At 38.5% G+C, this 996,272-nt stretch overlaps 43 protein-coding genes, 2 long non-coding RNA genes, 1 other non-coding gene and 1 pseudogene across 87 annotated transcripts; 21 read left to right on the forward strand and 26 right to left on the reverse strand.

Annotated features, from left to right (window-relative positions):
* Window positions 1-229: 229 nt before the first annotated feature.
* Window positions 230-12,656, reverse strand: LOC117242858 (tyrosine aminotransferase). Of its 2 annotated transcripts, XM_033509854.1 has the most exons (11): window positions 12,074-12,652; window positions 10,939-11,043; window positions 10,710-10,777; window positions 6,227-6,385; window positions 3,412-3,603; window positions 2,807-2,889; window positions 1,906-1,975; window positions 1,354-1,482; window positions 1,019-1,102; window positions 488-586; window positions 230-413 (listed from the first exon to the last, which is right to left on the reverse strand). In XM_033509854.1, the coding sequence occupies exons 1-11, from the start codon at window positions 12,213-12,215 to the stop codon at window positions 252-254; spliced, it is 1,293 nt and encodes a 430-aa protein (XP_033365745.1). In that variant the 5' UTR covers window positions 12,216-12,652; the 3' UTR covers window positions 230-251. The 2 variants fall into 2 exon arrangements, with proteins under 2 accessions (XP_033365745.1, XP_033365746.1); XM_033509855.1 differs by lacking the exon at window positions 1,354-1,482 and having other exon boundaries at window positions 12,074-12,656.
* Window positions 12,657-15,358: 2,702 nt separating this feature from the next.
* On the reverse strand, window positions 15,359-15,709 carry LOC117242859. The gene is made up of 2 exons (XR_004495342.1): window positions 15,606-15,709; window positions 15,359-15,523 (listed from the first exon to the last, which is right to left on the reverse strand). It is a non-coding gene; the product is annotated as an uncharacterized LOC117242859 (long non-coding RNA).
* A 1,258-nt stretch (window positions 15,710-16,967) lies between these two features.
* On the reverse strand, window positions 16,968-43,358 carry LOC117242791 (collagen alpha-1(IV) chain). The gene is made up of 27 exons (XM_033509716.1): window positions 42,947-43,358; window positions 41,365-41,407; window positions 32,808-32,946; window positions 32,127-32,270; window positions 30,696-31,084; window positions 30,110-30,244; window positions 29,921-30,028; window positions 29,549-29,770; window positions 29,114-29,302; window positions 28,765-28,881; window positions 28,297-28,461; window positions 27,776-28,078; window positions 27,087-27,467; window positions 26,635-26,841; window positions 26,032-26,200; window positions 25,809-25,939; window positions 25,238-25,676; window positions 24,561-24,910; window positions 23,986-24,252; window positions 23,741-23,912; window positions 23,410-23,655; window positions 22,938-23,300; window positions 22,281-22,496; window positions 21,487-21,858; window positions 20,736-20,907; window positions 18,996-19,110; window positions 16,968-18,504 (listed from the first exon to the last, which is right to left on the reverse strand). Exons 1-27 carry the CDS (start codon window positions 42,964-42,966, stop codon window positions 18,253-18,255), a joined length of 5,826 nt encoding a protein of 1,941 aa, XP_033365607.1. The 5' UTR covers window positions 42,967-43,358; the 3' UTR covers window positions 16,968-18,252.
* A 192-nt stretch (window positions 43,359-43,550) lies between these two features.
* LOC117242792 (collagen alpha-5(IV) chain) lies at window positions 43,551-100,267 on the forward strand. The gene is made up of 27 exons (XM_033509718.1): window positions 43,551-44,316; window positions 69,986-70,171; window positions 83,651-83,695; window positions 85,071-85,292; window positions 85,743-85,805; window positions 87,213-87,455; window positions 87,696-87,857; window positions 88,194-88,320; window positions 88,400-88,549; window positions 88,631-88,807; window positions 89,249-89,413; window positions 90,367-90,710; window positions 90,913-91,165; window positions 91,329-91,522; window positions 91,703-91,909; window positions 91,985-92,090; window positions 93,261-93,805; window positions 94,349-94,547; window positions 94,746-94,945; window positions 95,050-95,149; window positions 95,558-95,743; window positions 96,170-96,462; window positions 96,808-96,895; window positions 96,991-97,161; window positions 97,416-97,601; window positions 97,713-98,005; window positions 98,158-100,267. The coding sequence occupies exons 1-27, from the start codon at window positions 44,188-44,190 to the stop codon at window positions 98,641-98,643; spliced, it is 5,520 nt and encodes a 1,839-aa protein (XP_033365609.1). The 5' UTR covers window positions 43,551-44,187; the 3' UTR covers window positions 98,644-100,267.
* Window positions 100,268-102,797: 2,530 nt separating this feature from the next.
* LOC117242793 (nuclear receptor coactivator 2-like) lies at window positions 102,798-229,862 on the reverse strand. 8 transcript variants are annotated; one of them, XM_033509720.1, is made up of 22 exons: window positions 228,787-229,862; window positions 225,524-226,678; window positions 144,007-144,114; window positions 136,389-136,527; window positions 126,261-126,377; window positions 125,357-125,534; window positions 123,926-124,290; window positions 123,396-123,625; window positions 120,036-121,137; window positions 119,525-119,647; window positions 118,966-119,298; window positions 118,278-118,595; window positions 117,984-118,149; window positions 117,527-117,702; window positions 117,007-117,336; window positions 116,814-116,926; window positions 116,620-116,746; window positions 116,112-116,397; window positions 114,699-115,022; window positions 110,414-110,590; window positions 109,056-109,132; window positions 102,798-104,079 (listed from the first exon to the last, which is right to left on the reverse strand). In XM_033509720.1, exons 2-22 carry the CDS (start codon window positions 225,550-225,552, stop codon window positions 104,002-104,004), a joined length of 4,896 nt encoding a protein of 1,631 aa, XP_033365611.1. In that variant the 5' UTR covers window positions 225,553-226,678; window positions 228,787-229,862; the 3' UTR covers window positions 102,798-104,001. The 8 variants fall into 8 exon arrangements, with proteins under 8 accessions (XP_033365611.1, XP_033365617.1, XP_033365613.1 ...); XM_033509726.1 differs by having other exon boundaries at window positions 120,036-120,561; window positions 228,450-229,862; XM_033509722.1 differs by having other exon boundaries at window positions 117,527-117,687; window positions 228,450-229,862.
* Window positions 229,863-230,715: 853 nt separating this feature from the next.
* LOC117242796 (ankyrin repeat domain-containing protein 39) lies at window positions 230,716-231,444 on the reverse strand. Its single transcript, XM_033509728.1, has 2 exons — window positions 231,295-231,444; window positions 230,716-231,198 (listed from the first exon to the last, which is right to left on the reverse strand). Exons 1-2 carry the CDS (start codon window positions 231,407-231,409, stop codon window positions 230,732-230,734), a joined length of 582 nt encoding a protein of 193 aa, XP_033365619.1. The 5' UTR covers window positions 231,410-231,444; the 3' UTR covers window positions 230,716-230,731.
* On the reverse strand, window positions 231,364-239,311 carry LOC117242797. Of its 2 annotated transcripts, none has more exons than XM_033509731.1 (4): window positions 238,975-239,311; window positions 238,215-238,309; window positions 236,791-237,015; window positions 231,364-231,450 (listed from the first exon to the last, which is right to left on the reverse strand). In XM_033509731.1, exons 2-4 carry the CDS (start codon window positions 238,294-238,296, stop codon window positions 231,431-231,433), a joined length of 327 nt encoding a protein of 108 aa, XP_033365622.1. In that variant the 5' UTR covers window positions 238,297-238,309; window positions 238,975-239,311; the 3' UTR covers window positions 231,364-231,430. The 2 variants fall into 2 exon arrangements, with proteins under 2 accessions (XP_033365622.1, XP_033365620.1); XM_033509729.1 differs by lacking the exon at window positions 231,364-231,450 and adding an exon at window positions 233,505-233,573 and having other exon boundaries at window positions 238,975-239,293.
* On the reverse strand, window positions 233,505-235,408 carry LOC117242795. The gene is made up of 3 exons (XM_033509727.1): window positions 234,881-235,408; window positions 234,392-234,734; window positions 233,505-233,604 (listed from the first exon to the last, which is right to left on the reverse strand). Exons 1-2 carry the CDS (start codon window positions 235,371-235,373, stop codon window positions 234,394-234,396), a joined length of 834 nt encoding a protein of 277 aa, XP_033365618.1. The 5' UTR covers window positions 235,374-235,408; the 3' UTR covers window positions 233,505-233,604; window positions 234,392-234,393.
* An 828-nt stretch (window positions 239,312-240,139) lies between the features above and the next one.
* On the forward strand, window positions 240,140-243,344 carry LOC117242778 (ras-related protein Rab-14). The gene is made up of 7 exons (XM_033509702.1): window positions 240,140-240,530; window positions 241,280-241,392; window positions 241,562-241,688; window positions 241,768-241,885; window positions 242,040-242,158; window positions 242,285-242,353; window positions 242,461-243,344. Exons 2-7 carry the CDS (start codon window positions 241,287-241,289, stop codon window positions 242,576-242,578), a joined length of 657 nt encoding a protein of 218 aa, XP_033365593.1. The 5' UTR covers window positions 240,140-240,530; window positions 241,280-241,286; the 3' UTR covers window positions 242,579-243,344.
* Window positions 243,345-244,507: 1,163 nt separating this feature from the next.
* Window positions 244,508-246,529, forward strand: LOC117242779. Of its 2 annotated transcripts, none has more exons than XM_033509703.1 (3): window positions 244,508-244,828; window positions 245,702-246,038; window positions 246,204-246,529. In XM_033509703.1, the coding sequence occupies exons 1-3, from the start codon at window positions 244,767-244,769 to the stop codon at window positions 246,411-246,413; spliced, it is 609 nt and encodes a 202-aa protein (XP_033365594.1). In that variant the 5' UTR covers window positions 244,508-244,766; the 3' UTR covers window positions 246,414-246,529. The 2 variants fall into 2 exon arrangements, with proteins under 2 accessions (XP_033365594.1, XP_033365595.1); XM_033509704.1 differs by lacking the exon at window positions 244,508-244,828 and adding an exon at window positions 245,459-245,590.
* On the reverse strand, window positions 246,530-251,051 carry LOC117242775 (uncharacterized protein C05D11.1-like). The gene is made up of 14 exons (XM_033509697.1): window positions 250,804-251,051; window positions 250,401-250,642; window positions 250,138-250,306; window positions 249,875-250,038; window positions 249,280-249,798; window positions 248,940-249,194; window positions 248,693-248,866; window positions 248,388-248,624; window positions 248,138-248,318; window positions 247,793-248,045; window positions 247,534-247,720; window positions 247,303-247,446; window positions 246,906-247,216; window positions 246,530-246,807 (listed from the first exon to the last, which is right to left on the reverse strand). Exons 1-14 carry the CDS (start codon window positions 250,973-250,975, stop codon window positions 246,747-246,749), a joined length of 3,069 nt encoding a protein of 1,022 aa, XP_033365588.1. The 5' UTR covers window positions 250,976-251,051; the 3' UTR covers window positions 246,530-246,746.
* A 491-nt stretch (window positions 251,052-251,542) lies between these two features.
* Window positions 251,543-252,947, forward strand: LOC117242777 (luc7-like protein 3). Its single transcript, XM_033509701.1, has 4 exons — window positions 251,543-251,685; window positions 251,869-252,191; window positions 252,397-252,596; window positions 252,676-252,947. The coding sequence occupies exons 1-4, from the start codon at window positions 251,612-251,614 to the stop codon at window positions 252,775-252,777; spliced, it is 699 nt and encodes a 232-aa protein (XP_033365592.1). The 5' UTR covers window positions 251,543-251,611; the 3' UTR covers window positions 252,778-252,947.
* Window positions 252,948-254,643: 1,696 nt separating this feature from the next.
* LOC117242776 (pro-resilin-like) lies at window positions 254,644-257,457 on the reverse strand. Of its 2 annotated transcripts, none has more exons than XM_033509699.1 (4): window positions 257,317-257,457; window positions 255,701-256,810; window positions 255,080-255,368; window positions 254,644-254,915 (listed from the first exon to the last, which is right to left on the reverse strand). In XM_033509699.1, exons 1-4 carry the CDS (start codon window positions 257,323-257,325, stop codon window positions 254,770-254,772), a joined length of 1,554 nt encoding a protein of 517 aa, XP_033365590.1. In that variant the 5' UTR covers window positions 257,326-257,457; the 3' UTR covers window positions 254,644-254,769. The 2 variants fall into 2 exon arrangements, with proteins under 2 accessions (XP_033365590.1, XP_033365589.1); XM_033509698.1 differs by having other exon boundaries at window positions 254,644-254,918.
* A 6,914-nt stretch (window positions 257,458-264,371) lies between these two features.
* Window positions 264,372-270,810, reverse strand: LOC117242764 (neprilysin-11-like). Its single transcript, XM_033509682.1, is given in 19 exon segments — window positions 264,372-264,647; window positions 264,993-265,160; window positions 265,543-265,679; window positions 265,749-265,816; window positions 265,917-265,968; window positions 266,087-266,145; window positions 266,311-266,408; window positions 266,615-266,791; window positions 266,884-266,974; window positions 267,044-267,149; window positions 267,222-267,363; window positions 267,450-267,554; window positions 267,812-269,017; window positions 269,111-269,319; window positions 269,626-269,709; window positions 269,885-270,046; window positions 270,373-270,527; window positions 270,669-270,747; window positions 270,750-270,810. Coding segments are annotated over 19 exon segments (3,324 nt in total). The 5' UTR covers window positions 270,796-270,810; the 3' UTR covers window positions 264,372-264,467.
* A 949-nt stretch (window positions 270,811-271,759) lies between these two features.
* On the reverse strand, window positions 271,760-277,712 carry LOC117242765 (membrane metallo-endopeptidase-like 1). The gene is made up of 18 exons (XM_033509683.1): window positions 277,486-277,712; window positions 277,237-277,382; window positions 276,929-277,090; window positions 276,452-276,535; window positions 276,054-276,268; window positions 275,044-275,940; window positions 274,470-274,562; window positions 274,254-274,392; window positions 274,056-274,158; window positions 273,884-273,974; window positions 273,628-273,804; window positions 273,413-273,525; window positions 273,255-273,322; window positions 273,081-273,132; window positions 272,882-272,949; window positions 272,665-272,807; window positions 272,366-272,533; window positions 271,760-272,146 (listed from the first exon to the last, which is right to left on the reverse strand). The coding sequence occupies exons 1-18, from the start codon at window positions 277,503-277,505 to the stop codon at window positions 271,967-271,969; spliced, it is 2,919 nt and encodes a 972-aa protein (XP_033365574.1). The 5' UTR covers window positions 277,506-277,712; the 3' UTR covers window positions 271,760-271,966.
* A 2,511-nt stretch (window positions 277,713-280,223) lies between these two features.
* LOC117242770 (probable pterin-4-alpha-carbinolamine dehydratase) lies at window positions 280,224-282,272 on the forward strand. 2 transcript variants are annotated; one of them, XM_033509688.1, is made up of 3 exons: window positions 280,224-280,337; window positions 281,635-281,754; window positions 281,894-282,272. In XM_033509688.1, the coding sequence occupies exons 1-3, from the start codon at window positions 280,329-280,331 to the stop codon at window positions 282,074-282,076; spliced, it is 312 nt and encodes a 103-aa protein (XP_033365579.1). In that variant the 5' UTR covers window positions 280,224-280,328; the 3' UTR covers window positions 282,077-282,272. The 2 variants fall into 2 exon arrangements, with proteins under 2 accessions (XP_033365579.1, XP_033365578.1); XM_033509687.1 differs by lacking the exon at window positions 280,224-280,337 and adding an exon at window positions 280,346-280,955.
* Window positions 282,273-282,382: 110 nt separating this feature from the next.
* LOC117242769 (succinate dehydrogenase [ubiquinone] cytochrome b small subunit, mitochondrial) lies at window positions 282,383-283,854 on the reverse strand. The gene is made up of 4 exons (XM_033509686.1): window positions 283,608-283,854; window positions 283,149-283,285; window positions 282,871-283,064; window positions 282,383-282,738 (listed from the first exon to the last, which is right to left on the reverse strand). The coding sequence occupies exons 1-4, from the start codon at window positions 283,660-283,662 to the stop codon at window positions 282,519-282,521; spliced, it is 606 nt and encodes a 201-aa protein (XP_033365577.1). The 5' UTR covers window positions 283,663-283,854; the 3' UTR covers window positions 282,383-282,518.
* Window positions 283,855-284,201: 347 nt separating this feature from the next.
* On the forward strand, window positions 284,202-287,155 carry LOC117242767 (pseudouridylate synthase 7 homolog). Its single transcript, XM_033509684.1, has 6 exons — window positions 284,202-284,513; window positions 284,591-285,094; window positions 285,164-285,637; window positions 285,739-286,522; window positions 286,603-286,754; window positions 286,861-287,155. The coding sequence occupies exons 1-6, from the start codon at window positions 284,348-284,350 to the stop codon at window positions 287,052-287,054; spliced, it is 2,274 nt and encodes a 757-aa protein (XP_033365575.1). The 5' UTR covers window positions 284,202-284,347; the 3' UTR covers window positions 287,055-287,155.
* A 1,713-nt stretch (window positions 287,156-288,868) lies between these two features.
* On the forward strand, window positions 288,869-290,565 carry LOC117242784 (gastrula zinc finger protein XlCGF7.1-like). Its single transcript, XM_033509708.1, has 5 exons — window positions 288,869-288,875; window positions 289,075-289,242; window positions 289,449-289,618; window positions 289,792-289,957; window positions 290,277-290,565. Exons 1-5 carry the CDS (start codon window positions 288,869-288,871, stop codon window positions 290,516-290,518), a joined length of 753 nt encoding a protein of 250 aa, XP_033365599.1. The 3' UTR covers window positions 290,519-290,565.
* A 109-nt stretch (window positions 290,566-290,674) lies between these two features.
* Window positions 290,675-296,244, reverse strand: LOC117242768 (beta-galactosidase-like). Its single transcript, XM_033509685.1, has 10 exons — window positions 295,767-296,244; window positions 294,903-295,075; window positions 294,564-294,714; window positions 294,418-294,481; window positions 294,243-294,337; window positions 293,684-293,911; window positions 292,908-293,079; window positions 292,380-292,501; window positions 291,835-292,242; window positions 290,675-291,564 (listed from the first exon to the last, which is right to left on the reverse strand). Exons 1-10 carry the CDS (start codon window positions 295,836-295,838, stop codon window positions 291,109-291,111), a joined length of 1,941 nt encoding a protein of 646 aa, XP_033365576.1. The 5' UTR covers window positions 295,839-296,244; the 3' UTR covers window positions 290,675-291,108.
* A 559-nt stretch (window positions 296,245-296,803) lies between these two features.
* Window positions 296,804-307,905, reverse strand: LOC117242785 (dentin sialophosphoprotein-like). Its single transcript, XM_033509709.1, has 5 exons — window positions 307,771-307,905; window positions 307,269-307,397; window positions 301,695-303,018; window positions 301,281-301,513; window positions 296,804-301,161 (listed from the first exon to the last, which is right to left on the reverse strand). The coding sequence occupies exons 1-5, from the start codon at window positions 307,903-307,905 to the stop codon at window positions 297,703-297,705; spliced, it is 5,280 nt and encodes a 1,759-aa protein (XP_033365600.1). The 3' UTR covers window positions 296,804-297,702.
* A 1,510-nt stretch (window positions 307,906-309,415) lies between these two features.
* LOC117242815 lies at window positions 309,416-310,796 on the forward strand. Its single transcript, XR_004495338.1, has 3 exons — window positions 309,416-309,938; window positions 310,050-310,236; window positions 310,324-310,796. It is a non-coding gene; the product is annotated as an uncharacterized LOC117242815 (long non-coding RNA).
* Window positions 310,797-313,495: 2,699 nt separating this feature from the next.
* LOC117242818 (organic cation transporter protein-like) lies at window positions 313,496-333,168 on the forward strand. Of its 2 annotated transcripts, XM_033509775.1 has the most exons (10): window positions 313,496-314,147; window positions 321,352-321,453; window positions 328,704-329,026; window positions 329,875-329,978; window positions 330,081-330,235; window positions 330,413-330,723; window positions 330,870-331,182; window positions 331,869-332,050; window positions 332,382-332,518; window positions 332,634-332,691. In XM_033509775.1, exons 2-10 carry the CDS (start codon window positions 321,426-321,428, stop codon window positions 332,689-332,691), a joined length of 1,611 nt encoding a protein of 536 aa, XP_033365666.1. In that variant the 5' UTR covers window positions 313,496-314,147; window positions 321,352-321,425. The 2 variants fall into 2 exon arrangements, with proteins under 2 accessions (XP_033365666.1, XP_033365667.1); XM_033509776.1 differs by lacking the exon at window positions 313,496-314,147 and having other exon boundaries at window positions 321,426-321,453; window positions 332,634-333,168.
* Window positions 333,169-334,682: 1,514 nt separating this feature from the next.
* On the forward strand, window positions 334,683-339,102 carry LOC117242814 (protein yellow-like). 2 transcript variants are annotated; one of them, XM_033509769.1, is made up of 6 exons: window positions 334,683-334,882; window positions 336,794-337,057; window positions 337,138-337,337; window positions 337,551-337,758; window positions 337,968-338,303; window positions 338,687-339,102. In XM_033509769.1, exons 2-6 carry the CDS (start codon window positions 336,796-336,798, stop codon window positions 338,914-338,916), a joined length of 1,236 nt encoding a protein of 411 aa, XP_033365660.1. In that variant the 5' UTR covers window positions 334,683-334,882; window positions 336,794-336,795; the 3' UTR covers window positions 338,917-339,102. The 2 variants fall into 2 exon arrangements, with proteins under 2 accessions (XP_033365660.1, XP_033365659.1); XM_033509768.1 differs by having other exon boundaries at window positions 334,694-334,882; window positions 336,764-337,057.
* A 328-nt stretch (window positions 339,103-339,430) lies between these two features.
* On the reverse strand, window positions 339,431-350,927 carry LOC117242813 (X-linked retinitis pigmentosa GTPase regulator). The gene is made up of 11 exons (XM_033509767.1): window positions 350,558-350,927; window positions 345,859-345,984; window positions 343,872-343,964; window positions 343,614-343,676; window positions 342,989-343,312; window positions 342,423-342,575; window positions 342,073-342,237; window positions 341,757-341,878; window positions 341,578-341,664; window positions 340,161-341,259; window positions 339,431-339,968 (listed from the first exon to the last, which is right to left on the reverse strand). The coding sequence occupies exons 1-11, from the start codon at window positions 350,586-350,588 to the stop codon at window positions 339,841-339,843; spliced, it is 2,391 nt and encodes a 796-aa protein (XP_033365658.1). The 5' UTR covers window positions 350,589-350,927; the 3' UTR covers window positions 339,431-339,840.
* Window positions 350,928-352,022: 1,095 nt separating this feature from the next.
* LOC117242789 (HIV Tat-specific factor 1 homolog) lies at window positions 352,023-410,028 on the forward strand. The gene is made up of 7 exons (XM_033509714.1): window positions 352,023-352,190; window positions 352,788-353,146; window positions 353,249-353,605; window positions 398,448-398,617; window positions 405,867-406,053; window positions 408,324-408,460; window positions 409,506-410,028. The coding sequence occupies exons 2-7, from the start codon at window positions 352,850-352,852 to the stop codon at window positions 409,822-409,824; spliced, it is 1,467 nt and encodes a 488-aa protein (XP_033365605.1). The 5' UTR covers window positions 352,023-352,190; window positions 352,788-352,849; the 3' UTR covers window positions 409,825-410,028.
* LOC117242790 lies at window positions 354,795-363,402 on the reverse strand. The gene is made up of 5 exons (XM_033509715.1): window positions 363,042-363,402; window positions 356,793-357,068; window positions 356,356-356,592; window positions 355,983-356,181; window positions 354,795-355,589 (listed from the first exon to the last, which is right to left on the reverse strand). Exons 1-5 carry the CDS (start codon window positions 363,076-363,078, stop codon window positions 355,361-355,363), a joined length of 978 nt encoding a protein of 325 aa, XP_033365606.1. The 5' UTR covers window positions 363,079-363,402; the 3' UTR covers window positions 354,795-355,360.
* A 5,693-nt stretch (window positions 410,029-415,721) lies between the features above and the next one.
* LOC117242819 (protein vestigial) lies at window positions 415,722-492,517 on the forward strand. 2 transcript variants are annotated; one of them, XM_033509777.1, is made up of 6 exons: window positions 415,722-415,925; window positions 470,530-470,740; window positions 471,017-471,175; window positions 478,960-479,083; window positions 480,675-480,889; window positions 491,272-492,517. In XM_033509777.1, the coding sequence occupies exons 1-6, from the start codon at window positions 415,722-415,724 to the stop codon at window positions 491,316-491,318; spliced, it is 960 nt and encodes a 319-aa protein (XP_033365668.1). In that variant the 3' UTR covers window positions 491,319-492,517. The 2 variants fall into 2 exon arrangements, with proteins under 2 accessions (XP_033365668.1, XP_033365669.1); XM_033509778.1 differs by having other exon boundaries at window positions 471,023-471,175.
* Window positions 450,966-451,047, reverse strand: Trnas-uga. The gene has a single exon. It is a non-coding gene; the product is annotated as a tRNA-Ser (tRNA).
* Window positions 492,518-514,724: 22,207 nt separating the features above from the next.
* Window positions 514,725-517,489, forward strand: LOC117242821. Its single transcript, XM_033509779.1, has 4 exons — window positions 514,725-515,071; window positions 515,155-515,333; window positions 516,039-516,318; window positions 517,244-517,489. Exons 2-4 carry the CDS (start codon window positions 515,164-515,166, stop codon window positions 517,487-517,489), a joined length of 696 nt encoding a protein of 231 aa, XP_033365670.1. The 5' UTR covers window positions 514,725-515,071; window positions 515,155-515,163.
* Window positions 517,490-524,117: 6,628 nt separating this feature from the next.
* LOC117242786 lies at window positions 524,118-526,800 on the forward strand. Its single transcript, XM_033509711.1, has 4 exons — window positions 524,118-524,135; window positions 524,758-524,963; window positions 525,619-525,856; window positions 526,483-526,800. The coding sequence occupies exons 1-4, from the start codon at window positions 524,118-524,120 to the stop codon at window positions 526,693-526,695; spliced, it is 675 nt and encodes a 224-aa protein (XP_033365602.1). The 3' UTR covers window positions 526,696-526,800.
* A 6,246-nt stretch (window positions 526,801-533,046) lies between these two features.
* LOC117242816 (blood vessel epicardial substance-like) lies at window positions 533,047-595,685 on the reverse strand. Of its 4 annotated transcripts, none has more exons than XM_033509774.1 (7): window positions 594,657-595,685; window positions 591,234-591,556; window positions 544,013-544,354; window positions 542,835-543,232; window positions 542,095-542,315; window positions 541,013-541,278; window positions 533,047-536,951 (listed from the first exon to the last, which is right to left on the reverse strand). In XM_033509774.1, exons 3-7 carry the CDS (start codon window positions 544,340-544,342, stop codon window positions 536,928-536,930), a joined length of 1,239 nt encoding a protein of 412 aa, XP_033365665.1. In that variant the 5' UTR covers window positions 544,343-544,354; window positions 591,234-591,556; window positions 594,657-595,685; the 3' UTR covers window positions 533,047-536,927. The 4 variants fall into 4 exon arrangements, with proteins under 4 accessions (XP_033365665.1, XP_033365662.1, XP_033365663.1 ...); XM_033509771.1 differs by having other exon boundaries at window positions 541,894-542,315; window positions 594,657-595,684; XM_033509772.1 differs by having other exon boundaries at window positions 541,894-542,315; window positions 594,653-595,684.
* Window positions 595,686-600,470: 4,785 nt separating this feature from the next.
* LOC117242864 (popeye domain-containing protein 3-like) lies at window positions 600,471-602,897 on the reverse strand. 2 transcript variants are annotated; one of them, XM_033509862.1, is made up of 7 exons: window positions 602,792-602,897; window positions 602,544-602,678; window positions 602,268-602,449; window positions 601,758-601,997; window positions 601,420-601,572; window positions 600,963-601,107; window positions 600,485-600,841 (listed from the first exon to the last, which is right to left on the reverse strand). In XM_033509862.1, the coding sequence occupies exons 1-7, from the start codon at window positions 602,844-602,846 to the stop codon at window positions 600,669-600,671; spliced, it is 1,083 nt and encodes a 360-aa protein (XP_033365753.1). In that variant the 5' UTR covers window positions 602,847-602,897; the 3' UTR covers window positions 600,485-600,668. The 2 variants fall into 2 exon arrangements, with proteins under 2 accessions (XP_033365754.1, XP_033365753.1); XM_033509863.1 differs by lacking the exon at window positions 602,544-602,678 and having other exon boundaries at window positions 600,471-600,841; window positions 602,792-602,888.
* A 5,038-nt stretch (window positions 602,898-607,935) lies between these two features.
* On the forward strand, window positions 607,936-634,245 carry LOC117242825 (elongation factor 1-alpha). Of its 4 annotated transcripts, none has more exons than XM_033509789.1 (5): window positions 607,936-608,173; window positions 611,660-612,499; window positions 612,744-613,293; window positions 621,921-621,924; window positions 634,195-634,245. In XM_033509789.1, the coding sequence occupies exons 2-5, from the start codon at window positions 611,677-611,679 to the stop codon at window positions 634,228-634,230; spliced, it is 1,413 nt and encodes a 470-aa protein (XP_033365680.1). In that variant the 5' UTR covers window positions 607,936-608,173; window positions 611,660-611,676; the 3' UTR covers window positions 634,231-634,245. The 4 variants fall into 4 exon arrangements, with proteins under 4 accessions (XP_033365680.1, XP_033365683.1, XP_033365681.1 ...); XM_033509790.1 differs by lacking the exon at window positions 607,936-608,173 and adding an exon at window positions 608,351-608,671; XM_033509791.1 differs by lacking the exon at window positions 607,936-608,173 and adding an exon at window positions 609,210-609,229.
* On the reverse strand, window positions 616,717-654,229 carry LOC117242827 (transcription factor cwo). Of its 5 annotated transcripts, none has more exons than XM_033509793.1 (5): window positions 652,956-654,229; window positions 631,603-631,732; window positions 619,277-619,460; window positions 618,724-618,960; window positions 616,717-618,566 (listed from the first exon to the last, which is right to left on the reverse strand). In XM_033509793.1, exons 1-5 carry the CDS (start codon window positions 653,018-653,020, stop codon window positions 617,989-617,991), a joined length of 1,194 nt encoding a protein of 397 aa, XP_033365684.1. In that variant the 5' UTR covers window positions 653,021-654,229; the 3' UTR covers window positions 616,717-617,988. The 5 variants fall into 5 exon arrangements, with proteins under 5 accessions (XP_033365684.1, XP_033365685.1, XP_033365687.1 ...); XM_033509794.1 differs by lacking the exon at window positions 652,956-654,229 and adding an exon at window positions 632,617-632,660; XM_033509796.1 differs by lacking the exon at window positions 631,603-631,732.
* A 5,474-nt stretch (window positions 654,230-659,703) lies between these two features.
* LOC117242823 (calcium homeostasis endoplasmic reticulum protein) lies at window positions 659,704-667,888 on the reverse strand. 2 transcript variants are annotated; one of them, XM_033509785.1, is made up of 8 exons: window positions 667,727-667,888; window positions 667,041-667,211; window positions 665,773-666,439; window positions 665,628-665,699; window positions 665,025-665,421; window positions 664,546-664,949; window positions 664,092-664,457; window positions 659,704-663,993 (listed from the first exon to the last, which is right to left on the reverse strand). In XM_033509785.1, exons 1-8 carry the CDS (start codon window positions 667,743-667,745, stop codon window positions 663,699-663,701), a joined length of 2,391 nt encoding a protein of 796 aa, XP_033365676.1. In that variant the 5' UTR covers window positions 667,746-667,888; the 3' UTR covers window positions 659,704-663,698. The 2 variants fall into 2 exon arrangements, with proteins under 2 accessions (XP_033365676.1, XP_033365677.1); XM_033509786.1 differs by lacking the exon at window positions 667,727-667,888 and having other exon boundaries at window positions 665,773-666,377; window positions 667,041-667,171.
* Window positions 667,889-667,929: 41 nt separating this feature from the next.
* On the forward strand, window positions 667,930-669,625 carry LOC117242828 (eukaryotic translation initiation factor 3 subunit G). Its single transcript, XM_033509799.1, has 3 exons — window positions 667,930-668,069; window positions 668,420-668,877; window positions 668,962-669,625. The coding sequence occupies exons 2-3, from the start codon at window positions 668,433-668,435 to the stop codon at window positions 669,372-669,374; spliced, it is 858 nt and encodes a 285-aa protein (XP_033365690.1). The 5' UTR covers window positions 667,930-668,069; window positions 668,420-668,432; the 3' UTR covers window positions 669,375-669,625.
* A 299-nt stretch (window positions 669,626-669,924) lies between these two features.
* On the reverse strand, window positions 669,925-708,637 carry LOC117242822 (neprilysin-2). Of its 4 annotated transcripts, none has more exons than XM_033509780.1 (11): window positions 708,426-708,637; window positions 705,822-706,335; window positions 677,941-678,089; window positions 675,065-675,202; window positions 674,510-674,755; window positions 674,064-674,275; window positions 673,518-673,694; window positions 672,936-673,430; window positions 672,544-672,835; window positions 672,195-672,445; window positions 671,143-671,481 (listed from the first exon to the last, which is right to left on the reverse strand). In XM_033509780.1, the coding sequence occupies exons 2-11, from the start codon at window positions 705,965-705,967 to the stop codon at window positions 671,143-671,145; spliced, it is 2,445 nt and encodes an 814-aa protein (XP_033365671.1). In that variant the 5' UTR covers window positions 705,968-706,335; window positions 708,426-708,637. The 4 variants fall into 4 exon arrangements, with proteins under 4 accessions (XP_033365672.1, XP_033365671.1, XP_033365673.1 ...); XM_033509782.1 differs by having other exon boundaries at window positions 675,065-675,169; window positions 708,426-708,635; XM_033509781.1 differs by lacking the exon at window positions 708,426-708,637 and having other exon boundaries at window positions 669,925-671,481; window positions 705,822-705,967.
* On the forward strand, window positions 708,203-711,509 carry LOC117242824 (DNA-directed RNA polymerase II subunit Rpb4-like). Of its 2 annotated transcripts, none has more exons than XM_033509787.1 (3): window positions 708,203-708,395; window positions 708,714-708,925; window positions 709,107-710,636. In XM_033509787.1, exons 2-3 carry the CDS (start codon window positions 708,862-708,864, stop codon window positions 710,483-710,485), a joined length of 1,443 nt encoding a protein of 480 aa, XP_033365678.1. In that variant the 5' UTR covers window positions 708,203-708,395; window positions 708,714-708,861; the 3' UTR covers window positions 710,486-710,636. The 2 variants fall into 2 exon arrangements, with proteins under 2 accessions (XP_033365678.1, XP_033365679.1); XM_033509788.1 differs by lacking the exons at window positions 708,203-708,395; window positions 709,107-710,636 and adding exons at window positions 710,965-711,145; window positions 711,267-711,509 and having other exon boundaries at window positions 708,783-708,925.
* Window positions 711,510-715,760: 4,251 nt separating this feature from the next.
* Window positions 715,761-853,561, forward strand: LOC117242888. 4 transcript variants are annotated; one of them, XM_033509938.1, is made up of 12 exons: window positions 715,761-716,008; window positions 716,976-717,071; window positions 755,819-756,072; window positions 811,578-811,820; window positions 812,085-812,315; window positions 831,462-831,586; window positions 832,653-832,860; window positions 835,081-835,195; window positions 845,674-845,911; window positions 846,229-846,615; window positions 846,849-847,100; window positions 848,166-853,561. In XM_033509938.1, exons 5-12 carry the CDS (start codon window positions 812,183-812,185, stop codon window positions 849,966-849,968), a joined length of 3,261 nt encoding a protein of 1,086 aa, XP_033365829.1. In that variant the 5' UTR covers window positions 715,761-716,008; window positions 716,976-717,071; window positions 755,819-756,072; window positions 811,578-811,820; window positions 812,085-812,182; the 3' UTR covers window positions 849,969-853,561. The 4 variants fall into 4 exon arrangements, with proteins under 4 accessions (XP_033365829.1, XP_033365830.1, XP_033365828.1 ...); XM_033509939.1 differs by having other exon boundaries at window positions 715,761-715,999; window positions 716,881-717,071; XM_033509937.1 differs by having other exon boundaries at window positions 715,761-715,999.
* A 3,004-nt stretch (window positions 853,562-856,565) lies between these two features.
* On the reverse strand, window positions 856,566-866,899 carry LOC117242891 (cytochrome P450 6k1-like). 2 transcript variants are annotated; one of them, XM_033509947.1, is made up of 7 exons: window positions 866,859-866,899; window positions 861,126-861,149; window positions 859,289-859,821; window positions 858,685-859,056; window positions 858,282-858,466; window positions 857,880-858,168; window positions 856,567-857,028 (listed from the first exon to the last, which is right to left on the reverse strand). In XM_033509947.1, the coding sequence occupies exons 3-7, from the start codon at window positions 859,809-859,811 to the stop codon at window positions 856,850-856,852; spliced, it is 1,548 nt and encodes a 515-aa protein (XP_033365838.1). In that variant the 5' UTR covers window positions 859,812-859,821; window positions 861,126-861,149; window positions 866,859-866,899; the 3' UTR covers window positions 856,567-856,849. The 2 variants fall into 2 exon arrangements, with proteins under 2 accessions (XP_033365839.1, XP_033365838.1); XM_033509948.1 differs by lacking the exon at window positions 866,859-866,899 and having other exon boundaries at window positions 856,566-857,028; window positions 859,289-859,822; window positions 861,127-861,289.
* LOC117242787 lies at window positions 862,899-871,633 on the reverse strand. The gene is made up of 11 exons (XM_033509712.1): window positions 871,096-871,633; window positions 870,269-870,640; window positions 869,503-869,687; window positions 869,101-869,389; window positions 868,538-868,707; window positions 868,390-868,465; window positions 865,392-865,925; window positions 864,808-865,179; window positions 864,405-864,589; window positions 864,013-864,301; window positions 862,899-863,074 (listed from the first exon to the last, which is right to left on the reverse strand). Exons 1-11 carry the CDS (start codon window positions 871,616-871,618, stop codon window positions 862,899-862,901), a joined length of 3,171 nt encoding a protein of 1,056 aa, XP_033365603.1. The 5' UTR covers window positions 871,619-871,633.
* Window positions 871,634-878,544: 6,911 nt separating this feature from the next.
* On the forward strand, window positions 878,545-878,663 carry LOC117242896 (annotated as a pseudogene).
* A 187-nt stretch (window positions 878,664-878,850) lies between these two features.
* On the reverse strand, window positions 878,851-902,976 carry LOC117242889 (cytochrome P450 6k1-like). 7 transcript variants are annotated; one of them, XM_033509945.1, is made up of 6 exons: window positions 888,584-888,811; window positions 887,218-887,775; window positions 880,848-881,219; window positions 880,350-880,534; window positions 879,949-880,237; window positions 878,851-879,271 (listed from the first exon to the last, which is right to left on the reverse strand). In XM_033509945.1, the coding sequence occupies exons 2-6, from the start codon at window positions 887,738-887,740 to the stop codon at window positions 879,093-879,095; spliced, it is 1,548 nt and encodes a 515-aa protein (XP_033365836.1). In that variant the 5' UTR covers window positions 887,741-887,775; window positions 888,584-888,811; the 3' UTR covers window positions 878,851-879,092. The 7 variants fall into 7 exon arrangements, with proteins under 7 accessions (XP_033365836.1, XP_033365834.1, XP_033365833.1 ...); XM_033509942.1 differs by lacking the exons at window positions 879,949-880,237; window positions 880,350-880,534; window positions 880,848-881,219; window positions 887,218-887,775; window positions 888,584-888,811 and adding exons at window positions 899,910-900,198; window positions 900,312-900,496; window positions 900,812-901,183; window positions 901,383-901,908; window positions 902,859-902,976 and having other exon boundaries at window positions 878,969-879,271; XM_033509940.1 differs by lacking the exons at window positions 878,851-879,271; window positions 879,949-880,237; window positions 880,350-880,534; ... (1 more) ...; window positions 887,218-887,775; window positions 888,584-888,811 and adding exons at window positions 896,543-898,154; window positions 899,910-900,198; window positions 900,312-900,496; ... (1 more) ...; window positions 901,383-901,908; window positions 902,859-902,976.
* On the reverse strand, window positions 891,756-893,632 carry LOC117242892 (cytochrome P450 6k1-like). Its single transcript, XM_033509950.1, has 3 exons — window positions 893,423-893,632; window positions 893,021-893,309; window positions 891,756-892,152 (listed from the first exon to the last, which is right to left on the reverse strand). Exons 1-3 carry the CDS (start codon window positions 893,630-893,632, stop codon window positions 891,974-891,976), a joined length of 678 nt encoding a protein of 225 aa, XP_033365841.1. The 3' UTR covers window positions 891,756-891,973.
* A 33,418-nt stretch (window positions 902,977-936,394) lies between the features above and the next one.
* On the forward strand, window positions 936,395-936,958 carry LOC117242788. The gene is made up of 2 exons (XM_033509713.1): window positions 936,395-936,538; window positions 936,631-936,958. The coding sequence occupies exons 1-2, from the start codon at window positions 936,471-936,473 to the stop codon at window positions 936,956-936,958; spliced, it is 396 nt and encodes a 131-aa protein (XP_033365604.1). The 5' UTR covers window positions 936,395-936,470.
* A 28,027-nt stretch (window positions 936,959-964,985) lies between these two features.
* On the forward strand, window positions 964,986-968,630 carry LOC117242861 (probable serine/threonine-protein kinase yakA). The gene is made up of 3 exons (XM_033509858.1): window positions 964,986-965,569; window positions 965,615-965,641; window positions 965,678-968,630. Exons 1-3 carry the CDS (start codon window positions 965,120-965,122, stop codon window positions 968,450-968,452), a joined length of 3,252 nt encoding a protein of 1,083 aa, XP_033365749.1. The 5' UTR covers window positions 964,986-965,119; the 3' UTR covers window positions 968,453-968,630.
* Window positions 968,631-996,272: the final 27,642 nt, after the last annotated feature.

The raw sequence follows: 996,272 nt of genomic DNA on the forward strand, positions 1-996,272 counted from the left end.
ATTTGATATAATACTTATAAAATACTTAGGTTTGCCGACGATCTGAAATGGCAAAATTCAGGTATTGATTGGAAACATGTATCGAATCATATGAAAATTATTATATTTCTATTAAACGTATCACGTTTCAAGGAAACTACGTGTAATGAAAATATTATTTGAAAAGAATGACATTTCAGTTCACACCTATGCACCAACGCGACGTAATATAAATAATAAGACAACGAAATTAACTAAATCACGTATACTCTTTAATATGGAATTTCCGCGGCAATTAAGTTGCTTCTTTGCGTATCTTCGGCTGTTTTATAGTGATGCCTCTCGCAGAATTCCTGTATTCTCTGACAGGCCTCCTCCAACATATCTATGGGCACCGTGATGACCAGCCTCATGTACGACGGATAATCGAAGCACTGTGAAAAGAATTGAGAAGCGCTTAATCGACGAAAACGTCCAGTCGAACGAGTGCTCGATTTATAGGGCGTACCTGGCCAGGAAGGCAAAACACAGACTCCTCCATTAGCAATCGTTGCACGAATTCGAGGTCGGAATTAAATTCCGGAAAACAAGGTAGATCTATGTAAACCTGGGGGACCGATAGGATAATTTATAGTCAGTAAATTGCGATCTGCTACCCTTAACGTCGGTGTGTTTACCTTAACGTTTAAATCGCGTCTGATTTTCGCCTAATTACACGAAATATTTACACGGATGGCAATTTCAATCGAATCGCCTTGTAATCGAGTTTAATAACGGTAAATAAGGTACTGTTAAGAAACTTTGGAATTTCATTATTCATATACATTACATAACATGTCGCGCATGATCTACTTCCCAAACTTATTATCGGAAACTGTAAGTAGAGCAAATTGGATTTACACTCTGATTTATAGTAGATTTAGGTACATTTTGTTTTAGGAATTGTTACGTTCTCCGTTACTTTTGTTACTTTACTTCCCTTTGTATTCATATCGCGAGACATAGACAGAGAAATTATTAACACAGATTAGATGATTACCATCATGTACATTGCTCCGTCGGGCATTATTGGTTTCAACCCTGAGATTTTCTTCACACAGTTGTACGCCGTTTTCGAGTGATCCTAAAAACGAAAATGAACATTTGATCATTATATCGTGGCAAATTTATAAAGAAAAGTATATGTAGTTATATCCAGGAAATTAAAAATTCGTGTAACGTGTTAACTCTTCCCCGGTTTAACAGATTAATTAATTGATGTTCCGCCTGATTTAAATTTTGTTATATTCGTAAATATCCCGCGTGAAATATAACCCTCGCGATTTTCGAGTTTGCATAAATTTCTAGAAGGTACTTAAGATAACAAAAACCTACATGCAACATTCTAACGACGCCATCGTAAAATTCCTGTGGCGTGTTCTTCAGAATAGCGGGCAACGCACCTTGAATAAGCGTGTTGCTGCCGATAATTCTCTGACTTAGACAACGAAGCGCTTTCCTTATCTATATAAGAGAATAAGAAAAAGTAATACAATATATCGCACATTATGCAATTGGAAATTCTTATAAGAAAGAAAAGTACGAATTAAAGTTCTTCGAAAGCAAAATTTTGCTGGAGCTCACAGTCTCGTCCTTTGCTCGACTCGTTGATTTCTTCGATTTCCTTCGTTCTTCCTTTCATTCTTTCTTTTTTCTCTTTTTTTCCTCAACACGAAAGTAAGACTCGAGCAAAGTTGAGGACACGGTGAACGGTGCCAAGTGGAGAACTTTAACGATGGGATAAAATTTAATCAACGAAATTTAATCCAAACGCGATAAGGCACGGCGCAGAAACAGATCTGGTCGTTCTTGTTACGGAAACAATACGAAAGGAGAAGCAATTATTTTCAAGCTTTCCCGTATATAGCGTATCGTGCAATTACCCACCTCCTTCTCCAGCACGTTTTGACGATCGTGAATGATTATCCAGCCCATACGCCAGCCGGGCACTAAAAATCTGAAACATCGGTGAAGATTACCGTTTACCTGGTAATGCGTCCATTGTTGTAACTCGATTATTACTAGTGCATGCTCCGAGTCACATCGCTACATGACAATAACCAAGCAGAAAGTGCAGAGAATGATATACCGCTGGTCTATAATCTTGCATTAAGATTTATATTTAAATTATAATTGGGAAGTTTTCTCGAAAAAGGGACCATAGAGCAAAATGGTGAATTGAGTAAATTGCCCAGGAAATTTTTATCCTAGTTTCTGATATTAGCTATAAATAAATAAAATATCTATATCCTTGCAATATATCTACGAGTCCTGTTTTTTTAGAGAGTAATTTACGAACTCCAAAGATAAAATTGAAACTGGTATCGAAAGCACAATTAGAAAATTTATTGAAAATAAATTCCTTCTTTAAGACGGACAATAAATGAAAATGAGTAGCGAAAAATTAAATTACTACTCGATTTGAAGTAAATTCAAGCTTTTGAACAATGGTAATTTATCCAAAATTTGTCAGATAATATATTTTTTATCAATATTTTGAATATATTCCAACCTTTTGGCGATGAAACTATTTTTAAAATAGAAAGCAACGAGCATCGGTGTCCAGGTTGCGTGCGAACATTCGCCGCCACAAAACTTCCCGCTTGACCACCGAGAATTCGCTGTAATATTGATTCCACGATGCTCGTGCAATTATGTATACGGAATGTAGCCGTAAACCGCTGTAAAACGTCCCACGTAAAAACTTCACGAATGTATTTCAAGGAATGAAAATATCCAAGCGACGCGATCATAACATGCTAAGATTTCAAAGTTCATTTTTGCATACCTCTTCGTCAGGCCGCTACATGACAAAATAGGAACTTCCTTCGACAAAGATGCTAACGAATGGAAAGTCCGTCCTGGGAACACCTGGTAAGACAAAATAACGATAAAAGAAATGTAATAAATTTTTAAAATGGTAAAGATGGTACAAGATTTTTGGTATCTTGCAGAAAATTAAACGAGACTTTTATGAAGCAACGGTTGTTATCGAAGAAGCGCTTGACTTGTTCGTTAAATTGATTCTTCCTAGCACGAACTATCGTAAAATGTATTTAACAAATCAGAATTAAAAAAGAAAACTTGAAAATCAAATTAAGTGGTTTCTACTTTGTAGTACGACAAGATTCGATAACTTCGTAAAATTCTAAAAATTAAAAAATTTTAATAAAATAAACCGTACAAAGCTCATCTGCTTAATGTTACTTAATATTAGCTATAGATTTGTAGAATATTAATTATATGACGTTCAATATCAAAACACCGTTCAGTGGGTAACTTATAGGTTGACTCGAATTGAGTTTAAACGTATACTACTTTATTATAATTTATATAATTTCATTATAAAATGAAACTATAAGGGCTGTATGTGTGCGTATGTTAATCACGTACCATATGCTCGTAAATTTCATCGGCAATAATTGGTATGTAGTAACGAGCGGCTACGTCGAGAATGTCGAGTGTGTGATCCTTGCTAAATACGGAACCGCATGGGTTCGAAGGATTGTTTATAATGATCGCCGCGGTGAATTCGTCGATCTGTGATTCCAAGTTGTCCAGATCGATCTCCCAGCCGAGTTCAGGCTAGAAACGTGAATAACCGACGTTAACCGAGTTCCTCCATGGAAAATATTTTCCTATGACGTAATAACGTATAATTAAATTATTTATTATGCATATACTTTAAAATTTTTAATTTTAAAAAAAGTAAAATAGAACTGTTTTTAAGACAAAGCTGTGATATATTCGGTATACAAAATAGGAAGGAAAGATATTTATACAAATCCATCGTGTCGTAGCATTTTCGTATTATATTTAGTTAAGTATACCGCTTTGAAATGAAATTTTTCTTCGTTAGAATTAAGTTGTTGCTTTCCTTCGCAAACTTTTAATTACTTTAGCTAATTTTCTGTAAGATTCGATGGGTTATTAATAACTATGGCAGACGTTAAAGCAAATAAAACGATTTATGATATCAATATATAACATATTTTTATAGGTTTTCCAAGTTAATGGCTGCTAGAACAGTATTGTAGGCAATAAGTTTAAGTACCCCAATTTATCACAGCAACCTCTTACGCTATTTTCTCGCGATACATACTACGTAAGTACGTGTTCACGTTAAGTACTAGTATGTCTTCAACACACGAAGTAGCAAAAAAAAAAAAAGAAGGAAACAACCTGTTCCGACACAACATAGCGGCACGCAACGAAATATGTAAATATTATTTCAGCATTTCGCGAATGGCCAGAAACTGTAGGTTTCAACGTATTTCGCAAAACTATGCAGTTGTTTCTAATTTTGTTATTTTCGTCGCTTCACGATATATTACGATGGGGCTGGAGCTTTCGATGATCTTTTCAAAAATTCATTTCAAAGGTACTTTAAAAGAAATTTTGAAAGAACGAGTAATATATCGTAGACTTAGAAGTCCTAATATATATTTTATATATATACCGTTTATGACTATTCGATTAAATTATTTAAAATTTTGTATTTATAAATCATCCAGACTGTGCAAATCCAGAATGTATGATCATGTATACTCTTTTTAGTTGCGCGACGTTTACGGCTGGAATTTCCAGTTCATAATCTTGTTTGAAAAATTGTTTGTTTTTTCTGCGCGATCATAAATATTTTCAGGGCACCCAGTATACGTATGGTAGCTGGATCAATACTTATGTGTGGGCTTATAAGTCACAGAAAATGGCATGGACCATGCAATACGATAAGCCGCAAGTACCAGAACTTGTTATGCACAACTCAATCTTTGACAATGATGTATTAAAAAATAAGTTATTACCATACGTTGCACGAAAATGTTACGAACTATCGATTTTAATCTTGTTTACAGTATTAATTATGTATTTCGCGTACACTCCAAGAAATTTCATCCTGTTTTGTTAAAATATTCTATGTCTGACGTTTGAAAACAAATTGTTGCCACAAACAAACAAATTATTGAATTTTCGACTTCATAACTTCGACATCTTGGTTTGATTCACTACAAATGGCGTTTCTCAATTTCTATAATCCTATTGAATTTTGAAATTTCTTTATTCAAAACTCTGCTGTTCATAAACAGAAGCATTCGAAAACTCCAAAAAATTAAAACAACAAGTACATCGTTTGTTAATAAATATGATCAAATTGTCGCGCCTTTAGTTATTTTTTTAGTATTTTAAAGTCACGCGGTACACTTGCACAATAGAACTACGTAATATTATTAACGAAGCTTTACAAGTCATAAAATAGAAATTATCAACAGCAATTGCTTTTCTCAGTTAGTAAACTATTATGCAAGAAAATTCTAATATTTCAAGAACATCCAAAATCAATAATTTCACAGCTTTCTCTTTTAAAACATTCAGAAAGCGTTCATGTAGAAGCTGAAGCGAAACGGGAATCGTTCAAAAATTAATACGAACCTTGACATTCAATAATGATCCCGAAAGAAGATCGCGTATCGCGAATTAATTTTTCATCAGCACGTGACAAATGGAAAATTCGTGTACCGAAAGTTACGCGCATATGGGCCACCTTACATACGGATAATCCACCTCAACTTCTGCATTATAACCCACAATCTTTCCCCCTCTTTCTCTCTCTCTCTCTCTCTCTCTTTCTCTCTCTCTCCCTTGTAGACCACGAAGAGCCACGGTACCGTGGTTTTAATTACTTCTCTGTGGTAAAATAGTCCACGCTGCGCTGTCTGGGCGAGTGGGGAGGCATTAAAATTCGCGGCAAAGGAGACAAAGGAACGACGGGAAAGACCTCGTTATTACCACGAAGTTTAACATTTTACCGTTTTTTTCAAATCGAGATACGTGTATACGCTACTTTTCAAAAGTATGTGGACACTTGCTTATTTTTTTACGGATAAATCGAATTACAAGAATTTCAGTCGTTATAATCATCATCGTACCTATATAGCAAAATATTATGATGCGATTACATCGATTTCTAAAAGCAAACATGATAGTGAGACTGATGTTTGTAGTTGCTAAACCTTGCGTATTTTAAACAAAATATATATCATTAGTATAATATAAACATATCGATTAAATAAAGAATGTAAAAGAAAAGGCATGGAAATAATAAATTTTTTTTTATATAAAAACGTTGTCATCGATATCAGGTAAAATGCTGGTACTAAAATGCAGATGCGAGAATATTGGTGAACTTTCGAGATACGTTTATACTTACGCGTAACTCATAGGATTTTACGTTGATACCAAGACCTTCTGCAAGTGTTCGATAGATCGAGAAACCGGGTCGCGGTATCAGAATATTTTGCCCCCTTCGTGCTAACGCTGTTATACAGAGGTCGAGAGCGCAGGAGCATCCGCTGCATAAAATTACATCCTGAAAAAAGAGAGAATTCAGAGGATCGAGAATTAGCATTCCGTTTGAAAGCCATCTTTCTAATAAATTTGTGACTAAAGCCAATTAATTTGCTATAGAAATCGTGTATCGTGATCTTTTTCCACTCTGGTCAACCTGTACACGAGGAATTTTTAAACAAATCTAAAAATGTACACAGAAGCTGCAAGGTATTTAATGCAAGTATGCATATAATTCATAGAGGTCCAAAAACTATTTAAACAGTCGATTATCCGTTATATTAATAAGCCTCGATATTCGATAAAACCATCTTCGATATATATGTATGTGTTTAAAATCGCCATTCTGCTACGTGTTAATTTTTAACGAAATACGTACAAGTTTGTAGTAAATAATATCTTGTAGCTACTAACTACATTTTCAGATTAGTTTCAAATTTTACTAATATCATCGGATAAAGTTATGTATCATTACGATACTAATGAAGTTTCACAATCTTTCATGTAACACATAAAAGCTTTCTGTGGTAAGCTTTCAACCATTTTCGTAAGTTACTATCCGTGCAATTAACGCGACGTTAAAATCTATTTGAAAAGAAAAGAAATCCAGTGGTAACTGATCTGTGGAAAATTTAACTCTGCCGTATAAAATTAATAATTTAAAATGAAAGTAAAAATACACGTTAAGTTTGGGATGTATTTATATCTCTAAATATATTCTCCTATATGAATTATGCTAGCGAAGAAAATGGGAAGAATATTCGCCTATAGCTACGCAGCCGTACATTAATTAAACGTTCGATGCACATGAAATCTTTAGAACTGTGAAAAAGCTCGGTTCTCGTCGTTTTTCCGACGTTCATTTCCTGGGGGCGCAGTGAATAAAGCTAATAGCAGATTCATTGCATGCCATACATTACAATTTTCGCAGCACAAGGGGAATGTTCCTTGCTTTATGAACATTTTTTTTGCAACAATATCGATTCTGTTCGGATTTCGAAACGGTGGGCTTTATTTTAAATTTTCACGGTGATATCTGAGTCCTGATAATACATTACTTTTAGATCTGTGGATTTTTTCTCTTTTTTTTTTTGGCATAACGAGGATAAAAAATATCAAGTATTAAATTTAATGACAAGTTGTTTAATCCCTTTATCTTTCTTCCCTAAAGGAATTACAAGGAAGATATTTTCCATTTACGTAAAAATTATTAATTTTGCTTCGTTTTATATTTTCAATACTTTCATTTACAATGACACGAAATATCGAACTGCGAATATTAAATTTGTTATACACATAAAAGTACTTTCCAGTACCGTGTATGTGAGAATAAATTTGATCTTTACAATCGTGATGGATTGTTTAATTTTTCAACGAAACGTCGCATTGATTTATTTTCGACTTTTACTTATGCATATTGAAAATCATCCATCGGACGATATTAAAAAGGAAAATTTGTCTTTCGAAAGGAAGATTAAAATATATTTTCACGTGTGAGTATGAATCTAATATTTGAAACACCAATTTTTGTCTAGTGTCCTTTAATGGTGAAAGTTAAATAATTCTATATTTTGCTGCATGAATAATAAATACGAAGATGCTAAATGTGCAAGATTGAAGTAGAAAATGCCTGGCTTCGCGAATATTACGAAATACGACGCACGCGAGCAATTATGAAATCGATTCGATGAAAATTAAGTTAAGAAATTAAAAAGAAAATGTAACAAATAGTAACACAGATTTATGGCAATAACGCAACGAAAATACCTCCAGAAAGATGAACAGAAAATCACATGCTATCTAAATGAATAAATAAATAAATAGATAAATAAATAAAGATTTTTTAGCTAGAATCTAGAAACTATGATACGTTGACCATACAAGAACGACAAAGCAAACGAGAAAAATTCATTGATCGGAAAAACGATTGTTTGAACGGAACAGTGAAGCGAAGAGATTCTATTGATTTTCTCGTGATTGTATCGAGAACCGTAGATGCCGGACAGTTCGTAGTTAATTGATGATATTTCTTCTTTTAGAGAACGTGGTTTCTAGTTTGCGGCCGATCGTGCAGGGAAATTCGGTTTTCCCAGCAAACTTCGTCGGCAGTTCCGATCAACTGGCGGTTTAACTAGATATCGTATACACGTGCACGCAAACAACGAATGAATACACACAGAAAGGGAGCGGACACGATGTGCCTGCAGATGAACGAGTTTCTATAAGCGCCTGGTTACAGGTCGAGCTAATTCGAATCGAAACATCTTCTGCAAGATTGAAAATATACGAAGCTCGACCGCATCTCTATGGAAAACTGTATATTAGGTTGGAAACCTAATTGGACGATTCGATTATTCGTTGTGCAAGGAAAAAGGGAAAAAGTAAGATCCTGACAAATCGCTAAGACTTCTTTAAAAAGCTTAGATACGCTTAGGGTAATTTTCGAACGTTCGTTCACGATCGCACAAAAAACGAGAGAATATGCTAGGCGTCACAGTCGCAAAGTCGTTGGCTACTTTTGTGACATCGTGACATTTAAGCTTCATGCCCAATTCGATCGTGTTCAACTTGAAAAAATACTACGGTAAAGAGAAGAAATGAATACAGTCAGTGAAGAATAATTCATTATACTCGACTAATAAATTAACAAAATCAAATGCGATACATAATGAAAATGCAATGCATCTGATATTTCGATATTTCCATTACAAAGTTTCAGTGTTAATGTTAAACCTGTCGATCGAGGAACATAATTTATATGGATATGCATGTTCTCTAAAATGTTATCCAAATAATTCATCAAATAGGGCAATTAATCAGACTTCGAATGTAATTAATACACATGATTTATTTGCGTATGCAAAACAAGGCGTAGCCGGAAGTAATCTGTATGCAACGCGGCTTTCAGTAGCACAGTTCTCTACAGATCGATAACAATATGGAATAACCAGATGCTTCTGCGTTTTCTTTACCAGCATTCAATTTTTCCTATATCGTTGTCTTTTTCCTTCTCGTTAGTAATAGGAACTGATTTTGTCACGATCAAGTATTATTATGTTAGAGAAATAGATTCGTGCAAAGATATCTTAATAGATAAAGTCATAAAAATTCTCATCAGTAACAATTTCAAAAAAATTGTCAAGTTCATTTTTTGTTTAACACTTTTATGAACTTTGTAACATACCTTTTCGAACCGCATAAAAATCGCAACTCTACGTGGTTCATCGATTAGATAGTTCTTCTTGCAAGTAGCGTTCTTTATCATACTTTTTACATGTTCAATAATTTTAACAGGTATTTGTACATACTAAGAATATTTCTTGAACATACTAAGAATATATACTGTAGAATATTTCAAACTATTAAACATGTATTCGCCGTAAGTCAGATTGTTATCGTGCTTTTTTACAAAAACTGTCACAAAACGTAGGTAATTAGTCTCTTTAGAAACATGTACAGAATTTATGATAATAAACCGTTTTTAATATATTACAATCTGCTACAAATTTAATTCCGCACTCGATATTTCCGTATAAATTATATCTCAAAGTATGTCATACCGTCGCTCACGCACCGCATGTACTTTCATTTCATATTTCAAATACATATATTAAACAGAACATTCGGACAAAGGTAAAGCGATATACAGAATTATGGATAAAAAATTGTTAATAAGGAAGCAAAGAACGGAGAATTAGAATATTCATCTTTGCTAGAAAACGTCCAATAATTATCACAAAAAATTAGTTTGCAAATCAAAAGTCTGGAAATGAAATTCTATCCTTCATTAAACATTTAATAATGCTTTATTGTATTTTGCAATAAACTTGACGTGAACGCCAGGAATGTTTTTATTAAACATTGAACAAAAATAATTGCCATTTACGCATTTGTAAGGCAATAACAAACGGAGTTTTAACATCGATACCTGTCCTCTGTCTCGTCGATGGAAAAAGTTAATCGAAAAATGTATATCAATCGTGACTCTTAAGTGACGTATGAAAATTTCAAACGTTATTAACAGCGACTGTTTATCGAATCCAACATTTTGTGTCGCTGGAAAATGACGAAGATTGAAATTATACATAATCAACGGTACGAAGTATTAGCTTTAAATTCAGTCAGAGTTTTCTATTTGTGAAATAATTAATCTTTCAACGTAAAATTATGTATTTTTCTTATTTCTGGGATATTATTCCTTTTTTCTTTCATCTGAAGATCAACATCGCGTCGACAATACGACTATCAACGACAAAGAAAAGGGACAATTGCACATCATTTTATTCATTAATTTTGATTTCTTAACCAATTTCAATAGATCATGGTATTAACGATTAAGAATTTACCTTAGCATCCACTTTTACGAATTCGCTGGAACTATATTCCGCTACGGCTTCCCTTGCGCTTTGGTGACCTAAAATAATATTGCGTCATTAATTATTTAAAAAATAAATCGGAACCGAATTTAAAGATCGATTCGAACGATAATTTTATAACAGATAATAAGTAAAATATTTTATCAATCTCATGTTAGTACAATTTCTTTCTATTGAATTATTAATTTATTATTAGTACCTGTGCTAGGTGCGTATCCATTATACAATTGAGAAACGAGACTTTGTTGAACAGCATCAATTACTTCTTTGGGTGGTTTTAAATTTCCAAAAGTAGTTGGATCACCTAAAAATAGAGAACATCTTGATAAAATACTTTAAACCATTGATTGACCTTAATGATAGAATAATTACAATTATTCGTCACGTAAAAGAATTGAATGTAATATATAAACATCTCCAAACAATCGATCGACGACTATTCCGAATTTCTGATTTTATCTTGAAACGAAGCATATTAAATTTGGGAATAGGCGACCGTACGTGATAAATAGTTCAAGCTACGCGAAAAAGTGCTTCACATAAATTTTGTTATTAAACTTTTTAAACTACTTTATCAATTACCTCTAAATTTAATCAATTTCCATATATTTGATATATAAATAATAAACATTTAAACATTTTCTTCAAGTAGATTAGTAATACGATGTTTCATTAACGTAAAAATAAAATAATTATAAAGCATATTCTGTCGATTAAACTGTTCAGAGCGTACTCATTAGATTTGTTGTTGCCAATTCTAAATTTAAATAGTTTTTTTTATGAAAAGCTACACGTGATCATCCAACGTGATTCAAAGTATTTTTCTTCTTTTTCGAATCATCGTCGAAGAAAACAAAATATATTCGTACGTATATAAAATGCAAAACGAAGAAATCAATTATCTTAATTTCTTTTTTGAAAATTTACAAACGTTACGGACAGTTTAAAATGGCTCACAATTCTGTTATTAAACGAGATAGCAAAAAGGAACAAACGAACTAATTACACGCGAACAAGACCACGATAAGCGCGGAACACGAAATTATCCGGTCTCACGAGATTCCTTTTCCAATCCCAGAAACTCGTAATTTAAAAACTATTATCTGTCTCTGTTTCGTGCTCTTTTTCTAATATCTTCTGCGTGCAAACCAAACAGTCATTACTTCAAATAATTTGAAACACTTTATTAACGTTAGCTTGTCAGTTTGCTTGATTGGAAATTAGATTAGAAATTATTTGTACGCAAACGAGTTACTCGATTTCAAAGCAACTCGACCGATCTTCCGCTTAAAATGACAGGCGAGAAATAAACTGTGTATAAAGGAAAACCTCACCGATGGATAACGAGATCATGGACTTAGCAGGATTAGGCTCGACCACGAGACATTCCACGATGGATCTTATGGGGTTGTGTGTTCTTCTCGCGATATCTGACGCCTGAACGTTCCATTGGTCGCGATATACCGGCGTCGACATCTCCAACTTGGAAATTTCGAAACCCCCGAACAAAATCCCCTCCTTCGTATCCGTTAATAACACTTCAAAATTCACCACGTCGTCAAACGTTCACGAGTCGTTAAAATGTACCAGCAATGTTGAATGAATTTCAGTCGTTGAGGTTTTCTTATCCAGAAGAGATCGAAAGATCAGCGAACGATAATCCTTGATCAAGCGGTGTTCCATCACTGATCGTGAGAGGAAATCTGTTCTCTGGTCTGTCATATAATCGAAATGTTCCACTGTAGGTTGGGAAACGAACGAACCGGTCGGATTAGTCGGCTAGATTCCACACCTTCTTTCGTAATTAATTTAAATCGGTTCTGTGTTTACGTAGATCGCCCTTGTAGTTTCATCGCTAGATATTACCAGATCGCACGTGTTTAGCAATGTATTTCTATTAGCAAACTATCAAGTCATGCGACGAGTAAATCCTCTCGCGTCTTGAAACAGAAAATATATGTAATTGTAACGGCGTAGCTTGGAACGTTGCAGGGTTTACGGGCTATGCCATTCCACTTCTACGTTCATGAAAATTTTTCATCAACGAACAATCTAAAATTTTAATCGAAGCAGCTTTAGTGGAAACAGCTTCCATTATACTCTAGCACGTTCGATATAGATGTTTGGAAAACAGTAACTTCAATGGGAAACGATTTACAGAGTAAACTTGCATATTTCGAGGAAACAAGCAGCGAATACTAATTGCTATGAAAATAGAAGAAGTCCGTTGTAGGATGGAGGACGAACCGAACCGGTCGGATTGGTCGATTGGACTCCACACCTATTTTCATAGTTTATTCAAAACGAATTCAATTCTTTGCTTACGTAGATCGCCGGTGTTTGTTGATCATTTTCTCCCGTCGTGATCTTGTTGTCACGCGCGAACAATCAAGAGATTGGCCTTCCTGAGTTTGCCGAGATCGAACTTTGCGATGCGAATAATATTCTTGCTTTACTTCTTCGATTCGCCTTTTTTTGCCTGTATATGATTCGATCTCGTGTGATTTTATACGATGAATATGCATAGCGTGGAAGATAAATAACGACCAAAGAATAATAAAAATTTATATTTGTGAACACTATGTGTTGTAAAAGATATCACGTGTACAATGTATATCCAATTAATTCTGTTTTCATTTGTATTTCGTATCTATGGTTGTAAACGTACGATATTTATCCGTAAATTATAACGTGAAACAGCAAAGATTTCCTATATAATTGCTTCCTTTGAAATCGAATTTAGAAAGAACGTTGTAATTCTGTTTTTTCCACAACCTCGACTTCTCCGACGAATAAACATTGTAGCAAAATTAAAATTCCTACTTTAGAACCTTTGAGGATTAAATGCTGCTAGAATGTTTATCTTCGTACGAAATCATAGAATGTGTAGAAAGGTAGTACCTATCTAACATATTTACTGTAACCCTGTCATAATCGCAAATCCTCTTACATTTGTTTGACATTTATCAACAATTAATTTTATTACAATAGATTATAGATCGATTAGTTTCTATGTAATAAATATTTTGATTAAATAAATGTGACACTTTACATTCTGTCTTGAAAATTCTGTCCATACTTTTATCGACTTAACAAAATCAACGATTTTCAGGATTTTCATTTTCGCTGAATTTTTTACGACTTATTGTACTTTCGTAATTTTTCGTATTATATGGTAATAGCAAGGAAAACGAATCGGAACTTTCGTAGCGTATCTTAAGGGGTTTGACACATTTTACGTCGAATCTACTTGGAAGTGACAGTATACGCGTCGAAGCAAGGTCTCTGTGTTTTTGTGGCTCGTCTTCTCGAACTATGATACATACACTGACCCCACCGAAATTCCTAACACCGTTTATCGATACGAGCGTCCTTCGTATATTTTCGTTAACTAATGTAATTTATGCGCCCCGTGGAAGCACACGGTCTCGCATCTTTTACGCTTTCGCGTTGTGTCAATGACTACTTGTCGTTTGTAAATAATTCAGGAGGTTTGTTAATGTATGCAAACGTATGCTAACAAACCTGATAAAACCTGATAAAACAGAGCTAGATGTGAATGTATATTACAGAGAGCTGGAATATTACGTTTGAGGTTCTTGTATAAACGTTTACTTCCGTTTATTTTGATTTTCTACAAATGAAAATTCAACTTTCAGTTGCTTCTCCTTTAGAAATATCGTCCTCCAATTTCTGACCTGACTTATACCGATACTTGACATGTTGCAGATAAAACTAGAACTTTTTCCATTACAATGTAAGTTAATTTACCTATAGTTTCACATACATTTTATTCTAGAACTTGGAAATTTGAATTTAGTACTAAATCTGATAAAATTTGAATGCCATTTCGTTTTTACTTGATCTAATTATTTTTATTTCTATTTAATTAATTACGACTAAACAAAATACCTGTTCTTGAACTTAATTAAAATCGCAGATAAAAGAAAATATCACCTGATACCGATGAAAGTTTTCGACATCGTGATGTAATAATAACTAGACGTTTGAAAGTAATACTCGATGAGATAAAGAACAATCATATGCGTTTATTCTAACAAAATAAAGTATTCGTTAGCTTGTAGAAGTTTTCCCACTACAAAAAGTACCAAATGAAAATCATCCTATGGATTATTGAATTCTCGTTCGCGGAATCTTGTCGCGGAATGAAATTTAAACTACACAGATGCCGCCGTTTGCTTTATACATCTGATTTATCTATCTGATTAAGTTCAACGAAGAATCGGAAATTCGCAGAAACATACATAGAATCTGGACCAACTAAAAATGATCTAGTTTCACGGTTTTTGAGAACCGGCAACTCGTTATTTGAATTGGTAATTCGTTTCAGCCACTTGAACGCATCGATGCACGCCGACGTCATTAAACTTATTCGATCGATAAGATATTGGTACCAATGATAAAGTCTCCTTCGCCAGATTTAAAGACGTTTCTTTCATGTTACGTGATAATTACACTTATGGTTTTGTGTGTAATGTGCGTACATTCGAATAAGTTTAATAATACGTAAAATTTTGTATTCCTACGTTTCGATGGTACAAGCACTTCCGTGTCTGCGCGTATTACAACTAAAAACGTTAGTACAATTGCCAACTACATACCAATTAATATTTCCCACGTTCTGCTGTCGACTACAATCGACGCGGCAATCAAGAGTACGATTCTTCATGCACAATTCACGACGCAAACATGACACGCGTCTCTGTTATTTCAGCGAAACGGAATATTTATTACGATTCACATCCACCTCCGGATTCATAAGCCTGTAATTGGTATTCAATGAAAATCAATGATAATAGGGAGGACGAGACGCGAAGGAAAGCGATTTACTCGCGACACCTGTACCTGATGTGGTTGTCGCGCGTGTGAAAAGAAAAGAAAGAAAAAAAAAATTGGAAAAGCAGCTATGCGTGGAAACGAACGATTCACTGGCCCGGTAACCGGTCGTATGCACGTCATCGTCGCTGACGCGACGTATTTATGGTCGGAAAAACTGTCGTTCCGATATTCTGGTCGCCGCGCCAATGAGAGCCCCGCAATTAAAAAGAAAACATATGCTAATAGGTCGAAGACCGGTCCCGAAAATGGAATAGGCAGCGATACGCGTGTTCCTCGTGTCTATAGGTATAGGAAATCTCGTCTGTGTTTGTCCACCATAGATCGTGTTTGCATTTTAACCAGAGAGACTAGTAGCGAATCGTTCTTGGATCGAAGCAGGTTTCGTTCAAGGTGAAATCGTGCTCGGTTTCAACTTTTTCAACGAAACTTGGAATATTTTTTGTATCTCCATGAATTTCAATTCGATCGGCATTCCGTACTTCGATAGGAATTCAGCTTTTTGCTAAAATTTTTACTAGTTATGAAACTTTTGTCGCATCATGATATATACATATACACGATGATAAATTCTGTTTGGTTAATTTATACCGTGTCTTATGTTTTACGAAAATTGTTACGTCCGGTGACTCTTTACGTTCGAGGCGGCCACCAACCGTGCATATAGAATTAAACGGACCGCGGTAGTCCGAAGGAACCGTCATAAAACGAGGCTTTTTGATTTACCGTTAAAGCCGTCAATTGGCATAAAACATCGAGTCAAGAGGTTCCTTATGGTTATTGCTCCATCAGGTAAAAACGTGGCAAAACCCCGCGATTCCGCAAGCGAACAGTGAAGGCGGGGAGGGCGATCACCACCGAGTAAGAGTTTTCCTTTGCAACAGCATCGTCACCGGACTTCAATGGTTCATCATCTTTAGAACAGTCAACATCTCTTTCCCGGGTTTACACCCTTCGATCATTCAGCTATGTCATTTATATCTACGCACCAGCGTAACTATCTTCTCTACAAAGTTGTTGGAAATATATAATATCTCTGAACTGTTAATCAAGTGTTATGCTAATTAAACTACCTCTATTGTCCTAATCGAAATAGGGGATCGATCAGTTCGTGGCGTCGATCGTCAAATCGTAACGGGAAATTACGATTCCCGTTGACGCGCTTCCTCGCGATCGCGTCTCTCCGCGACTGTTCGAAAAAACGAAAATATAAACAATTTTGTTAAGAAAATGGTTTAAGATTGGTTTAAGGTTAAGAAGATTGTTCGTAGCGAACAATCGTACGAACGAGAAGATTAAAATTTGTTTATCTTCGGTATAAATAAAAGGATAAGTCGAAGGAAGAAAAATGAGTTATAAAGGTAAAACGAATGAAGTTTGAAAATAGAATTTTATTAGCTACAGTAGCAAAATACCTATTCACTTAAATATTTGGCTTCACACGATTACCAGGCTAAGTTCATTTATATTAATATACAATATGTAAAATATGCCATATTGGATATGGGCAGTGTCCGTAGTAGTACGATGAACTTACTTTTCATACAAGATTTGCGAGATATAAATATACATATAATATTTATAATAAACTTTTATATATATATTATTTTACATGCTAGAAAATAGTACGCTAGGCACTTGTTTGAATAGTTATAGAAATAAAACTTACGGCATATACGATTTCGTGATGGGAAGGAAAGCGATTCGCGGGAAATTCAAAGGCGGCAGTAAAAACAAGTGTAAAACGAGATTTTTGACCAAAGAAAGGATCAACGAGGAAAGCATTAGGAACATGACAAGAAAGATAAATACACTGGTCCACGAAAGTATTTGAACATTTACCAGAGAAAACTTTTACGTCCGTATTATACGAAATACAATGCCCATGTTATATGAAACATTTTGAAATTTCATTATCACTGCAATCAGATACTATCGTCATGATCGTATTGATAAAATTTGAAAGCAATCGGAAAATGTACATACATGTTGCAAGATATTTTCTGCAAATATATATTTAGTAAACAAATTAATACAGAGTATGAATAGCTTAAACAAGTAACAAATGCTGAAGATGATGCGATAATCTTTGCAAAATATATACTTGTACCAGATATCGTGTAACCTCTATATATATTTTCAGATTTTTAAACTTCATCTATATAATCGCGATAGTTGAGTCTGATTATGGTACTAGTGAAATTTCAGAACGTTCCCTATAATATATATAGTATATCCACTAAAAAGGTGTCTACAAGCGTCCAGATATATAATACTTTCGAGAGTCTGTGTATAGGAAGAAGAAGAGATACGGAGAAAAAGGAAGAAAAAGAAAAACGAAAGGGAAAGGAGACAGATTAAAAATAACGAGGACGAGACATTTGCGGCGGAGGTCAAAAAGAGAGCACGATAAGGAGCAAAAATCTCTCTCGGTTTCTTTCGTCTTCCGCAAATTTTTATTCGGTCCTTTTCCTCCCAGACCTAATTCCGTCTTATGTATAACCTTCTTTATAGTTAGCGATAAAGGTAATTGGCGTCGTTTTAACGGAAGAAATAAAAAAAAAGAAGGAGAAAGTAAACAAAAAGGAAAGATGAAAGAAGGAAGAAACGCGGGGAATAAAAGAAAGAGAGCATAAACACGCGGGTTTACATGGATTTACGTGTTCTTTATACACACTTGGCAGCGACTTATTCGGGACCTGAGGTTGCCTGCCTTCAAGGTCTGTTTCTCAGGCCTTTGGAACTGAAGCCTGTCCTCTATCGTCGTCATCCAAAAGCTGATCTCGTTCGAGTAATAATGGCAGTGTTCTTCGTTACATTCGATAAATGGCGTTGTACGGAAATCTTCCAGACAGGATCCGGAACTGGACAAGGATTGTCCTCCACCCTGGGCACCGGCACCCGTATGCTGAAAGCACGTGAAAATTAGTCGAATCCCCGTTTTCCGATATTCGCGATTTCTATCGACGTAAAACGAGAAAAGTTTGAATTGGAAAACGGGGGGAAGCTTCGAACCGAGGAGGCCTGTGAGCGTTTCCACGTAAAAAGTTCGACGAAAAGGTAAAAGGGTGGAGACGCGTGTTTAAGAGTGTGAAGGAGGTACTCGTCGAGGCGTGTAGAAAATACGTCGTGTTAAATACGATGTTTGCCAAATAACTTTGAAAGCCAAAATTTAACACGCGAACGTGCATGTAAAGAGGCAGACAGAAATGCCTAAAATAAATAAAGATTACAGAGGAAAAATACGATAAATATCGCGTGATGGCTTTCTGAATACGACGAACTAAGTGTCAGGTAATTTATTTTTACTCTTCGATTGTTCACTTGAATTTTTATAAGAACTTCGTATGTAATCAAATTTACACGTTTGAGTATAGAAATGGAAAGAAATGTTCGTACCATGACAAAACTGTATCCGATCCAAAGCCCGGTCCATCCGTGTGGACAATCTGGAATATTCAATGACTGGCTGTGTACGGCTATCACATTCGCTGGAACCTCGCAAACCACGCATCTGTAGAACGAAACGAAATTTCATTTGTTAATACCCATAATACCATTTTACCATGTTCGACAGTTTCGACTTGAACGAACAATTAATTTGATTTCGAGTAACATTTTTGTCAGGCGATGCGATATATCAAATTTATACGTATTATTTAGCATCTGTTCGTAACAACTGCTTCTGGAAGTTAAATTATTAACAAATGTATATTAAATTAACAATTTCATTTTGCGTACCCCTTTCTATTTACTCTCATGGAAATGTTTGTAACTTTATATAAACTAAAATGTCGTGACGCTTGCATTGAAATTGCAGCTGATTTCCACGCAGAATAAAATTTCACTTTACACAGTTTGGCATAATGACGAATGAAACAATATAAATAATTATTCCTCCGTTCAAACAATAGCGTATACTTTATTCTTCTTGCAATTTATATTATTAAATATGTTAAATGTTTCGAATATTTGTATCAACGATTTTTCATAACGGCAAGTTGTAAATTACGCATCGGAACAGTCTGTATAAAATAGTAAATTGGAACAATAATTTATTATAATACCAGGATACTCGCGTAAACTTTCAATGTGCGTGTTTGTTACATAAATTATATCCGAAAAGCATGATTATTGAAACAAGATTCAATGTTTAACATAGAGAATCAATTTACAGAGGTATCGTTAAAATTATTTCGCAGGTCTGTTTTACTTTTCGCCGTACTTGAAACAAATGAATCTACGATATTATTTTTTAAATAATTAATTCTAAAAACAGCGCTACTGCGTAGCCGTAAATCCTTTGAAAGTTACCAGGTATCCATCTATATCAATATCAATCATCTCAACTCGATCGCGAACATTTCCAAAATAGAAAAAGAGAAGAAGAGACGATGAAAATGCCCCGCCGTAAAACCAAGCAGCGTTTTTACAAATAACGCGTCAACGAAACCAACGTCTCGTTTCCAATGCATCGTGTCGAATACGAGATGCAAATAGAGTTCAGTCGAGTTTCCCATGGTAAATGGGAGCAAATCGAACGAGATCTATACGATTTCCTTCTAGCCATCGTGACAAGTCAATCGATCTCCGTTCGGCTGAACAAATCGCGAAAAAATTACTTATATCTTTGAAGGTTTGTAAATTGTTTAGAGAGATACAGCGAGGTTGTAAATTGAAATGCTACTTAGCAACATCGACTGATGATGCCGCGTCCGAGGTTGTATGCGTCTCGTAGAATCTCAGATTATCTCAGAAGCATCTTGAATCTCAAATCACAAAAGTCATTAGCGAATTGATGTAACGAATGTTTTCTATAACATATAGGTTTTTTTTCTCGAATAATATACTACACTGTATCTTTTTAAATACAACAGAATTCTCTACTATTCGAACAAAACGTCTGCAAGTAACATATGTCTTTTTCCTATTACTCTATGACCTCGCTATATTTCTTCTGCCAGCGATACCTGCGTCGAAGGGGTGGCAACATAATCGTGTTTAACGGTTGATCGATGTGGAACGGACGTTCGTTCCGCGACATAGATCCACGCTACAAGAAACATCTTATTCGAAGGAAACGTAGCTAGGCATTCGATGTGCTCTGGCGATTTTGTTTCATGGAAACGATCAACGTACCTGGAGATGTATTCCTCTATCGCTGTCCCCTCAATAGGCATCATGGGAATTGCTTTAGTGGTCGACAACCAGTAAGAACGATCGCTACGACTTGCATAGTTACAAACGTTGCCGGTGTCGCAGAAGAGGAACGGCATCGTCGAGAACTTTCGCACGCACGAGCCGGCATGACCTGTTTCGTGATCATTTATTAGACAGATGACTCAGAATAGACGAAGGGGAGAAGAGAACAAACTGAAGGCACATGCAAGGACACATAGATCAAGCTGCCGATACGTATCGATACGCTTGCAATCGACTTCGTAATTATTTCTCTATCTAGCGTACTCGGCGCATATATACATGTACATTGGCTCACGAAAGTATTTCAACAGTCAATTATCATTACATCAATAAGTCAACACCATTTAATGGTACCATCTTCAGAACTAATTATATACATATTAAATGAATGTTTTACGTTGACAATATACTCGTGTCTCGTGAGAAGAATATTTCAAAAAGTTTCGTATAATACGGATAATATATTATTAGCAATTTTTTGCGACAAGTGTTTGAATATTTTCGTAAGTCACTGTATATTATATTATAGGCAAATGACATATTGCTTGATACCATTTGGTTAAAAAATATAATGTTTTGAAATGAACATTTCATCTGTTATGGTCTAATTATGGAGATGTTATTTAAGTTAAGGAAAAATCGAACAACAAATACTTTCGGTAATTTAATTTTCATCCGTGGTACTTGCCTAAATCTTGTGAGTGCGATCTTTCATTGCCATCCGTAGATAACATACTGTATCCTTCCCAGAGTTGGATATGTCCTGCATCACAAATAGGCACTCTGTCAGTTTGACTGTGTTTTACTAGCAAGATACCAGTAAGGTAGTCAGGCGCAGCTTCGCATGGTAGTCCTGGTTCTCCTGGTTCACCCGGATGACCCACGGGTCCTTGAAGACCTGGTAAACCAGGAGCACCAACAGGTCCTTGCAGTCCTGGTAATCCAACTGGACCTGGTGGTCCTTGAGGTCCTGGTACACCTTTCATTCCATGCGATCCTGGGAATCCTGGCTGACCTGAAGCTCCTTTCTCTCCTGGCGAGCCTGGCGGGCCAGTCGGTCCTGCAGTAAAAAAAATAAAAACTCAAATATAAAATATGAACAATAACTAAATTGACAATTAACGACATAAATATAAGTCAAATTAGTACAATTATAAATAATTTACCAATGCAGATATGATTTATAAATTAATTACAATTTATAACAATTACAAGTAAATGATTTATACATTGAGCTGTTCGGAAAGTCCGCAGCGTTTTTATTACGAATTTTTGCCAGATAGTAAAATATTCGAATAAATATCGTCCATAGTTTGATGCTAAATGGAGTTAAGAAGAAACACGCACGCGAAAAATTTTGGATCTTAGCCGGAATATTCAAGTGTATCGGTCTCATTCATTGAATTTAGTATAGTCAAGTTATTACGTATCATGATATCTATAAAACTTTAATTTTCGATATTTTGACGTAATTGGCCGTACCAGGATAACCACGGTCTCCTTTTGGTCCCATCGGTGGTTCGAGGCAGTCGAGACCCTTGTCACCCTTCTGACCAACAAACCCAATAGCACCCATTTTTCCCGTTGGACCTGGGAATCCTCTTTCACCTTTCTCTCCATCCAGACCAGGTGGACCCTCTAGACCGGGCCAACCTCTGTCACCTTTTTCACCGGGGAGTCCATCAATTCCGGAAACTCCTGTAAATTTAGTAAAATGAACGTGTTTACAAAATTACCAAACGTATTCTAAATAGAATAAGATGAAATTATTTGAGTTAAGTTTAGTAGTTGCCTCGTAATTTACCAAATTGGACAATAAACAATTTTCATTATCGTCTTGTATTTGCACGAACTAGTTTTTCGATTACGTTAAGAAAGAAAATTTTGATCTTAAAGGTTAATCATGTTCAGCACTTTACCTCCAAACAAAGACAAAATTCGTGATCAGGTAAATGAAACAAGAAGTTTATCGATTCAGGGTGTCAAAAGTTGCGAGTTATCCTAAATTTATTGTTTGTAAAAAAAAAAAAAAGAAAAAAGATGGAAATGATACTGAAAAAGGGAGATTTTAAGTAACAGAAAATAAACAGCAGGAATCTATTGGGTGATTTAATAATTTATTAATCCCCGTCCATTTACCTGGGTATCCTGGTTCTCCCTTTTGTCCCGGCAGACCTGGTTCTGGTATACAATTGTCACCTTTTTCACCTTTTGGACCTTCTTGACCCGGGAGTCCTCTATGACCTGGAGCTCCATCTTGACCTGGTAAACCGGGAGAACCCATAAGTCCCATATCTCCTTTCTCGCCCTGTGGCCCGACAGGTCCATAAGGTCCCTGATCTCCTTTATGTCCTGGTAAACCAGGTAATCCTCGTTCTCCCTTCTCTCCTGGTCGTCCTGGTACTCCTTCTCGTCCGTGCTTTCCTGGCAGACCTGGTAAACCCTTCTCACCCTTGATAGTTAATCCAGCAATTCCTGTAGGTCCACGTGGACCTTCTTCACCTAAAATAACACATTTCACATAGTCGATCAAAGCTTGATCTTTTGCAGACACAATTGAATTGCGTTAACGATAGAAAATGCAAAATAATAAATTAGAAATTGAGAATACCTTTAGGTCCAGGGAGGCCAGGTGGACCTGGGTTTCCAACTGGACCTGGTGTGCCCCTATCTCCTTTTTCGCCATCATAACCAGCTAGACCTTCCTCGCCACGATCTCCTTTCTCTCCAGCTACACCTCGTAATCCTGGCATACCTGGTTCGCCTTTCTCACCTTTGATCGCAACTGTCGGTCCAGGTTGTCCCCGGTCACCTTTTTCTCCAGGCATACCACGGATACCAGGTTCCCCAACAAGACCTTGTGAAATAATTAAACCCATTAGTTTCTACAAAATTAGTTTGTACATTTTCTTATAAAGTTGAAAAGAGTTTCAACCTCTTACCTGGCAAACCACGGTCTCCTTTGCCACCGTTGAGGCCAGGATGTCCTGGAGCTCCCACATCACCATCCGAACCAGGGAAACCAGGTGGACCCGGTGGACCGATGTCACCTGGCTCGCCTGGTAATCCGTCGATTCCAGGTGTTCCGGGTTCACCTGGTGGACCCATTGGTCCCTGGAAATTTAAAAATATTTTAAATTAAACTCCTTGCTATGAATTTTTGTTCATTGTAAAGAATAAAACGTACTATATCTCCTTGAGAACCATGGAAACCTCTTACTCCAGCGTCACCTTTTAGCCCTATAGGTCCTGGTAAACCATCGCGACCTGGCAGACCAGGTTCTCCCTTAAGACCTGGCAATCCGTCTAAACAATTACACGACAATCCACGTTCCCCTTTGTCTCCGTCAATACCATCTCTACCAGGAGGACCAACAGGACCACGGATACCTGGCATTCCTGGTTCACCTTTCTGTCCTTTCTCAGAAACTAGACCTGGTTCTCCTTTGCGTCCCTAACGAGATTAATGGTTACAATAAATTAGCAATTCCCACTATCTTCTTTAAATCCCTATTGGGCATAACACAAATTTGCTGCGATAAGGTGGCAGCACAAATATTTTTAATTATATTCATTGAAAGAGAAAGAAAGATACAAGTTTTATAACTCAAAAGTGTAAAAGCTCATTACCTATTATCATATTAAGTAATCAATACCAGTTAATAAATATATATAATATCCCTTTTCAGCTTTTTCAATTGAAGATATTACAAATATTGAACAATTAGCTTAAATCAACATTTGCGAATGTAAAAGACTTACTGGCAATCCTGGTAAACCTTGATCACCTTTAGGTCCTTGGAACCCGATAGTTCCAGGAAGACCAGGCAGACCAGGATGACCTATATCTCCTTTTGGTCCAGTTAATCCAGGGCGGCCAGGTTTTCCTTCCATTCCACGTAATCCAGGGAAACCAGGGGCGCCTTTTTCACCTCGTTCTCCTTTCAAACCAGGTGCACCTTCTATACCAGGTCTACCTTGTAAACCAGGTAGACCACGTCTTCCTGGGTAACCTTTCGATCCATCGATACCCGGTTCGCCACGATCACCTTTGATACCTGGGAATCCTGGGAGTCCTGGTTTGCCAGCCTCGCCCGGCAATCCCGGTTCACCTGATACACAAAACAATTACGTTTATGTTACAATTATTATATTACTTTGAAATTTGAAATAAATGATTCACGAGAGACACCTACAGTGGCTACAAAAGTTATTTATGCACCATTGTATTTATTATAACATTTACATACGATTTAATTAGGTCCAAGTATATTAAATTTTGCATTATCTAAAAGTGCTTTCTTATCACTACAAAAATTTGATGTCACGAAGACGAAATTGTGGAACTTGATAAAGAAAACGTTTCATTAAAACGTAAGGATGTGCGCAAATACTTTACATAACTGTAACATAAACTGCAGAATTTAGGAATTGCATACCTTTATTTCCGTCTATACCAGGAATTCCAGCAACACCAGGCGGGCCTGGAGGTCCCATCGGACCAGTATCTCCCTTTTCTCCTGGCGCACCAGGCAAACCACCTATGCCTGGAATACCTGCATCACCCTTCTCTCCGGAAAATCCTGGCAAACCCGGCAGACCATCAGGACCTTCCTTTCCTGGTGGTCCTGGAAGACCTTTCTCTCCCTTTTGTCCTGGTGGTCCTGGCAATCCAGGACTGCCCTTGACCGAGATACCAACTTCACCTTTTGCTCCTTTCAACCCTGCAGCGCCTGGGAACCCTCTGGGTCCTTCACGACCAGGTTCCCCAGGGAAACCCATTGGTCCCATATTACCCTTGTCACCACGAGGACCTGGTAATCCTCTTGGTCCAACTGGCCCAGGTGCACCAATTGATCCCGGTGGTCCAGGTGGGCCCTGTTCACAATAGTTTATTATTATCTTACGAATACACGAGTATATAATGTTACACTTGCAAAAGTAATCAAAATTATAATGAAAATAAATAACAAAAAATTCTATCAAATAGGAAATACAGTTTGTACTTACCGAAATACCTTGTAAACCTTTGTCACCGCTTAACCCATCCCTTCCGGGTGGACCAGGCTCTCCTTTTTCACCGGGAGCACCTCTGTCGCCTTTAATTCCTTTAATTAATTCATCCGGAATTGGACACAGACCTATTTAAAATAGAAATAATCAAATTACTTATTGAGCACTGAAGCGGTTTAGAAACTATACACGAATTCCAAGAAATATAATGCATATCTACCAGGTTCTCCTTTATCTCCTAGTGGACCAGGTTCGCCCTTTGCACCCGTTTCACCTCTTCGGCCTGGTTCTCCATGTTCTCCTTTCACACTAACACCAGGTTCTCCTTTTCGACCAGGAACACATGGTCTTCCAGGAATACCATCTTGACCAGGGAATCCGCGATCTCCCTAGAAACAATAACAGGATGAAAAGTTTTGACAAATTATTTAACGTATTTGCTGCCCTGATCCCTATTTGCGGGTTATAAAAATATTTGTATACATTCGATATATTCGATGATGATTCCAAAACGGGGAACTTTCTTAATAAAAAAATATATCATATGTGTATTTCGAAAGTCACATAAGTTAAACAAATTTTTCAAGAAAAACAAAAAACTATTTGGAAACATACAAAAAATTATTTACGATAAAAGTTATAGGCTGCTCTAAACAGATTTTATAGTATTTCTACATAATAGTACACGTATTTGATATTTTAAACACACTTTTCGATTAAACACATCAAAAACCAATTAAGAATTATAGAATTACATAATTATTTCGAAATTTGAACGGAAGAGATTGACAGAATGGTAAAAGTTGAGATCGCAACAACTTACAGCAACACCCTTGGGTCCTGGGAAACCTTCAAATCCCATCGGACCTTTTTCTCCAGGCGGACCAGGAAGACCAGGTGGACCATCTCTTCCTACCGGACCTCTCACACCTTTATCGCCCTTTTCTACTTTAAGCATGTTTTCCGTAACCACTGCTGGAGTACCAGGTTCTCCTTGTGGACCTGCTGCACCAGGAATGCCATCTTTTCCCTAGTAATCGGAAATACACGATATAGTAACGATTTTCTATTACATATTAAAATTTTAATTCTACTTAATTATAAATTTCTGGTACGTGCTGGTAAAGTTATCTGCGTCCCATTGGATATTCTCTCGAAACCACGTTATTTTAACTCAAACGACTTGAATTCAAATAACTTGATAAATCTGTGCGAGTCTTTTCTTTCAAAATATTTCTTTGAAATACGAAAGATAAAATAATGTGCTGAAAGTACCGGAGGCCCTGGTGGTCCAATTGGTCCAGGTAATCCGTCGCTGCCAGGTTCTCCGGGGAATCCTCGTTCTCCAGCCGGACCTCGTGGACCAGGAAGTCCAGGTTGTCCATCGAAACCACGATCACCTTTGATTCCTGGTAATCCCGGCAGACAATCTATACAACGCCCTCCTATCTCTCCCTTCTCACCAGGTGATCCTGGAAATCCTGGAATGCCGTTTTTCCCTGGCGTTCCCGGTTCTCCTGGTAAACCAGGTTCTCCGGGCGCTCCTGGAATACCATCCACGTCGCCAGGAACTCCACGCGGTCCTGCGTAACCGCGTTCTCCTTTTTGTCCCTTTTCGCCATCTCTACCGGGCGCTCCATCCATTCCTTTGGGGCCCTATACATGTTTGATAATTTTCGAAATATTATTAACTATCAAAATTAATATTAAGTATCAAACGAATTAGAATTATCAAACCAGTCAAAATAACTGGCATCGGATTTATTGTTTTTCTAATGACATATTTAATTAACCATGTATAACTTATTTAGATACGCGTTAAAGGCCGGTAACTCTAGGACTTGGACAAACTTCATTCTAAATAAAAACACATTTAAACAAATATAAAATATCCAGGGAAAAAAGAATTCTTGTATTGGATCGACTTATTAAATATTCGTATTGATTTCTGAATAAATACCCACCATAATCGACGCTCCTTTCTCTCCTGGCAGCCCTCGTGAACCTGCTAAACCTGGCGGACCATCAAATCCACGGGGACCTGTTGGTCCAGGGAATCCTGTGATCCCAGGTTCTCCCTTTGCTCCTTTTTCTCCTGGTAAACCCTCTGGACCAGGAATACCTGCTAACCCAGGCCCTCCTGATGGTCCAATAGGACCTCTTGGTCCTGGATCTCCGGGATATCCATCGGCACCGCGCGGTCCAGTGGGTCCTGGAAAACCTTGAGGTCCTTTTGGCCCTGGAGGCCCTGGCGTACCTTTCCCACCCTGCAATTAGTAATTAGAAGTAAAGTTTTTACTTGAACAAATAGGATTTAATATCTCAAAAGTAATTATTCTGTTATCATTATACTAACGTTCTTGTCATTCTATCAATTCGGATGAAAAGTTCTATTGTACTTCAATTCTAAAAGTATATTTATGTTGCAAGAAGAGGTCATTTAATCTATTCGTTTCTTAGGAAGATTAATGTTAGTAATACTTACTCCAGGTGGACCAGGTGGTCCTCGTAAGCCTGGAACACCCATAGGTCCATCTCGACCTGGTTCTCCTTTCTGTCCAGGACGACCTGAAAGGCCGTCTAATCCGTCATAACCTCGATCACCTTTGCGTCCAGGCGGGCCTGGAGGTCCAGAGAAACCATCCCGTCCCTGAATATAGTAAATGTACAAATTAATTTACATCATCCTGCATTTTTACTTTACCATTAACATTGCTGTTCTCCTCGCTTCTTATTCACGTCTATATCTTTCCAAATACTTTCCTTTTTGCAATACTTTGTTTAGAAAAAGCGTCAAATACACAAAAGGTAGTGAGATTATAGTGAATACCATAACCAAACATTGAAAAACTATCTAGACTTTAAAAATGTCTATTGAAATATAATAATCATTTCAGATCATATAGATCCAAGAAGAACAACACGTTTAACTGAAACGAATAAATATACTTACACGAATACCTGGTGCGCCTGGAAGACCTTTTTCTCCTTTCATACCTGCAGTACCAGGAATACCATGATCACCAATTGGTCCCTGTTCTCCTTTTTGACCGTCCGACCCTCTTTCACCCTATCGTTACAAATGAAATAAAATAGATATAAAGGAACAGATCGTATAATCGTACAAATCTTTGACTATATAAATAATGTATGCAAATACAAATTTTTATACACTAAATTGCTCATACATATATTTGCATTTTTTTTTAACTAGAACCTAAAAATTTAGAACGTTATTGACAATATCTATGTACTCTTTGTTTATTTTAATGTTGTAAATTTTAAGTATTTAAAAAGAATACCGTGTCTCCTTTTTCACCACGCTCTCCCTGTGGACCTGCTATTTCTTCTCCTGGATGTAGAAAGCCGCCGACTGCAGGCGATCCAGGAGGTCCTTGCTCTCCCTTCTGACCTTTGTCACCTTTCGGACCTTCGAACGCAAGACCCATGTTTCCCTTTTCTCCTCTTGGTCCTTGTAGACCAGGCGGACCCTGAATACGATAGTCGAATATTTTAAATCACCGTATCGTAGCATTATTGTTTATAGATTAACCATTCACCAATATAAATGTCTTATTTGTCAATAGATAAAGAGTAGAGAAATTATTATTTTCAATGATTACAAACAATAACAACATAATGGTATTACTGCAAACGAACGGTATTAAAATGAACTTCGCTTTTAACACGGTTAAATGTACAGCAAGTCACGAAAGTATTTACAAACAGTAACTTACATAAGGACCACGATCACCCTTAGGTCCAGGAAATCCACGCTCTCCTTGTAATCCTGGTTGTCCTGGAGGTCCTCTGACACCATCTATACCCGGTTCTCCCTTTTGACCTACAGGGAACCTACCGGCGAACCCTGATTGACCTTTGTCTCCCTTGGGCCCTCGAGGACCTGGATAACCGCGAGGACCTGTATCTCCAGGACGACCAGCATCACCAGGTTCACCCTGAAAGATAATCGTCAAAAAAAATTTTTTAATTTTCATTTTATACTATCGCATATTCTCATTTTTTGTTTCAGAATTTCTCATAAATGCACAAACATCCGTATTCTCGTAATAGGTATTACTAATAAAAATAATTTGCAGCATGCGTACGTCTGTTCCATTGCAGCCATCACGACCAGGTAGACCAGGAGCTCCGGGTGGACCTTGTACTCCAGGAACACCACTTATACCGGAGAATCCAGGTATACCCATTTTACCCTGGAAAAAATTATTGTTAACAATATATTATTGTATACTATTATAAACAAAAGCGAACGTTAATAACAAATCAGTACATACTCTGTCACCTTTCGGACCGCGTAGTCCTTGAGGACCAGGATCACCTTTTTCTCCCTTTGGTCCCAAAAGACCTTCTGTTCCAGGAAATCCTTTTTGACCTTTAGGTCCCTGTGGCCCCATTACACCTGGCGGTCCCTGTGCACATAAGTAAAAATGAATTAAAAATTCACAAATCTAGTATAATATAAAAATTATTTTCATTTAATTTGTTCTAACATTCTGTTGCAGATATTTGTTATGTGTGTTTTTACAATTATTCATATTTTGTCGTATAACTCACACCGAAACGAAATTTACATCAAATTACTTTCACCTCTGAATTAAATGAATAACCCAACCATCGTAATTTAGTAGGAAATAAAAGGAATACAACAGTAACACTGATTTTATAGCTAATTCTTTTCCACTCGTAACTCCAATATTTCCTTCGAAATTAACATTCGACATCGACGCCTCGTGTGCTTTTCTCGTATTGTCTTGAAATATAATATCCAATTATGTCTTACAAGTTTACATTTTCGTGATTACCGTAAAAAAAGAAAAAAAATAAATTTTGCGTACAAAATTCCCTTCGACGAACACTTACTCTGGAACCTTTCTCCGCGAAACATTTTGGCACGCAGCAGGCCGATCCGGTACAGTTTCGTTGTGGCTTGTATCCTGGAACTGGCACAACCGTGTAACTGCTCGGATAATTGTCCGAATCTCCGGCCGCGCCATATCCTCCACGTTGCCCTGAAGAGTATCCGCGTTGTCCGTAAGGGTCTCCGCGTCCATAATCGTCTCTGGACCCATAATTTCTATCGTAGCCATCGCCAGAAGAATCTCTGGATCTTTGTTCTCCTCCGGCTTCTCCTCTTCCGTAAGAGTCTTCATAACCTCCAGATCTTCCGTAAGGATCGCCAGCTTCTTGATTGTAAGGATCCAACGGGATTTGATCTTGACCTTGGTTGTAGGATTCTTGATCCAAGCCTCCTGAGAGGAGAAGATTACTCGTGTTAAACGAATCGGATAGACGATCTATGAGATGGAAAGGATGGGAATGAGATCGTATGAATTGGGACGCTGGTTTTCGTGTTTAACGCCATGACAACAAGTATCATCTTAAAAATAAACTATAATCGTTACAGAGAATGTATATGCAAATTTATATCTTTCAAATGTAGGCAAAAATGTTATTTCATAGAATGAAATCCCTATATAAATATGACGATATTTCGTAAGGGCAGCAGATAGAAGAAAAAAATGTGAAATGAGAAAAAGATTGTAAACGACTATTAACAATCGCGTAAATGAACCGAAAAATATAAATTTCGTTGACGTTAACATAAAGAAGTGACTTTAGCAGAAATCATAATTCAAAATAATTTTTCCCCCAAAATGCACGAGCTTGGAAAATTATAAAGCAGTACAATTGCAGAATCATAAATGAGGGGCGAAGAAAAGGTTTGGCAATAAAATGCACGTTACTCGTCACAGCTCCATTTTGTGAAATTCGACAAATTTCTCGTCTGTTAAAGGTTTGTTCTTTTATGAAAATAATTCGTTCGAAGCTCAAGCGATATCAGCTTTATGCCTTTTCAAAGTTCAATTTTCTATTAGCCTATTAAATTTTATGGAACACCATAAACTTGTGCGCGCGCGCAATAACCGCTGGCACTATCGATTAATAGGAAACTATTACACAACGCTGTAAAGACAAAAGATAAATGTACGGTCCTGTTAATTAGTAGGCCGAAATTGAATTCGTAAATCTGGAGATATTGCGACGGAATCGTTTCGAAGGAAAGAAGGTGAGCGCTGTTTCCTGGAAAATTGTTAACAAATAGCACGATTAATACAGGACATATTCTTACTACTCGTTTAAATTTTTAACGCGATTGCTTCAATAAATTATTTCAATGTGCTTTAACTTATTACATGACTTCACCTTTATGTTATTTACATATGTAAATCAAGATGAATAATATAAAGAGGACAAAGAGGAAAATTGTGATAAGTGCATTTTTATTGATACCATAATTAGTCTGATATCCGCCGGAATCATCAGTTCTCTGATTATAGTCATCGCTATCAGGGTATCTGTTGTACCGATCATCGTAATTCTGACCTTGATAGCCTTGGCCTTGGTTATTTAAGTACCGCCTATCTTCCTCAGAATCTATACAGTAGAATACAAGATCAATTTACTATATATGTTATGTCAAAATTATTATAATATTATTCAAAATTACAAGTTTCACGGGAAGAGTAGAAGAATATATTCAAAATATTTAAACAGCACAAATTAATAATTTTTAATTAAGAAAGTAGAAAATGACAAAGGAGAAGCAAAAATTAATAAACAGGTAACCAGATAATCAGTTTAATAAAAGTTAAAGGGAAAACTACATAAAAATACGAAAGAGAGAATCAACTAAACGATTTATCCGGAGAAGAAAGAGGCAGTGGAAAAATTTTCGGAAACGAGAAACACTATTTTAAAGTTTCAACAGAGGTATTTATTCGCGTTTGCAATAAATTTTTTCTAAAGATAATCTTCCATTTCGTCAGCGTATAAAAAGGACATAAAAAGGAGTTATCTAGATATCCGTACATAGAATTGAAAATATTATCCAATTATACTTATCGGCAAGAGGTGTAGCGAAATTTTTGTTCTATGCAGAGAAAATCAAGAAGAGATAAACCCCGTCGTTACCTTCGTTGTTCGTAACAAAAGCCCTCCATCGTGGTGAAATATTATAATCGTCGTCTGTACTATTTGGTTTTCCAATATCACCTCGTCCAAGTGGTACAACAGGCGGAGGATTGTACGACCATGATGTGTGGTTATATTGCTGGAAAAGAAAAAGATATAAAATAGAGCAGAGATTTATTTGATGACTTCTTCGTAAGGAAGTAACATTGTTTAATTGTAAGAGAGCATTCATGTTTTGTTTTCTATTGCAGTTATAGCGATCTTTTAACACGTTCGCTAGCGCAGTACGTTCACGAAAAATCCTATCTTGTTATTTCTGCAATATATTTAATAATACTATACATTTTCATCGATTTCCATCGTAGAATATAATCGTCTAAAGTGTAATTTCTTTTCAATCAAGCACGTCAGTTGTACATATCGTTTATTTCGTAGTTTAGAACAATTAAATTTAAATTAATCTTTTATGCAATATTTATCGATTGCGCGTTTTTGTTATAAAGACGGTGGCTAAAACTTTCAGAAAATTATGATTTTCCAAGTTGAACGGTAAAAATGAGATTGAAATGTTTCGAATAACTTACCAAATAAATTGTGAATTTACGTATCTTATGAAACTTTGTATAACTTGAAGTTTTTTCGATAGATCAAGTCAGTAGATCAAGTAATCGATTAGAATCGATCAGAATCGATCAGATCTCGGTAATCGATACGAAGGTGCGCGATAAACGTAAATATCGATTGAGCTGTAGATCATGCAGGTCTGAGGGTATTGACTAAAGGATCTATAAACTACTTTACCGACGGAGTCTGACCAATCATTCACAGACACTAAATTGATCTAATTTGATGAAAAATACAATTTTCGAATATTTTAGTTGCTTACAAAAAAGTTAAAGGAGTTTAATACGATTGTTATCATATTGCAATTATATATACAGTATAAGTTGATCATAACACACTAAGCTTTGTTCGACAAATATTTGCGTATGCATTGACTTTTCTAAAAAGAATAATATGATTGCTATTCTTATAAAGTACAAATAACTTTTTCGCTTTGTCAACTAAAAGTGAAATAAATAAATAAATTAATAACGTAATATGTATTGGTACTTACTGGCTATATTCGACTTAAATTTAATAATTGATTCGGAATAATAAATGTATATATACATGCATGCCGTGTATAGAAAATGATTAGATTCGGCACAAATGAATTAAAATAACGTACGGGATAGTACTCAAAATAAAAATTTGTCGCAAATTTTAATTCTATAAATTACAAAGGGAAAAGGAACATACAAATAAAAAATGTTTGATATAGTACGACTCGACGATTAAGATAAAAGTTATGTTTCGCGCTAGAACGAGAAAGCATAGCTAAGCGTATGTATCAAATGCCTAGATATGAAGACTAAAAACGTTTTCAAGAGGATCTTCTTACATCTTAATATTTAATAGGTACTTCTGAGGTTGCATCAACTGTCGATAAGTTATCAGCTACGCTTCTTGTACGACAGAGCACGTTTTATTTTTTATTCATTTTTAATTCGAATTTTGATAATCTACATTTTACAGCGATATTAAACAACGATGTATAAATTTAACCGAAAAGTAAACTCCATAAATCCAAAGCATCACGATTGTTACTTAAGCCTTCCACCTATTCTCTAAAATATCTTCCAACATCTGAAAAATCACGTAACATCTCAAATACGCTATGCAAACACTCGCAAGGTGAACATTAACATGAGCGGTATAGCGTAACTACGAATCTACCAGAATGTTTAACGACTCACGAACGACAGTGCATCGTACGTACATATAACAGAGCGACATCTTTTTCCAAGAGATTTCTTTCGACGCACGCAGACCAATTTCTATACCTCGATCGCTGATCTAGCCCTGTCTGCGTACGGCGACCATATTATACAAATTAGCTCGATTCAGTCGATGCGTCATCGCGTTCGCAGAAAGTCATTGTCTTGCCCTCGTTTTCACGTTTTATCCTTTTTAAGTTTCGGAATGGTACGCGCTGACAGGAAGCGCGGGAGATAACGCTTCGCCCGTTATCGTTTTGAAGTGACGCGCCGCACGCTGTTCCTCTTTGGATCCCTTTCTGGCCAGCCTCTCTGCCGCGCGTTTCCCTCCAACATTTCCCTCGAAAAAGCTGAATGAAATAGTACGGGTTTTATCGAAACAGAAGATAATCGTGTCACGTCGATGCCATACATCTTGGGAAGCTACGAGAACAGAAGCAGCAAAACTCTCGAAAATTCCAAAGGCGAACAATTTTATCACCGTTTGCAGAAGTATTTGCACTGCTTAGCGAATTCGATGAGTTACGAATTTAGAGGCAGATTCACGAGAGTAACCATAGAAAATGTTTATGTACGTATTGTAGTATTTTTGTGATCTTTGCTAAACATATTTATTGATTAAGAATCGCTTATTTTTGCAGCAATTTGTAACGGATCATATGTCGTAACAGATACACATAATTTGTCGAATCTTCATCGTGAATTCTAATAATACGAAGCGATACAGACATCTGGACGCTGATAATACGATAATTCGCAACGACCTCGTCGCGAGTTACACGCGAAACTGATTTACTGACATCACTGCTGAAAATATGTACAGGATTATGCCTTCTCAATTCTGTGATGTAAGAATATAAAATCTTGCCACGGATATGTCGAACTTTTTGTAGAATAGTCAAAAATCGCTGTTTTGTGATACGTCGCGAGTTAAATCATTTTTACGATTTCTCTTAATTCTTGCGATTTTATAAGATAAATTAAACGATCCTCGAATCTTCAACTAACAGTCTAAGTACGTAACGTTCCTCTACTTTTATTACATTCCGATCCCATTCGCGTTTAATTGTTCATACAACTCTAACAATCCCAATTAATTAGGATCTTTTAGATTAATCTTTTATTTGTATAATTATTAAACGATTATAATCAATCTACTTTAATAAATGGAGTTTGATGTTGTAGAAGATTAAACAAAGTCAGAATTTCAGACGCAGTGGACAGATGGACAATGGAGATCGTAGTTGCAATTTGAGATCAAAGAAGCTGCTATGAATACGAAACATAATTATCATACGATAATGTACTTATTTCCAAACAATGAATCATAGATATTACGTAGCGCTTAGCGCTACATTAGCTTTAAATTATTCCATTTATCTATAATTTATGCGTGGCATAAAATAGAAAAAATGTAAGGAAGATTATTTATTAGTATGACCACATTATGATGATACTATCAAAAGTATAAAAGTTGGAAAATTTTTTATTTCTCAGCTAATTTTTCACCTAACGACTTCGTTACTTAATTAACGAGTACAAAGTAACGTAAAACCTTTCCGAAATACAATCACCGAATACTAATTGCTTAGATCACACGTGTTAATCTATATTCGCTATTATTACCATTTAAAATTAATTATTCATTATTCTATATCGATAAATACAATTGTAATTCTAGCAAATTTCAAAGTTCAGTTTGTTTCGATTTACCGTGATATTACGTATTTCATTTTGAATTATAATTATTTGTATATTTCTGATTAATTTGCACGTACGTTGACTTTATAGAAAATGACAAATTACCAGCCTCGTAATACTCGGTCCCGAAATATTGGAAAAATAATAATCGACAAATATAATCTCCATTCTCCTCGATTCACGAAATGAAACTACGCTCGATACTATCTATAGTAGAATATCTATATCTACGCAAACATCGGAAATTCTCTTTCCTTGCAACGACAGACAACGACCAGAAACATACGCCTACCCATAGATCTCATACGCCAAGTTCGAAAAATCGAGAAATTTATTCGAAGAAATATTTCCAAAAGTAGAATCTCCGTTTCCTCCTTTCGATCAAACCTCCAACCAAATTATCATCAACGTCACACGCATCTCTATCCTCGAGCATTCACGAAAACGACTCGATCTACACGGCCATTTCGTTCAACGAAGCCAGCCCAATTTTCTTATTCTAGATACCGGGACTATCTTCTCGCGACGGTTCAAGAATCGTTCCTTTTATCGCGTTTCTTGGCCGCCTTCGTGAATCCGCGATTACGTAACCAATCAGCCATCGCGTTCCAGCTTGGATCCCGAACGATCCTTTTTCCCTTCGATCCTCCGTCATTCCTGTTTGTCAACTTCACCTCGCCGTATTCCTCGTTTCATTCGCAGGGACTGCTGCGATAAACAGGCAGCCCCACTTTTCAGTAATTCCACTAAACCGATAGAACTCGAGTCAAAATCAATTAAAATCGAGTCACTCTTTCGAACCTACTATAAATTAACAGTCAACTGGTATCCGCATTAATAACTTTCAACGTTTCTTCGATACGAAGCTTGCGCGAACCGTAATCATCGATCATCCGTAAATTGGAAAGAACAAGAATGTGACGATGTTACGGAGCAACGTGTATTTCAACAAGATTAATACGGTGTAGGACGAGGCTCGCTAATTCGTTGGTCAGCGATCCTTATAATCTCGATGGACGACGCGTATTCATAAGAGCCAAGTGTGATATGTGTACGTTGATACGACGAAAGGAACCAAGTAATTTACTTTGTCGACAGCATACACGGTATTGCGAGTTGAAAACCACGGCAGTGAATATTAAGATTTTGAGAATTAAGATTCCCATCCCTTTAATTTCGCAGTTGAGTTATAACTTTACAGTTATTCTTACAATAAACGCAGCACGCTATTTTAGGAAAAATAGCGATGGACCGACTCGTATCGCTATGATCCTTACGAGCCAATCGCGCGAGAACACTTGTAAATTCAAGGGTCGAAATAATTAATACGAAATATTTTTTAACGAATTTTCAAAATCATTTGTCCTATATAGTACACATAGAATCACAGGTTTCGTGAAAATTTCTATCGCGGTCAGATTACGAGTGATAAATTACAAGCAAAGAAAACTAAATTACTTCGTTCGGTAAAACTGTTATCGCGAAACGTGCAACAAGAATCGTTATCAACGTTGATCGAAGCCCATTTACACAGGCCTTTCTGCTGTTAATTTACCGCATTCGGAATTTCGTTCGATGCGATTTATCCGGCGAATAACGCTATCTTTAAGAGTTTTTAACGTGCAATTGACTTCACGACGATCATCATTAATCCCGCCGCTCCGTAAACCCGTTCCTCTGACTAAACACTTTCGCTACGGCGCAAGTGGTTCCCGCCTCGCGAAACAATTTTTCACGTTTCACGCATCACCGAGCATGCACGAGACGCTAAAATTTAAACGTCGCGTAATAGCAGCTTGCCAACTGTAAAAGATACAGAAAGAATGGAACGTTTTAACATTACAGCCGGTACACAGGTACCTTGGCTGGTGCATTCGAAACATCGAAGAGACATAATCGACTGATCGATTCGTGTCATCGTAAGTCGCGAATATTCTACGAATGAAAGCGTAGAATGCAGCTGCTAACGAGATAAAACGGTCAAAATAAATATGCTTCTTATCCGGCGAATTTGCTGTGCAAACTTCTTAATCCTATGATGTTAGGTAAAATAAAGAAAATACGACGAGAACAGAACTACTGTTCGAGCCTGCGTTTAACGTAAAGTAGGATTTTTCGTAGTAAAACTAAAATACCTTGAAAATGAGCAACATTAGGGCTTTTACGTTAAGCAGTCGCACAGTTATTGTTATAATCGATATTGTATTTCGTTATTTTGATTTGGAATGCTTTTTTTTATCTTACGTAACTTGGATTGGATTTCGACGCGTAGAAACGACGAATTTTTATTCTATCCAATTTCTTTCTTTTTTTTTTTTTTTTTCTATCGCCAAGCTTCGATGAAGAAAAGAATCGAAAGAGGGCTTACTGCCCTCAAGAAGGTTTTGTCAAAATGTTTTGTCAAGCTATAACAATCAAATTTTTGATAATCCAGATCTGAATCGAGTGCCCGAATTTCGACACGACTAATTCGTTTTACCATTCTCGAGGAATTTCATTTTCTACAACTCGAAAAGTTCTATGATTTCCACACTTTTCGTTTGTTTTACGTTACTATTAGTAAACGTGTACTATCATCGTAGATTCCCTCAACAAAGGATAAATTTTAACGGTACACGGACTAAAATCGGATCGCGTAGTGAAATGCAGATATCTACATACACAGCTGCGTTCGACCATAATGTTGGTGCAAAGGTTAAACTCGATTCAACCCCAAAACGCAATCTACCAACCCAATAACCTCTCGCAAGAACGAACATGCGGTCGTGGAGAACCAAAAAGGACGATTAAGTTCTTTAGACGATGGTAATCCAGCCGCGGTCAATTCCAAACTATTTTCAATAGTGACTAAGCTGGCTTATGTGCTTGTACGCGCGGTACACGTGTACGTGGCGTAATAAAATTACACAAAGCGCGGTTACGGCGTCTCGTAGGCGAACTGGTCGCTAACAGACGGCTGCCCTATTTCGGATTTAACACCTTTCCGTCGTTGGTCGACGACAAATCTGCTGAAACGCTGTTATCGCATCTGCGACATGATCTTCGCGTTATCGACCGCGTGCCCGATGCACGCTGCTCGGAAATAAGTTTGCTAAAAGAGAAATAAGAACGTTGGAGAACATTTATCTCTACGTGTGTATAGCAACATTATCGAAAACAACGTACTGGATAATTTAACAAATTTGAAGAATTTCTATCATAACCTTCTATCAAATTATAGCGAAACGATAGAAAGATAATGTCTCTGTTCTTGGACACCACAGGAATTAAGAAGAAATAATAATATTCGAAACTTGTTAAACAATTTTCTCTGTTTCGGTGACGCAACGTCGAAACTCGCGGATAAAGGGCGAACTGGAAGTTTTTATTCTTAGATGAATAATTCAGCTCTATCTGTCGTACTCGTAGAATATAGTATAGGTTTGTTACTATTTATCGTGGTATTTAGAAAACTTGTTCGTAGGATATAAACATGAATATTTAATTACTCTAGAAGTCTGTAAAAGTTATTCGAAGATAACAAATTTGTATATATAGGAAAAATCGATCGGAAAAAGCGATGGATATATTATTCGATACAGTGCGAATTCTATAAAAATACGCTAAATTTTGTTGTAACTTTCGACAAGAATTTTTCGAACAAGCTGATATTTTCAAAAGTAGTTTTTCAAAATTGCATCGATTTTACGAGGGATCGGTGGAAGAACGGCGTTTTGGAGCAATTCGTCGAAATAGCGATATGGCGTGCTGAAGAGACAATTTCTAGAGTGGCATAAAGCATTCCTTGGAACGATTCGTTGAAATATGACGTGCAATTGGAGAACAATTTCTTGTTATCGTTGCTCGAAACCGAGTTGTGTAAAACCGGTGAACAGTTTCGCGTAGCAATTTATCGAAAGTACCGATAACCTATTCAGATGAAGATTGAGTTTTTGAAACGGTTCGTTAGCCATGGCGTCGTTATTATATGAAACTGCAGAATGCTCCGTTTCTGCGATTCGTCGAAATTGCGTTATAAGAGAAATTTCCTTTTTTCAAGTAGTATATTCAACTTGTGGAGCGATTACTTTTGCACAAATTTGTATTACTTGCTATGATTCTGTTAATGCTATCAGTAACGTATTATCGCTATAAATATACGACACACATGGTCTCATGTCATCGTTTTATAAATATTGTCTAACATAAACAATATATTATACCGACTTTGGATTAATCGATCGCTATCGATCATAATATAATAACAAAATATGGTAGCTATTAAGCATGTACTAATTGCATAGGAACTACAACTTGAGTAAGTAACCTTGAGCCAACTGATCAAGCTCGCTTCCAATTATCTCATCCAACCTACGTTAGTGTCATCTAAAGATAAAACATTCCTTCTAACTATTAAACAACTACAGGTCCTATTAATTACAACTGTGACCACGACTCGGCAGACGCGCAATTTAATTAACAAAACCAACAAATGATCGGAGAAGTCCCATACGATTTCCGAAACAATTCCATCGATTTCGTTCGGCAGATGGATAGAAAAACTCTAAAGTCTGGCAAGCGTTTCCGAGGAGGAACGTAAGAACGTAAAAGCACAACGACGCGATGCGATGCGACGCGACGCGATGCTCCGAATGATTTAATCGCGTGGGCAATGAATGTGCTCGCGCGAGTCGTGCGCGTTACGCCAGCCAAAGATCCGTCGACCTTCGAATCGAGCTTTTTCGCCCTCGCAACTCCATCGGTTCTCGAACGTGCACGGTACACACAATGAAGCGAACAGAGGAGGAAAGACAGAAGGTCGGAGAGCACGCGCCACGAAACGCGATCCTCTCGATTCGCGGTTGACTTTTTAGTCGTTCGATGCAACGCTTCATGCACGTGCGTTGCGTGCTCGAATGTACCAACGCAAAGGCGTAATCGATGAATGAATCGAACCGATCGCAGAGATCTCGTTTTGTCGGCGTCGAGCGATATACAGAGTGAGAATGAGTCACGATTCGAGAGATTATCGAAATTAAAACGATGGTTGTACGTACCCCACCAACTATCCCGGCCAGGAACACTGCGGATGCGACGAATCTGAAAAGACAATTTTTCTTAATTATTCTATGAAAGTGGAAATTATCATCATTTGTTAGTTCACTCGCGTTATTATAGCTTCTCGACAATTTGCAAAATTTCACGCTAAATTTCTTGAGTTCGTTTTGTTAATAAATACGAAAAAGAGAAGAAAACTGCTATATAAGTAACTTTACAAATATTTACATCGTTTGTTTGAACGAAATCCTCGGTCTTCGAAAGTTCTACCGTAGAAGCATCGATAAATTTTGTTGCGTAACGATACGAAGTTAGAAAATCGAACGAATAAAGTTCTGTAAAAGAACGTTGTAGCTCGTCGCTCGTCGATTTACTAATATCGTCCGTTAGTAAATTATCGTGCAAGCAGACTTAAACGTGATAAAACACGGACAAATGAAAATTTTATTTTCTTATACCTTGACGCCGAAAATATTAGAAAATATTAAAGAGAGCGTGGAGAATTTATTTAATCCGAAGAAAGCTACAAACGAAAGTGTAAAATGTGAAATTAGGAGGTTTCGTTGCAGTTCTCGATGATCGGAATGCGAGTCTTCGACGTGAATTAAATCGTACAAATAAAATAGAAAGCAAAATACAAGAGGAATTTTCCAAGAAATCTCTATCGCTTCCCGTATCGGGTTAAAAAAAACAGACAAATAGGTACATACGCATCGAAAGAAGAGATTAAAGAAATAGGTCATGGTAGAATCATCAAGAATTTTACTGGTCTCCCGCGGCACCGCAAATATCGACTATATTTTAAATATAAAAATCCGAAGAAATATTTCACAGCATTTCGCGCGAAACGTATCGAAAACTAACGCGCGCGCGATTAACGCAAAAATACCAATCGGATGGACGAACGTCTTTCGCGATACAAAGCACGAGACGGTGCAGGGTTCTCCGTCAAAAGGATAATTGACCACAAATACGCGCGAGTTTCGTCCTTGAAATCCACTCGTCGATCCGTCGGTATGTAACGGGGGGATGAAAGTGCCCCCTCCGTGCATCATTGAAATACTCGTGGCGCGTGCACCGAGGGAGAACAAACGCGGAGCAATTAAAGAAGAATAAAAGGATCGACCGAAGAAAGATCGGTGGAACGGGAACAGGTACGAAAGGCAGGTCTAGGCAGGGTGACTGCAAAAACTAAGATGTCTCGTGGAACGAGGAGAAGAGCACGTTATTCGACGCACGACAGTAGTTCGTCAGAGTTCACGGAGGTGAGATATGTATCTCGAACGATGCTTCCGTGTCACGTTGGTGGAAAAGCACAACACGAGCAACACGGTTACCGAATGCACGTGTTCGCGCAATATAGAGATCATTGACGTAACAACAGGTTGACGAACCAGTAAGATTACCGCGAAGGAAAAGGAGTAAGAACGGCGAAAAAGAAGGAAATGGCAGAAGAGGAAGAAGAAGAAGGAGTGGAAGAAGAAGGCGAAGACGGAGAAGGAGGAGAAGAAATATAAGGAAAGTAAGGAGAAAAGAAAGAATTTTGGAAAGAAGAGAATAGTAAGATGAATGGCAACTCACCGCAATCCCAACCGGGTCATTTCGACCTCCCTATTCCGCGACGGGTCTAGGGAGCCGAGGAGCACAGGCTAGCACAAGCACCGCACGGAAAGACAGTCACAAAATATCGCGGGGAACCCGGCACCGAGTAGACGTGGTGTGTGGACCGTCCCATCCAGGGAGGGCTCTGAATGAACTCGGGTGGAGGGAAGGAAGGTGGAGGCGGCCGCCGAGCCACGCCAGCTAGAATTCCTCCGCCGAAAGGATCGGGAGAGAGGCTTCTCTCGATTCCGCGAGAGCTCGTGTGCTCTCACACTGTGTTCAGAGTCTGTGCCTCCCCCGCTCTCTCAGTGCTCTCCGCTAACTCGCGGCCAAGAGAATCGAACTCTCCAGCCTGCCTCTGCCAACTACGGGACCAGAAGATACCACCAGCAGCAGGGCGCAAGAAGGAAGGACAGAGGGAGAAGCCGAAAGAGAGAGGAAGGGAGGAAGGGAAGAGAAGAGCGTGTGTGTGGTTAGAGAGGGAAGTAAGCGGAGAAGAGCGCGTAGAAGAGTAAGCAGAAGAAGAGGAAGAGAAAAAGAGGAAGAAGTTGGAGGGAAGAGGAGCAGCAGAAGAGAAAAAGGAGGAAGAGGAGGTGGCAAAAGAGGAGGAGAAGGAAGAGGAGGAGAGGATTGCTGACCGGGTCGAGGCGAGCTCGATCGCGCGTCGCACGAGGACTGTTGCACGGTCTCAGCCGATGTCGATCGCGCCGTAGGTCTCTCTGGCTCGAGCGAACTGAAGCGAGAACCGGCGAGTAGAGAGCGAGAGGGGAGCATTTACCCGCCACCGTGACGCGCTCGGACGCGCAAGGATACAGCTCCACGAAGAGGAGAAGAGAGAAGAGCGCCTCCTCCACCGCTGACTTAGGCCTGTCTGGCTGCGCGAAGCGGCGACCGATCGGGAGGACGGGCCAACCGGGCCGTCTGTCTGGCCCTTCGACACGCGCTGCGTCGACAGGCTGGCCGACCAGCCACCGCATCGTTTTCCAACCACACGACACGACATCTCTTAACTACACACCAGAGAACTCGGAATCCGAGCACGAGTGTGTACCGTACGAACGAGACGTTCGAATAGCCGGATCAGAGAGTATCGGCTATTTCGCGGGCTGCCGGTCTATTCGCAAAACTCCACCAACGTAAACAGGTAAACGAGGGGGAAAACGAAGAAGGAAGAACGAAAGGGACAAGAGGGAGGAGGAGGAGGAGAAGAGTCGGGCACAATGCGGCCTAGGGCCGCGGCGACGTCGACCAATGCAGCCCGCGGGTTACGTCCGTTCCCGGTTGTCCTGCGAGTCACCTGCGTCCTTGCCCTACTGGTCGTCACGTGGATACCGGTCACCGAGGCTGTGGTGAGTGAGTCCTTGAAATATCCCAGTTACGTACCGTTCGCTCGTAGACAAAGGGCTTCTCCGCAGATATTCCGTCTAGCTTCTAGGATTTTTACACGAATCGCGTATCTCCTAACGAAACAGTGTTCCATTCTCGCGTCGCTGGTTTAAGCAGTGCTGCGCTTCGCTCTACCGTCATCGTTTAACATCGTCACGCGCGTTCGTTGTCGTAGCTTAGAAAGAGAAAGAGAGAAGAGTGGAATTAACGTTCATTCCGCTAAAGTGTCATTTATCCAGTGATGTTACCGGTCGTACGTACCTTCGTATTCGGCTCTTTCGATAGCCATTTTTATTCGCAATAAAACCCGCGTTTCGGATAATCATTCGCTATTCGACGAATATCGATCGAGGATGAACGAACTTTCATTACGACCCGTGGTATCGATCGACCGAACTACCGGTTCGTTTAGCACGATTGCGCAAGAAATCGCTGTACCATAGGAGGAAGATACAGACGGGAGAGACAGACAGACAGACAGACGTACAGATAGAGGGAGAGAGAGAGAGAGAGAGAGAGAGAGAGAGGGAGAAAAAGAGAAACAGAGAAAAGAAGGAGAAATGTATTTCGCGGAGTTATCGCGAATTTTCACCACTCGAAACGGGGCTGATCGAAGTTGGCACGCGAGAAGTTCTCCGAAGCAAGTTGCCGGCCTCATTTCCGGTAGGCCGCCGTTATCGCGTAGTATCTGAATACGAGATGCCACGAGACCTTTCTTTCGCGCCACGAGACCTAGAAAGTCGATAATAATTGAACGCTGTATCGTACGTGGGTACGTTTTATGAACGTAGGTGAGGACAATTTAACGCAAGACGACGTAACGTCGCTCCATACTCTTAGGAACGTAAATGCGAACAACGAATCCGCGGCACATGCGCGTGAGAATGCCGGCTATGCGTTGATCTACCATCGATCTCTCGATCGCGTGGCAAATATGACTCTGCTGCAGAAATTCAGCACGCCTCATTTATCATTCGTACAAGACAGTTTTCGCGATGATAAACTTAATTTTATAATATCGCACACTTTACGTAATAGTCGAGCTTCCAATTCTGAATCAACTATTCGATTTATCGCATTATCGCTTTCTTCTCAAGTATCTTCTCTCTTAGCTTTGCTGTGAAATTAATTGACATTATCCATATCGGAGATTTTACACACTCAGCTCCTAGTAATTTTTTTTTTGTAATAAAATGATTTCTATGATCTATTTATTACGTCATTATCTTCTCAAAATTTTTCCTTCCTCGCATTTATACAGCTAACGTTGACTTTTTAAGTACAGAAAATGATATGATGTTACGGTTTTTGAGATTATTAAGAATCATCTGTTTTTCAAAATAACAGGATAATACTATCGTATAGGTATGAGAATGCGATGCTGGCGTTTGATCATTACCTTCCAAAGTAATACTTACTTGTACCTTGCTTAGTATTTAATCTTAATTACATTGACTTAATATCTTACCTTATATTTACTTTATTTTGATCTAACTTTATATCAATTTCTATAGTTAGAAATTTATTCATTTATAAACAGGTACGGAAGAACTTTGGAATACATTATTGAATACAAACAAAAATCAGTAGACTGCTTGGAATAATATTTTGATTGCATTGGTACGTGTTAATATTTTACATAAGCACGATGCTCTGATCAAATAAACCAGAAAACGTCTGAATTTCATTATGTATGCCGAGTAGTGACTGTGTAATTAATTCCTACAACGCTCTAGAAATATGGGTCATATCATCTCCGTATGTGGATTTAGTTCAAATTGTTTGCGGAGAAGTTAATCAGTTTATTAGCACTTCTGCGAAATCATTCCTGTAGTCCAAGAATATCGATTAGATTAGATTAGATTTCTGCGACCTACTTGATGCAAGAATATTCAACTTCTCCGCGAAATTCTTTCCCCGTTTGTTTTCGTAAAAAAATGCATTTAAAAAAGTATGCTACACATAAAATATACTCTGACATTCAAATTTATTAATTTCATTCGTCAAAATCATCAATTTTCAACACGATACTAGAAACTTTACGGATCGAAGTGTGCAACATCGATTTACTTTATAGTCGTGATTCGACCAATATGATTTTCTTTTTTACGAAAGAAATCAACAGAAAATTGAAAAAAAAAAGAAATTCGAAAATAATGATACACCGAAGTTGCAAAAAAGGGAAGAAGAAATAATTTTTATTCAGTTTCTTCGATAATTACATCTTTTTTAATAATGATATATTGAGTAATTATAGTATCCCATTTTATATAATTACGTTAAATCTTACTCCAAATTTCAAGAAATTATAGAATTCCAGAAACCATCTTATATCATTTTCTCCATCTTTCTTGAAATCGTATTATACTAAACATAAGGGGAAAAAAGTAGATATTCGGTATTTCGAGGATGTATGTATAATTATATACATACACATAAACCGCACAAACTGCCTCTCCCGGCAACTTGAGTTCACGTGTGACTCGTGTGTGATGTCACAAACCGTTAAAAGCGTTTATCTTGAGAGCAGAGGTTATGAATAATGTATACGAGGATATTTTTACAATTATACAGACAGTTACGCAACGGTGTAATCCTGTTGTGTAACCAATTCGCGTCTTGCGTGTGATAAATATTGGGTAATATTCATTGATTGCTTCTCTTATTTGAACTTCCCATTCATTGACTAAACGATAGTGAATTAACTTTCGAGATTAGAGCGGTGCAAATACATTTTACAACGTCGATTATCATCGTTTCCAAAATTATGCTGCACGTAAAACGAAGTACTCTGTTAGGTATAAATGCAAATTTTTAAACAAGAAGAAATTTTACTTGAAAGTAATTTTTTAAACTTTGCCGCTTTTCATTCGGTATATAATTGGTTAATCAATTTTTTAAAAGACATCTAATTTTCACATTAGCACATTCCGAATATGGTTAATATTTGTTAACCACAGACAAGGAAGAAGATAACGATATATTTTAAATACAACGCAAATATTAGACAGATTGTAAATCTTACGGAGAGTAATAGAAATTCAAAGGTAATTGTACCCCTTTTATATATAGCCGTCACGTCAGGGCACAGCCCTCTAGCAAATAGCACTGTGTGTAACACATGTGTTAAATCCAGTTATTAAAAGCACAAGTACCAATGACGTCAGTACCGATGCTGATGGCTAACCATTACAAACAATCGAATTCGAAAGCAGAACAGCTTCTGTTCTGAACTACGTATATAACGAAAAAGCATCATTTTTTTCTTTTCATTTTTTAGGCTGATGATATCACTTTGCTGCCGTTTCCGGTCTATTTGTAATTACAACACTTGTGCAGCTGCACTTGTGCCACTCTCAAGTTCTTTAATTATCTCATATTTAGTTTCTATAATTAGCACTGCGTGCTTCCATGCTGACCACACTATGATATTGTACGCAGCATTGCATTATTAGATTCATCCTAAATTATGTGTACGCACATCGCTGCAGCGTATTGTATTACAATGAAACGAATATGAACCGTTCCATCCCGCGCAGCTTTATAGAAGAGAAGACATTTGGGGAATAAATTGTATTACGCTATACAATATTTTACTATAATTAATCTATTAAGTAGAGAAAATTAACTTCTCATTCGTTGGATAGTTAATATTAACACAGATTATACCTGAAGCTGCTAAATACCGACAACTTTATATTATTTTCTACAATTCTATTATCCTGTTGTTAACATTTGTCATATATTCATTTTTTACTTTCCAAGCATTTAATTAGCTCAAATTTTAAACGAGCTTCCATTGCAGACATAACGTGGAAGCGAGAGAAGAAAATATCTTCTCCAGAAAGAAGGACGAAAGTCTGCGAATAATTCTGCAGACGTGGTTGTTCTGATATCAGCTGTATCTTCCTCTATCTCGTTGAAATCACCCGGTGAACAAGCGTGTAGGCGATTTCGACGCCTGAACGGAGTGCACATCCTTTACGGGGCATAAAAGAAAATATGTTGGCGTGTAGGGTGGCGATATATACGACAATAACGGGGATGAGAATGAAATAAACGTTAGGTCAAAAGGTTTATACACCTTTTTTGCTCCTTCTAGGTTGCCGACAGTGACCCGTTATGCTGGCAAGTCATTCAGTATCGTGAGAAATCGTTCGATAGGGTCGGTTAGGTCTCGGATTTCTTCTTTCATCTTTAGACTGTTACTGATCGATGTGACAATGAAAATGTATAAATCTGTCTTTTAGTTGTTGTGTCGTGCGTTTAGACCGGGAAACGTTCGAAGAATAGCCAGTTTTTGAGAAGAATACAACAAATAAGGATGACGAGGGATATCCTTTTACTATTTTGTCACCTGTTATTTGTTATTCTACTATTTCGCTAAACTGAACGAAATGTTTCTCACTATTATACGTACTTATATCATCATTTACTTACATCATTTACTTGAATCACTTAATGGCAGTAATAAAATAAGCATTGAAATAGACAAAAAATCTTTCAATGGGAAGTTGCTATTCTTATGACGTAATTTTTGTTAAAGCAAAGTTTTTAATAGAGACGTTAAAAAATATCGGCAGCGTTTGATTGCACGTGCAGCAATGATCACAGGCTATTCCAAAAGTCCACAGTGAAACTGTAATGCAAGGCTGTGTTACCTTGACTAATCGAGAAAGCTTGCATCCGAGACACGCGATACAGCTCTGGTTAAACACTCGTTTACGTGGGCCGTTATTACTAAATTATGCGTGAAAGAGAGACACTTCGTCATTGCTACCTTACACGAAATACCAACAAATAATTCATTCTAGCCGCTCGAATTATATTAATATCATATTTAATATTCTAGTCAAATTAATAGACTCGTAAATGCTATGCTCACATTCTAAATGCTTTTACGATACCATTTTATGATTCTTGAATCTTTTCTTTCTAAATTTTCTAACAATAGACGATATTACTAGATTTTATTATTAGAAAGAACAGAATATTTTTACATTCATCGTTACGTTATGGTTGAATTAACGTTATAAAATTTCAAATAAATTACACATCTTCTACAAATGATCGATCTGTTTCAAATTCTATCGAAAATTAGCCAATTACTTTTATAAATTACATATCCGGTCTTGATTATTTCGTTAATTTTTCATATAAAAATAATTGAAATTTCGAAACAAATCGGAAGCTCGTACGCGAATATATATTGAACATATCGAACAATATATTGAACAGAAAACGGTCATTTCCTTTAGGCGAGCAATATTATGAAATAATTCACAACTTCGTCCACGATATCTGTATTTCTGTTGCTCTGTAGGAAGAGTCTGTCTCTGATAACGATAAACTTTTCCTGTTGTTGTCGCGTGGAGACAATCGCCACGCGAGGATGCGCAACTCATTTGGTCTTCCTCGTCGCGTAGAACAACCCTGTTCACGACAAGATAAAAATTTGCATACCATTGCATTCACATACACAGGACAAACCTGCTGATTCATCTTAATTAAGTTAAAAAAATTTATCGTGTCGATTTTTACTTAGAAATTTTCATAGCGTATCCTGGTTCTTTCGTAACTGCAGTTATTAATTACGTATGCACCTTAATAACAGGAACGCGTGCTTTAACAATCGTTTGATATCTGATTTTATAAAAGTTTTATAAGGATAGATAAAATGGCTGAGTAAAAGATATAGAAATATTTTTCCTCTAAGTTGTAATTCTTCGCTGAGAGTGCAAATGATTGTTAACTCCGAACAGAGACATTTTGAAAATATCAAAGCTGTTTCTTCCAAAATTCAATAATATATTTAACTAAAACTTGATAAATAAATTTGTTTATCGTTTCTGTCGACAATAAAAGTAAAATTGGAGCTTACTTTTTAACCGATATTATACCGCTCTCGATTAATTTGACCAACGAATAATAATAACTCATAGAGACCGAATTTTAACCAGGACCACGTTATTCGCTGAAAAACACAACACGTGTTATCGACCAAAACAGTTATAAAGAGAAATTTCGACATGTGAAATTTATATCGACAATTCAGCTATATTCTATACGTGAGCTGAATCCACGCAGGCGATCTTCCTAGAATATTTACGTTCCCTTGTCAGAAACACTTTCCTGCCACGGTTTTTCTGAATTATACTCTCACCTGCATTTCACGACGCTAAATACGTAAGCTTGTCCCACCCACGTGAACGAGAGGGAAGTCGAATAAAAATAGGGAAGAGGTGTCCTGTCCAACGATGCTTTAGTTACGAGGAACGTGATACTTTCACCATCTACAAACTTAGAAATATCATTCTATTCGATGTCAAAGCTAGTTTCCTCGTCCTCTTCTTCCAAAAAGAATCTACTGTTCGTACGGTTCGAGTTCTATTGCACAATTGAGATATACAAGGACCGGCCGAATGGTCGCATTTACATTGTTTCAAGGTGGTTCATTGAAATTTATTTATTAAATTAACAGAAAATGTTCAGATAATTCGCTATATCTAACAGGAATAACAATTTGAACGTAGAACCGTACATTTAAGGTTTCAGTGATACAACAAATAGTTTTTAATTTCATTCGTTGACTTAAACGAGCAAATTACGTTTCATCTTCTTAATAAAAAGCGTAATCGTTGATATTAGTAAAAATTTTGGTCGAACATCCTTCGAATTCGCTTCCTAAATTACATCTGCGATAACGACAATGTCCTTCACATCGTGGAAACCTCATAATAGTAGAACCTGCGAATACATTAACAGTGTCGGTCACAATAAAACGCGTTACGCGAATGATATCACCTTCTAGAACTGTTGTATGCGAATACGTCATTGACCACCATTAACCCCGTTATGTTTATATTTCGTGCCGGCTAATTCTTTTCATTGTACAGTAGGCACGCAAACGGTTCCAGCGAGGAGATGGAATGATGCAAATTCATTACGCTCGAGATTAATCACGACGCTGGCACTTGTCGAATAATTATAGCAGTCTCTGTACGTCATGGGCAAAGCCTAATCTCGTCGGTTATCAATACCGCAATGTTGATTGTTAGGATAACTTCGTTGGAATAAAATTGTAATAACGATTAACAATCGTCGAAATGAGAAAATTACGTGAAATTTGTGTGTAAAAGATTGTAATCACTAAACAGAGATATTTTCTAGAATCGAAGTTAACGCATGACGAAAGATAAAGAATGTAATTGGTGGTGATCAATCGATGGCGCGTGTAATATGGAATTTCAAAGCGTGACGTCATACAAATATTTATTCAGTCACCGCACAATACGATACATCTATTTACGGTATATCGGGTTAGTATATTACAAATTTGAGAAAAGTGCGGTTACACGTAATGGAATCGAGTACCGCGCGACACAACGTTAATCAGGTTGCACGTCACTGGGCCGTCATCGCTAATTCATGTGTCAGTTATTTAGAAAGAAGCAACGCCTGCCAGTGACATCACGATCTGATCTCATTCGTTGCAAATGCACCGATTACATCCAGTATAATTTTGCAGCGGAAAATATTTATTCGCGTCCGATTGCTTTTTAATTTATACGCGAACGTTCCCGATATACGTTGGAATTATTAGAAATTAGTTGAATTATTAGAAATTAGAAGTGTTAGAAATTATTAGAAATTAATTGAAATTAACGTTATTAGAATTAGATTTAGAATTTTTCGAGGTATCGAATTACATCAAAGTATGTAATTGTTAATAAAGATACAGCGTTTGACATTGGACGAGTAAAAAATTAATCGATCGATTAATTTCTCCGATTGAAAAAAAATTAATTGCAAAAAATCGTGTTTGATTTAATCGATCGATGAAACTAAGCGCGGAAAATTCACCAGCGATTCGATCGTTCAGTGGCTTAGTGGATTAGTCAGTCGGTAATTATAGATACTGATCGTTAATCATCAATCGCTGATCAAAACGTCAAGCATCTCAATTTAATCGAGATTTAATTGATTCCTGAAGCTCTATCTAATAATATTGAAAATTGATTGATGCCAAATTTAAGGCCAGTTTCAAACATTAATGTTTCGACGTTCTCGTTATGTAATGCTTAATATCAGCCTATGTTTAACTATTTGTATTATTTAATCAGGTATCCGAGCTGGAGCTCGATCAAGCGTTGTTTATAGTATATCGTTTATCTAAAATCGTTACGAGCCGTGATTGATGTGGTTTATGCCGCGAGACGGATCAGCAATTGTCAGTTGACCATTAAAGCGCTGCACGATATTAGTTTCAATGCGTGAAGGCTGTTACGCGTGACATCACGGTCTAAAATTATTTATTAACAAATGCGCCGTTTTTACCGTTACCTCATATCTTTAGTTACTTAATTGTTACTTATTCGAGGCCATTTCCAGTGATATCGCTCGCGTCACACCACGAGTGATAATCTTTTGCTTGTTTACCCGATAGTAAACCATTCAGCTTTCTGGAAAAATATAATTTAATTTCAACGAATAAAAACGAAGAATTTTCAGAAATTTACAAATTCATCGACAATTTTTACAAGAATTACATAAACGGATAATATATTCTTTATCATATTTAACATATTTAACGAACGATCAATGGATTTGTAATATGTATATATATATTTTTTTTAATAAAATCGTTCATTTACAATAATTTCTATAAAATAATTTTCTATAAAAAAAAGTCTCGAAAGTGGGTCCATGAAAGTTTGGAAATTCGATCGATCGTCTACACGATCGTTCCAAAGAGTAACAGTTCACATTCGGATAAGTTAATTGAATCAGCATGACTTTAATAAATCGGACACTAATCAAAAGTTTCAACGAATAGAGTTCAGATAAAGAAGTTCTACCGTACGGTATATTTCTACAAGTATCGTCAACGTCGATAGCATTATACACAGATCACGAACCACGCTGGGTCCACGATACCAATTCTCCTAAGCTATCAGTAACATCCGGCGGAAAGTTATTTATTATAAACGTGAATGAAACAGTTCAGCGTGACAATCGGAGATAACATAACTAGAAACTCGTCAAAGGAGAATAAGCGGTCTGTTTATGGCTATATCGCGATAACCCGCGGTATTCCTTGCGAGCGCACGAGCGCTCGTACCACCCTCTCAACCCGCCAACCCTTGCACCATTCGCCTGTCTGTGTGTTTCTCGGTAAACCAACGAAAAAAAAAAGGAGAAGAAAAAAAGAGCACCAAAATTAATGAACCGCGTTGCGAGTTTATCGCCACGAGCCGTTGGTAGGCTGAGATCATCGTGAACGCGGGCATCGTAAATCGAATATGGTGTGGCGACTTTCAGCGTTTCATGGAAATCGACGATACCGAGAAAGGCTAATAATAGCGACGATGCCACAACGCCAATAATTTCGAGGGATGAAATCGATGAAACGACCCGACGCGTCGCGACGCGACGTTTGCCGAGATTCGATGGTATTGCCAGTCGTCGAATGTGGTCGATCGATGAACTTCCTTTTACGATAGTTTGTAACGATAGAAAGTAACGGTGGTGGATAGAGATTGACGTCGAATGGATTGAAAAACGGGTATTGATCGTTTTCTATGGATCGCAGCGAACTTTGAATACGTTTAACGATGCAGAATTAATTTCATAATTGTATTAAGTGTGGCGGATAGATCTGTCGTGTTTCCCAGACGCGTTTATCTCGTGGGCTTCGATTTAATTACTCGAAATAAACTCTGCCGTGGGCAGCATCGAATTTGGCGGATTTCGCGAATCGGACACGAATGGAGGCATTTATCAGATTGGTAAATTACATCAGGCGCGAGTAACGGTGTCACGAGCGTTACCAGAACGTCGTTTAATCTATGTGGGACGTTTAAGGGTGGACGCAATCTATCTCTTACGAAACGTGGTAACCTCGATACACATTATCTGAAGAAACTCCGGAGTTCAAGGGGTCTCTCGAATACCATTTCGTCTTCTCTCTTTCTCGCGTAGGATCTCATGGTCGTGGAGGAATCGTAACTCTATACATACGATTTTCGTATCACGTTCCCGTTGCGATCGTTGGAATTTTAAGGCGTTGTTTCGGCCGGAGAAAATAGAACAACGAGGCTGGTTGCCGGTCGAGTCCAAACGAGCCTACGTATACAGCGACGAGTCTTTCTCGGTAAAAAATCACGAAGCGATTGATTAATCCACGCTAAAAGAGCTGTTCTCGATAGATTTTCAGGTGAAAAGATTTTTATTATATAAAGACTACATAACATGATGTACAATTGCTACAAAAAATATTTACACGTTTCCTTGTTTCTCAATGAAAATTATTATTATTTAGCTGTAAACTAATTTGTCATTTAGCTACCAAATTAAATAATATTTCTCTTTTCTTTGCGTTTGAATAAATGTTTTCACGATGTTATCTCTCAAACACTTTCTGATTCTATTATGTCGATAATTATCAACCTGCAACAGAAATACGGATTTCCCCGTATGCATGAAAAATCATAAATAGTAAGGACGATCGATAAACTTTCGTCATATAAATTTCATTTACGTGAATCATTTATCTCCCAGTGAATGAAACAACGATTTAGATAAATGGAATTCTAGTACCGTACAAAGGAAACGAAACGTTCGAAATCCTACGTGATTATCGTCAAAAAGCGCAAAAACCAAGCCGCAGCAAGCGCACCCATCGAAATCGTACAAGTCGACCAATACGTTCGGCTGACAGGCATGACAAACATCGACAGCGCTTTTCGTTAGACGCGCTCAAACGAAAAATAAGCTGGAAACGTGGTAGGAAGCGGCGACCGATTAGGCGCGTGACAAAAGGGATCCAACGATCGGCGTTCGGTGGGCTGCTTTCATTGGATCGATCCCCAAAAATAGGGCGCGTACCGACCGCATATCCGTTTCTATTTCCGCGCGTATCCAGCCGAGATGCGCTCTCGATGTATGTATATAACCTGGATATTTTTTCCCGCTCACATGTCGCCGATAAATAAAAGACAGTAGGGAAGCCATGGTTCTCGCTGCTCTCGCATTACACTGCACACAAAATTATGGAACTGAGACGCGACAAAAACTCGCGTGTTGTTTCCTTGGTTAATATGCCACCGCTGTGACACGATTATACGACGATCTGTGCATGTTCAGCGAATTTTATAATCGTGATTTTTTACGTTTAGAGGAGGTATGTATCGATTTGGAGAAAGTTATACGAAGTTATACGAACTTGCTGATTCTTTCTATGTCTTTCTGATTTTTGTCCTTCTTATCTTGTACTCTTTGAAAGAGAAAAGAAAAAGCGACAATAATCTATATAATAGCAAATATCTTTATTACATGAAATAATAAACAGTGAGAAGCGATGATTAGATTTATATCGAACGATACAAGATGTTTCAAGTGTTCCTTAAATCTTGTCTTCCTTCTTGTTATTTGTTTATTTGAGAGAGAGAGAGAGAGACAGAGACAGAGAGAAGATACATAAAGGTATGTATATTGATACATCCAGATTAGGTTTATGTTGAACAATATAGGGCGCCTCAGGTTTTTCTATCACCAAGGTCTTAACGTGTGTAAAACAGAACGATAGGATAAAACCGGAACGATATTAAATTTTGTTTGTATTCCAAATATTTTGTTGTATAACCACTTATGAAAAAAATGATAAGAAAACACTTGAGCAAGCTTGTGCGAAAAGCCACGAGCATGCAGCTTGTATATCTCTTAAGGCTACATTGAATTATTGACCTTAATCACTTGCTGACGCGTTAAGTAACACGTTATCGCTTGGAACTTCCGTTTTCACCTCGACACGCGATCTTCCAGCTTTTATTCTCTACTCGGACAAGACCCATTACGTACAACTTTTTCGTCGATTACGTTCAAAAATCTCAGGCCGTGCAAGCTGAATTTTTGGCACTACGCTAAGAGATTCAACAAATACTAAAATATCGAAGTAGCTGAATCTTTAAATTATTCGAAAATCTAAATTTCTCGTGCAATGTTACGTAATTATTACACGCGATTTAATCACAAGTCTCAATTTATCATATCGTACAATCCAATTAAATTCTTAACCTCTCGAGGGATCTTAACGTATGCATATGTGTGAGTTCAATTTTTCTTTAATTCCAGACATGCGATCAATGTTATGCAAGTATGTTAATTTTAACTATTACTCAATGGTTACGCGCATATAAATACATAATTTTTCTTAGGAAAATAACAAATAATTATCTCTTCGCAGCCTTAATATATACGTCCCTGAAAATATTAATCGTCAACTCTCGATTACAAAAGAATGATTTTACGTGGATTAAAATATCACACAAGCAAGAACTACAACTACATCGTAATATAAATTTTAGTACCTTCGATCATCCTCCTTTCTCGACACTTCATTCGCAATCAGTTTAAATACAAGATAACAACGAATAAACCATCAGTTTAGTTATTCTTGACCAAGTAATTTCGTTTCATTCAAATGCCATAAAATAGACTTGCTGATGATCATTTATCGTCTTAAATCGATAGTCGGAGGCAACCAATGCCGACAAAGAGCAATCAAGAATGGGGCGTTGTGTCAATGACAGTAATGAAAGAATGCAGGAAATTGAGTAATACAATGAATACTTGTGTTCCGTGAATCGAATGTTGGAAAAAGACTAGCAAGGCGAAGACGCTACAATTGGCGCCAATGTTGTTCCTACACGGTCAGAGTCGCTACAAACACAAGACATAAACTTGACATTCGACCCTTGCGCTACAAACGCATAACGCACCACAACTGATTAGAAGTGCATCAAAACGTTTAAGATTACACCGGAGTTCAATGCTAACAATAAGTACTTCAAGGAACAAAAGATGCAGTATGACATATTATACGAAGCATCTTCGTTGTAATTCATTTGTAACGCTGAATTGTAATGTGTGAAAATTTTGTAAATGTTAAAAAATTCAATTTTTATGAATATCATTAAAAGTATACGTACTCCAATGCATATTTACGATGAAAAGTAATACATGAATTTCCAATTTAATTTCCAATATTCAAATTTATATCGATTAGCAAATATCTTTATTACATGAAATAAATTAATTTACTAATTAATTATGAAATAACATGCTCTTGCGTTTTAATTATCGCTGATAATCATTTTAATATCGACTTTTACGTTGTTTATATACTGTGATGTTCCGCGTGTTTCATCTTTTTATACTCTAAATAAAAATTATTTGTTTTTAATAGTGGAAAAGATACATTTTTCTGCGTTTAATAATATTTTAGGATGAGTAGACGCAGCATAAAAAACCTTTCTACATTAGAATTCATTTCCATTAGCATATCGTGTCTGTTAACTTCAAAGATCGTAAATCGTAAGTTGACACTATTTTACAATACTTGGTCATTCATATCTGAGATGTTTTATCGTGTATTATCGATTATCGGTCACATTTTTCTTTTATTCATTTGCATAATGAACTAAAAATGACAATGTTATCGCTATAAGAATAGCGTAATTTGTACACATGTAATATAAAAATTTCAATTCTGTGCATTTAAAGTGAATGCATGCACGTGATAGATTATCTAGTAATAAATGAAGTTCTCGCTATGTAATTTTAGTTGAAGCGATCATTTTTCAAAGTAACTTTTAACAGCGAATGTTAATCTGTTATTACGTTGTGTCAAAGTTCATTTACACGTTACTTATGAATAATTCAACAAAAGATAATTAAACATCAACAAGAAGCAAGAAAAGTATCGTACGCCTAATAACGTAATGTTATATTTTCGAACACGTAACTCACGCAATATCTGAAATTTTCGAAGCATACATTACGGTCAAATATAAGAATATATTATTATAAGTAAAAATAGGCTAACAGACTCGTACAAAACACTTCATACCACGACAGTACTCGTATTTTTTCTTCGATATATCGTGTAAAAGAGTTTTATAAGACAACCGATGTAAGTTGTTTTCGACAATTTAAACAGTCGTAATGGCTACTTAAAACATTTTAAATCACTCCCATATAACTTCGTTAATTTCTCAATTTTTCTACGAACCTTTACACGTGCCGATCTCATTGAGTTCTCAAACTGCAATGGAAAGGTGCTTACGTAATCCCCATTACTCAACAAACTTGCGAAACGAGCACCTCGCTACATGTACAAACCTATATAAAACATGAAATATTGCTGCAAAACAAAAAAGCTCGCGCGTACATGTAGCTCGAAGAAGGACATGAAAGACCAAAGGGTTGCCGCGATTTTTACGTAATTACTTCCTTCTCGCGATAAAAGGCAAACGAAATAAAAGGAAAAAGTGGTAGAGGGGAGGATAAAAAAAATGTTGAACGCGGTGCTAAATAATAACGTTCGAGTGTATCGATAGCGAGATCGACGCCCGGAGCTCGTATTTACCGCACGATTACCGGTCGATTCGGCTTCGTACACGGACACGTATCGATAGGCGAAGGAGGCGGCGATTCACATGTGTCGTACGCACACGTGGATTCTTTTATGGGGGTCAGCATTTCTGCCGGCAGACATGGCGTTCAGGTTCAGACGAGTCAGACACTCGGCCCTTTATAGCGATACACCGGCCCCTGTTGAACAAGTGTTGGGGAGAGCCGACCTTTTCCGACCTATTAGGGATTTGAATAAAGCCATTTATGGGGTTTTAACTCTTCCTCTCTTTGCTTTCCAATATCCTACGTCCTACGTTATGGCAAAATCGATTGACTCTATCGTCTGGCGGATTTATCGAGATTTAATCGAGTGGTACTCTTTATAGTAGCAAACTTACAATTTTAATCAACGAAGTTATCGAAGAAACAACGTCTTATTCCAATCGACCGGCTCTGTACCCCGGGAGATTTATCGAAATCTAATATACATTGTATCAAATCGTTATTATTATTTCATTTACATCAACGATTTCAAAGTTTAAATTAAGAGATAAAAGAAAACCTCGTCTCCCCTAACCAAAATTCTCTTCTCCTCTACGAAGTAGAACGTCTATAAACTCGAAGAAATTGCAAACTACTCTTTCGCTAATTGTTCGGAAACTCTAAACGCATCATCTATATAATTATAGTAATATCGCAACTTTGAACTATGACTTTGTTGTCGCGTTGTCGCTCCCATCGTACGTGCTCGAAACTCGGTTAATGAAAATTAATACCCAAAGCATGCGGAAATTAGCTTCAAGATGCAAATTTTCTTCAATTCAGCAGTACAACTCTGAGATTAGTAAACATAAGATCGTTCCATTCACAAGGACATACGACGACGAAGAGAAATACGCGCGAGTCAAAGTTTCCTATGAAATCCTATTTAAATTAAAAGAAAAACATAATTCTCTATTTAATTGTTCTATAAAATATAAATGTAGACATAAAAATTTAAACAGCTGCATCACAGATAAAGATCAAGTGCGATTACGATATTGATTTTAAAAACAGCAACACAAAATTCTTTATTACAGAAACATATACATATATATGTGTGTGCGTGTAATTAAAAAAAAAGTAATTAACCCGTCGTCGAACGATTCACCACTATTTCACTATTGGCAACGTCTTAACGGTGTCGAACTGAGAAGAAACCAAGAATCGGTAGAAAATGGAAACGAGCGGTCGTCGGAGGGTGGAAACAAAAGGCGCGGGATTAGAAAAAACGGCGGAGAAAGGAAAGCAGAGGCAAAGGAATGCGAAACGAGTTCCGATATTTTATGCAAGTCCGCTGATCAATTTTTTTACGCGGCCGATGCTTCGTTTTAGACCGAAGAAAACAAACCGCAAAAAAAGGGAGCGAAAGACGTTATAGAGCAGTTCTTAAAAATAAAAAAAAAAAAAGAGGAGAGAGAGAAGAGGAAGAAGAGGTAGGGAAAAGAGGACACAGGAAAAGAATTTGAAGGGTAATTCCCGTTGTCCTGGACGTGCGGTGAGTTTGCATAACGACGGCGGCGTGTCGTGTTAGTTGTTCCCTCGATGCTTATCCACTTACGAAGCTCCGTATCGTACGCACTTCTTGACCACGGATTTTTAGTAAATTTCCTTTTTCATACAAAGAAGCGACCGCACAGAGGTCGGAACTCGACGCTCGAGTGCATGCCGAAGAAAGTGCGGCTGCCTCTTCGAATATTACTTGACACAAATCAATCGTTCGTAGCGATATTTCTCATGATTTTATTTCCTCTGCTTCTTACGAGACTGTACATTCCATCGTGAATATTTTTTTATTTTCAATGCACGAGGTAAACCAAGCTCGATTAGCAGCTTTCGAGGAGGAATTTTCAACAAATTTCCTTTTTCAGCAGCTTCTTCAGCGACACAGCTCGAAATTCAATGCTTTGGTATGTATTCAGGAATATTCTGGCTAGAATTATGTAACTAAAATTACTCGCTTATAATATATTCCGTAATATTTGAATAATATTTAGGAAATTTATTAAATTTCTCAATGTACATGGTCGCAGAACAATTTCTCAAGCGAATAACATTTTGTTGACAAGAATAAAAATCACCGTTTAAACTACTCGAAACGACAGTACATTGTACGTATTGAAACTCGCTGACATCATAAAAATATATTAAACGGGATTTATCATATTTTAAAAAGCCAAAATTTTTAATACCGTTAATTCTTCTTATCTTAAAATCTTTAATGTTGCCACGTTATTCGATCAAGCATGTTGCAAATAATTAGCCAAATCTGTACAAGAAGCCGCTCGGGCCATCAATATCCATTAAAAACGTATTCCACGCTACAATGCCTCGTAGTTCTCGATATCTTTCATTAAGCATCCCTCCCAAACGTTCTCAAGCAGTTCTTGTTCGTTTTCAATAAAGCGAAATCATGATGAATCGCGGTCGTGTACGTCAAAAGGATAGATAGAGAGGAGGACATCGAGAATCAAAAACGAAATTTCACGGAGCGAAAGGCGAAAGAAAAACGAAACGAAAAGGAGGAAGAAGTAATGGTCGGTCCATGCGCGCGAGAGGCAAGAGGGAAAGGTCGTTGTAACCGAGCATGCGAAAGGAAAGAGAAGTTAACACGCGCGTAACGAGGATGATCCAGGCAGAATTAAAAAAATGAGTTCGAGGCGGCATATACCGCCTCGCGGTACTACAGGAATTAAAAAAGGAGCGTGCAAGAGAAGAAAGAGCCTCTAAAAAGGAAAAAAAAAATCAGAAGAAGTTCGAAATGAACGCGACGAAGAAAGTAAAAAGGAAGAACAAGAGGATAAATTCACGATGCCATGCCGGTGATGCTTATGTAATCGACCAAACGGTGTATGTACATTACCCACTGCTTAAAAGATATTCGAACACCGATTGAATCGATCGAATCGGTTGGACGTAATAGCAATATGTGAATTTTACGAAAGTGCACGAGTTAATAGCAAATTAATAATTGGAATCATCACTTATCGTCTTTTTGTGGAATCGCCAGGCCATAACCTGGTAAATTACCAACTCGAAAACATAGCGATAATATATTTTTGTTAGTCCTTTTAGAAAAATTCTAGTTAAAGAGTAACATAAGGTTAGTCTTTACTTGTCAAGTAACGAAGTAGTTCTGTAGGTTTGACCGATTAAGTAAATCAGTTTCATTATCGCGTACAGACTTTAGAAATTTGAACCACGCGATAATATTCTATTCTATCGTAGGTAGGTTTATTATTGTAAGGGATAAAACCATTGCAGTTCGATTTATCCGTAATTTTATAATTAAAATAGATCTGGTTAAAATTAAACGGTATCGTAAGCATGAAATTCATCGCGGGAAATTCAATCGCGATACGAGAGGGAGCTCGGTAACAGACTGACTTTTTTACGCGTTATTTTCTAAGTATCGTTCTTTCCCTTTGGACGACGACTCCTCGATTCGTCTGGAAACGAAACGCGACAGCAGGAGAGAACGCGACGTGGCAAAAGATGCCGGTCGAAGATCGATGCAACAGAAATAAAAAGAGAACGAAACGGCGAGGTAGACGAAGAAAAGGACGCTGAGAACGAACACCGATGAGAATCTCGTAGCCAGAGAAAAAGAGACGGAGAAATGAGTCGAGCGGTACAACACATCCCTATACATATCGACAGTGTGTCTGGCCACGATTTCGCTCGGCCAGCGTCATCCGGCCAAGAGCTGAGGACGCTTAATATTACTGCACATTATGCAGATTCCGTACACCGTGTGCCTCCTCTTCGCCCTCTCTTCTTCTGCTGTTCGAGCTTGTTTCACCCCCTACCTGCTCGCTTCTCTCGTCGGTATCTCGCTGCGTGCACGGCGAACAAACGATGGCGGACTACTTCGCATGCTGGATCAGTTAGACTATGGTTAGAGTGGATACGTTTTTTCACCAACTAACGTTCCAACGAATACGTTGAAATGACAATGTATGCAGAGTCGAAGCGATGGCGTGACTCAAACTCAAGGCAAGGATAAAAATCTTCGAATTACGAAGCTTCTGTCTCCTCGAGTTTCCAGGGTGGAAGAGTTTTAAACAGGCGAAAACCACTTTGTACGAAGATTACTATTTTGCAAATTGTGCCGGCTTAAAGAAAGACAAATTCGATTCTTAGAAACTTTTCAAACGAGCATCGTACGCGACGTTTCGTCGTTAGAAAGACTTCTGAGATCCCCTGGATGCTAATTCCCATTTCTTTTCTCTCTTTGTCTGCCTCTTTGATTCGTCCTTTTGCTCGCGTGGAAGCCTTGGCCAGTTAGAGATGCTAGAAGAACGACAGGGTTCGCGGAACAGGGAAGAATTTTTGTTATGCGCCACATTGGCCTTTAGTGTTCCCGACTCTCGAATCGTATAGGTTTCAGAAGAAACTTCGTGCCGCCCTTTCCTTTTCGTTATATCGTCGCAGGGATTTCATGAATTTTTACGATTTAATCATCGAAGTAAAAGCACGTGATTGATTTTCCTGACAGAAAGTTACAAAAAGCACCGACGTCGTTTATATCGATTTAATATATTTAATCACCGATAAAAATTTTGTTCGCGTAGTCATGGGTATAAATGGGTTAATGTTGATAATTTCGCTGAGAAAGTTCGACGAGTTCGGCACTACACCGATACCGGTCTCAGAACGAATTGGACCGGTTCGGGCCAATCTGCACTGAAAATCGGATTGCATAAAGCAACAGGGGACGACGTCTGCCTCGCGGTATCGCAATTAATCGTGCGTATAAAGGTTCCTCGTATTTTTTTTGTACCACTCCTTAAAGGAGCACTGTAAAGTTTAACTTGGCGTATCTTTCGCGTTACGTGACTGTCTGAAGTACGAATTATTCTTTTTATAAAATATGTTCACGGATATAATCAGTCATCGTTTGACATATCTTTACGAAATTCTGGTTCAAAGGGAAAGTATTTAATAATTTATCATTGGCCCAGCCCGTGTTACTGATACGATGTTCAACCGATATCTGTATCGCTCGCGATACGTTTTACGCGCACCGTTCGCAAAATCTCTTATCTGCGAAATGTCGGAAGCTACATTATCAAAAAATTTCAGCACCACTTTTCAATGTCTCTCTTGAATAATTCAAAACTCGTTGCAAACGTTCATTAACCTATAAATACCGCAGTGTTTCCAATTAAAGAATAAACCAGTAAGAGTGCATATCGACCGACCACAATAGCAGATACGTACTAGTATATCCAGCACGGAACACGGTCAAGTTGGATTATTGTCGACGAGAAGCAATGCTGGTTATCGTTATCGCGGTGAAACGCCTAACTAAGCGTCACGTTGCTTTTCACCGGAGGCAACGCGCAACGAATCGAGCCCTCCCTAGCCCTAGCCAACAACGATTACCCGCGAATGGCTTTATCGTCTCTCAGATTTCCTGCTTACAACGCAAAGGGTGATTCCCCGATAGACTCGTTCGCGTAAGTCGAGCCACGTCTCTTTACTTTGCACGAATCACGGTGATCATAAACGTACAGATCGCCCGGATCGGTAAAAATATTCGCAGCGGTAGTAATATCGAAATTCCCGTGAATACTCGCGTCGAAGTGAGAAATTTTGCTTCGAATGTTTCACATTCGCGACTTTGCTCCGGGTATTTCGAAATCAAAAATATTTTTAAATATCTGCCAAATAAAATCGCTAAAAATGAGCAAACAATATATAACCTAATATTATCGTCGAACTTTATATAAATAATCCGTTTACCACACAACTAGCAAGATGACAATTAGAATATTTAACGACTGAAAAAGTACGCTTGAAACGAGCTTCTCCTCGAGACTGCAGAAATCCACTGCAGTTGAATCGCAGGAAAATTCCAAGTATCGAATTCATTCTATCGCCGGATACGGGATCGTGCGTTCTCCATGGAACATGAACCCCATGGCATAACGCCGTATGTTCGATAAGAGCTGTACCGCGATCTCGCCGTGAATACGCGCGTTACCTGCCCGAGTAGAACTTGTTTAACAATACGTTAATTCCACGTCGCCGTGCACCGGCCATTGTTGGCGTGCATTTATCGGTCGAATGTCCGGCATCGCAATCGTAATCAGTTGGGTGGTGCCCTGTTCACAGAACGACGAAGGGATGGGGGAAAATTAAAGTGGCGCGTTAAACCCGCCGGGTGTAATTTGCTCGAGAGAGGCTTCTCTTTCCGTTCGATAAACGGGCAAAGTCGAGCGTTGCCGTCTTTAAAATAGAAACACGCGACGAACGGTTTAAAAATCAGCCGGATAAAAGGGGCAAATACGACGGAGGGAGATAATTGAAAAATTTTGTCGATCGTGTACCGTATTCTGAGAACGGAGAAAATTCAAATTCAATTATCTTCGTATTTCGATTGGAAAAGGATCGGTGCTTAAAATTTCGTGCCACTGGAACTGGAGATACCGTAGTAATCGACCGATTGGATTACGGTGAAATTAAAACGATCTAATGAATTCGCGTTTCTATCCTATCAACGCGACAAGATGTATCGTTCTAAAAGGATTGGCTAATTATTAGAGTTATTATTGACATACTTTATTTTCGATCATCTACGATGGTTCGTAATATCTGCCATAGGAAAATTGTATATTTCCCATATACGAGAAAGGAGAAACCGACCTTATTCTTAGTCTTTTTCTTACTTTGTGTAAAAAGTCGCGAGATTTTGAAATTATCTCCTTTCGTTTCCTTTATTCCATGCTACCGTATAAAGTCACGGAATTGCGAAGTCTGTTACTTTACTCGTACAAGAATGATACGTTATAACATGCGAAAAACGTGGAACGAGTTAGTTAGTAAAGCTTCTTTGCGACGATCCAAGAAAAAAGGAACTGTTTAGAAGGCTTTATGGTAAATGTGACATCATAGATCCAGGAACCTAAACGGTATAATATAAATATTTGGACCAACGGATCTCGTAAACGTCCGCTATTCAGTGAAAACTGGGAACTGGTGGCATATGCTGGAACATGCTCTTCGCGATTACGTTAATACCATCATTTCAAAAGTTCTGAAATACAGAAGATATCTCAAAGATACTTTATCACCTTTTTATTTACGCGCTTTTAGTTCTGTAGTACTACTGCCGGTAGACGGAGAAAGGATACAAATGTTTTAATATGCGTAACTTAAGAAATCATGTAAGAAGATAAGTATAAGTCGTTTGTACGTGAAATTATTATTACAGAGAATTTACAAAATTTCTAACTTTATTTCAATAATTTACAACTATCGAAATATACAATAATGGTACAATTTAAAATCACGATTAAGCATATTTAGAAAGATTAAGAAATTGTAAAATTCAAGTAAAAGAGAAGTACTCAAATCATCGTTACTTTTAATGCAAATTATTAAAAACCAGATTATGTAGAGTTGTGAACGATCAAGAGAGCAAATGAAATTCTCAAACGATTAGGATTAACAAGTATAAAATTCACGACAAATTTTATCCTTACGTCGTATTAAAGTTGACACATGTAACGCGAAGTAGAGTGATATTTAAGGGAAGAAGTAGGACAATTAATTTCTTAGATATCACGTTCAATATTTAAACAGCGATTCCATCGGCGTGGATACATATTCATAACGCATAAACTTGCCGACAAGGACAGTCTTCTCAGCTTAAGTGGTGCACTTCGTTCCACGATGTATTGTAGATTATCAGTTAAAACGTGTAACACAGTATGCGTTCTGTTGTGTCGTTTAACGCGTCCTTTACCATTGATGGAATCTACGAGAGCGATGTATTCTCCTGTCTATACCTTATATACACGGTGTTAAACAAGCAACTTACGCGCAATGATGATCTAGTTGATATCTCGATTTATGTTTGTTGCTGATATTTAAGCAAAAATCGATAGAGATCGATTTAAAGCATAAGAAAAATTCTCAGGTAAATTTATACAAACTCGAAGGGCGAAACGTTCGAAAGTAAAATACTTTAATAATATAGATAGTAGGAGGTTTAAGAATATTTTACTGAAATTTACGTTTTAGGTACTAAGTATGTAGGTTAAAAGGAAAAATCAATACAGAGACGAATAGTACTTCAGAAAATAATTGCTAAAGCGAACGCTTCCGCCTAGCTTTATTGACTAAAGTCTAACAGGAAGCTAGTCATCTAATATTACCTGCTCAGCTCTGAAATTCTATTTTGCACGATGTAACGTCTAATATTATTTCCTTCGTTCGAAGTAATAATTTTCATATTTGCATTACGTATTTGCAATTTTGTGGACGCGAGGAGGACCGATTTAAGGAAATGAGTAAGAACAAAAATCAAATTATCCGACTCTTTCCTGAAAAGTCCTGAAAGGAAAAGTGTCGCTACTCTTCGAATTTTTGTGTCAAACAAAACGGCATTTGATACTTGCAAAAAACTTTCACGTGAAATTCAAATACAAAATCACGCGTATTAACGATGATTTCTTTAAATTTTCGTCGAACGTAAGGATAACGTAAGATAATTTTTTAACCATAAAGGATCGCGATTAATAGAGAAAATAACTGAAAGAAGTTGATACAAATTTATACGTATTTCAATGAATAGATTCAACGAAGAATTTTTCCACTGTTGAAATTCGTGAAACGGGGCAGGACGTAATTCGCGATAGATCGTCCTCATGCGTAATCGCGAAATTATGTCACATGCGAACGCGACTCTTGTCCAAGCTGGAATATTACGTCATGCCGATGGCTAAGAGCAAGCAGACACGCCGCGAGCATTACATATTTGGAAGACCGTTTCGCGACGAGGTCATCATACAAAAATGAACATCGCGACAGATAAGACGGCCCGAAGATCGAAATCCGCAAAGAGTTACGGTCTCGTTTTATGTAGGACCCCTGTGCCGAGTCATTTCGTACAAGCTCACCTACTTTCTTAAAAAACATACCGTTTATTTTTTTCACTGGAAACTTATATGGAGTTGCCTGGCAATTACTGATACCAGTAACTCATTCTTAAAATGTATAGACAAAATGTGAAATCGAAATTTTAATTGTTCCTTGCCTGTCTTGAAAATCAAAACGAGCGTTTTCGATTATTTTTTAATCGATCGTATTTTTCTTAGATGTTTCAACTTGAGAGATGCACGAAAGAATCATCGATAATATGCATGATCACTCGTTTTAATTTTATGACAAATTTTCGTTTGCTAATATTAATTTTTATTATGTATCTGATAGATATCTGTGAGAAATGTACCTGATTAACTTTTCTTAGCGTAATAATAGCTAACTGTTTTCAAAAATTCATTTATTCAATTTTATACCAGATTATCTTCAAAGAACATTTTACTCTGCCGATATATTAATGTAATTTGAGATATGCTTTTCTTGGATTTCAGTAATAAATTCCAAGATTTGGACGAAACTACTATTTAATCTTATCTGCAAGACTATAATAGTCAGACTCAAATTTCCTCGAAATTTCTCTCTTCACGCTTATTATTTCGTAATAACTCCTTAAAAAATGCGATTCTGTTCCATTTACGTACATCGTTATCAACGATCGATTCTTAGAACGAGATTAAGAAGTTTACGATCCACCGATCAAATAATCGAAAGTTCATCGTCGACCGCACGTTGCGGTAAATACGGTCCTCGCAAAATTCCAAAGCCACGGGGATACCTTGACACATGATTAAAAACAAGGTGACTTGTCACAACCAATCACGTAGGTGGCATTAAACTGATGCATTAATGCAACAGTGACCTTGATTTCGCGCAGTCTTTGCGATCGTGGGTGGTAACTGAAGTGCAGATTCACTTTTTCTTCTCTTACATAAATCCTTGTCATTAAAATATTCCAGCGATCCGGCTCGAATTACCGGATTCTATTTAAAAAAGTAACTGCTCGGAGTCTTTTTCGATAAACAGTTCGCCCGTGCACTGGATTTGAACTCGTAAATATTTTTGCAAACTGTTCGAACGATTCCTGGTAGTATCGAAACCATACAGAAACGTCAATAAAAGTAGAGAAAAAGCTTTGATGTATTGCCTAATGAATTAACCATTTCCTTTCCTCTTCTTTTTTTATATTTCGACAGATTTAATGCGATTGAATTAACGGAAGTTGTATTTCTTTCAACGACATAATACAGTTTCGCCATACAGAACATTATTTTAACGCGTTAGAATATTACACATTTTGCGAATATCGTGGAATGTTAAAAATAAAGAAAAGTGTTTAAATTCGTTCTCTGAGAACACCGTAATACAAGAAAGGATAAAAAGTTCATTTTTCGAAGCTTAAATAAGACAGAACGCAAGATATGATTACACGAGTTCAAAATAACTTTGGAATTCTTAAGCGGGAGCTTGTTTATCACGCTTAAAGTGACGTATAGTTGCTGCGAGCCGCAAACTAGGATATTCTAACAAGCCGGTAAGGTGAACGCTCGAAATTTCTAAATTCGACTATTACAACAAACATCGGAGCACCTGAATAACCAACCACTAGGCGAATAACCGAAGAAACACAAACGTGGCCGCTCCATTTTTCGATATAAAAGATCCGCTGCAATGGGTCCGTGTCTCGCACGTGCGGACGTTATTATTCGTACGCACATTACATTATTTATTCGTGCACGGGCCAAGATAATGTTGTAGAACGATGAAAAAATGGCGAAGAAGGAACACGTGTCTTGTATGTGTGTACACACATCGTACCGGGATTTCTTCGAAAGCTGGACGTTGGTCGTTCTTAAAGTCTCGTTGACATAAGCAGAACAGCTTTCATCCTCCGAAACAAACGCGTGCGGTTACATTTTTCTCCTCTTTCGCGTTATTCAAACAGATATGGTCCTTCGAGATGCGGTGGCGTATGTTATTGGCAAATTAACATCCGTAAGTTGGTGTTGTCTCGACGAAATCGTGAGGGAATTTTAGAGACATAAACTTAAACCTTTCAGGGTCAAATTTTATTTAGACGCAGAGGAAAATGTAGTTTTAATTAATTAATAACAGAAACGTATCTTGTATGTCGATGTTCTTGTAAAGAAGCGACACTGAAATTTCGGGCCAACTTTGCTCAAGGGTTTATCGTTTAATCGGTTAATAATATGTAAAATAATTAGCAGTAATTAAACAACAACTAAAATAATTAATAAGTTATTTTGCAATCTTACGATGTTGTTACAGATCTGCAGAGATTCGTACAAATGCGATTGCAAGGGGATAAAAGGTACACCAGGTTTCCCTGGTATCACTGGACCTCAGGGACCAGAAGGACTTCCTGGTGACATCGGACCAGATGGGCCACCTGGTCCAAAAGGTGAAAAAGGTGCTGCTGGAGAATATGGTGGTACAGGAGAAAAGGGCTACAGGGTAAGCGAACAGTCATATCTCACGATATTATTCACGTTGAAAATTGCCTGATTAAATAGGTTTATGAGTATTAATCAGTTTTACAATTATTCAACCGCATATATCCATAATCAATAATTTCAAAATATATACACGAACGATATCTTTATTCCAATTCTTATTCACATAATGTGTGAATAATTCAAACATAGATCTGGATGATGATATTCGAGTCGCTCGAAAACCGAAAAATTGGCAAATCCCATAAGTTAAGTTCCATGAAAAATAATATCGATCGGTTTGATTGTTGAAGGGCTGAGTTATATCGCGTATATTGTAAATCGAGAAAAATCGTATCGTATTACGTTCAACGGAAATGTACAATTGCTTAAACAATTTTGATAGAGGCAGAATTTTTAGTAACTGACGCAATTACATCGTAAAATACTTAATGAGGGCTACAGATGTCTAATCTTCTTCTTCTTTTTATGTTTCCTTTTTGTTTTTTCTTTTTCTTTTTTATGACCATGAGTCAATCTCAACATCGTGGGTGTATTAGCAGAAAATAAAATACGGGGAAATTATGTGAATCCGTAGTATCGCAGCTGCTTCTTAATTGCTTCCGCAGTCCGTAACCGTCGAGAAGTGCCTAAATTGGTCCTCCAGAATTGGGCGAAATATTTATTCCTTCATGGACAGCCATGATTAAAAATACGGTACTTGTTGCATCGATCACTTTAGTTCTACATTACCATATTTTAATTAAAAAATTCTTTAAAATCAATTCGACGCATAGCTAATAATTTGAAAAGTATCCAATAATTCCGTAATAATTGCATTCTGAAATTATAATCTTCAAAATTCTTAAAAAGAAAATTTCGTATACGAATACTATTAGGTTGTCCGAAAAGTGTCTTTCTTTTGCAGACACGTCTTTTACGACGACGCATCTTTATACAAACACGAAACCTAATCTGTCGGACCATGTAAACTTTATCTTGATAGAACAAAATGGATCATACGTAGTTCGATAAAATAATATAAAAGGAAAAATATTGCGCATCCGTCGTTTCCTTATAAAACGAAAGAAACTTTTCGGGCGACCTAATAATACGTAACGTATCACAGTTAAAAATTAAACGCCTAAAAATAACACGAATAAATAATGCTTATACGTGTAAAAGAAATAGTAGAGTATCAAGATCGAGCATAACTGTACGTCTAAAAATAAAAAATCTAGATCCACTTCTCTTTTGCTAAAACTGCATAAACCGAATACGCGGAAGGAACACAATCGAAATCGCATAGCGGGATTATCGTATTCTCTCCATTTGTTGAGCTAACGAGAATACCAGAGCCGCTTTTTTCGGTTCGATTTTCGATGAAATTGTTGCTGAGTACGCGTGTACGCGTTCAAAAGAGGGATTAAAAAAGAGCGGTATGGCGTCAGCCGCCAGAAACGGAGCGTTTCCAAATGCGGAGAACGAGAAGGAATTACCGCGGAACTCCCACAAAGTCCGCCCGCACTCGATCCTCTTGCGCAGAAGTACCGCGAATCCATTCTTTCGCAACCCGAACCCGATACAATATGATGGGACATTACACCGTGACGAGAAACAGAAATGATTCGTCTTCGACGAAGAGCTGGCTCGGCACGAGACAAAGAAAATAAGGAGAGTTCGTACGTTACGAACCGTATCCAATCACGCTGATTGTCGATCGTTGCGGTCGAGGGTTGATCGGGTTTTCGGCTGGGAGTCGATGAAATTTGATCGAGTTTGGTTTGCAAAGTTCGATGGCGAATAGTTGAAGTTGATATTGATGTAATATTTGTTTTTTCAGTTCATCTTTTTCACTGGTTCTCCGATCTTTCAAAATCTCTAACAAAATTTTAGAGAAAAACGATAGAATAAAATATACTGAATATACTAAATAATATAGTAAACTGTGGATTTTTATGGTTTTATGGGAAATTTGAAAGTGGTATATAATGCTGAAAATACACGTAATAAGCAAAGATGTCGTGTGATTATGCGAGTTACGAAGTTACATAAAAAAATCAGGTCACAAGAAGAATAGAGGATGCGGCAACGAGGTGATAAGGACCTTTATCAAAACGATGCGAAATATTGCGGAACCATGTTAAGAGAATGGTACTTCACGGTTGCGCAGTCGACTCCTTAATGAACATCTATCAGTTTGCGGCAAGATAAGACTTTACGAGCGCATTTTTCTCTTTTTTACGACACATACGGATTGCATCTTTTACATCGGGACGCCGGCGGCTCCAAACGAGTCATCTGGATGACGTCATGGCCCTTTCTGGTACCACTGCATCGAGAGCGACCTTTTCGACCGCTGCAACGTTGCCAGTATCCCCGATTTTCTTCATCGCTTCTGACCTTTTTTACGCGGCTTAAAAAGATGCCATAAACGGAACAAATGATAATTTTATTGAACTTTATGATGATGATAATTCTTCTAGGTAACTAATCTAGTAAATCGTTGGTGTCGGAATATTTAGAAGATAACCTCACTTCGAGGTTGACCGTTCATTTTGGAACGAATTATAATTCAGCGTAAATATAAATTCGTAGAATACTTTTGGTTGTAGAAAATTGATCGCAGTAGATGTTATAAATTTGAGCTAGGAGAGGATCCTATCTAACTAACTATCATAATTAGCGTTGTATCTTATCTTACGTTTTATATTACCAAGGTAAAATCAATCGACGATTGCAAGAATTACAAATTATAGCAAAATGCAATAAAATGGGAACCGGTCGAAAATGGTACATTTTCCTCCCGTAAAATTAAATTATGTCACCGTTTACAAGATAAATTAAATTTTACGCAGTTAAACACTTTACTCAAAGAAGACATGCAAATAAACTGATACCAAGTTACAAAGAACGTTAAGTTCTTCCAACTCGATAATGAACTTTCCCATTAACGATTGATATCGGATTAATCGTTAAATCATAAAATTCCAAGACGGTAATAACCGCCAACGACAATGAATTCACAACGAACCGTAATGACATTTCTTCCACTAGCGCGATGTTTCTTCGTAAGACGATGTTATTTTTTCACAGAATTATTCAATATCCATTCGATAACCGTGCGTCGTTACTGTCTAAAAACATCGATTTGCAGCTAGATGTAGGAGGAATAACGATCTCGTATATTTCCACGCAGCTTCTAGAAACGTGGGTTGGACAATAAAGGTTGGTCGTGACAATAAAACGAAGGATACGCATAATTTTTTCATTTATTCAAAAATATTCGTTAAATATCTGGCCGTAAGAGCAAAGTAGAAATCTCGAGCGATCGTATGTAAATTTCATCGGGCTCATCGTTGGCCTGACGATCGTAAATCTTCCGGTACCATTCGCCATGGTGACCATAAAGTCGAGGCTGACGCGCTCGATTAACCCGATCGTTGTTTCGACGTCGCCGGTGTTGGCAGTTAACCTTCGTGTAACGATGTTCCCAGTTTCTCTAATTTTCTAGCCGCGTATCGAGTTCAATTCGAACGAACTACGGCTTTGACAATCTTTTTCTCTCGCTGGTAGATTCTCACGAAACGTAAAAGGAACGCGCGCGCGAGAACACGCTGACGTCATGATCCTTTCTGGAGAACGGATGCTGTGTTCGATGGTACCGCACTGACGCGACACATTACCGAGCAACAAGTGAAAAAATAAACATTCCTCTGCGTGGTTATTTCGCGATACCACTCCACTTGAAAGAAGATTTCTGCTTGTGCGATGTCGCATAGAGTGGCTTCATCGAATAAGAATATTTTTGCACGTTAATAAAATATTTCTACCAATCGAAGCATGTAATATCGAGACTTTTTCCATGCATTGTTCGATGTAAGTTTTAAACTTATACCGGTGAAAAATGCTACGCGATTAATAATCCTTGATTGTGAATTCTATTAACGGAAAAATTATGCAGTTAAAATATCTTTGATACATATACGTGTCGTTGCAAATATTGTTTCCGATTAGAGAACATATTCCGAAAATTTCTCAAATTTGAGAAGAATATGGAAGAATCGTTACTGATATGTATGATGTTTCGTTTGTACTACAAAAAACAAAAAGTACTAGCAGAAAAAATTTCTTTCAAAGTCTTTTTTAAAACGACATTGAACCATAAACGATTAGAGATCCGAGGTAGAATTAAAAAGTAGAACATATCTCTAAACCGCGTAATAAAATATGAAAATATCGAATTGCGCCAATCCGAAAGATCAAAACTGACGTGAGAAATTTTGAAAGCACGCACGAACTTACTCCACGTTCAAAACCCATGTAAAAGCTACACGATCACAAAACCGATCGAAATAAAGTCGATGCAGCTTGTAAAAAATAACTCAATTGGAAAATTATTCGGTGCAGTGGTGTCGCCAGAGGCGAACAAAAGCTGCAGACCTCGTTCCGAAATTACCACCGAAGTGGTGGGAATGGCACAATTCTGCGCTTTGGGTTAACAATTCGGCCCGACGGTTCAGGACGTAGGCGTTAATGATAAATTGCAGCATCTCGCCTTCCTCGCGTTTGGCATTGATCCCTATCTACGTAACGATTACCCAGATATTACATATTACAAGCATACCCACGTGCCACGACTATTTTGTACGACCGATGAAATCGTCGTCTACGTCGTTGTCTCGTTATCAGGATTGACACGAATTAACAGAAACGCGGGCCTTTCCTATTGCAGTTCCGCCCCGAGATTACTCGATTCCTGCTTCCTTGCGCTTTTCGCAGCGTTAGTCGTCGCGACGCGTCGGTTTGATAGACGAGTGACACATATAAAAAAAGAAAAAGAAAATAGTCAATTTCTAGAGAAAAAGTAAAATTGTAATATTACGCGCAGGTTCCTTGGGAAGTTCGTAGCTTTTTGATAATCGGTATTGCGTGCTGTGGCAGATTTTAGTAAAGTTGGAAGAGATGAAAAAGAAAATAGGCGGGACCGAATCTATTAATAACTGACGAAGATTTGCTACACGGTAAACAATTAGAAAAATCTAAGCTCGTCCATGTGGGGATCGTCAAGCTGATCAAAGAGCAAACTAAAAGGCGACAAGAAAATACACGAGGTAGGAAAAAAGGAAACAGAAGTGCACGCCCACGCGGTAAAAGAGACGGCGACGTTGACGAGGCTGGGACGAGCACGTGTAACCCCTGTTTTGTTTCGCTTGAACGAAGTAGGGTATCTAAGCGCCGATAAAGAAATCTCCGTTTCACCGACGATACGCCTCTCTCTGCCATGCGGCTATCCTCCTTTGATACTGAACCTACGTGCCATTAACCCCTCGTGACATTCGCACTTTGTACCACCCCATCGTCGATAGCCGAACAAATTTACGTGACATTCATTTTTATACGTGTGAATTCTCGATGATCGTTTAACCTGTTAACCGAAGCGAACAAGTCGCTCGAATTGTCGATCTTTTGAATACGAAGTTGCCTTATTTACGGATCTTCTATCTTCTAATGCATCGCTTCGTCTCTGTGGGAAACGATTTTGTCGTATTTATATTTGAAAGTATATTATACGATAAAAACATGTGCTCAAATTAGATCGAGATAGAACGGGCTTATTAAAAAAAAAAAGCAGCATGTATTATGAAATTTATTAATCGTTCAGTCCTCCTCGATAACGGTTATATTCTTGCAATTGGGTCGAAAAATACTCGATTACTCGTAGCAATCGTGGGGCATCGATTGCTCGAGTTTCGTCATTTATGTTTCATTTGAACTCTACGATAGTGCGTGATTTGCTGATACACGCTTTAAAACTTGCAAGGATGTACGTATTTGCTGACGTAACAGTTAGTTTGAAAATCGTCGTATCAATTTCGCTGAAATCGATATCAGCATCAACCTGGTGCAAAAGATATGTTAACCAAACTGATCAATTCCATCTTTCACATATTCTAATTTTGCTACTTTTCCATTTACGAGGAATCCTGTCAGCTATATTGACTGTGTATTGCTATTTTCTGAGGCTTGAAACGATCGATTTAGAAATTAAATTATCGATATAACGAGAGATATTTTATAACTACCTGTTGCGCGTAAAATTCGTTTGTCAAAAAACACGCCATAAAGCATTGGTGCACTGGTCTGATAGGAAGATTTATTGAAAATCGGAGTAATCTCTTTCAATTCACATTCGACCCATTGTTGATTTGCCGGTACATTTCATGCAGCGATAACGGATACCGAAAGGTGATAACAGCCATAGAACGGATACACGCAGCGAAGTCCTACGCGTTCGCTCGTCTTCTCGTATCGCAAAATGTGGGGGTGAGAAGCATTTCCGTTCCGCAATCATCTACATATCGCTTGAATCTAATACCTCGCAGTTACTGGCAACGCTTTTACCGCGAAAAATCCGACGAATATCGAATTCGATAAAATCTACGAGATTTCGCGTATGAAAAAACTGACCTTCTTATCGTTGATTCGTCATTCAGTGTAAATTGATAAAATTAATTAATTCGTAGAAAATATGTCTGCGAAAATTGAAGATCGATCGTTGTTCAGCCGAATTCGATTACCGACCAACGAAGTTTCCCGTTTAATACTCGAAAACGAAGAGGCAAGATGATAAAGTATGTAATAAAATAAAACTTTTTCCACGTATCGATACAACAAATGTGTTGCACCGTCTGAAATACACAGTCACAGCCACATGATAGAATATCATCAGCCAGTATAATATTACTTTTAACATCAACGTCATCTGAAATTTACCAAAACTAGACTCTATTCTCGGAAATCTGTTCCTACGTTCTTTATCCACCGATATTTATCCCACACTTATACCATGCAATTTCGCAAGCCTTCGCGATGGTCGCGTTCTCGCTGATTGCTCTAATCTAGCGGGCCATTTGAATCGTCTTTCTTCGCGTAAGATTTTCACGAAATTAGGTCGTCCCATTAAAAGCGTGAACCGACCGAAAGACAGAAGGAGAGAGAAAGAGAGAGAGAGAGAGAGAAAAGAACGAAAAAGGGAGGATGACATACCACGCGTATTGCGATAACGCACTTCCCATTGACAGATCATTCTATGCTTCCAGCAGTGTGAAACCGGATGTCGAATGATCTCATAACCAGATACGCTCTGCCTACCCTTCCTTCCTTAACGTTTCACAGAATTTCAGCGAATAGTTTATCTGTGAACAAAAGAAGATAAAAAAAAAGGAATTGAGGAGCTTTCTAGAAAAAAGAATCCACGACACAAAATGATACATCGAATAAAGCCTTTATTCTGGCTTTTAACATTAGTCGTTCTGTGGTCGGCTTATTAGAAGTTCTTTTGATCTCGTATCAAACAGGACAATTGATCTACGTACATTGTCAACGAGACGATTAATCGATCAGAACTTTTTTATTCGCGCAAAACGATGAAGTTAATCGTCTCTCGGTTGGTCCTGTCATCGGCTAGCCAACTCTGCTAATTGAGAACCGTAAACGTGTTTTATCTGTCAAATTGTACGATATTTCGACAAACGCGGGCCACCGTTCGAACGAGATTGAAAAATACGAACGTAAGTACTGCGCGATATTGACAAAATTGTTTGTTCGTTCGTTATTCGATCTGCGAAGGCTCGCTTGTACATACGCAACTTTGATCAGCTTGATGTTGATATTTCGACATTTTGCGAAACGTGAATTATAAAATTGATGGTCAATGATGGTCACGCGTAGCATGAAATTTAAAGGAGAGGCTAATTACGAACGAAATTGAACAAAATGTTACAACGTTGAAATACGTCGGTATATACGTCAGTACAGACGTGTTTTAACAATGACGAGTTTCATTATATGCTAGGATATTAATACAGATATACGAATCAAACGTTAATATAGAAATATAGAATAATGTAAGAATAAACAGATTCTGTCAGAGAACAAGAATTTCTCCGAAATAATATGTATATGTTTTATTAAATATTTTTGGACCGATCGATTTCTTTTATGAAAATTCTTCTATAAAATTTATCATTTTCTACGCCGAAATTACTTTTCAATCGTGCACACTTTCATCTTGGATTCGCCGGTTTCCGTTTAAGGAGAGGATTTATGACTCGTCATCCTAGATTTAACCCTTTCCCTGAGTTCACACCAGACCAATCAGTGCAAACCCTTAAAAGGAAGTGTGTCAATTTGTATCGAGTCTGACCATATTTGGTAGGCACCGGTACCCTCTGCCAACTATACTCTCTGGTACTTGCACCGTAAATTCATGTTTTCCAAAGGTGAACAACCTTGCTGCCCCTTATTTTCAATTTATTCCAAGTGTCGCCGAATTTCGATAAATATTACATTATCGTCGTATAAGATATCGATCGATATATGTCTATTGATCCATCGATTTAAATAAATCACGTCGCCTGTTCATTACCATTGCTGTAATTTTAATCGAAGATCTTTTTCAGTAAAATATTTCAAATAAAATCAAATAAAAATATTCCAAATAAATATTTATGTTTATGAAACATAGCTTTTAAAGATTCTTCTCTAATTACTTCTAGGCACTTTAAAGATTACTTTAAGGCGAAAGAAGGCGATAAAACTTGTTTCTTACGCATTGAGCAGTTTTTGCTGGTCTCTCGATTTAACTACTCGGCAAAACGCATGGCGATAAGTAGCGTGGCAAAATCGATTCACCAGCGAAATATAGAAATATTCGACTCGGTACCTGCTCGATGATATTTCAGCGGCATGCGTTTTCCCAATCATAATTAGTAAGGCACACGCAGCTTCCATGGAGGCCGTTGAAATATTGAGCAATTACAAACGATTTGTGGTCATATGAATTTATCAAGAACAATTATTGTCCGCTTTATACCCCGGCCTACTTTCAGCCTCCCTTTCTTCTCTATTCCATACATATCCCTCTATCCTTGTCTCTACGTATCTAGTTGTCTGGCTATTAATTCCACCATGCATCTGTTCTACTATTTATTCGTACGCTTGCGCATCTAGCTGTCTAAATACGCGCGTATCTATAGAAATAATTGAACGATATTTTTCCATTTCTTTAAAAAAATCACCATTTAATTAATAAACTGTGATTTTTTATACAATTTCATATTTTTATGAACACAGAGAAATAAAGAAAACACAAAACAAACATACGTTTCGCTCACTAAATATTATAACAAATACTGTGTCTATTTTACACATGGTTGTATACGTATTATACTTTGCCATCCGCTACGGACATCGCGCACGGGCAAAAATTACGAGTCTCGGTTATCGAGTCGTTAAAAGTTTCGAAACGCGGAGCCGCGATGATAAGAGCGGACTTTCACGCGAGGAGACGCGACGCACGCGGGCCGATTCCCATGAGTATTTCATGGGTAGCTGTCGAATCCGCTGTTATCTGACCCGAATACGAATCAGCCGCGTTTCCATATTAATTTAGTCGGCCGGCGCGCACACATTCGCTTTTCCCTTTCCTTGCGACAACTTCGAAACGTAACAGCGCGAGGACCTCCTCGAACGCGCTCAATTAAGATAAATAATTAAGATAAATCGGTGCGAACGCATAAATAATTCCGCGAATCGGTGGGCCGCTTTATAACTTTTCACTTTAACGATTGTAAATAAGAGGTGTGATTAACGTTCCGCTGAACAAGCGAGTCCCGCAATAGGTGGACGCTACATCGGGCATAGTTCATCAATTTCGGATGTCCGATATGTATAATTAAAGTGTGAAATACAGGATCGTTAACACGAATGATATATATCCGTTTTACGCCTGTTTCACGAAACCATTCAGTCCCGGCTCTCCACGTTCCAGGCGAATGGCAGTGAATCTTCTATTCACTACGCATCCCTTTGTTGGAAATTTTAAATAACCGTTCCATATATACTCGCGTATATATCACGCATCGATGATTCATAAATGTATTCGGTATGATAAATGAAAAACCTGTACAATATTCAAATTATTATTTTCAATACGAATTTCTCGTTAATCCTACTTTACGAATGTAAAATGTATAACAGCGACTCTACTGTCCGTATCGGCTAATAAGTTTACGAGTTCACCAAAGATTTCTAAATGTGAGATATGGTGGTACGCCACGTGGAAACATGCACGTGGATACCGCGAATAAGACAATGGACAAAGGAAGTTGGTCTGATCAGCGTTGTCTTGGTCAGAAGGACCATTCTGGTCCACGACAGCGACCGATTCGTATCGAGCAATAGCACGGAACTTTATCGAGTCTTTGTATATCTTACGATTGATCGTGCAGATATTAAAATTCCAACTACTTTCCATGAAACAATGCTAAAGTAATTCAGATGGAATGCATAATAGTTTAGGAGGAATTTACGAAAATAGTCATCGAAATATCGTTGTAAAATCGCGTTTCGTGAAAAATGTCAGCAGGGAAAGAAGTAATATATAATTAGTTTACAGTCTTGTGGTACAGCATTCTCAATCAGGCGTGCTTCTTGAGAGTTGTGCAACAGGTTAACTGATAAAGCTGTTTCTTCTTTTTTTTTTTTTTTTTTTTACCGTTTCTTAAAACTGTAATCACGCAAGATAAGTGCGTTAATGGTCGACGGAAGATCTGACGAAGCTAAGAATTTTCCATTACAAATAAAAATTCAAGCTAATTCGAGGATTGCGTCAAGACGCAATTCGTACTTAACGCAACATACGCATTTTTAATGCATAATGAAATTTCCCAATGTAATTACAGTTTCCAGGAATACTTGGAAAACAAGCAAAATAGTTTATATTTTAATGCTGCATAGACAAAGATAAAGGCGAGAATAATATTATTGCCATCGATTTTCTAACTTCTATGTGCTGTTATACATGCGTACGATTTAACTAACATTATCTTTCCTTTATCTATCTTTTCTCTTTATTCGTTCTCTCTTCGTTATTTTCTCGTATATTATAATCTAGATTAATAAATCAATAAATAAGATTGAGACTTAAGGAATTTTTGTAATCGTTAATTTGGAAATGTTTATGTATTTGTACAAATGTACAAATTTACAGAGAATCCACGTAGACATATAAAATATCCAAATTAAGAAGCTCGTTACAACATTTAATAGGAGGAACAAATGTCTATTCAGATTCTGTTTCTTCAGTTACATCGATAAAGATGTGAAGCTGCGTAGATATTCGTAGATGTAATAACCACATCGTTGTATGTCAAAGATAAGCACACAAATAATCCGTGGTCGGTCGAGCACTCATCGGACACGCGTCAGGATCAAAGCGGATCCGCCGGGGGTAGTAGCAAAGTAGAGGAGGGTACAAATAACCACTCGTTCCGTGATTGCCACGCATTCACCAGAGACGAGCGAGCGTAAATGTTGCGTGAAAAGCCACGGGTGAGCTTGCGACGCGTCTCGTAAACTCCTTTTGCCCTCGTTCCACCCCTTGTCACGAGAATTAACGCAAAAAAGCTTTACCCATAAGAAAGCAGTTTTCGGTTTTATCTCTTCCTTCGCTTCTTCTTCCTTCCGAAACCTGTTTCCTCTTCGATCTACATTTTTCCTATTTTCTTCTCCGCCTAAAGTAATTCGATTCTAACGCCTCTCGTATATTTTCGTCCGAATAACGTAAACTAAATTTCGTAAAATTTGTTTCCAAGCTGAGATCTATCTTCGTTGCTCGTACCTTCGATCTACCTTTCTGTCGTTTTATCTTCCCACCGAAAAACTTATCTCTCGATTTCTTTCTCTTTACCATTTTTATTCTCGATTTAACGTTCGTCGGTTAATTAACCACAACCACGAACCGTACCGTCTTAATTATGCGAGTAATTCGAGTTTCGTAGGTAGAGAAACGGTGGCGGAATTGCGAGTGTGCAAATTACCGCGTGTTGCTTGCCCGGGGGACTACTTTCCGCGGGATACTCCTTTTTCGACCTGAAATGCTGTATGCATGCACATTGTTTGTCCCGTACGGTGGTTTATATGGAGTAATTGTCTTCGTTGCGGTGGACTCTGTTCCTTTCCTTCCTCCTCGTTGTTACGCTTCAGGCACGACGGATTATTATGGTACAGCACGACGGTGCTGTGTAAAGTGGTTCTTAGGAGGGTGTGAAAAATGTTTATGCGGAAACACATCATAACGATGATGTTAAGTAGCCGAGTATGATTTATTATGTTTTATAATTCATCAACGTTCAACGTACGCTTTATGGTAAACGAAATTAGCAAAGCTGAAGCTTCGTGATGATATCCAGTGAATAGAACGAGTCTCTATCTTATTTCTTCAGTTTCGTTCAGAAAAATATGAAACTGCATAAACATCCGCGTAGAAATTACTCGTTGCTAGGTTCATTGCTAATTTGTATAAAAAACAGTTTATTTATTTTCCTTCGCCATCTTATATCTCGTATTATAAGCAACATTTACAAAACAAAAATTCATGTTAGTATTACGATCAAAGTGACACACGATATTACGATGCAAAAGGATATTTCTATTTTTTCTGATATCTGTTCGACGTACAACACATCCGTACCGCAGTTTGTAAAAAGTTTATCTATTTCGCTATTGTTGTTTGCAATGGGAACGAAATCTTCTATTGTTAGAGAAAGCAAAATAGGATGGTATACCGCTATCAATTTTTACGACATTTACAAAACGTAAAACACGACAATCGGATTAACTTTACTAAAACGATCACAGTTTTACGTTTACTTTATTTAAAAATTTTCTAGTATAATTTCGTTCATACTACGATTAAACGCTCCGACACCATGACGAGCTTATCAAAGCTATCCAACAACAAATACCATACTTTTTTCTATTAATACCTAAATAAATATAATGAAAAATTACAAGCAGGGTAACATATAACAGTGACTCGCGGAAGTATATTAGCAATTGTTAACGACGCATTTTATTTCACACAGAACGGAATCGCGTTATCAGCAACGAACGATCGTGCACTTTTGCAAGCACCTCCAGATCAGGAAGCACACATTTGAAATGGTTGCAGTTGCACCACTGATTAGATGGCCTTCCAGCGAATCAATTGTGCGATGCAATAATCGTACTTTCGCAATTGCGACGAATCATGCACGATGTAACGTATTTAAAGAAATATGTAGTAGGCGGTGTACGCATAATTGTGAAATTTATTTTTATAGGAAAGGAGGAGTGGGTGTGATATCCTTGATGGGTCTGGTAATACTACATCCGATGTCTCGTCGAATAAGCTGATTATTGTCGCAGTCGTCGAAGAAAGAATATATGCGGTTGATAATTGCGATTTGTAATTTATAATCTGTAAGCCTGTTGAAATTTCCCAAGTAAAACCAATGAAAACCCGTATTTTATCTTTCCGTGAATTTATAAACTCCTTGCACGATCTTTTCGCCGAAAATAAAAATATGAAATATTTGTCGCAAAAGATCGTGGCAGAAGTTACAATTGCAACGAGACACTCGTTCAACGAATCTGATCTCTATTTTCTTTTCAGGGTGACGAAGGTATACGAGGATTCCCTGGAGCTCCAGGAATACCGGTTCGTAAAAATCTCCATTCCATTAAAAGTTTGTTTGTCGAGTTTCAATTTTTACATTGAGGGCTCGCCTGAATTTCCAAATTTGCTCGCCAGGTGTTATCTAGATTCCACAAGCTATGAATTTAAATATCCCAACCAATTTGTAGACGTCTTTTCCGAATCATGCTCGACAAGCTGCACTTCCGCGCAAAATTTCCCATTGATTCTTCGCCTCTTGCCAGTTCTTGATAATGAATTCTCTTTATTATTAGATCTCATTAACACGTACTAATTCAGTCGCGCAAGAGAATAATATTGGCCCCTTTTAAGCTATTGCGCACGTATAAAATCTGAAACTCATAGTCAGTGATAATTACGTTTTGAAATTTTCTTCTAGGAGCCAACTTTATGATCTGATCACTTTAGCTGTAAATAAATCGATGAAGCTTCACTGCTACGTATCTGCGTGAACTTTTGTAGAGTTGTTATTTTCGTCCCATTTTACGGGAACGATAAAAAATTGTCTTTTATCAGGAAAAAAATATTATTTACGGGAAGAAACAAAAATAGACCGAAACTTGTGCAACGAGTAGCGATGGCTACAAGATCGTGCTCGTTAAATCGAATATACAAGAATTCTCATCAACGAAGATTCGGTTCGTGGCTTTTTAATACTTGAATTCTTCCTACATCTTTTCGTTGTTGAACCTAAATTTTATTTTATAATACGGAAATATTTTTTTTTTCTTTTGCTCAAACAACACGTAACGTTAAGTACACTATTCTGAAATACGGATAATTTCTCAAAGATATAGAACGAATTTTTACCTTCGTTGAAATGATCCAAATATTTGGATTTCCCAATTTTCTAAATATTAGGTTGTCCAAAAAGTGTCTTTCTTTTACAGACACCTCTTTTACAACGACGCATTTTTATACAAACACGAAATCTAATCCGTGGAACTTTACGATCTTTATTTTGATAGAAGAAAATGGATCATACGTAATTCGACGAAATAATATAAAATAGAAAATGTTGTGCATCCATTATTTCCTTATAAAACGAAAGAATCTTTTCGGACGACCCAGTACTTTAATCAACTATGCACCTAAACGCGTTCGTTATAATTTAGAATATTACCGTATGTATATTTTTTATGAAAATACATATGAAATTTATTACGTCTACGTATTTATCAAAGGAATTCTTCAGATCTTTAACCGTGTTAGAGAAATATTTTCTTGACGCGTTCCTAAAACTTTATCGAAAAAAAATTCCCAAGAAGCTTCGCGAAGCAAAGCGACCTTTCGTGTCTCTCCTAGTCGAGATTTGTCCGAGTAAAAATAAAACGGAACGGAATTTCAGAGAAATTTGAAATAATTAAATTGGCTGTAGGGTAATCCCGGTCCAGAAGGTGTAATGGGTCCAGACGGTCTGGACGGATGCAACGGGACCGATGGACGTGCCGGTGCACCGGGATTGCCTGGTATGCATGGCGAACGTGGTCAACCAGGGCCAGAAGGAGATCCAGGGATCATTGGCGAGCCTGGTGACGGAGGTATCAATTCTGTGGGCGTGAAAGGTATTCGAGGAAATCCAGGCATCGACGGATTCGAGGTAACGAACTTTACAGGTCCCACGACCCGTTGAAAACTAAAAAACTAAAAAAATATAATTGAAGAATCGAAATGGTAAACGATTTAAATACCAGAGACGAAGATCGAGAATAGAAATAACAAAAATCATTTTTATCGAGTTTGACACTTACGTCGTTTATCGTTTGAACGATGGCTATAAACTTTTAGAATTTATTACCACTGTCCTCTATTTAAAGTGAAAAAGAATAGCAAAAGACGCGTTGAATTAACTATTACCCATAGTGTAATTGGTACTCGCGATTACGGTCGTCGTAGTAGCCCTAAAAGCTAAAGTAAAGTCGTTTCACAACTTACGCGCTTCTTCGCAGTGTTGTGTGCGTAATTTACATCCTCGTCGACTAGAAAATCGTCGATTGACCACAGAAACCATACACCGTGATAACTGGTAAATTATAAATTTTCTGCCCAGGGCTTTCAAGGATCGTATGGGATCACCGGAGAAATGGGCTATCCAGGAGAGAGGGGAGACATGGTGAGTACAAGATCGCGACTTATCCGTTGGTATCGCGCTTCAGGTACCGTAACGACCGATCGGGCGAACCAGAGGGTTCGCGAACCTCCTACGAAGGTTTAGGTCGTGCCATTCGTTCGCCAAGCCACGAAGCTACCAGAGAAAGAGAGAAGCGACGAAGAAAATGAAAAAGACGAGGAAAGGGAGAGGCGATCCAGTCTTTGGACGTGTTTCGTTCCTTTTTGCGAAACGCCACCTGCTCGCATGAAATATCGTCCGGCTGACTAAGTGTTGGCCGGTAATATTTAACGGACACGCCGGAAATAAGAAATGCGGAGGCGAACGAGATGCGACTTGGAATTTAAAGGAATTCATGGGCCGCGCGATATCGCGCCTTGATAACGTGCTCGCGATGGAATCTTCTTACACGCGGCTTCGTAAAAATCACCGCTGTACGATCGTGTAACTGCCTTTTGTCCTTGCCCCCTCGAACTCGCGTGCTACGATAAAAATCAGTTTCGACCGGCTAACGCTGTGTAAAATGGAATTAACGACAAGACGAAGCGGTGAACACAGATCGATTTCGAATTTGATACTCGTGACGATGGTATCTCGTCGTGCGAATAAAATTGCTCGAACGTTTCATATAACGTAAGATATACGAGCAAAAGTTTTTATAGCAATTGTTCAAATACTTCTGCCATCTACTATATGTAGAGTTATTCTGTGACGTTCAAATGATATTTCGTGGTTGATAAAATAACGAGAAAATATGGTAAGCAGATATAGAAATGTGTGGATGAAACTAGCTGGATAAGAGGCGACGATTAGTCGCTGGAGCAACGGAGCTACATGTTAATCTCTAAACAGGGCAGAATCCGCTGAAATCTAAAACGTCGCGTTTCAAGAGCCTGTTATCTGCTGACACGACAGCCACTGATAATACGAGCCGTCTACCCTCGGAAGAAGATTCCACTGCGGCCGATCGGCAACTTCCGAGAAACTCGAAACCTCCGTTAGCTGCATTCGCCCTTCTGTAAACTGGCCACCGTGCACGCGTGCATGTTGCCTTCTTACTCTGTCGTGTAAAAGATGAGAAATTGGATATAATTTCGTTCCGGTAACGCGGTTAAATCCAACTACGGTCTAAGCGCGATCTAGCTTCTAATGCAATTTCGTTTTACGAGACTTTTGAGAATAGTTGAGTCCATAGTACTTTCCACATAGATTGTACTCGTAGATTTAACCCTTTTAAAACTAAACTTTTTAACAACAATAACGATAGAGCATTGGAGTGTACAAAATCATACGGTGTTAACGTAATTTTCATATATTCTATACGATAATACGAAATACGAAACGAAGTGATATCGTGTCAGCTTGCTTATTTATGACAGATATATAACGAACGATTGAATGATCCTTTAGGGTTACCGCGGACCCATGGGGTTACCAGGCATGCAAGGTGAAGTGGGTGAAACTGTATATGGCGCGAAAGGTACGGTAGGTGAACAAGGAGACAGAGGAGAGCCTGGCCCACCGAGTAAAGATGAATACAAGAAAACAGACACCATGTACTATCCGGTGAAGGGCAGTAGGGGCGAGAAGGGAATGCGAGGAGATAAAGGTGGTTATGGAAGAAAGGGAGAACCTGGCATCAAAGGTCCTCACGTGAGTAACGTTATGTAACGTTAAATTGTTACAAATTCCATAAAATTATACGTCGCAAGTGGAAGAAGAATTAACGAGGTACAAAAATATGCAAGTCTTTAAGTAGTTTCTTCCTGGAACGAAGAAAAATTGCATCGTATGAAATTATTTCAAGACAACGAATTTAACGTTTAAAACGTCGAATACGCTGAGAAATTAAAAGTCGTATTCGTGTTGTATATATGTGACATTTTCACGCAGGGTCGTCCAGGATTCGCTGGTACTAAAGGTATGAAGGGAGAGCAAGGTAACGATGGACCTAGAGGCAAACAGGGTGCAATAGGTCCGCCAGGACCTTCGGGAGAAAAGGGAGAGAAAGGGGCTCCAGGTTACGCAGGAAAACCGGGACCCGATGGATTAGATGTATGACCGTTCTACCGTTTCATTCTTAGTCAAAGAAACTTAATAAAATAATTCCATCGCGCATTTTATTCAAATTGTACGCCGTTCGTACTTGATTTAAAATGAATTGATCACTTTTTACGTACATACGTGCCTTGAGATTTTATTAATTTTGCAGATTTATTTATTGAACCAAATCTACGATTATGTTTTAGCGTTTTGCTACAATCGATGCGAAAATATCTAATTTAATAATCGATTTGAATAAGAATTATCTTTCAATGGTATAACAATAGCAGACTGGATGACTTTTTGAAAATCGACTTGGAGAGACGTAGCTCTGTATTTTGATTTCAGGGAGAGCTGGGAGAGCCCGGAAACCAAGGACCACCTGGTAAACAAGGAGCTGCGGGAGAACCTGGACAATACATACCGGAACTGGACGAAATAATTCAAGGAAATATTGGAATTCAAGGAGATCTAGGTTTGTTTTTATCCAGTATCCATTTCTAAAAATAGAACGAAAAAAGATCTTGACGTGACAACTGCTTCTTTCTATCTAGGTCCGCCTGGTAATCCAGGAGAACCAGGAATACCAGGTTTACCCGGTAAAGTAGGTTATATCGGGCCACCTGGTCCTCCAGGACCGATCGGCCCTCCTGGATCGCCAGGACTGAAAGGATCTTCCATCAAAGGAGAGCCAGGGCAAGATGGTTTGTATCTAACGATTCGATGTCCATCGAAGAACGCGTTGAACCGACTGAAATATACTTCGTTACATTTCTCTTTTCAAGGTCTTACCGGAGAAATGGGTTTACAAGGTCCACCGGGTGCACCGGGTATACCCGGCCTCGCCGGTCCAAAAGGTTTTCCTGGAATATCGATACACGGCCCACCAGGCTTAGATGGAAAACCTGGATACCCTGGTGTTCCTGGATTACCGGGAGATCGTGGTGACCATGGCCCCCAAGGTATCTTTTCTTTCGTTTGATAAATTGCACGTCTATTTTATAATTTATATTTATACACCTACATTCGTAGTTTCGTAATTGTACATACGTCTATACTATTTTAGGACGTTGATTATCAGAACACCGATTAGCAAAGCGATTGATTAATTGTCGGAATATTAATGAAAAATTGCTGATGAAATGAAAAAAATGAGGAAACGGTCCCTTGTAACCAAAATTGATAAAGATTAATCAACTAGACAAAATATTTTCTCATGCTCCTGATTTAAAAACACAGATATTTCGTAGGCGACGAAGAAATCGTTCATATTCGACAATAATTCGTTCGTGTTCGTTTTTCTTAATTATAAGCAAAAATCTTCATCGATATGCTGCAATGGAAATTTGGTATCCTGTACAATTTCCTGTAGCGATGCTAATTAACGTGTTTCGATCGTTCAGGTCCTAAAGGTTTCCCTGGGAAAGGAAGCAGGATCGGAGGCCCTCCGGGTGAACGTGGTTTACCAGGACTTCCAGGACTTCCTGGACCCGATGGATTTCCAGGTGCGCCAGGTTTCAAAGGTGTAAAAGGTCTTAAAGGAGACGACTGCGGTGTTTGTACGCCAGGTATGTTATATCGATAAATTAAAAAGGAAGAAAAACTATTTCTCATTTTAATGTCTATGGACGTTGAACTTTAATATTCTGTTTCAACGTCGTATCGAAAATCTGTGCTTTAATAGTATATTATACTATGGCTCCGCTCTGTTTGCTACTGTCGAGACAATATCGGTTTACTAGCGTGACTAATGATGATGACATCTTGAGATAAGAACGGTGGACAGCTATTGCTGTATCTTGAATTCGCAATAGGATTACAACGTTATCGCATCTGATAGCATCGTGTACTTATTCACTTACTTACATGCTTATAAGTCTACACTGAGGTTTTCAATGTTCCATTAAAAAAATATTTAAAAGCTTTGTAATATCGTTTACTACGACAGCCTCTCTATTTTCGTGTTTTCGTGTTCTACAAAAATTTGGATCGTGAATGACTAAACGCTGTTGAAACGAATCTGTTAAAAGAGGATAATCTCTACCACCTACTTTAGATAATACGTGGGAATTTTAATTACATAGGCGGGAAGAAAGAATGAAAATGATTTTTTAACTGTTACGAGAGTTATCCACTTCGGTAGTTATTTGGTAAAGGGGAATTTAGTCGAACGATTCATTTAAAATAAAAAAGTTTTCATCGGTAATTATTTGCAGAATAATTTCTTTGCCACTCTTGAATCAAATTCTACGTTTCGATTACCTCTATTTGATTATCATCGATTAAGTTGTCATTGATAATTACGATTCACAATGATTGCAAATCGTTAGGAAGAAATACACACGCGGCGACTCATAAAAATATTTAAACAATTAGAGAAAATTTTATGGATTATCCGTGTATTTTTTACTTTATCTAAATGTAAAGATATTTCGAAGTTTTTATTTACCCAAAAAAGAAGTTCCGATCGATTACTGTACAATACACGTAGTATATGGAAACGTACTATTTCTGAAAACAGGTCTACCCGGTAGAAAGGGTGAACCTGGCGATTCCGGCCTGGACGGATATCCTGGAACGCCAGGATACCCGGGATTGTCCGGACTTCGTGGATTCAAAGGTGTACAGGGTAAACGGGGTATCATGGGACCCAGAGGATTGGAAGGAGACAGTGGAAGACCAGGAATCGCTGGTCCTCAAGGCCCTAAAGGAGAAATGGGAAAATTGACATGGCCAGACAAACTAACTAGAATGCCTGGTGATATCGGTGACAAGGGTTTCCCTGGTGTCGAAGGACCAAGAGGCCCGCGAGGTCAACCTGGTAGTCGTGGTGATACTGGCATTCAAGGACCTAAAGGAGAAAAGGTAAAAATATTTTTTATCCGAATCAAAAACGGCATCTGAGAGACTTGGCCTTTTAAGAAAATATTTCAAGAACAATTGTTATTTATATTTATAATTATTGAGTTATAATCGTTGAATTGTGTCTTCTGTGATTATATATTTTCGCGGGAGCTAATCAATTTTTCGTGAAAACAGACAACGAACGGCGCTCCTTTGTTTTCAGGGTGATTTTGGTCCTCCAGGGTTTACAGGACGCGACGGTTTCGCCAGACCGGATGGTATTCCTGGTATTCCGGGTGACAACGTGTCGATACCAAAAGAATTTCTTCGAGGTGAGCCGGGTTTCCCGGGCATTCCAGGAGGCAAAGGTCCGATGGGTGACAAAGGAGGAAAAGGCGAACCCGGAGAATCTTATCCGCCACCGGTTATAAATCTGAAAGGAGAGAAAGGATACAAAGGAGAACGAGGTGATATAGGTAAGAAGTTAAAGTGACAACATTTATTCCCTGAATTTTTTCCGATCAATTATTATACTACATATGTACTACATATACTATACTAACAATAAATGAAAAATGTTAAAAAAGTAGCGCTTATCGATCGCTATTTGATAGTAAACGTGTGATGAAATTTCTATAGGAGAGGACGGTGCGAAAGGTGTCGAAGGATGGCCTGGTGACGAAGGATTTCCGGGACTGCCTGGAATTTCTGGATCACCTGGTATATCGCGTCAGGGTCCTGTAGGATTAAAAGGATATCCCGGTATGCCAGGAGATCAAGGACCTCGCGGAACATCGGGTACACCAGGATCACAAGGACCAATGGGTTTCACGGTAGGCATACGAACAAAGAGATCGAATCGAACGTTTAATAACGCGACGTAAAATAACGTTAAAAACAGAAAATCAACAAAAATGTATTAATAATATTTTTCTTTCTTGATGTTGAATTTTTATGCAACTATCGCGTAATACAGGTGAAATAAAATTGTTTTCTCTCGATCGGATCTTTAGGGACGCTTGGGCAACAAAGGAGATCGCGGAGAACCAGGATCAAATCAGACGTATGGCGATTATGGATTAATGGGCTGGTCTGGTAACAAGGGAGACGTTGGTGATCCTGGTCCTAGAGGTTTACAAGGTAGACCCGGAGTGGATGGTGTGCAAGGAACAAAAGGTAGCAAAGGTGCTCCTGGTCAAGAAGGATTAACTGGACTACAGGTAAAATTAGACAGCAAAGGCGATAGACGTCCGATATTTGATCCTTGAGATTTAACGGGAAAAATCGATCGACAGGGAGCCAAAGGTCAACGAGGTTACAGTACTCAGGGACCTAGGGGCTTCCCTGGAATGGCTGGACAACCTGGAATGCCCGGAAGAATGGGAGACGTCGGTATTACAGGTAAGATGGTTTTTAGATTTTAATTTTTATTAATTCGATTCGAATATCAGAAATTTATTATTATTTTTTTTACTTGCGAAACGAATCCTTTGATACATAAAAGATTGTCCAAATAGATCAACTTTTTGATCTATCTATCGATCTGTGTATTGATACGTATTTGATCTGTGTTGTGTAACGCTATTCTGTATGCAGCAAAGAGCAATTTCTCGCGGATCGTGAACATACACAATTAAGAAGAGTAATTCAATAGCCATATAGTCGACACGTAATACTTTTGATTACTCGCGATATTAAATTTATCGGATAGTTGTGTCGCATCTATTCTTTCCAGACCCCGTTGATTTGCAAAGAAATCCATTGTTTCAATTAAAACTCGTATCAATTAGTTTTCAATATTATTCGTTGTTGCTTGAGATTTTATTTAATTCGAGTTAAATATAGATGACACGAAATTTATGGCGCTTGTTTTTCACAAACGTTTTACTCTGCAAGGCAGAATTTCAAGTATTTACAGTCATTACATCGGAAATGTTAATCAACGCAATTGGCATCCGATTAGTTTTTAAATGCACGAGAAAATCTGTTCGGCGTATCGACCGACTCTCTAGAGAGAATGGTCCTTTCGAAACAGTTGCGACGATTCATGGGAATTGTTAGGTAACTATAAACAAGGATTAACCGTAACGCATGAACGCAATAAACGAACGACGAACACGCCTCGCTCGATATGTACGTTCCCACTGGAAAAGGCCAGGGAAATCCAAACTTTACAAAATTCTGTATAACGATGATATTTAAACTGCGAACAGCCTGTTTTACATGCTTTGAATGGCACACACGGAATCGGATATTTCAACTGCAGTCCAATTATCAAACATCGATGGTATATTGGAACGAAAGAGCGGGTAGAATGCAACAGAATTACGCGGAAACTTGGTATTTAAATCGCGGATATTTAAGCAAATTATGTTATATGCTTTTACGAGTAAAAAGATGAAATCTATCTAGAGGATCGTTTTATGTATTAAATATTATAACTTCAAATATTTTAGATACTTTTGCGTATTACCCACGTTCTGTGGATTTATGCGCTTTCAAATTTCCCACAAATGCATAAAAGTCTGTAGTTTACTAACAATAAATCGCTAATAAAATGGCTGAAAATAGGTCCCTACGGAACACCTGGATTCGATGGGATGAAGGGTCTGAAAGGAGAAATCGGTTTCATCGGACGCAGAGGTGACGACGGTGATGCTGGACCGATGGGCTACTCAGGAAGAGATGGTGCACCGGGTCAACCGGGTCCTCCTGGACCAGACGGTGCCGATGGTGAAACTGGCGAATCTGGTCCTTCTGGTAGGCCTGGTCCCGACGGAATGCCTGGAATAATTGGAGCTAAAGGACAGCCGGGAGACGTTGGACCCGAAGGTGTTATAGGAATTATGGGATTACCTGGTCCAAAAGGTATATCTGGAGACATAGGACCGGACGGTTTGGACGGACTTCCGGGTGAAAGCGCGTTCAGTGGACCCCAAGGTGAGGTGGGTGAGCCTGGTTTCATGGGAGAACTCGGACCTCCTGGCTTCCCTGGCATGGATGGACGACATGGCCCACCTGGTGAACCAGGAATAGGTCGCGATGGCTCCCCTGGTCCGAAGGGAATCAAAGGTGAAACTGGCTTTGACGGATTTAACGGACTACCTGGACCAAAAGTAAGTCTCTTAGCGACGACGATGTTTAAAAATACAGTAGAAAGTAATTGGTTCTACAAGTTTATTCGGTGCACGCATTCAGGGCATCGTTATTTGTCCGAAAATTACATTAGAATAGAATCTAGAGGAAATGATTAAACAGCGCAATGATTCGAACAGGAAAACTTCCATGTAAAATGAAAAATTCAATTGCAGAAATATAATATATAGAATTAACTTTACAATTTTTTTACCAACCACTTGTACGTATTTTCAGATCTAAATTAATTAATTTTCTCGTATCTTGTCAAAAATGTTTCCGACAGAAGACTGGTGGAGTTATAGATGGCAAAAGGTTTAATTCCGGTTAAAACATTTTTAACTTTCGCTATGAATATTCCAAACAACCTGAAAATATTATAACCGTACGTTATACATCGACATTCCGTGCTTATATCAAAGAATACTAAATGACGATAGCGATATGACATTTTGGTTGATAATATTAATAACGAGAATAAATAATAAGATGATAAGAGCTCCTCGTTTATCTGTTTCATATAGGGAGAGGTGGGTGATATGGGACCGGATGGTTTGAAAGGGCCAAGAGGAATTTGGGGTTTAAAGGGAAAGCCTGGAGCATACGGTATTCACGGTTTACCTGGTGTGAAGGGTGAACGAGGTCCGATAGGACCACCTGGTTACAGCGGGCCTAAAGGTAAACGAGGATTGGATGGAGATCCAGGTCAAATGGGTTTGCCAGGTAGGTTTCGCAATTACGTTGTAAATTATTTTACTGGCCTGATCTGTAAATTGTAAAAGAAGACTAAAAATTAAAACCTACGTTTTTTTTTATTAAACCAACTCCGCGAAGGAATCGTCAAAATATTAACAATTTATAATATGACGCTAGAGAACAGGAAAAATGCTAAATATCGTACAATGTGTAAATTGTATTCAGGAATGCCTGGTGATCCGGGTCCTAGAGGATTACCCGGTTTAATGGGTGCACCAGGACCCAAAGGAATGGTAGGTGAACCAGGTCCTCCGTCGTACGGTGAATCAGAAAGGGGTGATTTCGGTACTCCCGGCCTCGAAGGCTTGCAAGGTGAAAAAGGAATACGCGGTGAACAAGGTTTCATAGGGTTACATGGACGAAAGGTACACAAATAACGAATATAAAAATTCAGCTCTCGAAATTGCTTGTTCTTAGCAATTTTAATCGTTCGATTAAAGAACGATTAATGATAATTTAATAATTTCAGGGTATGAAAGGTGATATTGGATTCCCTGGGCCAGCTGGATTCCCAGGCGTGCCAGGTTTCCCGGGTCTTCCTGGCGATCGAGGACCTCAAGGTTTCCCAGGTACCAATCGCGTTTCTATGCAACGCTATATTCACCAACCACTGATTCGTACTTAAATGTGTTAGATATAGAAAATTATAGATAAAGAGATAGAATATAAATATATACAGAGGCTCATGAAAATAGTAGCGAAATTTCAAAACGTTTTACACGACACGAACATAAAAATATTCTGTGGAAAGTGTCCAAATTGTGCTTTCGCGAGCTAGTGTACCATCGGATTTTGGAATTTGGGTCCTAGGAAAATTAAACGCTAATTTTCTCAGAAATCCTTACGTATCTTTAGCAATATCGAAGGTAACAAATTTGAAACTAGTCAATTTGCAATGTCTCGCGTTAAAACAACACGATCACCGGTAAGATATTCGTTGTATAAATGCGTATAACTACATTATACTCGTTATCTAGGATTACCCGGTGAGTTGGCCGAACCATCCGAGGACGGATTACCTGGACTAGATGGACTACCCGGGACTCCAGGAATTCCGGGTCAAAAGGGTGCACCCGGAGAATACGGATATAATGGACCTAAAGGAATTATGGGAGACGTTGGTTTCAGTAGACGTGGTCCAAAGGGACTTCCAGGGGATCGAGGTATTACTCTCTTCTCATAATACGAATGAATTTCTCATTTACGATTTATAGGTAAATTGCGTATATATTTATGCTTCTCGTCAGAAATTTGAAAAAATGCTGGTAATACGCTAAAATATATTTTTATCTAAAGTAACAAAAATATCACGTACACCGTTCTCTATAATATTTGGTAGACGCAACACCTCTACATTTTTCATATTTTATATATTTTTACATTTTATGCGTATTCCATGTATTTGATGCACCTTCTACAGTCAATGTCTATAATCTTTAAATTTGTTTAAAAATTTGCCTAAAAAGGAAAAGTTGTCTAAAAAAAATTGATTTAAATTAAACGAATATTTATAAAAATCTACGCTATCGACAGGATCACTGTTTATCGCGAATCGCGAACAAGTTTTCATATTTCATATTCGCGCGTAGGTCCAGCAGGTTTCACGGGTTTCCCTGGAGCTCCAGGATTAGAGGGGTTAGAAGGCATACCTGGTCTACAAGGACCAAAAGGTGAACCTGGCGACCGTGGACTGCCTATATTCGCCATCAAAGGAAGACAGGGAGAACCAGGATTGCCTGGATTTAACGGTAGAAAAGGAATAAAAGGAGAAATTGGCGAAGTGGGCATTCCTGGACGCGAAGGATTACCCGGACGAAGAGGACAACACGGTGACGACGGAGACGAAGGTTTATCCGGTGCGATGGGACTTCCAGGACCAAAAGTTAGTTATTTCAATTATCTTACATATTCGACGCCCTATTAGTCATAGAATATTAATTATTTCGATATTCGGGAAATTTATTTTACAAGTAACCATGTCGAAGAGTTTAAAGAATATACAAATTTTGTCGTATAAAAATAAGGAACTTCTGCCGATTTAAACGATTTTCGTTAACATATCGCGTGTATTATACGAAATATTTTGAAGTTTCGGTATCGCTGTAATAAGATACAATTAACGCGTTTAGATTGGTAAAGAATCTAAAAGAAATTGAATAATTTAATTAATATATTGTCGTGAATAATATTTCCAGAAAATTTATATAAATTTTCGTACGCTTCGCAGGGATCGAAAGGAGATAATGGTATTAACCCATTTTCGCCTTTCCCAAGAAAAGGTTTACTCGGTGATGTAGGACTTCCAGGACTGCCAGGTACTATAACAAGCAAAAAGAATTTCAAAATAAATCAATAATTTATAATTTGAAAGAACATTTAATATACATATCATATATTCATACTTGCGTAGGTTTCCCTGGGCTTCCGGGCATGATAGGCGAACAAGGAGAAGACGGAATTCCCGGAAGAAAAGGAGAACCAGGAATGGAAGGACTTCCCGGTCTTCCAGGACCAAAGGGCGTTGTTGGTTCTCCTGGTTATCCTGGTCTTCGCGGTGCAATTGGCCGACAAGGTCCACCAGGTAACAAATCACTTATTAACAAGCGTTATTTTAATATCGTGACGAGCAATGTTATTAGAATTCCGAAGAGGATCAATCCAGAAACATTTCAATGGCACGAGATAGATTGACAATGCGTTGAATTTTGAAACTGTCCCTGTACAAAAAATACAAAATTTGACTAATCGGTGATCTTCGTTTATTTGCGAATAAAAAGCTATGATCTAACAGTAATGACACGTTAGAAATGTAAAAAAATGCAAATTAATTCGTAGGATCCCCCGGAATACGGGGAAGTCCGGCACCACCGGCACCAGGTGCCCGAAACAGAGGTTTCTTCTTTGCTCGACACTCTCAATCCGAAATGATACCAGTGTGTCCAAGAAATACAGTGAAACTTTGGGACGGTTTCTCGTTTTTGCACATAATGGGCGAAGGATATTCTGTCGGACAGGATCTTGGTAAGAAGGTTTAAAAACGACTGATGGAGATAAACATTAAATTTCTTGATTAACTCGGCTGTTCTCCTTCCTAAGAGTGGAACGCGTGATCGAGATTATATTTCGTTTCAGGCACCGCTGGAAGCTGCCTTCAAAAATTCTCCACCATGCCTTTCACGATGTGCAATTTGCAAAACGTATGCGACTACGCCAATAAGAACGATTACAGCTATTGGTTGAGCACGACAGAACCTATGCCTATGTCCATGGCGTCTATACCGGCACCGGAAGTCGGAAGGTACCTGTCCAGATGTTCCGTTTGCGAGGCTCCAACTCGAGTGATTGCGGTGCACAGTCAATCCATGGCTATACCAGAGTGTCCCGGTGGTTGGGAAGAACTTTGGATCGGATACAGTTTCCTCATGGTGAGTACAACTTTCTTCGCTTTCCGCTCTCGCTCGCGAGTATCCGATCGCTTGCTTATTTCTAACGAGACGCGTTTCAATTACGAAATTAACGAACCAAAGTCCAACGATTCCGAAATAATGTGAAAGCTGCAACAACGAAAAATTTTCAGCATCGAGACGCAGGCGGACGCGGATACGGTCAGTCCTTGGTGTCCCCTGGTTCCTGTTTAGAAGAATTTCGCACGAGACCGTTCATCGAGTGCCATGGTTTTGGCGCGTGCAACTATTACTCAACTGCCATATCCTACTGGTTAACCATCATCAAAGAGTACGAGATGTTCCGCAGGCCTATACCACAGACGTTGAAAGCCGATCACACGTCGCGAGTAAGTCGTTGCGCGGTGTGCATTCGACGTCGCGTGACGGAAGACCAACACGCCAGAACGCCGAGACCTTTCACGCCGAATGGACAGAGAGACCAAGTCGGCAACATTCAGTATCCACCGCCGCATTCATATTATCCAAACTACCAATATCACAAAAAACCGCCTATAAGCAAAACGAGAGATCCGAATAGACGCGTTCCGTATCACTATCGAAGAAGAGGCAGACTACGTAAACCAGAACGAACGACGGAATCACCGAACGCGGCTTAAACGACGATCGATGCGATGGCACGGACGTAATCGTGCGAACGAACAACTAGTAATGGGTGTTTGAATCTTATCTCGAAAGCCATTCGAGGGTTTTCAAGATTATAGTGGAAGATTCGAAGCACTTTGAACACGACTCGAAGTTTAAGATTCTTACGTTACACGTAAATCTTCGGTCTTGAATCTCTAAAGTCTCGATACGCCTTGAAAGTTTCGAAGATCTTTTTCTTCTACTAGCGTCTGGACATCGACATTCGCGCTATTCCTTCCGGCATTGTCGTTAACGATTTACGTTAACGTATCGTTTACAAACAGAAACACGTATCGAGAATGACAGTGAAACATCGAACAGAAATTTCTCAAGACGTCCAAGACTCGTCGAGAGTTGCGAACTTCGGATCGTGTTCAAAGTGATTCGAATTTTTCGTCGTTCATACAGATTCGAAACGATTTGTAGCGTTTCAAATCCCATCGCTAGAAACAGCAAGTCTGTGTGTATATATAACGAGATGTTGGAATCTGTTAGTTAAGTTATCGCGTCTGTTCCGTATGGTGTAACGAAGGAATATATATAAAGGAGCATTCATAATGCGAATAGGCCATTCGTCGGTCGTTTTTAATGCCAAAAAATACGATACGGGGACGAACGTCTTCGGCCAAAAATTGCCAATCGACGGCATCCACTGCCATCACAGACGCTGATCAAACTCGCGTAAACAATCGAATTTTAAATTAACAATCCAGTGTATCATATATATCGCTATTTTATTCTGTAACATTTACTTGCCTATGTATTTACATTGAGTCGAATAAAACAGTTTTATAGAAGCTACCGGATGCTGAAACAGCCTGATGATTTTTGTGCAGCGGCACGTCGCGAATTTTGTGTTCAATGGTCTCTTTCGTGATCGCGATTTCGAAATGCTTGACAGCGAACGTGAAATGTTATTTTTTTTTTTTTTTTTGGTAGAGCGATATATATTTGTATAAAATGAATTCGTCGATCTTACTAATCTTCTAATCGGTTTACTTTCTTTAAGGAACAATTTGAAATTTCATTGATCGTGACGAATTTTTTGATTAGTTTTCTTGGTTTAATTCCAGCCAATTGCAACTCACATTTGTTGACTTTGTCAATTGGTGGGTAATTAAAATTTTTCTGTCAACCCAGGTATTCGAAGATGCGTACACGAAAGAGGGCATATCTTCCTATTAACGTGTATCAATAGTATAAAATAGATACTTCGTAAGATAAAACCTTCTATCTTCAGTCTTTAACTGCCACGTTAAGAAAATATTATCTTCTCCGTTTTCTTTTCTGTTTACTTAAATTGTGCCAAAACATTAATAATTAAAATGAAAAAGCGGTAATCGGCGCGATACTTGCCATGCGTAAAAACTACTATCGTAGCATCGCTATTTAAAAGTCACGTAGGTATAGAGAGAATTGAATAATAATGATCGAGTGATGTCAATTTTATGCTTGATGCATATTATAGAAAACCGTAAAAAATAAATATAACGAAGGAAGCTATTGCGCGTAATAGTAAGATTACCCTAATTTTATATTTATATATTATATGTATCGTTATTTTAAGTAATAAAACGTATTAAGTAATTATTCAAATTGGTGTATTTACTCGAGCCATAAAATCGATCAAAGTGATCGAACTGAACGAAGAACGAGCAACTTGAACCTTTAGCCATCGAGTGGATCCGAAAGATTCAAAGTGTCAAAGTAGATGGATGGTGTTTTTTTTTTTTTTTTTTTTTTTTGTAGAAGGATAATCAGAGATATCGCTAGACGCGATATCCAAAGGAAAATAAAGCACATGAAAACTAATTACAGTTTAATGATCAAACCCGCGCGGACCAGGCGCGAATTTCCAAAATAAATGTACACGTGAGAGATCGATATTATATTTATATTTATAAAATTATTCATCATTAGAAAGCACATATGATCTATCTATATGACGTAATTCACTACGCACACACGCGTACAAGCATGCCTACGAGCGCACGCACGCACAAAGAGAAAAAAACACGCAGAGCCGCACGCACACCGTGAAATACCATTCATTCTTCGTCGCGCACGCAGGCGTAAGCACACACATACACACACGCGCGAGCATACATACACATGTACGTGGGCGCGCGTGTGCGCCACACACACACACACACACAAAATAACCGCTGTGTGAACGGCGACGCGCGACTAACGAAACGAGTATACATGTCTATGTATGCACGTGTACATATTCAGAGTACCTCACGAATGTGTTTTATAGGGTTTTCATATCTTTTGTGTTCTTCTTCATTTTTTTTTTTTTGTCGTTTTGTTTTTTATTTTACGCAACTCTTTGTAACTGCCCGAATAATTGGAAGAAAGTGCAACAGAGATGAGCAGGCCAGTATCATCACAGCAATTAATTATACTCGTTAAATATCGATCTTCGTCCTTCCAAATCGTTTCTCTTTGTTTTCTTCTACACAGACCTCTTTTTCTTTTTACACGTACAGCGTCATATTCTTCTTCCATATTCGTTTAAATAGTACGTCCTTTTATCTTCCTCGGTTACCACATTTTGCTCTCCCCATCGATCATCGATTCTTACGATCTAAACGTAACCTCCAGAACGGTAACATCCCTTTTATTAATAAAATTATTAAAAACTACAAACGCTCGATAAAATTGTGCGATAAAAAAAAGGAGAAAAAAAACGAATTCCTCATCTATACGCCTAACATAAGAGACACTCAAACAGACAATCACGTTAAACTTGATCAACAACCTCCCCGCATATCTTTGCACCTTTTCTACGAACACGTGCCTTAAAATCGAACCTAAAAAAACAGAATATATTAACAAAAGAATGAATGCCGGGGAGAATAATAAAAAATCTTGACGACGAACAATTTGGATTAAAAAAATACATGTTATATATATATATATATGTATATCGCATTAAAACAGCTACGCTAAGGGACACTATCCTCGCATTAAAAAAGTGAGAGAAAAACCAAACTTTTAACGCATTCTGGCGCAGACTTCTGGTCACGACGATGAATAGCGACTTCCGTCAAAAACGAAGTACGCTATCACCAAAATTCGCGAGTGTCTACCTCGTGGCAATTTCTTCCAACTTACTTCTTCCGCTGTTTTCTACGCTTATCATTTTTTTTTTAACTCTGTTTTTCAATCTTTCTTTTCGTTTAATAATCGGTGAACATCCTGGAAAAATAAGACACTTGCGTGAGATTTCTTTCATATGCATATATGATATACATATATACACACCGATTGTTTTATGTCGCGCGGCGTGTGTATATATATATACAATAAACGTGAATTAGACGTATTTTCCACATTTTCCTTTGTTTCTTTTTCGTTTCTCTTAATTTCTCTTCGATACATTTTTTCTTTTCTTCTTTTTTTTTTCTTTTTTGTTTACTCAATTACGATCAATGCAACAACGGATGTCGTTCGAGAAGTAATTTAGTGTGCATCTCTAAAGACTCGAAAGAGAATTACCGAGCTATGCAAAATAGAAGGATCGATCTCCATTTTTTTCATTTCATCTTCTTCATCCTCTCCACACGTATACATACATATATAAATATACGTAAATTTATATACCGATTATATATAAATAAACGAACGAATCATATGTATATATAACACGATATATAAATCCCTATACATATATATACATATACATTTATACAATATATATATATATGTATATATAAAGGTACTCTTACTATTGAATAGAAATATGCATATTCCAAGTGTTCAATAATATCAATATTGATATAATAATAATTATTATTACAATAATAAAATAATAATAATAATAATAATCCTTAATATTATAATAATATAGTAATTGCAATAAGAATATTGGTAATAGCAATAATCATGATGTCAATAATAATAATAATAATAATAATAATAATAATAAAATAAAATAAAATAAAATAATAATAATTATTATATAATAATAATAGTTATAATCATATTAACAACAACAAGTATTCTTTGTCACATTTTGGTTGCGGATTCTTACAATCACAAATATATTATTCATAAATGTAATAGTCAAAACGGATCGTTAAATTAAGAGAATACGTGAAATAGTGCTCTATTTGCTTTCTTTTTTTTTTTTTCAGCTTCTTCACCGCCTTCTTTATCATACTCTTACTTCATCACTCTTGTGTACAATAATTAAACCTATAAATAGTTCTATGTTCAACAGCCAGTGGTATAATAAAGTATACCTTTGAGGTACCTACGTAGTTTCTTTCAGTGATACCAAATACAATACTGACGGCAATGCGTAGCAACCCTGAACAGAGTTACACGGCCGTCAGTTCATCGTGTCGGTATTATATTTTTAATCATATGTATATATATATATATATATGTATATATATATATATATATATATATATATATATATATATATGATATATATATATATGATATATATATATATATGTATATATATATATTTATATTTATTTATTTATATTTATCTATTTATATATACTCAAATATCGTCCGAAGCTGGGTTGCCCCGAGAAAGGCTTTCTTTCTTTCTTTCTTTCTTTCTTTCTTTTTTATATATCCATGTATATATATAAAATAAGAACATCGCACTATCGTGCCACGTGCTCCCCGCGCCCAAACCTTCTCTCATCCTCTAACATCGTGGAATCGCTAGATCCATGTTCTCACACCTTTTCTTCCGTTTCGATTCACAAATTTCGATCCACCAATTGCTGTTGGTTCGATCGTTCATCGACACTAATCCACCTTGCCGGTTATTCCTCACGAAAACTAAGATCATCCGTCTCAACGTCAACGAGGTCAAGGACGACCTAGTAGAATCGTGGAAAAGATCTCGACACAGCCAAACGAAAAACGGAAACGTTTTCGTCCTTGGAGTTCGAGCGAGTTTAACGTCGATGCACTCGGTCGACGTTCCCTGACATCTTGTTCCGCGAGTTCCAACTGTTCGATACGCAAAGAGGTCACGGAGAGCACGGCGCAGCGGTCTAACATTTCTTTTCTTTAATTCTTCTTTCGAAATTGTATTTGGTGATACGTATCTGAATACTGACTTCGTGTGTTGCAGCGTTTACATATAATACAATTAGTATCCATTACGTATATGGTGTACATGCGTGCATGTATCATCGTTTTCCATCCAATTTCTTTTCTCTCATTCTCTTGCTTCCCTTTCGTTTTTCGTTCTCATATTCCTTGCTTCCCTTTTCTCCTTCTTCCTGTCTCTGGTTTCGCGTTCAAACGTATATTACATAGATCCCTTTACTGTGCAGAGCGTTGGCCGGCAGTCACTCGGACAACAGTTTCTGTAACAGGGACGACTGGTTCACCTTCGGATCACCTCGAGCTACTTCCTCCATAGAAGTCTGCAAAATGAATTCCGTTTGATTAGTTTCATATGCTTCGTTCTACAGGCTTTTGTAATAAGGTGGTCAATATACCGGCAACCAGTCCTTTCTTTTCCTTTTTTTATTTTTATTTTATTTTATTTACTTTATTTATTTTCTCTTTTTCTTTTTTTTTTCTTTTTTCTCTTTTTTTTTTTCTTAGAAGGTTGCCGTCGTTCAATTCAGAATGTAGAAAAAATTGGACAGAGTACTACGTGACGAAAATTATGAGAATGACGTCGTATTGAATTATGTGAGTTATGTAGTCTGGTTGCATAATGCAGGCTTTTACGTGTGCTATGGTAGGATACAAGATATAAAATAGTTATTTTACTCTGCGTTGGGGAAAATTTGTTTTTATGAAATTATGTGCGTTGCATAATGGAACACCTTTTGAAGTTAAAAAGACATTATTTTAAAAGTAAATCCTTTTGGATATAGGCAAGAAATTGCTAATAGCAAATCTAATATGAAATGAGGAAAAGCAAGCGTCTAAAAGTATAATTGTCTCGGTAAAAGACCGGTGTACATTTTTCAAAATCCTTAAAGCTGTAATACGAAATTTGATAATTAAACTATTGTAAGTTAACTGGCATGAAATTATTCTAAAACAAAGTAATAATAACACAGAAGGAGAATAAATTAAGTGATCTGTCCAAAAGCACCTACATCCTGAATATTTATAAAAACCCGTGATCGTGACACTACGTATCAAAACTAATGCGTTTCTGTTTTAGTGTTTGCGAGTACTCAAAATTTTTGCGATTATATACCAACCAAAATCAAAGACTCGTATAAAATCAATAAATTTCTTTAACGCTATATCGCACTAAGCCAGCATATCTTTTTTGTTTTTTTCTTTCTTTTTTTAGTACAAATTTTAAACACATTCGCTTGTTTTGCCTTGGAAATTGAACTAACGCAATCGTTAGTGATTCTAACGCTGTCGCTGTTTTCCGAAAATTTCCAAATTCGGATCAAACGTTTCTAACTTTGATCAAAGTAAATAAAAAATCGTATTGTATCTCGAGCTTTTTGAGTACTCACACCAGCTCTTCGCTTCTTCTAAAAAGCATAAAACAAATGAATAAAAAAAAAAAAAAAAGAATCTCGACAAGTTCTCGACATGGAATCGATCGACGTCGTCTCTGAATTCTAAAACGCTCCTGCGGAGGCAAACGCAAAGTCAAAACTCAAAAGAAAACTGTACTGAAGCCACATATGTTCGCTACACATCCAAAGATCCAATGCACACCAAAGGCCGCTAGTTTAATAACGTAAATAAAAAAAAAAGTAAAATAAAATAAAAAATAAACAAGGGAGAGGAAGAAAGATTCGCTTTGGCCGGGCGCGAATTAACGATGTTCGTAAAGAATAAGGAGAGAAACGGCGTTTTTTCTCTTTCTTTTTCTATTTATAAGAAGCAGTTATTTTGCGAAACGTTAAAGAAGCTACGTTAAGGGTATCGCAAAATGTCGAAAGATTACTAAACTCGCTTCTGCAGACCCGATCTTTCAACTGGAACGCACATAAACGAATATAGATCGATTAGTTGATCAATGTTTGATCGCGAGCACAATAAGACCGAGATGTTCAAATTAATTGTCAATCATCGAATAGTATTAACGCGTTCAACTCGCAGTAGATCATTTATGCTAAGAAGCAATCTACACGAATAGTTTAAATTCTATCACCACGAATACAACAATTATTTGAACAAGTTATATCAAGAGAAGGAATTTATACAATTTTTTCCATTTTATCCTCTACTCGAAATTTACTTGAAAATTTACTTTGCGACATTATACGTAATTATACGTAATTACTTTACGTAATTATAAACTCACGAAAAAAATAACAACTCAGAGGCTCGGAAGAAGAGTGTTGCAAGCGATAAAACGTAATTCGTGGAAGGTATAGGTAAATTTATGTACAAAAATTTACGCTCGTCCAAAGATAACAATATCTTGCTACACGTGGCTAATTATAAGGACTTGGAAATTCATAAAAAAAAAAAAAAGAAAATATCTCCAGCGACTATTTATGTTATCTGTAGAAGAAGCGCACTTATTCCACTTTTCCTCAAAACCCCTCGATCATTTCAGCAACTTTTCGCATTTCATCGAACAAAGTTGAAATTGAAATTTACAGGAGCGTAACTTCGCAAAAATTACGTTAATATTACTGTCGTATTGAACACGTTAATCTACGGCTACGCCATCAGAATGATTTGCCATTAACTGGAACGAAATTTCGAAGGAAAATTCGACGAACCGCAACTATTTCGCATTAAAATTAACAATTTCATCGAGGAAATTAATATTCGCGATTGGCCTTCGGAGGCTTCCTTCCGCGTTTCCATCGATTTCGTCGGCGTCGGCGTAAAACTTACCGCGAAAATAGTTTTGCTTCATGCAACGAGAGCAATCGGCATATGAGAGAAAAATAGTAGGTATGTAATAAGGAGCTACGCGTTTAGATATCCATTTGGCTCACTGTGAAAAAGCATTACAATACTAAATGTACGTTACACGATACAACAATGGCAGTGTGATTAATATTGATTACTTCGAATGAGCTAAAGCTTACGGCACCATCACCCTGTAGAATGAAGAGGAAACAACGTGTCTCAGCACCCATCGTATTTATGCTTGAAACATCAACAAACAAACAACTACAGCTTTTCTTTCTTAACGAACTAAGGTACAGCAGCCTTAAAAAAAAAAAAAATGTCACATCAGGCATATACATAAATACAATGCGACAAATATTTTTTGTTACTTCAATTTATTTTACTTTATGTTATTTTACTCGTCCTTTTTGCATTTCGTCTCGTTTGGACAAATATTTTAATTGAAAGCATTTTCGTAAAGCTTCCTCTATATAACGATATTTTTTTTTTTATTAAAAATCAACCCATATTTTTCTAGATATAGCAACAGAATTGCGTAATAAATTGATAGAAAATGGTATTATGGTTAAAGAGACGTCACTTGTCAAGTAAATAATAAAAAAAAGATCGTTCAAAAAATATTTGCTTTTTGCTTACAATTTTCTTTTTTCTTTCCTTTTCTTTTCTTTTCTTCTCCTGTATATGCTCTAAGTCGTGTCTCTACAATGAGATAAAGATATCAAGTGAAAGTATTGCAGGTTCCCAATTTTTGAAAACGATGACCACGATCAAACATTCTATTGTTATTCTAAATATATACAATAGCACGTTTTTGTACTACACGAATTTATTTTTCAAACAGTTGTAAAATATTCGTTTGAATGTTCCTTTGATCGTAAGAAAATTCGAAAAAGCCCTAAAATTTTGAAAAGGAGAAATATAATTTACAAAGAATTTCATTCTTTTATCGAGTAGTCACTGTCGGAAATTAAACGAATCTTCGCGATTATTTGAATTTGATATCTTCATATTTTTGCGTTGCGTTAGTCAGTCGCGAACAACGAGAAATATTTGCGTGGTTACTTGCAATTAATACGATTTAAGAGAATAAACGTTAGTTCTATGCATAGAAATTATACGACGTTTGATCGTAAGAAACGTTAACGCGTTTGATTCGAAAATTTCCAGTCGTTTCTCAAAACTAATTCTCTCGTTTTACTAACGACGATATTAGTCAAACTGACAGAGTTATGCAAAGAAGTAAATGTCGCATTTCCTAGTCTCGTAAATTGTCACTGAGTGTAAAACTTGAAACAAGATGCGCCAATGAATAACGTGGATAAAGCGATATTTTGCTGTCTTTTGGACGTGCACAGGAAAACGATATACCAGGCTCGTCGTGATTAATAACCATCGATATTCCAATTTATTGATCCTTCTGCACAGATACTTTTTAATTTTCGATATCTCGCTAGCGTAACTAATCGCTCGTTATTCTTATTATTTTCCTATCTAAAAATTAATTAACCTTGTTTCTTACGTGTACATCTATGTCGTTAGATATAATCGATTACGATAAGATGGCTAAAAATTGTAAGAACTCTTGGCAAATGACAGACGTATGTTTTTCTACTTTCAATGTTCGCTAGTACGTAATATAATTTCATTTGAATTCGATTGAAATATTACAAACAGATATTGAACTCTGGCTAAATTATAGGCGGCACAGAAATGTATGTACAAAGAAATACGAAATACCAATTTTCCTCTGATTACCCAATTAACGTATGCCTCGATTACCTCTGCATCTCTAGATACAGTGGCAACGGAGTAAAGAATAATTAAACGAAACTATAAAAAGGAAGTTAAAAAAAAACGCGGATGATCACCGTCTGACAAGACGAACAAGCTGGCTTGGTGTACCCTTTGTACGTCCACGCAACTATCAATCGTACAAAGTCGATATAACCGTGTATGCACGCGAAACAGTGGAAAACAAAGAGTCTGTTCAACGAAAGATAAGATATCCGCTCTCGTTTCGTCGGAACTTGGTAGAAAGTAAAAATGTCAAAACAACTTGAAAAGAAAGAAAAGAAGAAAAGGAGTAGAGACGCGAAGACTACCTTGAAAAATACTGTTTCGTGATGCAAAAGATAAATCTCGCTATACACTGCGTAGCTGGTGAGCGCGTCAACGATCTATACAAATATGCAGACGTTATCCTAACGTTACGAACGTATTTACGACTACTACAGTGAAATATGTAAATAAATGTAAATAACGTTCAAAGTGACACATGCAAAAAGAGAGCGCTAAAATACCCCCTACAAGTTTTACGCTCAGTGCGTAGAGAAATAAAAAAAAAAAAGTACTCGTTAAACATGTCGTGCACATAAGTTCTGAAGCCAAGCGAAGAAGGGAAGACATAGCATACAAAATCAAATGGGAAATAAATGAAAAAAAATTGTATGTATAAAGAGAGAGATAAATAAATAAGTATATATGTATGTATATAATAAATATATAAATGTATACGTAAAAGTAATTGTCGGAAGGGTCTTACCCTGGAGGATGAGGGGGCACTTCCGGCACTCCCAATGGCCCAGCTCTTGGCAGGGCCATCGCTAACCACAGCCTCACCTAGTTAGGACATTGTAACAGTAGGCGTTACCAGCAATCTTTCATTAGAAATAATGCGTTTTCTTACAAGAAGCGGACGTATTCGTGTTCGTGTGTCGGACACATCTTTCGATCCTGTACATATTTATATGTAATAGGCACGTAACTATATCGTCCTCACGCACACGACAGACACGAGCTATAAAACAACTATCGTTCGATTTTTTCCCCGATTCGAATCGTTTACGAAAGAAAAGAATCGATTCTTTGTTTAGTCGAAAGGGACAATTGTATCGAAAGTGAAAGCCGGTACCCACTGTCTGATAGCGATTGATAGATTCGCGTCTCGATCGTGATACCGATGATGAGATATGATAGATACAACCGATGAAATTTGTATGGCGTTGAATCGTCGTGTTTCTGAATATGCTTTTCGACTCGTTCGCGAATAGATTTCGGAAAAGATTCTCGCGGATAGTATTACGCGATCAATTTCTTTGTCTCGTATAGAATTTTACGCAAGAATTTATACACCGTGAAATTTTATGAACGTCGGTTCAGGATTTTCAGGGAAAATTCTTTTCTCAAGTTTTGCAACAAAAACATTAGATTTATAGAAAATATAATTAAGAAGAAACTGAGAACGGTAGACAATGTTAATTAAACGCGAAACTCTCGACGAAAAAGCAGTTCTATTGGTACCATTTACTGCTGAATCGTAATTTCTTCGCCCCTACAATTTTTAACATTACATCTATACGTTTTCCTAATATTTTTTAATTTAATGGCAGCTATTAATACAGAGATGATACAGAGAACGAGTTATTCAATTTTTACAACAATATCGGGAATACGTGAAAAAATTAAACGAACGACTATTAAGAAAGTTGTTAAAAAGTGTAATTGAATGAAACGTGATATAAATGAAGCGAAACTTTATGTGAATATATGTAGGATCCCTGTAATACTTTTTCACAGCTTCCAGCACATTATACGCGCTATTTACAACGTACAGAAATAATTATAACGATCAAAGATCAATGAATATACTCCGTAGCGGAACGCGAAATCCAACTTTTTATCAATTTTGTTAATACATCGAGAAACCAATGAACATCATTAGCAATTAATATAATTCCCCCAGTTTTCGAAAAAAAAAACAAAAATTTCCGAAAGAAAAAGAAATTAGGTGGAGAACTAATTTCTTTTCCGTTCCTTTTGTTACAAGCTGTTCGACTAAGCCTCTTGACTAACACACGACTTTCGAAAGAGAAAACGTATCTCTTCTTCCGACAGACGTACCTGCAGAAGACATTTCAAACGTCAGACCGAGTGCTTCGAGATCATCCTGAGATACTTGACCAGAAAGGTTGTTCTGAATATTGTTAGGTATCCTTTGTTGTTGCTGTTGTTGCGTTCGTGCGCCAACGATCGCTCTCAGTTCTTGCCTTACGAACTCCGAAGTGCTGCTAGCATTTCCTGTGACAAAACGAAACAGGATTCGTTAGATTTTTAAATACGGACACGCTAAACACGAACCACGATCCTCGTTTTCTTTTTATTCCCTCTTATCTTCTCTCTTTTTCTTTTCCTTTCTCTCGTGTAAACTGACAACTCGATAATTATAATCTTAATTACATCTTAGGTAGTTACTCATAGATCGTGTATTATTGTGCAAGCAATAACGTAAAAGTTAGTCAAAGGTACAGGATGATTGCTTTATTACAAAATGCGGTATTTACAATATTCCGTTGATATAAGTTCGAATAAATGACTTATTCCGAAACATGTCGATACCTGGCCCATCCTTTCCTGGATATTTATCATGATATTTCAAGCATAAGGATGTTGTTGGTGGAAGAAGAGATAGTAAAAAGAGAAAAAAAAAATAATAAATAAAAGTGCTAGGAGACGAAGCTTCGTTCGCTACAAGAGCGCCGTACAAAAAGCTTTGAGTTTTCCTTTTTTTCTGTCTTCTTCTCCTCTTTCTTTTCTTTTCTTTTCTTTCTTTTTTTGTTTTCTTTTTGGTTTTTGTTTCAAGATCACACGTATAAAATATAGCTTCGAAAAACATTTAACGTAAATTATACTCGACGATGCTTAGTAACACTGCGTTTAGTGACACAATGATTAATCACAAAAGCTCGATGTACTGTACATGAGAATGCGTCGTTGTTAGTAATATCTTCTTAGTCTCGTTATTAAGATATACGTACGGTTCTGAAAACCGTGGACTCACACTCTTTTTTTTTTTTTTTTTTTTTTATTGTACCGTACGGATGAAAGTTCAGTGGAAATTGGAGAATGATTAAAGCGACCAAGTGCTTTTAGTTTTTCGTACATTTCATTCGCGCGCAATTTGATAAAAATATCGAACAAGCTTAAGTTTATCGATGATATTAACATTTTGTGGTAGTACTATTAACAATTGATACATGTGATTACAATCCTAAAAGATTACTTTTAAGACTAACAATAAGACTACTAAGACTATAAAAAAAATTCAAATAAAAATTAATAATGCGTTAATATGTAGGTATATTCGTAAATTATGAAAAAATTATGAAATAATTAAAATCATAGAATAGAAAAATTCGTTAATATCGATCGGAAGTGAAAACAAAATGGACTATATCGAACCAAAGCAAAGGAAAGAATCGTCCGCATTGATCATGCTCCAATTGTAAAATAACGCAACATATAACGAATGCTACAAACATATAAAAATAATTGATACGCACGAATAAAAATCACGAATGGATCGAAGATCGATGAAGAACATAAACAGGAGAGAAACGAAACAGCATGACATAACAAGCATACAAAATTAAATGTAGACAGTTGAGAATTATGAATAATGATTTTCTCGAGTCAGTATAAATTACACCGATATATGCAAAATTAATTCACTCGAATGTATGCTCCCACAGCGAAATACTTTCACAATCTTAATTAAAATTTATAGACTAAACGATAATGAAATTTTACATTCGAATTTCAACTAATGTCGAAAATTCATGAAAACAGTACTTTTAACGCTAAACTAAATTTTTAATAAAAAAAAAAAAAAAAAGAAAAAGCAAAGGAAACTCGCAAGCAATTCGCTTTTACATATTATCATTGTTTTCTTTTCTAATTTCATTGATACAAAAAATTCACTCTTACGATAGGAAGATAATAATACGTTTAATATATTAATATGATAATATATTAGTTGTAACACAAAATTCATATATGTGGTGCAAGTGATAGTGACGCTACTTTACGTGGTCCGGAAGTGCCGGAGGTAGTCACTAAATACATAGTGTAAATACGTTCTGAACCGGAAATGGGCAAATCAGCACTCAAAGAGCTATTTTCAATCGCTCTTTTAATCCTGGCTTAGCGTTCTTTTCTGATCTTTTTTTTAAAAGTATCATTTTCATTTAATCGTGCCAAATAATATTCCCAAGTTCAAATGACTTCTATGTACTTAAAGGGAAAAAATGAAATTTTTATAAAAATAATAAATGATATATATGTTTCGGAATAATGAACAAAACAATACGATTCGAAATGCTATATGAGACGACAGGAGTCGTAACACCGGTTAACAGATTTATCTCATAAAAATTGTATTCTATTTTAATCAAATTAAACCATAATTCATTAGAATTGATTATTAAATCAATTTTATGTAAAATAAAATTACAACTACCGTTTCTATCGTTTACTATATTTTCACTATATTTTTATTAGCTGTCTTTTTCACTATGATTATCATTTTTTAGGTAACATCCAGAATACCGTAACTTGTACATGGTTTGCCCGCTTCCGTTTCCGGTCCACCTTAAACAGTACGGTGATTTTAACGCATACGAGCCATACGAAAGGTACCTAAAAAGATATGATACAAAGGGTAGTCTTTCCTACTGACTTATCTACTATGTCATTACATATAAGTACATCAGTGTCTACAATCACCACAGGAAAGTGTAGTCTCTATATCGCTAAAAAGAGGTAGAGTGCAGAATCGAACATTATGTCTGTATCGCTGAAATTAGTGTGAGAAGGGGTGTATCGCGTAAACGGGGATGAATATGTACTATGTTACATCACGATTCTCGTAAAATACAGATGAATCGATTTACCCCAGAGACACGAGGCATTTTGTCACGTTTTTACAAAATGTACGTGTTTCGACAGACAAACATTTAACACAGTTCTTGGTATGGAAAAGTCTAACTATTTTGCGTCGTTAGGATCACATATGGATTGTTATTCACAGAATGAAAGGATCATCTAATGAGAACATGGTATCGTTGAAGTTAGTTTACAGTTATATAATGGTAGCTGTTTCCCTTATCACATTATCTTGAAAAAATTCGAATACGTCACTCGTATGAATATTTAATCTTTTATCTTCAAGCGCAAATACCGGGACTCAATTGAATAGAATTTTCTTCTAACACAGTATAAGTAGCGAGAAAGTAGAAAATAAACTCTTCGCGTCTTTCTGTTATTACAAAGTCGAACGATTAAAAAATATTCTCTTTCTAGCCATCTCTTGGACTATGAAGAAAATGCTCGATTATTAAATCTGTTAACGCGTAAGTATATTTAAATTTTTGTGAAGCTCGTGATTTACAAATCACGATTTTCTTCTCAAGTAACGTATGCGTATCTTCGAATGAAACTGAAGAAACAGAAAAAGGACAGGATCAGAGTGTTCTTTAATTCGTAAATCCATACTACAATGTAAACGAAGAATACATTCCATTGGTATGATTACGAAAATAGTCGGCTCTCAAACTATAAACAAAAGCACCATGCAACATTTAACGCTATTTCGATAGGATACGCTACTCTGCGTTGGCATCTCTTATGAGATACACGACAGGAACGATCGTCAGAAAAGAGACATGAAAAAGAATTATGACGATGGTCTGTTTCACTGATCACTCGAAAAAGCTCGAAACTGAGCAAGACACCAGGAAGTAGACAAAATTGAAAAAGGCAAAGAATCCTTCGAATCTCAAGAATCATAGGAATGCTATTAAACGACAGTGGTTCAGGCATATCTCTATCGTTCCAATTGCAATCTAACAAGCAAGAATGATGTCTCGATGATCTTGATGAATAAAGGCAAATGGAAATGCATGAGAGCAAAACAGTCGTTGAATTCGAGATGGAATGATCCGATTGATTCTAATCAAATCACGAGATATTTCACGGCATCTGATTAGCCACACAGCAAGCACCACTTCCCATATGAGACGTAAAAGAGGAAATATACAGGGCGTCTAAAAAGTGAAGGGGTACATTGAACGCATGGAAAAACGCTGCAGCTTATATGATCGTCGTATTTACAGTTGCTTAGGTAGATACATCGATGGGGTGGATGGTGAATAGAGAATGATGTGCTTTCCCACGTATCAACGAAATAAAAAAAAAAAAAAAAGAAAAAAAGAACACAATATGTCTCATGCCTTTGTAGCCGATCTCGTGACACGAGGTATTTTAGATACAAAGAAGGGCGTATACGGAAGGGGGGGTGTGATGATGACGAAGTGATGGTCACATGACATTAAGTGGTCACATGACTTACCACCCAATTGGTGATTGACAGGATTACCGGGAGGCAAAGACCTGGCATCCTGCGTGTCCCCAGGCCCTGACGAATAGAGTGGAACAGACGTCCGATCGTAACAGAACTGATTGTTCTGCATGTCAGCAGTGTTGATAGTATTGGCGGTCGTGTGGTATATCATAGAAGAATGTTGTTGGTTGGAGAAGTGTTGTTGGGTATTCGTTACGTTGTGTTGATTGTGAGTCGGTGTTGCCGGGTTGCAACCCGAATGTGGATGACTAGGTGAAAGAAGAGGTTGTTCCTTACTCACTCCGCCGTAGTGCCGGGGCGAACCTACCCCACCTGCAACATCAAGCTTGTCTATCTCCTTGCTTCTTGTAATCTCATAGCAAAAGCGTTTATAGCGCTTCTAGCCAGCTTTCCTCCATGCTCCACTTTGAGATTGGAATACGTCTAATATAATATAATTTTGGTCAAGTTCTTCGTATTCTTCGTTTTATAATATGTAATCGTATGTAACAATACGGATATTAAATGCATGTTACTTTATACTATTGTACTTTATATGCACTATTTCCTCTTTTGTTTGGATTAACATAGAATTATGTTTAAACTCGATTAAATTTTTTTTGATATTTTGTCTCACAATCATAAATTATTGGTTATATCGGAAACATACTAGAAAAAATTGTTTGTAATATCGTTTTAGTTCCAAGAGAATGTTGGATGTATAATATATAATATATATTGTAAAATCAATGGAAAATGATACCGAAAAAACAAATGTATATTATTTCTTTCTAAAATTAGAACAAGTTGAAAAATACTGATGTAAAAAAATGTCTAATAACTATCTATACACATATCTATCTAATCTAAACGTACTTGTTCCGTTTCTGAACATACAACAGAGAAACACATATTGGAATCGGTTTTATACTTACCTATGTACGCGTCGACAAGATATATATATTTAGATCACACCTTCTGTTTCGTATTCGTATTATATATATTTATTCGCATAAATACTTAAGATTAATCACACTAATATAGAGTATTGAATATCTTTGACGATACCGACACGACGAACGAAATCACAACGCGATCACCGTCTTAGAGTCTTTCAACGCCTTGCACAGAATACGGGTTCAAGTTAATATATACATTCGCAATTACGCATTAAAGAGTACCTACAAACTTTCTTCTTTAAATGTACAATTCGTAAATACTAACAGTATAATTTTACGTATTACGATCACATAAAAAAAAAATATCACACAACCTATGGAATCGAAGATACACGATTTAAACGTAATAAATGCACCACTGCGTGATCAGTAGCAACGAAGGAAAAAAAGTCTCATTATAAATATTCGTAATATATAATTACACCGTCAATGAAGAAGAATTCCGAACAGAATATCAACCTACCTGGCAACTGAGTCGTAGCTGAAGGTGTAGAAGTGGTCCGTTGCAACCGATATTGGGTCGAAGGATTTGGAGCACCAGGATTAGGGCCAGGTGGAAATTGGCTGGCTGTGGGGGACGTAGGTGGGGGAAAGGTTTCCGCAGGAAACGGAGACTGCCGAGCAGATGCTGGAGTCCCTGGCGACGGCATTGATCTCTGCTGTTGCTGCAACTGCTGCTGCGCGGTAGGTTGTTGCTGCGATCTCACCTGGTTAACGGTGAATAATCTCGGGGTATTACCATAGTTGCCCTTAATCACAAAACGTAAAAGAAAAATTAAATATTCGTGTCGTACGTAAACAAGAACGTAAATTATATAAACGAGGCACGAAGTAAACAATGGAAATTATTCTAAGAAACGACGCGCACGCGCTCCTCTCGATAAAATAAAAACAAAACTTAAAAATACAAATGAAACTACGCAACAGGCATTTAGGACGCCTTGTCTAATTAAATGACTCTTGAAACGTACTTGCGTCACCCGTGGCGACAACGGCTGAGGGTGGGAAAATGACAAAATACCAGCCGGAGAGTGCGGCGAGAGTCGCGCTGCCACAGACACTTGTTGACCACTGTTAAAATTACTGTTTACGATAGGGCTAGAAACAAATGAAGAATGTGAGATACTTGCAGAATAATTATTAATTTTACTAATTATTAACTTACTGTTGTGGTAACGTTGAAGGATGAGAATACGAATGAGCAAGTCGATGACCGGAAGGCATCTGGACGGATCCCCCATAACCTGGAGACACTTGTGAATCTGGAACACTCGACCGCTGAGAACAATATAATTTATCAATTACGTGTAACAAGTTTGTGATTTTATGTAATGACTCAAGACTAACTCTGTAATTACCTGTAACGATACATTTGGCGCAACAGTATTGTTCAAAAGGTTATCGATATTGTGAATTCCGGTAGTAATTTGGTCCGTAGCTGTAGCATTGGAAGGAATGAGTAACTGCTGTTGCTGCTGTTGCTGCAGCAACCTCTGCTTCAACTGTTGCTGTTGTTGTTGCTGTATCATTTTCGTCCGTTGCTGTTGCATTTGTAATTGCTGCTGTTGCGTGAATTGAGCGGTCGTCTGCCTGACGCCCGGTTGCGTATTAAACCTCATCCTTGACTGTTGTTGATATATCGGTGGTGGCTGGTAACTATGACTCGTCGTTACAGGGGTGGTACCCAACTAAAATTATATCGTTCATAAATATTAATTATCACGACCATGTAATACCGTGTAACGAGTACACGCGACAAGTAATATCGATAGAGCTACCAGGACGGTCGATGTTAAAACTAATATATACATATATTTAGTATATTACGATTATCGCAGACGCGTTATAAAAATACGCGCGAAAAGGATATCAACTTACTGCTGTAGAGTAAGCTGGAGGCGTGCCAGGAATTGTTATGGTGGAAGACGTTGGATTTACGGCAGTCTCGCATAACATCAACGACTTCTGTATCGCGTTAATCGCCATCTTCTCGTTCAACGCGTTGTTTTGCGGTGCTTCGATTGCATCTAGGAGATTTGCTATCGCAGACGAATCTATTAAATAAAAATTATTATCTATAATGATAATTACTTTCGCTGTCACACGCGAACAAATGGCACAAATAACCCCCGTGAGTGTATTAGTTTACTGCTAACGAGTATCTCTCGAACGAAGCATCATTAAAAGAAAGCAAAATCACAAGGTTTATAATTATGCCGTGACAGCGAAGGTATACAGTTATATATCTAAAATATATTAAACATAAAGGAGTGAAAGACGAGTATATATTAGACACAGTTCATGCGTTTAATGGCAGTAATAATTAATTGTATACCTGTGATAGCTTCATCCGGCACGAACTCGATAACTTGATCTAAGATATCGGAAAGATCAGGATCTGATGACTGGTTATCCCAACCACTGGGATCGGTGCTCGTTTGCCGATACTCCCCGCTGCCCGTAAATTCCGAATCTATTTGACCAATTTGAGGTCTTTGTTGCTATAAACAGGTAACAAGTCTCGTAATTATTTATTCAATTATTCTGTAATTAGACAAAAACCAATATTTTAACAAAAGAGTATAATAAACGATCGAATAATTTTATAATATAAGCAACTGAATATTACCTGACTTAGCATATGAGTGAGGTAGGTATTGGTTGTTTGGCGAGGTAGTTGTCTCGACTGGCTTTGGAGAGGAGTACGTGCGGAAGTAGCGGTAGTCGTAATCGTATTATTGCCACCAACCGACTGCAAGCTGCCACCTGTCCAAGGTTGCTGCTGCTGCTGCTGTTGCTGCTGTTGTTGCTGCTGCTGCTGTTGTTGTTGTTGCTGTTGTTGCTGCTGTTGCTGCTGCTGCTGCTGCTGTTGTTGTGGCTGGGATTGCGGTTGTTGCGACTGTTGCTGTTGCTGTTGGGATTTTAACCCTATGCGAAGCAGCTTGTCCTTACATAAGAGATGACAATATCAATAAATTACATTTATAATAATAAATTATAATAAATTAATAATAATTAATAAATTATAATAAATTAATAATAATTAATTAATAATAAATTATAAGTGTCTTGTTCACTTCGCAAAGATTAAATGCACGATAGAACTACTTATAAAAAATTTTGTGAAATTTGAAAATATTGGCGAATTAACATCAGACTTGGATCATTTTCTAGATAGGCAACTATTTTACTAAGTAAATTATATAATAATGTATAATAAAAAATACATTCTTTCGAACCTAGTAAAATTATCACGATCAGTATAATCAGAAAACTAACACTTCATAAAATTAGAAAATAATTAAATATTTAATTACCTGCGGGGTAGCCGATATCACAGATGCAGGTATTGGTGGGATAGTGGTTGGCTGAGGAGGTTGCTTGGCCAACAACGAAGCCAACATCTTGTTCCTCTCCCAGAGCTTGCTGGTCGCGTTAGTGGACGTGCCAGAAGAAGACACTTGATGCGATCCATCCATGGGCCGTTTCGCGGCTATGTTCACGTCACCATCTTCGCCAGGTCTCTTCTGACCGACTTGAGTGGAACCACCGTGTCCGACATTGTCGCTTGATTGAGACGGCGATGGTGTCGTGTTCCGAAATCCAAGACTTCGCAACAGAGAATCCTCTTCCCGAGTTTGTGATTTACACTATTCGAATTACTTTTTATTAATCAAACTGACACAACATTATCAATTTTTCAATCTTAAACTTTAAAATTTTTTATGTAAAAAGACTCTATTAAAAAGAACCGATGAATTAAAACACCATTATATCGTACAGAATGCAAACGAATAATTTTAAATTGGAATAATTTTGTACATACATATCTATATAGTATCAAACTATATGGAGGCTAAGCTTATCGCTACCTACCTGTTGTTCTTGTACTTTTCTCTCGTCATCTTGGTCTTTCAGAAGCTGTTGCAGAAGTTCGTTCCTCTTCTTTAAGCCAATGCGAGCCTCTTCATCTTCATCGTCGTTCTTTTCGTTTAATAGCTTCAAAAGAAGAGATTACACGAAATAAAATAGTTATACAAAACAAAGTACAATTACTATATAATAGAATATTGCGATCAACCAATAGCTGCCACCCTGTATACTATAACATTTTGATAAAATTACAGATATAATACAGCGTCCATCGACAATATATTATTTAATATACTAACGACTCAATCAGCGAGAAGTGAATCGCTACTTATAAAAGAAAATAGATATATTGGTTGATCACGTCCACTACAAAAGCTAGGGAAACGATAAGGAATTTAAAAACAAAAAAGAGAAAGAAGAAAAAGAAGATAATGCGAAGCAGTTGGAAGCAGTCCGATTGGCACCAGTCCGATACCAGTTGGAATTTCTGGATGCCAATGATCAGCTTGTTTACCTGTAGCAGCATATTATTTCCAAGCGAAGATTTCGAATGCTCCATGCTCGGTTTCGGCATGTTGCTAGGACTCGTGCGCACTTTGTTATTATGCTCGGGATGAAAATCGTCCTCGTCTTGCTGATTCAACAAGATCTTCAATATTCTATGTTTATTTTCTCTCTCCGAATCGTTATTCGCATTGTCCTGACTGTCCTCACTAGCACTAGCCCCCTTGGTCAACAAGTTTCTTAGTCTACCAGACTCGGTGGACACAACACTGTTCTGAGTTTCGATAACGGTCCCGGTGGAGCCAGTTTGGCCAGCCGCGGCTGCGGCTGCGGCTGCGGCTGCAACGGCCGCAGTTCCAGTGACGGAGGTCGCGTTGTTTCTCGCGTTGCTCGCCTCCATGGCAGATTGGTTGGTCGTCGAACATCCGGTCTTCCCTTCATCCTGTCTCTTGGGCGTCAATCCGGCGGCTCCGTTGGCACTAACACTACTAGTAGCGCTGTTGGTCAAGGAGGACGTCTGTGATTCCTGAAGCGGACTGAAGGGGAACGAATTACTGAAGGTGTGAGCTGCGTTGCCTGAAGTTGGGCTGAACGCGCGTAGGGGACTGCAGTGAGGCGCCACCGCCGAGTTAGAGGAGAACGTTCCCTGGGGACTCGGAGATGTCGGGGCTGGCTGGGAAGATGGTCGTGAATTTGGTGGCCCGCTCGCTCTCGATTCGGGCCTATCTGCCCACCCGCTGTTACTATCCAAGTCCCATGTGGAACTGGGGAAGAGCTCGAATTCCAAGTCCATGTTCCCCGAAAAGTGGTTGAACGGATTACTGGTACTCAGCGACGGCAGGGGGTTGCAAGACTCGGCCGCGCTAAACACTATCGAGTTTGACGATGTCGCGGCGGTACCGGTGTGCGACGACGTACCCGCCAACCCCCGACTACTGATACCACTCACTTGACCGTTTAGATGCGCCACGGACATCAGCGGGCCACCCACGTTATTGTTATTGTTACCATTATTATTATTACTATTATTCGCACAACGGTTACTAGAGTGTCCAGAGCACACTTTGTTGTTGGAAAGCTGACCACCCTCGATAGGCGTTAAGTCATTGTCCCTATCATGGACAAGAAACAAAACAACACATGTATTTGGCAGTTACCATAAAAAACACTTTTTTCGGTTTAGTCTAACACTAAGCATTACTATGTACTATGTAACGGGTTGCGTTGAACGCGGTGAACAGTGCTCGGCCAGGTAATATCTCTTGCGTTTACCGGTTTCAAGCTCCCGAAACAACGTCAATGCGATTCAAAGAGAACGAACAGATATACTCTTTATCCCTTCGAATGAGAAGACTGAAATGATGGATCAATCGTATTAAGCCGATAGGGATTGTTGTTAAATAGTACTCGAGCAGAGGATTTTAAGCGTGTAAAAATGATGTTCTTCGCGTCACGCGCACTGTTTACCGAGAAACCTTCGGCATCAATCGTGCTACCTTGATACCCTAATTTAAGTTGCATAAGCGTAAGTAAGACTTGCCGCATTCCACCATGATAATCGTAAATCTTACTTTCGCTAACTACTTGCAGCCTGAACGCGTTAGGTGAGAGCAAAACTCTTTACCAACTTCCATGATCTTTCTCGATGAAGCTAGACTACCAAGTAATACGATAAGTAAGAAATTACCAATCTTCGAGTTTCCAATCTCTTTCTTTCTTTTAATTTGATATTCTACTCTCTCTTCGTCGAATAAAATCGAAATATTTCCATATTAATAAAATTCTTTCGTTATTTCTTTTGAATAATTTAAATAGAATCTTCTCAACCGAAGAACCAAGAAGTTCAACTGATCGCGAATGTCTTGCAATCACCGTTTGTCCCGACAAATATAAAAACGTCACGAAATTCGTAAATCGAGAATGAAATGGCAAGGATCGTGTGAGAGAAGTTGTTTAAACTTTCAATTGCACAATCTCAGCAATAAACGTTGTACCGTATCACTTCTAACCTTTGCCATTCCCGCTCCGATGACAATATACGAAGAATGTGATTGCGTGGAGACGAACATTGCGAAGAAGAGTGATTCGTGAGTGATGAGATAACGATTAAGACCAGCGTGTGTGATACATAGTAGTTGTTAGCAAACAAAGTGTTAGAAAGCGATATATAAAAGCGATAAACGAAATCGTAATCGTAAAACGTCACAATGGGGGAGGGGAATAAATTGTTTTCAATTTCAAGAGTGGCCAGATCTCCAACACCGAGAAAACATACCCCGTGTATTGCGAAACATGCAAGACTCTCATAAAAACCTAAAAAAAAAAAAATCACTACCGAAAAACCTGTAGAAAACTTTTGGAGAAAAAAAAAAGCTATAATAAATTTCGAATTGAAACGAATCGCGTTATTTCGTGGGAATACGTACTAACAAATTCCGTTTAATTTTTCTACTTCTTTTTCTTATCCGTCTTTTTTTTCTGACTTTGCCTTCGAATTAGCCCGAGAATGTTATTGAAGCAATAGCCATAAGATAAACACGGAGAAGTTAGGCAAATAGAATATATTAGCGGAAACCTAACGCAGCGGGAAGTTCATAGGTAGAATATGCCGTGTAGATATAGTCACCCTTGCCTCTGTATTCCAATAGAACAGTAGTAAAGCGATATGAGGGACCGATAAGTTAACTTAATTATCCAGCAGAACGTCGATTACCGAAAAGTTTTGACGACTCTAATTATACGACGATTAAACAAACAATCGGGTAATAGAAAATAGACCGATCGTACAATTATTCGTTACTTTTTGCTGGTCGTAACTGAGTTATTCACGATCTCTTAATTTGTAATAATCGATATTCTACTGGTTTATTCTCCTGTATCTTCTCGCAATCCTAATGTTTAATAGTTGTACAACTACTCTTAATTCGATACCACTGAATACCATAGCATTCCAACTTACAAGATTGTAATTAGTTCTGTTCAAGTAATCGAATAGTAATAGTAATCGAATAAAAACAATCTGTACGCGTTTTAACTTCATTTTCCAGATGCTTTGGATTTTAGGTTTTCATACTTTGGTAGTCAATGTACATAATAAGACATTCAAGCTCAGATTAATCGTTATCTAAAATATTCATTTCACGGAGATTTAATGAAGTGTCACATTTTAGAAAAGAAATTTAGAACCATTTATGAAAGTAATCCATTTGTAAGATAGAAGGTTTATAAAGACAATGACTAATCCGATTCTACTAATCCGAAAACTACTAATCTGAGAAAATTAGTCTTGAAGATATATTGCGCCTATGTTTTACGACTAAAACGTATGTTACATATAAGAAGGGAATATACGTGAGATGGTTCAACTTACCCAATGATGGTATTGGTGGCCATAATGAAGTCGGCAACAAGTGTGTTCATCACATTTGCTTTGAAAAGCTTTGACTTTGTTTGAATATTAAGGAACTTATCAGGACTAACGCGTAGTCGGTACACGCCACTGGTACTCTCACCGACTTGAAGCGTATCGTTCAAATGTGCAGTTAGCTTACTGAGATCATGAGGGTGGCACAGGTCCTTTATCGTCGTGCCAATTAGCTCCTGCAATAAAACGTTACAAATAATAATAATCAATGCACTATTTTACAAACGAGGTAAGACGTTTGTTAACGTTAATACGATAAATCATATAAGATTATCATACTTTCAGAAAATTGCAAATGAATAACAACAACTCCAAAGAGAAACAAATATCCAGATTCTTCGACTTCAACTACATTAAACAACTATAAAATCATTCCTTCGTAAGCCTCAAGAATAACGTAGACGTAATGTCTAGCATTTGAAAGAAATAGCCAGTTCCAAAGCAAATATATCAGAAATCTTTGGCATCCTCTTTACCTTGCTTAGGTACTCGGAGTAAGGAGACGATAACCAGATAACATCAACCGCGATAATCTTCCCCGTAGTGTCCAACTTAACGGTGAACTGTTCGATGGGCGTACCAATGGGCTTCTCGTTTGGGGGTATCCTGCGAGCCACGCACATTACGCAAGGACCGTTGTCTGAAGATTCAGACGATACGTCACCGCTCTCCAGACGATCACTATTATTTGGCAAAAGAGCTGAACAGATTTGCATAGACTCGTATTTTGATACTCGTTGCTGCTTCTCCTCCATAGTCTCTTCTTTATCATCGGGAGGCTTCACCAAGAAGCGGCAATTGAAGGTACGGTTCCTTTGGGGCGGCTGCTCGTTCATCCAGGCTGAATTACAAACGAAACTTGTCTTTAAATGTGACAAATCAGTTATCTCATATATCATATCATTTTAACTCATCGTAACTCTTATAAAAAGAAAAATAGAATGAAGCGATTCTTCGACCTTTGTGGAATATCTGTACTTGACTTTTATGCAAATAAAAAACGTGAATAACATAACGATAAAAGTTAATCGTAATTTAAGGTTTAAGGTTTATGTGACAAAATTTTTCTTTGAAATTTTTCTTTTGAGCGTTTAATTTTCTATAAGACTTGTAGGATATAATTTAAATAAAGTGACAAGAAATTTTGAGAAATTAAAAAATTAAGAAATTCAGGATTTCGATTAAAAGGTTGAAACATTTATTAAGATCATTTCTTTAGAATATCTTTAGAATATCGATTAAATAAGAACATGATAATTAAAATATATATATAGTGGATACTTAATAGATATTTCTGTCGTTACTTTCAAAGAGCGTGTTATTAAACAATTCAACTAGAATTCACTAAAAATATGTAATTCATTCGAACGTGAAAAAGTTCGATGCGTTTGATGTAAAAAGTAGCTAAAAGCGTGTAAACTAACGTAAGCATCGAGCGAAGAAAATTTCACGTGTCCTGACAGCTAGCAGGAAAAGGCAAACTTGTCGAAGTGCAACGCGCTCCGTCGATGGCATCGCATTTCTGCTGCGCTACAGAATTTCAAAGCTGTCTCCTTCCATTACACAAGATAAATCTTTCCGATGCGTCGCTACCGAAGTTCCATAACAAAGCAAGATAAACTGAAAAAGTACACGTGCACACCGACCGGTAAATAAATGCTAAAGTTACATTATCATAACTATCCCTGACGCATATGAAAAGCAACCATAAATAATTGTTTTATCGTGTACTCGTCGCGTATTCGTCGAGGACGAAACACGTTCTATCCTAAAGAAAACTTAATCTCCATATATCTTCCACTTTTGGTTAAAAAAAAAAGGCGAAATAAAAGAAAAGACGAGAAAAAATGGAAACTGAAATTAAAATGAAAAATGAGAGCGAGGTAGCATTTGAAAGACGTACTAACCTAATGGTATAGGCAACAAGCTCGGCATGAAGGTGTTGTGGTCTCCATGATGAATAATATTATAAATATCCTTGCCGAGCACATCGTCCTTCGTGTAATTTATGTACTGAGTTATGTTATCTGTTACGTACTCCACTCGTCCCTCCGTATTTACAACAAAAAGGAAGCCATCTAGCGCCTGGACAAAAATGTCACAGCAAATTAAATTTTAACGGTATTCCATGTGAATATATATATATATATATATATATAAATAATATTGATGGTCTACAGTGATTAATAGAGAGATACAATATCGATTAGATAAACGACTTTATGTGAAAGTGCGATAATTTAATTAATCATTAGATTATCTTCTATTTAATTCTCATAGAAATCAATATTGGAGAGTTTCAAGAGTTATTCATAGTTCTTTTTTTCACTCTATAAAATATTTCTAGAATTTAACTTCTGATGTTGTTAGAACGATTGGATTATTCGTATAAATAAGATCTCTCATCTTGTAGACAATTTATACGTCAGTAGATGATTCATAAATGTCCGAAATCATAAGCGAGCATACAATAGATAAAGTTTAAAAGGTGATCTTAAGCCGAAATAATTTTCTACGTTCTATTCGAATGATATTAGATCTAACGTCTTTTTAATTTAATTTATAAGTGACGTTAACAATATATCGATTACAATGATACGCTATCTCTAATATAATCTCTATATTCCGGAAATTTGATTAATTTTAACAAAACAGATATTTATCGAGGCAGATCTTCGTTTATATAGTTATAAATTGTCAGTAAACAGGAATAAAGAAAAACGTGCAGATGCTCCAGGCGTATAAGTATCAATGAACCAAAGTAACAAGAACAGAATGGATTGACGAGATTCGATTTAAATTGAGTTGTACCTCGAGTAAAATAGGACCAACTTGATCGTTGGACAGTATGTTAGGATTCGAAGAAGACACTTCTCCCTGTTGTACCGCATGACTATTCGAGCCTTCCTGTTCCCTAATGTGCCGAATCTGTGAAAAATAAAATAAATTGTAGCGACTGTAAAATATCAACTGTATCAATAAAAATTTAAATCGTCAAGTCGATAAATTATATACCATCTTAAACGATATATTATAAAAGCATTTTCGTATAGATGCATTGCTGTAAAAATGTATAAAAAATATATACATTTGGAATAGTGTGAATATCCATGTTGAATCATGTTAAAATTAATTCTTGGACGTTTTTAACTGCGAAAACGAGGACAATGAAAAGTAAAATTGGAATATTTCATAAAAGGTAACACGAAATAATAAATTCAAACAAAAAAACTAACTTTCTGTTATCCCAGTTGCATATGTCGCATATATTAAAAATGTAAAAAATTGGCAAAATAATGATATGAAAAAAAATTCCATTTCATTTTAATAAAACAGTAAACTGTGCCACGAAGTTCCACGTGTCAAGATAACGAAACAGCACAACCCTGATTTCGCGTTACATATGTACATAGTTTGCATTTCTATGCCGATTAAATCAACACTGCACTCTATAGCATCTACTAGTAATGGCCGAAAAAGAGAAATTGTCCAGAAACAAAGATAAATGATTTTGCAAAAGATTTACCAAATTTTCATTTTTACAAAATGCATTATTCCTTCTTTCTATATTGATCTTTACTTTTTAGAAATTATATACCAAACGATAAATTATTTTATTAGGTAGCTGCTTCGTTATTAAAAACAATCGATTTATTTTACATAAAAATAAGTGAAAACGAAAGAGATATTTAAGCAAGTATAATTTCGTTGATCGTGTAACCAAAATGACTGAATATATTACAAGAGACCAGAAGCTAGCGACTTATTTTTATCAATAGCTGAAATAGAAAGATAATGAAACGACACAATTATTTGAAATTGCTGTTACTTCAAATAAACCGATACGTCATATCGTTCTGAATAACACATATATTACAATTGACAAAACGAAATACTGTTCTAAATAATCACTTTCTTATTTTAAGTAAAATTTATTTAACAGACGATTGAGATAAATTTTCATTTTATTATAAAACTCTACTTATACTCGGTGTATATATTTATTATATAATAATAACAAAAATGTTTTCTCTCTTAGTTATCGTTTTTTCCATTCTACGTGTAAAAGCTTAATAACAATGTAACGATAGTGTTTGAATCACAGCCGAAGAATCTTTTTTCATCAAGTTGTTAAATAATAACGCAAAACCGTATTACTTCATTTGACCACAGCAAGTCGCATTGCATATTGTATTTCACATTACATAGCACGGTGCATACATACATATCGTAATTTAATGTAATGAATAATTTACAATGACCGCGTTTTTTATTCGTCATAATAATATTAAAAATTATTCTTTCTTTATACCGCAACGAACACAAAGGTAACATTGCGCAAGGCATTCGGATAAAAATGCAACGGCATTATCCAGAAAAATGAACGGGTCTATTTTTCAACAAGCTTTACAACACATAGAGAACGGAGAATTTTTCCAAATCGAACACAAGCAAAATATTTATTAAAATAGAGCAATCAGAAGCGAAAAATAAACAGCAAACTTCATATTGCGTTACAATTTTGTATTTCCATTGCGAACGAGTTTTTACATATTAATTACACATGGCGAGATTGATTAATTTCAAAATTGATTTCCGATCGTAAAACTTGATAAACGAACTTGCGGAATATGGAAAAAGAGTAATGTGACAGAAAGAACTGCTCTTAGTATAAAAGCACACAAATAACAGTAATTTAAAAAATTTGTTGAATAAGCGGAAAAATGATTAGATTTACCTAATAACGGATAGAATATACGTATTACTAATGGAAAGATTTTCTACCGTACACAATTTTCGTGTGATTCGTACAAAAGTTCTTAATTCTTACTCAATTATCGACATCGCACAGTAAATATTTAACCTGATAAAGCACATTCCTCCTGCTTGTGCGATAATTAAACACAACAAGCTGTTGTATCTATCCTATCTATTAAAAGTTTGAAGCAATTACTCACGAATCTTTTGTTACAATACAAATACAATAGGAAATACAAATGCAATAACATATATATATATATATATATATATATATATATATATACACGCTTTCAAACAATTGTACAGTGATTATTTATGAAAGTTTTCTTTATTTAAATGTTTCATTTATAAACAGGCTCTAGGATCTAAAAATTGAAACATTATCGCAAAGAAAGACTTACGTTTAAATGTAATGCAAATATTTCTTATTGAATTTACAAATTCTACATAATTCCTGCACACTTACTGCTTTAAAACACATTCGAACAAAATGTGTATGCAAATAGAATTAAAAATAACTTACAATACTAATGAGAAAAGAGAGATAAATAGAAGAGTCAACGAAACGCTTTATCCAATGTTTTCAAGTAGATAACAGGAAAATAAGTTTATTTAAAAGGAATCATACTATTATTCTTTATACCAGTTCATAAGACCGTGATTGTACTTTGTTTCATGACTATAGTAATTGTGGATATCGAACAAAAATATTTTGTTTTTTATACAAGAAAAAATAAAGTAAAGTAAAATCAAAATATACTTGTTAGTGTCAGAACGAGAGTCAATAAAATTATTAATTTAACATTTCTGCTTCAACAATGTTACTCTCAAGGAGGCCACCAGATGAATTAAAAATACATACTCTGTCACTTTCTCCTGCGAACTATGGAATTAATAATAATATTTTGACACTCGTGTCCTAGTTAAATATGGAAAATGAAAATATAGCCGAGGTTGGTAAAAGATCGTTCGATAATAAATCTTAGAACGATGTGTAAAATCAGTTAACGGTTAGAAAAGAAAAAGCGTGAACTCCGCAACGCTGCCATTCAGAGTCGCAAGGTTAGCCGTAAGTAGAACACGAACGAAGAAGGGAAAGTAAATCTCTGCGTTACCGGCCGGGATTTGGGCACAAGCGTGCGGGAAAAGCTCGTCCTTGAGCTCATATTTCCCAGCACCGGTAGATCGCGCTCGTAATCGGAATGAATTTAAGCACACGGGTATACAACGTACCGTGGCCTCGAAAAGTCGGTGACTCGGCGGCTGAGTCCGACAAACGGTTTGCGACGTTGCCGCTAGCCTCTGCTATAAAACGTATATATTTCTCCCGTTCCGTCACACGACACACGCGATAAATTCTTCCTCGGTCGCTTTTAGAATCATCATTGATGTTTCTACCTAATCGAGAACATCGTTGATCAAAGTAGAAAATAATTGAATAACGCAAATGTTACGGAAAGGCGAGAACCAGGAAATCACGGGGATGGGAATGTATCAACCTCCTTCCTGATTACCCTACATCGACAAACGTACGTTTGAAACGGACTTTCAATGATAAATCGAAAAATCGTTATTACCGTAACGATGAGAAGATTAAAACGAAAGAGACTTTTACTGCAAATTTACAATTGATTCTACCTCGGTCACGTCGTTGGACACAGGATGCGCGCGACTCTACTGCGCAGATGACGTCACACGAACTCTTGCTCCGGTAGCTCGCGTTATAACGCCGTTTGGAAGGTTTCCTATTGGCCTCGGTGACGTCATTCAAGGTCACGTGACAAACTCTCAAGAAGTACTTTTTTAACGATTCTTCGTGTATCTATGGAATTCATTTGCGAGGGTGTCACGCCGAGCACGTCGCAGAAGAAAGTTTCGTGCTCACCGAGGATCGTGAATTTCCTTTCCAAAACGTAATCGCAATATGTCTGGCAAAAGAAGAAGGCGAACGAGCCGAATATCGCGAGCCTGGCGCGAAGAATCGACATGTGCTCGTTCGTGAACCGCAAAACTAACATGCAGAAGAACAGACGGGAAGTTCGAACCCCTTCCATGCCTGCTCTCTTTCTCTCTCTCTCTCTCTCTCTCTCTCTTTCTCTCTATAGTTCTATAAGTATGTATAATAATGTATATAGACACATAGCTTACAATCAGACGTCGATTCGGACCACTATCGTTTTGTGTGTTTTCAACCAATCTAATATACATGTGGCTGCTACTTTCGCGACTATCTCGTCACAATGTAACACGATTAATTTCAAATATTTTCTTTTTCACCTTCGTTTAACGAAGTTAATACTATTATTCTCATATTCTCGTAATACAACGTTAAAGTAACAAGCTGTAAATAAAGTAACGCGTATCTAATAAATTAATGTCATATAGCGTAATAAAATAACGAAAGACTAAGGTAAAATTGATTTTTCTGGAAATATAAAAATGTATTTTGAATAAAATGTAATTGAATAAAATTGAGTAAAAGCATCAATGACATTCAAACACTTTACTATCGTTTGGGACGAAATCAATCAAAAGTTAAACTCAGCAACGCGAATCTATTTCAAGCTACTAATCGAGCCTGCGTCTTGCTTCTGAAACAAACGTACTACACCAATATCGAGGGACGTAAAGCATTAACCGTGTAACCGCGACCTGGAAACACACACACACAGAGGTTGAAACGCGGATATCGATTAAAAATATACAGGCATGACTAACATATTCTTAAAAATTTTCAGATTTGCTGATCATAGTTTTGATAAGCCGAGGTATTGTCATTCGATTAAGTAAGAAAGAAAGGAAGAAAGGAAGTAGAATAGCGCGGTTTCGTACGGTTCGACAGGCAGTTTCCGCAGTTCCCGAGACTGCTGCGCTCAGCTGTTCCTTTCGACTTTGAGCGTTACGATGTCTAGCGTGAATTTGACAGATCCTCGTTGACAGATCCGAACGGAACAAGGACAAAATACGAATCGTTGCCCTGTTGTAAATAGCGACGAGCGCGATCAGTCATTTCCATGCGGTGCAGGAGAAAAACGTTTCGTTAAGACAACGCGAGTAAAGCGTTATTGGGCGAATAAGAATGTCTTCCTTTCGAACGACATGTTCTCCTTTTTTTTTTCTCCCCCTTGGCGAAAGTTATTTTATCGATATATTTCGTTCCTTCCAGAAATAAATTTCTCGAGAGCCCGGAGAAAGAGTACATTTAACTTCTTCGAAGGAGACTTCGCTTTGTTCCTTCGTTCTCTTTCCATTCTGTTTTTTTTTCTTTTTTTTTTTTCATTTTTCTCCTCTTTCTTGTTTCGTGGTCTTTTAATGTTCTTCAAAACGAAAAATTTATCCTCTAATTTCGTTGATTTATTCCAGCGGATCTAAGCCGGCCAACCGAACGAAACAGAGATTCATCTCTTTATTTCGAGCCACATTTCATTTCCTAAGAGACCTGCAGTCACACACGGTTGAATTATGCGAAAAAGAATCGAGAGATTTCGACTACATTTCGCGCGCACGACAGCAAACGTTTGAACGTCCGGGCCGCGACGCAATGCGCGTTTTCAATGGTATCTCGCAACAGTATCTAGGAGAAACTGTCGGAACGTTTCAATGGAATCGCCGCTCTCGGTCTCTGTATCTTGGCGCGTTCTTATTGACTACTGCAGATGAATCTTTTGGAACCAGTTTTCGAGCTGGAAAGATAGCTAACAAAACGACTCGACGTCTTTTAAAAACCTAACAACTTCGCATCGCGTATTCCTGATGCGATGAATGAACATCTTAATCGCGCAGCGTGCGAAAATAAAACGTCAGATCTTATGGTTCGATTATCATTAACCTACGTGTCGGGTAAAGGACCTGGAAACTGAGCCGACATGAAAGAAACGAATCGGCGTATCCGTACGATGAATCAAACGATTTTGCAGTTAACAGGGTTGTTTAACTCTGCCAACTATCTTCAGCCACGGTCGATAATCGAACGGATTTGTCAGCCAGACGAAGAACCGCGCGAGTGTTGAAAAGTTCGACGATCGTGACACGCGTTGCGGAAGAATCTTTTAAATCTATCGATCTACAGAAAGGACGAGGAAACGTCTGTGTTGTCTCGTTTCGAATAATAGGATCGAGATCTCGCGCGATTTACGACGGCGTTTATTTTCGTAAATGCAGTCACTCCACTCTTAAGATCTCGAAGAAACGTCGCGTCATCGCGATGCTTCTCCAGCTTTTATTGCTTTTAATCGACCGAACTAAACGCGCCTCTCTCCTTTCTCTACGACGACGTTCGAAATTACCGATTTTATTTTACCGTGTCCGAGTGAAAGCTCCGCCAAAATGTCGCGTGGCGTGTTCCGTATCCTTTGGAACACGTCACAGCTAATTAATTAATTTAATTCGACGTGTCATCGTCGTTCTAACCAATTCGTCGTATAATCGAATTGTTGTAAAAAAAAAAAAAAAAAAAAGAACTGAGAAATTTGCGATTTATTCCAGAAAGTTGAACAGCATAGTTTGTCGGTGGCGCGTTACTAATCCGGTCGAACCTGCTTTCAGCCAAGTTCGGATCTTCGTTCGCTATTAGGCTCATAGTTACGCCACGTTATATACTACCAACGTTCTAAGATTTCTAGATCCGAAATCACGAAGAGGCCGCCTGCTATGGACCGAGCATATTAGCAGAATGAGTTTCAAGGGGTCAGTTTTAGCGAGCGTCGTGAAACAGTCAACGATGACGTTTAAATCGTCCACTGATTTTTCAAGTCTAAATAATTGTTCATCGAAGACGTTATCGATCGAACGATTCATGAGAAAATGAAGCTACTCTGCACGTTACCTTGCGATAAAGTTTTACGAAGCTTTTAATTTTAAAATAAATCGTTATTAAATATTTGTATAAACACGCAAATAAACGTTATCGCTATTTTTAAATTATATGTGTAAAGAAAATCATTTGCATTTGCAACAAAAGATTCCATCGCATAACATCGACGGACAATTAAACTGCATAGTACGAAGATTTCGAATTTCTTGAATTTCACAACTGGATTTTGTACATCATCGAATTAGAATGGAAAAACCGCATGATCGTTCAAATTTAGCGGACGATTGTACGTTTTCATCTGAATTATCTGACTGTCACGTAAATGCACGTAAAATTAGTCGATTCTATCATAATTTAGAATTAATTACGATTATAATGCAACTGTATATGTATAGCTGTGCAAACAATAAAGTGATTCGATAAATGTGATTGCTCGAAACCTTGCACGAAACATTAAACATTGTGGTGCAAAGATAATGAATGATAAGAACGATTGAAAACAAAAAATACTTAAGAGAAATGTGATTTTGTTTGAATGGCAAAATTACTAGGAAATCGTTATCAAATAATATAACAACGTCGGGCAATATGAAAAATTGTAACAAATACAAGAAAATTAGTAATTAGCGAGGAATAATACTGAAATGACAGCTCGTTTATCAAGATACATGTTTACAAGGGAAAAGAGAAGAAAAATAAAGTTGGAAATGGATCCAAAGATGTAGTACAAAGTTCTGTTTTGATAAAACACTTATCGCGATAAAATGATGTATTGCATAAAATGTAGAGAACGAACAACTGATTACTCTATTTAATCTCCGAGATATTGCGTTACGTTTTCGAGTAGATCAAACTTCCAATCGCTTCTCGGCGTTTACTTCCTTGACTCGGTCCAACCCATTCGGTTTTGTATTTCACGAAGATCGTCTTGTACCAGCGTCCAGCATTATTCGAACAAAATTTTATTTAAAATATAATTTAAATAGTCGCCTACTATGCGACGTTGCTTCTAATTAATAACTCGTCGTTAATTCGTATAATTGGTAAAATTCATATACCGTTGCTATAAATACAAATGGACCAAAAATATAGACGATAATAGTGCCGCACACTTTGAAAAGTCATACGAAAAATTTCCGTGAAACGTGATCAGAGAGTAATGGAAAAATTGGCCGTATTTCCGTGAAAGGGCCGAAAGCAACGAAAGAACAAAAAGAACAAAAAGAACGAAAAGCAACGAAAGAAAATGGAGGACAAGGGAGAATAAGAGAAGAATATAACAATCGAATATAAATGAAACGCGAATATTGGCTAGACAGGCAAGAAATCAATGTAAAATTTGACGCATGCGTTGAAATTTTTATTTCACTTAAATGATACACGAGTAAATACCTTATCGATCGACCGGTTCAAGAATAACGCGCAGAGTCGCTAGACTCCGGTAAAATGTTGCACGATAATTTCCCTGTGACATAAAAATAACTCTTCCAACTTTCAAACGGAAACTTTTAAACCGGAAAAGCGACGATCACGAGGTTTAACGGGGAAAATAACGTGGAGATTTTCACGGGCTCGATGAATCGCCTGGCCCGTTATAAAATCGCTTTTCTCGGTGAAACGAACGCGATTCTCACTTAGGAGACGGTTGCATAAACGCGTCCTGTACGACACGTCAGGATTTGCCACGTTCAAGTATAATTTACATCAAATCGAACGAACGCTTGCAACATACTACGAGAACTGCTTGACTTTGCTTATGCGAATGCAAGAATAAATTCCGCGCCGCGCGCTCCTTCGCTTCCTTTCTCCTTCCTTTAATGTCTGTTTAAAAGTAACGAGAAGCAAAGAAAATAAAAATTCTACGATGGAAATTGCGATTAAATAAAGGAAGGCAGAAACGCGGAATAAACGGTGAAAAATATTAGTAACTTATTGGTAATTCAATCTTTTTTTTTCAGTTCTTTCCGATTAATCCAAATCCATTAACTCCACTTTAATGAATTTTTCAACTTCGTTATTTGGAAACATAAGTACCGTTCAACTTCAACACAGAGTATATAAACGAGAAGTTTATCGAAAAATGAAACTTTCTTAAGTCCGTGAACCATGCACTATCGCTGTATCGATGCACTAAATAGATTAACAGATATCTGTACGTTTATTTAACGTAGAATCGAATTTGGATAAGATTTCTTTCGCCCTACGCGTAACTCGACAATCAACGATTTTCTGTTCTCTACCGTTGCCTGTTCGCCTCTCTTCTTCGTTCTAACGAATAATTCGCATCTATTTCGTTCGTGTTTCGTCGTAGGAACGAACAACGTCGCGAAGGAACGAATTACGACACAAACGTGTGAGAATTACACCTCGTTGACGTAATAAGCGTTGTGGTAACGTTTTGTTTGTTGAAGCACCGTTAACGTGCTATTTTGAAAAATATCGTAACATTTCTAAATCAGAATTTAACATGGAATTGTAACGTTAACAGATAAAAGTTTCTCTCTCGCATCGAGCAATGAAACACGATAGAACGAAGTTAATAACTCGAACGATAGATAAATAACGTTATTTGCATACAATGGTTAAAGCTCTCAGAAGTTTCTCATGATGGTACTTTTGTAGATACAACTGCGAGAAATATTGCCTCTCGAACGATAATAGAAATTTGTAGAAAATTATTCTTCTTTCTATTTGCAATTTCATTTTATACAATGCGATATACATAAAAAATAAAAAAAAAAATCTTATATCGATAGCGCTAATACCTGCGTTCTATAAACGGGATACTATTTCTCCTTTGCAAAGGAGCAAAAAGAAAGATCGAATTATGCTTTAAGCTTCACAGTGTGTTAAACGAAGCAACGAATAAAAAGAGAAATAAGAACGGGATATGTTCACCTGGAATAGCTTATGAAATAAAAATCTAACGTACTGAAAATACATGTACGATTTATCATAATTAAAAATAACTGCACAAAGGAGAATGTAACAATTTAAATAACATCGATACGTACTCGATCAGAGGTGAAGATAAAATAGCGATTTAACAACCAAACGAAAAATCGGTCTGTACAACAAAATTTAAAATAATCAAAGAGCAGAACGAACTTGAAGGAAGAAAGAAGGGGAAAAGAAAATCCGTATTAGCGATAAAAAGAAGAAACGACAAAGAGAGATCTAAATGCAAGTAATGGAATATATAATATTTGAAAAGCGATTTTCTTTTATTTTTTTTTTTCGCGAGGAGAAAGAAAACGAATCCCTCGATTACACAGTACGTTCTTTGATCGAATCTCGAAGGACTCGCTGTTGAGTTTATCGATCGACCATTTGAAAGGCAGAAACGTACAGATCTGTCTTCTTACCTGGTCGACGGTTCTCTGAAGGATCTGGCATTTGTCAGTCTTGCCAGAGCTCATGTCCGTGGCGGAAATCAGCTCGGCAAGCTCGTCGATAAACAGGTTCTCCTGGTTCCGTCGTCTTTTTTCGTTAAGGCACTTGTTACTGTAAACAATCAAAATTGAACAGATCATTGAATCGTTCGACCATGTTGCTCATAATTCTTATCGATAAGTTGTTCTCCGAAATGGAAGACACGCCGCTTCCAATTAAATTAGCTTTTATCCTTTCTCAATCCTTCTCTTATTCTTAGAAGAATCACGTATATAGGAGAGAAAAAAGAATATATGTATATATATTTAACGCGATAATATTTTTATCAAATGTCTAATTGGAAGGCTCGATTTATGGATTATCGTTTGAAACGAAGCAAACATCGAGTATCCAATATCTAAATTAATATCTAAATTGTGGTAGAGCGAAATTCTTAGCGTGTTAAATATCGTGGCGAGCGATAAAGTCATTTTGTCGGGTCACTGTGTAGTCATTTTCGACGGTGTACTATAGTAACGGCTACAGTACAATTTAACGAATTATCACTACGATGTCGATAAGTTTCTCCGATAAAATGGACGTAATACGTTTCCGCGTTGAAATCGATATTACAATAATTAGCTAAAAATACGTATTTATCGGAAAATAGAATTGTACATTTTGCCAGAACTTGGACAGTTTTGTAACTATAAAAGATACGATTAACCGCGCTGCTATAATAACTATATTATAACATCTCGTTAGAATATTTATCAGTAACTCGTCAGAGGCGATTCTTTTAAGAACTAACGCGATCTCTGATTCCGTCGAGTAAGAAATTAGCATAGAGGTTTATAATAATTAAAATATACGTTTTCGTTAGAATATTTATAAATGACTCTTCAGAGGCGATTCTTTTAAGAACTAACACGATCTTTGATTCCCTCGAGTTAGAAATTAGCATACAAGTATATATACATATGTTTCATATTTATATAAAAATATGAATTTATACGAAAATTCGCGATCTAAGGATAAGAAGCGTCGAACAACTTTCTCGCTCGATTCGTTCGTTCCTCTTACTCGATTTTTATTCGCAGCGACACGCATGTTCCGTGATAGGTCGCGTGCATCGTCGTCTATCGGAGCCTATTATTTCGCGAAATCTGTTCAATTTTCATTCTCAACTTCGATCGATGCGATATCGTTCGGTTAAAACGTTTGCATCGATCTCACGGATGCTGGCTGCTCGCTGTACAGGCTCGTTAATCTTTTCACGGCCACTAATGGGACTCTGTTATGCCGAACTTTTGTTCGAGAAACGGTCCGGGGAGAAACGAACTATGACGAAACGGCGATAAATCACGTCGTTGAAACGCTTATTGCCAGATTGCAAATCAATCGCGGGCAAAAAGTTCTTCCGTGAGACGAATCCTCCTAAACGGAGGTTCTTTCAAATGCCGCATTTATTTCGCACGTAATTGCGACTTATATTAGCTATTTTCTCTAAGAATCGCAGGTCTTTGATGATTTTCGATCTGACCTGATCCGATCCGATGATCTGATCGAACGAGTATGCAATTATCGAAGCATCTTGAGCCTCGTTTCACACCAGTGTAATAAAACAGGGAAACAAAAGGGAGGAAAGAAAAGCAAAGATGTTTCGAGATGTTTAACGCGAATCGTTCGTGTCCTGTAATTGAATATTACGGCGCGACTTTTGACCCGTTTTCAAGATTCTACCGGAAGCCTAAAATTTTCCACGGTGCTGAACATCTTGACAGACCTCTATACACACGGTCAGCTGACAATTTATCGAGAGAACTTTTCGTCTTCCACCAAGGAGATATTTCTTTATCGACTAATAGATCGTTTGAGTAATGTTTTTGACAGTGGATATACAGTTCCTCGCGAACATACAAGAAACGAATCATGCGCGGTTGAATAAGATATTAATTTTATGAAAATACGTTGCCTTTAAATCTAAATTTCAAATCAACCTATACTTCCATAAAGGCATAATTTTTTGTAAAATAGAACAAAGAAAACGGAGAGAGAAAAAAGAATAGGAAAAACTGTAGAAAACAAGAGGATAAATCGGAATAAGTTATACATACTTTGGTATTCAAATAAATTGCCTCTGGCATTGATTACTATGTTATACACGGGAGACTTCCCGTGCGCTTAATTGCCATTTCCCACAAGTGGATATTGTCATTTCAATGGTGATTTATTCTTCCGATTAAACCTGCTCTATTTGTCACATTATCTTCAGCTATTACTCGACCTGCAATCTCGTCTAGATCGTCTGTGAAACCACGTTGCCACGATTTTATTGCCAACTTAATGATCACGTAATTCCAAATGAATCTTTCAAACGTAATAACGGCTCTGTGCTAATGAAAAAATTGAAAAATGACGATGGCCGCGATGTTAGCGCTAATATTTGTCGCGTGGAAAATAAAACATAACGCCACGAGATGACTTTACTTTTTCCACATAAAGAGAGAGGAATGTGCGCTTACGTAGATGCACATATATACGGTGGGTTGCAAATATTCCGCGTTACGATACAGTTTCGTACAGTGTCGAAGTAACGAGCTTTCCCGCGAATAAAGACACGAGGTATAAACGTATAGACGTATAAACCGAATACGAATAAGGTCTATGACATAAGTATTGACTTGACAACTAAGTGATTGCGGATTTTGTCATTAGATGGTATTGACAAAATCCGCAATCGCTTAGTTTCCAATCCAATACATATACATTTTTACATTTCGATTCGATATACGTTTATCGAGTTATATAGGTGGCATTTTGTTCCACAACCTTTCTCCGTCCTTCGCGCAACTTTAATATTTCAGAAGCTCTCAGGTCTTTTCCTGCGAGAAACTTCTCCATACGAGTTTTTACGTCGACGAAATTCCTCAAAAATCGAAACGAACTTTCCGAGCGACCCAATAGTATGTGTATCGTGTACAAAGTATCCGTTTAATTCGATACGTTTGCTAATTAAAATCGTGAAATAATAACAGAAAAGATCGCGTTATTGGAACTGCAACGATTTAAGGAAACTCGATGAGGAGGTCTACTCGCTTCGGCTTAAACCCGAAGAGAAGCTTCGAGGTATAAACGATCGAATACAAAAAGCGAATAATTTACGTGATCTTTTTTTCTCAATCCGAATGGATCAACGTCTAGAAAATTAACTGCTCTACTATGCCGAAATTCGCCACAACCCTTCATCAACTCGAACAATAGGAACTCCGCCATTAACCACAGACTCCATCGCCAAACCCACGAATCCACCAATTAACCCTCCGTGATGAAACACCAAGCAATCGACGAAGAAACCTTCGAAAGTACGAATATAGCGCTGCCAGAAGGAGCGACCACGCGGACTCTCGGAGAAACGCTGGAAAACTATGGAAAAGAAAATTGGGCCACCGAAGGTCGTGCAAGTTTCCGGGATAAGCTTCTCTAGGACGGATCAACGCGAACGGCATTCGCTCGGCGAATTTCATAGAAAGAAAATTGTTAGATGCTGAATCAACTGCTCAGTCCCGTTGAAACGTTCGGTTGACCTTGCCTGACGTCACGTCGCCGAACAGTGACTCTCACTTTGTTAAGGCTGCATTTCCATGCGATCGAGTTGCCTCATCGGTCGTGTTGCACGGTATACATCGTCCTGGCGCTTTGCAAAGCCTCGTAGAACTGCTGCTATCGATAACGTTATCGATGAATAGCGAAATCCCGAATATTAAAGGTCTAAGCAAATTTCTACGGTTTTCTACGGAATTTTCGAAAGAATTCCACGGTTATTTTAGAAACGCGATAATTTCTAAAAGGACACTATTGCGCGTTCGTCTTCTTTTTTTTTTTTTTTAATGAAATTGGCATAAAAGATATTCAAACATTTATTAAAGAAAAACGCGAATAGCAACGGTTCCACGTTACAAAGGTACAGGACAAAGAACGTCGAAAGCGAAAAAAATCTGTTTTCGATAATGAGAAATTTAAAAACGTTTTATATCAGTCGGTCTTTCTTTTTTTTTTTTTTTTTTAAAGTCTGCTGGATTAATTGAAATTTGTTCCTCGCTCTCGGCAACGATATTTTTGTTCGTGTTTTAATAGGTTACTATGCAATTTTGTGCTAACCGTGAAGAGGAAAAAATTAACAATTTATAAACAGAGTATTTTATAATTACACTTTTATCAATCGTTCTTTTTCTCGACTCGTTATAGTTTTTATAACCGATCAAGTTACACTAATTAAAATATCACGGAGCGTAATATCGTTTCTCTCTCTCTCTCTCTCTCTCTCGCCATCTGTTCAAAATTAATTATTTATGTTCGTCTATTTAATTAAGATTGGGTTATATTTTATATCTTATAGTACAATGAAATATAACGTAAATAAATTTTTATCGCCTCAAAGTCCAGACTATTGGTAAATTTGTAAAAGAAAAAGAACGTCTTCGTTACTAAATAACTGAACAATTAATCATCTACTTTAAACTTTCTATTTGAAATGAATTTCCTAAAAAAATTTACTTTTCTAGTAAAACGTCGGTATATAGCTACACTTGCCTTTTTTCTTCTTCTTTTTTTTTTTTTTTTTAATAAGCGATAATTATAATGCGACTTTAACAGCGAGGCTTTTAGCGAACGTTTATGCAAATTCATATTTTTATAAACAGAAGACGAGAAATAGAAACTCAAGCAGAGATTCGCTTGATCCAACGCTACATTTTATTTTAGAACCAGTGTCATTGAATATTTTGTATATCTTTGAATATCATATTATATGTGTAACATAAATTACAAACTTTCCATAAATGAATAAATATGCACGGTCGATTAATCGTAAATTCGTCTATCGTGTGGTTAATCGCTGTATTATGACAAGGATTTTTCGTGCATTTTGATGACTTTCGTTCGCTTATGGAATCATACACCACAACGAATTCGAAAACTACCACTGTTCGACACTGACACGAGCAGCGGATACGCATGATTTAACTTCCCGACGAACTAGATAGGTATCAAATTAAAATGGACCCATGCTGCATGCTAAACATTCGCTTTACTTATCGCGTTTAGCCCGATAATTACGGCCGCTTTTACGTATATAACGCGACTGATGAATATGCAAAGGGCTGGAATAAAACGCGGAAGCGTACGCACTCGTTTACGACCAATTAGACGAATTTAATAGCTGGCAAGAAGCATAGCTACGCTCGTTTTGCTGCTCCAGGAAAATATGTAAGTAGATCGGTACGATGTGTAGGTACGTGCATAACTTTTGCTTATTTTTTCAGAATTAACATTTACAACACGTTAGAATGTTTAAAATTCTGGATATTTAGCAGTATTTGTTAATCTATAAGGCGAAACAATAATCGCAACGTAATGTCATAATATTCTGTATCGCGTATAAATTTTGTAGAGCCGTGAACAAAAATAAAATATTATCGATACAAGCGTTTCTCGTATAAACGACGATTTAACTGAAATTATTTTTCAGTTTATAGAATCTCTCTACTCAAAACGTTTTCTGACGACCAGATTAGATGATCGATAAACTTATTTTATATCCAGTAAATACGAGTGGAATATTCCAACTAACAGCGAGATCCAACATTTTCTATCTGCTCTTCGTCCATGTAGCTTTTCCACTCAATTCCGGATGTTTCCTCTCGATTACCGTACTTGAGATCCAATTAGGAACAGCGTATGAGCGATAGAAAAACCAAAATGATCAACTCGCTTCGAGTAATGCCAAATTTTTCATCGTATCTCGGCGTGAAACCGCGATTATACCGTGCTTGAAAATTGTATCCGATTACCTGCTTATTTTCGGCAAAATAGCTATTTAATTACAAAGCAAACCGCAGCGATATTATTATTTATAGTGATCGTAGCTATATAATAACACACTATAAACCGATTAGTCCGATCTAGGAAAGGCAATATAAAATGAAAACACTGAATTTCTAATAGTCAATTCTTGCACAACTGTTTCGTTACTTAACAAACTCTTCATCCTGGGATTCTTTAATCTCTGTATCGTAAATTAAGCGAGAAAGATTCTTCTAAACTAATAGAAATACTTACACTATAACGTTCACGTAACCAGCCATATTCGAATATCGAATATACATAGCGCTTTACATAATAAATAGTTAAATATATATCGCACGTTTCCTACGAGGAAATCGAAATTTATAGCCTGCTTAGTCCGCAAAAAGCAAGCGAACTACAAATCGGCCAAAGTATCCAGATACTTGGAAACGATGATGCGTGTCCAATGTCCAATCACCTACGTATATATTATATATATATATACATTTCACATCGCATAGATAACATCGAATCGCTGTTCACGCCATCGTACAATAAGCTATCGTAATATATTATAGGTTTCGTATGCTTCACCTAGTCGATCTACGGATTCGCGCTATCTACGCTAAAACAACTAAGAGGAAGAAAATATTGGACGTTGAACGTGCATATGGATAGCCTGTGCTATAGCTTGTGTTAGCCAGCGATATATATCTTTGAGTTTGCGCGTAACACGCCTAAGTAATTTGTAGGAAGCTTTAGTTTCCGCGACACGATGAAGTAAAATGGTACAAAGAGGTAGCTCGTAAAGCTTCCGGCTGCGAGCTACACAGGACACGATGCTAAAAGACGGTACAACATGGTATCAAATACGCTCTTCTAATCGATCAATGAAATACAGGTTACGCGATGAAATATCGTGTGTCCAATAAGGTGAACATCTTCCTTAATCTACCACTGTTGACACTCGATTGGTGTTGTCGGATCACAGCTGGCTGAAAATAGTCTGACACAAGAAGTTCGTTCTATTGTAAGACTCGTTTCTTTAGGCGCGTCGTATTTTCTTATAGAGAAGCTACGCAACTTGTTCTAGCAGAAACGGTATAATTATTATTATACGGTATTAATTATTATGGGCATTCTGTTTCTTCGATTTAAGAAATTAAATAATTCTAGAATAAGCGAATAATTCTAGAAATTCTACCAGGTTGATGAAAAAATCGTCGGTTGACTCTAATTGTAAATAAAAAAATCCCAGAAATTGTAGAGAATGCGTTTGAGAAAAGACAGTTTAAGAAAATAATCTAAGAAATTCCCAGCACGATAATTTTAATCTTACTTTCGGATATACGTGCGTAACGATTGTGATATACTGTGATAAAAAGAATTCTGCGAGGTTAACGCAACAAGAATGCGAGAACGAGATAACTTAGTAACTTGAAAAGAGGTACCTGTTTGCAGTTTGGTTACTGGAGCCCAATATACTCGCCGCGGTCTGAGTAATTTGACTGCGCTACTATCTACCCGGTATACGAGCTAGTATAAATATGTCGCTGTGACTCATTAGATGGCCTGATGGTAAAATGATATCGGTAGCGAAACATGTTCGTCTCGTACTCATTTTTCTCCTTCTCCTTTTTTTTTTTTTTTTCTTTTATGTTCTCTATTGAACGATTTACGCAAGATGCATTAAATCGCGTAACGATCTCTCGCATCGAACTAGATAAATTCGATAGGAAAACGAAGAGACAAAGTTACACTTACATCTGCGACTGAGGCTTGGCATCTGATTTCTTTCTTTTCTTGGTGATGCTGCCAGTAATCGCACTCATTTTGACCCACAGTGGGTCCTGTAGTTCACACGGGCTAGGCCTGTAACACAAATAATACAAAATAAATATTCAAATGAAATATCGTAGCTAGATCGAACTTACGAAACATCGTATGTAAATATATTTCGTTTATTTGCAATTAATTAAGAAACAAACGGTTTCATATTTGTTATATATATATATATATTGTTATTTATATCCTATTGTTGTATCCATTTATCGATTTATATCAGTGAGATCCCACGTGAAAGTTTATCGGATAACGGTGTTTCGACTTCGTATGATTCAAATTTACCTCAGCAATGGTCACCGCTACTATCTTTATCGACCTTTTATTACGTAACGGTAAAATACTCCGATGAAAGAAACGAAAGAGAATGCTCTCGGCAAATCTCTCGCAAATCTCTCAAATTTCGTTTGCCGAGATAACCACTGAAAATTCATCGAATCTTTCTACAAAGTGAAACAAGCGGCATAACTCGCTCTTAATTGCGCCCATTATTCCTCGATTATCTTCCAACCCATGGCCCATTTCCCTAACATAGCGAAATCTAACGTGGCTTAAAACGTTAGCAGACAGCGAAAGCGCGCCACCAGAGATCTAGAAAAACGAGCAATTCTTAGAGCACTCCGAGAAACGTAATTAAGTACGTGAGAAATTTTTCAAGCTCCGTCCCGCGCGACCGCGTAATTGCCGAATAGCTGGCAATTTTCGCAACATTTCGCTCGCCACGCTATATTCCTACCCGTAATTACCGTACGTCCACGCATTCGACCAACTCTTTTGTTGTACGTTTTTTCTCTTTCTTTCCTTTTCTCTTTTTTTTTTTTTTTTTTCATCGCGAAGGATGCAAAACAAGCAACGTTCAGAGTACAGTGCGTGCACTTTATGCGTTCGTTTATCGACACGTGAGACATCTCCTATCGCGTGTGGCATTGTAATGTCCGGTGGAATTCGCGATGCGTACGAAGGGACGCAGGACAATTATGGTCAAGGATACACGAGCAACCCGAACGAACAGATGCACCCGTCCATAAAACGCGAATTCATCGTCGCGTGCACTTATTTCAATATTTCACTCGGGACGCTTGATAAATAATTCACCGGTATATTCCTGGAATCCTTTTTTCTTCCCTTCCTCTCTTCCGAATTTGTTTTTAAAAGCTATTCGATCTGAATGTGAGATATTCGATGAGCGTATAATTCGCATAGAGGAAGTGAAAAATAGTGCATCGCTCCTTAAAAAAAAAAAAAAAAAAAAAGGAAAAAAAAGATAGAAATCGTGTGGAGGAAAATATATCGCGGCTGTCGTCGGTTTTGACCCGCACCACGGCATCCCAGGGTTAACAAATAAATATATAACCATCTTTAGGCCCCTCGCTGGATGGAAAATAATTTTTATCCTATGCAGAAGCAGATACGAGTTGCCTGTGTCTAACGTTTGTCAGTTTTTTTGAAAAATAGGGAAACCGAAAGAAAGGAAAGGAAAAGAATTCTAAACAGATGGAAAATAAGATAGTTGCATACAATCGGTAATTATCGTAACCGTAGTCGTGCTGATAGCCGATCAGCGCGATGAGTAATTATAAAACGTGGTTCCAACGGGCGGCGATAATTTGTTTTTCATTTGATGAAACGAAACGATCCGAAGATATTAGTCAGCCAACGGTAAGTAGGCAATAACCGAGGAAGGCAGCTGCAAAACGAGCAAACGTACGGCTGATAGAACGCAGATAGGTACGCGTTACACGCTTAGTTGCGTACGCGGATCTACCTACGCAAAATTTTCCTCCACGCCTCACGATGCACGATATCGATAAAAGTTACGGGGTCAGATCGCCAGAGGATTCTCACGGTTCGACGACAGTCTCGAATCAAGGAACGATGTCGACGACCTTTTTCTTCTTACTTTTCGTTTCTTTCAAGAATTTTTGCTCCGATAGTAAATTATCTTCGCGTTTTAACGTTTCAAATTCTATTTTCAATTATTTCTATTTCGAGCTTTAAAAGCGACATAATAATTTGTTATCGGATTGCTGTCGAATCGATTCAAATATAGCGATAACGCGTGTTAATAAACAGATGCTAGATACCTAAATTGTATAGTTTTTCGTTCGAATCGTTTTAACTTTAAAATTTTCCAGCGTTAATTACGTAGAAATGATCGATTTCGTGTTTCGACGTTGCAAATTTTATCGAAAGATATCGTTGACAACGATGAGTTTCGCTTAGCGTTGCGAGTTTGTAACGCTGGTTAAAATTCATTCTTTTTTTTTTCTTTTTTGCGGTACATTGTACACCGAACGTCGAATTTCGAGTGAAACGACGCGGGGTGACTGAATATGCAACGATTACGGTAGCTACGGCTTTTTCGCAATCAGAATTAAGCAATTAATCCTGACTGGATACATGAATCGAGATATTTCCGATGTCGTACTTTCACCTGCAGGTATTTTAATATAACTTTAAATGTCACTTTGTAATTTTGTATTAAAAAACGAATGACGAATAACACGGGCCGGCAGCGCGTTGTCGCAACAACGTGATTTCTTTAAATGAACGTTTAACAATTTCCGTATCTTACGATCGGGGAGAAAAGGTATCGAAAGGAGATGGAACGATAAGAGAAAAATAACGCGTAACTCAATGCAAGGAAATATTTAAATATACCGGCCTTATAAATTATATGTCGTTACGTAAACGACATTTTCGTTTTATACTTTAACGGAGTACAACGCGCTACATGTTAAAAATTACGAAAAAATTTGTTTGAGGTAACGTTTGAATCGATTCGCGCGTAAAAAGTATTTTTAATCGAAACGAAATATTTCCAGCTAAAATCGAGTTGGCCAAACAGCGCCTAAATATTAAAAAGGATAATATAAAAATAACAGATGCTCGAAACAATTAATTCGAATCTTTTGCCAGAACGATAGAGTTTCCTGAATATTTCTTACATTTTTTTTCACCGCGGAGTATGCAGGATAGAGAAAAGAAATATTTCGAGCGAACGCTATCAGATCCAACGGTGGCTATCTAAAAATGCAATGATACATGTACCATTCAATTTAGAGAAACGAGGAACCATCCTTTTCAGGGACGAGATAACGGTACCTCTATTTATCATACGAAAAACCCTGGAGGGCTATAAACCGCGAGAAAAATTTTGTCGTATCGTTTTAATACGTAGCTTCGGAGAGAGAATTACGCGTTACGAAACGTTTCGTGGATTTCTTTCGTTTGAAATTAAACGCGAAGAAAAACAGAGAGCAAACGAACGATAGAAAGAAAAAGTCGATGCGATAATAAAAATTGAACGAAATTCGACCGATACTCGGTTTTCATCGACCGAATGGAACATTTTATCGAGAATCTCAAATGTTGTGCGACGTCGTTTGAATTCGATTCGAAGCTAATCGATATTTAATAGGCTCGTTAGAGCGCATAGTTTTACAAAAATTGGGAAATATTTATCACGAAAATCAATTTTCCATCGTTTAGCGTATGAGAGATAGTTGGTTCTAGTTTCGTATCTGATACACGTAAAAATGAAGCACGCTTATTACGTATTACGTAACACGATACAGAATTGAAAGCTGATAAAATTCAATTAATTAAAACTTCGTTTGAAGTTATTGATTAAAACCGAGTGGGTTAATTAAAAGTAAGTTTAATTAATTTCCTTGATGAAATCAGGCTACTGCATTTTAATCACCAATACTTGAATCAATACTCGATTAAAAATAAATTCTGACTGTAGATCAAGTTTCGCTCGAGAATTCAGTAGCAATGCGACGATCGATCAAGTTGCGAACGATTTACGCGAATTTTCTTTCCAATCTACTGTTTTACGCGTATTACATATAACGTGGAATCTTCAAAGTAGAACGAGACCGGTCGATCGAAAATCTACGTTGCATTTAGTAAGAAATGAAAACTCGCGATAATTTAGTTTCGTGAAAGTATCCAGAGGTATTGCCGATTCTATTTGTATCCTACGAAGCACTATTCATATCCCTACGCAAAGCACAAAGTACGAATTAAAGCGGAGAGTCGTAAAATCGAGCAGCTAGCGATTAATCCAAAATTTGATCGGTCTCCTTATGACACCAACGGTAGGTACCGGGAGAAAGCTAAATTAAAAATGAAAAACAGTTCGCGATCGTTGACCGACGTTTAATATTTTATCAGACGAGCGACCAAATAAACGATTGACAAATTGGATTAAAAAGCAAGATCTGAAAACTCACGGATTATCGAAAACGTGGTGAAACCCGACCAACCTCGATCTCGTCGAGCGGAGTCCACGTCGGTCTCTCGGAAACCAGCGACAATTTGACACGGTGCGCGGTCCGAGAAATTCTCGGGTAATTTCTCTCGCAAATATAGCCGGTTGGACACGGGCGCGTTACAAAGGAGCAAATTAGACACGTGCGTTGATCCCTCGTCAGGCATTTTGACATATTTGCTACTCCACGTCATCTAATCACCTCCGCCACGCTAGCCAACGTTCGCAACTAAGTTGCCAACCTGATGTCGTTACGATAATACGACACAGCGAGCCGAGAGAACCGGACGAAATCCAGTTGGCATTGGCGCGCATTGTTTTCGGAAGTGGGACCATCCCGCGTGATAAAACCAGGCTGCTCGCTGCCTGGCCCTGGTGAATCGTGACCTTAACGTCACGGCCCAGCGCGCGGAATCGAAAGCAGTTCTTACGATACGACTCATTCCTCCTCGATGCTTCCTTCCTTTTGTCTTCCACTCTTCTGATTCCGCGTCGAGGTGACGCAGCGTTCCGTACGCGAAATAAAACGAATCGATCGAACAGCAAGATATAATACACGGCGATGATTTTGTGTAACAGTACAAGAGAAACTTTGTACTTTGTATATTAACCGTACCGCGTTATGCGAATCGTTTCCATATCGCCGATCGTATTTTTCCTATCGTCGACAAATCTCCGTCGAGCTTCGACGTCTCAAGATCTAACTCGTGACCGAATTAAAATCATCGACGGCCGGGACTATCGAATCGTGTCATCCCCTTCGTAGAGAAACGGGGGCGGTTTGAAACGAAATAAATTGTCGGCGAGAAGGCGAGGCCCGGAGCTATAGCCCTCCTTGTAGCCCTTTAAGCTGCCTCTTTTAATCCGTGCTTGCCTCAAATTTCCACGGAATGATCAAACTCGTTGTATATTGTTACGCGTTGGCCTTTAGTGTAATAACGAAACGACGAAAAGATATCGTGCGTACCGTAGGTCCGGTAAGAGGAAATATCAAGAACGAACAAGTTTCCTCGATAATTTCTAAATATTAGTGTTTATTACAGTCGATAAGACAAGTCGGATAAAAAGAAGTTCGTGATCGTCGATCGATTTACCGAGAAGCTTAAGAGACAGATAATTGACGAATCGGAGGAAAAAACGGAGCTATCGATCGCTAATGGTTTTTAAAATAGAGCTAGATGTGTATTCGTGAATGAAAATCGCAATTATACGAATTGCGCATATTTCGAAACAGATACGATACAACATATACGAGTGGTAATTATTGATATTCCGATCGGCCAATCCATTCGCTGTCATAAAATATCGCGAGATGTTATTACTTGCTTTCCTATTAACTGTCTAATTTTTCTTGACACCGTGCAAGTGTTTTTAGTATTCTCGTATAATTCCAGTTAGGTATATTTATTTTCGCTTTTCAAAGTAATATAAATAGCCGTCGAAGATACCGCTTTGGATTCGAATTAATTACTTATTTTCTAACTAAAATTCCGATAGAGGAAAATTAAAATTTACGTTGCGGATAACTAAATATTGTCGCGAAAAGAACGACGTATCGCGCGATCAGAAACTTACGGTGCATCGTAGTATGGACGATTGGTTAATCGTATAAAGCGAATTCGCTCTTAAATCGAAGGAAATAAATAATTTTCCATTGCAAAAATAAAAATTTCCTATGTTTTCTAATAATTACACATTGCCGGATAAATGTATATACTCGACGACAGAAAGGTATTACTTATCGTATTACCATAATGCGGTTAATTTTAGAAAATTGCTCGAAGCTTGCCAAGACGAAAATGTAACAAAATGTAAGAGGCACGATGTAACCTAACGCGCGTAATATCCAGAGATTTATAAGACGCCTCCGACGCATCATCTTCGCCGTGGACGCGTGTTTAACCTGGATTTAAAAGTTCCGCAACTGCATCACGTTTTTCATGAAACGACGTTCGCGCTTACACCGTTTGTGTTTAACGAGACAATAACGTGTTTTCACGAGGCGCGTCGTTATCACGTTTGTTTTATTAGCAGACCGACTGTCGCTACGCGTGTAACGAAGCTAGCAAATCGTTGCTGTTAGGCTTACGTTACATACCACCGATGAAACGTACGTGTCGTTTGGCACAGCAAGCGTAGAAAGTTAGCGCGATAAACGACGAAAAATTACGCTCGTCGACGTAACACGGCCAGCTCTTTTTATCAGACCTGTTTCTTTTCTCGTTAAAGTATATCTGCCTGTTGCTTTTTCTCTAAGGGCTTTATTTAAATTTAAGGACACACCGTCCAACATCGTTCCGCTGTTCCAGCCAGCATTTTCGCGTTTCACCGCTTTATTTTATCGGTTCGTTCCCCTAGCGAACCAGCAGAACACGCGCGGCAACAGGCTGTCTATCGAGAGATCGCCGACTAGTTATCTGGTAACGTTCCTCGGGCGGCGCTCAAATATCGCCGAATAAAAGCCACGCCGTAAACACTGCGGAAAAATTGTGATTACGGGTATTCGTTGAAATTGCGCGATTCCGCGTGCAGATAGCCCTCGGGTAAAAACGTTCGAGATTCAGGCAGGCTTAATTGATAAACGCCGCGAGTAAAGGTTAATTATAGGAGGGACGAGCCCTCGGAGGAAATTCATCGTGCCCGGCCAACCGATTCCATCCATCGTCCTTCTATTTATCCTGTCACTCGATCGTAAGTTTGGTCGAACGAGGACCAAAGTCTCTTCTCTTAGGCTTATCGGTAATTTCTCTTGTTCTCGTTTCTAATCGCCAGTTTCTTTCTCTTCGTTGAAAGACCATCTTCTAACGTTTAAGCGACACCCGAAGGTACGACAGGTGATCGATCGAATAAATTTAATCGGGAAGAAACGAAGGAGCAAAACCACTGGAAATATTCGATATATGACCGGAGATAAAATATTTAAGATTCATCGTAAAAGTAAGAATTTGAGAAACTAATCTCGTAAAGAAGAAAGAACGATAAAATACCGATATAAAAGCGATATAAAGGTAATAAAATCTTTTCAGAACTACGTCGTTCCTTTGCTTTTGAATTAACTGTTAAAAAACTAGCGCGATAAAGTTTCTTCTAGACGCTGATTCGTAACGTATCGAGGAATGCAAAAAGTAGAATCGTAGGTGAAATTTTTCCTAATAGCGGCGCAGCGGGGGAACGCGAGATGTTCTACTTCGTGATTTGCTTAACAAGTGACAGCCAGCACGAGCAAGAAAGCAAAAGCGCGCCGAGAGGCCTCGACAACAGTTCGCTTAACGGCCTCGCGTTCACCGAATCGTTTCGATCATCTAAAACCGAAACGAACGTAACTATCGACTAAAAAGGCGAATGACAAGGAAAAGGAAAAATAAAGACAAAGAAAAACAGGGCTGTAATCTACGCGTGTAACTAATCGATCCGATGTTAACGCGAGTCGTACGTTTGATACGACTATTTTGCAAATAACACAATGATCGATGAGGCCGGATCAACGTTTGCCAGCTGGCTGTGAATATTCTCGTCAACTGCTTCTCCATTCTATCTATCTATCTATCTATCTATCGTTAATTGATATTTAACGACGCGATAATTTCGCTCGTACGACGGATATCGATATTTTCTTGCCTATTATTTTAAATCGTTGCCATCGTATTAGGAAAAAAGCGTAAATTACTTTCTCAACAAATTTATTCCATGAAATTTCAGTGAAATTCCAGTAATAAACAGCATCGGAGAACGTTTCTTTGGTAAAATCAGTAGCGCGGCTGATACAAAAAAGCGCTATCGGGTTAGAAGATTGTGACAGACCCTTCTAAATGTAAATTAATCCGTGCTCGAGGGCTCGATCATCGTGGAACATGTTTCGGTTCGGATACGTTCTCCTTTTTTTACATTATCAGAAGATTTAATCGTTTCTCGTTTCTTTCGTCTCACAAAGACTCTGGTTCAGTTTTCAATTTGCATTTGCCTCGCGTTACACGCAAAAAGAAGTCGAACAGCGAGAGCAAGTTCGAGCACAAAAGCATCGCGTGTTCGACAGAAAGTCGATCGACGCGTGTTCGCTTTGCCTTCCTCTCGTGCAAAAAAAAAAAAAAGTTCGGTATCGTTTACGAAGAAACGAAGGAATATCGCGAATATTAATAAAACGTCGTCGCCTGCGGTCGCGGGTGAAATTACCACGATTTTCCACGTTCTCCGATCGCGATCGACGAGGCAAATCGTTGATAATCTCTCGAGGAACTACCGACGCGGCCAAGCGACCGATAATTTCGTCGGATTGTCCGTTCTAATCGCTTTCGTTAGCTGTTAGAATCAAATACGTACAAAGGACACGCTGTTCGGATATGGTAAAATCGAAGATGTATTTGCCAAAATTCGCGGAGCAAGTACAACCGAAATTTTTATGTATCTAGAGATAAAAGCACGATAACTTCGAAAAGGGTATGTATTTATAAAATTGGCTGTGACCTCGATGTTAAATTACAATCAATCATCGATTAAAGATATCGCGAAACGAATTTCACTCGATTCTTTTAATCTCGTTTTATTCGGCCTTTAGAAACGCTCGCTGGATCCGACTGCTTAACTTGGTCTAACTAGATCTGATTTCTTTCGGCGTATAAGTTACGTTACTCGCCAACCGATATCAAATAAATGCATAATTAAGGTTAAATACAATCTATTTGCAACCTGCGTTTTGTAACGTTTACGTAATCGTTCAGTCGTTAAATCGCGTAAAGTTAATTTGTAAACGTTTGCGAATTCGCGAAGCGTAACTAATCAATAGCGAGAAATACGCTTTAGTCGAGAAACGTATCGTTTGATTCGTCGATTTTATAAAAATATTTATAGAATCACAGCGCTCGTTGCCTTCGCAGGAAAATTTCTTTTCGCCAGAATTTTCCACGGATTTTGAAACGATCTCAAAACAAAGGTTACAGCGTTCGTTGCGCGCAAACGTCTCGTAACGAGAGACCCGTGAAAGAAGAGAAAGAGAAAAGAAAGGAAAGAAGAAAAGAACGGGGAAAATCGTAACGTTTCCACGAGGAGCGTGTAGAAGAGGCAAGGGCCGAGGAGAACGTCGGCGGATCGAAGGCACTCGACCTTGATATCAGCTCGAGAAAAACGATTGTTTCCGTTCTGCGCGAGCGAGACGCGTCAACGTCGACGACTACGTCGTCTCGAGGCAACGACAAATTTTCGCGGCCGCAACGCGCGCCGTGTGGTTCCTTCCAACGTCCTAATTCTACGTCAGCCATCTACGTCGAATCGGCTGCTGGGTAATCAATAATTTTTGCGCGCGAGAATGCTTCCCATTCTCGTTGCCAGAGTTGGCCGCGTTTAAGCAAATAGCATATGCTCGTCGTAGCACGCTCGTCTATTCGCTGTTTTGCTTATCTCGATTACGTTTCCGAATCGTTAGAAAAAGAAGAGAGAGAGAGAGAGAGAGAGAGAGAGAAGCACGACGCTAAAAAAATGCCTGATATTCGTCACGTGGACCAAGGTACACTGTCTCGTCGAATCAATCGGTCGATCGATCAACGTTTCGCATAATTCGTCGTATATAGTAAAAGAATTACGGCTGGATTTTCTATCTTACTTTTCTCCAAGAAGCATCCTCGCGGTGCCACGAGAGACTCCAAGACACGTCGACACCCAGAGACCTCGTTTCCATTCCACGCCGTTCCACTCCTAAACATCCATCGCAACTTCCAATCGTTTCATCGTACACGCGAACTTCACGCACCAACGAACTCGTTTGCGTTCTCCGATCACCGCGGAGACCGGATACTTTGAGTAGACGCGATGGCGAGGAGCGAGAGCGGAAGATTACGCGGGTGGATCGAGCTACGATCGACGAAGGAGGCAGACGGAGGGAAACGGAAGTTGGAGAAAAGAAGAAAAAGAAGGCAGAAGGCAGAAGGCAGAAGGGAGAAGGAAGAAAAAGAAGGTGACCGTAAAGGAGCACACCCGCGGCAAGAAGAAGCCGGTGCTCGCTGCTTCTGCCGACGTCACCACTTATCGCTAGGAAGAACACCTTGCATCACTAGCGGCGGCGTGTATCCACGCAGCCGTCACCCAGTTGTCACGCAGCAACGTTCCACGACTCCCCTCTTCGAAGCTGATGCGCGCTGCCTGGCTGTTCGCCGAGGTAGCTCCTCTTCTCTTCTATTCTCTCCTTTCTTCCAGCGCCAGTCGCAGAAGCGACTATCCGCGCGCGCACTCACTCGAGCTCGCCTCTCTTTGCGCAACAATCGCTCACCACCGTCGCCGTCGTCGCCACTACCGCCACTGACGATCGCGCATACATCGCGTGTTTCCTCTTTCTCGACGTGTGCGCGCGCTCCTCGCGACCGTCGGCCTTCGGTTCCTTCGCCGCGTGTTTTAAAGTTGAACGAGCGAACTTCGCACGGATGCTCTGACACACACGCTCTCTCTCTCTCTCTCTCTCTCTCTCTCTCTCTCTTTCTACGTAGCTACTATATACGCGAGAATCGTTGCGAACCGCCTGCTTATTGCCGCTTGGCCAGCGAACGCGCGTCTACTGACAGTACCGACTCACTGACTCACTGCCGCACTGATTCGTCGTATCGCGTTCGTTCAGCTACGGCGCAACGCGCCGCCAACCGACGATTCGTCGCGTACCGACGCCACGTTCCAGCCACGGCCTCTAAAATCAGCTGCTCTTCGCGGTTGCGATAGATCCGTTGCAACTACGTCGTTGCATCGTGACGACGGATAACGACGTATACGCGACTTTTTGCGGAGATCGACGAACGTCCAGTTTATCCGACGCGAGCTTCTCGAAATTTACTCTACCACGCGTATCCAGATAACGGAGACAACGATCGTTAGCTAGCGATGGAACTAGCGACGCGAGCGTGGCCTGTTCGAGTCGCCACGGCCGAGCATCGGTCGCTCGTGGGTCGACTCGTATATGCGGGACCTGTACCCGCGTGTAATATAGGTCAGTGGGCCAGGGCGATCATGGCAACACGGACATGCGCGGCGTTGCGCGCACCCGTGGCCCGCCTTGCCAGCCTTCGCGACCGTCCGAACGACCGAGTCGACCGCCGCGTTACGTGCCACGTTTAACGCACCCGACCGATCCTATCTACTCGAGCTTCTCACCTGTTTCTTCCTTTGCCGTTCGTTCCTGCCGTCTCATCGTCGGACAGTCACGCGCGTATATTAATACGTTGCTTACACGTTACACGTCCAGATTGGAACGTCGGGGTAAACTGCAGTCGCGTGCAACGTTGTTCGGTCGACGGATTTTCGTTCGGAGGGTAACTTTACGACGGTAGAGAAGATTTCGAGGTTTCGGTCGGATGCGGACGAGCTGCTCGGGAAAGTGGGTCATCGATGCGGTCGTGGGTGTTGCTTGTTGGGGATTTTGTGGAGACGATAGATTTTCGGTAGCGAGTAACGTGGGTGGGGGATTTGATATCTGGAGTACGAGGGTGGGGGTGGATTGACGCAATTCGGCGATAGTTTAAACGGCTTGATTAATATCTTCGGGGATGACGGTGTACCTTTTTCGAAATATTCCATTTACCAGGTATAATAATTTAATTTTTTTTTTCATTTCAATTAAAATTTTCCATAACGAATGGCAAAGGAACATACGTCGAAGTCAATTTTTAATCTCACGAACGCCACAAGAACCAAAATTTTCTCTTCTAATATTCGTCGAATAATTTCAATCTCGCGTATTGACTTGGTCGAGCGCCAATCGTAACCAATCGCCGTTAAATAATTTTCCAAACTATCGAGAGCGTTTCACGCTCGACAATACGACAATTGCTACTTACTTTCGTTTGCTCTCTTGTAAAGATATATGTGTACATACGGTAACAGCTACGAAGCAGAAAGAGGAAAAATAAGCGGAAAGCAAATAAACGAAAGGAAGAGCGATGTATTGCCGTAAAATTACCGGATTACGGATTCACAGTTACAGAAGAAAACGGCGAGCGCAGGAGTCGCGCGAGTTGGATGATGCTCGCTTTCAGACGCCGTAATTGCATACGCAATTACGCTGCTGTATAGAGCGTAATCGACGAAACGACGATCCCGTATCGCGTACTTTCCTCGCCGCGTGCCTCTCCACGCCGGTTTCCCTTTTTCCGTTCATTTTACTCGCTTCTAATTCCCGTGTTTCCCTTTCTGCCTCGGTTCGACGCGATTGCGGCTATTCGAATGTCGCCACGATGGTGCCTATTACCACACAATGCTCTCCGAGCTCCAACCACCCCCGCCCCCGGCAAATGTCTTCTCCTTCTCGCTGTTCCGATGAATACGAAAATTGCCAAGATCTCTCTGCCCGGGCGGCGTCCGCCCCACCGAGATGATAACGATAGTTGGTAATCATAATAATAAATTGACTTTATAGCTCGAAATAAAAATTGTTTAGGGCAGTGGATACGAACGGTACAGATAGAGAATTATATAAAAGAGATAGGAAGAGAAGTAAGAATCACGAACTTTGAATAATAATTTTACGATCTCGTGGTGGGGAAAAAGATGAATGCTAGGGTTGAAACGCAAATCGATCGGAAAGTCAGAAACGTCGATAGATTGGAAAAGACGATCTACGTGTATGGGACACGGTAGAGATATCGATACGTTTGAAATCTGAGCGTAGAAAAGGGTTGAGACGCTTTCTCATTTTGATGTTATCGGTGGTCAAATCGAACGTTTACTATTGGCCACGTTAATTCGTTATCTGCTATTATTGATCTGTCTTATCTTAAGAGGTAATAATACGATTAATTGCTTATATTCGTTTTAAATTAAGTGTCACGCGTTGAAATACGAAATGTACGATATCGGGTCGAAGTATATCGAAAAATGAAACGCGAAACGAGGATGGCTGCGATTCAAAAGCGAGAAACGCGCGTTCTCCGTACTTTTCTCCGTCGCAAATCGTCTTTGACTTTAATATCTTTGCTCGTTCGACGAGACGTGAAAAGGAGGTATTAAAAATATCAAAAGTTTGAATACGTTTATATACGCGGGACTCGATATTAAAAATACTCTGTATCTAAAGACGCGTTAGAAAGAGAAGCGAAATAAAGATATCGTTTCGTTTATTCCTTCGTGTAGTCTTTCCCATTATTATACGCTTACACAATAGCTAATCCACGCACAGCAGCTCGAACGTTAAAAAGTCAGCAATCTAGCGAATTAATCTTAGCTCGTACGTGGTCTGCGTATCTAGCTCGTTATACACGGTTATCGTCCCTTTTCGACCTCGCGTCCGTGTATCCTCTATAGCTGGGAAAAGATATATTCCCTTTGAATCCACCGCGTTAACGTCAAAGACCTAATTAAATTCCTATCGAGCACGCGTATAAAATTGCAACGAAATTAAATTATCGATAAAAGCAATTATCCAAAGAAAGTTGCCCGACGATCGATTCGTTGCGTATTGGTTTTCAGCAGGTTCCCGGATCGATCGCGCCGCGTCTAATACCGGAACGAAACGAACTTCAACCGGTGTCAACATCGATCCGTATCTACATTTTTAATGCACCGACGTAATATTTTATTGTTCGCCGTGCTATTCTATTCGCCGCGTCGGTTCGATATTGACCGGCACGCGATTTTGCAACGTTGCGAAAAAAAAAGAAAGAAAGAAAGAAAGAAAGAAGAAAAAAAAAGTCGTCGACCGCGATCGAAATACGTTACTCCCCGAGATTTCTATATTCGCGAGAAACTTTATCTGGCCGCTGGAAACGCGATTGACACACGGAGTGTCGCTCGCATCTCGAACGTATCCGTCTCTCTTTCCTCCTCTTCGTTTTTCTTCGTGTTTTACTTTTTATTTCCTTTCTTCGTCGTTCGTTACGACGATTTTACGCGATCGTGTGTATACAGAAACGACGCTCGGATTACACTTTTAGGTAATCTCGAAAAGGCTGACGAGACACGCGTGTCGAATACTTCGTATTACAGCTTTTGTGTCATCGCGACGCGCGTCAAAATCGCTTCCATCGCTCGTTTCTGTCCGGTTCTCTCCCGCAAATATCGTCCAGTAATTCGCGTTTTTCTCGTTCGTACGTACTATACGTACGTTTCGTATACGTAGGTTATTCGGTTTATTCCATATATCGCGGTAGATTTCGATAACCAAAAGTAGGTAATCGATTTTGATTTCAACGCAACAAAGACGTCTCTTTGATTTTATCTTCGATCCCATCGAGATACATTTTCGATCTCGAGTCGAGCACGATCGAGACTCGTTTCTTCCGCAATATCGATACGATAGAAATATTTTTTCCATTCTAATTTCACCGCGACGAACGGATCTCGCCGACCTATGGCGACGCGATTATCCCAACATCGTGAAACGGTATCAACCAATATCTTTTAGCAACGTTCTTCCGTTTGGATTTATACAAAAAAAAATCAAGGCAAACGGGGTCCCAGCGGTAAATGATTTCGATCATGAAGCGTGCTAAATGTCATACGCTTGTTGCGTTATGCGACAAAAGCGAACGCGCGTATGCTCGTCGATCAGGATGCCGTTTAAACGTCGAAATACTTTCAACGCATCCGGCCGTATATTGCATCTTCGAAATTACGCTTAATTCGTTCCATTTCGAGTTTCAATCATCATTTCAATATCGTAATCCGTGCTGTGGTGTTCTTACGGTCGTCGTTGAAAGAAGAAAGGTGGAATTGGAAAGGGTTAAAAAGTAACCTGCGACGACAGACGGCCGTATCCTTTAACAGCCATAAAATATGATTTCATAGCATTCGGAGAATAATGACGTCAGTTCTATCGCTGAAAACGGACACGCCGGAATTTGATACCCGGTCTGAATTAGGTGCGACAACTTCATGCAGTTTCTTGGCTTCCGATCCCAACAAAAGGATTCCAAACTGGTTGCTCGATCGGCTTTCCGAACTCCAACGATCACCGAGACGAGATGTCGTTCGAGCGAGAAAAGAAAACGCGAAATTTCAGACTAAAACGAATATCTCTCCTTAATCGCGCTGCGGATAACAAATTTTCCACGTCCGCGGCGAAACTTCGGTGTACGAAGTAACAGGAAATTTGATGGACGAGTGACAGATCGCGGTTTTCCGGCCAAAGCGCTAGGAACAAGCAACGAGATAATTTAAATCAATGGCAAACGGGTTCTATTGCTCGTCTATTCGTTACGCCATTGCCTGTTATCCGTCTTCTACCTACACGCGTCTCGGTCTACCTACGTTCTCTTCCGTCGAGTAACGCTTGTCACCGCGATACTCACACTTTCACAAGGTAAACACCTGTTCTTCTCGACGATCGAGCCGACGGTCGAGGAGCGATCGTCGATCTTCAAAATCGTTCCAAGACGCCTCTACGGTTCGTCGAAAGAACACCTCTGAGAATATTCGACGTTCGAAGAATGTGCTTCCGAAATGCGTCGATTTTGATACTCGTGTCACGATTCGGGAAACGCAAAGTATTTTCCAAATAAATAATTTAAATCGACGCTCGATAACGACCGATCTGTTGTTTTGAACGGGACAACTTTTGATAAAATTCGTCTTAAAGAAATTTGGAAAAATGAAATTGAAACAAGAACCTACAAGATGTCGCGATTTGATGTAACTTGGAAAGCTCCTGTTCGCGAGAAAACGAGCTGAATTCCAGTAGCAATTGCGCGATTCGATACGGCCAGGATTTCGATCGAAATTTAAATAGCGCCACTTTGCTCGAACAACGCACACACTCGCCTGAAGCGTAATTTGCGTGACATTTCGCTCGCTAACTTTGAAACTTCCGCTAACTTCCGCGAAATAAAGCGGCGTTAAAAGTTCAAGCATAAATAAACGGATTACCTGTCTTCGAAGAAACTTCAAATATCGAAAATGTACATTTTACAAACATATTAAACAAATATCCTTTGGAATAAAATTCGAAACTACAAATTCCTGTCTTTGTATGCAATAAACGAAAATTCAAAGTTCTCGATAAGAAGTTAACTAGCGAGATTATTTTCTTACTGAAAGAGTTCTAATTTCAACTTATCAAGGAATAATCTTTGTCCGCGTAAAGAAGTCGTTCTTTCTTCGTACAATTTTTCAACGAAATTTTTGAAACTCCATATATAGATCGCAATAACGCGCGTTGCATCGTTCAACGGTCGAGAAGCTGCTCGCTGTCTCGCGTCGAAGCCCGTTGAAAAGTTTCGCGAAGAGAAATATCGTACGAAGGAGGATCGATTTCTGATTCACGCGGCAATTCTAAAGTAGCATCCGTTGCCAGAGCATGGAGCGCCGATCCGTTGGTATTCTAGCGAGTCGATGATGATCCATAGAAGGCGATCGCGCATTTAAATTGGTCGAGGTCTCTCGGTTACGCGCGCTCCAGTAGTAACACACTTCCCTAGCTCGTATATGCAGTTGTAAACTGTTCTGCGTTCTCCGCCACGGCCATCGACCAGAATTCCCCGTGGCTCGTGCATACGCCTCTACCTATGTACTATATACCCTTTCTATCCTTTCGCCGTTCTGAGCCGTCATGTCGAGTTCAGGTTCATACTACACGTGTCCCGTCCCTTATCGATAGGGGAAGCGTGCCGCTGAATAACTCGAGAACCATTTTTCCAGTTCCACGCCGAGCAGCGCGTGTACTAGAATTTTTCGATTTCAACTTTGAGTTTCTTTCGTGTTCTTCGTATTCGTTCTTCCGCCTTTTAGCCTTCTTTTTTCCAGCTCCAAAGATTTTTTTACGACTTTAAGGCTTCTTTTGTCAGACCTTGTACGATCGATTACGAATAAACGATTTTTGTCTATGCGTAAAAATCAAGGCTAGAATCTTTGCAACAGGCGTAACCGTTCGCGAAAGGCTATCGGCTAAGTTTTCCGCTATTCCGGTCTGTTTTGAAAGACGTCGCGATGCGACTGAGCCACGTCAACCCCCTGACCGACACACGCGAGGCAGGTGGACGTGGATGCGTTCGATTATTTATATTTGTTACTTTGTCCTAACTTTCTCGTGCTTTTATCTTCGATTCTTTTAAAAACACGTATATCACTGTGTAGAATAATTATTGTATCGTAAACAGACGTATTGATCAGTGTAAAGAATGATTCGATTTGGACGTGTTAAAAACTCGGAGACGTTATGCGGGTTTTATCGTTTGCTCGTTACCTTTTATCTACGTTTTAAACGTGACTAACAGTAGGTAACTCGTACAGCGTTCTTTCTTCCGCGCTTATTATCGATCGGAGACGAATCATTTTTCTTTCACTGGTGAAATTTCCTCGTCTACTTTCTTGCCAGGTCCGTCGATTCGTTTCTGGTGCAAGTTGCACGTATCGCCTTTTTATTATTCGATACGACGAATCCGCGAGATAGCGATCTCTGCGTTACGAAGATCGCGCTTTTACGTTCCAACGATTATCCGTATCGTTTTTATCGATCGGAAATAAATCGCCGAGAAGCTAAATCGATCGCTTTTACTTTCTGAAAATTTCTTCACTGCGCCGCGGCACACGAACGTTTCGCGTCTCGTGAATTTCAATCTCGCTTGAATTTCAACGGAAGAAATAATTTCTGCTCGATAGATTCGATCGATTTAACTGGCGAGTAAATCAGAAACAACGAATCAACGAGAAAGATTAGTTCTTTCTCGAAGAAGTTCGTATCTTAAATCGCAATTTGCAAACAATTGCGATAAATCCTTGCGAACGACGATATTCTTTCGTACGAGATATTCGATCAAAGAAAAGCGTATCACCTCGTGGATCTCGATGAAATTATTTCGATGGTTAATATCGTCCATTGTATTCGAGATTACTGAAAAATTTAAGCAACGTTTCCTCGTTGCTACCTGGCTAATTACGTTGGTTATCTGCCAGGCCAATCGCCGACTTTCGATGCGAATTTTCGATTATTTCGGTCAAACTAGTATTTTTGTTCATCGACGAACAACGACAGATCCTATCTCGCCGATATTCTCGTATTGAAACATCTTTCGTCGATCCTCGCTCGTTCTGCATAATTATTCGCGTACACGATCGCTCGGAACTTCTAATAGCGTGGCAGTTTTAATAAACGAGCCTCCGTTCGACTTGGCCGGCGTTTCTTCTTAATTTTCCTATCTCCGTATTTCTAGCGATTATCGCGTGGCTTTGTCCCAACTTGTTTCGTAAAGGGCAAAATTTTTAATTACCACGAGTCCCATCGTCGTTCGATCGACACTTTCTCCGTGTTATCAAAGTTTTCGCATTTATCCTGGAACTCGTTAACCGGCTGCTACGTTAAATACCGTGCAAGCCACGTCGAAACATTAGCTACAATTTGATCGAAGATAAGAGAAAGAACTACGAAATTAGAATGTAATATCGAAGGGAACGTGATTTCCATTTTCTTATCGAAGTACGATGTATTTTCGAGGCTCTATCGCTGTTATCGACGCTCTTGGAAAGGCGAAATAGATGGACGAGGAATGCGGATCAACGTAACTGCCCACTTTTCTCTGGCTATTCATTTCGGAGTCCGTTTGCCACCTATTTCACGCTTTTATGGTAATTGTAATCGTTAAATGTACAGAACGCTTGAAAAAGAGTGTCTTCGATGGTTCTCGATCGCAACGGAGAAACAGCAGATCGATACATTCGGCGTAAAATCCGATTTTGCATCTTCTGGTCGGGATGTATACGACGAGGTTGATTTATTCGCTGGCGATAGAAGAAGGGACGGATTTATCGCAACGCGCGATAAAAAGGAAACGAATTATTCGTAAATACGCGTATCGAGGAAAAACACACGGAAGATCGCGACGAAACGCTGTAACAACAAACAGATATTTTCTAGTTTGAAACGCTAAAATCTGCTTACGCTGAAATTCGAGCGTTCTACGAGATAAACTGGAAGAAGCAACGGTGCAACGGCGAAGAACGATATCGCGAAGATCGTATCTCGTAAGGCAAATTATCACGAGCGTAGAAACGGAGACGCTTTTTCTTCCAGTGAAAACCGCCGACACATCGGTTCTTTCGTCATAGACTCGGAGCTGTACAATCCGAATCGCAAATTAAGCAGATTCCGTTTCGATGATACAACGCGTATACACACAGGTATCGGGGCTGGATGTTAATTAGCAAGGTAAGAGGAATTTCAGATTAGCCTCTCTCGAGCGGACAGAGCGTGGATAATTCAACGATATATGTACAACCGGGTTCCGCTCCTTTCGGCCCGCCGCGCCGATGAATCGTCCCAACGAAACGAGTTTTCATTTATATCGTCGGCCTAACGATGTCACGCGCGAAACTCTCATCCCCCGCTTGTTATATAACGTTAAAGGTACACAATCGAAACGTTCGTGGTAATTAGCCGATAATTACGACGAGCTTCCAATATGATTCGTTAGGTCCTTTGGCCCGTAAAATCGTTCTCGCGTAACGTGTAATCTGTAATTCGACAATCGTTCGTTTCATGCGTAAACAACGCGCCAACGCGATTTTACAACGCGTATCCTGCTTTTTATCAACGTCGTGTTCCATCGTAGTTGGATCAGAGCTACGACTTCTTCTGTATTTATCCTTCGAATTAATTCAATTTCGATACGAACGTAACGTTGTTCGTTCTTGATAATAACGTTATGGAACTTTATCCCTTCTTTTAATATCAAACTTGTTACGAGAGAGAGAGAGAGAGAGTTTACTGGCGCTCGTAGCCTGTGAAGCGTGAATCGTGACTCGTAAGATTCCATTAACAATATCGGTCAAATTGCGCAGCACGACCCTGAAGCTCTGAAATTTTCCATAATTTTCCGCCAATACTTACGGCAAACGGTATCCGACTTGGCAAGAGGAAAGAAAAGAGAGAGTATAATTCCTGTTCGATGTATTCTTCGATAATTCCTGTCGAGGTGTACAGAAGTGATAATAATTACCAACGACCGAGCTGGACTATCAATTTCAACCATAAAATTATGGCAAGCTTATTAGCATACTTTCACCCGAGTGAAGCAATCGGACGAGGTCGAAGAGAGAGAATGAACGCGTACTCGGCCTTAATTCGAGTTGCAATTGACAGTAGGAAGTGAAATTCCGTCGATCGGAGTCGATCGTTCGAGATCAAAATTACCACCGTGTCTTCGCCCTTTTTGCGGCGTCTTCTTCGTCGGCCGATATTTTTCTATTACGCGTTTCGCTCTTGGTCGAACACCGACGAGTCGCGAATATCGCGCTCTGCTTTGTAGTTTTACCGTGTTTGGAAACCTTGCTGGATGGTGGAACGAACGGGACCAGCGTCGACTTTGAATCAGCGTTTACCTCGCTTTAATCGACGATAACGCCGCTGCCTGCGTTTTAGTTCGTCGTAACGCTGTTTGCGTAACTCGTGCTGACGTAATTATATATTGTCATGCCGCGGGGATGAAAATCGAATGATTTACGCGCTAATTTATGGAAAACGAAAGACGGATGTAAAAAAAATCCCAAGATTTATAGAGACACGTTCGTTTCGCTAAAAAACGATATATTACAAGATACATCGAAACGAATTCAATTTCTTTTTTGTAGCGATTTTTGTTTTAGTCGGGTTATGCGAATCGTTCGGAAGATTATAGCGACCAACTTCATAAATTAGAAAGTAGAAGAGAGAAACGGGGATATTACAACTAGTCTCGTGTTTTTCAATTTATCTTGCAACGTATTTTGCGTCGATCGTATACAGGGTGGTTGGTAACTGGTGGTACAAACGGAAAGGGGGTGATTCTACGCGAAAAGAGAAGTCGAAAATATAGAATAAAAATTGTTTTTTTTTTTAATTTTTCCATCGAAACAACGATCTACAGCGAGATCCGTTATAACGGGACGCGATAAAGCGCGCGCGTACCGAGCGAAAATTCAAAGTCGATTTTTTCGCGTAGAATCGTCCCCTTTCCGCCTGTACCACCAGTTACCAACCACCCTGTATATCGCACCTGCGCGACGAGAGCAAGCCTATGAAAATCGATGTACGACTTTTGTAAATCGATCGTTTTCATCTGCCAGATGACGCGATGTCGCATCGTCGCGAGGCTGTCTTACATCGTACACGCGTAATTGTCAATCGGACAGCGAAGCTAAACGTGGAACGATACTTTCACTTTCGAAAATGAACTTGATCGTCGAACTAGTTTATATCGTTTTGATACGAACAGCACACGGGAAAACGTAACAATCGCGTTTCTTTTCATCTTCTTCCCTTGGAATTACCTAGCCTCGAGAGTAACTCGATACATTTCAAATAATATTGCTATTATCGCGTACGTTGCGATAGGAAAAACTATCGCCGTATCGCGGAGTCGTTCTGCCGTTACGACGCTGACGACACGCCGTTCGTAGCTTTTGTACAGCGTTCGATTAACAAACATTTTATCGATCGGCGAGCAAAGTGTCGTTTTGAAACATTTCTCGCGTCTTGCTCGATTACCGCGAAGTGGTTTAATTTACGACCGAGCCAGTTTGAAAACTTGGTTAGTTGGCGTAATTTCGCTCGGTCCCATAGAGTCTGACACGTATGATCGCTTACAAGCTAATTAAAAAAAAAACAAAAAAAGAATCTGCTGGCGAGCGGATGCGTTTTAAGCGTTGCCGAGCGCGCGACCCTCGCCATTAAGCAAACCTGTTCATTAATAACGTTACAAGCGGCGCAAAACGCTACCGTGGCTTAACAAGAAACGCGTTAAGAACCAGTTAATAAATCCATCAGAGAAACGACACTAACGTTTCTATGAACACCGTGAAACGGTAACGCTTAATCTCATTGAAAATTAGACTCGACCATTTATCTTTACACGAAAGACAACCGGCACTTTTAGTTTAGTAGGGAAATTTATACGATAAACCCTCCGAGCCCCATGATCGAACTAAAACTGAGGCAGAAATAACGTTCGGATAACCATCGCTCTTATTATAAATCGAATATATCGATATTAAATTTCAATCGTTCGGCGAACGAAGATGAAGAAAATTATCGATATCTGTGTTTCGATGTTTCGAAATGGCACGTTTTTCGGACAGCTAAGTCGCGCGATCGTTCGAACATGAGCAATTCACTCGCGTTCTTTTTACGCGTCGAATCATCCAAGCGCTTCAGCCTAAGCCGAAACTTATAGAAGCTACGACTTCGTTATTTTCGTTCGCTCGTGTAAAATTGCGTAAAATTCGTGTCTACGTGTTCGTTATTCGCGAACAAAGCGTAAATCTGTGGCGCGATTAAACACAACCTTCGAAAAGGTTCGATCGGTATCGTTCGATCGAAGCCTTCTATCGCGTGTTTCTGTAAGACTTTGTTCGTTCAATGGAAAAAGTACGAAATATGGCTTTTCACCGCGAAACTGCAATTACGGGGAAACGTCGAAAGATCGGTTTTACATTTGCCAGAACTTCGACGTACGTTCGGACGTTGCATCGAGTAATCGACGTTCCTAATTTCTTGCTGGAATTTGATATTAAAGTTTCGGCGAAACCGTCGGAAGCTATTTTGCATATCGAAACGGGACCAAGGTGAGGGCATAAAAATTCAAAGAGCGTGGCAGAGTTAAACGCATTTCCTTGGGAATCGAGCGAATTCGACGTCGGAGGCACCGGCGCTCTTCGATAATTTTGAAAGTGAATCCAGCCGACGCGACGAGTGAAAGCCAGCGATGTGTCCCAGTAGTGAACGTGACACGCTGGCCAAATTCAGGCCTAAGCTGGAAGTGTTTCAGGGCCGCGTGTGCGCTCAACCAGCAGACCTGACCGAAACCTAACCGAACTGTTGGCCGGGTAGGTTGGCGTTTCGAAAACGTGTGCACGCGAGCCCACTTCCTTCGTCGTGTATCGCAACAAAGCGCCCCTTTCCCTTTCCCTTTCCTTCGACCCTTTTACGAATTCGGGTCGCGTCTACCCTTTGCGTCGAAAAGCTCCGCCGATAAATCGGGCCGACGATTACGCAACCGGAACGAACGGTCGCGCGCCCACGAGCAGACACGCCACGATGTAAACTCACGGAAATCTTTCATCGGATTTTTCGATTTGCTGTTTTGACACTCGAGACAAATCGTCGTCCACGAAGACAACATTTTTCAGCCGAACGTATCGGTCGACGTACGTTACACGTTGTGGCAAGCGCGACATCCATACCAGAGAATCGACGAAAACGTACTCGTAATCGTTTTTCTGTCGCGATCTCGCCATGATTTCTACGATCCTATGGAATAATTTACTCGAAAGAAACAAAGGAAAGAAAAGAAAAAAATGGTCGTTTGTACCAAACGTAACGCAGCTAAGTATACGCGAATCGGCGAACCTATTGATATTAATATCCCAAGCGGGGAAACACTCTCGTTAACGTTGAAACCCGATCGCTCGTTGAAAGGTACTGTTCGAGAGGAAGGGTTTCGCGTTAACAGAGAGGAATACGCGTAAAAGCAATTTATGCGATCCGACCAGCGCGGTCCAGCAGGCAGTTACGCGCGGTAACCGTCGTTTCGTGGATGGTACGACGCCCATAGGTATCACGGGGGTCTCGCAGCAGAGGCGTTTAATTGAGAGTTAATGTTAGAGGAGCGCACAATGTTCGCGTATATGTAGATCAAGGAAAGCAAAAAGATATGGCGCGTCCGGCAACGAGAACGCCTCGGAAACGTGTCTCGCTGCGCTTTGCTTTGCCGTAAACGTACGTCACCGCGTTCTTCGCAGAACTCGTTTCGCCGCGGTTATGCGCGTGTTGCGACGATAATTTCACGAGAATAAGAGAAAATTTGTTTTGCACCAATTTTTTACGGGCTGATTAACTGCGACGCGTACCTCGAATTGTTTTTACGAGTAAAAAGATCTTTCCGTTTTAAGAAAAACTCGAGCATAAAATCGATAAAATGCGAATGTCGTTTGAAATTACGTTTAGCCTATTGTAGCTGCAGTTTCTTCCGATTTGTTTGCGTCTGCTGAACGTTACAACCAGTGTACTTGGCGTCTTACGCGCTTTTGCGCAACATCTGCGAGCTTTTGAAAAGCGTTTCGAGTCGTAAAAACGAAGGGAGCTTATAACGAGCTAGATAATACAATTAAAATAAGAAAAAATGAAATTGCGGAAGTGGAAAGAATATATTAACATTTATGAACAGTTTGAAAGAAAGGAGATAAAGGAGAGAAAATGAGAGAGAGAGAAAGAGAGATTCGAGAAAAGAGGATCGCGAGAAGGACGTGAGCAAGGATCGAGGAGAAAGAACTCGAAGACCTCGAACGATATAAACGTAGGAAATTTAATAAAGCAGAAATAGAAATATGAGAATTTTGCGTGAAGGGAATGCAATTTAAAGCAAAGAACTTTATATCGTTTACGCCCCTCGCATTTCTCTCTGTTCCAATATAGTACACATGGTGATGTAAGTGGAGAACATTTCAAAAATGCGTAATAAAAAAGATGGAAGAAACGTACGATAAGAAGGAGAAGCGAATTAAAAGATAAAAATTCCTGCGGTATTTTCCTTTTAGTTTTTCCCCGTTGATTTATAATTATACAAATATTATACAGCGTCGGAATATAGAAAAAATTACGATAAAGAAAAAGCTATCGAGTAAAATATGAAATTTTCTTTCTTCCTCTTTGTTTGAGCGTGTCATTGCCAATTAGAATACAAATGAGAATGTTCGACGAGTACGAAGAGAAGAAGAGCTTTGATTTTAGCATTTTATACGTTCGATACGTGAGTCACCGTTCTGTTAGAAGTATAGTTAGACTCAGCAAACCGGTCCTGCGTTCTTTAATTTCAAACTACGAAGTATCACGCGTTTCGATGTGTAAAAGTTGAGTATACTTTGTGCGCAAGAGGAGACAGCGGCTGCAACTGCTATCAGCAACGTTTCTACATTTTTTAACGGTTTCCGGTTCGCCGCGAAAAATCCCCCTTACACACTATATTCCCGGCGCATAAATCACAACGTCTTAAATGTAGACCGATAATTACAGTTATTCCCGACGCTTCGTTTTCGTTCCAGCACGCAGCTCCGAGAAATCCATTCGGGAATTAATATCTCTCTGGTCGTAGCAACAAAGTAAATATTACAGAAAAATTTTAATTACGTTTAATGAAAACACCATCTTACAAACCATTTAACAACTCAATTTCAGTTATTAGATAACGTTCCAGCATGGAAAAACGTAACAACTTTTATCTCAGATCGTTTGGTAAATTCTATCGTTTTTTTTTTCATTAATCTGCTCCCAAGATGTATCGCTTCTTACCTGTCAAAATTACATCGCTTTCTAATTACGTACTTTATCTCCTTAATTAGTCGAGGTGTTTTCTTTGCGTTGTTTTTAGTTGCTTTTTAATTAGCCTTTAATCTTTGATCAACGGCTCACTTTTCGTAGTATAGGATTCTCACGCGTCAAGTAAAATCTTTTGATATCTGGCCTACTCGAACCTACGTCTCTCTCTCTCTCTCTCTCTCTCTCTGTCTCAACAAGTTCGGTATTAGCGTGAAACTACATGTCGCGAATAGTTAGTAACTGGACTCGAAACTGTCAACGTATTCGGCTATTTCGCATAACTGAACGAGCGCGTCCTCCTTTTACCAAAAAGGCGATCGCAATCCCGAGACAACCGCATCATCGATCAAAATACATGCATGGAGAATCGAAACGAGCAACTTCTCTACATTCTTTCCCTATCTCTGTACGATCTTCGCCATCCGGCGACCAAAACACGAGCCGAGACACGAGGTTTCCAAGTTGAACCGCGTGTCGGTGCATACTATTTGCCGGTAGTAGCTGCGCGTCGCGTTGTTTCGTAGCTCGACGAAACTCGCCAAGCCCGAGCTCCGGCAACGTCCCCCAAAACTCCCCCGCCTATACCGCCAGTCTCAAGGTTTCAGCCAGAGACGACGATCGACGGAGGCTTTGCTCCTCGAAACTTTACTCCGAAACTCGACGACCACCAGGTTCGATTTCACGATCGACGTACGGACGTCGATCGCGTCGAACGTCGTTCGACGGTCGGACGTGTCCAACCGAGAACCGCACGTAAAAATCGAATCTCTCGCGAGCCAGATCGATCGACTCTATTTTTTGTAAATTTCTCGACTTCGTCGCCTGACCACACGCGCCATCGACGTTCCTAAATTTTCCCAAACGAATAATTTACACCCATAAATTTATTTGCTGCTGAAAGATGCTCAGACGACGTTCGAAGTAACGCTTTGAAACTTTCAAATTTGAATAAATTTCTTTGAAACGATGCGAACTCTTCGGAAGATGGTTCGGGTAGCTCTCCAAATGCCAATAGACGATTCCGGTTGACGATTAACGAGAGAGCCGGCGTTCGATGGATGGTATTGGCGCGGCAAGTTCGAACTCGCAGGAAACGAGGATATTTCGCGTGTAGCGACTTAGCGAAAGGGTAAAAGAACGTACGAGCACTGATATTTAATAGATGGAACGGCTAGATGAGATGCTAATGGTAAACACGATGCAGACGTAACGTGGGAAGGGAGAAACGGCGTTGCCATGTCGACCAACACGACGCGACGCGACGCCGCGACGCGACGCGACGTTCTGTTGCCATGATGACGTAACTTTGCGTCTTTGCGTCACAACGGGGGTAACGAGGGTGTAGGCGATGGCAGGAGGGAGTGGTTTAGGCGTACACCCAACACCGACCGAGCACTTCTACTTGTAGGGCAGGGATGCGTTACGTAACGAACATCAAGATCTCTACGTATCGATCGCGCGCTTTTCGCGCGACCACCGGAAAGAAACCGCGACGACGCACGCGACCGTGTCCCCGTGTCGAGAACTCGGCCACCCTTTCGTCCGTGCAACTACGAAAAGAAACGTGGCGATCGCGCTTTCCGTTTTTCCGAGGAAGATTACGTTCGACGGTTACGTTCGACGATTACGTTCGACACGACGTGGTCGATCTCACAGATTGACGACATCGGTATCCGCGTTAAGAGGAAAAAGATCTCGGTCGTATCGCAAGGATAGTCGAACGATTTAAGATGGAAAGCGAAGATTCAAAGTCGCGTTCGCTTCGTCGTTGATCGAATTACCGTGACTCTTGTACCCAACTTTGTAGTTGATCAACGTAGGTTGCGAGTGACTGGAATATCGAATCGAATAAAAATCTAAAACTAACGAAACCACTCTATGGGTGTACCGCTTTCAAAATATCGTCGTTAAAGATTCGAAAAGTGTAACAAAAACGTTACGTAAAGAACGAGAAAAATCATTTATATGATGATAGGAGCACTATATTCGTTGAATATCTTTCGCTCGTGTGATTCGTACGATAAAACCAAAGATTCGAAGGTGTCGGACGTCTTGCCGGACTTTGAAATTATTCGTACGAGCCAGTTTCCGTTCGCTGCAGTTTCACTTTGTCGCGCTCCGTGTTGTTTGTTTTGCAGGTTCAAGCGCGCCCTTAACCGAGTTAATTTCCACGAGAGGCCGACGTAATTCACGGATTGGCGAGCACCAACTTTCCTTCCGCGAGCAAACTGCCGGCAAAAGAGACGCAACGAAAGCGCGGCTCTCTCGCGTTCCCGGGCCCCTTGATAAAACCGCAAAGGACGACGTAGATCACGTCCGCTTGCGAAACTCGCCGCTGGAAAACGCGCTTGTTCTCTCGGCCGCTGTTGAAGAACAGCGACACGACTCTCGTGTCATCGTTTCCATCAACGATACGGACAATCGGCCGTGTTGATAGACTCCGGCAGCGTCGCGGGTCAAGCGGATCCAACGATACCTCTGCGACCGTGCGTTTTCTAAATTTAATATTCGTCGAAACGAACGCTCGTGTCTTTCGATTTTGCGATTCTTATTTTATGTAGCGCGACGTGTACACAGCGTAATATAACGTAACTTCGTGGGACTTTGAAGAACGCTCTTACTTCCCGATGCTAAAGCTGTATTTTAATATAAAAAAGTCAGGAAATCTCGATATAGGGGGACAGATATCGCAGCTGTGCGAACGCGAAAGAGAAATTATTACTCGCCGAATGCCCGTAAACTCGTAAACGCAACGGGAAGTTGGAGCAATAGCTGGTTTAATTAAAACGAGGGAAGTCAATGTTAAACACGTGTATCCGCCTTAGCTCTGTGGTAAATCTCCGTTGCCGCGTAAAGCTGAAATTTTTTGTAATTTCTGCCGCGATTACATCGCGGATTTATCTGTCGTTGTCAGTCGGAAAAGATGAAAATCGCGGTGATCGTGCGTATTAATGAAATGGCAAAGAATGAAAGAAGAGTCACGAACGAGTGTCGGCGAAACGCGTTATTCCTGCTAATACGACAAGGTCGGTTGATCGTCGTATCAGCGATCGACGAGGTAACGAAATAATTAGCTGGAACGAAGATCTCAAACGCCAGCTTCGATCGCCACGACGAAGACGACGAACAAACGAAGGGATAGCCGGGATATTCGCGCGGGGAGCACTTAACTCGACTGCCACGATAATTGTTAGACGACTTAACGAGGCGTCGGGACACGAGCACGCACTCGTCTGTATCAATATTTGCGTAGGTGGAAGCATCCACCACCGCGAGAGTTGATCGCTCCTAAAGACGGCATTGTTTGCCCTCGCGGATCCGGCCGCGTTGCTCGTGCACGCGTCGACTTTTTCCATCCCGGCCCGATCAACGATATCCGGCTGACCGTCGACGTCCAGCCGCGAAAATTCCAAGTCGAGACGCGGATTTCGCGTGGATAAAGGAGAAATTCGGAGAACGATCGTTTTTCGTAATTTCATTCTCTACGACAGAAAAGTCAAATAGCGTAATTGAATTTCAAGTAAATCCACATCGAACACGCTTTGCTTTCGCGAAGGTTCGATATTCCTGGAAGACGAGGTTGATCCGATTCGTTGCGAGTTCGCGTACGAAAGCGCGGTAAAGCGAATGTCAACGTGTTCGTTCGTCGTAGAGAGGAACATGATTTTTCGCGAACGCGAATTCAAGGATACGCGCGATCGAGTTTGCCCGCTTTCGGTACACGGGGATTCAAGGTTTCGATCGGTCGCCGTGGCATGCATCGCTCTTTAAATCCCGTTACGAAGAAGACGTTACGAGCTGCGCGCGTAAGAATGCAGCGATACTTTCTCTCGTGGACCCACTTTGGACCAACGAAAAAAAAAAGAGTCCCAAGTTACGAGCGAGTTGCTCCTTCGTTTAAAATCAAACGCGGCGACTTGGAGAGAGAGAGAGAGAGAGAGGAAGATAGAAGAGGGATGTCTCGATGCGGAAATCGACGCGACGAGTATGCAAACGCGATTTTCGAGGAAGTTTGGATTTTATCGATTTTACGCGTAATTTGCTATCGATCGTATTCTAGTTTTGTATTTTCTGGCACACGACGCGTTCTCGTTACGAATCAACGTCGACCAACGCGGCCAGTCGCCTACGACTAACTGTCGATTCTCCGTGTCAAACGCGAACACCGGTTAAGTCATTCACCAACGTTGAATTCTCATGAAACGCGTAAGACGACCGATTACGCAACGGCCGGCGAATTCGCGATCCACTTTCGTCGAGCCAATCGCAAACTCTCGAAGGAAACGAGAAGGAAAAGGAACGAACGAAGGAAAGGAACGGGAGAAGACGTACGCGAAAGCGGCTGCTGCGCCCATTAACGAGCGTAACTACGAGGTAAAAGCGGCGAGGCGAGTGCCACTCGCTGAAACTCGCGCGAGCGATCGCCAACACGGTTACGGAATAATTACGAATGCACGTTGCAGCTAGCACGCATTCGAGTTTCTCTGATCTTCTGTAATTACCGCGCTGGCGACTCGCGAATCGATAATTCGGCTCCAGGCTTCTCCTTTCCTCTCTCCAACCTTGTTCGCCTGAGTTTCGTTATCGTCGTCCAGGTCGAGCCGAACCGATCGCTTCTCGCTTTCCACGTTTCCAACCGAACCAGGCAAAAGTTGCTGTTGCGCGTTGACAACGATCCAAGAGGTGTGAAATTAATTAGACCGGTTACGAGTTGGAAAGGTTTGTCCGACGTGGTTTCGTGACACTGATATTAGACGCTTGTTCCAACCTAAGTATTAAAATATACGGTAAGAACCGCTTCAGAAACGACTGTCTAGCCAAATTACTCGCTAAATTGCTACAATAGTAGCGTTTACGCACCAAGCTCCGATCAAAAAACGAATAAATAATATATATTTCGTAATAATATATATTTTTACTCGTTTCACGCTGATCGAATAGAAAATACGATCGTCCGTTTATTCGAAACTACTTTTATCCCGAATATCGTAGAAGTAGGCACAGAGAGAGAGAGAGAATGTGTGTGTGTGTGTGTATTGTCTCGAGAAAATCGACAGCAAGGGATATACGCATTTGACGAGTAGCCGAGGCCACGGATCGATACCGGAGAAACTCGCGCCTTCGAAGAGGGGCGCCTTCCCACCGCCTCCTCCGCCGCCAACGCCGCCTCTTCTCCTTTTGCCTGTGTAACCGAGAGAGCGCACAGGGCTCTCGGGAGCAAGAAGGCTGCGCGCTATAGAAGAAAAAGGGGGTAAGCAGGCCGAGCTCGAGAAGAAAGAAACGAGGGACTAAGGAGGAAAGAAGCGGACGAAGGAAGAGCAGCAGAGGTTCTCTACGAGGAAGAGGAAGAAGAGAAGGGGTATGCACCAGTTCCCCGAACGTCGTCGTCCGCTCCTGACGACGCGACGCGACGTTAAAATTAAAATCTGGTCGGCTGTCCTCTTGGCGAGGAGAGCCGGCGATTTCACGCAGCCAACCGACCGGTCGGAAGATCCCTTGGATTCCGAAAAGGATCCATCTTGCCGCTTCACTCGGCTGCGCTCTGCTCCGCTTCGGCTACGCGTTGCTGGTAGCCAAGGTAACCGAAGCGGCTCGAGGAACCAGCCGCTCTCGAATTTTTCCTCCGTCGTCCGCGTAGCTCGGCCCGAGCTACTTCCGTTCGTTCGACCCACGCCGTTGCTTCTACTCTTTTCTAGACACGTGCCTGATCGTTTCGCCATTCGACCAAGTGGAACGTCGTCGACGTACGACGACTTTTCGGCAACTTGCAGAGCCAATTACACGCAACAACGGGGGAAAGTAACGGTGGAAACGTTTCGAAATTTCATTGCCACTGTAACTAGCTATCGGTGTACGTAATCGTATCGGTAAAGTTTGAAAGGAATTCGGAGAATTTGCATAGAAGCAGCAAGATATTTGCTGCAAGTACGTAATATGTATTTTGCAGAGGCTGTAAAATTGTTCGAACGGTCGATAAATTATCGCCGCGTCGATCAAGATTTACGGACGTGTATGGTCGATGGTAATTGAAGGTAATTCAGGATTCGATGGAACTGTTCATCCGACGAATAACCCTCCCTTTAACAATCGTCTATTTCTGCTTCATTTTCCGTGGCGCATGCGTGCGCGTATAAACGCGCAATAGGAAGGAAGAGAGACAAAGAGTAGCGGAACTTTGGATGTAAATAGAATTTAATGGACAATCGACGAATTAAATTTAATTACTTGAACGTCGGTTCGACGAAAACTTCGATATTTTATCGTTATCGGGAACGAAAATTGGTCAAATCAAAAGTCGAAATGAAAACTAGACTTTAAAAAAAAAAAAAAAAAAAAAAAAAGAATCGTTGCAGTGATCAATTAATTCTATTACACGATATATACTGTATATAGCAGAAAAATAGATAGAACGTGGCTACGCTGGCGATAGCTACGTCGGATTCTTCTAACCGAACACGATTTTCTTCCTCCTGCATATTCTAAGCTACCTATTCGACCATTGTTCACTGAACAATGAGCAAACGTTAACTTTTCTTCTTTTTCTCTTTTTTCTTTCTTTTTACTATCTAATTCACAAGCAGACCGACGATTCTTTTTCCGCTCTCTCGACGCGCACCGTGTAACACGTTCAGATTCGATTGTACTTCGAGCCGCGTCGTTACAAAAACGATTTAGTAATTTCATTTGCTCGAAAACGTGCAAACACGACGGCGATTTCGTCGACGAAGCATCGCGGAATTCAGCGGAAAAGGAGGTCTCCGTCTGATACGTGGAAAAGACGACGATTACGAAGCCACTTTTCCTTGAAAGGATATTTTGCACTTTGTATTTTGAAAAATACCTTTGAAAAATAATTAAAAAACGCGGAGGATGTTTACAAGAGCTACATAGTTCTTCGCAGAACTTCGAACGTACGTCTTCGTGGAGTCGAGGAAAATTCTGAACCGAAATCGCACGACTCGAAACCTTTCGATAGTCTAATAATCGTACGCGTTAATAATCTTCGATCGTATTTCGCTAGACAGAGATACGTTTATCTCGTTCGCGATACAAAACGAGGTAGACAGACGATATAAAATTTTGGCGAGACGAAAGAACTTTTTAATTAATGACACAAGTTGTCGATCCCTGTTGCGTAACGAAACCAACCAGCGATGTTAACAAGAACGTATTACGTAGCAATCGTTACTCGAATCCCTTCGTTACAGAGATTCGTCGTTGCAATTAAGGTAGCACGTAGTTCCAGCTAAATCAGAATTAGATCAGGCCTTTTTCGTCGTCTAATTACGCCGGTAACTTGGTCGAATTAACGAACACGCGAGAGAATCGGATGCTCGAGTTATCGAAACTCTCTTTGATAACTTTTCCAACCGACTCTTCTCGGCCTAATCCGCTTCGCACACGTCGCGTGAACGCGAACAAAAGGAAATTTCAATTTTTCGTCGCACGCTCGACGACGTTTTCGACGACTCGACCGACCGTAAGCAATTCGGGTCATTCGTGGCCTAAGAAAAATATATGCAAACGTGTCGTTGCTTTCGTATAAAATTTATATACAGGGTGGTCCGTAAGTAATTCGAGAGATACGACTGGGACGAGAAAGATCCTATGGAAAGTATTCTATAGAAAACGAGGGGGAAGCCAGGAATAAGAAAATCGCGTTGCCGGTTTCGTTTCTCTAGAAAATCGAGTTTGAAACTGTTCGCTTCAAGGTCCGGCGGTATAACGCCGATTCTCGAGAACTCGTTGAAGTTCCACGAAACGCCTCTTTGTATTCAGCGCGTTTCTCAAAATTTCTTAAACGACGCCTTGTTCGCGTTTACGTTCCGAATATATTTCACGAGACGCGATCGATCGATCGATGCAAAAGTAATTAAAACGTGCGAGCCATGGCCGTTTTTACATGCGCTCTGAATTATCGCAACGATAGCGCCGTGAGTGCGGGTACAATTTGCATCGTTTTCGCGTACAAATCGTTCCTTTCGCGTAACTATCTCACCTCGCGGGCGTAAAAGCGTCGCCACGCTTAAAGATCGGTTATTACACGAGACAGCGTCGCGGAATTTAATAATTCGGCAACTATCTGCTGGCAGAAAGATTTCTTGATAATTTACGAAAGTACTTGAACGTTGATCAGGGAATCGTTGTTGGCTATACGACGCGCGTTACGTAAAGCGTTTCGAAGCTTCGTTAAACCCGTGATCCAACTCTTACGATTATATCGATAAAATCTGAAAAGATGTATGGAAGCTACGAGATGTTTCGCAAAAGATCGGTACAAACGCGAAACGTTATTGGTAAAATTGTTTCGACATTCGTCGCGTTTGCATACCTTTGTGATTCGCTGTGGATGTAATTTCTGATCTCGGTAATTGAACGAAACTAAGCGGCTACGAAACTAAGAGACGCGTAACTTTTCGCGCGAGATAAAAAGACAATTAAGTCGTTCGGAACGATAGCCGGCATTCTTTCTCGACCAAAGAGCAACGAAGTGCGGAAGACTCGTCTTGGCAACGGAAACATCGAATAAACTCGGCGATTAGCGCAGTTAAAGGATATTTGCGATATTCCTGATAAAGATAACGTCTGCCCTAACCGACGGATTAGTGCGCTTAACCCGAACGTCCAAGTTTACAGATAACGTAGATTCTCGAACGAGACAATAAAGAATTTCCTGCTCTTATGCAATCCGTCGAGTGTAACGAGCTAATTTTATCATTTGGAACTTTCGAAAGTACGCGCCGCCCGATTTAACGTTAAAACCAGAACGATTTTTCGATAGATCAGCCCTCGCGGAATAATTTTAAGAAATTCGATCGACTCTTCCCTTCGAACCGTTCGTCTCCATGCGAATCTGGTCGTCCAACGGACACGTTTTTCGCGCTTTTTATTCATCGGCAAATCCAATGTTCCGCGCGTCTTTCTAATTAGCCTAAAAACCGTGATTAACGAAAAAGCCCGATGCTCCGAGCCAAATGCTCCAGATTTCAAGCGGAACGACCCGACCGAAAAAGAGAAGAGAGAAAAAAAAAGGAAAATCGGAAAAGAGAAAAAACGGATATTCTTCTCTCTCGTCTTTCTTTTTCCCTCTCTCTCTCTCTCTTCCTTGGTATTTTTCACAGTTTTTGATTATGACACACGGCGAATTATCGAGGTGTTCCAAACGGTCGAACCTGATCGATGTAAACGATGACCTCCACGATCTAAGCGATACGTAATTCCGCTCGATGCGATTCGGCGTATTCGACGCAGCTGCGCAACCATAGCGGAATGCAAAAACAGAGAAGCCGAGCGAAACGCACCTGAGCAAGTAACCCAACGCGACCGTCAATTAGCCCAATCGGATCTCTCGAGGAGCCGTCGTGGTTTGCGTTAATCGTTATTCGTCATCGGGAAATAACAGTGGCGTTACGTTCGTTCGAACGACGATAAGTTGCGATGCGAAGAAGGCAGACGTTCGAGAATTCTCGTGGTTGGCGCGTAAAAGAGGGCGCCGAGACGCGATTTTACGACTGGCGAAAAATTCCGGCTTAAATTATTCCGTCAACCGGCTTCTCTTTCAACTAGAATTTCCATAATCGTTGAACTTTATGCCAGGATTTAATAAAAATATATCAACGTTGGTTAAATCGATCGCCTCGTCGATCGATCCTTGGGAGCGGAGAAATTTAAGAAGAATCTTAATTGGATTTTTCGACGAGTATACCGAGTGCGAATAGAAATATCTCGTCCAACGACTCGGACTTTTAATTAAGTCGTCACCGAGGACACGTAAAATTCAGTAGGAGATTCCTCCACGTTAAGACGAACCTGTCGACATAGTTTTCAAATCGCTCAATTAAGGATCGAGATACCGCGTACGAGCCTGTGAGCGTGTAATCGAAACAAGTGGAAGTAATATGGGGAAAAAGTAATTTTTCGCGTAGGATGCACGCGCTGATAACATTCTAAACCACGTTAACTCGGCTCTTGGTGTTGTTACTTTTAACGAAATGAGATTTCTTCGAGTTGCCGAGAGAGATCGGACACTCTGATTTTTTAGACTAAAAATTAGCGAAAGATCCTCTTATACGATTAAATTGTTAACGAAATTTTACGAACGACGAATCATCAGTTGTTATTTATCGGCAACGAAAACTTTCTCGTTCGCGGTAACAAGTTTGGTAATAAAATAAATACAAATGCTCGAGCAAATTTTACAAATTACCAATCGTTCGATCTTGATTCTACTTGAGGTAAAATTTATTTTATCATTCGGTTCGTAATCCTTACGAGAATTTACCTCGTTCGAATAACGACTCGAATTATTCCCGATCAACGTCAATATCTTACAAGTATCGAACATTTGCGTCGGTTACTTCGCAACTCTCGTTGCTCAACGTTTTAAAACAGCGCCGCGTTATTTCGTACTTTTTGTTCCGTGCTGAATAACGATATTATTAATCCATATACGTACATGCGCGTATATAGCCACTGTTCTTACATAGTTAATAAAACCGAATCGAAGAATAACTGCGTCTCGGTATCGAATGTTAAAATAAAGGCGAAATAAAAGAATTACGAATAAATAATTCAACGCGGTTTTATATATATATATATTCGATACATTTTTAGAAGTCCGATAGCATCGTATTACGAGATAATGATAAATATGCAACGATGTCTAAGATCTTGCGCGAACGATATTTTAATCGAAACGAAAATAAATTACAATTCGTTATAAGATAAGAGAATAATTGCACGTACGAAAGAAAAGTTGCGTTACGCTCTCCGACGCGAATCAAATTAAAGGAATTCTTAGAACTCTGCGAAAATGATATTCCAACAGAATTTACTACGAAAACATTCACGTCATCGACCTCTTGGACGTATCAAAGAGACGAAAAATCTTCGATCGACCTGATTGTTTTCCGCAAGAAGATAGTTCTACCTTTTCGCGTTAAACGAAATCAAACGCACGAGGAACGTACGTTTAGTCTACAACCAAATACGTATTAACGACGTACCGATCAATTTTCGCGATTTTAGCGGAAACTGTACATTTCGCGCGACAGTGAATACGTCAAAGTCCTTTAAACTATAAATATACTTTGAACATCGACCAAATGGAAAACACACGCGTGAAACACATCGGGGGGAATAAGTGGCACGCGGAATACCAAAAATGTATTAACGAGCTCGTTAAGAGACGCGATGGAATTCGAGATAATATTCCACTATCCGAAAACGTATCAAATAGAAATGTTTCATCGCGAGATCAGCGACGACTCGTCGTTCGGCGTTACGATAGAACCGACGATAAGGTTCGAACGGTTCGTTCTTCTCGAGAAAAGTACGTAACCATAAAACGTAACGTGAAATGCGTGCTTATCCAAGCGTAACGGTATGGCTGTTGTCGATGCGTTCGACGTTGCGTGCATCATCGATGATTCGTAATCGTTATCGCAAGACAAAGGTTTCGTTAAACGAACAAAGGAAAATTGTCACTCGGTTTAAAACAGGAAACGACGTCACTGTTATTTTACTGAGATTAAAAGCTTCCTTCTAACGTTTACGTATATATCGTCGTGATCCACGACGTTTTTATCGTTACCGCGATGTAACAAAAGATACGTTTGTTCGCAACGTTTTTATGATTTTCGAGTACTGTGACGCGTCTCGCGTCGCTTATGATCGCTCTGTAACGATCGTTTCTTAATTGGCCGAATTATCGAGTATTTCGGAGGAGTCGCGCGATTCTGCCAAAACTCGTAGTTTGCACGGGGAAAACGAAAACACGCGAATAAGCTTATAAGCGAGCGACGCACGGGCAAAGTCGACCGTGTCGAACAACGAATTCTCGTTGAAGCGAATTGGCGCGCAATTTGGCACGATTTTCAGAGAACAACGACGCAAATTCGTCCCACGGACGCGTCTCGCGGTTCGTGGTTGCAATTAACGACCGACCGATATAATTACAATGCGAAATAATGGCATTCTGAACTAGTTTCTCCGCACGACCATCGGCGTGCGTACGTACGTAGATGGCGAGAGCAGCGCGAGTTAACACGGTCTCAAATGGTTACACGTATATCCTCGCGCGTGTTCTCATCGACCGACGTGGTAATTCATAGTTTGTAACTGAGCGTCGCGTCGCGTCGCACCGATCAAGCTTAGCCGGCGCACGATGCGATGGAATTTCGAACCTATTCGTATGCGATTCTGCATAGAACGCAACGCGACAGACTCGCGTCTATTGTCTGCGACGAGTGTTTCCTCGAACGAAGTTTTCATTGATAATTCGATTGGCTGGAGAGTAAACTGTCAAGCGCGAAATATCGCATAGTTTCGAAGGCTTGCGTCGAACGACGCGTTGAAATTGAAGGATACGCGCGATAAAGCGTAAGCGTTCGCGTGACGCGTTGCAAAAATTCCAATGGTATCGAATTATAAGATAACGATAGATGTCTCGAAGATTCGAAAATTGTCAGCCAGTGAAATAGTTTAGTGGAAGCGGAAGGGCGACTGACTACCGGAATACGTAAGAGAAATGTCGCCACCTACGAATTAAAAAGCTGTGCGAGATTCTCTACAAATGAAATTCAAAAATTACCATACGCGTCGATAGAAAATCGTGGGAGGTTTGCGAGGCTCGAATCGGACGATACGTTAAAATTGAAAGAGCTTGCGGGGATTTTGCGATAAACTCGACGGAGGAAAGAATAGGTAAGGTTCGCGATAGGCTTTGGTTAACAAGTTTGAAAGATTCGTAGTTTGAAAATTTAAATGCCTCGAAGGTTTAAGGCTCGGAAGGTTAGAAAATTCGAAGGTTCGGTCGTTTCGATGTTGGAAATTTCGATGCTTCGAACGTTCGAAAGTTCGAAGGTTTATAAGCCTGAAAGTTCGCGGGATCGAAGATTTCAGAATCTAGAGATTTAGACGTTCGAAAATTTGGAACGTTCGAAACTCCGAAGATCTGAAATTTTTCGATCTTAAAATTATACTTGCACGTTGCAAACTCTATATTACCGTATCGCGGTAATATCATCTTGTGAGTCACGCACTCATCAAGGTTGCGTGTTAAGAATCGCATCAAACTTATTCGTGTACGTTAAATTAAATTCACGGTATCGTATCGCGCGCAATTCGCAATAACAACATTTATTTGACGTGTTTTTCACGCCTTTTTTACCGAACCACCGAGCACGCGTTTTCCACGCGTTCCAAATTTAAATTCAAATTGCTCGTCTTACGGATTCGAGTTTCACTCTTATTCTCTCGACGAATACTTATCGTGCTTTACAATTTGAAATTTAATCGCCGCTGTTCGCTCGTCCACGGTTCGAAAATAATTAAAGAACCTAGAAAAACGTCATTTTACAATTGCACGCTAACTTCTCAACGAGCCCGTAACTCTGGTTTCATCGAGAACGATCGGATTCTACGTCGCAAACCTCTCAGTAGCATATTCCAATCACGACAGATGGTCGTAGGAAATGTGTTTCGCAACGAGATTGATGTTGTTCCGAGCAGCGGGGCAAAGCGTTATCGAGTGACCGCGATGAGTCGCAAGACGCGAACTCGCTAAGCGACACGTACCTGTACACCTGCATCTCGCGATTCCATCGGATTCGCCAGTCGGATAGACGATACGTGGCCACCGATGCTCGTCAAAGTCAGCGGAGAAGCGCGTGGTCTGGTCGCGTTCGTAATCTTACGAATCGAATACGAAGTGAAAAAAGTCGCGTCGTCTTGCACCGCAAACTCGACCAAGTCAGAAGGAACAGCTTGTTCGCTGTTACGCGAGTAACCTGGAACTCAGCCTGTCCGGTAGATACGCAGTAGACTGTGCCGAGTAGAGAAACAGGAGATTCGACTGTGAAACGGCAGACCACGGAGGAACCAATAGGCTGGTCTGACCTGCCTCAAAATCAAGTATGGCCAACGTGCGTGAAACGTGCGCGCGCGCTCGCGCGCGTATACTCGGCGACGGTTTCTTCGGAAGATCACGTTTTCGAGGGTTGCACGGCGACGTTCTACTCGGCTAAAATGCGAAACCGGTATACGAGCTTCTCCGACCCTACGTGTTTCATAGCCGAGCATAGGAAGAAGGAAGAGGGAGGCCAAGGTAAAGGAGGAGAGGTTTAGGGAAGAGGGGGAGAGAACCGGGGAGAAACAGAGGTCTGCACGATGGCGAAAGTTTTAGAGTTCCCATAGAGGAGCACGTGTGCGCGCTGCATTCGATCGCATTGGCTGAAATAGGCGGCCGTCTAAACGCATTAAAAACAGTGATACACAGGCTCGCCGCAGTATTTCAACGCTTGTACACGCGTCTTACGAATGTATTATATGCGATATGAATATATATCTCGGGTTATCATTAGAATTTAAGGCGCGTAACGATTCTTCGTTTGAATTAGCCATTGTTTTACGAAACAGAGACTATATTTACGCGAATATACAAGATTTTACAAAATATTACGAATAACGAGTTTAATAAACGATAAGATTAACAAACGATAAGTTTAACTAATGATTAGATCAAAGAATAATAAGTTTAACGAACAATAAGAGGAACGAATAATATGTCTTACGAATAATAAATTTAACGAATAATGAGATTAACGATTGATAGATTTTACGAATAATGAATTTAATTAACGCTATTAACGATGTTCCGGGGTTCAAAGGAATCCACGGTCAACGGGATAACTCTTTACTATGCGCAGAATAATTTTAAACACAAAAATACGATTGCCGAGACACTCGGTAAATTGCTCGATGTATCACTTTCAAAAGGCGATCGCACGAATGAATATCCGATGAAAATCTTTTTCGCTATACAGCTGCATTTGTTTGTTATATGCTCGCTGGAGACATCGAGAAGGTTCCAATCGTCGTTGCTAGGCAGTTTCTGTCAAAAATTTGTTGTATATTCTTTGAAAGCATCGAGAAAGATCCAAACGCCGTTGCCAGGCAGTTTCTGTCTGGAGTTTGATTCCTATTACAACGTGTGTCCCACTATATCGACATCTCCAAAGTACAATTCTATGTGATTTCTAGGGAGAACGATACAACCGATCCACACCTTCGTCAGGCAAAACGTTTATCCCGTGACCGCGGCTACGTTCGGCGACAAGTTGTCACCTCGAACAATTGCTTAATTACAGCTATAATAAAATCTAGGCTAAAGCATTAGAAGGCTTCCTCAAAATTGCAAAAGGAATGCTCCGGTTTTCCTTTCATCCCCGACAAATATATCAAGACCCGAGCGTCGTGATCGTAACGATAAAACCGCCGACTGGCGTCATACGTAATACAATCACGTTGCAATGCGATGGAAACGTTAAAAACACGTTGGTTCTTAGGAAAAAGGCGTACGAACGCGATAGTACACGTACGAATTACTTCTAATTAGAAGAGCAATTCGTACGCTCTATCGTTGAAGTGTCGAGACACCTAACTTTGACCGTTTGTTTATATTTTTGAAATTACCGACGTTAAATTTCCCGTGATACTTTACGCGAATCGTTAGCGGCACAAATACAGCGTTTCTTAACAAGTATTCTTTAACCAGCAAACTGCTATAACAAATAACTCGAATCGTACGTATTTTGAAAATTGCCGGATGTTTGTACCCCGGTGGATATCATAGCTGTCGTTAACAGTAAGTCAAAAGCGGTATCACGAGCGCAGTTAATTAGCGTGTTCTATTATAGAACCGTCGAAAGGAATAATTTGAACAATTTATATTTTCAAAATTACCGACTCTATTATACCGTCAGTACTCGATATTTTACATATGTCATTAGAAATCCGTATACTGCCACCCTACGAAAACACATTGCGTTCTAAGCCGACCAATTGGGGTCCTACCCTAGAAAGACCCCGAGGGGTGGCACGAAACGGGGGATTGTCAACGGTCGGGATACACCCGAACAACAGCCCAAGTACGCCGATATCTCGACCGTAAACGTGTCAGAGGAGTCCAACTGACCTACCCTAAAATCCACTCCAACTAAAGTGCGTGCAAACACGCCACGAAGCTATCCGATGTCTGAAAACCGATTGGCGATCACGACCACCGCGCACGACGTCACCGTTGGATACGACCGACGATTCCGGGCAGCTCGTACTCCGTGCGATAATCAACCAACCAAAACCAAATGCGGTTTAACTTCTATTTCCTCGAACGCGTTCGTAAAAATATCATTTTGTACAAATATTTTGTGAAAATAGGATCTAGATAGAACCGATTACGGAGCGGTACGAAGACGAGATGACTTGCGCGACGAGGGCGCATACGCGCGGAGGACGATAACGGATTATAATAAAGAACAATAGCGATGGTTACGGGGAACAACGAGGACGAGGGACGTCGAAACGACGCGAAAGGCTGTTACGACGATAGTGGAACGACGAAGGTGAACACAACGAAGGGAATACGTAACACCGAAGACGCAGATTACGATACCGATAACTATGGAGGTAACGATCGCGACGATAGCCGTAACAAGGACGATGACGAGAGAAGTCGGGTGTAGGACACGTTAGGGATGACGGTGGAAATACGAAGAATTCGAACGACTTCGCCTCGTATCGATCTTCATCGGCTATATACCAGCTGAATCTCGGTTATATCGCTGTCTATAGATTACGCAATGTGTACTCGCAATAAGGATAAATGGACGTTGACGTCGTAATTTGAAAAGCGAGTTGATGGTAGAAACAGAGCAGAGAGATCGTCGATCTACGATCGTTCTTATCTACGGGAAAACGCGGTTCTCGCAAACGTTGACCTGCCCCGAAATCGGCTGCAAGCGCGGATTTCTACGTACAAACGCGTACCGCGAGGACGACGACGATAAAGGCGGATCGGCGACGAAGGCGAGCCACTGCGCTGTACTTACAGTAAATGTTCGAAAGTAGGTAACTGGCTGGCTCGGTTTTGCGGCAGAACGCCACTGCCACCGCTAACAGCGTCGCCGTATCAAGCCGGATTCGCAAGCAGATGCCGCGAGAACGACCTTCCGGCCCCCGCACGCATTCGTGGCCACACAAATCACGTCATTCACCGGTCCAATGACGCCGCCTGATTCGTCCAAGCCGACCACGCTGAGAATTTCCTGGCTCGACTGGGACCGAGGGCGACGTATTTTTGGGACCGTTTCCCGTCTGATTCCACTTCGGTTCTACCGTTTCCGTTTCTCAGATCGGTATTTTTGAATTTTCAGAACGAAATTACGCCCCTATAGGTCCGTTCTACCGTACATCGTAAAAAGACGAAAAGAACAGATACGAAAGTTCTCCCCGTGTTTCGCGAGTTTCCGCCATTCCGCGACTATGTACAATGCCAACGGTACAGTACCTTCGAACGAATATTCTCCAATTTTTTTGTCTCTGTACGTACGACACTGTATATAAAAAATTTTCCAAACAAAGACTATGTGTCACGACCCGAATCTCAAATGCCACGTTTACAAAACTGCGTCATATATCAGGCGTTTAAACGTGACCGACGTTGCCCGTGTAAATATCTCGGACAAACTCGATAAAATTTCGGCCAGCCGTCGACCCATCGGATCGCAACCATAGATATACCACCGTCTTTTTCAAAGTTCGTCATGAAACGTGGCTAGCCTGGGACGGCTTCGCTGAAATCGATACAACGCGCGCACCAACGCGTTAAGGTACTGCGTCGTCGTCGTCGTCGTCGTCGTCGTCGTCGTCGTCGACGACGACTAGCTACGAACCGAGTCCATGCTGACTGACTCGTTAATAATCTAAATAGCGTCGTTACATGGACTCGGTTCACGAATTTTATGGAGCAAATTAGTAGATATTAACTCGTAACGTGCATCTGTAAAACAAACAGATACGTGCAAAGTAGTTTCGTCGTTAAATACGTTTAATCGCGTAGATGGCGTGGTTACGCGGGTGCAAAGTTTCTGGCAATATTTAGCGATTGCTGTACGATACGAATTTACCAAGCAAAGAGATACGCGTAAAGTAGTAATTTTACACGATCGACCAACTAGACGATTGAACGCTGTTGGAGATAACGAAAAAGATGTATCGTACGAAATTGGTTTGAGGGAAAGGATCTTCGAACGAAGTAAAAATAAATACAACGATGGAAACGCGATTTTACGTTCGAGTTTGATTTTCTTCTTATCCTGCGCGTTCGGACGATCTGAAAAAATTCCACGATGCTCCTATGAAAGTTTCTACCGCGTTACGTAATTGTTTTCCAAGCCTAGCCAATTATTTAAAACTTTTTCTCGATAAAGAGAAAAGAACAGATACGAATTGTTTTAAGGCTGAAATCGTCTCCGGTTTCCTTTGTAACTGTTCAAAGATTGTTCTCCAAAGCTACGCGTTTATTACTGTTTCGTACAAATCGGCATTGTACGTTACAGAAATCGAGTCGTTTCGTTCGACAACCACGGCATCGTCATCGAAGAAACGAAGGCCGAGTGGTTAACCTTCCACGGATTCACCGACAGGCTAGACGACTGGATGGAAAACTGATCTTGCGCCACATCGGGCAAAACATCGTCGCGAGGAACATGGACGTGGACGCGAGCTTGGGCAGGGCAAGGTAGCGTCGGACGAGGATCAGTTGGCAGAGGGCAGGGGTGTGTATCGAGGGGGATGAGGAGCGGCACATATCGACCAGACTGCGAACCAGCGCCGGTTGAGGACGGGGGTCAAGGTCGCCGAATGTACCACGCCTGCCTCCGTCACCCAACAACGACGCCGGGCGTCGGCGTCGGCGTCGGCGTCGGCGGCGCCACGTACGAACACTTTTTATTTTCTGTCCTTGTCTTTCTGTACGCGCGTCCTCGTCTACCCCGAAAGCCGCCACGGATCAAAGCAGGCCCACGCTTTTTACGCGATTACGGTTGTGCGGAGCGAACGAGAGAGAAAGACCCGGGGAACGTCCGTCGAATAATCGAGTATCCTCGTTAACGCGGCTCCGAGAATCGATTAAACCCTTAAAGGGTATCGTCGTTGTTACCGCGTTACGTAATCTCCACGCTATATAGCGAGTGCGTGTCGTCGTACGTAGTTACCTCTCAGGCTGTACACACGCGTTCCTCGAAATTATTAAGCGCGTCCGCGTCTTCCACGCCCGTAGGGTCGACTTGTTACGTTTTTCGATCGGATAATTTTCTTGCCGATCGTTTTGCTTCTTTCGGGTAATTCGACGAGATTTTCAATTCGGGAAAGTTGTAAATAAAGTCGTACTGCGTTAGGCGGAACGTAAATGGCGAAGAATTTTCGCGAGTTCGCCGTACTGCGCGAAGAATGCACGTGGAAAGGAGCCGAAGGTGATGGAAACCGAACGAGCGCGATGTCGTAAATCAGGGTAGAACAATGAAGGCAGCTAGCAGAGACGGCGAAGGAGAGCGAGAAGGGACCGTATAATGGAATTGTGACTTTAATCGCGACCGTACTATTGAGCTTTTTCCTAGCGCTAGGAACGTAGAGAACAAAATGTTCTCAAGGCTCGCGTCCGCTGAATGGGTTCGTAGCATAGCACACCCCTCTGTTCTATTGGCAATGACGCAACGCTCGTAGGAACGGCTTCAGCGTGTATCTGCATTAACCGAGAAGAATGGACGTCCTACCAACGGTTTAGTCTTTGACGAGCTGCACAACGTTGCTTGGCGCTTTATTCAGCCTCGTCGCAGGCACGGAATCGTGGTCGCGATCGTTTGAAAAAAATCTTCCTAGACGGCAGCAAGAGAGAGAGAGAGAGAGACAAAGTGCCATTGGCACGCTAAACGACGAAGAAGTGGAATGCGAAAACGACCGAACGAGAAAGATCGCTGGTTACGTCGTTTGTATCAAAATCGTAGAAATAGTATCGTTACGATTGGCGCTCGAGAAAGACTCTCCTTTTACCATTAAATATATTGCTATAAACGATATATCTCGATTGTCATCGTACGTAGGGCGATTATTAATTTTCCATAACAAGTCGAGGCGTATTTTTCTCCGCCTGATACCAGAAACGAAGATAATCTCGAGGATAAAGAGATAATTATTCGCCAATTAATTTAGACATGTTCGCTTTCCGAGAAAATTGACTGGACATCCTCGCGCAGCCTGTTGTTCGAACAAGCCCACGTAAGATAAAAAAGCGGTGAGTAATGGAGAAAATTTCGAGACGTCGAAACTTTCAAGAATATACGATGATGAGATCATAAATAAAAATTATAGTTGCGCGAAGTTTAATCGTGCATCACACCTACTGTTTCATATTGTACACTTTATAAATTCTTAATCGCTACGTCGTATTTTAAATAACTTATGACTTTGAAACGCGAGACGAGTCTCCTTTAAAGACGGTTCACTCTGGCTACCAAAAGTTTCCTTTATTTTATCGTTAAACTATCTTATAGTCTTACCTTGTAGCTGTTGGTTATTCAACTCTGCCATGATTCTCACAATTTTTCTACTTTATCGTCCTTCTTGTCTCGATAGACAAAACCTGAATTTTAACGTTTTACGGGAATGTTCGGTGGACGATTAAAACGAGAAATCATTGCATTTAAAATTTAAATTTTAAGAAATATTTTGGGGAAGTGCACGATTGATTCAAAGACGATCCAAAGACGTTGTATCGAGCGACGAAACGATTTCATCGACGACAACCATGAGAAAGATGCGATCATTTATATTTATATTCCGTAATTTTTTGGCCAGTTGATCGATCAAGGAAAAAGCGTTACACAGAGTCGATCTTATTCAGCGTGCACTCTCACAAACCGATAAATCATTAGGACACGTTGCGAGTCGATCGGTCGGTCTGCAAATAAAATTCCCCAGACTTTGAAGTTAAAACTATTGCCGGCGTTTCCACGATCGTCGCGCGGAACCTGCCTGCGAGCAATAACGTGACATCACACGAGCGACATATTATCACGTGCATATAACGCGCGTATACAAACCGGCTTCTATATGCACGCGTGAATATACGATAAATGAAACGTTTCTTTCGTTCACCGTAATCGATTCGCGTTCTTCCATTCGATCGCTACGATTTCTTCCCGGAACTTTGTCGAGCGATTGCACGCATCGTCCCGAATCTTTCTTTCCCAATTCCTCTGAAATTGATATTTTAGGGTTTGATCCATCGAAGAGTATCCCTTGACGAATTAAATAACGATTAAAATCTTGCTTCTCTGGTTATGTTAGTGAATGCTTTTTTTTTTAATGTAGTTATGAGATATAAAATACAGGGTGTATCAAAATTACGTTGAAATTTGAATAACAAAGACAGGCAAATCTTCTTAGATACAATCGAAGACAAATTGATTCGCATAGATTTGATTTTAACGCGCCCCGTTACAGACCATCTTCTTCTCGCAAATTTCATTCTTATTCCTTTCACGAGCTGTGTAAAATACAGAATAGTAAGTATACGTTTAGCGTACTATCGTACATAGGGAGGTTAACAGTCGGAAATGCCATAATTCACGATCCAAATTCGATAAATTCGATGCGATCCTCGAACCATGGCGACTTACCGGTAGCCAAAGTTCGTTTGACGGCGAACGAAGAATAGACGTTAAATGTATAAATCGAAGACGAAGAGCAAAGCAATTAAAATCTGCCAACAGAAGGATATTTATTATCATAGACCGCGTGGGATTTCTTTTTTACAGAAATTATGCAAATGGAACGCTGGAACGAGCGCGCGCTATATTAAATTGAGTTAAATTATCGTTCCATCGGATTTGAATTTATCATCGCTGCGAGAACAATAGGAAACGCGAATGTTACGCTAACAAAACGAAATAACCTAGCAAAATCCTGATTATCGTTACAGTCGACTACAATGGCGAGGAAGGTGTGTACTCACCCTTTTCTTCTTACGACTCGAGATTACCGCGAATAGAATTTCGCAACACAGTCGTGGCAATACCTAATGAATGGCAAGTGAGAATAAATATTAATGCAGCAATTACATCGATAGCACGAACATCCGGGACACTTAAGTGTTTTACATATATTCGCATTAATTTCAATAAATTGTCACACTTTGATTTTCTAATTTAAGAAAAATCGTGTATTCGGTAAACGCGCGATAAATCAAAAATATATAAATAAATAAACGGACGAATATGCATAGACTTATAGATTTCTATCGAGTATTTGACAAACTACTCTTAAAGCCTGTCCGTCGAACAAGCTAACGTGTATGTTTTTATCAACGAAATTTTCCAAATTGCCAGTTTATCGGTGACAAATTTTCTTACACGACGATGATCGTAAAACCGAGCGAGATCGTAAAATTAACAGGAAACGGAAATCCTACAAATTACCAACGAATCGATATCGACGAAACGGTTAGTTACAAAATTTGAAAAAAGTTGAAAAAGTAATTTACGATTTCGCTGCGCGACGAGCCAAACCACGCCGATCATTGTCCCCGTATTATCTGTTCGTCTTTGTTTCGCGAGGCTACGAGAAACAAAGTATACTTGAAATACACGCTTGGAGCCGGCAACGAAAGGGAATTTCCTTTCTGGAAACGCTATGCGTGACGTCTGTCGCGTTTATAATTCAGCGGCATATTAATACGAGAGGAATCGCGAAGAAGGGAAAGGATCGTGTCGTTGGTCGTTGGTCGCGGGCAGTTGGTGAAATTTTTCTCTCGTCCACGTTCGCGGTATGCTGGTGGCGGTTATCGTCGGCTCGTGGCACGGTCGAAAACCAGCAGCCGAGGTGAATAAAGCTGCCGACTCTACTTTCGGAACGAAAGAGGATGCCACTAATTAAATTCTTGGACACTGGCGCCCGGAGGAACGCACGCGTAGAACCGCGCCGCGTCTCAGGAAGCTCGTTAACTTTGCCGAGGTTTCATCGATGCTGCGGCGCGCCGCATCATGGGGAGGACACACCGAGGAAGTCTTAACGCAGCGTACAGGAAAGAAACCGCGAAGGAAGAGAAGAAGATACGACCGGTTGCGAGGAAACGCATCGACTTATCGACGCAAAATTTATGACGCGTTTAAGAGCAGCGTCGCCGATACGCCAGCTCTAAACAACGACGTCGAGGATCGTTCGTTCGATCGCGCGATTAACGTCTCGAGATTCCGCGTTTGAAGAAACGACCGCATTTGCGCGCAAACAGACGATAATCGTTGTCGAATAAATAGCTGCTAGAACAAACGAACGCGTCGATCGTGTGGTTATTCGTTCGTCGAGAAACGGTGAAAAACGAGGTTTCGCGTTCACGCCGCGTCGTTGCTTTATCGATTAAATCGTGGTCCGATCGCGCGAATTGCTTCTTAATACACGGGAAAGGAGCGACAGGTCGGTGAAAACACAGAGTGCGCGCTCCATGTAAATGTACCTTTATGGAAGAGGATTTTACTAACACGGACGGTAGACGTTGCGTAACTGGCAGCATATGACGAAATAGAAATGTTCCCCTATGCGTTAATAATTAGAGCCCACAATCACGTCCAAGTTTCTATGTTTCCTTCTTAGTACTCATTGTTAGAACGTTCGTAATAATTACATCGGTTTCGCCGGTTAACCGGTCGCTTCTCGTCCGAGTTCCAAGCAGAAGATCGGTTTTTCAACTCGCGTATTTCATCGCGAAAATAATTAACACAAAGACCATGGCGGACTTTGCTATTTTACAAAAAAAATCAACAGCGCAAAACGTCTGAGTTTTATTCGATATTACGTAACCGCGCGGCGTATCGTCTGGTTAAACGCAAATTACGCGCTAATTGCAAATTAATATCGCGTTTTGTTGCAAAACAAATACATTATCAGGCTTTAATCGTAATTCGAAATTGGGCAATCTCGTTAAAATAATTGGCAGTAAACGAGCGGATGCTTCGGAGATGAATAGGTGAACCAGCTCCAAGTAAATGTTTTCCAAAGTAATTTCAAATTATTAATAAACAAAATTATATGTATATATATATGTATACATAGTTGGGTTTTATACGTTCAATCTCTTATCGTAAATGCGAAACTGAAAGCTTTTTGTCGAAAAATAGTTTCTAGTATAATTTCGCGAAAATAACACAGCGATACGATAAATTAACGAAATAAAAAACGAGTGTTTATCCTTCGATAGTCAACTTCGTTCTACCATGTAATTTATAAAACATCGTTTAAAAATATTTCGCGCGTGTGTTTCTTTTTTTAACACGAATAACGCCAATTCGGGCGAGTATTTCTAAATATTCTCAAGTCCCGGATCGTTATTGAAATCTCTAATTCGTCATAGAGCAATTGCATTGGCTGATAAAAGAACTAACGACTTGGCGCATAATGACGAATAAGAGTTAAGCCGAACGATATCGTCTGGAAGAACCATCGTTCTTAAAGGCTAATTCTTAACAAGGAAATCCAACGGCATAATCTAATCTGCGCAGTAAGAAAGAAAGAAAAAAAAGAAAGAATAGCTCGTCTAAAGTACAAGTTAACGAGACAATTATAATTCGAAAGCAGACAACGCCCTCAGACTAAAAATATCCAGCCTTGGCGTCCAACTTCAAAAAGAATTCCTCTATTATAAAACCAAACTCGACGCTTTAATTACAACCAATCATATGGAATTAACGTCGAACAACTTTAATATAAATACCAATAACTATCCACTTATACTATTATTCGAACTGTATTTTCCTCGATATTTCCACAGAAAATCTACATCGTATATTATTAACATATACAGGTAATATGTACATAGAGACGCACAAAAAAATCCCAAGTAAAATATTCTTCGTAACGTTCGCTATTCGGTACGCGTCTCTATTTGGATCGTCTATTTCCTCGCCGGAGGAAAAAAAAAGTTGAAAAAAGTACAAAGCATAAACACAATTTAAACGCTACCTAATAATCGCTATGAAGAAACACGCGAGCGTGTTTGTATCCCAAAATTTCCTTATCCGAACGATCGTGTCTCGCCGTTAATTCGGATAACAGCGGGTCCATCGTATCTTAAAAATAAATACTCGCACGACATTATAATACACGCTGCGAAGACAAAGAAACAAAAAGAAAGAGAAGCGTACGTGTTTCATCCCGAAATCCAGTTGTCGATAAAAAAAAAAAGTCTGCCAACACATTTTCGAAAAAACGATCGGTTGCGTGTTAACTTAGTTTCTAGAAAACGCGATCCGCAAATGGAACCGCAACGTGGTTTCTATCGAACATCCGGTCCGGGTTTGGGACAAAGCGAAGGTTCACGAGCAAAGTCGTCCGTAGAACGTCGTACACACGACGATTCGCCGGCTCGGCAACGCTGCTACCTAATTCGTCGTACGTTCGACGTATCTACCGGCAAAGCGATTCGCCGAAACGACTATCGCCGCGAACCTTGACCCACAATGTCCGCGTGGATGCGTCTGTCTTCTCCTCGCCCTCTCTCTCTCTCTCTTTCTCTTTTTTTCTTCTTCTCTCACTTAGCCAGAAATTCGATAAAAGTTCTCCAACTTTGGGTTATCGGATGGTACGAGCAAATTTCAAGAATCGCGAGAAACGGAGAAAAGAGTTTTAAGAAATTTTGAAAAATCCAACGTCACAGCTCACGTACAGACAGTTTCAGAACCGTTTCAGATCCTAACTGTACCAACTATGGACGAGGATGTCGCGACTCTTCGCCTGTGTGTAGCCGCAAAAAAAAGGATTAAAAACGCGACGTTCGGTCGATAATAGTCGATCGTTACGTAATTGAGAAAAAAGAAAGAAAGAAGAAGATAGACGAAAAGCTACTTTATACGCCGCGTCGCGAACGTCGATCATCGAAAACATCGAATAGTATAGTATAGTAGAGTGATGGTCGGGCGATAGAATCACTATCTAAATGTCTCGCACGCTGTCCAAACTCTTCAAAGATTCGGATGAATACAGCGAAATTCTATTATCCTTTTATCGCGTATGGCGATCTATACACAGTGGCAGTAGTTTGGAAGAAATGCAGACGGTATTTTTGAATTTTAAATCGCGAGCAGATTAGCCAACAAATACAGGGGTCTTCTCGGAAGACAAGATCGCTCTTGTCCTCTGGCTTTCGTGAATTCTATTCTCAAAATGCGAGTCACTTGTCTTTCTTCGGTGATTTCGACCTGGTGCTCGTATAAATGGAAAGTAACGACGTAACGTTAGAAATCTTAGTAAAAAGCCAACTGATTTGTCACTCGACGATTCTGCCCGGTATCTGCCATTTACCTTTTTCATCCGATAGTTTTCATTCAGCCTACATATGCTTGGATTTTCTTCCAATGTTTCTCAAACCAACGTCGTTTCGTCTTTATTTGAAATTTAATCCATTTGGCCGTCTTCTACTCCAAATGTTATCGAATAGCGTCATAAAAGTCATTTTGTAAGGTTGACAAACATAGGAATTAATAATCATAGAATAAAAATAGCGAGAACTGTTTGTGAACTTTTCAAAGTCAAACGAACCAGCAATGAAATAACCTTTCCGAATCAAACAGATATAATCGTGTATATCTACGAATACGTGTCGACGTAATTTTCCTAACGATTTGACAACAAGAGTTTGAAAACAAGATTCCTTCAATGATGAAAATAAAAGGAACAATTTTTACAACGGTCGATGTCGTGGAAGTCGTTTCTCACCGATATCGTCGAAAAGCGATTCTTTCGCGGGATTAGCGAATTCTTGTAACAACGCAATAGTCAAATTATTCGAACGACGAAAATAAAAGAAGCAATCGCTGAAATAGTCAATTTTTTGTCCTGCAAAGAAACGTGCAAGAAATCGGGTTTGTAAACGACCGATTCGATTCGGTCGTGTGTATCGGACCTTTCTCTTTCTTCTCTCTTTTTTATATTTTTTATTTTTTTATTTTTTTTTTTATTTCGAAAATGGGATCGATCGAGGGTGGTCCGATGTGCGGTTGGATCGATGCCACGAAACTTATAAAAATATCGTCCTCGCGTCACGAGTTCGCGCCACGATAGCACGTCCATCAAAAACCACTGTGTATCCTGTCCTCCCACTGGATTGAATCGTGAAAAAATCGAGCTCGAGGAGAACGCGCGCTGACAGACGGTTCTCTATATATCATTTTTTATATGCAATCAACTAGAACCAACGACGAATCGAATCGATCGACGTTTAAAAATTAAACTCGCGATCCAGCTAAACGTTGAAAATGTTTGAAAGCAAGCGCGGGTGGCTGCTGCGTATGGAATTCGTATCGAATTAATTAGATCGTGTCGCATGGTTTTATAATTTCGTTTACGTTAAACGAATTAACGTTGCATCGCCTGGATTAACTACGAACTATCGTCGTTGATCTTTTTAAAGTCCTATTTAACGCGCGAGTTTAGCGAAGATTTAAAGTTCTACTTTATGTACAGGTGTAACTGCTGTACTACGTTATGTAAACACTATTAACAATTAAGCCTGATTGATATTAGATTTAAGATTAAATTCAAATATTAATTTCTCGACGAACTGAATTTCCATTACGGATTAATTTACTATTCGATCTAATTACGGATTAAATAATTGATTTATTCGCTACTCCGACATTTCAGAATTAAATACGTACTCTGATTATTAGCTGTGATTACATGTCGTTCGAATAAAAATGTAATGGTTAATCTCGATTAATAATGTAATATTTCAATTGTAGTCGGTAGTCGTTAATTGCGTTAAATATTGCGCAACGCTGGTTTCCAATAAATAAGCAACATATCATACCGAATTAATACGTAATAAATTATACGAATTAAATACTTTGATCGTTCAATTATATATTTGAATACGAATATATTTTGCTTCGATATATCGTTCATTTTATATCCGTATATTACAGTCTCTGCAATAGCAGAGTCGTGTAAATTCTCTCGTGTGTTAACGATTAAAAAAAAAAACGATTAAAAAAGAAAAAAAGTAATCGCCAGATAAAAAATTTCCTTCGCGAGTAACGGCTTTCCATTTGAAATTTCTCTAATTTTATTTCTGCTAGTTTAGTTTGCTATCGGCGTTACGAGAAATTGTCAAATACCAGTTTCGCAAAAGAATCTGTGCTTTTTAAGTTTGCCCGTTCTTCTATGTACACGACAATTAAGAGGCTACACATCCGAACAATTTTAAAGAGTAAACGAAATATAACAGACACGAAAGAAACACTGTCAGTTTAAAACGGCAATATTTATCCAGAATGACTAACAACGCATTAGCATCTTACGTCCATTCAACTACAGCGATACGTTATAGCTTTCCAACTATACGAATACATTAATAAAGTTGTTTCCCGCCGGAGTCTAATTATTCGAAGCAACGTAACAAACGAATAAAGAAGATGTAACAAACCCACTGTCTATCTCCGACAATGCCTACATATAATAAAATTTATGGCAGTATAAACGTCTTATCTCTTTGATTTATTCGCGGTACGACCGTTTCTCTAAATTACCGAATCGAACGTCGAATCGTTCCGAGCTATTTTGTCATTAATAACGTGGATGCATTTTTACGATCTTCGATCGAACGTTTATCTCGTTCGGCCTGCTAACATAAGCAGTTTTAAGCGCTTTACATTAGCATTATTACGTAATTTCATTTTTCTAACGCTCTTCTCCGTTACCGCGCCGCTCTTATAAATCGTAATTATCGTCAGGATGGAAATTAACGAAACGAAAACGAAACAGGCTGTTGTACGAACCGCGACGAACCGCGGCTGATTCTCTCCAGCCATAAAACAAGACACGCGTATTTACGTCTATGCTCGATAGCTCGATACGCGCTTTCGAAGAACGGTCGCTTTCTTCGCACTCGTATCGATATCGCGTGCGAGAGAAATATACGCGTCTCGTTGCTATCGAGCACGTAGTGATGTAAAGCTGGCCAGGTTCGAGCCGCGAGCCGCGAGCTTGTGTCACGTCGTCGCTTCCATGGCCATTCGTCGTCACGTAACTTTCTAAACAAAACTACCCACGACCACGGCCGATTCTGTTCGATCGACGAGACGCGAACTTCGCCACGACCCTCCTTCGTTTCGACCTGAAAATTTACAAGTACCTGCTGCCCCGTTATCATACGGGACGGATCGATAAAACGGAACAACCGTCGCGTTCATGCGTGTTCCCTCGTGTACCATATACGTATACGTAAATCGAGACGTGGCTAACGCAACGATAAAATAAAAAGAACGGTACAATTTGTTCGCGGTACGTCTGTCTTGAGACTATTCGGACGAGACTTTTTCTATCCTTGCTGGTACATAACGTGGCGACTATTCGACAGTCGTAACCAACTCGTTTCCAGAGTGTCGATGCGTTTGAGTTCGGGTCATTGGAAACGGCGATTGTTTTCACAAGACGACTGTAACGAACGTTGGTTTATAAAATAAAATAAGGCTTGCGTTTTTAAAGTCCCGTGCTAACTTCCGCATAGCGTTCAAAGTCATAGAAATTGTTTAGGTACTGTTAAAATTCTGTGAAAGATGCCTCTCGAGCTCGGAAATAAATGGGCCAATATTCTAGATCGATTGTTTCGTTAGGTGAAATAAAACTGTAGTGTAATCCATTTGTTCGTTGCTTTTTAGAACGATCGTATATCGAGGTCTTTAAAGAATGTCGTAACGCGATTGCATAATTTATTCGCTCGAGAATAAAATTATATTATTATTATATTTCATTAATGCCACCTCACACGTACCATCCGTTGTGCAAAGCAACGTCATCGTGCATTTGATGCATTTAAATTTCTCGAACAGATTCAATTCTTTTTTTTTATTCTTTTATTCTCGTCTTATAAAATTTTAAAAATCAACGTCGTCGGTCATCTTGTAAAATTGTTGACACCCTAACGTCCCACTCGAAGAAGTACGAACTGAGATACTTTTACACATAAATTAGTAGATAGAGGAAACAGAATTATTTGATCGAGTTCTAGCGAAACGTAGATTCTACTACTCGTCGGGAAGATGCGACTTTTGTCTTCAATTTTTACGGAGACGATCTATGGAGATAATTCTTCTCGAAGATCGCGTCGAGGCACATCCGACTTTCGGCCGATCTGGTCAACGATTTCCGCGGGATCTTCCGAGAGATTTTTACGCGATCGCCGAATTGGCTGCTTTCACTGGTGACACACGTGCCATAAACTTAGCGACAACGCGTAGGAATGAAAAAACAGAGTGCTGTTACAACGTCGTAAAGTTTCTTTTCCCCAAATTTGGCGAGAAAACGAAACGGCTGGGCGCTACGAGCTGGAAAATAATAAAGAACGCAATGTTCCGAAACGAGTAGCTAACGCACGTCCGCGACAAACAGTAAATTGATGGCGGCAAAGGGATTGGAAAGACGCCAAGGCGGATATCTAGAGTTTCTGATTCGAATCCGTGCCATCCACGATACGTGGCGGTCGAACGGTGTGCCTAAGACCGATTTCCATCTAATATTCCCTTTATCGGCGTCCTTCTAAAAAAAGAAAATTTACTATTGATCGACGGACACAACGTTAAATTGTACGCGCACGTGGATGTGATCTTTTTCGTGAAACGAAGATTTCACATCGACGAAGGAACAATTATTTCTCTGTTTTTCTTCTCCCCTTTCTTTCTTCTGCGCCTTTCTTTCTTTCTTCTAAATGTCTTGCGAAAGACTAGAATTTCCCGACCACCTTTCCACTCACAGATTTTACGAGCAGGATTCTCTGTAATCGTGAACTCGCTCGTATCATCCTTGCGAAAGCGATATTCTCAATTTTAAGGGCGATTACCGAAGAGAATAAAAATAGCCGAGCACGTTCAACTTTGGCAGTGCACTGAAATATTAAAAAAAAAAAAAAGAAAAAAGGAAATTTCGCTTTCCGTTTTCGATACTTTTATCGGACGCGACTATTTTAAGACGTCCTACTACTGAACTGGAACAACGGCTCGCATCTAATAGAATACTGATGACGCTACGTTGCGGTTCTTAGTCCGATTTAACGATGTTCCTCGACGAACGATCGAATATAAAAGGGAAGAGAAAAGGAAGGAGGGGAGAGAGAATAGGAAGCAAAAGGAGAAACGCGGGAGAAAAGAGAGGGAAAAGGGTAAGCGCGTTTAAAGGATATTTAAAAGCCCTCGTATAAATATACACTGTGGAAGAATAACGCTTAATCATTATCGATTTCCAGTCACGATTCGCAAACTCTGCCATCGTAATGACGCTTATGAGATATTAAACGCAAGAACATAGGAACTCATCTCGTTAAATTTACTGCATGAACTACTCTTCTGTCGCTCAAGTGGACTTTTACGAGCCGCGACAAGTCCTCGATTAACGTATTCATAAACATCGATCGTACTACGCGTACGCGATCGGACGCCAGGCGGTTTGAAAAACGTACTTTCCAAAGAAAAAGGGGAAGAAAAAGATACGGTATTCGAGCGAGTTTTAAAATAGATCGGTAATAACAATTTCAACTCAACCGTACGCAATTCTATGAAACGGAAAATGCATAGCTATACGCGCATCTATATTTATAAATCCTATCTTCTTTGCGTGTCACTATACCGTCCCAACCGTACCCTCGCGTCATTACGTCGTCGTCGAGCAATTCTTTCTCCTAACGAGACTTTCTGTTTCGATTAGACTTTATAGCTCGTTCGACTTAATAGAATTTGAATTTAATAGAACGAAATTAATATAGAATTAGCTTTGATTCGGCGTAATAGACACATTTTATCGCTTTCGTCGCTAAACAACCGAATTAGCGATAATAATTTTGAACACAGGGACGAGAGTACTCGTTAGCGGTGAGAGCTTTATACCGCTAACTGGCAAACTACCTGCATATACGTATATGTATATGTAGCTCGATTAATTCGTTCGTAAAGCTGCATCAAATTTTATCGTAAATTTCATCGCCGATTAATATCTCATCGCTAGATACGGTAAAACAGACGTCTCGACTCTTTTTCATGGCCTTCTCTCGTACTGCAATAAAAAGATGATTAAACCGAGTTGATAAATCGCGATTGTTTGCAACAGAATCACGAAGATCGTGTGAATTACACGGTGTCGCCATCGTGGAATATCGTGCAACGTACCGGTTCGCGAGAATGAAAACGCGGATATTCCGCGTGTATCATCCGGGCTGGTATCACGCGAGCAAACCTCTATTCGTCTTCTGAAAACGCGTTTGAAATTCAGGACAACGCGACGAGCGTAACTTTCGAAAAATCCATAAAACAAAGGGTTAACAGCGGATCGTACAGTCGCTTCATGTTCCGTTCCAACTCGTTCCGTGAGAAGCTTCTGTTCCCTCTATCCGTCTCGTTCTTTCTCCTAAACACGCGTCTCTCTCTTTCTCTCTCCCTCTCTTCTATCGCATTCGTCTTGGCCGAGAGTCGGCTCTCTCGTTCTCTCTTTTCGTCCTGTTTCGTTCTGCCTTCTTCAACGCAGAAGCGTTAAAGCTCGTACACAGGTAGTTTCCTCGAGCATCACACTTAATGAAATGTGAACGGCGCCACGGCGCGGGCTCGGCCACTTTCGACTTCGCGGATCCTCTTCTTCCTTTTACCTCCTTTCCTTCCCTCTTTTTGTCCCACGACGCCCCCTTCGCTCCCTGTTCCTCGACTTTCGATCGACTCGAATCTCGCGACTCGAACCCTCGCTGTAACTACCATTTTCCAGGTATAGAAGGATTTCTTTGATCTTGGTTAAATTTGTGGGTTACGTCACGTATATAACAGGTAAGTTAAGTCGTTACGTTGCATCGTAGACTTTTTCTAGTAGATCGCTCGTCGAAGCGATCAACGAACAGTTAACGAGAATTTAATTGCCGCAACACGCGTTCTTGCCTCTTTCTTCGTTTCCTCTCATCTGGACGCGTTATTCTTCGTTTCGATTTTCGTCGAGAACCTCGTGCGACTCCTCCTCGCAGAGAATTACAGACAGCGATGTAAGATCACAGAAATATAATATAAGACGAAGCGCCAGATACGATTAAAGGAGCTGCCGCGATAGGAAAGTTTTGCTTCGTTTTCCAGTAATTTCGGTAGATCGATAAAAGTTAATTAAAAGAGAAACGCATCGATCTATTTGAATTCCGAACGGGCCAATTTACATCGCGTTTCGAAAATTGATTCGATTTCCATTTGGTATGTCGGTTGCTCCATGTACACCTTTTAAACGTCGATGATTCGACTTTTTTCACAGTTGCTCTTCTCGATCGAACGAAGATGAACGGTACATCGATAAAAGCACAGTGCTTATCGTAAATCGGTTGGAAGCGAATCTAGAGAACGAAGCAACATTAGGAATTAATTAGGTACTAAATCACGGGACAAAGTGTCGCAATAGTCGGGACACCGTTAGTTAGAAGGTAATAACCATACACACAGGCGGCAAAGTGGAACGAATACTCGGCCTTTAAAGTACATTTTGCCTTGATGTTCCGACCTCCCCAAACACTACATCCTCGCGCGATTTACATAATGTGCTTCAAATACGCTTTCAAGCCGCACGAGCTTCACGAAATACTATTTACCAATGCTGTAACACCGGTCGTTCAGGAACTTGTTTGCCAAAAACTGCTTGAACGGTACGAACCTACACGCAAACACACTTTAGCGCGGATGGCTCGTTGGATTCTATTAGGAGCCTCTTAGATCCATCCGGTGTCTCGATTTCAATGAACTTGACAATTCGGAACCAAGCGTCTGGCAGACGCGATAATCGTTTGGAAAAATTTCTACTCGAAGAAGCGTGTAACGGAACAACGAAGAGATTCTTCCGCGAATATTCACGGACGGTCGTTTCAGACGTTTTGCCGCGAGTCACGTTGAGATATTTCAACGACGAATTATTCGTTACGTTTTTTCCGCAAAAATTATCATTATGTAGTAGAAATGTTTAACATCTGCAAAATACCGGGATTCCGACAGAATCACGTTGAAAGCTGACGACGTCTAACCACGTCGACCTATTAGAAACTTCAGACGGATCAATTTTCGTGGTTTCAGGTTAGAGGCCAGTAGTTAATCCTCGTCAGCTGCTGCTCGTCCCTCCAGTGACACCAATTTCCTCGACAGCGGACGTAAAACCGAACGATAACGATCCTCCAGCTTACATCCACCTCTGTTGCTCGAATATCGTGCAAGATGTCTTGCGCAATTCGACCAAACGGATTGGTTATTATATATCGTTTTTAGTCCTTTCGGTTCGTTTCGCTAAAATTCGTCGTTTCTCGTGACAACAACGACGACCACGCAACGACGAGTTTGGACGAATTTCCTAAAAATTGCGTTACACGTATACAATGATACGTTAGACGTATTTGACAAGAGCTAACGAATACACAGACGATTTTATGCGAGTTTTCTTTCGCGTATAGACATAGATAAAAAAACAGTAAAAAGCTAATTGATAAAAACTAATAAAAAAAGTCAGCCAAGTAGAGAGGTACTAGAATAGCCTACCGAGCAATAAAAGAAACGGTTAATTTTTAAACCGAAAGAAGATTCGACTAGGATTCGCGTTTTTTGCTGAAACAAGATGATTATAGACTTTAGCGAACAGCCATAAACTGTTTTAAACCGATATACTTTCCAACGGATATCATAGCCCGAGAGAACGAACTGTTATTTAACAAAAATCAGCGTACACAAACTTGAAAAGAAATCGCAGCGTCACCGTGCTGTTCGATCGCATAGGTCGCGACGTACCAAACGGTACAACCGATCGAGAATTCGTATCTTCCGTTCTTTTGGCACGTTGAACATTGTCGGGAAACGAACGAGAGAGACGAGAGGATCGTTGTGCGGCCTTTACACGATTACCGGTTAATATGGTGGCATAGGTAGCGCGAGGAATCACCGGCTCGGTATTCGGGGAAAAGGATCCGGTTTGTACGTTCGTTAAGCAAAACACTCGGAGATTCGGTTGCAGTCGGTTTTCGAACGCTCGGGACGAGAATCTCGCGAGAATCGCAGTCGCCTTATTCGATTTATTCGAAAGCTACCGTCCATCCAAGGTCTAGTGTGCAAATTTTCGATCTTGCAACGGGGCAAAGAAACGCGCAGCAGCTGTAATTGTTCCTCGAGGCGAGCAAAGTCGAGGCCAGCAACATCAAAATCACGCGCAGATGACGAGCCTCGGAGAGGATGATGTTTAGAAAAAGCCGGTTCGCGATTCGTTTTGGGATACTCTGGCTTGGCTGGTTGTTCCAATTGCCTCGAGTGTCTGGAACCCAGGAAGATGATGCATCCCTGACTGGCTGGCCACAACTAGCGATGGGATCTGAAACGCTTCGAATCGCTGCGAATTTCTATCGCGTACGTTCGCCAAACTACTCGAGCACGTATCACGGTCAACTTTAACGTTCGTATCGTACGCGTTATACGTACGTACGAAACATACGGAAATCTAGGAATAGGAATAGGAAAAAGTAGGAAACGCTTCTTATCGCTTTTCATATCGAAATTTTCTACGACGTCGTATGCTAACGACACGTTGCATTTTGCGACGCGTGTAAACCCGTGGAAAATTTCGACACGCTCGAAGCGACTCCAACTTTTTGCTACGTCTACGGACTCAAACTAATTCGAAGTGTATCGGATCCTATCGCTAGGTATAGGAGCAGATCGGACAGGAACCGACAAACAGGCAGGCGAGCAAGCAGCGGAGTGGTAGGCGGGTTCAGAGGCAGCCAGCCAGCCAGCCAGCCAGGCAGCCAAGAAGGGATACGAAAACGTGTATGCTCGTCCAGCTCGCGTATCCACCCGCTTGCCTGGCTGCTTGCCTTCTGTTAACCCTCGGAATTATTCGCTTCACCAGGAACCCGGGACGACACACGATATAACGGTGGTCTCGCCATCTAAAACCACTCGGGAAGCTTCGTAATCACGAAAACTACTCTCTGGTAAACCGCGCCGTTAACTAACCGATGACAACGTTCGCTCTGCCGTTCTCGTCGACCAACCGCGCGATAAAACTGAGCCGTTTTTAATATCTTTGACGAACCATCTATCGCGTACTCGTCAAATTCGCAATCGTTCGTCCATCCGCGAAGCGTCTGTTGGCGCGCCGGGCAACGACAAAATTCGCAACTCGCGACGAATTCCTGAGAAAACTGTTGGCGAAAGAACGTGCGAGATTCTCGTTAACTCGAAAAATCGATGTTATTAACGGACAAGTGAAATCGGGCATCGTGGCGTTTGCCGAGTCGTGGAAATCTTCCATCCGTAATACATCGACGGTGGCTCGTATAAATTGTACATCAATGTCACGAATCGCAAACAGAGACACAACGATTAAAGATATCTCCGTGTAGTATAGTAACCGCGGTTAAACGCAGCAGCTACTAAAAATAACGTATTTACGACACTTATTGATATCACCCCCCTACAACGACGACGATGCCGCTGCCGCCTCCGTCTCTTTCTACCTTCGATCCCCCTTTCCTTCTCCACGACGCAACAGTGTTGCTTTATTGTTCGTATCGAGCCGTCATTTACATGCAAACAACCGGGCAATAATTATTTTATGCAATACGCCGCGAGACACTCGGGGGATCGTATCCGCTCGAAGATTCTGGAGAATAGACGGAATAATTATAAATAGTCTCTGCTGTACTATACGTTGGAACGATGTATTTTTAGCGATTTTTTTAAACGTATTGTATTATACGTGTTAGAGAAAAATCAAAGAAACGAAACAACTGCGCGTCAAGTCCGAGCGTAATATTTTAATTATAATTCAATAATTTCGATCGAAATGTGAGAAGCTAGTGTGTTTAAATTAATCCAAAAAAATCACTCGATAGAACCGATTTATCGACCGTTAACGACGCTATATCGGATATTTAAGAAAAATGTCGCCGTATTTTACAAATGTATCTTACGCGTAATCTTGCGGTAACGATAGATCGACCATCTCTGCGATTCATTCTTCGTCGTTGTTTTCAACGAACAAATAAAAAGAAAAGGAAAAGAGAAAAGGAATAACTTTTGGTACAAAGAGAATACGTAGTTAGTTTACCGAAAGAATCGGACAAGCGTAGTAACGTCGACCGTCGAATACTTTACGTTTAAGTTTGTACACGCATATACATATAATATTCAACGTGCAACAGTGAACGATTCGCTGAATACAGACTAGGACTGTAGAATTACGCGTAACGTATAATTCGTGATTCAACGTTGCACCGCATTTTTCTTACAGCTGTATTACTACAAACGTCATACCGCTTATTACAGTTGTCCGAGTACCTGGGGAAAAACGAGTTGCACTTAAACGGGCTTAAATATTAAAGCCAATGCGAACGTTCGAATACTCGCAACGAGTTCGACCATTTAAACGCGCCGAGTTCCATCTATTCGAAACATTTGGACAACTTCCACGTATCAAACAAATAAATTACTCGTAGCGTTAAACGTTCGAAGAACGAAGTTGCGAATCTTTGAGCCCGAATATTCTACATATACGATATTCGATTTGATAACAAAGTTCGAATACTCGAACGAATCCACCATTCGTCGATAGTTCGTACCGGAATAAACAAAACGCGATCGAACGTTCGGTCGAACGATCGAAACGAACGAATCGTTTGGATCGGCACGCTTATTAATTTGTAAGTTTGGATCGTAAACGGATAAGAAGATAACGGGACTCGGATAAACATTTTTGACAAAGTCTATCGACCGTTACATAAGAAATTACGTGTCATACGACCGATGGTCATTCGCGTCGCCACGTATCGATACACGCGAAACGCGCGAGTTACAGCCACTTTATCAGATTCATCGAGAAATAAACTTTTCGTAGAAAGTTACGATGTTGGCGGTTTAAATTCTGATCGTCGACTAACGAAGAATCACGGGAGCCAATGTCGTAAAATTCTATTCGATAACAAGGTTATAAATAAAGCGTGTCATTTCCATTAACAAGGAAGAAAATTTAATTGCTCGATAATATATCCGACGATGATCGTCTTGCATTAGTATAAAATTAGCATTAGTTAAATCGCAATCGATAACTCGTTTATTCCGCGATACCCGAACAATTTATTTCGCGTATCTACAACGTATTTTGCCCGCGTTGAAATTTCTTAGTTACATCGCGAACGAGACGCTTCTTCTACCATTGGAAAACGAGATTCACGAGATATCTCTCCATTTCATATCGATCAATAGCGATTGTAGCCAAACGCGATTTATTTTTTTTAAGCGATGCCAACGGTGAACGTTGACGCAACGAAAACCACGTCGAAGATATCCGATCGAACTTGACAAATTTCGAAGACGACGGATAAACAGAGGTTTAAAATACGCGCGCATAATTCGAAAATATTCCTCGAAGAAGTATATGCGGCGAGAAATATGAAGATATTCAACGAGGAACACAAACGGTCGCTCGTCGTGGCTACAAAACCACGTTTGGTTAACGATATGTCGTTTAACGTCGAACGAAAAATGTCGGTGCGTGGTTGGCGAGTCTAACGAGACGAATCTCGATTACGATGCGATATATTTAACTAGGAGGGATAGACAGGAGGGCCAGGTGAATGAAATACGACCAACGGCGTAATTGGTTTTCCAACCTTTCGCTAATAGAGGTAATGGAAGAGCAGATAAGTAAAACACGCGAGCCGCACGACATTCTTCAACGAGAAAACAATTTACGAATTACCTGATTGCGTGAAACTAATCGCCAAGCAACGTACGGTTGATCGCGAAACGGTATCCGATTCTGAACTGCGCAACGCGACTGTTAATAACGAGAATACGAAAAATTTCAGCCAGCACGGAATGCCGCTTGTAATTACACGTCGATAAGAAACGATTCGAGATCGTAGGAACGTGCGCAGCTTCCATAAACAAATAAGAAATATTAGAACAACGTGGCTTTGAAAACTTACGGGAGTAAAATTTCGTTGTTACTGCCGCGCTATTCTCGCGCTCGTACGCGTACGTTCGGTTTTACTTTGATGCAAATATATCGCAAATATATCGTAAACGAAATCTCTTTACGAATAGTTAACTCAACCAGGCATGCAACTAAGAAGCAACGCATGCATGTACGTTTCTCGGGAAAATAAAGTTTAATTTATCTTCTTCCAGTAGCCTGGATAAATTCATATCTAAACGAATCGGGCGTTCTTCGCGCTTCTTAACGAACCTCTGATTAACGCTTTTTCCAAATTAATCGTCTCTGATCTTTCTTAGGTAGGATCTCTTAATTATTAGAAATCTTTCCGGCTAAGTATAAACTACGAATAAGCCGAGCTAAACACGAACCGAATGAACACATATTTACGATGCACGAACCGATTGCGCAACCAAATGTTGTTTATTTCATAGATACGCGACAAGAGAGCGACAAAAAGAGAATGAAAAGGTCTAATGGCAAGAACTGTACGCTTTAGCTGGCGTAATTACAGGTGTAGAAAAAAAAAAAATTATCGAGAAGAACTATGAAGAAGAAACAACGAAGAAGCCGGCAAAAAGCCTGCCCCGCTGAATCGCGCTATTTTTTTCGATCGCAATGCCTTTTACTTTCGTGGAAGAAAATCGCGGGACGATCGAGTATCGGCGTGTGCCCCGCGACTTCTACAAAACGAACGGAGTTAATTAATGGTCGAAGTGAAAGTGTGCAGCGTTTCGCGGCCATGTAATCGCGGATCGGCCAAAGGAACGCGCATAGAAACGATTATCGAAGCCATATATTCCAAAACGGTAGAAACCCGTCGATCGATATTTCGAGAAAATCGATCTTTTCGTCCGACGTTTCGTACGTCGTTGTCGCTGAAAGAGACGAAACGTTTACGTTACGTTAAACGTTGTCGGATAAATGTAAACAGGCTAGAAACAATAATAAATCGTATTAGTGGTGCTTTGAAATTCATGGCTTCGATTCGTTTCGTTTACGATGAAACTGCCTCGTCTCTGGGAATCCGAGCGCGAAATCACGCGTGCTTATAAGCATGTAAAATACGATGGCAACCGTCGACATTTGCAAACTGGTCGTAGTTCACCGCCGTTTCTACGTCTCGTTTCTACGTCTCGTTTCCACGTCTCGTTTCTACGATCTCGAGCGCGCCAGCGTCCGAATGTTAACGCGACTAACAAAGACGCGTATTGAAAAACGACGTGTACGCATGGCACATCGATCGTGTTAAGAACAGGATGCGTCCCTTTCACCCTTTTTAAGGGGTGACTTCTCGAGAAGTTTCTACTAATCTCGTCAGGCGTGACGTGATGCGATTAGGAGTTTATTCGAAGTACATTTCAAGGGATCGTTAGAGAAGATGCATTGTAAGTTTAACTGGAATTTTTATGCGGTTTACTTCGTGGGGAATCGTCGATTGTCTTTGAATTTCGAGTTGGCCAAAGAAAGAAGCAACGAGTACTAAAGAAATTTATAAACGCTTTTTCATCTTCGTCGTTACGATAAAATAGAAAATTATCCGTTCGACGATACTCGACGTGTATTCTCGCTGTGTATTCACGTTCGGCCTTTGGGAACAGTCGTGCGATTTTATACTTTCGTTTGCACAATGCCCTCGATATTTACAAACTGGTCGGCATCTTCTTGCACGAGGTTTCAGCTAAGGGGTCGAAGAACAACGCACCCCTTCTGCAAAGACATTATTCTTTCGGCGATCTGCGCACTCGCCCTGATCGAATTCAAATGGCGATACACAACGCCGTTCCTAGAATCCTCTCTTTCAGTCTGTCGTTCGTTTTCTTTTCAGCCGTTTACCGCCAACGTAATTCGAGCATCAAGTACGAACCGATAAGACTGGTTACTAAAACGAGACGACGTTCTTCCTTTTCCTTTCTTTTCGTTTCTTATATGGAATTTCAAGAAAATGTTGAATGCAAACACGTCGATGACGCGCAGAGCAAAGAAAAGCAAGAAAAATACTTTGTCTTTCGTGATTCGCTCCCAACGACCGGGTACTTTCTTTATCAGCCAGAGATAACTTGCCACTCGTTCGTTATTCCTGATATTTCGCCAGAAATAGTTTGTTGCAAAATAATGGAACGAGCGTGTATGCAAACCGAACGCTCCACGTTCGATATTATTTCACGTTATTAATAACAAAGAAACTAGTTAAATGCGACTATTTTTGTTTGTTTTTTTTTTTCTTCTTCTTCTAATCGTAAAACTAATCGTCAAGCTTCGGAATACTTAACTTCGATTTAAGGAAAAAACAGCTACTTTAATATACACATTGTTCTAGTAAGAAAATTATGATATATGTCTGCAATTAACATAAGCATTATCTCGTTAAGGAGCTATTTGAAAGTATGAAAAGTTGCTAATAGATAATAAGTTAAACTGGTTATTACTAGAAATCCAACTACGCCTCTTGCATCAAAGTTCAACGACGAACCAAAGATAGAACTAATCAGCCACGACTACCAAGTTTTTACCAATAATATTCAACCAATACTCGCAGCAAAACACTTTTAACTCCTACCCCACTTGATCCGTTGATTTCCTCGCTCGTCCCAAACCAACGAAACGATCGTAATACGCGTATCTATAGGCGATGAACAAGAAAAAAAGGTATAGTTGTTTTCCTATACCAAAACGAAAACAGAGGAACAATTATCCATAAAATCCAACGAGAAGCCGACGAAAAGTACACGAACGAGACGTTTCTGCCAACTTGATTACGTTTTCTACGAGAGTCAAACGCTACAAGCGTTCGTATCGTCTCGTATGGAATTGTTGACGTTGACAAACTGTTTGGCGTTGATCGCGTCGATAATTGCAACAACTAAGAACGAGCGTAGGAGAAAAAGAGAGAAAACGCGGAGAAAAGGCGTGGTGCGTTCTGCTTGTTTTCCACTTGTTTTCCACTCGACTCTCTGTCGAGTTTACGTCTGGGAAATAACGACGTCGTATAGGTGATCTACATCGGGCCTTAAACGCGTGCACCAATCAATAACGACAGCTATTTCTCGTTATCGTGGGCCGCAACGAAACTTACGCCCGTGCGCGGTCCCCTTTCGTCGTAATCGTAAATGCAACGCGGGCCCTAATTATTGCCGGCACCAGATAAGCCTAGGGATCGGCCACCGTGCGTCATCCTGCCGTTCTATATTCTCTTACTGGTTTTATTGTTCGCCATTCGCCGTGCTCGACGTGGCCATTTATCGGCTGGACGAGCCAGCAGGAGGAGGCTACGTTCGAGTCATGGTCGTCTCGTTTTAATCTAACCGCGCTGTGTTCGTTCGATCATTTTCTACCTAATTTTGCTTTTCCATCGTTGCAAATTTCCATCGTTGCAAATTTCCATCGTTGCAAATCCAAGAAAATGTAAAATAATCATTGTTGCGCGATAAACGAGCTTCGTAATTTCTCGTCATAATTTTCGAAAAATTTTCTTACAAAAGCACGTAGAATGGTATATCGTTTGCGTATAAAAATCGTGTCTCGGGAATTGTTCGAAGAATACGTTTTACAGGTTTTCTTCTTAAATATATAGTTGCGTTAAAAGATTCGAATACATAGATCCTTCTAAATCGAACGAAATTACTAAAAGTATCGGGGATATCAGTTACGTGAAAATTGACTTTTCGCTAAATTGATAAATAATCGATAAAACTGCGATATGTATAAACGCTACTTAAGATTAGAAGTTCCTGTCAACGAAAATATGTACTTTCTATAGGATTAAGTGTTACAAGGTAACGACTGGAAAGGAACGACTACGACACTGAAAGAAAAACTGCAAATTATTCGCTCATTGTTCTTAACGTTTCGATGAATTCGATTATTTTGAGAATACATTCGACGCAAGAGTTTTTCCAACGATAGATGTCCAAAGGAATAGACGACAACCTTTGGCTAAATTTATTGCGACATACATACTTGTATTCCACGAATTCCTCGGCTTTCCGACCGAGGAATTTCTCAATTGAAATTGCTCCGTGTATACGTCACTGAAAATGAGTAATGACGAAATGTCAACCGAATTTTCACTCCAACGAAAATTACCGCAAAGTAAAGTCTTCTACTTACGAAAAATATTACGAGTAGCAGAATTTCTCTTTATTCGTAATCGCTCGCTCCGTGCTGATTAATCAGTTACGCAGAAAATATGTTTTCTTCGGCGAGCTCAAATTACGCAGTTTTTTATTATCAATGGCACGATTACATATTCCAAATGAATTACAGTTATAACGATATCCCGAGAAAACTTGTTTCGTACTTATTTGTCTCGTATCTATCTACATCTGATCCTAAGAACGTTGGTAACGCTTACAAAAGTAACGAATAGCTTTGGTAAAAAAAGAAAAAAAAACAAAAATATGTTGGATCATTGATCAAAGATCGTGATCAAAACGTGTCATATTACAACGTTACTTTGTATCGTACAAACGAATAAAAAACGTACGTTTTTGGAGGAATATCGGAGAATTGTCCGGTATTCTAGAGTTACATAGCTACGTGTATGCTGTACGAATTTCTTTCTTTCTCTTTATCTACTTTCGCTTTTCTTACACGATAACCTTACACGATAAAAATAAAATCTGATAACCTTGGAGAGATTACCGGCCACTCGACCAGTACAGCTCAACTATCTGTTCTAGAGGCGAAAAAAAAAATGATCTTCTATTCGCGACAGCTGTTAATTAATCTTCTTATATTTTAATATAATTGTCAAAGTTGCAACTGAGAACCCCTATGACGATTCGCGCTATAAAACAGCCGAAAGCAGATGCGACGAATAAATAAACGTTCGCATACGATAGAAGAATTGCATTTCTTACGCTGTTGCGGTGCTCGGTTAAGAATAGGCATTTTAAACTATTTTAAGACTCGGATACAATGTGGTGGACGATAACGCGATACCGCGATACCGCAATTGTCCGCAGGTAACGCGTTTGACAAAACAACGGTCTAATTAACGAAGATTTAAGTTTCAATGCAGGCAATAATTTTACAAACAAATGAAATAAGATATTTATATTATAAGCGTAACTTTAACGAGGATTACGTACCAAGGAAGCATTTGTAGCATAAACATAATTAGCTGAAGCAATTACGCGTTAATAATTCATTGTCTCTTGTGAAATCTTCAGGCAGCGAAACAATTGGAAGGTAATTAACAAACAAACAAAAATTAAGACGAGAGTATCAAAAATTTACAAAGAATAACAGCAGCGCTAAAATATCCAGGATAAAGAATAAGAAAATTATCACTTCTAGTGAACAAACGACTCGGTATGAAAATTCAGGCGAACTGAAATCTCTTTAATTACTCCTAACTATCTTAATTTACCGATATTAAATACCATATAATTAAATAGTAACTAAGAAAACTTCGTAAACAAGAAAATGTACAACCGCTTTAGAAAAATGCGTCCACGTTACTTTAAATCGTAATCGTAAATCGTAAATCGATATGACGCAAATTACGTGCAAGTGATAAACCCAATTTCTCCAGATTTCTGATCTATCGTTCAAACTACTTTCGTAGTCGTCGGGTATAATTCGTCGTACATCGGGTATAAAACGTCGTACATTTTTCTCGGTTTTCCCTTTGCACGGCCTTGTGCCTCGCTCGTTCGTGTTTTTCTCTCGGTTTGCCAAACGATATTCTACGAGAAAGTAAGAAAAGAGACGTACCGTCGAGCTTTCCACCTAGTCAGACCTGTTGACGACAAAAACGTGGAAACTGAATCGTGGATAGCTTGTCTACGACCACGTTGTCGTGCCATTGTGTGCCCACGACCCGATTTTTGATACGATCTCTCGGCATTAATTACTATTCGTAGATACTCCGTGGCAGATAAGAGATATCTGATTAGTTAGCAGCTCGAACGACAGTCACTACCCAGTTGAAAACGACAAAACGACTAGATATCTCGAGTGCGGTAAACGTGTACCTTGTATATTAAGTACACCGCGTGTGATATAATTTGTCCGGTAATCGTAGGCTACCCAGCGAACATGACCGAAGCGAATTGAGAGATTAACGATGCGAATTTGTTTTAGTCGAATGAGAAAGAATACGAATGTATGCGTTTGCAAGTTTTCAACGTGCTTCAGACTGAATTTATTACCGTTCGCTTTGTAGTATAATCGCGTAGTACGAGAATTGTCTCTGTTACTAACTTTTTAGAGTATCGACGTTACGTTCCAGTTACATACTCGTGCATATATTTGTATTTGCAAACGTTTATAGAAATCGTGTTCGTCGATGTCGAAAACTCGGTTTTGAAAGAAACCAAAGAAAAGGAAGAGCGAAACTTTTATATACCTTTGATGCTTTTACGAGTAATACGAGCGACGTATAAAGAGATGATGCACTTACGCGCAAAGGCAACTGGTATCCAGTGTCACTTTCCTTTCGTTTTGCCGTGTACGAACTCATAATGAGCGAACGTTTAATTCTTGGCACCGCGTTCCCTCGGTCGACGGCAAGTACCAATTATTACTTTGCTCGCTTTCTTGCTGTTACGCAATCTTTTACCCTATTTCTGCCACATGGCCACATGGCCACATCGACCGAAAGGAAACAATTTCTATGCGTTGAATGATTTCACCAAACTGGAAAATTATAACCACGACCAGAACTATTACAGCTATTATAGCTGCTAATTATCGACATTTGTTTTATTCTTTCGTGACTAGAAAATATATGAAAATCGTTGTTTCAAAGTAAAAAATTAAAATACTCCGAAATATTAATTGCTTCGCTCTTTAGCTGCACATAAAATTCATCGTTATAAGCTACGAACGCGTATACGTAAATGTATGTACGTCCGATGAAATCTTACCGATATGAGTCACTCGTGTACTTGAAGCACGCGCTGAAAACCGCGCTTCTTTTATTTAGTATGATTTTAAACGACAAAAGTCAACGTCGTAACGATCGATTTAAATAATTTTGCGTATTACACGAAATACAAGCACGCAGTGATGATCACACGGCAATTTTACGTCTCGTCGTCCATAGGAGAAGATCGTTTCCGCAATTGTATGTAGTACGAACATCGCGAAGAATGAAATTTCGAAACAACTAATGGTCAAACACATATATCGAGCATCGAGCGAATCGCTCGCTTTCATAGCCACGGTTCACGATATCGAAGAAATAGAATTCGATAATGTAAATTGACCGAATAAACTTGCAAATAAAACGTCGTACCAACGAAACACATCGGTCCTCGATGGATCAATCGCGAAAACAGCTATCACGAGGTTTGATTCTACTATCGATGTACCATCTACTATCGATCTACTATCGAATGTTGGCTGATCTGAAGAATGAAAAGAGATAAAAATTCATCGCAGGTAAATTTGCTGTCTAATCCGGTTGCAAGAGCAGCTTCTGTAACGGGCACCGTATACGGGCAATTCGAGTAGCAGAGAAGCTTCGCTGGCGCAGGAAAGTGATACGAATTAATTCGAAACGCGCAACGTAGTTCGAAGAGCGAAGTGAGACCGCTGCGTGTCGCGCGATGGTGTGGCGTGGCGCGGCGCGACTATCTAAGCCAGAAGCGGTCGTCACGAGCAAAAAGTGGAAAGGCATAAAACGGAAATATGGGGAGCAAATTTTCCCGATCGTTGGAACGCGCGGCGTAATTATTTTTCAATGCCACACGTCCTGTTAATGGACCATTCCCAAGCACAGGTTACGCTTGTTATACAACGATAAAAACAATAATAAGGTTACCTAAATTATTCCACTTTCTCCTCGAGCGTTATACATCGTCCGCGTTATACACGGTGGTTGTTAAAGTTGCTGGTTTTGTTAAAGGTGGAAAATAATAATAGTGGAAAATAGAGCCAATTGTCCCTTCTTTTGCAAACTCTCGTGCAAATATTTAACCCCTTGCACTGGAAAAATGTTCGTTTATTGTTCCAACTAGTAATACCAGCGAATTTTTCCAGCGAAATTCTTTCGAACCAATGTTTCGTTGCTAAATTTGTTTCTGTATTTGTAAATTTCTCGTAAATACGAATACAAGTACGATCTTGTCTATACGCAACGTGAGACGCGAAAGGATTAGAAGGAATCGGATATGATACTAAAGTTGGACGCTTATTTTCGTGTCACCCTATATAACAAGTCTGTGCGCCGTTACAAACTCGATCCACGTACAGTCGTCGTGTCCGTTGCTCTTCTTTTACTCATCTTGACGTTAATTGGCAACATCCATTACAGTCAACAGCAAGAGAAAGCGATAATCCGAGATTCGAGTGTCGCTTTTGTCCGCTGGAATAACCGAAATTCATGGATGTGAAACGTAACCAGAAGTCCAGCAGAACGGAAGATGCTGGTCGTATGAAACTGTTACGTAGGCGTGAACAGAGGAAAGAAAGAGGAACGAAGAGGTTCTTGTCAATTTTCGCGATCAAGCGCGAAGAATAAACCGATCGCCGGAGAAATTAAGCATTCGCACGTATCTCACGAGAAGCGACTGACCTCCGTTTCTAAAAATTTCGAATACTTTAAAACGGTCTGAGATTTCTCGTACCGAACGAAATAACAAATTCACAGTTTACGAGACTCGTCGCTGGTAATATCGTTTCAAGCCTGCCAATACGTTTCGAATGAATTTACTTCTTTTACTTTCGCTTTTTTTATTACAATCTATCTCGATCGTTTATCGCCTTATGTCCTGCATCCTTGGAAACGCAACTTTTTAGATTTTACTTAAATATCCTTCAGTACCTAATTCTGCAGGTTGAATTTATGAAGTTTACAAAATTTAGCTGTATATTCATTGAATTATCAAACCGATCGATGTAATACATTTTACAGAGAATGTTACTCGTTCGATGTTACTGGGAAATAATAGTTTGTTCGAATTTACGAATAAATCTAAACGAATTTATTTTATTATGTATTACGTAAACTATTCGGAGAAATTTATGTACAATGAGAGAAAAAACATATATAGTTGTCAAGATCGTAAATTTGTATTTTATATTACATGTATGGACATAATATACATATACATAACTTCGTTATTACATAATACAACTACTATATCATGATTTACAGAACAATTAATATTTTAGCCATTCGAACGCATCGAAGAGACGATTACCTGAAATACTACGTGGCACCAGATTAAAATCTCAAATTTGTGTCCACGTGACAAAAAATCGAAACTAAATTCGATACGCTATAATCCGGATGCTTGAAACTCTATATAGAGAATAAAAGAAAATCGATATCGTGTGCAACTATTATATCAAGTTTCGTACCAAAACCTGGCGCAAAATACAATGCTTAACAAGTCAACATCGATGTCCATGGTTGGTATACGATGAAACGAGAAGCACGTGAACATATACGACTACGAGGATTTAATGATATCTTGAAGTCGATTCGAGTTGAATCAAGACTACCGTCCAACGAAATTACACACTACGATTCTCTCGACTGTCTTAGGCTTTTCCATATGATATTACTATTTTCAGAAGCGAGGAAGAAGATTACAAATTAGATCTCCGTGTACGTCGCTCCTCGATCCTAAAGTCCTAAATCCATCCTAAATGATTCATATCCAACGTGCATAAATCAGCTCTAATTTTAGATTAATTTCGTTCAAAAACCTTCTTCTTCGGATAGTCCTACCCCGATATCTCGGTAAATTCTCTAGGCTTTAAGATTCTATCGACAAAATTCTTGACGAAATTCAATTTTCTACTCAGTTTTATGCTCGTAGAATTGAAAACGCGAGATATCAAACTAGGAAACAGTCAGTCTCTAGATTTCGAGAGCCTACGACGACGTGACGATCGGCGAATAATTTTCATCGACTTCGAATCAAGGATGGTTATTTAATTTCCCGATGTAAAAAGCTTAAATGATCTGTATCAAATCTAAACGCGTTGGTAATTGTTTTTAATACATAAAGAGGCTCGCAGCGTCAATACTGCGCATGACAAGATTAATGCGATTACTCGTTCAGGTAACAGTGACACGGTGTGAACTGCCCTTGAGTGGCTGCAACATTGGCAACGCCGCAATTCCGTGTCACACTCTGCCGACAACAGCGACGATTTGAGAGTTTTCCACGTGAAGAAACTCGCATAATCTCGTAACTTCAGCATACACGCTGCGGTACACCGTGTATCCGCGGTATTTACATACGAATAAGAAAGCATTTCGACCAATTAAAATAGCAATCGAATAAAACCGAACGAAAAAAGGTAAAAACAAGGCAAAGTCAGAACCTCGCTGTGAAGTTAAAAAGCAGCTGGTGTTTTCACTTCAGTGGACCAGGCTAGAAATTTCTAATGAAAGTTTTGATAAGAATGCTTTACCAAGCACACATCCATACGTAAACTGAAGCGATTATAACGACTGACGATAAATATCGTCCTACTTTTAATAACACTAAGATTACTATGCTAAAAATGGTGACACGATTTCTGCAAATTATTAATTTGTTTTAAATTGTAAATTTAATATAAGAGATATTTCTCTTCCTCTATTTAAGGATTAAATAATATCCCTTGCTAAAAATTCTTATACCGTATCGTAGGTTTAACCTCCAAGTCTCTGTAGCAAGTCACATTTTTCAGCGATTATTCATTCGAAAGTATTATTAGGCTAAACATGACTTTAAAAAAAGGAAAGTACTAAATCTTCGCGATTAACGTTTATATAATGGAATGTTTGAAAAGTGTATGTAAAATTAAATTGAAAATCTAATCAGTGTATCGCAGAAATTATTTATATTTACAAGCGGCCTTAAACAAGCATTGTGCAGTCCTTGGCTTGAATATTACACCTACGATTAATCATACGCTTTCACCAATTATCTTGCAGTAAAATTAACGTTTTACGATAAAACATTCCCAATTGTTTATTCACACAAACGATTAAGAAATGTCTTTCAGTCTTTAGAAACGTAACAAATTTACGTTATACATTTTAATAACAACTTTCATTTTCCAGTTCTGTCGTTTTACTCGTATTTCGAATCAACAAATGATTTTCAATGATAAATTACGTATAATTACGTGTAATTCATTATTTTCACGTAATTACTCCATTTGTGTTTTTTATCAACAATTTCGACGCGACAGTGACGAAAAAAATCAATGATACAAAGATAAAAATTAAACATATAATTAAAATATAGAAAATTTCAAAATACGCGCCTAAACTGATCGACCATGTTTGAAACAAATTTGCCGCCAGAACAATTGGCATCCTTTGCGGTACCGTCGAGGAAAAATGCTGCGTAAATCGGAATCCAGAAGGACTCCGAGAAACAAACAGGCACTGTTCGTGATAACGGTGCGTTCTAAATACCGGCCATGAGATTCGAAGACGAAATTACGTAAAAATATTCAAAGTACCGAAGCCGAGGTCAGCGATACCCTCCACGAGTCTAAAATTAATTGATACCGTGTTATCCGAGAAAACGGTACCTGCCATTTATACAGATTACACATAGCGTAAAATGTCTTTCCTCTGGGAATGATTACTAATTCATTATGCGTTATGCAACAAATGATTGCGTGTACTAATGATGCGTTGTGTAAGTTTACGCATAATAAATATATACAGGATACATAACGGTGCATTTTACGCCGTGTTATTTTTGCCTTGCGCTTAGAAAAATATACGTTGCCAGATCTTCCTTTTCCGTTTCTAACGTATTCCGCTTGTAATCGTTCTTCAAAACAGATTGATAAAAGTTCGAAAAAAGTTCGGAGAAAGATAAATTGGAAATAAAGATATCGAAAAATTTGCCATGTTCGATGGTTTTCGTTATTTTCAAAAAGATGCGATAATCGATGTAAGTACGGATTAGAAAGTTTGCGCTTTAGATAAATAATCGAATCGATGCGTATGGACAGTTTCGATAAAAGGAAAGGATGGAACCGAGCAGAAACAAAGGAATTACATCATCGGCGGACGCATGGGACGACAACGTGCCTCGTCCCGCGAGAAAGCGAGAGAAAAAACCATTGGACATAGCGATCGAAAATTAAAGGTGTTTTCGCGAAAGGAAACGCGGTCAGGGCGTGAGTCAGACAAGGCAAGTAAAGAAAGCCAAGGCAACGCTATTTTTCCCGTAGAGACGGACGAATGGTTGGACGTACGCGAACGAACGAAGGAATGAACGAACGAAGTAGCGGACGGATGGACAGGACAGACAGACAGAAAGGCAAGCAACCAAGCAGGCATAGAGGCGAGCAAGCGGACGAACGAACGGAGTCGGCCGGTCGAGCAGCCGGCCGGCTTAACAGCAATGACTTGGCAACGTCGCATCGTACACCGGAGGATCTATATCCCGAGCTGGCGCAGAGTGGCGTGGCGCGGCACGGCATGGCATGGCACGGTTCGGCGCGGCTCGGTTCCACTCGGCTCGCCTCTCGGCTGCGCTCGGAATCGACCACGTGACTTACTACACGCTACTCGCTATTCGACGGACATCGGGCCGATTTTGCCTGCTTTTTTCTATCCTCTCCCTCTCCTCTCGACCTTTTTACACTTCCTCCGGGGTCTTTTGATTCTCTGCTATCGCCAGTTTGTATCTAGGAATCTAACCTTATCGATCGTCACCTCGATCGATGCGTTTAGCGAAGCGCATTCGCTGTGTTTCCGCGTTCCGCCGCGCTCCGTCGTACAGTTACATCGGCCGGACGGAACGTAGGCAGATATACATGTACGAACGATGATCGTGACACGGGCGACGAACAATGACGCGATTAACTATCGCTTCTATTCTAACCCGACGGACTCTAGTCTCGCGGCTCGGACACGACCGTGCCGCTGATGAACGACGTAGTTTTAATTACTCTGACCCGCTCGCATAGAGTGTAATGCCTCGCGATAAATACACTGTCGTCGTTGATGACGAATCAGTTATATAGTCGCGAACTATACGCCTACGCCAAAGAGAGCCAAGTTTCTATTTTGCTACGTGTGGCTGGCACTACGCGACTCTTTCTCTCTTTATTCTGCGCGAATCAGTCGAGCTCCGTCGGACGGAGAGACGCGGCGCACGCTTGTCGCCTTCTATCTTATGTTTCGTGTGCCTCTACAATTTCCTCGGCGACGACCTGTGGATACGTCTTGTTTTTCGATACGCTATTGCATCTCGTTTAATACGAGAGAATTGATACGTAGAAGACACGCGAGTGAGGTTGCCTGCCGTGTCGTTTATCCTTCGTTCGGCGAGCCTGAAAGCAAGTCAAGGAATTCGTTCTGGAGGCTGTTATTTTCGAATGTACCGTGTACTTCAGCATGGCACAGAGAAGAGTTTCTAAGGTCTTATTTACGACCTAATAAAACATATCGTCGGACGCCGATTACGAGCTATGTATTACTTAAAAGTGTCCTTATACAACGCGAAAACGTGTTTCCTCGGAAATTATGGCCCTTAATATTTACATCATAGTACGCGCCTTGTTTAAAACACAAAAGCCAGCAGAATCTTATGGAAATCGTATTCAAATCGTATCGCGGAACGATAGATATCGTTAAGAAGCAACTTGATAACTACTTCGTTTTATTCATTCCGTCCTCGCTCCTGTAAGCTCAGAAGCTCTCCGTTCTACATTTTAATGACGCAAAAATTCATCTCTTCCCACTCTGTATTTCATTGTACTGGTCTTCGAACGAGAAGTTGTTTGCGAGAACGCGAATCCCGAGCAAACTCAATAGAATAAAGGGTACTCAGTGGTTGTTCACTGAACCAGATATATATATATATATATTTATTTATTTATATATACATATGTGTGTGTGTGTGTATAACAAAGTTATCGCAATTTTATGAAGGAAGAAATAGGGGAAAAAGGAGGAAAAGCTCGTTTTCATCGGTATTACCCGAGTTCGAAACTCAGATTGTGAATCTTTCTTTTCGATACAATAGAATAGCCTCAACGGCTCTGTTACGTGAGAACACATTCAAGTTTCGTGTCATCTGTTTCGAATTAAGTCCATTGGTTGTTATGCAAGTATGTATATATGCGTGCTGTGTATCGATTGCCAGTACAAAGCAAGGGAATATGCATCATTACGCAACTTCTTATCGAACGAGTTGTTTAATAGTGTCTAAAAATGTTACTATCGTTTCCACTGCATACGATAGCAACAGTCTTCTTCCCCGTGACTCGTATATTCGTCAACGAGAATATCGGTCTTATAAGCGATTATTCGTCGCTTACGAGTTATTTCTCCGTATTACACGTCTATGTAACCGGAAAATCGTTCCTTATGTCATGAAATGTATAACGTTGAACGAACTGGTTTATTACCTTGGAACTATCTATAACGCTGAAATCGAGCAATTGTATGTATATACGAGCGTAAGTTTGGAATTTCAAATGACCAAGTTCTAACCTAACAACTGACCGACATTTTCCGCGATACCTACTTGTCTTTCTCCCATTGATATTTGCCGAATAAACTGTGTTCATCTTTACGAAGAGCAACATCTTCCTTATATCGTTCGACCAATACGTTCACCGTATAAAAATAAACTATAGTCTGTATACGTATTTGAAGATACATATTTTACGATTATACGTTAAATTTTGTTTTCAATCGAATTTCAATATCCCTAAATTGGTCACGATCGATTAATTTAATTTAGTTTGAAATTCTACTAGTATGAAACAGGCCTGGGCAAGTTTCGTCACATAAAAATTAAGAATAGCAACTTGAGATAATGGATCACATTTTACCTCCTGCTTCGTTAATTTATATTTTATAATATCGTATTTATAACTAATTTATCACTAACCTAAATGCAAGAAAGTTAGAAACATCGAGTATAATATTAAATAACTTGACACGACACACAAGTTGCAAATATCCATGTACCTATAATTTAAAATGTTATCTTATTTATCAATCGCTATATTGTTACATTTTATTACTATACTCCTATACCCGATGGCAAAAAATCAATTTATTGCAGCAATTTTCAGTTACTGAATTTCAGAAAAAAAAAAAACAAAGAATTGTAAACTATTATAATTTCCTGTTTCACAAACGAGCAAAATCGAATTATCAAACTTACCAAGTATCGAGCATCCAGCTCACGATGAAGAAAAAAAATACTTGCAGGCCTATTTACGAAATCCTAGACTATCAAAAAATACCACAAGATCCTACGATATAAAACCTACCATTACACGAAAACGAGCTAGTCGCGCCTCTAGCGAAAGTGTTAATATTGATAGAGCTACGAGGAATAACAGACAAACAGCGAGATAGTTTTAGGCAGCGTGTACCTAAGCGTGTATAACGGCAGGGACCTTTTGGGATACGAAGAACAAGAACAAGAACAAGAAGAAGTAGGTATCTCAGGTAGACGGGCCTCGAGATAGGTTCAGTAGAAACTGGAAGAAGCTGGATGCAAAAGGTTTCCTTTAAAGAAAACAAAATGAGAGAGAAAGGGAAAGAAAACAGGAGGAAAAAAAGAGAAGAAAAAAAGAGCAGCAGGTGTCGGCACAATTCAAGCCATCAAAGGCAGAGAGAGAGAGCTCTTAAATTTTTTAACTCAAACATAACGACGGATGATACACACCATCCCTTTCTTCTTCGCTCATTTTGCGTGAGAAGATTTTGTGTATTTCCGTGCACGCGAACGGGGACACGAAGCTATTTGAAGGATTACACAGGAATATGTTTATGTCGAATATTAGACGACTAATATATGCTCGCGAAAGCACCTCCAATGCAAAAGGACAGCCAAGAACCAAGCAATAACGATGTTATTTCTAGTTAAACTGGGAAAGCCTACACCAAATTATAAATTTCTACAGTGGCTTCGTCGTTATCAACAGTTTTTAACATTATATAGAATATAAGATTAATTGTTCTTAATTATTTAATTATAAAAATATATATTGTAGAATACTCTGTAAATAACAAACAAGGAAAATCTTTGTCTTTAGACTGTTTAGTCTATTGCATCCTATACAATAAGATAGATGCTCAACGTGACGCAATAAAAATATTATTTCATATTGTTTTTTCTTTTTTTTTTTTTTATTTATTCAGATGTACAACTTCGGACCAAATGGGCCAGCTGAATATCGTTTGGGACTGTTCATTAGTTTTAAGCGACACATGTAAGGAATGCGTAAACCATTTTTATTTTGCGATCGGATTCTATGTGAGACCCTTATGACCTGAGAAACCCTCTTGCCCTCTCTGTTAACCCAATCCCGCTAGATATCGTCCTAACACAACTAAAACATTGCAAGTATACTTCTCGTTAAATGACCCATATTGAACACCAGCTATCGGCTATCTTTCGTCTACGTCTATTATGTTATCTAAAATTCAATTAGACACAATACGATAAAAGGACAGAATAAATGAATAATCATCTTTCGATAAAAGAAGAAACTTTTCATTTTTTAAAAGAGAATATATTTGCCTATTAAAGCTTTCAGCCGAAAAATAATAAAAAAAAAAGCCTATCAAAATTTTTAGTGTAACCGGTATCGATATAAAAATCTTACTTTTTAGTACTTATATATATATATATATATATATATATAGTTAAAATAATTAACCAATTAAATAAAAAATAATACAATTACAAAATACGGGGGAATGTAAAAAGTTTCAAAATAAACAGAAAACGTCAACATAGAGACACTAGAGAACATAGAGATATAGAGAGGAAACGTGTATAAAACTTTCGTCCGCGTAATTCTTCGCTTAAGAGGTTAATTGCGCTAAGCAACTACAGTAACAGTTCCATTTACTGTATATCTTAACTGAGACCAATATATGCAACATGTGCAGATCCTGTATATGCGCGAGACACGCTGCAGCGACGGTATCGAGATAACAAAACGGTGATCTCTGAATCGCCTAAATAAATAAACAATACCGCATAACGTAAATTGAACGTTGAGCGAGAACAAGTTTCCCGTTCGTTGGATAAACGACGTAAGATTAAAATAAAAAGAAAGAGAAAGACGAAAAGGAAAGAAATGGTAAAAGGACTTACCCTGCATTTTCAGCGGCAGCAATGGACATGTGCCTCCTCTCATCGAGGATGGCTGTGGCGTCAAACTGCCGGGGGAGATCCGTGGTAATGAGTTAAGAGTCACAGTCGAGTGTTCTCTTTTTACACGATGTGCCACCACCACACCACCCCGTTTTTTTTTTTTTTTCACCACACCCTCGCACAACCAATAACGCGGATATCACCACCAACAATCAACGAACGCACCACTATTAATCACCACCAACACTTTTCCAATTTGTCAAATTCGTGGAATCCTTTCTTTTTTTTATCTCGTTTTCGCGGAGAAAATTGCCGCTTCTCCTCCGTCGAGTCCGAAACCACGAATCGAGTACCTAGTGGCTCGCGAGTCCGTAAAGACAACGAACGAAGAAGCGTAATAATTCGTTTCACTCTCGGTCACTTGTCGTTTCGTCCCGTGTTGATGAGAACAACGAAAAATCAACGAAGACGAATAGTTTCCTTTCCTCGACCGAAACTCACTGGCCGAACGTGCGTTCTTAATCGCATCGTCCTATCGTGCGCTTCCTCTTCGTTTACCGACATTCGGCGTCTCTTTCACCCAAGAATCTTGTCACGTCACCAATAACACAAGATCACTGTCGCGAACGTAAAACAAAAATAACTGATATTAAGTACACTTTCTTTTTCTCTGGTCTTCTTGGCACTTTACACGATATGACTCTCCTTATCGACCGAGCAGCGCCGTCACATCGTTTCCTTTTCGCCCTCGAATATCGACTTCACTTTTCGACACGTCGACTTTCTCGCTCGCTCACGTGCACGTCGAGATATTCGCAGGTTTTCCTTCCATCATTAACCGCGTATTATCGTATGCGTGATCTATCGACGAAGAATAGAAAACTTAGACGTTCCTGTTTCTCGAACTCGACTGTTATCACTGGCCAGGAACGGTTCTCTGTCTGCTTTCCTATGCGAGCAATCTCCTATAAATATTCAATAAGCAATTCTCACAAAGACACCAACGAGAGAATATTTCAGGTGCGAACGCCTGAGAATAATTATTTCTTTTAGGAATCGTCTTGTCGTGATCGAGCTGTCAAAGATTCTTTCATCCTCCTCGATGAGGTTTCCTCGCACTGCAGCTTTTACAGATCTTCGTAATCTTTGCCAATCCTGTCAATGGAGAAGAATAATGGTTGAAAAAAGTGGATCGAACAATTTGCTTCGTTATAAATAATAAATGTAAGAAGAAGGAAAGATAACCAGTCAGTTTAGTGAGTTTTTGATTTCTTGACTCTTTTCTTTGAAAGCTCCATTTTATCGCTAAAACCAGAAATCTCAATCGTGAGAGTTCAAGAAACTAGTATACTTTTTACTATTTTATTAGGAGAGCTTGAAACTTTTAAATTTCTCCTTACTTTCTGACAAAAAAGAAAAGACTGGAATCAAGTAGTCAAAATAGAGAAAAGTCACTAAACTGCGTCATTACCAAAGAAAATTAGCTAAGATATTTTAAAAGAAAATAAAGAGACTTTTGATGCCATGTTTCGATGCAAATTTTACCCAAGATCCTTTGCGTCAAGTAAGTGGTACAAGCAAAGCAGAAAGTGAAACCGATGCAATAAAACATAAATATAGTACTTGTGAAACTCTAACGCCGCAGTACCTCCATAAACTACTCATTTATCATTATCACATTCATTTCAAAATAATTAAGATAATTTAGGTCGTTTATAGATCCCCGAAATATTATAATTACGATATATAACAAAGAATGGTAATTTTGTAATTATCAATTAATAGGTATGAACGAGATATGTACTACGATATTTGATAAATATACAGTTCATTTTTTTTTATAATTATATGTTGTACGAATCTATTGTCGTTAAATAGTAAACACATTCGGTCTACATAATAATTTTAATTAAAACATATTTTTTTGTGAAACGAAGAATACTTGTTACTGCATCACAATCTCACGCATCACATGGCGCACTTGACAACGCACTACTAATACAATGGTCTGTATATGCGCATGTCCACACCCCATTCTGCTTCCAAACATATGTAGACCGAGGCACGTTTAGGAAAAGTTGATCGATATTGTCGTCGACGCTTACGTTCTCTACCCACGGGCACTACTTTTTCGCTGGAGTTCTTTGGAATGTTTTCTAAGATTCATCAACCGACCTGACAGCTCGAGATAAACGCGAGAAAATGCATTTCTGACAAAGTACATCTTTTCTTGTTTAAACGAAAAAATTGATATAAAATTTCTTCGACTATAAATTAATATTCCTTAAAACAATAATTTTTGCAACATTTTATTTGATATATTCACAGTATGATAATTTATTAATGATTTCGTGATTTTAAACAACTTTATTAATGATTAAAGCGAAGCTTATTTGCATTTGAAATTTATAATAAAATTCGTTCGTAAATATCCAATTTATCATATTGGTCTCTGTCAGCGACTAATTACTGCAGCAGAAACTTTGAAAATCACATTTAACCCTTTCATAAACAATGAAAACTATTTTCCCCATTAAATAGGGTCATATGTAAGGGCAATATAAAAATGTATTTCCGTTTCTATTACCACACATACATATATTATATACGTAGACCGTAGACAATCGTGGAAAATAAAAATTAAATTTTATTAAACCTTGATTTAATAACATATATCCAATATGGCTTCAGCAAGAGATAACGCACAAAACTGGTTTACTGAAATAAATATAAGTTCTATTTGATATACTTTCTTGATTAAAATTTTTGGTTTTTGATAAAAATATAGATTACATCCATGAAAGGGTTGAAAAGCTATAAAGTTAATAACGATAGGAAATGCGAAACGAAATTACGTTCAACGAAATTACGAAAGAAATGCAAGTGTAAAGCACGTAACTGCCGCGTAATTCGCAATTACCCTTACCGATAGTTCTCGATATGACGGAGAGGATATATTTCATCTCACTTGGAATAGAAAGCTTGTCGCGGAGCGCAACCGAAAGCGCGAGGAAATATGTGCGCACCAGACACGGCGCGTACAGCGAAGCGCGACGAACTTGACTCTCAAAGCAGTGGACCGTCCGACAAGTTAATAAAAACGGAACGTACAGACCCCACTTTCTTATTATTGCACGAACAAGGTACACCCGCAATCGTGTCGCACATACACACTTCTATATTCATGATAAAAATTCACATAACAGCAAGAAAAAAGGCTTCAACAAGAGATAACACACAAAAATTATATTACACTCACTGACCGGTTCGATTGGGATAAAACTTGTTTTGTCCATTGAAGTTTGTCGTTCGAGTTCAAACTTCTTCGTTTGGTTTCTCACTGAGTTTCACTGATTAGATCAAATGATATACGTACGAATGAAATTTTCCTTCCCCTTTCAGTTTACCTTTCTGAAAGAAACATTTTTCTCTTCCGTTTGCTAAACGTTTTCTTCCACTCTGAAAGTTCACGCAGGTTCCGAGCACAGTTTTCCGTAGAAAAACACAACGGGGCGCCACGAGATGTAGACACTTCTCTCTCGCTCTTTCGTCTGATTCTTCTTTATTCTATTTCATAGCCTTGTTTTGCACGTGTCGAAAACGCGAAATACTTTGCGAGAGTTACAAAAACAAGTCGTTCGAGAAAAATCGATGCTTCAATATATCAACCGGAGAAAGAATTTCGTGCTTCTTACCGTCTCGTGTTTTTCGCTGTAATATCTACGCATAATGTTTTATAAAGGCGAAAGGCTCGTACAAGCCTACATAGACGTATGCAAGTGTGAATTGTCCTCCGTCTATACGTCTTACGCCTCACCCCTTTTCTCTAATACCGTTCTCTTGCTACGCAACATATACATATATATGTAGATACGCATATATATATATATATATATATATATATTTCCCTTTCTTTCTTATCTCTCAGTTTCCGTTCTTTCTCCTCTGTCTTTTGCGATCTTGCACACTGTTTCCCTTTCCTTCGTTCTCTCTATCAGTTTAGCCGTGTGCACGGCTGTATACGTGTTGTATGTAGTATACCGTGAGCAGCTACGTAGACCATCCGTGTATACGAATACGAGTAGCAGGCGCGCGCGCGCCTGTGTTGCGTTCGTGTGTGCACTTGATTAGCCGTGTGACGTCAGGGCACGATTACATCGCTCGCGATTGTCACTCAAATCGACGAGTAAAACCGCACAAGAATCCAGGCGGGAAAGGTGGTCGAAGACACGCGGACGAACCTCGGACCGCGAAACGACGGACGATCCGTCGCGCAACGGCTAAAGGCGGCGGCGAGCCTTCGCGCAAACCACCCGCGGTATTCGTGAAACGACTGACTCCATGCAACGATTGCAGTCGTACAGTACAGAGAGACGGGAGGTGTTCCGCTAGATGGCACCACTGTTTATCGCAAGGGGGCTCCGGCGGCCGTACAGATTACGCTCCGCAACTCATCGAGCACTGTCGAATTCTAACGATAACCCCCGATCCAACCCGAATACTTACGGTCGCGCGCGAACGATTCAATATCAAGTGCACGACCCTCTCCGTTCTGACAAGCACATGGAACGAACGCCACCAATAACGATGCATGTCTATCAATTTTATCTATACATTTATTCCTTTATCATTTGATAGAATCGTCTTTATAGTCCATATTTCCTTAGATTTACTTTTAAGAATGTTTATCTGTATGACATTATGTTGTTATATAAAATATAAAAGAAAATTTCATGCCTAATGTATTTACTAACTATTAATATATTCATGTAGTATAAAATAAAATCTTTATTTATACTATTATTACTTTTTAACATCTACACAGTGTAAAATTTACGATCCAGTTAACAAAACTGCACATTGTTTTCAAATATCAAGCAGTATCTTTAATGTTAAAATACCAACAATATAAGCGAGAGGATTACATAGATCAGTTTATTAACATTAGAAATATACTTGTACACTTTGTATACGGTTGCAACTTAATTATTAATAAATTAGAAAACAGTTATAAAAGATATGATATCCGGTACTTTTGAAAATCACATTTTATAAATCTATTAAGATCTTCGAGGTTCTTTTATCTACCAAATACAGTTTTCTTCTGACAATTATTCGTAAAATTAATATTTTTATAGTACCACATTTTTATTATTCGTGTGTTGATACAGAAAATTTAAAAAGTCTAGGAGATTTTTATTATTTTTATTAATCATTTACTTTTTCTCCTTTATTCATATATGTTAATAAAAATGGTAAAATATCAGGATATTTTTCTTTTACTAATTGTTCTAAACTCTGTATGTTGCTATTCAGTAATGATAGATCAGTGCATGGTATTAGTAGTTTGCAAACAGGTGTGGAGCGTGCCGTGAGTGCTCTATGCAAAGCGGTGTAGCCATCGACGTCTTTTAAATTAGGGTTTGCATCGAATCTCAACAATAGTTCAACGATCTCAGAGTGACTCTGCATAGCTGCTCTATGCAAAGCAGTAGCATGTCCACAACGTGTCTGCGCATTCACTGCTGCACCATTTTCTAATAAAGTATTACAAATTTTATAGTGTCCATTTCGAGCTGCGTAATGTAACGCTGTATATCCCGCAGAATCTTCTGCATCTGGTGATACACCTTTCTTCAGTAATATCTTTACACGATCCAAGTCATTATACTGTGCTGAAAATGGCATAAATATTATTAACGATATTTCAAAAAAAAAAAAAAAATAAAATAAAATAATACAATAAAAATAAAATAAATTTAATTATTTACCGGCGTACCATATACCACGTTCAAATTCCATTTCCATAAGAGACTGACTAACTCCGATATTATTACTTACGCTGCAGCATGTATTATGATCGTTACAGTTATGACCGTGCTCCATATTTGTGATAGGTCCGCTTAATTAGCGTCTGGATAATTTACCTATCATGTCATTAAAAAAGAAAAAGAATAAAAATTGTACTGAAATATTTTTTGGTAATACAAATAAGTATTATGTCATTATATATGAAAATAAATTTTAATATTTCGTAAATTATAAATGGTTGTGAAGAAGTACATAAAGAAATAGTTTTAAGTCATACTAATCATATATTCTTCAATGAATTTTCATTCACAATATGCAAAAATGTATTTCACATAGTTCACATATATGTAATTTTATAATATATATGTACATATATCGAATTCGTATATGAAAATAAGGCGCGGCTTACAAAATCGACCTCTATATATATTATAATATTATGTTTCGATTATTTTGTAATATAGTACTTCGACAATTGCTACCCATTATCTTTTCGTTTTGAAGCATGATGCTGTGCTAAGAAATATTGCCTTATCGTTTCATAAATGAATTCAATAAATACTGAGTACAGTGCAAATTCTTTTACAGCATTACATAATATTAACGCTAGTTTTGATTCCGTGTATTGTATCATAGCGTTATAAATATACACAAAAATATGACAATACAATTTTATTAAAAATTATATTGCAGATAATATAAAATAGAAAAACAATAGAAAAATTGTCCCTCTATTGCACGAAATGACTTAATATTGATACTGCATGGATTAAAAATAACGAATAAAATAAGCGTTGGTATTGTTATCATTTTTGCAACTTCTCACAATTTTATGCGTAAATGTATTTAATTTTTATGGTAAGTAATAAAATAATTGTTCAAAAAAATATTGATCTAATCGGCAAAGTATAGAAATTAGAAACTTGATTTCGTACAGTCTTATTAGTGTCACAATTGTTATCGTAAGTTCATATTAAAACAAATTGATGACATTTTGCGTTTAGTTCGATTCGAGGTTGCAAAAATGATATATGGATTTATGTATAAAACGATGTACGATTGTAGTTTTAACCTATTAAATGCCTTTTACGAATGTAATGTACGAAACTTGCTAAAATTCCTTGTGAAAATCTATTGGTACAAATATGTTCGATACAAAATATACATCCCTAAAGCAAGTTAAAAAATATTGATAAAAATTTTATAACGAAAGTGAACACACCACCTCTTATATCTACGTGTGTTCCTTGTATACAAACTTTTTATATAATTAAATAATACTTCATTCATACTGGTTTCTTAATTGGCGTGCACATTATTAAACATGCACGCATACTTTAAATACATAAGTAGTATTTTTTTCTTATAAATCGTAGTCCTGAGAATAATTGTTGATTTTATAATTCCCTTTGCAGTGTCCAAAGTATTTCAGCTTCTCCTGTGCTACAGATAACTCGATATCCTAATTCTGCCAGGGCGTTAATGATGGAAAAAGGTGGTCCTGCAATAAATTTTATTGCACAAATTAAGAAAAATATTCTATGATTTACAAATATACGATGCAATAAGACATACCAATGCTGAATTTCTATAAAATATTTCAATATAACATCTTCATTTCGACAATAACATATCAATGTTATTTGTAAATTTAATGTATAACATTTTACAGATATAATGTTTTTTTATCGGAAATCCAAAGCAATTCCAATTACTAAATATATAGCAAATATGACAAACAAGGAAATCTAAATTATAAATCTATTTTTACCAACATATCACTATTTTTATTATTAGCTTGCAGAGATATATAAAATGTAGGTATAATTAAAAAATTAACCGAAGCAATTTTCACGTATAGGACTTATATACTATATTTTCGCAAATTCTGCTACAAAAAAACAGAGTTAGAAATATTTTCGGTAAAAAGTTTAATTAAACGCGTAAAAATACAGTTATTCTGTAAAAAAGATGTTTTGAAAATGGTTGATGGTAACCTTTGATCATAGTACCGTTGACCACATCTGATCCAGAGTTTGGAAAACGCTTTGAAAGAGCCAAAATTTCATCCGAATTTAAACCGAAGACAACGCAATCATTCGCAAACGGCGAGGCTTTTACGCCAACGTAATAGTAATTCTCATCATCATTCACTTCATTGGCTAATTTTCCGACACTTGTATTCACTGATTGCGACATTGTTGAGCTAAAGAGGATTGTTAAACTTCGTTGTCTTTTACTGTCAAAAGAAAAATGTTGCTTCTAGAATGCTGTTGGGAAAAATATAAACATATTTTGTAACTCCCTCATTTTCTCTTTTAAGAGAAAATCCTATTATTTAACTACCAAGTCTTATATAATATAAATAATATTATATACAATGCAAGTACATCTAATTTTATAAGCAAAAAGAAACAATATTTTTATCTTGGCAAAAATATATCTACTTTTACATTTTTCTACTACTCATTTATGCTAAATTAAGACAATGAAAGAAACTAATTTTTCCCAGAAATATCGATAAAAAAGTTTTATCTCAAATTTGTTTATATAATATTAATCAGTATGTTGTAATAAAGTGATATTGAATTTAAATAAATAAAGAGATAGAAATAAATTATTTAATAAAAAATGTAATATACCAGAGGAAAAAACAAGTTATTACATATACGTAATTTATAGTAATTAAAATTTGAATTACAAAATCTAAATAGTTATGCTCAAATGTGTTTGGAATTGAAAATGTTTATATTTTTTAAATATATACTCAATAACTCTTTATGATGATATTTGTGAGTTTCCACATTTTGTTGGAATTAAATATCCTGTTTAATATACTGCTTGAAAATATTATATAAAATATATACAAAATACTTCCTTCTACAAATATAAAAAGGAATTATATTTCATTCTAAATGGATAATATATTATTTTACATTCTCTTTATCATCTACTCATATTTGATTAAGAATAATCTTGAGTATAAAAACGTTTTAGATTATTATGCAAGAATATAATGGTATTATTCATTATCAATAGGTAAAATTCATTATTTACAATTAGACTATATGTGAAACTGTCTTTATTCTACTCTGTTCAGTCAAATGTCTTTCCCGTTCTTCTTTAAGTTGCATCATACGAGTTTCATGAGCCCAACGAACTTCAGTTTGAAGTTTATCTCTCTCATATTCCCATTGAAATCTTTCTAGTTCCAAGGCTTTACGCTGTACTTCTAATTCTGCAGCTCTTCTTAAGGCACGTCTTTCTAATAACTGTTCTTGATATATTTTATTTTGTAAGGGTAAACAATCTGATGTTTGTACAGAAGAAACAGCTGATATTCTTCTAGGATTATATGACTTTCTTTGGTGAACTGAACTTGATCGTTCTTGAGATCCAGCTACACAAAATTTTTAAAAACATTTAAAAAATCTGTCCTAGATAATTATTTGAGAATTAGTTGCATAATTGTATCCAATCTAATAATAACTCCAAAATAAGATTATAGATTAAATGTTTCATAAATATCCTTTTTCTTCAAATTACCAGCTGCAATTGTTTCTATATCATTTTCACTTGTTTCCCAATTCCTACTAACTAATCTTGTATCTGTATCATGATTTTTAACCGCATTACCCTGATTTACCCAATTTTGTTCATTATTATGCATTACTAAATCCATATTTTGCTGTATTGCATTAGATGTATCAACTAAATATGACTGATTTTTATAATTCCAATCATCTAAATCTTCTAACTCCGTATCTGTAATGTTCTGATCTACCGAAGATTCTTGTTTTGGCCATCCATCGTTCATTTTATTGTCAAGATTATTAGCTTTATGCCTCTTGTTATGAGCTACTTGTATAAATTGTTGTCTGACATCTTCTGGACACTTTGGACATTTTTCCATATGTCGTTCCATACGAGTAGCATTTTGAATGTATGATTGATTACAAAACTTACAAAATGCAATCACTTGAGATCCTAACATTTTTTTATTATAGTAGTTCCACACAATTCCTCGTTTTTTAACCATCGTTTCTTTTTTAAGTTTTACAACATAGTTTCCCTTTAACTACATATGTTTTATTTATTTTATATTTATAAAATTTTTAGTTTTTAACATAAATAGTTAACTGTGGTTTAATATAATAAAAATATAAAATTTTTGTATAAAACATCATTTATATATTATTTTATTAATTTTTTTTTATACGGAATCAAAACTAAAATACATAATGTTCGCATAAGGAAATAAGTATAAAAATTAAAGATGAAAATATTGATTTACAACATAGTTAAATGTTATACACAAAATTATACTATTAGCACAGCATCAAAAGTTTAAAATTAAGATACTAACAATTTTATAAAATTTACAAAATATAGTGCTTGTTTAAAAAATTAATAGATGTACACATTGTTCTTTCTAATATCCAGGTAGATACTATATATATAAATTACTAAGATTATACACCTTTTATATATCATTGAAGCAATTGAATGTAATTTTTCAAAATCATTTTTGTTATTAATCATTTACCAAAGAAAATTATATACAACAAAACTTTCACACGCACATAATAAAAATCAATAGAAGTTCGTAATGTCGATGAAAGTTCTTAGCTTATGCAAGAGCGAAAGTTTTAAACGAATGTCACATTAAATGACGAACAATATATACCACTGTTAGATAAAATATCTACAACGTATCTGATGATCAAATTTAAACGTCAGCAGCCACTAATCACATAACCTTCGTAAGAACCGTACTTGTGTTTGTTGCCATCCTTATAAAAATAATACAGTAGATAACGAATATCTTGAATTTTATATTTCCCTCTCTTTTTCTTTTGTTATGATTTATATATATGAAATATATATAAAAAATCCATATAATTTAATTAAACACAATAATTCTATAATCAGACTTGCATAAAATATTTTCTACAAACAAAACATTGAAACGTTTTGAAAGTAAAGAATCTAACAGAAAAGTTCGAAAATAAATACACAAATTAGTAATCAAGTGCAATTCGTACAAACTTTTTAATACATCACATTTATCTTTAATTACATATTTTTCTAACTAACTAGAAACGTTGTATATAAGAAAATTCTATTATAATATTTCATCTATAAAAAAATAAAGAAATATTTACTGTAATATAAGTATTGTTACGATATTATTCTTTACATACATATATATTTGATAATTTTCTTTCCTCTTGCATTTATAGTTTATGTAATAAACCAAACTTATGTAAAAATAAAAATTATAAATTCATATAATTTTTTAATTACACTTTATATTTTTAATTTTCATCTTGAAAGATAAAAATACTGTTTCTTAGAATAATAAGAAGTGTTAAATTTTTTAATGCAAGTAAACTGTAAATGTTTGTTATCACATAATTATTAGTAAAAATAAATTAATCACTACAAAATCATACCTGTCTTAATAACAGGTTCAGGTTCAGGTTCAGAAAAATCTTTTCTCATAGTCCACATGTACTCATTATAATCTTGTTTAACACTTGTACTTGAAGATGCTACGACTTTGTAACCAAGAACTTCTAAAGCAGTTAATATTACACAAGGATGTTGCAAATACACTATTGTCGAATCATCACAATATCCCCCAGAAGCAAAACGACTCAGTTGTTCTATATCTGATGCTATAACATACGTGAATAATATCTTACGTTTTCAACGTAATTTTGTTCTAACTTTTACGTAAATTACATTTAAAAACTAAGAATTATAAAAACCACACGTTCTTAATCATACGAACTCAGCTGAAAGGTAATATAATTAATCTTACTTGTGGTCTATCTACGCGATAATTATTATCAATTTATCGCGAAGTAGCATTGATAGGGGTATCGTTTTACTCAAAACTATGGAATAAGAGTTTCACTTATGAGCAACATCGTAATTTACTTGAAGCAATATAAATAAAAAATACATTTTTGTTTCCAAATTTTTCAAATTGAAACAAAACAATTTGAAGTAAACCAATACGTTTCTATAAACTGTGTAATCAATGTATTAATACATTTATATTCTACCAATCACTTCATATTATACATCTTTCTTTACCCAGATTTCAATAAACATATTAGTATAAATGGTAATTAGTTAATTAAGGAATTAATTTATTAACATACGTATTGAGAAAGAAATAATGTCTTAATATATAAATGTATATTTTTTATTATGACACTTTATATTTGAATATTATATCTTTCACTTTTTAGAATGTTTTTATTTAACTTTTTTCTCTAATAAATGTCAAATATGGTATGATTTTTATATTGTCATAACTTGAATAATACTAATTTTACAAAAATTATTATTATTACTATGTAGCGATATAACTATGTATTTCATAAAAAAGAACATTTATTTACTCTATAAAACATAGTAGCCATTAGAAATTTTGTAGAAGAAAATAAAATATTTAATATACAATTATAATAAAAATAAGGTAGAGGAAGAAGAAGAAAGAGAAGAAGGAGACAAAGATACAAATACTCAACTTTCATTTTTATAAAAAATCAATGGATATGTAAATCCATTAACAACTTATTTTATCTTTAAATATATCATATTTCACTTTCTAAAATATTACCTTTTTAAGTATAAATGAATACATATTATCATGAAATAAAACAAAAATATGTGACGTATATAAGTGTGCTCATGTATTCTGTTAATATAACATGCTACACACGTATTATAAGAAGCAAAAACTGCATGTAGAAAATATCAACTAAGTAGCAACAAAGTAACATTTATTTTATAAATTACCATTACATAAATAAATTAAATATGAGTATATTAAATGTTTAAGCTCTAAAATAAAAGATAGTACCTTTAAGACCTGATACTAGAACTCTCCATGGGTATCTATGACCATACGATGCAAGATTACCACGTACTAAAATGTATGGCATCTGTAATGTTATTCTAAAACAAATTTTATTTACTAAATATTTAAACTACATATATATATATATATATATATATATATATATATATATATATATAAACTTAATATTTCATAACAACAATTATTGGATGTAATAATGCATTTTTAGTGAATGTATATGGCATATACTGAAATTCCAAAAATATATAACACAATGTTTACATATATATGTTACATATAATTACATTACAACAAAAGATGGAAGTCAATCATCCTTTAATAACTAAAATTTATTTATTAATGTTTATAATTGAGATTTTAAAACATGTTAAATTGATGTACAGGCTATGTAAAAGAAAATACTTGTGATTAATCTTATAGAAATTTAATAAACAAATATTTTTTGTTTACATTTAGAAAAAGATCTTTATTATTATTTCTCAGAATTTCAATGTACCATTTTTTGATACATAATGCATAATGCACAAATAGCGCAAAAAGGATTTATTATATATTTCTTATGTACACATACATATTTATAATATATATAATAAATGAACAACAAAACGAATCTAAATATAATAAATTCCTAATAAATATTATTGACAAGCGATTATTATGATGTCTTGTTATCATTATTATTCGTCAATCTTTTATTCTAGAATTATTGTTAAATAAATCTTACTAAATTAGAAGCTCTCACCTGTTAACACATACGGAATTTAATTCACCGATACTACTCTTAACCAAAAATATTCTTATATTTTATTAATAATTATTAAGAGTAACGAAGCAAACAAACAAACTGATGTATTAAGCACTGTTAAGATTTTCAGACTTGCAAGGTATTTTACACGGGATTATTTTAAACATAAGTCTCAACCATCAAACAATAGGTACATAACACAACATTTGCAAGTTACGAAAGTGCGCATATTCTAACTACAACCTACAACTAGTATTAACATATTTACATTACAAATCCCAATACTGTTCAAATGACTAACATTTGGGTGGTTTCTCAATTAGGCTTATTCGCATTATTTATTATGTATTTAAATGCATTAAAATTTTACGATGGTTGGATAGTACTTCATACTCAAACAAAAATTTTCCGATAATCCTTTTGATTTGCTAATTTTGGTTTCTGTGTTTCATGTTCTCAAAAAAAATATTTTTTACTTTTAGAATTTATATGAATTTATTAACTTATCAATCAATTAACATAATTTATGATTAAAACAAACAAAATAACCAAATGCAGTAACTAACAATGCGTTACTTATATGAAAATTATATTTTAATTTTTACATTTAATGTAATTTGTATAAAATTGTACCAAGAATTTACAAATATATCAAACTTAAATAAAAGGACGATTAAATATTTTAAATAATACTGTTATATATATATATACTTCAATACAATAGTTATTGTAACAATAATTTTTGTATTATATCAAAACTATCTTTGACAAATATTATGTGCCCAATTAGGATTATGATTTCGAAAATTAGGATTTTAATTTTAAAATGTTATTATATTTTGTCATTAAAATATATAGACATTTATTATTTGTTTAGTAAAACTAACTGATGTTGAGACAGAGCAAAATACCAATCAATATCTTTGTTTCAAAAGAACTGGTATGCGGTTGGTTTGTATACATAGCTTTAGTAGGAGTAATAGGAGTATTATGCTTCTATATTTGGTACATAGAACTCATGTTAATATGAAATTCTAAAACATTGTTTTACGGAATAAGGAGAATATTTTGATTAATAGTGCTATGGCATTTTGAAATACGCTAGAATTTGTATGTACCCATATATATGTATAGAATTACTGCCATAATGGTCAAATGATATCTATCTTTATTCATCTTTCTATGGTTTAACAAAATTATATATTCGGAAACATTACTGTTACAATTAGAGATATTACTTATATTCGTCGTAATAGTTAAATAACACTATTAATATTAAAGTTGCAACGAACGAGTGTAGGTTAATAACTAGAATTGTTAAAAAATAGTGACAGGTGGTTTGACGTTTATTCGCCGCCATCGTTATTAGCGACAGTGATCTGCCATATTGCGCGTGATATAAAGAATCGTAATTTATAATACATTTACGGTGTTACGCTTGTTACCTGTACATCTAGTACGAGAATTTATTGTTTATGTAGTAATAACATTTTAACGAAATCCTTGTAATTCAGTTTGTGGGAAAACATTCCACAGTAGTGAACTACAAAACGGTGAGTAGACAATGCATTGTTGACATCAGAAACTTTTTTTAGTGAACAGTTGTCATCAGGAAATTGAGTTTTTATTGCTTGTATTTATAAATTCAGAACTGGTATTATCATACTTTATTATTTGACAATTTATAATTTTTCCAACATTTTCAACCAATAATGATAATTGTCATTTAAGCAATTATGTATTACTTTATCATTAATGTTTTGTTAAAAAACATCTGAATAAACATGTAAAAATCATTATTGTCTTCATATTATATTTTATTTTTACACAAGTATCTACAAAATGATATTTTACTAGAATAATTATATTTAATGTAGTATTACTTAACATATGTAATATTTCCATGCATTTATTTGTCACCAATTAAATATTTATTAGCAGTTCATAATCATAATAAAATTATTTTAATAAAATATAATAATTTATAATTTGTTATAATGTTTTTTTAGCATAGGCTTTTGTCAAACATATTGATACTACAACTATGCCAATTATGGTATAATGTACATAGTTGTGTTTGTCATTTATGTATATAGTATCATCATTTGTTGTAATTTGTATTATATTCTTATTTATGTGTTTTGTTATCATATATTCTTGCTATGCCAGATGTTCAATAAACTTCATTGCGGATCTGATATTTGTCATACTTTAATATCTCTGTATAAATAAATTAATAAATAAAATATATTTCATATAAATTGATACAAAAATTAAAAGTTTGTAAATTATATATTTACAGATAAAAAATGTCAACTGGACCATATAATTACTCTTATATCTTCAAATATATTATTATAGGAGATATGGGAGTAGGAAAATCATGTTTATTGCATCAATTTACAGAAAAAAAATGTAAGTTAAAAAAACAAATAAGATAGTAAAAACAAGTCTCAATTTGTAATTTCTCTAACAAATTAATTATATAGTTTTATTGTACTTAGAATAAATCTTTTTATTTAAAAACTTTTTATATTCATATCATCACATATAAAATGACATAGAAAATTTTCCTCTACTGTAGTTATGGCAGACTGTCCACATACTATTGGCGTTGAATTTGGGACGAGAATCATTGAAGTTGCAGGACAAAAAATAAAATTACAAATATGGGACACTGCTGGTCAAGAACGTTTTAGGGCAGTTACTAGGTATATGCTTTTATAATAATTAAATTGTACCATTTTTAATAAAGAGGCTATATAATATATACATATGTATACATTATAGATCTTATTACCGAGGTGCAGCTGGAGCATTAATGGTCTATGATATAACTCGTCGTTCAACTTATAATCATCTTAGCAGCTGGCTTACAGATACAAGGAATTTAACAAATCCAAGCACTGTATGCAAAATATGATATTTTACATAATGGTATTTACGTCTGTAAAGTGTAACTACATTGATGCAGAACTGTTGAATGATGTATTTCTCATACTCTATAAATAACAGGTTTATATTATATATGTAACAAACAATTTTACATATTATATTTATAGGTTATATTTTTAATTGGAAATAAAAGTGACCTGGAAGGTCAACGAGATGTTACTTATGAGGAAGCAAAACAATTTGCTGATGAAAATGGTCTTATGTTTGTAGAAGCTAGTGCAAAAACGTAAGTCAATAATTAGGTGATTAGTTTGAACATAAGGGCATTAAATTTAAATTATGCAGTTAAAGTATAAATACATAGACGAATTATATAATTAGAAAATATTTAAATTTATGACTTTTTTATCAGAGGGCACAATGTTGAAGAGGCTTTTTTGGAAACAGCAAAAAAGATATTCCAAAGTATACAAGATGGCCGGTCAGTAAATTCGATTTCTTTGTGCCTAACACATATTACTGAAATAACGTGGTTGATCATATTTCGTTCTTTTGAAAATTTTCATATTATAATTTATTTGCATATAGTTTGGACTTGAATGCTGCCGAATCTGGAGTTCAACATAATCCGAGTCAACCAGGTCGTACTAATCTTCAAGGTGTATCTAATGAACAACAGGGTGGAAAGGATTCCTGCTCTTGTTAGGTCTTTATTTGTTTGTATATAGAAACATGAATTCATCGGTACTATTGATGCATATATGATTTATACTAAGTATAGTAAGCAAATAGTCTCCTGTCTTTATCCCTTTACCTTTGATATGTCAAATCTATTCCATGAAAAGAATGTCACTTTTTTTCTAGTTAGACTTAATTTTCAGAAATGAAGTACAGATCAATGATTTAGTCTACATATGCATATAAATTGTACTGATAACAATGATTCTGTATTAACACTGAAATTGATATTTCAGTGTTAAAGCTTTTCTATGGTTATTGTAATTTGCATACATGCAAATATTATTGCATAGGTCGTATACTTTATTGCGTAAAAAATTTAATATTAGACAATATGTTGTATTCACAAATCTTATAGTACATTGTGTACAAGGTGCATTGTACTAAACATTTACTTAATCACAAGAAAATATGATAAATATGAATGTGACACAGCCAAATATTTACCATTGTAAATTAAATATGTGTAACAAGATTAAGCACGTTTGATCGTGTTTGTTATCTAATTTGCAGTTTGAAAGCTATTGTACTATAAGCTTAAGTGCAAAAGATTGTTGGTAACACATCCAAACTTCTCAACAGCATCAAAGAGTTGTCACAAAATGGCATAATGAAATAGAATTAATGTCAACTCTGGTGTTCCATATAACTACAACCCCATTTTCATATCATACAAAGCATATAAACTGCTAATGTAAAGTTAAATATAACTTTTATTTTCTGCTTGAAAAACATTTTAATTTCCAAGTGTTTTGGAATGGTCCATGTTTCCAATTTGATAAGAAGAAAATTTATATTGTTATGATTACTATTATTTCAAAGATTTTAAACAATTAGTGTTTTCAAAAGGATAGATTTTTTAATATTCTATTATATTATATCAATCAATATCGTTTTCACAACTGCTAAAATGAAGTAATGTACAGTTGACACGTATCTCAAATTTTTATCCATATTTCATGTTTTGTTAATTTTTAAGAAAGGTTAGAAGAAATGTTATCTGAAAAATTTATTATTTTTTGTACTTTGATTGACAGCTATATTGTACCTAGCAATAGCCCTAACATATTTTTCAAAATCAATTTTACATACCAATCCCGACTAAAATAAAATTAAAAAATTAATTTAAAAGGAATCAAATATTATATGTTGTTTTTTATTTAATATATAGCAAAACAATTATATTGCAGTTATATTGGCAATTATATTAAAAAAATATAAAATATCATTTAGAATAAATTTGACCAAAGCTCTCAAATCCACTTAAAATAATTATTATCCTGTTATATGTATACACATAATATCTAATTAATTGGAGATCAATAAGAATCTAATGTAGAAAACAAGAACAAAATCTTTTTTTATTTAACATGTATTATTGTTTAAACCTAATTTCAACTTCAGTTACTTATCTATTTTCCATATCTTGTATATATAAATAATAAAAATAAATATTTATATTACAGTCGCATTAGAATAATTGATTTTGCATCCTTAATACAACAAATTTAAAGTAAAATGTTATTTCTATCAATGTATTTTATAACCAAAACGGCAGAATTAATAGATTACAAGCAAGTTACGTAGAAAATTGATAGCGCATGTTTCATTGTATTATCTCTTAAATTTACCATGTCATATAATCACGTGTTTATTCGATATAACGTAATATTACTGCAAAGATATATATAATACTTCATATTATCATTTCAGTGCAATTAAATTTCTAAATTATTTTAATACAGATGATATTTAAATATTTTGTATTTATCTACTGCACATATATGTCAATTTATATGACTATTTCAAAAAACAAGATCCTTTGGTTTTATTAGTATTTTTCATATTCCTGTTTTTAGTACATATATATATATATAAATTCTTTTCTAGTCTTTAAGTCGCAAATATTGAATCTTAAGATAATAAATCTGTGGACAAAATCTTTTATAGTGCATCTTATGTGTGCTACAAAAATATGTTTTAATTTTGCCGCGCGAGTTCATTATATACAAAAGTGTATTTTTAAAACATTGAGCATATCACTTTGACTTGCATTAGATGCATAAATTTAAGTCACTAAGTATATACAAAAAGAAATATATTTCACGTAAAATTAAATAGTCATTATATTATAAGGTAAAAGTTGGTAAATAACAATGAATTATCAATATATTTACAATATTTTTATGGTTGGAATGGTGTTCCGCTCAATAAGGGGGTGAGTTATATTTTTGATAACAATAATGTTAATTTATGTTGACATTTAATTTTTCTATCTAAAAAAGATACTTAAAAAACACATGTTCGTAAAATTTATGGAATATCCACAGTATAATGTTATTTGAAAGAAATTTTTGTCTTTTTTATCTATTTATTTGATATATTTGAAAATTTGTTTCATGTAATAATGTAGAGCTATACGTATGTACATATATGTATAAGGTATTTTTTGTGTATTATACATATAATTATAAAGATTAATTTTATGCTTATAATAATTTATAAATAATGAAAGAATTAAATGGTTAATACTAATTTGGCAAGAAATAATATATATATACATTCGACACTATACTATTCTTTAATTTACTATTCTTTAATAAATTCCACTAATTTAACTTTTAAGATCAAATACAAAATTATTATGTTTTATAAGATAATTTATTCTTTGCCGAAATATTCAATTTCCTAGTTAATTATATAAAATATTTTGTTAATGTGTTAAATGTTTGTAAATATGAGATTACGAATAGTATTGATATTAATCCTTGATAATAAATAAAAGCTATTATGTTAACGATATAATTTATTATTGCATTTATTATCCGTGTTTATTGTAACCTGTTTTTGTAATCAAACGATGTTTATTATAACCTGTGTAATCATCAGAAATTTAAAAGGAATTAATAATTTATAACTTCTAATGGCAGTATTTCTCAAATGTGCTCTTGGTACATTGTAAAAATTTTACAAAAAACATGTATGTTTAACGTTTTTTTTTAATGAATAAAAAGATTTTTATATACACATAAATTAACTACCTGGTAAAAGTGTTATCTCCAATTAAAATTCATTATTTTTAATTAACTAGGCATAAAGAAATACTTTTTGATTTTACAACTGTAGAAAATGTGGATAATTGGAGAGAAATATCTGATACTGTTAGAACAGTAGGAAAATCAAAAGCTGTTTTAGCACTACAAACAACACAAGTTTTTCAACGAGCTATATTCTTTACTCTTTTAAATCCACAACCAAATGGTGCAGGATTTGCAGGGATACGTACAATGACTAATTTAAATTTATCCAATTTTGAAAATATTGAAATCAATTGTCGAGGACAAGGCAACAATAGTCACTATAAAATTGTTCTTAGACACAAAGGCCTTCATTCAAACGAAGATATAACATATGAACAATTTTTTATGGTAAACTTTAGCTATATTACTTTAAGCTATTCTTAAAAGCATAATTAATAAGTTATAAGTTGTAATTTTTTATATAATGTGTTTAAGTCGAGTGGTTTACAATGTTTAAATAACAATAATTTTTAAGTATCAATTTAATACAAAAATTATATTAAATTACAATAGGCACCAATGTCAGATATTGACTTTTCAATTGTAACATTGCCTTTGATAAATTTTAAACCATATTATCGTGGACGAGAAGTACCTGATGCAGAACCATTAGACACTGCAAACATTACAATGCTTGGTTTACAAGTGTTTGGCGGAGTTTATTTACCAAAGAAACAAAAAGGTGTATCAGCATTAGAAGTAGAAAACATTTTATTATCATAATTCCTATATTAATAATGATTGAAACTAAATTTACTGTATTTTAGGCAATTCACAAAAAGAAAAAACTGTATTTTAAGTAACAACATGTATAAGGGATAATAAAACATACACAAATATACTGTATAATTATTTAGTAGTTATAGAAGTATATATCTTGACTAAATCTTGTTAGTTTCTTTATAGCAATATTGATCCATAAAGGCAAATCAGCAAGCATTTTTTAAATGAGTAGCAAATGTGCTTAAATTCGTTTTGAAGCTGTGTTTTGAACAGAACCATTATAGTATATGTTTGTCGAACTTCAGAGGCATGCCTTTTTAATATATTTAAAATTTACCAATCATTTAGGTAACTTTCTTCAAGAGTAGTGTATGATTTAAGATCGTGATTGAGTCTGTAACAAAAATACATATAAATAAATACAAATACTTACATATATATATATATATATATTTATGATAGAATATATTACTGTAGCACTTATTAACTTACGTTTTAAATGCATCAACAATTTCTGGTACTTTAGATGAATGACATACAATAGTTGTTTTACATTGTTCTGGATCAAATAATGGTTTTAAATATTGAGATGCTATACGACTCATATCCTCAATTGTTACTTCAGATACACGTTGTACCATTTGTTGAGTGTAATCATGTGGTACATTTTTAAAATAAGACAATAATGACTGTTGTACTACGTCTCCAACACTCTGCTCTTTCTCAATAATTTCAAATATTAAACAAGATTTTGCCGATTCAAAAAGTAATCTTTCCCATTTATTTTCACAAATATGAATCTCCTATAATAATGTAAAAGATGAGCAATGCTATTTTCATTTTTTGAATGTCACAAATTTGATTAATTGTGATCTAAACATATACTTACTACAATCGATTTTGCTTCTTTGTATGCTGCTACAATATTTGTGGATTTATAAAATGATAAATATAACAGGCCTTCATTTGGTTTGTTATAGATATGATACCCATAAGATAGACCCTGACCTCTAATAAGTCTCCACATAGGGCCCTTAAAAAATATTGATGTTTAAATACACATTATATGATGCAATACTTTTACAATTATTACAGAGATATTACATTATTTTTTATTTACCTCTAATTGAGTTAAATATTGTATACAAACAAGCAAAGGGGCTAAATCTGGACTATGATAATCATTTATACATGAGCAGCTTTGACATAAATAGGAAGATTCTATGGAACCTAGTCCTGTAACGCAACCTTTCAATGGAATCTCATCTGGAGAATTTATGAATGTTGAATCAGGAATGGCTTCAAGTCTGTACAGTTATATGTTTACTATTTATATGCGAACATATAATTTATAATTTAAGTTATGAAAATAAACTAACTTAGTCTTGCTTGATGTACCAAATGTAGAAAAGTATGTATTCCATGGGCTATAAACATTTGGTACTTGAGCAGTTAATTTATCCACATTAGTTGCCATGTACAATACCATATTTTTAGGTGTTGTTAACACTTCTCTAACAGATTCAATTTCTGAAATAACTTTTTTCTGGTCTGTTTCATCACATAAGCGTTCCAAAACATGATTAAGAAATTTCTGTTGCCGTAACATGTTAGATATATGAGGATTGCTCTCTGAAAATAAAAAATATAATTATTATTTGCAATCACACGATTATGTATGTGTATGCATGCGTACGTGTTACATAATTCTTTAAATTTTTTACCTTTATTATATATCAGTTCTTGCATTAAATCATTCACAATTTTATTCCCTTGTCTTTTAAATTGGGCGACATCGTTTACCATTTTTGCAGCTGTAATTTTTAATCTATCTGGAGTTAATTTAGTTTCGTATAAAAGTTCTTTAATCCATTGTACACCCTTCTCATATTTTTCCATTTCAAGCTATAAAAAGACAATTATTTAAGATTATTAAATAAATGTTAAACGAATTTTAACATAAAGAATTATTACATGAAGCATTAACAGAGCAGTATAACTGTATGGTCCACATGAAAACCTCGAAGAATTAGAAACTCCGAGGTTAGTATCATTACTTATGGTATCTGCTTCCAATTCAGCTACAATTTCTTCATATGGAATGAGTTGACTATTCCTCATTACTGGACACTCCAGTATTGTTTCCAATAATAAAGGAATATAAAGTTTATATTCTTTTTTAATATCTGAAGTATTCATAATAACAAACATCTGTAAAAGAAATGCCTAGTCAGTTAAATGATGTTTCAAATATGATCAACTAATAAACAAGTACATACATAAACAAAGTTTGTATTAACGTGATCCAAATATGTATAAAATGGCAACTTTGATACATCAAATCTGGAATGTTGCTTACTGCTTTCTGTTGTATAACTCTTGATGTAGTGGAAATTGATAAGATGAGTAGATGGGATAGGAACAGAACTTAATATTTCATCTGGTACTGGTATCTAAATGTATACGAAATTAAAGTGTGTAAGAAAGAATATTATATATATCATATATGTATGTAAAATTACATACATCATTTTTAGCAATTGCTTCTTGCAGTTCTTTTTCTTTCTTTTGGAGCTCCTCTTTGCTTAAATTTTCAATTTGTTTAGCCACTCTGTCTTTCTCTTTCTCAGTTAATTCGTGTCTTTTTTTCAAACTGGGAATTCCTTTAACTAATACAAATGGAGACTCAAGAAGATATGTTTTTAACAAATTTAACCAGTAAGATTCAGGTTCAGTTTCTAATTTTTTAAGAGCTTGTACCTGATTGGTCCTCTGATCCAACTAAAATTTCAGAAACAGATATATAATCATTATAAGGATACCTTGATTAATAAAATTTCATAACAGATCCAAAACAAGTACTTACATCTTCTTTAGTATTACCATAAAGTGCATATCCAAAAAGCATATATGCAATTGTCTCATGCGGTTCACTTTCTAAACTACTCAAATCTTCAAGGATACGTCTATGAACAACTGTCTTCATTCGTTTCATATCAATACCTTTCTTATGCACATCATTTAATACTTTTAACAGCTGATCTTTTATCAGAGGAATTTTTGATTTTGGTACACTTTCAAATGCAAGGTATAGTACAGATACTGTATATGCACCATAAGAATAGCTAACATTACTGGCATATGCATCATCAATTTCAACAAATTCTTTCTGCAGTGGACTAACTGATGTATCCGTGAGATATTTTAAAAGTAATGTACAACCGATAAGCTCATACATATTGGTAATAGGAGACGATCCTCTCCAAGCAACATCTACTACTCCATTATCTTCATCATCACAAGGATAATACACGTCTAAATCTATACTTTCAGTGAGGGGTGGTACAGGATCCTGCCAAGGTCTTTTAAAGAAACCTCTATTTCCCTAAAACATCCGTTAAGTTCTAACTATGTTATGAAAGTAATGAAGAATTGAAATACAAGCAATTATACATATATACTTTTGATATTATTTTCTTTTCTATAATTTGTAACGCTTTGAACACATCTGCATGTTTCACTTGGCCAGTGATTACTATTGTCAAATTCTCAGGCCTATAAAATTCTTGATGGTATTGCCTAACCTTTTCATTAGTAGTACTTTCTCTTAGATTTTTCAATGCTCCTATAAAAAAAGTAATATTTCTCTTATAAAAATAGCAATGTACACCACTTAATGTTCTATTCTAAAATAATAAGATATTAGAAAGATTAATATTTTTACCTCCAACAATAGATTTGTAACCACATCGTCCAGGGAACATTGCTCTAAACATTTCTACGTATACCAAATATTCTCCTATATTTTCTTTTCCTTGCATTTCACAATAGACCACACCTGCATTTTCCCCTTCACCATTAATATGATGTACTTCAGTAAGGAAACCTGCATCCTTAATAAATAATTTTATACTTAATTTTATTAATTAAAAACATCTTACACATTATGACTTATTAATTATTAAATAAATAATAAATATTTTGTACCGTGAGTGTTGGATAAAGTATATGATCTAAATATATGGGCATTAAAGATAAAAATCCTTCACTTCCAGCAGTTGTCATGGTATAGAAAGTAAAATCAACTTGTGTTGCAGCATTGGTACCTGATGCCAAGCACCTATTAGCCAATAGATCTAAAACACCTTTGTACGGATAGTCCTCACTGCCCAGGAAAACAAGGTGTTCCAATGTGTGTGGTAATCCATCATCATCATGCGCTTCAGTAGCTAAATTTATAAAAATAGTATTATCTATAATACTATATAATATATATCTATAGTGTATATGACGTATATATATATATATATATAACGTATATAAAATAATAAAATTAAATAAATACCATATTTTAGGAATACACAAGAAATATAAAAACAATAGAAATTACCGAGACACAAGTAACCATTTACAACAGGTCCTTCAACGTCCGCTATACAAACCGTAATTCCAGTATCTCTAGATTTGTAAATGTGTACCGGTATTGTATCATTTACTCTTATCGAATATATAAAATCAAACGCTCCCATGTTTTCTCTTGGTGAATTGTCTACCGGCGCCATGTTATATTACATTAAATTTCTACTGACTTTAAAACTCCTTGAAAAGCAACACGAATACGTAAATTTTTATGTTTGTAAACATTCACAGTTTATTACGTGAAACAATTGACAAATTATCGAAATTATCAAGGGAGCATCACAAGTCAAAGATATATATTTTAAATAATGCTCGATTGTAAATTATTTTTTATTTTAATAAATTTTAGGATATGTTTTAAATATTTAAAAACCTTATGTATAAGTAACAGATGCCTGATGTTTTTAGCTAAACATTGGTAGTCAACATTAGACAGATTAAATAGATAGATAGTATCTCTGATAGTATTGAAATAATAATATTGAAGAAGAATAGATATATGATGTTTAAATGGTTAATACATATAAAATTATTAACACTGTAACTATTGATAGAATTTTTAATTCTTTTATAAAAGATTGAATAATTTAACTTATTCAGAAAATTAATGTGTGAATGATATTTATTGATTCGTTATATATTCTATACTATAAATTATTTATAATTTATGTCTTTAAATTTATACCTATAGATAGCGCTGTAGTATTATATGTTACAGTCGTTGCAATGCAGCGATATTAGACACAACCTAAATCTAAGTAAAGAACCAGGTGTTCGTTATGGCAAGATATACTAGTGAATCGGACTCAGATCATAATAGCAGGTATCGTCGAAGACGTAGTAGGAGATCCAGGTAAATAATATTAAATTATCTGAGATATTATACTATATACTTAGTTTGATTTATTTCCTGTTTATATTAAAACGTTACTTGATTGTAATTTTATGCATAACATCATAATTTCCATTAATATATATACTTATATTAATAACACTGATTACAAAACGTAGTTTAATATGTAATCCTTCATTTCAGATCATCTAGTTCAAATTCTAGTGATTCATCTTCTCATAGACGAAGATCATCCAAACACTCGAAAACAAAGCGTAGACATCGCTCACATTCCAGAAGCAGAGGGAGAGATAGAGATCATAGCCAAAAAAGTTACAAAAGCTCTAGAAACAGTAATTCAAAAGGAAGAGAAAGACATAGGTATTATTCTAGATCACGTTCTTCAGATTGTTCTAAGAGAAAAGGTAGATCAGCTTCAAGAGAAAAATCTGGGAGTCGTTCAAGTAGTTCACAATCTAATGTAAAGACTATTGTGTCTGAAAAAACTAAAAATGTTTTAATTAAAGGTATGATTTTTATTACATATGTTATTTTTCAAGTTATAAATATTTTATTATTAATCTGAATTTATAGTTTTAAAAACATTGAATAGTTTTATCTTCTGTTTATATAGAAAATAAGGGTAGGAAAATTTTAAATTTAGTTATACAAATTAGGATACTAATGTTATTTTGTAGGAGTCATATTAATTTAACATAAAATTATGTTTAGGTGATTTTCCAATTGAACCACGTTTTAAGGAGGGTGTGTTAGAGGAAATCAATTCTGAAGGTTTTACATCCAAACAATTTTCGTCTAATACAAAGGAAAAGAAATTTAAGAACATTGTTATAGATATTAATGCAGATACTATACAAGTTCCAGCAGTGGCTGAAGTTCCTTGTGGATCTGAAAGTATCTTTCATTCTTCGGTAGTGTACCTTTTTCTTTCTCTATATGCATGAATAATATAAATATTAGACATTTTATTTTCAAATATTTTTTATTTAGATAATGATTGATCAGGAAGCCAGATTTGATAAATGGGTGAAAAAATTGTACACTCTTAGACAGAAAGCTATAGCTGATTTGATACATTCAAATGTTACTTGATAGCTGAATAATTTAGTTTTACCAAAATTTATTAGTGTAAACAAATGTTAATCTCTTGATGCTCATACCTGCGTAATAAATGGCTATAATTAAAAATTCAAAATGCACAAATAGGTAATCAACCATTTTTTGTACTAATAAATAATCGCATTTTTATATTTATAAACACACTTGCTTCTTTCATTTCCTAGGCGTATTATTTTATTAGAAACGTAAGATACAGAAATAAAAATAATATATTATTATATAATCAAGAAACAATTCCCTTAAAAATAAAAAATTGTGCGTTTTTGACCGATTAGGTTGAGAAGTTAAAATACGTTATGGAATTAAAAAATATTTCGTATATAAGTGTATAAATTAAATGTAAGAAACGAGTAAAATATAAATATTTTATAATTCTTGTTATCATTGCCATGTTGCCATTAAAACTTGCATTCCCTAGCCAAGAACTGTATTAATACCATAGAACAAAAATTCCAATAATTACAGTTACATTTTGTTTGTATACTAACGAGATATGTTTGACGTATTGCATTTTATGATATAATATTTCTTTTGTGTAATGTAAATAAAGTTTATGTAAAATTACTTTATCTCTGAAGAAGATATATATTTATTTGCCTTATGTTACGTTCGTTACATTTAAGCCGAAACGCCACCTTAGAAATTAGTTTTTGGATGATGGTAGTACTGATGATTCGTTAGATTTGAAGTATCTATTATTTATTATATCAGATCACATCTTTGAATATTTTGTCATATTTTGTGAATGCAAACATGTTGTGGGCGAAATGTACTACTTCGTCTGAAATTACAGGTATTTATCAAATATTCAAAGCACTCGTTGCTTTTATTTACTTGTTCTTTTGTTTGCTATCATATGAAACCTAGAAATTTGATTTATAAATGCGAAAGAAGCAGATTATATGTACATAAGCATTTAATACGATAATTACATTACAAACAAGTGCCTCATTAATATAAAAATATGATTAATATTATTACTTCGCGTACACATTTCTTTTTTGATCATTTAAATGATTATACACAAACATATGTATGTATATATATATTCATATAATATATATGTATATATACATATGTATATTCATATAAATTGTAGTAGAATAACGTTTACATAGCGTGAAAGGTGTAAGTGAAAGACTGAACACTGAACACATTATGGCCTACCGCAATTTTTATTTATGCGGACGTTTGTTTCTACAGCTACATTTTAAACATCGTTAAAATATATATATATATATATATATATATATAGTATGATAAATAGTAATAAATACAATATCTTAACAAACGTTAAAAATTAGTATACATCTGGTGGTAGTTATAAAATCGTAGATAGATCATCAAATGTTAAAGAAATTATAGTTATTTCGAAGAAGACGAGTATTGCACACGTATAAAAATCGCAAATGGTATATATAATGATAACCAATTCATTTACGAGTCTTATTATATATACTGAAAGAGAAATTGATTTAAAAAGTAATGACACTGCGTTTGCTAAGTTTATTAAACGATATTGTTAGTATTATTGCACGTGAATTCCGTTATAAATGAATATATCAAGAAGTATGCGATTAACAGCTAACAATATCGTTCATTTCTAAGGATTGACTTTGAGGTCTTTATGTTTATCCTATGAATAGTTATTCCTTTTATACTAGGAAGGATACTACGTCTGAAACAAACGAAGCATTGCAATATGAAAACCTGTCTGTTTTCAATGTTAAACGAGTGATCATTCTTTTCATTCTATGATCGTTCAATTGTAAGTGTCCTAAAACGATTAAATATAGTAAAGATCGATATCAAAATTCGATCGTACTAAAATTATCATCGCTCACAATTACAGTTGCGTTCTTACTGTTCCAGACAGAAACTATCCCATGCGTTATGATAAACGTTGCCCTATGTATTCCCCTTTTGTAATACACGCGATATATATTACTACGCTTAGATGAACATTTAGTATTGATATCCTCCGTTAGCCGCTGCGTCGCCACCACTTCCGGATGGATATCCTCCATTGTTTCCACCGTTGCCACCGTTGCCACCGTTATTTCCGTTTCTGTAACCGCCATTGTCACCACCTGGTCTTCCCGACGGATACCCTGCTAAGAATTCAAATATTACATATATTTACGATTAAAAATCGGATGAAATTAAATTCAAACGTAGTTTCTGCGAAGAACTTATGCAGATGTATGTATGTTTAATTCACCATCGGTGAAGTCAGGCCCATCATCTCGCCTGCCTGATAGATAAACATTATTACCTCCGGCTCCATCTCCGTTAGGTCCGCCACTTGGGTATCCATTATCTCCACCATTGCCTCCTGGTCCACCAGAACCATATCCTTGGCCATTCGCTTCACCTTCGTATCTAATTTGAGGTTTAAATCCATCTTGATCAGCTTCGTACTCAACGATTTGTTTTCTGCCATCAGGAAGCAGAACATTGAACTCTCCCTGTGCGCGATCCCCGTCTCTGCTTTCCGTATGGCCATAATCAGCTCCGGACTGCTCGTCCTTGACTTCATAAGAGAATTCGTACTTTGCTGGTTCCTAAATTAGCATCGAGATATATAATAAAGATAGTTATAGGTCATAAACTATGAAAGAGTTGAGAATTCGTATTGACTCCTAGTAGGCAATAAAAATTAGATGAAATACTTGACGGTGAGAGAAATTAATTATCGTTATATCGTTTACTATGAATTAAATGTATTAGTTTCAATAATATATATTTGATTCTAAAATTTATCGGTGCTGCTGTTTTCTATACCGGCAATTAACTCGGATAATTTCATTTATTGGTCACAGCGAACAATAAAAAATATATTGTAACGATCAGAAATAATTGGTCATGATAGGTAATTATCACCAAGCATACTTACGTTATTTTCATCTTCCCCGTAACCTCCGTTACCGCCACCATTTCCACCTGGTCCAGAAGGATAACCACCGTTGCCGCCGCCATTACCACCGGGACCTCCAGAAGGATAGCCATCATTGCCACCAGGACCTCCAGAAGGATATCCACCATTGCCACCCCCGTTACTACCCGGCCCTCCTGATGGATATCCACCATTGCCACCGTTATATCCTCCATTTCCGCCGCCGTTATTTCCATTTCTACCTGGTGGTCCATAAAGACCCGATGGTCTTCCTCCATTTCTCTCAGGCGTTCCGTAACTACTCGATGGCCGTCCTCCATTGCCACCGTTTCCACCGTTCCCGCCGTTTCCACCGTTTCTTCCAGGAGGTCCATAGAGACCCGATGGAGATCCACCTCCATTGCCACCACCGAAACCATTTCCGTTTTCTGGAGGGCCGTAGCTGTTCGATGGAGCACCGCCGAATCCGTTCTTGCCAGCTCCGTTGCTTCCACCACCGAAACCATTTCCTCCGCCAGGTGCTCCGTAACTACTGGACGGTCTTCCGGCTCCTGAACCTCCGTTTCCACCGAGTCCATTGGACGGTGCACCATAAGAACTAGAAGGCTGACCACTACCGAAACCATTTCCCCCACCAGGTGCTCCGTAGCTGCTGGATGGTCTTCCGGCACCTGAACCTCCGTTTCCACCGAGTCCATTGGACGGTGCACCGTAAGAGCTGGAAGGTTGACCACCACCGAAACCATTTCCTCCACCAGGTGCTCCGTAACTGCTGGATGGTCTTCCGGCACCTGAACCTCCGTTTCCACCGAGTCCATTGGATGGTGCTCCGTAAGAGCTAGAAGGTTGACCACCGCCGAAACCATTTCCTCTGCCATTGCCATTCCTTCCACCGTTCGAGCCAGGTACTCCGTAACTATTTGATAAACCATTACGACCGCTGTCGCCTCCTCCGATGCCGTTCTGCCCGTCGAAACCAGGCGGGCCGTAAGTGTTGGACGGTCCTCCGCCACCTCCTCCGTTGCCACCGCCGTTTGGTGGCAAATATGAGTTCACCGGCGGCTCAGAGCGCACCAGGGTAAGGGCTATGACGAATACTGCTAATCCAATCTGTATGCATAAGGTTTTAACATTTGTATATGTCGTTCAAGTAGAGATAGTTGTTGCATCTAGTCTGACACGGTGATAGGAATTAGAGAATTAAGTTGGTAATCAAACATGAATTTTTAAAAACAGGAGTTTGGGTAGATCTTTTTATCTTATCGTGTTTCTTAGATTGCCACTTTAAGTATCGGATTTTTAGTATTTCTGGAATCGCAGCTCTATTAAACTCTACCGAACGATCTATAAAAGATGTATCGGAAACATCATTGAATTCTTTCTGTCGATTAATACGATGATTCGCGAGCAAAATTTTCCTATCGTCTCTGGAATACTGCCACACAAATAGTAACTCCGAAGAATAGAATTTTCTCGCGTTAAGCAACTTGGTCGCAGAATAGCTCGGGACATTTTGACATACGAAACAATCCTTGCCGCGCGCGTCTTCCTGCTCGATGCTTATCAGTTGCAACAGATATAATTTTCTTGCTCTTTCTGGATTCAAGTTTTCTCACCTTAGACATGTTGAAGTCGGTGGGCCTTTCCTCTGGGCGGAACAATAAACTTGGCCACCGTTTTTCCCTCGTTTATCCTTGAGAAGGCGAGTCTCTGGATCACGCGAACTGCTTCACCAGATAGGCTTTCGTCTTCCGTCGGTTTTACCTTTTGGCTATGCTACACCTTCCACCGTTGGATGGTGTCGAGGGAATGACAAACTTTGGTTCTAATCCGCTTTATATATCCCGGGATTCATCCGTGTTTCTAGATCACGGTTTGGTGCAAGCGCTGTAGGATTTACAGCGAGGCACCGGTGTAACTGTGTCACGGTGGTGTTGAATCAGTCGGTGACGGTAGTGATGGTGAGTGAAGAAGAGTGGGACCGTAGCAACCACCTAGAGTACGGATTCGTTCCATATTTCACGGGTTACGAATCCTATATTGTAACGCAATGCGGTGCATCATTAACTCGGAGCATCGGTCTTCTCGTGCTCTCGCCTCTCTGTCGGGTGGCTAGAGCGGCAGAAACGAAGAAGGATGCAGGACTTGGTAAGGATACGGACCTTCTAAGGATGGCAACTTCGACCGCTCGTCTTCGTTAACCAAGGCTTGATTAATACTGCTCTCGTCTCATCGCATCGGAAACTTTCACGAAATTGTTCGATGTCTGATGCGATTCTTCCATCGAAGAACAAGTCAGGCGAATGAGACATTAGGCAATGTTAAGCGAATGTACTAATTACGGAGCTAACTATCTAATTAGAAGTCAGAACGTTGTTTAACGCGCTACGAAACGATGATTAATAGAACGCTTCTGGTCGCTGATTAATTAGCCGGCAAATTCGAATCTTTTTCGAGCGTCGATGCGCGAATCAGGGTCCCGAGCTTGGGGTGCAACTCTGCGACACGTGATTTGCGCTTCGATTAAACAGGATAGAGCGCTCGAGCAACATACGCATTTGCAACATATCAGGTATATATAGTGTACGGTAATATTATACCCAGACTAATGATATACTTAGTGTACTTTAATATACCTGCTATTATGATAATATTGTAAAATATTAATCGCAAAAAGCGGTAATTTAAAAAATATTCGAATATAGTGATTCTGGCTGTCGTGAAATTGGTATTATTACTAATGTAAACTCTGGCGTAATTTCTCAACACATAAAGCGGTTCTGTAACTTAACTAACTTACTTAACTCTTTTTTTGCTCCGAGAATAAGATGAGAATTTAATTGATTACGAAATACGATGGGTCGAATATTTCAGGAACGTTTATGTTAAACGTCTCTTGCTCTGAATGTACTACCCGTGGTCATTCGTTTAATTTCGCAAGCAATAAGTAGCTTTCGATACCGAATGTCATGGGTTTGATGCAGACCAATTTTTATATGGTGTAATACACTTTCCTCGTACTTTCGATTTCGCAATCCTTTAATACGCGTTGCCATAACGTGGTCCATTAACGCCCGCGTACGCTTCACCGTTACTCTTTTTTTACCGCACTGTGCTGATGAGCGGATAGTTAACGGAAGATCAGGCTTATTGCAAAGATGAAATTAATCGTGACGAACGTAACAACAGAAGAACAATCTTAACAATTGACGAGTATGGTTGGCTAAAAGTTTAATCGCACATCGTTTAGAGATTCGTTCTTCAAATTCCACTTGAGATCATTGTTGGATGCTAAATTATATTCTTTTTCGATAAAATTAATTTTGGTCCTAACTTTGATGTATCGGTCACAACGTAAAGTTAATACACGGTTACATCGATGTTCTACAAGCTTTTTCTTCGTGATGAACAGGTTTGTCGAGACCTTTACTATCTGACATTTTTCACGAAGGAATAGATTCGGGTTAGGTTTTTTACGTTGGACGAAAAAAAAAAGAAACGTGTACCATCTATGTGCACGAGACGATACCGAAAGATTCTATAAAAAGTTAGATCGCGTAATTCATGTAGGGAGGACTTGAAAAGGAGAGATGGCAATTAAACCTATTATGTCTGATGCAGTTAAGGCAACAACATGCTTTCTGCCAGCGAGACTTTCTCATACGTTTTTACGAAGCGCACGTCATTGAAACACGAAGGGTTTAAGAACATCGCTGCTTAAGATGCACATACGTGAATCCCGATCGACTGGAATTCATGCATCTTAACTATATCCTTTAGCATGTTGTTATGGACACACGGATGGAAGGGACGAAGATAATAAATCGATAGCGATCAAATTATACAAATCGCTTTTCATCGTTGCATAAACGTGAGCCCATTCAAACGGTATACTTACAAATTTATCATTTCCTCGGTGTAAATTTTATCTTACATTTAACAGAAACGAAATTTCGAGAAATCAAAGACGGAAGTTCGTATCTCATACAGACTAATTAAATACGTTTATCAAATAATCGATCTTTAAATATCAACGAGCGTCGTGTTAATCGTCAGAAACAGTTTAACGATTCGCTGTTGCGGTTCGGTCAATTCGATCAGGACGCATTAATACCGGCAGGTAATTAAACGCGACTGCTTCAATTATCCCGAAAAATGTCGCGTTGGTACATTAGTAGGGCACGCAGACACACGGATTCAACTGTCCAACGTGTACACACGCTCGTATCCTGGATGCAGAAAGTTTGTGCAATCAGTGAACTCGTGCTGAATACAGGTGGTGGTAACGTGGGATGTTGGTTAAGATAGGGATACATTATGCAAGATTGCGTCACAGGTTTATTGTATCAGCACCTCATCGTATACGAGTGAGATAGCGCGGCGGGTACCTAGGATTTTTACGATCGGAGATTTATGGTGTTCGCGAATCCTGAAATTCGTCTTAATCGGTCTAGAACAGTTTCGATTGTATCGCGTCGTGTCCGTTTTATTATACATCGGCCACGGTTTCGCCGCGGCGGCACGTTGCGAGACTCGAGGAATCTTCTTCGTGCATAAATCGCATCGCGCAACGCGGTGCCACGGACTGCTCAGATTTAATAAATGATCAGAGGCGAACTGTTCTATGCTTGATAAAGCGGACGCTACGCTGGCATTGATGTATCGCTCGAAATTTCCTTCTAGTTCGATAGGCAGGCTAAGTGGACTATGGAGGCGTCTATCTTCGCAGCGAGGTGGATCAATTTTTGAAGAGGATAGGAGAATATCGCAAACACTTTGAGGAACAGCTCGGTATTCAATCGCCATCGAGTTAATTGTTACCGAGCCAATTCGACGGACATATTCGTCTTCCGTGTACAATGTCATAGATCGTATCTTACTAACGTCAAAGGATAACTTGTTCTATCTTTATTAAGGAGGTAAAAAATATCCGTATTGGCATGCATCGTTTCTCCTTCTAATTTTATGTTAAACATCTTCTTGGAACGGTACGTATGTTCTCTGTTTGTTAAAACGAGCAAAGAATTAAAATATAAAAATTCCAGGATGGTAGCAGACTTAATATTATGGACACGTTGCACGTGGTAAAGAAAGAGAAAGAAGAAGATTAATGCTTATCGTGATCGAAGAAAAAAAAGGATAAACGAGCAAGGATAAATGAAGTCACGAACGGCTAAATTAACTCGAGGAACTTGCTTGATAGTTTTTCCGATGATTATCTCTGGACAGCGGCGCGTCAACGGGGAAACATAGCAAATTAGTTTCGGAGATAACTGTTACGTAAAGCGATTGCTCCGGCTTGCGTACGCGTGCAACTTTTGCACTTTTATGAGGTCCGATTGTTCTTTCGCGACCTTCTTGCGCGAACCTCAAACGTTTTATCCTTCGTGTTTATTAAATCACGTCCTAGTCTACGATTTTCTCCGCACACGCGATTTCTGTAATCGTGCCTATCTTTTGAACGGTTTATGATTTTCCTACTTTTAACCTCGCCGCGATGAATCTCCTCGCGAGAAGTATTTATTTCATCGCGTTTTCATCTTCTGACGGATCTAAAATTTTCACTCATAATTTTCAATCTTCGTATCTACTTTGTACGTGGATAGAGTACAACGATTATATAGCAACGATTAATCGTTGAAAACAACTCGCCGTTGAGAAATTAAGACAAACGTGATAATTGGATAGTTTTTATTATTTCAGATATTTGTGAATGAGAAATAGAGAAATTCGGAGAACAGGTGAAAGATAAAAGCAGGAACGCGGAAGACCGAAGAAACGAAAAGAAACAGAGAACAAAGGATGGGAAATGATGTAAAGAGTAGAATAGTAAAACGATAGAAATAAGAGAAGAGGAGAGTCTGCGATGTGTGAAGATGAGAAGAGACAGGTATGAAAGTAGTTTAACAGGAACACAAATGTTCTTCATGTTGCCATGTAGAACGCGGTACTTCTCTTTCGTCCTTGAAAGGCGTACTTTGCTTCTGGCGATTCAATAAAAGATCGATAATCGCTAAGTTGTAATCGAAACAGTATTCGAAGAATAGTTTTTAAGGAACGAATCTAAAGCTATTAAAATTGCGAAATAGGAGAAAAAGCAGAAAATTTAAAAGAGGGGAAGAAATGGTTAAAACGTAAAAGAATAGAAAAGTAGATGGGTTTAAATTCCTTCGAAGGAAATTAAGCGTGGTTAAAGTACGGTTAATAAATGCATACGATAGAGAGTTAAGGAATAAAAGAGAGAGTGAAAACAGATAGAATTTAGCCTAGCCAGCAGGGACAATAGAGACGGAAAAGGAGTCAGATATAGAAAGTATATCGTACAAATCTCGATACACATACGGTGAATACTAAGAATCGATGATACAGATCATACAAATGAAATAATAAAATGAGCTTCGTAGAGTAATAAATTCAATTTTGTACCACTGTCAGTCTTCTATCGACAGGAAGGATAAACGTTATGAAACGAAGTATGAACGACTAGTAATTTGGTTGTCAATCTTTTTGTATCGTAGCAGCCTGATCTTTCACCATTCCCATTGAATTTTTATTTTAACATCCTAATGAAGCTTCCAATAACTTCCGTTTGTACAATAACATTCACTAGCTATTTTATTTATTTCTACATCATAGAGAGTACTGATAAAGTTTCGCTGGAAAAGATTGGAGCATTGCATGTATTTCAATGTAACGTGTAACGTTACTTAAGGGGCATTAACGCACATTAAAAATATTTCTTGTAAGATACGCAGGCGCGAATAAAATTATTACCGATCTTTTCCCGTCATTGCTATTCTGCCGTTTTAGTCAAAAGATTGGGACACCTTATACATGCATATTTCGATGTACTTGTAGCTCGTAACACGGACGATTCGTGGCGTTCTCAAATAATTCAACCCCTGTTCACGTTATTTATGCAACCTCGTCGGTTACTTATGCAACAAGTAGAAAAAGAATTCATCTCGACATGACCACGACTGTTAAAAGGCCCGACCGCACGTTTGCAAATTTAGCAATTCAAAACACGTTATCAGGATATCACGATCGATCGAGCGAAAGTGATAATTTATCAGTGGATGTGCACGTTATAATGGGATGCATCCGCTCTAAACTGTGGCCATTTATTCCGATGAATCAGAGCGTGCTTTCTCTGGCTGAAGCAAATGCGATATATACCCATTCGATGCACCGGTATAATCGAGCAGTTTCACCACTTCTATTTGATCTGTGAAAGTATTGGAGGCCTGTGTCTGAAGATGAGCGCTCGTGCTACAGTTAGGTAATGTTCTTTTGCCTGATCTAATTTACTGTCCCTACATCGATCTACAACTGTCTCACCGAATTGCAACACTTGCGCTGTTAACGATGCAATGCGGTTAGGCGCTTACACTTTTGATATAACGCGGATGACTTATTGCCGGTTAACGCACCGTTATGCGCCAACGGCCCTTGCGCTCTTCGCGATAACAATTTCGGTTCCTTCTTCGATAGTCTTTTATCTTTATCGAACGAGCAACATTTTTCGCGTGTTTGTTGCGTCTTTTTTTGTTGCAAAGTTGATAACGCTTTAATAGCCGAATTCTTATTCGGTAATAAAATGTTTGAACAAATACTGCACATTGCATACTGGTTAGGTATTAAAGATAATTGAGAAAAAACAGCTTGAATTCGTTTCAACGAAGGATTGACGAGAAATTTTAAATCCTAGCTGAAACGTTCAACTTTGCCCCTTTCGTTTATGGGATATAATATCAACAGTTTCGTTATTGTTTATTATGGCCTTTACAAAATTTACTCAAAAGATATGGACGGGAAGTTAAACACTCAAGAAGTCTGTAAAAGTAATTTGAAAAGATTTATTCGCGAGAAAGACGACGAGAGGACAAAAATCTCTTTATGAATTTCTCTTTGTTTGTTCCATTGATGATCGTTGTACATAAAAAAATCACTCAATATTCCTTTCATATATATCATACTAAACGAAGTAATGTTTCCAATGCAAAGGTTAATCTTTACAATCTTGCATTGAGAAACAGCTTGAACGAAGATTCTTATACTTCAAATTACGTTAACCGTCGCTAACGTGTATAAATCAGATATTATAGTTAATTTTGTCTGCGTGATCGTTCGCAGTCATTGCATTTCGCTTCTCGTAAAGCGTGCAACGTCGAAGGCTACCTTGATGCCTTAATGTAACATCTTTGTTCTTTCGTGTAATATGGAGTTCAAGGCGATATACGATAAAAAGTAATTGAGTTTTATAGAAAGGCGATGGTGCAAAAAAAAAAAAAAACGCTAAGATTAAATTCAATAGATGGACTGAAAAGTCTGTCATTGAGAGAGGACTGATTTACTAATATGGTTAATGGTAAAAAAAAAATTATAGTCTAGGCTGTATCGTGTTTTCCATTGATGCGAAAACATAGTAGATGTTTGTTACGAGTATGTTATAAAGTATATTTATAAACTAATGTTAATCTGAATTTAATATAATTAGAATTTACCGTATGAATTTTCGAAATATATAAATTACTAGCTTTTTCATATTTTTTATTTTAATATATTTAGATCGCATAATTCATAATATAGATTGAAAAGAATTTAAGTAAGATAACTACAAGGATTATTCAGAAGTAGGTAATTGTGAATTAAACTTAAAGTATGAAAGTAAATTGCAAATCGTAAGCTATATTTCAGTAAAAAAAAAAAAATTACGTTATAGAAACTGTAAGTGAAAATCTATCAAAGTTTCGAAAATTTCTAATTATTCCCATATGTTGCATTTGTTCTCAGGATTCATAGGACTACCTACTGGACAGTTGAAAGCTTTGGCGAAATCTTCTGAATTTGACACCGGACCAATAACTCTTAAACGTGCCGTACTATGCACGTCATATTTGCTCTGAGATATTAATTCTTCTTTGTCTGCTGTTTCGCACCATAACTGTAAGTAAAATTTTTAATGTTTAAGTTACACAATAGGACAAATTTTACTATCTCTGTTTAAATATCACATTCATATCTAATAATTTTGAAAATAAATTTAAAAATATTATCAAAAGAGGAGGAGAAATAATCTTATTTTTCCTAAAAAATAATATGTCGTGTAGAATGTAGGAATATATCACATTCCAAAACAGTTATTTATTCATTTTTACTAGGAATTTTAAACGTAAAAAGGCAATCCTTACTGAATTTATGTAGAAGGCTGCGTATATTTAAATTTCTTAAATTAATTTTAAATTTGAAGAATTGATGTCTTAATCGAAGAAGTGTCACAAAAACTTACGTTTGCAAATGACAAGAAGAAAAGTTGGTCGTTGCTAAATTGTTCTAGTCCTGGTAGAGCAGGGTCCGCATTTGTACATTCTCGTTCCCTGCGTTTATAAGCACCGAATACAGCGTGCAGACCCATCGAATCCGCAATATTTTCACCTGCGGTTCTGTTACCATAATTCTGAAATATTTAGAATAATTAACATTTGCCATAGACTCAGTTGTATTTTTTAGCTCGGATAATAATTCGTTCTATCTTAAATTACAGGGTATAGATGAACTTTAAATTAGGGCGAATTTATTTAATTAGCTTAAATCATTTAACGTAATGAATTAGGTGTTTACAAATTTAAAAAGTTAATCGTTTACTTTCTTTTCTGTTTGAAGCAATATCGAGTTAAAATAAAATATAGTAATTTCATATAATTGCTGCTGATTATACTATTTTCGTATAAAAATAGAGACAAAGTTAAAAAATGTTTATATAAAATCAGTAATTCTTTAAATTCCTGTATAAAAATAAGTTACGATATATCTGTAGAGTTAGAATTAACGTCAAGAACCTTGATCGTGTAATTTTCTCCTTTGATGATACTATAACCATCGTATTGGTTCACGAAACATATTGCTCTCTTATCATAAGCGTCTGCCATTGCAGTTAGCCATTCCACTTGATTTCCTTCTTCGTCATAAAGATGACCTAATTTCAATTGATACATTAAGTCTTGTTCATTATTCGTCAAGTTGTAATATTTTCATAATAATTCACCTTCATCGTCGAATCCGTGATTTACTTCATGACCCATGACGAGACCAATAATACCGAAATTCACATACCTGAAGGATCAATTTTACATTCGATAATAATAATTATATTTATATTTAAATATCTTCAATACGGCATATGTATGTAAATATTGAAAAATTTGTTATTTACCAAGGTCGATTTTGAGCAAACAATGGATTTTGCAAATCTGCCGCCGTGATTGCTGTATTGAAAGAATATAGTCTGTTATATCATTCTTCGTATTTGATCAAGAAAAATATAATTAATCGTATCATAATTCTATAATTCTATATTTGTAAAATATGTTTTGAAATACGTACATATAGAATTATCGTTTGGTATGAAGAAAGCATTCAATTCCAGGGGATCCATCTCGTAACTACAAAGTTATACAGGTATATATATTATACATAAATATACACGTAGATGTATACATGTGGATATATACCTTGTATATCATGCATAAATATGTATAACATCGATTAACATAAATACGACATTTAAGTTACTTTTTAAAGTTAGTTATTTTAAAACGAAAGCTTACGTATCGCCATCGTTATCTACCATTCGTCGTAAGTTTTTCCATCTAGAGTATCTCACATAGTTGAGGAAGTTCTCGTAGAATGAAGTACCGACTGTAAACTTTAAAAATATGAAACGCGATTCATTACCATGAAAGGTTAACTATAATATATATATATGTATATACACAGATTACCTTAACGAATATTAAATTTCTAGTAGATTTAATTTAAAGTTACGATTAACGTAATAATTAATTTCAAGACTATAAATCCCTATTACATGCTTGAGTTACCATCATTGATTATTATTTAAAATAAAATTACCCCTCGGAAGTAGCGTTTTACGAGTGTAGAGTTTTGGAGCCAACTTGGATAGCCAACCCAGTTCTTCATGTGCACTAATTTGTCCAAAACAAAATGTTTAGTATCAGCGTCCATCCATTCCGACGCTTCGATCCGATATTCGATTTCCTTTTGTATGTCATCGATCATGTCTTTGGCCTTTGGATATTCAAGGGATGTTAATGAATGTCAAACGTTGAAAATATTTTTTATCTCCGTAAGGTAGGAAGGTGCGTAATTAAAATTATTACCATTTTTGCTACGTTTTCTGGCAGATATCGTTTAATGTATTCGTATCCTGCTAGTTTACCCAGTGGCGCAATTTCCAGGCACATATCCTCTCTATGGAAATACAAATTAAAGTAACGTGTAATTTTAACAATTTTCAACGAATCGTGTTATTATACAAACCTTGTGAAATATAACCACTCTGCGGACCATTGTCCATACAATTCTGTTAGTTCTGATGGTCCAGCTACCATTATCTTACTAATGAAGAGCCAATGAATATAGTTAACTGCAACAAACGAAAGAGTTTAATATTTTAATTCGATTAGAATGGAAATATCTTTAACATCGATCAATTTACCAAGTACTCTTTCTGGAGTTTTTGCGAGCAAGGTATGAAGTTCTTCCATATATTTGGGATACGGTACAAAAACTTCTACGTCGTTATCAAACTCCAATCCAGCCTCGGAAAATATTTTTTGTATTTTTCTCACCCAATTTATCTAGATATTCGTAAATTATATAAATTTTCATTTCAATATTCGCGAATCTTATATAAGTGGAATATAAAATAAATAAAATTTTTTACTCTATTAGTACGCGAAATAGGACCTAAATCTTCGTAGTATTGTTGCAATTCTTTAAGCGTTATATTCTCGATGTTATTATCGTCATCCTCAACGGCAAGTACGATCTGAAATAAATAAATATCGTTATTAACAAATATTTATATTATATTCACGCAAATTCATATCTTCCCGAACATAGTTAAAAGATTAAAATCTATGCAAATAATTTGCTTTATTTATTAAATATTACATAGATACATGTATTTTTGCACATTATACGTATCCTATGGATTTTTGTATCTTAGAATTTCCCATGTTTGCATAAAATCTGCAGTCTAGTTACGAACTAATGTAGAATACGTAAAAACAATAGATTACTTACTTCTGTCAAATTAACGATAAATTTTACGAGATCTTCGATATCTTTCACCATTTGTTCCTCCGATATTTCAATTCCTCTTTCCTTAGAAAGTATTAAAGATACATTTAATATATAATCTCGATATTTTTGTCTTTGCTCTTCAATTTCTTCTTCATCATACTCGTAATTATTATCATAGTCATCATTATCGTCATCTTCGTCATCCTCGTCGTTATCTTCGTCATCATCTTCGTCATTCTCATCGTTATCATCGTCGTCATCGTAGTTCTCTTCCTCGTTATCGTCTTCGTTAGCTTCGTCACTATATTCGTTATATTCGTTATATTCATCGTTGTTATTACTTTCGTCATACGTATCTTCGGTATAGTCGGATAGTTGCCTATGTTTCAAAACGTTCATCTTGTTTGCAACGTGATGCGCTGTGGCGCCTGTAATTTTCTGGTGCTTATGATTTTCTCCGGCATGAACCTTTGCTTTCGTTCCAGTCCTCTGCAATTTCTTCTTCATCTTCTCTTCGTAGGTATGTTTTCCCAATGCTTTGTTCTTATTATGCATCCTTCTGCTATGCCCTAATTGCTTGGTAATCTTCCTTCTGTGTATTTTCCTCTTGCGTAATACTTCCCCTTCTTCGTTGTTCTCTTTCACCTTCTTCTTCTTGTTATTATGTTTATTGCGACTTAAGTGGTTTCGTAAATTTTTCCTTATCGTTTTATCTTTCATATTATGTTTCTTTGTGATCGACTTATTGCGTGACAAATGTCCATTATTGTTGACCTTATTGTTGGTATTATATTTATTAGCCTTTAGTTTACGCAATAGTCTATGAAGAGCTTTCTCGCTTATAATATTCCTTTTAGTTCTTTTCGTCTTTTTCTTTTTACCAATGATATTATGCATGACTTTTTTCTTATTATGCCCTTTCTTAGCGTGACCTAATTTTCTCTGGTATTTTCTAGCAATCATTTTCTTCTTCCTCGTCTCTCCTTCTTCATCTTCTTCTACAGTGTTCCAGTCGTCCTCTGATTCATTCTCCTCTTCATCTTCTTCGTCATTCTCTTCATGCTGCTTTTGTTCTGCTCTTTCCCTACTTCCTTTTTCCTGACTACCTTCTCCACTTTCGTTATTTTCATCGCTGCTGTCTAAATTCAATATTTTCTCGACAGTAATAAGCTCATATGCACCATGCGGTAAATGAGGTAACATAATCTGAAATATCGAAAAATAATATTTATCGTAGCGAATATATAAATGTTTGTCCTCGATCGTAGTAGAGTAGATTTTTATGAATTATAATCGTACAATTATCGTATGGTTGCTTTCAGGTGATAGTGGGACGTAATGTAAATCGTGAAATGCGTTAAATCCTAATAAACGAGCAAATTGGTCATCGACTATTTGCCAGTTGTATATATCCTCATCCCACTCTCCCTCTTCCATGATAAGTGGCCATCCTCCGTGTCTCCATAGGGTTGACAATATTGGTTCCACTCCTCTTTTTTCTATGGCATCTGTAAAACATTTATTATTGTTATTATTATTAATTTACATCCGATTTATCTCTGTTTATATAATCTTTATATATAATTATACCGATTATTGTTTCATTTCTCTATTATATTTTATTTTTCGACCTGACAGACTTGAAGAAAGAAGTTGCTTAGTTTAGCTTAAAGAAAGCTAAATATATCAATTTATAATTAAATTTTATAATAAAATTTATTGATTTAATACGATATAATGATTTATAAATAGATTATATCGATCATTACTACTATATTTTTCTGTAAATACATAATGAGACGCTGAAAACGTACCTATATCCATACAGCTGTGATACCACTTCTTAGAAAGTCTCACCGCGTAAAGATCGTCAGATTTTGGTTTAACCGAAAGTATATCTGAGAAAACGATAAAACGTTAAAGTACAGTGTCGTCTTTATAAATTTGTATTTCGCTATGAAGCTACTATGATGTGATAATTTAGTGTAATGCTAATACTCTAGGCATAAAGCGAAAGCTACTATTGGTAAAACAATCAATATTTAAGCGCGTGTATAACATGGACACACTAACTTTCAGATTGTTGCCTGACTTTCTCGGCTACCATATCCCATAAGCTCCAGGAGGTCTTATTTTCAGGAAGGGGATTGATTTTCGACCAGTTGCCACAAGCGTACTCATAAAAATCGTCACATGGGTCCACGGACACGTCCATACTGCCCTTGATCAATTGTGCTGTGTCGCGAAGGCAAAAAATTTGGCAATTAATCGTTTTCAAACTTACAAGCGATATATAAATTATTATTCGCTTCGCATAAAATAGAAATTAGAAGATAATAAGCATAAAATTACGAAATTTTATTTTACAATTGACGATTGAAAAAATGATCGATCATTGTATTTATTAAAGAGGCATTCAAATCAAGATTACAGAGAACTAAAAATCTTTTTTTGTTCCTGCTGTATATGATAAAAATATTTTTTAATAGAAATTTTATAAAGGCTACGTTTCATTTTCAAACTGAAAACAAAATTTTATTTCTCATATATCTATTACTTACCAATCAGCTTGCATTCTTCGGTCTTACATACTTCACGTTCATCTTTCTTCGTTTCAACAGCAGCCTTAAATTCAAACAAACGTTGTAAACTGCGAGGATATTTCAGCAGGTCATCGAGTTTTAGACCGGCGTTTATAACGACGCACAGGGACACTCTGGAAGCATTTGCAAAATTAATATAATAAATTACTATACTATTAAATTGAACCAATTATTAAGTTATTATAAATATAAGTATAAATGATTATAGTCAAAGTTACTTAATCAAAGAATTTTCAATGTAAATTCTTACTTACAGTATCAGTAGACGTAACATTTCAACGATGTGATCGTTAGGCTTGAAAGTTAGGCTTTCGATGTGACATCCGGCCTTCCCCTTTTGCAATAGGCGAGAAAAACGGCTGTCGTGAATTTTATACTCATAGAGGAGAGGAAATACAACCAAGAAGCTATTTCTATTTTAACCTGATAAAAATTGTATTGTGATAAAATATTTTCTGATAAATATTGCAACAATTATGTAAATCTGCATCCTCTGCCCTTGCGATTTTGCAGATAAAATATCTTAATACAACATCCAGGAACTTCATTCATCCTGATGTTCCATTCATTTCCTTTCGGTATGGATGATTATGTATTTTAACTAGAGTCCTTGACGCTTTGATAATTTCAATTAAATGCATTCCATATAAGTAGGTGTATGTAGAAATCTCTTCACTTAAAATATATGAAATCTATAACAAAAGAAGTTATTATCTATTTATGTTGATCTTACACGCTTAACTTGCATGTTTCTTTTCATTTACGTAAATTTCAGTGTTTGTTATTCCTGAGATATTGATTGGTTTTTATAGCAAAAATATGAATGTAAAGATGAATGTAAATTAAATTTTCACCTTTGTACGATAAGGAAGAAGGTACTTATGAAAAAGGAAGAAAATATTTATAAAATTAAAAATGTCTCGATTATAGAATGTTTTATTTGTCAACGAGCTTTCTGCTCATTCTGCTAGACATAAGCATTCACATTTATAGATTCTCAAATAACAATATGTAATACTTATGCTATGATAAAGGAAAGTTATGGGTAACCATTTATAAAAATTACGGAAGATGCTGCATTAACTTATGACTATTATCAAATTCTTGGGATGCCTTAGCGTAATTGCCTTAATTCCCTTAATAAAATACATTTTGTATGAAACGTTATCCAAACTGAACAAAATGAGGCATAGTTCATATAATTTATGTATTTTAACTTTTAATACGATAATAGTTCTTTCATTTAAAACAATTTCTCTACTATTTGATCGTTATTTATAAATTTTTATTAATACCATAAATTTTAAGAATGCAGTGAGAATAGGATAAAATAAAATGACATATGAATTTCATAATTTTATTGTTTTCACATTTTTTGATGCGAAAAGTTGATTTTCGAATAAAAATATACGATATGAATATTTTATTAGTAGAAATTATACTTAATTATAATTGTCATGAACACATAGAAGTATTTAAAATTTTAAATGCTTCGATGATTAATTATTTATCTTTTATTCATTTTCCATCCAATCAATGATACATAATCTCTTTATTCCCATATACTACATTTCTCCGTTGGGTTCATAGGGCTATTTAATGGGCAATTGTAAGCTTCAGCGAAATCTTTAGAATTAGACATCGAAGTAATTACTCTTAACAAACCGGGACGGTGTAGATCGTCTCTTATTTCCTCTTGTAACTTGTCTGGTTTTATCACTTCACACCACAACTGTAAATTTTAGAACGTATAAATTTATTTTCAAGAATATATTTAATTCATGCATTGTTAAATATAATAATAATAAAGTAATAGTGATAGTAATCAGTAAAAGATAAGTTTTCGGAATAACGATTTGACTAACCGATTTACATTATGAACATGTTATTGCTTTTGATAATTTAAAAACACTGATATCGTATAGTTAAAAAAATAAAAAAATTATCTCACATTAGCAAAGGACAAGAAGAATAGTTGCTCGTTACTCATGTGCTCTAATCCTGGTAGCATAAGGTCTGATTTTCCACATTCTCGTAGTCTTCGTTTATAAGCTTTAAATGCAGAGTTTAAGACCATTGTGTCTGCAATATTTTCATCTGATGTTTGCAGACCATAATTCTATAATTATAAGATAGAGATATATACAAGTATAGTTCTAAAGTAGTTTAGTACAATATATTATATACTTTACATTTATATATATCGTCGTAGTAGAAAATATAACATATAAGACGGAAAGAACTTTATACCTGTGGTGTAGAATCTCCTACTTTCTTCTCCAAAACACCATATCTCGTAAATTGATTTTTGAAGCATTGCGCTGTTTTGTGGTACGCGTCTTTCATTTTACGTGACCAGATCGTGATATCATCATCTTTGTCAAACATACGATCTGCAAGTTATTAGTAATAAATCAGTGCTTTCGTTAACCAAGTTTATGATCAACATTATTTTACAATAATCTACCTATAATACTAAAACCATGATTTATTTGATGACTCACGACTAATCCGATAATACCATAGCTTGTGTACCTACATTAGAGAAATAATACTTTTCAAAGAATTATACGTTGTGAGCAAATTAAATTAATCGTTATAATAATTTTATCGATCTTCGATAAAATAGGCAAATATATTAAATGTGCTAACATATAGGTTCTTACCATGGTTGTCTAAAATCAAAGAGTAGCTGTTGAAAATTTGCTGCTGTTATTTCTGCAATAATAAAAATTCCTTACTACGAATATTGTTAGAAAAATATCTTTCTATTTCTTTTACATCGTTAACGACCTCGATTCTTAGCCAGGTTTCGTTTTTTACTTTGTTTTAAAACTTACGAACGCTATTTTGCCATGGCGAGAACATGGTGTTTACTAACAAAGGATTAAAGTTGTCGCTTGTACGTCTGTAAAAAAGTTAATCTTTTGATTAGCTCAATTCAATGTAAACATAGGTATTTAAAATAATGTATTGTCTTTGTTACGAAAATACTTACTCTTCAAATGCTTCGGAAGCATCCTTCTCTGAAAATAAAGTTTTTAGATTTCTCCATTTCTTATATCTCATAATGCTTAACATGTTTTCGAAATGCGACTTGCTAGCGCTAACCTAAAGTGTGATTATAAAATTAGTCGAATATGAAGTAAAGATATGAAAATCGAAGATAGGTGTGCACTAAAATTAAAAATAAAAGGTATATTAGACTCTTACGCCTCTGAAGTGTCCTTTCATGACAGTAATATTTCGATATGATTTCGGATACTCGATCTGTTTCTTCGCGTATATTAATTTATCCAAAATAATATCTCCGACTTCAATGTCCACCCAAGTTGAATTTTTGACTCGATATTCAACTTCTCTTTGGATCTCGTTTACAGTATCTGAAGCCTTTGGTAATCGCACAAAGAATTTTATAAAATTTTTATGACGATATTACACTACATTGTATTAATATCTTATCTTTTACCGCTTGTAGAACTTCTTCTGGTAAATATCGTTTCGCATATTCGTATCCCAAAATATTTACCGCGTTCATTTCCTCGACACAGTAGTTTGTTCTGTAAAAAGAATTTATTTCTTTGTTTTCTAAAATACTTCAACGTAAAAAGAATATTTTAATCGATATAATGCGCTGTTACCTCCTTATGGGTACTTTACCATCCCAATTATAGTATAATTCTCTCATTTTCTTCGTAGTTGCGTGTATCACTTTACTAAGAAAATTCCAATGTATGTAATTCACTGTATAAAATTTATATTAAATTTGATTAATTATTTATTACTTCATCGTTGTAATAAAATTAATTGTATTATGAATAGGATATATTCAGGCATACCAATTATTCTACTTGGAGTTCTATCTAATAATTTTGTCAACGCTTTGATATAACCATCGGCCGAGGTTAACACATAATCGTCAGGAATTTCCATACCTCCAGTAGCAAACGCATCTTTTATTTTCGTTATCCAGTTAATCTAGAAAGATTAATGGTACAACTTCAATAAATTTTAATTAAGTTTATTCTCTTTTTAAATAGAATAATCTTCCTTACTTTCCCGTTTTCCGTCCGAGCTTTCAAAGCGTCATATCTGTTTTGGAGTGCTTTAAGTTCAGCGGTCAGCGCTTTCTTATATTTGTGTATGTACTGTACACATTAACGTATATTAATGTTTTAATTATAATATATATATAACGTAATTAAATATAGTAGAAAGCTAAGAATCTGGACGTTCGGAGCGTACTCCGATCTTAAACAAATTTTAGCTTTCTAACCGCAAGATATAATATTCTAAATTTAACATTATCAATGTTAAAGTACATAATACAAATATTAACGAATCGTGGATATTTATGCAAATCCATATTTTCAATATTATTAAAAAGAATTAAAAAGATAGAACCTTGGTAGAAAATTGCTTTACCTATCAAATATTATAAAATGTATTTGGATATTTCCTATATATACTTTATGCAATTTTGCACCTTCAAATTTACTCTATCGAAAGTTAAAAGTATATTTTTTCTGTATCTAATACTCTGTAGAAATGTAGACAATTTTAAGAATAAAGAAATAATCATTTTCCGTATCATTCATTCAATGGATTAAGATAAAATGATCGCATTACCGTTAGAAGTCTTATTTGAAATTTAAGCAAGTCGCCAATGTCTTCCAGGAGCCTTTCCCTTGGTATTGAAACGCCTCTTGCTTCAGAAAGCGCTATGCTAACATTTAGTATATACTCTGCGTACATTTTTCTCTTATTTTCCACTTCCATATCTTTTTTATTAGTTTCGTCATAGTTATCGCTATTATCGCTATCGTCGTCATCTCTATTTTCGTTATCGTCATCCTTGTAATCGCCGCTGCCATTTCCACTACTATCTTCGTCATCCCGTTCATAGTCACCGCTCCCATTATCGTCTTCGTCGTCCCATTCATAATCACCACTACCGCTACCACTTGCAGCATTATTGCTATTATCATTCTCTTCATCGTTTTCATCGATTTTACCGCCGCTATTGTATTCTGCTCGATCCGCGCTGATGCCTTCACTTTCGTTATCATCGTCGTCAAAGTACAAGTCGTTATTCGTATCCTCCATTCTTTCATGATTCTTTCCACTATTCGTTTCTGTAGGTTTTTCAACGCTGTCAGATTTATATATTAACTCATGTTCCCACGACTTAACAATTCTTTCCAAGTATCGTCTCTTGTTATCAACTTTTGCTTGCATTACGGCCCCTTTCGTTCCTTCTTCTAACTGTATCTCGATGACATGTTTCTTCATTGTCTTGATCTTTTCGCTTATTCTTTCCCTGTGAATCGTACAATTATTAATATTTTTCTTAACGATTTTCTCTTCTAGGACTTCAAATTCGTCGTCTTCTTTAGAGCGTGGCCATTCCTCGCTACCTCGTTCTTGACTTCCTTCTTCGTGGTCGTCTTCTTCGCTGTTAGCCACGTAGATTTCATCGAAATCTAGAAGTCTGTCCACTTTTGCCGATAATCGAGGAGTATCGACCTGAAACATCAAGCAGCGTTGTTCTTCGCAATCGTTACTTTATAGGTGAAGAATCTCGATTGATCTCAATAATGTCTGGACTAAGTATGACTACCGAGTGAGTAGATACTTACAAACAGCCTTGATCTTTTATTGTAGATCAAGTACCTCATGGGAACCTGTACATCATGGAAACTATTTAATCCTGTCAAACGAGCATAGTAATCGTCCACAATTTGCCATTTGTATATTTCTTGATCCCATTCATCTTTCTCCATTATTAATGGCCAGCCACCTGTCCTCCACATTGTAGATACAAGTGGCTGGAGACCAATTCTTTCTATCTCGTCTGTAAATTAATTGTACAATTTAACTTGACGATGATATTTCGCTCGTACTGTTTTATTAAGATATAAAGATTGTGATATAATTTTAAGATTAACATCTAAAACATGTGTAATATAAATTAGGATAGATGTTATTAATCAAACAATTTTTACCAAATTATGAATTATGTTTTATTAAGAAATACCTGTGTCCAAGCAAGCTTTAAACACCATTTTAGCGAATTTTGTTGCACGCAGATCATCAGGCTTCGCTTCTTCCTCCATAATTTCTAAACAAAAAATGTTAAATTAGAGATATATCGACATTGTTTCGCTACTTTCGTATTTTACGACATTTCGTCTTTGTACGTTTTCAATGGAATATTTGAATAGAAGCAACGAATAGAATATTAAATATATATATAAACAGGTAGATCATGGAAATGTTTAAATTTTTGGCAATCTAACTAAACAGATGAAATTTTGATAGAGATCTGTTTCGACTAATGAATATTATCGTAAATATTCTACTTTGGATATTTTATATATCTTTTCTATATGTACGCAATCTATATGCACACACCAGCAACCATAAGGTAATTAACTTCTTTACACAAGTGAACGATCTTTGTAGAGACGGTACTAATTATAATTATAATCTTAAACGAAAAGAACGAGCAAACCTTTAAGACGGTCATCGACCTTTCTTTCTGCCTTAACTAAGAAATTCCATCGGTTTTCGTCAACAGGAAGTGGATTATGTCTTGGCCAATTGCCACACGAATACTCGTAGAAATCTTCGCATGGATTCACGCTTTGGTTCATACTCTCTCGTAATGACTTCGCTATTAAGTAGCAGACAAATTGAAGCTATTTATTCTCTTATATGGATCCGGTATTTAAAAGATTTCAACAATATAAGATTTGTATATTATTTCGTAGGAAAATCTGTACAGTATGATAAGGAATCTAAGAAATATTTCCTGCTCACCAAGGTACTTGCATTGTTGGGTGAGGCAAAGCGGTCGTTCTTCCTTTAGTTTTGATTCTTCTGTACTTACACTTAGTAACCATCGTAAACCAAAGGATTTATTCAAGATGCCATTGACATCGGCCGCGATCGCAGCCAAAAATACGCTGTAAGATTTATTAAAATCGTATTGAAAAATTATGACGTACGTCATAGATAATTCTACAGTTCATTCGAGCGATAAAAATGTTTTCTATAATTATTACTTACATAATCCATGTGAATTTCATTATAATGTCGTTAATGATATAATGAAAAAGAAAGTAAAAGGAACAGGCGTTACCTCCGATATCCAAACTTCCGATTTATAAAGTGTAGAATCTACCGCAGTTGGCGATTTTATATTTACAGAAAACGGAAAGACCCTGAGTATGTTGATGATAAGCGCTGATAGTATACATTTTGTATCAATACTGGGTAACATCATCACCATTCGCGTTACTTTGGCGGTGTAAAGTAATATTTATTGCACGTTAACATTTATTCAGCAAAATAATATGCATTGCACCGTTCATTCTATCATTTTATTCCTTATCTTATTTGGTATTCTATCGAAGAGTTATAGTCATACAATGTTCGAGATATACGAATACAATATACATCGAAAAATTCAAATTCTTTTGCTAAATTTAGATTAACACTGGTGGATCGTCTAAATATAAGCTACATCTCAAAAGAAATAGACAAACTATCATGTTCATCGACATTCGTGATATTATTTTCGTAACGATTAAAAGATACATACCACTTTCTATCTATTAATTAATTAATTCTATTAATTAAATAACATTTTAAATCTAATTTACAGTGCAGTTTTTATTGTCAGTCCTAGTACAGTTCAATCTGAATATCTTGTGACTCAACATCAGGATGCACGATGCGGGTGAAAGAAACGGTAGCATCGCATCGTTAGATGCGGCAGCATCTGAGCGAATGGGCTGCGCAACCTTATTTTTCATCCGTGGACAGGATAACGTGCGCAAGCTGGTTCTAGGATGCGGACCAATCTGAAAATATATTGCACAAATATACGATGTTAACAACGTTGCCGCATAGACGATGGTGGAATAGTTAGCGACTGGATATCCGTGACAGGAGAGAGTACATCTGAACGGTAGCCAGTTACTCGATCACGGATCGCCTCGACGCTGACACGAATAAGTGAAATGAAATTCATTGATCGAACAGCACACGTTTCGAGTGATAATTGATCGAACTTCGACTGACAGTCTGACTCGTGTTCTTTATCTTAGAAAGGCAAAGAACGTCTTCGAAAATGGAGATTCTCCCCGTATTATCTTCTCTTATCTTCCGTATAATTTCGTTCTTTTGAACGATATATCTATGTAATAATCGAGGGTTTAAAAAACAGGTGGTCTGAGCATCGATATCTTTGATTGGAACAAACTGTGAATAAAACCTAATGTACTTTTTCCAACGCTACACACAAGCGTAGTTTTTGGTTTGAAAATTGATAAGAAAATTCTGTAAACAAATAGGTTTTATGTATCGTGTTCCTTATTTATAAAAAATACACTTACGTACCGCTTTCCTATTGAAATAACGACATAATTTTGTGATCTTTCATTCAATTATCTAAACATCAATTATCTAATCACAAGTTAATTACACTTAATCTGGAAATTAACTGTGTTAGGTAAAACAATGAACAAGAATTAACTAATGATTTGTAGAAGTTGAGAAACATGAAATATGATCAATTTCCTTCGTTGAAATAGCAGCGAGACGCGTGATTTAAGCAATAGTTCTTCTCAAGTACGTAATTTGTAAAAGTAATCGGTAGTCTTTTAAATTAATTATATTCACTTCGTTATGTACGAATTAATAATTCATTCAGATGCATCACGTTGGTTATTATTTGCCGATAACGTTTGAGAATTAATAGATTAACGCGTTTAACATAACGTTCCCCGTTTCATGAATGTGAATGTAAAAGTGAGGCAACGCAACGAGAAGAGCGAGTAAAAGGTTTATAATCGCAATCGGTATCGTCGAAGCTAACCACATGTATGGATGAAAGTCTTTGTACGAGAGACGGCCTAAACGGAGCAATTAAAAAGGAATTACTAAGAAATAGACACGAATCTCACAATTTAATATCTTTATAATAAAATGACGCAATTCATAAATCCAATAATCAAATCATAAAACAGTTAAACATCGTAATTACGTCAGCAATATTATTCGCTGTACATCAATTGGTGAAATTACAATCAAAATGAAATTTAGATTTTATTATAACAAAAACATTATCGCGAGGAAGGTAAATTTAATGTTAAAAGTAAATTAATGTTAAATATAAAAAGCTATTATGTATGGAATATATGTTAAAATTATTACATCATTCCATTGATCCATTATCGTCTAAAATAGAGGAGTCCTTTTCTTCTCTAAAAAAATATAATAAACAATCAATTGCCTTTTCTTGGATCAGCTTATTTCAATTATTGTGCGAGTTTGTTATTCTTATATTTGAATATCTTGGTCAGAAAGACATGAACTTTTCCATACAACCGCAGAATTAAATAATAAATCGATGCTACTGTGGAACGTGGGACTAAATAGGTTCTTGTCTATGCTAGCGTGGAACTAGGTTTTTGTCTATGCTAACGTAGAACTAGGTTCTTGTCTACGGTAGAACTGACTCAATGCAGCACTTGGCCACTTGGTGCAGCGTTTCTTCTCGAAGGTCAACTTAATGTTATGAACGTGAATACTTTCTGTTCCTCTCTGCTAGTAAATATTACGATCATACAAACCGGTCTCAACACTCATATACCAAATCCTAGGGAAAACGATCCGAAAATTGAGCTGTGACTAGTTGTGAAAAGTCAACATGGAAGACAAAAAGGTTCTCGTTCTACGCATGCGTGACATGGTACGAATGTCTCAAATAGAGACAGAGACACTCTATTCATCTCTGTCTGTCTCGCAAGAACGCGGATTTTGTTATCCTTCCATGTTGATTTACACAATTAAACACGACTCAATTTTCGTACAGTTTCCCCTAGCGAGTGTCGAGACCTGTTTATATGATCGTGGTATGTGTAAGTGATTAATTTATGTAGTTTCCGATAGTGATTTGAAAGAAACGGCGATACTTACATAAATATAATCTACTTAATAAATAACAGTAGAACTATTTAATAATAAAACTAAAATAGTAATGTTAAGAGTACTTGATATTTTTTTTTAAGATAATAATTTACCGATAAGGTTATGTTTACGATATATTAAAACAAATTAAAATTTCAAATCATTCTTATGATTCATACCCAAGAATCTTTACATATTATATTGCGCTTAATTTTTTGTAATCCGAGAGTAAAATAAATCTTGAATCGTAAATCTTGTATTACATAAGGAAATAAACGCACGGAAATTTTATTAATACTTTAAGACAATATATGTATGATATTGAACTGGAACACGTAATAATATAATAAAGGTCTTTAAGAACAACTCATCATGTAATATTGAAATATTTACTTGTGATACATAAAGTCTTTCGACATAATCAAGGAAAAAGAAAGTATAAAATTATGTCGACTTTAACGCGCATGCGACTTATGTATGGTGGGGGAATACTACGGGGAAAGATATTCCATATTTTCGATCGAAGAAGTATATCTGCTCCTGCTTTAAAAAAGAACAAAATGGTAAGATTATTATAATAAATTTATAACATTATATATTGCAGAACGTATTATTGTTGTTAATATTTTATGAAAATTAAAATATTTAACCTACAGGAATATGTGCGTGTATCAATTGGAAATTTTATAAATAATCCGCGAACATTAATTTGAAATCTTTATGATAAATTTCGATCTTCTGTTTCATATTATTGAAATTGATGTTTAACTCTGTTTGCAAATTTTTATCGTTTTAAACAAATGAATAATATGTAAAAGCATATATTATTTGTATACTTACACACGAGACATCGTCATTTTTGGGCGTAACAAGTGGTTGAGATCTATTGCATACAAATTGTAATTTTTCATAATTAAAAAGGCAGCAGTTACGAAAAAAATTATTATTAATCAGTTAAAAAGTAAATTTTATATTTATGCAGAAAATTTATTTTTCCGGATTATATACTATTGCGAAATAAGGAGCGATTGAAGCATTGATCTGACATTCCTGTTACTAATATCGTCAGGGAAAACTTTTTGCTTAATTAAAATTGTTTTAAATAGCAATGAATTTTATTAAAAGATTATGTTTATGTAGTTTTGTGATTAAAATTTGAATAAACTTATTACTTGACAAATATATTAAATAGTAATTTAAATTAAACTTAATACATTTTTTAAAAATATATCTTATTTTTAGGGAAAACTTACTCAAGAAGAACGAGAAAAGGATTTAAAACCATTGTTATCTAATGGTTGGTCTGTGCAACAAAATAGGGATGCTATTTATAAGGAATTTTTATTCAAAAACTTTAATCAAGTGTGTTTCACTTTAAAAATTAATCTTTATGAAAAATTATTTAAATTAATTAAAAATTTATTTATGATATATATCACTTTATACTATATTTTTAATGTTATAGATAAGTTATATATTTTTTACATATTTATGTTGACAGGCATTTGGTTTTATGACAAAAGTTGCATTGCAAGCAGAAAAAATGGATCATCACCCTGAATGGTTCAATGTTTACAACAAAGTAAACATTACTTTGTCTTCTCATGATGTAAATGGTTTATCACAGAGGGATGTAAAACTTGCATCTTTCATAGACAAGGCTGCTAAAGTGGGAGAAAACTAAATATTAATTTACAGGATAATTTTTAAATAATTACAATGGATGAATGATATGTTTCTATGATAATAATGTTAATAATGTTCTAGAATTTTTTGATGTTATAAAAATTATATTACATACATATAAATGCTGTAGGTATATTTGTTTCATATTTGTTTTATACTATGACTTCTATAAATAAATACATTTTATTTAATTCAAATTACTTGTAGAATTAATTTGTATTCGTTATGCTATCACAATTTATATATTATCTAGAACAATGAAAATGGATTTTTATAACTATTATTTAAATAATGCAATAAATTATTTAAAGACAAATAATTTATTTCTGAATAATTTATGATAAAGAGAATTTCAAAACATCTAAGTTAACATATTCATGATCTAATCAAAATATGTAGTAATTAGGAAATTATTCTAATCAAAATATATAACAAAGGAATTATTCTTCATCAGAGGCAGGTATGGTTCGTGGGGGTGTTTTGCCAATTGCCCAAGCATCTTTCACAGCTCTTGAAACCCCAGGACCATTATTTATGAGTACAAACAGACCACACAGTGTAACTGCTGAGATCATAAGCAATGTAAAGTGCAGAATTTTTGGCACTACAGGTCCAACAACACTAGGACGTGCATAGTCTGTAATAACAGCTTCCAAACCCCTATATAATATGTGTTACAATATAATAAAAACACATTAAATCTATATAAAAATAAAGAAATAAAAATATTCTGCAGTATGCAAAAAATCATATGTGGTGTGATATCAATAATTTTTTAAAATGAATAATTACCAATGTGAGTGCATTACGACTAATACAGACATTATACCATCAAGAATTGGATTTTCTGCTATTAAAGCAGCAGGTATCAAAATTGGTAGTGCTGTTGAAACAACTCTTTCCATGACCCACAAACGTACATGATCACCTGTGGGTGTACTTGCGTTGCGGCTTATTTGTGTACCTAAAGTGGTAGTTGCTGGGAACTAAAACATATTTACAATAAAATATATATCACAGAAAAGAACTTATAACATAAATATTTGAAATAAATGTTATAACACCAATACCTTTGTTAAGCAATTGGTTTTATTGATAGTTGTACCATAATTTAAACATTGTCTAACGTTGGCAAGACTACTAGATGTTCTACCAAATTGAGGTAGTTTGCAAGAATTTGCAAAAAGATTAGATTTTGAAAGTAATTCTGTAAAAATAAAAATATGATTTGTATTCTAATTTGGATTGTCTGTATAAAGATTAAATGTTTAATCGAATATTTAGAATATACTAAAAATTATATTAATTTTACATATTCATAAATCACAAGTAATGATCTAATTATCTTATATTATGTATACAGATTTTGTATTTTAGTTTATAATAATACATTATATCAAATAATATCACAATGATTAAAGATATAGAAAAATTTGTTCGATAAGGTTATGTCAATGTCATTCAAAATAGTAAAAATTACATAAATCAAAACAATTTATATATCTTTTCATGTTTCAAACCCCACTTACCTAGTTGTTTAACCTTATGAATGATGGTGGGAGATACTACTTTCTTTAAAATCATTTTGTTATTGTAAAATACAAGACTTTTAAATCTGCACTTGTTTGTAGAGAACGGTGAACTATGAACTCCTCTTTAATTTTTTATGACAATTAAATATTACGATTCTAATCTCCTATAAAAGTATGTGTGTATAATTATAGAGATGAATTTTCTGTATCGACTATTTTCACCTCGACTATTTCGTTCGACTTATCGAATGATTGCAACGATCATTTAATTTGATCTGAATATTTTGATTACGTATAATGTAAGTTGACAGCAAATAATTTGTAAAGTGAAATGTTTTTATTATAATAAAATGTTTTACAAAAATAATTTCGTTCTCTTATACTTTTACTTCTACATTAAGTTCAGTTGAATACAAACAATTTTATTAGTTTATATTTATTATAAATATATATTAATATATATACTCTTTTTTGTAATAATATCTTTTATAACAATATATATACTCTTTTTTGTAATAATATCTTTTATAATATTTAATTAATCAGAAAATTACAAGATACTTGAAATTATCTGAAAATTGTTCCTGGTTGAGAAACACTGCTTCGAAACACGTTATTTACCAGGTTATAGTCTTGTACTTGCAAATAACAATTCGTTTCTGATATTATACTTATGTTGAATTTTTAAGTGAGAAAATAAAATTTGAAAAAATTTGACAAACAAATTATTAAATGCAATGTCTGAAACAGTAATTAAAAATACCGATTCTGGAAACAACTTGAATCATAATATTAAACAAGAATTTGCACAAGAATGTACGTCTGAAAAATATAAAAAAAATTTTAGAAAAGATAATAAATGGAGCGGTGATTACAGAAAAAATAGAGGATCGTATAACAGTGGTAAGCTTTCAGAAGAAACATATTTTAAATATCATTTTTGCGAAACCAATCCTTTCACGTTTGAAATTTTTTTAAAGGATTCCGAAATAATAATTTTGGCAATAAACCTTTTAAACGTAATTTTAATAATTGGTCGAATTTCCAATCAAATGGAAAAAGAAAGAAATTGAAAGTTGGAAACAGGCTAAAGGAATGCGATGTTGGAATTACAGAGTTTATAGGAAATGATGGATTTTTTGGTGTTATTAAAGAAAGATATACAGATTTTCATGTTAACGAAATTGCTCTTGATGGACAAATCGCTAAATTAACAAATCAAGACATTCCATCAGATGGAGAAGATGACAAAAATTTACAAGACTTAAAAAAGATGATATCGGATACTCTTTGGAATCAACTACAGAAATTAAAAGAATCAGAAGAATCTACCATAGAAATTGATGTAACGGACATGGATAAGGATCAGCGTAGAGCAATTCATAGAATTGCTATGACAATGAAGAATATTAGTAGCCAAACTATAGATAAGGAAAATAAAAAGATCATGATGATTTTACCAAATAAAAATAATAGCAGTGCTGGTATGTTATATCCATTTTCAATTCAAAATGTATTATTATTGATTTATATATGATACATTTTGCCCTCAGGTCGTAACTTCCGGAGAGATAAACGGGTAGATTGGAAAAAGCTAGGAGAATATTGTTACTTTTTGTTACACAAAGTGAATATGGATACAATGGATGCTCTGAATCAATTAGCCATGAATTTACATTTAAGGCCAAATAATTTTAGTTATGCTGGAACAAAGGATCGTAGAGCATGGACTACTCAATGGGTTAGTGTCAGGAAAGTTTTACCCACAGATATATTAAGAGCAGCAAAAAATGTACGTGGAGCATATGTAGGAAACTTTAAATTTGAAACAGAATCTTTGAAACTAGGCATGTTGAATGGTAATTCCTTTAGAATTGCTTTGAGAAACGTCAGTGGAACAGATGAGCAAATTGAAAAAACCATGATTTCTTTGAGAGATCATGGATTTATAAATTACTATGGTCTGCAAAGATTTGGTACTGTAGCTACTATTCCAACTTATGAAATAGGCAAAGCTTTACTTCAAGGTAATTCTCTTAATTTAATTTACACAACAATTTAACTTTTCTAATTTTGTGCAAACTTTGTCTAATATAAGAGTATATATTTTGTATTGTACAAAAAATAGGTAAATGGAACGAAGCGATCAATTTAATTTTGAAGCCTAGAGAAGAAGAACAGGACGAAGACTTGGTAGAAGCTAGAAAAATATATGAAAAAACTAAAGATGCAAGTGCTGCATATAACAGGATTAGAAGATACGATAAAATAGAGGCTACACTTTTAAAGGGTCTTAGTATATCTGGTATTCATAATCCTCAAGGTGCTTTGGATTCAATACCCAGGAATGCTCGCTTAATGTATATTCACGCCTATCAAAGTTTTGTATGGAATTATATGGTATCAAGAAGGATAAAAGAATTTGGAAGAAATCCTATAGTAGGGGATTTAGTATATGGAAAAAATGTAAAACATAATGATAATGAAGGAGAATTTGTTTATGATAATGGAAGCGAACTTGCAACTGAAGGTAATGAAGAACCTATTAAAAAAATAAGTAGACTTGAAAGCGAAATGGATGTAGACGTAAAGATCGAGAAATCTTCCGAAGCATCTGAAGAATTATCAAATACTTTGGTGGAAGAAGTAACAGGTGCTGCAGAATGTTGTCTTAAAATAGATGAGAGTACACAGCAAAGTGAAACTACTAATGAAAAAGATGAAAGCGATGATTCATATAATCTTCCTATGGTAAAAATTCTTGAAGAAGAAGATTTATCAAATTATACTTTGGCAGATGTATTAATGCCTCTAGTTGGCTGGAAAGTTACATACCCACCTTATGCTAAACCATGGTTCGATGAGTTTTTAGCAAAAGATGGATTAACTACTGACTTGAGACAGAAGAATAAGTAAGTTACCAAAAATGAATTTTCGACCTATTATTTTTGTGTTATAATATTTTTTATGTTTTATATCTATTTAATTTTAGAAAATATAATTTGGGAGGTGCCTATAGAAGGATATTGCAAATTCCTTCAAATTTATCTTGGAACATTGCGCATTATTCGGAGAAACATAGCGATCTTATTATGTGCGATATGGACGAAATGAGGAGGTCATCAGCTCCAAAAAATGATCCAGGTATAATCTTTCACCGCTATATTTTTCAATTTTTCAGCGTACATTAAGATATTTTTATTTTTTATTAAAAGCTAATAAATATGCGTGAAATTTTCCAATTTTTCAGAGGGGCAATATAAAGCTTTAATAATAGAAATGTCTTTAAAATCTTCTACATATGCAACTATGGCGTTGCGCGAAATTTTAAAATCTGATACTTCACCGCAAGCACAAGCTGCTCATTCTGCTGCATGTAACATGGAGGTAGAGAATTCAAGCACTTTGAAAGATCTTGCAGAGAGCGAAAATACTAGTATCTGAAGCAATATAAAGCTGTGATAACTTCCTTGTACGATTAAATAAAATATGAAAACCACTATTCCTATTAAAATGTAATTTAAAATATTTGATGACATATAAGTCATTTTGACGTATAAGTTCATTTTACTTCTATCTCATTTCCATATAAACAGATAAAAATGTTTAGTGACAAAGAAATACATTTTATTTTTATCTTAAGTAGGAGTGCATTTTGTTTCGATTATTTTTACATTTTTCAAATGTAAAATGATTTCAAAAATGAAATAATATTGTTTTTATTTTTACATATATACACATAATGAAGTACAATAAACTTTGAAATATTCAACATCTGTGTATTTCTTTAAAAATGTATCTCAATTTTATAAACTGAAAGGTGTGGTATCATCTACTTTAAAGCTTAAAATAGGGAGGAAGCATCTTCGAAATCGATCTTTCACGATAATGTTGCGATGTACATAGTATATATAAATCGGGGTATTGTCACGTGTGGTCGATGAAGAAGCGATTTGTAATGATTCCGAGGAGACTTCTATAGCGTTAATATCCTCTCAGGTGACAAACGAGGGAATGACGCTGCAGGACGTCCGGCGTCCCGATGCCATACGACAAATTATCTCACCTCCGCTCTGGCCGAATACCGTGAAAAATCGCCGATATCGTGACGAAGCGTTACTGTTCAAAAACGTATCGTTCTATTGGGATAATTAAGCGTTATTTTAGTTTAATCTCATTATACAGCATCTTCTCATAATAAATATTAACACACGGACGGAATTATTGAAGTTATTAGAAATTTAAAGTTGTTACATTGCAATTAATAAAACACAATGTGAAAATAAATAAAAGTATTATCGGATTGCAATATGTTACTGTAGTTTAATAAATAAATTGTAAGGCATTGAATATCAATTGATTAATCTTGTAATTATAGATTCAATAATGTAAATGTTTGATTGGAATACATTGTTTTTTTGAAAATATTTAATGCCAAAAAGGAAGAATTTTAAGCCAGACGTACAATTATGATTGAGCAAATGCTTCAAACGTTAGGAAATATTTCTTGGAATATTTTTTAAACATGCTTATTGTAGGAAATGTGGTTTGTTGCATGACTTTTACTTTGCGCGAGAATGCGGTGTCATTCGAACATCTTTGGTACTGGTTGGCACTATAGAATAATAGGAAGCACAATATGGAGTGACAATATGTTATTTAACTATTAACTATATTGTAGTATTCTTCCTACGTAGCAAGTTTAAGAGATAGCTTTTATTTTCTCCTCTCAAATAATGCAGATCATGGAAGTACGTGTAGAGTATTTAATTCTTAATATCAAAATTCTTGCGATTTTTCGATATCATGAAATAAATTACCAAATCGTTTATTGATAGCAAACAATCGAATAATAAAAAGTTATAGTCACAAAAGACCATCAATTTCTTAAATACTTCATTTTTTGTAAAAGTACGAAAATTAAATTATAATTTATTACATAATTATATATCAAGTTCACTAGAAGATATTTTGAAGTATTTTATATCATCGTGATGCTGTGTATGTAATAAAAAGGTGTATCAAACTCCGCCCCCCTGAAGAAACACCGCCTTCCCGACATGCGCCTTCGTCGCCGCAACCCTCTTTCTCACCTGTAATCGCTTGCATATGTTTGGAGCAGCGACCACCTAATTCGAATTTACCCTTCTTCATGTTTGGATTCTTCGACGAGGTGCGGGAAATTTTATTGTTGGTGTTATACGTGAATTTTTTCCAGATATCGTCGTCCTTAAGAAAGATTTTAAAGAAAGTTTGTAATGTCTGGTAAGAGTGGAATACAATTAAATAAGTAACATTTTTAGATTAGAAACAACTTTAAATTTCTCAACCACGAGAGGAAACTTTTAACACGTCATCTTCGACTTTTAATAAATCTCTTAAAGCGTATCGCGCAAATTAAAATAAGTTTTGCTTTTCATTTTGTTCGATTAATGTTTTGTTATTTTATCGTTGAATGAAACAGTGTGCAGCGTAGCGCAAGATGCGCCGTTAGATTTGAGTTGTCGCAATCCCGAAAGAAAAACGAATTTGTTAAATTCTTCGAAATTTCAAAGATGTTTACCTTGTCAAACGTGTGGCAAAAATTTTGACAGACCTTCCTTGCTCAAAAGGCATTTACGTACCCATACAGGTCAGTGTTAATTTACTTTGTTAATTATATTACAGAAACTCGAATATAGCAATTGGAATTTTAATTTCACTCGGATCAAGTATTCTTACAATTTTATCATAAGTAACATAGATCATAGATTTAGAATTAAGATATTTAAAAAATAGACAATTTTTATTGGAATAAAATTAAATTTCAAAGAAATGACAAATTACGCTCATTAATAGGTGAAAAGCCACATGGTTGCGCCGTCTGTGGAAAAATGTTCAGTACAAGCAGCTCCTTGAACACACATGTCAGAATACACACCGGAGAACGGCCACACGAATGTCCAATGTGCGGAAAGCGTTTCACTGCTTCGTCAAATTTGTATTATCATCGAATGACACATTATAAGGTTTCTATTAGTCTTTGATATTTATTAATCTTCGTTTGACCCTTTCAACTATGCATAAAGCGTGGCGAGTAAAATAAGCAAACAAGCGTACTTTTGTTTAATTTGCTGCTACTTGTTGTAAACGATATCGCAATGTCTAATGTGTAATACTGACAGTAAAATACAATATGCAGGAAAAACCGCATAAATGCAACGAATGCGGACGTTCTTTTCCAACCCCTGGTGATTTAAGAGCTCATGGGTATTCTCACAGTGGTAACTGGCCGATGCGATGTTCGATTTGCAATCGAGGATTTTGTAAACCTGGAGCTCTACATCATCACATGCAAGTGCACAGTGGTAATTAATATTAATTAGACATGGCGAAATGTAAGAACTAACAACCGATGGATCTTTGACAGTCTGTGAACGATATCACAGAGTAGGAGTAATTTTTTCTTTTCGAAAATAATAATTTCTCATTTATAAAAATAAATTCACATGCTTTAAAACGTTTGTACGAAGGTATATATATATTGTAATTGTTCGTCTTTTGGTATCTTTATATCTTAATCGATGCTTCGAGCTTTTATCGAAAGATTAAGCTTGTTATGCTAAACTATCTGTGATATCCATTTCATAGAATAAAATAAGAGCTGAATCGTTGATTTCTTTTCAGGAAACAGGCCATATCGTTGTAACATATGCAAGAAACAATTTGCCATGATAAATAATTTACGATCGCACGAGCAGTCTCACGATCTCGATCTGCCAATTCGAAATAGCACCGCTAATTCTTCAAACGCAGAAAACGAAATATCGATTAATGCGTTTACTTTTGAGGAACTAAACAGGAACCATTTACAACTTTCCGCGATTTATTCTTGGACTTCTTGGATACCTTTTCATTATCCCAAGTAATTAAATTAATCGAAGTGTACGATACGTTGAACACATAGTATAAATATAGGCTGTAAGCAAATCTTATCTGTGTAATAAATCAAACGAGCACATCTACGTATGCCCGAAATTAGATCGTCACCGATTATTATTATCGTTATTAATTTCGATTCGACCTCAACGTAACGTTTATCTTTTAATAAGCTGGCTTTACGATAATTATAATTAGACTACGAATTTGTACGCGTTCGTGGGAAATTTCAAGCTGCAAAAGATGCGCAAAGTGCACCTGATATACGAAATTCTATAAAATATCCAAAGTATAATTCTCGTTATAATATTTCGTATGTTAAACAATTTTCTACGCTTCGCCTTTTTAATTATCTTTGTAAAAATCACGCACGAATATCCACGGTCGAACTGTAATAACGAATTAGGGAAATATACTAATCGAGAAATTTCCAATTGCGTATCAGTATAAAATTTATTTTCTTCGTACAATTTCCCACGGAACATCATTACGCAGCGATCATCCTGGACACGGTTCGCGATAACCGGCCTTTTAAGAACGCAGAAGACTAAAAGCTTCGTAAAAGTTTTCCGAGCAACGATTAGACTAAAACACGTATATCGTTCGAGTTATCCTGGCTATTGGAATATCGAACTTTGTGGTCAAGAATTGGTTCGTTTTGCAACTTCATCTCCTTGGACATCGGTATATATTCCAATTCAACCAGCAACAACTCGTTTTCACCTGTTCTCAAATATGATGCAGGAACGTAGAGAGTGATTTGAGGACCAGCCACCGGCCAATATCGACCTAAATTGCGTCCGTTGACGAAAGCGACTCCCTTGCCCCAACCATCGGTGTTTAGATAAGTGTCCATCGGTTGGCCAGAGATTGAAAAGTTTCCTCGAAGTATAACTGGGCCATTGATAAGAGTTTTGCTTATGGATAGGCTGGATTCGATGTCGTCGAGAGGAGTAGACGGGACGCTATCCAGACGGAATCCAGTCATTTTCCAAGGGCCAAGGGAAATACCGTTTAGAGTTACCTCCGAGACACCCTAGTAGACAGAAGGAACATTCAACGAATAAGATAATACGCGAACTTATCGTTATTTTTATAGCTACGTAAGATCATCCTATTTTCTTCGCGATTTCTCATTCGAATAATGCGCTGTTCAAACGTTGGCGGCTCAGAGAAACGAATTCGATCGGCAGAAGTTCGGTTAGGCTAGCTTTAAAATTCTCAGTGTCTAAGAAAAATCAGACTACCACGCGTTAATCCAGTTCGATGCAATTGTGTCAAGGAACAATGAAATCGACTAGCTGACCTTATAATCGCGAAGTCCACTTCCATAGTTCAATCGTCCTTGGTTCTCGACCAGTAGCTTCAGTCTTCGTCCGTAAAGATCCTTTATATTTATATCGTAGATATTATCGGTACGGCTTAGAAATCCAACGAGATGATCGTCTACGTAGACCAACGCTCTGTCCCGAACCTTGGCGCGTAAAATCGCGGGATCCGGACGGCCACGTACTAGATCGGTCTCGTATAGTACCAGCCAATGAGGCAGTCCCAGTTTTTCGAACGTCAATGGGTTCGTTGCTTCGACCGTGATCGTTCCAAATAATTGTCGGGCACGAGGTTCGAATAATTGTAGAATTGGCACTAGAAGAACCGTACCGTAATCTCCTTTTGGAGATGGTGATGGAAGCGGCACGTTTGGCAATGGCAAATACTGTAGGAAAAAATCGATGCTATTTAACGAGATGTAAGAGTAACGTATACTAACGATTTTTATATTTATTATTATTATAAATTGGGGAGAAAAAGACAAGAACGTTGTCCAGTTTCTTGAAGAATCGCGAATAATACCTTGGATATGACATTTCTGATCGCGAAGTACTTCGGCGTTGGATCACCAGCTTCGGTTAACGGAGCATCGTAATCGTAAGAGGTCAATTGCGGGTTGTATGCGTTGTGGCCACCGTTAGCACCTGTGGCATCGTACGTTTGAGTTAGTATCTATGTACGCTATACAGCTGTCGAGGCTGTAGTCTTATCATATCGATGAGACGAAGAGTTTCTGAATATTAGGATTTATTATACAAGTATATGTCATGTACCGTGTATCGAACACGATACGATTAAATTTTGCAATTAATAAACCGATAGTTCTCCCGTCCGTTGAGAAGGCTATCTAGGAATATTATGTAAATTTTCTTCTCGGAAAAGGAACTTGCAGATGTGACACATGTACCGAGAATTTTCTTTTTTATTTCTTTTTTGATATTTTTCAACGATTTGACGCGTGTTCTAGCCGTTTTTTTTTTTAAGGAAAAATTGAAAAAAATTGTTCTCAATTTTTCGTTAGAATTAGAAAATTAGAAAAACTATACCAACCAGCGGTATAACCAAAATTTGTTCCACCGTAGAACATGTATATGTTAACAGAAGCACCCAAAGATAGCATTTCATCTAAGGTTTTCGTAACTGTTGCAGTTTGTACTCTTTGAAACGGTTCCCGCCAGTGTGACAACCATCCGGGATAAAATTCAGAATTTACTAAGGGACCCTAAAGAGAAACGAAACATAGCCATTTAACAAGAAAAAATGATTAAGAGTTATACAATCTGACCGACAAGTCGTTTAAAAAGATAAATAGAAAGAGCAATTGTTTCTCATTAGTATCTCGTTCGAATTAAGTTCTACTGATTTTACGTAAAAGCGTATTTCAAATACGTAAATCTAAACGCGTATTCTACGTTTTGAACACTGGCAACTGGCATATTACGAATGCCTCTGATCTTACTCGTAGGTTTTAACCTTACGTGATACAACACTTATAACGCGATGTAGCCTTGAAGGAGAATGTGCATATGTCGGTATACACTGCACACGTGTCTAACAACTGTTGCGTTATACACATTCGTTATATACATATATTTCTATATAAAGTCATATTTAAATAACGAGAGCAATAAATGTGTCACGAAACCTGTCCACAAATATTGTATAAAATTGGAGATAAATTTATTTTATACGTATATGCATGAAATTCAATCAAAATACTTGCTGTTATATCACCGATATTGTCAGTTCAATACGAAGTCTATTTAATTAAAAATTCACGTTTAATAATTGTAATTGTACGATTTTAATTATTCGTAGATACTTGCACGTGGCTGATACATGCGCATTATTTCAAAGTTTTTCGTCACGTTCGTGTTGGACCCAAAATCGACGGTGGCATAAACCTCTGGTACAAATCCGCAACGTAGCATATTCGGGTTTGATCCATCGGTCGAATACAGAAGTGCCTTCGTACCAATCTTCTGTCTCATTATGTCTCTAAGCCGAATTAAGTATTCCGTGTCACACGCGTAACTTCCATACTCGTTTTCCACCTAAAACATCATCGAAATTCCACGATCGTCACTATGATTTCGTTTTTAAGAAATTCGCAGTTCGACGATTGTTAATATATTTTTGCGAACCTATTTCGGAGTCTTACTACTTCTCTTCGCTTCACGCTGAATTATCGGACAAGTATTTTTTAGGAATTGTATCGCCAATCTTTCTTAAAAACGTTAGAGAGAAGTATATTTTGTTTCTTAGAAGAACTAAAAGTAACAAACGATGATATTTCGAGAGCGGACCAAAACGTGCTCTTTTCCGAATGAAGTATCATTGCGATTAAAATGATAGTTATTTGTCACGAAAGTATCTTTTTCGTACCTGAACCATTATTATAGGTCCTCCATTTCCTCTTAGGTAGGGCTGAACTTTGTCCAATACTTCGTTTAAATATATTTCTACGTATTTCATGTATCCTGCAAAGCGGAAGGAGAACTTCGATTACGAGATAAATCTTAGAAATAACCTGCAGTTAAAAATCGTTAAAAATTCCCACGTGGATCGTTTGTGCGCAAATTTATGTCCGGTACTCGTCCTAGTAACCAGTATGGAAGTCCGCCCTGAATATAAAACATATTATTTATTTTCATGAACGATGAAATAGAAAATGAAAAAATACAACATTTTTCGAGAAATACTTACAAAATCTCTCTCCGCGCAGATGTAAGGGCCTGGCCTCAGAAGCACGAACAAACCTTCTTCCTGAGCGATGTTTATGAACTCTACTACATCCGCGTCACCTGTCCAATGCCATTCGTTTTCAGTCGGTTGATGAAGATTCCATTCCACGTATCTGCGGACAAAATCGCGAGAAGAATGTTCGCCTTCGAAATTAAAGCGGTAAGATATGAATGAGAAGCAAAAGCATCCAATATTGCAATTTTCGAACGATGAGAACGATTTAATCGTAAACTTTGACGTAGAAATAAATTAATTTGATTCGATTAGCGGTGTACCGATAATGAGAAAAAGATAACTCACGTTGAAACAGCGTTTAACCCGGCTGCTCTCATTTTTTTTAAACGATCTCTCCAATATTGCCTGGGCGTTCGGAAGTAATGAAAACTGCCGGATATGTATCGGAAGGGTTTTCCATCCAGCAGAAATTGGTTGTTCTCGTAATCGACCTCGAAGCTGAATCTCGACTGCGTATCCTGGAATTGCGAAATTACGAATCTGAGAATTTCTTCTCAAAATCGCCGCATATCTCTCTATTACTTCGTTGACCAACTTAAACACACTTATTCAATTACAGAGTGTGCCGCATTGCTACATCCACGTAAACTGCGTTTCCAAATCCAAACGAATTGTCCGATTGAAGGAACGCGTTGGACGACCGATGAAAAACAGAATATTTCATTAGTCGAGTTCACGCGATAGATCGATTCGCTAATATTTCAGAAGCATTTGGTAAAAATCTCGAAAGACTAAGCGACTATACTTCAATATGATACCTTAAATGTAATAAAACACCTGCTATTAGATTACTATTAAAAGGTGCATATATATCAGGCGTCGAGAAATACTCGATTTCGATTATTAGCGGTTTGAGCGTCATTTTCTTATAAAAATTGCAATGCTCGAACGAATAGTAATTTCCTTGTAAAAAAAAAAAGAAAAAAATTGAAAAAGGAACAAAAAAATTGGTCGCGATCTCCTACTATAAAATACCTGTACAAAAATAATCAAAAAACATGATTTTAAATTCTAACTCCTTAAGACACAGTTAAAAGAAAAAAAAAAGAAACATTCGTAGAACAAATACAGCTACGATTTAAATTATACTTTGCTTTACATCTAAATCTTAAACTATTCTTGGAAACAAATATTTCTCACGATACTTACATTGTTTACGTGGATGTTCACCACTTCTCCCACAGCACTAGTCACTGCCAAGGTCAGTAAAACGGTCAACATCTTATCCGAATGCGTTAGAACTTTGACTGTGTATCTATGTAAAACCTAAAACACTGTGTCTGGAAGCAGTTACATTCGTCGAACTATTATATATGGTCGAGTCGATTTTATCAATGAAATAATGTGTATAACCGCATTTATATTTATGGGACGCATCCTCGTCTTGTTAATAACGGAAAGCAAATAGCTGTTTATTATCGAACTGGAACCGAGCTAACGCAGAGGTTCGTCGTTACGTTCCAGTTTGTCGACGCGATTGGCTGCCTTTGCTGCGTAATGCGCACTCTGACCCGATCGAGGACAGGTCGAGATATCACTGGCCGATATAAGACGTGTCACGGACACTGTACTGACCGATACGGTGGCTTCAGGATGACTGCGGCCCGGATCGGCTGCCACCGGACACGCGAACGATCCGTTACGTGGCCGACAATGGGAACGAGACAGTGTTTTAGAACGGCTGTTCGATTGGGAAAAATCGTAATTTTTATTATTTTGTATTATTTAATTTTTGCTTCTGTTACTTAGCATTTAAATCTCTAAAGATTCTTAATCGGAATATTATTTATTTGTATAAAAATTATTCGTATCCTATAAGCGAGCGTATATGTAACATGTATACGCATATACATAGAAATACTAATCGTCGTTATCCTAAAGAGTGCTTGGTAGCGGTCGGTATTTCTTCCTTTTGTAAAAAATGTTATTTAAATCGAATTGTTCGTAATTAAGCATTGCAATAAGAAGATTATAAAAATTCGACGACACTTCCGAGTGTACGCATTGGCGAATAGTCGCTAATTAACAGAATTATCGAATGTTCGTAATTTGGCTTTTTAATAAAACTATATGGATTGATGCAGGCTGTTCGAAGCTTTACACCGCTACTTTGTCGTGGAAAAAATAAGCAGGTACAACAATATCGTTTATCTTGATATATTGGTATCGTTTTATCGTTTATCGTTTATCTTGATATAATGTAAAATATTCTAATGAAATATTTCCGTTCTGAATATTTTTTAAACGAACCATTTTGGGTATTTATTATCGTAAATTCCATAAATCAAGTCGTTCAACAGCAAAGCGTCGCCGTTTATCTCATATATCATGTGATGAAATGACAAACATTTTACGCCTTTTTTCTTTACAACTATGGTCTTTATTACTTACATATGTTACACCAAGTCATCATTTTTCAACGAATATCTGAAAGATTTGACCGAAATACATGACGTAAGGTTTTCTTAATGATTGTTCAGCGCAAGTTTTTGTTGTAAATACTCCTAATAAATTTTAATAATTCTTCCAATCTGTAACTATATCGCGATATAGTTAACGGTATACTCTTTTCTTTTAAACGATAACTCTTTTAACAGTTCTGTATTATTAAAAATAGAAATCAACGTTTAAAGAATGTTTATGTCATTCTATCAGGGATCTTTTGCACACAATTCTGGCAATATTATTAGAGAAATTTTACAAGTCACAAGTTGCCAGTTAAAAACGTTAGTAAATTCCTTTTATCTCTTAGATCTCTTTATGTATTTATATAAATTATTAGTACCTACCAATAGATGTTTCGCATAATCCACAAGTTGACTCTGTTACACAAGGAACGAGTTTCATAATAAAACAAATGAAATCTTTGCAAATAAATATTCAAATTAGAAATTATCTGATTGTACGTAAAATCATGAAATTATAAAAGCCAATTCTGTAACCTGTAACTAGTTCTTTATCGATTCACGATATTAATTAGTAAATTATTCGACGAGAGAACCCAAGTAACTTTTAACGAATAATAATACAATTTTACTACACGTCGGTATCGACGTACATATTTCTTCACCTCTACTAATCATTTCTAATTTATTCCTACTATAGGAGATTCCGGTTTTACATTGGTATTTGGTTGAACCGATGGCACTGCTTCTGAAGCGAGTGTATTATATATTTCCGCATCTCCTAAAGTAGCAGACTTATTAGCTTTTGAATTTGTTTGTTTACTGCTACTGTTAGGTAATCTATTAATAATATCCAAGATACTATCTGTATTATTACTGTTTTTATCAAGTACAACTATGTAAGAATCCGATACAGTGCCATTGACATCAGTAAGAATGATTTCTAGTTGCAGAGTTTGCAATTCAGTTGTTGATGCTACTTTTGTAACGATATCGGTAGCTTGGACGATGGATGGTTCTGTTTGAGTATTTTCCGAAGTTGTAGCTTCGCTAGGACTTGAATCTATTTCGCCGACACTGGTCGTTGATTCTTCGTTAATTTCCAAAATACCACTGCTAGTACTACTATTATTATACATATCATTGATACTATCGTTAGTAGGAACTCTTTTGGATTGAACGCTCCGCGTTTCGGTCGATTGTCCTGTTTCAGATACGCTAGACTCTTCAGTTTGGAAGGAAGACAATGTTGTTCGCGCGCTTTTTAAAGTTGTGGATTCAGTAGCACTTGAATCTGTCTGCACATCATTTTCGTTGGTAGACGTTTCTTCGTTACTTACGGCAGCGTCTGTTTCGCCTGTTATCACACGATTACTGCTCGATGCATCGACGTTACTATCAGCTATTGTTGTTTCTGATACCGAAGGTGATTCTTCAGTTGCAACTTCTGTACCTGCAGCAGTAGAAGCTTCGCTTCTTGGAGAAGACGTATCTATTTCTCCTCCTGCTGTTGTCGATTCATTAGCGGTAGAACCTGTTGATTCATCAGCGCTGGACTCCGTCGTTTCGCTATTGGTGCTCTTTGATGTTCCACTATCAGCACCGGTTGATGTTTCGCTATCTGTACCATCGTTAACAACAATCGTAGCGTTCAAATCGCTTGATGTATCGGCAGGTTCGTCGGTAGCAACTGTTTCAGTTCGAGCACCGGACGCTTCAACCGACTGTTCTGTTTCGGATTGACCACTGGACGTTTCAGTTTGAGAGGAAGATGCCGATGTTCGTGCGTTTTCTACAGTCGTGGATTCGGTAACAGTCGAGTCTGTTTGCCCGTTACTTTTATCGGTAGACGTTTCTTCGTTATTTAGAGTTGTCTCCGTCTCAGTTGTTTCGCCTATGTTGCTCGATGTATCGATCTTATTGTCAGTTTGGGTAGTTCCTGGCTTTAAAGACGATTCTTCAGTTGCAAGTCCTCCATCTGAATCGGTAGAAGTTTCACTCTCTCCTCTTGCGGTTACTGATTCACTGCTATTAGAATTTGTTTCGCTATCAACGCTGATAGATGTTCCATCATTCTCTGTAATATTAATAACAATAATCGTAATGTTCGAACCATCTAATGCGCTAGAAGATTCGTCGATAGAAGCTGTCCGAGTATCCGCTGTTTCAGTCGATCGTTCTGTTCCACTTACGATAGATTGGTCAGTTTGAGAGGGAGATATTCTCTGCACGCTTCTCGTAGTAGACTTACTATCGTTCGAATTTATTGTTTCAGCATTTGAATCTGTTTGCCGACTAGTACCAGCGATTAAATTATCGCTGTCCAAACTTTTATTGGCACTGTCATCAGTCACAGTGATAACATTGGGATTTTTGCCAGTGACGGTAATAGCGTTGGCACTGTCGTCACTAAGATTGGTTTCCGCTTGTGTACTTGATGTTTCATTGCCTTGTTTTTCTCCTGTTACAGTTGAACCATTGGCTCGAGAACTAGCCGCTGTTGTTTCTTCGCTTTCTGTTGCGATGGATCCATCGTCGTTTGAATCTGTTTGTCGATTAGAACTGCTAGTTGATCTTCCGCTATTGTCCGAAGTACCCTTTGCATTATTTGTATTTTCCGCATTACTCGTCGTTTCTGAATCGGAGTTCCGTGCTTCAGTCACCTGTACTGTTTGCGTCGCGCTAGAACTTTCTTCAGCTTGAGAAACGGAAGCTGCTTCTGTATCTGACATCGAAGACTCGCTGGCACTTGGTTTCGTTTGCTCATTGGAACTGTTTGTACTCGTTTCATCACCATTGGTAATTACACGAGTTGTTTCCGATTCCTGATTTGGTGTTTCGATCTCCTGCTGTCCATCTGTAACATTAGAAGTTTCAGGTTGCCAAGATGATGCTGTTTGCTCGTCATTCGACGCTGCAGCATGATCGCCCTTACTGCCAGTGGATCTTCCACTATTACTTGAAACATCGTTTGTATCAGTTGTAACATCTACGTTATTCGATACACCAGCACTATCATCGCTGGGAGTAGCTTTCAGCTTCAAAGTCGATGCTTCATTTGTCTGTCCAGAATTTTCTGTTTGAGGAGCAGGCGATGTCGTTTCCTTAGCCTTCGATGTTGAAGATTCACTGGTATTTGAATCTGTTTGTGCTTCTGCACTGTCAGTAGGTTTACCACTGTCATCTACGTTACTCGAAACATTGACGCTACCATTGGTAGTAGTAGCTTCTGACTTGGTACGTGAAGTCGTAGACGTTTGTATTTCTTCATTCCTCAATGTACTAGACTCGCTAGCACTAGCATCTGTCTGTTTGTTGGTATCGGTGGATGTTACACCGTTGCCTGTTTCGGCTGTAACGCTGCCATTGTTAACTGGTTTGACAGTCGACGATTCAATAGCCTGTTGTCTTCGTGTTACTTCAGAATCTTTTGTTCGAGATACCGATGTTACTTCACCCGATGCCGCTGATCGACTAACACTCGAATCTCCCGATTCGCCAGCATCAGTGGTAGATTCTTTGTTTGAAGCGTTGTTTGATGCTTCAGACAGCGGTCCAGTTTGCGAAGTCGATTTCCTTGATTCATTCGTGTCACTGTCGGGCGCTGAGCTCTTACTCGAAGCGTCGTTTGGTTTATCTGTATTATTATCATTGCTGGATGAATTATCACTGACAACTGTTTCAGATTTGGAGCTAGAGGCTTCAGTCGTCTGCTCATTTTCTGAGATCCTGGACGCTCCAGTTTGTGAAGATAATTGAGAAGTTGTCTGTTGACCTCGTGACTCTGTTTGTCGAGCCCCTGAAGTTGTTTGTCGAGATGATGCTACAGTCGATGATTCGTTAATATTCGAATCCGCTGATCCGCTGGCACCACCGCTAGCTGGTGAACTTTCACCTAAAGAGTTATTTGGTCTAATCGTGGCACGATCATTGCCGGATGGAGCGTCATTAATAGCTGTTTTTGATTTAGAACTGGAAGGTTCAGTTGTACGTTGATTTTCTGATTCTCTAGAAGCTTCGCTTTGTGAAGCTGATTGAGAAGTTGTCTTTTGGGATTTTGATGTTGCAGATTCGTGAACGTTTGAGTCCTCTGATTCGTTCGCAGCATCCTCGGAATTTCCAGCGTTTGCGTTTCCTGTCTGTGAAGAAAATCATCGTTACTTAGTCGCGTATTTATTATCGTGTATTGTGAATGTACCTGCTTATTGCTATCACTAAAAATCTATATCACTAAGCTATTGCTTGCTTGTCTTATTACCTCGGTGTTGCCCGAAATCCTGATTCCTCCTTCAACTACAACTGATCCTGAGTTTGAACCAGATTCTATCACTACTTCCTGTCCACCCGCTGAAATAACTTTATGTTGTCGAAAAGTAGAGTTTGTTGCTTGTCCGTTACCAGTTGCTTCAGCTGTGTTTGTCTTGTCTTTACCGGGTAATTTTTCTTCCTTATCGGAACCATTGTCTCCGTCAACAGCTGCTTGTTCATCGTCTGTTTACGAAATTAAAATGATTAATTTTATACTGAGCGTAAAGCAATAATATTAATAATAATAATATTGATAATACTAATAATAATATTAATAATATTAATAATAATAATATAATAGCAATAATATTAATAATATTAATAATAATAATAAATTAATTATGTATATAAACATAAACGTTACCCGTTACATTGACAGTTTCTGTTTCTTTCCAAAGTCCACCGCCATTGATTACTTTATCAATCGTTTTGATCACAGTTTTAGCTTGTTTCGAGTCTTCACCAGGTTGTGAATTACCTTCGATTAAAACTTTTATTTCAAAACCACTTTCATTTTCTATCTCTACAGACTTATTAACTTTATTCTCGTCAGACGACAGGAGACGAATCAACGATAGATCTGTTACAAAAATAAATTCATCTTTCGTAGACAAATAATCTCTTACACAATTCCTTATTTGATCTTCATGCTGATCGCTATCTTCTAATATATTACAAATGCTCATTAATTTATCTGTATGTAAATTTTTCTTTGCTTTTATTATTTTCTTCTTCAAGTCTATCTTTCTCTTCCATTCCAAATACCTACGTCTGTTCCATTCGTACAGTTTCCCGTATTGAACGTTCGTTTTATAATGTTTAAGTATATGTTTTATTTCCTTGTAGTTCTTCTTTTTATTCAATGATTTTTTTAAATATTCCTCGAAATCTTCTTCGCTGGAAGACGAATCGCTGCTAGACTCTGACGAAGAACTGGAACTTGAACTTTTATCACCGTCATTTCCCTGCGAATCATCTTTCTTTTTTCTATCTATGGAATTAGATTCACGGCGTTTCTGGTGTTTCTTATTAGATTTATCAGAGGAACTGGCAGAACTCGAGTCGGAGGAATCGCTTTCATCCGTTAAACTCCACGATTCGGGAGAACTTTTTTCAAGACGATCCTTTTTACGACGACGATTTCCATCAGATTTCCGCTTATGAGAGTCTTGTTCGCGAGAATGTTCTTCGTCAGAGTTCCTTTTACGAATACGCAGTTCGCCAGACTTTTTCTCCACAGATTCTTCCTCGTTTGAATTTTTCTGTCGGGTGTCCTTCTTCCTAAATAAGATCAGTTCGCTTTGCTCGGAATTGGATTTGTCCGATGAATCAGACTTGTTTATTGTATGTAGTAGGTTTAAGGGAATGGAATGTTTTTCATGCTTTTTATTGCTGTGTTTCACGTCACGATGTTTCGAGTTTCGAAGAAGCCATTGCAGATAGTCAGAGTTCGACGCACTCTTTTCTGTATTCGAATTGCGCAGCCATGCGAGTGGATTCTCTTCCTCGAGGTTTCGTTCTCTTTTGAGCTTTCTGATCGCGGAAAGCCATTCCGATTTGTCGAAAGGAGCGCCATAGACATAAACGACCGAAGAGACGAGGAGGATATTGACGATGACTGTCGATGGTAAGAAAACATTATTTTTTATTGATACTTTGGACGATATTATTTTTTTATACAAAAGAAGCTAATTTTTGTTAACTCTGTTTATTGAATGGAAAAATTATTTAGATGTCTGATAGATATAAAAATAAATTTCTAATTAATTTAGGATACTTTTTTTCACCCATTCGAATAATATTTAATTTCTCAGCGTTACCTTTCATTTTTTTGGAACTTTTATTAGATACAATTCTCGACGACACGTTGACACTCTCTCTTTACTGATAGGCTACATTTTTCGAGGTCCTTTTATACAGTCGCCGCCAGATAAATTTTTCTTATCACGAAAAATTTATGGCTATTATTACGATGATTCATCTCATTTCTCATGTAATACTTTGCCGTACCATAAACAATCGTTATGCGCTAAAAGAGAAGGTATCCGAAATCCTTCATACGTAACTTCCACGCCGATTCCTGGAATGGTAAATTAAATAAGATTTATCGCGATGATGTGGCAGTCACACTCGAATCTCTGTGTTATAAATATAATATATAATTTTATTATTTTCAATCAAACTCGATGAAAAGATGCTATCTTTCACACACAGATATTCAATTTTGTAATAATTTGAAGATATACGATTTACAACTAAAAGGACTACGTTAGTTTCTTGTCAATGGCTGTTTATTAGGTACACGCGTGAGAAGACTATTTATAGGTCGATGCATTTATTCGGAGATATTGACAGGTTGCAATGATACAGGCGTCGAAGGAGGAGAACGTTGCACGGTTACATAATACTCCTCTTATTTTTATTTAAATTACAATACTTATGAGATTTAAGAGTATAATTACAATGTTTCCCAAAATTAATTTCAGCATCAAAATACAAGAAACGAATACAAGATACGAGACTCCAAATAAATTGACCATCGACCAACGTTATTTCCTACACAGGATCTGTTGACTCTTTCGAGGAAAATGATGCTATTTTTTTAAAACTAAAATTAACTATGTTTAAGCCTGTCGACAAAGCGTTAACAAGCGAGCTGTGAGAGCAGAGTCGAAAGTGACGGAAATCGAAAGTGACTGTAGTAGAGAGCGTGCAAGCGGCGAAAGTGAACGTGATCCTGACCCAGGACACTCTAGTTTCCTCGGTGCGACAGAGAGAGATCTGTTCGGCAAGCGTGTGCCAGGTTAATAGAAATCTCGGTTGGGTCGGGTCAGGACGACCGTTGCGGTCAGCGAAAGTGAAAACGAAACGAAACGAAACTCTCAAGTTGGTCGTGGGCTGCAGATGTAGGTTAGTGAAATTGAGGCTGGTAAAAGTAGGCTAGTAGAGTCGTGCCCCATATCTCTCTGTCTCAACACTTTCGTTCTCGATTCGTGTACAGTTCATACCTTGGTATAGTGCGAGGCGCGTTTACTTTTGTGCGAGTTCGAGAATCTTTTACGAAGTCCGCACCAATGGCAAGAGTCGTTTTATCAACCAAAACTGGGTTTACGAGCAATCAGGTTATACGAATTAACGCAATAAACAGAATTTTTGCAACAATTGCATTATTTCGAGAGAGGAGGCAGATTTTGTGGGCAAAATTTTTGGACGGAATGGAGAATATTTTGCAGTGTCTCGAACCCGATATCCAGCAGGATAATAGGTCATTCGCCGTTTTTTCTGTACTAGTTTTCAAAGTTACTAATGATGGAAATTACCCCAGAGGCTTCTCATTGTTGGTTTTCCAGCATAGCTGATATCGATAAGGCGTATCAGTAGCTTCCTGTGTTTCGAGGTAAGAACCCTGTTACATGACTGTTTTAAAGAGATTAGCGTTTGCCATTTTTTCTCTTAGATTTCTCTGTCGCTCTCTCCCTTTAATAAACGCCAAGACGTAAATTTCAGTAATTAGTAGCATCTAGGAAATTATAACAGTCGAGAACTTTTGTATCAAATATAAATGTATAGAACAGAAAGTAATTAGAAATTGTTTATTTGAATTTTTCAGTTAAAAAATGTCTACTTTTAAAAGTTTCTTAAAGCGGTATCTTTCATTCAAAGGGAAATGGTATCTTCCATGAGTAATTTCTCTCGTTTCTCATCGAAGGCGACGAGACGAGCATAAGCAATGGATGCACGACGTTTGTTAATACGTCATCATTAGCGGGGCTGTAAATTAATACTCTTCTGTTGGTCGATGTTTTTGATTTTACATTTGTAGCAAATCAGATATCGATAACTGTGAAATTGCAACAGAATTCCCCGTTAAGCAGAAAAAAAATCATGTTATTACGGTATTATACGGAAAGATGCTTAAAAAATACGGAAAAGGTACTACGATTGATAATCAAATCTTCATGGACAGATTCTTTCTTCGTACCGAAAGTCAACGAACATTCTGTCGGGTCATCGTGCTAGGAGAGATATCGTACGATGTTAAGAGTAGAATAAAAGAACTATTTCATTCAGGGCACTCGTCTATTTTAGTGCATAAATCTTCCGCTTGCGTATTCCAGGAAATTATTTTAACGTTAGTTAAATTGCATACGAAGCTTCGACTAAAACTAACTAACTTTTACATTTTTTAATTTTCTAGTAAAAGGTGATAATCGGACTGTGGATGTTTGTGCATTTACAGAAGAGTTAATTGTACATCAGATGCAGAAGTATATGAAATACTTAAAATATAGTATCCGTTATAACATCTAATAGACGAAATAATAATTTTCTTAGGTTTTATAGTTTCAATTGTGTTCTTAAAAATTATTTGCAGCATATATCAACTCTCTCTCTCTCTCTCTTTCTCTAATATAATGATATAAGTTATCTATTTGTGATACGTAAGTATACCGTATTATATTGCAGTTCGGTAGTTCATTAATGGGATCAAAAAATAGAGTAATATTAAAATAAGATAAAATTGTAAAAAAAACTATAGATCCACTTTTTCCTTTTATACGATCGTTTCTAAGAATTATACAAGATAAAAGCATATATTTTCAGTCTTCTGTGATGATGTGCCACAAACAGCTTTTACGCAATTGCTGAAGGAATTAAACCACTTGAATTCATTTCCGGAACACCATTCTTTTACTAGCATAATATGAGTACAGTGTTCTTATAAATTCTTTCTTCATGGTTCCTTTAATCTTCGCGTCTCTATACCCTTCTTTCGTGTAAATTGGGTTAACGAGGCTATTAAGCGGAGGACCTCAAACCTTTTTGATTAGAGGTTAATATGAATCAATATAAACGTTATAAAGTTACAAAGTTCATTTCTATTACCAGTTGTTCAAGCCGCTGTTAAGGATACCTTTGGATGAATAGACGGTCAATATTGATTATCAGCTTGTGTGGAACATTTCAAAGAGGGCATATAATTAATGGGAATTAAATAAACGAATAAAAATAAATAAAATAATAGTGGGAATAAAATAAAACATATTTAGTACATATTTAACAAAAAACCATATGCTTCGCGGGTAGACGCGTTCACAGTATAACGCGCCAACGAGAGTCGTAAATTCTCGTTACGATACGATGATCGATGCCGCGAATCAGCCGATACCCTATTTCGATTAAGATAATAAGGGGTGGTTGAATAATTATAACACTGATTTAACAATTTAAGTATGCTCATTATTCCAACGACATTTCCTCGAAGAATATAAGGTGAAGAGTGACTAACAAGTTGAAATGTATTCTTTTTTTTTTTATTTATTAAAATTTACAATCAATTCTCGCATTGAGAATTTTCATTAATTTTTTCTGGCGTGACGCAGTGACATGGCTAATTATTTATAATAAGTTAATACTTATATTAGATAAGTATAATTTATAAGTAAGTATTATAAATAAGTAAATATTACTTAATTTAGATAATTAATTGAATCTAGCGTTTAGGTCTAGCGAGTGTCTCTTCAGCCTGCGGATTTGGTCCGACGTATCAAGTAGTCCAGTAATTAGGGGATTTCGATGTCTGTTGACTCTTTTGCTATATCTGTCGCTATATTTTGTTATTTCCTCTTTGACTGTTGGTATCTTGAGGTCGCGATGTATTAGTTCGTTGGTGACATACCAGGGTGCATTTATAATGGATCTTAGCGTTTTCCAAGGGAAGCGTTGAAGTATTTCAATGTTGGAATCACTTGCTGTTCCCCATAGTTGGATTCCGTAGGTCCAGACAGGTTTTATTACGGCCTTATAGAGGATAATTTTATTCTGTGTGCTTAGTTTGGCCAGGAGATGTATTCTGTTAATATTCTGTTCAAGTTAAGTATGCTGTTCGAAGGGATTGTAGCACGTAAATTGCGTTCCGTGACGGAAGTATTTATACGGAACTAGCGATGGGTGCTAGTCGTCCCATCAACGGCCTCTTGCCGGTGAGATGACCGTTGAACATAGGAAAAATCCACTTATCGCGTCTTTTGTCGGATTGAGCAATAATCTTAATGAATTCCTCGACCTGTAGGATGTTTAAGCAGCAATTAAGGGTCTTAAAAGCGAAAATGTTAAATTTAATGACAGTTCCTTAGAATTGTTGCGGGTTCGACTAATTATATTTGTACAGCCAGCAATCGTCTTGACCGAGGGATGGATTTTGGTACATGGCAAGGTTACGGGGCGTAAGACTGTACGAATAAAACACATAAAGACGTATTTATAGCGTCTCTGCCGTGATTACACCCGTTATTATTATATTTGAATTTCATCGAAAGTATTGCTCGATATTTTCTCAAATTTGGGATACTTTTAAAGCTCGATATGGTGGAAAAAATATGGAAGGGTTGTCCTACGCATATCGTCGATCCGACTGTCTCTCGTAGCAGTGCGATTACCTTGTTGTCGCACACAGTGCTCGTTCTTTCGCTGGAAACCGATGGACTGTACTGGTTTGTACTGTATGTCCACCTTATCAGCGTACGCGTAGACACTTTAACTTCTTCCGGGCAGACTGATAACGTTCTAGCCATCATCGGGCGAAAATTTACGAAGCTCGGGGCAGATCTACGCGAATTTTGCCAAAAAGAACTGCAGTCCATTAACTTATCGAGAACAATTTATCTGCTTTTCCTGCCAATCATTCGAACAAAGAGGAAATCATTTGCGAACGTTATCACCTTATTAACAGTTATTTCTGTTTTATCCACTGGGATGCTACTCTGTATGACCTTGACATCATCTCAAATACGTGGTTGACACCTTCATACCACTGCAATCATCGCTGCAATCCACCTACCCCAGGCGATTCTCTAAAGAACTCATCGCTATGATAAAGAGTAAAAAGCTGACTCATCGTTCTGTTAAGCGATGCAACGCCTACAGCGATTACCTTGTCTTTTTTAAGCTTCGTACAGATAGAAAAGCTTTGTCGGTAAAGTGCAGGACTTTTTATATTAACTCGATAGAAAAGTTAATACCTCGTAATTTTAAATCTTTCTGGAGTCGTGAAAATAATTGTACCTTTAAGAAATCTCGTACCTTCGAGCATCTCTGACATAGCTCACCTTCATGCCTCGTTCTTTCAATCGGTACACAAGCGTCCTGACGTTCCTGTTTATGATATCTACTGTAAAAATACGTTTCGTTTATTCGAACTACGTATCGAAGTTGGTAATGCCTTCGGTATAATAAGCAATTCGGTCATTAACGATCGATCGGACGACGATGGTCTGTTCTCCTGTATCTTTTAAGTCCTACCACTTTATCACGTCCAAGATTCCATGGATTATCTTCGATCTTCCTCTCTCCTCTGTTTGTTCACCTACTATCACGCAAATCCGACAAAGTTAATTAAGATCCGATCTCAGTATCAAATATCATTGATACTAAACAACAGTTGAAACAACTTTCTGCGTTTCATCTTCTATAAAATTTATAATTGTTTACGATTACAATACGATTCTAAGTTTGCTGCAACTTGCTACCTCTAAACAACGCAGGCTCATACCCGACTTATCGTTTATTTCTAAAATATTAAACGATCATGTTGATTAGCCCGACATCTCGAATCTAGTTCAATTTTAACGCTTCGTTCAGCAGTCTCGGCTATTATCCGATATTCCATGTGTCTCCATGCGAAATCGACGTTGCCGTACAAAATCTTTGTTACGCGATCTTTTTTTAACTTTATGTTCATTTCCTGCGTGTATTATATTTACTCGTTTGCCAGCGTATCGACTTTCTCAGAGGGTGTTATCTGTTAAGCAAATAAAAAAATAAATAAATAAATGCTCGCCATTTATGTGCGCCACGATGAATTTCCACAAGTAAACAAACATTGCGTAGAGATCGGTCTTTAATCCGTTTCCCTGAGGAGAAATCGTCATTATTGAGACGTAACATATACTGTGATTGTTCACTATACATGTATTAATCAAATAACATCTATCTATAAGAACACATAAAGGTTATCAATGATATAAGGAAGAAGTTACAGCGAGAAATAAAAGAAAATTTACATACGTCATCGTACATCGAAACATTACACAAGAAACGATTGTGCGTAGAATCTAAAGTTCAATGTACAGTTCGTTCTAAGAAGACAACGGGAGTGTGGCGATTTTTCTCTCATTTTTCTGGCCAGTGCAGTGTTTCGGAAAGGAGAACGTAATACGTCAATTTGCACTAAACAATTTGACGGAGATTACGACGACATTTAAACAGTGGTTATTCGAGCGTTATTACATTAACTCGTATCCTACTTAGGTGGATTTTTCAACTTCGCGGGTCATTAAACTTTTGTTGCGATTAATTTACTACGAGTATTCTCCGTTCTCGGAACGAAGCAATTGCGAAATACATCATTTCAAAGGCGGATATTCAATTTTATTTGTTTAATAATTTCAAAAAATGTGTTTTTAACGAACTGAGAACTTGACTACCTTTATTTCTTTTAGCTTCAACTTTCACGTCTATCTGTCTATCGTACATACTTAACAAGGAACTTGGAAAGAGAACATTCGCAATAAATAAATACTACCGAAACGCAAAACGATACAAACAAGTGAGTGTATCGTTGTTATCTTCCATATCTTATTATCCTCCACGTCCATTATTCGATTCGCCAACTATATATGTACGTTTATACGGAATCGCTAATCGACTTGTTTCTTAGATTAACGCGGTGGTCGTCAACAAACTTGCCACAATCAAGCCACTTGCATAGCCGCGCACCAGGATATTATGATGCAAGCTGTATATCAACTTAATCGGTGTTAATAGAGTCACATTTGCATCGCAGTAATCTATACGCTCTGAACGAGCGTTTAAACGTTAGATTTTTAAGAAAATTGAGATTTGTGGTAATTGGAGTATAATAAAAAATTGGTATACGCTATCGCGTTTCCTGTAAGATACGTTCAAATATTTTTCTCTTTCATTTTTTTCAGATACTTATCAATTGCAAGAAAAACGTTGACCCAGAATGCAAGATTCCGCAAATGTATTTGTTACATTCTAAATTAACACCGGGCGAATTTTCATAATTTTGGTGTTTTACATTGATTTGTATATCATAAGTGACTTATCTTCGTGACTACGTTAATTAAATACAATGTTTGTAGACAGTGGTTTATTTAAGAATATATACGGCGAAAGATAAATAGACATGAATATTTAATGGCGTTCCTTTGTTTTCTGAATATATAAAAACCTGGACGTGTTTAATATTTGTACGTAGCAAATATCCGCGTTTTATGATTGTAGTGTGCGCGTTAATAGCTGCAGCCACGTGATAATTCATATTCGGATCGTAAAAATGATAATAACAGTGAAAGTATTTTTCTAACGTCTAATTACGTATGTGAAATGTAAAACATATAATTACTTGAATATATTATCCAAATGATTTTTTTGCCTATAATATCGTATTGTAATTTCTTTTGCAACATGAATATGTTGCTCTCCTTACTTTACCGTCGCGAATGTAGCCAATCTCTATCAGTACGAATGTGGACACTACCAGACACTACGAGTAATGGTAATAGGGTGGTCGAGATGATGGTGACAACGAATTCAGGTTCGATAACGAATCCACGGTCCACGGGAGGACTAGTAACAACGTGCCACTCGATTCGAGTAACTTCCCGATAACTCAATCGGCAATTCGTCCAACGACTCACTAACTGACTAACTCTAACTCTCGCTCTAACTCTGTCAAGCCAAAAGAGGCTGCCTCCCGTCCCCGCTTCTCGGGTTAATCTTTGTTTTAAGGAGAGCCATATAATCATTTCATACCTCTGTCAGGTACATGTCCCTCCCGTGACTGTGGCTACGTCCAGTGACTCGCCATGTCACTTCGAGCCCAAACCCATCGTCATAAAGTCAGATTGGAACATTAAGACTATTTCTTATTTTTATTACTTAAGGGCGGCTATAGTAAAAGTCTGGACTAGTGTATTGGGGTTTTCCCAACATTCCGGACGGGAAATCCCGCTGTCTTTCCCTCTCCGACATATATATTTGTATGTTTGTATGTTGAAGCAATAAAAATAAGAAAATAACTTCTAATGTTCCAACCGGGCTTTAGGACGGATTGGGGTTTAGGGTAACCTAACGGGTCACCGGACGTAGCCACGGGTACGGAAGGGACGCGTACCTGACAGAGGTACGGAATGATTATATGGCTCTCCTTAAAAACAAGGATTGACCCCAGGAGTGGGGACAGGAAAATATAAGGACGGTCTCATTAGGCCGAGGGAGTCTTTTTTCGTGAGTGAGTCGCTGTATGAAGTGCGGACCGAGTTATCGAGAAGTTACCCGACCCGATCAGTACCCGGATACTTGCCATCCCGTGTGCCGTGGATTCGTCACCAACCCTGGAGCCATCGTCGTTCGCGTCGGGAGTACTTAATTACCTCGTGTAACCCTGCTGACTGTCCCAATCACCTTAGCGTACTAAATCGCCCTCGCGTCCTACCGCATCCATAGCTGATCGTCGAGGAGATACAACGGCCGCTCTCAACCTTACACCCGATGACACTATATATATATATGACAATAGTCATATAGGTAATTAGTATTTGTAATCCGATAATATTGTCAGTATAAAATGTAACGTCGATTATTCGAGCCAATCATGCGAGAACGAAGAAAGTTGAAAACAGTGAAAGTGCTACTAGTATCCGCAGAAGAAACTTATAAATTAACAGTGATAAATATTAGGGAAGTAAAGTATGTTATCGAAGCTCGTTCACAACGTGTAGGTCCAATAACAGATTTCACTAGTTGGACAGTTTACTGTAGTAAAAGAATAAAACCTCTAATATCGTTTTTTATGACAGAGAGTTTCGAAATGTCGAAAAGAAGCTGATTGAAATTATCAAAGAGACTCGTATGGTTTCTCTTCGGAAGGAAATTTACATATTTTAACTGATTATCAGGTAGAAACGAAAATTATTCTGCGCTATTTTATATTATATCATATTTACATTTACCTCGAAGATTTAAATTACGATAATCTGTATGCTAATCGAGTATTAGCATCGATAGTAAATACAACATTCCGTATCGGACGATTTCCAAGTTTCGTTAAAAAGAATTTTATCAAAAGTATCGCCTCGATACTCTTATCTGACCTCAAAAAGAAAAAATCATTCGTATATCATTGTACATAAGCGTCGTTCCTTACTTACGCTTGTTTATTTTATAATTATCCCGTCAATCGAGAACAAATGTCAGCGTCAAACGTTAGAAAGATTGGAAAAATTGCTAAAAATCGAGCTATCTGATCGTCAGAGAGTCTCGTACGGTGTTTTAAGAAAGAAAAACGATATTTAAATTGAAAAGAGCAATTTTATTCCATATCGATTTCCATTATTTTTTAGTTACGCTTGCTTTGAATATTCATTTGAAAATAATCATTCGCCAAAACTATTAAATCGCATCTAGTGTCTATACATTTTCTAACAAGAGATATCCACGAGCAACCGTTCGTTCTCCGTGCGACAGCAAGGCGATTCGCAATTTCACGGGCTCGTTAGCGGCAAATTGCAGCGATTCCCCGTCGCAAAAATAGATTTTTAGCAAGCGAGGCAATCGACCAGAGGGATCGGACATTTCGGTGGCAGTTCGCGCGTAAATCCATAGTCGTTTCTTCGGATCGATCTAATGCCTCTTCTATACATTCACCTTACCGTTAAATATTTACGCTTTGCTATGTACTGTACTCGATTTGGGATAACATTGAACGAGAATACTATCGAAGCGTATAACAAGCCAATGATAAATTAAGGGATCGATAAACTATACATATTTTTATCTGTAATAGTTTCATAATTGAATTATATTCTATATCAAAAATAAACGAGTTCCGGCAGGATATTTTTCAGCCATAGTATATGTACATATTGTATATATGCAATATATTTCTGTCAGTGCAGTTGTGGGATAAAAATACGTAACAGTTCAGCGCAGAATGATCGCCGCTACCTGAACGTTTTGTCTCGTTTTGTTCCGTCTCGTTCTTTATGTTCGCCAGGACCGCACGGAAAACGCCAGGCGATCGCCAACATTGAGGCGGCGCGTGTAAAGTTAAGCATCGAAGCGGAGACGCGCGGCCAAACGATTCAGTTTCGCACGAGCAAGACGCGCAGGCAAACGGTGCCCTCGCATTTTAGTTGATCGCCGTCACTCGCGCACGACGCATGGCCAACGCAGTGCTACGTAAATCTTAGACGATACAATTTGTGGAAATCATTTTATTAGAATTTTATTTTTACGATCAACTGTAATTACCACGCTTTCACCTTGCTTCGATCTTCGTAGTTCTATTCTTCTTACTCTCTTTCTTTGTTTTTCTTTTCTTTCGTCTAATTGTATTCCGTTCATTCGATTCATCGACATTGAAAATAACATTCGATATTATACGTATCCGCGCTTCTTTTTCCAGGACTTTGAGAAATTAATTTCTATCATTGACGTTTTACGCGATTTTCGCGAGATTTTCGTCGAGTTTGCGTAATTAAAAATTTGATTGGTTCTGAGAATTTGACGCGTTGGTCAGGTCTGAAGTCTATTAGAGATATCTTGGGTTACTGAAAATCGGTAATCGATAAAGGTTTGAAGAGGAGAAATCAGTCTTGTGTGCTCGTCTTGAGATACATACCGATGTGCTTGATGCGCGAGGGCTGACAGCAAATCGGAGCGAAACTCAAAATCGCGCGATCGGGAGAGTATCTCGAGAAACATCTGTTCCGTGCGGCGTGGGAAAGAGGTGAGAGAAACGTTTGTAAATACTTGCTCAACCTATTTTTAAAATCGATTAAGGATTCACCGGATTTTTATTTTGTTTTTGTAGTTTTATCGAGCTTCTGCTTTGTCTTTTTTATTTCTTAATAAAGTTAAGATCAGTAGATAGTTTAGTCAACTAAACGAAAACACGAAATTTAATAAATATTCTAAACGTTCACCTATTATCTTTGATATCGTATCTTTATCGTTTTGAAAAAGTATTTGAAAATATTTGTCTTTTGGTTAATTTAACGGAGCACGTGTAATAACTTAACGAACAAACGTGACAGAAAAAGCTTATAAATTCATTCAAGTGGTTTAAGAAATAAACCTCGAGTTAATTATCGTTAAAAATTTCTTGGATAAAAGAATCTTCCTTTTCATCGACACAAATGAAACCGAAAGAAAAATTAAAAGTTATAAAATTTATAGCAGTGGGTGGTTTGAGATTATTCCATGGTAATTCCTTTAATGCTTTGTCAAATAACGTCGATTAAGAAGATAACGGAATTGGTTAACCATGTTTTCTATCTTTTAAAATCCATCATCGCACGTGTGTGTGTGAGATTACGAGACTTGAGCAATATCTTAAGCACGTTTCTAATATTGAAGACATTCTATCAAAACCGCGTTATTCTAATGCAACATTAGTGCATTATAAGTATCACTGCTAGGTCTAGTACATTGTAACTTAATAGGACTTGTATTTAATTTGCTAGAAATTCATTGAATATGCGTAGCAAAAAACTGAAACTCCATTCTGTTCTTAATATCAAAACTGATATTATGATATTTCCAAAGAAAGAAATTAACGACACTTACATTTTATAACTTTTTATGTAAGATAGAAATTTATTTTAGAAATTTCTTCAGGTGGTTTTTTTTCGGAAAAAGCAGACTCGTGTATGAGTATATACGTAACACATGTTCGCGGAAAGATCAAATCACACGCAGATATCGATACTTGCTAAAAATATGCTCTGATAATGCCGATACCGCGGGAGTTTCTCGAGAAACTCTCTGTTAATCCAAATTATACTCGCGTTCTATTTCCTGTATCGAAATTTATTTCTATGTGATGGAATGAATCCACGCTGGATGTAAGCTCGAGTCCGAATGGGGAAATTTTCAATCATCTTATCGGAACCACCGAATTCCTGTAAATCGATCAAGAAAGACAAAAATCAATGTGTATACTTATAATATTTAACTTCTATCTGATATAGGCATATACATATATGTAGATACTGAAATTTTATGGATAAGTGTAACGTAAAATTGTCTAACTAAGCGATAAATAGAAAAATTCGTATTCCTTTTAGTTAGACGGTAGTTAAAATTATCTCGTTAAAAAATTCTAATATCTTTTTTGTTGCTTGAACTTGGATAAGCGTAGTTTAGAACTATCTACAGGCAGTAGAAAAAAGAAAATTCTTTTAAACTCGAAGTTAGAATTAATTCGGCGTTAAAAGTTTCTAATACACTTGTACTTCTACTTTTTCAATCACTAAAAATGAAACTTAGCGGAATATTTATTAAAACATTCGAGTATCTAATTTTCTTGTTATTTGTACTTCGATAATAGTGCAACGTATAACGTAAAATTATTTGCACGTGACGCACAAAGGTATTCATATTGTTTTTAAACTCGAGAATAATGGAAGTTAACGTTACTATTCATTTGTCTTTGTTATCGTTTGAACTTTGCTAATAAGCGTAATGTAAAATTACTTATATGTTAAGTTATTATAACATATAAAAAAGTCGATTTTCTATCCTTTTATCGTTTTAATTTAACTCACGTAGAAATTATTGTGATATTATATTATCAATAATTGTATTTGAACGTTTGTTCTGCTTGTTGCTTGTGGTCGGTTCACCAACACGTTCACATTGCATTAAGAATACTTGCGTTTTCAGCCATTGTTTAGCTTTTAACTATCCGTACAACGGTCGTTTTTGCGTACTCCGAAAATTGTCGGAAAACTATCAACGTGAATCATTCCACACACGTGTCGGTTGGAAAGGCGCCTTGACGCCTACGCGTTTTCCTACGCGTCCGGAAACCTTGATTTTTTTACACATTACACTCGAATGAAAGACAGTCTGCCAATTTTCCACGCGACGCAATCTGTATCACGCTTTTCTCACGATACCTGCTTCGAGATAAATTATCGTTAAACGCGGGAAACGCTGGAAGTGAAGAATTTTCAGCCTCTATACAAAGTTGCAGTTACATCTGATACACGTTATCGCGTGTATCGATGATAGGTACATTATAAAACGTTATATATAAATACAATCAATCTTAATCAGATTTTTATCCGTCAAGTATTACGCGTTCATTAAGAAATTTTGTGAAAACGCGGATATTGCATTGATTTGATCGCATAGATGCATTAAGGATGCGTACGAGTTTCGTAAGAGAATTTCGCCTGCAGTGTTCAACAGTTATAGCTCCGGGCAATTCAGGAGCAGGCTGTTTAGGTCATTTTTTTAATACAGGCCGGAGGCATTCTGGTGCCTTAACAGAACAACGGGCCAAAAAATATGCGCAGTTGATCGGACTGCAGCGACTGTAGCCAAATGTAATCGTGGACGAAGTTCAATGCCGCGTGGACTTTCACGAAAGTCGAGATCGACCGAGATCGTCCCCGATTTTCTTCTCCTTCTCTCTAAAAAAATCTCTATTTTATCGATTTTTTCTTGAAAATAATCTTTCCGAACGCTTTCACGATTTTTGTTCTTGTTCTTATGTTAGTTTTACAACGAGAGATGGAGGAGATGATAAAATGGAAAAGTCGAACGATAAATACGATAAATAGTTTTATTTAGTATAGCTGAACTATGGTACGTGATATTTTAAGTAGGTTTTTAACGCACTGATTAGTTTCTTAACGATTGAATTTTGTTGCCGATGATCTAAGACTTTTTACAGTTTCTTAAATTAATCGATTGTTACGTTAGATAGATACGTTGTACGGGTTGCCATTGATTTTTATAAATGTTTTCCTGTTTGATTCTATTCTTCTTCGCGGAAATGGAATACAAACAGTGACCGTTTTATAAGGATTATACGAATGATTATTATTACAATTTCTTTTGGAGGTATATTAAGTTTATTGAGAAGACTGCTTTATATATTGCAATGGTAATGGATGGTGCATCGACGAAAGTTTGTCTGTTCGCAGTGCAATCAATTGAGGCACGCATTTAACACGTCGTGGCATCGTCGGTACTTTTGCTTCTATCAATGTCTCTCATTCTCGACTTGGTATTCATTGCGTTGCACATGTGGTACAAGACGAGTATAAGGTGCTTTGTGTAACAGCTTGGACGAAAATAATGACGAATATGTATAGACTGGTTACACTGAAAGTTTTACGTTAAAAAAGTAAAAAAGCAATTAAGTTATACGTTTATCTTACTAGAATATTTTTCATTACACCGAAGCAATACGTAATATTTCGAGAAAGAAATCATCTTATTCGAGCGAATCGTTCATTTGACATTTTTATTGTAAAATATGTTGATTCGAGCGCGACAGAGAATTAAAATTCTTTAAATAGCACCCAAATGCTTGATTTACAAATATTTTGAACGCAACGTGTTAATAGCAGCAACAAATGACTTTTTTATTGAACATTAAGTGAGATAGAAATTAAAATGTCACTTGGTGTTCTAATAGTTGTGTTAAGTATTGCAAGAGAAGCGTGTGTATTATTCATCGACAACTAGAAACTTGAAACTAGAAGCTTTTATTTCTCTCCCACGAAACTAGTTAACATTTTACGGATCAGTGCATATTTGCATGGCGCAACTTATGTTGTATAGCTCGCGACTATTATCTGGTTGTAAATAATGTTTGGAAGTAATTTCCTGAATTTTAGATAAGTTTAAGTAGTTTCGTTAGCGGCGACGTACAAATTTGAATCGACTTTACTTTGACAGAACAAAATGTTTCAAATAATATATCGTCGAAATAAAGTATCGTCCTATATAGTAGTAGTAATTATACATATAAAAGGACTAGCAATAATTTTACGTAAACAAAGCAGCTATCTAAAGGTCGACAATTTTGATTTTAACGTTTCCTTTTCCTCGATAAATATTCACGCGAGTACATATTTACGCGTAAGTCATATCCGGTGCTGTCGACACATCGAGTATTTAGCATTTATCGAGTAAAATCTTTGTTATTGTTTTCAAATATTTGTTTTATCTAACAAGAAGACGTTCTTTAGACGATAGATTTATTAAGTTGCATGCTACTTTTTTCAGGGACTATTAGCATTTCCCCATTTACGCGATACGAGGTTCTGATACGTGTTATCGTTCTTCTGCTTCCTGGTCTCAATCGTAAGATTTTGAAACAAAGAAGAAGGGAAGAAATTTTTTATCACTGTTAGTAATCGAAATATTTTGTTAACGTTGAATTTTCGTTAAAATCTTTCCGGTCTAATCGTTAAATCAATAACGGTCCGTTGCATAATGATAACTAATAAATCGATAATTGATCGATGATTATTTGAATAGACGTTTATGTTTTTGTGGAAGAATCGTTTTTATTGTATATGAAATAGAATTTTGTAAGAAGTACGTTTCTAATTATAACTATAATCGTTCAGTTTTCTTAATTAAACTCGTTGCACGTTGGCTCACAGTAAGATAAAATAATTGAAACTGTTGCTTGATATATGCGCATATTGATATGGCTTTACATATTGTAATAGTTGGGAAATCCATGTGAATTTTCCTTGTACAAATACTAGAGAAGTGTGTCGCAGTAATACCAAGCCCCTTAGTGTTACTCAGAAACACTAACGTGGAAGAAATAAAAAAGTTATGCCTGATCGATGGACAAAGAGATCGTAATTTTATAAACCAACATTGTATTTGACAAGAACAACGAATAAAAGAAGACGAGTTGACGATTGTTACATATATATATATATATAGTATATATGATAGTACATATAGAAAGTGATATACTCATGAGTAATTATTGTTCAAATTATATTATTACATTAAGGACTTGACAAGTTGTTTGTGTTTTTTCCAATCCACTTAATCGTAAGAGATGATTGTACTATCTTAAGTAGACAGACTGCTTCACCTAAAAAGCTGATTAAAATTTTTATGTTCTGTCTACAGTTTAACGATAACTAATATAATTAGAGATACGATAGGGAATTAATCGTCTGTCACGATATCGTATATACAGAAAATTATTTATGGTGCCGTTTTTTACGCGTGATTAATTAAGATAAACATGACATGACATAATCCTATTGTATTGTTTTTTGTCTTATCTACGAAGATCAGCTGTATTTACGATAACGAATAATATACAACCTGAAATATTTGTAATTTCGGACGAAACAATTAGAAATGAAATTATGGGAACGAACGAGATTAATGCGAAATATATTAATTAATTATAGTTACGCAATACAATAATAATGAAATATGTTTTCTCATAGTTCGGAGGAAGAATGAGAATCGTTAGGAAAACAGTGTTTAATCTCGTTCGTATACTTTGTACTATGTTATTTACCATTGCATCATTATTGACGCATTCCTTATGCATTAGCATATCGAAATATTTTGTAATTCGATGAATCTCAGAAATTCCGCGCTTTTTACAATGGATAAATCAATGTGTGTTTAATACAGCGGAGGGTTGACTAATGAGATTTGTCTAACAAACAGTGGTTCAAGGCAAATTCCTAAGTTGTAAATATTTTAGTGACGCAAATACTAATCAAATAAATCGGGTCATTTCTATTAACGACGTTGATCATAGTCGATCGAAGAGTTTATTGAGAGATTGGGATAAAGTTTTCCTCTTCTGGATCTAGCACTGATAGAAAACCGTGCGTTTATATCCATAAGCCTACGTACATACAAAAGAGGCATTTTATTAAATAAATTTTACAAAAGGCAATTGCAAATTATTTTCTCGTAGCTTAATAGTATTCACCTTGGCAAATCCGTGGCTCGTACGAAAACATGCCGATAGTTGCGCAAATCCGAGCATAACCATAAATACGAATTCCATCTTACCAATTCGTTAATCTTTGACAATTCCTTCTGCGAGTTGGAGAAAAGTTTTACAAAGAGCGAGATAAATAAATAAAGAAGAAAGGTGGTAAATTGTAGGGTGGATTTGCGTGCCGACGCGAGCGAAAGATTGCAAGTGGTTTTAATCGTAATTAGTATCCTGTGTACAGTGTATAACAGGAATCAAGGATGGTAATAAGCGAATGTGTGTTGTGGTAGGATCGCGCGAGCCGCAGGTATTCGCGATTTTCTTTGCTCGGCAGCTTTGATCGTTTTTCCTTTTGCTTTTCCTTTCCCCCTGTCACGACTTCACCACAGGTCAATAACATTCTGTCCTTCTGACTGGCGACTCGCATTGTCTCGACCGCGATTCTTGGCGCCACCGATGAAATTGCGAACGCGATATTCGCGTTACGTGGACGCGCGTATAATTAACGTTTCTGCATCTTTGGTAATCGGATAACGTTCGATTACGCGCTCGCGATCCATGGGCGTTTTAACGAGGCCGGGACGCGCGCATTGTGTAACGTTTAGGCTTAGATTAGATAGTCCTAGTTTACCGAGGTTGATATTCCTTGTTACTACAATTCAATGCAGATGCGATATCGAGTTCCAAAATTGGTCATCGAATGAACGGTAGACTGCGGATTTTTATACAAATTCGTATCTTCGTTATACGTTCTTCGACCTTTTGGAATAAGATAGATTTATCAAATGGAAATTGTTTAAAGGGGATTTGCACCAGGATTAATATTCTCTTTATTTTCTTCAATGTTGCGAGTGATGAAACGCTTTGAGAGTATATGTACATATTATTGCGAGATAACATCGATCTGTTATTCAATTTCTTCTAGATTCAGAGTAATTTGGAGATGATAATCATTCTGTTTGTGCAAAATTGATCGATGTATATCGATTGCCATTTATGCTAACAGACGAAGATTCGAATGATCTTTATGAACTTTATGCTACAATTTAATCGATTCCTTTAAGATAAAAACAAAGATTTCGAAAATTATTGCAAATTTTGAAACGAATATAGAAATTTTGTTGCGACGTTAAAGAACAATCATTACATATACTTGGACGCACATTTTCAAATATCCATCGTTCGTATGTTACAGATAGCACACATTAACGAAAATAAAACGTGAACGAATTGCAAAGAAAGAAAATAGCTGCAAAACCAGGCAGTGATATGAAGAATACGCAAACCAACAGTTATGGTATGTCAATTTGTTCTATATTTAATATTAATTCTATCTCATATCATAGAGCATTATATCGCATGGAAAATTATTCATCAGTGTTGGAAGAATTAAATACTTACAACCTTTTTTGGATTATACGAATATCATATCTCGAGTAAACATAGATAATTGTAGAACAAACAAATCGCACGCTACAACGTGATATCTATTTTAAATACCTGTAGTACAAATTTGCGAAATCCTAATTAATCAACGTAATTATCTAATTAACAATAAGCTCTTTAGATCTTGATAGGGATAATTTCTTCGAAAAACGTACATTTGATGTATTCGACCTTGCAGATGTTAAAATCTGATATTTAGCAAATATTTAATAGCAGAAATTGATCTGACGTCGTTTCTTAATTCTTTCGCGAATAAACAATTTTTGATTTATGCCAGAAGTTTCATTTCTATCGTTCATTCGTAATAAAAGCACATTTTTCTGACGTTTTTCTTTCGATCGAACTCGATTAAAGCTTATTTTATAGCATCAATTAATTATTCTACTTCTTCCTCTCGAATCTCTCTCTTCTAAATAATTTATTGTTTCAAAGTAGGTTGCTTTTGCAATTCTATCAGGTCAGTCCCAGGGACTGCACGTCCTCGGGTACGAAATTTATCGGTAGCGAGAGACAATGACTTCATTATCGAACCGAGCGTGCTGCACTTCTCGCATAAGAATTTGTTCGCTGTATGTCGAAACGAATCGATGATAAAACTTGAAGGAAGTCTTTGATCTAGAAAGACGTTAGCAATATGCTCCGAGCTCCGACCTTTCCAGTCGCCCAAGAAGGTAGATAATGTTGTGTGCTCTGGAAACGAAGGCTGATTTCCACTGTCTCGAGGTTACCGTACATTTTACGGTTCACATGGACTTGTTGATCGGTTTTTCTGTTCGAAACTGGTTTTCTCGTCACTTGCTATACTTAAACGTAATAAAGGTTAAAACGGCGTGAACACATTATCGAGGAATCTTGCTCCCGTTTTACCGAGAAGTCATTTCGACCGAGCAGTATCCTACTGGAAAATATTATTTTACGGCGACCGTCAGGAAACGCGGATTAAAAAATGTTCATGCTGTCCAGCTGTTATTAGATACGTTTATATCGCGTATCGAATCGTTCAACGGAGAAAAATGATAATTTCGTATCCAGAAATAAATATCTTTTTGCAGAGAATATTTCTGAGAAAGTATTATGTACCGTAAACTCATTGGACACGTGTATACTTATTTTCTATGTCAGGGTTCTTGAAAAAGATTAGATTTCTGATTCGATGCGTGTAATTTATTTGTCTTCGAGATATAGAATTTTTATATCTTTTCTATGCTAAAAGTGCGTTCTACCGTAGTCTAGTGTAACCTCATTGTAGATATTTGGGAAAAGGTACCATTATTTCTATGTAGTTCGAAGCATTTTATGTCATTTAGTAACTTTTGCATTGATTATATCGTTTCGAAAGTATACGTAAAAGTGTGTGTGTGTGAGTTGAAAAATTAACAAAGTTATGACTATTTGAGAAAAATAGGACTCGCGCAGCTGAGGATGCATAGAAGAATGATTAAAAGCAATTTTCTCAGAATTATGTTTTTTTCTTTTTTGTTACTTGATGAATTGATTGTAATTTTTGTATGCACCTGTCGTAGTTACAGTTCATGTCAGAATTAATTTGAAAATCTTCTTCTCTTCGTATTTTCGCAGTCGATAAAAGATATAAAAAGGAGTATAAAAAGCCGATTGTTGGGCTATCTTTTTAATTATCTCTTTAATTTATCTTTCCAATTATTGACTTGTTTCCTTCTTTTAAAAATCTCTAGTGCTTTTTTCCGCTAATCAAAACGACTGATTCATAGAAGTCACGAGCGACTCGATTTTGATTAATAATTTTTCTTTAGTCTTTCTTTAAAAGATGTTGAAACGTTAGCAGTAAAGTATCAACGAGAAAATTGTACAGGTTTCCTGTAACAAATGTCCCAAGGAAAGGCTACGAAACATGTCATACAGTAGAATATTTCTTTAACACAGTATTTTCGTCATACTTAATATTTATACGTCTATATTATATCATATATTTTTGTCTATAGTAATGACATTCATACGTACACATAGCGAAGTCACAAAGTCGTAACATAGTTTTCAACATTCATGTTATTTAACACCTGTCGTCAATATTATCAGTCTTCTTCACAAATCAATCAATACGTCAAGATATTTATTTGTATGTATCTATTAATTACGTATTATTTACGAAGCATGTTTTATGGTTGTCAAATGCCTACTACCTTCGTGTTATTTGACCGTATGTGTATAAATATGTACGACTGTATGAAGCTGGTAAGAACGCGGATAAGATAATGTAAGAACGTCTGAAACTATCGTGGTGCAGTTAGCTAAATCCTCGAATTTATCGATCGCAATTCTACGATAAACTTTATTTCTTCATCGTGCATTTTTCTTTTATTTTACGCAATCTTACGTGCAATTGCACGCAAAATTTGTAACGCGTATCAGCTATCGTTAGAAAAAATATAGAAAATGAATCAAAAGTGTGAAATATATGAATCTGCTCGATTATGTCTTCTTCCTTTTTCACATAGTTCGTTTATATAAATCTCGCACATTGAACGCATAATAATGAAATAAAATGTCTTGCGAATGAGCTTATCATAGGAATAGCTGCAAAGTTTTTGGTATCGTTTTGTTTTTTTGTTTTAACTTAACATTTAGAATGGATCGTATTTCTTCTTGTCACGTTGCCAAACTGAACAAGTGTCGACAGTATTATGCAATAATACGATGACTGAAACCGTATTGGTATGGCAATTAAACTTGTAACGACATCGATATCTGGTCTTGAAAGATCATACAGGTGTGCAGTACTTTTAATTTGTTTTATTCGTAATACTAATTATTCCCTCGATGATGAAAGAAGACATGGTATTGAAACTGAAATATTTACTTTCTATCGTAATGGTCGATGTGACTGTAAACGATCGATTAAAAAATATTTCACTTTCCTAATAATTGAAATTATGTTCACATTTAAAATATCTATTCTACTACAATGCGTATCAAAAAGTAGAGTCTTAGATGGTACACTTTAATCATCGAATTGTATGAATCATTGGTCGGGGAACTTTGCTCAATTTTATCCGGTCAAAGTTCGTGGAAGGAAAGTTCAACCGGTTCATTGCGCAGAGCAGATGAATAAATATTAATTGCAAGTTCATGTTGTTAGGCGTAGTGATATCAGACGGGAAATATTCTTTGTTTTACGAAATATCAAGTTCGTGTGAAACAGAAGTAACGTGAATTGATAATACGAGTTGAAGTGAAACTAATTAAGATGTGCAATTGATTTAAATAAATTGAAAGAGGATGCGTTTATACAACAAGTAAAGAAGTAAATGTGTAAATAATACAAACTCGTATTAAAAAAGCGTACGTTTTCTTAAATACGAGCGTATTATAAAATGATAAGTCTAAATATAATAATTCCTCTGTTATTTCTTATCTCTTGCTTCGTACTTCGATTCCTTTACTCTTACGAACTAGATAATAAATGTGTAAATCTAATTTATAATTTCATAATGAATTCGGAATGTGATGCTGCAGGTACAGACAAATTTAAAATGAAGTTGAACTTCGGACGTAAAAGGGCAGAACTAATTAAAAAATATGAAATCCGTACAGATTCGAAGTTTTTATATATGTATACACTAAGATAATAGGATGATAAATTTGAAGAAAAATCAACGTTCGTTACCACAATGTAATTAAAACATAGATAATGCAGAAAAAAGTAGCCTTAATTACATATAATTGATTATGGTATCGGAGGATACCGATTATTAACTTAGAAGATACCTCAAACGTCATTTTTATTGCAACTGAAACTTACGTTATATTAACTATGTTTTCTAATTTACGAAATCTATCGTTCTTCAATATATGTAAATACTATACGCGAATACTACTTTTTACAAAGTATCGCTAGAATTTATCGATATCTGGAACTGCAAACTAAAATATTTGCTTTCCTCCTTGTCATTCAAACTTCGATTTGCGCAATGGTAAACGCGTGTAATCGCGACTTTACAACATTCATTATGTCTAATAACACTAGACACTGATAGATACAAGCATCGAGCGTTTCGAGGTCTGACATATCTCGACTTTATGATTTCACCGTCACGTCGGATTATATTTTCCTGTATGAACCGGTAATTATCATATACACCGTTGTACTCGGTCGCGGGGTCATTTTAATTTTGTTAACTAATGTGGACAATGCCTGAACGTGATCGTATCTCATTTTCACGCGAAACCGCTTTGACATGCAAAATATGTGTAAACGAGCGTGTCAGAGTCACGATAAGCGTGTACCGACCAATCGGATTTCTCTCTCCGGCGCACACCCACTTGTTGCGCAAAATCATCGCGTAAGTAAGTAGACGTAGTCGACGTCGCATCGACAACGCGACGGTGTTTGTCGTCAAGGAGTGACGAATACGAACGATCGATCTACAGTAAACAGTTTAATTACACGTGCTGTCGCTTTTTTCCCTTGACGCGACGTTTATCTCATTGGCGGTTACTACCGTACGTTTTTATATCGATCTGCAGGAAATCCTAGTATGAATCTATTCAGTAAGATGAATTTATCAAAGACGATCAAAATGTACCGTTACACGCGTTAGTACGCGGATACTATACATTCGCTGTATTTGTTGCTTCGTATTTATCGAGGGGATGAATTAAACACTGTGTCGTTTATTCTATAAAAATGTGAACCAGTTATCGTAGCTTGAAGATGCACGAACAATTTCTTTCTAACAATGGCATTTAATCGTAGAGTAGATTTTAAAAAGAAAGTGATTATCCTCGTCGTTTCTTAAATTCGCCGTGGATCACTTTTTTATATTTTTTAATGATATAGAGCTAGTGTTGTGTCCGAATATTAATGTAAGTAACAGTACGTACGTCGTGGTTTTGTAGCTAATTAGACGTTCTTGTTTTATTAAGATGTGCGCAGTTCGATTAATATTGTGTCTTCGAAGACAATCGAGAGGCGCCTACGAATATGTTAAACATCGTGTTTATGTAATTCATCAAGCCATCTTGATCGTAAATCACATGGAGGATTTGATTAAAATCGTTTATTATGTGCTTGCCTTTGACAACCTATGCGATTAAGCGTCTTGTTATTAACTTAAACGCAATCGTTTATACGTTTCATAATACCAACTTACAATATCGCTGCGAGAAAATAGATGATATATATATATTAAAGATTGTAAGGAAACGGATAATTTACGTTGGCGAAGAAACATTTAGTAGAAGCTGTGTAAACGATATTTGTCATGTTGAAGATCATGTATATCGCTAAATTATAAAAGTTTAGGATTTTCTAGAAAGCGAACAACGATGATTGCTTTTTAGTTGCACGTGCGAGTATTTAATTATTATTATCTGCGTACGTAATGCTTCTTTTTTTAAACAATCATCAACCGAGTCCCTTCTCATAACCGGGTGGGGAGGGCTGAGAAAGATAAACTATTATTAATACACTTTTTAATTGTTTCGTGTATCGTTACGCTTTTTTGGATGTTGATTTTGTCTACACGAAGCAATAAATCAATGATACAGGAGACAGTAATAAGAATCTCTTGCCTGTCGACTGTGGATTTTTCAAAACGACCCTTCATTTAGGATGTAAATTAAGGATACCAATAAAATGTTCGTATTATACGCTGTTAACTAATTTTTAGAAAATTGTTGGTATATATAAATCATAAGATAAAATTTAAAATTACAAGAATGGAAGAGATTAGAAGAATTTTAAAAGAAAGGGTGATTCTAGTTTGTTGAAAATTGTGTTGCAATTGTGTTTTTCTTATAAGAAGATGACAAATTTCTGGTAACCTATAGACAAAGGGAATCGTATCAGCAGCTGATTAAATAGTAATTGAGCAACATGAACTGACTACTCTAAGGACTACACAACAGGTCAAAATCATTAAAACAACAATTAATCGCAATCTTCGACTCTTTTAATTATTAGATTGAGTTAGCCTTCGCCAGAGATAAGTATTTTCCATTAAGTAATCTCTATTTATGTTTAGCCTCTTTGATAAGCGTCTAGTCGTACGATTCCCATTGTCTTTAATTGTGTTCATCGTTGGTTGAAGCGATTTGCTAACGCAACGCACGAATACATTAACATACAGATAAAATTGATGTGCTTTATTGATCTGCATTAAAATAGGATTGTCGTAAATTACGTAAGATATTATATTTCAATTAATTAATGGAGGATTTGTTTAAATTAGTGTAGTACCGAGGAGAATCCCGATGAACTACAGATAAAAATAAAAGTGCTAACGGGCCGGAAAAAATGGGAAATCTCAATGGGGATATACCTGTGGCCCTTTACGCCATTGGGTAATTAAATAAGGTGTACTTGACCGTGGTTCATCCGCATCTATGGAACACATGTGCGTGCTAGGAATATCAAAACCGTGGTACGAAAGGTAGCTGTTAGTTGTGAGAGAGTTGCGAGGGAGTTGCGAATAGTTGCGGGTTAATCGTCACGCATGAGTTGTCGAGTCGTCGTCAGTTGTAAGTTATAAGTTGTAAATTGTGAATTGCGAATTATCAATTTAGTTCTCTTAGTTATATCGCATTACTGCGTTGAATAACCATTTAGTTTCCTGTTTACATCACAATAAATAAATCTGTAAATATCACTAACCAGTGATTTCTACGTAAGTAGTTTCGATAATTCCAATAATGTTGAAATTAGCGATTCCAATAACATCTCGACGTAGATATTTTTGGTTGATTCTTTACGCATATCTTGAATTATATGTGAAATTTCAAGTAATAATTCTTACATAAGACATCTTTTATCTTCGCTTGAAGTCAACGTTGTTAAGCTGTTTACGTTATCTTGTTTAAATCTGTTTTATGAAATTATGACATCACTGATGACCTATAACTGAAGGGATCTTAATTTATTAGTTACCATGATTCTTATTTCGGCACGATGAAATGAAATTTCTGTAAATGTTATAGACTAATTATACAAATTTATAGACATATATTCACACAAAGCATAATAATATAATTGAAAAGTAAATAATACATATTTCACGCAAATTATAAAAAGTATACAAATATTCCTATTCCTAGTATCTAAAATATCTTCATTTTATTGTGTAGCGGAAGTGAATGGCAAGCAAGTCTCGAATGGTAAAGAAGAGATTGTCGACATTGGTGATGAGGTCGATGCCGTGCAAGAAGCTATCGGAAATCTTGGCAGATGGCAAATATACGTTTGTCTGGCAATTTCTCTGGTCAAGTTCCCGATCGCTTGGCATCAGCTCGCGATCGTCTTCATGGCGCCACATCAAAATTTCAACTGCACCTCGCCAGCACACACGGAAACGTCTAATCAATGCGTAGTCAATGTCAATGGTACGTTGGCAGAGTGCACAGAATGGGAATACGACAGGAGCACGTTCACTGAGACAATAATATCGCAGGTAATTGTTGAAAGCTTGTTCACCTAATTAAGATTTTTTCCTTCAGAGAATCGAATGGAAAACGGAGGTAATCGTTGCCTTAAATTACAGTGATGGAGTTAGGTTTTTAATGATTCTTTCTTGCTTATTACTTTGTTTAAATAAACACGAACGTTACGCGCCGTTTATGTATCTCAAATGGAATAATTAATCGAAATATACGATGGATTTTTAACGAGACAAAAAGAAAAGAAACGATTTATATAGATGCGTTTGACGAAGTTATGTCGTGTTGGGTAAGTGGACACACTCGATTGGTATGTTTTTAATGTTGGTAGTTTAGCGTTGTTCATTATGTTATGATTGCTGAAATTATATTTAACATAATGCATAATTTAGGGTATAAATAGATACGTAAAACAAGAGAGCGAGAGATTTTGCTTAATGTGTGCTGGATTCTTTTTAATCGAAATAATTCTTTAGAATAATAATTATAGTTATGTGTAGGATAATATAGAAAAAGAATAAATTTTCTTGAAAAGCGTTTGTTAATACGTACTACGTATTATCAATAATATAATTTGAAATGATTCATTTTTGAACTTATTCATATTTAATACACCAAAAAAAAAAAAAAAAAAAAAAAAATAGAAATTTTGTCATAATCTCTATTAGGTTGTTTGTTACAAGAATAGTTGCATGGATATGGAAAGAATTATTATGATTTTCTATTTTCTTGATATAATACGTATAACCGTTCATTTTTTTAAATTACGATAGTTTTTTTTTTATTATCCTTTAATTGGAATGTCTGTTCATTTGTAAAAATTATTCTAAACGAATGTTTCTTTATGATTACGTTATTTCAGTGGAATTTGGTATGCAGTCGAACGCATTACGCTAATATCCAGCAATCTATTTTGATGTTTGGCGTACTTTTGGGCAATATCATATTTGGCAATATAGCAGATAGGTACATATACTATCGATTCTTTTTTCACGAATCAAACTTTGTATCTTGTCAAATTTGAAAGATCGAAATTTATTACTCTCTAAATTTGTCATTCAAATTCAGGTACGGTAGAAAAATGCCGCTGATGATAGCAGTAGTTCTTCAATTAGTTTCCGGTATCGGATGTGCTGTCGTGCCATGGTTTCCAGCACTGTTATTAATGAAATTGCTTAGTGCTTTAGCTACTGGAGGTACTATGGTTACCAGCTACGTCATTTGTAAGTAATAATTTAATATTAATAAATATATAATCACATACACTGTTATTTAAGTTCTTCGTTGCAATTTGGATACTTCTTCGTTGAAAATTTCATTCCAATATAACACTAAAATTTGTATACTGTAACGATTTTTAATTTATAGACAATGTAATGATAGTTATAAATATTTAACAGGTATGGAGATTGTTGGAACACAATGGCGCGCAGCCATCACAGTACTGTATCAAATTCCATTTAGTTTGGGTCATATGTCACTAGCCGGATTTGCATTTTTATTTCGTCACTGGCAACATCTTCAAATCGCCATCACATTACCCTCTATCATTCTCTTAAGTTATTGGTGGGTCGTACCTGAATCTCCTAGATGGTTGCTTGCCTTTGGAAAGCAACGAGCAGCTTGTAGGATTTTACAGAAGGGTGCCAATATTAACCAAATTAAAAACAAGGACATTCCAGACATGGTCAGAAAACACTGTTTGCAGCAGGTAAAATTTCTAAATTTCTGTTTGATTGTAACGACACCGAAAATTTTATTTTTACTCGTTCGTTGTCGCTTTTATTCACACAAAATTCCCACGAAACTTATATTTATATCATCCATTATTTCCATTAATATTCGATGTTTTTACAGAATTCCAAACGATCACATTTGGATTATAAAGCATCGTTCTTGGACCTGTTTCGCACGCCCAACATGAGGATAAAATCGCTGTCGATTTTCTTCAATTGGATCGTTTGCGGGATGGGGTTGTTTGGAATGTCTCAATATATAGGACAAGTCGGTGGAAATATATTCATAAATTTCACTGTTTCTGGCGCCATACAGATACCTGGGAATTTCGTTGCTTGGTGGGCAATGAACAAACTTGGTAGAAGGATCACCTTAATTTGTAGTAACTCGATCGCTGGCGTTGCGGCTCTTTTGCTCATCATTGTCTCAGATGGTACATATATTCGTTTCGATTGAACGTTTTTCTAAATGAGTATTATCAAACAAAGATCACAGAGCAAAGATATGATAAGTCGAACTTTTATTCTTTATAAGGATTTCGTTTATCATAATTCCTCGAGAGATAGGTTCTTTTCGCAGCCTATCATTTTTCGTTCACGTGCTAAAAGTTCACATTCCGTTAAGTGGACTTTAGAGGCAGGAGTTCATTTAACGGGGCACTAAGTAAAATTTTCAATAGAAAGAAGTTCCAGTAAAATAGGTGCAGATGAATGTACTGTAATTCCCAATTAACTGAACTCTTATCACCCGAATCTAACTGTTTGAACGTGAACTTTTATCATGCGGAGGAAAAGTAGTAGCGATAGGTAACGAAGGATTCCTAATAAAAAAAAAAAAAAATGATATCCTTAATATTTTACAAAACGTCGTAAGTCCTTTACTAATTCCCTAAAAACTTGCATTTTTGAACCTTTAATAAGTTGGTTTCATGTCACAGCTACGTAAATATAAGTACTGAAACATAGTACTCATTTCTATTTTAACCAGTAAAACAAAATTTTAAAATCAGAAAATCAATAAAAATGGTCTTATCGTATATTTCCTCTGTTATTTTGATTTTTAACGAACCAAATGATTGTATTTTCTTTATTTTATCGATGCACGTTTTACTTGTTGCAGATATCGCGTGGCTTCGATTAATTCTAGTCTGCTCGGCCATCGTTGGCATGTCTGTCTCTTTCACCACTGCTTATCTATTTTCCGGTGAATTATTCCCTACGGTCATTAGGAACATCGGTGTGGGTACCAGCAGTATGTGCGCCAGGATAGGCTCTATTTCAGCACCCTTCATAGTATCTTTGGTAAGTTCGAGGATAAGAATGTGAGATTCGCCTGTTAACGAGTTTATTGTGCTCGCGAAAACAGATACTGACGGCGGTAGATGTGCTCAAATGAGATAACGTGGTATGGTACTCATAGTATAAATAGTAAATAGCAAAGTATTCGTATTTAATCATTCATAATGTGATTAGTAGAAAAAAAGTTCTCTTTTAGAACGAGTTTCTTTATGTTCTCAGAGACCGAGTATATTTCATTTTTACAGGCCATCGATAAAGAACAAATTTTTTATTTACTCAAACCTTATGTTTTTCGTATATTCACTATTAATGAGTTTTCATTAATTTCTTAAAGGATCACCTTCAAACTTGGCTTCCACCAGCTTGTTTCGGGATCCTTCCACTCATCGGTGCCGCGCTTTGCTTTTTATTGCCAGAAACAGTTGGATGTACACTGCCAGAGACGCTCGAAGACGGCGAAAATTTTGGGAAGTTAGTGTAATTTTTGATACTTTTAGGATACTTAATTCTCAACAGCTAAATCGCGGACTTTTGTACATTTGCTTTTTATTACATTTTAAAATACTCTTTTTGGTATTTGTTATAGGAAGCCCCATAAAATAAAGAAGAATCCAAAAGATATTGAAGCAGAAGCGGCACTTTGAACGAAGACTGAGATTAACTGTTATTACTTAGAGATTATTAAAAAAAAAAAAAATTAGGAAAAAATTGCGTGGAGAAGTAACAAAATCGGAAACGTGGCGTTTTATAAAGAAATTAGCTGTATATATAAATGACACTGAGAGCATTCCGCTTTTTTATTTATTATATTATTATATCCACAAATTTATCGGTGTTTCTCTTCACACGTATCGAAGCACACCGATTTCATTTTCCGACAAATTTTTTACTTATTATTAATAGCTGATAAACTAAATCAGTATATACATTTGTTCGTATGGAAACAAAACTTCTTAATAAAAGAGTAGTACAATTATTCTAAGGCGCCTTAAAGATGTTTTTGATATCGAAAATTTTATAGAATCGAAGAACGTTACTTACTGGCGAATGTAACAACTGCGAGTAGAGTGCCTTATATCATTTGTATGCAAATGTCTAAATAGATCATATATTTTATAAAAGTGAAATGTTATTTCTCTCCGTCCTTTGCAGTGTTCTTCTTCTATGTATAAAATGTAAATCTGCATAATGGTACAATAACATTAATTAATTCAATGTTAGTGAAAGTGAAACAATTTTTTAGATATATGAATGTGCGCCATTTGGTACATATTGGTATTAGTTATTTTAAGTAATTTCATAATTTTACGATTTGCATTGAATAAAATACAGACGATTACATTCCTGGAACTGACCATTCTTTCTTCTTTCCTACAAACGATTAGCTATGCAAGTCCTATTATCCTATGTTAATCACCGTTATATCGTAAGACAATCGACGCGTTTACGTAACTGACAATTTTTTATTGATACGATGTATTAAAAATATTTTGATGCATCTATCTTATATTTTCATATTTTTTCAAAAAAAAAAGAAAAAAAAAGAAACAATTATAGGCGTAAAAATGTACAAAAATTCATATTTATCAGATTTCTTCCCGCTGCTTTCGATTCGTAATCTAAATTTTTGAATATTGGCGAAAATTTAGAGATAAATGACGCGAATGTTATAAATTGTAGTATGTAATTTAACATTATTGATATTATGAAAATACAGTGACATTAGTAATTAATTGAAATAACTGATGCATACATTTCATGCAAAAACTTGGTACGGAATCTTCAATATCTGTAATTATTTTTGCAAACCTAAGGATAACATCGTTTTTTTTCTGTTGACGGTAAGAATGTTTTTGTTTTTGTTCGTTTTGTGGTTGAGACTGACGATAAATCCAAGCATGCAATACCTGTTCTACTCGTTTTAATAACCGGACTAAATAAAGTACCTATTCAATTTTGTTACTTGATTTATCTACTTTAATCTCCCATAGAAATATTTTTGATGACACATTGGTTTGATAACTCAGATATTTATAGAAAATGTTCACATCGATGTCATTTTTTATGTCAAAAATAACTATCTTCTTGCTCTAAATCAATTGTCTTTAATTATTAATAATTGTGTTAATATATCGCTATTGTTATTTAAATATGACCGTCTTAGGCTATTTAATTCAGATTGTTTTCATCATGGCTACGAGTGCCTCTATCAAAATCCGCATTTATTTATGGTAGGTACATACAAAAAATGTTACGCACTATGTGCGCTATTGAATGGATTTCCGTTTACCGGATGAAGCTGTTTGAAGCTTAAAGAGTTTTGTGCTGTTGCTTCGACTGCTGCGATTTTTCACGGAAGCGTAACAAAAGCAACGAACAATAATCAACGGAAATAACACCGGCGATACAAACGCCGCTTTATATAATAACGCTCTTTAATTACAAAATATTGCCATTATATTATGATTTTTATTTCCGTTAAAATAGTTTTTATTTATAATAATTGGATTTTATTTATAAATAATGCATAAAATATGAACTAGTTCCCTTAAAAACTTTAATCTTCTGATTATCGAAACATTAATGTACATTATGATCGTAATCATTTAGGAAGACTTCTAGCTATATAAAATATCATAGCACAATGGACCATAACGTCATTCCGTCTTGATCCGCTTCAGCTGAAGGTCGGGTTGTTCTTCGAATACAAATAACGGACCATTCGCGTCCTCATTACAACATTCAGGTTTAGGCAGCCTCAGTTCTACGTTTTTCTTCGATCATACCAGTTCAACCTTGCCATTGGACGTTCGACTCAAACAAATAGAAACAGAAGTAAGGAAACGTGATTTCGATTTACTAGAACAATTACGGGGACTTATTTTCCATTATTACATTTCTTTACAAAAATTCGATAGAGAAATCATAGTCGAATAAACGTGACGAAAGTGCCTCTAAACCAAATTAAATTTGCGTGATACGTCAATCGAAAGAGTTCGTTAAGGAAATCGCCTCGACGAAGTTTCAGCCTTCTATCATTATTATTATAAAATGCCAATTTTACATTAAAGTTATCAAGTGGCAACATTTATATTTTTGCAGTAAAAGCTGCCTGTCGTATTTATTAATTCACAATTTTCTCAGATTTTTTCGAGTGGTGTGTTATAATTAAAAAACTTAAATACCCAATTTTTTACCCTTTCGTGCATCTAAGAGTGACTTATTTTGCAATTCTAAATAATTTTATGTTTATCAAACGAGTGAATTTAGAATGTTTTATCTTCTGCTGATCTTCGTCGTTGTCAACGTTGATCACAGGATTTATTCGCTCAATATCGAAGATTTCGTCGAGTATTTCAGTAGACCTTATAATGTGTGTCATATATCTAGTGTGTTGTAAGAAATAAATTATCGCAGTGATATGCGAGCAACAAAAATTTTATTCCCAAGCAGCCAATTGAGTTTGTTTATATACTTTATGTTGCACTTATACCTTTTGCTATTAATATAATGGTTCGTGCATTGTATCAATGATATAAATGCACGGATCATTCTTACATAAGCAGAAAGCTAAAAGATAGTGATTTTTAATTTTTTTAATTGTGATATTCTAAAAAATCTAAAAAAGTTACGAGTTAATAAACACGACATTAAACGTAATATGTAATTCATATTTGTAAATATAATAGATATAAAATGCAGATCATAATATGTAAATCATATTTTGGTTAATAACTATCTTAATAAGAGGAGAATAAAACATTGTCGAAATGGTTTTACTAGGAAGTTTTTCCGATTGACGTATCGCAAGTTTAGTTTGATTTCGGATCGCTATTGTCATACTTAATCAGCTACGCCATTTAACAGATAATGTCATTTCTTTAAGCTTTTCTGGCTATAGTTCGTATAATTTTAAAACAGAAAATAATTTAAGAAATATTTTAGGCTGTATTTCTTCTTAATATATTCCTTAATTTAACTAATTTTAATGTAATTTTCTAGCTCACGTTTTGTGCTTAGAAGTACTTGCACGTAGTGGAAAAGACAATTTAGGATCTTTGCCTGGTATCTATTACGTCTGCAGTCTATAGAAAAGACGTGATAGAATAATTGCAGGCTATTTAACTGCATTTTCTTGCCTATTGTATCGTCATTATTGTATAGAACTTGCATTGAAAACTCGAGTTGTAGTGTTATAATTATACATAACTATGATTTGTATAAAATATTGCTCACAAATTACATCGGATAAATACGTAACCAATATGATAATATTTGAAGTAAAAACGTATGGAAGAGAAAAAATAAAAATTAGTATCTATTTAATAACAAGTGGAAGGATCTCTTTTCGATTCGACTTATATTTCAATTTACATTTTGTGATGCTGTTTCTACTTTCGAGATGTATTTTTATCTCCTCCGGGCGACTGATTAAATCTTTCGTAAGATATTTTAAGTTTTCATGATTGTAGAAACCAAGAGTGACATACTTCAATTTAGCACATATAAGTATACAACATAACAGGATTTTGTAACAAAATTTGTTTGTAAAGAGAGACGTTATTAAAAATATTTAATTTTTCGTAATATATATGATATAAGAATCTGAAAGGCATAGTTCATTCGCGTATTCATACGTGTATATGCGTGCATATATATTTCACTGGGATAATAATTAATCGAAAATGGATAGAAATTTTCTACGTAACGTTACAGAATCTATGTCTTCTATTTTTCGTTTTGTGGATATGTGGGGCGTTTTGTTGTTTGCGTCTCTTGCATTGACTAATGGCGTCGAACATAAAACAATTTATTCGTGGAGCAACGTCGAATATAATTTTCCAAATGACGCTATTCGAGATTCTCTGATATACAGTGGTGGATACATACCCGAAAATAATATGCCACTTGGTCTAGAAAATTGGAAAGACAAGATATTTGTTACTGTACCTCGATGGAAGAATGGCGTCGCGTCCAATTTAAATTACATCTCAAAGAACGATCCATCAGGTACCTAAGTTGGAAATTTTTAACTCTTAACTTTAACGTAGTAATTAATATTTCGTTTTCTTTTTTTTATAAAAATATAGAATGCCCAAAATTAACTCCCTATCCTAATTGGGAAACGAATTGCATTAATACACCTGATGGCATTGTAAGCATCTTCCGTGTGAAAGTCGACGCATGCGATCGATTATGGGGTGTCGACACAGGTACTGATGACATTTTAGGCAATAGCACACAAGTACGACCAGTGAGAATTTTCGTAATCGATTTGATAACAGATAAGGTAGTTTAATAAATTTATATTAATTAAAAGCTCACGTTTTAGCACACATTAATTGCAAATTGTAATTTACATATTTATTATTTGCATTAGATTGCTTTTATTATGATCTTCGTTTCAACACACACACACACACACACACACGACATCTTTTATATTACTGAAACAAAGAAATGAAATTATTCTCTAATAGTAAAAGTTATTTAATAATTACAGATATTGAGAATATATCCTCTAAAAAGTACAGACCAAACTTCAAATTCTTTCTTTGCCGATTCGGTAGTCGATGCAGATCCAGATAATTGTGACAACGCACACTTCTACATTTCCGATTTAAGCGGATACGGTTTGGTTGTTTATAGTTGGGCCAAGAACGATTCCTGGCGAATCTCGCACAATTTCTTCTACTTCGATCCTCTTCATGGTGAGATATTTTATATAGCAAAACGTTAAAACGAAAGAAAATATACAAATATGAAAATACCATATTGTACATTTCTTTCAAAATATATCTTCTGTATGTTAACGTATCTTTTAAAATATTTTATTTTCTCATACGAACATATTGTTTTACGCTAATACGGCTGTTATTAAAATTTCACGAAAAATTGTATAGGTAGTTCTTGTTTCCAGGAAACTTTAATATCAGTGGATTCAACTTCCAATGGCAGGATGGCATATTTGGAATGTCTTTGTCCGCACCACAAAGCGACAATTATAAAACTTTATATTTCCACGCGATGGCTGGTATCACTGAATTTTCCGTATCTACCGAAACCTTGCAGGATAGCACGTTAAAGAAAGCTAGTAATTATGGTGATTTTCACGTCGAGGGTGCGAAAGGTCCACTTACTCAAGGACCTACTTCTGTGATTGATACGAACACTGGTATCGATTATTTCACTCAAGTAAGCAAAAATGGCATCGCTTGTTGGGATACCAGTGTCGAATTAAATCCAAATACCTTCAGTAAGTAATAATTGAAATAATAATTGCCTTCTTGTATTTTTTCCTAAATAATTATTTACTTGAGGATTTATTTGTGATTCTGAGAAATATATATAGCCACAAAATATCATTATTATAAAACAATTGAAAACCTGTATTATCAAAGATTCAAGTAACGTTATAATGATTGATAAATAACCATCATTAGAGATTCTTCTATTGTGTTTATCGAGTTTCTTTTAAGGAAACCTGTCGCAGGAAGTGGTATTTCATCCCAAACAGGATTTTATGTTGCATCGATTAATTCTTACCTAACGAAATTCTAAGAAATCTGACTGGCATTTTGTACAAAGCAACAGTGTATCGACATATTTATAAATCACCATTGTCTTTCATTTTTGCAGTTCTTGCAGTACAAGACAACACAACGATGATCTTTCCTAACGATTTGTCGATCGATCGGCCCAACAACATGCTTTATGTGCTCTCCGATAATTTACCACAATTTATGTTCTCTACTTTTGACACGAAAAAGCGTAATTTCTTCATCACAGCGGTCAACCTCGATTCTTTAACGCAGATGTGCAAGAAACAGGATCTCAAACTTAAGAGACGTCTTCCTCATATTCTTTAATTAAAAAATATGAATTTGCATAAAAATCGCAATCTAAGTAGCGTTTAGAATAGAAGTGATTTTATTTTATTTCTCTAAATCTACCTTTATTTATTCACAGAAGTTATACAAAAGAATATTCAGAATGATTACACGCGATATGTGAAGACCGCATGAAATATATGTTGTAACTATTGTTAATTCTAACCGTGTTACAGTTAATTTACTTTATCCCTACACCGAATTCTCAGTCATTTATGTCAAAAATCATTCTGTTTTAGAATACATGTTATATCTACAAGTAGTTTCGCCACTGAAGTATTATTTTACGAGTACTGTAAAAGATTTCCATTATACACATTTGACGGGTCACAATTCGACTTTACAAAATTATTTACTTGATTTAACGAAGTATGTATGAGCACGAAAAAAAGATGACGCTTGTTACAATTCGGTTTATGATACAGTATTAATACTTTAAAATATTCAGATAATATCAAAATATTTGAAAAAAACATTATTTTGCGTAAATTCATTTTCCGTCGCCATAATTATTTTTGATTAGATTTTTTTACTTCTAATAATACTCTTCTACGCTTCTAGGAATAATAGATTTCGATGTTATGTTTCTAATCGTAAGTACATTTTTCATCCTTTACATCGTCGTCTTTATTACATGGAATTATTTGGTAAAAAGTGAAAGAAACGATTAAAAATTATACTGCCCCATTATACGAGAGTTTCTCCTATGAACAATGGAAAAGAATGTTATCTCTGATCGCAAATAAAATCATTTTTTAGTATCACTTCACTTGGTCCCAATTTCACGTTCGTCATACACGTATTGTAAAAAATACAATGAAATATAATACATCCTTGAAGACATCTTAATCATAGGATAATACACGTTTTCGACTGAAAATGAAAGAAATTTGTTGGAAAATGTTATATTAAAAATATGTATAAACATAGCGCTATACATACTTTGGATTTTTGATTCGCAATGCCAGTTGTCTTCGTACCGTTCTCTGTTGCTTGTGGCTTCTTACTTTTAAATATCTTCGACATTTTACCTTTAACACAAAGCAAAAAAAGTAATGTAATGTAAATTTAATATTGACACAATATCGGAAATTCATTAAAAACGTAACAAATAAATGGCATTATTCGAAATATACGTAGATATTTTATGTCTATTTTATTGTAGCTTTTTCATTTTTTAGATAAATCTTTTTATCATTTTCTGATTACTTTATACCGCTTACCAGTTCTTGGAGGCGGCGATTGCACATCAGCATCGTCCTGAACATTATCGTTATTCATTTTTTCTTCTTCAATAATTTTAGCTTTGTCGGTTTGTTCGTCGATCTCTATCGTGTCTTCCATGTTCACTCTCGACCTTGTGGACTTAATACTCCCGCTACTCCTCGTGGATTTCATCGACCCTGATCCCTTTTTTTTCTCCGACTCATTTCCTTCAATTGCTTCTGGTTTCTTTTCTGGAGTATCTTCCGTCTTTATTTCATTTTCTCTTTCCATCGACGATGTTTTCTCATTGTCGGTGGAAGAATTTTCATTTGTAGATTTTAATCTCGGTGGTTTTGGCGGTGGCGTGGAATCCGAGGGAGACGTTTGTTTCTCAGGACTCGTCTCTAGTTTAGTATCATCGCCATTGCTTGGTTCCATCGACTCTTCCATTGGTTCTGTCTTAACATCTTCACTATTCTTTCGTTTACCATCTGTTTCATCTTTATTTTCCGTATTACCATTTTCAATAGTAATTTCATCTTTGTTTCCCATATTATTTATCGTAGCTTCTGTGATCGTTTCGTTATTGTTTCCTTCGTTATTTTCCTCTTTATCCATTGATTCAGATCTCTTGTCTTTTTGAACGTTTTCGCTTTTAACGTGTGTCTTCATCGTTGATTCTTCTTCCTCCTTCTTTAGTACTGAATTTTCGTTTTCTAGTTTCGATTCTTCGGATTCGCCTATATTAGCTGACATTTCTTTCGATGTCATTTCAACGTTTTCTTCGTTAGACACAGCATTCGATGATATTTCTTCTGGCTTGTCATTCGTAGATTTTTCAGGACTATTTTGAGGACTATCTGATTTTTCGATATTATTCATGGAATCTATAACGTTATTCGTGACATCATCTACCTTATTTTTTATGTTTTCTTCGATTGTTTCCATAGATGTTTCCATAGCTTCCTGTGCATTTGTTACAGATTCCGTAATATTATTTCCTTCATTCAACCTATCTTTGATTATTTCATTAACATTTTCGTCATGAGTCTCACTTTGCAGCCTGTTTACGGGAAGCTTTAATGGTGGCAATGAATTTCTTTTTTGAATGTGTTCCTAGAACGTAAAAGAATTCATATGTTGATTTATTTTTTCTGAGAGTTAATCCTTTCTATTATATTAAATATGTGTCAAGTTTATGTGTCAATGGAATTTTCTTTTAAAACATTCCTTTTACTTATTGAAACAAAACTAAGATTGAGATATGCATATAAATCAGTGGACTGCAGCAGGTTCAGGTACAATTCTATCTTTGACAGGTTGTAGAATTTTTTTCTTCAAATTGTCGTAGTAATCACGAGAAAATTTTTTTAATTAATAATCATAGAATTATAGGAATCGTATAAATTAATTAATGAAGCGAATTGTAATTACCGTTTGCGAGTTGTCTTCTTTTTGCGAGCGATTATTCGTGTCACGTCTTTGACCGACTAAGATCGTGTGGCAGCCACCACACGCAACCTTCGCAAATTTAAAAATTATCCGTATTTTATTAAATCTTATATGGATTATACATACGAGGAATAATTAAACATGCAGATAAATGTAATTACATCCGAAACGAAGAGCTCCTTGTATCTTTGAACGAAAGTCAGTTCATGGACGTTGTTCTCGTTCTCCTCCAATCCTAATTTTCCGTGCCTTCCGTCGCCACACGTATACAGTTTTCCAGATTCTGCCACGAAAAACTAATGTTATAGAAACGAGGCATAATAACCTTTGTTTGACGTATCTCTCGTATTTATCGATATATTATAGATATTTTAATAAATAGCAATTTTTTAAAAATTTGTATTAATTTTCTACGAAAAATAAAAAATAGAGAATGAGATGGCGAGAATAATCGGTAGAAATTGTAATAAAACTTACCAGTAACAACAGCGGTGTGACTTTCCCCGCAAGATATTCGAGTAATTGTTTCATTTCGAAGCATGCCACGTGGAAGAAGTTTCGGTATATGAAGTTCCGACAAATTAGTTCCTAGACCAAGCTGACCGCTCGAATTACTTCCGGTGCAATATAAATTCCCATTTTCTGAAAAGCAGTAAAACACGATAGATCAGGAGAATGCTCTTTCTATTCAAAATTTGTAGGGCAAGCATGCGAGATCTGGGATAAAATTGGTAGTAAAATTTAATGTGATTTTTACGAATTACTGTTATCATTTAGCGTAATCTAATTTGTGAAGATTGGAGTTTATGTATGTACATATATTATACCAGCTAGAATGACGGTGTGATGACCACCACACGCGACATGTACAGCAGGACTCGGTAATTGCATCTGTTTAGGCGCGACCTGTGTAGAAAAGCTGGCATCGATCCCCAATTTCCCACTTTCTGACTCACCACACACGTAAACGAGACCACTTTCTGAAAATACCGTTTGAAATTCGAAGAAAATTTGTTAACGCAGTGACACGCGCTACATTCACTTTTATAATGTTATTTTATAACATAAGAAATTACTAATAATTGTTGCAATATAGATATCAATATTGAAATTAATATTTTCTACTCGTGCAATACTAAACACTATAATTCATAGTTTGCGCAATTAAATTTATCTTAATACAAATCGGAAAATGCTCGACGATATCTTGAAATATCTTTTTATATATTTATGAAAAACAAATTAACCATTTTCATATCATAATGTCAATTAATTATTTTTATATCTCATGAGAATTACAATTTTAGTTAAAAATCAATATGAAAAAATATACATCAACGTGGTTCGTTCTTTCTTTTTAACAATTCTCCGATGTTTTCAATTAACGAGTTACCTGTCAGAAACGTGGAATGATAATATCCGGCGCTAATTTGTTTAACAGGTTCAGGAATATGTACTTTGGTCGGTTTGTTCACCAAGCCAGATACATCTGGAAGTCCCAATTGGCCCTCGAGGTTGCTACCCCATGCGAAAACACCACCATCGCTGGTAAGTGCGAGAGAATGATGGGAACCAGCAGCAATTTGGACGATCTTTGATCCTGATAGTCCCGAATCATACACCAATACAGGAGTATTTACGGAATCGCCTATTGCGGAAATTCCTCGACCAAGTTGTCCTTCTTGATCGCTGCCACACGCAAAAATCTTCTGCGATCCTGAAACATCGTGAGTTGCTTTCCTTTCCTTTGAATACTTCAAGTTGGAGGTGTTTGATAGGTTACTATTATTATTAGATCGTCACTAGATAATGATCGCTTCACACGAAAGGTAAACGCTATCAAGGAACAAAGAAAGAGAGAAGATACTTATAAGTTAAAAGTTGAATGACTGAGAAGCGGTAGAGAAGTTTCGAACACGCAACGTTATAAATGTGATTACACACCGTAACCAATGTGCCTACGTATATTTAGAAGGTTTTTGGTATCTGTACTGGCATAAATGTCAACAATGCCTTACCTGTGCAAATTAGCGTGTGTGCTCGTCCGCATGCAACGTGAGTGACCCTTTCCGGCTTCAGAGCTAAAAATTAATAGGTTGTATTATGAAAATTTATGATAAATTGAAATGATTGATATCATTTTTGTTTTTCGAATCGGATGGTCGCAAAGTTACAGAAGCTATAGAAATCTCAGTTATGGAATTTGAAAAGCTAATGTTTTTTTACAAAAATATATAAATGAATTTTAAATATTTAAAACAACGAACGGTACGGACCTTTTACACAGGATGGCTTGCTGATATGATTTTTATGACCGAGACCAAGTTGACCCCAATCATTGCTTCCGAAGACGAAGAGTCTACCGGTTTCTAAAATCAACGAGGTAGAACTTTTGGTTTCATACGTATTGCTTCACAGTAATAATATCTCTGGTCTTTTTTGTTTACGAATTATCTCATCTACGATAAACAATCGCTCTAATCTTTCTATCTACAATAAATAGACAGATTTTTTTTTTATAACGAATCAACCAAATTTCAAATCGCTAATTTAAAAAATGAAAATTGAACGATTTGTTATTAGGGACTTTGCCGAAAAAGTATTTCATCGAAAAACCCAGGTATTAATATTTGAAACAGCAGAGTTTACGTGCTTAGATAATTTCACGATTAACTGGAACTGTTGATAATAGCAGTATGTCGACTTCGTTCGTATAGGTATGTTACGTGCCAGAGCATTGCGTGGCTATATCGATTTACTGGACAGTGGCTATCCCCGTATAAGCGTAGGTCGACACTACCTTCTTTACGAACCATGTTACAGAAGCTGTAAATCATGATAGTTTCGATCCTGAGAATTTTATACCAAACTTGTTAGATCAATATTTTACCTTGTAAAATATTCGCGAGAAGTTTGTAATATAAACTCTTTATTCGAAATAAATTTTTAATTTATTCTGAAAAATTCGGTCTGCGATCGAAGCTCGATAAGACAGGTGATCTTAAAATTTGCAAAAAATGTTTGGAGAGCAAGAGAAGGTATAATAAGGTAAGTCACGAAAGCACAAGTCCGAAATAAAAATTAAAATATTAATTTAATATGGAAGAAAAAAAACGATCCATATAATTGTATTATACGTTGTTGTTAATAGTAAATAGTAATTTATAGTATCTTTGATGTGTATTAATCGTGATAGTATCATGACGCAAGTAAGACGCGTAATGAAAGTGGACTAGCATGCGAGATGTTAAAATAAACCAGTAAATATCGTCATAGAATAAAAATACGCTGCTATTTTAATTACTTCTTTTTTCTTTGCGAAACGACGATACGAATAGTTCAAGGATGGCGAAATATTCTTACAGTATAGAAAACAAGAGTTATATATACGATTCAACTATTTGACTAGAAAATACTATACTTTATAGAGGTCCGTTTTTTGAGAAAGCCCTTCAATCGATAGAATATTTTAGTAAAGATGTTACATTAAAAATACGTAACAGGATAATACATAAAGTATGTCCACGTGCAACATTAGTGTCATTGAAACGTGTACAGTCATTCACGAGCTCATCTATTGATTTCCATTAAAATCAAGAGCGGTCGTGTCCAGATCGATAGAGTAGCGCGTAAGACATTCGCTCACGTTTGATACGTTCTGTGAAAACTTTTATAGAGATATGAAATAGAGAAAAAAAAAATGGATCAAACAAGTATATGGGTATAGCTGAAGAAGAAGATCGAAGAGAAAGAAAGTACATAGTTTGTCATAGATATAAAACAAAGTATAGTAATGGTCGAGTTTATAAAATCGATTAAAGCGTAACTTCTTTTATGATTCACTATTTCTGCTTATTGAGCAATTTCCAAAGTTTCTTCGCGTTTGTTGTATCACTGTCGTTTACTTCTAACAAAGTATGTAATTACTTTCCCATGGAAAATAGCGCGGATCAATTAACGTTTAATATTGCAGTACCGATAAAGATTTATGCAATCGATAAATATTTATCTGCAACATACAAAATTCTGCGACTTGGTGTTTCATGAAGTTAGGATCAAATATTTTTCACTTTTGTCCTTTCTTTTAATGGATTCATTCAGTGGAAATACTTATATGGTAATATATATTATTACAAATAAAAAAATAATAGTAAATAATAATGATCTATAAAAAGGTTTGTAAAAATAACTTAATATTGACATTTTTACTCTATTAGCATCGATAACTGAAAAAGATCCTGCAAGAAAAAATGTTTAACTTACGACATATAACAGCAGAATGTTCATCTCCGCAAGTAATAGAGAGCACCGGATCCCTGCGTATGAAAAAATGCGATGCAACGTTGTCCGCAAATCTACTTCGTCCAATTGTAAATACTGCTCCTGTTTCTAAAAAATCATGTAAAGGGTTTTCAAATCAAAAGCAAGTTTATACCAAATAATATGCGAACCGTTCTTTCCAAATTTCTTGTTCGCGATAGATAGCTACCTATTTACTTTTCTCTAGGTTTACGTTTAGCGTATCTATCATCTTGCCGTTTGGAATATTCGTTAACGAAAAAACACCGACGTGCTAAATCTCCAATGATTTATTTAAGGAGGTTAACGCGATAGCGCGATATCAGAGGACGAATCGCCACTTTCCTTTTTACGTCTGGCACGAAACGGTCGAGGTGGAAAAATCGTACGGCCAAGAACAAAGTCAGATAAATTTGCATTAACACGGTAGACTGTAGACACACGCGTGTAACGTATGATGATTTTATTCTTAAAATTGCTTGTTATAAATATGACGACTCCTTCAGAGAAATGACGTACGTAAACTCATTTGAAATTCAAAGACTTAACGTTTGTAGATAATCGATTGTTTTAATCTGATAAAGGAATCATTATTGCTTTACAAGTATCTAAAGATTTTTTACTCAAATCTAAGAAAAGATCTACGTTCGGCCAGTCTTAATCTGGAAGATCAAGCGTTGCGCGCACGTGAGGTCAAAGGGATTTAGACACCGGAGTTTTCTCATGAAACGAAGAACGGTAACGAAGTTATTCATTCGTTTGGAAGAAAATTGTGCTTTCATATATAATACTTCCAATTGAATACTAAGGATGCTAACGAGTATCGTGTTTGTCTTCGGGTTTATTTACGAATTAGCAGTTACAGTAAGAAGATCGATATTATGGTGATGAAAATAATGAAAGACATTGTGGAAGTTTCAGTGTACAGGGTCCAACCGAATAACACGTAAAAGCGGGCATGACGCGATTCCTTGTGGAAAAATAAGAAAAAGATATAGTATGAAATTTTTTCACTCTAGGCTTAGTTCTTGGGAAAATCGAATTTAAACATTTATCAAACGTACTTGAGCGTGGCTAATTCTGGACTCGATAGGATTAAATAATCGGCAGGAGATTATTGTACGCGCGAAAATAAGTCGGAAAAGTAGGATAAAATTTTTCTATTTTCATCTTCAAGGAAATAGAGTTGAGTATGTTTAGTGAAGAGTCGGTCTAGTACGGATTTTGAAGTATTTGAAGCGTGACAAATTTTGATGACTGAAATATCTTGTTAATTGGATACGATACTACTTTTATAAATGTTGTGTTCGAGATAAAATAAGTATAATTTGTTTTAAACTGTAAATTTTTAACAAAATGGGAACCGTTAAATTCTTCTTTTGTTGTTTAACTACGTGCAATAAAAATATAAATTCCAAAGATAATTGCTACAATAAGCTTCGGCGCATAAAACGTAGTTACATTGTCGTAATGCGCCAAGATGGGTGTAGAGTAAAAGGAATGGAAATGACAGCTTTAGAAGCAAGAATTTTACGTTCCATTCATGGTCGTACAACGGTCACTAAGAATTACAATCATGCCTCGAAGCGAATGAATTTTTCCGATTGCCCTCGACTGGTCGTGGCTGCTATAAACGAAGGGAGTGAGAAAATTCCAGTTGTTATCGAATTATACTGAATTATACTTATACGAAAATACTAGTTGAAAATGAATGCTTAGCAAAATCTATTTGATAGATGAAACGGCGGTATCACCAATGTTGATTGGCCAGCCAAGGAACGAGCGAATAATAATTTTCATTTCTTGCCTGTAAAGGTCAATGATGCAGCAACTCGGTATAAATCGTTCACGGAGTTTACGTTTATGTTCTTCTTATCAAAAGTTCAAACGTCGTCTTTTGCATAATGCATCGAGCATCTATCTTTCATACGAGAAATACGTGTTGTTCTTTAGCTACGTTGACTTTAATCGACAATTATGATATCAAGCAACATTTTCAGAGTCCAGCTAACAAAAGTTTACACGTATCGAAGAGATTTCAAAAGAATGGGAAGAACTTGACGTAGATATTAAGTGATGTGTAAGGTCGATAATGACGATATTTCTAGGAGAGGAGCTTTATTTTATGTGTAAAGATCGAGTTATGCATCTGTTTATATTTCACGATATAAATATAAAAGAATGCTCACGAAACGAGGCTTTTTTTTAAGTAGAAAGTGATACTAGACTGGTCAAGAATCGTGGTAACCGATATTATTCTTTGTCATTCAATGGGATTGGATTGGAATAGACTTTTTAAGGATTACGTTTAATCTCTTGAGTAAATTTAAATATCAAGCGAACAAATATTTATCGATAGACTAAGAATCGTTTGTTACTTAGCCAAATTGTCTTATCTGCCATCTGGAAACTAAAAAATAATACTTCTATATGCCATTCCTTTCTACGCGTCTTTGAATCTTCCATTCATTACCACGTCTAAAATTCAGACGACGTTGAACATTTCAGGTCACGTTCAACTCCTCCACCTTCTTAATGGTTGCACCCCACAATATTTTCACGGAACTACGAATGACTGGAAACATAACGTACAAAATGTACCATAAAATGCAATGTGGTTAAAATTATTATTCTATGTAGAACGCGTTCCTATTTCGAAACGCGACATGCGAGATGGTAAATTCGCTGTGCCGATATCATCGATGCGCTCATTTTCTAGCCACTGGTATTGTGTCAGGTCGTTAACCTGAGGATGCATGGTTTAGCAGCAATGAAAACGGATCAAAATATACGCGTCCACGAATCGGATCAATTACAATATTTAATTCACCATGCCGCAACCGGTTAATCTGGTTTTACTTTTGCTTATGCATTTCCAATGTGAATAATTGCGATGCGTTAACAATGTTGTTTATCATTGAGCCGCTTTGTTTGCATCGCGTTGGAATTTTCCTATCCGAAACGAGAAAGGATGACGCTCTATGACAGCAATAGATCTTCTATGTAAAGCGTAGTAAATACTCTCTATTGCAAAGCGTGGTGAATTTGCTATAATTAAAATACTAAGATCGGCAGCTACAAACTAAAGACATAGGAAGCTATGCATAGGATTTTCTATTTGCTGGAACTAGCACGGGAAAAAGGGATTCTTTTTTTAGATTCTACTGCGGTCGGAGCTAAAATGGTCGATCCTTATTTGAGAAGTTTAATTTTTTATTTGAACCTTTTATATCGTGTTCTGGGCTTAAATTTCAACGTAGGAGATCTTTTAATATCGTAGGTATTTCAGAAAAGAAGGTCAGAAAAATCATTTGTTAACAATGAGAAATGTAAAATTTAATCCACGGGGCAATATTTTACTCTTGTTTCGATTAAATTTTAAAGGTTTTGTTTTCATTGATAGTTTGAAGTTTTAGAAAACGAAATATAAAATTGTTAGTGAACGTATTCGTACACATCGAGATATAGGATCGAATCAATACGTGCCAATTTCGATTTTTCGATACAATGCATCGTGACACGAATGAAATCGTTTCTTATACATCATGAGTTGGTAGATTAACTTTCATGAAAAGTTTCTTATAATTTATCAAATGTTTTATTTTCTTAAATAAGTAACATCTTATATACGAATAGACACAATTAAAGAACGAAATTAATATTGAAATAGATAAATCATACATATAATTATGTCAAACTGGTCGGAGTGTAAAACGAACAAGCAGAAATATAATGAAGATAATATAAAAATATAAAAATTGAAACGAGCTATTGTGATAAAAAATTTTTCTAATATCACAATGGAAATAATAAAATAATAATATTACTTCAAAGCCAAATAAATATTCAAAGTACGTACTATTTTACAGGTCATACAATTGAAAATATCTTGAAAGACTTAAATATCTTCAACCTCTTTTCACCATGTAACAACTCGTTCAGTTAGTTTCGCACGATTAAGTGCAATTTTATAGCTCAATCGTGCCGAAGAATAATTTGCTCGGTACGCAGATGGCAGCCCTCATTTCCGCAAAAGTGACAAGGAATTGTGTTATATTTATGTATAACGGTTCCGCGTAGTTTTATGTTTTAATATATTGAACATTTAAGTGCACTAACTACATATTTCTCTGCTACGTCTTACGAAACAAACGCTTCCATTTCTCTTTGTCTAGACATTGTTTTATTAATTAAAAATAATGCACTTAACTTATTCGATTAATAAAAGACTAGCATTGTTAAAAATAAAGCAAATGTTTAACAATGTTCTGTTTTAATTTATAAAATGTTATCTATTATTAAAAGTTGATAGAAGTTGATAAGGAAATTCAAAACATTATTTTAGTAAATAATATCTTGCAAAAGCATTTCGCGAGAAGTGAATGTTATTTTGCAAATATTTTAAATCAAATTCGATTCCGTTTTATGAAACAAAGATTCGAAGATAGTTCGAAAACAGCTCGAATTATAAAATCCACTATTTCCTTTCAAGTTCATCGTACATATATATTTTCATTAATTTGCCGGCAAATCGGCACGGCATCAGGCAACCTGTTTGAGAAAAAAAGGTGCTCTTAAGTAAGATGAATGTCGATTGCGTGGGTATCGAGTGGCAGGTGCATCAAATCATGCGTGCTGTGTGCAATTTCGTTGAACGTTTTACCAGGTATCGTTTCTAGATCCGTCAGGCCCATGCTTGAACGTTGTGCGGCGAAACTTGCAGCCGACTAACTGCCGGTCAAGCATGGCTATCATGGTGGCAACTTAAACTGAACGTTGCCTGGCAACTGGAAATCAATTTCTAATGGCAACCACGCCGGACGTGTTCCAACGTTAAGAATGGGAGCGATCGTTCGCTAGTGGTGTGTTTTCTCGTGGAAATTAATAGCTGTACGCGTCGCCGTTGTCTTCGCGTTCCTTCGCGTGTCACCACTTTCATCGACGAATGTCATTTAATATTCAATGCACGGTTGCACCAATGCACTCGTGACATTCGCTCATGAACGCTTTATTTTTTTTATGTCAAGAATGTTTTATTTCAATGTTTTTTTCTTCTTGGTTATATTGAACTTTATAGCAATAACGAGATAGGCGGTTTTGGAAAGAATGAAGAGGCGAATTTGATTCTGGTAACGTAATTGGCGTTGGATGAGGGATGCTTAAAGCGTCAAATGAATGAATGTACAATATATTGTTGTTGAGAATTTGAATTGCATTTATTGTTACGCGCTTTTTTGCCGGCTTCCGGATTGAAAATGTTTGTTTCGAGTAAGTGACGGATCCAGAGGGGGATGATAGGAGCGATCGCTTCTCTGCCCATTCCTGCGAGAGAATAAAATATAAAAATATTATGACACTTTTTCAAAAACTTATCGATTATATAATTAACGTGAATTGAATTATTTAGCCTATAGTATCAGATAGAGATATTAAAGTGTAAATTACAAGCAAATTTTAAATCTTGAAAAAGCAGGTTCAGAGATATACTATACTTTTACACATTTCGCCTCCACCCAAGAAAGACTTCTGGTTACGTCACTGTTTCAAATGAAGAATAGGATTAAAGTAGTGGTACTACTATTTCCGGTAAAGATACACGAAAGAATAAACTGAAAGTGAGAAATTGAATTTTACGTTATCAAGTTATACAGGTATTATATTTGGCGTATTACATTCAAATATGGTATTTTAAATAAAAAGTATCATACAATTTTTGGAAAATAAATATATAATTACTTGTTAGTAATTTATGTTCTCTGAAACAAATGCAACAAATTTATGTAATGTGTTACGTTTATTACAAAATTATCCAAAAGAATAAATCCATAAGAAGTTTATAACTCCAAAAATTAAAAATGCCAATATTTGAATATTCAGAAAAATAATTTTGGTAGTTTTTAAACAAAATGTAAATATCTAGTAATTAACCTATTCTGTTAAATAATATCTGTTATTAATAATTCTGTAATAATTATTTTATTAAATCGCTCAAAGTTAAAAGTATAGATAAGATATTAAATGTTAAAATAAATATTTAATAAAAGAAATAAGCGTTAAAATAAATAAAATTGATTACAGTACGCTTTATCGGCACAAATGTACGTGATAGAATATTCTACAATTTCATGTAGAGCGCATTAGTATCGCGAACAGGTATCAGCGCATGTTGAATAGTGTGTTGCTGTCAAGTTCAAGAATTTACAATTCGTTTCTTTTTAAAAAAAGTTATATTTTTTGATAAGAGTAGACGTTACCTACGTTAGAATTATTGTGAAGAACTAACATAATTTCAAACGGTATGTTTGATAGTGCTATCGATTCCTGTATATGATAGATATCTAACCTACATCAAAATATTTGTGCACTTTGACGTAACTATTTCATATATCGAGGGAAATTGTACCGTTATTATTTGAAAATTTATATAAATGCGTTTTACTTAGTACGTACATGTTATAGATACAAGTTGTGTATCGTAACGTTAAATTCGATTGTATTTCGATAATGTTTATGTAACCTGTATACGCTTGTAATTATTTAATCTATATTATGTCGTTTTTGTTTTATCAATCTTTATCTTAGTAAATTTTACTTTAACATTTTGTATAAATTTGTTTTGTTATTTTTATAATTTTTTGTTAATGATACTTTATGATAAATACAAAGTACGATAAGTTGAAAGGTTATGTTAATTGCCTTAGCAATTACCAAATACAAAGCATTAGTATGTGATTTAAACCTCTATCAAATAAATGAATGTTGTTTATCAACAGGTTGCTGTTATTTATTCATGCTATTTATATTAACAAACTGATAATAGCTAATAAATTTTATATGCAATTAAGATAGCATCATTATCATAATTAATATGTTTTCATAATTTTCTGTTACAGGTTTTAAATTTTATGCTGAATTTTATTGGATTTTTCATCAAATGAAATATTATTAACATAAAATGGCTGATTGTAAAGATACAGAGAAGGCTGAAGATTCTATGAAACATTATAAATTCGATGGGCAATCTTATATATATAAAGATCCTACAACTAATGTTACATATAGATTTGACCGAGATAAGAATGAATGGATGGTAAAAGATACAGAAGAAACAAAGACAAAAGCTTCTGATGATAATGAAGTTAGGGCACAAGAAGGAGTATTTGGCTTTGAAAATGATACTCATACATATACAGATCCTAATGACGGCAGTGTGTACTTTTGGGACAAGGAAAAAAATGCCTGGTTCCCAAAGGTGAGGTGTGTTTTTCATTAAAGATCTTTCAATAAACTTTTTGTTATTTATATAGCCCATAATGTATTATCATTAAAATATTTTCAAATAATTATTTTTCAGGTGGATGAAGATTTCATGGCAAGATATCAAATGAGTTATGGGTTTACAGATGCGAGTAAAGTAGAAACAAATACTGTGCAACAATCTCAAGCACAAGTAAAGATCGATAAAGAGAAAAAGAAGATGGAAGCCAAAAGAAAAGCACATGAGCCGCCAACCTGGTTCGAAGTAGACGAAGCCCATAATACTGCTATTTACGTGTCTGGCCTACCATTAGACATTACCATGGATGAACTCACAAAGCTTTTCAACAAATGTGGTCTCATAGCACGAGATGAAAAGGGAAAGGACAAGATCAAGTTATATAAGGATACAAATGGTCAACCAAAGGGCGATGCTCTCTGTATCTACATAAAGGTAAGTGATTATTTATCTGGTTTTTGTTGTCAGCTGTTTTATAAATAATTTCATTGGACTTGGAGTAATGATAATATTACTACTGATTAAATTCTTAAAAATAATTACTTTGCACAATTATGAAAATATTTATTTTAACAAAAAGTTAGTAAGATATATGTCTACTATGAAACGTGTAATATGTTGAATATCACGGAACTCTTTTTATAAAAGTATAAATTTTTTCTTAATTAATTATCTAAATTATCTAAAAAAAGTTTGTTTACTATCACACTTTAGGCTAAAAATTAAATTTCATAGTGATGATTTGACATAGAATTTTTATTGACGTAATGTACATCATGTTAAATGTAGAAGATATGTTTCAATAATTTGGGTATTTTGTAAACAAAACTTAATTCTTCACGAATTAATCGTGGAGTTTCAAGTATTATGCAACTTAATGGCGAATGGGTTTTTTAATTTTGAAGTAACATTGTACAAATACAGATTAATATGTAAATAAGAATGTAATGTACGTAAATATAAATGTTTAAGTACATCACACAATATTTCTCGAATCACTTAGCTTATAATTAAACGTATAATCTTTTTTATCAACTTATAAATCCTGAAACGTTCCGGCCGTAAAAAGGTTTTATTCTAACGGTACTTATATGTATATACAATATCATTAAATTAAAGCATAAAAAATAAAAGTCTTGGGAAATTTATATCGATATATACTGATAACATATACTAAATAATGCGTTCTAGATAAACATCAAATATTATATGCATATATATTTTTTTCTGATATTTTTTGAGTAACATTGATATGCAGTCAGTGCATTATCCATTGGTAGTGATACACGTATGCTTGAAAATTTAGGTATAGTCAACATACAATTATCGATATTTAAGCAGTTTGACTATTTGTGATATATTATCTGCTGCTATGATTGCACTATGGTTTTAAACATTTAGTTAGCGCGAAAAATAAATCCATTGTTTTAAATTGCTTTCTCGTGCTACAATAAACCGAAGGCATTCATCCAAGAAATATTTTAGGACTTATTTCTGTAAGAATCATTTTTTAATAATAAAAAATAAATTAAAACAAAGTGAATGAATAGTTTTTCTACAACGAGTTATTATTTTAAATAAAACAAATTTTTAAAAAGTACATTTGCAATTAGATAATTCTATCTTTTATTTCATTGTAGTTTTGCATTTTATAATTTGTTTCTTCGTATAAATGCCTTCGAATGCCGTAATACTTAGCGACAAGCAAAAACTAACATTGCAAATATAGTTCGCTAATGGACGATCCGCGTTTCATGCAGATTAATTAAATAAAAAAATACAAAATGAAATCTGAACACACATCGTACGCGATACACGAACATTGAAGTTATTACTCTACCGATTCGAGGTAACGTTATTAACTAGACAAGTACATCTTCAAGAATCTAACGTCTATTTAGAAAGAGAGGAACATAAGAAGAGACTGTTTTGAGCCGAATAAATTATATCTCAGTCTATGCTCGACTTTAGTAGCGCCTAAATAACTTCATCATCCACAAATTCGAAACGAAACGAAACGAAAATTATAACTCTTTATTTGGCTGAATGAAAGCCTCGATTAATTCAATTTCTAGCAAAATGCAGAATGGAAGAAAGTGTGTGAAACATAGATACAAAATGATCTTTTAGAAGAATAATGATCGATGATTAAAGCAACCAAATAAAGAGTTAAAATAAATAGCGCTTTGTTTATGGCTTTAAAATAACTTCTTCGCTCGCTAGGTTGTTCATCTTGCTCGGGATTTGTGGCAAAATGTTGTTTATGGCTGTTAGACTTTGTGGACCGTTACTGGGCATATCAGGTGCGAATGCACTGTATTCTCGTCCTTGAGGCAACATCTGTGCCACTTGTGGGTAATTCAGTTGAGTTCTGTTCGAGTGATGTCGCATTCTTGTTCTCGGATATAATCCTTTAACGCTGCAATTAGAATTTTAGTTTACAATTACGAATGTACTATTATGCTACAATATGGTTACGATACATTGATCACATCATTGATCTCTCATTGATCATTGATATATTTATTGATACATTGAAGATTAGATTTTCAAATGTGGATTTGTGTGGGAACAGATACCAAATACCAAACGGTTTGATATATGCATAAAAATACCGATATATACATTTAATAAAATGTTAATTCTATGAAAATACATAGCGTTCAAATTTTTTTCGAATTTTACTATGAATTTTCCGGGCAACGTAACGGTCTTTAAGAGAAACCACTTGTCTTCTATGTACAAAATAGTATACTATTGGCAAACGGTATATTTCACAACTTACTATTACTTTATAGGTAAAAGAACTTACCTAGGTGGCCTTGAACCTACATTCACACCATGTGCCCAATCTGAATATTGTTCCGCGTGCTTCTTTCTCCATCCACTTCGTTTCTTATTCTGCCTGTTTGATTTCTTCTGTTCTTTCGAATACTTCTTGCTCTTCTTTCGAGGTTTCAATCTTTGGTTTTGCGGTGCGTAGGGATCTATCGTTTTTTTACGTCTTCTAACTATAATTTAAACAAAGTATCTAATTATAGATGTCCACTTAATCGCTAAAAGGTTCAACAATCGTATGATTCTTGTATGTGTAAATTTTGTTAGTTTTAAGACGAATGTCTTGACGAATGATGGTTTAAGTAGTATTTGAGCTAGAAACGAGCGTCAAGAAAGTAGAATGTCACCTATACGTCCAGCTGGTACTTCGCACACGTAGTGTTTTCGTTCGACGCAACTTCGTGGGCTCCATTTATACCTTAACGTGGGATCGATCGTGATGCAGTGCCATGCATATTGTTGTTTAGAGTGGTTAGATTGAGGTAAACCAAAATTTTGGAACACCACTTTCTCCCCGGTCACTCCCCATTCCCAAGCCATTTGCTGCCAATTGTATATTCCACCGATCCATCTCTCTAATTTCGCTGGGATATAATATTTCAACCAGTTTAGATATTTAACCAATTTCATCCAAATTTAAGATCATATATTTTGTATCTTTTTATGATTGTAAATATAATTTTATGATTGTATAATACGAGTGGTTTGAAAAGTATCTATTAGGTAATATGTCTTTTTTTATTTTTATTATTAAATATTGTATTGTAAGACGAGTTTTACTTACTGAATTGATCGCTCGACAAGTATTTCCTTAGCATTCGATCTTTACCATTTCTATCGAGAATCGCTAGAGTAGCGTTTCTATCTTTGCAATGAAAATAGGCCTCTCTCCAAGGTGCCGTACCTCCGCTTAAGTAATAGCAATATCTTTTCAATCGGAAGAATCCTATAGGGCACATGTACCGCCTTATGATTTCATTTTGTCGGCCGACTCTGAGCCTGTTCGTGGCTGCTGGATTGATACTGTTATTGTACGGCTGTGCCACTACTGCTGATATGCCTGTAAAACAATGAAGTCGTAAAGAATAATTAGCTAGCCTTCATTATCTTATCTCATTTATCATATTCTCTTTAACACGGAAGAAAAAAGAAATCATTTTCAAACATTTAAATAGTATTCTCGTAATTTTATCTTTTCTCGTATCATCTGTAGCTGAGAATTTCGCATATTCCGTAGAATGGCAATGGCATATTCTATCTCGAGAATATTTCTCGTTCAAGGAAATCCTTGGGGACGACACAACAGTTCAACAGTTTCGCCTACACACTGTTCACATAAATTTCTCTCCCGGTGCATCTTCTTTGCATGTGACGAGTATTAAACGAATACCTTACATTTATGTACGTTTTATCCGTCGGTAAAAATTGATATCCACGGTTTTAACGTAGGTAGGAATGTGCGATAGCAAATTCATTACGTCATACGATTGCATGCTGTAATATGCGGCGGGACTAAGTAGTTCAGTGTTACGGCCGTTCTCTTCCCCGTGCAATAATTTCTTTCGTCTCTCGTGGCTCTGTCCTTTTATGGAAACAATTGCAGAAAATCGAATAAAACGTCAGACGCAGTTTAGTCGCGGATCCTTAATACCTATCTCTTGTCCTTGAGCGTAATTTAACGATTATGTAAACCGTTTTTACGCATGAATAGGCACAATTATACAGATGGAGTTATATACATTACATATATGAAAATAATTTAGTGATCGTGACGTTCTAAAAGGACATGACTGGTTATAAAATTGAGATTTGTTACACAAACAAGGTGATAATGATTGCTGTATAATAATGTCCTCGTTTATACAGATACCGATTAGGAAATTGTTTAAAAAATCCATTTTTCCAATTTTAATTTTAAGCTTGTTTTTAAGTCTCTGCTCTTTCTTTCAATTATAAGACGAAGCATGTCGAAGGATGTCGATATATGTATGGTACGATAATTGCAAAAGATTATTTGTATTGCTGTTTGATAGCAAAAACGCGGAGAAGCTTATTTGTCGGTGGTTTAGATATAGCTAATTACCGTGTGAAATTGAATACACGTGATATAACGACTGCTACAGCTAAAAAGGTTAATAGTCTTTGGTATTTATTAATAGCTGTGACAATCTATCTTAAGAGATATATATGACACTATAATTTACACCGATGATAGACATAAGTCGATTACGACCGAATTCCGCAGGGAATGTGTTAATCTCACTGCGTTCTCTTTAACATTTTCGATCGAATCGTATTTTTCAATCATTAAAAAATTTCTCGAATTTGAGAAAAATAAAACAGACTTGTTATTTATATGCGTAATTTTTCGTTTCAATTTTTGCTTAAAGAATCATTTTACGTTAAAGATGTTTATAACGATAACTTTTTATAGAAGGAAATAGCCATTATATGTACTTTAAAGATGCAAGTTTGAAAGTTTTCTTCTAAAGGTTCTTACGCCGTCCGTGCTCAAGTATCAAACATCAGTTAAACTTCCGTGTATTACTAAGTATTCCTAACCTAGTTGGATGCGTTTGATGTTGTCCGGCCTGCGAAGTGTGAATGATATCATCCGAGAAAATTATGCGATGCATTGCTATTACGTCCATACATGGGAATTATCAGGGTAGAAATGCGAAGTGCCAATTACACTGTGCATCTTCCTCTTTGGTTTATTATCATGGAAGAACTCCGGGAGTACGTTAACACGACGAAATAGGTTACTGGTTGATCGAGTTGTTTTCATGAATTCAAACTGCAGCACTCTAATTAAATCATGCACCAGCTATTCTCGTAGAATTCTTCCGCGGTTTACGACCATTGAAAAACTTGTTCTATGGACAGTTTTATTCTTTTTTGAGACTTATTCCTTTCACGTCTGACTGTAACGTAGATGTTTTATAGATGTTCTGTTTCCATGAGTACCAATAATGATACTAGTTTGCATAAAAATTTGCAATCTACCAATCGTTTGGGATTTTTTTGAAGTTGCAACGTCACGTTATTTATTTTCCAAGTAATAGGTAATATTACCCTTACACGTACCATATTTGCAATCACCTTGGATAATGTATCGCAATTTCTGTAATTTCTAATTCTGTAGGAATAACATATTCAACTATAAATTATCACTTTAGGGAACGTTTGTAGGAACACGAATTATACGGGGAAAAGTTTCCATCCGCTGAACACGTTTGGTTTGTTGAGCACATTTTGTTTGCTTGTTTCTCCGGCTGGAAACCATAAACGACAAACAGCCGCGGTAATGTTGCAGCTTTATCTTTTCACGTATTCATTCGCAATTGCGTCGGATGTAGCTTCACCGATATTTCTGTATACCCAGGACACGCATTGAATGTAAATCCGCCTTTCAGCAGATATTGCGAACAACTTTTCATTTTATCCGAGTTGTATTATGACAAATTAATGGTCGATATAATCGAAACGAACGTTTGCATCTTTTTAGTCATACGTTTCTGATTGATAGCAAATTTCGAGTTTTTAAGATTCCATTCCTCTACCAATTAGATATCTTTCATTTTTATACATAAATGTTGAAGATGAAAGAGATTTGTTCAGGATTTAATTCGAGCGATGTCAAAGCAGTCCGAATGGAACTTGATTGAAATTTGGAAATTTTATGAATGCGAATGAATCTTTCACGTGTAAAATCCTTGTTAATTCGACGTGTCTAATGTAACGATTACAAATATTTGAGAGGAACAGCTACCAAGGTTCATAATCTTGTCGAGGTATGTGATGACGTAACGGACTATAGAAGTGGCTCCTTTTGTTAAGGTTTCCAATATTTTCGTTTCTTAAATCTGATTAATTATTTAAGGATGAGATCATCTGATTAGTTTGAATAGCGAGTAAATTATTCGGCTAATTGTTCATATTTAATCTGTAAATCCGTGAGAGAGATCATACATATGACAAAAACAGTTCTCTGTTAATTGGGAAATCAAATTTAACTTTAATTACATACTTGGTCGTTGCAAAACGTGACGAAAATTAAAATCAAAACGTGAGGAAAATGAAAAGATGGTTATACTTGATCTTTATACATGACTCGAAAAATTTACTAGGCTAACATTATCTTAAACGAGTATTATCGAAATTATACAACCACATAGCACGTATATATGTCAGCTGTTTTATCTATTGTCAATATTCGCATATCAGCAGAGCCATGCGATGCAAACTTGCTTTAACCCAAATCGGTGACTGACTTTGAAAATGTGCTTGTACTTAAACGAACGATAGATACTGAGACTATGTTTCTAGAAATCCGCCATTTAACAAGGTGTAATTAAATACTATACGCCGGACTTTGATATCATCGTGTTATGTCATGAACATTGATAATTAATACGAACGTCTATAACTGTTATTCAGTCATAATTGCGTCTGAACTTTTAATCAGCACGTACATAAGCTGTACCTTTATCTACGTAAGAATCATGTTCATCGATGCGTATGTTGTACTCATGGATAACACGTGTGTCCACAATTTTTTCTTTCATTGACGAGTTACATCTAGCACAAGGCTAACTTTACATGTGCTCTGCGTAATTGTTTCATATTGCTTGTATATTTTAGCTACAGCGGTCGATTTGTTTCACTACGGCCGATCAACAAGTGTCTCGTGTATGTATCTCTTTTGCTAGTCTTTAAAATAACAGACGTTTAGATTAACTGGTGTAATTATAATTTAATAATCTAGTATCAATCATGTATATAATCTTTCTTTCATGGCATACTTTAGTAAAAAGACTATTTTTATGAAATATAGTTGGGGATTGTATTCGTCATGTTTAAAGTCATTACTAGTAGATGAAACGTATAATCATTATAACTTGCTAACACTGCATATAATTCACTTATGTAAGTATTTTTTTGGGATTTGGTTCTTTCCATTAAGCACAAAAATAAAAATGGTTTCGTTATATGTTTATAGAAGATCATGGCGAATATTGATGTTATTAATGATAAAATTTATACTTATTTTATCACTGGTATTAATTCATTGATCTTGTACAGATATCTCCAATAATAACCGCGTTCGTGTATTTAATCCGTTCAAAGTTAATTCGATCCAAGTTAACTAGATCGAATAAAAGGTGGTGAAAAACCGATACTTACGTAATCCATTATTCTGCAGTTTTGGCAGTGAACACTTTCTTATGGTTATTCTAGTTTTGCGACACATTTGCGGTGTGATTTAATACCGTTGTGTGTGGTCTTCTGACTAAAGATTCGTGTACTCTCTAACAAAAATAGATGGCCGATCTATTCACTTCGGGCATCTAGGTATTCAATGGTATATGTGGCCTTATTTTTATTAGCCCTACATTACATTACATAACGATAAAGAATTTAATATTTTAGCTTCAACTATTCACCTTATTATTTACCTTACATCTTAAATATGAATATTTCTATTTTCATTAAAGATTTCGAAGATAAATATAGATTGCATATTGAAACTTATTTTTAATACTTATCAATATAATATGTCGATACGGTGTCATTTAGAAAAGTTAAAGATTTTGTTTTGAAAAGATATTTAATCGAAATTTAATTTTCCTAATCTTATACGTAGAAGTTAATTATTAATTGTTATTATTATGTAGTTTAAAGCGAGAAAAAAAAATCTAATCACGAACGTGCATATTTGTCTATCCTCTGGTATTAAATGGTGTGCATCGTGACATTGATTGTATCGTCGCTTCTTCTTTGTTATGTCGAGTTCTTCGGATAATAGTAGGTAAGAAAGATAGAAATCTCGAGTAGCGTTATCGAGTCGCCTAGTTTCGCTTAAAGGCGCCATTAGTAATGAATTTTTTCGTACTCACAAGTGCGTAACCAATCGATATTTGCATTTGGTAGATACATCCTTTTGCATTTAATGACTTGCATATTGCATCAGTTGAAGTTTGTAAATCGTTCTGTTATAACGTTTCATTATGCTCGTATCAATGTCCGACGTTGGCAACGTTTCCACATATTTTTTTTCTCCTTTCTTTATACGAGTTCTAGGGAGAAAATAGTAGAAAATAGAAAAGGAGGAAATGTACTGTAAGGGAACGTCCCATGTTATAAATTTTTAATCTTCCGTGGTGGAAGAAAAATAGGATGGACCGAACCGGCACTCGTTTCTCACCGTGCAGTGGAGTTGTTTCTATTCGTACGTGTCAACAAAATTCTTGAGGTGAATGATCTAAGTTATAAATAAATGGCCAGCTTCTACAATAGTGAATGAAGTTATTTACAATGTTTTCGTTATTCTCTATTTTCGAAATCTTTCTTAAGATACGCTTCTTCTCTCTTTCTCGATTCGATATATCGGTACTATACGGCTTTTTAATTTAATTTATAGTGGTATCTGAGCGTTATATGTTTTTATTGTTTCATTTTTTATTCTTATTCCATTAAACGAAGTTTTATTTTATTTTATTTATTTCAATGCTAAAGGCGAATGTGCCGTTTTAATGGAATTTTTTCGATAGGTGTGTTAAACGAGTATCGACATATATAATTATCATGTTCGTTTTATCCAGCGATCTCTTTTATGTTTATACTAGCTCTATAAACACAGAGGAACCTTTCTTTCGTATTTCGCTTTACCTTGCAATTTGATAATTAATTCTATTCCTCTCATGGTTTGTTCTCTAAAGCTTTCCTCAAAGGATCCAGTCGCAGAAAGCTTTCACGACGACGACTCGTAAACGCACTCCGTAAATTTATTTCTAAGAGAAAAGCCCGCGTGTGTGCATAAGTTTTTTGATAAACGTTCACGCTTTTCACTCATAAGCAACATTGAGATAGACATTTCTACCGGAATGAAATACAATTGAAACTAAACCGAAGGTGGAAAAAATGTATTTCTTCCCTCGTCAATCTGTTTAGTCTCCTTTCACTTGATATTTCTCGCGTAAATCACAGGCGTTGAATTAAAATCGGTCGATTCATTGGCGAAACTCATTACCTGCGGCACAAAGAACCAGAAGCAAACACCTCCGCATGGTTTCCACCTGCTCTCTGTCGTTGATTTATTCGCCGAATTCGTCGATGAACAAGCAAAACGGTGCAAACAGAGTCGTCCTCATCCTCGTTTACAAGTTACACATTGATTCACTCATCAAGATCCACTTGATGTCTTTGTCAATTCGAACGAAATTTTCATAAAAATTCACGACCTAAACGATTCTCGATCACGATAATTCTAATCTTTTTTTTCTGTGTTGGCGCGTTCTCGATTTCTCTGTGTCTGAGACACTGATCAGAAGCGGACGAACACACGGGGAGAAGCTTTCACGGTGGAAGTTCGCGAGCGACTGAAGCCGCCGCTTCCATTCCGCTCGACGTCAAGGTACGAGGCGAGCTTTCGATACGAACTCGCGCTTCCCCCGTGTGCCGCATACTTTCTCGATCTCCTGGCATTTTTCAGGTTCCTCTCCTGGCTAGTTGTACGTTCGTTTCGTTTCGTTCGTCAAACGCATCGGGTCCTCTATCCCCATAGCAATGATATTCGACACTTAAGGAACTTCTCCTGTATTCGACTCTTTAAAAATCGAACCACGCGCTCCTCTCTCCCTTTGCCATTCCATTGAGATTTATCTATCCTCGAACGATTTGGGAATGAGATCTCTGGCTTGAATGCGAGTGTGATATTTTGGTCTAGTTACAGCAACGTTCATAAGTATCTCAGTTCTTTGGTCTATTTCTATTCAGTGGTTTAATTAAAGCAGTGCCGCTTATCTTTTTAAGTAAACTGCCCTTAAAATCAGAAATCTACAAATCTATAAATATAATACTTAAATATAATACTTAATATATATATATATATATTAATAAATAAATAAATATATATATAACGTTTCGTTCAGATAAAGAATGATTTTTCGCTGTTGCTATCACAATTTTTCCAAACACTTTTTCCCTCATAAAGTAAATATGTTTAGGTGTTTTTTGGGTGATAAATTGGGATTTGAAGGATTAAAAAACTTTAATGTTGGTTCCTTGTAATAAATCCAATATGTAAACGCATTCGGGAATACGCGTAATGAATCGTGCTTTAAAGTTTTAGTCGAAAGGAAACGAATACGAGGGATCGGGAATTATTTATGACTTTGCTAGACATTTTCCTGATCGTGTAAAAAGATTTAGACGAGGAAGAAAAATTACTTCCATCAGAATATTTTGTTTCTGATCTTTTTCTTTTTTTATAATAAAGTCACTAGTATGTACGACGATTTATTTGTATTGTGTTTATATAACGAGACAATTATATTATAATATTATAGTTAATTGAATTTATGTAATTGAATTATAATTTAATTGTTATATCTAATCCGTAGTTTCCTGGAAAATTTTCTAGAAATAAGTTTTGAAAAATTAATATTTAAATTAACTATTTAAATTGTACATCGATAAAGTTAATTATTCTTCTTAATTTTTAAATAAAGTCGCATACTTGTAGTATTTTCATTAAAATATCACTAACAAGTGTCGCGATCGGACATTTTTATCTCAGTCGATTTCTTTATCAGGCTGCTAAAAAATGATTATCTTTTAAAAAGTTATGCGTCAAATTTCTCTTTATCGGTAAGTAATCGCAAACACTGCAATACATTGTCACGGCAATCTGCCGTTGTATAGAATTATATTAATAATACGATATACCATACAAGGAATAAGAGAAAAACAAAACGATACATCATGGTTGTGCTTATTTTTTTATGCAAATGAACTCGTCAAGGGATGCACTGCCTTTTTCGAAGCGACGCGCGACGTGGTTAAAAAGAGATCGATCTGCACTGGACAGGGGCATTCCAACGCGTCGTCGTTTCTGGCGATTTTTCAGCTACGAGTTTCGGTTCGACGACTCGGACCCACGCTGATTCAGAGCCCGTGTGATAAAATCCGGAAAGAAGAAATATTCTGCTACTAGGAAGGATGAATTTAATCGAAATATATAAAAATTACATCACAGTATTTGCAATAACGATTCGTATACACATCTTTTTTAGTTCTTTAGATTTTTCATTTGTTTTTAACCCATTGATATATTTGTTACTATCGACGTATTGATTGCATTTATTTATCGAGTTATTTACGAAAGTATATACGAAAGAGAAGTTACATCACATACCGTGCATGTATGAATACCATCGTCGAGTCATTAATATTCTCATAGAGTAAACGAACTGAACGGTAACAGCCGACAAAGTATCCATGTTTCTGAACCCTTCTCTAATTGGGATGAAGAACAGTTTCTTTCGAGCTCTCGTAGACCTCGCCGCTAAAACGTATCATCGAAAATTTGTCACACGTTTTCCGTCGAACAGACGTTGCTTTTCCTTGAAGATTCATATCTATAATTAGCGTATTGTTCCGTCTGAAAAATGAGAGAACGAGTTCCGATCATTTCTACTGCGTGTCTGAAAGGCGTGGTACCTGCCTTTCTCTTCTTTTTTTATGCTGCAGCGTGTGAAAAATTCGAGGACTCTTCGCGAATACAATTTGAAACGTGACATACTTATATCCCAGCTAACAAAAGTTTGTTTCGTGCATTAAATTACAATGCATTCAAATAATCATTTTCTTTGGGAACTTCATTTTATAACCGAAATATTGAACATTTTTTTGTACAATTCTGGCTCTCTTTAGTTATTAAGAGTTTATGAACCTACTGGATTTTGCTGAATTTTATACTTTCATTTAAATTTATTCGATAGTAATGCAATTTAATATATGAGTAGTTTGGAAGCCACATTCGAGAATTCTATAAATTAAAAAATAGAGCAAATATGATACGTTACAAATATCTTCCAAAATTTTTCTGTTTAAAGAATGCCAATTATTTATAAAACTGCAACCTCACTGAAATATTTGTATCATATATAAATATTTGTACTATGTAAATAAATAAATAAATAAATATTTGTACTATGTAATTATCTCTGTTATATCGATAGAAATTAGAACGAGCGAGATATCAAATGCAGATCAGTAGCAAGATCAGTCACCGAAAATGTCCAAATAAGATAAAATACCAACGGAATTCAGTCTGACAGTAATCGATTTAAAGAGTAAATAGTAAATCAATTTCAGACGATTATACAAGTTGATTGTATTTGTAAGATCGTTGATGTAATATCTCTCTACGAAAATTAATTCATCGTGTAAAACATGTAGTTCTGAAGTATATACGTATAAAAAAAGCTAATATCATTTTCATAGTAGGTTCAATCTCTTCTCCATTAGCGATAGTTTGGTAACTTCTTGGCATGCTTTCAACCAACTTTTCGGCTGAATAAAACAGCAGCTTTCATATTTTTCGAACACCATCGTTCTCGAAATTTATTCCTCGTTTATAATAAACCAAATATTTTCCACGAAACGTAATGATCGACGATAGAAACAGATATGAAACGAATCCTTGGAGATTTTTTATCGTAGTCACAGAAACGAAATTCGATGAATTGACTGAAAAATATTGCAACCGCGTTATTATCTTTATGCAACGTTGGCGATTAAAGAGTTAAGCATCTCCCAGAAAACGTTTACATTTTACTATTCCTCGAAGTCTCTCGATCTTTCCGAATCCGAAAATATTGGGACGGAGGATGAAGGAAGTATAAAATGAATAAAGGGAATAAGGGCTACGGGACCAGTAGCTCGGTATCACGAGAAACTTGCGAGTTTAATCAGTTTTACGAAAGTGGTTGTTACGTAGGTTGGAATAAGAGAAGACTAGCTTCCAGAAAATTGGAATACGTGTTTAAGTTCTGAATACGGGGCGGCTATTGATCTTCTGAATTGCAAAATAAGGTAGGGTTTCAACTGATCGTTGTTCTGTTGAAAATAAAGGCGGTGTTTATTTTTACGAGTATACGTCAGCGAACGTGAAAAATAAATGAAGGAAGTGTAAACTTTGTTCGCGTTTTGTGCAGTAACTATTTTCACTGTTTTTTTTTTTTTTTAATAAACGCAATGTGATTCTAACGCTGATGAGATAAACGAATAAAATATTCTGAAACACGTGGAAGAAGTATTATCTTAATTACCGAATTCATTTAGAGCGATGTAAAATATTTTTAGTACCAATATTGATATTGGTATCACAATGAATGAATGAAATAGAAGGAATAAGTAAGAATGGAAACCGTTGTCACGAGAAACACGCGTTTTTAATTAGCTGTTTAAAGGAAACGATTACACAAGACAAATATAAAAAGATGTAAATCATGACTCGCTTAACTCCCGCTTTCACGAGGACTCGTTATTCATTTTGTTCTTTACCTTCCGTTTCATCTACGCAACTGCAGTGAGAGAAATCGCGTTCGCAAAATGTTTGAGCAAGTTCGTAATTTTAATCTATCTTTAAAAAAGATTACAAAAGGAACATTTTAACGCGAATTAAGCTTCGACTGAATTCCACAGTTCTACAGATTTTAATCCTCTTAAATTTAAAGGTCTGCCAATCCCGTATTTTTAATACATGCCCACAAAATTCCTTCATCGTGATGCTATTTGATCTTTTTTCTTCTTTTTTCTGCCAACAAAACTACCGACAAACGAGAAAACATTTATGGTAACTGATTCATTTACGATGATGACTAGACATTCAAGGTCGCAGTTTATGGCAACTGGTAATTAAGAATACAATGAATGATGCTCGAAAGAGGACGATCAATTCGCTAGCTACGTGCCAGCTTTTACTTAGCATCTATGTGTACAGTTATTTGGTATGCATCTTATCTCTGGATACTGATGGGACACGAGTGTATGATTTTTAAACAAGCATAAAGCAACGATTATAATATTTTTCGCGCGTTTCTATATGTTGTCTCGACGATTACACGTGCTTAAAAGACCAGCGTGTTAATTTCGTCAATGTACACGATAGTAATCGTTCCTCGTTGAGAAGTACGTTGTGAATTCGCAATTTCCGTGAAAGAAAATGTGCAGAATGTGGACTTTCCGGTAAACAGCTTTTTCGTGCCTCGCGGTTGGCAACAGCTGAGCAAATATCATTATCTTTATCGTTATTTTCTCGTCCTTGAATTTAACTACTTGCGGCAAGTTGTCGGCTTTTTGCATTAACAAAAATACGTTAAGAATATCTACGTGCGGAAAGAATTGAAAACATATGGCCTTTCTGTGACGAGTGTTTGTATGGTAAAGAAGATAGAATAATGACCCGATCTTGACAACCATTCTTCTCTGAATGATAGTTAAAAGAACATTGTACACATATTTGGAAAAAGAAAATGATAATAGAAAATTTGTACTTCTTGTTATAGAATTATCGTAGAACATCGTATATCATATTTCTATTCTTTTACAAAACCTTCATTGTTGTTCGGAATATTTATATCGAACTTATTATACGTTTGAAATATTTTAGTCGATCGAGATATTTTATATTTTTGCGCGAACATCGGTGATACGTTTGTTGAAATTAAATCATCAGTTAGATACAAGATATTTAGGAAACTCTATTAATATTTCGTAATTACGATTAGCAGCATATGAATCGTTTTGATCGTTTGGCTTATTAAAATTCCGTGCAGTTAAATATCAAATTCCAGTCGTTTAAATTTAAAGTACTTAAGAATTTCAAACATTTCGCTGCAATTGTAATTAAGCTACCTTTCATTCCATTTATGTGTAATGAAGCATGTGATGTACGCTCGATATTACCGTAATATTCTACAATTGTCAACTATAAATTACGCTCCGTTTACTTTATTCATTCAACTACTTTGTCCATAAATTACGTACGAACTGTTTGGTTGATATAATTAACGATTAACATTTAAAATTCCGTGGAATTTCATTTATTTGAACGTATTAAGTAATAGTTGATTGTAATAATGAACGTGATGAATAATTCGGTAACAGTAGTAATTTATGTAAAAAATTCAGCTTGTGGAACATTTTAAAGATTCCTGAAACGTTGGTGGCTCTCGCAGTTGTTAATCATCGTTTGCATTCTGCTGAAATACTTGTTCGCGCCGTTTTTCGTTTCTAACTCTGGAAACCATCCAGGAGAAGGAAGGAGACGCAGGGTTAATTCGTATTTACTGTCACGTACCCGACGTACCTTTATTATACTCTCGTCCTATCCTTGGTGCACGTATCCGACTCGCCTGACCGATTTTATCTTAATTACTTCGTTTCATCTCACTTCATTTTCGCTCCGATGCGACGTTTTGCTCGTTCTCTCGGTGCACTGCGTCTGTCGATTCGTTTCTCATTCTCCGTGTCTTATTGCAGCTCTGCGACTTAACAGCCTTTAATTTTCTCTTAATTACTGGAATTACAATAGCCAGTGACAGATCCACGATGTTTCTTTCGATACCAATGATTTATTGGTCTCTATCTTTGTTTATCTTTCTGTTCTCGCGGAATAACGAGCACGTTTCGCTTTCCCGAACTGCAATTGTTCGTCGAATTAGACGCATCACGATCTGCCACTCCGTAGTTCTTGAAGCGTGAAGAAATCGACGCTTCAGAGGCAAATAGGATGACTCTGTTCGATATAATTTCATTTGATACTAATGTTATCGTTTACATATATATATATCTAAATATATTGCAGCGGGCGTGTTTCTCGCTCGCGCGTTTGTCTGCAAATGACTACGAAAGACTTGATTTGTATTTCGTTTGACCAGTTTTTTGTTACATTGTACAGGCTACGTGATTTATGAATGCAGTAGGTGTAACGTCGGTTTTATTTAGTACTACGCTATTTTTCACTGCTAGCTAAGCTGACAAGCTACGTATGTTCGAACGTCGCGAAGAAAGTAGAACAACGTCTGTGAAATATTATCGGAACTGTGTCTTTCGGTTTTGGTACTTCGAGTATGTTTCGCGTGGAACAACTTTAATTGTTACAGCAGTAACAACAGTAGTAACGTCGATGTATTAAAACGTTTCTTTTCTCTAAAAAATCTTGTGAAATAAAGATTATGTGGAAAAGAAGTCTAAGCAGCATTTAGGCACAAATGGTTTCTTCAGGGCAAAGGTAATACGTGTATCGGTACGGATGAAAAGCAAAAGTGATAAAAAGAAAAAAAAAGAACGTATAACATATATACATATCACGATCAAATGCAATGTATAATAACTAGAAAACAAATTCGATACAGAATCTTGTCGAGAATAGTTCGCTAGTGTTGGACGACCAGTCTCGTTACGAGATAAAATCCGGTGATAGATTACTCTTTGGAAAGAGTAAATTTCCGCAATGACTTCGTTAACGGAGGAATTGTCCTCGTAATTTCTGGAACAGGTTGTCTGAAAGCGTTTTCCCGAGCACGGAAGAGTAACGGTTTCGACGACGTTCCGGATTCCCTTGATATCAATTCGAACATCGAACAGATGCGGCTATCAAATAAACGTCCAATTGGCACGTAGCCATTCCTTGCAGTCATGATATTTTCGAAGTGGGTTTATACCCTTAAGTTTAGTCTATGTTTGTTCGGAGAAATAAGCATGTACATTGATACGTAGCTTCATTTTGTTGCGCTTTATTTAAGTTCGCTTCGTATGGAAATTAAATTCTATTTCCCGCTGGAATAGAACGAACGTTGCATTGCATTCTGTATCTTAAAGCGTAACAAATCATCGTACTTCTGCGTACAACGTTTTTATTTCAAATTTTGAACTTTCACGATGATTGTATGACATATTTGTAGTCCGGACTTCGATTATATTTCTGATAATATGTTGCGCTGTGTTCTCACGTTCAATTAAAAAAAAAAAAGAGAGGAAAAACGAGAAAACAGTCGAATAGTATGATAAAAACACTTGTCAACAGGATTTCCACATTAAATACTTTTAGCGAAAACTCGTATGTTAGAAGTGTGCTGCATCATGATTTAAGCATGAGTAAAATTCATTTGTATATTTGCGATGCAGCAAGCTGGCGATCATCAAAAGCGGATACGACAAGCATTTGTAATAAATATCTTTGTTACGATGGTATAATATCGATTTGGTTGGAACAGAGCGAATTGGTCTGCTGAACGTTTCCATATACGTACATACGTGTAACGTTTTCTACCCCACAAACCCGCTTATAGAAAATCCTGAAGCTGTTTTAACTGAATTTATTTGGGAAAAGCGTTTGACGAGTGAGAGAGAAAAAGAAAGAGACTTCGGAGCCACGATACGATTTTCAACGAGCTCTTAGTTGATTTTTATTTTTTCTTCTCTTCCTCTTTTTCTTTTTTTTTTTCGAACATAGGAAGCCTGGTTGTCGAAGCAAAGTTAAAAGAGTTCGTCTCGTTATTCTCGATGGATGGAGAGAGAAAAAGGATTGCTTTTAACAAGTATGTCAAAGCGATCTCTATACATAGCCAAGGAACGTTCAAGTGTTCGAGTTTCAAAGGGCGTTTCGGACGCGTTTAATCATCAAAAATCATTGCGTGTTCGATCACCTCGCTCGATCAAGCCGTTTTGTAAAACTAAACCCTGTGCCATCGGAGTTGAAATCGTGAAATTCTCAGTTTTTTTTTTTTTTTTCAAAGAAACCTTTCGCGCTCCATTTCGCCATACTGAATCGTTCGTAAATGGCACGATGACGCACAAAGGGCGCCGTCGTAATTGACTTAACGCAATTTCATCAGCTCGATATCGGGAGACGCCATTCATTTTGATTTAAAGCATCGTCGAAAAGTAAAAATGTACTAAAAAATTACGAAATTTGTCTTTTTCTATGAAGTTTTGTATGGAATTTATTTCAAATAATTCAGAAGCAGATTTATTTTAAAGAAATTCAATTTGTTTATAAAAAAAAAAACGAAAATCAAAAAGCATGAAATCTTCAGAAACTTTTTTCATTATGATCAAATATAGTTCGAAACTTATTACAGATTTGTTGGCATGCAGGTGTTGAAAGTAATTTTCGAAAAGCCTATTGTCTAGTTTTTTTCTTGTTTTTCCCTTAGTTTATGTACTCATTGTTGTTATTTCTGTTCTAGTTTGATGCTTGTTAAAAGTTCATAATAGATAGAAAGTATAAAATTAAAAATGCAAAAATCTGAATTGTAATGTTGAGTTAGTTATCGCGGTTGTTTCAGTTTTTTCCAAAAACTTGTTAAACGAGTTACATGGAGCAAAAGTATGTATTGTCTCTTTTCGTTCCATTTTTTTAGTTTTTAAAAATTGTATGGAAAATTTCGGTGATGTAATTGGAACAATGTTGCAATGTTGAAACAAAACTGCGATTCTATAAGATTGTTAGAGCGAAGAAGAAAGAAAGGGAAAATGAAAACTATATTCGCTATAGTTATATTTAGTTAAACTTAATTCGATTAAATCTTTTCTTAGAAGGAAAAAGTTTATTCGATATTTAATTTCGTAATTATTTAAAATAACGAAAGAATATAATCAATTAAAAAGTTCACTATTTACTAATTGCGTATTGATTTACTAAAATTTCCAGCTGAAGTTGACCAACTGGTTTTGGAAAATCAACTGATTTTCTTTTTGTACGTAGCATTAGGGAGTTCGTTAATTACGGTATTATTATAGTTTTTAGGCGAAGATGGTAGCTTACTGCATTATTATAACTTTAAAGTTCATAGCTCTCATTATAGAAATTATAACTTGAAAGCAATTTACGTGGAACAAGTGTGTAAAACTAGATATAGTTTATATCTCGTTTGTAAGATGACGCGATAAACCTTTTGAACGACGATATAAAGTTCGAAACTTTTATAACATTTACTGAATATTTCAGAAATATAAATACATTATGTGCTATTTTATATCGTTAAATTGTTCTTATCTTCCTTTCATATCTTTTTATTTTTGTTGCCAAGTTATAGTTATGCTCTATGCCAAGCTACAGTTAGAATGAAACACTTTTACTACAAATAAAAAAGGGAATGGGGCTTTAAAAACTTGTCGCATTGTATATACATATACGTAACAAAAAAAAAAAAAAAAAAAAAGAAAATAAAGAAGGAAAAGGGAGAAACTGTATTTTTACCGCTAGCGCGGGTTTGTAAATATTTATAAAGTACCTTGATTTAAAAATCGTATTTACATTATCGATTGTACATATTGCATAAAGAAAATTTGCGCTATTTTGTATCATAAAAACATGCAAAGCAATTGACTGATTAACGATATCATTTATGTTTTAATCATTAGCTATGAAATTATTCGTCTTAATTTTTTCCTTTTGCCAAGTATCTACACGTGTTTTATGCTGATGTGTTACCGAGTTATTCAATTCAAAGAAAACGGGGTCGCGTAATATTTAGGTTAATAATGTAAAATGGAACGAGGTTTCCAAGTAGATAATGTAACACGATCCGAACCCACTTTTTCTGCGTTGAATGCAACAAAATACGTGAATTTGAATTTTTCTTTTTTCCATAGTCGAACAAAATATCATTTACCTTTCTGCCATCCTTTTTATCATATCTCTGATTTTATGTTATCTTCATAAAGTTCCGCACTTCGCTTCAAAGCTTTTGAGATTCATAATTTTCTATTCACCGAATAGACTGCACAGAAGCTTTATGCTTCGTGTTCAAAAGTAATTTTTTCGGAAAAAGATACGTAACAGGAATGAGATGCCCTATTCGAATTGCAAATCCAAGAAATAGCCGAATGGTATATGTTTGCATATTTTTGAACATTTCTAAATATGCAATATTTTTCAAATATTTATCAGTAGACTCAACTCCACAAGACCAATCAACGCTCCACGCTTCACAAAATTCATTACTAGAAAGAAAATGCTAGAAAGAAAATCACGTTCTTTCAATTCTTTGAAGCAGCAGTCACTCTGAAGATTAGAAGAGAAGCACGCAATAAGTGAAACCTATTTTTTACAGGAAAGCGAGACTTACGTTTTTAGACCTATCGTGTGTTTCGTTTTTAGTTATGTCGTATTGAAATCCCATCAAGCAAATTATTTAGAAAGTGGAATTTCGTGTAGCCGTCAGTTATTTTTGCGGAAAGGAATTTTACAAAGTGCTCTCGATATAGTTGCTCGGTGTACAGCTCCCAGGCTCTTTCGCACAGTTAATCGTGAATAAATCCACGGGTGCTTTCCTGCATGACTCATAAGACACGCGAAGAATATACAAGTTTTCTCTTGACGGCGCGCCGCCTCGATTATTCAGATTTCAGATGTTGCATTACATCGTGGATATTGCATCGTTGGCTGTTTTCGCTGGTTCCTCGGCACGCTGTGTTTAATCAGTGCGGGGCGATCTGACCGAGGTCGCCGACGAATTCAGGGCAGACAAGAGCGAACGAGCGGTGAAATCGCGCGGTTTTACTCACTTTTTATCATCTCCGCGAGATTTCGACGTTGTTCCGCGTGATCGCAGATAAACGAGGCATCTCGCGGACGAAAATCCTTTTGCTGTTTTTTTTTTGCCGCTTTTTCAAACCAGTTCCGCCGCTTTTTAATAACGTTCCCTCGAAGTTTCCTCTGATCGTCCCGTACGTTGAACGCCTCGAAGAACGCGATAAATCTTTGAGTTTCGTCGAGTCTCGAAAGTTTTCGAGGAAACCAGCTTTGCTTCGACTTGAATTTTTCGCAACTTCTAACTGAGTCCGGTTATTTCAATTATTTAGACTTGGTTGATGCGAGTTGTTTGATTTCGTCTCTTTTATCTGTTTTGTGTATTTAACAGATTCGAGAATGTTTTCATCGACTTTTTATTTGAACATTGCAAGGCAGATAAGTGAATGAAATACGATTGAACGTATCGTTGGACAAATTAGATATACGAAGATTCGGCTCGAATATGTATATTCTCCAATTTATTCTCTCCTACTCGTTTGGATTTATCAACTCGGTTGCATACTCGGTTTTGAAACGTCATATTATATATCTTTTATATTTATAATTATTGCTGTTGTACGATATAAATTTCTGTTTCGAATGCATCTCAAAACCACGATAACATTCGTGCATGGAAATCGTAGAATTTAAAAAATAGTGGTAGTTTACACTTTACAGTAGATTTTGCACTATATTTTAGGTTAAAAATTGGTTGATATTTCACGATTATTTCATATTCTACGGGACAATGCAGTTTCTCAGAATTATCTAGAATTAATAACTAATGGAATACTTGCATTCTGGATTGCTACGTACCATGGAGGGGAATTAGCGTTTCAAATTCGTGGCTTGGCAACTTGTAACTCGGTTTCAGCTTGAAGTCGTTGCAATACAATGCGTTGTTGTATCCTGTCGAAAATTATTCTGTATGCAGTTTGGCTGTCAAATTTTCATAACAAATTTCCGTTGCTGCCCTTTAATTACGTACTTGATCGTAATCTCGTTATTACTCAAGTGATCGCGCTGCATATTATAAGATATTTTGTCAACAAATCTATTAAACTTTTATGCGTTCTATACATATGTACATATATATATTACTTATTTTTCCACTATTCGAATATTCTGTTGTCCGAACAAAATGCCTGCTGATAACAAGTATTTCCTTGTGAAAAAAGTGATTGCTGTATTTTCTGCCAGATCCATTATCCGACCATTTTATACATCTAAGAGTCAACCCGCTGATCGTGCACGCTTGCACACGTTGTAAAACAATTCGTGAGAAGGAAAAGCGTGCTGGGGTTAATCGTCGGTGAACGAGCGTAGAGGAAGCGTGGTTTCGTCTGGGAAAGAGAGGAGGAGAACCGGTAGTCTTAGTCGTAGGTCGTAGACTGTAGACGAAGGGGGAGACAGCAACTCGATCTAGCGACGATCCCGACCGGATACCTGAACGGATACGTTCTTCTTCGCCTATACGATCGATCTCTGGGTCGTTTTCCACGAAAGGAACGCATGTCGCGGAACGTTCTCGTTGCCAGCTAACATAGTAGCGCAACTGAAACTGGAATTCGAGTATCAATAATTTACCGCATCGTATGTTCTTCGAGCAAAGTGAACAACCGCTGCGGAATTTGTTCGCGAATTAACGAGAACCGAGGAAAAATGTTAACTAGACGCGCAGGTGTCAAGCGGAAGATCGACACGAGGTTAACTGGTTCCGACGAAGAAAGGTGTCCTTTCGAGTTAGCAGTGTCATTTCCGGTTGAACGTGACGGAAATCCACGGTGTCTGTACCCGTGACGAAGGCGCAGAAACTCATTTCTTGCGAGAAAACAATCATTTTCCTGACACAAAGCGTGGGTCGTGGGCGAATAGAACGTTTAATTGTGATGTTAAATCATTGGATGAACGTAGCTCGTATTATACGTGGATGTTGAGTCTGTGGTCTTAGGATAGAAAGTTTCATTAGACAGGCTTTTTTGCAACTTTGTTCCTAGAGTATCGGGATTTTAGCGTTTTATAAAGTTTGATGTTCGTTGTGGAGATATCGAAGAATACGGCTATAAAAAGTATTTAAATAACATTGTATTTATTATAGCATTTACACACTAATTAATTAGAATCAAGTTTTTATCGTAAAACTGCTCGCATGAAATATAGAATGTTGTTGCAATTAGGTGGTAGATTTTATAAGTTTACATTATATCGTAAACATCAATATTCACAAATATTCCGTGATCAAAATATTCATAATACGCAGTGTTAAAATTGACATTTAGGTGTAAATATATTCAATAATATTAAAATGTAAATATTTTACTATACGATATAATAATGCATTTCTTGTTAAAATGTTGAGATTATTCCATTTTAATTCTTTAAAAACAATTTCGTCAAACGCGTAGGAAAGAAATTACATTTGCCCTAACGTAATAACTTTAACTGGTTTGTTCTAAAGTTAATTTCTAGAGACAGTAAGAGATGCCCAAATTTTAAGCAAACAATTTATTTACGAATGCCTTGTAAATTTCATAAGATATTTGAGAGGAAAATTACATTCATGGAAGCAGATGTAATTTCAATTTTCAGTAAAATGTAAATGCTCGTTTCATTTATTCCTCTTTCATTCTGTGCTCTTGGAATTTTTTATAATCGCATCAGAAAATTACTCGCGTTGCAAACTAAAATGTTCAAAGTGGATAGAATGACATAAATAATACGATAATATGTACACACGTTTTTAATGCAGGTTTAGAACTCATGTTCCTGTCACACTGTACTACGCTATACATAGCGCTCAAAAGTAGCGAGCATTATCGCTAAAAATATATTTCCTGACCGAACGAACGCACAAGACGTAATTTCAATTTATTTCACGCAAGACCTTCGCGTCATTCTTCCATACTTTACCACCATCTTTATCTTTCCTAAGCTCAACGATTGCAAGCAGGAATTTATATCGTCACCATTGCAATACTCTATTTTATTTAAGCATAAATCGAGAGAATTTAATCTCGTTCGAATAGCGGAATGCTCTTTCTACGCTATATACACTGTACTGTATGTTATTATACCAATGCAATGCCGGAAGAACGGAAGAATTTATGGCGATTCGATGGTTCGGCTGTGTGACCCTGCAAACCTTATAACTCGTGTAACCTGCCTTTTCGTCCACGATCGTCTGGTAATTTAATCTTCGCTTTAAATTACGATGTTCCTGTTGCTACGATGTTAGTTCTCGTTCACGTAACGAGTGACTTCGTTCTAATAAGTGTAATCAGCCAAGGTTTCTTGACGTCGAATGAAATTATCGGAACAATGTTGATTTCTCGATCGAAAAAAAAAAAAGAAGAAGAAAGAAAAATATCGATCTGATCGTATCACGCCGGTTAAAGACGTTCCGTTGGAAACATTGCAAATTTTCATCAGTATCTGTAAATACTGATGTAATTTAATCGTTAACATAGTCAGGTGAGGACGGAAGCAATCGGATAGTTCAAATGATGCTGTGTCGTAATTTTAAGTTCTTTTCTAAAGTAAGTGGTTTGATACTCAATGGAATATTTAATGAGACATTTTATTTAATCATTGTTTTATTAAAATACGTATTTTAACGACCGACTGTGAACGTTTAATTAATACTTAATTTTATGAGTTACAGTGTTGGTAATTGGATTTAAACGGTCGTGTCGTAAAATTGTTTTTGCATAAATTGACTTAAATTGAAATTACATGAATTAGAGCGACGTACTATAGTGGGTTTTAATCTGTGTATAAATTTATGGTTAAATTATTTATATTTGTATGAAATTTATCTTCGTCAAATTTATAGAGAAATAGAAACTTACTTCTTCGATATTTTTAAAATGTTAAACCAAGAACGATATTTTTAATCTTGATAAATTAGATAAGCCAGAACTTCATTCAATAACTTTAAAATAATCTTGTTTATGGCCATTTTGTTCGTACGACATTTCTTTAGCGAAGTAATATTCCGAGTTAGAGAGTTAGTTCAGCGTACACGAAATACAGGGAATTTCACGAATTAAAGAATGCAACGTTGTCTCGGTGACTGGAGCTTCTATTGCGTTTTGAAAAAATTATGAGGACATATAAATTTTTGGCGAGCCGGTAGCGAGCTGCGAGCGTGTCGCATTAATTTCGTACGACTGCGCTGAAATTTAGTTACGCGCGATATATTCGTGGTTGGCGGCAAACCGCGAAATTGGATTCGAAGAAAAGACTGAACAATTTTTTCTTGCAAAGTAGTCCGTCATAATGCTAAAAACGAGTGAACTTTTCTAATATAAAATGCAGGAAAATATGCCACTTTTTAAAACCTGTAGGCCCTCGTTTATTAGAATGGATTATCGGAATATCGATTATTGGAAAATTTGAGGGTGGACCAGCGTAAAAAAGATTATATAACAAGGATAGAAACTGAAAGAAATTGTTACACTTTTATTCAGAAATTTTTGCTTCTGTTTAATATTAATATTTATAAGATAGGGTCGAACTCCATTTACCTACCTGAACTTCATTTATGCGAACGAAATTTTAATTAATAGCCGATTAAATACGCTTGAAATACAATTTGAATACTATTTATATTAAAATATGGAATGTACAAATTCATGCATAAAAGATTAGAATTTGTAATTAGAACGAGGACAAAGTAAAACGATGGCTACAAAAACTTATTCAGTTCATTAAAACGCGTGCGACTAAATCGTAGAGATAATTGCAAGACATAAATTCGAAGCAAAACTTCGGCTATTTCATCGGCCCAACGTAATTATACTGAAATTATGTTACTGAAATTGAATCTAAATATTCTGTTGAAATTATTTTATTGATCTGAATAGGTATATACGGATTTTAAGTGTGAAGGGTAAAATTCATTGGTTACTCGATGAGTTTCCAGGTCAGTTTCGAAAGTACATTAACATGAGATCTTTCTTTTTTTTGATTGGCAATTCTATTGGTATTATCGTATTACGATTGTGAGTCATCCTCGTGAAATTGTGATTGACTCATCCATTCATGGATAAGCATAATTTGTCAAATACAAATTCGAATGACGGAACGATCGACTACTTTAAATTCATTGTTTCCATTCGCTTGAGTCACGCATAGTCTCAGTGATACGTAATCCCATGAATGGCCGATGTTCTCACGAAATATTTATCCATAGAATTTTCACGGTTAGAGGACCGTTATATGTATATTGGAAGTGCTCGCATGTCCCAAAGAATAATCTATCGAAACGATAGGAATTATTAAGCTTTCTCATTGACATAAGTTCTCTAGAAAGTATTTGGACAATTTTATTTTAACGTTGGGAACGTTTTTCGAAAAGTGAAGGACATCCAAATCTAACGATATAAATATCATATCGTAGGTTAATCAAGTAGGAAGTTGAGATAAAAATTGGTTTCTTTGCTTTGAAAGGACAAGAATCAAGGAGCTGTCTTATCAACGTAATGTAAAGAATGCCACTGTTTTTCGTCATTTTTGAATTTTCCATCGCCCCGGTTACATTGCCTGATATTTTTCAACTTGCAACCAAGAAAAGTACTCAAAGGGATACGATAGCGTTTTCAGATACATAGATACTCGAGAGGGAAATGAATCAGGCTGCTTCCACTCAAGCTACTCTCGTGCAAACACTTGACTTATCAGCCGTTTCGCTTTAATAAGCTAATCGATTCGTATGTATAATTGCTAATGGATATCTTATCGCTGCTGCGGTTATGTTTTCATATTTAATATGAGCTGCATACAATGTAATCTAAATGAATCTAGATCGCCATTACGTCTCTTTTCGTGATAGCTAACGGGATTGCGTATTGCGGTTATCGGTTTTCCAATGATAATAATACCGCGACCGAATATTTTCCTAATGAATATTCGTTACGATTTTACTATACTATTTTTTTTTTAAATGGATTATTACAAAGCAGTTTTGCAGAATTATAAATAGCATAATAGTCCACGGCGAGAACAGACTTTGCTTATCTTCGAGGTATTATGGCTTGGTACCGATATCTTGAAATCGTTTATTTCTTATTAAATGATAATACTTCGATGAATGAGTCTCTCGGAAGCGGGATTGACCAAACGCTTTTGTCGATTCCTTAGTTTCATTATATAAGCGGATGATCAATCTACAATTCTCAAGAAACAGAGTGGTCCATAAAGACCTTAATCGATATAAATATAATAATTTACAGAATAAACATTCAAATATCTGGAAGAAATTTATTTTGTCGATCTTTAAGAATGTTATCTGATACTTTATCCGAATATTACGTGAGTTGTAGGAGAGAAATTTTCACGTTCACATTTCTGAAATGTGAAACGTTATATAAAGAATCCCTTTTGCATTTAATTAATACGAACGCTCTTAGCCAGCAAATATCGAAGGTGATATTTCCACGAATTTCTCGGCGCGAACTGAATTCAGTGTGTTCGATGAATTTAAATTAGTTGCGCGCTGGAATCTTCCTTTCGCGTAAACATCCATGAACGATCTTCGTTGCATTTTATAATAACGTTTCTGGTTAATGGCATCAGATGAATCATGAGCTGCAGGCCACGTCTCGAAGCTGAAATCGCGTAGGCGTCCAGCGCAGCGTGGCCGAATAGTTCGATGATAACACGATCTCCTCATTTAGATAAATTAATCTAACTAGTACCTTGTGCTCTGTTCATACCCAGGCCCCGGTATCCTTTATCCATACATACTGCCAGCTCGAAGCTGTAATTATCTTTCACCAACGGCAGTGGTGTCTCTGAAGCACGGCCACACGCTTGATACTCGTCGATACCCGTTTCATGTCGATGCAATTAAAATAATAGCAGCACCCTGGATCCTAATTTCGCGCAACCTTATGCCAAAGAACGATAGGAATCCGGTGATACAGAGGTTTTCAATAAGAGATCGATGATATATTTTATTAACTTTCAAGAGAATATTGCTGGATTGTAGTTATCGATTTTGAAAATATTTTGGTATATGACGAGTGTAAAAAAAAAATAGTCTTGCACAGCGTAGAGGTGAAAATTATCCTCCAGTGTAATTTAAGGGTTGTAAAAATATTTGAGTATATATCTTGGAAATTATTACAGCTAGAGTAAAAGTGTAAATGGATAAACTTAAAATGATTTCGAAATCCAATATAATTCAATATAATCGTGGATGTTAATCAAATATTCTATAATTTTTATTTCGTAATCTTGTACCGTATAATTGACAAAAATTCACACCTCCGGAAATTTTCTATTTTTCTCATTTGTTCAGAACTATACGAATTTTCAATTTATTTTTACGTGGAAAGATACCAATGAGCAGAGTTAAACACCATCATTTCTTCGCGATGATCGGTGCAACGATAATTACAGGGTTAATGCCTACGTGCAACTGACTCACAAATAAGAGTCTACGAAAGGAGCAAGATTCCCTTAAACATATGTTCGTAGGCGCGCAGGACGTCAGAAGCGCGTTTTCCGCTCTGCCATTATCCAATTACCGAATCGTATCTACCTACGGGATACTGAAATGTAATTTAAGAAAATTACATAACGTCAACCGTTGAAAAGTTTTAGCGACGTTCATGACACATGATAATAGGATTTATATATTTTTCTATTAATTTCACAATGTGTCACCGAGATGTCAACTCGGTGTAATCTCAATGGACTGAAAAATTTCTCTTCCATCTATCCGTTTTATTAAACAGTTTCATGAAAAGGAAAAATCATTAAAGCACTTCTGAATACAGCGAGCGTCGTTTGGTTGAACGAAGTAATGAGAAATCTGAGTGCAAAAGTGATTTGAATAATTAGCACGATGTCATACAATTATTCATCCTCGACGCATAATAAACTGCAATCAATTATGTAAAATTTTTCATAATCTGGAAAATCGCATAAAAGTCACTGATTTAATTGTCGATATTCAGTTACGATTGCTGCACAATCTTGATGTAAAATCAATTTACCGCATTTTTATTATCGAAGGCAACTGCCATCTAAATCAATATCAACTTTTATGCATATCTTCGTTTTTCAATGATATTCGCATTCCTTTCGTATTTCCAATGATAAAGTGTCACAGTCAAGTGTTTTTACTGTCTACGATGTCTAGTTGTACTCGTAATATTACGCGATCACTTCAGTAGTAATAAGAATTCAATAGTAAGATTTATTTAAAGCCATAAATGGATCATTTTCTTATCTTTAATATTCTTTTTAAATAATACACAATATTCCCCTTATCTTAATATTCCCTTATTTTTATCTTAAAAACAGTCATTAAAGAATAACGTACAATTATTTTAACTTAAGAACACAAAAAGAGACACTCGTTTTTCTCTAGGGAAGGGAACTTGTAGTCCCTGCATAATAACTTTTATAATTTCTTTTCTATAGTATGTTCTATACTGTATCTTCTGTAACAAAATAACATATTCCACTTTGCTTTATCGATGCAATATATTTTATTCACACGGTTACAGTCTCCGTTTAAGGAGTCGATAGTAAGTTAATTTGCAAGGGATATTGCCTACTAGGACGTCGATTAGTTAAATACGCGAAGAATGTGGTTTTGATCGTGAGTTTCGGTATTGATAAATTTCGCGCAAAAAACGTTCGCAGAAAAGAATGTGTGTGGTTTCTATGCCGCTTCAGATACGTTAGTAATAAATTAATGTACAAGTACGGGAACACGTGTGTTTCTAAGAAAACTTGGATTTCATTCGTTTACGATATAGAATGGAAATAGTTCATGAATAAACCGTTTGGAACGTACGATATATTTTTAACTAGTATGTCACGTCGCAATTATGTCGATCCCCGATCAATGCTGTAAACATTTTGAATTCATTTTGATTCTATTTTAGTTGTTACTCTTAAAACGTCGATAATTTTGATCTGACGTAATTTCGTATTATTGAATTATATTCGCGAAAATGTGAATTACATAAAAATCCGCAGTCCACAAATGAAATGTATTTATAATTCAATGATCTGTTATTAATATAACCTCTATTAATATGACACCACGATAGAGATATTATAGATTGCATAATTTCATGATAATTACAGTTACAATATTATAATATTATATAATAATATTCTATTATCTTTGATTCGACATTTGTAATTCATTTACCAGGTCATCCTGGACGTATTTTGATTGCATTTTATACGTTCAAAATATTTATGCTCTCTTTAATGCTTTTCAAATGGATTTTTCGTGAAAAGTCTATAAATCGTTTTTCGTTTATATTATTCGTATGGGCAATTTACCATTTATTCGATTTATTTTTCTCGCGAATGTTAGCGCACGCAATTGATAAATATGCGGCGTTTTATTTTATCAGCTTCTGCAACGCTATTTTAAACATCACACGGCCTGTGAAAATGGCGTGTCAGTTCGTGCTGCACTTGGGTGCAGGTAATCAACAAGAGATTTAATGTGCATCGGTGACAGATTTGGATAAGCTCCAACTTCTTAATGATGATGGACATTCTCTAACTGTGTCTGCCAACAAAGATGTCACGTTCAATTAAAACTATACGGTGTCTTCAGGACCTTGTGAACCGTCTTCTCATCGATTATGATCAGTGGTGTCTTGAAAATTCGTCTGACATCGTTTAATTTATACTTGACCGTATGTATTAAAAAACGTGTCAAAGTATGTAATAAAAGCATGGTATAACCGCTGTTTGATTGTATAGAATCGAAAAGAAACAACCGTCTGAAATTTAAATGGAATATTTATTAAGAATTTATTTTTCTTTTTCCATGTTAAAATAAATTATCTATTCCGCGTTCAACCTGAAAGAATCCTTCGGACTGCACTTTGTAACATTTAATTCCATTAACGTTAATCTTTATATTCGTGATGTAAAAGGTTAATAATTCCTCCATACTTCTCACTTTTTCATACTATACACTTTTTCGATCTGTATACAATCCGTCTCGTGTTAGCTTAAATTTTAAACGAACGATTTTTGTACGTAAAAACTCGATTAAAATACAACGTTATATCTGAAAGTCGATGGCTATAGTCTCGTTATTGATACAGAAATATTTATTTTATTAATTAATTATTAATTAAAAAACAATCGCATCAAATGCTATAATATTTAAATAAATTGGTTTCTTTTTAGATTTACGATACCATATTTAGTTACTTGGTAGAAGATATTCAACAAATATTCCTGATAAGGGATTGGGCTCTATAGTTCGCCCGATGGGAATGTTAATGCTTCTTTAGAATTAATGCGTTTTTTGTGTCGTGCATTGAAAAGGTAAATGGAGAGAGAAATTCATGCGAAAAATCCATTCTTTAAAACTTTGAAACTTTACGTTATCGTTGTACCGGAAGCTTACCAGTGATTTAATGAAATTCGTTGTCGTTAATTATTATCGAGCTTCATGACTGGCGTACAGACTCACGATGTATTCACGTTAATTAAAGTCACGTAGAGTGGTACACGTATCGACATCGACACAAGGGGAGAATCTTGTTAACATTTTTCCTGTTTGCCATTTTTACAATTAGTTATTTATTGCGCTTGTGTCACGCCCTATCACCGCACGAATGAGGTTTATGATTAATAACCGAGCGGATCCAGCTCGTTCTTATTAAATTGTAATTATGAGTGATCGATTCATCGAAGCTTTCGTACCTTACGAGATTGAAAGTCGAAGAACTTTGAAATTAAATTTCCTTGTCTTAATCATGATGTATTAGCCTTAATAACATCTTGTTTACAAATCCGAGCAAATCCAAAAGTGGCGATAAAAATTCTTATTGAATCTTCTTATTTGACAAATGCAGAAGATGAACGCGATAAGTTGCATTTTCTGTATCTTGGATTGCTATCTAGAAATCCATAAAGTGCATGTAATACGCAAAAACATATAACATTAATATTATAAAAGTTATAAAATACAGTGCTTCTTATGATATGTAATAAGTAATATAATTCCTAAATTTTATTATCCTAATTATGCTCATAGGTATATGAATTCGTATAAATAGCCACATTCTACTAGTACCGAATGTTTCACCTAGAGTCTGTTATTATCAATTTTCCTACTTAACATCGATTTCCTCGCATTTGGATTTAGTATAGTTGCAGTGCGATTGGTCACAGTCCTCGACGTAATTGGTCATTATTAATACCGGGAATTTCTTGTAAGAAGTCCGTCCATTTTCGATACGAGCCTTCCCTTCCACCAGTGAACGTGGACAGAGAATCAATTGTATGTATAAACGCGTATAAATAATGTTAATATTTAAATATCGCAAGTGTGCTGACCATTACGCAATGTGTTTTAAACACGAGCCAAATGCTGTATCCTGATATCTGAGAATCGTATTATGTGCTAACCTTGATGGTAGTCAGGAGGAATGGTAATTAGTATGTAGTATGTAATTACATAATCAAATCCAACGCGTCTGATATTTTGACATGATTCGCTGTTCTCAGACATTGGATTCTTTTTTCATTTCGTACATTTTCTTTTCTATGGAATTTAGTTTATTGATTTCAGGACAAATTTTGATGGTGCCTAGAGATTAATCTTTTTATTGTTTAATTTTATCTTTTGTCTCTTTTTTATTTATTTTTTTTTTTTAGAAAAAATTATGAGAAGTACAAGATTAATTAACACATGTTTTTCAACAGAGATAACATTAATAATTTAAGAATTAAAATTTGTATGGAAACAATGATTGTGTGGTACATGTGTTAATTACAATGAAGGGTAAGGAACATGGTTAGATCATCGAAGTCATTGTGTCTTGACCAATTGATATTCGATCTGCTTTAAATAGTTCAAGGCTACCTATTAATAATAACTGCCATTCGCTTGAAATTAACGGTATCGAATGTTGCTTACGCAATGGCTTAATAAAAATTACTTCCTGGAAAAATCCTAACGATATTTCCTTGAACTACTTAATTCTCCTATAATAAGAAGTGTTTTTATGCTGTACCTTATTAAAAGATTGCTAAAAGCATGCGCTTCCTTACTTGATGCTGATCCAAAGGAAATTTAACGCGTAGATGAAACGTTAAAACGTGCAAAATACTATTTGATCGAAGTAAATTTGCATAATATAAATTTGTTATATCGCATTTAATTTGTTTAGCGTTTAATATAATTATTTCTAAACTCCAAATTTATAAAAGTTTTCTTGTTACCTCGGAATAATATGATCAAGTTTTATATTATTTATGTAGCGTAAAATCATATTTCTGTGTGTTATGCTTTCGAAAAGAACAGAATGTTTATTTTAAATGCCTCTGTGTCCCTTGTGTCATTTTTTCAACTTGAAAAAGGTACGGAAAAAATGAAAATTCCAAACTCCAAGCGAAAAGATTACTGGTATCGGCTTGCAAGGGAACCAACGACGCATCGCGCAGGACGATACGATAGTAACACGCTCGATAATACTCCAGCCAGTGTGTAAATCAAATTTTACCCTTACGGACAGTTCCATTGATAATCGCGTGCACGAAGGTCAGTCAACTCCATGTGGTAATAATTTACTTGGTCAGGAGACAAGCTAAAACTGTGCATACTTGTGCACACACAGTCACGGAAGATGGGAAACTTCAGCTAGCTGAATTTACACTGCTCCGCCGCGCGACATTGCGAACACAAGAGGAAAAGGGAAGAATGCTTCGCAGGTTTTGTTTGAAGTAGCCCGTAACCTACACGATTTTGCTATTTTCCTCCATATAAGAATCGAGACTCGCTACTTTCCTTCTACCGTTACTTCGTATTTTGTATTCTTCTTTACCGCTTCTCCTTCCTTTTCCGCTTTTGTTTACAGAAAGGATCGCAGCTGCGAACTATGGATTTCCGTCGTTTTTTCGATACACTGAAGCGCCCCGAAGTGCTACAGCTCGATTTAGAGACGTTATTTATGGGTACGGTTTTCGGTAGCGTTTCCACGAGGAACTTGTTCCATTCGTTGCTGAATAGGGTGATGTTTCTTAAAGCCGGCGATCCACTGGGGCTAACGCGACACGCTTATTTCGATGAAACTTTATAGATACGTGATGTAGCCTTTTATAATCGTAAGAATATAATAGCCCAGCGATAGAAATGTTAGGCTAATTTCAGTAAAATTTATTTTAACGTTATTCTACTATTTCTGTCTGCGTGTCAATGCCCGACAGAAGGAGCGTTTCAATCGTGCCAAAAAGATAGTGTCGTTGACTGAAATCATTTACGTTTAAACTTCTCGTGTCGATGGTTTATAGTATGAAATACAAGGAAAGCGTAGTCTGCCAAGACTTTCAGCGGAATGAATGCAATATACCATGATGACTTCTCTTCCCTTCCTGATCGAATGAGCTCATTTTTTGTAATAAAATACAATATACGATCGTACAGGCACAGTTTCGATCGATTAATGTTCGTGAAATGCCATGCGTTTTCAATATGTGAAAGGGATGTGTTAAAGAAATTGTTACAGAAGATAACAGTAGAACAGAATATTATATGGAGAGAGAAACTAAACTAATTAATGAAAAATACGGTGTATGGGAGCAGGCGTATACAGAATTTTGATTGGTTTTTAACATTAGGGTTTTACATCTGCAACAGCTGCGTCCTCTTCGCACGAAAAATTTATGGTCACCTTGACGCGCCTAATCAGTGGCTGATCGATACAAAAACGTAAATAAACGCAAAAAGAACGTAAATAAATCGTAAATAATCGATATAAGAACGTAAAAAGAGACGAAATATTTTATTAGATTTCCCACACGAAGTTAAAGAAAATTAAAGAAAAAAAAAAATAATGACGTGTATGCAAGTAAACCGGGTATTGCGATTGTCAGTGCTGTTTCAACTATTCACTGTTCGCTCTGGATCATGAGAGCGCCGTTTTTCCATGAATCGCCCGTTGTATTCGTTCAAAGTGAAACAGTGTAAATTCGCCTTAAGCCGATCCAAGCTTAACCGAACCAAACTGCGTAACGCTAAATTGCCACAGCTCTCGACATAGACCCTTTGTATTTGTTTCAAAAGGCAATATTTAACAGTTTAACACATAGCATTTCAGTTGCGAACAAGACCACCATCCGTGCTTTCTATTCCAACGGAATTTCTTTCCTAAAAATCAGTAAATTTGTAAGCGCAATATCTCAAAAATTAATTGAAATCGATCGTATACATGAAAGGTTAATGAATTCGTCTTCGGAAGCGGTATCGAACGATCTGAAGAGAAATAACACGAATTTGATTTGCACGCTGCAAATTTAGGATGTGCACGGCGTGCCGCAATCATTAGGTCCTCCGCAGATGGCTCGGTTGCAGCACAATAGAAACAACAAGTAGCTATGGAGTTTCCCAACGGATGGGTCATGTAAAATTTATATAACATGAATGATAAAAAAATTTGCTATCTATTTTTTATCATCCGTATATTTATTAAATTTGCTTTTTTAAATTAGGACGTTCGGCGTTTACAACATTAAGTATTTAGCGTTAATTGTGTATTTATTGTTTATTCGTTTTTTGTTATTCGAATAAATTTTTATTGCTAATCGTAACAAGTTTATAAACTGGCAACTGACGAGCAGAAATACTAACGTGGCGTGGACCGAAAGGCTCCCGTGGTGGGCCTTGTGAGGTCTCCGAAAAATTATTCACGATGCAATCTTGTATTAGCCCGAGCCAAATGGGCCTTCCAGGTACTTGAATTTGGCTTCGATGAAAAAGGTTCCATGTATTTGTATCGAATCGGTTTTTCAAATGGCCCGGCCAATTTAGCTCGCCAATAAGAACGATTCCGTATAAATGCAACCTGCCGGTGGATCTCCGGCTTTAGAAACGTTCTGTGTATCGTATTTTATGTTTTCAACGTTGTGGCCATATTTACTTCTTTGTGCATTGACGTTTATGGATTTTCATGTAAGTTGAGACTTCTTTGCGGTTTTACGGCTTGCTCTTTAAATTTTGAAGTGTGGTTTTACGAATGCAGAATGGAATGGAACGTTAACGTAATCATAAAAGGACTAATAGAGATTCCATTATGATATTGGAATAAGAAGTGGTTATAAAAATTGAAGTAACGCAGAAAACGATACTCTAATTGCTTTCAGCAGAATATAAAAATACGTAATAAAATTATTGATATTTCGTAAATGCACATATATGCTGAATAATTTATCGTATTATCAACATATATCTTGCATAACTAGTTCTACTTGCATAAATATTCACAGTCAAGACATTAAATAGTACTTTTAATTTTTCTTTCCTCGTTCTTTCCCAACCGGAAAAATTAAACGATACTTAAAATATACCTGTTCCTCTTACTTATAAATTTCACGATTCCAATTTGAAGATATACGTTCAGATAGAACCAACATACAGGGAATAAAAGTTTATCAAACTCGACGGTATTAAAAGTTGGCGAACTATGTTATCTCGAAACTTCTTACACCTGTTTAGCATACCAAGAACTTGGTTCACACGCTCGTTGCAACCTATGTAGGTACTTCTTCTCCTAATTTCGTGCGCTAGGTTTGTCATCGCATCGCCCATCTTGGAAGTGCTATTAAGATGTGATTATTATCTTTGTGAACAGGGTAACGTGCAACCCCTTGAGTTACATGCTCTTCACGGCTTCTCAATTTTCGTTCATTACTTCTTTGCCATAATCGTGACTGTATTATTGGCCCCGAACGACACGAGCGACACAAGGATCTCGAGCTTCACGCGCACTATGCACACCGTGGTACAGTTAATGGAACTGATATCGTAAGATCGTAAATTCTTATACATTGCAAAATTTTTTCATTAAAACTGTACTGCTTGCAGCGTCTCAGTAAAATTGTACGATATTAAGTTCCTGTCCGTCTTTGCTCAATCGCAGCCGGACTTTTATCGTACTCTTGGAAGAGACGAAAGTAGAAAACTCCGAGTTCTTGTCATATACTTCCTGAACTGCGTTCCTATGAAAATTTTTACGTCCTATAAAGAGTCACAAATTATTCGCTTTAAACGTATCCTCAATATTTTCGAACATACTTAATAATTCGAGACGTAACTTTACCTCTTACCGAGTTTATTTAGATTGATTTTATGATCTTATTATGTTTCTTGTACCGACTATACACCATGATGCATAGTGTTGCATACTTGCCAGGCGAATGCATGTAATTCAATGCGAGGCAGCAATTGGTGTAATGTAAGTGCAGTATAACCGCGGGAAGTGCGCTGGGTGGTCTGATTATATGAGATCTAGGTCTAAGATCCGAGCATCAAGCGGCGAGTAAAGATTGCATGCCTGCTTGCTTACATCTAGCTGCGTCACGTGCGCAAAATTAGCTTTGCACTCCTAACGCCTTTTAATTCTTCAAGTCGTTGGAAAACGAGGACCTCTCGCTTAGAATCTTCCACGAAAGTGAAACGCGAGGGCTTTGTATTCTTTCGGGTTACCTACTTGTTGATTTATCAGAAGATTAGGATAGTTTGAATCAAAATAATGAAAGAAGAAAATTGACGAGTCTCGTGACTTGTACGAGACTTTATATTCATTATTCTGCGTTTTATTAATTGGAAAGAATCTCTTTTCGAATACCTAACATATGTATGAGGAACATACTAATTACATGTAGCATACTTTCTATTACTTTTTCCTCGAAAGTTAGTTGCAGTAATAGAAAAGTGGTGTATCTAGAAGCTTCTCGTTCGTTGTTTTCTTGCCGCGACACGTTCTTTTCGCTTCGATCGAGCGTTTATTATTTATTTTTATCATTAGCAACGTCGACAACCGGTGTAGCTTTCGCGGAAATATCGCTGCTTTCAGCGACGATAGCTCAGTTTCGCTAAAATGTGTACAAAAACGGACCAACTCTTGGGTCTAGTGCTGTATAGGTTTTCGATGTTTATGATGAGAAATAAAAATAGTATCGGAGGCCGATAGTCTGGCATCTACTGACCGATCGTTAATCTATAAATGTCTGCGCTTGTATAATAACGATCAGCAGTCTGTTTCATCAATCCGCAAAAATGTTTTACAAACTTACTGCACAAGCAATGTGAAGTTTGTTTTATCGCAGATTTTTGATACGTTTGCTTTTATAGATATTCTATATACATGTATCAGTAACAATAGTTTAACAATTACATTATGTAATAACGTAATCGAAGATCTCTCCATTAGAAAATTTATCATTATTCGTTTAGCTTGAGAGGTACGTGTGTGTATCTATGTACATATAACAAAATTAAAAAATCTTTTTTTTCGACAATCTCGAAGAGAGATATAACAATTTGTTTGGAAAATACTAATGTTAAAAGTATTGTAATTGATAATATTTGATATTGTTTTCTCTCGCGTTATAAATGATAAATTAACTTTATTAATTCAATAATTTGTGGACTTCGTATGAGATTGAATTTCATTTATTTTATTAAATTATTCGTTACTTCGCTCTTGTTAATTGATACTCTATTGTACGATTTCAATAACTTACATTTTCCTCATTTCCTCATTTTCCTCATTTCGGCAACACAAGTAGATAACAAAAAGGGAGACAAGTTCCTGTAGCTTGTGAAGCTCGTATTTATTGAATCTGACATTCACATTGAAATGTTTCAGATAGCTACTTCAAAGGGGCATTGAAACGTTTGAAGTCTTCGATTCTTTTAAAATTTTGTAATATTTTATTTTTTAAAATTCACAGAACATTTTATTAAATTTATGTGAAACGGAAAATGTATCGAAATTTTAATAGCATTATTATTTAAAATTAGAAAGGCGCTATTTAATTTGTTCTGCTGTGGCTAATTCACGATTCAACGGTAGCAGTCGAGCTCATCAAGTTAAGTGCGTATTCGATAAAGTCATTACACCGCTTTTTCTGTTATGAATAAAGTTATTTTGCTAATACGTGATATTATTAGTAAACGTTTTTACGTTTTACTTTGCAGTGCTGTTATTGGTAATGACACAATTCCGATGCTAATTTGTAACTTGATTCAAGCACGAATAAAATCCGTGTTGCTTGGTTTGTTAAAATCCGCACGTGACACTTCCGATGCTCCCTTTCTGGATATGACGATCTCAGGTCAACTATTCTGCCCCTGTGAATTGTTGTGTTGTCGTCATTTTCGTAATTACAAAAGCTTTGCTGTTTGACAAGTGTCGTCACGATGACTCGAAGAAAACTGTTGGCTCGAAAGACTGCCAATAAACTGCAAAATCGTAGAAAGTAACGAAATATTTGTTTAATACTTGTTAGCAAAACTCTTAAAAAGATGTCGTTGTTAAGTAGTTTCTTTTTCCTGTGATCAATAACATCGATGAATAGTGCAATTATCGTCGATGATCTTACGTACATTGTAATATTTGTCATGTGTTAACTTTATCTTATACGACAAATGGATACGAAGTGTCTCGTTTACGATATTCCATTCCTGTTTGTCATTAGCTAATGACGTTAGGATATTAAATTAACGCAACTGCTATTTATTTAGCTGCTTACGTGAGTTCTTTAAACTCTTTCTTTATAATGTGGGAATTATTCGTAAGATTCAGTGGACTTGATTTTTGTTCTAATTTTAATTTCATTTCGTCAACTGTGACAGTATAGTAATTAATATTGGAATTAAATCTCTGATTCATCATCACGTTATTTTTAAACAGTTCGAGATAATCAGTGGAAGTACCAGTGGATAATATAACGATATGAAATCGCAACCAAGAACCAAAAAAAGATACGTTTTGTCAGTATTATATGAATCATCTCGTACCTATATTTCTTAATACTCAGTTTTCTTACGTTTTCTTACGAGATAACAAACCTCTCGCAGAAGTATTTATCATCTGACATGAATTCATTAGTCAGAAACAAAAAGCAAAGAAGTTGGAAGGTTTATAGAGAAAAATGAACGTCTCCGTCGAAAAGTTCCTCGTTCTTCGAAGAATACAACTAGAGCAAATATTTATTTCGCAAAAATATCACGGCAAAATTTCGCTTTCCGGCGAGCAAATAATTCTTCGGCAAATAATCAGTGATTTCAACGATCATAAATCCGTAACAGAAGCGCCATAAATGCTCTCGCGTAAATTACGGTTGTCCGTCTTCTTTTTCGGTGAGAAACGAAATCGCGTTGTATCATCCGGCATAGTTGAACGATGACGTAGCGATAACGCGTATAGAATTTCCGATGAAAGTATTGTTCAAAGAGATGGTGTTTGCGAGATATTGATTCGATGGCGGGCGCTAGCATTTTGCAAACAGCGCGGCTATACGTACACGCCAATCTTGCCCAGGCGTAAATTCGAACGCGTCGTCATTTGAATCTAAAATAACCTACGCTTGATCCCTGTTAAAATTCCTCTTTTTTCGTAGCATAACTCATGCACGTGAATTTACAGGCGAAAAGCTTAACTCGTGCGAAAAACTGAAAAATTTGCACGAAGATGAAATCATAGAATAACTATTACGAAATAATAGAACAATTATTAAATAAGAACTGAAATTTCTTAGAATCCATCCTGTTATAACGTTCTACCCCATTCTAACACAGGATAAAATCGTTCGAAGAATCTGTCCATATTTCACGTACTTTCGAGCGATAGTGTACACGTTCGTCACTGTATTTACCGAATTAATATATTCGATAATATACGGATCAAATGATTCGTGTTCATAGTCTTCGCTAGATACTAACCTTCAGTCTCAAATGGTCGATGCTTTAACTCACTCCTAAGTCACACCTATGCCCATGAACTCCCTGTTACTTTGACGTTGCTTCAGGGTCACTTTCGCGTGCGTTCCCCTTTTGGTCATGTCAACCCATTGGAACCCTAAAAATAGTACCGTAGGTGCCGCTTGAACGGCCGAACAAGCGACGGGAGGTGAAGAAGGGCGATAAAACTATGGCCATGTCTGTGGGTGTACGACGATACACGCGTATTGTGTCCGTTTAAGCGAGGCAAAAATGAAACTCTTCTCGGTCGGTGGCGCAAATAGTTGTAGAAAATTTGTACAAATTTATTGTAATATTATGCGAAAGTTTTTAAAATTTCGTTAGCATTGTAATAAAACATGATTAGTCTTTGAAATTAATGCTAGAATGTTCGTAAAAGTTAGGAAATATTTCGAGAGTCAAGCCGATCAATTTCATTTTTTATGAAACTCTCGATTTACATAATTATTAATCGACGTTTCAAAAAGAGCGAAGAAAGAGGCACTTCGTAAAATTCCTTCTTTCCATCTGACTAGTAGAAGTTATACCCTCGTGGAAAACTACGACCATTGTACTGTCAATATGCACGATATATTTCACCATTTATCACGTTACTAACAGCCAATTAAATAGTCTGTTTTCAAACGTAGATCGCTGAGAAATCATTCGTAAGAAATTTTTATAATAAAATAAAATATTTTCAAATACATTCGCGAAACACACACCGTAGGTGGAAATCAGAAACACGAACTCCTGGGAAGCAGACAATGAGCAGCAGCAGGAGTATCTTACCAAGGACGCGTGGGTTCATTCAGCGAGAAGGGCTTCTGATTTTTGCCTGTCTACGCGGTCGTTGATATTATATTCCTTGCGGCTATACGTCATCGCGTGGGCGGAAGAACGGCGATAAAACGGTGGGTGGGTCAGGCTATAACGTTTTGCTCTTCCATCATCTTTTGATTCGATCTTTGTCGTTCATGTCAGCCAAAGGATAGAGAAGCTTCTGGATTTCGTACGCGCCGATAAATCAGTCGTTTCGATCCTCTACGTCTTGTTCGCGCTGGCCTGAACCGACAGGTTGTAGCAGATACAAATTGCTTCGAGTCTTTTCCTCTTGGATTTTGAATGAACTTGTAGTATTTGCGGACGGTTTTTGGCGTGCTTCATGTTCGGATATGAATTCACAGGGATCAGAAACGTTGTTAGGTTCGTTCGATATGCTTGGAATTTGTTCGCTTAGGAATCCTCGCTTTGTTCTTCGTTTGCAGAATTTCCGCTAGTTGATAATTTGCTTCGAGCTTTTCCGCCTATCTAGAGAAATAATTCAGATGTTTTAACGCTCGCTTTAGTATATGAGCATCCTTAACTTTTCACTGTTGCTAAAAGGACTAAATTTATTTAATACATTAAATATTCTTCCATGACTGATACGAGATTTTCATAAGAATTATTTATTCTATAATAAATTACAACACACCATTTTATTGATATTTTATAATAAAATTAAGCGATTTCGCAATCACATGATTCGCAAAAATTAATTTCTTTTACAAGTTGCAATGAGTTGGTTGAATTTTTTTGCTGCTGCTTTTAGCCGTAAATATCTTCTCTTATATTCTTTCGTAATTTTTTCCATATCCTGCCATTTCACAGCTATTAGTGTGGTTACGAGAAGCAATCTCCTACTCAAATGGCTTTCAATATCAGACTACGTCAGTTTATTGTTATTTTTCCGCCGTGCACATTACGGTCTGGCAATATACGTCAATAGTATCAGTATGATTGTTCTCAGCCAGTTATCTACGTTGCATGATCGAATTCAATAAGCAGTCTGTTATTCAGTGGTATTACGTGAGCATGATTCGAAAGTGAATTCCTTGCTTTATTTCCTGGACATTGAAGGTCGTTGGAAAATAAGAATACTTCAAAGTCCACGAAAGACGTAGACGCGATCGTGAGAAAATAAATTTTCCATATTTAACGAACCAACTGCGTGATCTTGTTTTCTTTGATTCAAGATTAAACGGAGGACCTATCGATTACAAAAGAGGGATTTGTAAGCGCCACCTCGAAATTTTACGCAATTCACTAACGAATAATTTTCCAGAGTACTTTTCTAGGTCATTGTTACCAGAGAGAGTCGTTTCGTTATCTCTGTTGCGTCATCGTCCAAGTTGGCGCCGCTAAATCTACATATTTAGTCATTCAATGAAATTACTCGGATAGCGTGTCTGCGCGGCTGTTATATACATCGCTGAGTTTTCGAAAGGTCAGGAAAATGAGGAAAAACGAGAAATTACGGTACGTTGCACTGGAAGATAATTGAAAAAGAATCGTGAAATAATCGTGCCGGAAATCAATTAAAATAGATACGACGTATGACGGAAGATTTTTTTTAAACTCGTTAATTGGATCGTAGCTATCTCTGACTCTGCATAAATTTGGCTTTCCTGTGACCGATCCTTATCAACGAACAAGTCTTGTACACGTTACGTTCCCGTTTATTAGCCAATGACGTTATCCGTTTCTTATTCGTGGCACGTCGTTCGTATAATTCGTTCCGCGATGAAGAGGCTCACCAAAAAACCATGGAAATCGTACACGACGAGATTCCAAGAAACTGTACCTGCACAGCGGTCGCTTGTCAATTGTGAAAGTTCAGTTGTTTGTCGGTACACGTCGCAAGCACGCACGAGAATACGAGATGCGTTAGGATCTAGTCGTTCCGTCGGTTTACGATCTTTCTGATTCAGGTTTCTATTTGACTGATTTACATTCTACGAAAATAAAATTACGTAGACTACGCTTTTTCTTCATTCTGTTTGTTTATTTGTTTGTATCTACAAAAGACAAGTTATAAATTGTAGATAATTTACAAGCCTCTACCTAAAAAGTGTACCCTCTATGCATTCGTTTCTTTGTTCCATATTTTGTCAGGCAGAAAACGACTCGATCAAAGTCTTGATGCGAGATAGCGAGGATGTACGGTGATCATCAAGCTGCTTGATATCTCACCGAATAAAAATTGCACCGAATAAGCGGTTGATTTATCCGCGTTCACCTTTTTGTAACCACATCCACCAGGTTAATACGATGATAAATTTAAGGAAAAACTCAACGTTCAAGATCTGATTCTGAAGGCTCGTTTCTTTACAAATGTTGTTCGCAAAGGTTATGAAATCACGGTTAAAAGTATAAAACTCGAAGCTACTACTAGAAAGACTCGGAATCGGCGCGCGTTTCAAAATAAATCTGACAGGCCCGCCGGATCTGTCTGTTCCGCGATACGATGTTCGCTATTTCTAGTACCTATCTGGTATTTTTATACGATTTCAGCGACGACTGCTGCCTGTGGTAATATGCACTGATTCCATTTGAATTTATTACTAGCCAATATGAGCAATTACGATAGCTACGATTTTTTTTTTATTTCAGCGTTCGATACATTTTCAATGCGATTTGTCAGTGATTCAATATCTACGTTTGTCGAATGGATGAAATATGTATCAAGTTGAGTAATACATCCATTTATCCTTCGATGATCGTATTATGTACGATCTAAATGGAAAGAATAATTTAAAGTAAAAATGTATTTCGATTTTCATCACGATTTAAAACTGAAAGCGTTTCAGTAATATGAAATATAGGTCGTGAATGATTAAATTAATGGCTTTTTTTGTCAATGTGTTTAAACGAGTCTCGCCGAATCTGTAGACTTTCTGTTTGCGTGACCTGTTAAACAGTCGAACGTCTGGTTTTTTTGCATTGCACGTTAATTATCGATGGTACACGCCTTGCAAAAAGCAAATTATTCCTCTCGGTACACCGATTTCATAAATCATGGAACTCGTCTGGAAGTCAGCGTCAATTTATTTATGAGTGAAGAGGACGAATTAATTGATATCTTAGAACGCAAATTGACAGCAAAGTGGCCTAACAGATGTTTTTTCCCTTCTCGATTAACACTTATCTGTAATATCTGTGTCCTTGTTTAAACGGTAGGTACTTGCACGCGTAAATTTTGTGAAAAATAAAATTTTGAAATCCAGTAATTCATACGGATTCAACGAAACATAGAAATATGTCGATTTACAAGATGATATCAAATCCATTATTTTTAAAAGTAGAAAACATTATATTAGAGAGAGTTTCGATTAAACAGAAATTACCTTTCTAAAAGTATGACAATTTTCTTTTCGCTTGATCTAGGACGAGAAGAAACTTCGTCGTTTTTATTAACCACGCTCTCTTCGCGATATTGTCTCTTGTATTTAATTAACCCTTCGTTTTTTCTTCACTCTTTTTTTTTATTTTTTGTTCAGGTCGAATCGGTGGATTTGGCGTTAAAGATCTTGGATAAGTCTCAAATCAGGGGTAAAACGTTGTCTGTTCAGAGGGCAAAGTTTCAAATGAAGGGAGACGCGTACGATCCAGCCTTGAAACCGAAACGGAAAAAAAAGGATAAGGAGCGACAGAAAAAGTTGCAAGATAAGTAAGTCACATACCGTAGATATTTCATTCTTTTTTAAGATGGATTTTTAATCATAAATTAGAACGAAGGTAAGGCCGTAACTGAATTACTTTGCTTTTCGTAATTTTATTATCATTTTTTATCGAGCGATAAGCAAATCGCTGTGCAAAGAAAGAAGAGAAGAAATTCATTTAGCTTGAAATACCGAGAAAGATGTAATAAATTTTTCAATTTATTGCGAAGCGATATTGCAGTTGTAGCTTCTATCTTATTGAGACAAATGAAAAAGGAAAGAAATTTATTTATTTTAAAATAATTTATTATAAATATATTATGAAGGAGTTTCCAATATCGATAATAGTATCGAGCACGGCATAAATTTGGAGTTTAAATTCACATTTTCACCAGTGTCTCTTACCTCGATATTGCTTTTATCTTATAAGTCTATTTCTCTACTGCATCTAACTTTATTACAGTGTTTTGTATTCTCCCTGTAAAAACTTTAAACAAAGTACATTACGTGATTTTACGGTTCCAAGGACACTGTGATTATAGAACCATCGCTTCGGTTTTTTTCACTGTCAGAAACCGTGAAGAATCCGCGATCAGAGCGAATTCTCGCATCGAGCAACTCCGTAAAATCGCCTCTTAAACCATTTCGAGCGTTTCTTTCCATTCATGTTGGTTCATTCATCTTTTCGTGTTGGCAGCCGTCTAAGAATCTGTATCGTATGTTACCGCTCAATCTCCGTGGTATCGAGATACGTGTCATCTTCACGCTCGATTTACGCTAGTCTCTAGTTACCGTATACTTTGGCTAACGCAAATATTATTCTGCGCTCTTCGAGGATTGATTTACTACCAGGTGTCAGCGTATTGACACTTCGATTGGACATCGTTTAACCTATTTTTTCATTTTACGTATTCCTTCGTTCAGAAATGAAATAGATTAGTATTTTAAAATGCATAAAATTTGAATACGTTACAGTAGAAAATTTGAAAAAATAATTTAATATCGAATTGGTATAGAAATTGTATTGTAAAATTATTTAACTGCTATTTTTAGGTCAATTAACTTCGGACGTTTAACTTGTAGTTTTGTTTTATATCTTAGGCGCTAAATGCCACTTATAGCCTGATCTAACAAAGGCTAAAACGATAAGAAAAATTATGTAGTGACACGAAAAATTCACACAGCTAACGTTTTTACCGTCATATTTTGTATTTAAGGATAGATACCTCTCCTTCTTTCAACATTTCTAAAAAGAGAAAAATGACAAATTCTTTCTATCCTCGTACTTCTGAAAATTCCGGCTCTCCGATCTCGTTCCATCTAGCCTGACCCAGCTACAGAAATAGAAGTGTAACAAATTGTTCAAAACGAATCAAATCATTTCGCTGTTTCATTTTTCTCTTCGTTACGAAATGGAATGTGTTTGCCAGTGGCCATCGTTGAAACTCGGTTGTCTTGGCACGAACCGGATGCCACGAGGGTCCAAGTTGCTCGAGATGCCGCCAGACTGCTTGGCGTTGGCGGATTCCGGTAAAAGCAGCTGCACGAGTCGATTACTCACGTCGTGCCTGAACGTTACGGGCCGCGTGTATAACGCGCTTCGCGCCGCATCACACCGCTGTACTTTCTTACACGCGTCTACTTTCCTTTCTCAACTGCGAGCAAAAAGGCGCGGCTCTCTTCTCATCTCGAGGACCAGACGTATGCGATGCTGCATCACGATGCACCGTATACCTTTCCTTTGTCTTTTTCTTCTCGACGATCGACGAGCATCTTCCGGATGTTCGAGAGGCAAATGAATCTACTTGCTGAGTTTCTTGCAAGATCTCGCCTTTTGCAATTTTTGGCAATTTTTGAGGCGCTGTAGAATTCTCTTGGAAAACGAACACAGCGATTCGTATTTGGTTCAGATTTGGTAGCTTGGAACGTTGTCGCCTCGTAAGCTTTGTCGTTAGAAGAGTCGTTGGAAGTCGAAAGAGGAGCGTAATATAATGCGCATCACACAACACAGGTTTCATTTTTGGAATTTATCGCGCAAGAACAGGGAACAGTTTTGAAGTTTGCGTTTAGAAAATATAATTTTGCTTTCACCCTAAATTTTAATAAAGATCGTACGTTTCTATTTCACGGAGTGAGATTACATCGAATTCAAACGCAATTGGTACGAGCTTTCTCTCAAGTGCGCCGTGCTTTCCTAATACATGCAGCACTTTGATAAACACGTTGGCGAAATTTTCTTTTGAAAAGGAAGCTTCTTACAAGTTTTCCACGGGTTTTGCTCGCGTGTTGCATATAATCTTTCAATTGCATTACAAAGTTATTTTAATTGATTATATATGTCGGAGATGGAAAGACAGCGGAATTTCCCGTCCGGAATGTTGGGAAAAGCCCCCCTATACACTAGTCCAGACTTTTACTATAGCCGCCCTTAAGTAATAAAAATAAGAAATAGTCTTAATGTTCCAATCTGACTTTATGACGATGACTTTTGGGCTCGAAGTGACATGGCGAGTCACTGGACGTAGCCACAGTCACGGGAAGGACATCTATCTGACAGAGGTACGAAATGATTATATGGCTCTCCTTAAAAACAAAGATTGACCCGAGAAGTGGGGACAGGAGTATATAAGGACAGCCTCTTTTGGATTAAGGGAGAGTTAGTTTGTTAGTGAGTCGTTGGACGAATTGCCGATTGAGTTATCGGGAAGTTACCCGAATCGAGTAGCACGTTGATACTTGTCCTCCCGTGGACCGTGGATTCGTCATCGAACCTGAATTCGTTGTCACCATCATCTCGACCATCCTATTACCATTGCTCATAGCCTCTTGTAGTGTCCACATTCGTACGGATAAATATTAGCTACGTTCGCGACGGTAAAGTAAGTAAAGGTTCATCGAACGCCCCAAAATGCCAACCTGACTCCGACATATAAATATATGGAATGCAATTTTTTAATCGAGGAAGATTTTTATAAATTTTTATAGCGTTTTCCTCTCTTAATTGAAATAGATATCTCATGACAAACTTAATAAACTGAAACAACCCAGAAGATAAAGGAGGAGAAAACTTTCAACAAGATGATTCATCACTTTGCAGAGAAAATGGTTTCAACTGTTACCGAGCAACGATTCGATTAGTTTATTTCAGTGTAAATCCATCGAGTTGCACGTCCACGTTACGTTACATTTCCTGTTTCGAGAAATACTCCAAGAACCTATCTGTGGAACACGCAGAGAAACGTTAGAATCGCTCTGTTTATCTCGGCACGATATTTTCCTCGGGTCTACGTCTTCGTTAAGGTTTCTCATTCTCTGTTTTATTACTTTTGAATTCCACGATGTTCTAGAAGCCGCGCAAGAAGAATATTCTAACGTAAGCATTTCAAGTTCTGCGACGATGAAAGTTAATATTTTTTAAAAGCGTTTCTCCGAAGCGGAATATTTTATTTTCGGTGGAGCCGTAAAAAGTGCGAGCAAAAGATAAACGGAGGATGACAAAAAGAACGAGTAAAAAAAACGTTAATTAAATATCGAAACTGTTCTTTGGAACTTTAATGAAAATAAGGTACTTGTGCGTTGCTGGAAAGATGACAAAATGAATTAGAGTGGTGTGGGCAAGGCAGGCGCTGCTTTGTATCGTTCGTCGTCACGCGTTGCTGTGTTATTTTGTTCGTATAGCTGACACTTTCGACCAATACGCGTGCTTATCCTTACGATCGTGTCGAGTCTATACGAAATAACTAATCAGACCCGCATTCCTTACGCTAGTCATTCTCCCAATACTTCGCCGAGCTTGGCAAGTAAGATCTAATTTTGCTCGAAACACGTTCTTTTTCTTGTCCGTCCTTTTCTTTTTTGCATTCTCTTCGACTTGGTTTCTACGGATATACCGTGAATCATGCACTTACTTTTTGGTTACAAAACGAGGTCTATGTTTGGTCGGAATATTCCCTTTCTGCCTTTCCGTGTTCCTTTATTTTCTGCAACTACGAGGAAGCGTATATTCAAATTATTTCCTCTATCGCAAAAACTTTCTTTATCCATATTTTTTTTCTCGATATTTTTACTATCGCGTGGAAGGCATCTGTAAACTGGATCGTAACTGAGACGTGGATCGTAAACTGAATCCACGTCTGTCAATTAATCACTGATCTCACCGTTCACAGTTCCCTATTGCCGTTTCAAGTCGAACAGCTTCGAGTTGGTCGGTTTGGTGACCAAGGCAGGACGTATCGGCTCTGAAATCCTCGAGTACACCTGGAACAGGGTCCTTATCTGCACGCGGTATCCGTAATCATCGGTTAGTCGAGCGTCTGCTGTCTTCATCGGTGCGCACGGGTATCTGCCTAAGGACGAGAGCAAGAGAGTTCGATGGCCTGAACTTCGTGAAAACCAGTTATTTGCGAACGAACCAGGCCCTCCTCGACTGTTCTTTGCCGGAAGTCGCGGCTCTAACGGTCTTTTCGCGTTCGCAAATCGACTGAATATCTCGTTTTCCTATTCCTACGATTTTCTCTTTTAGTCTGGATGTCGATCGGCCTGTTCGATTCCATAGCGATTCCCACGTTTTCGATCGCGCGTACACGCCCTTATATATTCGCTCTTACTATAGAAAATTTCCTGACTCAGCAAAACGACCAAAAGAGACGCGAGGAAATAACTATCGCGTATAGCGAGAGTCGTTAGACTAATACCTATAAATCTGTTGGAAGAATGTCCATCCAGAAGTAAAGATTTATTACGCATACGTAGTAAGCGCATAGTGTGCAGCGTTTAACGCGTGTCCATTTATCAATACGTATAATTTTATGCGGCCCGGCATTGCCATGTTTAATAAGCTGATCGTATGGCATAACCTCGACAAACCTTGCACAGTGACACTTGGTTAATTTATCTTCTCAATCAGCTTGCGAATTTTATCGAGCGTAGCGATGTATAGCGGCAGATCTGCTCTATCGACTACCGATTTCACACTTGCTTAATCATGGCATAAATATTAATGATGCCTCGATCAGACGAGACCTCTAATCGACAATCATAACGCGCCACCTTAATTAATATTATCTGACTTAAGCTAATCGGAGATTAGCTTAATTGATTCCCGGGGGTAGAGATTAAGTCCGTATGTAATTGTATCCAAGGGTGTCATAAGTCATAACTTCCTGACCGGATAATATAGCGTACGTATAGTAATAATATATAATATGCGCGTATAGTAATTCGCAGTTGTACGCAATTGTCGATTAATTTAGCGTGGTATAACGCTGAAACGTTTATAAATCGTATCTCATCGTGTCATCGATTCTATTGTCCATATAATTTGATAATTGGTGGTTAAGATTACGAATAGTTGGAACGTTTAAAATGTTTTCCAAAAGTCTATATTTCTTAGCTCCGTTGGAATGTTGGTGCGTTGAGAATTCGCCGAAAATATGTTCAAGATTTGTAATAGTATTGTAAAATACGTGGCATTCCTAGAATTTCCAGAGTGCTTTCCAACTATTCGATAACGTTGCAAAGCTCTCTGGGGTGAAATCGGCGCTTTCAACAATGTTACAAACGCTTTCTTGGTGCTGACAGAATTGTCTGCCACTTTTTACGCCAAGCAAGATGTTGCAAAATCGTGTGTAATATTTTTAAATCTGATACTTCTACAAGCAGGAACATCGTAAGTAAAAGTTGTAAGATATTTTTGAAAATCTCAATTCGATCGAACCCGAAAATGTCAGTCGATACAAATTATATCGTTAAATCGTAATAGCGCTGTAATACTAAGGCTCGTTCTTTGCTATTGTATCGTATTGTACTGTTGTAACCATATCTCGATGTAACTGTGAGTAAATATTTTAATTCGTTTGTTATTGCTGAAACGGTCAACAGTAGATCGTTGTTTATCCGAAGGGCAAAAACAGTTCGTATAATAGTTCTCTGATTCTCTCGGCTATATATGACTTTCCGTTCATACAGTAAGAATTCACGTTCAGATAAGTGGATTAAATCGACAGTTCATTTACTCAGGAATTAATTAAAATTTCGTTCGAATAAATGGAGCTGGGATAAACGAAGTTGCACAGCGTTTGAAATACGATAAAAACCTATGAATATCCGATGGACGCGAATTTAGAATTTATAAATAGCCGACGGCAACATGTCGAGAGCTGAATTGTGTTTTCTTCTACTAAAAAAGGTTAAACGCTCCAGTTGGAATGCAGTGGCGAACAAATGTGTTAACACTTGCCATAATCTTAGAACTCGTTGGGAGTCTGCCACACACGATGGCCGCAAAATGTTACGGCTCATTAGTTTGGCTAACCGAACCTTGTAGAATTACGAGAGGATAAAGCGAGATCTATACGGATGATATAAACAAAAAAGCAAACAAAAAAAAAAAAAGATAGCGGAATCGTCTTGTTCATCGTTTTTCACTTGTTCATCTGCGTCTACATAAAAATAACTTCAAGATGGTTGTAATTAGAAAAATTAACGCGTTAAAGAACTGTGTAGGATTTGAGAAAAATATTGTACCTGCTTCTGATCTTCGAATACTATTTAAATTTGAACGTGTAAGGTACACGTATCGATAGGTATATCGATACAAAAGCTCGGGAAAAATCAGAAATTACGCGATCATTTTCATCTTTACGATCCATTGTTTCTGACATTTTTCAAAATAAACGTTGACAGCGCAAACAACACAAACGTACGTACATAAGTGTGTACATAAGTACGTACACATCATGATACAGTCACGTCACGTGTGCAATTTAAGTAAACGTTCTTCCATCTAAGATTCTTGCGCACTATGCATAATATGAAACGACTCGAACGATGTCTATACGTAGCATGGAATTACTGCGGCTTCATTGCAGTGTCTAGTTCACGCCTTGCAAATTACAAAAGGCTATACGTACTGCCCACTTTTACAACACATCGTGTGATATTCTCTGTATATAAATGTGATTATCTCGTTAAAGCTTATGCAAACGCGTTTCTCGATTCAAATTTCATATCTTTATTTTAAATGCAAATTCAGCTTTCCATGTTGTCCCATGAAATCTTTTAATCGATTCTATAGTTGGAATACGCATAATTAAAAGGATACCTTTTCGATGAAAGTAACAGATATAGTTTGAAAGGAAACATAATTAGGTCATTAAATTTGACAAAAATTGCGGTACAGCAGATGGACAAAAGCTTCCAATTGTTGTATAAATCGTCGTAAAATGCTTCGTTAGTGTTATTAATTTTTTGTCCTAGATTGTTTGATTGGAGACCCGAACGTGTGTTGGGAGAACCGCTGAAGCACGAAAGGGTGGTAGTTATAAAAAACTTGTTTTCTCCAGAAGACTTTGATCAAGAAGTCTCGTTACTGCTGGAGTATCAACAGGATATTAGGTCCGAGTGCCTAAAATGCGGCGACGTCAGAAAAGTTGTCATTTACGATGTAAGTAATCTCGTATTTTCTTTTCCATTAACAAACCCGAGTCAAAGAGAATATTAACGAAAAAACAAAAATATACACGTTCGATTTAATTTTTTATTATCGTATTATCATTAATTTTTATCATAAATCCTACTGTAACAATAGCTTTCGAGGTATTACACATTTAGAACAATTATTTTAAACAAAGTACTTATTAAACGAGCTACAATGCAGGCTGATTATCTACTTTAAAATACGTAACGTGTAACAGGCACATAATTAGCTTAACCGCTTAACAATTAAAGTAGATACAATGAAGCAATTAGGAACATTTTAGAACAGAATTTCCTGTCCAAATCTAATCATTTGTTTAACCAAATTTTACCATAGTGGATAAAATATTAACTGTTACATTGTCACTTAGAAATTATAAATAGAGCAAAGAATGAAAAATGAACGTTGTATTAGGATTTCTGTATAATACCAATTACAAATTCTCAGAACATTTTTATTAGCCCGAATCTTACGCATAGTCTTGTTATAACGATGCTTTATAGATTCATAGATTATACAACAGATATAATGTCCAATATGAAATCTAGGTCAATTAGTACCGCATTCTGTGTCGTGTAGATCATCACTGACTCGTCGATAAGCTTTCCATTCTGGCCCTCTAATCTCACGGTTATTAAGAGTAACATACACGCAACGTTTATATTTCATAAATATTTCATCAAGTATAGAATATTACGTACGTAGCTTCTACGAAATAACGAGATTCTAAATTAAAGGAACGAGTAATATCGACTAGTCATCGACATTGAGAACGTAGCAGTTACACACAACCGGAAAAAATTGATCTCGCCGATGCGCAGATAGTGAACAATGAGTCGAGACAAGGTATTTAGAAGATGCACCAGAAAGATGGGGATAACAAAGAAGTTGCTGCTCCGTGGCCGACGCAAATAAACCTTCGAAAAGGGATGACCTAACCCCATAAATTCGCAACGAGACACTCCCAGTCGGCGCGTCTCAACCGTGAATCCATTCAATGTCAAAGTGAATTCCATCGTCTGCCATAGGACCGGTTACACCGTACCAAACGTCGCGTCGGAGCGTGCGAGAAACGCGTGTTCGAGATCAAAAGCGGCGCGTGAAAGGAAATTTCGTGGCAGCCAATTTACCCGTGATCGTCGCTCCCCGTATTTTCCAGGCCGCTTTCGAACCGCGCGTAACACGGTAAAAAGTTGCTCGATGAAAAAACGAAAGATACGAGAAAAAAGAACGAGTCGATCCTTGAGACCGAATTTATGAACAGACGATGCATTTTATGGCGTTCACCGACTTCTCGTCCATTCGGGCAATATCGTTTCAGCGTAATTTCCGGTTAGCTCCCTCTTTTTTTTTTTGTCAAGGTGGTCGTCTTTGCTCCGTGCTTCCTTTTTCTTGCTCTTTTTCCGTATTTTTTCATCCCGGTGTGGAAAACGCGCGATTGGTCGTGAGTTTCTGGAAAAAGCTTTTTAGACCATCCTTTTTTGTTTCTTTCTTCTTTCTTTTCTTTTTAGCGAATTCTGCGCGATCGAAAGATTTATTCTAAATTTATACTTTGTAAAATATATAAAGTAATTATCGAGCGTATGCACATACAATTTTTCAGCTACAAATCCGAACGTACGTATGTTTATCGTGTATCTGTAACGAAGGCTAATGGATAAAACGAAGAGTGTGCCGATTGATCTAACGAGGTACAACGTAAGAAAAGAACAAAGAATGTCATGTCGCGCATGGGGTCAGACAGTAAAATTAATGTTCAAACCGAAGGCTCATAAATTGTGGTTTAAGTCCGAGACGAGAAAAGTATTGTGAGGGACTGTGGGCGACGCGAGGCCAACCTCAAGTCGTAAAAGGGGAAGACAGGGATTCGTCTTGGTACAAAAGCGTGTGTGATGCGAATGGAAAGACGATGAGCGTATATCTTGGTTTAACTAACTAGGCCATTGTTTAATTATAGCGTACATTTTGTCGATTTGAGTTAAGTTCCAACAGTGAAACGAACAAAATTCTACGACTACAAACGCGACAAAATCCTGTTAGAACGAATCGTATGAAAGATAAAATTTCGAAAATAAAAGAATGATATAACGATCATTGGTTTCTTCTGTTACATACAGTGACTTATGAACGTATTCGAACGCTTTTCATTCGATATTTAATTTCAGTTTGATATTTATTTAATTTTGGTAGAAGGAAAAGTTGAGAAGTTTGAACTCAAACTTTTTTGTTCTTTACAGAGACATCCAGAAGGTGTTGCCCAGGTAACATTTCGAGAACCAGCAGAAGCACAGGCTTGTATTCAATTATTGAACGGTCGTTGGTTCAGTCAGAGGAAAATATCGGCAGAAATCTGGGATGGCAAGACCAAATACAAGTAAGTTTACCCGTTGCTTCTCCTCTCTGCTGTCGGTTTTACCGACCTGCCAGAGTTATGTCGGGCTTAGTCGATAGTTAACCGTCCATCGAGATTCCCAATCCGCTTACGTTCTGCTTCTGAAGCCGCTTCTTCTTTACTCCTCGAGTCTGATTTATCGACACGAATTCTGTAAAGAATATGAAAGTTTATTTTGGAGTTATTTAAAAATATTATTATATTACAATTAAGAAGGATTAAAAGCACAGTAACTTTCTGCTCAGAATTATCATCCTCGTCGTGTCTTTAGTCGCACAGTTTCTATAAACACGAATAAGTATCATAGAATACCGTATTTTATTCGAAATTATTCGAATTATTCTAGATTCTATTCCATAGTTTGTCTAGGATTTCATAATTACATCTGAAACGAGCGATCACATTTGTCTTTGATATCAATTACGGATAATATTGTGATCTTACTCTGTGGCTTGATCGATAAGGTTGTAAGCTACACAGGAAAACTTGTATAAAATTATATTTATTTCTTTTTTGAATGTCCAATTTTACAGCAATTACAAAATGTATGCATTTCTATTGTTATTATTTCTCTAACGCGTCATAAATATTTGCAATATTATTTTTACATCCTGTTATCATATATAGGATTCGACATTGCCGACTTTCGTACATGGCGTCTCTTTCGATTTTTATATAATTTGTTTAATATTATGTTCATTTATTGCAGCTAGTTTCACTATAAAATATATTTTCAGTATTATTTATTCGTTTTATCGTCCAAGTCGGTTGATAATTTTATTTCTTCCAAAGCTTATCCAGCGATAATCCATTAACCTGACATATCGCCAATTCTTATTTTTTTTACTAATGTATCTTTCTCATTCCTAATCATCGAAATTTCAGCTAATCGATAACCGCTTTTATCTTCCTTATCCTAATTTCCGAATAGCCTAATGATAAAACACGCAGAACGATGAAGCATCGCGGAGTACGGCAGACGTTGACGGCGCGCTCGTCAAATCGATTTCCATCTTCTTCTTTTTAGGGTTACGGAAACCGACGCGGAAGTGGAAGCTCGAATCGCCAAATGGGATAAGTATTTGGAGGATGGCGAGGCAGAGAAGCGACAGGAAGCCGCGGACAATGAGAATAGAAAGGAGCAGAAAGGAGAGGAAAGGCCCGTGGTTCCAGAGAAAGCGGAATTGTCTGAAACGACGATAAAAGATTCTGAAAAAACGGGAACTGCGCAACAGACGGATGTTACGGAACGTTCAAAGACATTGGAAAGTACCAGTGAAACTGAAATATCTGCGAGTTCCGGGGATTTAGAGCATTTAGGGGAATCGCTTAAAAATAATGCATAAAACAAGGAAAATTCCAACGGCAGACGAATGAATAAATTTTTGAAATGGGAATAATTCAGAGTAAGGTTGACGATCATGATTAAAGAGTATTAGAAGGTAACTTGTACCTCATTGTTGAATATCCAAGTACTGTTGTATAATATAGCTCCGCAGTCATGTTCCGGTTATTCAAATCAGATGAAATAAAGAGTAATTTTCCCTGTATTTTATGATTCAATAAATCCTCACCTTTGTAATTATTAATTTTCCTTCTGATTTTCCAACAGGTTGACATGACTCGCAGAATTTAAACTGTACAGGTTTTCTTAACGAATCGTTTGACCGTGGATGTTGGTGTAAATTCATATTTTTATAAATACCTATTTATAATTACAGAGTATAATTACAAATATAACAAGTACTTTGCGTATTTTATGTATTTTTCCATATTACGTGTATTTTACGATATTCGGATGTTTCGTTCGTCAAAACAGGAATCGATCGCAAGTGCGTTTAATCCGATCCGTATGGCGATCGGTTGCGATATCAACGAGAAATTCCATCCTTTTGAAAGGTTTTCTTGATAGATTCGAACCGGTTGGTTCCCATCAACGAACACGGAGCTGGGTTCCGCCGCCGCTTCGCGGTTCAGCGACAGAAGAAGAGCCGACGGAATCGCGTTTTTTGATAGATCAGCAACAGCCTCTCACGGCCGAGGTCCCACGAACCAGCTGAGCACACGGATCGGTCGGAATGCCGAAATAGCAAATTAGGGGATTCCAGGAGATCTACCCTCTCTCTTCCACTTATTTCTTGCTTCCTTCTTACTCTCGTTTACATGCTTTTGCTCTTGTCCGCCCTGAACACCACGCGGATCCGCTTCTGCCGCTTCGTCTCGGCTCTTCCGACAAACTTAATCTAGGAATGATCTATTGTTTCATCCAGAATTACATCGATAGATTATCACGACCGAATGATTGCTTTCGTGTTTGTATAATTTTATTTGATTCGATTTGCTTGATCTTTGAAGAAATGGAATTTTAATGTTTTAACGTTACGTATTGATTGATTAATTTTATTATTTTCATGTTGTCGTCGTGTATTTGAAGGAAATTGGGTTTGGGTTCGAAAAATAGAAGGAATGCTGCGAGACTACGTAAGGATGATCGAAGAGAGAAGATTTCGAAATAGAAAAATGGACAAATCGTTTATCGATGTTTCTCTTACGCTTCTAACAGTTCCTGGATACGTGGCGTTTTTTTTCTATCTCGAGGGAATTTTTTGTTATTTGAAAGAAATAATTTATTCGCGAATTAATACCGTGGTTATTGTGAAATTATTTCTCGAGTGCTGTATCAGTGTCAGCTAATAGAAGGCGACATTTGCGCTTCAAGCGACAGAAATGCTACAGATTTCCTCATCGAAGAAGATTGCACAACAGGTATGCAACAACCACTTCAAAGATCCATATTTAACACAATGGCTACATAAGTGCATTTCAAGTTTAATCCCTACGACACAGTTATGCCGCGTTCGTGCGTTGAATCCGTAACAATTTAACCTGGTTGTTGCATCGTTACACTGGATGCTCGTTAACAAAAACTACTTGTGTCTTTTTCATTAGTAAATTATACTTCACAGCATAGAGCACGATCTCCGATCCGTCTCCACTTAATTGCATTAGTTCAGGTTAAAATAATCGAAACGCTAATGGAACAGATCTTTAGTTTCTCGGATTTGCGGAATGTTTTTAACCGGACTCTGATCATTCGCCGTCTTCGCTGTTAAATACAAACTTCGAGCTATTGCACGATTTATTCGCAGACGTGCAACAAACAATTTTATATCCTCGAATCATCGATACAACGTGTAGCGGTATATGCGTCTTAGGACGTTTCGATACGAAGATGCCACAGAGGATTAACACTGTGCGACCAACATAATGTAATAAACAAACTCTGGACAAAGCAATTTCGCTGCTACGTGCAACCTACGACCGGCGATAAGTCCAAACCTTCCGGCACCTCCCCTCGACCAGTATAAATAGACGACTATGTCCTCCAGAAGTCAGTCAATCGTGCGAATAAGTATAACGAATGAGTCTAGCGAATCGGCATTACATTTAGTATCAGTATCGCGGTATCGGGCAATCTTATAACGAATATCATCAAGCGAGCGACGCTTGCGATTAATTTTGTATTCTACATTTTAAAATATCTGTAAATATAGTTAATTACATTAATCCGTCTCGTTATCAATTTAACCAACAATGCGTCTCACCGTCCACCACCAATGTTTGTATGGTAATCGCTTTTACCGAATAATAATCTTACTAAACCAAAAGTAAAGCACATTTTCAAAAATTACACTCGCAAAAGACATGACGCATATTCGACGCGATACGAACATATTCGTTTATTATAAAAATATATATATTCACCCTTGTACATTTAACGCGTTCTCCGCTGCTCCGATATACCGTGGCTACCAAAGGAGTCTACCAAAAACCCACTTACCCTAGCCAATTTTAAACAATACCACGTTCGATAACCACCCCGATTATTACAACGTCCATCGCTCATCGACGATTACCCCGAACTTGCACGTTCTCTTTATCCTCTCAAATATCCAACCTTAAAAAACATAGGTACACCCCTACGCTTGCCTAAGATCACCGTTCTTCCTACACCTTTCTCTCGCGCATAACATTGTCTATCTCGTCGGTCCGGGTGCGTGCATCCCTCTGGACGACAAGAGCAAGCATATTTCAGACGTCTCGTCCTATTGAGAGCGACTCGAAAGGGGAGGCAAAACCCCCATGCGGCAATATCACCGACGAATTTAATGCCCGTCTATTAGCAGCGGGGTGCGGCTGATGCATTGTTCGAGTGGCCACGTGCAGGATGACTACCCCGCGAGGAAACGTTTGATCGTCCAACCGGCATAGGAATATAGAGAGAAAGAGAGAGAGAGAGGGACGGTAGGAGAGAAAATACAAAAAAAGGACGCACGTCGTGTCACACTTGTCGTAGGTTATTGGATTTGGAACAGGGTGTTCTGCACGGACCTGCCGCGTTACACGGCAGATTAGGCGGCGGATACGAGGCGATTCACCACGGTCAAGTGTCGATACACTGACACTGTTTGCTCGTGTCGCCTTCGAGCGATGATCGACGGAACATTGTCGTTAATCGGATTTATGATACTGCAGCATCGCGTGTTATATACGGGACGTATGGCGCACTTGGTACTGTACGAGACTTTCGAGTGCATATTGCGTTGAGGACGAAGTGCAACTCGACGTTGCGTTAACGCGTTAACAAGTAGAGAGGAGTTAAGTGGAGGTGGCACGAAAATTTCTGAAATATTTCCTTTTTGGGTATTACACTCGAACTCGAGCGATTCGCTGTACCAGTTTTGAACTCGTTAGATGTATATTCGTGTTGAAATTCTCTTTCGTCTAGCTTTTTCAGAGCTTAACGATCATGTTAGCGCGCGTCGTCATTGTTACATCTCACTACGATTAAATTGTTTGTCGTTTCGAGCATTCGTCGACCCTTTATGACACAACTTATCACCGTCGCCACGACTCGAACGAATCACGTTTTCCTATAATCGACAAACGCGAATCTGACCAATCCTCTTTCTATTCCAGAAACCTCGGCTCCCATCGCCGCTGAAATTCGCGAAAGCCAGCACACCTGCGTCCAATCTCCTTCGAAACATCCGTCGCATCTATCGACTCGTCTCGATCCGATCATCGATCCCCTTAGTCGGCAGAAAAAGTCGAAGCGTGGTTTTCCACCAGCTTGCGGATTTGCTCGGAGCAAGTGGGCGCGAGAAAATTCTGAAGCGGAGGAGGTCGGTAGTTCGTCTCTTCTTGGAGGCTCGGCTCGGCAAATTAAGCTTCCCAAAACACCGCGAAACTGTTAATTAAGACTCATTATGCGCACGGTCTGGCTGAGCCCGTGCGGGTTTGGGGTTGGAAGCGGCGAAAGGGTGGCGAACCGAGCTACCTACGGACGCAACAGAGGCAGACAAACGGGCAGACGGAGCAGGCGGGCAACCGACGACAGACAGAGAAAGACAGGCACGGACAAGGGGTGAAGCGAGACGAATAGAAGAAGGTAAAGGTGAGATGGAAAGAGACACGGTATGTAGGTAGTAGCTCTGGTCGAGGCAGAGCCAAGAGGAGAGGGAGAGCGAGGTCTCCGACGAGCCGAAGGAAGAGAAAGAGGCGTTGGAGGTGGCGGTGGAGGAGGAGGGGGATGGTTTAACCCGAGTAGGAACTTCTTAATACCGCGACAGCAGTCGGGTTCATTGTGGGATCAATACAGAGACGACCAGGCGTAGGAGTGGCAACCGTTGCCTCATTGGACGCGGCGTTCCCGCATGGTGATTGGCCGGCCGTGGAACTACCAGGAGGCGTTTCCTTTGCCGTTAGCCCCTCTGTCGGGGTGAACGAAAGAGGGAGGCCAGGTCCTGACCCTCGCCAGGAAGGAGAGAACACGCGGCAAGCGAAAAAGACGGAGCGCCGCGGCGCGACCAGTTGGAAAAAGACGGCCGACCGGTCTACGGTGAGGGTGACACGACGCCGGGGGGTTCAGTCTGTGTTCGCCCATCAGAGACACATCACCAGCTACGATACGGTCCGGTTGCGTCTCTCTTCGTCGCGAGGGTAGCTCCTTGCAGCCAGGTGTTTCGTGCCGAGATAATCGAAATCTTTTCCTCTGTCCACGCATCCAAGCTACCTTCCACTTGATGCGCGCGTTTCAACGTTTACGGTGATTCGAGTGCCGACGAACGACAGTTTGACGTTACGCCGCGGGATTACGATTGGATGGAACATAAATTTTGAGATAGTTTCGACGGAGAACAGGTGTTTCGAGTACTTTCGAACGGATCTCGTTGAAATTTGTAGTTGCGGTTTCGTGATTCAATCCTTGGATCGTTATCGAGCGATTACCGTTCAAAAGAAGAGAAGGATTTCAAAGGTATTTGGATAAAGATTGGTTCGATCGTCGAGAAGATTTGAACGACGAAGGAAACGTTTACGTCGTGAATATTCGATCGCTGGAAGAAGCGATACGGAAATAACAAAAGTCGAAGCGTATCGTTGATTTCTCGTTCGAGGGAACGACACGTGGATTCGAAGGACTCGCTACGAAACAAACATTTTTACCTTCCAATTCAGCCGCGCTCCGTGTCGTTACACACACACGCACACACACACTTACATCTACTACCACCACCACCGCCACCACCACCACCACCACCATCACCACCACCATTGTTATTACAAAACATCGAAATACGTTCAGTGCTAAACGTGACTAGCAGTGAAAAATAATCGGATCGTTGTTTTCTAAACGATCAAGTGACCGCTAGTGTGTCGAAGATACCGTGTTGACAACCATCAAGATCACTTCTCTCGTAAAAAACAAGTCAACGCCACTTGGTTGTATTTTTCTTCTATACCGAGCAATACATCCTTTCCATTCACCAAAACAGTCTCGTCGTTTAACTTTCGACGCTTCTGCGAGCATGCCAGGATCGATGCAGAAACCGCTGCCACGATAGACGAACTCTTGGTTTCTCTATCGTCCACGTCGAAGCACAACGTAGGCAGAAATTTCGGAAACAAAACTCGTCGTTCGTTGACGAAACGCGTAACGTGAAGATGCGTGGATCCGCCTGACACTTTCGAACGGTTGCTACTCATTTCCGTAATAATTGATCGAACGAGTCGAACGATCGTCTGGCAATCGGACGACCAGGGTATAACGAGTCGAAGAAGAGAGCAGGAGTGGAGGAGAGTGGACGAAGTGGAAACAAAAGATAGTGTACGAACGGGTGGTGCGACGTTCGGGTACGCACGTCGGCAGGCCGGCTCTGGGGTGCCGGGCCCGGGCGGGGTGATGAGCTGTTCCGAGGTGATGTATCAATATTATCCTTACCTCTACCAGAGGCCACCGCCGCCGCCGCCGCCGCACCCGACTCACCCTCATACGGCCCCGCACACCCATCCCCATGCGAATCCGCATGCGGCCCACGACAGCCCTACAAGGTCGGCGTCTTTTCAATCGTTTTCCGCGGCTACAGCGACGCACCAGTACGACAGGGTGAGTGAATTTATTTTATTCCTTTTTCTTTTTTTTTTCTTTTTCTTCTCGTCCGATCGTTGATAAGAGTAAGTTAACGAATAAGAAGAGCAACGGTTGATCCGCGTTGCTATTCGACTTTCGGATCGGCGAGCAATCGCCAAACGGCTGAACAATGCTCGTTTACGCTTTCGTTTTGCTAAATTTTATTTAAAGCGTTGGAAAACGAGTACTCGCTCGTTTGGATAACTTCTTTTTGCGCGACGAAACAGCCTTTTCATCGTACGCGAAACAAAGAAACCTCTTTCCGAGTAATATCGGCGTATTCCACGTATCGACTGTTCAAACGATGAAACAAGAAGCGAAACAAGAAGAAAAATACGACCGTGGGTCGTGTTTGAAAAGAAAGGAAGAAACGATTGCTGTTTGTGTTTGACGAGCGACGTTTCGTGGCTCGTTACACGTCGTCAGGGTCGTCGAAAATTTAGACGTCAACGGCTCGTCGGTATCCCGTTCCTAACACATTATTCATAAGAGTACGTGCTGTCATGCGGGACGTGTATCGCGCGGCTTGTCTCGTCTCGAGATTACAAGCTGGTCGCGCGTTTCAACGCGTCCCGCCTCTAAAAAGGACCACGACAGCACCAGTGCCGACCGACTGACTCGTCGTCCGACGTCCGATTTCCAATTCGTTCCCTCCGTAATAGCGTAACTTGCAGAGATACAGATTGCGTAATATTCTTACGGGTCTTCTCTTCCATCCGCCTGATTTTTATTTTATCGACGATGTAGTCTTTTTGCGGCCGAGGTTCGTCGAATTTTGTTCTCTCTATGGTGTTGTCGTTGTCTTTAGACGACCCGTGTATCGCGCTCTTGTAGTCGAAAGACGCGAGTTTTCGATTTTCAATGCTGGCAACGTCAACCAACACGTTGCATCGTAACACGATATTAATGACTGGCCGATTTGCTAACGAGAAGATTTATTTATTCCAACTAAATGTTGCAATCGGCGTATCAAACTCTGTATCAAATTCTTAAGATAGCAAACGATCGCGTAATAATATGACGTCATCGTTGATAATAATATTCGACGTTTATATAAATTACGTAATGACAAGCTCGCGATGATCTGTATAAACGACAGCTAAGCTCTAAATCTCCTTCTTCCCCTAACGATCGCGCTTGTTTTGAACAAAAGTCGTAACGGACGTTGCAAAAATTTATCCGAATACGCCGATGGTTGATTGTTGATCGTAAAAAATATATAGAAAGCATAAAGCGCGAAATATCGGTATAGACAAATCACGTATAAACCGTTTTGTTTAATCGATCGTGTATTTTACACGGAAGATATCGAATTTCGTGTCAGTCGATCGTCATAATTTCCACGTTAACGCTGCAGTTCCTTCTGCAGTTAATATCGCGGGTGATCGTGGATATCGCGAGCGTTGAAATCTTGTTGGACAGGTCTCCGTTACGGATTATGACACCCCGCCAGCATTTGTTACGATATTTCAACCGCCCTAAGCGCTGTACACGCGCCGTGCCGGTACTGCATTCGAATTAGCGGAGTTCGTTTCGAAACTGGAGGAACTAGTTTGTCCCGTTGGCGCAAGTGTCTCGAATCGACAGGTAGGTAAACGCATGGGGTGATGCGAAACTTTCTTTGAAAAAAGTTTGTCCGGCGAGTCGTGGACGTTGAAAATATCGAGAGCGTAGTGTCGATCGTTCGACAGTTGCGTAGTCGTTTCATTATGACAAATTTTACGAGTGTGATATCGTCGTTTATTTATTTCAGTTTCGGTGTATATATCGAAATGTGAAAGAGCATTCTGATTATATCTAATCCGCGTACTTCGCGAAACGTTGACTAGAACAACGTGTACGATAGGCAGAATTAGAGTAATAATAACGCGAAATAAAACGCAGATATACGGTTGAAACTCGAAGCACGAATGAAAAGCATTGAAACGACGATAAATTATTCGTCGCAGGCCGAAGATCTAATTAGAATTATTTTGTGTGTGAAATTGATATAAAGATATTCGTGGCATATGCTTTCGACGAACGTTTCTAAACCGTGATTATGAATCTCTGTGAACTTTGAATTATTTTCTGCATACTTGGCATTCACCGCTACATTGTGTTTTAATAGAAATACCGTTGTGACGTGCTTGGCCTCCGTCGAGTGATCCGTCGTCTGCCATTATTATTGTTTGTGAAAAAGCATTACAAACGTTGTATAGGAAAATTAAAATACATTCAAAATTAAGATACTTCGTATCGTTAAATTCATTGTAAATAATCTTGCATTCATTTAACCAGAAAAATATCTGACGTCATCGATAATTTCATTTGAAGATTTGTATATAAGCACGTGTGAAATCGATACGAATCAAATTTAATTATCCTCTAATTATTATTATTCCGTGGCGATCGACAGATAGTTAGGTTACAAAATGTCTCATCGTCCGAAAGTTTCGAAGCGAGCATTTCGAAGCGAAATGGAATTTAGAATTGTCTCGAGTTGGAAGATTGTCGGGTTTGGTCTCTCGTCGGTTAGAGGTTCGGCAAAAGCGATCCCATTATACAATATCATGTTTGTAAACAATCCAAGCAGCTCCTGAGGTGTTTTACTTTACACAAAGTCGGCGAACTCCCGCTTTTAGCCGCGCGTCCTGAAATAGTTTTGCAGACAAGGGACGGAACGAGAGTTTCTGCGAGTTTCATTCCAGGGATCTTTCGCTGCATCATTTTAATATGTCTGCTCGGAGGTCAGCCGTGCTTCTTGCCCTCCCATGAACTCATCCGTACACCATGCCACGTCGAATACTGTTTTTCTCGTTATTCTATTCGTTCTATCTATCTCGACCCTTCCTCGTCGCCTCTTTTTCTTCTTCTTCGCTTCCCACATACTCCCTCATCATCCTCTTCCTCTTCTTCCTCGTCTCGTATTTCATAGAAATGCTGAAAAATCTCGAGATTCGACTGTTAATTATTCCGTAATATTCTTTTAATTGAAAATAACGAGTGGCATAATTTCAATTCGAAGATGTAGATTCTTCTGGAAGGTAATAAATTGCTTCTGTTCTAGAAACTCCGAGTGAGAAATATTGCTTCTCAAGAAACAACGAGATGTAAATCCGTTAAATAACTTTTCAGATTCAAATCTCTCTGTTTCTTTCTTCCAATATTTTCCAAGTTGAATTTTTAATCGATTAGAGAGGAGGGGGAGGGTACTGATGAAGGAGCAACTGTTTCGTCAGCGAATTCTCCGAAATAGTTTCCATCGAGTAACACTCGCCCCTCCACCGGGTTCGACACGGTAGAAAAAAAGAACGTAGCAATGCCTGGATCGAGGAATTTCCCTCGAATCCTCCGGCAATGTATCTTCCGAATCATTCCACTCATTGTTTGCCCAAATACGCCGCGCGTAACGTCTCACTGAGACGCGATTGCCGTTCCATTGGATACGTTCGTAATTTGTTCGCGGATATCTGCTCGCCGCCCGACCGTGACAATAAAAATCCCTTTAACGAATCTCTCATATCTAACCGTAAATCGGTATTATCCAAGGTGAAGTTAAGAATGTAGAAAACTTCCTTCCATATCTCGATTTCTATGGTAAAACTGTGATCGATATCGCGCTCCTCGATAAACAGTCGCTGCGAAGTATTTCGTAATTTTATACGAATAGGTGTTTATCGATAATTGGTAAATAAATAAGTGAAAATAATGGACGTTGATTAATAATCGATATAGAATCATTTCTCTTAGAGAATAAGGAAATACTCTGTCCTTAATGCGATTTGCGTTCAAAGTGATCGAATCAACGAACGGCTTAGTATCGGCAACGATTTTTTCGTAATTACATGGATGTTCGCTTTCGCGTAAATTCAACGATTTGCCAGGATGTTTTATAGCAGGAAGAGAGTAAAACGATAAATACGATGGCGCGAGATAACGCGCAATGTTATCTTATCGAGCGGCGCTCGGCACCGCTCGAAACCGATATCGCGTCGCGGCCATAAATAATAAGTAATGACCGGCATTACTTTGCCGACATTGAGAGGAATGTCGAGACGACGATGAGCTATCATGGCTGCTTACCTACTTAAACTGTTTATCATGCGGTAAATTATACGAGCCGAGAATATGCTAATGAGAGGGCCGGAGATCTAACTGCATCTAAACGACGTAGATCGCTGATACGGTGAGGACTAGTGAAGAGAAATTTCTGAACGCCGCGCCGCAACCCGACAGTAGTTGGATGTTCTCCAGAAAGAAGAACGTATCGCGTCCCGACGACCGAGAGCACAAATCACTTTCGGTGCGGCAAGAGCGCGCCCGCGTGAGAAAACACCCTTCCGTAGACCAGCATTTTTAACGCGACTGTTACGCGTCAACGATGCGTCTGGTCTGGTCCAGATTCTGGTACGTTACAGCGAACGAGAGAGAAACGGCAATATCGATGCAACGATAGTTAGATTATGCTTTGTGTAAATTTCGCGATCAACGTTCAGTTCTCGAGAAACGGATAACTCGTTTCCAGCAATCCATTTATAGCGAGGAAATAATATAAACGCGTAACGATAAATTGCAAAGTAAATTTAAAAGAATATTCGTAACCTGTACAGTGACTCTCTTTTATGTTTTTGTTGGTGGATTTAGTGGAGGCGATGGCCGTGGAAGAGTTTAGTAACGCGTGGTAATCGTTCCAATTCCGGGTGTAGGCTATCGTTAAAAATCGATCTCTCGTTTATCGAACGGAGCGATAGATAAGAAGGCGCCGAACGTTCTTTTATCGAAGCGAAGTTGCTGGCAGGAGCACCGTTAGTCCAAGAGGCTGGAAAAAAACACGTCTTCGCGTTGGTTTGGCCGCGTTCTCGACGATCGTCAGATAACGGAGGGGAAGAGCGTTAAAGCTCGGAATCGCACGCGGCGCAAGGTCGATCTCGATGCTCGGACAGGTTTCTCGCGAGGGAGCGTGGTCCGTGCAGGGCTGGTGCGATCTTTGAGGCAACTTTTCTTCCCGAAAGTCCCTCGTTTTCGCTTGAGGGAAGTTGAGCACGCGGCGGACGGGCCACGGCGACACGAGTTTACTTTTATTTAAACGTTTCTTCTTTCCTTTTATTTAGGGCCTGACCCAAGGGCGCTCATTTTGTTCCTTTGCCGGCGCTGACCGGTGTCCACCGGCTCTGAATTAATAGCCTCGCGTTTTTCGCCGTGCTGTGGCTAATATACGCGCGCGTTTCTCCCTCTTTCTCCCTCTTTTACTCTTTTTCTCGCTCTCTGTCTGTTTCTCCGTCTTGTCCCGCTGCTCCTTCCTCGTTTTTCTTCTTCCTTCCTGCCGCGGCCACCTTCCCTCGTGTATATGTACGGACTCTATACGCCCCGACGGTTACACCAGCGCGTTAAAAATGCCCAAGCCGTTTTCTCACGCCGCCACGAAGCTCTACGTACGTGCTTTATTGCCCCTGCGTACATGGGACCAAGCTCACCCCCCAAATCTCCGATCAAACATCGTCCGACTAGCTTCTACCGATTTTCCGCTTTGTTTAAGCAACTTCGTCGTTATCGCCTGGCCGAAGGAAGAATTCGCGATATTCTAAATGACAGATCACGACGAGCATCTTGTTGAAATCGAGCTCTTTACGCTCGAAGTGTGCAACGTATACGAGCCACTTTAAAACGAGGATGTAATTCGTTTTTGTTCTTTTTTCACGTTTAAGTATCACGGATGGAGGAAGAATTTTAATAATATTTCCGATCAGTATAAAATTTTTCATCGTAAATTATGGTACGCGTGTCAAATATGCAGTGAACTGCAGATTACGCGTATTAGCGTCTATAACTGAAAGAAATTTTCCTTTTAATAAGCAATCGAAAGATGCGCGATTACGTGTCGTTCGTAAATTTAGTGCGACGCTGCGAGATCTCGGAATCGACTAAAGCGGCAGGCAATTTTTACGAGCTTGACGTAACTACTAACTACGAAAAATCATGCAACACGACCATAGAGTTGGTAATAAAAATTCAATAAAATTGGACGTTTAGATAGTAACCTTTGTAAGCAGTAAACGTTTTAAACCTTCCTTTTATTATCGCCGTTTTCGTTCGACTATTTTTAAGACTCATTTCTATATAACTCTTCGTAATAAAATTCCTATCAAAATCATTAAAAAACGTTGAAAAAATAAACATCATTAATCTTGCTGCTTTACGTTAATCCCTGTTCGTTATTTACGCACTTTGCGTATCAAATTAAATAAAAATGCATCGTGCTTTATTCGACTCATACAGCCGTAAATACGTCTTGCGCTAGACCTAATAACTAAAAAAGAAAAAAGAGAGAAACATCTAGCATTTATATCCTTTTTATCGCATTCGCGTATCTCCTTAAATAACGTCAATAGCATAAAATACGCCCGAAAGTAACTCTGGAAGCTAAAGGAATAACTGGGTTCTAATTTTTCTTCTTTGTTCGAACATAAGATAACGTACGAAGCTACATATCTGGTTAAAGATATCACGAACAAGCTGTATCATTTTCATATTCGAATGTATCATGCCTCTGTTCAGACAATATTATGCTATATATCTCGTTTACCGTTAAAACAAAAAATCCGTCTCGACAATTCAACACCGAGTTGCCATTCGTTTGCCTTTAATTGGCCATTCGCGATAAGATTATCGCGACATCGCTGTTAATCGACCTTATTAATCCGCCGCGTGACTTCACCGAGGAGTTTCACGAAAATCAGTAGCGACACGCGATTAGAATTCATTTACAGCGGCGTTATTTTCCACGTGCAACCGGCCCGCGGTTTTAAACGAATTCGCGGAAGAAACACGACGGACAGAAGCCCGTCGATAGATCATCGTCGTATTGCTGGACCTCCGCGTTATTCGATCTTAATCATTTTTATCGCGTGATACCACCGCGGCGGGGGCCTCTTTGGTCAGGTGGTTGGCCGTTTAACGCTTCGCTGTTCGTTATCTTGCGATCGCCAGCGACGAGAACGCTAAATGCCGATAGCAGCGGGACACCCGTGGCTCGCTCGCGACGCCAAACACCGGGATTCGCATGTAAAACAACCGATCCGACCGCAATATTCGCCCAGACGGATCGTTAATTCTTCGCGTCCACGCTGGGCGCGTGAAGCGTGTCTGAACAAAGGAGACTCGAAGAGGGCTTGATTTAACGTCCTGCTGCTACTTTCCACGTGTTCCAGCTACGAACGTATGGCTCGAGCGTATTAATAGCTCGATTGTCGTTTTATTGAAAGAATCTACCGATCCGTTCAACGCGTTTAATTATTACTATTGTTATTTCGTTATATTTCGAAAGGAAGAAACGATATTTAGTTGCCGGAGGTTGCGAGTCTTCGCGTAATTTTACAGGCAAGTAGAGTACGAAAGAATACCAGATACGTGCCCTTTTAACTGTTCAAATTCCTGTTCACGACCCCCAGAAATTAATGGGGCACGAAGAATCTCTTTCGCTACATACGCTCCTATTCAACGCTCACGAAGAAGCGTACATCGTGTTGGCTTTTACAGAGGACTCGTATACGAATTTTCTAGTTTTAATAGTCGCTGGCGAGAAACCTATTTCCCTAACGCAAAACCATCAACGTTACCCCCCGTCAAGTATCAGCACGCAAGTATCGTGGCAACAAAGTTTCACCTTAAGTAGAATAAATTTCACGTCCGCCATACGCTCGCAAGGCTGAACGAAGCCTAATAAAACCTGTCAGGCTCGATAATTTAATTCTCAACTAACGTTCTTAACGAGGACACGAGTTCATATAAAAATTTGGTCGGACCGTCGGCGCAATAAAGTCATAAACGGGAACACTTCTACGTTGGATCGGTCGACCAAAGGGACACGGTTCGGACGTTTCGAGTGTTTATTGGCGTTTCACGTGGGCGTTTCGCGTATAAATTCCAGCGTGTGGAAGGGTCTGCAAGAAATTAGTCAACAAGAAATCGAGAAGAGGAGGTTCGCTTCGGGTCCGGTCTGATCGCGACGCGAGACCTTGTGTACAAAGGGAGGAGACAGGTGCAGACTGCTTCGCTCGGAACCAGGCAAGAACTTCCCTATCCTTCATTAGCACTCTCGTTACCAGCTCTCAGTTTCTTCGATCGCGAACGCGTATCGCTCTTCTGCTGACTTTTCTACGAGCTCGTGTGCTGTTTTCCCGCGGTCTACTTTGAAAATTCACGGAGCTTCGGCTTTTGCGTTTTCTTCGTTCGTCGCTGACGACCAGAGCTGTAATTGCAACGATATAATTGACAATAAAACGACCATACAAGCAGTCTGCTGGTTTTTACGAGCTCGCAGTAAGTTTGAGATATACGAGCAGAGGATGATGATGCTAAAAGGTGAAACGAAATGTGTCGTAGGTAATTAACGTGATCCCTGCTGGTCAGATTTTACATATAACGCACCACTAACTAACTTTCGTACGAAATCTGTTCGTATAACGATACATTTCGGTTAAAACGAAACGATCGCACGTTCCATGAAATTCAAAGATGTTCAGAAAATTTAATCGAAAAATTTCTTTAGACGCGTTTATCCGGATCGGGATTAGGTCTCGCTGTTTATCGTCTTTCGTCATAATCTCTTAAATAACAGAAGAAAATAACATCTAAAAATAAAGAAATGTATCATTTACGTAGTTGTAGGCGCTCATGAAGATTGCACATTAATCTCAGTCATCCTAAGAACACATAAGGAGTCATAAGTTTCGGCTGCTGAAAAACCATCGTACCATTACTTCCGCCTCCGGCACGCGTTCATTAATCTCTCAAAGACGAGAGAGGAAACCAACGAGATCTATTTTTAAAAAAATTTCCCACCCGTAACACGAGAAATTAACGAGGAATCGTTCCGCTAAAACGTCGAAACGGCGATATTATTTTCGATATAATTGGACAAGCCTAAACTGTTTTAGGTATGCACAAACGTACGATCAATCGTTCCTCTAATAATTAACGGATGACAGTTAATTGCTGACAGAACTGCTGGTATAGGCTGGTCGCAAGATGGTAGCCAGCTGATTAGAATTTATCGAACAGAAGAACCGTAAAAATGTATCGCTCTGGGAGATCTGCTCGTTTCTGATGACTCAAATTTCCGAGAATTCGGTGATAAAAATAACATTCCTATTCTGTTCCGTTGATTTTAACGCGTTCAACTTTATCGATTAACGAGTGGACGGTCATCAGGCTGTGATAACATCGGATAACGAACGAAATATAAAAGTAGAAATGAAAATCCGATCTCCACCGCGTCCCTCGATCAAGAGAAGCAAATACTCGTCGGTGATGCTGCGTGATTTTCACTTATCCTGTCTACGTACACACACGAAAGCAGAGATCGTTTAAACTTTAAACGCTGGATCGTGCGAGCGTAATCGCAAACTGTTGGAAACGGGAATCGTTCGCCAGGCAAAGAACACGGGGCGAGCTACCAACGTAGTCGGCTACGCTGGTTGTTCGCGTCAGAGAGAGCGTGTGCTCCGCGGCTGGTTGATCGGGAGCCAAGCGTAGAGAGTGGGGCCGTAAAAGCGCATTTTTCTCGGGTATCTGGCCGATTAATGAACCGATGTCGTCGCGAGGACCACCCCGAAGGGAACGCGTACGGTACGTGCAGCCCTCGCGATAGACTTCGAAGCCTCGAGGAGCACTGGTCCGGACTATAATACCTAAACTATAAGCAGCTCCCGTCCGTCCTTCTATAGCAGCGGGTTCTCAAACGAACCGCGCCTTTACCTGACCAAGTTTTACGATCGTCGCGCCGAGGTGGCGATGTGTCCTCCCGTTATCGTCCGGGCGGGATCTGGCCAGGCTAAAGCAGCCTTTTGCCACGGACCTTTTTATTATTTCTCTTTTCTACCGCGCGTCGTCTTGTTGCTCCCGTTGTTCTCTTCTCGCTTCTTCCTCCTGGTCTGGAGAACGGTCGGTCTCCTCTCGACCTCTGTGGGAAAGAGACGCCTGGCCCGTTTCGCCTCTGTTCGTGCTAGGCGACGACCTCGTTTGCCAATTTGATCCCGCTTCCACCGGCCAGTTCGAAGCGATCCAACAGCTTCGATACGGAGCATCGTAGACTATCGATGCTGCGTTTTTTCTCTTTACGTTCGGCAGTGAGATCTCGATGTTGACGGATGAAGGTATAAAAGAAGAGCGACGAATTGGTAGCCAGACTGGATATGTCGTCGTAAGAGTCGATTGATCCGTTTGGAGAACCGCGTTCGATCTTCGCGTGGCGAACTTCATTCGCTCTGATGGGGATTTTGATCGCTTGCGAAAAAAGGAGATCGTCGATGGGGTGCTTTGATTAACAAAATGAAAAAATATAGATGCGCGAGTGTGTAACTTTGAAATTCGTATTACAAGCAGGATCGTAGAGGCAAGCAAAGATTTCTATCGCCGTGGTAATTATCGGAATGTATTCCAACGAAAAATATTTAACGGAAAAAGAAAATAATTCGTTACGCTGATTTACAAGCCGCGTATGTTTGGAACGTTTCCACTGCTTTTTAATATTCTCCCTCCGTCATCAGTTAGGTGTGTCAGTTTCAACGGAAACATATGTACGTGGATTATCGAGAACTCGCCAATTCTCCTCTGTTCCTACCTTCTGGCTTCTTGATTGCCGGATAAATCGCTGCGTTGAACGGATGGATACGTGCGGAGAACACACGTACTTTAATGTACCGCTGAGTTTCAGTTTTATTTATAACGCCGTTTCTTTTGTCGTTTCTCGTATGTTCCCCTCTCCCCCCTTCCCTCGTCCCTGGTCTTTTTTATCAAAAAAGCCAGAGGGACGATCACGTGGTATGACCGAGGTCGCGCGGCTCCGCGACACGAAAAACTTCGACCAACGACTTCGCCTTCTTCCTCGCTCTCGTCGTTTTAATGAAGAAATCTTGCTTTTTAACGGAGGCGTTAAAATGAAATATCGTAAACGGATTTTTCAAGAATTACAGCTGTACGGAATTCCTCGCGTTTCGAGTCACGGACGATTTACAGGAGAAAAGTTCAACGACGAAATATTTTCAGAATTATACCAGCCAATTTACACGCTTATCGGCCGCGTTTCTTCGAAATTTCAGAAACCAAACCGATCCCGAGGAATCTCGATCATTCGCGTTTCCGCTCGTTACCCGACCAGTACTTTCCACGTCTCTTCAGACGATCCGATGTGCACCAGACCACGTTTCGAATCTTCGACTCGTTCGCGTGCAACCTCAACCACAGACACAGCGGTGATTTCATCTTCGTCGAGATACGATGTCGTTGAATAACGCGTATCAGGTGACTTTTGGCATTCTCGCCCCGGTGGTGTTGCCGACATTCCTGCCATTGCAGCGAACGTCAAAGAAGAAAAAAAGCCTGAAGTTGAAAGAAAAAAGAGAAGGAGCTGTTGGCGAGTTCTGGGGAAAACGTAGCGGATCAGGCTGGTGTTTCGCTAGGCAGAGCGGAAAGAAACGGTGGCGAGGCTTGGTTCACCACGTGACGAGAGGACTGCGATGGCAGGGCCGTGGCGAGAGGCCACGAAACGGCGAAAACCGGGGGGCTAGAAAGTGGCTGTGCACGCGTGTACACTCGGCGTTAGCCGTATAAATTATAACGGAGGTCGGGGTTTTTGCGGCGTCACATGTTCAGCCTTTTTTTCCGCCAGGCTTTCCTAGCTTCCTACATAAATTAAACGCGGAGAAGCGTTTCTACCCGCGTCTCCGCGTGGAGGAGGGCCTTTAAAATCCTCCTCTCTTGGTTGCTGTGTACGTGGAACAGAGACAGATAGATAGAGGCCAGAGGGAGGGAAAGGGTTGCACGTAAAAATATATAGCGCGCATGCGCTCACGCGCTCGTCGATATTACACCCGGTTTCGAGCATATACGTGCGCGGCTCTCTCGTACAAAGCGGACAGAGAGCGTAATTACGCTTAATATGCAGGTATTGCCTGGTGAGCGAGGAGAAAAGTTCCTTAATGAATTCGCGGTAATGGCTCCACTGAAATTTCATAGTTGGCGCGCCGCACCGCCGCCGTGTCCTTCTTACGTAAAATCTTTCCACGGGAAGACCGCAACGCCACCGGTTGCCGCTCGATCGCTAGAAGAGCGACGATTATTGCCGGATCGTGAGAGTAGGAATAGGTTTCCGTTGTTGCCTGACTAGCCGCGAGATTTTATTGCTCCGAGGTATTAAGAGTCGTTTTCATCGAGAATTTTTAACGTTAGAACTATCGGACCGATTCGTAATTCTTCGTAATAATTTAATTAGATTTATAACAACGCAATTTTTCGAGGTTCGCGTTGCAGGTCTGGTAAACTATATGCACAAAAGCGTTGTTTTTTTCTTTACTGTGTTTTTTTCCTATATCTTTCAGTTTGATTTCTTTCGTATAAGCTTCGCGCTTCAACGACCGGCTGGAGAATTTGTCAAGGTTCGTTTCCTAAGGCGAAGAATCGTTGAATCGATCGGCACCGCGTAACGATCGTTAGTTCGGAAAAGGGATCAGACTTATGGAAGTGATCCTTGGAAAACAGTTTTACGCGAAACTATATAGGTTTTCGCGAATTCCGTTCGCGTAATCGAATTAGAATTAACGGCACGGTGTAAAAGGAAGTCGTCCACTTCGTGAGAAAATGGTTCAGTAGTCGTCGAACGCAGTTTAGTTCCGAGAAAATATGAACGAAGGCCTGCCGAGGTTCTCTCACGTCTTCGTTTTTCGTCTTTCTCTAAGTTTGGTCTGAGTGATTCACGTCTGACTTTTTCTTCCTCTCGCGATTCCATTGAAAGACGAAATAATTGAGGGATGAAGCATTGTCTTATTTAAATTAACGAGCAATTAGCGTGACGTTTTTCTGCCTCTTCCTACCGTCCTACCACTCGCATTTTATTTCTCTCCATAAAAATAAATTTTTTTTGGTTCGATATCGTTTTAATCGACTCTCGTTAATACCCTCCTCGTGTCATACTATTATTAAGAGATAAAGATTACATTTCTTTGATCGTTTATCAATATTCGAGTAAGAACTGTTTTATTTTAATGGGCGTCCCTTAAAACAAAGCCTTTTAAACGAGACGTTTGTTTAAAAGGAGAAAGGATATTTCTAGCTTGAAATTCCTCGATACGAAAATAGAAGTTTCAATCAACTCTAAAATACTTATAGGATCGATGCATAAAACTGAATAAAAACAGCGGAATATAAAAAATGCACATAAACTAAAATAAGAATCTTAACTGATCACACATGCTACTTACTATCGTTCCATTAAAACGCTCGTTTTATTTTAATATGTAACCGGGAACGTTTTATTCGTCGATTATTTCACAACGAAGACAATTTATTTGCTTCAGTAGCGTTCATTAAAAAAAAAAAACAAAAGGAAAAATCTGGAAACCATCGTCGTCTAGCCGAGAGGAAAATCCCACGTATAAAATAGCCATTTACTATCCGCGATTAATCGAGCGATTATTACAAGAAGAATCCTCGATGGAACCGACTGGTTGGATCTCTCGCGAAGCGCGTTTCCCGCGAAAAGTAGGACGACGCACGATGAACACGAAATGATTTATTTTCACGTAAATCAATATACGCCAGTGGTGTTTTATCGGTGTCTGCTGTTCGATGGAGCGGCTCGCCGAGGCATTCCCGACGCGTCGTATTAGCAAAGATCGATTACAGCCTGTAATTTGTTGTTCTCGCTTCGCCGGAATAAATTTCTACGGACTAGTTTCTCGGTTCCTATATGGTGCACCACCGCGAGAGCTCCCTTGCGTAATCGACGGAGAACGCGCGCTGGAAAACCGCGACTCGAATCGCTGCAGACAGGTTTCTTCTGCTCTTTCCCTTTTTTCTTCTTTCATCCTTCGGTCGCTGTCTCCTTCTCTACTTTTCTATGTCTCCGAGCTTGTTTTATTTCGTTCTCGCTGGATCGCGTGCCCGAATATCGCAGCAAATGTTCTAAAATATTTGGAAAATATTGAGTACATACGCCGAAGGGTGGCTTTGAAAATGTTCTTTCTTTCTTCTTTTCTCATTTTAAGAAGATAGCGGGGAAACGCGATATCGATACGTAATTATCGAATCAGGTATCTATATCGTGCAGGATAATCAACGTAACTACGATTATCTTTGGTACTCCGTTAAATCGAATTAGTAGATTTTTCAAATTTTTATTCATCCGTTCTATTTATATAAAATTTCTATTACCCAACAATAATCGAACAACTTGTTCCCACTCAACGATCATGGTGCAACATTGAATATGTCGCAAGCGTTTCCCTTGGCGACCGTTCGTTTCAATTAGCTCTATATTAATAAGTCAATTATGCGCCCGGCGAGTAAACAATTTTAACGGAGTCGTAATTAACGCTGCACGATACCGGGGCACGGTCGAGTTCTCTGGGAGCGGCGCGAGCAAGCTTTCCACTGCAAACGAATTCCACACGTGGAATCGCAGAAACGCTACTCTTGTTAAATCGCGATTAAAGTGCTATATGCTTAAACGCGGCGCGCGTCCACGCTCCGTTACAGACGTCGACCTATTCGAGGCGAACTCGTATCCATCGAAATCGTAATCCACGCTCGAGCGACTCGTGACCGCCGCTCGATAGGTGGTCCACAGTCAGAATTCAGCTCTCACGATTTCAGTTGCCAGTCGTGTTTTGGTAATAACGTGTCTCCCGAGATATCGTTTTTATATTAACCCATTAAAGGTGTTTAGATCGCTCTTTTAGTTACACGCATTTTAAAACTTTGAAGCTTTATCCCGCTTCGGTTGCTAACTTTATATCCTACGATTTTTCGTTATATCGTCGAGTTGTTTATCGAGACCTCGTTGTATAATTTGTACCAACGAGATCGTTCAATTAAAGAGCCGAATTTTTCATAAAGCCAATTTCTCTTTCCTCGTCTCTACACGCATGTGTACGTATCTTGCTGCTGCAAGAACAGCTACTTCTTCCTATGCTTCGCTGCCTCGGAAAAATCCTGCCAATTGCTTGCTGGTCAAAGGGTTAAGTAAAGACGTTAGCGTCCCGTCTGCCTGTGGGAACTTCCGATGTACCAGGGAACGTTTAAACGTACCGTTTCTCTCGTCCCGTTTTATCGATAAAACGGCACGGTATCGTGAACAGGTGGTGTCATTTGCGAAAGTAGTAACGCCGAAAAGGAAGATATTCGACGGTATATAGCAGCCATATTGATTTTTGCATAGTTATCTTGCTCGTGTTTGTTGGGCGTGCCGAGCGTAATTGGTAGCCTCCGGGGCGGTTTCCATTATTTTTTATTTCGGATACGCGAAGGCAAGAGGGAATCGACGTTAAACGTCGAGCTCCCTTCAACCAAAGACGTCGTCTCGCTGCGTATTTTAACGTTTAACGCGGTTCGCGGAGAGAGTAAATGTAATTGGAAAAGATTCTCGCGGGATCGAGGCTTCCCGAATGGCGAAGGTTCGGCGTACAGCTTCGGTCCATTGGCCTGGCCGTTATTGGAATTTCTTCGTGATACTGTTCCCGCTTCAAGGTGGTTCGACCTCGTTGCGAATAACGAGAAGTATTAATCGAAATCGAAGGCTCGACCGTGACCCGCGTTCGACGGCTCTCCGTTACTTTACTTGTTCGGGGACAGGTGCCATTTCAGAGTTCCATCCCGTTTTGGTGTACGCGACGAGCGCTGTGCGTTGACCCGATGCGCTTTGGCTTTGAACCTTGACTACACGGATTATACGTATATCTCGTCGATATATAGTTTGAACGAGTGTATGGAATTGGCAAATTTAACGCATACGAAGGATCAGACGTAAAGGTGGAAAAACGACAGACCTGCATCGTGTTATTATATTTTTTCAATATCTTCAATATCGTCTATAATCTATTCGATCATCGCCCATGCATTTTTGTTATTACATTTGCGATAAAAATTCCACTTTTACTTAGTCTCCCGCTGTAGAAACCACCTTCCATCGTTTTTAAGTCATTCCTTCGCTAACACTCAATCTACTCGTTTCTCGATCGTTCTTCCTCCAAGAAAATCCACGTTTCGCGAAAGCCCCGATCGGATCTCGATCCTGACACCGTGTGGCTGTCGTTCGATCCGGAGGAGTGTGTTGCTGGCTCGAAATGATCGTCGCCGGCCTTTGGGGAATCGGATCAGGTTTTACCACTGCCGTCAGTTCGGTTTTTACACGATGAGCAACGGATTGTCCACCGGTCTCTTTGCCTGGCACCCGATCCACGGACCACGGCTGATGCTCGGCCACGCAACCGCTGATCACGGCCGGGTCACGTATGAATTTTTTCGCGGAAACCGGTACGGCGGGTTCACCTCGATTTCGCGACGTTTCGGTGAAAGTCTCGCGTTGTTTGCTTTTTCGCGCCCGTTGTTCACTCGTTAACGAGACCACGCCGGAATTCCATCGGTTTCGTCGTTAAACGAACGACGATTGCACGATCCGAAAGGATTCTGCGGCAGTTAAAGAAAAAGATGGTCGAAAATTGCGCTTAGATCGTGGATTTTTATGTTTTATTCTTACAGTCACGTTCATTTCCTTACGTTTAACTATAAAAGTCTGTTGTTTCGGTATTGTATATTAGGATGAAAAGGAAAATTCTCGAAAATAGCTCGCATGCTTGTACGAAGACGACATCGAACGTCGAGTAAGGTTGGACCTTTCCCGTGGGTATAAAACCAATACAATCGCTACAGTTTCTACGGCCATTAAACGAGCTTTTCTCGAATTATTTCTTAAGCCATTTAACTGCGAAAGTCCACGACGAATAGAATTAATTCTCAATTTCAATTACCATAATGTAAAGTTACAAAACTACAAACGTCCGAGTTAATCCTTAAATCGTAGAATGCATTGCCATGTGCTTTCATACGGGTGTTTTTTTCCAGCCAATATAAATGATTTTAATTTGGCTCGAGTATACGGGTGGTTTTCGTAGAACTATTCGTAAAACATAGCGGGGCTCGCGGAAATATTTGCGCGCTTACAGAAACCTTTTTGTGAATACGTTATAAACGAAACGTTTTAGAATCTCATTAACAGCGCAACGAGACGCGGGTATCGTGAGACGCGACATGGCGAAATTTAGAAGCATAAAGAAATATCAATCTTTTGATCGAATTACAGAAGATGCAACGTAGATAATATCGAGGAATATTTTAAAACGTTTAATTGCTCGCTGTTCAATTTATTTTCTCCTTAATGCGCGAAACTGTCCATTTATTTCGTTTGTTAAACGTATAATCGTAGCTGTAATATCTCGAGACGTATAATTACGTACTTGCACGAAGTTGGTAAATTGTTCCTTCGATTCTCGTACCTTTCAACTAGGTAAACATTCAGTCGATTAATTACACTATCCCTTTACGATATCGAATCCAACGGATGGTCCGGTCACCTGTTCGTTTTTTCCACGCAGAATGATCGTCCACGTGGATACGTATCTCTCATTAAATGACGTTAATTAAATGGAAAGTGTTTTTGACTCCGGTAATTTATTCTCACCGAACGTCTCACTTTTCACTGTTTCAGCACACGTCAATTTGAGTTAAATATGTGTGTCGCGCGCAAGCTTGCAACCGCCAGCACCACTAACTTTGTGAACTTTTTTGCCAGCCGATAGATCTTCCTTTTCATTTTCAAACCACGTGTCCTTATTTTGAATAACAAAAAATACACGAAAATAAGGATGTAACGTTAACATACGATATAATAAACGATCGAGATCAGGATTAGGTTCGATTTATCTCGCTTCCGAATGGCCATCGGTAACTACGTGACAGAATTCGGCTGATTTTCTTAAATATAACGCTTAATTTACATATTTCGCAATATTCAGAGTAGCGAATTCTTTGTACCAAAATCATTCGAACAGGTGACCCTCTGTCTCTATTTCGAGCGTCGTGTATTCCCGCGAATACGACCGATAACCATCAGAATTTTACGAAACGTGTCGATCTCGATCTCGATGTCGCAACAGCGTTCTTTGAAAATAAGGACACCGATGGTCGATTAACCGAAAGGGTGAGCCGGCGCGGTGTATCAGAGATCTCGCGATGAGTGTCCGCGACGTGGCGTGTGCAAACGACACGACAAACATCTTTATTCATTCACCATGTCCAAGAAAATGTCGGCGCGTCTATTCGCAACAATCTAAAGCCACAAATCACAATTAACTCTGCGCGTCCTCGTCCGAATTTGAATTCTTCCTTATCCCAACGCGCGGGTATATTTAAACACAATTACCAGGAGCGAGCTGTCTCTAATCCGCCCAAATCACGAGCTTCTATCGAGAAAGATTAACGGCGTCGCACAGCTACCGAGAATTTCAGATTTTAACAGAGGCGCTGCTAAAACGTTCGTTCTTGTAAACAATAAGAGAATCTAGCGAGTATCTGCGAGATAGAACGTAATCCATCGTGTACGAAGTTGCGAAGTCTAGAATATTTAATCAGAGGGTGTGCATTAATACGATAATCATAATACAAAAAATAGATTTTTTATCTTAATCGTTATAGTATAACTTTACCGTCCCCGATCTATTTTCATCTGATAATTTTCTACTTTTCCTTACGCACTTCTCGATATAGAACAATACGAGTTAAAAAGTTACTTTCGTTTATACAAAAAGATCGCGTAATTTATCCGACGACACCGAGAAATCAGATCGACAAGCGATTCTTGGTCGGTCGCGTGCAAATCGAAATCGAGCCGAACAGAATGGAACGAAGGCGATCAGGAACGAAGTCAGGAATCGAAACGGAAGTCTCCCGGGATCTGTCGACGATATATAAACGATCGCAAGATTTCCAGGGTCTTGGTGGTTTTTGCCGGTCGTAAGTACTGCAAGTTTGTCGACGGACGTGTCCATCTGTCCATACGAATTTACAATTCAATGACTGGCTGCAAAAGGAACGCGTCCATGGTTTGTCACGAAGGACAGTTAGACAGTGTATAAAGAGTCCTGTGCGACCGAGCTTCGACGCCGCCACTTCCTTCTTCTTCCTCTTCTTTTGCTCTCTCGTTTTCACCTCGCTTCCTTCACTTCCTTTCTTCTTCTTTCCTTTCCTTTCCCTTCCTTTCCTTTCCTTTCCATTCTCTTCCTTCGTTTCGACTCTTCTTTCCGCAGTGTTGCTTACGTAACCCAAATATTATTCCATTGGCCGGTCGACTGGATGACTGTCCGTGGAATTTCACCCTTCGACAAACGCTCGTCCATCTGGTCGACGATTTGCAATTCCGAACGGCCCGTTCGCCCCTCTGTCCCTCTATCGATTGAGCATAATTTTTTCGCCCGCTTTCCTCTTTTTCTCGCCGCTTATTCTTTTCGGTTTGGATACCGTTTTGTTCAAGTCGTTGATGCTAAAACGACGATTTTTGAATCGGTCGAACAGAGAAGCAAGATGATTTTGGATGCGTTCGGATAGAAATACGAAAGTTGTCGATTCAGATTGAATTTCGTGGTTTAGCTATTACAGAAACAGAATTGTAAAAGGCACGCCCACGTAAATAGCACGAACGTTTAATTCCTACGAGAAATCCAATCCATCGTCATCCACGATCCATCTCTATCGTATAATGAAAATAATGGAACAACGATAGCCATTCGAACGTCTCGTGGAATCGTTTGGCGGATCGGCACGATCCCTTTGACGCGAGAAAAGCGAACAATGCGAGTAGTCGCGAGATCTCTCGACCATTATAGACGAAGGGAAGGCTCCCGGAAGTGTGGCGAGATCGAATCGATAGCGAATAACCTGTTGCTAGCGGAGGACAAAGGAGAGTCGGATTGAGCAGCGGGAGAGGGGAAAAAAAGTAGAGTCAACGGGTATCAGGAAGCCGAGGAAGCCTTCGAACTGGCACCGGAGCCACGATCTAGGACGATTTCAATACTGGATCGTTTCAATGCCGCGCGCAAACAATTGCTGGCGGCGACCTCGATCGGGAAATGTCGATGAAAAATGCATCGGTTATCGAGAACAGCGTAGAGGTAACGTCTGACACCGATTCCGCAATCTCGATAGGGATTCTTTGAAATAAGGATATTGCGAAGTAATCGTCTCGAGTATTCGATCAGCTTCGTAATTGCGAGCTAAGATTATTTTGTCGTTGTGGAAGTTCGATAATGGCGAAACTCGATCGTACGTTTAACAATGTCTATGCATTTTTACCGAAATAACGGTATATTATGAATTCTTTTGCGAGTTCGTCGCAATGTTTTCCGTGCGATTATCTACCGTTTGTTCGGATAACGGTGTCGTACCAGTTGTCAGCGAGGTTGGTAGTTATTTTGAAACGAGTGCAAATCTAGCGAAGCGTGAAAAGCCAAATCGCTGACAATTCTTGATTAATTCTCGAAAACGGCCGGGCGACAAATTTTTGGCTGGACACGATTCATCGGTCGTTCGCCAAATTCTTCACGTGCTTCGGCCGCTGTTCGCTCGAAATTCACCGACAACGTACCGTAAGAGAGTCGTTGCCGAAATAACGACGTCCGCGCTGTCAACGATTCTGTCGCCTAAAAATCTCTGTTATGTCGTCTCGCGTGTAAAAGAATTTGATCTAATTGTGAAACAATTTTGTTTCCATTCTAGGTGAATACTCGTTAGAAACTCGAACGATACATACGTAGATACGTACTCTGTATCGTTACTGTTATCGTTTAACGATTCAATTCTTAACCAACGCACCTGATGTATTTCACGTTACAAGAAACCGCATAGTATCGAAATAATTTATTTTATATTGCCTTCGTGGAGAAACACCAGCACATTTAAGAATGAGCGATCGTGTCGGGCTCAGGACGCAGAGCAATTAATTAGGAATTGTTTCTACGATATCGTGAATCTGATCTGGATGTAAAGGGGCGACCATCGTTCAGTCGGAATCTCTTTGATACGTCAGCTGTCGTGCAGGACCAGTTCTACTGGACGAGTCTTTGCCTACCAGTTCAAATAATATTCTTCTGCGTAGCGCGTGTCATTGCGCGGTGGTTGGTAGATCGTTTCAAAATTAATAAAGTCGATTCGGTCTCTACTTGAATCGTCAATTAAAACACCATCGGAAATCAGCGAGGAAATTAATTAAAGACGATGTCTTCCCCCGGGAAAAGAAAACGGATGACCGATCGTTTTAGCTTCATTAGTCGTACACGCGTATATTTAAACAACAACAAATAAACGAAAAAGCTCATCTTTCATCGGTATATTGATTTACTAAGTGTTTTAAATTAAAGCGTAAAATATTCATACGCGTGACAGATGTATGTAACTTGTGCAATAATTACGAAATTTCTTTCGTTACACAATACCCTCTGAAAATCTCGTCCATCGGAATTTCGTTTTTATTTCGCTTGCGTACACGCTTGCACGTTTACGCTATTTTCCTCGCTTCGCGCTACGTCTCGTACAGCCGTGCGTCCAACTGCGAGTCGACAGGCAGCCGCGATGTTGGATTTCTTTCGTGAAACCCGGTTTCCATCGATATCGATTCTCGCGATGATCACGTCACACGCGAAAAGATTCCGCGGCGGCAAAAACGCGTTTCGATCGGTGGATTCCGAGAGATGAGCATACTCGTGGAAGTTGTCGCGCGATCCGCCACCCCTAATACCTCTAGAAACGAGCTAAAAACCGCGGCGCGGCGGCGCGGTATAACGAGGACGTCGTTGCAACAATCCGGCGGCAAAAAGAGCAGCAAAGGGGCCCAGGGAAACAGCGAAGAAGCGGAGGAGGGGGCACTTAATTGCAGCGAGAGATGCACTTCACGGTCGCGGTACGTTATTTACGACTAGCTCGGTTTCCATGGCCGCTTTCCAGCGTGCGGTTCCAGCACGCTCATTTGCAGCGGCAGAACTCGCGGCGAACCCGACCGACTGTCCAACGTCGGCTAAACGCGCCTAATTCCTCATCGATATCGAAAGAACGGAGTGCAGGGTATGCGTGGTAAGTGGCGAATTAATAAACGCCGTCCAAAGCTCGTAAGAGCCAGGCAGCAGTCCTCTCGTCGTACCCGGAGGACTTGTGCGGTAGCACACCGATAAGCCTCCATTACTGAAATACCGACTGTTTAACCCCGCGGAACTCCATGGTCCCTGTGCAATTCCTCTGGCTCTCCCTCTATGTACATCCCTCTTTCTCTATCATCCTTAAAGCCTGTGCAACTTCCCTCCAACCGCATCTTGTGTTTCTTCCTCGCTCGCGTCCCTGCCGCCTCTGCGTCCTTCGTATCCGAGCTTTATCTGTTTCTCTTGTAAAACGTCTCCACGCGGTAGCGTAAAGCCGCTCGCCTGGCATCCGATTAATTAATGGCCCGCGGAAAAGTCGGGAAAGTTATTAACCCTTCCGTTGGCCGGTATCTCAGGCTACCAGATTGCGGTCCGGCAAGAGCAGATCCAGAGAGAACCGCGGGAGCGAAAGAACCGCTTTCTTTTCCCTGCCTTTTCCATGATTTATTCTTGGACGTAGCCGACCAGCCTGGGTCCATGGAATCCGGCGGTGTGCTTTTCGCGCGAAAATACTTGGCCGCCGAGGTTCCAGCCTTTTTTCCATTCTCTTTCGACGCGGAGGATTCTTTTTCCGCCGGACCAAGCCGAACGGCTTACCTCCTTTCTGTCTTCCGAGGCGGACGCGGATCGCGCATCTGGCATCGCGCTGGTTCCCGCTTCCGTGGAATTCTCACGTGGCTGACTCGATAACGTCGGATACTTCTGTGCGTTTCGTGTCGCGTTCGGTTTGATAATGGGACGAACGAGAATGTCGCGCAGTTGTTAACCGACAAATTAGGATTGCCGGCGATACAAGATTTTATTAGAAACTTGCAAGATTTTTCGTTAAGCAACGACATAGATACATAAATAATTTATTTATCTACGTCTGTTGTACGGACCATGTATCAGGAGTAAAACTTACGTCGGTAAATTCTTCGTCCTCTCGTGCAATCCTCTAATTGTAAGTTATGCGAATTTGTCGAAGAAATTTATAATTCGAGCTGCTTCGTTCTCTGAATACAGGATAGCCTCGATAGATCGATCGATCGAACGGACAATCGTGGAAAAACATTTGAAAGTCGGTCCTTAATTTGCCTCGCTTTCGCTCGTTCACTGCAAAATTACGAGCGTACACCCTTGGTTCGCTCGAGCTTTCGCCAATTAGAAATAAGACGCAAGCAATAATACTGTCAACTTATTTGATTCTTTGTCTTAGTTACAGTTTATCGACTAGCCTGGTCATATGACTGCAATTCTTATTAAAGACAGTTTTCATTTGCAGCGAGAAACTAGTTTGAGAAACGAGCGTCGTGCGATTATTCGTGCAACGTGATTATTCTGTATTCGCGATACTCGTTATCGTTTCAAAGAAAATTAATTGGTAATTGTAATCGGGAAGCGAGTAAATTTATTCGAAAGCCGAATAACTGTCTATCGATATTTCTATAATTAATTTATTCTTTTTAAAATAAAAGGAGCGTACGAAGGTTTATTAATAGCCGCTGTCCAGGCTAGGCTTAATTAAATGTCAGTCTCTCATAAACAGAACTCGAAATATTGCCTATCGTCGGACTCCATAAACGAGTATACTCCCTCGGGTTCCGCACAGGGTCGCATAATCTGTATACCGCGTTAAAATTCTTATCATACATTCCACATCCACAACGGTCCTGCATACGGTTTTATCACCGTCGTCTGAAAAATAAACTCGGAACATCGTTTCTTTTCGTTTAATCGCCAACAGTGTAAAGAAAGCAAATTCGATGCGCCAGAATCGAAAGACAAGAATATACAGTTACGTAATTAGAACGACTACGACGATTTGGAGGGGTAAGCTTATGCGAAGAGAGATTAAAATTACTATCTCGATCTTTGCGTAAAGAAACCGTATTCGAGGAGACTTCGTTGATATCTATTTCCGCTACCTGTCCACTCGTTTTTGTCCCCAACTGCTAGTACCTCAATTTCAAACTTATGGAAACTGTCCGCGAATAAACCGTCGTTATTTAGCCCCGACGTGGCACCAAAGTCTGAAAGCCTCCCCTGGTTACGCCATTGCATATCTGCCTGTCGCGGGTGCATCAGCATGCACACTATTGCACACGCTCGCAACCGTGGCTGGTTGCGACGTGTAGGCTGTCCAGCAGGTATGATTTGTCGCATCGCCGGCCAGCTGCTGCCCTCGTGTTCTCCCGGACTTTCCGAAGAAACCCATTTAGCCCGGCAAAAATATTTCTATCGGGCTGGTCCGTGGCTCGCGCGCCTCGTGTGCGACGCGCAATAAGCGGTGTGCACCACGAGCACGTTCCATCCGGTCCCGCGAAAAAATCATGCGCGCGTCCCATGCGCGTCCTTCGTCTTTTTGCCGGTCGATGATGCATGCGCGCGTACGATGGATTGATAGGGAACCCGTTGCTCCCGCTGCATTATCGACTTGGCGAATATGGTAATAGCCATAAAGGGAGAAACGAAGAGAAAACGGTGAATTGAGTTGGTTTCTGATTGTTAGGATTCTGTTTCTTCGAACGTACCGCTTTTTTCATTCCTATCGTCGGATTGAAACGATTAAAACGAAGCCAATTTATTACGACACCACACCACACGGAATTTCCAGCCTTGCAATACGAATTACAGCAACAAATTGGATCCCACGGCCGAAAGGGGTTAATAAATCGACCACGCGTCACTTTTCCCTAAATATACTTTTCTTTGAAAATAAATAAATTCGAAGGAGGCATTGTTCCACGCAACTTGCGCAAACACACTCCGCTGCCACGGCTATGAATCAAGCTGTCAATTCACCTGGACCGATCCGTTGGATAAAAAGAATTTCTCGAAGCAGCGTTGGCCGTGCGTCACGGATCGTCGCTCGGAAACGCAGTTTCTCTCGAATTCGCTAAGAATAACGGGCTTGTTCGGAATCGTTCGGTCCCATCGATGGCCGGTCTGTTGTCCCGCGGTGACAGCTCATCCTCCGAAAGTGATTTATACCGACATCGCTACTTACTGGTTAACTTATGGTGTTTACCAATTCAATTAGAGGTACGCTGTGGCTCTCTCAGGGCGAGATACATTTGTTTCAACATTAATTTACCGAAACGCCCCGCTGTCATAACAAAACTATAATAAACTGTCGGTCGGTTTGGCTCTCGGCCAGGGAGGGACCAACCGCTTTTTGAGGGTTCATAAAATTCGTCCGAAACGTTTCGAACGACGTCATTGTTTCCTCGTCGCTACTTCCATCCGATGCCAGTTATAAATCTCCAGCTGATAATGCAGTCGCTTCGTTCATTTTCACACGATCGAACCTGTTTCGCGTTTCGAAAACGTTTTACCAAGTTGTTGTGAGATCCTCTCGATGGATTTATAGAGTTTGTCCTAAGGGTTGGAATATCGCAATTTTCTAGATCGAAAATTGGTTTTGTAATGGACGCGTGATTTACAGACAGAACAAATTTGTGCTTTTAAATTTTATCCTGGGTTTTTAATACGATAGAGATTCAGTATTTTTATCGATTCTCGTCTGTAACTGTAGCTTGCGGTTTTTTCCAAACTATTCTTTTCAACGATATTGTTAAGAATTCTTCGTTGCGCGTTAAATCAAGTTGGAAACTTTCACGCGTACCCTATACCGCTCACCGGATCTTGAAAATTAAACGAAGGAAAATCGGCTCAGTTTCCATCTGAAATTCGATTTTTATCCTACCCGACAGATCGTTACTTAATTCGCGTAGAACCGAATTAGCGCGCCACCGTTCGTCAGATTTAGAGCGAAGCGCCGTTGTTATTTTTCCAGCGCGAGTCGCACGAGCGGGGCAAAGCGCGTCGTGCCGGGAATGTCGAGAAAAACGAAAGAAAACGCGCGAAAGCACGCGGCGATTTTCGACTCGGCGCTAAAGCACAATGCCTGCGAATTCTTCGCGGGTACGACGCCGACGAGCGCTCAGCGTCTCTATATTTACGAGCGAGAAAGTGACTGGTCCGGTTGCTCGACTGATTCACCATCGAGATACGGGTTAAATTCGATTGTTCCTTCGTTCTATCGTCACCTGTCTAATTTAACGCGTTTCTTGTTAGGCTGATCTTTGACGACTTTGCGTTCGATGCCAGTAGAACTGGCTGCGCAACAGCGAACACTCGTTGAGACAAACGAGCGTGATACGGAAGAGAGATACCGAAAATTCGCAACACCAAATCTACTTAACGAAAGTATAAGAATTCGCGTAAAATATGCGAAGGTTTCTCACACCCGGCCATGTTGTCAACGCGTTGAATCAAAGTTCCATTCGATCTTATCAACGACAATCACATTTCAAAGACACTTTTCCAACATTTATCAGCATAATCTGGCAAGAAATCCAGCTACTCTTTCCACCTACTCCCCTCTACCGTCTCTTTTTTCTCTACCGCAAGTCACAGTGAAATAGATTCGTTAGAAAGAAAGGCAAAGAGCTGCGTGTCTAACGGTCGCGCGCCTCGCTACCCGGAGAAACGGATCTCCTTATTTTTCTTGCGCGGCCCCGTAACCGGCGCAGAAAGTATAAGTTATAGCGACGAGAGTGAACTCTCGCTGTAAAATATATACAGCGGGCAGTGGTCATTAAGAGAGTCATTTGTAAGCAGTTGTAACCGCGCGTCGAGTGCTTTACGATAGCCGAGCTGTATTTTATGCCGACAAGAGGTCCACGTCGGTAACGCGAGCTCATAATGAGACTAGCTTTTATAGAGTCGAATGGTTTTTCTCGGGTTTCCCGTGTACACGGCCCGAAAGTCACGTCGATCTGTTCGATCGAGACCGGAAGCCGCAAGAACCCGTCTCCGTCTTGATAGAAGCGTGTCGATTTTCCAGACGTTGCGGGGGATCTACGAACGCCGGAGAAAGTTCCACGACTTCCACCCTGTGGCTCACGAACTTTCATGAATACCGGTATCTCCTTTCTCATTGTTAGTTCTTTATTCTATCTTCCATTCGGATGATAACTTCAGAATCAGAGATTTTTTTTTTTTTTTTTTTGCTATGAATGTATTCCATAAAGTAGGTATTTACGGTAACTGGAAAAACGTATGTGCTCGTATTTTTCAATTAAGCGTCTCGTTTCATCAGGTTCGATACGACGAACCTGTGTAACGATCGCTTAGAACATCTATATAAAATATATGGTAATATGTTTTAATCTTCGTTTATAAAACAACAAGTAAACTATGTACGTACTTCTTTAACATTTTGACATTTCATATTTCAAGAAAAAAATCTATACAGAAATACGTATTATTAATACTAAAAATGGAAAGAATTTTCTTCTTGTAACGCGTTAACAAAGATTATCGACTCCAATTAATAGAACTGCGATTACCATGATTATTCTCATCGTTACAAAAAGAAAAAGAAAGAAAAGAAACGAGTTCTCGAATGTCCCTGCGGGTAAAATCGAATCAAGGCCTCATTAGGCAAGCAACGAAAGGAACGGGGCGCGACAAAAACGATTCGTCGACGAAACGTTGACACCGCTGTTACGCAACGGTGTAAATCGGCACGAGCGACACCGCGTGCTTCCTCATTAACCGGCGCGAAAGTAAATCGCGAAACGGCCAGCCAGACGACGATTTATAAGGAATTTCGGGATTCGAGATTAGAAGAGATGCCGTTGCAGCCGATGAATCACTCGGAGTTCGCGGGCTGCGATTCCTGGCATTCAAAAGAGGCGTTAAGTGATTAAACGACTAGTTGTCATCGGTGACATTAACATATTGCGTTCCCCGCGGCCGGAGTTAATGACTTGTATCCAAACTACCGGCTGTCATGTAGAAAAGAATTATATATGACGGGGACGACAGTGGAAAGTGATCTTTCTGGCTGTGAACGAGATAAGAGATAGAACTGAATCTTTGCCGAGCACGATGCGCTTTGGGCACATCCGCGCAGCGTTTATCTGTCCTCCGTTTTGCGCTTCTTGTTCTACGTGTTCAATATTTCTTTGTTAATTTTAAATATATTTTTAATACATCAATCGAATGATACAACGAAAAAGAAGAGAATATTCGTAATAAAAAAAAAAAAAAGATTTATTATCGATTTATTTCTATTTATAATCGATTACGAAGAAATTTTCAAGAAGCGAAGAACGGAACAGCATAAAGAGAAAATAAGAAAGAATAACGAAGAAGGAAGAGTGTAACGAAGAAACAGGTAAAAAGAGGACAAAAGAGAAGGATGAACGTAGAACGGAAGAGGTCCTTGTGGACGAGAATCGACCTTCGAAACACGGAGAAAGCTCTCCACGTAAAGATCCACGGATAACAGGATATAAATGAGTCTTCGAGAGGTCCGAGGGCAAATATAGACCAGCGTGTTAGCAAGAGGTAGTGGCCTGAAATGGGACCGAATGGCACCAGTATGGAAATGCGATCGGCTTTTAAACGTCGAACCGCGCTCAGCTATGTTAATTCCGTACGTGTTACTCGAGGTGTAGCTTCTGTTTATCTTCGAATCTATCCAATGTAGCTTAACGAACGCCGAAGACCACCTACGTATAACCAAAGTCTAGCTGCTATTTTTCTATCCAAGTTGTACAGTTTTTTTCACGGATAAACCCGTGACGATCGTTTTACCGAAGATATTAGATCGATAGGAAAGCTTTTTCGAGGATTTTCATAAATTCCAGCAATCCACTAATTGAGATGCACGTATATTTTAATTGTTGAAACATGGAACATTAAGAGGCGGATAATATATCTGGGAATATCAACTGCTGTTGAAATTTTAATCGATTTGATTGTTCTGCAATACAAACGCATCTATGATTTCAAAGGTACTCGATGTCGATGTATTTTTTCATGATCAACGTATGTTAATTACAAATCAGACGAAAGTAGAGTTCATTAACGTAGTTTAATCCGATATTGTCGATCGATAGTTACTTTGATACGCAAATTAATATATTTTCCACAAAGTTCTACGTACGAGGGAAATCTTTTTGGTTGCAGCATGGCGAAGATGACAATAGCAAGATATAATATTTTTATGGAAATAGGAAGTCTGACGCTTAAAATTGGTTAAAATATTCTCTCGTATGAAACAATGTTTCGATTCTAAAACGTAATGATCGGTGTAAGACGTAGGATTACTATCGCAAATATATTTATTGTTTTCTGCGTCTTGGATTTCTCACGTTACGAACCATGTGAATCGAGATCTTCGTAAACGAAGTTGTTACGATTAATAATTCTAACTCTTTTCACAGGAAGATCGTATCGCGCGTCGTAAGATAATTAACAAATTGAACATCCGTAAGTATTCTATATCTTAATGAAACAATTAAATTTATCTATGACAGTAAAACTTTGTAACAAGGTTTCCTAATATTAATGTTCCTCGTCAAATCTACGACAAAAATCTAATTGAAAGTCGTCAACTGTATGTTCGTATTTATTCCCAGGTTCGCTTAATTTCATGAAATTTGCCCTGTTCTCTCTTTTTTCTTTCCTATACCCGCGATGATAAAACGCAAATTCATCGCATCCTATTAGAGCTCTCGTAGCGGGAACCATTCGAATTGCAAAGAATTAAATTCACCATGGAATATGAACGGCAAATAAAAACACCCCCTGCTTTGCCAATTACGTACATATATGCACAGTTCGAGTTGGTCCGAGTAAAATATCACTCGCGTGACTGTTGAACGTATACGTATATTACAAGTATTCACGTACGTATGCGAGTTGTACAGGAGGGAATCTCAGTGCGTATCAATTCCAGGGATAATACACGTGTGAAATTTCTCAGAGATCTTTGTGCTCTCCGTTGTCACACGTATTTAGGCCTTTTCTTTTATTTTCTGCTCTTGCGAATGAACGCTCGATCGGAATCGCTCTGTAGACAAAATCAACGGCGATGATAAGACGCACGATAGTTCAAGAAACCGTTTGAAACGAAAGCCGAGTACAAAAGGGGTGTTTGGTGAATGCTGAAAGATTCTCCATCAGATATCCATTTATCTTTAATCGTAATAGTTAAACTTGAATTAAAATATGGTAGGAAAACGTGTCAAAAGCGATTGAAAAGTAGAAAATATATTTTATTCAGGCTATTCCTGAAATTTCTTGAAGCGAAGATGCTCGCGGCGGGGTTCTTCGAATTCCACGAAGGCGCTGTTGCTTCTAAAGCCGAGATGTTCGCGTTGATTAAGCGACGACACAAACGAACCGATCGATCGAAGGGAAACTTCGTAGTCGAGATTCGAGATCGCGGAAGGCGAGAAGCCTGTATGAACTTAATTTGATAGAGGCCGTGGCGTCTGCATAAAACGAGCTAATATAGAGCAGAGCCTCCCTCGAGCCAGACATTTTGCACGGTTCTCTAGTTTCCCGGGGTTAATAAAGACACCTTTGTGCGTGCCGCGGCAGAGGCATACACGTTCGCTTCTCTCGAACCGTCTGCACTCTGGCATCGCGATTAAGGGATCGTGCGTGATCATCGTTTCAATTGAGAACATCACCTGTGAAGTGGTTCTCTCGAATTTGACGCAAATCTTCCGTGAACCGTGCGCGCGTCATTCGCCAGCAAAATAATTCAAAGATACGCTTGGTCGGATTATAAATGCTTATAACGTGAAATTGTAAAAATCACTGGAGAAACAGTGGAACTCCTCGAGCAAGAAATTCGAGAACCGTCGGAACAACTTGGAAAGTAATCGTAAAGAACGATGAACAATTTGCAGTTGGCTGGACCATTTTAAATATCTGAAACTGGAATTTTCATATTTACGCAGAGAAATGTACTAAATCACGAATTAGGCTGCTGTACAAATCTTTGTAAATGCCACTAATATTTTTCCAACGCACAAAGTTATTGTTTCCTTCCACGAATAACAGGAATCGCCGTGATCGTTGTTCCGTAAATGTCTGTCGATGAAATCAAAGCAACAGAACGTCGGGAAAGTTGAGCGATCCTCTAGCGATGCAGCTCGATGATCAAAGGGGTGTCGTGAAAAAGCGAGGTTTCGGGGCGACGGTGCCAGCATCTGTTTTTCATTGAACCGGCAGCTAGCCGCGAATTCTTCGCGTTTTCGTCATTTCGTTTGGCGAATCCCGGCGGCGAAGGAAGATTCCGAAAGCTCGTCGAGAATGTCCTCTCATTAATAAAAGCGCGACGCGACACGTTATCGAGACGGTCAAACAGATGCGTTCACCTCGCGTCGCTTGCCAAAGCTGGCCAGAACTCGAGACTTCCGTGGAATGCACGAATCCGGCATACTTTCATCAATTTCTCGTGTCTGATGAGGCCACGCGCAGCTATTTCATTGACGACTCGAGCGGATAAGCTTTAACTGGCGAACCGAGCACTGACATGGAAGCATCGTTATCGCCAACTACGATAACGCGTTCATCGATGTTGGTGAAGACGCCAGCGCTCGTTGAGTGTACGTCGAATCTCGCTGGTCCGAGTTGCGATATCGGCGATCCCTTCGTTCGTGTTCCCTTTCTATAGCAAAATTGACGGAAGAAATTGTGACTTGAAGCTACGCGTCCTAAGTGGAACGAAGAAAGGTCAATGAACTTTTTAATTTTGTGTAGCTTCGTATAAAGAGGGAAGCGGCAGGAGATTGTTACACATAATCACGTGCTTAGAAGTTATACGTTGTAATAACAAATTTTCGTTCTAAAATTAAACGTTCGAAGAAAAGATACCAAATGTAAAATGAAATATTTGGAAGAAAGATCTTAGCTGTAAAATTAGATACACTGGAGTACGATAAATAAAGGTTATTAAGGAAGTAAACAATGGACCTTGCGGGCAAAGTTCATGAAAGAAGATCGCGTAAATTGTACGGGCAGCTAATTTTTAAACAAAGCCTTAATTTCGTAGCTTCATAATATCGTTGCTTACCGGTTATTACTCGTCGGGATAATAAATGATTATTACGTCGAGGAGGAAGGAGGAGAAGTTGGGGGATGGAGTCGAAGCAGGGTCGAAGAAGAATTCTTTGATGTTTTCTCGCTCGACCTGCTTCAAGCGGAGCGACAAATTCTCCGATATTCGAGCGATGAAAAGGTCCTTGTTGCGGGGTTTCTTCACGGTTTTCATTGTAATATGTGCGGATTAGAGTATGGTGAATTAACGCAGAATGATCGATGCTTGTCGCGTTCTTGGAAACAATCTTTTATTAATTATACATTTATTAAAGCAAATTAATTCACGTATATAGTTTCTACATGTACAATTAAAAAATGTTGCGATAAAGGAGACGTTAATTACAGAATGAAAAGAATATTTGTGCACAGCCAAGATGTAGCGATTGTTAGTCGTCGATAAGATTTTACGCGGTTCGAATTAAGTACGAAGCGTGTAACACGCGAGAGCAGCGCGTGCCTCGCTTCGCATAGAGTTAGCGATGATAAGACCTCTTTATCAAGGTTAAATAGCGTGTAAATGGAAACGGCAAGTTACACAATTAAAGTAGCTTTAGATAAGTATGACGGACGGAATTTTAAAAATATAAATTCAATGGTTAAAGAAAAACAATGGTCTGCGTTCGCGTAAACATCTGGACCAAAGACATTCGTTTCTTTTCACACCGATACGTTTAACCATATTTTCATTGAGAAACACACGGGAAAAGTAAATAAAACATATTTCATCGAAAAGAAGCCAGTGTCCTGATATTTGCGAGAGGTAGTGCGAGTGTTGTACAAGTTGCTATGGGTGGAAAGAAGCGAAAGAAGCGAAAGAAGACGTCAACGGGCGCAACAAAGGCAGGCGGAAGATCGGATCGAAGGGGAATCGAGATAATTCCATTTCAGTACATCACACACGGCGGAACGGTGTTGAATCGGAAACGGGGAATCCACATCGACGATCGCGATCGTCAGGCGTGCACGGTCGCCGCTTACTTATTTCTTCGCAAATATGCCGGGCTAGCGTTCTCCTGCTTGATGAGTGCGCAAAGAGGATAACGAAGGCCGTAAACCTTTCCAGTGGCTCTGCATGCGATTTCTGATTCGCTTCCACGATCGACTAAACGACCGGGCGACGTCTTATTTGCGCTTTCGCATCCTTTTCGTCTTTACTCTCTCTCCCTCTCTCTCTCTCTCTCTCTCTCTGTTTCTTGCATCGTTTTCTTTTTCTTCTTGCTCGATGCTCGACACGGTACATTTGTCCTCGACCGTACAATGGTTCACCGCGATTTCCGCGATAGCCGACAGCTTTACGGTCACCTCGTCTCAGAAGAAAACGTATGCTAATTCGTCGACGGGTCTGATTTCTCGCGCTTTAAAGGTCTGAGATAGGACGGTGGCTTTTGATGTGGATCTACGTTATTAAAGTTAAATTATTGCCACTTCTTACACTTACATTAACGCGTTTCCATTTGTACAAGTAATTTCAAGAGTTTCGCAATCATCGCGATGGTAATTAAATTACTCGTATTGCGCCAAATGGCACAGTCTGTCGTCTCTGATTAACAAATCCTTCAATTTCTTATTATCAAGATCTTATAACAGGTTTCTTTAAAAATACCTCCTACAGATAGTTTCATAATTATTTAATTGTAAGACATTTATCTTTGCGCCAAGAGAGTGGATTTGCGCAACGTTTGCGAAATCGTGCGAAAAACAAAGTTGATTAATTAGTTAGGTTTATGGGAAAACCTATATATTTTTACGCACTCGCTCTGACATCCTTCGCGACAAGTATAATTGTGAAACGTTGATAAGCAAATTGCGATATACATGCATAAATATCGGACAAATAGAATTTGTTCGTTTCGAGAAATAATTTTATTTACGTAAAACGTGTAAAAAAAAAAGCGAAAAGTAAAACTTCCTGACAAGAAGCAGCTGGCTTCGACCAATCTGGAACAAGCACTGCTTAATTTTACCCCGAAGCGAGCGATTTTTATTCACGAGGCGGAGCGCGCTTCCGGTCTGGTCGCGGCTTTCTGTCTGCTGCCGTTTCCGGCAGCGGAGAACAACTCTCCCGGAGGAAATAATTTCATCAAAAAGTCGCGTCGAGCGTGGAAGAAAGCCGCGCTCGGCCATGCTTCTGCAGTTCGCGCAAGCGCGTTTTACGCCGCCGTAATTGCGAGAGGCATAATTGCAGTCCCCTTTGTTTCTTCAATTACGCGAGTTTTATAAACGAGCGACGCGAGAGAAACGCGAGGGGACCGTCGAGGAATTTTTATGAAATGGCTTCTGTTCTCGGCGGCGTTGTCGTCGCTTGCCCGTGGACTCCACCTACGCAGCCACCACCGAAAAACGAGGGTGTCCTCCGTAATTTTTCTCGCGTTTGTTCGCGATATTTCGATAATTTTCCTTCTTCACATTTATATCATTTTGCATGTTTTTACAGAGAAATTTCGCAAGCGTAATAGGTTCTGTACGAAAGTTCGATGTTCCTGATCAAGTTAGAATTAAATCTATCGTAGTTAAATGTATCTACGTGTATGTCCAATAGGAATGAAATTTTTACTAAAAACACCTCTTTAAAAATACATTCGTGATACTCATTTTACAATTCTGTTACAAACTTTAAACGTTGCAGACGTCGTCGCTCGTAGAAGTAACTTATCTTTCGCAATGCATCAACGTCGACGTAGGTTTTATCGGGTCCTGCGTGCCCTTTGCAAATTATTATCGCTATCATCGAATCTCGGCTGAACGTAACGCTCATTGCGTAGGTGCGATGACGAATTACAACTTCCTAATCTCTATTCAAATCTGCATGCTTCATACTTCCGAGCAGTCGTTATACTCGCGGAAGCCACGCTTCGGAAACCTTTTCTTCTCCGCTTCATTTACAATCGTAGCTGATGCAAAATAAATGTTACAAAAGTGACAAATGAACGTTGGAAATACGCGAGTTAAACTCTATACAGTGTAAGCTTCGAGAGAGTAAATGCGGTCATAGTATATCTCTGTAGTCGTTTGAGATCGATTTTTTTTTTTAAATATTGTATTGATAATAATTGAAAAATAATACGTATATGATATTTTAGCATCCTATGCTTGTGTAAAAATTATTTAAAAGAAAAAAAAAAATTTTCGCTGCGGACAGGATTCGAACCTGTGCGGGTAGTACCCAATGGATTTCAAGTCCATCTCCTTAACCGCTCGGACACCGCAGCTCTGTTCAATGGCTTGTTACATACGGTACGAATGGTGAATAGAACGCAAAGAATTGTTTGTAAATATTTTACTACGGATAAAAGATAGATTAACGTAACAATATAATAATAATATAATAATATAATAAGGTAATAAAAGTAGATATTAGGAATTACGCATTACGTTGCGTAACAAACGTAAACAGATTGTATTAAAGAACGAAATATTGTATAAAGCAAACAGATAGAAGAAATTCTTATCATCGTGACGAAATAACACTATCGAAATATTTCGTAGCCTAGAAAAATCAGTAATCCTACAAATCCGAAACACTGTAACGCTTTTCGTTACAATTTTCACCAGAAATAGTTAATTCTTTGCTTTCGCCGCCAATTAAAGAAGGAACCACAAAATCACACGACGTGCCAACGTGTTAATTAAGCTTCAATTAATAGAGTCCAGTAAGCTTCTTTCACGACGCCACTGCTACTTGGGTAAGAATTTCAATTAGCCGAGGAAACGATCGAACTAAGACAATTACAAGGGAACAGGGTCGCATTTCCGGGTTTTAACGAATGAACTGCAGATTAATTAAACTCGCTTCTCTCTCTTTCTTTCCTGCAAGGTTCTGAGGAAAGCGGCACATTGCGACCGTATTAACGATAATTGAGTCATCTCACGGTTGTTTAATTGCGATCGTTAACAGAATGATATCGAGCTTCGTGTGTAGCCTTGGTCTTAAAGTGAAAAGGAAAAAGAGAAATTGTGATTTTCACGACCGTTATTCTCGACTCGTGTCGCTCGCAATTAACCATTTTCAAGGATGATAAGAAAGGACATGCAGGAACATCAATGAACGTTTAATGTAACCGTTAATTGCCAGATATAGCGACGTTACTCTTTTTAACGTGTCGTATTCGTTGTAACATCTCAGTAATGCTTATATATCTTTATTTGATAATTTACAAAATAACATTGCTTAATGTCCACCTACATCGAAGATTTTTTCCAGTTGTTTCGCGAATATTCGTAAAATTTACTGTATATCGTTTCAGTTTTTTCAATTTGAATCTTAATTCGTATTTAGTTTGATTTCTAGTTGAATATTTCTCGTTCTGTGATCATGGATCGAAGATCGGTCTTTCGCTTGTGACATAAGATATCATTTTTATTCTCTTTCGTTTTCACCTTGTTATTCTTGGGCATTAATAACATAAATTTTTAACTTAAACTATTAATCTTATCTTTATGGACGTCGAACAATTGGGAACATCGTTAATTTGTAAAAAAGGTCTTTAATTTATAAGACTTCGTTCGATATAACCCGATCTCTTCGCTTATTTACATTTCTGCATCGCGATAACTCCAAAAAAATTACCCACTCTTTCACAAACAAAGCTATATACACACGTATACGAAGTTCTTCTTACGTCCCAGCCCCCGATTCTGCAATATCATTGCGCGTTCACTTATAACAACATTAAGCTCATTAATATCATCAACAGAAGCAATAAATTTGCTCGTGACCATACTGCAATTCGCCGACTGAGAAAGTCACGATCCTATTTGTCGTGTGACTTTTCCTCGTTCAGAAGGATCGAGGTGAAAAAAGAGGAACTTTTCCTCGTCTCTATCGAAAGCAAGAAAAGACGCAATGAAAACTCGTTTCGGACCTGCATTCAGAAAACCAAGGCCGTGTATTCCCTAGCGACTAGCGGACGAAATATCAAAGGTTTTCGCGGATCATTTTTCATTCCCATAATCGGTCGTCTCATCTCGAGCAGCTCGTGACACTGCACTAACTGACAGTGACGAATCGACAGTTGTTGAGTCAACCCTTGAGACACTGACTGAGACTGGTGTCTCTGTCCCACGCGTTTCGTGACTAATGAAAACGTAGCGTCCTTTCGAATCCGACGAATTGTACTCCGACTCGATCCGACTTTATTCGCTGTACCGTGAGAAGTTTCAGATCGCTATCAATGGTCAGTTTAGAAATGGAAAGTTCGATCATCGAACTATCGTGCAACGTTTATTCTTGCGAATGATTATGGCTGTATCTAATAAGTAAAAGTTGTTTCATAGTTTTGGGAAAAATGTGTCGGGGATTGTCTGACATTGGGAGATTTTGTACTTTTAGTCAATTTTCTGTCTGTAATTTAGAAAAAAAACTTGATAAGAACAACGAAGAAAAATTAGAAAATTATTAAGAAGGTAAAGAATAGTTACTTCTCTCTGTTGCGTCACGCAACATTAGCTTTATCCTTCCTTTCTCTATTTACGAAACTACAATGGTATTTGTTATTAATATCTATAAGGCTTGTAAAACGTCAATAGCATTAGATATACGTCATAATTGCTGAAACGCTTTACACAAATGGTAAATACGCTGTGCCAGTCATTTTATCAATTCACGTCACATGGTGCGTAGATAAGAATGCAAGAATATTAGCATCGATTCATTAGTCACTCGGTCTAGAAGGAATTAAATTGCATAATATCTCTGCAGAATTATATATTTTTTCTCTTTGTTTAACCTACGTCTTTAGTATTCGCTTTCTAAACTTTGAATTTTACAATGTTACTCGTAAAAAGGTCGTGGAATGTCAATTTGTTAGCACTATAATTTTTAATTCTCAATTTTTATAGCGTAAGTAATAAAAAACAAGGTTAATAAAATCACACGTATACCTATCTAATGGCAGAATCAACGCTATCGTGTTTTCTTTCATTCAATAAGCATTCCAAGCAGTTGCAACTTTTAATTACGTATAGGTAACTGTGGGACCAACTTTCTTTACGGATACGCGAGACCTGGCAATCGGAAACCGCGAGCAAGATTCATAATTATGGGAGGGAATTAATGCAATTGCAACTGGTCAGTCACACGCTGACGATTACGTGCGCGCTTAAATGGCGACACGGGAAGTTTCGTTCGGATAAAAACCGTGGCCCTTCACCTGTCTCATAAACGAGCCGAGTGGCTTTCGCGTACCATACTGGTTTTGCACCTTGAGCATTGAAAAATGCACAGCGCGCCCGAGAAATCGGGAAAGTTAGAATTAGGTACATTTTGCACGAAGCGTTCCGCGTCGAACGTGCTTGACATACTTTTCCACGCAAACTTGCCAAACGCGAACCGAGACTTTCAAACATATAATACATCGATCTCTGACAGTTTGCGATTAAAGGATTATTTTGTTACTTGATTTTGTCATCTATTTTTGAAGTCAAATTTCCGAACAATCTGAAATCACGAGAAATTAACGGGTGTTTGTTTTCGTTAGAGAAAAGAACGAGAAGAACCTATTTTATTCACTTCGCAACTCGATACGATTAATTATAATTTTGATCATAGTTTCTAAACCTAGCCTGTTCCATGCTGGCAAAGGAACAAAACGAGTTTAATTCTACATCCTGTCTTTTCCCTTACATCCCAATTTCCACACTGACTTATCAGAAACCTGGTCGTTGAACGATCCATGGGAAGTTCAGTCTCGATAATTCTACTCGGCGTAGCGATAAGCATTCCCCGCGAAGTTTCCGTGCCTCCTCATCCACATAATCTATTCACCTCTGCTATACCTACTTCCATAGCCCGTAGAACGAAAAAAAAACACGTATACATGAGTACGTGTAGACGTGGTGTACAATAAAAAGAAAAACTGTGGAGGGAAAACGGTTGAAAAAATGCAGCAAGAAGAAGGTAACTTCAATCTCGTTGGAATCCCTCTTCGTTCAGCCGTATCCAATATAGACGTTCCCCGGTAGGAGAGGAGGCAGCGACCGCGCCTCCGCGGAACGGATTTTCGAGTGATCGTCGCGCCGCAAGGTGGAATGCACCTGCTACGCGCGAACGATCTTGGTTCAAAGGTTAAGTAGAAAATGTCGTAGGTAGGCACGCAAGGGGGAGCGAGAGGGAGGTGGTAGGAGGTCGGGAAGGGCGAAGACGAGGGCCGCAGGGCAGGAGGAGGCATCGCAGACCGAAGAGGCTACCGCGGCAGAAGCTAAGCGCATATTAAGGAGGCTCGTAAAATTATAAGCATTCCTAAGAATCTGGTAATACGTCGACGCGTGCATTATAGCTGCGTGGTGGATGTGTACACTAACGTGCGCGCGCGCGTTCGTGAACGTCCCTCAGAGACGCGGAGACTTGACCTCGACACACGAGTGTAACGCGTATGCGTGTGGGTGTAATTTATATTAACGATGCTAGAGCGACGTGGCGGCTCTTTGAAGATCCGTGATATCCCGGTGTCGCGGAAAACGTGGTGAGAATACTCTCATCATTCGAGAAAGGTCTCGCGGAAAGACAGCAGAAGAGCGTGCGCCGGCGGCGGCGGCGGACCGTCTCTTGTCGGATCGACGTTGCGGCCCCCCGAGATATCGCGAATGCAACTATTTGCGACTCTCTTACGCCGAGCCATTAGAATTGAATTGAATAAGCTTTTCCTCGAGGGCCAGCTGAGAACGCCGACGAGACGCCTCTCACTTCGACCTTTTTTTCGCGGACTTGCTGCCGTCTCTATACGCGGCACCGACACGGTCGATTTTTCGAGATCTTGATCGAAGATTTGTAAATGGTGATCGAGCTTCTTCGACGACTTCTGGGAAACGGACTGAAATACGAATTGATTCGTTGAACGGGGAATTTGAACGGTTTCCTAATGCATAGGTTAAGGGAAGGATTAAGTTCGAGACTGTAACTTGCAGCGGTGTTATCAATTACCACGTCATTTTTGATAATTTGAAAATTGATTTTGCAAAAGGAATAATGTTTCCAAACGCTTCGATTAAAGTTTTATTTGAAAGAGGACGTTTCATCGTACGAACGTAACTTTGATTAACCATTTAATTTTCCAAATGTAAGCAGAACGGTTCAGAACCAAATGCAGCAAGAAGTAGCGATTCATCGGTCGGTAACATCTTTCAGCGTGGTTGTATTGAAAACAAAATAAGGAAGCTTCCGCCGCTATAGGGTCGGTGCCCCGTTCTACTCCATCGTAGGCAAATCTTTGAACGAGCGGATCGCGATTCACGTCCGTGGAAATTAATTACTCGTCGTGGCGGTAGCATTGACGAAGCGCAAGGGACGCTGGAATAGTTCCCAGAACCACGGAAGCCACGCGACTGTTCTTCCAGTAAACTGGTTTATTGTTATTTACGGTCGCCGACCGGACGCCATTAATCGCCGCAGGTGACTATTGTAGCAGCTGCTTCTCGTTACGTTTTGTCCGCCAGCAAAGACTTTGGGGCCTGCACGATAGATCCGCCATTTTCCAAACGAATTTGTTAAGCGAAATTTATGCGTTCATTGTGATCGTCCACTTTGCGTCGACTCGGCGATTGCTTCCGATTGTTTAGCCAATTGGAAGCGATATTTAGTACGCTCGATCCGATCACCGTAACCTGATATTTTCATGAATTATCGATCGAAGAATGCGAAACGTTAACGTTGCATGGAGTTCTTCGTTTCGTCGTATATTCTTGGTTAATGCGTTAAATGCAATTATCTTTTCGCGTTAATCAATTCCGTGTTTGCTACTTATACCAACAAACTGATCACACATCAGCCATTTTCTTTGGAAGTTCGAAGAAAAAGGATAGGAACGTTAATATCGAGATTAAGGTGGAACACGAATGCGATTAAGACTTTTTAGAGCTAAAATGTAAGGCGATTGGTGTTAAAGACTTATTTCAAGCACTTTGAAGAATAATCTCGAATACAGTAATAACCGAATAGCACGTGTTCCACGATAACATCGGCGCAGCTGTGGATAGGAGAGCAGATTTGCGTGTCAAGATCAAACGGGAGGTTAGAATCAGAAGAACACGTTAATCACGTTTAACATCAAACACTAGGAAGGAACGGGGAAACAGCGCTATCCTTGATGGTAATTCATCACGCTGGATGACCCGTTGGATTACAGCGAAATGCACCAGAATCGGACCGCAAGCAGCTGTCCTTTTCATTCAACTAGTTGGCTTTGAGCTAGATTTACGGCGAAAATTTCTGCTTCTAACGTCGGACGCGGTTTACCTCTGCGAACGATCAATTTGTAAGATACAGTGTGATCGTATTTAATCGTGAAATGTACCCCAAGTGCATTTAATCGCAGTGGCGTTGAATGGTCGATTAAATACTAAGTTTTTAACCCGCTAACTGGACCGTCTACTAATTAGAAGTTTCTACAGTCATTTGAAATTAGAAGCTAATCGAGCAGTTTAACACAGACGGATTTTAATTCTTGCCGAATACGAGCAAAACACGATACGATTTATTTTCAACAGAACGAAATAACCAGTGACCATCGTATTTTTGATCATTTACGTTTTAAAAATTCCATCAAATGTCGCAAATCGTTCGAAAGTTTTAAAACACAATGGGACTTTCTCGAACGCGACTCGACATCCATCCGCGTCTTACTTTTGTAACGCGCGTTCCTTATCGAAGTTAATTCTTCCATAACCACGTGAAACGCGCAACCTTTTCACCGTGCTTTCGAGGAAAAAGTCGAAACAAAAGACACGCAGGCGTGTCGACAGCGTGGTAAGACGGAAGTCCTGGCATGTCCGTTGAGAAGGACGAGCAACAGGGAGAAGTAACACGTCACGCGGATGCGATACGACGCTGCTTGGTGTTGGCAGATCGCGGAATTGCCGGGATGTGCGACAATTATCGGTACGGAATCGCCATATCTCACGCGTACCAGGCCAGGTTGCTTGTTCACGGTTGTGTGCACGCGCGTTTCTATACGCGTCCGCGCGAACTCGTGTCACAGCTCGGGGCAAGGTGTGCTGCAACGTTACATTCCTTGCCGCTGTTCCGTTTTTAGTCTAGGAACGCCATTCTTTGCGACACGCGCTAAAGGGGGCTACGCTCCGTGCCACTGCGTTCACCGGCCACCTCTGTTTTCTGAGGATCGCATTCCGATCGCCGTTGCCTCCTCGCTCTGACCACGTACGAACGATCGATCCTTCGATCGATACCTAACTCGATATTCGAGATCCAGCATCCTGATTCGATCATCCTTTCTCTTTCGTTTTTACAATTGTCCAACTCATCTTCTCGAATATGACGCGTTGAATTTATCGTCGTCCTATTAACGTTTTAATTCTTCTCTTTTTATACATCTTAAGTAACAAATGTTATTTATTATTTATCGTTTCGAGAAAATAAAACAGGCGAATCTTAATATTTACGATCATATTACAAGTAGAGTTACCGGTTTCTTAACGAAATAGATTATCCAGTAGCGTAATATTCGTTTAACATCGAACTTTCTTCGCTGTTCGCGATGTACATAGTAGGTAATCTCGTTTTTCTTTGCTCAAACCAATTATCATCTCATGAAAATCGCGCGGAAAGATTCCAGAACCGTGGCATCGACGTATCTTAATTCCCATTGACCGGTTAAACCTATTCCGTTCTACGGAATCTCCGCGTGACAGTAAAAGCGACCGGTCTCGCTCGTGGCTTGTACTCGCCGGTTTCTTAGCTCTGCGTAGCCGTTTCCAGAAGTCGGTGTAATAAGAGTCCTCGCTGCATTCGAGACGAATCCGATCGTCCTCGATACGTAGCTGCATCGCGGCTAGCGCAATACCGGTACAGCGACAGAAAAAAAAAACTGTAGAGAAAGAGAGTGGAAGGAAAGAGTTAGAAAAAGAAAGAAAACGAAGGGAATCATCGAGATGTATCGTATGAGATAGAGAGGTTGCGCACGTAACGCGGGGAAGACTCGAGAATCCGAAGGCGGTCTGCGTGTTCAATATTAATCGAATCGTCGTGCAAAGGATCGCATTCTCGCGAGCAATCTGGTTGGACCACGTAACGAACGACAGGTATTCGAGTATCGCGATGAGAGTCGGCAGAATTATTTTCGAAAGGGGATCGCGCCGCGCGATCTTTCTTTCGATGCGTCACACGATTGGTTGGCAATCGATCGACCCGCTTCTCTAACTGGTACAAGCGCATCCCGCGGACGACAGAGATAATCGTTCGACCTTATTTTTATGCCATCGCGCGGATCGGTTCGATACGAGGTGACTGGTTATGCTTCTTGAACGATGGCGAAGAAAACGCAGAGGGTGCAATCTGGAGGACATTACTGGGTTATGGCGCGGAATAACGACCAGACTGTGGATTGGACGTTTGTATTCGATACGTTTCGTTCGTTTATCGCTTTAGTTACCTAGCGAGTGTATCAAAGCGAAAAAATCGATGGCGATGGATCTGATAGAACTTATAGAATCTCTATAGAATCTGATAGAATAATACGAACGAAGTAATTGAAATTGCGTTTCGTTAGGGTTTTGAATTTAGGAATTTTTCTCATTCAAATTGCAATGGCAATATGCTGCGTATATTACGGACGATTCTGTTCATTCGTAATGTTATAATTACATACGTATACGTATACGATACCAAAAGTTCCTTCGTTATGAAAGTATTAGTGTTCATCGGGACGAAAACGTGTAAAGAGATGCCTGAAGGAAGCAACGAAGGCGGCGCATATTCCTCTTCCGCCTAGCTTAACGTCAGCGAGGTCTCGCTTTTGCGGACAAACGGAAATTGTTCGTGCAGCGCAGCCGCAAAAATAAAGGAATCACGGTAAAACGTCGAGGCGAGCGATCCCCGTAGAAAAGCACGCGCGCCGACTCGCGGAGGACATTCGTCGGATTCCTAGAGTATCTCGGCCACTACTTGATGCGATGAAATGCCAGTGAGGAATTCATATATCGCGCACCAGTCATAAGGAAACGAAAGGTTTCGCGTGTCACCCGTATAATCGTCGTGCGTGCATTTCATCGACGAATAAGGAAACAATTAGACGAACGATGGAACGCGGCGTGAGCCAGCAAACGCACAAAGTTTCAGATACTGGTTCGTTGAAATCTGTCATTGTATGGATCTTATAATCGTCGTGTAGCCGAGTTGTAAAATGAAGTTATTAGAATGGTTACTGCGCGTACTGCGTTGACCTTATGCAGTTTTATAGAATTCTAAGAAGCGTAGAAGAATATTAATGAATTTCCGCAGTTGTTCGATGAGATATTACGAAGTAACTGTGCGCAACCAGTAGCCACAAGAGGTATTCGAAGGTATCTTTATTTTCCAGCGAAGCGTTCTTTTACCAAGTTCCATGTTTTATTTTCGTATTATTACATTTTTTATACGAAAGTGCTATCAAACGATATGAAATTTAAAGCCAGTCCTCGAATTTTGTCTCTACATTCTCAATGGCGTCGTTATTTCTTCAAAGTCAGAGATCAGTTTTGGAATTGTACGAGGTGTTCGATCAGGACGGAGTTTCGTCGGTTTAAGAGTTTCAATGGCCCGCGCTCAGGCGCCGAAATTAGTCAAGTTAACGGAATATTTTTCGAAGCGTGGAAATACGATGGTTCCGCTGTCAGTCCCTCGAGTACTACGATCTAAATTGCCAAGACAAGTATATAGTCGAGGGTTTTGCTGGAATATTGCGAAACAAAATTATTTTGCTGGAACAAAATAATTATTCGTTAGCGTGAAAGCCGGAGCAAAAGTACCGTCTACGAAAACAAGTATGGTATCTTCATGAATACTTATTCAACTTTTTCTTTCTTTAATATCGACGTAAGTAGGTATGAATTTAAGTACGCTATCATTTTAATTTATTCTTTTAATTATGAGACTCGTTCTTTTTATAAAAACAGCGCAGCGACTTTAATAACACGATTTATTTTATCGAAACCACTTTTGAAACAGGCCTAAGTACTTTCAATTAGCCATAGAAATTTCACCGCATCAAGTTAACAACAGCCAGACCTACAAACGATACATTCATTCGATCTGAAAATTATTTCTATCCTCAACGTTCGTAATGCCAATATATGGGATAGTGTTCCTTAAGCGCGCCTTAAAAGTATTTAATGGACCGAGCTCAATATTCATGCAAATTCCAAGCTGCATATTCATGTATATACGATACATATAAGAAGAGGAAAATAAACTGCGTACCGAAATTGTAAAATCAGCTCCGTACAAAACAATCTTCGACAATTAATCGTTCGGGCTCGTCTAATCTATAACATAAACCTGGTTCCATTCAAAAGTCTACCATCTACCTTCGTCATATCGTCCTATTTTCCTCAAATTTCATACTTCTTTTAATTCCAAGACGCACGAAATTCCAACTGTTCAGAAATTAAAAGCTAAAGTTTCATTTCACCGGAAGCGTAGCGAGACGTCACAGGAGCCGCTTAATTCCCAGCACAATCCTTACGGGACACAGCTTCATCGCTGCGAGCATTCAGCCTCCTCCCTCGCCGACAAAACAGAAGAACAAGTCTCCGATAAAGTGCATTAAGTTATGCATCTCGGTTATGGCCGACGGGCGGCGGCACGGCGTTACGCCGCGAATGTAAAGAGCGGCTCTTTATTGGACAACTATTGGCCGGCGCGAACTTCGAACGAGCCGGCGGACGGTACATAGTAATAAGTTGGTAAAGGGTCCGGCGGTCGGTAGCGGACAGCCAGCCAGAGCATAACCTTTAGTACGTCGCTGCGGTAGGTAGCAGAAGTTATTGGTGACCGTATCGGATCGGCTCTGATAACAGGACACTAAAGGCCTCGTCTGTCCGGTATCTCTCGGGGGTCCCATGGCTTTTAACGCGCCTATTCCACCCCTCCCACTCTGCAGTCCACAGTGGCCTGGATAGCTTAGCGTCCACGAGAAAATTTCCCAGACTCACAGATCCATCGGTTGCCACGCCACTGCCACGATCCACGAATACGTTTTCATTTATATCGCGATACCGTAATATTACTCAAGGATATCTGGCTGGCACGATACTTACCCAGGGGGAGGAACATTAAATGGATAACGACGTGCGATTCTTTTTTTTTTTTGTGGATGGAAGAGGACTTATCGAGGAGAGATCCTCGGTTGCTTCTCTGTGTCTCACGAATGTGTTTTAAGCTTTGATCGTGGTGCGAGGCAGATGGTGGCGGGATCGAGGAGGTGGTCGATGCTCGACGAGTCAATGAAAGTATTGAGAATGGTCGATTGCAGCCTGCAATTCGAAGAATCGAATCCTGTTACGAATGCTGGGAAACGTGGATGAGCATATCGCGCGATAAAAAATGTAAGATTCTGAGAAGTTGACGCATGCTGGGGAAAAAAAGAAGGTTAATTGGAAACCATTGGAAATTCGCAAACCATTTCTAATCTCTGGAAAAGTGAGGGGGAGTAAAATACGTATTCACTCGCGTGCGTATGTACATATTCTCATAGTACGCGATAGTACAATCCGGTAAAAAAATGAACTCGAGAAGACGGCAGGAGAAATCCCGTCCATTAAAGGGAATCCAGAAACGTACTGCACCAACTACGAGTTCGTAAATCACGGGAATCTAATAAGGATCGCAGAGTATTTCCAAGCGATGAATCGTCGTGAATCATCGCTCGATACACATTCCCGCGAGCCTTTCCATTTAATTGAGACAGCCAGATCGCAAGCGGCGCGTGGCGCGAAACTTCAAAGCGAAGCAGACTGTACACTTCCGTTTCCATCGTGGATGTCCATCGATTAATTAGAAGACTCTTAGAAGGCTCTAAGGTGAGAATATGATAAAAATGACGGGTTATTAAGGCCAGAGAGTTCCTCGACACCCGGAGACTGGAATGCCGCTCTATTTATCGCCTTTACGATTATGTTGCCGCGAAATTCATAGCGTCGGCTCGCACGCGCAATTTACGCGGCCTGAAAATAAGAGGTCGAGCTCTCGGGGTGGAATGCGTTGAAGTCCAGCCATCGTTGGGTGACGCGTGGAATCGCGGCCGCCACGTGTTCCCGCCACTGACGCGTTAGTTGTCGCTGCCATTATCGTTCTCGCCAATATTAATGTCGACGAAAAACGCGCGGATTACGGTCGTGTCGCGGTATTCCGATATCGAGGTCACGATCCCCTTGCACTATGAAAATAACATTATCAACGAAATTTTATACGTTGCGAGTTACGAGCGTCAGTGATAATTAATTATTTAATAGCTTTGCACGACAGTGACGAGGTAACGTTCGCAGCAAAGTCACGTTTCACGAAATACAACGTATTGTTAATCTGTTCTTCCTAATTCTTACATTACGGAGATAGTTGGTTCGCAGAATGTTATCGTTACTGAAATATTTCGCCATAATTTCCATTTCTAGGAATTTTGTTCGCTACGATTCTCCATTGTTTGGGAAATTTATCTGAAATCAGTTCGTCCACATTTTACTTGGATTGGTCAAAAATTCTCTTTAAAGGAGCACGGTACGAACTTGCGAATCCCAATAACTACTTCATGCAGCATCCTGGTATTGGAATGGCGATCGGCTTACTTTCCCGTGTTCCCAAAGTAGTTGGAATCGATGAGAAAGGAAGGGGGAGGATGAGGGTCGATCTCGTTGTAATTTGTCGGGCGAACGAGGGATCGCTCCATCGTCCACCTGGCTGGTTTGCTAATGAACTAAATTTAACTAAAGGGAACTCGTTCACCGGCGCCTTATCAATAGTCGTAATCCAGCGGCGCGGTCGAGATCTGTGGACTCTCATCTCCGTGGAAGATAGGAGAATCGTGTCGACGAATGGCCGTGTCCGGCAAACAAATTGCAAGATGCTCCGTGGTAGCTTGTTACCGACCCCGCCTCCCTCATCCTCTTTTCGTTGCTGATCGTCGTTTCGCTCGTTTTTCGCGACCGAGACGCGCCTTTTCATCCCTTTTTCGGTCGAGGTCCATTCTTTTTCGTATCGCCGCTTGTTCCTACCGTTCACCTTCGCTATTCGCCTTTGTCGAACAGAGAGTGACGCAGTTCCTCTCTCCGGTCTGAATTGATGTGGGAATCGGCCTGACGGACACCCAGTCATTCGTTTCGCCCGCGATCGATGAGGGTTGTCCGGTTTTACACGGTTTTCAGGAGCCGCCACGGTGTCGTCGCCATTGATCGACAAATTTTCAAATGGTTCGATGGATCGTCACGGAATCTATCGCGAGATATCCGCTTTAAACGTTGGAGCGCGATCTTATTGAACTTGGATATGAGCGTCGCTCTGATAGAAATGAATTTTCATTGAACGAACGTTGATAATACAACGTTCGATCTTTATTTACGACGATAAAACGGAGAATGTCTGATCAAATAGAATTTGATTTTCGTGAAACCTCTGGAAATCTTTTTACCTAAACGTGCTGATGTTGCTTAACGAACTACGTGTAATCACACATAAATCGGTACCGTCCCCATACACCTTTCGGAAACGCCACATTTTTCTTTACCGTCTGTTCGTCCCATTAGACCGTGCAAGTCGAACGACCAACAACGAACCCGATCGAAAAAAGAGCAACGATCGTGGAACGTTCTGTCTAAGCGAGCAACGAATTATCGACACGATTAATCCCCCACAGAACAGGCAAAAACTAGTCCCCAGAGAGAAAGGCCTGCAGATACTTTCGACGCAGAAACAAACGCAAGAACACCGACGAGCAATGATCACTGGGCTCTGTACACAACCGTGACCACAGTCGTATTCTCTCTGGATTCGCGGTGGAACATAAATCCAAATCAACGTCCGGGATCATCGAGGGTATTAAGCATTTTAATGGGGGTTGCAGGATGCAGAGGAAGTCTTTCTGTAGCGGACAGAGAAACCGAACACTGCAGGAAAGTGGAGAGAAGGAATTGCGATGGTGAACGGAGGAAGAAGAAGAAGAAGAAGGAGAAGGAGGAGAAGGAGACGATACGGAGATTCAGAGATCTATAAGACAAAAGAGGAAACAAATAAAGACGCGGTCTTAGGTTCGTGAAGTGACTCGACACCGGTGGTGCAGTAAAGGAGGGGATGAAAGAGAGGGGAAGGAAAGGAGGAGAGGAGGAACAGGCGCTCGCGCTTTGGAATGCTTTGAAAGACCGCGAGCAGCTCTCTCTGGGGCTAGAGCTGCTCGTTGGCTGCGAGGATGTCGAGGACGTGGACCGTTTCGAGGGAAGCCAGCGTTGCCTCGGGCGAAAGAGAAAAAGCAAAAGAGGAAGAGTCGACCGTCGCGGACAGGCTTGCTTCGATTAATTACCACATTGTCGTCTGACCGATGCTAGATGCTTAGCCGTGGTAATCTATGGAAGATTCGAACCGCGCCTCTGGTTTAATCCCTGCCGTACTTTTGTTGCTTTTTCGGTGTCGTTCTCCGTGCACCCTTCTGTGTTTCACGAATTATCAGCTGCTTTAATTGAATTGGTGTAAAGAGTGGTCTTTAGGGAAAAGAGGTTTCAGAGGGAATGATACGCGCAGACTCTTATTCGAACCTTCTCGCCTTTGGGATTGGAGGATGCGTATTAAAAATTACCCTTTTCAATTTTCAGATACGTTTTACCAATTTTCTCAAAGATCGACCTTCGGTTATCGTCCTACGTCACTCATCTATTGCCTTAAAAAATCCATTGCTCGGTCCTGCTTCGAAGATTAACTATCTCAAATTCGGTATCTTGGCTCGCCGAACGTATCCTCGCCGTGACGATCAATTTCCTAGAACTACCTGATTCTCAAATTTCTGGAAAACGTAAATCACGCGAACAGTGAGTGGACGAAATGTTGCGGAAGACGAAGAGGAAGCGACTACCGTGTACCTCCGGACTCGTCGCTCAAGTTCATGATCAATTGCGCGTTCCCCGAATACCGGCGGTCATCGTTCGACGTCGCTCGACCGCGCCGCAAGTTTTCGCTGTTTCAGAATCACGCCGGTGATCTACTAGTCCATGGAATGTCGAACCGCGGTTTATTATAGTAGATAATGATAACATCTCGGAGGCGTAGCCGCGTTGGCGCGAATTTCGCGTCGCGCCATAGAGAGTGTGGCTTTGCTCTCGACCCACGCGTGCCCCGGCAGCCGCCATCAGTCACAGCATACATCAGCGTCAGCTTATTTTCGTGCGTTGCTACCCACCGCTGATGTATGAACGTAATTGGTTAGGCGGAGTACGCGACCCGCACCTACCCTCGATATACACGCGAAAACGTTGCCTGTCAGCGAGACGAGAGTGAGAGGAGTCGCCTGGAGACGACAAACTGATTGGAGGGACGAGAAACGTGGCCCGAACACCGCTAGGACTTTGTTGGGTGCGAGGATATCACATGTTTATTTCGAGGGACGAGTCCAGCGAATGAAGTTTCCGAAGTCTCGTTTTTCGCCCGACAAACGATGCTTTCTAGTTTCGAAGCGCGACGAGTATCGCGAATCAAAGGTGGGTGTTAGTTAGTTCTCTATTAGTTCTCTATGGGGAGAGAAGAGAATCAATATTTTCATCAAAGTTGTTTATAGTTGTTCGATATGCAACAATGTAGCGAAGACTGTCGTTCTCTTTTCTTCGAGCCTTCGCCTTAAATCATGACTTTCAAAGTTACCAGATATTTTAGAAACTCGAGAAACGTTCGTTATTTTTTATTACACGAGACGCTCTACACGCGACAAACAACTTTCTGCGAAGGTTCAAGGTTTCACGAATAATCACGATTCGAAGAATCGAATATAAGCGAGGATCCTGGCAAAGAGTTGGCACAGCCTAGAACTGGACCACGCGGGTCTCCCGGTCGATTTGCCAGGGTTAAACTTATACTTAACATTGTGCGCGCGTCCATTTGTCGCACTGGTCTCATTCGCACTGGGTCTCTCGCAACAGTAATGGCTACCACGACGCATACGCAACTGCAATTGCGTGTATCGTGCCGTCGAATGATGAGGATCGGGTATGCGTTCGCGTAGCATGACCGTGCATACATCTTCTCGGCCGATTGCGATCGTTCATTAGTGGGTCTGAGGCTGTAATTCATTGTACAAACCGTCGTTTATGGCGGCGAGTTAAACGCTCCTACGCGTCAGGCCTCGCTAACCGCCGTTTCATCAACTATAATTTCTTTGCGTTTAGCGTATATTTTTGCTAGGTAAGAGAAGATTGATAAGTCTATGATGCTCGTTTTAAGACGATTCTCTGGTCTGCCGTATTTGCTCCATTTACGTTATTCGAAAAGAGAATTTTGGTATCTACTTATAATCGTCTAATTTTTCTATAAAAAAAATGTTATTTATTTTGTATAAATTAATATGAAACCTAATGCTTAAAGCAAAAGACTGGTAGACTGGACTTCCAATTAATTTATCGTACTTCGTTAGAAAAATCAATTGATTCATTCGTGCAACGTAATTAGCATCTAATTATCACGCAACACTCGCAACAAAACTCACACATACGCTAAAGATCGAAATTTAATCCGACGATGAATTGCCTCGGACTAGACTCAACTCGGCGATAAACTCCAACTTAGCTGTCATAGTTTCAAGGAGAACGACTTTAAGCCGCAATTGCTATCAACACCGTTGTCTATGATCCTCTTTGCCACATATCGGTCCTATCTTCGAACAACCTGCGCGAACAATTTAATACCGCTGCTTAATCTCACTGCAACGCCATAAAATTATTTTCTAAGGCCATAAACAAGCATCAAAACAAGAATAACGTGTTCCTTATCGTGAGGGAATTCGACTGTTATTTAGTGGACACCAATCACGGTGCTTTCGCGATTCGGCTTATAACTCATGCGTACCCATCTGCCTGGCAGATTTATTCGCGATAGTTGGCGCAACAATAATAATAATGGCTACCGGCTACGTGTGCGCGACTGCGATCGCGCGTCCTTTATCATCGCGTCGAGACGGCATGCATCTCTTGCTCGCTAAAGCGTGCTTTCTTGGATCATTACGATCGTGTTCGGCACGATCTCGAGGATCGATGTAGGTACCGGCGGCACACGGCCCGCGCCGTCAGATAGGACACTAGCTATAATGAATATCGGCTGGACCGCGTGCGAGTCTCCTCGATTTATCTTGCTACTAATATACCCGCGTCTCTGCAGCCAGAATTCATTTATTCGCTTGGATTGCGCGTATCTCGAAATTGAAATTATAGAATAGAGGCGAAGCGATTGAAAATTATATAAAGAATGCTTTTAGTTTTATTTTTCGATCGACTGTGGTTCCGTGTCGTTAGTCATTCTCTTTCTGTCTGTATCTCTTTAAATGTCTTGTCCTTTTTTAAAGTAATTTATTCGTAAAAGTGTAAGATACTGGTTCGTCGCATTCTTACAGGATCTATTTATCAAACAGAGAAACGATCAACGAATCGAGCATTTCTATCGACAGATCTATTTAAGGGACGCGACGTCCAGAAAGCGCAGCGCCAGGGAAACATTTGGCCTCGATATCAGGCGGGAAATGCTAGACGCCGTGATTAAAGCTAATTGACGCGTTCGTATTTCTCTAGCCATCATCGCGAGCACGGCGAGTCGCGTGAGTAATGTCGCAGGATTGTCTCGCGCGATCCCTGTTACCCTATGTACCCACCGCCGTTCACTTTCGATCTGCTCGTCAATCTGCCGACCTTCGACTCTCTATACAACGACGACAAAGACGACAGGATTCTGAGCTCTCGATAGCCAGCAGCTAAACGAACATAGAGGCTAGTTAAAATTATGTAGCAGCCTACGTGCTTGGCCGGTTTCCGTTCGAAACGCTCGCGTCCTCCGAGTTCCTCGAATAATCCACAGGCGGATTATGCGCACGGAATTAATTGACGTCGAGGCGCGCGCCATGTTCCGCTTTCGAGACGATGAACCACGCGACTAACGGTCTCATCTATGGACTGTATATACACACGAGTGATCCTTTTTCTTTCGTTCTATGGATACGTCTTGGAGAATTGATCGAGCTACGATACCAGCGTCGAGCAATTGACATCAATTGTCTACGCTCGTCGTTCGTTCGTACTCTTCCGCGAATTCCTCAGCGACCTGCCGTGTCAGACGAGATACGAAGTTGAATCGAAGGGGAAAATTTGTTAGAGTTGGCGAACGGATATCTTTGATTTCGAGGAATTAGGCTGCGTTTCTTCCAGAGTAGCTTTTGATCGTGACAGTGATTCGTTGTATAATTTGCACACAATCGTAAATCCTATAACGATACCCCTCGCCATAAACACTGCCACCAATCATCCGATCAAGACGATCACCAATCAGACGATCCGTTAAAAATTCTCTAAACTTCAAAGAGAAGAAGTCAGTACCAATAATTCTTTCACGATCCTCGCAATCTAGATCCTGAGGAATGTCTCGATCGAGCGCCGCCTGGGCGTCCCGACGCGACGCTCGAGCGGCTGCCATCTTTCGATCCATCGTGGCCGAATAGTTGGCTTGTCATGTCGCGTGCGCTCTCCTATCGGGACAGTTCGACGCGGTCGAAAAAATTCGAGCAGAATGCCATGACCCAGCGTGGCATTTGCATCCGTAGGATCTAATGAATAGCGAGCATTACGTCCTATTTGGTCTCATTGCGACCGGCCGTGACGATGCCAGTGCGCATAGCATAGCTCTCGCGCTATTTGCAGTCTGCCAGCAAGGAGTGGGGGGTACAATGGACGCCGACGCTTGGCGTCGGTATGTGCTCAATGGATGCTACCCCTCTTCTAAGGACGTCGCTCGTACGATTTACCTACTAAACGTCAGCCGAGACGACGACGCGTTTCCTCGACGGATTCGCCAAGTGACTGGCGGACAGATTATTGAGGAGGGTGGGGTAAGGGTGGTTCGAGGGTGGTAAAATCCCTGGAATTGTCCGCGCCGTTGCAGCTGGATGTCGAAGCGTTTCGTCGACGGGCATTTCGTTGCTCGCGGTCCACTTGGCCCTATAATATTTTGGTCAGACCTCGAGAGATGTCGATATCGTTGTTATGAGGGTCTTTTGATAGTTTGAAACGTGGATCGGTAAGGTTGATTGCTTGATCGAATGGTTGAGTAGGACGTTTGGGGAATTGATATTGGAACACTCGTGTCGTGGGTTTTTATATTTACATACGCGAAATGTACGATTTTCGTTGTATTGATTGTAATATCTTCTCTTCGATGCTTTCAACTGCTTGCGTATCGTTTCGTACGTTGTCCTGAAACTTTTTGAAAATCGATTGAAACGAGCTCCAGGTTTTAGCCTTTACGCGTGTAAATGATACACGCGTAAGAGTTTCTTAACGCAAAGAAGTAAATCTTAGTAGTTGATGACTTAGTCCAGTACGTTGCATGAATATTCAAATACTCAAGATCGTGGAAATGATTGACTATTCGAACTCTGATAAATAGAAATATCACAGTGATTCGTACAATGTACACGCGATGATAGAAGCGTATGAAAATGTTAGTCGAGGGATTTTGTGAAATTTATCAAGATACACGAAAGCAGTGGCATGAATTCTACTTAAACCGTGACTATCTAAATCACTGCGTGTGTAAGCATACGACGGTTAATAATCTTCAATCGGAGTTCATTTATCTTTCAGATGAATATCTTACAGAAGCTCGTGTAAATTAAGTTACATTGTATTAATATATCAATTGTCGTAGATAATAATATTTTCGAATACAGCAGAATATAGATATATTATCGTTTTTACAGTTGAACGTTCACCAAAGATCACTCGGGGCGGCAGGTCTTGAAATTTGTGCAGCTGGTGGAAGTGTTCCGCAAGGGCAACCGAGCAGCGCAGGTTCCGTCGGTTCGGCACCCAGTCCAGCATCGCCAAGGCCAACTCCTCAACCACGGCCACCCGTTGCATCGACCACTTCGCAACCCTCGAGAACGTTAGATGACGACAGATCCACGGACGGTGAGCTTTTACGATAACCATATTTTAATTTCCCATATTTTCCGAACTTGTCCGTGACAGAATGCAAAAATTATTATATATGTAACCTATATAAACATAGGTTAACGAACATTAACATTTTTATAATGAAATATTATTATTAATTTCTCGATGAAAGATAACGTTGTAAATTAAGTTTCGGTATTCGACTATAAAAACTTTCGGTTCATGTTATTACATACTATAATTAATACCTGCTTACTCCTGGCAAATTTGCCCTATCTAATTGGTTTATAGCCGTAGGTACGGGCACTGCAGCGGAAGATTCAGACGATGGTGAGAGCATAGCGCAATACGTTAGCACAAATTGCGTGGTCTTCACTCATTACCGAGGGGATGCTGCGTCCGAGGTGGAGGAACATTTTCAAAGGGCATTGGCGCATGACAAACCGAAGGGTAAGTTATTAAAATTAAATATTTTACTTCCGAACGCGTAGAAATATAAATTACCATAAGAAAGTTATAAAAAGCTAACACTTGGACGAATAATAATTTCTACGTTTGCGACTTCTCTGTCGACTTTTTTTATTTCGCGCAGATTTTAACCCGTCAAACGGCAACTGATCGTAAAATTATTCGTAAGCTGTGAGATATAAAGTACACGAATATTACGTCATAAGATATAAAATGTATGATTAACGATGAATGATAGTTAAAAAAAAAAAAAAAGGAAATACAAGGGAAACACTTTGGTAGGCAGAGCTCAAACAAGCCGACAGTTATCTTAAACCTGCGAGAATAAATGCTGGAGCGCGATTCGTTCCAATTACGATCTCGTTTCGACGCTTCGACGTCATCGAAACACGCGAGTCGAAGATTGGACGGCGCGAGTCTGGACCGGGACTAATGCATCAAAGGGCGGTGATTTAAACGCATCGAGCGCGGACGCAACGCGGTCCCAGCGGAGGACGATAATAAAGTGCGCCATTAGGCCGCGACAACGCTAACAAGCCTCGTAACAATTGTACCGTCGTCGTACTCGGGGACTTAAAACCTTTGCTGTCGGTCTGTGGAAGGAGACGAAGAAGAAGGAGTGTAAGTTGCGCCACGCACAGAGGAAGCGAGGGCGAGAAAAAAATATCAGATGAAAAAGAAACAACAGGATGAAAGAGTAAGGAAGCGATGCAGAAGTAAGTTCGTTGAATCTAAGGAACGAATGGAAAGTCGATGGTAGTTTGAAAGCTAAAGAATTTTTATTACGAGAATATTACAAAGACAGAGAATAAAGATATTACGAGATCCGATATAAACGATTCTCAAAGAATAATTATGAAGAAACAGAGCCATACGATATGCCACGCTTTTATCGCATTACCGATCTCTTCAACCAAATTACAAAAGAAAAATTTATTCCCCTCCAAATTTAGGGTATACTCGTACGAATAACCAAAAACTGCGCCAACTATATCAGGCAAATGCGTAAACCTAGTTCGGCATAATAAACCCGCGCAACAGAAGAAACAGCCGTCAGAATGCGTACAGCACGAACAAAGAATACAGCATACATATCGACAAGTTAAAATGAAGCATAAAGAAAGAAACATTCATATCGTCCTGAAAAGGAGTGGTAGGTGAGCAAAATATAGTCGGTGCGTTTGGACGACGAATGATCCACAGCTGAAGGGCCGAAAGCCGACGAAAGAAAGAGCCGGCTAACGAAAAAGGCCAGCATAGGGGGTTGTCGCGGTCGAAGTCGGTTTGGCAAGCGATCGGCGTAGCAGCCCGTCTATATCGGTATCGTTTAAGGCCGCATTTATCTCGCGGCAGTGCTCACGATCAGTTCACTAGCCTGCTTAGAATTCAAGACAACACGACCTAATTGTTATGTGCCGTGCGCTTCTCCCTCTTCTCTGCTTCATCCCTTCGCCCCTCGCTCTGTCCGCATGCTCGTTCGTTCCATCGAGACTACGCTTTCACGGCGTAGGAAAGGTAAATTAAGAGCTTCTCGGGCCTACGACGAGATGCACGCTGACTCAGGGAGACCCGTGAAAGCGTACCAGGGGTGAAGAAGGAGTGCAAAAGGTAGAGGAAGGGGTTGGGGAACGGGGAACGAAGAGACAGCGCCGGAGAAGACAGTTTTAGCCGCGGTATGCCGGCTAACATACGTACAAGGAGCGAACGTCTCTTACCGATGAACGTGTGCTCGAGAGAACAAAGACACCCCTCCGCAGGAAGATCAAGGGAGAAAGGCAACCGATAAGAAGGGTTGGGGATTGTTTGAACGCGTTGCGGCACGTGTTTGCGGTGAGTTGCGGAGAACTTCCGGAACCATCGCTGCGTTACGCGGTCTTATTAAATTGAATAGCTACGAGTTTGGATTATATCAAGTTCTTCCTAGGAAACATATCACGTGTACGAAGTCGAAACGCTTTTACGACTTGTTCCTTCGTTACTTTCGCTTTTACGTAGGTTATGGTTTGTAAATTACGCGGAGATTTCTCGGCTCGCAGACACGATAGAAGAAAATTTTGATTATCTAATAGATGGTACCTTTGTAACACGCGAAACGCATATTTAATTCCAGAATCAAATATTTTTGATGCCCGTAGCCTTCAAAGAAGTCCATTTCTACGTTCGAGAGGGCATAAGAGAATGATCGACTTTAGGTTCTTGCGTCGCGCTCGAAAGTCGAAATTTTGGCTGTAAATCGATGACGCGTTACATTCCCAAGAGAATGTTTCTTGTACGACGAAGAAATCGTATCTACGAGGGTTTTGCTTGGCTACCAGGCGGTACCAGGATACGGCTGGCATACGCTTAAGGGGACAGGATCGAAGGAGGCGAACGACACGACTAGCCGATAAACCGTTTTGCCCTCGAATGCTCGCCGATACGGGCGCATAAGCGACGCGACCATGATTATCCTGCTTTCTTGCGGCCAGAGCCTTCGAACGATTCTACGTGTTTGCGGCAACCTGATTTTCGTTGTTCGAATTGAATTAAAACTTATCGATGGCACGTCAATGCAAATTAACTATTGTCATTTTTGTCAACGTCGATTCTCTGTTACGACGAACAACTTCCTTATTCTACTTACGTTCCGACAGTAATACGTATGCAAGTAGAATTACCGCTTCATATCCAGACACAACATAGATACATAAATACATTTACTATTAGAGCATAAATTTCTTCGTGAAACAGATATCGTTTCTCCGTATACGACGTCCAGTTCAGCTCAATTATCGTTAATTTAACGATGGATTTTTAGATTTGACACGTACTTAAATACAGAAACAGGAGAGAGAACACCATGTAAGAAAAGGTGAAAAATAGACAGGTCTCGAGATCTAGTTTTCTTAGTGAGCGTGGCTGTCGCGTCGCGAGCTGAAAAATCGCACGCGTTTATCAACGCACATATTTCCGTTCAAAGGGTTAATTCGGAACGTCCGCTGCGGTGGGATCGGCTTATCGCGTCGCGTATGCCGCTCGGTCTGATGAGAATACGACGTCGGGAACGGCGGTAACGTTGAGTTCGGGAAATTGAGCGCGTCGTTCCAGTCGGTGGCGTCAAATTAACGCCCCGTTCACCAGCCACCGCGGCGCAACAGAGATGCAATTACTTGACATGGCCCTTACATGACGCCGCGCCGCGCCGTGGCGTCTTCAAAGGGGCTGCCGCGAGATTAGTCGCGATACCGTCTTCGGTCTACGGTCATGGTTTTTCAACGTTCCACGCTCGCTCCAAGTCGCGGATCACACGGATGAAAATTGCCGTGTAATCTATGACGCTATGCAATTTAACGTACCGTAATTGAGAACGTCCCGACCTGCACAATTCTATTCGTTTTTCGATCAATTTTACACCGTCGTACGGTAATTAGTCGATTATGAGCATTTATTGGAATTAGCTCTATCGAAATTCTGCATCCCCCGTTACCATTACGAAAAAGTAATACGAAAACAAACTCAAACTTCACAACCTTCGTAACTCAAACGACTCTATAAAAGGAACCTTCCTTCAAACCTATTGCATTCTACTCTACTCTCTACCACTGTCAAAAGGAAAGAAAGAAAGAAACGATCATAGAATAAACTCTCGATCAACAAACTTTAAATCCAAGTACTGCACTCTGCCACGCAAAATCGTCGAAAAGAACAGCTTTCAACAGCGACTAACGGTGTCGTCGCTCATTCCGAATTGACTAACAAAAGCCTCGACGCAGAGGTAACAGACATTAACACAAATCGAAAATAGACCGGAACGCGCCATTAGTTTGCTCGGCGAATCCGAATCCTCGGTCTGTGATGTGTAAGGCGTGAGTATACGTTTCTTTGGCCGTGGCCGCGAGTGCAATCAGAATAACGAGGCATCCGGTCGCACCGCCACATCAATCTGCCGTGGGTTACGTTTTGACGAATCGCGGCACCGCGACGCGAGACGTCTTTATAGAGGCACCTTCTGGCGCCGTGCCAACGCCACGCGTCGACGCCGAACAGCACGTCCAACGCGAGAAACTCATCCCCCGGCCCGTGTCAGCCGATTATTTTCCGCGGCTCTCGGAAATGAAACACCGAGGCCGCGACGCCACCGAAGATTTACCGACTACATTTGTATCGCGGTATCGCGGCCGCGAACGAACGATCGATGTCGAGTTGCTCGGTGAATAGCTGGAAGTGAATCATTGCCGACCAACTCGTCGGGAAAATGAATGTACCCCGAAAAAATTAACGAGCCCGACGTTGGTTCGTGAAATTGCTTTTCGCGATGTTTCTGTGAGTTTTAGCTTCGAGAGTTAGAGCCAGTTCCTTCGTTCAAAGAACCACTTGTTGTTTCGTCTGCGAAGAAAATGCAATTTATCGGCTACAGATTGTTACTCGTTGATATCGACCTTTTAGAAAGATCGATGGTTAATGGCAAGCTGGAATAGATAATGACTGGAAATATGCGTGTATACATACGGTATCCGTGTAATTTGAATATTTAATTCAAGCGATATATTTGACACAGAGAATAATAATTCGAATGCCTCGCGAAAACTTCAAGGTGCTCAACTTCGTCGCGATATTCATCCGAATACGTAGTACTTGTCGAAACATCTAAGTTATCACGCTGTGTTTGTAAAATTGGCAAAACACTCGTCTCATTTCGCATCGTACGAAACTGAACCGGATATACGAATATCGACGAACTCATGCGCTCTCTTCCATTTGTTCAAACACATGGAAACACGTTCGAGGAAGATTCGCAAAATCCCGTAACGATCTGCGAATCGTCAAAGGGTCCGGAACGATACTGTAACTCGATTGGGTATCGGATCGTCCCGGTAACAACTGACCCGCGACACTTTCAGCATAAAGAAGCCATGGAGCCGCATTGTTTCCCACGCGTGGAATGCCAGAATGGAAGGGGGGTTCGTAGACGGTGAAACGCGTAAAATATGCTTTCTCGTCTCGAGAGCTGTAACCGGTATCGCGGATTGGTCGAGCGGCACGGCGTCATCCTCCTACACACGTATCAAGAAAGATTGACTAACTATCGCGTTAAATATTGCGATTTGCTTACGGGGGAGATGCAAGATAGCGGAACGGAACGGAAACCGGCCTCCACCACGTCCTTCGTTCCAACGTCCTTCGTCCTTCCTCCAACCCCGTGCTTCTCTCTGACTTCTTCGCCGCCGGCTCCCCACCCTTTTTCTTCTCTACCACCGCCAGGGTCTGTCTGCCCCTCTCTCATCCCTCTAACCGCCGGCCCGCTGTCCTCGGCCGACTGTCCTTTATTTATTAACGCAATTAAAGAAACAGAGTGTCGAGCGTCCACGGTCGGCTTTCTACTGTGCCGATGCCGCGGACCGGCTGCACGCTCGGCCAGAGAACTGGGAAACGGGCGGGAATCGATTCTACGCGAATGTGGTACCGATGAAGCCAGAAAGGGTCGTCGATGTCAAATTCACACCGTGGATGCGAGTCTGATGTACTTGAGTTGGGAACGTGCATCGATCGATATCTGGAATTTTTATCACGATCCTACGTTGCTTTACGACGATTGTAAGTTAAAGATGAAGAATGTTGTACTTCCTGTTTAAACTTGCCTCTGAAGTCTGTCTCGTAGAAATCAGGTTGAAACGTGCAACGTACAACTCTTGGTTTATGACTGACTTGCTCTATAAATAATCATTTTCAGATTACTTTGTACGATTTTGTCACGAAGATGATAAGCCTTTAAAGATATTTTAAGGTACATTTTAATCTACAGAGTGTTCGTGTTTAATATCGTAAATGTCGAGTTTAAAAGGCGTGTTATCCTTCATTTACCGTAAACCTCTTTTTCTTTCGTGATAATATATCGTTGACTTGTTAGGTTCAACTCGTTAATTATCACATGTACGTACATGTGTAAGTATGTGTCATCTATTAAAGATAAATTACCGTACATCGAGCACTATGTATCAATCGATACTGGTAGGTTGCACCACGTATAAATGAATAATTCATGCCTCTGTTTTATCAAACAGCTTTAGCGCTAGCCACTTTTTACATAGCCGTGTGTATTCTTGTCGACCCATACAAAGTAAACTTTATAATTAACGCGTTGCCCGAGCAAATGAAGATAAATTTTACAACAACCTATCTACTATTAACAAAACCGAACTCGCAATCAGTCAATTGCATATGATACATAAATAACTCGTGCATAATCGTCATAACGCTGTAACAGAATAACTAAAGCTGTGATAAAGATATAACGAAATAAAAAGTAAAATAACAATGCGTAAGGTACTGAAACTACAATCGTACGATGAGAAAAGAAACCTTAAACGGAGGAATCTTTTTTTTAAGGACGAACCTTCGAAATATATTATTCGCTAAAGATATCAAGTCATCACCGTAATATATCTACGACAAGCAATATTAAAACACCCTAAGAAGAAACAGATGGCAATGACAATAAAAGGACGCTAACATCCAGAAATAACAACGATTCGTAAATTGAATATTTTTTCTAAATTAGTTGACACATTTTCCATGGGATGGCGAGTCGCGGTGGAAGATGAGATCGAGGAAGAAGAGGAGGAATTAGAAATATAAATCGTCGGCTAGTTCGGTCTCGTTGGTTCAACCTTCGAATATGTGTTTGGATTGGCCGAAAGATCCTCGAGAGAGAAAGAGAGAGAGAGAAAAAGGAATCCCGGGACCAAGGACCCGGAGACTCGCGGGAGGATACACGACAAGCTTCTGGCTTTGGAGTGGTCGCTTGTAAAACAACCGAGCGGTACCTTTCTGTCGCGCGGTTCGATCCCGTGGGATCCGACTACCCGTTTATCGTGAGCCCTCGTAAGAATCGCGTGCTGGCCCGTGGGAAACGATACAAATATTTTAATAAACATTCTTGCCCAGTCGGAACGTCTAGCTTTCGAACAAAAATTATTGCGCCGATTGGCCCGGTGATCCGTGCAGGTTGGGATAGTCGATCGTAGAACTTATAACTTATCGTTGGAGACTCTTCGTGGAGAATTTCAGGGAACTGTGGTGTACTATGATATTTACAATCGTGCATACCTTCGTTCTCCAGTTATATACGTAACTTCATTCCTTGCAGTTACGTTAGCTCGTTAACCGGATTATTGCTTAATTTATTTGCTGCTACCGATATATGGCAACTCTTTCCCAGAAGATGCAGAATTGTTTTTATCAAAAAATACTTTTAGTTTGTGCAATAACGTTTGCCTTAACGTTATAGTCCGCTGGTTTGTTCGTCTTCGTCTCTGAAACGCATAAAAATAAGAACACGCGCCGACTGCGTAAGTAGAATTAGATACTTAAAGTCAGACTACCAAGACTGCGAAGGTATTAACCAGGAAGTTCCATATTTATGAAATTCCAAATTGGTAAAGGCAAGCCAATTTCAGTTTAGCTTTTGCACATATTGATATAACAAATTATAAATAAATAAAAGCGACACGTAAAAGAGATATTCGAGAGATTGATAACCAAAAATATGTAGCAAATTAACTCATTAATTCCCTGGTTAATAAATTGAACGTTTGGTTTTAGAACAGGAAAATTGGACATCGTTTGAAAAATATTAAATTTCATACGAAATATATATATATATATATATATATATATATATATATATATACGAAAAGATTGCACCATTTTAATTGTAGAAATTGTATGGCAATTTGTATTCGCTCGGATAAATAAGGAATTATTAAAAGCATTGTATTTTGTTGTAGAAAATATCTCTCCCATGTTCATGAGGAACTTCCCCCCTTCCTTCTGGAAGAGCCAGCATCCTGGCGAAGTCTACGAGTGTCCAACGGATCCATGGCATCCGCATTATCCACAGTATCACCACAGGTGAGCGTTCCTAACATTCCTTGTGTTGTCCTTAAAATATATCTCTACGTTAGAGGAAAATCTGTCCTAATACCATGTTTCTAAACCTTTTAAACTGACATTCGTATTATATTCCCATAAATCATAAATGATAAAGTAATTCGTTCGATTTTATTCGTAAAATTCATGTTTTCTTCGGAATTTCTTATTGGATGGATAAATAAATAACTGGAAATTATTACTACATCCATTACTACTCTCCAATCTTGATATGGACAGATTTTCAGATATTCTGATTACGATAAAAATAGGAAGAATAAAATTTACACGCGAGAGGATCCAAAGCAAGATACGATCGAGTATCTTGCGTTAAGATCCGAACAAACTTGTAAAAGAAATACAAAAAACTTACCAAAGAAATAGATCATAATCCTCGTAAACAATAGGAAATTGCGTATGAAATGATAACATTTTCACAAACTTTTCACTTTATATATCCATTTACATCGTTCGATCTATAGTTCTATCTAATGTACCACCTCGAGACACAAACCGCCATATTACATATCATTTAACATTCCTCTGCTTAGTCCTTTCCACTCATCTCATTTTCAACAATATCAAACCAATCAGAATGCCCATTTCTTCTCTATTTCGCGTTCCATTCGTTCGAATCGCCAGCATCGCAACCTCTAATTAGAGACGAGTCCCATCGGAGAATCCGATGCAGTCATTCCAGCGCGACGTACTCTATTTTAAATTCGCGCGGCCTGTATCTCGCGGCGGTGCATTCACGCGCACGGCGCGAAATCAGCCCCGTGATTAATCGACGAAATCGTCGTTCGTTCGATTAACAGACGATAATGCGACCGATGCCTCGCGCATTCCAAAAATCCTCCTCCGGCAGGCGCGACACGCTCATTACGCGATAGCCTGCCGGGATAAACCTTCGAAAATGAATGTCGCAGCGGGTACGAGGGACGATGGAACGAGCGAAGCGGGGAAACACGTGAGAGAAGGGAAGTGTCTTTTGAAAAATGACGAAAGAAATGGGAGAAAAATCACGAGAAATCGAGGAAAGAGTCCGAACGAGCGGTGCGAGCAGATGCGGTGCGAAGAGAAGGATAGATTAAACGAGCGTAGAAAAAGCGACACGGTGGCGAGGATGAGAAATAAGAGGAAAGGAGAAAGAACGGAGGCAAAGAGAAAACGAGACGTGAAAAATACAGAAAACCGTCGGGAGCAGGTACCCCTGTTCGAGAGATCTTTAGCGCTGATCTCGCGTCGGTCGCCGTATAAATTACCAGTCTGTCACCGTTCTTGAGAAGAGGCACGATATCGAGGATTCTTTTTCTCCTTTCCTCTCGCGTTACCTTTTCTTCGCCCTCTTCTTTTTCGTTCCTCCTTCTTTCACCCCTCGCATTTTCGTCGGTCTTTTTCCATCGTTTCGATCCGTTCACGCGTTTATTCTACATATGCTGTTCGTTGTTACGTCCGTCTTACTCGGTACATCTGGTATTTCGCATCAGATAATCTAGAAATTACGTTAGTTCTATAATACGTTTTCAAGGAAGAGAAATACCGAGAATGATTTTTACGATCTATTTTTCAGGGCTGTGCACGAGTATCACCACCATAACATGGCGACCGTGACGAGTTACGGTGGTTTGCTGTTGGGTGGTGCGCGAGGACTCGGCCACCATGCGGCGCATCACGCGCACTCCGCGGCCTCCTACAAGGACTGGCCGTCGGCGACGCCGTCGCAGTCCTTCGTCGACGCTTCCTCCGCACCCTCTTACCCGCACGGCTATTACGCACCCCTCTCTGGTGAGTAGACTCACGAATCTCATATATGTAGATTTCTTCCGTCGATACTTCGCCGCGAAATTAAATGATTCCAGGCTATGGCTTTCTGGTTTTTTAGTTCCTCTTGCTTCTGTGTTTTATCTTTAATCGTTTTACGAATATGTGAACATTTTTGGACATGCGATTCGCATTAAACGGGTTTCGTACTAAGTACGTGTAAAGTAAAATCTATTTTCCAGATATTGAGAAATCGTGCGCTATATTGGCGAACATATCCACTGTACGATAAATTGAAACCTGAATTTCCTATATTTTCTGCGTTTCCTAAAAAATAGTAGATGCTCGAAGAATTATGATATAATCAGAATTTTACGGAACCACCTGATATTTCAGACGGTGGATGTTCAAGCACGTTGATTCATATTCTTAGGGACACAACGACAGAAAGTTTCTTTCGAAAGGAAACGATCTCTTTCACCAATTAAACGTACCAAATATTACGTATAATAACAGCGAGAATTCTTTCAGCCTATTTCATATGTACCTTCTGTATATTTGCACACTTTTAAATCTCCTATAAAAGCATAAGTATCTGCCAGTCTATTTACCAGCAAATTACTCGACAATTTTCTCTCGGTAGCCCAGTCACTAGCTTCAGATTCCTCTTCCTCCGCGTTTTCTAATCCGCTCACGGGGGACAAGCTTTCCCTCTCTTATATAACTGGACGTTGGACTGCGGGAATCAAAACGGTGCGGCTCTTTTTGCGATGACGTGTCCCGGGCACCTTGGAAGTATAGTCGAAAAGAGTCGGGGCGAAATGTTTTACGGCTGTGCCGTGACTTTTTGTCGTCGGCATCGATGATTTCGGTGGGAGAGAACAACGAAGAAAGCACGAGTCCCTGAGAGCGTGGCAGCGCTATATCGGCCCCCATTAAGCTCTTATTAATTGCGAGCATCTGAGGGGCCGACCGACCTTTCTTGCGCGCTACCTGCGCGCCATTCTGCCTCCGTTCCCTCTTGCCGGCCGCCGCAAACGATGCTGCACTCTCGGCCTTCCAACTTTGATGTCGAGTCGATCCTCCTCCGACGAGATTTATCATGTAAATCGCGGATAAAAAGCCCGCTCATCCTCCCCTCTGCTGCAACCCACTGGTCACCAGGCGTTCTCCTCTTTTTTCTTCCGTGTTTTCGGCACCGTGCACGATTCTATCGGATCGTGTAGCTGTGGATCGATCGGTTGCTCGCAAAGGGTGAAGAAACTCGGTTCGGAATTGAGCATTGCACGCGTGTTATAAAGTTTGTTAGCACGAGATCGGTGGAATTCGACGCTGGCGTGGGAAACGAACGTGTATGGCGCAGTTGTAACGCTAAACTACGATAGCGTTAGAAAAATAGAGAATGAACGTTTTTCTGGGGGAAGAATGTAGATTCTTCGGTCGTAACAACTCTATCCTTTCTACTCTTACATTTTTATCAACCCCGGCTTGATAAACCTCGGATAAGCTCGCCTTAAATTACGACTACGGTTCTTACAAGTATGTAAGAGTTAGGTAATTTATCAAAATTCTGGAAAATCCGAAAGGAAAGAGGAATCGCGAAGGGAAGAATATTCACGTGACGCGATTTGCCAGCACGTTGCAAGGCAAATGCAAAGTACAGAGGCCGCTATGCGGAGTGCAGCTGCAGCACGCCGTGGAAGCACCACGCCCATCGTGATTGCAGAGACCACTCCCATCTGTCTGCACGTCGTTGCAAGCAGCACGCCTTCCGTTTTACCTCGGTAGCCAGTCACGCGATTTCATGTAACACGTCCGTAACTTTTGATACAACGTTCTACCACGCTCGAGAATTTCCGTGTCTCCGTCCGAGCTTTATTTTTATCGTGCGCCGTGACGTTCCCTCGAGGGATGCGTTTGCTAGTCGCAAAGGGTGTCGTCGCGTTGGTGATGTCTTCCGTAATGGAAAATCCGATTCCTCTTCGTGTTCTTCAGTTGCCTCGTTTTTTCTTATTTTATCGAATATCTCGGATATTTGATGCAGCTGATAACACGTGACGTTAATATAGCATTCGATGGGGTTGATAGTGAGTGATACGATTGTCAGTGTAATTTATGCTTAGAGCGATTTATGTGATCAAAGATAGTGTCGTTTCGTGTCACTTTTTCCGCTTGTTCGTTTCACGTTAATTCGTTGATTATTGATTTTATTAGATCGTTGATTCTACGTCTTTTTCATTTTTTACCCTGACACGTGTTCGCTTTGATAGTTCACACTGTGGCTGTCAAGCGACTTTGACGTTCCACTGTCAGCGACTGTCAAATGCTCCAAACGATATTTTAAGACTATTTTTCTGGAATTGTAGCGTTGGAGTTGGATATATTTATAGACGTTTCGCTTATTTCGACCGATCAGCTGTCGTTCGTTCGAAATAAATCTGGCGCTAGTAGTATATTCTTTAAAACAATTCCCAGTATGAGAAAATATTTTGATCGTCAACATGGAAAATCGTACGATATAAAATGGAAGAAACAGGTGTTAATCTTCTCGTAGTTTCTTTTTTATCTAACTTGTATTCCACATAGATTTAAAACAAAAATTTATAAACGTAAGATTCTTTGCTGTTTGTTTATAAAAATTATTATACCAAGTACTTACGCTGTTTCAAAATATAAAGCAAGTGTTTTAAGGGTTTGTAGCGAAGGAGAGAAAGCGGTGTGCCATGGTCAGGTTCCACGTATGTTGAATTCAAGCGATGAAAATCGATACTAGAGCTTCGCTTTAGCATTCTCATCCCTCTCGCTGTCACGGATTCGATACGCCATGGCTTCAACCCTCTTTCGGTAGCCATTTTGGACATTTCAGCTTGACGATCACGTATTAAAGAAAGCGATCTTCTCCGATGTATTACTTTCGAAAGAATTCTAATACCAAAGGAAGCTGAAACTACTTAACTTGAAACGTTAAAAATGTTTTCGACAATCTCTGAAACACGTGCCATTTCGTGACGCACAATTTCCCGAACGTTTTTAAACCTCTTCCCCGACTTCTCCAAAAGAAAATTAATTTCCAAACGCGTGGTCCCTTTGAAATTCACGAAAAGTTTCGTCGGCGCGTACGGGACATTTGACGGAGAAATCCTGCGAAAAATTTTGGCGTTGCTTTGTCCGAGAGACTCCCAGGGACGAACGGGCTGAGATTTAGGGCCAATTTAGGAAACGCTTACATTCGCACGCGCGCGCCTCGCTGCACGGGCGCAGATTGAGAGTTGGTTCGCGGATCGGACCGACCAAACGAGTTTTCAAGAATTTACTCGCCGGAATGCCGGCAACGCTCACTATTCTAACTGGCGTGTGCTACCGTAAGGGCCCTGTGCACGCTCGCTGCTTCCAAGTAGCTGCGACCTCGTCGTCAAACATCGATTCTGGAAATTAATGAATAAATAAGGAAGGACTTGCTTGGCTGTGTCCGCTTTCTTGGCCACGAACGAATATCGATTCCACGATCGAAGGAGTCGGCCTAAAAAACGACGTCGACGATCCAGCAGCCAGATTTCGGGCCATTTTGTCGAAGTAGGTAGGTAAAAAGAAATCAGAATTTCGAGGATTTGGGGAAATCAAAGGAATTAACGACAAGCAGCTTCTTCTGACTTTTGACGTTTCCTTTTTAACTACGTACGAAATAAGTTTAAGGCGTAGGAACTTTGACGAAGTAAAGTCGTCCATCTTCTTTGTCTAAATAAACCAAATGTTTGATATGTCTTGCGTGAAATTTAAAAATGCCCCTTTTCAGCCAAACAAATCTAATTTCCAATCTACCGATCCCAAATACAAAGAACTGTGCAACAACGAGGAAAAGACCCGTCGCTTTCACATTTTCGAACTCTCTCTTCGCGATAACGCAACGCAACAATCGCGTTCGTATCGACGAAAGCCTGACGAATTTTTCACAAACGTTGGCAATAGACTTTCGTATTGCGGGGGCGGGGGAGGTAATTTCGGAGTGGGTTTCGACACGAGGGAACGGCGCGGCAAAGCGAACCCGCGGCGTCTTCGAATCCGAAGTACCGCCATTAGAACGCCGCTTGGCACCCCGATTAGGCCGTGCCGCGAGTTGACTGGTAATTATATAATTGCGTAAAATTAACTCGGTCGGCATAAATTGGCTGCCGTTTAAGCGCGATTAAGAGAAATAAATCGCAATTACCGTGTGACGTCCGACGACGCCGGACAACTGTAGATGGTCATGGCGCACCGCGTGACGTTTCTGTCGGCGGTTTTATGCCTCCCCCTTCCCTCTTATCCCTACCGGCCCCGCGTATGTCTATTACTTCTGCGAAATCATTAATCTAATTGGCCGTCACCGGCTGTTGCATCGACGAATTCAACGCGTGATCGAGCCTTCGACGACGACGACGACGATAATTCATGCAACTACGGAAGTTCACTTTTCTTTCTACGTCTACTATACTTTCTTGTTCGTTACTTTACTCGGTGTTTTCTTATTTTCTTATTTATTTTCCTTCTTCTGCTTTTTATTTCTTTCTTTTTCTTTTTTTTTTTTTTTTTTGGTCAAGACGAAGAAAAGAAGATTTGCGAGAATCGAAGTACGAGAGATCGTTCCGATAGAAGATTGGCGGAAGTTGTGATTTAAAGTTGTACAGAACTGGCATTGTCTTAAGGCAATGGGATAATTGCGTTTTCTTTTCCCACGGTGGAAGCGGATTCGCGGAATCGATCAGCGATTCAAGAAAGAGAAATCTGTTGGAAAGATTGAAGTTTCCTGCACGCTGTTTCATTTCTTCGCCGCGGTGCACTGTTGGGCGCAATTGCTAGGAAACCCAACCGTTACGTTTATCGGAAAACTAAAACGAATTTCGTTTTACTTAGCCCTTTGAGCCATAAGAAATGAAATAACTGGTTTCGTTTTTATACCCGTATCAACAGCGACAAAAGGGAAGCGTTTCGGAGAAGAATCAAAGGGAAACGTATCTTCGAACAGGAAGTTGAAAAGTTGGAAAAGAACGCGCGACGGAAATCGTGAAACCGAGGTCCGAAGAGCAACGTTCACGAGACGTTGGAACTGGATCCGGCGATGTTAATTTAATGCAGTTCACGTACTTTTATCTTTCCAGAGTTAACGTTAATTCGCCGGCGGTCGCGAGCAGAGACGAATTTACGAGCGAGATTCGTTATCCGAGGCGGAAGAGCGACGGACTGGTATCGGACTGAAATCTATTGCTTCCGAACACGCAGCCGCGACGACGCGGACTTTGCTCGCAATTAGACGGACTTAAATCAAAACACGGATTTCACCTGTGAATGCTGAATTGAATTTCGTGCACGATATTTTATAGGTCGTGGTGATACACTCAACCCTTCGTTTGCACACACTTCGCTGCATGTGTAATTAATATGCTCCAGTTACGTGAAATTTATTGTCTTGTTACGATTATACAGGTAATATTTTTCCTTTCGAACGTGATATTATTTTAATTAAGAAAATCTTTCTTCTTCTTATTCTTCCTCTTGATTCTTACTTCGATGATCGAATACGTTCCGCGTTATAATTCTACCTTGAATACATAGGTACCGTACAACATACAAGATTCATACAAAGTCTTTTTCTTCAACTATTCATCGTTCGATCTCCGCTTCCTATCCGACCATGTCGAAACGTAATTGCGCAGGGTCACAGAATTTCAGAACGAAACTTGAAGGATCGTAGAGGGAATCAACTATGAGCCTCTTATCACATACATTCTGATAGCGTTAAAAATATTTCCTAAAGACGATAAACACAAAATTTACTACGAAAAGTAACGTCTGCCACAATATCTACGCGTATATTGAAACTTGGATGGCGGGTCAAAGTGATCCAGGTATTCGTCGTCCGAAGGTTGAACGCGCTTCACTTGCACATCCCTCGACAGTCTCGCCTTTTCATCGGTGCAAAGAGAAAGGAACGACATAAGTGACTGGAAAACGGAACAGTATCGTAAATGAGCGCGCAGTTTCGAGGCAGTTCGGGGTCGCGGAGCGTCGGTCGAGCGATTTCGCGCGGTCGAGCGAGTCGAAACAAAGAAAGGGTCCAGCGGGGCGCTCTCAATATTTCCAGGAGAATTAATTCAGGGAATCTTCGCCATAAATTCTGGTCCGCGTGGGACATTCTCTCCGGAGAGAGAATATTCTGGATCCGCGCGTCGCTGCAGCCGGGTCTTTCTGGCACGCGCCTCGAAAATGGCGTCGACCGGTGACGTCACGTAATCCACGCTTGTGCACCGCTTCCACCGGCGGGAGCAAAAGGGAAGAGAATGGAAAAGAGGGACACCAGGGTAGCCGGGGATGGCTAGCGAGCCTCGATTGGTCAGCCGGCCGGATGGAGGGAGTGGTCGAAAGCTGCCGGTTTATATCGATCTCTCGAAGTCGGCTCGTTCGCGGACGAAGAGACACTCCGGTGAACCGGAGCTGCCTCCGCGGCGAACGCGCGTCCTCTTCGTCCTTTAACCCCTGGCCGAACCTTTGCGAGTTACGAACCTTTCGACGCGACAGGGCAGTTGCGTCACGAAGGCGACAGACGTCGCCCAAGCTTTCCTTTTTCTTCTTTGATTACTTTCGAAGAAACAGTTGGCGCATGTACTTTAAGAGCGTCACGACTAGAGATAATTCAGTCTTGCGTTAGAAGAATATTAAAACTACGTATTTGAGGATCAACACGAACGACAAATGGAGCGACGAACGTAATATTTTATACCCAGGCTACCGCCTGTCGTAAAGTCAATCAAACTGCAAGGTACTTGACGGCAGGTGTAATTAGTCTATGTGGTTTCGATGGATAATTTTTATATCGCGTGAGATACACGCGATAGGAATCGAGTCTCGTCTTTTAACGAGATCGCTAACATTCCAATTTCCCAAAGTGGTTGGAAATCGCTCTTCGCGTGCATTGGTCAGGATCCTCACAAAGGATCGGAGTAACGGGAAACGTTAAAGGCACGAAGATTTAGAAGCTTAATTTCCAATTAATACTCGCTCGTCGGTGCATACGAGTTTCGAAACGGGGTGAATCAAAGTAGGGACTCTCCTTTACCACGACTATATTGGATTTCAGACTATGAGGGGTTGACCCTCATTGATAAGGGTCATCTCGATGCTTACGTATCCCTCGTCGGTGGCAAGGGTCCCTGCGCGCAAGGGTCGGGTTTTTGCTTTTTAAAGCGGGGGTGTTCGATTTAATTTAATCCAAATACCTAACTCTCGTCTTTTGACGTTGAATTTGCCACCCGAAGTTAAGGGTGAACGAAAGCAACGAGAACACAGATTATTCGTTATCGAAGAAGCAATAACAATTACAAGATACGATGAGTTTTATAACTTTTTTACGAAATTAAGTTTAAATAGGTTCCGGTGATAAAAAGATACCGTTATCGCTGCATTAAATTTTCGGTACGTATTTGCAGAATAAACATACATAAACAACGACAAAGATTTCTTATATTTAAAGATACATATATTTAATTAAATACGTTGCTTCCCGAGTATAACGTTATTGCAGGCCTGTGCATACTTGCACCAGTTTTAAGCGTTTAATTATTTTCAAGCGTAACAGGCGCGTGATTAAATTTTCGGCGAACATAAAGGACAGAGTTACAAAATTCTCGGATTCAGCGAGTTTCATTCCGAATTTCCTTCGACTTTGTGCTTTGTTTCTTTGTCGAAAAGACCGAAGGGAATTCCTCCTTGTACCGTCTTGCTATGCTCTTTGATATCGCGATATTGAATGCTGGAACATTCATAACAGGTGCGTTCGTCCGTAACTTCGTATTCATCGACTTGTGTGCGTTTGAGGTTTCCAACGAAAACACCGTGTATTCCTTTTACAAGAAAGGAATATTTCACAGCAACCGTCGTTTAACAAGGACAGTTCGTTTTGCGAAAGAATATTTTTTCCAATTAAAAATCATAATACTTTATTCGTTTCTTATGGTAAACGCCTATTAAATACACGTGAATTTTGCAAAATAATGTCTCATTAAACAATAGTAATAATCGTTAATTTTATCCTACTAATACTCCCATATTATACCAGCTCTCGACTTCTGGTATCGTTTCTCTGCTCCGATCATAATCTCCGTGAGAGAGCATCCTAATTCAATACGATGGGCTGCAGCCGGCAAATAATGTACCATAAGTGTCAGAACGATTTATGCGAGCCGCGTACGTGCCTATAACGTTTTCACGGCCGAGTATGCGAGGCCAATATGCTGGAACAAAATGGGCGGGGGTGTTGCTGGTAAATGGTGTGTCAGATAGCGTGGACAATATTGCCCGGTGCTCGCTGGCTTTCCCGAGTCACCCTCTCGTATTTACGAGGAAGAACCCGCGTCGATTATGAAACAGAAACTTCTCCGCTTTCCATTCGAATCATATAGATACATGGGATTTGTGCACCACGATATCCCAATAATTAATCGTTAGATATATTTACTCGTCGATACTTTGGAGCATGATGGATTTTATTCTTCTATCGATAGATCGTAAAAAAAAAAAATACACAAAATGTATCGTTGCGTCCAAAATGTATATAGCTAGTCAGTAATAACTTAGATATAACTTAATAATTGTGATATAAAATAAAATACGCGAAAAAAGAAGTCGAAAATATAGAATAAAAATTTTTCGTTCGAGGCTTTGTTTTCGAGAAAATCGACTTTGAATTTTCGCTCGGTACGCGTGCGGTACGTTATATCGGATCTCACTGTAGATCGTTGTCTCGATGGAAAAATTTAAAAAAAGAAAGAAAATATTAAAAAAAAATTTTTATTTTCGACTTCCTTTTTCGCGTAGGATCACCCCCTTTCCGATTGTACCACCAGATACCAACCACCCTGTATATGTCAAAACAATTTCTAACTATAAGGCGAAGCTACATTATAATTTATACAATCGATCTGTTAAACTTTCCCCGTGGATGTTCTCTACGACTTGGAAGCACGAAGCTTGCAAAGTATGTAAACGTAGCTTATCAATTTACGTCCATCGATTGTCGAAACACTCGATAGTGTGTACCAGTTTCTTCTCACGACGCGTTCCATCGTCATTTTCCGGCCGAGCAGCTTTCTATCGAACAGCGCTTCGCGTTCTCTGACTCGCTGGCAGAGATCGAATCTTTTGTGCTTCCGCTACGTGTTTTTTTCAGCGTGCATGCGCCAATATGGTAACGCGCGGGACGCACACGTAGCTGACTTTGAAGCAGGTAGATCCACGTGCTGACACGTGTGCGCCGACAGATACGAACTTAATCGGCCGTACCGTGCACCACGTGCCGGGAATTGAAGTATTTGAAAACGTCCATCTTCGTCCTGCACGCTGAAACTACAACGTATCCAAGAGACTTTCGATATACAAGCGGACATGTAACATCGAACGATGTTGCGTTCATTGACAATGATTAAGATATGTAGTCATCGTGATCAATCGGGGTCTCGATCGATTGGAATTAAGCGGAAATTCTCCCGCAGAATACTTTCTTTGCGAGCGTGCTTTTACCTTAGAAATTTTATTCGTCTAAGACGCTTGATTTTTACGCTAATACGCAAACATCCTCGGTCGAGTCAAGCTTCTTCTCAATTACCAATGATTCGCTCGGAGCTTCGGCTGGTCGAGGGGTACGAGGAGTCGAGAGAGCAGAATGATCTGCAGGGTCAGTCTTCGAAGATATCAAGATCGAAGATAGCTATAGACGCATGCGTGCAACCGTTGCAAGGAACATGAGATCTTAACTGTTCGATCTCGTGACATATTCCGTTGGTCCCCCATCCGTTCGTTCTGTTCGACCGTTCGTTCCCTTGGTTCGTCCATCGGTTTGTCCGTCCGTGTCGCTCAGCGGGTGCCATCACCAGTTCTGCACCCTCGCATCCGTCAAAACGTTGACTCTTCTTTTATTACGCGGCTGGCCGCGTTATAAATTTCGATGAACGATGAGCCGACCCCGCACCAACGAAAAAGTCATTCCTATCTTTTCGAATATAACCAATTACTTGTCTTGTGCGTGAAAGCTCTGTCGTGGATCGTCAGTGGTATCGTTCCAGTCTAATCGATGATTGCTTCGAGACACAAACCTTCGTGAACGGAAGACTACTCGGTGCGAGCTAGAGGAGTCTGTTGGGGGCTGATTATCAGGTTCGAATAACGCGTAGATTACACACTTAAGTTATTGATAACGATTCGTCAAGTAATATTTTGTTTCACATGAAGAGCATATAGAGCGGTATTAGCGATAAATCTGTCCTTCTTGGATGAGATATTCTGTCGTTTTTCATTGTTGTCCTTCGTTCAATTTAATATATATATATAGTTGTTAATTTTACGAAAATTAAAAATTCGTGTGTTCATTCGTGTTGCAGGTCTCGAGTCTCAAGTGCAAGATTCCAAAGACCTTTACTGGTTCTAGAAGCGAGCAACGGAGTCTCGTGGGTCGAACTAATTCGCAACATCCGGTGGGTGAATCCGCGAAAAAGAAAGACACGAGCTCGAAATCCGCGACCAACAATCGGAAGGACAACGAAAACTGTCAGCGCTCGGACGAACGTAGCGACAAAATGGCGAACATGGGTGCGCTCGTGGAACGTCATCGAGGAGGGACGAGCGTAGTTGTAAACGACGCAAACGTGATATTAGCGTGCTAGGAGATGATTCATCCGCTGATTTTCAGACGAGACGAGAGCTGGCGGATGAGAGGAATGAACTTTTGTTATACGGCCGGACGAACGTACGCGAAGAATCGTTCAGCCCGCGTCGAAAAAGTGTACATAGTGTTACCTAATTTACTTTAAGGATCTACTATTAGCGTACAATTCAGATAGTATTAGAGGAGGAATACTTTGCGCGCACTATTACCTTCATAGTGACTGATGATATACCTATGTCCGACCGACGCGATCGCTGGAACAACAGAGCCTCTAGTTCGTATAAAGTGTAGAGAATTAGGCCACCGACAGGCGTGTCTAAATTTTCCAAATAATTAGGAAAGAAGAAGAAAAAGCAGAAGAAGGATCGATAGATCGTAACGATACGAAACGATCGTTGATAGAAAAGAATTCAAAGGGAGAGATCTATGTTCCTTGAATAATATTATCAATCTGTAGAATGTATCGTTTCCGTTGAATAAAATGAATCGATAGGATTCGTTGAATTTATCACGATGGTTAACTTATTGAAGGAAGATAGAAATCGGAGAGGAAGATCAAAGGATTAATTATTTGGCGAATTTGACTGCAGATTTAAGTGAAATATTTATTGACCAATGATCTTGCCATATATATATAATAAATATATATATATATATATATATATTACTATTATTATTGTATCATAACACCGGACGCTGCAGAAATTCTGAAATCTCTCCAAGTCAGCAAATTAAAAATAGTTATTACCCGAATTGTCACAATTATTCTTTACATCCTTCCCCATAGAATTAATAAATCATATCGTGAACACGAAGAAATACACACACAAACACGCGCGCGCGCACACACACATTACATGCACGCACGCACAACCGACATTTTGCCTAGCGGATTATTCTAACTTAAGCGCATCTCATGTTATCGTCATCATAGGTGTTAAATAAATGATGCATTAATATTACATCGTTGCGTTTTCTGGCTTTGACTTTCACCCGATGATTATTTTCAAGTTTCTTTTCACGTACGATATCGATCGTTCGATTAGGATACGTACGCCTTATTTCATAAATATTTTTTGTCGTATAAAACGGTGTTACAACTTTTAACGCCTGATCGAACATCTAATTAATTACGATGCATGATATTGGACACGTTTGACGTCTCTATTAAAAGTGACAGTAACATTAACAGGCTGTCAAAATTCGTTATTAATGATCTTTTGCGTACATTTGAAACTTCGTGAACACCTCGGTTAAAAAATTCACCGCATTTATTTCGGAGATACGAAATACTTGCGTTCTAATACTTGGTTTGCGATATTAACGAACAGAACGTATACCAAATTCCAGCTTTACACCAAGTAACTGTAGTCGTAAAAGTTGATAAAGATAGATCATTTTTGCGGATCGTTATCGATTTAAAATTGATATATAATTCTCGCTTTCAAGCGTGTAAACGTAAGTACGTGTTCTAAGATTCGATTTCTACAATTCCTTGGAAATTACAACGTCCCGACAATTTGAACAGTTTTTCTCTCGTACATGTCCATTATGGATATTACAACTTTGATCATTTGTCTTAACAATTTTCCAAAACAGCTTACGTATCGAATAATTAAATCAGACAGTAATTTCTTTGAGTAACAAGGATAAAAGAATCGGACGTGATTATTGTATTTCCATTGATCGTCGTGTCGAAATACTAACGAGATTCTTCGAATCTCTTTCGCAATTCATTTTTCTACAATCATTTCCTGTGCAAGAACATGAGAAACACGTGATATATCCTGTCAGTGTGAGCCGCGTATCCGCGATTATGTAATTAACAGCAGAGATTAGAGATAAGAGCAGAACGGAACTGGAATACATCTGGCTGAGAAAATAGAATTTTATGCTTTTGCGGTTCGTTACGCCGCTGCTGGTTAATTACACACCGGTGGATTTAGTGGCTCCACTCACACCGGAAAGTTAATCGAGCACGTAATAAGAGGAAGTAATGGGGAATTTAATCTTCTGGAATTCTGCGTGAAACTTTCGCTTTCGTTCGCTTCTTATCCATCTTCGTTTGGTAAAATCGTTCTGAGATATTTTGAGCAATTTAGAAATATTTTTCTAAAGAGATTACGATTGACGTACGATGTAGACGTACGTTAATATCGAAACGAAAAACAACTCTGAATCATAAACAACCATTTACGTAATTCTATGAAACAGTAAATACCTGTAACGCGATCGCATAATAAAGCGATGCATGGATGCGTTTAGAAATCATTTTTTAAATCGACGCGGTATATAATAATTTTGACGAAGTTCGTCCTACTGATTTCCTCGAAATTCACTAAGAACGACAGACCTAATTAATATTACAAATCGAAGTAATATACGAAATAATAAACTGCTCGGTTCAACATGTGGTCAGATCGATGAACGATTTCCTTTACACGTGCTCCGTTTCCTACATCACCGACGTGTTGCAGACCGAGGCACAGTTAACGAGATGAGAAAATGAGCAATTAACTTCGTCACCTAGGGGAAACGATGTTCCTGGGATTCGGACGATCGTTGTTATCACGTGTAAGACACGTGTAGCCTGATTGGCCGTGCCGCAAATGGAAGTCGTGCTCGTGCACGAAAAAGCAAGGTGGCGAGAAATTTTAACGAGATTTCGTGATATTTTCAGAAATAAGAACGAGCACACGGAGTTCCGAAAGATGTTACTACAGCAAGATTTATGGAATCAGCGCGAGATGTATCTACGTATGCATACGAATTAATAAAATTGAATTCAACGGAGGAACGCGAGCGTCTCTAATTCTACGCGTACAACGATTCTGTATAATTTTATCCAGCTTTGCCACACGAATATCTCTGCAGGTCCAATAAATCGAAGCAACGAGAGACACTGTGGCACGCGATCACCACCGCCTCGATCACGATACGTCGATTCAGCGAAAGAATAATTGCGATACACATCCAGCCGTTCGGTATGCGCCGATAACGCGAAACAACAAAATCCACTTATGCTGTCGCGAAAAGGAAAGATCCGCGGTACTTTGCTTTCGATATATTTTTTCTCTTTTCCCTTTTTTTTTTTTTTTTTTTTTTTGTTACACCAACTCGTTCAATTCTCGATAATTCATCTCGTTGCCAATAATTATCTGTTTCGTAACCTGTGATCGAGGACGGCGCGCATCTGGACGCGTCGCTCGCCTCATAATCTCCGATCGATGTGGATTCCAATAAACGGTAGCCGCCAGTAAATCTACCAAATAATAAAATAAATCGTCGGACGTCGCGAAGGGGCTAGTTCCGATCTTCGGATAAGGGGAAAGCTGAAAGATATATCGGGGGAGGGGTCGGGTCGGGTTGAAAAGAAAGAGAGGGGTAGAGAATAGGAAATGGTGAGATTTATTGCGTTGACCGAGGTGTTCCATCTTGTTTTAATTACCGAGGTCGCGTTGTTCGCCTCAGCCTTTGTGTCCCTTCGTTCACGTCGCTGTGTTCGTTTCCTTCTTCTTTTTTTTTTACTTTTCCCTTTTCATCTCTCCGTTTCTTTCCTCCTTTCGTTGGATGGTGGACACCAGCCAGAGATATTAAGGCTGCAGGGTTATATCTGGCCACGGTTTCCACTTCTATGAGGACCTTCGATTCCTTTCTAACAGCAATTTCTACCTGTACTTGGATGCTATCGGTTGGTTTTTTACGAGATAAACCTGTAAGCGTAAGAACAATGTTTCTTTAATGACGGTAGCTTCGTGTAACATGTTAGAGAGAGAGAGAGAGAGAGAGAGAAAGTTTCGGAAAGAACGGGATGAATCTAGACCTTATAACGTTAGAGAAGCAATTCGAATCTCTGGAACACGTGTCTCGCAATAGCCACGTACTTTTTACGCGCTTTCTCATGCGTGCACTGCATCGTGGTAATTTCCTTTGCGTCGTCGTCCGTCGAAACGACGGTGTCCCATAGGAGGACACGTTTTCAATGTCTGAACAGGCGCATTCCACGGGCAGAGCGATAGTTCGTTGGTCTGGCCAAACTGCATTTCGTCAGGCGAATAGCAGATAGGCCATCGCTCCTTGAACATAAATCAGTCTGTTCTGTTTCTTCTGTCGCGCTGTATGATTTGTGCGTTTTGTTACGCAATCGTGCATATGCTGGCTAGACGTGGAAAAAGCAAGAGCAGGAAACCACGTGAGGGCCACGTGAGCCAACGCTTCGAGAAACGATACGCGGTGACAGGCTTCCTGACTCGTGTTCTTCTCTTTTTCAAAACGTATTCTTCATCGAATTTGGTTTCTGTATTTTGCCATATATATCATTGTATCCAACGATTCGATAAAATTACAATCTACGAGTAGAGTATATATAATATAATAAAAATGATTTATAAAAATCGTTATGCAAGAACTGCTACTTTTCGTTTTAGAATGAACACTGAAAGGAGAATCTTCCATTATCATTACCAGGGAGACCATTAAACAATTTATAACGAAACCGCCATGTACTTGTACGATCACCCCTCGATTCACGGTAATTAAATACCGAGTATCGTCCCCTTTTCGCAAGTGGCACCCCTGCGAACAGAATACTACTAGGGTCAGGTTATTGATATTGCACCAGGGGAACAAATGATCCGACCGTGAATATGAATATTAATATTACTTTACCAAGCGTGCATCCGACTCTCCCTTATTTGTCACCGATACCTGAAACAATTATCACGTATTATCACGCTTCCTTAAACCGAAGCAATAAAGACGATTTCTTGACAATGGGAACAAACTTTTAAATAAATACTACTGTTAGGCACGTTATATTCAATACATTTTTATATTTTACTAAATAGACGTCGTATCGTCAAAATTTACCTCGCTTACTAAAAATATTTCCAAGTATAACGCTTTTATTTATCTTTATTTACGACGGTAAACTGTACAATCGTGAAGGTATCTAGCTTAATTTAATTGAAAGATAGTTTAAAGTCCAAAGTTAAATAAATCGTAAACACACGCTAGAACGTATCAGTTTGCATCGCGTAACTTTGTGATTGGAGCGCCATCGTTGATTATCCTCGGACGAGGAAGGATCGAAGAGGCAGATCGAAACTATCGAAGAGATCCGAATGTGGATCGAATCGTATCGATCTCGATGACATACGTGACGCCGTGCTTGACAAAGGCCCAAAAAACGTCTAGGAATGCCGACGGGAATATTTCGGCGGTGTCACCTCAGAGAGATACCTATCCTCTTTCCTTTCTTTTGTTTCTCTTGCTTGTTCGCTTTCTATTAAACGTCTACCTTAGTCTTTTTGTCTCGGAATTTTTGTACGATCGACGAATCGGTGTTTCGGATGATAATTAATATTCGTATTTCGTTATAATTTCTAATTTCTCTCACGCGATCCTATTTAAATCGCCTTTCAATTATTAACATTCCCAATTTTTCTCAAGTTACACAAGATTTTCCAACTTGTGAATTTTATATACGCTAAATATTACATCACCTTTTCGTTCCGCGATTATATCTATCCGTTGTACGATATGTTCTCGAATTCTTCCAATCTTGATTTCATTGTTAAATTTTTATTCGTAACCGTACTCAAAGGATCCAGCGACTTGGTTCCATGTTAAAAGTCACTTCGCTTCGTCCTGCTGCTTCATCAGCCATCGTGAACGTTCCTCGTGGTCGTCTACCTGCAGGAACACACTCGGTTCGCCTTTGCCTCGGCATTGAAGGCATCTCTACCCGCGTGTTCCCACGGGCTCGAACCTTTGACGTACGATGTCCCGGGTACGCGGTACACGACGTCCTCCTTCCCGATATCGTATCCCGCCCCTTCGTGTCTTCGCCTTCTCTTTTTTCTACCTTCATCGCGGCCCTAGCTTCTCTTTTTCTCCCTGTACACTCGCAGAAAACCGGTAGCCGGCAGCAGCTTTTGAAAGAACCGCGACTTCCGGATCATAGGGTCTCTTCGGAGAACGGAGTGGATCGAGGACAGAGGGAATCGACGAACAGTATTTCTGGTTTAGGTATCCTTCGGACACGGCATAATCGATGCCGTTTTAATTTCAGTTTCTTTTCCATCTTTTAGTATCGTGGCATGCTTATCCGGTATTCGATCGATTTACTTTCGAATTTGTGTGATTTTTACTTTCTTTGCGAGATCGTCGAGGTGTTTCTTTCTCAAGATCTTTATACGATTATTAGGCTGCGAAATATTTGTCGATAGTTTTAGCGCTTTACAGCAAAAATTTGTCTTCCGTGTACTTAAGCGACGGTGAAAGTTTAAATTGCCGTGCAAAACAACTCTTCCTCCATGGAACGACGCTGTTTAAGTTTACTTTAGTTCAGTCTATTTAACATTCTCTCGAGAGACCGATCTAATGCAAGACCGACTGGAATTAAGACACAAGGAATATCTCATGCAAATCACGATTCTCGGCCAAGGAACGTAAAAACGCCTGTTTAAACTAATTTCGCAACGCGGTCCGTGACCGTGATTTTTACGAATCACGATGCACTTGCCCTTATTCGGGTGGCGGATTTCAATGCCTCGGCGCACCCTCCACGTTACATTGAATGGCGCAAATGAGACGTGACTTGAAAAGCTAGCAGGGGACCTTCCACATCGAACACGTGCACCCGGTGCACCCACTTAATTGTTATTCCGATGCGTTCCGGCTATTCGCAAACAAACAAATTACGTCGCCGTTCTAGATGAATTTCTGGGGATCGAAGCCGATGTTGGTGGTCCTTTAAAGATGTTACTTCACGCGCCTTGTAGCTCGGATAATAAAACCTTCCTCGTTTTACTCTCAACACACCTATACCTGACGTTAAAGTGGAACCTAATGCTCGATATAGTTCGACGTAGCGAAGAAAGTTTGAACGCATATAGTACATCAAGTTGTAATAGGACAGTCGATGAATCGTTTAAAATAGATGACCGAGTTGTCATCTATTTTACAATCGAACCGTCGGTGCAAAACATGAGAAAACTGTCGAAGGAAACGGCAAAGGAAGCAAAAGAAATTCCTGTTGGCGTAGTCATAACATATCGAGACGGAAGTAACGAGCAGCATCATAGCGAAATGATCGCGATACACATCTGATGACCAACACACGAGCGACGGATAAAAGTTTAAACGGCACGTTGAAAGGCTGACAATATCGCCAATAGAATAAGGCGGAGCAAGCGCGGCCAAGAACGTGTCTATTGAAGCGGAGGTTGGCCTCTCTCCTCTTTCTCTCGCCGTACGCCAAGGAGCCGGCAAGCGGCCGTGGAATGTCTTCATTAAAATACCCGAGCTCATCATTTATGCAGAGCAAAAACACAACGAGGCGAGCTTCGAGAACAAGATCGCCGTCCTCGACGGGATCCGCGCTTGCTCAGCCTAGCTTCCAGCTTTTTAATTTCCGCATTGTTCCCTAGCTAGACGTTCTGCGATTTAACCGGCGCCCTGGCTACCTGTATATTGCCAGAAGCGTGAAAATTCACGCTCAACCAAGTCTTAATCGATCGACGAGAAGTTATTTTTCAGGTTGCTCGTCATCGACTTCAGGAAGCTGGTTATCGTTATACAGCCGAGATTACGGAGAACTATAGAGGGATGAAAAATTCCTTCCCCTCTTAATCCTTCCTTGTGTTCCTCCTGGTTAAAAGATTCGAGCGAAACCGTAACGAACAACTATTTGGAAGAATTTTGATAAAATTATACTTCCATCGTGAACCTAATACCGATATGAATTCGTCTGGTTTGCCCCTTTGCGTTTACTCGTAGATAAAATACAAACGATAAAGAGAAGTTGTACGTATTTAAAAGCGTACCGCTGTTAGTTTGTATCGTTTATATTTTTAGAAGGAATGGTTGGTATTTCTGTTTAATAAAATATATATAAAGAATGGCGGCGTGGTAAGCGAAAGTACCTACGCTGTTCCATCACGTAAGGTTGTAAGGAATGGTAAAAATTCTTCACCTTTTTAGCCGCATAAATCCGTTACTTATCCGCACGAAGATACTTCAAATTTTGTAAATAGCCGCGGTAACGCTTCACGAATTCCTGCATCGCTTATTATTTGAAAAAAGAACTCGTATTACGAGGAGGAACGCCTTTCTTGTTGGCCGTATCTGCCAAAATAAGCATAACATTTAGTCGAGTCGAGAGCGAGCGTTGATCCTCGGGACTCGTTTTCGCATTCGTAATTAAGCAGAAAGTCAAAGGTATGACAACTTGTAAGCTTGTCGCGTTTGTCATTGCAGCATCAATCACGAGGACCGAATTCCGATGTCTTGTGAGCGGGACCGATATTACGAGTCCCGAGTATATAGAAGTGTCGCGTCGTTTAGATATCTAAATGGTTCGGCGCCTAATTTTAACAGCGCTTTAAAGTTTTGCCTTTTAGGGAAGCAGGATTTATATGGTAAAGCATTAAAATTGACACTAGTAACTCAATCCTCTTTTTATTTCCTACTCGTATAAAGGTATAAAGAGCAGTATCGTTTATCATCGATCAAAACGATAGTTTTTCTTAGTTGTTCGTTTTATTAATTAGAATCTGATCTTTCGTAGTGGTAAAAGAATGGGGATCGAGGATCTCGATAGAAATACTTATATTTATCTCAATTCTTCTTTTTCTTTTATTTACAAATACTTGGATTTATAATACGAAATTCTATATTTGTGTAATAATGCTGAATGGGCATCGAATGCAAGGTATTTATTTGTACATTTTTATCCGTTCCCCAGCAATTTCGAGTTGCGGCGCGTCGAATTGTTCGCGTTTAACGTTTCTGTTGTATTCAATGCGAAAATATTGAGCTCAATTGCTACTCACCCCCGTATCGCATTCCACGCTCTTACCCTCCCACAAATCATTGCGCTGGCCGAATTCGAAATTTTTTCGCCGATGTATGGAATTTCCACTTGATCCTTCCAACAGTGTTTAATAATCCCGTTATATTGACTTATAAACCTGGAATTCCATTCCTATCAAAGGAACAAACGGTAGGTATTCATCTTCTTCCGAACAATAACGAATTATTTCAACGTTTCAAAACGATTCGATAAACGAAGGTGATGTAGAATCTTCGAGACACGCGTGTTCAAGCTTTCTACCAGCTTATAAATTATAAATAAAATTCGATATCAACCTATTGACCTTATTGGCCTTAATCGATGTTCAAAGAAACTCATGCTACCCAAAAGTGGTCGTCGACAGGGCGATTGACGATTCTTCGATGTTGCTCCTTTTGACCACAGAATCCAGTGACCTCCGTCTTCGCACGGACCCCACGCAAGTTGGCCAGCGGTCTCTCACGAGATGAATTTATGAGTAGGAAAATAGAGAGACAAGCGTTGTCGGGATCCCCTGGTGGATGTGTACCTGTTGTGTCGTTACACGAGGAAACGGCGTGTAGATGATCGCGACGCTCGTGTATGCGGCATCCGAGGGAGTCCCATAGGCGTAGATAAACGGCTAGATAATGCGCCACGCTGACAGAAAGTCTCCCCGGAGCTACCTGCTCCGCGGGATGCCTCGAGTGTCGCGGGACAGATCGTCTCCGATGGCTGTCCCTCTATGCGGGACAAAGCCGGAATCATCGGTGAATTAGGGAGCATGATTCGGGCATTCCTTCGTGTCGCGCGATCCGCTGCGTCGCTGCCGGCTCGTCATGGTTATGGATCTTTAAGGGTTGCCACTGGTAGGAAAGAAGCAAGGCTTCTACCGTTTCTTATTCCTCCCCAATTTTTATTTGTATTTTTTCATTTCTTTTTCAGTTCTCATTTGTTTCTTTTCTTTTTTGCTTCGTTGTTGTTCGGTAAGTCGGGCGATCTAAAATTTGGAACTCTGCGGTTGACCCTACAGCGACTAAAAGTAGACAAAATTCCCATTTTCTAAATATGCAACTGAGTTGAAGCACATAGATATCCACGAGGAGAAGACGAACGAAAGTGTCGTTTCATAAATATGGAAAGAAGAAATATGATAGCTTCTAGTGCTTGAATTACTAGAAAAGGAGGGTGCATACCCGAAGGCCAGCAAACGGTTGCACGATCCAGATGTCCCTTGAGTCTGCAACTTGCGAGACTTTTCGTCCGCGAAACGTTCAAGCGCAATGTCGGCCACTATGGAAGGCACGTTTCCTCGCGCATTGGCCAGCTGTCTAATATGCATACAATGTTACGAATACCGTATGTCCATCCGCGTGCAAAGCTTCAATGTCGCGCTATCTCGGGACCCTTCGGTCGCCCGACGTTGATTTATCATTTCGTTGGCAAAAGGAAGCGAAACGTCGTCGCAGAGCGAACCTCTTGTCCCTCTACCCTTATCAATCACCTTAACGTTAATCGTGCGTTTCATACTCAACGTGTTATACGTGAGATTAATTTTCATCGAAATATACATATAAATCTTGAAACGGTAATTTAATAAATATTAATATACATGTAAATCGTTTGCTAGAATTATTCGAATAATTTACCGGGATGTTAATCGTGATCGATTGGCAGAAATGTAATGGCGTTCGATGGTATCGGCTGGTAGCAATGGGCGAATGAATCGGAATAGTTGGTCTGCGGTGGAGGATAAAAGGGAATGTGTAGGCGAGTAGAAGTATTCTTATAATCGGAGCAACCGAAGCAATCGAAGGTAGAATAGAATAGTTGAGATACTTTGGTGTAATGGCATCAGACTGTATGAGCTGAACGCTGCGATCGTGTTGCGTTGGAAATTTCATCGTTTCCCGGCATGTCGAGTTTGATTAGCGAAATATTAGCTTACAGAACATTTCTTCCTTTTACGATTAATTTAGAAAATTATTCCCATCGAACGCGATACCTTGTTCGTACTTTATCGCAAAATTCGGTAATTTAATTGATCGGATTTGCCGTAAGAATAATCATAACCGAGTCACTGGTTCGCGTTCGATGCGAGAAGAAACGAATGTCTCGAATTCATCGGTTCGTCGCTACTTTTTATCATATTCTATTAAACCGATACTCGGAATTTACGAGACAATTACAAGCTGGCTTTCGTTTGTGATCGTGACCGACCGGTCTGTCGGCCCGGCCGAAAGAACGAGCAAGCCTGTATTGAGATCGTGGGCCGGCGTAAGGGACAGCAGGAAAGAAGTAAAGATTTTATCTCGCGCAGCTGATCACCACTCTCGCTTTGGTCGAGAGCCAAGGGAACAATTTCTTCCTTTTCCTTTTTTCTCTCCTCCTCTTCGTCCTTCCCTCGGTGTCGACCGTCTTTCGCGCGAGAAACACCGTGGATTTGCATGCGATCAGTTACCGATTAAGCCCGATAGAATCGGCTGCTACTTCGCGCCGAATCGATGGCCGCTCGTTGCCTCTGCGGAGAGGCCAATGAGACAGCAGGAACGGCAGGATGCGAGTTTCTTAAAATTGTAAGATTAACGCGAAAGTTATCGGTCTTTCATACCTGTTTCATAATTAATACGACGGATATACCTTAACACGTCGTACACGAACGATTACAAGGAAAGCGACGCGATTAAAATAAATTTCTCTGCGTCTGATAACAATGTCGATAAGCGCGGGTGCGATAATTTTGGTATTGGGTGACGTTGCTGTTCCTTTTCGTTTACTCGCAATCCAATCAAATACGCAACCAACACCGTCGTTTCTAGAAGAAGCAACAAAATCACAGAAAGCGAAACCACAGACTCCTACGCTTCTCGCATTTCCCTAATTAAAACGCGGACCGGCGTCGACGATCCTCTAAACAAATTGCCACGTCGAGTATCCCGAGAATAGAAACAGGCCAGAAGCGGTCTCACCTTCCTCGAGGGTTAGATCAAAAGGAAGAGTTCATTGGCAACGAGCGATCATCCTATCTGCATCTCGATCACCGGCCGGTCGTTTCGGGGCGCGCGCATCGATCAGCGATGGCTGCTCGTTAAGGTATCCGCGATCAAAAAACGAAGAGGCCAGCGGACTCGCTGGTAAAAGAGAAACAGAGACGACAGAAACAGCGCAGACGGGGGAGGCAGGAAATCGTCTTCGCAGGCCGAATGGAATTCGCCGAGTGACACCACAAGTCGCCGGAATTTCAGCGTTGCATAGCCCGGGTGGCTCGCGGTCCAAGGGATGCGTCTCTTTCTCCCTAGACCCTGCTCGATGTCGCTTGTTACGCGCGTCCTCGCGATCGGTTTCGTTTCTGTATACGTGCATGCGTGTTACATCGAGTCCGGATCGGGAGCTGGCAGCCCGATGTTCCAGTTCCCTCGGCTGCATTCAAGGCGCAAGTAGCGTGCCGCGCGTGCTGATACTTCAGCTTCTGTTTGCACTACTTCGGCCGAGGTGGTATGCAGCCCGCGGAACCCTCCCTTTTCGTCTTCCCCTTGGCGCTCTCTGCACCAACTCGACCTGCTACTTACCGCGTCTAAGGATTACCATCCGGTCATGAAATTCTCAGTTCAATCGGGACGAAGTTGATACGCGAATTCGTCATTTCCCTGCGCGCTGGTGTTGCTAGAGGTAGGAACAGGTTCGTTTCTTCTTTCCGAATGGAAACGTCTCGAAAGAAGAAATTGTATGGCAGAAATCGAGGGAACGTATCTCCTACATCGTTTCGTAGGTTATTAACGTTTGCTAGCGACAACGATCGGCTACGTTTTGTCGTCTGCAACGCGAGTCGTGATTATATCGGCGATCGTTGATTAAATAGCCGCTCGCGATACTTCTACCGTGACTTCTACCGCGACGAACGTTTGAACTTCCGCGAGTATTCGACACTATTCGAGTCACATTGTTCTACTCGCGTTACCACGCGCACTTAAAGTGCAACGCATGCGGTACGTGCACGACTACGTGCAAATGCGTACGATGTTCCTTGACTCGTTGCCAATTCGAAGCGTGCGCGAAATGCGCGAATGTGAGTCACTCGTTCGTTGAAATTATAGCAGCCGCTGTTTAGCTGGGATTAATTATCGATGCTAATTTGTAAATCTCGACGAAACGAGGATAATGGACGGATACGGATACGAATACGAATACAAACACGTTTATTGGCTTTATGAAAAGCTCAAGAAATACGTAGTCGTTTCTCGCGATAATGCATTCGCGTGAATACGAAACGACAGGAAATGAAAAATAATACTAAGCGTTAGGAAAGGACAATTAATTAACCTATCTATCCGAATAAACAAATAATCAGGAAAGAAAGTGATGGCAGGAAACTCTCGAAAACTCAGAATTACCTGACTAAATGAAATCCAACTTGGAGGGCAGTCCGCTTAATAACGGAAATCTCGAGGGTGCCGATTTAGCTCACCCCATCGCGAACGAAGAAAGGAACGAAAACCGCCAACTCCGTTTCGTGCTGGTCCCATCCCCTTTTCCGTCCTTCTCCGTTTCCCATCAATTATTATCGTCTTTCCACGGCGTCGTAGGGCTGACGCCGACATCGTCGGCGCCCCACGATTGGGCGTCGGAACGCTCGACGTCGCCATGGCGACCGACCCCCTTCGACGAGGGTTGGCCAAAGGTGGGGACGAATAACTCGCGAAAACACGTAAATTAAACGCACTATGGGGGTTGATGGGGCGGAATGGGGCCGAGTGGGTGTCTCAGACCGTGAAACATAGCCGTCATAAGCGGATATTAAAGCGTGCTTCCGGGGCTGGGGAGAACGTTACGGGACCGCTCGTAAACGCTCCACGGGAAAAATCCTCGCTTTTTCTCCAAGATGAGTCCGATTCGTCGGTTGAAAACCGGGTTTCCGCTGTAAATGAAATTGCTTCCTTCGGCACAATTCCTGCCGAGGACAGCCAGTTTGTCAATTAAAAGAGGAGAAGCTTTTTTCTTTGTAGCTGTTTCTATCTTAACGCGGTAGCTACTTTTCTTCCTCTTCGATTCTTTGGTCACGTTTGAATATTTTCTACGACCGTACAATTTTTTTTTTTCTTTATACATTTACATATCGATTTCACGCTTAGACTTACACCCCGTCGCCGTGGCAATCCGCATAATTCGCTCGTACGATACAACAGAAGATAACGAAAGAAACGAGATATTGGGAAGCAAAAACAATGCGAAGAATACCGAGGGATAAAAAAAAAAAAGAAGGAGGAAGGAACCTGAGAGACGCGGAGAAACGTGCCGAACTCGCGCAACAACTTTCCCTATATGCGTTATTTCGTTCGACCGGCGGTTCTTCGGCGTTTTATGCGCGCCGCTACGCCGAGGTATGAAACCACGCCAATTACCTTGTCAATTACCTCGATTGATGGTCGCCGCCATATTGATTTCACAAGCAATCAGAGATTGCACCGCGTTTTCCTAGTAGATCCGCGAGCAGTTGCGCGCGCGCGCGCGCGCTCCATCTCCTGGTGCAGAGTGAGCGATAATTCTTGCTTTTGCCAGCGGATGCCGAAGACGCCTGATATCGAACCGATCGGACCAGTAATCCCAAGTATTTCTCACTCGTGCTCGCACGGATACCAATTCTGCGTATCTCGGCTAAGATTTAGTATCTCGTAAGTCACTATCGAAAGTCGCGACTCACGCCAAGCAAAAAAAAACTCTATCGACACGTACGAGACTATCGCACGAAGCCTCGGCTTCACGGCTGTCTTATTAGCCGGTTGTACGCGCTGAAAACGCGTCAGTGTTTTCTTCCTTCTGAGGCGTTCGTGCTCGTGAACGCGGATTTAAGAAGCGTCGCTCGAACGAACTTGGAGAGAAGATCTTACGTTTCCGACATAAACGAGCGTTCGAGAAACTAAGCCGATCTACTTCGCTTTTTCTAAATTTCTCAACTCCGCGTTCAGATGTCTAAGTAATTTCAATTTAAAAAGTAAGTTATTTACTTGTCGAGGTGTCGAATATTAATTACGTACTCGAATAGCGAAATCGCGAAATTCGCAGAGTGGAGGAGCGTGGCTTGCGAGCGATTCGCACAATCCAACCATACATCCTCTACACGCGTTAACACCATCTTCATCTTCCAACTAGCGCTGCACGTTCAACCGAGTCGATGTAGCGTCTAAGAGCTCCCCAAACTTTCTCCAAGCACCGAACGTCGTCTGATTACGAAGCTTGCAAACGGGTCACCAGACAATTATCCTCCTTAACGCGTCGCAACGTTCAACCTCTGTCTATCACTGACTTTTCACGTTGCACGAACGTGTACAGGTGCGTTTCGGTAACGGCGGACGAGGAATCGCATAGATTATCGTCGAGAGGCTGTCGTATCCACGCGAAGGATTGACAGACGGTGCAACAGGCCCTCCGGCAGCTGACTGCCACGGAATCAAAGCGTGCAAGGTGTCTCGACATTGTCACGCTCGTTAGAAGTACAAATACGCCGAGACGCGGGCCGTTATTTATTTCCCTTCGATTGCGATCTAGCGGATCCTTTTGCGGCACTCGAGCAGAAACGCGCCGATGCTCGATGGCGTGTGCTTATCCGTCTCGATACCGATAACGTTTCGACTGGAATGTTTTTGAAACAAGAAGACGCCTCTTGTGAAAATTTATGCAGAAATGCAACGTACGTATACTCGCTACGTACGTTTAGAGACAGCGACAGTGCAAATGGCGTATTTGTCGAGGAATGTGAAAGATGTGGAAGAACTCGAGGTACTGTTTCTACGTAGATTTCAAGTAAATTGGGATCGAAAGTTATACAAGTACAGAATGTTGATATCGCGGTAGAATAAAGTAACGTAGAGAGCCGTAAAGTTTTCTCGTTGCACTTTTATCGCACTGGCTACTCAAATTTCCTCTAATTTTATCTTACGGTTAATAGGTTCACCAAGGAATTCTCTAAACGTTCTTACAACAACTCCTCTCCCTGCATTCGTACATCGATCTACGGTGCAGTATTAAACAACTGCATTTAAACACCCCATCTTTCCATGGCGCTCTTCAACGATCAGCAAAGCCATCTGCAACAAAGAAGGCGCCTGAACCTGTCATCGTTCGCCGACAACGAGCTTCCAAGTGTCTCTAAACGCGTCGTTATCATCTGTTTACGCGCTTCCCGGCGCGCGAAAAAATGGCACCGAATGTATAACCGGAACGTAAAGCGGCGAAGTTCGCATTTTGCCTGGACTGCCGTTGGGAAAATATAAACGCTTGGAAAGTGGAGATCGTCGGCGTGACGCGAGTTATGCCGACGTAAAAACCAGCGGACGAGGCGCATTCGAAATAACCGTGGAACGTTCGTATATCCACGGGGAACGTTAAACGACCGGGCACGAAGCGTTTAACGCGCATTGACCACATGGTTCGGCTTCTCGTTGTCAGCGTGTCCCCGGCCCCCGGGCGAACTTTACGCCGCCGGTTCGTTAAAGCTCCCGCGGACGGCAACGGAAAGTTAAAGGGTAGCAGTTACACGCATTCCACCTTTCCTAATGCCGAAACTTTAAACGGACAAGAAGCACGCGGCGAGACCGCGTTGCCGTTTGCGGCGTCGATTCCTCGCCGTCCCAAATTAGTCTTCTTGTACGTTGACAATTTAATATTTGTTACCGCTGTACGCGGTCACCAGTTTCTTTTTTCGCCGAGGCTTTCGATCCTCCTGCGTTTAATTGCTGCTGTACGCGCGGATTTCTCTGTAACCTGACTTTGTAGCGAAATCGACGCGATACTGAAATTGTGCCTTACGGTGTTCCAAAACGGAGAGATAGAAAAAGAACGAGGGATTGAGTTTCGAAGAATATATTCCTTTAGAAATGTATAACAGTAACGTAATGATTAATAGTTCGATCGATTAGAACGGTCGTCTGCAACGTAAATTCCTCAACTCGGAGATTTTCTCGAATATCAGGTAACTGGAACATTTTTACCAAATCGATAGCTATCAGAGCAGATAGCTCGTTATCGGATATCATTAAGAGGGAGGGGGGGGGACGCATAGAGGCGGTGAATTCGAGCGGAATGACGCGCATGGGAAGTCACAGCGACGTCAAGTCACATAATCGCGGTGATGCGCCATTCAATTACAGCGTCATAAAGTACGCGCACGAAGGCCGGAAAAACGGTCGAAGGATCGTTAATTGCTTTCGCGACGGAACAGGGGATTAGGTCGTTCTGCGTACATAGGCCAGACAGTCACCGAAGCTGCGCTATAATTTACCATCGTGTCGCTTCTTCTCTGTATATTCGTGGATTTGAAGGTAGAAAAAGCGAACGAAATACCGCATTAATCGCGTGTAATTAATTTTACGTCGCTCTTAATTCGTTTCTTCGCTAATACGGAACGTTTGGTCGTTTCTAAACCCGTTTATCGGCGCGCAAATGTTTTATTATCTCTTCGTACTTCGATCGAACTGTTTCGAAATCAACGGTTATACTTGGAAAAGAATCGCCGAGTTTACTTAGTTTACATAATTGCGGAGTTTGGAAGATCGTGTTTCATGGAACCGAGTGAATTACGTGGGAATTCGGAATACTTCGTCGAAGAATTCCTTTCGGCGGACTATTACTCGCCGCTCGCATAACGCAATAACGCAAATGTAATTCGTACGTTCGTTATTTCGTTCACGCGCTATTCGACCTTCTTGCGCTGCAAATCCGCGATTGCGGTCTTCTTAGAAACGCACGCGGAAAAATGTGCCGCCATTGTCGAACGGAAAGTGCCGGCAATATTACACGTGTAGACGATTTAACCGGAACGTGTGTACGATACGAAATAGAACCGATTTTGCTTGAAACTCGTAACGAGAAAACGAAGTCACGAGCGTACGCTACTTTGCAAATTACGCGCATTGTTCACGATCGAGATTAATTTTCACGGAAGAATAACGCGAGTAGAAAACGAACTGATTTCCGACCGATCGAAATACCAATGGAACGCCAGCGAACTGCGTTACCGCGTCCACCTTTTTCATCGAACAAACTCAGTCCCGTCGCGTCGTAACGTCGATAGTGGCGTTTTGCAAGGCTGACCTATTACAGAGAGTCAGGATTTCCAGCATTCATACACCTCCCTGGTTCGTTGGAATCAAAAATCCGTGTGTTCGAGCATTCCGCGGGGTGCGGCGCGCGCGCGGAACCACCATGGCCGGGATCCGCACGAAATGGCGGTGCCTTTGTGAGGCCCCGGTCCGAACGGTCATCGTCGAGGGTTTTTACCCCGTTGGAATCCACGAAACACTTTTACGTACGCGCTGGGTCCATTGAAATGCAACTCGCGTCCCCGCTTGCTCCAGCAGCCCCTCCGTTCCTTACGCCCAGCCCCATCCCCACCCACGCTCGATGTCGTTTTCGAAGATCACTCATCGATAAACCACTAATCTGCCTTCCTTTGTTGCTCGCGATCAATCTTGCCCGTTTTTCTCCATCGACCAGAGAATATCGGACGTATAAGTACCGTCGGACGATAAAGACTCTGAAATAAAGAGGGGGAGACCCTGCGGGTTACGGTGGATGAACAGGGGGCGCAAGAATAAGAGGTTCGATCGGGTTCGCGATATTTGTTGGTCGTTCTTTGCACATAGTGGAATATGTTAAACGATCGACCGGGACTCTAGGCTTTTAGGTAATTCGATTAGCGAATTGTTAGATAGGCTGGAAAATATCCAAGTAATTTGGAGAACCAACGATGGTTTTCGCGAAGTTTGACGGAAGCTGTACATTTTACGTACGCGTATCGCGTTATAATACCACGCAATTGTATATTTCTGTATTTCTGATAAAAATATGCGCAGACGAATAAAATTTGTTACCGGATAAACTCGATAATTTCGAAACACGTGCTGATTATTGCGGCTAAGGTACTACTATCCCTCAATGTGTTTGTAGAAGAAAATAATTGCCAGAAATACCAACGATCGTTCTTGAACAGAGATCTTAACCAACAAAGTCCCTTTCGCGTCTCTCCGCTAAATCCGTATCCCTTCTCGAATATATAATACCTCCCCATCATCGAGCAGGCACAAATACGCGGCAATCTTTAAGCACCGACACGCGTATCCGTCCAACAAACAAATACGTACATTTACCGAACAAGTTTTCTCATCACGTGCCCGAGGGACCGCGCCTCCCTTGTTCGCCCTCCGTCGGTTGCTCCTCGGGGAACCCTCCCAAATTGATCCCGCAGCTTCTTTCTCGCCAGGAGGAAGAAGAGTCGCGACGAAATCTAGATAAGAGGCAGGAAAACGCATAAACCGCCCGCCACGGTTCAAACCGTGACCAAACGTAGGCAGAAAAAGGCGGTGCTTTTTAAAAACCAAACGTTCTGTCTCTTTAGCTTCGAAGAAGCGAATTACAGGCGTACGCTCTCCGTACCAACTTTCTCGATACAATAGCGAAAAAAGGTTTATAGCTCGTAAAACGGTTGACCGTTGCGCGAGTTCGGGCTTCGGCTGACCGCACGCGGCATCTTGAGAATTTGTTCATTTATTTCACATTAAACCAGGTCCGAATTTTATAGCCAGCTAAAGTCAGACGCGACAACAATGTCGTTAAGGTATCCCAGGGCAACGGATTTATCGTGGCGCCGGTAATCTTATCCGGTTCCTTTTCAATTCTCTTTTGTTCTCGACACTGTTAAATATCACGGTATCCATCCACGTGCGTACAGCCTGAAACGAAGCAACTAATTTTCGCACTCGTTTTCTCTTTTTCAAAAACGAACGCTCCAACGCAATTTTTCATATTCTTCTTGATTTTCGTTTCATTTCGAAACGTAGAACGAACCTATGCGTACCGCGAATTACGAATCACGTAATCATAAGCGTAGTTCGATTTTACCCACGACATGGTCGATTTAAAAATTATACCATTTCTATTTTAAACTCTCGCATTCATAGTGGCGGTGAAATTCGAGTATTTATAGAAAATTACTCTGATTTAGAATAGACGATATCTCATTTATTCAGATAGAAAGGCTTTCGTCGTTTTATCTTTATAAAGGTACCGCGTCATATTTTTATTACGCAAGTAATTATCGAATGAGAGGAATGTTCTCGACGCGCGATGCGTAAAACGACTCGCAATGGAATAACAGCGTTTTGACGTTCGAAACGTCGATGTTCCCGAGGGGTTAATTACTGCCGCGTCAATATCCGATAGGCATTTATCGAATTCATCGGTAGGATAAATTCGAAATATTCCTGTGAATTTCGGTCCTTCTAATAATTCGCTTTGCGAACGGGCACGATGATTTACGCGTCATTAAAATTGCTCCGACCTTTATCGTTTTTCAACCGAGCAAACTATTTTTACGATTTCTTAAGCTACCGGCCGTTTAAGATCGCAATTTTATTAAGTATTTTGCATCGTTTGCTAAAAACCAACGAACTTTCTACACGGTCGGCACCGTACAAAGAGCGAACCACTCGACAACAGTCGAGATTACCGGAGTTCATTATCAGGGAAAAACATGGCTGGCTGTTATGTCGCCAGAGAAAATCGAAGCGACGATTAGCGGCGCGAGAGGAAACGCCACGACGTTTAAAATGGAATGCGCCAATCAATCGACACGTATAAACCTTCGCGATTCCGCGCGGGTCTCGGTTGCGTTTTTCTTTTCTTTTCGCTCGATGCACAGGATAGGGACCATTAACTCGCTCGATTTTACACGGACCTACGAGGCACGACTAGTTTTGTCTCGTATTTCTACGTCCTCTTTTTCCCATCTTTCCATTTTCTTTTGGGTTTCGTGTTCACAAGTTGCACAGTTACTTTATACAGTTTCTCTTACACATCGCAATTTTCATGTACTACGCGATCGTCAACGACAACGTTGCAACAATGGCGGTTCTAACAACGGGCTGATCGTTTAACCCGCGTGAGGCGCAAACTCGTTTGAGAAAGGTGGGGCAAGCGAAGCATTAGAACCGAAACAAGAGGGATGAGCTCGTACACGTGTTCGAAAGATCGCCAAGCACACTCGTGTGTTCGTTAACCACGGAGATAAGGTGCCTATACGTAGGTGACACGTGTTACGAAAATACACGGCTAAGCAGCACGGAGGGAGGCGGCGAGATAAAATTAGAAGAAGAGAAAAGCGCGTCGTCGAAACGTTTGTTTTAAGGTCCCGCCCGGTTCCACGACATTCGCCGCAATTTTTCTTTTCACGTCCGCTCACGGCACGGAGAAACGCTTCAATTCGGTGAACGGAGGGCTCCTCCCGGTTCCGGGGAACCTAAATTAATAATAACGTTTGAACAAAGCGCGGAAAAAATACGAGCTCGCGAATGAGCAGGCCTCGCGAACGATTAAGTTCGACCGATCGATCTTTGTAATTACGGTATCTCGCTTGCTTTTCTCGTAATCTTCGGTATCTCGCTTGAAGATTAATGTTCAGGTTTTTGTTTAAGATTAAATCGAAGTTTGCATGTAGGAAAAATGAAATTTACACGTTGCCTATTTATTAGAGTGACGTACGTAAACGAGTAGTAGGAAGAGAATCAAATTGCCAACGCGAACACGATGAATTATCCGGTAGTTTTGTTACTCGTTCGGTGGAACACATTCAGCGAACACGTAGCCTCTTGCACACTTTCGTTTTCTTTGTATTTACTTTTTCCGAGGGAACGACGCTTCTGAATGAGTTATCGCGGCAAAGCCTTGAGCCCACTCAATTATCTTAATGAGCAGAAACGCCAATAGACGCGCCACATTTTCGAGGCTACGTCTTATTTTTAAACCCGTTCCAGCGTTGACGAATTTGCGAACGCTAGTCATCCCTAAATGGTGTACGACCCTTCGCAGCAACTGTCAATGAGGAAATTTCTTTCGGAAAATTTTGTCCAAAACCAGCTTGCAATTAACTGATAATTTCAAACAGCAATGGGAAGACTAACATCGATTAACACCTCGTTAAGAACCTGCAACGTCGATATTCTATTTTATATTTGGTATTGTTATTACGATCAATGCAAAATTAGTTCAATTGATAAATAAGAACGAACGGTACAAATCGTGCTGATGCAAGGAAACGAATTATTAGAAAAGATTAGAGCGTATGTACAAAGTATAAAATAAAGTTTGGATAGTTTTTCTTTGTGTTTTATAAAATATTTGTAAAATCACAGTGACCGTCTAATATCGTTCGAATTAAGTATTAAATGTAACATGATACAAAATATACTGAAACATAAAGCAGTACATTAAGGGATAAAGCGAAGAATTTGAATTCTTACGCGGAGGCGCATAAGGAAAAGGTGGAATAAAAATGCAGAGTCACAGTGTACTTGAAAGAATGCATAGTTTCTTTATGACAGACGCAGGGGCAAATATTCCATTAAACCGACGTTTATCTTTGTAACGGTATCCTCGTGCGCAAGAATTGCGTACACGTAATACACCACCTATTCCGTGCATCCGTGTTTAATAGCTTCCATCGCAACTTTTTGCTTAAACTTCGCCATATATGAAATTTCGTTTCGTTCTGCTTGATCTGTCTGGTATTTCGCGTACGAGCATGATCCCTGTAATATTACACATTCGTTTTACCATTCTGGTCAAACGTATTTGACCCCACACGACTATCAGCCGTTTATAAATGTACAACAATGTGCATTATCGAAAATTATCGAAATGCTGAATTACGTACCAATTTAATATTCCGATGCAGCATTCGTACAGATGAAACTATTCTGCGAACATTTTATTATGTTAAATGCAGCATTGCGAAGTTCCCTATTTCGATATAGAGTTCTCATCGTCGAATTATGCAACTGCGAGATCAACCCCCTGCCTTGTGAATTTTTCTTTGTACAAAGACCTGTACGTACAAAACAAAAAGAAACAAAGGAAAAGGGGGAACAGAGTGAAAAAGGAATACGGAAATCTGCGCGGCGTCGATCCGTTAAGATTCCAAAGGCGAAAAACTATTTCTGGTACAGTCACGTGCGAACCGCAACGCCGCAAAAGTCTCCAACGTTTGCCGCGTTTCCCTTTCCCGCATCGGTTAACTTAGATTCTTCGACGAACCACCCATCAAAATGATAAACTTCTCTCCTCCCATGAAAGAAACCGGAGCAAGCACGTCGGTGCATTTATTTTCGTACTCTACTTTTCCCCGTGTCGAGTGGATAATAGATCGAAATTCCAGTTGAGAGAATCACAAGGGCATCTTGCCGCTGGATAGTGCGCGAACAGTCTGACCAATCGGTCCAACTATGGCGCCACCGATCAAGAACTATCCGTCGGTAAGGTAGGAAAATCGATTGGTTGCAACGTTGCCGGTTCTAGCGGGCATTCGGCGTACAAAGTGGATAGTGGGGGTTAGTTACGGCGGAATCGCAAATATTCGGTGATGGTGGTGCGCGACAAGGGTGATAAAAAAAGCAGTGTCGCGAGAACGTGAATTTGGACGGGCCTAGTGGACACGCGAGGCCATGCGTCCGTTTTACGTCGCGTTTGCACACGTCGCTGCACGATCTCGTAGCGTCGCGATGCCTTTGCTCGCGTCGTTCCTCGCAATTACGCAATGATTAGTCGTCACGATGTTGGATCCGGGGTGTTAGGATCGTTTGTGAATTTGTTCGATCGAAAGATTTCTTTCTCGATGGTTGATCGTGGATGAACAGTTGCGTTTATTTTAATCGACGAGATTCTGTTGATTCTAATGACGAACGCTCGAGCTGACGACGACGCTTCTTTATGTTTAAGGTTACCAGCATGAGCTTTTGGTCCCGCAGACGATTTCATATCACTCCGCTACAAGCGTTCGCGGCGCTGTTTCTCATGATCATGCTGTTTTGGTACAGCCTCAGTCGGCAAGAGACACCTCAGCAACCGTGCAGCGTGCCCGAGGAATTCACGGAGAAACTACACGAACTTACCTACAGGTCCATACGATTGAGTTCTAGTTACTGGCTGTAGATAAGTTTACGTCTGAACGCGTAGGTTAATTCCCCTTTGTGCTGGCATGCTAGTTTGTTTTGCGATCCTCTACTACTTGCTTATTATTAAATTATTGCCTATATTATGTGTAATTATGTAAGCACGTTGACTAATTAGTTAATCCTGTGTTTTTAGCTATGATTTTAAAGATCCCAGAATGCTGTTTCCCATTTTTGTTACAACGATTTGTTTAAATAAACTACTCTTTTGTTTACCTTTGATCCTAACTAACTTTTTCGCTAGGAACAATCATACATACACGATATATATGATTTTTTACAACACGATTTCCATTTCTGTTTGTTTGTCTTACGCTTTAATTAATCGTATAAAGTATTTATATGTTCATGAACGTATATTTCTCCGTATAAACAATTTCATCGACCGATAGACCGAGCATCTCTGCTTTCAAATATTCCTCAATTTCACCAACCATTATCTGCACATTCGCTAACAATTTTATAGCTCGCTGCACGATCAAATCGAGCCGAGCTATGATCACCGAAAGTTCGCTTCAATCACGAGGTGACGAACCGTCAAATTCGTCTGCCTGACTAAAGCGAAACTTTCACTAGGCACGGTTTTCTCTCGTCACGAGTTTCACCAAGCTATCGTTCGTTCAACTCTTTTGTCGTGTGTGACTCCATTAGGGTCCACTTGGTGCTAGCGAAACTGAGCATCGTGCACTTTCTGTGCTTCGGAGGACTCTGGGGTCAAGTTCGAATCGGTCGTGCCTTGCCATGGGCACGTAAGGTCGAGCTTTGCCTGGTCGACACTCTCAGAGACGATGTCCTAATCACGAAAGCATTCCGTCAAGCTGCTTTGAGCGCTACATACCTGCACGCGGCCGGTGTGTATCAAATCCAGGAACACGGGGTCGGCGAAGATGCGCCCAAGGTGGAGGTCGTCGTCTTCGAGAAGGATGCTGTGGCAAGTTTTATTACTATGTTTTCGTTTTGTACTTTAGTAGCGCAAACGTAGAATATGCGGTTAGTACAAGAATATAACTGAAACAAGTACAGATATTTTGTATAAATCATTTTCTGCCAAACGAATACTGTACTTTGTTTTATGAAATGGAACATTTACAAGGGACAAGGATACGAGATACTTGAAAGTTGTTTGCCAACGAGTACGTTAGAAGCTACGTTACTTTACTATCTGCAAACAGTTCCGTTCCTCACAAAATATCAGATTCGTATGTTAATGACGATCTCCCGTTACGAGTTGTAAACTCCAAACTGTGTGAACATCACCTACGGTTTACGAGATGTGTTTTACATATCAGACAACTAGGACAACAGAAAGTTATCGTTTGGCATTATTTTCGGCAATAAACCGTTGAACTTTCTTTTATTAACATTGCTCGGCTTTAGCACGTACGATATAAACTTTTAAAGATCGTTTTGCAGCATAGAAGGACAAGAATCTAGAACATCAAGATATTAAGGTTATTTCAAATGTTTTTCGTTCTGACACACCATAGCGAACAATTATATTTCATCTTTTACTATACCCAACTATGACGCAAAAGTAAAAGTTCTAACGATGAAATTAAGTTTACAGCGAATAGAACTAATATTTTCTATTTAGAATAGACGCGTTGTTTGAAACATTGAACGTTAAAAATTCTCAAAAATTGGCCGCTTAGAATTTCATTAAATAACTAAATTCTTCAAGCTTGCCTAGAATAATCAATTTGTTTCAAGAAAGAATCATCTAACTATACCAAAGTAGTTCACATTTCAGCTATACTACGCATACAAAATTAAGAAACACGTTCAAACTACGTTGCGTATTCGACATTACTTAATTATTTAACGCTTGAAATAATAATTTCTTTCTTTTTCTGCAGACACGAATGGTAAGAAGAGTAGGTTGGACAAGAAGGGTGTTGCCTCCGGACTGCGAATTTTCCCCCAGTCTACAATGTTTTCCACCTCGGCTTATAATTCCTCCCTTACCGGCGAAACTGTTCGGTAGTCGATTAATACCTGTCCCTAGAGGAGGCATCGAATTGCAAAAATATCACTATCCTAACGATTGGTGGCTCGAGGTGAAACCCACCGACTGCACCGAGCTACAAGAAACCAACGCGTAGTGCTACATTTCATAGTAGACACGATATATTCCCGACGTAACGATAAATCTTTCGAACAGACAGCCGAAGATGTCCTCTAGGATTACTAAGGAAAGGACAAAATGGAGCGCGTGTGTTACCTCTGTCCGGTCCTATTACAAAAGCATTTTTATTTTTCACAGACTCGTTTCACGAAACTACCAGAAATATATAATTCGAGACTTGGAATTTATTGAAATTGGTAATGTAAAATCGAAGATTCGTATTGAGAAGGAAGCTATGTATTAGGTTGTCCGAAACGTTTCTTTCTGTTTTATAAGGAAACAATAGACGCGCAATGCTTTTTCTTTTATATTAGTTTATTGAATTACGCAGGAACATAATAATAGAGATAAAACGAAATGGGTCACACCTAATTCGATAAAATAATATAAAACAGAAATTGTTGTTCATCTGTTATCACCTTATGAAACGAAAGAAACTTTTCGGACGATCTCACGTATGTCGTTTATTTTATAACACGAATCGTTGCGTCTGTTTGAACATACGGCAATGTGCAAGAGTTTCTGACCGAATAGATTTTCAGTTTATATTTCAAAAGCGACGTTCTAAAGAATTTGAATTATACAGTACACGGTATAATTCAACAGTAATAACGATTGTTATTTATCAATTATTAGAATGTGAAGGAAATGTTTGTTATCTTTTTCATTTGCTATGCCCTTATCCAATAATAAATTCTTTTAGATATCGTTTTTGGAATATAAAATGAAAACTTGCGTATAGTTTGCGTTCCGTGAATTTAATATATAAAGGAATGTCATAGAATTAGTTTTGATAGCTATAAAATAACTCGTCGAGTTTCAGATTAATTTAAGAATCGTACATGAAACACATGATGGTGGATGATCAATCGTTAAAATCATCGGTGAAAGTTCGTGTCTTATTCTTAAAGGCTTTCGGACAATGTTGTTCTTTCAGCTATTAAAAGACGGTTGATGAATGTAATTATCCGTGAATAACAGGTTTCGGTAACGACATTGATGATGTTCTAGGTAAAAGTCGCTCCTAAGAAAGTATCACGAATTATAGCTAAGCTACGCGAGAAAAGTTTCAACGTTCGGCCGTCGAATAAGAAATTTTGTGCTTGCGATTTTATACGAGCGTTGAAACTTCATAATTTCTGTCATTGTATCGACAGAATCTTACGCTCTCGTGACCGAAATTATCGATCGCAACACCGATGAGAAATATCGGAGACAAATATATAATAAACCAAAGAAACAATTAGTTTGCTGGGTGACACGTAAACGGGGGAAATGAAATTTTCCAAGCGTAAATTAGAACTTATGAAAGTTAGACAATTGCGGAATAGGAAAATTGTTCCTCGTAAGGAGCTGAATATTCGTGGGAATCTTCATATTTTACACGCTATGATTTCATTTAGCGAATAGCAAATATTAGAGACAAGCGTGATAACGAGTGTGAACCCTTTGCACTTTGCCGATTGCTTTAACGATTACAATTATGGCGATATTTATATGAAATACTAATATTTCGTTTCATAGGAAATTATTTAATTTTCATATTCTTGATCTTGCTCGATTTCATTTCTCTACGTTCTTTAAATCATATTTGATTCAATTGTTTTTTTTTTTTTATTTAAAAACCTAGGTAATATTTTTAAGCTTTCGAAAGGTATGAAAGAATCGTTATTGATTTAAAGAGTTTCACGCATCTATTTAATGGCAACATTTGCCTCAAAACATTGGAAGACTCTTTTATTTCTTGGAACGAGTCCGAGATCGAGATATAAAAACTGGAAGACTGTAACATGAATCCGTGATACATTTTTCAAGGTATTTTAAATAATAAAATATCTTGGCTCGTCGTATAATATAAACGTTATACGAAGATACAGTATATCACACGCGATGTATTATCTTTAGACCTAGCCGACGCATATTATGACACGTATACGATATGTTGTCGCATTTCTGTCACTCTGAGACAAGACGTTAGGTTGTAATTAGTATATCGCGAATTCAAAGGGTTGAATTTACCATAAATTATACACAGACAGAATCGCAGTAAGATGATGTAAATTGGACAGTAAGCGACACCCTTCTGTCTACAATTGTTAATAAATCACCCAGATACTTTTCCATAAGATACGATTTAATTTGTATATAAATCAAATTTTTCTTATATCTCTCCAACTTGAGAAAAATCTCAAGTTATTTCTATTTTTAAAGCTACAATTTTTCATCAAATTTGTTTGATTCTCTTCTTTTAAATTATATAATTCTTCGTTAAATCTTATCGCGATTCTGTGTATGTCTACTGTAAATGGTATTTACATAAGCAGCCTAACAATCTCCATGTATATTAACTACTTTGATCCGAAACATGAAAAGATACAGATATGCTTCTTTAAAAGCTTTGATAGTACAATTATTTATACGACTATTTGTACCGCTTTTTAAACGCTATATCAACGAAAACAAACGTTCCAATTTTTCCATATTTCTACAAACTCGTCGAATTCCTCTCGAAGTAACGTTACATTCGCATCCTTCGATTATCGTCGTTAAAAGTACTTTCTTCGTCGTCGTTTCATCGAACTGTATTCTGATTCACGAACGTAGCATGTTTCTCACGATAATTCATATTGATTTAGCTGTGAATGTTGAAACGTGTTTGCGTCGACTTTATTACAGTGCCATGTAATTGAAAATGTAAAGACGCTTATGATTTTGTTTTGTTTCGTTTCGCAATTACTATCGCGCGATCAGGCAATATATTTGGCGTTTGCGGAAAATACGTTGACTCAAATTTGATTAGCTTTTTACTCGATTCTTATACCTTTTCTTCATTTTGAATTCTTATCCTTGATTTTTCTTCTCAACGAGTGTACTTAAAAGTTAATTCTCGTTTGAAACGTAATGTAATGTACGAAACAAATTTAACAAAGACTGAACTTATTCTATACGCTGTTTTAAACGAATTTTTAATTTATTCTTCGATTTAGAAAAAAGGACTGAGTATCATTGTTTGCATCTAATGGAAAACGGGACAATTTAACGTTAGTGCGGACAAAAACGATAGGAATCGTTGTAAAAGGAAGTTGAGAAAGCGTTTGTTAACACTTGATCTATACTATGCTTCCAGAGATTGTTAATCAGCGTTACATTTTCCAGTCGATTGTGTTTCAAATTAAATGCACATATCATTCCTCATATTTTATATGGATGCACATATTTGTATGTAATGTACCTTGTGAGTGACGAACGATCCAAGTCATTGTAGTTGTCTCTTGAAACCTCACACGTGGTTGAATAAAACATGTAAAAAAAGAATCATCTAACTTGTAGCTTCCTTATGTTCTTACACTTATTCTCCCAAGTACTAGAAACTGTTATATTTTAACGAATCGATGCTTTTATTTAAAAGAAAATTTCACACTTATACGCGTTATATACATTTAAGGCGATTAAAATATTTTTAAGAAAAATTATAAGTTTGTCGTACAACCACTATTTCGATTTCACGAACGAGATATATTTACACATTATTGAATTCACGAGCAAATTTGCGTACGTGTCTCTGCATACACTGGTTTTGCTTCACAAGCTTCTCCTAAGCATTTTTATGGTTGTCCTCGTTTGCTCTTCTCTCCAGAAGAAAGCAGTCTCTCCGTCCATTTACTTTCCACATGGTCTTAAAGCTGTTCCGTACCTTTAGCGCAACGTTCAAATTAGGACCTTTACGATAAACTGTCCCATTTTTCCTTTGGTACAACACAGTTTTGAACGATACGACGGTAATGTAGCGTTCACGAAAGGTGTCGTCACTAGCCGACAATTTCCCTTTCCGCTCTGATCGCTTCTTTTCTTCCTTTCGTCCGCCTTGCCTTTGAGTTTCTTCATATCTTTCCCCGTTTCTCGTTTCTTTCTTCGTAATTCATCTTACAATGAATATATCGTTTCTTGTTTTCCTTGTCCTTTCAATCTAAAACGCGATGGCGATTTAATCCGTTGACCGGATCGCTTTTTATCTAGAAATTTCTGTATAATTACGCAATTAGGTATTAAGAAAACTTAAATTTGTATTGTTACAGCGATCGTAATAGTTTAATAGCTGGCAAACTTTTGTAAAAATCGTAATGATCTCGCTTAGTTGTTTATCGAGTATCATTTGCAACGATCATGACAGTGTATGTTTCACAAATAGTTTAGGAATCGTAAAACTTCGTCGGTCAGGATTACTACTTCCGTTCGCTCAATGTTTTTGGATTTACCGGCATTGCGATATGGTATCTTCGATTCTCTCAAACCTATCAAACTTTTTGGCACTGGCGTCGTCCCAGTTTTCACTGATCCTTTTATTATCCGTGCAGTTCCCCGGTATTAAAGTCGGTTTTCGTAAAATAGCGAAGACGATACCAGACAAGGGAGACGAAGCGTGTGGACGCGTGTGTGTGTGTGTGTGCGTGTACACGAGAATAAGTAACTGTGACGGACAAGTTTAGGTAGACCGACATCCGGTTTAGGCTTATCCTGTTCCAATCTTGTTGTAACAATGTCTAACAAGATGTGTTAGTAATAGTATTAAGGTAATACAATATACATTTTATTAGTATTAAGATGATACCGTTACTAGAATGTTTAGGAAAATTTCTATTTTGACCAACACTACTAATGAAATGAAACGCAAACAGTGATTTGTTTCATTGCCTAAATAATATAAAATGATTTATTCTAAGTAATTACTATTTATATTGTCGCGTATCCCGTGTGTTTTTTTTTTTTTGCGTATTTAAATATCCGATAGATACGAGATCGTATTAAATACGAGATAGGATACGAGCTGTGAATATTTAACTTGTTTTATTTATATATAAATATTATACCAATTGTGAAACGTATGCTTGCTCTGACACAACGAAAATCGTCGTACAAACAGAAATACCGATTCTCTGGAAAATTAAATTAACATCGTGTTAACGTATTGCGTAATTAAATATTATCTTGGTAGTTATATTTTATTTAAAACACGCGTTATAAAATATTCGCGCATCAAAGCGGAGTTAATGAAAAATGCAGAGGTATACTCTTAGCAGGTAATTTTTTAATTTATATTTCCAACGACGTTTTACGTGATTTTAATCTTCTACATGCATATTACATGTCACAACGATCGATACTTTCAAAAGAAACTCATTAATTATTGACTTCTTAATCGCATGTTAATTACATACATTGGAGCGATCTATTAGTTTAAAGAGAATTCATTATCAAAATATACCAAGCACGTCTGCGTTGAATTTTAATTAATATTAACTAATTTAATCGCTAGATACGTTACGACTATTCGATTTGTATGATAACAGGTACATTAGTGAAACGCGTGTCTAGAAAATCATCTTGAAAATGTCTCAACGATATGAATCGTAATGTTGACCAATGTCGATATTTAAAAAATGATAATAAATTAACGAATGCAAGGAAGTTTTTACACCAGGAAATATTTAGAAAAGAGTAAGAGCATCGGGATAATAGAGACTTGTTGACAATAGGGTGCTCGTGACAATAGACGATAGAATAGAATGGCGAATAGCGATTCGTAGCGACGGAATAGAATGGACAATAGGTGCTTGACAATAGAAGATTCTACATGATGACTCATACAAACGTAGAGAAATTATCTATAAATAATTATGTATTTCATTTTCCAGGAATCTACAACTTCGTTTATCTCTAAGCTTTTATTTCAACCAATTACGAATATACGATGACTTCTAGCTTTTATCGTTGAACCGAATTTAAACAAAAAATCTTGACAATAGAAATTCTCAGCAAATCCACGTTCGTTGTTGATGAACGATAATTTACAAAATAATTAAAAACATTTACTGTCTATTAATAAATCATGCGAGCGTTTGATTCGTTTGTAAATAATATAGGAAAAAGAGAAGAAGAAGCAGAGAGAAGAAAAACTAGGAAGTATCGAGCATAGTGTAAATAACGTAGCAAAAAAACATAAAAAAAAAAGGGAAACTAGAAAGTATTTAGCGTACGATAAAGCATCTTCTTCTCGTCACTGTTCCACGCGAATGAATGAAATGAAAGCGACAACGCGACCGATGGAGAAACGTAGCTAACGAGCATCGCTTCGTTCAACACAGGTTACCGCTTCTGTCCGTGTTGCCTGAGATTTAGTACAGATAAAAAAAAAAGGGGGTATCAAGTAAGAAACGAGTGGACCATCGGATCAGAATTTTCTCTCGCGTAGCCGGTATACGCGTAATTGCCACAGAGTGGGGAAAAATATAAAAGAAAGTTTAGCGGATGAAAACTTTCGAGTCATGTGACGACGCACATGGACGTTGCCTCGTGAACGAAATCATCGACGATTCGTTATTCCGTGCAGAAATGCATGAAACGACGCTTCGCCTCGCGATTTGTGTCCGTTCTCTTCGATCACAGTGAACGATAGAACTCGAATCGCTCGAAAGTGGCGAAGTGCACCACACGTGTTTGTACGATCGCCAGATTCGGCTATGTTATTTTAAATCACGAACTTTATTCGAATAAATATAACAGTGCAACGGGGTAATTGTACAAAGTGGAGTTTCTTAATTTCGAAAATGAATATACTTATACGGGTGAGTACTAATTACATTACGATTTACCACGTCGAGTTTCGTGGAATATTTACGTCACGTTGGCACATTGATTAATTTTCTGAATGGAGCTGCAATCACGTATACGAGAGGCACAACGTGCGTGGCTCTGTCTTCTTTCCCATTCGTCTCGTAACACATCTTCACGGGGTATAATAAAACGGTATCTGACCGATTCTCATCGTCGACGTTTATCATAACGCGTTGTCATGACGCTGTTTCATTGTCGAAATCGATAGAAGCGTCAAGGACTATCAATAGGATCGAAATTGAGAAACTGATTGTATGCAGACAACTCGATAACTTGAAACACGGAGACTCTATAATATGATTTGACGTGTGAAACAATTGCATACTATATGAACGAAGAAAGAACAACGGATCGTACGATAATTTCTCGAATAACGTCAGTTAGATTGTAATAACGTAAACGACAAATAACTCAAATTCGAAGTTAGGAACACCGTTAAATTTCAGCTACTATATATCAATAAATTATGAAAAAAAAAGACTAAAAATTAATCAAAGTTGTAAGAAGATACGTTTTTATCTCGTTCGATCACTTTTTCAATCGTATAAAATCAATAATTTGTTGCTTCACTAGCGCTGTTTTCTAGTTGCACTTTTCGCGTTGCTGTTCGAAATTATCGAAATGGGAGACGGTTACAAACTGATCAGGCCGTACAAGTACTATCAACGTAGACCATGGTGGCGGCCTCGATCGTACGCGGATCACAAATCATCCAAGTTCTACCATTCTAAGAGGATATCACCGGAAGACCATTATTCTCGAAGGCCAAGTTATAATAGGTACGGAGTGAGTATTGAGTTGCGCGATACGAAGATCGTATTCTTACGTATTTTTCCTTATTTATGCAGTATTATTTAATAGCGAACTTAGTTCGCTTCGTTCAGTTAGGAATTTCATACTCCGATTACTATTTATTCTGAATCGGACATTGCACGTATAACGTAAAAAGTAGAATTAAGAAAAATAAATTTAAGATAAAAAAGACGCGAGGTATATTCTGAAAATTAAGATCATCGGCGATCGTAGAGTTCGTTAAATTCCAATTATTGACAGTTGTATTAATTTCCCGCGTTTTAATGACCACATGCCCAAAAGCATAAAGCCAGATGTCAATAAACGACGCATTGTCTGTGCCACTTTACAAAATCCCCGGTTTAATTTGTCGGTTCGACGTCGTAGATTTATCGACTGCGTCACGTGCTTGACAATCACGGGGAAGGAGAGTGGGAAATTTCGATATTTTTGGCATTAAATTTAATTATAAAATTGTGCAAGCTCGAGTGATTCGACTCGAAACGTCTGGTTTTTTGGTAATTGGATTGAAAACTAGATCGCAAGTTATTTGTAGAACAGTTCACTAACAGATTTATCGTGGCTCGTAATTAAAATTTGCTTCGTTATGAGAGTCGCTAGAGCAATAAACAGACGTTTCAGATATGGTTCTACGAGAGACGATTTTGATGGACGCGCCGAAAATCATCATCCTTACACCATCGTGATACAATTGCCTAAAGAAGAAGATAAATACGAAGACGATAATTATGAAAAGCGGAAAAGGAATTACGAAAGAATTTCTATACCTGTGTATACTATTGAAAATGATTATATCGAGGACGAAGATGACGTTGAATCGAAAGTGGTGAACGTTAATAACAAAAAGATGCAGATAAAGGTAAAAATAGCAGAATACGTATATGGTATATGTATTATGTTAGGTACGAGTTAAATGTTCCATCTAGAAACACGTAGAAAAATGATTTAGTAGTAAAAAGTCATTATGTCGTAATTCAAATAATTTCAATGCGAAAGTGTTAGAATATAGATATCGGTACAGGAATATTAAAATGCGAATTTTAATATAAAAATATCGAAATATAAATTTTAATACGGAGATATTTAAAATTCGAAACATTATGCGTATATTTAAAGTAAAAATAAAACGAACATATACAAGAACTTTGTGAGAAATTAGAAATAAGGTAGAACTAGAATTAAACTGTATATGAAATTATTATTTGTACGTATATCATATCATGATTTTTTATCCGATTTATGATACTATATAATTTTTATGATAAAACGTGAGGTCGGTGCATACTAAATCATTGTGAAATCATTTATTACGTTATTATGTGAAACGCAGATTGGAGAATTTTATTTGAAAAATCTCTTATTAGAAACGAGACAACGACGAACAAGACGAGTGGTAGATGTTTAATTCGAATCGCGATACCTAACTCGAAATTAATAATTTACTCGTAGATTTTGTTCATTTAATGTTCTTTCTAATGATTGCAGATGGTCAAAGGTGAAAATCCCAAACTGCATATCAAAATATCAAGATCGGACAGTGACAAAAATATAAAGATTATAGATAAAACGAATACCACCGAAGTAAATTTACCATCATTATCAAGAACGTATGCAAATTTAACAACACCCGTGCCACAATCAACGGAATATTGGGCTCCAACACCTCATTTTGAAAATATTCGACAGAAACGAATTTAGAAATTCTAATTTGTATTTAAAACGGTATTTCTATCAAGCTTAAAATTAAATTATCGTTTAATAAAAAATTACTACATCTTTAGCTATTTATTAAGTCAGTTATATATAATAGTGGAATATAGTATTGAAGTCTAAAATTAAGAAATAAATTTATTTGCTACGTTTACTATAATTTCTTTTCGGTCGTTTCCCACGCAAGAACGAGACTTTTAGCGGAACGCATAAATTAAATACGTGAATGAAGCCATACAGCACGAAAAAGCACAGGACAATACGATATTTTTCGAACAGAGGGAATGAACGAGGAAGTGAAAAGAAATATCTGTTCTTTATAGAGGGGCAGATAGAATAAAAACAAATTATTGTTATTTATGAAGTCTATTGCTATCCTACATATCACTGTTCCAATATTTATCGAGATATTATTTCAACTAGGAAAAGACACGCGAAATTTACTTTCAGTCTTTTGTCTAGAATCGTTTATCAGTAAATGGTAGACGAGAGAATAAATGCCACCCGAATGGCACGGGTCTGCGGTAGGAGCCTTTAAACAATACGAAATATTGATTTTTGTCCGTGCCACCCTTTTCCAATGCATTGTTTCGGATAAACAGGATCTTTCTGATTGCTCGATGGAACGTGCATTTAGCAATTAATTAAAAATCCGTTGATTCCGCAAAAAGTGTACTACAGCAAAAAAAGGGAACCAAAGGAGAAGGGAATTAGGTGACAATAGCTGTACGATAATTAACGAGTTTACAAAGGGTAACAAGTTTACAAAGCTAAACTTAGCACCGCCACTGTCTCTGAATTTTCAAAAATTCCGCGGATCCTTTGGAAGCTATCGCAGTTTGTAAATCTCTAACGCAGAGAAACATTAGATTTTTTTAAATACGTATCATCGTGCTGAATACATTATGACAAATCTATCGAATCTATCTTCCGCGCAGGAAGAAATATCGAGGAAGGATATATAACAACGATTTGAAAGAGCGAAATGGCTCGGGATAAATATGTATTCATCTGCCGAATGACTCGACCCTCCTCGAAAGTTCTTCTCTTTAGTCCAAGCTTTCACCCTTCGAATAATTCTGCGAAACGAGCGAATACTCTCTGTTTCGAGGATGGTGAATCTAATACCAGCGATCGAGCACTCGAAAACTCGTGGAATCGTTCTTAAGTGGGCGGGCGATGAAGAAACAGCAAATATTGTGTTTCGAAGCGGAGCCTTCAGCCACGTCCTCGTCTCTTGTTCCGCTTTTCTTCCGGCTCGAGTGCCCTCGCGTTCCCACTTCGTTGTTTCCGTGACTATAGTGAGCGAAAGGGGCCGGAGAATGAAACGATAGGGGCAGAATAAAGGCCAGAGTGGGATGAATAAGGCAGATCTCGGGGAAAAATGGAAATATTTCCAGGGTTTGTCCCATTAGAAATTCATTTTACTCGGCCAGTTTCTCAATGTAGTTTTTATTTCTAACATAATAGTCAACGAACATGTCGTAATAATAAATAATTGCAATAATATACAGTGCTGTTGTTGCCATTCATCATCGTTCGATCTTTCCTCTCTTTTTTTTTTTTTTTGTTTTTTTACTGTCTTATTCTCGTTCGTTCTTTCTTTCTATTCGCATATTCTCGTCTCGCTTCCAATTATTTTTTGCACGCCGTTCCTGTTCGCTGTTCTACGGATAACGCGAAGCAACGTGGAGAAAAACGCTCTTCGGGCTCTCGTTCTCTACGGTAAACGCTACGCTTCGTCGGAAAATACGATTTCGCTTAAACGAATGTCAGGCTTTTGGCAAGACCGCTTTTTGACAAAATCTCGGTTGCCACGTGGTATGAAAGAGATAAAGAGAGGTCAAATTTTACCGAGTTTTGTGCCGGGTATGCGATGTCGAAAGGAAGTTGTTTTCCTCAAGCTTTTGAATTTTACGATAGGTATACATTTTTCGCAAATAACGGAGTAACGATGACAAGAATTTACGCTTTGGTTCGATATAACTTGTGCTTCCTTCTTAAGCAGATTTAGTTGACCTATTCATCGTACATTATGTTGAAAATCCCATGAATCTTTGTGGAAATTATAATATCTCGGATTTCGAATTATATTACGTTTATGTTTAATGTAATATAAAGCAATCATTAACATTTTAATCGGAATTCTTCATTATTTAGAGACATTATTCGCGAGTTGGATGACTGGAATTTATTTCCAATACATTAGAAAATTATCCCTCGTTGCGACAGGTACAGCTGGTGTTCCTTCTCGTAATTAATTGCAACGGTAATAAATAATTCAAATCGAACACGGCACGCTGAACTAGGCCGAATTTTGTAATTCAAAGTGATACATAGATCGGTTGATTCGCGTGAAGAATTAAAGGCATGAATTTTCTCACGAAACGTTGTGGAAACGGTTCATTTTCGTGCAAAACCTTTCGGCCACTTTTCTTCGCGTTCGTTAACCATCGGTTCGCGCCAATCCTTTTAGGAATATTCATTACGAAAACGGAGATAATCGAAAATCGATGAGGATCATCGGTAGGAAAAGTACACAAAGGATGAGCTAACACCCGACACTCGATACGATTATCGATGTCTTTTTGTCCTACTTGATTGCGATTAAAACAACGTTCCTCCCGATTACCGGACAGAGGAAACATTATTCGAGCTGAATTCTTTTCTATTGATCCAGAGCATTTTTTCGCGCGAAACGGGAACGCTATGATCTTGTCGCTTCGAGTAATCTTTTGTGGCTACTCGAGCGTGGAAATCTCGAATCTTTGTATTTTCAGGCAGTAACAGATCGAAATCTACAGAGAAGAGGTTCGTGAAAGCCACTGCAAATAACGGTCTGTTTATTATTCCATAAAATTCCTATTTTTACGAAAGTTCATAGCCTGCAAATTTCTCTTAAATTCCTGTGTAAACTTTTCGAACGCACCAACGTCAAAATATCAGGTGAAGGAGAACAAACGTTTGAGAAATTTCAGAAATTCGCGCTAAGAGGAAAGAAAATTGGCACATCGAAATTATGAGGAAATAAAAAAGGTGTCGTACCTATTTGTAACAGTGAAAAATATCTAAATTTAGGAAAGGCGGGAAACGGTCACTGAATTTCTATCGCGTCATTTATAACCATCTGCATCGCTTGAAAACATGCGAATTAAGCTCCGTAAACGTACCACATTTTCCCAATATTAAATATTTTTAGAATTCGCCGGAATGTTCGTGCATCGTTGCGCACTTTGAAACAGAGTTACAGGGCGCATCAAAATTCTGCACATTTCAGGCATTAATTACGATTTTCGTGCGTATTGACCGGAAACAGTATTATCGGCTAAACGATTAACGATTCGACGCGACACGCGTCCCATGAATCACCAGCTGTCCCCTCTCACCTCCAAATGCATTCTTGTTCACATTATACGAGACATACTGTACAAGCGGATCTGCGGATGTCGAAAATATCGAGCGTGGGGGCTGTGGAAGAAAAAAATGTTTGGCAAATGCATTCGGTTCAGTCTCCATTCGTATGTAAATAACTCGGCCTAAAATCTAGCCAGACGTTCGCCGCTCAGCTGGTTTCATGCCAATATCGACGAATTCAAGGAACCAGGACACGTAGAACGCGTGTCCGACGCCATGTACCTCGTTACACGATGTTATAATTGCTGTTTACTTTCTTCGATGTCCATCGTTTTTCTACGATTTTCAGAATCTTCTAACGGTCGGATTTATGCTACCGCTTGCAAATATTCGCACACTTGATCGATTCGTAATTTATAATAGCGATACGTACCTAAATGCTACTGAAATAAGTAAGAATATTTGTTAACTAATGATTGATTCAACAGATAAATTATTTCATTTTCGTTCATTCGATGGTAACAAAAGAGAAAATTTTATATAAGAGGATTTTCACCTCTAACGTGAATCGTCTGAATAGTCTTGTTAAGAATCAAATGTTTGGATACATTTGAGCGATAGCGTACGTCGTAAAGGTAAAAGGGAACAATTATCTGCTGTACGCATTCTCTGCCTACAAGCGAGAGATCAAAGCGTAACGTTCTTGGAAATTCGTGGAATCGAAGAGAGATCGTTGTTTCAGAGGAACACGCGTATAATTGGTAGATGGATAATACCGGTGCAGATGAGAATACTCGAAGGTCCTCTGAATTCGTCGAATCAAACAGAACGCTAATTAATTCTCTCTTTTATCGTACGCTTCGATTCCTGTTTCGATGATAATAGCGAAACATACGACAAATATGAGGATTTGCAAAGGTGATTCGCATAAAAGAAATTGTAGGTATCGTTATCGATTAAAATATCTCTCGATAGTGGAAAATTCTACAATGATAAAAATGCTCCGTGACATTTCTGTTATTAACGTTCTTCTTGTTAGCAAAACGAGTGGAACACTGGAGATACTATGCCGATAAATGGGACGTTGTAGGTACGTTGAGCGAAAAGTATTAAATTTCATTGTAATTTCACTCGATGTAAAACTGCGTATTTCGAATTCTGAAATGATGTAATTTGACTTATTCATTTTTTACACCGTAAAAAAAGAAAGAAATGTGATAAAGTATGATTTAAACTTTTAATCCCAAGAAACTAAAACAATTTCATTAGTGACATTCATTTTTTATTTCGCGCGATCCTAATTTAACGCAAAAGTTAATAATTTTTTTACTGGAAATGAAATATACAGGTCTATATGTTATGTATATTAATATTTAATCCGGATGATTTTTATTTCCACTCTCTCTGAAATTCGGCAAACAGAAACAGCGAGAAATAAAACAGAGATATTTTAGAATCTGACGGCTCCGAGCCACGTCTGACTTGTACAATCCGCTACTACTAATACCATCGACGCCGTCTTGGTTTCCGTAGCCAATATTAATTCTTTGACTGGCAATATCCAGTATTTTCAACAAGTCAATTGTCTATTATAAGCTACTTTGTCTGGAAAGCAGCGGCATGTGTCAGCTTAGCAAATTTTAATCGAAATAATGTAACTTGTTGAATGGCTATTAAAGACAATTCGAAAGTATTATGTTCTCAGAGCAATAATCTTAAGAAACATAAACGTTTCTTTAGTAAAAGTAAAATATTTTATTTAAATATTAACCGCGTTCCATTGTGAACTAGACATTTATGTAAATTAATCTGAAATTTTAATGAAACTTCGTAATATTAAATGATACTCAAACAATTCGATAACGTTTGTTATGACCTAATTTTAAGTTTAATATGCAAATATCGATAACACCAATTGTTCATTGAAAAATTTAAGGGCTGCTTGTAACCGTAATATGTTATCAAACAATTTCCCGTCAAATTTATTCCTCCGAAAAGGCACAAAGTCGAACAATTCCATATGACGAAACAAAAGCACGTTTTGAACGGAGTAAATAAAATACGATGCCAGACAAAGAATTAACGCTATTATTTAGCAAAATAATCGAAACCGTGCAATTTCAAACGAGAACAACGTTCAGCGATCTACGTGATGAATATTCGAATATTTGGAGTATTTGGAGTATTTTCAGCTATTCGGCCAACGCGTTCGAAAATCCCGAAGAAACGCTGAAACGCCATTAACCACGATACGTAGTACTGTCTCTTATGTACAATACGCTATAACGATACTATTTTACAATTCTTCTTACTATACATATATAAAAATATAAGCGCGTCAATATGTAAATATGTTCTATGATCGCTGTGTTTTACACGGCCACGGAGAAATTGGATTTTTTTCGAGAATCTCTACCATTTACGTATTGTCATAGAAACTATATATTACGATACTATGTATGTACTTGATAGTGATACTAATCGATCACGATCGATCGACAACTCGTTAGTTTCTTTACGTGATTAAATATCAAGAATATACGATAGCGATAAAAACTGTTCGAGAAGCGACTACGATCCAAAGCTCGAAGAGGCCTTTTTTTTCTTTTTAATGACTATCCTAACTTCTTTATACGTGTGTTTGATTATATTCAGGTTCATCGATGATCGTAGTAGCGCAACGTACAAGGTTAATTATTTGTTATAAAAATAGAAAGAATTTGATAGAGGACAAGTTCGGAGTTTCCTTCGTTTATTGATAATTTCGATATTTAGAGATTAGAGTTCAGATATTTTTGGAACATGTTTTTGTATTCTGTAATCGATATCGCATGACTTACCTGGTCGAACTTCGGTCCTTTTCCAAAAATTGATACGACAAATTATCGTATATATATATATCAATAATTAGTTGCTGCGTTGTTTGCTGCGAAGCGAGTTCTTGCGGTGACATTAATAAAATTCTACGTCGCACTGTAAATAATGTTTAATTTTGCTAACAAGATATATTAATCGCAAATTATATTTTATATAACATGGCTAACTGGTGTTTCTTGTCAAAAATACGGCGAATGAAAATAGACGAAACATTGATATTATTAACGTTATTTGAAGCTGGTAGTAAATCTAGAGAGATAAATACCATTTCACGATAGCTTAAAACAGGTACATTTTCATTCATAACGAGTAAACGTGATTTCGTCCGTGTTATTTACAGTTATCTAAAAAAATATTATCGTTCCTGTCATTTTGATAAATAACAAGCAATAAAAAGAAACTTTGTAATCGTCAATCCTCTTATGCTATCTTTCGCAAGTTTGGGATTATCTATTATCTTAAATTTCGTTGTATCGTGAATTTATTAATATCCTAATGGCATTGTCAAAGTTTGTTTTTAACAACATATATGAACTTTTTTAAATACAGCATAATTACCAGCCTTTATAAATATGTTTGCGAATGACACTTTAATTTTAATTTAGATTTAAATTCGTGTAACGATTATTAGTATGCTAAATTTAACGCGAACACCTCGCTAAATTAAATATCCTAAAAATAAGGAAAATTGTGGTAAAAAAGTAAAATGGATATCGATATAATTAATAATAATTCACACGCTTTGGCTAATGAGAATTTTTATATCTTTTTCTTCGTAAATTTCATTTCATCGTCTTACTCCGATTTCTAATAATTTCGTTGAAATATTTCAAACATGATGTGTAATCCCAAACTCGCTTCTGGTCGATCCGATATCTCTCTAAATTTACACTATCGATAATATATTCACAATTTCTACGGCAGTGACTATCAGCTGCAACATATGTTCCACGTTCAAACACATCGTTCGCTTTACAACATCGGTCTATCAGCCACGATATATTTTCCAACGAACGTAGCCCAAGAACAACGACTACTACACGCGTTACAATTCTCGATGCAACAAGACACGTTTACAACAAACGTAACGGGTTGCTCGATCGTCGTTACATCAAACACACGCACCTGTTTTCGGTTGCCTGTGCCAACACGACCGTCACTACTTTTTCTCACATCACACGTGCGTTCTTCGTTTCACTTCCGTTTTCATTCATCTCTCTCTTCCTTCTTTTTTCGTTCGTCTCATTTCCTATCCCACGTTCTTTTCTATTTTATATTTTTTTAAATCGTTCGTTTAAATTGTTTGTGCGTCTTATTAGATCTTCTACGGCCTCGCTCTCACACGCGGGGATTATATAAACATAGAAACATACAAACACACATTGTTTTATTTTCTTCAAATTTTGTTTATTTTCTTTTAATATTCGTCCCTTTCCCTCTACTACACGTGCTCTATTTTATATCTGTTTTTACTTTATATTTTATCTTTTTGTATTCTCGCGCGACGCGTACGTTATAATTTTTAATCTTAGGTTCGCCTTAAACCATAACTCTGCTCTGTTAACCCTCTCGATAATCAACTACGATTTTACTTTACTTTTATTTTATTTTATCTTTTTTTTTTTTGTTTATTTTCGAAGCACTTTATTGCAGGTTTTTTCTTCATTTTAACGAAGCACTTATTGCGTTACGTCTGGAGATTACGCTCGTTCTCTTTTCTTCGTTCCATCCTTTTGCGCGAACTCTCGTTGTTCTTTCTTCTTCTTTTAATTCGTCCTTTCCTTTTTCTTTCATTCAACTTGTTTCTCGTTATTGTGTAGCTGCTGTTGATGACGTTACCGTTGTTTCTTCCCTTTCGCCGGTTTCTCTGTGCACGTTCGATTACCTTTTTCGATCATCCCAGGAGCGGCCATAATCTCTGCTCGTCTGTAATTCGAAATTCTGCGTTGCGTTCTCGGCGTATCGCATTTTTCCTGTTTTTTTTTTCTTTTCTCGGTTTTCATTTCTTATCCGATCTTGTCTACAGTTGGCGTCCTCGAGAGATCGATATCATAGTTGAGACGCGTCAGCCAACGAATCTGTGGTAGAGCGAGTCGCCGAGCCGATCGCTCGTCCAAAGGAAATTAATTGCTTCTTTTTCAACGGGAAACTAAATGAACTCGCTTTGGAAATTCAATGGTTCGTTCGATTCTACTGCCTGCCTAATCATGTGAAATTCGATTTCGCGAGAAAGAAAAAGCTTGACTGCTTAATGAAACGAATTATTGGATCGAGACTGTTGCGCTAAACGACTTGAGAGAAAGAAAGATTCGTAAGCCGTTATCGCATCGTAAAACGAGAGCGAATGCCCCGATCCGCGTTTATACGATATTTTCTACCAATGTTAGCAAACACGTGGAAACGATGAATTATTAAAAATTCCACTTCAACTGGAAGACCACTGGCAATCGCGAGACGTCTAAACTTACCGATCTCGAGGACTCCCAGGTAATCCTGCGCTTGTTAACTCGTTCCGCAACGAGTTTCTGTACTGTGTATTTATTCGGCATCCTCTGAAAGACTTAATAATTATATCCATTATAATCACAGTCGATGTAAGGGTGTACACAGCGGCGACGCTCGTCACAAGTATACAATTATAATCTATTTTTCATTTTTAAATCATCTTTAGATGGTTCCGTAGGAATTTCTGCGTGTTCGCTGTCGGCGATCCTTTTCGAGCGAAAAATAGCAAACGCGTGAAATTTCCCCGGGTGCCCTTCCACGATGATCATAACGTGGAACATCACTAGCGTGTGAACGAACGTTGAAATGGATTTCGTTTGCGAGCGGAAGGAGGAAAGGAAGAAGCGTTTGAACAGCGGCCGCGAGTTCGTCGCGAAAATTGAACGCGTGCGTGGTCATAAAAGTTTAGGTGGAGGACTAGAAACCGTTGGACGATCGCGGAACAGCTACTTCCTTGGTTTTCTGTGCGAATGTAAAGCACAAACTCGATCTTCTCAATTTCTCCCTTCCACTTCGTCATCCGTCCTTTTCAGACTCGATCGAAGGATTCGATGTTTCAACGAGCGTGTAATTCGAGTTACCAAGCAGCCTATCCTTCCTTCGATTTCTCTCTCGCCTTTCATCACCTGCCCGCGAAACTTTTCTCTTCGTCCCAGTTTTCCAGCACGCTTTTTGGTCAAGTCTTTCGTAACTTCCTGACGAACCTTCGCTTCCAACGACGTTAACTTCCTCTTTCTTTCGAACACCGTTTCCTCGATGTAGGAGAAGAAGAAGAAGAAGAAGAAGAATCAGGAGAAGAAGAAGAAGAAGAAGAAGAAGAAGAAGTAGCGGAAGAATTAGCAGAGGAAGAAGTGGAAGGAGAACAGACGCGTTTCGCGACACCGGCCACTCGTGTGTCGAGGAACACCATGCAAACTCCTTTCACCACGATCAATATCGAACACACGGCTTAGGTTTTGCTTAGGTATTTTATTGTGCACGTGTTACGTGGCTCTGCGTGTATCAGTTACGTGTAAGGCGTAGCACTTGCGGGATATGAACATGGTCAGACCGTTGCGCGTCTTCGTCGATTACAGTACTCGGCGAATGGGACACGCGTTCGCGTAAACGAAGTTCCGCGAATGTTCACAGAGCATCGACGCGCGCACACATACATACACACATTTGCACATATATGCATACAGACACGCGCGCGCATACACATACACACAGATAGATGCACAAACTGCGCTCGAGTGTTCATCGTCGTCCGTGTCTGTCTGTCTGGATCCGCGTCACGCGACCATGCGGCCACACGACACTCTGGCGGCTGCTGCTGGATAGGCCGTGCTATGTTAGTAGCCGGACGACGGCGGCGACGTGCTTCACAGAACGAACCGTGATAGATGGTTCGCGTTTATGAGATCTCGACGGGGCTAGGCGGAACGCTGAGGCGATAGCGACAGAAGTGGTACGCTTGCAGGGCCCTCCCCGTCGAGCGACCGTCATACGGGCGTCTCGAAAGTTACCTGGAATAATTCAGAAAAGAGAACGATTAGGTAATGTGTGGCTACTACGGGAGAAAAATGGCTGGTCAGTTCGTGTATGACGTCGTACTGTGACGTCGAGCTGGCTTGCGACTTGGCACGGGTGTGAACGTTTCAATTCGTTCGAGTAAAAGACAACTACGAGAGAGTTAGCTGAAAGAAGGTTTCTCAAAATCAAAGAAATCAAACGAAAGTACTTGGACAATGTAATATTGAAATTAAGTATTCAACTAGAATTACGTTGTACGTAAATCGTTTTTAAAAAGAAGGTAAATAGTTTGAAATTTAGTTCAGTTTTAGCTTCTTGTTTCTCTCTTGCTTCGTCGCGAATGAAACACGTAACGATTGTAAGGTTACGAAAACACGATTTGCATATGAATATTACGAAAACGTATCAAATGCAATTGACGATAAGAAGATGCCCATTCGTTGGAGTAAGTGAAATTTAAGTGGCCTCTGCAGTAACAGCTACAAATTAAGCGTTGCATTCCGCGACAGATCCGCACACTAACGACCTAAATGCCTCTGTAATTAGATTTGCATAACATAGCTGTTAAGCGTTTCCGAATATGTGCAGTACGCCGTAAAGTGGTTATCCAAGTGCATCAGATTAGAAATTGCGTTGCGTTCGATTAAATTATTATTTAGAGCCCATTGAAGCGTATCTCGAGTTCGTTAGATTCTTGAATTAGTCGAAGATCTGACATTTCTAGGATTTTACGACACTGACAGGAAATTTTCCATTATTTCCGAGAACTAAGACTGCAAATTCTTAGCAGCGTAGCCTAGACCTTAAAACGCTTTTCAACCCAAAAGGCATTAAGGCCTACTAGTTACTGAACACGTGCCTCGTAAGACTAAAAGGCGTGTTACTAAGGAGGCGTACGAAAAGGTCAAAGATAGAAGCGAAAGGAGCTTGGTAGCATTATCGTGATTGTCCCAAAATAACCAAGGAAATTTGTCATTTCTAGATGATAAGTACTGTAATACGAAAGTCGTACCTAATACATTTTCTTATAATTGTCTCGTTGAAAAATAATTCGGTGCCAGCACATAAAATACGGATCTGCGTTTAAATTTGTAACTATTTTTCTTAAATCGCGCCGATTTCTATTTTCGCTACTTTTCGCCTCTTCTTCCATCAATCTTGTGAATCGAGGCCCGCTCGCGCGACAACTACTTTCACACCTGTCAAATTGAATTAGCCAGACTAATTAAAAGACCTGGTTGACGGTGAAACGAGGCACGACAACGACGCGAATTAGCCGCGGGGTTTTCTTAAAAATTGCACCGCTCGGTTTCAGGCTTCTTGTACTGCTTAATGCATCGTACGAAACATGTTAAGAACGCGAGGCACACGAGCCACTGAAATATTCACGCGTCACACGCGATACCGTCATTCTTAACATTTGTACTAACACGCGACAATCTCTGCTCCCTTATTAATCTTTTTCATCGTTCGCATTGTTATCACGGGACAAATTTCCTCGGCTATCAACCATTCTGTGACATTTCATTGACGAAACAGTCCAACTTTCGCAGGACAAAAGCCGTGTAATTCGTGAAAAACCGATAAGAGAACCGTGTGGCCATTTTATTAGGTCACAAAAGGTCAGCGTTGCGATCATGCATCAAATGTTGCAAATTTTTTTCGGGTGATACAAAAATAAAAGAATATAACAAAGGAGAATTTGTCTTCTTGTTCTTCTTGTGTGCTGCTCGAATGATAGATGTTCTCTAAAATTCTCATCAGACGCGAGTAAATGAATAAAATTATAGACGATGGTACATATTAGTTTACTTAGAGGAAGCACGTCCCTGTTTCTACCGAGAAGATTATCTTAATCTCGTTATCATACGAATATTTCATCTAACTAGGTTGATGTGCGTGCAACGAATCGGACATGCAATTTTCTTGTATAACTTTTGCCTGAATACCCAATTGGATTTACGGTTGGCGCGATTCCTTCTAAGTATCCTATTTACGTGAATCTAAGCGCGGCAACGAGCCTCAGTGCAATTACGTAAGCATTATTTCGTGTTATTCAAACTTCTCTTGTCCCCCTTTGTATCGTGCAAACCAGCCGAGAGGAGAACGATGATGAATGGTGACTCTGAATCGCGCTCGTTGCTACAAAACGATTATGCCGCTCACAAACATAATGTTATCGTACACGGCTGAGAAACTTTCATGAATCTACCATGCGCGATTCTTGAATTACTTTATTTGCAGTGGTGATTAGTGGAGTGGTTCGTTTGAAAACGACTCCTCCTTTGTAAATTGGATAATTTTCTCGAATCGTCACCTCTGAATTTGAAATCAAGAGGCATTAAATAATCGATGCACACGACCGATTATAAACGAAGATTTTTCCTCATTGCTGCCTGTTGCCTGTTTCCGAGTTTTGCATCGCGTTCAACGACGTTTTAAAAACGAGCGAGCTATCGTAACCACATCGAAGATTCTACGGAAAATGGTAAAAAATTAATTCACAAAATCCAGTTGAAACGGAAAGGAAGCATTGGACGGAAAAATATTCCGGATGAAACGGTCGATTAGCCAAATTCGCCCTGCTGAAACGAGGTAAACGAGAGTAAAAAGAGAACGAGACGTGCATCCAACGTCGCACCATTTGTTCGTGCGAAGGAAGCTAGTTTTCTGACACTCGTGACTTGAAGTGTTCTCTCTTTTAGCCTTTTAGTTTTACGAGACAGCTGCTCCATTCACAAGTGGACAACAGTCGGGTTTCTGTTCATTTTGTTACCTTTTTTTTCTTTTTTTGTGCGCGGCTTAAGAATAAAGTCATCTAGCCTGGGGGCGCTGCTGAAACGAAGCCGATGCTAACTTAATATCGGTTCACTTTTCTGGCTCGAGTACGCGCGGTAATTGAGTTTTTCTGTAGCGATATATTCGTCCAGCTTTTTGTCCCGATTCCCGCCTGGCGATTTATATCGTGGACGCAGATACTTCTGGGTTTCCACGTTCCAGTCGAAGACGAACGGGCTACGCTCGCCCGTGTTCGCGAATGGACACTTAATCATTCGCAAAGTGAAATGGGACAAACGACCGAAAGTCGCATCGATTGCAGAAGTCTGGTTGTATAACCGCGTGAAACCAGATAAACAGATGCTATGGATAAAAACGCGTACGGGTTGCCGAATAATAGTGTCATGAAAGTTTCTGTGTAGTCGCTGCGCTACGTTAGAGTCACTGAACGTAGTTTTCAGTGACAACGAAAACTAATGGAGGTGGATCAAGTTGGAAGACCAAGAGGCGATTAGAAATATCGTTACAAATTTAACTATAACGTAATATTTTTGTAGACAACGTTAGAATTCGAGTAAATCCTTACTTGTTTTTTTAAAACGTACTACAAATGTCAGAAATTAATTTCCTCTAATTTAGTGAAATTCTACGGTCCTTCTAATCGATCTATGGAATCAACCGTGTACCATATCGTCTGATCAATTCGGAGCAACTCTACTAGCGCTGTGTTAATAGCGTTGCATTTCCCAACCAACTCTCTACAACGATCCAATTACTTTAATTATGAACAAAATACTTTAATTATGAACACTATCGAATGAAATTTGTACGTTTTATTTGTATTTCGAAGGAAGCTAATCGAAAAAGTTTTAGCAGGTTGTCAAATTTACGTTTCGCGATCAATTTTCTGTCGAATAGAAACTTCTCTATGCGTTTAAATGGAAACACATGAACGTACCTAAAGATAATAAGAGAATTGATCGAGCATTCCCAAATTACCGTGCAACGTCGATATTGAAAAAATTCAACGACGACGTTTTAAACCCAGCCGAATATCGACGAAACGAAAAACGAAATAATCCCACTTCCGCGCGCATTGTATGAAACAAAATAGCCTGCGTTCGACGTTAGAGACTCGAACGCAAAAAATGCAACATCATCCGGTACAATCTTCCACTGGCGAGTAATGGCCACTGGCGACGCTCTAAACATCCCATTTCGAAGAGAAAGGCGATGGTAATTCAGCGTGAGTGCTCGCTATACAACTACTACTCACCTCTCTCGTCCCCTTTTTCGAGCGTTTCCTCTCGAGCTTCGGTGTCTGAGGTAGCAGGGTGTAATCGCCGCTCGTGCCACCGCTACGCTGTCGCGTCAACGGCTGATGCGACAGAAAGGGTGCCCGTGGCGGTGGCGAAAACTGAACACCCTGCGGCAGTAACGTGTACCCGAGGCTTTGACCCTGGGTGAACGGCGAATTCGGCGGGAAGTGATTTGCCACCACGGGCGCCCAGTATTGGTGCGAGTACCGGGATGGCGAACTCCCTGTGGACAATTCATTTCGATCCTTGTCACCACTCCCAATGTGTCAGTCGACTAATTGCTATTTCATATTGATCGACCGAACGACTGTGTGTTCAACGAAAATCAGTCACTGTCTACGAGATTCGACAGTCGGGGAGTGAATATGTGGATTGTTCGATGATCTGGATTCACCAAGAGCATAATTGGGAATGGTGATCGTGCAGTTCTATTTCGAGAAACGTGTTTTTCTGCGGCCGATTAGATGACGGTGGTTTCACTTTGGGAAATGAAGCTCGAATTAATCCTTTCAGCGCCGGGATGCTCGATGGCGCGCGTTTGTTACACGTCGATTAGGATGAAGTATAGCTGGATCGAATAATATTTCACTTCGCTTCGATGATCATGCAAAACTATACTTTTCGTATTATCGTTTAACGGAACGCGAAACGCGTGAAATCATCAAATCTACCGTAACGAAACTGAAAAATCTACCTGACGAACAAATTTCCAATACTTCCGACGATATTCTCACATTTGCCAAACGACAAACTTCCCATCCGGTAATTAACGTGCTCTGTCTTCGCGTTCCCTCTTTAGCAAACGATTGGATAGAAAAGGAGGAACGAAGAAACTTACTGTCGCTACGCGGATTACTGTGCCTCCTTTGTGCCTTCCACGTCGTGGATCGTACTCTTCCGGCAGTTTCAGTGTTTACAGCGTCGACGCTAAGACTTCTCGCGACGCCCCTGTAAGGATTCGACGTGGTTGTCTCACTGGCCGCGGCGACACCAGCGAGCTGCTCGTTAAGGGCGTACAACTTGGACGTAATGTCCTTACCGATGAGGGTGTTGAGGACGACCTTGAGCAGGGGCCTATGCCTGAGTACCCTGAGCAACTTCAGCCTGGTCCAACAGATGTACGTGCTAGACTCCTCCGCTCGAATCGTCACTTGGAAGACGTCGTCGATGTTCTCGTGCATGGCCTCCCATTCCGGCGAGTCGACGAACTGATAAGCTTTGATGTAATGCAAGTGTGTTCCGTCGCAGGTCACCTTCAACCTGAACTCCACAGAACCATTCGTTAAACACTCTGACGTTTCCACGTTTCTTCGAATGCTAGTGCTACTACATAAAGCTAGAGGCTGTTTTGTATCAACAGTATAAACAAGATACGGAAAAATACGAGATGACAGACGCAAACTTCTCGCGAACCACTTCCGGAGGGTGCCAGAATTCGAGAAGAGGGGCGAGGGGTGAATAGTAATTTTGCCGGTGTTCGATCTCTTCTGGAAGATCAAACACCGGTAAAGGGACGTTATCTATTGACTCGATTTTATCTTTCGATAAATTCTGAATATATGATCGATGAAAGAGATACACTGTGGTTATAAAATCGTAAAGTTTACATGTTTCAAAAACCGAAGCAATAATTTGAGATATGTAGCGAGAGATTAGGAGCTGCAGACTAATTTGGAGTTGTTTCTTCCTTCGTGTATACATTCGTATACACATATGCGTAAGTTTTCAAACACTCTCGCGAACCACTGTATTTTACAGACACGGTCGCGTAATACTCACTTGCCACGTAACAGTATCGATAGTCGTTCGTCGGCGGGTGTGACGCCTTCTGTCGCATACGTCTGACCGGAGTCCAGCTTTAATATCCTTGCCTCCTTGGCCAGCTCCTGGAAGTGTTTCTTGCTGACCTTGTACGGCTTAAAGAGTTTCAGATAGAGCTCAGCCAGCTCGGGGCTGAGCGCGGGAGGCAGAAATCGACAGGCTAGTATAAGCGAATGGATTCCGTTCAGAAGGCCGAGAGCCAGACACCATAGCATCGCGTCCAGGGCGCATATGGTAATTCCAGCCCAGAGAGCGGCCAGCATGAAGCCAGCCGTGAGAAAGGTGCGCAGTGCCAGTACTGAGGCCTTGAAAGAACGCGGCACCAGGAACGCCGCTGCGAAGAACAGATTCGCCGCCTGGCAAAAGGCAAATCGAAACGGTTTCCCCGTGAGAATCCATCAGCCGGCAAGATTGCCTCGTCTCGCTCCGAGAAAATTCAACTGACCGTCTGGAGACCACCCTAGTTGCACGGAATCTACTGCCTAGATGGAAGCTACGATTTTTCGCGTTCTTTTTTTCGTCAAACTGTCGAAGATTTGTTCCATGGCTGTTTTTTTTTTAACGAAGAAACTCATGTACGGAATGTATGGGATTGTAATCACTAAAGCATAGTAATTTGTACGTGTTTCTTGGTTTGCCTTTCCTTTCGTTGCTTTTCTAATTAGTTAAACGCCATAAGAGATTTTTAAAACGTACAGCGAATGAAAAATTATGAACCTGCAATTTTTCTTATATTCTGACCGACGCCGATGAAAGCTTGAAAAATATCGCTATAGTTTCCAAAACTCGTCCAGTTGATAAATAGTTCTCGTTGCTCGATTCGTTTTCACGTATCGTTTAAATCCATTGCCCGTTAAATAAAGTGGCGATAAAGATGGCGATGGTGTTATCGATCAGCAACGGATAAACGAGTACTAGTTTAAATTTATCGAAAGTTCCCATTTTCGTTATCACTGTGTGATACATGATTAATCCGACAATTTAGTTAGACCGTCATTGTTTCTTTCAGCGATTGCCTTAAAGTCAATTTTTATTAGAATATAGTACGAATAGAATATCGATCTATCGGATCTATGGCTCAATTCCCGTAAACTCAAGCTATTGCTACGTTTATAGAAATGAAGAGGAGAGTTTACTTGGAAGAGTTTGTGTTGCGCTGCCTCCCATTCGTCGCAGTAGCCTGCTCCCGATGACAGTACAGTGGTATTTAACCTCTCAGTCACGTTACTGGCCTCGGTGCTATTCCATACGTCCACCCAGAGTTCCGTGTAATTCAAATCCTCCAATGAGTAGCCACCTAGGCTGGGAAGGCCGCTGTAATTGAAGGTATAGCCCTCGGTGGAGTAGCTTGTCGATGTCGGGCTGGTGAACGGGGTCGTCGTGGTGGACGACAAAAGGCTGCTCGCAGGCGAGGGAGCATCAGTCGTATTCGCCATTTTTCGTCGCGAGCGCGTGGTACGGGCCATCACCTTCTTCCACTGAAATAGCCAAATTGTAGTATCATCGGTTTATTGAGATATCTGTTTTCGAATGATATATTGAATGGTAGAAGAATGGTAAAAGAAAGATAACATTCTTGAGGCGAATCCTTATTTTTCAATTTAGTGTCGCGTTAATATCGATGAACAATATGAAAAACGATAGTATAATGGTATATAAGACGAACGAAATAACAATATAATAGTAAGATGTTCAAGCACAGAGCGAAAGATATGGAGAGGAAAAGTTTAATAATTTTAAAAACGGTATTAAAATTCTCGAATGTTAATATTATCATAGTAGAATTTTAAAACATTGAATCAGTGGAAAACTATTGTTAAATGTAAAAGCATTGCCTTCTCTTACTATAATTTGACTCGAACTTACTTCGAAGATTCGACAATGATCAATTAATCGAAATACGTATAAATCTTTTTTACTGATATGTTTCTATGTTGAACAGGAGAAACTCGACACTTTTTCGATTAGATCATTTCGGCTGATTAGATCAGTCTGCTCATCGGAGAGGATAACAGTTAACCGAAGCCTTTTTTGAACGAACCCCTATAAATCAAGGCAATCAATCATACCTTGATGAATAAAATATGATGTAGAAGCAAAAGTGCCCGAATACGTCAAGCAGGCTCTACTTCTGATGAATTTTTCTTATACCTTCTTAGAAAATTATACTCAAAAGTGGAAGGGAAAGTGATGGGAGATATATTATTCCAGAGAATTAGGAAATAATTACTGTAGCAATACTAACATAATTTTCTGGAACTGTCACCATACATCTTTAAGAATCTTAAAGATTTAAAAACTTGGGAAAAAAATTATCGTTGGATACGTAATGCGAAATCAAGTATCATATGAAATGGAAATATCAGAACAGATTGACAACTGTTTAATATTCGAGGAGGTATGAAAACGTAGACGAATTATTCTGCCATTTCTCGCGCGTTATATCGGTCGTGATACATCTTTCTGCAAATTACTTTGCGTAGTGTGCCGTCTGTTATCGTAATTACTTTAAACAGATCACAGATAAAAGGATGAAACTCACGTGTAAGTTTGCAGTCACGAAAGGTGAACATCAAATTATTTCAGACCTCCTCAGGGTGTTAATAATAGATCACTTTTATTTAGGTCAGACAATCCTTTTCTCAAGAATGTTTCATGTTCGCGAAGAAAGAACTTTTATTTTCTCTTCTAATTCAATTTATACATTACAACATTCTGGTAAATTGAAATTAATAAAAGAACCAGCGACGAACTTACGAAAGTTATTTGATCTTATTACACGAGTTTATTAAAAATAGAAAATATCTTGCGATAATACGTTAGAAGACTGTCGAATATTCGGCATTATTTTATTATACGATAACGTATCTGTTAAAAGATTTTAACGCGCAGAAAATTGAACAGTTAAGTTGCATTCATTCTAGAGTGTCGTTCGATTTAGTTACATTGTCCGAAATGCATCGATTGCTATAGTAGCGTTCGTTGTACAGAGTCATTCGATTTAGATCTGCTTCACCTATCCTCTCGTTCAAATTTCCAATTTATCTACAAACATCTAATTACCACTTTGTCTCATTACAAATCGCAAGATAGTTATTTTCAGTTCATCGTAGTACAAGTAATCCAAGTACTCGAAGTAAGTACAAGTAACAGCATCCCTCGAATTAATTCTTTATTATTTCCACCAATTTGTCAATTTTCACTTCTACGTAGCATTCTTCAACTGCGTTTCTCGTACATCGAATATTCAAGCCTTAACGCACACGCACACTCACACAGACCTGCATAGAGACAAACAAACTGGTAATCCTCTTTTGAAACAGGCAAATAAGACAAGTATGTGCAGACAGTTTGAACGGTGAATGCTTTACTACGGACATAAAGATACCGAAAAGCTCGCGACGTCTGCAAAGAAGAGAACTACGACTCTATACGAATACGCTTCTAGACCAGAGTTCGTTCGTTTCTTCTCCAGTTTATTTTCCATCCAGAAGAGCAAACGAACTGAGAACGAAAGCGGCGATCACATGAAAGATGCAACCGGTACGATTCATTCGCAGAGTATCAATATTTACGCGAAAGGGGCTGCGCGACGGCGTCAATATTTTCCACGCGCCGCCAATGGAGATTTAATGCAATTTGTCTGTCGGGCGCGGCCGTTTCGCAGGTTTCGCGACTCACCGCGTTTCCTCCTCTTCTTCGTGTTTCCGACGCGCGACACCCGTACCATCGAAGTTCGCGTATTTCCATTTCAATCTGGCTAGGCGATTGCTGGAAAAAAATATAAGTCGGATTGCCCGCCTTATTGGAACAATCCGGCACGTCCGCGCGATTGGAAGCTTCGTTTTAATCCCGAAGAAAACTCAATTTTTATTGTGCCGTAGAGAATGGTTTTGATGTATCGGCACGCACGGGGTGCTAATAATTGGGTTGCGATGTGAAACGTGCAGTATCGATATTTGATTGCCCAAGCGGGCTTCGAGGATATTATCCGTTTTAGATGCTCGAGGATTCTTTATGGAGCGTTGAATAAGATGAAAATAGGATATTTATTTTGGTGAATTTAGTTGGAAGAAGAGAACGCCTTTGCAAGGTAATAAACGAAACAGAAACGTGAAATATCTTTGATTATCCTGTTCTTGGTCACAAGTATCACACGGATAAATTGAAAGGTCTTAAATATTTTATGTTTCAGAATTTTCATCGAACAACTAGTACGAGATTTTCTCAGGATTGCTTTCCAACCTCTTACAGCTTATACATTTAACTCGAGTGCAAAGTATTTCCAACTTTTTTGATAACGCTTCTACTAAGTTCTTCCGCTGGAAGAAGCGCTTTGCATGCAAAATCTGACGAAACACGAAAATATCCATCGCTCTGTACAATGTACGCTACCATTCTTGCTATAACTTGAACTGCAATATCGCGATATTAACTTAATCCGCTTTCCGTTATCCTTATTGAAATCAAAATTTAATTCAATTCTCTTCGATATTATTCGATTCCACCGATCGGACGAGCAATTACAAAAATACTCGCGACACATTACGGTATGAAAATGATTTTTATTGTAATCCCATTTTCATAATTAATCCAGGCAAATAAATTATTAAAATATCACCCGTTCGTTATCAAATAATTCCGAGTATCGACGCTTGCATCATTTATTTTTATTAATCCTCGCGACAATAAAGTATACTACTTCGTTCAATTAAGCGGCTCGCACGTTCAATGTCGAGGAAACATCCAATTCGTGTTCACGGCGAATAAAGAGCATGACAAACCTGCGCATCGTGATAACGAAGCCGGGGTATTGGAAAATTCTCCTGCGAACGGTATCTTTGGAAGAATACAGGCGCGTCGAACGAGATTTGGCCGATGTCGAAGGCTCGCTGCCTCGGTCAGGACTCGTTGCTTTCACAACAATTGACCTAACTTGGGAATGATCCAGCTGTGCGCTCATTTCATTTCTCGAGCATAACAAAAGAGTGAACGTTTGAATCTGCACGGCAGAGATTTTTGTAGCCAGCTAAGACGTGGAACGAAACGGCCAATGTTAGGTCGTCATTTTCTTTTCTCGTTTTCTGTCTTGTTGACTCTCCTTCTTGGAAGTAGATTTATTCGTGCGGTTGGTTTTTAATAAAAGAAAGTTTCCACTCTGACTAGAAATGAATAACACTTGTTACAAAGGCAAGCGAGCTTTTTGTCAGAGATTTGTCAGACAAAACAAACATTTTGGATAAAAGAATTAGAAAGACAGATCGAATGTATTTATTGCTTAAAATAATATATTTGGATTTAAATTCTAATCCGACAAATCCGATTAGCTTATCGTTTTCTCTAGTTTGATTTATGGCTTCCGTGATTGTTTTTTTTTCAAGTCGCTTACTAGATCGCAAAAACGATAGTATACAGAGTCCGACAAAAGTTCAGTTTCCATGCTGATAAGAATGCTTCGCATCTGCTCTCCGATTTTTAACATCGGTGTTGTTTGGAAGTCAGTACCGAGCTGATATGAAACTTGCAACTTTTCCATTCAAAAGTTCCAAAAGAGTAAAGTTATTGAAATTTATAAGGTACGACATATCGATGCGTCTTCGTAAATATATCGAAAGAATCGAGACTTTTGTCGCCTCTGCCTGATTAATTACCCAGTGCAAAAATTACAGTATCAAATCATCTAATCAAAATAATCAAACAACGATAATTTTCGTAATGTATTGTAATCGTCGTTCAAATTCTTTCAGAAAATTTACATCTGTATTTAAACGTGGACACGACAGTTATACGCACAGTGGATTTAGCGAGTTTTGAAAAAGATTCTACCTGAATGGATCGGTTGTCTCTTTCAAGAAGCCTGTTTTCCATGTACTTTCAGGCCAGCTATTCTGTTGCTTTTCTAAGGAAAGAAGAGATATACGGCTCTTTCAGCAGGAAGGAGAGGCGAGCGTTGAACGAAACAGCGAGCAAGTCCCTTTTCGCCACTCGACACGCGGGTCCGTTCTTTCGCAAAATTTCCAGCAGCTTCTCTCTTCGTACGCGCGCGTCTCGAGAAACTAACTTAGATTATTATTTACAGGTTCGCGTTACAACTGTACGAGTTTCTCCGCCATAGGAACGAATCTAGGTCGGGAAAATTTCATTTTATTCCCTTGGGAACGTATTCCCTCAATCAGTCGAAAAGTGTTCGTTATAAGACGTAAAAGTATACTTTGAATGTTTCAGCCAACCTGCAAAGTGGAGAAACGTTGATCACGATGAACACATTGGTAGAGTAAGTTGATAGAGAAGAAGAAATTTATATACCGATTGCTTGATTTAAAACGAAATTTGTTATCTCCGATGAAATCGAAATAACCTGATGAATAATTCATATGGCGAAATATTTGTATATAAAGAAACGAACGAAACAGAATAGAAAATAACGAAGGTGATGCGATTTTGATATAATCTAAAATTAACGCTCAAGTGACATTAAGGTTAATTTGCATCCGTCCTTGGAACATGAAATTTTCAGCGCGATCCCAATCGAGAAGTTTTTATCACGCGATCTCGTTCAATTTAGCCTATTTTATTTCCATCGTAGAATCATTTTCATGCCTATCAAAAACTCTATTATTTTAGACCCGCCCACGTAATGCATCGAGCCGTTGAATCTCGATGCTTGATCTTTGGAAGCTTTTCAACTTTTTAACGTAAGAAGCATACACTTTGAAACACGTGACGAACCAGTTAAGAAAACGTTAAAATTTTGATAAATATTTCGTCCCAAAAGATCCTTTACAACCATCCGCAGCAGCAGGGGTCGAGGTCGATCGATTTATCACACCACGCGGCTCGCGAGCTTTTTACGCTGGTTCTTTTATATCGGCTCGAAGTGTGCCTATAACAAGTTTACGCGTCCTTATCCCTTGTCCTGCTACGATATCCTTTTTACAACTGTTTCAGCCGGTTTATGTGCGCTTCGGTATCGATACTCGATGTTCGCCTACATACGCCGCTCTGAAAAGAAACTTTACGATTTTCTCTAGTTTTATCGCATTTCCTTAACAGTCTCTTATTTGCCGGTTTATTAGAGACGTTTATCGATACGAGTCCCTTACGTATTCCTAATTACTGTTCGATATCTGCTAGCGATCGCATAGTGAAGTATTACACAGAAACGACCATGAAGATAACAGAGAACGAGCTGCGAAGTTACATCGATTCAATCTGGATTAAGAATCGGTCGGAACGCGGAAAACAAAGTTCATCGCCTCGAGCGAATTTAGAAGCGGATCTATGTAAAGTAGCGGGCAAGTAGCGGAAAATGAAGCGCTGTAACTAGCAGTTTTAAGAGGAATTCAAACAGAGCTTCCGTTCTGTCGACGATTGAACGAGTTGTTATTTAACTTGCCGCAAATCACGCTACATTCAACTACCAAGGTTAAAGGATATCGTAAATTTCCAACAACCGCGAGACGAGGGCACTTATTCTGTCGTTGTTTCGAAACGACCACTCTGGGCTACAGCTATTTTTCAAGCAAGAGTTTTCAAATGGATATCACATTGGATAATCGGCCATCGATGTACCGTGAATCATTAAATTTGCTCGTGCAGATGTTTCGCTTCGCTCGTTCGATCTTTTACATTTCCGTTAAAACGATCGAGTATTATAAAAAAATAATGTCTATTTTTTTTATTACTTAAACTGCTTGTAACTGTTGTAAACAATATGGAAACGTGTATTCTTCACACACATATATATATGTGTTTTTTCTCAACATACATTCAATATACATATTGTAGTTTTTAGTTTTTTGTTAGTAGTAGTTAGTAGTTTGTAGTTTTTTCTTAACTTCCTTAAAATTATTTTTTGTATGGTACTTCGAATGAATGGTTAATCAAAATTTCTTACAGCAACATGCCATTAACGTTTCTCGCCGAGGAATTTCAGCGAAAATCATTATCGTGACTAATCGCATAAATACTATAGAAATACTATAGAATTACAAGATTTCTGTGTGAATGGCAATCTCGTTTCGTACTATTTTCTCCCTTTAAGATATCAAACTATCGATGTATTGTCCAGATTAATATTTCATGTATATCTTAGGTCGATCAAACGCACGGATAATTATTTAAAAAATTTCAACACTACATCCGCTCTTAGGTTTTCGTTACGTATTCGCAAATAAATTATTCTCTCTTTTGCATCGTCGTTATCGAAGCTATCGAATACATGGAATTCATTACAAAGCGATACAATATAAATCACAGTTTACCGAAGCATAAATTAATATTCAAAGTAACATATGTAACAGCCAATTTAACGACATATTATTGAAAATGCTACTATTTATAGGTAGAAGCCTATAAATTCCACTATTTTCTCCGAATACGCGTAATACGAATTAGCATGAAAATTCGTAGATTTTAAATATTCATGATTTTAAACCTATATCCACTTACCCATATAATACCATAGAAATGAAAGTAACTTTCCATATTATTGGATGTTCGAAAAATCTGATCTGATCTGTGTAAATAAAATATAAAGCTCTATAGACAGACGTTTTCTCCGAAGATTAGGGTTTTGCGTGCAAGTATTAGGTTGTCTGAAAAGTTTCTTTCCTTTTATGGGGAAATAATACAAAGGGAATAATACGACAACGTTTTTTGTTTTATATTATTTTGCCGAATTATGTACGATCCATTTTGTTCCGTTGAGATAAACACCGCGACATTTCACAGACTTGGTTTCACGTTTGTGTGAAGGTGCACTGTTGTAAAAAACACGTTCGCGAAAGAAAGATACTTTCCGGACAAGCTAATATTTTTTGCAGCCACCGTATTTTCGCTGAACAAATTTCCGAATTCTTTCAAGAATGAAAAAACGATCACAATACAGCTGCAGAAACGATAAATATAATCTCTCTCGATTAACTTGTTCATCCGGTGAAGAGGCGCGTTTCTTGCGTGGAAAATGACGAGGCGAAATAATGAAACATCGCGGTCGGAAAATTTCAGCGAAATTAAATCTCAATTTACGGAAGCGGGAAAATACTGACGTTACTAAGAAAGAAGCTATCCGCGTAAATACTAATTCGCCGCGAATAAATCACGGTGACTGTTACTATTCCGATGCCGGTTCCTCAGGTCTGATTACACGTCAGAAGGTTCGTGATCGCCTGGCAAACGAACGATTTCTCGTATTTGGCTTTGGTAAAAATTGATCGCGATTTCATCCGACGAGTCGTCACTGGAAACCGTCACGTCTATCGGTACGATCTTCCTATCTCGCGAAGAATCGCGACGCCAAGTTATAAAACGTCAACAGATCTTGCGATTTTTCAAGTTTCACTTTTTACGCTTCATGGCCGAGATGATAAATGAGGCATCCCCGATCGAGGAATATTTTAATATTAATTAGGAGCTAGAGTGGATCGAAGCGTGACATTTTTTTGGCAAGAACTAGAACCAGCCCCTGCCGCATTTGATGAAAGAAAATTTTATTAGCAGTAAATAGCTGCGAATAATAATAATGGCATTGCAAATATTAAATAAACGATTATTCGAAATATCAAATGAAACGTTTAATATACTAAATTATGTATATCAGAGAATCTGATGTTGAACAAGGATCTACATAGATAGTATTTTCCAAGTACTCGTGCAAGATTTGAGCAGATTCATCTCGTTTCAATGGTAAATACAATTTGCAAGTAACACGGAGACTCACAATCAGGGGCTCCAGATCTTACCAAATATCAAGAATAAATATTTACGTTAAAGCTGGGCTTTCCGACATTATGAATGAGCGTTACCACGACACGCTATCTTTATGGCTTTTCGTAACAGATGTGAGAAATGTGCTATTTACTCTACCTTCCGAGGTCCATTGAACCGGAGAATATTACGAAGAGTATTACGACTTCACAAAAGTTCTATCTTTCAAGCTCTTTCTTCAGCTTTTTACATATTGATTTTTTAATTAACACGCAGATTACAAGAGAAAATACAAATAGATTTTCTTCGTCTTTCTACGTTAATGTTACTCAATGACCGAAAAAGAATGTTTCCGCGAATGTTTCCTCTTGAAAAGGAATCTATCGCGTCTAAAGATATAGTTGTGCAAAGTATTATAGAAACTAACATATTCTAAGATTATAATGAACAATTTTTAAAAATGACTAGTTCTTTCCAACCAAAAGAACTCGATAAAAATGAAAAATATGGCCTGTAAGTTGAAGGATCGATTTTACGCTCGATCAGAATCAGAGTATGTTCATGCGACAAGCCTCAAGTTTTTCTCTCCTAAGCTCGCGTGAACGGTTCGCCAACGATTCCCAACCGAACGCTATAACTCCCTTTATGAATCCAACCCCATAATTTCTAGATTTGGTCAGGTTTTTATCGATCGATGCCACGTGTCGTAGGAAAATATCGCTCAATTCGTGAACATCGCGTAAGTCGCAATGAAACGTTTTATACGTTAGACGGGAAGTGAATGGTAAACGCTACTTGTAACGCTATGAATGGATACCAGATCGAATAAATGATACTTCACGGCGAGATTAACCTCTGATAAATTCATCGTATCTCTCATCGCGTTCTCGATGGCTGCGCATGAATTGTTTATTTCGTTAATTGCATTCCGCTTTGGACTAAATACTAATCTCGTAGCCGATTACGGTCCACTGACGAGCGCGTATTTCCAAATACCAACGCTAATTAGAGCGTTTACAGCATCAATTGTTCATTACTAAGATTACCGATTTCGAATTATTAATATGAAAATTTCAGCGTTTTAAAGCCTCGAAGATCGAAGAAACGTAACAGGGTTAAGCAATTTTTACGATTTATAAATTCATTAAAGTTCATAAGAATTATTTGTGTTCATAAAAATTCATGAAATTGTGTCTACAAAAATTTTCTGGCTAATTAAGAGAACGTTTGAGGATGTTCTTATTAAAATCGTTCGATCGGTGTTTGAATCGGGTCGAAATGATAGCCGATCAACCGATTAATTCGATGATCTCGAATTAGACAGGAATCTCAATTCTCAATCGACTGGTTCCAGCGTTCGGGATATCGTATCATATAGAGCACTAGCATTATATATATATATCTATATATATAGATATCACGACCGTGGATTTGCATATATATATATACGTGTGTGTTAAATTCGCACGATTTGGACGATCGAGCGAATAGGAGGCATATCTAGCAGACGCAATGTGTTGGCGAACATTTAACGAGTTACTCATCGTTAGTTTGTAAGTGGTTTGCATGGGTGAGGAAATAAACGTTGTTGGCGAATTACTTGACCGCATTGGCTCGCTTGCGAATAATCGCTATCGCGCCTGACGATTCCAATATTAATTTCGTTACCTCCGGATTCGTCACCCTTGACGCATAGTGAAATTGCTGCCAGCAGTTCTAACAATTTCATTACATTAATCACCTGCTGTTTAATCTCGCGATTCTTTCTTTTTTCAGATACTTTTACGAGAATATACGAGTAACGTGAAAGTAGCTTAAATCGAATGGTGATATCAAATATCGTGACACAAAATAGCGTTTTGTTTGGAATAAACTGCGATATTTAATTTAGTTTAAACCACAGATTTTCGTCACCGAATATTTAACTTTGACAAAAAATATTGCAATATAAAATTGATATGAAAAGTCGTTTGCGTTAAAAACAATTCTTCTGTATTTGTTCCAGGTTTGAGGAATGTCCAAACAAGAAGAAATACGAAATCGTAAGATTGCGTCGATAGAATATCTATGTCGAGGCTTCGTTCGACAAATTCGTCAAGAAATACGCGGGATACATTAACGTTTTAGATCATGCGATATTCGAATCTCCAGGCGATAGGGTAAATAGCGATAGCAACGTGTAAGCATGAAGTGGCCGATGCTGACACATGTTGCATGTAACGTTGCAATTAATTTCACTCGTACCGCGTTACGTAACGTGGAAGGATTAAATCGACTCGCCACGATACGACAGTCGGAGACACTCGAAGCTTTATTCTTTGAAAGAACAAATTTTTATGCTCCTCAAAGTGCAACTGCTCGTAAACATTCGACTCGTAGTCATTCGCGTGACTATGAAAATGCTGGGAGACACGGGAACGGTTTACGAGGGAATTGGGAACGATTCGCATTCCAATTGAAATAAACAGCGTTCACGTGTTCGACGAAATTTCTTCCTATTTGCATGTCGAATTTTCGTTGGTCGGGTAATAACATTTTTTATAAATTGAATGGAGAATTGTATTGCTCCTGCCGGTATAAATTGATACGGGCCGAAACAATTTCTCGGTCAGCGTTGATAGGATAAAGTTTACTCTTTATAACATCGCATGAACTTAAAGTTACGCATTCGTTTATCTTGATCTGACAGTTTTATTTTGTGTACGTCTGGTAAAAATTGAATTGAAACATAATTGAAAACCATAAATAAAGTAACATATTGTTTTGTTGAGGAATAAATAGCGACCGTAATTCGCTTGATCTGATTTTATTTGACGTTAAAAAGAGTTTGGATAATGGTTATTTTAATAAGCAAATGACGACGAAGCAGGGCGTTACATTGGCTAATTTTGGGAAAGCGTTGCTGACACTTGTTGCCAGCAATGTCTCCGTGACCTGAATGTGCTTAATAGATATTGAAATCTACACCTACTTGCTATGTACGGCTAACTTCGTTTTACACGAGGTTTCACAAGGATCAGTTTCGCGATATTGAGACAAATTACGATTATGGAACCATCTACTTCATTTAATCGTATACGTAGAAAATTTCGTTTAAGATACCGGTGTTAAGGAATATTTAAGTTACTTCGATATCACGATGCTAGGAATATCCAGGGTAGATGTTGTTATTTCTATACTCAGAGGTAGGATCGCAATAGTTATTACTTTATTCAATGGATAAATCTATCACACCGTTGTGAGCCAAAAAAAAACTTTATTGCACGCGCTTACAAAAAATGGGGATAAAAACAAAAAGCATCTTAAGCCCATCGACTAAATCTATCGATTGTAACTAGGATTATCTTCTATTTACAATTTCTTATAACTAACGCATCTGCATATGGGTGGCGAGCACGAACTCACGTTGTCATTTTCAACAGTAGGGTTACGTTAGATCTTTATCAACATTTTCGTCAACGCTGTTATTAAATGAAATATCTCCATCTTTATCAAAGTCACGTTTTTTGAAAATTATGCATGCAAACGAAATGACGTTTCTGCGCTGTAAAATTACATCGTAAAGCGTTATATCCAGTTGCTTGTCATGAAAGAGACGAAACTACAAGACGAAAGTACAAGAATCGCACCAAAAATCCGCGCCTCTCCAACCTGTTAACGTTAAACGTTCGCTCTGGAGCCGGAAGTTAACGCGAGTGCGCCAAGTTTTCGTTTTTCTACGACACGATATTTATCGAGCAGGCAAACAGGCAGGTTATCACAGCGAAGGGAAAAAGTATCGCCAGGGCACCCTAAATCCTTGCGGTTCCGGGAGCAGGTAGGTACATACTCGATCCCGTGTGCCGTTTAAGTTAGCTGGTCTGCTCCAGGTGCATAGCTTTTCGTCTTCGGCACCCTACTGAAAAATCCGCTCCTGTGATACGCTAGTCGGGATTTGCATATTTCAGGAATTTTCGCTCGGACTCGTAAACCCGACGGAAAACTGCCTGAAAAGGCGGAACGTTGAAGTGACGTTACCAGAGAGTCGAAGTAAGAATGTCGGAGAAAAAATTTAGCACGATCGTAGGGAAGAAAATTGTATAAGTAATGCGAAAATGTAGAGAGCACAGAGTCCGAGGGGATCGTAGGAATAGAAAATTTGTTAGAGATGAAATAAGTTTCGCGCGATACTTCGATAAGGAAAGATCTTTGCGCTGTATTTGCTTGCTCGATGCAAAATAACTGCGTCCGGAGTTCTGCTGCTAATTAAAAGTATTTTAATTAAAAGCGAGCAACTTTTTTATCGTATACCATTTGCCAAAGTTAAACAAATGCAATTCGAAGTGGACTAATTGCTTTGTTAATCTAATCAGCATTAAATTGACGTTCATTCGTCCTAATTTGAAACAACAGCTTGTACTCCGCAACACTACAAATTACTATTATCACTACGATTTAGACAGAGTACCGAAAACAGTATTTACGTTGCAGCTGAATATTCATGACAATTACATTACCGTTTCTTCTGGCCAACGGTGAACAGCAGTGAACACAGATACTCGCGTATTTTACCAAAGATTCTGTTTCCAATCTCTACATACCCCTTCTTGAAAAAGAAAGATATATATCGAAAGAACTTTCGTCAGGCATCGTACAACGGTTCCCCGGTAACCTGCTATCGTATCTGTTTGACCTTACCCCCCGCGGTACTCATCATCATCGATAGCCCAAGCACTCCATCAAGGGAAGGTAGAATGCAAATGGTCCAAAAGGCGGTCTAAAAATACGAGGAATCCCGGCCGAGTGGTATCGATCTTTGAAAGAGCCTTGATTCCGTCTATCCGTGATTCATCGCCTGGGAAGCCGATGCAATAGCTAGAACTGTATTATCTTCGAGGTCGCGTAACATCTGCGTGACTGAAACTTTCGTTTCGAAAGCGGTTTTACTGGCCGTGTTTTACGGGTCGGCAGATCTTGCAGGATATTTTCTGGCGGCCACTGGAAAATCTGCCCCTCGAAATAGCGCCAACCAGGCTTCCACAATCGGCTCACTTCATCGGACCACCTACCCAGAGGTACCAGCGAAGCAGATCTTATCTAACTGGAAGCCGAACACCACGCCAACCTTGTCTTATTGAGACGACGCGAAATCGCGAAATCTCCTTTCTCTAGAGTTTACAGTCGCGAACGATATCCCTGCATGTACAGGATACGGCGGCGATACGATGACCATCGGTCATTGATTGATTTGTTAATAATAGTGTAACAACGCTGATCGGGAACACGAGATACGAGACCGGTGATTTCTAAATCCACCGGGTCACGGACCATTCGCTTTACGTAATCTCAACCCTCGCGAATCGAGCGACTTCCAGACCGGTGAACGCCTTTCGAGAAAGGCGAGACCCCGATTAACGCCGCCCGGCTTCGTTAATCGATGCTTTTACGATTACTTTTTTGGGGTGGGGATTGAGCAGCTGTCTCTGGCTAATCGATGCGATGTTTGGTAACTTTATGGACAGGGTTTTGGCGATGTTACAGGTTGAACGTGGTGGTTTTACAGTTTCTTCGGGATTTAAGATTCGGATTAAATAGGAAGTAAAATGTACGGAACGTAACGGAGCAACTTTAATAAAAATAGAAGGATTTAATTTATTACGGGTTAAAAAACTATGCAATTTTGTAATTACTTTGTTTTTGTTTGTAAAATCCTATTATATCGTATTATCGAAAGGGAATAAAAATGAGCGACGAGGAAAGATATAAAAATAAGCGATAGAAATAAGATAAACTTATTTAGACTGTTGTACGGTTATGAACAGAAATATTAACCGGATTTTGAAACACCAGAGACATTTCTGAAACAGTTACGATCCAATTGCACTTTTACGAAACTAATTTTAGAACGGCAGTCGCATCTGTCGTCTGACTAACAGTCGTTTACAGAAATGCAGGAAAGTCATTTGGCAAATTGCTTTCGCACAGCGACTCTCAAAATTTATTGATTATCACACAGATTTTAAGTGTCTCAAACGCGTGTTTGGCGATCATCCAAAGAAAGCTCATTTAAAAATCTAATGAGATTTACATCTATGAAGCGTCTGCTTGTTGCTGAATCAAAACTGTCTTCCTTTGCGTCTAGAAATAAAAAAAAAAAGTGATTTTCTATCCATGTGACGATAGCGGCCAAAACAATCGTTTTATTTTGCGAAGAAATCAATGAACTTCCATTCGGATCAGGATTTTACATTTTTGTGTTTTTGATAATCTCATTTGTGCAAGAAGCGTTGGATAAAAAGGTTCGTGTATCCCTCCGTGACATTTGAAGTTCCGGGTCAACGAATACCTCGTTAAAGCGGTGTTTCTTTCCGCTGTCTAATTTCATCGACGTATCTCAATTTAGTGCTTCGCTGATAACAAATTTTAGCAATAAGCAGTACGTATTGTAAAAATATTGCTGAAGATTATTTTGACAATTAGTCTGACAAAATTCCAATTCAATATGGAAATCTTGCGCATAAGTTATGTTTAACTAGTTTCTACAAATTACTTTACAATTATTACGTTAATCTTCCTAATTTCAAACAAAAAATTGCGAAAGACTAGAATTCAGACCAAATAAAAGATTTGCAGCACGTAGGATAGAATAACGACATCTGCAATTTAAATATCTACGTTTCACAAATATTTAAACAATTATTTCGGCAACTTGAGTTCCAATGTTTCCCGTTGTACAGAACATTGACGTTGTTTCATCTTAGTGAAAAAATAAAAAGGAAGGGTAGGAGTTCCCTGGTACGGCCGTGTCACGATACGTTTACGCTACTTTTAAATAAATAATAAGAGCGGTCCCGGAAACTAGGTCAATAAGAGAAACAAAACTGCGTGGTTTCATCAACCAAGAAGGGATGGCAACGAAAGTGAATGATCGATAACTCCTTCCAGCCTAATTTTTTTACGCGTGTAACCTCCGCTTCTCAAATGTTCAATCGAGTCTCGGATAATGAAACATCGAAGGGTCACGTTTTAAATAATTTTAACGTCCATTATACTTGTTAATCACGTGTGAATCATTTCGTTTAAAGAGAAAAAATTGATGATTATTTTAATAAAGCTACCTTGCAAAGAGAACTGCATTATACTGTACTATAACAAAAATAATAAAATTATAGTCTAATATCTTTCCACAAAAAAATTTACCGATATCGTTATTTCATTGCAATATATCTCAATTACGTTCGGTTCTCTGTACTTTGTAAAATCATTTCCACGAGCTGAATAAACGAAATGGATCGCCCATTGAACGAAATCGGGCAAGTCGAACCACGACAAATGTAATTATGAAATAGCGTAAATAGGCTGCGGAGCAATTAATGCGTACGCGACAATGTTTACGCTAGATTGTCCCGATCTGTGAGATTCGACCGGAAGATTGCCCTGACGAATTTCCGGGTAGACGATGCAATCTCGTCAATGCAAAATCGGATTAGCACGGGGCTTGTACGGAAATACTCAGAATCGAACGGTAATATCGAATTATCCGGAGAGGTGTCTACTTCGTTCTGAATTCGCGCTAAGATCCGCAATCTCTGTTTAATCCGTCTGGCGATAATTTAATTTATTTTTCGACCTTCCGCCCGGTTTTCAGGATGTGAAACGAGAAAAAACGAAAATGTAGTGTCGCGAAATAAAGATCGGAGGAAAATAAAATGGAACACGGTGCTCGAACGTAATGAATAGAAATGGGATCATCGCCGACGTTTTAAGATCCTCGACTTTTTCAGCTGAAAATCTTAACTATCTCGGACATTCCGCGATAATATGCTATAATACACTGGGATTTCCCAGCGAAAAGCGATCAAAGCATTTTGGTTAGCTGAATAACGGGATTAAATATATATTTTAATTTAAACATGACACTGCGCGTGAATATTCGTATTCTGCGTATAAATTTCAATAGAAATACGGCGATATTCCATTAAGTACGAGTACATTCCGGTTAAGTTTCTACCTACGATACGTAAAAGAAATTAATCGCGCGATACGACGATTAAAATTTCAACGTAACAAGCAATGAAAACACGTCGTGAGAGATGTTACCACCTCTCAAGAACGAGAGCTAATATTCGCTTTTCATCGTAAAGTATAAAGTATAAAATATAGATAAAGCGCAGATAGAGCACAGATCATCGTCAGAAAAATTAGTCCAACGTATTTTCCTAGCTATTCTTTTTGATTACAATTAATTTGGGTTTAACATTACTTCAAGGTAGAATTCAAATAGACTGTATGATGGAAATTGAATGTAAAAATTGAAATATGAACGTTGCCTTCGGTTAAAATGTAGAGAAAACACATTAATATAACAAAATGTGCAAGTCATTAAAAAGTTACGGGCGTACGCTTCTTACATGCATCATTCGATTCTATAAAATTTTTATATATTTGTTTTATACTGCATGCTTAGAGCGTAGCTTTTGCTGCTTCCAACGTATTTTCCATTACGCTCCAGCCTTTCATTTATGAAGCCAATGTACTTTTATAACTTATGGAACATTCAAGTTTTTACTATACCGACGCCGGGCCCATTATTTTTACACGAAGTTAAAGCATCGCCAACTTTAAAACTAACAAGACTAAAACGTTACACTTATGTATAGGCAGAAATATTACGTTACGTACGTACAGACAGAAACATGTTTATCGACGTTTCAATTTTCCCACAAATAACGCCAGTTTCCAAATTACAAGTTCGATAAACATGTGAAATCAGAAACTGTATCGGAGATACGAAGTTTTCTTTTGAGCGATAGCCAACGTTCGTGCGTAAATGAAAAAATAATGTGTAGTATGAGATAATTGTAAAGCCGATACGATCGATATGAATAAGAAGGAAAACAGGTAGAAGTTTCAAGAGGGGAAAAACAAGAAGATTAAATCGAAGATTAAACGCAGGAGTAACCGGCAAAAAGGAAGAAATCGATGATGTTGGCCGTGGCGTAGCTGAGGATGACGAAACGTGAAGGAGTTTCTGTCACGGAACACAATCACGAAGGCGTTTCTGCCGAGTGAATTTCTCACGCAACGAAATGACTAACGTATAACCAAAGAAGGGAGAAGCAGGCGTGTAGGCGACATTAATGGAAAAAGAAAATTGAATTCGGGCAACGCGTAGCGGCGATGAAATGCTCCGGAGAATTTTCAAGCCTCGAAACGAAATAACAATCACGTAAGATGAACGCGTTGCTTCTTGTTCGCGTGAGTACGAAGAACGTGGCCGAGTAAGTGGGTGGTAGCGCAAGGGGGATGAAAGTTTTTCCAGCCGACAAGAAAGACCGGCGAAAGTCACTTGGGAATTTCTAGGATTGAGAGCTGTGCCGTGTTGTTAGCCATGCGAGAGCCGCATTTATTGGCCGTTGGCAAAGCGTTCCTGTGTTTAAGGATATCGTGACAAGATATATGTACCCCGTGCTGCTCACTTATTGCCTCTCGTTTCACGGCCGCCTTTTACCATGCACTTAGCCCCAGCCACGTTCTCCGTGAAAACGTAATAAGCGGCACGCCCAGTGGATGAAAGTTTAATAAAAGACGAATCAGACGGTATTCCGAATGAAAGTATCGGGCTATTGTGCGGCGGTGTTATTAACACCAGAACATGCGAAAGGAATTTTATTTTATAATTTTCTAGATTTTTCAGCGTGAAATGAAATAGTCGAGATTTATTAAGCCGTGTTTCTGTTACAGCTTTATTTACCACGTACAGAGTATCTACATACATTTTCCACATGTTTCGTTTATGTTTCCTGTATGAATAGCAACGCTATTACCATAGATTTTATCCTAAGTTGTATGCACGCACGAATGTATTTCCATTTCTCTCGATGATGGCATTGCGTAAACATTTGTTTAAATTAAAGTCAAATTCGTAGCATTCGTTCGATAAAATAATTAAGTTGGGACCAATATATACAAAACTAAATTAGGTAAGATTTGTAAAATGTGAAAGATCGGTTGAAATTACAAATCTTATGTTTTATCTTCATACACGTTCAGTTTACGATTAGACGAAGTAAGTTGGTAGCTTTTAATCGATTAACTTCAGAGACGTGAGATTTCCCAGGGAATTGATTTAGTCGTCTCTATACGAATTCGAACCATTCTGATTTATTCGAGTCAGTGAACGATAAAAGCCTTAAGGTCGTGCGCCATTGCGTTCTGAAATAACCTAATGCCTATACGGGATCGAATCGTTTACGTTCGACAATGAGCGTGCAAAATATATTCTCATTCATAAATTTCGAAGATCAAGCCGTGGCGTATGGAATTCAAAAGAAAGGGAGAAAATGTGCCGTCTAAATTGAACCTATTTCATCCATAAACCAATAAATTCTGCAGACCACAGAAAACAACGTTGCCCTTGAATCGAACGGCAAAATTCTACCAACGTGTGTCGTAAGCCCCATTCGATTCAATGTTTTTAGCATAAATTCTGCCAGACAGATTGGTCCATCATCTCGCCTCAACAGCCATAAACGTAACGAATGAGCCATGTTAACTCTTTAACCTACAACTATGGGCATAACCCGTATTAGATGATCGGGCATAACCCGTGTGGGGCATAGGCCGTGTGGGGCATAGCCCGTATCGGGCATAGCCCGTATCGGGCATAGCCCGTGTGGGGCATAGCCCGTGTGGGGCATAGCCCGTGTGGGGCATAGCCCGTATTAGGTGAACAGGCATAACCCCCGCGCGCCTAATACACAATGTCCCCCTTTGATCGTAGTTTCTACAAGCCCCATAGCTTTGTTAAAATACTGAGTCTTAACTCTATTTAAGTCTTTGGTAAGAATGTCAGTGACATTCTCAGGACTAGGTATATATGTATAATCTAATATTCCCTTCGACACGCTGTTCTTAACATAAAAATAACGTACTTGGACATGCTTAGAACTTTCAGCAACTACTTCTAACTACAACTATGGAAAAGCTGACGCGCGTTCGGTTTCTGTTCGGATATCCAGCAGCGTGGCGCGTCCATGTATTTTGCATGCCGTTTGTAAGCCATAGCGCGGCGATAAATATTCTATCGTGCGAGCAGGTTATCACGGGATGTGCTGACAATGTGCAAATGAAGAGAGAGAGAGAGAGAGAAAGAGTTAAAGAGACACACGGTGTGGGATATCAGCCAGCAATGGTGTAGTAGCTTCATATTTTCTCATTAATTGCAACCCAGCTTGCTACGATAATCGATTAGGTGTACACGTCGCCAGTGTCTAGTGTCAACCGTGACTTATCGCACCCGTTCAGTGTCTGCTATCTTTCGCCACGTATCTGATGGAATTTGTCTTTGAGACTTTTAACTTCGGATTTATGTATTTGGCAGATTTTACGTAGTTAAAGCTTCCGCGTTATAATTTATTCGATAGATAAAATCACTGTATACGAATTATTGGTAAAATATATAGTGCACAGTGAGCTATGTTTGTAATTCTTGGCGCGAAAGTTGCGCGCTCGAAACTAGTCGGCCGTCATAGTGTTATTAATAGAAAAACGCGATTGGGCCGAACATAGTCTAAACGACGTACAAGGTTTAATCAAAGCGCTACATTAATTCACGGAAATTGTATATTTGCATAGCCATTAGGAAGAAAAGAGAAAAGTAGTTAGCGCCTACACTAGGCAAAATACGACCACCTAACGTCATCGATTTAGCAATCTTCTCGACGACGATACATGCACCTATTCGCTTACGCGTAGGCGTACTTTAAGGCCGTGGGGTGACGGTGTGAAAATGAAAAGCCTTGAAAGCGACGGAAAGCGTACATTAGCATGCGTATCGCGTAATTTCGTAAAGCATTAAATTTGAGACGAAACAAGAGAGATCCATGGTAGAGATAATTAGAGCAATCAGCGGTAGAATTTCGCGGCGAAGCGAATAGGCAGGCGAACAAGTCGAAATTTTGCCCTTGCAGGCATTACGCGGCTGGCCCCTCGCTCTGGCAGGCGCACGCGAGAAATATCTCGCCTCTAATTATCGCGACGTTATCGAGTCAAGGACGAAAACAGACGGCTCACACGAGGCGAGTCGTGGACGTGATTAATTGGGTTATCGGAGGATGCCTAACGTTCAAGGTACTCGATTCCTCTCGTAATGGCTACGTTCAGTTCAGTGGATGCGTATTTCGACGAACTGTCAGAACGCGTAGAATGAAATTAAACTTCTTCGAGCAACAAGTATGAGAAAAGAAGCAAAAAGGAAATGAAATATAGAGTTTAGATACGCAACGCGTGTAGTTGAAACGTTCGCGAACAGGTTGAAAATTTCGCATTCAACGGCAGAATTTTATAGCCTGTAAACTTGTGTCGGGGGACAGTTTCGATCGAGAGCCACTTTGAAATCTGTTATTGGGTGCTTAGTCTCTGGAAACTGCTCCGCAAGACACGAGGCTTCTATCTATCCGAGTAAGTGGCCCATCCAAGAAGCCCATTGGCTTTCCGGATAAACGCTCCTTACCATAAATTCATGGCACAAAATTTTGATGCCTGTCCACAAATCACGATATTTGATCTTATATGTTAATTTATAACATCTATGGTAACGCAGATTAAGTAACTAAACTCATTCGGGCAACATATTAGAAATAAAAAGTCTTCATACTGTTTTTTTTTATCATTTTTATGTTTCTAAAGAAAATAGAAGCTTCATTATGTAGCATACACAGGAGATAAGCGCAAAAGAAATATTCATCTTACGGCGCCTACAGCTACGACAGGAATAGATCGCCAATTTCGATAGAAAGCGAATATTTTGGCAAGGGATTTGTTAGAACACGATACACGTCGCTATAATGACTCATTTTATTCGCGATCGCTTCATCCGCTATAAAAGACTTTTCTCTGTTCGCATTTCCAAAGAAATATTTTTTTATAGCAAAATAAAAATTGTTCTTTCAAACTTATCCGGAAATCGTAATATCCTTCGTTATTAAAATAAATTTTCTAGCAGAAATAAAGTATCCGCGAATTAAGACTTCATATGCTTTAACGGCAGCCTAAGGAGAAATTTTTCAGTTCATTTAAAAACCTCGAGTCAAAGTTCTGTCTCGTTTTACTTATTTTCCCCGTCATTAGGTAACCAGCTTTCCTACTCGAACCAACAACCAGAATGCAGATAAAATATGAACACAAAAGATCGCGCAAACTTGCGATTCTTTATCGCACTCTGCTAGAAAGTTTTCCTTCCCGGAAGATAGGGGTCGACCTCGATCCGCGAAGCTTTTCTTTGAAACAAATAAATCCAAAGTGGAACAATTTATCGTCGACCCGTCTTTAAGCCGGCCGACAGACCGCGCACTCAATGGAACGTGAATTTTCTAATAACAGCGGCAACAGAAACTTATAATGACGTTGCCACGTCGGCATGGCTACACGTACAACTCGATTTCCATTTTATTACCGTGGGGATGCTATTTCGAAACGCGTTTCGAAATCGCAACCAACGCCAGTAAAATAATCACCGTAGCGTTTCCGTTTCCAGAAGATTCTATTACTCAAAGTCAGGCGAAAGCAGCGGAACCTTCGATTACTGAAAGTTTATTCTGTCACGACGTGATCGCTAACGTTCCGTTTGATCCGATATCGATTCACTTACAGCTCTTTTTTTTCTTTTTCTCTTTCTTCGTCGAATATCCTTTAGTAGAGAAGGTAGAGATTCGAAACCGAAAAATTTATAGACAGACGGCGGAACGTGAAAAAACTTGGCACCAGCCAACGGATAGATCAACGAGTACATACAGTGAAATTGTTGAACGCGATGAATCAAAGCTTTATTGTCCGAGAAGCTTCTACGCCGAGGTTCTCGCTTGATTTCGCTGCGTCATTTTCCTCTCGCCATCGTCGTCCAAAGTCTAAGACGATCGATCAGCGCGAACATTAAATTCAAATGAATACCTAGAGCTTCGTAACGACTTCAATAGGCGTGTGCCAAAGAAAGGAATATACGTTTTGTAGGCAACTTTACGATCGCCGATATATTTCCTGCAAATCTTTCCGCGTCTAATCACGCGTCAGCTTGAAACGATTGCGATGATATTGCTTCTTCGACCTTAGAATTGTAAATTTGCTTCCCTTCAAAAGACAGAGATATTAAAAGTAGACGATAAGAGGAATGTTAAATCGTAAATATCAGACTTTAATCAGACTTTATTTTATCAAATAATCAGACTTTACTCGTAATTTCTAGTTGACGAATAAAAAAAGCAAATGGAGCTGATATATCAATCACTGTATTAGTCTCTTTTATGCTAAGCTGTCTTTGTGTTTTTAAATTTATTGCAGCAGTGTTTTAGGAGCTTACAAGACAAATGCGTTCATCGAGGATCGATCGTACGTCAAGTCGTTTATAGTGATTGACCGTAGTTGTTGTGTTCGATCTTCATATCTCGAGTAAACTTCCTTAAAACTGTATCCAGCCACTCGTTAAACATTCCGAACTCGTAGCATTTTCTCATAAAAAGTTCATCCTCGAGAAACTCTTAAACAAACGTTTTAATACAAATACTTTTAGACTTTTAGAAATAACGTAGAAATTGTTTATTCAGTTTCTTTGCCCATAATGTATAATTGATTCTTTACAACAATTATTCCACTGTGCTTGACAGCTTGACAGCTTTTAATAAATGCGAGTAAATGTTGCTTCGTTCTATTATTATTTATAATGCTTAATAAATCTCTTTTATTCGATAACCGCTTTGTTATATTAAAGTATAATTAAATTAGTGACACAGGGTAAATCGCAGAGAAAGACAAGACTGCGCGACTTATTTATTTTACAAGCAATTGTGTCGCATGCGGCGCGGATGTTTCTTGTCTGAATAAATTCCGAGTCGTTCTACTTCGAAGCGTAAGTAGTGCAAATCATTCCGCTCCCTGAAACAGCCAATGTCTCTAATTTTCCGGTATAGCGCAATGAAAGTAGATTACACGTTGCCACGTAATCTACTGACCAAATATCTATCAACGAGGATAAGCAATGCGTGTGTTAAAGATAATGTTCGCAGCGCCTCTAAACGTTTAACCTCGTAATTCGGAAAAACGAAATTACAGGTCGTCACGTAACAATAATGAGCAAAATAAGAACGAAATACAAAATAACACTCAATTTCTGCAAATGTTTCGTTCAAACGACTTTCATAATTATCAGCACGTAGCAATAAGCTACAGGTCGATCTACAACTACACAATTCGGACAAGTTATCTCGTTCTCGAAACCAAATAGTAACAAGCCGTAATTTATAGGCGAGCCAAGGTAAAATCGCCGGCGGTACGGTCTGCTGTCCCAAGCTGGCGCGTGTGCAAACGGTAGCCTGACGGAAGATCGTAGATCAGGAATGGCAATTAGGACCACTGTGACGCGCCAGCAGAGGAAAGAAGAGGATGAAGGAAAAGAGAAAGGCGCAAGTGCATTCTGTACATACCATCGACAAGGTATCTCGAACTGACCATTGCGCTTAGGTATTTGGTGAAGTTAACCGAGGCGTGGAAAATGGCCGAGCTTCGAGCAACCTTTTGCCCCATACGCGGAGACGTTTGGCATGTGACCAATCGTACGACTGTCAACGGCTGTGCCAACGGGACATATCTGAATTATAGTTAGGTCGCAATGAACGCAGGCAATCCAGTAGTTGGCCAGTGCCAAGGGATTACGAGGCGAGCCAGCGAGGGCTCGTGTACGCGAAAACGTCGAACCTAAACGCGAGGGCGAGGGGTAAAAGTGAAGGCGACGGTTGGAAAATCACGCGGCAATTTCGCCAAATGGCCAATCGACGCGGAAAAATCCGGAAAATGTGTGGCAGCCGGGGTTTTTCCGGAGTGAGTGAACGTTGAAATGAACCCTACGAAGGATTTTTAGGGCTTGGTTTCTTACAAACGAAGTAATTTGAGAAGGTCGTGTTAAGAGGAAAGATTTGTCAAAATTAGATTCGGGATGTTGAGATAAATTGCTTGGAGTATTTGTACAGATTATCAGATAGATGGTGAAATATCTTTGGATCTCGACGAATAGGAATTTATGACTTCGCAATGGCCATGTCATCGATGTTATATCGTGCAATGAATACTTGATAACGTTTCTAACTGAAATTGGAAATACACCGAAAAGCTTGTAGTTGTACAGCAATAGTTTTCTTAGAAATATCAATGAAACTATCGATAGATATTACCGATAAAGATAGCCAAAAGGAAGTCACAGATATCAGAGAAGCAGTGAACTCCAATTATATAAACTATTTGTATCTCGACAGATTCGTATAAAACATACTGTCAGTGCTACTGTAAACAAATAATTTAAAAAATTCTAATTAACCAGTTAGCTGTTGCGTGTGTATCTAAAATGTGTCGCAGAAAGCAAGCGACGACGAGTATACTCGTCAAACACGGACTATGTGCGGCTGCTATAACATAGAATTGAGTTGTAGTGAAACGACTGTTCTATTTTTTAATTTTATTACTGACAGGGCTCGTCGTGAGACGACGCAAAATATTGCCATTTTTTCATGGCGAGTATATTCGTCGAGAACAACAAACTGATTAATAATAACACGAACACCATAGTATAGAATAGAAAATGAACCTTGAATAGATTGAGAAAAGTTTTTTCACGAGGTTGGAGATGCATAGGAATTTTTATGGAGCGCATAAAGGTTGGAAAATAAAAGACAAAAGAGAAACGAAAGAAATGTAGCTTGGAAAGATCTCGCTGAAAGTACTCGGTCGCGCGAACAACCAAGGTCCGCGTATTTTCGTCCGTTCAGGGCCATTATAATTAATCCCCGAACGACGAACAGCTCGCGGTAAAAGACGAATTTTTGCAAGAATGTTTAGCGTTGATTCTTGCCAACAGCGCGGAAGAATAAATGAGGCCCTAGAGAACCTCCTATCGAGGGAACCACGATTCCTCATCCGGAATTTTAAGTTGTAATTCAGAAGCCCTCTATTCTTCTTTTCTTCCCTCTCTTGCTCCGCATTGCCTTCCTACGCAAACGCGAGATTAACATCGAGGTGTACCTAATTGAGAAAGAAATACAGTTTTTGATTCTCATCGATTCTTCCGAGTTAAAAAACAGTTTCACGATATCGGTCGTAATTGTGATTAATGTTCGACCGTCTGACTTTCCTTAAACAATAAAATTTAGCTCTTAATTGTAATTAATGATAGATGTTCGTGTTCTTAAGCAGATACTTTTCTTCGTAAAAGGTATTTCTTTCTTTCTGCGATAAAGAAGATAATTATTCGATTAACTCCTGGGTCGATAGTTAAACATTATTTACTTTTTATTTGAGATTAAAATATTATTCATGCCTGTTCTGACCGCATTTTGTCATACATCGTTAGTTGTTATCGTTTAATACAAACAACGAGATAATTCCATTTATATCGAATAATCGTAAAAATATTTTATTCGAATAGAAGAAAAGTAATTTAAAATTTGAAGATTACGATGATAGCAAACAGTAAGGATCTTAATTTTTAATTTAATTAATTAACGCGCGTTGTTCATAGCGAAATAAATGTTACGCAAATGGATTAAATTAAGTTACATTAAGGATAAAGGAGATATTTCACTTTCTGTACATTTTGAATTTAATTTTGTTTCAGCTTATCCTAGTTCGATCTATTGTATCTCGTAACAAGCATAAAATTATCTTCCATTTTCTACCCTATAGATTTTTCGACTGTTCCACGATAATAAGCACAATGACCAATTAATAAATGAATCCAGCGTGTCTGGCCATAGCATCTACTATTCTACTTGCAAAGATCGTACAAATATCACTATGTAAAGCAAACTTTCAAACACAAACGTACCAAACAACAATGGACAATGTTATCGCAAATACACTCCTTTCTCAGGCAGTTAATATTTTTTCGTTGCAACTCCTAATAAAAACTTCATTATCCTTTGACGGAATCAATCTTTTACTCGAATCTCTGTTGCGATAAGGTTAGCTGCTGACGGCCCCCAATATATATTTTTAGACGTTCGGTAGATGTAATCGCTATGGAAGTTACATGTAAACGTGTACACCGGATTAGGGTCACTTAGAAACCAGGCAACAACCTTGAAAATGAGCGCCTTTAACAGCGACTTATCTGCAAATTGCACAGTGCACGTTGCTTCGGAACGACTTTCAGCTTGTTCGCTATAACTGTCTGGCATAATAATTTGAGAAAATAAATTCGCGTGAGTGGTTCTCGTGGCACGATTTCGATAGAAAGTCCTGTGGTAATTTGTGCGTGGCACAGCCTATTACGTGGCCGTTATAGTAATTAGTTTGCACGCTTGTTACGAGACTTTAAGGACTACGCTATTATATTTCAATTCGGAAACTTATCACGTTTTAAAGTTATTTATTACTTCTGCATCGATCTTTTCTTCTCGGTATACTGGATGTTGTTAACAGATTGTGAATTTAATGATGTTCAAGGTTCGTAATATGTATCATTAGGTTGTCCAAAAAGTTTCTTTCGTTTTATAAGGAAACAATAGATGGACAATGTGTTTTGTTTTATATTAGTTTATTGAATTGAATTTATTGCAGGAACATAATAATAGAAATATAACGAAATAGATCATACCTAATTCGATAAAATAATATAAAACAGAAATTATTGCTCGTCTATTATGATCTTATAAAACGATAGAAACTTCTCTGACAACCTAATATTACGTGTATTTTTATTTAAATGCAAAGATATCGTAAACAGTGAATATTATACAAACATATCGCTAAACATACTTTGAACATAAACATTGTTCGTACATCTAGATAGATTTAAATGCTTGAAATTTCGATCTAGCAGACGTATTATACCGCTAATCTCATATTCGATTCTTCCCGATAATATCTACTTTTCTTCCGGCGATTCTCTCATTTCAAAACCAACTTCTCCGTAATGGAATAATTCAACGCCCCCTATTGATAAAACTTCTTTCAGTTTCATCGTCTATCCGAGCCCCTCGACGCAAAACGATTATCGAGGCGTTTTAGTCGTATTAGAACAGTTGGATGGCAGCCTTATAAGCCCGTGTCGATTTTCACGGAAAATCGTGACGCGTGGTCGAAAGGAAATGAAATAAAGGGAGCGAAACGTGGAGAACAATCGACAGTTCGATGGAAGCAAAGGGACGAACAGCGGAGGAGGAAAAAAGAACGAAACGGACAAGTTCTCTATGGCGGAGATGTGAAAGAAGCGAGGGATCTCATTTTGCTGGTCTTTCGCATCATCTACTCTTTTGGAAAGAATTCCTCCTTTCGACGTTATTGACGTATTACCGGGGGATTTCCGAATATTCTCTTGGCCGTTCTTCAAATTTCTACGTAATTACTGAAATTTCTTTCCACGGTTTCTAGTTCACGATATGTTCCAAAATTTCAATCTTCGATTTTGACGATTCTTTTAATATGTTAAGATATATGTACGTTACAAATATTTGCCTGAACATTGTTTTTCGCAGCAGCTGCTTAGAAGAAAAGTAGTATGAATACCAAAATTTCTAATCTTTCGACAGTGTAGCAAAATGACAACGAATTCAACGAATGGAACGATTTATAAAATAAAATACAAAATATCGCGTTATGTATTTAGTGTCCAGAATAACGTAATATTCTGTACGCTCGATATTCGTGCAAACGGCAAGAAACGAACCAATCAGACCATGGCCAAAAATTCATCCCCTAAATCGTATTTTCGCGAAGAAGAAAATCCCGAGAAATTATTCAGTTCACGCTGTTTATCCAGCATTCGAGGTTTCTTATCACCGGCTACCTCTGTACAATAGAGAGCGCAGCGGCGACTTCTTTTTCTTGGCGTGAAAGTATGCCGTTGTTTTTCAGCTTGGGCCAAAAATCTGCATTTACAGTGATCGTTAGCGAACGTTGGGACGCCGGCCTAAATGCATACGATAAGACACACTGTGTGCGAATAGCGCGCACACAAGCGGCCAGACAATTAGGTCTGCGGTTAGTGTGTGTACGTTGGACAGCCCACCTACACCCATACAAGCAAACACACGGAGATTCTCTTGTTCTCTTTTCAACAACGTCTACCTCGCCGGAGCACCGTTTTAACACTAACGCCTTTATGGCCGCTTACGTTGAAATCACGACGATGAAACTCACCCTGGGATAACTTGGACAGCCACAATGGAACATAGAGGAACCAAAGAAGCATACTGCTTTGTAAAAATTCCCATCTCCCATGCCGTAGAATCGCTGATAACCTCGACTCGTATATCGTCCGAACAACTACGTTGCTTGTAGAATCGTATACTTATAGTAAGAACAGTTTATTGCGATTCAAGCAACTATAGTTTGATACTAAAGTAGTCTAATTAGGAAATATTCTACAACTTTGGGTCCTTGGTGTTCTTTCCTGGTTTCTCCTTCTTCCTTCGATGAAAATAAAAGAACAGAGCGGAATTTATTTTTCAAAAAATTTCCTACGTTCCGTCTTTCTTTGCGATTGATGGACCACGAATCTGCTTCGCTAACAAATGAGATAGACGGTGAACAACGATTAAATCCATAGCTTATACGATGTGACCGATTGCTTAAAATGGATTAGAAACCAGAGAAGTATCGTCCGATCGAACAACCAACATGGTCAGTTGAAAGTAATCCTGTCCAAGCCTTTTTGCTATCGTTTAATCGCCTATAACGATGTTTTATCAGCTTTCAAAGAACGACACGGAAAAACCGAACATTCTAAGCGATGACACGGTAAATAGACCCGTTAAACTCGAGAGAAACGAAAAACGAAACGCGAACTACACGGGATGCAGTGCATCCGCGTCTGGAACGTTGGCGAAGAAAAAAATTAAACGCCGCTTTGATTGATCACGATACTGGTGTATCTGTATGCGGTGTTTCCAATTTCTTATCCCTACGCGTGCTTTCTTTTTCTTACCGACGTTCGTTTTTACGTCGCTATGGTGTAAATTGAACGAAACTGGTCCTTTTCCACGACGCTCTTTTCAGGCAGTGCCAAATGACCTGAAGCGACGGCCTCTTTGACACGCGAGACACGCGGGAAAAGTGCACGTACGAATGAAAGATTGGCGTAATTTCTATATTTTTGAAGGATGCGTAAAATCGTTTGAAAATGACGGATAAAGCGAAACGTACAATACGAGAAATTTGAAAAAGCTAAGTCAGGTTCCCGGTTGCGATTGTCGCAGGACGTGTCGTTCCGCGAGAGGAGCAAAAATTCAAGCGTTTCAGTTGCGTCGAGGTGCTCGTGTGTTGGCCCAATTGCGACTCGTCACACGGATGTGGTGCACTCATGCAAGGGTAGCCGTAATGTCGAAGTCTCACGTAAATCACCACACCCTGTTATGACGTCACATGATTTACCCTGACCCGTGGAGCGTAGGACGAGCCTGTAAAGCGAGCGAAAAGGTAACGAACAAATGGCGTCGGCTTACCCGAGCCATCGAGTCACGAAAGAATGGCCGACGCTTAATTAGCATACGAATATCGTTATAGCTGGATACTTGGGCCGCCTTGAAAATCATCAGCGCCGATCAATTCGACGGAATAGAAAGAAATGGAAAGCGGAACGCTCGAAAACCTCTTGATAAGATAATGGGGATGATGATAACGGCGACGTTTTAAATCGACCATAAGAGAGATTCGATCCAGTAGAAAATAAGGGAAACGAGGATAAGATTGAAAATAACGAGAGAACGTGACGAAAGTGGTGAAAAATCAGACGCGATAACGGAGTAACTGCACCGTCGAGTCTGAAATGGATTAGTAAGTTGGAGGGTAGTTGAAATTTAAGATTTTCACGAGCTTCTCAGCCTCCTTTTTTTTAGAGTAAGTACTTTACGCAAGTATTTTTCCGGAGCTTGACATTTAAGATTCTTTCGAATGCCTGACTTCCATTTTTTTTCTTTTTCTTTTGGTTTAAGAAGAAATATAAGTATTTTCAGTGTTAATATTCTCGATAATAGTTCGTTCTACATTCAAAAGTCGATTTGTTGCCTAACATCGCATAACATCTCGACGATAATTCGTTTGAAAGATCGTCCACATGAGAGACGCAACCGAATAAAACCAGGGAAATGATTTCGGTGTACTTTAGCGCGCATAAATTAAGCGGTCAAACACAAGTCGGAGTCAAACCGTCTCCTGCGGCTTGTCTGTATCCATTTTGGCCAAGGGATTCGACGGATCGAAAGGTGGAATGTCGCTGGGGCTCTCACGTACTCCGCCGGCTAATCCAATCCGAAAGCTGTCCAACAATCTCCCCGTATCTACTGTAAACGAATAGAGAACGGTAGCTCCTGTCGAGGGAGATAGTGGTCTTAAGAGGATTCGATCTGGTAAATCTTCGTGCTTAGGACTCGATTCATCTCTATGCTGAGAAGACAGAATTTTCTAATTAAATGTTAAACGCGTTCTATAATTCTGCAACTATTCGACGATACGATGCTATTCTATTTTAATTCAATTTCTCGTTCTCTAATATCGCGTAATTATTTTTTACTTGCATCTTCGCACGAATTATCCATTTAAAAAATCGTTTAACGTGTCTGAAAATAATTATAAATTCAGGTATTCCCATAATATTTCCTTTAAACGTTACCGCGTAGAATTTCTTTGTAGCATTAACGATCAATGTATATTGAACATGCAGAAAATATCTCTAGCTTCTAACATTTTCAAGCTTTTGTTTACCACGCGCCCTCGATTGGTAATATTTCAACGATAAATTCCAATCAATGTTTCCCGATGTATCGGAAAGATTGTAACGAAAGTTTCTAATTTTCCACGTGAAATCTATCGAGCGTAATCCCCTCCGAGTTAACCAAGTCTCTTCCATTATCGACGACATGTTTGAAGTAAAATTCCTACATATCTATTTGCGTTGCCTAAGCGATGTTTAACAATTACCTGAGTTGATACAAACTTATATTTAGCCGCGTGTAAAGTTGATAAGTTGATGTTTTTAACTGACAAAATTCTAAAGTTCGTGTAAATTTCATTTACGACGCTATCTTTTCAAAGTGATTTAGGCGACTGTGACTGATGTAAATGTGAAGGTTTATAGATGGCTAACCAAGGTAGAAGAAAACAAGGATACCATTTATCAACGCCGTGTCGTTTATTTAGGGATCTGCGTTCGATTCCATTCGTAGTGGAAGAAGTCGCGTTACAATTTCATAGTACGCTGACTTTTAATTGACGTATGCTTTAATTTGCTGGGATACTTAGCGAGCTGTGTCCGTCACTTTCTGCGACTGACATTAATCGTCGCTTAAACGCATCGGTAAATACAGCGGTCTCGATATTCTCTTATTGCGTATTTTTGTTCCCCTCTGTATCCAGTTCCTACCATTCAATATATTTATGTCATTTAAGAGTGACGAAAGAGTGGATTGTCGTTGACAACGTACAAGAACGATTAGTGGAATATTTTTGTTATAAAACTCAGACGAATACCTTTATACGATATAAATGAATATCTTGGAAATGAATGAAAATAAGAAATTATTTGTAATCATTTTTCTTAAGATACGATTCTACGACGTCGTGATAAATGTACAATTTCTTAATTCTTCTCAGTTGATCGTTGATATATTAATAAGCATTTTTTTTAAATAACGGTGTCGTTCTTCTTCTTTCCATTATTTATCGATTAGAGACATATAACGTACTTAATTGGAGAAGATTTGATGGTAACGATAAATAAATGGCAGGTTACGTAATAATACGAAAGAATTTGCGTTTCAGCGTGGCATTAACGTTCCATTGACACACCTTCAGTTTTATTTACGAGGGAGATGGGGCAGACTGAATAATTAAACGCAATAGGACTTACATTACGCCGATAACAGGTTAAAACAGTAATAGCGACTATGGTTATACAACGTTCGCAGTAATGAAATTGCTCGCATACAGAATTTACGACCACGATAGGTAGGCTCGCTATCTCGCTTTACTCATTGAATTCAACGAATAAATTTCCTGACTATTCGTTTTACCGAAATAAATCAGAATAAATAGACTGAAAATCCTTCGACGCCCTATTTTTCTCTCACGTACTAAAAATGTACGTAATGTAGTGTAAACAGCAAGAGAGGCTAAAATATATGCTTTTAGGTATATCATTTAAAAGAAGAGAAACATACAAAGGAGATGTCAATAAAATGTTTTCATCCATTCATTCAATCATCAATAAAATGATTTCTTCCGTACGGAAGAAAAAGATAAAATTGTTCGGGATTTAGAGTTGCCGTCAGTTTATGACTCGGACAATGCATCCCCCCTGTTACGTCGCGTAACACTTTACCTAGCTCAGGCCACACATCGCGGGCAAGATAGCAACCAGATGTCTTCGGATACTCACTGCGTACCCTCAATAGTCTCAAGTACCTTCCACAAATCTCAGGAATTTCCTAGTAGAGGTTCTTCAAACCAAACAAACGTCTGTTTCCGAAGCATTCCTAAAGACCATTGTCTACCACGGCTTGACAAGGGAAAGTTGGTTTTTCTCACGTATGATGCAACTTTCCTCCCACTTTCTCTCGAGGGCGGTTAAGACCCTTCGTTTAACCAATTAACAACGAAGCCTATTTCCCTCACTCTCTTAACTAAAATCGTCACCAATAAATCCGATGGTCCCGTGCGCTAGACACACCCATCCTTAGCTTTCCTTCGCCACAGCATCGTCTCCGAACATCACTGATTTTACATCCTTCGAACGGTCAATATCCTTTGACCGGGTATACACACCAGTAAATCAGTCACTCACTCATCTCGTACATACGCACCAGCGTAACTGCCTTCGTTATAAGTTGTTGGAATAAACGGTGAAATATAACTTACTAGACTGTGTCATATTCATTCAACCACCTCTGTTATCTTAACCGAAACAGGGGAACGACTACTTCGCGGCGTCGATTAACCGAATCGTAGCGAGAATTTACGCCTCTCGCTGACGCGTTTTCCTCGCGACCGCGTCTCTCAGCGAACGGTCGTAACAGTTGTGATCAGAACGTCAAAAAGTCTTCGTGTATACTAAAAGTACGAATAAAGTACCAAACCATACTAACACTCGATATATTCAATTTACCTTCACATTGAACGTTAACTCATTCAAGGTTGGCGATATCAACCGATCGGTTGAACCTGACCGATCGCTATTTAGTTGATAATTCGTAACAAAAATAATACCTATATTTTCTTATACGGAGATCCTTGATCTACTGCTTAACTCCAATTCGTTCTTACTTGTTAAACTGCATTGGGAATTTTCGAACAACTTGTACGTTTTAGTTCACGATAGTAATCTAGTAGAGAACGAACTGATATTGTTTTGGGTCAAAGTAACACCCATTCCGAAGAAAAACTATGACGGAATTTCATCGGGGAAAAGCAGAAACTCTGATCGAAGCAGATAAAACAAGATCCCTTAAATTGAACTGGCTAATAATCCAATTTCTGGTATGCCATTCCCAATCATGTTCGCAATTTGTCAACTTCTCCCTAACTCGTTCAATCCTATAGATCACCAATATTCCATTCGTCATATTACTTTTTCTCTCTTTTTAAAACTTTCATTTTTCATCAAATATTGGTCCACGACAAAATCAAATATAACACGACAAATAGTTTATACTATTGGTTATTTTATACTTTTCTATACCACGAAGAAATAAATATAATAAATTTATCGTGCTTATACAAAAATACATCTACAAAAATGTAAAATGAAACGAAATAAAATAATCAGAACCAACGTTGAAAAGTTAAGTTGGGTGAATTAAAAAGCTAAGCTTAGCGAAACTGTATTGTAAATTATATACGTACATGGTACAGTTATTCCATGCTAAATCTGCCTAATCTTTAAAACAACGACCTACAATACCTTCCATTCTATCACACAAACCAAAATTCATGCAAATCGAATGCATAAACAACGCAACGCTTCAAATACCTCCTCACGATTACAGTATATCTACACATACATTAACACATCTCATCGTTTTCGGTACAATTCACACGATCCCCGCGATAAATCCATATAATTCACACCATTCTCACGATTCATCCGTAAAATTCACACCTCGCAGCCGTTTCCCTTTTCGTTTCCTCCCGCCTAACGTAATCGATATTTCGTATAACGTACACAATTTATTCGTAAAGGTTTCCTATAACATAAATATTCGCATATTTTCGTAAGCAACTATATTTTAAAAGAGAAAAGCGAACGAACGTGCGATCGCGGTAAGAGAAGCAAAAGGCCTGCGATGCAAGAGGTAAAGTTCGTTCGACACGCAAGCTTGATTCGACGTGGATGAAAGCGATAGCGTACGAATTCCACACACGGGTGGAAAAGTCGCGCGAAATTATTTACGTGCCGTTGTCTCACGCACGAGACACTCGTCAGGTTCGAGAAACCGGGCAACAAGTGTTCCTCGCTTTGTAAAGGCGTAGAGCTTGCATGAACGAAGATTTCACCTTTTACAGGTCGGCTCTCTCGACTGCTTCTCCGCCGATCGATCGTGCGCTCGCCCTCAACAGCGATTGATGCGAACCGGCCGCGACGAGCACCGTTTATGTTGGTTCATAAAAATGTTTTGTCGTCTGTGCGCTCACTCGATTGTCTGACCGGCTCTGCTTCAACGCACGCGGAATTCTCACAATATTAAACGCGATATTCAACAAGTCTCCGGTCGTCGCGGAATGACTGCCCTTTATCGACACTATGTTTGCATTTAAATTGAAACTTGGAAAGTTTCGACAGCAATGGACAAACGGAATTTCTGATGAATTTTTGTTTTTCTTTTTTAATAAACACAGAATCGATGAAAATCGAAATTTAAATATTGAAATGTATATTTACTTTTTACTTCTACGTTTTAATATTTATTTGGAGGTAAATCATTGTCGTTTTCTCGACGATTAAGTTTATTAATCAAGTTTGATTTCTCTGGTCGTTTATCATCGAGCGTTTCGTACATCTTCGACTGCACCGTATTTCAGAATCGTGCGAAACTTCCTTGGGATATCCTATTATTCTTTTCGTGAAACTTCGGACTCTGAGTAGCTGAAAAGTAATATTAATGGAACCAAATAGTAATCTCTTTATCGATCTTAACTAGTGCAGCGTCCTGTTGTCGACACAAAGTTTCCGAAGAGAAACCACGCAACGCGGTCTAATTAAATGAAAAACGTATAAAGAATATTTATAACAACTCGTTATTCTTAAACTAAGTTTGAAAATGTAATCGCAAGCGAATTTTAAAGAAGTTCTCGCAGGAACAACAAGAATTAAAAATACGTTGTAGACCAACAATACGATAATCGACGATAGTTCGCGACAAGGTAGATTAAAAGTTAGTCTCTCGGTGTGAAAAATTTGGAAACTTCTAAAAGCACGAAACCTTCATATTTACAACGATATTTATGTTTAGCGACTTAAAAAAGAATACGCATAACGCTAAAGGGAACGAATATACATCTATAAAGGAAAGAAAGCAGAATTTAACATAATCGTACATTTCCCTGTACAACGAAAGAAAAAGGAAAAAGAAAGAAATAGAACTTCAGCAGGCGAAAGAATGAAACTTTCTCATAGAAGGCAATGAAAAATTCGCGAAACACAGGCGTGACGAAAACTCGTCACGGAGGCAAGCATTTTCATCAGTAACGAAACTTTGTTAAAGGAACAGAATGTTCTCTTAGGAAACACTTTCCGCGAAATAACAAGACGTTTCGCGAGATGACGCAAAGGAAAATACAAGGAAACTGTCTTTGAAGCGGATATAAATTGTTGCGAATCTATATCACGAAATGAGAAGCTCCTTGACATTTCTGGAAATTGTAAGATACGGAGGATGTTATCGTTACCGCGAGATTTCGCCTATCGGACATGAAATCTTCTCTTCTCGCGAATCGAATCTAATGCTCGTTTTTCAGTTTTGATTACCATTGCCTGCTTATTGTATTCGTTTGCACTCTTTTATCGTGTTTTAAATCACGTTGTATCGTGAAATTGATGAACTTGATGAGCACTTTAGGACGCGAGTCTTAAGGAAATGAATTTAACTTTGAAATGGTCGAATATAAATTGACCATTCGTGGGTGATTTAATCATTTTTCAATCGTTTGATATTACGTATCTCGTTTATCATCGTGTAACTTATATTATAACAAAAAAAATGGTCTTTCTTACGTTTCTCCACTTTTACAAACGAATGATACTGCTTTATAATTGTATAAGATGTTCATTTAAAAATGTATTTCCGAATATTTTTAATTTAATACTGCTTCTTACTCTAGTATTATTTTCCAACGCAATTAGAAAATGTAACAACGTCGCGTTAAGCACATTATTCCCTACTCAAATTTTCTAATGTGTATAACCAAATTGTCGCGGTTAACTTCACACACTGTGTAATCCATTTATTTCCTGGGCCGAACTCCTAAACTAAACGCGACCAAGTAACAAATCACTTAACAGTGGCATACCAGATATGTATATATATATATATATATACATGACCAACAGTTTAAACGGTTTAACATTTTAAATCAACACGCGATAGTCCCAATATTTTCTTCCTTTGTAATACACAATGTTTATGGAATAATTGTGAGCAACCTCATATGAGAAAATATCATTAATGTTACGAAATACTTACGTTTTATAAATATTCTTATAAATATTATCGTACGATATTTCTTATTAAATTTGTCTTTATAAACACATGGTCCGTAAAATATAATTTGCAACTGGAATAGTAGGAGAAATAGAAATTGCTGGAAGATTTACAAAGACGTTCCAGATGAGAATTAACTCGATATCATATTAATATTATTAAGCTGTGGCATTTTAAACTGCACGAGGCAACTGCTTAATTATTCGCTCTTTAAACTTTTTATTCTATTTGTACCCTACGCTTCTCGACCCTTTGACTACTCGTTGCTCTTCCACAGATGTTACCTAAATTATGCTAAATGTCATTTAACGTATCCTTGCCAAAGAATATCCCACACACTAGTCCTGTATATTTTCTTCAATTTTCAACTTCGTCTAGATTTCTAGGATTTATCTCCGCTTGTATTTCCCTTAAATGCAAATTCGTATTTGTTCCCCGTATTATAAAAATATTACAAAATACTAATATGTTCCACGGAGAGTTACGTTAAACGGTATTTTCAAACTGCAGATCACACGTAATTTCTAGAGAAAAAAATACCGCGCGATATCAATAACGTGAACTACACTATGGTATACAATGATACAACGGTACACGATATGATACAACGCGTAAACAGCGATATCGAAATATTGACCGAACAAAGATATCCTGTATTTCGACGTTTTCGCTTTTAAACAACAGGATACGTTTCATTCGTAGTATAGTTCTGCCTATTTACTCTCTGTATTATTAGTTTTACAAGTAAAATTTCGTAAAAATAATTTACCAGAAATATCGACAGTGATATTTACAGTTCCATCCGTCACGACGCATTGATTTTCGCCTTCCTACTATTGACCGATTGTCGGTCCAAAAACGTCGCTTTCTACTTGCAATCACATTTCGTTTGAAGGCTCAACTTCGAGCATCCGGGTTACTCCTCCTATAAATCCTTCAACCCCCTCTAGTCTCGTCACGTTTCCCTCTAGGGGAATTTCTCGCAATGCTACGCAATACCCTGAAACCACGTTACCGATAAACCCGCTAGTAATGATGATAAAGCGTGTACCGCGCGACTTTCATGCACGATTTTCAGTATGATATTTTAGTGCCATGTGAAACAAAGATTATGCTCCGTTCGCGTCACCGAATAATTTGTTGCACAATCCTTAACTTACTATTCGGTACACAGTTGATACATTTCATAGAATCTTATGAAAAATGTAAAGATGAAATTTACAGAATGGTAAGAACGAATCAAGAGAACATCCTCGAAGTAGTTTCTCGCCGAATCCTTCCAAATATTACCGTGGAAATTAATCGTAGAAAATTCTTAATCCGCTCGGTCTAATCTGCCTGTCGATAATCCATAGCCATCATGAACGCAAACATTTCAAAATACAATGGTGTTTATCAATCAAATCAGCAAACACATACGTTTGAAGATAACCAGACGGCAGAACAACGCCGAAATCGACATGATCACGAGGACTCGCGATTCAAAACCCATGGCTGCTGTGTACACAGTGAGCCGTGGAAACGCGCGCGCGCGCGCGTGTGTGCCCTCGTAACAGCCTATGGCATGCTGATGGCGCGAGCGCCGTACGACCAGGGCTATCGACCCTTTCTACTTCCAACTAGAAGCCACGCGGTCTACTTCGCTCAGGTTTCCTTCACTACGACCAACGTTACTCACGAATACACACCAGATGATCCTGGACCACTCCACTACGTCACGAAGCTAACCTAACGACAAGTTTTATCTCCACGACTGCTCCGTTCCATGGAAAATTCGAATTCGCTCGACCGTTCGTTTCGTTGACATTTCGAGATAATGGTGAATCCTTGAATAGTATAGCCCATTCTTGCTAACTTTCCGCGAGAATTTGACCCAGAACTCGTCTCGACTCTCATCGAGACAAAACGAGTTTCAATCGTTTTAATCGTCGTTATAATTTTATAAGAAGAACGCGTTAAAATGCCACATTAAGACCAGAGACAAAGAGGAACGATCAACCCCTTGATATTATGTCAAGTAATATATGGCATGAAGATATTAGTTTTACTTTAATACATTTGTAATATTATTACAATTACGACGGGGAACATCGTTCGATTAAATTAATCGTCGACAAATAGAGCATCGATATCAAAAGATTGCACGTCGATCGTTTTATTAAACAATTTCCATTAATCGTACGATTATTGAAAAATGTTTTTCCCTCTTCGCTTTGATTGTAATTAGATCTGTACATTTGGTAGGTGATTTAAATGAATGCAACTAGTTGGCAGGAAATGTGGCGTTTTAAATTAGCAATACTCTCGAGGTAAAGTTTAACTTTCACCCGCAAGGGGTGATTCGCGTGGGGTTTATCCCCAAGCAGAATCGACCAGAACAACGTAGTCCTTTTTATCTTGGACCATTAGACGATTACTCTTTAAACACCAATTGTACATGTAACATACGTAAAATAAATTTGATTGCATTAAATAATCGCTATCTGCTCCGTTTCTCATCTAGAGCACTTATTGTTATAATCGACATAATAATATTTTTAATACCATCACGACGTTATATCTTTAAATACCGAAGAAGTATATTTTATACATTGTTGCAACAGATTCAAAAGAAAATTGTAAAAACTCAAGAACCCGCTTAAGTATTCGTGATTTCTTTCGTTAATGAACCGCTATTCGAACCGTTCTGAGACTAACTCGAGCAAAAAGTGGCAGAAAAGTTCAACTCTTGTCGGCAAACTTTTAATCACTAATTATCTTTTAATGACTATCTGAACTAAGGATCGTCTCAAATTCCGACCTCAAGTAGCATGGACGCGTGTCATCCTTCGAGATCATATTAAAACGAAGCAGAAATTATTTCTACGGAAAACGTGGAATTATTTAATCTCTTTAAACATTGAACGAAATAAGATTTCACTTGAAAATAGCGTATTCCTCGATTCTGATTATATGCACCGACTTATCCGGGACAGAATTCCTGAGAAAAACGATATATCTGACTCTGATGTAACGTCGAGATTTGTGGACCATCTTTCTCGGCGTCGATGTGTTCTATCTTCAAATTGTTTAAAATGTCCAGGGGAGAAGCGTGTGTATTCTAGAGACAAACGTGTTATCGGAATAATGGAACTATCATGACACCAAATATTATCAGAAAATATTATCTTGTTAAACAACTGGTTTCAAAAGAAGCAAAGAAGCTTATGGAAAAGATTTTTCGTTCTTCTTGATTTTGCGAAATGCCACTTCCGTTATTGAATGTATTATGGATTAAAAAATAATTTTCTATTCACTGTGTGATAATTATGTTTATTAAAAGATAGTGGATTCGTTGGTCGTTAAACCAGTATTATATCATAATCAACTTATTTCACTGATGCATTATTTAACAAGAAAATACGTTTACTTTAGTCCACTTAGATTTTTCTTAATATACGTAACGCTATTTGACGTAAACTGCCGTAAAGCATTGCTTTTATACAACAAAGAAAGTAATTTCATTGTACAGGAAATGGTGGCCAACGCAAAACCCGTAAACTACGACGATGTCTAAACTAAAAGTTGTAGCAAATACGACAATGCATCGATAAAGTAGCGCTAAAGACCAGCATTGTTAACAAACGCATTTACAACCAAAAAGTAGAAGTAAATCGTATTGATGAAAAGCTTCGGATTTATTGAAATTTATTAAAATGTTAATTTTATTGCTTTAATTTTTAGTGCTTATAATATCGCAGATATTAATTTAAAGTATTACACAGGACAATTCAATTTAAACGATTCGAAATTCAAATATTTTCGTACGATAGCAAAAAGTGGTACAGTTATCTTTAGAACGTAGCTTTTCATAAACCAGATGAAAGATACGCAAGAAATTAGATAAGACGAGAAACGAGTTGGTTTATGCTGAATTTTCTCCAACTTTTCCTCCCATCTTGACGTATTCTGAAATTAGTTGAAAGGCGAAATGACAAAGCGTCCCATTCACGAGAAGAATTTTTTTACCGTGACGGATTTATAAGAGGGATAAGGGGAAAATCCAGCTGAAAGCACCGCTAGTTTTAGAGCATTAGACATCAATAACTCGTAATAAAGACGAAAATGTGAATCGTGCTGTAGATTTTGGAATTTCAAAGTCACGTTACCGTGATAGCTAACATTCGTCTTGACATTATCATAAAAGCTGCATCTATTTCACATTTTGCAAGAAAATAATATATCTTCGTTAAGCTTAACCAGAACGCTATACCCGGTGTCCAAAATCTAAATCTATGTCTCTCGAGACATTTATCTTCGCCCGTATTTAATTATTTTTCCACATTTTTGAAACTTATAATACCAAAAATTCGAGCTTGTTAATACGTCGACGCATATACCTGTCCATTGCTTAGAAATTAACCCCTATTATGCTAATGAGTCAGCATGGACGACTAGGATTTATCAAACCGCAGCAACGAGACTGAATAGTTGCGGAAATATGTCAAAGCTTGACGGCTCACCTGTTCCTAATGTCGGAGAAAATCAGTCGCGAATGAAACGGACATGCAAATGATCCTGTACAAACGACGTCCCAAATGTCGGGTTAGCCCGTTGATTACAAATACGTTTCCTTGTCTGTTACGCATCAAAATAAATTATACGTTCGAACAAATACGAGTTTCTCGGTAAAGCAACGACAGCATACGTGCAAGACCAAAGAAAGCTGAAATGGACACAAGGAAAAAATCTTTAAAAAGATCCAATGGCACACGCGCATCCCAGGTCGTGACCCGGAACATGAAAGACAAGATTGCGCCATTCAATGTTTTTTCCGCTCGATCTGATCACGTATATTCCATACATACATGCACGATGAAAAATACCGTTCGCGATTAAAATCCTATCTCCGCCTCTCTTTTGCGAGCAAATATTTAAAAGTTAATTATACGACGCTAGACCCGATCCATCGTGAGAACTTCGTGATCGAAAGATCCTATGGAATCAGTCGGCAAAGTATGACGCGGATCGATTCTTAATAATGCATCGCAGATTAAACATTGTCTTCCCAAGTTTCTTCGGATTATGCAGGTTGTTGAAAAAGTTGTAGCCCGAGTTTATAGAAAGAATGTCAAATACACACACTCATACACATACGCGTATACACACGAGGACTTCGTCTCTCAGAAATCAATTAATAATCTTTCATTCGAATACTATGCTATACATACGGTACACGTGTTGTTTATGAAAAATTCAATTAAAAAAATTCAATGAAGGAAAATTTTCACGATGGAAGATATCGATGAAGAAAGGGATAAAATATTTTCCGTTGTGTTTGCAGTTTGTCACGTTTTAGCTATCGGGAGAACCGTCGACGATAAAACGCGGAACATGCATAGTGGCGGGAAGTTCCTCTTTAAACCATAAAAATTCCAAGACCGTCCAACAATAAAACGAGGTAACGTCAAAAGGCAAACAGAGGTCCATGCCATGCATTGTGATAACGTCTCAGAAGACGAAGGAAGACGAGAGATCATGCAAAAGCATCCCCTTTAACACGAGAAACTTTACTCGCGATGAAAAAAGAGAATTCCGTTTGGCGATGAAACTTCAAAGACGTAGGGAATATCCGACTATACGAAAACGAGACTACAAGAAAATCAATGAACATCTTTATAAAATACAGAAAGAGGAGCATCGTAACCGTGGAGCTGAGAATGAATATGCAAATTAAGAATAAAAATATCATACGACGCTCAATGCAAATCGCTTAAAAACTATTTCCCTGGAACAAATAAAATTTACACATCCAACGATTACGATTCAAACCACGAACAGCAATAAAAAGCATTAAAAGACATCAAGAAGTTATATCATATATTCGTCAAACGTAAAACGTTCCCATAACAATATAAATCCAATCCACTTCGACGGTTCGCTTTATTCACAGTCAAACATACCGCGAACCTCCAATGCGAAACCATAAACCAATCGAGCAAAAAGTGTTAGGTTTCGGTTGAGAATCTCCTAATCCCCCGAAACCAAATAGGAAATAAAAATGGAGAAAAAAGGATGGCTCTCCGCAGTTGTGGTTCGTATGTTCATTGAAATACCCAATGAACGCTCGATTTTCTCATAACGTTTCGATGAAATGAACAAAAATGCCACAGCTCTGTTTGTCGTCCTGCTTTTCAAATATAAAAGAGAACACAGGCCCAAGCGTAAAGTGCGAGTATACTCGCGAGTATACACGTCACCAATTATATCTCCATTTCATTGACGAGGTTGAAGCTTTCACGTAGGTTGCGAGTATTTAAGCTTCACTGGAGAACGCGTATAGATACACGGTCGTTTCTAGAACGCTCGTGCCTCGAGTTTTCACGACAGTTGGCCGCATGAATTAGCCTCGTTTGTCCAGATTGCTCGTTAGTTCGTGATTCGGATTCGATCAAATTTCCATCGAAAACCAACGTCTCCTCGCACAAATGTTTCGATTAACCCGATATGCTGTGATTATATATGTAAACTGAAAGCGATATATAGCATTACCAAGTTGTACGATCCATATGCAGGAACAAGATGTTTCGTCGATGCAAAAAGAAAGGCAAATAGAATGCAAATGATGGAACGATGTAGGAACCAAAGGGGCAAAGAGTTTTTGATATTCTGCCAACTCTTTGAGGGACTAGGCGAAAAGTAAAAGTAATTAAACGAGACTAATGTTCTTCTACAAAACTACAATGTCTTTTGGCAAACAAACTTTCAGGTCTTCCCTTTGTCGATCTTTGTAACCGATTGAAACCGAAAGCAGACCCGAATTAAACGAACGACTACTTACTTGAACTTGTAAGTATTTAATATAAAACGCAAATAACAATTCGCAAAATAAAAATGATATTTTGTGAAATTAATGCTGGTTAAAATCTAACAAAACTGTGTTGAGAAAGAAATTTCGAATCTTTCAACTTTTTACTTGATATAACAGTTATCGGCATATTTTTTTCCTCGTTAAACCTTAACGAAGATAAAAAAAATGACGTTTACTCGAAAGAATTAATTAATACTCGATAACAATTAACGCACGATCTTTCTAGCTTGCTGACAAGCTCGTTATGCCGTCGATCGCATTAAACCACTTTTCCATACCGAATATTCGCTTTACAGAAACCATTACAGAGGTAGACTTTCGTTCACGAAGAAAAGGTTAACGAGAAACAAGTTGCAATTTGTGAAAATAATTATTGTCGCGTGAAACAAGAAGGAAAAACGTCTAATCGATTATCTAACTATTAATTATGTGTCTATGATAATTTGTGTCAACACAACGTATATATAAACCAAGTTATAAAATACAATCCGTGATTAAAAGTTCTCGAGATGTTTATTTCTATTTCCACGGAAAAAGATACTATACGATCAAGGGGAAAAACGATTTTGTTCGTCACGATAGAATAATTAACGGCATTAACAGAATAGACACAAACGGCGATTAAAACTCTCTATTAGGAAGCGCTAGCTGCTAATCACGTGTCGTCGAGCGCGATGTATGGCGGGTTGGAAACATGCAATTCTAGTGGAAACCGACTGTTTAGAAACATTACATTCTACGAACAATAACGAAAATAACTACGAACCGAGTGCCGTGTATATGCAAATGTCACGCGCAGTAATTATTCGGTGGTAATTCTGTTGCGCAATATGTTGCCTATGAGACACTGTTAATGACTTTAGATCGTTAACAACATTATATAGCTACAAATATTTTATGAAACATAATAAGCGAAGTAAAAAGAATGGCCACAAAAAGTATCGCCATTGTATTTATTGTAGCATTTAGTACACTGATTAATTAAGTCCAAACGTAATTTAACTTAAATATTAATCGGTAGTACCTCGATATGAATAGGAAAATTTGGCCCTGTGAATATGACACGTAGAAGTTCGTAAAAAGGCGATTGGCGATTGGGGGGGAAAATGTCACGGCTTTTTAGTGTGTACACAAGAAAGGGTTAGAATAGCATCCGGAAAACGCTTATTAGCCAGATCACGATCTGCGAAGTGAATAGAGATAAAAATAAAAGCTCGCCTTTGCGGCCTATAATCTCGTTTAAAGCAAGGGTCGCTGACGAAAGCAAACATTACTTCCGCGCAAACGATGTTAACCAAGTAAACTGCGTTGTTTGTCCCGTAATGGCGTTGCAACGATTAACAAATATCGTTCGATTGGCCGACCTACGAGACTTCTTTTAGACACGTTTGCCTGTGAGCTTTGTTCTCTGTCCGATATAATATTAGTTCGTCTAATGCGAATCGCTACACTAAGAAAGGCAAGGAAAAGATGAGAAAACTTTTGTTGGACACGAGTAAAGACGAAACTATGATACAATTGATATTGTGGAAGCTTAACCGAAAACTGTTATAATTAACTGTCCACAATAGGATCAACCCGGATAACTTTCTCATAGAAAAACCAAGTATCGCAATCGATTCTATCGCAGGTTTGTTTCCACCCCCGTGTAATACCAGACAGTTCACGAGACTCGATCGTACCGCGTCTTTTTACACGTCGTCACGAACGCGCAACAGGTAAATGGTAATACGTTAAGATCGCATGCCGCAATTAATTTTTTAATGACTAACCCGTGGCCTCGAATTTTCTACCGCTTCCAGAGATACGATGTATCGTTTCGGAAGCGATGGAAGTTTCGAAAGCGATGCGACTTACGACGCGATGCGTTTCTGGAACGCGTTAAACAGCCTCGAATAAATTTAAATACGAATCAAGCGACGCCAAGCTCAAACGAAAGAGAAGCTCATCCTTTCTGCACGCCGTGGCTGCATGTTTGTTTTCGAACACATCGCACGACGATACGTTGATCCAACGTGTATTATATGTATACTCGTGCGCGAAATTTCGTTGCAATCGATTCTGCGCAGTGAATTTCATTAAACTTTGATAAATAATATAATGTACAGGTCTCGTGTATAGATCGGTCATTCATCGATCGTGTTTAAAGCTGATTTCGCACGTCACCAGAAACGAAGGAAATTTAATCCATAATTTTCGAATTCCGCGTACGACGATGAAGCATGATTAATTGAACATGGACAATAATCTAATTACTTCTATATTTCATGTGATTGGAGAAATTTCCTATTTTGATACGACAAATGGTAGATAAATTTTATAAGAAGGTAAATTATGATGTTGAAACTTGAATATGTTGATATAATAATTGAATTATAGTATTTTGTAGTTTATATAAAATCCTTAAATCCGTGCTTGTTTCCCTTCAATTAGAATTAGGAGATAATTTGTGTAAGAATTATTGCTTAAATGTACCGGAGTTCCGTCATGCAAAAGTTTCTACGACTTATACTTCTGAGCTTTTATAAAACGGTTTAAGAAATAATGCGGAGGAACACGTCATATAAACCACTTGACGAATAAATAAAATACGTTCGTGCCATATGTATGAGAAACTTTACAAAACAATATCTTCCTGTTCGAATTATGCAAATATATTTAAAAGTTCTATCATATATCCGATCAAGGTGAATAAAAAATTATTCATAAAGCTGAATATTCGAGTTCGACGTTAATATCATTCACATTCAAAAGCGTATGACGTTGACTACAAAAGCCCTTCTTTTTTACGAGATCGTATAATTTTCCAAGAGATAATCTATTTTCAGAACAGATAATTTTTAACAGAAATTCGTTCAACGACGAATGAACATATCGATGGTACATAAACTTAGATCATTGATAGCGATATCCAGGTTTGATCGTACTGGAATTTTAGAAAGAGTAAAACGTTCCAACAAGAGCTAAAATAAAAGAACTAAAATCAATCAAACCTGTATATTTCAAAAGTAACTATCATAATAATTATACTTTTATTTTTCTATCGATTTCATATCTATGGTCTTCGTAGAAAAAACATTTCCTTACCTTATGGTGGATAAGCGATATGTTGTTTGGAGTGCGGAATGATACACCTCAGTCTTCTGTACGTATGCGTCAATAGTAAGGGGCAACACAGAGATGAGCTTCTTCCGAATTCGGCCACGCAGAAGGTCATCACTTCGTGCAACACCATTGCCATCGACTTGCCTCACCACCGAACGACCAGACAGAGTCACGATGTCCGATCGAGCCCTGTAATCGATCGTTCGCGTGCTAACACTCGCGCGAACCGCGTCCTTTCTCTCATCGGCGTACGAGTCACTGGATATCGCGGCTCGTTTCGCAACACGAACGGCCCGTGAATTCGTCTGAAACATCACACGACAATCAGTGGTTAATTACATATTATCCAGCGGTTCGCCAAAGAACAATTCAACTCGAAATTAACAGTAATTCTACGTGTTCTATAATTTCTTTTAGCGGTACGAACATCGATGCTTGAAATGACAATCATGCTTCCGATATTTGATTTTACCAGATTAACTTGGTAGTTTACAATTAGTCTTCAAAGTGGACCGTGATTACAAAATACATTTATTATATTTATTGTAGTGGAACATAGGGGTTGGAGTAAATATCAAATACCAGTAGCGTGATACATCGGTTACTGGTAACTAGATATTTAGGTAGTTTCGTATCAAGGGCTGGTGGATCTACTAAAGTTTTCGATCGTTGACGCTTATTTATACTTGAGGGTTTCTTTGAGATCGTAGATTCACGTAGATGATCCACTGATATTTGAAAAAGTTGTAGAGTCTAATTTAGATCTAGGTTAATCCAGAATTGAACTTTTGATTCATATCGGTGACGCGTTTGAAAAACATTCGTATTTAGATTTTAAATAAATGTTTCAATTTGAATTTTAATACTGCAGCTTTAAAGTATATTTAATATTGTATTTGTCTATTCATTCGTTGCTTATTGTTATCTTTTTCACAAAGCGTAGAACAAAGCTGAAGCTTTTAAAACCGCGCTGAACGAATTCCCACGTTCTAAAAACTCATGATAACAGATAGCAATATTTATTCAGTTATACAATTCATTTGGATCGTTAACTCCATTCTGGCAATGTTTCGAAAGAGATTGTCTATCAAATGTAACCTCAGTTATCGAAACGTTTTTGTGCAAACGCATTTTAATGTCTGTTTCATCTCGGGACAAAACATCGTTCAGCGAAGTTCCTATAATTTTCTACATGTTTCACGAAATGCCTCCAGCTTCCGGACAGTTGGAAAGATGCGTCGAGACTAGAGACGTATCGATTCTCCTTGCAACGAAAAACAACTCGACAGATAGAGTCGAAAGTAACTAGCGTCCAGAAAGTTTCTGAAGATCGACATGGAAGAAAAGGTTGAAAGCTAACAATTTCGGCTGAAACTCTCAACTTTGATCACGAATCTCAGCAAGTCTAGCGACCAGAACTTTTATCAAACGCGATCGACCAGCCAGCTTTCGAGATTTATGTTTTCCGATCGGAAACCAGGCCGCCTAATTCTTCGAAGATAAATCTTCGGCAATGCGCTGATATCGTGTGCATTCTCTTATCGCCGGTTTCAAGATCAAAATTTTAATATGCAAACTTTAAAAGAGAACACTCTGTTTTACGCATTTTTATAAAAAAAAAATCTGTACAATTTTGTTAATCACAATTTTGCACGTACCTTTATGCACGTTTCAATGACATTCACAAATTTGTTTACGGAGTAATGATTTAAATAAATAAATTTTGGCGTATGAATACGTATTTCCAGCAAATGGATATTTATTCTTTCGTACTTTTAACGTTACGATAAATTAACTAAATCAAAAAATTACCGCTTGAATATCTCTTCGTTAAAATATATATCGAATTACGATTTTTACAAGTACTCGCCAAAACGATAACATCACGTTTCCGATAATCTACTCATAAACAACAGTCATTTAGCGAGAGTACTTCGTTTTTAATCGTCAATAATTACATTTGACTTTGTAAACAATGATCATTTGACAAAACTAAATGCTGCCCTCTGGCATCGATATCAACGAATTAATCGCAATTCCTGAAAATTTATCATCGAACGTGTGGTAAGCAAAAGCTTATCGCAAAAGAAACAAGATCCATAGTATTTTAAACTGTAACATGACGATCTTTATTTCTTTTACGTCGCATAACTAATAATACGAATTTAGATTGAAGCTGACAGAAATGGCAAAATTAGTCGTTCGAAATTCTTACCGAGCGAAAGCAGAAGAAAAGACAATTGATGGAACGTCGAATAGAATAAAGAGATCGAAATCACACCAAGGAATCCGTGAAAGATTTGCACAGAGCCACCTGTCCATTCGATTCGACTATCGAACTTCCGAACAACGCGTATAGAGCTTCACGATACATAGAAACTCGTGTAAAAAAGGCCCAGCACCGCCAACGATGTAACAAATTTCCGAAATTAGCTCAACGCTTATAGTATACGAAAAAGAAGTCGAATAAATGAAATTCGTATTAATGAAACTTCTCACGAATAAGAAACGTGGGAAAAAGAAAAGAAACGAGACAGATTTGCGATACACGTTGCAACTTCCCTCTCCGCGTTAACTTTACCGGGTGGTTCTTAATCAAAAGCAAGAAGGAGATAACGTACGATAGAAAAACGTTACATAGATTAGATTTCTAGAATCAAACCGAAATTTTAAAAAAGTCGTCGATAGATTTTGCAAGATACACGTTAACGAATAAATTGATCGTTTTTGAGAAAATAACCTCAATTCTAACAAAGTCACGATCGCGTAAAGTCGTAATACTATAACGCTTCAGAATTAATAACAATGCTCCATTTTATCTGTCACAACACAGAGACGTTGTACTCGAATAAGTTTAAGACCGTTTACAAAAACGTTTCTCTCGAAAATCGATGCGGTACACAGTTATTAGCTGCAAATAACCTTAACACGAGTTTTCAGGAAGGTATACGTTGACGGGTACAAGTATCACTTACTACTGATGCAACAGACTATCTTTGCACTGACGCGTGTCAAATCAATTTCAATTTCCATGATAAAAGATCACGATACAATTTTTTTGCACGAAAAACGCTTCGGAGAGTACGGAAGTTAAGATGAATTTTAAACGCGTGCGGAACACATCTCTGACATCTCAGGCATAATTCTACATACTACGACGAAAATCATCAAGATTCGTTACAACGCCGCATTCACGCTGCTCTCGCGATGCACGTTCGCTCAGGTTACATGTGCTCTCTCTTTATATTCTGACCACCGTTCGATTATCTGTCGATGATACAAAAGGAACAACTAAAACCTGTCGAGTTCGCGTAAAAGATATTAGACGAGGTAAGAGAAGGACGTAACAACGAGGGAAAAAAAGTAAAAAATTTATAAGATTCACAAGGATAAACACTAACGTACTCGCTTCTCGGGCTCGTTACCACTTGTTAGGTAGCAGTTGAATGCGTGACGCATCAATCACGTTTGACCGTCGCTCGAAGGTTTGGCTCAGCGTCTTGCACGCGCACACACGTTCGACGCATCGACGACGAATCAACAAACACAAACGGCCGGAACACGGTTTCGCGCGGCGGCGGCGACGGCGACCACCACGGCGACGGCGAGGACGAGGACGAGGACAACGGCGACGTGGCAGGACGAGGATCATGACTCGTCTCTACCATCCATACCGTCTTGCCTCGGGGACGTCCGCGATATTCTCGACGACGACGACGTTGCAACTTCGATGATGGCTGTTCATCGAACTCGGGGGAACCGACGAGAACTTGGGAAACAACGATGACGACGACGACGATGACGACGACTGTAGCTACGTTTACTCTCGATGAGAAAAATGCTGCTGACACCAGTAACGTTACTCTCGAAGCGTGCGTCGAGCATGAAGCACTGTTTACATGCGAGCAGGGGCGCCATGGTCACTGCCGCCGCTATGCTCCTCGTCTGCACGATCAGCACCGCGATTTTAGATCTGCTGTCCTTCGTTCTGGCGGCGCCGATACATACCGCGTTCTCCACTTGGGAACCTTCCCCATCGTCGTAACATCAACTGCGTCCGAATGCTCGTTCATTCATCTTCACGACATCGTTTCTCTCTCTTCGTCGTCGTCGCCGTCGATCTGCTCTTCTCCGCTACACGCATACACCCATCTCGCTACTTGCTACCGTACCTAGCCCACTCTCTCCCGATCTATCTTTTTCTCGCTTGTATTCCACTTGGTCCTCTCGACGTTCTACCGTTATCCTTTCTCTGTCTCGCTCACGCTCACCGTTAACGTGCCTCTCGCTCTTCCCTCTCCGTCGTTCGCCTCTCGCGCTCTCACGCCCTCTCTGTCACTCTCTCGCTCTCACGCGGCTGACTAAAGCGACACGAGTGCTGCTTCCGACTTGTGCGACGCGTGCCAAAGCTCTCGTTAGACTAAACTCCGATAAAACTAGCGCCACGCCCTCCACGCAGGTGGCAGCACCCGCCACTATCATCTCGCCAACTTTCCACGAACTTCGGTTCGCACCCCCGCCACGACTGCGACCGAACATTTCTCTTTCACCGCAATACTTCCCTCCTGTATTCCCCTTTAGCCTTAGTCGCTTCCAACTGATAGCTCGTTCCCTTAGTAGTTCACCCTTGCCCTCTTCCGCGCTACGCTCTCTTTGTCTCCGTTCTTCTTGTTTTTTTTTACTTCCTATTTACTTAGGTGTCTTGTACCCCGTTCTCGCTGGACCTTACCCTCCTTCCGTTTTTACCACTTACTTTGGCCAGACGTATTTTTCAATACCGCCTTTCTTCCTAACTTTCTGTACTCTTATCCATCTTCTAGATTCCTCCATCGTACGTTGTAACGCGTTATTTCCAGGTATTACGTTACAAGGTCGCTGCCCTTCTTATAGTTTATTACTTCGACCGGGTCGAGTGTAAAATAAATTTAATTCGATGTTATCGGAAATATCGATGTTATCAAATCAGTAATTTGTTCGCTTAATTTCATTACATTTTTTATTTTATATTTATTCTATATTTATACAGTATCTTTTGGACAATTTGTACTCGATCGAAGATTTACGTATTATGTATAAGAACATATCTTCTTCGGAAGAATTTTATTCTTTTATTCTTACTAGCTGTTATTCGATTATTTTTAATAATTTCTCTTTTACTTTTAATGTGTTATTGCACACAGTACGTATCACTTTCGAATTTTAATTCTCCCATCTTTATGTAACTTTCTGATACAACGTTACCTTTTCTCACATGTACCCCATTAACTTTTCTCCTTCTGAGCACCCTCCTTGCTCATTTCAAGGAACATAACCTTTAACGTTGCGAGAAGGACGCATGAAGGATGCGTTTATATGCGCGCATCTTGCACACTTCCTTCAGCTCCTCGATGCTTACATACCACTTCGTTACTGTTTACTTGTATACCTTCATCCTGCTTTCCCTCGCGCTAACCCCTTTTCGATCCACCTTCCCGTCTATATCCTTTCACGACCATTTTCCCTTGTGTTCCATTTTCTTCCAACACACTCTTATTATTCCTGCTGAAAATTTCAATATGCTGCGGCAATTTAAAATATTTTCTACGAATGATTTTTAGTCAAATTTAGGCTCGCAATTTTGCTAGAAATTTTCAGATTTAGAGCTAGATTTAGATCTAAAATAAGAATGAAAATAAGAATCAGATTACTAAACCAATTTGTAGAATAGGAAATATCCACGAAGCTGAATATCTTTTAATAAAAGAAGGTAGGTAGAAACGGATTATACATATATCGACATCGTCATGAGGCAGGAATGTTACACTTTCCTCGTCCTTTGTAACCCAATTGCATAAGCAAAGGGGCGAATCGGCATTTTCGTACCACAAACGATCAAGCTCCGATTGCTCGATATTAGAGTCGAGAACACGTTTGTAGAAGCGTTTCCGTGGTCGTTACACTTTGCAGCGAATCGGAAATGAGGAGAATAGAGGAACAGTGGCTGGCATATGAATCTTGAAACGTTCGTAATTTCATGAAAAATACGTAACACGTATGACTTAATTTCTTGTTCTTAATCATTTTTAAATTCGTAATTTCAAAAATATGTGTCTAAGTTTTAGTATCAAACAGACATAATTTGTGTCTTTTATTTTTTAAAACAGTCAGGATAATACGTATCATGTTTTGTATTTTAAGGATTGAATGTATTGCTTCTGACGTAATACTGTCGTTAGATATTATCCGATGCATAATGAGCTTTTTAACGTTTTAATACTACGAAAGATTTGATAGTTTGAAGTTCACCGAACATTGTCAAGCAAGGTTTTGACTACAAGACAGGTCTGAGAGAAATAGACTACATTCTTCGTCGTTCTTATCGCTTCATTCCGTGAAATCATCTATCTCTTGAAAAGTCGCGATAATTTTCAATGCTCATCGTCTTTGTTAATTCAGGTGCCCTTAATCAAGATAACCATTTTATACCGATTTATCACGCAGAACGTGTTTACGTAATACCAAAATTACACACAAGCACATCGATGTTAATTCCACGTAATTGAAATGTACGATTAATTTTATTTTGAATGGGTGATCGTAACTAGTATTGCGCTTAATTTGATCGTGTTTTATTATACAGAAAGCAATAAAATTATCCTGGAAAATGAAATGTCGATTTGCATGTCAGACCAATTGCATTTTATAAGCAGAAGAATGGTAGTTTTCCGCTGACGTTCACGAAATCGTAGATGCTGTAATTGGGTTATTTCAGTGAACTCCGCTGGTAATTACACTTACGAATGACTTGACCGTCGTATTTCGCCATCAGATCAATCTTCTTCCGCTGAAGGTCCGTTTCGACTATCCGTGCTATATTTCGAGCCACTTTGAATTAAAGTAGATAATGGCCCTTCGGACAAGATAGAGGGAAAAGATAATAAAGCAAATGTTAATTGCTAGCCTATATTCGTTTTTGTCAATCTATCTGATCGTCTCAGACTATACGCGAATAACTTCTTGCAGACACGTGAATAACACGTAACTTCCTTAACATCGATTCATCGTCATTTAAAAAATTCATTTTTTGATAACATTTATTTAATGTATTCGTCTGTTCCGATATAATTGAAACGAATGTTTATTTTTTAAATATGCAATGAATATTTTTACAAAAATTCTATGTGAATTAAGTTCTTAAGTGACTCCGAATTTTTAGAAATTGTAAATATTGTATATTGTGAAATATACAATATTTTTGGATAAATGAAATTTTTATCAAAACTGAAAGAGCTAATAATTTATAATGTTCGTTACATCAAGGATGGGAGATTATGGAACGATTACTTCATATTGTGAGAATCGAATAAATCACAAGTAAAATTTTATGTTCCTAAAGCAAGTTACAATCAGGTAACTAGACTAGTTTATTGGGTAACAAACGTGGAAATGAAACGAAAATCGTACAAAAGTAAAATTACGAGTTATGTGCGCCAGTGTATATCGCAATGTTGGATTGACCATTAATGAAATGAGTTGAATATGTATAATCCATAAGAAACATCGTGAAATGAATACGTCGAACATTTCAATATGCGTTAATTGTAATTATCTTCCATATAAAGTAATGATACAAATATTCGGTTCTATTCTCAAAATTTTATTTAAAAAGAAATCATAAAATTCTAACAGTTTATAAATATCCTAAAAATGTTGTGATAATGTAATAGATTCTTCGATCTATCTCATTAATTAAAAATTAATTTCAACACGAATATTCCTGTTTCAGCATGATTATCCATCGCAGAGTTTACAATGTTTTAATTAAAGGCAAAAATCAACAGCAGATGGAGGAGTGAACATTGGTTAATGAACCGTACAAGTTTTTGTTTTTATTTATTGTATTTATTGACAGGAAAATAGTAATTAAAACTTATATAGATATTGCATATCGATAGAACGATGATAGTTATATTAATTAGAATTTCTGGATACCTCGTTGCACAAGAACTTTCACGCAATTATCGCTCGAAACTTTAGTTGCATTTAGACAGCATTTTTCTGCTATTTACGTTAACGACATCTGAATTATAGATCTAGCGAGGCTGCGAATTAGTAATATCGATTAGTAATATTTATTTTTGTAGTAGCTCAATAAATTGATTCTCAAAATTACAACATCCACGCGATTTGAAATATACAACTCCACGCGGAAAAGCTTGTTGAAAATTTACTTTTAAAAATGAATAAAATTGCTTCTTGTGCGTGTTAAACTGCTTCTAAATTGTGTAAAAATGTGCTTCGGGTAGATTTTTGAACACTACACCTGAGCTTTCCACGCTCATTTTATTCTTTGATTAAACACTATTTCCGTTCCTTAGAGTGTGTCTTGCGCTACGACTGTCTCATTTGGTGTTCATTTTGCTTAGACTTAGGCTACCAGAATATCGATTCATCGTTTACTTACGTAGTAACTGGTGGATTCTTAGAGTAAGGACAAGTGATGATGGTAGTGATATTCGATAACAAAAGGACAGACTACGATATCGTCGCACGCCGTGTTCGCTCAACTCGCACTCTGCTTCTCGACTGCCTCTCTGGCCGTTTTAGCACTCTATTGTCTTTTGCTGGGCCCACCGCACACGTATTCTACAGACGCTCGTAGCCAGGGTCACGTAGGTCTTTTCGGCAAGGCTATTTACCTGAAGGACCCGGTAATGCATTGATGGAGCCGACAACGCCTCGGCTCTCGCGACATTGTCTGTGGTTAGCTCGACGTTTCTTGGGCCCTTCTCCCCGATACTACACTTATGTTTTCTTTACGTTTAAAATAAAACAATTCTACTTCACACACTAATACACACTTTTTTCATTAAGTAGTTTTTAAATATTTAATTAGTATATCAATATCTATGTTTCAATAAAGTAGATATTAAAAATTGTCCATTTGATTAATTCTTCGTAGATCGTATTTATAGTTTGCATTTTTACTCTATCATAATGTTTTTTAATTGACACATTAATCGAACATTTTAACAAAAAATTATTTTACGATATTTATCATATTCTTAATCGAGAGAGAAAGGAAAAGAATTAAAATGTTATAAATGATACGATAAATGAAAAAAAAAAATCAATGGAGAATTAAACGCGTTGCACTTGTATATTTACGTTCTGTTCTTACAATTATAACAACTTATACCAAAATCGACATTTCTTCTAAACTATGCGAGTAGATTCTCGTTTATAAAGTTTCTCGTTCGTCAAAGGAAACCACCAACTGGAAATGATCTGGCATATTTTATCATTATCACTTAGTTCGTTGGAATAAAGTTCGGTTAAAACACTGCAGTCTTCGTTTGATTTATTATGCAATTCCCTAACGCAGCACTATTCACTATCTCCCTCGTAAAATGTGTCCGGCGTTAAGGAGGCCTCCTGCTATTCTTCGTCCACGATCTCGCAACTGTGATACTTGCTCGACGAATCTAACCAACTCTCCACACCACTGGACGCCAAGTCGTCGTACGAAGGCATTTCTGGAAGAGGTTCCATGTTCGGCGCTCCTTTCTTCGAGAGATTGTTCGCCTGACGATCTTTCAGATTAGAAACACCTAAGAAAGAATTATAGGAATATCGATAAAATAAAAATATGAACTTAATTTTGATCAATACTCGACTGAATAAACGAATAAAATATTAAAATCGAATAGGAATTGGAGTAGAAAAGATTACCATTATCGGAAGACATCGACGATTCCTTCCTACGAATCAATGCTTGTCTGGATGCTCTCGGGCTCCTGTATTCGCTATTTATCGTTAACCCTGCGCTGATAGTTGGCAGTCTTATATCCAAATGCGATCCTTTATCTGTAACAATCTAAGCAGATGTTATCCTAAGAAAAAGATGTTCATTTGTTTTTAATCGAGCAGAATAATCTTAAAAACGTCTTAATATCGTCGTATTAAAATGTTATCTTCGATTCGAAGGCTACGTTTTCTACGCCGTTTTATATTCTTATGGCGATACGTTAATTCGAGAATTATTTAAGTTTAATAAAAATTCTATAAAAATTCGCAAATGAGCAATTTTAATCATCCTTTGGATTCGATAAACGTTGTACTACCAATGACTGTAGTCATTCTCCGTATCAAAAGAACGGAACTAATGACAACCAGAGATTGTTATTACCTTGTTGTTCATAGCGTACAATTTGGTGGCAATGTCTCTGGCAACTAACGTTGTTAAAACTGTGGCTAAATATGCTTCCTTCACGAGGAGATACTCCAGCGCGGATCTTTGCCAATATAAGTACCTGCAGGAGCTTGCAGCGACAATTGACACCTGAACGCAAAAGTAAATTATTGTAACTTCATGTAATAAATTCATCTTTTCGAACTTTATAATTATTTTCTTTGTTTCGTTTTATACAATTCCGATTTATTACGACATCGCGATAGATTACTACTATAAACAGATAAATAGTAAATTTTTCAAATGATAATATTAATCTGATATCAAACTTTTACCTTAAATTTGTCGTCCACGGATGCCCGAGAGCTCTCGAATTCCGGCGAATCTAGGAACTCGCAAGGCAGAATAGGATGCAGGAAATTCGAATCGCTGAGAACGTTTACCTTGCCGCTAAGCAGTAGTCCTAATCTGTCTGTGCGAGTTAGATTTTGCATTGCGTATGCCTCACCTGCATGCAACGACATTATCGATGCGAATTCTGGGGACACTAGCCTCTTAAACTGCAGTCGAGACACCTGTTTTCAACGATAAAATCTTCCTTATAAAAGTCGATTCTACACGTAACAATTCTGACAATCTATATCGCTGTTTTGTTGCAAAAATCCCTTTGGAGACTTTTCTGACGTTTTAATTAACCACTGAATGTTAAAATCGTCTTATATCTACAGATGCGCGAATCATTAAGCATCGAAATCGCGCGACTACCTATCATTCTCTATACGACGGTAACAGTAACTGCATACAAAATTTTTGAGGACTGTTCACGAACGTTTTAAAGTACTCACTTTGAATGGATAGAAAAGAGTGTGGTACGCTTCCTCTAATTCAGGGTCGAATCGGACCGGTCTCATTTGATAAACGATATAAACCAGTTGACCGATGTTCAATACCAGGAAACTGAAGTTCCAAGAGAATATGTCCGGTGCGCAGATCACGTGCCATGCCCAGCCTGACAACAGCATGAATCCTGAAATGACAAAATTTACGAAGTTTAATAAACGAGTTGTTCGATTTGAGAAATTCCGTTGATTTCTTCCCGGAAAATGCATAAATCTATTAACCTATTATTAGGACAGAATGCATGAACAATATCCCTTTCTTCGAAGAAGGTGCTGAATACGACAACGCGAAGCAGAAATTCGCCAATTGAAACAATATATGCTGCGGTTGCTGCCACAGACACAATGCCGTATTACCTGAACATGATAGGAGAATAATTGCATTTCATAAGACTTGTACAACTTACTGGTTACATATTATAAGAAAACGCGACATGCAAGAAAAAACGAATAGACGTATTTGACTTTACCTAATGCGGTGATGTTGTACGAAGGAAGAGGGTCGTGTCCAAGTCCAGGACTCATGTCGATTAAATCGCTACCGATGAATGGTGTCGAAGAACAATGGACCTTTATCGGCTACTTATTCTTATTGTCCATGCTCTCTGGTTTGTTTTGGTGAAATTTATCAATCTCTTCGCCTAAAAGCAGGGGCGCAACGTACGCCATCCTTTCTAGCGCTTGCGCTAAAGCTTTAAATCGATTGGTTTCCGTGTTGGTGGTGCAGACACATTTTGAACGAGATTATATCCATTGCGGGCAAGATAGGAATGCGTTGATAAAGTTGATCATACCGCTAATTTTTGATCGTGTTGAGTTTTTCATTGTGCCAGAGTTTCTGGCGTTCGAAGTCATTGTTACGTAAATAATACACACTATTATACATCTTGTACATTTTTGGAAATTGAAATTTTTCATAAAAAACTACTTTCTAAACCAATGCATCCAAATCTAATCCTATCAACTAACTTTTTAAATCAAATCTACTGAATTTACTTACAATTTTACAAAGAATTACAAATTATGGAAAACTAAGAACGGTCCCTGCGCATTCTGCATCATACATATAGGACAATTACGATTTCCCCGTGGTCCATTATTCCCTCTGTTCCCATTTCTGTCGTTATCGTTATCCTCACCAAAATAGTTTTCGTTATTAAAAATAAGATCGTCGTCGTTGGCGTCGTCGTCATCGTCGTCGTCGTCGTCGACGTCGTCGTCGTCGACGTCGTCGACGTCGTCGTCGTTGGCGTCGTCGTCGTCGTCGTCGTTGTAGTCGTCGTCGTTGTCATTCTCCTTTCCTTTCTGTTCCTCTTCCTCTTTTTTCTGTTTTAAATAGTCCCTTGCTGTTTTTTTCAAATAGCAATCAGAACTACATACTTCGTGCCATGTATACGAAACTTGCGCTACTGTCAAGAGAGACTCAGGATCCAGCTGCCGGAGTATTAACTGAGATATCTCTAGAGGTAATTTTGACATAAAGTCCACCTTCTTCTTCGTGTTAAAGCCAAGGAGCGATTTTAAGTACTCCATGTTTCCCGCACCAGAATAACAGTAGAACTAGTGGCCACGAGAAAAATTTGGGCCTTATATATCCTTCGCACCCGAGCAGGTATGCAAGCAGGGAATAAAGCAAACAAATACTGTAAAGTAATTACGAACTACCTGTATAGCATAGTATGATTGTATAGAGTGTACGGTATACTTTTCATATATTTCAAGTGTATATTATTTAAATCTATATCCGTACAAGGTATACAATTTCTGAACATTTTATTTTTATCATATTTATTGGTTATTAGATTTTGTATGTATCAATAATAGAGGATGCTTATAATAGTGATTAACATGCGTCATATACTAATTTTTTATCAGATTTTCCAATAAATACCTTGCAATCTTTTATATACATTTTCGAATTGGTTTCAAATTTCACTAATACAATCACGATGATCGTGTCTCATTGCAATGTTAATAAAGTTTCAGAATAATATATATATATATATGTCGGAGATGAAAGGAAAACCGGAGCCTTCCCTTTGCAATTTTGAGGGAGCCTTCTAATGCTTTAGCCTAGATTTTATCATAACTGTAATTAAGCAATTGTCATTTGTAATTGTTTGATATTTGTGAAAGCGAAAGTGGGTTCGAGGTGACAACTGGTCGCCGAACGTAGCCACGGTCACGGGATAAACGTTTTGCCTGACGAAGGTGTGGATCGATTGTATCGTTCTCCCTAGAAATCACATAGAATTGTACTTTGGAGATGTCGGTATAATGGGACACACGTTGTATTAGGAATCAATCTCCAGACAGAAACTGCCTAGTAACGGCGTTTGGATCTTTCTCGATGTTTCTCGATCTTTCTCGAAAGAGTATACAACAAACTTTTGACAGAAATTGCCTAGCAACAACGATTGGAACCTTCTCGATGTCTCCAGCGAGCATATAACAAACAAATGCAGTCGTATAGCGAAAAAGATTTTTATCGGATATTCATTCGTGCGATCGCCTTTTGAAAGTGATACATCGAGCAATTTACCGAGTGTCTCGGCAATCGTATTTTTGTGTTTAAAATTATTCTACGCGTAGTAAAGAGTTATCCCGTTGACCGTGGATTCGTTTGAACCCCGGAACATCGTTAATAGCGTAAATTAAATTCATTATTCGTAAAACCTATCAATCGTTAATCTCGTTATTCGTTAAATTCATTATTCGTAAGACATATTATTCGTTCCTCTTATTGTTCGTTAAACTTATTATTCTTTAATCTAATTATTAATTAAACTTATCGTTTGTTAATCTTATCATTTATTAAACTCATTATTCATAATATTTTGTAAAATCTTGTTTATTCGCGTAAATATATTCTCTGTTTTGTAAAACAATGACTAATTCAAACGAAGAAACATTACGCGCCTTAAATCCTAATGATAACCCGACATATATATGTGTATAATATAGTATACATAATAGTTTCCGCATAATATACCTGTTCATAAAAATTTTCTGTAGCGAGTGCTCAAGCACTTTCGTAAGTCATTGTATATAAATATGGTAAAATATTGCGATTCCTAATGGAAATAAGAAAAGATATTTCATATACAGGGTGGTTGGTAACTGGTGGTACAAGCGGAAAAGGGGTGATTCTACGCGGAAAAAGAAGTCGAAAATATAGAATAAAAGTTTTCATTATCGTAAAGATAAAAATACGGCAGAAACAAAAAAAAAAAAAAAAGAAAAATTGTACATCGTGTATGGAGGGAATGTATTGATCAAACGCCAATGTCGGAATTGATTTCCGAAATTTTGATCTCAAAGTTGCATTACGTTTTGGGAGAAAAGTCGAGTACGACACAGACCGAATAAAGGAATTGGACGCAAATCGTAGCACAAAACGAGAAATTGCTGAAAGCTTAAATTTATATAGCCAAATAAAACTATTTTTCTTTTCATAAAGAGACTCTTGCAAATTACTTTCACGGAATTTCTCAGCTGCTAAGAATGAAAAGGCAACAATGAACAGGCAGGTCACTGGGTCTCGGCAAGTACCTGAAAGAAATTAGACTTAAACGTAAAACAGTTATGAGTCGGCTACAATTTAAGTATGACATATGTATCTTTACGGCAACCGCTTTAATCTACCGACCAGGTCTACCCAGGCTTATTAAATAGAGAAAGAAAGCATATCTGTCAAAGGTTTGGAAGGTAATCTTTACACTTCAGAAGTGAAATATTTATGACGTGGAAGGTTCTTACATAGTTTACTTTTATGGTGATGTACTTTGACGTACTTTGAGGGATTATTGGACATTTAAAAAATGTATTTATTAATTAAACGACATGTACGCAGATGTTTTACGATATTATTGATACGACGTAGATGTATATAGACGCGATATGTAATAATAATAAAAAGAAAATAATAATAAAAAAATAATAATTCATAGAAAATCTTTTCGGTTCGCCTGAAATTTAAAACACTCGAATTTATTGGAGCTTACGCGATCTCCTCGATCTCTTCCATCTTCCACCATTAATATCTAACCATAGCGTGAATCCATAAATCGAAAAGTTCCCTGATCCTGCGACTCTCGAAACTCTCCAAGTGTGAATAGTTGCACCGCAACGATTCGAATATCTATTTCCAATAGTTTCGTTGTCTTTCACAGTTTCAACTTCTATGTTTCAAGATCCAACTTTTTCATTATGAAATTTCACAACTTCAAAAGATATTTGAATTCTAATAGGATATAGAAATTGCATTGTTGAAAGAGAGATCTTTTTGCATTTATGAGAAATTTAAACGCGCAGAAACGTAAAAATTGTTCAAGGTAAAGGTACGTACTCGCTATATTATCTGATAGGAAATCAATTTTCATTTATTTAGTCGTGTTCGTAAAAATTGCATAAAACTTGTTGTACAAATAAAATCTACGTGTTCCATTCGAAAAATTACAAGTCTTTAAACTCCTGCATCGTATAAATGTAGTTTTTAATATTTAAACAAAAATTTCCGTTCGCTCAACATTCAGCGACGCTGCATTATTTCAGATAACGTATACGCCACGCAAACCGCTGTATTCGCTGAACAATTGCTCGTTCGATCAGCGTTTAATTAAGGGAACAATCGATGAGACGTTCTTCAAAGTCAATCGAAAATTCCCAAATAAGAAGTTCGTGGGGTGTTCCATAAAGATGAACCTTAAGTCGAATTGATAACATCAAGAAAATATACAGCGACGAAGCATTGTCACAAACCAGACTTTCGTATAAGATTTTACAAGAATAGCTATGTAATCTCTGTCGATACTCTTTTTCGTCGCTGCATATAGCTAGTTATTATTTATATTTTTTCTACAATATTTGTAAACAAGATAGTGGAGAATATGTAATTCGATCGTAAATTACGGGAAATAAGACAAAAATCTTTCTATCAGTTTTTAGATACACCGAGCATTGACCTCGCTCGCAATAACTATTCGCCATTCTATTTCTGATGAAATAAGCACGTGACTCCAACGACATGTCGCAGAAAAGCTAAACGTACGATTCATTTTACGAAAATTTCGTTTAACGTTCGATGAAATTAGTCACACGACGAACAAATCCAATTGAAACACGGAGAAACAAAACTGCTCCTCGTGGCAATAACATCGGTCAATTGTTTGTAAAGCTGCCGAACGACCTGTGAACCTGTTGCCTCCGTAGCAAATTGAAAGGTAATACGAAGGAAAAATAGCCTCTGAGAAGAGAACTATTGTCGAATTTTACAAAGACCTATCGGAGTTTAAGAAAGTTATTGAGGGAAAACTGTAGGTTTCAAAAGAGATTATCTCGAGGGACAGACCTGCACAAGGCCGTCGAGAAACGGTACACAGAGAGGGTCAACGAACGTCTCGAACAATCATCGCGCATGCAATCGTTCGACGAGGCATTGGAAGCTGATCTCTGTCGCGAGAGGCCGCGAGCGTTCGCGTGCGCGCTCGCCCGAAATGCACCGACCGAGCTTTTATCCGGCAGTTGGCGAATCTACTCGCGGATGCATCATCGGTCAAAACTGAGAGCGGTGGCGCCGGTGAAAAATAGACGGTCGAGGCTGATCCGTCCAATCGTGTTCGCGGACCATCGTCGACCGTGTCGATGGCACATGCGCCCTTTACCCTTGGCCGCAGGCTACGCCAGCAGATGACACTGCGATTTCACCCCGGCCCGCTTCTCTCGCTCTTCCCGAGCCTTTTCTCCTTCTCCCTCCGCGACTCTCTCTGTCACCGTGTCCCGTCCTAGTGGCTAGGAGAGAAATACGTGCGATACCACGCGGATTTTCCAGCCTCTCCATCCCGTCGATACCGGTAAGTAAATCCTTCGGACAACTCCGAGCCAAGCGATATTGCGAAATTATAACGCGACGGACGTAAAAATCGATGTAAACGAAGCAGACGTTACTCTTCTAATAGTAACACGGAAGTGGAGCAGTGCCGGCCGCTGCCGACATATTGATTCGACCCGGTGCAAATCCGCCCTGTGCACGTTTCGTTTTTCGTAGATAAGAGACTAACGGTGATGTAAAACACTCGATAGACCATATTCGTCGCGTATAAAAGATTTCCAAGTCGAGTGTATCGTTAGAACAGATTCGACCGATCGCGTAGAATACGAGTAGGCGAGGACCGGGCACTTGGCGAGAAGTGCGCCGCTAGTTCGTTGCCGCGGCCATTACGCTGAGCGGTCGAGGGCGAGCATCTCGCGACGTAATCGCATCCGCTTAATTCGCGTTACTTATCTCGCTGTTCGTCGTGACTTATCTTCCTGTTCGTTGCTGGAGTTTGTGTAAACCTATTGGAAAAGAGGTAAGTGTCTAGAAACCGGTATTGAGATAGTACCGGCAGTTTCGTCTTCGCTTAACCTCTTTACCCTTAATGTTCAGTTGCATCATACGAGCGCGAGTTGCGTGCGAACGTTGTAAAACGTGTTTACGGTTCAACGATCTCCGAAACTGGAGAAAACGCGCAACATGGCACTTTCGTCGATTCGAGATGGTGCATCGTTCGAGATATTGGATAGGCGATGTCCGTGTCGCGAGCCTGAAATTGCGGATCGCGAAATGGCTGCTTCGCTCGGTCGCTCTGACTATTATTAGAAGAGGCCGGTGTATGCGAATCGTTGCACGCTATCGAACGTGTGCGCTACGTTAACGCGATTTCCATGGAATCTTTTAATCGTTCGAACATCGTATCGTCGAGAGTCGCAATTTTTGAAGGAAAAATGCACGAAAGGAAGGTTCGTAATACGGGAATGGGGTTTAATCGTGATTCTTTGGAATAATATCGATCGTAAGCGAGGTCTGGGTGGCCAGAGAGACATTTTCGTGGGGTGAAAATTAAAGCACGACAATGCTGATCGCCGTGGTGAGTCTGTCTCTCTTTTTTTCTCGTAGGGCTCGACCGAATAAGCGCGCATACTCGCACCGATGGTATTTTCGATGTGGCCCGCATGGGGCCCTTTCGTCGAATCAATACCCTTCGCGGTTCGTCAGCTAGCCTCCGTTGACACGTAAATATTAATTGTTCTCTCGATAGTCGACAACGTGCAACGAACCCTGTCCACCGAGCAATTACGATCGGGCCATTGGGCGCGCGATACAAGTTCGAAACGTTGATAATCCGCGAGAAATCGTCCTGTAATCCGATCGAATGTAATAAGTAATTACCCCGACCGCACATCGTGATTCAGTACTTACCCCGAGTAAAAAAGTGTTACGATCGATCAGCCAGTGAAACTCGACGCATTCTGTTAATAATCAATCGTGTTCTCGTCTTATTCTCATCCGAGATTACTTCGTTCGCGATAGTTATGGGGAAAGAATGTCGCGATCGACGGGGTTCGTGAGTTTGCGAAGTATTCTCGATGAGAACGACGCGATTATAACGCAGGGAGTGTGTTCTTAAGGGGTAGCTGGTCGTTTCGCGAGTTCTTGTAAACTTTTACGTAATAAGACGACAAACACGGGTAAGATGGAGTTGACGAGACAATTTTCCTGTAGGTGTTTTTAATAAGAAACGAGGCGCTACATAGACGATCTTAAAGAGGAGTAGCGACTTTCTCGAAGTGAATTCTCCTGCAATATGCAAACTCGTTAAACTGATTGATTTAATGAACAAAATTTTAAACGTAAAATTTCGCATTTTCTTTGTCTTTTAGTTCATATTCCTTTTAGGTGTGATTTATTCTCAAACGGGTTCGATTTGTTGCACTCTCGTTATTGCTTACAAACTTGAGAGAAATTCGATACATCCTACGGACGCAATAATTGTAGGAAGCGGCATGATTCGTCGAATCCGAGCAATCGATACAGCTCCACTCGTCAATGTGTGAACCATACACCGAAACGTGTCGGGAAACGTTTGTTATGTAACGATATGATATTTGAGCACCTCTCGTGATTAAGACAAACGATGTCTGGTTTGAAGAAGAAAAAGAAATTTTATTAAATTTACAAATAGAAAGAAAATAGGAAAATCGCGATAGAAGAAGTTGCGTCGTTTGAACAACGCGTCTTAAAGAAGGAATACAGTATACAAAATAATTAAAAAATTCTATCTGGCAAAAGACATTATTATTTTTCCAATAAAATTTTTATTGCTTTAAAATATCAATTATAGAATATATATCACAGATCTAAATACGTTTCTTTCGTTTGTTCAATTTAATTTCTTTAATTTTCTCTAGATAATATTTCTTAACCGTGTTAGACGATTTTACACGAAAGATTAGCCCTAAAGAATAATAAAAAATGTAACAAAGAAATATAATCTTTCCAAATTCCCATGACATTAAATATGATACAGAAACGGACACGACTGTCACGCAAAGTCTGTTAACGAACCAATAAAACTGCGATCGACTATGGAACATCTGGCGTGCCAGTAGTATAAGTACGCGTAAGATCAGTCAGCGACGAACGATTCAAATCTCATCACGAGATAACGTTTCGTCGTATTCCCATCCGACAACGAACAACATTCCGTGGTGTATCGAATTCCGGTCAATTATTAAGGACCTGTACGACCAATTATACGTAAATAAATAAGAACACACTGTGCGTACACGAGACAAATAAATTCGATGAATTCGACGATTGCTCCTCTCCTTTGAAACTTCTTTCGGTTCTTTGAAACGAGAATTGTCTCTTTGATGAAATTAAATCGAATAAGCTAAAAATATGAAATAATCGTGAAAATACCTTAATAGCAGCTAAACTATCGAATTAGCGTAAAAATAATTGTCACCTTCTATAATTTATCCATCGTTTATAACTTGCAACTGCTCAAAGAAGTCGAAGTAAGCTCGGATCAAAATAAGCTTTATCGATTGCAATGTATACGTCTGGTGTCTATCTTCGGTCAAAGGTAGTCGAGCTTATTTATACCGTTAGAAAGTTGCATTTGAGGGTAAGAAACTGTATACGCGATATCGAGTTGAAAGACAAAATCGTATTTTTAACTGGCTTTTTTAATACGAGCTTTGATAGAAGGTTACGCGATCTAACGAAGTTGCGATGTAATAGGACGCGCGGTTAGTCCGATTTTAACCGATCATAATCTACGAAGAAAATGGAAATCCTTTGTGTAGATTAAAAATGTAAAAAACGTAACGAAGAAACGGCCGTTATTTTCGTGCGAAATATCCTTTCGATTCTTACGAACAGCGTCCGATGTCGACATAACTGAAAAGGGGATCGCGCGCGTCGCGACTAATCGCCTTTCCATAAACGAGTCGAGCGAACCCAGAAATCGATAACGAAGCCGAGCATTCACGTAGCCTGGTCAATCTTGCAGGTAACTAGAGCGTCGACATGGGTAAGGAGAAGATTCATATTAACATCGTGGTGATCGGCCACGTCGATTCGGGCAAATCGACCACCACTGGTCATTTGATCTACAAATGCGGCGGTATCGACAAACGTACGATCGAGAAGTTCGAGAAGGAGGCTCAGGAGATGGGCAAAGGTTCGTTCAAGTACGCCTGGGTGTTGGACAAGCTGAAAGCTGAACGCGAGCGCGGTATCACGATCGATATCGCCCTCTGGAAATTCGAGACGGCAAAATACTACGTGACGATCATCGACGCTCCCGGCCATCGCGATTTCATCAAAAACATGATCACTGGGACGAGTCAAGCCGATTGCGCCGTGTTAATAGTCGCGGCTGGTATCGGTGAATTCGAAGCTGGTATCTCGAAGAACGGACAGACGCGCGAACACGCTCTGCTGGCGTTCACCTTGGGTGTAAAGCAACTGATCGTCGGTGTGAACAAGATGGACATGACCGATCCGCCGTATTCGGAAGCTCGTTTCGAGGAAATTAAGAAAGAGGTATCGTCGTACATCAAGAAGATCGGTTACAACACCGCTTCCGTGGCGTTCGTGCCGATTTCTGGTTGGCACGGTGACAACATGCTGGAACCATCGCCGAACACGCCGTGGTACAAGGGGTGGAAAGTGGAGCGTAAAGATGGTAACGCCGATGGAAAGACCCTGATCGAAGCCCTTGACGCTATATTGCCGCCGTCCAGACCCACCGACAAGGCTCTTCGTTTACCGCTTCAGGACGTGTACAAGATCGGTGGTATCGGTACTGTACCGGTCGGTCGTGTGGAGACCGGTATTCTGAAGCCAGGTATGAATATTTAGGATATTTAGGACTCGCCTAAATGCTTCGTCGCTTTTCTTCGACGACCCTTTTCACGAGAACAATTCGTTAGTTTGATTTTCACGAGAAATGTCTAGTAATCGTCGGTAAGATCTTCTCTTTGACTTTTACGACTTGAAACGTGTCTTGAAAGAAATAGCAAGAAAACGTAATTTCGATATTCGTATCAATATTTCGTTCGAGATGGTGATCGATGATTTTGCTTTCGCAGGCATGCTGGTAACGTTCGCTCCAGCAGCGTTGACCACCGAAGTGAAATCGGTGGAGATGCATCACGAGGCGTTGACGGAGGCATTGCCTGGCGACAATGTCGGTTTTAACGTAAAGAACATCTCCGTGAAAGAGTTGAGACGTGGCTACGTGGCAGGTGATTCGAAAAATCAGCCGCCGCGAGGAGCTGCCGATTTCACCGCTCAAGTAATCGTCCTGAATCATCCCGGGCAGATCAGCAACGGTTACACGCCGGTGCTCGACTGCCACACTGCTCATATCGCCTGCAAATTCGCCGAGATTAAAGAGAAATGCGACCGTCGTACCGGCAAGACTACCGAAGAGAATCCGAAAAGCATCAAAAGCGGAGATGCTGCGATCGTGATGTTGCAGCCGACTAAACCGATGTGCGTCGAAGCTTTCCAGGAATTCCCGCCGCTGGGACGTTTCGCTGTTCGCGACATGCGTCAGACTGTCGCTGTGGGCGTCATAAAGGTACGATTATTTCATACGGATATTTCGTGCTTCGTAGGCGATTCTTTACGACCGTTGTTATTATTATCATTGGCACTATCATCGTTAGAAGAACAACATGTCCGTTTAATTCGGTAACTCTTATGGATGTTAAGTAACTTGTAATTAGTAGCTTGTAAAATTTCACCGATAACGTCGGTTCAAATGGTGCAAGGGGACTTATCAGGTAATAAAATAATTGCCTATAATGTGATCTAGCAACATCGGGCGATTCAAGCGCTTTTCTTGCGCTTTTTATATTTTTATGGAGCTCTGATAGACGCGAAATGGAAAATATTTAATTTACGAAGAGAAGCTTTAATAACGTAGCTGGCGTTTCTCTTCTCCGATACGAATTAATCGCAACATTTGCAGCGATGTGTAACCGACTGTAATTGATTAAAACTTCGTTATAAAGTATCGAATATCTCGGCGTACGTTTCAATTATTTGCGGAGTTTCATTGAAACCGATATGTGCGCATACAACGTTTGATGTTCTTTGTGCAAGGTTCCTCGTCTCTTGCATTGATTAAAATCTTTGTTAAAGAGGCTCTTGAAACACAGAGAATTCGCTGGATCGAGATAAATTTTAAAAATTGGAAGAATACAGCGCATCGATGACGCCGATGGATATGTGTACACCATGCGGTATTCACCTTTGATATTTAATGGTTTTCGATGGTCGAAATGTCATGGCAACATGACAAGAGTATAATGATTTTTATTTTATTCCAGACCTCTGACATCTCTTGGCGCGTTACGCAATCTAAAGTACCGGGTATAGTAACCTGTAGGTACTTTGTCTCAAGCGAAACCTTTTTTAATCCGATGCAAGGATACTATACAAATTTGTCGCGAGGAAAGATTACATTGACAAATATATCCACGACGAGTTTAATAACTGTTTCTACGAAATTAAGATATAATTTCCTCGGATGAAATATTTATTCGTGTACATCTTGAGAGTAATTTGATATTTCGCCAAGAGCGAGAGTATTGTAATATTATATTTTTGGAATGACGAATCTACTGTCGTAGGAAACTAAAATTGGTATACTAAGGAAATTCCGATGGAATTGAAATTTAAGAAAGGATAGAATATTTTTCCAAAGATTGCGTAATCTTAAAGAATATTATATTAGGACGTAAGAAAGAGTGACGCGGCGTTAACCCTCGTCTGATAGCGTCAAACGCTTGGTAAATAACTGATAAAGTGACGCCAATTGTGATAAAAAATAAAGCCGTACAAATACGTTTATTCAGGCAGGAAAATTATTGAGGAATTATATCTACTTTTAGATACTATGCGTATTTGAAACTCTTCGTATTAATCAACCCTTATCTTTAACTTTTAAACGATCATTATGTTAGTTTCATGACGCTCTTACAGAATATATTTCAAAAGTTTATTTATGTAATGTACACAGCTATGTTGTTACGTAGATTACACGGGGTATATAGATTTCTGAGAAAAATAAGAAAGGATAAAGCATCACTGTCTAAAGGATATTCGATAAACGTCGTGTTACACGATTTCTAAAGAATTAATTTCATTTTTGTACTTTGATTTTGAACGCTACCGTAGTATGCACATTAAACGCATCTATCAAACAAACAACAAGAGCTATCGATCTAAAAAAAATCTCAAAATCTTCTGTTATACGAAAATCATAGAAAAATCCAGGTCGTGGCATTGCGTAAAAAACGAGTGAAAGTTGTATTCCTCTTCATTTTTCTTTTTCATAAATCGATCGGTCAAATAACAAAGCTATCGCTGTTTGGAGATATTTTCGAAACTAACAAACCTGTACGATAAAACGATGTCTCTTGTATCACGTATTGTTATCCCTTCCAAGAGTATAATCGGTAAAGATTTAACGTTAAAATCTATTAATTTGCAGAGTGTCACCTTTAAAGATACCCAGGGCAAGGTCACAAAAGCCGCGGAGAAAGCCCAGAAGAAAAAGTAACCATCAAGCTTCCTCGGAAGCTCGCAGTCCGCGGGCTGGTGCCCGACGAGCGTCTCCTCCGCGAGGGGATCCTCCGATAGGATGCAGTACGCCGCGGCTGCTTCATTCAACTCATACTCGACTAATAATAATAATACAAAAAGTGAAAAGATGTTGTGCTTACCCCCGTTACATTATCCGATAGTATTGAATCCGCGCATCTATCCGAATTTGCACATTCAGTTCACCCACGCCCCGCGCACACCCCACATATGCTAGGTGGATTCTTACGTTTTTACTTCATTCTTTACATTGACGAATATGTGTCCAATTACAGGTAAAACAAAACAACTAAAAAAAAAAAAAAACTAAAAGAACAAAAAAAGAAAGAAAACGTAAAAAAAAGCAGAACAATATTCAGTTCCCTTGAACTATGTGTAGTTAGGTTTTTCAATTAAACGTAATAACAACAGCAACAACAATTACACACGACCGATGAAACAGAACGGGATGATGACGTATGATCATCACAGCTTAATTGCGCGATACTAAACACGGGGCAGCGGCCGGTCACGACGAATCACTTAAGACCTCCGCGCCACATTATTAATTCGATAACACATTCTTTATTCACGACTTCCTGGCGTTTACGAAAGAAACACGCGTAGAACACGTAACACGCACCCATATAATACACGCATACAGATTCCCATATACCTAAACGAGAAACACTAACGTAACCTGATGCGATTCGAGTTGGACACATAAAGAGTGTACCCGCTGCTGCCTCGCCATCCCTTACTTTTTAATCTTCTTTTCGAAGGATTCGTTAAAGGCTGATTTGTTCGAAGACTTGGTTGCCTCGCTGCGAATAATTTTATTACTTGTATAAGAAATGTATTTATCTCTAGTTAGGGAACATTAGACTGTGCTCCCATCCCTTTCGCGGCTCGAAGGAAACTCGCTCCCGATCGAGGAGCTCGGTTACACCACCGAATCTTCCTCGTATTCGCCAGCGAGTTTCACTTCCGAGTTGCCTGTGTTAATCTCGGTGCCCCTAATAGACGCGTTCTTCAATTGTTTTGACCCTTAGCCAGTATTATGTTGATGTAATAAAAAAAAAATTTTAACCGCATTGTTTCATTCTTATTCCTTCCCGAAGCGATCTTTGCACAGACATGGGGATTTCCTCGTCAAATAAAATTCTCGACGTAAAAATTGAAAACATTACGTAGGCTTGTATATAAATTCTTCGAATGTTCGAATCCCAACAGAACGAAACGAAATCTTTTGTTTTTAATGAAAGTTATTCGATTATAAATTATAATTAATCGACATTCTCTAATTTCATTTGTATCGCATTGAAAGCAACGTTAAAAGATCCCCGAGTTGTCCGAAATTTTGAAGAGAATATTTTCAATTTTCAGCCGTGTTAAGGTAACGATAAATACGTTTAACATATACGTACATTTATAAGAAAATCATGGAAGATGAGATAAGAGGTAAAGGGCTATGGTAAATATAATTTATTCCGCATAAATTCTTCGTTAACGTTACAACTAAACGTGGTATGTACAAATATATATTTAATGCAATGATCTTACAAGAATTTAGTGTAATGCAGGTCTTGGTCAGTCTTTAATTGCTGAGGCCCGTTTGCCAGGGCGCCGAGCAGAATCGATCGTTCTTGCGATCGAACGTGACACAGAATTATCCGCAGAAAAGAAATAAACCACTATCTTCGTACATACGGAACGATCACATAAATGGAATTTGTTAACTGAAAATATTGTAGGCACTTCTGTCGGCTAGCTTACGTTTCGAAAACAGAACTTTGTCGGCCGATCGAATATGTTGCGGGCGATCCAGGCTCCAGTGCTACGAAAGAGTTCGACGTACATATGTATTTATACGGTGGTAGCTCAGTTGCTTCGCCAACATAAACACATCGATTAATCTTTATTTAATACTAATTACGCTCCGATTGACGTAATTCGACGAGTTCGATACTGTTGCGACTTTTATTCATCGCCCGACGCACTCGTCCAGCCGAAGAACAAAGAGAAAATGAAGCACAGGGAAGGGTGAAACGGGTAAAAAGAAGATACAAGGAAACAAAGATCGACGTAACAGAAAGGGAGAGGGGAAAAAATGTGGGAGGAACGGGATTCGACTGCGACGATACCGACATGTGAAAGGAGAAACATACCGAAGCTAAAGCAACCCCGGGCCTTCGAGCCCTAACGCTCGATCTCTACCAACGACGTCTCTCTATAATCTCGTCTTTCTCTCAAATCTCGTAAATGCTAAGACAACCCACAGCCTCGGTAAATATACAAAAGAAAGAAAAAACCATCCTCGACACCTCGTTCCTTCGTAAAACGCTAAAACACGCTATACACCAGCGTTCCTCCGACGTTAACGTAAGCTAAAGAACCAGAAAGAGAATAAAATCGCCGTCACCGTGCAACGATGACCGTTTCTTTTCCAAGAACCGATCGAACACGATCTTCGAAACATCTGGACGAATCGTTCGATGATTCCACGGTAGTCGATCGTGTCTTTGAACGAGCGCGATCGATCCGCGCCGTCGCCCATTCTCCTCGTCCACCGCGAGACACGGTGTTCGGCATACCGACAACGCCAATTTTAGCATGAGCGGATTTAGGATTCGTGGATCCAAGACGTACGAAGACACGCGTACACGCGTACACGTGTATCGACGGTTGGAACGAGCGAAACAGGATATCGGGTTACATTCAGATACGATTCCTGACTTTCCTTTATGTCTGTTGCTGGTGCGTAGGACTATGGTGGTGTGACCAGGCTGGCGGACTCGAATGGTTGAAGTTCACCGATATCGTGACCGGATGAAGCACCGTGTCAGGTCCGGTGTCCGACATGAAGTTCAGATGAGGCCTTAACAGAGAAGCTTCGACGGTTAACGGAACGTAGAAGGCGCCACCGTCGTGAAGGGCAAAGATCGGAACTCCGTGAGACGCGGATGGTTTTTCCATGCTGATGGTCGGCGGCGGACTGGATTTTATCCTCTCCGCTGAGAACCTTTGCTTGATGGAGCTCTTGAACTTGTAGTTGGAAGGCTTACAGTTGGTACTCGGCGGTGTACTGTGCGAATGGCTGCTATGATTGCTGTCGTCGCTCGCTATAGTCGGCGGTGGGATGATCGCTGGGCGCAAAGGACGTTCCGGATCACCGAAGGAACTTGCACCGGAGCTCGAGCCGTGGTCCGAATGACCGTTCGGCTGACACATCGTCGGAATGCTGGTGTGCGCGTAACTAGAGCCGTTCGCGATACCGTTCGCGGTTGGCATCTCTGGATGAGGGAAACCCAGCCTGTCACCTGCAATCGTGAATTTTGTAATCGTATAAAATTCACGCCGTTAATTTCGGTTTCTTATCTGATCTCCTCTTTTCTCTTTTCTTTTCGTGCATTTGTAGGAACTTTGCGCTATACTAATTTACGCTAATCTTCGTTATTTCATTTCGTAAGAACTCACTGGTAGCTAGGATCTTCTCGCAGTGCTGCTGCAAATGATTGATCAGTTGAACACATAAAGAGTCTCTGGCAAAAAAGCCCTCCACTTCCACGAGGAAATGCACGGTTTCGCTCAGACACTCTTGGAAACCCAGCCTGTAGTGTTCTGCCGCGGTAGATGCGACAGTTGAATGCGATACACTGTCCACGCTGTCTTCGGGATGCGTGTGCACCGACGTCACGGCTGGGTGTTTCGACTCTGAAATTTGATAAAATTCTTGTAAATACGACAAATTATCGAGATAAAGCCAGACACGTCTACTATACTATCAAAAGCATAATCACAGCACACGTAATTTCATATTGGTCGATATTTTTGTGAGAGAATTGTTATCTTCTAGGAAATTAAGTAAAAGTAATAAGAAATTGGCATTAAGGAATAAAGTAAAAGTAGCGTTATTTTTAAAAATCTTGCAAAAAGGTTCAAACGTGGCTGAGTGATTAAAAAATTACAAGCATTCTTTGGAAAGCCTGATTTACATCTAAATATTCTTTTCGATTGATCCGATTAGTACCTTGTCGAAGACCTTGAAGATGCTTCATGTGACGTATAGCCATTTCAATGATTTCGGTCTTCTCCACTCTTCCTCGGCCTTTCTTCAAGTACTCGGCCGGTATGAGCCTGCTCAAGTCGGCCAAACAATTATTCATACGATCTCTCCTGCGTTTTTCGATAATCCTATGAGACATTGGATCTTGCTGCAACAGCAGAAAAGAGATAACACGTTACTAAAACTTTCGACAGTTTGCGTATGATAACGAAGATGATAGCGAGACGATCGTTTCCACAAGATAATTAACAATATGATACATCATTGCGCTATTCCGAGAGCATGTGTATATAATCGAGCAGCATGTATGACGTTGGTAATATTGTTGCGTTATCTGAAGCTTGCCAACAATTTTTCCGATTTACGATAAATAATTGCGGTATCTGATGTGTGGTAGAACGTTACGTTCGGCGTTTGACGAAAGTTTACGCGATGCAAAAAGGACGATGACGAGTCGGACGATGTTAGATGTCACTTTGTGCTTTCGACACAGATGCCACAATTCTCCTCCTACGTAGATGCTGTTCTTCGATAACAAACGTCGTTTCGCCGCACTCTTTAAGATACAGTAAACTGGAAAACGAATACCGAAATTTCTCGAATTTGTTGAACTTCGCGATGCTTCGAGGTGGAAAAGAAGCGAAAAAGACGGTTCGCAAAATGCTCGGCGAAACGAGAAAACAAAGTGGCGCGACTTAACAAAGAAGAAAATCGTCGATCGTGAAATAAGATGTCACCTCTTTATTCATACAGCGTCTCTTCCTCAACGGTGGTGAATGCGCTACCGCATCGACGTGGCTATTCGCGGTGTAGTATTGCATGTTCAAAATATTGTCCATACTGTGCGTCACCATCGTGTTCGGAACGCAAGAACGCGTGAAAACTAATACGCCGTAGTCCTGCTCCGTTTTCGAGTAATCGTACAATCACAGACACTCGCACTCGCGAACAACTTGGCGTAATGGTGGCACGATACGAGTAGGGCCCTCTTAGCAATTTAATTAGAAGCCTGACGAAATTCTATCTTACATCCAAGAATATTGCTGTAAGTGGCACGTTCGAACGTTTCCACGAATCGCGCCTCTATATCGCCCCCTTTCAAAGACGTCACTCGATTCGAATCTCGGCGAACGTTACTTCGGTGGTATCCACTGCAGAAAAATACTTCTACTTCACGATCTATGTATACGATAATTAACGATATATTCCACAAAGAAACGACAGACAGTTGCGCATACTGTCGTAAAGGAAAGCAACGTCTCGTATAAACTGACGAAAATAGAGGGACACTGTCGATAAAACGAGACGAAACGATACGACTCGTACGATGTCACGCGAAGGCAGCGACACACTATGCGTACTTCGATATGGTACGACCACGACTGCGATCCACAGCCGGCGGCGCCTACGTTCCTTTAACGAGGAGGGAGATGCCGCTTCGACGATGACGCCGCGCCGCCGCTATCACGTGTTGTAAGCGCGATGCATAACGCCCAACACGTGAGGAAACACGTTTCACCGAGGAAGCCAGCCCCGAGAATTCTCTTCCGTGGCAATTTTCTTCGTTCGCACGCGAGTGCATTCGATGCACACGGCTCGAACCGAATTGCCGCTAACGCCAACCGCGGAGAAAAAAGCGGCGACCGAGCCGCGAGGCGAGCGCCTTCTTTCTAACCGACGAGCACGCGGATTACCGCCTTGAACCAGATACATGCACCGACCACGACTAATCACGCACGTGGCAAGATAAAATAAATTATTTTACATCGGTGCCACGGAATCGTGATCGTGGAGCCTGGCCAAATGTTTATGATCGCAGTTGCCGTAATGGTATTTTAGGAAAGCCTGTGTAGTTGGACGAAACGAAGGAAATCGGAATACGGATCCATCTATGCGTTCCTCGACGAAATCGAAATGCGAATTTATAAGAGAAAAGTGTAGGAACGAGTATCGGGGAATTTGCGAGATCGATGGTTTTATCGAAATTTTTGGAACAAACCTCGCTGCGAATTATCATACGCTTAACGAGGAAAAAGATAATAAATAAAACGGAAGATCCTACGAAATAAACTCGATACCACGGAGTTCGTCCCTCGTGGTATTATCCGACGAACGCTATAGCGTTCGATATACAGGCTCGGTACAGCGAACTGTAATCGAGAATTGCTCGTTGACCCTCGACTTCGACGTTTCTGCTGATTCGACGAGACGCGACGAGAACAGCGCGGCGATCCGGGAAAGGAGCCGGATCGCGAAAAATCACTAGGGAACTACATTAACGGGGTCGAGTTATCGGCATTCCGGATATAACCGGACCAGGGAGAACTTTGCGGCTGACATCGAAGCCTGTGTTATGACCAGAGTTTATCGAGAAACGCTTGACCTCCTGGTGTTTTTTAAACGATAACCGGGTATCACCGGATCTAGCAGCTTCATCGCCACTGGTAATAACAAACGAACGCTGTAAGCATTTTACGGTACGTCTATGTTTGTATTTAAGACACGCTACAAAGCATTGGTTCGACGATGCGCTTTATCCGTCGATCGATAATCGGTTGGGCTAGCTGAAAAATTTGCCGCGATGGGGCATCGTTCGGTTCACCGTTAGATCGGTCGGTAATTCGGTGCAGCGAAAACGTTATGGTTCTTTACAGTGGCAAAACGCTTCGGCCGAGATCGCCGCACGCTGGGCGCTTTTATAACTATGGAAAAGAAAACTTCGTCCAATTTGAGCCAAGCGACATAGTGAGTCGACAGGGATAACTTCACCGATAATATAAGAAATATAACTAGTAAATTAATCGGTAAATAAAAGAAACGTCTTAAGAAACTCTTCTCGTCTTACGACTTTTTTTAGTAGCTACCTCGGTAAACGATCGTTTTTATCATCCGTAACATCGTATCAGATATAAAAACGAAACGCTCGAACATTAATATATTGTCATCCAACTCGTTTGAATAAGCAAATCGGCACCAGAAAGCTAGAACGCACGAGCCGTTGATTTTAATATACTATTGCGAAACATGTTTTTCACGTCGCTTGTACCCGGAAACGTGCCTTCCTACGAAGACTTTACATCTTGACGTAGGAAAGATGAATGGCCTTGATAAGAAGAAAAGAACAGCAATTCCGTGCGAGGATGATAATGCTGTTTGAATATTTAAATTTAAGCGAAGATAGAGAAAGGGATATAAATAATTTGAAAAAAAATGTTAAGCGATCCGAATATTTATCAAAGGTTAAATCGCCGATTCCGTTGCTGATAAGACTGTACCAGTAACACGAACAAATACACGGAAATACACGGCTTCTCACGGAAATGTTATTTACTCGCCGCTGTCGATGCATATGAAGCATTACTTTTCGCATAAGTCGTCTAATTCTAGAATATCGCATATCTAATGTCTCCGGCGGACGAATGATCACGTTGACTGCGAAAAATACATTTACGAGGACAAACGTGCGAGACTGATTACGAGCAACACCTTGTGAATGGACACGTGCTGTTTTTAGCAACCCTGACGCAACTGGCTACGTATTATTTTTGTTACGAACATAAATTATTATGATTTCCCAGGAGTAAAAGAAACGTTAGTCGTTGGTTCGACTTCGATCGACACACACTGCTATTCCAATCATATATTGCGATAGTATCCTGACTAATATCATGTACTCCAATCGTTTATTAATATCAGCCAATGCGGCTATAAATTCTGCAAAAACGCAACGTTCGCAAGAATCATAGTGCCTTCTTTATATCCCATATGAACGATGTATTAGCTATAAACGGAAACACGTTCGCGAAATAAAGAATCATGGTATTGATAGATTTTTACGCGGCTGAAGAAACGCGATAGAGGTTGTACTAAAGTCCAAACCAAGAGGCACTATTTTCCAGAATCGAATCTGCATCGCGCCGGTCCACTGGAGTATGATTAACCTCCGATCGGTTATCGAGAAAGCTCAGTTATCGACTTCGTTTAATGGCACCGCGCGAAGTCCAAGACGATATCCCATAACGACGCACTTGCGTCTCATTCGCAGAAAGCTCATAGCAATCGTTACGTCTACGTCAAGCCCTCGTGACGATCCGTTTGTTCGTAATCGAACTCCAACGAAACACGTGACAAGAAAATACGAATTCCCCCTTTTGTATCTCGATAAGGAATAGCAGGGGGCAGTACTGGCGAAAAACATAGGGAACAACCAGCCATTTCGTAACAAGATCGACAATTTCACGTCGGTCGTGCGTTTCATTCGCCGGAGACAAAATAACAAGTGAGTATTTCATACGGTTAAAGCAAACATGCGATATCGTCGAATGATTCACTAGCCCGTACTTCTATACAGTTACATTTCCATTATGGATATATTGCGATGAGTTATTTAACCATTATGTGCATAACTGGCATATTCGAAGAATACAAAAGTTATTAAGAATACATAGTGTTTATTTCGCTCGAAAAAGGTATCTCTTCTTTGTCTTTGAAATTCGTATTTCGATTGCAAAGACAAAAGACGGAGACAAAGGTTATAAGAGACAAAGAATTAAAAATGCGAAGGAACGGGAGAGGGGCAGAGCGTATAATCGTTGTTTCTCAATAAGTAAGAAAGTCAGTAGTTGCCGAAATAGACAATTCTGTCGAAATATGGGGAATTTAACTAATCGGTGACTAGATGGCATCACGTGCGAGACGAATCAGTGACACGCAACGTGCAACACGTGCAACGGTGCAACGAAGAGAAGAGATAACAGTTATCTGTCTGTGCATGTAAGTTGAATCGGAGGAAGATTGTATTCAGCTCGGCTATAAAATTCGTTTGTCGTTCTATTCCGATACAATTTCGCGACCTTTCAATTCTGTTAGCTATGTTTAGCGCGAAACTATGAAATTACACGATACCTAAGGTTAGTTTTACAGGGATCTCGCTTACAACCGAGTCCAGTTCAGTCTATAACCATTATGTGATCCGTAACAGTCGAGCGACACGGTCTGTACGATCGTTTTATTCAGTCGTACCATTCTATTTTAAGAAATAATAGCAGTCAATGTTCGATGTTAGGAACTTTAAACATAACTTATGGAAACGTTTCGAATGTAAATTTAAATGCTCGTCAAAGTCAAATAACTGCATCTAATAGATTAGGAAGTAAATATTGTCTCTAGAAACGATTTTAAGAATGACGGAACGTTAAAAGTATCGCTGAACGAAAAGAGCGGAATATGTAAGGTTAGAAAGTAAGAGGTAATAACCTCTGTATAATAAGTAAGTAGAGGTAAGTAAATTTGAAAATTTTCTATCGCGAACAACGTACGAACGAAAGTTTTTAAATAGGCGAGAATTTTAACTCGTAGATGAAAATTCGAAATGAAAAGTTACCGTTAAATATCGAATATCGTAAAATTCAATTTTTCTAATCTAAGTTCATCTCGCTATCAAACCAAACGAGACTAAGAGAAAAGTACGTTGTAAACTTAAAGCGTTGAGCGAAAGCAGGGTACTTTGTAACTCTGGAAATCTTTTTAACGGTGACACGCGAATTCTGTAAAATTCGTGTCACAACGTTTGTAACTTGAACGACGTAAGAAAGGTCGCTGCTCTTATGGAACACGAATAAGTTCTCTCACATCGTTTCTACGCCAGTGATATTATTATTTGGGTCGCTACTGATAATCATCGCTTCGTGAGCGTTTTTCCTCGAGCGCCCAACGAGGGTCAAAACGATTTTCTGGCCATGTTACTCCGTTTCACAAACAACTAATCATTTCGAAGCACGAGAATGAAAATACGATCTGCATAAGGAGACAAGCTAAAGGCTTTTTCATGCGACGTTACGAACAGGTTTTCTTCGAAACGCGATAAACGTACTTACTCTACGTTACTCTACGAAGTTTCAGAAAACCTGCAGAGGCGCGTGACTCGCATTATCTCGATCGTCACGTGCAAAACAGACAAGGAAACGGAACATCTACCGAGAGACCGCTACTGGTTGTTGTTCGCGCGAAAGACATAGAACAGGAGCGGTTAGGTAAGAAAATGTGGTTGAGCAAAGAAAAGCGTAAGTACATATATCTGATAACTACGTCGGTTAAATAGCTTTTAATTAAATAAGTTAACGTTGTTACTCCGCCATAAATTGTTATTCCAATATGTTGTTAATATTGCGCGTTTGGCGAGTTCCAATACCTACGATGTTTGAATAATATCAATTTGATTGAAAAGAAAGACAAGATAAAAGTCACGAAATTTAGGAAGAAAGCGATTAAGAACAGCGTAACTTAATAATAATTTACACGTGAAACGTGAATTTCATTTCTTTCGCGTGCATTCGCGTGGCCAAGGTTCATTACATACGCAGAAAATTATTTGACTTTCCGATCGTTTACACTTTAAACAGACGATAAAACGTGGATCGTGTGGAAAGTACGAAAATTGAATTAGTGAGCAAACGTTGATTTTATTGTACGTATGTCGATTCCATACGAACGATGGAATGCCAATACTCCAGACGACATAAAAACTTATGGCAAACTCGGAGTTTTTTCTTGGTTATCCAAAAAATAGGTGTCGATGAAAAAATGAAAAAAAAAAAAAAAAAACGCGAAAGGAAAAAAGGGTACGTATACTCGTAGCAAATATTTATCTTGTAGCGTGTGAACAGTATGTTTGAAATATTCTTCTTGCTCGACGAGTGAACACTATAAAAAGCAAACCCGAAGAAGCATCGCCTAATCTTAGACGGTTTAATCGCGAGCGGAGTACGCGCTTGGGGATCGTCATTGGCCCGTGGTAACACCCGATGACGTAGAAGCTGTATCGAGACCCTGACTCACTGCCGAAGCCATGACCGAGAATCCGGTCAGGTATTTCCCCGCGTGAAACGTTACGGTGGTGTGAAAATCACGTTCGTGCCATCGAGCACATCCGCGACACGTCGTGCATCGTTCAGAAGAAAAAACGACCGCGTATAAACCATACTTCTGGGAAATTCATCGAAGAACCTTGCATTCACCAAACCATTGCGAAGGTTACGATTCGATTCTCCATTCCATCGTATTTAATCCTAAATAATGAAACGGATAAGATAATCAATTCCATCGAGCGTTAATTCATTAAGAAACGAATCATTTGTATCTATATCTATGTAAGACTATATCTATCTAATTATTTATATTTAAGCATCGTTTGCTAGAGGAATGACACAGCTGAAAGAAAAAAAGAAAAAAAAAAGAAGGAAGAAGAAGCCATTAATTATGAGATATCTGTGAAAATTAAAAGCGAATAGGTATTTTTACTTTATCAATTGTATTAAATTCTGGATAATTGCAAGAAACGATAAGATAATTAAATACGATAAAATTATCGTAGCAACGGATTTATTTAAACAATTACACGTATTAATCGTAATTAAATGTTTGTATGACAGTGATTAAGATGTAAATAAAAATCTGTGAAAGTCGTAAACGTCGATTTCCTTATATAACGTGTTCGTTTGAGAGACGGGAATCGAGCACGTGGGAAATTATTGCATAGAAGACTATTATGGAAAATTACCATTTACCGTAGTAGGGGATTAAGAAACACCCTGCCTATTTTTTACCTTATCAATTGTATCGTTCTCCGGGTGATTCGATATGTATGCAACGACTGATATACGCAAAAACGTATAACAGGCAAAAACAAACTCTTAGAATTATTCGATTCGCAATATAGTAATATAATATTGGATCGGCAACAAGTAATGGAAAACGCATGGTAATTGCAAAATAACTGCAATACGATGGAAACGAATTAATCCTCTCGTGGTCGTAATTTGTGTACAAAAAAGTGTCGATAGAATTTTTCGAGCAAAAGTAACTGAATACCTTGATATCTGTAACGTAGAACAATCGTCGTGTTTATTACAAGAGAGTTTATCTGACAACCTGGTTTGATCGAGATGTTAATCAAGCAGCAACTTAATCCGAGTACGAAACATGTCAAAAACAGGTCACAAGGTATCACTGATAGCGTCGTAAGAAATTCAAGAGGAAAGAAACACAAAATATCGAATATTTTTGTATACCGTTCTCGTGGAAAATTGGATAGGTAACGTTCCCTTTTTGCGCCCCATTTTTACTCGCATCGTCACTTCTTTAAAAATACGCTTTGGAGGATAGTTTTAATAACTCGAGCTTTATATATTTTTGCATTTTTATCGATCGGTTATTGTCTAATTTTAACGAACTTCCGAATATTTATTTAAACACTGAACGCTTATCAAAATTACCATAACGTTTCGCGAGAAGCGTCGATTAACAAAATTACGAACATCGATATTCACTCGGCAAGTTCTAACAAACGGAACAAAATTTCTCCGACAGACGCATAACGTTTCATACGTAGATCGATTATTCTCAAATCAGTTTAAACGAATTACCATTTAACAAATGTCGTATCTTCGCTTCGCTCTACGATTTCTTCGTAATCTCGGTCGTAAGCTCTCATCGAAACAGGTATTATCACGACATACGACTAAAGTACGAGAACAAACTTTCGAGATTACAGAATCTTTACTAAAAAAAGAAAATGCTTGACTTCGCTGGCGTCCGATGTTTTCAACCACCGATCCTCTCGAAATCGATCGAGATTATATAACGATACGAAAACGAAGGTGATTGCGTAACACAAGATAAAGAGCCGGAGATTTTCACCTTAGCTTCGATTTGACAACCTGAATTGGCAGTCGCGATGATTTCGAAGATAGAGAGAGAGGGAGAGGGAGAGAGAGACTCTCGACTCTGCGCCGATCCTTAGAATCGAGTCAAGGATAGGCGAGACGTCGTCGTTTCGAGCGGGTCGCGAAATAAATTATTTTTAAGTCCTCGTGTCTTCACGAAAATAAGCGTGAGCTTACGTTACCAATCCGATCGACACTTTCGCAACTGGCCGTCCGATTTTAACGGAAACTTAGTCCAAATCAAAGTTCGTAATAAACGTATCGCGAGGCCGATAACAACGCTTTTTCGGTCAACCGCTTAGAATCATCTGGTCGCTAAATCGACTTTGCATCGAGCGAAGAGACAAAAGAAAGCGCGATGGACTTCGTCACGGTCACTCGTCGTCGTTAAGGTAAGATAAAATACGAACTTTACCGTGCGAATTTCCCGGGGAAGATGCTTTCATCTCGTCTCAACGTGAATTTCTCTCGTAATTTCGATTTGTTGGAAAAATGATGTCGCGTGTCTGGAGAAGCGATCGTACGGACGTTCGGACATGACGAGGAATTGGAAAGTTGTTGCGCGTGAAAATTAGGGGGTCACTGAATCCCTCGGGCGCTCTTGAAATTCTAATGTAATCCGCGAATTACCATAAAGCGACCTAGCGATGAAAGCAGGCCACTTGAAATTCCCAACTTTTGTATCGATTAGCTGTACGCGCGTGAACACCGAAAGCCGCGTTTCCTTCGCCGTGAATTCCCAGTTACACGCTCGCTATAATCGCTGAGAGAAGGCATTCGTTTGCATCGCGAATCCGCGTGATCGGTCGTTTGGTTTACGTGATCGCGAGCAGATGCTTCGTCACGCTCAACGGTCACTTCCTGAACGAGAACCGATAATGGATCTAGGAAGCATAGAAATTGCGAAACCACTACCGAAGCACAGAAATTTATCCTCCAATTTCAGACACGTTCTAAAAATAACACATTCTATAAATACCTCCAACTTTTTGGAATACATTTCGTACTAATTCTTATATGTACGTGTGTGTGCGCGTGTGTGTATGCACGAATCATTACGAACGCATTCGGTGCTCCACTTTCGGCAAGTTCGAGAGTTTCGACAGAGTTTTAAACCGAAATCAAATTTATAGAACATTTATGAAATAGCAGATGTAACTCGTGTACGCTTCCCTTGCTGTCTTCGTGCGTTATTTTATCCAAAGAGTCGTAAAACTCAACGCAGGTTGTTTGTCACGTGCCCTTCGATTCACGACGTTCGTGCCTCGATCGGCATCGTCCGCTTAAAACGAAACGTTTACTATGATAAATGTAATCGGAATGATCGTTACGCCACGGATGGCGTCACCATGGGAAACTTTACGAAAATAAACGGGATCCCTGCTAATTATCAGTCGTAGTTGTAATCAACAGTACGATTGCGTCGCCTTTCGCAAACGATTAAAGCGCTTTCATTAACGACTATACAACGTTGTTGTTCGTGCACGTCTGATCGGAACGTGTATCGTGAACTGTGGACTTATGTAAAAGTGGCACGACCGATCGAGAGATGGCACGTTACTTTCAATGCGAGCATCGAACACACTGTGCGTGATATATCATTTTTAAGACTTTTTAAGAAGCCTAACGAAAAACGTCGTTATTACGATTGAACCAAGCGTTTCGATGGCTCCGTCATTCGACTGCCATCGTGCTACGTTCATTTTTACTTTACGATCTTTGCCATTACAGCGCCTTGGTTCGACCCACCCCTCGGTTCAAACCACAACCGAATCGATCGTCGCCGACAGACATCGACGAGAACGAGAGAACGTGGTCGGTTCCTTCGAAGCTAGTAACACGTGAATTAGAATTACCCGTGCGTGAATCTGCAACGACGCAAGTGCGGCGGACGCACGCAAAAGCAATTGCGCAAGTTGCCTTGAACGATGCTGGATGTCTCGACGCAACGCGATACGACGCGACGCGACGCGACGCGACTAATATCCGCGCCACGTTGCTCTAATCGTCAAGCCAGCCCCTGCCAAAACTGGCATTCCCCGCGTTTCACGCCAGACACGACGCCAGAGATTCGAACGTGCTCGTTGCACGTGATCCGATGCAATTACAGAATGAACAGGATATCGTTTCACGAGCGTGTCGCATGCCCGTTGCGTGTAAATATTAATTCAGAACAAGCCGACCTCCCTTCTTGCGAATCTTCGATCATCGTCACGTTTTATCGGGCCATTTTTATCGAGATAAAATACCGCGCCACTACCTAAGGTTTTATATTCTCCGATACATATCACGCAATCGGTTAAGCAGTACTTTTGTTTTTCTACGTAAATTGGAACGCGCGTGACCGAAGCTTCTTCGAGCTAATACCTGTTTAGCGATCGTACTTAAACCGGCGACAAGCTGTTTTCCTGGAATCAATTCGTTTCGCGTCTATTTGTGTTTATTGCTACGATACGATATATCATGCGAAAATAGAATTTACGTGGTCGAAGCTTCGTAACGCTCGCGAAGAAAAGTAAAAAGCGCAAAAAGCAGAAGGATACGCAACATTCGACGCTTTTTGTCATTGTTGCGTTACTCGCAGATAGAGTCGAATATAACACGTTTCTTACGTGCAATTACCAGCTTCCTTAAATTCTAAAAGTACATTTTTCTCGGCCATACGTTTCAAAAGATTATACATAAAACATATGAATCGTAAAAAGAGCAAACCGTTAACGTATTCTAAAACGCATAAATATTAATTTTACTTCGTCTCGCGTAAGTTCGATCGATTTAAGAAAGCCACGAATATCAATGTCATAATTCTAACGTGATGGTTAATCGGCCATATAAAATATTCATGAAAGAGCCCTACCTATATCGTGTGGCGAACCTATGTAATGGAAACTCCCGAGTGGAGAATCCGCCACACCTGGCCAAGCTCGTAAAATCAAGCTATACTGCCAAACAACGTGGCGATGCCAGCGATCCGAATAATTCGTCAACGACTTTAACAGGTGCATTCCTCGGGACGCGATATGCGCCTCGAGGGGCCACGTTTTCTGGCACGTATTGCTCGTTAATATAACAGAATCGTAACCTGAACCACAGTTTGAATGAATAATCGACGACGAATCAAAGGAAACGCGCGAACCAAAATTTATCGAAAGTCGAAATTCGATACGGATTTTATAATAAATAAGAAAGGCCTTTATAAGTTTGGCCAAGGTATACAACGCCATGCTGAAACCAATTTCGCCCAGACGCGATGTCGCAACCCTCGTTTTCGAGAAACGTGACCGTCATCGGTGGCAACCAGCTGTTGCATCACCAGTCGATTCGAAAACACGGAAAACCTTTCTCTATGCTGGCCTAAATACCGGTTCCTCGAGCGACGGATCTTACCGCGGCCTTTCCGGTCCCTGTACCGTATACGAACTTGCGAAGATCGATACGTATCGCGGTTACTACAGTCCTGAACTGCTGGCTAGCATAGTCTCTTTCTTTCGATTTCTTCCGAATCTTACGAAGAAAAGAAAAGCGATACGTTGGTGAACGATATAAAGAGAAGACAAAACGACTCACCCTAGAAACCTTCTTCTTGGTATAAACCTCGTCATCCTCGGAGGCTGTAGCAAAGTTCAAGTTTCCTTCGCAATACCCAGCGCCTATTCCCATCCTGTATATCTCGTCCTTGCAAGATCTAGCATCCAGACTGCAAAGAAAACATAGAGCATCCATTTATACCAGAGTCCAGTTGGCTTTCTTTGTTCCTCGTATATCGCTAATAACATTACGTCGATAATATTGCGTTTACACAACTTTTACGGGTTGTTTTAACGCTTAGTCCCTAATGGGCGAGATATAAGGTGAAACGATTTCAAAATTCGATCCTTGGAATTTCGTAACGGCAGTCACGTAAAGATCGTGAATTCCTGTCGCGACTGCACCGTGACGCATGGTGCTCCGACGAAAAGAAATTTCCCGCGACAGTTCCGTGAACAATGGCACAGCGACAGCAGAAAGGATGTCGTGTTCGAATAACTCTCGTCGCTTTCACATTCGTGCGAGTTTTAGTAGAAACGTCGAAGGTTCGTAAAACTCTCGAAAAATGCTGCTCGAGATCCAGCCAGAAATGGATCGTTGTAAAACGTTGAAAAACACGGATCACCAGGACCGTGCGAGCTAACAAAACACGTGGTCATAAAACCGATTTTCTCAATTACGATTACTCGACGCGCAAATATATGCGAATTCCTCTTCGAACCACGAGTTTCTGATTTATTACCGGACAGTACCATACTTTACGACTTCTAGGGATCGTTGGAATTATAAGAAATTTATCATTTTCACGATTCGCGGAGATCGTTTGTCAGATATTTTACTAAATAATAAAAAACAAATTCTTGGAAGTCTCATGCCTGAATTATACGCTTCGTAATGTACAAGAAGTAGACGTTTCGACGTACGTTAGAAATTTTAATTTATAAAAATGTATACGACAGATACGTATAATAGAGACGAACGTACATGTATAATAAATCGCGAGCAACTTCAAGGTTCCGGTAAATTGAAACATTTCGACAAACGTATACGAACCTGTTATTTACTTGTCTCGAAATATCCATCGAAGTTTCTATTCTCGTTCTCATTAGTCGAGTCGTTACTTGCTTCGAGTAGCTCGAATTCGAACGAGTCGATTAATCCGAACGAGTTTGAAGAATCAATGGGTAAATGGAACGAAGTTCCGCGATGCGGACGAGTTACCAGATGTCGAGCACGTGTTCATCGATCGGCGCGTTACTCGCGGAATTTCTCTAGGCGGAAATGATCGTCGTCCATCCAGCTCGGCCGCAGCTGTAGGCGCACGCTTTACGTAACGTTTCGAACTACGGAGCGAACGTTTCAGTCAATAACCCGACACGTCCACGTCCTCTGCCCCGTTATAGATTTCTTGCTGTAAATAGAGTGGACGGAAAAGGCACGAGTATCCGCGCATTATTGATAACACCAGCAATGTCGTACCGCGTAAAAGTTGCAGCTGACACCGGTTCACCGTGCAGCTGACCGAACGCTACGACAGCCTTAACGATACCCCCGTTTTCCCATCCACATAAATATTGAGGAACAGCTTAAAGGTTCTCAGATATTTGCGATTCGTCGCGTTCAAAGAGCATTGAATCACAACGATACAATAAGGTCTAAAGAGAATCATCCTCGCCGATGTAGGGCAAAGCGTAGCTTTCCAACGAATTAACAGAGTCAATCGCTAGGTATAGGATCGGTCGGATTGCCGACGAATAAGTAATACGTACATAGACGACGAATATCTGAAACGGATGACAAAATTCGTTGGTACTTTGATAAAACGTAATAGAACTCAATGAAAACGTTTTGTCCAGTATTTTTCATTTTTCAAGATGTGTTAAGATATTCGAAGTTACCCGTGTTTCTTACTTTTTTGGTAAAGTTATGTTACACAGGCTATTACAAGTTGTACTATACAGATGTTGATCGATGTTAAACAGCTTCTAAAGATACAACTTTTTCTACAGAATTTCCTTTCAAAAATTCCACCATAATTCATCTATAAAAATAGCCGATATAATCGGTTAATTTTGGAATTTCCTTCGAACTATGACCCATTATCAGAAGGAAACGTTGTACGTACCGAGACAGCTAGATGATATTAATAGATGGACTATTCAGCAAATATTCTCTTCGAAGTTATTCATAGAGCATTCTCTTCCATCTCATTCACCATTGTACGCTTCAATGTCGTACAAATATTTTTAATTGAAAAATTGTCCGACAAGACGATTGCTTGCTTGATACTTGATAATTTGTAGAATAACTACGCGCAAATTAAATCACGCTATACACACACAACATAGATGCAAGAAATCGTGATTTTCAGCGGGCAAACGTCTAATGGTTTCCGTCACAGCTCGTTTACCAGTCATCGACGAGGAAACGATTACAATGCGGTGAGACCGAATAAAAACGCGCTAGCTCCTGTTTTCCTTTTACATCGCAAATGCAACTGTGCTATGTACCAATACGGTAAGAATAATTAATTACGTGGAAACTTCGAACGGTTTCGAATTTTTCAACGGTACCAAACGATTAACTTTCCTGCATATAATTCAAGCGATATTCGTAGTGAGATTTTACGAGTTATCGGTATTGATAAATTTCCCTGCATTGCGGTAAAATGTCCGATGATGAAAGAAGACGTTTCTAAGAAGCACCTGAAAACAAAGGAATTAATAAATTCCAAGAAACTTGGTAATCTCTAATCAAAGACACGAAATTTTCTATGCTCGAAATTGGAGTTTTCGATTATAAAGAAAGAAAATCCCTACAACCTACAACTCGTAACTTGTCAATTCATTAATATCATTTACTCGATACAAGCATTGTGTAAGAAGAATTTGTTATGCAATAATGCCTTTGTTAAGACGTAAACGGTATTTTTCGAACGACTGTAAAGCGTGACGGCTGACGTTCCAAATTAAGCTTACGCCATAGCGAATAGTTGAATACACAAACGGTTGCACTAGCTAATTACTATGCACACATAATTAAAGCTGTGTGTCTGGAATGACTCAATACGTAGTACCAGCCGAGGTACGAGCCTTGCTAGGCTACAATAAACAAAATATCGTTGCCTCGCAGGTAAGTGCAAGTAGAACGATGTACCTTCTTACATCGCATATACTGCGCTGGTAAGAACGTAAGATTTTGTTTGTTCTTCTTAAAAGTGCAAATTTCTAGGAACATTTATCTGTTTCGTAAGGTAAGATCGAAAACAAGATAAAAGTATATTAGCATCAGAATGTCTGAGTAAATAAATTACCTATTTGGGTAATAATTTCTCGTAGTCAAGCGAGTTTCCCTGTTGGTCTTTTTCCTCCTTTCTTTTTTTTTTTTTTTTTTTTTTGTTTTGTTTTTCCAGATTATAAATCTAAAATGCGTACTAAGAATCATTTTACGCCGAAGGCTATGCGCTATATAAAGACAATATCCTCGTAGCGGAATTGTACATAAAATTCCGTCGACGCGACACGTGGCCGCTCTTTCTCGGCTCGTGTTAAACATTAGGTCGATCACGTAACACGTACGACGAGTTAAAGAGACGCGAGATTCTTGCGATCAAGGAGAAAGAAAAACAGTCGCATCTTCTTCTTTTTTCTCTGCGTTTCGCGTTAACGATAAAAATATTTCGCACAAGAATTCCGTATTAGATTTAATTACCTTGTTTAGCGTAATTAACATAGCGATGGCAATATTATACAAAATTTCTATTTTTTTTTAATTCCTTTTCAAAGCGGATTCCGGTTATTCGCGAATTCATTACACGAAGGATTATTTGGTAAAAAATTAATGAAGCATCACGACGATGGAAGATATCGATTAACGAAGTATATTAACCAAATTACGTCCAGAATTAATTATGCGAACGATTATTCGTACCGTGTGGATGAAAACGATTTAATTCAATGTAGTCTGTCGTTAGAAAAAAAACGTTAAACCAATGTTTGAACATCGATATATAATTATACATACACCGATCGATAAAATTAAGTTTCTTTATTATTATTGATCGCGCAGCTCCGAGACAGAATTCACGATAGAGAAATTTCATGGCTAATCGCGTCGCGTATAATTTGTGTAATGAAAGGAGCGCATTATTGTCGAGTGATTATCGTACAGCCACGTACCGTTGTCTATGTAATGCTTAGCAACGCTTTAACCACTAATGATATTACTTTCACGCTTTGACATTTGCTGTCAATTTGCGAACAATCTATTTACGTAGCTGCAACGCCGAAATGTAATGACGATAATGATGCGACGCGTAATAGTGGATTTTGACCACTCGACGATGTCGACAATTTAAATCATTGCAGGTGATTATGATCAACGTGCGTAGAAACGTGCTTAGAATTGGCTGGAAACTTTTGCGATCGAATCTGTTCGAAATTTCTATCGCTGATTTTATTATCGATTAAAATAATTAAAGGACAATTGAAGAATCGACTTTATCCACTAACAAGATTTAAATATCGGTAGGTCGACTGCGTTCGCAACGCTATACTAAAACAAGATATAGCTGTTATTTATCTAAGGTATTTATGTATACCTATTTATTTTCATCGTACCACTATAATTATAATTATCTATGTACCGTATTTTTAAACGCGCACATAGGTCAATAACTCTAGTGTTAAATTAAGAATGCCATCGTAATAAAAATGTTAATCAGGATAGAGCGTACTCGACAGAAACACGTATGTGAAACAAGCTAAGCTCTCTCGCAGTTCGATACCGATTACGTGTTTTTCGACAAAAAAAAAAAAAAAAAAAGAAAAAAACAACAAGACAGCGTCCTTGGCTTCATCGACGAGCAAGCGGTTCGTTACACGGTATCTATTTTTTTCCACACGCTTCGCTGAGATGTAAATGATGTAACACGCAAGTAAATTATCTGAAACAATTTTCTGCATCGTTTCTTGCACGAGCACGAGCACGTTGAACGTGTTACAGGCGAGAAACCTCGTGTATCTGCACGTGGTTGACATTTTCCGACATGTGACTCCAGTTCCCCCTTTCTTCTTCTTTATTTTTTGCACCGCTTGCACACTGTTCGTCGACGCACACCTGTACATCCATTCCTGCACGCACCTCTTCGTCGTCTGTACGCTTTCGTAAGTAAACGCCAGAACTGTCCGTGTAACCGCGTCGATCTCCAAATGGAAAGTTCGGAATTTTTACTTGAACACTCGATGAAATTGTTAACGCTTAATAACTCGTTAAAATTTCCATTTTTTACGCGAAACTACGTTCGATCGTAGATACGTTTCGCTTATGAAGGGATTGATGGAGTAATTTTCAAGGCAGTTAAGCGAAGAATTCGACCCAATTTCATAGGAGCGTTCCTGGTAAAAGATAATTAAATCGTAGAACTTGCGAAATATAGTAATTTTCCAAGTTTCCAAACTTCGAAAGTGTAACACGACCTGATATTAATATCGAAATATGAATCACAGGAACCAAAAATATCACGAATATCCCTCCGCGGTTCGTTTTTCATCTCTACCGTAAGTCGGCTGAATCAGAAAGGCACAATTAGCAAAATTAATTTCCTTCGCCCGGTGAGACAACATTTCCAGACTGAATCAGTGCCAAAGCTAACCTAACGTTCGTAGTACCGTCATTTCAAATTCGATGAACGCATTGCTACTTAAAAGTTTGGTATCACTTTCAATGATATTTACGAATTACGAGGACAAAATAAAATACGATATTTTATATATATCGTATATATATTCCGATAGATTTATTAATGATATTTATTGCCTTATCTTTCTCTTATCTTTCATTTCTGCCAGCAATAATGTTTTACTATTGTTTCGTTTGAACGAGGTTTCTAGGTCAGAATTAGTTTATTGCACGCTAAGGATTACGACGCTTTGACTCGGTCAAACTTTTCACCGATATATTGTACATATACGTAGAGGCCAAAAATTGTTTGCGCCTCGAACCACGATAATTTATTAATCCATCGCCGTTTTCGTGGCCGTGCTCGTTTCGAACTGGCACAGTTCACGTGTTGCGAGATTGCGCAATGATTAGCTTACATTAAAAGTCCAACGACAGTTGCAAAACGTTGGTATCCGTGAATTCTATCTGGGTTCCGTTGCCCGTGCGCCACACGTGCGACGAGAATTCCTTTTTTTTTTTTTTCTTTCTGGCATCCGGCGAATTACGGTGGCATTCATCAGGTGCGCGCGAAAGCGCAGGATGGACGGAGCTGTGATTTCGTAACGAGACTTCGAGTTACTCTCCATTAATAGCGGCTGCAATTACACGGATCCGCCCATCGGCACAAGAATATCCGCGAACTCTCCGCTCGGCGTGCAGCAAACTCTACTCGTGACGTAACACGTTCATGCACGCGAACCGTTTTTGATTGTCCTACTGTGTGGGTAATCGGGCCAAACAGAAAAGGAAGTCCAAAAAAGGAGGTCGAGAGGATGCAACCTCGTACCGACACGACGCACCACCGGACACGCTTCCTTGTTTGTCTTAAGAAAATGGAATGCTGGTGAGTGTTTCGCATGGATAAAACAAACTTCACGGATATCGAAATAAACATTGCGAGTTACATTCTTCTAGTTGCGGCTAACACGTTTTCGATCTTGAAAAAACAAATGGACGTTCGTATGGATTTTCATCTAAATTTTGTAATCTACACATACGACAAAAAAAATTCGATCGAAGCTGTTTAAATAAAGTAATGGAGAACGCGCGTGTCAACAAACAACTCTGATTATTTATTAAATCGTCTTATATTTATAAAACGTATTCAACGAGCGAATGTTCGAGTCAGCTCTTTCGTTTTCGTTTCGATTAGCGTCCTCGTAATAACGGGGCTACGCGGTTGGAGTCTGGTTAATGCGGACATTTCTAAACAACCGTCGAAATCACGCATGACCTTAATTACGATCTGGATTTTAATTGGCTCGAAATCCAAGCACGAAAGACCGCCAACAGTACCTGCGGTTCGCGACGTCCTTCGTCGACCTTACTGCCCACCACCTTGCTTGGCTCTGTCCGTGCGTGCTGTCACTTTCACATATGGTTGCACCCACAGCATTGGCTGACTCGTGCACGTGCGTCAGCCGCTCAGTCGGAAGACGACCTGTTTACTTGCTTTATATGCTCGCGATTCTTTGCGATTTTCCACATTTTATCCACGTGTCCGAATTATTCGCCCTTTAATGCTGCAATTTAGAAATTTCGCTGAAAATTAGTGGACGACGACGATGATTTTCTCCCATCTCTCTCCCTACTATTCCCCGCCAGACGTTATTTCGTTAAAGTTTCGTTATCGTTCGGAAGAAGAGAACGTTTCTTTAAGTTCACAAGGAGAATGAGTCACAATCGAGTTCAGTTGTCATCGTCGAACGATTCATATTTTTTAAGAACGTAAGTTTTAAAATACGTTATCACTGGACGCGTATGACGTATCGATCAAGCTTTCGATCGATACGAGCCCTATTGAGATAAAACGCGATGTTAAACGTATAAATTTGTAAGTCGATTACTACCGTACAGAAATTTGTGAACTCGAAGCTGTTATTTCTGCCAAACTATTAAAGTTTTCTGTGATAATTATACGTATAATCTGTAGCATAACTATACTTTCGGCAATCAAACAGACCGTACGAAATTATATAACACGTTAAAATGTAAATAAGTATCGCATTTCAATGCATAAATAACCATGATTTTTGTTCTCGACGTCTTAATTATACGCATGATCTAACTTGTTCTGTCTCGGAATCCGTAACAATTATTTTCTACAAAGAAAGTAGCCAAGAATAATATTTGTCGAAGCCGCAAAAAGTGACATCAATCGTCAACATTTTCCTCCGAATATTCCAAATTACAAAATATCTGTTACAATTTGCGTACAGATAAATTCATAAATTTGGCAAAGCTCTCATACTACATTTTCGACGGACGACAAAATTCAAAATAGTGGACACAGAGAATAATTTATTATCTTTCGCTCGTATCTCTTCGAACCAAGTAATTTGGAATTTGACATCTAGTCGACCACTACACGACTAAGAGATTAATAACTCACCGCTTATCTCGAGTTATTCTTTGCAATGACAAAATGAAAATCCATTTTAAACGCTAAAACTGCGTACTCGATTTTGGCGTAAGATCGGGCGGAAATCGGCGTTTCGCGAATTTTCGTTGGTCAAAATTTCACGTAACGTCACGGTTTTCTCGCACACGCAGGTTGCTGAATGAGAAACTGTACTTTCGACAGAGAACTAAGAATCTTGTTGTACGCGTCTCGGAGATTTATGCGATATTTTTGCATTCTCTGGAACCACAGAGAATCGGTAACCGTTAGATTTTCCACTAAATCTTTACATACGCATGATATATTTATTTATTTTATAACAGGAAATCGATAAAGTAAAACATCGTCCAAAATTATTCAACGACCTTCCGTGACCTTTCTGCCAATCGAAGCGTAGTCATTAACGCCATTCACTTTCGCGTTATATCATAAACCACGAATCGACTCACGCACGTGCGTAAAGTGGGCAGCGTTCATAACCACGTAGAAAACAGCAAATAAATCTGCAGCATTTTTATCAGTCGATCGCTGCCACGCTGAACGTTTCTTCGGTCTGTTTATCATTCTCGTTCGCGACTCCTACGACTAGCATAGGGATCACGTAACCACGAATAAATCTATCTTATTTGCAAAGAACGAATTAGAAACTTAGAAATTTCCGGAACTGCGATTTTCTTTTAAACGTTATCGACGTGTATTATCATTTGGCGATCGTCGAATTTCCGAATGCAAGCTAACAAACAGATTGCGGAATATTAATTTCAAGAAAATAGATATCACGTTCCTAGTATCGCTTTTTTTTTTTTTAGTATCGTTTTGTGTAAGAAGCGACGTAATTTTTATCGATTAACAGATCAGACAGTACAAGCTCCTACCTAAGGTTAAAATATTTCTCTAAAAAGGCAGATAATTACACTGGAACATACGCGTTATTTTAATCTATTCCAAGAACCCTAAACCGAAAGAATTTCCTTGCTGCGGTAACTCAGACTTCCTCGCAGCGACAACTTGAAAAACATGTTCTCGAAATCGTGTCGTTTTTACTGTAACACTGCAATAACGTACATATCCAGCTACAAAAAGTCAACGGGATCACATTGCTTTTTAAACCAATCAATTTTAACCTAAGACATCTGCCAACTTCATTAACGGCCGAAGATCATTGCGCGTAAAATTTTACACCGTGCAAATTTTATTCCGATATTGTCGTACGATCGTAGCGTTATTTGTAATTCCTGCGAGCGAAATGCGATTTCTTTATTTATGCAATTTAGTAAAAAAAAAAAAAAAAAAAAAACTGTCCCGATGTAGACGATACTCGCGCGGATTTAATTCAGCGAGACTCTCCGTGTACTCGTTACAATTTCTTCCAACGAGTAATGAATCATCTGAGATAATCGATTAGAAAGAACGAACGTGCGATTTCAGGGGAGACCAGAACGTTCCATCCTACTATCCGTATTAACGTTATAACGCTAAAGTACGTGTGTCGACAATCGGCGAGGATGGCCGACAGTGTCGATCGGACGACACGTGAATAGCAATGAACATTTCGCGCACGCACGCACGTCGTGACTCTGTCGTTCCTTCGTATCGTAGGATAATATCGAGTGGCACGTTAAACTTGTCCAGAAGATTCTGTTACGAATTCTATCGAAAGGTTCCAACGTGGTTGGTTTCGCTCGTTGCATATTTATTAATAATCATTTGGTACATTCATTAATTATCGATATACGCGCAATAATCTTTAACAGCTACTTGTTGTCGCGTTGCTGCGAAAGCGAGGCAAGTAACGGGGTATTTTTAGGCGACGGTAATATCTCGTAACATGCTTCTTTTTAATCACTTGGGAGAAACAAATCGAAGAAAAGACGAAGTTATCGTACTTTCCCTACGTGGTGTTCAATTATAATCGCAAGGTCGGACAACGACGATAGGACATTTAAACGAAGACTTCCTTATCGGCCACGTGTGGACCATATAATCGATCGGATTGCGCGCGTTACGTGCCCTGATACTTGTACGAATGGCCCCGCTCGTAAGTAGAAAGTCACGATGCATAAATGTACACGACGTCGCATGCACGCGCACGTGTACGTAACGAGTAGTCGAAAAAGAAAAATTCTACGTGACGCTCCGCCCGCTGATGCAACTACCAACCGATTCGACTCGGTTTCTAACTCGTGATTCGCACGTTGCACACTGCACACATTCTCTACGTGGCACTCTAACGTAGATACGAACCGTCCACGCTCCTTTATTCCTACATTTTTCTTGCCTTCTTTCTCTCTTTAACGGCTCGTTCCTCTTTTCGCTATGATAAACCGTACTACGTAGCGTCGTGCAACGTAACGTCGGACGCGGCATAATTACTCGGAAAAGGAAATGAATCAGTTTTCTTTTAGCGACCAACGTATGCGATAGTTTTATCTCTGATGCGGACGTTCTTCTGCGGACGTTCTACGGTACGTGCCTATCGCAGGAAAAGCTTCTTGGTAGGAAGAAGGAAAACGAATTTCTTTTTTAAACCGTAAACGAGGAAACGTCGTTACGTCGCGAGTAGTTTTATCGAAGAACGCGAACCGTGATTTTTCACAAGGCGACCAATATCGAAGGAATTTTCAGTCGACGACGCACGCAGACACCTTAAAAGGAAAGTGCGACGATGACAAGTTCTTGCGGTGGGATCATCCGACCAGGCATGCAGAGCAACACGTGACGGAGTCGAACGTTTAGACTGTAAAGGAGAACCGTGGCGAGAAGAACGACGAAGATTTCTCGGTCTTTGAATTTTTTACCAACTATCGTCTCGCATCGAGCATGCGTCGCGTCGTCTAGCCTTGATACGCTTAATTATCAATTATCAAGCACGAGACAACCTTTCGATCGAGTCGAAGTCGTTCGCCTGTTTCTATTCGAGCGCAAAATCGATTTACGATCGAACGACACGAAGCTAGGCCTAGTTCTTCGAGACAGCTATCTACATAAACGATCAGGCTTCAGGCATGCCGATGGAAACGAGCCAGGGACGAGGGCAAGATCGAAAAAGACCGTACTAATCGGATTTCTCGATACGAAGATAAAAAAATCTCGTAAATATTGCGAAACAGCTGCTCGCTCCCTTTTTCTTCTCGCGAACGGATATCGGACGATCGTTTCGATTCCGAGAAACTCTTGAAAATGAAACGTTCAACCGATGTTCGTGGTATCGCGACAATATCGTTGATTAACCTCGCGTCCAATATAGCGGCACGTACAAAGTATATAATTCGTAGCGAATTGCGTAAACAACTGCGCCGAAAGTCCTCCGCGAAATTGCATAGTTACGCGACAATGACGCGTGCCCGGGCTGACGAAAGGTCAAGGATGCGACGTGGACTACCCCGGTTATAATTAAAATTCTGAAAGCGGTTAGGTAGGGGAGCCACGCGTGAAAATAGAATTTCAGAGTTGATGCACAACGAGAGAGCGGTCCGCCTAATTTTTAATTTCAAGCGAACTCGCTCGCTCCTTCGGTGTTCATCCACTACTTCCAGCTTGTTTACGGTTACGTAGGTTGCAACGGTCGCCAGTGTAATTCTTTGACAAATTTCCGAGATTATTTTTCCACGACGAACGTAACTTGCGACTGTACTGGCTGCTGTACTGTATCCAGCTGTACTAATTCCTTCTCTTCTTAAAGCCTTAAACTTAACTTCGTAGAAAAGATACGTCCTTGTTATTTCGACGTCTTCCTTTAAAATAAGCTTACGATCTCACATATCTACCACGATACTCTGCGCTCGAGTGGGAACACCCTTTATAGAAATGGCGTCTAGGACGTGATGTATAGTCAGTCACACGCCGGTATTGTTTTGCACGACACGGTGTGCCGTATTTGTATACACCGGGACGCCCGCGTAAAAATACTAACCTACATCGGGTCTAGCTCGGAGCGCGTGTCGAGCAACGTGACTTCTGACTAGCTGATTCGTGCCAGTAATCGTGTGCTGCTTGCTGCACTCCGTCCCCTGGTCGCCGGTTCTCTTTCAATTTCCGTCCACGGTAGAGATAGAACGCGTCCCCGCGACTCGAAAGAAACGCTCGAAAGTCACCGAACAACCACGAAAAATATCCGCACAGTGACGTAACTTTCTACTTAACGCTTTCGTGGTCGACGCAACGATGACGCACTGCGTCTTCGCCTTGCTGCCGTGAACAACTCGACGGAGACCAGTTGACGTAGGTCCTTTCCGTTCGTGAAAACTAGAAGCCACGTTGTTATTCTGCGTAGAACCTCGAAACGAAGGTGCTACGAAAGCTGTCTACGAAAGCTGAAGCTGTAAGCTTGCGCTATTAGTTAACGTGGATGACTCGTACATGCGATACGATCGAATCCTCTCGTAGAGCTTGAGAAATCTCGATGCTTGAGTTTTTCCTCTGTGCAAACGTAATACTTATGATCGTAATACGTTTCAAAAATGTATTATATATATCGAAGTAAACGATAGTATTACGTTTCATTTCAGATTTTTATATAACCTAGGAAAAGAGTTTTTAACTTTATAAATAAAATCAGAAACCACTCGTGACGCTAATAAAAAGCTGATATTTTTCCCTTGCGACTGAAATTTATGACGTGATATATTACCAATAACCGATCGTACATAACTCGCTATATAATTTAACGTTAGTCTTCGATTAAAGCGACTGTTAGTTAATAACTGTAATTTTCTCTGTAAGTACGTCCATCTTTCCATCCAAATTTTATGATACCATAACTCGACTACTTTTCCTCTTTCTCGATATTAAAAGAATCTGAGACGTAACTACAGGCTTTTATCTTTCGTCGCTATATTCGCGAACCTATAAAGACTTCGCGCTAACGATAGATACGATCGTTGATCGAAATAAGGCAAACTATAAAATTCCTCGAAACGATTCCATGCCTCGTACGCCCACTTATCGTCACGTGTAACGATTTCTTTTTCACCTCTCACATTTTTACAAACCAGTTCTCAAACCGGAAATCGACTAATCTGACGTAGTCTCATCATTCTGAATAATACAGTTATTGTTACACGTAAGATACGTTATATCTGTAATTACATATATAAATACAATTTTCCGTAGAAATATCTAATATATATATATACGTTACATATTTCTCGATAAATTCTGAAAATATCCGAGCGATACATCGAGCAACTAGTTCACGAATAAGTAATGGAAATCGAGGATTAATAAACGATGATCGGACTTGCGAGGAATGACTTCATTCGTGCAGCACACTGCACACGAGTACAGAGCAGCTCGTTATCCCACGAGCAACGGCCACGGACTACATTTCATAATTCTACAAATAGTTTCACTGGTGCAGTTAAATCTGTTCGTGTCGACCTCGATTTCTCGGGCTGAACCTTGACTCGATACGACCGTGGTCCAAAATGTCGAAAACGTCGAGTATCGAGAGAAAAACGACTCACTGAAAATCACTGTGACGTAGTAACCACCGTACCAATGAACTAACCCCATCAAGAATGCTCGATTCTCTTTTTAACCAAATTTTTTCTTGACTATATAATAATACATTTTCTTTTTCTTAACTCTGATACTATATTTTACGTTTCTAATACGACAAGACACAAAAATTGGCGGTGAAGTAAAGGCAAACATTTTCAGAAATACGCGTGTCGTGAGACGAGCGTCAAGAGCGTTAAACTGTCTTATACAACCACTTTTTCATCGTACCAGAAGCAGCTGACAAATAAAATTCATCCTGTAACATTTACACGTATAATTGATAAACTGACTATCTCTAGCGAGTGAACGTCGAAGATCATCAAACAGTAAACTCGCTTGTTTATCTCTTCACGTTCTCCTGTGTTACAACAATTCGAAGTTTTTCACAATGAATCATCTCCAGCGACGAGGCCTAATCAAATCGCTGTACTATTTTCCACGCCCGTCTGTACACGTGCACGCGCATTCATCAGCCACAGAAGCCAGTCTACGACTCTCGTACTATACGAACGCGCATGTATGAAAACGCACACGGTCGATCGGCGCTGGAACAGCCAAGGTAACTCTCACTTTTTCTCCAACGACACTGAACATCCCCCGGGCACGTCGCCATAGCGATTACGCCGACCACGATCGACCAATTGCCAGTAAAAAGAAATTAACGACGAGTCGTTAATGGGACGGAATTTTCACAAAAGAAAGAAAGAATAGTAACGCGAAAGGCGCTCGTTACACCTTATCGCGACACTTATATCGCTTTATCGTCGAAATTTTCCGCCCGTCCTTTACAATTGCTCCGATGTTTTATCTTCGCTGATGAAAACGCGAAACACGCTCCAACGAGAATAAGAAAGCAACGATCGTACGACAGCTAGAAGTATTTAGGTTTCGTTAATTCTTTGAGTAATCCTGTCTGTTGGAAACTTGCTCGTTGTAAAGCAGTTACTCACGGATTTGCCAGTCTATCGGGGTTATTACGCTTGTAATATTTTCTCTTGTAAATATTACAGATATGATTTTTTTCTATGGATATCGTAAGATTTGATTATCGGGACAAGCGTAACAGGTTAAAGTTCGTTTTAGGGTAGCAAAAATTTTTGTCCATATTTTCTGATAGTGGGTACTCCAGGAGTGGCATTGAATTTAAATCAAACTTGATAAATCTCATTTACCGACTCGAGCGTAATTCTGATCTAATCCAAACCTGACGTGATCTAGTGGAGATCTAACCGAAAACTTCAGTTATCTATAGACGTGTCTTCGAACGTGTCTTGATTTGATCACGAAGGTCGACTAACTATAGAAGGAGCTATTTTTCATCATTTATCGCAAAAGAGGAAGTTGTTAACAGGCAGATTAACGCGTGACAAACGTCCAAGCCTTTTCGTTAACCATCGTTTAACGAGGAAAGATGAAAGACGGATGACTATTATGCGATTATTATATATTACGAGTCTCGCGTGAAATACGCTACTAGTCACGAGGTTACGATCACTCGCTATGTTAATGGGTTTCGAAATACCGCGAATAAACATCCTTAATTAGTGTATGACTGCGTTGAAACTTGATTAAATGACTGATTGTCTGCTGGTTGATGTAAGAGAGCTGAGAAAATAATAAACCATGCATCCGCTGACTGAAACTAATTACGTTTCGGACGAATATTTTAAACAGCGCTAAAGCAAGAAACTTTGTGAACTTGCGATTATGTAAGTTTATATCGAAGAAAATAGGCAAACAATTAATAGAGAAACTGCTAGATAAAACGAATAACAAGCGTAAGTAAATTCAGAGGGCTGATGTGGCAGTAGAAACGGACTACACGATCAGACATCGATCTGCACAATCTCGCAGTTGCGATTCCTTTGATAGACATCAGACTGCTGACATTTGCCGTGCAAATAAAGAACGAACGTTTACGGAATAAAGAAATTGCAAGAGGACGTAAAAACTGGTCCGCAAATGGAAAATTTTTAACGCATCAAACGATCGCATCGTAAAGTAATAAATTCGCAGCGATGACGAAACGACGCAACGTTAACCCGCGACGTCGCCAAAGGAAAAACACGCGACCCATGTTTCTTGCTTTCTTTCGATAATTATTATACGCTGCTGTGTAAATGGATGCTTAAGCAAGAAAATAAACAAAACGATTCCTAATGCTCAAACACCATCTTCTTCGTTCTGCGTATATATTCAACGAGTACCGTTATAAGATAACGAGAAGGGAAAAGAAAGAACAAGGCGTCTAACGCGATTTGACAACCGTCTGCTGTGATTCCCGTCGCTTGTAGGAACAAAATCAACGTAACCAAACTGTGGCTCGCACGTTGATCAATCGAACCTGGGAAAGGTAAACACCAATCGATCGGTGCCTCCTAGTTGCGAGTTCTTGGTTCGCACGCGTGCACACACGCGACTGCTCGAAGGATCCGACGAGAAAGGTTGCTGACGATGCACGACCGAATTTCGCCAACATTCACTGTTACCAATCTACGGATATATATCGTGTCGATAATAATAAAAATACGATCGAAGCTCGAAGAAGCAGAAATAAAGCAGAAAAGTAATACTAGAAATTTAAAGTGCGCATTATCCTTTTAGAAATAGCTCTTATAATAACGTCATAACGTGTAACAGTCACGAAGAATAAATTCGCGATTAAATTACATCTTGTGAAAGATAAGCAAGTGTCCGGATACTTTTGAACAGCAGTGTATGTCGAAGTATGTTGGAGGACCTTCGCATCGATCCACGATAAGCTACACCGCGAACGAAGAAAATATCTGTGTCAAGATGCTAGTGAAATAGAAGCACGAGATCGGAGCGACGTTTTACGCGCAACTGAAGAAACGAGATGGAGAACGAGAGACACGTTAATTGCATTGAATGTAACGACGGTTATTGTCGGTCTGGTTGACGCCGCTGCCTCGTGCGACCATAATTTATCGCTGATCGATGCAATTCCCTTCTCCGTTGTATCGACCTCCATACGTATGCTGCTATTGTTCGAGGATGCAGGTGCCTTGCGCTTTTCATCGCTACATTCCAAGAAACTCGCGTTAACCCATAATCGACAAGGTGGAGTCTACAAGAAACCTGGCAATTTTTCTTTTTTTTTTTTTTTTTTTTTTTTTGTGGAGATAGGAAAATGCAAACAAATGGAGCGGTGCGCGGTATACATAGTCCATTTGGTCTACTGTTTGCTCCAGATTTTTCAATATATGTCACCAATTATGAATTTCAGAGAAAAGAAAAGAATGGACTGATCGAAGAAAATTCGAAAATTCTGCCGCGATCTTCTTACGCGATCGACGTGATCTGTGGAGTCTCCGATCTTTTCGAATGCGAAGGAGGTGAATTAGGAAGCTTATGGGAAATGGCACGCATGTGCGGCTACAACGTTACTAGAATAAATATAGAGCATCTGCGAACATTTTAACGATCGAATCGATATTGCTGATCTATGTTTTCGAATTGCCGCAAAACGGAAAGGTAACGCGTGCCTACGTGACGGAAAGCAGAGGAACGCGGCCGTGCAAGTGGTTTCCTACGTATCACGGAAAACGAGGAGAAGACCCTTCGCCATTTCGAGGGAATTTTGTTCGATGAAAGCAAATCCATTCAAAGCGAACGCTGCTTTAATACGTTTCATCTTTTTCGCGATATTTTATGACGTAATTTTTTGCGTTAATAATTTCCGTTTTTAGCATTGTAGTTATAAACAGAAGCGTTTAGGGATTAGTGACATATTTTTCTATCGCAATCTCTTTCTTGTCCTGGATCCTATAATCTTATGAAGTTTAAAGAAATTCAAGCATTTATAGCAATCAAGGAAATTGTTTGTCTTTAATTTGTACAGAGGTCTTCTATAAAGTGTCTATTATTGCATATACGTGCTTTTTTTTTTATTAAATTACTTTCTTCGCGTTTTCCAACAGACGATGGATTTTATGAATTATTTACTTGGTCTTTATTAAGTTAACTTTAATTGGAATTGTTGTGATTGTTCGATCGTTCAAAGTATTTTGATTAATTTCAATGAAATTACTAGTATTTTTATTGAATATATGGAAAAACTGTTTCGTGCTTGGGGATATATATGTATCGCATTGGTGAAATAGAGTAAAACGAATCTGGGTAAAATGAGTCAGTTGGGAAAATGTCAGCCTTATCAGGTACTCGAAGAAATCGGATTTGCTTCTGTTTACGCAAGTGCCAATCAAGTGTGAAATAAATATAAAATAGAGGAAAGTTTTTTTGAAAATACCATGGTGATCAATCAGTCTGAGATTGTTAATTACGAAATTATACAAAAATAATCCAAGATTGAATTTCACAATTGACTCGGTAATCGTTTAATCGCGATACTAAGCCATTTTAAAACTCCTAATTCCTATCCCATAAAATTATAGGAAAATAATTTATAAAGTGCCATCTATTTTTTCGCATTTTTAATTTGGGTAAAAGATTCATTGGCAAAGGATTAAAACGTGTATAAAACATATAAACTAATTACAATCTAATCATTGCGAAAATACACCAAGGTATTCACCTTACTTGCATAGAAATCTATTCACTTGGTTACACGTAATATGTGTATAACACAATTTCTAAGGTATGTACATATATACTTACAATTAGAAAATAGCAGTTACCAATAGTGCAATCATTCAAGTTCCAGATAGTAAAACAAAAAATAGTTTATTTACAGACAGATACTGCATTTATTCCTACTTCATTTTATCTCCGACGTTTCATACCTTGGTAGAATGAATATGTAAGTATATGTATTCAAACACGCTATGCAGCAAATGTTATATCTAGATATATTAGGAAATACACTTGCGCTGCCAAATGACACTATGCATTTAAACGTACGATGCATCGCTTTGTCAAGGACTACGGTATCGAATAAAATATCAATTAATTCTGGTTGACTCTAGTACTTCAGTTAGCAAGATTTTCAATTTAATTAAGAACAATCATTTAAAAAAAACTCTCGCTAACAGGACGTTTTTCTTTCACGGATAATTACAACCAATCATTTCCGACTAATTTGATTATAATTTTGCTAGCTCTATCATGCACGAAATACGTATTTTGTAATTTCCGATAAGACGTGAAAGCAGCAGAGCATCTAAAAACACACATCCGTTTTGCGGAAATTACCACTATCTTGGATACTTGCTCAACCCTACAGACCGCAATGCGTATATATGGTATCCCCGAAATTCTTGAGTACGTAATATACGCCCACTCGTAGCATTCTCGAGCGAACGTATTTACGTTAGTTTCCATGACGCGGTCGTTTACTCAGATTGCGTCAATTAACGTGATCCTCTGTGGCGCAAAATCCGAAGGTGTCATTGTCACAATGGCTGTTCGTTTCTGAGCCATCTATAACACGGCCTTGCATTATAAGACCACGGTCTTATCTACAGGTATGCTCGATAAAAACTTCGACTTACTCCTCCTTCAAAATTGTCGATTAATCAAAGCAAATCTTATACACAAGTGGTGTATTATATTTATGCAGTTTCTGTTCATTGTCACGAAAATTGAGACAACGGTAAGATATTCGAGTCGCCTTCAACGTCTTAAAATTGAACCGAGTTTGATGAATTACACAGTAAATAATTTGGCTTGACTCAAACAATCCTAGTTAACCCTATACAAATTCTCACGGGCTGAAATTCGATGCCACGACGTCGTTATTCCAAAAGATCTAAAAAAACGATGATTTCATCGTGTGCCTTACGAGAAGTGACATTAGATCGATCGTTTCGAATCACGTCGTTCACCATATCGCACTGGCTGTACCTTAAATTGTCGATCCCGAGAAACGATGAAATCGATGCAACTCCGAACGCAGATAAAAATAAGAAAAAGAGAGGAATGGTTCGATTTCCAAGTTAAATTCGACGAGCACAGCGAGCGAATGCGGGACGGAATACGCACAGCACACGTTCACGCGCTGTATAGACGGTGCTCAAATAAATCCGTGCGGATCGATCTGCAGTGTCAATGCCCGATGCGACGGTTCAAGCGGCCAAGATGCGAAACCGTGTTCTATAGCGTGGCCCGAAGAAATTGCCCGGTTGCTGCGAGCGCCGTCAGCGCGCCCCTCAACGCCTTGATATATACACCGTGTGTCCAACTCTCCAGTCTATTCTCGATCTCGCACAAGTGTTTATGACTGACCGACCGTGCTGACACACTCGTGAAAGTCACTCGTTACGAGCGACGTGAATACGCGTAAACGTCACTTTCCTTGACGATAGAAGCCACGAATATCAATGTAACACGCCCATTAATGTAATATGACCAGGACATTTTTTTTCAATTTCTTCCTTCGACGATAAAGTAGGATATGATAAAAATGAAAACGTCAAGTGATCTCTACATATTCCTTTCTCTTATGCAGCATAAAAGATGTGATTTATAATCGCTCCGTAAATGGCGCTAGCGTTAATTGGTCTCGATTTCTTGCGCGCAGGATCGAGCATTATAGGTTACTTCGAATACTTATAGATTATAATCACGGACGAACTGTAGTTAAGTCGTAATTACTTTTGGATCACGTTTGATGAACGATTTTCAATTCACTGCACGTCGCTCTATTCACGGATTCTTGAATAGACTTCTTAGATAACTCGTTGAATTCACAGCGATTCGATCGATCGACCAGTCCCACGCGGTTACGTATACAACTCGTGATATCTATATTCCCGTTTATTAATTGACATCAACGATAGCACCGATTCTTCGGTATTTATCTTATCTCTGGCGCGGCCATGAATTTTTTGACAACGCGTGGACCTTCAAGACGGTTCCACTCGTATCATCAACCGTCTAATTATTTATCAATATGATATAGGACCTGGGGGAAGAACGTCGAACAAGAGAGGCCAAGCGAGGGGGAAGGGACAGTGTCAAAATCGAACACCTGTACATTGGTGATAACGAGGCATGTAGTTTTCCGTATTGCCAAGGAATATATTGGCTTATGGTAATCTGTTCTACGAATCAATCGAGTTTTACTTGTAACCGCATCAATATAATTGTATGATATAAATAGCATTAAAAGACTTGCGAAATTAGTCCTAGATGACTCAATTAACTCGAACAGAATTACCTAGTACATGAATAGTTGTTTTAAACGTGATTGCTCGAAACCGATCTAGAAACGTAACAGCGGCGATCTCAGTTTACGCTCACACTCGCATAGTCCGTAAATCAAATGTTGTAATTCGATGAAACAAATTTTCAGAAAAATCTTTACGTTACGACATAACGTTATTCCGTGTGATCGGTTGTTTTGAACTGTTCCGCGTGTATACAGGTAAGCACGATAACGAAGCTTATATATCTGTACGAACACGAGTCACGCGAACATTGGCTCACCCTGTTTAACGAGAGTTCTCGATGTAGCTTGTAGTAAATCTGTGTAAATATTTTTGGATGGTATTAGACTGAATAATGCCGGCAAGGTCGACAGCGTGGAACGTTCCTCTGGCGTTGAGAAAGAATCTAGAATGCAGCGGTGATTCATGTCGCGTGTGAGCGCTTTATAACTATAACGCACTATTGTACGCTCAAAACGATACCAGTATGCAGAAATAATCATAGTCCGTTTTTTAATACTCGAAGATTATAGTTGTTTTAAGCTAATATCAGTTATATACGAGATTTCGAATACCTTTTCTGTGACAAAAGTAGAAAATTATAGAAATGTTTAATTGTTAATAATTATTTAAACGCCTACCTCTCGTATTTTACTTGCATAGAATGAGCGGAGTTGTCCTCCCAGTAATTCTGTGTCTCCATCATCTTGCCGCATAGAATCGTTTCCAATACACAACACGATCACTTCCGATTTCTAGTCGTTGTCACTCCTTTCGTTACGTTTCTTCTATTGTCTTCGACTTTCTTCCACTGTTCTCTTTCAATCTGACTCCGTTTGCACACAGTTTCTTCCTTTGAATTCACGTTCGTAACACGCAAGTTAGGCAGTTAGAAGCAGCTCGCCGTAATTTAGCGCGAAATTTAACGAAACGCACAAAACGTGTTTACACCGACCGCGAAATTACGTATACATAACCTGTACCCACAAAAAAAGTCAAGTCCTCTTTAAACCGATGGCTTCTTGATCGATAGTGCGCACCCGACGACTAGGTTAGGTTCGCCTCCACAAACTCACTGACACACTCGAAACGACACGACGGACCAGGAGGCCGGTACTTGGGAATCGCCCACGTCTTTCCGTCCAGTCACACTCACCGATATATCTGTACTGGCGCCCTCTTCTTTTCTTCTCTGTCTTCCTTCCTACTTCCCGATTTCTTTTTTTAGAGCCGATGATCGTAGATCGATCTCTCACTCTGTCTTTCTTTTTCTCTCTACTGTGACATCCTATAAGCGTAGCAACAGAAATTTTTAAACTTTGTTTTGTTATCCGTTTTGAATCGTTTCCGCTCGAATAGGCGATAACGAGAGCAAAAAGAAGAAACACGACTCGATCTTAAGACATAAATGTGAACGACGATAAGGCCGTTGACTCGTTCGGCCGCGAAATTCCGCGATATACTAACTGGCAGGGCCGTAAGAATTGAACAGGTCGCGCGCTCGCTTTGCGCGTCACGGTATTCGGGAACCTATAGGTACGCTTCTTTTGGTGCGTACGCATGCACTTTACGAATTTCACGTGGCAGTGGTTGGCGGCGCTCGAGATGTGCTCTGGACCAATGATTACGTTACATGCACGATTGAATTCTCGATCAATCGTATGCACTCTATCGACGCGGTTTCTCGTACCATATAGATTCGTGATTTTGGAATTCTCTACAATGACAGGAATAAAAAGAACGTTGTTCAAATAGTTTCGTATCGCTCGCGTATATAAACGCGTGTCGTCTCCTTAGCAGGCTACACTACGCGTATAATGCGCGGCCCTGTTCGATTCTCGCGATGGTCCTCGCCACGCAGACCACTGGTGGGAGCGATCCAGAACCATCTCAGGCACGGAACCATCGATCCCGGAGCCATGCAACTCGAGGTCTAATGTAAATCGACCGGTATCTATTCGCTCGATATCATTAGATATCTTATATCGTCAAAATCTTCGTTCCCCTTATCGGACTAATTCCGCCGTGTTGAAATACGATAGATATAGATAGTAACCGAACAATTGTTACGTAGCTTGATATTTTTTTTATAATCTACGATATCTTTCAACGAGGGTAACGTGTCGATCCAGTGTGCGTTTACGAGTTCTGTGAAATGTTCCGATAAGACAATTTGTTGTTAATACATCACGTGTTGATAGTATTACGTATGGATCGATATGGTGATCTCGAAATAGCCTTAGCGATACGCATGCCGGTATATTGTACAAAAACAAAAACAAAAAAAGCTAATCTATACCTAGGCAATCGTTCGTTTTTCTCTTGTTTTTCTCATCTAAACAATCATTATTACTATACATTACTTGACGATTTGATACGAAGGTTCCACCCTTGGATTATAGAATTTCGATAACCTAACGCAAATTTACAACCATAAATCGATACATGATTAAACGATAAATCATTTTGTTGCGTCAATATGTACTACTGTTTGTCACGGTATAAACATAAACAAGCAAACGCTCACGTGATTCTCGCATTACGAATACGTATATACAATAAGTACGATATATCCTTTGGACGCATCAAAAATTTAAGGACCACAAATTTCCGTCGCAGACAATGAAAACGAATTACCTCAATGACGAACGACGCGCAGATAAGATTCTTGTGCGTCTCTCGAAGCACTACAGAACACGATATATCAAGCGTGTAAATTTAACGTCGCCTGATACCGTGTCACGAAGTCGACTAAATTTCTCGAGCGTATACTTTCGCCCTTCCATTTCGCTGGAATCTCGTCGATACGATTCAACGATACCCGTTGAGGAGAAACCGACTATTTTTCTTTTTTTCTTTCTTTAACGTGGCTAAGGATCGCTGGCGCGTCACGTAACTCGATGATGCAAATCCGCGTTCGTTCGCCATTCGGACAAGGCAGAGGCGCTAGTATTGCGAGGGTGAGTAATGGTAAGGTATAGAAAGGAAGGAAAAATAGTGACTTTCCAGGTGAAAGTTTTCGACGAAGAGGGTGAAGTGGGGACTTGAGACGTTACTGATCAACGAGAGGAGTGGGAAATGCTTGGAGGGGCGCAGAAGGTGAGGAACGTTCGTTGGGACGTACAGTCGAACGAAGAGAGGGATAAGCAGTTACCACGCTATGTGACACGTGCGCGTGACGTCACGGGGCCGGTCACGCGAGCACCGTGTGCTCCCGGTCACGTGTCCTGTCACGCGCTCGCTCCATCCCTCTTTCCCCCGACTGCCGCCGCGGCTCTCTTCAACGACTGCATCCCTTCCTCTACGGGACTATCGACCGTCTCTCTCGTCATCTTTTATTGCACTCTGGTTCTCCTTGTTCGTTCTCAATCACTGTCTACGTGCCGGTGCTGTGAGTTCACTCTTTCTTCCTTCCTCCGATTCGGATCGGAGCGGAGTACAGTATGAGACCGCAGACTCAACGGGTATTCAGGCTCCGCCGCGTCGTGACACGAGGACACGCGGTAATGATACTTCTCGTTGTCGCGCGATTCAACGATATGTTTATACCTGCACGCCGTTTGCGTGGACTGCGGATCGTTCACGCACACGATGCCGCAACGTGCCGTATCCTCCCGGACGTTCGTTGCATCCGTTTTAATCAACGGATTAAATTTTAATTATTCAGCATCCGCGCTGCTGCTTCACGTGAATTCGAACGCCGAGCTTGCGTTGCAGGAATTGGGTTATCGGAGCATGTTTGCCGAAAAATGTATTGGAAACAAAGAAGGATCTAGAATGCATATATGCACACGTTATGATTTCAATTACGGTGGAACTTCGTTTAGACGACGGCATTTATTTCAACGAAATTTTAGTTATTGTCCGATTAAGCGAACTTTCGTTTATTAATTGAACTAATTGAATCCATTTATTCGAACGTGAGTTTCTGCTACGTAAACGCGAAATCACAGCTGGTAGGGAAAATAGTGAGCTCCCATTATATAAACCGCTTGCCTCTCGTAGGTCAACATAAAGAAGGTCTACTGTATATTTATAATCGAGCTTTCGAAACAAACGATAAGTTCATCGTAAAAAATACCGTGACTTTATGGGCATGATTAAGGAAATCGATGTTTCACGCGTACGCTACCATTATCGTAACGATTTGAAAACGTACTGTTTGCGACCAATTTGACACTGTGCACGTCTTTTTAAATAAAACATGCGAGGCGATAATTGACAATGTGACAACCTTTGCAAATAAGGTCGTCGCACGTCTCTAATGAATAATGTGATATAAACGAAGCGGGAAAACCAGAAACGGTGTAGCATTTGGCCGATTTAACTGTGAAGTTAAACGATTTTAATCTCACTCATAACGCTTGTTCTAGGCGACATACTTTTCTACTTTTACAGGTCACCTGTGGAATCCAGATCTCGCTTCTGTTACACGTACAAATATACACACGCGATCGAACACGTCGCGTGGGCAATTATTTTCATTGGTCGATCGCGCGACTGCGTTGCAACTAAAAAGAAATTACGATAACGCGCGGAAAGAATGTAATTAACGATGCGTTTTTGCCACTGGGATTACGCATTACGAAACACTTTTATGACGTCGAACGTGGAACGTCTACAGACGGACTAGAAAGTATAAGCACTTGTACTTATGTAAACGGTGGCCTGCTGGTGGACAAGAAATTCCAAGACGAACGAGGCAGTCTGCAAACAAAGGAAACATCAACGGTGTTCGTATTAAATTTCTCTGATTAATTGCAGGCAATGAGCAATACCGTGAAAAATATTAACTTAGGATACTGACCATATTCGATAATGTCCGATAATGTTGATAATGCTGGATCAAACGATCTTACGATATTCGACGTACGATGTATTCGGTTTAAATATTCATATTACCAAGATAGTGAAGATTTTGGCTCGTTCTCCCTTTAAAGCGGCTACGAACTTGACGTATGCACGAGTACGCGCGTAACACGACCGATTCGAAAATAGGCGTTTTATTTTCTGCACGGCTCAGGAGAAAATAAACGCAATCTGTGGCGACTCCGAGCTATTCTTGATCTGGTACACCATTACGTGTCCCGTGTCATGCATTAATCGGTTTGGTCTTCGTACTCGTTCCAAAACCAAATTATTGAACCTAATGCTCATCAATTGACCGTAACGTATGGTCTGCGATATTTTGGTACTCGAACGGTTCGTCACAGATAGGCCCGATAGGGCGTCGTTATCGTGGACGGATCTTTAACCTTTGATTCCGGATTCTACTACAAGACGGAGCAATTTAAATTCCTTCTAGAGCACTCGACGATTCCTCTTTGAGCTGGAATTAAATTATGCATCGTTCAAACGGTGACCATGTCTCAACTGTGATGCCTACGTGACTTTTAGATAAAACGGCCAGCTTGGTGAACACACGTCGATGAATATTCAACGATGTTTGCAGCTTTTTCACAAACACGGTGTATTACGATTACTTTCGTACCTTGTAGTCATTCTTCTAATATCTACGACAATGTATCTCGAATGAATCTTCTAAATTTTTATGAATGAAGTACGTCACCTGTGTTCCGCTGTCACTCCGTGTCAATTTTGACGTAGTGTTTCAAGACCACGCAATCCGCATTACGTAAAATCGAAGAACGTTGAATTAGTAATGACGCGACAAAGTGAAATTGATGTGGCCACGGTTTTAGAACAACGATGAAAAAAAAAAAAAAAAAAAAAGAGAGGAAAAGAAGAACGTTACACAAGGGTCGAGTGAGGGCACGTGAAAGTAATTACGTCACGGTGATTGCATCGTTGAATGCATCGAGGTGCTTCCCCTTGATTATCGCCTGAAAATCACGTTTCGCAGCAATGTTCGCTCGTTTGTCCTTGACAAATTAGAACATTCGCCTGGCCGACACATAATTACAGCCGGTTACGTTGCGTTTCCTTCTCGCCCTGGACAGCTTTCGATTCCCGTGAACAAATCCTGATAGGTCCGCGCGTTCCCAAGAAATAAACTTCGAACACGGCTTCGTACTTGAACCTGAAAATCCCACGAATGTTTCTCTCCTTTTTATAGTACGCAGCTCATCGGACAATGTATTTACGCTACGGTATCTCACGCTCCAATTTAATCTTCGCGATACGAATCAACGATTTGTCTGAAAGCACACGGGGAAACTACCAGCTGTGAACATTAACATATACGAGAATTAATTAAAAATAATTGTTGCAGAATTTCAATACGTTGATCGCTGTTATACGTATCCAAATATGGAGAATAGAAATATTCATCGATCAGATTTGAACATTCATTTTGAAAAATCCTATACATATACTGCCAATGGTACATTGAATTCCTAATTCTGTAAAAACCAATAATTCCCAGCCAGCCTGTGTAAGTACGATATAGCGTTCCAGAAGGATACCATAACTTCGCTTGTGCTACATAACTCGCCTATCCTTCAGCTACCTCGATCGAAGTCGATAATTCTAAAAGAACGACATAGCGCGGGGACGCGATATTACACAATGGAAAAGTTACGTTATTTAAACAGATCCGTATGAAAGAGGTTGCATTTCCAAAGTCAAACGATTACACGGGAATCTGATGCAACCGCACGGTGTCGCATCGTTCGTAATTCGACGTGTATAATGGACTAACGTCCAAGAGATGTCATCGTGCACCGTATGCGCAAATAACCAGCTCTCTGTTCTACCGAGTGCGCGGTCGGACACATTGCGTGCACGTGTCGGTAAGGATAAACGCGTGGTCGAGCGCGTGACTCGACGGCCGAGGCGTGCCCTTCTCTTGATCACGTGGAATGCAACGCGGTACCTTCTCGTCGTCCTCGTTCCACTCGCGCGATTCCACGCGTTCTCTATCCTCGTCCGCGATCCTCTACCGGCACTGTTGCGAATGCACGCGGTTCTCTCTAATTCACGAGTCACGCTAACCCGTTTTCTCTGTCCGAGTCAACCGACACGCAGGTATGCCGATCACTGCACACGTTCATCGTGGCGTCTCTTTGCGTGCACCTTTCGGTCGCGAAAGGAGGAGGTGTCAAGCAATTGAAAAAAAAAAAAAGAATTGCAATGTATACACGAACAGATTGACCAAGTTTTCCTGCAAAATATAGGAATCAACATATAAAATTTTCGGTAATAAGATTGAGAAATGAGAGTTCGATTAATAACGAGTGTGATCAGGAATGTTCTATTTTATTTGAACAACTAACTTATGGTTGGATCAAGTTACACGATATAAATGAAAGTTTTTATTCTGACGTTTCAGATATTCGTTATTTCATTCGAGTAACGTTTAGAATGTTCTATTTGCAAATAACATGAATATGGGAAATGGCGGTATTTTTTGGTATTTTTTAATAAATATATCGGCCCAATTTGATATTTATTTTGTAATGGCGTGTTATTGAAATTCAGATAAAATTCCATAGCAGAGTAATTATTACCAAGACGAACAGCTAATTATAACTCTGTTATCATAATACCAAGAATAGATTGTCTAGAATGTTGGTTTGAAATCAACGATGGGTGCTTGTTATCGATACCTACTTTATAAGGAAACCAACAGGCTGAGTGACTATTTAAAGCGAACCTTAGAGACGCACTTCCGGCCTAAATACGCGGCTCGAGTGCGAGATCCGGTTTCTGATTACTTTGAGGTCACCTGTTACCTGCGACAGATCGTGATTTATAGTTGACTTTCAAAAGGTAGTTACTGCTTGAGAATCGGTGAATTAATTATTGCAGAGTTGAATTATTTTCTTCGCGACTGTTGCTAGTATACGTCCTATTTATAAAATTTGCAAAAATACTCTTAACATTCGCTATAAGTAATTAAAATTAATAATATGGACAATTTATTCGCCATTTGTCGAACAAATATAAAAATGGCACAAGGTTGATGATACCAATAACACGGGCAATTCGTGTCTAAAAATGTTTATATATTCATGTTCCTGTAAGTTTGAGAATATTTCGATCGTTCAGTGAAACTTTTATTTCATTCTATTCGACGTTACCATAACTTCAGTAGACTGTTATTATGTTCATCGTACAACATAAAAGAATGCCGCAATCTGTTGTGATCGAACGACGAAACTGCGATATGTCTTTATATGGAACCCTGAACGTAACAGGTCCAAGGAGAGTCGTTCTAATTTGACAACGTCCGTGAAAACCTTGACAAATGAGGGTAAAATGATACGTGGCACCTACTACATGCAGTCAGTAATACGAGACTCATTTTACTCGCATACAAATTCTTTTTCGTCGTTTAGAATGGCGTCACACGAAGTGCTATGATCTTATTATGTATTGATTAGATTTTTCTTACCTTTTTTACTTTTATGCCTTAACAGAACAGAGTTGATATCAGAATGTGTAATTTTATAACTTGTTAACTTCGTTATTGTTATTACACTGCAGATACAAAACACTGTTTCGAAAATTTAAATTCTATCCAATACGTAAAAGTTTATCAATAATATTATCGATGTCTACGCATTACAATCCGTGTCGCAAAATTAAATGCTCATTTCATGAATGGAGCGAATATTCGAAAGGTCATGTTTTTCATTTTTCATCGGCATATTTAAAACGGAACAAACATAGATCAAATAAAATCATCAAAATATTAAAAATCTTACGTATGTGAAATATCGATCTAAAAATTACTAAAAATATACCTTTTTATCGTTGTATAACGCGAGGTATTTACGCATCAGTTTGGAAATCTGATGGTTTAAAAGGCAGCAAATTAAAACGAACGAAAAAGAATATCTTGTAAATGTATTAATCCATTCACTTTCCGATTTCTTTCGAAGAATATATGTAGTCGCGAATTTAAATATTATGTTTTAAGAATAACACTTCTGGAGTAAGCATGTACCAATGGTTACGTGCCACCGTCAAAATCGTTAACGTAATCTATTTTTTTATCTTCGCATATCCTCATACACATATTTATTCTTACATTTTCGGCCTCGATGTCACGTTTTGCTTAAACGTGTTGCATCAGTCGACCAACTTATACACATACGTACCGGTTTCCCACGAACGCAGTCGATTCTTTTAAATACAATCGTCTTTCGATTCGAGATAAGCAATCGATCGATCCACAAAAAACACGACTTTTTGGTGCCAATCTGTTGTTACGTATACACGATTATTGTAACGTGACGTTATGCTTTGCGAAAGAGGTAGATCGTGTTTGGTTACACTGCAGTTATAAAACAATCCAATGTATATTTGGCGTCTGTATATTCTTTTTGAAATTATATATTTCGTTATCGATCACGCAAGCAAAGTACGTATATTACCATCGAGTGCATCGGCATGACTGCATCTCGAGACCGATACAATGATGCTATATTATATAAATTGTTCAGAAAAGAATATTCTCCCACAAACTATATTTCTCCACTTATTAATTTCATCCTGCCTTTTTTCTTTCTATTGTTTTAACTGTTGCATTTTATCATCGACCTTTGCCTTCGACGAAATTGACTTCCAAGGAGGCCGTTAATACTGCAGAATCATCGTCGAATTTAATGTTTACGATCTTTGGGAACCAAATTACTTATCTTTGGGACTTTCGACAAATATTATCGAACGATATTACGACTGTCATGATACACAGTATTTATGACAAAAAGAAAAAGAAATACTGAATAGAAATTAAGATGCTCAATAGATATTAAAAGACCTTTCCAAATTTACAAACACCAACTTCTTGGTTGACACTTCGAAATCTGTTACGACGTAAATATTTTATTATATTTCTTTCGTATAGATTTCGTTCAATAAAAATATATCGCGTGATATATGTAAAAAGAATACTAAAATGAGAATGAAGTTATAGAATAGCTATAGGAAAACGCACACATCTTTCCGGTGTTGTTTACGCCACCAAGTGTGTGGCTTCTGACTGTTATCGCTGTGAAACCGGTTTGACGTTGGATTTATGTATTCGGTTCCAATATCGACTGCCACTAGGGGAGTTCAAGAAGGCAACTGACGATTAACAATGCCATCGGATGTCGGCTGTTCCTAGCCAGTTATCTTTTTATTTTTCTTTGAATCCGCGTGCACGTGACAGCTGATGATAAATCTACCAGTATAAAAAGTCTAAGAACATTATTATTCTGGAATATCTTTGAACCGATTAAATTAATTTTCTTTAACAACATCTACGATGATTTTCTGCAGAGTTTGTACGAGTGTACGTCAATAGCACGCCTCGAGGACGTGCTAACTCTAATTAAGAACATTTTTCCTCTCTTTTTCTCGTTCTTTCTACAATTCTTTTCTTCTACCATTATATTTAAACATAGAATGCTTATTCCTCGATTTTATCTTATGTATCGAATATAATCATTTATTAACTTACTAAATACAAGTACTTTTTTAGTTTCATATATTTTTTTTCATGTAAAGACGATTAGTGCACGATATTCTCTTATTCTCTTATATAGACATTCAGCGAATTAATTTATCGTTTCATATGGAAACAGAATGAATTTTTTTGCCGTGCAGAATACAATTACATAATATGTAATCTTGCATGTCATGTTCGTGATGATCATAAACCGTGCGATTGGTCAATATTGATTAATCGATCCTTTTGGTGTACTTAGTTATTATTTTAATCAAGATATCTCCAATTATCGATAGACAAACCATCTATTATTATTAACGGTAACCTTGCCGAAAATCGAATAGTTTTGTACATAATGTACAAAAGATACATAAAATTATATTTTTTCTTTTTGAGTTATGCACCATGCAAATTGAATTTAGTATGTAACAATCACTGCAAGTGTAACAGCAAACTTTCGTAACCCTTGTCTTATTTATAAACTGACAAGCAATTAAGTTCATAAACAATTGTTCATATTTTTCATCATTCATTCGTAGTATTTCTTTCAATTGGAAATATACAGATAAATGATTTGCGCCCACGAATGATCGACACAATATTCAGTCAATGCACTTTCTCTGTTTCTTTGAATTAAAAATATAAAATAATTGATTATTACTTATAACAAGAATATACAACTCTATAACATATATATAAATGTACGTTGTAACTTTGTAATTTCAGTAATAAACAATTATCCTATAACGTTTATACAATGAAATAAGAGAATGGATATAAAACGTTGATTATCCTAATAGAGATTGAAAAAAATAAAAAGATTAAAATAAATCATTACACAAATTACATTGTAGGATTGTAGAACATTGATCATTGGAAATTTGTGTCGACTACGATTGTGAGAGCATGCGAATTCATACTGCATGCGATAATTATATTTCACCGAAAAGATTATAGACAAATTAATTATTTATCCTGATTAGATTCAGTCCCGTTCACCCCTTTCTTCGGCACGTTCTTCTGCTCTTGCTTTCATTCTAGTTATGAATGCTTGTCCCTTACTCTTTCTAAAGTTCTCGTATGGATCATTTAAATTAATACCGACGCCTTTATATTGATCGTTTTTATCCCTAATTTCACCCCCCGATATTGGAGCTTCAATACCCTGTTCATTGGCACCAAGTCCCGCACCGCCCCAACCCATTTTTTTGAGCAACTGATGACCCTTGTTACTCTCATCGAGACTAATTTCTTGAGGAGCTTTACTGTAGGTTGATCCGCTGAAAGGAATTCATTCGTAGAAATCATATATATATATATATATATATATATAATCAGATATATAGAATATCTTTTTATACTAAGTACTAATACTTACAGGAAACTGGGTGGAGTTGGACTTCGATCTTGCCTGTCCATTCTCCTATCAGGACTTCGATCCTTGTTGCTATTTCTCCTCCTTCTGCTTCTGTTATTATGATTGCTATTTCGACTGTTACGTCTATGATTAGCAGCAGGAGATCTAGATCTGCTTCTACCTCTAGATCTTGAGCGTGATCTACTTCGCGATTTACTTCGATATCGTTTCTTTGGTGGACTAGGACTTTTGGATCTTGGCCTTAGAATTGGTGACGGCGATTTTGATTTTTGTCTTATACCAGCTGCTATATCTTCTTCTTTACGCTTACGCGCGGCATTCTTTGCTTTATAATACTCGTATAAACCTAATTTTTCCCACCCATCGCTATAATATGTAGATATTACAATTAAAAACTTCGCTCGATATTTCAAGCATAATTAGTTTGTGTATAATTTGCATTATATGCCTTTACCTGTCCCGTGGAGAATCATGGTTCGGTGGCGCATAGAATGCTTCTACAGCCGCTACTAGTCGTTCACTTGGAGGAGCAGGTGGTGGAAGCCTAATGGCTTCTGGATCCAAAGGTTTATATTCGGCATCTTCTAACTTAATTAGAGGTACCATCAAGCCAGCAGGAAGTTCGTAATAAGGCATACTGGGCATTAAATCTTCGACAGAGGGCTCGTGTATAACAGGTGGGGGGCCAAATCCAGGCGGTGGTTTTGAAAAATCTGGCAATGGAACATTTGAAAACGGTGGAGGTTCATTCCCGGGTGGTACACCCCATCCAGGTGGCGGTTGACTGAAATTTACATCTGTGCTTATTGGAGCAGGAGGACCGGAATGACTAGGTGGCAGAGACATATTTTGTTGGTTCTGTAAAGTATGAATTCCTATTATCGTTTGTCGAATACATATACGTAATACATACAGGAAAGAAGATCAACTTACCAATTGCGGTGGTGGTGGAGGAGGAGCTTTTAATTGTTGATCAATTGCGATCTTTTGTTGCTCAATATTTTGAATTTGTCTCAAAGCATGTGTAACAAACGCTTGATGTTGTGCTTGATAATTATCAAAGGTTTGTTTCGTTGATGTAGTAATCGGTGTAATTGCGCTGGCATGTTGTTCAACCAAGTTAGCCTGATATTCAGACCAAGATGTGCTTGGCTGTTTCAATTTATCTATAATTCCTTCATCAAAGTAATTATTTTTTGACTCCCATAAACTTAATAGCTTATTTAATTTATTAAGTTGTTCTTCTGATGCAGCTAATGAAGTGTTACAGAACATGGGAACAACAACACTTTCCATTGCCTTGCGAAGATCCATAGATTTTTTTCTTGCACTAAAGAAGTTTGAAATTAAATATCGTGCACAACTATTTTTATGAAAGTTATCAAACTTTATTATAAATATTATATTTATACTGAAATTGAAGTGTTAAATTTTCCATTCACATTTAATTAGATAATGTAATTTAATTCAAATTTTTTACAAATGTTTTAAGATTTAAGATCTGTTACTGTTTTTCCAAACAAATATCATACTTACCAATGATGTAGGACATCGTTGACCAGGTAGATAATATGGAGTTTATGACTAAAATTGGTTGCCTGAATGACTCTGAAAGAAACAATAAAAAATTAATTGATTTACTACTGTTAATAGTATATGGCTAAAGTCAAATATAACATACTTTTTCAGCAAATGGTCTGCAACAACTTGATTGCTTTGTGGACTGATAGAATTTTGAAGTATCCAGGCTTTCCCTGCACTTATGCTATCTTTTGTGCAACTATCAATGATAGGTTGTAATACCGCATCAAATGCAGCAAGGTCTGTGTTTGTGCTTTGTGCACTGTTTTGTAAAGCTGTTTCTTGAGCTTGTCTCACAGCATCCTCAACCCTTCCTTGTTGTTGCGCCATCAATGCAGCATGTTGCGCAGCCAGATTTTGTTCTGATTGTCTAACTTGTTCCTGTAGCGTTGTCTGCTGTGACTGAAGATTTGCTAACTCATTTTGAAGCCATCCAGGAGGTCCGCCAATGTTAACCGGTTGAGTAACACCACCAATAGATGGATTCACACCTCCCATAGCACCAGGGACTGGTCCAATTGGTGGTCCTGCATTTCCTGGCCCTCCAATTTGTCCTAGTACTCCAGGTATAACTGGACCACCTTGATTTCCCACTGGTCCAATTCCCACAACTGGATTTAATCCATTGTTCTGAGTATTTAGGCCAGGTGCAAGATTGACGTTATTCAGTGGCTGCGCGACGGTAGCGGCTGTTTGCTGCTGCTGCTGCGAAACGTTTAAACGTGGGTCTGCATTTTGCATTGGATTTATTCCTTTTTGCTTTAAAACTGTAAACGAATGACGGTGGATTATTGTAAGATGTTTGATTCCTTCAATGGATATTGAAAAAGTATACAAATAGTCCAATTTCTGTTGAGTCTTATCTTCTACCAGTGCATAATAAAATTCTTGGCATTTATTAGAGAATTATATCGAAAATTCGGTAAGTCTTTTGGGAGCACTATATTCTTTCCCTGTTTTATATATTATATATATACATGTATTTTTTACTTTTTTTTACAGTACTAGGGTATTACAGGGTATTATAGTGGGTTGCAGTTCCCACATAGATTGAAGCAATATATCAACAACGTAGTCCGTATTAGACAAGCTCCATTAAGAATCTTAAAACTACATCTTCTTAAAATCACCATTGCCAAGAAATAGAATATGTCTTTAGCTAAAGCATTCTGCTTAATAAATAGCAATCCCAAAATCTTGAAACGAAGTGCTCATATTCGATGAATAATAGTTTTGTATGTTCACTATGACGAATTCAGACCCTTTCACCCGTATCTCTTTTTCAAAGTCATTCCTTGTTCGTTGAATAAAGCATGGCCATTATGCTTCTCAATTGTTGTAGCTGTTAAGGGGCTGTATCCCACTTACTGGCTTGCTCTGTAGTCACTTTGTATTGATAGTAGTTGAAGTGCTCTCCACCGAACAGGAAACCAAATTTTGGGTTGTCCTTCTGCTTGTTTTTCGTCATCTGCTCAAACTCCGGTCCATTGCGAGCCACAAACTGAGCCAGTTTGTCTATGATGTTCCGTAACTCTGTATCTGGGTATTATACCAAAATAAACAGAATTAGTACAATAACCTAACAATAATGAATTACTTATACAATTATTACAATATAAATGGCAATATTTAAATACAGTACTGAAATAGGATCTCTTATTTTTTTAAAGTACGCAGTCCTAAATCAGCCCATCGTAACCTGAAATATTGAATCTGTTTTGAAATTTATCACTTTGTGCACGTATCTACGGAGATTTGCCTGAGGATAATTTAATTCGTCGAGTGAATTGCTTTTTAATGGTAGCCTAATACGTTGCACAGGTTTACATAACCTACTATTTAGAATCTACATTTTGTCTTTTTTAAACGTATCTCATTATTTCCATTGCATGGAAACTCACAAATCCCCAATTCTGACTAACTAAAATGCTAAAATGATAGATCATAGACATTACGGTTAATAAAAAAGATGGAACGTTAATATGCTCGCCCGGAGTGGGAATGTGCAAGACCGCGCTTGGCCAAATCACCAAATCACAACATTCTTTTCTTACCTGCAGGTGCCTGGTCCATTATCACGATTACTCTTTTACTTTTACACCGAATTCGATCACGTTTGTTATTACTTTCGTTAACACTTTTCCGTACACGATTGTGGTACGGCTCCGGAAAACATTATTTTTTCACAATGAACACGACAACGCTAGAAGTCGCCATTAATACTCGAGTATTCATGTTTCAAAAAACCACCACTAGAGCGGCTGACACGCCAATTTATCACATGCGGAAAATTCTCCATTTCGGCTCATTTTCATTTACGTTTCGTAGGGTTTGCTTTCTGTCAATTTTCTATAATAATTGTGTTCGCATCGATTCCTTGTGCAATAACTTTGAGCGGTAAATATTTACACTAATATATTTTCATCAAAAGATCAAGTTTCTACCGCCACATTATTTTTACAATTTTCTAACGTAAACGTGTCTTTTCTCATAATGTGTTCACTATATTAGAAAATACAATATTGTAAATTCCTTTTATGTGACGCTTACTTTGTTACGTTTTAATTATTTGTTGTTTATTGTAATTAAACAGTTTTAATATTATCAATATCGTTTCATTTATTAATGTTGCTACTTAACCTATTGCGTCACGTCTGTCACGTATTCAAAGCAGTTTAATTTTATATTTTTCATCTATTATTGAATAATTTGAAAATATCATTAATAGTAATATTTGTCTGTATCAGGTGAATTACGGGAATGCCTGTAGCAGAGGTGAAATCCAGCTGGGCAGATGAAGTAGAAGAAGAGGGAGGAGCGTTGCCTCCGCCTTCAGAGACTTATGAAAATGGGTTTAAAATCCTCACTGAATACAAGTACAATCAAGATAATAAAAAGGTCAAGGTAGTTCGAACATATAAGATCGAGAGACGCGTTGTTTCAAAGACAATTGCCGCCCGTAAAAATTGGGCAAAATTCGGAGACTCTGCAGATGACCGACCTGGACCTAATCCTGCTACTACAGTTGGAGGTGAAGATGTCTTTATGCAATTCATTTCTAGTAAAGAAGAGGAAAATAAGGTTGAAGAAGATAGCCTTGACAAGTTGAAGAGTATGGGAGATAAAGGTGTAGTTAAATGTCGTAATTGTAATGGAGACCATTGGACTTCCAAATGCCCTTACAAAGACACTGTCCTTGCTGGAGGTATGTTTCATTATGATAAATTAATTTTTGGAAAGAAACATTTAAGATTATATAATTCTATGGAATATGTGATTTAATTTGCAGGTAAAGTGCCTGATGATAAAAAGCCACTTATTAATACTAGTGCTCCTGGTGCAATGACAGAATTGAAACCTCAGGGTAGTAAATACATACCACCTGGTATGCGCGATGGAGGCAGTAAACGAGGAGATTCTATGCAGATGCAAAGACGTGACGATACTACTGCTATTCGTATTTCCAATTTATCAGAAAGTACTACAGATGCAGATTTGGATGAACTTGTCAAGCCATTTGGATCTGTTCTTAAATTTTATCTTGCAAAGGACAAACAAACTAATCTTTGCAAAGGATTTGCATATGTACATTTCAAATATAGAGTGGAAGCAGCAAAAGCTATTGCTACGCTTAATGGGTATGGTTACGATCACCTTATCTTGAACGTAGACTGGTCAAAACCGCAGCAGCAAAGTAATTGAGATAAATGAAAATTCAAGTTTCGTTACTTGGATTACGCACCGCGTAAAAATATAAATGATATGCAAATGTTTAATTGTGACACCAGGAGCAGAGTACAATACTTTTCATTTCAAATTTTAATGCATTGCACAATAAAAATTAGCGTAACAAATATATTCATAACAATGTTCATAGTTTGTTAATGTAATTATTTAAATTATATGCGATCAACTACAAAATGGTAACTCTGCTTCCTGGTGTCACAATTTATTATCATTTTTAATTCATTCGAACATGACGTTCTTGTATTCGTTACTTTAAAAAATGATGTATCAATTAAAATGTAATTTGTATTCTTATCTTTTTTTTGATCAAAAATAAATAATATGCCATGAAACTTGGAGCGTATTTATTAGATGTTAACAATTCCTATGTCAGGTATTTTATGATTTTATTTTATTCAAGGAATTGTATAATATAACTAAAAAATGTATACATTTTTGCAATGTATAACATGTAAAAAGAGATTCGTATTCAATTCTATTGTCAAATTTAAGATGAAATCTTCTTTTCGATATTTTTCTAAAAATTTTATATTCAACAAAAATACACTGGATACATTTAAACCTAAACTGAATACATTTAAACTGTTTAAACTTAAAATAATATGATATTATAATAAATATAAGTAGTATCGCTGGTTCTAAGTGTTAGATCCTCACGCGGTAATGTTGTGATTGAAATCGAGAAACAAAGAAATTACGATACAAATAAACGCTTATGCGATACATAGATGCAAAAACAAAAGTAAAATAGTACAAAAGTAATTACACAGGTGTTTATTCATCACCTGTACGTTAAAAACTACGATTAATACTACATTGTCTAAGTACTTTGAAATGGTAACTCTAATGAACAACCTTACGCTGCTCAACGGAGCCTAATGAATATCATACAGATAGCAAAAAAGCACGTATTAACTTCATCGTTTAATACATACATATATATAAATATATATATTAATAATATATATATATATATATAAATATATATATATATATCAGTAAAACAATGTCATTTGAAAATATAATTAACAATACAATTATATATATATATTTTTTTGTTTGCGCGTCATCCTACAGTTTTAATCGAAAGACCGTTTTCGCTATTTTATTGTCGTTTCCTATAAAATCATCACAGTTTAAACGTGTCCATTTTCGTTCCATTTTTCTTCAATATTTCAGAACCTTCAACACCCGCTTATCCGATTTCTCAGAATGCAATTACAGAAAATTTCAAATCATCATGACGCGCTGCCTCGTTTCTCGCTGGTTTCTTTATTTACAATACTAGTCGGAACTCGGACGTCTCTCTCATAAAAAAGGACTTATATATTAGCGAACAATGTTAGTAACATGCACTGTGTAACCATGTAATTCAAGTCAATTTATGAACGAGGATCTCTTTGGGCATCTTTAGTGAGATCTTTCTCGAGCACGATCGTGCCTCTAAATTGAATTTCATCAGTTCCACTGCTACCGAAGCACCTTCACTTTTATTCCTTAAGCAGATCCCATCATGATTTACGACGATCCGCCGAGCTACACGCAAATTTTATTTCTAACAGTTTCCGCTGACTGAACCAGATTGTCAATTCTAACGAAACTTCCAGAGGAAAGCTGTTTCAGACATGAATCATTTCTTCTTTAACATTTTGAAGAACAAATTTCATCGCTGTCGATTAGCTATAACTTCTGCTATCTCATTGTTCTTGCACTGTATTGATCTTTACCAAACAGCGCATTTCTTTTTGGGATTCATCTTCGAGCCAAGAGGGCAGTTGAAATCCTTCGAGAACTCCTCCATGTTGGAAAGTGGCCCCAGAACACGAAATTTACCAGGGCTGTGGAAACCAGTGGTAATGCGAAGTTTCATCGCTTCCGGCCTGTACTTACTACACCAAGTGTTCGCTGCACTGATCCAGAACAATTGTTCAGGACTATAAGGGAGTCCTGGCAATTTTGGCTCCGCATGATTTCTTTGTACCCATTCTTGATACGCTAAATAGGCTTCTTTTATTCCTCCGTTGTCGGCGATATTCTCACCTTGAGTATTGATACCATTTAACTGTAACAGGAAACGAAGCGATTCTTTTTTATATGTCTAGATTTCCTTCTTTCTGGATGAATATTTAAGACATGCATTATTTTCTAAACGAATGAAAGTAAGAGAAGGAGGAAGAAATATAACGTTGCATTTAAATTTCTATAGCGTTATTATACATGCCTTCAAATCTTTAAACGAAAGATTATGATGTTTCATCGTCTATTTAAAAAACAGTGAACTCGCGAAATTGATACTAAAAAAGAAGGAAACGAAAGAACGTCATCAATATTTATATCTGTATATGCCTAGTTTCAATAAACCTTAGCGGGCAAAAAAGTTGCGTATTATTACAAAATAAAACTGTCAAGAACATGTTCGTTGTTTAAGAAACATTATTCTACGTTAAAATAACTAGTCTACCAAGCCAAATTTCGTGTCTATACCAGCTGTTATCTAACGTTTCATTCACAAGTGCGTATTATGCACGAGTTTGACCTCTGTGAGAAAAAATTTGAATATCATCGACGAACATCATCGATGAGCGTTATTTGCATCGTAAGAGCTCGATAAAGTTTACGTAAAGTAATGTATAGAATAAAAAGATTGACATTCCTCAATAGCCCTAAAATTAGAATCCGTATTAAACAAATATTTCTATCGGTTGACGCAAATGATCGTGGACAATTGAGAATGAGGAAGAAACAAGACAGCGTATAATAAAAGTCGATCATTACGTTCAAGTTAACATCTTCCACGGTATAGTTGCCGTATTGGTGAATAATACACTCTGCTTTCTCCAGATACTTTTCTTTTGTTTGTGGTGCCCACCAGTCGACCAGATTTCCGTTTTTATCGAATTGCCTGCCCTGATCATCGAAGCCATGCGTTATTTCGTGGCCAATAACGAAACCGATAGCGCCATAATTCATGTACCTTGGTCGATCGTTACTAAAGAAAGCACCTTGCAAGATACCAGCGGGAAATTCTGCAAAAGCATTATACAAACGTTATCGTCTCTTTGGTATCAGTCAACGATTTATTACGAAATTATCATTCCATCGACTTTTATAAAACGATACTCACGTATACTATTCTCGATGGACGAATAAAAAGCATTAACGATGGCGGGTCTTCCGTGAGTTACCCAGTCGGTCTTGTTCACAGGTTTTCTCAGTTTACTGAAAGAATACTCGACCCCGAATAAAGTCAGATTTAAGATACCTTCTAGGTAATTATCTGTCGTTAATTCCAGTTTCTCGTAAAATTTCTCCAGTTTCTTGTCGTCCAGTAATTCGTCGGGGTAGGCGATGTGACTGGACATGCTGGCTGCTTTGTTCAGAGCACTCTTTCTCGTTTCTTCGTCCATCCAATCAACCTAAAGAACGTCAAATTATCTTTAAATTGAAAAATTTGGAAGCACTCATCGTGGTATTGTAGGTGGAAGCGATAAGTCTTCTCATCTGAAACAAACATACCTTTTTGAGTATCTTAGTGAATTCTTGCCTAATATCAGCCACCATGTCTACAGCGTTTTTCTTGGCATCCTCTTTGAAGTATTTCCTAACGTACATCGCGCCGACGCTTATGGCCAAGCTACTGGAAACTGTATCGATGCACTCCTTCCATCTGGGTTCTCTCTCCGTTTTTCCGCTTAACGCCGTGGAATATTGCAGTTGTCTCTTGCGAATTTCGTCCGTGAGATAGCTTACAGAAGATGCGGCTGCTCTCCACATCACATAGTTAGCTTGTACTCTTTTCGGCGTGGTGGCTAATAATTTTTCCAAGCTTGTGATGTAATTTGGAACGCTAACGATCACGACTTCCTCTTCGTCTACTTGAGCACTAGTCGCCAGAAGAGTGTTGAAGTATTCCTTCCACGGGATACTGGAATAGGTCTTGGATAACTCTCGTATCGTCATGGGGTTGTAGAGCAGAGTAGCGTTGCGACGTTTTTCATTCGGCAAAGAAATCTGCAGAATCAGCGTTATATTCGACTCGTTAATCATTCCGTGTTGTTTTGTATATTAACATACGATTTGATTTAACAACTAACGTACATTGGCAAGTTTCATCTCAAATTCCAACGACTCCTTCAATTCAGTTTTTGCATCGGTTTTATTTGCTCCAAGAATTACCGCGATATCGACCATGTAGCTGTAGTAGGCTTGCACGATTTTATCGTCGAAACCTTTGGATAAATATTCGCGCGATAATCCAAGGGCTGCTTGATCCAACTGCAAGAAAAAAACATTTTCAAATTCCACAGAAACAAGATTCTTAAATATTAAATCTCAAATCATCACGTTACAAATCGTCTATTCATTTGGCAAACAAAATTACAATTAGCAAGAAACGCGTTTAAACTTAGATAAATATTGAATTATAATTGTAAATGTAATTTGAATTTTCAAGCAATAATTACCATTGCAAAATTCCGCTAAACGGTACAATCTTTAAGGAAAGTTAAATTTGCACGAACAATTCGCGCGTTTGACTTCTACGTTTCGTCGATGTGACTCTATTTGAGAACGATTTCACGTTGGCTCGAGAGATTAAAGTTTTACGGGCACGCGTAAAGATTGAAAATTCGTTCTGATACGTACGTCGATTGTTCGTTTCGTGCTGTTTTTCAGATCAACGCCGATACTGAAATCTATAAAGTAGTCGACAGAGTAACCCATCTCGCGGAATTTGTACACCGACTCCTTCCAGTTAAACTCATTTTCGTTCCACTGGTCACCTTCCAACACAGGCCAGCCACCGAGCTTTTGCAAAATGTTGAGCAAAGGGTCTAAACCTTGCTGCTCGATGACCGCTGAAATAATTACATTTTCCAATCTGAGTATCTTATTTAATAGCTGCTAAAAAAAAAAAAAAAAATTCCGTAATCACCCGACCACATATTTTCTCAATCCGTTTTATGTTCTTATTTGTTTCTTCCGCTAACTAAGATACGTCCTGCGATTACCGTTTAACATTTTCCACATACATTTTACTTGCTTATTGCAAGCAGGAGATAACCAATCCAAGTACATATGTATGTACTCACTCTTGTTCATGCAAGCCTTGTATAAATTCTTGGCGAGTCTGAACGGTTTCGGTTCATCCGGTGAACTTTTCTCCTCGATACTGGCTCTTAGCTGGTTCTGCAGCTCGTCGCTAATTTCAGTGAACGTGTTTACGCTGGTCTTGTCATCCGGGATGATGGTAGACTTGAGAAAACCACCGCAAGCGAAATCGTAAAAGTCGTCGCACGGTTCTACCTCGGAATCCATGTTCTTCAACAATCTAGCGGCTAAAGTTTCACGATTTAGCGCTATTAGTAAAATTACTTTCGTGTCGTAATGAAATAGTACAGCGGTAGACAACCGAAATGAACATTCGCGACGATAAAACTTTTAGAAGCGTTTGTAACCTTAATATTTATGATCTTTATATAAATTTCAACATAAAGATGTTAAAAAAAAAAAAATGGAAATTCAGTTGAAAAGATGCTACCTGAAAGTTGAAAAGCTACCTGTTACGGTTACCTAGGTCGACCGGGTTGGCTAAAAGTTTTATCGCGACGAATCATTTTGTCGAAGTCGATGAAATTTTTACTAACCCGTATGGATACATTCTTTCGTGTAACATACGTCCTCGTCACAGCCGGATCCTTTGTCAATGACATGAACGCCTTTGTTCCGTTGATATCCATTTAGGGCATCGGCTGTGGATGGTAATCCCTCTGAGTTAACAGGATCTACTCTCGTGCAGGCGCAGATGCAGGTGCAGTTGCAACACAAAAATAATGCAGGACCACGATGTTAATGATTGTTAGTGCCGATCGTTTTTTAAGCCATGATAACAAGCAATCTTATCGTCTAACAGAGTACGGATTTCCACTATTAAATTTTATTTCTATTGCATTTACATAGTGCTGTACCGTATATTCGTAAAGTCCTATTTTTCACCAGGAGAAGAATCATTCAAGATGAATGCAAGATACGAAAGCGCTTTCCACGTATCGTATCCACCTGTAACGAGTAGCTAAAAGAGCGGTCTCGAAGAGTATCTCGAGTGATAAAAAGGTGTGGCAGAATAAATACGCTCGTTCGAGAACGAGGAACGTAAAGCGATCTAACCGTTAAACCTCGTCTAACCAGTGGCGTGTCTCTACGTTGTTCCAGTCGCTATTCGCTTCACAGTTTGAACGAACCTTCGTGCAAACACGTGCAACGCGATGCCGCTCAAAGTGTAATCGCAGTAATCAACCTTAAGCGATTGATCCATTCAAACGTGTACAACCACCTCCCCTATCAATCAACGCGAATTCATTGAAAAGCCTGCAACAACCGCGTTCGTCTTCGGCGTTCGTTCCTTTTCTCGTTAAAAAGCATCGTTGTTCCTCCAGAGAAAGCGAGAATAGAGACGCGAGAAAAGGCTTCGCTAGTCGTTCGAAGGCTTACACATCTACGAAAGTCGAGATACTCCGACTGGATCGTAAAACCGATCGTTTTATTCTCATCGATCGACTTCATGACCGTTCGCGAAGAAGAAAAAGAAACATCGTATCGGCGCCATCGTCTCGACGATTAGTTTCTAAAACATGATCGTTTGCCGATGATCCGTAAAAATATTCCGATGATTCATATTTGGTTGTTTCTTTAATGATGGCAGCGGGTGGTCGATCGATACTCGATCGAAAATATACAGATTGGAAAGCCGGGCGGCTTCTTATTTAGTTCGCGGGCGTGGATCGCCGAAAAGCACGACCTGGCCCGGCTGAGTAACTCTCAAAACAATGATCACTTACCTCGATGCGTCAGAATCGGGACGCTCTTATTGACGTCACGACCTTTATACGTTAAATAACGCGTTTCGGATGTGATACGGTATATCCTTCGTCGGCCGATCGTTATAACGAAAGAAAGAGGAAATGTGTATTCGCGGATTCACCATACCGTATAAAGTTACGCGATTATCGCACGAGCAAGTCCGACTTACTCATATGATCGTAATATCTCGTAGACGAGAGAAGGGTAAGACGAGAGTGCTGTTTTTTGGGTTTGATTTCAGGATTTATCTAGTACACGCTACGTTCCGATACGTTAAACGTTACGTAATATCCATTACGTGTATTTTTATCGATCGCTGTTGGTCATCTACGGGTAGTGGTACGAAATTTGGCCATTTGAATCGCCAATGATACGCGTGGTCAGTTGGTACGTATTTCGTTTCGTATGTGTGTCGAACTAGGAAAGAAATGGGGTAAGTTACGCAACGCACCTGTAGAAGGTAACGAAACTAATTAATACATACGTATATCCTTGGATAAATAGATTTTACATAACGACAACACGATATAAACATTCGTCAGGTACGGTTAGTAACGGCGATTAAGACTCTCCCGATGGTAGATCGATAGTTTAAACTAAATTACTACGATTCCAAAGGCTAGGACGACGAAATTTAACGGAGGAAAAAAGAACATTAATATACCGACTTGTTTTATGCAACAATACGATATTTCGAGAAACCAAGAGAAGCGCGTAGATTCGCAAGGATAAATCAACGTGAGAAAATAGGTCGCACGTGACACTATCTGTCAATGAAATTTATGACGACTCGATCGTAAGCCCGTTTGGTCAGCTTTCACGCGACTGAAATTCCTTTTTAATATTTTCTTTCGACGTAGCCACGAAACCGTTATCAAACCGTTTCCTCGTGCAGGAAATCGAGAAGCTTGTCGCTTCCGAATTTTTATCGGTTGAACGAATTGAAACGGCAGAGAAAGAATTTGCAAGGAAAGAAACGGATAAAATGCGCAGTCTAGTTATTATGTGGAACTAATTTCTATTTAAGTCCATCGCAATTTATATAAAAAGAAAAAAAAAGAAAAAGAAAAAGAAGCAACGCCATTGAGGAAGACAGTGCGCGAGCCGGCAAAACTTTTACATCTATCCGATCTTTCTTAAAATCATTTAAAAAGCCATAATACGAGTTGCAACGGAAACAATTTACGGATTATCATCGGACAACCGATTTCTTCGTTTCCTCGTTGTTTCGAGATACGCGACGATCACTTTGAAGCGCTAATTACAGAATTTTGACGAAAACTGATATTCACGATACGAATCATAGGACTCGATTGATGTTTCAACGATTGTTAATGGTAGCCATTAAACGATGTTAGACAGTGTTTTAATTGCGGCGGAAGTGTAACGATGGTTCGTCGTCTTCGTGAATCCACGTTGAAAGTAATTATGGCATTTATAAGCTCGTTAAGGCGTGTACTTGAGTCATACGACCCAACTACAGGAGTGCAATTAGTCAGGGAAAGATATGGAGAACGCGATTCTTATCAAACTCTCTACATGCTTCGACCACGATCGAGAACGAGTATTCGATATCGAATACACTTTGTACGAGATCGTGGATTCAGGCATAGGTCAAGATCTTTCGCAAATCGTCAAACTGTGCGTTTGCAGATATTCTTACCGTTTCTGGATGACGCGTCGCAGGTTGCAGTGTTCGCAGCCAGAACACCAAGTGCAACAGCCAACGCGATGCATAAAAGCACTCCGCAAACTGCTATCACGGTTAGCCCGCGTTCCAACGTCGATCTCCTCTTCCACCACGTTGGATTTCTGAAACAAAACATAGAATGGTCGAAACGAATATTTTTTTCCTCTCGACGAACTTCTCTTCGCGATCGTTTCATTGTATTATTATCGGCCTGTTTTATCACGAGAAACTTGCGTTTCACGCGATTTGAAATTAACAAGCCAGTAAATAAAGTTTCGCAATGAAAATAAAAAACGATGATGTCAATATTTCTCTTCTCCCTTTCTATCGCAGTGTTCATCTGAACGCCGATAATCTCGCGCTTTTTATAGAAAAAAGAGAGACATGTTAACCGAACGATAAGAAGATGGAAGAGGCATGTGGCGAGATTTTTAACACTGGAATTATCGAAGATATAAAACTGCTATCAAAGATATCGGAATGAAACGACGTAGGAGAAAATATATAACGCAAAGGAAAACGAGTCTCTATTCGTCGTATCAAAAATCACCTCGAACCTTCAGAAAACGCGTATTCGTAAATTTCTACATCGAATTATTTTAAGAATCTACCGATGTCAGATTTAGGCACAGATTAACAATTTCTACCACATATTTGGGAATTTCGTTTTACGCAATTTGAATTTTAACGCGAGGCCCGTCCAGGCACGTGACCGTCGATAAGATTTATGTCGCTCCTCGCGTATTTATGTCCTTGGAAGGAACTGGTAGATCGTACACGATCCACGAAGATCAATCTTCTTCGCTCTGCTAAACAGCAGCGAGTAGTAAAAGTCGGCTGTTAATGGAGATACGTCGGAGTATAGTTTCGTGTTAATGGTTTCGCGAACCTTGAAGTCTATGTCGAATTAACCGCAAACTATGATTCACAAGAAAAGAGTTCGAGAAAATGGAACTCCATGAGCGTCGATGATCGTCATTTTTATAGTTTCGCGGTGGTACGGTTTCGAAATAGGAAAACCGGAATAATAGCTTCCTGTTTCGTCGTAAATAAAATCTGTTAGAGAGAAAATCGCATTTTTTTTCACATATACGATATCTCGTAGGATTTCGTAGGAAATAAGACGTAAGGTATTTTGTAACTTTAATAAAAATTCGTATTTTAATAAAAATGAAAATGTAAGACCCAAGCAGAATATCTGGTCGCTGCGATCAATTTTATTCAAATTCAAATTCAATATCTTCTTTTTTAAAGAATAAACAAGTCTCTAAATGACGATTATATAAGCATTAGTTTTACAATTATATCCATCCTTTACGTAAGTTTGGAGATTAAGCGGATGAGAAATGGAATTCTTGCGAATCCTCTCATGAATAGTTACAAAGCCGCAATTTATTACTCGGCAATCATTGGATCTCGTCCTACATGAACGAACCGCTGCGGGCAAAACACAATAATTACTTTTGTTACTTTGTAAAAACGTTTCAAACATTACCTTTACACGCGTTTATCCCTCTTTTATGACTCATCCGTCTACACATCCCCCTTTTTTTTTTCAATCCCATTTCACTTTTTATAAATCACGCTTGAATATATACTTGTACTTTCACGAAGTAAAATTAATTTACCGATTGCGAGGCGAATAAAGCGATAGTAGTAGCTCGAAAGCGTTAATAAATTTAATAATAATAACGCGAGGGATCATGGAAAAAGCAACGATGATATAAACGTTTCAGAAATACGTTTCAAGATAGAATAGGATTCCGTCGAAAAGATATATACATAATGGTCATTATCGATTTCTTTTGTTGCATTTACCCGCATTGTCACCTCATAGACACAGATCGTTATTCATCGTGACACAACATCGTATTGCGCAATTCGTGTTCTTTGTAAGCTGCGTAACGATTAATCGTAACGCTATTCTTTCAACGTTGCCAACAAAATCGAACGGTAATCGAGAAAATTGACAAGGCAGATAAATATCGGAATGTAACAATTTTCCGCTTGATATTATACCACTGTGTATCGTATATCTCTTTCATCGGTAATAAGCAATGGTAACATAGATTCGAGTATTGATTGTAAATAAATAATATGTCAATAAGCATAACGCAGACTAGAAGTAAGTGTAGTTATCACGAAATGTTCGTCTAACTTTGAGATAATAACAGACGAAAGTCCATGCAATAAACAAATACTACTACTACTACTACTGTTATTACTATTACTATTGCCTACTATCATACTACTACCATAGTAGTTTTGTGTAAAAACGCTTCTTTATAATTCTGGATTCAGAAAGCAGTCGATAAAGCGTCATCTTTTTATCGCGCGTGGTATAAAACCACGGCTCGCCAGACTGTGTCGCTGGAACTAGCGGTTCGACCCTTTTCCCCGTAGATTCTACGCTCTACGCGAATAATTGCAGCAGTACGAACGAGCGTAGAACGTTGAAACCAGTCACAATATTCTTCTAGATCACCGTTACGCAGAACCTGATTACCTTTCGATAGCGAGTAGTAGTAGCTCGAGTTGGCGGCCAAGCGTGAACTGAAACAGCTTGTACAAATACTACTTAAACGAGCGAAATGCGTTCATTGTTAGCAACATACGTAGACGTAATTTTTTATCTTTGTATTATTTGTAGTAATTTCGTTCGGCTTCTTCGCGATTCTGTTTTTCTTCCATTCGACCGCTTAACGTCGTTTGTATTATATTATCGTTTCATTGGATTTCTATTTTGTTAGCTGTTACGTTAAAATAAAATATATTTTTTATTTTTATTTTATTTATTCGTAGTCCACGCGTTTCGGCTTTGGACGACTTTCGGTTTACATCTCTTATAATGCCCTTACATCTCGTATATTTCTCTTGCTCTAGCGCTTCTATTAAAATTCGATATATCACATTGTAATATACGCTAACGAAAACCGGATCAAATTTTTGAACGCATCTAAACGCGACGTGTTTCGAAATAACTATAATAAATTTGAACAGTAGGAAGTACATTTGCCGTACAATGTTTCAACGTTTCAACGTACACGTTGAAAAGATTTGTTCGATCGATCATGGGTGTAGACGATATAGTGGCATCTATCGATAAAATACAGCTCAAGGCTAACTGCTATAACTTATTCAGCTTATTGGTCGTCGCGTAAGAAAATTAGATATTTCCCAATACTATAGACGAAGCGAAGAATAGCATAAAACCCGTCGATACTTATCTACGATGACGAAGATTTTTCAATTTCTGGTTTCGCTAGACACATCGTATAGATATCGATCATGGAAGATAAAATTGCAGAATATTTCAAACTTCGTCTCTGTTAGTCTCTGTTATTCGAATATCTACTATTCTAATATTCTACTCTTTTGTCTACGAATGTTCCAAAAGTAATCAATATCGATGTTCTATCGTGTAATCTGTAGCTTCGTTATTTGGAAGATTATTAATTCGTTATTAATTCAAATAGCGGTGGTTCAACTGTACTTTCAATTAGAACATCCTATGCAAAGTAAAGCAGGAAAGAAATACATAGGCAGTAACCATAAATACCGTTTTATAATTTCCGCTGTAAGAATTATGGCTAAATACCGTGCTAACTCTTTTCGTATCGGAAGAAGTTTGACATTAGTACCGCATTTAAGTGCAACGTTTAAAGCGTGTAAACTTTTCAATTGGCAGACGTAACAACGTTATTGGGCAAATAGGTGAACGTTCCCATAATAATAAATATTCTACACGCATAGGTACAATATATAGCTTCACGTTACTTACGTTGTTATATCTTTACGTCGTTTGTACAAAGTTTATGGACATAATCTCGCGATTATGTAATTCCTGGTTATTCACACTGCACGATAACCGTTTAATCGTTCTAGTAAAAAGGAATATTAATATGTAATTTATCCGCTCTTTACGCAAATATTATCAAACGAGGTTGATCGTGCTAATCTGTGTTTTGCCATTCGAGTCATCAATGAGCTTATCGCGATGTCTATTTTATGAAAGTTTCATTAACACTCGGTTAATAGCAAAAAATCGACCACTGCTCTCTCTCCCTCTGTCTTATGATATTTTTCTCTTTTTCTACTTTTTAACGTTGCGTGCCAATTAAAACATTTGAATTTAACTTTTTAGAATCAGAATCTTATTTGGTTATCGGAATAGCAAGCTGCGATTGATCGCAATTTCTTCGTCGATCCGAATCGAGCAACTACTAATTAGGATCAGGGTCAGTTTCACCCTAAAAACAGATACGTTTATCGTCTAGCACGATGTTACGTTTACGCAATCTGAGTGTCAAAGGGTGAAACGTGCCGCCATAACAAACTACAGAGTGCAAATGAAACAGGTTTATCTAAGATTAAATATTCCTTTGTCGCGTTTTAGACGCGCCTCCGAAACTCTCTTAAAACTCTACGCTTGGCGCATTGGCAACTACGTTATCGCTGCTAACTTTACGACAAAACTTAACAGCCCTGCCGTGCGAGTAGCGCAATCAAATTTTAATTAAAAGCAGCTCTCATCGCGTACGAGAGGCTTGATCCTCCTATCGTTTGCACACACGTAGGGTACTGGCATCGAGTGGCAACAAAGGCGAGAGAAGCGAGTAAATCGGCTCACCGCCGTTACAGTAAGTAAACCGTTTCAAGTTGGACGACGGCGTAGCGGGCGTCGAGCCGAGCAATAAGGTTCGCGACGCGATGCAACTCGAGTGTATTGACCTTTTCCAGGGACGGCGTGCACCGGGACGCTTCGAAGTCAATGGCCAAGCTCGTGATAAATCTCGAAGCCGGCTAAAACCTGGGAAAAATCGTTTGGAGCGTGTCCTTCTTTCCCTCCACGCGGTCGAATTTCCATGCCATTAACAGCGTCACGAAACCGACACAACAACGCGCTTCATCGTGTGAAAACTCGGTTACGATCACCCTGACACACTTCCTGTGCGAACGAAACAGCGATCCAGCGGTAAATATCGCGATGCTCGCCGCTCGCGCGATCGATGAATCGATAATGGGTAACTCGACCGTGTAACGCCACTCTTTTTGTTTTTCTCTCCTCTCTCCCTCTCTCTCTCTCTCCCTCTCTCTCTTTAGGATATTCTCTTAGAAGTGTCGTTTGGGTTAATGCGTGTATTCGTCGTGGGAAAAACTGGTCCTGACTCTGGTGCGTTTTACTTCTTCTTTATGAAAATGTCAGTCTCTGTTATTAACGATCGATAGAGAAATCTTTTTACGCAGTTAGAAGGAAAGGTTTTGAAAGCATCAAAGTCGTTTGAACGAATGTATCAGCTATTTAACCATTCGACAGTGTCGTAAATTGCCGAAGAATCGGGAATGAGAGATATTAAAAATACATCAGACACGAGAATAAGCAGTAGGAACATTTAACGAGTGTTAAGTTAGGTAAGGTCCTTAAAAGTTTCGTGTAAAAGCATCAAGATTATCGAGAGATTATCAGAGAAGCACGAGGAGGCATCCCCTACTTTGCGCTATCTGCCCTCGGGAGGACAAAATTAGTGGCCTGGTCGATTTCGAATTTGTCGCGTCAGTGGCCAGGCAATCACGCTTGGTCGCAAAACACGCGGAATAGATTGTTCGGACGATGTAAACAGCTTGGAAAACCAGCACCCAATATCCAATTTCACGTGGAACCGCGCAAACGTACTTAGTTCGATTCACGGAATAACAACAAGTTTCTTGGAAACTGCACTCCAAGTAAATAACGCGCGATAAATCTTAAACGAAACGTAAATCGAGCAAACGTTGTACAAGTAGCGTTGCAATAATAATAACTTTTACCGTTAACGTCTGTTGGCTGTAAAGCAGCTAAGAATTTCGTTAAACTCTCTGGTTAGGAAACGATCCGATTAAGTCGCCGCTTTTCGCGCTTTGTCCATCGTTTTAATTTAATTCTCGATACTAATCGGTTCTTCGAAATATACTTGAACAATGGGTGTATTGTGTGCAACGAGGTGGAAGTAATGAGATGTTTTGTTGCCTTTTGCAGTTGAAATTCTCCGGTCAGGCCCGGTTGAACCTTCCAGCGAGCATTTCGTCGGTCAGGCGACCACGAAACCGTGTCGGATTGAAATGGTACAAAGCGAGCGTGGATTGCATGCTAATAATCGAATCGTGTCTTTTGCACGTGCCCCGAGACTCGACCTTCTTCGGACCTTCTTATAATTTTTCCATTCCACTCGATCACTTTTATTTTTAGTTAACATCGTCGAAATCATCGCTTGATCATCGAAATCGAATTTAATCGGATCCTTTCGGTTTATCGGAATAGAAGTTATTAGCTCAGCGAGGGAAATTCCGTCGGGTAAAATTCGATAATTAAACAAAAAAAGAGAAAGAAAATCGTTTCGTAATAAATAGCGCGTTTTCATATTCGCTGTCTATCGAAGTAAAATTTAAATGTAGTACTTAAACAATAATTAGATAGATATGGAAAGTAGCGTTCGATTATCCGACCGTCTAAGTTCGATTGTTTAATTCCAAACATGAAATTAATTCTGCAATTCCATTGTTTACTTCGTCTCGTGTCCTCGAACTGCGCCGCCAGTTATTCGCGATCTTGACCGCGAATGCCATAAACCACCTCTGCAAAATTCTCGCGGACGAATTACAATTCAATTGTCTGAAATTATACGATCGTTTTATATTCGCAAATTACACGATTCGTTAAAATTGGAGACGGCGAGTCTGCAGATTTCGTAGCTTCGCGTTCCACGGCTACTTTAAAACCTGCTTCCTCAATTTGCCAGTTTCGCATGGGACTTATCACGTTCAACGTTACGTTCGCTCGAGATTCTTAAAAAGTGCAGTTGCGAAGCGCAGTTTCTCCAATTTTCTCATTGAAGAGACGACGTGGGCGTCGAACGAGGTCCTCTCCGAGAACGAAGATCTCGCAGCAGCGTAGTACGGGTTTACCGGTATTCGCCTCGATTTTCAATTAATTCGTTCGAAACCGGGTTCCTTTCTTCGCTGACCTCTTTAACAGGAATTCGCAAAACTAGGGGACCTCGTTCGGCTGTTCTTCAGGGTGCACGCGATAAGGAAACAAAAGAGCGAGCGCGTGGAATACAAATTCGATTGGCTACCTTCGTGATATGTCTAGTTCCGTCAGGCACGATACTTTGCGGTTTCAAGGTGACTGCAAATGCTTATCACGGAAGTAAAAAGTAGCAGGAAGAGACGAGATACTGGCAAAGGTGAAACGAATTTTAAAGCACGTTCGATGGAGGTTATCGTGCCCTTAAAGGTTTCAAAAAAGATCATCGTACACGTAAATTCGAATCCGATTTATCGAGCGTTTCTCGTACGTATAATCGTATATCGTTGTATTATCAGCGAGTCAATTTTTTTAAAACGTTAACGAAAAACATATGTACAAATACGTGCAATTCCAACGCCAGCCATGCTCGAACGATCGAACAATCGTCCTATATCGGTCTTGAACCAGTACTACGCGAAACAGTCACTTCCTGTAGAAAGTAACGTGTCTTTTTTTTTTCTACAGAAGCCAAAGAAGTATGCTTGATAAGACAAAGATCTATCGGTAAATATAACCGGTTATGCACAAGCAGGTATGTAAACGAAGAACGTCGCGATTCAGCCATAATCACGTACCAGAGACAAGAACAATATTTCTTTTTCATTACTTCTTTACACAGTATGTATTGTGTGCAGATCGGTCGAGGATAGAACGAAAGGAATTCCACGTTGATTAGATTAAGCAGTATCGATACGAAATTTAAACAATTTTTTGGATGAAATTAATTTCCGAGAATCTCTCACGGCGAAACTTGTTCGCAAGTTTGAAATTTTAACGATAACGGGTCCTTGAAAATTAATTTCGTCCAAAATGTCGCTGGAAACAACGAAATTATCGCAAATATCTCTTAGGAAGTGGAGTATCGTGAAAGTATACACGCGAAATGGAAAGTGGTAAAAATAGAAGAAAGATGTGGTAGCAGCAAGACTGCTTTAAATTAATTTTATACGTTCTTTGTTATTGTTTTTCTTCCACTATAGACAAAAGCGTATAGAACGAGTTAAGAGAAAGTACATACACACGATATACTATAACAAGCAAAGTTCGCTAAAAAAGTTGTTATAAAACGTAACTTTAGATATTTTCTCACGTGTCCAAGCAAACGCACCTACGTAACTTGAGATTAACCAAAGCCAAATATACCGAACGAAAGAAATTCTAAACTAAATAAGACGTTTAGAACTCTGCTTAGATTCTGCTTGAACTTTACGTATCGAACTGAAACGTCAAAAATTATTTGTAGGAGATACCCGCTTTATTTTCTTTCCACAAATACACGTTTTCGGCTTAACACCTTAATTTCAATGAACGTTATCGTAACGACGCTAAAATATTACCGTATAATAAAACAATAAAATAGAATAAAAAATATACTAGGCGTGATATAGAACATTTAAAACTATCTTCTCTTTTTTCAATAAAAAAAGCAAATAAACTTTACATCTTAGACCATCGAACAGGATATTTATCGTGCACCATTTGTTTGCCTTGATTTCAAAATTCAACACGGCCGCGGTTGCTTGCAAATATTTATATGGTGCATCAGCATACGTACGATTGTTTTATTATCCTTCGATTCGCGTGGAACCGCGTAAAATGCTTGCAACACGCGCGACTTTCATAATTCATGCCGTGCAAACTGCGTGCGTGCATCTTTGGCTAAGTTTTATTTTAAGATCGCCAGGTTTCTCCCAGTTGGTCACTCGCTGGAAATCGACCACTTTCACTTCCTCTCTTACGAAGGCGTCGTAAAAATTTTGATAAAAAGTGCACCACTTTTTTCCTTTACTCCTTTTTATACCTGCAAATCGTATCTACATCGTGTCCAACGAATGGAAGAAAATCTGCGAATTTTGTTCGCACGTTGTTGTTTATTTTCGAAGAGCAACGAATTTACTTATACCATCGACTACGATATCGTCGACGAATTACCTAACCATCGACGTTGCTTATGCCGCTACGATAACGCGTGTTGCAACGTTAAGGTATCACAATAGCGTAACGTGGCGGCGTCGCGTCGTCAGGTCCAGGTATACGGTAGAAGCGGCAGCCAGAGATAATTAGCGTCATGACACAAACGACTTGTCCCATTTCATCGACAATTTAGCGCCGTCCATATAAAAACTTATTAAACCGTTGAAATGTTACGCTACTAAGTTTACTCAACGCTTATCGACTTTATCTTAGAAATTCGAAAGTTTCTAAATTTCCTCCTCTTTTACGAACACTTTTATGCGACAGTTTTGGGTTTATGCTCTTGGCTTTCGTGGCCACAAGTTTTTTAACTTTAAGAAACGATTCTACTTTGTCGAATTTAATAAAATTTAACAAGACACCGGGGTCCTGTTAAGCGTTTTATTTCTTTCCTCGATCATTTATTCGTCAAGTACAACACCTTCGTTCTACGGACGAAATCATTGTTTCAGACGATTGCCTTGTCGTTAGAACCACCTTTGCGAGTTTCGTCAAATATATTAATTACGTTCCGAATTATCGATATGGTTGCTTTTACGAATGCATATGGGTACTTTGACGAACATGGCGAATCGCTAAAAATGTTACACCGAGCGAATCTGTTTTCAGCTGTTAATGAGATTGTAGCAATATCTTTGGCTCAATGTCGTGTATATTTCCGTTCCGTTTTTCTCTAAGATAAACGGCCACCTTGAACGAACACCGACGATAATGTCTTTATGAGACGAACGTACCTTGGATCTGTTGCCGAAGGAATGCCTGCATGCGGGTATTTTTCAATCGTTTCTCTATTTTTAAATTTGGCGGACGTGCAACAGCTTATGAATATACTAACAATTATCGTATTTCATAGGAAAAACATTGTATATTTTTAAAAGACAATCTGTTTTCGAATAAAGAGGAAACCGAGCTGTTACGCAACGGCGATCTTTAGTCCTAATTTGTAAATTTATTACGGTATTTCTTAAATAAAATAATGACTTCCCATTACGTACATCGCAAAGACTGTAATTTGTGTGAAATGAAAAATTGCATGGCCTTACAAATTTTACGACAGCGACTGCCAGCAGCTACAATTATTCAATTCAACCAATGTCTACGTATTCACGATATAACAACGTACACATATTTATCAACATATCTATTAATCGTCTTTATTGATTCTTCTTACTGGCAATATCCAAGTGTGATAAATAATGAAGGAAAAAAAAAGTTTATCTGCATACAATATACGAGGTAATTAAAAACGATGCTTCTTCTTACTTTTCACTTGCTTTCACCCTATTTGCATTCACGAATTTCCTTTTACACGCTTCATTTCACAGCTTGAGAAAATAACATGCAAGAACAGCGATTAAATGTAACAATAACATTCTTTGTTATAAACGAACGACATGTATAATTGCAGAACATCGTGAGTTTACTTAGTTAGTGGAAAGTTGATCTACGATAGAAAAGAAACCATTGGTATTATCTTTAACATATCGTCGATAGTTTATTTTCCAGATAAAAATCTATTTCTAGGTAGTCTATGGATGTAAGATTTAACAGATTTTATATAGCAGAAGCTTTTGCTTGATACGAGCGAATAAAATAGGAAGAGGAGGAAACGGTACTCGTTTAGATCACAAGCGCAGAAATTGATTTTGCACCTCGTTCGTTTCACAATCGCGCAACGTATTGTATTCGCTTCCATTTACCGGTTCACGGGAAATTTCATCGAAACAAAGATCGTTATTATCGTTTGAATTATCGTTATCCCATTTATCGACCGTGAAACCACGCGGAATCAATAAAGGAGAGAGGCGACTGTGCGATCGTCGGAGAAGCGACGCAAGGTTGTCGCGATTGTTTGCAAAAATGATTTAGAAGGTGACCTCGCGAAAGACCTGGAAAAAGAAATCGAATCGGTATATCGGAAACATGGCGTCGAGGAAGCGATAAGGTTGGTCGCGTGAAATCAAGCTTAAAATTCAAAACGACGCGACGTTGGAAAGTGCGAGCTATTTTCCACGTAGATTTCTCTGGGCGATCGACCATTTGAAATGTTTAAAATTCGTTCCATGCGTACACAGTGGCTGCGAGGTACAAGAAACGTATCTTTAAATTCTATGCAAATGAATAGAAATGCAACATTATTCTCTGCAATTAATTGAACGTACGCGTAAGCATTTCCTTATATGCTCGCAGTTGTGTTCATTCATGAAAAACCGGCCAGTGAAATAATACTATAACCGTATATAACGGTATAATTTATGCAAGCGGAATAAAAAGGTAACGTTAAAACACGTATGTAGGCAAAGTAACTTATATATCGTTTTGTCGACAGACGTACATTTCGAGCAACAAAGATTCTCATTTAAAGATCGCGATCGATTCTATAGAGTTTGACCAAATTTGTTCTGATCTTCGAACGAACGCTGTGATAATTAATTAACGGATCGATCGTTTTCCGATCATCGCGATATAATACACGATATAACATAATAGCGTGAAACTGACTGCGAAGAACTTTCACCGTGACTCGAGCGTAAGGCACGATCACAACGATCGATGTGTCTTCGATGCTGAGTACGTTCACCGCACGTTTCCTCGTCTCGAAATGCATGTCGCGTTTGCAAAAACTCGGGCGCAAAACATTTTTGATGCAATCGATTACCGAAGTGGCTGATCGCAGTCGTGCGTCACCATCGGCATTCACATTATAACCAGCTGTGAACACGAGAGTTCGATCAAGACCGTGTCGATGTCCCGCGACAAACAAAATGGTCGTGCTAAGAAAACCTTTCAACCGTATAACATCGAAGCGTCTTAATAAAGTTTTCAAATCCTTCCATCTATTGTACAATTATACAACGATCCGTTGATCTGCGTGACTCTCGTTATGAAACGTGACGGATGATCGTCTAGTTTAATTCTGCTGCATATTTTTCCATCGTTTTCGAACGAATCGTATTTTTCTAGCGTTGGAAAATTTAGTAAATTCGATGAAAGCGCGAAAGAACGGAGAACAGTTATCGATAGACGAGTTCCGATCGTACGTTAAAGATATTTTGAAAACATGGAAATTTGTTTTCTATTGAAACTATAGCGAGATCGAGGCATGGAAAGTTTGAATATCGCGATAGGATTCGTCAGAAGCTTAAGAACGTCTTTCCACTCTGCGATAAAATCGTTAGTAATGTCTTACTAATTGGTTTCGTCGAGTAGGAAGTAAATTGGAATTAGTGACGTTACTTCGATGTCTCGAACGAATCGTCCAAGTTTCTTGTCGTGTAGCGACGAACCGGTAGATACAATATCGAACGATGATTCGATTACAAGCGTAATCAATGCACGGTTTTTGACGAAGTACGACTGGCAAGTAAACGTGCTACGAGTTGCAAAATCTTCGAAGAGAAAATCTCGAGGAAATTCTATAAAAAGAACGTATTAGGTCGACGGTTGGAACAAAAGGAACCTAATCGATAAACGATACAATCGTAAACGTTAAGTGGTTTGCACAACCTCGAAATTCTTTGAGTGAAATCGAACGACCCGATGGATGGACTTGCGGGCGAATTTTAAGGGGCTTTCGAAAACGTTGCGGTTACAATAACGACGTAACATCAACGCCTGGCTGGTGTGTTTTATCACCGAGAATCCCAGCCTGCATTGAAATCACGAGATCTCTCTCGAAGAGAAGGAACGATGATTCATAAGACGTTAGATTTATATATAAACAATTTAATTTTACCGAGCCATATGAAACACTGTCGAAGATATCGACTGCTAAATCGTTAAGAAACGAAAGATATCGTCGAATTAACGATTATTCGTGCCTTTTAGCGTATTCGTGGCTTGTTAGCGCGTTACGTTTCGTTACGATAGTTATCTTCTTTCGTCACGATTATGAACATTTACCAGGCTCAACGAAGATTCTACCGGATAAAGAATTCCTCTTCCTCTTCGAACGAACGAAGGTTTAACGAGTTACGTGGCTTGTTTGGAATATCGTGCTTCGAAATAAAAAGAAACAGGTCTATTGTATTTACGACAGACGATAATGCATCTAACAGTTTTGGAAACATTTTTGATAAATAATATGGAGCGTTATTTTTAAATCGATATAATACCGAATCGTAAATGTACGTCACGATAAGTTTCTATCTCGGCGCCAAATTCGCAGCCAAATAAACAGAGCGATGGCTCCGCGTTTAAAGGAAACAAAACACTCGTCGGTTCTTTGTTTTCTTTTCTTTAATTTTAATGAACCTCCTGTCGAGCCAATGTATACTCAATTTATGGACATTCATACGGTTACTTGAGAAGTCGGTTAAGTTTATCGTTGCTAGAAACGTCTCTACAGAAATTCGCCGTGTTATAGCTGAACAATAGCCAATGTGCATTTGCAATGATAATAAACCAAGCAAACGATTACTTTAACTACCTCCACATATCCTTATCAACGATAACACTCTTTCATCCGCCAAAACAAGATAATTTTTCGCTATAATCTAACGTCGCGAGGTTCTACCAAGGTGACTAGTTTTTAACGAGATTATGTAACTCTGTCAAAACAACAATACGAAAAGCAAAGAAAAATAGAGATCTTATAGACGGTACGATCATTCTGATCGAAACGAAGCTAAAACCAGGAAAACACAACGATGTGACAAAATCAGATTATCGTGATTATAAACGATATCGTGAAACGAGACTACATTCCCGAAGATAAATTTCTATCCTAAAGATAAATCATCGAATAAAATGTTCATGTTATGGATCGTCGTACATGAAAAAAATCATAACATCGTCGCAAACTCTATGGTAATGTCTACGCTGTGCATACGATTTCTCTTGGAATCCACAAGAGTCGATTCCGCCAATTTTCTCATGCACCGTTAGCCAACTTTCATGCGATAGTAAACGAATGAAACTCACTTAATGACAGTCTGCTTCATGCTGTTTGTCATTCTGTCCTCTCTTCGGTTTCTCTAAAGTTTCTTCTTCTTGTTTGCTTCTATCGAAACTTTTTCACTGACACATTACTACACGCACTCTTTCTTTGATCCTTTCGAATAGCCCTCACTATCAATTTCTTTTCTCTCTCTCTCTCTCTCTCTCTTTCTTTCTTTCTTTCTTTCTTTCTTTCTTTCTCTCTGTAAAACGACGCGATTCTCGCGGATCCCGGAAATCGAAGATCCTTCGTCTCGAGATGTTCCTTTTCTGTTATTTATCGATGATTCGTCCTCACGATACTTCTTTCCTTTCCTCTGGGGGCCGGATATGAATCGGTTTGGGCTGTTAGCGCCAGACTGAAGGAGCACGCGCATCTCTCCTCGTATTTAAACGCCCTCTCCCTACCTCTCTCGCCCTCTCTTTCTCGTTCCCATTCGGCGGCTCCGCGTTTCGATACTCTCCTTTTCCTTTTTCCGTACTCCCGCAAGTATCCTGGCCAATTTGCCGAAAATCTGCGACTCGATCGCGGATTATATCGGTGTGCATGTATAATTTTAGATGTAGATCACTTTAACCTGTTGACCGAGCAAGTCGAGTTAACTCGTCGCTCGAGTTGCAAACTTTTTGGAAATAATATCTTCACCGAGGGATTCTCCAAGTCTTTTTACACTGGCTATAGAAAGTATATCGTAGATATCCTTATTTTACAACGAAGCGTCCTTTTTTTTTATCAGGTTCTACGTTTCATTTATTATTTTTCATAGTGTCGAAGTTTCGCAGTCGTACGAAGGCACTGTGTTATTACGCGACACAGAAGGATTAATTCGAAGTAACTTCGGTCATTAGAAATTTCATCGATTTTCTTCTTCTCTTAACGGTACGAGAGCGCGGTGGTGTATTTGAGTACGGAATATTGAAAAACTGGCTTGTGTTCGTCGTATTATTTCTTTGAACTTTACTCTATTTGACGATATATTATTTTTATACGTTTCATTTGATTTTCTTTTCATTTTCCCGTTATATTTTATCAGTTTAATTATTTTTGTACTATCAGAAATTCGTTTGATCTTCGTTAAAACGAAGCGTTGAATATTTGCACGTGTTCGAATCTAAAATTGAGATATAAAGTATTTCACATTTAATACCTTTATAAACATATAGATCAATGATTTTCAAGATGCCGGGAAATGTTATGTTATATAGTTCATTAAATACTTTAGAAATTCGTAATTAACTTTTTATCTCTCAACGATTATATGAGAAATTAAACGCTGATAAATTATCGTCTATTTTTGTAATGTCTATTTTTCATTTTATAATTCTAAAGCGTTTGTAAGGACAATTGGACGAAGTTTGATTCTTTTCCGATGTTATAAAGCCGTCTAAGCGTTTCGTGCCTTTGTAGATTCCTCCTTTTTTTTTTCTTTTTGTTCTGACGCTCGTCCTCTGCACGGAACGATGATACTATGCACGTCAATGATTTCCGAAACATCGGAAAAATTGTTCTCTTCCTCTACATGACCGACACTGAGATTACCGTGCATCACGGAAACATTTATTTTGTGCCGATGAACGTCAATGAGTAACGTGCACATGGTCGCACGCCAAAGCCTCAAACGGAATACCAGGATTACGAACTTCGATTCAAATTGATTTATCAAAATCTTTCGTATCGTTAATATTTTCAATAGAACGATTATTGATAGTCTCTTACGCTAATTTATTTTGATCGCAGTATCGTATCGCAAATATCGAACGTTTTAATCCTCGAATTCGTCAACTTTTTAATCGAGACATCTTGCGTATATGAATTCAGAATCAAACTTATTTCCTTCTGCTTCCTCATCAAGAAAGATGAGGTTTAATTCGCTAACAAGGTAATTGCAATTTCTGTCGTTTTACGATACACTAGTCAGCTTGATACAAAGGCATGTATTCCATTCCTATGAATTCGTTAGCGAAAACGATTGTCAAACCATGAATTGTATACGCGAGATTAAAATAGGGGACTAGTTCGAACTGGTTGCGAGAACAATACACGAACGGTATATAATCCATTAGCTTAAATTAAATCGCGTAGCAAACGCGTCAATCGCGAATGAAAAACGGATAACGCTCGTGAAACAAGCTTTATTAAGTAGTTAGTAAAAAAATGCTGGTTTCATCAAACCAACCGCATTCTACTATATTCTTGGCATGTTCGACTCGATACAACAGGTAGATAGCTAGTCGCATATTTCCCAAAATAATACCGCGACGATACAACGAACGATATTTTTTCAAGAAACACCATCAAATCTTATAATCGTGACTTTTATCTTCTAATTTGAAAAACGATGATTCGAACGAACGATTCCTATTAGAAGAGTACGACAGGTTTAAAATAGTCACTTATAAACTGTTTAAAATACACCCACGCGGGAGATCTCCTCGGCCCGTTCGATTACTCGTACAGCGTCGTTTATTTCGAGAGGGAATCGATTTCTTTGAAAAAGTTACGGTTTATGGAGTGGCGTCTCCGACGAGATTCATTTGTTAGCGTCTACCGTCTGACTAGGTGGGAAGCGCGAGTGCGTAAGTTTGGCCGAGTTTCCGAAAGTTATAGAGACCGACGTTGGTCTTCTAGCTTCGTGCTTCAAAACTATTGCGCGCAAACTTTAAAACTACTGTCCCAGAAACGGCTGCGGAACTCTGTAGGGCTTCAACCTACATAGGGTGAACATACAATCGCAGGTCGTTCCATTCTACGCGTTAGGCTGTATTTCATTCGACGATCGGACAACTGAAGTACTCGACCGGCGGTTAAGTAACGTGATACCTTTTAGCAATTGCGAGCTCTTTACGGCGTGACTTTTTCGCGTCAAACGGTAAATATTTAACTTTCTCCCGTCGTCATTTTCCGTTATGTCGTTTTGATAACGAATCCGTTCGGAGCCGAATTTCTTTTACCTGTTTGCGTAAAGAAGACATAACGTTCGTATATTTATCGTCGGGTATACGCAACATCGAGCGTGAAAGGGTTATTTTGTCGACTATATTAAACCATGTTTAAACAGTATGTAAATACAGTCGATGTACTTAGTATATTGAGGGAATAATTAAAGAAGGCAAACGAGTAAGTTTCCCTTAGTAATTAGCTACCGGCAACCGAATAATTATCCTATTATTCGCTAATCGATCGTACAAATACATCTTTTTGAATTTACCTTCATATGTCTATATAGAGGCAAAGTTTCGTTCAACTTGTACATTATTTTCCATCGATAGAAGTAATGTCCCGTGTTTCCTGATCTATGACCCGAAGCTGATTTGGGACAATGCAGGTTCACACCGTGTCAATCCCGATACGAGCAACGAAAAATCGCGAATAAATAGCCGGCCATTGTAGACTGAATTTAGTCCAACGATTATCATACGGTCATGCAAGTCAAATAGATTCCGGGTAACTCTTGTTTCTTTTGCCTCCTGCTGCACTGTTCTTCGTGAACGGAAAGCCTAAATATATATAGGTAGTTTCTTGGAATCGTTTTTTTTTTTTTTTATGAAATCTGTTTTACTCACTGTTACGAAGAATCCTGATTGAACTGACCTAAGATATTTTTCAGAAATTGGTTCGTTTTTAAGCGTATTTGATTATTGCTATCCTTTACTTACGAATCGTATCAGAGAATCAGTCGCGTCTCGGAAAATCATCAACGCGACAAATTGCGATGAACCTGATTCAACATCTCTAAGACACTTTTTTTTAAACATTTGTTCGTAAAATTGTAAGTCATGCTATAGAAAATTACCAATATCCTTCCGCCATGGAACGCATCGAACACACCGAGGAGCCACGTGCGGTGCTCGTCGGTGAGGTTTATAACGAGGTCGTAAATTCGTATTAAGCGAGCAATCGCATTTAGAATTGTTAGTTTATTTCGCATTCGATAGTGAAGAATACGTTGTAAACTCGGTGTCTCCAAAGTCCACGCTTTCAAACCATATCGCCACGGTACAAGTTTCCGAGGTTTCCGACCTGCAGGAGTATCGAGACCTTCTCGGAAAAGCGAACGCCTCGCGTCAGTTCGGATACCATCCCATTCTTACCAGGAGAAGGCGCGTCAAGGGCGCATGGAAGAGCGATCGTGACATTCAGGACACCGTTGATTGAAAAACTAATTTTTACAACAGCCACTCAGCGTGTGTCGTGAACGAACTTGAGAGTTCGGATAGTACGAGCAGAACGTGCATATTGTACACATTCGATGTACACGTTCGAGCCATCATTCGGTATAGACATGTTCTAACGTTCAATCAGTACACGTATTCTGTCGATCAGCTCAAACATCATAGTACAAACAACCAGATACATACGTTATGTACTGTACTTTATGTACTCGTTTTTTGCACATCGTTTTTTACCAAGGTACACGTTGCCTTCTGCTATTGCGTTTAAAACGAGTGTAAACATTGGTTTCTCTTACCTAATCATACCCATAGTATAACCATAGTTACATCGGCACACAATGTTCGCGTCCAAGTCGATGAACTATCGGAGACAGACGAGTCCGTTCAAATACGACGAATCGACGAACCCAGCGCAAGATTGATAAAAGATGCTTCTCAGAAATTCCTTCTCTTTTACCTTCGTAAGCTATTACCATGGTCCACTTTGCTTTCCTTTTTGTTTAATTGCGGACGATTTACTTGCAACGTTGTAAATTATGTCTTGAAAAACGATTCGCTGCATTATGAACCGCTCTCGAGAGAATAATCGCTCTGAAAAGTGAATTTCAAGCGTTTAAACAGCACCATGGTGAATCTCTACCTCGATTACTCGTTTCTTGTGCGATACACGCAGATGTCATTAGCGAAAATCAGACTGAAGCGCGTCGAGAAACCAACTTATGTATTTATGTATTTATGCTTGTTAAAAAATTATAAAAAACGATTATCGTACGATAATCTAATTGCTTGAAGATGAAAAAATACGCGAGCATTATGAGAATATCGATTCTCCTAACTATAAAATTATCTTCTTTTTGACAAGTACGATAAACAACTGCAATTTTCAACGATTTACAGTCTGATGTTTTAAAAATATGTATCGTCGGATTGTTACGCGAAATATTTATCAAGTTTCGTAGATAACTCGACCAGTTAGCGCGATTTCGTTCCCACGTGAATACCTGCTGTTCTATCCGACCTTCACCTTCTTTTCCCGATTCGTAGAAACTGCTCTTTACGACGTGGAACGCTTGATGCAGCCTCTGCAAGTTACGCTATCATCTGCTACAATAGCACTAAATCATGTTCAAAGGAATATTTTAACGTCTACATTAACCTGAATTGCTCGTTCTACTCGCGGTCTTTAATAAAGGTTGTCCCATAAAAGAAAGACAAATATTGATCTTGTAGATTTCACTGTCGCACAACGTCAACGATAATTATCGTTTGTGGCACACGAGCTTCTAGCTTTCCAACGGATAACCAAATTACTTAATTCAACACGGTTAATTACGTGTTCGATGAATGTACGTAAGTCCTAGAAAAGATCGAAAAATTCAACGTAACATCTCCTTATTTCAATCCACTATTGCATACTATGCAGTTTACTACTATCTTTTAACCATATTACATATATGATATTTTTACCCACTACCAGCTACCCACGATTCCGTAATCCAACGAAATATCCTATCGACGCACTATTTTATAATTCGATGAAACGTTGTACCAACTGCATGACCGATTACGTTGTTGCTCGATGGCGATCGTACCGCTATCCTCGACAGAAAACGCAGCATCGTCGCGATAACTGGCTTCGATGCAGAGCTCTGGCGATAATAAGCTTTTATTTCGAGTAATTCGTTGATTAGCTTATCGATCGCTCTCGCGGTACCATTCGAAACAACAATAGCTAAGGTCGATCCCGTTATACATTTCACGTTATGTTGGTTGTCGCGAAATCGCGGGATCTCGCAGCAAGCCACTATGCAGTTCGATATCACGATTTGAGACGCCTGACGAGCCGAGGACGAAGAAATCCAACTGGAGTAAGGTCGGTGAACCGCGATCCAAGAAGTGTGTCGACGTTAATTAAAGAAATCCCATCGATTATTGGTTGACACTTAGAGTTAACAGCTCGAGCGCGGAGAGAAAAAAAAAGACGTTTGATCACGTTTACCCATCAAAGGGAGGAGAAACTGCAGTTGACTACAGTTGATAGATAAAGGATCTCATTTACCTAAGATTCCGATTGGACGGTTTTATTTGATCTTTCCTTTGACATAGTTATGATAATTGCGTTAGAGGAACGTGGCTTAAGTTTCAGGTTTATGACGATGTTTCAGGTTTGTGAATTTCGATATTTCTTGCTACGTATTGTGTTTCCAGAGTTTATCGATCTTTATCTCGCCCCTGTAACCGATAGAATTAATTTTGCATTTTCAAATTGAATATTTTGCGCTATTTCAGATTTAAAATGATCACGTTGATCGTTTTGCCTTATTATAGTTTAACTTCTTAAGAGCTAACGTTCCGTTAATGCAAGATTTCATTCGTCTATAACGTTTTTTGATCGACTTATGTTTTTCGTTTAAATTATATAGTTTCTTGACGTTGTGAATTTTCAAGATTTAACTCGATATATTTCGCGTTTTATATTTCTTCCTTCGTCTAATCTCTATGATTTTATAAACTTGGAAAAAATTCAAGAATATTTATGACATTGTGACGAACTTAGGATCCTGACAAGATCACGGGCCTCTGGAAAGGAAAGTTCCAACCAGCAGACCGAACATATGACTGGTCGAAGATCGAGGATACCGTTACTGTGACGTTAAAACGACTGCGATGTCAGGGAAATCTAAATTATCACAAAAACCATCCATTGGAAAAGATGTTGCAGGAAAGATTTATCCGCTATATATGTACCGTCTCGATGGTTTTGCTCGCGATCTTCGTGCGAAAGCCTATCCTTATAATCCTGTTTTCTATCGAGCGGCGTCGTGTTTGCGATCAACTGCGTAATAACTGTGACATTATGATATTCGCGAGGTCGAATATATAGCAAATAAAAACATTATTTTTGCCAATGCAAATATACCGAAGGAACTAATAACAATAACAAATAAACGAGTTGAAAGGCTAAAGAATAATAAAACACAAATTCATATACGGTGTATATAATCCGTGCGAAGCATAAAAATTCCTACGTTATGGTTCATGCTGTGTTCATATGTAGCGTATCTTGGAAAAACTAGAAAGAAAATTCTATTACACGACAAACTTACACAACTGAACTGCGATGTTGACGAAACGCGACGCATTATTGAGACACACTACAGAAACACGATCGAAACTCGTTATTCTTCGTCGCAAGCTTCGTCGCAAACTTTAAAATTGTAAGAAAGACGAACAGATGGAACGAAAGTTGCGTATAATAATCCAGATAATAGGTAACATACACGATATCTGTACGATCCGAGTCGGATGATCATTACAAAAACGGGATTGTCCATCATTTTCCGATTATCGATCGAAATTGTTTACGCCCGAGTTTACGCCCCGGCCTGAATTTCTCGGCCGATGCATAGTACGAACGTGTGAACCGGCTAAGGAACGCCCGAACGCGTGAATTTGCATTTACCTGGCGATCGACAGGAAGCATCGAATGCTGCGATTCTCAAGAAAAGCCTGAAACTCGAGAGATACAGTTATACCGTTGCACCTGACTCCACGCGTACGTGGCATGAGGTCTTAGAAAATGAAAAGTCGAGTTGGTTTCGCGTAATGTAATTAGCTGTAGGATACGCGAAGTCGATCAGGAGTTCGTGTTGATAACAGGAAGCGGTTCGTTCAACGGTGACTTGTTGCGTAACATTTACGAGGCAAAAGACTCGGCTTGCTTAGGAGTGTTAGCCGACGTTCTACTTTTAGCCACGTTCTATCGACTGACAATCTCGAAAAGTCCGCGTAAATCCCGCCATACGGAGGATCTCTGTCAGTGGTCTGAAACGTTTAATGGTCGAAATACCATCGAGCCTTCGTGAGCATGCATAATTAACGCTCGTTATGACGTTGAACCGATACATCGGTAGCTCGTGAGCAAAGTGTCGTTTGGAGTGGTCGAACCGCTACGTTCGATATCGTTCGTGTCATCTGAACGAGAGTTCGGATGAGATTAAATGATCTCTTAATTGGTTTCAGTCGTATGAGAATAACGATTTTTAATCGAAGGACAAAACTGAACATCGTAGAAACTGATTCGGGGGACAAGCCTAACGTATCATTGGAATTTTCGTTTAATCTAACGTACTATGTTGTACCATTTTGGCGAAATAATTATTTTTGCATCATCGTTCATATCAGAACCTGTCTTGAATTGGGATAAGTCGAATCGGGTCAATTACGCCCGTCTGGATTATCATAGATAGTCTGGTTTACGTATACCGAGATACGCATACAGAAACGTAACGTAAACTGATGTTACTAGGAGTGGCTTCACAACAACGTACCAGCCAAAGTTTATCGAGGTTATCCCGTTAGGCTCAGGTCGCAGTGACCGTTTTATCAAAGATCGGCCGCACGTATCCTTCTTTCCATCGAAACTACTCGCTTCACCTTGTAGATCGTTAAACTTCTAAATAACGATACATCGTGTTGCAAGAAATTGATCCATTCCTTCCATTCGTAGGTGGTGGCCATTTGAATATCAAAGTTACGGGGAAGAAGTCTGTTGCTGACCTTCATGGCTTGGTGTTCCTTCCATTCTAAGAACGAAAAGATCTAAATCCGAAACTCGATGATACATTCTTATCGCTTCCTGAAGTTACTGTTATCTTTTATTTCATTTATTTCCTAATATCAGATAGAGTCGATAGGTTCTTGCACATTTTATAATATCAAATTTATATCAAAAGTCCAAAATAATAACAACGGCAAAGGCGACGTCGTATTGGGATTCCGTTCGAATGGAAAAGGAATAGAAGCGCGAAAGATCCTTATATCCATGCAAATCCGAATACAGATAATCAAGTGCCAGTCTAAAAAGAAGAGATACGAGTGCTTCATCGTGAAACTAATTTTAAACCTGTCTCATTTCGGTGTCAGTGGCATACAGAATCGATGACGAATGGCAACCGGTTCTGCCTGATATTTCATTGGCTGGAAAATTAATAACGTATCACCATCTAGATTTTCGCGCGATTTTCTTAAAATATTCGAATTAGGCATCTACTCGTAGATTAATCAACTTTCCAAGAAAAATCGAGATTTTTTCCAATGGATATGTTGCTGGCAAAACGATACAGCAGAAATGTTTTCGCTACAAACGAATCCAATTACCAAGTTTAATGAGCAGAAAACTCATACTTTAAAAAAAGAGATTAACACATCCGACGCATGTTGTGAAATATCCTGAATAATATTGTATATGTATGTGTCTAGGATATATTTTATGGAAAGCGGATATTCCAACGATACTAAAGCGATCGAGTGCAATAAGAAACAACGAGACGATAACTTCGAGTATATTAATTAGAAAAAAAACTCTCTATAATATTCGATAAATTACTGTTTCACGTCTATCTACGGTGATTCGTTAGCTCGAACGCCAATGTCGTACGATGATTCAATACGATTTAATTAATTATCAGCAGCCACGGTGTACGAGTGATGCGTAAGAGAAACTAAAGTTTACACTCTTTTAAATGCCATAGTAGAAGGGAACTTTTACTTTCATGAAAAACATGTGTAATCGAGTACGACACATAGTACGTGTGTCGTAGTCTGTACTACGTATACCGTTTGAATGTTAGAACACATCTACGACTGATCGAAGGCTCGATTGTGTATACCGATGGAAAGCTACAATACGCACGTTCCGTTCGAACTGTCCGAGCTTTCAAGTTTGTTCAGGACACACGGTGATTGGCTTTTGTCAAAAATTACTTTTTCAATCAACGGCGTCCTGAATGTCACGACCGCTATTCCATGCGCCCTTGACGCGCCTCCTGCTGATAAGTGCGGGGTGGTATCCGAACTGACGCGAGACGTTCGGTTCTGAAAAGGTGGCGATACTCCTGCAGGTCAGAAACCTCGGAAACTTATACCGTCACCATATGGTTTTAAAGCATAGACTCTGGAGACACCGAGTTTACAACACATCTCTGGCTATCGAGTAGCAAAGGTAAAGTAAACTAACAATTCTAAATGCAACTGACCATGATCCTGTCACGTCCCGCGCGCGCACGCGCCGTAACGTAGACTAAAACTACCAATAGCGCGAATGAGCGTTCCAATTTGAAATTTAAATAAATTTTAACAATTTGTATAGATCGGCAACACAACCAAAACGAGCCAAACAAAACGTAACACTCCCCTAACAAGTTTGAAGATTCCGAACGGAACAATAATCGTTTTTACGATAAAATATGATCCATTCTGTTAAAACCGATGCAGATTTATCTTCAATTATATTCCTATAATACAATTTCCATACTTATCCAACGCAATAAGTCGTAATTATCAGAAATTACACGAGTGAAAGTCAGCTCATCTATTCCACCCACTTGCAAACCGTGTATCGATGCTTTTCGAGAGGTTTCGCTCGAGACAATGGAAACTCGCAGAGGAGAGGAACGAATTATTCTAACGATCGTTTCCGTTCGCGATAACGAGTCCTCTTTATTCTAAACATTATCTATATCCATAGGAGGCAGTCAGTTGTAAAAACTCGATGGTCGTCAGAGCTACCTGAACGTCGACAATTAAGGAACAATTCATTTGCAGCTTAACAAGCCTATTTAATACGATCAAAGGATTCTCGATTTGTCTCACTTTTGCAGTCTCGCAAGCGTTAGCTTCGGTATTGGCTCGCTTGTTGCTTATGTAACTCGCAATTTGCGTTTAGAAGCGCGTAATTTCGTCGTCCAAGCGCAGAAACAGGATTTGCCACCAAGAATCCACCGTGAACCATGCCACGCCACGCTACGCTACACCATACCACGTTACTCTGCTCGACAACGCGATGAATATTCATTCGTGTCTCCGCTGTCTAATAATCATGCACGACTGCTACACGGATGCCATTCTACGATTGAAGGCTGTTTACGAAGCAATCGGACGATCGGACGCAAACTCAAGATTGGATGCAAAATGTTCGAAGATTCGTTTCTACGCGATCGTTTACCATAGTTTAATTCTACTCATCGTATATCATTATACGTATCTAGCTGTGATAATTAGAAATAAAACTATTACGATAATTACGATTGAAATAAATCTTATCAAGAATAAGCAAGCGATGCTTTTCAATGGTATCGTATAGGATCATCGTTTCGCATTTGCATACGAAAGAACTTGTCGCTGAGCCCGCCCGCCTGTTATCTTCGTTGCATTTAAATGAGACTGTTTCCGATGATCGATCAGAAGACTGTTGGCAAATCATTCGTGGAAATGTTCCTTTTTCTTCTTTTACTGTCAATTTAAAAGCGTGAATCATCGTAAAAGTCAACAAAGGGAAACGGATTGAAAAGGAAGAAATGGAAGCAGAAGTTTGGCGATGTGTCAAGAAGATGTTTTAAGAAGGAAGCGGTTCTTTGTTCATTTTGGCGATGCTGTTTTCAAATTGGAAGAACGCTATGGCAATAATTTGCGGTAATTTCTTTCTTAGACAGCACATTGTACACCTTAACCTTTTGTTTCTTTAACTGTTTCTAGCTGTAGCAACACTGTATCACCGAAGAATCGAAGCTACAGTTGAAACGAAACTCTTTTACAAAAATTCTTAACAGATCATCGACTCGCAATCGCTATAATTTGAATATCTCGAGTGATATTTCTCTAAAATATTACAAAATTATTCTCATTAAAGTATTTCATGAAAAAAAGCTAAACGAATAAACTTTTAACTATGGAATATCGGTCACGACATGGTTTGTCGCAAATGATTAATACAAAATTTACATGTATTTTTTGTTGATCGACGGAAGCGAAGATGTACAGTATCGTAAACCAAGTCGTAAAGTGCAAGTTGCACCGTTCGCCTTCGAACGCACTGGTTGCTTCTGTATGTATGTTGGTTGTTCCGTTATATAGAAATGCCGAAGGCGATGCTAATGAGGTAAATCGAAGTCACAAATGCCGTAAAAGGTCCGATAACCCTTTCGAAAACGGTGTCTTTTTTTTTTCTTTTCTTTCGTTCGATTGGGGAAGAATACGGCGCGAAAGAAAATAAATCCGAACTCTGCTCGTGTAAAAAAGATATCCGATCGTATGTAGGCAACCCTAAATCTCTACCATACAGATTCAATTCCTGTGAACGACTGGAAATTTACTGTCAGCCGGTAACGGCATCTTCGTGCTCGTATACGGAATTCCCAGCGAAGAAACGAAGAAACACTTTGACGACTGACATTAATTTCCTGAAAATCACAGTTAATTTTTTAATGATCCTGTGCATTATTCGTTAACTAGCCTGTGGCGTATAGATTTTCATTGGATCGTTAAATGTTTTGGTTTTATTACATTTGGTTCTATTACTTGGTCATGTACTCTTAGACTATTAGATAAATAGCTAACTATGAACATGTATAGGAATTTTATTTGTTAGTTTATTTAACGTTCAAAGTCTGTCTAAAATAGGTACTGTGGGATAGATTTATGGCTACTGGCTGCAACAGGTGAAGCTAATTGATTCTGCTGCATCTTTTGGATCATTTTCGATCCAAACTGATCGTTATTTATCGTTAAACGATCTTTTATTTGATATACGTAGGCGATCGTCCGTTTTAATTTCACGTAAAGTTGCCTCGCAACGTTACGAGTCTTTTTGTTTTTTTTTTTTTACCAGATGTGGGATTGAAAGATAGAAATTCGAAAATTATAGCAAGTAGAGCGCAGAAGAAAAAGAGAGATTTGCTCCTTGTCAAAATCTATATATGTAACATTATCAATTTTTTTTCTGCTTTTAAACTAATCTCAATATCGTATAATCTACATATTTTCTTTTTTGTGTTTTTTTTATGAAAAATAGAGAAAATAGAAATCCTTATCGTTCTGGTAGCTTTAAAAGAAGCAAATGCTCCTGTTTCATTTCTCATGTCGGAACGGTGTAAAAATAACGGGAAGTTCTGGAAACAATAACATATTTTTCACCGTTGATCACTGTTGTCTGACGTTTCATTTATCCATGAAAGTATCATCCGTTTTTACATGCACATGTACGTAGTTCGAAATAGAAACTTTACGTTCGATCTCCGTTAGTCGCTAACAGTATGTTATTAAACGAGTATTCTAAAATAATATTACCATATTTCTCTCACAGAATTAATTCTTTCTTATGAAAGCTGTCGCGCGAGAGTTGTTAAATCGACGAGTTTTTTTTTTTTTTCGTTATAATGCTTACGAGATGAAAGAAGCGTTAGAATGGACTTTACGAAGAAAATATAAGGATCGATAAAAAGTAACGAAACGAACTTTCTAGGGACCTATCAAACAAGAAATACATACGTTTACGTTATTTTCTTCTTTGAAACCGTCTTCAGAATAAATAAAACGAGTGAATTCGTCGATATCATTTGTTTTTTCTTTCTTATATATCTTCTAGGTTATAGGCAATGTATTCAAGTATTATTTAATACTCTAACCATTATAAAAGAACCCGATCAAATAATACTCGATCTAATTTTACGTAAAATTGAAAGAAAGGATAGGAAAGAAAAAAATAAAGCATATTTCATAGTTGATTCGGTCTACACGCGGATATATCTTTAATCGAGAAATTGAATTCCCTCGTTAACTTAAAGCCAATGTATCTTTATATCTTCTTCGACTATTTTACAATTTGCCTCGTTATATTTTCACTGATTCGATAAAGGGAACGTACCTATCTATAGTAGTCATTTTGTAAACGTTGTCGAAGATGTTTCCTCGGTCCGATCGAACGCTTTCTTCTTTGACGTTATCACCGTCATCGTGAGTACGGAAATGTAGCGTTCTTGCGTTGGAAAAGTCTGGTTGCTCGGGATTCATGATTCGTTCGTCAAGAGATCATCCAAGTCACGAATATGAGAAACACAGCGCGGTCACGTGAAAAAAAAGAAAAAAAAAGGAAACAAAAGAGAAACACGCTTCAGCGTATTTGAGTCAGTCCATCGAGGACTCTCAATACATATTCGATCGTTGTACCACGATATGGACGCGTTGTCCGTGTTTGGAAACAGTTTCAGTCCTTGTCGTAGCCGGACGATCGTCTTAAATTACGCACGCGTTCTATACACGGTGTTATTCGTGACGATGTTCCTTTTGTTGCGTGACATTGCCATAGATATCGCCATATGGGGATTTTCATTCGGTGTGTATTTCACGTGCAAATTCATCTTCGTCAAACTTCTCTTCGCCTGCAAGAGAATCGAGCGCAATGTAGGAAGCTGTCGCTAAAGATCGATGTTTACGCAACCGTTACGATAATAACCGTTGGTGGAACGATTCCTATTTTCAGATATCTACAGAGATCATGCCAATTAATCTTGTTCCAAGACGAACTACTTTTTCCCAACACGCCTCCACTTTTTTATTTTTGTTACGCGCGCGCAATAAATTTTCAGATACGTCGAATTATTTTTAATATCTCGTAAATGTCGTGACAAGATTTATAATAAATTAGTTTATGATTGGCGATAATTAGGAATTAATTGCCGTATCGCACCATTATTTTCATATGTAAAATGAAATGAAGAGTACTATAATCGGTAAGGCACACGATAGCTTTTGTAGATCTGTATTTTTCTCGACACATGAGACGTATAATATGTCTCATTCGAATATAAAACACGTGTTTAAATGATATAGTACGTTGGCTATTGTCGTATTGGAATTCGCAAAATGTTACAATAGTTGAAACGATTCCCGTTATTCGATGGTAGAATGAAAATTTCCCAGACGGTGAATACTTTCCTCTGGGAAGAAAAGAATAGGATATTATACGAAGCGATAAGATTTTTGATTTGGCTCGATCGGTTGACTCGTAAAAATTTTAATGAAACCGGTTTCCACGCCTAGCAGGTCACAATAAACGCGCGATATGAATCTTTTTGGCTTATTACGAGGGCTGAAAACAAGTTATTATCCCGAATGAAATCCCTTACGGAAGGTATGAAGGCCAAGGTTTAGTGTCTTTTCAATAATCCTGACGTAAATCGACCAAAAAATTATGGTTGTAAACGGAAGATAATGGTCTTCCTTCTCATTGCGTGAATATTATGTAATCCAAATTGAAAACTATGGAATGAATATGTCAATTGTACATTGCTTTTTTTCCTGGAACAATAAATTAAATATTGAAAGTAAAAAAAAAAAAAAAAAGAAAACAGATTCAATAAATTTTCTCAAACTTTTCTGGATTTAATAAATTAAATTTCTATATTCCATAGATTTAGTAGATTAAAAGCTTTGAAAACGTTTTTTTTAGATATTTTTTATACTTCTCAATAAATCACAAGATTATGTCTATTTCAATAAATTATAAAATTATATATGACAACTATTTTTAATTTCAAGTTACAGTATCGAGAATTCTCATACACCGCTTTCACGAGACTGTTGCCAATATTTGCATAGTGACTCTATTATTATCCGCGAGTGACTTATTATTATTCTTTTGCAAACTATACGTTCCGATAGAGAGTTCAACATGTGGACGTATTCTTAAATGTGTCCACGTTACATGACAAGCATCGTTTGTTTTATAAAAGATAACGTAGGCGAACTCGTTCGTACACCTGGCTTCCTTTGTCTAGTATTTTTCGTATATTTTTTAGTTTTATTTCGCGTATTTCTTAGAATGATACTAAATAACGTTTGTATATTTATTTCGATAAATATTTTTTAATACTATCTTTCTAATACATTTTGTACCTTATTTGCTTTTTTATGTATCAGACCACCTCGACTTGAAACATTGGATTACATACAACAAAATATTTTTCTGATTTTAGATAAACTCACGCATTGAAGAAGTAACAAAATAAGTACGGAGATCTACAAGTAAGATAAACTAATTCGGACACAAACAGTGTGATATCACTGTACTTTTATAAGAAAGATAAAATTACTCACAATTTATTCTATGGAACCGCAGTTACGTCAGTCATAATTATATACAACAAAATTTTCTTGAGAAACTTATCCTTCGTAAGACAGTGAGATATGTATCGAGTTACCTGAGCCAAAAAGATATTTAGTTTCGTGGTTTGTTACGTTCGCTCAGTTCGAGGGCATTATATCTGTGTAACTAACACGTACGCGTGTCTAACCGATTTGAAAGATAGTATACTACGCATGTTAATTATTTCGATGTCAAATTGTTTAATTCCGTATTCGGAAAACATACAATTTTACTTGAGACCTTCACGATTTTATACATTCAGGTTATGTTCGTAATTCAACCGCCGTTTTCAAGGTTCGATACGTTCTTAAATAACATACATACCTAATGTATTTGGAAAATAAATGCTCATCGTTTTCAACGTTTCTCATTCAATGTGACAAAGCTGACATATATCTTTGACGTTCTTTTTAATCTTGTTTATTAACTAATTGAAACACTATTTCGATTTCCATATTACGCGGGACGTTAAAAATGTTAAATTATTTTAGAAACTTAAATTCTGCACACTTCACGTAGTCAACTGATTTAAGCGTTACATTTAAAATAGCGGCGCTAGAATACAAAAGATTAAAAGATTTACCGATCAAGTATATATGTACATGGTTCTAGAACTGCCATCTGGTGAGCGAAACGAGTACTTACAACTCCAGCTAATTGGCACAAGATCATTTGTGAGTAGCCATTTGTTAGTAGCATAGTACACGTTTAAGAAGTGACTCTTTTTGAGCACTGTAGAGAATTAATATAATAAAACAATATGACTAATCCAAATTTAACTGATATGACAGAGGAAGATGCGGCGGACTTGCAATTTCCGAAAGGTATGTTTATTTTTTCTTTTATTTAGCAAGAAGAGACGGAGACAATACTGTCTGTTTCTAACCTATAATCATATGACGTTTGTCAATGTTTTTTCCGATAACAATTAACATTTTACGTTGTACCGTGTAAAAATAATGTTTAATTGCGGCATGGCCTAAAGTAACGATTATCCTCTTTCAGACTGCTCATCGAGTAGAACAGAAAAGATCGAGCATAACGTAGAACTCGACGCGTCAGTCGTGAACGATGAAATCATTACTTCAGACCCAATATGCCGCGTATGCAAATCCGCATTGACAGAGCCGTATATTCGTTGTGCTGTGTGTGATAGTATGGAATTGTGTCCCTCTTGTTTCTCCAATGGATCAGAAATTAGCAATCACAGAAACGATCACGACTATATCATCATAAAGAATGAATTTCCCTTGATCAATGGAAGCGGTTGGACAGCGAAACAAGAATTAGAATGTTTAGATGTTTTACAGGAGTGTGGTTTTGGTAATTGGGTTGACATGGCCAGACGAATACAAGGGAAATCAACGGAAGAATGTAAAAATCATTATCTTCAATATTATATCGATAATCAGGCTTTGGCAGGATTGCCAAAAATGAAAGAAACAAAAGCTAGTTTGGTTGGTTGTGAACCTATTCCTTATCTATATAAATTGCAAGATTTAGAAGAACCTCCTCGGTTTGCACCTAATACTCTTAATTGTAAACTTTTGGCTGGATACAATGCAGCAAGATCAGATTTTGAAGTCAATTTTGATAATCATGCAGAATTATTAATTTCTGCCTTGAACTATGATGAATTTGATATAAGTGATAATAATTATGAATTAGGAAAAGAATTACAAGTAGCTATAGTACAAGCATATAATAACAGACTGAAAGAACGTATGAGGAGAAGAAAAATTATACGTAATCATGGACTGATAGCATTTAGAAGAACTATATCTTGGATACAGAGATACGAATGTACAATAACTAGAGCACTTGCAGAAAGATTACTAATTTTTATGCAATTATTAGGAGGTATAGAGTTCGATTATTTCATGGAAGGCTTACATAGAGCGGGAGAACTTAAAAACTATCTTAATAAGTTATTTGAATTCCGCAATAACGGTTTGGAACACTTTCATAGTGTTCCAATATTTCAAAAGTTAAGCAAACTTAGACAAGAAAATGAAAAGGAAAGGAAACAATACTTGAATAATCCTGAATATAGCTGGAAGACTATATTACCTGGTTGCAACATTAATTTTAGTAATTCCATATCGAGTACAATCGCACAACGAAAAACGGCGCCGCCACTTGCAATTCAAGGTCTTCCAGGATATGAGAAATTAACTTCAGCCGAAAAAGAGCTTTGTTCAATTACGCGTATAGTACCTACTAATTACCTCGATTTCAAACAAATTTTAATAGCAGAAAATAAGAAAGTTGGTTATCTTAGATTGGCACAAGCTAGGGTTTTGCTTAAAATTGACGTAAATAAAACACGAAAAATATACGATTTTCTTACGGAAAAGGGATATATAAATAAACCAAATCAATGATATACAGTTCGTTAATCTAGTAAAAATGCAAAATATTTATATATTATAGTTCGTGGATACTGCCAGAATTGTGATATTACATATTAAGACTTATAATTAAGAATTTCAAGTAAGAGTTGTAAAAGATCGACTGAAAATAATAAAGTAAGCATATAAGTTAAAATATATAAAATATATTATAATAATTTATATATAAAATATATATATAACAAATTTAAATTATACATATAAGAATAAGCAACATACAAATATGTAAATTTATATATAATGTTTTGTGCTATATTTATATTATATAATAAATGTATCTTTTTTGCAAAATATGATTAATAAGATTTTATTAAAAATTTGTGATTAGTAACGTTCAATCAAAAATGTACCCACGAGTGACTTAAAGAAAATAAAGTAAGTTTTAAGTAAATTGCGTAAACGATACTGTCTGATTAATAAAAGCTCTATGTGTAATTTTTTTTTTTTTTTAGAATTTGAAAATGCAGAGACCTTGTTAATTTCGGAAGTGTTGATGTTGTTGGAGCACAGGAAAGCGCAAAATGAGTCAGCCGAGGAGGAACAGGAATTTTCTGAAGTTTTTATGAAGAGTTTAACTTATACGAACAGATTTCGTCGATTTAAAAATAAAGAAACCATTGCTGCTGTAAGAAAGTAAGTACCTTTACAAAACTGACGTCTTAAGCATAAATACCTAAGACAAAAATTTACTTCCTTAAATTATCCTGTTTAGTAAAAAATATTCACAGTAAGTTATAAAATTTGTATTGTTTAGTTTACTTATGCAGAAGAAGCTTCATAAATTTGAACTAGCTTCGCTCGCAAATCTTTGTCCGGAAACGCCAGAAGAGGCAAAGGCTTTGATACCCAGTTTAGAAGGACGATTAGAGGATGAGGAACTTCGGACAATATTAGAAGACATACAAACGAAACGATCTCTTCAATATTAGAATGTAGTTTAAAATGTGCGTTTCACTGTGATCATTTTATATAGCTCGAAATAAAAATTTTTCTAATAGCTATGTTATTAATTTCCAAATTGAGTTTTTTTTATTTATAATATTCTTTATTTATAATGTCATGAGTGAATAAGATTGTATGAATGTACCTTAAGAGCACAAATAGTTTCTTATATCAGGCAGGATGTAATTACAAATGGAGATAAAATAAAAAAGATTTATTTATAACAGATGTAGATATATCGAAGCTTTAATCATGTATGCAATTATATATTGAAAAAATTGATCTACATAAAGGTATGAAAGTATAATATTTAAATATTTATGAATTTTATTTTTATTTAATTCCAATAATATACGGTAACTAATTACGTAATTTGACAGCTAAACGAATCCCTTGAGACGAACCAGCTAATCTTACTAACAGCTTACTACTAACCGTGTATTACCATTGGATAATTACATACAGTTGACTGCACGCAAGAATGGATCCTCATTATCACTACACTGCGTCGTTGAACGAACCCTCGATCGAACTTCCTTTTGATGCTCGTTTCGCGGAATAATATACGCGATAAGAATCTAGGACGGTGCTATATAATTTGTTACTTTATATCACATGAAAATGATACATTGGTTTTTTCAAATTTATTTTTTCAATATTAATTTTCCCTTTCTTCTTTATAGTTTAATGCCAATATATTAGAAGGACAGAAAATTATTACGAGTGATTGTGAAACGGCTTGAAAGAAAATTCCTCGATAATCCTCCTGAATCCGTGTTATTAGTAATTGCACGTATAGGTTATTAACAATATCCAAACTACTATTACAGAAAAGATGGAAAGACAAATCGCAAAATTGCGATTGCAGGTATGTAAGTATATACATCGACGCCTGTTGCATTACTACGCTATGTAGTCATAGCATAAAGTTCACAGAACCTAGGCGACATATCGATGTCTTTAGATCCATGTTTGGACATGTTTACAGGTTCTCCTGTTACTCATTGTTGAATGTAATATGATTGAAAATACGTGCTAGTAATTGTTTTATTCATGGTATTGGTGAATTTTTTAAGAAGAAATTCCAAACTGACGAAAATTAATCGAAAAGTGAGAAAGCGAAGAAGGTAAGGCAGAAATCTATGCCACGGACGTTTCTTTCGCACGGTAGTATGGAACAAGACGCCATCTTCATTGTATGTATACAGGGTGGTTGGTAACTGGCGGTACAAGCGGAAAGGGGGTGATTCTACGCGAAAAAAGAAGTCGAAAATATAGAATAAAAATTTTTCGTTCGAGGCTTTGTTTTCGAAAAAATCGGCTTTGAATTTTCGCTCGGTACGCGTGCACTTTATCGCGTCTCGTTATAACGGATCTCACTGTAGATCGTTGTCTCGATTTACGTTATTTTTTTAATTTAAAAAATTTTTAAATTTTTAAATTTTTAAATTTTCAAATTTTTAAATTTTTAAATTTTTAAATTTTTAAATTTTCAAATTTTCAAATTTTCAAATTTTCAAATTTTCAAATTTTCAAATTTTCAAATTTTCAAATTTTCAAATTTTCAAATTTTTAAATTTTAAAATTTTTAAATTTTTATTCTATATTTTCGACTTCTTTTTTCGCGTAGAATCACCCCCTTCCCGCTTGTACCACCAGTTACCAGCCACCCTATATTTAATTCTCCCCATTTTCTCTTGATAAAATAGAGAGGCAGGACATATTCAAACAAAAATAAATACATATTTTTATCCTGTAAAACGTAAAATTTTATGAAAACGGCCATCGTATTATCTCGCTATTGAAAATTTAACATCTACGATTATTGTAAAAATGACTTACAAGTTTATGAATAAGAAATGTAGCAAATAAAACGCTACGTTTGTGAGGGTTTATTGATCAATTGCGTGTTTGGCGCGCGTCTACGAGCATGTAATTTTCCACCGTTTTCCATGTTCCCATCTTCCCATTCGAAAAAATAAGGCAATCGAATTATTTGCTTTCGACTGTTTCCTTCATCCATCCTTTTGATCATTATCGAAATAAGAACTGCTATATTTAGTGGCTTTCTTGATTCCATACACATTTATGATCTACCTACTCTATACATTGTCCTTTACATACATTTACCTTAATCGCGTGTGTGCTATTGAGAAGAGCGACTTCGCCATAGGCGGCACGCGATAATCGGTTCTTCGATTACTCCCACGAAGGAACCTTTTAAGATAATTATGATGGTCGTTAATCGTTTGTAAATTCATAGAAAATATTGCTTGGTTTATAGCGCGAGTCTTTCCAATACGTGCGGAAGTAGGAAGATAGCAAAATCGGACTGATTTGGGAAGGAGCATTATCTCAAAGATTACCGACTATCCGTGCAGGATAGCTCGACGGAAAGATTATCTCCGTATCCTACTTTATGGGTATTGGTGATAGTTGACGAACAGCCAAGAATACACACAAGGAACGGTAAATAATAATTGAAAACGTAATAACTGAACCCGGCCTAACCGCTTAAGATCGAAATATATGAATATCCTCGTATAAGATAATGGCTGCTAAATAATATTATACTTTATAGGCTATAAGAAGTTCGTAGCCGGCATTCAACGAATCGTAAAATATCACACAAGGCAGGTTTTAATCACGAGAGTCGATACTATTTTACTGTATTATCTTCGTTGCTTTTCGACTCTAAGTAGCTAGGTATAAAGAAAACTTTAATAAGGATATTACGAAAAATTGTACAAGCAGTTCAAACGTAATAAGATAGCTCTAGTTGACTCAAGAAAATATAGAACATCGTAAAGGGTATATTGGAAACATTGCATCGTTGGCACGGGAATCATAAGGGAGTTAGTCGCAGTAGGTGGAAATAATTGTAAGGTATATCCTCTGTACAACTTACACCTCGTTCAATTTCTTCTACTAACCCTTTCGATGCTTCCTCGCTAGTTCCTCTAGAACGATGCAGTTTTCTAGAAATTGTCTGGTAAACGAGGCTCCTGGAATAGCTGTGTTCTCGAGAGCAGTAGCTAGAACAGAGTTACTAAAACCCTCGATAAGGCTGTGTACAGCCTACCGGCCAATCGATGGAATTAATTTGCATAATGTATACATGCGAAAGTGTATGTTCCACAATGCCCTCCGATACTGTTGTTACCTTTATCCGATGATATCGAAGGAGACTGGGAGGATTCACGCCGCGTTTGTGCGCGATGCAATTAAAATTCTTGATAGGATTTTTGTGGTACGATGAAAGCGTGACCGTTTAATGGCAAGCACATATATATCGCGCTTTTAACGAGCAAGGGAAACACATTGATGGAATCGCAATAACAGCTCTGCGTCGATTAACCGTATCATTAAACGCTCACGGAATGTATCTATCCACTGGTTCGTATTGCGCATTAATATTTATTTATAAATTTTTCTCCGGAGGTTAAATGAATTTGTAATGCTATTACGATTCACAGTTTATTTGCATCATACGATATGTTAAGTAAGTAGTGTACGATTTGAAGGCTTCACTTTGTTCTGTATTCATCTAATTTTCGTTCAAAGTTACAGCGGAATGCCGGTATTTCTCGGTGTATCTTCTGATTCGCTTTGTTCTCGTACTTTTTAGACACTCGTAGCAAAAACTGTAATCTAATTCGATAAGATGCATTGTAATAAACGACGTATAAGGGTTTTACAACCTTACCGATGTAACGAAGTTGACATTTTGATCACTGGTAATTCTTATCAACTATCGACGACCGAACAATGTAATTGAACCTTTGGCATTCATTTTATAGAAATATGTTTGTCTTCGTTATGTAATGGAATTGCAAGTGCACGTTGCAAGCAAAAAAAGACATTTTATACCTCTTAAATCATACGATATATGAGAAATGCAATAGATAAGAGTATTACCGAATAAAATCGTAACAAGTAGAAATACGCGGTACGTTGTACATCGTTTCTTTGTTTTCGAATTGTGACGAGGCGGACATGGAAATCGGTAAACGTTTCGGTACGAGAATCCAGATTTCGAATGGCAGGTGTATTTTCGTAGCATTATTCTTCGAACTGTGGAAAAAAAATAAAACTGAAATTGCTATCATTTCTGTAAATATGGATCGCGGTGCATCGGCCCTGCAAGGTAATTTACAATCGAGCGAGGGCGCGAGTTTCGTTCGCGGTTGGTCGGGCGTCGTGGTTGGTTCGGCTACGGAGCCCGAGCGCGACCGATCGCTACCGAAGACTGCCGAACGCGCGAAGCGCCAGCGCCGAGCCAGAACAGAGCGCTCGGGTCAAAATATATTCAGTATATTCTAAACAAGCGCGCGACGTGCTGACACGTTTTGTTTGTGCGCGCGAACTCGTGTCTCGCCGAACGAAACGCTAAAATATCAACGGTGACTTTGTACCAGTGTTACGATTACTTAAAATCAGTGCGTACGAAATCAGTTTGAAATTAGTTCGTGATCTCTCGACGAATCGAATGACATTCGCGTGTTAATTTGGCGGTAGAAGATACGAGAGGAGAGACTGCCAACTGTGAGTCCGGTATTATACGCGCTCGCGATTTGTTGTTAACTATCTTTCTTTCTCGTTCTTTCTCGTTCTTTCTCGTTCTTTTCTTTTGCGTTCATTCGTCTCTTTCTCCGATTTCTTTTCTCTTGCACTCTGTTCTCTTCCCCTTCTCCGTTTCTTCGTTCATCTTTCGCGTACGCTTCCTACAGTCATTTTCTCTCTCTCGAATGTCTCGTTCGTTGTCTCTCTTGTTCGCTCCGACGTCGTCTCGTGGGGTCAGTGTCTGCTCGATCGGATCCTGAGCAGGAACACACACCGGAGGAGGAGGAGGACTATCTCCCTCATCGCGAGAGTTCGAACCACACGCGCGCGCGCGCGCCACGCATGCAGCCACGCACCTTCCAAATCAAACAAAATTACAAATCGTTTCTCTAGTTGAGGGAAGTTTCACTTTTTGACGACCCTCGGTGGAAAAACTGTAGCAGTGAGACCCGTACGTCGAAACGGGCAGAGACGTTCGAAAAGTCGCGGGCCAATCATGTGGATTCACTGACGACGTGACATCTTGACGACCAGTGAATCGAATCGTCGGCGAACCGACGAAAGCCTTTCGTCTCGGCGAAAGTATTTCTCGTGTCTGGTGATCGACGTGTGAGATTCCCGTATCTCACATATATACTCTTTCAAGTGCAGGAAACTTGTACTCGTTATCTCTAGCTACTTTTCTCGTGTTTCGTTTCTTTTTCTTCTATTCCTATCCTTTCCTTTCGTTCTTTCTATCTTCGTCTCTTTCTCCGTATGATTCTCATATTACATATATATCTTTGTCACGACTCTAACCTCTGTTGTCGCATTTGCTGTTGCCGCGCTCTTCTCGACGACTATTTCTTACTGATCGAAAAAAGAAAGGACCACGCGAGTGATTACATATACGGGAGAAACAGAGAAACTCCCGTGGAAGGGAATCGACGATTTGAAGTCTGTGTTTTTGTTTACTTAGAAGCGGACTGCCCACGCGACATCGAAACGTCGAAGATAAGGCGAAAAACATCCCGTTCGAAGAATACGTCGGTTGTTGACATTTTTTGCAACAGAGGTGAGTACATACTTTTCCCCATTCATTCTACCGTTGACGCGACATTCTTTGACGTGCTGTCATTGTCGCGTCTGTTTCTATCGTTACGCGCCAAAACGCGTTCTTACGTGTAGGTATACGCGAAGGAAACATCGTTCCACGAATCCACTGTAGCGGAACGTGGCTCGTGCTAGTGTGTATTTTTGCGACTGCAATGCCAGAAGATCGTTCGATATATAGATTAATGTTTGTCGATGGAATATTTTTGAGAATAATATTATGTATTTCCTCCCTTTGATTTTGATCAAAGCGAGTTATCTGTGGCGCCATTGGCGTATACGACGGAACGTCTGAATTTTAATGGCCGAGGTACCATTCTTGTTCCAACGTTTCCTAACCTAAATGTTCTTGGGTTTACGATACGTACGATGCAACGTCAAGCGTGTAAATACAAATCGCGGGTAGTTCGAACGGGGAAATCTTCGAGGAATTGTGATTTTCTTTTTTCGGCTGAATGACGGGTAATTTGAATGCACTCGAATTCCCGCGGAACGTATGTCCTTTGATCGCGCGAATTAGACTACTACCATGCGGAGTCTTTATTATTCGGTCGACACCGACGGCATCGACGTGCACGTTTGTCACGTAAATGAACGGAATATAGGATTACTGTAGCGCCATTGTGTTACTAGGTTTGCGTAATTCTGTTTGTATCACGTAAACATTCACTCACCAGATTTTGTATATACATACATAGTAAATATTATCGGTCCACTTTGTCCTGAATGAAGCCAAAGCGAACCTACTACATAATATTTACGCAATCACTAATAATAAATGGCCAGTAGAACTCGTCGCTAGTGTTTCGAAGGGGAATGAATATTCGCGTTAGAAAACGGTACTGGGAGTAAAAGAAGGTTGTGTAATATAACTCTCTTTTTTATTAGAACGAAACTTTAGTTAGTGCTCGATTAACTTGTAGCGTACCAAGATAAGAGTGTTACTCAGCGATGTCGATAGTGTGTTAAACTAATCTGTTTATGTTCCATGTTTTTAATTATGTTTATAAAATTCTGAGATCTTATAAATATTTATAATCTAGTATGAATGGAGAACCTACATACCAAATAAATAATATTTATGTATAACAAAATTAATCTCACAATTTTTACGCATGGTATCTTCGTTAAATTCAACGAGTACATTAGTATGATAAACATACAACGATATAAACTAACGCAATAACTCTAAAGAACCACGAGGTCTTTTTATCGTTAACGAAGAATATCGATCCTTGATACGTTAAAGATTAAAAGTATATAAGCCGATTGAGTCCACTTGTCAGAACGTGAATTCCTGTTATGTGTTTGAGAAATCATAGTTGTCGAAAAGAGATAGAGAGGGCCGATTCCCATTATATGAACTCTAATTACACGAATTATTTGTCTGGAGACGAGTTGAAACTAATGGAATTCTAACGTAGACAATAGCCATTAAAAGGTAGCCGTGTTGGACGAACGAAATAGGTGGAAGTTTCTCTTTTCTTCGCGTACAAACAAATTTACAAACAGATGCGATCGAAGACACTCATCGATCGAATCTCGTTATTTCCAAGCACTGACACTACTAGCGTCTGTCGTGTAATCAGAGTTGGACACATGTTAATAATATCGAACGAGCGTTAGGTTGGTTGCTTCGAGGCGTTGACGTAATTTTTGTTCAAGAAGAATTTCAAAGTGATAACAAACGAAGAGATATTAGGTGCTTTGTAACTGGTGTTCACGAGGTGTTTTATCATTGAGATTCGAACTGATTTTACAGACAAGTTGTTTCGAGCGATAACAGTTATCACTGTCGTGGATCGCTTGTATATGTAAAATTAACCTAGTTATTTATCGGCCGGCATACGGTGAAAAATGAATGTGTCGTTAATTGAAGATGCAAACGATTGCGAACATTCGATTCGTACGGCATTGATACGGAGACGAGAATTATTAGTAGGAATTAGCATACAAGAGGAAGGAAGAATCATCTCGGATTTGCTTTTCTTATTTAAAATTTATGTGCTTGGTAATATTCCAATAAATCTGTTCGCTGGATGAATAAGGAATTTCGTTCTCTTAAATCAAAGTTGTTTGCTTCGAGTCGTTTTACTGTAACGGTTTTGTTAGTGGATTATATAGCATTACGAATAATTTCGTTATATTCTCGAGATTTTTTTTAATGGATTGCTTATTCAAATGCAACGTCTTTTGAGTTATGTCTGTTAGGTTCATTAAGGATTCTGTAAAACAGCACATCTTTATTTTCCTCGAAGGATAAAATGATTCTGTGATTATTATTTTTATATACTTTTGCATATGTTTATTTCATATTTATTGCCCGAAATATGAAATTTATTATTTCCCCTGTTTATTCTAACCTAAATATTAATCTGATCGTAAACGTTCGTTGGATTGCGAAGACAAATTTCACGGAATATGGAATAATCTAAGCCGATATTTTACAGTAAACATTTTACCTTCAGCGTTTCAATCCCAACATATTTTCGAGAAAAGGATATCTAATGGCGTTAAATCTTACGAGAAAGGTGTCCATGTGGAAAATTTAAATTGCTGCTCCTCGATAATGAGGGAAAAAGGATCAGCTCACTTGAGCTCGTTATATTCATTTTTGGTTTGTCTATCTTATTAAAAAATTTGTGTACACAGTTCCATTAGGAGACATATCAATTAGACGTCGTTTAAAAAATTACATGTAACAGATTTTCTATTGTATCACGGTTTTTATATATTTTTTAGGTGATCAAATTAACAGAAGGTATTCGGACATGTTATTTCGTATCGAATCAAATTATTAATAGATTGCATTACAGTGTACATTATACATGTACATTTTTCTCTCGTATTGCTCATATTATTCGTATTAATTATAATATTCATATATAGTTAATGAATAATAATGTATTAAATTTTGCGTCTAATAATATATTTAAGCAGAATCCAAAATACAGATAATAATTTAGCCAGGATTTCGTTCAAATGGCAGCCAACTCTTAATTTAATTTCCGTAGAAAGATAATCACGCGTAACATGGAAACGACTTTAAAGATTTATTTAAAGAAACGAATATTGAAATATGAACAAATTAATACATTTATAGTAATTCATAATAATAATTCGTATAGCACGAAGAGAAACGTGAATATTGGTTTTGCGAAAAGGTGATATTTACCACGAAGTAATCTAAGTAATTTATAAGAAAAAATTAGAGAAACTGTGTATTTCCGTTATAAAAAATTCATCTATATTTAATTTGAACAGATATGTATCATTTTGTACATTTTATTTTTATCTTCTATATCTTCCATATGTTCGACTCGCAAGTACAACATATTCTTCGTGCCCCTACAGGCGAATACATATCTGCTTTTTCCCATCATTAACATTTTTATAGCCATGCACTACGTAACAATGCACGTATATATCAGATAACAAATATTCTATATCACTATTATCGTCATCATCATCGACATCACATGGAACATGCTCCATACCGCGCATAGTCGACGTGCTCCACATCTCTTTACATCGTTCGTATATTATTCGAAAGTACACCAGGCTCGTAATTTGTTAAAATTTACTTGTAACATATTATTTACTTTATTGCTAGAAATGTCACTATTACAACAAGTGTAAAACTACTTGCAGGAGAATATATCACTTTTGACCAACTTAGAAAATTTACAAAATTTCACTGACGAAACAGCTGTCGTAAAGATTTTCAGAACCTTCGCGTTATTTTAAATCCAATAGTATTTTCTAATTATCAATAAACTTCGTAAATTTGACGAAAGTACGAAAAAGTCGTTGTCGATACTGATTTGTCGTCTTAGGTGTATGCTAAGATTCTCTCGAAACATCAAAGATCTTTTTGCTCGTTAAGACACAAATGAGATTAGGACATAAATTTTTGCTTCGGGATTAAATAAATCAAGGAACGTACGAATAAACGACGAACGATAGATCTTAACTTCGTTGCTAATCATAGATCGTAATTTCGTTGTAAATGGCGGATGGTAACATCGTGTCGTCGCGAAGATTTCCACGGGTCGCAACAAGTGTTTTATCCGAGTCGAACGGCGCGTTATTCGTTCGGATGAGCACGAAATCGCGTACCTCGCCGTCGTGCTGCTGGTTCGCTGAGCGACGAAATTCGCCTGTGCAACGGCCCGTGCGACGAAGTTCGTCGAATCGAAAGTCAGTCTGCGTTTCCGCGAATCTCGGATCTGTCGGCGCGGAGCTTTTTATCGCGCTGGAAAAACAAATTCACGAAGGCGCTCTTATCTATCTCGTAGCCTGCCGCAGCTTTGTTCGTTCTTGCTGGCGAGAATTAAATAGACACGAAGATTCGCGTTCCATCGACCGTCATGGATTATTAACGCGTAACGTGTCACGGTGTTGTAGACGCGTAATTGAATTTTAAAAGAGGAGACCGTGGTTCGAATTAAGTGTATACGTTACAGTTTATTGTATAGGCTCGAAGCAGGGGTGTTTTATGAAACTGGGGCGAATTATACGAGCTGCGTGGAAACTACGCTGATCAATTCTATGAATTTGGAAGTAGGGGAAATTGATGGTGTTACGTTATGTTTCAAATTTATCTAGCGGCGTACGATTATTTATGTCGTTCTCTTGCGAATTTACGAAACTAAATTATTTGTTTTTGAGAAATTGGTCAATCTCGGTTCTAACAGATTCGTAGGTTCGAACGAAAGCGTATAAATAGAAACGTATAAAAATAACATAACGTATGTGGAAATCGACACTTTCTAATTTTTAGTTGTAGTAGCTTCTACTTCCCATCGATTTCAATACTAACGAACGATTATTTAATGCCGTTTACGGGCTTATTACGAAATTTCTTCTGCTTTCTCACGTTCCTAAAAAACAAAAAAGGGAAACTACCATGTAATCCGAATATCACCTGTAGTTAAGAGTTTAATTGTTACAGTTCATCTCGTTCGTTTAATTCTAATCGTACATCGTACGCCTCTGATAAAATTTGTTTACCTCGGTTTCTATCATTTCGGTAAAATTTCGCGGCTAACCGTCGATTTGTCGCGGCGCGCGTAACTCGCCGAGGAATTCGATCCGCGAGAGGAGAACGGTTCGAGAATGCCTGGAGCAGCGCGCGGATTGCATCACCTCGTCAGCCGATGCGAGGTAGGTGTTAAAGTCCTCTCCCGGTAATCTTTTATTTACTCCGCGAGAGGCTGGTGTCGCAGACGACGGATACCGCGATCCAGAACCGCGGCACGCTACAAAAATACTTCTTACAGGAAATTATGCAATTAACCAGGTATACTTTACCTCTGGCGATACACCTTGTGCATGCGGTTGCGAGAGAAAAAAAAGAAGAAAAATGTTCGAACCGGGGACACCGGTTGCGTGTACACGCGCGAAGCCGTGTCTTTCTTGTCGAAAATCGCGCGCGTGGTTCGTTTCATTTTGATATTCTCCAACTTTTTGTGGAAATAGCCTACGCGCAGCCCGGTACGTTTGACTCACTGGCGAAAACAAACTGTCTTTTCCGAGAGTTCGTCGATGTTGTATATACAAGATGATTCATAAATGACGTTAAACGTTTCGCCGGTGTACTTTGCGTGTCGGAGTTAAGAAGAAGGTTCTAATTAACGCGAACGACGCTGTCGAAATCTGGTCATTCGGAGTCGTAAAAGAAATTAGATGGACGCGAGATTAAAGGCGTTTGTTTGTTACTCGGCACTTGGGATTCTTCCGGAGCAAAAGTTGTTTCGGAGCAAAATCTGCAGGATTTCTGGTGTTGTATCTTACTGAAGGCTTTTACGATTACGCGAAAGACCGTAGAACACGCGGGCCATTTAAATACTCTCCCTTACTTTTCCGGAATCCCGTTATCGAAGAAAATTCGCTCCGTCACGAGTCGTTAAACGTTAGTCACGTGAAATCCGATCTGCTCGATAGATTCGCTAAAATGTCGCGGCACAATGTTTTGAAGCACGCTGTACTAAGTTGGAAGTATCTGTTCGCGATGCTGGGAATCTCGCGAAATGTCAACGTCGCGAAGACAGCGGATGAATCGTGAAACTGGGATCGGAATTCATGGGACAGCCAGCAGCGCGGCGCGTGTGTCGGCTTGGATGTTCTCCTGCGGAGGAAGGTCTCGCCGCTGCCAGAAGCGAGATTGCGTAGCTAAAAGTTTACTCACGCTAGACAAATGTCGTGGTGCAGCGGCGGCCGCATTAGTCAGTCCCATCTGTCAATAATTATTATCGACGAGCACGTAGCCGCCGCGCCGCGTCGCAGCGTGCTGTGCCGCGATCGCGGCAGACGGCGGCTGTACACGTTATCCGAGAAAACACGAGGCGACGCGATATCAACGACCCGTAGATACGCCAGCCAGAAGCCCGACAGAGAAGGTACGATTAAGAGGACGTTGAAGAGAGACGCGGAAAGAGAGAAAGAGAAGTCAAGTGGGATAGGCGAGGTGAAAGAATGGGCGGCGGGGGGGATGGAGAGAGAGAGAGAGAGAGAGAGAGAGAGAGAGAGAGGACAAGAACGAACGAAGAAGGAGAATCGTCAGAACGCGTGAAAGATAGAGAGAGATGCGGTAGAAGAGAGCCTACTCTCGTCACTCTCGTCGTTCTCGCGTTAGCGAGAAAGCCGAGGAACGTCAGAGATCTTATTTGTCCGTAGTGACTTATAGACGATCCTCGTGACGTTTATTTCGCGCGCGACCTCGAAATTATCAGGCGATCGAGAATTTCGAGGAAATCGTTTCTTCCATAGAGTTGCCGCTTCGGCTTCGTTCGCCTGGCGTGTCATTCATACGAACGTTGAATTATTGAAAGTGCAACGCCTCGACTCGCCGCTATCGATGGCACGCGTGCGTCTGCGAGATGTTCGCGCGTGATACCGCGCGAAAGCCAAGCCGTGAGATGAGGAAAACCGGCTGGAAATCGGAAAATTGCGCCGACGTGGCGGGAAACGACGTGGCGCGGTACACGAGGGAACGGGAGAGATCGACGACGAGCGGTAATCGTGTTTTCCCTCCGTTTACCGGGCCGAGATGCGACGCGCGAATTCGATAAAATCCAACGACGACGTATATCCATCGACGTGTTTTATTATACATACTCTTCGCAACCGAAATGAAATGGGTGGAGAGAGGCCGACGAGGACGCTGCGTTCTTCGTACCGTTATTACGCATTTTCTTTGCTGGCGTGAATCGCCAGCCTCATGGCAGTAGTAACTTTACGTAACCGGGAGCTGCGTTTCTCTCTCGATGGGCTATCTGTTTTTCTATCGATGCGCTGGAACGTTGATTGTTCGACGAACGTGCACGTATATGGAGGGATAGGGATTTTCGTCGTAAAGCCGACGATTCCGAGCGAAATGTTCTTGCCGTTTCGGTTGATTGCTTTCGACGAATCTTCGATCGTTCGGGGAAAAATAAAGGAAAGAAGAGAAAGATAAATTAAGAAAAAAGTAGAAATCACAAGAACGACGACGGTGAACGAGAAACGTAGCGATTGTGGCACGTGGATCGATGCATCGTAACTCTCGTACGATCAGATACGTACACTGTACAATTAACTTTCGTTATCCTGATAATTAGATTTTCGGCTGTTCGTTGAAATTCAGAAATATCGAAATGATGCGCATTTTGTGCAATTTAAATTTTCGCTAGATTTTATCATTGTCGCTACTACCAAAACATTAAACCGAATAAATTGGACGGAATATAACTAAGTTAACTGTGAGTTTCCATGCAGGAACGATATGTTTTTCTAGGAACGATTTATTTCAATTGTTTTCACAGTCAAAATTCGAAGAGCTTCTAGATTGTTCATTGTACACGTAGCTCAAATTGCAACTAGAAACGATTCTGTTTTCGGCTCTAACATATGGCGAAAAGCCTTTTCTGTTTATGGTTTCGGAAATTTATTGCTAACTAGTTCGCGCGATCTGATTCGCCAGCGCTTAGTTTTAACCTTTATGGGTCGTTTGTCTTTCCGCAATTACGCAACATCCAGCGATATGAAGCGTTTTGACAGACACCCCGTTTCTCGCGTTCGAACGTTTCCGTCGAAACGACGAATTTAACAGCTGTTTTCGGCTGTGCTGCGAGCAGAGAAATTTGGAATATTCTAGATATATTGGAACTTCAAATAAATTTAATCTCGTAATCTTTGTACAAATATTTTGGAGCCTCTCGTTATTACCAATTGTTTTCAGGGCCAAACAATGTTTTAAATTATATCAAAGTATTTAGAGAAACGCGTATTAATGCAACAGAACCTCGATTATCGTAACACCGATTCGTAAAATAATCGATTATCGGAACGCGTTAATTAACGAAAAATTTGTATTCCTGTAATAAATAAGTAACGACGAATAAGAGTTACGTGAAAAGATTTAAAATGAAATGTTGCATCGATGGAATTTTCGCCGTTAATGAATTAATATTAAAACGTATTTGTAAAGTAGCTCGGAATAAATGGTTTCTTCTCGTATCAAAACGAAAAGACATTCGATTATGCGAATGGCGTGTAGCGCAATCCCGTGTACTATGATTAGTTGGGATAATCAAGCTTCCACTGTAATATCGTGAGAAGTTTAAGGCTCACAACGAATACGTATACTCGCATTGGAAACAATTCTCGAGACAATTTCGCAGAAATTGGAAATTTGTTTAAACGCTTCTTTTGCATAAACATCGTTTAGGCAGTTTGTTTTATGTGTATTTTCTCTTCGTTTACTTGGAATTTTCGTACCGTAGAACGAAGCTTCTCTCGCGTATATCTTTTATATCGTGAATTTTTCCTTACACACGTTTTGGTCGATATAGCGAAAATATATAAGCGGTAACGACAGAGTTTTCAGAACTTTGGATTTTGTTACTTAGCCCCGCTAATTTGTATTAGATATATTTTGGATTCCGGATTCGTTCGATTTTTCCATTTCGCGCAGGAGCTTGAATCTCATGGGATTTACTTTCTTGGATCAATGCGAAGCCAAATGGAATTTCTGCGTCAGAAGTAACCCGTGAAACTGCATAGTAGATGCTATAGCGTTTTCATATCACCTCCGTTTTATCCTTTGCAGTTCTATGATAAATTCGTTAACAGTGTAATTCGAGGAAGCACAGAAATTTTCATTTTTCGTCCCTTCATTTTATATCAGTAGCAAGAATAATATAATTTGTTTGACTGAAAATGTAACGTACGAAATATTCATTTGATATTTTTCCCTTTGTAACTATTCTGTTAAATCCGCTATTCGTCTATTTTTCTTTCATACATTTTTCATTCTGTTTTTTTTTTTTTTTTTTTTTTTTTTTAGAATATACGTAAAAACAAATAGCAAAGACGCAACCTGTATAAGTGTCGTTAACCTCGTTCGTGCAGGTGGACTTCGGTAATAATAATGCTGGATCCGTAATTGCCGTTGGTGGTTAAACAGACTGATATAGTACAAAATGAGACGAGGTTGTCGTTCTGCTCCGACGTATCATTTGTCATTCATGACTCTTTCGCTATTACGGATTAGATCTTAATGAACTGATCGTTCGAGCGATTTTTTCTCATGAACAATGCATCTAATTTCGATTTCATCGTCGAACGAGTTTGTATGCGCTACGAAGAGCGCTACGTGAATTTTATCGAAGCTATGTATTGTATTTTAACGCTCAAATATACAGCACTGCTTGATCATAAATGATAGTTTCGATTAAATTCAAGTTAGGTTACATGATTTTCAGGTATTCTGTTTCCGTTTCTATTTTATGTTGTACGCGATAAACGTTATAGATGATGTTTACCGCGTAAAATATCGAAGTGCTCTAAAATTAAATCTAAGATGAAACTGTTGTGGATGACCCACGATACGAAGATACCATTTGAGAGTTAATGAATTTCGCTGTACAGTAGAACTCCGTTTATTGGAATAAGATTTACCGTTTGAACATAGTACATCCATAATAATAATAATAATAGAATATACAAATATATATCTGATAATCTTCTAGCATTGGATCCTCTTCAGAATTTTTTCGAAGAATGTGTTCGCCTTAGTTTACTAAAAGGTAAATAACTCGTGAGAATTATATATATTTATCTCAACATAGACTTTGATATTTGAATGGGGAATAAATAATTGGAAGGAACTTGTATTATATATACGTGTGAGTCGCAGTTATACAAACTGTTTGTCTTTCAATGGATTTAGATAAATGGAATTTCACCGCATTTACACGTGTGTAAATCTTTTTTCTGCCTTTAGTTTATCTTTTTATGCGAAAACTCGTTCATACGAGATCGAGTAAATTACAACTGATAACTAAAAAGCAAAGGAACATGTCGTTTTAAAGTAACATGAGTCTCAGCTGGAATAAATGTATTTGCTTGAAAGTACAAGCACGAACAAACGAGGGCCATTGGTCGTGCGGTCGTTAATGATCTTACCATTGAGAAAAAAAGAAAAAAAGAAAAAAAAGGCGTAGCCGGCATGATTAATCGTGTATCATCGCGTATCGAGCATCATTACCATAAGTATATCAATAATGTATATCGACACCATGAACATCATCAATATTAAATTAATCTGCAGTTCCAACAGTCGTATCGAACAGAATTCAGAATCTTCTTCGATAATAATTCTTTCCTCGATCTCTGTGTTCACCTTGGTGTGTCTCATGGAAGAACCGGGTGCTGAACTGGATACGACCGATTGGAAAAACAAGAAAACTAGGCAGCAGTCAACGTAGTGTTCAAGGTGTGTATATGTATACGTTTTAATGAACTTTCTCGATCGGATAAAAGTGTCACTCGACTATCGGTGTACCGAGGAGCGACACGTTTTCCTTAATAATATCGATCGCTAGAAATATTAGCACGTGCCTGGATTCATACGAGCCTATAGATTTACGGATTTATGGGTGATGGTGGAAAAAAAAAGAACTACCATGTAGGATAACATTGCTCGGATGGTTTCGATCGGGACAAGCATTAAAATCTTCTGGCGCTTGTCTGCCGGTCTCAGAACTCGTTCGATGAATCACTGCCGCGTTTTCTCGTCGCTCGGGTAGGTAGCTACATGAAAATGCTAATCGCCGCAAATGGCAGCCGCGCGCCAACGATAATGAGCACTCGCCGTTGCATCTCGGATTCGAAACGACTCATGTCGCGCACGATCTATAAATTTTTCCTCTCAGCTGTTCGTCCTTGAACTATTCAACCCTTTCGTTATCCCTCGACTTTGTTTCCATGCTGTTTAATTTAAATTCTAATTAACAAAAAGAAAGTGTGAAACGTTTGAAAGTGTTGCGTTGCGTTTGAATGTTGTTGCAATTGCGATTTCATGTAATTATAGGATGAATGGTTGTTTAGTACCGGTATGATGTTATTTGGAGAATATCGTTAATATCCAGGGTGTTGGAAGTACTCGCGTTGCAAGTAATCAGGTTACGAGATCCAATCAGTTGAAGAATAAATGAAGGGCGTTAAGGCTGTCTACGTTCATTAACGGAAGCCACTGAAGAGCCATGCTGAAGGGGAGAGATCGGACGGTATCCCTATGGGAAAAGATTTTCTTATAACGGATAGGCTGCGTAATTGCTCGCGACGTAAAAAGAGGGAAATTGTCTCGAGGATGGGAGAAGCTTCGAGTGGAAAAATCCTTTTTATTCTCTTCTTATCGTACTCGCTTATTGCGCTTATTGCAATAAGTGCTATAAATATTAATGTGTTTTTTGAAACATAGCAATTATCCCTTGACGGGCAGAGATTTGTAGACGGGAAGCTAGAAATTTTAGAAAACGATTAAAACGTGCTGGAACTTTTTTTTTTTTTTGAGCTACGTACAGATAAAAGGATAGGTAGAGATAGAAAAATCAGCGTTATAGGGTCGAGTCTCATTTTTCACGGACTTCATAAAATGTCTGAAACGAAACCACAGAATGGAGTTACTAACGAGCGTGCAGTCGATTATTTTTGCAATTCATGGTTTCTCGATTATCTCTGTAACCTTAGACTTTATATTCAATTGTTCTCCAGCCAAGATACCACGAGAGATTAAATAGAACAAGAAGATCGTTTAGTAAAAGTACTTCGCGAAAGTTGGGAATGTTTATACGAGAGTATTGAAAACGAGATTAACATGGTGTACAATTTCTCAAGGTAAAGGAAATTCCTACCGACATGCTTGTAGCATGCAGATTAATAACGAAATTAGCAAATTTAGTATGGACTTAATTAGAAAAGTTGATCGTTCGCTTTCCTCTTTAATCCTTATGCTAATAAATAGATAAATAAATACACCATGTATATACGAAGCTGGCGTATCTTTGTCTAATCTATTAACAGGAGAAGTTTGTCAAATCTCGATCGTCTTGCAAACGATGCTTAGAGGTTCCGTCTTGTCTCGCACGATACATCGCTAAGAGAATTTGACCAGACACAACGTAAAAATTCGCTCGTTCGCGTCACGACCGATAACTCCAAGAATATTCTTGGTATTCTTCGATTCTTCGCAGATTCCTCATCGACAATCTTAACATTTCTTACAAAATCTTCGCACGAGATGCGTCTGTCCTTCCTCCTCTTCATTTCACCGTATAGATAAATAGCGTACAACTTTAATTAATCAAATTATTATCTGGCTTTGCGTTTATTCCAATACACATTCTATCGCGGTTCTCGATATTAAACGTGTCAATTTTGCGCGACAGTCGACGTTCGAAATCGCTAATTTCGTTATGTTTGGTTTGGCGAAAAAACATTGGGCGCTACTTGGACGTGTCGGCAACCGTTACGCGCAGGTTCGAGCGAGCGCAAGGAGATCTGGCTGGATTCCAGAAGCGTCTGGCGGAGGCGCCGGTTTTATTGTCTCCCGATGGCTTTGCCCACGCGAACCGCGGCGCTTAATCGACGTGCCTTGGGGCTAATGCCTTCGCCAGACACGCGTTGTTCGCGTTCAGACTCCGCAACGGGTCGTTTCGCCGATCGTGTGACGAAAGTCGATCGTCGATCGTGCCTCGGTGATAATCGTCCGATCCGGAACTAAAATCGTTGCTCCCGGCACTTTACGGAGGCATTTGCGCTCGAAACTGGACAACAATGTTTCGCTTGTGCGGCACGTATTTACGCCGAAGGTGGAGACCTTGCGCTGTGTTCGTAATCGAGGTTCTTGTTAACGTTCTTGAGAATCCTTGAGCAAGTTTTTAGTCGACCAAGGGATTCGCGTTGATATACTTGGTCGTTTAGTTTTTCGCTACTTCAAATTACTCTTGTAGGTTTGTAATCAATTTCGAAGGTTACACTCGAGTATGTTTAAAATAAGATTTCCATTCTAATTTCACGGTTTCACTTTTCCGAATTCGATTGGGAGGTTTAAATTTCAGATTGAATTTTTATTCAAATATACAGCTATGAATATGCAGAATTCGAGCATCTCTTTAAACGTGCAAGAAAACCGCAGAACACGCGTTTAATCGAATTTTGAAATTATTATTACGTTTTATATTTTACATCTGCGGTGTTCATAAATTAGATTATCCCAAAAGTTTCTCGCAGTAATAGAACAAAATGAAAAAATAATAGAAAAATGTCGTGCATCTATTATTTCCTCATAAAACGAACAAAATTTCCCATTATTTGCAATTCTTTTAGATATCGTTCTTGGAATATAAAGCGAAAGGTTTATCCGACCAAAAATTTTTACATATCATGGTTATCGTATCGCTGTTATTTAATCAGAATTACTCGTTGAAGAAAGTAAAAAATGTCAGATATTCAGCGTTAAAGCGTGTTGGAAGTGACGTAAGGGGTGGTATCGGATGCATTTTGGATTAAAATACAGCGGATAGATTTGTATCTGTGTAACATCGATAATTGGTGGCCGTAGGCTCGAATCAATTACAAATTATATACGGGTGTAAACTATTACGGAAGGCTGGATATCTTTCGTACGAATCGACCGCGGAAGAGCAGTAGGGAAAACTGAGGACCGTTATAAACAGTAGGTACAAGCACGAAATTACGTCGTTTAAGCATAATGCAAACGCAGTTGCATGTAGCGTTTATTATCGAGTGTGCCGTCGCGTCTGATTATTATGCACGTGAGCGCGCGGGAACTTTAACGCTCGCATAAAGAATCATTTTTATAGGACAGATATATGGGAGCATTTCGATCTAATTCGCAACGTCTTTCTCGCTTTTAACTCATGGAAACGATTCCAATTGAAATGTTTATTAATCCTTGGCTGGTAAGAAACGCTTGTAACGTAGCAGTATCGTCTATTTTAACTACTTAATTTCGAATCTTTCAATCGTAAAGCGCAATGAGAGATTTTCCACGCGTTCTTTTTCTCAATTATTCGAACGATGTTAACCGTAAGAGATACATATACACGTTTGTTTATTTATTTATGAGAATTGTATTAAATCGTATTATATCGCGATTCTCAGGCTTTCCTTTGAAAAATCTAGCAATACCGTGTACGATAATGTTGCACGAAGGAGAACGTTTTTATTTATTTATGAAAGAAACCCGGAAGATAATTCATTGTAATAAGCCGTACAACAAACTGCGTGATCTTACAGGAAATAAAACTGAATACCATGGATGGACGTTCTTTTAGCTTCCATTTCGACTCGTATCTCTCCCTGGGGTTTGTTTCCAGCTTACGATACACAGACACCTATACAACAAGAAGACGAAAAGGGAACGGTGATCATGATCGGAGTGAACGACAGCTCGTAAGATCGAGCCTCGTACATTAAATGGACACCGACGCCTACGCGAAATACACGGGGCACGTGTGCCTCTTCGAAGACGCATTTATAACACATTTTTATCGGTCACGCCGGCCGGTTAAACGGCTGTTAAAAGATGCAGCATCATGAAAAAATTCGACTCGCTCGGGGCAAGGTCGCTGTTCCCTTTCTTATTTTAATAACTTTCCAGGCTCGATATTGGCGTAACGTTAATGTGACATTTTGTGTTATTAATGACGCAGGACGATGATCCAAGACGTAGAATCTACCTGAAATTTATGAAATTTATTCAGAGAGGCTATTTAAAGAAATTTACAATCCGCAAGTATAATTATACACACCTGATAAGCGTATTTTGTCCAGTTTAATCATGATCGCGTAAAGGAGATTTAGTTTCAGGATGGCAGATTTAAAGTATAAATCTTGGAATAGATATTTAAAGGTTGACCGTGTAGAACTTTTCTCGTATACCTACGATCATTTATTTCCTGCATTTTCGTATATTTTTGACGTTACTTTTTCACCTGTGTGTTCTCTGTGTTTCATTTAACGCTCGAACATCGAGATTAATGTAACTCGAGCAAATCGTTGTACTGGAAAAAAGTTAAATGAGCGTGATGAAAAGTAGGTGCACGAGCATCGCCGAGTGGCGCGATGAAATTGTTTCCCGAGGTCAAGTAGGTCTTCTTGTTACTTTATTGTATGTAATAACAAGATAAGCTGCACAAATGAATTCAATATCTGTACGGAGTGTATAGAGTACGTAAATAGAAAATTGCTTCTAATGAAACATGTACTTCAAATTACCATACCTAAGATGTTTCTTTTGATGTACGATCTGTTATCGATGCTAAATCGGTTTGCATAAAGACACGATGTATTGCCACAATTGTAGGTACAATCGTATCGATACTCTTCGGCTCGATTTCTCCAATTATACATAAATATTAATTTATTCGTATACAGTATATCGATGTAGAGTCATTTTAAGTTTACATTCCAGGAGATATCGTAAATTTTCTAAAATTTATATTCTATAAACTGTACGTTAGATTTTTGACGATTTTTATGCTTCGTTAAATCCTAAAAAAAGGGTTCGTTTATACATTAAATTAAAAAAAGATCAAAGTCATATACGATAGAGATAATTCTCAGCATTAAAACGAATGATCGCCTACGATGATATCTCGTCTGCATTCATTGAAAAGGGGAAACGTGGAAAATTGATCACAGCGAAATCCTATATTTCAACTTTCAACCTAATACGACGATGCGTTCGTCCCGTCGCACGTTCCTTCTCTTTCATTTATAACTTTTCCGACAGTTGGATAAATTTTGAACGATGAATTGTGCGATTAGATAAGAAAATAATTTGTTAATTAATCCTTGTATCTTTCGGTCGATCGAGTTTTCAATGAAACCGGGAACGTTCAGTGCCGAGGCTTCATTCAGCTAAGATTCATCAAAAAACGACTGCGCGACCAAGTGCACGTCATTCTGCCGTGCGATAGTGTATCGTTCGAAAGTCAAAACCCGGTTTACCGCAAGATAAAGCGTTGTTGCATCATATGTGGTACGTGTGTGTGTGTGTGTGTGTGTGTACTTCGTTCACTTCTAGTAGGACAAACGATACTAGTTGAATGAGAACGATCTTCCGTCGGATGTCGACGTTTCGTTGCTACAGCGCGTCGCAGCTCGTTTTATCATGGATCTTCCTATGCTACCTGCAGCGTGATTCAAATTATATCAATCGTTTTGTTCGGGTATGACGAAAACAAAATTTCGCTGCTAATTATCGCTGGATAACAAAAATGTTCTAACAAGCTTCGATCGCTTTTCTTTCTTTCGTAATAAGATTTCGTTGATTTTGTTCGTCGATCGTTACTATCGTGTTCGTAGTGCGAAGTCTTAACAGGTCAGTTGAAAAAAAAAGACAAAACAAAATCAAGGACCCACCGTCAACACAGCGATTAATTAATCTTTGGCCATTACGTTGAGTGCGCTTGACCTACGCACCGTATCGATCCCGCGATTATTAAGACGCTGTCACTCAGTCGGTCTTTGTGCAAACACAGTCGACGAATAATTGATTATAACGTCGTAACATCGATATTGCACCTGATATAATAGGCTGGCGGAGATCGGTCATTGATCCGTCGTGTATCGATGATGTGTCATTTACATACGAGAGAACGCGAATTTTAATAGATTTTCAGCCGTGTTGAATTGCGACCAACGTCGTCTATTTGATCTTGTACTTTGCGAATTTTCAATAACGTGATCTCTGCCTTTTCTTTTTTCTCGTATAAAATGTTTAAGTATTTTAAAGGTTAAGCATCTTACACGAATATGTTTTAGGAATGTCGAATTAATTCAAAGTAAACTAAAATTCAAAGTAAGTTGAAGTATTTCCGAGTCTTATAAATATTAAGATACCAAAATTTGTATTTGGTCCCGAACGATAAAGTCAGGGAGCATTAGGCGGTATTATTTTCAATGTATGCATTTGCCTGAGAGAAAATTATAGCCACCGGATTATTTGTATTCCAACGAAATACAGAGCGGAGCAACGTTTAAAATGCTTTTTAAAACAGCTTAACGTGGTATAAATCATAACGATTTTATACATATAAATGCAGTAAAATACTAGTTTGGTTATCCTTGGTATAATATATTTCTGTCTGTTTTTAAAGATAGAATTTTATCGTAAGAAGAGGATTTTATTTTTCTCGTTTGTTATTATAGTCCGGTCCTTTACGACCCAAAGAACCAGGAAAAGAAGATAATATACAAACCCGAATATACTTTAACGAAATGTTTACGACTTTTCAAATTTTCTATTTCTCCTTCGAATCTATTTGGTTTTCGTAAAAACGAGAAAGATTTAAGCAAACGTTATTTCTTCTTCTCTCGTTGCTTTCAAATCAAGTAATTAGCAGCATGTTCGACGAAAAGAAAGAATCTTTTGCGAAGAATGGCCTTTAACCATCGAAGCCGAGGTACGTTCTTAACTCCGCCAGTGGCTTCAAAACACATTTCTTTCGCATATCCAACCTATCGAGTAATCCGTCGATATGAATAATACGACGCATCGTCGAACGCTTTTATACTAAATCTTTCTGTTCCTTTTTCCCTTGTCGCGTGAGATTTTCGTTCCTCTCGGCGAACCTTGATTTTAGATACCGCGGGCGGCCTCGAGAAGGTCGAGAGCGCGCCTTTAAGGCCGTAGCCACATGTTCGTGTGTCCGTCGGCTAGCGGTAGGTCAATAAGCCTCGCTTTCAGCCAGATAAAACGCCCCTTTCTCTCGCGCGCGCGATCTACTCGCTCGCGTACACGTGCTCGATCTATCGGAATAATTTGGTCGCTATTCATTTCGGAAAAAAGACTTGGAGTTGTCGTTCTATAGATTTTGAAGAATCTTTATCGCTCTTTATAAATCGACTTCGATCAAATAAACTTTTAGTATCTTCGGACGTGATCGTCGCCGACTATTCTGCAAAATCTATGAAAGGAATATAAATTAGTCGGGCAGTATCGATAATGTTCATCGAATTCACGCGAAACGATTTAGTAATTTCGAGACCTCCTGCTGTCTCTCTGCTGCCCCACCTTTTGCACCTTTTCACCCTTCTTTTACCATATTTACTATTTTCTTTTTTCCTTCGAGTCATCCTGCTTTTCGACTCTCTTCACTGGTCCTTATATACCATGTATTCGATCTTGTATCTCTCCTTTGAATCTTCCCTCCTTATCTTTCTTTCTTTCTTTGCTCGGTCTGGTCGTGGCCGTCTTTCGTCGGGATGAAAGCGTGTAAGCGTCATCCACACGCCAGTGGGAAGATTCTTCACGTGCACGGTCCAGCTCGTCTTAGTTTGAGAACTGAAGCCTGCAAGCAGGTGCGCCGGATACATTCTTACATTCCACTCGGCTCTCGTCCTCATCCAGCATCACGCGTCGACCTCCTCCGCCGTGTCCTTCTCCTCGTCCTTCTCCTCTACGACTTGTTCTCTTTCTTGTTCGTCGCGGTCGTCTTCTTCTACGTCGTTGCGTCGTCGTCGTCGTCGTCGTCTTCTTCTTCTTCTTCTTCTTCTTCTTCTTCTTCTTCCTCTTCTTCTTCGCCTTCCTCTTCTTCTTCTTCTTCTCTTCCGTCCTTCACTTCTTCATCTTTTCTTCTTGCTTTTTATTTTCTCACCGGTATGTTCTTTTCTTCGGCTTCTCGTCCTACCTTTGAAACGATTCTCTCGAACACGCAGCGCTAGCTTTCGTTCAAAGTTTAAAGCGCCGATAATCGTACGGAAAAGGAAAAGCAGATATCCTTTTACCTTCTTAAAGATGCATAGTGGATTAACGTAAGTCTAGGCGTGTTCACAAGATTTTGTTCTCTGAAACTCCTTATTGAAATATACGTTTGTATCGTAGTAAGAATATAAAGAATCTTTTTCCACACCCTTTCAATAATAGATATAGTAAATACACAAAGTAAATAGAAATTGTTTCCATTCGCTTTCCATTTTCCATTGCAGATTTCAATCTCTCTGCTCGTAACGATCAAGTATCAAACATTTTAACGCGTTCTCGTTTTGGAGTCAGTCAAAGCGAAATCGCGTCGAAGGCGAAACATCTGGCTACACCTGATCCAATATTCCTTGATAACAGGTTCTAGGATATTGTCACCGCATCCTTTCAAAGACAATTTAGTACGGTCATGATCATACTCTCGATAGGATATTGCAGACCGACCACAGAGGAATCATGTTGCGCGTAAAGTGTTTACATCAGTTCGTGGTAACTGTATGTATGATCGCGTTTGTAAGGAAACTTTGGTCCCGGCTTTGCTGGACGTTTGTCGAACAAGCCAAGATCGTTAGTCTATGGTTATGGCCAAACATGGTTCGGTTATGCTTCTTTGCCTCGTGCATGCGTCTGCTTTCGGAAACGTCCGAATACATCGCGAATTCTCAACGACCCGTAGCCAACAGTTTACGTGGCCGATTTACAAATTTGCCAGTTTTGAATCGCTAAAAACGCAGCTGATATTCTCGTTCCAAGAAAATTCGTAAATATAAATTGGTATATTTCGAGCGATCCTTGGAAACTTTTATTATACCTTGGAAAGTATGGAACTAAAATTCTACGTGGTTATACGTACTCGAAGAGCGTTTCGTGGCGATAAAGGATCTCCGTTTGGATATTTACAAAATTGGAATAAAAAAGACGAGAATGGCCGAAGGAATGTTCTTCTTTCTACGAATTAGAAATTTTTATAGGAAAATTAGGAATATCAGAGAGAATCGTGACATAGGTTCTCGTATCAAATTCTCTTTTTTTCGAGAACAGTGAAGGCTAGGAAAACCGTGTTGTGCTTGCACCACCGCGGCGTAACGAAAACACTGGAGACTGGGATAACAACCGTTGCACGATAGCGTCGTGGAAACGAACACCGAGGTTAGAAGCCGATGCTTAGGAAGGAAATCTTCGCGGAAACCGATATCGCAAACGTGTTTAAATTTAATCAACTTCCTTCTCGGCAATTTTCCCCCTGCGGCAGTCGAACGAAAAATGTTTCAGTAAAGTACGTACGAATATCTCGCAAGGATATTTCGCGAGATAAACGCGACAGGGAAATAACGTTGGCAAAGTAACCAATAGAAAACAAATTGTCGGAGCGCGCTTTTCACTTTTTTTTCATTCCATTGCATTCCATTTTTCGTTTCATTAAACCGGAAACTTGTTGTGGCGCTAGCGTTGATGTAGAACGATAACAAACAAAGTCGACGAATGCCAAGGCAACGAATTAAATCCGCGTTAAATTATTATCCGTGTAACAAGTTCTTTATTTATTGCTGATTAATTTCGCCCCTGCCTCGATAGGGATACAAAACGACGAGAAGAGGCTACAAAAGGACAAACGGGAAAGGTTCGTGGACAGGAGGGAAAAGGGATCGTCGTGTCCTGACCTTATCTAGCGACGTACGACTACCTTGTAACGCCGGTGCAACGTCGCGTAATTATAGTAGACAGGAGTAATTGCTCTCAGGAACTGGGAAGCAGTCCGAGTTCCACGTATATTGGTACAGGAGTAAACTCGGTAAACTCGTTGCGTCGTGTAACACGAGGACTCCAGTCGCGATACATGTCACCGAGGAATTGTTGCCAACCATTTCCATAACGAATTTTCAAACGTTTACCGTGGCGTCCAGTTTCCTCGCTTCTTTTATTTATCCAACGATTTCTATCGTTTGCCGCTGTTGCGGTACAAATTTAGGTAATTAATGGACTGTCGATGTTCGTGCACGTACGTATGTACGGTAGGATACTGTATGTATCGACTGCGTTTATTTGAACGAAACTTTTGTTGGTTGAGTCCACTTATCGGAACGTCGATTCCTATTGTATGAATGAAAACTTATAGATAACACGGAGAATTTGTGTTATATAAACTGCTTGTCCCCGAAAATAAAGCAGCCGCGCATTATATGGTCCGATGATTAATTTTTGAAGATAGATCAGTACATAGATTAACTTCCATAGAATATTCTCAGTGACGATAAACCCGTATAAACAGCGTTTACGGTTTATACGAATGCGTAAATATGTATCTATGTCATTTTGTCGTGAAAGCGAGATGTTCTTTTCTCGTTCAACTAATTAGACACTTGGGAGTTTCACTTCAAGCGGGATACATCGAGAGCATAGAAAAGTTGGTTTAAAAATGTAGCTATAACAAAAATTCATATTGCTCTACAAATTCAAAAGAGATTCGAGTAATTCGTTTACCACGATACTACGCTTTCTCTAGCTCTTGTCGTTGTTCAAATAAAAAAGAACAAAAAAAGTAAAAAAAATAATAGGTATGCAGAATAAATAATACAGAAAGGATAGTATATAGCTTGTCGAAGGTTCAGTTGGAGAGTTACCTATTTAATTAATCTATATAATGCAAATTTATGGACTCTAGTACTACCTTTTTCTAGTATTCTACGTGTTACCCAAGTGCTCTGCATAAATTACGTACGATAAAATACAACCGTGATTAGGATACGGCCAGTCTTAATTAAAAAGCGACGAAACCGATTGCACCCAAAGGACTCGCTTGAAAAAATCCAGCGCAATTCATTACCCGCGCCTTAGGTAGCAAGGCGGGGGCTTCTCGTAAATTCGCCGCTTCTTATCCGAAACGCTTGATTTTTTTCGCGCGATTCTATTAATTTTACACGACGATGTTATTTCGAAAGGGGTCAGAAGGAGTAGTTGCACGTGCACGACCGTGCCGTGGTCATTAATAACATTTAATCTCCCTTGCAAAAGCGTCGGCGTGCGGGGGTGGGGAAACGGAGTGAAGGGAACCGGAGGCCGGTCGCTTTCCAAGAGGGGACCATTATCTGTCCACGACCGGCCTCTAATTCGCATAATTCGGTTTAGGCCCACATTAGGAGCGACGTTTATCCGACGCTCCTGTGTCCGTAAAATCGCGCCCATCGCTGGCGGCCCTGGAATTTACGAGCATCGTGGCCACATGCTGGTCGAGACCTTCTTTTTTTTCCTCTTTTCTCTTTCCTTCCTGTTTTCACGTCCTCGCCTTTCCCGTTTGCAAAAAGTACCTGCACGAAATAAAAGAAAAGAAGCTGGATAGCGGCCGCGATACGTAATCGGCCACCAGAATTACGAGACGCAGATATATCGATAACAAGTATCGGACAGGTGAAGATGCAGATACATCGATAGCGTATCGGTTATTCTGACTTTTTGTATCGAAAATTATCGGTCTTTTTTCTGGTTATATACTAGCTCTGATATGTTTGTTTTGTGATTCCGAGTATGTCCGATGAACGATTTAAATAATGCGAATCTACGTAGTAATAATATGTAATATATAATTATCGATAGCTCGATATTAATTACGTGGATTAATTAATCAGTGATCGTAGCTGTCGATATTTTCATCCAGTACGAATACCCACAGAGCGAATCGTAGAGTTTTAATAGTCACGTTGGAAGAGGCACTATATATACTTAACTGTACATGGAAATGGCGCGTTACCAACTTGCACGAAATTGTTTTCGGAGAAGGACGCGTAGACGGAGGATTGGTCGACGAGTCGAGTGTCAGCCACGTCCGGAAAGATCGTATCGCGATTCGTGATCTCGTTTGCTCTAGTTGGTCGCAAAGTGTAGCGTTACTCGTTTTGTACTTGATCCGATACTATGCGAGGAATCTATGGTTCTCGCGTACTTGGTTTGGTATTTCGTGTCTTGTCCCTTGTCGGGTTGTCTATCGGCAGATTCTTGTTGCTTCGTTGGTCGTTACAGTTTCAGTGAAAGGTGTAGAAATTGATACGTTTGCATCTTAGGTATTTGAAAGTAAGTAGCTTTTCGTAAATACAATTTCATATTCGACTATCGACAGTTATCGATCGTTTGGATAATTTTTTAAGAGAATTTATAATATTCGTTCCGTTCGAAGAACACAAACATTTTGTGCTGAAAAGAACCGCCCCTGCTCTATCCTATTCGTTACTCGTTTTCTTTACTTCCGAACAATTCCTTTGGTCGATGAAGTATATTACGCCGAAGCACTTGCCGGTACAATATTAACGATCCAAGTTGCAGCGTAGTTTCCCTGGGCGTTTCGCTGATTGTTGGCATATTCAAAGCGCGAAGAAAACGGTTCGAGTGGCGTAACGTTTCTCATAGGGTGCGTGTCGACGCTGGAGGAAACTAACCTAAGATCCGACAAGTCGATAGCGACGGTCGAGAATGGTTCAAGTTATTGATCATCGTGGCAGGAGATGCAACCCTGGTTTGCAGGTGCGCCGCGCTATTGCAACGCGCAACGCCGTTACTACCCCTGCGGGACTTTTCTTCGCTCTTGATGACACTGCTACAAAATGCTAACGGATCGTGCCGTTACGACCCAATTACTTCGCCTCTGCAACCGTATTCTCCATCTCGAAGCTCTCGTATAGCGTAAAACCTGTGTTTGTATCGACGACACGAATTCGTGAATTATCAGGCCGTAACGCGTGAAATGTCTGTATATCGATATTTTAATTTCCACGCTTTTCTGTATCTCATCTTTATTGTTCGATTTCGGCTGTGTAAACCGCTTTCCATACGGTTACGAATAGCGTGTGTGTTGGTGTTTGCAAAATGAAAAATGCATCAGCCAAGCAGGATGTGACGACAAATTCTTGGTACACCTGTATGGCTTTTTCTGTCCACACAAGTGTGTTGAAGAATGCGTTATTGTTAACAGGCGGATCTTTGAACTTTGACAGCCGGCGGAACATTGTACGACTTTTACACAAATGGGAATTCATTCCAGAAAACTGGTCTGAATTTATATTCGATAATTATTATCAATCGTCATCCCCGACGATTACAATTGCGTTTATGAATGACCAATTGATCGCGATTCAAATTAGGAGATTTACTTTCAAGAATTACGTCTCGTACGTTGAGTTGATCGGTTCTTTTTTTCTTCTTTCTCCTCTTTTTAATTATTTTTTTTTTTTTTACATCTATACGAATCGCAAATCATACCGTGGCGTTAGTTATACCGATATCGAGCATCGATAGAAGCGAGTCTCTATTGATAGACGCAGTAACGAATAAAAAAAAGCGCGTATTAGTACGATTTGCGAACTACGTATTTATTCAGCTATTCAATCTTCGTTGATAGACTATTTTTTCAATAAAAAATCTTTACAAATACAACGTGGAAGCTATCCCCTTATTTTTCTACGATATTTTCTATGCTAACCTAATTACAAATAGACTCTAAATTTTATACTCTAATTCCGAGATAAACTCCTTAATAACGATCCGATCTTTGATAGTTTAGAAAAAGAAAAAAAATAAATAAATAAAAAGAGAAGAAACATGCGCCGTTTGTATCGTAGTCGTAATATTATCTTTCATTACTGCACGGCAAATTTCTCTGTTACACGTTATTATCGTGTTTTGCATGATATTTCATGGATTCTTTTCGCTCGGCGACACAAATCTCGTTCGACGAGTACCTAGACCTTCGTACGTATAACTACCATCCCTGGCGACTTCACGTCTATCTCTTCCTCTTTCTATTTCTCTTCACGACCGATTCTCTTCGTTAGTTCCGTGTCGCTTCGTGCAATAATAATATTCCACTGCCAATTATACGCACTCTCTGACGCACGTTACGCATAACCGACGCTCCACCACGACACACCGTGGACATATATTGCGTTTGGACGTTTCTAGACAGGTTCCATTATACCTTTGACGTGGTGGCTAGCCGGCGGAATAATTTCAGAAACCAATTGCGGTTTCGCGTTGTCCTTTCTTGCGTGATATTATCTCTTGCGTCAAAATAGCAATAATCTCAGTTCGTGGAGAAGTTTCGCCATTCAGAGCGAGGGGATTACCACGTCGTCCTACGTATACGCATGCAGGTGATTGAAATTTTTCTTCCGAATAGGAAACCGAGCTAACTGTGGATCGCTAACTGTTAGCGTAGTAAATGAGTCGAGCAAAGTTCTAGGAAACTAAAGCTGTGTCTCATCTTTGAGAAGGAAGGTGCTGTTTCGCCTTTGTATGGAAAAGGACTGTACGTGCTTTTAGCGTTATATTCTGTACATTTAAATGGCGGGGAAAATCTCTGAAACGTTATATAAATTGCAGTTCTACGATTCTGCAGATAAATGGAGCTCTATCGTAACGAAATAGAATAGAAAAATAAAAGGGTATAATCTTTCTTCTACGTTTGATATAAAACATATAAATCTATTTTGTTAAATACGTTGGTTCGAAGATCGAACTTGTATTAAAAGATCACCGAACAAATGCGTTTGGCAGAGTAACGTGAGATCGAATAAGACGAAGGTGTTCCGTCCTCCGTGAAAACATTTCAATTTCCGTAACAGTAGCGTTTCTGATTTTCGATACGGCAGAGAGAAACATTTTCGAGAGTTTATTCGACGCGTTGTTCGATTTTAAACGATACCACTTCGATTTTTCGTTCTGACGGAAATGTTTTTAAATTCGTGTTACGTTTACCGCGGTATTGATCGAGGTCAGGAGACACGTTTCACAGTCAGCAGTGCGGTCTTTATCGATCTCTCAGCTCACTCTTCTTCGAACGCACTTCATTCCCGAGCAGTTTTTTTTCTACCCGTCTTCTCTTCCTTTAATAGTCGTTGGAGCCGTTGAATAAAGGACGAGAAGAAGACAAGAGTATCCACTGAAAGGACGATAATTACGATTTGTTTCCTCTCGCATGCGATAAGATACGTGACCGAACGAACAGATGCTTTTTTCGTCCTTTCACTCTTGCAACTTGACTGACTTTTTCGTTCGATGAGAAACAGTCGTTGCAACGAGAAACGTTTTACCTCGTATCAAGCCGAGTTTATATTTTATTATATATTTTCGAGTTACGTTTATATTTTCGACCGTACCGCTGCTTGAACAACGGCCTGCGTTTACGTTAAATTCATTCACCGTGGTGTCGCAAAAGTGTTTTAAAATTTATAGAAACTTTTTACGGACGTATCGCGCGTGTTATCCGAAACATTTTCGACGATATTGGTAAAATGTGAAACGAGTCTGAAGATACTTATCGCGAACGTACGTTTCTCAGAGATTACCAAAATACTTGAACGATCAAAGGGAAGAAACTTGGACATGCGTGCAACGAAAGAAACGAAACGCATCGTCCCTCGGACTCGTTAGTTTTATCTGTTCACAGTTTTTTCTCAAGATGATCGTTTCAGACAGACTGCAGAACCACGAGAAGTCCGGCGTTGTCGTCTAACGAATGGACGATAATTGAAATTTCTTCCTCTCCATGGAACGGTCTCTCTTCCATGGTTTCTCTTCCGTTCCTTTCAATTTCCGCCACGCCGTTTCTATAATACTTCTACGGGCCAGCGTCGCAGCTCGACGGTCCTCCCAAGAAACTGAACTGCTTCGATATAGCGAGAATTTCCTCCGACCGTTCGATAGTTTTTACCGTCTCTTCCTCTTCTTATGTTTCTTTCTGATCGTCAGATTACGGTCTCCGTATTTTGTCAAGTATCGAATCGGAAGTTGTCGAACGTCGTTGAAGTTTCCTCAGCTTCCATGACGTAGTTGCCTTAAATTCGACGTTCGTTGTTGCGCGTTTGTACTACGATAACTCGATAATCCGAACAAATGGTACTCGTTCGTCGTGCGAATGGCATTAATCGTGTCGCGGAACAATACGATAATAGTCATCGACTGATCGAGCATTATTCGTGTACAGATTGGAAATCGCTTTATGAGGGTAGAGTATTCATAAAATCACGGGTTGAACGATGCGAGGCAACGGGATAAATGGTAAATATCGTCGAGTCCAACGAGCGTGATATTTAAATACAAAATGTGGCGGACGGTTACCGTCATAATTTTAAACGAATCTGTCACGGAGACTGCATCGAAAAATCATCGATTTACGTTTCACGGATGAAATGCGGTTGAATTGGCGTCGGTCCTGCTCCCCTATTAATCTCGACCGACTAATTATTAATTAGCCGAGGATTAACTGGTAAATGGCGGGTGGCGATGCAAGATTGCCACGTTCGGCGTGTTGTTGTTGGCGATCGAGAAATGGAATCCGTAGTTTTCGAACTGGAAACGGGTATTTCGTTGTGAAACGAGGAGGGTGGGATCAAACTATCGTCGATGTTGCGAAAACGCAGTTTCAGTTGCTACGTAGAGGAGCTGAAACGAGAGAGTTATGATATTACGCGGAACTAATTATTCGTATCGCTGTTGCCGCTAACGAGACGTCGTTAACGATTTTCTTTCTTTCCACGGAATAAAATGTTTAGCCAAATGTAACTATTTGTCGACGTAAATAACTCAGCGTCATTTCTATTTTCGTTTTAAATGGTAATTTTTCTTCCTAACGGAATTACCGTATCTTTGTGAGATCTTATCGTTGCGTTGGACACGATGCTCGTTTCGTCTTAGACGTTCGGGAGGATATCATTCGTCTTGGACTTTTTGCGTAGTTATTACGTTTTTCAAACGGTATTCGTTTCATGAAAAATTAATTTATTCGAACATGTGGAATTTAGTTTGGGTGCACGCTATATATTCTGTGGAACACAGAGTCCACGGTTTCTATTGAACTTGCATTATTTACAGCGTATGCATCGCGAGAGGGGCACTTTGCCCACGCGAAGGTTCGATCTCGGTTAGGGAGCAAAGGGAAAATCGAAATTCTCGAAGTTAAGAAGTGGTTTATAATCTGGTTATTTATCCTGAGATAAATACTGAGAACGATGACACAGTGGGCGCATTGTTTCGCGTTTAACGCATCGCACACGTGCCTTCTGTAATTAGAAAATCGCGCAACAAGTGTTTTATACTCGATAGATTTACAATTAAATTGCAAGATGTGCAACGATTGCAGCGTATTCGATCGAAGGTTATTTAATTCTACATTGAGAATTCTATATGACAGAATTGACACACCTTCGCCCTAACTTGGTCGAATAATTCTATAGAAAGATAATACGTAACATACGATCTTTTCTCGCAGATTTTCAAACAAAATCCTAGTCCTAATAACAAAGCACGCGCGTATCCGCGAAGAAGGAAATCGGTGGAATTCAGCTGCGATCCAGGAGAACGCGAAACTCTCGAAAACGGCTGGCGGTTGTTGAGTTTAAGAACGAAGTCTCGATGAAGTCAGCACGGCTGTCTGTCTCTCAACTATCCGCGTTCGTCTAACCGAGTGACGCCGACGCGACGGCCTTTGATTTTTAAGGAACGTGCTGCTCAGCACGAGATAAGGAATTTTCCGTCGTTACATCGTAGATTCATGGCGCGCTGTTAGTACGCTTCAGACGCGTAATATCGTTTCGTACGCGAGAAATCACGGGAAACGTTTCGAGAGCTGGCGTAACGGCGTCAATCATTCGCCAACTCGAATGAACGCGTTACGATCGCGATTTTCACCTCTGCAACGTTACCGATTAACTGACATTAAGCGTTGATTTCTCGACGAACGGATTTTCCCCTCTGCGAATATTTCCGTGGGGATATTCGATTACGCCGCTCGACGTACGGAATCGTAGACGCGGAAACGCGATATTTAATTCCCATGTTGAACAGTTGGCCGAAGAACGCGTACAGTTATGCTAGATACGTACGCATCGGGCGCGACGTTGGAATGTAATTAAGAAAGAAGGCGAATCGTGTGTACCATTGTGTGTCAATTACATTTTCAGCGGCCACTCGTACGACTTCCGGCAAGCTTAATTGTCTCGTTGTTCGTTTGGCGATCATCCGTATTTAGGTTACGTGTACGGCGTGTTCATTCGGTACGAAGGTCAATAATGGCCATCGGTAATGTTTTCATCTCGACGTCGGGTCAAGATCGATCGTTAAACCGTCGTTAGACGCAGTTGGAATTTTCATGGGGCGTGAAACGGTTTTGGGGGGAGACCGGCCAAACGATTTCGATCTATTTTTCCACCCTCCTCTTGTCGTTTGCTTAATTACGCCAGTATTTTTGCCAATGACCTTCGATCAGTCTTGTTTCTCTGGTGCAGAAACCACGGAGTAGCGGTTTTCATCTTCGTATCTTTCCAGCGAATAACACATCGTCATAACTTGGGATTATATTTAATGGAAGAAAAGAATATCGAGTATTTAATGATTTTAACACCGGTTCGCAACCGGACCTCGTCGAAAATTGACATAACGTACGTGTATATTACGTCGACGTAATCCTTACTCCATAACTTTTATGCCACTCTTACTTACGTCTTTTCACGTGGCTACTATCTCCACATAAAGATTCGATCGTAACTGCTTCGATATAAAAAGTTCATTTCTCAGTCTAACCTCGCATGTATGCATAATCATTCGTTATAATTACAACTCACGTTCCTCGTACTTTAGCGATTCTGGTTCCCGCAGGATCCTTGTTATCGTAGATTTAGACCAACAGCTGATGCCTTCCGTATTTTTCTTTTTTTTTTTTTTTATGCAAAATATATCAATATTCCGCGGTCGTAGGACTTCGCTGTTGCCGACGGTAAGCTTACGATATTTCATTCCGTGCATTAAACGAGCAATAAAAGAGCTGGAATGGAACGTACGTAGGTTCGGCTGGAGCTTTGATATTGTGCATAGGCAGGAAATTGCGATGTTTTCGTATTTAACCGGTTCGCTAGATTACGCGTTTTCAAATCATATCTTTATTCTTGGATGCATTATGCGTTTCGTAGCGGAATATATTATGCAAAGTGGCGTGCACCGACCGCTCGTAAAAGATTTATCTTTCGTCGGTGTTTTTTCTTCCTTTTGTTTTTTCCTTTTTTTTTTCGTTCTTTCGTTGCAAAATTCGACGGTAGCTATAGGAAATCGCGTTCGTTGAGAACGTTGCGTGAGATTGGCGATACCGTGGCGAACACTGGGCCAGGGTCGAAAAGCGGCTAGAATCCTTGAATAGTTGAAATAATTAAGAATTCTTATTACATTATACTTAAACAGTCGATTATCCACTGTATCAATAAGCCTCGATATTCAGTGGCCTCGTATTTAATATGGTTATTTATCAGTTTTTTTTTTACTAAATATATATGTTTGCAATACGAATTTGTAACATCTATGTATATTTGCAGAATGATTTCAAATTTGATCAACATGATTATAATCGTCTCTTGATTACAGCGCCAACAAAGTTTCAAAATGTTCCGGAAATTAGAAAGAAGTTAGAAAAATTTGTAAAATCGGCAGGAACCGAAGAAACGATAAGGCAGAAACTAGGTCGGTCGTTTGTTCCGAAAACTTGCGACTGAAATGTATCAACCCGAGAGCATTAACCCATTGGCCTACACGCTATCTGCCGATCGCGCGAGTCATATAAGCAAGAAGTTCGGTCGCGCGCCGTGCCATTCATCTGCTCAGCCGTGTGCTCGAACTGCCGCAAAATGTATGCTTATGACATGTATATTTAGGGACTACAAAAGGAATTGTGAAATAATAAACAACGTTTGGGGACGAATAGTGTCGGTACAACGTTTTAAGACGTCTAGGGCGTAATCATGATCAATTGATCAGTTAACAAAAACAATTTACTATTTCACAGTGGATAACGAATCACTAGCAATTTGTAAATTACCACGAGTCATACTCGTGGGTTCCGTTTATGGCACAAATTCTTTACAACGAGTCTCGTTCGTGGTTATAGGCCAAGGTGGGTTAAGCGGGCTACACTCGCGTTTCTATCGTGCGAGAGAGTACGTTAATGTCTGATGTTTCATCGTTAGCACGCTTTTTCTAAATGAGCTTTCTGAATAATGGCGATAGGAATTTATATTCGAATATTATCGTTGAAAGGAAATATTATTCACGAAATGTCCGTTAAAGAAAACGAAACTCGTTATTTTATCTCTTATTTTTTCTCTTCAAACAAGAAAAAAAAAGACACATGCCTGCGTACGAAAATTGCATTACGTTACGACGGAACTGCGTGCTTCGTAAACAGGCGAAAAAAGCGAGGGAGAAATGACGCGAGATAGGAAAAAACGAGTGAAATTGAAGCGAAAAGAAACGATATATCGCGACGAGATATTCGCGAACGTTTATTGTTTTCGTCCGTGCGAATGGACCATCGTTTCTTATTTCTCGCGCGATTTTTCTCACGTCCATGCTCGCCCTATTATTATCCAAACGGTCCTTCAGAGATGGACGAAGCGTTATCCTTGCTACGAAGACGAACTTTCGGTCGGAATTTTCTACCCGTATCGTTCTTTCATTTCACTGCAACTTCGTTTCATATCCGGTACATCGATTTTCGATGGAATAATGCGAGGGACTGGTTTTCGGCCGATGTCGTTGCTGTTCAGATGGTCGTCAGATCGTTCGAGATCATCGTTCGACGTCTTAACCTACCTTATCAAGATGAAAAATCGTGAGAAAAATTCTCTCCTGATCTTTCTCGAGTTAGCAGTAATTTCAAAAATGTTGATCGTTTACAATAACTGATTCGAACAACGCTACCTTAACCTACCTTATCAAGATGAAAGATGATGAGAAAAATTCTCTTCTGATTTTTCTCGACCATCTTGACAAGGTAGGCTAAGGTAACGTTATTCGAGTCAGTTATTTCAAACGATCAACATTTTTAAAATTAATGGTAACTTTATCGTTAACGGATAAATTGTTGTCTCGAACGAATAATCGCTATCGATGATTTTTCAGTTACTGTTAACCAGTATCGATAACGTATCGATAACGGGCTTCTTTTTACTTGTTTCGCGAACGAATAAAAACGACACGAACTTCTCGAATCAAGTTCGATCCAAGGTGAATTTCTTAACTTAATCGAAATATCCTATTGCCTTAAGAAACTCTACCTTATCCTATTGATCGCGAAAAGGAAAGACGTTGGAAATGAGAAACGGAAGTACGAAAGGAAAAGCGAAAATTAGAATCGCCGCGAAATTCCTTAGGCGGCGTCGAGCGCTCGTTTCTTCGTCCGCCAAGGTGAACGGATACGTATCGAAAGCGAACGTAATTGTCATCGAGACAAAACGTTGTTATCGGTCCGTATAAAGTCTCGGCGAATGCGCAATGATTCATTTATGAGGTCCGCACGAATAGGCGATCGTATGTGAAATCAGTCGATCATTTACGAAAAATAGCGGTCGGGAACGCGAAAGAGCCACAAAACGCCGGGAAAATGGTATCGGTAGAATTCAAGGGCACGGATAATGGTAGCGGGGCGCAGAGGTGGACGTCGACCGCGAATAAATCGCGTCTGAACAATTCCGGGAAACTTCGTGCCTCGTTCTTTGCTTCGAGTGTTTTAGAAACTTTGGAAAAGTCGATAGGTTCTACTATTCTTCGCCGTTTTGTTTCTCTTACGGTTATAATAATGTAAACCAAGAACAAGAACTGCAGGAAAACGAGTTTGACCGTTTCGCAATTTCACGACGAATATCTGATATTATGACAAGTTGGACGTTTTAAATTACAGGTTTTTGTCGCATAATTGACTTTAACAATTTTACAATTCCATACGAAATAGCAGAGCGAGCTGATGTGTGATTTATAAAATTTATATGCGTAGAATTTAACTTGTTATCGTTAATTTATCGCTAGACTGCGAGTATTCGTGTAAGCGTATATTTTTACGAACACGATCGAAAAAATTGTGTAACTGGATTCAGATCGTGTTACAGAATTTCGGAAATTCTCGTTCGACCGCCACGAAATTTCCCAATTTTTGCCTCGTGCTTCTCTATACCAAGGACACGCAACACAATCTGAAAGAGCTATCTATGTAAAACATAGCAACAAGGTCATTCGTAGAAACGTGGGGGCGCAAGATACGTAGGAGACACACGTTCAAGCGCCGGATAACCGTTACAAATTCGTTATCTCTTCTTTTTCGTGTATCTCTCGAACGATGGCAGCGCAAAACGTCAAAAACACGTCGATGTTGCAAGGCATTCGGATGTCTGCCAGCCAGGAATAGAGGAGGTACTTGCAAGAGCATCGTAGAAAGGAATACGAACACCGGATTCCTTTTCCGGGAATCTGGGAATCCATGGAATCTAGCGATCGTTCGCCCGTGTGAATTCCACGCGGGAACACACACGCGTGCGTACACGCCGTGGAAAAGATTTACGATCCTTTTCCAGTGGAAAAGGAGTGGAAAGCCGCCCTTGCAGCGTGCCCACGGGACTAGTTATCGAGCTTCGGATCGAATTTGAATAAGTATTCGAATAAGTATTCAGTGGGATGGCACAGAATGTGGAAGCAGTTTCGCGAGAAAGGCCGTGGATTTTTCAGGTTACGACGTCTGTCGTTCACCTTGCGGACGTCGTCGCCCTTTTTCATCGCGTTACGCGCGCCATTCAGAACAGGTCGTTGTTCATTCTTACGTTCTAAGTGCCGTTTACACGGTGCTAAGCCGCTGCGGCGATTCCGTTGCCCGAGGATAACGAACGCGAAACCGAGGTTTTAAAGCTTCTAACTGGCGGTGCCGCGGGTGGTCCTCGAGTTGGCCAACTTACGAAAAGGAAAATAAGACGAACGCGAGCTCGAAGATGATGAAGTAATTGCTTCAAGAAAAACTCCACACCTTTTCTTTTGTATATCCGTGACCCGGAGACCGCTGTTACGAAGAGAATAGAATTTAGTGGAAAAAATTGAAAATAAGGAGAGGTGCGTGTTTCTTGTAGCCTTCAGCTAGAGCTACACACCAAGCTTAACTTTTCGGTAATGTCCTTTGCTATAAATATATACGAACTATCATATTCTTATTGTATCGTAACACTGAAAGAGCGAGGATCTGGATCGGCATACACTATACCTTTACTTATTTCAATACATTTTTCTATTACAAATTCATCCACTCGTTTCTCATCGTCAGTCAACCTCGACACAAGAAAAGAAATTTTCTCACGATTTGACGCTAATTTTCCTCGCATCTATCGAAGCAAACGTTTAAGACCGTCTCGAATCTCGTATCGAACTTGTCAATCCTTTTCAGTTGGCCAGTTCGGCTCAACTTTTGCCCATGTCCATGGAAAGTTCTTACTCGGCACACGGCCGGACGCTCGGTTGAAATTTGGTGAAACTTAACGAAGCGATGTAAAGTTGCGGGCTGATAAGAACGAGCAATTAAAACCGTGAGGAAGGAGGAAACTCTTATCAGGGCCACGTATCCTCATTGTCGCTCTGGATCCATAGCGTTTGTCAGGGCCACCGGTATATCCTTCGTGGACACGATATGCAAAACGTTAACCCACATTTCACTGATGTATAAATATTTATCGGCGAAGAAGCCAGTTTCGCCGAAACTAACCGAGTCTCGCGGTAAATAAGACGCATAGATCATCGGGCAATCGGTGTCGGTTACTGTCGGTGATTCTAGGTGCTGGTATCGGTACTGTTGCGTCCTTGAAACGATACATCTTATTTCAGCGACGAACGAAAGCTCAGGATGTCTGTGAAATACCAGTCGACGTACTCGTTGACGCCGGTCGAGTCAAATTTTATCACGTGCAAGTTGTAAATGTAATTCGATGTTCGCGTTAACTTTCCAGTTGAACGTGCAACTATGACAGATGTTGGTGTACCTTTATAAACTTATTTAAAAGATACACGCGGTTGTTTGTCTGGTAACCGAGCCGAATATCTGTTACTTTGTTCACTGATGAAAATGGTCTCCGGCGAATATCCTTTGAAACGTCGCAATGATGTAAATTACGCGTTGGTCGGTTTTGAGGTCGGTGGTCACTTGGACACGTTGCCCTGTTGTCCCTTTGTTGGCGGTTCTGTCTTCTTTGAAGCTCTCTGTGGCACGACCGCGTAAAACCAACTGCTGGAATTCGCGCAACTTGTCAGCTGTCTCTTTGCTTTCCCCGAACGTTCAAAAATATCCCCAGACTGGACGTTGCACGACTCGATCTCGCTTTCTCTAACGTTCGTTGTACAATTTTATCGCTTCTTTTCGATACGATGGTATTTAATTGCTGAATGTATTCGATCGACTGTTTTTATTAATAGACCGAAGAAAAATTACCAGTTGAAAGATTAGAAGCTCGTATTAGTTGGATCAAGATGCGCAATTTGCGTTGCAATTCCTACGTCATACATCGAACGTAACGGTAACTGATGGAAATAGACAAATATCAAGTACTCGAAGTTTACTTGGCAAACTAGATGTAGAGATCGAACAGCTGTCAATTTTATGGCAGCAGGTAATTTCGTGAAAACGATTCCTCCAATGACAGTCCATGAATCTAGCAGCTCGCTTTACGGCCTCGTAAAGTCCGAGTTTAAGTTTAAGTTTCATTATCATCGTCGAACCAACCAAAGAAAGTATCTTGCCTTTATACGTTCGTTTTCTGCCGGTTTTACAATCGAGCAATTTCCAAACGATCGCGTACTTTAGATCGAACACGCAATTTCCTACGGAAATCAATGTCCAATCGTGTTTCATCGTTGAAGAATTTCGAAATGACGCCGCCTCTTTCGCTATGCGTGATTTAACGCCGGGACTTTGTTTCCAGGATCGTAATAAATTTCTCGGCCACGTTTTTCTTTCTCACCCGTTGTCATCTAACGTCGGTTAATCCTTCGCAGACGGAAAGCGATAAATTTAAAGAAGATCCTTGGAGGAAGCCAGCGTTCAAGGTTGTCGGTTCTTTTTGAAAATCCTCCGAGTCTGTTGATCCTTGCCTGGTGCGAAGCCCTAGACGGTTTTATCCACGTTTTTCTCTTCTTCGTTTCCCCTGTGCTTTCATAAACGCGAAATGATAGAGAAAGAGCCGAGATCGTCGGAGGATGTCGGCAAATTTTTTAGCAGCAAGACTAAGCAGCGCTTGCAGGGAAATAAAAAGAGAGGAAAATGAAAAAGGAAGAAACATTTTTACCTATTAAAACGGCGATGTTAGCTATTATACGTCGTTATTTTTTCTTAAAACAAGAAACTTGCATCGAAGAATTCGAGGTTTTTGCGCGTGCAAGTTCTAGTATTTTCGATTCGATAAATTGTTCGGAAGTTCCTATATTCCTATAATCCTCGGGATTATCGGCTTTTGCTCCCATACATCGTACGAGTGCTTAAAAAGCTAACAACTCGTGGGAACAAGTTTGAAGAGCGGATACGAAAGAGCAAAATTCCATATTTCCATTCGATGAGAATTCGAATTTAACTTCTAATCCTCGCGTTCGTGGTCAAACTTTCGTCGTCTTTGCCTTTAGAATTTATTTCATCCAGAAAATTCTATCTCTGATAAAATACAGTTGATCGAAACAGTCAATAAGTGCCGTCGCAATTGTGTGTACACGGCGTATATGGACAAATTTCATCCGATCGTTTACTTCTTATCCAGCCGTTCGGAATTTCTCCAGCAAGGGACATTGTTCTTTTGTAACGAACGAAACTCGTTGATCGATCCGCGAGGAAGCCACTGCCATTGTCCATGGGATCGATATCCGTGAGAAGTTTGATGACGAGTCGCGCATAAAATGGAATTTCGTTCGTCGAATTGAAATTTAATCGACACCGTTAATCTCATTATCAGTCGACGTTGTTTTACGTTCTCTTTGTTCCGAGCTTGCTTCATTGTCTTCGTTCTCACGTATTTTCGATTTGCATAATTACAATCCCTTCATCGTTCTTCTCATGACACCACGTTCTCAAGGTCCCCTTCTCTTTTCCGTTGTGTCGATTCTTTTCAAATGCTTTGCTCGATCGCAGAAAAACAAAATCGAAGATTTTGCACCGGTGTATTGCCAGCGGATAATCGAATCTCGTGATTGGCCGAGCACGTTGGATACAGTTTTATTCAGAAGGTTGGTCGAGTTTCATAGCAGGGATGTTAAAAGACGAAAGGGAAGGAAAGCGAATCGACGTTTATGTGCGCGTCCTCTTGGCACGTTTCCATCGTGTACCGTTGAGCATCGAGAGAAAAGGAAATAGCGCTTTCTGGGTGGGCCTTAATTAACTTGTTCCTTTGCATACTTGAATACGCTCGAGCGTGACTACGTTCGCAAGTTTGCCGACGCTGACTTTCATTTACCGTCGCGTCGAAAATCGTTTTAATTGTCTCGTTTGATTTTTATCTTTGCTTCGTTAGCGTAGCGTCGTCGGTATCGTTGCTTCTTCCGTTTCCTTATCCAGTTCAAAGGTTCGGAGAACGCTTCGACTTTGTTCGTTCCTACAATGACAACTTTAGTTGCCAATAATGGTAATACAAAGGTCAATATCATTTTTCTATTTACGTAATAAATGTTTTTCAAAGTGATGGAATTTATGGGGAAGATGAAAGGAGAACTTGCAATTTGGATCGAAATATCTCGTCACGTATCTGGAAGCATAAGGTTCGCGTATGGCGAACATGCATGTTAATAGAAGCGAAAATTCAAGTTTCTGGAGAGGAGCGAAACGAAGCGTTCCGAAGGGTTTCGAGTTTTATAGCTTCGCGACCTCTGCACGAAATTGCCCTCTTTCTGTTTGCGCAAGCTTTCTTCCGCGTCTGATTTCCGCAGATACTCACGTACTTTTTTACCAAGATTTTTCTCCCGGCGGCACTGAATACACAGGCGGAGTCTCTGCGTGATTCACGTTGTTTGTATAGTAAATTAATGCCCTCCTAAAAGACGCCTTCCTTTTTGTTTAAGAAGATGCTTAGATTAGAAATTGAAAGTATATGTTTAACGGAGAACGCCTCGTGTTATCACAAAAACAGGGAACATAAATATTTCTATTTAGACAACGATTCCGCGTTAAATGTGAATTTAAATATTTGGAAATTCGTTGGTTCGCGTTTTAAAGTCGAATTTCTTGCAAGCGGTGAAGTTTAACGTTCGAAAAAATTTGCATCTGCTTTTAGATATGAGATAATTTTCGAAAATATTAAAGAACACGCTTTGCATTCGAAGGATACATATTCGACGACGTACAACTAGAAGGATAACTGAACAACGAGACTTCACGTAAATCAGCAGCTTCTGTAATTTCGTTTCATTACTCCAATTTCAGTATCAACGCGAACTCACGTGTTATTTCAACTTTTCGTTTCAGTTACTTTTACTTGATTCGTTCTATAGGTTTTCCAAGCGCGATAGGACAGAGCGAAGTCTGAAAGAAAACGCAAACATCTTTCCGTCTAACTTGACATTATACTTGCAAATTCCACCATATACATCGATGTGCAAATTTTTCATCCGATAAACAAGCATTGCGATAAGCATCGCGCAATTAACAGCGACAATGAAAATATCACGTCACGTGTCATGGTTATTGTTGAAACGATTTATTTCGCATAACTAAACGGCAAACAGACGATTTCCTAGTCATCGAACGATCGTTTCTTCTTGAAGGGCGAATTTTACGCAATGCGATTTGAAGTAGCTCGACGTTTAATCTAATCTAATCGATCGTTACGTTTTCGTTTTTGTTTCAGATTGTCAGACCACTCGGGAAACAATGGCCTTCGATTCTACGGGAAATAAAATTCTACGGGCCGTCTGAGATTCCGGGCAACTTTCGCGACCAAAAGGTATTAGTTCCTCGAACTCTTCGGTTCGCCTTCGAAAGTTGTTCGAGTGGTGAACAAAGAACAAGAAGAGGAACCGTTGGACGAAGGACGACGAGCAAACAAAAAGGGAAGAAAGCAGAAAGGAAGGATCTTGCCAATTACTGCCGCTCTGGAATAAGGTAAGTCAACCGCGTTTTCAAATTTTCAACAACTTCTCTGATATCATCCGAGTAACTACCGTCAAGCCACCCTTTATCCTGTTGTAGAAAGTTTGCTTTTTCTCCCTCCACGATCGGTATTACGTTTCTTATCGGCTATTTTCTCTCGTGGATTAACGTTTTGTCCCGTTCTCGCTCCTGGCTCGTTCCCGAGACTCTTACGGGTTTCTTTAATTGAAATTCTGCGAATTTCTTTGCCTTTCTTCCACCAATGGTAATGTTCGTGCGTTTCTTTTCATAATACAGATACAGAGATGGCGTATTTTATACTTTGCTTCTTACGCCACGATATTGCGAGTTTCTTTCTGTTGTTGATTTCAATTATTACGAGAAAATGAGAATTATAAATTAATAGAAATTCTTCGTCGAATATAAGAAAATCGAATAACAACGATTTTACCGAAATACTCGTAAACGGAACAAAGTTTCTCTTCTTACGATATAACATGGTTGTGATAAAGTTCTTTCAATCGTTACATCGCACTTTTACGCATCGTTCGAACGTCTTTGCGTTCGCGTATCGTCCGCGCGAATTTAATCACGCGAGTTTAAGGTCTCGGGGTTTAAGATCGTGCTTAAGAGAGGAAAAGCTTGAAATAGCGCAACGAGTCTGCGCCGAGGGACAATCTCGTCCTCTTGGGTTTCCGATGTTGACAACTATTGACTCCATTTGTCTCCCTCGTTGTCCCATGTATCTTACTTTATGCTAACGTTTCGCACGTGATGTTCCAACGATAGCCGCTGTGGGTCACGTTTCTTACGAGTGCACTTAAGCTGCAAGGTCTCCCGCTCACGTATAAGAATTTGTCGCAACGCTGGAATTTCATGGTCTTTATGAAATAAATCTCCGCTAAGTTGATTTTGAAAAGTCGACCGGCCAGCTTACGCCTCTTCGCAAACACTGTCAGCGTCTTATCGCGTTTCTGCGTCATTGTATTTATCCTGGTTGATTTACGTTTTATACTGTATGTCGAAGCAACATTTAAAATGCTATTCTCCGATGATAAATTTATTAGCAAGGGAAAACGAACGTTATATTTTAAATCCGATGTTAGAATCCTCTCGTACGATAATTTACATCGTAATTCAAGTACATTGTATCTCCCGTACAACGTTGTACTCTTGCAACATGGTTTCGCTGTAAACGCGAACCGAAAATTTAAATATTTAAAAATTTGAATACTAAAAAATTGGAATGTTTGAAAATTGAAATGTTTTACGAAATTGAAAAGTTATAGGTTGCGGATTTCTTCTCTTACAATATTGTTACATGGTTTACCATGTATTAGGTCGTCCGAAAAGATTCTCTCGTTTTATAAGGACACAACGGATGCACGACATTTTCCGTTTTATATTATTTTATCGAATTACGTATGATCCATTTTGTTCTATCAGAATAAAGATCACAGCGTTCGGCAGATTAGCTTTCGTGTTTGTATAAAGATGCGTCGTTGTAAAAGACGGGTCTGTAAAGGAAAGACACTAATACGAATCGCATCGTATCACTGGTAAAACGTTTTCAATTTCGGTATCCGATCGATTCCATTCGCACGATAGAACACTCGAATTCGGATAAGGAAGTTTCGATCTAGACAACGGAGAAGCATTAGTTCTCCTTGGAATCGATTCGAATTAATTTCACAGTTGCTCGCCTCGTGCAACAGCGCTCTAGTTTTTGGAGTTTCTGCACGTTCGATGTCCTTCCCCTAATGTACGAGACCCGAGGAATCTAGGGATTCCTCCCTCGGGATTTATGCAACATTTTTGCGGCCGCGTATTCCGGTTGTTAGTTCTGTCTTAGCTAGTGCGGTGGAAGTGCCAAGCGAAATGGAGAGCCCTCGACGATCTAAAAATGATTTCCACCAGCCAGAAAATGCTTCGTTCTACATCGTGGTAGGATTATAATAGAGTTTCTGGAGCAAAGGAATCGAGAACAATTTAAAGTACCTTGTATTATCGCGACGTTTCTCGCTTCCCCCTTCTGTGGCAATATTTTATTTAGAATATTCGCGACCTTAACACTAACTTTACCAGGCCTTGTCAGATGTCAGACGAAGAATTGACATAAAGTTAGACGAACGAAAGAAACAACAATGAATATACAATTTTAAATTGATAAAGTTTTAGACCGGTCTTTTGACCAGGCCTGGTAAAGTTAGCGTCAACCAAACGATAAATTGCTCTTCTAGTCGGTACAAGTATCGTTTTCTTGGTGATTACGAAATGAAAGTAACGAATACCATTGAAACATTGAAAGTTGAAAATTTCGAAGATAGCAGTAGGATTAAAAAACGTATGTAGGATTCCTCAAGGTATGAGCGATTACAGCGAAATACATTTTCTTCGAGTTATAGATATCGCGAGTGATTTTTATCTATTCTTTTATCCAGATCGTTTTGACGAAGGTTATACGAAACTTTATCTTTAAATAAGATATACGCAGTTAATTGCGATTAGATTTGCTATAATGTATTTGTGACAGGAAGGTTTCTTAGAATCTTAGTCGATCTTGAGGTTGTTCGACGAAACAATGCGCTTCTCGATTTAACTTATTTAAGCTTCCCGATCTTTTGATAAAAGTGGAAGTGCAAACACGAATAATACAACGTAAAATGATATATAGGAATGATTAATGATCACGTAAGAATTCACAAAATGGTACGCGTTGAAACGAACTGAAATTTTGTCGTACTTGGTGATATCAAATGTCACAGAGAAATAATTCAATCCTCGTTACCGCATTGAAAAAATTTACACATTTTTAGAGTTTCCTATTATATGTAATTCCCTATTATATTATATTATTATACTCTTCAGCGGGAGTTTCGGTATTCGAGAGCTTGGATTACACGTTCCAAGCATGTTAATTAACAAAAAAAAACTATGATAATTAAAACTTGCTTTAACGAAATTAATTAGGAATAATAATTATATTTCAAGCTATGTTTGAGATATTTGACAGACAAATCCAACGAGTTAGTAATTTTGTTTGAATAAAGTCCTTCTATAGCGTAACTTTACGCTATATTAAATATTAGATCTCAGAATAGACCGCGATAAGAAATACTCGAAGACATTGATTGCACATTGAGATATTTATTTTTGATCGTAAAGCGGTAGATTACACGGTACATAGATTAATTATACGTTCTGTTTTGCTTGTTTTGCTCTTCATAAATCGGTCAATTTAAAAAAAAAAAAAAAGAGTTCTATTCGACGTTTTGAAATCTCGCATAAAGTTACACACTCGATATTTATTATAGAGGAATTTTATTGAAATTTCAGAAGGTTTCGTGCAACACGCGTAATATATTTACAGAACATTTCTACCAACGTTGGAATACTTTCGTAAGCTACACAATTGCCCAAGCGAATATACTTTCCGATTATTTTTATCGAATATTTGATTTATTTATAAGTTTCTTCTATCAGATCCACTTACCTCGGATACGAAATTGCAGGAATTCTCGATGAAAGTAGTTTCTACCCTATGGAAAGGTATCACGGTACAAACTTTGTTCTTCTCCAAGTTTCTGCAATTCATTTCCTTCGCGGTGCACCTGCAGACTTGTACACACGTACACGCGTATTCTGATCGATTTGAGAGACTCTTTTCAAGTAGAACAGACTTTGAGATTCCTGTGCTTTGCATCCTGCTTTCAAATATTCCTATAGAACCGATATCGGATGTTTGCTTCGCTATATATCTGGAACTATTTTTCTTTAAAGAAAAGTAGTTGAGAAAAATCGACGCGAATCGAATCGGTTTTCTTGCCCGCAAGTTCATATGGTTTAACATCGCGATACTTGTTCATCAATTTCGAGAAATGATCGTACTTCGCGAGATTAATCGATCGTGAGGTCGTAAGTTTCTTTCGAGGAACGTTCCGTAGCAGCCACCATTTTTCTACGACGTCGACAGTGGAAAAATACGTTTCCGCGAGGGAAATAATTACACTGGTTTTAGATAGAAATTGAAACGTACTTGTAGATATTTTATTCTTTTATCAAAGATACTTGTTCGAAATACGTTACATGTAAAAATGATGTTTTTCCTTATCAGAAGTTACTGGTAAAAATAAATTACATATAAAAATCATTCCTCTCGAGATAACTGCTTTATCTTCGATAAACCTATGCTTCCTTAAAACTTACAAAAATTAGAATTCCTTCGAACTATTATTCATCTGTTTCGTAGCGTATCTGTACACGTGTTTGCTCTGTCCTTTCCACCTGTACAAGAAACTATCTTTTCCAGAATTATTTTACAAATTACACATCTTTTATCTTATCTGTGTGTAAAGAAAGAGAACTACCTGAAATCGAAGATTCCATAGAAAGATAAATTTACATACGTTTAACTTACGTGCCTTTCTCTCTATTATCTTTATTGCTTCTTTCTTTCTTTCTTTCTTTCTTTCTCCCTTTTTTTTCTTTTTACTCTTCTTTTTTTACTCTTCGTGAATGAATTTTTCACGACTGAAAGATGGATAATGATTTTTCTCTCTTCTCATCGTTCTCTCGAAAATACGTACTATGCGACAACCACTCCTATTATACAAGAGATTAAAGTATACATAACTGCAACAACATTGCATAATCCATTGGATAGACGATCGGTGCTTCATATAAGCAGAACGTGTACTTATTCGTTCGAGCCTGTTTCGAGTTTGTTTCGCATTGGCCGTTATTCGAAGCAATCTGAATGGAACATACCGATGCAAATACACGTTTGCACGACGATACGGTAGCCTGTTTACGTTGAAGATCGCGTTAAATAATCGTCAAGGCAATTCGCCGTGTAAGTTAATGCGAGCATGCAAACGAGCGGTGCACACTGTGCAAGTAAACAGCCACGCTATTAAGATAGCTGGGGAAACAAGAAGCAGAATCCACGAAACTCACGCTCTACTTGCCTCGTATATTACATATAAGAGTCGGGGAAAGGAGGGGGGCGTTAAACGTCACACTCTCCTCGTCACCACATCGTCACAACAGACCATCCCCAAATTTTCCGTTAATCGATGTCCCGATACTCGATCGTTCCACGTATCTACATATTCGGTATTTCAATATACCAAACGCGTGCTGTATCAAAAAGGAACAAACTGTGCTATTGCCAACGTTACAAAATACAATCGCTGTATTACAATAAGTTTGTATAATGCCATAAAAATATGTTTGAAAGAGTAAATGTAAAGTTTACATTGATATTCCGAAAGAGATACAACAGTACCAGGTGGAAAGTTCTATTTGTTCGGTCAAAGTTTGTAGAAATGGCCGAAAGAAGAGACGCGAGAGCTTTGCTCCGGTCGCGTGATCGCAGAGAGATAGACGCCTGATAAAATCACGTACCGGTACACGGCGGTATAAATCGATTCGTTATGTGGGCAACGGGTATCGATTATTATCGTACGGTTCGTGCCGATTTATTGCCGCTAGAACGCCCCGTTCCTCTTTGTTGGCGCCACTTTCTACAGGCGCTGCCGTGTGTGCGTGCACATCGCTCGTCGGCCGACTCGACGCGTTTCCTACGAGTCGCATTAATATTTCGCAGGTATGCGCCGTTGATTGCGCCGCTGTCCAAGAAATCCCGATAACGAGGAAGCGCGACTAGTACACGGAAGGACGTGCTGTAATCACTCGTGAGAATTTTCATAGGAAAACGTAATCGCGTTGAATTTCTCGCGGTCGTGTTCGCGTAAGCGAGTGGCGGAAAATTTTCTCTGTTAGTGCTGTTTTTGATCGTTCGTTTCTTTACCTTCTCAACGTTCAGCATATGCGGACGTTGTCGAAATTACATCCAGTTCCATCCATTTATCTGAACACAAAGAGATACTATTGTTCGAATCAGAAGTCGTGGATAGCCGGCAGAATCGATGAACTTCTATTATATGAACTGCTTGTCTCCGAGGTCGGATAAATGGGATTCTACTCTAGTTGGAGTTTCACAATGGTAACGATTATTGACTGATAAACTTATAAGAATGGAACATTCTAGTGAGTAACAGATTGCGGATATCTATACGGAGTTCGTATTTTGGTGAATTAAATCAAAGAAATGTACTTTGAGCAGAGATTTGTTTCGCATACTGTACATCGTAATAGGTGAAGTATTCCATTTTGGATATTTTACGTAGGGATTAGCGTTAAATGCATCTTTAGGTGTTCGAAAAATGAATCAAATTGTATGTTAAGAAATTGGGTAATTTTGGAAAGTGCCATTTTTCAGTAGTTGTAAAGGAAGTCGCCATCTTGTGTTTCCGGCCACAAGTCATATTTAATCCTTGATATTTAACATGCACACTAATTTCCGGCATCTCTGCTTTGCATAGAATTTACTTCATTTCCGGCACTGGTTCGCAAGCCGAGCGTACCATACAAGAATATGGAAGAGCAAAAATTTGCACAATTTCGAGTTACCATTTTCTACTGTAAGAATTTACCATTATTACCAAAAGCAGTTTCTGCTGCTTCTGCTACCTTTGACTCCACCAGAGGTAAATAATTGATCCTTTCTCTGGAAATTGCTATGCACGTCGCTCGTCTGCAACATTCAACAAGTTGCTTTTTACCTTTAGTCTATCAACTTTTAGAGTTCCTTTCCTAAAGTAATTACACGCGCTGTGGAACTACGTATATCTGAAAAAGTTGTTCGAAATTTTTACATACAGTTCCAATTGTTAAGTTTGATAATTTCTTGATACGCTGGTACGCGCACCTGTACCGTACTACTATACTCATCTGCTACTTATACGTTGGTACTCGTACCTAGTTATTTAGTATAATCGGCTTCGTACGTATACATAGGATAATTTCGAGTTAAAACAAATAATACCCAAGATATTCTCTAAAGAATAATTATCCGCTATATTATTATTTAATATAATATACTCTGCGGTAGAATATGTGAAATTGAAATTTATGTCTAAGATATTTGATAATTATCCTACGCGTGTTTAATATCTGCTTGCCATTTAATATCATACATTTACTGTCATTACCGTTTCTTATATGCCCACGTAATTCTACGGTATTATCACTTAAAATTAAAAGTTCTTCGTCAGAACTTTACCTTTCTTGTTCACTTTCTTCCAACGAGAAATTAGTGCTGAAGTTTGCATTTAAGTTTGATAATATCGCTTCGATATCTTTTATAGTCGTACGTCGATACTGTAATATTCTACCGGAATCTACCGGATCAAAGGGTAGTGCGCTAAAACGTCCGTTGAACAGCATAGCCGTTACGTTTAACACACGTTGGCGTTAAGTCTTGGCCGGCTCTACCGCATCAATCATTCAGGACTCTTCCTGCCTACGTGCTTCTTTTCCGTCTGAATAACTGCTCGCAAATAATTTATACGGTTAGCGAGTAATGGTTTCGAGCTAGTACAACATTACCAGCTCTCTTGTCTCGAGAAACTCTGATCCCTACTTAGTTGTTGAAACATCGTCAAACAATGCATACGGCTGTCCTGTTACAGTCGATAGTTCTATTTGCGTTCAATTATGTCCGTTAGCGAAATTAGTGTAAGTGCATTTACACTGACGCGTTGAATTTTTCTATTGCACGAAATGAATATACAGTGAGATACAAAAAGTATCTGTATAATTATTACATAGCAGTTAGAAAGATTTCTTAAACATTTTGTTTGTAATTTCATGAGAGGATTAGGGACTGGTAATTGAATAAATAGTTTAGAGAAAGTTAGAAGAGCGACATCATAGGTAGAACGAAGCGTCCGTAGTAGACGTAAATTTGCATTCTCCCGCATTCAATCGTAAGGTTACAGATACGTGAATCTACGTCACTCGCATGCAAAGCGTTGAGTAGTAGAGATTGTAACCTATTGTCATGTAATTGTTCGCGCAAATTCGTTCAACCTTTAGCTGCTGCGATTTCGCGAGCGTCTTTCAACGCTGACTGTCGTACATCGTCTAACGTGGTTGACAATTCGTTAAGAAATTTCATTTTGTATCGAGCAATATCACGACATTACGTCCACATTTAAGCAACTAACGTATCGCGTTCCAACATCGTTTATACGTGTTTGGATCGTTTGTACATTTGTTTCGTTAAAATGATAAAAGTAGAATCGTAAAGTATTTTTAAGAAATTTCAGTTTGTACTTTAGAATTTGAAAGTTTTTGTTAACATCGATTTAAATATCGATTTATTGAAAAAAAAAACTTAGAAGATAAATCAATAAATGACGTACTTGTTGGGACGAATCATTGGGGTGAATTAGTCCTGTAACAAGAATGTCGATACGTTACGCAACTTGCTTTCAAAGAGAAAATGAATTATTCGAAGGAAGCTAAAGTTACATAAATTCAAGTTTTCGTAATAAATAATATGCAAATATGGCCTACGTCTCTTACCTCGCGATAGTCTTACCTCATAAGTAAGGCATTTACACGTTGTTTTAATACTATACGTAATCGTCATCTTAACAGACAATTCTTCATTTTATTCGCGTACACCTCGATTCACGTCTCAATTAATATTTTCTAATATGTTCTAATTTACAAATTACATTCTACTTCCACGAATGGTTTAAGATATACGGGCTCATTTTTGCAAGAGTACAAGTCGCTTCGTCACAAAAAAAGGTCCTTAAAGATGTCTCATCGAAGCTTCGTTTGTTACATCGAATTACGTCTTCCAGTTCGCGTAAAAATAACGAAAAACGTATTCTTGGAAATACGGGTTCGTTGCATTATATTTCGCCAGTTTTTCGCGATGAAATACGAAATTGGAAAGCTCGAAACTCGAGCATATCGAAGAAAAACGTAGGATATTATATCTCATCGCGAATAACTTTTTCCAACGGCGGGTAAACGAACGTTTGGCCGGAAATAATTCGATCTCCTCGGTTCACCCGAGGGTAGAAAGCAAAAATCATGCTCGTTCAGAATCTGCCGTGAAATTGCTGCAAGTAGCGTCGCGGATAATCAAGTTGGGCCGTAATTCGTGTTGTGTACGACGCTCCGGCGAAGTGAAAACGATGCGTCGCGCAGCAACAAGTTCATACGTTCGCTCGTTCGATCGCTATTCAACCGTGAGCGCGCGACTGAGCCGAGAAACCTTGCCTACGGTTTGTGTGTAAGTTTAATTAAACTGCGCGCAGAAGAATGTTCGTAAATTAATCTAACTTCATGCCGGGAATCTACGCCGATCGAATCTGTTTCTCCCTGTCTGCCGATCTCTTCCGTTTAATTAGCATCGTTCTTGTTGCTATCGATACTACGTCTTCTATTAAATTGTAACGTGTTTGCATTTTTTAGATTCACACAAAAGTTTCCTATTTTATTTTATTTCGTTACATGGAGATCGTAGAAGAAAGAGTGATCTATGATGTCATTTACCATGATAGGCTAGACTGCAAAAAGTCAACTGGCTTCTGCATGTTTGTACATAGTTAATTAATTTCGATATGTTCTCTAATTGGATGCTAAAAGAGAACGATAAACCGACAGATAACGATTCTGATAAAACATTCTACGCAATATGATAAATTATCGTATCTATTTCGGCTCGTTGAATTTTTATACTCTTCAAAACGGATCTATTGTAACAAGGAAGAATAGAGTTGCTGATTAGTGTCAATTGTCTGTGTGTACATTCAGCAAAATACGAATTGATCTCTAATCTATTTCAAATGGAACATTTTACGCTAATTGCACGTTCATCGATACTTGACAGAGTCATACGATTACGAGCAACGTATTTTACAATTTGATACTGTTTCCTTAAAAACATCATTGGTAGATATATTTTGATAGTAAAATATCTTTTATCGAAATTTGATTAAAAATTATCGATCAGTCATGAATTGATCACATCGGAGAATTTGTAACGTAATAACACCCATGTTTTGAACTGTTTGGTGTACAAAGCGAATAAATTACGAATAAGGCAACGACTCGAGTGGAACAGTTTGTCGTGGAATGTTGGCAGAGATATCGAAGAATCGAGGAATGTCGATGTCATGGAGCTAGAAATTGACGTAGGTATGACACGATCTATTGAAAGCCATATATAGCGTTTTGGTTGAATGAATGAGATTCCCTTGACATTTAACCCTTTCGCTTCGGGTGCTGCTTACTTGCCCGCGAGATGATCCGTGGGTACGAGCATCGTGTATAGGCGACATCCACGAAATGACCTGTAGGTACGAGCGCCGTATATAGACGGCAACCACGCGACGAATCTTTTGTCAACAGATGGTATTGAGAAAATCCGCAATCACTTAGTTTCCAACCTAATACATTGGATAACGAGGACTTAACTATTCTATTCTCAAAAATCTTTCTAAGACCAAGAGTTTTGCTTCGGAAGGAAAAAGCTTCTAAACGTGGTTCGAAAACGATACAAAAAACGATATTCGTAACATCGATGTAGTTGTAGCGGAAAGAGCTGGACAGCTAATTTTTATCCAGTAGCATTTAATTAACAGCCGAGAAGAAATTCAAAAAAACGGGTAATGCCGGACGAATTAAAGGCTAATCTATTTCCAGAGGTCGATTAGTAACAACAACCTCTCAGCAATTTTCCACCAAATTACTCACATGTCCGACGAAAGATAATTCTTCTATACACTTTTCAAGTCACCATCGAACGTATACCTGTACTCGAATTATTACTGCCAACCAACTGCCGCGCCACTTTTCTAATTTTCCATGCATTAACAATTGCAATTTTCATTTCGGTGTAATAGTCCAGGAGAGACACTCGAGCCGAGTAATGAACGGAACGAAAATTGTACATCGATCGCGTCCTAAGGAACAGTCTTGGCGAAGTCCAGCTGAGGAAACAATACGGTAGATGATCGCGTGACGCATACACACATACACATATACGCATATACACGTACATGTAAACCAGTAGTGATCACGTGCACCGGGTGTCTCGTTTCACTTGCACGATTGTGGGGTTCCCTTTAATTATTGACCAACCCAGTGGACCAAGATGCACGCCACGTACAGGGGCTGGCTGGTGGTCACATTCGATCGTTACCATGGGAATCGTCGGTGTCGTGAAAGCTCAATTCCCCTGGCGAGCGAGCGTGTAGCTCCCGCGTTTCGTACCGTTATTACAAGACTAATCTAACTTCGCACCGTAAACAATATTACCTGCAACTTCGCTATGCCACGAAACGAGAAACGCTGGCTGGCTGGCTGGCTGGCTGGCTGGCTGCCTGCCTGCCTGCATATACGAGGATTCCAAGAGTAAATTTAGCCGCTCGAAATAATTAGCGATCCCTTAGGTTCTTCCAGTTTAGATGCCTAATAGAGACATGTAATTGTTCGTTGGGGGCGTTGTCATGTTAAACGATTGGTCTTAAGGCGCGTCCTTGTCGATGCTCGAGAACAGTTTACGAACAGTCGGTCGTCTGTTTGTTATTCGTAGATCGAGGATGTTCGTTGGTGCTATTTACTTTCATATAAAAATTACAGTGTCGTCCGGGTGTTGTTTATACGAGACACGACTAGTTACTGGTTAGAAATTACTTTGCAAAATATGGCGTAGCAAGCTCATGCACATAACAGTGTACATACTCGGAATAATATTATAATGCACGAAAAGCGAATAAAGGATTAAAATACAACATCGGATAATATGAAAATTTTGGTATTAAACCGTCTGGCGGTGTAAATTGGCTTGTGGTAATAATTTTCGTACAAATGTGATGGCAGAAACGTGGGTATACCGTCGGCATTCGCGAGCAAATGGAGAAACGTGATACTCGCGAGCTTCTATGTAGTTCATATGTAGTCTGCCAAGGTTCGGCTAAGTTATAGTATCTAATATAGAATCTAGTTCGCGCGTCGTGTCCTAAAGTTACACGCAAATCCTTTTTAATAAAACATAAAAAACGTCGTGTAACGGTTTTATACGAGCAGCAAGTTCTTTTCTATACCGAAAGTCACCTGTGTTAATTCCATTAAATGATTTCACCAGTCAAATAAAGCTACTTGCTTAATGCATACTTTATTTAATGCATTTTTTTTAAATTTAAGCTTCGGAAACGATATTTTAAACGATGTTTGCCGAATTAATTATTATGAGAGAAATAGGAGAGATAAAAGAAAAATAGTACAATATAAGAAAATACATAACGTTCAGTAAGGTAGACGATCTTGTTATTGTGCAAGTAGGTAGTTACGGCCGCGTATTAACGATGTATCCATAGATTCGAATAAAAGTCAGTACATGAAATATTTCGTCCGCAAAAGGATTAACGATAATAAATGCGAGATATTTTATGTTGTCAACAATGGATCTCCTTAATATTCTTATTCAGTTAATATTCGCGTAATATCCAGTTGCGCACATCGAAGATTAAATAACACGAGGTATTTCATTCGTAGCGTCGCATAAACGAAATTACACTGCGAGGTGTCTGATCTGCAAATGTGAAAGGGTTAAAATATTGATCACGAATGTTGTGATTGAAAATACGCACGATGTATGAAATTCTAATTATTATATATTCGAGAGCGAGGAATATTATGAAAGCAGGTTAGTGTAAATCTGAAAGCAGAGCGAATGCTTTAATATTATTATTTTAATAGAGGATGCGAATCTTTCGATGTACATTTGTATTTTAATATTTGGAAAGCTACGGAATTACAAAAAATCAAATTAATTTCATATATCTCTCTGATGTGCTTAAATTTCTTTCAGTACCTACAGTCAAGATAATTAATAACATTTTGGCCAGATTCTACGTCATTCTAAAGGCAATTTTATAGAAAGCCATTATCCAGTGGAAATTACGAACGTATGATCACATGCCAGTAATTGGGAAACAACCGTAACGTATTATAACACGCGTTGTGTAACTAGCAACGTTTTCAACATCTACATTTTATTTTTCCGCTGTTACTTCGTATTTCTGATCTGAAATTGTAGTTCGGGCGAGGAAAGAAGACAAACAGAATTAAAACGCAGAATGTTTTACATCTGCGATGGAAAAATCAATATTTAACCCAGCGGATGTAACTGTTCGGTTTATTGCAGGTTGTGCTCTTCATTCGGACTGCAGGGGATATGAAAATATTTGCTCGCGAGTGGGAACTGTCAGAGAAAGAGAAGGATAAAGAAGGTGGGTGTCGCGCACCACGCCATGTTACCACTGTCGCACTACTAACAATAAGTTAAGCCCCGTTTATTCGTCGTAAACGCGGAACATCCTGCTATCTCGCGACAATTTCCCGATCCGGTTGTACGGGGCGGTTTACTTCTTTTCCATGGAGAACGAACGTCATCGTAAGTTCACCTATTCACAGTGATCTCATGCTGAGTTTGCTCAAGAATTCTCTGTATCCACCAGATGTGTTCACTGTGTATGCTTTAGCCACCGTATGATTTTTACGATCGCAATAAAGTTCGTGGGTCAGCGATATCCCTTTCTTTTTTTTCACCTATTACGTTATTTCGGACGCCCGTTAAAAAAAGAGTGACGTTATGCAAAGCTTATCTCTGTCTATATTCCGCGCAAGCGTGTAATTTCGACCGATACCGCTTTCCGAATTAACTTCTTAACGCCGCATCGTCTAAAATCACCGTCTTAAATTATTTTACAGGCTTTTGTTCTTAGAGCCTTTGGAGATTACGCGAATGTCGTTTTTCTCTACTTGTCTCGTTTATTCGACCGATGTTTGAAACTTTCTTTCGAAAGTACCTAACATCTTGCGTTGCCAGTATCGCACGATTATTCGTTCGATGCATTCATCCTGATTTACTCGTTGGAATCGCTATCGAACATGACGTTGGAACTAAAATTATTCATGACGTAGAACGCAGCTTAAATTACATAGTTAATTGTAAGTGAAAAGTGAAGAACTAGTCGATCGCGTATATTAAATTACAATAAATTTATTCGTACGATAATCATAAAGTACGGTACTCGTGGTTCTTAAGTCTTATCCTATATCTAAGCTTGCTATGCGATGGTAACGTAAGCAATTTATGAACTAACGAACCTCAATATGTTATTTATCGGTCCACTTCTCTACGTTATAATTTAGCGCGATATGTGGAGATCGGCATATTTCGCATACAAGTCAGGCCCATAGTTCCAAACCTACTGGCCGTGCAAAATATGGTAAATCTACTTAGTCGCTACCTACGTCGCGGAACGCCCTCCATTTTTGCTAAAACTTAATTAAACTCCACACCCAATCGAGTTCTTCAGTTTCTTCGCTATTCGTTTTCGTTATAGCACGAAATTATCGTACGCAGCTTATAATCTCCTACAGGAATAGACGTCGCGATTCAACAGACAATTACGATGACTTATCATTTAACGTCGGACTAATACTTTAGGATAATTACGTTTAATGGTTGCTTATATCGCGCGAGGTCGATAAGTGAGCTTATTGAACGCCTTGATATCGGCGCGGTTCTCTATAGGTTGTCAGCCGATCGTGAACCAAGCGCATGAACCATTCGTGGATCGTTCGAGGTATACCGAAGACATGACCTGAAATTGGTCATGGGGTTTACGCGTAATGAAATTCTGATGAGAGTTGTACGCGATGGTCGCGCGATCAGACCAATCGATATTTTGTGGTCGACACGAACCGTCGAACGGAAATTCATATCCCGTTAGCCTCGAGGGTGTCGTGGCCCAGAAAGAAGATTGCGATCACCATCGTTACCTACTTCTTTTTGAAAAAAAAAAAAAAAAAAAAAAAAAAACAGAGAAAAATTGAAAATTTGTTGGAAAATTGTTTGCTTCGATCACAAGGTAAATTAGCAATTGGGAAATACTCTTTTCAAGGATCGAAAGATCTCGTTAAAAGTCTTATAAAAATCTTTGCTCAAAATTGCAATTGAAACCCTAGTTGCGATCAAAGTTCTGTTTAAATCTTCCGATGTAAAGTAGCTTACGTGCTACGAGAAACAATTTCTTTGAGTTAGTAGCCTACCGAGCAACGATGTAAATGGATGCAAAGAGATTAGAAAATGACACAGGCAAAGTAAAATTGGGATCATGGAGACACTGATCCCGTTGTCGTTTAAGGGTTGAGGTGATTTAATATTCATGAACTTTTACGTACATGTCTCGTGGTTGGAAAAAGAATACCCTTCATCTCAAGTTCCTTTGTTTCGTATAACAATAGGTTAGATCGCCGAGTTACACGCTGCGTTAAGAGGACATGCTTGAAAGTTCCTTTACGTTGTCAAATGAATGGAAGAGATGTAAGGTACAAGGAACGATGCTTCACGAGAACCTAAATGAAAAGGACCGCTATCGTCCGTTACAAAGTTCGTTGTCAAGGTACATTTGAACATGATCGCACGAAGCGATACTCATCGAACTGACGTCTATTTATTCGTACGTTCTTCGAGAGAGTAATTTTGCTAATCGTTATACGAATATAAGAAAACCGGAAAGATACACGTTAGCTTGTATTACAAACTCTTGTTGTATCGTAACTCGTGAAATACGAAGATGTTTGGCTTCGTTCGTCCGTATCCACTTAATATACAACGTCTTTTACTCTTCTGTTTGTAGAAAGTAACTTTCATTCTATGATAATTCACACGATTCTGTGGCACTTCCTATGCACGAAGGTATTCGAATATTTATCGTAGAAGACTCTTTCCCGTACATTATGTACAATGAAATATGAAAATAGTTGGTAAAAGGCGCACGATATATTCGTAAAAGGTATCTACGAGTGTTGGAATACTTTCGTGAACCCCTGTATATTCACAGCTTTTCTCTCGATAGATCGTAGAAAATTGACGAAATCAGGAATCGGTAGAGTGTTGAACAGCGTATTTAAAGGCAGGTTGAGAGACGAGAACGTTACAGAGAATTCCGGTACAGGGAAATCAAAGACATCGATGACAAGAAGAATGAAATTAGATAGAAATTGTAGCTGGTAGGTTGAAAATTGGTACGCCCGTACAGGCAGCGATCCGCTGGGAAAAAGAAGTTTTCTCGTCACGTTTCCTATGACCCTTCCCCTATCAGCCATTCGATATTCGTAATTACACGGCGCGAGAGCGTGCGGCCACCGTTTATAAGAGTTCGAGTTTTGTTCTACACGGAACGTGGCCGGATATTCCCGGTGGCTGATTCGGATTAAATTATGAGTCAGAGTTATACCAACGCGCAACTTTGAAACTGATTTAATTGAACGTCGCTGCCGGATTACACGATTATTCCGTAAGGGATAAACTTGAGCTAAATGGATTTGCGTGGCGACCCTGTAAGTTTCGCGACGACCCCCGTTGCGTTTCCTTCGATCGTGTCGTTGTTCGTCTTGCGGAAAGGATAGAAGACGAGGAGTGTTGTTATTTCACTCTTAGGACGACACTTACACAGTGTGAGCAACTATTATAGAATACGACTATACGAATTTATGGCGTTACTATTTAAAAATGAAACAGATGTAACTGGTAAATGTGTCGATGAAAGGGTAGTCGAATGTACAGAATATATGCGTACACTATTGGTAAAAGGTTGGAGCACCTACGTGTTCCAACGAGAGAACGACGAAGCGCATGGCGTACGCGCAAGCGAGCGAACGAGCGGGTGCGATTTGCCAGCGAATAATATAAATTTTCATTCATAAAAGCGGTCGACTGACCTCGCGAATGCAACACGCTTTTATCAGCCGTAATCTCGTAGTGCATTCGCCTGCCGAGTGGAATGATTACGCAACCGCTTGGCACGGCTGAATGGACGCGACCGACGCGACGTCGCGGGAAAACCGATTCTACGGTAGAACGTGCGACCGGTTCTCGTCCGTGGTCGATCCATTCGTGAAAATGTTTTTCTTCGTGCGAAAATGTCGATCGATGGAGTCGCAGTTCGAGATAAGAGCGGTGGAATGGAAATTGCGCAACTGAGATTCGTTTCTTTGTTACCATCGGGACCGTGGAACTTTTAGTTCTCGAAGTCTGTTAGGCTTAGAAATATGTGCATATCTATATTGGCGCAGCAGTTACGTTAGCTGTGACTTATAGTAATCTTTTGACAAGAATTTTCTCTCGCGTTTTTACACGAAGATGATAGAATTGCTTTACTTGCTTCTACGCGCTAGACATTCGACAAATGTTTGCCTTCGTTGCATACTTCACGAACACGTGGAAAAATAGTACAGTTGAACGATTCAAATGTTAACCATTCCGAAAGAAGGATAGACCGATTAAACGACGGGACAATCAGCCTAATTGCATGACTACCGAAACGCTGGAAGAGCCGCAAAATTATTAGCCTCGATTAGCTGTGTCCCAACAATTTGTAGTTACACACGAGACAAATTATCCGAGATGACGAACAACGTTACTGTCTTCTTTGATGACCGTTATGAATCATGTAATCGTGCGCGATAGTGATTTCTTCTTTCGTCATTGATCGTACACAGAATCTATAACGTTCCCACGTCTATAAATCCCCATTACTTTCGTTGTATCTTCCGTTGTACATTCTAACCAAATATTCGATTACGTTTCTCCCATATCCAAATTGCTTCTATCCAAAGTCTACGTAAAATATTATTTTCATTTCATTCGAATGAAATTGTCACTTACGACGAATGTTAACTCTACTCTTTAAAATGTCAATCGTTCTTCACGATCTTTATCAAAATATCTATATCTAAGCTACATACCATCGTACGTATCGTAGGCAAAGTTAAAGTAGTTTCTTTGCTGTTGGATCGTAACGCATGCTAAATTAAACGAAATTCTAGCCGAGTAATTTACTATATCGAAGTCGCGAAGCTTGGAAAATTCTCTAGTAGATCACGGTAGTGAAATTTCGCAGAAACTGCGTTCACGGCGATTCTACTTCGTAACAATCGTTGCTTGTAGCTCGCTAAGAAACGCAAAGACGTCTAGCAACACCATATTCTTCGCCGGCGACGTTAACGCACTTAGCCTCTACACTCTGCCTATTAAACGTCCGTAAATCATTTCTTGCGCGGCTTCGCAGCTCGCTCGTAAACGGCCCACGGCGACAGCGTTCTCGTCTAGCTAGACAATTTGTCACTTCCTTATCACTTGACCGGCTCTCCTTCCTTCTCTGTTTCGCTTGTGGCGCGCGTGCTCCGTTACCTACGCGCGTAAGAAACCGACCAGGCTCGAGTCCGCTCCACTCGCTGCAGAGAGCTCTATCGAAAACGGCAGCAGCGTCAATGCTCGCGAGCATCCTACGATCGAGCGTTATCAGGAACTCGGCATGAATGGTAACACCGCGCTGTTTCCTTCCGGCTACTGGCCTCGGTTATCGCTCTACCGCGCTTCGAAACTCACGACAAGACAAACATTGGTGACTATTCTTCTCCATTTTTCCATTTTACTATTTTTCTATATTTCCATATTTCCATTTGTCCATTTGTCCATGCGAACGGAGAGAGTCGGGTTGGCTTTTCACTTTATCGCTCGGAAATGTTACAGGTTTCGTTTTAGGGTAGGGGGAACGTGAATCTTTTTCTTTTTTTTTTTTTTATAACAAGGAACGGAGTATCTTGTACGGTCGTTGAATATATTTGAATATATATCTGAAGGGTTTGGTCGAAATAATTGGACTTTATAATTAATCTCGTGTATTTTCTTTCGATGGTTTGGGATTGTTTCTGTAGGTTTCTAATGTTTGGTAATTTGTATATGGCAATGGTTGCCTAATAATAAATAAGAGTCGGTAATTATCATAAGCGATACGCGTTATGGAAATAAAATATCGCGTAAATCGTCAATTGAGATTTATTGTTATTTATGGTCTTGACACTGTGATTTAATTATATACGAAAATACGTAATTGCGGATCACTGTAAGTTCCACTCCATTTATGATGTTCCGATACAGCATACATGGTGCAAATATTATTTTGATGGACGTTCGCCTAATTATTGTGTAGATGTATCGTAACTCTAGCCAACGATGAGGTCGAAATTATTCCATGTTTTACTCGTGCACGTATATTGCGGCCACAGGATTCGCTGTAAATTAGTTATAGCGATATTTGGACCTTGTGATTGTTACGCGATATCGGGGATTTAGCGAATTCATTCGATACGGATTATTTGCAGGATAAGCTGTCATCGATAGAGATGGCTAGCATTGCCAACGATATAGATATTCGATATAGACACCGATAATATATGTGTTTATGTGCCTGTATTATTATTTTATGTCATTTTATGGTTTCATTTACCATGTTTCAAGATAAATTTCCTATCACTGATCGCATTTGCTCGTCCTCGAAACTACTTTACACTGTCGTCGTTTTTCTTCGCGTTTGCGTATCAAAGGTGTTGAAAAAAAGGTATTCGCGATCGAGCCGAAGAGCCGGTGGAAATCGCGAAAGACGCGAGAAGTTGTTGAAGTTGCGAGACTTTGATGATCTCGGTGGCTCGTTCGCGATTCGACGACGCCCGTGATAGAAGTAGTCGCTCTCCCGTAAGGAAAGAAAAATAATAAGAAGAAGAAAACAAACGAAAAGAGAAGAAAAATAAAATACGTACACGTAGTAATGACGACGGTGAAGATGAGAAAATAATTGCTGGCGTTGGTGCAAAAGAACGCTGATGTTGCACCGTAATCCATTACGGTATTTAACAAGTTATATATAAATAATGAGTCTCGAAGAAGATGCAATGCTCATGAATGTATTTATAGCTAAGTTGCACATCAGGCTGTCGTTCATTTCGTTCTTTTGCGTTGTAGAAATCCTCGATAAGCGCGTTAAAACGTTGAATTCGTTTCGTTGTTTTCTTTAAATTAGCAGACGAAAAGGTGATTTTGGTGGAGATTTTCTTAAGTGCATGGTAGGTTGATGGTAGAATTCAAATTCTTAAACTTCCGCCAGAAACCTCTTTCTATTTTCATATTTTCGTATGCCTTATTTGTTTTTTTACATAATAATAGAATAATTGTATTTTTAGAGAATTCAAAACAATTTTCAAGAACGTTTAGCGTCTACATCGATAATTCGTGCAAACCTACGTTTGCTTAATACGCAATACATGTAGAAAATACAGTCGATAGAATTTATAAATCGACGTTTCTTTGTTTATACGCTCATCGCTGTAAATTTTATCGGTGCATAGGATCATGGTTAAGAAAGAAGCGATACGTTACCGTGGAAAACAAAATGCTGTTAAAAAGTTTAGAATATTCTCACGTAGCAAAGTAATCGTTTCAAAAGTACCAAAAGTTACATGACTGATGCTTCGAAAGTTGAACACGTGAGCAGTTTGATAGATGATCTCGAGATAGATGTATCTTGTTATGGATTACTGTATCGTTCACAGTTCAGGTAATGTGATCGCTTCCAGCATTCGCTATAAATACCTTTTACACCCTGTATCTACCTTATACACGTAATGTATTGTGAAATATAAATTGTTCAACCAACGACAAAGATCGAATGTTTCAGAACGATATTTATATATAGTTATCCGAGCATAAACTTTTCGTTGCTTCCGGTAAGTCTTGCCAATCCTGAGCGTTCGCACATATTTTACACACGTATTCGTATCTCGTAGTTCGTTCAATCGCCTCGCTTTATATTTAGTTGTTACTTATTCTCGCAACAAGTTGTTCCTTTTTCGTTCACATATGCGTACACACTGTTGGAGTAATCGTCCACTATCTCGAGGGATGTCTGATGTCTTTGACACATTGAGACGAGCATAAGTGCCGGTTGTCAGCGGTACTCGTATATATTTAATAGGAAACAATACCGTGAACCGAAGAGCCAAGATTATTGCTCGGGGTAATAAAGTTCCAGATACGCGGGACGTTAGCGATACGTTATTACAAGGTTGCTACAATGTGGCCAGTTTTATGTTCGCGATATCGTACGTAATTATTGTCTATAACCGGCGCGATGCCTATTAACATTCTGACATAATGGCACGCTGCGTATACGTTCGCTTTCGCATCTTCGTTTTAATCCACGATACCGGTACGTTTACTCTTATCTTCGCGGTCGCTTATAAAAATAGGAAATATAGCCGAGGTGCGCGCAGGCTCGAAGCATTTTCAGCGGAAACTTGGAACGAAATAGCGATCGTTTCGAAAAACGCGGCTAATCCAAGGAAACAGCCTGCGCGCGAAGCATTGCCGGTTGTTTCCTTTAACGATAACCGATATTATCGAAGTGCTAATATTTATATTTAGGTGAATTAACGTGGTCATTTTCTGGGTGCTCCTTTCGTCACCCTGGCAACTTCCTTATTTGGTAATTGAAACTTAAGAGAGTGTTTCTAGTATATCAGATGATAACACGCGATAATAATGGAACTGGTATCGTTTATGAAGTTTATCGAGATAGGAAAAGGGACGATATATTCGTAGTACGATCTGGATTCTCGATGTTATTAACGCGAATATGTGCAGCAACGAGTTACGTAATACACCATGTTAACGAATATACTTTCAAGCAGCAAATAATGTGTCGATCAATTAGCATAGTAATTCAAGAGAGAAAACAGGAATAAACTTAAATGCCGTCTAGCCTGAATCGAGCAGAATCGAGTTATAATAGCATTCAGCCTGCTGGCAAAGCCGATGTTGCAAAGATTTACTTTTATTAAACAAATTTGCAGTAATTCTTTCCGTTGAACGGTTGCTGTCGCCACTTTCGAGTCTCGTATTTTTAAGTTAACACAACCGACGAATCACCATAAACGAGCCTTATTTATCTTGGCAACTGCTACTGGATCTTCGTGTTTATCACACAGCGAGCGAGTCTTGTTGGAACAAAACTGTACTATCAGAAATTTCTTGTTAGCAAATTAGCTGTAAGAAACTACCTCCGCCGCTGTGGATCGTTGTTTATTTCACGCATAAACGTTGATAGGGTGTTTAAGGTTTAAAAGTAAGACATGTTCATCGCTTGAATACTTTTTTGTCTCTTTGGAAGAATCGCGAACAGTTAATGTAATGACTAATACAAAGGTATACTTATACGAACGATGTAGATACGATATTTCGACGTAAATTCAAAAATTTATTATATATTTATCGCCGTTATTATTTGTTTGTAATATTACTAGCTCCAAAGAAGATTTAGCTATAAAATAAAATTTGTTGGAAGGAAATTGTTGCAGACGCGTACAAGCGTTCGTAAGCCGGAGCAATGGAATTTTTTTAAAGCGTATATTATTTCAAAGGATACGGTTTATCGTTTAAAACATGCGGGTACATTTGTTTGCGTTTAACAAGCTACAATTTAGTTACAAATTTACGGATAAGAGGATCTGCGCTGATTACCTTCTTTACGATCGACACAGCTACGTTACCCTACGATACAGTGACACGATAAAATCGATTTTTAAAGTTAATACGCCGTAACGAAATTGTCGTTCGTATTTATCGAAACCTTGACGAAGCTTTGAATTATCAAATTATTGCGCTCTTAAGCCGCGCTTTGAGAAAGTCATAGATATCAATTCAAGCAGCGATATTTCAATGGTAAATTGGTAAGACGGTAAGAAAGTACGAATTACAAATCGAGAACTTTGCAAGTCGATATCGTATACGAGAGAGCATTAGCAGATCTATTCTTGGGCTATTTCTCGATCTATTTAATTCCCCAACTGGGTTTCCACCCCGGCGCCGGACCGTTTCTCCCCCCACTCGCGTTAAGTGCCATGTGCATATGGTCGCGCTATCACGGCCATAATAATGGCGCGTACTTTACGATCGTACGTGCACGGTATCGTTGGCAGCGTGAGCAGTCGCGAGAGAGGCGGTCCCCGGGACAAGATTCCATTTAAGTGTTCCGCAAATACTGTTACCGCGAGAACACAGCGAGAAGGAACAATCCGCCTGCTTTCGCGGCTACCCGCTTGATAATGCGTTCCGTGACCCAGGATGGTATACGACGTCGATGGCGTCATTCCCTATCGGTTTTATATCGGACGAAACGACCTTCGACTGAGGGAAAACGCGCGGGATACTTGGAACGATCCATCCGAAAAGATTTTCCCGGACGGTCGGCAAATGCCGATCTTTTTGCGGTTGTAACCGCGCGAAACGACGACTTTCCGACAGATTTTTATCGCTGTCTTTATCGCGCCTTTCCGACGGATTTATTATCGTTCCGGATTCTTCTATCGTTCGCCACGTAATTCATAGGAATTCCTATTGACAAACATAAGGGTAAACGAATTATTGTACGGGATGTTCGAAAAAGTTGGAGTCAAACTTCGACAGTATGCGTTACGTGTCCGGATTTAATCCCTGACAAGTTGGAAAACGAAACTATACGGTAATTTACATGAGTTTGCTTACACCAGCTTTTCCGATTATTAATCATCGATTACTAATTAAGTTGGCTTGTTTGTTTACGGTTGTTGCAACCAGGGTAATTGCTAGCCATTGTAATTCCATTCATGGAATCGTAATATAGAACATTATAGGTTGATCGAATTTGCTGTACAATTACATATGTACCTATGTTGTATCGATCGATCAGAATGTCCTGTGTCACGCTAAATGACGCGTACATCAAAACGCAATATTATATATAGGCGATGAGAGAGATTCGTTTAACCCTAATTACCATAGATAAGCGTAAAAAATTGTCGGAACGGTTGTCGGAAAGGATAGATTCTGTAAACATGGAATTTTCGATATGCAAAGTATGATTGCACGATCGTCGTCGGATTGATTCGTTCAATTAGACGACGTGAAACCGGAGTCAGGTAGGATAAAATGTCAAGCTTAACGTATATTTTCGTATCAGCTAATTAAACGCGAGTTTCTTAGTTGCAGTTAATTTCTCGTAAGGCTTCGTTTGAGGTTCGCGAGGTAATTTTACAAATCTCGTGAAACCAGAGCTCGTACCTATCTCGAAACTCGTCTGATTACGAGCCAGTGATAATTACAATATCCTACCGAGAGAACCTGATCCCTTTAATGGGACGTCTCCGTTTTTTTTGTTATGGTCTTTTACAGAAAGCAGAAAATGAAACGCGAACCAGGATTTTTCACTTGTAATTAACGTTAATTCAATTGAATAATCACGTTGGAAAATATTATTAAAATACTCGTATGTTACGTACAAAGCGAACGAATCTGGCTAAAATTTCTCGCTAAGCGTGAACAACGATTTTGGTGGACTTTAGTCAAGGAATTTCTACCATCTCGTTAAGAATTAACTTGAGCAACCTCGATGGTATCGTAAGCATTCTCCGTTAGAATAATTGTCTACATTAGGAGCTATTTGACGAAGCTAGACGACCAACGATTCCCGGCATGAATTTTATATTAATGAACTTTTGCTTGGGGACCAGGTGCCATTGGTTGTCATGGAATTAACTAACAGCTTGTGTGTTCATGGAATCGTGAATACGAAACCTGAAATTTCCTGACAGTTTAGACGCTAAATTTTATTGACAGTGAAATTCGTAATTGAATGCCCATATATGTGTAAACGTATTTTTATTGAACAGTTACAAACATATACAACTATATGTTTAGATATTACTATATGTATAAATCGAGCATTTTCTATATTTTTATTAAAATATTATTATATTTAAAAGTTATTAACACATCGTTCAAAACAATTAGAGGATCATTTCTATGAACGATTATGTCGCGGTAACTCGATTCGCCTTATATTTTCTCGTCTCTTCTACTCGATGTCCAGACGAAAAGAAGCTATTGTCCATCGAAGGGTTCATCGATGATAGTCATCGTGTCAGCGAGATTACTCGCGCAACGTCCATATGCGTTATATTATCGTATTTCGTCGAGTCTCGCTCAAGTGCTTTCACCACGAAGCCTAAAGCATTTTCTTCCCCCAATAACCTTCTAGATGGACAACTCCCCAAGTATACCTAAGCATACTTTGTATGGGTGTGTTCGTGTGTACCAGAAGCATTTTTCGTAGTAGCTTATCGAGCACGAGGGCGAAAACAGAGACGAGGGAATTCATTTTGGCACGGAGTGCAGGCGAATGATCGAATTACCTTGGAACGGAAGGATACCGCAATTCGATTATATTCTTGAGTTTCCCATCTAATAAATACAAAGCGCTCTGTATACGAATACACTCGAAACAAACGCAATTTCGGGCGATGTCGGGCTGAGTGGCAATTTGCTTTTGAAGAATCTCTCGATGCGCATTATTACATTGTTCGTTCTGGAATTTTGAATACACCAGCCAAAGCAATTTGTCCTTTGTACCATTCTTTTTCTTTCTCTTTACGCCACTATTTTTCTTTTTTTTATTTATTGTACTACGTGTTAATTTCGAGAGTGTTTTTCCGTCTTGTTCACGTTTGTGGTCTGACTTTTCATCTTATAAATCTCATTTTAGTCCGTTCGTTGGTTTGAGGTATTTCTATGAACGTGATTAAAGGCGTGCTTCGCAATACGTGAATGGATTAATTCGTGTTAAATTCGCTTTCGTAGAATCGACGCTGGAGAAAGCTCTCTCTCCGTTTCTCTCGCCCCTTCTTTCTCTTTCTGTGTTGCGCGCGTGCGGCTTTCGAAACGCTTTCGCCATTTGTATTCATTTGGCGTTAATGAAAGGCTAGATTAGAGGGGTTGGCAAACTTTTGCCGCAACTTGGAAATTCTTTTTCTCACGCTTGCCGTGTTCGCTAGCTCGTTGCTCGTTGCGAGGTAAAGATTTTTCTCGCCACTAGATTCTCGGTTATTTTCCACTGAATTATCCATGAGATTTTCCAGTTCTTAAGCTACTTAATCGAAGCAGAATTCACGCGAGAGAAACACCATTCGATACGTAACTCGCAACCAAGTTACGTATCTATCACGTTGTATTCGTTACGCTTATTGGAAAACTCTAACAAATTTAATTGTACATAATTCGTACGCATACGATGCAAACGAAAGAAGAAATTCACGGAAATGAAAGGTAGCGAAAGAAATTGAAATTTCTAAGGAAATTTACGATTGTTCCTTCTATTGTTGCGAAATTTCTACTCTGTGCTTCCTTCGTAATCGCATTACAAGCTTCGCTAATAGCAAGGTTTACGTATCTCGAGATGGAATACTGATCGTTTTACGTAAACCAACATTGAATTATTCGCCGTTTATCGTTGCAATGTAGAAGACTTTGCGTTTCCCATTGCCTGTGTACATTTCTGGAAACACGGAAGCCGGTAGTTTCACCGTCGTTTCGAACATCGACTCAATTCGATACATTCCATTAACGCCGCAACTCAAAGTCAGGTGAGCGATTCTGGTCGAATATTCGATGCAAGATCAAAGCCATCTTGCTAAGGTACGCTTGATTGCACGCGACCTATCGTTCGATTCTAGCAAAGCCACTGCTCTCCCTTTGATCTGCTATCGCCGATGAAAACCCTTCCTTGGCTAATATATATTTAAATTAATCGCCGTATCGATGCTCTCGTCGATGCTCTCGTCGATGCTCTCGTCGATGCTCTCGTCGATGCTCGCCCCGATACTTCTCTTTACGCTCGTCTCGATGCTCGACTCGATGTTCGATCTTCTTATACATCTTTCCCAGAGAACATCCGAACGACTATCGATCGTCCAATTTTCTCGTCCATCGTCCATTGTGGATAGCCTAGACCGAGCGAATGGATCGTGTGTACACCATAGACACCGTACGATCCCCGAGGAGAAATAGAAACGGGGGATTTCCATTGATCCGATGCTATTCAAAATTGTGGCTCGCGACATCTGGCCGGGTGAGGCTGGCTATGTATCGACGCCTCGAGTGTGCAACGTAGCACCGGGAATTTTGAGATCGATATTGCCGTATTCAGCGGCGAAATCGGCTTTTGCAGTGGGCTACGCTGGACCGCTTGAACATCGGCTTACGTGGCCACGAGCGTGAACCAGGCTTCGCGAGCCACTTGATCGCGCCGATTTCGAGACCTCTCGTCGACTGTTCGCCTCGATGAACCTGTGAACGTTTCGTGAAACAGTCTTTTCTAGTTGGAATCAAGGGATTATCCTTCTTTTTTTTTTTTTTTTGTTGTCAACCCTTTTGTAAGTAAGTATACGTCTATAGTACGAGATCGTGAACGTGAAAATGTAGCCTTTTCGTGAAAGGTTTTACGAAAGTACCGCTAAGAAAGTAATACGATTAATTACTTAACTCTGCTAATTCTCGAATTTTTATATTCGAATCTTAGTTCCGTTTCAACGAGCGACGAGATTTCCGATTGCTTTAACAGCTTTAGTTTTAGTTTTAGTTTTAGTTTTAGCACGAGATTGAAACGAGAAATTAATCATATTAATAACGAGCACGAAACTTGTTCAATATCTCGTGACGATAAAATTCCATTTAAATATCACAAAGTACTTTGTTCCACTTTAAATATTACAAATGACTGGAAAGTTTTCACGGTTTTGAAAACGATTCGCTTCCACGAAAATTTTAAATTTGACCGCGCTCACAAGATTATACGTCGAGCAAGTTGCGAACGACCATATTTTCATGGAATTACAGACATACCTTGAAGCGTATCCCACATTGTTCCATGCTTTCATTGGCTGTTCTGTGATGTAGAAATTCCATGGCGACTTTGAATCGTGGCTGGTCGTGTTTGCAAACTCATTTTGCCCTATAATCTCTCGTCGACCAAAGGATCTCTCTCGTATTCTGCTGATTGACTTCCAACTACGCATCTCGTTCTCGTATTATTCGCATACTATCTTTCCTCTCTTCTCTGTACTGTTTTATTTCGAAAGGTGCGCTTCCGACGTAGAAAATTCTTATTTCCTATTCTTTATGCATTCGCGGAAACGCCGTTGATCGAATGAAATCTTTTATTTAATTCATCCGTGTGTCATGTACATTCATTCGTGTTACGAGTATTGCACGCGCAAGTCAGGATACGAAAAATAAGCGAAGAACATTGATCGAGGCAACGGTAAGGGATCGTTCTATAATTTGTCATTTTCCTGGAGAAAATGATTGGAAAATATGATTGGACGATAACTTGCGGACTGTTCGTCGGTCGAGCGGTTGTGTAACTTCCGGCGTCGTTGAATAAAGATCGTCCACGACGTTCTACCTTCAGATTAGATTAGGAATCGACCGAATCGATGTTTGCGCCCCTTTTGGTTACTTTGCAATTGGAGTAGCTGGCAAAGGGTGTAGCTATGCAAGTATGCTTTCTGCGTTTTCAAAAGATACGCGATCTTCGTGCTTAAAGACTTACCGTCCATGATTGAGCGTATATTACGTTATTGGCGTAAACGCTAACAGTTGCGCAAGTACGCGACTAGAGAGATGTACGATCGGTCATCAGACTTATCTTTCCAAAAATCAAAGTTCCATGTAAAAAGAAAGTTTTTGGATTATTTGCGTTGATCGTATAAAATACTTATATCGTATACGCAGGATGAATCATAGTCGATCCTTTGCATTTTGCAAAAAGAATACAAACATTCCCACGAAACTTCTATCTGCTTAACTAACTTCCATTCCGTGAGATTCTGTAGAACGAAACCGAGTCGTCAAATATTTCCTCTAGCATTTCCCGCTTTGACCTCTCGGTTCTATGTTTTAAAAGCTATTCACAGCACGATCAGTTCGGACTCGAAGACGAAGACCAACGCGAGGAACCGTACGAACGACACACGTATATTAACACACATGTACGCAGCGGCAAAAAGTCCCCGTGACTCGGACTTATAACGCAATTGTACGACGTTTAATTCGATAAATTAACCTCTGGTCCCGGTCGTCGTTGGGGTCTACGCGGCAGAAGCGAGAGAAAGAGAGGTAGAAAGAGAGAGTTGGTTGGCTAAACCGCGGCAGGAAATCTCTTCAATCTGCCCTGATGCGTCTCGTTAACGAGCGTTTGTTTTCTTCCGTCGTGCTCGCCGTTTGCTATCCTTCGATATCTTTCCTCCTCTTTCCGCCTCCTTTTATCCAACCACGTCGCTTTGTTCTACGTTCCCATTTGCTTCCCTTTCTTCCCAAGCCTTTGGTAAATTTCTTCGTTCAACTTTACGTTCTGCGATTTTTTATTCTTCCTACACCTTTCTCTTTCACCTTCTTCTTCTTCCTGTTTCGCTGTTTCTCCTAGAGGCGCGAACCCTCAACGTAATTTCCCTTTGGACACAGATTCCTTTTCCTTGGCGAAGTTCCCCCGTTTCCCAACCTTCCGCTCCGATTCCATTGACGTCGGATCTTTTACGCGCACCCGTATCGTTCCTTTCTCTTAATACCCGTATCTTGCGGCAGCTTTCAACGACCTTCACGGTGGCCGACGTTACGGGTGTTTTATCACTGCGAAGTTTTGGGTGAAGCGACCGTCGAATAAAGTTTGATTCGTGCTACTTTGCGGCTGAGATGAGTGAATTTGTGAATGAGTGAGTAAACGTAGCAATTTGTTTCGTTTGTTTATCGAATGACCAACGCATATAGAAAAGTGGTTAATTTTGTGAGTTATTGTTTTTCCAAGAAGAAATTACTGGTCGTTACTTTTTCCATAAGACTTTTTGACGTCATGGAGGAGTGGCTTTTTGCGGTCGATGAGGAAGCTCGTACATACATCTGTACGTCATATGTACGTGCTCGATGAGAGGTTCGAGACGAGCTCTCATTTTTCAAAGTGCTTCCATCGTTTCCGTCTTCTGGCCGAGCACATTGTTTTCTACTTCTGGGAAGTCTGTCGCGCTCCGGTAGACCGTCACGATTAGCATCTCCGAGCTTTTGCCTGCTCGCGGAAATTTCATTTCTCTACCCATCGCAGCTTGAAACGAACAGCCAGCAAAACGACGAATTGAAATTTAATGAAAAATTCCTTTGCTCGTATCGCGTTTTAGTTTTTCAACACGGTATATTTCTCACTTTTCCTTTGTCCCCCGCACTATCTCGCTAACAAACAAGCATCGATAAAGCGCAATTCCACGAAGAACACGCAAATACACACGTACTTTGAATGGCTTCAGCGAAATATTAATAGTTGTCGTCGTCACGTCGAACGAAACATATCGATGAATGTGGTCACGTGGTCCGCGGACTGCTCTCGCGCTGTTACGTTTCAAAAGTCAATAAATTCCAGTCACATGTGAAATACGGCAAAGTCACGTATTCGAGGAATCAAAGAAAATTGTTCTCGGTCGAAAACATCTTTTCCTCTTTCCATCCTTTAGAATATTAAACGTATCGCTATTGAAATTCGTTTTATATTGCACGAATCTATACGTTTTTGACGACACGAAACTCGCATTGTCCGCGGATAAGATGAGAACATCGTTTCGTGCGTACTTTATGGATCGCAATAAAGCTGCGACTGGCCGTTTGAACTTTTACCGGCTTTACCTGCCGCTTCGTACATTAGCGAAATTAATTTCACCGACTGCTTCTTATAATAGAAAGACGTGCATCGTTCGTAGTAGAAATACAAGCGTGACACACGTTGCTCGCCTTTTCAGACGAGAAATAAGTCCTTGGAAGAATTCGAGACGAAAGAAATTGGAAGCCACGAGTATTCGTCGTTTCATCGGAAAGGATGTTCGAATACTTTTCCTAAGTTTTTGTTCGTTCAGTGGGAAAGGAGTAAAATCTGAAGTTACACCTACCGTGAGTGCACTCTTTTTAATATCTTCGCCTGCTTGTTCGGTTGAAGCTATCGAACAGAGGTCGAAGTCGGAAAAGAAATTTTTTCTTCTTTTTTTTTTTTTGTTTTGTTTTTTTTAAGAACCATAGATCTGATCAAAGCTGAATTATGCTTGAAATATTTCTATCTACCTCTGTCTCTCGTGTTTCCAGTTTTTATCGTACAGGTGGATAAAAAATGTTAGGAAAGACGCGGCCACCTACTAATCTGATATAGAATATTTTATAGCATAGATATTAAAGTGTTCGAACAGGCGTTGCGATAATATCTTTCTCTTCCTTGTAATATACTATTTCCATCTATGTATTGTCATATGGCGACTTTAATAATTAAATATATTCAGTATTTATTCATCATTTGTTATATCCATGATTTATCGTTAGTCGTATTTGATATTTTTGTTTCTTTTATGGAAAATTCGGTGAAGCATCAACCTCAAAGTCTAATGTACAACAATTTTGGCCACCGGTATGATGTATTTCGAGCGAGGATGGTGTTTATCAATAATCTGTCTGTTGCATCGAATTTGATCATCAAAGAGTTCCCGTATATCCGTTATATATAGATCAATACGCTTTTGATAGCTTTGCTTTTGTAATACACACAAATGTGTTCTCCAATAATATACCAATCAGACATTTCGGGTAATTTTCAGAAAGAAGATAAAAGCACGCGCTAGAAGATGAAACGAAATCTTTCAATAACAGCGCTAGAACATATACTATAAAACTATCGTTAGTTATAATTTTAATTTAATACCCGTATCAATTTTAATCGCGTTTAACAGATTTAGACTACGCGTAACTTGTTCGAAAGTTCCAACGTTCCTCGAACCTAATTTCATTAAAACCATTGTTTCATCGTCAAATTCTCCTTAATATAATTTCACTTAACTGTCATCCACAGTTCAACATACTCTTATGTTGTGTGACGTATGAAAATCGCCGATGAAAATGAAGGTTCGAGAGCCAATTGCCGTTTCGGTTCCTTTAATTCCACTTATCGGGACGATTCGGTCGGAAGTTGATGCAAGTGTCGCAGCTGACGCGAGCGAATCTTCTCGACCCACTTCCGCAGAACTTTTCGATGAATGTTCGCCGTGGAGGCAAGTCGACCGTGTCAAAAGCTTTTTCAAGGATGCAGTCAGACCGTTGATGCCACACCCGACAACGGATGCACCGACGGATACATTCCTATGGGATACGTTCATTGTGTCACCATGATCGTGTCGGTCCTTTCATCTGTAATCGTAGCCGTTGATCAGATACTTACATTGGCTACAAAAGGTATCGACACGCTATTATTTTCCACTGAGGTGTTCTTTTCTTTCTTTTTTTATCAGATTCTATACATTTCGTTCTGATAGTGTCGGATTTTTATAACGATGCGAGAGTAATTGCCACACGATGCGTAATTTTATAATACTGAATTATAATTGACGAGAGAAATAAATGTGTAATATACATATATATATACGTAATTATTATACGTTCTGTAATATTACAGACGCTATAGAATAGCGTTTAGTGCAGACAGAATGTTCAATATAAATTTTGAAATATGAAATGCAAAAGAATATCGAAGCTAGACGAATGGCGCCAATACCGGCATCCAATAAATCAACCTTTGAATTTTATCACGAACAATAATTAAATATTCGAAGATCACTCATAAGGATGGTTGAATGGTTTATAATAACAGGATGTTGGCACGATCTGTTGTTCGATTGTTAGCCTATATAGACCGGTACGTGACGTTGACATATTCGAATTATACGCCTTGTATGCTTAACAGAACCGTATCAAGCCGAAGATGAAATGCATTCCTTTGAACGTAACCGCTCGTTACATCGATCCCATTATAATTATTTCTTGAGATTAACCGTCGCTAATATATTTTCCGATCGAAAGTAACACCGACGTTCAATCTCGATTCATCTTCTTCCCGAATGATTTTCCCCGACTTTTTTTAATAAGTCGACCAGAATATGAAATGAACATTTTTGTAAATACGATACACGAAGGCTTGATATATTTAATCGCCTTTTGATATGCGTATGATATGCATTATTTATCTTAAACTTTCGTTTTGTGCGTTATCATCATAATTATAGATGATCGTTTGTTTGTTGCGTGGTCGCGACTTCTCACCCACTTTTGCGTCTGTGTTTCTTTTTTTCTAATTTTTATTTCAAAGTCCAAGAATAAAGGAAGAACGCGCATGGACGAAAATCATCAGTTGCAATCACTTAAGCGACGAAGTTCCTTTACACTAGCATTCGTACCGTTACATCTTCATCGTTGCGCAACTATGGCAATTTGAAAATTGCCCGTGAAACTTGCCTCTCGTACGGGAATTCAGTCGTACCCCGACACAGTTAGAACTTTCCCCATCCTGATCGTTTATCTCCCACTATCACGTTGTTCGATAACAAAGATTCATTCCTCGTTCAACTTTCCTCCCTGCAACATGTGCAATTTTCTATCGATTCCGCGGCTATATCGGGAAAAACTTCGACACCAACAATTTTCCTAATCGCGAAATAATGGTCGGTGACGTGGTTAGACCTCTCTTTGTCGAGCGAGCGAGAACAAGAGTTTCGCGAGAAGCCAGGTGGTTAAGTCCAGCCATCCAACACCGGCTATTTATCGATTTGACCCGAACGAAGCCAGAGCTTTCATGCTTTGTCGCACGTTGAAACTCCTTGCCGTGAAATCACCTGTAAAATAGATGCTTAATCTGCTATGATCGGGAAAGAAGGATTGCAATTTGCCGGATGAAGATGGCTGAGCTTGCACGTTGATTCCTGTGCCAGTCGATGATCCCCCTTTCTCTCTCTCTTCCTCTCTCACTCTCTCTCTCTCTCTCTCTCTCTCTCTCTTTCACCCTCTCGATCGATACCGAGTCGTCTCTGCTGGCTGAAGTGAGAAAATTTTTTCCCTTTTCTCGGTTAGTCGGATCTTTTCGTGGTTTCCTCTGATATCGTTACGGATATCTGATTCGATTCTTGCCGAAGTTTTTAGCCGATAGGCTCGATTCTAATGCTAAAAGGGCGTAATTTACTTCTTGGAGGATTTGTAAAGGGAAATATGGTATCTGTGCGTCGCGATATCGAAGATGTATGCGGGATGTTAAAGAGATCGGACGATATTTATAAACTGTAATTCTAGACGTTAAAGCATTAGTTACGATTGAAGATTAAGACGCTAGACGGTAACAATATTAGCGCTGTTTAATATAAATCAAAGGATTAAAATATCTACGTACTTGCGAAATACGTTTTTTAATGAAATGACGTGGGATTTGGAACAATGTATGATTTCAATAAGAGGGAAACCAATGCGAATGTGGGTGCAGACTTTCATTACGCTTAAGTGGAAGGGACAATATATTGCAATATACAATTTTAATATTTCGCTGATCAAATAATTTCAAAATACGAAGTGCCTACGTTGTTTCTCTCTAGATATTAATTTCTCGAAGTAGAAATTGATCGAACGCGTAATCGATGGAATATATTAACGATATGAATTCGTAGCTTATTTGTTTGCTACAGCAAGAATATGAGTTTATTAATTTCGCCCTCGATCGAGTGGATTGAAATAAGGATGATTGATTTTTAATCTTTTTAACAAGGACATTATAATACTTCAAATTCACAATCGCAATGTTTAAATGAAAAAAAGAGTACAGACAAAATGATGGAATGAAATCTAAAGTGTTTACATCGAACGCAAATTCTCTTGTTTCGTATTAATTTCGAACTTGATGAAACTATTGATAAACTCGTTTCCAACGATGATAAAATACTGGCCATATATCGATATAATATTGTAACGAATAAAATAATATGATACATACTATCTATTAGCGAATAATGACAAGTGCGATTAAGAATGGAAAATACAGCTTTAGTCCCTTTAGACTGACGGTTACGATTTTAAATTAATCTTTCGGATTATTTCGTAGGAACGTCGTCGCAAATTTTCGACATTTAACAAAAGAAAGAAAAAAGAAAAATAGAGAGAAACGAGGAACCATACTTTTTCGTAAAGCTGAGAAGCTGAGTAATTCGTTGGGACACGAATGTAATAAGGCAATAAATAATTATACTTTTTTTGACGTCCCTTCGTTATCGTAAATGTGTCTCGTTCAATGTGGCTCGTCGAATCTTAGTCGACTCATTTCCTAGTAAGAAAAGTTTCGAGCGACTTTATATTTAATTCTCGTCGAATGACGCTTCAATATTTAAATGACAGGTACAACGGTTTGTTCGAGGCAACTCGAAGAATTAGAATTCCCCTAAACAAATTCCTCTGTATTATAATATTTATAATATTTATTATCATTACAATATTCATTATCATTACAATATCTCATTATTCAACCTTTTATACACTATAGCATTGGGCAAAAGTTTTAGACTTTCAATGACAGCCAGTTTAATATCGTGCCACCTTACCATAGTCCGAACAAAGTTCCAGACATCACGGAGCTTTCAGCTTCCACGATTTGAAAGTCGCCTGAAGCAATGTTCACCGTCTCCGAGGTGAAACGTGGAACTGACTGACACGCCGCGTTTCTGGACCTGTCCTCGGCAACATCTGACTCTGATTATTAGAATTCCGATTATTCTTTACGAACTAGAAAAAGAAGAAAGAAGAAAAATAGAGAGATTAATTCTTATGTAGGGAATAAATTTTCTATAAATGCATAAATATTTGCAAATTATCCATATCATCGCTCGAACATGTAACGATCTGATATACCTATGTGTGTTAATACAAACGTAAATTAATCTCGATGGATGATAAAATATACGGAATGGTTCCAAGGTTTCCTAGGAGTTAGTGGTTTCACGTAGTTCAGTGGTTTCGAGGTTTTCACTGAGTTGTTAAGTAATCTAGTAGCCCCTGAAGATCCGTAGAATATCGAGCATATTTGCACAGCTTTGTGGATTCTCAATACCTACGTAAATGTTTATTAAAACATATGGATACGTCGATGTTAGTACCTATCATGCGAGAATGGGAAATTTTTAGATCTTCCTTCGAGATTCCTTACACATTGGTATTTTTATACGTACATCTTATTTCTTTGGCTTTTGTGACCTCTAGATTCTGCGTTGAACAGATTTCTACGATGATTCAAGACTAGAACTATCAGACGTTGTTCGATAATATCGTTACAAGCTTTCGAAATACAGAGGATTAAATCTGTTTTAAACGATTTCCTAGACATTTTATCTTCTTGACAGATGTTTCGTGATTTTCAGTACATTCTCAGGGTTCTTACATGTAATTCTAGCAATTTCTCCGTACGTATATGAATATTTGAACGGTTTCCATGCTATTTATGTTTCCGTATTATTTGAAACTCCTTATGTTTCGATAGCCTTCGTTACTTCTCAATTTTATTGATATTACTAGAATCTTGGTAACTGCTAAACACGTCTAAATTGTCTTCCTTAAGCTATACGGCCATAGGATTATCAATATCGAATCTCTAGATTCTGGTTTTGCCATTATCGGATTCCTTATGTTCGTGGTTATCTTTATTGGGTCTAGTAGTACTATAATCATACGTATAGAGGTGTACATGTTCCATATTATGGGTATTCACATGCACACATACTGCTCCAGGTGTATACCGGATAGCGCATGAGTCAAGCACCTACCCAGAATTTTTATATCGAATTGCACAAAATTGTGGCTTCTTCTTACTTCAAATTTTCTAAACAACCATCCAACCTTATTTGATGATACATATCGAAACCTATATTTACTATATATAAATCCGTATACAGGGTAACGCGTTACAGCGAAATAAATTTATTTCGAGAACGTTGCTTCAACCGAATAGGATTGTTCAAGCGATTAATCGACACTGATTAGTAAGTTTCGTACGATGGAATTTTTTCTATGCGCATCTTCGACTTTGTTAATTACAAAACAATATTATCTTATTCCTTGACAATTTTTCTACTACAGATATCTCCTTTTATACTATTTCGTCCAGCGTTCGACACACCGGGTTCAACTGAATTAAATTCCGTATAGGCCCAACGAAACATACAGGCAAGCCATATATTGGGTTGGCAACTAAATGATTGCAGATTTTGTCAATACCAGCTAATGACAAACTCCGCAATCACTTAGTTGCCAATCCAATGGTAAATGCATTTTAATGAAACTACCTACGCGATGCGACGGAAGCCACTTTTCCTCTACTGTGCGCGGGTATCAAAGAAATCGTCGATCGAGATCGTCTCAAATTTTCGTTTGATATATTTCTAAACGATGGTATTCCAGGGCGAGACACAAAGGCTTTTCTTGGAACGCGTAGAAACCCGACCGAACGTACATGATTTCGACGGAAATACGTTTTGATCTTTCCAGATAATCCTGTCTTTGCGTCTTCGATACGTTTCCAGACAAAGTATGATTTTTTAAAAAAATAATTTCATCGTTTCTTGTATTTTTATACAGATATTTAAGAAGTTATAACTTACGGAGGTCAATGGTGATGTTCGATTCGTCTTACTACGATTTTTTTTATATTATATTTCCTTATTAGAAAGGAATGGAAAGGTATAAATCAGAGGAGATAACTTTCTCATCAAAGATAGAATATCAGAGAGTGCTCTGAAATAAAATGTACGTCTCTATTTTCAATATCGTATTTATATCGCTCCGTATCACTGTTTCTATCGCGGTTGCTTTCCAACAGAAATTGAACTCTATTTTCAGTGTTACGTTCGCTGCGTCTGTTTTACCCATCCAAAAGCTGATTATTCCAACTGCTAAATATTCATGTTACGTTATTTAATTACTGGATAATTGATGATGACCCCGTTATTCAAATTTCACGCTATCTGGTTGCGAATAAAATAGATTACTGCGGACGAGACGTCATTTCGAATAATCCTTGTTTAATGTATCAAGTATTAATTATGTGGAAATAGTATCATATCTTGCGTTATGCTTAAATAATAGTACATTTGTTCGCGTTTTCTCTTTCAATTAAAACATTTCTTAAAATATTTTCAAATAATACTCGGTGTTGTTTGTAACCTGGAATTGTTCGTATTTATTGCTTGTGAGACGTTGCTTCGTGTTTTATCGATCCTTGTACTATTCTTGAATTTTATACAAATAGCATGAAAAATTCCAATTTACGGTACCTTTCCTCTCAAATGTTTCTCGTATGTTTCGCCAATTCTCCGCATTTCCGATATTGTTAAATTGTTGCATATGGAATGGCCAATTTCGCAAAGGCGCAAGTGTGCCATTCTCGTGACCATGTTTCGTTGGTCGAGTGAAAACGCGAGACAGGCTGTTCAACATTATGATTAGTCGAGCATGCAAAATTTGTCCCTAGAACTGGGTGGGCGTAAAATATGGCTGGTAATTGCCACCGATACATCGGCCGGTAGCTACGTCTGTAAACCGATCCCGATGCCGAGGAATAGACGATCGATAACGAAGATACCGACGACGATACGCAGAAGGAGCGCCAGGTCGAAACAAAAAGGGAGGATAAACGTGGCAGCCATCTCGTGCTATACGTAAACGCGAATCGTTTGAATAATGCATCGGGTTAGCGTAATAAACTGGTCGACATGCACGGTGTCGCGTGTTCCGCCTATTCAACGGGTGGGGCCATACTCATAAGACAAACGGAATACGTTTGATTCGTTGCGAGAAAGTAAATTCAATTTCCTGGATAAATTATCTTTCACTCGTTCTCGGCTAACTTTTCGTATAACTTTCGTACTTAACTCGCAAAACTTTTTCGTATGAATAATCCAACTGTGTCGGTAATAATTGGTACACGAGTCGAGTTAACGCGTTTCTTTTGTCGTAATCAAACGAAAAAGTTCTTTCATTCTGAGACGCATTTCGTTTAACAGGATCAGCCGTTACGGTAAATAACATCGATCAAGTTAATCTTCCTTAAAATTTGAAACGCTTTAAAGCCTAACAGAGCTATTAACGTAAATAACTGGTTTGATCGTATAGTTTGCATTTTCGTTCCGTATAGTTATGCCTAATATCAAAGGATTTGGAATTGCGTATGACGTTTACGCGTACAAACCGCTTCTTAAATGCCTGGTGAAATTGAGGACTAAGTGGGATTTGGTATAATGGATCTCATTATGAAGCTTCGTCCTAATTTCTTGCCACGTGTACGGAGACCATCCTCCAGTCGGCAGTATTAAAATCATATTTTAATTAAGGAAAGATGCCATTAAATCTACGAGGAATGAAATTTTTATTTTATTTTATTACCAAGGACCGTGCTCCGATCATTTCTATTTACGTATATCTGACAATATAAGATCATTCGTACGAGAATAGAAATTATCAGCGAATATGACATAACTTTCTTGTATATGGAGAAAATTTATTTTATTATATTCGAACGTATAGTTATTACTCGTTTCGTATATTACGTAGGATTTATATTACAATTTACTGATGGCACGAGATTAATTTCATTTCGCAGACATTTCAATATTTTCGTTCCGAAAGCTTTATTTCCTAATGCAATTATTTGATGCGATATTCGATGTATAACGTAGTTTCCTATTGTTCATTAGTTAATTAGAGTATTATAGCAGACGTTATTGCTCTTGAGGGAATCACGAATATTTGCCATACAATCGCGGATACCCTTCCCTTAAATTACATCGATTGTTGATTGATCGAAATACACCCTCGTGAATATATGCTCCGAGAAAATATCGAACAGATATAATATTAGTTTCTGAAACAAAATATTTGTATGTTTTTTTACCGCTTAATAAAAAAGAAAGCTTGAATAAATCTAATAATTCTTTTCTTATAATCAAATATTTTATTACGTATTAATATCAATTAGAACCATCGATCTATAATATATTTGCCAAATACATATACTCCGGTACAATGACTTACCAACTGAGTAGTATTTTAACATTTATCGCAGAAAACTTTTACGGATATACTACACGCGGTACATCGACGTCATTTTAAGTCCATCGACCGCCTTCCATTTTAATTACCATACGTATAACGCGTGCGTTTCCATCCCCGTCACAGAGAATTCATTTAATTAGACACGTTGAAACCGACGCAAACTATCAGCGTACTTTCGTTCGAGGATCGAAATATTCCAGGTTTATTCCACTTTGCAGCTATCTATTCCATTTACGTCGCTCGATCAGCCAGTCGTTGAGGAATTAACAATGTTTCACCGAGAATCAGTAACAATGGCGGCGTTCTCGTTACCCGTATGAAAGAAAATCGCGATTTACACCGGATGTTTTCGCAGTCAGCGATGGATGTTTGGTATTTTAAATCCGCGACGATTTCACGGCTGGATTTTACGCGGGGTAGGGGGCGGGAGGAAAATTCTCGGTTCGTTTCGAGACAACGGAACGTTAATGAAGAGCTCGGAGACGGAAATATCGTGGCAGGTGAAGTCAAATAAAGAGTCTCGCATAAAATGAATGCTTTGTACGTTTTACGCGCGCGCCCCCTCCTTTGTTTTATCCCGACATTGTTCCACTTCGAGCGGACTTGTTACGCGTACCTTCAACAGCTAACTTGGGCTATTTATAAAATATTCAGATTACTTTTCTTTATTCTTGTTTTTTCCCCTTCTGTTGTATCGTATTTGAGTCGTTGCAGCTAAATTATTGATCCGCTACGCTTGGCGTATAGAAAAGTTACTGGGAATTTTTTCATGAAAGACATTGCAAAAAGTTGACTGCAAGTAAATGTCTGTTACGTTAAGAGGGTGTTACGGTTTGTTCGAAACGCTTGTTTTTATTTTGTCGCTGCGAGGGTAGAGATTAACCAATCGTGTTAACGATAGATGTCAGAAACCAGTGGCTTCTTTCGTTAATTTAATAATTGGTTGTTTCGTATTAAATGATCTTTCACATGCAGTATTCGTTAATAACGTTAAAATGATCGGTAGCAAAACGACGAAAAAGAAAAAAGAAAGTGGAATGAAAGGAAAAGGAAAACGCACTACTTCGACAGGTTTCGTGTCCACCTCTAGCGTGGAAACTGGCAATCAAGGATTGCTATCTAGCCAGGATCGCTAACTATAAGTGTACCTGGAAGGTTTTGATATGTCTGTTGTCGATAAACTGGAGGAAACGAGGCATGTACGTATAAGCAGGCATCGTCAGGTATGTGGAAGTTACAACAATAGGGCAACCTCTAGAGCTTTGACACCTCATTCAACTGTAAACCTAATCTGGTGATCCGTACAGCGAGAAACTCCGAAATAACTCCGCGTACTATATCTTTGTAACGCGGATAATACAGACTGATTGCAAATTCTACAGAATTTCTAACATTCCACTGAATTAAATTTTCGATAATTTAAAATGATTTGAGACTCGGAGTGTTTCTACTTCTTCGTAAAACGATTCTTACACGGAATCAGCTAATATACGCAATTGAAATTATTTACGTAGCGTTGTTTCGCATTATGTTCTAGCAATAGGTTTCCGCGGAACATAACGTTAACACATATATCTCGTGCAGAATAGAATATTAGTAAGCGTTCCTGTCTAATAAGAGAGACTAAAGCTCCCTAAGCTCTGAAGCTTAACTTGGACAGCGACACAGATCCTTTGTGCAGTCAAGCGATCCATGTCTCTTAGTTAGCCCTGTAAAATCAGCTCACTGTAATTCCCGTAAAATTAATCGTCCATTAAATTAGAAACAAAGAGGATTAAAGAAAGTCACCGTTCTTTGATCGTATTAGACATTTGAATATTTCGAATATTCTATTTCTCCTAAAATCGGAATCTACTAACGAGTGTAATATACGTATAATTATTGTTCAAAAGAAAACGAAGCGAGATTCAACGACAATGAAACGCGATAAGAGCAACAAGTACCTAGCCCTGCATTTTAGAAAAACGTCAGCCAAATTTCCAGATCGTTAAAAATCTGTGGTAATTCTAGTTTAGAGAAGTCTTTCTATTCCTTTGACGAACTATGCTCGTCAACGATGTTGTCGATAGACGCAGACCAAGGAAAGCTTTCAGAACTGTGGAACTAAGCTCTAACGATTCTGCTATTACATTCTTCGTTGCAGGATCAAACGCTCTATAACATTACTTACTCCGACCACAAAGTATTCGCTACCAGACTCAACGTCAAACGTCGTTCGCTTCGATCTTTTCTTATCCTTCGTCGTCACTTCTCTTTCCGTTTATCCACCACTAAACTATTAAATACACAGTATTCCTTCCACCCTAAAATTCGTCCCCCTTAATTGTCGAGAAACACGATCCCCTGACGATTGCTTCGAGAGCAGCTTTTAACATTTTCCCTCGAAGGGTGAATTAAAGTATCCTCTTCGCTCGGAACCGTATCGTGTCGAGGCAAAATTGTCCTCGAACACGATACGTCGCGTCGCGTCGTCGCGATCGTGTCTCTGGTCAAAATTCATCGATGTTATGGTTTGATCTAATCGCGTGAATCGTTTCGATGCGACGTTGCCAGGATACGACGATAATTCGTGCACGTGCTGCTTTAATTGCACACGGCGCACATTATGCACAGCAATATTATTATGAGCAACAGCAGACGGGTTTTAATTAGTTAGGAACGTTCGAGGGTTAGTTGAATTTTCAACGGATGTTCGTCTTTCTGATTTCTCGTTCGTACGAAACGTTGATGAAACGTTGCGGTTCTAGTTGGTTATTTTGGCCAACTGACTTGTTCCGCACGAAACCGTGTAGCTGTAGTCTCGTGGTTTTCGTTGAAATAACTACGAAGTGGAAGAGATTCGAATGGATTCGTGGACTTGTCATCGCACAATGGCTTCTGATATTATTCCTTGGAAATTGACATTAATTTCTTTAGGATCGAATTTTTGTCGAGGAAGAGGAGACATTTTTTTTTATCTATTATTACTAATAAACACAGTTTTGCTGGTGTTTTTGTGGGAAAGAAACGATGCACCGAAATTAGAACAAGTTTCGAAGGAGACGAATATGTTTATCATTGAATTATTTGATAATTTGTTAAAGTAACAACGTCACGTATAGGAAATATCGAGCGTTAAATAAGCAAGGGCGATCATTTTCTAACTTTTTGTTCGAACTAACAAGATTGTGTTTGCTTAATGACACAACATCTTTCCAATTAGTATCGATCTGTCAAATAATTCTAAATTAACCACGAGCATGAATGAAATTACTCAAAGTCCTTGAATATATAATGCTTGAAATTAAATTACGAACTGTTCGAGTAATTTCATTGGAAGAACGGATACACGAATAATTTATGCAAGAAATTAGCGTATCCCTGTAAGTATGCGACGTCAATACATTAAAGGTGTATAAATAATTCGTTCGGCGGAAGGCTTAAATTATTCATTACGCGCTACACGAAAGCGTCGAACGTTTAATTATCCAGACAAAGAGGCTCGTACAGAAATCAACTTCCGCCATTCTTTTGGTAGAAGAATGTTGTTCTTATTGTCGACGCGGCATCTTTGAATTATTCCCTAATGATAACGCGATTACCATGATTTATTCACCGCCTAATGAAACGTGACGCAAGACGTTTTCTTTCGCGATGACGTACGCGGCATACTGCTATCGATCCTTTGGCAACGTTTCGCTTAGACGCGAACACATTACGGTTGTTCGTTCGTCGTTCGCTAAGGAGGACAATTGTAAAACTTCTAACGAAGTCACGAAAGCTCGGGCAAAATTGGCGATGTTTATGGTTTCAGGTACGAAGAATTTCAACCGACGAAGAATTTCTCTGTCGATCGTGCTCGTTCTAAGAGAGGAAATAATTTCGTTGTTTGGTAGATGTTAAGCAAAGTTCTATTCTACGCGGCGATAGTTTCGAGAGATAGTTGCTTCCAAGACCTTTCTGAAGAATTATTCATAATGTACAAATTGACGTGTTTTACCATGAATGAAACCTTTAAGAAAAGCGTCAGAAAACGCTACTCCCATTATGTATATAATACAAGTTGATTCCACTTGGAGTCACCTCAATTATATCGGAGTAGCGTCTTCTGACGTATTTGTCAGGTTAAGTTGGGTCGTATCGTCTTTTGGAGATTAATATATAATACAAGTTGATCCTACTCGCAGTCACAACGACCATATCTATTCTACCAAGTACAATAGATGGTATTCGTTCGATGTTTCGTTCGACCATTTAGTTCGATGATACGCGTTCTTTTACATACACGTTCGTTCTGTATCTTATGTTTAAGAAGCGTGCGTAGATTTTTGTGCCTGATTGTACGATTTTGGATCGTAACTTCGCGCCAATGTAAATTCTCATCGATTAATCGTCACCTTGAGATTATAAATTAATCGTTACGTTACGTACGAAGTCAGCAGATATTCTATGAAATGCAGCTACCTGAAAAATGTAACATCTTCGCTTTTATTCGTCAGATACGCATTACCTTTAGATATTCAGGTTTACATAGGCCACGCTTCGTAGTTCTCAACGAATGTCCTCTCGTGTTTCGTGCTTAAGCTGCATATTAACCTCTTGCCCGCGGCGTGTATCACAAATTTAAAGCGTTCCTCGGGGCTGCTAAGTTTCACGTTGATTTCTTGCACCGGTGTACCGGATCGCGAATGAAAATCTGTTTGCTCGGAGCGTGTATGTATGTATATATATATATGTTCACAGCAAAGTGTATACAGGGTGCTTTTAATCATCTAGCGTGTACCTGGAAATGTATTAGGTCTGTTCGTAGAGAAAATCAGCGCTTGATTGTTTCTCGTTTAACGAGCATAATCGCGAAGAAGGCACAAAGGACTGTCGATCGAAGGCCTCTTACTTCTCGTATTTGTTGTGAGATCGCTTAAGTGTCGAACGAACGAACAAAGTTAATTTACGATGTTCTCTGTGGATATCGGCTATGAACTCGAGCAGGGAAAAAGTACTAAAAAGATGGTACTGGATCGTGAATGGTGATTTAAATATGTAATCAAAAGGTTAATTGAAGGGATAGAATATCGTATCTTTTCTTTTAGCCAATTTAACCGAGGGAGGACTTGTATAAACGATAAGTAATAACAAGCTTTTTTGAGTTTTTTTTTTTTTATTTATTCTGACCAAGGAATAATTTCTTGTGTAAAGCAGAGGTAATAATTAGGGCGAATAACTAACGAGCGATACGATGTTCATTAATTGAAAATTAATAATTGAGAAATTAAATCAGCCGCTGTTATCGATTTATGCATCATTATTTCGTAAAAGGTTATAAGGTAAATTCTTTTTCCGTCGTCATTAACTACTTTATTTGAACGAAATTATTTAGAAATCCAATACGTATTTATATTATTCGTTAAAAGCGTTGTTTCATTAAAAGATAAATAATCGTGATAGCTCTTACGTTACCATCATTTCGATATGTTATTCACATTTTAGTTTCCATATTTCTGCTTTGGTTTTATAACTACTATCGATCTCGGATTCCTGTACTAATTTAAACAGAGGCTTTATTTCATGTCGTGCCATCGCTTACCGTGCAAATAAGTAGAAAAGAGTGCGAAAGATAGCGAAGGAAGAGGAGCTTGTTTGTGCGTTTTTGTTTGCCTCTCGAGACGATTTTTCCACAGAGGATGCGGGATAGGAATATCAGTATTGAATATTTCTTCCTTTCCTCTCGATATCCTTGGCAATCAGCGACAAGTACACACAGTAATCTCTTTCGTTTCTTTTTAACGACCGAAGAAAAATGCTCGAAGAGATCCTGCTTGTAATGTCAACGTGTACTAACAAGACTCTTTCAAACGCTAGTTTCATAATTTATTGGTTTTCCGTAACCAATAAAAAAACATATCTTTTCTCCACTTTAAAGCGTTGAAGTATCAGTATCGAACAAACAGCAAACTAATAAAATAATCTTTGACGCGTCATTTTTCGAAATACGAATTTCTAATTAAAGGCGCGACTGTATCACCGTGATAAGATTCAAATAAAATTGATGCGAGCTCGATTTATGAGTAACGTTCCATATATTGTGTATAACACACAATGTTGTATCACTATGTTGAAAACAAAATGTTTTCCAAACGGCGAAAGCACGTTGTCAAAGATACCGGAGAATTAGTTTCCTAGCAATTTCGTCAAATTTGCACGAATCATAGCCGATCGTGAAAGGAGAACGAGGGAAATGGCAATCACGCGATTATTAGTTTGTTTACGGCTGAATAACGACAATCATCAAACAGAGAGCATCAAAGGAAATTTCGTCACGATTTTGATTAAAGTATAATTATTGAGGTCGACACGAAGACGACGCCTCCGGTGTCTGCTTGGCGAAATCTTGTCGCAGGAGCTTCGTCTGCCTCGATATTTGTATCTCTGTGCATGTCACTTTCATGACAAACATTTCTACCCTTTGCGAATAGAATTAATGAATACCCCTGGCAAATGTCATCGGTGATTAAATTCGTAAGTAAAATGTATCCGGAAGATGATACCAAATATTTGACTCGAGTCAATAAAATATAATTCTATGATAGTATAAATAACACGATTTTTGACTGTCAATGGAAATCCCGTTTAGGAATATTGGAATTTTTCAAACAATTAATAATCTAATATCTAATGCGATTAATTAATAGAAATCAAATATAACGTTGAAACGAGGCGAAACAAAGATAGAGATAGTATCGTCTTCGTTTTATTCCTATCATTTTTTAATTGTGTCATTTCGATGGATAGAAATTAGAAGAAGAAGAACGAATAAATTTACAAATATTCGTAACATTTTTCTTTTCGAAACAAACTTCTTGATTTCAAAAGAGTCTGCGATAAAAGTATGTCAGAATTATCGATCGATCGTGTCGTAAAAAACGTTCAAATGAAATTGGCAAAGGGTTAGATATCGCAATTTCTTCGTTTTTCTCTTCGAAAGCTCTAACGTCACGACGTACATCGAAGACAAAACGGCGGAGAAACACGGCACGCGGCACCTTTCGAGCGAAACCGTTTCGCGATCGTTTCTCGTACGTTCCCTCGATAAAGTTTATCAGAAGGGGTATTACCCGACTGAATTTTATCGGCGTGCGTGCAATAAAACGAGACCGTAAAACGTGAATCTTGAAGGGGGAAGAGGGAGGAGGGCGACGTTTGTGCTACTTGTCCCGTACCCGCATGCGGCACTGTCTGACGTGCATTGAATTTAATGTCTACGGTACCTGTATCCGGAATGAGAGTGCTACTACCTCGTAAACGGCGTAATGCACTTAAGGCCGCACCGACATGACGCGATTCCGTTGGAAATTCGTTTGGACATCGCAGATGCGTGCAATCGATCCACAACGTCGCTACAATCGCGTTAACGCGTTGTCAGAGCGCGTCACGTTTTCACCTACAGTCGGCTATCCCACGTTTCGCAAAGATCGAATCGTTGCACGGGACCGCCAGTTTCTCTATGATTCAATAGTCGATCAATATCGACATCCTTTCGTTAGAAATCAGAGATCGAATTCGTCGGAACCGTTTCGCGGCGATGCCTTTGTTCGATGTTACTTAACATGGGGACGATCGGTAACGCGAAAGAACGTCCTGAAAAATGGTTAAACCATAGTTCCGATGTGTGTAGGTAAAGATAAACAGGATGGAGAGTATTATTCAATTTAAACGGTTAAGTATAAGTTCGGATGAGTAAGATCATTTTCTATGAGAAGGGACCGGAAGGGAACTGAGAGTTATTTTATGGGTGAGAAAAGATTTCCGACCAACTGTCGTTAAGTGCCGCTAATTTGCAATGCGTATCACGTACGAGCGTGAAATGCAAGCGTGGAAGGTAATTTTAGCGAAACGTATCGAGCCAGAAGTTTCTTACGATAGAAATGGAATGTTTTTGGCAAACGACCCTCTAATCCTTTGAGCTGTACGAACGTACGTTTACGTCATGCGGTACGAATATACATTTACGTCACTTTGGTTTATCTACTTTAATACGAACGTACATACAACAACCGGCCGTAAGTATATGACGTTTAATACGAATTGGGTACTCTTCACTGCTACCCAAACGACGAACGAACTCCCATTTACGCTTTCAGTTTACTAAATTTTGCTAAGGTGGGGGAAAAGCGAGCGTTCGTTCGTTCGTTCGGTCTAAACTCGCCATCAGTAGCAGCGTTAAAGACGTCGAGTGAAGCGGAATCGGAGGAAAGGGCCTATAGTCGGTACGGCGTGGGCGTTGAGGTCGTCTTGGCAGCTTCCTTCGTTTCAGAGACGAGGCGATCGCGCGACGGAAGCGGTCCGCCACCGTCCAGAGGATGTTACAATTAATGCTGACCGGGGCTCGTTAGCACGTTTCCTTTTTCCTGAGTCATCCCGATGGAAGTCATCGCCGAGGAGCCGACGTTCGCCGCGGGGAACAACGTTTCAGGAGACGCAATCGTCTCAACGTGGTCTTAATGTATTCGCATCTCTGGAAATGAATTTATGGAGTGCCTGGTTTTGTCCTGGGTTGAAACGAATCTATGAGAAGATCGCGTGTTACATTCTCTTAATGTTCTTGGTGTAGGATCTTTCGCAGGTTTGTGCCGTGAAAAAAATCCTCGTCCGATAAAAAAATAAAATAAAAAATATAATAAAATAAAAAGGAAACTTTCACGGTAAATTCACAAACACACCCGTGACAAAGGAAGAAACTCCATATAGCTTTTTCTCCATCGCAATTCTTCTTCGTTCGCTTTAATCGTGTCAGACTTTGTCGCCATCCATCTCGATATTATTTAGCTCTGTCACCTCGGGAATGATCTCACCTCCATCTCGACAATATCTTTTAGAGGCTCACAGACCTGCCTGTTTCCCTTTCCTCCTTTTTTTCAATAACTTCGACCCTCGTTGAACGTTCCTTTCAAATTGAAAAGAGCTTCGACGCGGATGAGAAGCGAATACTATCTTTGATTCGCGTTGCAAGACAAAAGATTAACGAATAAAGAGAGGTGTTAGGTTGTTAAGGAAAAAATCTAGGGTCGGAAGGGCAGCTAGCAAGAAGGGGAATCGGTTGGAACGCGAACAAACTGAGGACGTGCTGTTTGCTGAAGGAAAATAAACGAAGGCGGTTGGCCGTTTCACAGTTAATTAGATCCATGAAACTGGGTCGTGGCGTGGTGAAACAGCACGCGAGCGAAATTCCATGTTGTTCCTGCTGTTTGTTTTCCCTTTTTATTTTGGCCAGGATAGGTACGCTGTCGCTGAACCGCGTAATTTGCATTCGAGGAAGCGTTCTAACTCCGGCTCAAGCTCGAGTGCTCTTGCCGCATCCTGGATAACGCTCTGGTCTCATTGAACGCGTAATTATGCGGTCGTTTAGTCTCCCTGAAACGCTCGCAAGATGGTCTTTCGGCCGTTTGATACACTTCGTCAGCTTTAATGACTTGGAATTTTTTGTTAGTCTGATAGTTACGACCTGGGAGAGAGTGAATGAAACGAACTTTCATCGTGCTGCTCCTTTTCCCGGATGCAACCTGGAGCTTTGCTTTTAATTCGATGGAGCAACTGCCGATCCGGTTGGTTTTCGTCGTTTTCACTATATTTCTTTTTTATCTTTAGTACGCGTAAATAGCTGTTTGAAGAAAAAGTAGAAAAAATGTTAATAAATTGCATATTTTAAACTAATCGATGGAAATAATTTCAAAATATGTATATGTTTTTTAATTATTCGTTAACGTTGCAATTTGTGTCGTGAATTAATAAAGTATAATACGTACGCATGAGTATAAAATCATATGTACGATCGTATCATTTCGATAACAATAATTTATTGCTTTTACGCGTATAATGTGCTCTGCTTCCTGACAATTTTACGAAGTGGCTTTTTATATGGCGTTTGCCGCCATTAAAGCGGTTTCGAACATTTATGGTCACGAACAGAGAGTTATAACACGTACTTGCGAATATTTCCCGCAAACAGTGAAACTCAGCCGTTTGAAATCATCGATGGATTTTCTCCATCATCCCGTAAACGATAAAAAGTACATTCATTTCTACCGATAAATGTGGAATAAATTTTAAATTTTACGAAAAAAATACGTGATACTATATATATGACGATAATTAAAGTGACAATTAAAATGACCAATTTAAATTTTGTTTGATCGAGTCCGGTAATAACACAAGAATCCTATAATTAATGTATGATTTCAAATAATGTAACATTTACCTTTAGCTTTAATTATTGTTTTCATACAAACATGATTAATATCGAAACTAGTGGCTCACGCCGAGTGATTCAATGTATCAAACGCTGTTTTATTAATATACAACCAATTGAATATCTTCAAATATTAATTCCTACAATATTCATACAGCTATTATTAACCTCGATGCATCTTTTCGGTCATTTTCAAACCATCTCTTGCTTTTTCCGATATTGGAAAATGTCGAAGATAATATGAAAAAGTAGTTGTCGGAATATGTAATTTCTTTTTTCAACCTTATGTTATACGCGTTCTTAAGCCATTGAGCGTCTGTTTTATTTAGTAAAAACTTGAGCTAGATCGAGATATAAAAATTCGACGATCGCAACAAGGATAATTGCGTACTAATAATCTTTCTCTGCCATTTTCAATCATCTACTTCCTTTGATACGTTACATTATATTTCATTTACGTCTGCCACAACTAAGAAGATAAATATGTTCCAATTGCATTTAATTAAACAGCTTTAAAGCGCATAACAGAAGGTATTAAGCGCTTCAGTTCAGTTATATTAATTAATAGTCTTACTGTTTTTAAACGCTTTTAATCGTCGTTTTCTCCTTCGTAAATTACAAGGGAAATTACAGCGAAACAAAGGAATAAAAGTAGCAGTCTGCCTCGTGATAAAATGAGCGTTTCCATCTATATTGAAACTCGAGCATGTATCGGAATTATAGGAAATTACCTGGAGCAATTTCTTTTTAACGAAAAAGCATCGTGCCGGCGTTTCGACGATGATCACGCGAAAATCAATTATTAATATCCTTCTGTTTTCGAGATGGAGGATCCTGGAATGCGCACGAAATTATATTTCATGCTGTTCGTAGTTGGGTTATTAATATTGACGGCGATGTCTGTGCAGATGTAATCGTGTTTGCAAATCACGTTGTTTATGTACAGGGACATATTAAAATCCGCGACCGGCTCATATAAACGCGTTGCACGAGCAACTTTTATGTTATTTTCCTATTATTTTTTTATTACCAGATAAGTTTAAGGAATAGTATTACGCTTCGTTAATTCATTCGTTTCTACCAACACCTTAACTGACGTAATGTTATCTTTTTCTCGTGAATGAAGATGATCGTATAATTGCAAATGAGCCAATTAATTATCGACGACTTTAAGAAAAGAAGAACTCCTTGTATTTATTTGAATTAACAGCAATAAGAATAGCGATACAGAGTTCTACTTTACTTTATTGTAGAAGCTTTACATTTTCATAATTTATTTCATAATTTACAGTTGTAAAATTGTACATTAATAAAATAAAGTATCGCAACCTGTCCATTCTACGGTACAACCATAAACGTCACGATCGAACTCGCTCTTATTTGCAACCAGTCCGAATATTTTCGCTTTAAACTCCTACATTCACCCCTTTATCGCAATTTGGTTCGATAATCCGACGTTAATCTGGCCGAATGGAACGATTCAAATGGACCGAGAAAACCGGACAAACGGGTTCGAAATTTGCGTTTTCTATGCGCAAAGCTCAAAATCGCTCGGTGTCCAGAGCTCGAACGTGAAATATACTTGAAGACCGAAGCTGTGCGTATAAAACAGTATGGTCGCAGCTTTAATCCGACCGGACAATGTAAAAGGCGATTTTCCAGGATTAAGAGTCCACTGGCAATTGCTGTTGCACAGGGCGTCCACTTCTGATTGGCTTCGTCCTCTGTATATCTGTGTGTTGCCGATACCGATTGGTTTACGTCATTTCCACCCTTTGCCGCTCGCCCTTCGGTTCCCTGTTTCATACATTCCGTTTGATTAACCGATATCGTTCGCAGCAACTTCCAAAGTTTCCGGAAACACGATCTTCCGGCTGAAGTCCTGTCATATCGATGGCTGCTCGATGGAACGTGATACGTGATCGACAGTGGAAATTTCAATCGGTGATCGATGCACTTCAGTCGATGTTTAGTGATAATTGTTCTTTGGAATTGGTTTTAAGCGTGTTATAAAATTTGACAAACGAATTTTATTACGAGATCGTGAAATAGTTGGAATTTGAATATCTCTTTGGCACGTACGAATCTTATGCATAAACTTGTAACGACTGAAAATACTTCAAATAACTTCAAATAATCGCGAGTTTATAGAAAATTTTGTAGAAAATATAATTAAGTTATAACAAAAGCGTAAACTGATTTCTGAATGGTAGTCGATTCGAGAAACGATTTAAACGAGATTTTTTCCCCCTCAAAGATGTTTGATTGGATGGCAGCGCGATACATATCTCCGTTTCGAATGCTGTTTCGACACGACGCGCGATGTCTACTTCGATCTTCTGGCCTGACGCGCCTCATTCGATTGTATCCATCACGGTGGATGTCTTGTCACGTTATCAAATACGAACGTTTCGATCCAATTAAAAGCGCGTTATACTTCCTGCAGCGATGAAACGGAAGAGAATCGACGCGTAACATGAATTTTCATGCGGATTTCGTACTGGTTGAGTTGAAAATCATTTTCCCCGCGTATCGCGACTGGATCGATTCACCTCTCATAATAGGCATTGTTCTGCAACAGGTTTCCTGTAAATTTCACGTGACATCTTCCGTTTGCAGGCTACATCGATGGAACATACTATTCCTGACAGTGGGTGTTTGATTTGACAGCGCATTGTCGATAAATAATTGAGCAAATAATAGATGTTCCTGGTGAAATGCTATTGAACGTAATGCTTATTGTAGAAGCGCTGTTTTCAACGTAGTTAGTGAATACGTGTTTCGTATTGTTTTTTTTTTTTATATTATTATTAATATCTTTATTTCGTATGTGTTGCACATGTTGTTCTTTTCCATATTTATGTCTTTTGTATTTTCTGATATTTCACGTTTCCATACGTTGTTTTTAATGTTTTTTCATTAATTCTCTTTTTATTCGCAAAAAAAGCTTTATTTTCTTCCGATATCATCAAACAAAAGGGTGGATTTTATTGAACATTAACTTTTCATGTCCCGATTCGTCAAATTTTAACAAAAATAAAACGAGCAGATAGTTAAATATTTTTTTTAATTAACAACGCACCGCCGCTCGATGTTCCATCGTTTCATCAAAATGGGTTTGGGAGCTATTAGCGAGACTTTCAATTAACTTCGAAGTAATTAAGCTTATTCTTAAAACAAACGTCTATTTATTTTCCTTCCGTTTTCACTTCGGAATTACCAGCATTGTAAATCCAATAATTATTCAGTTTCAATTGTAGTACTAATGAATTTTCCCTCGTTTATCTAAATACACTTCGCAGCAAAGTAATTAAAGATGATATTTCTCCCTCGAAAGTACCTCAAATACGTTTCTGTCGGTCTTAATAAAACTTTTTAGTTACTCGTTTTATAATAAATCAGAAGATGGAAGCTTCGCCTTTACAACGATCCCTTTTCGCCTATCAAAATTGATATACGATTTTTTGTCGTCATTTTATCACGTTTTGAATAAAATGTGCGTCGTTGGCATTAAAATAACCCACGCTACACCACGATGAGATTGCACGATCCGGACATTTACCTAGTATGAAAAGGCAATTCACAAAAGAAAATTCAATTCAGTAGTGAAAACGTAGAAGCGTTGCCCATTAAAAGCAGCCCGGGCGTAATGTTGTACAATTTCCTTTTACGAAGTTATTGTAGTTCAAAGCTTAATATTTTTTAGCCAGAAGTTAGCGTAAGAATTAATCCTTTAACTCTGGTGCCTTTTTTCGAATCACATTCGGTCGAATAGTATTTCTTAAGTTTAAGGAAAATATGAAAGAATTCTTACGGATATGCTTAGTTTCTCGTTTCACTTTTATGCTAAAAATTTTCTTGGAATATTAGAAGTTCTCCCTTCGATTATAAAACGAGGGTGAGATTCAGATATAAAAAATTTGTACGTAAAGTGTATCTCTTTTATTTCGTTCTTCGGTGAATAATAAACGTATTATATTCGAGTTGAACGATCGGATTTATCCGTCCATATTGTTTACAACGAAACTGTTTATTGTCGTTGCTATTGCTGCTATCGTTATTATTATACGTGCAGTCTGATTGCGTTGGAGACTTACAGCGACAGTTGCGAGGGCGTTTATGGCAATTCACGTTCCCGGATGTCGTCACACAGTCGAGATTTTCTCTCGATTAAAAATTATCACTGTTCACGTTGCAATAAATTCCACGAACTTGTTACTTGTCTTTGCGCGTTTTATTCGACCATAATTTTGGTTACTTAGTACCGGAATTCTCATATTCATAGTGCTCCCATACTGCGTAACCTACTATGGGTAAATGAAACGTTATATGAGAAAACTAATTAACGCTTCTAACGCCACAGTGTTAATATCAACAATTTAATGATGCTGCACCCTAATTGGTGTCTAACGAGAAATAATAATCATCGCGCCGTATAAACAAGAAATATCGGCCTTATAAATCAAATTTAAATAATATTAGATAAAGTAAATGTTAGAAATAATAGAAATAATAGAAATGTAGAAATAATAATCGACGCTTTTTCAATATCTTCCTAAATTTTCGTACGAATATCTCGATTAATTTAGTAGATGTAATTCGATGAAAGCGATCAATCTCGTCTCTTACTTTCTGAAAATGCTGAGAATGCAAATCAGAAACTCAAACTTATACCTAGTGCCATACTAAATCATACAAAGCTTACTAAATGTTATGCTTTATATCTCTCGAGATAAATTTTTGCCAGAATTCTTACCGTCACGAGTGGAGGCACGTTTTCCATGTGGAATATAGTACCTTGACGAGCGTGTCATAAATACTCGTCGACGGTCATATACATCTTTGTCGTGTGACGCGAATCGTTGTTTGAGGTTATGGGTTAAGGGCGAGACACGGTGTGTCAGGACTTTTAATTTCTGCCAACAACCTTGAGCAAAGAAATCGTAAATTTTCTTCGCCTAAGTGTCTCGTGTGGGTGTGGCACTCTTGCCAAGTAAGAACAAACGGACAATTTTCTATGAATATGATATGAGTGGACGAATATTGTCTCGTTATTGTCTGTATATCAAGATTCTTGTACGTTGTATCGATAAAATTTTACATTTGACACAGACAACCTATCGCTTGTTTCTACCTCGACGTAATTCATTCTCGATTACCATGTAAAACTTGTTGTTAAATTATTCCATACCCCATTGACACAGCTCGCTCCCACTTTTATTACTAACCAATTTCATTGCTAGACCTAAATTTTATATTTGATTCCGAAAATTAAAATTCACGAAAAGCGTTAACTGCTCTTCCCCTAGAATTTACGAGTCTGTCAGTGTTTCCGTAGCTGTTCGATATTCAGTCGACTGCTACTTCTTGCTTGTCCTAATTTAATTGCTCAGCCCCAAGTTTGCCAGAATCGCGTTAGGAAGTTCATCTCGGACTGTTTTACGCGTGTTCTTCGCAGTTTCTGCATGAATTCGCCGGTGTATAATGAATCGAGCCATACAAAGTCCAAGCTTCATCCAGATATGAATATTTTCATTAGCGAGTAATTACCTAACTTTTAAAAATTGCAAAAATTAACCCTAGAACGGCACACTGGGATCTTCCATGAAAAATACTGGATTTACTTACCGTGTTGGAAAATAATTAATTATAATCTCGGTTGCTGTAATTATTAAATAATTTCGATAGAAAATCTAACGATTGTATTTGATCGATTTGTAGAATGGACCATGAAGGAGTGCAGTGTGAGCTGGTAGTAGACGAGCGATCGTCCTCTCGGTTAGTGCCTGGACGGTCATCAACGGGATTCTACAACGCTGAATCGTTCACCCTGCAGGTGTTGCGCACGGCAGGTACGAAGTCGACAGGTGCAATAATCGGGGTTGACCCGGTTGTTGCCGCCGGGGCGGCGATGCGACGATGAGCTCGTTGAGGATTCAGCTATCCCTCTACACCCGACCAGAGGTTAGTATCGATATTACTTGCTCTATATCCCCTTGATATTTATAGACAATTGATTGTTTAAAGACAGTTTTACGTAATTTTCGTATTATTCTTATTTAGAGAATTTTCCTATATTATCGTTCCGCGGAAAGTTTAATATCTTTATTTGTTATAAATTTGCGTATAATTTCTTCTATTATACAACCATTTGCCCCGCGAAAAGTTCAAGCGAATTATTCTGCATTTGAAATGAACAAAACGAAATTCTATCGAATGTTTTCGTAGCCCCGAGTAGTAGCAAGGCCGGGTCGCCTCACAAGCTGTCGTAAGGTCGAGCACAGAGGAGCGGAAGCTGGTTCAAGGCCGATATTAGTTGCTTGGCCATGGACCTCGAGGCGAGGAACGGGACCGGCGGTAACGACGACGAGGAATACACGAATATTTACTTCATCGTTGGGGATCGTAGGGAGACGGTCACCTACAAAGCTGATCAGGTCACCGACATGGAGCTTAAGGGCAAGTCTATTTAATTAATTGATCTTCCAGTAGAATCTCGTTGTCGACATCTCGAAATGTTTTCGTCCAAGTCACTTTTCATTTTCATTCCATTCTTGACTTTTATCACTTTATCTTTAGCGAATTACGCCGAGAGGATCAAAAGTTACTTCGGCCATGTTCTTTGATTTACCGAAGTTTCGTTTATTTTGCGAAATAAGATTACAGTTAGCACGATAGGATTCGTTAGGATTTCAATTCGAAATCTTCATCTTTTTCTTAATATCATAAATGCAGGTTCAAAGCATCGTACAAAGATTGAAAAGATTGATCGTAATTCTAGAGACCTTTTACGAATCAAGTTTCTTGATATTTACGATCGAGATATTGCTGTTGATCTCTTAAAATCGACAAGCTAACGACTAGTTCTCTGAAGAGTATTGCAAAGCAAAGAAACATTTCGCGAAGAGATTCGATGGCTATCGGTTTGGCCGATTGGAGCTTTCCATTCGAAGCTGACGACAGCCATCGAGGCATTCATCCTCTCGATAAAGATTGAGATTGCTCGATGTAGCTCTACGAATATTCGATATTCCTCGAATCTAACCAATTATCGATCAGGTACGTTCTTCCCAAGGCGGAGCCAACTCTGAATGAAACCTTCCCTCAACGCTGTTCGCCCACCTTTTCAACTCCGCGACCGATACGAAAGGGTCCCTATAAGCACTACCGAAATTATGTTTGCACACATTTCAAACCGTGACCTATCGACCGGACAATGCCTCCTGAAAATAACCTGCGAGGATCTAACTTGTCAATCAAGTCTGTTTCACCCTCTCTTGTGCGTCAAACGAAAAAGCAAACAAGGGTTTATGTTCGCTTGCCTGCTCGAGCCGATACTTAGAGGGAAATTTTGAGGATGCTGTGTAAGATGTTGGAAAGCTTTATGAAATGTATAAATATTTGAGCTTATTACGTTTGAAGAACCTAGAGACAACGAACAGCTTTGGTTTTTCTTATGTTTGAGCTTGAGATTTATTTATATTGTTATTATCAATTTTATTGTATTTTATATTATCATTTATTATACCATTCATTTTGTTTATTTTGTAAAATCAAGTTCAATATTTACGATGTAAATGCTTCACATCTGTCGTTATGTAATAAAGAAATATCAAGGTCAAACACACATGAAAAGGTTAGAATCGCACAAGTTGGCAAATACTACTTTATTCGGTAACTATATTTACTACGAACTGGGTAAGGAATGCAATTTCCGGTCTTATGAACGTTTTAAAATACCTGACTTCGCCTTGAAGATGCCAAGCTGGAACTGCAACGTAGCAAACTTAATTATTTATAGTAAAGAGTTTTAATATTACTTGGGTCCCCTTTAAACAGTATTCCCCTTCGATATTGTTACTCGAGGCCGCTATAAATTCAATGGATGGGAAAACCTTTCAGAAAATGCAAGGACTTCCAAGTAAACTAAGGGAGTTCTTCTACACAAGATTGCTTGATTTTTCTCAACGGAGACTCATATGAATAGATATATCCTGCTTGAAGAATTTCAAAGGCATCGAAAAAATACACTTCACCTTCTACATTTCATATTAAACCTACATCTACTCCAAAGATGAAAATCAAAGGAGAGAGAGATAACCTTTGTCAGGGTAGTCCGATAATGTTGTCGTAATAAAATCCAACTTAGGAAATAAGCGTGCATTTTAAATCGTATATCTATATGGCAGATTATTGTTAAATTTACCTCGAGGAAATAATTCACGTTCAAAAACTTTTCCTTAATGTATTACGTAACGTAATTTCAAACTTCAATGTAACTCGACTTGTTCTTAGCGTTTCCTGAAATGGTTTTCGAATCGCCTCATAACTATTCCTTCTATTTTTCTCATTAACGTCGCATTCTCTTTGCAAAATTCGTTTCATCGTAAAGCGGCGACGTTCGTTTCCTTTTGCGATCTTGCGAAACTCATTTCTCTGGTTAATGGAAATTACGAAGTTTTCTGTAACGATGTCAGAAGCCGCACGTACCAGGAATTTCGTTAATTTCACAAGGATTTCCTTGGTTGTCGCGCGATCGTTGTTGCCGACATTCGCGTAAAGCTTTCGAAACGATCTATGATAGTTGCTGGCGTGTTTCATCTTCTATTCCCTGAACTATGAAAATTACCTCGGCACAAGTGCATCGCCGAGGTAGATTTCTTGGTAGTTTGCTCATTGCCATCTTAATCTACTTAAGCCACGCGCAACTTTATGCGGCAACCAGCTATACACTCGCACACAGCTACCAAAGGTAATAGATCGTCTTAATCGTCAAACTGTTACACCATTTTCCTTGCGCCTATGAAATTCATATTTTGGGCGTCTGATCAGTGTCGCCTTGATCTACCGATCTACGCTTAGTCGTTAAAAGTGCATTTAGGACAAACCAGTCAGTGGTATAGTATGAAAACGATACAGATGGTCGCAAGATATGTGGAGCATATCTGTGGCCTTAAAAAGGTAGTTTAATAATACAATAAGTTCTTGTAAACGTGAGTGGAGATAACGTTTATTTCTAATGTCTGGTCGAATACTTCATTTCGATATCGGGGGAAGTTTTCCCCGCATAAAATCTAATAATTTTCTTTCGTAATATTCTTCGTGGTTGATATTCATCGATCACGAATCATGTCGGGGAATTGACTACGCTTTCATCGAAATGGAAACAAGCAGTTGCATTTAAAAAAGCAAAGGTTACCTCGAAGTCTCGGAGGCACACCCACGTAGATAGAATTTGCGAGCATCGTAAAATATCTCCCTTGAAACGAAGCAAGTATCGGTTGAAACATTTTTTGAAATAACCAATAGTTGGAGAGATAATCGAGTGTAAATTAAATGAACAATCTATGTACGATATAAAATACATATTACGCTCCTTTAATTGTCGTTAATGATAAAAATGCTCGTTTACACCTTAATTTTACTAAAGTGAGAGAAGAACGATCTTTATCGACGTACTTCGCGTATCACAGTGTTCTCGAGTGTCTGACCATTTACGCCTCGATCTACTTGAACCGCGGTCGAATCAACGTAACGCAGCTCGGTTCTCAGGCCTGACGATATTTCAAACTTGCTTAATTAAACAGTGTTTCGTTGTTCTGTTTAAAATAGTTTGCCGTAATTGCCGCATTACGAATTGCGACGAGCGAACTCGTGTCAAAGTGCATCGCGTAATTAGGGATGATAATACCATTACAATTTATGATGGCTTGCAAGCCGGTTAGTGGAAATTGCCGCACCGCGCCGTCATGTCATTACGAGGAGCTGGAGGCATCTCAAAGGGACATACGCGAAACAGAGTGGCTCGTGTCAATGCCACAAGAAGTCTTTGTGCCTCTGTATACCGTAATTCTTCTCGTCGTGCCTCAGCCTTGTCCTCGAACTCGTGACAGACAATCTTGAAAGGAAACGGCTTGAAAGAAAACCCTCTATCGATTTCCTCTTCTATGCATTCCATGAACATTCCGCGAATATGTCTCGTGTAAACGTACGCGAACACGATTAATCAATAAATTCCGCTCTGCATGAAAGTCTCGTAGTTTTTCTCAAACACCTCTCTTGAACGTAGAAGAAAATGGAAAGTAGAAATTGGATTGTAGGTTGGTAGATGTATGTTGTAGAAGTAAGATAATATATAGAAGATAGTGAAATTATAAGATGTTATTTTTGCATGTTTACGCGTTCCCTTCAGAAGACACGAACATTATCGTTCATTTATGAATAATACGGCAAACCAAGAGCGTCGTGGAAGATTCTTCGAGAACGGAACTGATCGTTTTTGAACAGAATTGTTACGATAATAATTTAGTAGTTAAGTCTTCTTTAAACCTCTTTGCTGAATAGTATTCTACTGAATTTTCTACGTTAAACATTTCACTCGAAATTGACTTTAATTTCGAGGTTGAAACGCGGAACATAATTCTCATGCAAATATCCCTGCGCAATCAATTTTGAACCTCATCGAAATCCCTTTAATCCACGTATTCTCTTTCCGCCTAAATTCCACCGAATCCGGCCTAATTGCGATCCCATTTTTATTCCGGTAGAAGTATCTCATCTAAATGGCTATCATTTCGTATTTCCTTCTCTGTCGTTCGCTGATATCGTTTCGACGACGATTCACCAATAGCTCGTTCCTACACCCACGACCCTGTAATAGACTGATCATTTGGTCGATTCCAACCCCTTTTGTCGCATCATCCCCTCCATATAAAATTCACGAGAGGCGAGTTCGCGTCGCCGATATATTCTTCCTTCTAGTTAATTAGAAAGCTTTTCAACGAGATCGCTGGCCGTACCGCGAAAAAATATGCAGACGATGCCCTGACGAGAATCGATATCGTTCGTAGGGTAAATTGACCCTTATTGTCTGGCCGTCGTCACGAAATTTCCGTTCTCTGCAATGAACTACTAAAAATAGCCTGCCGGTGGTTAGATCGAACATCATATCTGGTTTTAAATTTAGTTTAAATTTGACTTGAGTATTTTTAGGATGAATTTAACTGAATTTCCTCTTGAACTGTTTGCTTAAGGAAGCTTGCCCATCAATCGTCGGTGTATTGGAGATACTATCGTTATACGAGTTTTAAATTATTTAATTTCGGGCTAGGAATAAAGAGAAAGACTTTCAATCGGAGTTAGAACACGAGAAGGTTTTAAAGTTCTCGCGCACGTTCCGTTCTTGGATCTCTGCCTCGAGTTCTCAAATTTTTAAATTCCTGAAGTTAAAGCAAGTATTACGTATAACAGCTTGAGAAGTATTTTTAATTTTTAAAACTTCTTCGACTTTTACCACTGGAGTAAGATGATATTCAATTTCATTATTCTCGTATTCACGGAGGTAATTGGAGTTTTAGGATACAATTCAGTGAACAGATAAATTCGGAATTACACCCGCCATAAGATAAAACATAATTCCTACCAATAAATAACTAATGACATGGTTAATTGCATTGTTATATCGGTTGAATAAATCGGTCGTCGAGCAGTCAGTATCGTAATCGTAATTTCGTTGTAATTGCCAGCTTGCCAAATTATTGTTTCATCGATACGACAATCTGCTTGCAGTATCGATGAGCACTGAAATGTATGTCCAATCATATCCACTTTCGTTTACAACCTATTAAAAAAAAAGAGAGAAATTAAATATGTAGATATTAAAAGCGGATATAAAAGGAAAATCCATTATTCCGGATCAATATACTTTCGTATCTTAATAAAACGTTGTTCAATTAAAATTATTCGCGCTTTCTGTGATAATTAACGAAACCGTATCACGGCTATGTCATACTTTCAACTGAACAATTATCACGGGAAAGCTCGTCTCTCTTCACGGTTTTAATGAGTCCGACAAACAACTGCACCCTCGTGGTTATGTCAAGTTGTCTTTTTCATGCACCAGCCTCGGGAAATTTATTTTCACGGTTCATTGTTCCGCTCGTTAACAAATTTCTGGATTAGAACGATTTGTGGCGTATGACGCAAACTACGAACAAAGCTAACTGGAAATCATAGGGGAAAAATAGGAAAAGCGATTTAGATTGGAATTTTGACCAAAATTTTGATCCTCGTGATATTTTGTATATTTTTGATTATTTAAAAATGTTTAAGCTCGTGCATTTTTAAAACGCTTAAAGTTGCTTATAAACCACTAAAAAATTTATATGTATGTACGTTTTGTTTGTTGTACAAAGTATTTGAGATTTTTGAGTGATTCAATCGTAAATGAGTAACATGTAAATGAAAGGGTCGGCAAAAATGTGCTTATCTTCTTTTGTGCGCTCTTGAAATACAAACTTTTCTCGGTCGAAAACGGGGAGGATTTACACGGTAACGGAATCCACATGCGCATAATCTGATATATCCATGCTTTTTTATATGCGCTGCATGCTCTGTACAGATAATTCCGCGTAATTAGCGCTCGAAATCGTCGGTCCGTTCGAGAAAAGCGTTCGAGAGATTTTCTTTTCAGTCGTTTAGACGATTACGACTCTTGCCTATTTAACTGGAACATCGAAGCGTTTGCGAGAACGCTTGCGCATTTTACGATAATGGAGTAATTCGATCCCTGAACGTGTACGTACGAAGAACAACTTCTGCTCGTTTCAGCCCGCGATGGATTTAGTGCGTGTATACACACTATGAAAGCTGTACTAAATCAAAATGCGATTGTTTGCGTTACGCTATTCGCATTAATATAACACGCACTCAGCGGATAGATAATTACGATCTGCGTCGATGTTGATGGAATTTACGGCGTTTAATGGAGGCGGGTTTAGTTGAAATTGGATAAGAATTTCCGATCATTGCTACGTTTTTTCCATGGCCGTGGCATCCAGAACGTTTTCTTTCAATTTTTACGTTTTCCTTGCTTTTTCCTTTTATAAAGTGGTTGTTGATAGCTAGTGGTCTTTAGCGTTGACTTTAATTAACTTTTTCGTCTGACCGTAAGATGAAATTTTCAAGATTACGCGGTAATTAGGTTCCATAATAAACAAGTTCATACAGATTTGAAATATGATTAGTTCTTGAACGATAACAATTTTCAACCGTGTCTCTTTCGTTCTCCGTGTAAAGTTCGCTAGAATTTCGTACCGTATCGAAACGTATGGCGCACAGCCGAACAATTACGAGTTTAGGGGCGGTTCTTACGACCGCATGAATTTGCATATTCACCCTCGTCTAGACGACGCTGGAAATGGTAACGTTCGTTAAATACAGCACCGTGCCAAAGTTTCGCGTCACTTCCCACAAGCAATTGCTTTGAAATGGACATTAAAATGCTTATTTGGTATTTCGAATTTTGTCATAGTTAGAACGATTAGGGCAAATTGAACGAAACTAACGCGCGAGAACATATAAAATGTTAAAAAATCGATACTCGTTATAATATTCAATGTACCAAAAAAATCTCTGCTCAGCTTCTACTTCTTTATACAATGCGACACGTTTAATTTTTATCATATGACCACTCGGACAGATGGTGTAATTTCTGTACAGTACTGTATGACAAGGCATATGCGGTTTTCGTGCGTTTATGCGGTTAATTGGTACAATAAACCGTGTCTATATGTGCAAATGTATCGATTAGAGGTGAGGCTGGCCTCGTATAACCCCACCTCGAAATCAATCAGACCGAACCTACGAGGATCCTTTACCACGACCTCGAGCACATTCGATACATGCCGAGAGTATGGCAAAATCGAAGACGTTTTTTTGTACCTTTCTCGTTTCAAGAATAGATCCTAACCGAAAGACTTCTCGTTAATTAGAGTCAGCCGTAATCGATGGTCGCTTGGAGAAAAAAGTTTTACGATAATTTGTCTTGTTCATTTTTTATTAGACTGTTTGACTTTCTAATCAACATGCGATAAGTATTATTTCTTTTCTTTTTTTTTTTCAAGCTGAAGATTCTTACGATGATTGATATAAGATTTGATATGCGACGTTTGAAGAAAGTGTTTCAAGTTTAATCAAGTTAGTTCAATATTTGTGTGTTACGTCTAGTTTTTCCACTTCTGATAATGATGATAATAATGTGATAATACTGTGTCACGGACTCATGGATGCACGAACAATTTAGAAAGATTAGATAAGATGAGATACGAATGTTACTAATGATGAAAAGAAGCAGGCTGAGTAACTGAGAGATAGATAAGTAGTTTCCTCGAGAAATTGCACGTGGCGAGAGTTTAGTATATTTATGATTCTTGATCAATAACGACCAGTTTTTCTTACGCTGCCTCCACTTTAATACAGTCGATCCTAATATTCTATTTAAGATATTTCGAATAAATAAAATAATGAAATGTTACAACGTGATACTGGAAGGTGTAATACTAGATGAAAGGATTAAAATGTATCAAATAAATAAGGACAGAAAATATTCTTTTTCCTGGAAATTTTCTTATTCCGAATCTCGTACAATGTGCATGAAATTTGAAAAATATTATCGCCATTCTATTGTTCTCCGCGTAATCCTTCATCGTACAAAGTGCATCGATACGTAGCTCATAATCTTAGAATTCATGTTGAAGGGTTTGAAATGAATTTCTATTCCCCGTGAATCGGGATGGTCTTTAATGATGGGACACTGTGAGAAACGCGCGAACAGCAAGCAGTGTTTTGCGATTTATGAAAACATTATTTGTTTGACATTTCTGCAATATTCTGTCACAGCATCTCGGCTGTCAGCTTCGTGGTCGAATGCCGTGTTTCCATTTTAAAACCTCGCACAGCTGTATTTCCAATCGGCTTTGCGACCGGTCAATCTCATAATCGGACATTTTTTCCCTCGGTCCGTGAACATTTTCTCTTATTTTCCCCGCGTGTTTCAGCGTCGCGTAAAAAGTGCAAGAGGATTCTTCCACGAAGAATCATAAAGTTTAACCTACTTGGAATATTAATTTTGTTTCTTGTTTGCCGGCGATTAAACTCGTCCAGACAGCCGTAAATATAATTACGGCATTTAGGTGCGACAGAATCAGGTAGATTTACGCGCTCGTGGCAATGGTCGTAGTAAATTATTCATACGTTGGATAAAATAGAGGGAACGGACTAAGAACGAACCGTTACGTCAAAATGGATGAGAAAAAGTTTGCTTCGAAAATTTAGATTATGCTTCGTCCGATAGTAACGACTTTATTTTATTTTATCTTGATAGAGGTTGTGTCTTTTCCACAGAGCCGTTCGAAAGGTTAGGTAGACTTTAAAGAAATAAACCAGGAGTAAAAACAGTTATAGTATATCCAAAGTCTAAAGCTTTCATACCGTGGTTATAAAGTTTCCTTCTTAAGTCTCTTTCTAAACTTTCCTCCTCCAAGTTTCCACATACCGCTCGTGTTCGTAGATACCTTAAACCTTAGCTTTCAGAAGCTGTGCACGTATTTCTAGAATTTTTATTTCCTCATCAACGTGTTCACGCGTCGCTCACAAATCTTTCTACTTTTAGACAAATGGATATTACAGTATTTTAAAATAACTTAAAAACTAAGCCAGCAACCACTTTGAATCTAGGAATGTCGTTCAATAACGGCGATGCATCGAAAGAAATATCTAAGAGAAATTTTATGGAAACTGTATAAAAATTGTTCTTCGTGGTGGTAAAAACATATTTCTTGGAAAGCGAGATTTAACAGGAAAACTACTAACCTCTGATATAGGTATACTTAGCCATATTACGTATAGATTAATTAATTGAAATAATTGTAATAATAATTGCAATAATTGAAGTAATTGAAATAATATTTATATGACGTTTTACCATGCTCTTCAAACACCTCTATGTACTGTATTCGTACTTTTATAGAAACGAAGTAATCGGTAAGTCGATTTTGCAGTGTGACAGTCCATTGGAAAGTCCCGGAAGCAAGCTCTCGACTGTCGACAATTTCGGTGCACTCGATTTCCGGTCAGAATCGTCGAAAGTTGGTTCGCGCTTCGAACGAAAATCGACAATGATTGCGCGTCGTACTGGGTTTTACCTGCGGTCAGGATGTTTCCAGTCACCTCGCGTTTCCAGTCCACGTGGAATTTAAGCATCCTAAAAAAAGATTTACAGGAAACAAACTTTTAACTTGAAATCGTTTAACAAACTTTTGGTCGGTGATGTTCTCGCGAACAGGATTTTTGTATATTTTTTTTAGAATCGAGAGAAGAAATGGAAAATATCTTACACCACATTTTAATAGTTCATACACGCTATACAAATGCTTCGCGTTTTAGAATCTTTTCAGAAATCCAAAGCATAATGCGATGTTATTATCAGATTAGGTAACCCCCTTCATTTACGCTGCTTCCTGACACGTTCTGGGAGGAGAAGTTGACGTTTCGGTCATCAATTTCGTATAACTTTATACGTAATTAATGCGCGCTGTCTCCATGTGTCTTAACGAAGTGAACTTTTCATGCACTGCCTCGGTATATAAACATAGTTACGTGATCGAACCACAAGTCGTCGATCAGTTAGTCGACTTGGGTCCTGCATTAGTCGTTGTTCGAGTGAATTTTACCAAGCTCGTAGATATTGCTCGGTCACGAACGAACTTATCGTTTCCCGAATTTCGTCAAATCTTGATTCGAGGATCACGATAAGTACAATTTTTACTTTTCACCATCTTGCACAACGATCGAATAATTTGAATGAAATCGATGAGATCGACGTACGACGGCACAGTTTCTCTATAGTGTTGGCTAATTACAGGGTCGTTAAGCGTACACGGAGGATGTAGCCAATCCATCTATACGTTTATTTTCTAATTCGTCGACGTATAATAAAAAGTAATAGTAGCACCGGGACCCGTAGGAACTCTCGAGCGATGCTTTCCGACCGCAATGGCTTCCTACACCTCGTACCAATGATATTGGCCTCAACAAAATAATGAATAAATTGAGCGTGGGTCACAATAAAAATATAATCGTCCGCCGTACATCCATGATTCACGTTTCATTATCCTATTAGAGCCAATGGACGGTCGGAAGATAGCTCTCCCCCTTCTTTCGTTCTGTATATGTGCCACCACGTTCGTTTCGTTTCGTACGGAGCCGCGTCGTGTGAGCCTGGACAAACCAAGCCGAGAAGATCTGTCGCTCGCGCAAAACCTCTCGCGCGTTCAATCGTGCAAGCAGTCGAGCGAAAGAGAGAAGGTAGGAAGACCACTTTGATTTCCATCGGTGTAACATAAGTTTCTCGAGCTCTGTTCGTCGACGCTACGAGGCAACTGGGGTGGTGGTGGTTAGCTAGGAGTGGGCAGAGGGTCGAAGATGGAGCTGAGATATTTTTCTGCGATAGCTTTATTAAATATCGCAAACGGCGTCGAGCGAGACCCATTCCGACGAACGACGAGAACGTTCGTTTTTAGAGCAATTTAACCTCGTTTCAGGTGAATCATCGACTCGCGTGCTTTGCATCGCTTCTACGCAGGCATGTGCACGACGTCGTCGATCGGTAATTCGACGTTCGTTCGTTGTTTCATAGGCATTGGGTGGGTGGATGGTTAAAGGATGGGTAATAATTTATGGAATCGACGATTCGTTCCGGAACGCTCTCTTCCGCACTTCTTCTCCCTTACCTTACCTTCCGTACTTCGCGTGTGGTCGAATAAATCTCGAGTGCTCGAGAACAGGCTCTCGAAAACATTGGAAAGAGGCACACAACGAGATATGTTTTCTCTTCTCCCTTCCTTTCTTCCGTTCTTTCAATATGAAATGTGATTGTCGAAGGAAAACTAAATGGAGGAGAATTTATACGCAGGTTAGTGGATGTTCCTTTATTGCGGAGGATCGCAAACCACTTCCTAAGTCGCTTAGCCCCGGGAACAGCGTTCGCAAAGTTACGTTCGCAAAAAGGAACACAGGCTTTCGAAGTTTTAGGAATGCGATTCTATCGATGCAATTGCGAATTCGAATTACAACTGGCCCAAACAAGTTTAAATAAGTTGTATTGGGAATTACTTTCCCGGGTTGTTTCTGGCGAGCCGCAAGCACTCGCGTATTTTAAACGTACCGTGCTCGATAGCGAATTTTAACTTATCTAACTCGTCGCGTTCTTCCTCTGTAATCTTCGAATAGAAAAGTAAACGACGCCGCCGCTACTTTCAGCGGTGATCGAGGCTCGAAACGATCGGTCGTATCTGTAAAGCGCAAAGCGAAAAGGGTTCCGCGACGATTCTACGAACAGCCCCACCCCCGCGCTCAATTAAAAGAATTTACTCGGCAAACGATCGCGCATGCCGCGTTCAATGAAAGCCGACCGGGTCGATTTTTATAGTTTGTCCAGCGCACATCATCTCCTTCACCTTTGACCATTGCTCACTATCCTCCCCACTATTCTAATTTAAGACTCTATTATTCTCGACATCGCTGCTCGAGCTAATATTTGGCTTGGTAATTTCGACAAGTGTAATCGACAGCATGGTCGATCGCTTTTCTCATTTGGAAAACTTTCCTGTGGCCAAACTGCTTTAACTTCGAACGCGACGTGATGTGACTTCGTACCATGCTCTATTATGAGGCTTCGAGGGTCGTTTAGGCGGTAACTCAGTATGGCATACTATATTCTTTCGATCTTTTATTGGGCATAGAAATAAATTAATTGGGCGTTGAATCAGGTATACGTAGCGTTTAAAAAGTTTGTATGCGAAGAGAAAATTAAAATGTGCGATACCTTGATCGATGGGGTGGTTTTTTGCTTAAAAATATTGTCGTATAGTTGATAAAGAGTTTGAAGAAACGAATATATACGTAGAATAGAAAATTTATGGACACACGTGTGTGGTATGTACTCGAACGTTAAAAGCAATTTATCGAGTGGAAGAGAAATGTATTGTAGATTTGCAACGATAAATTTTATCGACGACAGATATTTCACTGTCACGTGAGAAATCTCTTTAGTAGAAGATTTAAATCTACTTTGGAGAGATAAAAGCTTAGATAAAAAAGCTATTACGCTCAGTTAAATAAGAATAATCATCTATCATTATGGATTAAAATGCTATGGAATGTAATTTAATAATTATTTATTGCCAACAGTCGTATAGAAAATGTTATTTCATTGTAAATTGATTATTTTAAGATAATCCACTTCCTATAGTATCTTTTTTATTGTGACTTCATAATTACGAGGACCGTGATTTTAATCTTTTTTCATATTTTAATCTATTTGATACGATCGAAAGAAACAGGTATTTTTTATTTCACTCGGAGAAACAAATTTATGTACTGTTAAGTTAAAAAATTAACATTCGCGTGAAAGAAGCGTTGCGATACTTCATAAATCGTAAGCAACAAATACCTAACTAATTTTTCCCCGTGACGTTTTGAATATCAACCGATGAATTTCAGGAATGTCCAGCTGTCAGAGAAACACAGTCTCAAAAAAGTTAATCAACTCGATTCAAGCGGGTACGCACAGAGGTATCCTTTGATGGCTTGTCCAGGAAATTTTAACAGAATCGCCAGCAGGCTGGCCAACAACTAATAAACCGGTCACTGTTTCTATCGTTTCCGCGAATCGTTCGTTCCACCCCTTTTCACTGGCCCGCAGGGTTTTATATACCCATGGGACAAGCGTTCCAGATCGTGAAGAAATGGGGACATTGTCACATAAATTCACGAGAAGGGACGACTTATCAAATTCATGAGAGCGATAATTGAACGATGAAATTTCTTGAAATTTGTGAGAAACGGTTTTCACCGTAGTATTTATAGAAGGATAAGAAGATTGTTGTATAAAGCAATTTTAGTGTCAAAATAAAATTATAGACAAATGGTCCACTGTTCACAAGTATCCGAATTATTTCGTATTTATTAGTATTTTGTTATTTACTATATATATGTAGGAGATGAAAGAACATCGGGGCCTTTCTTCTGGAATTTTTGGGAAGATCTCCAATACTTTAGTCTAGACTTTTTATTATAGCTGTACTTAAATAATAGAACTTAGTAAGTTGAGTATTAAGTAAATAATAAGTTGAGTTACACTTGAATTGTGCACAAGTAAGTTGAGTTCGACTTAGACTTTGGAAGAAATCGCATTTGCTATCGCGTTGACCGTGGATTCGTTATCGAATCTAAGATCATTGTTATTAGCATCTCGAGTATCTAATCACCATCTAATCATCATATTTGTACCAGTAAAATACCATCTATATTGTATAACAACAATGGCTGATCCAAACGAAGATTCGTTACACGCTCCTAATCCCAATGAGAATTCGACATACTAGTTGTTTAAATATCACCGGTTGTATTAACATAAAAAGTCCTCCGCAGTCTAATAATCACAATCACCCGAATTTCTCAGTTCCACGTTTCTAACATAAGAAGAAGATATTCAGCTATTACAAACTAAATTTTTTTTATTATTTCGTATGATTTTTATATAGTCGGATTGTTGAATACACGAAATGCCATTATTCTCTCTCGTATAGTATTCTAAAAACATTTGGGTTAATCAGCCGAAAAAGGTGGAAATTGGATACTCACAGTTGCGGATTAGTTGATGATTAATTTCGAGATTCCATTCGTTTGTTATGCACACATTGAAAAGAGTATTTTTTGTTAAAATATCCTTTCATCACGATGCAGGTATAATATGATTTCTGTTTTTAGACTTGGCTTTCAATCCGGAAGAGAATAGTCGCGTCATAAATATTGTTCGCGCCACGCTATGAACAATTTCAGTTTAATTAGCGATCTCCATTCAGATGCACGCGTGGGCGTGGGTACGCGAGCTACAACTCGTATCGTGTTCTCGTATTCCGTGCGGCCTCTGTTCTCTACGTTGTTCCTCGCGTATTTAGAACAAGTGTACAGGAAGTTTATGTATATTGGAACAACACGATTCTTGAAATTTTCTTCCGTTCTACCATGCGTTTCTTTCCCCTCGGGATATCTGCTGATATTTCATTATTTTCATCGTTTTTAACTGTTTTATTGTAAATTTGTTATTTCATTCGCATCGCGTGTGCCTTATTGTCTGAAGTAACAAGTACAGATTTTTACCTTTTACTGGAAAAGACTTGGAACTGTTTAGAAAAAGATCTATATTGTCCCAAGGTTCTAATAATTCAATATGATTCTTCGATATGCATGGTTTTTCCTCGTAAAAATTTCCTCGTAACGCGATGTGTCTCCATAACATCGAACAACGAGATAAGCCGTTTTCCATGTTTTCCCCATTGCAGTCAGGGTATTGTTCCCCTCTAACAAGGGGTTGCTTTTTTTCCCGAATAACCGGAACGATTCGCCATAAAGAGAACGCTTTTACGATCGTTGAGAACACAGAAGCATTTTCTATGGCATTTTTCAAATTGCTGGATCGAACGAGGGTGAAAGTTGAAATAAAATATAGCTGAAATTTTTTTTCTCATTCCATTGTCATCTCGTCGTTGATCCGTATTTTTTCGTTTGAGTCTCGACAATCAAAGCAGATTACTGCGCGCTTTAATTTTTTAAACGGGATGCTGTTTTCAAAATTCTACTTTTTTCGTTGCCATTTGTTGAGTTCATACAATGCGAAAGGAAATTTCATCAAAACTGCTTGATCGCAACTTTTATATTATTTTTCTTTTCCATTTTTTCGTGTTTTTATCTCATCTTTTGACATTTTTCTCCCTCTTTCCTTTTCGTTCTTTTGTACGTGTTAATTAGAATAATGAGAATTGCTTGAAGAACAATATTCGTTGGAAAATAGAATTTTTATTCTTAGGATCGGATTTCATTTAATTTATACGTTTTCTGAAATTAGATTAAATGCTATTTATACGGATTTATATGGAAGAGCAGTTTCGAGAAAAAGATTATGAGAATATTTGTTGAAAAATGACTTTCTTGGAATGTATTCTTTGCATTCTTTCGCGCATTAAAAGAGAGAGGCAGTATACAGTTTCTCCTTTTCCACGATAAACGTAAATCATCGAACGAAGGCGAAGGAAAGATAAGAGAAGAAATTATTGATAAACGTACCTCTCTCATCGGCTTCTTCGATTAATTGCTTTCGTTGATGTCGATCGTTCCTGTAATTAGAAGTTACGAGGCAGAAGTTTTCAAGAAAGGTGGAAGGGCGTAATTTCTGGAAAACATAAACCGGAGGTTTTCTTTACAAAGAATTGTTACTAATTAGCTCGTGTAAGCATGCTGTGTACAAGGTTCGCTCGAGGCGGGGAATCTTGCTTTACTGCAACAAGTTATACTTTAAAATAATTAACAAATATAAATTAAAAAAATTACTTTAGTGCCAATTATTATATATATATATAAAATGAAAATAAATTTTGATTTATTACTCGCTGATACAGTTATATGATTATGAATAAAAATTAAATCTAATAAAGCAGATATCGTACTGCCTTAATATTTTCTTTAAACTTGTAAAAGCATAAAATTAGAAATAATTTGACTCGCACATTTAAACTTAAAATATTTCTCACTTCTCTATAAATGTTTAGTCGTAGATGAAAATTAATGTATAACACGTGCTGTCCTGGAAGGGACAAAATTTCTGAGGCAAAGACACGCATCTGTTTCATGCAACATTTCATTACGTCATTTGAACGTGCTTCGGAAAATTCGCGCCATAGAAGTTTAATTAAAATGGGCAGGTGGTGTGTGTGTGTGTTTTTTTTTTTTTTTTAATATTCCTGCTTATGTTCGTGAAACGAACGTTCATAAGAAAAAATGCGAGCGGAAAGAGCAACAGCTGAATTTTATAAATGATCTTTATACGACATTCGCTAGGAAACTCATTTTTCATGGGGAATCATGAATCTTCTTGCGGAACACGAGGGAGATTAAGCTCGCGTTTTGTCGAATCGATAACTGGAACGACGACGGGGAACTTTTACCGTTCTTTCTGTTTTTTAAGCAACTGCCGGATACCATTAACGCTCTTATCTTTTTTTGTCGCCATCTGAAAGCTACATGACTTCTTGCTCTTTACCTTCTTTGCGATAGTAGCATTAGACACTTTAACGTCAAATAGCATGCACTTTGCGTACTTCACAGCTTCCTCGCTAGAGTTTAATAATTTCGCGTGAAACTAGAATCTAACGAAATCGTAAAACTCCTGCGTTCTCTACCATATAAATAGATCTCAAACAGGATTTTTATATTTAACGTACAATATCGCGTACAAATTAATTGGTACAGACTGGATATATTTTATAAAAAAAAGAAGCATGATTCTTTGCTTAATCGTTTCATAACGTAACTATCCCATGAGAGAGAAATGATACGAAGATGCTCGATAACTTTCAACGACTTTTCAACCTGTACGTTAATGCAACATTTATGCGATACATTAATACGACACGAATAGCAAGTCTAGTTGTTTCTAGGAACGTTAGAATTCGTTTATCACGCCGAAAATTAATGTTTGCCGCGCTATAAAATACACCAAACGCATGTGAATTTCGTTCTAGGCAACAAAATTCTCACACTTGAATTACGAAGCGACTCCGCTTTTAATAAACTGGATAATGTCAAAATATATATCTCTGCCTTTAATAAACCGAACGCTGTTAAATTATATTTATCTGTCTTTCCAATTACGGATCTTAATATCCAATAAATCAACGGCTTCTCTCTCAACTTCCACTTTAGATCAACATTTTACACGCTATATTGACTCAACACGAACTGCAATTCGAAACAAGGAACATTTATCATCTCCTGAAGCAATCTCTGTCGTAGCGCAAAACACACAGACTGCGCGTGAAGTTTCTTTTACGCAACAAATTTTGCACACTTGAATTACGAAGCAACTTCGAAACGCGTCTTCCGGGGGTAATTTCACGGAGGAGTAGAATCGTGCCGTTTAAACTCGACAAGTCGATTATCCGCTTGTTCAACGATAGAGCTCGCGAGCAATTATTCAGTTGCCCCTGTCGCTCGATAATCGTTGCTTATTATTTGCAACTGGAAACGAAGCGCGTTGCGTATCGGTTTATTGCACGGTATAAATCTACATTAGAACGCGCACACCTACGAAACCGATGATTAATTGTCGTCGAGGCCGCGTTCTCCCGTTGCCCATTAGTCATTGGCAAACGTGTTAATCCTCTATAATACAGAGTCGAGGATATTTTTCAGTTTCTGTCTGCGTGTATGCATCGGCGTTTTAGTTGGCCGATGCTTTAGCTCACGATCCTGAAAGCGGTGTCTCGTGAAACTAAGAAACGCCGGTGTCGCGTTGTTAAATGGTAATTTCATTTGCTGCGGCATGTGATTTATGCACCGGTTGCTAGCCGTTGATGTTAGTTAATCAAGATTCGTCGGTTCGTTCTATGCTAAATTTATGAAATTCAACCATGTTTCTACGAACAAGTTGTTCGAGGTTCGGCACACGGAACCGGTTAATTCTATCGATATTAATCTCTGTGGTTAGGTGTTACGAGATTAGCGGATCCCTCGATAGTAAGTGTACGCTTGGCCGAATTCCATAGAATCGAGAGTATCGGAAGCTTTCAGTGGAGCGGATTGATCGGTCGATTTAAGATGATGGAAGGATTTTGGCAGCTTTAATGGGCGTTGATTCTCTACTGGTATCGTTGACGTACACAGTGGGCATCTGAACGCTTATGATCGAATAATTGTTAATAATAATTATTTTGAAGCAACAAAAATCCCACGTACCGAACAGAAAATAACTGTATCCGCAACTTTTCTCGTGCTTCTGTTTCTCTGCGCAAGTTTCGAAACAAAGGGATGGCCACAAACGGAAAACCTGGCAGTAAATCATCTGTGGTCCAGGACAGATTCGCAACGCGTGGCATTGTACAAACAACTCGCGTGGATCTATTTCCGTCTGCGACGAACGGGCCGAGTATCACACTGCCATGAACAATAAACAGCCTTTCGGGGAAAGTGGATGGAAACGAACGCGTGACAGTGTTCGTTCCGGCATTGTATCCGTAATTGCGTCGACATAATGCGCGCGTTAGGTCGAGTTACGCGCAACTGTGCGGCCCGCGTCCACGATGAATAAAACATGCACTTATAAAATGTCGTTACGCTCGATATCACCGAAAGGATACAACGCTTCGAGCCGTGCCATTTGAATAATGAATTCACGGCCGGTTAGTATGGTTTCCCGTAGAATTTTTTAACGCCGCGTTATTTGTTTCTCCGTGAATCTGTCAGATGCACGGAAGGTGGTTTATCCCGTAGAGATTTAATAGTCGAAATGATCGTTTCTTTTTTTTTTTTTTTTTTTTTTTTATGACAGAGAACAGATATTTGCTGGCATAATTCTACTATGCATACCTGGTTGAATACAAAAATATTTCGCCCGTTTACAAATTTAATTAGCAAACTATATTCGAACGTACGTACGCTGCGCTCAATTAAGCTTTTATAAACTTCGTTAACACTACGTTAAAATTGCAGATACATCGGAATATTGCGATGTATTTACCAAATTTATTTACCGAAAAATAATTCGAAATGATCGAACGTCGATGTAGAATTTTATACTTTTCACGTTCAACGTTGAAACAATGGAATATTGAAATTTCAGAATAGTGAAATATTTGCTCGTAGCGTGACATAGTTAAAAATTTCTGTTTCCGGTAATAGGAGTTTTAATAAGTTGGTTTTCTGTTGCAGAACTCTTTAGAAATGCAGCAGAGGCTGGCCCTCTGGACATCGTGAAGCTTCGCAAAGAGGACAAGCTGTTGAACATTTCGGCTAATTTGCCGGCGAACACACCCGACTCTCCCTATGTTCTTCAGGTAACGATCCAGCTATCTTACACAGCTGTCTCGGCCATTTCGACCCGATCCTACTTTTCCAAATCTTTTCTCTGCGTTTCTCGCTAAATTATGTAATTTGCCGTTTCTTCTTCTGGGTACTTTCCTTTTAACGTCGGGCGATGGTCGTTTAGAATCGAATTGAAAAACTTCTTTTCAATTGCAATGCTTCGACGAAAAATTCCTTCCTCCATTGTAACTTAATCAATGTTATTGGAAAAATGAATAATTTCAATTAATAAAACAACGTGGATTAGAAAAGTATTTCGAAAAATTGTAGTTTAATAAGAAATACGTTTTATGTTAATATTTAGTTTAAAAAGAAAGAGAGGAAACGAAGTTTGGTTCGTCGGAGCCTCTCAATTTCGATCCCTTTATTCGGGTCTCATTGTGTCGAAACGTTTTTATCGTTCCGTTCGAGAAGATACGGTGATCGGTGGATAGACAATTCGAGACTTAAAATTTCACGATTCCGCTGCTCTCAATTCGAGTCAATTCAAGCGAAATCTTCCCCAGATTCGACAAATTGTCTCATGGATGAGTTCATCGAGCACCACTTTATTCCGACCGACCCGCTAAAGTGCATTTATTACATTGCAATATCTCTATCGTGTTATGTCCCTCTTGACGTAGTATTTATTTCAATTAATATCGATCACGAACGATCATCAACTTTCACATGTTTAATCAAATAAATAGTAGAAATATTAAATATTACAAATGGGCAAACATTTATATATTTACTTACATATTGCAATAATCCTTTAAACGATTACTTATTAATATTTAAATGAAACAATTATTAACGGATTATTTTCAATATTCCTGTAAGCAGACCGAACAAATTTAATTCCCATCCATCTTCCCGTAAACGAGAAAAATAGCGACATCGATAAAAGAACGACAAGAATACAGTCCCTTCGAGACGACAATATATTTTATATCTAGATCGCAAGAAGAAAAGTTTCGTGTTATTACACGATAAACTCGATGTACAGTTGATGGAAGTTTGAATGCGGCTATAAAGAGTATATTTCCTGTTTTCAAGATCGTCGGAGCACATCCGGCCTCGTCTGGGGTGATCGAGGCGGAAGTGCTGTGGGCTCTCGAGAGACGTGTGGCGGCCTTGGAACAGCAACTTCGGGAGCACCAAGAAGCTCTGAACGCGTCGCCATCGTATGCTCTTCGCGAACTAAAGCGGCAGGTCGACAGTTTCAAGAACAAGTTGGAGCACAACGAACAACTCAGTTGGCTGAGTAAGTTTTACATTACACGAATATTCTTTCGTTCGTAAAAATGTACAGATTTTCGAAAAGATTTTCGGTCGTACTTTATAATATCGTACATTGCGTGTGAAATCAACGCTCGGGAGGTCAATTGAGATAAAACAATCCGTCAAGTCGCGGATATTATTATTATATTGTTATTATGTTTAATATCATCGAAATAAATATAATTGTTTGTATTCTTCTGAATTAAAAAAAAGACACGGACAATTTTTTTATTTTCTATGCTTAAGGAATGGCAAAAATTCAGTGTGTAATTCAAAAAGTTTTGAAATATCTGAAACGAAGCTGGCAATAAAAAGAAAATAGAATGACATAACTGAAAACATAAAAAGTTAACGTTCAAAAGTGATAGGATAGAGCAAAAATTCTACCATTTCTTGTATCAGAGAGACAGAGAAAGGGATAATCTTCTTAAAATGCTATTGAAAGCGTATTTTCAAAAGATGCCGAGCTTTCTACGCTCCTACCATTTTATTTATTTTATCTTCTACGATTTTTTCCTTTTCTCTTTGTCCAATCGACCATTGTTCGGTGCTTTCAAGCCAATATAAAATTGATCAGAAATTGAAATGGAATATCACGGAATAAAAGTGAATCATTCTCTCTTTTATGTATAATTTAATCTAGCCGATCGTGCCACGCAAACATCAGCCGCGCGCAAAATTGCACATCTGGCCAAAGTTGCGAACCGGAAAATAAAGGACGTAGCCGAAGTAAACAGCGGCGAATCGAAGCGTTTCGAAGCTTTTCGTTTTCAGCTCGTCCCTTCGCCGTTTTCTTCTTCTCCGTTTCTTCGTCCTCTTTGGCGAATCGTAAAATGTCAGAAGCGTTTTCCGCAACACGTCTTTCTCTCTTCTGTAGTAAAAGAAATAAAAATAGAGAAGAGAAGAGGGAAAAGGGAAGATAGAAAACTCGTTTCGAGGTGAAAAATCGTTGCTTTCTGCCTTGTTGAGTTTCCTTCGATTGTTCGATCTTTTCGCAACAATTGCCCTCGTTATTTATCGTAAATTTTTCTCCACGAAACGGATATCGTTGCAGGCGATCGTTTAGAAAAATTTCCGGCCATTTGCGCCCAATCGAAGAATCATTTTAACGCAACCGATTTGCCAGGGACGATGGATATACGCGCAGATAAACAGTACATCGCATCGGTCGAATACGCCTACCGCTGAATAAATATTTGCCCATGCAAGGAACCGTCGCAGCTATTCCTATCTTCAATTTCTAGCCAAACGCGTATATAGATACAAGGTTTCCCTATGACCAGGCTACCAACGAGCTTGGCCCCAAAATTTTCCCTTCTCCCTCTCTTGTTTCCCCTTTTCACGTTCTCATCTCCTCTCGTCTCCTTTTTCATTTGATTTTTGTCTCTTTCCTTCGTATTCGTTCCAATTATATGATCGAAAGATTTGTAATAAAAACGATGCCCGTCCATGCTTGTTTCTTTTTCTGGAAACGAAAGCAATACACTAGAGCCATTGAAATTTCTGTTTAACACATTTCAAATTTTGTTAGGAAAATATCCATTATACGAAGGGCTGAAAATTATAGCGGCGTAAATCAATCCGATCTAGTTTTCGTAAAGTAGCGTTCTGTATTTATTACAAAACATTCGTTATTCGTTATTTTCTCCTTATCGTGAAAACGTATCGCGACAGAGAATGAACTTATAATTAGCTATATAATATAAAAGCAAAGAGTTTAAAACACCAACTTAAATGCTAAAATAACTAAAATTAAATACTCGGTATCTTGATATACACCGCGGAATTTTCAGTCCGCGCAGCAGAACTTTCTTAATTTGCTCGCGATAAGATGATCCACAGGTTTCGCGTTTTCAGAAGCTTCCGAGTTCCCAATTCGCCGACACTGTGGAAGCTTTTATTCCCAGATTTCATCGACCAAGGCTATTTTCCTTTGTGCTTTCTCTTTCGTTTTCTCGCGAAACTCTGCGACTTCGATGAGTTTCTTTTTCGACGAGAGCAGGTACGACGTGAATCGAGTCGAATTAACGTCTGAATTCCAATCGAAGTAATTAGTCGAGTGACTTACAATAAGTGACGGCATGCGGAGCGTAAAATCGTCCTGAAATAGCGTTCCAATCAATCAGAAACGCGGTTGGCCCCGTTGGGGCTTATGGACGTCGAACGTTTTCCGGTTCAATCTCCAGACCGCTGTCACTTTCAGGTTTCTACAAACAGCTTCCAGAGCCTCTCTACGCGGATTCCTGCCGCAGATTGCAGTATCGTCGGAAGAGCGACAGCATGAAGCGGAAGGTGCGAGAGAAGTTCCTCAATATCTGGTGAGTCAATAGAAATTGCCGTTCTCTTTACGACTTATGCCTGGTGCATCTTCTTTCTTTGCCCCTTTACGACCGACTGTCCAATCTCTTTTGCTGTCTCGAGCCGCGATTTGATTCTGGACACCAAGGGGATAGGTGAAAGAACGATAAACTGCTCGATCGATTTCTACGCCAGCCGATATTTATGACGAAGAATCGTGAACATCGAAAGAAAAAGTTACATGGCATTCTCTATTTCGTTTTTCTTCCTTTTTTCTTTCTGTTTCTTTTTTCTTTTTTTTTCTTTTTTTTTTTTTTTTGACATTATGGGAGATTGATATCTAGGCCATCGTGCATAATCGAACTAACGTTATCTGTAGGAACTAAAAATAAGATAATTAAATGCCGCCGGTGATTATTAGCCATCTGACGAATTTTAATCTTCGCAAATTCTGGATTCGAATATCGGAATTTCTATCGTATATTACGAAACTTTGAATACCATGAATATTTATTAATAATAATTAATCCTTCGTACGCAAACCAGAGCCAAGCGATATCTCTTCTCTTGAATTTCTTACAGATCATTTTTTAACTCTTCTATCGATATTTATACTATGTTACACGATATTTAAAAATCAGATATTTGATAATTGTTTCAATAAAAATAGTAATTCGAAGTGAGGCCTTTTGTTTAGACTCAGTTTGGTTATGAAGGATTATTTATTATTTAGAGATATTTGTAGTATATTTCAGGGTTCGTTTCACACACGTATTTTTCTGCAATGAAATTTTTGTCACATACGATAAAAATTGCAAAACTCAAATTTAAAAGTTTCGAAGGTAGAAAAAGCTTCGAAAACATTGTAAAACTCGAAACCAGCGAGTCTGGAAAAATATTCCCTGCTATATTTGGCATATTTTTATAAAATTCGTGTTGTGCGTGTATCCTACGAGCATTCCAACGTGATATTAATTTAAATATTCCCGTAAAAATAATGTAAAAATACATTTTATAATCTTCGAAATCGTCCCGAAGCATCATCGAATCTTTCAAGCCTTAATTAAAATTCGCAAGTATCCATAAATAACTTAGCTGGATATATATATGGATGGATATCCATTCTATTTTTAATTCATCGCTACAATTGACGTCACTCTGATTCATTAAAACCATCACGTTCATTGAAACTTACCATTTCGACTAAACTAATTTAACATGAACTACCATTCAAACATGGACGGAATAAACAATTTAACAGAAATACGATTGTTTCAAAGTTCAACATCGGGTAAATAAATCGTCGTTTTATAAACATTCGTCTGTTTGAAACGTGGCATACGACAGGCCAAAAACGTCTGATCGCTTCGACGTTGGTGATTAATTTTCATCTCAAGGAGACGAGTTGTGCGTGACTCTCTGGATCTACTTGCGTAAATATCTACGATATATCTACTATCCGTCTGATCATATCGTGTCTATCCGGAGAGGATCGATCACGTGTAGATTAAATTGACAGTAGGAAATTAATCAAAAGATTAACCGTGAAGTGATCTAATTCTTTTCGCGTGCCATCGAAGAGAAGCGTGTGAATAGGTTAGCGGAGAAAGACGCTGCAAATATCGTGTTAAGTCAGGTGAAATTATAGTTAAGAGGAGTTTATACCGTACAAATGGCTTTTGACGTCTGAGTTACCTTTTTTAGGACAGAATGTTTCTCAACTCGTGAGAAACATTTTTTTTTTTATGATTGCTAGTAATAGAAATACATTTTATTCGCATATTTTGACACAGAATGCACGATACAATGAAATTTGTGGCTAAAGTTTTACTGATTTTGCCAAAAATAAGTATATTTATCATTTAATTAATTTAATAATCCATTGAAAGCTTAGAATTGTTCAAACTGTTGTATGTCGAACTTGATTGAATTTTGAAAATAATTGAATATGTTCAAATATCAATTTGAGTAAGTGTAACTCAATTAGTTAAATTTGTGCTTGAAATCAGAGAAATTAACTAGAACTAGTCATATAAAAAAATGTAAATTCGTAGAAATCAGATTCAATTGAGGATATTCGAAATTGAAAGGAACAGGTTCGAGAAATTAAAAGGAACAGATTCAAGAAATTAAGTGGAACAAATTACTCAAAATTTCGTTTCACAAAATTCCGTAAAATCTATCTTCTAAAGCAATTAAACGCCACTTCTCCGAGCAGTTAAATATCAAAATGTTCAATAGTCGGTCCAATCAGGTTCTACATATTATTTGTCAGGTTGATTCTCTATTACACTACAACAAAGTCATAAATCGAAATCGTTTGCAACAGAAAATTTGGAAGACTGCTGGAAAATATCGCATAGAAGAGCAGTTTCATGACGACAACAACGAGATTTTGATGAACCCTGTTGTTCGTCAATCGCGATCAAGTGCATTCAGGGGCATTCAGTTGAAATGGAGCATTATCACGTCACGTACGAGGCAACTATCAATAAACCTGTTCGGAAATTATTGAAATACTGGAGCAGTAATTGAATCGAAGTAGCAAACGAGGTACACTAACATTATTCGAAATAGAAAATTTAAGTAAAGTCAATATAAATTAATTAAAATAATAACACTAATGGATCGTAAAAGTTAATCGATCAAATTTGTATTCAAGAAAAAATTGACGAACCTGTGTTCGATGTAGTCTAACCAACAACGAACCTAATTAACTATAGTTAGAGATAAAGCTCGATAAATCAATATGGTACATCTCTGATCGTCATCAAATTTAATCTACCCTTGACAAATCGTGTTGCAAAACCAGCGTTTTTTTTTTAATCTTTGAAGTTGGACGATTTTACCATTTTTATTTTTGCGAGTGAAATTTAAATTTTGATCAAAATTGGTCCAAAAATAAATTTACACGATATTTCGACTATATTTTTTCAAAGTAATATTTGTTTATCCGTTTATTTTTTTACACAACACGGCAATTTGATTTTGTCGTCCTATGATCTTGTTGTATCTCTTTCGAGAACACTCTGCGACGATCGTAATTGATCTATTTAATTTCAATCAGTGGCGTTAGAAGGTGAACAACTTGGTTTACTCTGAATCCAGGTTTAAACTGTCCATTATGCTTTTAGATTTACGTTTTCAGAGAAACTGAAACTGAAACGGCTGATGTGTTCCGGTGTGTAGAAGTTTCAGTGGGAATTTGTTAAGTTATATTATTTATTATTTGCCGAAGTAATTGTTTATAGAAAGTAAAATATAGCATCTACTGCAAAAGTATAATTTTGTGAAATGATAAGTTTGAAGCATAGAAATCCAATAATTAAACGTTTCGTACAAAATTCCATATTTAATCGGATTTTAATTATAAACTTTAATAATCCCGTTATTTAAATGTTAATCAGTATCAGCTGTGATGCAGCGACGAGTAAACAAATCCGTCATACCGTTGAAAGGTAATTTATCACCCAAGATTTTTCAAAGGTAGTTTATATTCCGCAGTAGTATAAGTCAGCCAATAGGCAGACGCAGATATTCCGTTCATATACGCGTGTTGAGAACAAAACCCATTAAACTTTATGATATACACGAAGTGTCACGGTATATTTTTACAAGGGGGTAGCTGATACTTATATTCTTCGCATTAAAACTTTTTTAAAGTATAACAACTATGAAATAAAAATGGAACAATTTTTTTTTACCGTTGTTTCTGAAACAGATAACGAGTGACACAATAGTCTACGATGTAGCATTATTAACGCATAAATGTGACGATAATCGACGCGAGGCTAAAAGTACTATGTCTCTCAACGTTTTTGGACGTTTCGTGAAATATATCGATCCGTTTCAGGAAAGCATTAACCAATACGCTTTTTCGAGTCGAACGTATTTGTCTGCATGTTGCTCGGTACTATTTTTCGAGGACACTCCGTTCGTGACGAATATAGATTGCAACGAGAAAGTCATATAAAATAGTCACGACCGTGGGATAAATAAAAGTCGAGTTTCATTTGACACGCGTAAAATGTATGGACGCGGATATTCAGCTATGAACCGTTGCACCGGCAAGATCTTTCCAGCGGATTTACCACTATTCGAATTGTAGAAAAATTGCTCGAAAAGGGTGATTCATTTGCATTTGACCTGAAAATTTATTCGTTTCTCACCCGAGGATCTCTATATAAATGATTCATTGAGAAACAAATTCTAATTGTGTTAACATTATCCCTCGTGTTAAAAAAAAGCGAACGGATAAAAGAAACTGTCTCATAAATTTGTTCATACACTGTTAACAGTAGGAACGGTTATACCAAAGAAGATTATAAATCACTGGCGTTTCTATTTGAACGCGCGGCACACGCGAAGCAAGTTCGTAGCACGAAGTTCCATAATAAATCAAGTCGTCGCCCCGTCGCGTTAATGCTTCTCGTCGATCGTTGATAGTACGAGACTTTTATTTAAGAAGTCCGCGCGGAACGAAAAACTAAAGGGGCGGATGGGGTTGGCGCGGAATTATTTATTCATTTACCCACCGGACTTTATCGTGCTGATCGTTGCAGGATGTCATTCGCAGAAAGAGAGAGCGAGAGGGAGAGAGAGAGAGGGGGAGGAGGAGGAAAAGAAAGGAAGAGAGAGGGAGAAGGCACTTGAAGCATTGTGCGCGTAGAATTTTCAATGGCTCACGAAGGAAAGAAGGTGAAGGAGGAAGTCCTCGTGAATTCCGCATCCTCTGAATCACTGTGAAGTGGGATAAGAAGGAGAGAGAGAGAGAGAAATAGTGCAACGTTTACGTCTCGTGATTACGTAATGAGCGTTACGAGACGATTTATGTTTTTGATTAAGTTGCACCGAATGATACGGCGTTTAAATGATAGAGGAGGAGGAACCTTTCGAATTCTCGTTTTGCTTTTCTCAACATTGATCTTTATTCATCACCTTTTTGACACTCGTTATTTCAAGTTTTGCTATTTCCGAGCTGAAGTTTCCGATGAATTTAGCTTATTAATCTTGTAATTACCTCCCGAGTCATGATCATTCTGCGTGTTTACGCGTTGTTATTCCTTGCGCTTTTTATTTTGCATATACATAGCTTTATGAAATTTTAAGAATTCATGAAGGATACAAAAAAGGATAGTGAAACATCGAAGAAGGAAACGCTATACTGTTGATTTCACGTCCGTTGAATCATTGAACGAAACAAGGGAGAAGTAAGCGTAGAATATTCTGTGCACACTTTTACGTCATAGTATAACGAGCGTCATTGCATGATTTATCGTTCGTCCTCTTCCTTTCAATCACAAGTGATTTTACCATCATAGGTGAACAATTATCGAAACTTGATTAATGGATCAGGAGAAATCAAACTTGACATGTGACGTGAGAATTTATAGACAAAGTTTTTCCATTCAATTATATTGTTATCGCTTATTTCGATAGAATGAAAAGGAATATTCTTATTGAAGTAGACGGAAATAATTGAACAATATTTTCTAGTTCGTTTAAATGAAAAAAGTAAATTGAATTGGAACAAATAGAAATTGGTATATACTTCGCTGAAAATTAGTTGGAAAATTCAACTTCATCGCGTGTACGGTGTGTTTCAAGAACAATTGTGAAAATCCAAAAATATTAGTCTCTTTGGGAACATATACCGAAACCTCTTCAGGTTGATACTGAAACTCGCTCGACCGTTTGGAGTGTTCAAAAATCTGGCCACGTTAACAAGAGCATGGCTTTGATGCAGCCAGTATGGTTTAGCTTTAGGTCTCACAAAGCGAACAGTGTTCGTATCGAATTGCGAATGAATAGAGAGAAAATATTAAAAACCGATTATCTTCAAATTTTCTGATTTTCTTCTCTTTTTACTTTTTAATAAATTTTATTGGAATTTAAATATGTTCGCGCAATTTCATCCGCGAGCTTTTTCCAAATAAAAGCTTGTTACAAAGGAGACTGTTCAATTACATTCGTTTCTTCCAGAGAAACGATCTCGGTTTCAAGCACAAACAGTTTTCGAACAAACATTTATACATAAATGTATACTCAGGAGTCCATTAGCTCGGGTCAATAGCTCGTGTTTTCCAAAAACAGACTGAAATTGAAGCTTTGTTTTTCTCTATTTAACGCGAGAATGTCCTTTCATGAAATTAATTTGCTGGGACATGAATTTAACAATGAATTTAATCGACATTGCGGTATTTTAAAAAAACGAAAGGTAAACTCAAACTATCCGGAAAATCAAATACTTCATTTATAAAGTCGTAATTACTTCCATGTCAGTATTAATTAAAACCTTGACGATATGTATAAAATTGTTTTCTATTGAGTTAACGAAGCGAGCCGTCCAGCTGAAACATCGAGTTTCAACGCGATTGAAACGCGTTTCAGCACTGAACGTAATTCGCTATTGGAGTTAGAGGAATTTTGGTGGCTCGTGTTGGAATTTAGAATTGGGTATCGCGTATTCGAAATTTAACGATAGTCTTTTCTTACCTTCCTTTTCTTCTTTTGAAGAAAAAGGATGTATGGTAATCGGTGATATCGGAATTTAATTCAACAGATTTATTACTCTAGCGTAATTGAGAGCTACCATGAAAGTTTCAAGTTGAGGAGAATGTGGAAGTGTTATAGGAAATTGATCAGACTTCGGTGTAATTAATATTATATCGACCTGTTATAAATGAATATTACATCGGAACGTTATAGGAAAACAGCGATTGCGTTGGCTTTCTAACGATACAATGAAACACATAACTTATCAAGATATATGACCAGTGAATATTCTATAAAGTATCTCGCGTTTGTAATCATCTTGAGAAATTTAATTAAAATTTTTAATGAATATGGTATAATCAACGATGAATGGTATAAAAAAAATGTAAGAATTTTTCTAATATAAAATATTAGAAAAAGAATCGTTTCTAAGTAAAATACGCTACTTTCCGTTCTAAGGATCACATTCCATTACGCGTTCTCATCAAAGCAGTAATAGCACTGACTAATCTTTACTGTTTACACGATCGATAAATTTCTGTAAGAAGCCGATAGATTGCCGCGAGTACATATTAAATTGCATTCAATTTGTACAGCGTGTAATAAAGTACGAACGGGTGAACGTAGACAGCAAAGCTTACCAATTTGCGTGGTCTGCATGTCTCAAATGCCAGTTACGTTTGCGAGTAGTTCTAATAACTAAGAAACTTCGATATTCCTGCCAGACGTTTAAATGTCAAGTTATAAATATAAAAGGCTGCCGTTTCCGAGCATAATGCCGAAGTCGATATGCAACCGCAGCTAGTGAACTCATAACAATTATGTTATTAGTCAGGGAGGAAAGTCATTCGAATGGAATTAGTATCGATAACGAAGTTTCTTTGAATCGAAAGCGTGATAAAAGCGAAGTATCGTGTGATTCGAGCAAACAACGCTCGTGGAGATTATTGGAAGCAAAAGGGCTCGACGGTGGAAGAAATTAATTGCCCACTAAATTGACCGTATCGATAAACAATTAAATCCTTTACTGTCACTCTTTACTTACATTTCAATTTTTAGCTCTTAACGCGTCTTTCATTTTGTTATATACAATATCGTAACTTTGTTTCTCGCACTTCTGTTTTTAACATGAAAGCGTTTTAATATGGATTCTCCATATTGTGATTTTCTTATATGATAGTATCGGGACACGTTTCATTAAAATGCATTGTTCTGCGTCCCGTTCTTTATGCATTCATCCTGCGAAGATCTCGCGATGCAGCGCAACACGTTCGACATCGTTTCGTGAGCGATTAAGCGCACAACCCGTGGGATCTTCGTCAAGATTACGCCGAATTACGTGGGTAAATTGAATTTCGAGACGGATCGTACAACTCTGCCTGTTGGGAATTCATGTTCGACGCTTGAAACAACCGAGACACCGCCCGGACTCCAGTGCTGTTTTATTCCTGATTTTCGAAACGAGAGATCTATCTGTCTGTAAACGTTTTCAGATCGATTTTACTCGGATGATTTACCTTTAAAGTATAAACGCGCTTGTAATTCATGTGCGAGAAAACGGTGGAATAAAGTTCGACAATAATAACGCGCTTCTATTACCATTTCGCATAACCAGTCATGCGTTCCTCGTGCTTTGTTTCGTGATGTTTTATTCTCCTGTTTTTTTCCTCGTGGCAATTCGATTTCTTTTGTGAAATGCACCGAGACTGGAAAAAAACCGATTCAGGATTTTTCGCAGAGGAGGAACTCGGCATGCGAAGCACAGAGTTTTGATTATCGTTTTGCAAAAGCTCTGTTTTTCACGGAAAAAAACACTGCACATAAAAAACGAACGTCAATCGATTCCCGCACGGAAACAAGGCAAATAAACCGCAGCAAACATGCCGGATGTACGAAACGTCGAACGAGACGTAACAAATGCTGCGCAAATCGCTGTTCGCGGAAACCGCATGAAAATATCGCGAACCGTTCCGACAACTAAGATTATTAATTGATTGCAAACATTGAAAATGTTTTTCGTCGACTTATTCGGTTTGAACGGATGGATGGATGGCCCGTGACAGTAGCAAGCTCCGTAGTGTTACCGCAAAATGCCATTAAGCTACCGTTATCTCTCTAATGACCTACTATTGCTGGGTTATAATAGGGAGCGTCACAAAGCGAACATTATCCCGTACCACGATTTGATGCGCGAGCTAAATGCGGATTGCCAATTAGCGGTCTTCGCTACACGTGCTTCTGCTTAATCTCCTTGATCGTGCCTCGATCTCGACACATCAACTCCTACGTAACGTCGAGTAATTGTATTTGACCTGATTGGAATTCGTGAAATCTTAAGTAGAACATTTCCAGTTAATGAAATCTATTGGATTCGCTGTTCATTCACTTGTTCGTTCGCGGCGGTTGGATTTCGAACAAAAGTCTTTGTCTTGGGAAAGGAAATATGGTAAATTAAAATAACGAATGTCGGGTAATAATTTTATTTTTCATTCTTTGAAGCATTCTAATTGTCATAGTAGTCGTGAGATTTAATAATTTAATAACAAATTGAACGCTAATTATTTCTGAGAATCTACTTTCCTCCCTGGCAATTTTCTTCGCGCGATATTACGTTGCTAACAAAAGTAACGCTAAAGTCTCGTGACAGCTAATCAGCGGAACGTCGACATAATGCAGCGTCATGATCGCTTGTTTAGCATCATGTGGTTTCCCTGACGACGAGAACAAGCGAGAAATGCCCAAAGGGCTTACGCTTCGCTTGGACAGCGCTGGTAGAAGTATCAGTCCGTCCCATAAATTCATACTGCTCGTTATACCGATATTTGAACGAATGTTTGAAACGTATGTACATTTCAATGGTATAAAAGAACGTAATCATCTTGTGGTTTCACAATTCTCTCCAATCTTTCTCTCAATGTTTGTAAGATTCCATTGAAATAGTTTTCTTGTCGTTAACGTTATTAAATCATTTATATTATATTGATAACCTGTAACCGTGTACGAAAGAGCTAATATATTTTCATTCAATTAATAATCGTTTCGATATAGAATTAAAGTTTCGCAGAACATAACAATAGTTTTCGCTCTTCGTATGTCGAATCTTTTATCATTTATATATATATGTTATTCAAACGAATATTTTGCCAGCAAATACAGTACTATCAATATTTGTCGAACGACACAATCACTCTTCTATCATTTACACGATCGGTCGACCATTTTTTAGAAGGAAAAAATACCATTGCGAGTACAATAAATGTTTACTTGATATTTGAAGGTACGGACACGTGGTGTATAGTATGTTTATCGTGATTAGCCGCGTGTGCTGTTTGGCACGTTACACTGGCAAATCGATACATCCCTAATGCAATTCCAATCCGTCGTAGGTCGGGCTTCATGTTGATTTAGTTCAATAAGCGGGTAACACATTATTGCGCAAAATACTGCATACCAGGCAACGGTGGTACTTCGACGAAATTACATACTAATCCGATTAATTTTATCCGGATGATGAGGAAGAGGGGATGATGTTCGCGATCTTAAAGAGACTCGATACTTTGAAAGGGAACTGGAGCCTCCGTTTTTTCCTCGAAGCAGAACCGTGCTCTGGAAGTTTGCATCTCGATTTGTGGCTCTTCTCTGATGTAGAAGCATGTAATTATATGGAAATTGCTATTGCAAGCAAAGACACGGGATACGAAAGAAAAGAAACGTACAAAATGCACCCCTTTCGAATATAAAAGTAACTGTTCTTCTCGTGATTCTAAGATAGCTGGCTTGATTCTGCCGTCTAATTCTGTGACGTCTTACTCCAGTTATCTTATCATCGTATCGTGAATTTGTAAATTTCCTAAAAACGCACATGGACGTTCACGGTCTAATCATAAAAGTTCCAAATCTGAGGGCACTAGCAATTCGGTTAAACGATAGAAATTAATCCATTGTCTATTTGTCTAAATAGAATTTCGATGCTACGAAGTTAATGTCTGTGATTGTGTTACAGCGACGTTTCAGTATCGTCGAACGTTCGGGAGTGGCTACACTCACCAGCATTCGATGCACGGCAATGGGAAGACGAAGAGCTTCTATTGATGCTGCAGACGATGTTCGTCGAGCTGGACCTACCTCAAAAGTTTAACATTCCTTTACCAATCCTGAGGAACTTCCTCTACGAAGTTTATAACAACTATAACGAAGTGCCGTTTCATAACTTTAGGCATTGCTTCTGCGTGGCGCAAATGGCAAGTGCACGATCTACACGCCTGCCGCGTTAAAACACAACGCGTGGGTTTTTCCATCTATGTAATTTCTACGCGTTTCGTTTTTACGAATGGCTTACGCGCAATCTTCTCACAGAGCGAATATACGTAAACATAATAAATATAGGAAATACTCGAATGGCGTAGATGTTAGTAAAATTTAGAGCAATTAACTCATAACGTATACTTAAATATGCTCTTAAATATGCAAAGAAACGCGATTAAAATGATACGATGAAAATAAAATAAGTATATACATATAATCGTATTTCGTTTTAACCAATGTTCTGTTTACGCAGATGTACGCAATAGCCTGGACAGTGGATCTTCCGTCACGAATCGGCGATCTGGAGGTTTTTATATTAATTGTCTCCTGCATCTGCCACGATCTAGATCATCCAGGATACAACAACATTTATCAAATAAATGCCCGTACCGAGTTGGCTCTGCGTTACAACGATATCTCACCTCTGGAGAACCATCATTGCTCCGTAGCTTTTCGTGTTTTAGAAGCACCGGAATGTAACATATTAGCGTCGCTGGACAATGCGACATATCGAGTCGTACGCGAAGGGATCATCAGGTGTATTCTTGCAACGGACATGGCCAGGCACAACGAGATCCTCGGTCAATTCACGGACATCATCCCGGAATTCGATTACTCCAGCAAGGCTCATATTAATTTGGTAAGTTTTTACGTTTCAATTTGTCATATTATTTCATAATTATTTTGTCTACGTACGATTACGATATAAACGCACGAAGTGAAACAATAGTTTGTGTCAAATACAAAAATCTACGATAAATTCATCATTCGGTAATTCAATAATTAAAGTTCGCTGTAGCGACTACTTTCAGAAAATTAGATTTAAAGATTCAGATTAAGGCAAAGTTAAATATCTGTGATTTGCTGTTCTAGTTATCGATGATCCTCATCAAGGTGGCGGATATTAGCAACGAGGCCCGGCCGATGGAAGTCGCGGAACCGTGGCTGGATAGGTTGCTGCAAGAATTCTTCAAGCAGAGCGACGCGGAGAAGCTCGAAGGACTTCCAGTGACGCCATTTATGGATCGCGATAAAGTAACCAAACCCTCGTCCCAAGTCAGCTTCATCGGTCTCGTTCTACTTCCTCTTTTCGAGGCCCTTGGGGAACTGCTTCCACAGCTGCAGGTACTTTTATTACCACCCTTATTGTCCAAGGTGCTGTTAGTATTTTGATAAGGGTAGATGAAGATCGATACTTGGAAAAAATATAACACTTTTACAAACAGTATATCAGAAAACTCTTCTACCAAATTATCTATAAATATTATCACAATATGCACAGCTCGATGAAATGTTATTCGCAAAAATGATTAAATAATACTATGTGCCACCAATATCGAGTAATTAATATAGTTTTTTTTATTATTAATTTCTTTTTGATAATACTATGTATAAGAAAATAGCTGGCTAAATTATGTAACGAGAGAAGACGACTAACAAAGAATCGATTTAAAACAAGACTTAAAAATGTAGCTACAACGTTTTTGTTACAAACAAATTTCCATACAGCAGAATTGTTCAGATCATCGCGTGTATTCTCCAAATCGCTTTTCAGTTATCGTCGATTCTCAAACGTCAATAGGCTTTCGATCATCGATCACGTATCAGCTTTATCGCTCAGGTCACTCATCGTAGTGTATGCACACGGCTTTATAGCCTCTCCATGTTATAGAGTATAATCCACTCGCTTGATAGTTAATTCAAAGGTAATGCAACCACGCTGTGACGATAATGATACGTCTTTGTGTGTGATCTGTCTCCAAAGGTTGATATTCTGTCTATGTTAGAGCTGAAACAGTTGTGTAGGCGTGTATGTGTGAAATGAAAAAAAGAATACGTGATCTACGGTATGATGATTGCCTTTGAATTAGCGAGAGGATCATCCTGTATTAAACTGAATGCAAATCTTGCGTGTACAAGAGAATGTAAAGTTTCAAACGTTTGAAACGATTATTTGATTTTTTGATTTATAAAGGAAGCGTCAATTAGGTTTCTCTTGCTGCCTAAACACGATTTGCATCGTGTACCAGGATGATCGATTATTTCGCAACCGTGACGCGTAGAATGAATATTCTCTAGAGAGTTAATAAACCGGTTCTAAATCGTAATTTTATCGAACTAAGAAATCTTCAAAATCTTAATATTTAAATAGCAAACAAACTAATAAACACAGAAAAATTTCTCTTCCAGAACCTAATAGTTCAGCCAGTGCGGGAAGCTTTAGAATATTATCGCAGATTGAACGAAGCAGCGAAGGACGAGCGGCATCACCGGAAGAGCATAGCAGACCTGGGCGAGGCAAATCTGATAACCGTAACGTCCGGGACCACCGGGTCAGCTAGCGTGGTGAAATCTACCTCGTCGCACAGTATGCGCTCGAAACGTTCCATAGGCACAGTTCACTCGCGATCGCGATCCACCGACGACGAGATGACGGAGAACTTGACGGCGGAAGAAGCGGAGAACCTCGAGAGTTCGGATCCTGAGACAGCGACCGAGGTGGAGGTGAGCGAGAAAACGTTGAAGTTCAAAATCTCGACCGAGGGGACGTTGACTGGGCCGGCAACAGGTAGGAAAAGCTACCCGGGTAGTCGAAAGGGTAGTCGAGAAAAATCGTCACTGGATTATCATAGTCACGACCTAGCCAGGGCTGTTAGGGATCACGAGCGCGAAAGAAGACGCAGTAAAGGAGAGAATCTTGGCAGCGACCTGAGCTCGCCCGTCAGTGCGTGGTCCGCGGAAGGAACCAGAATCCTCGAGGAGCTGGAGAAAGACGAACCCGTTTTCCTAGATGCGAAATGGAACGAACGAAAAATGGTGGAGGGCAACGGTAACGTGGTAGTCGAAACCCAGCAGAGGAACAACCTGAAGAAAACGAGTAGCTTAGTGGAGAACGATCAGGAGATGAAGTCTAGTCGCAAAGAGGTACAGAGGGAGACGGTTGGGCTCCGGTGTTGTTGCGAGGATAAAACAGGACCCAACAATCACAAGTCCATCTTTTCCAGATTAAGAAACTTCACGGATCGGCTGAGTATCAGCTTCGACTCGAAGGACCCTACTGCGCCGAAGCCTATGAAACACGTAACCAAGACGCTGAACAAAAGCAACTTGATGACCACGGCGACCACTTCTTCCAGGCGCAATAACTCTCTAGCAGTTTGCAAGCGTTGCAACCTTACTAAAGTCTCGGTGAAAGAGAACAAAGCTATAGCGACGGTGGTGGAATTGTCTTCGGTGGATAAGCGTGCTATGACATTGCCAAAGGTGAGGAAATCGACGGAGTACAAGAACAGAGGCAGTGTCTGGAAGGTGTCGTTCGTCAAGGAGAAAAGATCGTCCGCTTCGTTGGAAGCTTTACCGAGCGCGATGTCGGAGAGATCTTTGGCGAAACACCGGCGAAATTCTTCGAATCCCGAGAGCAAGACGCACAGTCTGAAAGAAGCGAAGGATCAAAAGACTCTGGATATCGAGTTCAGAGAAATTGACGTGCGTACGAAGAAGCAGCAGCAACAACCGGAGATCGTTGTCAAGCCTGAGCACGGGTCCAGAGAGGCTGTACAAGAAGATATAGGCAAAATAGAAATTAGAAGAAGCTCGGCGAGCATGGAGGATATCTCGAAGATGGCGAAGCAGACCGAAAGCGTGATGCTCGGTTCGTTGGAGCCAAAGAAGACGGAGGAACGTCCACACACGGGTAGTTTGGACTCAATGTTGTGCAAGGACTCGGCCAAATGCCGGAAAAAGCCAACGTACTCTTCGCCAACTGCAACGTCCAAGAAATCGCCTGGTCTGTTGTCGCGATTCAAGTCTGGTATGAGTATCGACAGCACCAGGAGCAACAGCAACAGCGATTCCTTGCACGATCAAAGCTCGCAATCTCCGAGCGGCTGGATTTCCTCTCTGACGGCAAGCTTTCGACCAAAGAGGCAGGTATCGGAAGTTCCGTTGTCGTCGCATCCTCCGCGTTCATCGAGTCGCGAGGAGATCAAGTGATACGGCCTGGTGGTCGAGGACTCTTCTGAGAAACAGTTGTCGGGCCTGCACAAGTGGCTGGCTGAGAATATCTTCTGTTGCAGCAGTTAAGAACGTGTGCTCGCGTTTCGTGTAGTGTCGATCCACGAACCGAGGGTTGACCGCTACTTTCTCGCGCGTTAAAACTAGAGAAGTCGATGATTATCAAAAGTTGGGAGGAGACGTTGGAGCCAAAGATCGTTGACGAAGGCTGAAATTAAAAGAAGAAGATCGGGAGATACCGTGACGTTAAGTGCACGGAAGCGAAGGAAATCGAGTTGACGATCAGAGCGTTCGTGTTCCGTCGACATTGTGTCGACTCGATTTTCATTAGATTGTATCGCCGGCCATTGTTGGATCACATCTGTCTGTTAAATCGAAAACGATTATTTACCTCGACCTCGTGCGCTAGACGTTATTCGTAAGGAAATTTCCGATGAGGCTTTTCTCGATCGACCGAGTCGCCCCGCGTTATGTAACAATCTATCGACGACCGATCGATCGGTCAGGAAATATAGTATCGTGACAATCCTCTATTCAATAGGATCCGCATTCCGCCAATTGAACACGTCTTGACTACTTTGAGTCTGGATAGACTGGGTCGCGGAATGTTGCGTTTCTCGCGTGAAGCTCGAAGGGATTTTAACTTTAAGAATTTTTGAGCCACGTGTGTTCGGTATCGGGCGACCACGGACACGATCGTACACCATCACCTGGGCGATTTCCGGGACAAGCCTTCTCTTCGACGAGGAGGCAAAGAAAAACATTAGCGAAAAAAATCTGATTGTTCTGCCGCATCGCAGATGATTTGGCAAATTATTAGAATGTAACAGTCGAAAGAGAGTAGAGGCAGACTTTCAAGTCAGTTGTACGAAATTCAAATCACCATTTAAAGAAAGAAAAAAAAAAGGAAAAAATAAGAAAAAATATGTCTTAGAGTACGTGCGTGTAGTATGTCGATTAGCTGTTCCCAAATGTAACCAGAAAATGTGTGAGTGTAATTAACGTTCGTATCGAAGCCAAACTGTCGAACAGCTGGCGAATACCAAATATATGTATATTGCTCCTAATTATCGATCTCCGTTCCGAGAGCAGAGTGAATGGAAGAGGAGAGTGTGTTAGAATGAAAGGGAGGGAGAGAAAGGTAGAAGGAAAAATTACGTACGATAAAATTTAAATATCGAGATCAGGTGGTGAGAACGAATTGAAATTAGAGGAAATTAATGGTATAGGAGAAGAAGAAATTAGATCAAAAAAGGGAATCCAAGTTAAGAAAGTAGGAGAGAAAATATATATGGATGAACGGCCTGAAAGATAGAAGAAACTGAGAAGGCGCGGTATATAAACTATTTTATTTATTGTCCAATTAAAAGGATAGCCTAATGAGTAATCATTAATGTTGTTCGTTATTATACATATATACATATATATATACATAAAAAATATATATATAAATATATGCAACTCCCATCGAAACGCATAACGTATATAAATATTATAAATACATAAGAAGAAAAAAATGATCGTACGAAGAAGCAGGTCCATTGTAACACACAAGTTCAGCGTGTAGGTAGATAGAGAATGCAGCAGATCTAGACAGGCACGTCGTGTCGAATTACAATTCGAAAAAATTCATGCCTCGTTTGAGACAAGAGGAAGAAAAAAAAAAGAAGTAAATAAATTGGAGAAGAAAATGGTAAACCTGCCCAGCGACGAAAAACGAGAAGACACGAAAAAGCAGAGAGAAAAGAACGGAAAGAAATTTTCGTGTGTCGTAAACGTCGCGGAAAAAAGAGACGAAACCGATCGTTCGAATTATATCTCGAGGCAAATACTCGCACGATTTGGAAAATGATTTTGTTGATCTGTCAGAAATTTAGATGAATGTTAAATAAACGCTGTTTCCTCGTTGAGAAGGTGTCTTCCTCTGATTTAAAAACTACGAACAGTTATTCCAGTCGAGAATTACATAAACCGAAAAAAAGTCGTTAGAAAGTCGCCAGTATCCTCTGATCTAACGATTCTTGTACTTCGTCTACTCGTAGTCGATAAACACCCTATCCCTGAGAATGGTATTCGCTTATCTACTCGCTAAATTTTTAATGGATCGACAAAAAATGTATCCTCCGTTTATTTGAATATTTTAAGAACGCGTTTAGAACGAGAAGAAAGCGGGTAAAAAACGAAAAATATGATTATAAAATGGATACAGCCTAACGTAGAAGAACACCCTTGTGATGCACGCGTTTTCAGCCTCGACACAGCATCAATTCTCTGCGCAACGGTGTCTCGCTTTTTCATTTTTAGATGTTTATATTTTTATACTCCACCAGCAATGTGTCTCTACGGCGATGAAAAACCGCATGTATTGTTGAAGTCTAGTCTTACGTTATCGTCTTCACGACCCCCCCCAAAAAAAAGATTGAATTTTTTTGGGGCATTCTTCGTTTTTCTACGGCGATCGTAGAACAGGAAGAAAAAAAACCCTGTATCCACGCGATCGGCTCTCTGCATTCTGCGTAATGCTTGTTCGATTTTGTCTCCCCTCTCGAGAGAAGCCGCGGGAAGAGATTCGTTCGCTGTATTTTCGAAATACCTGCTCCTTTCTGGGTTAATTTGAAAAATTCAATCAACAGGAAGACATCGATTTGCTTTTTAAGTAAGAAACTTTGATCTCGAACTTACCAGTTTAATTAGACATTTTCTTTTTCTTTTTTTTTTTTTTTAATCAATCGTAGACGTTTGTTCGTCGATAAATCTCTTCCTACGGCGGCCAGGACTTGCGCGAGCATCCTCAGTCTAGCTCTTCCTTGATCGACCGTAAACATTGGTCGCGTGAATCCTTCCATTTCGTCGTCGAATCTCGTGGAATACTCGACCCACGTAGACGAACAGAGAGACAGGATCGGCGAATGTGAAGGTGTGTTCGAGCAAGTGAGCCATGTCGAAACACACAACGTTGTAAACACGCTATAATGTAACTTATTAAACTTCCAGTGGTACGAGGCAAAAAAAGTATTTGATCTTAACACCCTCACGAGTAAACCAGAAAATACATGTTTCCATCGAAGAATCGAAATTCCTCGGTTCTATCGCACCAACGACTGATTATAAAAATCAAATGCTTTTTTCGTTCTATCACTCGCTGTCTGTGCCTGATCTTTGTCAATATTTATTTGTCTCTTCCTAGACGTTAAATCGATTACACATGTACTAGAGGTTACAGTATAATGGAGCAATCGGGCAAGTCCGTTTTCCTAGAAACTCTCGGACCATCCCGTGTCGACAATCGAATACTCCTCATTGAATCGTCGGTGTTGTACTAATTTTCAAATTTTGAATCGCGGGCGCGGTCAGCCGAACTACTATAAATAATATCGCGTTGATCGAGCTCGATACTAAAAGCAAAACGAGGCTTCGAGGAAGAAATGACTGAGAACAGGAGGAGGAACGAAATTCGGTGGTCCAATCGTTTAATTCGCGACGAGGTAGCCCTCGTGTCCCAATTATTCTCGTCAATTACCGCAGCGTAATCGATCGTGCGTTTTCTCTTGCCGAAAAAAAAAGAAAAAAAAAAAGGAAAAAAAAAAAGATGAGAGCGATGGTCAGAAGAGATTGGAATGGTGTCACGATCGGAAATCGTGAACAAAAATAGGGCACAGAGTGTGATTTTCTGAAATACACGCTCGAGGAGATCCGCTTTAAAACGAATTCTATCGTCCGCAACCTTTGTGATCTTCGTTTCGTCGCCCACTCAATTACCTTCGCCGCGGATGCGGCGCTAATTAACAAACAAAGGAGCGATCGTCGCGTTAAACGGACGTCGACAAGCGCATTGTGACGACCACGACATTGTGAATCGAGACGCGCCCAGATGACTTCGTTTTTATTTGCCGTGAGAACCTGTGAGAGTCACGTGAATTTCAGACGAATACAGGCCGCAGATGTACACGGATTTGCTTCGATTTCGAGAAAATGGAGATGGAGGTGAAATTGAAGAGAAGCGGGGCCAAAGTTCAGAAAGTATTACTAGTTGAAATAGAATTGAAAAGTTAGTGTAATATGGGACCGAAGATTATTCATAATTAAGAAAAATGTAAAGTAAGATTTTGGTAGAGAAAATCCTTGATATTTGTACATACACTAACATTTCCACGTTCTTCCTTTTCCTAATTTCCAGTCCTATTTAGTTGATTCAATAAAATCGACATTCCCAGGACACATTCGGTCCCATCAACCTAAAATCTCGAACGATCATTATGTTCTCCTATTATACTCTTCCTTAGTATTCTAATTTTACGTGCTTCGACTATTCCATGCGTTTGTAACGTCTAAAACACGATCATTTCGCGATGAACATTCACGTTCGCAATGGATATGTTTGTTTCTACACGGTAATACCTAAAAACGTATCTTCAATTCATCTTTCATTGAATTTACTAATGAGAAAATCATAGTTTCCTATATTTTATAATTACATAGTTTAATTAACGACTAAATAACTTTAAATTACGAGTTAACAATTTTTACGCTACATGTATAATGGAAACCGAAAAGGAAACCGATCGTCAGTTTTAGCGGTGAGACTGCTAGTAAAATGGCAGAGCAATATCAATTATCGAAATGCACCGATGTAAACGCTCTTTCGTGAATAATAATTTGCCTTCTAGAAAAGATTAATCTTAATCTTCGGATCGAATGTACTTCTATAAATTTTCAGAAACTTTTGTATCACGTACTTCGTTTGCTCGATATGTTTTCCTCCAAAGCTTTACCGAGATAAGATAGAGAAGAAACGAACGACGAAAATTAATGATATAGACACGAATATGTAAATTCTATGGCAAATTGGCGAAATATTTTCGTATAACTGTCAAGCTGAAGATGAGCATTTCGAATAGTAAACGATAGGTAAATATGAATAATTTATTTGAAGAGACACAACCGCGATATATCAACTCGATGAATTAACGTTGTAAGTAATATGTCACTGCGAAATATTTAATTAACTCGACAGGCTAGCAGCCTCTGGAGACTCCATAGATTACATTAGCTTCGAGTAGAAATGTTATTTTGTAATTAAAGCAACAGCTACCAGTGTGTCGTATGTTTATCATCTGGCTATGACTAATGAAACATTGTTTTCGACAAGGAGCAAGTTAATTAAACATGACGTTAAAAATTTGTAAACGTATGATTATTAATATAATGTAATTTCTAAACTCGAGTAAATTATTCTGGTTAAAATATGCAATTGTCAGAAAAAACGGAAGGAAGTTCCTAGCACTACGCTTCTCCTCGTGTTTCTCGTGTGCTATTTGAATTGCAAGTTCACGTGACTCCGAAAACCGAGTAAACGATAGATGTAAACTGAATGACGTTACGTTAACCCCTTCCCGTGCTTTAGCGAGTCAGACCCGCGATGAAGATTTTGGCGCAAACACGAATATCGCGAGTCTGACTCGCGACCAGATACTTGGGCCAAACTTAAACATAACAAGCCGAGCTCGCGGACTGTTTTTTCGCCCGTTACGATCGCGACTGAATGTTAGTTCCTGTCTACGAGCATCAGTCTGGTCTATTTAGCGCGCGTCGATGTCTACCGCTTGGGCCAGAGTTTCGTCGAACTAAATGGCACGGGAAGGGGTTAAGATCAGTGTAGACGAATCGACGTGGCATCAATGTGATTTTATAACGATGACCTTGTGCGGTTTAGCAGATTAGTATACTGTTCTCTGAGTTAATATAACTGCATCCAGATCTGGAAAATTATACTGATTCGAAGTCAGGGGAAGGAAAGTTTTCATTCGAAGAAATGGGTCGAGAGATGCGAATGGCGTACGAACAAAAAACGGCTCTAGATGTATGTATAACGTATATTTACCTGGTGAAAAAGGATTATGGAACGGAGGACGTGAAATAACGGCTATGCTCGCTGGCGAGTTACTATCACAGATATTGTAAACGATGAATTGTATAGTTATTATGTGTGTAAAAGTATCGTGAAACAAATTCAAGCATGCCCGACGTTCGTAAGTATGTACGTACATACCTTGTTCGATTATGACGATCGATCGCTATTCTGCTCATATGATATTATATCGAACGAAGAAACGAAGAAGCTACCTCTTAATATTCGGAAGCTAACAAAAGCAAGACTATTAAAATCCCGCGCAGGTGTTCTCCGAAACTTACACTCGATAGCGTAGAATCGAGAATCAAGAAAATCATACTCGACCATTCGTGGATATTCGACGCTTCGCTCTAGAAACTGACACGATACAAATGATCAGAATGGGCAGAGTTATGCCACAGATTACCGTGACTAATACGCGTATCGAACGCCATCGTCGAACAATGGCTACGAACAAGGTGCCGGGATACCGCATGGTATTCGCCATTCCAACTTGATTCTAAGGTGTCGTAATAATATATTACAGAGATTTAATTGTAAGTTAAGCGGCGGTCATGCACTGGCCACGTGGCGGCCAACCGGCCGATTAGTCTCTTTTGTAAATGAGAATAAGTGAATGAAATAAATATATACATGTGACCGCGTAAGTGAAACAAAATTAAATGTGTTTCCTCTGCATGCAATATTTTCCTCGCCAGGATATCACAAATTTACAGAAAGATAATTTCGTATTATCTAACACGATCAAATAAATCTAATTATTTTCAGATATTTGAAATTACAATTTTCGGGCATTTAGGATTACGATTATAAAATATACTTAATATCTAAAGAAATGAGGATGTTACTTGTCGAACTTCACCGATTCGGTAATAAAATACATCTAACTTATCACAAACAAAGCAAAAAATCGGTATACATAACGCGATTCGTAAAACTTTAGCTTCGTCTAATCAGCAGCAGTGGTAATCTTTCGAATGTTGAGTTGTACTCCTCCTAAAGCTGTCGTGACGATTGTTTTGGGATCTAGGACCACTGAAGTTTTGGTTTTCTCACAAGGTGAAACTTCGTAATCCTTCAAAATCTGTACGACTCCAAGTTTGGATTGCATGAGTCCCAATCGCATACCTGAAACGAAGAGTAAAAGAAAGAAATCATCAACAGAAAGTCTAAAGATACACATTGGTACTCGCATCTTTCTTATAACATGTTATAATAGTTAAATAACATGTTAAAGTAACATGAGTAGGATCTCAGTAAATTATCTATTTGGGAATGTATGTTACAGTAGAACTCCATTTGTCTAATAATCATAAACTGTATGGATTTGTCTGATAATAGAACGTGGTAAACTGTACCAAATTCATATGTTTAATAGATAATGCCGTGCAATGCGTTGTTAAATATTTATTCACATTCTGGTAGTTTCTTCTCAACTAGTGGTGCAAAAAGGAGATAAACTTCTGTTCGATTGTATTCTTCCGTTTTCAAATTTTCTAGTCGTCCTCTATAACTGTAACATACTTCAGCATATAGCTGGTGATGTTTAATTTTACCGTATGCACGTTCTGCAGTCAAAAGAGATTTGAAAGCAGAGACGCAGGTTCCTTAATAAAAATATTCGTATGTAATAATAATATAAGAAGTAATATAAAATATAAAAGTGATTTCGCCATGTAACTACTGTGAGAAAGTGCCTGTTGAGATTAAGATTTCCACACATCGTATTTTGTAGATCTTATATAATGCGATTGCAAATCGTCCTACGTAAAAAAATAAGTACCTTATCGTTAATAATATGGGTACAGTTTAAAGAAAGGAATACTGATCTTCACATGTATGTATCTATGTCCTTAAAGTATACATTTCTACACATATATGTATTTCATTTCGATTCTTTTAATACTACTTTCATACGATTGCCATCGATGGCTCTGGCGTTAAAGATATTGGAAAATATTGCGGAAAATTTTACTAACCAATGCAGCCGCGGGGTCCCCCACCAAAGGGCAAGTAGGCGAAACTTGGCCTGGTACTTTTGGCTTCCTCGGTAAATCGGAGTGGATCGTATTTTTCCGGATTCGGGAAGTACCGCGAATCATAGTGTAAACCCATTATCGAAATGAATATTCCGGTGCCTTTCTCTATCACCAGATCGGAATTAGGCACTTTGTAATCGGCAACGGTAACTCGATCCAAGTGTGCTGCAGATGGATATTTACGAAGAGTTTCAGAAATTACCATATCGAGGTATGGTAACGTCGTAATCTGTGAAACATTATATTTCTTAGTATGTTTACAATTATATTACAACCCTTTTTCACATACTATCCATATGCCTCTCTCGTGTTTCTAATTTAATATTTTTGTAGTTGCCGTACCATATCGTATGTGATTTTGCCATCAGTTTTCGCCAGAGCATCGTGAATCTCTGCCCTAAGTGTCTTCTGTATATCTGGGTTCATTGCAAGTTCGCGCAGTGTGAAAGAAATGGCTGTAGAAGATGTTTCAGTACCAGCAATAAGAAACATGATCGCTTGTGCCACTAAATCGTCACCATCGAATTCTGAAACATGCAAATTAAACTTCATCGCAAAACTTCAGCAAAACGATCTATTATATTTAGTACAATTGGAAAATAACTTGAAAGGAAATTATTTTTCGTCCGTTTCGTTGGGAGCTCACGAAACAAGGATGGGCATAAAATTATAATTCATAGATTTCTGACGATTCTTAAATAACTTCATCGATAGAAGATAATAAAACATTGTAGCAAATACGTACTGTAATCCTTCAAATTTTCGTCGTTCTTGTATGTTTTCCTGATCTCGATTAGCACATCGATGAGGTCATTCTTCTTCTGACCGGAATCGACTCGTTGTTCAATCACATCCCAGAAAACAGATCGGAAGAAGTTAGTTACGTTTTTTCTAAGTAACTTCGGCTTAAGATACTTGACTAACTGAGGCGAGAATGATATGATATGTGACTCAATGTTACGATAGAAATTAGAATGGAAGATCTTCCTGCCATATTCACGGAACGGTGTTTTTGGATTCTTTATCGCACCTACTTTTAAGCCAAACGCAATACTACCGAACATATCGGTGATGAAATTTCCGCAAATATCCTTGAACTCGACTACTTTTCCATCGCCTGAAACAGATATTAGATTTCCTATGTTGTGTCTTGCATTATTGCATTTTTAATCAAGAAACGATTGTTGCAAAATTTGAAGTCTCTCGCATCAAGAGGATTGACTTTTAATTCTGTTAAACATTTTTCTTAAGTGAGAGTCATTGTTTTAAAAATATATATTGAACTAACAACAGTTTTGTTATGTTATTTATTTATGTTATTATGTAAATGCACTGAAAAAGCGGTTTACCCTCCAAATGCAACGAATCGAGATACATTCCAAGATCGTCTGCGACCGCCAAAATTAAATCGAACATTATCTTCTGCTTTCCCGGGGTAAAAATCGGCGTCATTTTTGGCCTGAGAGATTTCCATCCTGGATTTCTCATCAGTATCATATTTGCGTATCCAATACGATCGTCTTTCTCATCTGCAATCGCGTACCTATCAGGGAAATAATCGAAGTCTTTCACTAGCACGTGCTTCGCGAGTTCTGGATCGCGAATTAACAGGTGAGGTTTGTCGAAGGCGTAGAATCCCAGCAAAGGCAAACCTTTGCCGTTATCGTATACGTCCTTGAGGAATTCCGAGGCTGATTTTCTTGACAGAAGGCAGTCCATGATGTTGCCTACGAAAGGCGTAGGTGCAAGCTGTTTGATTCCTCGTTTCGACCAGTAGTTGAATTTACGAGTCATGTAGAGATAAGCGGCAATCATCAGGGTCGAAAGGATGAGGATGCCATCCAGACTCCAGTATAGCGTTAATAGGGCCATTTTAAATGAGTCTGAGAAGAAAAAATGTTTTTGTTGGTCTCAGAAGATAATATTTATCAGCACCTCTTGGATTGCGAATTATCATGGATTTAGAGAAATGCAAAAGCTGGACAATATTTCGCGGAATGCTTCATTGTAATACAATCGTCCTCGAGACTCGTTACGCTTGCTTCTTATGTTGAGGGAAATGTATGAGTCTACCTTCCCTTTAGTCGGATATTCTTTTTCTCAAAGTCGACGCCACTCTGATACTGCGGTACGAGGGGATGTACACACTCCGATCATTCAGCGACTACTTAGAGGCTCGAACCTCGGTGACAAGGTTTATGGAACGTTGATTGGGGTATACATATCAGCAATAAGTTAATGTTGTAAATAATTTGCCCGGAGCGTCTAAAAATTCGACGTCACGTTTTTGTCGCAAACTTTGTACTTCGGTCAGCCCCCTGTTTGCTTCTTGGGTATTGATATTTTATTTAATGAATATAAAATAAACCATTATTTGTGTTTAATGTCATTCGTGAAAATACGAAATTGCACAAATATCTGGAGGTCTGTTAACATACAATAAATGAAATATGTTATCATTCTCTGGTTAAAAAAAATCACTAATGTCAAAATTTTTAATATTTTAAGAACTTGCTGACCTATGACAAAACTTATTTTGTCAATTATTAATCTAGTAGGAACACTTTCCTAATGTTTTTATAAAGAACATGAAATATAATAATAGAACCGGCTTTCTGTTTGAACACAATTGTATATTATTTAATCAACGAGTAATTCGCTGGCACAGAGTTTTGAATATTCTGGCGTCTCGCGTGGAATGATTCAAGATTAGAGTTTTCATCAAGGAGCGGAGAATATTAGAAAGGGAATACTATTTAAGAAAACTATATTCTATGAGATGGACATAGTTTGTTCAAATAGAAGAATAGATAAAACGTAAATGTAAATCATTTTCTCAAAAAGCATTTTAGTGAAAGTACAATGATTGTATCCGTGACTGATCTGTATAATGGTTCGGATTTGGTGGAATCTGCTTTCTTTTCCACGTGCATCCCCATTAATTAAAGACAAACAGTAAAATTTCGGTGTAATTAGGAAAATACTGCTCGATTAAAACTGAGTAAATAATTCAGAAAGGGAAGAAAAGGTAACATATTACACTTTACATAAGTTCGTGAAACAGAATAGGGACACATTTGAATTTAATTTGCAAAATACAAGAGGAAAATTATCAGAAAATAATAGAAAAATAGAACAGATAATCTAATACCGCGGTGTGTGTTGCAGTGAAAAATACCGTACGTACCGCTATGAAACGATTTCTTCACTAGTCACAGATGCCAAATAAAATAAGAAAATATTTCCGAAGCTTGTAATGTACATTACGAGAGTGAGCTTTGCATTGTCAGCTGTGATGGTATATACGTCTCATTTGTAATCTCCCCACTCTTGTAAAATTTACCGCTGAATCATTGCTAGCTGACAAAGTGCCATTTGCGAAAAATTCTCGCAGCAGATTTTAGCATCGAGCAAATGGTAAGAATTGGCATCTTAATTGGTAAGATAGTTTTTTCGAAGTATTCAGTTGTTTCTAATGTATAATAATCATCTCGGCGGTAATCTACTGCTTAATTTTCACACATTAAGAGACGTGTTATAAAATTTCTGCATTGGAAGCTCAATTGTCTCAATCGAATTGTATTTCCACACGTAAGGAGGTATAGATATTGGAAAGTTGCTTTCAATCACTTTCCTCTTTCCAGATCCGGAAAAATAAGCGGTACAAATTATATAAACGATCATATAAATGACAATATTCTCTAATTTCGCACAAAGGTATTTTTTACCATTTTTCCAACATGACCTATAGTATATTTGCTTAAAGTACATAATCTAAAACATACATCATATCATCTATTATAACGAATAATCTTTCGCATAATTGAAAAAGTGTTATCAATGAAGTTGGAGGTTACAATGTATCAGCGTTATTTACCTGCTTAATAGCAAAAAGTGCAGTAATATAGGCAGTAATATTTTAGAAGTAACATACGTGATAATTTCATATTCAACCATCATTCTTGTTTTGAGGTGTCAAGTGAAATTACTAAAATCATTAAAAATGTACAAGTTATTAACAGGTGAATAATCTCAATTGCTAATAAATATTACGTAAAATGTAATCTGCGATTTGTTAAATTTTTAACCCGTCTATGGAAAGATATCTTTGGCTTAAATGCTTATTCCTTATACTGCTATTGTTACATGCTGAATTATTATCGAGCATGAGAGATACATATGGTATATTAGAATATATGTATGATTTAGATAATAAACAGTCTTTTTTATAGTTGAATGTGATCTTTCATTTAGCAAGGAATAAACGCAAAAGTCATGCCAACATTTTAATATCCAAAACCGTATATATGTGACTACCTTCTGCCAAAAGTGACGCAGCTATGTGACATATCTTTGTATGTTTTATTTAATCTGATTGCAAATTGTTCTACGTAAAACATATGTACCCTATCGCAATACTATCGTGTATAATCATAAGAAAAATCTCGCTACAATCGAACTACAATGTAGATATATAGTGGAAGTGCTGACAGGCAAAGGATGTTTTAGTAGAAAAAGTTAGTCGTTAGTTGCAAGTTAGTTGGAGTTAGTCACGAGCCGTGAGTTGTGACTTGAGAGTTGGATTCCGATTAGTTGTGTTATATTACTACATTAAGCTCTACTTAAATAATCATCGTTTCCCTGTTTCAATCACTGCAAATAAATCCATTAAATAAATAAAGTCATTATATAAGATTTCGTATTATTTAATATTACATTCGATATAAATTGACAATACATAAGTTCAGTTATTTTTAGATACATAAAATTATAATTATTGGACATTTACGATTACAATTTTAAAATATATTTAATACCTAAAGATTCATTTCTTCCGAGAAAGAAATGACGATTATACTTCGTGAACTTTGTCGATTCGGAAGTAAAATATATCTAACTTATCACAAACAAAGCAGAAAATTGGAATGCATAACGCGATTCGCAAAACTTTAGCTTCGTCTAAACAGCGACAGTAGTCTTTCGAATGTTGAGATGTACTCCTCCTAAAGCTGTCGTGATTATTCCTTTGGGATCTAGGACAATTGGAGTTTTGGTCTTTTCACAAGGTGAAATTTCGTAGTCCTTCAAAATCTGTACGACTCCAAGTTTGGATTGCATGAGTCCCAATCGCATACCTGAAACGAAAAGTGAAAGATTAAGATTAAAAGTGACAGCCAACAGAATGTTTAAAGATACACGTTGCTACTTGCATCTTTTTTGTCATACCAGTGACAAGAATACAAACTTAATCAATTATCTATTCGGGAATGTGTGCTACGGTAGAAATCTATTTGTTTAATAATCATAAACTGTGTCAATATGTCTGATGGCAAAATTATTTCGTCTAGCAGGCCATACAGTGGAATGCGTTATTAAATATTTATTTACATTCTGGTAGTCTATTCTCAACTAGGTGTTAGCAAAGGAGATAAACTTCTGTTTGATTGTATTCTTCCGTTTTCTAACATATTTCGGCATATAGCTGGTGATGTTTAATTTTACCGTATGCACGTTCTGCAGTCAAAAGAGATTTGAAAGCAACGAGATGCAGATGCCGTAACAAAAATGTTAGTATGTAATACTAATATAACAAGATATGTAAAAGTCAAACCAAATTCTCTAACTGCTAATGCATCTAATTTGTCTACTTATTTTAGTTTTAATTTTACATTCGTTTGATTATGACGAGGCAGGTCATGCACACAGTGTGATATTTCGAGCCGTGTAAAGATTCTTCAAAGATTGAGTGGGATAAAAGTAATTTCGCCATATAACTACTGTGAGAAAGTGCCTGTTGAGATTAAAATTTCCACACGCCGCATTTTGTAGATCGTAAGTAATGAGATTGCAAATTGTCCTACGTTAAAAAATAAATACCTTATCGTTAATAATGCAAGTACAGTTTAAAGAAACGAATACTGATTTTCACATGTATGTACCTATGTCCTTGAAGTATACATTTCTACACATATATGTATTTCACTTCGATTCTTTTAATACTACTTTCATACGATTGCCATCGATAGCTCTGGCGTTAAAGATATTGGAAAACATTGCGGAAAATTTTACTAACCAATGCAGCCGCGGGGTCCCCCACCAAAGGGCAAGTAGGCGAAACTTGGTCTGGTACTTTTGACTTCCTCGGTAAATCGGAGTGGATCGTATTTTTCCGGATCCGGGAAGTACCGCGAATCGTAGTGCAAACCCATGATCGAAATGAATATTGGGGTGCCTTTCTCTATCACCAGATCGGAATTAGGCACTTTGTAATCGGCAAGGGTAAGTCGATCCATGTATGCTACAGCTGGATATTTACGAAGACTTTCAGAAATTACCATATCGAGGTATGGTAGTGTCGTAATCTGTAAAACGTTATATTTCTTAGAATGTTTACAATTATATAATAACCCCCTTCACATACTGTTCATTTGCGTTCCTAAATTAATGTTTTTGTAGTTGCCGTACCATATCGTATGTGATTTTGCCATCAGTTTTCTCTAGAGCATCCTGAATCTCTGCCCTAAGCGTCTTCTGCACATCTGGGTTCACTGCAAGTTCGTGCAGTGTGAAAGACATGGTAGTAGAAGATGTTTCAAAACCAGCAGCAAATAATATGGCCGCTTGTGCCAATAAATCGTCACCATCGAATTCTGAGACATGCAAATTAAACATCATCGCAAAAGTTCAGCAAAACGATCTAATATATTTAGTACAATTGGAAAATAACTTGAAAGGAAATTATTTTTCGTCCGTTTCGTTGGGAGCTCACGAAACAAGGATGTGCATAAAATTATAATTCATAGATTTCTGGCGATTCTTAAATAACTTCATCGATAGAAGATAATAAAACATTGCAGCAAATACGTACTGTAATCCTTCAAATTTTCGTCGTTCTTGTATGTTTTCCTGATCTCGATTAGCACATCGATGAGGTCATTCCTCTTTTGACCGGAAGCGACTCGTTGTTCAATCACATCCCAGAAAACAGATCGGAGGAAGTTAGTCGCTTTTTCTCCAAAGAACTTCGGTTTGAGATACTTGGCTAACTGAGGCGAGAAGGATATGATAAGTGACTCCATGTTACGATGGAAACTAGAATGGAAGATCTTCCTGCCATATTCACGGAACGGTGCTTTTGGATTCTCCAACGAACCTAGTTTTAAGCCAAACGCAGTGCCACCGATCATATCGGTAGTGAAATTCGCGCAAATATCCTTGAACTCGACTACCTTTCCATCGCCTGAATCAGATATTAGATTGCGATTGTTGCATTTTTAATCACGAAACAATAGTTGCAAAATTTGAAGTCTCTCGCATCAAGAGAATTGACTTTTAATTTTGTTAAACACTTCTATTAAGTGAGAATCATTGTTTCAAAAATATATATTGATCTAACAACAGTTTTTCATGGTTAATCTATTATTATGTAAATGCACTATAAAAGCGGTTTACCCTCCAAATGCAAGGAATCCAGATGCTTTCCAAGATCGTCAGCTGCTACCAACATTATATCGAACATTTTCTTCAGCTTGCCCGGGGTAAAAGACGGCGTCATCTTTGGCCTAAGAGATTTCCATCCCGGATTTTTCATCAGGACCACATTTGCGTATCCAAAACGATCATCTTTCTCATCTGCAGTCGCGTACTTATCAGGGAAATAGTCGAAGTCCTTCACTAGGATGTACTTCACGAGTTCTGGATCGCGAACTAAGAGGTAAGGTTTGTCGAAGACGTAGAATCCCAGCAAAGGCAAACCTTCGCCGCAATCGTATACGTCCTTGATAAATAGTGAGCCCGATTTTCTTGATAGGAGACAGTCCATAAAGTTGCCTACGAAAGGCGTAGGTGCGAGCTGTGTGATTCCTCGTTTCGGCCAGTGGTTGAATTTACGAGTCATGTAGAGATAAGCGGCAATCATCAGGGTCGAAAGGATGAGGATGCCATCCAGACTCCAGTATAGCGATAATAACGCCATTTTAGATGAGTCTGAGAAGAAAAAATGTTTTTGTTGGTCTCAGAAGATAATATTTATCAGCACCTCTTGGATTGCGAATTATCATGGATTTAGAGAAATGCGAAAGCTCGACAATATTTCGTGGAACGCTTCGTGGTAATACAATCACTCTGGATACTCGTCACGTTTGCTTCTTATGTTGAGGGAAATGTAGACGTCCACTCTCCCTTTGGTCGGATATTCTTTATCCGAAAGTCGACGCCACTCTGATACTGCGGAACGAGGGAAGGTGACTGGTAAGGGGGTGTACGCATCTCGACCACCCAGCGGATACCTAGTGGATCGTGTCTCGGTGACGAGGTTTACGATACATCGATTGGGGTATTCGTATCGGCAACTAGTTAATGTTGTAAGACATTGGCATCGTCTCATAATTTGCAACTTCGTTCATAAAAATACGAAACTCCACTAACATTTGCGCGTTTAGTAATATAATTAATGTATTATTTTATTGGTCTTTGATATTTAAAAAATATCACTAATATGTGTCCTCCTAAAGTCTTCCGTTTTCTTACTTAGGAACTTTAAGAATATTTTTAACCCGTGACAGAAGTACAATGATTGTATCCGTGACTGATCTGTATAATCGTTTGGATTTGGTGGACTCTGCTTCCTTTTCCACGTGCATGTCCATTAATTAAAGACAAACAGTAAAATTTCGGTGTAATTAGGAAAATATTGTTCGATTAAAACTGAATAAATGATTCAGAAAAGGAAGAAATGGTAACATATTACACTTTATATAAGTTCGTGAAACAGAGTAGGGACACATTTGAATCTAATTTGCAAAATACAAGAGGAAAATTATCAGAAAATAATAGAAAAATAGAACAGATAATCTAATTCCGCGGTGTGTGTTGCAGTGAAAAATACCGTACGTACCGCTATGAAACGATTTCTTGACTAGTCACAAGCACTATAAGGTAACAGATACCAAATAAAATAAAAAAATATTTCCGAAGCTTGTAATGTACATTACGAGAGTGAGCTTTGCATTGTCCGCTGTGATAGTGTATACGTCTCATTTGTAGTCTCCCCTCTCTTGTGAAATAGTACCACTGAATCATTGCTTGCTGACAAAGTGCCATTTGCGAAAAATTCTCGTAGAAAATTTTAGCATCGAGCAAATGGTAAAAATTGGTATCTTAACTGGTAAGACATTTTGTTCAAAGTTATCAATTGTTTTTAATGTATAATTAACATCTCGGCCATAACTCACTACTTGATTTTCACACATTAAGAAACATATTATAAAATTTCTATCCACAGCACCAACATTTTGAATATTATACAATTATAGTAAAGAAGTATTTCGACCAATGGTTTCCATGGAATGAGACAATGAAAAAATTGCATAGAAAACTGAATTTTCACAATCAGCAACAAGGTATAGATATTGGAAAGTGTCTTTTTATCACATTCCCATTTCTAGACAATGAGGGACAAATAGCAGGACAAATTAGAAGGGTTGGGGTCATATAAATGTCAATAATCTATAATTTCGCGCAAAGATATTTTTTACCATATTTCCAACATGACCTAGAGCATATCTGCTTAAATTACATATTCTAGAACATATATTATATCATCTATTACAACGAATTATCTTTTGCATAATTGAAAAAGTGTTATCAATGAAGATAGAGGCAGCGATGTAACCTCGGCGTTATTCACCTGCATAATAATAAAAAATACAGTAATATAGGCAGGTAGTAATATTTTAGAAATAGAAATAACATAACTGATAATTTCATATTCAACCGTAATTCAAATTCGTGAAATTACTAAAATTAATAAAAATGTACAAATTATTAACACGTGAATAATCTCCATTGCTAATAAATACTATGGAGGTTCTCAATTACGAAGTTATCCAGGAGATTTAGAGTCGGATTTCACAGAAAAATTTCTACGACTTATTGCCCCATTCATCGCGCAATAAATATTTGTAAAATGTATTGATAAATAATGTCAGGAATGTAATCTAATTAAAAAAATTAGAGAAAAAAATTTTTATTCTATATTTTCGACTTCTTTTTTCGCGTAGAATCACCCCCTTTCCGCTTGTACCACCAGTTACCAACCACCCTGTATAATGGAAGTGCTGACAGGCAAAGGATCTTTTGGAGAACGTTAGTCGTTAGTTAGTTGCAAGTTAGTTGGAGTTAGTCACGAGCCGTGAGTTGTGACTTGAGAGTTGGATCTCGATTAGTTGTGTTACATTACTACAATAAGCTCTTCTTAAATAATCATCGTTTCCCTGTTTCAATCACTGCAAATAAATCCATTAAATAAATAAAGTCGTTATATAAGATTTCGTATTATTTAATATTACATTCGATATAAATTAACAATACATAAGTTCAGTTATTTTTAAATACATAAAATTATAATTATTGGACATTTACGATTACAATTTTAAAATATATTTAATACCTAAAGATTCATTTCTTCCGAGAAAGAAATGACGATTATACTTCGTCAACTTCGCCGATTCGGAAGTAAAATGTATCTAACTTATCACAAACAAAGTAGAACATTGGAATGCATAACGCGATTCGCAAAACTTTGGCTTCCTCTAAACAGAGGCAGTAGTCTTTCGAATGTTGAGATGTACTCCTCCTAAAGCTGTCGAGATTACTGCATTGGGATCTGTAACTATTGGAATTTTGGTTTTTTCACAAGGTGAAATTTCGTAGTCCTTCAATATCTGTACGATTCCAAGTTTGGCTTGCATGAGTCCCAATCGCATACCTGAAACGAAAAGTGAAAGATTAAGATTAAAAGTAACAGCCAACAGAATGTTTAAAGATATACGTTGCTACTTGCATCTTTTTTATCATACCAGTGACAAGAATACAAACTTAATCAATTATCTATTAGGGAATGTATGCTACATCGCATTTTGTAGATCTTAATTAATAAGATTGCAAATTGTCCTATGTTAAAAAATAAACGCCTTATCGTTAATAATGTAAGCACAGTTTAAAGAAACGAATACTGATCTTCACATGTATGTACCTATGCCCTTGAAGTCCACACACATATGTATTTCATTTCGATTCTTTTAACTCTACTTTCATACGATTGTCATCGATAGCTCTGGCGTTAAAGATATTGGAAAATATTGCGGAAGATTTTACTAACCAAGGCAGATGCGGGGACCCGCACCAAAGGGCAAGTAGGCGAAACTTGGCCTGGTACTTTTGACTTCCTCGGTAAATCGGAGTGGATCGTATTTTTCCGGATTCGGGAAATACCGCGAATCGTAGTGCAAACCCATTATCGAAATGAATATTGGGGTGCCTTTCTCTATCACCAGATCGGAATTAGGCACTTTGTAATCGGCAAGAGTAACCCTATTCAAGTTTGGTACAGATGGATATTTACGAAGAGTTTCAAAAAGTATCATATCCAAATATGGTAGCGTCGTAATCTGTAAAACATTATATTTCTTAGTATGTTTAGAACTATATTATAACCTCTTTCACATACTATTGCTTGAAACACTCTCGTGTTTCTACGTTAATATTTTTATAGTTGGCGTACCATATCGTATGTGATTTCACCATCAGTTTTCTCTAAAGCATCCAGAATCTCTTTCCTAAGTGTCTGCTGTACATCTGAGTTCCTTGCAAGTTCGTACAGTGTGAAAGACATGGTAGCAGCAGACGTTTCAAAACCAGCAGCAAAAAATATGGCCGCTTGTGCCACTAAATCGTCACCCTCGAAGTCTGAAACATGCATATTAAACATCATCGGAAAAGTTCAGCAAATCGATCTATTATATTTAGTACAATTGGAAAATGACTTGAAAGTAAATTAGCAAATATAGATATTTGGGCATAATTTTCAATTTGTGACATGAATATAATTATATTGGAAGAAGTAGTCATGTTATTGATATACAGGGTGGTTGGTAACTGGTGGTACAAGCGGAAAGGTGGTGATTCTACGCGAAAAAAGAAGTCGAAAATATAAAATAAAAATTTTTCGTTCGAGGCTTTGTTTTCGAGAAGATCGACTTTGAATTTTCGCTCAGTACGCATGCACTTTATCACGTCTCGTTATAACGGCCCCCACTGTAGATTTTTAAAAAAATTTAAAAAAAAAATTTTTTTTAAATTTTTATTCTATATTTTCGACTTCTTTTTTCGCGTAGAATCACCCCCTTTCCGCTTGTACCACCAGTTACCAACCACCCTGTATATGAAATCGTAATTCACATAGTTCGTTATTCGAAATTTCTGATTTTCGACGATTGATACATAATTTCATTAATAGAAATTAGTAAAATATTGCAGCAAATACATACTGTAATTCTTCAACCTTTCGTCGCTCTTGTATGTCTCCCTGATCTCTGCCAGCACATCAATGAGATCATGTCTTTTTTGACCCGAAACGACTCGTTGTTCAATCACATCCCAGAAAACAGATTGAAAGAATTTAGTGGCTATTTTTCCAAAGAATTTCGGTTTGAGATACTTGGATAACTGAGGCATGAAGGTTATGGTAAGGAACTCCATGTTACGTTGGTAATTAGCATCAAAGATCCTCCTGCCACATTCACGGAACGGTGTTTTTGGATTTTCCAACGAATTTAGTTTTAAGCCAAACGCAATGCCACTGATCATGTCGGTGGCGAAGCTCGCGCAAATATCTTTGAACTCTATTGCTTTTCCATCGCCTGAAAGAGATATTAGATTTCCTATGATGTGTCTAGCATTGTTGCATTTTTAATCAAGAAACAATAGTTGCAAAATTTAAAAAGTCTCTCTCATCAAGAGAATTGACTTTTAATTTTGTTAAACATTTCTATTAAATAAGAATAATTATTTTAAAAATATACAGGGTGGTTGGTAACTGGTGGTAAAAGCGGAAAGGGGGTGACTCTGTCATGTGCACTTTATCACGTCTCGTTATAACGGATCTCACTGTAGATCGTTGTCTCGATGGAAAAATTTAAAAAAAAAAGAAAAATTAAAAAAAAAATTTTATTCTATATTTTCGACTTCTTTTTTCGCGTAGAATCATCCTCTTTCCGCTTGTACCACCAGTTACCAACCACCCTGTATATTGAGCTAACAACAATTTCACATATTCCATCTATTATTAAGTAAATGCACTAAAAATGCGGCTTACCCTCCAAATGCAACGAATCGAGATACTTTCCGAGGTCGTCAGCGATCATCGCCATTAACATGAACATCTTCTTTAGCTTTCCCGGGGTAAAAATCGGCGTCATTTTTGGCCTGAGAGATTTCCATGCTGGATTTTTCATCAGTATCATATTTGCGTATCCAAGACGATCATTTTTCTCATCCGCAGTCGCGTACCTGTCAGCGAAATACTCAAAATCCTTCACTAGAATGTGCTTCGCGAGTTCTGGATCGCGAACTAACAGGCAAGGTTTGTGGAAGATGTAGAAACCTAACAAAGGCAAATCTTTGCCATAATTGTATGCATCACTGAGAAATTGTGCGCCCGATTTTTTTGACAGTATGCAGTCCATGAAGTTGCCTACGACGGGCGTAGGTTTAAGTTGTATGATTCCTCGTTTAGACCAGTAATTGTATTTCCGAATTACGAACAAATAAGCGGCAACCAACAGGGACGAAAAGATGAAGATGCCACACAGAGACCGCAATAGCGTTAATAACGCCATTATAAATAAGCCTGACAGGAAAACTGACCAGGAGTGGTTGGACTGATGATAAGACTTGGTTAACGAATTAAAATATTCACTGTATTTCAACAACTTCGTATATATAGATAGTTACGCGCTGTACGTGTAGATATAAGTTAGACTTGCGACTGATTAATGAATAGAAAAGCAGTCAAGAGATGTTTCCTAATCTAAGGATGATGAATCAATGAATTTCGGCGATGATGTTATAGCGGAGGAAAGCTATTGATGGGTGTGTCCGATGCGCGGAACCATCGGATTCGTTGATGGCAGTTTGACTGAAAAAGTGAGGGCAACAGTCATTGCTTCTAATTGGCGAAGGAAAAGTTTGGTGGGTAAGGAAAGTCTAGTCGCCCCGGAAAGAAGGCTAACAGGAGAGCCAAGTTTTTCCTAAGTTCCCGGAGTGGACAATAAATTTAAAGAACATTTCACCTAATAAGATACTTGCTTGGTCTAAAGAATCTTAACTATGAAAATGCCAAGATTTATAGTGGGTCCTAAAGATTATAAGGGTGTGTAGACATCTGATTTGTGTAGGGAGGCACCTAACGTTACATACAGAAAATACAAAAGCTAGATAATATTTCGCGGAATGTTTCATTGTAATAAATCGTTCTCGAAACTCGTTACGCTTGCTTCTTATGTTGAGGGAAATGTAAGCGTTTACCTTCTCTTTAGTCGGATATTCTTTTTCTCAAAGTCGACGCCACTCTGATACTACGGTACGAGGAAGGGCAAGTGCTAAGGGGGTGTACGCACACCGATCACTTAGTGGTTACCTGTATCGGGCCTCGGTGATAAGGTTTACGATACGTCGAATGGGCCATTCGTATCGGTAACTAGTTAATATTGTTAGAAATTTGCCTCGTCTCATCCGATATTCCGATGTTTTTGCCGTAAATTTCGTACTTTGGACCGGCCTTCGTTCGCATTCTAGGGCTTGTGACCGCTGTATATGGTAAAAATCGCCATAGCAATTAAAAATTCATGAATGAAAATTAGATTCATCAGTATCCATGGTAAAACACTTGCTATAATATTCTGTCCTATGAGTGCAAAATAAACCTTCATTTATATGTAACTTCCTTTATAAAAATACGAAACTCCACAAAAATTTGCAAGTCTATTAACATGTAATTAATGTATTTATTACATCCGCTAAGTTTTTACGTAAATCAGAATCTATTGCTTGGTCGATGCGGCCATTATCTGTCCAAATATAATTAGTCGGATCGTAATAATCCTTAAGAGCTGTCACGAAACAAAGCATTCGTATTGTACCATTAGGACCCTTAATTGTTACAAGACATATTCAAGTCGAGACGTTCCTTATGATTATTGTTCCATCAGGTAAAAATGGGAAAGTCGCTTTTTCCCATTTTCAACGGTCATTTCCACCCGCAAGCGACCGGTGGTGGAGCGACCAACACCCAGCAATAGTTTTCCTCTGCGACAGCATCATCACCGAACTTTACTTTTCTATCTTTTGATCATTCAACAGGCGTTCGACAAAGTGTGGCACGAAAGACTTTTATTCAAACTAAAGAAAATCCTACCACACATTCACTACTCCATCTTAATATTATATCTAACCAATAAGCCGTTCATGATTAAATACTTAGACGCTATAACCGCAACATTTCCAATAGAAGCTGGCATATCTGCCGATTTACCAAGTTTAACACCTTAACCTGCAACTACGAGCATAGCCCGTAGTACGATGATCGGTCCAAACGTAAATATTACGGGCATAGCTCGTAGTACGATGATCGGATCAAACATAATATATAATATAATATATAATAACTTGTTTTCGTTTTCGGCGCAAAATTCTCGAACATAAATCGTAGATTAAGGGGTTAACAGAGATAACCATAGCGATATTTTCTAATGCTAATACAGCTTTACTAGCATCCTACTCAGACCCGATAATTGCCTCCTCTCCTCTCCAGCGAGGTCTCGACTCTATGGAAAAGTGGTACCAGAGATGGTGCTTCAAAAGAAATGAAAATAAATCCAGTTATATAACCTTCATACTGCGAAAACCAACCTGTTCACAGGTGATCATAAGTATTTCGTCAGATATCTGGACATGATTCTGAACAGAAGAACGACATGGAAACGACACATCGTTAATAAACCAAAACAACCTAAATCAAAATGTAAAAAATTCTAGTGGCTCATTGGCAAACGTTCCAACTTAAACGTGCAGAATAAATTAATTTATAAGCTTTATAAGATCGTATTAAAACCTGTTTGGACCTAATTCCTACATAAAAATTCTTCAATGATTCCAATCGAAATCTCTGAGATCCTTAATAGATGCACCTTTGTATGATGCACAGTTAAAGAAGAAATATCCAAATGTAATAATAGATATAACATGAGAGTTAACAACCACCAAAACCTACTAGTTACTCAATTATTTGACACAACGGATCAGATTCGCAGGCTAACAGGGCATTACCCTTTAGATTTAAGCATTAGAGTCAACTAGAATCAAACATACGATAAACACTTATTAAACACGACATAGTACCACGCCAGAATAGTTTACTTCTAATTCACAATGAGAATTGATTGTAGTCAACTTCCAAACAAAATAAAAACAAAAATATTTTGATCATTCAACATCTTTTAACCGGTTTTTCGTGCGTAGACCAGTCAATATTTTGACTGGTTTATCGGGCATCACTCATCTGTTTATCTTGTATCTAAACACACCGAATGTAAGTATTTATGCCTACAAAGTTTTTAGAATAAAGTGTATATTGTAACCTGTCACACCAATGTTATGATCAGTTCAACCACCTCTACTATCTTAAACAAAATAGAGATTCGATCATTTTATAATATCGATGAACTAATCCTAACGGGAATTTATTGGCACCCCATTAGCACGCTTCCTCGTGATCGCGTCTCCCCACGAACAGTCGAAAAGTATCATTTTATTGAGCTTTGATCTTTAAAAAATCATTAATGTGTGTTCTCCTAAAGTATTTCGTTCTTTTATTTAGGAACTTTAAGGAATTGTTGAACCATGACAAAATTTATTTTAGCAATTATTCATGCAATACACGTGGAACACATCATTTCTGATGTTTCATTAAAGAAGAGGAAATTGTTTGAATCTTCTTTCCAGAACTCAATTGTATATCATTTAATCGATTAATGGATTACTGGTGCAAAATGTTGAATATTGTAGCGTCTCACGTGCAATGGTTCGAGATTAGAGTTTTAATCAAGGAATGGAGATCATTAGGAAAGGATGACCATTCAAGAAAATTATATTCTATGAGATGGACATAGTTTGTTCAAATAGAAGAATAGATAAAACGTAATTGTAAATCTGATCCGTATAATCGTTCGGATGTGGTGGACTCTGCTTCCTTTTCCACGTGCATGCCCATTAATTAAAGACAAACAGTAAACTTTGGGGGGTAATTAGGAAAATACTGTTCGATTAAAACTGAATAAATGATTCAGAAGAGGAAGAAATGGTACATAAGTTCGTGAAACAGAGTAGGAACACATTTGAATCTAATTTGCAAAATAAAAGAGGAAAATTATCAGAAAATAATAGAAAAATAGAACAGATAATCTAATTCTGCGGCGTGTGTTGCAGTGAAAAATACCGTACGTACCGCTATGAAACGATTTCTTCACTAGTCACAGATGCCAAATAAAATAAGAAAATATTTCCGAAGCTTGTAATGTACATTACGGGAGTGAGCTTTGCATTGTCGGCTGTGATAGTATATACGTCTCATCCCGTAATCTCCCCTCTCTTGTGAAATTTACCGCTGAATCATTACTTGCTGACAAAGTGCCATTTGCGAAAAATTCTCGTAGCAGATTTTAGCATCGAGAAAATGGTAAGAATTGGCATTTTACCTGGTAAGATATTTTTTTCGAAGTTATCAGTTGTTCTTAATGTATAATAATCATCTCGGCGGTAATCTACTGCTTAATTTTCACACATTAAGAGACGTGTTATAAAATTTCTATATACAGCACCAATATTTTGAATATTACACAATTATCGTAAAGACATATTTCGATCAACCGCTTCCATAAAATGATATAATTAAAAAATTGCATTGGAAGCACAATTTTCTCAATCGAATTGTATTTTCACACGTAAGGAGGTATAGATATTGGAAAGTTGCTTTCAATCACTTTCCTCTTTCCAGACCCGGACAAATATACAAATTATACGGAATTGGGTCATATAAATGACACTATTCTCTAATTTCGCACAAAGGTATTTTTTACCATCTTTCCAACATGACCTAGTATATTTGCTTAAGTACATATTCTAGAACATACATCATATCATCTATTATAACGAATAATCTTTTGCATAATTGAAAAGGTGTTATCAATGAAGTTGGAGGTTACGATGTATCAGCGTTATTTACCCGCTTAATAGCAAAAAGTGCAGTAATATGGGCAGTAATATTTTAGAAGTAACATACGTGATAATTTCATATTGAATCGTCATTCTTGTTGCGAAGAGTCAAGTGAAATTACTAAAATTAATAAAAATGTACAAATTATTGACAAGTGAATAATCTCAACTGGTAACAAATATTATGGAGGTTTTCAATTACAAAGTTATCCAGGAGATTTAGAGTCGGATTTCACAGAAACATTTCTGCGACTTATTGCCCCGTTCATCGTGCAATAAATATTTGTAGAATGTATTGATAAATAATAACGTAATCTGCAATTTGTTAAATTTTTAACCCGTCTATGGAAAAATATCCTTGGCTCAAAGCCTGTTCCTTATCCATATGCTAGTATTCTTACATGCTAAATTGTTATTGAGCAAGTGCGATACACGTATATATTGGAATATATGTATAATCTAAAGTTTAAGCAGTCCTTTTTTTTATAGTGGAATGTGATTTTTCATTTAACAAGGAATAAACAGGCAAATCATGTCAACATTCTGATATCCAGGACCATGTATAAATCATTTACAGGTGGAATGAATGTTACTCATGTCTATATGATTGCCTTCTGACAAGAATGATGTAACCATGTGGCATATATCTTTGTATATGTTTATTAATCTGATTACAAATTGTTCTATATAAACCATATATATCATATTGTAGTATCGTGGAATAATCATAAAAAGAACTCGCTAGGAATGCGAACAACAATGTAAATAGGAAATGGAACAAACCAGATGGGATGGGAAATTCTAATGGACTATGTAGCACATCGATATAACTGTCGCCTTTCATAAAACTAGGTGCTTCGAAAAGGATTACGTAAGCATATTCGGTCATGGGTGGCAGCGGAACACGTGCGAGTGTTGGGAGAAAGAAAACTGTAACGAAAAGATGTTTTGCTGGAGAAAGTTAGTCGATAGTTAGTTGAGCTAGCTGGAGTTAGTCACGAATCATGAGTTGTGAGTTAGTTCTCGATTCGTTGCATTACATTACTCTATTAAGCTGTAGTTAAATAAATCATACTTTCCTGTATCAATCACAAACACCATCGAAGACCTTGGTCCATCGAGAATTAAAGACTGTGAAATTGGTCGGGGGGGAGGGGGAGGGGGAATCCGAGAACCTTGGCATTTCCGTGGAGAAGAAAGAAGTTGTCAAATCTGCGATAGATATTAAACGTGTTGATTTATTTAATAATGAGACGAGTAAATAATTATGATAATTAGATATTAGGTTGTCCAAAAATTGTCTTTCTTTTACAGACCCGTCTTTTACAACGATGCATCTTTGTACAAACATGAAACCTAATCTGTCGAACATTGTAATCTTTAGTTTGATAGAACAAAATGGATCATACGTAATTCGATAAAATAATATAAAACGGAAAATGTTGTGCATCCATTTCCTTATAAAATGAAAGAATCTTTTCGGACTACCTAATATACAGGGCGGTTGGTAACTGATGGTACAAGCGGAAAGAGGTAATTCTACGGAAAAAAAGAAGTCGAAAATATGGAACAAAAATTTTTTTCTTTAATTTCTTTTTTTAATTTTTTTAAAAATCTACAGTGAGTTCCGTTATAACGAGACGTGATAAAGTGCACGCGTACCGAGCGAAAATTCAAGAACTTCGGTTTGAGATACTTGACTAATCCAGGGAAGAAGAATATAGTAAGGACTTCCATGCTACGATGGTAATCATAATCGAAGATCTTCCTGCCATATTCACGAAACGGTGCTTTTGGATTCTCTAACGAACCTACTTTTAAGCCAAACGCAGTGCTACCGATCATATCTGTCTTGTTTATTTTTAAATCTTAGACATATAAACGATGCTTATACTCCGAAGCAAAGCAACAACATGAGTCACTCTCGATTCGAGTTACCCTGTGATTCATGTGCTGCTACAAACCTTTCTACGTGATTTAGAAGATGGATGTAAATGAAGTGACAGCCAAATCGCTGCTGTTCCGATATTATTCAGATTTGTGGACGTAGAGTGCGCGGTGTGTCGATCGTCGAAGTTAGAAGCATGTTAAAATTATGTTTGGGAATCGTTGAATTTTAGGTAGCCAGGGAACCGACTTTTGCTTTCGATAAAGAGCTAGGTGACACGTTAGACGATATTCTTGTAATAAGAGAAAGGTAGGAGGTAGTTTAATACAAAGCGTAAAAAGGCGGTAGTATACAAGACGAGAGATTTGGTAGCGATTAAAAGGACGCAAGCCGGTATTGGATTAAAGTTCCACTCGAAGTACTTCGAACCGTATGGCGCGGTTTTACGCAATGACCGCTACATGGTGCAGCGAGAGGGTGAAAACGAAGGGTCGCAAGTGACTTCCACGGGGGCTAATCGTACGAATCGTACGGGTCATTGATGAAGACAGCGGTGCGAGTGAAATTAGTGACAGTGAGCATACATGGGGTCAGACCTTTGGATATGCCAACGCCCTAGCCGCGCTGAGTGCACTCGTTCCCGTCAGATCACGAAAGTTAAGCAGCGCCGGGCACGGATAGTACTTGAATGGGTGATCGCCTGGGAACTCCGTGTGGCGTTGACGAAGCGCGCTGGACTCGTCGCGCCCCCCGGTGGGGTTAGGGCTAGGGTGCTGCCGGCTCAGCGCCTCGGGGCCGCCAGGCAGTCCGGTAGGGGAACATTAAGCTTTAATTAAATAATCATCGTTTTCTTAGTTCAATCACTGTAAATAAATTCATCAAATAAATAAAGTCATTATATAAGATTTCGTATTACTTAATACTATTTAACACTGAATAAGTTTAGTTATTTTCAGGTATTTGAAATCACAATTTTCGGACATTTAGGATTACGATTCTAAAGTATATTTAACATCTAAATATTCATTTCTCCTGGGGAAGAAATAGATATGACATTTGTTGAACTTCGCCGATAGTAAAATATATCTAAGTTATCACAAACAAAATAGGAAATTAGTATGCATAACGCGATTCGCAAAACTTCTTAGCTTCGTTTAACCAGCAGCAGTGGTAGTCTTTCTAATGTTGAGATGTATTCCTCCTAAAGCTGTCGTGGTGAGTGCTTTGGGATCTAGAACTACTGGAGTTTTTGTTTTTTCACAAGGTGAAACTTCGTAGTCCTTCAATACCTGTACGACTCCAAGTTTGGATTGCATGAGTCCCAATCGCATACCTGAAACAAAGAGCGAAAGATTAAGATTGAAAGTGACAGCCAATAGAATGTTTAAAGATACAGGTTGCTACTTGCATCTTTCGTATAATGATAATGACAACAATAGAAACTTAATCAATTATCTAATCGGGAATGTGTTATGGCAGAAATTTATTTGTTTAATAATCATAAACTGTATCAATATGTCTGATCGCAGAATATAGTAAACTGTACCAAATTGATATGTTTAATAAATAATACCGTGCAACGCGTTGTTAAATATTTATTCACATTCTGGCAGTTTCTTCTCAACAAGTGGTGCAAAAAGGAGATAAACTTCTGTTAAATTGTATTCCGTTTTCAGATGTTTCTCTTCATTCTTTATGATTGTAACTTACGTCACCGAGACACCGGTAATGTTTAATTTTACCGTATGCATATTCCCGAGGCAAAAGAGATTTCAAAACAAAAAGATGTCGATCAATTAATAAAAAAATTCGTATATAATACTAATATAAGAAGGTATGATCTAAAGGTCCAATCCAATGGTGTTTTGTAACTGCTAGTATAACTAGAAGTATAAATGTCAGCACATATATGTATTTCATTTAGATTCTTTTAACAGTACTTTCATAATTTTCCCATCGATAGCTCTCAGGTTAGAGATGTTGGAAAATATTTCGGAACATTTTACTAACCGATGCAGACGCGGGGACCCTCACCAAAGGGCAAGTAGGCGAAACTTGGCCTGGCACATTTGGCTTCCTCGGTAAATCGGAGTGGATCGTATTTTTCCGGATTTGGGAAGTATCGCGGATCGTAGTGCGAACCCATCGTCGAAATGAATATTGGGGTATCTTTCTCTAGCACCAAATCGTAATTAGGTACTTTGTAATCGGCAAGGGTAACTCGATCCAAGTATGCTATAGATGGATATTTACGAAGGGTTTCTGAAATTACCATATCGAGGTATGGTAACGTCGTAATCTGTGAAACATTATATTTCTTAGTATGTTTACAATTATATTACAACCTTTTTCACATACTATTCATATGCCTATCCCGTGTTTCTAATTTAACATTTTTGTAGTTGCCGTACCATATCGTATGTGATTTTGCCACCAGTTTTCTCTAGAGCATCTTGAATCTCTGTCCTAAGCGTCTTCTGTACATCTGGGTTCAATGCAAGTTCGTGCAGCGTGAAAGACATGGTGCTAGCAGATGTTTCAGAACCACCGATATAAAATATGGCAGCTTGTGATACTAAATCGTCACCATCGAATTCTGAAACACTCAAATTAAACAATATCGCAAAAGTTCAAATCGATCTAGTATATCTAGTACAATTGGAAAATAACTTGAAAGAAAATGAGCTAATATAGATATTTGTGCAGTATTTTCAATTTCTAACATGAATATAATTATATTGGAAGAAGTAGTTGCGTTATTTTTCCTCTGTTTCACTGGGAGTTGACGGAATAAGGATATGGATAAAGTTGTAATTCACAGAGCATGTTATTCAAAATTTCTGATTTTTCAACGATTCATAAATAACTTCGTTAAGAGAAATTAGTAAAATATTGCAGCCAATGCATACTGTAATCCTTCAGACTTTCGTCGTTCTTGTATGTATCCCTCATTTCGATCAGCATATCGATGAGATCATTCCTCTTTTGACCCGAACCGACTCGTTGTTCAATCACATCCCAGAAAATAGATCGGAAGAATTTAGTCGCTTCTTTCCCAAGGAACTTCGGTTTGAGATACTTGACTAATCCGGGGAAGAAGAATATAGCAAGGAATTCCATGCTACGATGGAAATCATAATCGAAGATCTTCCTGCCACATTCACGGAACGGTACTTTTGGATTCTCCAATGAACCTACTTTTAAGCCAAACGCAGTTCTACCAATGATATCGGTAGTGAAATTGGCGCAAATATCTTTGAACTCGATTACTTTTCCTTCGCCTGAAACAGATATTTGATTTCCTATGATGTGTCTAGCATTGTTGCATTTTTAATCAAGAAACAATAGTTGCAAAATTTAAAAAGTCTCTCTCATCAAGAGAATTGACTTTTAATTTTGTTAAACATTTCTATCAAATAAGAATTATTGTTTTAAAAGTATATATTGAACTAACAACAGTCTCTCATGAAATGCGGCTTACCCTCCAAATGCAACGAATCGAGATGCTTTGCAAAGTCGTCAGCGACTGGCAGCATTATATCGAACATTTTCTTCAGCTTGCCCGGAGTAAAAAATGGCGTCAATTTTGGTCTGAGAGATTTCCATCCTGGATTTTTCATCATGAATAAATTTGCGTATCCAAGACGATCATTTTTCTCATCTGCAGTCGAGTACCTATCAGCGAAATAGTCGAAGTCCTTCATTAGGACGTGCTTCGCGAGTTCTGGATCGCGAATTAACAGGTAAGGTTTATCAAAGACGTAGAAACCCAACAAAGGCAAATCTCTGCCATAATTATATAGGTCCTTGAGAAATTGCGGGGCCGATTTTTTTGACAGGAGACAGTCCATGAAATTGCCTACGAAAGGCGTAGGTGCAAGCTCTTTCACGCCCCGTTTCGACCAGTAATTAAATTTCCGAGTCACAAACAGATAAGCGGCAACCATCAGGGACAAAAGGATGAGGATGCCATCCAGACTCCAGTGTAGCGTTAATAAGACCATTTTAAATGAGTCTGAAAAGGTAAAATGTTTTTGTTGATCTCAGGATATAATATTTATCAACACCACTTGGATTGCGAATTATCATGGATTTAGAGAAATGCAAAAGCTGGAAAATATTTCGCGGAATGCTTCATTGTAATACAATAGTCCCCGAAACTCGTTACGCTTGCTTCTTATGTTAAGGGAAATGTAGGCGTTTACGCTCCCTTTAGTCGGATATTCTTTTCCCCAAAGTCGACGACACTCTGATACTGCGGTACGTGCGTGGGCGAGTGCTAAGTAGGATGCACATAATACATGTAAAACAGTCGTTATGATGTTCTATTTAATGAGAGTGAAATAAATCATTATTTGTGTTTAATTTCATTCATAAAAATACAAAATTGCACAAATATCTGGAGGTCTGTTCATGTATAATAAATGAAATAAGTTATCAGTCTCTGGTTAAAAAAAATGACTAATGTCAGTTGCCCATTAATTAAAGACAAAACAGTAAACTTTGGGGGTAATTAGGAAAATACTGTTCGATTAAAACTGAGTAAATGATTCAGAAAAGGAAGAAATGGTACATAAGTTCGTGAAACAGAGTAGGGACACATTTGAATCTAATTTGCAAAGTAAAAGAGGAAAATTATCAGAAAATAATAGAAAAATAGAACAGATAATCTAATTCCGCGGTGTGTGTTGCAGTGAAAAATACCGTACGTACCGCTATGAAACGATTTCTTCACTAGTCACAGATGCCAAATAAAATAAGAAAATATTTCCGTAGCTTGTAATGTACATTGCAAGAGTGAGCATTGCATTGTCGGCTGTGATAGTATATATGTCTCATCCCGTAATCTCCCCTCTCTTGTGAAATTTACCGCTGAATCATTACTTTGCTGACAAAGTGCCATTTGCGAAAAATTCTCGTAGCAGATTTTAGCATCGAGAAAATGGTAAGAATTGTCATTTTACCTGGTAAGGTAGTTTTTTCGAAGTAATCAGTTGTTTTTAATGTATAATAATCATCTCGGCGGTAATCTACTGCTTAATTTTCACACATTAAGAGACGTGTTATAAAATTTCTATATACAGCACCAATATTTTGAATATTACACAATTATCGTAAAGACATATTTCGATCAACCGCTTCCATAAAATGATATAATTAAAAAATTGCATTGGAAGCTCAATCTTCTCAATCGAATTGTATTTTCACATGTAAGGAGGTATAGATATTGGAAAGTTGCTTTCAATCACTTTCCTCTTCCCAGACCCGGACAAATATACAAATTATACGGAATTGGGTCATATAAATGACACTATTCTCTAATTTCGCACAAAGGTATTTTTTACCATCTTTCCAACATGACCTAGTATATTTGCTTAAGTACATATTCTAGAACATACATCATATCATCTATTATAACGAATAATCTTTCGCATAATTGAAAAAGTGTTATCAATGAAGTTGGAGGTTACGATGTATCAGCGTTATTTACCTGCTTAATAGCAAAAAGTGCAGTAATATAGGCAGTAATATTTTAGAAGTAACATACGTGATAATTTCATATTGAATCGTCATTCTTGTTGTGAAGTGTCAAGTGAAATTACTAAAATTAATAAAAATGTACAAATTATTGACAAGTGAATAATCTCAACTGGTAACAAATATTATGGAGGTTTTCAATTACAAAGTTATCCAGGAGATTTAGAGTCGGATTTCACAGAAAAATTTCTGCGACTTATTGCCCCGTTCATCGTGCAATAAATATTTGTAGAATGTATTGATAAATAATAACGTAATCTGCAATTTGTTAAATTTTTAACCCGTCTATGGAAAAATATCCTTGGCTCAAAGCCTGTTCCTTATCCATATGCTAGTATTGTTACATGCTAAATTATTATTGAGCAAATGCGATACACATGTATATTGGAATATATGTATAATCTAAAGTTTAAGGAGTCCTTTTTTTTATGGTGGAATGTGATTTTTCATTTAACAAGGAATAAACAGGAAAATCATGTCAACATTCTGATATCCAAGACCATGTATAAATCATTTACAGGTGGAATGAATGTTACCCATGTCTATATGATTGCCTTCTGCCAAAGTGATGTACCCATGTGACATATATATTTGTATATGTTTATTAATCTGATTACAAATTGATCTACGTAAAACATATGTACCGTATGGTTAAAAAACAGATATTTTTTAAAGAAAGCACAATATTGACTAGTTTACACTTGTAGTACATATTTTTACACATACACGTAAGCGTGAATGACTCCAATAAATAAATATCTGAACGTGACAATGTAAGTGAAAGAGAACTCTATTTCCTCTGCACGCAATATATTTCCTTCCCATTACGATACAGAAAATCTACAGAAATAAGATTTCGTATTATTTAATATTATTTAAGATTTATAAGTTTCGTTAGTTTCAGATATTTGTATTTACAAGTTTCAAGCATTTAGAATTACGATTCCAAAATATATTTAACACCTAAGGATTCATTTCTGCCAAGAAAGAAATAGATGTCCTTTGTTGCATTTCGCCGAATCAGTAGTAAATTATATCAAAATTATCACAAGCAAAGCAGAAAATTCAAATGCACAACGCGATTCGTAAAACTTTAGCTTCGTTTAACCAGCAGCAGTGGTAATCTTTCGAATGTTGAGATATAATCCTCCTAACGATGTCGTCGTGAGTGCTTTGGGATCTAGAACCACTGGAGTTTTGGTTTTTTCACAAGGCGAAACTTCGTAGTCCTTCAATACTTGTACGACTCCAAGTTTGGATTGCATGAGTCCCAACCGCAGACCTGAATCGAAGAGTGACAGAGAGAAATTATCGTGAGTAAAATTAAAAGTGACGGCCAACAGAAAGTTGAAAGATACGAATTGGTACTGGAACGCGTAAATTATCCACCACATTCATGAGTGGAAGAATTTTTAATTACGTATAATACGAACGAGTTTTTCGAGTAGTTTCTAACTGCTATTGTAATTTTTAATTTTTTAAATTATATTAGTTATAATTTTATATTTATTAGATAAGATTAGATTAATTTTATATTTATAGATAAGTAAGTCTTGAACACAATGAGATTTAGATCCGCGTAAAAATAGTTGACAAGTGGAATGAACGATATCTATGACGATATGATTATCTCTTGATAAAAGTAAATGTTGTCGCCAAGTGACAACCTCGAGATTGGTGAAGGTTGAGATTAAAATTTCTACTTATAACATTTTATACAGAGTGGTTGGTAACTGATGGTACAAGCGGAAAGGGGGTGACTCTGCGCGAAAAAAGAAGTCGAAAATATAGAATAAAAATTTTTTTTTATTTTCTTTTTAATTTTTCCATCGAGACAACGATCTGCAGTGAGATCCGTTATAACAAGACGTGATAAAGTGCACGCATACCGAGCGAAAATTCGAAGTCGACTTTCTCGAAAACAAAGCCTCGAACGAAAAATCTTTATTTCATATTTTTGACTTCTTTTTTCGCGTAAAATCACACCCTTTCCGCTTGTACCATCAGTTACCAACCACCCTGCATATCTTAATGAAACTGATTGCAAATTGTTCTGGGACAAAAGTACATACGTCATCCTTAGAAAAATAGATATCTTTTAAAGAAAGAATAATCTACATGTGTCCTTGTAGTACGTATGTTTGCTTATATCTGTATTTCACTTTGACTCTTTTAACACCGCTTTCGTATTTTTGCCATTGATACTTCTAACGTTAAAGATGTTGCAAAATATTTTGACAAATTTTACTAACCAATGCAGATGTGGGGTCCCTCACCAAAAGGAAAGTATACACAATTTGGCCTGGAACGTTTGGCTTCCTCGGAGAATCTGAGTGGATCGTATTTTTCCGGATTTGGAAAATACTGCGGATCGTAGTGCGAACCCATCATCGAAAGGAATATTGGGGTACCTTTCTCTAGCACCAGATCGGAATTAGGCATTTTGTAATCGGCAAGAGTGACTCGATCCAAGAATGCTAAAGGTGGATATTTACGAAGAGTTTCCGAAATAACCATATCGAGATATGGTAACGTCATAATCTGCGAACAAATATTTACCATTATGTTTACAATTACGTTATAACATTCCTCACATGCTATTCATTTTCTAAGTTAATATCTTTGTAGTTACTGTACCATATCATATGTAATTTTGCCATCAGTTTTCGTCAAAGCATCGTCAATCTCTGCCCTAAGTGTCTCTTGTACATCTGGGTTCAATGCAAGTTCGTACAGTGTGAAAGACATGGTACTAGAAGATGTTTCGAAACCACCAGTAAAAAATATGGCTGCTTGTGATACTAAATCGTCACCCTCGAATTCTGAAACATGCAAATTAATCATACGCAAAAATTCAGCAAAACGATCTAATATATTTAGTACAATTGGAAATTAACTTGAAAGGAAATTGGCAAATATAGATATCAGGGCGTAATTTTCAATTTGTAACATGAATATAATTATAATTGGAAGAAGTAGTCGCGTTATTTTTCGTCTGTTTCACTTGGGCGTTCACGAAATAAGGATATGAATGAAATCGTAATTCATAGAGCATGTTGTTCGAAATTTCTGATTTTTGATGATAAATAAATAATTTCATTAATAAAAATTAGTAAAATGTTCCAGAAAATACATACTGTAATCCTTAAGACTTTCATCGTCCTTGTATTTCTCCCTCATCTCGATCAGCAAATCGATGAGATCATTCCTCTTTTGTTTCGAATCGACTCGTTGTTCAATTACATCCCAGAAAACAGATCGGAGGAAGTTAGTCGCTGCTTTTCCAAAGAACTTCGGTTTAAGGTACTTGACTAATCCAGGAAAAAAGAATATAGTAAGGAATTCCATGCTACGATGGAAATCATAATCGAAGATCTTTCTGCCATATTCACGGAACGGTGCTTTTGGATTCTCCAACGAACCTACTCTTAAGCCAAACGCAGTGCTGCCGATCATATCGGTAGTGAAATTCGCGCTAATATCTTTGAACTCGATTACTTTTCCTTCGCCTGAAACAGATATAAGATTTCTTATTATTCAATCTTATTGTTCAATCTTATTAATCTTATTATACAAGACACAATAATTGTAAAATTTGAAGTACAACGCACCACAGAGCTTTTAATTTTGTTAAACATTTCTATTAAATAAGAATTATTGTTTTAAAAATATATATTGAACTAACAACAGTTTCTCATGGTCAATCTGTTATTATGTAAATGCACTAGAAATGCGGCTTACCCTCCAAATGCAACGAATCGAGATGCTTTACAAGATCGTCAGCTACTACCAACATTAACTCGAACATTTTCTTCAACTTGCCCGAGGTAAAAAACGGTGTTAATTTTGTTCTGAGAGATTTCCATCCTGGATTTTTCATCATGAACACATTTGCATATCCAAGACGATCATTTTTCTCATCTGCAGCCGCGTGTCTATCAGCGAAATAGTCGAAGTCCTTCACTAGGACGTGCTTCACGAGTTCTGGATCGCGAACTAAGAGGTAAGGTTTGTCGAAGATGTAGAATCCCAAGAAAGGTAAACCTTCGCCGTAATTGTATAGGTCCCTGACAAATTCTGAGGCTGATTTTCTTGACAGAAGACAATCCATGAAGTTGCCTACGAAGGGCGTAGGTGGAAGCTCTTTCACGCCCCGTTTCGTCCAGTAGTTGAATTTCCGAGTCACATACAGATAAGCGGCAACCATTAGGGGCGATAGGATGAGGATACAATCCAAACCCCAGTATGGCGTTAACAAGGCCATTTTGAATCAGTCTGATAAGGAAAAATGCTTTCGTTAGTCCCGAAAGACAATATTTATCAACAACTTTTAGTTTACGGATTTTTATGCATTTGAGGAAAATGTAAATGTATAGAAAGTGTAGTAGAAAGATGGTGTTGAATATGGAAAATATGTGATGTTCGGTTTAATAGCGAAAATAATAATTTGGTAAAATGAGCAATGTATCGCGGAACAGGAAGATTCATCGTTGTTTACAGAACGTCCAACTCTTCTCATATAAATGTTTTTCTGAATGAAACATTTGCAATAACACAATACTTTGCAGTACGGTAAATGGAAATACAATCTCTCTAGGGGCTCAGCATTCCTATTAAATTGTGTGGAAAGTAGGTATCCCTCTTACTCAACTCGGATGTCCTCTTTTCTAACAACCGATATCACCCGGAGTTCGCAAAGTCAAACAGGTGAATGCTTAGGGGGCGTACGCATCACGATCACTCAGCGACTACTTGGAGGCTTAGACCTCGGTAGCAAGGTTTACGATATGTCGATTGGAGTATTCATTTCGGCGACTAGTTAATTTTGTAAATAATTTCCCTCTGTACGTCTCAAAATTCGACGTCACGTTTTCATCGCAAGCCTTGTACCTCGGCCAGGCCCTTGTTCGTATCTTGGGGATCGCGACCGCTATATATATTTAAAAATGCCTAGAGTAGAATGCACATAATACATAAATGCCTCAAGTATAACAGTGGTTACGATATTTAAGTTACAAAATGAGGGATGAAAATTATTTGTAAATAATGAAGAATTAAAACAAATAGCTTAATTCTGCCGTATGTTTTACAGTGAAATATGCGGTACGTACCACTATGAAATGAATACTTCAGTCGTCACAAACACTATAATGCTCACTTTCTCTCTTCTGTCATTGTGTTTAAGGTATAGGTCTGGTAGGTGAGAGCCTTACTGAAGCGTCCACACTAGCAGATCTTGGACGAAACACTCACAAGCACTGTAATGTAACAGATGCCAAATTCAGAATTGCGCTAAATGAGAGAACATTTCTGAATCTCTCAACGCACATTATTCGAATGAGCTTTGTATCATCGGCAGTGATTGTATATACGTCTCATTTGTAATTTCCCCTCTCTTGAGAAATTTACCGTATTATCGCTGATGGACAAAGTACAATTAGAGCTCGATTGAATTTCATACCAGACTTAAGCATCGAGAAGATAAAAATTGCCATCTTATCAGCTAAGATATTTTTTCAAAATTATCGCTTTGTTTTACGTATAGTTAACAACAACAACTCGGCTACAACCAATTCACTGCTAAACAAAAAATTTTTATTTACCGTAACAACGTTTTGAATATTGCACAATTATTGTAAAGGAATATTTCGATGCGTCGCTTCTATAAAATAATACAATGAAAAAATAACATAGAAAGCTCAATTTTCTCAGTCGAAACGAATTTTCACAAGGAAAACAGTATATATATTAGGAAGTTTCCTTCCATCACTCACCTATTTCCAAAAGGTGTGGAACGAGTAAGCCCCGTATTAGACTTTCCTCCTTGGCGGTACAGAAAATAATGACTTATATGATATCTGACTCAAATTGCCTTCATCTCAATTCAGTTATTAATATAGTATATAGTGGTCGTCTATGGATCACGAGGAGCATTGTTCCATCTTTTTGCGATACGGGACGTATAGGTACTGTACATTAAAATATTTACATTTCTGTAAATGGATTCTGTAGGATTTTTTTACTGCATTATATTGGTTTACCCTGCAAACACTCAATTACTGTTTATTTTTTTTTATATATGCATTTCTTATAATGTGAGTAAGGTATGCCACAGACGAATTCCATTTGTTTAGCAATCATAAACTATATCAATATGTCTGCTAGCAGAATGTAATAAACAGTACCCGGTTATTTTGTCTAGAAGTTAATGCAATGCAATGCGTTGTTGAATACGTATTCACATTCAATCTGTTTCTTCTTAACCTGCGGTGAACAGAGAATATAAAATTCTGCTAAATTGTATTCCGTTTTCAAATTGTCTAAACATCCGTGATATTTGTAGCATATCTCAGCGTGTAACCGGGTATGTCTAATTTTGCTTTATCTATTTAATTACGAATGATACGTACAAATCTTTTCACAATATACGAAACTATCTTTCACGATAAGAATTCGGTTATGATAATGTCATGGGTTATAATAAATGGGTCAATAATGTACAAAGTTGCGTATAAAGATAGTGTTTACCATTCACCAACATAACGTAGAATATATCTAACGTTTGACGTGGATATCCTAATGGATATATACTATATCGTCTATTATACCCAATGATATTTTGGATGATTGAAAAAGTGTTGTTAGTGAATTTTGAAAATTGCTAGTTGCAATGATACAGAATTATTCTCCTGCATAATGGATAGGAAATGTAGTAATAAAGTTAGTCGTGTTTCTTGAACAAATTTTACAAGTTGCAAGTCAACTTATACTTCTGGAATCACCAATAATCATTAATTTTGTGGTGTAACAAGAATTACAGAAACTTTCAATTGCAAAGTTCTCTAAGATATATAAAATTTCACAAATAAACATTCGTAAAATATATTAACACACAAAATAAAAAATTTGACATATAAATTATAAAATTGCAAAATCCATATATATGCTAAAATATCTTTATCCTACAACTCGTAAGTTATCAGTGAAATGGCATTATCACGTGGTAAATTATTGAGAAGATAAGAGATACATACGTAAGAATATATAAATATCAAACCCAATCATATTAAGTAACTGCTAATGTTGACAATATTCTCAATTACATTAGGTATAATTTTACATTTATTAGACTATAAACAAACAGATTACGCAAACATTGTGATATTTAGAACTGTGTGAAGATTGGTTATAAGCAGAATCAACGATATCTATGACGCCTAGGATTATTTTGTCATAAAAGTGATGTCGCCACGTGACTTTTATATGATGTTGCAAATTGAGATTAAACTTTCCACGTATACATCTTTCATATATTTTCAATGATATCAGTCGTGTTTAATGTGTTCTATTAACAACTCAGATATAACCAATTCACTGATTAGTTTTCACACATTACAAGACACGTTACACAATTCCCTTCCACGGCACCAAAATTCTGAATATTATACAATTTGTGTAAAGTCCTACATAAAATGGTACGATATAAAAATTGCATAGGAAACTAAAGTTTTGTAATAGGCTAGAAAATATATACGTACTATTAAGTTTCTTTCTAACGTATGAATATTTTGAACGTAACTGTTAATAATCTACATAAAATTGTATAATACAAAAGTCACATGGGCGAAACTTGTTTCTCTCCTTAGTCAATCAGGTCTTTCATCCTGAAGGAATTGTTACAAAATTATTTTTTATTACATAAAATTTTCTAATAGAACAACCAGAGCGAAATAGCAAAAAAAAGGTCTCATCTCCGCCTTCGGCGATTTTTAAATATGTTATTGATGTCAACATTTCGAACAACTTTTCTCTGTATATATATTTGGCGGTCTCGGTTAGTTATTAGGACGTTTACAATAAAATGTCATCACTTAGGTGAAATCTACTTACAGTTGTACGTATGCGCCAGAATTGCTTGCTGATTTTTTTATTTTTTGCTTAAAACAAGAGTCGGATAAACTTAAAGCGTCGTTGCACAATTGCATATGCGAGGCTGCAAGAAAATTCTGATACAATTGAATCTAAAATGAATAGCATTGATATATTGGGTTTGGGTTTGGGAGATCTTATTGTAAATTAATTGGCCGTGATGCACTGGACACGTGGCGGCCTACGGGCCGATTATTTTGGTTTGTACGTGAAAATAACTGAATTAATCAAATACATATACGTGACAACGTAAGTGATAGAGAACTCTATTTCCTCTGCACGCAATATATTACGATATAGAAAATCTACAGAAACAAGATTTCGTATTATTTAATATTGTTCAAGATCTATAAGTTTCGTTAGTTTCAGATATTTGTATTTACAAGTTTCAAGCATTTAGAATTACGATTCTAAAATATATTTAATACCTAAGGATTCATTTCTGCCAAGAAAGAAATAGATGTCCTTTGTTGCATTTCGCCGAATCAGTAGTAAATTATATCAAAATTATCACAAGCAAAGCAGAAAATTGAAATGCACAACGCGATTCGTAAAACTTTAGCTTCGTTTAACCAGCAGCAGTGGTAATCTTTCGAATGTTGAGATATAATCCTCCTAACGATATCGTGGTGAGTCCTTTGGGATCTAGAACCACTGGAGTTTTGGTTTTTTCACAAGGCGAAACTTCGTAGTCCTTCAATACTTGTACGACTCCAAGTTTGGATTGCATGAGTCCCAACCGCAGACCTGAATCGAAGAGTGACAGAGAGAAATTATCGTGAGTAAAAGAATTAAAAGTGACAGCCAACAGAAAGTTTAAAGATGCAAGTTTATACTTGTGCCTTTCGTATAATGTTAGTAACATCAGTAGAAACTTAGTAACAGTCATCTATTCGGGAGTGTATACTACAGTAGAACTCTATTTATTTAATAATCATAAACTGTATCTATTTGTCCGATAATAGAGTGTAGTAAACTCTTCCAAAATAATATGTCTAATAGATAATACCATGCAACGCGTTGTTAAATATTTATTCATATTCAACCAGTTTCTTTTCAACTAGTGGTGAAAAATAGGAAATAAATTTCGGTTAGATTGTATCGTTCCGTCGTGTTTATGAGCAGTTCCAAGACCCCTTCCACAATGCGCGAGGTATCGTCACCGTGGAGATTTTAGCCGGTACGAATGTAGCACTACGCGGCGCCAACTTCCCGGAGGGCGCGGGGCTCCGACAAAGTTTTCCTCCACAAAAAAAAAGAGAGAGTATTTTACCGTTTTCAAATTCTCTAGTCATTCTCTATAATTGTAACTTATCTCAGAATATAACCGGTAATGTTTAATTTTACCGTATGCACATTCCCGAGACAAAAGAAATTTCAAAACAAAAAGGTATCGATCCCTTAACAAAAATGTTCGTATACAATAATAATATCAGAAGGCATGATCTAAAAGTCAAATCCAATCGTGTTTTGTAACTGCTAGTATAACTAGAAATATAAATTTCTGCACATATATGTATTTCATTTAGATTCTTTTAACAGTACTTTCATAATTTTCCCATCGATAGCTCTCAGGTTAGAGATGTTGGAAAATATTTTGGAACATTTTACTAACCAATGCAGGCGTGGGGACCCTCACCAAAGGGCAAGTAGACGAAACTTGGCCTGGCACGTTTGGCTTCCTCGGTAAATCGGAGTGGATCGTATTTCTCCGGATTTGGAAAATACCGCGGATCCTTGTGCAAACCCATCATCGAAATGAATATTGGGATACCTTTCTCTAGCACCAGATCGGAATTAGGCATTTTGTAATCGGCAAGAGTGACTCGATCCAAGAATGCTAGAGGTGGATATTTACGAAGAGTTTCCGAAATAACCATATCGAGATATGGTAACGTCATAACCTGTGAAAAAATTATTTTTACCATTATGTTTACAATTACGTTATAACATTCCTCGTATGTTATTCATTTTTCTCTCGCGTGTTTCTAAGTTAATATCTTTGTAGTTGCCCTACCATATCGTATGTGATTTTGCCATCAGTTTTCGCCAAAGCATCGTCAATCTCTGTCCTAAGTGTCTCTTGTACATCTGGGTTCAATGCAAGTTCGTGTAGTGTAAAAGAAATGACGGTGGCAGATGTTTCGAAGCCAGCAATAAAAAACACCGCCGCTTGTGCCACTAAATCGTCACCGTCGAATTCTGAAACATGCAAATTAATGTTCATAGCAGAAGTTCAGGAAAATGATCTAATATATTCAATATATTTAGATACTAGCTTGAAAGCAAATTAGCAAATATAGATATTTTGGTTCAATTATCAATTTGTAACGTGAATACAATTGTGTCTGAAGGAGTCGTCACGTTATTCTTCGTCTGTTTTGCTGGGAGTGCACGAAATAAGGATGTGGATGAAATCGTAATTCAAAGAGCATGTTATTCGAAATTTCCGATCTCTGACGAGTCATTAATAACTTACTTCACTAAGAAAAATTAGTAAAATATTGCAGCAAATACATACTGTAATCCTTCAGACTTTCGTCGTTCCTGTGTATCTCCTTCATGTCGATCAGCGAATCGATGAGATCATTCCTCTTTTCACCCGTACTGATTCGTTGTTCAATCACATCCCAGAAAAGAGATCGGAGGAAATTAGTCGCTGCTTTTCCAAAGAACTTCGATTTCAAATACTTGACTAATCCAGGGCAGAAGAATATACTAAGGAATTCCATGCTACGATGGAAATCATAATCGAAGATCTTTCTGCCATATTCACGGAACGGTGCTTTTGGATTCTCCAACGAACCTACTCTTAAGCCAAACGCAGTGCTGCCGATCATATCGGTAGTGAAATTCGCGCAAATATCTTTGAACTCGACTACTTTTCCTTCGCCTGAAACAGATATTAGATTTCTTATTATTCAATCTTATTATTCAATCTTATTAATCTTATTATACAAGACACAATAATTGTAAAATTTGAAGTACAACGCACCACAGAGCATTGACTTTTAATTTTGTTAAACATTTCTATTAAATAAGAATTATTGTTTTGAAAATATATATTGAACTAACAATAGTTTCTCGTGGTCAATCTGTTATTATGTAAATGCACTAGAAATGCGGCTTACCCTCCAAATGCAACGAATCGAGATGCTTTGCAAGATCGTCAGCTACTACCAACATTAATTCGAACATTTTCTTCAACTTGCCCGAGGTAAACAACGGTGTTAATTTTGTTCTGAGAGATTTCCATCCTGGATTTTTCATTATGAACATATTTGCATATCCAAGACGATCATTTTTCTGATCTGCAGCCGTGTGTCTATCAGCGAAATAGTCGAAGTCCTTCACTAGGACTTGCTTCACGAGTTCTGGATCGCGAACTAAGAGGAACGGTTTGTCGATGATGTAGAATCCCAAGAAAGGTAAACCTTCGCCGTAATTGTATAGGTCCCTGACAAATTCTGAGGCTGACTTTCTTGACAGAAGACAATCCATGAAGTTGCCTACGAAGGGCGTAGGTGGAAGCTCTTTCACGCCCCGTTTCGACCAGTAGTTGAATTTCCGAGTCACATACAAATAAGCGGCAACCATTAGGGACGATAGGATGAGGATACAATCCAAACCCCAGTATGGCGTTAACAAGGCCATTTTGAATCAGTCTGATAAGGAAAAATGCTTTCGTTAGTCCCGAAAGACAATATTTATCAACAACTTTTAGTTTACGGATTTTTATGCATTTGAGGAAAATGTAAATGTATAGAAAGTGTAGTAGAAAGATGGTGTAGAATATGGAAAATATGTGATGTTCGGTTTAATAGCGAAAATAATAATTTGGTAAAATGAGCAATGTATCGCGGAACAGGAAGATTCATCGTTGTTTACAGAACGTCCAACTCTTCTCATATAAATGTTTTTCTGAATGAAACATTTGCAATAACACAATACTTCGCAGTACGGTAAATGGAAATACAATCTCTCTCGGGGCTCAGCATTCCTATTAAATTGTGTGGAAAGTAGATATCCCTCTTACTCAACTCGAATGTCCTCTTTTTTAATAACCGATATCACCCGGAGTTCGCAAAGTGAAAACAGGTGAATGCTTAGGGGACATTACGCATCACGATCACTCAGCGACTACTTGGAGGCTTAGACCTCGGTGGCAAGGTTTACGATATGTCGATTGGAGTATTCATTTCGGCGACTAATTAATTTTGTAAATAATATTCCTCCGTACGTCTCAAAATTCGACGTCACGTTTTCATCGCAAGCCTTGTACCTCAGCCAGACCCTTGTTCGTATCTTGGGGATCGCGACCGCTATATATATTTAAAAATGCCTAGAGTAGAATGCACATAATACATAAATGCCTCAAGTATAACAGTGGTTACGATATTTAAGTTACAAAATGAGGGATGAAAATTATTTGTAAATAATGGAGAATTAGAACAAATAGCTTAATTCTATCGTATGCTTTACAGTGAAATACACGGTACGTACCACTATGAAGCGATTACTTTAATCGTCACAAGTACTATAATGTAACAGATGTCAAATTCAGATTTGCGCAAAATGAGAAAACGTCTCCGAAACTTGTACCACTTGGTATGAGAGTAAGCTTTATATCGTGGAGCTTTATATCACAGCTTATACGTTACTTCTGTAATTTCCCCTCCCTTGAGAAATTTACCGCTGTGTCATACTGACCGGCAATATGCGATTAGTTATTGATTAAATTTGGTAATGAGAAGATGATAAAAATTTCCATCTTAGCTGCTAAAATATTTTTTTCGAAGTTATCACTTTGTTTTACGTATAGTTAACGTATAATTAACAACTCGACTATAATCAATTCATTGTTACATAAAACTACACTATCTACACTATCAACATTTTGATTAATACATTATTATCGTAAAGGACTATTTCGATCAGTGACTTCTATAAAATAGTATAATGAAAAAATTGCATAGAAAGCTCAATTTTCTCAGTCGAATCGAATTTTCACAAGCAAAACAGTATAGATATTAGGAAATTTCTTTCCATCACTCTCCTATTTCCATACGGTGCAGGGCAAATAAGCCCCGTAATGGACTTCCCTCCTTGGCGGTACAGGAAATTATGACTTATATGATTCATGTCTTAAATTCCCTTTATTTCAATTCAGTTATTAATATAATATATACTAGTTATCTGTTGATCACGAGGAGCATTGTTCCTTTTTTGCGATACGGGACATATAGACTCCGTACATAAAATCGTCACATTTCTGGATCGCGTAGGATTTTTCACTGCACTATGTTGGTTTATCCTGCAAAGATTCAATCTGTTTATTTTATTGGATATATACATTTCTTATAATGCGAGTAACAAGAATATTAACTTGGTAACAGTCATCTATTCGGTAACATATGCCACAGTAGAACTCCATTTGACTAATAATCATAAATTGCATCAATTTGTCTGATAATAGATTATATTGAACTGTACCTAATTAATATGTCTAGTAGATAACGCCGTGCAGTGTATGATTAAATATTTTTTCACATTCGATCAATTTCTTCTCAACTAGTTGTGAACAAAGTAGATGGACTTCTGTTAGATTGTATTCCGTTTTCAAATTTACCAGTCATCCTCTGTAATTCTAACTTATCTCAGCGTGTGACCGATAATGTTTAATTTTGCCTTATGTATTTAATTACGGATGGTACATATCGGTCTTTTCACACCGTCGCGCTAAAGCAGAAAGCTTTCTTTTGTGACAAAAGTTTAGATTGTAAAAGTGTCAGTAAGCTATAATTACACGCAGATATTTTTTATCATTTCGCAGCATAACCTAGGGCAAAGCTATCTAAAGTGCGTAACCTAAACATACACTATACCCTCTATTATAACCAACGACTTTATGGACAATTGAAGAAACGTTGTCACTAAAATATTATAAAGCGCAATCTGCAATGATTCAGTATTATTCTGCTGCATCATGATATAAAGTGTAATAATCAAATCAGTCATATTTTGCGAATAAATTTTAAAATTATAGGTCAATTGATAATTGTATAATCAACTATGATCAGTAATTGTAATAGAAATTATGGAAATTTTTAATTACAAAGTTATCCGATGTCTTTCGTAAATTAATTAGTGGTTATGCACTGGTCATGTGGCGGCCTATGGGCCGATTATTTTGGTTTGTAAGTGAAAATAACTGAATTAATCAAATACATGTACGTGATAACGTAAGTGAAAGGGAACTCTATTTCCTCTGCATGCAATATGCTTCCTTCCCATCACAATACAAAAAATCTACAGAAACAGGATTTCGGATTATTTAATATTATTTAATGCTAAATCAGTTTCGTTATTTTCACATATTTGAAATCACAATTTTCAAGTATTTAGGATTACGATTTTAAATTATGTTTGACATCTAAATATTCATTTCTCCCGAGAATGAAATCGCTATGACATTCGTTGAGCTTCGCCAATAGTAAAATGTATATAAATTATCACAAGCAAAGCAGAAGATTGGAATGCATAACGCGATTCATAAAGCTTTAGCTTCGTTTAACCAGCAGCAGTGGTACTCTTTTTAATGTTGAGATATAATCCTCCTAAAGCTGTCGTGGTGAGTGCTTTAGGATCTAGAACCACCGGAGTTTTGGTTTTTTCACAAGGCGAAACTTCGTAGTCCTTCAATACTTGTATGACTCCAAGTTTGGATTGCATGAGTCCCAATCGCATACCTGAAACGAGGAATGAAAGAGAGAAATTATTAAGAGTAAGATTAAAAGTGACAGCCAGCAGAATGTTCAAAGATGCAAGTTGGTACTCGTATCTTTCTTATAATGCCTGTAACACGAGTAGAAACATAGTAACAGTCATCTATTTGGGAGTGTATGCCACAGTAGAATTCCATTTGTCTAATAATCATAAACTGTATCAATTTATCTGATCGCAGAATGTGGTAAACTGTATCCAATTATTATGTCTAGTGGATAATGCAGTATAATGTGTTATTAAATATTTATTCACGTTCAGTCAGTTCCTTCTCAAGTAGTTGTAAGCAAAGGAGATAAACTTCCCTTACATTGTATTCTCCCGTTTTCAAATTTTCTAGTCATCCTCTATAATTGCAACTCACCTCAGCATATAACCGGTGATGTTTAATTTTACCGTATGCACGTTCTCGAGTCAAAAGAGATTTGAAAGCAAAGAGGTGCAGAGTCCTTAATACATAGGTTCGTATATAATAATGCACCTTTTATAATTGTTTAATACATGTTTTCTATATGTACGTGCAAATTTTCTACATTATTTGTAAGAGAATGAATTTTTAATTAAGTATGATACGAACGAGTCTTTTCATATCGTGGTGTCAAAACAGAAAGTTATTTTTTCTGATGAGTATTTGGTTTATTATCCCGAATTACGCACAAAGAAATTATCTAGTATATTCTCGCATGTCATCGAGTATACGTGTCTAAAGTAATTTCATCATCCATCTACTATCAAATATTGCAAACCACGACCTTTTGCATAACTGAATAATTACAAACTGCAATATATCGGTATTATTCCCTTGAATAATGATAAAAAGTGTAGTAATAAAAGCAGTCATATTTTACGAATAAATTTTACAAGGTACAAGTCAACAGATAATTTTGTAATCAATTATAATTAAAGTACCTGACATTAGTAAGATTAAATCATTAAAATCATTAAAAAGTCAGGAATCTTAATTTGTATCAAAAATTATGGAAATATCCAATTACAAAGTTTTCCAACATATATGAATATATCACAAATACATATTCACAAATTGCATTCATAGATATGATATTCGAAATTTAACATTCAATATGCTAATTTCCAACAACTGCATATGCGAAAATGTCTTCGGCGCAAAAACTTCTATCTTATCTGTGCAAAAATATCATATGCCAATAAGTATATTCTACATGATAAACAACTATTACACAAAAGAGATACATATGTGTACTAAAAGATATGCATAATGTAGACGTCAAATCCAGCCTTGTTTCCTAGAATATCATCTTTCATTCAATAGGCAATGAACCAACAAGTCATTCAAACATTCTAATGTTTGAAAGTGTAAAGATTGCACGTGCGAAGTGTACGTGTAAAGATCGTTCACAAGTGGAATGAAAGATATTTATAACTATATAATTATCTACTGATAAAAGTCATAAAGTCATGTGACTACCGCAAAATGTGCTAGTTGTAAATAAGATCTCCACACATTGCGTTTACGTTTTTACGTACTATGTAAAAGAATAAATACCTTATCGTTAATAATATGGGAATTGTTTAAAAAAACGTATGCTGATCACGACATTTATGTACCTATGTCCTAAATGTATAAGTTTCTACATATATATGTATTTCATTTCGATTCATTTAACACTATTTTCATACTTATGCCATCGATAGTTCTAACGTTAATGATATTGGAACATATTTTGAAAAATTTTACTAACCAATGCAGATGTGGGGTCCCTCACCAAAGGGAAAGTAGACGAAATTTGGCCTGGCATTTTTGGCTTCCTCGGTAAATCGGAGTGGATCGTATTTTTCCGGATTTGGAAAATACCGCGGATCGTAGTGCGAACCCATCATCGAAATGAATATTGGGGTACCTTTCTCTAGCATCAGATCGGAATTAGGCATTTTGTAATCGGCAAGAGTGACTCGATCCAAGAATGCTAGAGGTGGATATTTACGAAGAGTTTCCGAAATAACCATATCGAGATATGGTAACGTCATAACCTGTGAAAAAATGATATTTACCATTATGATTACAATTACGTTATAACATTCCTCACATGCTATTCATTTTTCTCTCACGTGTTTCTAAGTTAATATCTTTGTAGTTGCCGTACCATATCGTATGTGATTTTGCCATCAGTTTTCGCCAGAGCATCGCGAATCTCTGCCCTAAGTGTCTTCTGTACATCTGGGTTCATTGCAAGTTCGTGCAGTGTGAAAGACATGGTAGTAGAAGATGTTTCGAAACCACCAGTAAAAAATATGGCTGCTTGTGATACTAAATCGTCACCCTCGAATTCTGAAACATGCAAATTAATCATACGCAAAAATTCAGCAAAACGATCTAATATATTTAGTACAATTGGAAATTAACTTGAAAGGAAATTAGCAAATATAGATATCAGGGCGTAATTTCCAATTTGTAATATGAATATAATTATAATTGGAAGAAGTAGTCGCGTTATTTTTCGTCTGTTTCACTTGGGGGTTCACGAAATAAGGATATGAATGAAATCGTGATTCATAGAGCATGTTGTTCGAAATTTCTGATTTTTGATGATAAATAAATAATTTCATTAATAGAAATTAGTAAAATATTGCAGCAAATACATACTGTAATTCTTCAGACTTTCATCGTTCCTGTATTTCTCCCTCATTTCGATCAGCAAATCGATGAGATCATTCCTCTTTTGACCCGAACTGACTCGTTGTTCAATCACATCCCAGAAAAGAGATCGGAGGAAGTTAGTCGCTTTTTTTCCAAAGAACTTCGGTTTAAGGTACTTGACTAATCCAGGAAAAAAGAATATAGTAAGGAATTCCATGTTACGATACAAATCGTAATCGAAGATCTTCCTGCCATATTCACGAAACGGTGCTTTTGGATTCTCCAACGAATCTACTTTTAAGCCAAACGCAGTGCTACCGATCATATCGGTGGTGAAATTCGCGCAAATATCCTTGAACTCGATTACTTTTCCTTCGCCTGAAACAGATATCAGATTTCTTATCGTGTGTCTGGCGCTATTGTATTTTTAATCAAGACACAATAATTGTAAAATTTGAAGTCCATCGCACCATAGATCATTGACTTTTAATTTTGTTAAACATTTCTATTAAACAAGAATTATTGTTTTAAAAATATATATTGAACTAACAACAGTTTCTCATGAAATGCGGCTTACCCTCCAAATGCAACGAATCGAGATGCTTTCCAAGATCGTCAGCGACTACCAACATTAACTCGTACATTTTCTTCAACTTGCCCGAGGTAAAAATCGGTGTTAATTTTGTTCTGAGAGATTTCCATTCTGGATTTTTCATCATGAACACATTTGCATACCCAAGACGATCATTTTTCTCATCTGCAGTCGCGTATCTATCAGCGAAATAGTTGAAGTCCCTCACTAGGACGTGCTTCACGAGTTCTGGATCGCGAACTAAGAGGTAAGGTTTGTCGAAGATGTAGAATCCCAAGAAAGGTAAACCTTCGCCGTAATTGTATAGGTCCCTGACAAATTCTGAGGCTGATGTTCTTGACAGAATACAGTCCATGAAGTTGCCTACGAAGGGCGTGGGTGCAAGCTCTTTCACGCCTCGTTTCGACCAGTAGTTGAATTTCCGAGTCACGAACAGATAAGCGCAAACCATTAGGGACGATAGGATGAGGATGCCATCCAATCCCCAGTATGGCGTTAACAAAGCCATTTTCTATGAATCCGACAGATAAAAAACATGTTGTTAGTGTCAAAAAATAATACTCGTATTTATTAATCGTTCATGAACTACAGATTTTCATGCATTCATGGGAAGTTGAAAAGCATGAAAATGTATGAAATGCACAGAATATATAAATATCTCAAGTATAGCACTCGCTGTAATATTCTATTTAATATGTGCGAAAGAAATTTTTGTTTACGTTTAATTTCGTTCTTACAGATAGGAAATTGTATATATATCTGCAGGTCTGTTAGTATATGATTAATCTAATATGTTGTTAGTCTCTGGTTTAATAAGATCATTGATGGAAATCCTTTTGAAATCTTCCGCTCTCTTATTTAGGAATTTTGAAAATTATTGGAGTTAGAACAAAATTTATTTTATCAACTATTAATGTATTATGGTCACGTTTTTTCTGATGTTTTTATCAAAGAGACATAATACACTGGTATAATCCTGCTATTTCCCTGAACGCAATTATCTATTTATTCGATCAGTTAATAACTTCTTGGGATGTTGAATAAACACAGCGTTAGAAAAGACATAATTTATTCAAATAGAGGCATATTTACATGGTAAATGTAAATTATTTTTTCAAGAAGAATCATTTCAGTGTAAGTCTAATGATTGTATCCTCGATTGATCTGTATGATCGTTCGGATTTGGTGCAATCTGCTTTCTTTTCCACGTATATGCCTATTACTAAACAATCAAATTTCAATGTAATTAAGAAAATATTGTTCGATTAAACTGAGTAAATTATTCAGGAAAGAAAGGAAAAGGTAAGAAATTACAATATACATAACATCATGAATCAGAGTTGCGTTACATTTGAATTTAATTTACAAAAAAAAGAACGAAAATTGTCAGTAAATAATAAAAAATTAGAACAAATAGTTTAATTCTGCCGTATATTTTACAGTGAAGTATACAGTACGTACCACTCTCAAACGAATACTTCAGTTGTCACAAGCACTATAATGTAATAGCAGGTATCCAATTCACATTGCCGCGAAAGGAGAAAATCTGTCCGCAGTTTGCAATCTATGTTGATAAAATGATCTTTGTATAGTCGGCTGTCACAGTATATATGCAAAATCTGCATGCTCCCCTTCCTAAGAAATTTATTGTTGAATCATCTATTGCTGACATAATGCAATTAACAAACACTTTAATTTCCGTAGTAAGATCTTTAGATAAAAGTAAGAACTTTAATAGCTAAGCGGAAAGTTCGAGCCGAGAGCTTGTAAACGGATTGAAATATTCTGCGTGATTGTAAATCTGTCAAAACACTACGAGACCCCACGACATTTTTCTTCGCGAATCTTCAAACAATGGCTGTTTGGCCTTATTATACTAGTACATATAAAGCTATATACACTGATGATGCACGTACATCGTGGTTGATGGTAATGCAAACAGTGTTTTAATAGTATCAGATCTTGGATATTCATTTTAAATGGATTAGAGTATATAATATATAATATGATATAATAATAATACACAAATAATAAAAATAATAATAATATAAAAATATATAATCAACTATAAAGTATAGTAAAATAACTAATATAAAACTTATGAAACGATAGACGAAGCGATAATCTCGTAATGACCTGTTGTCTTATGACCTCTTATGTTATTTTATATCATTTTATGTCATGACGTGTTTTAAAGCTTTGTGAAATAATCGAAGATTTATTGGATTTATGATGAACGAGTAGAAACTAAGTTGTATAGCGGGAAAAAGAAAATTAACTACTAGATCATACTGTCGCGGCATAATTCAAGGTTGGATTATTTTCCTTCCCTTGAATTAAAGAGTTTAATTAATTCTGTTTTTTTATTTGTTGATAGAATGAAGAACGGATGACAAATACCGATTAAAGAGATACATTAGCGATAGAGTTATTTTTAAAAAAATACGTTGATAAATATCAGAGTCTCCTTTGTTCAATATTAAAGCTATATCTTCTTGCTCAACTTCTAACGTAAAATCTGTTTTGCTTAATATTATACAATGTCTTACGGAAGAAAAAAGAGAAGCAAGTTTATATAATCACAACGTCTATTTATCACGTTATATAACAAATTAATGAATATATAAGTGGAAAACTATGTTTAATTTCACACATATGCATAGAGCTTAATATTGTAACTTTTGCGACTGTTTTATTCATTAACGGATGTCGACGTTAGCAAAATTATTATGTACATGTCATGTTCATTTGAATAATGACTAGTTACGTTTCTTGTACTTGAAATTGTAAAAGTATAAATTAAGTTTTCGTGTGTAAATTTAGAAGTCACTTGGACGTACACGTGTTTATCGTAATATCATCGTAATATCGTAATTAGGATTGATATAATATATATATATTAATAACAAAAGAAAATAATAGATAAAAACTATCATGAAGTTTCATTTACTTCATTTAATTCGTAGTCACGATTAAACTACAAATGTTTATGCAAAGTTATATTTTCAAATGTTCTACTTCTTAAAAGTTATGACGTCTACTTAATTTATATGTGTTATCAATTAAATTTTGTAATCTTGTAATGTAAGATTATTATCAATCAAAACAAAATTTAATACAGTGGAAGCTCGATTGTCGGAACACTGATTGATAGATCGAACGATTACCAAAATATCGATTAATGGAAAATTTGGAGATCATTTTTAGAGAGTTATTTTCAAAAAATTTGGAAAGGAGAATGGAAAATGAAAGACATTTTAATAATTTTATTCGAAAGATTTGGCTCTTCAATGAAAATAAAGTCAGCCAATTATCTGAGAAGATGGATCCAAACAATATGCATCATAATAATTAGACAAACGTGATCAAGAGCCATCTCTGATTAATTAGCAGAGTAAAATAACAATCAGGATCATAATTTGTAAGAATTTTTAATAAATAAAATCCGTACTACCAATCTCAAATAATACATACTACATGTCTGTCGTACAATACTTAAAAGTATTCGTAAAATCTGCAATGACGATTTTCTGGCTAAATATACAAACATACTTAAAACTTAACTAAAAACCTAACTTAGGAGTTACCGGAAATTTCAGGCGTTTCTACGATCGGCTGTTCATCCAACAGAAAATTACACAGCACACTAAGAACATAAATACCAACTTGTTAATTAACTCGTCTTTGACTAGCAAGTTTCATTACCTGTTAAAACTCAGAACGTTTCCACGACCAAATGCTTGTTCGACAGAAAACTGTAGTTCAGTGCGAAGAATAGGGGCATAGCCTGTAGTACGATGATCGGGTCAAACGGAAATATTACGGGCATAGCCCGTAGTACGATGATCAGGTTAAACGTAAATATTACGGGCATAGCCGGTAGTAGATGATCGGACCGAACTTAAATCGTAGGTTAAGAGGTTAATAGATCTGTTAATTGCTTATCTTAGAATGGTCTTTAAAACTAATTTCATATGATACGAAAGATTTCGACGAAATATTACCAAATGTCTTTGATAACATATCTAAAAAGAAAAGAAGATTCATGTTTTATTTCATTTGAAGTCAGACTCTATCTTTAATATCTTCGTTAGAAAATTATTTGAAGTCTAAAAATTGAACGTTCGTCGAGATCTTAATGTTGATTTCGTCGATTCATCGTCGATACCTCAATTACGAAATTATTCTAAACGTAAGATCGCAAATAAGCCAAAATTTTAACAATTACTTCGTTTCGTTTGAGGTTTTGCAGCGTAGTTACTACGGTACGTGATCGTTTTAATCAACGATAAAAGAGTCTCGAGCCAGAAATTATACAAGATTTTCTCAACTCGCTAAGAACCTCGATCGTTTCCACGATCGACTGTTCGACTCGAGGGAGAAATTGGTGCAAAACGCCTGAAACCACGGCAAGTTGACACGCGCATGGTAGAAAATAATTACGGCGTTCTTCGATGGCGACTTCGTTCCTCGAACGAAGTTTCCATCCTCTACCATCGTCTTAAAATTTCTCGACAAACTGCGTATATCGTTTGCCAGCCGTGACTCGTCGTGACTCGGAAATTACTGTTCGTGATACGTTTGAAAATCGGCATGTATATACACGCGTGCAACAATCTCTGTACGACACGCTCGCGATTTCTGTTCGACGGCCAAACCTCTCATTACGCTACCCCGTGTGTGGCGTGGCGTGCATCGTACAGGGAAAATCTTAGCACGCATATCTGCTTGGTCGTTGGAGTAAAAACGAGGGTATCGTACAGTTTCAGCCTTTGACGTGGGAAACGACCTCACTAGTAACATAGTAAACAATGTTCGCAAGGGCTACGTGCACGATAACAGAGATGAAAAGCATGGGTTTGGAAAGTCGTGAGAGTAGACGATGACGATCAGATGACAGATAAAATTACTATGGATTAACGATGCGTGGAACCAAACGATCGCCGTGGACAATTTTCCTTCCGATTGATTTAAAATCGATCTGCTAAAGTTTTTAAGAGAAATTGCAAGGCGGGTTAACTCATTAAATAGTGAAATAACAGTACAAGTTGCATAGACGTAACATCGCTGGAAGACGCAATTAAAGTAAGTTACGTACAAGGTTCTCGTAAATTGCGAATTTGTCGAGCAGCAATGCGATTCACTATAAAACGATGAATTAAAAATAAAGAAAGTATTTACACTTTTACACGTGTTCAGACTTTTTTTGCACGTTGCATTTCGTTCGTCCATTTCCTTCCGCCAAGTGTGTTCACGCGACCTGTTCCGAGCAGAAATTGGCATACCTACACGCGAATCACCGGCGAACGCTCCAGGCTCTGCAACTCTTCGCTATAATAAGCTCCACAAGTGTATACATTGTACGTGAATGTGCATGGTTACGTGTAAGCATTTTCTACAGTGAGAAAACGTCGTCCTCGAGATTGTAGACGATCGTCCGGCCAATTTTCTAGACATTATCCAGCGACAATGATCCTTGTAATCGACGCTTGTTTTCCATCTTCGATTGGTCAATTGGTCAAACGCTGACTGAATCGAACCATGGATTTCAAGTATGGATAGAAGAACGTTGAGATAAGGATACTTTATACTTAACTACTTTAACGACTAGGAAAATGTATTAGGGAATTTCTGGATTTTTTTCTACGATACCGATAGATAAAAATTGTTGTGCACCGGTATAGGAAAAGGAAGGGAACGGCAGGTACGAAAATGGTGTCGGTAACGAGATATATTTTCAGTAGGTAAGACTCTGCGGAATTCGTTTCCTGCTTCTCCAGGTTGAATGGTTCTTTTGACAACCCATAGGTGGCGGAAAAGAATAGTTCAAGAATTTTTCAAATCGCTATCGCGCAATACCTTTTCTTTTTACATTTTTTATTATCGAGACGAATTAATTTAAATTTGTTATTAATTTGTTTCTATTATTAAAAAAATCTTAAACAACTGCTAATTCGATACTAATGATTATTTATATGATATTTATTATGAACGAGGAAGAGGAAGAGAAGGAAGCGTTATTATCAAAAATTTATTTAATTTTATGATACTTTTTATACTTATATCACCATTGCTATAAAAAATCGTGATTTCCGTCAATCGTGAACAATTGAAATGTAAGTAACAGTGCAGCGAAACGATTTTAAATTAAAAATACATTAGAACGTACTCTTATGTAAGTATCTATTTTACTTCGAAGTAAAATCGACAATACGATGCGACTTACTGTATAAATATACATGCGAAATATTATTCTCAGTTCTAACTATGACAATTATAAAATTATTCTAATCTAATAGCTTCTATATTTGATATTCCCTGATAGCTTCAGCAAGGCACACTGTAATATCTTTATATCGTGTTATAAATGTACATTGTTTAAATACACGGAACTATATATAAATATATTATTAAGATAAAGATTTTAATATCAACTATCAGCATTACCTACTACGTCTTCTATTATCGTTAATATCAAACGTTAATATCAAATTTTTAAATACTGTTAATCAACGTTAACAAAGTTTATCCTTTCATCAAAAGCTTCCCTAAATGAAAAATTCCCAAAACTTCCACAACTTTTCGTACAAACCGTTCGAATAGAAAGTGAACGCAGAAACCATTTCTTTATCTTTTCATCCTAGCCGAAACCGTTTCCCGAATAAGCGTTTCTCGAATCCTTTTTTCCCTGTGGAGCGGGCCCGAAGTAGGAGGCGCGGATTACACGGTATCGCAGTCCGGTCGTCTCATGAATTAGGCATCGGACAAGTTAATGAAAGTTTTCCCGGGCCATTACGCCTAATAATAGAGCAGACCGCCGCTGTCTTCTTCGGGGCCGACGATGGAAGCCCCGAAACCGCGTGCGCGTATATCCACAAGACGCGCACGGCGATGAACAGAGACGGAGCGAAATAAAATTGCTAACTTAAATAACTCGCGGTTGATTATAATTTTCGACGGTGCTCGGGCCTCAGCACAAATACTTTACGACCGTACTCGGCATACGGAATAAGGTGATACACGTAAATTATAGTTATTTCGCGTCTGGCCCTATTACGCGCGCGTGTAATAGGCGCGACCGATGTGTGTAATTATTATGGTAAACTTTACCGCTGGCGATCGGCCTATCGCGCCTCGCTTTCGCGCTTTCTCGTCCGGTTACGCGTCACATCGTAGATACACTACCGGCTCATAAATATATGGACATCCTGCATACTTTTGTTATACAGTTTTTAATCGTCGAATTAAGGCCACTTTAGATTTTCGATATTTTTCATTGTTCTAGCAAGATCGAAAGGCTCGACAGAATTCTGAGAAGAAAGTTTATTATACAGTGGCTCGTGCATGCGATGCGTCTGTATAGAGTCAGATATTTTCATTGCTCTAAACACATCGATACTGAACAGATTCATTTAAAAGCCACTTATTCTAGCGTTCGCGCAGGATCAGCTTTCATCCAGTTTCAATTATATCGCTTTTTTATTTATACCAATTAACATTAACCGTATATGGTTATCCCGACGAAGATCAGGGAAGTCAAAGTTGGAGTAAAGAGTTTCGTTTGAAGTATGTTTTATGTATTTTCGACAGACGTGTCCAAATATCTCTACTTGTGAACAACGGTGTATGTGCGACTGGTATCGCGCTCGTCGGTTCCTCGCTCTACTAAAATTTGCATGATTCCGGCATAAATAACTATCACTGTGGAAACGACGATCGAACAGCGTAATTTTTGCATCGGTGGACACGTATACCGGTACAAGCAGACGATCGTTTTGCAAATTCGCGCGACCACGCGTGTGATCGGAATTGATGGCCGCGCTCGTTCGTGAAATTGTTTTCGCGCAGTCTCCTCTGCTGCGTTGCGGAGAACACGAAACGTGCCATCTCGACACACGCGTCGTCCGACATGCCATTGGAAAAATGGGTCCGCGAGCGAGAAAGTGATTGATAGTTTGTCGAATGTCGAGGGAGGAAAATGATACACCGTGTTAGTTGAAATTGTTATGCGGGTCGCGTTCTATAAATTGAATGTCGCGCGCGAAATTTAAGTTGTTCGAGCAAATATTTAACATGTAATTCTATAAATCCAGCCATAGATAGAGAGACAAACACTGCTGTTACGATCAGTAAGCACCTCGATAAAATTAGCAATAAACAATTTCGTCGCTCGTACAATTTCTCTATCGTCCATGAACTCTTCGAAATGTCTCTTTTAGTCGAAGATACGTCCACGATCAAGCACTTTTGTATCAAAGCTGATATGCTTATACTGTCTGTGGATTAGCACAGCGTATGCGTTATGCGTCATGTTTAATGCATAATGTTCCGTCGTGTGCGTCGAGGGCGTAGAAAATTGAATCGGAATTCGGATCGATACGCGACAGGAGCTCAGAAAGTTCACTTATCTTCTATCTGGACACGACGGTGGTCCATTGCATTGGATAGAAACGAACGATTCGTTCGATCGATCGGATTTACTCGGTTTTCGGACGTTCGTCTCGTAAAAGGTCAATTCGTACAGGAAATATCATTCCGTGTGAGATTTTTAATAAAAATTGGACGAGACTTATGGAGCGTCCCAATATCAATGAAACGTTCCTTCCCTTTTAAATCACATTGTATATCTTTACTCATAGATCTTTTGTATCTCGCTTTAAATAACAACGCCATTAATAACATCGTAATCTCTGATTTTGTCGCAGGGAACACAGAATGTTCGAAAAATATCCGTTAACTTACAAGTGAAAAGGGAGCATTGTTATCGAGCTAAATTCGAGACGAGGTTCGTTTGTTCGTGCGGTCACGGAAAGAACGTCTGTGATGTATCAGGTAGAGGCACGAAGTTTCCACGGCAACTAGATTTTCCTGTAGACGAGGGCGGCCACGCGGATTGGCCGGGCCATTTCGCAGGAAACGGCACCAGGAAAGACGAAACCGGAAGCGGTGAGCTGCGAATGCGGAATCCGCTCGAAATTGCCGCTAGCTCACTCGTCTGCACGCCAGACGGAATTTCCGCTAGGAAGTTTGCTCGTTTTTCAAGGCCGAGTGGAAAGAAACGCGAAGATCGTGCCCAATTTCCAGTCGTAACGATTTTCCAAAATTATACAACGTTTCCTCCCTTTGGATCGCCTTCCTTGTCGTTAATGCGTCAAAACAAATTTGGACACGTTGCTTTGCACGGTTTCTTACGACGTTTCCTCGCATCGAGTTACTTCGTATAAAATAGAAGACAAATTCCATCCATCGAGACACTTTGAACTGAGCGTTCTGGCTTGAAATTTTAACATTTCACAAATATCTAAATATGGTGTATACAGTATATGCAGTCAAGTACATAAACTATCGATCGATTTTAGATTTTAAGGGTGACCTTATATTCCTTTAATAGAAACCTACAGTTTTTCTTTGATACCATCTAACACTGACCTTTATCCTTTGAAACACTAACAATAAGTGCCACGTGGATCACCATTGACCCATATTATCTACTGGAAGTAGAACTTTCGATCAACCAGTGTCACAGCAACCGAGCAAACTCCATCGTTTCACGCTGTCGACAAAAACGAGTAACTCATTAAATTCCACTATGGTGCAAAATTTATCATAAACTAATGTCAAAAATATTAAACATTCTTCGATAGTCCATCTCTAACATTCCCACGTAACTTTACATCAATCAAAAAATGAAAAGCTGCACCACGACAGAATTGTTTTCGAACCGAGTGTAACGAAACTGAACAGGACGAAAAATATCAATGTGCCGAGCGACCGTTGGGAAAGTACACGAGGTCTAAGTCTCGAGAAACCGCGACAGGCCGCCTGGCACGATTTAGTGCGCGTTTCTATTGCGCGCGAAACGCACGATGGCACGCAACATGTACGCAATTTCTCATTGTCCGACTGCGACCTGGCCCGTTGCCTCCTTCTCTCCTCTTCTCTTTCTTTTTCTCCTTCCCTTCTCGGCCAAATTCTTTTTATCACCCCGTATCTCTCTTCAAACTGTGTTGGTCATTGTACGAAGGGGTTCGCGAAGCCCTGGTTCCCCGAGACCCTTTCGAAGTCGAGGGTCCTCCGATGGATTTATGACAGAAAATACAAGCGATAAAACGGTGCTATAACACAGTGGCAAAAATACGACCGTTCAGAAATTATACGGAAAATGAGACCGGCCACCGGCCATCGTTCGAATTAAATGGCGTGTCTCAACGTTTAAATAGTTTCTATCTTCTCTTTTCTTCTTCAAATACCTTAAATCTCTGCGATGTTTACACAGTGCATAATCAATGTGTATTCCGTACATCGTATCGTGTAGTGTCCTTCGAGGAAGATGGAAAATTATCGTAGCGAAATCATTTCTAATCTTAATTGCTTACTGCAAAGTCTCACGAAATCCACCATTCACGACCACGTTTCCTACGAAATAAATATCTCTTTCGCTCGAATACGCAACCAACCGAAGGCCCACCACGTGGTGAATCACCACCGGTCGCGCGAAAATTCGTCCCATGCAAATCGCCATCGATTCAGGTCCGCGCGTGGATCCTTTCCTTTTCTTCTTTCTATCGCGCTCCTCCGCAGGTAAGGGTCGCGTAAAGACGGTCGGTGAATTTATAACGTAAAATACACGCAATAAAATCGAGGCTACCGACCTCGAGAAACACCAATACTCACGCAATAAAACTGACCCGATGGCGTAAGTACTTCCGTAACCCTGTTTTTGGAACAGTGCCTGCTCGTCCTTTAACCCATCGCCACGATTTAAATATTATCTTGTAAAGGGGATGGGTTTAATACATTTATAATTGTACACGGGAGTGTTAGGGCGGGGCCGGGTCATTGGTCGGACATCAGTGACCCTTCCGGATGACCTCCAGAAGGGTCATCGTCCACCGCGTCTTGTATCCATTTTTTTTCCCGTTTTTGGAGCAACGGGGGGGACCTCGATCACTTCACTTGGAAACTACCGAGTCGATCGAGCGAAATTTAGGGCACGGGCCTTACCGGTTTCTCGGTTTCTGCCCCTCCTTGCGGAGACGCCGGGCCAAGGGGCTGCTTCTTCGGGGTGGTCATCGGGAAACGTGTCAAACGGACCGACACCGGCGTTCTCGTGTTATTAGGGATTATTCTGCATGACTGGCGTCGATGATGAACTTTTTCCTTTCGACGTTTACGTGAAACGTACTTTCTTTTTTTCTTTAAAGATTTATTTGACTCAGACTATTTTTAGTGGGAGCGCGTGTAAGTTAGAAAAATGTTACCGTAGTTTGGCAAGTAAATGGATAAATGCGAATATTCGTCGATTATTTCGAATCTCATAGGAGGAAAAGATCTCTCGAGTAATGAAGCGACGTATAGGGAATATTAATATCATCGAGCATCGATACGTATCGAAATATGTTATACATAGTTATTTAGAACAAAAGCGATATAACGACAACAAATAATTACGTACAATCACGTTTTCGTTTTAACGAATATCTCCTTTTTTCAAAAAACCTATTTTGGCTCTTCTCGGATTTCCATTCGAAGCAACGCAACACGTTTGAATCTCACAGTTATTTCCACTGTACCATCCATTACCATATCGATGATCGCATTTTCAAATTACTACACATCCTGACATGGTTCAGCCAAAACGGCAGGTGAATACGACACGTAGACACTGAACGTCACAGGAATATCATCCCTCGAAACCACAGACGAAACGTCTCGAATTTCATGGACGCGAAGTCTACGTCCGAACGTCAGAAACGAACGTCGACTAGGACATTCTCTAACGAACGTTTTTACGGGACATTTAAGGCCGCTGGCTGGAAGTACGGTCGTAGAAAATGTTTCATGAGAAATGTATTCGTGCCACGAGGTTCTGCCCTGCTCTTCGTACTCCTCCTATCTTCGTCCCGGGCATTCGCACGCGTTGGAAACAGTCCAAGCGTTTTAATTTCGGAAGACGTTGCAATATAACGGTTCCTAGCGAAATTGAAACGCAACCCCTACGTCGCCAGCCCTCGCCGCTGGCCGTTCTCGGCCTTCGCCTCTCGTACACGCCACGACGGACCCTTTCTAATTGTTTGGGAGGCCAACGACGCCGCGCCGCTGCCATGCCTCTCGCGTATCGCATACATTACGCATGAATTTCGCCTCTGTCCGTTCCTCCTTCTGCGGGACATCGGCCGTGTCAGACCCCGAGTTATTAGCATCCCCTCTGCGAACACCCTTCGCTACTATAGCCGTCCGCTTCCTCGACTTCTACTTCGTCGAATTCGGCCTGCCCTCTCTTCGTAATTTATTCGATCGGTTTCTTCCTTTTTCTCATCCTTTGGGGATTTTCTTTTATTTTTGAAGAGATGTACGTCGTTACGAAAGCGGAAAATGTCGGTTTCGTAGGTTAGAAAATGGCAAGATCAAAGTTACAGAGGGGGTTACAGAAGGAAACGATACTTTGGTCTATTCCGAAGATCGCACGTTATACGATTTCTTCAACGGTCAAATAACATTTACATGTTCTAACGGAAGATTCTACAGGAAGACGATCATAGGTTTGTTTTCAGCGAGATTGAATGGTTGACCGTTAATCGTATAGTGAATTGGCCTACTGAATAAAAATCACAAAATCACACAACCTGACGAAGAATTAATGTATCGTTCTTTTCGACTCTATCTATCTATCTGCAAGAAACAAACGATGAAAAAGTTTCGTGAAAAAGAAACGACGAATATCGTACGAATAACGATCGTAGCCATGAAACTGAGGAAACTGCAAGATAATACGTTTTTAAGTTAGATTCAAGAATGAAGGATGCGGAGTCGCATGTGTCGCGCGCGAATTTTGGCCGTTCTTCCGGCTGGCCAGCGGGTGCAACGCACACGGCTTATATTATTAGTGTCCTCCGTGTACCCCTGGCCGGTGCCATTACGCTCGTCCACCTTGGTCCTCGTGCATTGTTCTTCTAATTTATGCCAAGGTGGGTCTAGCCGCCGGTATTCCATCTCTGTTCGCCTTCTCCTTCCCGTGTCCCCCGTCGCGTCCGTTTCCATTTCTATTTCACTCGTACGGTGCACCGTGAATTATGGAGTCCGCGCCACTAAATCTTCGAGGCTAATTGAATTATTGCTCGAATCTCGGCAATACGGTGCTTGGTCTTCGAAGAGGAAAAAAAAAGAAAAAGGTAAAGAAAAAATCCTACGTATTTTTATGCCTTTTATTTTCTTTCCGTCCAATCATCCACTGGGAATAACCTTGTTTTTTCAGTCTTACGTATATGGTCTTTTTACAAGCATATCGAAAGATTTTCGAGAATTTCTTTCGTGATGAATATACGGTGAGAACGAGAAGCAAAGCTGTTTCGTTAATTTGTGGTTATACAGAAAAACTAATGAGTTTTTGTTTATTTTCGAGATAGTTTTGTGAAGTGGATATATTATAATTGGAAGAAGTTATATAAAATGAAAAGAATAATATTTCGAGATTGTGCAAAGTTCAAATAAATTATTCAGCATTTCGAGAGCTACACAGGTTATTAGCCTTTTCGAAAATCATGGATACAAGTGGACTGGTTTTACAAGTCGAAAGGTTTATAAAGTCAAGCTTTCAAGAGTTTTTTTTTTTTTTAGATCGAACAAATCTCAAATCTTTTTATAGAGCCGACGCAACGTGAATGATAATTGCCAGCCATTTTTTCGACGATTTTTGTAATAATTTATAATCCGCTGTTTCGATATAAACGTGAAACACAATTGATTTATTTAATGATGAGATATCAAATTAATAAATCTCGAGGAGAATATTGTTAAACTCTCAGATTGAATGAAAAAAGCTGATTTTCATAAAATTTTCAATATTTCCAAATTTATTTTAGTCGGGAGAAATTAAAATATCAAAGAAATAAAGTACTGTAGGCTTTAAGGATTCGAAATGCGTGCGTCTCGGTCGAACAATTGCTCCAATCGATGCGGACGATTTACAAAATTATACGATACCCGAGAATCTAAGTACAACGAGAGAAACAGAATTTCCAGGGTACACGGTCGAACACCATAAACGAAATGAAATATTATCCTAATAATACGAAACAACAGAACGATGAGTCGTTGGATAATTATCAGGAAAGAAGAGCATGAAATTCTTGGTAAATGATGGGCTCCGAATTTTCAAAATCACAGGAAAAGACCGACTTCCACGAACGCGTGTGATTTATAAGCAGAGCCGGAGGATATTCGTCGCGAGCAGGCATGAATAATGCTACGATGACACGCCGGTATTAATATGATAATTCGTTTTATTCGAGAGACACCCGCTCCCACGATTTCCACGTCGGCGATCGGTGGATTTCAGACGGACGAAAAGACCGTCGGCACCTATTAAAAGGCAATAATAATGACAACAGCCAAAAAGAAAAGAAAGAAAAGAAAAAAGTAGAGGCAAAAGAGATACACAGAAGAAATGAAAGAGGAATCTGGACGTAGACCGATTAATTCTTAAAAATGTTTATTTCCCACTGTCGTTCGCGAATCCGTACATTGTAATTACGGCGTAATAACTCGTTGCCAGACAAACTCGAAAGCGGAATCGTTAATCTGTCTTTCCAAGAATTCGCCAGTCTAGGGAATCTTTCCTTGAGAACTGACGAAACGTTCATATGTGTTCGCGTTAATATCGTCGTTCGATACCAGCGGCGTCTGGTATAGCTTCAAATGTTCTGGAAATAATTTAGCAACAAGAGAAACTGTCGGATCGAGTTATGTAACTTTTCTGCTCTATTTATCTGATCAACTGCGAATTCTAAAAGCGGTTTATAAACTGATGTATGTTCAATGAAGTATCGACAAGTTTCAAGAAAGATACACGTTGCGGTATAGTTTCTTGACAAAATTTTATGCGTGTAACCCACGAAGTAGGATCGCGTTAAAAGGAATCATACCTTCGACCACCTGCTCCCAGTAGGTCGGAATAATTAGGTCAGTCATACAGCGATAGTTGGACCAATGGCGTTCGTTCTTCGGAGAAAAAAAACCATGCAGGCAGAAGTTCTCGTCCAGTGAATCGCAAGAAGGGAACGAAAGTGCCGGCAAAGTGGGGGTATTGAATCGGAGTCGAATCCTTGGACGATCTAGGAGGACACTTCAGAACACCGGGATACTACGAAATTCGACATGACAATGGTTCTAGGCCGTTGGCCAGATTCACAGAGGCCCGTTGATACAGATTTGAATATTAATTTAGGATCGTCCACGGTACGAGTAAGGATACTGTCCCCGGTCAGCTGCAGGTACGAAAGAAGGATCGCCTTCGGTATCCGTTGCATTCTGTTAATAAAGAGCCATCACCTTTGCTTGATTTGTAGATCAGATATTATTTAACGAACGTTCTAACGGGCACTTAAACTTTCTTCTCCTTTGTCGGCTCAAACGGTTTCATCGTATCGAAAATTTCAAAGGAATTTATTGTACTATAACTAAATTGCTGTTACAGAGTTCTCTACTATGAAACTACTATGGACAATATCGACTAACTGCAATTACGCATTTTAAAGTCTTTTGTGACTCGAAGCAATTATATTCTAAAACTGTCATCCCTATAAGCGTCTCCGACAAGTCAAACATCGTTGACGCTCATAAACTGCTCGACTTATGCGAGTTCCTTTATTGACGTTCCACATTATTCGCAAATCCGTCACGTGATCTCCTTGGAATCCCCGAAATTTCCACGCTGCTCGGTCGCTGTTGCTGCCATTTGAACCCACGACAATATATCTCATCTAAAAGGACACGATCCTGGCTGTAAAAAAAAAAAAAAAACAGCTGAAAAAGGAACACGAAAAACCAAAACGAAAAAAGAATTTTTTCGTAGTAATGAAAAAAAAACTGATATAAAAAGCTTCTTTACGCGAGTAAATATCCCCGTCGTCGGCTCTATTTATGGTCAAATTGCGGACAAATGACCGCGTCTCTATATACCGTGCCGATTTTAGAAAGTCGAAGAAAAGAAAGAAAAGCAGATATCGAAAGAGAGTAAAAAGAAATAAAAAAGCTGTCGTTCCCCAAGTCAGGTTACGAGTTTCGTGAAAACGGGCTCACGGATAGACGGTGAAACGTCGTGGAGCGCAGTGGCGAATAGAAAACGGCACGCAGACGTATTGTCCCCGCGACGAGTGGAATCGTGAAATACGATCGGCTTTTAGTAAAATGAGACCAAAATATAGGGTGTCGGGCCCGTCTGTCTCTCGCCCTTCGCTCGCGCTCTTGTTCCTGTTACCGTGTTTCCACTCTGCTCCTGCAGGACAATGCGGAACAGCCCGTGAAATGACCATGCCGATTCGCCTTTTCTGAAAATCCACCATAATACGAAGGAAAAACGATCGTCTCGATTCGTGATCGCGATCGAGCTTTCGTCTCTATTTCTCCCTATTGCAACGTCTAGTCTGTCCAGCTCTGAGTTTACAATACGTTTACCAGAATACGTGTCTTGGTGAGTTGGTTCTCGTAGCCCTGTTTCTAACCTGCTTCGCGTGCGGCCTCGTGATTTTGATTTCTGTATTCCTGGCGTGAAGTGGCGTTTCACCGACGTAGCACCGAGGCGAATCGCATCACGTCCCTCTTGAATGTCCTGCGAGATCTTCCTCCGCGATTCCCCGGTTGGTATAAACGAGATCGAAACCTTTTCCTGGGACCAGCCTCTCGTACCTTGTATTCTATCATTTCTCGATTCGATATGGAACGAAGGAGATGTATTGTAATAAGGTATAACGCTACGATAGAACATTTTCGTAACAGCGAAAATATGAAAGTCGTTGAGTTATCCAAGCGAATATTGATATATCACGGAACATGTGTAATAACCATTTCGTTATTAAAGGGATTTTAGCATAAATATTAGTCAGATTACGAGACGTTGTAAAATTTCGAAAAGTAGAACTATATACGCTAAGAGCGTCGTTATCAATTGATCAGAAGACAAAATCTCGATAATTCAGGTGAAAGGAGCTCGATGCACCGTCGAGAATCTGTTTAAGAGGTAAATTGATGGTCGAGATGCGTACCAATGAATGGGTCTGTCTTTTTTTCAGATATCATTACACTAAAGGGGCAGATGCAGCGGTAGCGAGAACAGAAACAGCAGCATCCCTCTTAACCACCCCTCGCGGAGCTACAAGAAGCGAGAAGACCCTTCGTTTTCAGGCATCCCTCCAAGCAGAATGGAAGCAGAACAATCTTCCCTTTATAGGAGACATACGAGGCCATTCGAATCCTGGGAACCGCTTTTTTTCCTTCTTTCTTTATTTATTTTCACCTTTTCTTCCTTCCTTCCTTCCTTGCTTTCTTCCACCGACTCGTTTCGACGCCGCTCTGTCTTTCGTCGAGCAATTATTTTCGCAGCTTGGCGTCCTCTTACACGAATCAGAAGACAATGCACTGTCAGCATCCAACGGAAGAGGAAAACGTGCCAACTAGAAGTTCACAGCTGTCGCGAACTTTCGGCTACGGTTGAAACGCGTGAAACGTTATCAAATGAGAAACGTCATAACGATCAATTTTCGTGATAAAAAGATTTCGCTAAGTGCAACTAATTTTTAGTTAATCATCCTTAAATAGACTTTTGTTCGTTCAAAAAAGAAAATTTGATAATTGATATTAATTTCCTATTTTGATAGCAGATATAGCAACTAGCAAGTTGTAGAAGTAGAATGTTTAATTGTGATGTAATAACGTGATGATAAAATAAAATTGTCAAGGAGCAAACGTATAAAATACTTTTCAGACTGAATTGCAAAAGTGTAAATTTGCCCTTCGCTCGCTCCTGAGTCTCCAACAAATGCATTCAAACTGAAATACAGTTTCTTTTTTTTTTTTTTTTAGTACAAAATTTCACTCAAGAATAACTAAAAATCTGCGCTCGAAAATCTGTCGGCATTCCACAGCTTCATCATGTTATCGAGGTCGTGCTCCATCATAGTATCGTGGCGGAATAAAAAATTCATCCCTTATCCAGCGGGTGTTGGACGAAATAGCGGCATGTATCGAAAGTACCGACGCAACAAGTGCACTCCCCACGGCCGGTCGGTTCTTTTTATCTCGCAGCTGTTTCGCCGGTGCATCGACGATGCATCGTGCCGCCGATCCCCGGGCCCCTTGGCCAGGAGACGAGGCCAACGACGAGGTATGCTAATGCCTCTCATAAACCTCTGCAACAGGTTCATTTCTCTGAGGCGCGCGAGCCAAGCCGCGCGGCTGCGAAAATCCACGAAGAAATGCATCCGCACGTACGACGATCATTTGTCACCTGGACACCTGAAAAATCTGACGGGGGCCAGCTTTCGCATGTGGCCAACGCGGATTCGTTTTGTTAACGAGCAATAACCTCTGGCACCGTGAGGTCGAACTCTGATTTTCTGTTTCTCTCCTTCGCCTTTTGAATTTCTTTTTTTTTTTTTTTTTTTTTGAAACGCGTGAATTATGCACGATGCGAGCGATTCGCGGACAAATTCAACGTGATTGAAGTTTTTTTAAATTTGAAAAAGAAGACCGATCTGCATAATGATGTGTAAAGCGCATAAATCTTTTCATGTTTCCTATTGAAATGATAATTTTTTGGAGATGTTTTTGGTGCATGGCTTGGCGGTATTGAGAACGTGGAATGTTCGATTAGAGCTACGTTCGATAGTCATACGGATCGTTAAAGAGGAAAGACGCGTGGTTAATGCTACTTCAAAGAGATGATCTCGATCGAGAGGATGAAATCAACTTTCTTCGCCGGAACAGATACCGAAAACGAACCCTTTCCGTGTTGGAAATACTTGGACTAATCTGGCAATCAATCTTGGGGTAGGCATAGTCAAAAGCCAACAGCTGCTTTCGTGAGCTGCTCGGTGACGTCACTGAAAAAGAAAGATCACTCCCTTGCAGCATCCTATTCGAAGTAAACGACTATGCAGCCACGATTTTCCCACCCTTGAATGCACCACTTTGTCAGTTTCTCACAGCTGCTTGCATTTAAGCGTTTCCTCGCTGTTATCGAATCTGTTTGGTGTTGCCTAGTATCCTAAAAATCACTGTTTTCCGAATTCGACAGATTCTAGGTCATATTGTATGTTTATCCTTTAATTATGGCTGAATGTTATTCAATGATGAACGAATAAATATCAACATGGTTTTAACCGGTCGAAGGGTTATTCCGTGATTTTTGTTTGAATTTTCATGTTATGTGAAATATTTTGAGATTTTCAATCCGTAATTAAATTTTAGTTAATGAACGAGATGGAAACTCAAAACCAACGAATTAGAATCTAAATTCTTCTGACTTAAATAGATAAATATTTGAATCATTTTAGACGATGATCGTTTTGTAATAAAGTTAAACTTTTTAATAAACGCTGAGACCTCCCAGATATTATATGTCAACCTAATTACAACGTGCAAACTTTCCTTCGAATTTTCTAATCCTTCTGGATCATGGGCTTCCAATAAATTTCTTCAAAATGAAACACAGCCGGACAGCGTGTTGCTCGAGCATAGAAGTGTTTGCGAACTCGTAGTCAAGGCGTAATATACACGCTATTTGCAGTCGTAAGTTCGCTTTTATTACTTGTTTGGAAAGCCAGAACCCCTATCACGGTGCCCCGAAGGACCCGTGTGGCCAGCGACGGATTACACGCGTCTCACGGGTCAAGATCATCGTACGACCATTAGCCGCGCTCGTCACCTCATAATCCGTCGACACATGACCCTGACTGACCGGAAGGAGACCTACCAGACTTCTATCAAGAAGGAACACGCCGTCAAATTCCTGTTCTACTACCTCATGACAGACTAATTACGTTTGTATATGGATTATTCGTACAAATTTATTACTCGCTACAATATAACATTTTCTCTTTTCATTGTACTTGTTTATCTTTGTCAGCATTTTAATAAATGATACACTACATGTAATAATTTCTGAAGGATGGATATTTTTTGAATTTTTAATGATATATATTCAAATATATTTTTTAGATAGTAATACAAACATATGCATTAGGTCGCCCGAAAAGTTTCTTTCGTTTTATAAGGAAATAATGGATGCACAACATTTTATATTATTTTATCGAATTACGTATGATCCATTTTGTTCTATCAAGATAAAGATCGCAACGTTCGACAGATTAGGTTTCATGTTTGTAAAAGACGTGTCTGTAAAAGACAGATATTTTTCGGACAACCTAATATATTCCATAGTATTCGAAAGAGTTGTCCGGTAATCCTTTATCTGTATTGTAAATGGCCTGCGAATTACACGATAGGAAGCAAAGGAGCGTTCCCAGCTTAAATACTATCTCATCGATCAAAATTTGAGAACCAGTCAGCAATCGTTTCCTGTATCTATCTTGGAGCGGAATAGACCAGTAGTCATTAGCCACGCTGATCGTCTAGTAATCCTTTGACATGCGACCCTGTCGGTGGAAACAAGACTGACCATTCTAAATGTGAAAAGCACGTGGGTTCGTGCCGATCTAGTTTCGACGTCGACCTGCTCCCGATCCTGGAAACCTTTCACCCTCCTAACGAGTTGTCCACGCGAACGTGGATGACCCTTAGCCACTCTGACCCGTGAAGAACGACCGTTGACAAAGTTTCCACCTTTCCACCCGTCGTCCACTTCATCTTGACGTTGTACCAGTCTAGAGAACCGGTGATTCAGGAATGGACGTCGTCGTTGTTCCTGTTGGTCTCAATTCGACAGCAACCTGCGAGTAGCACGCGTGCTGACCACGCCGCGATATCGTGAATCGCCTCTCGAAACGAGATCGTTGCTGGTTTGTTCGTTTCCGGTTCGTTGAACGACACAGTGAACGACCAGTTCGTGAATTCAGCCGATTATTCGTGTTCCTCGACTTCGTTGACCCGTGGCTCCCACGGGGATGACCCCAACGCCGTTGACGAGCGGTCATCGCTTTTAACTCCTCCTTGTAACCGCTTTTATCGTTCTATGTACCTTGTAACGTGGTAACGATCGAGGTTCTTGATCGGAGAATTCGCGCGAGTAATCAACGTGGTCGAATGTCGGTTTTCCAGCGTGTCTGTTGAATTTATAAGCGAGAGTTCTTTGTTTCTTCACGGTTACCGGCTGTTTATAGAGGTAAGTATGAGTCGATTAAAGAAGAGGTGCTAATAATAAGCAAAGGTGAATGGAGGAGAAGGTACGAAGGTAGAAGGTTCTTAGACTTCATTAAAGGGAAGGATGGGATACTCGATTAATCGTAGATCTGTGAAGTTGTTCGAATTATCGTGAGAACGTTTTACTTGTAATTGACGAATTTCTAGAGTTCTAGATGCTCGCAACGTAAATAACTTTTGATACGTTAGTTTTACCGTGTACATTATTTACTTTATTAACGAAATATTTCGTTCCCATTCGTTACGAAGATTGAGTAATTTTTAAATCGCTCGTTGCTGATTTTATATCGCCACTAAAGATATTCTTTCGCTATAGATCTCGAAAAAACCGTCGTTATTAAATCGATAAAATCTTTCGATTCCTAGAGATTTTCCCATAGGTATACGTTACCGTTATTTGCATAGGTCCTGGCGCCTGGACAGACATCCTGTGAAAAAGTAAATCGTCCTTTCGGCCCGGAAGGATTCGATTTGACAAGCGGCGATTCCAGAAACCACCTGAGATCATGATCGTCACGTTGGCATGGGGTCCCGTGCGTGGATACCAGTCTGAATTAAGAAGGCTCCTTAAGCCGGTGACACATGAACAGGATCCTCAGATAGGACCCTCGTCCTTCGTGTAGATCCTCAGATACACGAGGACTTATGAGAGACGAATCCTCGATTTTTACTTAGGAGAATTTTTTTCCTCGTCCCTCTTCTATACTCTGCTCTCTATTTGTTATTTTAATGATCATTCTCATCCGCGTCAAATAATTTTAAGTGTTACGCTAAAACCCTCCAACTTCGTTCAAATCCTCGATTTATGAAACTAAATACAGCGGTAAATCGATGTTAATAATTGATATTAATTCATCGACTGGATATTATATACTTCGAGATCTTAAAGTTATTAATGGCACCGAATTCTAAGAGGCAGCGATATCGCGGATCTTATAATTCCAAGATTTATATAAAATAGCGATATTCAATTAGAAAGTTCCAGTTTTGTATTTCGTACAAGTTACGGATACAAGAGTTTGCGAGGGAGGATAAATTACTTGTCCAATAGATGAAAGATAAACACAGATATCGAAGATTAATCGATAAAATTTCAGTTAAAATAATTAAACGAAGAGCGAAGAAAAAAATTTCCAATTAATCAAATATTAAATTTCCAACAACCGGTTTCATTTCTCCTTTGCTCAAACTTCTTTCAAATAATATTCTCAAACGTATTCGTAGTACATTCGAGCAATCGGTTTATGATTTTACCGAAGAACCGGCTGAAAATAATCTTCTTGCGAATCGTTAGGCCGTTTGAATTCCGCGTAAAGGGTTCCATGCTGTCAGGGGCGGAGAGACACGTTCTGATTTCCCTTTCTTTTCCAGGGGGTTGGAATCCCGTGAAACGATATCCTAATGGGACCGTGACAGGGACCTGTCCAGTGGTCAGAGGTCCAGATGACGAACCGGAAATCGGGTCACAGGGGTCAGAATGCGAGTCACCGGACGTCGCTGCGAATCTGGTTCTGAAACGACTCAATTCTCCTCGACGTTCGACCTTTGCTCCCAGGATATAAAAGATCGATTCTTCGCGACGAATGGAAAGGAAATGTTACCTCCACCTGTTTCGACGTGAATACCTGTATTCTCGTTCAACAGATCTTGTAACGAAATTTATTCTCTGTCGATATTCTACGAGACGGATATATTTTTAAGGAAATATCGACAAGATTGAAAAATTTTATTATTCAGATCTACAAATCGTAGCATCTGTCAAATTGTTTCGTCTTTTATTTAAAACGAAGTATGCACTTTTGATTCTCTCTATCTTTATTTTAATTTAAAACTTTACAGCTTATAGATTATTCCTTGACACGTTTCCTTCGCCTACTTTTTAGTTAAGAACATTTTGTGAATTATTATTGTTACGTTACGAGAACAGTCTACTATATAAAATATACATTCTATGTCCTTCCTGTATAAATCGAAAACGTTAATTTCTAAACTTATGAAAAAATGAAGTCTTTATATACTTCACATCGATCAAATGGAACTTTCATTCTAATGCCGCAATTAATAGAAATCTAGGATAACAACCTTGCGTTCTATGAAAATCGTGCATCTTATGAAAACGCAAGAACAAAAAGCGAACAAGGGAAAATAATCGATCCATCGATTCACCGACTAAAATCCTTTATCTTGCGATAGAAAGGGAAGAATACCGATAGAAAGAAAAAAGGTGCTATTCATGCGTTCGTTTAAGGATCTGATCCCGTAGGGCCACGAGTTTTCACGAATCTCCCTGTTCGACGAGGAAAACACGCCGAGAATCGTTCAGGTAAAGATGAGCCGGCGAATCGTTCCTGTTGTCAGTCCTCCTATCTCCGGGACAATGGCGTCCCGTCGTCGTCTCGTATTCTTCGGCCTAATATTTCTCTCGGAACCCGGCAGCGTAACGCGACGAACGAACGGGAGAAGGGGTCGAACGATGAAAAGAGCCAACGAACGGGAATAAAACGTAGGAAAGAAAGAGACAGGCAGATACGCTGAGCAGATATACAAGCAAGAAAATATCTCGTGATGGTTCCGGAAGAAATATGCCTCTAACCGTTTCCTATTCTGCGAGCCAGCCAGTTCGACGAGGGGTTAGGTTCAACTTACCTCGTCCGCGACGATTTGCCGATCGTCGAACGAACTTCTTTGGCCGGGAGAAAGGGGTGCAGTAGAGCAGTAGCGTGGCACCTCCGCTGGATCAAGAGAAGGAAAAAGAGAAAGGAGAGAGAATTGAAAGGTGCTTGACGAAACACCGGGAAACATAGACAAGAGGGGTTGAACGAGAAGTAGGCTGCGGTATTTGGCACAGAAGGGGTGACACGTTGCACGGATGCTGTGGGAATGTTCTCACAGAATAGAAGAGATCACCTGTAGCCATTCGGGACAGTATCCTGTACTCGAAAACGGGCATCTCTTACCCCCAGCGATCGGTGTCATCTGCCGCACGCAATCGATCGATCCCAGAATCGATCGTTTCCGACTCGAGGATGCTGGAGACGAGGAGTGCGAGATTTCGAGGTTTGTGGATTTGATGACACTTTCGCGTATCGTGTACGGAAACGTTGGTTGGAGAATCTTTCGTATTCGTGTCGTTGCTTTACAAATAATTTGAATTTGCATTCACTGCAACAGATGATAGAATTTTTACGCTTACGAATTTACATCTCTTTGGGCTAGAATCGTTTAAATTTATTATAATTGATTAGAACTTTCCAAAACGTGGAGTTGGAATGGTAAACACGAAGATGCAAAAAGGATTAAAGGGTTCGACAGATAAGCAAGTAAGACAAAATTTGTTATTTTAACATGAAATAAAATTACGCGTAACACCTTTATCACGTTGTTTCACACTTTCAACGTCAGTCACATTTTTCGTGTTCCTGACTGGTGGCGGGTACGTTAATGTATAAAAGTTCCATTCCCCAGCACGGGGAAACCGCGCGAAACCTATCTTCGAGACGAGATAACCGACCTGCCGTATTTTCTCTCGGGCCAAAGAGCATGGAGGCACCCCTCCGTGCGAGGTTGTATCCCTTTTAATTTTAATTTCCTACCGAAATCCCTTCCTTATAAGCGCACAGGCCGGGGCCAGTCAATGACTGTCAGACGAGCGGAGAAAAATGCGTAGACAAGGACGGAAGAGGGAAAAGGAAGAAGAAAGACGAAGGGAGAGAGGGAACGAAGAGAGGGCAGAAGCAGCCTCCGCTTTTCCACGCACATCATCCCTTTTACATTTTAATTTCTCCCCTTTCGCGTCGGCCTTTCAAAGCCTTCTGTCCTCTCTCTTTCTCTTCCTCCGCGTCTCTATCTCTCTGTTCGTTCCCTTCTTCGACTAGGTGGCATCCCTTTAACATTATAATGTTCCCTCTCTGCTGGCATCTTTCTCTACGAACGTTGGTATCTCTCTTTCTTACGAGCTTTTCCACCCCTTCGTTATGGTGTAACGTACCGATTTATGGGTTAGCAAGCGAATTCTAAGGAAATGTTATGCCACCGACCTGGAATCGATGCGGAACCGTTGGAAACGATCCTCGTGGACGTGGAACGGCCGCGTTTACTCAATTTCCGGCCCTTTCCGGGGCAACCGTTTAACCTAGATTAAATTAACAACGAAAGTAACTGGTCCGTGCTAAGCGTTACGTAACGCGCATATTTCTAACCCCCGAACGACGAAATTGGTGTCTTCCCGTGCGGACGAATTTTCCTCGTTGGGAAACAGCTACGGCTTTCATCCCTGGTGGTACCTTTTTTGTATTCTGGGCAATTTTTTTTTAATAAAAGGATGATATAACGAGGATTTGAAGCATCAATATTTTTAAAAGGAGAAGCTGTTGAATTATATTTCGGATAACCTAAGGAAATTATGATGCGATAGGATGATGAGATAAGAAATATTTTAATTCTTGATTTTTCCAATATTAAATAGAAACGTCACTCCACCAATCTGTATGATTCAATGCAAATTCGAACAGATATCTAAAACTGTTAATTCTTAACATAAAAAATTTAACATAACATAAAAAATATTTAACATAAAAAATAACATAAAAAACGACAATTTTAATTCTTATATCTCCACAGTTGTATAATATAGTGAAATACTGTGTTCTAAGTAAAAGCATTAAACTCATTTTTTAAATCATTTTCTGAAAGTTTTCTAAAAGATATTATTCGATCAAAAGGAGAGAAAAAGAGAAGTTTCTTTCGTTTTATAAAACAACAATAGACGCACGATGTTTTTAGTTTTATATTAATTTACTGAATTATGCACGAAGACAATAACAGAAATATAACGAAATGGATCATACTTAATTCGATAAGATAGTATAAAACAGAAATTGTTGTTCATCCATTATCACCTTATGAAACAAAAGAAACTTTTCGGACAACCTAATAATTGTCAATCCGTTCGTATTCCTACAACCGATGCATTATCGCGCGAGATGGAAGAGTAGCCCCGGAAGTCACGAAACCGTGGTTGCATCGGGACAGTGAAATTCCCGGAAAAGCTGGCGCGTCGTAGTCGCTCGTGGGGAACCGTTGGAAACGATGGAACGTTCCTCAGGCGCATTCGGTCAGGATTATCGAATACCTGGGGATTTCGTATCGATCGGAGGAAAGAGTCTGCCTGAGTCTCGTGCGCGAATGTGTGCCGAACGAGGGCCGGCATACATTAACGGACGCCAGGACGGAAATTGGATTAAACCGATGGAATTATTCGCGAGGATTTTGCATACACCTCACGGTAAGGTGTTCACAATCGCGCGCGCCTCACAATACGCTTTCCTTTTGTGCCACGCAACGGAAATCTTTCTACTCTTTCAAAAGCCGACAGAATCCTCGTATCGATACCATCCACGGCCGTATTTCTAAAGCTGGAACCGTCGTGACGGTTAAAAATATTATCCGGTTACAGTGTGCGTGTTAGGTAGATTTCGTACCGATGTCGCATTGCGTCGCGTCCATCGTCGCATTGTACGTAAACGCGATGTGTTGCGTTGCTTTTGAAGAATAGCGGACGAAAGAAGTAGTTGGATGTAAAGAGAAATGGTGAAGCGAGTGCTTGTATATTTTATAAAGGGCTTAGAGTGTGCTTGTGGAAATATAGAAAAAGCACGATGGGGTTAAAGAAGCAGGAGAACATACATTCGTAGAATTCCTCTATAAATAGTAATCGTAGCACGCTATCGTTGTATCAATTTGATTTCATGTTGACAGTGTTCATTATGGTACAGCTGACTTATTTAATAAGGGAATGAAAATTGTATCAGGAAAGAGATACGTTAATATAAATGATGTTCTTTCGATGTAATTGAATTTAAATTTCGATCCAAACTATCCGAGAATAACCGTAGTCAAGTTTAATTTCACTTTCAATTTCAATTTAGATTGAAACGCAAGTTTCCGATGAGAAGAATGAAAAGATCTTGGTTCTAAAATTATTCGGCCGAGAAACTTTTAGAAGAAGAAGAAGAAGAAGTTTCAACTTAATTTTCTTTCTTACTTTGAATTCCATGAATAAAATTATATTACGAGAAATGCAAACATTACTAAAATATCTTTACATGTCGTTAGCCAATCGTTCATCGAAATACTTTCGTAACAATATAAAAGAAAGACAAACTTACCAACTATGTGACGCGTGATCTTTTACAAACTCTCGCAAAAATTTACAAAATTGGCTGATCTTTACCAATGATCTTGTCCATCGCCGTCATTCTATCTAATAACGATTCTTCTTAACTTATCGTTGAAAAGCAACAAACTTCGCTAGAGTTTGTCCAATGGATATTCCTAAATCACACGAAACTTTGATGTAAACTGCAGCTTGAACTTCGGTTGGTTCACGAGCACCTCGCCGTGGCCGAACTTAAACCTTGTCGACTTCCAAAGGACTTCGATAAACTGATTATACCGCGAACTCGAATCGAGAACACGTTTAATTTTTCAACGTTACACGGGCCTGTTGTGGAAGTTCGGTGACCGAAGATGGCGCACAACGTTTCCGTTGATTTCGCATTCGTTTCGTGTAAATATTACATGGCCTCACGAACACGTACAGGAGAATCCTTAAAGGGTGGAGCATCGACCGCAAAAAGATTCGTGATTAATGTACCGCTTGACGGACTTCTGTCCGACACGGAGTGTCTCGTCGAGGGTTGGCGAAACGTGTGAAAGCGTCGAGGTACAACGCTTGCGGTGTGCCGCGCGATTTATTTTACTAGCTGCAAAAATACAACTCTTGACCACGTGTCGAACACCGAGCAAGAAGATGAAGAGAGGTATAACGACAGCCAGAGTAACAACGGAATATATATCGTCACACGTGTTGATGATTAATCTTTGTTCACTTTAGGAGAGAAGCGAACAGGTTTGCTTTCTTTTGGATTAAAAGAAACTTTCCAGCGTGGTCAATGGATTTTAGATCGATCTTTAATCGAGCTTCTTAAACGAAACTTTTTTCTGTAATTTGTATTTCTGTCATCCATCATATTGTGTTTCGAATATTAGATTAATGTAATTTTGTTGTGAATTGGTTCGATTACATTATAATAGGTTAAATTTCAATCTAATTTCTATCGTAGAAGAGAAATATGATTCGGTATTACCCGCTATAATTCAACATTACCGTCACTATACAATAAGTTATTCCACAACACCTGGTAACTTCTCGTAAATTCCACGTTATGAAGAGGCAGGGAGATGGCCGTTTCGCGAGACACGTGAACAGGATTATCGCACTGACCACGCGCAAGAACGAAGGGGAAAGAAGAAGGAAACGATTGAAAGTTCGCCCGACGTGTCTCCGTTGCGAATCTTCGGATTAAGACGAGCTGACGAGGCACGTGCTAGATCTCCTGAATACCGCTGCCGTTGGAACAAGAGTGACCATTGGTCATTGTCGCAGGAGGGAACACAAAAGGAAGAGAACCGGTTGCCTCCTGCCAAGAAGAACCGCGGCACGTGCTGCCAAGCATGGTCCAGAGATTGTTTTAAACGAGCTGATCCTGAATAACACCGTGGTAATATCGAGTAGCACCTGTTCATTTAGAAGGATCAAGTCTATGTCATTGGTCAGTGAAGAGGAAGCAAAAGAAAGAGTGGGATGGGAGAGAAAAAAAATTACTGCAACTCGGATAGTATTTTTTATATATTTTTTTAGCCACTATATTTTTTCCCTTTCTCTATATTTTCAAGCAAAGCACGTTTGAAAATTCTTTATTGTAACGAAAACAAAAGAAAATGTTTATTCGATGAGAAGACGTTCATACAAAATTCAATGGTTCGATTTTATCTTGAAACGTTCCCTATATAAAACCAATTTTAATGTCGTTGCTCAAAAATTTTTGTCGAATTAGCAAAATGCCGCAGTACAAAAATAACGAAGCTGTGAACAGATTTTTCTACTACCGTAAAAAGCATACTTCGATCTTCAATTTCTCAAGATGTCACGCACGACACTTTCCCCTAATTCAAGCGACCGTACAATCGCCAAAAGCATACAAAAAAATCCATTCCATTGCAAACCCACGTAGGAACAAAAGTTCCGCCGTTCCCGTACGCTGATCAACTGTAACGACAAACCGTCGAGGTTTCAAACGAAATCATTTCGAACGAACGCATTCGTGCGACAGGCCAAAAGTCCATTCGTTGCCTCAAAGCTTCGAGCGACGAGAGAAATTCGTTGGCCGCGAGCGCCTGGAAATTCCTATAATTTGCATATTATCCGTTACGACAGTTGCTCGCCTTTTCCTCTCGCAGCAGCTTTGAAGGCTGCTTTTTTCTCTGTTTGCCTGGTCATCAGAGTCGGGCCTTGGTACGTTGGCTGGCCGCGATTCGCTACATATTCTCAAAGGGCGTCCAACGTACCCCCGTCATCCCTGTCGTTTGACCGCGAGCGTTTTCTCTGACAAGCACGTGCTGGAATCACGCGCACACTAACGAACCGAAGAACGTACATGCACGCACATCCACGTACGAATCGCCGACCTGTAACAAGCGTACGCGCGTTTTACCTGCAAACAATAGAAAAAATTTTGGCCAGCGGCCCGTGTGCCACCGTCGACATGCCAACTGAAATCGGATAGGATTGGGCAACGCCCAGATTTTGACCTGTGGTCCTCCACGTAAAACACCTTCCCGGACGGCGTACGAGTGTCCAAGGGGAAGGGGTAGCACCGAATTCAATTCCATCCTGGACGACATCGCCGCCGGATGCGAGCGTTCGCCTTCTTTCAGCCGTCTATATCGGCCGATCTTCCGCTGCACGTGCTCCTTTACGACGATATTTCGGATCCTTCCTCCCGAATTACCACCCCTAACGTCGATTCACGTCTATCACGTCCTTTATGCTACGCATTCTGTCCAGTTGATTGTTGTGTGCGCGAAATGTTCGATATCTGTGTGATGTTTGACGAGCATTGTGAATTAATCGATGATGAACAGAGGCTTGAACGTTTTTAAGTGCGCGACATGGTATTGGTAAGAGAAAGAAGAAAAATAAGTTGTTCGTTCGTTTGAGAGAAAAGAGGATTTTTAGACCGAGGCGGATTTTGCGAATGATTAGGAGTAAGAAATATCGAGCGTCGAATAATCGAATTTGAGGTAATTTTATATTCATCGATATATTAAGTAATTTTACATACGATCGATACTCGTTTGTAATTAATAAAATTAATAATGTAAGAAAGGAGCGCAGCTCGGTTTCATCTTCGACGAATACGAGGCTACGTTTGCCATTCGTTTCCATCCTCCTGAATTCTCTGATTCCTTCGGTTATAGGATCGTTTCGCGGTAACTTCAGCTATAGTCGAACGAACTTCCGAACTCCTTTCTCCGAGCTTCAATTCCGTCTCTGTTAGCCGAGCGGCACACGTTGCACGTTTCCCCCGTTCCAGTATTTTCAATAAGAGCTTCCGACAAAATCATTATTTGAACGGGCTTTTCTTTGTCAAAAATCTGCATCGTAACGTTTATAAATTTAGAACGATAAAACTAATTAATCGTTGAGAAAGTAGAAATTATTTCGATTAAATATGTAATGTCTATGGTCAAAGTATAATCCGAAGAAAGGAAATTGAAGCGCACCAGCCCGGTAAAAAATTTCCAAAAGTGAATCCCACTTGACACATCACGATCGCGTGCTGAAAACCACCAAGTTCGAGTTGTTCGACCACGACCCTTGTTCAACGTTAGTCGACCGGGAAGGAAAAGTACAAGCACAGGAGGAACGTTTCACGATTAATCAGGATTAGCCAAAGAACCGACCCTTAACCTCGCACTGTCCACTGTTCGCGTGATGACCATCAGTCATCCGTTTCCCTTTAGCCTGTACACGATTCTCGGACATCCCTTCTTCTGTAGCTGCACGGTCACCTCGCGAGGACCTATAAGCCGGACGATCATTACTGTGTCATTAACTTTGACGACCGTGTAATCGTGACGGGCCACAGGTCAGGGGGCGAACAACGTACCTCTCTGGCCAAGCTGAGGTCACGTCGGTAAGGTCACGGTACCACGTGGACCGACCTCTGCTTGATCCAAGTCCTTAGAAATTAATTGACCTACCCTGAAGGATCGAGAGGCGTTTGCTTAGGAAAGTTCCAAAGTCAACCGAAGTAACGCCAGCGACGCTTCAAGTTTTGCTATCACGCCGACGTCCCTTACCAAGTCGATCGCTCGGCTGGATAAACGGATTGATTCGACGGTGAGTATCATTTTGATATTCGTCAAAAACTCGCGCTTAACTGAGATGTAAATAAGGTTAAATCTTGTGTCATTTAAGTGTAATAGAATCTAATAGAATTTAATAAACATAAATGTATAATAATAATAATAATAATAATAATAATAGAAGAAAAAACTGGAATTATTATCCCAACCATGTATAATCAGACTTTTACATAGTTCGATTCGAGCGAATCGATTCTAGTAAATTGATTCGAGCGTCTCGTCCGGCGCGATCTCATCGCGAGCCACGATATCTCCAGTTTCGACTTGCTCCTTCCCTTCTTGTCCTCAGCTTTGTTCCCAGCGGAGTGAAGACCAGCGCGCCAGGCTTTTCCCTTCGCCTCTGCGCGACGACACGACGGAAAAGAATCCCGGTGCAAGATTAAAGCGTAATCTGCTTTATAAATTTTCGCGCCTCGAGACGCTCGGCCCCGTGGTTTATTACGAAAAGTGTTGTCGGCCAGAGAGACGTCCTGTTTAACAATGCAGACACTGGGGTGCATGTCGGTGGTTGCATTCACACGACGCGAGATGATGCAGGTCATCATCTCACGGGTTTCCCCTTAATGAAACGCTGGACCAGGAGGCAGCGGGGACGTGTAACGCGCGAGAGAAGAAAAGAGACGGACACCACACGCAGGACCACGAGCCATTGTCCTTGCAGGACGGTGGGCACCAGGTGGCTAGGATCAGGACCATTACCTTCGTGGATTAATTGCCATGCAAAAACTCACGATGGCTAACGGAATGATAGGAGTGTCCGTCTTCAACGGTTCGTACGCGTCCAGGTCACCGGGCAGGCTTTTTGTCCGCTGCCAGGAAGACCAGCATAAGTTATCAGGATGATTAAACAGGGGATCACTGTGATGCGTCGCGAGACTCAGAGGGGACACGTATATTGGTCCACGGAAAAGGGGTGCAGGATTCGGGATGTTGCTAGGTTGTTTTAAGGCAAGGAAGATTTGGTAGTAGAAAATATTCTTCGTGAGATACTTGTCTCCCCTTAGGTTAAAGCGGAATAGACAATTTAACGCGGAATAGGGTGACGTTGTTGTAATAACTCCTTTGTTAGAGATGGCGTTGAAAAGGAGATATTAACTTTTTAAACGGAAGAAAAACACATCATTGTTATTTTCTTCCTTACAGTGACGTATAATAATAATATATTATTCCTATTTACTAGGGATGCTTCTTATACAGAAATTAACCTAATTTAATTTCCAATTATTACCTGAAATAAAAATTTGACAACCTTCTATGTATGTTTATGATTTTAAATATAAGGAATATATTTTTGATCCCTGTATCAAAATACGGTAGCTATGAAAAGTATTCGCACATCATTGTAGCTATCATAACATTTACATGCCGATACTAATTAATTAAATTTCATATTACATACTGCAATTCATAAACCGTCAAAAATCTCAATTTCAAATAAAACCAACCAACCAAATTTCTCTATATTCTACACCTAACCTTGGCTCCTTGTAGGAAAGCCTAATACGGATACATCGCTTTAAAGCGGCGAAGGGTGAGAGTGAATGTTCGGAGGGTGGTTGCCACGGCGGTGGCCGTGAGGCAGCAGCGTAGGCGGCTGGGTTTTTGGGGGTTGGTGATTCTAAGAGGTCCGGCTCTCACACGCGTGGGCCTCGTTTCGCCTTCTATCTTTCTCTCCCTCTCTTTCTCTCTCTCTCTCTCTCCCTCCCTCCCTCCCATTCTCTCTCTCTCTCTCTCTCTCTCTATGTCTCCTTCTCGTTCCTTTGGCTATGAGGGTTGAGGAAGGGGGGTGAAAAAGGGGGAGAGCCGGTAGCGGCTCTGGTCCAGGGGGCGCCAGTATTGATCTCACAGCCCACTCCTCCCCTTCGACCACCGTTGAAGGAAGGCGGAGGCGGTTGAAAGGGTGGGTAAGATGTCAGCATGCGTACATACAAAGTAGCCCAACGCTCATCCTACTCGCCGGCCGTGTACGCAGTGTCTTGTACGTTGTCTGCCTTAAATAAGTTATCCCGCTGAAGGTAACGCTGTCCTGCCGTATACCCGGTGCACGGTCCCCGGCAATGTATAGAGCCCCGGGTCATTTAAATGTAGGAGTTTGTAATCCTCGAATTTATACGCTCGCGTATGTCGGCTGATGAGTCCACCTGCTCGGTGCTCTCGCTGCTTATTATGACCTTCCAGGTATAAAAAGCATCGTCCTCTTGAAAAAGAGTCTTCACGTCTTTTGCTTTCGGCGGATTGCCACATATTAGGCAATAAATTCGAAATAATGATCGAAATTGAATGTTATTTGTAAGGTGGTTGTGTGATGTTTTAACGATGAAGAGTGAAGAAATTTGTTTAAAAGGAATCGTATAACACGTTTAATGAAGACACGTTATGCTTAACCCCTTGACGGCGCGATAAAGTGACAAAGAATTTCAGTTTCGAGAATTTCAAGATTTTCTGTATTTATGGCATCAGATATGGAAAATATATACTTTCCACTTTTTATGGGAAATAGATATTAATGCGGTACGTGTGGCGGGATTGAAGATAGGAAAGGATCGGAGAGAACCTGCTTAGGTAGTTACATAAATTTGTTCATTTGAAATTATTAACAATTTCTAGTTGGAATAGGTATTTGTACGAGATACCATTTATAACAACTTGAAATAATTGGAGCGTAAAGTTATTAATCCTTAGATGATAATTTCCGATGTCGCATAGGTATTCGCGTCGAATAACATACTTCAAGAAGGTTTACAAAGTCAATTTCAGATGCATAGATAACGTCCTCCGCGTCAGACCACCTTTATACAATGCGCCGTGACAATAATCGCCCGCAATCGTGGCTCCTCTCTGCCATTAATTTCTCCTCGGCCGCGATCGCCCGCAGTCCAATGGCCCAGGACATCATCAGCCGCTGAACCGAGAAACGTTTGTCATTCTCGTGCGGCTCGCTGATCATCAACTTATCGTTTCGTCCGCAGAAAGCGATACATCGAGCGTTACGCGATGATTTACATCTTGTCACCGAGTCACCGGTATCGTCTTCCATTGTGTAACCAGGATACCGTTGGCTCGGTTTCCTCTGAACTAGTACGATCACCCGTGAACGAGCTTATACAAGCACGTGCTGGTACATACAGGTGGAGAACCACGCGTTCGTACGTGTTCTGTAAAACGTTGGCCGAGCTGACGTTGGTTACGAAGAAAGGACAAAGGCAGGCATCAAGGACACGGCCTCGTAATTATCTCGTGCAAAGGCACGCGCGCGCGCGCGCGCAATGTCCATTAGTCGTGACACGGGGGGCAAGTTTTCCTCGTTACGCTCATGCGCCAACGCACGTACACACGCGTGCCACACAAGCGTGAATAATGTAAGGAAAGCCGGGCAAAAGGGATACGTCGGGGGAGAAAAAAGCCAATAAGGGCTTTGTCCAACGGGGTGGCTCGAGTGCAGAAGATGCTGCCCCTCTACCTTACCGTGTGCCCACCCCCGGCCGGAAGGGGAGCCGTTCCCAAGGAAAAAATTATTTTTTAGTATCTGCTGAAAAGTCTTTATTTTCTTCGTGTCACGCTTCTTTTTATTACTTTATATATATATATATTTTTTTTTTAATACAGCAGTGGGCAAACGCGTGGAGAGGCACGCGAGCGTGAGTAATGGAAAGGAGAGAGGTGCCATGCAAAGGGATGATGCGAGGTGAAAAACCGATAAGGGCTTCACGCGGGTAAGTTCTTTGTGGGTTGTTTCTGCGTGCGAAGAAGCAGCATCTTTTTTAGTACGTGAAAAGTCTCTTTCTCTTTATACTCTCTTCGGCAGCTTGGTTATAGCTATCTACGCGTCGGACGTGTACGCGAGCATGAGTAATTCAAGGAAAGAAAGATCGGTTAAAAGGCTGGCCGCGAGAAAGAAAAAGCCAATGGAGGACTTTGCCCAGCTAGGGGACGATCCCGTGCACACTATCCCCACGTTCCAGAGAAAATTATTCTTCGCTCTGAAAGAAGTTTCGTTTCCATCTTCCGCGTCGGCTGGAAATAGACGCGGCCAGGAAGTTCGGCACGGCGTGACACCTCGTGGAATCGTCACCTTTCAACACAACGTTCCTACTAACGTGCAATTTGGATGCGAGCAAATTAAAAAATCTTAAATAAAGAAACAAAGGAATCATTTTCTCCTTTGAATGAAGAAAAAGGGAAGTGTATTGTTACTGGTACAGAAAAGTGCACTTCCTTTCCCCGACCTACAATTACTTCTGAAGAGAAAATTACGTTTTACGATTTCTAACTTCAAAAGTACTTTCATATAAAGTGCTGTTATAGGTGTTTTCGAAATATTTTTAACTATTTAATCCATTCGCTTTCATCAAAACATTTCTCATCTATATTTTGCTTGTATTAGTAAGATTTTTCCCTAAGCAATACTGTTTATTTTAACATACTGTTTGCTGTTTCGTTCCACTAGCAAATTGCGTGCATCGCAATATCTGTTTATCTAAAATATCATTCATTTTCGAAAAAATACCATTCAAATATGGCGTACAGAGATGATGGTGTGCAAAAATTGAAATAAGATGCCCTCAGTACCACGGCGAAACAAAGTACGCAAAGTTGTCGAAACAAACGATATTACTTGTTGGATGACTGGATATTAAATAATTAAAGTGCTATTCTGCGCCGGTGGCTTTCCGCGGTTCGTGCAACTACGTCCTTTAAATTACTTTAATTAAACATCTCACAACTTCTCCTTATCCGGGGTCAGGCAACGATCGAGAAACTTCCTCCGCGGTCTCTCGCGTTAAACCGAATCCGGTTAAATTCCCAGGCAAGCGATTCATCGACCACAAATGGCACTAGCCGCGTGTACGCAGCCACAAATCAAATAATCGACGTCTAATGATACGAATTTTAATCGGTGATTATACCATTTCATGCAAAACATCAATTTCTGTACACAACCAACGGTCGCCTAACGATCAATTATATCGCGCCCATAACGCTTTCAGTGGAATGACGGAGATAATGAATTTTCCCCGCGCATTCCCTGCACCTTTCCACCCCCTAGTATCCCTGATCTTCTATACCGCAGTCTGTGTACCTAATAGCATAGAGTGGAGGGCGCGTTGTCCAGAATCACCCTCACGAACGAACACTGACCCAGCGACGCGTGATTCGCGTATTCGGCTGCTAGCACACTAGCCCATAGTACACGTACACACATGATCGTAACACAGACGTCCTGTTGATGTATGACGCGCGCGCACGCACGCACACATAGCCAGATGAACGCGTAGTGTGTCGAGCACTTGCGCGCAAACTTGGCTCTGGAAGCAATTTACATGGCAGCATCTCTCCTCCAGAAGGACGAAGGGTGGCCTGGTTGGGATATAAGGGGGTATCGGGGGTGCGAAGGGCACGGGAGTAGTATGAGACGGCACTGGAGCATTGTAATTCAAGTAATGTAAGCTTTATGCAAAATACATGTTAGTTAGGAGTGCAGGAGATAGAGCCACCCCCGCCCACCACCCTCCGACCCTTGTCCGTCTTTGCATCTCTCTTTGTCTTACCTAGCGTTCCCTCTGTCCCGCTTTCTCTCTTTCGTCCACCGATCTACGTCTCCTCGTACCTTGTTCCTCCGATTCCCGCTACGCATTCCCTATCCTCCTTTCTCGTTTCACCGGGGTATACTTCGCCTGGACGCGGCTACTCCGTGCTCTCCGTGACCCACGCGCGCGCACACACACATTCACATATACTCCGTCACAGATACACATCACAGATACACGAACGTTCCTGTGAAATTTATGTATGGATATACGGCGACTCGTGCACGAAGGAGCACCCTGTATGTGTTTCGTGGGTGTGCGACTGTGGTCGACAGTTGGTTTATGCAAAAGTGTACGTTACCTGGTTACACGTAAGGGAGTGCGTAAGGGCGCACGCACACCCTTGACTCGCCTTCCGTCACACCCCCGCGTTTCGTCTTCTCTCCTCTCGCTCTCGTGGCTTACACACCCTAAACCATCCTTGACCAAGGGATGGACGGGACATTGGCGTAGCTTGTCGATTCGAGGGTGGCTGTTTTTTTCGTTTGCCCAAAAAATTTGTCTTAACTCGAGCTTCTTTCTGAAACACACCGGCATGCTCGAGACATATATCATACGAGATCATGTTTGGTTTGTAGTCTGGAGTAGAAGCTAGGAAATGGAACGAATCAAAGTAACAAGTGATCGATTAGGTTGTTTTCTGTAATTGAATAGAGTAATTCGTTCGGATGCGGATGTGTAGTATGTACCGGAGGCGTCAAGTGGGAGGTGGAAATCTTGAAAAAATTGTCATTTTACGCCAATGAGAACGACGAATGAATCTAAGGGTGTCGACCGGATGTAGAAGCTAAAGGGGTGGTCAGTCCTTTACGTGGACCGTGGCGCACGCGAAAGCTTTACGGAGGCTCGCAGCGGCCCCGAAAAAACGGACACACACCCTCTGAGAACTTCGTAAATAATCTGGAAGGCGAACATCCCCGCCGTAAAGAACTCCTTGCGATCCTGGAAAATCGATTCTGGAACTAGAAAGGGGGGTGTAGATGAAATAGGTTTCTTCTATTTCGTTATTTGAAAAAGAAAGGAAAACAAATAGGTATGAGAAAATGTTGAAGGTTGACTATCGCGAATTATAAGCCTACGCAAAATTTTAATACGTAACTTAGGAAAAAACGTTTGATTTATTTTTTATTAAAATGAACAAAAAAAAAAGGAAAGAAAAGAAACACTGATTCGTTTTATTGATTCAAAATGGTATGTGGAATCAGAAATAATACAGAGTTTTACAAAGAGCATTATAAAAGTACGAAAGGGAGGAAACAAAAAGCTGACAATTCGCTAAAAAAACATTGCACGTCAAAAGACCAGAATTTTGAAAAACTGCCTGTAAAAGAAAACAAATTGTATTTTATTCTTCATCTCGTAAAACAATACATATGTATAATGTTTCAGTTCGTGCAGAGGATGCAAAAGCGCGTTGTAATGTCGCTTAATGGCACTTAGTATAATACTTTGCATAATCGCGTGTCATGTCGAGCAACCAGGTTGCACGATTCATGGAAAGTTTTCAAGCCGATGCGCTGTTTTACCGAGAAATACGATGCGTGTCGATCTACCGTATTGAAAGTTGCGTGACGCATCGAACGTAGATTGTAAAAAGACGTCATTTGCAGCGGAAATGATACAAAAGTCGGGATCGAAGGATCGTGCATTTCCTGTATGTCGGTCGCTGGTCCGTTTCTACGAATAATCGCGATGAAGATCAAATGCGTGTTAATAATAGGAGACTTCGTTGCGTGTAGAAGCTAAATTGATCATCTCCGCAAAAATTAATTGTTTGTTTTTTTACGAATTATATAGTACAGTCGATTATTCTTTTAGGTAATGGTCTCGTGTAAATTCTGAGGAAGATTATACGAAATTATTGTAGAGAGAGAGGGGAGGGGGATAATACATTCGTAAAATGATTTTCACACCAAATATCCAAATACTTTTGTGGCTCATTGTATATCACTTGAATCGTATCCAACCTAATAAGAAATGTAACAGTGTTATCACTCCAAGCGGTTGGATAAAATTAATAAGAGCAACAGGGCGTCTAGTTATCTACGGTATAAATGATTAACGTGCTGGTCCAGTGACCAAGCAACAGTCATTTATCCCGTTTCTATGACACGGCGCGTATCTATATCAACGGTCTTACGACTATATCTACATCCATAAGATCCCGCATCTAATTTGCATGGGGTTTAAGCCGAGCTCGTGGCCCCTAAGATCGTGGAAACGACTTTCGACCATGGGGGCTGGTGAGCCAAGTGGCCAAGGGGGTGGTAGGTATACGCCGCCGTAGAGATGAGCTACGGGCAGTTCTGACCCCCTCGGTGAACAGAAATTACCCCCTTATCTCCCACCGGCAAGGCCGGCACCATATACTGAATCCTAATGCTCAATCTCAAGATAAACGGGGCCAAACCACCTCTGCCTACTCCCGTTGCAAGCACCCCTCGATAGCAGAATGGGGCAGATAGTTTCACGTTGCCTTCTCTTATTTGATAACTGCTCGACGTAGTTGGCAATCAAACTGGAAATTGATAATCCGGTTGCTTGGTACGCGAGAAGTTGAATTAATTTCTTCGCCGAGGGCAGATATTTATGTCGTGTCTATGTTGGTTTCTTGCTCCGTTCGTAGGAGATACGAGTTGTACGTGATGTCTTAATTCTGTGATTATTGTTTGCGGTGATAGTGTCACGTTTTGTGAAACGATCGTTTGTAGAATATATAGTATATGTGTTTGTAGAAAATCGTGTTCGTCGACGTTGGTACATGTAGACTTAAATATGGTTTTTTATTTATAAATAAATATTTAATTGGGTTGTTTGCAAAGTGAAAAAGAGACACGAAAATGGCTAATGAACGAAATGTACGACATCAATTACGATATGTATTTCGAATAGTTATATACCAAAATAATTATTTACAAAACTATGATACTCATGATAGTAAAAATAATCAAATAACTGGTACGAATATCTACTATACTTTGCTACGTTGATTTTTTCAAATATAGATATTATCGTAATCAAGAGATGATTATTCGACAATTCTGTTATAAAATTTCGTCCCTAAGCAGTTTGTGTGTCGCAGAATCGGTAATATCGTTTTCGTAGGTATATAGTATTACCTTGATTAGGATGTTAGAATTCGCTTTGAATCGCGCTTGATAACCGGAATCAACGTGATTTGGACGAACAGTACGGAAACAATCGAAGTAGAAATTGATAACACGAATTACGTAGAACGTAGAATATTAAATTGGAACGTACTGATAGACACGCCGAGCGCGATAATGGTGGACGATGTTCGAGTATAATACATTACGGAGATGATAGTGCAATTACGCGAATGTAATATTATGCTCTGAATTATTACATCATAAGTACGTCAAGCCTGTAATATACGCAGTAATAACAGTTACGATGTATACACGGTATATGCTAACGCTTCTATTAAATTATTCATCGAATAATCAGTATAACAATATTATCCCAGAATTATAATTTTATTATTACAGTCAATCAAGTTGTGCAAAATTAGCAAAGGGTACGAAGCGTATTACATATTCAATTAAAATCCGAGTTTAGAGGAGATCTATATATTAATTACTAATACAACAATTAATATGCTATATTCGCTTCTTATCCACTCATGCATCTATAAATTATCGTACAAATACATTTGTTATTTACATTTCAATCGTCTTCTTAATGTTATGTAAGCTATAATTATGGATGATATTTTTAGAAATCGAACATAATTTCAGTTTGTGTATAATCATAATACTAATCCATTTATATAACTATAGTACAAAATATTGCAAATGATATTACACTTCTATCGCGTACAGTATTTTTAACATTTAATCTTAATTCAATGTTATTGAGAAAAACGAAGTAAATTGTATTGAAGAAGATAAGAATGTATTAACGTATAATACAGTGACTCTCTTGCACGATCAAGCTTAAATCGCTTCTACGATAATAAATAAATATTAATATTTAAGAATGTTAATCTCTTAAGCAAGAATAAACATATCATTGACATATCAAGGTATTAAAAAAACATCACACATTAGTGACTATCATAGTCATTCATCTTATAACACTTTGCTACAAAGGAAAGCTATCGTGACGTTATAAATCAAGATATCTAATCCGATAAGTTTGATAAATCATTCGGAAAATTATTTGTGAAATCGTAATATTTCATAAACGTAACAAATCTTAATATACGTATTAATCGATGAAGAATTCGGTGATATAATATTTATTATTCGATACAAGACAATAGGATTTAATTAAAATTTTCTTAGCTTTACGTACAATTTCATGGTTTCGAATTTTCTGTGAAGACAAGGCTAAACCAGACTTCGTTTCTAAACACGACAAAGCATGGAAGACGATAAAGACAGAGCAGAGAAGGGATCGTTGCCGTCACCCGGAAATTTCGGAGAATCGCCGATCGATGCAGGAGTGAGGAACCATCCCCTGGAAATTTGGTCCTGGAACGGACACCGGTTATATATTCCGCGGCTCTAAGATTAAAGCTCAACCTACATTCGCCAACTTACTGGCGTATGCATGTGTACGCGACGAAATTTCGTGCGACGCGCGAACGACAGACGCTAGGAACCTGCGATAACAATTGCGTTCGCTTTATTGCGCGCGGTTAACTTTCATTTTGAACGCGACGCTGCGCTAGGACGAAGATCTTTGTTGAATAAATAGCCACAGACAGTTAGAGTTTAACGGGTTGACTGTCACGCGAATTTTAAAATAGATAAAATTTACACTATAAAATTGTAAAAATTCTTTGTGCAAATAACAATGTATACCCTATATTTGATACATCTATCAGAGACCAGATATGTACGAAAAATATAGAGAAAAAATTAACCACGCTCCAAAAATTCAAAATGACGATACAATCCAAGTTAAAACTCATCCAACGAAATACATAATTATCGAATGGAAGAAAATCATGCCCACGCTTATCAATCACCTTCACGCCGAATCTCCTCCCACTCGTTCTCTCTTCACTGAAAGCGCAGCCAAGCAGCCAACCATAGTCGAAATTGCCCTTAAACTAGACGCACGGCTAATATCTAGCTGCGCACCATAGAGAAGCGGCGTAAAATCCAGAAAACCCATATAACGTCGACATGCAATTACACACGCGTGCACGGTTGCGCTCGCGCGGCCATCAACGTGAGTCCAGACCGACAACTCTCTTGCACGCATACGAATCACCCATACAAGATTCGTCCATCCACACTGGTGCTTGTATGGCCACATGGACATCTACACACGCGCTTACCACCCGACGCGCGTAGAATGTAATTAAGATAAATTAGCGTTAAGGGGAATTGGGCTGAAGCTCGAGGGTGGAGGAGGCTGAAAGGGTGGACGAAACGCGTTCAAGTTAGTGTGAGTCACGCGAAAGTCCACGTACGTGTGTCTACTTATACATAGAAAACGGCTAGAACACAAAGTAGCTTATACGTGTGTAGTACACGAAGTACGTGAACGAAGTACGTCTATATGTATTTGTTCGCCTTCTCGTTTGCCTGGCCGCGTGAACGGCGACGAGGAGACAGGTAGAAGCGAGGAGGGTGGAATAAAGAGGGCGAGTGGCGAGAGGAAACTATCCGGAGAAGTGTGTACGTGTATCTATGTGGAAGCGTAGTTGTGTGCACGTAATGTGTACACGCGTGTGTTTCTTTGTGTGTGCGCGTGGTTCGCGCAAGTAAGCTTCGTCGGCGTTACGGCACGCTGGAAGCTTAATGATGCATGCCGCCGGCGCCAAACGAGCATCCACTGATAAAGCGATGACCAGGGGGCGAGAAGAAGGGACACGAAACTCTTTCCGTAAGCCCGGACCAAGGTTATCGGGTGGGCTATCGATCGGTTGCATCCGGCCAGTTGCATGTTTTGCCGATAAGTCGAAGCTTACGCGACTCCGTAAATTATGACGCCTAAGTCGTCCCGTATTACGACAGTACACGAGACTTGCCCTGTTTGCGATTATGAACGATCGTGTCGTACGAAGATTTCATGTTTCGTGAACCGGAATTTTATTCCTTGCTTTCATATCTTTGGAATCGAATGAGGAGAATTAAAAATTCCTGGAAACCGTGAGTTCCAATGGATATATATCATAAAACATCCGTGTATGGAAATCAGACGAATTTAATAAACGAACTCTAAATACATTACATATGTATTAGAAGTTCCGCATGAAGAATTAAGCTGACGTTCGTACGTCTAATCGCCTCTACCACTTTTAAGAAATATTAAATTATTCATATTTAAACATAGCTTAAATTCTTACTTACGCAGAAAATATCTTAAAAAGAAGATCCACAAGAATTCTGAAAAAAAACACCGGCTCGCCATTCGCGTCTCACGTCGATGCAACTATGTATCACACAGGTAGACAAATATTCTCATCAGAACCAACGATGACAAGCAACTTTTTAATCTGTGCGCCGTCAATCTCTAAATTTTTCAACGCAAACTATAAATTGTATCATAAATCACATAACTTTCTTGTTCTATCCACCTTGGTAAAAACTCGAGAAATCGATGATTTCATTGCTGCCGACCAAAATTTCTGGAAAACCATCGTCAGAAGCAAGCCCAGAAACGTAAACACTCGCATACAAGCAAATGTACGAGGAGAAATTACGCAATTACCAGCTGCATACCAGCGGTATCTAGTGCGTTCGCCATGAGGTTTGGACAGCGGAGAAGGAACAACGCCTCGGGGATGCTGCTGCTGATGGACGTTTCCGATACGAGACAGAGACGACGGGAGAATGAAGGAGCGAGAAACGGCGTGCAGATAGGAATAGTACCAGACGAAGGAACCTCGCCGAGAGAACGAGAAAGCAGTTGTTCCCTAGTTTCTCCGGCTATTATATTATTTAATTAATTAAGTTCGCAAGACCCTCGGCAACCCGTTCGCGTGATTAATAACATTGTACGGCCGTAGCACTATTAGTCCGACCTTGGTTTGTGGATTTACGTTGTGCCAAGTCTATATATGTATTACGTTTCTGGCCATCAAATGGACCAGCCGACGCGACGTCAAATGCACACACAAAGGTTTCATTACCAGCGTCGTCTTTCTTCGGTGAAAAACAAAATTTTGCTTTCTACAAATTGGTTGCAGAGAGACATTTGGCTTGGTAGTCGCATTAATCATAAATTGAACGGTGAAGAATCATTATTTATAAAAATTACGAATGTTGTAAGCATCGTTCTATAAAATCTACTTTGGTTTTTACGATTATTTACGTCAGTTCCTTGTGATAAATACATTTATTTTTGGGAAGAAGCGGAACCCTAATTATATATACACCTGGATAATGAGATTGAGAAAACTATAAACGAAATCGATGTATTTGGCTTTTGACAGGCTCATTTATTGATCAATGATTTATTGCTAACGACTGACTGCCGGTGTTGATTGAAAATATGTTGAAAATATTTTTATGATATCTATTCTATTTCGAACACAAGGTTTGAATACGATCATCGTGAATGTCACTAAACTCGTTATTGATTATACATGGAACATAACTTAGTGAATATTAATAAGATCTACGGAAATTGTAAAACTCGAAGATAACGAAGCAATTCATTGCCTAAACGCGTTCAGTTTATCAGGTCGTGAATGTGAACGTGTCACTAGCCTGAACGCGTTGAACGAAATTTTCTCCTATTGACGGGGGACAGTTAAGTGCTCGTTAAAGACTCGCTTTATCTTGGTCCGTCTGAGGGATGGAACTGTTATCTTCGGCGTGAGAAAAAGATTCTCCTCGAAGTTATTTTCACACCCTGTAAAAAACTGATTCACTCTCATTCGATCGACAATAGTACTTCACGATTTTGTTCTTAGAAGGCGTACAATATAATTATCAAAACTCTAAAATATATAATCGTTATTACCGATATTAATTTGGAAAGAAAATTTAAATACTATTTATAAAAGAGAGATTGTTTCTAGAATTTTCATACAAACTATTACCGTAGACGTACTTTGCGGTCCATTTTGATTCGGTTCAGAAGGTTGTCAAATGTGGTACGGTCCATCGTGGACCCGCACGGAATACAAATAAGAATGCTAGCCACTTCGTAGTTCTCGCAAGGGTTTGTAACCGCAATTGGGATTCTTTATAGTAACAAAACCATAAACGTGTTAACTTTATTGTGTATTATGCGATACTTTACCTTTGTAAAAATAATAGCGTTAGTATCTAGGTATAAACTTTATTCGGATCTATTTAAAGTAGATAGCATATATTCTGATACCTAGTTTACGAAACATATTCTTCCGTTTTATTCGGTAATGGTTAAGATTAAAGTGATCATAAGAAGCGTTACGTTTCGAAAATAAAAAACAGTATAAAGCATGGATGAAATAAAGTATAAAATATACAGCGGCGAGTATATAGATAGAAACATGGAAAAGGAAGATTTAATGTCCAAACGGCTTTGAGTTACTCGTTGCATAATTTACAATCGCAAAGAAGAAGAAATGAGAACACCCTTGCCATTTCGTATTTACGAAAGATGATCCGCAAAATGTTTATATAATAAGCATGAAGAGGGTCGTAATCGCTTCATCGAGCGGGGTGTCAAAAACCGCAGAGAACCGAGGACACGGGGACAGGAGAGAAAATTTGGGAAAAATGCAAATGCGGTCCGTTGTCGAAGCGTAAAAGAGGGCGCAAAATCCAGCCGGAGTCGGTCTTATCGCAAACAGGGCTGAAGTCCAGCCGGTCGTTTCGTCCAAGATAAGCCACGTCCATTTGCAATATCTAATCTCGTTGTGGACGACGCCTAAAGAGTCCCCGGACAGCTCTTCTCCACTCGACTCGCTACGTTCCTGTTAATATACGAAAGACCATCGTCGATTCTTCCATTTCCCAGGGTAACATCACAGCGAAAAAAAGGGATGGAAATTCTTCGTCGGTTTTTTCCACGAAATTTTACGAAATAATATTTTAAGATTCATTCGAGTTTCGCCTTTTATTACCATGTTGAAGCATCGTCATTTAATGCAACGTTTTTGTATGTTGATAAGTATGATTTTACAGCAGCGGAGGATGAAGCTACATAGAAGGGTAGTTGCTTGGCAATTGAAAAAGATCTTTTGGCCCAGCGACAAAGGAAAAAAGTAGAACATAAGCTGCTCGAGTTTTACCGGTAAATAACCCTCTCTTACGGGTTTCTTTCTCCTTTTTCTGGCGTATCTTAAATCACAAGGCGGCGGTTCGTGCGCCGACCTACCCCAAAGTAGCAACGACAGCAGCTCATCACCCCCTTCCGCGAGGAAGCCAGTCAGAAAAATGCCGAAACACACCGGTCCCCCCTGTTGTGTTCATCCCCCGAATCTGGGGCCACCCTCGTGTGTCAGCCCTTGACGAAGGCTTGTTTAGGTCATTGACATGCACCCTCGCAAAGAGACTGCAGAAACCGCGTCCTCGTAAGCGGATACCGACGAAACGTTTGCATTATTCCTAAATCGGAACAGGTCCCTTCTTTAAATTAACTCTTCAGCGTGTACATTAACTCGTACCGTGATGATTGGCGAAGTAACGAACCGATAAATTCTATCGTCGTCTCTATCCGAACCTTTCAGATCCTTATGTCGAGAGAGATTTGTTCTACTAGACACTTGTCCTACTATGCTTTTCAAACTTCCAAAGCGACTTTATTTATTTTTGAAAAATCACTTCTCGCAGTTCCTTCTTTTTTTTCGCGCTAATGACTGGTTATGAATGGTTATGTTATCACTTAGTAAATGTCACGTATAATATATTCATCTTCAAAACGCTCGTTCATTCCTCAACTGTAAGATAACAAGAAAAAAGAACGATCTCTCAGATTACATAATTTTTTCCATAAACATAATGACGTGACAGATTTTTCATCGCGAAGGAATTAAGGAGATATTTTCGATCATAGTGGTAATTGGACGTTTGCTCCCATTTTTTTTTTTTTTTTTTTCGTAATAACATCGTCGGCCCGTTAAATATACGTCCTTTCTGTCCCCGATAACAATTCGGAAAAGTTTTGAAACGGCGAAAAATCGTTTCACCCCGTAGGATCGGTTCACCTGCAAAAATAGCTCGATCATCGCCCATTGTTGAGAGCGCACCCTCCTATGAAAATTTCGTCGCCGGGGCGTTCAGCGATGCGGTGCAGCGGATGCATTATTTACATGCCACGGATACAACAGCGACGCAGCGTATCGTGCCGCATTGATGCACGTCATCGACCACGATGAATCGAAAAAAAGAAAAGAGAGAGAACTAGAAAGAGAAGCTATAATTGAAGTCGTGTCAAGATAGAAATTGGAATTTTCATCACGGCTCACTTTCCTGTCGTTCCATTCGATTAGATTTCAGTTTTTGTCCTGCGCGTTTATGTTTGCATTCTAACAACTTCACAAAGCGGAATAAGCTGAATGAGATAATTTCATCCAGAACAGATGGATATAGATATTATCTTGCGAATAAAAATGGAGACATTGAAATACGATAAAAATTCATTGTAATACGTTACAGTGTTAACGCCAGAGAGATTCCAGTAAGCCATGCGATATAATATTATAAATTTCACACTTTAAATGTCATTGTACGTAACGAAATTATTAATAGAGATACTTGTTTCCCATAAAAAGTTGGGAGTATGTTTTTTTTTGTATCTGATACTGGAGATGCGATCGATACCAAAATATGAAAAAGGTATCTAACACCATGGAAAAATCATTGGTGCATCGTTGCACCAAGATGCACGTTTAAAAATCGTCGGCGCGACGCGCTGGCAAATAGCGTCGCATCATTGGTCACGTTGGCAGCGGCGCAAAAAAGAAAAATAGAAAAAAAGAGCGTCATTGCGATAAATCATCTCGCTCGACAGGCATTGAACATTCTCGCAGAAGATTTTCTCACACTTGCCGCGAGCCAATCGGAGACCGGCATTCCGTCGGCAACCCCGAAACTCTGGCCAATCCCGTCGCGTTGCACGATGATCGATGACCGATGAAATTACCGATTGTCGCCGACACCACGATCGTTTCTCTTTTTTTCCTCCGTCTCTCCGTTCCCTACATTCGTTTTCTCGTTTTCGTTCACTCTGCTCGCTAGTTTTTCTCGCTGTAATTATTCGCGACAAGACGAAATCGGTGAAATCATTGCTCGCGTATATTCGAAACGTATGCAGATAATCGCCATGGTAAAATATTAATAGTTGCGTTATGTATGATGGCGTTTAAAATACGAAATTTATAGTACTGTATCTGATAACTGGACGGTTGTATTATTAAAATCAGTACGTGGATGTATGTGTACTAGTGACTACCGAAAAGACGGTAGGTGCAGACGGTGAAGATGAGAATCGACGGTGGTCATGGGTATCGTCGGTGTAAATTAATTAATCCTCTAAACGCGCGCGCAATTAGTCGGACCGACGGCACGACGAATATTGGAGGATTCCTGGAAAGCGTGGACCCGTGAATACCGTTCGGCGAATTAATCTCGAAATTGCGGTAATAAAGCAATCGATGCCGTGGCCGGAACAGCGTTCGAACAACATCCAAATAGCGAAACGACGATAGTCGTGTACCTGGTTTTCAGCGCAATGTGCTTAGGACGACGACGACGACGACGACGACGCCTCGATGATGCAGCCTGCACTTCTTCGATCTCTTCGCTGTATAGAGGTGTTCGTTCAGTGCCACTGGAAACACCCGGTATACAATATTGTTCGGGGAAACAATGGAACTTTACGTTTCCCTGCCGCTGGCCCGCCTTGAACTCACCCTTTCCCCTTTCGTCCACAGTGTTCGACTACCCCTCTCTAGTACGCAAACAAGTGCACTTGTCCTTTCTTATCGTTGCTGCACCACGGCAAATTATGATTGCCCTAATTTCTTTTGACTCACGGTTGCCACGTCCTTGGCTGCGATACGCGGCACTCTTGAAGCGCGAGAGGGTGCCGCAGAGGATGCTTTCGGGAGATAAACCTCGGTGGAATTTGTTTCCGGTAATTGGTATCAGTGACGCGATAACAATCGAAAGTGGGGCTGAGTGATCGGCATTTGGATATGAATAGTGTGTGCATACGTTTTAACAGCCTCTTAGAGAGGGATGGCTGTAAATGACGAAGGGGTGAATTGTGGGTCTTGTTGGTTAATCGAAATACCGTGTATATGTGAACGAAATTACGGCATCGCTATCGTCATAATTAAAAACATATTAAGGTAGTTGTACAATGTACGTGTGTTTGCTATGCGAAATAATATCGAATTTATATTATACAGAATGTAATTTAATTATTATATAAACATTACGGAGTTGTAGCTTAACGGATTCTGGAATGTTGACTTAAAAGCAGCCATTCACGCAGAAAATAATAAAATCTTTTTATCTTAAAACTGAGAACACCCGGTATTATACCAAGATTATCTATCACAAGTTTAAAGAGTCGTAAAATCTTTTTTGTTATCGTCCCATGGAATACAAAAAAAAACATGAAAATAGAAGTGTATTTGAACTTATGATAAACGTATTATAAATTTAAAATATACAAATATTTTTTATATATCTTCTCTCATGTATATTTGTAAACATATAACTCCATATAATAATCGTATAATTCCAAAACATCTTAACACTAAGCTTACAAGGCCCGTTTGATTGCCTGGTTTCAAAATTTAATTTAAATTTGTACATTCATCGTTATTTCTTTTGTTCATCCAACTTTATGTAAATTCTTGTATCATCTGATTAATCAATTTCTCAATTTTTCTTAATATAAGAATTTACGTAACGTTAGATGAATAAAAGAAATAACAACGAATGTACGATTTTATATAAAATTTTGAAACCGATCATTTAACCGGGTTAGAGTTAATCACAAAATGTAATTGTTAATTTCCTACACGATCCCCCGTAAAAGGTAAGCTGCGCTCTATAAATAGAACTTTTCCTCATCTTTACTGTATTGTTGCTTCGTCATTATCGATTTTCAATGAAATATTCCTCTCTACCTGTCAACGTCACATTTCTTCGTAATTGTCGCTCTTCTTTCTTAATAATTAATCTTTAATACGCGGTAAGAGGACGGAGCCAAAGATGAAAAAATGGCAATCGCTTAAGCGACGAACGATCGCGATTCCAAAGGTTTTCGAATTTTGGAAAGAAAATATAGCGATAATAAGATTTTTGACGCGTAAAAATTTGATATCTAGAGCAGATTCCCCGCTTGTAATTACCATCGAGGTATGACAGCATGAACGTTCGCGGGATCGCAAAATCGTCGAACAAAAAGGAACAGACTTCATGACCGCGTCATATGGGCGCGAACAAAGGATTTTTGCGCCTCGTTTCTCGCGGCATTTCGTGTTTCCGAGGGCCGAAACCTCGTGGAAAAGGATGGAAGAGAATCGCCGATTAGGCTAACCAGAGAAAGGAGGAAGGAGCGCGACGAAGAAGAAGAAATCGAACTGCGCTCCGCCATGGTGGATCGACGACGCATCGAAAATTAATGTGAATACCACGAAACTGGTCCCCGCGGCATTCGCCCGCGGGAACGGTATTTCTGTATTTACCAATAGTATCGATGATATTTCTTCGTTTTTTTTTTCGCTCTTCCTCTCTCCTTCTCCCTCCTTCTGTCTTCCCCGTTCCCTTCTTTTGAGATCGATAAGATCTTCAGCGGAACACGACGAACGAAAATTATAGGTTTTCGCGGTTTGAATTATTTCTCGATGTTGTGACGGCCCGACAAGAAGAATGGCTAGGAATTTTCGTGTTTGTGGAAGAGCCGGACGTTCGTTTCGAGGAACACAGTCGTTAATTGTCGAAGGAAATGCTGGATTACAAGGAAATAAATGTAATAAATGATGATCTACCCTTTCTTGAAACAGTTAAAGTGATTTAGTGATATTGAAGGGGTAGACACGTAAGAATTATCTTAATCGTTTTAACATTAGTAATAAAAGCAAAGGTTTGTACATATCTTGTATGATATTGCAACGAAGGTGACAGTACATAGTTTACAGAAATACGTATCTCGGACTCATTATTACCAATGCCTATAACGCAAACAGGAGAATATTCATAAACTATAACGTTAATTACGCAATTCCACAAAAAACAATCTAGATAACCTTGGCAAATTATCGTGACAACTCTGCGGCAGTTTATACACACGCTCAAGCATTATCATGCAAAACTACCAGGGAAACTCGTTTGAAACATAATTTATCATGTTATACCGTTCTCACGCGGATCGTGCTATACTTAACTGAACTTCAACTTCGATTCACTGGATCTCGTTAATCGAACCAGAAACCAGAACCTAACCATTAAATACGATGCACAGTACGCTGTTGCGAATGAACCACATTCGCCATACTCCTCTTTGACCGTGGATACAACCAAAATCAAGGTCACTAATTCCCCCGGTCGTGTCGATCAAAATGCAATTTTCATAATCGATACTCCCGCTGCGCGATGGCGGCGCGACGATAATTCGGTATCGCGTTCGCGCGGCACCGTGCCGGTTCACCCCGTGCCTGAAATTCGAGGAAAACGTGTGAACGAACTTTAATTGTGCCGGAGTTGGTCCAAACAAAAGGACCAACGCTCCCCACCTGTTCCCGCCCCCGCTTCGCCATCGCTGTTCGCGTTATCCTGCTCCTTTTCTCTCGCTGCTCGACGAAAACGAGGAGGGTGAGAGCCGTGAGAAGGAGGAAGAGAGACAGAAACGAACGGAGAGAGCGAAAGAGCGTCCAAGGTTAAGGCAAATCACGCCGCGGGATGACGTCACGATGCAGTTAGACTAGTTTTAGTTTTAGTTCGGGGTCCAGCCTGTCTTTCTCCGTTTCTCTACCTATCCCTGTTGCACTGCCTCTTCGAGTCTCGTTCTCTCTCTATCGTTCTGCTAAGCTGGACTGGACAAAGGATGTTGTGGGAACCGTGGTGCCGGTGAGTCTCTCGCGAGCCGCATCTCGCGAGCAACTGGCGAAAAAGGATGAACGAACGCAACGAAGAAGAGAAGTGGGAGGGAGGAAAAATCAGGGAAAAAACATAACGTGCGTGATCGAGGAGCAAGAGGAAAGGAGAGAGAATCCGCGACGCGATGAATTTTTTTTCCGGCGAAGCGTTTTTCGATTTGGTCGGCTTGTTTCTCTTAATTAACTCTCGATCGTTGTTCGAGACGACGAAAAAACGGCACCGCGGTGACCTTGAGCTGTCAGAGACGGCTTTGATTAACTGGCGCGTTCGTTATTAACCGTGGTGGTATAAGCCGCGGTGAAATATTTTATGCGCTCGCGGACCGCGCGTGACGTAACAAGAGCCCCAATGCGATAGTTCGTTTCGCCGGCTCGCGAAAAAAGGGAAACCGTGGAAGGTTTCTCGATTTCGCCGGTCGTTATTTTGCCGCAAATAGAGAAATAAGACGAGGTAAAAATCGGGACGCGTTTAAACTCTTCGAAAGGAAAAAGACGTGGCGTAACAGAATCGCGGCTAACAGATTGCGTTGCCTCGGTACGGTTAAAAGGAACTTTCTTTGAAACACTAGGAGAAAGGTGTATAAGGATGAGGATTAAACGGAATTTAAGTTTGATCAAAGCGATTGAGAATCACTTTAACGTGTGTATTCGAATTGGAATTAAGGAAATCCTTTGTACAGAGGAATTTAGCATGCGATCGATATTGAGCTCTATAAAAGATCTGATTTGAACAGGGATTAATGTTTATGTATATGGTAAATAAATTGAAAGGTTTAATTTGAACAGCAATTGATTTTAATGTATACCACGGACAAATTTTCAACTCAATCCTCGACCAAAAAAAGAAAATAAAAGAAAATCGCAAGACAAATTTCCACGACGTTGATATCGCCCCATGAAAGAATCCCCCGTGAACCAATTCATGGAAACATTTCCAACATAATTTTCAAGCTCAACGCATTCTTCGACAGGGAAAAAAAGCAATGAGAAAGAAAAAAGATTGGAATCGTTTGGAAGACACGTGCCTCGAAAGTCCCAGTTGGAGTCGTTGGCCTTCTAATGCAGTAGGAAACTATAAGGTCCGCGCGATCGTTGAATGTAACCCAGCAATCATACGGTGGTCCAATTACCATAAGAAGGGCTCTAATTTCACACAATACCCTCTTTTTTTCCCCAGAGCCGTTCTCTCTGTCCGCGGGCCACGTTAGCTCCTTGTGGATGCCGGGCAAGTTGCACGTGGTCGACAATGGCACCCAAGGGTCGAGCGCCGATCGACTTTCACGATTTCTCAATAAGTTTTCAATAGCCAGGAGGATCGTCCCCTCAGCACGAGTCGTGTTCCGTGAACGAGAAAAATTTGATACGGACACGGTAGGGCGCGGGAAGACCAATGAAGGAGTCCTTGGAGCATCGTGGCTCATCTTTGAATCAGAAACGATCCATTTTTCGTCAGGTGCGTTTCAAGACAATTCTTATATTTCGGGTCGGCGCAACTTGCCCCCTTATCTTCGTTTTATCATATTTTATTATTTGTGACGACTACGAGTTTGTGCTTTACTGGGTAGAACAGGGTAACCCAATACTCGACGAAGAAACTAAACGTACCAGGGCCAGCCTTAAAAAACGGATCTCTCATTGTCAGCAGTGGCTGAAGTGGTCCAGACGAACGAACCAATGAACACAAAGAAAACCGATGGAAACGCGAATACACGTGAAACGATGTTCGACTAACAAGAACGTAACTTTTATCTTCGGTTACCTGCTGCGTGTAGAGAATTAGAATTCGTCGAGTTCAATGACGTTAACAGGGATGAGGGACAAGAGCATCGAAAATGATCGTAGAATAAACACGAAGTTTAAAAACGAGCGACGAGCGGAGGATGATATCAGCGACAGGACATAATAACGACGCGCGTAAAAGCATTTAGTCCGTTCTAAAAAAAAAAAAAAAAAGGAAGAAAAGAGAGAAAGAAATATAAAGGAACTAGGGAAGAGGTGCGCGGCGAGGAAAAGAGGTAGCAAGGGAAAAAATAGGATGGAGGGTACGCGACGGAGAGGGTGGCAGGAAGAAGGGATTGTTACGGTGGAAGGACGAGAAAGGTGGACGCATTCTGTCCGCGGGGGTGGGCGATTAAAATTTCAATTCGTTTTCCGCGCGAACTGAGTCAGCCCTTCCCTCACCCTTCTTCCATCTCGCGTCCGTCTTCTCCTCCTATAAAGCTTCATCCACGGGCCAACGGAGGCTCACGGGACTGCAGAGGACCCACTTTGTTATAATTTCCTTTAATGACGCGGTCCTGCCACCCTTCCCTCTGTCTACTTCCCTTGTCCATCCCCGCACGTCCCTGCTGCCGGCGGTGCGGAATATTTTTATTGCTTTGCCCCCGTCTAGCGGCCGCGACGCGATGGAGTTCAGAGCCGTTTCGCAAGATTGAGGGTGCGGAGACTGGAAAATCTTGCCTAAGGTCAAATTGCTGGATGACTCTAGCCAGTTTAAATGCTTTATTGTGACTTGTCGCTGTGGAAAAGGGTTTGAGAGGAGGATATGGCTAACCTCTTTCTTAAAACACTTCCGAAGTATACGAATGAAATTGATATCCTAATTTATGGAAATTTTCGTGTCGTTTTTAACGCGTTGCCAAACACGAGCGCCACAGCGAGTTACACTTTTCCACCGCGCATTTTTCCAAGTATCAAGGACTAATATTCACTACTTAAAATACAAAGAAGTCTAGAAATTATTTAAGTGATCTATTATATATTGCTGTAGTGATTTTATTTAACGATTTCACACATTGTTTATACGAAACAACAAATTGAAAGTATATATTAAAAGTATAAAAAAATATAGGTGAAATTCCGGACACTAAAGGTGACTAAAAATAAATAACACTACTTGAACGTGACATTAAAAATTCATAATGCATTTTAATAATTTTTTACTATATGGTATCGTTCGATTACAACTTTATTTTGTCATAACTGATAGTGCAACTTTATAATTAATTTTAACACCACTAGATTGCCGTATTTTATTATATACTGTACTTTATAAAAGCAGAAAAAGTAGTGTAATTAATTTGAAACAATTCCAGGTAAACGATAACTGATAATAACAAAAAAAAAAGAAAATGGGTTGCGAAAGTCAAAAAGGGAGATCTCCCCGTTCGGTCATGCAGCGATGTACTTTACAGAGGGGAGACATCCCTATTCGGTTGGTTAAATGTTAGAAGAAAAAATTTGAGGATATTATTCCTATTTCTTACAAAAATATTTTGTATCATTAGTAGGCAATCATTCCTGACCAATGTCATTGAAACTAACTTACCGACTGTTATACTATGATTTGTTTAAATTCGAATAATTCCATGCACACTGATACATCAGGATTTACATCAACAAACAAAACTCGTCTCATCGATATGCATGACAACGAACCAAAACCGATGTTGCTGTACTTTTTTCTCAGCCTTCCTTTCTTCCTTCGTGCACGAAAGAGCATACTTGCGAGAAAAGTGCTCCATCTAGAGAAAAACAATTCCATAGTTGTCGTATGGTTCGAAAGGGAGCGCGTCTGAAGGTGGAAAGCCAGGATCGCTGGAAATGCACGTCGTCGCACGTGTTACGACGAGGAAATCTCCTGCCTCGTCCCGGAGGATCCAACGGCAGGGGACGCGGGACGGGGCAGACAGGGTAGGATTTCCTTAATAAAATGGGGCGCAAACGCCACGCCAGCGAATATCTAGCTGATAGTGATTCGGTCAGCTCGGCGTCCACCTCGAAAATTCCGGGCAGAAGCGTAAAGCAAGAGGGGGTTGCTAGGATGAAATCCATGGGAGGGTTGGTGTTGCTTGGGCCGATTCAATCTATCGTTTTCTCGCTTGGTTATGAACAGCTGGATTTATCTTGGATCGTTACCGGTGATCGATATCACTGTTTACCGAATAAAACGATATTTCTAGTTGTTTTTCATTTTTCTTTCTTCTTTTCTCTTTTCTTTTTTCTTTTTTTTTTTTTTTTTTTTTTTTTTTTTTTTTTTTTTTGAGGAAATATGTTGATCATGGGGATTTTGGATCGTTACCAGTGATCGATATTACTGTTTATAGAATAAAACGATATCTTTAGTTTTTTTTTTTTTTTTTTTTACGAAACATATTGTTCATGGGCCAACTTCGATATTCGAAGACGTAGGCATAATGTGACCGATAATAATTATAAAGTAGTATCTAGGTGATGGTTTTAAGGAGAATGAGTAAAATGTTTGTATCTTTGATGAAGTGGTTCCAATAATTTTTAATTTTCTGTAAAAATACAGACAGGTATGGAAACTAAAAATATCACGGGCTGAATTTAGCTCAGTGTCTTTAGTTAAAGGACACGACAAACATGCAGAAAAGTCGAATTTCAAGGGTCGAGGAGATGCGGTTTTCCTGGCAGAAAGGCGAGAAGATTTCCACGAGGGTGACCATCCCCTTCTGTCAAGTTAGCGTTATCCAAATCTAACACGTAGACCAGAGATGCAGGGGCGTTCGTGATAACGTTAGTATGGAAATTATTGTTCGTGGTTCCACGCGTAGATGTACGGTCGTGTGTTTGTGTGCCTGCAAGCGTCGGAGGGTGAGAATGCTTCGAGTCGATATCGCAAGCTCTCTGAAAATGCATGTTAGCCTTAGATCGTTATAATATTCTACAAGTTGTTGAAGTAATCTTTGCGAGAGCATTTACTTTTAGAATATAATTTAAAACTTACATTCAGAACGTATTTCAAACTTTCTTCGTAAAATCGATTAGTTTAAAGTTGAATTTTACGATTATCCGATAGTCCAATTAAATAACAACAGACTTAGAATTTGTAATATTTCAATATTTTTTTATTTATGTCGTACTACTCCTATGTAAACATAAAGTTTTATGTTTGAACTTCAAAAAGGAAAAATTGACAATAAGTTCGTTTCAAGATTGACATCGTTGCTCGTCCTGGGACACAATCTTGAAGGTGCCAGTGTGCTTTTTGGCTGTTTCCAGCCACGTAGATCGCGTTATTTTTGCCGAAGTCTATCTTCCAGAATCTCCTACTTGCTGTTCTTTTTGTCGATCGAACGTGCGCGAAATGCTGAAAGAGTACAATGGCCAAATCGAAATTACAATAAATATTCATCTAAATTTATAATTTTTTGTAAAGAAACTTTTATTTCCATAAATATTTCATTTCGCATTTTAAAGCTCTATGTTATAAAAATATTGCTTAACTCAAAGGAAAATGATACGTGAAGATTGTAATAAATTACTTCAGGTCAGTAAGAAGATAAATTTTTTTCTTATCGAAGCAGAGACAAGAAGTGGATCTTTAGTAAAAGAAAGATGATTCAACTGACTCCTCGTTCCGGATCGACTATGTTTGCCGAGGCTCGACAATATTTACTTTTCTTTCGCCGGATCCTCGTGTCGCAAGCGATCGAGGGATGTATTATTCACATCTTGTATGCCTCACCCTATTATGTATAAACACGATAACATAAACTCGATGCGAAATATACGACTAGATAGAGTATGCCGAGTTTTAAACGAGAAAAGCGATGAATAATCAGTCAGTTATTGTCTCCATAATTTTCATTTAACATATTATCGAAATTGCATATTATTTGAAAATCATTTACACTTAAATCTCATATTTACGCGTTGCAATATGATTATGTTAAAAGATATCAATTAACAATATTAAAATAATAACAAATTAAAATATGCATTAACAGATTTAATTGCAAAAATCATGTGACAGTCTTCTTAGCATAAATAAAATATACTAAAAATTACTGTAGAAAATTCACGAAATTCTCGGTGTGATTTCAAAACGAAATCCTGCGGAGACCTCGAGCGGACGATTGATCCGAATATTCCGGTATCGCAGCGCTGCTCGTCCGCGCACTCATAAATGATTTCCTTAGAAAAGAAAATTGAAACCCAGAATTAATTACGTTGCACGGTTAAGGCGGCCACAATGGGCCGCAATAAAACATCCAAGTACAAAGTAGAACAATAAGGACGAAGTACAAAGGCGCGTCGTACAATTAGATTTGTGAACAATTTCCACCTTCCGCTTGCGTCGCCCTCCCCACTCCGTCTCACGGCTTTTACCCTTCTCGTGCGCCGCAACTCGGAACCCTGCACCCCCACCAACGTAGTTTTAGACTCTGTTCCAGGTAACACTTTCCGGCATGTCTTTCGGGATTATTTCGAATTGCGCGGAAACTACTTACGTTCGGTTCTCCTGTTGGACGAACTCGATTATGTGTCTCGGTAATAATCGAGGCCGATTGCCGTCAATATAAATTTCACCGTTAGACGTTCGTTCATTCTGTCATAAAACATTTAGGATTCGAGATTTTCCTTGTACAGTTTTTCGTGCACTTTCTTAACGAGCGCCGACTTTTATTACCCCTCATTGAGCGTACCTTAAATTGCGGTGGACGTCTGTACACGCTGTTTACTTACCTGGCCCGAAAACGATTTCCCTAATGCGCCAAAATAGACAGCCAATTTATTTTTCTCTAAACTCATGCTGTATTTCGACAACAATTGCAGTACCGTAGAGCACGAATATCTATTCTATTCTCGCTATATTCATACATTTTATTTTTAGAAGAGGCAGTAAAACAAAACACTTTACAGTTCTACGCTTGACAAAAGCAGATAAACTGCAATAAGCTGTATTCTCCGAGTTTTAAGCTTTGTCAGATCGAAGCAAATATTAATATTTTCGATAGATTTCGGCGTATAATTATTTCTTGCTATTATAAATTACTCCAAGCTTCTCAGTTCATATCCAAGTATCGTAATTTATATATAGATAAATTGCAAGAATCATAAAATACCTAGTTCCTTTTTTTTTTTTAATTTTACAAACCAGATCTATACGCGCAAATAAACTCAGACACGCAGAATTTTCGAAATACATTTCCTTCTGCCGTCAGTTTATCCATTTCACATTCTTCGCCAGTTTTCACTTCGTTATACGAAAAGAAAACCATCGATCTCGATCCTCTCCACTTCACCCAATCACTCTCCTACCTCTCCACTACACTGCGCGGACCACGAGAAACGCGTGGCTAAGCAAGTAACATTATCAAACAGGCCGAACAGTGTTCGCCGGTCTAATTGAATCGAGATCAAAGGATGCGCGACAGCGCGAACACGACTGACGTTTATCCATCGTGACAGCACGTGCCGGTGTCTAGTGGGCCACACGCGGGCCGAATTTGTTCTTTTTTTGCATCAGGTGGTCGCGGTGCAACGTAATAAACATATTCATAGGTGGTATAAAGTGGCGAGAGGGGAATGGAGAAGCTTGAAAAAGAGAAAAAGCGAGAAAGCAAGATAGAGAGCACGTGGTGGATGGTCGTGGCTGCGTGTAGGATGGCGACTAGCGAAGGGTATCGGGGGAGAGGAGCTTGTCGCATTCGGTATGCAAAGTGCACGGGCCACGGGGACCCGCTTCGTCGCGTGGAAAAAAAGGTATCATAAAAAAATGCAAGGTTACCCACATTTTTTTTTATTCCCCCTGAACAGCTTGGTGGCTCCAGCGGAGTGCAGCCGATTCAGGGAACAGGGGAAGCTTCGGGTGAGCTGTCCGGGGCGGAGGAGGAAGCAGAGAGTTGGGTTATCGGTGAGTAATACCGAGACGCACTCTTTACGCAGACACCTACGGCCCTGTTCGGGCTCGTGGCTCGCTTTGAACCTGTTAAGCGGGTAATTCCTTGAGACAAAACGTCCCCCATGCCGGCAATTCGACGTGAGCTACGACGCGTATGCTCTGCGATTTTAACACCGAGGGAATCGGCCGTGATTCATTCGCCTAGCTGGATGTCTTTGAGAGAATAAATAAATAAATGAGACGCCTTGCTGCCTAAATGAACGACGCTTTGTAAATAGAAATTTGTGTATATGTCATCGGTAATTGTAGAGTGATCGCTCGTTCGTGTGATTTTATGGTATCCTGACTATTTTTTACGTAAAGGAGAATTTTGAAAATCTATATCGCTTGATCATTTACAAACGTCCAATGTCGCTTCATTTATATATATTGTGAGAATGGAACTACCAGATAATAGAGTATCAGGTTATCATAGTCGATATTAGAATTATTAAATATTTTGAAAATAATTTGCAGTTTTAGAAGATAATGGAGAAACTTGAGACTTTTTAAATTAATACGCTAATTTTAACGATAATTATTAAACTTTGATTACTCGTTATACTCGTTAAACTCATTACAAGAATGTTTTCAAACGTCGAGATAACTTGCCTTCTCCGCTTAACAGGTTAATAGGAAGTTAGGCGAATTGCGTTTACTGGGGCAGGATATCAGTTGACCTTTCTCGAGGGGAATGAATTTTTTCCTTTTGGTGGATGAAGGAGTCGTATTAGGATATAAAACAGGGATAAGAAGGACGATTAAAGATTAACATCGATAAAACTTGCAAAAAAGATTACGCTTGGTGTTAAATGTCACATGCTAGAAATAAAAATTCTATCGAACAATTTCAATTTCCCGTAGATATTGTCTAACATATTTATATTTAAATATTTAAAATTTATATTGAAAATCTATACATCAGAAAATTTTATGTTCGCTCTACGTATTTTATTGAAAATGAAAGTGGACAATATTAAATAAAAACAATTTAAACACACAATGCTACAAACAGTTACAGTATCTAATCTAAGTAAACTAGTAAAAGAATTAAAATTTTACAGGAAAATCTTTCTACAGAAAAATTATATTTCAAGTAAAACTTGTAACTCCAAAATTTCGGAACGAGATTGATGAGATATTTGTATATTTAGAGCGTTCGTCTCAAGTTTCCTGCGGTCATCGTAAAGGGACACGTCGGCGCAAAAGATTTTCAATGATGACGCGGCACATTTCGGTACAGTCACCGATTTCTTTTGGCAAAATTCGTGCCAGCGAACGACCGAAACGTTCGATCTCGTCGACGTGCAGGATACGTCGTGTCCTTCGGGAAGAAAATTACGAAAATCGAAACATAAGAAAACCGAAACGTAAGAAATAGCCATGGCAAGAGAGGAAACAACGCGTGAGAGGGCGATCATCCACGAAAATTGCAGCGAAAAGAGCATGAGGGAGTCTGAATTTTAGAGTTCCGAAAAATCTCATCGGATAAAGTTTCGTGTGTAAGGACAACGTTGAGGATACGAACGCACAAGGATTCCTGTGCCATGCGCGACTCTGCTCGTCTTCGTCTCTCCTTCGTTGACCAGCCGAAGAGCGGGAGGACGCAGAAGAAGAAACACGAATAAAGACGAGGGTTGAGAGGAAAAGAGGGCGCGGAAGAAGAAGAAGAAGAAGAAGAAGAACGAATCGTCCGTTCGTTAAACAAGGAGAAGAATCGAATAAGAGAAACGATGAACAAAGAAGGGAAACATTCGGCGTCCCACAGGATTCGTCGTCCTTTTAGAAGAGAGGGCGACGAAGATAACCAGAGCAGTGAAAGAGAGAGAGAGAGAGAAGAGAACCCGAGAAACTGTGGACTATAACAGAAGTGCGGAGGGGCAAGGAAGAACTGGTGGGGGCAAGGAGCGCTCGACGTCTCAAATTTGGTTGGCTGTCTCGAGTTGTTTGCCTCTCCGTCAAGCCTATCCTTTTCGTTTTCTTTCTCTGTCGCTCGCCTATGAGCTACATGGCTGCGGGAAGAGGGAGCTTTGGTCGAAGGTGCTAGGTGGGAAAGGGAGGATACCATTAGAGAAAGGAGGAAGGATTGCTTCGAGAAACGTTCAAGGGAAAAGGAAAGGATGAGTCGGAAGCGAGAAAGTCGACGAATGTTGGTGGATTGAACAGAGAAAGAAGTTATTCTAGTAAACCGAAGAAGGGAAGGGTGAGAAACGATTGGGACAGAGAGGGAAGGATGGGGTAAAAGGAAGATTGAAAGGAGAAAGCACTATCGGCTGAGTAACATTAAGAACGAAGAAAGAAGGAAATACAACGAGAGGAAGAAAGAGAGTTGATTGGAGATAGAAAAGAGAGGGCAGCATTTCGTCGACGATAGCGGAGAAGAGGGGAGGGGAAGAAGTTGGTGCGGAAGAGAGAGAGAGAGCTGCTGAGATGGTTGGAAAGAGCCAGTACGTGAGCTAGCAAGTGACGGTACAGAGAGGGTAGTGGAAAAGGCTTGGAAGGTAGGGGGAGAGCAGTGCCTTGGCGCGAGCCCGAGGACTCGAAACTCCGGAATTTCAACCGCCAGAGTTGTGCCGGCGCTCGTACGACGCGGGTCTGTCGAGTGTGTGAATAAGCTTGAGTAAGAAAGAGAGAGAAGGCACGACCACTGAACGGACAAACTGACTCGGAGAGGGGATGGCGATGGGAAGGGAGTAATAGCAGTGGAGAGGGAGAACACGAGGTTGAGGACGATGGCTAGTTATTTACAATCGTAGTTGGAAGGATATACTACGTATCTCGTGTCTTGCACATGGTTATACGTTCCACGGTTTTACTGATTACAAGTGAAATTCCGATCGTACGAAATTTTCGATCCTTCGCTTTGATTGAACGTGAACATCGGTAGTGCAGTGTAAAATAAATCAGTCGATCCTTACGGTGGTGAACGCAAGCTTATTGTTTGCGTAGACATTGATGGAAACAAGACGGACATATTCGTTACAGTGAAGAGTGCACAGTGAAAAGTAATGGGTTGTGATATGGCCAATGATTCGAAAAGAAGTTCTGGTTATTATTGCATTGCCTGAATTCGTTTATTGAGAAATTACTGATAATCGGAAGAGTGCGGACTAGTGATCGAAAATCGAGTAATCACCAACCGTATCGTGATGTAAATCGTACGCGTATCGTTATCGTTTGTATTTTTTGTTCGTTTCTTTATCTTTTTTCGAACGTATTGCTTTGTGAGTTCCTTCGCTAAGCTCGAAATACAAAATTCGTTAACGTTGAGACACCGTGTCAGTGGCGCGTCAGTGGATTGTCATCGGCGTTTCGTCGAGGCGAGCGCGACCATGCCGCACATAGGGCTACAGTCGATATCGCACCAGCTGGAGCGATCGAGGTTAATCCTTACTTTCGCTCCTGGTATATGTGCAATCATATGATAAATGTAGAACACGTTGTACCCTTTTTTTGTTTCTTTCCTTTCATTTGTTTTCTTTTGGCCATTTAATGTCGGAAAATCCGTCTTCCTGGCAAATGCTCGTAGATTCTCGTTTTCGCGCGTCTTGAGTCATCGTCCATGTGCGGTACGCGAGGAAACCTGTATCGACATTCGTCGACGGTTGAAAGTAGGGAGACGCGAGACGTCCCGACTTGACGAGCGCTTCCAAGTCACGTTATCGTTCAAACGCCTCGCAACAAGAATTGTCTAGTGTTCGAACCCTTTGAAAATCCAGAAAGTGAGACAAACTACATATCGTGATAATAGGACAGACTGTTATCGGAATTTCGCGCGCGCGCGAGCGCGTGTAAGCGCGCACGTGTCTGTACAACAGCATCGTTTCAGTGTGAAGTGTGTGCCAGGTCTTTTTTTTATTCTTCGTGTTACAGACAGTACGCTGTTACTAAGAGGAAAGAAACGTGAATAAGTGCGTGCAATTTTCTTTCCATGGAGAAGGGTGCGTCTTAAAACAAGACGAAAGTGGAGTAGAGAACAAGGAACAATATGAGTGAAATGACGAATGTTGAACAGCAACAACAACAACAACAACAGCAGCAGCAGCAGCAGCAACAACAGCAAGAACAGCAGTACGTAGGTGGCAGTTCAAATTCGGAGCATCATTGCAAGGATTGTGGTCTTTACTTTGAAAGCGATAAAAGTCTCGAAGTGCACCTGAGGTATCACCAGGAGAATCTTCTCAGTCAGTGGGCGAGCCAGGCCCAACAGGAGGAGAGTAACAACAATAACAGTAAGGCCGGTAATCACAATAGTCACGTGGGCGTCAAACGCGATAGCGTGACCGCTCCGGCAGACTCGAGCGAATTTTCTTCGAGACCGCCCTCTCAGGATCCTACGTCATCGTCTCAACATTCATCGACACAACAACAACAGTCAGTTCACCAGCAGCAGCAGCAGCAAGTTCAGCAGCAGCAGCAAGTACAACAGCAGCAGCAAGTTGAACAGCAGCAGCAAGTTGAACAGCAGCAGCAAGTTCAGCAGCAGCAGCAAGTTCAGCAGCAGCAGCAAGTTCAGCAGCAGCAGCAGCACCACCAGCAGCACCAGCAGCACCAGCAGCAGCAGCAACAGCAAGCTGCTAGCCAGAGCTATAATCATTTTCAGACGTCGATGTACGGTGATAATTATTTCATGCAGAACGATCAGGCCTACATGTTGTCCCATCATTACTCACCGCCACGTGAAGACAATGGTGTGGGTGGTGTGGGTGGTGGGGGTGGAAGTTATTCGCGTTACCACCCATACCAACATCAACAACACTTCCCGCCGGAACGTGCGAATTCAGTGAGTTCTACCAGTCCGAGAAGTCCGCCACTACAATGTGAGAAGTGCGGTGCTGTGTACGAGGATGCGAATCAGCTGGGTGAACACGTAAGAACAAGTCACTCGAATTCACCCGGAGGTTATCCTGGACAACATCAGTATCAACAACTGGGTAACAGTCCTCAACAACAGATGCACGCGTCGCCGCCGCAATCTAGTCAGCAGCAGCAACAACAATCTGGCTATGATTATAATGGCAGGCAACCGGTAAAACTGGATATAACTAAGGAACCGGACGAACAGGCGGAAATTCTCGATTTGGATTCACACAAGGTGCAGACTCACAGGTACGAGGATGAACTAATGAGAATGCATCAGCAGCAACAGCAGGAGTTGCAGATACAAATGCATCAACAGCAGATAATGCAACAACAACATCAGCAGCAACAGAGGTCTGGTGCGCATTCGGTGAGTTCTATGTTGGCTTGGCCACCGGCCGCACAACCTCATGATTATCATCCCGGGTTATCGCCTATGATTCCAATGGATAGTATTTCACCACTTTCCGATCAAAGCCAATTTATACGAGGGCAACACATGCCCGTCGAAGTACCGCGACATCCAAATTCTCCCATTATTACAAGCACGCAACCGATGCCCGGTCACCAGATACCCGGGGGTCTGCTGCAACAACCACCTAAACCTCCGCCTTTAGCTAATCAATCGTGGAAAAGTAACGAGGCGCGGCGGCCAAAGACCTACAACTGCACTGCGTGCAACAAGTGGTTCACCAGCTCGGGCCACCTGAAGAGGCACTACAACACGACGCTACACAAGAACGCTGTTAAACAGAGTAATCAGCCAGACCCAGCGAACTTGCCGATCAGTGCTCATCATCATCCTGGTAGAGATAGCCATTCTAGTGGCAGAGGCGGAGGACCATCTAGATCGCCAGAGTTATCTTCTTCCGGAAGTCCCCCAAACTTGATGGCAGGTCCCTCGGGCGAGGCGGCGAGGGGCCTGCTCCACACGCCCACCAATCTCTACAACAACCACAACAACAACAATTCGAACAGCAGCAGCAGCAGCGAATCTTCGGCGACAATAGGGGGGCTAACGCAACAATCGCCTACAGCGGTGCACTTGGGCTCCACAATGGTACCGGCACACATTTCTCCGGTGGAATCTCCACTGGCGGCCCATCATCAGCAACAAATGGGTTCGCCGTCCTCTCAACTGGGCCACCAACAGCAGCAGCAGCAGCAACAACAGCAGCAGCTGCATCACCTTCCAATGGGTTCGCCGTCGGGCCAACTTCCGGTTCATCCCATGAATTCGCCCATGTCACCCATGCACCCACCGCTACCGCCCCACCTGAGTTCCCCTTCACCAATGGGCTCCCACCCGCACCACCACATGAATTCGCCATCTCCCATAACGCCGGGCTCGGTCCACCCAGCAATGGCTTCGCCCACGGCGATGGGGGGTACTACGATGCCTCATCAGCCGTACCCAAACGCCTCGCCCCCCCACGTTACACCTATTACCAACATCCCGGGCCTGCTGGAGTCTTTCACCATCCAGCTAACTACTACTGGTAATGAGACGTCTTTGCCGCTCTCCGACCAATCTCAACACCAGCAGCAACATCATCATGAACACCAGCAACAGCAGCAGCAACAAGAACAGCTACAACAATCTCAGGATGTTTTACCCGGTTTTGGGACCTTTAGCAATCATCAAAGGTCCCTACCAAGTTTCACGGAATTCAACGTAACCGGGTTTATGGCTGACCCAAATCAATCAGATGCCATTAACGTGGGGGGGCTAAGTCCAGAGGAGAACGTATCTCCTCAAAATGTATCGTTCGAATCGTCTGAATCGGTTTACGATCTGTACAGAAGTTCACCGCCTCGATACCAATCCCTTACAAACGTGGGAGTGAACACTGACGGCATGATCATCAAGCGGTATGAAGTTCAAACGCATTTTCTGCCGCAACCGCTTCAGCTGACCCGAAACAATTTAGAAGCGAACAATAATTTATCACGAATGATACAAGCGAAAGAGGAATTAAATCCGAATGTCGGTAGGCAAATATTAAAAAATGTGAGACTGAAAGGCAGTTTTGTAATTACTAGGGAACATCAAGTAATCAGCACGTTCACTGGCTCACATTATATTTCCCAGGACGGCTTTCACAAGTGCATCGAATGCGACAAGATTTTCAACAAGGCTTGCTATTTGACACAACATAATAAAAGTTTTCACTCTGGTGACAAACCATACAAATGCAATCAATGTGGTAAGAGATTCACCCTCGAATACCTGCACGCGGAGCACCTGCTGAAGCACGCCGGTGACAAGCCGTACAAGTGCGAAATATGCCCGAAGCAGTTCAATCATAAAACTGATCTTAGGCGGCACATGTGCCTCCATACTGGCGAAAAGCCGTACGCCTGTGATACTTGCGGCAAGGGATTCATCAGAAAGGACCACATGATGAAGCACCTCGAGACGCACAGAAAGAAAAACCATAACGTCCATCTAAGGACGTGATTTGAGAGGAGACTCAACATCGAGGACTAGCATCGTAGATGAAGAAACAATGACGGTCGTTATCTGGTGATCTTCGTCCTCACGATGTTCGTGATTATCAATCGAACGGTAAGACTTGTTTTTCATCGACCGAAAATCATGATGGGGATAATCGCGACTTCTCGAATCGAGTTTTTCTTATTAGATTCGATCAGATACTGGGAGTCAAGCGGACACCCATCTGATCGTATAAATTTCAATACTTTAATCGAATATTTTAATTTATTAATAGTTTTTCGATTATAATAGTTCGCATTAAGATTTACGATTATATGATTCCTACACTATAGAACGTAACGAGATATCACGCCCAAAAATTATATTTTTCATTCATAATTTGGGTAATCAGAAATAACTTGTAATGTTATTTTGCTTTTCTTATTTTATCTTCAGAGTGATCTGTCGATCGAAATTATCGTAGTTTGGTAATAGATAATCTCGCGTACTAGTATTTAGTGCATAACAATTACATCTTGTTTTTATTTAATTTGGAATCGAGAGCGAAATTCACTACGTTCCGACGAGGAGGTTCGATATCGTGGAGCTCACAACGCGTATGACAGACCTTACAAAATTACTTGCGATTTTTACTCACCTTGCAACACAGATTTGAATGAAAATTATAATAAAGCATTTGAACATCAAATGTCGCGATGCGTAGAGCCGATCGTACGATAGCTCGACTCGATGAATCGCGAATTCTGTTCTGATAAAATACAGTCAGGTAACGCGATTTTGAATTCACGATCCCCTCGGGAACAATTGAAAATTTACGCGATATCAGAAAATAATTATTCCGGAAAGAAAAAGAAGAAAGATAACGCGCAAGCTGACTTCGAAGCTTATTAATTGTACAAAATATGTTAAATGTATAGTCATGTAATTAATGCAATTATCACCATCATTGCAATTAAATTCAATTGAATATTGATATTGGCTAGAAAGTGAATAAATTTATTAATAATACTCATATTTTATAGTATATATATCATACTTTATCGAGAGAGAACGGAAAGAAAAAGAAAATGATTAATAGATAATTACGAAAAGACGCGGCGATGATAAAGCGATAAATCAGAAATACCGTGAAAATCGTTACACCAGCGATGGATCGTATATAGTTTTGTGACAACTTTGTTGTATATCGCTTAGTTTCTTCTTTTTTTCATTATTTACCGGAGACGATCAAGAGGTGAATAACGAAAGTTCTTTATTACCTATGATTTTATATTTTAGTTTTACAACGAGCCTCTAGATGCCCTCATTTTTAAAACATTCCATTTTTTTGTACATTCCAGTATCGCCAAGTGAATATCCGTCGCCGGGAATCGGTTTTCGCGACAGCGACGCGTCTTTTCCTTTTCTTCTAAACCTTAAGCTTAATAATAGCCTAAGTTTCGAATTGTACGTTGCCTGGAACGAATCTCGCTCGTGTCGTTTCCTAGCAAGACGCAAGATGTTTCTCCTCGCTTTTGAAATGGTTCAACGCACCATTACACATCGAATTTTAATCCTTCGTATCCGATAGTTATTGTAATAACAAAAAAAAAAGAAAAATAAACGAAATAAAACCAGATTTTTGATTAAGAACAATCAAACATTTTTTACCCGTGAAATTTAAATATATGTCAGAGATGAAAGGACACCGGAGCCTTCCCTCTGGAACTTCGGGAAAATCTGTAAAGTTGCAATTAAAGCTTACTGTTGTAATTAAACAATTTGACGTCATTCAGCCCAATTGTACTTGTTTGCGATTTGTGATAATAAACTTGGACTCAAGGCGACCATCAACCGTGGTCAAACAAGTAAAATTGGGCAGAATGACGGCAAATTGTTTAATTACAATTTTACGGATTTTCCCGAAGTTCCAGAGGGAAGGCTCCGGTGTCCTTTCATCTCCGACATATAGATAGCGAATGACTTAGCCACGGCATTCCTTCGATCGATTATTAAATCGTTGGGGAATTTCGTCGAGCGTGCTGCCTCTAATTGCGCGGCAGCCGTTGCATACGATCAATTAATGCTCGATTAATTGCCCGTGGAGCGCAAAACGAGCCAATCACCGAGGATAGCATCGAGTTCCTCCTCTCTCGCGACACGAGCGAATTTCCCTTCGAGCTACGCACAGCTCGTTACACGTTAAACACACTCTTACGCACATACACTTAAACACACATGAATACATACTTACACACAGATATGCTAAGTAAACGTTGATCTCGCTGTAACGAAATTTACACCGCGTTTACGCGTAATTATTTCTGTTGATCATCGTTAATTCGGCCGGATCGACCTTCGGCGTTTAACAGCTGTTTGAACGTGATACATAATTTTGCTGTTCTTTCCGATTGTTATTGTGAGAAAGATATCTTTCTTTTGTTGTAATCAAATTTCTTACTGCTTGTAATTTATTTCACAACAATCGTCGCGATTTTCGGTATAAGACATTTTGATAATATAATATTGTTTTAAATAATTATAAGAACGCATCTTCTAATTTAATATGAATGAATTAAAAATGAATTATTGGTTCTGTTTTATTATTATTTTAAATGGCGCGACATAATTATAAATATACATATTTAATCTCATTCGTGTTTGTTTCAATCGCTATACACATAAGTAAACACAAATACATATACAAATACCGCGTATACACACACATATGACGTCCTTTTGCAAGTTTTCTTTTTTAATTGTTGCGTATTTAAAGAAAAAGAAAAAAAAAATTGACGTCGAAATATTAAGGCGGAAACGAGAGAAAAAGACGATAAATTATATAGCATTCTTGCCATTTTTACTACGTAATATGACACCCAGAACAGACTACCTCAGAGTTCAGGAATTTAACGATGAATGAAAGGAAGAAAGAAAAGATGAGAGCCAATGCAATAATAATAATGTTATTAAGGAAATGTAGCTGAGCGCGCACCCGTGCGGGCGGAACGATGTACTTGGCTTCTCTTCTCGTATTTTCACCCAGCAAATAAATTCAGAAAAATAGTAACCTCTTGGATTCACCTCAAGGGTACAAATTATTCCACGAAATTTAAAATTATCCGCGAAATTTCTATTTATTGCTTTGTATTAAATGATATAGTATCCATAGTTTCTTCATTTGTTTCTCAAATTGGCCAATAAAAAGTAAAATAGAAGGTGATAAATTGTAGAGCATGCTTTGCTTTTGTCAAAGAAGTTCCTCGAGTCGCCCGCCGGCCGGTATGAGCGTGTAGTAGAACGTTATACACATAGATACTAATATAAACGAAAAAGAGAAACAGAAAATAAGATTGGTAAGAGAGAAACGATAACGAAAGGGAGAATTTGTAGAGATTCAATGTACTTTTTAGATACATATCAACAGTATTACTGTATACTCTGTTTTCTTATAAATAATCGTATAAAGTTACAAAGAAAAGAGAAAAAAAAAGAGAACGAAGGAGAGAAAACGTGAGACGAACGCGTTAATGAAAATCGAGATCATGAATAATCATGAGTTACAATGCATATTTCTAGTATCATATCATTATCAAATATTAGTACCGGAAAAGAGAATAGAAATGCATTCTATAAAAGTGATATAAAGAAATGATTAAGTAAAGAGAAATGAAATAATGCAAAAAAAGAAATTTCCGGTTTTACGGTTTCTTTCTGAGAGAGAAGATAAGAATCAAAGTTCAGGACAAATCGCATTATAAAATACAATCGCATAGTAAGCATAGTAAGATTTCCAAAGCAACAGCGCGCCGCTGACCAATATTCATTTGTTTTAGAATAATGCGTTCGATTTGTTCTTCTGATTATTATAATTACTATAATAATCTTATAATTATTTTATTATTGTATTATTATTAGTATTAATATAATAACTATGCCAAGCATATTAACAAATTCGTACTTTGTTAATTTTTGACTCTACGAGCGCGTTCTGCCGGTGCAAGAGTTCGAAGTGAGAGTTGCAATGTAATATAGTTGTTTCAGTATGAGAATACTAAATTATATCGATATATATATACGTACGGTACCAAACTGTAATGGTTGTGCCGAACAAAAAAAAGAAAGAAAAAGGGAAAGACGAATCTTAATAGATCCTTGGGTGCTTCCTCTCGTATAATTCTAATTTTTTGGGCATTCAACAGAGAAATAGACAAAGAGACGAGTTCTATGAAAATAAAAAATAGAATAAAAATTATAAACTAAAATGAGTTATGTATGCGAAAATAGGAATGCGTGTAAGTAATGATGCAGGAAAGGAATAAGAGAACGCATGTGCGTGCGTGAGAGAGGGTGAGATTAGTGTGAGAGAGATACGGAAAGGAAGGGAAAGTAGAAGAAATTCTTATCCATTCCTTGTTATGTGCCATAATAACTGTGCGTCGATAAAAATTGTAAACGGTTAAAGCATGAAAAAAGAGGAAAGGAGGAGCGCGTGTATACGTTTCCTCGTATGCGTGTGCGCGGCCACCTGTATGTATGTATGTTTGTGAGTGAAGCACGAAGTTTATATATTATATATATGTACACAAACATTACGACAACAACGCATGGTAAATGAAAGAGATAGAGGAAAAACAAAGAATGAAGTAATCATGCGCCGATGCATGTCCGTTCGAGAAATGCTAGTGAAAGAATACGACGTGAAAGTGAAAATACTTAGATGTAACGCTCAGTCTCGCAACATGCAGTCTGTTCCTTCCCTTTCTTTTTTTTCTCTCCTCTCCATATGTCTTTCTTTTTCCTACTTGATTAGAAAATAAGATAGAAAATTGTGGGGAAAAGAACACATAACCTATAATGTACGGAGAGGAACGTAATTTTAAGAATTGTATTATTTTATACGTTTAATTTTGATTTTATAAATATATTTTATGTCAGAATACACACAAAAGATTTCCTTATTTCACGACTCGATCATCTCCACTTTTGTACCTTGATTTTGATTTTACGTCTCAACGCAGATACAAGTACAAACCTTGAACGATACGAATGATCAGGTCGCTCGTAAACTCTTCTCAACGTTCGTGAATTCTTTACGCGTACGGACGATCCAAATATTAGTTACAGAATAAGAGCCGGCATTCTCGTCTCGCGAACCGATCGAACGATCCAACTACGCACGGACCTTTGACTCTCGTGACCGAACTCGCGCTCGCGTCAAGAATAATTCCGTCAAATTTTACATTCGCGTGGTCGCTGTACTTGATACAATGTTCCGCGATTTTGTTGATCAATTTTCGTTAATATCGGAGTGCAGGGGCGTGCGTGACTCCGCGAAATATCCTGACCGCGGCGAACCGTTCACGCATCATCACCCTGTCCGCACGGTGTTTCGTTCGTGTCCACGCCCCCGTCGAGTCTCCTAAACCCCTCGTGTAATATTCCTCCCTCGACGCCAGTCTCTCGTCGCGCACTCGTAACCTTGGGCATTCTGTAATTTAGTAAATTGTTGCGGACTCGGCGCAAGGAAACGCTTGATTCGCGAACGCCTCTTCTGGAAACAGCTCGGGACAGCGGCGAGCTGCGTCGATTTCACGTTGCTCGATCACGTTGAGCAGCGATCGCTTTTACGAAATTTCTTAATCCCTCGCGGCATTTCGAGGAATCGTAAGTCGAGGATCGTAACGGACGCGTCCGAGAAATCTTTCAATGCGAGTTCAACGCATTCATCGAGAATCGCACGCGTGTCTGACAGCTTCGCGTGATCTGGCATTCGGAACGGAATGAAAATGTAAAAGAGAAAAGGCGAGTCGATCGCGAATCGAAAGTTACGCGGAATCAACGATCGATAATCGCGCGTTTATACAACGAGCCGATTTCATAGGCGTGTTCCTATTCGATGTTCGTAGAAACAGTGGGTGGTGGCGTGGTGGTGTACGATCATCGATTGAATTCGAGCGAATTTTTAAAAGTGTTGTTCGCGAAAGTTTGTTCCGCGTAGACACGGCGAGTCCCATCATTGTTAGGCTTAGGTAATATATACCTGATGATAAAGCAATAGATTGAGTGCTATTTATCTACCGTTTATATGGCGGGGATAAGGGTGAGGAAGTTTGTCGAAAGGAACGGAATGAAAGAAAGAAAGGAAGAGAAAGAGTAAAGGGAATGTATTTCGAAGAAAGGAAGGATGGTAAATCGAAAATAAAGATGTTAGATGTAATCCACTATATTGTATTATGCGTTTTTAGCTAAAATTTTATGTTTTCTAATTCGTTGTGGACGAATGTTTTTTAGTATAAATATATAAATAAATGAATATATATATATTTAAATTTTAGGACATTAATATAAGCTAATTAAGAAGTTATATACGTAGCGGACGCGAATCGTTGTCTCACGTTCCGCGTATTCACGAATTCACTCGGTGACCTTTTGAACATTGGCGCGCAATCGTTCAGACAATCGAGGTCTATGTACGTATTCAGAGCCCATTTTTTAACTTCTACCGCGGTACTTCGATCATCGGTGCGTAAAAGAAATCACTCGATGAAAAGATTCTCTTCAAAATATACACTCTATCTTTAAAAAAGTTCTTTCTTTTTCAATACAGACAATTGGTAAACGTTATCAAGCGCATAAAATATATTTTCCAACCTTGCGTTTTTTATGATAAATAGACTACCTATAGGAGCAGTCGAGGTGTTTGTTTTTAGCAAAAAGGCTAGAAGTATCGTTAACTTAAAGAAAATTTAGTCGTAATTGAACAACGACATGTATACGTAATTTACAAAAAACGATTCAAAAGTTCGATTTGAGATCTTTGCGCGCACGATCATCGAGTTCTGTGTCGAAGAAAACTCAACAAACGTAGGAAGCGATGCGACGCTGCGATATACACGATCATATACATAAATATAATAGCTCGTTACTTGAGAACGTCACCTAAAGCCATCCAATCGTTCAAATGAAATCAATCCGTGCGCATAGAAAAATGAAAAAGAGTAAGAAAGATGAAAAATAGACGAAACGAAGTGCTTAACTCGATTCTATCGTCGGTTTATTTATATATATATATAAAAGAATAAAAAAAAAAACTTGCAATTGTCCTTCCGTAAGGAGTACACTGCCGCCACGAATAGGAGAAAAATAACAATGCAGCAGAAACGATAGTAAGGAAAAGAAATGAAGATGATCGACTTATGTAGGCGCACGTAAAGATTCGTATACAGACGCACGATCCACTTCGCTTGCCTGTGTACGTGTCTAATACTGTGTTAATTACGTATTCGACGAATGCCATAACAAGTACCTCATACAAAACACATGTACAAATGTTCATACGTTTTCAGAATATTAGCTAATTAATAAATAATTAATATCCAGACTAAGATTCTGTATTTATTTACTATGAATCCATCCCATCTTATTATTCTATCCTCGCTCTATCTTCTCTCATCGTAAAATACCCTTAATGAAATAAATGAAATAAATGAGTTAAAAAATACAAAAAATAATAATAAATCAACCTCTTCTCAAGTTCGTACTTTGCGGAAAATCGATGTCTATCGAAATATATTATCAAGGTAAATAGAAGACTAACCCGAGGTTAAATATAAAACGGTAAGTTTGAGTAAAGATATCCACTTTAAATCTTGCTACGCGAGAAAATTATTTCCTTCGACAAATTACGGGAAACGGCAATCTCCGAGATTTAATACAGAAACTTTACTCATTGTGTGGTAGAATATGTTGCCCGGCTCGCTACACACGGATGGCTTGATTGTTCGCATGGAAGGATGGAAAACGGCAACGGTAAGTAATTTACACGAGCGAAGTCGAGAATATACCTGTTTTTACCTGTATATAGTTCGCCGATTCCGCCGGTTCGAAATTCTTTTCCCTCGGCGCATGGAAAATCGCGTTTCCAGGCCGGATTATTATCGCTGAAATTGCATAATCACACATAATCATACACGATCCTGCGGGACGATACGCGAGTCTTGTCCGTATCGTTTAAACTCGTTTTCCCGATGCGCGTAACTCCCGATGGAAAAGAAGAAGAAGAAGAAGAATAAAAAAAAAAATGGAGGCGAGGAAAAAGAAGGAATAAGTTCCCCCTTCTTATTCTCCGCCTCCCCTCTCACATCCTGTGATAAATAGCAAGATTACGAGTCTACGTGTCGGCCAATGAACGATGCCCTCGGCCCGTGGACCATATGTTCCTCCAAGGCTGTGAGACCCTCGGCTGAACTTGGGCCACGCTTACGCGCCGCGCACAGCCCCGACTCAGCCTTTAACAATTCGGGTGATTATCCGGTGAAATATATAAAACACATTTTTCACGCGGAACGAGATTAAAGGGTGGAACGGCGAAAGATTGCCGTTCATATTTCAGTATCACTCACGTGGACGGGAACGTTGCATACATTTGTGTTTATTAACCCGCGAACCGGCGCGGCACCGGTTCAAGACCGCGCGACCAGCCGCCAGGTCCAGTGAGGGGAAACGGGGCAACGATTATGAAAGAATACGAGCACTATGCCGCCCAGCGTAATTTTATTACGCGATTTCGCGCTCGCGATTCGCCCTTTGCCAACTCGCGACTGGGGTGCTGAAAGTAGAATTCACCGAGACTCCGTGTATCATGGGTAGGGTCTTTTAAAAGTTACTGCTGAAACCAACGTTTCAGGTGTATGCCACCTAACGGGGGATAAAATCTTCGTCGGATGGATTAATGAAGAGATACGATTTTGTGAGAGAAGTTTTTCGGTAATGGAATGTAATATTTCTTCCATGTTGGATTTCGTGCGTTCCGAAGAGATTCGTGGTTCCAAGCTAATATAGTAAATTTTTTTTATCGGATAGTAAGTTTTAGACTCTTTTTCGTTCGCTAATGAAAAGAGCTAAAATAAAAACGTAGCGTTTTATTAATTTGCATATGTATCGTTTGTTCCTCGACCAACTTTCATCAACTACATATATACAAGTATTACGTAAATCCTAATACTCCGCGACAGAGAATGGTAAAAATTTGTTTTGGGGATCAGTAAACGTTCCTTTCGCGATTCCCTTAAAATCAAAAACCCCCGCAGCTTTGGGTGTTCGATTCGATCGGGTTGATGCGTATCCTAAAATTTTTCCCACAGCGAAGACAGCTGTCGTAATGAGTTGCATCCTCACGTTTCTCTTCCTCGCCGCTTTATCTATCCGTTTGGCTTCCTCGGCGCGGCCGCCACATTTTTTCAGTAGGCGATGCATACCCTACATGACAATGCAGCTTCCCTTCTTTCTTTATCGTGGTGCTCGTCGAAAAGACACGAGAGACCCCGACGAAATTTGAGAAACGAGCCGTACGAGGGCATAAATCGTCCCGATAACGCAGATAACAGGTAGCTCGATCGGTACTCGCGATTTCCAACGTTCGAATCGCTCGCTTCGCCGCGAGTTCTTTCTTTTTCGTTCTTATTCGGATGGGCTCGCAGTTCTTTTGTCTGTGGAAGAATAGGTATTCCTGGTAATGGCCGCTCGACCGACTATTCCCGATGCTTTCTCGAGCAATTTCGCCGTGCAAACGCTTCAATTTTTCTTTTTTTTTTTTTTTTTTTTTTAATATTCGAATTTAAAAATGTTTGAACAGATCGCGAATGGATATGGAGATATCGAAGGGCCTGCGAGCTTGGAAACGAGTTCTCGAAAGGTTCGAGCTATCTGCAAGCTTTATAGAAATTAAATGGTTTGAAATGCTGCTGGAATACCGTGAAAATTGTACGCGATTAATGTACGTAATCGAATTATAGATTTTATTTATCGAAGATTTAACGTGCTGCTATAATTCCGATAAAATTTCTATTGAAAAATCGGATATCTTAAAGTTTGAAAACTGAAACATTGAATTTAATTACAGACATTTAGTTATGCCATTGTAGAAAAGATTTCAATAAACGTTGACGTGTAAATGTTGTAATCGTTGTTTCAATGTTCTCACGAACATTTCTGTCAAGTAACAAATTTCCTTTTTAAACGTCAAACAGCGAGTTATCTTTCGATTAACCATAGGTCAGGAACGATTATAGGCTACCTGAAGATTGAGGTAGATCCTGTACGATGGAAGTTCCGACACGGAAAATCTTCGTGGAGTTCTCTATATAGTGATACTTCCGGGCAGAGATCGACTTACGGTGTCCCTGTCGTATTATTGTATCATACGTGTGTTCGGTTTGATCGTCTTATACCACTTCATCTCGAGAGAATTATGATCAGGGCAGGGAAACTCCGTTTGTCCATGGTTCTTTCCTAAAATTCGATCAATAAATCTGCCACGCGTCCCTTTTACGCGTAGAATTCTTTTTTCCTACTAAATAAGCGAGTTGAAAAAACGCCGCCTCGACGAAAGGTATTTTAAAGTTCGAATACGCTTTATTTATATTTAGATTTATTACGATTTAAATCCAGATAAAAGGCTTTTTATATCGTTTTCTTGCTATTTACACGGAAATTTATTACTGTTCAAACACAATAAAATTTCTGTTCCAAACGCGTTTCAGTTATCTATGAAAGTAATTTCACGTTACTAAGTTATCACGCTTCGAATCGTATGTATACTCGACAAAAATTTGGATTTTACTTCATTTATTAAAAACAACAGACGGAGAAAAGTTTTCCCTGTTACCTTCAAACTATCAGAAATGTATTTCAACTCAAATTATTCATCAAACTATTTACAATCAGGCATGCGCTATCGTGATTTGAGTTATTTATTAAACAAAATTTCATACTTCGTCCAAATTCTGTTTTCTTTATTGAAAATAACAAACAAATCTTCGAATGTTGTAATATAGTTCGATTCTTCTTGCAGTCACGTCAACGCAAACTTGTTATCACCTCATTTACAACTAGATAGACCCAGATCGATCAATGTCGCACAGGCCACCAGATACCATACAAGCTGATCACCTAATTAAATCGTAAAATCAATGCAACCTGTTACATCGGACATAGATTCACCAATGTCGATCGAATCGAACACAAATCCACCAAAATGAGACTCTCGAAAAAGAGAAAGAGAAAAACAATCTAAAATCGTCGCTCGCTTGCGCGCAAAAATCAGGGTCAAAAGGAGATCCAGTGTCAATGGAATACACCAAAAACTCTCGGTCAACAATCAATCAGTCTCGAGTAAACGCGAGATGATGGAAAAAAATTCCTCCGAAGGCACGATCTCGAAGCGTCGACGAACAAATGAAGGATGAAACCGAGACCATGAATTTTTCCACTCGAAAAACGCAATTCCCACATTCTGTGCAAAATTTATCTACCGCGGCCAAGGTCTAGAAACTCTCCCGTGAGGTAAAAGCCGCGAATGAATCGACGTTATCGCGCCACGTATTATCACCGTTACTTAATCTTATCTCGAGGCGGGGCTAGGTTGATCGCTCGTAAATCATCCTGGCTTGTGATTCGTCATCGTGCCACGGCCAGTCTGTGGAACGGATCCCACGCGGTTATTATGCACATGTCGCTCGGTTTTCCACGCGTTTCCCAGTTTAGAGACATCTTCGACACCCGAGGTCCGAGTCCGATGGTAGACCCGTGAAAGGATTTTAGTGGCCACTTGCGTAACGCTTACATAGTACAAATAATACGGTGATAATCGTTCGATTGTTCGGCGAGAGGTGGCTGGTGAAAGCGATGGAGAAAGTCGGGGATAAGAGATCTGAACGTTTGTAACGTGTTTCTTCGACCGTTTTTTTATTCTTTCGGGGTGAGAGGACCGCCGAGTTTACAAGGTCACCGCGTAATACGCGCAGGAACTGACGTTTGGGATTTATTTTTGATATTTGTTATCAATTTGTTGAAAATCATCGATTTGATTTAATTCGTGTATAGTTTTGAGGAAAGTTTTGTATCGGTGAAAGTTAATTTTCATTGAACGCTAGAATTATCAAATCCGCAAACATCGGGGTTATTGCGTTTCATTTTTTTACAGAAAGGCATTTGGGTATTTTTGATAAAATTATTATCGACTTTTATTCAAATAAAAATGTAACTTCAATTCGCATCATGTAAATATGTAGATTCGTTAAAAGTATTTTAATTAAAATCGCCTACCTATATGTAGAATATTTACTGGTTTTATAGAATAAATTGAGTTTAATGAAATTTAATGAAGTTTGATAAAATTCAATTTCAACAGATTGTTTGATATTAAATTTGATTTATGAAATAGTTCAATTATGTAAGTAGATAGGAATGAAGTAACGAAAAGTTGAAGATCGTGACACGAAGAGTTAATCTTGCGTCGATACTTCACAATCATAAAATTACGCAAATGTTGTGATACGTTAATTATAATGAATTTGTGTTTCGTCTTATAGGATGAAACATTAATTGCGTAACTTTGTATTTAGGTTTACGAAAGGATGAAATATAACTGCATCTGTTTAAATACATAATTATAGGTTAGTCAATGCGAAATTGCCAAACGATTACAAAAGATCGTCAATAAACGATACGAACGTTCAATCAGATAATTTTAGGAAACAGTACGTCAGTCATGGTTAATATGTAATATTTGTCTGGTCTAGTGATTACGCCATGTCCAATAACTTATACTTTCTTCGACATAACTGATACATATATTTACAGAACTTTCTCTTGATTATGAACACCATTGGAAATCGCTTCTTACACAATTCCAATGTACGTTTTCGCTATTGTTAAATATCATCTTAAATCGCCAAGTATCAAAATTTAATTCAATTGCTGTTTATTTGCTTCCATTAATATTCCATACCATTGTTATAGAAATTTCTATTTAAAAAGAATTACAAGCTTGACGAGTTAATATATTGTTTAATTGTGTCAAGTTCATCGGCAACTCTCACTCCGTGCAGCAGTAGCGCTTTACAAAAGAATCGCGGGAGATCCCAACGACTTTCTCAAGGTCCTTGGACAATGCGAGTCCGCTGGTGCATCCACGGTCCCAAATTCGGAGAGCGCGACGATGGTCGCGTTCTCGAGAGCAAACAGAGTCTCCGTCGGCGACGTCGGCGTCTGTGCACATAGACGCCGAATACGAAGGGACCAGACGGTACGATGGTAGGTAGCATCTGTCTGTCCGCGTTTTCTCGTTGCGCTGTAGTTTGCGCTTCCCAGGCTCCACGGGATGCACCTGGTCTTCTCCCTGGTGCCGGTGCATTTGCCTTCTCCCCACTTCTCGCGGCTCTAGCCGAACAGAGACATGCTCTTGCGAACCTGAATAGCGCGATGGTACGACCCTGTTGGTCGGCTCAATGCCGGCGCGGTTCGTTCTACAGGCTCTGCTCATCGTTCTCGAGATTTATCTGCTCGTTCGTGAACCACCGGCGAATACTTGGAGAAGTTGTCGACGCTGCTCGATGTGGAACGGTCCAAGGGGGATGCTTTTCGCATTCGCAAACCGAGAATCGACGATTCGAAGCGGACGATTCTTCGAAGTTCTGCTCGATTGGGGATTCCGGTGATCGATGGAATTTCCACCACTGGCACCGAGTTTTCGTCCGATGCTTTTCCAACTGGCGAACGATGATGCTTCTTCGTGTTAGGTTTGGCAGAAGTTTGCCAAGGATGAAATCGCACGAGATGCGATGCGAAGTATATTTAGCTTCAAGCGCGACGCGATTCTTCGCATACGAAGGCGAAGCGGATGTAAAATCTATCGAAGAATTGGTACTAGGAAACAAGGGCCTACGCTTATGCTTGTGTCGGCTTAGAATCGTGTACAGGCATTTTCGTTCCGACCTTTAGTAGCTGTGCAGTTTAAGGTTTCGAAGAGGAAATGCGAGATATTGTTTGAGTACTCGCGGCTGGTCAACACATGGTCGAGAAATGTTAGCGTCGCAGATTCTTTGAATTCTGGCTTTAATGAGCGTCCTTTTGGCAAGAACGGAAGCCGACAAAACACGGCGATGTCGAAATTTTACAATGACGTAATTCCTGTTCAATTTTATAGTTCAAAAGACCTACTTGTGTCTTACGTCAACATTTTTCCTATCAACAGAAGCTCAATTAGAAATTATAATCAATTATTGTTACATCGATGAATCTCTATATTTTCGTAAAAATACTTGTGCTTATTTTCACGCACGAAATGTTACTATTTTATTAAAAAAATCTTATATATGTATACAACAATATCGTATCACGATAATTTGAAAGGAAACGAGTGTAACTATTTTAAACGTTGACAAAGATTGATTAAATCCTCGATGAGTTTTACGTGTCACTCAGTTACCCCAAGAATTCAACAAAAGGGAGAGAAATCACCCCATCGCCAGATTTATTTAATACAGCGCCGAGCGAAGGTGGCGTGTGGGGTGGCACAGCGGTGCAAGTGTTGGGAGGTGGGGCTTGGGATGGCTGCAACCTGTTGAGTCAGACAATATCGCGTTTTTACTAATGCCACATCGCCGTCCCGACTCGGGGATTCCAGGGGGTGGCTACATTTTTGCCGTTCCGCACGGGAACCTTTGAACGAGATCGTTATTATCGAGCTCGAGATTATTAACCCTCGAAGACTCTGGTAAATTCTTGCACTTTCTGCAACATGTTCGATTCGTCGATATAGATACTCGAGGATCGTATGTAGGTTCGATAATTATATCGTTTTATTTTGTAATTACTTGTAGTTTACTTTAAATTGCAAAATGATTGATTTAACCCCTTCACCTACAGCTACGGACATAGCCCGTGGCACGATGATCGGGCCAAACGTAAATATTAAGGGATTAAGGGATTAAGGGATTAAGGGATTAGCACTGGAGCTACCAGGTCCATTGAAATGACGAATTTCGGATTTCGTTTCTATTTTTCACAATTATCGTATACGTGCAAATGTTTTCGGTAAAGTTAACGTTGATTTTTTATTGAAGTTGAAACATAATTATTTTATGTCATAAACGTGTCACTTTATTTATAATCGTTTATACAAAATATAACCTACTTAAGTATTGAATTAAAACATCGTTTTATGTCCAAACGAATTTCACCAACAATTTTTTCGCAGATTTCCTTTCCACGTCAGTGATGTCTTCTTGAACGAGCTTGAACCGCCCTCAAATAATACTTTTTTCTTATTTCCTCCGCGCGCAAATACGGCATCAGCGTCGTTACGAAAGCGACGTGCCATGTGTAATCCACAAGACTTGACGAGAGCGAAAATCCCAATCAGCTGCTCGCCAGATCCTCGAGCAAACAAGGGATACCTTCGACAATGGAATTGTGTGTCGGTCGTGCGTGTGCACGTTGTACATCATAATGCGACACACGTGTATTTTGCTCGTATGGTACACATACGGGCGCGTTTGTCCATTTCCTCGAATTTCTCTTTTCTTCTCTGGTTTCGTCAATAATTTTGCCCTAAAATTATTTATTATAGAATTAATACGACATCTAGTAGCGAATTTTTCGAATAAAAAGATTTTTGCTTAATTTTATTCAGTTTTAGAAGGCACGAATTTTGGATAATTTTCGTAGCATCAACGATCCGATCCTTCGCGAAGCATATTTTGTCGTATCATTTGTGGAAAGAAGAAGAAAAATATTTGAGCACCGGTTATGTATGCATCTTATTTATGCAACTTGATTCCGTACACGTAGCGTAGTTGTTTTATGCTTCGAAATGAAATTGTTGGTTTCGAAAGTGCAAATATTGTTTCTGACAAAACACATTAATGCCGTGTATTCAAACATTCCTCTGTTTACAACGAAACAATATATTTCTGATGACTCCCGAAACAATTAGAACGTCGTATAACTTTTTTCATATTTTTCCTGCATATTTTCATAGTGGCAAAAACGACGATCCTAAGAATGCTTCGCTATACGTTTTTTTAGATCCGTTACAATCCTAACCTCATAAATTTCTTCTGCAGCAACAACGGTTTTTTTCCTACTTGTTGAAACTTCCAAAAATATCTGCGTAATTCGTGAAATTTGACGACTTTCTTCGACACAAAAATGTTCGATTCTCCTCCGTAATTGAAATCCATCCTAAAAAAATATTTTCCCACATGGCAAATCTTTCTGCCCAAGATCGGTACAATTTATTTTTCAAGAAGAGTTTACTTCAAAAATAGAAAACGACCCTACGGTAAAGCCTTTCGCGTAACCCTTTTTTGTAAAATCTGCAAGATTGCGCGTTAAAAAGGCAACTAGTCTCGCCCCTTCCTCGAGAGCACAAATCGCGCGAGAAAGAGGGCCATTTACCGCAAAAATTGCCTTCTTTTCTACGAAATTTGCCCCATCGATCGTCAATTCTCGCGACCCTCGTCGATTTAACCTTGATATGACGAACCTTTGGCCTATTCGCTGCGGAGGGTTTCAACCCTTTCCTAGTATGATCGGCAAAAACGGTCGAAATCCTTTTCGTGACAATATTTTACCTGTTCTTCGACAATAATTCGCCTTCCAAGCAAATTTCTCGAAACTTTCTCTAACGTCCTTCTCTAAGTCCAAAGGTCGTGACATGGTTTTCGTGAAAGAATGAAGGGTGAATGACAGTACGATTATGATTTATGAGAAGTCGTTGCTGGAACTGTAGAAGACTCTAGAAGAGATTTAGTATAGCATTCTTTTCGTAGACGAACGAATGGTATTTTTTCAGCAGATGAAAAATAAATATTCGATTGTTTGAAAAATTGTTTGAAAAATTTGTTATCAAAGATTTTTATTTACTGAAAATTCTCAATGCGAGAATTGATTGTAAATATTAATAAATAAATAAATAAATAAAAAAGATTTTTATTAAAGACGATCGTGTGTTCGGATGAACTCTCTTTATACCATAGTTTAATGCCAATTCAATTTATTTCTGTAATAGAGTTCATCCGAATATATGATTAACGGTCTAATATTAAAGAATTCATCGATCTTCAATATAAATAATACCTACCACCGATTCTTCCACGAAAGATAAAAAAATCATGCGTTTCTTCCTTAATAACGATCTTACCCCTCTCGTCGATCCCTTCGATATAAATGCCTGAACACACAGAGAAACAGGAGGAGCGTTTTTCCTTTTCTTTAGGAAATCCAACTCTTGCTTACCTCTCCTAGTCAGTTCCCACGGAATTCTTTCTAGCGTTTTCACGTTAAAATAAGTTCCGACGGTGATGTGTCGTGCGCACACATATGCCTGTTGCAGGGGCTTGGTTTCGCCCGGTTAAAGGAATCCGTTTCGACAGGAAGCTACGGAAAAAAGGCTTGCACGCATTGTGACGATAGGGGTTGGACGAGAGGAGATCCATTTTGCGGGCAAATCTTGACGGACGTGGAAACGACGGGTTCGTGTTTGACGATCGCTGTTTCCACGCTGGTTTCAGGGGGTTTCTGGAAAAATATGGGATACGTTGCTTCTTCATTTTCCGTATGTCCCAGAACTATTAGGAGTAGATGTTTTTTTTTTTTATTTAATTGTTTACATTCACAATTTGTCCGATTTGGACATTTGGTAGAATTTTTTGGCTGTTTGATTATCATGTGGGTGGCTACCCCCAACGGGAATAGATGTGGCAACTTGGAGTAGATGTGGCAACCTGGAGTAAATGTGGCAACCTGTAGTAAATGTGGCAACATATAACGAGAGATATAATAGAAATTATTTTTAAAATATTTCTTAGCACATATTTCAGAGGTTCTAACTAATGATTGTAAAATTTAAATTGCAAAGGGAATACGTAATTCTTCTTTTCATTTTAATAGTTTTGTTACGATCTCATATTAGATGAGAGATGGTATCCCACTGGGGGTAGCCATCCACATGCTATATTGCTATATCACTAAGCTATAATATTTTACCAAATGTCTTACTGGACAAATTGTAATATGTAAATAAACAAATAAATAAAAAAAGAAACAAAAGGTGGAAACGACGTGTTCGTGTTTGACGATCGCTATTCCCACGCTGGTTTTAGGGGGTTTCTGGAAAAATATCGGATACGTTGCCTTTTCATTTTCCGTATGTCCCAGAACTATTAGGAGTAGATGTTTTTTTTTTATTTAATTGTTTACATTCACAATTTGTCCGATTTGGATATTTGGTAGAATTTTTTGGCTGTTTGATTATCATGTGGGTAGTCACCCCCAACGGGAATAGATGTGGCAACCTGGAGTAGATGTGGCAACCTGGAGTAGATGTAGCAACCTGTAGTAAATATGGCAACCTGTAGTAAATGTGGCAACCTGGAGTAAATGTGGCAACCTGGAGTAAATGTGGCAACCTGGAGTAAATGTGGCAACCTGGAGTAGATGTGGCAACATATAACGAGAGATATAACAGAAATTATTTTTAAAATATTTCTTAGCACATATTTCAGAGGTTCTAACTAATGATTGTAAAATTTGAATTGTAAAGGGAATACGTAATTCTTCTTTTCATTTTAATAGTTTTGTTACAATCTCATATTAGATGAGAGATGGTATCCCACTGGGGGTAGCCATCCACATGCTATATTGCTATATCACTAAGCTATAATATTTTACCAAATGTCTTACTGGACAAATTGTAATATGTAAATAAATAAATAATAAAAAAAAATATTAGATAAGATACGATCAGCACAGACCCTTGTAATAAAGTATCGTTTGTTTTCCAAGTATTACTTGATTACTGAAAATTCTCAACGCGAGAATTGATTGTAATTTTAATAAATAAATAAGAAAAAAAGAAAAGAAGTATTACTTGTACTCTTAATTGCCTTATAAAATTTATTTCCTTCATCTGCCATTTCTGTATTCTTCTTAATTTACTTACAGGACTTCTGTCACAGTCATTAGCTCGTGTATTTGTTGCAAATAATTCTATTCATAAGAAGAACGTATGTTATTCTCAAGTCATTTGTTCATTGAAATCCTACATAAATTACGATGACATACTAAATTGTATTCCTTCAAACCCATTAAAGAATTTTCTATTCTATTCATTAGGTTATTTTATTATTTATTATTTTTAATAGCCTGCAATTTTCCTTTCTTGTTTACCTGGAAATTTAATATTTTCCTTTCCTATTCATACAGTTCGTTCTCAAGATCCCTGCACAGTTTCTATATAACGCGTAATTAACACGTAACTGTAATATTGTCCCTGAGACTTCAAGTTTTCTACTTTTTTCGCCAACACGATCATATTTCACATTTTTTTACGGTAAAATACTTATGCTGGGCATTCTTAGCTCATTAAATTCCGTCACGAATTTATTCGTCGTAGCTACGAGAATACCGGCAAAGGTAAATCTCACCGCCCCCGAAAATTTAAGATGACAGTTGTTGCGGCATACGGCGCTCGCAACCCCTGAAATCATCGAACCGGAAGGGGGTGTCTCCAAGGGTGGAGGCATGACGCAAGTGTACAAGATCCGAAGGTCAGGTCCTCGGGATTACTCATTCATAAACGCACTTCACGCTCCTTCCTCTTCTCTTCTGTCCCTTTTACCGATCTATGAGCAGGATATCCTCCATAGTCTTGAATCGATGACCTACATCCCATGAAAATGCCCTCTTCTATTTTTCTTGCTTCTCTTTAGCTGCTCATGGGAACGAGGAAGAGTGCAATCAAAATTTCTTTTCTATCGATATTTCTATTATGTCGCTTAATAGGTTTATAAATTGGCTTTTATATAATTAAAATATATTTGTTGTAAAGGGGTGTGTTACTTTGCGAAACGAAAGTTCATACTTTATAATTTCCAAAATAATATACGGATCAAATTTTATGCAACCGTTTGTTTTAAATGCAAATTGTTGTATATTTGTTAGCGACTTCTATTTTTGTTCTCATTGGTATTTATTAATATTTATGAAAGAAGTTTCTTACAAGGTAGATTACATTTTTAATAAGTTGAACGGAAATTCGATATGAATCGAATACTCAAAACAAGTTACAATTTACACTCTTCCAAAAATTGATAATTCTTATCTGCTTCAATCAATAAAGGTCTTCTTAGAAATTCCTCTCTTCATTATCTACAAATTGTTCCGGAAGATTTCACTTACGTATTTTCTTACCTTCTCGTTGTTCACCATTTACAATAAGAATCCCTAATGTTTCAGTCATTTGTGACTTCTTAGGGAAAATATGTTGACATAGGGAGGAAAGATATCGGATGCAAACAATCCTGGACAGTATTGATTTTACGTTGAATATTTCGAAGTCTATAACGGTTACCTTATTCTTATCACTTATTTATGCATTGATAAACAAGTTTGTGGAATGTATGTAGAATTTCCAAAAAGGAACACGTGGTCGATACAAATGCATAAAGCTACGTATAAATTAGTTTGAATAAATATACAACATTTTTACGAAACTACATACACGCATGTGTCGAAAATTCGACTTAAACTTAAATTTCGTATGTATACACATTGTTCGTCTTATTACGTTCAGTCCTAGAAGGAACTTCGAACGTAAACAAAACAATTTCGCTACAGTTCAACGATGTCAACAAGACGTTTTTCTTTCCGTAACAATCACGGCAATAATAAGTCACGTTATTTAAGAGGACGCAGTTGGCGTGGTGGCATCGAGAACAGCGTTTATGCCGAACGCATCGCGATACAAAGTGTCCATCGACATGACTAGTGCAGTGGCCGTGGTTTATCGACAACCTGTCGTCCCGACCTCGAGACAACGTCGAAAGTGCAGAACCCTTTCTGTTCTACGCGACCTGACGAAGTTGTTCTACGCGGTAATACGGGCGAGTAGAAGTTTTGTTCAAGTTTGCACGTCGACTTCGATAACATCGTTCGATGGCTTGATATCGCATCATGTACGCGCACCATTTATCTGACGTGAGATAATAGATTAGCGATGGAATCTAACAATCTCGTTATATAATGTGCGATAGTCTCGTACGTCCCTAATTGCAAAAGATGGTTAACAGTTTTGTCAATTACAAGGTACGCATGATATAGTTTCGATAATTGAGATTCGATGTTTTTATAGATATTGTCCGGGAAGTGTCTTTCTTTTACAGACACGTCTTATACAACGATGCATCTTTATGCAAAGATGAAACCTAATCTGTCGAACGTTGTGATTTTTATCTTGATAGAACAAAATGGATCATAAGTAATTCGATAAAATAATATAAAACGGGAAATATTGTGCATCCATTATTTCCTTATAAAACGAAAGAAACCTTTCGGACGACCTAATGTTATGGTTTCAACATTTTGGTTATCTAGAAAATATATCGTTTGAGTATCGTTATTTAGACAATTAATTAGGGAATGAATTGTTGAGACGTGTTTGAGAAAGTTTTTCAAATTCTGTTAAAGATTATGATTTACTTTTGTATATATATATTTTAAACGATAAGCTAATTGTTTTGTGTAAGGTTTAAAAAAAACAAGGTTTCTGTTTGCTTGGCTATAAAGGTATACCAAAAGAAAATGACAAATTCAATAGTACGTTTTCGTTAAATTAATTTTACACTGATCGACTCTATTCAAACGGAACGTTCAAACCAACTACCTTGTTGCAAACAAAATTTGATCTCGGTGGCAACCAAATAAAATGCAAAATAGTTGTTTACTCGAATCCTTATACCCACGAAGCGGAGATAAACATATGAAAGGGTAAACAGAACGCAAACATACACGAGTTTGTTTACCATGCTCACGGCAACCAGTTTTCTACCACGAATTATATATTTTTTCGAAAATACGGTAGAACGAACTGACATAGATCGAACTGTACGCACAAACCGTACATGTCCACAAACATGAACAAGTATTTATTGTTACTCGTTTTAACTAGCCGAGATGTACAAATATTCTCGAACAGAAATGTATCGGAAATCGTTTACCAGCCATTTCGCGTGAAATCGTGTGCCATGCTTCTCCGTGTTTTCAGTCGCCTGCAAAATTTACATTTACTAAGTTTACGGTTCGCGGAGTATCCACACATTTTTAGTTTACGCTATCAATAAGGCGAATTTGTAACAAATATTTTTAACGTAATAAATCAATCAAAATATTGGAATACCTTCGAACGCTAATAAATGTATTTATATACAGGGCGGTTTGGTGACTGGTGGTACAAGCGGAAAGGGGGTGATTCTACGCGAAAAAAGAAGTCGAAAATATAGAATAAAAATTTTTTTTATTTTTTTTTTTTCTTAAATTTTTCCATCGATTTTCTCGATCCAAAGTCGATTTTCTCGAAAACAAAGCTTCAGATGAAAAATTTTTATTCTATATTTTCGACTTTTTTTCGCGTAGAATCACCCCCTTTCCGCTTGTATCACCGGTTACCAACCACCCTGTATATCGCATAGAATATAGCTTCTTAAGTGGTACTTCTTTTCTAATATTCTCCGTTCTTTGATAAAAACTCTAATTTTGAATCATTCCACGCGAGACGCCAAAATATTCAACATTCTATGCGAGCAAATTAGTCGTTGATTAAATAATTTACAATTATGTTAAAAAAGAAATATATATATAAGGAAATGAAATTTGAAAGAAGAAAGTTACGCGAGCGTGTACGTCTCTAATAGAGCGCACAACGGCCTTCTTTGGTTGCTCTTTATCCGTTCATGCACAAAAGATCTTTCCTGCAAGGAACTGCGCGGCACAATACCCCTCGCTTCTACCCTTACTGCCGGAAGGGTAGTCGCGACAGCTTTCGAAGGCTCGTTTACGTCGATTAACCGAGCTGTTCTCGTTACAAGCCGTGATCCGCGAGATCGCCGGGACGTCGTCGTTGCCTCGTCCGGTTGCCACGAAGCTTATCGACAAGCTGTCTACCCGACACGACGGCCACGGGCAAGGAAGCGCCTTCGTCCAATTGATCAACGTTAACGGAAGGTCCGAGGTTTATGTTAAGAAGGCGAACCACCGACCTCGTTCAACCTCACCGACCCAAACGAGAAGCGCACACCATGCAGGCGTGTGCGACGGCCACGTCGCATCCGCCGACCTTTTTGTCACCGTACCTCTGCGGTTCTCTGGTCGCGTGCCGGACTGTAATCCGTCTCTCTTCCGCTCACGGACGTTCCCCTTTTTTCCTACAATAAGATGGTCAGGTCGAACCTGTGTGCAAAGAAGGGTCAATCGAGGATTAACCTGTTTACCACAGAGGGATCATATGGGAAATGATACAGGTGCCTTGCGGGTTTTAGTGAAAACGAGAAGCTAACGATGTTGACGCCCTGTCAAGCGGGTGGGTGTTTGTTTCTTAATCCGTTTTTTATTTCTTTTTACTCGATCACTGATAGATTGCAAATATTTTTACAAATTCATGGTTCACGTTTGTCGAATATTAAAATGTTATGATTAAAACGTTATGTTTTAGCAAAGATTTTCCGTAATATACGTACATCGTAAATACGAAATCTTCAACTTTCTATAAAAACCTTTCACGCACGTTTCCTGTCTACGTTTATCGGTTTACGGAAGAGAATCGTTAAGAAAGCGGAAGAAGATAAGATCAGGGAATCGATCATGCGCCATTGTGCTATCTGACCGAGATCAACTGCGTGCACCCTTGCAGGTGTCGCACAATTGCAAGGAAGGATTTCCAGGTGCAAGGACTCCAGCTATTCTATTTAATTCCAGGAATAACAGTATCCTGAGGCTACCAACAGTACGCTCGGCCATCGACAGTATCTAAATTACAAGCGTAATTCCTGAGAGAAACAACGATCTGTGAGGCTACGAAGTCATCTCGTTAATTACTCTTAGTAATTGTTCATGCTAATACTAGCTAATTCTTTACTTGCAGCGTAAACCACTGCATGCTAAGAAAACTTTCAACCTTTGGTGTACTTCGTTCGTATCCTTTGCGAATATTCTCCGGATTATTAAAGAAGAAGAGGAAAAGAGAGGGTTGAAAATGGGATGGCCGACGATCTTTGTGTAAACAGGTGAGTTCTTAAACGCTTTATTTTCTTTAGCCTCGTCTAGCGCTTCCGTTATCGCATTTTCTTACAACCAGGAAGCACAAATCGTTGGAATTTCCCTGGATAGTGAAAACTTAACGCTGTTCGGTGTACCGTGTTGACATAAAGTTTACGAGGGTCTGGTAAAATCGGTTTTATTGGTGTGCAGTTGGCCCTTTGGAAATCCCCTTGACAGTAAAACAATTAAAACCTTACCCCTCGTCACCCCGCACCTTAAGTACTGCAAAGTCGACGAAAGTAGACAGTCCGAATGAGGCTTAGGATTTTCCGAGAGATCGGAAGATAAAGAAGTATAGAAGGATCGTAAAGGTGTGTGAATCGAAAATCGACGAGTATACCTTGCTCAGCCTACCTAACAGAACTTCATGAACCTTGACAACTTGCTAATTGTACTGGTGATTTATTAAATCCTCTTGTAGACGTGTCGGTGTAAAGCAACGCTCCGACAAATTTGCGCAGTAAATTTGCCTAGGAAACGAAGATAAAATGAGAGTGAGCGATAGCTCGCGATTTACTGTCCAGTCGTAAAACGTGCGTAAATTAGAATTACTTAATTTGCGTGGTTATAGAGATAGCTGTTCCTCTTTCCAGCGAATATTTCGCAGAGAAACTGAATTTTCCGTTGACATTTTTATTACTGGAAAGTCGAGATTCGTGCGCGCAATATCAAGATTTAGATCTTAATGGGGGAAGTCGTAAGTTTAAAATAAGGGGTATTTTAGAAACACGAGATAACGATATCTTTTACAGATAAAAGAAGTACTTACGTTTTCCAAAATTACACGATGTATGAAGCAAGATTCTACTTTCAGGGAAAATCATTTACTTTCCGAAAAATTACATCGGCAATGCTCGTTTTTAAGTTTAAGTAATTATAGACGGTGATATATATTCTGCCACTAACATCAAGAATTTTTCAGAAATTGTCCATCGACGTATAAGATGTGATGCAACGCGCCTTGTCAAGCTCATACCAGACGGAATTGAACGAGAACTGTACGGTAATCCCAGATGAACAGCTATATATTTTTCATGCGAACGAAATAACCGGTCGTTACCAATTTTCGAAGCACAAAAAGGGAATCTTTAATCCTCGGCTTGGCGAGCGATTTATTTTCATCAGGGAATCGCATCGTCTCCGCGATCGAACGGCAGAGAAACGTTATGTTACGCTAACAAACGTTAATTTGTGCCCTCACGGTCGACGTATCGAATTATTGTAGCTTTCAAGAGATCTTCCCTTCCCGTTTCCCCCGTACACTTAGGCCAATCGTGAATCAAATCGCATTAGCCTCGCAGATGCATATTCATGGGAAACGTATGGCAGATTACACAGGTTTCGTTGCACCCCGCCTACCAAGAGGGGTGTTTTGCATCCCTTGAAAAAGGGTTCCAAGCATATTTATCGAGGCAAAACGACGTCGTAAACGCTCACGATATCGTCCTCTCCTTTCGTTACTTTCACCCCCCTCCCCTCTCCTACTTTTATTCATACCGTCTTACGTTTTTCACGTTTCAATCTCTTTCTTTCTCCTTTTATCTTTTCGTCTTTTTTGTTCGCATACGTAGTCCCATTTATCGTACTTTGTCGTCGTTCGCGTTCCAACGGACGGAATTTGATCGACTTGCGAGACCCTCGAGCGTTACTCGTGACGAGACAACAAGCTTTTTCATTTCTTCGCGGGAGAAATCGTTTCTTCGTGATGGGACGTAACGGCTCCAGGGATCCTCGTGTTTGATACGGAATTTGACAGCACGGTAATCGTGCTATCAGACCGACAGACGGTGAAAGCGATGGGGAGGAATATGGACTTCGGAGCGTTGCGTTGGTTTTGTAATTTGATCGTATACTACGATGCTCTTCAGGATTTTCGAATGGTACTGTCGAAATCTCTCCGTTTGAAGAGACCAGGCACTTAGAAATTCATGGAATATAAATTTACAAGCTATCTTTATTAACGTGTTCAACTTTATTAACGCTATCAACTGCTTGTTTCTTAATTAGAAATTTGTGCGATCATATTTCGTATTATTAAAGTCGATACACGCAAGTGAATCGAATAAGTCGATCGTAACTCTTCTATTAGGTTGTCCAAATAGTTCTTTTCGTTTTATAAGCAAGTAGTAGATGCACAACATTTTTTGTTTTATATTATTTTATTCAATTATGTTTGATACATTTTATTCTATTACTACAAAATGGATCATTTTGTAGTGGATCATAAATCCATAAAATAATATAAAATAAAAAATGTTTTGCATCTATTATTTCACTAATGAAACAAAAGAAACTTTTTGGACTTTTGGACGTTTCCCAAGTTTATTTTCCCATCTTACATTAAAACACGAAGATGGTATCCCGCTGGGGGTAGCCACCCACGCGATAATCAAGCAGTTAAAAAATTCTACCAAATGTTCAAATTGGACAAACTGTTAATGAAAAGAATTAAATAAAAAAAAAAATTTTACATTAATATATCCTTGTTTCTTAAGGTATCCCAAGGTATCCTCGAGCACGTGAAAAGATCAAAATGAAAAATTCTACGACACGAAACATATTCGTCGAATTCGCACAGGATCCTCGCAAAAGCATTATCCGATATTTCCGAAACCACGCACGGAATGTCTGCAACCCCCGAAATTAGTCACGGAAGCGTCTACCTCGTCGCCACCGGGGAAAAGTTAGATTGTTCCCCCCGGAAGAATGGAAAAGAAGTCTGCGCAAGAAAAGGAATCAAGCGACGAGAAGAAAGAGATAGAAGGGGTCGGATGATTATCCGAAGTTCATCGGTCCTCTTCACGAACTCGTGAGCCTGCTAAGCCACGCATTAGAAACATCCAGGCGGAGTTATTCAGGTCGTGCGACTCGTTTTCTCCTGGTTCGCGCGCGCCGATTTCTCCATCGCGCGCGTACGTGTACGTTGCTCTCTTCTCTGTATTTCAATCTGTCCGTGTCCGTAACTCTTTGCATGTGTGTGCGTGGTAAGTCTGATCGTGAATGCCGCTGGAGGATTATGGGGTGCGAGTGTGACGAGTTCTTCGAGGACCGTCCTTGTCCTCCGCCTTCTTTTTCTTCTTCTTCTTCTTCTTCTTCTTCTGCTGCTTCTTCTTCTTCTTCCTTTCCTTCTTTACACCTCGAGTCCTTACGATCGTCGGTTACGCGAATATTGTGTCACCGATGGGATTATCCCTGCTCCCTTTTTTCAGCACTGAGGACAGTATACACGATTTCTCATCGAACGCACGATGAGTCGCGCTATCCATTCAAAAACAGGAACAGCTTCGCGTCGTGCGATCGCTAGGAGTTAAACTTAGGGCGTTTCTTGTTCCGTATTTTAAAGGATGTTGGAGAAAAGAGAAAGCTGCGCAATTGATAAATTCTTGATGTTCTTCGTGGACATATTTTATACATATTGACTTTACGGGACAATTTTTAGAATCGTATTTATAGTTATGACATCGAGTAGCTTCTTACGATGTTATAAGCCACGGGTAAAAAGTTGCGAAAAGATCGAAGAGAATAGAACGAAGATGTTCTTTGAAAGTACATGTATTTACTGTAATTTAAATAGCTTTCGTACGTGGTATAGAAGAAAGCGAGTATAATTGAACGTAAATGAGTGTAATTGAAAAATTAAAAAACAAATTGAACAATGACTAATTATCGAATAAAGAAATAGTTCTAATCACAAGTTGTATAAGGATATTCAATAGGATAATCACTGACAGAAAAATGGAATCAATAGAAAAACCACCGACAATGTTTGGAAAAGATCGATTACCCAAGCTCTTTGTTATTAACATAAGATTAGAAAATCGAGGAAAGTAATAAATTTTCTTTTCTTAATACATGTCTCCTAGAATTATTCGGAATTATAATAAATTTTTCTTTTTTTTTATTT

Source organism: Bombus vosnesenskii, unplaced genomic scaffold (genome assembly GCF_011952255.1).
Source record: "Bombus vosnesenskii isolate JDL3184/JDL3185 unplaced genomic scaffold, Bvos_JDL3184-5_v1.1 scf7180000016279, whole genome shotgun sequence".
NCBI lineage: Eukaryota > Metazoa > Arthropoda > Insecta > Hymenoptera > Apidae > Bombus > Bombus vosnesenskii.

Excerpts from the sequence above, each read along its gene's own strand:
- LOC117242864 (XM_033509862.1), bottom strand. The coding sequence starts at position 602,846 with ATGAGTCCTGGACTTGGACACGACCCTCTTCCTTCGTACAACATCACC. Across the intron at positions 602,679-602,791 it reads GTACAACATCACCGCATTAG|GTAATACGGCATTGTGTCTG; the intron begins GTAAAGTCAAAT and ends TATCATGTTCAG. Across the intron at positions 602,450-602,543 it reads GCATTCTGTCCTAATAATAG|GATTCATGCTGTTGTCAGGC; the intron begins GTTAATAGATTT and ends TTGTCATTTCAG.
- LOC117242779 (XM_033509703.1), top strand. The coding sequence starts at position 244,767 with ATGAATTATCAATATATTTACAATATTTTTATGGTTGGAATGGTGTTC. Across the intron at positions 244,829-245,701 it reads GTGTTCCGCTCAATAAGGGG|GCATAAAGAAATACTTTTTG; the intron begins GTGAGTTATATT and ends TTAATTAACTAG. Across the intron at positions 246,039-246,203 it reads CATATGAACAATTTTTTATG|GCACCAATGTCAGATATTGA; the intron begins GTAAACTTTAGC and ends AAATTACAATAG.
- LOC117242814 (XM_033509768.1), top strand. The coding sequence starts at position 336,769 with ATGTCTTCTATTTTTCGTTTTGTGGATATGTGGGGCGTTTTGTTGTTT. Across the intron at positions 337,338-337,550 it reads TCGATTTGATAACAGATAAG|ATATTGAGAATATATCCTCT; the intron begins GTAGTTTAATAA and ends TAATAATTACAG. Across the intron at positions 338,304-338,686 it reads ATTAAATCCAAATACCTTCA|TTCTTGCAGTACAAGACAAC; the intron begins GTAAGTAATAAT and ends TCATTTTTGCAG.
- LOC117242818 (XM_033509775.1), top strand. The coding sequence starts at position 321,426 with ATGAAGAATACGCAAACCAACAGTTATG. Across the intron at positions 329,979-330,080 it reads TTTGGCAATATAGCAGATAG|GTACGGTAGAAAAATGCCGC; the intron begins GTACATATACTA and ends ATTCAAATTCAG. Across the intron at positions 330,236-330,412 it reads GGTTACCAGCTACGTCATTT|GTATGGAGATTGTTGGAACA; the intron begins GTAAGTAATAAT and ends AATATTTAACAG.
- LOC117242858 (XM_033509854.1), bottom strand. The coding sequence starts at position 12,215 with ATGTCGACGCCGGTATATCGCGACCAATGGAACGTTCAGGCGTCAGAT. Across the intron at positions 11,044-12,073 it reads CATGATCTCGTTATCCATCG|GTGATCCAACTACTTTTGGA; the intron begins GTGAGGTTTTCC and ends CTCTATTTTTAG. Across the intron at positions 1,976-2,806 it reads TGTAGCGGCCTGACGAAGAG|ATTTTTAGTGCCCGGCTGGC; the intron begins GTATGCAAAAAT and ends CCGATGTTTCAG.
- LOC117242778 (XM_033509702.1), top strand. The coding sequence starts at position 241,287 with ATGTCAACTGGACCATATAATTACTCTTATATCTTCAAATATATTATT. Across the intron at positions 241,886-242,039 it reads ATTTAACAAATCCAAGCACT|GTTATATTTTTAATTGGAAA; the intron begins GTATGCAAAATA and ends TTATATTTATAG. Across the intron at positions 242,159-242,284 it reads GTAGAAGCTAGTGCAAAAAC|AGGGCACAATGTTGAAGAGG; the intron begins GTAAGTCAATAA and ends CTTTTTTATCAG.
- LOC117242892 (XM_033509950.1), bottom strand. The coding sequence starts at position 893,632 with ATGAACATTAATTTGCATGTTTCAGAATTCGACGGTGACGATTTAGTG. Across the intron at positions 893,310-893,422 it reads GCAAAATCACATACGATATG|GTTATGACGTTACCATATCT; the intron begins GTAGGGCAACTA and ends ATTTTTTCACAG. Across the intron at positions 892,153-893,020 it reads GGGTCCCCACGCCTGCATTG|GTCTGCGGTTGGGACTCATG; the intron begins GTTAGTAAAATG and ends TCTTCGATTCAG.
- LOC117242792 (XM_033509718.1), top strand. The coding sequence starts at position 44,188 with ATGCGGCCTAGGGCCGCGGCGACGTCGACCAATGCAGCCCGCGGGTTA. Across the intron at positions 44,317-69,985 it reads TACCGGTCACCGAGGCTGTG|ATCTGCAGAGATTCGTACAA; the intron begins GTGAGTGAGTCC and ends ATGTTGTTACAG. Across the intron at positions 91,910-91,984 it reads AAGGATTAACTGGACTACAG|GGAGCCAAAGGTCAACGAGG; the intron begins GTAAAATTAGAC and ends ATCGATCGACAG.
- LOC117242889 (XM_033509945.1), bottom strand. The coding sequence starts at position 887,740 with ATGGCCTTGTTAACGCCATACTGGGGTTTGGATTGTATCCTCATCCTA. Across the intron at positions 880,238-880,349 it reads GCAAAATCACATACGATATG|ATTACGACGTTACCATACCT; the intron begins GTACGGCAACTA and ends AATGTTTCACAG. Across the intron at positions 879,272-879,948 it reads GGGTCCCCGCGTCTGCATCG|GTATGCGATTGGGACTCATG; the intron begins GTTAGTAAAATG and ends TCTTTGTTTCAG.
- LOC117242793 (XM_033509720.1), bottom strand. The coding sequence starts at position 225,552 with ATGTCCATTGCTGCCGCTGAAAATGCAGG. Across the intron at positions 118,150-118,277 it reads TCACTCATATGCTAAGTCAG|CAACAAAGACCTCAAATTGG; the intron begins GTAATATTCAGT and ends ACCTGTTTATAG. Across the intron at positions 116,747-116,813 it reads CCTTCAACGTTACCACAACA|CCCTATCGTAAACAGTAATT; the intron begins GTAAGTTAATAA and ends ATTTGTTTCTAG.
- LOC117242819 (XM_033509777.1), top strand. The coding sequence starts at position 415,722 with ATGAGCTGTTCCGAGGTGATGTATCAATATTATCCTTACCTCTACCAG. Across the intron at positions 470,741-471,016 it reads TGACGACAGATCCACGGACG|CCGTAGGTACGGGCACTGCA; the intron begins GTGAGCTTTTAC and ends ATTGGTTTATAG. Across the intron at positions 479,084-480,674 it reads TATCCACAGTATCACCACAG|GGCTGTGCACGAGTATCACC; the intron begins GTGAGCGTTCCT and ends TCTATTTTTCAG.
- LOC117242891 (XM_033509948.1), bottom strand. The coding sequence starts at position 859,811 with ATGGCCCTATTAACGCTATACTGGAGTCTGGATGGCATCCTCATCCTT. Across the intron at positions 858,467-858,684 it reads CGAAAATTTGAAGGATTACA|AATTCGATGGTGACGATTTA; the intron begins GTACGTATTTGC and ends TGCATGTTTCAG. Across the intron at positions 857,029-857,879 it reads GGGACCCCGCGGCTGCATTG|GTATGCGATTGGGACTCATG; the intron begins GTTAGTAAAATT and ends TCTTCGTTTCAG.
- LOC117242790 (XM_033509715.1), bottom strand. The coding sequence starts at position 363,078 with ATGCGGAGGTGTTTGCTTCTGGTTCTTTGTGCCGCAG. Across the intron at positions 357,069-363,041 it reads TCTGGTTCTTTGTGCCGCAG|GCATATCAGCAGTAGTGGCA; the intron begins GTAATGAGTTTC and ends ATTGTTTTACAG. Across the intron at positions 356,593-356,792 it reads CTTGTCGAGCGATCAATTCA|CGAAATTAGAGAGATGGATC; the intron begins GTAAGTAAAACT and ends ATTATATCCCAG.
- LOC117242827 (XM_033509793.1), bottom strand. The coding sequence starts at position 653,020 with ATGATGGAGACACAGAATTACTGGGAGGACAACTCCGCTCATTCTATG. Across the intron at positions 631,733-652,955 it reads ATGCAAGTAAAATACGAGAG|TCTGGATGCTAGATCTTGCA; the intron begins GTAGGCGTTTAA and ends TTTTCTTTGCAG. Across the intron at positions 618,567-618,723 it reads CGAGAAGATCCTAGCTACCA|GTGACAGGCTGGGTTTCCCT; the intron begins GTGAGTTCTTAC and ends TCACGATTGCAG.
- LOC117242776 (XM_033509698.1), bottom strand. Across the intron at positions 255,369-255,700 it reads ACGGGGAAGATGAAAATAAC|GAACCAGCAAAGTACGAATT; the intron begins GTAAGTATGCTT and ends ATGCTAATTTAG. Across the intron at positions 254,919-255,079 it reads TAACGGAGATGGAGCCGGAG|CAGGGTATCCGTCGGGAAGA; the intron begins GTAATAATGTTT and ends TTGAATTCTTAG.
- LOC117242788 (XM_033509713.1), top strand. The coding sequence starts at position 936,471 with ATGGAAAGGAGAGAGGTGCCATGCAAAGGGATGATGCGAGGTGAAAAA. Across the intron at positions 936,539-936,630 it reads CCGATAAGGGCTTCACGCGG|CTTGGTTATAGCTATCTACG; the intron begins GTAAGTTCTTTG and ends TCTCTTCGGCAG.
- LOC117242822 (XM_033509781.1), bottom strand. The coding sequence starts at position 705,967 with ATGAATCCCGAGCAACCAGACTTTTCCAACGCAAGAACGCTACATTTC. Across the intron at positions 675,203-677,940 it reads CGACGCGTCATCCAGAAACG|ATCCTGTTAACTCAGAGGGA; the intron begins GTAAGAATATCT and ends GCACGAGAGTAG. Across the intron at positions 672,446-672,543 it reads GTCCATCGAGAATAGTATAC|AATTTCCCGCTGGTATCTTG; the intron begins GTGAGTATCGTT and ends ATGCTTTTGCAG.
- LOC117242824 (XM_033509787.1), top strand. The coding sequence starts at position 708,862 with ATGACTAATCCAAATTTAACTGATATGACAGAGGAAGATGCGGCGGAC. Across the intron at positions 708,926-709,106 it reads GGACTTGCAATTTCCGAAAG|ACTGCTCATCGAGTAGAACA; the intron begins GTATGTTTATTT and ends ATCCTCTTTCAG.
- LOC117242888 (XM_033509936.1), top strand. The coding sequence starts at position 822,866 with ATGTGCCACCACGTTCGTTTCGTTTCGTACGGAGCCGCGTCGTGTGAG. Across the intron at positions 835,196-845,673 it reads GAGAAGTTCCTCAATATCTG|CGACGTTTCAGTATCGTCGA; the intron begins GTGAGTCAATAG and ends ATTGTGTTACAG. Across the intron at positions 846,616-846,848 it reads GCAAGGCTCATATTAATTTG|TTATCGATGATCCTCATCAA; the intron begins GTAAGTTTTTAC and ends TTGCTGTTCTAG.
- LOC117242775 (XM_033509697.1), bottom strand. The coding sequence starts at position 250,975 with ATGGCGCCGGTAGACAATTCACCAAGAGAAAACATGGGAGCGTTTGAT. Across the intron at positions 248,625-248,692 it reads TTAATACAAACTTTGTTTAT|ATGTTTGTTATTATGAATAC; the intron begins GTATGTACTTGT and ends TTTCTTTTACAG. Across the intron at positions 246,808-246,905 it reads ATTGTTGATGCATTTAAAAC|ACTCAATCACGATCTTAAAT; the intron begins GTAAGTTAATAA and ends TTTTTGTTACAG.
- LOC117242796 (XM_033509728.1), bottom strand. The coding sequence starts at position 231,409 with ATGGAGCACGGTCATAACTGTAACGATCATAATACATGCTGCAGCGTA. Across the intron at positions 231,199-231,294 it reads ACGTGGTATATGGTACGCCG|CACAGTATAATGACTTGGAT; the intron begins GTAAATAATTAA and ends TGCCATTTTCAG.
- LOC117242787 (XM_033509712.1), bottom strand. The coding sequence starts at position 871,618 with ATGGCGTTATTAACGCTATTGCGGTCTCTGTGTGGCATCTTCATCTTT. Across the intron at positions 864,590-864,807 it reads CGAAAATTTGAAGGATTACA|AATTCGATGGTGACGATTTA; the intron begins GTACGTATTTGC and ends TGCATGTCTCAG. Across the intron at positions 864,302-864,404 it reads GCAAAATCACATACGATATG|ATTACGACACTACCATACCT; the intron begins GTACGGCAACTA and ends AACGTTTTACAG.
- LOC117242861 (XM_033509858.1), top strand. The coding sequence starts at position 965,120 with ATGAGTGAAATGACGAATGTTGAACAGCAACAACAACAACAACAACAG. Across the intron at positions 965,570-965,614 it reads AAGTACAACAGCAGCAGCAA|CAGCAGCAAGTTCAGCAGCA; the intron begins GTTGAACAGCAG and ends CAAGTTCAGCAG. Across the intron at positions 965,642-965,677 it reads AAGTTCAGCAGCAGCAGCAA|CAGCACCAGCAGCAGCAGCA; the intron begins GTTCAGCAGCAG and ends CAGCAGCACCAG.
- LOC117242786 (XM_033509711.1), top strand. Across the intron at positions 524,964-525,618 it reads CGAAGGCCAAGTTATAATAG|ATATGGTTCTACGAGAGACG; the intron begins GTACGGAGTGAG and ends CAGACGTTTCAG. Across the intron at positions 525,857-526,482 it reads ACAAAAAGATGCAGATAAAG|ATGGTCAAAGGTGAAAATCC; the intron begins GTAAAAATAGCA and ends TAATGATTGCAG.
- LOC117242828 (XM_033509799.1), top strand. The coding sequence starts at position 668,433 with ATGCCTGTAGCAGAGGTGAAATCCAGCTGGGCAGATGAAGTAGAAGAA. Across the intron at positions 668,878-668,961 it reads AGACACTGTCCTTGCTGGAG|GTAAAGTGCCTGATGATAAA; the intron begins GTATGTTTCATT and ends TTTAATTTGCAG.
- LOC117242791 (XM_033509716.1), bottom strand. The coding sequence starts at position 42,966 with ATGACCCGGTTGGGATTGCG. Across the intron at positions 25,940-26,031 it reads AGGAGATAAAGGAGAACCTG|GTCTGTGTCCAATTCCGGAT; the intron begins GTAGATATGCAT and ends TATTTTAAATAG. Across the intron at positions 23,301-23,409 it reads TGGCCTCCCTGGACCTAAAG|GTGAAGAAGGTCCACGTGGA; the intron begins GTATTCTCAATT and ends GTGTTATTTTAG.
- LOC117242797 (XM_033509731.1), bottom strand. The coding sequence starts at position 238,296 with ATGCCATACATTTTAGTACGTGGTAATCTTGCATCGTATGGTCATAGA. Across the intron at positions 237,016-238,214 it reads TCTAGTATCAGGTCTTAAAG|CATCAGATATAGAACAACTG; the intron begins GTACTATCTTTT and ends CGTATGTTATAG. Across the intron at positions 231,451-236,790 it reads TGAACCTGTTATTAAGACAG|GTAAATTATCCAGACGCTAA; the intron begins GTATGATTTTGT and ends ATGACATGATAG.
- LOC117242769 (XM_033509686.1), bottom strand. The coding sequence starts at position 283,662 with ATGATTTTAAAGAAAGTAGTATCTCCCACCATCATTCATAAGGTTAAA. Across the intron at positions 283,065-283,148 it reads AAACCAATTGCTTAACAAAG|TTCCCAGCAACTACCACTTT; the intron begins GTATTGGTGTTA and ends AATATGTTTTAG. Across the intron at positions 282,739-282,870 it reads GTCGTAATGCACTCACATTG|GGGTTTGGAAGCTGTTATTA; the intron begins GTAATTATTCAT and ends CATATTATATAG.
- LOC117242785 (XM_033509709.1), bottom strand. The coding sequence starts at position 307,905 with ATGGCTAGAACGTTATCAGTCTGCCCGGAAGAAGTTAAAGTGTCTACG. Across the intron at positions 303,019-307,268 it reads TAGCACCCATCGCTAGTTCC|CTTCTTTTGTATAAAAAAAT; the intron begins GTATAAATACTT and ends AACAAAAATTAG. Across the intron at positions 301,162-301,280 it reads GGATTTCGGGCAACACCGAG|ACAGGAAACGCAAACGCTGG; the intron begins GTAATAAGACAA and ends TTTTCTTCACAG.
- LOC117242777 (XM_033509701.1), top strand. The coding sequence starts at position 251,612 with ATGGCAAGATATACTAGTGAATCGGACTCAGATCATAATAGCAGGTAT. Across the intron at positions 251,686-251,868 it reads AGACGTAGTAGGAGATCCAG|ATCATCTAGTTCAAATTCTA; the intron begins GTAAATAATATT and ends CCTTCATTTCAG. Across the intron at positions 252,597-252,675 it reads AAAGTATCTTTCATTCTTCG|ATAATGATTGATCAGGAAGC; the intron begins GTAGTGTACCTT and ends TTTTTTATTTAG.
- LOC117242816 (XM_033509771.1), bottom strand. The coding sequence starts at position 544,342 with ATGGCCCGTACCACGCGCTCGCGACGAAAAATGGCGAATACGACTGAT. Across the intron at positions 543,233-544,012 it reads CGCAACACAAACTCTTCCAA|GCGGCGAATCTGTTCTTCGC; the intron begins GTAAACTCTCCT and ends GCCTTTTGCCAG. Across the intron at positions 541,279-541,893 it reads CAGTAATCCGCGTAGCGACA|GGAGTTCGCCATCCCGGTAC; the intron begins GTAAGTTTCTTC and ends AATTGTCCACAG.
- LOC117242768 (XM_033509685.1), bottom strand. The coding sequence starts at position 295,838 with ATGTTGACCGTTTTACTGACCTTGGCAGTGACTAGTGCTGTGGGAGAA. Across the intron at positions 294,338-294,417 it reads TTTGCGCACAAACGATCCAC|GATACATGAAATACGTAGAA; the intron begins GTGGGAATTTTT and ends TCCGCTTTGCAG. Across the intron at positions 291,565-291,834 it reads GTGGACTTCGCGATTATAAG|GGTGTCTCGGAGGTAACTCT; the intron begins GTCAGCTAGTCG and ends TCTGTCTACTAG.
- LOC117242789 (XM_033509714.1), top strand. The coding sequence starts at position 352,850 with ATGGCTGATTGTAAAGATACAGAGAAGGCTGAAGATTCTATGAAACAT. Across the intron at positions 398,618-405,866 it reads CAGAAAAAGTTGCAAGATAA|ATTGTTTGATTGGAGACCCG; the intron begins GTAAGTCACATA and ends TTTTTGTCCTAG. Across the intron at positions 406,054-408,323 it reads GAAAAGTTGTCATTTACGAT|AGACATCCAGAAGGTGTTGC; the intron begins GTAAGTAATCTC and ends TGTTCTTTACAG.
- LOC117242825 (XM_033509789.1), top strand. The coding sequence starts at position 611,677 with ATGGGTAAGGAGAAGATTCATATTAACATCGTGGTGATCGGCCACGTC. Across the intron at positions 612,500-612,743 it reads GACCGGTATTCTGAAGCCAG|GCATGCTGGTAACGTTCGCT; the intron begins GTATGAATATTT and ends TTGCTTTCGCAG.
- LOC117242784 (XM_033509708.1), top strand. Across the intron at positions 289,619-289,791 it reads ATCGAATGACACATTATAAG|GAAAAACCGCATAAATGCAA; the intron begins GTTTCTATTAGT and ends TACAATATGCAG. Across the intron at positions 289,958-290,276 it reads TCACATGCAAGTGCACAGTG|GAAACAGGCCATATCGTTGT; the intron begins GTAATTAATATT and ends ATTTCTTTTCAG.
- LOC117242823 (XM_033509785.1), bottom strand. Across the intron at positions 665,700-665,772 it reads GCAGACCATTTGCTGAAAAA|AGTCATTCAGGCAACCAATT; the intron begins GTATGTTATATT and ends TGTTTCTTTCAG. Across the intron at positions 665,422-665,627 it reads AACGATGTCCTACATCATTG|TGCAAGAAAAAAATCTATGG; the intron begins GTAAGTATGATA and ends AAACTTCTTTAG.
- LOC117242821 (XM_033509779.1), top strand. The coding sequence starts at position 515,164 with ATGAGCTTTTGGTCCCGCAGACGATTTCATATCACTCCGCTACAAGCG. Across the intron at positions 515,334-516,038 it reads CTACACGAACTTACCTACAG|GGTCCACTTGGTGCTAGCGA; the intron begins GTCCATACGATT and ends TGACTCCATTAG. Across the intron at positions 516,319-517,243 it reads TCTTCGAGAAGGATGCTGTG|ACACGAATGGTAAGAAGAGT; the intron begins GCAAGTTTTATT and ends CTTTTTCTGCAG.
- LOC117242770 (XM_033509687.1), top strand. The coding sequence starts at position 280,839 with ATGTCGACTTTAACGCGCATGCGACTTATGTATGGTGGGGGAATACTA. Across the intron at positions 280,956-281,634 it reads CTTTAAAAAAGAACAAAATG|GGAAAACTTACTCAAGAAGA; the intron begins GTAAGATTATTA and ends TCTTATTTTTAG. Across the intron at positions 281,755-281,893 it reads TATTCAAAAACTTTAATCAA|GCATTTGGTTTTATGACAAA; the intron begins GTGTGTTTCACT and ends TTATGTTGACAG.
- LOC117242767 (XM_033509684.1), top strand. The coding sequence starts at position 284,348 with ATGTCTGAAACAGTAATTAAAAATACCGATTCTGGAAACAACTTGAAT. Across the intron at positions 285,095-285,163 it reads TAAAAATAATAGCAGTGCTG|GTCGTAACTTCCGGAGAGAT; the intron begins GTATGTTATATC and ends TTTTGCCCTCAG. Across the intron at positions 285,638-285,738 it reads AGGCAAAGCTTTACTTCAAG|GTAAATGGAACGAAGCGATC; the intron begins GTAATTCTCTTA and ends TACAAAAAATAG.
- LOC117242795 (XM_033509727.1), bottom strand. The coding sequence starts at position 235,373 with ATGGTTAAAAAACGAGGAATTGTGTGGAACTACTATAATAAAAAAATG. Across the intron at positions 234,735-234,880 it reads TATAGAAACAATTGCAGCTG|CTGGATCTCAAGAACGATCA; the intron begins GTAATTTGAAGA and ends AATTTTGTGTAG.
- LOC117242813 (XM_033509767.1), bottom strand. The coding sequence starts at position 350,588 with ATGGGCCTGACGGATCTAGAAACGATACCTG. Across the intron at positions 343,965-345,858 it reads ACATTCTGCTGTTATATGTC|AAACCGGTAGACTCTTCGTC; the intron begins GTAAGTTAAACA and ends CGTTGATTTTAG. Across the intron at positions 341,665-341,756 it reads AGGAGCTCTTCGTTTCGGAT|GTTGCGTGTGGTGGCTGCCA; the intron begins GTAATTACATTT and ends AAATTTGCGAAG.
- LOC117242765 (XM_033509683.1), bottom strand. The coding sequence starts at position 277,505 with ATGAAATTCACATGGATTAT. Across the intron at positions 275,941-276,053 it reads ATAAAAGATCAAGGCTGTTT|GTCGATACTCCTCGATTATC; the intron begins GTAAGTATCTAC and ends TTGATGTTTCAG. Across the intron at positions 273,133-273,254 it reads GCCATGGCAAAATAGCGTTC|AAATAACAGCAGCAAATTTT; the intron begins GTAAGTTTTAAA and ends TTATTATTGCAG.